The 1153433-nt window shown below is 41.9% G+C and overlaps 4 non-coding genes across 4 annotated transcripts; 3 read left to right on the top strand and 1 right to left on the bottom strand.

The window, feature by feature from the left end:
• The first annotated feature begins 332692 nt into the window (after positions 1-332692).
• On the top strand, positions 332693-332766 carry Trnat-cgu (transfer RNA threonine (anticodon CGU)). Its single transcript has one exon. It is a non-coding gene; the product is annotated as a tRNA-Thr (tRNA).
• Positions 332767-333123: 357 nt separating this feature from the next.
• Trnat-cgu (transfer RNA threonine (anticodon CGU)) lies at positions 333124-333197 on the top strand. The gene has a single exon. It is a non-coding gene; the product is annotated as a tRNA-Thr (tRNA).
• Positions 333198-333554: 357 nt separating this feature from the next.
• Positions 333555-333628, top strand: Trnat-cgu (transfer RNA threonine (anticodon CGU)). The gene has a single exon. It is a non-coding gene; the product is annotated as a tRNA-Thr (tRNA).
• A 75825-nt stretch (positions 333629-409453) lies between these two features.
• Trnas-aga (transfer RNA serine (anticodon AGA)) lies at positions 409454-409528 on the bottom strand. Its single transcript has one exon. It is a non-coding gene; the product is annotated as a tRNA-Ser (tRNA).
• Between the last annotated feature and the right edge of the window lie 743905 nt (positions 409529-1153433).

The raw sequence follows: 1153433 nt of genomic DNA, 5'->3' as shown, positions 1-1153433 counted from the left end.
GGTGGATGGTACAGTACTTTCCAGTCCCATCGACCGAACACGGCAGCCACAGCCTGCGCTGTATGCGACCGCCGATTGTCGGGCAAAATGATGGATGGGTTGCACAGAAAGTGTCGCCACTTCTTTCGCAAAGCTGGTGGCAGGTGATGATGCTCGAAAAACGAACAGTAATAGTGTGCATTGGCGGTCTGCCGTGAGGGAACGTAATGCGTTAGGATAACATAATCACCGTTGTACACGAGAATCACTATAACTTCCACCATACTGGGGCTCTGACGCACTTTCGACTTTCGCAGTGGCTCATAATGACGCCATTCGTTGGACAGGCGTTTTAGTTTTGGCTCTTACGATGTGGCCCGTGTCTCATCCAGTGTTACGATACGGCGTAAGAAAGCCTCTCCTTCGCGCTCAGAGCGCTCCAAGTGTGTCTGAGCAGCGTCGTAAGGCATCCATTTCTGCATTTCCGTAAAGTCATGAGGAACCCATCGTGATGTAATTTTTCGCATGCCCGGCGTTCCTTGAGGATGCGAAGTACAGTCGTATGCGCCAATCCGGTTTCGTGGGCTAGCTCACTAATCGTATGGCGTCGATCACTGTCCACTAACGCGGCAACAGCATGCACATCTTCTTCAGAGACGCTAGGACGACCAGCCCGATGCATGTCTGCCACAGTTTGCCGACCTTAGTTGAAGGCTTTACCCACCGTGCCACTGTTCTGTACGGCAATACCGATTCCCCGCACGCCTCTTGAAGACCTTGATGACAATGTCGTGCTGTACGACCCCTGGCACGTTCAGTCTTACTCCAACTCCGTTGTTCTTGTTTTTAATATATAGTGACACCGTTACGTTAGACAGCTCGCTCACAAGTGACTGTTTCCCACGATTGTGCGCACGCTGCTGACGTGGGACGGGCGAGTCAACAACGTGTGCTATCAGCAACAATAGTAGATTCAATTGCATAGTGTCTCCACAGCAGTGCTGCCACTGTTTAAGTTCCAGCCTACGTATTTATATGTAAACATTAACGTTTATTGCCCGCATCTCGTGGTCGTGCGGCAGCGTTCTCGCTTCCCACGCCCGGGTTCCCGGGTTCGATTCCCGGCGGGGTCAGGGATTTTCTCTGCCTCGTGATGGCTGGGTGTTGTGTGCTGTCCTTAGGTTAGTTAGGTTTAAGTAGTTCTAAGTTCTAGGGGACTTATGACCACAGCAGTTGAGTCCCATAGTGCTCAGAGCCATTTGAACCATTAACGTTTATTATTGCAGAGACGGAAAAAAATAACAACACCAAGAAGGCTCAAATGGTTCAAATGGCTCTAAGCACTATGGGACTTAACATCTGAGGTCATCATTCCTCTACCTAGACTTAGAAACTACTTAAACCTGACTAACCTAAGGACATCACGCACATCCACGCCCGAGGCAGGATTCGAACCTGCGACCGTAGCAGCAGCGCGGTTCCTGACTGAGGCACCCATAACCACTCGGCCACGACGGCCGGCCACCAAGAAGGAATTGTGCGTTATAAACGAAAGTCTACATCTGAAAAAAGATAGTGTCTCTTCAGATTTCGAATGAGTCACATAAGAGTGGTGCCTGTAGATCTAACATAAGGATGCAAATCAGATTTGCTTTAAATACACGCTGTAATGGTCATGAGGAGTGTTAGTAGTTAAGATCGCACGTGGTGAGTTGAAGTTAGTTAAGAATGCCTTTAAGGCGACAAAGATTCCATTATTAACACGTCACCGAGTTTGAACAATGTCCTGTAACAGGACTACGAGAAGCTGGATGTTCCTCCTGCGATACTGCAGAAAGACTTGGCAGGAATGTAGCCACTGTACTGGTGGAGCGTGGTCACGAGAATGTACGGTCGCAAGAAGACCGGACTCCGGACGGCCACGTGGCGCTATTGAGAGGGAAGACCATCGTGTTCAGCGTATAGTTTTGTTTCACTTACTCCATCTGCAGCAGCAATTTGAGCAGCAGTTGGCGCGGCAGTGACACAACGAACAATTACAAATCGTTTACTTCAAGGACAGGTCCGAGTCAGACGCTCTGTAGCGTGCATTCCACTGACAACCCCACCATTGTGATTTCAGCGGTGTCAAGCGAGAGCTCATTGGAGGACACAATGGAGATCTGTTGTGCTTTCTGAGGAAGGCTGGTTCTGCTTCGTCCCAGTAATGACAGTGTTTTGGTTAGAAGGAGGCCAGTTGAGGACCTGCACCCATCCTGCTAAGCACACTGGACCAACACCTGGAGTTGTGGTCTGGGCTACGATTTCGAATAACAGCAGGATTACTCTCGTAGTCTCGCAAATTTATAGGTAAATATCGTGATTCGACCTATTGTGCTACCATTCATGAACAGCCTTCCAGGTGGCGTAACGTTCGCTCACATACAGGTGTTGTAACTCAACATGCTCTGCAGAGTGCCGATATGTTGCCTTGGCCTGCTCGAGCATCAGATTCGCCTCCAGTCGAGCACGTATGGGCATCTACTAATAACGGTCCCTGTATTAACCGACTAACAGACATGGAACTCAGTACTACAAACTCACATCCGGCACCTGTGCACGTTTGCATGCTCGTATTGAACATTCTGGCGGTTAAAACGGTTATTAACGTAAGTGCAGTTCCCATTTGCAATGACTTATCTCTCGCTTATATTCGCCTGCGGTCTTACAGTGATAATCACTTATTATGTTCCCTAGCCAAATGTATTCCTGAAATTTCGTTACTCTACATTAATTATTTTTTGGTACTGCGATTTTTCTCGTAACTGTATTATCATTCACAGATCAACAACATGAATGAAATCTCAGGGCCAATTAGTCTGGGCGCAGACGCGACTCTGTCATTGGGCAAGTAAGATGAAGAAGAAACCAATCATATCACCACCCTATGTGTTCATAGTCACTTGATTGTGTGTACAGCATGGTGGGATGTCGGCTTGAAGTGTCAATCTCCTCTCGTGCTGTTTGTCTTTGACTGGTTGCTGGCAGCCTTCGCTTCCCCTGGCCCGCAGATTCAAGGCAGAGATCAGGATCTGCTGTAATCCTCTCTCCTTCGCTAGTTTATGGCTACCCTAATGTAGAGGCCGTCTGTCGGCCAAAGGGCATCGTGGAAGATGTGCAGCTGCAGCAAACTTGCGGAAAAACAATTGGACTTCTCCTCCATCTCTGTATTTCTCCTTTAATCCCTGTTTTTGTGTTTTATTCCACAGGCATTGGCTGCAGTGAAAACAGAAAACCGAAATGGGATGCTTTAGAGGTCATTTCAAAATATAGCATTGCAATTTTCATTTACCACCCAGGCATCTTATCTTTTAATCCAGAAAAAATGTTACATATGATTTTGACTTTCGTTTGGGAGCAAAGCAAATGAAACAGGATTTACGTTCCTCTCATCTTCTGCGCTTCCGGTATCAATGTAGATTAAACTTCCTGGCAGATTTTAACTGTGTGCCGGACCAAGACTCGAACTCGGGACCTTTGTCTTTCGCTCTATCTGAGCACTTGCCCGCGCAAGGCAAAATTCCCGAGTTCGAGTCTCGGTCCGGTACACAGTTTTAATCTGCCAGGAAGTTTGATATCAACGCACTCTCCGCATCAGAGTGAAAATCTCATTCGGGGATCAATGTAGATGGACTATAACTGTTTGCATTGTTTCGAACAACTGTCTAATGTCCCGTCCATAAGAACAGTTCCATTCTCAAACAGGAGTTTCTCCGCTTCTTCAAGACCAAACACCGTCAATTTTCAAAAGCTGTTACTTTCAGGTAGACTCAGATAATCCGTATCTGGGCTTCACGTTCGAATGTCAGCAGTCGTCAGCCCGGTGTTCACAATGTGTGGCGGCCACGCACTTCACGGTTCTTGTGCACCATAATATGTGCTGACCGAAACTGGTCGTGATTTTTAATCAATAATTTTTTTTACAGCTGAAGTGTTTAATTATCTGGCTCTACTATGATACTCACTTGATGATGTCCTTCTGCCCAAATATTATACTTTCGGCTAATTTCAAAATGTCTCCGCTCAGTCGAATCTCCAAACGAATGACAGTGTTCTGGGTCGTCCCAATAGCTTTACCGCTTGCTTTTCACCATTGAGTGTTGATGTTCTCATAATCTCACATGTTTTCGATGAAATCTAAACCCTTATATTTCAAATCTTGAAATTTCACTTTAAAAATTTGGAAAACAGATACTGTCTTTTCCTTATGGACACTTTTCCTGCAGTATAGATTTATTTCTCAGTCTGTACATCTGCTCTCAGGTGAGCAAGAATGTTGTTGTTCAGCCTACTAGTCGTCGTGCGGGGTACTCAAATTTCTGACCTGGCGACAGCTAACGTATACCAATTTTTGATTCGCCTCGACAGTTACTCCGTTCGAAATTCATGCGCAACCATTTCGTATACACATCACATTTTCTGTACATCCGGTAACGACGACCGTAATTCAGGAGTTATGGCTTCCCTTTCGTTGTTGTAATTATTTCCGTTGCTCACAAAGCATAAACTGAAAGTAGCCTAGGAATGCGAAACTATACAGAAACGAAGGCTGTCAGTGAAGGCAATGTCTAACTGACCATGATAACAACCCGCTGATGATTAGGACTGATCAGCACTGGGAGAGGCTCTGCTCGGAAAATCCACGGTGAAAATCTACTTGGTCGGAATTCTCACGGTACCTGCGGCACCTACAAAAGGGTCGAGAACACTAGGGTCGGAAAGCCCACGTAACCTGTCAACGCCGAGCTGCTGTCCTTGGGCTCGGTGTCCTCTGTCTACAGTGGTTAACTCCCAGAGGCGGTGCTACTTTTATATCTAGAGGGTGAGGTCGGACCAGAGAATGGAAAATGAGGATGTCGCAAAGTGATGACAGACATCGGAATGAACGCAGGGAGCCGACTCAAAATCTGAAAACTAAGTCGAGATCACGCTGATATGCCTCCAAAATGAAAAATTTGAACTCTTAGTCCGAAGTAATACGCAAAACACTTCTTGTCAGGCATCTGTGGGTCCTCATCTCAATCACCGATCCCCCATTATCTTCACTCACTGACTGTACTATAACTGTCCTCCAGGCTGCTGAATTTCCCATAGCGTCCTCTCTGTCATGGGCAGGCTCAGTTTGCAAATCTGTTCCAACAAACGATCGACACCACGTAACTACACCCACTACTCTTTGTGAGGGTTACCAAAATTTCTGATTTTGTGACGGCTATCACGTAGTGTGGGAGCTCCGGTATTGTTCTCACTCTTTTTCGAGTTGTGGCACTTCAAATTGAAGTTTGTGTGTTCCCTAGCGGCCTCCAAGTTAGATATAATCAAACCAACGCGGAAACATAAAATCCAAAGATGAAATAAAAGTACTCTCATATAAAGAATAATTAAAATTATTACATGAAAAACAACGAAACAAAATATGTCATTAAAACTCCGTCACACGAATAAAATAGTTAAATTTGAGAGTTTATTCATAGCGTATGCGTTCCAAATCGATATCATTTCAAGATACCAGTATCGGGGGCAGTAATAAGCAGCGGAAACAAGAGGTAAAAAGACACTTAGTCATTAAATAAATATGAGCTATAAAATGTAAAGAGGTAAAGTCATCTACGATAAAAACGTCATTAAGAAGCCCCCTTTAAAATATGTTTCCCCCAACTTCCCACACAAAAAAAGCAACCAATTGATAATGATGCTGTCGACATAAAATAATCATTGCAGCAACACTCGGAACACTGGTAACGTTGATTACTACTAATCAGTTAATCGTTCAGCAATGTGTATTTGTCAACATCGAGATGTTTAATAGTTTGCAGCTCCTCCAGTACAGTCACCTTCTTCCACTTCTTAGCAAGGCGTAGTATCCTCAGATTGCCCGTCCGGCTAGCAGTCTAACGCGCTCCTTCCCGAGCGGGAAGGCGTTCCAGTCCCCGGCACGAATCTCTCTGGCGGATTAGTGTCGAGGTCCGGTGTGCCGGCCAGCATTTGGATGGTTTTTAAGTCGGTTTTCCATCTGCCTCGGCGAATGCGGGCTGGTTCCCATTATTCCGCCTCAGTTTCACTATGTCGGCGATTGCTGCACAAACACTGTCTCCACTTACACATACACCATTATTACTGTACCACGCTATCATCTGGGGTTGCACTCGTCTGGTATGATACGTTTCCAAGGGGGTGTGGATGGGGGTGGGGGGGTGGGGGGTGGGCAGTGGAGCCAGTACTGCACAATAGCCCTGGGTTCGGCGTGGGGGTGTGGTGGGGTGGGTGGACTGTTGTGGCCTGTTGTCGGGTTGTGAACCACTGAGGGCTACGGCGGGACGAAGCCTCTCCGTCGTTTCCAGATTCCCAGTTCAATACACACACAATCCTCAGCTTTTATAGTGTGGTAGACTGGTGCCCTCTAGACTGTAGATGCTCAGCAAATGCGGAATTCGGTTTAACCTGACCTTTCTTAGTTAATAAGTGCTCCCTGGACCTGATGACGTATTCGCACTTTCTTAGTGTTATTCTGGCTGTTTCTCTCCTTCCACTAGGTCCACTTCATGGTGAAGATGTTTTGTGACGGATGGATTATACATCCGGTTATCTTGGTGTCTATTTTACAGTGTACTTGGTTTTATGACTGATTGATCACGTATCCTGCTACTTTTACGTAAGTTTTTGTTACTTTTAGTTCAAGTTGTTTGTGTAGCCGTGAAAGATAGGACCATACCTTTATCCTCCATTTGTATCTGTTGAGTGGTACTTAAGTAAATAAATTAGTGAAATCAAAGTGAACTAGAAATTAGAATATAAATGAAAAACTTGGTTTAGTTTAGAGAGTTACATACAGCGGGCCCAACAGCAGAACAGAAGAGACAATGACCGTGAAGTTAGCAAGTTCCACATAAGCGGGCGCTGTCGATTCAGCCGTCAGGGCATCGCCCGACCGGCTCACGTGTTTCTCAGTTGTCGTATGTGAGCAAAGGCCCTCGCCTACATCCCAAGAGCCAATGACCGACGTAAAGAAGATTCTTCGAGAAGCTATTCAACGTGACAGAAGAGGCAATGACCGGCTCACGTGTTTCTCAGTCGTCACATGGGATCAAAAGCCCTCGCCTACATTCCAAGAGCCAATGACCGACGTTAAGAAGATTCTTCGAGGAGCTTCTCAACGTGACAGAAGAGGCAATGACCGTGAAGTCGTTCACCTCCAGTAAACTGAAGTGAATAAATACGCGAGACGCAGTGGGCCAGACAGATGAAGACGGGGACGGAGACGGAGATGAAGACGGAGACGGAGACGAAGACGAAGACGAGAGACGAAGGAAGAAAAGAAGAGTAGCAGTAGTTTTCAGTCAGTTTCGGTGCTGAAGACCGTCATGCAAGAAGAGTCTGCATCATGCACAGACGAACCAAGTCCGCCGCTGTAATGGAATAGCAAGCAGCAGCCGCGGCGCCAGAAGACAGAAGTTAAAAGGTATTTGAAGTCTGGTTTTTACATACACGGGTGACTCGTGAGGACGGGAAGGAGACGGCCTCACATCAGTAGTCACCTGTGAGCTGGGATGAAGACCTGACAGCCGAAGACTGGCAAGCGGGAGTCTGTGGTTCGAGTCCGCCACACTGGCCTTCCCCCGCCCCGCCGCTCCGCTGGCCGACGCAGAACACACGCGGCCGCTTAGAGAAGAGAAACACTGGGACGCGACACCCAAGGTATCATCCGATGCACGATTTCGCTCGCAATAATTAAACGGGCCACCTCGCGCTGCGCGTCTCCAGTCAACTGGGCGAGACGGCGACACGAGATACACACCGCTACGAGTAATCAGACGCCGCCGCCGCCGCCGCCGCCGCTGCCGCAGCAGAAGACTTCACAAACGACACAGCTGCCGCTCTCCGAACCAGAACATTCCGTAAGATACAGTTGTACAAATCTTCAATAAAAGTTATCTTATGTAAAAATGATGTTTCATTCGACCTCATACCCGAGCCAAGGAAGAACCCACCCTGCCCACATGTTGTTAAGAGAGAAAAGTTAATTTATTTAATATTTTCACCCTGACAGAATGCTTTAGAATGCTCATCCTGACATTTGACTTGCATCAAAAGAGAAAACCCAGTAACATTTAGTGACAGAAGTGTCACATTTAGTATCACAACTGTTACATATCTAATTGAAAGGTATTTTCATGTTTTTGTAGACAGTCGGATGATGCCCTAAAAGGATGAAACGCGTTATTGACATTAAAAAATTCCGCAACCGAGACTGGTTTTGTTCTGATAAGCTTTTAAACCGGTTGCTGTAACACCCTGCCAAGATGGAATGGAATTTTTTTTATTAAATTTACTTTCTTGTGCGTCTGTTTGAAATGATCTGAATGCCGTATTTGATGTGTTTTAAAATTTCTTTTAATTGCAACTTGTTCAGTGTCTGCTTATCTTGTCATTGGGACCTGAAATCAACTGTGGCACATGTTCTAGGCGACACGTCCATTAGTGACCACAGAGGTCGAAACTGAATCTAATTTGTGTCGGAAGTTGTTGCTTCCATGACTGATGTAACGACTATAAAATTGCCTGTGACCATGGTAAGCAAACGGTAGCGGCTCAGTGAATCTTGGCTCATTTGGGTAATTAAGGTCCATAATTTTCGTGAGATTTTGCCCCTTTCAAAGAAAAAAATTAAAATTTATTGCACTAAATACAATTACTATTGTACTTATTTGAATGTTATCGCTCATGATTTGCCTATTACCTTTTAGGTCACTTAAGTTAACGTGTTTGAGTAGCCCTGTGATTGCTTGGGAATTACATTAACTTGTTGTTATATTTTATTGTTAAGATTAGCTAGTTAATACTCTTAGTAATTCTTATTATAATATTATTGTTGTAATACGTAAGGTCTCAATGTGAGCCACACAGTGGCAGTGTACGTGCGCGCGGGCGGTATCCCTCATAAGTTGAGTTTCTATCTCGTAGATGGTTCAAATGGCTCGGAGCACTATGAGGCTTAACTGCTGAGGTCATCAGTCCCCTAGAACTTATAACTACTTAAACCTAACTAACCTAAGGACATCACACACATCCATGCCCGAGGCAGGATTCGGCCGCGCGGTTCCAGACTATAGCGCCTAGAGCCGCTCGGTCACTCCGGCTGGCTATCTCGTAGAAATAAGGCGTTAATTTAACCTGAAGTGCCCGTTATTCTGAAGCATCTTGCTCCGACCTGGCCGACCGTACCTCTCCATTCCATGTTACGCTGTCTGACGTTTGGTTTTAACGTAATCGTTCTAATATTAGTGTCATGCTCAATATATTAAATAGTATTTCATTATTTTTCGATGTCAGCATCTTGATTATGCCAAAGGGGCTTCTCTGATTGCTGAAATATTGGATATTTGCGTAGAGAATTGTTCCTGTACTCGCTGCATAAAATATTAGTACTTAACGGACCTCAGCTCCCCAGATACCAGACTTGTGAAATTTAATGTTATGACACTTCTTGTTAAGCTGTACTCATTACAGTCAAGCATCCCTTTTGACCAGCCAAATGTTGGAATTGTAATCTCTAGCATTACTGTTGTCATTGTTTGCCTATCGGTAAGCGCGTGTTTTGTATTTGATTGTACTACTTGCTTTTGAGTCCTCCCTAAATTGGTGCATCTTATTCGTTTAAACTAACTAAATAATCATTAATTGGTTTAATAGAAGAAACTGTGGAGTAACTGCCTGAATGCCTTTCCATAATTATTTTACCTAATTTCCTGCTGAAATCTGAGCTGTTGGTAACATTTTAAATCTGTTGTTGGCGGTAATTATTGTCACTCATCAGTTGCGCCTTCTTAATTACGCTCACTGCAAGCAGCTATTGTAATTTGTATTTTATTAGTGTTTTCGGTATCTGTGCGATAAAAGCATGTCGGACAATTGTGAAGTAATAAATGACTTGTGATAAATGGCCCGCAACTTTCCCAAGCCCGTTTAGTAGTCCCTTTATCCAGGGGCCATCAATGACATTTCACTTACCACAGACCTGCGGGTATCTGCCGTGCGGCGAACAGTGCGCCTCAGCATCGCTGCAACTATTGACCTCCATCACCGTCCCAGAATTCGCTAGTGGGCCTCCGGATCAGACTCGAATATACGTTCAGACTACCCTAGCGGCACCGTCTAGACATTGTTTCTCAGTTCACATGAGAAGTAGCTTGATGTGGGTGCCTGTGTGACTCCTATAAACTGCAACAGCTATCCCGGCCACTGTGCGTCCTGCTATACCAGCCCATTTCAGCCACTGTGGCGAAATGTTTCCACGATCCTAACACATACGAAAATGGCAGGAAGATCCACAGGAAAACATCAGGTGGATACCTGCTAAATCAGGAGAATGCACTGCCCTCGACAGAGAAAAATCATCAGGACTGGCCATTAAAATTGCTACACCAAGAAGAAATGCAGATGATAAACGGGTATTCATTGGACAAATATATTATACTAGAACTGACATGTGATTACGTTTTCACGCAATTTGGCTTCATAGATCCTGAGATTTCAGTACCCACAACAACCACCTCTGGCCGTAATAACGGCCTTCATACGCCCGGGCATTGAGTCAAACAGAGCTTGGATGGCGTGTACAGGTACAGCTGCCCATGCAGCTTCAACACTATACCACAGTTCATCAAGAGTAGTGACTGGCGTATTGTGACGAGCCAGTTGCTCGGCCACCATTGACCAGACGTTTTCAGTTGGTGAGAGATCTGGAGAATGTGCTGGCCAGGGCAGCAGTCGAACATTTTCTGTATCCAGAAAGGCCCGTACAGGACCTGCAACATGCGGTCGTGTATTATCCTGCTGAAATGTAGGGTTTCGCAGGGATCGAATGAAGGGTAGAGCCACGGGTCGTAATACATCTGAGATGTAACATCCACTGTTCAAAGTGCCGTCAATTCGAACAAGAGGTGACCGAGACGTGTAAAATGGCACCCCATACCATCACGCCGGGTGATACGCCAGTATGGCCATGACGAATACACGCTTCCAATGTGCGTTCACCACGATGTCGCCAAACACGGATTCGACCATCATGATGCTGTAAACAGAAACTGGATTCATCCGATTGCCATTCGTGCACCCAGGTTCGTCGTTGAGTATACCATCGCAGGCGCTCGTGTCTGTGATGCAGCGTCAAGGGTAGCCGCAGCCATGGTCTCCGAGCTGATAGTCCATGCTGCTGCAAACGTCGTCGAACGGTTCGTGCAGATGGTTGTTGTCTTGCAAACTTCCCCATCTGTTGACTCTGGGATCGAGACGTGGCTGCATGATCCGTTACGGCCATGCGGATAAGATGCCTGTCATCTCGACTGCTAGTGATACGAGGCCGTTGGGATCCAGCACGGTGTTCCGTATTACCCTCCTGAACCCATCGATTCCATATTCTGCTAACAGTCATTGGATCTCGACGAACGCGAGCAGCAATGTCGCGATACGGTAAACCGCGATCGCGATACGCTACAATCCGACCTTTATCAAAGTCGGAAACGTGATGGTACGCATTTCTCCTCCTTACACGAGGCATCACAACACATTTCACCAGGAAACGCCGGTGAACTGCTTTTTGTGTATGAGAAATCGGTTGGAAACTTTCCTCATGTCAGCACGTTGTAGGTGTCGCCACCGGCGCCAACCTTGTGTGAATGCTCTGAAAAGCTTATCATTTCCATATCACAGCATCTTCTTCCTGTCGGTTAAATTTCGCGTCTGTAGCACGTCATCTTCGTGGTGTAGCAATTTTAATGGCCAGTAGCGTATAAAAATCTCTGCCGAAAACCTCTGGGGCACTGTACTGTGGCCACCCACCTAAAAGTACTTCTCTGCCCCTGACCAGGGGAGCCCCTGGTGCTCAGGCCGTGTCAGCTAGTGTGCTTTCTTCTGTGTGAATGCAGTGACCGAGTCTCCCAAGCCCTGTCGTCAAAACCTGAGTCCACCTCCCTCTCTTGTCCTCCCTACTGTCACCAATAAACTGGCTTTTTCGGCATTTACCACAAGCTTGCTTTGGTCCAGCTGCAGCTACGTCCTGTCACTTTAAAGTTACGTTGTGCAATTAGCTACCGACGAACTCAGTACACAACCGCTGTACACCCTGTTTCATAAACGTCATATCAGTCACGGTGTCATCTTAATTCGATGCAAGTGCCTTAATTGCATGGGATCACGTAAAATAAATAAACAAATTGAAAGAAAGGCTAATCGAAAAGATTTGCCCTCTTTCAGTTTAGGATCATTTCCATCATAAATACCTTCATTTTCAGTATTACAAAGTGGGCCTGAACCCTCCTGTTCGCCCTTTTATAGCTAGCTGAAAAAAGCTGAAAAAAGTTGCACAACAGAGTTACCTGCATATCTGCTCTGCAACAGCTGCCCCTGCATGCAGTAATATAAGACCTGTCCCTTCAAATAACGAAAAAAAAAAATCAGTTGACTCAACTGTGGGGTTCAGCTTATGCTTGACTTACACCTATAACTGCTCTTTTAATTGAGAACAATGTTATTACGCTTATTCTCATATGGGGGAGAGGTGATAGATAATATCAGAAATAATTAATAGATTTGAAAAAGTTTAAATTAAAGTTATCGACATATAATCTCTCACCAGAATAACGCCCGCAGAAAAGTAGCGCCTCAGGGAAATCAAAAAGGGTTCAACGCGACTACTTTTGTTTCTAAATTCTACTATATAACCCATGCGTGGGTGTTGTTAGTTCTTTTGTTTTCTGCGCTCTGAATAAATCTACGCAGCTGCGGTGAGCGATATAGCTGGCATTTCCTTGTGATATGCTACGGAAGGGATCAGGGCGCTTCTGTTAAACTGTAAGAAAAGTGACTATAGCTAATTTATACGGGACAGAATTACGTTGAAACTTATACTGAGGTCTAGGTAGATCTTTGCCACAAGGTCACGGACTAAGAATATCTGAGGAATTTTGTTCACGAGAATAAGTAGCGCTCAGTATCTAACTCTATTACATGCCGAACAACCCATAATAGGATTTGTAGAAGGGGCGCTAAATTGAATATAAGGACGCGATTGGTCACTTAGCTTTGTGAAAGTAAAAGCGTACGAAGTTTGAATGTATCTAAAGCCTAGAATATATGAGGACATTGGGTTGCGCCACTCGTTGCTTGGAATGAGTTGCACCCAAATGGTTTCATGTTTGACTTTAGACACGGCGCCACCAGTATACACTTCATTTTCGTCGTTTTGAGGGTCTCTGAGTCGTGTCTGAAAGGAACGTTTTGGCAGCTGTACGTCGCACGAGTTGTGATGGAGTTAAATCTAGTTGAGTGGAATCGCCGCATAAGAAAAAAATAAGAAACGTGTTTAGATTCGTGATTGGATGAAGAACACACGTCAGTTCCGTTGCCCAGCTTCCTTGCTGAAATAATTTATAATGGAAGACCCAAGAAGTTCTTTGAGTTATCTTAGAATGTCACCAGACTGTTCACGTTTCTTCTAAATAGAGTTCATTATCCGATAAGGAATAAAGATACTGCAACGCACGAAACACTGCGGCCAGAACTGAAATTACATACCATATTGCTTGCATTACAATTGAGAACACTCAGCATGATATAAGATGCGGTTTTAGGGTTTTAGTTGGTGATGACGCTTTTTCATTAACACCAATAATTATTAACGTTAACAGCAATAATTATTCGAAGTAGGGCGCATTAAGAAGAGAATGGTTTGCAAACTACTCTCTTGAAGATAGATCTGTACAGTGGCAATATTTCAAAATTCTAACGTAAATGAATGGGGATCACTGCTGCGACGTTTTAAATAGATGAATATTCAATAAAGAATGCAGCTTCTTGATTTGTGTAGTCGAACAACTCGAACGATGGGATTTTAGTCTTGTAGACGAGAGCATTGCCACATCTAGAATCACTCGCTTGTGTTTTTCTTAATTCAGTTGTATATGTACTCCTAATACAATACATTTTTTCCTGCAGCTCAGATACTGTCAAACCATCTATATTCTGATCACACAAGACGGTCTCAGTAGCAGCAACATGTTGCTAATTTTTGTAATCGGCATCACTGAAATTCCACAAACACTTAGATATCCAAAAAGGGAACATTATTCTCCGTTCCCCACTTCATATTTCAGTTTGTCTACACTCTACGAACACACATAACCTCAAAACTCATGCAACTAGTTCGCCAAAGTTGGAACACGCCGAAAGTGTTTAGTTTCACCTACGAGCCTGTAGCATAGTTGCCTGCAACCTAGTGTCGTCGTATAAACTAGGCTTAATTATAGTAATGGAAAATAGTCCGTGCTACAATATCTTTCAGTGACGAACTATAAAAATCACGGGCATTTTAGTTGCTATAATTGCTGAGAGTAATTGTAGGATCAAACCTCCTTTTCTCTATATACAAAACGCAATCATTCATCATGATCATTTAACTATCATTAAATGTTGTTAATAAGAAAACGAAAGTGATTTCCAAAACAGCATGTGTATTAGTCAACGATAGTCATAGGCAATCTGCAAACTATATATCTGGATGACGGAAGGTTCGGTTATGAAATATTACGAAGCGTAAATTGTGACTTAAAAGCTATTTAACATTTCATTTCCAATAGGACAGAAAAAAATACAAAATCATAAACAGTGCGGATAAGTAGTAACGTCGGAAATAGGAACTTGAAATAATAACCATCATCCAAAGACGTTATTAATATCTTGTCTTAGGTAAAGCAACAACAAATGAAGGGTGATAGACTGTATAAAAAGTCAGCATTAATTATTATTATGAAAACCTGAAATTTAGTCGCCGTTATAGTGAAGAGGTTTGTGGCTGCTCTATGTGATGTGTAGATATAACGAAAAGTCGGTCACAAATAGTAGAGACAATATCAATGTCTTATGTCAGAGAAGTCGACGACTGCAGATCTATGGAGGGTGACTACACACCGTGATAGTTATCTCGAAAACTTTGACAAAATAACGTATAGATTTACAAAATTCATTAGGGCAGCATTTACAATAACTACATCTACACATATTTACAAACTGCTATTCTAAATAACTTCTTAAATCGATATCTGATTTTGTCAGAATTGTCATCAGAGAAAACTTTTGCAATACAAGTCAAGAACCGATACTGTAAAGAGTTTACATATTTATCTTTGCTTTGTTCTCACATTTGGGGTCAGTTATGTAGTATAAAATGGGATTACAAGCTTAAAACTAGATCGTACTGCAATAATAAAGTTTGCGAAACAACGCAGAAAATGTTTTGTTTAGCTAATACAAACAAAAAATCCTTAAATAACTTTATTATTATGTGGTTATAATAAAAATATTCCATTTCGTTGACGTAGGATGCTACAGCAAACAGTGTCGAACCATTTCAGAAGAAATACAGTCTTGGTTGTGAAATGACATATTTCACCAATCTGGAGACTCATCGGATTGTGTAAAAGTAGTTGGGTACGTAACCCATCCGTCATAAAGCCAAATAAAATGGAAAAATGAGCGCTTCAGTAATTTGATATGTAATCTATCTGTCATAAAAACACATAAAATGCAAGAAGGATCTTGAGCACACCAGCTGATTTTCCCATAGCAGTACAAAATAGCGTCACGCTTACAAAATAAACGCGGTATGCGCCGTACTTCTCATACCTATCTTTTAGCTGAAGTACATGCCTACAGAAATATAAAAAATATGGTTAGATTAAAGTAAGGTTTCGAAATAATCGATATAGGAGTCATCCGTGGCCAAGATGATGGATATACTATGATCCACAACAAAAATCAATAGCGCGGATTTACTACTAGCCCCAACGAAAATCTAGGCAGAATGAAATTTACAGAAGCATGCAGACAGTAGCTAGAAACGCTCATTAATTGCACACACACATGAGTACTGAGCTGTGTCGTTACCTATTTGAGCGGAAGGCTCACACAACTGGTTGTACAATTAGGTAAACAAGTATTATTCTTGAAAGATTACAAGTAAAGCGGTTAAAATTACACAAATTTCACACGTACGTGCGCTGTTTGCCACTTTATTGTGCAAACATCGGAGTTGCGAGTTTTCCATGGGTGTGGTTCTGCGGCCCATTGGGACTTGTGTTGGCACCATCTGTGCCAATGGACGTAAAACAAAGTGGGAAACATAAAAGCAAGTGATAAATCACAATGTTGTAGGCGTAAATACTAATGTAATATAAATGTCACGCCACTACAGAATATAAATAGTTAAAGAACAACTTTTTTATTTGATAGAGCATTCAAGATGCATAATAAGACTTGATGACACATTTTATTTATTTATTTAATCTGGAAAGAAACATTGTTGGTTGAAAGTAAAATAAATTTTAAGTTGCAAAAAATGGTTAATATTTGTTCGTTTCTGGCCCTGTATTTACGTATCCGAGACGTTGCCTATAACAACAGGGTCATCGCTGCCAAGAAATATTTGGGTTGGAAAGTGATCGATTTACAGGAACCGAAATTCCGAATGTAATAACAATAAAGAACACGTATTCGCAACTTAAGGCGTTGTCTATAGTTAGGTGGTAGAAATATGTACTTGACTGGAGTAAGTACGGCGGAACTTCTTCTAAGTGAAACATTGCTTTACCCTGTAATAATTGTAATGATGTTAACAGTTATCGGAATATGTTTCCAAAACATGCACTTCTTAATATTTTGGGTCATGTTCTTGATATTTCTGTTTTCTTTTAACTGTATTTCCTATTAAATTCTGTTTCAGCGTTATCATTTACCAAGGTTTCCTTCATTCAGGAAGAGAAACCACTTCCTGATAAGTAGATGACCAAATTATTCTGCACCTGCTCAGAATGTGGCATGCTTTGTTTAAGCTTCTATAAGCCATATGCAATTATAAGTTACATTACTAGTTGCGATCCATTGAAGATATACTGATATGTGAAAATCTCTCAGTTCGTCGAATCCAGTACAAAATTTTTGCAGCGATATCTACTTGAATGTATATTTACGTATGTGGAAATTTTTGATGTCAACATCTTAGATGAATGAATGATAAGATTAGGAATGCAAGCCGATTCAGTTGGTTACAAAATATTAGCAGTTAGATTTTCCCCCTCACGATGTGGGTAGTGGTTAGTTCTCGAAAACAGAGATATTAAGATGGATCTATGTTACTTGTATATCAAGGAAGTTCCATTCGATGCTGCTGTGATTGTAAGTTTCGTAGTCGTAAATGATACATTTGACAATGAATCATATAGGTACTAAAGTCCTGTGTCTGTGTGGATGATGTTGGACATCAGCATCATAGTTTACTAGATAATTAGTTTATAAATAGAACTTTCTCTCTGTAGAACATACTTAGTTTTGTTATCGAATTTCTTGGAATTAAGTCCCTGAAGAAGTTGAGATACTATAACGAAACTACGTTTCTTGACTACAAAGGAAATTTCATTCAGTGATTCTGCGGCGAGAAATGCTGTAACCGCGATGAATATGTATTTATTTGATTCAGCTTCCATCGCCCTTGTGGAGTTATTGGAAGGTATTTGTCTAAAAGCAGAAGGAGCCTAAGAAAGAGATACAAATATTTATGCTCAAACGCTTAATTAAATTTTCATTCAATTTATGCACCGAGAAATGTGAAGCACTGCTTAAGTCATTGGCTTGAAATCGCAAAAGGCAAAGTTGCAGCTACATCATTCCACCATAGTACAGTTAGAGCCATAGATTTCTTTTGAAAGAATGTTTAGTCAAACTGTGCGTTCTTAAATTTTTCTCGTCTTTTTTATTATTTTTGTTACAGAGTGAGGAGATGGGCTATCTTGTAGTGATAACCTATGACAAGTATCACGTCAGTGTTTTATTTCACTTAAATTATTTCCACAATATTAATGTCCGCCATCTGAAGATTACATAGGGATCAGGAGTGACTTGACACAACGAAGAGGTGTATATTCTTTGACCGTACTCCGAGACCATTCTGTAGGAAGCAGCCAATAAAATTATTTTACTAATTTGGATTCACCGCAATAATTGTTTCAAAATAGTTAAACAATGAAAACAGAGGCAGCTAGAGGGAAATGTGCCATTCCATTTAGGAAGTGTGCCACATGAGAGGCCAATAATGAAGAATCGAGCGTACGAGCGAAATACAAGCTTTACACCTCTTAATGCCCGACCAGAGGAGGGAGCATAGCCACCAGTAACAATCGTTACAGATGGGGACCCAGTGTGAATAGAATGTGTGTTGTTGAGCTAGTTACACGGATTGTCGCCCAAAACACGCTTATCGGGGCCGTCTGACCAAATGACTACTGCGCCTGCAGGTAACGGGGAAACTAATTGTGAGTTAGACATGATTTATTACGAAGTGTCTACCAGCATCGGAAAAAGAGTGCAGTATGGATCACCTACGAAAAACCGGTCACTAAACGACTGTTTCAGTCAATTTTCACGTACACAATGCTTTCCGTCCAAAAAGTTCTTGAATTTAAAAAAAGAAGGTAACTTCTCGCGGCAAAGTCCGGGCTATGAGGCACATATTCAAAAACTTTGTACGTAAACTGCCGAAGCCGATCCTTTGTCAAGGCATCTGCATCAGACTGCGGGAGAGTGTTATCGTGAAGGAGCATCGTGCTCCACAATACAAGTGAAACCACAGTAAATGAAATTAGCCCCACACTTCACTTTATTTCATTTGCTGTGGTTTCACCTGGACTATAATTTTAGTTGTTTCATTTGCTAATTTAGTCTCAAATGTCTTACTAGTAATGCATTGTTGATGGTGAGCTTCCGAATGTTTAGCGAGTTATTATTTTCATTTTCTGCTCAATATTTTGACGACCGACCCAGTGATCTGAGAGTTTTGCTATTATGTGTAATCGTTGCCTGGAATCCAACCAGACTGCGAGCTGTTGTTGGTCTCACACCGCTGTTTATAACCAAGTTCGATTACGGAGTCCACTGCGCACTTTGATGCTCTTTGTTTCTCAAAGCACGCCCTGATACTCCGTTAAACGCAGATTCCCTCGGCGTTTAACAGCTCAGATGGATGTGATGGTCAGCGAGATTTTAATAAAAGCGTTACGTAAGGGGATACGTAAATATTCTACCTACAGTTTTAAAATTGCAATATTGATGACCCATTATCTCGGAAGCTTTGACAGATAGAGAACTGAAATGTTCGGTGAGTATAGTTTCACTGCTTTCCCACGAAGACATTTTTTGGTATGTGGGTCCAAATGACATTATTGAAAGACTAATTCGGGTTTTGCGTTCGACCATGGAGACGTTTGGAAAGACGGTCAATATGACATAACTCTCTATATATTGGTTTATTAGCTTGCAGATGGTATGCTTGCTATTTTTGTTCCTATGCACCTGCCGCCTGATCTTTGCGTTAAAATGTAAATGTCGTGTGACTCGGGCCTCACGTCGGGTAGACCGGTTGCCGGGTGCAAGTCTTTCGATTTGACGCCACTTCGGCGACTTGCGCGTCGATGGGGATGAAATGATGATGATTAGGACAACACAACACCTAGTCCTTTAGTGGAGAAAATCTCCGACCCAGCCGGCAATCGAACCCGGGCCCTTAGGATTGACATTTTGTCACGCTGACCACTCAGCTGCCGGGGCGGACATCTTTGCGGTACTTGCACCATGAATCAGCACCAGGTTGGCTAAGACTATGTATAGGTCTATCAGCAGTGGATAATTTGTGGGATAATGTAGCTCACTGCTTTTTTTCATTCCTTGTAGGTCATGTGTATTGTATCTTATTTCCATTCCAGAATACTGCTGCAATTCATCAATGTTTTTGTCTATAAGTTTTCTTTTACTAATTAGATTCTCCACCAAATGCATGTGCAATACCGCCATTTCTCTTTACATACTGCATTCAGACTCTTTAACACGAACATTAACATGAATTCAAGGTATAAATAAGTGAAAACGACAGCCGTCTAGGCTGAGTAGTTCCGGAGACAGAGCTACTTAAGGAAGTCACTGAAGAATGACTAGACAGTTTTACACTTGCAGTATTGACTTTGAAATAATAAAAACTACAGTTCCAACTGGAATTAATCGACCAATGATGCATTTATTATTCAGGTGAGATCAAATATTATTAAGATATAATAATCGGAATAGATTACTTTTTGACCTGTTTCACCATACATACCCTTAAACTGATACTTCCATCCCTGTTTATCAGGTGTCCGAAAGACGGGTGTGTATCACATTCCACGCGGATGTGGCATGTCTTACGTTCTCTAAAGTAGCAGAACTGTCGCAGAGAGAAGTGAGCAACATCAACGACTCATCCAACTAAAACAACCAAGCAAATCAGCTGTCACCGAGCACTGCGTCGAAGATAATCATGAAATACGATAGGACCAGTGTCGTTGTGCATGCGCCAAGTTTCAGGGAAAGCATAATTAAGTAGTCTATCGAAACAAAGGTGTCTGGAGATGAAGGTTTCAATTTAAATAACGCTTGAGGTCAGGTTCTTAAAATCTGTCCGACCATTACATCCATCAGAGTTGGAAAACGCTGAGGGAATTTTCGTTTCACGTAGTATCAGAACGTACCCTGTAGAACAAAAGAGCATTGAAGGGCGCAGTGCCTTCGGGAATCGAACTCGGCTATTAATAGCCGCCTGAGGCCAACAATAGCTCACAGTTTGGTTGGAGTCCAGGCAGCGAGTGCGCATAACAGCAAAACTCTCAGCACCTGAAGAAGCTCATTATTAATTAGTCACCCCGAAAAAGCCTGAGACCGCGCAATTCTGTTCTTGTTTAAGACAATTTTGTCTTGTTCAGTCATGCTCTGAACGACAAATTTTGCTGTATTTTGCTCCATTTTTTTATGAGTAGTTGCGATTTGTAGATTCATTCAAAGTGTCATATTTTATCTAAGCTAAGTAGTTCACATTTTTACCGAAATAATACTCTCCCTTTAGTCTTACATTGAACAATAATAATTGCTGTCTCTGACAGCTAGTTGAGAATTTTGTTGGATGCATCTAATTTAAAATTTTGGTTCTCGCAAAATTTGCAACCACACATACAGGGTGGTCTCCGTAAGAGCGTGCAAAAATGTAATAGGGTGTAGAGAATTCTATACTAAACAATTTGAGATATGGAAGCCAGCTAAAGAAGATATGGAAGTAAACTTGTCTATCGCTTTGTCTACGATTACTGTTTTCCAGCTTACTCATAACTTACATGCGTACAAGTTTATACGTAATTTGCTGTTTATTTACGTGTACATTCTTCATTTCCTGCGAGGAAAGAAGGAGGACGAGCCTCAATACGAGGAAGTCATGATGCAGGTTTTTCTTACTTGACTCGTCCAGCCGGCCGCGGTGGTCTAGCGGTTCTCGGCGCTCAGTCAGGAACCGCGCGACTGCTACGGTCGCAGGTTCGAATCCTGCCTCGGGCATGGATGTGTGTGATGTCCTTAGGTTAGTTAGGTTTAACTAGTTCTAAGTTCTAGGGGACTTATGACCACAGATGTTGAGTCCCATAGTGCTCAGAGCCATTTGAACCATTTTTTTGACTCGTCCATAAGTTGGCTCTGTTGTATCGTATTTAGATTGTCCCATAACAGAACGTGCTATGATTCAGCGACAGACCCATTTATTAGTGCTATTCAGAGACATGCAGTACAATACGATGGAGCAGTTCATGTTGGACATCAACATCATAGTGAAATTAGTTGCCAGAATTGTAGCTGCCTGTGATGTTATTCGAAACACACACCAGGGATGTTTGTCAGAGTGCGTCAGCATCTTTCTCGTCTATGTCATGCTTGCATTGAGGTTGATGGCCGTCAGTTTCAGAACATTTTGTAAGATACTGTACAAATGGTACGCTCATTGTGTCAGTGGGGGTATTTGTGAGTAACTAACGCGAATAAAAAAGTACACAGTTGTGTGATTTTATTTCTGTTAACTCCTTGAGCTTGCTTCTCGGACCCCACGTTTCCTACCCACAATTGTTCAGTAGAGCATCCTCTATGTCCTATGAAACTTTTTCACGCTCTTACAGTAACACCCTTACGTGTTTTGTACCTGGTGATGGTCTAATAGCCGAAAACTGGTTAGTTAATAAAAATATTGTAGACTATTACACGTCATTTTTTATCTTTTATAGTGTATAAAATGTTTTACTAAGAACCAGCACACTGCCAAACAGCGGAAGGAAAACTGATCATAGTAGTGCGAAAAAAAGAAGTAGAAGTAATAATTTAATGAGAAAAAAATGGAGTATCAGGACTTAAAGTATAACATACAAGAACAGGAAAATCAGTTTCGAAAAGAGAATAGGCTGCAACAAATGTTTTCGTGTCATACAATAGCTGTATAAAGGGCACGAAACAATGGGTACGTGACGGAACCTCGCAATCCGTCACTTTCTTGCCACTTTCCCGTATGACGTATGCGAACTTTTAACTTGCTATTCGACCCGTGGGCAGGCCGAGTGCCTGTGACAGGGAGTGAAACGGCCCCGTCCGATAGCCCGGCAGTCTAATCCATCACTGGGCGCGCAGCAGGCGGCCGCCGAGTACAGCGCACTGCGCCGTCTTTTTCCCAGCACGACGTCGCCCCAGCAGCCCCTGCTGTCCTGGGCAGCAACCCGCGACGCGCGCCCAACCAACAGACGAAGCACCTGCTGTGTAGGGCTCCTCAGACCAGAGCGCGCATTGCTCTGTTCGTAGAAAAACAGTTCATAGATAGTAAGACCTGACATTATCAGGTATGGAAATAAGCCATGTTACGTATCTAAAAGTCTCAAAACTTTCTTATAAAATGTTTTAAATGTTTTGATCACAGAATACATTGCATTGCAACTGATTAATAATTTAGACTGGTAAACAACCTCTTCTGATCACTCACAGTGAAGACTACATGTCTACGTACAATGTAGGCAATATCGTCATCATGTGAAAGTATATGTCGGAAAATGCTCACTAATGGTACAATCAACAGACTATTGAAATCCAGCTCTTTAGAGATGATGTTCCGAGGTAAACTATCGGACAATGGAGTTCTTGCCTACACTCTCCATAAGCACATAACCTTTACCATGAGTGATCTGAGGACGTCTGTTTAACAACCGAAAGTAGTGATCAGCTGAATTAGTCATTGCAGAAAACTCATGAGTCAGCTTTCTTACAAAAATGAATTATGTATTGGAGCTGGGTGATGAAGGGTAGCCAGATTAAGATATACAAGAACGGCATTAGTCAACCTTCAGATGGCATCGCTACCAGAATTCGAAATCTTTATTCCATATGGAAAAGTCGTAAGTCACTGAATCGTGCCATTTTTGCAATGACTGTATGGAAATGTATTTAACTGAAAGCAGAAGACATTGTTGGCCTGTTTCATCTTTCACGTGTATTTTTCTTGTGAAGTCTGACAAAAAATTAGCTTAGTGGTTCACTGCAGAAGATAAAAAAAATTACAGTAAAATTAATGAAGTTTCTGAATGCAGTGAAATGAGAAATAATGTCTGTGCGCTGAAGTTTAACTACATGCAAAATTTAATTACCAAGTATTCCTGTTCGGCATATCTTTTACTTGAAACACCTATAGCCAAATGTTTTTGACATAAATATTTCGAAATGTAAGGACTGACACTAGTACAGATACCATGAAGGCGAAGCCAAGAAAGTGGAAATGAAGTTTGCACAATTCATATCCGAAAACATACTCCAAAATATATGAATGAGCTTCACCTGTTCACCAATGGGTGTGCTGATCAGACTAAGAATAACACCACGATTCACTTTTGTTTAACACCTGAATCAATTGGGACATTTAAGATGATGAAACGTTACTTCCTTATACACAATTACAGTTTCCTCCCAAGTGATAGAGATGGACTATAACGAAGTTGGTGAGCTATCGTGACAGAATTTATATACTTGAACACTATGCCGTAATGATAAAAAGGGTATAAAATAAATACGCAGCGGCAATTGTTGACGATGTTGTTGTATTAATTAGCATTTAAAAATTGGTTGCCAGTCTATTTTAAAAAGTCTTGTCTCTCTGAATCAAGCATGGGAAAATTTCATAAGGAACATGAAACGTCCCTTTCCCCTTTTAAATGGATAACTTAAGTATGATGCGCATTATCCTGTGCAAATGAAAATAGAGTAGTTCATTGATGATACTGTTACGGAGATATTTAAGCTGCTTGACCGTTTCGCTAAGGATCATGTACTTCCAACTGATTTAACGTATTCTGATAAAATGGGTGCCTATTAATGTAAAAGAAATACAAGATATATTAAAAGTGAAAAGGTACATTTCATCTAAGTATATGTAATTTTATGAACAATTGCAAAGATGACTAGTATTAGAGGCAACAAAAAATGACGATGATGATGAAGAATATTAACTTGTTTTTTGTATTTTGAAAAAAAAATGGCTCTGAGCACTATGGGACTTAACTTATAAGGTCATCATCCCCTAGAACTTAGAACTAACTAAGGACATTACACACATCCATGCCCGAAGCAGGATCGAACCTGTGGTGTCACCGCTAGACACCATACTTGCTAGGTGGTAGCTTTAAATCGGCCGCGGTCCATTAGTACATGTCGGACCCGCGTGTCGCCACTGGCAGTGATCGCAGACCGAGCGCCACCACACGGCAGGTCTCGAGAGACGGACTAGCACTCGCCCCAGTTGTACGGACGACATTGCTAGCGACTACACGTACGAAGCCTTTCTCTCAATTGCCGAGAGACAGTTAGAATAGCCTTCAGCTAAGTCCATGGCTACGACCTAGCAAGGCGCATTAACCATATCTGGAGAGAGTCTCACTTGTATTATCAAGAGAAATGTACCACAATGAATTAAAGTTGAGTATACGAGAAGCTCCGTTCTTTTCTTTATAGCTTTCATCACGTATCCTGTTTCAGACTTAACGCCAGTCGGCGTGTGTGTACGCGTGCCTTTCGGTTACCCGTCACTGTGGACTGGCTGCCTTGTCAGTCCACTACAGAACCTGCGACCGTAGCGGTCGCGTGGCTCCAGACTGTAGCGCCTAGAACTGCTCGGCTACCCCGGCCGGCTTGTATTTTGATTCACCATTGTTATAAAAAGCGCAGATACTGCTCAAAATAAAATGAAATAGTAACAGTCTCATTTCAAATTGATATTTACAATATTTACTGATTTTGTATTAAAATGAACATGCTTTTCCAACAATAACTTTCATTTATTGTAACGAGTAGATGTTCATTGCAGAATGGTCAAATCAGCAATTTTTAAATTTACTTCTATGCTGAATTATAAATTAGAAACTGTACACTGCTTGAACACTCAATTACCATAACCATAACAATAACAATAAATATACAGATGATTTAATCTTTAAGAAGTGTTTGCTTTCTCCTGTAAAGTTTTACTTTTGTGATTCATGACTATTTTGGAATGACTGATTCAGTTTTAAAGAAATGTACTTTTGCGACAACAATTAGCATATGTGATAATTTTTTTAAAAAATGTTCTAGACGTAGTTCTTCGTTTGTGTACACACAGTGACATGGAGCTCACAGGAATCTACGAAAACTAACGTCCTGAAAGCCCTGGATCAGCGCAGTCAGATATAAACAGTATTTGCCACTTCCGAAAAACATCTGACTCAGCACCTCACCAACGCTTATTAGAGGCAATTCGATTGTATGGGGCATCAAGCAACATTTGTAGTTGGATGCAGTATCTTAAAGATTTTTGGAACAGGCAGAAGGGATAGATGACATTCCGTCGGAATTTATAAAACAGTTGGGGGAACTGGCAAAAAAAAAAGAGAAAAAAAAAGACTGTTCTCGCTGGTGTGTAGGAAGTAAGGGATTAGCGATATACCATCAGACTTCCGGAAAAACATAATCCACAGAATTCCGAAGAGAGCAAGAACTGACAAATGCGAGAATCGACTTAATAGATCATACATCCAGGCTCGAGACAAGAATAATATACAGAAGGACGGAAAAGAAAATTGAGGATCTGTTAGATGACGATCAGATTGACTTTAGGAAAGGTGAAGACACCACTGCAGAAAAATCAAGAAATGTTCGTAGGATATGTCGGCCGAGTAAAACAGTTCGTCAATGTATGTTACATAATACTTCTACATTTGACATGCCAATGCATAGTGATCGTCAAGGTAGTGGGATTGTATATGCAATGTGAAGCGACTTTCAACACTGATGGACAAGATGCTGTCAAAAAATTTAAAGGATAAGATCCTATGATGGCAGCATAGCTGTGTCGAAAACGGTCATTCAATAAAATTTTCTTAGCAGTCTTCGCCAGTGAAGTTGTTTTTGGTTAGTGAAGCAATTAGAAACATCAGGCATTACAAATCGAACTTAACATCAGAACTGGTGATCACGAAGCAGACAATGGTCAGAAATTCTTTTACCTTGGCAGCAAAATAACCCATTATGGACGGAGTAAGGAGGATACAAAAAGAAGACTAGCACTTGCAAAAAGTGCATTCCTGACCAAGAGAAGTCTATTGGCATCAAACAATAGTCTTAGTTTTAGAAAGAAATTGAGAATCTACGTTTGGGGCACAACAATGCATGGGTGGGAGACAAGGACTGTAGGGAAACAGAAGAAAGTCGAAGCTTTTGAGATGTGGTGCTATAGAAGGATGTTGAAAATTAAGTGGACTAATAAAGTAAGGAATGAGGAGGTTCTCTGCAATAATCGGCGAGGAAAGGAATATATGGAAAACGCTCACAAGGAGAAGGGACAGGATTGCAGGACAACTGTTAAGACAAAAAGAAATAACTTCCGTGGTACTGAAGGAGGCTGCAGAGGGTAAAAACTGTAGAGCTGTAGAGGAAGACACATATTAGAATACAGCCAGCAAATAACTGAGGAAGTAGTTCGCAATTGTTGCTCTGAGGTGAAATGGTTGGCAAAGGAGAGGAATTCGTGGCGGGGCTGCATCAGACTAGTCAGAAGACTGACGAAAAACAATAAGAGAATTTCTTGTTTGGAAGGAAGCAGCACGTTATCTTAGATGGAGAACCGTCGACAGGTAAAGAAGAAACATTAGGTGTGCTCCACAGTCCAGTCGGATGGTAGATGTACCTTGAAAATTATTTTAAATTGTTCATATGGTTGAAAAGATTGGAAAACCGATTTTTTCCAACAAAATTTATGTTTCCAGAATGAGATTTTTCACTCTGCAGCGGAGTGTGCTCTGATATGAAACTTCCTGGCACATTAAAAATGTGTGCCCAACCGACACTCGAACTCGGGACCTTTGCCTTCCGCATGCAAGTGCTCTACCATCTGAGCTACCGAAGCACGACTCACGCCCGGTTCTCACAGCTTTACTTCTGCCAGTATCTCGTCCCCTACCTTCCAAACTTTACAGAAGCTCTCCTGCGAACCTTGCAGAACTAGCACCCCAGAAAGAAAGGATACTGCGGAAACATGGCTTAGCCACAGCCTGGGGGATGTTTCCAGAATGAGAGTTTCACTCTGCAGCGGAGTGTGCGCTGATATAAAACTTCCTGGCAGATTAAAACTGTGTGCCCGACCGAGACTCGAACTCGGGTCTCGGTCGGGCACACAGTTTTAATCTGCCAGGAAGTTTCAAAGTTTATGTTGGCTAAACTTTCTGTAGTCAAAAAACCTTCAAAAGTTTCGGACTTTATCAGCTTTTTCAAAAATCTCTCTTTATTTTGCTCCTAGCGCTTTGCTGTCCAGTTTATTTTTAAAAGAACGCAAAATTCTGTACGAATTTATCTACTGTAACCTTTTTCTGCATACAATACCAAGTGCTCCAAAGTTCGTCAAGAAATGTAAATTTTAAAAATTTTCTCCAAATGGCAAAATACCTACTTTTTTAACACTTTTATTTTAGTTTCTCTTTGTATACCAGATACATAGTATATATTATGTTATCCGTTGGAACTAAACATCTCAGTTGTCAGCATTCTATTTTTCAGCTTGGAGGCGGATGATTTCTGGGCTCCTTCCATTTTCGTTCATATATCACTAGTCGAATAGAAACTCAGGAATTTCAGTCCTGTATCATGCACATTTATAAACTACATTATTTACTCATTACGTTATATATATTAAACAACCAGCGACAGAATATTGAACTATTATTAGTAGAAATAGGTAGACCGAAATAGGTAGCCAAATGTACTACTAGCTGGCGTTTCCCCGCTTGATATGAGATTGTGCGGTAGTTGGAATACAAGGATAAACTTTAAAGTGGAAGAAGTAAAAAAGTTATTGAGAACATGTTCTAAATATTAACAATACTTGGTAAAAGCATAAGAGGTAAAAAAGTTATTCAAAACGTATTCTATTTACAATACTTGTTCATAAACAACATCTTTCATTTGGTTACCCGAGGTACATATTTACAAATTGTCCGAATTTCCTACTCATGAGCAAGGTACATGTATTTAACCGTGAGAGGAGCAAGAATCTGAGGTTGATGTAGCAATATTTTAAAGTTTGTCCTTGCGCTTTGTTAATTGTGAAACAGTAGGCTAATTTGATTGGAAAATGCAGTCTTTTAAACTGGAATGGAAGTTTAGTAGAGATCAGCAGTATTCTGGGGATAAGTAATATGTCATTTCTATTCTCCAGCCATAGGTTCGGCTTCGATGATGTTATTCTATAACTATTATATAGTTTTAGTGAGTTGAGATTTCTGTGTAGTATGATCGGAGGTCCAGTTTTAAGTCGAAGGCAATTTAATGGCATTCCTGGTACTTGCAAAGAGTTCAAATAAATTCTGCACGTAAGTTCACATTTTCTTCAACGTCTACCACCGTGTTGACCGATTTGTATATTCTCTCTTCATAGATAATCTTCTTTTGGAATTTAAAGTTGATATCGTCGATAATATAATTTGCAGTCACCAAAATTGTCCTTACAATTAGCCAATCCGGATTGGTACAGTTGTAAACAATGTTTGCACTATTTTTTATGTGCCATTGTGCATTCGTCCCAGAAGATAATTTTAGTTTGGTTTGGAAGTTCACCCCGTCCAGACACTTTTGAGATTTCACACACAGAGAATTATTGTTCTTCGGCTATGCTCAACGGAGGTGTGGTTGCAATGCCGGATGATCCCAGTACAAGTGCGATGCCTTGCTTAGCACGTATTTCCGCCAGTCATAGATCTATTAGAAACGTTTTCCCGGTGGCGCATTGTGTGTCCAAGTAAGTAATTCCCCCAGTCGATCCGGTAAATTTCTCTTTGATTGCCGTTGTGAGTAATGTATTGAATTAGTTCGTTGCTGTAGCTTTTTATCTTTGTAATGTCGAAGTTTAGCACACTGACAGCATCTTATCGTGGTTCTCGCATCCCAAGTTGTATTAAGGTCTGGTTGTTTAATGCTAAGCATTTATCTTCTACGTGAATGAATGTTTCATTGAAGATATGTCGTTAAATTAGTTGGCCAGTTCAGGATGAGCTTGTAGGATTTGGTACAGTACGTTATCACCCATACTCTCTTTGAAGGAGTCCCATAGCTGTTTTGGATTAGGTGGGCTACATGTTGTTAGAATTACGGCGAATAAGTCTCTCATTTGTTCAGCTGTGGCTGTGATTGAGGCTTCTTGTAGTTTTCTTCCCAGTGGTTGTCCTAATCGTTGGCATGGTTCTCCGTACGTCTGGCGTAGGTTAACAGCCTTGAGATCCGTGTGAAACTTGTCGGTTCCGTATTTTGTGTACGAACTTCTGCAGACCGAAACATTCGGCTTTGTCCGTATTATGGTGTATTCTCGGCCTAGTGTGCCAGTTTTCACGATTCTTGGATGATCTTCTACTGAAATTCCTTGTTATAGTCGTCGAAAGATTTGTTTGTTGTGTTCCACGTGTAACAGATAGGGACGTCGACATATAGTTATGTTTTCACGAAGGGATCCCCTCGGCACAGTTGGTAAAAAGCTGTTAATGTTGTGTTCTGAGGTAGTTCGCTTGCAGTTTTTCTGGCGGTGCCTTTTTTTTTTTGACGTTAATTCCATTCTCCAAATGTACTGCTAGATGTTGTCCACTTGGTTCGCCTTTGTCTATGGGAAAACCGAAAATCCGCTACGTTGCTTCATTACTGTTTATGTATATCTCGATTTGGTACATGAGCATCTCTTCGTTAGTTTTTTGTTCGCTGTCTTTGCTTACCTGAAATACTGCCATGTCACTGTCTTTGTTCACATACTTAACAGTCATATTTGATCGATTTCACTGAATTGCAGTATTCTACGTTTATGTGCCCTTGGAATATTTTGGAAACTAGTATGTTACCACTCATGCAACAGAATCCTAGTGTTTCTCAACTGAATTTTTCGCACTGTTATCTGTTGAGTCTTGTACCATAGGAATCAAGGGAGAGGATGTTGTTTGGTGGCCAGTATCCTCTTTCTACAACGGAACGGCACACATATATTAACAGAGTTGTTTATTTACGTAAAGAGGAAGCTACTTATCTTTAAGAGAGTCCATGGGTCGTGGCACAAGCTCTTTCGTAGTGAGAACACGTTAGGCTCAATGCTGGAGAAGTAAAATTCCCCCTGGCGTCGAACTAGAGGGCGAGTTGGTGCGCCAGTGACTGAGTTAGTGACTGAGACTGATTGAGTGAGGCCCTCCTCTAAGCAGCCGCGATCTCAATACTTGTGTTACTTGCTAGTCTATGTTTGGCCTCTCTCCTGATAGGCTCTTGATCGAGCTCCTACTACAGAACTTCTTGCTACATCTTCGCTGACCGGTGTGCTGGCGACACCTTACGCCAGCACATTATTCATCTTCTGATTACAAGATGTTTGTGTTTGTTATATTCTTCATGATTCATTTGTTAAGTTGTACTGTTTACTTGTTGTTTCCCCACTTCTCGTAGGGTGATATTTTCATGGTTGGGTTGAGTTAGCAGTCTTTTACGAGGGTTGGAACTTTAGAGGTGGCAACTATTTATTTACAGCTCGTACAAAATAGATACATGTTTCAAAGTTTTACTGACCTTCAAAGTAGTCACCAGCATTGTGTATAACCCGTTGCCAACGATGTGGAAGTCGTAGGATACTCTTAGCAGTGTCAGTTGTGTTGACAAGTGATGACACTTTCTACAGGACGTGACCATCATTTTGCAGGACAATGCTGAAGCACTTACAGTGCAAGCTGCTACTGATTTGTTTGACTGATGGGGCTGTTAAGTGCTATACCACCTACTGCACTCCCCTGACTTAAGCCCTCGTGAGTTCAATTCGATTTATAAACCGAAGGAAACACTTCACGGCATTCGCTTCAAAACTGCTACAAATTCGTCGGGAAATAGACCGCGCCGCTCTAACTGTCAACACAACTGACACTGCTAAGAGTCTCCTACCACTCCCACATCGCTGGCAACTGGCTACACACAATGCTGGTGACTACTTTGAAGGTCAGTAAAACTTCGAAACACGAGCTGTAAATAAATAGTTGCGACTATTAAAGTTCTGACCCTCGTATTATAAGACTGTGTAGCAATTCTTGATTCTCCAGTCTGTTCATTTCGTTGTTCTTCGGTGCTCATTCTTTTTCATCGGGAACTTAAATTTAATTCGCGTTCTTCATCTCCTTCGCTTTTTCGCTGCGCTTTTTGTTTTCGCCGTTTTGCTTCAGAGCTGGAAAGATTTCCTCCTCTTTTTCATTTGGGCATTGTCTACAGTATAAATAAAATCAACTTTTTATTAACAAATGCACTTTACACACTTTATATTCGATTTATTTTTAGTCACTGTATCACTTAGACTAATCACACTTCACTGTTTTTATTCACTCACTGCCCTACTTTCTCGGTCCTTCCTTTGTGACCGATAAGAAACTGATGTTCGAACCCACGATGGGTCTTGCGTTACGTACCCGTATCAATGGGTAGCTCCACCAGTGGCGAATTCCAGAACATGGTAAAAAGGCTTCGAATGATCCACAATGTTTCAGAACATTCCACAGCATTCTAGTGTTCTGGAAAGATCTACAACGATCAGGGACGTTCCTGGATGTTCCTGAACGTTCTGGAATCTTCTCGAATGTTCCAGACTATTCCCGAGCATTCCAGAACATCAGGATCATTGTGGAACATTTTGGAATATTCTGGGATGTTGTGGAGTGCTCTCGAATATGTCGAGTGTTCTGGAATGTTCTAGAATACTCTCGAATGTTCTGGAATGTTCTAGAAATTTCTAGAAGGCGAAAATTCCTAGCCCTTATGCCTTCCAAAGCACGCCCTTTAGGTAAAAAGGAGAACCTTCTTCATGGATGGAGGATCACACCATATAACTTCCTTGGTCGTAACGGGACTCCTGCGTTTTAGTGACACAAACGTTGTACACTTATTTATATAATATAATACTGACAAAGGAATCACGCAATACCAATGAGACATAGGTAACTCTATTATAATAGTATGGACATTAACATTTACTAACAAAAATTATTTTCACTTCTGGATGCGTAATACTACTGAGAGTGGACGTTAACCGTTGGCATACGTGAAGTGGATATGTGACTCTCTGCCGATGTTTTGATTGGCCAAGTTCTTCGGTGTTAGCAGAAATGCCTTGAGTAGTGCAATCAGAGTAAGTAGACCGAGTGGGTCCCAGATCAAGCTGTTCTTTCAGCAGTGAGTCAGCATTTTCGACAACTGTTCCTTCAATAATTTCCATAAAATCTACACTCCTGGAAATTGAAATAAGAACACCGTGAATTCATTGTCCCAGGAAGGGGAAACTTTATTGACACATTCCTGGGGTCAGATACATCACATGATCACACTGACAGAACCACAGGCACATAGACACAGGCAACAGAGCATGCACAATGTCGGCACTAGTACAGTGTATATCCACCTTTCGCAGCAATGCAGGCTGTGCTATTCTCCCATGGAGACGATCGTAGAGATGCTGGATGTAGTCCTGTGGAACGGCTTGCCATGCCATTTCTACCTGGCGCCTCAGTTGGACCAGCGTTCGTGCTGCACGTGCAGACCGCGTGAGACGACGCTTCATCCAGTCCCAAACATGCTCAATGGGGGACAGATCCGGAGATCTTGCTGGCCAGGGTAGTTGACTTACACCTTCTAGAGCACGTTGGGTGGCACGGGATACATGGGGACGTGCATTGTCCTGTTGGAACAGCAAGTTCCCTTGCCGATCTAGGAATGGTAGAACGATGGGTTCGATGACGGTTTGGATGTACCGTGCACTATTCAGTGTCCCATCGACGATCACCAGTGGTGTACGGCCAGTGTAGGAGATCGCTCCCCACACCATGATGCCGGGTGTTGGCCCTGTGTGCCTCGGTCGTATGCAGTCCTGATTGTGGCGCTCACCTGCACGGCGCCAACCCCGCATACGACCATCATTGGCACCAAGGCAGAAGCGACTCTCATCGCTGAAGACGACACGTCTCCATTCGTCCCTCCATTCACGCCTGTCGCGACACCACTGGAGGCGGGCTGCACGATGTTGGGGCGTGAGCGGAAGACGGCCTAACGGTGTGCGGGACCGTAGCCCAGCTTCATGGAGACGGTTGCGAATGGTCCTCGCCGATACCCCAGGAGCAACAGTGTCCCTAATTTGCTGGGAAGCGGCGGTGCGGTCCCCTACGGCACTGCGTAGGATCCTACGGTCTTGGCGTGCATCCGTGCGTCGCTGCGGTCCGGTTCCAGGTCGACGGGCACGTGCACCTTCCGCCGACCACTGGCGACAACATCGATGTACTGTGGAGACCTCACGCCCCACGTGTTGAGCAATTCGGCGGTACGTCCACCCGGCCTCCCGCATGCCCACTATACGCCCTCGCTCAAAGTCCGTCAACTGCACATACGGTTCACGTCCACGCTGTCGCGGCATGCTACCAGTGTTAAAGACTGCGATGGAGCTTCGTATGCCACGGCAAACTGGCTGACACTGACGGCGGCGGTGCACAAATGCTGCGCAGCTAGCGCCATTCGACGGCCAACACCGCGGTTCCTGGTGTGTCCGTTGTGCCGTGCGTGTGATCATTGCTTGTACAGCCCTCTCGCAGTGTCCGGAGCAAGTATGGTGGGTCTGACACACCGGTGTCAATGTGTTCTTTTTTCCATTTCCAGGAGTGTAGTTCTTCACATTTTTCATGCACATATTCTGACACGTTTTTACATTTGACTCCCCTGTAGTTCTTGAAAATAGAAGAACTATTCCAACTTGCTTTTCTGCAGGAGCATGCTCCGCCACAGCTCATCTTACATGAGCACGAAACAGTGTGAAGAACTGACTCGGGAGCTGTACCTTGGATTATTACAACAAACCTCGGACCAGTCGCTACTGTGAGACTAGCCCAATTTCCAGTTTCCTATCAAACTTTGGCATTTGCTGGAAGCCTCGTAGCGAATGACGTTTCTCAGCATCTTTCGCAGGCGGCAACCCTGAAAGATTCGATTTGCCATTTGTTGCAGACTTGAGAAACGGTTGTTACCACAAGTCGTGTGGTGTCTGTGAACTGCTGACGCCTCCCCTATGGAATGCGATAGTGAACTGTTCTCCAGCTGTAGGCGGCGATGATGTACTCTCTGTCTTGGTCCCTCACCACATGCTCCAGGCCTCAACTTGCATAGTAAATAATTGTCAAGTAACGAAGCAGAAAAATTTGCTATTCTAGATTCATTTGAGCCAATGAATAATCTAACAAATGTTTCATCGTTGCACCTAATCTACACTGACAGCAGAACAGCATTGGATTTATTAAAAACCCTGAAGAATCATTGCCTCTTGATTGACGAAATTTCAAGCAAAGTCAGCACATTGCAGATGCACAACTGGCAAGTAGCTTTCGGATGGATTAAAGCTCATACAGGGGTATGGGGCGATGAATTAGCTGATAAGTATGTCACTGAAAAAAATTGGACGATGGACCATCGATAAAACATTTGTTCATAAATTCACAACTGATTTTCACAGTTTTTTCAGTTCAACAGGATTTTCAGTTATATGAAAATATTTTGAAGAAAAATATCGGAGCAGTGTAGGGAGCATAGAATCCAGCAAAATTTTCCAGATGAAATTAGGACTGAAATGCACCATAGTGTAGGCAAACCATACTTTTTCCTCCAATGGAGGACGTATTACCATATTTTTTCGGTTAAACTCGGGATATATTACCTTTTTTGAGCCCAAAGCAGGACATATTACGATATTTTTGTTTTCAACTCAGAACATATATTTGAAATCACTTAAAAGTCTTAAAAGTTAAGTGAAATATAAAATTTTCTTTATTCAGTTGTATTTTTCAATAGGTATGACTTTTTCAGTAATGGTTTGCTTGTTTTAATTAAATTATAAAATTCACAATAAGAAATGCTTATTCCTATTCTAGGTTAGCATTAAAGGCACACTGTCTCTCTTTCTCTCTCTCTCTCTCTCTCTCTTTTAATCGATTGCCAGACGATGAGACAAAACAGAGTAGATATAAAATGTTCAAAAACCTATGAACAAGCTACTTCATGCTTAAGAAACCACATGAACACATTACCTCATATTGCCGAATGACCAACACTAACTGAAAAGTTGAGGTGGACACAGTAGCCACACTTCCCTATCCATGTCAGACCTCATTGCTCTCAGGTTGGCTGGCAGGCACAGCCATCAAAGAAAGTTAAAAAACGGCATGTCGAACATATACATCTAAAATTTAAAAGAGCCCCTCGTCAGACATAAAATCCTCAAATACTGTACATTTTACAGCACCAGACAATGCCCCAGATAGCACTAAACAACCAGGACTGTCTGGGCTAGTCCCAGACATACAGTAAGCCTTTCATAGTGGAGCTGCAGTCATAAGACTACAGCGAATCAGCGATGAGCGTGCGGAAATTTGCACATCTAATAGTAAACTGCTAATAGTAAACTGCAGGATCGTCTATAGAAAGGTCCCAGAACTGCTCTCACTAATAAACAGTCACAATGCACACATAGTATAGGGACAGAAAGTTGGCTGAAACCAGATGTAAATAGTAATGAAATTCTAAACTCAGATTGGAATGTATACCGCAGAGACAGACTGGACAGTGAAGGGGGAGGCGTGTTTATAGCGATAAGAAGTGCAATAGTATCGAAGGAAATTGACGGAGATCCGAAATGTGAAATAATTTGGGTGAAGGTCACGGTTAAAGCAGGCTCAGACATGGTAATTGGATGTCTCTGTAGGCCCCCTGGCTCTGCAGCTGTTGTGGCTGAGCACCTGAAGGATAATTTGGAAAATATTTCGAGTAGATTTCCCCACCATGTTATAGTTCTGGGTGGAGATTTTAATTTGACGGTTATAGACTAGGAGACTCAAATGTTCATAATGGGTGGCAGGACAAAGAATCCAGTGAAATTTTTTTAAGTGCTTTATCTGAAAACTACCTTGAGCAGTTAAACAGAGAACCGATTCGTGACGATAACATATTAGACCTTCTGGTGACAAACAGACCCGAACTATTTGAAACAGTTAACGCAGAACAGGGAATCAGCGATCATAAAGCGGTTACTGCATCGATGATTTCAGCCGTAAATAGACACATTAAAAAAGGTAGGAAGGTTTTTCTGTTCAGCAAAAGTGACAAAAAGCAGATTTCAGAGTACCTGATGGCTCAACACAGAAGTTTTGTCTCAAGAACAGATACTGTTGAGGATCAGTGGAGAAAGTTCAAAACCATCGTACAATATGTGTCAGATAAGTATGTGCCAAGCAAGATTGTAAGAGATGGAAAAGAGCCACCGCGGTACAACAACCGAGCTAGAAAACTGCTGCGGAAGCAAATGGAACTTCACAGCAAACATAAACATAGCCAAAGCCTTGCAGACAAACATAAATTACGCGAAGCGAAATGTAGTGTGAGGAGGGCTATGCGAGAGGCGTTCAATGAATTCGAAAGTAAAGTTCTATGTACTGACTTGGCTGAATATCCTAAGAAATTTTGGTCTTACGTCAAAGCGGTATGTGGATCAAAACAAAATGTCCAGACACTCTGTGACCAAAATGGTGCTGAAACAGAGGATGACAGACTAAAGGCCGAAATACTAAATGTCTTTTTCCAAAGCTGTTTCACAGAGGAAGACTGCACTGTAGTTCCTTCTCTAGATTGTCGCACAGATGACAAAATGGTAGATATCGAAATAGACGACAGAGGGACAGAGAAACAATTATAATCGCTCAAAAGAGGAAAGGCCGCTGGACCTGATGGGATACCAGTTCGATTTTACACAGAGTACGCGAAGGAACTGGCCCCCCTTCTTGCAGCGGTGTACCGTAGGTCTCTAGAAGAGCGTAGCGTTCCAAAGGATTGGAAAAGGGCACAGGTCATCCCCGTTTTCAAGAAGGGACGTCGAACAGATGTGCAGAAGTATAGACCCATATCTCTAACGACTTTCAGTTGTAGAATTTTGGAACACGTATTATGTTCGAGTATAATGACATTTCTGGAGTCTAGAAATCTACTCTGTAGGAATCAGAATGGGTTTAGAAAAAGACGATCGTGTGAAACCCAGCTCGCGCTATTCGTCCACGAGACTCAGAGGGCCATAGACACGGGTTCCCAGGTAGATGCCGTGTTTCTTGACTTCCGCAAGGCGTTCGATACAGTTTCCCACAGTCGTTTAATGAACAAAGTAAGAGCATATGGACTATCAGACCAATAGTGTGATTGGATTGAAGAGTTCCTGAATAACAGAACGCAGCATGTCATTTCAATGCAGAGAAGTCTTCCGAAGTAAGAGTGATTTCAGGTGTGCCGCAGGGGAGTGTCGTAGGACCGTTGCTATTCACAATATACATAAATGACCTTGTGGATAACATCGGAAGTTCACTGAGGCTTGTTGTGGATGATACTGTAGTATGCCGAGAGGTTGTAACAATGGAAAATTGTACTGAAATGCAGGAGGATCTGCAACGGATTGACGCATGGTGCAGGGAATGGCAAGTGAATCTCAATGCAGACAAGTGTAATGTGCTGCGAATACATAGAAAGAAAGATCCCTTATCATTTACCTACAATATAGCAGGTCAGCAACTGGAAGCAGTTAATTCCATAAATTATCTGGGAGTACGCTTTAGGTGTGATTTAAAATGGAATGATCATATAAATTTGATCGTCGGTAAAGCAGATGCCAGACTGAGATTCATTGGAAGAATCCTAAGGAAATGCAATCCGAAAACAAAGGAAGTAGGTTACAGTACGCTTGTTCGCCCACTGATTGAATACTGCTCAGCAGTGTGGGATCCGTACCAGATAGGGTTGATAGAAGAGATACAGAAGATCCAACTGAGAGCAGCGCGCTTCGTTACATGATCATTTAGTAATCGCGAAAGCATTACGGAGATGATAGATAAACTCTAGTGGAAGACTCTGCAGTAGAGACGCTCAGTAGCTCGGTACGGGCTTTTGTTGAAGTTTCGAGAACATACCTTCACCGAGGAGTCAAGCAGTATATTGCTCCCTCCTACGTATATCTCGCGAAGAGACCATGAGGATAAAATCAGAGAGATTAGAGCCCACACAGAGGCATACCAACAATCCTTCTTTCCACGAACAATACGAGACTGGAATAGAAGGGAGAACCGATAGGTGTAATCAAGTTACCCTCCACCACACACCGTCAGGTGGCTTGCGGAGTATGGATGTAGATGTAGATGTAGACCTAAAGTAAGTTGTTCTAAATGAAACCCGCTATGCCAGAGAGCACAGTTCCTAACTAAATTAGCTAATGGTTATCGCTTCAGCTGAATAGTCAAAGCCAAGTAATCTTAAAACAACGATCCATGACTGGTTAGTTAGATGAAAATTGTCTGTGACATTTAATTGAGTACTGATTGATCACTTTCCGTAAGCTACCGAAACCTACAATTTGTCGGCGCTGCTCTTCATTGCCGGGAATAATAAATAAAAATTTGTTCTGTGAGTCCACAGTCCAGCACAACCTGTTGCAGCAGATTTCAAAAGTGTATTTAATTAAAAAGACTCAAACTAGCAGTTGGTGACACATACACTGCATACCCAAACGAACAAATAAATAGCACACATTCAGTTCCAATTTACTAACGATGAGATTCTGACACATAAATCCCAGGCAATGATATGCATTACACTGAAAGCAGTATCTCTTTATCTGAAGAAAAGATAAGTTGCAAATAGACCTGAGTATCCAGTATATATACGCCCATATAACAAATTCACCAACCATAACGTAGCAACCCAATGTAAAACTAAATTAGTATCCACTCGACAAGTCTAGACGTATAATAAAACATCAATAAAATCATCAAAGAGAGTAGACTGCCCCACAAAAATCACAATTTTCGATCTCTACGTTCATATAGCAGTCACTAACAATCCTAAGAAATTCATGAAATTTTTCATCATTCTCAGCATTGCACCAGCACAAGAAACACCCGCAAACTCCTTGAATTCCAGCTAAACTTACAAGGTAATTTCAACAGAAATGAACATAATTTTCAGTCTAAATCTGACCATTCATTAAGTCATCTCTCACTATAGAGTTACCTCTGTAGAAAAACGCATGAAAACTGCTAAATCTGAACAATCCAACGACGCATGAAACGCACATAACTAAGCTTATTCCACTACAATCCTATCGCTAACAGAGAGTGCTTGCAGTGAATCTGCTGTTAACTCATTACTGCTTCTTTATTGAAGCACGCCACCACGAAAGACTCCATGGAAACAATTTATCAGCAGTGCGAAAACGGAATTCTAATCACAAGAATATGAAACTCATAGTCAACTCTGTCAGTACATAAATTATATATTACTCTTATAGCACTTCAAATCACACAAAAAGACAGAGGAGGTTATAAATTTTTACAAAGAACTGGGCACAGTCCAGTCGCGGTAATCATATAAAAATACACTCCTGGAAATTGAAATAAGAACACCGTGAATTCATTGTCCCAGGAAGGGGAAACTTTATTGACACATTCCTGGGGTCAGATACATCACATGATCACACTGACAGAAACACAGGCACATAGACACAGGCAACAGAGCATGCACAATGTCGGCACTAGTACAGTGTATATCCACCTTTCGCAGCAATGCAGGCTGCTATTCTCCCATGGAGACGATCGTAGAGATGCTGGATGTAGTCCTGTGGAACGGCTTGCCATGCCATTTCTACCTGGCGCCTCAGTTGGACCAGCGTTCGTGCTGGACGTGCAGACCGCGTGAGACGAAGCTTCATCCAGTCCCAAACATGCTCAATGGGGGACAGATCCGGAGATCTTGCTGGCCAGGGTAGTTGACTTACACCTTCTAGAGCACGTTGGGTGGCACGGGATACATGCGGACGTGCATTGTCCTGTTGGAACAGCAAGTTCCCTTGCCGGTCTAGGAATGGTAGAACGATGGGTTCGATGACGGTTTGGATGTACCGTGCACTATTCAGTGTCCCATCGACGATCACCAGTGGTGTACGGCCAGTGTAGGAGATCGCTCCCCACACCATGATGCCGGGTGTTGGCCCTGTGTACCTCGGTCGTATGCGGTCCTGATTGTGGCGCTCACCTGCACGGCGCCAAACACGCATACGACCATCATTGGCACCAAGGCAGAAGCGACTCTCATCGCTGAAGACGACACGTCTCCATTCGTCCCTCCATTCACGCCTGTCGCGACACCACTGGAGGCGGGCTGCACGATATTGGGGCGTGAGCGGAAGACGGCCTAACGGTGTGCGGGACCGTAGCCCAGCTTCATGGAGACGGTTGCGAATGGTCCTCGCCGATACCCCAGGAGCAACAGTGTCCCTAATTTGCTGGGAAGTGGCGGTGCGGTCCCCTACGGCACTGCGTAGGATCCTACGGTCTTGGCGTGCATCCGTGCGTCGCTGCGGTCCGGTCCCAGGTCGACGGGCACGTGCACCTTCCGCCGACCACTGGCGACAACATCGATGTACTGTGGAGACCTCACGCCCCACGTGTTCAGCAATTCGGCGGTACGTCCACCCGGCATCCCGCATGCCCACTATACGCCCTCGCTCAAAGTCCGTCAACTGCACATACGGTTCACGTCCACGCTGTCGCGGCATGTTACCAGTGTTAAAGACTGCGATGGAGCTTCGTATGCCACGGCAAACTGGCTGACACTGACGGCGGCGGTGCACAAATGCTGCGCAGCTAGCGCCATTCGACGGCCAACACCGCGGTTCCTGGTGTGTCCGCTGTGCCGTGCGTGTGATCATTGCTTGTACAGCCCTCTCGCAGTGTCCGGAGCAAGTATGGTGGGTCTGACACACCGGTGTCAATGTGTTCTTTTTTCCATTTCCAGGAGTGTATAACGCTCCTCCTAATATTATTCCCTTAATTCCACTGTAAAACAATAAATGTATAAATGCAAGGGCAGGAAGACATGTGTACTCTGATTCATTTATTGAATTTAAAGAATACACTGAAGCAAGAAAGCATGAGCACTTGAAGAAAAATTTTTGGTCACTCAAACCTTAATTGAATCGTTTATTTCCGAAACCAGTTAAGCATCAACTTTTTCCGTCTTGGGAAAACACAAAAAACTGTCTACCATCATACCACATGTTTCGCTAGTGACTTCGGTATTTTTTTCTGAAACTAGTAAATATTGCAAATCATTGTATAAAAGAAAAAATATTTTGGGTTATTTAACATTGCTGTCAATGGATCGAAAATACATTTTACTTAACTGGTTTCTGTAGTAACCGAGTAGGACAAACGTAGTTTTATGGTATAATTCTCCATATTTTTAGGATTTTCAAATAAAACTCCAGTATTTGGAAAAGAAAGAAATGTTTAATGATATTGAAACTACATTACTAATACACAGATGAAATAATCAGCTATTTCAATCATCACAGTAGGAGCTACTCAGTCCTCATAAACAAATTCCACAGCACATTCTGCCTCTGCAGTAGGCCAATATAAAATACTGTCATACAATGTTTCACACCGCACCAGGTAAGGTCTTACGGCATTTATGTCTCGCAGCTTCTGGATATTGATAGGAACCTGAAAAAATAACGAAGGAATTCTGGCTCAGACCTAAACACGAATGGGGAATAGCCAAAAAATATATTATTTCAGACTGCACTGCAATATTTTAGGTAAAGGTTTGAATGAGAGAAAATAATTACACCTAACAGTAATTTTTGTGTAAGTTGCCTAATATATTACATTATTTATAAACTTACTTTTACTGAAGGGTAAGGGTACGCCAAACTGGTGGGTAAGCCACGAGCAGGGTTTGTTTTCAGCAGTGTGAAAGTTGACTGAATGATTCCATCAATATGTGGCTTTACTGCCACTTTTCCAGGTGTATTACTGTCGTAACAAAATTGTTTGTATGTGGATTCTTGAAATCCTCCTTTTGGCCTTTAGGATCACCTCTACCAGATGTTTCGTCTGAGTTTGTAAGCTTTTTGTATGCATGACGTCACCATATTTTGAAACTTCTGAGATCTTGGAACGATACTTTGTGTACAGTAAAACGATTTGTTTTACTGGCTTTCAGTATAAGCTCCATATATTACTTTGGTGGATAAATTCGATCGACTTTTTTCATGATGAGCTTCATTGCCCCAAAGTCTATGTCACATGGTGGATACAAGTGGCCATGAAAAGGGGAGTTGTGGGTGATACTGTCAAATAGCTCTTTGTCACAGAGGTTCATCAAAATCCTAATAAATGTGTGGTTCTTGTTCTGTCCTGATGGACCAATACTAAAAAGAGTCAATCTTTCTATTGTACTGGATATTTCAGTCTCTAAGTAATTAAAAAGAAACTTGTTACCTTCACCCTCATGATAAAGGTAGATTTAGGACTTGTTGCTTTCCATATCATGGACATTAAAAACGTTAACCCATAACTAATACACCTAAAAAAATTTCCTGAACAGGAATATTCGGGAGCGGCAAGTTTTGCATATAATCAAAACACAACGTGGCGGTTTCTTCGTCACCATTTTGAAACGCTTCTTTCATACCAAAATAAAACTTTTTGGCCCTCCTCTTTTGTACAACGAGCTCTGCAGTTGCCATACGTTTAGCATTATCATTCAAGGATTTATCCTTCAAGTTTGTGTTGTGGCATTTACATTGACTGCATACATCAATCTGCTTTCGACCGAACGAGTAATCAAAGTTTTCATGAAAATTAAGAATAGTAAAAATGGTACTTAACAGTACCTTTTATGTCAGGGTTGTCATTAATGAACATCTCATGAAATTGTGTAACATTTAAACGAGCATCCAAATAGTTTTTGTATTGCCACCCTGTTTAACTTCAAATTTTTCAATATTATCGTGGATACGTACACAAATGTTACCAGGAAGACCATTGCCACTCCTGCTCTGGCCCCTCATGTCTTTAGGGGTAGTATTTTGAAGAAATAATTGGCAAATTCCTGCTAATCTGTTATGTGATATACCACGGATTTACATAAACATATTCTTGCAGACATGTTTTAGTACACTGTTAATCTTTACATTATATGTGTAAGAGTGTTTCTTTTAAAACTGCTTTCAGTATGCCACTACTTTCTTTGCCTGACCTTTTATCTGGACCTTGTTTTCCCCGTCTATGCTTAACTTTACCAACCTCAATCAAAGTCTGAATATAGATATATTGACCGTTTTTATTTTCTAGAGAATGTAAATATCCCCACACTTCATTAATGACATCCTGGTTAACGTTTAAATAACAATTGGCACTGCTCTTACAAATGATACTGCTGGGATTCTTTTTCGTAGGTACTTCCTTGCCAGAGTAAGAAACATAACCTTCTCCTTTCACCCTCACATTCCGAATACGATTACGTTTGTACCAGTCATCATTTAATACTCCTCGTTTCCTTTTGTGTTGAAGTTCGGCTTCTGAACTTGCAGACATCTCACTTTGATATAGGTTTAGGCTACTGTTATCACAAACCTACTGGAAAACGGAACAGACTTATTCGAAAAGCTCAGGCTCACTGATCAGTGACGGCAATGAAAACATTTGGATATCTGACTAATGTAGATTCAGAACGCGGGTACCAACTGACAACTAAGGAACATAAAGTGCCCCAAAGTTTACTGCAGAAACCAGACAAACGCAGTCGTTTGACTTGTTTCTGATACAAACACGAAATTAAACGTCATGCCAGACAACCACAGCTGCAGATATTTGACTGCTTTCTGTACTGAAATGTGCAATTACCCTCAAAGGCATATATGGTGCCATTAACTAATTTTTTTCTGGTTTTGGCCCTTGACTGGTTTCTGAAATAAACCATTCAGTTCATGAAAGTGAAACAAAAAAAAGTGTTCAAAGAACTTACGGGTATTCAGCCAAGTAATATTTCCAGCGACCGCCTTTGAAACCAGCCTGTTTCTTCAGATACTTTTGTTGTTTGGCCTCATGGCTGGAAGAATTTGAATGCCTTTCTAGAACATTTGAACTCGATCCACCCGAACATTCGTTTTACGATGGAGGTGGAAGAGGATGGTTGCCTTTCCTTTCTTAGGAGGAAGGATGATGGATCATTGAGACATGCAGTTTACAGGAAACGTAGTCACACCGACTTGTATTTAAAGGCTAATAGTTGTCACCATCCGGCTCAGCGTGAAGTGGTACTTCGTACCTTGGTACACAGGGCACATGTCGTTTCCGACACTGAGACTTTGCCAGCCAAGCTGCCCCCTCCTGAAGTTACGTTTCTTTAAAATGGTTATAGTGATAGACAGATTGCACGTGCATTGCGCTATCCACCAACCGTGCATCGGGTGATTGATGATAATTCTGAGTCGACACCAAAGTCCACTGCCTTTTTGCCTTACGTAGGAAGCACTTCCAACAAGATCGGTCGTTTTTTGCGGAAATACGATGTGAAATGTGTTTTCCGACCTCCATCTAATATTAAAGTGCTTTTGGGTTCTGTTAAGGATGATTTTGGTTTGCGTAAGGCGGGTGTATAACGCATTCCTTGTAGCTGCGGCATGGCATATATTGGTGAAACTATCTGGACCGTGGAGGTCCGATGAACTGAGCATAAACGTCACACTCGATTACAGCAACCTAGTAGATCTGCTATTGCCGAACATTACTTGGATACTGATCACCCCATGCTACATAACGACACGGAGATATTGGCGTGCACGTCTAGCTATTGGGACAGTGTTTTTAATGAGGCAGTTGAGATTAAATTAGCGAGCAACCTTGTAAACAGGGATGGAGGTTTTTGTTTGAACTCTGTTTGGAATCCTGCTCTCTGACTTGTCAAAAAACAGAAGGATAAAGTCAATGTTACCTTAACTGCTAGTTCGACGTCTCACTATCGATATCTCTGACTTTGGTAATCTTTGGTGGCACTCGTGGTCAGTGTGTGTTATCTTTCCTGCATCAGTCTAAGAACAAAGGTTTTAAATTTTCTTGTATATCGCCTGTCCGTTGTAGTTTGCCTTGAAAATGGCTGGGTGTACTCTCGCCGAAATATCGGAGGTCGCTGAACATATTACCTGGCTGAATACCCGTAATTTGTTAGAAAATTGTATACGCCAAGAGAAACTCAGGTCTCAAAAAGAAAGTGTGTTATTCTCCTCATATGTGTACTCTCAAATCATGGCGTTTGTGTGGAAATAATGAAGGATGCACCCGAATAAAATTCAAAGCTAGTATTCAACAGTTCATACAATAATTTATGTATTCACGTGCCAAGCCGTTGAAAGAAGCATCAAGCTACCCCAATAGTTTTCCAAGAACACAGAATATTTATCAATCCTGTTAGAAGCAATAGTAAACAACACAGAACAAACTTCTCAGAGAACTGGTAATACAGGATCACCACCAAGCATCCGGTAACTGTACCACAATATTTGAAATTCACTGTACCCTGAGTTTCTGTTCAAGCATTAAAAGAATGAAGCATGATTTTAGACTTAACAATTGTAGGCATATTACAGAGTTATGCAGTCAGTTGATTCGACAAATATGTGTGATAGTCATTACAGTCAGCAAAATGAGAAATTCTCCTGTTGTAAGAAATAATGTTTTTCTTACAATTCGCTACCAGTATCTGATTACCGCACTGTTCTGTTTAATAGCAGTTACGCAAAAGTATTACCGTTAGTTAACTGAAATGCAAATAAAGACAGAGGACTTAAGCACAGTCGCTACAAGTACTTTCCCATTATATTAATGCTATCTGCAATAGGCAATAGTGTCATAAATTTATAAAAGCACATTTATAGCAGTTTGATACTCTCATGTTATGGGATGTCCACAGATGCATTAAATTACATTTAAAGAAAGCAAAGCGCACTAATATTTCAAGCATGAATAATTTTAATATCAAGACACTTGTTAGACATATGGCTCACAAATTTCTACAGACGGTAACGAAAGTTTGCAATATATAGTCCATAACTGTATATACTGATATAATGTATACTGATATAATTCACGTCCTAGAAATTGAATAAATTTACCACACATGAAGAATCAGAAGCACCAAAAATCGGAATCCTTATACGATCGCCAGATGAAAGCCATCGCTACTATTAGTTTATCTACCTAAGAGTGTTCATAACTTATGACACCAGTATTATTACCCTGAAAATATTGAATTTTTTATAAGATTTCACTCATGAAGGAATAAAGAATGTGATCTGAGTACTACGCCTGTTACTACTGACAACAGAGGCAAAACAAACACATGTGTCAGTGACTATAACGGTTCACAAACTGATGAATGATCTGAGTAGAAATTTCGAGTTTATTTCAGTTATTATCCAAAATAAACAAGAAAATTCCTGTAACATGGATACAAATGTCCACAACCGGACAGTGGTTGTACAAATACCACACATTCACAAACGCAGAAAAGAACCCAACCTTTTCTCACATCTCTATAACAACCAAAGATGAGACTGTGCTAGCAGACGAAAGCATGGACAACATAGTCTTTGCACCATGCAAGTGACTCGCAACTCGTGGAGTGATACATAATACACACATCAAAAAAAGTTTTGCATCACCTCGGTTCGCAGAACTCCTGAAGATAGGACTGACTGTGGATATTGTATCACTGACACAGTCCCTTTGACTGTTCAGAGATGTCACTAAACCCGCACAAAGATGTAAACAACGATGCATCAGCCGCGCCTATTAGATGGAGGGGGTCCGACAACCGCTCAGTTCCAGTCATTCCACCAGGAAAGAGGAACATGTGTTGTCTGTAGTTCAACCATGCCTACACGGTCAATACCGCGGCTCGATCGCATCCGCATTGTTACTTTGTGCCAGGAAGGGCTCTCAACAAGTGAAGTCTCCAAGCATCACGGAGTGAACTAAAGCGATGTTGTTTGGACATGGAGGAGATACAGAGAGACAGGAACTGTCGATGACAAGCCTCGCTCAGGCCGCCTAAGGGCTACTAATGCAATGGATGACCGCTACCTACGGATTATGGCTCGAAGGAACCCTGACAGAAATACCACCATGCTGAATAATGCTTTTCGTTTATCCATAGGACGTCGTGTTTCGACTCAAACTGTGCGCACTAGGCTGCATGATGCGCAACTTCACTCCCGACGTCCATGGCGAGGACCATCTCTTTGCATCCACAACACTAAGCAGCGCAGTACAGATGGGTCCAATAATATGCCGAATGGACCGTTCAAGATTGACATCACGTTCTCTTCACCGATGAGTGTCGCATATGGCTTCAACCAGACTTTCGTCGGAGACGTGTTTGGAGGCAACTCGGTGAGGCTGAACGCCTTAGTCACAATTTTCCAACCACGACACCATGCAGTGCGGTACACTATGCCAAATGGACCGCTCAGGATTGGCATCACATTCTCTTCACCGATGAGTGTCGCATATGGCTTCAACCAGACATTCGTCGGAGAAATGTTTGGCGGCAACTCGGTCAGGCTGAACGTCTTAGACACAATAGCTGATGACCTCGATGTTGAGCACCCATAAACCCCTTAGACACAATGTCCAGCGAGTGCCGCGAGGTGGAGGTCCCTACTGTTTTGGGATGGCATTATGTGGGGTCGACGTATGCCGCTGGTGGTCACGGCTGTACAATACGTGAATGTCATCCTCCGACCGATAGTGAAATCATATCGGCAGCACATTGTCGAGGCATTCACCTTCACGGACGTCAATTCAGGCCCCCAACGTGCAAATATTGTGAACGACTTCCTTCAGAATAACGACATTGCTCGACTAGAGTGGCCAGCATGTTCTACAGACATGAACCCTATCGGCATGCCTGGAATAGATTGAAAATGGCTATTAATGGACGATGTGACTCAGCAACCGCTCTGAGGGATTTACGCCGAATCGCCGTTGAGGAGTGGGACAATCTGGACCAACAGTGCCTTGATGAACTTGTGGATAGTATGCCACGACGAATATAGGCATGCATCAATGCAAGAGGACGTGGTACTGTGTATTAGATATCGGTGTGTACAGCAGTCTGGACCACCACCTATGAAGGTCTCGCTGTATGGTGGTACAACATACAATGTGTGGTTTTCATGAGCAATAAAGAGGGCGGAAATGATGTTTATGTTGATCTCTGTTCCAATTTTCTGTACAGGTTCCGGAACTCTCGAAACCGAGGTGATGCAATTTTTTTTTTTTAATGTGGGTATGAAAGACGTTTCTAAGACGCGGATTTCGCTATATACCGTTGAGGAGTCGTTATAATAAACTGTTGTACTAGGTACATACCAGTTCAGTTCAACTGTTCTTGCAAATTTCAGCCACAGTACTTCTAGATGCCCCAGGTCAGTTCTTTGACCCCGAGATGTGGCACCACAGCCCTCCAGTCTAGTTCACAGAACACTCAAGTCTTTTTACTTGTTTTAATCGCATTTTGTTCTTTGGTAATCACGGTTGCTGATACCATCTCCAATGAGGACATCGTCAGAGAGGTCAGTTTGTTGCCATAAGAGCCAACATATGACCATCATGAGCGGACTTCCGACCAATCTGTTCTAAGTACTTTTCAGAGAAATACTGGCTGTAATTATCCCAATCAACAGCCAGATGATTACATTCTTCTCCAGCGATGCGAGTGTGATTGGGAAATGTATGTTTCGTATAAAGTTTTCGAGTACATCTGATGGCTGATGGATGCTGGTGGTTCTGGTGGTCGAAATAAGATCCTAATTATAAGCATATGCACGCCCTTGACAGCAAATGCACGACTTTGGTGCTAAGTAGTACTTGAACTACGAAGGCATTTTGGTAAGCGATAGGACGCGAAATGGAAACCACAGTGGAACTTCGACGAAGCTTTGCACATATGTGTTGAGGAGTATGTTTTTCGATCGTGTCACGTCGCCCTTTTCAATTCTGAGCGCTCGGTGAGCACGTAAAGATGCCTAGAAAATAGTGTCTCCCGCCCGGTATGAGAGCCTGGTGAGAGATTTTGTCTGATGCCATGCAGCCTACATAACATAGCTGTTATGTATTGCCTTCTTAATGACAGTTCTCGACCGTATTTTGCGTTTTCGATGGGAAATATTTGGTCACCCAACATCAGCTCGTAATTGACTTCTCCTGGGTTCCATCTCTGCTCGCATGTTATCACCGGGTCTGAAGACAATATTCTGGCACAGGCAACGTGCTGCGGAATAGCGTAGAGAATCGGCGGAAAGCACAGTCGGCTGCTTTCTATGACGAGGGTATTGGGAAGTTGGTACAATGCTACGACAAATGTCAAAGTACGAGCGGTGATTACGCAGAGAAGTAGCTGGAAGGTATATCTAACTGTTGCAAATAAAACATATTTGATTTTCACAACGGTTTCCATTTCGTAAGCGATCGGACCTTACCTCGTATGTCTCATGAAGCTTCTGTTTCGGTCTCGCTGGATATAAATTTCTTATCAGCTGCGAATAATATGTCATCTCTGTTTCTCATTAATCTATCCTTTCGATATGAACTTAGATTTATTGCAAAAATTAGGCTGCTGTCAATTTCGGATTGTAGCCAACTTTTTGTACCTAACAGTAGCTCTGTCGCTCTCAAGAAGTGCTTCAAATTCTGACACTTTGCTGCGTACGCTTCGGGAATTGATCACTAGGATCTTATTAGGGATCGGTGACTGCATTTCTTTAGTTCGTTCACTAATATTTCGGAATGTCTTACAGCCGAGCCTCTGCTTCAAGCGTTCCACTCGATCCTGAGCTGGGCGTCAAATAGAGGGGATAATGTTTTATATGGTTGAAACTGCGTGAACAGGACTGTACTGCTCCACCTTATCTGCCAGTCGTTGGACTGATTAAAGCACGACAGGCCCGTATGACGGGAATGCTTCACTCGAGCGCGTGCCACAATCTTTAGCTGGTAGCACACTGTTCGTTCAGTCACTACCATAGCCACTTCATCATACTGGATGAGCTCCCAGGCAAACACAATGAGTTAACGAGATGTTGCTTCTTATCTCTTGGTCTCGTTCTCCATGAGGGACAAACACCCCTTTTGTGATAACTACCGCCTAATGTGTGATATAGCAGCTTTCCCAACATCAAGTGTGTCGCAGTATCGCAGTGGCAAACAGTTTATTTATTAAAGAGCTATACACTGAAGAACCAAAGAAACTGTTGCACCTGCCTAATATCGCGTAGGGCCCACGCGAGCACCCAGAAGTGCAGCAACACGACGTGACACGGACCGTCTGAAATAGTGCTGGAGGGTACTGACACCATGAGTCCTGCAGGACTGTCCATAAATCTGTCAGAGTACGAGGGGGATGGAGATATCTTCTGTACAGCAAGTTGCAAGGCATCCCAGATATCCTCAGTAATGTTTATGTCTGGGGAGTTTGCTGCGCAGCGGAATAGTTTATAGTCACAAGAGTGTTCCTGGAGCCACTCTCTAGCAATTCTGGGCGTGTGGGGTGTCTCATCGTCCAGCTGGAACGGCCTAAGTCTGTCGGAATGCACTATGGCCATGAATGGATGCAGGTGATCAGACAGGATGATTACGTACGTGTTACCTGTCAGAGTCGTATCTACACGTATCAGGGGACCCATATCAATCTACAGCGCACACGCCCTACACCATTACAGAGCCTCCACCAGCTTGAACAGTCCCCTGCTGACATGCAGCGTCCATGGATTCATGACGTTATCTCCATACCCGTGCGCGTCCATCCACTCGATACAATTTGAAACGAAACTCGTCCGCCCAGACAACATGTATCCAGTCGTCAACAGGTCAATGTCGGTACTGATGGGCCCAGGCGTGGTGTAAAGCTTTGTGTCGTGCAGTCATTAAGGGTACACGGGTGCGAATTCGGCTCCAAAAGCCCATATCGATGATGTTTCGTCGCACACTGACACTTGTTGATGGACCAGAATTGAAATCTGCAGCAGTCTGCGGAAGGGTTGCACTTCTGTCACGCTAAACGATTCTCTTCAGTCATTGTTGGTACCGTTGTTGCGGTATCGTTTTCCGACCGCAGCGATGTCGGAAATGTGATGTTTTACCGGATTCCTGATATTCAAGGTACACTCGTGAAATAGTCGTACGGGAAAATCTATGCTACCTTGGAGACGCTGTGACCCATCGCTCGTGCCCCGACTATAACACCACTTTCAAACCCACTTAAATCTTGATAGCCTTCCATTGTAGCAGCAGTAACCGATCCAACAACTGCGCCATCCCTGTCTTTGAATAAGCATGCTTGCACCAGTTTCTCTGGTGCTTTAGTGTAATACCCTGAATCCTCCCTGGTAACTGATTCTCTTTTACCGGGGCCATAGAACTAATTCATTTCACTCTATCAAGCCAATGAGTTAGAATAGATCCTGTGTTCACTGGATGTGAGACAGAACCCTTGGGAATGCATAGTATTTGAAGTATTTTTACAATCTTGAACATGGTAATTTCGGTAATTCTGATGCGTGTTTTTGGATGGCCTTTCGAACTTTGGCAGTAACTTCCCGATATCATCACTAACAAACACGTGTAACCAATTAGAAAATAACGGAAATTTACAACAGATTCAAACAATATTCACTGTCGCTGACGTGGAAAACCACGGAACACATGATCATTGACATGCAGGTAGAACACATTATTACGCCACAGTAACGGTTCAAATGGCTCTAAGCAGTATGGGACTTAACATCTGAGGTCATCAGTCCCCTAGACTTAGAACTACTTAAACCTTATCACACACATCCATGCCCGAGGCAGCATTCGAACCTGCGACCGTAGCAGCAGCGCGGTTGCGGACTGAAGCGCCTAGAACCGCTAGGCCATATTGGCCGGCACCACAGTAATCGAAAGAGCTACGTATACATCACAAAATTTTAAACCCTTCTCTAGAACAAACTGGCCAACGGATGGATAAAATTGAAAATACTGCACAAATTACGTAATAATACATAATGTAATTAGGGAAAACTATTTTCGAACTAGCAATTGCTGGCAAAATATGCAGAAACCACAAAAAATAATTTCAAATTGATGATATAGAGCAAATTACGTTCTTGTGAAGTACAAACGTACGAATTATGATACGATCAGCTGAAGACAACGAAGGCACAGTACCACGTTTAATGTGTACCTAAAATGCTACACCCCAGAATTTCGAAGCGTATTTGTATGACACACGTTGCGTTGCTGGTATACAATCATAATGGATGAAGACATACATACCATTTCTGCGAAAAACCACACACACACACACACACACACACACACACACACACACACAAATGAGAGTTATGTTTGCTTCAGGAAAAACAAGAGACGCGAACACAGTTGGCAGTCCTAATTACTGCACAACAAACACTGTTGTAGTATGAAACCTGTGTTGAATAACGCTGCTGTTTATAACAACAGGTTATTACAAGAAATTTCACAAATAAATGAACCCTAGATATAATACATTCTTAAAGACGTTTGACGTCACATGATATAAATAGATGTCCGAGAAATAATTTTGTAGGATGTACTACGATTTGCTAACTTTCTCTGTTAATTAGTGAAATAATAAACGCTTTCTCTTACTGCAGTTCTAAATGAGCGTGACTCCGTACTTGTTGCTAGCCTCTGAGTTTGAGCATAATTTTCGGCGCCAATTAACGTGGGACTGTAGTTATTCTGTTGCAGAACAATGGCGACACCCGTCAAAATAGCATAAAGCGAGGGGCATGAGCAACGCTTGCCAATAATTGAGTAACTTTGCACACATGGAGACTGTCGCTCCAATTCAATTACATACGTTGCCCGAGATTTCCATATTGCCCAACTACGGACTGTACCACCCTTTGTCCGTCTATATATTAAGCGCTCGAATGTTTACACCAACAAACTCACAAACAGGAACACTGCAGTACGGTAAGGACTGTGCAATTTCTCAATAAATTGGTGTTCCTCAATAAGTTGGTATGTAGCTGCTAGTCCAGTGTTTGCATTCCTTTCTCATTTAATCAGATGTACATCACAATTACGTTATATCTGTGTCTCTATACGTGCTTTCACCACAGAAACTGTACGAATAGTGAGACGTTTAGAAATGAAAATTTTTCATACCGTAAGAATTAAAACGTGGATATTAATTACAAAGAAATTTTCTTATTAAAGCTTATATAAAGAATTTTTGTTTGCAAACCGGCACTGTTTTAGCTAGACGTATTCTGTTCTCCATCTTTCTTTATCTTTCCGTTGAATTTATGTAGCTATTATTGTCAACATCACTGTAAACTGTTGTGCACTTTAAAGTCTTTTCGAAAACGGTCCTTACACAAATGTATGTTAGTAGGCTTTCAGGCCCAATTCTGGCCAGAAAATCGGTGATGCCAGCACCTCCGGTGTCAGGTTCCCAGAAACTGCACTTACAGCCGGCCGGGGTGGCCGAGAAGTTCTAGGCGCTACAGTCTGGAACCGCCTGACCGCTACGGTCGCAGGTTCGAATCCTGCCTCGAGCATGGATATGTGTGATGTCCTTAGGTTGGTTAGGTTTAAGTAGTTCTAAGTTCTAGGGACTGATGGCCTCAGCAGTTAAGTCCCATAGTGCTCAGAGCCATTTTTGAACTGCATTTCCAGTTTCCAGTTAAAGGTCATTGACGTCAGCTCCACTCTCCTTTCTATTCCCTCTCCTCATATCCACTCCCCCATTTTTCTCTCGTTGAATCACACTCTGACGTCATCATGCTTTGTGCCTGTTGTCTCCTTTAATACTCTGAAGATCCAAGATGATGGCACTTTGGGTGATGTGATCTTCTGTCCATACGATCTAGATTTGGATATACTTACTATCCAACATTATTACTGATTCCGTCGGTTACAGACATTCATTCTGGACTACTGAATTGCAAGAACATCCAAATTTAGAAGGTATGACTGGAAGATCACATGACCTGACGTGTCGCCTTATTGGATTTTGAGGCTTGATAGCTATAACTGTTCAACCTTTTGTGGTAGTGAAAAGTGTCAACATGGTTTCCTCCAAAGTGGTAAATCGCAAAAGAAGATCTTCATTTAGAACATTCCTGCTGCATACTCCAGTTGTCCTCCTGTTTCCTTATCCTCCATACTCTTTCCCTTCATTCTTTTCTTTATAGTTGACTCCTGGTTAGCAGATTCTGCAGCTGTCTCCGCTTCAGTTACCCGCCACATATCAACAGCAATTAGAGCTGAACCCATATTCCTTCCTGCCTGGATGTTCAATTTCTCCATAACATTGATCCTTGAAATTGCACCATCATTGAATGTTATTATTGCATCCATTACACCAATCTCCAACACTGTCAGTCCAACGAATACAGTTTTGGGTATTCTATCCCATATACAGCTGTTGAAGCTTTCATTTGCATACTGAGAGAGACCATGCAAACATTTCCTAAGTAGATTTTTATTTGCCAGTTCCTTATGTATAGGCCTAATTGCCTCCTTTACATCAAGTGGTAAGGAATGCTTGTGGGTACATTGTATGCCTGTAGCATTGTTCAACCAGTACTTGCACCATGAATCTTCCCCTTTTGGACACAAACCATGCTGTGGAGTTTCATCTGTTGACGCATTGTGAAACCATGTTACCCAAATATGTTCTCCAAATCTCCTATATTTCTCCTTATTGCTAGTCCATAATACTGAGTCAAAGAATCAATTTCACTTTTTGTAAGACGACCTGGACCACCTATGTGTTTTCTGTCTGACAGTTCTTTTCCACTGAAGATTTCACATAATTTTCTCAGCCAAGCTCCCATTCTTTTTCGTACAAGCCCAACACATTCAAGCTTTTCTATCTGTGTCCCCATATGGTCTGTCATTTACAACAGTAGTGTGTCCTTTTCAGTCTCAATCCACAAGGTAGCCTATATACCTCACATCACGCTGACCTCGGATTTAAAAATGTTTAGAACGCCTTTCGTTTCCATGTTTGCACATGGGCCATAAAGTTCTTTACACAAACATGGGTGCCAATAAATTTAGTTGAACAACCCTGGAAGTGCTTTGTTAGACACTCATAATCTAGTGTCTTATCAGTTTCAATAAATGTGGCAGTTACAACCCCATTCAAAAAGTATGACCTGTTATCTGCCAAGATCCATCAAATGTTGCTACAATGTCTGTATTTTCAGGCAAGGGTACTGTTTCTTGTGCTGCTCTTTTCATTGAATGTTCACTTACACCACATAAAGCGTCATGTATTAATTCATTGTAGCTGTCAAACCTCAGTGGAGGTGGAGGCAAATCCATCACTGCAACAACGTCTGGGTAGCTCTCCTTCCCCTTCCAATACATCGCATTGCATAAGCAAGCTGTAATGTCGACTATCAATTACTGGCGATGTCATAGTATCACTGTCCATCTTACACGAGTTACAGACAATCACTAACCAACTTGAAAGACCCTTGCTTGCTGAAATGTCCTCAGAAACGTCAATACTATCTTCACAATTGCAGTACCTACATTCCACAGCACTCTTCAAACGTTCTGACAGTTTATTTAAGTTCACAATAACATCTCCGTCGTTGTTGCTGCTCACAATACTACTAGGCTTGCTCTTATTACATTCACAAAGCGAAAGTTTACATCTAGAAGCACTGCCTATAGAAAGTTCCCATGGGTGACTTTTGAAGCAACAGATGTGTATTATTCGGTGGTGTTTGGAACTGGTTGCTGAGAAACTTTCGTTTGGGTCTAAATTTCTTTACTCTCGACATTTCTAGCACAGGAAACACAACACAGAAGCAAAACAATACACAATAACTACAAAACCACACACATTCGAACCATAGCCTTTTAGACATGCCTGTACTTTGGTTCTGGGAGTCAGTGCCTTCTAGAATACACCTGTCTGAACGATCTGTAACTATTGATGGAAAATCAAGAACAAACTGACAGAGGGGCGTGGCCCTGTGCAACATTACGTTCAGCCTCAATTTTAGAACGAACAAAAAATGATAATGCCCATAAACTATACATTTTTGAAATCAGCATGAAATGCTATTTTCTATAGCCCAAGAAATTTTTTTCAAATTTTTGGTCATTTTCACGAGCATGCCTTTTTAAAAAGGGATAAGTGTGGTCATTTCACAGTTATCAATGTGTATATTTTCCAGGCTCATCTCTGTGAGACATGGTGTCAAGACAAAGCTGCCATATCCATCATGTGGGAACAACATTGTGACTGCAATAGGAATATTGGAAAAAACGATAAGGAAATACTTGAAACCATATTGAGGACATATAAAAATCCCATGGTTATAACAAATGGTCGATGCTAAAGTGAGTGTACTAATGGAAGGGCTGCCTGTGATATTGTAGTAGATTATGTGGATGACTACTATCTTATAGGCCTGGTTATAGTTCAAAATTTTTCTGCAATATGCGTCAGTATGGAGACGAGTGATTACCTGGTATCAAATCATGTCTCTGTGTGTGGGGAGATTACCAAGGAAACGGCACGGTGATAATGGTCAATGATAAGACAGTTGGAATGTATTGTTTAATGTGATGAGCTACAGTTGTAGAACAAAATTTTATAACAAATTTATATGTCAAATCATCTTAACAGATTTTATAAAGTTTCTAGACATGCTACTATGAGAAACTTTTATCTCTTTGTTGGCTAAAGAACAGACTGGAGACCTCACTGCAGAACTACCAAATGGGCTGTGATTTTGATCTTGTGCTATACTGCATAAGCATTTAAACGTTAAGAAACAGAATTTACAATTTCATCCACTGTTATCTGTTCCAATCATTTCCATGTCGTATCAACTAACGAGTAATATAGGGGACAGCTGCCGTGTGGTGTTTAACAGTGTTCTACAGTTTGTCTACTGGACCAGTAAAACTCCAAAAACGACTGGTGTTGCAGGTAAACCTTCGTGACAGTCAAGACTGAGAAAATATAAACTATTTCTGTCTGCATACAGTTTTAGTTATTTACCTGTAAACTATGTGGATATTCTTAACAAAGGCTCTAACAAAGACGACACAACTATTACACAGAAATGTTATATTAAAGCAGGTGAAACGTATTTTTCGCAATATAGGACACTGTTCTCCTCAATACCATCAGATATGGATAGTGCCAAATTAGGAATGGTATCCACTGACAGTGTTATTCCAAAAGTCTTAAGAGAGAGGGAGACAATGGGCAAACAGATTTAAGCCATTCACCATTAAAGAAATTACTCCTTCAAGTGCAGTTATTGTGGTATGTGCACAACAAATAAAACTAGATATGGAAGAGGTCGAATTAAAGAAAACGAAAGTTGGACTATATGTCAAAAACAATGGCCATAACAGATCAGAACAAACGGCAAAGAAGAAACTATTGCAGCTAAGGTTTACATATTACTTTGAACTGCATATGGAAAAATCTGGATACATGTAAAGAATATAAGATACCTGCATTTACTCTTAATAACAACAGTAAGTGGCCATGCATTATAGAACTAGCTGAAAATGATGGATTTGAGCATGTTTACTATGTTAAATGAAGCACAAAAAATATCTTTATAAAGCTCCATTGCCATTTGGATCATATTAAAAAAAAGATGTCACATTGTATCTAAATGTGGTTGATTGGATGTTGTGAACTTAGCAATAGCACAGCTGTTTGCAAAGTTAGAAACTGATGAAATAACTAAGTATGAAAAACGTTACAAAACTTAAAGTTTAATATGAAAACTCCACGAGACTGTGCAATAGAAGAGCTGCCACTGTATACCCAGGAAGATGTGAACATTTTTAACAGTAATGTTATGTAGGGAACAACAGATTAAATTACAGTCCCCAGATGTTCTCAGCTAGAAGAGTTACTGGCAGAAACAGAGCCAATGAAATGTTAAAGATATAAAAAGGTATTTTATAGTAAAAATTACATGTATGTTTGAAATCATTGTACTTGTTAAATTACTGGTTGGTTAATCAAATAGGTGATTCTAAGTTAGATATGAACTATAACTAAAAATTAAACTAGATGTTATTAAAACCACCCCAAAAAAACCTGCAGAGTGGTAAAATTTTATTTTTGTGGGGTCCACGACCTCAGTGTCTTCTAAGAGCGAAAACATGGGCCAGGTTTGCTGTATTCATTTCATTATCTATCTATTGCGCCGTTTCAAGCTTTGGTCATTTTCAAGCACATATCTAGAGCTGTAAAATGAAGCTGAAACTTTAAGTACTTGAAAATGACCAAAGGTTGAAATTAGCCTATCACATAAATGATAAAAATAATGCAGCCTACCTGGACCATGTCTTCATTCTGAATACACACCTGTTTCCTGTTGTAAACGCCTATTCAGACATTAAGAATTTCAGTACAAGATTATTTTTTATTTTAGTCTGTCCTGCTAAAATTCCTAAAAACCTATTACTTGCGTTGACCTACATGTATCTTTTGGATGGGGAGAGGTAGCAGTTGTGTGAACTTGCAAAATATCCAAAAGCAGGTAACCAAACGCTTAGCGACCCCCATTTGTTATCTATATGATGAACACCTGACTCGATACAAGTGTGCTGGTAGTCGTTACAATTTACAGTGCATAAAGTAGATACAGACATGTGCATTGCATGAATAGAACAGTTGCATTTGCAATTCATTGAAAGTGCTAATTTTTACAGCAGGCAGACAGACATCTGCATGAAGTGTTAATTTTTTACAATAGGCAGGAATTTCTGCATTGTTTATGTTCTTTATATAGCAAAGGATACGTTAACACTTTGTTAAATATATTGGAACATGATTAGACTTAACATCAGACTATGACTACACTTAACCGTAGCTCTGCTCATCAGCTGGTGGTGGCAGTGATGGCAGTTTCTGCAGGAGCATCAACACCTACATATCATCATCTGTCTGGCCAGTGATATCTCTCTAAGGGACGTGGGTCAGTCTTTCTTTCATATGCTGCCCACTTGCGTCACACCCTCTCTACTGCACTCTTGTACCAACACATTCAGTGTTCACTACTTTAATTATTACAACTAGTCGCTGTGAGGTGCAAGGTCTACATTTACACATTCATATCCGCTAGAAGGTAAATTAAATAGTATTGGCTTCTCGTTGTCTGTTGATTTACCCATGGCATCAGGCTCAATCAACAGGCAGATCTCATATTAATGTCTGCAATTTTATATTTCGCCATCTTAACAAGTCCTTATAAGCTGGGGCTATCTAAAGTACTTAGAAAGTATATGCTATTGCAGTCTCCAAAATATCACTGACTTTGCAGAAATGCACACATGTATGTTTTTCTGAGGATGGGCTGAGGCTTGCAAAAATGCTTAGCCTGCAATTTCAGGCTTGATGTTACCTAGTCAACATATGTGTCACATCACACCAAACAAATACTCTAGAAGTGTAGAGTATGCACCTTTAAAACATGGACGTCAGGGGCTCAGTCTGTCTGTTCCGATCGTTAAGGCACAGCATAAATCATTTATATTCAGAGCACTGGAATATTTAACATAAACGTTCACAGAAAGATGAATGGAGGCAGTGTTTCTTTGTAGCAATGGTTTATCTGTTGCACAGTCTCATACTTTGAGTGGGTGTATCAGTAAAAAAATCTGCTTCAGCTAAAATAGCAAACTGCAAAAAACGCCCAATACTTTGTGGATAAGTGCGTTAATTAAGATATGAAATGTGAAGAAGGCTTTTTGATTGTTCGTTATGATATTATTCGCTAACTTGTTAGGTGGGATATTACCTTCTCTCTCTCTCTCTCTCTCTCTCTCTCTCTCTCTCTCTCACACACACACACACACACAGAATGTGACGAGGAGTGGGTATGCCATGATGCCATTATTTTATACACAATCTAATGTCAAAGTATCTTAACACACAAATCATGGTAACATTTTCTGCCAATTGTAAGTAGGATACGTGTGCTGCTTATGGTCGTTATGGTCGTCTCATGAGAGCATACAGATCTCAAAAGAAAATCTCATGTAATTGGAGTAATAATAAAATTAATTTGTTATTATTAATTATAACAATTATCCTCAACTTGGTTCTCTCACTACAGAGCAAAGACGTTGAATATAGAGAAAATTGCCTGAGAACAGTGCACCTTCTCCCCAGTGATTGGCTGAGAATGATGATGTCAATGTGCAATTGAGAGAGAGGAAAAAGAGGGAAGGGGGCGGGTAGGTGAAGAGGGGAGGGGAGGGGAGGGGAGGGGAGGGCAGGGAAGGGGAGGGCAGGGGAGGGGGTGAGGAAAGGAGAGGTCAGTGACTGTGAAGATAACAGGAACAACTGCCTCAGCTGTAATCTGACAGTGGGAGTACAGTTCCTGGAATGGTGAAAACAGACCGGCAGATACAAAGATTTTCTGGCCAGAATCGGTACTGCTACTATACTTAGTTTAGAGACAGTAGAGTGGTTCTGCAGTCAGTCACAGATGCCAGTCGTAAACTTTCTCAACAGTGTTTCTCGAAATGAAGGTCTCCATTTATCCAAGGGTCCATATTTGAGTCCACAGAGCATTTCCATAATAATCATATGCTAACCAAACATGCCATTAACAAATCTAGCAGCGCGCCTCTGAATTGCTTTGTTGTCTTCTTCTAATCCGACCTGGGGGTGGGGGGTGGGTGATCCCCAAACAATCAAGTAGTACTCAACAATGGGTCGCACAAGTACTCCGTACTCCGTCTCTGTTATAGATAAGCTACACTTTCTTAGCAGTTTCCCACCAGACCAAAGGTTGTGTTTCACCATCCCTGCAACCGACCGTACGTGCTCGTATGTTTTTTGGGTCCCGGGTTCGATTCCCTGCGGGGTCAGGGATTTTCACCTGCCTCGGGATGACTGGGTGTTCATGTTGTCCTTATCATTTCATCATCATTCATGAGAGTGGCGAAATTGGGCTGAGTAAAGGCTGGTAATTTGTACGGGCGCTGATAAACGCGCAGTTGAGCGCCTCACAATCCAGACATCTTCATCATCATTATCATCGTATGTTTTCAAATATCTTTGCAGTGTTACGCCTAGATGTTAAATCGAAGTGATTGTGTCAAAGAGAACCCAAATAATACCATATCTGGACAATACAACGCTAATCTACTTCATTTGAAATTTAGAGTCAGCTGCCGTTCATTAAAGCAAACGTATCTTCTCCCAAACTCATCCAGTATCTTCCTACAGTCACTCAAGGCCGACACTTTCCTTTTATTTACAGCAAATAATTGCAGATTGCTGACCTCCCTTTCCGACAGGTAGTTTATACGCGGGGAGATCAACTGCGGTCGTATCAGACTACTCTGATCGTTTATATACAGAGAGATCAAGAGCGGCCGTGTCACACAAATCGGGGGTTACTCTCGACGATACCTTTGTCTGTGATGAACACTCACCATCCAGGACAAACTATGGATACTACTACTAAGTCTTCGAAACACTCATATAGCTGAGAACTTATAAAACCTTTGCTAATAGTCTACAGTCTACAGCGGTCTCGGCAACAAATGCCTCTTGAAATCTAGTAATATGAAATCCGCTTGTTGTCCTTCATCCATGGTTCCAGGTTTGCGCGACCTTCTTGCGATGGTGACAGACGCCTCGTCCAACGACTCGCTGTGCTTTTATTCACTGCTGTGTCTCCATAGACGTTCTGTAAGCGCCTATGAATATCTGCGATGCTCTGGTGTTCCACCAAAAGAAACTCAATGACAGTTCTCTGCTTGGAACGCATCTCCGTTACAGACGTTTTGAAGGCTTCGTATAACGCTGCCACCTATCGGAACTCTGTGAAGTTGTAGGGACTGAAGCGGGAATATTCCAAAACGTCCCACAACAAATTCTGCATTTTTCGACCTAAATTGGCCGAGAAAAAAACTGTGTTGCAATACGTATTGAACTTCTCTCGTATGTCCAAGAATTGGGATTTCATGCGGGCCCGACGACCTAATTTCTTTCACGAACAGTCCACGGGTGTACTGCCGGTCCATAGCGTCCAACGGGCACAATATTTCGGCGATCATACATGTCGCCATCGTCAGGTGCGCTGACGAAGTATTGTGCCCGTTGGACACTATGGACCGGCAGTACACCTGTGGACTGTTCGATCAAGAAATACGCCGGGAGAAACTGAAGAATCTCATAATTTCTTTCAGTTCTTTCAGTTACTTTTCAACGTTAGGATTGCCTATTTCTCTGTCTTCCATTATATGTCTGAACGTTCCTCCTGCCTGAATGATTTTTTGAACTCGAGATTTAGTATTTCAGTTTTGTATTTGCTGTTCCTGTTGTTCGACGACTGAATAAATAGAAGCCTTCGATATGGACATTGGTTTTACGTAGGTCCAGTTTTTCTATGATTTTCCGGCAAGACATTTCGGTAACGTGCGATGTTCAAATTGGTTGTATACTTCTCACACCGATCTTTTTGTAGACACACGAAGTTTTACTGAATGGAAATATCCTCGTTCTGTTTCGAACCAAGAGTGCAACAACAACTGCTCATCATTTTTCGAATTTGATTACTAAACCATGGTGTACCTATTCCATCCGTAGTATACATACGTAGCATATACTTTGCAGTCAGCCCCGATGGCTGAGTGGTCAGCGCGGCCGTCTGTCACGCCAAGGGGCCCGGGTTCGATTCCCGGCTGGGTCGGAGATTTTCTCCGCTGCAGGACTGGGTGTTGTGTTGTCCTCATTATCATTTCATCATCATCAGTGGAAGGCAACGGGAAATCACCACTGGAATCACTTCCCTAGACGCTCATGCTGTGGACCTCTCTGACGAGGCTTCCCCCTTGACAAATATATGGTATACTTCGCAGGGCCAGTTCAAACTTTGTCCACAACTCCTCTCCTCCACTTCTACTATACTGGAACTAGGGATGCCCATTCTTTGTCTAACCATGACGCTAACAGCTGCTTATCTGCTCTTTCCAGCATAAAGACCTCCTAGACTTTTGAATGTAATTATTAACTTTGATAACCATAGTTGCAATTGTGACATCTGATCGCTAATCCCCGTCTCTTCACTGACGCTGGCGATAATGTGAGGTCTATTTGTAGGTTGTAGGTGTAAAAGATTTCCATTGGTGTGGGTAGTCGGGCTAGTTGCTGAAACTAGCTCTCGGAGAAAGCGTCCTGAGCCCAGAGCTACTTCTCAAGACTGTCTGCTTGTACCACTTGCAGTTAATCAATTGATGCCCCAGTGTATACTCTGTAGACTAAAGTCACCGGCAGCTAAAATTACATAATCGGGATACTTTCGCACTGCGAGAGCTGATTTTCTCTGAATGGTTCTACAACTCAAATATTTTATTGCAGTCTTTGATCACAATATCAATTCTTTTGACGATAGCCGGTTGAAGTCAGTAATGACCATCCTCATATCTTTTCTAGACCATGTCCTAAAGTGATAAGGCCGTAATCGCATCGTCAGAACATATAAATATTCTCAGCACAGCATCGATCTGAGAATATTTATATGTTCTGACGATGCGATTACGGCCTTATCACTTTAGGACATGGTCTAGAAAAGATATGAGGATGGTCATTACTGACTTAAACAGGTCATCGTCAAAAGAATTGATATTGTGATCAAAGACTGGAATAAAAAACATTTGACAGTATTGGGTCACTGTTCAAATATGCGACTATGTCGCAGCTGGTGGTTCTACAACTGTTACAGTGGAACTTGTGACCGGTAATGATGATTAGCTTTAGTTCTCCAAGGCCGCTCACTAGCGTTCTGGTAACTCTACAGTCAGACTCATTTCGACCTCGAGAGACACTGCAATGAACACTCCTCCTCTAATAACATCTCACTTAGCGGCCTATAAGTCATTTTTAAAAAAATGAGGACTGAAGCCCAGTACCAGTAGGAACGAGGTTTGTACGTTTCACCTTAACAACAGACAAGCTAACACTGAGCTGATGGTGCAATATGATGACAATAATCTCTGTCACAACAAGTGCCCGAGCATCACATTCGACCGCATTTTATCTTATAAAAATCATCTGGAAATAATATCATCCAAGACAAAAACTCGCAACTTCATTCAGAGGCTGTGTGGCACAACATTGGGGGGGGGGGGGGGGGGGGGAACTGAATGGTAAATTTGCGTACATCGGCTCTAGAACTGGTTTTTTCAGCCAGTGAGTGTTGTCCTTCAGTGTGGTGTAAGAGTTGCCCCGATGATGCGCAGCTCAAAAATACGATGCGCATGATTACTGCCACAATCAGACCAACTCCTGCCTACTGGCATACCCTGCTAAGCAGCATCCACCCACCACAGATTTTCTGAACTCAGACTCTTCTTAGAGATTGTCACAATATTGAAGAGAATAAGGAAATACTCATTCATCCGACATACCTGTCTTACGAAGAAATACGCTTCGTTCTGCCACTGCTGTCCGCTGAACAGCTGGATAGAAGCAAAGTAAGAGATATCTGGAACAAGAACTGGCAACACATCGGAAATTACCAAGAGCGGGAGTGATTCGAGAAGTATACCTGTGCTACTGTGGTGATCGAACTTAACAGGAAACTGTGGGCCAAATTAAATAGAATGCGCATTGGATGTGGTCGGTGCTCTGCCCCACTCTGTGGATTGGGTATTGTGGAGTCTTCGAGTTCATACTGTGGTGCTCTGGAACAGTCAATGAGACATATAGCAGAGGAGTGCGTCCTACGATGCTATAAGGGCACTTGGAATGATTTTATGAATGCCAATGCCACATCGGTAAAGTGGTTTAGAAACGGGAGTTACCATTCACAGATTTAGATTTAATATTTTGTCGATTTAGTTTTTGTTTTATGCAATGACTATCATTACGTATTATAAACTTACTGCATGACAATAATAAGCAGGCTTTTTGATTTCCTCACTCATCATGCTCACAGTATTTTACTAACAAAAGTTCTACAAGACGGCACGGTACCTTTCTTCTCATACAAGCTGCACGTCTCGTTCCAACAACACTGTGAGTGGCGACGTGCAGACAGACCTCGGTCAAGTGCATGGACTGCGCGAGGTTTGCGGGACCACTGCTGCGCAGCCAATATGCTATAAATCAGCAGAGACCGGTCTCCGGAGGTCTGTCCTCCAGAGAGCCCGCCGTCGCAATCTCCGAGTAAGGAAAGCGCAGATAGCTTTACATCTCCGCTTTTCTTGCCGCAGACGTAGAACGGCGCGTTCTTGCAAATAAACACATTAATCTGGCTTTGTAGGTGTATTAACGGCGTTGGAAACTACACCGCGGCTAGTAGAAAATAACATTGTATAACAGAAGTACTGAGAGATTATTACTGCAGCGTAAAGTTACGAGATGTAAGCCTTCGAAGCTCTGAGCGTTACAACGCTTTGTTATTGCACAAATATTTTATTTACTATAATCTTTGCATAATAATGCATATTTTTAATTTTCCCAGGATCAGGAATGTGGTTTCACATCAGATTCACAAGAGATACTTCATAGTTTAGCATTCACTAAAAATCAATTCAACGTCAGTCCTCCTCCGTGGGATGCAACTTCGTCTTCTTCCCATGTTTCATATTCTTTCTTGTGTCACTACTGGTCTCAATTTTTAATTTCTTTGTATGAACCTTACAAATTTTTTATTTTATTTTGTTATTTTTTGTTACTGTTTGAGGAATGCTGTTACTTTCCAGTCCGTATTTGGTGCAAGTGATTGTTAAATTTTTCCCAGAAATGCAAGACTATTAATTCAGCTCATCCGCCTACGTTAATGCTACTAGGATGTCCGGAAAAGGTCTGCCTTTGCTTTGCAGCTACCTGCGATTACCTCCTGCACAATTAATCTTGAATGAAAATTTAACTCTGCGCAACAAAACACTGTTTGGAACACTTAATGAACTATAGAAAGGCAGTGGCCGAGCGGTTCTAGGCGCTACAGTTTGGAACCGCGCGACCGCTACGGTCGCAGGTTCGAATCCTGCCTCGGGCATCGATGTTTGTGATGTCCTTAGGTTAGTTAGGTTTAAGTAGTTCTAAGTTCTAGGGGACTGATGACCTCGGAAGTTAGGTCCCATAGTGCTGAGAGCCATTTGAAACATATACAAAGGCACTTCCCACATAAAACGTAATAATGAAACACCCTCCGATATCCAGAGACATCTGTCTCCTCAGTCCCCTCCCTCCTCGAACCCTCTTTGCACCTCTATCTCTCCCTATGCTCCCTCCTACCCCCCTCCCTCCCCAACCCCTTTACTCCTCTCGCTCTTTCTCATTTTACACACACACACACACACACACACACACACACACACACAAACACACACATCACATCACATCACATCACATAAGTTCTCCCAGCAGGAGAGACACCACAACAGCTCCTACAAAACATTCAAAATTAGCGAATACAAAATTAGCGAATCCAAAATTAGCGCCACACTGAACGTAAGCCAAACGATGAACAAGTAAGCTGCAATATAACAAAAAACCTCTCGATGAGTATGGAGACAAAGGTGTCGGCTGCAATCACCTTTTGTGAAAAATACGTGGAAAGTAAAAGTGAGAAGGAAACTGTATTTAAAAAAGTGTGAAAACAGTATGCACAAATGCAGCAGAAAAAGATGTCTAGTAAAGATACACAACTTGACGGAAAATATAAGTTCACTAACACGCTTAACCACAACCTACGAAAAAGTACTTTAGAAAATGAACAAATTTCCTTCATGACATGCTGTCAAAATGAAAAAAGGGGCACAAAAACCTATCTGAAAATGCATTTTCTTTAGCAATGTAACTTTCAGGTCAGCAGTCGAAACAAAGGAAACAAAATGCACATGTTATATGTGGACTATGCTAAAAATGTAGCACCATACTTATCCATCATCTATCAGAGATCATTGGAACAGCAGAAAGTTACACGGGACTGGAAGAAAGCCCAGGTCATAGCTATCTATAAAAAAGGGGAGAAAATCGGATGCACATAATTACCGGCCAATTTCACTGACGTCGATTTGTTGTAGAATCATGTAACATATTTTGTGTTCACACATAATGACCTTTCTAGACTCTGAGAAGCTCATCTGCAGAAACCAGCACGGTTTTAGGAAACAGTGGTCTTGCGAGACACAGCTGGCCTCTTTGTGTATGATATACAAGAGGCTCTAGATACCGGCTCCCAGGTTGATGCCATCATATTTCTCGACTTTCGAAAGGCGTTCGACTCAGTTCTGCACTGTCGCTTGCTCCAAAAAGTGCCCGCTTACAGTCTATCAGATGACATATGCGGTTGGACAGAAAGTTTTCTAATAGACAGAGAACAATATGTCGTCCTGAATGGGGTGACTTCAACAGAAACAAGCGCAACTTCAGGTGTGCCCCAGGGCACCGTAATAGGTCCGGTGCTTTTTACGATTTACATAAACGATCTGGTTGATGGTACTGACAGCAGATTAGACTGTTTGCCAATGATGCTGTAGGATATAGGAAAGTAGTATCACACGAAAGTTGTGAACAAATCAATGAGGATTTGCAGAAAATAAATGCGTGGTATTAGTAAGTGTAACCTACTGCGTGTAACAAGGCGAAAATCCCTACTGATGTACGAGATCAAAATAAATGCCCAGTCTTTGGAAGCGGTAACATCCGTCGAGTATCTTGGTGTGACTATTCGAAATCATCTCATATGAAATAATCAGACTGTACAAGTGACGGGCAAGGCAAACTCTTGATTGCCGTTTATTGGTAGAATCCTGAAGCCATGCATCCCTTCAACAAAGGAAATTGCTTACAATACGTTAGTTCGTCCAGTCTTATTGTTCGTCTGTATGGGACCCTTACCAGTTGGGTCTGATTCAAGAGATTGAGAAGGTCCAAAGAAGAGCGGCCGTATTCGTGACTGGTACATTTAGCCATTGCGGGAGCTTTTCAAATATCATTGTAAGTTTGAGTTGGACACACTCGCAGATAGACGACGCGCTAAACGGAAGGTGCTGCTCACTAAATTCCGAAATCCGATCTTCGCCGAGAATGTAGAGCATATATTATTACCACAAACATTCAAATCGCGCAATGATCACCATTCAAAGATAAGGGAACTAGAGCTCGTACTGAGGCGTTCATACAGTCGTTTTTCCCTCGCGCGATCAGCGAGTGTGACAGGGGAGGGGGGGGAGGGGGAGGGGGGGGAAATATGACTTTGGCGCGAATTGTGCCCTCCGCCACACATCGCTTGGTGGCTAGCGGAGTATATATGTAGATGTTATAATTTTTAGGCCTACAACAGATAGACGACTGGACACTTCGTATTATACTAAAACTGAAAAAAACTAAACTACGTCCGAACAGGCATTGGATGGCCCAACGGTAACGACCGGCCGCCTCGTCATCCTCAGCCCACAGGCGTCACCGGATTCCGATATGGAGGGGCATGTGGTCAGCACACCGTTCTCCCGGCCGTATGTCAGTTTACGAGACCGGAGCCGCTACTTCTCAGTCAAGTAGCTCTACAGTTTGCTTCAGGGCTGAGTGCACCCCACTTGCCAGCAGCGCTCGGCAGACCGGATGGTCACCCATCCAAGTGCTAGCTCAGGCCGACAGCGCTTTAACTTCGGTGATCTGACGGGAACAGGTGTTACCACTGCGCCAAGGCCATTGGCTTTCGTATTATACACTGACGGAAAAAATCGCTTTACCGAGAAGGAGTTGTGCGACATAAATGGAAAGTGACAGGCGTGATCTACATCTGAAAGATGATGCCTATTGAAATTTCGCGTCAGGCGCATAAGTGTGGCGCTGGTAGCCCCAACATGAGGATGACAATCAGGTTTGCTTTAAATACAGGTTGTAACGGTCGCCAGGTCTGCCTCCAGTCGAGCATATATGGGACATCATCGGACGATAACTCCACCGTCATTCATTTACAGCATTAACCGTTTCTGTACGGACTGGTCGACTGCAACAGGCATGGAAGTTCATCCCACAAACTGACATCCGTCGTCTGTACAACATAATGGATGCACATTTGCACTCAACATTCTGGTGGTTACTTTACGCCGATTATTAACATACCAGCATTTCACATTTACAGCGGCTTACGTCGCGCTTACTTAACCTGTGGTCCTGCAACGTTAATCACTTAAATATGTTACCTAGACAAATTTAGTTACTCTACATTGCAACTTTTTTTTTCCGTCAGTGTACTTTACAGAAGATGACTCGTATCCTTCGAAACATGTCTGGGTCAATAAGAAGAAATAAATTGTACTTAAATATGGCCGATTAAAAAAAAACACTAAAATTTTACTAATTATTTATTTCTTTTGATGTACAGTCATTACATTACTTTGCGACAGTACTCAGATTTTTACTGTATGTCTTATCATTCACAGTTAGAATCCTGATGTTCATAAATACTTTACAAATAGTCTAACCAATGTAGTATAGTACCGTTGTTTCATTTACTGGAACTACGTTTGTTCTTCATTAAACCAAATTGTCCCTCTCCTTCACTAATACTTCCTGAAATTGCCTATCTTTCTGATACATTGTCAGTCATAATTTGTCCAAAAAAGTTGAAACTGCCTTGTTTTATTTTGCAGTTTCCACATTGATATTTACATATATCCATTTTTTATCTTAGTCAAATTTCTTTTTTTCTTCCGCTTGAGTTCCAGGAACGACCATATTGGCAATTACCTCCAAAATTATACTTTTCTTATTTTTAATGTTTATCAACATAGCTCCATCTACTTTCAGTAGGGAATTATAACAAGAGGGCAGCTAGTCGTAACTTGATACCCGCGTATAAAGAACCTTAGCGCAATTATGCAACTGAGGAAATACTGCGAAATAGGTTTTTATTTACAAGCAGCAAACATATTTATTCGATCGAAGAGTTATTTGACAGCACTATTTTCTTTTCGTAGCTTCTATTAGTGTAGTCTCTCGCGGTAGACAGACGGCCTGTGCAGAGTTTGAACAGGATACAATTTTGCGTCACCTCATGGTGCGTGGTTGGGTGATTTGGAAAGGGACACCATCCGCATGAGGGACGCATGTCCAGTTCCCAGTTATGGCTCGGCGTTTAGTTTTACCTTCTCACAGATATTGAACGCAGCAGAAACTAGCAAAATGTAGCAATATTTAATCTCAAATGTAAGTTAATTAGAGATTCCGTTGCGAAATGTGTACGGTGCGATTTAAAAAGGAACGATCACACAAAACTAATCACAGGCAAGGCGGATTCCAGACTGACGTTCACTGGGAGAATCCTCATGAAGCATAGTCCGTCCACGAAGGAGGTGGTTACAAAACCCTCATTCCGTATTTGAATATTGGTCGTCAGTCTGAGATTCGTAACTGATAGGAATGATAGAGGTCCGAAGAAGAGCAATGAATTTCGTTACAGTTTCATTTAGTAAGCGTGAAAGCGTGACAGAGATACTCAGTATAGCGACAATCGCTACAAGATAGGCGTTCAGCTTCACGGATCTTTTTTAGAATTCCTAGAATGACATTCCCTGAAGAGTCAACCAATATATTGCTTCCTCCTACTTGTGTCTCGTGACAAGTCTGTGAAGGGAAAATAGGGGAGATTTGAGGTCGCACAGATCTTGACAACAATATTTCTCTCCGAGAACCTCCGCCACTGGAAGATTTATGATATATTTGCTAGTAGGTATATGAAAACACGTACCTATGGAACATTGTGTCGTAATTTTATCTTTCGGAGATTAAAAATTTTGAACAGACACACATCTACATCTATATAAATTCATATTTAAGTGTTCAGTTTTTCAAGCCCTTAAATTTGAAAACAATCACTTAACAACTTTCAGAGAGTTAAGATTTTGACAAATCTATGTAAATAAACATGTAAATGTTCGATTGTTCAAAATCCTAAACCTCCAGAAGCTCTTGACCGTTTGTTTTCAAATCTTTACAATACGTTGCTTTCGAATACCCACGTATTTTTATATACCTGCTGGAGCGCCATATATGGTACGTATGTAATAATTATATGGAAAATCCATATAAAAATGTTAATGTTCATTTGTCCAAAATCTTAAACCTCCCAAAGTTCTTCACCGACTGCTTCGAAATTTTGACGCAGCATCGAATTTAAGAATGCACTTGTTTTTAAATCTCGAGAAGTTCTTTAGCGATTTACTTGAAATTTTTACGCAATACTCAAATGAACATTCGGACATAGGCTATATATTGTTACCAAATACCTCTTTCTGACCTACATTTATTTTTTCAAGTTATTCTAATAAACTACAGACACACACACACACACACACACACACACACACACACACTCACAAACTATTGCCACCTAGAATAACTCCGAATGTCTGATATTAGCCTGTTTTTTATAGTTCTTTTTTTTAAAGAGGGTGCTATAGTTTGGTACTTATTTTCTGATAGCAGCTATAGAGACGAATCCAATGATGTGTAACTGGAAGGTCTTTGAAGGTCAACGAAGGTCAAAAAGGTGGAATGAACGTCCATTTACAAAAGGTGTTCGAAGTGATGATCATTGGTATCAATGCAGTGCTACAATCTTCTTATCATGGACTGAGTAGTATTCCTTATCACATCGGCACTTATTGAAGCACATGCTGTGACAATTCTCTCTGGTATATTGTACAAATGATAAATATTCGCCGAATATGGCGTATTCATGTAACGTGCCATTGACATGTAAACACCATTCGACGATTTCGCAATACAACACTAATAGAAACGGTAAGACTAGTGTCGTCGAATCAAGCGAATGCGAATGATGTATTTCTTCCAAGAACAAGTCGATATGCTTCTCATTTACGGAGAATGCCAATGAAATTCAGTGAGAGCTAGAGACTTATTGACTGAAAGGTATCCTCAACGTACTCACCCTACACGTCGTACACTTAAATATGTATATGATAAATTGAGAACAAATAACGCATCGGAAACATATCCGGAAAAGGAAAGTTACTAACGAGGAAACGCAAATTCGTACTCTTGCCACTGTGGTTCGAGATCCTTGTGTTAGTTCGCGTCAAATCTCAAGGGAATCTGGCATGAGCCAGAGTAGTGTTGTTCGTGTTCTGCATCGCCATAAATATCGTCCTTACCATATCAGTCTCCATCAAGAATTAACTGGTATGGATTGCATGCGCCGCATTCAATTCTGCCGATGGCCTCAACTTCAGATTCAGAGGAATGACACAGTTATTAATTTGACTCTATTTACTGACGAGGCTACGTTCACGAATCATGGAAATGTTAATTTGCATAACATGCATTATTGAGCAACTGAAAATCCATGTTGGCTGCGGCAAGTTGCACACCAAAAACCGTGGTCGGTGGATGTATGGTGTGGGATTCTGGGGGACAGAATTATAGGCTCCTATTTCATCGAAGGAGATCTTAATGGTAGGAAGTACACCACATTCCTGCAAAAAACATTAGGCTTGTTATAGGAAGAAATATCTTGAGGAGCAAGGCACAGAATGTGGTATCAACAAGATGAGTTTCCGGCACATTTTTCGCTGATGGCTACAAATGAGTTGCAGAGGCAATTACCAAATCGCTGGATTGGACGCGGAAGAGATGCGTCGTGGCCGGCTCGTTCACAGTCTTGACGCCTCTAAATTTATTCTTGTGTTGATTCGTAAAAGACATTGTTTATAAATACTTTCCAACTATACCTGAAGATATGCAAGAGAGAATTGTCAGAGCATGTGCTTCGATAAGTGCCGGTGTAAGGAATACCACTCAATCCATGACAAGAAGATTGCAGCACTGCATTGATCCTAATGGTCATCATTTCAAAGACCTTCTGTAAACGGACGTTCATGCTACTTTTGTGACCTTCGTTGACCTTCAAAGACCTTACAGTTACACGTCATTGAATTCGTCTCGATAGCCGCTATCAAAAATTAAGTATTAATCTTTAGCACCCCGTTTTAGAATAGCAAAGTTGACCTTCATATCTCTGATGCGATCCTACCTAGAAATAAAAGAAAGAGGGTCATATTGTGGACCCCGTTGTGGCATGCAACTTTTGTCCCACAAAGTTTTCAGATCCTATCGTACATTCGGAGTTATTCTAGGTGGCAAGTGGCAATAGTTAGTGACTCACCCTGTATATGAGAGAGAGATAGATAGAGAGAGAGAGAGAGAGCACGAGAGAGAGAGAGAGAGCGAGAGAGAGAGAGAGAGAGAGAGAGGACGGAATAGCACAGAGGAGTGGGAGAAAATGGACATAGGAAGCGAGTAGAAGCAGATGGACAGAGAAAGGGGAGGAGGTGATGGACAGAGACAGGGTGTGAAAGGAGATTAGGACGTATATCCAATTCCAATTTGTATTAGAAACGTATATTTTCTTTTATTCTTATCCATTTAACCAAAATGAGCCAAAGCAATGCGTTGAAACGCGTATGTGCTCGGTAGCAGCAATGGCGAGGCATGACAGAATCTCTGACCAGAGAGTTATTTATCGTTGCTAGTCGGCGCTTGACCGCGCGAGAGTTCAGTGCAGTTGCAGTGCAGTTGTTGTACGTAGCGAGTCGCGAGAACATGTAGTAGCGCGCGAGAGACAGTCGCAGTTGTGTGTGAGGAGTCGGCGGGCGTCGACATGGGGCTCTGGTCAAGGTTCGGGACGAGGTGTATTTTTAAATAAGGTAATGAAGCAGCATTGCGCTCATCTGATAATGTAATGTGTCTTAACAGTAATTAATTTGTTCAAGAATCGCCCCAATAATAATTTTGTTCTGAAAGCAATTTTTTAAGAAAATAATCATTACAATTGAAACAATACTTCCTATGCTTTTCCTGCCAGAATCAATTTATCAGATTTGCACAGGGCCTAAGGTCATCGCAGATGACCTTATAAAAATTATCAGGTTGATCATAACGTTAATTTTGTGGGGACTTAATATTTGTGCACATTGTTATTATCATTGAGTTTTACTACTGTGGGAAGCTGTTTGGCACTATTTGCAATTCTTATTCTATTCTTTTCATTTAAAAATAATTACGGGGAAGTTACACTTGGCTCTATGTCCATTGACATTTTTGAGTGTTATCTAGCATTTTTCCGGGGAGGTTACTGTGGTGTCACCGCCAGACACCACACTTGCTAAGTGGTAGCTTTAAATCGGCCGCGGTCCATTAGTACATGTCGGACCCGCGTGTCGCCACTGTCAGTGATCGCAGACAGAGCGCCACCACACGGCAGGTCTCGAGAGACTTACTAGCACTCGCCCCAGTTGTACGGACGACTTAGCTAGCGATGCACACTGACGAAGCCTCGCTCATTTGCAGAGCAGATAGTTAGAATAGCCTTCAGCTAAGTCAATGGCTACGACCTAGCAAGGCGCCATTAGCATTACATAGCTTGTATCTAAAGAGTCTCACTTGTATCGTCAAGAGCGATGTACCACAAGGATGGATTAAAGTTAAGTATTCCAGGAGCTACGTACTTTTCTTTATAGCATTCATTACGTATCCTGTTTCAGACCTATCTACTAGCCTGCGTGAGTTAACGCGTGCCTTTCGGCTACTTCCGAGTGGCGTGGCTGTCTTGTTACGCCACAACAGTTACACTTGGCGACATCCGGTCCAGGATCGTATTTCGTTGAGAATCTTCTGAGAAGTAGTCAGATATTTGGTCTTATTTACTTAATATTATTAGCATTTGGCGCAACGCTTTTACTAATTTTATGACTTTCTTTCCTCAGATCATCGGCAATTCGTTGCTCTGTTGTATTTGTGTTTGTTGCTTTTTGCATTGTGCTTATTTCTTTTGTGAACAGTTGTGACTATAGTAAAAATGCCGCGAAAGACTGTGAATAGTGTATCGCGAAGTATAATGAATGCAATTACCGACTTAAACAACTTGACCGATAGTAATTGTGACACGCAGTGTAATGATGACAATCCTGCTTTCACTGACAATCAGTGCGTTCCAACCACTAATGATGATTTTTATCTTACTGATGAACAAACGAACTCAATTGTCTCCTCTGTTAATTTGACGACAATTGATGACGCGGGGCGCCCTACTGTAATGAGCGCTGCCCAGCTTAACACACCCGGTTTGGAAAATTCAAGTAAAGTACAGACAAATTTTTCTAATGAAAATGGACAGTGTAGTGAAAGTACGACGGATCCATTTAATTCCGAAATAGTGACCGACAGTGTACATTCGACTGGTAAACCTTTTTGCAAATCTCAGAATAACCAAATGGTTACAGAAAGCGAGACAATTCCAGATCCACCATTAAACAGCACAGAGAATAGAAATGCTAATTTTGTGTCGGATCCAAGTATGGCATTGTTGCTACGAATTAATGAACGTATTGAAAAACTTGATAACGATTCCAAACAACAGAACGAAAAACAAGACAAGTTTAATGAAAAATTAGACAACAATTCCAGACAGTTAAATGAAAAATTAGACAACAATTCCAGGCAGCTTAGTGAACAAATTAGAGCCGTTGGCGCGCAGTGTCATGACATTAAGGAACAATTACGCGAGGAAATTGAGGCTTGTTCAAGATAAAATAGCGAAGAAATTAGGTCTGTTGCTCAGGAATTAAGGGAAATGCAAACAGCTGCAACAGCAACACTTAGAAACGAAATTAGCGGAGTCGCTAAACAATGCTCTGAAAAAGCTACACAACTACGTGACGAGTTTAAACTAATGACAGCAGAACTTTCGCGCACAATGAATGAAAAGATTGACGCGAAATTCGACCAACAGAACACTCAACTTGACGAACGTTTTAGTCTTCACATACAAAACAGTGATACGCGTTTCCGCAAATTTATTCAGGATCAAAATAAAGTAAAACGTCAAGTCATGGAAACAATCACTGCACAGAGACAGGAAGACAAACGTAAAATGTTTGCGAAGGCAAAAACATATGTAGACAACAATATTGCTACAGTATCGGACAAAATTAATACCATCGAACAGTTGAACACCGAATTACGTGATGAAATTTCTGATCTTAAATCAAAAACAGATACACACACAGTAGATATTCAAACAGTGACCGACAGACTCGAACAATTAGAACTAACACAGGATTGCGATGTCATCAAAGCTGACGTTAAAAATTGAACGAAACCACACGTAAATTACAAAAACAGATTAATACTTCTGACACTAAAAACGATGATCAGGTAAAAATACTGACTGAAAAATATAATGAATTGGCCAGTCGTATTGACGTTATCGAAAGTACTAATGACAATAAATCAGACGATACTGCACCGATTTCATTTAATCAAACACCTGAATTCCAAAATTTACAACAGACAATTAATGAGATAGATTCATCTAATAACACCTTGCGTAGAAAATTGTCAAGTTTACAGCAAGAAGTAACAGAGATGAAAAATATTTCAGTTAATAACACATCACAGCAGACGCCACTTTTCGAACATTTGTCAGACTCACGCAGCGCGTACAATTTGAGCAATTTACAGCGACTACGCGACTTAAAATCTGAAAAGCTACGCAACTTGAAATCCGAAATGACACAGATAAACAGATTCTCACACGAACCTGAACGTGTTCTCAAATTCAGAGACGATAACGTTGATTACGAGCAATTTTTATCTGTAAGAATATTGAAGGTATTTGACAATGACAGAGCACAGGTATACGCTTTGAACCGTATACGACAATTTGTTTTTGTGTTTTCAATAGCATTGCCTATAATGCAGAAACTGGCATTAGTATGGATACAGCAATTTATTTCTGAATTTTTACCGCCATTGCCTGTAACACAAAAGCTGAAGTTTATTTGCAGCGCGTAATTAACCTCAGGGGATTCATTACGCTTTAAAGAATATGTGCCGTAGCGTGCATAGGGCCCCGAGCTGTAGTAGTGCTGTTTCATCTTTAGTTTTCTGCACTGCTGCCTTCTCTTCTACTATCCTTTATATCTATCAAAACAGCTCTTTAACTATTGCTCTACCTAGAATTAAGAAAAATGACTAATGAAAACCCGATGTGACAAGTTATACCGATAGTGACAGTTTTCTTTAGACACGCCCGTAATGACAGCTATCGCCGTAATTATAATAACAGATAAAATCGTAATCATCAGTATGTACAAAATTTTCAGCAATAGCAAACACATTTTTGGTAACAATAGAGGTTTTTCACAACAACAGCAACAAAACCAGCCGGTTAGCATACCTAACCAACAATGCAGTCTACAAGGTCAACAAAACTTTTAAAGTTTCGCCGCGTGCACGTATAGTCTCAGCTCCAACAAATACACTCCTGGAAATTGAAATAAGAACACCGTGAATTCATTGTCCCAGGAAGGGGAAACTTTATTGACACATTCCTGGGGTCAGATACATCACATGATCACACTGACAGAACCACAGGCACATAGACACAGGCAACAGAGCATGCACAATGTCGGCACTAGTACAGTGTATATCCACCTTTCGCAGCAATGCAGGCTGCTATTCTCCCATGGAGACGATCGTAGAGATGCTGGATGTAGTCCTGTGGAACGGCTTGCCATGCCATTTCCACCTGGCGCCTCAGTTGGACCAGCGTTCGTGCTGGACGTGCAGACCGCGTGAGACGACGCTTCATCCAGTCCCAAACATGCTCAATGGGGGACAGATCCGGCGATCTTGCTGGCCAGGGTAGCTGACTTACACCTTCTAGAGCACGTTGGGTGGCACGGGATACATGCGGACGTGCATTGTCCTGTTGGAACAGCAAGTTCCCTTGCCGGTCTAGGAATGGCAGAACGATGGGTTCGATGACGGTTTGGATGTACCGTGCACTATTCAGTGTCCCCTCGACGATCACCAGTGGTGTACGGCCAGTGTAGGAGATCGCTCCCCACACCATGATGCCGGGTGTTGGCCCTGTGTGCCTCGGTCGTATGCAGTCCTGATTGTGGCGCTCACCTGCACGGCGCCAAACACGCATACGACCATCATTGGCACCAAGGCAGAAGCGACTCTCATCGCTGAAGACGACACGTCTCCATTCGTCCCTCCATTCACGCCTGTCGCGACACCACTGGAGGCGGGCTGCACGATGTTGGGGCGTGAACGGAAGACGGCCTAACGGTGTGCGGGACCGTAGCCCAGCTTCATGGAGACTGTTGCGAATGGTCCTCGCCGATACCCCAGGAGCAACAGTGTCCCTAATTTTCTGGGAAGTGGCGGTGCGGTCTCCTACGGCACTGCGTAGGATCCTACGGTCTTGGCGTGCATCCGTGCGTCGCTGCGGTCCGGTCCCAGGTCGACGGGCACGTGCACCTTCCGCCGACCACTGGCGACAACATCGATGTACTGTGGAGACCTCACGCTCCACGTGTTGAGCAATTCGGCGGTACGTCCACCCGGCCTCCCGCATGCCCACTATACGCCCTCGCTCAAAGTCCGTCAACTGCACATACGGTTCACGTCCACGCTGTCGCGGCATGCTACCAGTGTTAAAGACTGCGATGGAGCTCCGTATGCCACGGCAAACTGGCTGACACTGACGGCGGCGGTGCACAAATGCTGCGCAGCTAGCGCCATTTGACGGCCAACACCGCGGTTCCTGGTGTGTCCGCTGTGCCGTGCGTGTGATCATTGCTTGTACAGCCCTCTCGCAGTGTCCGGAGCAAGTATGGTGGGTCTGACACACCGGTGTCAATGTGTTCTTTTTTCCGTTTCTAGGAGTGTAGTAACGCACGGCAGCAATGAAATAACTACGTGCAGAAAACACAGTATTTCAATCCCTATCGCAATGCGCCGTATAGGAATGACTATCACGACAGACGTAAAAACAATGAGCACAATTATCAGCGTACGTGTAATAACAGTAGGTCTTACAAGCAACAAAATGATCAGCAACAACATATTTTCATGAATGAACCAGACAGTAGGTGTCATACATAGCGTAATACGTCAGGAAGAAATAACAGAATAGTTCAAATAGTCAAAATTCCACAGCGTCCTCCTGAAAATAATAACACGTCAGATACAATTTGTCCAGATACAGTACAGGTTGCATCTTTCAGTTACGCAAGCAATACTTTAGATACGCAGAATGTTGTTCACTAAAATGTTATTACTTTTGACGACATCAGACACTCTTTTACAGGAAAGACCAGTTGTTCAGAAAACCATTTCACATCCTGTCATCGAAATTAAAATAGGTTCATCGAAATTATCAGCAGTAATCGATTCTGGATCACCTATGTCAGTTATAAATGAGGAGACTTTCAACGAGTGTAACAAAGAGAATACATATCCTACATTACCATTAGGCAAAACGAAAGTGAAAGGAGCAGTATCGAGTAAAGGTGTAGACGTTAAATTACAGACGCATTTATCATTTTGTATTGCAGGTCATACTTTTCACTCAAATTTTTGGATTGTTCCTTTATTGACAACAGACGTTATTTTAGGTACGAATTTTCTGGTACAACACGACGCAGTTATTGATTTTCAGAATTCTTATTTAATGTTAAAGGATGAAAATGTACAACTTGCTTTAGAATTTCAGCACTCACTATCTGCGGAAGAACAAACAATTAACCGCACAGAGGTCATTTCCGTATCACGTAACATAGACTGTAGTCCCACATTGTTCACTGATACGTACGTACATAACTATAATACTCCAGACGAAGCTGACTACGACTTAATGCAGATGATTTCTGATAAAGTTAAACAAAGTAGTGCAAATACAGACGACGAACGCACGCAACTACACAAAATTCTTTTACAAGAAGCTCCAGTTTTCGACAACATTCCTGGTACTATGTCCGGTTTTATGTATGAATTTCAAGTTAAACAGCACGATACATTTAAAGCAAAGCATTATCCCATTCCATATATCCATAGAGAACAAGTTAAGAAAGAATTGCAAGATATGCTCGACCAAGGAATTATTGAACCGGCAGTTAGTCCGTACATAAACCCGCTGCATATTGTTAAGAAAAAAGATGGCTCACTTCGCCTTGTACTTGATTCGCGTCACATCAATGACATTATTATCAATGAAACAAATCGACCACAGACATTACAGGAACTTCTACAGAAATTTCATGGTACGGCTATTTATTCCACACTAGATTTGAAATCGGGATTTTGGCAAATTCAACTTCATCTGAATTGCAGAAAGTACACAGCATTTCTCTGTTTTGGTGACTGTTATCAATTTTGTAAATTACCATTCGGTTTAACTATTTCTTCTGCAGCTTTTATTCGCGGTTTGAACACTATACTTCCGACAGAACTTAAAGACAGAATCACGACGTACATAGACGACATTCTTATCGGAGAAGCTAACTGGTCTGAACACAATATGATTCTAGAACAACTATTGCAAACTTTTCATGCACAAGGACTCACAGTTAATTTCAGTAAATCGCATATTGGTAAAACTTCTGTAAAATTTCTTGGACACGTAATTTCAGCAGAAGGCATTGCGCCTGATCCGGAAAAACTTCAAGCTCTACGTGACATTACTGTTCCTACGACGAAGAAGCAACTAAGCAGTTTTTTTGGGCTTAATTAACTTTTTTCGTAAATTTATTCATCATTCTGCTTTAGACACACCTAGATTATGTCAATTGACAGGTAAAAACACTATTTGGTCTTGGGATAAGCAAGCACACTCTGAATTTGTGAACCTGAAAGAAGCCTTGTTGAATGCTCCACTTTTATCGCACCCCGATCTTACCAGAAATTTTTCCATTGCCACCGACAGTTCCAACACAGCTTTAGGCGTACATATTTTTCAGGAAATTGAAGAAGATGGTTGTACAGTAATTAAAAACATCGCATTTGCAAGTCGCATTCTGTCGCCTGCTGAACGAAATTATTCTGTTACAGAACTGGAAACGTTATGTGTTGTATGGGCTTTTACGAGATTTCGGCACTTTCTTTATGGCAGACATACCACCGTCTACACAGATCACAGAGCGATACAATTCTTACTTTCGGCTGAATTCACTCACAACAGTCTAAGCAGATGGAAGCTTTATTTACAGGAATTTAATTTCACAATTGTTCACATTCCCGGCACACAAAATGTTGTAGCAGACGCACTATCTCGTTCTCTCAGCAATAATCAGCAAGACATCGCAACCAACTTCTGCAAAGCAAATTTCAGCGTCATGTACATTCAGCAAGTTGCATTTGAAAATTTTATTTCGTCGTCATTACAGGACATAGCAAAAGAGCAAAGTAAAGACAATGTGTGCAAAGAAATTAAACACCTTTGGCAAAATAAGAATAATGTTACGATTAGAAACCATTACACTGTACGCAATGACATTCTATTTCGCCGCTCTCATCCTGACAGCAATAATTGGTTATTATGCATTCCTGACGAACTGGTTAACAAATTAATCTGGTACACTCATTTAAGTTACGCACATTACGGAGCTAGAAAATGTTTTCTTATATTGAGACATAACTGTTATTTTACCAGCATGGAGAAACGTATACGACGAGTTTTGGCGTCATGTAAAATTTGCCAGAAAGCTAAGTCAGACACCACTTCACATATTCCTCCATTATATCCCATTGTACCTGTTAAATTAAGACAAATGGCCGCTGTAGACATTTTTGGTCCGATTCCGAGAACTAACAGAGGTTTTTGCTACATCTTTGTCGCTGTTGAACTCACTTCAAAATTTGTTACTTTCATTCCGTTACGCAAAGCTACTACTAAAACTGTTTCGAAAGCATTTGTAAAACATTTTCTATTTCATGTAGGGCATGTGATGAGAGTAATTTCCGATAATGGATCACAATTTCGTTGTGCTATATGGACACGCATGTTACGAGTTAGAAACATTTCTCCGTTCTATGTATCCAAGTACCATGCTTCATCGAAGCCCTGTGAACGATTAATGAAAGAAATTGGTAAACTGTGTAGAATATACTGCCACAAAAGACATATTGAACACACATATTCTCATTCCAAGATGTAATTAATTCCATATCAAATGAATCCACTATGCTATCTCCGACTGTTATACTGAAAAACGTTGAACCACCAAACAAAATTACAGAATTAGTAAATTTTCCTACATCTCGTCGATTACGACATCACGAAATAATTGACATTGCGCTGAACAACATCAAACGTGCCGCAGAGCGCCGGAGAAGACAGCAAAAACAGGTTTGTACTCGCCGAGACTTTCACATTGGACAGAAGATATTAGTACGTACACACTATTTATCCAGCAGAATAAGAGGTAAGTGCAGTAAATTTGAATTTCTATACGCAGGTCCATATCGGATTCGCAGCATTCCTCACCCCAATGTAGTACACGTCGAGACTCTGAGAAGCAGAAAAAGTAAAGGCAACCACCATGTTTCTAACATTAAACCCTTTATTGAATGAAGACACTTTATGATTTAACATGCTATGATGCCATTTACACATTCTATGACTATTTCTGCAATTATATTCACATGACTACTTACTGATGATTATCGTATTTTTTCTTGGCAAGTGCCCGGCAAGGTAAGGTTAGCAGGTCGCTCTTCTTGTCGTTACGCATCAGACCGTGCATATTTTTTCAGATAAACTTACGTATCTTATGAATAATTATGCAATTTTGCCTAGTGACACATTAATTTTATTAAATTCTCTCTCCATTAAAGTCTTTAATTCTCGCCTCTATTAACTACACAACATACAAGCTGAACACAAAGAAGGTCATATTTCTTGTCATCATTTTTTTATGTATGTACGATTGTTTCATGTTTGTTGGTATGCACTATGAAATGGTTAAGATATAGCAAACACCAGTTGACTTTAACATTTTTTTTTTGCCCTATGATATCTCAACATCGTGACTGTTTTACATTTTTTTTTTTTTTGCTGCTGCATTGTGATATTCTGTGTACATTTTTGCCTTTGAACACTGTCTATGCTTTTGACATAATACGTTTTCTGTCATGTTATGCTGTATGCTTAATTATGTTACCATAAACCAGTCATTATTTAGTGAGTATATGATGTAAATGCACGACATTAATCTTTGTTCATCATTTTCAGAAAGAAATAACGTGTAAAGGAAATAAATTAAACAGAAATGGGAATTTCACCTACGGAATAGACGAAGGAAGATACAAAAACCTTATGAGGAAGAGTATATGGATCAGAATTAACAAGCATTAACAAGAATATACTATACATCGTAGAATAGCAGTCTTAACTAATTTTTTCTTTCAGAATACGAAGCGATTAATGCAGGCTGTCAGACAGAACTGCACATCTTAGTTTTAGTGATGGAATATGCTAGAGATAAGGAATAGTTGTGTAATGAGTAATGAAGTGACTTTTTTGCAGATGATAATGAATGCTGATGAATAATGATGAAGAATATGCTACTATGAATAATGAAGTTTTTCTTTACAGGTGATTATAATAATGAAGTTATGATAATATGGATAATGAATTTTTTCTTTACAGATGAGGATGATGTTGAAGTTTATGTATTTATGCTATGTAGTTATTTAAGTATGTGTTGTAGTTTGTTTTGACAGTATATTTTATATCGTATGGTATGATGACTGAAGGTTTTGGAAAGGACAGCTAGAGAACAAATATTTTTATACACATTTCATTACCTGTTAATTCGAAGTTCACTACTTTTCAGCATAAAATGCGTTTCTTCTTTCAGCTTAATAATCCATTTTTCTTATATATTTTTGCAGGAGAAATTATTTATGAAATTAATGTGCTATAAGCAGTTGTTCATTAAAGCTATGTCATTTATGAATGTGATTACATATACTCTACTTGTTTCATAACGTTGCTACAGCTGACTCATGACAAATGACGTTACACATTTTCATTTACAGGAACAACCCAGAAGCAATTTTCTTTTTTTCTTTTTCTTGCTTTCCCCTATAATTACCCAAAGCAATGTAATGCTAACAAAAAAAAATGTATTACCAGTCCCAAATAATGCTACCCGTTTAAGAGAGTTCTTAATAATACTGATCAGCTCTGAATAGTATGTCAATTGAATACATAAACACTATGCACATAATTTCAGTGAATAATACTTTTATTCTACTGTTCTCTGTAAAGCGAATGACTTCTGATGATTTGTAATTAAGCAATTAATTTCAATGTTATCTGTAAAACGAATGACTTCTGATGATTTGTAATTAAGCAATCAATTTCAATGTTATCTGTAAAACGAATGACTTCTGATGATTTGTAATTAGGCAACGAATTTCAATGTAAAACGAATGACTTCTCATGATTTGTAATTAAGCAATCAATTTTAATGTTATCTGTAAAACGAATGACTTCTGATGATTTGTAATTAGGCAACGAATTGCAATGTAAAACGAATGACTTCTGATGATTTGTAATTAAGCAACGAATTTCAATGTTATCTGTAAAACGAATGATTTCTATGATTTATAACTAGGCAATGAGTGCCAATGTTGTCAGTAAAACGCCAAGCAATGAACATTATTCTGTAATACTATATACATGGTACAGAAATGTTCAATAACTGGGCAATGAATGCCGCAAACTACTAATGTAATTTTCAGTGAAGACTAGTATGTGACTTAATGTCCTTCACCTTCTGGCCTAACTACCCTGAATTACTGCAATATCCATTTTTCCTGTATATCCTCATGATCATGGAGCACTATATTTGGTTTTTGCACTAATTCCACGTTGGTGTGCCTTGTAAGAGCATGGTGTTGACACGACATGCTGTCCACCACCGTGAGCGATGGAGACGTTATCATGGTCCCACTGTTTGGTGTACCTGATGTACTGCCAAAATGATAACATGGAATATTACTACGACATTTCAGTGTCTTGGCTACGCTGATAAACACTTCTGGGAAAAGAACTTCAGATTGTCTCACTTGGTGTTGTACTTCTGTGGAAAGATATGGACTTTCAGTGCAGCTGCGTGCAACCTAAGTGCTACAACCATGACGCAATCCTTCCTATTCCTTTCCTAATTATTGTAAAATGAAAAAGTCATATACAGTGCGTGTGCATTTCCTTTCATTTGTTAATCAGTTGTCCTGAAATTACTAAAGACTTCTGTAGTGCATGTGGACTTTATTACACTCCTTGATTTGTTTGTTTGTTGTAGAAAAATACTAGAGAGTATTACAGTGTGTGTGCACTTTTGCCATTTGTTAATATATTTTGTACTTAACTTCAGTGAGTGTACACTTTATGCCATTTGTACTCATTACCTATACATTTGTGATTTCCTGATATGTTCACTACTTCAGTGCGTGTGCACTTTTGTCATTTGTCAATATGATTTGTACTCATTAGGTTTATTTGTTGTAAAAATATTAGAGAGTTTTACAGTGCGTGTGCACTTTATGCCATTTGTACTCATTACGTATACATTTTGATTTGCTGATATGTTCTGAACTGCAGTGCATGTGCACTTATGTCACTTGTCAACATGATTTTTTGTTGTGAAGCTGCTAAAGAGTTTTTCAGTGTGTGCACTTATGTCATATGTTCTGTACTCATTGTCATTGTCTGAAATTTTTTGTACTTGGTGCATGTGCACCACATTTAATTCATGTTCTACATCTGAATATTCTGTGAATTGTAAAAGTTAATTAGTTACAAAAAAATTTGTTGCTCATGGCAAGTCCAAATTACTCACCATCGCTGCCAAATTTTTGCCCCCCCCCAGTGGAGGGTTATGAAACGCGTATGTGCTCGGTAGCAGCAATGGCGAGGCATGACAGAATCTCTGACCAGAGAGTTATTTATCGTTGCTAGTCTGCGCTTGACCGCGCGAGAGTTCAGTGCAGTTGCAGTGCAGTTGTTGTACGTAGCGAGTCGCGAGAACATGTAGTAGCGCGCGAGAGACAGTCGCAGTTGTGTGTGAGGAGTCGGCGGGCGTCGACATGGGGCTCTGGTCAAGGTTCGGGACGAGGTATATTTTTAAATAAGGTAATGAAGCAGCATTGCGCTCATCTGATAATGTAATGTATCTTAACAGTAATTAATTTGATCAAGAATCGCCCCAATAATAATTTTGTTCTGAAAGCAATTTTTTAAGAAAATAATCATTACAATTGAAACAATACTTCCTATGCTTTTTCTGCCAGAATCAATTTATCAGATTTGCACAGGGCCTAAGGTCATCGCAGATGACCTTATAAAATTTATCAGGTTGATCATAACGTTAATTTTGTGGGGACTTAATATTTTTGCACATTGTTATTATCATTGAGTTTTACTACTGTGGGAAGCTAACGTTTGGCACTATTTGCAATTCTTATTCTATTCTTTTCATTCAAAAATAATTACGGGGAAGTCACACTTGGCTCTATGTCCATTGACATTTTTGAGTGTTATCTAGCATTTTTCCGGGGAGGTTACAGCGTGGCAGGGAAAAGCTAACAACTCAATATAAATTTCGAGCTGTTTTTTCTCAGGGCAGCTTGTCCTTTATGCCTCACTACTGAATAACTTTATTACTGGAAGGTCTTGTGAAAAAAGGAAGTAAGGACTATTTTCTACAACTAAATCACATAAATATGGCAAAGAAATAATTTTTATATGCACAGTAGTAATATATTACTGTAACTGAGTTTTGCATTTCATGCATTCATGGCATAACTGTAACGACGTCAAACATTGATGACAGCATTTCAGTGTAAAATTCAATACAAAGAAAGAACAGTTTAATTAACATGATTTTCCAAATGAGGTAATTGCCAAGTGATTCAAACCCAGTGAGCTGCAATTAAATACGATTTTATAATTGACGCCGCAGTTTCCCGAACTTGAAACAGTGTACGCCAATTATTTACGGTACAACGACAATTAGTTAATTACAGCAAATTAAGGTGTAAAGTTGTATCATCTATGGATTTCCGAGCTTTCTTCCCCCCATTTTGATTTTTAATAAAAATATGCCTTTTCAGTATTTCTCTTTATCTTTGCATCAGTTATCAGCGTTTTTCTGTCCAGTGTAGTCATGAAAGCATGACACCATTCGCAAAGTTGCAGATGAGCACCATTTTCTAACACATTTGACTTGAATAATATCGTGTTAATACGTGAACAACGCCATCAGTTTTTCGTTTTATACACTCCTGGAAATTGAAATAAGAACACCGTGAATTCATTGTCCCAGGAAGGGGAAACTTTATTGACACATTCCTGGGGTCAGATACATCACATGATCACACTGACAGAACCACAGGCACATAGACACAGGCAACAGAGCATGCACAATGTCGGCACTAGTACAGTGTATATCCACCTTTCGCAGCAATGCAGGCTGCTATTCTCCCATGGAGACGATCGTAGAGATGCTGGATGTAGTCCTGTGGAACGGCTTGCCATGCCATTTCCAGCTGGCGCCTCAGTTGGACCAGCGTTCGTGCTGGACGTGCAGACCGCGTGAGACGACGCTTCATCCAGTCCCAAACATGCTCAATGGGGGACAGATCCGGAGATCTTGCTGGCCAGGGTAGTTGACTTACACCTTCTAGAGCACGTTGGGTGGCACGGGATACATGCGGACGTGCATTGTCCTGTTGGAACAGCAAGTTCCCTTGCCGGTCTAGGAATGGTAGAACGATGGGTTCGATGACGGTTTGGATGTACCGTGCACTATTCAGTGTCCCCTCGACGATCACCAGTGGTGTACGGCCAGTGTAGGAGATCGCTCCCCACACCATGATGCCGGGTGTTGGCCCTGTGTGCCTCGGTCGTATGCGGTCCTGATTGTGGCGCTCACCTGCACGGCGCCAAACACGCATACGACCATCATTGGCACCAAGGCAGAAGCGACTCTCATCGCTGAAGACGACACGTCTCCATTCGTCCCTCCATTCACGCCTGTCGCGACACCACTGGAGGCGGGCTGCACGATGTTGGGGCGTGAACGGAAGACGGCCTAACGGTGTGCGGGACCGTAGCCCAGCTTCATGGAGACGGTTGCGAATGGTCCTCGCCGATACCCCAGGAGCAACAGTGTCCCTAATTTGCTGGGAAGTGGCGGTGCGGTCCCCTACGGCACTGCGTAGGATCCTACGGTCTTGGCGTGCATCCGTGCGTCGCTGCGGTCCGGTCCCAGGTCGACGGGCACGTGCACCTTCCGCCGACCACTGGCGACAACATCGATGTACTGTGGAGACCTCACGCTCCACGTGTTGAGCAATTCGGCGGTACGTCCACCCGGCCTCCCGCATGCCCACTATACGCCCTCGCTCAAAGTCCGTCAACTGCACATACGGTTCACGTCCACGCTGTCGCGGCATGCTACCAGTGTTAAAGACTGCGATGGAGCTCCGTATGCCACGGCAAACTGGCTGACACTGACGGCGGCGGTGCACAAATGCTGCGCAGCTAGCGCCATTCGACGGCCAACACCGCGGTTCCTGGTGGTCCGCTGTGCCGTGCGTGTGATCATTGCTTGTACAGCCCTCTCGCAGTGTCCGGAGCAAGTATGGTGGGTCTGACACACCGGTGTCAATGTGTTCTTTTTTCCATTTCCAGGAGTGTATTTCATTGTTCTCTTATTACTTAAACTGTCACATTGAACTATTCAGCCGCTTGTGTTAGCTTGAACAACTTTATGTATGAAACTTGTAATCTAACAACAGTTTCAGGCTCGCGAGAAGGCGATTTACTAGTCATCTGCTGTTACCTTGTCTTGTACTGGAGTTTATCAGAATGTCAGGCTTACTTCTGATATCTCCTTCAGTTATATGTAGTTCACTTCGCTCTTTTGGTTGGCTATCTTCTTTATTTTCAGTATTTCTTCAGCTTCCCATTGTTGTTTTACAGCTATTTAGCCAACCACCTTAGGCGTGGGTTTTTGTGTTCGTGAACTGTCGCCGTTGAATGATCCACCGGTCTTAATAACACGCTATGGTAGCTGGCAAGAAGTACAATTCCTTCAGATTTTTGAGGAAAAAGGTAACGATGAGTGTTGTAAAGTTTATTATAAATACTCTATTTTATCCTGGTTGTACGGTTTCTACTAAACAGTAGAGATTAATTAATAATCTGACATTATTAGGGCTGTACAACTCTCATGGGAATACAATCAACTATGTGTGCAGGTTGGAATCTCTTAAAAATTAGAAGATGAAAGTGTTTGAGCCGTTGTATTTTCTTTCACACTGATATTGAGGATGTTAGAGGAAATTATCTCAACCTTCTTATTCTCTTGAACAAAGTAACTCCACGATTGCGATTCCGCTCAGTTTAAAGTTCGATTGCCGCGTTTTCTTGTACAAGACGCGGTACCTGCTACAGCGTGTTGATGTTGCTGTTTTATGCCCTCCATCGTTGCGTCTGGAATATTATGGATCTTCTCTTCCATGGGAGTGATTAGTTCCTTCAACGTCATCATAGCCTCTTGCGTCAGAAATGCTGGCAGCTGCTCGTTCTTAACATTATGTGGGTCTACAGTGTTCTCTGCACTCGTGACGTGAGCTGCAAAGACGTATACAAAGGAGTTCACCTTGGTGAGCAGCTCTCTGAAGCTACCATAATCAGCTTACGGCGGCAGGATGTAGTAGCGGCGGAGGACAACGTTTTTGTGGGTCATGCTGAGTGCGGGAGAAGGGTGAGGGGGTGCTTTTGGTGATTATATTCCCAGTTGGATGACATGCTCTTTCTTCTAATTAGGCATTGCAATGAAGATCGGTGCTGGTCGCAGCCTCTGTCACACATACTTCGCAGTTCCTGTCAGGTCGATGCCGTAATTGAGTTTAGTACATTGTCTGGAAATAGCGAGTAGCATCCCCTAGGCCGGCGTCATCTGCAGCTCTAGGGGTATATACAGGGTGATTCAAAAAGAATACCACAACTTTAAAAATTTGTATTTAATGAAAGAAACATAATATAACCTTCTGTTATACATCATTACAAAGAGTATTTAAAAAGGTTTTTTTTCACTCAAAAACAAGTTCAGAGATGTTCAATATGGCCCCCTCCAGACACTCGAGCAATATCAACCCGATACTCCAACTCGTTCCACACTCTCTGTAGCATATCAGGCGTAACAGTTTGGATAGCTGCTGTTATTTCTCGTTTCAAATCATCAATGGTGGCTGGGAGAGGTGGCCGAAACACCATATCCTTAACATACCCCCATAAGAAAAAATCGCAGGGGGTAAGATCAGGGCTTCTTGGAGGCCAGTGATGAAGTGCTCTGTCACGGGCTGCCTGGCGGCCGATCCATCGCCTCGGGTAGTTAACGTTCAGGTTTCATAACTAACCTTTTTCGTAGGACTCTCCATACAGTTGATTGTGGAATTTGCAGCTCTCTGCTAGCTCTGCGAGTCGATTTTCCTGGGCTGCGAACAAATGCTTGCTGGATGCGTCCTACATTTTCATAACTCGTTCTCGGCCGTCCAGAACTGTTCCCTTTGCACAAACACCCATTCTCTGTAAACTGTTTATACCAACGTTTAATACACCACCTATCAGGAGGTTTAACACCATACTTCGTTCGAAATGCACGCTGAACAACTGTCGTCGATTCACTTCTGCCGTACTCAATAACACAAAAAGCTTTCTGTTGAGCGGTCGCCATCTTAGCATCAACTGACGCTGACGCCTAGTCAACAGCGCCTCAAGCGAACAAATGTACAACTAAATGAAACTTTATAGCTCCCTTAATTCGCCGACAGATAGTGCTTAGCTCTGCCTTTTGTCGTTGCAGAGTTTTAAATTCCTAAAGTTGTGGTATTCTTTTTGAATCACCCTGTATTTATTTGCTTACCAATAATTATAGAGGGACATTCGATAAGTAATGCAAGAATTTTTTTCTGAGGGCAGGTTGGTTTCGTTCAGGATTCCAATATATTATTTTCCCCGCTTTTGACCACAAAACCCTATTTTTCAATTTGATGACCTTACGTCACAATACTGGGAGAGCCTCTACGGCCCCATGGTACCGCTCTACTGGTCGACGTTAGAGCCAACGACTTGCTGCATCAATAACCTCCACATCATTCACGTACCACTTTCACGGAGCGCATCCTTCCTTGGGCCAAACAGATGAATGTCCGATAGTGCGAGGTACGAGCTGTAGGTTGGATGAGGAAGAACGGTCCAAGATTGTTGCAAAGGTGACAGACACCTCGCGCAATGACTCACCTTTCTTTTTGAACCTGGATCACGGGGTCCCGGGTTCTATTCCTGGTCGGACTGGGGATTTTATCTTCCCGGGACTGGGTGTTTGTGTTGTCCTCATCATTTCATCATCATTCGTGAACGTGAGAGATTGGGCTGAGTAAAGATTGGCACTTTGTACGGGCACTGATAACCGCGCAGTTCAGCTCCCCACAAACCAAACAACATCATCATCATCATCATCATCATATTTTTGAACCCTGGAGCTCGATTCGTTATATCGCTAGCGGGCTGGTTCACGATTCTAGCATACAGAATTAGCGGGCTGGTGGTGTGACGATAATCCGAGAGAGGGCGCGAGTTGTACGACGGCAATGAATGAACCCGGGATGCAGAAGGGACGCCACGCTGTGAAGAGGAGAGGCAGCTAGGAACATAGTCTAGATGCGGCGATCAGCGTGTGTGGAGCTGAACAGTGGGACCGTGCCGTGTTCGGTGGAGTTGCTGCATTCTTGTTGGCGTGTGTGGTGTTTGGACACTGATATCATCGCTGGGAGGAGCGACAACTTTCAGGTGATGATTTCCTGGCAACCCATGTGGACAGTTCCAGTTTCCGAATCTGGTGAGATATTTCGTCTGATTAGTACATGATTGCATGTGAAGATCAAAGATACTGTCCTGCTTGGAAGTTCTAATGAAGCTTGTGGACAAGAACTTTGACATTTGTTAAGGTATAATAAGCTGCCACATAAGAGAGCCAACTTTCTGAAGCAGTATAATAAGTGATAGTCAGAATGCTGTACAGTCTTGACTGTGACACAGATCGCTTCGCCGTTATAAACGTAACATTCTACCTTGAGTTTGGTGTCCGTTATTGTTGTTCCGGGAACAATATTAATTGCCTGAATTGTCGTTGAGTTCCCAGTACTTGTAGCTTAAATGTAAAGTCATTGCGAATGTGTATAGACGTGGTTTGTGCGGACAAATGTAGGAACGTCACTCTCAATTTCCATAACTGGAATTGTTTTGTTCCACATTTGTAATTTTTCATCACTGTGTTTAACAATTCGTTGATTCAGAATTATAGTCTGTTGTAGTACAGTCCATCCGTGGGCCTGTGTCGTCTCCCCAGTCAACGGGCGAGAGGTCGTGGCAGGTTTCCGCTGCCCTGGTCGGCCACGGGTATGGAGCCGCTCGCTTACAGACCGACATACTGACCGACGTGCCGGTGTTAGAAAAGACAGAGCCGTGTCATGTCGTTCTGCTGACGGTTCGAGGCCGAAGCTGTAAAACAATAATACATTTATTGTATGTATCTTAGATTGGTAAACACATCTAGCTTTATTCTGATGCTGTTAACGTTTAAGTTCTGGACTTAGTTGGCACTGACCTGTCGATATGTAATTAATCATTTGTTGCGCGCTGTGGCGAGTTTTGATCTTAAACATCTTGCAACCTGAACTGCTATCAGTTAAAGACTTAGTGAGGCAGGTGGCACATTTTCTGAATTACAATTTTTAATTGGAAGGTTACTAACAGAGTTACTTTGCGACAGGCACGCATTTTTCTAAAATTGCAAATATTATTCAAATTGTTTTAAAAAGATAAATTGTTATTGACAAATGGTTTAATAAGCACCAGGCGTGCATTCTTCTAAAACTGCAAATTGCGATTAAGTTCTTTTGAAAATATAAATAGTTATTGACATATAGTTTAGTAAGCGTTAGCTGTATATTTTCTTAAATCTAATATTTGTTGAAATGCTTTCGAACGTCTGCTTCCTGAGTGCTGGTGACATATTTCTCTTAACTACAAATTGTTTACTGTGTAATCAGCATTTTATTCGAGTATTTCATGCAGGAAGAAAGTTGCTTAATTATGTCCATGCACACGCTGGTTAAACTTGTACAAATAAATTGTAGTCATGTAAATTGTGAATGATGTTGCTGTTGCGTGCCTGGCCCTCCCATTCCACAGCATTGTGGCCTATCTCTGTGACGTGAATTTCATTCTCTTCGCTGCTAGGTCTCCGTAGATATTCTGCAACCGCCTGTGAATATCTGCGATCGTCTAGTTTTCCGCCAAAAGAAACTCAGTGACAGCTCTGCTTTGAAAGCACCTCCACTACAGACGCCATATCGAAGGCGACGTATAGCGCCGCCGTCTGTCGGAACTTCATGACACTGTAGGGGCATAAGCGAGATTATTCCACATTTTATCAACGAAACTGTGAGAGAAATAAAAATGTGTTCCATTACTTATTAATCGCCCCTTGTATTACAAGACAAAATCGTTTTATTGGTTTCATAAGTGGCAATTATCGATCATTAATCACCATCATCAGAGCTTAGTTTATAATGCGGCGCGCTAAGACACTTTCTGTAAGTGCAAGAAAAGCAATGACAGAATCAGACCTGCAAGTGGCTAGTAATGTATACGACTGAACTTTGACAATACATGACTTAACCTCCCTAAGTTTCTACAGAAAGTTGTTTGATGAAAAATTACTGAAGATGAATAATGATGGTCGAAACTGTTAATGAACACATGAATATCATTGCTTGTGATGTTAAAACAATAACTGTTAAAGCAATGAATTAAAACAGACTTTTCCTGTGCAAAATATCATTTCCATGAAAAAGTTTTTATTGCTACCTAGAAAAACGTTATGTGAAAGTGCAAGATTAAGAGGAATAATATATAAGCATTAATGAATGTTATACAGATAACTGTTGATTTAGAAGACATGGAGATGGAATCTTTACGCCATCAACATCTGCATCATGGCTAGTTGGTAGATAGAAAACTTTATCCTTGATAAACTGTCGCTGCTTTATAACTGGTGAAGACGATGAATCCAGTTGTCCTCTTGCATGGTACAAGCCACACCAACAAGCCCCTCAGTCACATCGTTAGCTACTCGGCAAGCCTGCCCAGGTGTCGGTCTGTATCGCTGGTACCACATTACGCATTCCCCATCTGAGCCGTATGTGGCTCGCGTTCGTGCCATCTCTTATTTTACATCCTGTTTTTTTCGTGTTGCCACCTCGTTATGTTAGTTTCAATTTCTGTTGTCACTGAGTTGCTGCTTTGTCTGCCCGTCAGTGGCAGCAGCAGCGCCTATCGATATAGCCCTCACGTGTTATCTTTGCTGCACTGCTATTACTTCCCGGTTGTCGTCTGTCGTGGAGGGAGTTGGAACGTGCTAGCAGGGCAATTCGGACCTGCCAGTAGTGGAGTTGGAACGCGGCATTAGTTCAGTCGGATTGGAGCAGCAGTGGGGCCTGAATGCCCATGGCCCGCCCGACCGTTGCCGCCACACATCGCTTGAGCCAGGGGCAGTCTTCGTTGATCGTCAGTCGGTCGTCCTACTGGACGATGTGCATTGTCTGGCCGATCGACTCCCGATTTGTCTTCGTCATTGCACAGCCACTGCTGAGTGTCGTTCAAGTCTTCGAGCAAGTGTTTGTCAAACAGACAACTTGTTTTAATGTTGTCGGCGTACTGGCAGTGAGTCGGTCGGTTGGAGCGGATCAGCAAGCAAGTCTCCGCACGGCGCAGTCGGCCGGGTCCGCTGGCGGTCTCTACGCAGTGTCGGAGCGTGTGGAGGCTGTTCCAAGTGCTACGAGGTTCGTGGTTCACCGACCCAGGAGATAAAAGTTGAGTGGTAACTGAATTACCGAAGCCACGTCTGTTCAAGTTGTCTCCTTGGTTGGTGGTTCGCTGTTGGCGGATTTCCGGGGAGCAACAGTGAGTGTTCGAGTTGGTGAAGATTTAGCCACCATGTTGTGAAATTAACTATATGTTGTGTACATAGTTCCGCGTAGTCAGCGCGTACACAACTTTCCCAATAGAGCGCGCCCCGCTAAGCACAACAGCGCAGGCGCAGCGCTCGTCCGTCTCTGCACTACGAGATGGCGCTGTCTTAGAGACGGACCAAATTCTGCTTCCGCCGATCCGCGTATTAATATGTAACGCAGCCAATGAGATTGCTGCTAACGTAGAATCTTTTCTCTTCGTGGATCACACCCGCGCAGTGATACATGAACGCGCGAGGTATTATAACGAGTGTACAGACCTCCGATTAGTCAGTCTGCACCAGTATGTACCAGTCTGCATTAGTCTGCATTAGTTTGCCTTAGTCAATAGTCAAGTTTCAGTCTGCACCTAGTAAGATTATCATATTCCTGTACATAGCCATGAAGATAAATGTATAGACACTTTGTCAAGTATCAGAGATACGTGAGAATAAGATTAACGTACCAAGACCAAAGGAACTTCAGACTGTCAATTGTAAATAGCATCCAGAACCAAGTTGAGTTATTTTTATGCTTGTTATTATTTTAATAAATGTGTGTGAAAATTAATCAAGTTCTGTTTAAAGGTGGTCATCGTCAATCTGCTACTCTAAGCTTGCAAGTGGCATTTCTATCGTCTGACCTAACGGCAGAAGATAAACACGCCACGATAAGACCACGAGACATATTGCTGACACTCGCCTACTTCGTTAGAGCGACAAGTCAAATAATCTGATGGTGTGTGTACCGAAGGTCTTACAGTACGCACACCACACGTCTGACCTAACGGCAGAAGATAAACACGCCACGATAAGACCACGAGACATATTGCTGACACTCGCCTACTTCGTTAGAGCGACAAGTCAAATAATCTGATGGTGTGTGTACCGAAGGTCTTACAGTACGCACACCACACTATATTTGTCGGTTTGAAATTCAAGTGCATGAGCGGAATTTTCTGTCTTTTGGCTATTAGTGTTCCAGTTACCTGCCCTGGTCGCTGACGTAAATTCAGGAAATGTCGTTTCCTCACCTGTTGTCGCTGTCCAACATAGTGTGTAGTTTTTGCCAGCTTAATGCATTTTTGGTTGTGGGTGGCTATGTGTGTAACGTGTTGGCTTCGGAATTCTTGTATTTTCGTGGTTAGCAAGTCGTCTTGTCGGTGGGTCGCTGACTGTCTCTTGGTTGTGTTGCCGGCGGATCGAGTGTAGTTGGGTCGACTTCTTGTCTCACCTAAGCGAACGTTAAGATTTCAAGGGCAGACCGAGCCCCTTGGAAACTTCTGAGCGCCATTGCCTATACTACCTTTCTTGTAGGCGTTTAATTGTGTATTGTTAATGGCTCATAGCCGATGGTTAGAATTTGTATGTTTGTAATTGTGTTTTTAAAATCAAAGACCTTGAGCCGTTTTAAAAGTAAGATTTTCTAAATTGGGCAATTCTTACATTGTCTGAAGATAAAGCTTGGTCCTTCTGCCTGTTGAAAATTTATTGTATTGTTTTAAGGCATCGGATTTCAGCTGCTTTAAGTTTTAAGGTTCTTACTTATCAAGTATTACATTCTTTCAAGATAAAGCTGTGGGCCTTCTGCCTGTTGAAAATTTATCGTAGTTGTATTGTTCTTATAAAGATGGGCCTTCAGCCGCTTTAAAATTTTGGATTCTTACTAATCAAGTCTTACATCACTTGGGCTTAAATACTATCTAAGGTTAAAAGCTTTGGGTCTTCTGTCTTGAAAAATTGGTTGCTGTTTTTTTTTTTGTTTTAAAGAAAGGCCTTCAGTTGTTTGGAGTAAGGTTTCTTATTGGTCATAAAGCTTGGGCCTTCTGTCTATTGAAAGGTTATTGTAGTTTTGTTTTAAATTTATCGGCCTTCAGCCAGTTTTAAAAAACTAATTCTATCTGACTAATCAAGTCTTACATCGCTTGGCCTTAAATACTATTTAAGGTTGAAGCCTAGAGCCTTCTGTCTAAAATATATACAAATATATAAAATTCATGGGCCTTCAGCCGTTTTAGAATTAAAGACGTTTTCTGTCGATAGTCAAGCTCAGAAGTTGCGCTCTGATGTTTGGGCAGCTAAATAAAGTAAATAAAGTGTTATGTTTGGAGTGTAACTGACAGCCGCTCATTCTGGCCCCCTTCCACAATACCTACAACTTGTCCTGTCCTGCGGGTTTAGCAGGGCGTATCACCATCTGATGTTAATATTTCATCACAAGGAAACAAAAATGACACAGAATTATGCGATAATTCAATGCCCCTAGACTCCACAGAAGCGAGTTCTGAACGATGTCAAATCTGGACGTAGATCACCATCCCAATAATCACAGTTAATCGAGCGGTTTGATTCAACACCTCGCGTCGTTTACACACACACACACACACACACACACACACACACACACACACACACACACACACACGGGAGGACAGCAAATTTACCAAAAGTACAGACTACAATGTTCGTCATTGAGGAGCGATGTGTTTAGCAACTTGCATCCCTCGTCCAGTTGGTAATGGCCCTTCATCTGTCACAGACAGACAACGACGTACCGGAAGTTGTTATTGAAGTCATCAGTCTTCTGACTACGAAATTACATTCTTTATATCCTTCAAACCTATACCCACCCCTCCTATTATAAGGCAGTTCTTCTTTTCGTAGAGGCCCTCCATGTACTCTGGCTGCTCTCTCTTTTACGTTTAACAGTGGAATTTCCGTTTAACTGTTGTGGGCTTCAGTCTGGTCTGATGCACTCTCCGTGCTACTGTATCCTGTGTTAGTCTTGTCAACACCGAATACGTATTGCAGCCTACGTCCATCTCGAACTGCTTACTGTATTTGTCCTTTGGGCTCCCCTTACTATCTCCCCATCTCACCTCTCCCGTTCACCCATCATGAAAATGACAATTGCTTCATGTCTCAGGATGTGCCCAGTTAACCAATGCCATCTTTTAATCAGGTAGCGCCAGGAATTTCTTTTTTCTCCTATTGGATGCACTACCTCCTCATCAGTTGTTCGCCTTACCCATTTAATTTGCAGCATTATTCTGAAACACCCCATTTTAAAACCTTCTTTTTGCTTCGTGTATGAAATGTTAACGTCCATGTATTACAAAGCTGCGGTCCAGACCAATACTTTCATAAAAGATGCTCTGACTATGTAACTAAACAAATTTATCTTCTTCAGGTGTGCATTCCATGCTATGCCTCTCAGCATTTAATATCTTCTCAGTTCTTTGTCTGCCGAAAAGCAAAACTTCAGTGCCTAATTTCCTGATCTAATTCCTTCAGCATCAGCTGATTTAATTGGACTACATTTCATTTCTCTTGTTTTACTTTTATTGATGTTTATTTAATTAATTTTTTCAAGACGCCATCCATTTTATTCAACTGTTTTTCCAAGTCTCTTGCTGTCTCTGACAGAATTACAATGCCACCAGCAGACCTCAGAGTTTTTAGCTGTACCATTACAATATACAGGGTGTCCCACAAAGTGGGAGGGTTGTGGATGAGGTAGACAGGGAAAGGCGCTGGCAGAGATGAACAGAGAGAGGGGGAAGGATGTGGACTAATAGAAGGTTTGAATAAATACACACCCGGGCAACACCGGGTACAGCTGGTTACGTATAAGTCAGTCACAAAGCCTACCACTGCATACACGCTGACTAAAACATAACTGCAAATACTGGAACGAAGCGAAAGGATACTCTGTTCACTGGTACCACTTACAAAATAACAAATATTGAAATCAAGCTCTCAGTCTCTGCCATCTTAGACGAGCAGTGCTGCAACTCGACGCTGAAGTGTATGCCTCTTGTATTTTTCTGGATAGCTTCTATCACTATTCCATTTAAGTGTGAGAGCGGAACGCTTCTTTTTGGAATGCTGCTCTTCCGACATAAAAGTTTCAACTGGCTAGCAGCGTTCTCTGCCGTAAAAAATTTATTTCCGTCTGCAGGAGAATCTGCGAGAATAATTTACGACCGCCACACGCCGGAAACCTACGGGAGGCGAGGCTTCATTTTTAAACAAAACTCGTCCACCTGTAGCGGCGAGGCAATAATTGCATTAATTCGTTCAAGAGCGATGCTGAATTTACAGTGGCGGAGCTGTGCTTTGCAGCTTTTCCAACTCACACAATCCTAGCAGTTAAGGGACAACTCCCACCGTTTCTGACACGCGGTGATCTGGGTTGTTGCTAGACATTGCGTCACCACCATTACATGCACGTTCCGTTAGTACAGTTTATTACCTCTAGATCCCTTTGTAGCAGTTACAGGGTGTACGAGAACGACTACCAAGCAGGAATTATGGGAAGATTTTCCCGCAATAAAAAAAAAAGGAAAAATGACGCACCACGAAGGGATTAACCAAATGAGACGGAAATCAGTAAATGTGATGTACATGTACAGACGAACAAATGATTATAATTAAAGAAATGAATGATTTATTCCAGAGAAAGAGCTTCACAAATGGAACAAATCAATAACACGGTCACTCACCTCGCGTCTTTATGCGAACGATTATTCAGCTTGGCATTGATTGATAGCGTTGTTTGATATCTTCATGAAGGATATCGGGCCAAATTTTCTCCAACTGAAGCGTTATATCTTCAAAATCCCATGATGGATGGGCGGGCTCTGCTACCCATAATGCTCCAAACGTTCTCAATTGATGAGAGATCCGGCGTTATTGCTGGACAAGGCACGGTTTGGCAAGCACGAAAACAAGAAATCCGAACTCTCGCCGTGAGCGAGTGGGCATCATGCAGCTGATGTAAGCCCAGGATGGCTTGCCAAGAACGGCAACCACAAGGCGCGCAGAATTAGCCGACGTACCGCTGTGATGGAAGGAATGACAACCAAAGAGGTTCTGCTATCGAAAGAAACGGCATCCCAGCCAACTACTCCAGGTTATCGGACTGTATTGCGGACGACTGTATGATTGGGGCCCATCACTGTCCATGGAGTCTCCAGAAACGTCTTTGTTGGCCGTCAGGGTTCACTTCGAAGCGGGACTCATCAGTGAAGTTCTACTACAGTAAGTGAGATTCCAGGTCGAAGGTGTATCTGTAGACGGCCTGCATAGCGGAGGGATACCAACCTCACTATCGCACGCCATGGGGTGATGATATGGGGCGCCATTTATTTTCATAGCTGGACTCCTTTGGTTCTCATCCGCGGCACCCTTGCAGCACAGTGGTACGTCGACGATTCTCTACGCCCTTTGGTGTTGCCCTTCATGGTAAGGCAACGTGGGCTCATATTTGAGCAAGATAAAGCCCGCCCGCACATGATGCGTGTATCTGCTGCTTCTCTTCATCCCTACCAAACCCTAACTTGGCCATCTAGGTTGCCAGATCTTTCCCCAATTAAGAACGTTTGGAGCTTTATGGGCAGGACATCAACAAGTCTATCAACCAATGGCAAACCGAATGACTAGTTCATAGGGCCAGAGATGGACCAACACGTTATCGCCTTGCTTAACTTGTGAAGCTCTTTCTCTTGAATAAATCATCAAGTTTTACTGAATCTGTAAGTATTTGTTGGTCTGTACAAGTACATCACATTTACCTATTTCCGTCCCATTCGGATAATTCCTTTGTGGTGCAGCCTCTTTTTTGTCCTAGATTGTACTTCAGGAAATAAAGCAAACGAATCAAGTTTCCACTAGTCATCCTTTGATGAAAATAATACTGGTCAACAAGAAGAATCCTAAAAATAAAAAAATAATTTTTTTCAGTTACATGAACAATAAACACTGTGCCTGGAGGTTAATTCGCTCTTGAATCCAGATCTAATTTCTGAATTTCTGTACCAGCCTCGTTTTGATATACGAGAGAATTTCGAAAAGTAAGTTATCTCAGTGTTGCTAACAGCAGTGGTAGGTGCACTCTTAGTGAGGTACTCACCCTACACACTTGGAAGCCAAGTACGTGAAATGTCAGGTGTTGTATGTTTGGAAGTGATGGACGGGGATGTATTGATAGCAGAGACCATGGACATCGTTGGCTTAGCGAAGGGTCGGCGCAGCATGCAAAACTTCACGTGTGCTCAATGTGCAACAAGCGAGCGGTCCTTGGCTCTGCCGGTCTCAGTGTCACCCAGCACGTCTCAACTCCCTTACGTCCATCTCGACTATGTTTGGACCATCTCAGAAATACTCCATATGATGGACATTTAATTTAACTGTATAATGTGAGACTACTCCTTCTGGAATTTGGTGCTGCAATTTTCGTTCGGCGCGACTTTCAGCATACTCGTGATGGCAGCGCTATCTGCTCATACTATAAATGAAGTTCAAAGGTCCAATGGCTATTGATATGGAAGATAAATTCAAAACGAGAATTTCTAGCATCTATTGTCACAAACTTTTAAAAATTGATAAGTGTCACATTTCTTTTCCGATAAAATGGTAAAAATTCTAATGATTGAGTCGCATAACGTCTGAGCACTGCAAATTTGCTGTTGAACGGTTTCACATGATGTAAAATAATTTAACGATTGAGTTGAGGATGAAAGAGCAAAACTTTGAAACGATCAACAGGCATCTTGTACACAAAAAAAAAATTTTTTTTTCGTAAGGTCTTATGGGACCAAACTGAAGCAAAAAAAGGAAAGCAAGGACGAAAATTTTAAAATCTGGAAAGGATTACAGATCGCGCTTTTGTAGTGCACCAGAGTGCACACTTGAACACCATCAGTAAGACGTTCAAAAGTGAGAAACAACTTATTTCTGATATGATGGGGAAAGTGGAAGCATTTAAAAAGAAAATAGCTTTTGTCTTTTCATTTGAAAGTCTCCCTGTGCATTTTCAAACGGAAATGGTCAATGTAATCACCGTTTAAAAGATGAATTGTTTTACATAAAAGCTCTCCAGAGTTTTAAGGAGTTTTTCTCAGGAAGAGTTCCAACGTCTCCGTAATGTAGCTGCAAACATGATATCATTGTTTTCATCATTATATGAGTGATGTGTTTCTTTTTTTCGATTATGAACCTACGTAAGTCACGGTTATGTGGCTAACTGAATAACTCTCTGCGCCAGATATACCAAAATTTGTTTCTGAGTACATGTGAAAGAAATACTTATTCATATGTTATGACATGCTACATAGACTATTTATTTTGGCCTCTCTTTACATATTCAAGCATAAATGTTGTAGGAATTTTACAAGGAACAAAGTAGCATGCGCCATATTACATGTGTAATGCGGTTACAAACCCGACTTCATTGCTGTTCAAAATGATATACAGATTTTTAGTTTCCTAATATAGTACAATATGAAACAAAGCCGTATGCGAGCCGTTCAGTGTCTTTGTGTGACAACTCTGCAATGTGGCTTGATCGCAGTTTCCTTATTTCTCCCTCAGACAGCGTGGTATGGCAGTGGGGGGAGTGTGTGGTCAGATGAGAGAAACCTGCTTGCATGCCAGAGCTCCGCAGCTGTGAGACGCTCTTGGTCGTCTCTGGTTTAGGGTCTCTGCAACATGCAGCGGTAGTTATTCCACGTGAACAACTGCCACGCAAGTCGGCCCTTTGGGGGACAAGAACGTGGCACTGTAACCAGACGCAGAAGAGGCAGAAGTCAGTCCTTTTCAGGCAGTTACCTCAGGCAGATCATCGCCAGCTATGCTATACCGCCATCTTCTCACTGCCACTGCTGCTATACTCTGAGCACGACATCGCTCTGCCTTACAACACTTTGCTTAATTCATTGTCTCGCCATGCTGTACTGCTGTATGACTGTGTCAGCATTAGATACAATATATGTTTTAGTCTACAGGATTCGTCCACCTCAGCAGTTTTCCGAGCCCTTTGTCTCTGTCTCTGCTGTGCACATAACATTGCGGTGTCATAGAGGACAACAAGTGGGAGGTGTAGCTCTGACGGTGGTGTTGCCCTCAGATTCTCAACTATTTTTTACTAGGTCATCTCATGGAACCTCAAAAGAGTGTGCCTGAGTAAACTCCACCAGCTCTGCATGAGATGTAGACGGTAGTGCAGAATTACGGCATGGCCTCACCACCATAGGTTAGGCCATGGGCACCAATGTCTGCTCACAGATGCAAGTCAGGGTGGCAGCCTTTAGTGCACATTTGAGTCAGTGAAAAGCTGACAGTGCGTCAGACACAACCAGTTTGACTCTCAGCAAATTGGAGGTAGAAGTCCCCACGACTCCATGTGAGCGGATGAGACAGTGGCAACTCATACAATGACCAGGTTCGACAGTCCAGGCAGGCAACAATCTTAAAGGTGGAAGTCACCGGGCGAATGGTAGTCAGCATGTCACAGGGTCAGTACCATAGCTGGCTAACTGTAGCTCAGTATAATATGGACTTGGAAACCATAGTATTTATTGCTGTCTCTCTGAGGCAATGATGCTATGTCTTGTCAAATACGACTGCTGGTGCTTTTGTTTCCTGGGTTCAACAGTGTTCTTTGCTGCACCTTGGTGATATAACAGTGGCTTTCACTGCTTCATTTTGGTGTTTTTCCATAATGACAGTGGGATGGTAGGCGTTCTTGTGGAACGTTTAGTCGTTCTTGTGGCATCATTCTGTGCTTTCAAGAAGATGAGCATAATTTCAGCTCAGTGAGCTTATGTTGCTGAATTAGTGCTTCAGACTTCTCACTTCAGCAAGGTGAAGCAATAGGTTCTGGAATGTGTTATATTACTTGATCTCTGCCTGTGTGTCATTCTGATTACTACAACCAATGCTGGTCTGGTTCGACTTGGCTTATCACTAGACAGAGAAAACTACAAGAAAATTTTGCATTTGTCCTTAATATCTTTCCACAGCCCAATAATTCACTCAGAAACAGTGGTTTATCTGTGTGGCATGTGCTATGGCCTTGTATTGTCAGTGGCCCTGCAGCCAAATTGCCAACTGTTTTCTAGGAAAATTAATGGTTAACAGTTTTGATTTGAAAATTCACATATTAGACAAGTTTCTCCTGACAGGACATTCACAACTCTTGATATTCACCTTCAGTGATAAAATCCCCTACACTTGTGAAAATTATTTATTTCTAAAAGGAAAGCACAACCTGGTTTCAGGACCTGTGTCCCATCTTCAGGTGCATCTGCAAAATTATAAATAAATAATAATACCTGTCCACATTGTTAAAACAAGAAAAGCTAAATAGAACCATTAAACTATGAGCCCATAAAGGATGCATAACTGAGATTAAAATAAGTTAAAACATGTTAAAATAGTGCATCTATACTACATGGCATGAAATAGGATATTCTCTTCAATCCTAGGCCTGAAAGAAAGCCTCTTGCAGAGGAGGACCTACATGAAAGGACAAAAGCGCCAATTAAAATAGCAGAAACCACCGTCGAATCAAATATAAAGTATTAACAGCCCAACATCCCAAACCCCCACTGGAAAAGTATAAACCCTTTTTTGGACGTTTCAGCATTCGAAAGAACGCCTCTGTATCTTCATGTGCATCCACGAGCGCCACACCATTAAACCCAGATTGTAAATTTTGAAATAGTGATTTGGGATGTTGGGCTTTTAATACTTTATATTTGATTCTAGAGTACTTCCTGATTTTTTAATTGGGGACCTTTGTCCTGTTATGTAGGTTCTCCTCTGTGGGAGGCTATCTAACGGGCGTAGGATTGAAGAAAATGTCCTTCATGCCATGTACCAATATTTTAATTTATTTTAACTTCAGGTATGCATCCTTTATGGACGTACAGGGGTTTCTTTCTCAGAATATCTGTTGATTCTATTTAGCTTGTCTTATGTTAACAATGTGGATAGGTTTTGTTACTGATTTATATATTTACAGATGCATCTGAAGGTGGGACACAGCTCCTAAAAACGAGTTGCACTTCCCTTTTTTGAAATAAATAAGTTTTACAACCGAGCCGTGTGGCTTGCCAGCAATAAATAGATTCGCACGTTTGTGATATCTTCCTCTGTGCGTAGCTCTGGGTGGCACAGCCGCCTGCTGATCACTTTCAAGCAGCTGGGAGGTGTGGCTCTGAGCCACTGGCAGTTAGTAACGGACACTGATTAAAAGCGGACATCTGCTGCATGCTGTGACGTCTGGGCTGGCTTCAGCGTAAGTCAGCAGTGCGTATAACGACAGCATGAGTGGTATTCATGCTGGGCCACATCGTGACGGCTAAGCTGAGGACTTGCGGTTGGGACTGCCCACGTCTTTCCTGGGAAGCAGCTAGTGCGTTCTGCGAGACCATGTTTTCTTACCTCTAGAATCGTTGGTTCTTTCCTCAAGTGAGTGTGGTAAGAGCGTAATGTTGCATGTGCAACGAATTTCTGATACATTGTCTGACCGTGGAAGCCATCTAATGTGACCACATGCCGCAGATGGGCGTCTTCAACCTAATTTAAACTGAACTCGATGTGCTAGACTATGGAGGTGAGCTGCCTGCCGTCATTGTCTTAATTTGTTGAATTAACAGCCACTCCTGATTGGCCTTATTATTGCGTAGTTATCCGATGAGTGAATAACAGTTTCTAGCAGTTATAAAAGGGTCAGGGTGGGCAACAGGGGTGAGGGTATGTTTTGCAATTAAAGATTGTTTGACAAACTATAGCGGTCAAGGCGCTGCAGTCATGGACTGTGCGGCTGGTCCCGGCGGAGGTTCGAGTCCTCCCTCGGGCATGGGTGTGTGTGTGTTAGAATAATTTAAGTTAAGTAGCGTGCAAGCTTAGGGACTGATGACCTTAGCAGTTAAGTCCCATAAGATTTCACACACATTTGATTTTGACAAACTATACAGTGGTTCATGTAGATTAAAACCTGTGTCATGTATGGTGAATTATTACCAGAGCTCTGGTTGTTTAGCTTAATACTCTTGTTTTTTTAAACTGGAAGAGTGAATTTGAATGTTTTAATCTCATGTTTGCCATAAATTTTTGAATTCGAGCACTGGGTTGGATAGTGGCTTAGTCGTCAAGGTGGTTGAGAGTTTTTTCCCAGTTGTCTGTATGATTGGTAGCTGAGTGACTGCGCTCGCTAACTTTTGTGTCTGCTCCAACCCTGGATTTTCTTAGGTACCCAACAAAGCTTCATAGATCGGTTGCCTTGTTATATGTGCCAGTAATTTAAGTTGATCCATACTGTTGTCACTTGCTTATGGGCAGTCTTAGTCTGTTATAGATATGGCTAATTGGATTTCTGCCGCCAGTAGTATGTTACGTGTGGCGCTGTCATAGTACCTCGCCTGGAGGCGAGAGTGATTGGGCTACCTTACTGAATTGATATATTGCTGTAATTTTTTTGAAAATTCAGTAGTAGTAATTGAAGCCTTAAAGGTCAAATTAAAATGTCTTAATCCCATAGTGCGTGGCTAATTCAAGTTCACAATTAATGTTTGAATAATTTTGTTATTCAGTGCCTGGACTGGAAAATCGTAAGAACTGAAGTATTGTGTTTTAGGTAAACTGGTGTTTAGACTCATTTAGACATGATAGTAGGCTACCGTGGTGACTGCTCGCTCCCAGTTTCAACGTTTTTAAATCGTTGTATTATTTCTGTATATCCACTTCAGGTAAATTTTGGAGAAGTTGCATTTAAGTACCTTGCAGGGGACAAAAATTTTTAAATTGATCCTGGTTAACTTGGTAATAAGTGTGGAGAAATTAGCAAGTATTTGGCCACGCTGTTTAGATGTATTTAATTATTTTATTGTTCTGTCATATATTTGATTTTAAAATGTTAGAGAACTTTCATGAACCCTAATTTTTTTACAGGGAGCACATTCAATATCTGAGCCCCTGTGGTTATATGCAGTCTCAGCGTGACTATGGTTTGCACGCAAATTTTCTTTGCAATTTCAATTTATACTGTCTGTGAGGTTGTGTTATAGTAATTTTGGCATGAAAGGGCTAACTGAGTAGCCATGGTTACTTTCTCTGAGGGGTGGTATTAGTTGTTGAAATTCTCACCGATTGTTACATGAAATTTATTATTTATTGTAATCATTAAGTGATTGTTTATCGAGTTCTGAACTTAATAAAGATTGTATAACTATGAATGCTACTGCTCCTGCAGGTTTTTGAGTCCCCCCTTCTACCCCACAACCACCTATTCTGCATCTTGCGTCATTTAAGTTCAGAAGGACACATAAACAAAAGTAACAGATTTTATCACTGATTACCACATATTTGGAAATTGTGCACATGGCTCTGCAGCTTCAGGACGTAACAGATACCTGAAAAAATTGATTGTATTTTCGAATCTTTGAGGAATACTTTCATGACAATAAATTTTTTTTATTGGTTTGGACTGCTGAGGACCACTTGAAATATTTTATGTCTTCTTTCTTTTCGTCTTTCTTTCTTTTCAGTAGTTTTTCATTGTTCTGTTTATTGTTCTCTTCTTTCTTCCGTCCATATAGCGCCTCGCTCAGGTGTACTTCTTTGATTCACATCATTGATATTTTTGACCACCCCTGGTAGCTGAGTAGTCAGCGCGCCAGAATGTCATACCTAACGGCCCGGGTTCGATTCCCGGCTGGGTCGGAGATTTTCTCCTCTCAGGGACTGGGTGTTGTCCTTATCATCATCATCATCATTTCATCCCCATCCATATGCAAGTCGTCGAAGAGGCGTCAACTCGAAAGACTTGCACCAGGCGAACGGTCTACCCGACGGGAGGCCCTAGCCACACGGAATTTCCATTTCATTGACACTTTTGGGTTTTGTTAAAGAAGTTAAAATATCTTTTTGCTCTTCTTTTCTCATTCATCCATTTTAGGTGTCCACAGATTACATCTCTTCTCTACCTTATCGTGTCTAATATTTTTTCTGTTGTTTCATAAACTTTGTTATTACTCCTTAATTTCCATTTTCCATTGGCATATTCTGGTCCCAAGGATCTCTTGACTGTTTTCCTTTCGTTCTTTTCTATTTCCCCTAGTTGTTTGGCTCTGTTTAGCGAAAGGAATTCTGTAACATAAAGACATTGTGCTCTAATTACAGTGGTATACTGGGTGAGTTTTGCATTAACGATATAGATTGCTTGTTATACAAGTTCTTTTGTTCATTTATAATCAACTTCCATTCGCCTTGCCCTTGCTAAGTTAGTTTCTTTGTCCAAAGCATTAAGCTGTATTGTTTCACCTACATATTTAAATTCTGTAACATATTTGACTCTTCCATTATCAGTTTTCATGTATTTCCATGTCTGTCCTGTGCTCTGGGACTTACAATCTCATTATCAATTGTGAATCGGTGCACAGCAATTTCCTAACAATAATATCATGTAGCTTATGCATGAAGGAAATTTCACGAAAAGAACTACCCCGAAGGTAACTTTGAAAGTTACTGTAAAGAAAATTCAAAAAATTCTTCAAAATAATCCTCAAAATGTTTTACAAATTTTCTTTGAATATGAATGAAGATTCTTCAAGACCACATTAGCTGTAAAGAAATTTCTTTATTAGTGAACATAGCAGGTTCAAGTGATATTCTGTACTGAATACAAAATATATTTTTATTAAATGCTGTTAACACATAGGGAAAAACAGCAAGAAAATGGGGACAGGGTTTTTTCACTTCATAAACCTAGAGTGAATGTACGATTTCCCAACATTCAAGTTGTAAACCGAGTAATTGCCTAGTTCTTAAAAGGTTGATCATCATATGGCTAAACTCGCAATTATACGCCATAAAGTGAACGCTGAAAGTGTCAAAACTCGTGTTCCAATAAAATAGAACTTAGGGAATAAGAGAAAACGATTGTAATTAAAACATATAGGGCGGATACAGTGATAGACTCAACGTCTAAAAAGTTGACTCCTTATTAAAAGTGGTCTTAAAATGCAGTCCCCATTAAAAGAGGATTACAGTTAGCACAAACAAGGTATCTGTCAGGTGGATAAAATCATAGGTCATGTAGATGACCTACAGACAAACATTTTTTGTTGAGTGTAGTCGAGTATAAGAAGGGCGAAAATGGAACAGCAGTGGAACACTTAGAAAAACTGTTTGGAAATTTAGCAGCAAAACTGTGCTAATACAGCGCTGAAGGGCTATGATAGTGTAAGACGGGAATTGTTTACTTCGATTCTTGTACTTATTGTGTAAAAGATATCTGCAGCACACGTTTTCAATGCACTAAATACTCCAGAACAAGGATCTGTGACTCAAAAATCCACACAAGTCGCATTTTGAAAGGAGTGAACTTTTTGGGGATAACTTCGCTAATCAGTCGATGATTCCTGTATGGGAGACAAATATATGAGTAATAGAGGAATGCTATGGATGCGAAATTCTTCCACACATTTGTTTAGATCCTAATAGCTGCAAAGAATATTTCACAGGACTTCTCACATGACAATATGGCTTTTGTCTTAGGTGTACCAGTTACACCTAACCCATGCATACAGTTGTACCTAACCCATGCATACAACAATTTCGTTCTTTGTGCTTTTGAGGTACATCAACCTATATAAAGTATTTTATAGTACTGTATAATTAGCTTTGATTATGTATATCGATACTCTTGTGGTATCAGTGCTTATTTTATAATTGTTGATCAGCTGCCTTTCAGTGTATGTGTTGGTAATAATATGTGAAAAGTATACATTTATGGTTCTCTGGTAGGAAAACTCACATAGATGTGAATTTTCCACAGACTTTAATATGTTATTTTCTCGTTTTTACAGCTGTCTACACAGTCAATGATAAGTTGACACAAACAGTTTGTAATCTAATGAAATTGAGCAATGGCAGTGTAATACGGAGTGAGTTACAGGTGCCCTATCTGTCTGTTGACTTGGCATAAAGAACACTTGTCAATGAGAATGATTTGATCTTTATACCAAAGTAAACAATGGTATTCCCACACATTATCTGTCAAAATCTCGTCTTGGTTTGGGTAAAACTGAGATCCCATACTCCAATGGCATGTGCGGAGATAAGAACAATGAATGCATTAAACACCTTCATCTTTCCGTACTCTTTAAGTAGTTCTGCATTATGTTGCCTCCCCATTTGCAACATCTGCTATACACTGTACTGTATTTAAATAAAGTTTAAACATAACAATCATCCTGTTTATGTACAAACACACTATGACAAGGCGATTTGAAGAACAATGCACACAGTACAGTGTGTGATTGCTGGCAGTTGGCTCACTGTCACATACCCTGGAATTGTGGTTGGATCTAAGGCAGGTGGTGTGTAGTTGCAGCACCTAGCACCACTGATGTCAGCTGTGCACGAGGAACGATCGAGCATTTGCAGGGGTGTGCAGGTTGCATGTTACAGCAACACCCTAAATCTTTCTACTAAAAGTGCTGTAATTGTTTACAAATAATGTCCAAACACCCATTCTTCCTATGTAATGTCTGCAGCGGTGCTTTGTACGAGGCTAGAGAGGGATCGTATTCCACTGTCTGGCTCCAGTTTATTATTATTATAATGAACATTGTGTGCAGGGGGAGGGTGTACACGCATATGCCTCCAGTTGACGTGCAGGTGAGGTCGTACCCTGTGCCTGCTGGAAGTTTGTCATAAGTCTGAGGCACAAGTTCAGGGATAGCAGACATCTGGAGATTGTAGAGTTCTAGACGTCTGGAGACATCTGCAGACATAGACTCGTTGCGAACATTTATTGCCAAGAAATAAGCTGTTGGAGCTAAGGTGGCCGGTAGAAAATCACGGTTAGCCCTCCTAAGATGCGGACACATCAGCACATAAAAATGCTATAGTAACGAAATTGTAATAACTCTGAACTGGGGCGTGTTTATGACGAAATATTGCTATACAAATTTCCTGTGACGTGTTAGAAACATTCCGGAAAGTTACTTCGATAGCTCGCAGTTTTTACATTCGACTGACGCCACAGATAAAGACTTACATCAAAACTTTCGGAGGTGTCCATTTTGGGTAGCGATCTTGGATTGTGATGGTTTTGAGGCATCTTGCACTCTGACGTCATAGCCATCTGACTTGTAACGTCAGTGAGGCCATCTTGACCTTGAGGTAACCAGTCGGATAACTACCCTTGGATATGGTACAGGTGTGGGGAAAGTGGTCATAAATAATTGATAAGGGAGAAAGGAAGGTGAGATAAGGGAGCAATAAACTGCTGTAATTCTTTCAGCTGTCTGTCCAGCGGATGGGGAAGGGATTTTAAGCCATAGACAAGGGTCACAGGTGGAGGAGATAAAGGCGACAGGCGATAAATCACAGACCTTATGACATGGACGAAGACAGCGTTAAGTGGATCAGTATGTTCATATCCCGCGTATACTTACATATTAAATGATCTGGGATTGAAGTGCAATAGTGGTTGAATTCAGTATGACGAGATTATTGATGAAAGTGGATAAAGTATGAGGTATATTGATACACAGAAGAGAGGTCTCGTTGCAAGTTTTAGTACAGTTGTTTGACGGATTTTTAGATTTTGCGGGAGGTCGTGTAACATATTGCAGCTAGGTATTGTATATGAAAGTTTACAATGTATGTATTTCAGCGTCTGTCACAGCCTATTTTGGGTTGGTCGAGTCAGAGGCAGACGTCGTTGCCCAACACTCTGTGAGTGTATCTGGTTCCTGCAATGCCAACGATGATAATTTCTTTATCTTTATTAGGTCTTCAGAGAATCATTATCTTTTACAAATTATAACGGCAATATCTTTTTCAGACGTGAATGTGAAGATGTATTCTTGGTTTCTAATATCACATATTAGGTTAGGCCCTCGTATCTGAAGAGCAACCAATCGAAACGTATATAGTCCACCGCTGGACAAAATTGAATTTAATATAGCGTCACGTGATGTTTTATGTGCTCTGCATGTTTCCATATTCATATTTGATCTCTCTGTGTATTATGACACTGAAATAGTATCGTGAAAATGAGTGGTTCAAGCAAATCGTATATGGTCCACATGACTGAATGAATCAGAACATACATGTCCCCCATTTATCTCTCATTATGCTTCTCTTTCATCTAATTTGGCTTTTCTGTCAAGTTTAATTTACATCAATGCTTGCAATAATTGGTAGCATTATTTGGTGTTGTCGCTTTTTGGCATTGTTTGATATTGTTAGGAAAAAAGCAATTGTGCGTAGAATGTAGAGTGCTTGGCATGCTGGGGGTTGAGTGAGTGGTGGTGGCAGGCAGTGGGGCCCAGGGAAATACTGTTAACAGTTACAAATATTGACACTGATCTGGGTATAGGGAACAGTGAGGCAGGTGTGCCCCTCCTCGTTGACTGTGGCTGGTACCAACGAACGGGCGCCAGTTGACACCTGACGCTGCTGGGCTGGCGTCTCGTGCTGCTGAGGCTGGCAGCCTCTATAGGCTGCGGGTGTTGACGTTAGCGGCGCGTTGCGTTGTGCTGTGAAGGTGCCCCAATCGATAGATGAACCCTCGGCCACGGTGATGGTATAAGAAGACTGATGTAGGCCGCTTCGATCAGCGATGTGTAGAGCCGTCAGCCTCTCGCCGCACTCGTGTCACCATGACCGGAAGCGAAGACGCCTGTGTGCGGGGTGCGACTCACTATCCTCGGAGAGTGGCTGACTGGCAGCTGGTGTCAGTGCGCTGAGTCCCGCTAGGAACGCGGCATCGGAACAGGCAGGCGCCGAAGGCAGATCTAAGACCCAAGTGCTGATAAGAATTTGGTGCAAAAGGGAGGTGCACACTGGTCTCGAATGCTGGCTGCAAGTGGCGGAGCTCAGTCGTCTCGCCGTCCAGCGTCGATCTGCCATAATGGGGGTACTGCTGGCTTCCGGCGATGACAAGTAGTCCGTGCCGTAAAATCCAGATTTATATACATGGTGTTACAAAAAGGTACGGCCAAACTTTCAGGAAACATTCCTCACACACAAATAAAGAAAAGATGTTATGTGGACATGTGTCCGGAAACGATTACTTTCCATGTTAGAGCTCATTTTATTACTTATCTTCAAATCACATTAATCATGGAATGGAAACACGCGGCAACAGAACGTACCAGCGTGACTTCAAACACTTTGTTACAGGAAATGTTAAAAATGTCCTCTGTTAGCGAGGATACATGCATCCACCCTCCGTCGCATGGAATCCCTGATGCGCTGATGCAGCCCTGGAGAATGGCGTATTGTATCACAGCCGTCCACAATACGAGCACGAAGAGTCTCTACATTTGGTACCGGGGTTGCGTAGACAAGAGCTTTCAAATGCCCCCATAAATGAAAGTCAAGAGGGTTGAGGTAAGGAGAGTGTGGAGGCCATGGAATTGGTCCGTCTCTACCAATCCATCGGTCACCGAATCTGTTGTTGAGAAGCGTACGAACACTTCGACTGAAATGTGCAGGAGCTCCATCGTGCATGAACCACATGTTGTGTCGTACTTGTAAAGGCACATGTTCTAGCAGCACAGGTAGAGTATCCCGTATGAAATCATGATAACGTGCTCCTTTGAGCGTAGGTGGAACAACATGGGGCCCAATCAAGACATCACCAACAATGCCTGCCCAAACGTTCACAGAAAATCTATGTTGATGACGTGATTGCACAACTGCGTGCGGATTCTCGTCAGTCCACACATGTTGATTGTGAAAATGTACAATTTGATCACGTTGGAATGAAGCATCATCCGTAAAGAGAACATTTGCACTGAAATGAGGATTGACACATTGTTGGATGAACCATTCGCAGAAGTGTACCCGTGGAGGCCAATCAGCTGCTGATAGTGCCTGCACACGCTGTACATGGTACGGAAACAACTGGTTCTCCCGTAGCACTCTCCATACAGTGACGTGGTCAACGTTACCTTGTACAGTAGCAACTTCTCTGACGGTGACATTAGGGTTATCGTCAACCGCACGAAGAATTGCCTCGTCCATTGCAGGTGTCCTCGTCGTTCTAGGTCTTCCCCAGTCGCGAGTCATAGCCTGGAATGTTCTGTACTCCCTAAGACGCCGATCAATTGCTTCGAACGTCTTCCTGTCGGGACACCTTCGTTCTGGAAATCTGTCTCGATACAAACGCACCGCGCCACGGCAATTGCCCCGAGCTAATCCATAAATCAAATGGGCATCTGCCACTCCGCATTTGTAAACATTGCACTGACTGCAACACCACGTTCGTGATGAACACTAACCTGGCGATGCTACGTACTGATGTGCTTGATACTGTAGAGCAATGAGTCGCATGTCAACACAAACACCGAAGTCAACATTCCCTTCCATCAATTGGGCCAACTGTCGGTGAATCGAGGAAGTACAGAACATACTGACGAAACTAAAATGAGCTCTAACATGGAAATTAGGCGTTTCCGGACAAATATCCGCATAACATCTTTTCTTTATTTGTGTGTGAGGAATGTTTCCTGAAAGTTTGGCCGTACGTTTTTGTAACACCCTGCGTAAGCCCCCAGTGACGATTTGTTCCACTAAAACCTGGTGCCATATCACGTTGCCAAAATTTGACTTGCCCTGGTACGGTGACACCGCCATACTTGCTAGACGATTACATTCCTCCCACGCCATTTTACAGCTGAATTCCCATCTATCCTCACTGCACAATCCACTGGCATGTCTGCAGTTGTAACCTACACGTTGCCACACTTGCAGCTACCGATCTGCTGATGTTACTGCAATGCTCTGGAGTGCTTCCATGCTACTTTTCCTTACTTTGACTTGGTCGCGGCATTACAGTGTATAACAGTAGTCCCCTGCTGCGTTTTGCTTGTATTGTATCCAACTGATTTAGAAAAAGAAAGTGAGATTTTAGAGGAGGAAGATAAAGATAGTGGAGCAAGAAAACGAATGAAGAAATCAAAAAGAGAAATGGACACTGAAACCAGTTAAACCACAAAGGCGTACCTTCTTATCAGCAAATAGAACTTGTTCTTCTGCGAGCGTCGTTCAATAAGTAATGCCCCGCATTTTTTTTCTCAGAACATATTTATTGCTAAGAGTCAGAATTCGGTGGCAATATACATCAAAATGTCTTGTCCATATCCTATTTTTCTACGTAGTCTCCTTCACGTTCTATAGCCGCACGCCAACGTTGTGGAAGAGCATGTAGCCCTGCTGCTAAAAGCTCCTTTCCTGTATGTGCTGCCATGTTTTCAATGCATGACTGATACTCCAGTCATCTTCCAAGTGTGTTCCCCGTAGATGATCTCTAAGCGGCCGAAAGACATGAAAGTCCGAGGTTTCCAGGTCTGGACTGTAGAGTGGATGAGGAAATGATGTCCAGCACAATTTGGCGATGTGTTCCCCGGTTCTCAGTCTTGTGTGTGGGCGTGCATTATCGTTTGGAGCAAGATTTCTGCTGGATTCTTGTCCGATGGAACACGTCAGAACCGGTTCCTGAGTTTACTCAGAGTCTTCACATATGCCTCCGAATTGATGGTTCACCCTCTTGGCCTCACATCCACGACAATGATGCCATCACAATCCCAGAAGACTGTCAACATTACTTTTCCGGCAGAGGGGGTTGTCTTGAATTTCTTCTTTTGTGGTGAATGAGGATGATGCCATTCCATGGACTGCCTTTTTGTTTCCGGCTCAAAGTGTTGCACCGAGCGTTTGTCCCCGTAACGATCCTTGACAGAAAGGCGTCTCCGCCAATCTCAAAACCCTCCAACAATTCAGATGAAATGGACTTTCTTTGAATCTTGCGGTTCGCTGTGAGCACTCGTGGAACCCATCTTGAACAACTCTTTCAGTATCCGAGAGTCACGATCATTGCAAACGCACTTCCAGTGCTGACCGACAGCTGTAGAGCCAATTGTCGAGTTGCGATACGCCGCTTGGCACGAATAATGGTATCCGCACGATGCAGCATCTAGCTGTGACAGGACGTCCCGAGCGTGACTTATCTTGTACCTCTGTTTCTGCAATTCCTAAGGCTGTCACTTTCTTTACCCAATGCTCAACAGTACTCCTATCAACTGCAGCATCGCCATACACTGCACACAAACGTTTATGTTCACCACTGTTTCTTTTTTTGCACACAATAAGCCATTAACTGCGCGCTGCCTGTAGCTTTAGTCATATGTAGACGCCATTTTGAGACTGTACTACGGCTCTGCCATCTGCCAGAACGGTTCGAAACCTCACCTGCACAGAACAATTATCAAACTTGAAGCACCAACAAGGACGTTTGTCTGTGTATATCAATTTTTTTTTATGTGGAGCATTACTTATTGAACGACCCTCGTAACATTCAACGGAATTCGGAATTACACAGATTACAGATTTTCCTTATTTCTCTGTTCTAGATATTGTGATAAAGATCCCCATTTGATGAATTTTGATCCCTTCTGCCAACGTAGAGAGGATTGTTTCAATTGCTGCTCTGTCCCAGTAAACGTTCTTTGTAGAGAAAAAAAAAAGAACTTTCTTATCCCAAATAAAAAGCAAGATCGCCAGGTATAATTTTTTTCATGATGTAGCCTCCCAAATCGTCAGAGCATTCACGAAGAAAGTGCGAAAGTAAAACAAGCTGCTTTCACAGTGAAATATCATGTAAGCTGGTGATTTAATACAGATTCGCACTATTTTTTAGTTTAATCTTACTCCTTAATAAAGTGTATCTTTGTATTCATCAAGAAATGGTTCAACATATTCTGGAACAATTAACGTTTCAACATGCAATGCTAAATAAAAACATTATTATTGCACAAACTTAGATATGTAATTAGCGCACTAACTTGGTATTTTTGTAAATCTCAGGTGAAAAAAATTCCTGTATGTGCTGCATTTTTTCGAAAACTCTTTCGTATTGGAGGAACAAGATTAAACACCATCGCGAAAAGAATTCCATCTGGCAGAGGAGTAACAGGTAAAAGAGGGGTTACCACAAGACTGCAAAGAATGAAACTAAAAGAAGCCATTTGGCAGAAGCCTTATCAAAGTTGAAAACCACCGAAAATCACTAGAACAGGAACCAAAGCCATGAGAATTTCGTACACATAGGCTGAAAGTTCGAGCTTTTCGAAAATTAATGAAGCAGTCGCCACATGGAAGTAAAATCTTTGCATCTGACTTATAGCAAGTCCAGGCTCTGCCAAAACCGAGTATCGTAGAGGCGTATTACCCCTGTACATGCTGTATTCTATAGCTTCTGTGTAACAAATGTAGAAAAAACCCACCCTATTTTCTATGTATGGAATGAAGCTCAAACAGGAACAGTGACACAAGATATTGTATCGGGCATGATATTGTATCGGGCATCACAAATTTCCTTTCTAAAATATTCTTTAACCTGACTACCACATCTCTCAGCCTCTCTGCCTCTTTGCGGATGGGTGCAGTGGCCACAATAAAAATTAATAAGTGATTCATGCTGTTGCATATTAGGGATATGTGTCTATATTTTCCAGTATGAGGGCATTCCCTTTCACCTGCAGACAGGATCTTTGGACGAGTTGAGGGAATATTGCGCCAGATACCAGAAATTTTCAATGTAGATGATTATGTACAGACTTGTAAGGAAGTTGAGGGAATCCAGTTAACTGCAAAAGACTGGGAGCTTAATTACTATAAAGAATTGAGAAAGGTGTGGAAAAAAATGGATGGTATCAGTGAAGTTGGCAAGATTCTGCTTTATCAATTACAATCAAGACTTTAATAAAAATGGAGGTAATGTTAATCAGAACAATGGGAGGAGTCGAGATCTAAATAAGAATAGATTTATTCATTTTTAACATCACAAGAGAAAAAATGGCTAAAGAAATGGCACACAAACATTTTTTATTGGACAAACGCTTTCAATGATATGCGGCCTATGGTGAAGTGATCAGCTGGGGATCAATACACGACACTAACCAGAACTAATCGCTTTACCTGACTTCATACATATGAATCCGTGGTATGGCCCAAAAACTATACTACTATCAAGCATCTATACTCTAGTATTCCATAAAGAACAATATCGTTCCAAACAACAGGGTGCTGAGAAGCATATTTTGGAGCCCTACACTGTAGCAGCGAATACTTTACCCACCTGCTGGTCAGGGTGGCACACTACAATGTGCTCGGCGACTGGAATCATGGACGGCATCAATCTGCTATTAATGGCGCACACCCAAAGAAACGCAAGTATGTGGTCTTGCATTCGGCTAATTCGGAATGCAGGTACTTGCCTATGAACCTCTGAAACCCCGGTGGATTGCAGTGAGCAGATGGACCCGTCTGTTGATCTGCCAGATCAATCTGACTCCATACCATGACTGTGCTTGATGGAATATGTCAAATGTTTAGACGGCTGACAAATAGGTACACCCATGCATGACTTGATGTGTGCGTGATGCTAGAAGCAGTACCTCCGACATTTCAGATGGTGACTGGCACAGGCTGTAAGTGGCATACTAGCAAAGGACACAAGTCTCACCGTTTAGCTAAAGACCTGCAATTCTCTACTAGCGAAGCGTCAGTGCAAGAGTGTCCTCTTCCCTTTCTCACAGCTTTCCTCGCCAGCTCTGTAGCATAGCACATTTACATCTCAGACTACTCCCACTTTAGGACAAGCCAATCAAAAGTTAGAGCGCAGCATTCGAAGCTGGGAGACCACCCCCTTTGCTCTGCATACATAGATTAGACCAACTGGAGACTTTAAAATTAATTTGGTGAAAAGGAAAAAAGATTTAACTTCGTGGCCTCTTTCCCACGTGCTTACGCCGTATCTCTGCTAAAAGCGTGACCTGGATAGAACCACAGCCCTCCATAAAAAGATCGTTATCACCCCTGTTGCGTCCATTTAGAACTTCCACAGAGCAGCCATAAACTCGCTAAAAGCCTCATGCCTTCACAAATATGTTTTGCAGTAGAGTCTGGACGCCTGGGCGCCACTGACCTGACCCCTGGAAATTCGTAGGAACTCACAGTCGTCTCATCAGCTTCCTGCCTAACAAGGCCCATCCTCCGCTTTATTGCTTCTTCGATGCTCCGCACACAGTTGCAGCGACTGCTCGGCGCTAGTCAGCCTCCCTGGACGCAGCCGCCGACCGATTGGCGCCATCCCACGTGTCTGCACAATGAGACCGAGGAACTGGGCAGTCCGCAAACGTTTTCACTCAGGTTCCGCAGAAAAACGCTCTCCTCAGCCACCATACACTTTTACTGCAGTCGTTTCAGTCCGCACCTTCTTCCTTCAATGCAGGTAAAGCATATTGCTATTCCTTCACTAGAACATACAGGCAAGAGCATTAACTACTGCCAACCATTCCATCATATGAATGAAGTCAGATTGTATCCAGGTGTAGCAACCAAGTAATAAAAAGATTATCTTTCCTAAGAACATTAAGTCGCATGACACCATATCATAAATGAGAGTGCTCTTCAATCTCTCCAAGTGAAAAGGATAATTTTGAAAAAGTCAAAAGTGAAGAGTGGCAATGATCAGGTTATAAAATTTAAAACTGAAATTCATTATTACTTCAGCGACCTTTCTAACTCATCCACGATATTGGCAAAAGATGTACATATATTACTGACTGCTAGGAAAGACATACTAGCATTATCAAGCAAGACAAAGGAGGAGAAAAGGAAAGATGTGAATGTATTGCTCAGCTTAAGATTCGGCAAACATTGCAACAAATTATTGTTTTCAGCCAGTTTTTCAAAGTAATATGCGGCTTTACAGAATCTCTGTAAGTAAATGTAAACGTTATGTTGTTCTAAGTGATATAATTAGCAGATGTTGTTTTAGGCACGTGTTATCTGCAGATCACATCGCAGGAACTTTATAGCAACTGCTTCTATTGTATTAGTTATGAGTGTCCTTATTTCAGGCGAATGTTGAGAGGGGCTGAATATATTAACTACGAAGTTATATTACTTTCTAGCTTGCTTTTATGTATTTGGTTCCTACATAAAATAAGTAAGTCTTTGGACAGTATTTTGATTGTTTCTGTGTACACGCGACCATTTTTATTTTCTTTACTTTTACTGTTAATGTTATTTTAATGCCCAAAAATGTATTTAACTAAGTTGCGCTCTCTCCTGACGTATGAAGATGGTGCTACTACAGTCTCTGAAGCAGTATCCACTACGGCGAGTTCTGTTTCTACAATAACATCTAACTCGTCGTTAAATTTTTGATGAAGCTAAATGATCTGATACATTACTGTAATATAGCAGTGTCCTGACGTCAAAAACCAGTAATTAATTGTTAGTATTCTTTAATGTAACGTTTTGTGTTTTTCGCACATCGTACCTTCAAACACAATAACTTGTATCTCACCATTCCACTGTCCTTCAACCGCCTCTACATCACTGTTACACTGATTTTAAGTTCATTTTAATTTCTATGTACAGTCCCAACACACAAGTAAGCGTGCATCTACAGCATCTTGTGTGTAAGTTTACATTTGTAATACTACTTTAGTCTAACAGAAAGGAAAAAGAAACATAAATAATACACCAAAGAAAATACATAGTCTGCTTACCAAATATTTGTTCATTTTTAGGGTAAAATTGTTGCAATTTTTGTGGATACTTTTGCTGTTTCAAACTTAGTGTGTGCTTTTAAATCCAGGCTGCACTTATCAGCGACCACGTGTTCCTCCATAGCCTCCCATCGCTGGTGACGTGCGCACCAAGTTGTAGAATGGCTGCCCGGAGCAGCCGTAGCAGCAGCAGTGTAAGTTTGTTGCCGTTCTGGAGGCGGCTGTTGGCACACGTAATCTACTTGCTACACTCTGCCGGCTAATTCCCGCAAACAGGCTAAGCCGTGGCGGGGGCGTGTTTGCCAAGGTGCCGGTGCCTGCGAGTGTTCTCAGACACGTCTGACGCGCAAGTTGTGAGGTAGGCTGCTCGCCAACAAGCCGAAACATTGCTGTGGCATCTCCTCCACAACCACAAAGTCACAATAGCATGCGCATCGCGAGGCACATCCTATCCTGAAAAGGGAATCTTAAACTGTCCGTAATATTAGAACTTATAAATGATACCTTTTGCTTCTCTGCGCTGATTACACTGCCTGATAAAAAACTAAATGTCTCAGAAGACATTACACACGTACACATCATCTGCGGCTAGGTAAATAATTAGAGTTTAAATCTCTGTGACAGGTAGAAAAGCCGCCAGAGTGCATGAGTGTTGTTCAGGTTTAGTGTTTTTATCAGACCTGGTAGAGTATAAAAGGGGCATGAACAGCCTCATATGTTTTCTGATAACTGTGAAGCACACGGAGATGCCTCGTTCTCTTATGAGAGGGTTATCTACATCTGACAGAGTTTGAGAGGGTCTTCATGACTGGTTTCCAACTGGACAGCTGGTAGAATCGTGGGATACCCAGATTAGCACGACATTCGGATGTGACAGCCACCAGATGTTGGAGTGCATGCAAATGTGAGGGCAGGCATACTCAACCTCAAGGTTCCGGGTCGGCCATGTCCGACAACAACAAAGATAGATCGCTGTGTTGTAACCATGGACTTCGTACTCGTTTCGCATCTGCGGCTGCCATCCGACAAGTAACGGATTCCCTGCTGCAATGTGTTTCATTCCGCACCATTGGTAAGAGAGTAAGAGCAAGCAGACTAGGGGATTGCTGTACCATGTGTAGGCTTCCGTTAAGAGCACAACACAAACGGCTACGCCTGGAATGGTGCTGTGACCGCGAAATATGGACTGCTGATGAAAGGCGTCGCACTGTGTTCGGCGATCAATCGTGAATCTGCGCTACCCGGGATAATCGTTCTCGGGTATGAGTTTAGGCCACAGCTGGTAGTAATTGAGGGAACTCTGTCACAGCCTCTTGTTTTCTCATGTGTTACCTCTGATGCGACAGTATCGCTGTGGCATATTTCAACAGGACAATAGTTATCAACACAGGAAGAGTCTCTATATATCGTTGATGCGCTCCCGTGACCAGAAGCTCCTCATCATATAAGTTACTGATACAACATGTATGGGGTCAGCTAGGACGTCAGCTGTGTCCCAGTGCCAGCACCCAGTATATTAAGGATCAGTTAGAGTAGTTGTGTACTAGCTCGTCTCAGAAGGGGATACAACGGCTTTATGACGCCCTTCAGAACCAAATCAGTGCATGCGTCCAAATCGCGGATGGGGCAGGGAGTGCAATGCCACTGAGCCTAGACGCCATAGAACATCTTTGGCACCAGCTGCGAGACCGTTCTTTCTGGTTAAGCCATCCTTGACGGCTCGCGATTGACGTGTACGGACAACGGAGTTCCGGGGAGAAACACCTGACGAAGAGTGTGCCGGTGCTATCGCGAGAGGACTGTATCGCTGCGGCCGGGTTGGGAAGTCGCAGATGAGTGGTGGTGCCAAGTGGGACAGGCAGCTGCGACGTGCTCGCCGTAGTGTAGCGCGGAGCTCAGTAGCTTGGACGGCAGACGTAAGGCGCCTGCCTGTTATTGCGCAGCTGGGTTTAGTAGTGACCGCGCAAGGAGCCGTGCCTTCCGTGGGCAATCGCTGCTTCTGCATGCCAATACGCCGCCAGCTAAGGTGCACCGTCTCTTACGACTTCGCAATAGCTGCGGCCGTTGGGATTATTCGAATGGTGAGCATCTCCAGCTTGTAGTGCGACTCTAGGACTGTTAGACGTCGGTGACTGTTTATTCACGGTGTCAGCGTATGGCAGCTGAAATGCCTGGGCTAGCAGGACACAGGAGTAATATGGAAAGGGGCCAAAATGAGTTCCTGTCAGTTGCATTCAACATACACTACTGGCCATTAAAATTGCTACACCACGAAGATGACGTGCTACAGACGCGAAATTTAACCGACAGGAAGAAGATGCTGTGATATGCAAATGACTAGCTTTTCAGAACATTCACACAAGGTTGGCGCCGGTTGCGACACCGTCAACGTGCTGACATGAGGAAAGTTACCAACCGATTTCTCATACACAATCAGCCGTTGACCGGCGTTGTCTGGTGAAACATTGTTGTGATGCCTCATGTAAGGAGGAGAAATGCGTAGCATTACGTTTCCGTCTTTGATAAAGGTCGGATTGTAGCCTATCGCGATTGCGGTTTACCGTATTGCGACATTGCTGCTCGCGTTGGTCGAGATCCAATGACTGTTAGCGGAATATGGAATCGGTGGGTTCAGGAGGATATTACGGAACGCCGTGCTGGATCCAAACGGCCTCGTATCACTAGCAGTCGAGATGACAGGCATCTTATCCGCATGGCTGTAGCGGATCGTGCAGCCACGTCTCGACCCTGAGTCAACAGATGGGGACGTTTGCAAGACAACAACCATCTGCACCAACAGTTCGACGACGTTTGCAACAGCATGGACTATCAGCTCGGAGACCATGGCTGCGGTTACCCTTGACGCTGCATCACAGACAGGAGCGCCTGCGATGGTGTACTCAACAACGAACCTGGGTGCACGAATTTTTTCGGATGAATCCAGGTTCCGTTTACAGCATCATGATGGTCGCATCCGTGTTTGGCGACATCGCGGTCAACGCACATTGGAAGCGTGTATTCATCATCGCCATGTTGGTGTGTCACCCGGCGTGATGGTATGGGGTGGCACTGGTTACACGTCTCGGTCACCTCTTGTTCGCACTGACGGCACTTTGAACAGTGGACGCTACATTTCAGATGTGTTACGACCCGTGGCTCTACCCTTCATTCGATCCATGAGAAACCCTAAATTTCAGCAGGATAATGCACGACCGCATGTTGCAGGTTCTGTACGGGCCTTTCTGGATACAGAAAATGTTCGAGTGCTACCCTGGCCAGCACATTCTCCAGATCTCTCACCAACTGATAACGTCTGGTCAATGGTGGCCGAGCAACTGGCTCGTCACAATACGCCAGTCACTACTCTTGATGAACTGTGGTATGGTGTTGAAGCTGCATGGGCAATTGTACCTGTACACGCCATCCAAGATCTGTTTGACTCAATGCCCAGGCGTATCAAGGCCAGAAGTGGTTGTTCTGGGTACTGATTTCTTAGAATCTCTGCACCCAAATTGCGTGAAAATGTAATCACATGTCAGTTCTAGTATAATATATATGTCCAGTGAATACCCGTTTATCATCTGCATTTCTTCTTGGTGTAGCAATTTTAATAGCCAGTAGGGTACAAACTTTTTTTTGTCCACACATAATATTACACAAGGATGCAAAAGAACTTCATCTTTTAAGCCTCAAACAATTTTTTAAAATCTTCAATGAAAACAGGCTGAAGGCTTTAGCAATTTAATTTATAATGGAACTTGGCTGAAGGCCGGCTGTTAATCAATAATTTAACGGCTTAGGCCTAGAAAGAAGAATTTCAATTTAAAAGGCAGAAGGCCTAATCTTAAAACATTTCATGTTCAAAACAGGAACATTAATTTAAGAGATATTAAAACTGTTTTGGTTGGCAGGAGAGCCAACACCGTGTTACTAGAAGGAGGCCAAAAGGCACGCGTTTTAGCTCACGCAGGCTGGCGTGAGGTCTGGAACAGGACAAGGAAATTAGAATTTAGAAAACCGGACGTAGCTGGTGGAATACTTAACTTTAATCCGTTAATGAAGAACGTCGGTCTTGACGGTACATGAATCAATATCAATAGTAGCCGATAATGGCGCCTTGCTAGGTCGTAGCAAATGACGTAGCTGAAGGCTATGCTAAACTATCGTCTCGGCAAATGAGAGCGTATTTTGTCAGTGAACCATCGCTAGTAAAGTCGGTTGTCCAACTGGGGCGAGTGCTAGGAAGTCTGTCTAGACCTGCCGTGTGGCGGCGCTCGGTCTGCAATCACTGATAGTGGCGACACGCGGGTCCGACGTATACTAACGGACCGCGGCCGATTTAAAGGCTACCACCTAGCAAGTGTGGTGTCTGGCGGTGACACCAAATTCCTCCCCCGCAAATCGGCGTACGGTGGTGTCATAAGGCTTCCGCCCGCCGTGGGGAGGACCCCATGTTGACGTATCCGACGAGGTGGGGAGCCTAACAACAGGCGAGGCTGTGCCATCCGCACCCTGCCATTCGGACAACGGAGAGCTAGGAAACGCCTGAAAACCTGCTCCAGGGTGCACGCCAACATGCGGTGTATGCGCCCGCAGAGAGACAGGAGGGGCCGAAGGGTCGACCTCCATCAGGTCGGGGCACCCGACGGGCGAAGACGACATATGGTCTGGAGCGGGCAAGAGTTCCATGTCGGAGGACATCCGGTCACGGGAAGCGATCGACGGCGCGTGACCCAGGGAGGCGCCCGGCAGTTGCAGCGACGCGTCCACTGCGAGCGTCGCCGGCGGGAGAACAGGCGGCGGCGGAGGTGGCGGCAGCGCATCGCCATGGGGCAAAATGGAAGACAGCGTCGGTAACACCTGGGGCTGAGGCGAGCCAGTAGATGGGTCCCCAGGGCGCTGACCGGACGGCACCGTCTCTGAAAGCAGACGGCGAGCGGCAGATCCCATGCGACGACAGAGGCGCAGCTGGTTGAGATGCCGGCGCACCTCACCAGAGGCCCCCAAAACCAGGTACATAGCGCGTCCGAGGCAGCGAAGAATGCGCCCTGCGAGCCAACGCCGTGAACCTCGGTAGTGACGATAGTAGACAACGTCGCTGGAGCAAAAGCAGGTGTCTGCTGCCGCACAGGAACCTGATGCGGCAGATTTAGCAAAGACATCAAGGTTCGATGAGGACGACCGTGGAGCAACTCAGCCGGCGAGCGCTCATCTCGGGGCTGAGACCGATACGAGGACAAAAAGAGCGATAACGCGTCCTCCCGAGAATGCGACTCTTTCAACTGCAACATCTGTGACTTGAAAGTCCGGACCAATCGTTCAGCGGCACCGTTTGACTGTGGCGAAGACGGCGCGGACGTCAGTTGTTGAATACCATTGGCCCTGCAGAATGACTGAAATTCTGCGGACATGAATTGTGGGCCATTGTCGGAAACAATAGTCTGTGGAAGACCTTCAATGCAAAAGATAGCAGATAACGCTTGGATGGTGGCAGATGACGTCGTGGAAAACATCCGGACAACAAAAGGAAAACTACTGAATGAATCTACCACAACCAACCATCGAGCATTCCAGAATGGACCAGCAAAATCGATGTGCAAGCGTTGCCAAGGGGAAGTGGCTTTTGGCCATGCAAAGAATTTCCGCGGTGGTGCTGATTGTTGTTCGGCACACACCATGCAAGAAGAGCACATATTCTTAATCGCGTCATCTATTCCGAACCAAGTACAGTGCTGAAAAGCAAGTTGTTTCGTTCTCACTATACACCAATGTCCTTGGTGAAGAAGCTGTAAGACAGAGGACTGTAACGAACGTGGGACCACGACCCTGGACTGATCATTATCAGAACGCAACAGCAAAACACCACGTCGAACAAAAAGTCTCTCCTGGTGAGCAAAAAATCCGCGAACCAACGGATCCCCGATCCGTGACTTTGACAAGGGCCATTGCGTAGCAACAAAACGCAGAACGGTACAAGGACAGGGTCAGAAGCTGTGGCTGTAGCTACACGACGAAAATAAATCGGAAAGGATTCGACCACGTCATCGGTTGCCGAATCAATGAAGATGCAAGCAAGTTGGGAGGAATCGAATGCCCTATCCTCAGCAACAGGCAAACGGGACAACGCATCGGCGTTTCCGTGCTTAGCAGTGGACCGATACAAGATATCGTAGTGGTACTACGAGAGGAAAATAGACCAGCGAATGAATTTCTGCACTGTACGTGGAGGTACAGGCTTGTTCAGATGAAAAAGCGATGTCAAAGGTTTGTGGTCTGTGATGATGGTAAAGTGACGACCGTACAAGAAATCATGGTTCAAATGGTTCAAATGGCTCTGAGCACTATGGGACTTAACATCTGTGGTCATCAGTCCCCTAGAACTTAGAACTACTTAAACCTAACTAACCTACGGACATCACACACATCCATGCCCGAGGCAGGATTCGAGAGCAATTTGGACGCAAAGGCAATAGGGAGATCGTGCGATCCATCTTTGTGCGCAGACACAGCACCGATCCCGAAATCCGATGCATCCACCATCAACAAAAGGGGCTTCTGGGGACCGAATGGCGTAAGGCAAGTATTGGAAAGCAACGCCGATTTCAACTGGCGAAAGGCGCGTTCGCAATCCGTCGTCCAGACGAACGGAACACCTTTACGGCGTAAGCGATGAAGCGGAGCTGAAATGGAAGAGGCATGCGGCACATATTTATGATAATAGTTGATTTTTCCCAGCACAATCTGTAGCTGCTTCAAATTCTGCGGCGAAGGCAAGTCTTGTATGGCACGGAGGTGCTCGGGACTAGGAAGTATGCCTTGGGCATTGAGTACAAGTCCCAGTTAGGGCAAGTCACGAGCAAAGAACACACATTTGTCCTTCCGCAAGCGAAGACCATTTTGTCGCAAGACCTGAAATAATGTTCTGAGATTCGCTAAATGTTCTTCTTCCGTCTTTCCGGAGATCACAATATCGTCCAGATAGTTTGCTGCAGTAGGGACCGACGCACAAACAGTTTGTAGATATTGCTGAAACAATGCAGGGGCAGATGCACACCCGAAAGGCAGTTGTTTGAATCGATACAAACCAAGATGCGTGTTAACCACCAAAACACGCTGGGATTCTTCGTCCACCGGTATTTGCAAGTACGCATCTGCTAGGTTCAACTTCGAAAAATATTTAGCCGGGCACAGTTTGTCAAAACGATCTTCCAGGCGGGGTAAAGGAAAAGTTGCAATCTAGTTGTGGATTCACTGTTGCCTTGAAGTCCACACAAAGTCTCAATTTTCCCGAAAGTTTTGGCAAAATTACTAAGGGTGATGCCCAGAGAGAAACCTGCACACGTTGAATTACACCTTGTGACTCCAAATCGTGTAATGTTTTTGCGACCTCATCACGCAATGTGTGGGGAACATCGCGCGCTCTGAAAAATTTTGGTTGTGCAATTACTTTCAGTTCCAAATGTGCTTTATAGTTCGTAGCGTAACTAAGGTCTGGTGCAAAAATGTCTGCAAATTCTTCACAGAGACGAGAAACACTGTCTGAAGGCACAGGCTGGTTCACTGATAGGACCTGATTCACTATAGACAAGTTAAACAACTGAAATAAATCGAAACCAAACAAGTTCACTGCAGAAAAAGAACAAAGGACGTAAAATGACACAAGTTTTGTGTGTCCTTTGTATTTTGCAAGAAGGCTGCACTGTCCTAACACAGGGATCTTTTGACCTGAATAGCTAGTTAGCTTAACATTTGCGGCATGCAACAGAGGTGTGCGCAGCAGTTTGTGTCTTGATTGATCAGTGAAACTGCAGCTCCGGTATCGAACTGGAAGGGTATCACTTTGCCGTTAATGTCCAAGTCTACAAAAAGTTTATTGTCCTGCTGACGACAAGAGCGACGGTCTCGTGCAACGTGAACTGACACTGGTACATAATCACTTGTGACTTGACGGGATTTCCGGCGATGTCGACGCACACTATTTGTGGGACAAACACAGTCACTGTTAGAGAGAGTGGCACTGAGCGGAGTGGAATGAACTACATGAATTTCCATGGTCGAAGTTTCACGAGCCTTAGTATCCTTGGTTCGAATTCGGCGCGAAGCAAAGGGCCTGGAATGGTTGTGAGTTTCCGATCTGAGCTTTTTCTGGCAAACACTCTCAACATGTCCTTTTTTATTACAGAAAAAGCACATAGCATGGCGTGATGGGCAATTCTCACGCGAATATCTAGAAGCGCACCACGGGCATGATTTTAGCACTGCATTTGCTTGCCTACACGGCACACGTGGCTGAGAGCCTGACGGCAGCGGCGCGGCTGGGCACGAGGGCTGTTTATTGCTCCGTGCAGCTCGCCCGGTGGGCCGGTTAACTTAACACACGGCTGGTGAAGTTTCAAATGATTCCTGAGCAAAGTCAAGTGTGTCCTGCCGATCCAATATGTCCATCACTTGTTGAAGGGAGGGATTGACTAGTTTCAAAATCTGTTCCCTTATACGAACATCAGAAACGTTCTGTGCAATTGCATCACGTACCATAGTATCTGAATAAGGGAGTCCACATTGACACTCAAAAGCACAATCCTTAGTAAGGCCTTGCAAGGTTGCAACCCACTCCCGATTAGTCTGACCTGCCGTACGTTTTGTACGAAAGAAGGTATATCTTTTCGCAACTACATTGACTGATTCTTTGAAATATGCATCTAATGCAGACAATATTTCTTCATAGGACAGAGTTGCTACGTCGTGTCGGGGAAATAATTTGACTATCACACGGTACGTGGTCACCCCGGCGGATGATAACAAAAAAGGCTGATGCTCGTTACCTTGAATTCTGTAGGCGGCGAGATGGAATCCAAATTGGCGTGACCACTCCGTCCAGCTTTCCAGTGCAGCATCAAAAGGTCGAAAAGTTGGTGCAACAGCGTGCTGTGGCGGCGTTAGCGGTGGAGTGGCGGCCGCCGCATTGATTTGCATTGCCCGTTGACCCTGGACGAGCTGTCCAAGGACATCCAGTAAGGCCTGCATCTGCTGATTCTGTAAGCGATAAAATTCGGACAGTACTTCTGGAGATTGTGGCGAAGCCATTACACAAGTAAATCAGGGCAGTTTAAAGAAGAACGCAGTTGTGCCTCGTCGCCAATGTTTTGGTTGGGAGGAGAGCCAACACTGTGTTACTAGAAGGAGGCCGAAAGGCACGCGTTTTAGCTCACGCAGACTGGCGTGAGGTCTGGAACAGGACAAGGAAATTAGAATTTAGAAAAACGGATGTAGCTGGTGGAATACTTAACTTTAATCTGTTAATGAAGAACGTCGGTCTTGATGGTACATGAATCAATATCAATAGTAACAGATAATGGCGCCTTGCTAGGTCGTAGCAAATGACGTAGCTGAAGGCTATGCTAAACTATCGTCTCGGCAAATGAGAGCGTATTTTGTCAGTGAACCATCGCTAGCAAAGTCGGTTGTCCAACTGGGGCGAGTGCTAGGAAGTCTCGCTAGACCTGCCGTGTGGCGGCGCTCGGTCTGCAATCACTGATAGTGGCGACACGCGGGTCCGACGTATACTAACGGACCGTGGCCGATTTAAACGCTACCACCTAGCAAGTGTGGTGTCTGGCGGTGACACCACAAAAACTCAGCTGAAGGCCACGCATCAACACAATAATTTAACGGCTTAAGGCCTTAAAAGATTTCCTGTAAAATTGAAACTCGGCTGAAGGGCACACATCAACCAAATAACTAAAACTCAAACAGAGAAGTTACTATGTAACAGACACGCAACGGCGCTCAGAAGTTTCCAAGAGTCGGCCTGGAATAGTAACAATAACGCCCTTTTAGGCGAGACAGACAGCCTGATCAACAATCTCTTAATCGGAAGTCAACCCAACTGATAGACAGCCGACGAACCAACCAACTACCTGATTTCGGTCACCACACCAACGGCACTACAACCAAAATGCCAGAGAGGCGAAGAGACCAGTAACACTCGTCTTCAAATATTGGTGTGTTAATAAGCCAAGGCACAATAACTACTGACATAAATGAACATCGCAACAGCTGTGGAACTATACGCCGTGGCGGACAGCATCAACATGATAAGAAAACGCTCACTCGCTGCCATGTCGCAACCGACCAACTGGCTACTGCAGTACGCAGACAGCATTACAGCATTTAAGGCATTGCTCAGTCGAACTGACACAGGGTACACAGTGTTCCACGAAACACTGCAACTAGAAACTCGAACACTCGTGAAACAAATCACTGATGAACACCTAGACCAACTCACAGGCGAACAAACACACAAAACCGAAAGACGGTCGGTGACGAACCATACGTCGTCTGACCAGACGACCGACCAACAACTAACCAAGTTCATTTCCACTCAAACCGTGTGTGAGCAACGGTCGGGCGAGTCTTGACTATCCGGAGTTCACTGCAGCTCCAACCCGACTCAACCCGATGTCCATTCGGAACAGGGAGACACAGGCACAAGAAGAACCGACCCACGTCCAGCAAGTTGGCCCAGTGACGAGGCCCAGAAACGGTAAAAAAACCACACACACGTCGCCCAAAAAGGCGACCAACTGAACGGCCGACCAACGGTCGATCCCGCTGCCATCTCCGTCCGTCGGACAGTTCATCCAGTGTCGCGGGCGGTCGGCGAGTACTGGCTGTCCGCGCCTCGCTAGCGCTCCGTCCCCGACTGCCGCTACGTCCCGACTGTACTTCTGCCGTGTTCCAACTCCACGACTGCCAGGTCCGATCTCCCTTCACGACACACGACGACCGGGAAGTAATAGCCGTCCCGCAAAGATAATACGGCAGGTCTAATAACGATACGTGATGCTGCTGCCATTCACGGGCAGGAAAGAAAGCAATTCAGTGACACCAGTAATTGAAAATAAAATGACGAGGCGGCCGTACGGTAAAAACAAGACGTTAAATAATAGATGACACGAACATTAGTCACGGACGGCTCACAAGCTGTGTGTCATTTGGCTCAAGTGTGTTCAAACCCATACCATCACACTGTTGTCTCTCCGTGTGTGTGTGTGTGTGTGTGTGTTCCTTTAGGATAATTATGTGTTTCAAGAAACTTAATCAATAATTTCATTTCTGTATAGTTGGCTCTGAGCACTATGGGACTCAACTGCTGAGGTCATTAGTCCCCTAGAACTTAGAACTAGTTAAACCTAACTAACCTAAGGACACCACAAACATCCATGCCCGAAGCAGGATTCGAACCTGCGACCGTAGCGGTCTTGCGGTTCCAGACTGCAGCGCCTTTAACCGCACGGCCACTCATTTCTGTATATTAAATGTTATTTCTTATAAACTTAAAGTTATCAGGGCCATATTACGAATATTATTCTTGCACCGTCTGTTCTGCGTTGCTCTAAAAGTAGCAGATAAATGCATTTATGTATTTAGATTTGTAGAACAATTGGTTTTCATTTATTAACTTAGCTATCCGTTTTTTAATATGACTCGCTTGTACCGTCATTCAATCAGTTAAACTAATTGTCACTGCTAAAGAGCTAAGGTCACGTTCCGTCTAGATAATTCGGCGTAACGTTATTTCCACTCTTTTCTTAACTGTAACGACTTAACAGTGTCACCTATTTTGATTTGTAATTAATATATATTTTTACTTTATAGAGAACATCTGATTTGGCATATGTATATGATACTGTGGCTGGTGTTGATACTACCAGAATAGACGTGAGGGCTTCCTTGCTATTGGAAGAAAATTCAAAGAAAAATTTTTTTTCTGGCCATTCAGGCAGAATTGGGTGCAATAGATAAAATTCTGAAGAAAGTGTTCTCTAAATTAAACCTGAAGACTTGCTAACCTCATCTATATTCTTGTGATAAATTTTTATCGTTTATGGATATAGTTGAAGCATATTAGTGAGTGGTGGCCGTTCCGGTCGGCTCTTGTAATTAAATCAGAGATTTGCTTATTGATTAACTCGTGGCAGTTAATTTCTGTGTATGTTTCATTTGTAAACGATTTTAGTGCAGCAAATTACTGTCAGTTTGGTTGACATTCTTCGAACCATCTATCGAGAATTTTGCCAAATTCTATATTTTCGGTATACTTATCTTAATTTTATATGTTTTCAGGGCACAGTCCTTGAGCAAGTGCTAGCTACAATAAATTTACCTTAATGAAATTTATACGAGTTAACAGCAGTGTATGTGGTTAGAGGTGTGTTTTTAAAAATAAAGTTTTAAATACATTTTGTATCATCAGTTTGGCTCACTCCGACCACTCCAGCAGTCTGTGTGTTCCGCAACCACCTTTCAGTCGCACTGGTAAGTGAGCTCATATTACCAAGCTGTTTGCTAATGCGACTCGATTTTGTAATGACTGAAAAAACATCACATCTCTTCTCAAACCGTGAAGTTTTGTTTAGTTTCTTCCTCCCCTTTGGGTGCTTCAGTTTATCTGCAGGTGACTGATTGCCGTGGCCTGTTGGCTTGATACCAGCTAACTGCATCTGTTGACTCGACGACTCATGGGAGAGCTTCGACGCCAACTGCAGGAAGAACTCTTCTCGCTTCACCTGCAATTGGCGTCGACGCTCTTCCATGAGTCGTGGGAGTGGACAGATGCCCACAAGGAATGGCAACCAGCTACCAGCAGTCAAACTGCTAAAAACGAAAACCATCGCAAGTAGAATCTAGGAGAACTGGCATTAATTGTACAGAGAAAGTAATTGACTATATTACCTCGTCTGTACTAGGGAAGTGGCTAAATTTCATGACTATAACAACAGCAGAATTTATCAGAGCTGTGGAACAGATGTCTCTTGCACTTCCACGGAACGCTGCAGAGGAAATACGAGGTGAAACGTGCCCTACACTTACCGGGGCAGCTCCACCGAATTCAAACATCTGCAAGAACGAGAGAAAAGCACTTACGGGCTATGTATGAAAAGATTCTGAGACAGCAGCCAAAGGGAATTTTACTGACCTGCTACCATGTCACGTTTACAGACAAAAATTGTGCAACCTATTAGAGAACGGCATATACAGGATAACTGAAAACGGTCCTACCATCCGAGTGAAGAGCAAGACCATAGCGCTTCTCCTGCTCACAATCCCAGACAAGAATACGGTGAACGTCCACGAGCAGCCGTGCGTTCTAGACTTTATGGACTACCGAAAGACCACAAACAAGAAATGCCTCTTGTCCAACTGTTGGCAACATTGGCGCACCAACATATGTGTTAGTGAAACACGTAATAGCGATGCTCAGTCTTCTGTGGGCAAATGCCAGCACCACGTACGAAATTCGGAGCATTTCCCTGAATACCTTCAGAACTTTAGACTGGGCCAAGAAGACCACATCGTGAGCTTCGACATGACTTCTCTCTTTACAAGGGTACCTCTAAGAGAATCCCAAAGCCTCGTAAGAGAAAATTTCAGGCTGTTGCTAACAAAGCTGTTCGAATTCGTGCTTCTAAGTCATCCTGATTTCTGTTCGACGGAAATTATTACGAACAAACAGACGGAGTAGCGATGGGATATTCACTTTCGTCAGTGGTAGCTAATATGTTTATGGAGTCATTTGAAGGAGAAGCCCTGGAATAGGGAATCTACAAGCCCCCGGACTTTTTTCGATATGTAGACGCCACATTCGTATTCTGACCACATGAATGAAATAGCCTACAAGACTTTCTGCAACACCTGCATTCATTGCACCGGAACAGCATATTCACGTCAGAGAGAGAGGAAAGCTATAAACTTCCATTTCTGGATGCGCTCGTCAAACCAAGACCAGACGGCAAGCTGGTCACAGCCTCTACCGTGAATGGACACACACACATTTTTATGTGCATGACTGCAGCTGTCATGCCCTTTCACAACGCGAAGGTGTCCTGAGTACACTAGTGCACAGAATATGCGAAATCATGTATCATAACTGTCTAGCAGATGAATTTCAGCACTTACAGATCGTGTTCCGTACGAATGGTTATGGCAACCGCGATTTACAGTTAACTCAAAATCGAAGAAGCCGAGGCCAAGCCTGCTGAAGACGAAGATGAAGCAGCTGCGACGGCGATCATTCCATACTTCGGAAACACAAGTACGTGTTCAGCCTATCAGCCAAGACGAAAACCTTATTATGATCAGTCAAGTATATTCTAGTACTCCGGAAACCGGGAGTCTGCTACGGTCGCAGGTTCGAATCCTGCCTCAGGCATGGATGTGTGTGTTGTCCTTAGGTTAGTTAGGTTTAAGTAGTTCTAAGTTCTAGGGGACTGATGACCACAGATGAAAATGTATATAGGCCAGACTATCTGGACAATATAAAGAGATGAACTCAGCATCAACTATATCTCCCACGACATACACTATGTGATCAAAAGTATCCGGACTCCCCAAAAAACATAGGTGCATTGTGGTACCACCTTCTGCCCTGTGTTCCATATCAGCGACCTGAGTAGTCATTAGACATCGCGAGAGAGCAGAATGGGGGGCTCCGCGGAACACGCGGACTTCGAACGTGGTCAGGTGATTAGTTGTCACTTGTATCATATGTCTGTACGCGAGATTTCCACAATCCTAAACATCCTTAGGTCCACAGTTTCCGATGTGATACTGAAGTGGAAACTTGAAGGGACACTTACAGCCCAAAAGCGCTGTTGACTGACAGAGACCGCCGACAGCTGAAGAGGGTCGTAACGTGTAATATCCAGACCATCACAGGAATTAAAAACTGCATCAGGATGCACTGCAAGTACTATGACATTTAGGCGGGAGGTGAGAAGACTTGGATTTTATGGTGAGCGGCTGCTCATACGCCACACATCACGCCAGCAAATGCCAAATGACGCCTTGCTTGGTGTGAGGAGCGTAAACATTGGACGATTGAACAGTAGAAAAATGTTGTGTGGAGTGACAAATCACAGTACATAATGTGGCGATCCGATGGCAGGGTGTGGGTATGGCGAATGTCCAGTGAACGTCATCTGCCAGCTTGTGTAGTGCCAACAGCAAAATTCGGAGGCGGTGGTGGTATGGTGTGCTTATGTTTTTCGTGGAGGGAGCTTGCACACCCATTGATGTTTTAAGCACCTTTTTGCTTCCCACTATTGAAGAGCAGTTCGGGGATGACGATTGCAATTTCCAACACGATCGAGCACCTGTTCATAACACACGGCCTGTGGCGGAGTGGTTACACGACAATAATATCCCTGTGACGGACTGGCCTGCACAGAACCTGACCTGAGACTCATAGAGCATCTTTGGGATGTTTTGGAGCGCCGACTTCGTGCCAGGTCTCACCGACCGACATCGATACCTCTCCTCAGTGCAGCACTCCGTGAAGAATGGACTGCCATTCCCCAAGAAACCTTCCGGCATCTGATGGAACGTAGGCCTGCGAGAGTAGGAGCTGTCGTCAAGGCTAAGGGTGGGCCAACACCATATTGAATTCCAGCATTACCGATGGAGGGCGCCACGATCTTGTAAGTCATTTTCAGCCAGGTGTCCGGGTAGTTTTGATCAAATAATGTAGCGTGAATTATTACTACATCCGTTGTTGCAACGATTCAACAGCTTCTGGGATTATATTTTCAAAGAAGCTCAAGAGATTCGACTGCATGACGGACTAATAAATGACAGTGGTTTTCAGTTAAGCAAGGTCTGGGACTCAGATTTGAGGATGGCCAGAGCACAGCGGCAGTGTACGTGGAAGTCCACTCCAGTCACGACAGCGGAAGAGGACGTAGAAGCATTGACACCACGCAAAAGAAATTCGAGTCCGTCGACGACCTCGGTGCTATTGAAGGCCCTGGATCGATGCCCGACGCCACACTTCCCTCACCACCGTAGCAGGTCCGCGCCCGGAGGCCTCGGCTTGAGGCGGAGGGAGAGGAGAAGGGAGATACGACCCATCATAAGGAAGATGGCAAGAAACCAACTTGCCGAAATGTCGCATCTTTTAGACGGGTCAATCGGCTGAATTATTCATGACATTTCTCTTTGTTCTCTCGGATGGTTTTAACTGACTTATTCTGATGTTTCTCGTAAATTTCAATTTCATTTCTGCTTTTTGAATGTCCAAACACATTGTCGCCATTTCGTCTGCAACAGATAAGTAACCTATTCTAATACTGGTTCTTCCTAATTTTATGGGTTCATCCGTTTTTAACTCCTATTTTAGTTTTCGCCACTCTTGGGTTAGTTATTGTATCTCTGTTGCAAATTAATAGATGGAGTCTATCACCTTGTGTCACTCCTGTTTCAGTTTGAAAACGGTCTGTAATTTCGCCCTGAATTTTGTCTTAGATTTTACACCTTCAGTTCTTCTCTATTACGGCAGTGGTTATGAGATACTGCGTTTGCTCTTTCACAATGTTGACAATTTTTTCTGGACAAGATGTAGGCGTATTTAGTGCGAAAACTGCTTGATGTTTGCGAATTTTCATTGAAGTATTTGTTCTGTTCAGACCAAGAGATACAGAGATTAAACTTTTAATGGGACAGGAAAGAGATCCCCTCCTTCCGTGTCTTTTTTTTTTTTAGTGGATATATCAAAGCAGGTCATCCGGAAATTTCTTAGTTCGCATAGTGTTCTGTATGATCAATGTAATAAATTTTAAAGTTTTTTAGAGCAGCCAATACCGAGAGATCTGAAAGAATAACATCTTCACCAGATGTTTTGCTACTTTCTAACCTTTCAATATGTCTAGCAATTTCGTTTTCCTCCGCTTCTTCCCAATCTAGGCTGGTTCTTAGGGGAATTTATGGTGGATATTTTTGTGTATTCAGGCCACTTTGAAGTCATTTTTAAAATACTTTCTAAGAATTCTGCAGATTTATTGGTTGTCATGTGCCTATTTTTCACTTGCTTTCTTGACGCAGTGATTTTGCGTCTGTTGCCAATTTGATTTTCATTTTACATATTTTATTAAAAATTATTGTGGTTTTTTATTAAAAGTTTTCTTCAGTTTCCAGGAGATGAGTGTTGCAGAGCTCTGGGGCGTAGCGACCTCTGTGGTTGGTGGTGAAGGAGCCGCTCTTTGGGATTGTCAGGAAGGTGCTCGACTCTCTCAACTGACCATTTTGGGTTCAGTGGGTTGGTGGGGACTACAATTGTCAGAGATGAAGGTGACGGCAGCAAGACGGGCAGCGTTCAGGAAACTATTGTTCCAAGGAGCTAGAGCAGATACAGGTGTGTGCCATTTTCCAGTGGCGCAGCTTAGCGTCGACCCAAGTGTCTTCATATCGGTGTAGATGCAGCGGAAGCCTCTAAACTTTACGCGCGCTGCTAGCATGCTGGTTGCTGGCAAAGCACCGAGTAGCTCCAGCTGAGACTAGTGCACCATTCCTGCCAGCAGAGTGCAGACAAAGACTGGGATGTGTACAGGCTCTCTAGGGATGTGTAGGTGGCCCGACCCGGCAGCCTGAATTCCGGACCTTGACATACGACTGGCGGGCTGAGTCTGACAATGACTGCCCAACTGATGATGCCAGAGGATCCCGTAGCAAGCACGTCCCCCGTCTAGTTACGATCGCCGGCTCGAATCTGGCTGGTGACATTTTGACATACGAATAATGCCCTCCCCTCTCATGACTGGCTACGATGCAGCGAAGGTATGCAGCTCCAGTTGACCCAACGACGCATCGACAAGTTGTTCCGAGTGCTTTGCCACATGTTGATGTAATATGTGGGATGTCAACAGGTAGAGTTTATAACGGAGCAGTCTTATTGTCCAGGTACTTAGTAGTCTCGTTGAGACAAAAGGTGAATATTTTGTTAATTTCTAATCCAATGTACATATGCAATTAAATTATTTTTCTGGATTTAAGAAGATAAAAAATCATTTATGTGCAGTCTGAACTTATCCTTAACTTAGAATTATTTATTATTGTAAAAAGTGGCAAAAGAAGCATAGAAAATAAGGAATCCATTGGACTTGAAGAAGACCTGGCCCTTAACTCGTTTCTGTTTGGGGAACTCCTTTTCTACAAGAGTAAATGCGATGTAGGAGACCCAGTGAAAACTGTTAACAGGTGGCCTTGACTCGTAACGTTTTGGGAAAACCTTTTACATGGAAAAAACCTTTGCTGCGGGCACACAGACCATGGCACAAGCAACCAGACGGCAATGACAGTGAACAGCTATGTCTTTAGTGCGCTCCACAAAACTTTATTCTTCGTGCTAACATCGGCACATCTGGAAGAAGACGTTTAATATTTCTGTTCTAGCAGACGAACCTGGCATTGCCCAGATATTCATTTTACCAATTTTTTATTCCAAGCAAAAGCACAAAAAAAGAACTGTTTGTAGTGTAATAACGAAAAAATTTCATTGTCATGTATTGGTGAAAACACATTTGAAATTATGAAACAACCATACAAAGGTATATGCATACTGTAAAAATAAGTACAGTATCAAAATCTTTTGGGAACTCTTCTTCATAGCTCTATAGACTGGTATTGTTTTCGACTACAGCCGTTTGCGCTCTGCAGCTGAAAGCTGTCAAAAGCACAACCAGGTGTAAGAGATTTCATTAAGCTGGCTAAATTGTAAGAGTTGAGAGACTGCAGAGCACTCTCACTTTTGATGCAATATCATGCTGCTTAATGTTAATAGGGAAGGTGATCTATATCCCTTGGTTGCTACATTTGATACAGTATGACTTCATTCATACGATGAAATGGTTGGCAGTAGTTAATGCTATAGCTTGTGTGCTCTAGTGAAGGCATAGTGATAGGCTTTACCTGTGTCGAAGGAAGAGGGTGCTGAGTTAATTGACAGGAGTAAAACCATATGGTGGCTGAGAACCGAGGGGAGCTTTTTTCTGCAGAACCTGGGTGAAGTTTGCCGACAGCCAAGTCCTCCGGCCTCATTGTGCAGACACATTTGGTGGCGCCAGCCGGTCGGCGGCCGCATCCAGGCAGGCCCACTGTGGGCGATGCCCAGCAATAAAGCAAGGGAAGGGCCCTTGTTAGGTAGAAAGTAGATGAGACGGCTGAGAGTTTTTGCGAATTCCTTGGGACAGGGCAGTGGCGCCTGGGCGTGCAGACTCTGCCACAGAACATATTTGTGAAGGCAGGAGGCTTTTAGCGAGTTAATGGCCATTCTTTTGAAAGTTCTAAATGGATGCAACAGGGGAGCTAATGATCTTTTGTGGAGGGCTGCGGTTCCATCCAAGTCATGCTTTTAGCAGAGACAGAGCGTAAACGTGTGGGAAAGAGGGCGCGAAGATGAATCTTTTTTGCTTTTCTCCCAATTAATTTTTAAAGTCGCTGGTTGGTCAAATCTATGTATGCAAAGCACAGGGGCGGTCTCCCAGCTTGGAATGCCGAGCTCCAGCAGGTGATTGGCTTGTGCTAAAGTGGGTGTAGTCTAAGCATGCAAATGTGCTACGCTACAGAGCTGCAGAGGAAAGGCCGAGCGGTTCTAGGCACTACAGTCTGGAACCGCGCGACCGCTACGGTCGCAGGTTAGAATCCAGCCTCAGGCATGGATGTGTGTGATGTCCTTAGGTTAGTTAGGTTTAAGTAGTTCTAAGTTCTAGGGGACTGGTGACCTCAGATGTTAAGTCCCATAGTGCTCAGAGCCATTTGAACCTTTTTTTTTTTTTTTTTTTTTTTTTTGCAGAGGAAAGCTGTCGAGAAAGCGAAGATCAGTTTTGTACTTGCACTTCCCTAGTAAAGAATGGCAGGTCTTTACCTAGACGGTGAGACTTGTGTCCTTTGCTAGTGTGCCACTTAGAGCCTGTGCCCGTCACCATCTTAACTGCCAGAGATACTGCTTCTTGCATCACGCACACGAGTTATGCGTGAGTGTACTTATTTGTTTTGAGTCGGCCGTTTAAACATTTGACATATTCTATCACACATTGTCGTGTCACAGAGTCAAATTGGTGTGGCAGACCAGCAAAGCTGTCCACCTGCACACTGGAATCCACCGGGGTTTCAGAGGCTCACAGGGAAGTATCTGCGTTCCGAATCAGCCGAACGCGTACTTGCATATTTCCGGACGCGCGCCGTTAATAACAGATTGCCGCTGTCCCTGACTGCACTCGCCAAGTGCGTCGTGCTGTGTCGCCCTCACCTGCAGAAGGGTAAAGTATTCGCTAATAAAGCGTAAATATCCAATATATACTTCTCAGCACCCTGTTCTTTGGGACCATATTTTCTTTATGGAATAGTAGGGTATAGGTGTTTGATAATGGCGTAGTTTTTGAGCCATGCCACAGATTCACATTTATGAAGTCAGATAAAGCTGTTAGTTCTGATTAATGTGTTGTGTTGATCACCAGCTGATCACTTCATATTATTGAAAGCCATTGTCAGATAAAAAAGTTTGTGTGGCGTTTCTTTAGCCATTATTTGTCATGTGATGTTAAGAAATAATAAATCATTTGTTATTTAGACCACATCTCCTCCCAGTGTTCTGATTTACATTACCTTTGCCATTTTGTTAAAGTCTTGGTTGCAGTTGATAGAGCCTGGAAGCTTGCAGAGTGTCTTAGTAGTAAAGAACAGATGACGCATCTCATACGTCTTGAAGTATGCGTCGTACAATGATATATATTCAAAGGCTCTTGTACATATCGTATGTGAAATATGTTGTGGAAAGAGTTAGTAGCAAAGAAGTAATAAATTTAAACGTCATCTCTTATGGGAAATTTTTAACACATCTCATTGTTTATGACGCCATACTGCCTGATCTATGAGTGGTAGATGGTTATTAGCTCACAGCGATTATAATTTTATCTTGAAACTCTTCCAGTGGACCGTGGATGCATACAAAAACAACAATGTGATATTATGGACTCATATTGATGTAAAACAATTTCGTTATTTATTTATTCCCAAACTGTTTTCAGTGATAATTCTCGCTGTGATTAGTGGGTTCTTCGACTCTAAAACATGCAGAAATAGCATAGTTTTAAGATGCAGTAAAACATTATTATATATGTACTGTTTGGTTACAAATATTATTTTCTGCGAATAATTCGATAATACCTTTGACACGCCCTGCTAATCCCGCAGGACAGGACAGATAGTTTAATTGTGGAAAGGGGCCAAAATAAGGGACTGTCACTTACAGTAGAACATACAACTTTATTATTAGATCAAACATTACAAGATCACCCCCCCCCCCCAAAAAAAAAAAAAAATTTTTAAACACACAGCTTTAATCTTTGGGACTTAATTACGGCTGAAAGCCAATAACTTGAAACACAAGCATAATCAGAAATTTAAAAGGCAAGCCTTATCTTAAAACATTTCTTTACTTAGGCTGAAGTAACAAGTTAAATTCAAATCGGCTGAAGGCCTAACGCTTAAAACTCCATAACACTAATTTTTTTTAAATACCAAAGGCCTTACGTGAAACAGTTCTTAAATTTAGGCAGAAGGCCTTAAGAGCACAACAACTCTTATTTAAAACAAAAATCGGCTAGAAGCCATACAAGTACAAACAAGAACAATTAAAAAAATAGGGCAGTACACCCAAGGACACTCAGATGTTCGAGGGTCGGCCTGGAATTCAAACACGAACGCTCGCTTAGGTGAGACAGGCAGTCGGCCCAACCATTTTCAATACGCTGGGAACCCAACCGACAGATAGTCAACAGACCAATGATCAAGATCAGTTCCGCTCCACACTTGCACCAAAACTCAAATGATGCTAACAGCGGAGACTGGATCAACAACCAGAATGGATCACATACAACCCATAAGTGGTGGACGACCCAGATACACGTAGTCTAATCAGACGACAGACCAAAATGCCAAGCAAGGTCGTTACCACTCAAACGTGTGTGTTGGCAATGGTCGGGCGAGTGAGAGCTATCCTGTCCTTCCTCGCTACTCCACGCCAACCGACAAATTCAGAGCCAGTACGCCGACAACCTTAAAATAACTTGTCAGTCAAACCACATAAACTACACACAGTTTCACGAACACTTGCACGAAGAACTAGGCAATACTAACGGCAGTGACTGAGCAAAGCAAGGATGAATCACGAGTTGGCACACACCGCCAACCCATAAGCGATCGTCGAGCAAATACACGACGATCAACTAAGACCGCCCCCCGCCATCGGGGGAGTCATGGCTATCCGAACCTCACTGCCGCTCCAACCCGACCGAACTTCTGGCGCATCCCAACTGTCCGATTGCCAGGTCCGAAGTCGACTGCTGGCGCGTTTCAAGTGACTTCATTACCCGGTCCTAACTGCACTGCCGGGGCGTTCCAACGTCGTGCCAGACACACGACGACCCGGAAATACTATCGGTCGCTCCACAGAAGGTACGACAGTGCAGTTATCGATACGCGCTCGTGCTGCCGCTCACGGGCAAGGAAGGCAGGAAGTTAGTGACGCCAGTAAACGGAATAAGAAGCGAGGTGGCAGTACCGTAATAGAAAATGACAAACAATAAATGAGATAAACGCGAGCCGTACACGGCTCAACCTTATTTACTATACGCCACAGCACAATTTTACGATTGTTGCCGCTGTTTCTGGTAAATTTTTCTGCATTTTCCTGCTGCCGTTTTTCTGGGCGTACATCGTCATCTGCAACTGTATGGGTGAGTATTAGTAAACAAATACAAAACTTGAACTTATGTATATCAGCGTTAGACAACTGGGATTGCGATAGTGTTGTGGATGCGGTTTTGATGTGTACTAGGCTTTTATGTAGTCTGCCCTGTACTCACGTTCGTGTCGCGAGAAATGTATCTCATGTTGCGAGAAGGCTATGGGAATTGTAACGGGAGTTCTTATGACTTCTGTTCCTTATTTATGTCTCTGTGTGTGGTGGAGACTGGTTTGCGTGTGTGTGTGTGTGTGTTTTCCTTTTCTGTGTCCCGTGTCAGTTCTCTTAGAGCGGTAAAGAGTGTGTTGTTGCAGAGTGTTGTCTATTCGTTTATTATGTTTTTCCCTTCCACTATAGCCTACTGAATGTAATAATTTTCTTCTGTTGTTTTCTTTCGGTATAAACTGTTGCTGTGTTTCAGGATGCATAGATCACTTTCAATATCAGTGGAGTTGTGGTTTTTGTTTATTAGGTGTTCCGTGAAAGTTGAACCTGTGCTGTTACTCTTTCGAGCTCTCATGGGCTGTGTGTACTTTGTTCGGAAATTTCTCCTTGTTTGTCCTATGTATTGCGCCTGACAGGAGTTACAAGTGGGTTGGTATATTCCAGCACTGAGGTTTTTTGTTTGGTCTTAGCCTTTGTTGAGTTGTGTTGATTGTTCTGAAGGTTTGGTTCCCATGTCTCTTTTCAATATGTTTCCAATTCTTTGCGCTACTTTATTATTGTATATTAGTGTGTGTCATCTGCTCCTTTTTCCCGATATATGGTCTTTTGTGTTGCCTGTGTTTTCTGCTTCTGGGTTTTCAGATCCTTTGGTTGTGCTCTTGAGCGTGTGGCCACTATCGTTATGTTTCATTTTTACCTAGTTTTTGAGCTTGTTTATGGTGTCTTTTTGTAGTTGCTTACAAGAGTAATTGTTCTGATCATATTTAATTCATATGTGTAGTTTATTGGTTTAAGAGGTGTTCTTTTTATCCTGTGAAGTATGGGCGTGAAACTGGCATATTTATACACTGTCTGATGATTGAATGAGCTATGGATAACAGTGCTGGTGTATGTGGATTGCCTATAGCTCGAAAATTCATGTTTTAGAATCAAAGAAACCGCTGCTTATTGCGATATTTGTCGCTGAAACTAGTCTGGAAATAAATAAATGAATAACAAAATTGTTTTGGTCAAGTTGGCCCCACCACACCACAGCGATTGTTGCCTGACAGTAAGGAATATGTATACCAAGTCTGGTGTAAATCGATCCAGTGGTTTAGAGAGAAGTGGAGCATACACACGCACATACATCAATTTTTTATAATATGTGTCGATTGAAAAGTCGTCTCTGGTCATTATTAATCATGGCTGTATGAATGACCAGGCTCAATTTTTGGTACCACGTCATAAATTGCAATGCATTAACAAGGCAAGCTACGAGCTTTTTTTAACAGCTATTAATGTAAAGGAGAACCAGACTTCATGTCATGAATTTTCATTTATGCTTAGAACGTAGTATTCTTTAATTTCAAAAAGTATTTCAATTTTATTAACTATTATTTTCAAACATAACGATGGTTGTAACGAAACCAGCGGTTGCTGAACAGAATCCTCAAATATCCGCACTCATAATATTATGCAGTTTTGATGGGTCACTTCGCAACATCACTTAAGTCAAATTCATTTACGTAAAGTCTTTTTCGAGATTGTTTTCCTTACTGAAATTAGTCTTACAAAGAATTAAAGTAATCAAAGAAAGTCAATAAATAACTTGTCAGCTTCATTGGGGTTCTCAAAGGTAAGGTTTAACTTTATCAAAAATTGACCTAAATAACTTTTCCAAGTTGAATGAATGGATTTAACTTCCAATTTTAGTTCCTTCAGAGCGTTGGGCCCGTATATAGTATATGGAACCATTAAATTTCAGGAGGAATTTCTCAAGGTGAGTGTAGCCACAGTTATTATTCCAGCTGAGAATGCGATGACTATGTTTACTGGAGAACCGAAACGAAAATGAGCAGTGAAGTACGTCAAATATTTTGTTGCCGAATACAACACGCCCACTAGTATTTCTTTTAAACGCTTCAAAAGTAGTTCGATAGCCAGTTTAACTTTCAAGATAAAGATTCGGTCAAGATTAGTTAAATAGTGCACTGCAGTTAATTAAGCAAAGTGTTCAAAGCGCAAATATAGTTTTTGCTTGGGTTTATTATTACGCTTTTAGATGCTATGTCAGACAGAGAAAGTCGTATCAACGTCGTGGTGCTTCAAGACGCGAACTGACTCGGAAATCAAAGAAAAACATGAAGAGAAGACTATATTTAAGTACAGGAAAGAGAAGAATTGATAGGGTAGCTATACCATTTAATCTGATATTTACGAAGTCATCATAAAGTTATCAAAATTTGTCCAGGTCTACTGGCAAGAGTTTGTGAATAGTAAAATCATAGCATCAAGTACGGTGAAAGATGTGCGATGTGGCTGCATTAAGCCACTGGCAAAACAAGACATGGTCTAAGCAATATGAACAAGAAAAAATTTGAAGTTTAGATGGTGGCAGGTGATAAGAACGTAAAGACTGAATTTGAGCGTTAGGTAGCGGGCGAAAGAAGTCAGCGTCTCGCCCGACAGAATAAGCGAGTGGCGCTTCGCCGAATTCTTAGCTAATAGAAGAGACTGGCTGTATGTTTACGACTTCGACTGACAGTGACGGAGACGTTGGTCCATCAACAGAATATATGCCAGTGGACAAGAAACATCTCACGAGAGCGAAACAGACGATATTTTTAGACCGACCTGGTTTCCAGGGATTTCGACTGAAGAACAATTAGGAGCAGAAGAGAAGCAATAGATGAGAAATACAATCAAGGGAAATGAATGAAGAGACTGATCACCCACCATTAAGTGCACAAACATTATCAATGTTGCAAAACATGAATAATGGCTTTGCACAGAATTTGACAATGATGTGAAATAATTTCAAAGTAGTCCTATGCAATTAGAGAATGATATCTCAAGTAATAAGTCAAAACTTTCTACTATGACGGAAAAGAAGCAGAAAGATCTGTGAAGTAAATTTACCAAATTAAAAACTGATACGCACAAGATGGAAGAAAACCAACGAGATCTGTTTGGTAATATTAAAGAATTGAAGAAGAACACGAAAAGCATAAATGCCCATTTAAATAGCGGAATTGAAAAGCAGGACCAAGAGATAAGTAGGATAGATACTGTCGTTGTTTCCGTTCAGAATGGCATACAAGAATGGAAGGTTTGATACAGAGGTACTGAGAATTGGTGAACATATAGAATCAGTGATTGAGAAGAAACTATAGAGTCAGTGAAAGTAGATAAGACTGAAATTTGAGTGACGGTGCTGAAATTACGAAGTTCCAGACTGAAGTGCAAAACGGCTTAGCTGTACGCAAAAATACGATTTTCGAAGTCAGTATCAAAGCTGAAGCTTTGCACCAGCATGTCCAAAATAAATTTAATTTTTCGCCTTCCGTAGTTCGTAAGTTTGAACATTTAAATAAAGATCAGAAGTTAGGTAAACACGGGATCAAAAGTAGGTAAATAGTGCATTGTAGTTAAGTATAGCGTTCAAAGTTCAAGCAGTGTTGTTGCTTCAGTTCGCCATTACGCTTTTAGATGCTACGTGAGACAAAGTCTTAGAAACATCACGCTGCTTCACAGGTGCGAAATGACTCTCGAAAAATCTAATGTAAAGAGAGCAGTATATTTGAGTGTAGGAGAAAAGGATATAGCGTCTTTATAGCCTGTGTTATCAGCCGCGTGCCTTTGACACGGTAATTGGAACACAGTGTCTCAAATTTCTAAGGCACCACGGTACTCGACTGTATCGCAAGACTTTTCTCATATTGTCTTTCTGTTTGTCTGATTAATTTTTTTCCATCTCTTATAGTGAAGTGAAATATAGTGATCATATGGTATTCCCTACATGAGGACGTTCGGCCGCCGAGTTACAAATGTTTTCAGTTGATGTCACATTGATCGACTTGTATGTCGATGACGACGAAATGTGATGAAATGATGATGAGAACAACGCAACATAGTCCACCAACGGTGAAACTTCCCAACTCGGCCCGGTCGCTGTGAGTCGAAGCGATAACTCTAAAAACTGAACAAGTTTCTAGAGACAGGAACAGTTTACATTCGTCACAGCAGTGGCCGTAGAAGAAAAACAACAGGTGTGCAGGACCAATTTCTGCGTGTAACAGCAAGCAGAAACACAATGATACCCGTCTACGGCGGCGTTTTCAACAGCTGTAGGAGTGCAGATGCCAATACAATGGATGCGAAACAGGCTCCATTAGCAGGGATTACGTGCCAGGAGACTTCTCACGGCTTATTTAGCACTTATACGAAACAATAGCAGTGGGACACTACGTTATTTTCTGATGAGGCCCGTAACAGTCTCCGTCCTGACAATATTTATACTCCGTGCGTAGACAATGAGGACGACGCTTACACCCTAAATGTACCGTAGGGCGCCACGCTTATCAAGGCAGTTCAGTCATGTTTTGGTTTGGAATTATGTGTGGCTGCAGGATACTTCTCGTGCCAATACAAAGGAGTATAATAAGTTTGTATGTGTGGCCATCCTCCGCAGCAAGCATATAGGGTGTTTCAAAAATGACCGGTATATTTGAAACGGCAATACAAACTAAACGAGCAGCGATAGAAATACACCGTTTGTTGCAATATGCTTGGGACAACAGTACATTTTCAGGGAGACAAACTTTCGAAATTACAGTAGTTACAATTGTCAACAACAGATGGCGCTGCGGTCTGGGAAACTCTGTAGTACGATATTTTCCACATATCCACCATGCGTAGCAATAATATGGCGTAGTCTCTGAATGAAATTACCCGAAACCTTTGACAACGTGTCTGGCGGAATGGCTTCACATGCAGATGAGATGTACTGCTTCAGCTGTTCAATTGTTTCTGGATTCTGGCGGTACACCTGGTCTTTCAAGTGTCCCCACAGAAAGAAGTCACAGGGGTTCATGTCTGGCGAATAGGGAGGCCAATCCACGCCGCCTCCTGTATGTTTCGGATAGCCCAAAGCAATCACACGATCATCGAAATATTCATTCAGGAAATTAAAGACGTCGGCCGTGCGATGTGGCCGGGCACCATCGTGCATAAACCACGAGGTGTTCGCAGTGTCGTCTAAGGCAGTTTGTACCGCCACAAATTCACGAAGAATGTCCAGATAGCGTGATGCAGTAATCGTTTCGGATCTGAAAAATGGGCCAATGATTCCTTTGGAAGAAATGGCGGCCCAGACCAGTACTTTTTGAGGATGCAGGGACGATGGGACTGCAACATGGGGCTTTTCGGTTCCCCATATGCGCCAGTTCTGTTTATTGACGAAGCCGTCCAGGTAAAAATAAGCTTCGTCAGTAAACCAAATGCTGCCCACATGCATATCGCCGTCATCAATCCTGTACACTATATCGTTAGCGAATGTCTCTCGTGCAGCAATGGTAGCGGCGCTGAGGGGTTGCCGCGTTTGAATTTTGTATGGATAGAGGTGTAAACTCTGGCGCATGAGACGATACGTGGACGTTGGCGTCATTTGGACCGCAGCTGCAACACGGCGAACGGAAACCCGAGGCCGCTGTTGGATCACCTACTGCACTAGCTGCGCGTTGCCCTCTGTGGTTGCCGCACGCGGTCGCCCTACCTTTCCAGCACGTTCATCCGTCACATTCCCAGTCCGTTGAAATTTTTCAAACAGATCCTTTATTGTATCGCTTTTCGGTCCTTTGGTTACATTAAACCTCCGTTGAAAACTTCGTCTTGTTGCAACAACACTGTGTTCTAGGCGGTGGAATTCCAACACCAGAAAAATCCTCTGTTCTAAGGAATAAACATGTTGCCCACAGCACACTTGCACGTTGTGAACAGCACACGCTTACAGCAGAAAGACGACGTACAGAATGGCGCACCCACAGACTGCGTTGTTGTCTATATCTTTCACATCACTTGCAGCGCCATCTGTTGTTGAAAATTGTAACTACTGTAATTTCGAAAGTTTGTCCGCCTGAAAATGTACTGTTGTCCCAAGCATATTGCAACAAACGGTGTATTTCTATCGCTGCTCGTTTAGTTTTTATTGCCGTTTCAAATATACCGGTCATTTTTGAAACACCCTGTAAATACTTGTTTTGTATACAAAACTGCCTTTTTCTGCTGCTAGTTACTTTACTTATCCCATTCGCATTTCGCCTTCTCCTGTTCTAAGGCATCATCAGTGGGATCTATAGCGATACTGTATCGTCATAGATCCCACTGATGATGCCTTAGAACAGTAGAAGGCGAAACGCGTATGGGATAAATAAAGTAATTAGCAGCAGAAAAAGGCAGTTTTATTTACAAAACAAGTATACATAGGAGGATGATTGTTGTGGAATATCGGAACCGCATACTTTCAAGCATTGTGGCTCCATTTGGTGAACATACTGGAGCGAGATTCACGCTGATGGACGACAATGAACACCTCTATCGTCACTATCTTGTGAACATCTTCCTAGTGGAAGAAAGAAACAGCTGGATGAAATAGTCTCCATATTGTCCAGCTCTCATCTGCATTAAGATTGCATGGACCCTGTTAAAACCAACGATTTTGAATCGTTCTGTCCCACCAAAGATCTTATAGAGCATAAAAATGCCGCTATGGAGAAGTCAGACAATATTACACGGGCCTATCTGGACTATTTGGTAATGAGTATGTCTAACCACATTCAAAAGTGTCTCCAGTTACCAGGAGGACCTATTGACTCACAAACAACGTGGTACGCAGATGGCAGAGAGAGCAGACATAGCTTTTATACTTCAAAGGGAACATTGTTTCTTTATTCCCAAGTTCTGATTGTTCATATGAGAAATTTTTTCTATAAATAATAGGTGTGATAGTGGAGTCTTCTACTAGGCTAGCGTATTTCGTACACTTGTGTCTCTAGCCAACATATCATAAATTCTTTGCAATTTGAAACAATAGTTTTTACTCACGAGTGCGCTAAACGATTTCTACATCCACAATGTCCTTTTAAATCACAATGATTACGATGATTTTTTGTAATTAAGCCTCAGAAGTAGTTATAGTGTGTTAACATGTCCCAACGGGACGAATGAGATATGTGTATCAGCACGTCGTTAAACACGATAAAAAATTGTTAGTCTGCACCCTAACACGTAATGTGTTTCATGATATTTTGACCTGTTAAATCGTGACATATATTGTACAATTACCACAATTTATGTATTTGACTTCTTGGTTTCAACGTAATATTTTACGTAAATTAAGAACTTTGTACCTCTGATTTCCTACGCCAGATGGCGGTTACTGTGGAGCCGTTGATGTCATGTTATTTGTATATTTTTTCTTTACTAATCCTGTAATCTGACACCATATAATTTTACCTGTTGATTTTTATTCTATCATGTTTTTTAAGTTTGAAAACAACACGCCAGTGTATGTTGGCAAGATGTGCATTCCCCTCTTCCTTCTTGCTATGCGTTTTTAATGTACAATTTTAAATTTGAAATATTCAATTAATGATTTGCAATTGTACTTAAGTGTTTTGTGGTAATCTCTCGCCAAATAAAGTACCGTTAAGTCTTCACGTGACACATGTCACATAGAGGGCGTTCCAAGCCACTGTCAACCGAGATCTGCTGTATAGGTGAACGTAAACAGCGGCTACAGTTATTGTGATGGTTCCATAGCTTTTATTACTGATACTAACTTGACACCAGTGCCTACGAACTTTAATTTGTACGCTAAAGGTATGTTCTTGCCAACAGTTGGTTTATACTCAGGTGTATTTGTGGTCTTGTGTTTCTTATTTACTGATCGCTATGTGAAAATTTTCAATCCACCCCTCCCCAGTTCTATAAAGCCCTCCAAATCCTCGAAGGCAATGCGCTACGCCTCGCCTTTTGCATCCGCGTTCCGTCCGCCATGCGCATCCTCTATGACCTCATCCCCTTCCCCCACCTTCTCCTTTTCTTTGAACACATCCTCACACTATATATTGTCCGCCGCCTTGATCCCCCTCACCCCCTGGTGTCTCCCTTCCTCTCCACCCCCAACCCGTTGCCTCACCATTACAGTTGTGTCCCACCCTCTCTCCATCTCCACACCCTCCACCTCCTTTCCCAATGCAACTTCCAACATCTACCCCTCCCGGATGATGAGCTTCGCCCTGACGTCTACCCTTCCTACCAACTCTAACCCCATCTTCCTGCCTCCTCCTCAGGGCTCCCTCTCCTCCCCCTTCCTTCCCCTGCACGGCTTTCCCCTCCTACTCCCCCTCCCACTCTTGTGCTCCCCTTCAGTGTCTCTGCACTCCCTCCTGCCTTGTCTTCCCTCTTCATCTCTTGCCTCTTAGTGTACCCGCTGACGCCCCTACTCTCTTCATCCCGCCGCCTCCCCTACTGCCCCTTGCTCTCGCCTCCTTTTCCATCCTCTCTGACCTCTTCCTCGGCAGATCCCACCTGGAAGTTTTATTCTTCATCTTGTGTGCTCCAAGTGGGTTTTATGTGTGTTTTTCTGGAGTGTTTTTAATACTGTGGCCGACTTTTAACCTGTGCATGTGCATTCAGTGTCTTCTTTGTGTTTTAAGAATCACCAACTGTGTTTTTTAACTTTCTGGTCACTTTTTTAATTGTCCACGCATAAACGACTACATGTCAGTATATTTTTACCTCCATTTTCTCCCCTTACTCTGTTTTATGTTCCCCTTTTTAATCGCCTTATATATTTAATATTTTATTCTTGTTTTAGTTGTCATATCACTCGGCTGAAAATCGGCGGATTGTGCCACAGACAGCCCTCCCCTGCCAATATGGGGCAGGGGAATGAATTACAATATAGAAAAAAAGGAAAATTTTTAACTTCCAGCACTGAAGGTGATCATTATGTGATGGAAAATCGATTTTGCTGTTAATAAATCATCATAATTACGGCCAACGCTGGCCTTCTTTCTAATTTTAAGCAAACAGTAGACTTCTGTCTAATTTTAAACAAACAGTAGAGTTTGCAGGGGAATCCTTTGTAAGGTTTTGTTTCCGTTTTTTGTTTGTGTTTATCAAGTGGGAATGTGTTTCTCCTCTACAGGGTGTTACAAAAATGTACGGCCAAACTTTCAGCAAACATTCCTCACACACAAATAAAGAAAAGATGTTATGTGGACATTTGCCCGGAAACGCTTCATTTCCATGTTAGAGCTCATTTTACTTTCGTCAGTATGTACTGTACTTCCTCGATTCACCGCCACTTGGCCCAATTGAAGGAAGGGAATGTTGACTTCGGTGCTTGTGTTGACATGCGACTCATTGCTCTACAGTACTAGCATCAAGCACATCAGTACGTAGCATCGGCAGGTTAGTGTTCATCACGAACGTGGTGTTGCAGTCAGTGCAATGTTTACAAATGCGGAGTTGGCAGATGCCCATTTGCTTTATGGATTAGCTCGGGGCAATTGCCCTGGCGCGGTGCGTTTGTATCGAGACAGATTTCCAGAACGAAGGTGTCCCGACAGGAAGACGTTGGAAGCAATTGATCGGCGTCTTAGGGAGCACGGAACATTCCAGCCTATGACTCGCGACTGGGGAAGACGCAGAACGACGAGGACACCTGCAATGGACGAGGCAATTCTTCGTGCAGTTGACGATAACACTAACGTCAGCGTCAGAGAAGTTGCTGATGTACAAGGTAACGTTGACCACGTCACTGTATGGAGAGTGCTACGGGAGAACCAGTTGTTTCCGTACAATGTACAGCGTGTGCAGGCACTATCAGTTGCTGATTGGCTTCCACGGGTAAACTTCTGCGAATGGTTCATGCAACAATGTGTCAATCCTCATTTCAGTGCAAATGTTCTCTTTACGGATGAGGCTTCATTCCAACGTGATCAAATTGTAAATTTTCACAATCAACATGTGTGGGCTGACGAGAATCAGCATGCAATTGTGCAATCACGTCATCAACATAGATTTTCTGTGAACGTTTGGGCAGGCATTGTTGGTGATGTCTTGACTGGGCCCCATGTTGTTCCACCTACGCTCAAAGGAGCACGTTATCATGATTTCATATGGGATACTCTACCTGTGCTGCTAGAACATGTGCCTTTACAAGTACCACACAACATATGGTTCATGCACGATGGAGCTCCTGCACATTTCAGTCGAAGTGTTCGTACGCTTCTCAACAACAGATTCGGTGACCGATGGATTGGTAGAGGCGGACCAATTCCATGGCCACCACGCTCTCCTGACCTCAACCCTCTTGACTTTCATTTATGGGGGCATTTGAAAGCTCTTGTCTACGCAACACCGGTACCAAATGTAGAGACTCTTCGTGCTCGTATTGTGGACGGCTGTGATACAATACCCCATTCTCCAGGGCTGCATCGGCGCATCAGGGATTCCATGCGACGGAGGGTGGATGCATGTATCCTCGCTAACGGAGGACATTTTGAACATTTCCTGTAACAAAGTGTTTGAAGTCACGCCGGTACGTTCTGTTGCTGTGTGTTTCCATTCCATGATTAATGTGATTTGAAGAGAAGTAATAAAATGAGCTACAACATGGAAACTAAGCGTTTCCACATATTTTCTTTCTTTGTGTGTGAAGAATGTTTCCTGAAAGTTTGGCCGTACCTTTTTGTAACACCCTGTATCTGTTCGTTTCCTTATGGCTGTACCTGACAGAGCAAAGCCAATTATGTTTCCTGTTACGTCCAGCATTAAGAATGAAGCAATACGCAATATTTACTTTGACCATTGTATTATCCAGAAAATCATCCTTAGAGTCAGTGCGCTACGAGGTGAACCGAGGAAGTCTGCCCGCCTCTTCTTCCTTCCATCGCTATGTGAGGCAGCATCCCCGCGCGTTCCGCTGCACCGCCGCGGTGTGATGGAGACTGAGGAAGCCGCCGGCGTGCGTGCCGTCTCCCGGGGCCCCGCCAGTGGCCGCGGAGCGGCGCGGCGGTCGCTCATATATCAGCAGCGCTGCCTGCGGGGCCGGGCCGAGCCGAGCCAGCCACTTTCGGACTTCTCTTCCCACAGTCTCCGCCGGGACCCGTGAGAAACAGTTCCGCGGCCGCACGCCTTCAAGTTCCATCCTGCCAGCCCTCCCTTCTCCCCCCCCCCCCTCTCTCAACCCCTTCACCATCTCCACCCGACTCGACTGTGAGTTGCAGCGCTTGGAGCAGATAGCACGCCGCGCAGTGTAAACATTCTGCTTTCCCTCGCCAGACCTATGACGTCACGAGAACCGTCTCTTCCGTCTGCGAGGGAAGCACAGGAGATCTCTGCACGCAAGTGTGGCGAGGAGTGTGACACTAGCCTCTCAACAACACAATTCTTACATAAATGTACACCAGTTGCGTTTTCGTTAAGAGAAAAGAAATGAGATCTTCTTGCAGGCAAGTGTAGAAATTTCTTATTGAAGTGAAGGCACAACCATCTGTTGAATATGGCTTCTTTTTTATTAACGGACTGTAATCTGACATTTTACGATCGACACACACGAGGAGAGTCCCACAAGGTTCAATTTTCGTTCCACTCCTTGTCCCACTGGGTTTTACGCAGCCTGAAATCCGTTCAGATACCAAGCGCAAGATTTTCATATTCTCTCGCTCACTACATACAATCTGTTAACCCTACAGAGAAAAGGAACAGGACATTTTTGTGGGAAACTTAATGTAGTTAAATTTTGTACTGGGATGCGTTTTCTCCACAGGCCATAGTTTTAGTTCAGAAAAAATTGTACAAAAGTGTCATTCGAACGAGTTTTTCTTCAATAATTCCAAAACCATGGCATCCAGCGAAAACATAACCCTCAATAAAATTTAGCCACATTAAATTTACATACAAAAAGCTCGTGTTTATTTTTGCTGTATGATCAATAGGTTGCGTGTATTGAGCAGCAGTATATGAAGGTCTTCTGTGTTCTATTTCAAGGCGTTGTGGGCTGCTTAAAAATCCAACAGTAGGGGCTGTTGAATCACCATGTATATGAGAATGTCGTTCCACTTAATATTCACGAAGGAGAATTGGTACTCTTTGCAGACAAGACCAGTGATATAATAAATTAGAAAGTTAATGCTGTTTTCAAAGAATGCACTCACCATTAATTTTGAGAAAACGCACTATATTCAGTATTGCATAGCAAGCAGTCATACCAAAAAGTGATAAAGTACAACGAACACGAGTCATAAAATGGGGTAGAATGTTCCAAATTTTTGGAAGTACATACTAAGGAACACCAGAAACATATTACTGAGCTGCAGAGGCAATTAACTACAGCTACTTTTTCACTTCTCATGATGTTGGAAACAAATATTTTAACCTCTTAACATATTTTCAAATGTCAATAACGTATTATGAAATCATTTTGTGTGGCAAATCATTACTAATATAGAAATAAACCATCGATTGTACAAAAGCGAGCAGCAAGAATGATACATGGTGCTTACCCACAGTTGCTTGTAAGTGCTTCTTCAAGGAGTCAGGTATTATAAGTGCAGTTTCGAATAAAGTGTTTTTTTCTATAACTTACAGAATAAAAAATAAAAAGAATAATTATTTATATAGTTGAACATTTTGCAGAGTTACGAACACAATTTAAGAAGAATAGCCATGTCCATATGGGTGGGTATTGGGTATTGAACTGCGGACCTAGAAACGGTGAAGAGGCTTCGTCCCTGCCGTAGCCCTCAGTGGTTCACAACCCAACAACAGGCCACAGCAGTCCACCCACCTCACCGCAGCCCCACACCGAACCCAGGGATATTGTGCAGTTCGGCCCGTAGTGGACACCCTGTCCTGCCCCCCCCCCCCTCCCCCCGGAACGTCTCATACCAGACGAGTGTAACCCCAAATGTTTGTGTGGTAGAGTTCTATAGCGTATACGTACGTGGAGGCAGTGATTGCGCAGCAATCGCCTTCATAGTGGAATAAGGGGAACCAGCCCGCATTCGCGGAGGCAGATGGAAAACAGCCTTAAAAACTATCCACAGGCTGGCCGGCACATCGGACCTCGACAGTAATCTGGTGCGTGGATTCGTGCTGGGGACCGGCACGCCTTCCCACTCGGGAAGCAGCGCGTTAGACCGTGCAGCTAGCCAGGCGGGCACGTCCATATGTACAGCACTATGAGGAAAAATGGTTATTACTCATTATCAAAGTTGCCAGTAAGTCAGAAAAGAGTTCAGTATATATGAACGAATATTTTTCACTATTTTCCCAGTAACACAAAATATCAGTCAGTGAATAAAGGAACTCTTAAAAGTAACCTCAATCATTCCTTCTGGATGACTCCTGTTCTATAGAAGAGTTTTTAACTAAAAAAATGTTAATCTGTAAGAAAACCTTGTGTTAAAGTGTAGTTGCATGGGTAGGACTGAAACATATGTTGATGTTCAGTTTAGGCCAGTGTGGCATTTAGGGTCTTTTAATTGGCTAGTATCTAACTACCCTCTGAAACTAGTCATGAATATGTATCCTGGAAACTTGGTCGTTCTACATCATTACGACAAAAAAATCATTAAGTTTATGCATGAAACATGTAATTAACAAACTAACTTCACTGTGTATCCAAATGGCACTATGCAACTAACAAACTAACTTCACTGGGGATCCAATTGGCATCAAAAAGGTAATATGGAGACTATCTCATTGTATCCATCTTTAGTCCGAGTGAATTCGATGACCCTTCTCTTGCTTACATTGGTGACATGTTGACCAGTTTCCAGTTCCTCCTTTCAGAACCCGATATAAAGACAGTTATGACGAGATTAAAGTTTGGAAACAATAGTAATCATCATACCCAACATCAACCATTTTACATCTGCACTGATAAAAGCCTCACAATACATCTTTCAGGGCCTGTTGATTAACAATACATGTTACACATCTACGAGACGGGTGAAACAAATGTTGTTATCATTGATTCTACACTTTTTACAATGTGAACTGAACAAAAAAGCACCTAAATTGCTTAAAGAACTAGATATTTTATACATACTGTTTAAATATTACCTCCTAAGAAATTTTATACCGTGTGATGAAGGTTATTTAAACATGTTTTGTGAGCTGACTTATACCCCAAAAAAGAGCAAGCGTTAAACTGTGAATTGCCATAGGAGCTCTGGACTAGAACATCAACAGTTTTCCGTGTTTTCCGTTGCTATTTTGAAACAAAATAAGGCAGAAATTATGGAATAACTTTCGTTGTACATTTTGTATCGGATGAAGTAATTATCAGCAGCCATTGACACCCACTATTAGAGAAAAAGTCTAGTCTAAACTATTCAAAGGGGTATGGTTGTGAGTGGACATATACACACATCAAGAAAAGTTTTGCATCGCCTCGGTTCAGGGAGTTCCGGAACCTGTACAGAAGACTGGAATAGAGATCAACATAAACATCATTTCCCGCCCTTTTTATCGCTCATGAAAATAACACATTGCATGTTGTACCATCATACAGCGAGACCTTCATAGGTAGTGGTCCAGATTTCTGTACACACCGGTACCTCTAATACACAGTAGCACTTCCTCTTGCATTGATGCATGCCTGTATTCGTGGAGGCATACTATTCACAGGTTCATCAAGGCAATGTTGGTCCAGATTGTCACACTCATCAGCAGCTATTTGGCGTAGATCCCGCAGAGTGGTTGGTGGGAAACGTCGTCCATAAACTGCCCTTTTCAATCTATCCCAGTCATGTCCGATAGGGTTCATGTCTGGAGAACATGCTGGCCACTCTAGTCGAGCGATGTCGTTATCCTGAAGGAAGTCATTCACACGATGTGCATGATGGGGGCCCGAATTGTCGTCCATGAAGATGAATGCCTCGCCAATATGCTGCCGGTATGGTTGCACTATCAAATGGTTCAAATGGCTCTGAGCACTATGGGACTCAACATCTGTGGTCATAAGTCCCCTAGAACTTAGAACTACGTAAACCTAACTAACCTAAGGACATCACACACATCCATGCCCGAGGCAGGATTCGAACCTGCGACCGTAGCAGTCGCGCGATTCCTGACTGAGCGCCTAGAACCGCTAGACCACCGCGGCCGCCGGTTGCACTATCGGTCGGAGGACGGCATTCACGTATCATAGAGCCGTTTCAGCGACTTCCATGACCACCAGCGGCGTACGTCGGCCCCACATAATGCCATCCCAAAACAGAAGGGAAGCTCCACCTTGCTACACTCGCTGGACAGCGTGACTAAGGCGTTCAGCCTGACTTGGTTGCCTCCAAACGCGTCTCCGACGATTGTCTGGTTGAAGCCATACGCGACACTACTCTGTGAAGAGAACGTCATGCCAATCCAAAGCGGTTCATTCGGCATGTTGTTGGGCCCATCTGTACCGCGCTGCATGGTGTGGTGGTTGCAAAGATGGACCTTGCCATGGATGTCGGGAGTGAAGTTGCGCATCATGCAGCCTATTGCGCACAGTTTGAGTCGTAATACGACGTTCTGTGGCTCCATGAAAAGTATTATTCAACATGGTGGCGCTACTGTCAGGGTTCCTCCGAGCCATAATCTGTAAGTAGCGGTCATCCACTGCAGTAGTGGCCCTTGGGCGGCCTGAGCATGGCATGTCATCGACAGTTCCTGTCTCTCTGAATTGCCTCCATGCCCGCACAATATCGCTTTGGTTCACACTGAGACGCCTGGATACTTTCCCTGTTGAGAGCCCTTTCTGGCACAAAGTAACAATGCGGACGCAATGGAACCACGGTAATGACCGTCATCGTCTAAGCATGGTTGAACTAGAGACAACGCAAGCCGTGTACCTCCTTCCTGGTGGAATGGTCGGAACTGATCGGCTGTCGGACCCCTCCGTCTAATAGGCGCCGCTCATGCATGATTGTTTACGTCTTTGGGCGGGTTTAGTGATATCTCTGAACAACCAAAGGGACTGTGTAAGTGATACAATATCAACAGTCAACGTCTATCTTCAGGAGTTCTGGTAACCGAGGTAATGCAAAACTTTTTTTGATGTGTGTATGTTGAGGAGAAGGGCAGGTCAACGGAAATTACCTACACCGAATTTTGGCTTCAACCAGTGACGTAATTATGTTTTGGCGTATGGTGTCATATGTGCATAAATAGTGCAAGAACAAAGCACTGCTAATATTTATTTTGATTATATATTAATTTCTGATGAGGTGGCTGAGTCGACAAACTTATCTGTAGCGTAGCCCGAGGACTGCGTTAGCCATAAAGGTGACAGACTGGTTATGCATTGGCGAATACGAAATCTTAGTTGTGGTGACATATTGATCTATAGCGACCACCGAAATCTGGGTTGGACTGAAGGATGACAGTCTAATGGTCAGCCCGCATCTCGTGGTGGTGCGGTAGCGTTCTCGCTTCCCACGCCCGGGTTCCCGGGTTCGATTCCCGGCGGGGTCAGGGATTTTCTCTGCCTCGTGATGGCTGGGTGTTGTGTGATGTCGTTAGTTAGGTTTAAGTAGTTCTAAGTTCTAGGGGACTGATGACCATAGATGTTAAGTCCCATAGTGCTCAGAGCCTTTTGAACCATTTGAGTCTAATGGTCAAATTTTCGAAGTGGTATCAGTTACCCAATTAATCGGTTAACTGCTGCACGGTCAGTGGCTGAGGCAGGAAGTAGTTGGAATTTACACCTAACTGTCACAGAGCGCATCAATAACGGTCGACTCGTTGGAGCGGCGTAAGATAGCGAATATCGCCACATATATAGATTAAAATAAAGGGTTTAGATGCAAGGGGTAGTCATGCACAAATTCCAGATACACGTGTTCGCAGAGAATTTTACAGCGGAAGTGAAGGTTATAAAGCCTTCACTACATGCAGAACGTTTTATGCGTTATATCAGATTAAAAATACATAAATAATTCTATGAAAGTTAATAACCACCATTGAAAGCTATTTATTATCTAATATTTTAACTTAATATTGCCATATTTCGAATTTCTAGCCTTTTTCTCGCAGACAAAAGTAATTACGCAGCTCATTATATAACATGACGACAAAAATTAACCTTTGAAATCTTGTTTATTGGAAACGTACACATGCCGTGCAAAGGATTACATTTACATTACACTATATTCACATTACTTGTCTTTGCTATAAGCTACGATGGACTTCTATTTCTGCATTTGATAAAATGGCATCGGTCACAAAATTTTAAGCACAACTCAGACACATACTCGTCATTCGGTTCGTGAAATAGTTTGTTGCAACACACCTTGTAGTGAAAACCATGGGTTGCCAGTCTCGTCGTCACGTGTCGCATTTAATGATTAGCTTCCATCCAGGTCCTGTCTTGCATAACAGACGTTGCATTGAGGTCCTCCGGTGTGTTGTTTTTCTTATAATGCAGATCTTGCAGACGCTGTTTACAGTCGACACTAGTTGGGAGTATGAGCTCGCATTTTAGATCTTCTATCAGGCAGGTCTCCCTGGTAAGCTCGTACACTAACCTCGATCTTTAGTTCTGCGCGACTCCTAAAATTCTCTTCAGGTATCTAGCCGTTACTCGCTCCAGTTCTTCCAGCTGTTTGTTGATTTTCAGGACAAGGATTGGAGTTATAGTAGCAGTCTACTTTAACCCACACCACACAGCAATAGACATGACAGATAAACTAGCGATGGCCTTGGATTACGGTAAAAGCAAAGACAAGATAATCATTTCGGGAAACGTGAATTGCGTGATAAACAGGCAAAATAGAAAATGCAAAGAAGAAATGGAATATCTAGTAAACGAAGACTTCACAGTACGCAACAGACAGGAGGACCGGACATACATTGGGCACAACAGAGCCAACACAATAGATCTAATAATCACAGAGGGCATCAGAACAAACCGCCCTGCCACTACAGTGAAAAAGGAAGAAGCAGTCATTTGTAAGCGCGTTCCAGTACAAATAAATATAGAAAACGACAGAGCCATCAAATTAGAAGAAAGGCGAAATGTAACACCTGCCAAAATCCTGGACATGGAAATAATCAAAGGAAGAATGACAGAAAAATATATGGTTGACGGAGCAATACGAGCAGGACATATTGACGAGGCTGCCACATGAATGAAATAAAATATAATAAATGGGGCCACCACACAAGACACAAATTGGAGAGCGAGGCCATGGTTCGACAGAGAATGCTATGAACAAAGAAAACTGACTCTGAAAACACTACACAAAACTAGAGGACAAATGGCAAGCCCAATTACCGCAGAATGCCAAGGAGAACGGAGGAAATTCAAGTACCTAATAAGAACGAAGAAAAAGCAACATCCGGAAGAAGAACAAAAGAAAATGTTAGAGGAGGCAGAAGAAGACCCATACCAAGCTCTGAGACCTAAAAAGGCAGAAAATACAGCCCAACATCCCCATGGAAACATGGAAAGATCACATAAGAAAAGTAATCTGTTCAAAAGAAACAAGACCCACGATCAAGACATCTAGGACTCCACAGGCTGATGAGATCATCACCATAGATGAATTTGCCAGAGCGTTACAGAAAGTGAGGAACAACAGAGCACCAGGAGCAGGTGGAATGAGAAACGAACACTTAAAACAGACAGCACAAGAATACCTGCCGATATGGGCCTCCCTTCTAAATAAATGCATAGGACTAGGAAGAATACCGTGCGACTGGAGAAAGTCAGCAATCAAACTACCATATAAAGGAAGAGGAGACACGGAGAACCCAAACGCGTACAGATTAATAGCGTTGGAATCCACGCCACTAAAACTCGTAACGGGAATCCTCGCCAAAAGGCTGACAGAGAAGCTCCAACCTCTTCTACCAGACGTGCAGTTCGGTTTTAGGATGGGACGGTCCACGACCCTGGCAGTAGAACACCTGCTGGAACAAATAATACAGGCGATAGAAAGACGCATAGTGAAACTGTATGTGGTTTTTGTGGACTACTCAAAAGCCTTAGACCTGGCCAACGGAAAGGTTTTAATAGACAAACTGGAGGAAATAATTGGTAGAGCGAGTACAACGACCCTGATATCGAATATACTGGCAGAAAACCACATACAGATAGATGTTGGAATAGGCATATCCGACTGGCTTAACCTTTGCAATGTAAAGAGCAAAGGAACACACTCCATCCAGCATCACCTGAAATAACCGTCCATGCTGTGCATGTATGAATCCTGTTTGTAATATTTCCCTGCGTAAAATAGGAGGCTATTGATTGAATATTTGGTAAAAGGCGATCTGAAGAGTGTGATGATTATGTTACTGCTTCTTGCCACTGTATTTACTGCTCAACGACTTATCTATCTCTGCTTAAGAGTGTAATATTGAAGAAAAAACTGGCAGCGCTGCAGTAGGTGCGAAAAAATAGCAGACAATGGCGCAGCTAGAGGGGAAATGAGAGCATAGCATCGCAAGGTACAGGCTATTAGCATACTTAATTACATGGAAAGAAAACTAATGAAAACACGGAAGAAAGGCAATTTAATGCCACAAGATTTGTTAGAACTTCACTATAAATAAGTAACATCTTTTTGAGTACACACAAATACACAATAACTGTCATCAATCAACACCATGCGGACACATCAATTAAGTATGAACATGTGAAAGGCGTCTGCTTCGGCGCGAAACATTTTTTATGCCACGCATTCGACAAGCTGAGTGTCTCTTCTCAGCCTCACAGAGCTGCAGTCAGTTGTGAGTCTGACAGAGTACTACATTTCTGGATGGAAACTACGTGGTCTGTCTTGATGGATCGTGCTAGGTTTGACTGGCTGACTGGAGGCGACTAATGGGAACGCTTTCTTTCCCCCTTTGGAACATCAGTCTTCTGTCTAGTTTGATGCGGTCCGCCACAAGTTCCTCTCCTGGACCAACCTATTCATTTCAAAGTAGCACTTGAGCCAGTCGTCCTCAGTTTGTGTCCGGATGTATTCCGATCTCTGTCTCCATTACCTACCCTTCCCAGCTACGTCTGGTTCCAAGTGGTTATACCCAAATGCCGTAACACATGTTGTGCCATCCTGTCCTTTCTCCTTGTCAGTGTTTTCCACAAGTTCCTCCCTTCGCCGATTCTGCGGAGAACCTCCTCATTCCTTACCAGTCCGCCTGATTTTCAACATTTTTCTACGGCGCCACATCTGAAACACTTCGACTGTCTTTTGCTCCAGTTTTCCCACTGCCTGTGCCTCGCTACCATACGATGCTATGCTCCAAATGTACATTCTCAGTAATATCTTCCTCAAATTAAAGCCAATGTTTGATACCAGTAGGCTTCTCTGGAATGCCCTCTTTGCTTGTGCTAGTGTGCTTTTTATATCCTCCTTGATTCGTCCATTGTGGGTAACTTTGCTTCCAAGGCAGCAGATTACCTTAACTTAGTCTACAACGTGATTCCAAGTTTTGATGTTAAGTTTCTCACTGTTTTCATTTCCTCTACTTCTCATTACTTTCGTCTTTCTTCGATTTATTCTCAATTCATATTCTGTACTCATTAAGCTGTTCATTCCATTCACCTCATCCTGTAATTCTTCTTCACCCTTACTGAGGATAGCAATGTCATCAGTGAATCATGTCATTTTAATTCCAGTCTTGAACCTTTCTTTAATTTCCATCATTGCTTCTTCATGGTATACATTGAACATTAGGGCCGAAAGACTACATAACTTTCTTACACACTTTTTAATCCGAGTACTTCGTTCTTTGTCTTCCAGTCTTATGGTTTCCACTTGGTTCATGTACGCACTGCAAAATACTCTTCTTTCCCTATAGCTTACCGAAACTTTTCTCAGAATTTCTAACATCTTGCACTATTTTACATTGTCGAACGCTTTTTCTAGGTCGACAAATGTTGTAAGCGTGCCTTGCGTTTTCTTAAACATTGCTTCCATTATCAATTGCCTCTATGGTACCATTACCTCTCCTAAATCTAAAATGATCGTCATGTAACTGTTCCTCGGTTTTCATTTCCCTGCTTCTGTATGTTATTCTTGTCAGCACCTTAAATTCATGAGCTCTTAAGTTGATTGTGCTATGTTTTCACACTTATCTGCACTTGCTATTTTCGGAATTTTGTGGATAATATTTTACTGAAAGCGTGAAGGTATGTAGCCAGTATTGTAGATTCTACTCACAAACTTGAATGGTTTTTTGACTGCCACTTCCCCCAGTGATTTTAGGATTTTCGATGAAATGTTATCTATACCTTTTGACTTATTTGATCTCAAGTGTTCCAGAGCTGTTTTAAATTCAGACAATCTCTTTACCTATCACGTCATCAGACGAATCTCCCCCCTCATAGATCCCTTCAGTGTACTCTTTCCTCCCATCCAACCTCTCTTCTGCTTTTAACACTGAAATCCCCTTTGCAGTTTTAATGTTACCTCTCTAGGTTTTAGTGTGATCGAAGTTTCTCGTGACTTTTCTACACTCTGAGCAGTCCTCCCGACGATCATTTCTTTTTTCTTGTCGTCTCACCTTTCCTGCAACCATCTCACCTTGGCTGCCCTGCACTTCCTACTTATTTCATTCTTACTGGATTTCTGTTGCTGTATTCCTGTGTTCTCCAGAACATTTTGTACTCCTGTGTCTTTCTTTCATCGATCAACTGATGTGTTTCATCTGTTACTCAAGGCCTGTTGGCAGTTAACTTCCTTGTAAGTTACCTACGTCTGACTATACTATGTATGTGATTGTCCTTTTCAGAGATGTCCACTCCTCTTCAACTGAACCGTCTACTCTGGTATTCCTTACCACAGTATCCTTATTCTTACGAGCTTCAAACGTATATCACCGTTCCTCAGTACTTCAGTATCCCACTTTCTTAAAAATCGATAATTCCCGACGATTTTCGTAAACTTCAATCCACTCTTCATCATTAGTGAATAATGATCTGAGTCTTTACCTATACCAGAATACGCTTTAAAATCCAACATTTGATTTCGGATTCTCTGTCTGACCGTGATGTAATCCAGTTTCCCGTTTCTCCTGATCCTCTCGTGAGTCTTGAGTGTTTTCGCTATTATCACCTGAAATTTATTACAGAATTCAATTAGTCTTTCTGTTCTTTCATTCCTACTGCCAAGCCTATATTGTCTCGTAAGTCCTTCTATTCCTTCATCCACACCTGCGTTACAGTCCTTCATGATTATTAGATTTTCTTCTTCCTTTACCCACTGAATCACCCGTTCAGTATTCTGATATACTTTCTGTATCTCTTCATCTGGTGCTTACGACGTTGGCAAGTGTACTTTAACTATCGCTGTCGAAGTTAGTTTGCTGTCCAATCTGATAGAACAACCCTGTTCAAATGGCTCTGAGCACTATGGGACTTAACTTCTAAGGTCATCAGTCCCCTAGAACTTAGAACTACTTAAACCTAACTAACCTAAGGACATCACACACATCCATGCCCGAGGCAGGATTGGAACCTGCGACCGTAGCGGTCGCGCGGTTCCAGACTGTAGCGCCTTTAACCGCTTGGCCATCCCGGCCGGCAGAACAACCCTGTCACTGGATTTTTCACAGTATCCCGTTTTCTGCCATACTTTACTATTCATAACAAATGCTTTTCCCTTATACCATTTTCTGCCGCTATTTGATAGCTAGGCGGTCGAATTCGTTTTGAGAGGCCTCGTGGCTCGCACAAAAAGGCATTCTTCCTTCCTTTTGCGTTGTTGACTTGGCCTGTTGGTTTTCCTCGTATTATAGACGCTTTGTGTTGCGCTAGTAAAATGAGCACATTCGTCCGACTTCGTTCTTGTGAGACTGTTGTTGGATTTGCATATACGTCCTGCATTTACGTGATTGTACATTAAGTAGCTGAGGGGATAAAACGTGGGACCGAGGTAGGCCTGGCGACCACTCAGTCAAGAAGGAAGACGATACGCGCTTCGGCTTGACAAACAAGATAAACCTAGCGATTTATTAAAATTAATTAGCAGTAACTATACTAATTAGTTACCGCTGCCGGTGGAGAGGCAGGAGTGTGGGCTGCCTCCACGGGGACGCGCGCGAGTATATAATCTCCGCTGACGCTGCAGCGTGCGCGGAGGCGAAGCTAGCGGCGACGTACGTACATAGCTGGTGACAGGCGGGCCATCTCGGCGCGTGACAACACACACGCGGCGTTATCCGATCAATTAACTGCAGCCAGCGGCGGCCGCCCCGAGCAATTACGTCACCGATCGGTGCTTAGGCGCAGCTTCCGCTCTGCGCTGTTATCGCGAGGTGTCCCGGCGCCCCTGCGACCGCGGACCCCACGTTCCACGTTCACCATCGCACGTGCTCCTCTCAGCACAGCAGCCGTTTCGCCGAAATTCTATAACGGCAGTGGACACTAGCACCCGCGCCCTATAGCAACAATGAGCAATTTTTAAACGGCGGTAACGGTGTTCAAGCGTCAGCATGCCGAAGCATCACTTTCAAATCCTGCATTTCTAAAAAGACGTTTTTCTGTACACCGTGATCCGCATGTAACATATTTTAATTGCCAGATCGCTATTCGGGCGAAGAGCCCTCGTCAATGGCATGTAACAAAGAACAATATATATATATATATATATATATATATATATATATATATATATTGATACCTACGTCATAACTCATACATATACATGTCACCAGAAGCATCAAGTTACATACATACACGGTGATACAGCTGTCCCTACCCACAGGTTTTATGCAAGCCGGCAATGCCTTCAAATAGCACGATCAGGATTGCTACACTAATAGCCATTAACATTGCTACACCAAGAAGAAATGCAGATGATAAACGGGTATTCATTGGACAGATATATTATACTAGAACTGACATGTGAATACATTTTCATGTAATTTGTGTGCATAGATCCTGAGAAATCAGTACCCAGAACAACCACCTCTGGCCATAATAACGGCCTTAATACGCCTGAGCATTGAGTCAAACAGAGCTTGGATGGCGTGCACAGGTACAGCAGCCCATGCAGCTTCAATACGATACCACACTTCGTCAAGTGTAGTGACTGGCGTATTGTGGCGAGCCAGTTGCTCGGCCACCATTGACCAGACGTTTTCAATTGGTGAGAGATCTGGAGAATGTGCTGGCCAGGGCAGCAGTCGAACTTCTTCTGTATCCAGAAAGGCCCGTACAGGACCTCAACATGCGGTCGTGCATTATCCTGCTGATATGTAGGGTTTCGCAGGGATCGAATGAAGGGTAGAGCCACGGGTCGTAACACATCTGAAACGTAACGTCCACTCTTCAAAGTCCCGTCATGCGAACAAGAGGTGACCTAGACGTGTAACCAATGGCACCCTATACCATCACGCCGGGTGATACGCCAGTATGGCGATAACGAATACACGCTTCCGATGTGCGTTCACCGCGATGTCGCAAAACACGGATGCGACCATCTTGATGCTGTAAACAGAACCTGGATTCATCCGAAAAAATGACGTTTTGACATTCGTGCATCCAGGTTCGTCGTTGGGTACACCGTCGCAGGCGCTCCTGTCCGTCATGCAGCGTCAAGGGTAACCGCAGCCATCGTCTCCGAGCTGATAGACCATACTGCTGCAAAAGTAGTCGAACTATTCGTGCAGATGGTTGTTGTCTTGCAAACGTCCACATCTGTTGACTCAGGGATCGAGACGTGGCTGCACGATCCGTTACAGCCATGCGGAAAGATGCCTGTCATCTCGACTGCTAGTGATACGAGGCCGTTGGGATCCAGCACGGCGTTCCGTATTACCCTCCTGAACCCACCGATTCCATATCCTGCTAAAAGTCATTGGATCTCAACCAACGCTACCAGCAATGTCACGGTACGATAAACTGCAATCGCGATAGGCTACAATCCGAGCTGTATCAAAGTCGGAAAAGTGATGGTACACATTTCTCCTCCTTACACGAGGCATCGCAACAACGTTTCACCAGGCAACGCCGGTCAACTGCTGTTTGTGTGTAAGAAATCGGTTGGAAACTTTCCTCATGTCAGCACGTTGTAGGTGTCGCCAGTGGCGCCAACCTTGTGTGAATGCTCTGAAAAGCTAATCATTTGCATATCACAGCATCTTCTTTCTATCGGTTAAATTTCGCGTCTGTAGCACGTCATCTTTGTGGTGTAGCAATTTGATTGGCCAGTAGTGTATGTTCTCTCGCTACTACACGGAAAATATTAGTCCTACTGCTGTGTCGTCCGCATTAGATACCTCCAACGCAACAGCACCAGAGGCACGAAGATGCGAACTGGTGCCAGTGCCATAGAGACTCGCCACTTGCGCGAGTTCCACCAGCTCTACGGGCGGTGCTGAGGATGAAGATCTCGACTCCGCCTCGGCTAGTTGCCGGCCGAGTACAGTCCGCCAATGATTGGACGCGAATGGACAGAAGCCTGCTCGGAAGATAGGTCTGACATAGGCAGGGAACGTCGTTTAGGAGCACAAAACCCTGCACGCTGATGGCTCCATAACGATGTGGGCTGTGTTTACGTGGAACAGATTGAGTCCTCTGGCCCAACTGAATCATTGACTGGAAATGATTATGTTCTGCTACTTGGAGACCATTTACAGCTATCCATTGACTTCATGTTCCCAGACAAAGTTATATTTTTTATGGATGACAATGTGCCATGTCACTGGGGCATTGTTCGTGAATGGTTTGGAGAAGGTTCTGAGCAATTCTAGCGAATGACCTGGCCACCAAAGTCTCTCAATATTAATCCCATATAAGTTTTATGGGACATAATCGAGAGGGCAATTCATGCACTCTTTGAACAGGCAGTTGTTGTAAATTGCATCGTGAAGTTTACATACGATTATTTCCACTTAGTCATTGAGGGCCTTCTTGGTGTTATATTACATGCAGTTTTGCAAACATCGTTATTCGTCGAGTCAAAAGATACATCCAACTCATTTGCGTGAGTTTTTTACTAATTTGTTGGGGGGTTGCAGAACCTTCGGTCTCCTATCCGTTACCTGACCCTGGGGTATAGCTGTGTGATAGTGGCAAGGAGAAATTGTCTTAGCGGTGTATTGCACCAGGAGCCGTTTCACGATCTCACAGAGTCGGCCTACCGTAACAACAGTGGAAACTCGGCCTCCACAGCAGTAGCGACGAGGCCTTTGCAAAACTGGCGACGAGGGTTTACAGAACCTACAGAGTAAATGAGCAGGGATTTTTTGTTGGAAATTTTTGTTCTGGAATACGTTATCGCTAGAGGCCACAGTTTTAGAGTTATTCAAGAAAAACACATTTGATGGTAAGTTTTGTACGTTTCCTGAAATATGAAAACTACGGCCTCTAGCGAAAGCGTAACCCAGTACGAAATTTAACTATTTTAAATTTTCTACAAAAACGTCCTGTTTATCTTTTGTGTTGGACTAATAGATTGCGTGTAACAGGAGAGGGAACATCGAAATCTTGAGAGTAATATTGAAGGCGTTGCGGGTTGCATAAAACCTCTAACTAGGGGCAGATGCGCGCCCGTATCAGATGATGTGCGAGTCAGTTGTGAAAACTTTTTGATGTCAAAAATGATGTGGATCTGTAAACTTAGAACCCCGTGAATATTTAAAATTTAATTAAAAACATGTTATGTAAATATAATACGTTCCAACATCCGCCCCACCTCACATTACATAGATATTTGTGCGTAAGACTAATCCTCTGCACTTCCTGGCGTACAGAAAGATATAGAACCCACGGAAAACGGCCAAGCTTATGAATTCGAACACAACGAAGGAAAAGTTGCAAGAAAAAAAATACTGGTCGCCTGGGCGCGACACCTGCCAAACTTCGGAGGGAGGTTACATAAAGTGTCTTTGACTCCAGTGTACGTCGGGGAAATTACTGACCAGATGTGCCAGGGTAGCGATGGGCACGTGTAGCGAAAACACTAGAAGCTGTAAAAACAAGAAGGTTGTAATTGCAAACTAAGACAACTGTTAAGCTTTTTCTGTCCCGTTGCAAAAGTGAGTGTTGGTTGGGATTTGGCGATAGGGTTCGGGAAGTAGGGATGACCTAAGTGGGAGGGAGTCTTAACCTGAATGTTATTAAAATTCGCTTATTACAAAAGGCAAATACTATGAGTGTTCATTCAGAAAACAGTATCAGCCGCTGAAATGCACTGAGTTAACAAAAGTCATGGAATACCTCCTAATATCCCGCCGGACCACTTTTTCCCTGCGTAACGTGACTCCATAAGTCATTGGAAGCCCCCTGCAGAAAAATTGATCCATGCTGCCTCCAGCCGGCCACAATTGCGAATGTGTTGCCAGTGCTAGATTTTGTGTAAAAACTGCCCTCTGGATTATGTCTAATAAATATTCGATGGGATTCATATTGAGCAACTTGGGTGACCAAGTCATTCGCTAGAATTGCCCAGAACCTTCTCAAAACCAATCACGAACAATTCTGGCCCAGTGACATGGCACATTGTCATCCATAAAAATTACAACGTTGTCTGGAAACATGAAGTCCATGAATAGCTGCAAATGGTCTCCAAGTAGCAGAACATAACCATTTTCAGTCAATGATTCAGTTGGGCCAGAGGACTCACGTTCGACAATGCTGGACATACCTTGATATGTCGAGAGACGGTAATTCACCTAGGAACATTGTTGGACACGATAGTTTCGGTAGTACAGGTGTTCTGGGGCGGGATAATGTGCCAAGGAACTGCTGACTTCCAAGTCTTTGAACACTTACACTAGGGCTGGGCAAATAGCGTTTCGCGAGCCACTCGGTACGTTTACTTCCCGTCGTTTCTACAATCTGTGTAGACATAATGCTCGGTGTTTGTGATAAAACAGAACTAGTGGGTGGAAAATGGTTGAGGAGGAGTTGAAACGAAAGTCCTTTGAACCCATACTCGTTAATCCACAGTGGGAAGAAGAGTATTTTTTTGTTGGAACGCAAAGCGGACCTCAGTGTTTGATTTGCGATGCAACATTGTCTTCATGGAAGATGTACAATGTGAAGCGAAATTATCAGCTGCTTCATGAGAAGGATGTAATCGGTTTGAATAATGAAGAAAGAAAAGCCAAACTTATCGAACTGTTATTAATAATATGTTCTGCGCACTTTCCGTCACTTTTACCTTCTCCTGTACGTATTTACAGGACGAAAACCTTATTATCGACAACGATGAAGCGATCACAGTAAGCTATCATATAGCACTTAAAATAGCTAAAATAGCACGGCCTTTCGGCGATGGAGAATTTGTGAAAGACTGTTTTGCTGCTGCAGCAACAATTTTGTGCCCAGAAAGTCTTCCTGTTTTTGAAACCGTTCCTCTTTCACTGAGAACAGTTTCCAGGCGCATTGAAGAAATAGCACACAATGTGCAAACTCAATTGAGAAACAGGATCAAAATGGTTCAAATGGCTCTGAGCACTATGGGACTTAACATCTATGGTCATCAGTCCCCTAGAACTTCGAACTACTTAAACCTAACTAACCTAAGGACATCACACAACACCCAGAAACAGGATCAAAGATTTGATTTTCTTTTCATTAGCATTGGACGAAAGCACTGATGTATGTGATGCTGCTCAATTTGCAGTCTTTTTGCGAGGAGTTGATGCTCAGTTTAATGTGATTGAGGAATTCCTCGATTTAATGCCAATGCATTACACAACAACGGCCGACGATATATTTTCGTGCGCTGAACATATAATAGAGAAATACGAGCTATGTTGAGAAAACAGAATGGGCTCCTGCAATTATTGGTCATAAGTCTGGTGTCGTTGCTTTGATACTAGAAAAGTTGAAAGCCGTCGGTGTCCAGCAGGGACTATAGCAATACACTGCGTACTTCACCGTGTTAATTTGCTAGAGAAATGTGCCGAACTAGTTGGCGTCATGGAAGTGGTTATAAAAACAGTTAACATTCTCAGACCGCACGGTTTGGGACACAGACAATTCAAATCGTTCCTGGCAGATCTCGAGTGTGAATATGGCGATGTCCCATATTTTTGTGAAATACGCTGGTTGAGTCGAGGCGTTATTTTAGAACGATTTTTTAATTTACGTAAAAAGCACACCGTCTTCAGGCCACAAGTGGCTTTGCAAAGGAAAGGTATTGACACGAGTTCTGGCACTAAAAGGTGAATTGTTCTTTATCACACAGAGGTCAGGTGGCTTTGCAAAGGAAAGATATTGGCACGAGTTCTGGCACTAAAAGGTGAATTGTTAATGTTCTTACAAGATTCTAGATCTGGATGTGCGAATTACTTTTGTGACCCTGTTTGGCTATTAAAATTAGCATTTCTCGCGGATATTTCTAACTATCTAAATATTTTAAACAAGAGCCTCCAAGGGAAAGAAGAAAAGATTATAACAGCTAAGGATAAAATCAAGCCCGCATCTCGTGGTCGTGCGGTAGCGTTCTCGCTTCCCACGCCCGGGTTCCCGGGTTCGATTCCCGGCGGGGTCAGGGATTTTCTCTGCCTCGTGATGGCTGGGTGTTGTGTGCTGTCCTTAGGTTAGTTAGGTTTAAGTAGTTCTAAGTTCTAGGGGACTTATAACCACAGCAGTTGAGTCCCATAGTGCTCAGAGCCATTTGAACCATTTTGATAAAATCAAAGGATCCCTGGCAAAACTTAGTTTGTGATCAACGTTCTTACAAAAGATGATATTTGAGTCTTTCCCTTGCATTCAGACGATTGTCGAAGGAATTGCAATGGACTGGTACTAAGTTCTCACATTCCTTGTGCGATACAGAGCTTGCATAATTTGGACGAGAAACTGTTAAGTCATTTTCCAGAGCTGAACTCTGACGATGACAACGGTCGTACATGGATACTAAATCCTTTTTTAGATATGTCAGTACAACTGGCTGATCTGCGCACGACGACGAAAGAAACACATACAGATTTATCAGCTAACAGAATGCTTAAAATGGAATTTAATTCGCAAAAAATTGACGTCTTGTGAATGAAGAGAAAAGAAGGGTATCCCCAGCCGGCAAAGGAAGCTTTGAAATTATTAGTGCCATTCGCCACTTCCTGTCTTTGTGAATGATCTTCAGTGGTGAACATAAAAACTCAGAAGAGAAATAGACTTCAACTACAAAATGATTTGGTAATTTGTGTCTCAAAAATAGTACCTCCAGTTGACAAATTATTAATAAATAAACAGGAATAGGCTTCTCATTGAAACAGTTGTATTTTTATTGTAGTCTAGGACCTATAACTCTTGCTTACTTTCACCTGGCTAAGTGGCACCCGTGGCAGATATCGCTGGTGTCGCCCTATGAATAAAAACTGTTCAAGACAATAAAATCTTAATAAGTGTCAAGTATGCTTTTCAATAATACAAATAAGAGACATTAGTAATCAGGCATTATAACGCTACACGGGTATTTTTTGGTTCTTTTACTTATCGTGGTACTTAATGAAAATAAATATCTATTTAATACTGCAATATCACTTACTTTGTTAAATATTGTGAGCTGGCATGAGACTTTGAAATAACCCAATGCCACGATAACATACGTACGGACCTCGGCTATTGCGAAGTACGTACGGAATAATATTTTTAAAGACAACGCGCAACTCACCGCCTTCTAATAGATTGTTCACGTGAGCGGTGCTATTTTGAACAGAAAATGTGCGTGCTTTTACGCAACCTGTAGTAATTAATTTGGTTCTCAGGGGGCTACTGAGATACTGTTATGCTCGTTGAATGGAATGTTTTTTATTATTTATTATTCGTTATTTGCAAGGCTAAACTGGAGAGAATCTCATTTGCCGTTAAGGGGCCAAACTTAAAAACATACTGAACTCATTCAGTATTCTAAATATTAATAAATGAAATCTATTTTTACTCTGTTAATTCTGAAACTATTGGAGGAACAAAATAAAGAAATCTCTCACATTTACATTTAATATTATGACATTAATTTCTAATTATAAAATATCGTCAGCGAAATGTCCGACCAAATGCTTCCAGGGGAGGTGAGCTCCCTGCAACACGAAGTTCTGAAAATAAATTTGTTAATTATAATTAATGATTACTATCATGAGAGGTGCCCACTAAATCAATAATACACACTTCCTCATCACAGTTATAATTATATTTTGCTAAATTACAACCAAACATATATTAAATACCAGACGGCTATACAATGGCGGCCCTCCACTAGACGAAACAAAATATGAGAGAGAGTTCAATAAAATAATAGTCTCTGGTCATGTTCATTTTCATTACACAGAGATTATAGACAAAAAATATTCTTTGTCAATCACATCGCTGTTTGTGAGCTTCGGTGGTAATAATTACACTTTTTAATATTTATTATACATCGCACAGACGTACGCAGTCTTGAAATAGATTATAGTTCACGCGTCACACAAGCAAAAACCCTTTTCTTTTTTAAAATGTCAATTTATGTGACGTACCGTCACAGCATCAATTTGCAGATGTGCCGATAAAGCGCTGTGCATTTGCGTATAATCGCTGGATCGTTCCATTATTGGTATTGACTTTACTCTTGACGGTATGGATTATGCTCCGCGTGAAAGAAATCGCAATGAAATAACAGAAAACGCGGAGGGAAAAAGAGCGTAATGTCTTAAATCAGTGTTATTATTATTATTATTATTATTATTATTGTGACGACCAAAGTACATTAAACGCTCCGTCAAACACCACCGAGCGAGATGGCGCAGTGGTTAGCACACTGGACTCGAATTCGGGAGGACGACGGTTCAATCCCGCGTCCGGCCATCCTCATTTAGGTTTTCAGTGATTTCCCTAAATCGCTCCAGGCAAATGCCGGGATGGTTTCTCTGAAAGGGCACGGCCGACTTCCTTCCCCGTCCATCCCCAATCCGATGAGACCGATGACCTCGCTGTCTGGTCTTCTCCCCCAATACAATCCCCAAAGACAACGTTACCGACAATGCAGTAGCCAGCTGTAATGTTAGCGACACTCCTCACATTGCAATTATTGTAACCGATACCTCCGCTCGGGCCTCTTCGATGATGTTACCAAATTCTCTGCGACGGTGTTGCGAGCAAGACTCATGTTACTTCATGCCCTTGAAATACCCCTATATGAATTCCAAGCTAGGTATGTCGTCGTTAACAAATACGAATTCTATAAAGCTGTGTTAACATAAACGTAGGCAGATGTTTCATTCAGCTAGCCGTCTTCTGTGTTTATGACTCATTTTGAAAAGAAGGTAGAAACAAATGTCTTTAGACAACTTCTCGTAAAACAGGATGTACATTTTATGAACTGTTTTAATATTTTTTGGAATGGAATGCATTATCCTTTTTTACGTGAATCCCAACAATGTTTCACATAACGAGTGTTTCGCAATGCAGGTAAGACTCAGAAGAAAATTATCCTCTTTAAACGAGATCCCGTTGTGTAGTCAATTTGTAAACAAGAAGATCTTTTTTCGAGTTTCTCACAGCTACTTATTGGATCTTCGTCATTTAGTTGTCGATCGGTTTCTGAAAACAGTTTTCAAGTTTTTCGTTAATTTATCGTTAACAAGGTGTATTTGTTATAAAACAATCTACATTATGCTCAATTAATAATTAATATGAAACAAGGAATTACGTAATTTTAGTGAAAAATAAATACCATTTTCCATAGATCTATGTTTTTTTATTACAAAACCCCTTGTTTTGAGACATGTAGCAGGATGACTATTTCATTCAGTTTCAAAAGAAGACATTTCTTTTTAATTAATTGCGAGAATATGTAATATATATTTTTACAAATGATGCTACTGGTTTTTTGTAAGATATTTTTTAACTCTTTTATTAAACACTATAAAAAACAATGATTCAGTTCACGGCAATCACCACAATTAACTATATGAAAGAAATGAGAAATTAACCGGGTGACCAGCAACGACAATTTTGTAGGAATCCAGATGAAGCCACAGAACTAGGAAAATAGAACTGAGTAGAGCTCAGGCACCTTAGATCCGCTCGGTAGAAATTGCTGTATTCGTGCTTTGTCTCACTGCTGCCAATCCTAGAGATCTATTGTGTGGTTCGAAGTTTGTCACTGAAATGCATTCTAGTGACCGTGTTGCCAAATCTTCCACGTGAGCTGTGAGAGTGTTGTTGCAGCCTTTCTGTATCATATTTGAACGTGAGCATATTTTAAATGCGCTTTCATAAATTGTTCTCGTTCCATGTGCTATTTTTATCACAGGAAATGATTGGCACGTAAACTAATTTGTCAGTAATACACAAGACGCTGCCACTACACCGCCGTTCTAGCCCGGAAGTTGATGTGGTCCTTTCTCTCTCCCTGCAAACCTCTCAGAGGCAAATACTTGTATAAGGCTCAGTGACTGGCTCCGCCCTAGTTCCATTCTGCAGAAGTGGGAGGAGGTCGATAGAGACATCGTGTTGCTTCTCACTGCTGCAAGTGTTTGCGTATTTGAACTCTTCAACAGGTTTAAATTAAATTCGTATTCATTATAATAAACAAGTACCAGATCTGAAAGTGAGCGAATTTGCAAAGTGCCTTCAGAAAACCTTGTCACTTCGTTGTGACATTTATACCATAGCTGGTGATTGTCATGGAACGTACATTGCCAGCCATGCTGCAACTTCTTTCTCCTGCGACCGCGACCGCCTGAGCAAGACTTTGCGACCCGCAAGAGGGTCGCGACCCACAGGTTGAAAAACAACTCTATTGTAGGAGTCCTTGCACTCTCCTGTTTGGGCAAAGATACGTCACTCTCGCGGGCAGAGCCGACCTGCCATTGACTGTGAATCAACAACTGACTTATGCCTATTGCAGAAGCGCGATGTTTGAAAGGAGCTCGGCAGAATGCAACCACCATGCAACATCAATCCATTTATGGTTTGAATGGCTATTATTTATCTGATTTTCCGTTTTTATATTTTATCAAAAAATTAAAACACACCAAGAGTTGCTCATAAAGTCGTATATCAGTTCGTAACATACAGTTTGAATCACGTAATACGCAACACCCCTTTTATTTCGTTGGAAATGATCGTTTGGCGTCATTGGCCGCGAGGCCCCTTACGCGGCATGTCCGGCCGCCTTGGTGCAGGTCTTATTACATTCGACGCCACATTGGGCGACCTGCGCACCGGGTGCGGATGAAATGAGAATGAAGACATCACAATACCCAGTCCCTGAGCGGAGAAAATCTCCGACCCGGCCGGGAATCGAACCCAGTCCACTTAGGACGGCAGTCCGTCACCATGACCATTCAGCTATCGGGGCGGACTTTTAAAAACGGTTACACATATCGAAACGCAGTTTCCGGCAAATCTTAGAACGTCGAGAGGCATGAATCGTTTTGTTTGGTTAATGTTTTTTGCGCTGGTTTTGAAGTAAGCAACATTTTTTAAATGGAACCGTTTACTTTCTATAACTATTAGAGTGAAGTCCTAGAATGTGAGAGCCCGGTGGCCGGAGGCTGTTTTGCAGTGTAGACACTGCCAAGCAGACGTCTCGGACCAAGCTGCGTAGTTGTTTACCGTGAGGTAGGCCTGCGCTACGGGAATAAACCTTTATTTCCCCTCGAATCAACTTCTTACCTAGATACAGGTTCACCGACGAATGTTGTGCGTGGAAAACGACCTAGGCTAGAATGTAGCTTACCACGATAAGCTTAGGGAAACTATTTCTCATTTTTTACTCTCCCAGGTTTACATGAGCTGAAACAGAGAAATCAGCTATTCGTTCTTCAAAAATAAAGAGGTCTCATAAGTTGCAAAAAGCAACTAGGCTCTACCGTATTGAATACCTAAATGTGAGAAGGAAGATTTGACCTATCTTTTCCTGTGTGTGGTTATGTGCTTCTTAGAAATAAAATAAGTACTGTCGGACAACCGTCTCTACCCATACTGCTCTAAATTATAACGTAAACGAAATAAATAGTTTACTAGCAACAATTTGATAATTAGCCAAATCACATAACAAATTTTGTCTTCCGGAAAATAGTTTATTCTTTATTTAATAAAGTTTTCAAGCTGTTGCCAATGGGCTGAAAGACAAATTTGCAAACGCCCGTCGAAAGAACCACAAACAGATGCAATTACAGTGGATGATACAATATGATAAAGCGTGCACTGGCGATTCGACGACACACATCGTGTGGTGCAGTTGGGGCTTCGTCATAGACAACATCTTTTAAATACTCCCCAAAGAAAGGAATCAAGTCAAATAAAGGGACCTGACAGGACGTTTGACAACAGAATTTCGTCCTATCCAACGTCCAGAAAGTTCTCATTCAGTGTTTGCGTTGCAACACGGGACGAGTAATCTGGACTACCGTCGTGTTGCAACCACATACACTGTAGAATACGCAGTGATATCTCTTCTAGAAGAACCGGCACAATGTGCTTACGAATGTTCACTTAGAACGCCTGAGATGAATTAAGGTCCCTCAATATGATGATGATTATGTCTCATACTCCGAGGAGCATAGGGGACGATGCGGGAGACCCACACTGCCACCTAGGGGAGGTCCTAGCGCAGGTGGTTTGCTTTTGCCTTCCTCCAACCGTAATGGGTATGAATGATGATGAAGACGACAAAACAACACCCAGTCACCTCGAGGCAGGGAAAATCCCTGACCCAGCCGGGAATCGAACCCGTTACCCGGGTGCGGGAAGCGAAAACGCTACCGCAGGACCACGAGCTGCGGACTCTTTTTTTTTTTCTAGAATGTGAAGCGAATTATGTTACATGTTCTATCGGATTCGTAACTTTAGACGAGGGCCGAAATGTGGTTAAAAAAAAAAAAAGTCACATTCAGTAGGGAGTACGCGATTATAAGTTTAGAATGCCCGACGGTTACCGCTTTTTTTATTTTTGTTATTTTGTTATTTTTTTAGCGCTCTTTTTTTGTCTCTCTTATTTTAAAGCCCCTTAGGAAAATGGAACTAAAAAAAAGAAACTAAGTGCCACCGCCACTTTTCGTTCTATAACAAAAAAATCCTGTCCACTTCAGGCGTTGGCTCCTGACTAAAACTACCCCAGAGAGCTGCCTATATACCAGGGGAAATAGGGGAATTCAAGGTTAGGGCTATCCTTACAAACAAAACAAAATATTCCTTTTTCTGAACTTTATTTTTATTTTTTTTGTTTATTTTTGTTGTGTTGTGCCTTCTGCGCCCCGCTGGTAATATGTTGAGTCACGTCTTCTCGAAACTGATGTGTTCCGTTCAATTGTTCAGAAATGTTCATTGGTTCTTCTCTCTTGGCTTAACACATTCCAGCTGCGAGGCGGGTCGTGGAAAGCACTCCCAAGGAAGATCGAGAAAATTGTCTGTATTTTGGGTGACGGACAACGACATAATGACTGTCATTGAGGTATGTCCAAAAGTCGAGTACAGAGTCTACAGTTTGTCCAAATAGGCAGTGAATGGCATGTCCGCGAATCCAATTCACAGCATTGGTCTTTCTCCGAGGAAAATATTCACGTTCCGGAAATAATAATAAAAGGGGAGTAATCCGATCCGGAATGTCTCGCGTTAGAAAAGCCACAATACGACGAATCAATTGCCAAACCTCCGCCGCCGGTCCGCAACCAAACCGATGTTCGTCATTGTCTGGCACTCCACACGTGGATCATAGAGGTGATTGGGCGAGGTGGATACGATGAAGGCGAGATTGGTTGATTTGCTTACCATTGACAGTTAGGTACCAGACAGATTGAACATTCGTGTCAAGGTAACAAGCGAACACCGCGCGCCATATATGACGCCATCTGAGAACAGAATTTCCTATAATGCGTTTACGCTCCACTGCCGTCGATGTTGCACCCGACAGAGCCAGAGTGGATTTTCGGCTGCCCAGTACTGCATGTTATGCAACTTTGCATTATGCAAATTTGCATGCTGAGCTTTTATTAGAAGAAAACGTAATTATAACTAGTGAAATAAAGAAAGATTTGAGCCACAGATGTAGTCCACGGATGTATAAATATTGTATGCAGCCGTTGGAAACATTTGAAGATTTTTGATCGTCGTCTGATTAGACTAAGAGTCACCTTTTGTTTTCCAGATCTTGTCCAGATCGGCCGTATTTATTCGCACCGCCATTAATACTACATTACTTTATTTATATAATCACGAGCTGCAACCAAACGGCACTCGTAATTGCATAATGTAAGTGGCCTAGATTAAACTGTGTTTTTATTTCAGAATATACTGTTATTACTAACCTATGTATGTTGTATTTTGTATCTTTAGTCACTGTAAGATTGATGATAAATATCGTACCATTGTGCCGATTCGTTACCGTCGTATCCAGAGCAGCTTCTTCGTGTTCTGTCAATTGCAGTCTTCATTCTTGTCCTCTTTTTGACGTTCAAGCAGTGTGTCCGCGCTAGCACCTTAATAATGCGTGCAATTGCCTGACGCGTCGGTCGTTGGCGTTCCGAATAGATAGCCGTATACCACTGTACTGTTTTTACAACATTTCTTTTACATCCACCGCATAAAAGCAACATATCGAACTTCTCCTGATTGGTGTACACGCAGTGAAACTTGAAGCAGAATGCACTGCAGACAAGTAAACAGGCATATGTTTTGACGTTCTGACACAGCCTAGTACGGCAGCTCTACTAGGCGGTTTTTGCACCGCTAATACCGATTCTGGCCACCGCGCTCTCGAATTTTGGGACAATTCTCGAATTTAACGAACACTGTATTGTCTTCTCAAGAGCTACCGAAAGCTGTTATAAAAAGTATACGGTTCCATTTAAAAAAAACGTATTTACTTCAATATGTCCGTTGATACCAGCGCTAAAAATGCTCTAGCATTTGCCGAGAGCCGTGTTTCGAAATGTGTAATCGTGCACGAAATGAAAGAGATGTTACGTCTTACGTGACTCAACCTGTATATTATATAAACTGCCAAATGTTTTAGTGTATTTCAACATTATTCTGTTGAAGGAAAGTAAAACCAAGTAGATTAAAAAGGAATTCACAGACAAATGGATAAAAACATAGTAAGGGTAGTTATGTGTTAAAGGGACAAAAGTCTAATTTGTACCCTTTCGTCATCTTGTAACGTGACAAGTCCTCAAGTAATGCAAAAAGACGGCCACACAGAGAGGCATGGTGCGACTGGCAGATGTCAGCAAGGCGCAGTCTCTGCGCACCCTGCCAGAAAGGCAGCCAAGGCCAGGTGGTGCAGGCGTCAAGCGGTGGTCAGTGAATGAAATCCAGATGTAGTTTCGGTGGTCGAGGTTGGTGTGACAATTGAACAAAGCCCCACACATTGAGAGACTGAAGTATGAGGGTTTCCGTTTTGTCTTCCCACACCTTCTGCCTATGTTCAACAGATCGAAAGTGAAGTTACGTGCCAATATCTTCATTGCGGAATTAGGGCTGTGGAAATCTTGTCACCACCTGCGAGCTCTATTTCTGAGAGTCTTGAGGTCCCGGAACAGCTGGGAAAATGTTTCACACTAGTTTAGAGAGTGTGTCGTTCTGGCTGATGCGTGGCGGAACTATCTCTTGATCTTGCCAGTCTGTGTTGAAACTGATGGATGCTGGCTTTGATAAGTTTTCTGTTAGTCTAACGTTGTTCAGCCAGGAACTGATGCCAGCTGGTGATGGCGATTTCTGGGTGGCGGAAATGGTCTAATGTCTCGCTCACTAATGCAGCCGCCGACAGCGTTTCAATCGGACGAGAAGCCCGCAGCAGTGGTGAGCAGGAGTCCAGTGAGAATATTTTGAGCATGGCTACGTCGAGGACATCGGGGCTGTAGGTACAGTTTCCCGGAATGTGGGTCGGATCATCAGGTCTAAGAGTAATTGCGTCCAGGCTTTCCTCTGTCACGCAGCCTCCCGCCTCGAGGGATATTACGTTGGGCATTCCAAGTGTAGTATTTGGAATTTAGTGATCCATGCAGCAGGACCTTGCCAAAGGCATCCCATATGGATGTAGAGCCTTGTTCTTTGAAGTGTTTGTTCGGACTCAAACAGGCTAAAATCAGTGTCATGACGCCATAAGAAGTAGACGTATTCACCTCCGTATCCTCAAGGGAAATAAGCGATGGGAAGATGATTGGAGAGTGCGTTAGGTTTTTGGTGAATACGGCCAGCCATTGGATCGATCTCTCTGATATCCGACCATGTTCTTTATTTTGTTTTTCTGGGTAGGACACAGGTGCATCTTCCTCAGAAACAGAATGTCCACTGTGTATCTGACGATGAATTCCTCCAGTTCTGGGTTTTCGTTGATGAATCCACTGACGTTGGATAAACAAAGTGAAAGGTTTTCCTTCTATGCTATGGGTCATTCCTGGGTGTGAATATTTTAATGACTCCTTTAAACAGGATAAGAAGTTTTTACATCATGTCTAGCGCTCTTTTAAATTTTTGGAATGTTTCCCATGGGACTTCAGCTAGAAGTACGTGGGTGGCGACCGCGGGGACCCGAGCTGAGTCTGACATTGCTTCCACTTAATTGTGTCAGACTCCTTCTTTCTCCTTCCCTGTCGGCCTCCCTTGGCCAACTCTTGCTTTTTCGACCCCAACGGTATTAGGTTTCGAGGCCCGAGGGCGTCTTTCTAATTTTCTTATTCCTACTTATAACCCAACTCCTGAGGGGAGTCCACCCATTAAGAAAAGCCAGCAGTCCTGTAAGCTGAGAGGGTAGCACCGCAGGTTGGACGGGAGTCCAGCACCTCCTCTTCGTAAAAAATTAAACATGCTTTCAAGACTACAAGTAAGCCGCGGAACATTACTGACAAAAATAGCCGACATCAATGGCAAAGAAATGGTATACGATGTGTTAATGTAAGGAGGCTGTACAAGATGGGTGCTGCAATCAGTGTGGTCAAGGAAATTCAGAGGTACGAACTAGACCTAGTTGCACTGCAAGAAATCCGGTGGGACGATGCTGGGAGCATTGACGTTGAAAACTGTACAATTCTGTATGGAGCCTGTGAACGAAGTCATCTGTTAGGCACTGGTTTCTGCGTCAGTAAGACGTTGGCCACTAATGTTTCAAGATTCGTTTCAGTCAACCCAATAATATCTGTTCTAACACTGGACGTAAAGCACATTAAGGCGACTTTTGTGAACTGTCATGCTCCCACGGAGGAGAGCGAATGTGAAGTGAAAGACGAGTTCTATGTACAGCTAGAGGCAGTGATGGACGCTACACCAAATGGACACCTGAGGATCCTCCTTGGCGTTATGAATGCCAAGGTTGGGAAAGAACAACTATTCCAAGACACAACAGGAAGTCACAGTCTACACAACCTAAGCCATGACAATGGGATTAGGTTCATCAGCCTCCCTATATCATTAGGGTTGTTAATCTCCAGCACAAACTTCCAGCGGAAAAACATACATAAAGGAACCTGGGTGTCACCAGATGGGAGAACTGTAAATCAAATAGACCATGTTGCCATTGATCTCAGAGCCAAGAGATGGGTGTTAGACGTTAAGACAGCGCTAGGTGACGAAGGTGGGAGTGATCATTTCCTGGTCAGAGGCCGTTTAAACGGGGCCTAAGTTAAAAAGAGTGGAAAGGTATCATGTGGAGAAACTGAAAGATGAGGCAACGAAGACCGGATACCAGTTGCAACTTAGTAACCGCTTTGAAGCACTCAGTGAAATGGACGCGAATCAGGACCTTGAACTAATGTGGAAAACATCCAGAGCTCAGTTAGGGATACAGCCAAGGAAATACTCATGGGAAACCCAGTGGGCAAGAAGATCTGGTTTGGAAAGGAATGTGCAGATGCCCTGGAAAGGCGAAAGGAAGCCAGGAGCAAGTGGCTGAAGGGGACAAATCTGGCAGAGGCCAAAGCACAATTTGAGGAGGTCCGAAAGGCTACACAAGCAATTCTGGGAAGAGCAAAGAGGAAATACATAAGGAATATCATCATTGAAGCAGAAACAGACTTCAGAGGACAAAAGACTAGGGAAATGTTTCTGAAGGTGAAGCACCTCTGCAAAGGTCACCAGGCCAAGCAGAAATTTGTCAAAGATTGTCGTGATAAGATCCTGACGAGCGATAGGGACATAGCTGAGAGATGGAAAGAGTACTTTCGACAGCTGCTAAATTGTGATGAACCCGAACTGCAGTTTGATTTCCAGTCCCCAATTACAGCCGATGCAGACTATCCCCCACCTACCCTGGATGAGATAAAAATCAGAATCAGACACCTTAAACAGAATAAGAGTCCAGGTGAAGATGGAATACAGGCTGAAATGATCCTGGTAGGAGGAGAGATACTTGCAGAAAAAATACACCGACTGATACAGGCAATATGGACCAAAGAAGAACTACCAGTAGAATGGAAAACAGCTCTGATTTGTACAATACATAAGAAGGGCGACAAACTGAAATGTGACAACTATCGAGGAATCGCCCTGCTTAATGTCTGCTATAAGATCCTGTCCAATTGTGTCATACATAGAATTCAGCCAGTGGCAGAATCGGTGATTCGGGAGTACCAGGGAAGTTTGCGGCCAGGACGGTCAACAGTAGATCACATCTTCAGTCTCCGGCAGCTCACTGAGAAACTGGGTGAATATGGTAAAGATTTGCATATTTTATTCGTTGATTTTAAGAAGGCCTATGATTGCGTACATCGCAAGAGCCTGCTCAACTGTTTAAGGGAGTTTGGCATAGCAGAGAAACTCATCAATCTGATAAAGATCTGTCTGAACGAAACATGTGCAAAGGTGAAGATGGGGAATCGCGTAACTGAGGAGTTTGAAATTGTAACAGGACTCAGGCAAGGGGATGGGTTGTCCCCTATCCTGTTCAATTGTGCCCTCGAGAAGATCGTACGCGAGACCTTCCAAGAGAACGAAGGGATTGAAATCGAAGGAAAGAGGCTGGCATACTTAGCCTATGCAGACGACATCTGTTTACTCTCTAGGTCGGAAGAGGAGTTGGAGCAAATGACCAAAGCACTAAAGAAGGCTGCCAGCAAATTTGGGCCAAACGTAAACGAAGCCAAGACAGAGTACCTCGTTATGACGCGTGGTCATTGTCAGACTGCTGATCATCTACAATCACTGCAGGTTGGGGACCATTCCTACAAGAGAGTGCAAGAATTCAAATACCTAGGGGCACTTTTCACTGAGAACTCGTCATGTGAAGCAGAGATCAATGCCAGAATACAAGCAGGAAACATATCTTACCACAGCCTAGCACAACTGCTTCGGTCCAAGTATCTCTCCAGACAGTTCAAGATTCGACTGTACAAAACCCTGATCCAGCCTGTTGTTCTATATGGCTGTGAGACATGGAGTATCCGGAAACTGGACTTCCATAAGCTCCTTGTTTTTGAGAGACAAGTGCTTCGGAAGATCTTCGTTCCGGTTCTGGATGCAGATACAGGGGAATGGAGGATCAGATACAACCAAGAGCTTGAGGAACTATACCAGCAGCCCAACATAGCAGGAACTGTCAAAGCCAAACGAATGCAATGGGCCGGCCATGTGGCCTGGATGGAGGATCACAGATGGCCTCTTAAGCTCCTGTATTTCACACCTACAGGAAAGAGACCGCCAGGGAGACCCAAGAAGCGTTGGAGGGATGGACTTCATGAAGATTTAAACCAAGTTTCAATAGATGTGAACGGATGGCGGATTGCAGTAATGGACAGAATACAATGGAGGAGGAAACTTGTAGATGCGTGCGGTCCATTGGGCCTGATCACATAGTAGTAGTAGTAGTAGTAGTAGTAGTTCCTTGAGGACGGCGAACATGTTTCTTTGGCGGAGAGCAGATTCCGAAAAGCCTTGAAATCATCTGTACCAGTTCCATGAGATTGAAAGTCTCTTGTCCGGCAGGTGTTGTGAAACTCATTGCAGTGGTGGCAGCTTTTGCAGGCTGCGCAAGAGTTGTCCTCTCCCACAGCTCAGGGAGGTCTTTGTGATTGTCAGCTCCGGTGGTGCAGCTGCGACGGCGGGTTGTTGCTGGCGCGCCAGTGCAGCTTGACCTTGAGCCGCGTACGTTTCCAGGGCTTGTTGACGCTTGGGGCACTGCCTCCAAATGGCTGGGTGGCAGTGCCCCAAGCGTGCTCTCCTTCATGGTTCACACACTACAGTTTGTGTGTCTGGGTCTGGATGCAGTCCTTCAACAGGTGGTGACCAGCGCGTTTTATTCAGCGTAGTGGTAGCCTGCTATAGTCTGAAACGTGTAAGAAACGCCGCCATTGTTTGCTCTACGGTTGTCCCTCTTTTGGCCGGTAAGTTTCAATTTGTACCTTTGTATCTAACAAGTGACCAACGTTACATAACGATTTACTGGTCGGTCCTGTAAGAAGAGTAATGCTTGGCCATTAGCCATTTGTGACTGGATCCATGTTTCCTCTCAGAGAGGTCACAGTTCGTAGCAATTTACGGAAAGTCATCGAGTAAAGCAGAAGTGATTTCTGGCGTTTCCCGAGGTAGTGTTATAGGCCGTCTTCTGTTTCTTATCTATATAAACGTTTTGGGAAACAATCTGAGCAGCCCACTTAGATTGTTTGCAGATGACGCTGTCGTTTATCAACTAATAAAGTCAGCAGAAAATCAAAACAAACTACAAAACGATCGAGAAGAGATATCTGTATAGTGCGAAAATTGGAAATTGATCCTAAATAACGAAAAGCGTGAGGTCAACGACACGAGTGATAAAAGGAATCCGTTAAACTTCGGTTACACGACAAATCAGTCTAATCTAAAGGCAGTAAATTCAACTAAATGCCTAGGAATTACAATTACGACCAACTTAAATTGGAAGGGACACATAGAAAATGTTGTGGGGAAGCCTGACCAAGTACTGCGTTTTATTGGCAGGACAGTCAGAAAATGTAACAGATCTACTTAGGAGACTGTTTACGCTACGCTTGTCCGTCCTCTTGTAGAATACTGCTGCGTGATGTAGAATCCTTACCAGATAGGATTGACGGAGTATATCGAAAAAGTTCAAAGAAGGGCAGGACTTTTTGTATTACCGCTAAATAGGGTAGAGAGTGTCGCAGAAATGATACAGGATTTGGGGTGGACGTCATTAAAACAAAGAAGTTTCTCGTTGAGGCTGAATCTTTTCACAAAATTCTAATGAACAACTTTCTCCTCCGAATGCGAAAATATTTTGTTGACACCGACCTACATAGGGAGAAACGATTACCGCGATAAAATAAGAGAAATCAGAGCTCCTTTGGAAGGATATAGGTGTTCGCTCTTTCTGCGCGCTTTACGAAATTGGAACAATAGAGAACTGTGAAGGTGTTTCGATGAACCCTCTGCTAGGCACTTAAATGTGATTTGCAGAGTATTAATGTAGAAATAGATGTAGATTAGTTTGACAGTGGTTTCATCTCTCGACCTGATCTGGTCAACAGAGGCTTGATAAAATTCGTCTTTTCTTCGGTCGTCTATGTGTGTGGAAAAAGGCATTTTTCGCTCTCCTAGAAGCGCCAGAGATTGCTAAAGTGATATTTTATGATGTCGCCCCTACACTCTACATATCATTTTAATGGGTCCAGTTACAAGATCCTTGAGTTCAGAATTTAACAACAGGGAACGTCTGTTGTAATGGAGCGAGATAGGTGATATTTTCGCTACTGAAGAGTTTGAAGCTTTCGATGGCCGCGAGGCAGAGGTTTGAATGTTGCCATCGGTGTCAGGAGGAGCGGTAACTCCCGTTTGTTTAGCATCGTTCTGTAGTGGTGCATATACGTTCGGCGTTGGGAGAGGCATCTGTCGTTGTACGATGTCTGCCGTCGGCTGTGAATTCTTTCTTTTACGGCCATTTAAAATGGTTGCTTATCACCGTCGTTTCGTCAGCATCAGAATCGATTTCCATGCGGTGGGATGTGTCAGCGTCGGAGCAAAATCTTGCACTGTATCTCTGCTAGATGGTCTTGTTGACGTCGGTCTTTATTGGTGATCTGTTGACTACTCGTTGTTGGCGGTCTTCAAAGTCCAGTGCGTTATTAGTGGGGGTGGATCGTGTTCCTGCATATTAACGGTCCTACCCGTCGAACTGTGTCTGGTATCAGGTCTTGATGATTGTCTTGGAGGACGCGTTGTTGTCTTGCTAGAAGCCTCTGTCGTCAACACCGTTGGTCCTTGAGTCAAAGCCTGATACGTCATAAGTGGAGCGGCCATGGGACCGCCGGGGAGCATGCACCGCTGGAAAGTGATCAGCTGAATCCTGCGACTCCACCGGACGCGCCCGCGCGCACTTTGGTCCACTCTCGCATTCATCACATAGTCGATTGGCGGAGCGACTGCCGATGTGCAGTTGGCGTAGATCGGACAAGTGGAGACCTATATCGCCGGGTCATATAAGTCTACAAGGAGCAGCGCTTGGAGGGGCGTGCTAGCGTTGGCAGCGCCCCCGTGGCGAGGATCACTCCACCGGTAAGCCTGGCGACCTTTGAAAGTGGGGGAAAATGAAGCCCCATGTTAATGTTACGTCGGGTTGTTTGCAGGAGAAAGACAGAGTCAAATGGTTCAAATGGCTCTGAGCACTATGGGACTCAACTGCTGAGGTCATTAGTCCCCTAGAACTTAGAACTAGTTAAACCTAACTAACCTAAGGACATCACAAACATCCATGCCCGAGGCAGGATTCGAACCTGCGACCGTAGCGGTCTTGCGGTTCCAGACTGCAGCCCCTTTAACCGCACGGCCACTTCGGCCGGCAAAGACAGAGTCAATGTAGCGAGTGGACGAGGAAGGTGATTGCTTGCGACACATAACTGAATGATGTGTAGTTGGATCACATGCGCAAGCTGTACGATACTGTAGCAAATTATGTTCAGTTTGATATCGACGATATCGACAAGTACTCTACTCCGTCACTTACGCATTGGTGGTTTTAGTTTTTCTGTGAATATAGGATTTTAAGAATTATTTCAGTTCACGTGTTCTGAGCTTGAGATCACCCATTTACTGGTGCACAGAAGGGATGGACACAATATAAGGTTTGAGTCAGGATGCGTGTTAACACCCGTGTTCCGATAGTGTGGTGAGGCTCTTCTACCGGTATCTCAGGGAGATGCTTGATCGCCAGCATGTGACCGCATGTTTCATTGACAGAAAGCGTAGATTTCTAACACTTAGAAAACCTTGCTCAAGTGTTGTCGTGGTACGTAGATAATTTCGCTAAGTTACAGGTTGAGATACTTCAACTTTTTCGGCATTCGGCCATTTTCTGTGTGGTGTTGTAGATACGGGTGTTGCATGTATTGCTGATCGGTGATAACAACCAGCTGTGATATGGAAAAAAAATTAACGTTGGTTTGATGATGATGATGATGATGGTTTGATGAGCATTACGTGGTGCATCTGTAGACGAGGCTGGTAGTACCGAAATAAATTAAGCAATACATAAGCTAAAACCCTTCCTCTCAGCCACTAGCTAATTTATTTATAATTGCAAATTGGTATCTGTTCTTACAAATGGAACGAAAAAAAAAATGGTTCAAATGGCTCTGAGCACTATGGGACTCAACTGCTGAGGTCATTAGTCCCCTAGAACTTAGAACTAGTTAAACCTAACTAACCTAAGGACATCACAAACATCCATGCCCGAGGCAGGATTCGAACCTGCCACCGTAGCGGTCTTGCGGTTCCAGACTGCAGCGCCTTTAACCGCACGGCCAAATGGAACGCTTTTTCCTATCTGCATTATTACCATTTAATTTCGCGACGCTTTTCGACTATTATATTAAAAGCATCTTCACTTGACTTTTCCAAAATAAGATGTAGTTTAGCATTTATATATAACATTTGCAAATTTGCGACGGTTGATACTCTAATCTATATATCCGAACACAAATGAAATGTTACTTATAGTTACTGTTAGAATGTCCTGACATTTTCTACTTTTCCTCTTACGTGGGCATTTGTTAAGAGGTGCATTGCGATATAACTTAAGAAAATTAGACACACATTCATTTGAAATTCTTCTAGCAAAAATTATGACAGTGTTTTTGTTAGCTACCTGACGTAACTGCCAGATCATCAGTAAGGTTCTTGGAGGCATGTACCGTCTGTGCAACCAATTGAAAGCAGTTAGTTTGTTGCCATAAACGTTTCGCTTCATTTATCTGGGAAGCATCATCAGAGGCTTGTAATATACGTTTCCTTTTTTACATACAATAAACGTATTATGTGATACATATAATATGCTGCTATATTACATTTTGTAGTGTCTTTCCCTTGTTTTTTAAGTTAAAATCAACTCTTGCAGCACAAATTTCGTAATGTGAACATATCGTTCGGTGTTACTTACGATTTCCAGCGGTTGTAACTCGTGTGTGAGATCCTGGAGATGTATTCGTTACTTTCCATACTCCAGCTGGCCGATTTCTGGCGTTCTTTCACCCACATTTGTCACATGGCATATATAACTTGCACTTTCCATTTTGTGATCAATATATGTGTGTTTTCGGTGTGTAGTGTTGCCAACTGATGTTGAGTATGTGTCTTTCTTTTGTTTGTGTTTTGGTTTAATATTTTTTACAACAAATGAATATATATCAAACCACAACACAAACGAAAGAAAGACAAACACACAACAACGGCTGCCAACACTACACACCGAAAACACACTTAGGTTGATCACAAAATGGAAAGTGCAAGTGATATATGCCATACAACTAATGTGGGTGAAAGAAGCAAGAAATCGGCTAGCTGCAGAATGGAACCTATGGAATACATCTTCAGGACCACACACATGAGTTAAAAGCGCTGGAAATCGTAAGCAACACCGAACGATAAGTTCACATTACGAACTTCGGGCTATAAAAGTTGCATTAAACCTAAAAAAAAATACAAGAGAATGACACGATAAAATGTAACACAGCAGCATATTATATCTACCACATAATACATTTATTGTATGTAAAAAAGGAAACATGTATTACAGGCCACTGATGATGCTTCACAAATAAATCAACGAAGCGCGTATTGCCTCAAACTGCCTTCAATTGGTTCCATGACGGTACATACCTTCAAGAATTTAAAGCAACTAAAAGAAAGCCGGAAAACAGAGATAATGACAACAATAAGGTGTTTCACATCATACAGCACACGCAAAACGAAATAAGGGATAATCATTACACCGAAAATTTTGACGTGAATATTTTAATTCTTTTCATTAGATTTTCTGTTCTTTATTATAAGTTTTAGGATCGACAGATTGATTTTCGTATGCCGATGATTAGAACATATTTATCTTTTAATTGTAGCTGAGGTTCTATTACTCTGTTGCTTTCATCGACACTCTTACCAAGGCTTTTAGTAATGGCTCTGTGGACCTTGTTATCGTGTACCAAAAACACAGCATCATTATTATCATAATCACCATCTTCATTATCATCATCAAGTGAGAAACATATTCGGGAATTAAACTGTAATACCGCATCAGGAAAAAGGCCTTAAGACCTAAACGAATATAAAGCCTTGATCCGCTTGATGCTGTCGGTATCCTTACAGTTTCACCAAATCTTTGATAGTTTCGAATCTATTTTCTTCTTTTAATGTAGAATATCGTACACCGCATGAGCAGCAACACTTAATGATATGAGGAAATTAAGCACTGTGATAGAAGATATGATATCTTTACCGTCATGATGGTTTGTAGTCTGCTGGAGACACTTCCAAAGCGGTGACTGGAAGAATGAGGGGAAATAGAAATGTTAATGATGTTGGACACTAGGTTCTGGAAAGAAATTGACATTTCATCTCATCCCAAAGGTGTTCCAGTGGGTTCAGGTCGGGGCTGTAAGCAGGCCAGTCAGTTTCGTTGTCCACAAACCACTTGGTGTTTTATGACAGGGCGTGCTATCATGCTGATACAGTTACCGCATTTGAACTGTTCCTCTACTGTATGCAGTGCACAATGCTCTAAACTGTTCACTCCTTTCCATTCATCCTCTGTCCATAGGCATTGCTCTTTAGGGCAGCTCAATCGCCGCTTAACACTGACTTCAAAACGTGTATGTTATAAAGACCTTTTAGACCATTGTACCTCACACTTTTTAAGTCCCAGCGCACAATGATTGTGCTAGCTATACTGCTGATAGTTCTTTGGAAGCCGGAATGGCTCGTTCTGTAATTTTATGTGATTTTTATACGACCACCCTCTGACAAATCTATACTCGATGTTAACAAATTACTCTTTTTCAGAAACGCTTTCATTGCCATTGCCAGTTTACATTTTATATCCCCTCTACTTCGACCATCATCATTTATTTTGTTCACCAAATAGAAAAACTCATGTACTAGTTTAAGTGTCTCAATTCCTAATATGATTCCCGCAGAATGACCTGATTTAATTCTACGACATTCCATTATCATCGTTTTGCTTTTGCTGATGTTCTCAAGGTTTTTATTTCTTCTCCATGGATTTTAATTCCTACTCCAAATTTTCATTTTGTTTTCTTTACTGGTTGCTCAATATACAGATTGGGTAGCATCGGAGATAGGCTACAATCGTGTCTCACTCCCTTCTCAACCGTTGCTTCCCTTTCGTGCCCCTCAACTCTTCTAACTGCCATCTGGTTCCTGTACAAATTGTAAATAGCCTTTCGCTTCTTGTATTTTAACCCTGCCACCTTCAGAATTTGAAAGAGAGTATTCCAGACAACATTGTCAAACGCTTTCTCTAAGTCTTCAAATGCTAGAAACGTAGGTTTGTCTTTCCTTAATCTATCTTCTAAGATAAGTCGTAGGGTCAGTATTGCCGCACATGATCCAACATTTCTACAGAATCCTAACTGATTTTCTCCGAGGTCGACTTCTAACAGTTTTTCCATTCGTCTGTAAAGCATTCGAGTTAGTATTTTGCAGCCGTGACTTATTAAACTGATAGTTCGGTAATTTTCAGACCTGTCAATATTTGCTTTCTTTGGGATTGGAGTTATTATATTCTTCTTGAAGTCTGAGGGTATTTCACCTGTCTTATACATCTTGCTCACCAGATGATGGAGATTTATCAGGGTTGGTTCTCGCAAGGCTGTCAGTAGTTGTAATGGAATGTTGCCTTGGTTCGACTTAGGTCTTTCAGTGCTCTGTCATATTCCCATTTCATCTTCATCTACGTCCTTTTTCATTTCCATAATATTGCCCGCAGCTACATCGCCCTTGTATAGCCCCTCTATGTACTCCTTCCCACTTTATGCCTTCCCTTCTTTGTTTAGAACTGGTTTTCCATCTGCGGTCTTGATATTCATACAAGTGGTTCTCTTCTCTCCAGAGGTCTCTTTAATTTTCCTGTAGGTCTTTTTATAGTTAGGATTATTCTTTCGCGTTTCCATTTAACAATCACATTACCTGCAGTCGACTTAAGCACTTTTAGAAGGGCTTAAATGATCCTGGTGGATCTGTTACTCAGATGACATCTAATGATTAGTCCACGTTCGGAGTCACTGAGCTCTCCATTTCGAGGCATTCTGAGAGGTAGAAAGTTAAAATCTAGATAAAAAGAACACATAAGAAGATGAGAATGCAAAAATAGCCATTCTACTTAAGCTGAACAGCTAATAAAGTATAGGCATGAATCGTGTACCATGGAGCAAGATATGAAAATAATTAAAATCAAAATCAAAGCAGTAAAATCATAACCTAACACGAAAAATATCACATACGCAGAGCCCTTGCAATGACCGAATAAACAAATAAATAAATAACCAAATCATTATAAGAAGACGTGCAGAAAAGTAATGCCCTCTAATGTTTTATGTGAAAAATCTTAAAGTTTTTTATGTAAAATTAACATTCCACATCTTTATTTTTCATTTCTCCATATTTATTTCTCGATATAGTCACCCTGGTAACGAACACATTTCTCCCAACAAGAGACCAGTTTCTGTATAGCGTCACTGTAGCATGTTTTACATTATTGACGCTGTTACAACTCACTTCTGCTTGCACCGCTTCATCACTATCAAAGTCAAGTTGTCGAAGGAGTTCCTTAAGTTTTGGAAACATATGAAAGTAGGTTGGGGCGACATCGGAAATGTGTGGAGGATGATCGATGACAGAGAACCTAAGGCGTCGGATTGTTGCAGGTGTCACAGCACTCGTGTGGGGTCTGCCATTGTCATGCTGAAAAGAGTGTGCTCCACATATGGAGCCATTGTGTTACATTCTGCCATGTTACACGCTACAATTAGGGACCCTCTAGCGGCAGAGGGCTGCAAATATGTAGACATTAAGAATAAAGATGCAGAATTTTGAAAATGTTTGTTTTATTTAAAAAGGTTTAAGAGTTATCATATAAAAAGAAATCACTCTCTGCACGTCCTCGTAGTAGCTAAGACCTGATCATATTAAACACTAAAACAATAACAAACCGAGATGTGGAACATAAACAGGCTTACTGTGTTTCCGCACAACTAACACTTCAATCCACATTAAGAGAACACAGACACAAACACAAGCGATCTCATCCACAGAAATTCCCCTATCATTAACATATCCCCTACGCCACACGTTAACACATGTTTCTACGTAACACACAAACGAATATCAGGTTGCGTACATACACTACAAAGCAAACAAAAGCGACAGTTGGCAACATTTTAAACAGCAAAAACAAGCAACAAAAAGTGCTTTCTTACCTAAGAATAAGAGAATATCGAAAATAATTGTAATATAGCAACATGTCTATGCGAATATTATATAACACATTTATATACATAAAAACAATATGAATAACTGGCCGCTGAGAAGAAACGAAACGCATATGCCACAAAAACAAGCAACCCTTTATTTCGATGTATAGACGGACTACACATCTCTAAGAAGATAACAGCAGCAATAACTTATCAAACAAGTTTAATGTTACTTTAAATGTTAAGTAACTTGTGAAGTTGTGGAGACATTAGCGTGAAATAAATGTATGGTAGTCTACGTTTCTTATCGGCAGGTGCCTCTCTCCGAGAACAGCTTGGTTAGGAGTCTCTGGGGAACTGAGGATTCAGAGTCAGCGGAGGGAGCGCCCACCTCGGCAGGTTTTCTTCGAAACGCCGCTGGGTGACTGATTGCGGCTGCTATTCTTCAGGAAAACTGGCAAGAGGGGCTTAGAAGACTGGGATGTAATTAAAAGAGGACTTCCGAGAAAGGTGTGGAGGGGCCAAGACCGATTTCTCTTTCTGTAGGAAAAGAGGCAACAAAGACTGTTAAGCGAAGTGCTAAAACATCAAATATGAAACCTCCATTTACAATTTAAAAGTTTATCGCACTCCAAGTAGTGCATAAGTTGGAAAATCAGAGCTTATTTATTGCCAAACGTAACCGTAAGGAGAGAAAAACGTGCTCAGAAAGCAGCAACCTAGGAAAGTCCCTAGCTGCATACCCTACAGATACGTACTTTTAAGTCTTTTATTGTTTCGTGAACTTCACAAGTAACGTCCTTATTGACGCATGTGTGCATATATACAGAGACAATTTATTATAATTTCAGAAAAAGATATAGTCAAAATTGTTGTCAGACAAGAAGCGTCATACAAAATAATTACCCTACATTGGCTTATAACATAGATAAGCAGACAGCAAATTATGATCGGGTAATTAAGAAGTGCAAAAAGATAAAGTACAAAAATTAAAATATTTGTTTAAAATCATTTGATGCGAAATAGTTAACAACCGAAAAAATTACATACCATAATAACATGACACAGCGCAAAATGAACGCCGTCTTGTGGGATAATTTCAGCAAATGTGAAAGATAGAGTGAATTAATCCCACCTGTATACAGAGTCAAGTAGGTACGATAGCAGCAAGGAATATTATAGAAACATGTAAAATGTGTGACATGGCCCCATAGAAGAAAGTCATACATTATGTAAAAATGCTCAATCACCAATCAAAAGACAATAAAAATTTAAGTTTATAGGCGGCTAACAAAACGATGGTACAGAATTTTATTTGTTAAAAGATCGTGGTGGCGCCATGAGTCAGTTCATGGTAGTTTCGCTTCTCCTGGAACTGCTGGTGGCAGCCGGAAGTCAGTTCTGCAGAAACAAAAGATAAGTCGGCTGCTGAAAGTGTTCCAGTGGACATTTGATATTGTTTATTTCGATAAATTACCTATGAAAGTAAAACTGTTGAATTTAGCATTCTCGTTCCGTTCGAAGGTTACTCTGAAAACAAGTAGCATCGAATCGTCTGTGGGCTGGAGAAAACATAGGAACTTGTGCAGTCATGAGTACCCCAAGGTCCTATCTCTTTTTTTTTTTTTTGTTTTGTTTTGGGGAGGGGGGGGAGTCATCATTCTTCAAACTACTTTGATGTGGCCTACCACGAACTGATTTACTGATTTGCTGTCCCATTCCCTTCAGCTCAGAGTCGCAGTTGCAACCTACGTCCTCAATCACACAATAACACTGAAGAGTCAAAGAAACTGGTATACCTTACTAATATCGTGTAGGGCCTCCGCAAGCAGGCAGAAGTGGCTCAACACGACGTGACATGGACTCGACTAATGTCTGAAGTTGTGCTGGAGGGAACTGACACCATTAATCCTGCATGCCTGTCCATAAACAGGTAAGAGTACGAGTAAACGGAGATCTCTTCTGAATAGCCGGTTGCAAGGCATCCCAGGTATTCTCAATAATGTTCATGTCTGGGTACTTTGGTGGCCAGCGGAACTCAGAAGAGTGTTCCTGGAGCTACTTGTAGCAAGTCTGGACGTGTAGGGTGTCGCATTGTCCTGCTGGAATTGCAAAGTCCGTCGGAATGCACAGTGGACATGAATGGATGCAGATGATCAGACGGGATTCTTATGTACGTGTCACCTGTCAGTCATATCTAGACGTATCAGGGGTCCCATATCACTCCAACTGCACACGCCCCCACACCATTACAGAGCCTCCACCAGCTTGAACAGTCCCCTTCTGACATACAGGATCCATGGATTTATGAGGTTGTTTCCATACCCGTACACGTCCCTCCTTTCGATACAATTTAAAACGAGACTCGCCCGACCAGGCACCATACTCCCAGTCATCAACAGTCCATTGTCGGTGCTGACGAGCCGAGGTGAGGCGTACAGCTTTGTGTCGTGCAGCCATCAACGGTACACGAATGGGCCTTACTATCCGAAAGCCCATATCGATTATGTTTCTTTGAATTGTTCGCACCCTGACACTTGTTGATGGCTGAGCATTAAAATCTGCAGCAATTTCCCGAAGGGTTGCACTTCTGTCACGTTGAACGATTCTCGTCAGTCGTCGTTGGTCCCTTTCTTGCAGGATATCATTCCGGCCGCAGCGAAGTCAGAATCTGATGTTTTACCGGTTTCCTGACATTCACGGTACACTGGTGAAATGGTCCTATGGGAAAATCCCCACTTCATTGCTACCTCGGAGATGCTGCGTCCTATGGCTTGTGGGTCGACTATAGCATCACGTCCAAACTCAAATGTTGATAACCAGCCATTGTAGCAGCAGTAACCGATCTATGAACTGCACCAGACACTTATTGTCTTATATAGGCGTTGCCGACCGCAGCGCCGTATTCTACGTGTTTACATGTCTCTGTTCTTCAATGGTTCAAATGGCTCTGAGCACTATGGGACTCAACTGCTGAGGTCATTAGTCCCCTAGAACTTAGAACTAGTTAAACCTAACTAACCTAAGGACATCACAAACGTCCATGCCCGAGGCAGGATTCGAACCTGCGACCGTAGCGGTCTTGCGGTTCCAGACTGCAGCGCCTTTAACCGCTCTCTGTTCTTGAATACGCATACGTATACCAGTTTCCTTGTCGCTTCATTGTGTTTGTTGTGTGTATTCCAATCTCTGTCTTGTTCTACAATTTTTACGCTCTACAGCTTCATATGGAAGTCATTCCCTGATGTCTTAACATATGGTCTATCATCCAGTCCCTTTTTCTTGTCACCGGTTTCGATGTTCCATTCTTCGCAGATTCTGTGGAGAATCTCTTCACTCCTTACCCAGTCAGTCTACGTAATTTTCAACATTTTTCTGTAGCACCACATCCCAATGCTTCGATTCTGATCCAGATTTCACACAGTCCATGATTCACTACCATCGATGCTGTGGTCCAAATACATATTTTGCGAATGACTATGACAGTTTACTTTTTCATGCCCCCCATGCTTCTTTTGTCATGGGTTGTATTCCTTCCAAGATAACAGAATTTCTTAACGACGTCTACTTGATCACAAATTTTGATGTTACGTTTCTCGATAATCTCATATCTCGCTACTTCTCATTACTTTCGTCTTTACTCTCAATCCATATTCTGTACTCATGAGACTGTTCATTCCGCTCAACAGATCCTGTAATTCTTCTTCTCCTCCACTGAAGATTGCAATGTCATATTCGAACATCGTCATTGATATCCTTTCACCGTGAATTTTAATCCCACTTTTGAATCTTTCTTCTATTTTCGTCAGTTTTTCTTCGCTCTTTTATTGAACAGTATGGGTGAAGGGCTGCATCCCAGCTCATAACACTTTTAATCGGAGCACATCTTTCTTGGCCTTCCGTACTCTCCCTACAGCTTACTTCCATTTTTCTCAGAATTTCGAAATTCTTGCGTCATTTTGTTCTGTCGTATACTTTCTCCAGAGACAAATGTTATGAACTTGTGTTGATTTATTCCTTTATCTCTTCTATTATCCAGCACAACGTCAATTCTGCCTCTCCGGTGACTTTACCTTTCCTAAAGCCAAACCGATAGCTATCTAAAAGTTTCTGTTTTCCTTTTCGTTCTTCTGTGTATTATTCTAGTCAGCAACTTGGATGTATAAACTGTTAAGATGACTGCATGCTAGCTATCGCATTTATTAACTCTTTTATCTTCGGAGCTGTGTGGGTATTTCTCTGAAAGTGTGATGGTGTTTCGCCAGTTTCATAGATTCTATACACCAACTTGAATTGTCATTTGTTTGCCATTTCTCCCTGCGTTATTTGATTTTATGTTTTCCAGAGCTGTTTCAAATTCTGGCTCTAATACTGGATCCTATATCTCCTCAAATTCTTCTCCAATTTCTCCACCTGTAACGGCATCTGTCATTCCTTCCCTTCATAGAGTCGTCCACTGTATTCTTCTCCACATGTCTGCTCTCTTCCCTGCGTTTACAGTTAAAATCCCGTTGCACTCGTAACGTTCCCTTCCCTGATTTTTATTACACCGAAGGTTGTTTTGACTTTTCTGTATGCTGAGTAAATCCTTCCGACGATAATTTCCTTTTCTATTTATCCGCATTTTTCCTGCAGCCACTTTGCCTTGGCTCTGATTCACTTCCACTTATTTTATTCCTGACTGACTTATATGTCTGTATTCCTGTTTCTTCAGGAAATTTTTTTTACTTCCTTCTGTCGTCGATCAACTGAAATACTACTTCTCTTGCCCATGACTGCTTCGCAGTTACCTACCAAATACCTATATTTGTCTTTCCAACATAATTGATGTCTCTTTTTCGAGATGTTAACTTCTCTTCAGCTGAACTATCTACTGTGTTATTCCTTATATCAGAATCCACAACTTGAACGAACTTCAAATGTGTCTCATCGATCTTCCACACTGAGTCCTCCGTACAATTCTCTTATTAAACTTTGGTCTGCTCCTTATCATTTAGCTACAATATAGCAGGTCAGCAACTGGAAGCACTTAATTCCATAAATTATCTGGGAGTAGGCAGTAGGAGCGATTTAAAATGGAATGATCATATAAAGTTGATCGTCGGTAAAGCAGATGCCAGACTGAGATTCATTGGAAGAATCCTAAGGAAATGCAATCCGAAAACAAAAGAAGTAGGTTACAGTACACTTGTTCGCCCACTGCTTGAATACTGCTCACCAGTGTGGGATCCATACCAGATAGGGTTGATAGAAGAGATGGAGAAGATCCAACGGAGAGCAGCGCGCTTCTTTACAGGATCATTTAGTAATCGCGAAAGCGTTACGGAGATGATAGACTAACTCGAGTGGAAGACTCTGCAAGAGAGATGCTCAGTAGCTCGGTACGGGCATTTGTTGAAGTTTCGAGAACGTATCTTCACCGAGGAGTCAAGCAGTATATTGCTCCCCCCTACGTATATCTCGCGAAGAGACCATGAGGATAAAATCAGAGAGATTAGAGCCCACACAGAGGCATACCGACAATCCTTCTTTCCACGAACAATACGAGACTGGAATAGAAAGGAGAACCGATAGAGTTACTCAAGGTACCCTCCGCCACACACCGTCAGGTGGCTTGCAGGGTACGGATATAGATGTAGATGTAGAGTGGTACTAAGCGGTCATACATTACCTCCCATTAAGGTGGCGTAAAGCTGTAGCATTGAACAGAGATTGTGTTGAAAAATACGGTTTTTTAGCCAAAAGAGTGGGTAATAACATGGCGTATTGGAATCCTGAATTAAAAGTTGTTGCATTGTTTACTGAACGCCCCTCGTATTATTCCTGGTAGCAGCTTGGAAGCTGGTAGTACAGTAGCTCTCGCAGTTTTCTGCACTTGATATCTTCGGGTTTACTTGGACGAAATTCTTCCGAAAATGTGATGGAGTATCTCGAGACAAAAAATATTTGTACAGACTGTCAATGTTAGCATGAGTTACGAAGGCATGGGGCACCGGAGTAAAACGGACGAATGATTACTAACTGGATGAGTGAGAGTCATGTTTATGTAGATGTCCAATTCCCCTCTCTTCCCCCATGAACCATGGACCTTGCCGTTGGTGGGGAGGCTTGCGTGCCTCAGCGATACAGATGGCCGTACCGTAGGTGCAACCACAACGGAGGGGTATCTGTTGAGAGGCCAGACAAACATGTGGTTCCTGAAGAGGGGCAGCACCCTTTTCAGTAGTTGCAGGGGCAACAGTCTGGATGATTGACTGATCTGGCCTTGTAACATTAACCAAAACGGCCTTGCTGTGCTGGTACTGCGAACGGCTGAAAGCAAGGGGAAACTACAGCTGTAATTTTTCCCGAGGACATGCAGCTTTACTGTATGATTAAATGATGATGGCGTCCTCTTGGGTAAAATATTCCGGAGGTAAAATAGTCCCCCATTCGGATCTCCGGGCGGGGACTACTCCAGAGGACGTCGTTATCAGGAGAAAGAAAACTGTCGTTCTACGGATCGGAGCGAGGAATGTCGGATCCCTTAATCGGGCAGGTAGGTTAGAAAATTTAAAAAGGGAAATGGATAGGTTAAAGTTAGATATAGTGGGAATTAGTGAATTTCGGTGGCAGGAAGAACAAGACATTTGGTCAGGTGATTACAGGGTTGTAAATACAAAATTAAATAGGGGTAATGCAGGAGTAGGTTTAATAATGAATAAAAAAATAGGAGTGCGGGTAAGCTACTACAAACAGCATAGTGAACGCATTATTGTGGCCAAGATAGACACAAAGCCCATGCCTACTACAGTAGTACAAGTTAATATGCCAACTAGCTCTGCAGACGACGAAGAAATTGATGAAATGTATGACGAGATAAATGAAATTATTCAGGTAGTGAAGGGAGACGAAAATTTAATAGTCATGGGTGACTGGAATTCGTCAGTAGGAAAAGGGAGAGAAGGAAACATAGTAGGTGAATATGGATTGGGGGGAAGAAATGAAAGAGAAAGCCGCCTTGTAGAATTTTGCACAGTGTATAACTTAATCATAGCTAACACTTGGTTCAAGAATCATAAAAGAAGATTGTATACCTGGAAGAATCCTGGAGATACTAAAAGGTATCAGATAGATTATATAATGGTAAGACAGAGATTTAGGAACCAGGTTTTAAATTGTAGGACATTTCCAGGGGCAGATGTGGATTCTGACCACAATCTATTGGTTATGAACTGCAGATTGAAACTGAAGAAACTGCAAAAAGGTGGGAATTTAAGGAGATGGGACCTGGATAAGCTGAAAGAATCAGAGGTTGTAGAGAGTTTCAGGGAGAGCATAAGGGAACAATTGACAGGAATGGGGGAAAGAAATACAGTAGAAGAAGAATGGGTAGCTCTGAGGGATGAAGTAGTGAAGGCAGCAGAGGATCAGGTAGGTAAAAAGACGAGGGCTAATAGAAATCCCTGGGTAACAGAAGAAATATTGAATTTAATTGATGAAAGGAGAAAATATAAAACTGCAGTAAATGAAGAAGGCAAAAAGGAATACAAACGTCTCAAAAATGAGATCGACAGGAAGTGCAAAATGGCTAAGCAGGGATGGCTAGAGAACAAATGTAAGGATGTAGAGGCTTGTCTCACTAGGGGTAAGATAGATACCGCCTACAGGAAAATTAAAGAGACCTTTGGAGAGAAGAGAACCACTTGTATGAATATCAAGAGCTCAGATGGCAACCCAGTTCTAAGCAAAGAAGGGAAGGCAGAAAAGTGGAAGGAGTATATAGAGGGTTTATACAAGGGCGATGTACTTGAGGACAATATTATGGAAATGGAAGAGGATGTAGATGAAGATGAAATGGGAGATAAGATACTGCGTGAAGAGTTTGACAGAGCGCTGAAAGACCTGAGTCGAAACAAGGCCCCGGGAGTAGACAACATTCCATTAGAACTACTGATGGCCTTGGGAGAGCCAGTCATGACAAAACTCTACTATCTGGTGAGCAAGATGTATGAGACAGGCGAAATACCCTCCGACTTCGAGAAGAATATAATAATTCCAATCCCAAAGAAAGCAGGTGTTGACAGATGTGAAAATTACCGAACTATCAATTTAATAAGTCACAGCTGCAAAATACTAACGCGAATTCTTTACAGACGAATGGAAAAACTGGTAGAAGCGGACCTCGGGGAAGATCAGTTTGGATTCCGTAGAAATGTTGGAACACGTGAGGCAATACTAACCTTACGACTTATCTTAGAAGAAAGATTAAGAAAAGGCAAACCTACGTTTCTAGCATTTGTAGACTTAGAGAAAGCTTTTGACAACGTTAACTGGAATACTCTCTTTCAAATTCTGAAGGTGGCAGGGGTAAAATTCATGGAGCGAAAGGCTATTTACAATTTGTACAGAAACCAGATGGCAGTTATAAGAGTCGAGGGGCATGAAAGGGAAGCAGTGGTTGGGAAAGGAGTGAGACAGGGTTGTAGCCTCTCCCCGATGTTATTCAATCTGTATATTGAGCAAGCAGTAAAGGAAACAAAAGAAAAATTCGGAGTAGGTATTAAAATTCATGGAGAAGAAGTAAAAACTTTGAGGTTCGCCGATGACATTGTAATTCTGTCAGAGACAGCAAAGGACTTGGAAGAGCAGTTGAACGGAATGGACAGTGTCTTGAAAGGAGGATATAAGATGAACATCAACAAAAGCAAAACGAGGATAATGGAATGTAGTCAATTTAAATCGGGTGATGCTGAGGGGATTAGATTAGGAAATGAGACACTTAAAGTAGTAAAGGAGTTTTGCTATTTAGGGGGTAAAATAACTGATGATGGTCGAAGTAGAGAGGATATAAAATGTAGACTGGCAATGGCAAGGAAATCGTTTCTGAAGAAGAGAAATTTGTTAACATCTAGTATAGATTTAAGTGTCAGGAAGTCGTTTCTGAAAGTATTTGTATGGAGTGTAGCCATGTATGAAAGTGAAACATGGACGATGACCAGTTTGGACAAGAAGAGAATAGAAGCTTTTGAAATGTGGTGCTACAGAAGAACGCTGAAGATTAGATGGGTAGATCACATAACTAATGAGGAGGTATTGAATAGAATTGGGGAGAAGAGGAGCTTGTGGCACAACTTGACTAGAAGAAGGGATCGGTTGGTAGGACATGTTTTGAGGCATCAAGGGATCACAAATTTAGCATTGGAGGGCAGCGTGGAGGGTAGAAATCGTAGAGGGAGACCAAGAGATCAATACACTAAGCAGTTTCAGAAGGATTTTGGTTGCAGTAGGTACTGGGAGATTAAGAAGCTTGCACAGGATAGAGTAGCATGGAGAGCTGCATCAAACCAGTCTCAGGACTGAAGACCACAACAACAACAACAATTCCCCTCTGTGTAGCGGGTCGCCCGTCACCACCAGCAGTGGTGGTCGTAGCCTCCTCCTACTCCTCCACATGGCGGTACTCGCAGACGTCTTCCCTGGTCGCGCCAGGACATTGATCGGCCCACGCTACGCCGCCCGCGGGGCTCACCGCTCCCCTTGATGGATTACGCGGCTGGCGCCTTTGGACGGCGCTCGTTTTCTTTTCATCACCACTCTGCATGCCACGCCGTGTTTCTTTTATTTTACATATCTTTTGTTTGGAAAGCAATAACTCATCCCTGGAGGGAAAGTCGAACTTTAACGCCGCTGCTTTAGCAAGGTCCTTCAAGATATGCCCTGAGCAAGAAACTGATTTACTCACAGTGTGACTTCGGGCGTAGGAATCTAAATGGAACGTACAGTGTTTACGTATTCATTACGGGTGGAGGAGGAGGAGGGGGGGGGGGGTGCTGTACAGACAGACGTGAGAAGTACGTTTGACGTTTGAATACGTATTGTGATAACTGTCTTGAGAAGATAGTTCGGCAACCGACACGCTATGTTAGCACCTTAGGCCCTGTAGCTACAAACTGGCCTGACCTTACCGACAGTGTCAATATAGAGACGGGGGTTAGTGATCAAGATATATAACTCACAGAGAAACATAGCGGTGCGTCACATAGAGAATATCCCAGAGTGCCCCTGAGAGCTACACCACCACGAATCTCTTCTCAGCTTTTGCGAAGGTCAATCTGTAGCAATCTGTAGGTTCGTTTTTCTTTTCTTTTTTTTAAATCGCGGTTCTGTTTTTATAAGGATATACAATCACTATTACTATCAAGTTTTACAGCTTTACAAATACCATTTTCTTTACACCACACGTAGCTTCATGTTGATCCACCCTACAACGGCCACGGGTCCTCAGAAGAAAAGCGTTGTAGATTGGAAATAAGAGGTACCAAAATCTTTATTAAAAACTTCACCAACATTAAATGCACAGTAGGCGATAACGCAACAGTTATTAAAACTTTAAAGCTACCAATACACTCAATACCTCCACAGCGAACAGTAGCTGTAACAAGCCATCCAGTACCATGACTAACTTTATCATCCACTGTAGCTACTGTTGTGGTCTTCTGTACGAAGACTGGTTTGCTGCACCTCTCTATGCTACTCTATCCTACGCAAGCCTCTTCATCTTCTCATTGTCACTGCATCCTGCATACTTCTGAATCTACTTGCTGTATTCATCTCTTGGTCTCCCTCTACGACTTTTACCCCCCACGCTTCCCTTCAGATCTACATTGGTGATCCCTTGATGTTTCAGAATGTCCTTCCTCTAGTGAGGTTTTGCCTCAAATTTCTTTTCTCCCCAATTCTATTCAGTACCTCCTCTTTAGTTGTGTGATCTACCCATCTAATCTTCAGCATTCTTCTGTAGCACCAAATTTCAAAAGCTTGTTCACGTTTAAACTGTTTATCATCCATATTTCACTTCCATACATGGGTACACTCCATATAAATCCTTTCAGAAAACCGAGCGAGGTGGCGCAGTGGTAGGACACTGGACTCGCATTCGGGAGGACGACGGTTCAATCCCGCGTCCGGCCGTCCTGATTTAGGTTTTCCGTGATTTCCCTAGATCACTCCAGGCAAATGCCGGGATGGTTCCTTTGAAAGGGCACGGCCGACTTCCTTCCCCATCCTTCCCTAATCCGAGCTTGTGCTCCGTCTCTAATGACCTCGTTGTCGACTGGACGTTAAACACCAATATCCTCCTCCTCCTCCTTTCAGAAAAGAATTCCTGACACGTAAATCTAAATTCGATGTTAACAAATTTATCTTCTTCAGAAAAGCTATTCTTGCCATTGCCAGTCTACATTTTATATCCTCTCTATTTCGGCCATCATCAGTTATTCTGCTGCCCAGATAGCAAAATTCAGCTACTACTTTTTCCTAATCTAATTTCCTCAAAATCGCCCGATTTAATTCGATTACATTCTGTGGTGTCACCGCCAGACACCACACTTGCTAGGTGGTAGCCTTTAAATCGGCCGCGGTCCGTTAGTATACGTCGGACCCGCGTGTCGCCACTATCAGTGATTGCAGACCGAGCGCCGCCACACGGCAGGTATAGTCTAGAGAGACTCCCTAGCACTCGCCCCAGTTGTACAGCCGACTTTGCTAGCGATGGTTCACTGTCTACCTACGCTCTCTTTTGCAAACGACAGTTTATCATAGCCTTCAGCTACGTCATTTGCTACGACCTAGCAAGGCGCCATGTTCAGTTACTATAAATACTTCAAGAATGTATTCTGAACAGATAATATTGTGAATCATGTACCGCCAAGAGCGACGTTCATCATTAATGGATTAAAGTTAAGTATGAAACTAATTATGTCCGCTTTCTGAATTCTCATTCCTTGTCATGTTCCAGACCTCACGTCAGTATGGTTCTTCCCTCCTCACGCCAGCCTGCGTGAGCTAAAACGCGTGTATTTCGGCCTCCGCTCGTAACACGGTGTTCGCTCTTCTCCCAACACAAAACATTCTATTATCCTCGTCTTGCTTTTGTTGATATTCATCTTCTAGCCTCCTTTCTAGACACAGTCCATTCTGTTCGATTGCACTTCCAAGTTCCTTGCTGTATCTGACAGAATTACAATATCATCGGCAAACCTCGAAGTGTTTGTTTCTTCTTTCTGAACTTTAGTTCCTACTTCATTTTTTTCTTTTATTTCCTTTACTGCTTGCTTAATGTACAAGTAGAATAACATCGGGAATAGGCTACAACCTTCCCTCACTCACCTTTCAACTACTGTTTCTCTTTCCTGCCTTCCGACTCTTTTAACCCCGGTAGCTGAGTGGTCAGTACAACAGACGGTCAATCCTACGGGCCCGGGTTCGATTCCCGGCTGGGTCGGAGATTTTCTCCGCTCCGGGTCTGGGTGTTGTGTTGTCCTAATCATCATCGTTTCATCCCCATCGACGCGCAAGTCGCCGAAGTGGCGTCAAATCGGAAGACTTGCACCAGGCGAACGGTCTAACCGCCTGGAGGCCCTAGTCACACGACATTATTATTATTATTATTATTACCATCTGGTCTCTGTACAAATTGTAAATAGACTTTCGCTCCCTGTAGTTTACCCTAAACCATATCGGGGATGCTGGCGTCGTCTTTCGAATTCCTGGCGCCACTAGCTCGATCTGTTGCGTGATGTCCCTCTGGTATGACGCCACTAAGATATTTGCTCGAGGCTGTTGACGGGGGACGGTGTGCGTTGTGGCGTGGCGATTTGGAGAGTGGTAACGGAGCGAGGACGACGTGTGAGAGGTCCGGCCGGCGACTAAGGCGAGCGCTTCCGCAAGTGCCTTGGGCACGGAATCCGTCGAGTTGTTATCGGGCGTATTTGTGGGCCACTTTGAAATCGTGGCTGACTTCGAGTGCAGTCTTCGTGCGTAGCCTGGCCAGCCAGCTCTCGGACGCGGCAGACAGATGAGAGAGTTGAAGCCAGTTTCGCTGTGCTGAAGATTGGCCCCCTTTGGAAGCGGCAAGCTTCAGATTCGACTCACGAATTTTCAGGTCTTAATTCTCATTTTCTTATTGATACCTAGAGATCTGTTGCGATCATTGTGGTATCTTAGCTGATCTTTGCCACCACCATTTGGTTCCTTGAAATTTTTTTTTTTTTTTTTTTTTTTTTTTTTTTTCATGAGTCGGTACTAGTCTTGGTTGTTTGTTAACAGGATATCATAATCTGTGTGAGCCGATGGTGTTTCCTAAGCTGGAACGATAAGGTGTTTCTTCTATGCTGCGGTCGGACCCCCTTTGTCACGCGGGATGTAGATGGTTCAGTTTTAAAAAATGGTTCAAATGGCTCTGAGCACTATGGGACTCAACTGCTGTGGTCATCAGTCCCCTAGAACTTAGAACTACTTAAACCTAACTAACCTAAGGACATCACACACAGCCATGCCCGAGGCAGGATTCGAACCTGCGACCGTAGCAGTCGCACGGTTCCGGACTGCGCGCCTAGAACCGCGAGACCACCACGGCCGGCCGGTTGAGTTTTAGCCGACCTCCATGCCAATCCTCTTCGAACGCCAGATAAATACCTTTCTCTTGTAATACGGCCGGATGCTGGTTTCGAGATACCCTCGGGCATTGCAGACGTCATTGCTCTGTTAATTATGTTGGATTAGGAGGTGCCTAGGTCTCAAAATTTGCGGTTTATGAGGCTGTGTAATTGGGTTCGGCAGCCTAATTTTCTATCGGGTGTTTCGCTTTCGTTGTCTTGCAGTGAGGCGGGTATACCGTTTAGATACTTGTTGTTGGTTTCAGGTAATTAACCTCGCTGTGTTAATATATCTTCCGCCGATCTGTACCCAACGAAAAGGGCCTTGGAAGGCTGGATCTCTCGTTTAACCTTTCTTGGCCTTCCTGCTTGGAGTAGTCTTGTGTTCCTTGCATGTAAACCTTCTGGTGCTCCCTTATGAGGAGGCAATTCAAACTCTTGGTTACTTAACTGAAGCGTTATTCATGAAGGCTTATCTTTTTTTCTCTTTGGTAGTCTTACATAACTGAAGCTGTTATTATAGAACGCCTGCCCGTTTTGCATTGGTTATTTCACGTAACTGAAGCTGTTGTCATTGGAGGTCTGTCTGGTCTCCATCTGGTAATCTTACTTAACCAAAGCTGTTATCATTGAAGGCCTGTCTGTTATCTGTTTGCCGGCCGAAGTGGCCGTGCGGTTAAAGGCGCTGCAGTCTGGAGCCGCAAGACCGCTACGGTCGCAGGTTCGAATCCTGCCTCGGGCATGGATGTTTGTGATGTCCTTAGGTTAGTTAGGTTTAACTAGTTCTAAGTTCTAGGGGACTAATGACCTCACCAGTTGAGTCCCATAATGCTCCGAGCCATTTGAACCATTTTTTGTTATCTGTTTGGTAATTTTTCTTAACTGAAGCTGTTATTATTGAATGTCTGCCGGTTTTCTGTTTTTATTAGTTTTATTTAACTGAAGCTGTGATTATTGAGGGCCTGCCTGTTCCCCTTCAACCCTCCGCTAGTCGTGCGCGTTTTTGAGGACACAGATACTCGTGCGGAGTACAAGTGTACTCCACCACTTTTTTTGTTAAAAATACTTTTTTTCTCTATTTATTATTTTATTTGTTTTTCTTTTTCCCCCTTTAAGATGCATGAATATATATGTTACTAATACTTTTGAAACGAGTGAAGGAATTAAACATTTAATTTTTTAAACGCAAAATGATTTCTTGTCACTCATCCCATTTATTATTCACAACATACTTCATTACACAAGGAGTAACTGAACTATTCAAAATAACTTTAATGAAGAAGGTCAAAATACACAAAAAAGTAATCACAGTAGATATTTAGAATAAGAAATCATGTACAGTTCTTACAAATAACGCTAGTTGTCGAATGTTTAACACACACCCGTTCGTTACATTTTGCACACACTCTTCGTGTTGATTTATTTCTTGATCTGCCACATATTATACAACGTCCCTTATCCTCTTTTTTTAGATTAGCTATTTCCATTTTTTTCTTCTGAGTCCTCTCCTAAAAACTTCAGTCCTCAAATAATTAGTACTCTGGGTATCAAGAACTGTTTCATGCCTTCATGAATCTGCGGTTTCACAATTTGCCAACTAATTTCGTCAAGGAAATCAACTCGTTTCACTTTGACATAGTTTTTGTTCGCTGAATAAATGCATAAAGCATTGATAGCGGCGATATTTAAAAGACTGTAAAAAATAGCTGTTGGCCATCCTTTAGTAGTTCTTGCTGTATCATAATTTGAAGAAAGTTGATCGTGCAATTGTAGAATGTAACAATCAAGTGGTTCAAGTGGCTCTGAGCACTATGGGACTTAAGATCTGAGGTCATCAGTCCTCTAGATTTAGAACTACTTAAACGTAAGGACATCACACACATCCATGCACGAGGCAGGATTCGAACCTGCGACCGTAGCAGTCGCGCGGTTCCGGACTGCAGGGCTTAGAACCGCTCGGCCACCGCGGCCGTCAGTGTAACAATCTCTGGTTTGTTTTTTGAACTAGTGGACTCGTCAATCGCTGCATCATTGTGTATACCTGAAACTAAAATTACTGCTTTCTTTTTCCTTTCGCAGTAGCTTACAAGTGTTGCATCACGTTTAAAGCCGAAAACAGAAGTGTTTATTTCTCGAGATTTGATGGGTAAAATTTGCTGAGGTATTTCTTTTTTGTTGTGTCTGATGGTTCCAACATGAGTGCTCTTTTTCTCAAGCAGTTCTTGAAGCAGAGGATAGCTAGTAAACCAATTATCGCTCGTGATGTTACGTCCTGTGCCTGAAATTGGTTTCGCAGTTCTCATGACGACCTCCTTTCCTCCTGCATTGCTTATATCAAAAGGCCCCGCCGGCTGTTTTCTACAGTAAATTTCCACATTCACAGTATACATTATTCTACAGTCCACTAAAGCAAAGACCTTCAGGCCATAACGAGCAGGTTTACAAGGTATGAACTGTCTGAATGGACATCTTCCACGAAAACCAACCAGCTTCATATCAGTTGTGAGGTACTCCCCAGGAATTTAGTACTTCTGAAAGTTTTCTAACACCAAATCCATAAATTCTCGTATTGGTGCCAATTTGTCGAGCTTTTTTCTCTTATTTCGAGTGCCTACAACATCAAATCTGAGGCAACGAAGCAAGAAATGAAATCTATTCCTCGACATAGTAAAATAGACTCTTTCAAAACCACTGCCTGTCTCATTGTCCCATATTTTGCAGGTATTCAACTTGGAATACTTTAGCAAACCAGTGAAAAAAAAGTAGTAAGAAGGGCATGCATTTCACATTGACCTGTAAATTTTGCATCTCGTTCTCTAGAAAATTTGTGCCTGGTTGTTTCTATATAGATATTGGTACTTTTCACGATCAACTCTATTATTGTGTCATCAATAATCAAGTTAATGCAAACGATCCCAGATTTTGCATTTTTTGCCTCTCATTTTGGACCAGAAACATAAAGAACCATATTTCTGGACTTTGTATTAACTTTAGGATGAGGCGATAATTTATTCCATTTTGTTTTATCTTTTCCAAAATAACTGTCTGCCTCGTTGAAGTTCTCTTCCTTGTCGACATTATCTTCTTCCGATTCTACCACGACATTGTTTCAAGTTTGCTCGCCTGGTCGATCATCATCATCGCTTGTATATCCATCGCACAGATCAGAATCACAATCGGAACGCTCATCAGTCTACGGTTCTTCCTCTAGTCACTCCATCCAGATCCTTTCATCAGAAGTGCGATCTGCCATTATACCTAAATAATAACAATAAATTAATACTACATAGCAATCCAAACATATTTCAAATACACTACTGGCCATTAAAATTGCTACACCACGAAGAAATGCAGATGATAAACGGGTATTCATTGAACAAATATATTATACTAGAACTGACATGTGATTACATTTTCACGCAATTTGGGTGCATAGATCCTGAGAAATCAGTACCCAGAACAACCACCTCTGGCCGTAATAACAGCCTTGATACGCATTGAGTCACACACAGCTACGATGGTGTGTACAGATACAGCTACCCATGCAGCTTCAACGCGATACCACAGTTCATCAAGAGTAGTGACGGGCGTATTGTGACGAGCCAGCTGCTCGGCCACCATTGACCAGACGTTTTCAATTGGTGAGAGATCTGGAGAATGTGCTGGCCAGGGCAGCAGTCGAACATTTTCTGTATCCAGCAAGGCCCGTACAGGACCTGCAACATGCGGTCGTGCATTATCCTGCTGAAATGTAGGGATTCGCAGGCATCGAATGAAGGGTAGGCGTTTTGCCATTCGTGCACCCAGGTTCGTCGTTGAGTACACCATCGCATGCGCTCCTGTCTGTGATACAGCGTCAAGGGTAACCGCAGCCGTGGTCTCCGAGCTGATAGTCCATGCTGCTGCAAAAGTCGTCGAACTGTTCGTGCAGATGGTTGTTGTCTTGAAAACGTCCCCATCTGTTGACTCAGGGATCGAGACGTGGCTGCACGATTCATTACAGCCATGCGGATGAGATGCCTGTCGTCTCGACTGCTAGTGATACGAGGCCGTTGGGATCCAGCACGGCGTTCCGTATTACCCTCCTGAACTCACCGATTCCATATTCTGCTAACAGTCATTGGATCTCGACAAACGCGAGCAGCAATGTCGTGATACGATAAACCGCAATCGCGATGGGCTATAATCTGACCTTTATCAAAGTCGGAAACGTGATGGTACGCATTTCTCCTCCTTACACGAGGCACCACAACAACGTTTCACCAGGCAACGCCGGTCAACTGCTGTTTGTGTATGAGAAATCAGTTGGAAACTTTCCTCGTGTCAACACGTTGTAGGTATCGCCACCGGCGCCAACCTTGTGTGAATGCTCTGAAAAGCTAATCATTTGCATATCACAGCATCTTCTTCCCGTCGGTTAAATTTCGCATCTGTAGCACGCCTTCTTCGTGGTGTAGCAATTTTAATGGCCAGTAGTGTATAAAGGAAATTAAAATTTTTACTTATCATATAAAATATGAGCTGGTACTTCGATCTCGCGTGGGGTACACGTTTGCACCAAACACGGCAGGGAACACTCAAGACTTTCCTATGAGAAGATCCATGCAAGACGGTTCATGCCACTTACAATTTGTACAAGTTAGAGCAAGAACGCCAGACTCTGAGAATTTTAGACCCGCCACTCTTGCCAACGCCGGCCGGTGTGGCCGAGCGGTTCTAGGCGCTTCAGTCTGGAACCGCGCGACCGCTACGGTCGCAGGTTCGAATCCTGCCTCGGGCATGGATGTGTGTGATGTCCTTAGCTTGGTTAGGTTTAAGTAGTTCTAAGTTCTAGGGGACTGATGACCTCAGATGTCAAGTCCCATAGTGCTCAGAGCCATTTGAACCAACTCTTGCCAACAGTAAGAAAATAACATTTAGAACGACAATGGAGTACATTTGTACGCGAGTAACCGAGGGTTAGTTAAATTACGAGCTGTTTCAAAATTTGGGTTAGCTGAAACTCTGGTTAATCAAGGCTTACCTGTTTTAATTCCCCTATTATTGACGTCTTATATCTTACTCAATCTGTGTTGTAATTACCTGAAATTCTGATTGCTAAAGGCCTGCCTGTTTCAGACGTATTCATGTTAATATGGGAGTAACAAGGAAATTACACATGATGACACATGGGCCCTAACGCGTCCCCTTACATCCCTTTATCCACATTTGTAGAATTCAACCCCTGATACAATTTCAGAGAGAGTATTCCACTCAACACTGTCAAAAGCTTCTTCTAAGTCTACCAATCCTATAAAAGTATATTTGCCTTTCCATAAGCTATCTTCTATGAGCAGTCATATAGTCAGTATTGCCTCTTGCGTTCCTACATATTTCTGGAATCCAAACTGGTCTTTCCAAAGGTCGGCTTCTACCAGTTTCTCCATTCTTCCATAAGGAATTCGTTCGTGTTAGTATTGTGCAACCATGACTTATTAAACCAATAGTTCAGTAATTTTCACAACTGTCAGGACCAGCGTTCTTTGGCATTTCTTCTTGAAGTCTGTCTCATACATGTTGCCAACCAGATGGAGGAGTTTTGTCATGGATGGCTCTCCCAAGGCTATCAGTAGTTCTAATGGAATGTTGTCTACTTCCGGGGCATTGCTTCAACTTAAGTCTTTGAGTGGTCTATCAGATTCTTGACGCAGTATCTTATCTCCTGTCTCATCTTCATCCACGTCTTCTTCTATTTCTCTAATGTTGCTCTCAAGTACATCTTCCTTGTAGAGACGCTTTATATACTCTCTCCACCTTTGAACTTTCCCTTCTTTGCTTAGGATTGGTTTTCTACTTGAGCTCTCGATATTCATGCCGGTGGTCCTCTTTCTCCAAAAGTCTCTTTAATTTTCCTCTAGACAGTATCTATCTTTCCGCTAGTGATACGTGCTTTTAAATACTTATATTTGTCGCCGGCCGCGGTGGTCTAGCGGTTCTAGGCGCTCAGTCCGGAACCGCGCGACTGCTACGGTCGCAAGTTCGAATCCTGCCTCGGGCATGGATGTGTGTGATGTCCTTAGGTTAGTTAGGTTTAAGTAGTTCTAAGTTCTAGGGGACTGATGACCACAGATGTTAAGTCCCATAGTGCTCAGAGCCATTTGAACCATTTATATTTGTCCTCTAGCCATTTCTGCTTAGCCATTTAGCCATTTTACACTTCCTGTATATATCATTTTTAAACGTATGTATCCCCTTTTTCTTGCTTCATTTACTGCATTCTTATATGTTTTCCTTTCATCAACTGGATTCAGTATCTCTTGTGTTATCCACGGGTTTTACTAACCCTCGTCTTCTTACCTACTTGATCCTGTGCTGTGTTCACTATTTCATCTCTCAAAGCTACCCATTCTTATCCAACTGTACTCCTTTCCCCTGTTCTTCTCAATCATTCCCTAATGCTCCCTCTGAAACTCGCAACAACTTCTCGTTCTTTTGGTTTTTTCCAGGTCCTATCTCCTTAAATTCCTACATGTTTTTCAATTTATTCAGTTTTAATCTGAAGTTCATAACCCATAGATTGCGGTCAGAGTTCACATGTGCCTCTGAAAATGTCTCACAATTTAAAATCTAGTCCGAAATCTCTGTCTTACCATTATATAATCAGTCTGAAACCTTTCAGTGTCTACAGGTCTCTTCCATGTATACACACTTCTTAATATTTCTTCATCTAAGTTTTGGCGATGATCAAATTATGCTTCGTGCAAAATTCTCCCAGGTGGCTTTCCAGCAGACCACATTTACCCACTGTTTTTCCTTTTCTTACTTTTCCCACTATCGAATTCCAGTAATGACTATTAAATTTGGTTGTACATTAACTATCTGAATAATTTGTTTTATCTCATTATACATTCCTTCCATTCTTCTGTTTGTTGCGTAGTGTCAAGGATCGCGTGTACACATCACCTGTGAATGACATATAAACTAGTGCTACTATGGTGGGTGTGCGCTTCGTGTCTATCTTTGCTACAATAATGCGTTCACTAAGATGTTCATAGTGTCTTATCCTTGTTCCTATTTTCTTATTCATTATTAAACCTACTCCTGTACTACCCCTACTTGATTTTGTATTCATAAGACTGTATTCACCTGACCAAAAGTCCTGCTCCTCCTTCCAACGAACTTCACTAACCCCCACTATATCTAACTTTAACCTATCCACTTCGCTTTTTAAATTTTCTTACCTACCTGCCCGATTAAGGGATCTGATATTCCACGCTCCGATTCATAGAACGCCAGTTTTGATAACGACAACCTCCTGAGTAGTCCCCGCCCGGAGATCCGAATGGGAGACTTTTACTCCGGAATATTTTACCCAAGAGGATGTCATCATCATTTAATCATATAGTAGAACTGCAAATCCTCGGGATATATTACGGCTGTAGTTTTCCCTTGCTTTCAGCCATTCCCGGTACCAGCACAGCAAGGCCATTTTGACTGAGGCCAGATCAGATAACCATGCAGACTGTTGCCCCTGCAACTACTGAAATGGCTGCTGCCCCTCTCCAGAAACCATACGTTTGTCTGGCCTCTCAACAGATACCCCTCCGTTGCGGCTGCCCTTACGGTACGGCTATCTGCATTGCTTAGGCGCGCAAGCCTCCCCACCAACGGCACGTCTATGGATCATGGAGGAGAGGGGTATCATCTTTTATAAGCGAAAAATTCAACGTATCACCTGCAAAAACACAAGATTCATCAAGGTCAGGAAGGGAAGTAGTGTCTGCCACATTCACTTTATATTGGCCCCAGTACTGACTTCAGAATTTACAGTTGACTTGTATACTTGCATGCGGTAGCGCGTGAGTGCTGCTGCTCCTATAATAAAGTTATAAAGCTAAAAAGTGAGTCAAGAAGGCTAGGAAAGTATTTCTGCAAAAAGAACAGATAATCTGTTCTTAGCATCTCACTCAGTGAATTGACGCCACTTAGTTCCAGCGTGAGGGATGTTGAGGGGTTACGGTAAAGTTTACACAGATTACAAGTCGTCGTCTGGAGAACTATGTGCCTCGTAACTAGATTAACGACGGAAATAACCTACCATGGCTTAACAACAAAATGAGGAAAATTCTGAGGAAGCAGAGGCTGTTGGACTCTTCGTTCAGAAGAGAACGCGCAATTGATGACAGACAAAAGCTAGTACAGATTCGTGCATCTGTGACAAGATCTACGCGCAAAACATACAACTACCACTGTCATACCTTAGCTTAAATCTGCCAGAGCATCCCAGAAAACGCTGGTGCTATCCAAAATCGTTACGCAGGTGTAAGTCTTCGATTCAGTCGCCCAAAACGAAAACTGAAGTTTTAAATTTCACGTTTAAGAAATCGGTCACCCAGGAGAAACGTACAAAACAAATAAGTCACCAGGTCCGGACGGAGCCCCAAATCGGTGTGACGGAGAGTGCTCTACGGTACTGGCCCCTTAACTACCTTGCATTCTTGCGAATATCTCGCCCAGCACTAACTTCCAAGTAACTGGAAAAAATGTTCATGTATGTAAGAAGGGCAAAAGAACGGACCCGCGAAATCACAGACGAATATCCCTAACATCGGTTTGCTGCAGAATCCTTGAATATTTTCTCGTATCGAATAAAACAAATTTTCTTGTGACCGAGAAGCGTATGTCCACGAATCGGCATGGTTTCAGAAAGCATCGCCCATGCGAAACTCAGACTGCCCTTTTCTCACTGAAATAATGTGAATCATGGATGAAGGATGAACAGGCATATTCTAGATTTCTACATTTCCGGAAAGCATTTAACGCGGTGCCCCATTGCAGACTGCTCAAACCACATAACATCACAAAGCTGCACACAACGTCGCGAAGAGAGCTGATTACGTGTGCAGAGATATCCGAAACATTCATTTAATTTGTTGTAAATTAATGTTCTGGTATTCCAAAGACACGTTGTTTCAATTAAGTTGTATAGTTATTCGTCGTTCTCCTAAGTTTCCGTTATGTATAATATTGCATTCACTTATATTTGGATGTATATTTACATTAAACATTTGACCCCTGAAACATCTAACAAGCCTTCCGATGCGTTTAGCATTACATCTCTGGTCAAACGGCCACCACTAAGACTAAGATTTGCAGTCGCGTTCAGAATCTATGTCCAGTTAGTAGAAGATAGTTATTTTACTGCCTGTCACTATCGTTACAACTTGTTCACTTTTGTAATGTACATCTATAGCTACATGATTTCTCTACAATTCACAATTAAATTCCTGGCAGACCGTTCACTGAACTACCTTCAAGCCATATCTCAACCGTTTCACTCTCTAACAGCGTGAGGGAAAAATGAGTTCTTAAATATTACTGCGCTAACTCTCTCTTATCTTATTATGATAGTCCTTTCTCCCTATGTAGCTTGGCGCCAATAAAACATTTTCGCATTCGGTGGAGGAAGATGGTCATTGACATTTCATGAAAAGATCCTGCAGCACCAAATCCGCCTTTGTTTTAACGATTGCCACCCCATTTCGCACAACATACACGTGAAAACCTCTCTCCTGTTTCACCATAATACAAAATGAGCTGCTGCTCTTTGAAATTTTTCGATGTTCCCCGCATCTGATGCGGATCCCACATGGGTAGTGTACACAGTCTCTTTAGAGACCTTTTGCATGTTGCGTGTTTTACGAATAAATCGCAGTCTTTAGTTCGCCTTCCCCACAGGATTATCTATGTGATCATTCCAATTTAAGTTATTCTTAATTGTAATATCTGAATATTTAGCTGAATTTATAACGCTTAGACATGTGTGATTTATCATGTAACCGAAATTAAGCGCATTGCTTTTAATATGTGGATGACTTCACACTTTTCATTATTTAAAGTCTATTGTTATTTAGAATATTTTAACACTAAAAACTGTTCATTGCTTAGATCGACTGTTTAGAAAGTTCCATGAAAGCTCTTTCAAAAAAATTTCTCGCTTTGAAATAAAAGAAGCATTCCTCTGAGAAGAAAAAAGTTCAATGAACTATAGTGTTTCACTGTAAGTCGTGAACAGAATCGAAAGGTGACTAATTCAATAATCATTTATCTTTTCATCTTATAGAGTATAATGCAGTTCGGTTGCGTTGACAAATACAAGAAATAACTATCCGCAAATGAAATAATAAACTGATACTGACCTAAGTGGTACGGGGAAAAACCGAAAAAACTAGTCCAACCATTCCGCTTTAGCTTTTCTGTAGTTTTCTTACATTGCTTCAGATGGTACGGCTCGATTCAAGGTCGATTCTTCGCTCCCCCACCCTCACTCTGCCGATCCAACGCTCTACCTCGATTATCCCGTAAACACACAATTCCTGCTGCCACCAGCTCCCACCACCCACTCGCCCCTCTCCATCACATTTCCAGGTACAACTGAGCCACTGCTCCACAAAAAATTTAGAGCATGATTTCATATGTAGTATATCGTAATACACTCCTGGAAATTGAAATAAGAACACCGTGAATTCATTGTCCCAGGAAGGGGAAACTTTATTGACACATTCCTGGGGTCGGATACATCACATGATCACACTGACAGAACCACAGGCACATAGACACAGGCAACAGAGCATGCACAATGTCGGCACTAGTACAGTGTATATCCACCTTTCGCAGCAATGCAGGCTGCTATTCTCCCATGGAGACGATCGTAGAGATGCTGGATGTAGTCCTGTGGAACGGCTTGCCATGCCATTTCCACCTGGCGCCTCAGTTGGACCAGCGTTCGTGCTGGACGTGCAGACCGCGTGAGACGACGCTTCATCCAGTCCCAAACATGCTCAATGGGGGACAGATCCGGAGTTCTAGCTGGCCAGGGTAGTTGACTTACACCTTCTAGAGCACGTTGGGTGGCACGGGTTGCATGCGGACGTGCATTGTCCTGTTGGAACAGCAAGTTCCCTTGCCGGTCTAGGAATGGTAGAACGATGGGTTCGATGACGGTTTGGATGTACCGTGCACTATTCAGTGTCCCCTCGACGATCACCAGTGGTGTACGGCCAGTGTAGGAGATCGCTCCCCACACCATGATGCCGGGTGTTCGCCCTGTGTGCCTCGGTCGTATGCAGTCCTGATTGTGGCGCCCACCTGCACGGCGCCAAACACGCATACGACCATCATTGGCACCAAGGCAGAAGCGACTCTCATCGCTGAAGACGACACGTCTCCATTCGTCCCTCCATTCACGCCTGTCGCGACACCACTGGAGGCGGGCTGCACGATGTTGGGGCGTGAGCGGAAGACGGCCTAACGGTGTGCGGGACCGTACCCAGCTTCATGGAGACGGTTGCGAATGGTCCTCGCCGATACCCCAGGAGCAACAGTGTCCCTAATTTGCTGGGAAGTGGCGGTGCGGTCCCCTACGGCACTGCGTAGGATCCTACGGTCTTGGCGTGCATCCGTGCGTCGCTGCGGTCCGGTCCCAGGTCGACGGGTACGTGCACCTTCCGCCGACCACTGGCGACAACATCGATGTACTGTGGAGACCTCACGCCCCACGTGTTGAGCAATTCGGCGGTACGTCCACCCGGCCTCCCGCATGCCCACTATACGCCCTCGCTCAAAGTCCGTCAACTGCACATACGGTTCACGTCCACGCTGTCGCGGCATGCTACCAGTGTTAAAGACTGCGATGCAGCTCCGTATGCCACGGCAAAGTGGCTGACACTGACGGCGGCGGTGCACAAATGCTGCGCAGCTAGCGCCATTCGACGGCCAACACCGCGGGTCCTGGTGTGTCCGCTGTGCCGTGCGTGTGATCATTGCTTGTACAGCCCTCTCGCAGTGTCCGGAGCAAGTACGGTGGGTCTGACACACCGGTGTCAATGTGTTCTTTTTTCTATTTCCAGGAGTGTATGATAAATGTGGCACCACTGCATAACACTGTGCAATGAAGTCATTTGCTTCTTCACTTGCACTTGACGGCAGATCAAAGTAAATCAGTTGGGCTGTTCGACGCTCTCGCCACGAGTTTACTGAGTAAATTGGATCTGTATTGAAAATGGTAATCATTTTTGTTCCAAGTCATTTTTTTCGAAGCCTTTAAATGGAAATTTTTGTTGATTATATGCTCTGCAGAGCCAAAGAAAGTGGTACACATGCCTAACATCGTGCAGGGCCCCCTTGAGCACGCAGAAGAGCCGCAACACGACGTGGCATGGACTCGATTAATGTCTGAAGTAGTGCTGGAGGGAACTGACAACATGAATCCTGCACGGCTGTCCATAGATCCGTAACAGTGCGAGGGAGTGGAGATCTCTTCAGAATAGCACGTTGCAAGGCATCCCACATATGCTCAATAATGTTCATGCCTAGGGAGCTTGATGGCCAGTGGAAGTGTTTAAACTCAGAAGAGTGTTTCTCGAGCCACTCTGTAGCAATTTCCGACGTGTGGACTGTCGCATTGTCCTGCTGGAATTGCCAAAATCCGCAGGAATGCACAATGGGTATGAATGGATGCAGGTGGTCAGACAGGATGCTTACGTACGTCTCACCCGTCAGAATCGTATCTAGGCGTATTAAGGGTCTCATATCACTTCAACTGCATACGTCCCACACCATTACTGAGCCTCCACCAGCCTGAACAGTCCCCTGCTGACATGCAGGGTCCATGGATTCATGAGGTTGTGTCCTTACCGTACACGTCCATCCGCTCGATACAAGTTGAAACGAACCCGTCCGACAAGGCAACATGTTTCCAGTTATCAAAAGTCTAATATCGATGCTGACGGGCCCAGGTAAGGCGTAAAGCTTTGTGTCGTGCAGTCATTAAGGGTGCGCGACTAGGCCCTCGGTTCTCAATGCCCATGAGGTTTCGTCGAATGTTTTGGATGCTGACACTTGTTGATGGACCAGCATTTAAATCTGCTGCAGTCTGCGGAAGGGTAGCACTAATGTCACGTTGAACGATTGTCTTTAGTCGTCGTCGTTCCCGTTCTTGCAGGATCTTTCTCCGACCGCAGTCATGTCGGAGATTTCATGTTTTACCATATTCCTGATCCTCACGGTACACTTCTGAAACGGTCGTACGGGAAAATCCCCACTTCATCGCTACCTCGGAGATGCTGTGTCCCATCACTTGTGTGCCGACTATAACACTACAGTCAAGCTCTCTTAAATCTTGATAACCTGCCATTGCAGTAACAGTAACTGATCTAACAACTGCGCCAGACACTTGTTGTTTCAAGAAGGCGTTGCCGACAGCAGCGCTGTATTCAGCCTGTTTACATATCCTTGTATTTGAGTACGCATCCCTATACCAGTTTCTTTGGCGCTTCAGTTTATAATGTATTCCATATGTCTAGATTCACCATTTATTTTGATATGTATAATCAATGACATGAATATTGATTTTGTTGTTGTTGAAGCTTTGCATTAATATAGTGTGGTCACGCTATCACTTGAACAAATCATTCCTTGGGAACTATTAGAGATAGAGAACCGTCATTTGTTGTAAAATATTTAGTATATCTCAAAGTTTTTTTTGTTATTCCAGAAGTACATTATGTCGCTAGCAGAACACCAGGGTGTGTCCGAGTTCTTCCCATGTACTGTTTAGCATTGCAGGATCTTAACAGTTCAGAGTGCTTCATCGATTCGTGAGCGAAGGGTAGCAGTGTCACGCTATTGGGCTTCTGTTTGTTGAGTAGCGTCAAGAATCGTGTGTATACAAAACTTGTGAATGACATGATCTTCTTCCACCGAATGAAAAAAAATATTTTGTTGGCATCAGCCTAATAGAAAAAAAATGATCATAATAAAATAAGAGAAATCAGAGCACGGAAAAATTTTACGTGGTTTGAGCTCATTGTAATGCAACCGTAGCTCATGCTTTCTGTTTATTCGCAGCATAATAAACTAAATGACATAAAGCAATACACCCTGAGGAAGGCGCTTTGCAAGAGTCGCCGAAACGTCGGAATTTTACAGATGACAATGCGGCCTCAAACCCAGAAGAATTTGATTGACAATAATAAACTAATTTTGTAAAAGTTATCTACCATGCTGATCGTTGAACGTGAACAAAGGAGCCAGTCAGTGGGAGAGTATTTGGTTTACATGTTGCGGTACCTGGCGGGTGAAAGATTCAATGTTGCCGTCAGGCTGAGAACATTTTGCCAATTTGTACCAAACGAATCTTTTCCATTAACACTGGTAACAAACTTTGCATGGTGCTTTGTTACGTATACCATGAACGCCTATTCGATTAACACCGGACCAAATAACCAATTGGCGAACTGCAAATTTGCAGAGAAGCGCTACAGAAGATGTGTTTCTCCTGCGATGTACGGATTTTCACATCACAGTTGTGATGTTATGAGTTCACAACTGAAAAACATGTATGGCGTTTAGCTCCTTGGCTGTTCCAGTCATAAAGCCTCATTACATGACATGATGTTCTGCAGCAGTTGTTGATGAAAAGATTGTAAGATAATTCCTACATTGTGCGCACAAGAAACTTTCTGCGGTATACTTTACCAGCTGTAAGATCAAATCCACTGCTAAATTCATTACAAAATAACGTGTCTTTGATCAGACAAGACAGTCGATTGCGCCAGTAGTCTCACAGTGACATCTTCCGTTTTGCAACTATGTTTATAATGTGGAGCGAAGAGATTACTTACATCGTGACTCACGGGAGACACTATGTCAGATTGAAAAAGCTCAGGCTGTAAGCACTCGGTCTTATCTTCATTTCCAAAAGTTCTTAATCTGCGTTGTTTTGTCGGTAGTATCACTTTCTACACAGTGGCCCTCACTGGAACTGGCCTCAACATTCATGTCTTAATTGATATTTATTAGTGTACATGCATTTGTTAGCGCACAGCTAGCTTAAATGAAATATTCTTCGTACCTGAATTAATGTTTGACACCGACAACATTACGAGAAATGACAGTACCAAATTCTGCAACAAATTAAAGCCTTCGCTGTCGACCACAGATTGTGTCACGGTCTGATACGAGGATGACAATGTGAAAAATGGGCTGTCCTCATCAGTCAGGACGAAAACTGAAAAGTGTCTCCATCGCTGTCAGTTCCATGTGACGTCTAAGATGTCGAAGAAGATGCAGTCATTGTTTTGTTTTAGGGCGCAAAAACAGCTAGGGTCGTAAGCGCCCATGTCAGAACTGTGGAATACGAGGACAAAGAGAGGAGTTAAAAACGACTACACGTTAATCTCAATCGTCGGAAGAGAAGAGAGCTAAAAACATGGACGTGGAGAAATGTCTATAAAATACGCCATAGAGAAACGGAGATCCTATACTAAAAATTAAATATCCTTCGCCATACTGCTACGACGGATAAAAAGTAAAACGCGGTCGACAACTCACGCGTCATTCGCTAAAACGGCAGATACCTCAGACTGCAAACACAAACAAGAATGTAAATGGTTACAAAAAGGGCATTTCGTCAGGAAATGGCGAACCGTCAAAGGTTGAACGCAATGAGCACAAAGTGGTGGGGGAGCACCACTTGAACGGCGTTGCCTAAAAAGACAGTGCCCGATACGCAACCTAGCTACAATGCCGAGCCGAGAGGAGGTCTTCGAGGTCTCTGGGAGAGGCTTAATAACCCTGAGCTTGTTCCCTTGAAGGGAGGACCAGCAATGGTGCCAAAGTGACACCACCTGCTGACAGACGGCAACAGAGAGATCATCGGAAGGACTGTAAGAACTAGCGGGCTGAGGTACGAGGACTGCAGTCTTGGCAGCAGTTTCAGCGGCTTCGTTTCCTGTCAGACTGATGTGACGAGGAACCCACGTAAAAATCACAGTGACTCCATCAGTAGCCATCAAGTGACAGCTTTCCCGGACCCGTTGCTCTAAGAGCTGGACGGTGTACAGCACACTGAGGCTTTGAAGGGCACTGGGAGAGTCGGAGCAGATGATACAATTTAAAAGCCTGAGTCGCCGGATGTACTGCGTGGTCTGACAGAGAGCGAAGAGCGCTGCTGTAAATACCGAGCAATGTTCCAGAAGCCGAAACCTAAAAACGTCGATGCCAATGACAAAGGCATACCCGACACTACGGGTCAGTCCGTGAGCCATCAGTGTACACGTAGGTATTATCGCGAAGTTCCGTGCGAAGGTCGTGAAGCTGAAGGCGACAGAGGCTGGAGTAGTGTCCCTAGGAAGCGAATGAAGGCAAAAGTGAACACGTGCTGCCGCGTGAAGCCAAGGAGATGAAGTGTTCATACCCATCGGGAAAAGGGGCAGGGAGCGTGAAGTTAAGCTGCCGGAGAAAGAGCCTAAAACGAACTCCAAGTGGTAACAGAGAAGAGGGATGTGCCCCGTATTGGCAATTAAACGAGTCAAGGAGGCATAGGATGGGTGATGGCAATCATCATCACAGCATCATCATCATCATGACAGCATCATCATCATCACAGCATCATCATCATCATCATCAGCCATTTGATATCCACATCTGGTTAAGGTTTTCTTCAGCTACGGGGGCGTGCTGAATTTTTTTATTCTGTTCTCAATATCGGTTTAGGTGTTACACACGAGCGCTGTGACGCCTGCAACAATCCGATCATCCTCCAGACTATCTATAATTGGCCCATCCCATTTTCATATATTTCCAAAACGTAAAGAATACCTTCGAGGACTTCGCTGTAATAGTGATGAAGCGGTGCAAGCAGAGGTGAGGTTGCGGCTGCGTCAACAAAGTCCAGCATTCTGCAGAGACGGTATCAACAAACTGGTTGCAGAACTTCATTTAGTGTACTCGAATCTGGAGGAAGCAGGAAGTATGAAACGCTTACCTCGAAAACAGATTTCATGATGAATATCAACTTTTGCTGAATAGTTTCATGAATGATGTCGCAGACATGCACTTACCACTATTGTCAGAAATAATGGCGACTAATGGACTATCCGGAATCGTCAATAACTTCAATGAATCTTTGCTTTCCAGAAATTTCCAGTAGACAACTTGACCTGTCATCAATACACTCCTCAGTACATACCTAAAGGAAGAGGTTTGTATTGGAAGCTGCCATTGCTTTTATTTTAAGGTTTGCATCGGAAGTAATGTGCGTAAACCAAAAATTTCAAGGACTTTGGTGGTACATTAACGAAACTGAAATTATAATCTTAATAATAGTGTCTTATTGTGCTTCTCCTAAATTGTAAATCTATTCATCATCTTCCTTAACGAAAAACTAACGATAATTTTTAAATTTCTGAAAACGTTTTGGAGAAACGGTACCGTACTTCTAAAGATTTGTTTTCTTTTTTCTTTTTTTGCATGAGCAAATGAAACAAACCATCATAATTGCGGTTACGTATTCTGTAATTCAGCGTGAGTGACAATTGAAGACATCAGAAAATTTAGATAAGAATTTTCGAATAAACATTATAGTTGCTTTTATCCTAGAAGTGAGTGAACAGAATGACATATAACACTCTTTATCATCCTCTTCAATTATTGTTCGTATAACATAAAAAAGATAATTGACGTTCATATGAGAAAGAGATACGGTTTAATGTGGAAATATTTCATGCTGATCGACGACCAAGGATTATCTGTATCGCATATTGCCACTGTTTTTCCACCCAAAGCACAAAAGCAGTGAATTGTGTTATTAATTTATTCATTTAGTTACATTTAATGTCGGATCATTGGTTTCGAAAAAGTCTAAAGCGTAATAATGGTAAACATGCGGTATGCTTCGATGAGTGTAAAATAAATGTTTTATTATAATCTTCGATGAGTGTAAATAATTCGCTCTTTTGGATGGAGGCTTGATAGCCGTGCTAAAAGTACAGCCAGAACGATGTTTAAAGGCTGCGTGGGAATACTCAGGTAACGCTAATATTAATACAGATACTTGGAAAAAATATAACTGAATACAGCCACTTTCGGTTAGTTTAATTCTCTTAACGGTTGATGTAATGCGTACACATTAAAACGCAATGTAAGGACTATTAAGTACGAGTGGAACTATATTTGAGGCAATTGTGAGAGTAATTACCAGCACAAATTTTTTTAGAATGATGCCTCAGAATTCTGAATAAAGATGTAAGTTGCTGTAAGCAAACGGTACTTGTGAGATAGACATGTGTATCAGAATACCGAAAACAAGCTTACGTAAAAATAGCATTAAACGATTATTGTATGTTCGCAATTTTACTAGTATTGGGTCTTCTGGATTTCACTACGTCGTCGACTTCACAGCGTAACAGATGAACCTCCACAAAATCAGTCACTTACAGCTGTAACAGCGTATCTTTGTGTTGTAGTCATAGAAACCAAACTTTTTATATGTTCGTCCACAACTAATTTATTCTCGTCGCACTTCATGTTCACCTTCACTATTTAAATATAGAATCTCCTGGCTTTTGTCTATTACTTGAAGAATAACTCTGGTGACTGTGAACGGCTGACATTCATTCAAGCTTAACAATCATCAGCTAAAGATTAACAGTGTGAAACCTAAGCCTTATAACCATTCTAATGCATCAGCATTAGAATAACTTCTAAGAAATATTTCTAAATATACGGTAGAAGCGCTGGTGCGGCAGACACCGTCTGGAACACACAGCCGCGGTAAACAAACATAGAGGTGAAAAAAGAAGTGAGCTGTCATTATGTCACAAACTTGAAGCCGACGTCCGCCATCTTATGTAGCCCAAAAACGTTAGATTCACCGGATTTGTACCTCTTATGGTTCACCGCGGTAATACTTCCCCTTGGCGTCACTGACGTTCCCGAGACCGGTCTCGACCGTTGTGGTTGTCTATTGGTTTCTGTGGTCGTATCCTAAATAGCATCTGGTGCTTTGATCGTGTGTAGAAGTAGTTATTTCATCAAAAATGCCAGCTTGCCTCATTTATGGGTGTTCTAATCGATCCGATCGGAATCTAAAGTTTAAAGGAATCACATTTAAGTAGGGCTATTCAAGCAATATTTTCTTTTGTACACATGAATTATGTTTGTGCTGTTTACTTTTATTGTAATGGTTTTATTTCTATCACTTGACGTTAGATTTGCCGTCAATCCCTTCGATGTTCTGATTCACTGACATTTCAGTAATCCGGCCGGTGTGGCCGAGCGGTTCTAGGCGCTTCAGTCTGGAACCGAGCGACCGCGACGGTCGCAGGTTCGAATCCTTCCTCGGGCATGGATGTGTGTGATGTCCTTAGGTTATTTAGGTTTAATTAGTTCTATGTTCTAGGCGACTGATGACCTCAGAAGTTAAGTCGCATTGTGCTCAGAGCCATTTTTTTGAAAGTGTAACGAACAAGAAGTTGTAGTACTAAGTAAACAAGCATTGCTTTCGAAGTGTAGCTTCATTTGCTATCGATACAAATACAGTAGAAGTGGAAGTAAATGGATTACGAAAGCATCCTTTTCACATCACATATACACTCCTGGAAATTGAAATAAGAACACCGTGAATTCATTGTCCCAGGAAGGGGAAACTTTATTGACACATTCCTGGGGTCGGATACATCACATGATCACACTGACAGAACCACAGGCACATAGACACAGGCAACAGAGCATGCACAATGTCGGCACTAGTACAGTGTATATCCACCTTTCGCAGCAATGCAGGCTGCTATTCTCCCATGGAGACGATCGTAGAGATGCTGGATGTAGTCCTGTGGAACGGCTTGCCATGCCATTTCCACCTGGCGCCTCAGTTGGACCAGCGTTCGTGCTGGACGTGCAGACCGTGTGAGACGACGCTTCATCCAGTCCCAAACATGCTCAATGGGGGACAGATCCGGAGATCTTGCTGGCCAGGGTAGTTGACTTACACCTTCTAGAGCACGTTGGGTGGCACGGGATACATGCGGACGTGCATTGTCCTGTTGGAACAGCAAGTTCCCTTGCCGGTCTAGGAATGGTAGAACGATGGGTTCGATGACGGTTTGGATGTACCGTGCACTATTCAGTGTCCCCTCGACGATCACCAGTGGTGTACGGCCAGTGTAGGAGATCGCTCCCCACACCATGATGCCGGGTGTTGGCCCTGTGTGCCTCGGTCATATGCAGTCCTGATTGTGGCGCTCACCTGCACGGCGCCAAACACGCATACGACCATCATTGGCACCAAGGCAGAAGCGACTCTCATCGCTGAAGACGACACGTCTCCATTCGTCCCTCCATTCACGCCTGTCGCGACACCACTGGAGGCGGGCTGCACGATGTTGGGGCGTGAGCGGAAGACGGCCTAACGGTGTGCGGGACCGTACCCAGCTTCATGGAGACGGTTGCGAATGGTCCTCGCCGATACCCCAGGAGCAACAGTGTCCCTAATTTGCTGGGAAGTGGCGGTGCGGTCCCCTACGGCACTGCGTAGGATCCTACGGTCTTGGCGTGCATCCGTGCGTCGCTGCGGTCCGGTCCCAGGTCGACGGGCACGTGCACCTTCCGCCGACCACTGGCGACAACATCGATGTACTGTGGAGACCTCACGCCCCACGTGTTGAGCAATTCGGCGGTACGTCCACCCGGCCTCCCGCATGCCCACTATACGCCCTCGCTCAAAGTCCGTCAACTGTACATACGGTTCACGTCCACGCTGTCGCGGCATGCTACCAGTGTTAAAGACTGCGATGGAGCTCCGTATGCCACGGCAAACTGGCTGACATTGACGGCGGCGGTGCACAAATGCTGCGCAGCTAGCGCCATTCGATGGCCAACACCGCGGTTCCTGGTGTGTCCGCTGTGCCGTGCGTGTGATCATTGCTTGTACAGCCCTCTAGCAGTGTCCGGAGCAAGTATGGTGGGTCTGACACACCGGTGTCAATGTGTTCTTTTTTCCATTTCCAGGAGTGTATAAAGAAAAACAAGTTACATTGACGAGGCCAATTGTGCCATATTACTAGAGCAAATACGCATTCAAGAACAGAAAAACGTGCAAAATTGGCTTCCTCACACTGTTATTCATGTAAGCACTGTAATTTTTAGTATTTAAAACAGGTACTGCGTGCACACGACAAAATAATGAACAAGAAGCAGTCGTAAACAATAGTCTGCTAATGTTTTGGACTACTCAAAATGGCGGTAGGACACGTCAACTCTGGTTTTGAAACAATCTACAGCTTACCCCTTCTTATTTTACCACAATGCGAGCTGCAGCTAACACTGGTGCTACAAAATGCAAACTGTGGCTGTCACAGATATAAACCGAATAACTCTTCCAATTTAACGATGTTATTTAATCTCAATGTCTCTATATTTTGCCACCTTTACAATTGTAAATAAACAACATATTCTTAATATTCTTAAACAAAATATTGTTACGAGCAGAGGACGTTCACAATGGGTCCACAACTGTACCTATATCTATACTCCATACGGTGAATGGTGGAACGTACTTCTAGTAACGCTATCTTTTCCACATTTCCTGTCCCATTCGCGAAAGGCGCATGGGAGAAACGACTTTCGATTAATCTCTGTATTTATTCTAAGTTCTCTCATTTTTCGGTTGTGGTCTTTTCGCGAGACGTATGTAGGGCAAGTAATCTTTTGCTTGATACATCCGGGGTAGTATCATTAGCAAAACCCTCCATGACGTGTAACACAGCTCTTGCAGTGTCTAGCAGTGGAACGTTGAGCATCCAGGTAACGCTCTCGCGCCGAATAAACTACTTTAGGTAAAAACTTGTAACACTGCGCTATTGCGCACGATACTTATCAAAGCCTGTACTATGGTAAGTTGACGGGCTTCACCTTATAAGAAAGGATTTTGGTATATATGTTGACCGCGTGTACCTGAATGGAGGCAAAATCAGACTTTCACCCACTCAGTAACAACAATGATACGTCAAGCAAGTCTGAAGTGCAACTACATGTTAGGACGGACAAGAAACAACACAGCAGATGCTACCAAATTGTTAATAATACGGTCGCCAGCCTAATTAGGCATTAACTGAGTTTCTTCCCAGTACAAGTTGATGTACGTTCATACAAACAACACGTAATAACACTGAATAATATGGTAAATTTTGGAACCAGAAAAATCTATTGAACTAATAATTTCACTTTCTGTACTAATATGGACAAACCAAAAATACACAACAATACACTATAATGTTTACTACAAACTTCGAATTGTCTATTGATCTGATTAAAATCCGGCATAGGTTACCCTAGAAATAGCACTTTCGAAACACACATACAATGTCAATTTTGAAAAAGGTAAAACACTAATAAATTTTGGTTTTATATTGACTTTAACTTTGCTGGTCAAATCAGTTCAGTACACTTCAGAATTGAAATCAATAGAAAAGAAAGGGGGGACCCTGAAACTGTTATGATCACTGTACTGAAATTTTTGACTATCGAAAATCGTTAAGCACTCAAGATTTCCAATATATGAGTTACAACTCTTTTTGTCTTATTTCTTGCTCATTTAACTACCATTAATTTTGTCTCAAATTAACTAAACTTTATACCTAAACCAATTTCAACATTATCTTCCAACTTTGTCAGACCTATATTATTTGCCTATATATTCATTAACAACACAGTTCTTTAAACATCATTCTAACATAGATAGGTCTGCAGGTAATTATTATTAACATAAACTTTAAATCTTCATCTCGTGACACTCGGATTGCACAACAAGTGGAAAGGACCCTGTCTAGGTTAGTGATGAGGATAATTAAATGATAGGACAGTTCTGGTAAAAGTTAAGTTGTTATTGAACAGTAAGGAACAAAAGTAACACTGGTCCACACGAATACAGTACCAAAAGTTTCAACCTGTTCGTATCGATGCGGCGGTTGGCGGGCGGCGAGATGGCGAGGCGCAGAGCACACATACAATCACAGCTATGGCTCTTGATGTATCGGCAGTTTACTTCTTCATAGCGTCGCAATATTTTCCCATTTAGTGCCTATGGAATATTGCCATGCTGTATAGGCGTCGGAAACGGCACATCCGAGGCTCAACGAAATCACGTTTTCCAGGAGAGCCTCCTCGATCCAGAACGTGTTGCTCAGATCAAAGCCCAACTCCGACTACTACTGCTGAGCCCGTTATGCCGTGCAGCGCCCGTGTGCATTTTCCCGCGCTCGCCTGCCATCCACCTTTTACCGCTCCCCTACAGACAGGGTATTCACCAAAGGTTTTGCACTCCACATATCCTAATACATTGCCTACGTATGGACCAGGCGCACAATTACAACTTTAACATCTTACAACAGTTTCAACATTTCTTACATTTCCATTTTGTTATAACATTGCTTGCAATTTGACATAAACATTAATATTCACATCGAAAATTGTGTACAGTTTCTGTAACATAATGACATGAAAAGAAATGAGAAATGTAATCAGAACATCGCTTACATTAATTTATCGAAAATCAGAAGAAAAAATTATTAAATGTACAATAGTATAGCGTTGGTGTTGTTACACATGCCCCTGTTTCCAGTAAATTTCACTAAGTGTAAATTTAATGGGAACACTAAATTTTACATTTATACAGTGGTCCTGAATCTTTGTGTGAATGTCCCAAAAAAATTTATACCACAAACTTCCTTTCACTCACATCATATGGGTCTATAAATTTTAACATATCAAGAACATTTACTTATCATTTACTTAAGTGCCTTTGGCACAGTCCAACCTCCTACCACAACATTAATTAAATAGCAATTTACTCATTTTTATTAAATTTCTCAAAGAAATAATTTCAAAATCTGGAAGACAAACACTTAACTACAAAAGCAAATGCAAATATCTATATACACTATAAGACAATTTGTTGCTGCTTGCATTGAATGGCAGTCCATTTCCTTACTTACTAAAAAAAAAAACAATAATATTTAGAAAAATCACTACATATATTTTTGCTGCCTATTATTCAGATTTGGGCAGTCCATTTCACATCATTTTATCACATCTCCTGTACCAGACTTACAATTCTCCTTTAACTATTTATCTGCCCTCTTTGATTTTTGGCAGTCCTTTATATTATGACTCATATACTGCCCACTTTGGTTTTCGGCAGTCCCATCTTTTATCTGGCTTACAGCATTTGCTATTTCTTTTCAGCCCTTTTCTCCATACATCTTTACATTTACAGTACATTTGGTAATCTGAAACTCACATAAGTACATTAGCACACTGATATTGGTATACATATATTTACAAAGATTTATTACATTTGGAATAAAATAGTTTCAGCATAGGATACAGCAAATTTACTGCAAATTGCTCTCTGAGTGTACTTAGGTGACTCACTCCTAGGAACATACAGTTTCTGGTCCACAACATTTCTTACACCTAAAGGTCTTCTGGATTTTGGGTAGATCAGGTAGTAAGCATTATCGTGTGGAATGTTCTGTATTATATACGGTCCATTATAAATATATTTAAATTTGGAAATTTCATGGTTCAGTTCACTAGACTTTTCGTGGGTTTTTAAAAGAACATAATCCCCAATTTTAAATTTTGAAACTTTCAGGTTTTTATCATGTCTTTTAGATCTAGATTCAGCTTTCTGCTTTGCCCTTTTTCTGACTAATCCTTTCTTTTGACTCAACCCCAAGCTTGTACAAGGTGGAAACTCTAGTTTTTCCTCAATTAAACTTTTACTTCTGCTGCCTAACAAAATTTCTTCCGGTGGGAACCCAGTAGTTTCATGATGTAATGTGTTCATGACATTCTCAAAGTCTGACATAAATCTGCCCCACACTCTTATTCATGCCCCTTCCTGTTTTTTTCCGCAACGCATCTTGGTCGACTGTGACATTGTCCCAAGATACGTTCCTGACCTGTGAACCATTTATATCTGGCGGCTTTCTCGGTTTCTGGAGTTCAAAGTCTTTACTTACTTGAACTCGTTGCAAAATAAACACTGAGTCTTCCGGTGGCTCTTTCTTTCTTTGTTCAGTCTCAACATCTGGATTTTGTTTTGAAACTTCGTCATCAATAGGTACAATATCGCAATTAGCTGTATTCCCGTTATTTTCACTAGTACCGAAATATTCGTCATCTGAACTATCGTCAGAATCCGACCATTCTGGATCGCTTTCAGGTTCTAACATAAAAGCTTTTCTGAGACAGGCACTAAGTTCTCCATCTACTTTTTCGTCAGGCTTTAATTTTAATTCAATATCCTCTTTTGGCAAAACGGCCTCATTATCAGCTTTACTCACACCCACTGTTACTTCATATTTAGTGTAATCCTCGTGGACTTCAATTACTTTTAGGTAATCACCTGCCTCTTCCCCACGGTGCCTTTCGGTAGCAGCTTGTACTGTTGGCGGATCATTAACGGAAATTACTTCCTCGTCTATGCTCAGGATTTCATCCTCCAATTCCTTCCTATCTTTAACCTTCGTCCTATAGGCAGCACGCGTACTTTGCGCGGCGCTATTTACTCTCTCCTCTTTAAACTCGGGCCACGTCACCTTATCGAGGTCCCTACTATCTCCCTTTCCACTAATTAACTTCATTACCTCATACTCCTCCTTAAAATCCTCCCACTCACATTGCTTTAGGCCCTTATACAGATCGTCGATCTGCACACGCCAATCAGTTACTTCTGCTAATTCATTCTCGCCATTTACTTCATTGCTAACACTGCTAACCGCACCTCTCTGTGTATCCACAGTTTCATCTATTATTTCCTTCGCCACGGAATTATCACTCGTAATGTATTCACCAGCTCTTACGGCTATGTTCTTACCTAATACTGCCGCATTGCTAGCGGCTTCTCTCTGAACAGCTGTTCTGCTAGGCTGGGCCGTTGCCCTCTGATGCTCCACTCGCCTGTTAACATGTAGCACTCTGCGCAGCGAAGATGAGTCATCTACAGGGTGTTTCAAAAATGACCCGTATATTTGAAACGGCAATAAAAACTAAACGAGCAGCGATAGAAATACACCGTTTGTTGCAATATGCTTGGGACAACAGTACATTTTCAGGCGGACAAACTTTCGAAATTACAGTAGTTACAATTTTCAACAACAGATGGCGCTGCAAGTGATGTGAAAGATATAGAAGACAACGCAGTCTGTGGGTGCGCCATTCTGTACGTCGTCTTTCTGCTGTAAGCGTGTGCTGTTCACAACGTGCAAGTGTGCTGTAGACAACATGGTTTATTCCTTAGAACAGAGGATTTTTCTGGTGTTGGAATTCCACCGCCTAGAACACAGTGTTGTTGCAACAAGACGAAGTTTTCAACGGAGGCTTAATGTAACCAAAGGACCGAAAAGCGATACAATAAAGGATCTGTTTGAAAAATTTCAACGGACTGGGAACGTGACGGATGAACGTGCTGGAAAGGTAGGGCGACCGCGTACGGCAACCACAGAGGGCAACGCGCAGCTAGTGCAGTAGGTGATCCAACAGCGGCCTCAGGTTTCCGTTCGCCGTGTTGCAGCTGCGGTCCAAATGACGCCAATGTCCACGTATCGTCTCATGCGCCAGAGTTTACACCTCTATCCATACAAAATTCAAACGCGGCAACCCCTCAGCGCCGCTACCATTGCTGCACGAGAGACATTCGCTAACGATATAGTGCACGGGATTCATGACGGCGATATGCATGTGGGCAGCATTTGGTTTACTGACGAAGCTTATTTTTACCTGGACGGCTTCGTCAATAAACAGAACTGGCGCATATGGGGAACCGAAAAGCCCCATGTTGCAGTCCCATCGTCCCTGCATCCTCAAAAAGTACTGGTCTGGGCCGCCATGTCTTCCAAAGGAACATTGGCCCATTTTTCAGATCCGAAACGATTACTGCATCACGCTATCTGGACATTCTTCGTGAATTTGTGGCGGTACAAACTGCCTTAGACGACACTGCGAACACCTCGTGGTTTATGCACGATGGTGCCCGGCCACATCGCACGGCCGACGTCTTTAATTTCCTGAATGAATATTTCGATGATCGTGTGATTGCTTTGGGCTATCCGAAACATACAGGAGGCGGCGTGGATTGGCCTCCCTATTCGCCAGACATGAACCCCTGTGACTTCTTTCTGTGGGGACACTTGAAAGACCAGGTGTACCGCCAGAATCCAGAAACAATTGAACAGCTGAAGCAGTACATCTCATCTGCATGTGAAGCCATTCCGCCAGACACGTTGTCAAAGGTTTCGGGTAATTTCATTCAGAGACTACGCCATATTATTGCTACGCATGGTGGAGATGTGGAAAATATCGTACTATAGAGTTTCCCAGACCGCAGCGCCATCTGTTGTTGAAAATTGTAACTACTGTAATTTCGAAAGTTTGTCTGCCTGAAAATGTACTGTTGTCCCAAGCATATTGGAACAAACGGTGTATTTCTATCGCTGCTCGTTTAGTTTTTATTGCCGTTTCAAATATACCGGTCATTTTTGAAACACCCTGTATGTGCGCACCTGACGCTTGTTCCGCAACGACACGTTGCGTCGTTCCACGCCTGTCTCTAACCTGTCTCATAATTTTACTGTCAGTCCGGTAACATTTCTTAAATCGGGGCCCAAATGTTCTGTCCGCTTCCGTTTGGCCCGCAACGTTCGCGGAAATCAGTTTCCTGCGTCGTTATTATTTTGCGCGGTGTACCCTCTACCGCGACCTGAATAACTTCCTCTTCCTCTTCCTCTGCCTCTACCTCTTTGTATCATATTGACGCGAAACCCATCGCCGTCATTTCTCTCGTCATGATTACGGTTGTTTATGTTACCAAAATTTTGATAATTGGCACGACTTTCGCGCCAGTGGTCTTCGTCTTCGACCCTTTCAAGAAATGCTTGGAAGTTGCGATGATTGCTTCCCACGTATCTCTTTGAATCTTCTGGAAGCTTTTTATGTAGCTCCCAGATGATTTCTGAATCGGATCTTCTTCCTCTTAAATGCGTCAACTTCCGGTACCAATATTCGCAGAAATCTTTCAAAGAATTTCTGCCCCTGTTATCATGAAGCTTGGCCATGATAAACTCGCGCCACAAATGATCCTGTTTTTGTTCGGACCAGTATTCTTCCGTAAACTTTTGCTTAAATTCTTCGAACTTCATTCGTTCGGTATTCAAATTAATTCCCCAGCGCTTAGCATCACCTGCTAAGGCGCTAATTACTACGTTTATCTTTTCCTGATCAGACAGGTGTTCAGGAAATATCCCCTCGCAATTTTTGATGAAATCTAACGGATGCCATCCGTTATGTTTCTTGGCGGGATCGAAGCGTTCCTCACCTTCTAACAGCTTCGTAAGTGGTGTGCCATTATAGACAACACCAGGCCTATCTTTAATTTTACTCTCAAGATCGAAAATTTTGCCTTGAATTTTCGCAGAATTTTGTTCACATTTTTGTATACATCCGGTAACTTTCTCACCTAAATCTCTTTCAGTGTCGGAAACTGCCTTTTTCAACTGTGAGATTCCGTGTTGACATTCGTTTACGATCTCAGTTTTAAAACCGAAAACTTTTTCGTCTACTTTTGTTTCAACCAGAGGCTCTACTTTCTCTTGGATGTTGAGAATTTCAAAATCAAACCTACTGTTAATGTTGTCAATTTCCCCCTGCATAGTATCCATATTTTTGTTAATTGAGTCAATTTCAAATTTCATAGTATTTACTACAGAGCTTAAACTACCCACTTTTTGTTCTACCTGTTCTATTTGTTTACTAATTTTAATTCCTTGTTCTTCGACCTGTGCTTTAAGCTGATCATTCTGTGTTTTGATCTGATGGCTCTGTGTTTTAAGCTGCTCGGCAACGTGTGTTTTAAGCTGATCATTCTGTGCTTTGAGCTGCTCGTCAACGTGTGTTTTAAGCTGACTAACCTGATTACCGACTTGTTTTTGAAGCTGATCATTCTGTCCTGCAATTTGTTTGGTTAATTGTTCAAATAAATCGTCCATGCTTAAAATTTTCACACTGTTTTGCTCTACGGAATCGGTGTGTTCCGATCCTACATTAAAATTCTCTTTCGGCCCTTTCTTTATCTGTGGAGAATCAAACATGTCAGTGGATTCATTCACATACCCACTATCATCTACAAAGTCACCCTCTACTTCCTGTTTTATTCCTTGCTGTGTTCGAGACGATCTCGACATTTCAATCTGTTCGTTAACGTGTTCGTGATATTGTATGTACGCCAATTGTCTTCCGCTAACGCCATCTGTTATCTGGCCGCGTAAACTCCTGCTACTGCCAGCCGCATTTTCCATTACGCTCGGCACATATACTGTTTCTACGTTCTTGTCCATACTGAACGCAAATTACACCACACTATCGTACTTGACGTTCACTGCTATTTACTTTACTAATTATTATTGCAATTCGTGCCACTGAACATCCACTATTCGGTATTCACATTAATTTGTGACCGACAACAACTGGATGTCCTGTCACCGGGAAGCCACTTGTAACACTGCGCTATTGCGCACGATACTTATCAAAGCCTGTACTATGGTAAGTTGACGGGCTTCACCTTATAAGAAAGGATTTTGGTATATATGTTGACCGCGTGTACCTGAATGGAGGCAAAATCAGACTTTCACCCACTCAGTAACAACAATGATACGTCAAGCAAGTCTGAAGTGCAACTACATGTTAGGACGGACAAGAAACAACACAGCAGATGCTACCAAATTGTTAATAATACGGTCGCCAGCCTAATTAGGCATTAACTGAGTTTCTTCCCAGTACAAGTTGATGTACGTTTATACAAACAACACGTAATAACACTGAATAATATGGTAAATTTTGGAACCAGAAAAATCTATTGAACTAATAATTTCACTTTCTGTACTAATATGGACAAACCAAAAATACACAACAATACACTATAATGTTTACTACAAACTTCGAATTGTCTATTGATCTGATTAAAATCCGGCATAGGTTACCCTAGAAATAGCACTTTCGAAACACACATACAATGTCAATTTTGAAAAGGGTAAAACACTAATAAATTTTGGTTTTATATTGACTTTAACTTTGCTGGTCAAATCAGTTCAGTACACTTCAGAATTTAAATCAATAGAAAAGAAAGGGGGGACCCTGAAACTGTTATGATCACTGTACTGAAATTTTTGACTATCGAAAATCGTTAAGTACTCAAGATTTCCAATATATGAGTTACAACTCTTTTTGTCTTATTTCTTGCTCATTTAACTACCATTAATTTTGTCTCAAATTAATTAAACTTTATACCTAAACCAATTTCAACATTATCTTCCAACTTTGTCAGACCTATATTATTTGCCTATATATTCATTAACAACACAGTTCTTTAAACATCATTCTAACATAGATAGGTCTGCAGGTAATTATTATTAACATAAACTTTAAATCTTCATCTCGTGACACTCGGATTGCACAACAAGTGGAAAGGACCCTGTCCAGGTTAGTGATGAGGATAATTAAATGATAGGACAGTTCTGGTAAAAGTTAAGTTGTTATTGAACAGTAAGGAACAAAAGTAACACTGGTCCACACGAATACAGTACCAAAAGTTTCAACCTGTTCGTATCGATGCGGCGGTTGGCGGGCGGCGAGATGGCGAGGCGCAGAGCACACATACAATCACAGCTATGGCTCTTGATGTATCGGCAGTTTACTTCTTCATAGCGTCGCAATATTTTTCCATTTAGTGCCTATGGAATATTGCCATGCTGTATAGGCGTCGGAAACGGCACATCCGAGGCTCAACGAAATCACGTTTTCCAGGAGAGCCTCCTCGATCCAGAACGTGTTGCTCAGATCAAAGCCCAACTCCGACTACTACTGCTGAGCCCGTTATGCCGTGCAGCGCCCGTGTGCATTTTCCCGCGCTCGCCTGCCATCCACATTTTACCGCTCCCCTACAGACAGGGTATTCACCAAAGGTTTTGCATTCCACATATCCTAATACATTGCCTACGTATGGACCAGGCGCACAATTACAACTTTAACATCTTACAACAGTTTCAACATTTCTTACATTTCCATTTTGTTATAATATTGCTTGCAATTTGACATAAACATTAATATTCACATCGAAAATTGTGTACAGTTTCTGTAACATAATGACATGAAAAGAAAAAAGAAATGTAATCAGAACATCGCTTACATTAATTTATCGAAAATCAGAAGAAAAAAATATTATATGTACAATAGTATAGCGTTGGTGTTGTTACAAACTGAGCTGAGTTTTAGTTTACCTTCATAATTTCTCCAAGAGGTCAACATATCATTGTACGATCGATAAAATATTTCATTATTAAAACAAGGGGCCAGTGTCTGACATGGGCAAATACAAGCAACATCATTGTTCGCAGATGAATGACCGAATCATTTGTCACGTCTCTTACCTTGAATGATTGCAAGATATAACGAATGACCTTTGATCTCAGTGTCGGTTATTGTTGATATGGACAAGCACAAATTAGTGAATAAACGCAATACGCATTCGGTCATTGCATCTTTTTACAATGATCTGTCGACTCCTGTAAATCCATGGCAAAATAATTATGCAAATTATCCATTTGGGGGGAGGTAAAAATTTAAAAATAATTACAAAAGTTCTTAACAGTTACCACATTTAATTATTCCAAAACCAGGAAACAAAAATGATTTCATTAGGACTTAGATGGCACGTCTGCTTGCTCAGACACACTACGTGATAAAGAAGAAGTAAGAGAAATTGAGTTTGCTCTCTTAAGGAAAAATAAATAAATAAAACAGAGAGAACATTTGTTCTGCCTACTCTATTCTGTTTCGGCAACAGGCCATTTCAATAACGTGATATCGATAAATCTTCACTACTATGTCACAGAATACTAAGTAACACTGTAGTGCTGATGTCTATGACGCTTTGCCAGCTGTTACGCGACATATCTGTTCGAGAAATCCATATTGATTTTTAAATAGGAGATTTTCTTTTCCGAAAAACGTCATAATACACGAACACAAAACATGTTCCATTATTGTGCAACAGACCGAAATCAACGATATAGGCCTATACTTACACTACCTTCCATAAGTTTGCAAACACCTAGTAATTATAGACAATGGAAAGGAAATACAGTGTAAAAATGCAATTTGTTGTTTTCAAATGTTTATTAAGCTCAAATAATACACAGGAAGATGCAACAATTAAATTTTCGATTCCTCAAAATAGCCACCCTTTGCGTTCGTCACTGCCTTGCACACTCTCGGCCTGCGCTGCGTCGGTTTTGCCAAGGTTTCAGTTGGAATTAATCTCCATTCTTGCTGCAGACCTCCCACAATTGTGACCCACTCATGGTTTCCCGTTTTCGGATCTTCCTGTCCAATTGATCCCATGGCAGCTCGATTGGGTTACAATCAGGGGATTGTGGCGGCCATTCCATGTTTTTCAATGTTTTACGAACCTCTAGAGACTTCACATAGTTCTGACACAAACGAGACGTATGTTTCGAGTCGTCTTGCTGCAAGACAAACCCTTTCCCAATCAGACGCAAACCAGATGTCTTAACACGCAGATGGAGAATGGCATGATAATCCTTTTGGTTCATTTTTCCATCTGTTTTCACCAAATCTTCGACTTTATTCCCTCCAAAGCATCCTCATACCATCACAGAACCCCCTCCATGCTTTACAATTGGAATTACACACTGGGGATTGAAGCATTCAGGGGTAGACGGCGTACAAATTGACGGCGTTTACTTCCAAATGTTTCGAACTTGGATTCATCAGTGAATAAGACTCTTTCCCAATCCCCCGCTGTCCAATGTTGGTGCGTCTTAGCCCACTGAAATCTTTTCTTCTTGTTAACAGGGCGCAACAATGGTTTCCCTGTTATTACATAACTTCGGAGAATGTTGTCTGCCAGGCGTCGTCTGTTGACTCACTCGTTCCGTTTAGTTCAGCAGTCAATTCACGGACAGTTTTTAATCTGTTACGTTTACTGATCACTACCAAATATTTTTCCTGGCGTTCTGATATTTTCCTGGGTGCTTCTGATCGAGGACGATCTCCATAGGAGTCTGTTTCTCGTTGCTGGTATATGGTTTTGACAACTCCGCTGATGGAAATCACCAGTTATTTGTCGGACAGTATTGTCTTCTTGGTGTAATCTGGCACTTTGGGGCCATTTCCAATTACTTTCGCGGTGTGTCATAACTTTATGCAAACGCAACTACAAGTGGACAGAAATGTAAACAACGTACCTCAACATAGCCATGCGGTCTAGTTGCGCCACCTGGCGTGTTTAGTAGGACTACTTGGACAGGTAACGTCGGTTTGCATAAAACGGAGCAATACTAGTATGTTCCAATATTTACGTATATGTACAATAATTAAGTGTACAATACAGTACGTATGATTATTAACAGTTATTGGAGCTTGCTATTCCGTATTCTATCCAATAAGTCTATCACTTCCATCTTGCTCCGTTGTAATATGCGGCATGGTGTTTCCCAACTTTTGGAGGACAGTGTATGTACATACCCTAAGATGACAAAAGTGATGGGACAGCGAAATGCACATATGCACATGGTGTTAGTGTGGCGTGGACATGGTACAAAAGAGCATTGCGTTGGCAGAGCTGTCATCTGTACTCAGATGAGTCATGTGAAAAGGTTTCCGGTGTGATTGTGGCCTCAAAACGTCAATTAACAGACTCTGAACGCGGAATGGTAGTTGGGGATAGATGCACGGGACATTCCACTTCGGAAATAGTTATGAAACTGAATATTCCGAGCTCCGCAGTGTCAGGAGCATGCCGAGAATACAAAATTTTTGGCTTTACCTCTCACCATGGACAATGCAATGGCCGACACCCATCATTTAACGGCCGAGAACAGCGGCGTTTGCGAATAGTTGTTAAAGCTAACAGACGAACAACACTGAGTGAAATAACCGCGGGCCGGCCGTGGCGGTCTAGCGGTTCTAGGCGCTCAGTCCAGAGCCGCGCGACTGCTACGGTCGCAGGTTCGAATCCTGCCTCGGGCATAGCTGTGTGTGATGTCCTTAGGTTAGTTAGGTTTAAGTAGTTCTAAGTTCTAGGGAACTAATGACCACAGCCCCATAGTGCTCAGAGCCATTTGAACCATTTGAAATAACCGCGGAAATCAATGTGGGACGTACTGTTAGGAGAGTGCGGCGAAATGTGCCATTAACTCTTTGATGCACAGATTTTATGTTTAATTAATTTTTTAATAAAACATGCATTTTCTATGTCTGGTGGGGTTGCTAATAAAGGAAAACATGAATTAAAATTTTTTATTGTATTGATTTTGGTTTTAGATGGTGGTATATATAATATACCACCATGCCACTTAGGGCCGTACCTAAAGTTTTTGAGATATCTTGGTTTGTGCTTGTAACTCACCTTTAAATTCTACTCTAAGCAGTAATAATTAGTATAATTAATGTAAAATAATTTTATTTCTGGCAATTGGTCATTTACAATACAAAATCAAATTACAAACCTTACAAATAAAATATGTTTCTTATTCCTTTTTGTGAAAATCTTGAAAGCACCTTTTTGTTTTGCTAAGGCACAAAGGCACTTTGCATTCAGCGCACATCCAGAAAGTGCGCACTTGCTTCTTTTTTGTACTGCATTTCGCACAACGTCTGGCGGTAGTACGCTCTGGCTGGTGGGATGAATTGTCGAGACGCTGGCGTGAGGAAACATATGGCTTGTTTTTCTTTACGTGGACTTGACTCTCATGAAGTCTAGATGGCCTCAATGGTGTTTTCTGGGTTACTAAGCTTTGCAGGATACTCATCCTGAAGACTTTGGCAGTCATTTTTTCTCTATCGCCTAGTTCCTTCCAAATTATATAGCTGTTGACGATACTGACATCAAGCAGGTGAAAGAATATTCGGTGCCACCACTTTTTACTTCTCCGGCTTATTTCATATGATTTTTTCAGTTGGTCGAACTTGTCGACATTGTTCATGTGTGCATTGTAATCCATCACTGCTTGAGGACAAGGTAGCTCTATGCGTGAACCATCTCTTTCACGGCGAGTCACTGTAGTAACTTCAGGACTGTGAAAATTTGAAAGGAGATGAACAGCTCTCTTATCTTTCCACTTCAAGTAGAGGATGCCACAGTTGCTGACCCTCCAGTCAAATTCACCTCTGCTTAATTCTTTGTCTGTTTTTAATTTGGGTAAATGTTTCCTTGTTGGTTGAACTGTCCCACAGGCATATATGTTTCTCTGCTGTAAACCAGCCAACAAGTTATAGCTATTGAAATAGTTGTCGAAATAAAGATAATGGCCTTTATTTACGAGTTCAGAGGACAAACTCAGCACTACATGCTCCCCAAGGCCTGTTTGCACTGTGTCACCTACTTTTCCGGTGTAAATATCAAATTTCAAGTTGTAAGAGGTCTTGTCACACAGCATCCACACTTTGTAACCACGCTTTATGGGTTTATCTCTCATGTATTGTTTCATACTGTTGCGGCCTTTGAATTTGATCATTGACTCATCAATTGCTAGGTGTTTGCTGGGTTGGTAACACTTGGAAAAAGATTCAGATAGTATCTTGATCACTGGTCGCAGCTTGTACAGTTTGTCATAACCTGGGTGTCCTTTTTCTGGATGCAATGTGTTATCATTCAGATGAATGTTCCTCAGTAACCATCCAAACCGATTTACTGCCATCAGAGATGCAATATAACGATCATGAAGTTCTGGGGCACTAGACCAGTAGTCTCTGTATGCTGGCATACGCTTTATACCCATCAAAATGTTGATTCCCAGGAAAGTTCGTATTTCATTGTCAGTTGTTGGAGTGAAAGACTTGCCAGATTGCGTCGCATATAAATTTGTTTGGAAAACGATTAGCTCAACTAGCTCTTTTGGAAATATTTTTTCGAATATATCGATAGGTTCTGGATCATCAATGTCCCTAATAAAAGCACTTGGTCCTGATTCACTGTCGAACTGCATTCCTGAGGTAGCATTGAATTGTTGTCCCCAAGTTGGCGCTGTGTCAGCAGCGCGTTTTGGCGGAGTGGACTCACTTTCTTCCTCGCTCTCTGAAACTTCGCCTTCAGACGACACAATAGCCTCCGCAACAATGCTTGCTTCATAATCAGATTCGTCATCTGTGGTGTCAACAGTGGAATCCTCGTCTGATGGAATTTCACACAATAATCGTTCGATTTCTTCATCTCGTAAGCCTCTTCTTGACATTTTCATTTTCAAACAACAGCCTGAATCCAAGTAAAGAATACGTAAGCAAAACAAAATGGAGAAAGAGCTAAAATAAGTCACAACACAATTAAAAACTAAACTTTGTAGCGGAGGATTTCGAATTTTATACTAGGAAACGAAATGCAATAGAATACTGCTACATGCACGGTGGTACAAATAATATACCACCAAAATAAATTGTATATAAATAACGGAAGATTGTGCATATGAATGTATACATGGGTTCATACCGTAGCTGTGACGTCCAAGATATGGAAAAAACACAGGCGCAACAAGAAATTCGTTATAAACCACTATTCACACGCAAAAACCATGCACAACTCAGCACGCAGCTTTCACAGTTGTAATCTATGCAATTCTTGGCGGGAACTGATTCCTTATAGGCAGTGAGTGCCATCTGTCTGATAAGTAGAGAACTAGGTGAGCATATTAGAGTGGTGGTCGTGCAGTTAAACCACTGTGCAAAGAGCCAAGAAAATTTTCAAAAGGTGGTATACTATGTATACCACCGTGCTCCAAAGAGTTAATGGGCTTTGGCAGCAGACGACAGACCCGCAAATGCAACTAGCAACAGCCCCACATCGCTCGCATTTGCTCCACCATAGACGACCGGCAGGTCGCGGCCTGGTCAGACGAGTGTCGCTTCCAGTTGGTAAGAGGTAATCGTAGGGTTCCAATATGTCGCCTCCAGTTGGTAAGAGGTAATGGTAGGGTTCCAATATGGCGCAGACCCCCCCGAAGCCATGGACCTACGATGGCAACAAGGCTGGTGGTGATTCCATATTGGTGTGGGCTGTATTTACCCGAGAGGGACTGGGTCAACTGTTCCAACTGGGCCGATCATTGAGTGGAAACGGCTACGTTCGGCTACTTGGAGCCCATTTGCAGCCATTTATGGACGTGACCTTCCCAAACAAGGAAACAAATGTTATGGGTGACAATGCGCCGTGTGACCGGGCCACAACTGTTCACGATTGGTTTGAAGAACATTCTGGACAATTCGAACGAATGATTTGGCCATCCAGAGCGCACGTTATGAATCCCATCGAACATTTATGGAACATAAACGAGACGTTTGTTTGTACATACAATCCTGCACCGGCAACACTTTCGCAGTTATGGACGGCTATAGAGACAGTGTGGATCAATATTTCTGCTGGGGACTTCCTACAGTTTGAGTCTATGCCACGTCTAACTGCTGCACGACGCCAGGCAAAAGAAGGTCCGACTATATTAGAAGATATCCCATGACTTTTGTCACCTCAGTGTATGTCTGAGACAGTCCTTGAAAATTGGAACTACTTACGGTTTTCCGCAGTCGGTAAGTACCCTCAATTGCTCCAACAATCTATTACAACCTACTAAAACTCGTCTCGAAGCTGCATGTTTGTGCAGGTATCATCCACGTAAGTATCAGAAGATGTCCACCTCAACCGACGCCCTTTACGAAAGAAGAAAAAAAAGCACTATAACTTATCATGAACAATAATTGGAAAGAAATTTGTGAGTCCTTACAAAGCCGTCATAGTTTAAAAGACAGCAATGGCGTTTCTGTACAAAAACAGAAAACTGCAACCAGTCACTTTCTAGAAATCTTGTTTATTCCCATACACCAGTTTTCGAATTGTTTCAGGCCTTTCTTTAGATGAGGCATGCAGAAATTACATGAGTTACATGTACCCCCCGTTGTGCGATGCTGGTTTCTGGCTCCGCTGCAGCGTGGGTAGCATAGTAGTTAGTGTCTACCTGGCAGCTTTCATTTTAGTTACTTATCGGCCACAGATCACTTACTTTTCAATACAAATATAAATACTGATTGCCACCATAAATTATTCAATACGCAACTTTTGTTGTAAAATTGATGTAGTCGTCCGCTGTGACTGAGCTGTTCTAGGCGCTTCAGTCCGGAACTGCGCTGCTGCTACGGTCGCAGGTTCAATCCTGCCTCGGGGATGGATATGTCTGATGTCCTTAGGTTAGTTAGGTTCAAGTAGTTCTAAGTCTAGGGGACTGATGGTCTGAGATGTCAAGTCCCATAGTGCTTAGAACCATTTGAACCAAAATTGATGTAAACAAAGTATCTGAATGTTGTAGAACCCTATTTCACTTATATGAAAGATAAAAACGGTATAACGTTGCATGTAAGTTGTTATAACTTGAAATTTATATATCGAGTAACTGATTTCGATCTTGGTATTATCATCATCAGATTACTAAAATTCCGTGAAAAGTGTTGTACAGAGTTTAAGAGGACAAGGGTTGTGTATAAATGTAAATAATGTACCTAATTTCGAATACGATTCCATATCTACCCATGACAACGGCTGGAGAGAGTAGCAAGGAGCAGTCCGTTATATAGGGACGATAAACACTGCAAACCAATGCACGGCCGCTTTCGATTAAGCAGCGTAGACTCCGCCAACTGCCTCGCTCATATCATTTACAGCCAATGGTAACAGAGTATAATTTCATAAGAAGATTGCAATGAAGTGAAATTATTACAGATGCCATTTAAAAAATATGAAGATGGGACGTTATATAAATTATGAAACTAAAAGAAATTTTATTGATGATGTAGAATCGAAAGGAAATAATATCACGTAAAAGTGTATTTCAACCGTAAAGTAAGGTATTTCAACGTGGCCTGTCCCTTGTAGGAGGTCGCAACAGTTACACGTAGTCTAAAGATGGTTGACAGAATACCAGGGGTTACCTGTGATATGAAACCTGAATCGACACATACTGTTATCGATCAGCGATGTTACAGAATCAGTGATGGCCAAACGCTAGCTACAATAAATAAGAAAATGCGTCGCCTTCATTTGTGACAGTACGCTATTACTAATAACAAACTGTTAAGCTTAAATTGTGCGTCAAAATACGTGATACATCGTAAAATGAAAGTAAAGTTGCGCAAGCTAAATGTAAGCTATAACCTTATAAGCAACAGTGCAGCTAGAATATTCCTCTGTTAATTTAATAAAATATGTGTAGTAAAGTACAGATATGGCCATAACAGAAATCACTAGACGTCAACGGTTATTAAGGAAGCAAGAACGGACTGACGCATCTTTCTTCAAATGGTTCAAATGGCTCTGAGTACTATGGGACTTAACTTCTAAGGTCATTAGTCCCCTAGAACTTAGAACTACTTAAACCTAAGGACTACTTAAACCTAAGGACATCACACACATCCATGCCCGAGGCAGGATTCGAACCTGCGACCGTAGCGGTCGCGCGGTTTCAGACTGCAGCGCCTTTAACCGCTCGGCCACCCCGGCCGGCGACGCATCTTTCTTGTTAATTGACACAGGATGTATTGTGAAATATACATAAGTACTTGTACGAACGTATAACGGATGCCTCATATGAACGGCTAATGACTATCTAGGCAACAAAGCATAATCGAATTGTTTCGTCTTTAATCGACAAAACCTAGGAGTTGGCGATGCACGGACATTGGCCCTACAAGACAACAATAAGGCATGATCGAACTGTTTCAGTCTCGCTGAGCAAAATCAAAGAAGTCAGTATTGGTTGAGCATTGGCCTAGAAAATAGGTAACAGGCTCATAAAATGTGATATCATCATTCACAGCTACGCATTACTGCTAATGGTTGTGATGTAGTTACGCTCTATGCCTCTAGCAATCACTGATTCTATAACATCGCTGATCGATAACAGTATGTGTCGATCCAGGTTTGATTTCCTAGGTAGCCATTTGACGTGGTGTCAGCCACCTATGGACTAAGTGTATCGTTTGCAACTTCCTACAGAGGGCAGACCACGTTGATATATTGTGTGTTAGGGGATATTATTTCCTTTCAATTCTACATCATCAACAAAATTTCTTTTCGTTTCATAATTTATATATCGTCTAATGTTCTGTTATTGTATCTATAGAATTACACTTAACTGCAAACTTTTATTCCAGTTTCGGTATTTCCAGGGAACAGTGTTCCATAATGGATTTCGTTTATATTTAACTTTGAATTACAACCTTCAGAATCCCGTTCTCCATGGACGAAATAATTAACTGCAAGGAATATGTTTAGGGAAGTAAGACCTGACATGGTCGGGTGAAGGAGATACCGCGATCAGTATTATTTGTTAATAATTTAAGTTGCATTGATTACAAAAATATATCTGATTACCAGTTTACTTTGATTAATAACCACTACAGACTAAGTGCACAATGTTAGCTACAACGTCAACATTACTGACAAGGGAACCTCCCCATCGCACCCCCCTCAGATTTAGTTATAAGTTGGCACAGTGGATAGGCCTTGAAAAACTGAACACAGATCAGTCGAGAAAACAGGAAGAAGTTGTTTGGAAGTATGAGAAAATAAGCAAAATATACAAACTGAGTAGTCCACGCGGAACATATACAACAGCAATGATAGCTTGAGCTCAGCAGCGCCGTGGTCCCGTGGTTAGCGTGAGCAGCTGTGGAGCAAGAGGTCCTTGGTTCAAGTCCTCCCTCGTGTGAGAATTTTATTTTCGCAAAGTTATGATCTGTCCGCTCGTTGATTGACGTCTCTGTTCATTGCAATAAGGTTAGTATCTGTGTTTTGCGACCGCACCGCAAAACCGTGCGATTAGTAGACGAATGGACGTGCCTCTCCAATGGGAACCGGAAACATTTGATCGCTAGGTCATAAGTCAACCGATTCCTCCACAGGAAAACACGTCTGATATATTCTATACGACACTGGTGACAGCATATGCGTCACATGACAGGAATATGTTGTCGACTCACCTAACTTGTACACTTGGCGAATGGGTAAAAAGATTCTTCTAACTTGCCCGATTTAGGTTTTCTTGTGAATGTGGTAATCACTCCCAAAAAGCGATGAAAACGTAAGAGTTTGTCACAGACTGAAAATAAAAAATTGCAGTTTTCACAAGTCTTGAACCGAGGACCAGCTGCTCACGCTAACCACCGCACCACGGCGCCCCTGACCGCCCACTCCCTTGATGTTGCCTATCTTGCACATGGACTACTCAGTTTGAATATTTTGTTTATTTTTTCATAGTCCCACACAACTTCCTCCTGTTTTCTCGATTGATGTGTGTTCAGTTTTTCAAGGCCTGTCCACTGTGCCAACTTATAACTAAATCTGAGGGGGGTGCGATGGGGAGGTTCCCTTGTGAGTGCAACACGGGTCATGCTTAGAGATTACTCTGTACGTGAGCAGCGTGTTGGTCATATCCTCTTTACAAAGCTACAATAAATAAGTAAAAAGCTGATTAAAGGTTGGGCGTTAAGAAAAGTCTTCTGACAGTTTTAAACTTATCAGCTATACTGTGAGCATCAGAAGACATGTCTTCAGAGGCTTGTTTTAGTGAAGTCTTTACTACTGATTAGTTACACTCTCGGTTACAAAGATGTAGCCAACATTGTATTTAGGTTCACAGTACTTTGTAAGCATGATCTGAGTTACACTTAGTATCGATGGTATTGTAGGCAAAATTTTACATAAGGTCTGATACTTTTGTAAGAATCATCTAAAGATGACTGTTAGTCGATCGAAACCGACAATCAGCAAATTATAGTAGCGTTTTTTTAATGCGATCATGACTGTCAAATTTTCTAACAAATAGTTGTGGAAGTTTTATGAGAAGCTCATGATAGCGTAATATTTGAAAATTTTCTCGCAGAAGATGTACTTTGTCGTTGACAGCATCTTTCACTTCATTCGGAAAGGAAATAAAAAAATTGTTTCTAAGACTGCTTTATAGCTGAAACCCAATGTAACGAGGTAGTTAGTAGAAATATGTAGGTGCATAAACTGGTGCAGCGTTTAGAAAATTTAAGCAGAAAACATTGAAATAGATGTTCTAACGCTACAAAGCACTGATTACTGTAGTAACTAAGTTTGTCACGAAAATTCAAGAAAACGTTGTGGAGCAGTTAGGTAGCTACTTGGACAGTCATACAGCATGAAAAGGAAGATCATTTGAAACGTTGAATAAGGGGGGGCGGGTGAAGTTTAAATACGGGATTTTTTCACACAGAGCACACTGAAAACCGCACACAACAAACTTAATGTATTTAAAATGTTATAAAAGATGAAGCGAAAAACATTGGAAATTAATGTTGTCCTTTATACTTGCTAATGTTGGTGCACTGGAAGAAGTAGCCCATAATCAGCAGTTACTTCTTGTGAGTTGTTTTTCCTCCAGAGAAAATTAGTTCTTCCGCAGGCTACATTTTTATAGGAAAACGATGTTAGGGCTCGTAACTCGGCAGGTTGTGTTACACTGCGGAGCTGCAGGCGCAGTGTGGCCTGTGGGGTAGAGGCCTTTGTAACTTCCGGAGACTTGGCCCGCATCAGGGAAGTTCACAGACTGCCTTCTCTTCCGCCGCAGCTAGAATTTGTAAACGCTTTCAGCGGTTTCCCACGCACTTCAGTACTCATGTGACGACTCCTTATTAGCATTAATCAATTGGCTGTATCTTAAGATTACGAAAACCAAAGTAACGAAATATTTATCCCGAACCTGCGTATTTATGTATAATCAAGTAATAGACTTTCAAGTTCTAGTCTCTTTAGCATCTGCACGTTATTTGTTTTAAAATATTTCCTCATAACTAAGAGCGGTAAGCAAGTACGTACACAAAAAGTTCTCGGTTTACTTGCTTTTGAATCCTCGTTACTGGATTATGTCGTCTCGTTGTCTCTGTAGAGCTGTACCATGGGAAGCAAGGAGAGGATGTTGGTTGGCGGCCGGTATCCTCGTTCTATAACACAAACTGCACGCAGTTATTAACTGGGTTCTTTAGTATTCATAAACAAAGAGCTACTTAACTTGAGCTTCCATGTTCTGTGATACAAGCTCCCCAGTATTGTCCATTTTAGCCTCACTGTTGTTGAAGTACAAAGTCCGCTATGAACACTACTATGTTCGCTATGTGCTGCCTGATTCTAATCTAGATGCTGTGGCTGCGCCTCCATATCGTTGACACGCTGGAACTCACACTGCATACGGACTCGAACTAACTTAGACGAAGTGGCACTCCTGTCTGTGGCAGCTATCTAAATACTGGCGGCCGAGGGCGTTGGCGACGCTTTTCCAGCGAGTCTATCATTGGACTCTGTCGATCTTCTCGTAACCTCTATGCTGCATGGTGTGCTGGCGCCAGTATACGGCAGAACACTTGCTGTGTCAAATTCGAATAAAATTGCAAGCTTTCGCTATTGCTTCCATCATAGTGGTCAAGGGCTAAGACTGACTGTCGTGAAACTGGCGAGGCTCCCACTTTTGCTTCCAGAGGATAGCATTTGATTGGCTGTATTACATCACTCCACCGACAGGTCCAGCAACATGTTGAAAGCTGTTTACAAGCTAAACGACATAGCGACTCGCAGATGACATGCACTAAACATGTAAAAACTCTGCAAGGTACTAGCAAGTAATCCATAGACTCTTCGGAAACAATTTCATCCCCACGTGTTGTATCTTGCATAAGAACAGACCACTTCCTGACAGCCTCACCAAACCCACACACTTCACATCCTACTTGGAAGACACATTTAGCATTCCACATGATCCCAGCTCTCATTATTCAATGGATTCCTGTGTGTATGAATGTACGAACATAGTTCTCACACCAAACGTAGAGTGTGAACACAGCACTCTCACGAGCAGGACTAAACACACCACTAACAGCTGAAAACGTTCAGTATGCATTCAGCACACTCGGCTGTGGGGTGGAATGGTGGACCAAATGGCGTAACAACAGCAGCAGCTGCGTTCCTCATTCAAAGGATAACAACACTTCATGTAATAAAACATGCCGCAAAACGTTTGACAAGACATTAAACCAGTGCAACATAGTGGTGAGATGACACTGACAAATTACTGCAAGAAAATTGTTTGGATTATTTCTCATAAACAAAATGGTTCAGATGGCTCTGAGCACTATGGGACTTAACTGCTGTGGTCACCAGTCCCCTAGAACTTAGAACTACTTAAACCTAACTAACCTTAGGACATCACACACATCCATGCCCGAGGCAGGATTCGAACCTACGACCGTAGCCGTCACGCGGTTCCAGACTCTAGCGCCTAGAACCGCTCGGCCACTCCGGCCGGCTCTCATAAACAGTAGAAGCTTCTACTTGAGATTCAGATTTATTTAAGTTGTTAAGTGACTGAACTGAACAAATGTAAAAGAAAACAATTCAGAATCATACAAACTTTGGTTTAAATCAGTTGCTAGCCGCATCAACAAATGAAAAGTCTAACTACTGAAAAACAACGCATGAAGTGGTTTAGTGACAATATCCACAATTAAAGTAAACAAAATTAAATAAGCCTCAACAACAACACAATTTAAAGAAAATTGCATAGTTGGTCTAAGCTCCGTACGAACCCACAATGACGGTGCAGTTAGCTGGGTCTGCGCGGTTGTGCAAATTAACAACCAGCCAGACAAGAAAGAGCACTACCTAAATATATAATAAACTAAAACTAAAGTTAGATTACACAGTTATTGGCCGATTAACACAAAAATCAATACGTCTTCAAAAGGAGGGAGACAAGAAAATGTCCAGGCTCAACTGACGAGGCCTAACCCTACAGTATACCTTTTAAGATTTGTCAGTAGTCACAAAAAACAGACTTGAGTATTGATAAAAAAAATTGGAGATCATTTCATAACACGCCAGACAGTGATGGGCTTAACTAAGTGACCTAAATGTTTCGTCAGCTAGCACCAACCTTATAATTACGGTTTGGGCGAATTTTCAGTAAACTGTTATTACTAATATGTAATTAGAATAATTCGACTTGCAACTAACGGCCGTTAGGTAAGGGTACACTTTGACTCCTAGAAGTCCAACTTAACATCATGCTCATACTCAGGTCATAGTTCAGTCACAACTCTGAACCAACAACGTAAGAAGTGGCATGAAAGCTTAGTCAATGTGCTTACTTAAAGCTGTTTATGCAATTAACAAGGAAAGATTTCTAAATTTCAATGCTCTTAAAACTATTGATGCTGATAAACTTTTCGGGGTGCAAGGTGGTAATCCGCGAAACTCTTCCATTCCTAACGTTTCGTCCAGAACTGCGCTGGACAACTTCAGAGGCGTTGCACCTTCATTGAATCTTGCCGAGACGGCAACGGAGGAGAAAAGCCTTTGAACATGTCCAGCGCGGTTCTCAACGAAACATTAGGAGCAGAAGAGTTTCATGGACCACGACCTGGTACCCAGATATGTTTATCAGCAGCAATGTCATCCGGTGGTGAAAACCTTCATTCTAACTCTTAAAACACCTAAAGTCCTCCTCTTTCTGAAAATGACAAACCACTTATCGACCTGTCAACCTCACGTCAAATTTCCTCAACCAACGAATCTATCAACACCCTGCAACTCATCTACCCATCACCAACATTAACTGTGGCTTTTCTCCCAGATATGCATCGACAACTAACTTCGTTACTTCATCCATCTTATCTCCCATCAACGAAATAAACGGGTCCACCATATATCCCTCGCTTGATATTCGAAAGCTTTTGAACATGGCGTAGCTATTCAAGTTACTAACTTAGGCACTCCCAGGTAACTATTTCCGCCTTATAGGATCCTTCATTTCAGAAATTCCCAAACCACCACCTTCACCTACTTCCAGTAATACGCTGATCACATCACCTACCTAGCCACTCTTCTCACTTTCCAACTGTCCTATGCCTACCTCCGACGCCATTTGAATCTCCTGGTCGAGTGATATAATACATAAAAACTTCAAGTAAATACACAGAAAAGTCAAGTACCATCTTTGAACGCACCACTCGACACATCCGTCGCCCAGATTTCCATCACTCTATCCGTATCTCTATCCACCCATCTAACAAACAAAGTAAAATATTTAGGACTGATCCTCGGGAAAACTATCATGGAATACAAACATCCTTACCATCTAGCAGAAAGCCTGAAAGAAAATTAAATTACTGGAAGGCCGCACCTTGAGTCTGCTTCCTTCAACCATTATCACCATTGTACTCATTTGCCCCATCCTCAGCTACACGACAGTTACCTGAATCTCCACGTCTTCTAATTTTTATCCTGAAATTTATATCCTGAAACACATGTTTGCCGCCTCACTTTCCGCAGGCCAACTCATCCACATGGGACATATTCTTCTCTTCCTAGCGCCTCTTCAGATAAAATGCATTAATCGCAAACCCAGTCCTAGCACCCAATACAGGTCGCCGAAGTGGCATCAAATCGAAAGTCTTGCACCCGGCGAACGGTCTACCCGACGGGAGGCCCTAGTCACAAGACAATTACATTCATTCTGGTGATGCACCGCTACATCCACATTTCACATTCCAAACATATAATAGCCCTATCCATCCTCTATCGCCAGAATTTCGTCCAACTTACACTCCCCAATGAAGAAATCTATAATGCCATCATTCCACCTTCATCATATATCACCAGCTTCACCGTTACCGTTACCGTTATCAGTGACATTATCATCGGTGTCCCTTGTTTGGACTACAATGTAAAATCGTCTTCCAAATTTTAAGAATGATCAATATTTTCCATCAAGGTCTCTTTAAAAAAATTATTGTCATCTGCCTATATGTAAGCAAATCTTAAATATTGTTCACCAATGTATTTCCTAAAAAAAAATCAAGTGGTACTGTCAACATTTCTTATATATTTTAATCATCTTTTAAATTTAATCCGCCCCATTTGTGGGGAAGCTCTGGTGGACATATTCTGCTGCGTCAAAGCTCTGAATAACAATCCGTATGTCCGAAATATGGCTTATTACTTTACTCTGTGTGTGTTCAAAACAATGACATCGTCTCTGTCTCCCTACGACGTCATTCTTCTGTTCTGTCACCTCGTATGGTGTCGAAGAATTATCTTTGTATTGCCGCCATGTTTCATGCAACATCAGCGATCCTTCCTTGCTCGCATTCCTCTGGGTTGTTCCATATCGAAGGAAATTGACGGAGTTCCGAAATGTGAAATAATTTGGGTGAAGGTCACGGTTAAAGCAGGCTCAGACATGGTAATTGGATGTCTCTATAGGCCCCCCGGCTCAGCAGCTGTTGTGGCTGAACACCTGAAGGATAATTTGGAAAATATTTCGAGTAGATTTCCCCATCATGTTATAGTTCTGGGTGGAGATTTTAATTTGCCGGATATAGACTGGGAGACTCAAACGTTCATAACAGGTGGCAGGGACAAAGAATCCAGTGAAATTTTTTTTAAGTGCTTTATCTGAAAACTACCTTGAGCAGTTAAACAGAGAACCGATTCGTGGCGATAACATATTAGACCTTCTGGTGACAAACAGACCCGAACTATTTGAAACAGTTAACGCAGAACAGGGAATCAGCGATCATAAAGCGGTTACTGCATCGATGATTTCAGCCGTAAATAGAAATATTAAAAAAGGTAGGAAGATTTTTCTGTTTAGCAAAAGTGACAAACAGCAGATTTCAGAGTACCTGACGGCTCAACACAAAAGTTTTGTCCCAAGTACAGATAGTGTTGAGGATCAGTAGACAAAGTTCAAAACCATCGTACAATATGCGTTATATGAGTATGTGCCAAGCAAGATCGTAACAGATGGAAAAGAGCCTCCGTGGTACAACAACCGAGTTAGAAAACTGCTGCGGAAGCAAAGGGAACTTCACAGCAAACATAAACATAGCCAAAGCCTTCCAGACAAACAAAAATTACGCGAAGCGAAATGTAGTGTGAGGAGGGCTATGCGAGAGGCGTTCAATGAATTCGAAAGTAAAGTTCTATGTACTGACTTGGCAGAAAATCCTAAGAAATTGTGGTCTTATGTCAAAGCGGTAGGTGGATCAAAACAAAATGTCCAGACTCTCTGTGACCAAAATGGTACTGAAACAGAGGATGACAGACTAAAGGCCGAAATACTAAATGTCTTTTTCCACAGCTGTTTCACAGAGGAAGACTGCACTGTAGTTCCTTCTCTAGATTGTCGCACAGATGACAAAATGGTAGATATCGAAATAGATGATAGAGGGATAGAGAAACAATTAAAATCGCCCAAAAGAGGAAAGGCCGCTCGACGTGATGGGATACCAGTTCGATTTTACACAGAGTACCCGAAGGAACTGGCCCCCCTTTTTGCAGCGGTGTACCGTAGGTCTCTAGAAGCGCGTAGCGTTCCAAAGGATTGGAAAAGGGCACAGGTCATCCCCGTTTTCAAGCAGGGACGTCGAACAGATGTGCAGAACTATAGACCTATATCTCTAACGTCGATCAGTTGCAGAATTTTGGAACACGTATTATGTTCGAGTATAATGACTTTTCTGGAGACTAGAAATCTACTCTGAAGGAATCAGCATGGGTTTCGAAAAAGACGGTCGTGTGAAACCCAGCTCGCGCTATTCGTCCACGAGACTCAGAGGGCCATAGACACGGGTTCCCAGGTAGATGCCGTGTTTCTTGACTTCTGCAAGGCGTTCGATACAGTTCCCCACAGTCGTTTAATGAACAAAGTAAGAGCATATGGACTATCAGACCAATTGTGTGATTGGATTGAAGAGTTCCTAGATAACAGAACGTAGCATGTCATTCTCAATGGAGAGAAGGCTTCCGAAGTAAGAGTGATTTCAGGTGTGCCGCAGGGTAGTGTCATAGGACCGTTGCTATTCACAATATACGTTAATGACCTTGTGGATGACATCGGAAGTTCACTGAGGCTTTTTGCAGATGATGCTGTGGTGTATCGAGAGGTTGTAACAATGGAAAATTGTACTGAAATGCAGGAAGATCTGCAGCGAATTGATACATGGTGCAGGGAATGGCAATTCAATCTCAATGTAGACAAGTGTTATGTGCTGCGAATACATAGAAAGATAGATCCCTTATCATTTAGCTACAAAATAGAGGTCAGCAACTGGAAGCAGTTAATTCCATAAATTATCTGGGAGTACGCATTAGGAGTGATTTAAAATGGAATGATCATATAATGTTGATCGTCGGTAAAGCAGATGCCAGACTGAGATTCATTGGAAGAATCCTAAGGAAATGCAATCCGAAAACAAAGGAAGTAGGTTACAGTGCGCTTGTTCGCCCACTGATTGAATACTGCTCAGCAGTGTGGGATCCGTACCAGATAGGGCTGATAGAAGAGATAGAGAGGATCCAACGGAGAGCTGTGCGCTTCGTTACAGGATCATTTAGTAATGGCGAAAGCGTTACGGAGATGGTAGATAAACCCCAGTGGAAGACTCTGCAGGAGAGACGCTCAGTAGCTCGGTACGGGCTTTTGTTAAAGTTTCGAGAACATACCTTCACCGAAGAGTCAAGCAGTATATTGCTCCCTCCTACGCATATCTCGCGAAGAGACCATGAGGATAAGATCAGAGAGATTAGAGTCCACAGAGAAGCATACCGACAATCCTTCTTTCCACGAACAATACGAGACTGGAATAGAAGGGAGAATCGATAGAGGTACTCAGGGTACCCTCCGTCACACACCGTCAGGTGGCTTGCGGAGGATGGATGTAGATGTAGATGTAGATACTGACCCAACTTCCTCGCCTCTTGTGTTTCCTGGAGAAGATTTCTTAAATTTGACTCAACGGCAAGACTATTATTTCGTGGCACTTCATTCCGCCTCCTTTAACAAACTGGCCTCGGATGTGACTCTAGGAGTTCCTAGCACAGTCTTAGAAATACTTACAAAAACGTTTCCAGTGTACTTTTCCTCCTTGCTTCAGTTGAGCTCCAACACAAAGTTCCTCCGCTTAGTCACATCACTCCTCAGTGTTTACACCACTGATCAAGATCTCGTACTATTATTTAAGTACTTCTGTTTTCAGCTTATTACTTACTAGCATAATATTTTCTCATAATATAGTCCATACATACACTATTTTTTACTATATCATTCATTCTCCACGTAATAAATCTTTGTTCACTTTATCTATTCCTTGTCCTCTAACTCTCAACTGGTATCGGATTTATAGCTGATTCAGTGTGATGTACATGTCTCCTTCTAACATAAAACCAGATTACGCAAATAATATATAAGAAACTATCAGCCTCGATTGCGGTTATGAATCCAACCTTTACCTAGGTTTCAGCCCATGTAATTGAGCCTTCTTCAGAAGATAAACCTGATTCTATAATATGCCTACGAGGGCATGGTCTAGAAATAAAACTAAAACAGCCTGAATAGGCGTAATCACATTTTAAAAATGCGGTACATAGGTACGGCATTTTTAAAATGGTCTAGAAATAAAACTAAAACAGCCTGAATTTTAAAAATGCGGTACATAGGTACCGCATTTTTAAAATGAGGCTACGCCTACTCAGGATGTTTTAGTTTTATTTCTAGACCATGCCCTCGTAGAAATATTACAGAATCAGGTTTATCTTCTGAAGAAGGCTCAATTACTTGGGCTGAAACCTAGGTAACTGTTGGTTTCATTACCGCAATAGAGGCTAATAGTTTCTTATATATTAGATTATCACGATTGCTGACTGGGCTGCAATTTTGAAAGTACTAATATTACACAAATCACAATCAGCACCACTGCTGTGCTGGAATATATGTCAGTTGTGGTATAACATTGTGGCATCACTCAACACGATAATTTTGCTCATGCTGAAGTATTTTATTTACTGAGATCCGACCCATTTGTGATACTAACAAGCTGTCTGTCGATGATAGGTCAGGTTTCAGGTTAACATTCAGAAAGGTTCAATACTGAGAAAGCAGTATCTCCAATGGTTTCTCTGGGCAATACAAAATGGACAGAGTCGATTGAATGATAGTGTGCCAGTAACCGTAGCTGGGAGATGGAGTGTGACATCTGCTATGTCAGAGGTCGTACCATTAATTGGTTCAAAATGGCTCTGACCACTATGGGACTTAACTTCTAAGGTCATCAGTCCCCTAGAACTTAGAACTACTTAAACCTAACTAACCTAAGGACATCACACACATCCATGCCCGAGGCAGGATTCGAACCTGCGACCGTAGCGGCCACACGGTTCCAGACTGTACCATTAATTAGAATGCTGCTGTACCACACTTCTGTGCTAGTCATACCCTTTTGTTTTCCTCGTGTATCAGCACTACTTCCACAGAAAAGCCCAAATACGTTCAACACATACCCACCTTCTGAAAATTTGGGTGTGGCTACAGTACTTCTCCCTTAGGCTCAGCTGCTTCTTTTCTTCCCTCGAAACGGTTTTACCGCACATAGTTTTCCATAAGTCATAACCGTTATATTCGGATGGATCGTAACATTCTCCCAACGACAGTCTCACTCTCCGTCACGATATTAATAATACTTTTCAGGAGTGGTCAAGCGGTTTGAAGCACCATGTCACGGACTGCGCGGTCCCTCCCGCCGGAGGTTCAAGTCGTCCCTCGGGTATGGGTGTATGTTGCTCTTAGCACACGTTAGTTTAAGTAGTTGTGTAAGATTAGGGACCAATGACCTCAGCAGTTTGGTCCCTTAGAAATTCACACACATTTGAACATTTGAATACCTTTCATGTCCCCACCTGTACGTACTTTCCTATCGCTATGAATCTCAATGGGTATGAGTGGACTGTAAAGCACTGATAACGGGCATTGATGCTTACTGCTGGAATCACAGCTATACTGGACGTTCTCACTGGTGCGCCGCCTACGAGAAAGGAAATGTTATTTCCCCTCCCTTTCCGAAAAAGGAGTTTGTGCGGACCACTACATGTACATAATGGGTAACAAAAGAATGTCCTGCCTACTCGAACTCTAGACGGCATCAGTAATCCCAAAAAATACACAATTCATAACATCAGTTCTTAAAAAACAATAAAACTATTACACTTACCATCCAACAAAAACGAGCCATCAAGCACATTAATGCAGTATCCTTCAACATAGTCTAAGTGCATGAGGCTTCTAGTGTGTACCTCATTAACTTGTCTCCTATTTAGATTCTGTACACTGGACTGATGATGATTAACATAATTGCAGCGAAACATCTGTAACTTGCTTAAAAGGCTGTACATGCGCGATGCGAACAATAGAAATTTTCATGGCTAATTGCAAATCAGTGTTGACAAGTGCCATCACTTCTATGACCTGATGTGGGCTTTGATACCAGGTATAGAATTATTTCATCCATTTTTGGGTGCAGTGATTCGTCATAAAATCCCCTGGCCAACTCTATACTGCAGTAACTTATGTGCATGTTGACCCAGTCGCTCTAGACGCTCGAAAGCTTTTGTATTTGTCTCTCCTATTTACTCTCGGTCGGACACACAGTTTGTAGATTAAAACTGAAGAAACAGCAAAAAGGTGGGAATTTAAGGAGATGGGACCTGGATAAACTGACTAAACCAGAGGTTGTACAGAGTTTCAGGGAGAGCATAAGGGAACGATTGACAGGAATGGGGGAAAGAAATACAGTAGAAGAAGAATGGGTAGCTCTGAGGGATGAAGTAGTGCAGGTAGCAGAGGATCAAGTAGGTAAAAAGACGAGGGCTAGTAGAAATCCTTGGGTAACAGAAGAAATATTGAATTTAATTGATGAAAGGAGAAAATATAAAAACGCAATAAATGAAGCAGGCAAAAGGGAATACAAACGTCTCATAAATGACATCTGCAGGAAGTGCAAAATGGCTAAGCAGGGATGCCTATAGGACAAATGTAAGGATGTAGAGGCTTATCTCACTAGGGGTAAGATAGATACTGCCTACAGGAAAATTAAAGAGACCTTTGGAGAAAAGAGAGCCACTTGCATGAATATCAAGAGCTCAGATGGAAACCCAGTTCTAAGCAAAGAAGGGAAAAGCAGAGAGGTTGAAGGAGTATATAGAGGGTCTATACAAGGGCGATGTACTTGAGGACAGTATTATGGAAATGGAAGAGGATGTAGATGAGGATGAAATGGGAGATACGATACTGTGTGAAGAGTTTGACAGAGCACTGAAAGACCTGAGTCGAAACAAGGCCCCGGGAGTAGACAACATTCCATTAGAACTACTGATGGCCTTGGGAGAGCCAGTCATGACAAAACTCTACCATCTGGTGAGCAAGATGTATGAGACAGGCGAAATACCCTCAGACTTCAAGAAGAATATAATAATTCCAATCCCAAAGAAAGCAGGTGTTGACAGATGTGAAAATTACCGAACTATCAGTTTAATAAGCCACGCCTGCAAAATACTAACGCGAATTCTTTACAGATGAATGGAAAAACTGGTAGAAGCCGTCCTCGGCGAAGATCAGTTTGGATTCCGCAGAAATGTTGGAACACGTGACCCGTGATTAAGGAAAGGCAAACCTACATTACTAGCATTTGTAGACTTAGAGAAAGCTTTTCACAATGTTGACTGGAATACTCTCTTTCAAATTCTAAAGGTGGCAGGGATAAAATACAGGGAGCGAAAGGCTATTTACAATTTGTACAGAAACCAGATGGCAGTTATAAGAGTCGAGGGACATGAAAGGGAAGCAGTGGTTGGAAAGGGAGTGAGGCAGGGTTGTAGCCTCTCCCCGATGTTATTCAATCTGTATATTGAGCAAGCAGTAAAGGAAACAAAAGGAAAATTCGAAGTAGGTATTAAAGTCCATGGAGAAGAAATAAAAACGTTGAGGTTCGCCGATGACATTGTAATTCTGTCAGAGACAGCAAAGGATTTGGAAGAGGAGTTGAACGGAATGGACAATGTCTTGAAAGGAGGATATAAGATGAACATCAACAAAAGCAAAACGAGGATAATGGAGTATAGTCGAATTAAGTCGGGTGATGCTGAGGGAATTAGATTAGGAAATGAGACACTTAATGTAGTATAGGCGTTTTGCTATTTGGGGAGCAAAATAACTGATGATGGTCGAAGTAGAGAGGATATAAAATGTAGACTGGCAATGGCAAGGAAAGGCGTTTCTGAAGAAGAGAAATTTGTTAGCATCGAGTATAGATTTAAGTGTCAGGAAGTCGTTTCTGAAAGTATTTGTATGGAGTGTAGCCATGTATGGAAGTGATACATGGACGATAAATACGAGGGGCGTTCAGAAAGTAAGCTCCGATCGGTCGCGAAATGGAAACGACTATGAAAATCCGATAAAGGTTTGCACAGATGTGTTGGGTAGTGTCTCTAGTATAACCCCAGTTAGCATCACGTCGCTCTTCCCATTTCTGAGCTCGCAGTGAGTGCGTAAAGATGTCTAGAAAATAGTGTCTGCCGCCAAGTACGAGGGCCTGGTGAGAAATTTCGCCTGAAGCTATGCAGCTAACATTACATAACTGTCGTGCTGTTTCTTCTTCAAGACAATTCTCAGCCGCATTCTGCAGGGGCAATGAAGATGCTCCTGCATCGTTTTCAAATGGAAATGTGAGATTACCCACAATACGGTCCGCAATTGTCTGCCCCTGCGTTTCATCTCTGGTCACATGAACCGCTGTCTTTGAAGACAACATTTTGACACAGACAACGAGGTGTAGGCCAGCGTGGAGAATTGGCGGAAAACACTAGCGGCTGCCTTCTATGATGAGGCTATTGAAAAGTTGGTACAACGCTATGACAAAAGTCTAAGTCAGAACGGCGACTACGTAGAGAAGTAGCTGAAAGGTGTAGTTAATTGTTACAAGTAAAACATTTCTGATGTTCACTGTGGTTTCAATTTGGCAATCAATCGGAGCTTACTTTCTGAACAGGCCTCGTAGTTTGGACAAGAAGAGAATAGAAGCTTTTGAAATGTGGTGCTACAGAAGAACGCTGAAGATTAGATGGGTAGATCACATAACTAATGAGGAGGTATTGAATAGAATTGGGGAGAAGAGGAGCTTGTGGCACAACTTGACTAGAAGAAGGGATCGGTTGGTAGGACATGTTCTGAGGCATCAAGGGATCACAAATTTAGCATTGGAGGGCAGCGTGGAGGGTAAAAATCGTAGAGGGAGACCAAGAGATGAATAGACTAATCAGATTCAAAAGGATGTCGGTTGCAGTAAGTACTGGGAGATGAAGAAGCTTGCACAGGATAGAGTAGCATGGAGAGCTGCATCAAACCAGTCTCAGGACTGAAGACAACAACAACATTTACTGACACAAATCGCGAAACTTTTTTGAAAATTTTCTTACCAAAGCACCGTTTTCCCATAGCCAAGGTTTCTCTGACTCAAATGGTAAAGGCATTTCCCTGACATACACTACTTCGTATGAGTTTAGGTCAACTCCACTAAAACTTTTGGAGCTGTTTACTGACAAATTGAAGGGAAGGTAGGTGACCAGATCATAGTGCTGACTGTTCACTTAATGACGTCACATCTTCGAAATCGAGCAATGTGCGCGATCTCTCCTGTTCGACTACGGTTAGAAGGGATCTGTTTCATTAAATCGAACATGAAAGTAATGCCCTGATCCGTGATTACGGTATCAGAAACGCCAAAACTTAAGCAGCAATCTGTACTTACCTGTCAGTCTGGAATGCAACGAGCATGACAAAGCGCGAAAAATGTTATTTCCTGGTCAGTATGTAACGACTTCCTACAATTGTTCGATTAAACTTATCTGAAGAATTGGAAATTTTTAGGCGAACCCTTAATAGTGATGGTAACATGTTAAATGATCAACTGAAACTTTCGAGTCGACAGTTTCGTAAAGGTTTTCAGCCGATACCTCAGATCGGTTAACGTAGCTACAGGTCGTTGGTGGTTACCACTTTTCATTCATTCTCGTCTTACCAAATTTGTATTTTTCTTGTAAAATATTTTATGTTTTTATATTTATTTCGGATTTTATTTGGTTCTACTGGTGGTCACGCATACTGTGTTACTTGACATGAGCTGCTTTGCTCTGAAATTACTCGCCGCCAAAATGTAATTTTACGTGTAAGTAATTTTTGTTTGTTATATTTTTATCCATTGGTTTTGTACCTCATTTACGCCCTGATAAACCCTTCTAACTATGATGAACAAAATTTCGTCAGTTGGGCCATATATTTCTGAAGAAGACAGTTTTACAATTGTTGAACTATCGTCAAGGGTTGTTAATGGACATTCATACCCGCAACTGGTTGTCTGATTTTCTCAAATCATTCACTTACATTCACCATTGCTGAACAGCAGCTATTTAAAAAAAATATCCTTTTGCAGATCTGCAGCTGATACCGAAGCTCTACCCATGGACCACTTCTAATACAAACTGCTGTAACCTGGGGGCGTTGGTCACTGCATCAGCATTAGGTGACGGCGTCAGGATCTGGCCTTGGGCATGGGCGAGCAGTTGCTCAGTGGGAGATGGCTTTTTCGATGCCCGAAGACTCTAATAAAACATTATTAACGAAACAGACATTTATGGTTCCAAAACACACGGTTATCTTTCTTCATTCACGACTGCCAGCAGCTACGGCAGTCGGTAGTGGCGCTCAGAACGCAGGAATGCGCCGACTCCGGCACATGCTGCACAATCTAGGTCATCACGGCGGAGGGAGCACGGTCAGCGTCCAACGACGCTCTGCGTCGCTGGCTTATTACGTCACAGAATAGTAAGGGGCTGAAAATTAGAAAATTTAATTAAAACTCATTCACCTTGCTACAAAGTGTGATCTCACAAGAGGCAGGGACAGAACCAGGAAATACGCGGTACGTGGCAAGTGGGTCAGCCTTTTTTCAGTTTCTTCAGTTTTAATCTACAGTTCATAACCAATAGATTGTGGTCAGAGTCCACATCTGCCCCTGGAAATGTCTTACAATTTATAACCTGGTTCCTGAATCTCTGTCTTACCATTATATAATCTGATACCTTCTAGCATCTCCAGGCTTCTTCCATGTATACAACCTTCTTTCATGATTCTTGAACCAAGAGTTACCTATGATTAAGTTATGCTCTGTGCAAAATTCTATCAGGCGGCATCGTCTTTCATTTCTTCCCCCCAATCCACATTCACCTACTACTTTTCCTTCTCTTCCTTTTCCTACTATCGAGTGCCAGTCACCCATGACTATTAAATTTTCGTCTCCCTTCACTATCTGAATAATTTCTTTTATCTCACCATACATTTCATCAATCTCTTCGTCATCTGCAGAGCTAGCTGGCACATAAACTTGTACTACTGTGGTAGGCGTGGGCTTCGTATCTATCTTGGCCACAATAATGCGTTCACTATGCTGTTTTTAGTAGCTTACCCGCATTCCTATTTTCCTATTCATTATTAAACCTACTCCTGCATTATTTGATGTTGTATTTATAAACCTGTATTCAACTGACCAAAAGTCTTATTCCTCCTGCCACCGAACTTCACTAATTCCCACTATATCTAACTTTAACCTAATCATTTCCCTTTTTAAATTTTCTAACCTACATCCCGTATTATCGGATCTGACATTCCACACTCCGATCTGTAGAATGCCAGTTTTTTTTCTCCTGATAACAACGTCCTCATGAGTAGCCCCGCCCGGAGGTCCGACTTTTCGACTATTTTACCTCCGGAATATTTTACCCAAGAGGAAGCCATCATCATTTAACCATACAGTAAAGCTGCATGCCCTCGGGAAATATTACGGCTGTAGTTTCCCCTTGCTTTCAGCCGTTCGCAGTACCAGCACAGCAAGGCCGTTTTGGTTACAGTTACAAGGCCAGATCAGTCAATCATCCAGACTGTTGCCCCTGCAACTACTGAAAAGACTGCTGCCCCTCTTCAGGAACCACACGTTTGTTTGGCCTCTCAACAGATGCCCCTCCGTTGTGGTTGCTCCTACGGTACGGCTATCTGTATCGCTGAGGCACGCAAGCCTCCTCACCAACGGCAAGGTCCATGGTTCATGGGGGCGGAAGGTGTACCTAACTGTTGCAAATGAAACGTTTCGGGTTTTCACTGTGGTATCCACTTCGCGATCGATCGGAACTTACTTTCTGGACATCCCTCGCATCTCGGGTGGTCACGACAGTAATTCGTAGACTGGGATGCATGAGACAGACCAGGGTAGCTGGGCACATTATAGAATATCAACAGACAGCGCTATAATTGAATAATCAAACACATTCACTTATCTTTCTACAAGCAGTCACGTGGAACACAATAACTAAACAGTAAATTATCATTCTAGCAGCGCTGGTTCTTGTAGGCCGAACAAACTATGCCATCGGCAGCTACTGACCCCTTCAGTTGAGCTGTCGAACTGAAGACGATCTGCACTAACGAACTAGTTCCCCGAGCGCTGTCGTCGGCGTTCCTTATGACAGCACCGGAAAGGGCACTGGTAACATGTAGTCTTTCCGGAGGGCGTAGGTGAGATGCCTGAATGTATATACTGTGACGATGGCGCTACCTCTCGGGGTCCGCAGATACTGACGTTCGCACTGGCAGGCTTTTGTCTGCCAGAGCACGAGTAGTGTCTTACGATGATACCACAGACATCGTAGATAGCTTCCCAGTAAGCACCCACTGGCTCTGCAAGGAGTGTGCGAAGTCGGGCAGGGACATGCTCCGACCTCCAACGGGAGTAAGGCCTACAGCATCGAAGTCTGCCCTCAAGAACAAGAGGCAGAAGGCGGCCACAGCATGCACCCCAAGATGACAATTGCTGGTTGCTCCCTGGGCTCGCTAGTTAAGCGTTCGGAGGGCCAGTTGGCTGTAGCTACAGCTACCAACCAATCTTACACGGTAGGACTGCAGCTTGCAGTGGAAATTTCCAATGGGTAAGACTTGCTGTTCCATCAGAGACAGAAGATACTTCTGATGCGAACAGAGTACGATTAAGTCACTGGACAGAAATATTTGAATGGAATCTAGTGTTTCTCTCGCGAGGCTATGATGATTTCACTTGGCCTGCCTTGCTGGACTGACAAGCTTTCTGGATACTGCAGCTGTAGCTGAAAGACGCTTCAGCTTTCTCTTTAAGAAGCAGCGGTGGAAATATTTTGCAGTGTCAGTGTCTGAAAAACCATTCGTACGTCCGACTTACGCCTTCTTAATTCACTCTGTATAGTCAGACACAATGACAGCGTCTCTGTCTCCCTGTGATGTTATTCTACTGCGCTGGCACTTTTGGCACTGAGCTCTCTTGGTGTGTAGCAATTAACTGTATCGTCTGGCTGGATCACATCCAAAATTATCACATCCAAAATCCTTGTCGTACTTCCACGTTGTGGCGTACTGACCCACTTTGCTGGCCTCTTCAGTTAACAGCGAAGCCTATTATTCCAGGGCACTCAACTAAAAAGGAAGAGCCGGGGATGTTCTCATCTGCTTTACGATATCAATAAACACGTGTGAATTCTTAATATGAAGTCCACAATGGTCGACTAATGGTGCCAATAGTTCAGTTAAGTGCTCTGCACCATTTATGTACGAGAGCCGGTAGCTCTAATACTGGCGCGGTTTCCATTCTGCGGTGCAACAACTAGCAAGACAGGTAGAGTCCTAACCAGGCAAGGAATGAAACCTGGCTTCCGGCTACCCAGGAAAATGGAAGGAGGTTACAGAAGGGATGCAGTCCATAAAAGGTACTCTCGGCCTGAGAGTACAAGATATTTATGACATTCCTTGCAAGTGTGCAAAATTATTTGGTCATTTCTATACGATCGCCGTGTTTAGAATCAATGCTACTATAGATCGAGCACTGTCACAGTGTCGCCTGATAGAGGGGAGTTTCCCGCGCTTGTGCTGGATAAGTGAGCTTATTGGGTAAAAATATGAAAAATATGGAGATGCCGTTGGTGGCCCATCGTCACTAGATAGCAACCTCAAAAAAAAAAAAAAAAAAAAAAAAAAAAAAAAAAAAAAAAAAAAAAAAAAGACACGCCAGATGTCAGCAGTGGCTGAACACTGTCTGCTAAATAAACACAAGATTTTGTTTGAATAAATGATAACTTATTTATAGAACTATTGAAACCCTTTGATCAAGGAAGCACGTGAAATTAGACTAGGTGAAAACAGTTTTAATAGAGGCACCGGCTATGCATTTAGTAATACTTGGATGCACGTGTTTGATAAAAGAAGAACACAGAGGAAGACTTCTCATAGCTTACCACCCGATGAGAGTCATGGCGTGATAGTGGTAGGTAATTTCACTGACCACATTCGTCGCTCTTTTCGTTAACAAGTTAATAAATTAAAATAATGAAGGAGAGAAATAATTGTGTACGATCATATGTAGATTTTTGTAGAATTTCATTAGAGTATGGGTTTGAACAGCGTTGTGACCCGAGTGGTAGATCATGAGGTTTTTCAGTTTTAATTAAATGACCGGGGGAAGGCTAAAGGCAGGAGGCTACCATTGTCGTGTCATTAGGGCAGCAGCAGGACAAGGACGGCACGTGATCATGGCAGGCTGGAGACTGCGGATAGTGAAAATTTCGGAGGGCCGACGTAAGGATACGAATAGACTAAGACTCAAAGTAAGACGCAATTTCTGAGGGAAGACAAGCCCTGACTACCAGCAAACAGACGAGTTCAAGAAAGGAACGTATGAGGAAAGTAAATAAAACAGTCCATTCGAAGTGCCGGCCCCAAGCCCGGGGCCTCATCTCGCAAGTGATAGGAAGGAGGAGGGGGAGGAGCAAAACCTCATAAAAAAAACCTGGGACCATCTCGCTCCGGATGGTAGCACCCTGTGAGGGCCCCTGTCTAGGGTTACAGGTCAAACCCGGTCAACGGTCTCAAAGGCGGAAGAGGAATCCTAAATCCCAACGGCAGAGAGAGAGGAAGAACCTAATGGAGAAAACCATGAAAAATATTCATTTCTTAGTAATAATCCGATCTTATCTTGGAATTTATTTCCTACCATGTACAATGTACAATTTCAGTTGCAGAATGGAAAGTCCGATACAAGAAATCACTACCCCAGGTGGTAACCCGAAAGAGGAATAGACCATTGCTTTATGCAATGCATCGGGACGTAGGGTTATGTGGGTTCCCAACATCTGAATTAAGGATGAGTCGGAGCATCCTGTTATCCTTCCAAACTCAAGTTCAAAAGGAAATTCTTTGCCGACACCTTAAACGTAAACTCATTACTAAAAATTGGTAAACAAAAAAAAACTTTAAATTCTCTTAGATAAGAATAAAATGAAATTATTCAGATAGTGAAGGGGGGCGAAAATGTAATAGTCATGGATGACTGGAATTCGAGTGTAGGAAAAGGGAGAGAAGGAAACGTAGTAGGTGAATATGGACTGGGGCTAAGAAATGAAAGAGGAAGCCGCCTGGTAGAATTTTGCACAGAGCACAACTTAATTATAGCTAACACTTGGTTTAAGAATCACGATAGAAGGTTGTATACATGGAAGAACCCTGGAGATACTAAAAGGTATCAGATAGATTATATAATGGTAAGACAGAGATTTAGGAACCAGGTTATAAATTGTAAGACATTTCCAGGGGCAGATGTGGACTCTGACCACAATCTATTGGTTATGACCTGCAGATTAAAACTGAAGAAACTGCAAAAAGGTGGGAATTTAAGGAGATGGGACTTGGATAAACTGAAAGAACCAGAGGTTGTTCAGAGTTTCAGGGAGAGCATAAGGGAACAATTGACAGGAATGGGAAATAGAAATACAGTAGAAGAAGAATGGGTAGCTTTGAGGGATGAAGTAGTGAAGGCAGCAGAGGATCAAGTAGGTAAAAAGACGAGGGCTAGTAGAAATCCTTGGGTAACAGAAGAAATATTGAATTTAATTGATGAAAGGAGAAAATATAAAAATGCAGTAAATGAAGAAGGCAAAAAGAGATACAAACGTCTCAAAAATGAGATCGACAGGAAGTGCAAAATGGCTAAGCAGGGATGCCTACAGGACAAATGTAAGGATGTAGAGGCTTATCTCACTAGGGGTAAGATAGATACTGCCTACAGGAAAATTAAAGAGACCTTTGGAGATAAGAGAACCACTTGTATGAACATCAAGAGCTCAGATGGAAACCCAGTTCTAAGCAAAGAAGGGAAGGCAGAAAGGTGGAAGGAGTATATAGAGGGTTTATACAAGGGCGATGTACTTGAGGACAATATTATGGAAATGGAAGAGGATGTAGATGAAGATGAGATGGGAGATACGATACTGCGTGAAGAATTTGACAGAGCACTGAAAGACCTGAGTCGAAACAAGGCCCCCGGAGTAGACAACATTCCATTGGAACTACTGACGGCCTTGGGAGAGCGAGTCCTGACAAATCTCTACCATCTGGTGAGCAAGATGTATGAAACAGGCGAAATACCCTCAGACTTCAAGAAGAATGTAATAATTCCAATCCCAAAGAAACCAGGTGTTGACAGATGTGAGAATTACCGAACAATCAGTTTAATAAGCCACAGCTGCAAAATACTAACACGAATTCTTTATAGACGAATGGAAAAACTAGTAGAAGCCGACCTCGAGGAAGATCAGTTAGGATTCCGTAGAAACACTGGAACACGTGAGGCAATACTGACCTTACGACTTATCTTAGAAGGAAGATTAAGGAAAGGCAAACCTACGTTTCTAGCATTTGTAGACTTAGAGAAAGCTTTTGACAATGTTGACAGGAATACTCTCTTTCAAATTCTAAAAGTGGCAGGGGTAAAATACAGGGAGCGAAAGGCTATTTACAATTTGTGCAGAAACCAGATGGCAGTTATAAGAGTCGAGGGACATGAAAGGGGAGCAGTGGTTGGGAAGGGAGTGAGACAGAGTTGTAGTCTCTCCCCGATGTTATTCAATCTGTATATTGAGCAAGCAGTAAATGAAACAAAAGAAAAATTCGGAGTAGTTATTAAAATCCATGGAGAAGAAATAAAAACTTTGAGGTTCGCCGATGACATTGTAATTCTGTCAGAGACAGCAAAGGATTTGGAAGAGGAGTTGAACGGAATGGATGGTGTCTTGAAGGGGGGATATAAGATGAACATCAACAAAAGCAAAACGAGGATAATGGAATGTAGTCGAATTAAGTCGGGTGATGTTGAGGGTATTAGATTAGGAAATGAGACACTTAAAGTAGTAAAGGAATTTGGCTATTTGGGGAGCAAAATAACTGATGATGGTCGAAGTAGAGAGGATATAAAATGTAGACTGGCAATGGCAAGGAAAGCGTTTCTGAAGAAGAGAAATTTGTTAACATCGAGTATAGATTTAAGTGTCAGGAAGTCGTTTCTGAAAGTATTTTTATGGAGTGTAGCCATGTATGGAAGTGAAACATGGATGGTAAATAGTTTGGACAAGAAGAGAATAGAAGCTTTCGAAATGTTGTGCTACAGAAGAATGCTGAAGATTAGATGGGTAGATCACATAACTAATGACGAGGTACTGAATAGGATTGGGGAGAAGAGGAGTTCGTGGCACAACTTGACCAGAAGAAGGGATCGGTTGGTAGGACATGTTCTGAGGCATCAAGGGATCACCAATTTAGTATTGGAGGGCAGCGTGGAGGGTAAAAATCGTAGGGGGAGACCAAGAGATGAATACACTAAGCAGATTCAGAAGGATGTAGGTTGCAGTAGGTACTGGGAGATGAAGAAGCTTGCACATGAGAGAGTAGCATGGAGAGCTGCATCAAACCAGTCTCAGGACTGAAGACCACAACAACAACAACAACAACAACAAGCATAAAATGCAAATTTTAGCAGTTCCAGAAACAAGATTTTTGGATGAAAATGTTACAGAAACCAAAAGTCACAGAATTTTAATGGGTAAACCAGCAATAAAAATCATAAAACACATGCCAATACTTAGTAACGCTTTCTGTGTTCATAAAAATGTAATAGATAACATTACAGAATTCAAATAAAATTCAGAAAAACTATCTCCTCTCACAGTTAAATGCAAAAATAAACAGTATACCTTTGTAAATTCTCATGCTCCAGTCAATGATAATAACAAAAATCCGAGTAAAGTAGAAGCATTCTGGGAACTTCTAGAAGGAGAATTTAAAAAAATTCCAAAATCAATGCGAGATTTTAATGCACAAATAAAGGGGGAGAAGTCGTTTCGAAAAATAATGGGATATTATCCAGCCCATAAAGGAACAAACAAAAATGGCACAGTGCTAATAACTCTTTGCAGAACATTTCAGTTGAAGGTAATATCAACCCTCTTCAAAAAATTATCAAGGAAGGCAAAAACATGGACCTCACAGAATCCAATACTAAGGGAGCTCCAGTTAAATCACGTGGCTATTTCTAAATGCCATTTTAAAGAAATCATGAATGTAAAAGTAGCAACAAACAGGGAATTTGGTTCTGATCATTGCCTGACTAAAATTAAACTGAAAAAACAAAAGAGACAGTAAAAATTAATTAAATATAATGCACATAGGCTCAACATCACCAAAGAGGTAATAAAAATGTTCAGGAAGTAACTATGTGACATACATGAGAAGGAATAACGAAAGAAATCAACAGGGCAGCGAAAAATGTATTTGGAACAACAAAAATAAAGAAGAAAGTCTGGTGGAATGAAATCTGTGAAGAAGCAGTCACAGAAAGAACAAAACAGTGGAAGAAATGTAAATTTTCTGGGAAGCCTGAACACCTTGATGAGTTTAGAATGCAAAGGAAAGAAACAGCAAGAATAATAAAGAGAGCTAACAGATTTTTTGAGAAATCACAAATTCTTGACATACAAAATAACTTTGTAAGAAGTAACTCCCGGAATTTCTATCAAATGTTTGAAAGTCAGCTAAAGAACTACCAAGCTCCGAGTATTTGCTTCTACGATGAAAATGGTAAAGTAGGCTTAAGCAGCAGCCAGAATTGTGAAACACTAAGAACGTAACGAAATTTCCTTGGAGATTAAAACTGCGTGCCGGACCGAGACTCGAACTCAGGACCTTTGCCTTTCGCGGGCAAGTGCTCTACCATCTGAGCTACTCAAGCACGACTCAGGCCCCGTCCTCACAGCTTTACTTCTGCAAGTATCTCGTCTCCTACCTTCGAAACTTCACAGACGCTCTCCTGCGAACCTTGCAGAACTAGTAATCCTGGAAGAAAGAATATCGCGGAGACATGGCTTAGCCACAGCCTGGGGGATGTTTCATTCTGGAGTTCGAGTCTCGATCCGGCACACAGTTTTAATCTGCCAGGAAGTTACATATCAGCGCGCACTCCGCTGCAGAGTGAAAATCTCATTCTGGAAACATCCTCCAGGCTGTGGCTAAGCCATGTCTCTGCAATATCCTTCCTTTCAGGAGTGCCAGTTCTGCAAGGTTCGCAGGAGAGTTTCTGTGAAGATTGGAAGGTAGGAGACGAGATACTGGCAGAAGTAAAGCTGTGAGGACGGGGCGTGAGTCGTGGCTGGGTAGCTCAAATGCTAGAAAATTTGCTCGCGAAAGGCAAAGGTCCCGAGTTCGAACCTCGGTACGGCACACAGTTTTAATCTGCCAGGAAGTTTCATATCAGCGCACACTCTGCTGCAGAGTGAAAAACTCATTCACTAAGAATGTACTTTGAAAAATTACTGAACTGTGAACAACCAAACTGTAAGCTTGAATTTCCAGATCTCCATGAAAATACAGAAGCAGATCAACCACATACAGCTGAACAAATTAAAAAAGCAATAAGTACGCTGAAAAACAACAAAGCCAGTGGAGAAGACTATTACAGCTGAACTTATTAAATGGTCTCAACCGAAAATTATAAGTAAGCTTCAGCTTATGTTTGAAGAAATACAGGAAACTGAAAAGATACCAGAAGACTGGAAACTGGCTCTCATCCATCCCTTGCACAAGAAAGGTGATAAGAAAAATGTGAATAACTGCAGAGGTATATCTTTATTGCCAGTGGGCTGTAAATTATTTTCCACAATACTGCTAAACAAGGTAGAAGCAACACTTGATAGCCATTTGGAAGAATATCAGAGTGGATTTAGAAAGAGTAGATCTTGCTCAGAACAGATTTTCAACCTGAAGTTCGTAATTCGTCAGAGACTTACAAACTCCAGAGATATAGTTGTAACATTTATAGATCTTAAAAAGGCGTTTGACTCGGTTGACAGGGAAACACTAGAATTTGGAATCAAATCTAAATTAGTATATCTTATTCGTGAAATGCTCACAGACACCAAATCAAAAGTAAATTTTTTTGGTGAAATATCGAAGACATTCAATAAAAAAACAGGTGTAAGGCAAGTTGATGGCCTGTCTCCACTCCTCTTTAACTGCATACTAGAGAAAATAGTAATAGAATGGAAACAAAAACTGAACGAACAGAAGCTATCACCAATCAGACTGGGAACTAAAAACAAAGGTATTGAAGTTCACTGTTAGCATTTAGGGATGATTTTGCCATTCTTTCTCAAAACCTAATAAATGCTGGAATACAAATCAATATCTTAGAAGAAACAGCCAAAAAGCTCGTTTAAAAATATCTGTAGAAAAAACAAAATTTATGACAAATATAAAAATGCTGCGAAATCCCCAGCAACTGATATTGGCCAGATAAAGAGGGTAAATAAATTTAAATATTTGGGAGAAATTATCCAGACAATGGCTTAGAAAAATTCGCTGTAGAAGAAAGAGTACGTAAAATGGAGAGAGCTTATGGAATAACTAGAAATGTCTACAACAAAAGGTGTCTAAAAATTTGAAGATACAGCACTGCAACACAATAGTAAAACCAGAATGTCTTCATACAAGTGAATGTTTAGTACTGAACTGCAAATTACGCAAACTTGAGGTCCTATGAAGAAAAATCATTCGAAAAATACTTGGGCCACCAAAAAATACAGAAGTGTGGAAATTAAGAAGCAATGAAGAAGTTTATTGCAACATAGAAAACATAAATGAAACACTACGAAATAGGCGACTCCTATTTTTTGGACACTTACACAGAATGAACAGTAACAGGTTAACCAAACATTTTTAAATATATTTGGGACAAGAAGTCAACACTGGCCTGGATTAAGTTAGGAAAGATTAGGAAAGAAGCAACATAAGTAGAAATGATGCAACAGAAAGAGAGATATTCAAGAGAAAAGTGTTAAAAATGGAAGGATTCCAAGGCAGGAGGGAGAAGAAGACAGGGTCAAAATGGTCCGAGGAGAGAAAAAGGATACATAGTGAAAAGATGAAAGAATACTGGAGGAAAAAGGAAGAACAACAAAGAAGGAAGCATTGAAATTGGTGCGAGCTCCTCAGATGGCCCAAACGAAGAAGGAAAGAAGAAGTACATCCGAAAAACAGGTTTTATAAGAATATGAATGAAGAGATAATTATTTCAGCGAATGTTTCTAAAGACTTTCCACTCGAGGAACAGATGGAGGACACTACAGTTTTGTTAGGAAAATAACCGTTGTGAGGCAGAGGACACGTCAGGGCTTGAATTACGCCGTACCTGTCAGACGGCAGTCCACCTCAGTTACGTCCCAAGCTTTGTAGTTTTTCATTTCACGTTAATTAAGTCTGAATACCTCAGGGTTTGTTAAAACGTGAACGAGCTGTAGTGGCACGCCCAATTACCAAAAATGTCGAGATGTACGAAAAAAGTCTGGAAACCAATGGTCTACACGAAAAACAGCTTATTATGTGGCATACGTCATCACTCAACCAAATGTCGGAAAGTGGGTCGTGGCTAATTATTCAGTTGTGTACGGGCTCCGTGTTGCTCTAGATAAGTGATTCCCAACCTTTCTGAGGCCTTTACTCTTGAGTGCAATCAGATGTTGCCTAGTGTCCATTTCCCTTTCCCCTCTATCATCAACCTAATTATACAATGAAAAACAATTATCCTCGAATACATTTATTTTTAAAATTACAAAAAATGAATGATATCTATTTTTGTAGGATTTTTTTCAACTGTGAATTAATGAGACAATTAGACAGTTGGTAGTGCCTAATTCCAACAACCTGCTGTGCAATATTTTATTATGCTTCTATTTATTTTTAGGCTATTTTTGCTGATTCAGGAAGAAGGTTTCACATTTCCTTGTTAGAACCGAATGGGCTCAAGTGTTCATCCCGCGGTCTGGCTCGACGACAGGAGGTTCGTCACCAACGCCTACCAGAAGGAACGCAGGTCTCCAGGACAAAGCAGTTTGTGGAAGTCTGTTGCGGTAAGCCTCTGGTCCATGCTTTGTCGGGAAATGAGGTTTTCTCCTTATGTGGAGGTCTGCCGCTAAACCACTGCATGTCCGTAGTATATCACTGCGTGTGACGAATTAATCTACCTGTAAACAGACCTAAGAAGAGGACACTGCAAGTCTAATCAGCCACCGTGGGAAAAATCGTAGCCTTACACTCCAGATTTTGTTATCAAATCAAATGCGTCTTACCTACTACCGTGCGTCAGTGCGGAAGGATCAGCCAGTGAGTGGAACACGACTAGCAACTGATAAAGGCCTGTTGCATGTTAAGATGCCTTGTGTAAGCCAGGAACGGGAAATTTCTCCAGGGTTCCTCCGTATTCACGTAGATAAAGTAATATTCCAGTCGACACGTTAGCAGTAGCTATGCGCTATCTCTTCCAGATACAGTTTTCTAAATAGCCTTGCAATCAGTTGAGAGGAGAATAATTTCGGACACTTGTGATCATGAAGCGGAAGGCGACGAGTGGGACGCACGCTTTCTGACCCCAGTTGGGGAGTTTTTTTTAATCCTTGGTGATCGGAGCTTTCTGACACTCGTCTGCTGAGTTTAGAGGAAGTGTCGAATGTCGTATGAGCGTTATCCACTATCTGTGCATCTAACAATTTGTGGCATTTGCTTCGCAACCTGTGAAAGCTTGCAGCGTTTTCCAGGCAGTTACCCACATAAATGTACAACCTGGCCACAGTGTTAGAGGGTATTGTTGATTTACTTAAGTTTTCGACTGATTCTGGTTAGGCGAACATCATAACGTTTATCTCCATTTATAATTTGTTTTTCTCCTTCTGATGGTGTTGCTTCACCCTCAGCCTGCAAAGCCAGTGAAACTTAACCGCATTAAAATTCATGCACTACACTTTTTTCTTGTAATCATTTGATTGTTGAACTCCTTACTTCTGAACTGATAAAAATAGGAAGACGTCACGCTGCATGTGCCTTCTGTGTGACGACTGCCACTAATAATAGCGATAATACAGTGCAGACCCTACAGTGGTGTGGTAGCCTTTACGTGGCTATTGATACGCTGTGTTATCAATTAGGTTGTCTGTTTGTTGCGAAGAAAATAATGAATCAATTTCTAGTCGATTTCTGGAAATACCTACAATCAGGATAAGATATTTTCCTGAAGTATAAAAGTGTATTTGAAGTATATATCAATTTTATTGCCATATATGCAAGGTTCAAAGTACAAAGAACCGGGGATCCAGTGGGGGAGTGAAACATGGTAGAAACACTAATGGGTTAATGAGGAATCGATATTCGCTAGAAAATATTAGTTTCAATTTTGGCAACCTGGCGCTGTCATTGCAGTAAAGACGTATATAAATGTTCCCATATGTAATGGATTACGAACGGGACATGAACAGAAGAGGTTAAACGAGTGAGAAAGGCATGGTGTTGATTTTATTAATAACCGACGCTTACGCAGTTTGTTAAGTATGAGCACTGGACTCTTAGACGAGATGCTGCATTTGCAAAAGGACGTGATCAGCAGTTGCTCGCAGGAATTCCGGTGGAATGTGGGCAACGTTTTCTTGCATACTAGCGTTCAGATTAGGTACAGATGTAATGCGTCCCTGGGGAAAGCGTTCTTTTAGATATCCCAAGAAAAGAAAAAAAAAACATGGATTAAGATCAGGTGATCTTGATGCCATGAGTCTGGAAAACCTCTGGAGATAACACATTCGTGAAAGGCTGCATTAGACAGATATTTCACTGGGAGAGAGACATGAGGCGTTACACCATCTGACACGAAAACAGTGGTTTCCACAGAGCTGCGCTTTTCCACAGCAGGAATCACAGGCTTTACAAGGAAATCTCGATAACCTGCAGACGTCACGGTAAAGCTGACAACCCCTGTGGGTGTATCCTCTTCAAAGAAGAACAGACCACGAATAAAGGTGTTTGATAATCCGCACCACACGGTTTCATAATGGTTCTTCGGACACAACACGACGTTTAACAATACCCCAGTTCGGCACTTCTGTGTATTCGCTGCAATTTAAAGTATACGGGCACTTCTGACACCAGTTGTAAATGTATACGATCCCCCTTTTGGTACCAATTGTAAATGTATACAGGGTTTGGGAAAGGAGGGATGCGGTTGTTACATAAGCCTCGTGACGACAGGATGCAGGAGGTCGAGCGGTCAGGATTAGAAAGTGGGCATCCAGGGTTGCCGTTAAATAACAAAACAGGAAATTAGATACAATAAAGAGGATGTATTTCATTGTATGGTGTACAACGGGCGCGCCTAGGGTCGGATGTTACCAGGCTTAGGCCAGTCTAGGAGGTCCAACAATTAACTGTAATGGGCAACGGAAGGGGAAGCGGTTCATGTTAACTTATGTTGGTGGCCGGTCGTGAAAAGCAGAGCCAGAGGCTCTGCCTTTCAAAAAGACGTCTGCTCTGCTCGAGGTCTGGCTTACAAGAGAGATGAGCAACTGTGTTCCGCTCCGCATGACGCTCCGGCGTCCACACACGTGATCGGTATCCCGCGCACGCTGTTGGCTAAAATCAATGGCGTGAATTCGCTAGCACTTTCAGCAGAGGGCTCAGTGCTTCTCCTGTCAGCAGCTATAACTGGACAGAACCGCCTCGGTTTTGAAAGACAAGTGACTTGTGTCACGTAGACACGGCGTAAATTACTCTGGGAGAAAACTTCTAAAGATTCGACTGGGTCTTTGAAATAAATTTCTTAAACCAACTCCCTAAAATATTCCTTGACTGGCAGCCATCCTGTACATCCCTTCCCCCCCCTTCCAGAGAAGTGGTGACAAACATTGTTTACAAGAGGGTGTCTGTCACTCCCCGGAAAGACAGTTTGCCGTAGTAGGGGCCTTAATAGTATGGGGGGGGGGGGTTGGGTTGGGGGATGTGTTGCAACTGTTTTCATTTTTTGTAATTGGGAGGGGGGGGGACTTACATGTAGTCACGTTTATCAATTTTCGAGTTACGAGAGTAGTCAAATATTAACTATTCAAATTACAGCCGGCCGAAGTGGCCGTGCGGTTAAAGGCGCTGCAGTCTGGAACCGCAAGACCGCTACGGTCGCAGGTTCGAATCCTGCCTCGGGCATGGATGTTTGTGATGTCCTTAGGTTAGTTAGGTTTAACTAGTTCTAAGTTCTAGGGGACTAATGACCTCAGCAGTTGAGTCCCATAGTGCTCAGAGCCATTTTTTTATTCAAATTACAAGATAATCCTTCCTGTCACAGTTGGAATCATCACTGTCCATATAATCGAGTCTTAGGACAAACGAGGTTAAAATGATGACATAACGATTCACAAAATAGAATTGAACTATCATGGTTTGTGTTAGTTCGAGGGAAAAAAATTTGCTGGTATAAAAATATACTTAATTCTATGGTAATAAAAATATTTGGGTAAAAAGAAACATAATAAATTGACTTACTGTAGAATATTAACACCTAGCTTGGGTTACAACTGGGTACATTTAAGGCAGAGTGATAACAAACGTAAAATCTTAGTACATCCTCCATGTATTAGTTACAGGTAATGGTTATATAAAGGTCCACAAGTTACAAAATATACTGACAAAACACTGGAATTAAGGATGAAATCAGGGGACTGTCATGTGGCATAAAATAAGATTGTAAAACAAAGTTACATGCTTGGAAAACACACAGGCAAAACCCTACAAAAGGTAATTGAAAGGTGTGTCCATAGTGACAAAACAACTAACATTATTGTCATCCTATTCATAAAACTTCATATAACGGAAGGGAAAGAATGCAGTGAGTTTATAATCAGTTCATAAAATACGAAAAGATTCACAGCTAGAATGTGGTTCTGTGTGATAGAAGAGCACGCATTGTTTGTAAACAAAGTTTTGACTGACGGGAAGAGCACGTGGTTTGTCCGGCGGGAAAGTGTGACGTCGACAAGCATTAATGGTGCTTCTCTCTAGTGGGTGTTGGAGGAGGTATTATCTGTGGCTTAATGAACGTCTTGCAGGAGGGGAAAGAGCGGGAAAGTAAACGCAAGGGACGAGGAATGGCGAGGGGGGGGGGGTGGAGTGTCAGTGTCGCTTTCAGTACTCGGCACAGCTGGCGGCGTGTACCGGCGGTATACTGCAAAGTACACGTAATAACAGAGAAAGACAATGCTGGCGAACAGACGGTCAAACACTGGTAATGATCCACACAGAGACACACCAAATTTGTCCATGAAGAAATCTTAACTGTTATCGGAAAAACCAAATGCTTTGCTGCACAGTAAAACACATTTAAGGAGGCTCAGTTAAGATAAAAAAAAATGGCTCTGAGCACTATGGGACTCAACTGCTGAGGTCATTAGTCCCCTAGAACTTAGAACTAGTTAAACCTAACTAACCTAAGGACATCACAAACATCCATGCCCGAGGCAGGATTCGAACCTGCGACCGTAGCGGTCCTGCGGTTCCAGACTGCAGCGCCTTTAACCGCACGGCCACTTCGGCCGGCAGTTAAGATCATTTGTACAATACCTGCATTAATTCTTAGCCAGATATTGGATGAGAGTGCTTTTCGGCTTCGATTTTCAGCAAACACAAAATTCAGAAAACGCTGAAGTAATAGGGTGAGCTACGAAAAAAAAAAAATGGCGCGAACTACTGCGACATTTACAGCAACCTGTAATGAATATGTGCCTCGTCACTCCACAGAATATTGCCCGGCCAACTGCGATCCATGCCAGAAACGGAAGAGCAAATTCTTTACGTTATTGTTTATCATGAGGTTTCAGTTGCTGCACCGCCTCGGTCTTGTATGGATACTAGTGTAACACAGAACGCAACACTTTCCTTAATGTTGATGGATGGTGGGATGGGAAATTCTCGCGACACTGCACGAGCGCTAGCACAACCCGGGACACGAGCTGTATGGTCAGTTACAGCAGCAGCAGCAACCTCGTCAGTAACTTTCACCGTCGTAGGATGCCTTCCTCTTCCAGGTGTCACACCAAGCTCACCCGTGTTTTTGTATTTCATTATCGGCTTCTTTAAATCATTTAATGACAACGGGCCTTTCCTCAGATCTTTTAGTCGGCCATTCTCATAAATCAGTTTCACTAACAGCACACGTCATTATTCTCCATAGCTTTACCCTCCACGTACATCATGGCCTGTGAAAAGACTGCGTTGATCACATACTGCCACATGAACAGTGCACAGCGCCAGATTTGCAACTGGTGGCCAAAATTGGAACTAATTTTTTTTAGTGTAAATCGGTTCTGTGTTAACGTATTAGCATATCTACCACGTTTCGCTGAAATACGATAAGTTTAGCCAATGCTGGACATCTGTGAGTAGCTGTACTTTATAACTACCTGGTAAGTGTGTGGTGGGTGGACTACGTGAGGAAGAAATTGTTCATACATTCGTTCTACAAGCTGTAACTTCAACCACATTGGATCATGCGTTAATGCTAGTATTATAAAAATGTAATTATTAGAAACTTATGAAATCATTATTACAATCTCACGAAATAGTGTAACAGTAATAATGATATATTAAAAATAATTTAGATTTCGACCGAAGCACTATCGAACCCTTTTGTTTTTACCTCTCAGGCAAATTTCTTTTTACACCTCAAGTTGTAATTACCCTCAGGTCGGGAACTACTGATCCAGATTATCAATGATGGCCGTGTGGTCGAGAATGAAGATGTTAACATAATCTGTGTCCTGGAGAAATCCTGTGTCTCCGTGCCTGCAGGTTACGAAACTATACTGTCGATTTGTGTGAAAGTTCTGCTCGGAAGAGTATCAAAGCATCAGCAGTTTCTTGTGGTAGTAACTAAATTTAATAGGGCGGAATTGTTTTGTTAGTCGGAAATAGTTTCAGTCTCGCAATCTTTCAGAATTCTGATGAGTGCTATGGTTAACTTTTCATAAATGTTGTAAATTCTGTACGCCAACTTAGAGGAGAAAGGGACTATTATAGGGTTGATTTTGCCAGATTAGTTTTTTCGTTCTTTGATGGTGCACCGAAACCTTTCAATGTGTTACTGTAGTCATGCAAGGTTTGATGCGGTACACAGATGTGAGCGCAGCGGAGCTACAACTGAATTATGGGCAAGGACAAACCAATAAAGTAACCGAGAGGAGATCAACTATGTTACACGTTGCAATCAACCCTGGACAGAGAGCTCAAACGTAATCTACGGACATAGAGGGCACCACCACAGCAGGTGCTATTTCCGTGATATAATCGTGACCTAATCCGGCCAATCAGATGCCTTCCTCTGGGCTTGAAAAAGGGAGCCTCACCTGTTTCACAACGGTCAGGCTTAGCCCCCGAGGACGGTGAAGGTGGCTGTCACCGAAAGTCAGGATTATATTCCAGTTTGACGCAGCAAATAAAACGAGAACTTTTTATCCAAGGACTCTGCAACAAAAGACTTCGTAGTCATATAAACAAGTACTTAAGATTGTGTAATTGCAAAAATTTTTTCCGATAAAAAAATGCTTCTGACTTCGATGCCAGTTTTCAGTTATCTTGTGTTACTCCGTGTGGCGGTTTTGCAGAGAGGTCTTTTTATAGGAACACGGTTTCTATTGTTCATTTCTGATGATACTTTCCTGTCAGTCTTCAACGTGCTTTGACGCGGCAGGTAACAACTTATATGCCAACCTCTTGATCTCAGAATAGTCAATATTTGTTGGATGTATTCCAATCTCTGTCCTCACCTACAGTTTTTAATTCCTTCATCTGCCTCTACTACGAAAGACCTAATTCCCTGGTGTCCTAACAAACGTACTATCGTCCTGTCTTCTTTTATGCTTTTTACAGAGTTTTGTCATCTCGCCGATTCTGTGAAGAAACTTCTCATTTTCTTATCAGTGTACCTACTTTCTGTAGCACCTCATCTCAAATGCTTAAATTCTTTTCTCCCCCCAGCCCATGATTTACTTCCATGCAGTGCTTTGCTCCAGACTTACAATCTGAGAAATTTATTCCTAAAATTAAATCATATATTTTATTCTAGCAAATTTTCTTTGGTAAGGATAGCCCTGTTTGTCTGTGGAACTTTGCTTTCGTGTCCTGTTTGCTGCTTCCGCCACATTTTATTTTGTTTCTGAGGTAGCAGAATCCCTTCATTTCGTCTTGTTTGTGATGCTGAAGTTTAGTGTTATGTTCATCGCTTATTTATTTCTGCTAGTCCTCACTACATTCACCTTTATTCGGGTTACTCTGTCTGTATACTATACTCATTACATTGCTCATTCCATGCAATTTGTCGTGTATTTCTTGCCCACCTTTACTTAGGATAGCCTAAATCAGGATATCTGACATCCTTTCAGCATTAATTTGAACACTACTCCTCAACCTTGTCTTATTTCCCTCTTGGCTTCTTCGTTATATGAAGTGACCAATAGGATTGAAAGGCTACGTTCCTGCCTAACATTCTTTTCAAATTATGTGATTCCGTTTCAGTCTTCCATTCTTATTGTTCCCTCTTTTTTCTTGTGCGTATTGTACACACTTTACATTTCTGTTAAAGTGTGTTTTTGTTACTGCATCTTCTGTTTCATATTCTCTCCGTTGATTGGCCACACATGTTTCGAAAACTACGGTTGTCTAATGAGACGTTTTACGGCCTCTATTTGCGGTATTGATGACATTAGTTTTATACGCGCCAGTCCATGGTACAAGCAATGTTTTTCTGCATCTGTTTTCGGGTCTAGTGCAGGCGCATCCTCACAGATTACATACATTTATGAGGGCAAAGCCCCCGAGTTTTTTATGTGAGAACTCGGAAAGTTTGTCAAATAAAACAAATGTTATTAACATTTAACGTTTTTATACCTGATATATACATATTTATTTCACAACATAGTGACCCTGGTGACAAACACGTTTCTCTCAACAGGAGACCAGTTTGTTGATGCCGTCACTGTAGAATGTTTGACTTTGTTGAAGAAGCCACAGCCACAACTGCGCTTGCACCACTTTTTCGCTGCTCAAGTGAAGTTCTCGACGGCGTTCGTGTGTTTTGGAAACAGATGAAAATCGGTAGGTGTCAAGACGCGACTGAATGGAGTTTGATCGATGACAGTGAACCCAAGGCGTCAGATTATTGTACATGTCGCAGCGATGGTGTGTGGTCTGGCGTTATCATGCTGAAGGACAAGGTGCTCCATATGTGGACAAACTCTAGATTCTCTGTTTCTTATGCATCGATATAGTATGGCCACAACGCCATGTTATACACTACAGTTCGGAGCCTCCTAGCCGTAGAAGGCTACAAATATGTAAGCACGAAGATTAAATATGCAGAATGTTAACAACGTTTGTTAAATATAGGAGGCTTCCAGAGCTTTCACATACAAAATTCGAACGCTTTACTTTTCAACATGTCCTCGTACTATGCCTTTATAGGCTCTGAGGTATTCGCCGCTGTAGGGGACGGACTGTCAGGAACAGAAACATGCCTTGCACCGTGAACTAGTTTCCAAGCAACCATTGTCACCAAGGATCTGTGAAATCTTTTTCAGGGCCTATTCTGTCTCTTAATGCACATTATTTAAGTCTCAAAATTTTGCTGCATGGCATTTAGGGAGAAGCCATGCACTCATAGGCTTATTTTAATTTTTACTAACTGAGTAATATCTTCTACTTCATCCACACCCTGTTCATTTACACATTCAGATGAAATATGACTGCTGTACCAGACTCACGCAGTTTAGTGAAAACTCGAGTAAACACTCTTGAATCTGATATTTAGCGTATACGTAAACCCTCAAGGCAGCTCCAGCATGTGACATACCATGCCGACACTGTTCAGCAACTGCCGGGGACATGCTCAAATGATACAGCAGAATTTGTCAACAAACCATAATCACAGTCGCAATAGAAAAATACTGTTAAATAAACTAAAGCACAGTTTCACAATTTGAACTTCAAAGAAAAACGGACAATCTATAAATCGGAAGTGGTTACACATGAAGAATTTTTTCTGTGACCTGCTTATCTCTGTAGCGAATATTTGTTTGAATTATATTAATAGTAATCAACGTAATAGCGCTAGGTATAAGATTTCATCTCAAATGACAATAAAATAAAATTAAAACTCTTACGAGGCTGAAAGACTACTACCTAGATGCAGTGTAAAATTTTTCGTTGTACCGCATAGAATGAAAGTATGAGACAAAGCTACAATCATTCATCGAATCTAAAATTAGAACCTAAGACTTTTTCCCTTTAGATACAAAAATAATTCTGTCATTTTCACCCATGTTTTAGATATAGCTCAGCGATAAATCCGAAACTGCCACACAGAACATCAAGTGAAACTATGTTTTAAGACTGTTTACATTAACTGACACAGGAAATGAAATTTCTAATTATTTATATTGCTTTTTCTCTTCCTACTTCAAGACTTGATTGTTTTATTACTAACTACGTTAAATTTCTATCGATAATTGGACGTCTATAAATATGTAAATGAAAAATGAATCTTGTTTGTAAGATAGTCTCAATTAGGGAGCAACTCTTTGACGTTTAGCGTCACCTGCGCACTTTAAATCCCTTGTGTCATTCAGCTCACAGAAACTTTTCTGTTCGACTTCCTGGTGAAATGAGTTCCCTCACTTCTGGTAGACCCCTGTCGCCTTCGACTGGAAGAAAGCAATTTTCCGAGCTTCGCCGCTTTTTTTTTTTTTTAACTCTTCTTTGGTCTTTCTGTCTGTCGTCCTGATTGGCCCAGAGAAAATGTATGATTCTGGTTTCTCTGACCACTAGTTACGGTCGTGTGTTATTTACGGGTAAAATGGCTGAGAAACGGCACTTTTATCAGTGTGTTGGTATCATAATGTACATGACAAGTATTTATATTCAAGATAAGGACTGAAATAGTAATATTTGAGAGCTAACCTGAGTTGAATTATGGAAAACGACAACTATTTCTTTCACTACTCTCAAGTGAAGCACAAACGAATATAGTAACATGAAAATTTATATTAATTGCTATATAACGATTCGCATTGCAACCATATTTATATTTGCAAGACAGAAGTTTTTTTCTTGGGGAGAATTTAAGGGTTATATTGAAACTTGGTTTTCCTGTGGAAATATGGGACTTGGTGATTTGGTAGAGGTAATATATATTTGGCGTGTTATTGGTAGTAATTATCAGTATATTACAGTGTTATTCATAAGACCTAGGGAATTCCAGAAAACGACCACATGAAAATTATGCAACATGCATCAAATAGGCTTAATGGGACAGTTACATATCGGACTTTTATTCCCGACCAAAATACTAATTTCAAACATAAGGGAATTTAATTTGAAATGTTGCTGAGTGGTGGAAGAAGGGCGTCAAGCGAGAGAAAATTTTCTTATTAATGATTTAAAGAAAAAAAAACGTGTTCCATATAATCGTCAAAAACCTTTCGAGTGCCACGTAGCTTCGAGTACAGGGAATGCATTATCAGGATAACTGATGGCGCCGAACAAAGGACCAGAAGGTATGGAATTCACAACCCACGGTTGTAAAAAAAAAAAAAAAAAAAAAAAAAAAATTGTAACTATAATAATCACTCATTGTGTTGTATCCAATATGAAATAACTATTGTTATTTGAGCCTAGAGTTATTGCAGTTATCTGTAGTTGTCTTTAAAAGATTGTTAGGAATTTAAAATTATGAGGCGTGATACCTATATCATTATTTGCAGAATATACTGGATTTTTAGTTCAGTGATTTATCGTTTATTTTGCTGAGTTAATATACTAACAGTTGGGTCACTTCTTTACTATCAGTTGCAGAGTGTAGCTTTTTTTTAATTGCTGTATTCCTTGTTTTGTCATTCAGTACTCTTTGGTGTTTATCGCCGTCCCGAGTTGTGGACAAGATTAACAGCAGTCAGATGCGAATTTTAGGTCACCAATGAGGTTAACTAATTTTACAGTGGATTTTTACTGTAGTTATCTCGTAGGGGTAATTCACCCAAGACAACCCATTTTACACGAAATTCAGAACTCGACATTCAATTTTTAACTTAAAAAAAAAAGAACAGAACCGCTACAAGGCACATATCAGTCGATAGAGTATCTCTCCAAGTTTTTAATCCATGTTACTGGTGCTTAGTAAGTAGAACTTCAGTATTTTATGTGCAGTTCATTAAAGTAGCGGCTTCTGGTGGTCAGGAAGGCACAACGACAGCAGCGCGTTTTTGAAATTGTTAATTGGGTTCCCTGTCTAAAGGAGCGAATTCTATGCGACAATACGGAGTCAATCATTAATCTACATGTTGTGACGTGCCTGTTCCACAATGGTGTGCAACGATGTTTATTACGTATCGAAACTTGGAGAGCTGATCTATACACAGTTATGTATCATTTTTCCGTGTAAGTTTTTCCACAGTTGTCTTTTGTAACCCCGGAGGTACTTATGAATAAACCTATGTTTTGAACACTAAAGTTTATTTCAGTCACTGCTCACATAAACTGTTTAAAGCCTATACCGGTTTAGAGTGACTACTCGTTATCAATAGCGTATAAGTAAATTTTGGCATCTATCAGCCAAGAAATGGGTGATTGATAATGACAAATTGCGAGTGGTACTATATAGCCAGTAAACAATTCATGTGCGTTGACTGAAATGAACCATATAGTTAAATTTCATGAATATTAGTAACAATGCCATTTGTGTTCCACGACACTTTCACCTTGAAATTACTTCAAGGAGATGACATGATCGTCATGTGATCACGAAGGTCATGCATGACATCATCTTTATCAATGACATTATCAGTAAATAAAATCAATCAATCAATAAAATCCATCTGTCTCAAGTGAGGCTTAGACTCCCTCCCACCTCCCCCTCACCACCCACTACACCCATCCCTTCCACCTGTAACAACCACCCACAGTTTACAACTAAAACGAAAGAACATATAAGTTTGTGGAAACAACCTGGTTATACTAGTGGGAAATTAAACAATCTCTCCTCCTCCCCTGTCTCCAACCAATCACAGTCAAATATTTAACAGTGAAACATATAATTGCGATAAATTCAAAAGCCCTCTTCCTCTCTTCTACCGAGCGTTTCACAGCAAGGTATTAAAAATGAAACAGCTAAACGAAATCCAAGATGGAGGGGAGGGGGGGGGGAATTACCTCAATTGAGCTTTTCACCACCTCATGTCCCATCCCACTTCTCTATCTGGCGAATCAGAGCGAAGTCTTAGAATGATGTATACAAATGAACCCTAGTTGTATTATTTCCCACATACATGTAAACTTCATGTGAAGTAGCGCAAACACACACTGCATTATGTACCACTCTGCCTAGCCGTTTAGCTACAATTAAAATAAAAGAGCCAGTATTAAAATGTGACTCCAACTTGGGTTTGCTCAAAAGTATCCGAACGACATGAATTAACAAAATACACTCACACACTTAAAAAAGTATCTGTTTTGCAAAAAATGAAGAAAATCTAAACTATCTTTTATTCGTTGACTTCAAAAGATCACTTATGGACTGACTCACCAGCCACATGGTCATATTTCATCGGAAGCTATATATCATTTGCTGCGGAATATCGGAAGAAGTATGACAAACTCAGTAAATAGTTGAAAAACAATACTTGCTTATCCAGTGTAATTAACAGCTCAGTAACGATGTATTTGTTGAACATAAGTCTTACTTTAAATACACTGGTGTTCATAAAAAACGTAACACCTTGAACGAATGGAGATAGGACGTTCATATTCACAGGACTTTTACATTAGTATGTTTTGCAGAAATTATTAGCATTTGAGCCATGTCTGACTGCGGGTTCAAGGTCAATATCGATATCGCGTTGCAACATCACTCAGCAGTAAAACATGCTTGCGGCTCTTATTTTCGCTATAAACCGAAGGCAATGATTCAGAGTAGTTTGAGCAGACATGCAGGATGCTTCACAGTTGAATCCGCTAGGCGCACCGTCAAATCAGTGACTTGGGAAGAGGGAACAGTAGTGGCATGAGAGAATGTAATGCATCCGTCCTTGAAATTGCTGGTCATGTGGGACGAAGTGTTCCAACAGTGCAATGGGTGTGTGCCGAATGGCTCACGGAAAGCCATAGAACACGACGAGATGGGTCAGATCCCACCACCCAGACCATCCCCCGAGAATGACACTTCATCCGAATGGCACTGCTAGACGGATCTGCGTCCTCGTCGGTTCTGGCGGAACAATGGAACATATCGTACATTGTCAAGGGTGACAGTCCTTCTCCATTTATTAGGGCATGGGTAAAGTGCTGGTCGTCCAGTTCTCCGCCTACCTATTTTGAATGTTCATAAAAGTGCTAGATGGCAGTGGTATACGGAACGACGTCATTGGGAACAGGAAAGGTATCGGATAGTGGGTTGGGTTGTTTGGGGGAAGAGACCAAACTGCGAGGTCATCGGTCCCATCGGATTTGGGAAGGACGGGGAAGGAAGTCGGCCGTACCCTTTCAAAGGCATTTGCCTGGAACGATTTAGGAAAATCACGGAAAACCTTAATAAGGATGGCCGGACGCGGGATTGAACCGTCGTCCTCCCGAATGTGAGTCCAGTGTGCTAGCCACTGCGCCACCTCGCTCGGTCTATCGGATAGTGTTTTCGGACGAATCCAGGTGTCGTTTGTTTGAATATGATGGCCACTCACTCAGGGCTTATGGTGTGAAGTGCTATTGGGTACAACCACAAAACACATTTGGTTCATGTCCAGGGGACTGTGACCGGTGTGTCCTACGTGAATGACCTCCTGCGACCAGTAGCCTCACCCTTTCTGCACACCACCACAGACGCCATTTTTCAGCAAGACAATGCGCGACCACATGTTGCTGCATGAACACGCGCCTTCTTGGTGTTACAGGATGTCAACTTTTTGCCCTGATCAGCCAAATTAGGGGACTTATCAACAATCGAAAGTGTGTGGGATGCGATGAAACGATTGGTGCAGCGCTGTGACCCAATGCCGACCGCCACAGATGAACTTTGGAACCAGGTGAATGCATCATGGTTGGCTACATCATTGTCGGGGACAATAGCAGACCGTGAGTCTATTAGACAACAGGACACATGCTGAAACGAGGTGACTGAAATGCTAATCATTTCTGCAGAAAGTACTAATGTTCATTCCTGTGAATATGAACGTCCTATCTCTAGTCGTTCAATGTGTTTTTTTTCTGTGCATGAGTGTAGTGTTACACAAACCCTGAAAAACGCAAAATGAAATTCCCCAAATGGTTGGTGTCTCCAACTAAAGTCTGCAGTGGTAGAAATGTTAAAAGTTCGGCCTATGTATTACGCTTGGTATATGACACAACAGAGCCTTAAATTGATTATTTTTCACATCTGCGATGCTTGTTAAATGTCACAACATTCTTTTCATGTCTGCAAAAAGTCATCAACAACGCAAATAAGTGCATTTGTATGCCACATTTGAGTCAAAAACATGATCACAAACTCCAAAAGTAAGAGCCTTAGTACTATTTCCATGCCTGAGTACATGCAGCGTGCCAAATAGGCAGGTAAACTTGTTCTATGGAATACGAGAATGAGTATAAAATACTCGCCGTAAACGGTTACAAAGCAACGTTTGATCATGCAATCTAGTGTGAGGAGAGGATAAAACATACTCTCCATAAATATTTAAAAACCAATGCTTCCTTATGGAATGTAACTAACGAATTCATAATATTTAGTTGTCAAAGATGAATTTTATCTTAAATGCTTTTCCACAAAACTTTGAAAACGCGAAATAAAGTGAACAGCTAGTTAATGCCTCAGCTGCGTACTCTCACGAACAGATGTCTGCACAGGTTAAAAGGTTAAAAGTTCTGTCTATGGATCACAGCGTACGACACAGCATCTATGATGCTTGTAAAATGTCACAGTACTCTAAAATGCCTCAAAAATACATCAGCAGCACTAAAACATGCAATTTTTTGGCACATATTGCATCGTTATTTCCCACATACAGATAAACCTCTGAAATTGGTATCTGTAAAACGTGACTCAATTCTAAAGCATATGCCAGGGAAGGAAGAGCGTAGATAATATCTTAATGGAAAATATAATCGATGATAGTTATTGAAAATGATTGGAAAGTAGCTGAGATTAAGTAAAAAATGCTTAACGATAGCGTAAAGCTCGAATTACTTTATCTCATCTATGACGTTTTCGAAAGCCGTAATATACTAAAATGCGCAGAAAAATGCGTCAGCCACCCAAGAAAGTATATTATTTAGATTACAAGAATCTCGAAATACGTAAAATGTACTCAACCTGATGTTGTGTACTGTCATCAAAATTTACGAGAGAGTGAACGTAACATCACTAGATAAAAATACAACCAATACCAATTATTAGAAATGATTGGAGAAACTGTTGAAATAGTAATGATGACAGTTTGAGCAACTGAAATCACCTACACTAAAATCTAATAAAATATCATGACACAGAAAACAGTTTTAAGAAGGAAGAAGGTATTTTGTCACTTCGAGTTTAGGAAGAGAGTAGGTGTTTTACTTCAGTATATGACGTAAGCAGCAGAATTACATTCTTTATCTACACGCACTTATGAGACAACCAAAGACAGGAACAGATGTGATCCCTCCAAGTTGGTGACACATTTGAGATCTCTAAAATAGAATTATCATTTATTGTAGTATATGTAATTTTCCGCACACTTTGAAGGCACAATGGAGCTTCAAATTAAATATTTCAATGTCTGAATTGTCTATATTACTTACTAAAATATATGCAGCTCACTTATTGGCACTAGTTAAATAAATTATAATTAAATAGCTGACAATAGATGGATGTAATTGCCACACACTAAATTGATATAAATGTGTAAGAAGTGGTTGCATATGAGCACTACTGCATATCTAAATCACAGTTTAAAATGCAGCAATTTTACTCTCACAAAAAACTCACCGAAATTTCTTCGCAATTCGCAAGCAAATTAACTATTTCTGCTCCAAAATTCTCCGTGGAACTCATTAAAATAAACGCAACATTAAATTCATGTGGAGTGCTACAGCAGATCTAACTTACAGCCGAGATATAGCAAAGAAAGCCATGAATACATTTTATGGTAAGAATTACATGTTTCCCCCATCATCTTACTCAGTCTAGATTAGCTTTACTGTTCTCATGTGCTGCTTATGCGTTTTTAGCTTTATTTTCCTGATCTTCAGATGATAATAGGTGTTTGATGAAACTTATTTTCAATAGATATTATTTCGTTACTGTGTGAATCACTGCCAACGGCTTTTGAACCAGGTAGGAAACTGCACGTTACACCAATTTATTCGGGTTGATATCTGTTGGTGACTTGCTGGAAGCCATCTACCAATTCTGAATGATAATATCTTCTATCCTCCTCACCATCATAATCATCCACTCCATCTCCACTTTCTAGTTTCATTAACACATTGTTTTTAATGTATTAATCTGTATTCTTTTCTAATAGTTGTGTCAATCTCTGGGAAGTGGGTACAATGGGACATTGAAGTACGTGGTTTTTGAACAACATCTCTTCTGCCAAACGTGTTGAAATTTTTTGTATCCAACATTTGACACAGCTGGATTATGTTCTGGTGTAACCACAAGCGCCGGAACGGAGAGGAACACAAGACGAGAGAAGGCGGTGAAACAACATCGGCCAATGGTGCGCAGAGTAGGACCGCACCTCGACAGGAGCGCCCTCAAACCTAAGTGAATATAAGCGCCACTCCTGCCAGCCCTGACCGCTCAGATAGGCTCCGTATACCGGCGTTAGTGGACAGCGTTAGCACAGACTATCAAAGAGAGCGATGATATCAGACTGCAGTGATCCATATCCATAGTCTGTTTGAACATTGTGTAGAGCAGGGGCTCGGAACTATGTTGCGTGTCGCCCATCGCTTGCGACACCATTGTACATTCGCAAAGTATTGTCAACCTGCTTGATTGAAATAAAACTACTAATGTTACATGCTTGAATTGTTGTATAGCAATCCGAGAATGCAGCATCCTTCGGGTACCCTATGTCCGACAAGATGGCAGGACCCAATAGATTATTGTCGGAAACTGAAAACAATATCTGACATCTGATTAATGTCTCTGTTACATAATGGTAAGAGGTTGCATAAATACTGCTATTTTACAGTTTCACTCAATGAGTCCGCTGGTAATTTGAGGCGCATGTATTTTTAAATTCACAGTCGCTTCAGGTGTTTTAACATGATGTGTGTATTTCCTTCTTAAGCTCCGATATGATTTACTTCTACTCATTAATCTGATTTGATAAAGTGATAAAAAGCATTGTAAAATTTTCAGTGCTCCTTCTAATCGAGGACCACCCACAATCCCTAAGTATTCAGTTGAATTTACAACCCTTAGATTTGTGAAATTTATCGTGTAACCTAAATTTAGCGTATTTCTTTCAGTATCCTTGTAGATGATTTCTCCCTATATGTGTGGGCACCAACGAAATATTTTCGAAATCGGAGGAGAAAACTGGTGATCGTAATTTCACGACAAGATCCTGCCGTCACAGAGAACGCATTATTTTAACGACCGGCACCCTAATTCACGTATCATGGCCGTGGCACTTTCCCCCCTTTTTCACGATACTACAAAATGAGCTGCCCTTCTTTGAACATTTTCGATTTCCTATGTCAGTTCCATCTGACGCGGATCCCACACCGCACGGTAATATGCCAGAAGAGAGCGGACAAACATGGTGTAAGACGTCTCTTTAGTAGACCTGTTGCACTTTCTAAGTGTTCTAACAATAAACTGCAGTCTTTGGTTTGCTTTCCCCTCCAAGATTATCGATGTGGTCCTTCCAGTTTAAGTTATTCGTAACCGTAATCCCTAAGTATTCAGTTGAATTTACAACACTTAGATTTGTGAAATTTATCGTGGAACCTAAATTTGGCGTATTTCTTTCAGTATCCTTGTTGATGACTTCACATTTTTCATGAATCAGTCGCAATTTCCATGTTTCGCACAATACACATACCTATTCTGAATCATTCTGCAATTTGTTTCGATCATCTGATGACTTTACAAGACGATTAAGGACAGCATCATCTGCGAACAATCTAAGAGGGCTGTTAAGGTTGTCTCCTAGAGGACCTACAACACTTCTTTGGGGAACGCTTGATATTACTCATGTTTTTCCTTCACGACCTTCCATCTGTTTCTACGAATTGTGAAATACCTGACAGGATGTCAGAAATCCACTCGCACAACTGAGGCGATACTATACACACTGGAAGTCGTTTGTGAGGAACGGTTTGAAAGGCTTTTTGGAAATATAAAAGTATGGAATCAATCTGACATCACCTGTCGACAGCCCTCATTACTTCGTGAGAATAAAAATTTCGTTTCACAAGAAAAGCGTTTTATGAATCCGTGCTATTTCTCAGTAAATCACTTTCTCCGGGGTAATTCATAATGTTTGAACAAACTATTCCAAAATCCTACAGCTAATCGACTTAATGATCTGAGTTACTACTACACTACTGGCGATTAAAATTGCTACACCATGAAGATGAAGACACGAAATTTAACCGACAGGAAGAAGATGCTGTAATATGCAAATGATTACATTTTCATAGCATTCACACAGGGTTGGCGCCGGTGCGACACCTACAACGTGCTGACATGAGGAAAGTTTCCAACCGGTTTCTCATAGACAAACAGCAGTTGACCGGCGTTGCCTGGTGATACGTTGTTGTGGTGCCTCGTGTAAGGAGGAGAAATGCGTACCATCACGTTTCCGACTTTAATAAAGGTCGGATTGTAGCCCATCGCGATTGCGGTTTATCATATCGCGACATTGCTGCTCGCGATGGTCGAGATCCAGCAGAATATGGAATCGGTGGGTTCAGGAGGGTAATACGGAACGCCGTGCTGGATCCCAACGGCCTCGTATAACTAGCAGTCGAGATGACAGGCATCTTATCCGCATGGCTGCAACGGATCGTGCAGCCATGTCTCGATCGCTGAGTCAACAGATGCGGACGTTTGCAAGACAACAACCACCTGCACGAACAGTTCGACGCCGTTTGCAGCAGCATGGACTATCGGCTCGGAGACCATGACTGCGGTTACCCTTGACGCTCCATCAAAGACAGGAGCGCCTGCGACGGTGTACTCTACGACGAACCTGGGTGCATGAATGGCAAAACGTCATTTTTTCGGATGAATCCAGGTTCAGTTTACAGCATCATGATGGTCGCATCCGTGTTTGGTGACATCGCGGCGAACGCACATTGGAAGCGTGTAGTCGTCATCGCCATACTGGCGTATCACCCGGCGTGATGGTATGGGGTGCCATTGGTTACACGTCCTGGTCACCTCTTGTTCGCATTGACGGCACTTTGAACAGTGGACGGTAGATTTCCGATGTGTTACGACCCGTGGCTCTACCCTTCAATCGATCCCTGCGAAACCCTACGTTTCAGCAGGATAATGCACGACCGCATGTTGCAGGTCCTTTACGGGCCTTTCCGGATACAGAAAATGTTCCACTGCTGCTCTGACCAATACATTCTCCAGATCTCTCACCAACTGAAAACGTCTGATCAATGCTGGCTGAGCAACTGGCTCGTCACAATACGCCAGTCACTACTCTTGATGAACTGTGGTATCGTGTTGAAGCTGCATGGGCAGCTGTACCTGTACACGCCATCCAAGCTCTGACTCAACGCCCAGGCGTATCAAGGCCGTTATTAGGGCCAGAGGTGGTTGTTCTGGGTACTGATTTCTCAGCATCTCTGCACCCAAATTGCGTGAAAATGTAATCACATGTCAGTTCTAGTATAATATATTTGTCTTATGAATACCCGTTTATCATCTGCATTTCTTCTTGGTGTAGCAATTTTAATGGCCAGTAGTATATTTCCTTTCTTGGGTGTTGGTGTGATTAGTGTAACTTTCCAGGCTTCAGGCACGGACTTTCGCGAACGAGACAAACGAGTGGTTGCATATGATTGCTAAGTATGGAGCTATTGTATCAGCACACTCTCAAAGGAATCTGACTGTACATTGTGGGCCGGAGGCTTTGCCTTTATTAAGTGATTTAAACTGCTTCGCTACACAGATGATACCTCCATCTAAGTTGGCAGTTGTTCTAGATTCGAATTTTGCAGTATCGTAAGGCCACTGTGATAACCTACGTACGTCCACAATCCTGCTTTGGCTACGCTGTCGGCAGTAGTGTTGCTGGTGAAAAAGCAGGCACACGAACTGCTGTGATGCAGGTCGACTGCGTGCATGCGATGGAGGTTGCGAGGGTCTGACATTTAGGTTGAGCCTATCACCGGGCTGATTTGCACGCTTGTGGGGATAACCGTGGCATTAGGCAGCTGGCGCGCCGATAAGCTGGCGTAATTGCTGGTTACCACACGGCCACTGCCGTGCCTCGCACCGACTACGCCCACCCGTGTGCATTACAACCGATTTTCTAGGACATCTGCCTTCAGTCCAGTGATTTTATTTTACCCTAAAATGACTATTTTCGAGACTGGAGTAACCTTATTTGTACAGTATAACGTAATGTATCTTGTAGATAGTTTATAGTCACAAGATGGGTAAAATAACGATCGAATTTTGATAACTTTATAACGGGTGATATAACGTGTGATATAACATCTACCTGTATACAGGGTGGTCCATTGATCGTGATCGGGCCAAATATCTCACGAAATAAGCGTCAAACGAAAAAACTACAAAGAACGAAACTTGTATAGCTTGAAGCGGAAACCAGATGGCGATATGGTTGGCTCGCTAGATGGCGCTGCCATAGGTCAAACGGATATCAACTGCGTTTTTTTTAAAATAGGAACCCCCATCTTTTATTACATATTCGTGTCGTATGTAAAGAAATATGAATGTTTTAGTTGGACCACTTTTTTCGCTTTGTAATAGATGGCGCTGTAATAGTCACAAACATATGGCTCACAATTTTAGACGAACAGTTGGTAACAGGTAGATTTTCTAAATTAAAATACAGAACGTAGGTACATTTGAACATTTTATTTCGGTTGTTCCATTGTGATACATGAACCTTTATGAACTTATCATTTCTGAGAACGCATGCTGTTACATCGTGATTACCTGTAAATACCACATTAATGCAATAAACGCTAAATATGATATCCGTCTACCTCAATGCATTTGGCAATACGTGTAACGACATTCCTCTCAACAGCGAGTAGTTCGCCTTCCGTAATGTTCGCACATGGATTGACAATGCGCTGACGCATGTTGTCAGGCGTTGTCGGTGGATCACGATAGCAAATATCCTTCAACTTTTCCCACAGAAAGAAATCCGGGGACGTCAGCTTCGGTCAACTACAATGAACGACACTCATCTAGCTTGAAGGCGGAAACCAGATGGCGCCATGGTTGGCCCGCTTGATGGCGCTGCCATAGGTCAAACGGATATAAACTGCGTTTTTTAAAAATAGGAACACCCATTTTTAATACATATGCGTGTAGTACGTAAAGAAATATGAATGTTGTACTTGGACGACTTTTTTCGCTTTGTGATAGACGGCGCTGTAATAGTCACAAACGTATAAGTACGTGGTATCACGTAACATTCCGCAAGTGCGGACGGTATTTGCTTCGTGATACATTACCCGTGTTAAAATGGACCGTTTACCAATTGCGGGAAAGGTCGATATCGTGTTGATGTATGGCTACTGTGATCAAAATGCCCAACGGGCGTGTGCTATGTATGCTGCTCGGTATCCTGGACGACATCATCCAAGTGCCCGGACCGTTCGCCGGGTAGGTACGTTATTTAAGGAAACAGGAAGTGCTCTGCCACATGTGAAACGTCAACCACGGCCTGCAACAAATGAAAATGCCCAAGTAGGTGTTTTAGCTGCTGTCGCGGCTAATCTGCACATCAGTAGCAGACAAATTGCGCGAGAATCGGGAATCTCAAAAACGTCGGTGTTGAGAATGCTACATCAACATTTTTGCACGCGTTCTATTTAGCGACGAAGCGTCATTCACCTACAGCGGTAACGTAAATCGGCATAATATGCACTATTGGGCGACGGAAAATCCACGATGGCTGCGACAAGTGGAAAATCAGCGGCCTTGGTGGGTTAATGTATGGTGCGGCATTATGGAAGGAAGGATAATTGGCTCCCATTTTATCGATGGCAATCTAAATGGTGCAATGTATGATGAGTTCGTACATAATGTTCTACCGATGTTAGTACAAGATGTTTCACTGCATGACAGAATGGCGATGTACTTCCAACATGATGGATGTCCAGCACATAGCTCGCGTGCGGTTGAAGCGGTACTGAATAGCATACTTCATGACAGGTGGATTGGTCATCGAAGCACCATACCATGGCAGGATCGGATGAATCCAGATTTTGTTTGTCTGAAACCGATGGCCACATTGTGGTTCGCTATAGACAGGAGGAGCGGTATCACAGTGACTGCATTCGCACAAGAACATAAGCGCCAACTCAAGGCGTTATGATGTGGGATACTGTTGAGCACAACCACAAATCACAGTTGATGCTTGTTCAGGGCAATGCGATTAGTGTGGCTTACGTGAATGACATCCTGTGACTCATAGCCACACCCTTTCTGCACAACACCCCCAGACGCAGTTTTTCAACAAGGCAATGCACGACTTGATATTGCTGCACGAATACGTACCTCCTCGGTGTCACAGGATGTCAGCTGTTTCCCCCTGGACCGCCAGATCGCCAGACTTGTCGCGAATAGAAAATGTGCAGGATACGGTGAAACGACGTGTGCACCGCTGTGACTCAATGCCAACCACTTCAGATGAACTTTGGAACCCGGTGAACGCAGTGCGGATGGCTATACCACAGGACGCCATTCCCGCCTTATATACGTCGATGCCATTACGCATAGAACAAGTTATCAGGGGCCATGTTGGACCATGTGTGTACTAGGCAGCAAGACACATGCTGAACCGAGGTGACAAATGCTACTCATTTTTGCAGAACATACTAATGTACATGTCCTGTGGATATGAACATCCTCCCTCTAGTCGTTCGAGGCGATCTGTTTTTTTTTTTTTTTTTTTTTTCCTGAACATGAGTGTACTTTAAGCAAAGAGAATGTGAACTAATGGTATCACGAAATCATCCCAAAAAATTCATAGCAGCTGCAGAGCCTATCGCGATGAATATTACGCTGTTACGCGGAAAGAACTTCGTCTTCCCCGTATTCTCATTTAAATCCACTGTAGAGTTGCATAGCACTACCGGCGACAAATTTAGCAGAGCGCTTCTGGCTTGTTTTGATGTATCCTTTTAATTCTAACTACAGGGACTCCCTAACACGCGTAGAACTCAAGAATCGCTGGCGCAAGTGTTCTGTAAGTGGTCTCCTCTAAGACGCGCAACAATTTCCTAACGCTTATCTAATGAAGCGAAGTCAACCGTTCGCCTTCGCCTTCTCTACACCAGACCTTACGAGTTCGTTTAATTTAACGTCATTTTGCAACGTTACCCTAGACTGTGTCCAGCAGCACACTGTTAATATCTTATTCGAACATGACAGGTTTATGGTGCCTACTCATCTGCAACAGTTAAATGTTCCCACATTTAGAGGAAACTGCCATTCATCTGCGCAACTGATCCTCTATCGTCCTACAGACACTGAACAACAACACTTTCCAGTGGGCTACAACGTCAAGACCAAACAGTCGCCGATTGCTGTTCACTCTATGCGTCAGATCGTTTTGCTATTTAGAGAATAAGAACGATCCAATCAAGCATCCCTGCGTCGCAGGCGTTTATTATATTCGAACTCAAAATATTCTCAAGAAGTCTGCAGCAAAGCAACGTTAAGGATATTGGTTGGTAATTTTCCAGGTGCCTTCTCTTACCCTTCTCAAAAACGCTTGGAAATTTGCCCTCGACGAGATACTTGCAATAAATGCAAGTTGCGTAAGGGCCCAATAGAAAGATGGAAACTTTTGTTTAAAGTTTCACCTCCAGAAATGAATCTCTGCTTTTTGAACCGGCGAAAGACGCTGAAACGTATAAATCGTTTCGTTTCCTTTGCTTTGGGCAGCTTTCAATAACTTCGTATAAAGGAGAACGCTGTGCATCTTCTGTTAAGTATGCAAAGTGCTGTTAAAATGATTTTCGGCCGCAATTCGCAAACATCGACTAGAATGGAAGAAATCAAGATTAAGACTCAGGAACACAAGATTTAATGAAAGGAGAAGTGGGAATGATACTCTGCGTGTCCTTTTCTAAGGAGCCATCTTGTCATTTTCCTTAAGCGATTTACATAAACTGTGAGAAGCCAGTATTAGGGTGAACACTACAGCCACCAACCTCACAAACGCTAGTCTAAAGCGCTATCCATTGCACCACCTCTCACGGTGTTCAGGTGTACAGAACACGGTTGGGCAACCGGCAGCCAGCAGGCCGGATCCGACTCGCGAATGCTTTTAATCCCTCTGCGAAAGAAATTCGTGGGAGAGAGAGAGAGGGAAAGGGAGAGAGAAGGGCAAGAATTCAACAGAGAAAGTTTTTAAAATAGCTACTCTAAAACGTCGTAAGTAAAGAAACGCTGTTCACGACGAATAAACAAGTGTAAACGTCTGAAGATGGGGTGATCATAAAATGAATGTACCCTCAAAAAGAGTGTTTTGGGGCATAACTTGTTGGGGTGGCGTGTCGGGAAAGAGACGCCATTTATATCGCTGCATTAACCCATAAATATTAACATCACGGACGCTATAGCTTTGACTTCATGCGGCCGCGCGGGGTGGCCTCGCGGTTAGAGGCGCCATGTAACGGATTGCGCGGGCCCTCCCGCAGTAGGTTCGAGTCCTACCTCGGACTGTGTGTGTGTGTGTGTGTGTGTGTGTGTTTTGTTCTTAGCCTTAGTTAATGTAAGTAGTATGTAAGGCCAGGGACAATGACGTTAGCAGTTTGGTCCCTTAGCGCATCAAGTCAAAAATGTGCGTGAATTCCTAAGAGGGCTGCTGTTGCGTGAGGTGACGAGATGGCCCACGAGCTTAAGTATCAGACCCGGGGCTCACCAAAGGTTGCCAACACCTGTTCTAGAACTTCGAGCACAATCGTCTCAGTATACACAGGTACCGAGGTTGTTCTGTGGGTAAGGTAACAATTGTATACTATAGCACTGTCGGTGTTTGCCCGACACGCACTGTGTTCACTCAGCTGCGAGGCAGGGCGGATAGAAACAAGAACTTTCAGCATTGCAGCGCGTCAGCAATCGTAAGTATCGAAATAATTATGAAAAATCCGCCTATCCGCCCCGATTGCACAAACTACCTGATGTTTACCTAGGTTTCAGCGTTTAAACAAATATAAAACAGCTTACATAAATAGGCATAGTCAAAGGCTTTGGTGGAGAGCCTTTGACCATCGTACGTTGGCTGGAGCGAGGCAGCACACACAGGGCTGAAATAAGTAATATTATTGACTTAGTATGTATGTACCGTGTATTTGAAAAAAAAATTATGGGGTCTTGCCGCTGTAGGTGTTGATTTTAGCCTTTGACTATGCCTATTTAGGTAAGCCGTTTTATGTTTGTTCTGAAGAAGGCGTGGTTACCCACGCTGAAACCTAGGTAAACACCAGGTAGTTTGTGCAATCGAGGCGGATTTTTCATAATTATTTCGAATAGAAACAGATTTTCAAAAGTTGTTGAAATGGCTGACCCTGCCTCGCGCAATGACATAGCTTCCCGTGCTGCTTGCATAGCAACGTGGAAGTCACCTGCTTGACTGTACATCTGGAAGTTGCAGTGCTCGCCGGCCCCGTGCATCGCTGCCTTCTGGTGCAGATAACCACCCAGTTTCCTTTGCCACGAGAGAGACCGACCAGTGTCGTTGCTTCATCACGAGGATGCATTCTTCCACAAACACATTTCGGAATCACATCTGTCTACCCCAATGTTCAATCGTGGGTTGACTAAATCATTGTATTCTAAATGCAGGGGTGTTGAAGTCCACGGCCAGATTTCACACTAATCGCATTGCCCTGAACAAGCATCAACTGTGATTTGTGGTTGTGCTCAACAGTATCCCACATCATAACGCCTTGAGTTGGCGCTTATGTTCTTGTGCGAATGCAGTCACTGTGATACCGCTCCTCCTGTCTATAGCGAACCACACTGTGGCCATCGGTTTCAGACAAACAAAATCTGGATTCATCCGATTCTGCCTGGTATGGTGCTTCGACGACCAATTCACCTGTCATGAAATATGCTGGTCCAGTTGGAGCTTTCCCTCTGTTCACAATGACATAAACGAAGAGAGATTGTAGGACTCTTTGCTTCGGTATTGTTTCTCTTGTGTGATATAAAACTAATAAGAGAAACGCCATAAGTGTGTAGTAAAAATTATTATCAATAATAAATTGAGCTATTGTTCATATATATAAACAGATCTGCGTGATACGTAGTCCCCGTTGCGCACTGCAAGACTGTAGTCTTTCGCTGTAACGTAGTATCCATGTGTATACAGTGTGATACAGTGTGGTCTAAACCTTTACAGTCCACATTATAAAGACGATGCATGATTCTATGTATGTGCACTGCCATGTATACAGATTGAAGTAGCGAGTGAAAATTTGTACCAAGGTCGGAAATCCAACCCGGGCCTCCTGGTTATTAGGCAACTGCTTTAGCCACTAAGACACCTTGGCACAGCGACGCACCTAAGTACACGGATTACCCTGGCACTCCTCCCTCCCTGAATCCAATTCTCACTGCCATCCCAGCCTACTTTAAATTCCCCTTACGCACCAACAGAATTACCGAGTTCTCCATGTTCAGGAATAGCACCTCAGCCTCGAAATTAACTGGAGGATCTAGCCTGAATCGCAGGTGCAGGTACTTATACAAATGGAATGACACAATTTCAGAGATTTTACTGGTATGATTTTACATATATAGATTGAAGCGGGGAGTGAAAATTTGTACCAAGAGGAATTTAAAGTAGACTGGGACGGAGGTGAGAGTTTGGATTTAGCAGGGAGGAGTACCAGTGTAATCAGTGGAGGTGTGTGAACTGCTGTGGTGAGCTGGCTTAGTGGCTAACACACCTGTTTAGTAAGCAGAAGATCGAGGTTCGGTTCACGTCTTTCGAAAAAATTTTCACTCGTCTCTTGAGCGTATACACAAAAATCATATCTGTGTGAGATTAAAGTCTCTGAAATTATGTCATTTTATTTACTAAGCTAATTACTTTGAGGTATGAGGATGAATGTTTAATTTATTCATAACAAAGTTATACCTCACAACAACAAATTAAGCTCAAAGCATCTGTTCAAGTGATGTCTGTTGGTCATTATTGACGAATTTTCTCCTACACGATACAACGACGCGTCTCCAAAGTCTGCTGTGTGTACAATTTAAAAGGAATTCTGTGTCTGACTTGTAGTCTCTGTGTTTTGCTGTGCCATACCTAAAACAAATGAAATAAAGACACTGCAACTTGCGTTGAGGATAATGACTGTAAGTTGAAATGAAAGTGCATGTGGTACGTCCTCCCTCGGGTAGACCAGTCGCGTGGTGGAACTCGTTTTAGTCGACCCCACTTCGGTGACTTCCGCGAAGTTGAGGATAAAACGACAATGAAGGCAACATACATTCCACGACTGGAGAATATATCCGACCCCGCCGTTCCTCACATGGCGATCTGCCGTAGTCATCACTCAGCAATGGAGGGGGGGGGGGGCACTATTATAAGTTAATGCCCCGAGGTGTATTGAAATTAATCTGATTCTTACACAAAAATTCTTTAAACGCACATAATTAAGACGAAAACCTGACTAAGTCAAAAAAATCTGAATGCACTGAACATAATCTCCGAAAATACTTGCTTTTAATACTAATTTACTGACAGACTATTCAAATTGGTTCAAATGGCTCTGAGCACTATGGTACCTAACTGCTGAGGTCATCAGTCTCCTAGAACTTAGAACTACTTAAACCTAACTAATCTAAGGACATCACATACATCCATGCCCGAGGCAGGATTCGAACCTACGACCGTAGCGGTCGCGCGGCTCCAGACTGTAGCGCTAGAACCGCTCGGCCACCCCGGCCGGCGACAGACTATTGATCTGATAGTTTCTTATTAGACTTGTGATTATGTGCATCAGGTATAGTCATCGCTTTGTATCTCCTGCACCTCGTAGATTCGACCAGCAACAAATTTATCTCGTATGCCACAAGAAGTCACATTCATACCCGTGTGTACAATGTACAGAAAAGTGACACTGTGACCATGGGAAAGATATGTAAAAATGTGGGCTTCGATTAAGGGAACCACTAAACGATCTAGCACATAAATATACATTGTAAGTCCCATTACAAAAAGCTTTCGGCATTCCAGCTACACACACAATGTTAATATACGCACGGCTGTATAATAAATGCGCAGAATACGTGACAACTTGATGCTGAAAGTGAAAGCCTCTGGAACTCACATATTAACCATAGTTACAAAAGCCACTGAGAAAATATGTTTAGAGAGACTATTAGAGGTTATAAATGAAGAATACGTGAAATGCGAAAGACCACTAAAACCAGAATGCCTGCCGAATTGGACGTTAGAAACACTACAATACAAATTTTGAACAGCGGAAACCGACTAACAGAAATTCTGCGGCCATAATGTGGCTTTAATTTTGACGATAACTAACGCAAACAATAATCGTGATCACAGATGGTACTGGGCCCACAAGACATAATAGTTCCGCAACATAGCCTCGCGTGCTCCCCAAAAAATTGATCACGACAAGTCTATCGCGATAATAAGTTCGGATCGTCAAAAACCTCGGTATCAAATCTCTCTTATTAAACAAGAGGTAAGCTGAAGGCCTTTCCTAACAAACACATAATACCAAAAGTTTTCGTTACCGACTCCACTCTTCGCAACATGGCCTGTCTGACACCAACCGTAACCAGCCTTCTACCCTCCCCCTCCCCCTGACACACACTTCAGTCAATTCAGCATATGCGTTTGCCATTCCGGCAGTGAGGTTCAAATGGAATTCCCTGAATATCTCAACCGAAGAAAACAAAGCAACGTACGTGTGACTCGGCCCCAAAAACTTTCTTGCCTCGGGTGTGTGGATGTCGTCAGTGTATCTCTGTTACGACAAATCTTTCATCTGCTGAAGGCTGAGGTGGTGCAAGAAATATGACGAAATTGTATTAACAAAAGGTACACAGAGTTATCAAGAAGTTTCCGTTAGAAGGGCATACAGTTCATAATCGGTAGAACAATCAAGCAAAATCGCCATGAGCACTGAGGCAACCCTCCAACCGACACTCCTGGTTGAAGATACCCGTTTGGGGAAACACCGTGTCCAGCTGCATGAAGAAGTCCGTAGTTGCCGCTTTAAATCATCGTCCGACAGGAATCGTCAGCTCTTCAAGAACCGAAGTGGTTATAATCGCACCGACTGGGGAGAGGTCAGAACCACAGGGTGAGTGCTCGAGTGCCTCCACTTGATTTGGCGTAACTTTTGCGTTACGACATTTGCGATGTGGAGACTCGTGTCGAATCGCAACCAGCACGGAACTTGGTGCACCATTCCACACCTGTGGTTTTCGACAGACATGCTGCCCCATGAACACTCTTCGTTCTACAATGAATGTCTACCGGTGTTTTGTCCTTTGCCAGCGAAGGACAGAATAACAGCACTTTGATCCTGTGTGAACTCATTTGGGAATAGCGTCGCCATACTCCACGTTTCCACATGTACCGCACGCTGGTCGGGAAGACACGGATGTCAAACTGATCACATGCCTACATGCCGGTGTTCATATACGCGCATTGGAGTCGCGCTACGGTGCATATACGCTGGAGCAACACCCTCAAACTTCAGGTTACCTTCCATTTGGAAAGTTGGTGCACTCAGCGACTGTTATGTGGCTTGTAAATTATAGAGGGCAGCAACCAGTCGTCCTTTTTTTAGATTTTATTACGCAAACCCAGATTTAGGCTAGCGGCTAGCTATTATCAATGCGCTATTTTCAAAGAAATGTGACTGACGCCCGAACAACAGGGACTTACATGCATCGAGAATAGAAAATAGCGCATTGAGAAAGGCTAGCCACTAGCTGAAATCTGGATTTGCGTTACAAAATCTAATAAAGGACGACTGATTGCTGCACTCTATAATTTATAACCATCAAACTTTTTGATCGCCCCTTCTTATGTATGTAGCCAGCTCAGCCAAATTTCAAATTCTATGTGGATCTTTATTTGGTACTGGCTTTGATAATAGCAGCTATTACACGTCTGTATGACTAAGACTTAAAATGGCAACCAGATCATCAGCTTCTAGCATCAGACTGCCTGTCTGACGACTTCCAGGGACAACAAAAAAGTGATTCAGTATTTAATTACTTACCGAATTTAAAAACACTCAGAGGTTTGACACGACAAGTCAAGTATTAAAGTTAGAGACTGCGTATATCTTGAGGCAGTGTAACTCTTGGCACACCAATTACACAGATTATTTTCTTCCAGTATATGAGTGCTTAGAGACTTCCAATAAACTTTTAACTCCAATCTCTTTGAATTTTTTTCTCGCTAGCACCACCACAAAATAAGTAAAAAAATTATCACTCACTATATGTTCGCTGTTCAAGCAGTACAATTTCAGTCTCGTGTATGTCGTGTTAATTTATTGCTTCTTTACTACTATCAATTCGGAAAGACTTTGCACACAGTATTTACATACAGCACGGAATGTATGTGCAGAATCACATCCTTGAACAACACTTAATTCAGGAGATATGACGTCATAAATATCGAGTGCCTGTAAACAACCTTTTCTTAAAACTTATACAGTTTTTGATAATGAGACTTTAAACGTGTTGTCAAAAGTTACAGAACATTCTCTTGCTTACGGCTCCATAAAATAATCAAGCGAAACAATTTATCGCTTAAGAAGCGTGCACATAATGCGTAGTAGGCTGTTTCATTTTATTTAATGGTGCGATTAGCTAATTTCGACTACTTGTCATTGTCAGGCACAACCAGATGGTAATAGACAGCAGCTGGTAATTTATTCCATATAAATCTGTGACAACAAATTACCACCTGCTGTCAGTTACAATGCGGTTGTGCTTGACAATGACAAGTAGTGGAAATTAGCTAATCGCTTGATTAAACAAAAATCGCATTACAGCCTACTACGGACCACGCTTACGTTTATTGAGCACCTAGAGGCTGTGGATCGCCAAAAACACAAAAAAAATTGTTTATCGCTTACTAAATGTTCGTTGTTCATGCTGTTTTACATATGGAAGTTCGATTCTTTAAAGAATTTCAGGTGGAGGTGAGCTACTGGTATTACTCAGTTACCACTATTTTTACGGCAATTTGAAGACAATTGTCTTCCCGTGATCTCACACACACACACACACACACACACACACACACACACACGTACTTATAGTTTCTCTTATGTATAGATCATCATCGTCATACCTTCACGCCGTCCGCAGCACAGAAGTTCGATAGTATTTAGAAAACATTGGCTTTTAGCGGAAGACGGAAGCGTTGGTATGATGTGAGATCTTCCGTACCCCACGTTGAGCAACTCACAAAGTAGAGTGTCCGTTCCGTGGTTTCATAACTGGGAATCAGTCACAGTACGGTTAATGTCCTCTGAATCTCCGTATGCTCAATATGGCGATTCCACACTCACAGTTCTGTGTAAATTTCAACCATACACGTAATATTTCATTTATTTTTTATCTATGTTTCCTTCTTATACTGTTAACTGATATGGGCCACCATTGCTACCATGAGAGCGATTAAGAGCAGAGTCATATAGTCACTAAGCAATGCCCTCTGTGAGATATAGCCATGCCAGATCTTATAATCTACTTGTCGAAGTACCAAACCAATGATATTACGTAGCTTAAAATCATCACTTTGTGCAAGCCAAGTTGTAGACCGTAATTACACAGGGTGACGATAATAAAGGAAAACTGCCTGTTGCATAGGTAAAAGTTGCATCAAAAGCTCGTTATGCAACTGGCCATTTTCGTTTATTACTGCCACACTGTGAGATTATGGTCTACAATCTGACTTGCACAGGGTGATGCTTTTAAACTACCTCCCGTCATTGCCTTGGTATTTACGAATGAATGTCACTGCATGCTTTTCAATGCATATTCATAGCTTTTTTACATTTTGTATCATCTGTAGGTGGTTGATAATGGAAGCAAGGCTAAAGAAAAATAAAGACACGTTCGTAGGTGAGACGCCCTGCTAAACCTGCAGGACAGGACAGGTAATGTAAGTTGTGGAAAGGGGCTAAAATAAGCGGCTGTCAGTTATACTCGAACATACAACCTTTTATTTGATCAAACATTACAAGAGCCAAGAAAATTTTTCTAAAAAAAACACAGCTTTTGTTTTGGAACTTAATTAGCGGCTGAATGCACCGTACAATCTCATGCCTTAAGGGCAAGACCACTTTAATTTAAAAATGGCTGAAAACCAATAACTTAAAGCTCAACCAAAATCAGAAATTTAAAAGGCAAAGCCTTATCTTAAAACAGTTCCTTAAATAGGCTGAAGGCCCAAAGAATCTGACACTTTAAGAGCAAACAACTTAAATTCAAAATCGGCTGAAGGCCCAACACTTAAGACTCAATAACTCTAATTTTTAAAAAAATTCCAAAGGCTTTACGTAAAACAGTTCTGAAACTAGGCTGGAAGCCCAAACCATCTGACGCCTTAAGGGCAAAACAACCGTAATCTAAAAATCGGCTAGAAGCCATACAAGTACAAACAACAAGAACAAACAAGAAAAGGCAATACACCCAAGGGCGCTCAGAAGTTCCGAGGGTCGGCCTGGAATTCAAACACTAACGCTCACTTGCGTGAGACAGGCAGTCGGCCCAACCATTGCCGATCCGACAACAACCCAACCGACAGACAGTCAACGGACCCACTGACAAGATAACCTTCGCTTCACCCGACCAGCACACAACAGGGAGTTCAACGGAACAACATAGAAGGTATTGGCGCACACAATCAGTTATACATTGAGCTGTCCAACTACACACCATGCTGGACAGCGACAACGCGATGAGGAAAATACACTGCCAGAATTGACACCAACGGCCAGGGCAGGTAACCGGAACGTTAACGGCCACAAGGCAGAAGATTCCGCTGGTGCACTTGAATTCAAATAACCAAGTACAGTTAAACTCCACTGGAGGGCGTCTAAAAATTGCCAACTTGAAAACAAACGTTGTTGCTCGCGGGGATATCCCAGCAGCCGACAACGAACGACACAATGTGAACAGCCTCGACTTACTGGTAGATTAAGTCAAAACTCAACTTTCATGTCCAGGATCGGTGAGCCACGAACCTCGTAGCAATGGGAACAGCACCACACACTCCGACACCGCAAAGAGGCCACCAACGAGCCCGGCTAAACAACGTGCCGCGGAGATTTCCTCTCTGCTCCACGCCAACCGACCAACTGCCCGCACACACCCTAGCCGAAAACTGTAAGCGCCAGGCCAAAGGTAGTACAAGGTGCGAATATCGATGCACACCGCTGTTGACACCCGCAGAAAGAGAGGATAACAGCATGATCGCGGGGAGACTAAACACAGAATAGCAACCACAGTTTTATCCAACGCATAGTATGAGCCAGACACGGCACAGTAGGATTTATAGACCTGAAAAAAAAAGCGGTCGACAATGTAAAATGATGCAAGATGTTTGAAATTCTGAGAAAAATAGGGGTAAGCTATAGGGAGAGATGGATAATATACAATATGTACAAGAGCCAAGAGGGAATAATAAGAGTGGACGACCAAGAACGAAGTGCTCGGATTAAAAAGGGTGTAAGAGAGAGATGCAATTTTTCGCCCCTATTGTTCAATTTGTACATCGAAGAAGCAATGATGGAAATAACAGAAAGGTTTGGAAGTGAGATAAAATTCAAGATGAAAGGATATGGATGATACGGTTCGATGATATTGTTATCCTGAGTGAAAGTGAAGAAGAATTACATGATTTGCTGGATGAAATAAACAACCTAGTGAGTATAGAAAATTGACTGAGAGTACATCGAAGAAAGACGAAAGTAATGAGAAGTAGCAGAAATGAGGACAGCGAGAAATTCAACATCAGGGTTGATGGTCACGAAGTAGATGAAGTTAAGGAATTCTACTACCTAGGCACCAAAATAACTCATGGAAGAAAGGAGGACATACAAAGCACACTAGCAGAGGCGAAAAGAGCATTCCTAGCCGAGAGAAGGCTACATTTTATCAAGGGTAGGCATTAATTTAAGTAAAATATGTCTGAGAACGTACGTTTAGAGGACAGCATTGCTTGTTGTGAGCCATCGACAGTGGCAAAACCAGAACAGAAGAGCATTGAAGCTTTTACGATGTGGTGCTACAGAAGAATGTCTAAATTCAGGTGAACTGATAAGGTATTAGGTGGTTCTCTGTATAATCGACGAAGAACGGAACACATCAAAGACATTCATAAGAAGAAGGGTGAGAACGATCGCCGTGGTATTTGGGGGAGCTGCAGAGAGTAAAAAGTGAGTAGAAAGACGAATATTAGAATACATCCCTCAAATAACAGTTAATTAAGGACGTTGAGTGCAAGAGCTACTCAGATACAGAGACTGGTGCCGGAGAGGAATTTGTGGCGTGTCGCATCAGCTCCCATATGAAAACTGGTCGAAAAGAACGTGGTTGAGATTAGAAACTGCGATAGCAGAAGTGAGAAGCAATCTGAGATAAAATTGCTGTCAGTCTCTCCCACTCTCACCCATGATTCCTCACACAATCAGATTAGCTCACATACTGTAATATACCATTAAACTGCTTGTATGTTCTATCAGTTAAAAGCACAAGTCAACAGGAAAGTGAACTAGATTCTCGGGTATCTGTGGCTGCCTAATACAAAAACATACGCATGAAAAAATGTTTCAAATGGCTCTGAGCACTATGGGACTCAACTGCTGTGGTCATAAGTCCCCTAGAACTTAGAACTACTTAAACCTAACTAACATAAGGACATCACACACATCCATGCCCGAGGCAGGATTCGAACCTGCGACAGCAGCGGTCGTGCGGTTCCAGACTGTAGCGCCGTTAACCGCTCGGCCACTCCGGCCATACGCATGAACTAGCCACCCTGAGACCTCTTTAAAAATGTCCACCGAAAACTTTCGCGAACAAGCCCAACATTTCACAAAATGTTAAAATACGTACCACACTCTTGTCACTGTCAGTTAAAGCAGAGCGCAAATTGGTCGGCAAATGAGCCACTGTCGTCTTGTCAGAATACGAAATACAATATACTAAAATGTGACACACCTTTATGTGTATGCCTCAGGCACTGTAAATTGGCGGGTCTTTTCGCCGGAGCAAGTAACCATGCGTCGGAGTGCTGTATCGTACGCTAAGACGATTGAAAAGGACTTCATCCCCTCTGCGTGGCTAGATGAAGATAAACCATGGCAGAGTTGTGGACTTTACCACTGGCAGTTTACCGTCTGTCACTTCCAGCCACGCTTCTTCCTGTTTACGCAAGACTCTGTACTTGAACAACGAAGTGATAACATGGCACACTGAACGAACAGAGTCGTGACGCCTCCTTGACTGCTATATCTGACATTTCAATCCCTTCAACACCTTTGTTCGCTGGCACCTAGCAGAAAGGAACTTCGTTTCCCAGCGTTTGTTTTGTGGTTAATGGGAAAAGGGTGTCTTGGATACCCTTGACTATGCTAATTGCTGTGTACATTTTAAAGAGTGAATATGACTCAGGTAGTCAGAAGATACGGGGAATTTAGTAGACACTGTAAACCTGATCTACTCCAGTGCCGTCTGCTGCAGTGCCCTGAAGACCGCCTATACTTCAGCATCGAAGACAGGGAAGTCTTGCGATAACCGAACCTTCAGGACACGATCGGGGGCAGTAACAGAGCAGCATCAGAATCCCTCTGCATAGACGCATCCGTAAATACAGCTACATAAGCGCGGTGCCCTTTTAAAATATCGGAAAATATCGTATTAAAAACGTTTGAAGGAATCCAGCCCCTCCCGTACTGTATAATTCTTAAATTACTCGAGGCCTCTGCAGTAACCGAGGTGGCAGTTGTTCAAACCCTGGCTTTGGATCAGTAATTGTCCCACACAAAGTGACTCGAGTTAGCGCTTCACGCGGATCCCAAAAGGTTAGTGGGTGACTGGAGAAAAAACGTTTCATAAATCTACGAGCAAAGGCAGGATACATTTGTGAATTCAGACCAACGAAGATCTTTCATGCTTGACGCACCGTGCAGAGTATTTGTGATACCTGTATGTACTGAAAAGGTAAAGGTAAAATTCTTTGGCGTAAGCTCGTAATGGCGATAGGAGAGGATGGGAAGTACCCCACCCTGGCCGCCCGTTACCCTGCGAAACATCCTCAGAACCAGTTAAAAAGCAGGCTGGGTGAACCTCGCGCATTGTTGAAGTACTGGAAGAAGGGAAAGTCCCTGCCTCTATACTGGATTCAACAACTGGATTCTGAAGGGCCTGAGTTTAGTTCTCTACCCGCTAGATCACCGCGGTATTAATCATTACTGCTGAAACATCAGTAGCTGAGGAAGCTTTTGCCACTGCTAAACAGGTACCTAAAATAACTGGTCACCTGCTTCTCAAAAATTTTATTTATTGGCGCATTTTGACCAGAATTCACCATCAGAATAGCAAAAAAAAAAAAAAAATATCTCCAGAGTTCGGAGTCACTTGGTTGAGTGCTGTTGCTGACAGGGCAATTTTCTGTAAGATGGCGGTACAAACAAACATATACAAATTGTTGAAAATTTGTGGGATATTGTTTTACAGTAGTACGAAAAAAAAGTTTTTCCATATGTACCCTAGGCACTATCGCAAACATGAATGCTTTATTCTATAGTCCCATTATCCTGATGTGTTCAAAATGGTTCAAATGGCTCTGAGCACTATGGGACTCAACTTCTCAGGTCATTAGTCCCCTAGAACTTAGAACTAGTTAAACCTAACTAACCTAACGACATCACACACATCCATGCCCGAGGCAGGATTCGAACCTGCGACCGTAGCGATCTCGCGGTTCCAGACTGCAGCGCCTAGAAACGCACGGCTACTTCGGCCAGCTATCCTGATGTGTAATAATAATTCTGGTAATATAACGATTCTGACATGGTTATTTGAGAAGCGTGGTGCTGCAAGAAATTGTGAATGTCAGTTTGACTGGGCTCTTGTAGCGAATAATGTTTTAACAAAACCAAAAATTTTCTATGTATAAAGTTGCATAACGCAAGACCAGAATGCGAACCAAAATATCAGTACATGTGAATGACATATATGATAGAATATACATGTAACTTGAAAAGTTACGGCCGAGTTCGAAGTTGCTACATTGAGTTAAGCAGTGGGTCAAGTGACCAAGTTTTCAAAAAGCAGTCTTAGTAAAGTTCGTAGTCTTCCCTCTTCATCACCTTGCTGGGAAACTTGGTTTTTGGCAAGGTTGATTTTTGGTAGGGTTGTACGGCCAGAGAGCCTTGTGCGCTTCAGTGTTACTCAGTTGCGGACTGACAAGGAAACCCTCCAACTTCACCTCATATTTTAAGAAGAGAACAGCACGCTAGCAACATATCAGCCTTACAATCTATCCCGCACGAAAATGTGAACCATAATATTGATAGTAAGCAGTTACGACCACGTGAATGGGCAGCTTTTAAACTTGTCGCTCGCTCCGCCACACTGCAGCCGTCTAACATCCGAGCGCCCAGTACTGTAAAGCACAGTGAGAGCAGCAGGTTTGTGATATACTGTTCTGACACTGGTAACACGCTTTCTTCATTATGTCAAAGTACACAGTTCCTAGCCTGTGGTTGTTGCTTTGAAAATATTTATTTTGCAATTCACCGATGCATTGTATATAACTTATAACAGAGCATTTAGTAGAAGGGCTGGGATGAAGAGGTAGGCGTAATACAACAGTGTTAAGCATAATTTCTTAAACCCAAACTTTTAAAAATACTAAATAACTGATTTAAAATAATAAGTCAAAATAGTTTACAATGAAACAATTTAATTGAATGTGGTGCCTTAGGCAAGAAAAACTTTGCAACCAGACTTGAGTATAACATGTGCTGAATATATCAAAATTACTGCAGTTCCTCAGTAGTCTATCTTTGCCCAATGCAAACAGTTACAAAACGAGACAACTATCAGAATTTGTCTCTGGAAGGAAAACGAAAATAACCATCTGATTCCAATACAGATGAGTAGCATGACAAGTTTTCGGACTCCCCCTTCCGCAGAGTTCTGTTTGTTAAATATACGCTACAGTTGAGCCGCATAGAACACACCCGGTATTCAGATCCCTGGGCCAATCATCACAACTCCCTATAACTCGAAAAGGTTAATGATCGGTACTGTCCACGGTGTCACCGATACCGACCAAAGACATCTTCCGCCCGGAAAACCACGTGTAGCAGGTTGACGCAGTCCGGGGCGCTGCTCTTCCGCCTCGCTCCCTGGTTGCAGCCGTTCTCCACGTAGCTGGCTGGCTCCGACCATCCCTCATGGCAGTCGGCAGAGGGCGACACCTGAGTGGCGCTGGTCACGTCACACTGTAGTACCAGCGTGGGAAGTTTGCTCGAGGACTTCAAAGGCGTCGGACATGTGGCGATGATACCATTGGCACAAACTGAAACGAAAGGCTGTGTCATTAAGAAGTAGCGCAGCGCTGTTTAAATACTAATATTGCTGGTATATGTTATTTATTTTGAATTTTAAAGCTGGCATTGTTAATGTGCATGGCAGAACATTTCCAAGAGGTCCGCCATTCTTCAACGTAATTAGCACGACTATTTTGTAAATCAAAAATCATTTAGTTCATTTCACAATAATTCATGAGTTTCTTAGATACCTTCGCTTTTCATTTTGAGCTGTATATACAAGGTCTAAGTTGACAAACCAGAATAACTCGAAAAATAAGCCTCATACGAAAAAATGTGTAGAATCCAAAGTTGATCATTTTCGAGGAGGACATCTGATGGTGCTAAAATTAGCCCACCACCTCAGCCCCCTGGGGGTGGGGCGGGAGGCAATTTTAAAACTTCAAATGGGAACCTCCATTTTTTTATTGCAGAATCAGATTCTGCATAAAAACTACGTGCATTTTGTCTTAAACATTTGTTTTGATTCTTGGTAGTTGGCGTTGTAATTCAAGAAAATCCATGTTTTTCATTAATACAGTATTTGGGTCAACATCTATTGAGCTCTAATTCCTCTCTCTCAAACCCCACACCATGGGGAGAGGGAGTGTTTTAGTTTTAGCGAATGAAAATTTACGAAGTAAATAAGTATTTTTTATTTATCCGTAACCATTTTCCACACAAAAATGGGAACATGGATTTTATATCATTACGGCGCCAAATTCCAAGAACGAAAACAAATGTTTAAGACAAAATGTACGTAGTTTTTATATGTAGAATGTGATTCTGCATTATGAAATGGGGATTCCCATTTGAAATCTTAAAATTCTCTCCCGCCCCACCCACAGGGGGCTGGGGTGGCGGTCTAATTTTAGCACCACCAGATGTCCTCCTCGAAAATGATCAACTTTGGATTCTACACATTTTTTCATGTGAAGCTTATTTTTCGAGTCATTCTGGTTTGTCAACTTAAAATTTACACCCTGTATAGCGGCAGATTGCTAATACGAGAATATATTTAAAACAGTGTTGAATTTATATGTGCCTGAGGTTGACAGATTACTTGCTCATATTACTTACTTACTACTTTTCGCATAAAATTAAGAAATGTTCTCAAACAAGATTTCAAAACACGTTGACCAAGTGTGTCCACCTACCCCCACCTCTTCCCTAGTATTCAACATCCCGCGAGTTGGAGCGCTTTGGTTGTCATTCCAATCTGCGATACTACGCACTTGGGCATTAGGAGGATGAATTTGTACGGAGTGGGTGACAAAGAGCGCCAAAGTTTAATAATTGAACTTTTAATAAGTCAGAAACGTGTAATATCAGAAGTATGGCCCACATTTTCGCGCAGAATCGATTTCTGGGGCTGATATTTTGCAACTGTGCCTTTTCCTCCTCAAAATATGAGGTCAATTTTGTGATGTTTCCGTATTACAAACACAGTGCGACTAAGATCACTAGTGGCCACAAACTTCTAGTTGGGCTACCAGTGAATGAATACTTCTGCCATCGTGAATTTGTTAAATGGTAAAAAATCATTGAGACTTATACGTTGTGAATGGACTTTAATATTTGACACTACCTAAGACGTCTGGTACATGACTCCATGCCTTAGTTCATGGTCGTCGTCGCTTGTCAACACTCTGGTTGCACTATAAAGTGAAATACACGTGCCGCGCGGGGTAGCGCCTGGCCTCGGCACGCGCGGCTGCCCCCGTCGAAGGCTCGAGTCCTCCCTTGGGCATGGGTGTATGTGTGTGTGTGTGTGTGTGTGTGTATGTGTTGTCCTTAGCGTAAGTTAAAGTTAGATTAAGTAGTGTATAAGCCTAGGGACCGATGACGTCAACAGTTGGTTCCATAGAACTTACCACAAATTTCCAAATTTCAAATACACACATCAAAAAAGTTTTGCATCACCTCGTTCCCAGAACTCCTGAAGATAGACGTTATCTGTGGATAGTGTATCACAGACACAGTCTCTTTGACTGTTCAGAGATGTCACTAAACCGGCCCAAAGATGTAAACAACCATTCATGAGCAGCGCCTATTAGATGGAGGAGGTCCGACAGACCATCAGTTGCAGTCACTCCACCAGGAAGGAGGTACACGGCTTGTGTTGTCTGTAGTTCAACCATGCCTAAACGGTCAATACCGCGGTTAGATCGCGTCCACATTGTTACTTTGTGCCAGGAAGAGCTTTCAACAAGGAAAGTGTCCAGGGGTCTCGGAGTGAACCAAAGCGATGATGTTCGGACATGGAAGAGATCCAGAGAGACAGGAACTGTCAATAACATGCCTCGCTATTGCCGCCCAAGGGCTACTACTGCAGTGAATGACCGCTACAGCCGGCCGAAGTGGCCGTGCGGTTAAAGGCGCTGCAGTCTGGAACCGCAAGACCGCTACGGTCGCAGGTTCGAATCCTGCCTCGGGCATGGATGTTTGTGATGTCCTTAGGTTAGTTAGGTTTAACTAGTTCTAAGTTCTAGGGGACTAATGACCTCAGCAGTTGAGTCCCATAGTGCTCAGAGCCATTTGAACCATTTGACCGCTACCTACGGATTATGGCTCGGAGGAGCCCTGACAGAAAAGCCACCATGTTGAATAATGCTTTTCGTGCAGCCACAGGACGTCGTGTTACGACTCAAACTGTGCGCAATAGGCTGCATGATGCGCAACTTCACTCCCCACGTCCATGGCGAGGTCCATCTTTGCAACCACGACACCATACAGCGCGTTACAGATGGGCCCAACAACATGCCTAATGGACCGCTGAGGATTGGCTTCACGTTCTCTTCACCGATGAGTGTCGCTTTTGCCTTCAACCAGACAATCATCAGAGACGTATTTGGAGGCAGCCCGGTAAGGCTGTACGCTTAGACACACTGTCCATCGAGTGCAGCAATGTGGAAGGTCCCTGCTGTTTTGGGGTGGCATTATGTGAGGCCGACGTATGTCGCTGGTGGCCATGGAAGGCGCCGTAACGGCTGTACGATACGTGAATGCTTTCCTTCGACCATTGAACCATGTCGGCAGCATATTATCGAGGCATTCGTCTTCATGGACGACAATTCGCTCCCTCATCGTGCAAATCTTGTGAATGACTTCCTTCAGGATAACGACATCGCTCGACTAGAGTGGCCAGCATGTTCTCCAGACATGAAACCTATCTTAACATGCCTGGGATATACTGAAAAGGGCTGCTTGTGGACGAGGTGACCCACCAACTACTCTGAGGGATCTACGCTGAATCGTGGTTGAGGAGTGGGATGATCTGGACCAACAGTGCCTTGATGAACTTGGAGATAGTATGCCACGACGTATACAGGCACGCATCAATGCAAGAGGACCTGCTACTAGGTATTAGAGGTACCGGTGTGTACAGCAATCTGGACGATCACCTTTGAAGGTCTCACTCAATGGTAGTACAGCATGCAATGTGTGGTTTTAATGAGTAATAAAAAGAGCGGAAATGATGTTGATGTTGATATCTATTCCAATTTTCTGTAACGGTTCCGGAACTCTCGGAACCGAGGTAATGCAAAACTTTTTTTGATGTGTTTATTTTGCTTTCACGTTTCTTTTGCGTTCAGTAACTATCTAAGTGAAGCCAGCAACGCAAAAAATGGACCAAATGCATTGAAGGCAGGGTGACTATTTTGAAAAATGATACTTTTGTAAATTTCATGCTGTTGTTGAAGTAGAAAAACGTTGTGCGAGTACTTTTTGACTTATCCTGGTATATATGGGAGGGATCGTCAGAGGTAGTAGGAAGTGGACTGCGCTAAAACTGCCTGTGTATATAAAGAAGGAGGTTCGTGTGTGTTACCTGAATTTCTAAAAACGTACTTGACCCTTGAGCAAATACAAAATGGACTTTACTTTTACTTTTAAATAAATTTCTGAATGTGAAGGTTCACTCATATGCAGCAGTTCATGTGTGCATGAGCTGAGATGGGGAGAAGGACAAAGCACGTGTGTGTGTGTGTGTGTGTGTGTGTGTGTGTGTGTGTGTGTGTGTGTGTCTGCGCGTGTATTCTGGCAATGGACTTCTCATGTACAGCTCCTGCCTCTGCATTTCGTTTCTCCGCGTCAAAACAGCTTCTTCCTGTGTCAGAACCTATGTGAGTGCCATGAGAGAGAGAGAGAGAGAGAGAGAGAGAGAGAGAGAGAACAGCTGACAGAGGATGCAGAAGCACGCGGGAAGCAGAAACAAGCAATTTGCATTGCTAAATAAACGGTTAAACCGTCTACCTAAGTCTGTTGATCCCATGCCCCAATTCTAACGTGGAGTTACTTAGCCGAATTCGAAACTGTGATAAATGATTAATTATCGTGCGTTACCGCTGGGATTAAGTGCTGCCACGAAAATGGATAATGGATTTATGGGCGTCGCTAGTGGCTGTATACAGCTCCTTTAGCGTCATCTGTCATTGTTTATTTTATGAAAATAGGGTGCACATTGTCTTTACTGAGGTGCAGAACAAAGGCTATCATTCTTTCATTGTCTTGTGGCACTGATAAGAATATTCATACGTCGTTGTTGTTACCGTATTTGTATACTGTTGAATTTTTAATCCCTACGTAACTGCTGCAACGTATATCCGTTTGAAGCTGCTTACTGTATTCGAGCCTTCGTTTCTGTCTACAAGTCACGTCCCCCTCCCCCACCCTTCCACTTCGTACACACACACACACACACACACACACACACACACACACACACACACACACACACACACTTATTTTCGTCTACCACCAGACTGACGATTCCTTGACGCCTCAAGACGTGTCCTGCTAACCGATCCCATCCTTCAGTCAGATTGTGACACGAATTTCTTGTTTACCTAAACTGGTTCAGAACTCGATCAGAGTTCTACTTATGGCATCTATCTGATAGAAAAATGCACTAATAATGACTGATATCAGTCGAAATCGATTTGCAAAAAGATAAATAAATTACGTTTCCGCGACTGGTTGCTACATTATTTATAATTTTAGGTTGCTTTAATGTAGTGATAAATAACAAAGTGGTATCCATTAAAACGTATTTTCTATTTATTTCGATTCTCCACGAGTTGGCTGGCTGGCAACTGGACAACCTCTGCTCTTCAGCTAAAACTGATCATAGTTTTAAAATGATGACATGAAACAAACGAGATGGTAATAGTCAGTTAAAAACTGTGCATAGATGACAGTTTTATGAATCAAAAAAAGAGAGGTATCTGCTGCAGAACTGTGAAGACATTCCAAGCTTGACCATTATGCCGTTTATGGAAGAACCGAAGTTTTCTCTAAGTTCATAAATTTCAGCAATATTGTCCACACGAGTAACAGCTATCTGGTTTTACAAGTGGGTTGAAACAACAGTCTAGATCGCAATAGCATTTCATTAATGACCGGTTTCGATTTAATGTATGTCATCTTCAGAAAACGAGCACTGTAAGAGCAAGACCATCAGAGTTACAACACGTTCTGGTGAGTATCACGTCAGAGGAAAGCGTAATGAAGTAGTGATGTAGCATCTACCCATCTAACTGCTGGTGATGCAGCGACACGATCGTAAGCTGCTGGCTGACGACTGCGCAGCCACAGGTTAAATAGCGTACAGATTTTGTGCCGAAAAAGGATTACGTCAGCCCCAGACAATAGTAAAGGCTTCACAAAATGTGGGATATTAATGTTATATGAAGTTTACAAAAAAAATTACCATACACTATGTATGAATCTATAAATAAGTAAATAGTTACAGATCATCGGACAAATAGTCTTTTAAATGTTAAAATTAGTGAACTTACAGACTGAGAGGAGATGAAGTGCATCCTTGTGGTACTGGTACGAGTTACAAAGACATCGGACTCAGAAATTTCCAGCCGATAAGCGAAGGAAGTTTCAACGTGGTAGGGAAGCTATAAAACCTGAAAAGGTATATGATAAGGCTCAATCTAGATATGGTGTGGCTCACCGAAGTGAAATGGAAAGAAGACAGAGATTTCTGGTGACACGAGCACAGGGTAATATCAATAGCATCAGAAAATGGTGTAACGGGAGTAGGATTCGTTATGAACAGGAAGGTAGAGGAGAGAGCGAGCTACTGTCAGAAGTTCAGTGATAGCGTTTCTCTCACCAGAATCGACAGCAAACGAACACCGAAAACGATAGCTCAGGTATACATGCCGACGTCACAAGCCGAAGATGAAGAGATTGAGAAAGTATATGATGATACTGAATGGGTAATTCAGTACGTAAAAGGAGATGAAAATCTAATACTCATGAGGAATTGGAATGGTTGAAACGTCCCCTTTTGAACAATTTTACAAGACTGTGCTTAACCTGATACACAATATTTTTTAGCGCAACGCAATCTGACTTTCAAAATTCCCTACAAAAGAATGGCCCTGACTAACATTAAACTATACCTTTCACAAATCACTAAATCACTTACCTCACAAAAATCTTCGTTACTCCCACTACTGCAATACAGCAAGCGCCACTACTGCCAGCTAAATAAAAGATTCAAACTATGGAAGGCACTAACTACTGACAGGGATAGTTAGCAAATGAAAGATATTAATAGAGAACAAACAATGTATTTACCTTGATATCATCATATATATATATATAGTAGTTCAAGACAAATTTCAAAACTCCGCCATCTCTCTCCCCACATCCACCACTGCTGGCGGCTCACCTCCAACTGCGCAACGCACACGGAAGTAGTGGATTTCCATGCAGTCTTGAAGAAGTAGCGTTGTCCTTCCAACGGAAAGACAGTGCTGACTCTTGACATGCTGACAGGTAATGGGCCACAACAGAGCAAACCCACAGTGGAGTCAGTCGACGTTTTGAAGAGTATTGGTAGGTAGGTCATCACAGAGCAGACCCACTGTAGTCCTGGTAGAGATTACGGCATTGGTGGGCCACCAGAGGTGCAGACCCACTGTAGTCCTTGTAGAAATAATGGTACTGATGGATCATCAAAGATGTAGACCCACTGTAGTCCTTGTAGAGATAATGGTACTGGTGGGTCATCAAAGATGCAGACCCACTGTAGTCCTTGTAGAGATAATGGTACTGGTGAGTCAGCAAAGGTGTAGACCCACTGCAGTCCTTGTAGAGACGGCTAGCAGCCATCCGTTGCGACTGTGCAGGTGCACAATCACCATCGAAGAGTCTTGCAGAGAATATAGCAAGTGCATAAACCACCACTGGTGCACTCACAAAGTTTTTTTCTAATTGTCCTTAGAACCAGCAATGCTGTTATCCAGTCCCTTGCTGAATTATTAACACACGTGCAAACACTATCAGTCCCTACTTCTCACATATTGTCCATATATTATGACCAACAGAAACGTGTGCAGTGAAATGTAACTTAAAAGTTACTTAATTTGATGAACTGGTGTCAATTACAATTTTATAACATAAGAATACAATAACAAAGGTACAAAATACATCATTAAAAAACATAACAATACAGATAACATTTGTAGTACAGGCTTTACAAAAGAATCGAAATAACATATACATCAGTGTTACAGGCATTATGACATGAGTACATACATGAAAGATAAGAATAACTTTCGAAACATCAACTTCACACATGAGCATTAAAACAAACCAGAACAAATAATGTTTAAACATCTTTACAAAGTAAATAACGTATTATTAATGCAAATTATATTTGAGGATAACAGTATTCCTCATCATAGTGAATGTAGCTTAGTATTAGAAGAGAAAAAAATTCTATGAAACAGTACACAGAGACAGGAAGAAAACAAATACACAAGGGTACACAAACACATAGTGGGATACACAAAAGGAAAGGACAGGGTTTGTTTTACTGCAGTATTTTGCATGGAGATCTCCCTTCGTTCATCATTATTCCCAAAAGTCCTACCTAAGCCTGTTTTCTGTATTCTGTTCACATCCTCTGTCAAAAATAGTTTTTCTCCACTGTAAAGTATCCTCTTTTTTTTTTTTTTTTTTTTGCCAAACCATTTTCTGATAGCTTCTCAATGCATTTCTTATAAATTCATCATAGTTAGTTTCTTATATAGTCTACCCCCTCTTAAGCTAACTTAAATCTACTGAGCTCAGATATATATACCAAGGGACGAGGCAATGCAGCATCACATAAAACAATTAATATAAACAGCAATGAAAAAAAACGCAGATTTGCGAAGCAAGCAGCATTAAGAAATTAGCAAAGCAATTGTAATATTACAACTAATCTAAGGCAATGTGCAGCAAACAATAAAAATAAATCATTAGTAAAACTGGCTTAACAGAATAATACAAAGTCAAATTCAATAACACTATGCCTGGCAAACAGCAGCAACTTATACCTAAACATGACATAGCTCAAGCAGAAAAAATATTACACTAAAAATGGCCATGTCTAATACCTATGTCACATCTTAACACTAGATTGATGCATCACGAGAACTTACACTAGCAGATAAGTTACCAAATCGTAAAGAAATTGTTTATGCAATTCCTGTGAAGGGAAATGTCTTTTTATGCTCCCTCATTTTTTGGAAATATATCACAAAACTATTATTTACTGGATCTGGAGGCAGAAAATATTTATATTAGTACATCCATAAAATTTTATTTTAACCAGTGCTGCAGTGCAGCTAGAAACTAGATATTAAACAAAATGAGTAAATAAATACATAAAGCAAGCCATATGGCATTTCTCTCAATTCTCATAGATAGACACTTGTCCTAATCAGGTGTGCAGATGTAAGAATGTTTCCAAGCTATTATTAGCGTGTCGTATTTACGATGCTTTCTACAAACGAATGTCAATAGCGAGGATAATGACCTCCCCTTTTTTTTTCTACCACCTGCGCCACACACTAATGGCTTTTTCTCAAGGCGGCTGGCACACCTGGCCGCTCACAACGCATTACGTGCAGGTGGTCACTTAACTTTCGTACGGAAATATTTACGACACCAGTTTCCGCTACAGTTACAGTCTCATATAAAAATATTTCACAGGTCAAGAATCTGGGTTACAAATCTGTAGAAACAAAATCCTATAAATATAACAGCGCCCAAAAAATTTTCGCCAGCATTGTGATACATTCACGCATATACACACATTTCATAACTCTTAAAGTACGATTCTTAGTTTCCAACAACCTTTTTCACAAACCATAGTCCCTAACTTCTATTCATTATTCATATACATATAAACACGTAATCACATTCCTTATATAGCATCAGCTTATTGATCATAAACATACCGCAACAACATAATACACATAGTCGTCGTAAAAATAACATCATAACACCTCAGTCAACTCTCAAAACCGTCGTAGCTTCCTCCAATAATATCAAAACTTAAAAAAAATTCTCTGCTCATGTCAAAAGTGTCATCTACCTCAAACGTACTTTAAAATCATGCTCCCTTACCAAATATATCATTCAAAGCTCTCATAGTATCACAATGGTTCTGAAAAAATATGAACAGTTCACAAAGTACAAACAACATACAATTTCGTAAGTGTGAAGTTATCCAACTGTGTAATTGCGTAAACATCGGTCACTGACGTAGTAAAAGGAATGTTTATTTCTCTGTCAAATAATCAGATAGCTGTGTAATTTATGTGTTGGAGAAATATGGTACCGATGTGTAAAGTTGTATAAGCAAATACCATATTAGCTAGGGTTCCTTGTGGTTGCCACACACATGGTACACAAAGTAAGCGTGTACCCCCCTGAGGATAAATGTAATTATACCCTCAGGTGTTACAAATTACAGCAATGGAATGAAATGTATCACGGAAAACTTTCTTTGTAATTCAAAAATCTTTAAAAATAAATGTTTTAAGTATAAAATTAATCACTCAAATACGTGTCCTATAGCGCTAAATGTGCGTCTTGCTGTAAGATAATTCTGTGGAAGTGTCGTAATTATCGTCCTCCGAAAGCTCAGTTCTGCAGAAGTCAATGTACTTACCTGATGACAAACAAAAGTGAAATGCTTTGCTTATATATATCGTAGTTATTACGCTTATTGTTGTGATGAAGGAAGTACTGTACTGTAACGTATTGTTGTGCTACAGAAAAGGCTGTCTCATTGTAGCTATACCACAAAAGTTACTAATAAAACATGTTTTACTTTCCAGAATAATTCACAAAAACTGTGCAAATATAAAACAGATACACCGCAAAAGCAACATTGTAAATTGTCACTCATTAGTAGCGTCGTGATAAAATCGTGTAGCTGTCACATAAACTAACCTCTGTGTCATCTGGTATCTCACAGAAAGTACTTTAAACCCAGAATGTATTTTCAACTAAACCAAAATGTTGCATTAAAATCTCATTAGCAGTACCAGTATGTGTCCTAAGTATTTAAGCCTGATAGTCGTTACGTAATCGTGCAGCTAACAAGCAAGAATGTACAAATACAACACTGTGTCGTCTGTTCACTATAACAATACATTCGTAATTTCTGTTTAAAAATGTTCCCTAGGTTCTAGACTGGATGTTTAACTTCAAACATTGTTGCATGTTAACAGTTTCTTAAGTCTGACAAAGCATACTAGTAATTTAAAGTGAAAAATTGTATGGCAAAGACTAAGTCATCTTTCAATAAACGGTTTTACATGTGAAATGTGGTGTAAACCTTTACTCTTCCTAGTACGCAGAGTTTCAACTTTAACGCAATTATCAAGTGGTATACGTCGGTAAAGAATACTGGAATTTTTCTCAAGGTTAGCGTCTATGTTATTTTTCTCTGAGCCAGCTGGCGCACGCAGCTGCCTGCGGAGCGCGTCATTGTCTGTCCCTTTGTTGGCGCGCGTCGTTATTGGGATTAGGAGAGCTAGCTTCTACAAATTCACGTTGTCGAAAGTACCCTGCTCTGTTAAAATCCCGCCAGTTCTGATGCAATTCAGGTCTGTCGTTACGATCACATCATCTGTCGTCATGTTGGTAGTTCCTGTAGTTTCTTTCTTGCCGGTTAAGTGGTGGAGAATTTCTCCCTGAATCGTAACTGCGCGCTGGACCGTTGCGTCTAAAGTTATTCTGTCTCCCGTAATAATAATTATTTTGGTTCCCATATTGTCTGTTTCTCTGATTGTCTCTGTGATAGTCACTACCACGGAGAGGTGATCTTTCCCTGTAATTATTACTACTCTGCCAACGGTTGTCATACGGGTGGTGTCTGTTTTGGTCACGATTTGTGTTGTGAGAATAGCCTTGTCGCGTCCAGTTATTATTTCTTTCATCGCGGAATTGCGACGGATGTGATCTGTAATTGTTGTGCTCGTGCGTTCCGCGATTGTCAGTGTCAATTTCCAGTTCTTGTAACAGTCCCTGAAAAGCTTCAATGTCGTCTTTGCAACGTCCTGCCAAAATAATATGTCGTAAATGTTCAGGCAGTTTGATTAAGCAAATGCGGATGAGTTCTGAGGGGCTGTATGGGTTTGACAGGTACTGATTCTTGTGCAACATGTCTTCAAAATATTTCACAAGACTGGAGAATTCAGATTGTTCGAAATGTTTCATCATTATGATGCCATGTTTTACTCGGTCTTGTGTGGCTTGAGACCAATATGCTGAGAGGAAGGCATGGTAAAACTCTCCTTCACTGTGACAATCGTGAATGACCGATCGCATTCTTACAGCTGGTTCATTCTCTAAGTAACCACACATAAATTCTAATCTGTGTTGTAACGACCAGTTGGGAGGAAAACAATGAGAGAATTGATGGAGCCATGCTTGTGGATGAATGTCGTTGCCAGAATTCTTAAATGTTTTGAATTTACGTGTAGTAATGAACAGCTTATAGTCAAAATCATCATGTCGGCGAGTCGCATATCGGTCATTGTTAGGTCGTGTCGGCCGTTCCATCTCAAAATTCGGCGCACATTGCCAATTTCTTTCATAACTTCCGAAATGCCCTGTGTTATTATTTTGCGTCATTTCCGTATTTCTAACTCCCTCTTCCCGTGTTGGAGCGCGAGTGTCATCTGAAATACGTAATTCTTGTATTACCTGTGTCAGCTGATCTTGTACATCCCGGATTTCTCTTTGGTGATGATTCAGATTTTGTTTAAGTTTCCTAATTTGTTCGCACTCTTCTGTGTCATTAAAGACTACCGGTTTTGTGCCATTTAGATTATCATCTACCTTCGTAGATAAATTAGTGAACTGATCCGAAAGTTCGGCTACTTTCTCTGATAGTGTACTTATTTCGTCAGTGTGTTTTTCTGAACCAAGTTTCAGAGTATCTACTGTGTCCTTTAAGTTTTCCTGAGATTTTGCAAGTTGCGTAACCGAATCGGTAGATGCAACTGAGTCAAATTTAGCTTGCAAGGTCTCATGATTTTCATGAACAATTGTTTGCAGTTCTTTTATGGCTGCTTCGTGATTCTGTAATGCATTTTCGTGCCGCGAAAAAATAGGTTGAAAATGCTCACAAATTTGTGTTTCTACGTCGTTACAGACTGTTTGACATTTCGATTCGATTTTATGTAACTCAGTAGTTAAATCTTCACGTGTTTGTTCAAGTGTGGTGTGAAGATTTTGTTGCATTGCGTCTAACTGTTGCTGTGTTTGTCTCTGGTGTTGTTCCATTGTGTCTAACTTTTGTAGCTTTTGCTGTGTTTGACTCTGATTTTGTTCCATTTGTTTCTGATTTTGTTCAAGCGTTGTAGCCTTTGTCCCATTTGTTGCATTAACTGTAATAACAATGCACTGGTGTCTGAAACACGTTCCTCAGTGCTTTTCGGCAGTGAAGTTTCACCGGCAACATTCACATTTTGACAAGCAGAAAATGTGTCTTGACTTATTTGAGAAAACGGTGAGGACCCAAAACCTGAATCTACAGTATTTGCAAAATTGTGTCCTGTCATTTCGGATTCCTGAGGCGAGCTGTTGCCGACCGATCGATCGATAATGCTTCCCTCTTCACTAATTGTTTCACTGTCCACGCCATTGTTTGCCGCCCGCTCCATTTCCCTATGCACAGTTACGAAATTACTACTTTGAATATTAGTTAATTCATTACACGGTGGCGCTAACACACTGCTTTCGTCTTCGCTGTCATTTCTCAATTTATTTTGGAGCCTAGTGTTACGTTTTTCACACGCCATTATTGTCACAATATTTCACACGACAACACAGAAAAACACAATTTGAAGAGCAAAAATAGGGGAACACATTAACATAGCACTGAAAATAATATCTAGTTAATTGCAGCTGCGAAATACTTGGTGCAAATCTACATGCATGTCACAACTGTTTTACTGTACAACAATGAAAAACCACAATTACAAAGGAAATTCTCTCTACAATTACGCGCGAGCAATAAACAAAAGCTACACTAATTACACAAACTACAAGAAAAAATCAGAAGATTCCAGTGAGGTATCCTCGGCTAAGGGTCGACATATGAAACGTCCCCTTTTGAACAATTTTACAAGACTGTGCTTAACCTGATACACAATATTTTTTAGCGCAACGCAATCTGACTTTCAAAATTCCCTACAAAAGAATGGCCCTGACTAACATTAAACTATACCTTTCACAAATCACTAAATCACTTACCTCACAAAAATCTTCGTTACTCCCACTACTGCAATACAGCAAACGCCACTACTGCCAGCTAAATAAAAGATTCAAACTATGGAAGGCACTAACTACTGATAGGGATAGTTAACAAATGAAAGATATTAATAGAGAACAAACAATGTATTTACCTTGATATCATCATATATATATATATATATATATATATATATATATATATATATATATATATATGATCTCTCTCCCCACATCCACCACTGCTGGCGGCTCACCTCAAACAAGGCAACGCTACGCGCTGTTCACAGCCAGCTGCCTAACACTACAATGGCGAGTATTACAACAATGCAAAGCAGCCACAGACTGCACACAGCACAGCCAGTGATTTTCATACAGAGGTGGCGTTACCAAAAAAACCTAAACAGCCTACTTACATGGTGTTGTAGCGGAAGTGGTAGAAGAAGGGGTTATGGGAGAATATGGTCTTCGTACTTGGAATGAGAGACGAGAGAGACTAATTGATTTCAGCAAAAAATTTCAGCTAGTAATAGCGAATACTCTGTTCAAGAATCACAAGAGGGGGGGACATCAAACATAGGTCTTCATTTGAGGAAGAAATTTCTCAGCACGTACCATATATTTGGCGCCCAACGCCTTATGGCAGTGAGTATAAGGACTGTGGGAAAACCGAGACAGAAGAGAATCTAACCATCTGGGATCTGATGGTGCAGAATGATTTTTAAAATTAGGTGGGCTGATAAAGTATTATTTGCGTGCTGATATACAACGAGCAAATAATTGCATTACAAGATGAAAATGCTAAAATTTAAAGATATCGCCGTGTAACTGCTAAGCAATGGCAAATAGCGTGTACTCATTGCATTTAATGAAATTATTCGCATATTTCATATTCTTCCACGAAGAATATAAAATGAGCTAAACTGATGGAGACTGACTGGTTCAAATGGCTCTGAGCACTACGGGACTTAACATCTGTCATCAATCCCCTAGACCTTAGAACTACTTAAACGTATCTAACCTAAGGACATCATACACATCCATGTCTGAGGCATAATTCGCACCTGCGTCCGTAGCGGTCGCGCGGTTCCAGACTGAAGCTCCTAGAACCGCTCGGCCACACCGGCCGGATGGCTGCAGAATATTAGAGATTTAATTATATGAATGTGAATGTATCATCAGCTTCAAGCTCAATGAATTGGCAAGACGGGGACATTTTCTAACACTGAATGCGTGGATAAATGTTCGCGTTCACAATTCACAGCAGTTCAGAACATGAAATTAACGAAAATTAATCCACGGAATATGAACACCACATGAATACATTTATGGCAGATATTCCAAATCAGTAACCACTTCAAATAGCCACAAATAAATGAAACGTCATCTATATTAACTGTAAATCCGCTGCACCGCTTCTAACCTCCACGACAACGTACTAAGAACGAGCACATATCTGAATTATACAGAAAAACACACATCATCAGACAGCATTACTAATGCAAACTCTTCCTACTGTAAAACACACAAATATGCACATTTTAACACAATGATTGAAAAGCTAATAAACTTACCTTCAGAACATTCATACATACAAACAGGATTTGCAGTCGTTACTTACGTTGCTCAACAAAATACTTGATCCAAGCATTGTGAGTAAACTATACGAGAAACGCAATAAACCCAAATCCATTGAGATTAACGACATGAAACTATCAGCAAAAAAATTAACAACACAAAAGTTGAAGAACACACCGAAAACTTATACAGCACAATGAACTAAACAGATCACTAGAAATCACAAAAGTTAAATTCCCGTATAGTACCAGACACAACCTCAAAACACTGATCCATCCAGATGAAGCGAAACCGCCACTACACACACAACCAGACACATATGCATAAAATCAGCTTTAAGGATTTGATAAATTATTTACGGGGCTAACCTGACAAACAGAAGTGTTGAAATGAGACACAGAAAACACACAAGAAATAACGACACCGTTCAATTCATGCTCTTCAACCACTTAAAAACAGAAAAAAAACCCATGAGTCGTTCAGACAACAAACGCAATGAAAATTTTACATATAGCACCTAAGGGATTTAAACTGAACGTTCTGGAAGAAATCAAAATCTATAGGGTGGTTCAGGAGGAATGTCACATAATTTTTGAGGTGATTCTACATCTGAAAAACCGAGAAAGTCCTATGAACATGTGCTCGATTTTCGAATGTCACGAAACTGGGTAGGTTGAAGGCTACACACATCCACGAATGATTATGAAAACATGTGTGAATATCACTTGTCGTAATGCTATGTATGGTGGAACAGATGACTGTTCCATCCTACAAAGTTGTGGGGTTCTCAAACAGATGGCAGCACTGTGATGTCACACAAAAACATCTGAACAGTTGCAGTACCCAATGTGCAATCACGGGTTGAATCGGTGAGCAGTCGTGAGGCGGTTTTCGTATCGTGTTTGACTGCTGTTTAACTGAGATAGTCCATTTTGTCTGTGAATATAAAATGCCACCTCCATTGACCCATGTGTACGTAATTATGTTGTTCGTGTAAGCGTAATGTAATGACAACGCCCTTTCGGCTGTGACAGAATACTAGAGGCGTTTCCTTGATCGCTGAACCCCTTGTACCAAAGTATTTCCCAGGATGTTTCAAACGTTACATGAAACCAGAACACTGCCCAGTGTACAGGTAACGCCAGAACATGAGGCCGTCCAATCGGTTGAGGAAAGGGAAGACATTATTGCAATGGTGCAACGAAGTCCCACCACCAGTAAACGGCGCATTAGCCATCAACTCGATACGGCGTACTTTACACTCCGAGGGCTCGTACCCATTCCGTGTGCAGCCCTCGCACCATCTGCATCCAGGCCACACTGTAAGCAGCAACAATACTCTGACTGGTTAGCTGTACCGAGGGACGTCATGCAATACAGCTTATTTACAGACGAGGCTAAATTAACACGCAATGGTGTCATCAACATACGCAATCATCATACATGGGCGATGGAGAACCGACATTACACTGGGGAAACAAAATTTCGAGTTATGTTCTCAGTAAACGTGTGATATGATTCATGATCTGGCGACAGGGCCTGTGTTCCCGCCAAATCGCGTGACAGCCACAGCATAAGCACATTACCTGATAGAAGACCTACCTGCATTTTTGGGAGATTACAGCTACGACAGCAAATGCATCTGCGACGTGATCGATCACCGCGTAACAGTATAAGACAAGTATCCCAGTATCTAAATAACACATTTCTTCAACGACGAATTGTCCTGGCAGACACATTCACTGGTCTACAGGATCACCCGAACAAAGCCAATTACAGTTCTAAATGATGACTGACAACCTCAGCTGCCGACAGGTGTTGTTGTTATACCTCGATGTGGACAGCTTAAAATGTGTGCCCCGACCGGGACTCGAACCCGGGATCTCCTGCTTACGTTGCAGACGCTCTATCCATCTGAGCCACCGAGGACGCAGATACATGGTGCGACTGCAGGGACTTATCCCTTGCACGCTTCCCGTGAGACTCACATTCCCAACTGTACACAATTCTACATATGTATTGTACCTTACAGACATTTGCCCACCCACTCATTACTCGCGCACGCTTTGGCGATTCCCGTAATAGTTTGGGCAACCTTTGCGCATTCGCACAGACGAAGGTCAATGGCTGGGTAGCCTTTAATTGTATATACGAAGACAGTGGGTGGGCAAATGTCTATAATTTACAATACGTATGTAGAATTGTGGACAGTTGGGAATGTGAGTCTCACGGGAAGCGTGCAAGAGATAAGTCCCTGCAGTCGCACTATTCATCTGTGTCCTCGGTGGCTCAGATGGATAGAGCGTCTGCCACGTAAGCAGGAGATCCCGGGTTCGAGTCCCGGTCGGGGCACACATTTTCAGCTGTCCACATCGAGGTATAACAACACCTGTCGGCAGCTGAGGTTGTCAGTCAACATTTATTCCTGGGAAAAGCTGCACGGTCATCAACAGTAACTGTTCTTTCGAGAACTAGTTACTGTCTTCGTATATATAGTTAAAGGCTACCCAGCCACTGACCTTCGTCTGTGCGAATGCGCACAGGTTGCCCAAACTCTTACGGGAATCGCCAAAGCGTGCGCGAGTAATGAGTGGGTGGGCAAATGTCTGTAAGGTACAATACATATGTAGAATTGTGGACAGTTGGGAATGTGAGTCTCACGGGAAGCGTGCAAGGGATAAGTCCCTGCAGTCGCACTATTCATCTGTGTCCTCGGTGGCTCAGATGGATAGAGCGTCTGCCACGTAAGCAGGAGATCCCGGGTTCGAGTCCCGGTCGGGGCACACATTTTCAGCTGTCCACATCGAGGTATAACAACACCTGTCGGCAGCTGAGGTTGTCAGTCAACATTTATTCCTGGGAAAAGCTGCACGGTCATCAACAGTAACTGTTCTTTCGAGAACTAGTTACTGTCTTCGTATATATAGTTAAAGGCTACCCAGCCACTGACCTTCGTCTGTGCGAATGCGCACAGGTTGCCCAAACTCTTACGGGAATCGCCAAAGCGTGCGCGAGTAATGAGTGGGTGGGCAAATGTCTGTAAGGTACAATACATATGTAGAATTGTGGACAGTTGGGAATGTGAGTCTCACGGGAAGCGTGCAAGGGATAAGTCACTGCAGTCGCACTATTCATCTGTGTCCTCGGTGGCTCAGAAGGACAGAGCGTCTGCCACGTAAGCAGGAGATCCCGGGTTCGAGTCCCGGTCGGGGCACACATTTTCAGCTGTCCACATCGAGGTAAAACAACAACACCTGTCGGCAGCTGAGGTTGTCAGTCATCATTTATTCCTGGGAAAAGCTGCACGGTCATCAACAGTAACTGTTCGTTCGAGAACTAGTTACTGTCTTCGTATATATAATTACAGTTCTGTTTGTGGGACAGGTTAAAGTGGATGTCAAAATGGCTCTGAGCACTATGCGACTTAACTTCTGAGGTCGTCAGTCGCCTAGGACTTAGAACTAATTAAACCTAACTAACCTAAGGACACCACACATATCCATGCCCGAGGCAGGATTCGAACCTGCGACCGTAGCGGTCGGTCGGCTCCAGACTGTAGTGCCCAGAACCGCACGGCCACTCCGGCCGGCAAGTGGATGTCCACGCTACGGATGTGGATACCTGTGAAGAACTTGTCGCTCGCATCACCGACGCTGTTGCCCGCATTATAGCCCACCGAGATGATGTTCGATGTGTAACACAGCACACCCTCCATCGCACTGAAAACTGCACTGAGATGAGTAGGGGACTTTTTCAACATCTTTTGTAGGATGGACCAGTCACCTGTACCACCATTATTCTGCCCAACACAGCGCATAGCATTTCGGTAAGTAATATTGGCACTTGTCTTCACAGCCATTCATGGATGTGTGTAGTCTTGAAACTGCTCCAGTCCCGTAACGACCGAAAATCGGACACATGTTCACAGGACTTTTTCGGCTTATTTTCACATATAGAGTCACCTCAGAAACGATGTTACATTGCTCCTGAATCATATTGCAGATTTCGATTTCTTCGAGAACGTTCATTTTAAATCCCTTAGGGGCTATATGTAAAATTTTCATTGCGTTTGATATGTGACTCATGTTTTTCTGTTTTTAAGTGGTTGAAGAGCATGGATTGATCTGTGTCCTAATTTATTGTGTCTGTCCTGTGTCTTCTGTGTCTCATTACATTCATTCTGAGTCAGGTTAACCCTGTGTATAATTTATCAAAGTCCTTAGAGTTGATTTTATTCATACGTGTCTGGTTGTGTGTGTAGTGGCTCTTTCGCTTCATCTGGATGGATCAGTGTTTTGAGTTTGTGTCCGGTCCGGTGCTATATGGGAATTTAACTGTTGTGATTTATATTAATCTGTTTAGTTCATTGTATATTGTGATATATAAGTTGTCGGTATGTTCTTCAACATTTTTGTTGTTAATTTTTTTGCTGATAGTTTCATGTCGTTAATCACAATGGATTTAGGTTTATTGCGTTTCTCGTATAGTTTTCTCACAATGCTTGGATCAAGTATTTTGTTGAGAAACGTAAGTAACGACTGCAAATCCTATTTGTCTGTATGTGTGTTCTGAAGGTAAGTTTATTAGTCTTTCAGTCATTGTGTTAAAATATGCATATTTGTGAGTTCTCTGGTAGGAAGTGTTTGCATTAGTAATACTGTCTGATGATGTGTGTTCTCTGTATATTTCAAATATGTGCTCGCTCTTACTACGTTATGGTGGAGGTTAGAAGCGGTGCAGAGGATTTGTAGTTATTGGTAAGAGCATTTCATTTATTTGTGGTTAGTTGAAGTGGTTGCGCACCTGGAATATCTGCTGTGGCGCTCGTATCACGCAGATAATTTTCATTAATTTCGTGTGCGGAACTTGCTGTGAATTGTGAACGCAAGCATTTAACCATGAGCGCAGTGTTAGAAAATCCTTCGACTTGTGAATTGTTTGAACTTAAAGCTGGTTATAGAGTCGCGTTCTTGTAATTCAATCCGTAACATTCGCCATCAGTTAAGCTAATTTTATGTTCTGCATGGAATCGTGCACATAGGTTTGAATCTTCGTGATGCCTTATACTTTCAGTTCATTGCACCTTTTTTCTGGAAGCCAGATGGCTTGTTTCCAGTACTCAATTTTGGAAACAATGAGACATTTTAACTGCGTATGCTGTTTCTCATTTCCACTTCGCTGAACCATTTTAGTAAACATTTAAGTACACTAGGTGGTGTGTAAGTACAGTGTGAGATGTTCATATTTACGTGTGGAAGGTTGCCACCTTTGTCTGCTAGTGAATTAATGGAAGAAATTCAAAGGAAATTAACGAATGATAACAAATATTTCAGGCCAAAGAAGGAAAACCCTTTCTGATAACTGGTAGTGTATGATCAACCCTAGAGTACTAAGGACTCGTAAAATTCAAGATTGCAGTTGACGGTTTCCACCAATCTGGTATTGTCTGTATAGGGTGTAAAACGGGGCACTCATTATTTACTTTGTAAGTGTCATACCACTGGAGACTTTGTAACTGTAAATGACTAGTGATTAAAACATAAATTATGACTTATTTCGAATAAAACAAGGAGTAATAACATTTACGATAGTTTTCTAAAATGTAACATTTGTCCCCAGTTAGTATTCTTGGGCTGAAAGGAAACTGAATTTAAATCGCCAAAACATGAAACCATTTTCAACTTATATGCTTTCTGTTCACGTCGAATTGCACGTAACAAGCTCATGAAGAACTGCAGTTCTATAATGGGGTCCCACTATTTATAATAATGAATAACCCTTCTACACCTGCAATTTCAGCTCTGAGGGTGGGTCTTTACGACAATCCCTGAATTAAGAAAATTACAATATAAAGTGTATGTGTGTACTAAATTAGAAAGTGTTATATTGATGTGTCCACTATTACTGAAGAAGTCATTTTCAAATCTTTCTAACTGCCCCTTATTCGAGTGGAAATTTGAAAATTTGTGGTAAGGCCTATGGGACCAAACTGCTGAGGTCATCGGTCCCTGGACATACACGCTAATTAATCTAACTTACGCTAAGGACAACACACACCCACACTCATGCCGGGACTCGCACCTCCGACGGGGGGAGCCGCGCGAACCGTGGCAAGACGCCCAAGACCACGCGGTTTTATTCGAAAGATTCTGGGATGTACTGCTCAGCAGTTTTTATTTTTCATGTTTTTCTGTTTCAGTTACAGAGGTGCCTAGATTCCTATTGCGCAATGATTGACTATAAATTTATCACTGTTACATTTATAAGGAGGACCCGCAATAAGTCGCCTACTGAAACAGTCTAAAGATAGCAGGTTGATAGGAATGACAAAATAAAGGGAAACCTGTTTTGACTTGGGTGCCAAAACATAATAGCATCAGAGACAATGACGGGCAAAACTTCGATGCAACTTCATCAGGCCACATGCGGGGCTATAAACGAAGTGCATTGGTAGCGCAGTAGCTAAGAGCACGGTTTCAAAATTTTGTGCTCCTTGTTAAAAACAAATCTTATGTTTTGTTTCCTTTTGTTGTTGTGGAAGTATGTAACATTTTTAAATTACTTCTTAAAAAACGATAAATTTAATGTAAAAGAAATAAAAATTTCAAATCGTATTTAAAATAGGTTTTGTCTTCACAGTTGACACGAATGAACACCATTCAGGAAACTGCTACCAATGGTTTTAGTCTGTGTCGAAAAAGTTAGTGACAAATTTGGTCCTCGAGTCCATTAACACGCAACAAATTGATAGAACGACTCCAGAATGTTCTCGCAGCAGCCGCCAAATCTCTAAAGGTTACAAACTACACCTATCATCAATTTCTGGGCATACTTTTGTGACCTGATGTAAAAATGGAGCTGTTTCTGTACATTACTGACTGATGGGATGGGCGAAACGATCCCTCCTTATACGATGGGTTGTTTGTCGGTGAAGTGGGAATACCGAGATGTTCAACAAAAGCATTTCCGCCGAAGTGTATGTCGTTATGTAATCCCTGCGACGTATACGCCTACTTCTACTGACAAGTGAAAAATTGCATTCGCCGATTACAGAAATGATTTAATTTCAACGCACAGCAAAGGGAAATCGGAAGCAGAAGCGATGCGATTAATATACACACCTTAATCAGTAATCAACTATAGGCTCCATCTTTCGAGAAAATATTTCTATATGCGTAGTTTACTGAAAAATTATCGCCAGAACACGAGATGGTTTTTCTACTGACTTAAAAAAAATTTACAAAAACGTGACTTGTGTATGTGCCTTCGCACGCTGCTCGTGATGCTTGAATGTTTTTATGAATGCACTGGTTGTTTTGAAGCAAAAAGGTAAAACAGGAAGCAAAAAGTGAAATAGCAAAATTTTGATGTTTTTAATTATAATTTGTTGATGTTTTCAATTTTATTTTTAATGAAGATTATGCTCATTTATTTTGTAAATAATTATATTGTTTCTTACGAGTCACAGAAATACTGATGCGATGTACTACTGCGAAACAGAAACAGCACAAAACTGGACCAAATCACGGGGCGGTAAATTTAAAAACTGTGGCTCTGAAGCGCGGGTGGCCTGATGCAGTCACGTCGAAAGTTTGATCGTCATCTTCTCCAAAAGTATTGAGTTTTGGCACCTAATTATTTTCACTCTTTTTTCACCATGCCAAGCTACGACCTTATGAGAAAGCGACTTATGACGGGTGTTCCTTATTTTAGTATTGGTAGTATGTTATGAGCGATCTTCATACTTATTAATATTCCACTAATCGTACCATGCCTGCGTTTCTTTAAGTTGCTCGATTAGCTTTTTCCTTTCACTGACGAAGTCAGATAGTGCTGCAGGACTGATTAGTTGGGTCATCAGTTTGGTTACAACAGGACATAGTTTCACTGAAACAGGGCTCTACATACACTTTACCCTATAAAACAGTAGCTGACTCACAAGCTTGTAATGATGGATCAACCGACTGGTTTTAACAACTGGTTTTCCAGGCGACTGTGTTCTCGTTCAGACGGCTTTTTAAGTCAAATGAAGCAAACGAATGAAATTAATCTCTGCAGCAACGTCAGCCTTATGAATTTTTTCATTTACTCTCCAGGTCTGAGTCATTTAATTTACATAGTTTTTCAACTTACCGGTTATACCTGAACGATGTCTAGGGTTGCAAGGTTTGAGAGACAAATGACGTATCTTATATTTGCGAGAAGTAACTAAAAAAGTATCTTTCTAAAATATGCATTTATCCAAATATGAATTTTTCGTAATTTTGATAGTAAATATTTTAAGTGGTGTTAAAGTGAATGGACTATTAGTATTCTATTTAGATTTATTGAAGATCCTTCATTCTCTCCCACTGATTTTGCACCCATCACCGATAAAGTTCTTCCAGTAGATGATGAGCAACAGAACAGAAAGCAAACAAGATACTATTTTTTTAATTGTTCGAAGACTCAAAATGACTTGGCTCTTAAGCATATACTGTCAGTTGGAAGTAATTTTTTTCGAGAAATATTTGTCATTTTCTTTGGATTTCTTTAATTTATATAATTTCGTAATATGAATCATCCTTGCAGACTATGTGTATCACATTGAATTTATCCTGTGGATCACTTTCTACCCAATCATATGATTTCTTCCATTCCCACGCCACTGAGAGCTTCGGCATTCTGATCAAGATACAAAGTTTACTGTTAACTGAACTCCAAGACATAAACGTGGACGAACTGCTTATTATTTCCACTCAATAAAAAATCAAATATCGAAAAGACAATAACAGTGATTAGATGTGATAACAGAGTGCAATCCACAATAATGATTTAAACCGATAAAACGATCGAATATTTCCGCTCAGAACTGAATGCGCCAGACTGCGTCGACGTTTTCATTCGGTTGCTCGCACAGATTGGCTTCACTCGAACGAATGAAATGACTAGTCCAACCGATACGTAAAGCTACAACCGGCTGGATCGATTGTTTTCAGCCGGCCGCTGTGACAGAGCGGTTCTAGGCGCTTCAGTCCGGAACCGCGCTGCTGCTACTGTCGCAGGTTCGAATCCTGCCTCGGGCATGGATGTGTGTGATGTCCTTAGGTTAGTTAGGTTTAAGTAGTTCAAAGTTCTAGGGGACTGATGACCTCAGATGTTAAGTCCCATAGTGCTCAGAGCCATTTGAACCATTTTTCGATTGTTTTCATTCGGTTCAAATGGTGGTTCAAATGGCTCTGAGCACTATGGGACTTAACAGCTATGATCATCAGTCCCCTAGACCTTAGAACTACTTAAACCTAACTAACCTAAGGACATCACACAACATCCAGTCATCACGAGGCAGAGAAAATCCCTGACCCCGCCGGGAATCGAACCCGGGAACCCGGCCGTGGGAAGCGAGAACGCTACCGCACGATTTCATTCGGTTGTTCCCGTCACTGCAGGCTTACGAAGTCACATCGTTGCGTTGTTTAGAGGAGCCTCCATGTTGTCTTGTCGTGTGCCACGGTTGGCGCTGGAAGGGAGAGCTTGTTTGCTCCCGAACGGTCTATGGAAGTGACGTCAAAATGACGTAGTTAACAGCCCGTCTCGAACGTTCCAAGTATGTTCAGGCGAAAACTCTTTCCCTGACAGGCACCATATTGCATTTCGTATTTGATCGTTTTTGTACTTACAAAACATATCAAGGCAACGGCACTTTCAGGAGTTATCAAAAATATGTCGCTCTTAGTACGATATGTTATAATGAAATATCAGTTAATGCCATATGAGTGGTTACAGCCCTCAGTGGGATGTAACACGTAAGCTTGGTCCTAGAGCGAAGTAGTTGTACGTAGTGCAGTGGCCAGAGGCGTCCATTAATGAAAGTAAAATCCGATGGACAAGTTTGTGGCCGGGTACTTCGACAATTTTTCTTTCACCTTCACCTTCTTAATAGAAAATGGACTCTCTCATTACTTTAATGCAAGTATGTTTTATAATATTCGATGTTATGTACTTGTAAGAGCTCCATCCTCAGTTAATCCTATGCTACTTTGTTAATTTTCTGTATGTATAAATATATATTTTTTAACGTATCTGACATGTCCGATGCTGTTGGACTGTATGATCTACGGTTGACGTATAACTAAAATAATCAAATAAATTAGAAGTGCGTGTGTTCGATTTTGAAAAAATGCTATGGAATATGGACCATCAAACTGGATGTATGGTCCTTTCAATCACATCCACTTACACTTTGGAGATAATGTGACAGTAAATGTTATAAATGTTGTGCTGGTATAAGCAGTTTCGTACATTCACTGGCAAATACAAGTAACGAGTTGAGTTCTGTGATAACTGTAGTGTGTATACTGCAACAAGTGGCCTTCTTTCTTTTTCTGTCAGAGAAATTACGCACGTTCCTGGGTTCTACATGTACTGCTTCTGTAGTAAGTGCGCTTATACACCATTTCGTAATACAGTTACCGAGAGCACATTAAATTTTGTAAAAACAACTAGAAGTCATTAGAGACCGGATATTATACCACAGACGGATCAACAGATAGTGTAATTAATTCGAAAGCAGTGAAAGAAGGCTATGATTTAACCGTGTGTTAAGTACATGTTTCTATTTCTGAAGGTTAACACAGCAATATAATAGTAAGTATGCATTTGCAGGTTCACTACATACAGAAAACTATTGCAGGCTGGTCAACAGACAGCCCAGAGCCATTCTATGCCATTTTCACATCAGCTCGATATCACGAATGGTCGGCACCAGCTAAATTTGCTGGTGAAAATGTGAAACTACTTATATCAACACGTCATTTATAACTTTCATCACCTTATGTCACCAATGTCGTTCACAGGACAATGTTTGCAATTCGTTGGTTATCGAACAAACACATTTCTAAGGTATAGCGCTCTTACATGTATATAAAATCGAATATTACAGAAGATACTCACATTAAATTACTGTGAGAGTCACAGAATTTATTAGAACTACGAACAAAATGCGGAAGAAATCGGCGGTGAACCTATCCTGTCGGATCTTATTTTCGTAACTCGACACCTCTGTCCATTGCGCTGCGAAGACCTTCTGCAATTTATGACCTTGGCTTTCATGTTATTACCATCTCCTGAAGCCTTACCCACTCATCTGGCTTTAACAGACATTTGGTTACAACAAATCGTAAATCGTGATTTTGATAGCTCTTCAGTGCACCATTGTCTTGACCTGGCAACACGCAAGCTATAAAACAATCAAATATCGAAACGACAATAACAGTGATTAGAGCAGGTAACAGAATGCAGTCCACAATAATGATTTTTTTTTTTTTTTTTTTTTTTTTTTTTTTTTTTTTTGTCATCAGTCTTCTGACTGGTTTGATGCGGCTAGCCACGAATTCCTCCCCTGTGCCAACCATTTCATTTGACAGTAGTACTTGCAGCCTACCTACTCAATTATTTGCTTGATGTATTCGAATTTCTGTCTTCCTGTTCAGTTTTTACCCTGTATAGCTCCCTCTAGTAGCATGCAAGTTATTTCCCGATGTCTTCACCCATATTCTACCATCATCTCCTTTTCAGTGTTTTCCATTCCTTTCCTTTCCGATTCTGCACAGAACCTTCTCATTCCATACCTTCCAATTCCAACTCATTTTCAACATTCTTCTGCAGCACCATATCTTAAATGCTTCTATTTTCTTCTGTTCTGGTTTCCTCACAGTCCACGACTCATTGCCATATAACCCACGGTAAGTGCTCAGAAATTTCTTCCCACACTGGACTCGCATTCGGGAGGACGACGGTTCAATCCCGCGTCCGGCCATACTGATTTAGGTTTTCCGTGATTTTCCTAAATCGCTTCAGGCAAATGCCGGGATGGTTCCTTTGACAGGGCCGACTTCCTTCCCAATCCCTCCCTAATCCAATGAGACCGACGACCTCGCTGTTTGGTCTCTTTCCCCAAATTAGTCCAGCCCAAGTTTCTTACTCAAATTAAGGCCTACACTTGATACTAGTAGACATATCTTGGCCAGGAATGCCCTTTTTTCCAGTGCTAATCTGTTTTTCATGTCTTCTTTGCTACGTCTCTCATGGCTTATTTTACTGCCTAGCTAGCAGAATTCGTTAATTTCATCTACTTCTTGAGAACCAGTTCTGATCTTAATTTCTCTCTGTTCATTTCAGTTACTTCTCATTATATTCGTCTTCCTTCCATTCACTCTCAGTCCATATTCTGTACTCATTAGACTGTTCATTCCATTAAATTCTTCTTCTCTTTCATTGAGGGTAGCAATGTCATCAACGAATCTTAAGGGTGATATCCTTTCACCTCGAACTTAAAGCCTACTCTTGAACCTTTCTTTTAGTTCCGTTACTATTTCTTCGACGTATAGATTGAACACCAACGTCGAAAGACTACATCCCTGTCTTAAACCTTTTTAAACCGTGCTCTTCGTTCTTGGTCTACCACTCTTATTGTAACCACTTGTTTGGTCTTGTAAATATTGTATACTAGCTGGGGTACCTCACTTTGCTCAGAAAGTTGGCAAGAGATAAGAGATTGTTGGGTAGCTGGAATGAAAGTATAGAAGGTAAGAATTTTTATTGAAAACATATTCTATTTAAAATACTTGTTAAAATGTAAGAGGTAAAAAAGTTATTGAAAATATGTGCTAATTATTCACAATACTTCTTTATCAAAATGTTTTTAATTTTGTTAACCGAGATATACGCACAATTTTTTCGAATCTCCTATTCGAGAGCAAGCTACATATAGTTAACAGTGAGAGAAGCAGGAGTCTGTGAGGGTGATGCTGCAATATTTCAAAGTCTAACCTTGCTGTTTGCTAACTGTAAAACTGCAGGCTAATTTCGTTAGAGATTGCAGTCATTTAAACTGGAATGGTAGTTCAGTAGAGATCAGTGGCATTCTGAGATTTAATGGTGTGTGTCCTTTGTAATTTCCAGTCATACGTTCGGCTTCCATGATGTTATTCGATAGCTGCCTGACGATCATTCTTGTTCCGTTAAATAGTTTTAGTGAGTTGAGGTTTCTGAGTAGTATGATCGGAAATATAATTTTTAAGTCGAAGGCAGTGTATTGGCATTCCTGGCACGTGAACAAAGAGTTTAGAAATTCTGGAGGGAAGTTCACACTTTCTTCAATGTTTACCATAATGTCAATCGATTAGTATAATCTCTCTTCACTGGGAATTTTCTTTTGAATGTGAAAGTTGCCAATTAAAGTTGCCAAAATTTCCCCTTTCAAATAGTCAGTCGGTATTGTTACAGCTGTGAACAATGTTTGGATAAATTCTGTCGATGAGTTCGTTTTCAGCCGTGGCTATGTTGTAGAAGCTACTGTTGAGTTTAATGAGGCCGGTCTGGTCTGTAGGATATGTACCTTCGCCTTTTTGTAGAAGTTGTTGAGCACAATGGGCTGTTGTTTCGTTCCTTGATTGGTCAACTCTCATATTTTTTGTGAGTCGCAGTACTTGTATGTGTGGCCAGAGATGTGATACTTTTTTAAGCATGCATTGATCTGGTATGATGGTGTTGACTTGAAGATAATTGGAAGTGTTTGTCGAAAATCTCCTGAGCGTACAAGTAGAGCTCCTGCCATCACTTCAGAGTTTCCTCGTAAGTCTTGTAATGTCCTGTCCACGGCTGCTAGTGATTTACTACATGCCATTGTGCATTCGTCCCAGAAGATGATTTTAGATTGTTTTAGAAGTTCGCCCCGCGTAGATGCTCTTGAGATTTTACATACTGGGAATTGTTCTTCGGCTGTATTAAACCGTATTTGTAGAGCGGAATGGGCAGTTTGTCCTCCTGTCGTAAGTATGGCTGCAGTGCCGGATGTTGCCAGTGCAAGATCTACGTGTTGTTTCACGTATTTCCGCCAGCCATAGGTTTATTGGAAACGATTTCCCGGTGCTGCCTGGTGCGTCCTACTAAATAATCATGTCAATGTTGCTGTCGATCCGATCCATGATAACGTTGGAAATTTGCTTTGATTGCCATTGGGGAGTGGTTTGTTGTGAGCAATGTATTGAAGCAGTTCGATGACGTTGTAGCTTTTTTTCCTTTGTAATTTAGAAGATTAGCCCACTGATAGCATCCTTTCGTGTTGCTTGCATACCAAGTTGTACTAAGGTCTGGTTGTTTATCGCTAAACATTTATCTTTTAGGCGAATGAGTGTTTCATTGCAGATATTGTCGTTGAATTCGACAGTGAGTTCAGGATGAACTTGTCGGATTTGGTACAGTATGTCATCACTCATACTCTCTTTAAAAGAGTCCCATCGCTGTTTTGAATTCTATGGGTTATATGTTGCTAAAATTATGGCGAACAAGGCTTTCATTTATTCAGCTGGGGTTGTAAGCAACGTTTTCGTTTTCGTTTTCGAGTAGTCTTAAGCGTTAGTATGCTTCTCTGTACGTCTGGCATAGGTAACCATCAAATGTCTTAAAATTTGTGAAACTAGTTGGCCTCGTATTTTGTGTAGCAACATCCAAAGTTGAAACGTTCGGCGTTGTTCAGATGTACGATGTATACTCGGCCTAGTGCGCCAGTCTTCATGATTCCTGGATGATCTAATGGAATTAATAGTTTTCGCCGTTGACAGATTTTTATTCTTGTGTTCTACGTATAGTAGGTAGGAATGTCGACATATAGTAACGTTTTCGCGAATGGATCCGTTTGGCACAGTTGGTAAAAAGCCAATAATGTTGTGCTCAGGTGGTTCGCTTCCAATTTTTCTGTCTTTTTTTGTGAAATAAACTTTCTGTACACTCTCCCAATGTACTGCAAAATATTGCACAGTTCGTTCTCATTCTTGTATGGAAAACCGAAAATCTGCCACGCTGCTTCGTTACTGTTAACGTATTTTCCCATTTGGTACATGATGATCTCTTTGTTTCTGTTTTGTTGCTCGTTCTCTTTAACTATTTGAAATGCTGCCATGTTGCTGCCTTCGTTCACGTATTTACAGATATATTGATCGATTTCATTGAATTGCAGTATTCTCCGTTTACGTGTGCTTGGGATTTTGGAAGGTAGTGTATTATATGGTACTACCCCTTGATTATCTATTTCCACTTCGATGCTGCCTCGTATTCGTGTTTTTGCTGTAAAGACACCATTTGTGGGTGAACGTCTTGTGTATTTGGGATAGCCATCAACTCCGGTTTGTGTGTAGTCCAAGTATGATTTTAGGTACTTTTTTGTACATTTTCCATCACTTACAAGGCGAACTGGGATTTAATGGACTGCATGGTCCGTTAATCATACTTTTCATTAATATGTCGTACAGTTCCGGATCTTCTTGTTGAGTGAGAAATTCAGCCTGGATGATGATGTCGACATCTGTGGGATGAATTCTGTCGCGTGGTCGTATGAGATTGTGTGAGTGAGTCAGTCCTCGATATGCTTTTCGTTTGTGTACATCCAGCATCTAACTGTTACAAAGATATAGTATTTGGTGATTAATTCAACAAACCTATTTTTTTGTCGGAAAACTCGGGGTATTATGTCATGCATGGGGATTGTCGATATCTTAGATGTTCTTTGATTTCTGGCCACGACGAGTTCCATGTAAATGTTATGAAGAGGTGAGGTTGTCCATATTTTCTTATGTAGGTCATGGCATCTTGAGTGTATTCGTGCGTGTGTCCCGGACATAGATTACCATTGTTACAATATCGTCAAATTTCCGTCATTTATTAATGCGTATCGAAGGTGGGTGTATTCTTCCGTGCGTTGTTTCTTCTGATTCATTCTCATGCAAAGCATCCATTCCACTTCTATTTTTGCATACATATCTAGCAGGAATTGCTGGAATAAACTGCGAATATCTCCAGAATGAGATTTTCATTCTGCAGCGGAGTGTGCGCTGATGTGAAACTACCTAGCAGTTTAAAACAGTGTGCTGGGCCGATACTTGAACTCGGGACCTTCGCTTTTCGCGGGAAAGTGCTCTACCATCTGAGCTACCCAAGTACGATTCAGGCCCCGTCCTCACAACTGTACTTCGGCCAGTACCTCGTCTCCTACCTTCCAAACTTCACAGAAGCTCTCCTACGAATCTCATTCTGGAGGCGTCCCCCAGGCTGTAGCTAAGCCATATCCCCACGGTATCCTTTCTTCCAGGAGTGCAAGTTCTGCAAGGTTCGCAGGAGAGCTTTTGTGAAGTTTGGAAAGTAGGAGACGAGATACTGGCAGGAGTACAGCTGTGCTGACGGGGCGTGAGTCGTGCTTGGGTAGCTCACATGGTGCAGCACTTGCCCGCAAATGGCAAAGGTGCTGAGTACGAGTATCGGTCCCGCACACAGTTTTAATTTGCCAGGAAGTTAAATGCGAATGTTAAGAATTTGATTGTATGTTTCATTTTCTTCGATCATTAAGTGGTAAGCATACAACTCTTGTGACTTTTTTGTTTGTTTCTACGACTGTTTCAGGTGGATTTATTTTATTTTAAAATGGTATCTGTCCCCTCTGTGCAGAAATATTAATGGGCATTAGAGAGCATCATATGGACTCTGTTTCTTTGCAAAGCGTTGTAGTCCTCCTATTCTTCGTTGTACAATTATGTCACGGCTTGTACTTTCATCGTCCACAGTTACGATGGCAACTTAGTCTACCTGAGATACATTAAATCGACGTTCGTGATTTTATATTTTGAAGAAAGGGTTTTGATTCTGGAGTTTCCAGATCATGGGGAGGTGCTTCCAGTGGTGGTTATTGGATTTTTCTATTCATGCAATAGGATACTGAATTTTTTGCGTTGCAAAATTGGCAGATGTTATCCATTTTCCGAATACCATGTGTCTTTGTTTCTTATGTTCTTTCGTCGGGTCGTAAATTTGTTATGATGTACTCTTTACTTGTCCTCGTTCGCTCTTCTCGTAAGGTGATATTTTCATAGCTGCCTTGAGTTCTCAGTATTTTATTATAAGATTGTGTCAGATTTCATGATTATTCAATCCGTTCATTTCTCTGCTTCTCACGGTGCTCATTGTTGTTCGTTGGCAGCTGAAACGCGCTTCGCGGCCTACGTCTGTTTCGTTTTTTCGCTTTTGTTTTGTTCTCGACGTTTTACTTCAGAACTGGCAGGATCTTCTCCTCTTTTACGCTTGGGCATTGTCTAAATACAAATCACGTCAGTTTTATATCAACAAATACACAAAGTATACTTCACACACTTTTCACACAGTATTTTCTATTTATATTTAGTCACTATATCACTTTGAATACTCACACTCCACTGTTTCTACATCTGCATCTAAATCCATACTCCGCAAGCCACCTGAAGGTGTGTGGCGGAGGGTACCTTGAGTACCTCTATCGGTTCTCCCTTCTATTCCAGTCTCGTATTGTTCGTGGAAAGAAGAATTGTCGGTATGCTTCTGTGTGGGCTCTAATCTCTCTGATTTTATCCTCATGGTCTCTTAGCGAGATATACGTAGGAGGGAGCAATATACTGCTTCACTCTTCTGTGGAGGTATGTTCTCCAAACTTTAACAAAAGCCCGTACCGAGCTACTGAGCGTCTCTCCTGCAGTCTTCCACTGGAGTTTATCTATCATCTCCGTAACGCTTTCGCGATTACTAAATGATCCTGTAACGAAGCGCGCTGTTCTCAGTTGGGTCTTCTCTCTCTTCTATCAACCCTATCTGGTACGGATCCCACACTGCTGAGCAGTATTCAAGCAGTGGGCGAACAAGCGTACTGTAACCTACTTCTCTTGTTTTCGGATTGCATTTCCTTAGGATTCTTCCAATGAGTCTCAGTCTGGCGTCTGCTTTACCGACGATCAACTTTATATGACCATTGCATTTTAAATCACTCCTAATGTGTACTCCCAGATAATTTATGGAATTAACTGCTTCCAGTTGCTGACCTCTATTTTGTAGCTAAATGATAAGGGATCTATCTTTCTATGTATTCGCAGCACATAACACTTGTCTACATTGAGATTCAATTGCCATTCCCTGCACCATGCGTCAATTCGCTGCTGATCCTCCTGCATTTCAGTACAATTTTCCATTGTTACAACCTCTCGATACACCACATCATCATCTGCAAAAAGCCTCAGTGAACTTCCGATGTCATCCATAAGATCATTTATGTATATCGTGAATAGCAACGGTCCTATGACACTCCCCTGCGGCACACCTGAAATCACTCTTACTCCGGAAGACTTCTCTCCATCGAGAATGACATGCTGCTTTCTGTTATCTAGGAACTTTTCAATCCAATCACACAATTGGTCTGATAGTCTATATGCTCTTACTTTGTTCATTAAACGACTGTGGGAAACTATCGAACGCCTTGCGGAAGTTTTTATTCACTCACTACAATACATTTGCGGTTCCTCCCTTCTTCACTGATAAGAAATTGACGTTCGGGCCCACGACGGGTCTCGTTTTATATAACACTATGAATGGGTAACCCCACAGTTGGCGAATTCGAGAAGATACCAAAAAGGCTTCGAATGGTCCACAATCGTCAAGGACATTCATAACATTCGAGAATGTTCTGGAATTTTGTTCGATCATCTGGAATGTTGTGGAATGCCTTCGAATACTCTAGAATGTTCTGGAATGTTCTCGAATACTATCGAATGTTTTGGAATGTCTGAGAAATTTCTAAAGGACGAAAATTCCCAGCCCTTGTACCTTCAAATGCACGCCCTTCAGGTAAAACCGGGATCCTTCTTCATGGATAGTAGACACAGGCCACCACACCATGTAACTACCTTGCTCGTACCGGGACTCGTTTCTGAGTTTTCGCGGCATACACATTGCACACTTACATTATAATATAATATTGAGCATCCATCATCCGATGTAGCTTACTTCCAGTTTTCTGCCATCTTTGAACACCATTTTACGTTGTTCACTGACTTTTTCCAGGTCGGCAAATCCTATGAACCTGTCTTGATTGTTTTTCTTGCTTAAACACATCAACCGCAACGTCAAAACCGTGTCTCTGGTGCCTTTACCTTTACTAAAGCCAAACTGATCGTCATCAAAGAGAACCTCAGTTTTCTTTTCCATGATTCAACAGTGACAAGAAGATCGAATGTTTCCGCTCAGGACTGAATGCACCGGACTGCATCGACTGTTTTCATTCGGTTGCTCTTACAGACTGGTTTCTCTATAAAGAATGAGTGAGCAGTCCAACCAACATGTAAAGCTACAACCGGTTGACCTGAATGTTTTCATTCGGTTGTTCCCATCACTACAGGTTTACGAACTGACATCGGTCTACATTTACAGTGGGCTCCGCAGTGTGTGGTCTCTCACGCGGGTTTCGCTGGAAGTCCCCACGGAGTTTACAGTAGGTCTGTGGCGAGGGCCGTGCCGGCTGCCAGCTACAACAGGTTGCGTGGAGCTGGTCCCAATCAATCACGCGGGCAGTGAGGTAGCCCCGGGGGTGACCGGCGGCGCAGCGCGACGCAGCGTCACAGCAGCCGACTTGACGTCGGTTGTGGTGAAGGGACGGGGGGCGGCGCTCGGGGGCGGGGGCGAAGCGGCGGCGCGCGTGACAGCGGCTGTCTGCCCGCGAGCCTCGGGGGCCGTAGGCGGTGGCTTTGTGTCCCAATTAGCGGCCTGCGTGTGGCCAGCTGCAGCAGACTGCGCACTCCGACTACACGCAAGTCCTCGGCCACCTCGTTTGGAAGAAAGTCCCACAGTGTGGTTTACTTCCGAGGGCGTTCGATAAAGATCCGTAATGCCGCGAAATGAGCAAAATACGAGGGTATGGAATGACATTACGGCTGTCTGATTGGAGTGAAGATTTTCTGGCAAACAGATCATGGCATGTCTGTGTCACTGGAGAGAAATCTTCACACGCAAAAACCACTTATTTGGTGTGGAAGCATCCACCGATTCAACTGAAAGGGGTGGCATCTACTGAAGTAAGCTGGCTCTCAACTCTTTGTAACTGATCCTCGATATTCTTGATACTAGCACAGGGATGAAGTTGACGACCGAACAGGTCTCACAGATGTTCTGTCAGACACCGATTTAGGGATTTCACTGACCGTAGCAGTATCTCAACATCATGCAGACTGTTAGTAGAGACACCTTCCGTGTGTGACCGAGCGCTGCTTTGTAGAAAAGTGTCACCACGGTAGTGTCACATGAAGGGTAGCACATGAGCCCACAGGATGTCTGTGATGCTCCATAGTGCTGTCAGAATTGTCTCAGTAACTGCTCGCCCTGACCTACAATCACATCCAGTGGCTCCCCAAAGCTGGAGTAACACTGCTGTGTCTCTCAAAATTTTGGAAGAATGGTGCCTCCATCCTGGTCGCCGACATATACGGCGACGTTGGTCATATGGGGTAGTGCAGAACCAAGATTCATCACTGAACGCAGTGCCATGCTACTGATGACCAGTCCATTTTCACTGGTCATGCCAGCATTAGAATTGCGGCCCTTTGTGATATACTGTCAGTGCCATCCTATACAAGGGACGGTATTGCCCCACCTTATGATGGTCAGTTGTGATCGACCGAAATCTTGAAGGTAGGTATTGAAAGGGTACAGTACCGCCCGACATTGAAAATAGGTACGAAATACTTCATTATTTTTGTCAGAACAACACATTTTTTTTTGTAAAGTAACTCAATTTCAATTAATACAGCGAAGCCGGATACCAGTGTGGCAAACAATGACAATATATTTATTTAATTGATCACATGTGCACTCCCACAAAGTAAATCCCTACATCCAATTTGGTGAGATCTGTGAAATGAATGAATGTATGGTCGTCTGCTAACCGCAGATAGTGAATGTGGATATATGATCATCTTTGAGTCGATCCTTTGGCCACCTTTGGTGGGACCAAAGAGATGAAATTTACCAGAGCTTTGAGCGTCTGAAATGTGGCTGACCAATACGATAGCAAGGTGCTTCCCCCACCTCGACAGAGATGGGAGAGAACCTAAAAGAACGGCCATGTTTCAGCACTCTGCCGCTGGATCTTGTGCTGTTAAGACCTTTTTTAGTTGTGCTCCGTAATGACGAAAGAGTGGAGACATGGTATGCATGTGGAATATTTAAGAGTAGTTTGAAATAATAATTTCTCTATTTCAGGAACATTTGGGGGGAGAATTAAATGTCAGGCAGGTAATATTAATGGGACTGTAGTAATCTTCGAAAGTGACCAACGGTCACAATGAAACCACGTGTAGCAATAAGTTGAAATACTTCCGTGTGCTTAAGTTAAGCTGAATTACTAGCGTGTGTACAATAAGTTGAAATATTTAAGAAATAGCGTGTGTACCATAAGCTGAAATATTTAAGAAATGGCGTGTGCAGGACTTGAAATTAGAGACGAGTACTTCCACGTGGTGAGTACTGTGTGAGTCTCAATCTGTGTATGAGACAAAGGATAAAGAGAAGTACTCGTCCGTGGTATCAGTTGAGGACTCGCGTGTGTGATGATTATGTTCTTAATGTTAAATTGTGTGATATGATTCCGTGTGACGCTAGATTTAAACTCTGAGAGAGAATCAAGGTGAGTCGGCCGTCTATCCAGCAACGCCACTTGGCTTGCATTGCACAGGAAGACGTGCATTTATCTCCAGAGTTCACAGTAGGAAAGTAGAATTACAAAGTGGGGCAGTGTCGTGTGAAACTGGGATAAATATTAATTGAAGTGGGAAAGCTGAAAGTGATAATGTTGTAACCATTCTCTGTGTAGTATTTCTTATTGCAGTGTGATGTGTGTCATGTAATTTGGGTATGTGTGGTTTGAATGGGAGAGTAGCAAGGTAGTTTCAAAAGATTTGTGGGTTATGCTTGTTCCTTCTGTATCGCTCGATCTGGAGGAAAGTTTCGTGATGATGATTGTGAGAGTCGAAGCGTGAGATATAATAAAAGATCCACCATCCCATCCAGAAAATGCACTGCAGAGTTAAATAATTACGTGACCATAATATAGAGATTCACCATTGTAAAGCCATGCCCACTGGGCGGAATTTCTCATGTGTTATTGTTGTAGGTCATAGAATTTGTGTGTTTAGGTTAGAGAATTTATCGGAATAAATAAGATAGTGAAAAGAAATAGAGTGTTGGACTTTTCCTTCGAATTGTATGTTGTCATGATGTCCCGAATTTATAATGTGTGCGCCATTCATATTCAGTGCGGTGGCCACGTGTTGACAAAAGCCGTTAAATAAAAGACAAAAAGAAAATGTGGTATTGCCAGTGCGTAGTGTACAGTCAGATTTCTGTAAATTATTGATAGTCAGATGCGTGTTTCCGTTGCGTATTAATCTTACAGGAGGATAATTGGTAACTAAATTGTGAGTACGAGAGTTCATGTTACTCGATAAATTAAGAATGAATCCACTCGCTTGGCAGACCACTCATCTTGCAGGCCTGACTGATTGATGCCACAGTATGAGCAAGGCATGTGGGTGCCTCTCAGTGTGCCTGAGCACATTCCCATGGCTTCAATATCAGATCAATGTCACACGTGAATGCCCCACAAATCTGAATATGGCATGATTCGACTGCAAGGTCAAATGCAGACCTACAATGATGCCCCTTTCAAAGTCTGTCAGGCGCTGATAACGCTGTATCATATGGATACGTGGCACGTCCACGTCCTTTACAGCGGTACCCAACAGTTGGTCCTGTTCGTGCCGCTTATATACCCTACAATGCCTGATAACAGTAAGCACGACTCAGGTGGCAGTTCCACGTGCCACAGGGAATTGTGACTATAATCATTTACATACCCGCCGATGGTGCGTACGTGTACGAAGTTATATCGAAATCGTGATATATCTTCTAGGTGTTCATATCAAGGCCGATGTGTGCCAACTTTAAGCGTGTTGTATACAGAGAGGACACAATGCTAGAAAATTGTAGCGGAATACAGAAAGGTCTGAAGAGGATCGACGCTTCGTGCAGGTATTGAGAGCAAATTTAATGTGTTCCGTACAATTAAGGAGAAAACAAAATGGTTCAAATGGCTCTGAGCACTATGGGACTTAACATCTGTGGTCATTAGTCCCCTAGAACTTAGAACTACTTAAACCTAACTAACCTAAGGACATCACACACATCAATGCCCGAGGCAGGATTCGAACCTGCGACCGTAGCAGTCGCGCGGTTCCGGACTGAGCGCCTAGAACCGCTAGACCACCGCGGCCGGCAGGAGAAAACACATGGTTGTATGTTGACACAATTGCGGAACTGTTACTGTCAGCATCGACAAACTTTCTAAGTGAATGCTTACTAAGTGATTTGAAGTGCAACGGCCACATAAAACTGACTGCATGTAAGGTAAATGCGAGACTGAGATTTGCTGGAAGAATCCTAACAAATTGTAGTCCATCCAGTAAGGAGGCATGATAAAAAACATCGTTCAACTAATATTTCAATGCTCCCCCATTGTCCGGAAGCATACCAGATAGGACTGACAGAAGAAATAGTGGAGATCCAAAGAAGAGCAGTGCGTTTCGTTACAGATTCATTTGGTAAGCGTAAAAGCAACACAGAGCACTCAGTCATCTCCAGTTCTAGACTCTGTAACAGAAATATTATGTATCAAGAAGTAACCTACTGTGAAAATTTCGAAGGTGTACATTCCTTGGCCAGTGAACCATTACAATGCTTCTTCTTGTATTTATCTCGCTGAAAGGAAAAAAAAAGTTGCAGAGATTCGAGTTCACACGAAGGCTTACCAACAAACTTTCTTCCAGCGAAAAGCTTGTGACTTCAACAGAAAGGGAGCGAAGTAAGAGTTGAAACGTAACACGTCATTTAAAGTTGCTTTCGTTTCATTTTGCGATACTAATCGGGTTGTAAGACGCTGTTATGGAACCAAATAATTCGGTAAATAATTGTTCTTCGTGCATAATTTAAAAGTTCTTGATAATTGAGAATATCTGGATTTAGTTGGTGGTTGACGGCATTTTGCAGAGCGTAATATCGCTTGCTGAGAAGTGTCTCATCAGAGAGGGAAAAGCATTTAGAAACCACAGTGGAGGCCGCGACACTCCTGCAGCCAGGTAGTGGAACGCTGTCGACGGTACACTCCGAAAGCAACAGGGGCTCGAGGACGGAGCGGTGTGACCAGGCGTAGCGGCTAACACAGTATGATGTCTATTTTAGCATGTCGCCTTTCGGGAGGCCAATACATTGCGAAGCTATTCTGTTGGTACGGCGGATTTTGTCAAACTGAGCAGTAAAGACTGTACGCTGTGTGCGCCACCCCTGTGGGCGTCATAGAAAAAGGAGACTTTGGCCAACAGAGTCGCCGACTAAAGTCGCCGGCTACGGGAGCCTACGTGGGCAGGCTATGGAGCAGCGGTCACTTCCGAGTCAACGTACGGCGCGTTGAATCAACCATACTGTGAGAGCCGCTGTACTTTTAAGTTTAGAAGGGCACCAACCAGTGATATTCAACCATTTTCACATTTAATTTGTTAGTTTCCACTATCCTATTATTTCATCAAGGGGGAAGTCACGAACTTCTTTTTCCACTTCCTTCACTTTGACAACTCTAATTAATTTTACTCCGTGTATGCTAGTTTAGTTTATTAATTTCTGTACTTATCACTATCCAAACTTGGCTTTGCTAAAATAAACATTTTTGTGATACTTATTACGGTTTGTAATTCAAGTAGATAGCATCCTGACCCCCCCCCCCTCCCCCCCAGATGAACCATGCACCTTGCCCTTAGTGGGAAGGATTGTATGTCTCAGCGATGCTGATAGCCGTACCTTGGGTATAGCTACAACGGAGAGGTATCTGTTGCGAGCCCAGACAAACGTGTATTTCCAGAAGAAAGGCATTATCCTTTTCAGTAGTTGCAGTGTCAACAGTGTGGATGATAGACTGAACTGGCCTTGTAACATCAACCAAAACAATAGTAATGTGCTGGTACTGCGAATGGCTGAAAGCAAGGGGAAATTAGTCATAATTTCTACCAAAGGCGTAAAGCTTTACTGTGTGGTTAAATGATGATGGTGTCCTCTTGGGTAAAATACTTCGGAGGTAAAATAGTTCCCCATTGGGATCTCCGGGCGGGGACTACTCAACAGGACGTCGTTATCAGGAGAAACAAAACTGGCGTTCTACGGATCGGAGAGTGGAACGTCAGAGCCATAATCGGATAACTAGGTTAGAAAATTTGAAAAGGGAAATGGATAGGTTAACGTTAGATATAGTGGGAATTAGTGACGTTCGGTGGCAGGAAGAACAGGACTTATGGTCAGATGAATACAGCGTTATAAATACAAAATCAAGTAGGCTTAATGCAGGAAGAAGTTTAATAATGAATAAAAAAAATATTAACCCCGATAAGCTACTACGAAAAGCATAGTGAACGCATTGTTGTAGGCAAGACAGACAAGAAGCCCACGTCTACCATACGGTAGTACAAGTTTATATGCCAACTAGCTCTGCAGCTGATGAAGAGATTGAAGAAATGTATGCTGAGATAAAAGAAATTATTCAAATACTCGTAGTTAAGGGAGAAGAAAATTTAATAGTCATGGAGGACTGGAATTCGATTTTAGGAAAAGGAAGAAAAAGGAAAAGAAGGAAAAGTAGTAGGCGAATATGGACTGGGAGTCAGGAATGAAAGAGAAACCCGCCTGGAAGAATTTTGCACAGAGCATAATCGCCGCTAACAATTGGCTTAAGAATCATATAGGAAGGTTGTATAGGTGCAAGAGATCTGGAGACACCGGAAGGTTTCAGATTGATTATATAATGATACGAAAGAGCTTTAGGAAACAAGTTTTAAACTGTAAGACATTTCCAGGGGCAGATGTAGACTCTGACCGCAATTTATTGGTTATGAACTGTAGATTAAAACTAAAGAAACTGCAAAAAGATAGGAATTTAAGGAGATGGGACCTGGATAAACTGAAAGAACCAGAGATTGTAGGGAGTTTTAGAGCGTGTATTAGGGAACGATTGACAAGAACATGGGAAAGGAATGCAGCAGAAGAAGAATGGCTAGCACTGAGAGATGAAATACTGAGGGCAGCAGAGGATCAAGTAGTCGAGTGCTAGCAGATATCCTTGGTTAACAAAACAGATACTGAATTTAATTCATGAAAGGAGAAAATATAAAAATTCAGGAAATGAAGTAGGCGAAAACGAATACAAACGCCTCAAAAATGAGATCGACAGGAACTGCAAAATGGCTAAGCGGGAGTGTTGTTGTTGTGGTCTTCAGTCCTGAGACTGGTTTGATGAAGCTCTCCATGCTACTCTATCCTGTGCGAGCTTCTTCATCTCCCAGTACCCACTGCAACCTACATCCTTCTGAATCTGATTAGTGTATTCATCTCTTGGTCTCCCTCTACGATTTCCACCCTCCACGCTGCCCTCCAATGCTAAATTTGTGATCCCTTGATGCCTCAGAACATGTCCTACCAACCGGTCCCTTCTTCTCCTCAAGTTGTGCCACGAACTCCTCTTCTCCCCAATTCTATTCAATACCTCCTCATTAGTTATGTGATCTACCCATCTAATCTTCAACATTCTTCTGTAGCACCACATTTCGAAAGTTTCTATTCTCCTCCTGTCCGAACTATTTATCGTCCATGTTTCACTTCCATACATGGCTACACTCCATACAAATACTTTCAGAAACGATTTCCTGACACTTAAATCTATACTCGATGTTAACAAATTTCTCTTCTTCAGAAACGACTTCCTTGCCATTGCCAGTCTACATTTTATATCCTCTCTACTTCGACCATCATCAGTTATTTTACTCCCTAAATAGCAAAACTCCTTTACTACTTTAAGTGCCTCATTTCCTAATCTAATTCCCTCAGCATCACCCGATTTAATTTGACTACATTCCATTATCCTCGTTTTGCTTTTGTTGATGTTCATCTTATATCCTCCTTTCAAGACACTGTCCATTCCGTTCAACAGCTCTTCCAAGTCCTTTGCTGTCTCTCACAGAATTACAATGTCATCGGCGAACCTCAAAGTTTTTACTTCCTCTCCATGAATTTTAATACCTACTCCGAATTTTTCTTTTGTTTCCTTTACTGCTTGCTCAATATACAGATTGAATAACATCGGGGAGAGGCCACAACCCTGTCTCACCCCTTTCCCAACCACTGCTTCCCTTTCATGCCCCTCGACTCTTATAAATGCCATCTGGTTTCTGTACAAATTGTAAATAGCCTTTCGCTCCCTGTATTTTACCCCTGCCACCTTCAGAATTTGAAAGAGAGTATTCCAGTTAACATTGCGAAAAACTTCTCTAAGTCTACAAATGCTAGAAACGTAGGTTTGCCTTTCCTTAATCTTTCTTAATCTTAAGGTTAGTATTGCCTCACGTGTTCCAACATTTCTACGGAATCCAAACTGATCTTCCCCGAGGTCCGCTTCTACCAGTTTTTCCATTCGTCTGTAAAGAATTCGCGTTAATATTTTGCAGCTGTGACTTATTAAACTGATAGTTCGGTAATTTTCACATCTGTCAACACCTGTTTTCTTTGGGATTGGAATTATTATATTCTTCTTGAAGTCTGAGGGTATTTCGCCTGTCTCATACATCTTGCTCACCAGATGGTAGAGTTTTGTCATGACTGGCTCTCCCAAGGCCATCAGTAGTTCTAAGAATGTGGGAGTGGGTAGAGGACAAATGTAAGAATGTAGAAGAATAAATCAATAGGGGTCGGATAGTTGCCACCTAGAGGAAAATTAAAGGGACCTTAGGAGAAAAGAGAACCACCTGTATGCATATCAAGGGCTCAGATAGTAAACCAGTCCTATGCAAAGAAATGAAGTAGAAAGTTGGAAGGAGTACATAGAGGGCCTATACAAGGGCGATGTACTTGAGTGCAACATTATGGAAATGCAAGATGAAGGTGAAGATGAGATGGGAGATATGATACTGCGTGAAGAATCTAACAAAGCACTGAACGACCTAAGTCGAAACAAGGTCCCGGGAACGGATAACATTCCATTAGAGCTACTGATAGCCCTGGGAGGGCCAGCTATGACAAAACTCTTCGATGCAGTGAGCGAAATTTATGAGAGAGGTGAAATACCCAGTGACTTCAAGAAGAATATAATAATACAATTTCCGAAGAAAGTAGGTGCTGACAGGTTTGAAAATTACCCAACTATCAGTTCAATAAGTCGCAGTTGCAAAATACGTACTAACACGAATTCTTTACTGATGAATGGAAAAACTGGTAGAAGCCGACCTCGGGAGAATCAGTTTGTATTCTGGAGAAATGCAGGAACACGCGGGGCAATACTAACCCTACGACTTCTCATTGAAGATTATTTAAGGAAAGGCAAACCTACGTTTATAAAATTTGTTCACTTAGAGAAAGCTTTTGACAATGTTGACTGGAATAATCTCTTTCAAGTTCTGAAGGTAGCAGGGATAAAATAACAGGAGCGAAAGGCTATTTATGGCACAACTTATACGGAAACCAGACGGCAGTAATAAGAGTCGATGGGCAGGAGGGAATCAGTAATTGAGATGGGAGTGAGACAGGGTTGCAGCCTATCCCCATTGTTATTCATTCTGCAGATTGAGCAAGCAATAAAGGAAACAAAAGAAAAATTTGGAATAGGAAATAAAGTCAGGAGAGAAGACATAAAAACTTTGAGGTTTGCCGATGACTCTGTAATTCTGTCAGAGATAGTAAAGGATTTGGAAGAGCAGTGGAACGGAATGGGCAGTGTCTTCAAAGGAGGATATAAGATGAAATTCAACAAAAGCAAAACGAGGATAACGGAAGGTATTCGATTTAGATCTGGTGATGATGAGGAAATTAGACTAGAAAATGAGACACTTAAGGTAGTAGATGAATTTTGCTATATGGTTAGCAAAATAACTGAGGATGATCGAAGTAGAGAGGATATAAAATGTGGACTGACGATGACAAAGGAAACGTTTCTGAAAAAGATAAATTTGTTAACATCGAGTATAGACATAAGTGTGAGGAAGTAGTTTCTGAAAGTATTTGTATGGAGTGTAGCCATGTATGGATGTGAAATATGGACCATGAACAGTTTAGATAAGAAGAGAATAGAAACTTTTGAAGATTGTTGAAGATTAGATGGATAGATCACGTAAATAATGAGGAGATACTGAACAGAACTGGAGAGAAGACGAATTTGTGGGACAACTTGGATAGAAGTAGTGATCAGTTGGTAGGATACGGTCTGAGGCATCAAGGGATCACTAATTTAGCACTGGACAGAAGCGTGGAGGGTAAAAATCGTAGAGGGAGACCAAGAGATGAATACACGAAGCAGATTCAAAAGGATATAGGTTTTAGTAGGTACTCGGAGAGGAAGAGGCTTGTGCAGGAGAGAGTAGCATGGAGAGCTGCATCAAACCAGTCTTTGGACTGAAGACGACAACAACAACAGTATACTGATATCAATGTTTTTGAGATCTCATAGTACTGGGGGAGATAATTTGATTAATTTGATAGTCAGGGAGAGAGAGAGATAGATAGGTCATTGTTTGGGGGTGTGTTTCTGTGCCGACGTGAGTTTCAGGATAGAAATTTATAGTAGATATCCACAAAGTGTCATTATAAACACCGCACTTCCCATTAATTGGTGACCCTTGGCCAGGATTTAGAGCTTTAGAATCTTCAGAGAGGTTGTTTATTTTTAGTCAATACCAGTCAGAGCTGGCGCATTTCTTAACAAGTGTATTTTTTTTTTCAGCCTTAGTTGACGAGAGTTTGGGTTTGTGGTTTCTGTGCCACTTTCGATTGATGTGTTCTCTTCGTTGCTAACAACGTTGACCATTTTGGAAGGTTACTGATATCTTGTGCTGTGTTAGTGAAGAATTAGGACATTTTCTGTGAATTATCAAGTGATTACTGCACGATTTTAGTTATTGCATGAATTTAAATGAATATTAATCAGGAGTCAGATGGGTTTAAAACGGTAAAGGTGTGAGAATAGAGTCCTTCGCGATCTCTATCAAGATTCAATTACTAAGTTAAACATGATTGACTATTAAACTAATTTCCGACCAGAACTGTGAAGCAGTCATGATGACTTAACGAATAGGTCTGATTCTGAGGGAGATGGGTGCGAGTATCAATGACGAAGCGGTAGCTACCAGGCATGTAGATGCTGTAGTTCACATCACACATTTTTCCGACGAAGACAGATCTTTTTCGCTACAACAAGGACTCAGTGCGAGAGGTTCTCTTGCTGCGACAGTAGTTATGGGTAAAGTCAGTGACAGAAAGATAGATGCAGTGTTGCAGTTGTTAGCTGAGGAGGAAAAGAGGTAAAAAGAAACGCTAAGCAAGGAAAAAAAAGGAAGGAATCTGAGGAATCGATGACATAAAATCTTGATAGTGTGAAAAAGAAAGAAAGAAATTGGAAAAATCGATGAGAGAAAATATTAACAAGATTACGGGTGGGATCGCCGATATAAGGAGGAATTCATCCGACTGGAAAGTTGTAGCGATCGAGGAGAAGAAAGAAACAAGATCAGCTAAAATAGAAGAAATAGTTGCAAGAAAGGAGGCACTTTTAATGAAGAGATAAGCTAGAATAGCCATGTGTTTCGGACACAACCAAAAAGGTTTTAGGAAGTATACATGAGCATGAGAAGGAGATCGAGCAGGAAACAGAAAAAAAAAAATTTCGAAGGATTTAGAAAGGATAGAGTTGTTGGAACAGGAACGGCAAAACCTGACACAATTAATGGAAGAGTAATAGACATTAGTGCACAGCACACAGAATCCAAGATATCAGATCAACCCAGGAACGTATCAAGAGCGTTGATATCCAATGCCATAGACGTCAACAGTCGGAGGAAGTAGGACCGAGACGTACAGTGGAGGAAGTACGAACGAGAGGAGTATATTCGGACATGACGGAGAACGTGAGCGTGACAGTCTCACCCGCTTATAGAGCAGCTGAACAGTGCGGCGCCGGAATTCACTGGAAATGCCGTGTGGCTGGGGCCTCCCGTCGGGTAGACGGTTCGCCTGGTGCAAGTCTTTTGAGTTGACGCCACTTCGGCGACTTGCGTGTCGATGGGGATGAAATGATGATGACAACACAACAACACGCCAAAGCCGGAACCGGCGGCCTGCACTACGTCCCCGTAGTACTGTCTTTAGAGGACCCGGAACTAGAAACGAACCACTACCAGTTTTCCGTCCGATTCCACAAACCTGAAACCAAAACGTAACAGTACAGAACACCAGAAAAACTAACAGTAACTAAAATCCCCCTGGATTTTCGTGCGAGGCAAAACCTAAATATAACCCACCAGAATCAGCAACCACACATCATTGCGGAAACAATCGTAAAGCGAGCCATAACCAAGTACCGAATGAGTGACATCGAATTCATTGGGCACACAAACGCACACTGAACTCACTGTGACAACTCTGACGATGGTTAGCAGAATGAAAGAGATCTCTTCACTGCTTTATTAATTCACAGTTGAGTAACCACACTGTCTAATCACTGAGCCAAGTGCTTTTAACGCAGTAGGGTTTTCAAGTACTAAGCAGTATGCAGATCCACCAAACTTAAAATGATGGTGCGATGATAATCTGTCACAACATCACATACGTACTACGGGTCCCACACAGGCGACTGACTCCACTTTACTAGGATTGAAATGCACTCATCTTAAAGCTTGCTGGATCCGGCTTACGACGAGGTCGTGCACCCTCGTGAGCACAGCCCTTCCATCCGGCAGTCCATGCGTGCCGCCAGCGGTGCCGGCGTGTACTGGCAGCGCGCAGACCTGGCTCCTCCTGAGTCCCTCAGAGATAGGGCAATAGTTACTACATATTGATAACTGCTGCCGCTAGAGGACAGGCAACGCTTGCAAAACCCAGTGGCGCCAGTCAACACGAGAAGAAGACAAACAACCGCAACCATGCCAACTAAACGATAGGTCTGGCCTGAAACAGAGGGCGGAAACCTACAGACAGCACCAACGCGAGCCGCAGCATGGCTCAGTGAAATTATTTGAATCGCTCAATGCACTCTGCAGCTCAAGTGAACTGCTAAGTTTCTGTTACACGAACCACGACTTCACTACCAGCAAGTATTGGGGGGTAGACGTGGCGATGACACTGAAGGGTTTAAAAGTATTCTCAGAGACAAAATGATTCAAATAGCTCTGAGCAGTATGGGACTTAACTTCTGAGGTCATCAGTCCCCTAGAACTTAGAACTACTTAAACTTAACTAACCTAAGGACATCACACACATCCATGCCCGAGGCAGGATTCGAACCTGCGACCGTAGCGGTCGCGCGGTTGCACACTGTAGCGCCTAGAACCGCTCGACCACTCCGGCCCGTGTTTTCAGAGACACTGATTTCGCTTATAAAGCACATAATGCATGAGAAAAGAAGAAGACGAACTCAAGGAAATCTCAGCGGACGGCCAACATATATAACGACAGAGGAAACAATTCTCGGAACGAGAATTCATTAGGTGATGATTACGCAGGCAACGTGGGACAGTCCATCAGCTGATAAGAGACAGAACTGGAACAGTTATACGGGAAACAACAACCAATGAAATTTTGAAGGAAACTGGCGCGAACCGGATGTGAACCGACAGTCGGTCGAGATTATTGAAGTACGCTTCTAAATCCAACGGAGGAAGACTGCAATGCTAACTAGACACGTTATTGACTGGTTTCACGAGTCCATTCGGACTAAGAAGCCAATGGGCGTTGAGCATATTTGCCACACAAATCCCCATATAGAATAATTGGTATTCAGATTTGTAGTCGTTAGGTGTATATAGTCGTAAATATGAATACTACGCAGGTAATAAGGTCTGTTCCTCTAATTGCGAATCATTTAAATAGATATATCATGTCACCTGACAGAGCGGTTGCTAATTCTGTGACTGTTGTCCTGATGTTCGAAAACAAACAATTGAAATTTACAAATGAGATAACTACTGTAATCGGTACGTCATTGTTAGGATAGAAATCACTGTACTGCGGTAAATCCAGTCTTCAAGAGCTGTGTATCGGTGGATTTAACGTCTTAGTCATCTACTTCGCCAAGGTAATGCGTGTACTGCGTTGGTAGTATTGGGTCATGCCAGTTTGAGTGTCAGCACATTTTGAGTCTCTTTCGTTGGAGTTTGGCAGTATCTACGCCACAGGTGCGTCTGAGATGATGTTTCCGAGTGAGTCTGGGTCACGCTGTGTCAGTAGTGTATCCCGTTTTCGTTGGAGTAGCCCCGACGTTGTGGTACGAATTCGATTAAAGTATTTATTGGTGTAGCCCCGACCTCATAGTTAGTTTGTGTGGCGTGTTCTCGTAGGTGTAGCCTCCACGTCATCGGATCTGGAAGAGGGGTTCGGTTTGCGATCGTGTGAGAAGGCTCACGTACATTGCGCGCAGAGTACACGTCATAATCACATTACGATTAGATAATAGGCTGCATCTGACCAAGCTGCAGATATAAAAATAGCCACATAAGCTTCAGCAAGGAGAAAAGAGACACCGTTATTGCCAGCCAAGACAGACAGATAATCCGGTGACCGGAAAATGAACGGTAACTTACAAAGGGACATGATTCGTGTGGATGGTAGGTATGATATAAAAGCGGCAGCACTAAGATTAAAACAATATTTGAAAAACTCCAAGGGCTGTGCCATTGTTTTGTAAAGTTTGTGGTTTTCTGCTTGATTTACCCGAAACAAAATTTATTCACTAGTCTTTCATAAAGAGTTCTTCTTACGTTTCAGCCACAAGTATACAAATCCATTAAGAGGAATGAAGAGAGATGAAGAATGCACAATCTTCTACTGGGCGCACCACTGGTTTTGGAACAGTTACCGTTCCATCATCTGGCGTAAACTGCAATAGTAGAAATATTCAGTGACATTTGGAAGGAACGGGGATACTCAAGTCTGAAATACCAGATGAGAAACTATGCGGCTAAAATTTCATAAATAAAACAAATTGAAAGAGGGAGAACAGTATGTCATTTATAAATAATATCTCTTAATCATCTGACGTCATCCTCACCCCAGTGTTGCAATGGAACCAAACTTTCCACGTCAGTGAATAAAAGGGACTTAAAGCAATCAGAAAACAACAGGATAGGAAAATGATGTTAAAAAATACACAATGAGGCGGCCTGAGGCTGGATCAGAGCGATGCTTCAAAATTGTATGTAGGGGAATTTCCTGATGCTAGAACATTTGCGATTGGAGCAGACATGTATAACAACGTTCGCATTATGTTCTAACACATTTTTCTGACTGCTCCATGTGGAGTAATGTAGATATTTTCCGGAGCGAAGGTAGGGGAGAAATTTCGCCTGTGGTAGGCGTGCATTAGGACACTATGGCCGTGGGAGCCGAAGAATAACGACTTCCCTTGTGGACGTCGTAAAAAAAGGAGATTTCGGCCAGCAGAGCCATAGAGTGAAGACGCCAGCTATGGGAGACTACTTGGGCAGGTGATGGAGCAGTCAGATTACTTCTGAGACAACGCATTGCGCGTTGCATCAATATCTTGCAGCTGCTGTTGAGTGCAAGTGAGATCCTGCAGCCTACGTAGTGTAATTTCACACAGGAGTTTGTTCATGGATAAAGTGAGTCATTTTTAACACCAAGAGCTTCTGTATAGTAAGTTTAGGGGGTCACCAATCAGTGACGTGCAACCATTTTCACTTTTACATTAATTTCTTAGATTCCGTTATCCGTTCATTTCATCAATGGAAAAGTCGCGGAAATCCTTCTTCCACTTACTCTTATTGCGAACAACAATTTTAGTAGGTATATGCTACACTACGTGACCAAAAGTATTAGAACACCCTCAGAAACATACATTTTTCATATTAGGGGCAGTGTGTTACCACTTACTGCCAGGTACTCCATATCAGCGACCTCAGTAGTCATTAGACATAGTGGGATAGCAGAATGGGGCACACCGTGGAACTCACGGACTTCGAACGTGGTCAGGTGATTTTGTGTCACTTGTGTCATACGTTTGTGCGCTCGATTTCCACTCTCCTAAACATCCCTAGGTCCACTGTTTCCGAAGTGATAGTGCAGTGAAGGGACACGTACAGCACAAAAGCGTACAGGCCGACCGTGTATGCTGACTGACAGAGACCGCTGACAGTTGAAGGGTGTCATAATGTGTAATAGGCAGACATGTATCCAGAACATCACACACGAATTCCAAACTGCATCAGGCTCCACAGAAAGTGCTAAGACAATTACGCAGGAGGTGAGAAAACTTGGATTTCATGGTCGAGCGGCTCCTCCTAAGCCACACATGATACCGGTAAATGCCAAAACACGCCTCGCTTGGTGTAGGGAACGTAAACATTGGGCAGTTGAACAGTGGAAAAGCGTTGTGTGGAGTGATGAATCACGGTACACAATGTGGCGATCCGATGGCGGGTTGTGGGTATGGCGAATGCCCGATGAACGTTGTCTGCCAGCGTGTGTAGTTCCAACAGTAAAATTCGATGGCGGTGGTGTTATGGTGTGGTCGTGTTTTTCATGGAAGGGCCTTGCCCCTCTTCTTGTTTCGCGAGCCACTATCACATCACAGGCCTACATTGTTGTTTTAAGCACCTTCTTGCTTCCCACTGTTGAAGAGCAATTCGGGGATGGCGTTTGTATCTTTCAACACGATCGAGCACCTGTTCATAATGCACGGCCTGCGGCGGAGTGGTTACACAACAATAACATCCCTGTAATGGACTGGCCTGCACAGAGTCCTGACCTGAATCCTATAGAACAGCTTTGGTATGTTTTGGAACGCCTACTTCGTGCAAGGCCTGACCGACAGACATCGATACCTCTCCTCAGTGCAGCACTCCGTGAAGAATGGGCTCCCATTCCCCAAGAAACCTTCCAGCACCTGACTGAACGTATGCCTGCGAGAGTGGAAGCTGTCGTCAAGGCTAAGAGTGGGCCAACATCATATTGAATTCCAGCATTACCGATGGAGGGCGCCACGAACTTTTAAGTCAAAAATGATGAAAATGACTCTAAGTTCTGTGGGACTTAACATCTGAGGTCATCAGTCCCCTAGACACAGAACTACTTAAACCTAACTAACCTAAGGACGTCACACACATCCATGCCCGAGGCAGGAGTCGAACCTGCAACCGTAGCAGCCGCGTAGTTCCGGACAGAAGCGTCAGAACCACTCGGTCACAAAGCCCGGACAAGTTTTAAGTCATTTTCAGCCAGGCGTCCGTATACTTTTGATCAGATAGTGTAGTTAAGTTAACTATTATTGAAGTATACATTATCCTGATATCATTGTTTTTGAGATGTTGTGTTTTGGGAGAAAAAATTTGATTAATTTGAGAAACAGGGAGAGATGTGTAGTACGTCACTCAGTGAGCTTGGTTTATAACAATTTGCATTTAATTCCGTTTCACAGATCGTTGGTCATTGTTTGGAGGGTGTGTTTCTGTGCCGAAGAAAATTCCGGGATAGAAATTTATTGTGTAACCCCCTCCCCTGCACAAGCGTCATTATAAACACCGTATTTCCCATAGTGGTACACAAAATAGCCACCATCTCACCTCCGTAAGGTGGCTGAAAGACTACAGAAAATAGAGAATGATTTTTTGGCGAAGCTTAGGAATCTCCTGAAGAAAAATGGAATGTAGTAAAGAAACAAGAGGAACATCTAAAATTTCTGTGAATGGCTCCATGCCGTTGTTCGTTGCAGTTATTTGACATACAAAAAGCAAAAGTAAGCGATGTTACCCACAGCTTTGCGTTTTGGGTATCGAGCTCCTATCATTGGGCTGTCAGCGTTTAGCCCAACACACGTACATACACACAAAGATGCATAAGAATAGTCATAAAATAAAGTCAAAGTACAGGAATATAAAGTTCACTCCTTTAATTAATATCAGCAAACGTTCTCGTTCTATGCTGTTCCGTTGAAAACTGAAATGGTGACATCGTGGCCGTGTGAAGATACAGGAACAACTTGATGAAAGGGCTGTAGTATGATGAAGCAAAATAGTGGGACATGTCGCAGGTTAATTCTTGCAACAAAGTAAAATCAGCAACCACCGATTGTTGATTACGCTTTCTATTGAGGAAAGTAATTAATTTGTTATCTTAGTGCGTTATATAGTTATTATAATTCATTATTAGACCACTTTACAATAAAATAGCTCTTTTTCTTACATCCTTTTATTCAGTTGGGCACCACTACCCCAAGAAATTTGTGCCACAATCAGTGAACATCACATATACAGGGTGGTCCATTGATAGTGACCGTGCCAAATATCTCACGAAATAAGCATCAAACGAAAAAACTACAAAGAAGGAAACTCGTCTAGTTTGAAGGGGGAAACCAGATGGCGCTATGGTTGGCCCGCTAGATGGCGCTGCCATAGGTCAAACGGATATCAACTGCGTTTTTTTAAAATAGGAACCCCCATTTTTTATTACATATTCGTGTAGTACGTAAAGAAATATGAATGTTTTATGTGGACCACTTTTTTCGCTTTGTGATAGATGGCGCTGTAATAGTCGCAAACGTATATGTACGTGGTACCACGTAACATTCCGCCAGAGCGGACGGTATTTGCTTCGTGATACATTATCCGTGTTAAAATAGACCGTTTACCAATTGCGGAAAAGGTCGATATCGTGTTGCTGTATGGCTATTGTGATCAAAATGCCCAACGGGCGTGTGCTATGTATGCTGCTCGGTAAATTGAACGACATAATCCAAGTGTCGGGACCGTTCGCCGGATAGGTACGTTATTTAAGGAAACAGGAAGTGTTCAGCCACATGTAAAACGTCAACCACGAACTGCAACAAATGATGATGCCCAAGTAGGTGTTTTTGCTGCTGTAGCGGCTAATCCGCACATCAGTAGCAGACAAATTGCGCGAGAATCTGGAATCTCAAAAACTTTGGTGTTGAGAATGCTACATCAACATCGATTGCACCCGTACCATATTTCTATGCACCAGGAATTGCGTGACGACGACTTTGAACATCGTGTACAGTTCTGCCACTGGGCACAAGAGAAATTACGGGACGATGACACATTTTTGCACGCGTTCTATTTAGCGACGAAGCGTCATTCACCATCAGAGGTAAGGTAAATCGGCTTAATATGCACTATTGGGCAACGGAAATTCCATGATGGCTCCATCAGTGACCTTGGCGGGTTAATGTATGGTGCGACATTATGGGACGAAGGATAATTGGCCCCCTTTTTGTCGATGGCAATCTAAATAGTGCAATGTATGCTGATTGCCTACGTAATGTTCTACCGATGTTGCTACAAGTTTTCACTGCATGACAGAATGGCGATGTACTTCCAATATGATGGATGTCCAGCACATAGCTCGCGTGCGGTTGAAGTGGTATTGAAAAGCATATTTCATGACACGTGGATTGGTCGTCGAAGCACCATTCCATGGACCGCACGTTCACCGGATCTGACGTCCCCTGATTTCTTTCTGTGGGGAAAGTTGAAGGATATTTGCTATCGTGATCCACCGACAACGCCTGTCAACATGCGTCAGAGCATTGTCAATGCATGTGCGAACATTACGGAAGGCGAACTACTCGCTGTTGAGAGGAATGTCGTTACTCGTATTGCCAAATGCATTGAGGTTGACGGACATCATTTTCAGCATTTATTGCATTAATGTGGTATTTACAGGTAATTACGCTGTAACAACATGCGTCCTCAGAAATGATAAGTTGACAAAGGTACATGTATCACACTGGAACAACCGAAATAAAATGTTCAAACGTACTTACGTTCTGTATTTTAGTTTAAAGAACCTACGTGTTACCAACTGTTGGTCTAAATTTGTGAGCCATGTGTTTGTGACTACTACAGCACCATCTATCACAAAGCGAAAAAGTGGTCCAACTAAAACATTCATATTTCTTTACGTACTACACGAATATGTAATAAAAATGGGGGTTCCTATTTAAAGAAACGCAGTTGATATCCGTTTGAGCTATGGCAGCGCAATCTATCGGGCTAACCATAGCGCCATCTGCTTTCCCCCTTGAAGCTAGACAAGTTTCGTTCTTTGTTGTTTTTTTCGTATGACGCTTATTTCGTGAGGTATTTGGCCCGGTCACGATCAATGGACCACCCTGTATATCATACTGTAATACCAAGTGTGAACTGCCGTTAGATAATGAAGCTTGAGAGAGGGCTGGATGGTCTGGCTGATTATGTAAGAGACGTTTTGATTTCAGGGTATTCTCACAGAAAGAATAACAATTCACACATGAAAAAAGAAACAAAATCATTAACAAATATCTTCAAGAGCTCACTTGTACAGTACATCGAACGCAGGGAATACTAGTGAGACAAGAATGAAGGGATTGCCACTAATACCTTTGACCAAAAGCTCCTATATTCTAGTAGTACCTAGAAACTCTTGCTTGTATCTTCACATTACTTCAAAGTGAAGGCAAAGTCGGCACGCGTAGAGTGCAATGAACTACATTTGCTTTGATTTGTTGAGCAATTGATTGCCAAATCTGTCGTCTACTCATGAGTCAAAAAGAAAAAGCATGTAGTGCAATTAGTGGTGTGGATACAAATAATATAAGCTTCTTCGAAAAGTTGTATAAACGTTAACAAGTTGTGTTCGCACCTGGTTCCGTCTCAAGTAATGCCACTTTTACCAAATGAAAGCGTCACCATCATGGGGTGATGGAAGGGACTGACCCCATCAGAATCTGCCGAAAGTCTGCTCCCGTCAGGAACTATCGCCAGACTGTTTCTCTCCTGTTCCACCCTGCGTATAATTCCAGAATTTCTTTACTTCGCCTCAGAATTCTCCTTGGCGACGCCCTCAGAGAAAATGCTTTTAATCTTGCCTCATCCAATCAGACTCGTGCAACAACCGTTCCGCCAATCAAAGGAGATGCACTCGGAGCTACAGTCCGCTTCTCCAAGCAATTCTGAGACTGTCTTCTCGACTTTAAGTGCACCTAGGGAGTGTGCTTGCTTTCAACCGAACTGGGCAGTGTCAGTCCACCGCAACAGTAATTTATTTGGTGGACGCCAGCGGCATCTTAACATATGGCCTTTGCATGGGAAGGCGTGATACAATCCAATTGTATCGGCCAGGACAAGGGCCGAATTTCACACTCTTTCATTTTCACAACTTGACCAACGAGTGTCTCAAAAGAGGAGAAATCAATTATTTGATGCCGGCTAGAAACGACACGGCATCAAGCAAGCAACTTTAAGCATTGTAACACTCTTTCCCTGGCACACAAGGGAGCGGGCGTGTCTAAAAAGGCACAAGCTTTGCCACCTATGCCGCGAAGCTTCACCATTTTTCGAAACTACTCAACCCTCACAGCACGTGAAGGCGAATTAGCCTTCTGATAGTATACGAGTGCCGCCCTGTGATAGCTGGGTGCCATGACCACACACTGTGACTCACTCCCCTTTTCTGTCGGCGCAATGACCAACAGAAAATTTCGTTGCAAGTGAAATCTCAATTTCTTTCATCATAATCAGTGTTTTGGAAAGCCTGTAACAGTGTCATTCACGATGTAATTAACAAAAAACTGAGGCAGTTAGTTACTTTTTTCGTACTCATCATGTATATCATCTCTTAATTACAAAAACAAACAGTGTAAGTGATCATTTGTGTGTGTGTGTTGGTGTGGGTGTCATATTCTGTGTAATGGAGGAAGCACGACAGTTTATAACCTCAAAAAAACAGCTACAGTGCAAGAGAGGCAGAAAATCACGCATGCAAACATCACAAAATATTTATGTAAACAAAATGCACTTGAAAATGAAAATAAATTCTCGAAACCTGTTGTGCTAAGCATGAAAAAATAAGTAACGTGCGTTTTTTCATTATTTAAATCTTGAAATTTCACTTACTTTGCTAGCGATTAAAGTTTCTCAATCATTGCCTCGCACGAAAAGGCATCTACTCTGCATAGGAAGTGCAATGTGAGAGGTGTTACCTATCGAGCTTCTGCGGTTACTTCAGCTATTGATTAGTTCCGTGTTCATCCTGCTTTTACCAGAGAGACGAAAACTGGCAGGTTGCAGTTATTATTTTATTATAAGAATTAACCTACGTCTTGTGCCTCTGTGTGGCATCATCATACTACTGCCTGCATATCAAAGAGTTTCTTTACTATAACAGTACAAACTGTAGCCTCTGGTTAATGTCATACCAGCTGTCCCATACTCTGGATTGTTCTGTAAACATCAAGTATATAGCACCAACTAAGCCACTAAGCAACCAACCGTTCCACTCTATTCCAGAGACGATAAAGGGGACATGAGGAAAGATCACAGTCTATAGTTACCTTATATGAGAAAGACGTTTTTGAGGTAGTACGTGTGGAGCACAATTTCTATGGTACTGAAACAAGGAATATGGGAAAATCGGAGCAAAAGAGAATTTAAGCATTTGAGATGTGATTCTACCGAAGGATGTTGAAAATTAGCTGCACTTATTAGGTAAGGAATGAGAAGGTTCTTTGCAAAATCGGTGAGGAAAAGAATTTGTGGAAAACACCGACAAGAAGAAGGGACAGGTGAGTAGACATCTGTTAAGACGTCTGCTCATAATTTCCATGGCACTAGACTGTGCCATAGGGACTAAAAACTGTAGACGAAGACAGAGGTGGAATATATATATATAGCAAACAATTAAGGATGTAGGTTGCAAGTGCTATTCTGAGATGTAGAGGTTGGCACTGGAGAGGAATTCGTGGCGTGTCGCATCAAACCAGTCAAAAGACTGAGAGCTTAAAAAGAAAGGAAATGATGCTTGTAATGTTAGATACGATTTGTAAGCTCACCTATGTATGGCTAATGTGTACAGCAGAGTTTAAAACTACAAACAAGTTGTTAAAGCAATATTTCGCCATTGAGGGTCTCTCTAGGGCAGTGGTCAAGGACAACGTGCATCAGTTTACGTCACCTACCTTACCGAAATTTTTTGGCAGAAATGCAGTCCAGTACCTCCGTACTGTCTCTTTTCACAGTCAGTCCACTGGAGAGGCAGAGCGGATAGCTTTCACTTTCGAAGAAAAACCCACAGAAGAGTGGCTCGAACACTGGGCTCGCATTCGAGAGGACGACGGTTCAATCCCGCGTCCGGCCATCCTGATTTATGTTTTCCGTGATTCCCCTAAATCGCTCCAAGCAAATTCAAGGATAGTTCCTTTGAAAGGGCACGGCAAACTTTCTTCCCCGTCCTTCCTTAATTCTATGAGACCGATGACCTCGCTGTCTGGTCTCCTTCCCCGAAACAACTCCCATTTCACAGAAGATGTATTAACTTAACGGTTTTCTTTAGTTCTTATAGAAGAGAAGGGTCCGGAAGAGGTAGGCGTCTTCGTACCCTCTTTCACCTCCTTCATCCACAGCAGCATGAGTGAACGTCAGTGCACCCGTGGCAAGACCCATAAACGTTTGGCAAGTGACCAGTATAGGCGCCTACACCTATCACCTCAGGTAGGCCGCGTTTATGACGTGGAGGCATTTGGCCACCAGTGGCGGCGCAATCAGAATCAACTGCGCCATGGGCCCCCTCTGCCAGGACTTTCCAACTGCGACCCGGCCTTCGATGGCTCGGCCTCTACCCTTGCCTCCCCTTCAGCAGCAGCAAGAACCACATAGGTGCCTGATTTCTGCAGACGATATGGACACGCTCCCAACACCTCCTTACAGCAAGAAGCAGCAACTTTCACTGATGATATGGGCCCCACACCAGTCATGGCGACTACGTGCTGCCGTGACGCAGCGGCACTGTCACCTAGAAGCGCGACAGTTTCGGCAGCGGTCTTTCAGCATCTGTCCTTACCAGACAGAGATGTCAAGATGGAGGAAGCACATCCTAGGGCGTCGGGGGCAGCCCCTCTCCCTCCAGATGTGGGCCGGTATAAGTTGAACCACTACCACCCCAATTTTCCGTTTCGAAGGGGGTGGGTGCTGTATCCAGCGATTCGGACTATCGATACATGCTATGAGGTTTATGTGGATCCACCACCAGTGATGCGCACATCACGACATTTACACCACGAGTGACGCTTCTACGTAGGAAGAGCAGAGGACCACTTGCGTATTAATCTCAGTCTATTCCGAGACGCTGCGTTGGTTTTTGTTTGTACGATGACCACTGCGAGGACATGAGATTAGCGAGAATTACTGAGGCAGCCAGATTCTCATGTACAGTTCGCAGTTTACCATGTCTGTACTTGGTTTCGGTTATTATACTCGTGGTCTGTGAAACCAGTGTATTGTGCTTAATAAATGAGCCATGTACCATGTCTCAACAGGTTCCACTAACACTGAATTTTACAAGGCACAGAAACCAACTTGCTGATAATCTCAATCCCCGAGAAAAATAACATGCCTCAACAGAGATAATTTTAGTGTGAATCAGTTGCAATTACTGTCGACAGGCTTGAGAAACAAAGGGGTATATATAAATTAGTATCTGTTGTTGTGGTCTTCAGTCCTGACACTGGTTTGATGCAGCTCTCCATGCTACTCTATCCTGTGCAAGCTTCTTCATCTCCCAGTACCTACTGCAACCTACATCCTTCTGAATCTGATTAGTGTATTCATCTCCTGGTCTCCCTCTACGATTTTTACCCTCCACGCTGCCCTCCAATGCTAAATTTGTGATCCCTTGATGCCTCAAAACATGTCCTACCAACAGATACCTTCTTCTAGTCAAGTCGTGCCACAAACTTCTCTTCTCCCCAATCCTGTTCAATACCTCCTCATTAGTTACGTGATCTACCCACCTTATCTTCAGCATTCTTCTGTAGCACCACATTTCGAAAGCTTCTATTCTCTTCTTGTCCAAACTGGTTATCGTCCATGTTTCACTTCCATACATGGCTACACTCCATACAAATACTTTCAGAAACGACTTCCTGACACTTAAATCTGTACTCGATGGTAACAAATTTCTCTTCTTCAGAAACGATTTCCTTGCCATTGCCAGTCTACATTTTATATCCTCTCTACTTCGACCATCGTCAGTTATTTTGCTCCCTAAATAGCAAAACTCGTTTACTACTTTAAGTGTCTCATTTCCTAATCTAATCCCCTCAGCATCACCCGATTTAATGTGACTACATTCCATTATCCTCGTTTTGCTTTTGTTGATGTTCATCTTATATCCTCCTATCAAGACACTGTCCATTCCGTTCAACTGCTCTTCCAAGTCCTTTGCTGTCTCTGACAGAATTACAATGTCATCGGCGAACCTCAAAGTTTTTACTTCCTCTCCATGAATTTTAATACCTACTCCGAATTTTTCTTTTCTTTCCTTTACTGCTTGCTCAATATACAGATTAAATAACATCGGGGAGAGGCTACAACCCTGTCTCACTACTTTCCCAACCACTGCTTCCCTTTCATGCCCCTCGACTCTTGTAACTGCCATCTGGTTTCTGTACAAATTGTAAATAGCCTTTCGCTCCCTGTATTTTACCCCTGCCACCTTCAGAATTTGAAAGAGAGTATTCCAGTTAACGTTGTCAAAAGCTTTCTCAATGTCTACAAATGCTAGAAACGTAGGTTTGCCTTTTCTTAATCTTTCTTCTAAGATAAGTCGTAAGGTTAGTATTGCCGCACGTGTTCCAACATTTCTACGGAATCCAATCTGATCTTCCCCGAGGTCCACTTCTACCAGTTTTTCCATTCGTCTGTAAAGAATTCGCGTTAGTATTTTGCAGATGTGACTTATTACACTGATAGTTCGGTAATTTTCACATCTGTCAACACCTGCTTTCTTTGGGATTGGAATTATTATATTCTTCTTGAAGTCTGTGGGTATTTCGCCTGTCTCATACATCTTGCTCACCAGATGGTAGAGTTTTGTCATGACTGGCTCTCCCAAGGCCATCAGTAGTTCTAATGGAATGTTGTCTACTCCCGGGGCCTTCTTTCGACTCAGGTCTTTCAGTGCTCTGTCAAACTCTTAATGCAGTATATTATCTCCCATTTATCTTCATCTACATCCTCTTCCATTTCCATAATATTGTCGTCAAGTACATCGTCCTTGTATAGACCCTCTATATACTCCTTCCACCTTTCTGCTTTCCCTTCTTTGCTTAGAACTGTGTTTCCATCTGAGACATTGATATTCACACAAGTGGCTCTCTTTTCTCCAAAGGTCTCTTTAATTTTCCTGTAGGCAGTGTCTACATCCTTACATTTGTCCTCTAGCCATCCCTGATTAACCATTTTGCACTTCCTGTGGATCTCATTTTTGAAACGTTTGTATTCCTTTTTGCCTGATTCATTTACTGCATTTTTATATTTTCTCCTTTCATCAATTAAATTCAATATATCTTCTGTTACGCAAGGATTTCTACTAACCCTCGTCTTTTTACCTACTTGATCCTCTGCTACCTTCACTACTTCATAGCTCAGAGCTACCCATTCTTCTTCTACTGTATTTCTTTCCCCCATTCCTGTCAATTGTTCCCTTATGCTCTCCCTGAAACTCTCTACAACCTCTGGTTCTTTCAGTTTATCCAGGTACCATCTCCTTAAATTCCCACCTTTTTGCAGTTTCTTCAGTTTCAATCTGCAGTTCATAACCAATAGATTGTGGTCAGAATCCACATCTGCCCCTGGAAATGTCTTACAGTTTAAAACCTGGTTCCTAAATCTCTGTCTTACCATTATAAAATCTATCTGATACCTTTTAGTATCTCCAGGATTCTTCCAGGTATACAACCTTCTTTTATGATTCTTAAACCAAGTGTTAGCTATGATTAAGTTATGCTCTGTGCAAAATTCTGCAAGGCGGCTTCCTCTTTCATTTCTTCCCCCCCCAATCCATATTCACCTACTATGTTTCCTTCTCTCCCTTTTCCTACTGACGAATTCCAGTCACCCATGACTATTAAATTTTCGTCTCCCTTCACTACCTGAATAATTTCTTTTATCTCGTCAACACATTTCATCTATTTCTTCATCATCTGCAGAGCTAGTTGGCATATAAACTTGTACTACTGTAGTAGGCATGGGCTTTGTGTCTATCTTGGCCACAATAATGCGTTCACTATGCTGTTTGTAGTAGCTAACCCGCACTCCTATTTTTTTATTCATTATTAAACCTACTCCTGCATTACCCCTATTTGATTTTGTATTTATAACCCTGTAATCACCTGACCAAAAGTCTTGTTCCTCCTGCCACCGAACCACTAATTCCCACTATATCTAACTTTAACCTATCCATTTCCCTTTTTAAATTTTCTAACCTACCTGCCCGATTAAGGGATCTGACATTCCACGCTCCGATCCGTAGAATGCCAGGTTTCTTTCTCCTGATAACGACGTCCTCTTGAGTAGTCCCCGCCCGGAGATCCGAATGGGGGACTATTTTACCTCCGGAATATTTTACCCAAGAGGACGCCATCATCATTTAATCATACAGTAAAGCTGCATGTCCTCGGGAAAAATTACGGCTGTAGTTTCCCCTTGCTTTCAGCCGTTCACAGTACCAGCACAGCAAGGCCGTTTTGGTTAATGTTACAAGGCCAGATCAGTCAATCATCCAGACTGTTGCCCCTGCAACTACTGAAAAGGTTGCTGCCCCTCTTCAGGAACCACATGTTTGTCTGGCCTCTCAACAGATACCCCTCGGTTGTGGTTGCACCTACGGTACGGCCATCTGTATCGCTGAGGCACGCAAGCCTCCCCACCAACGGCAAGGTCCATGGTTCATGGGGGGGAATATCGGACTCACAAGGAGCGAACATGGAAATTTTATTACTTGATAAATATGAAATAGGTCGGACGACAATGTAAGAATTTTACTTATGTTTCATTTTATGTAATTAAATTTGAAGTGGTTTACTTCCATTGATGTTTATATGTAGTTCACATAGATGGCGCCATGTAACCAACCGATGTGTTCTCCACACAGCCCGCCTTCCGCAAACGTTAGTATTCAATGAACTGTGGATGAATCTTGACCAACAGGCATAACATACATTGATCAAAAATCATAGTGGTGTGTAATATATAAACAATATGAGTTAAGACATTAATTGCAACTTTTTTATGACATCATTTAACTATGTACCTGTTGTATTCTTAGCATTGAGAATGGCTCGTTTCTAGCTGAAATCTAGATCTGCCAATAAAAATTCCAAAGGGCGACTGATAGCTGAAATTTATTATTTACAAGTCAATATCGCTTTGTGTATTAGAACGCGTGACTTAAGAAACACTAAACAACTAAAAGGCAGATGTTTCGACCGACTATGCAGCGATTCTCTTCAGGGCAGCTAACTCTTGGATTTTGTTGGTGATCTTCCCCGTATATTTGTCTTATTTCGGTTTTCAGGTGACTACTGATGTGACACTCTGGGATATTGTACAATTTGAATATTGCTATGAAGGGGTGACAAGAGCCTATCGTACAGCCATTCCTCCAACTGTTCTACTAGTTATGTATTTATCAAGTGCTTCCTTAACGATTCGATTAAACTTGTGCCACAGTTCTTCTATTGCTCCTCTCTACATCTATATGTGTAGAACGGTTTATTGAGGTACGACACTACCGCCTCTTTAGTTGCTGAACATGTAAATCTTCCCTCTTGTTTTAGTTGTCCTTTATACTTTAGTAATCATTGTTAATACAATTTACTAATGGTCAATGAAACAAGTTTGGGTGTGGACACACTCAAAGAAATCAGGTCTATTTGTTACCGTTAGATTCAACAAATTGGAATTATGAGTTGGTTACCGAATTGCCTGTTGTAGGTGGTTTATAGAGTTAGCATTTAGTAATGTTTCGTAGCAATTATGGTCGCGCCAACTACTCAAAACAGTAATTTTCTTAATCAATTTTTGGGTGATTGAAGCCTTCACCGACGATGACAGTGTGATTGAGGAACTTGTGTACTAGCAAGCTGGGGATTTTTCCCCCGCCGAAGTTTTCACTTACATCTGGAGGTATGTTTGACAGTCGACAGTATAATCAAATTATAATTTTGCGACCATCCTTGACACTAAGCCTCGCCCAAGGAATTCCGGATGAAGCATAAGTGTCTATCTCAGTGAACTTGACTTAACGTTTCGATATACAATAAAATTTTCCTCAGAAATGTCAGTGATATAAATTTTGATTTGTAACCAGTATTCGGTACTTAACACTATTTAAGCTCCACTGCTGTTTAGGAGCGCAGTATGGCGACAATTTTGACAGTTAGTCGTGCCTGTAGGCGGTACTTATTTGAATCTTAAACTGATATTTCCAAGTCTTCTATGGTTATTGTTACCTGGACAAGACAGAGTGAAGACCAAGCTAAAAATAATTGTGTACAACTCACACGCAGTTAGGTAACTCAGGTGTAGTGTACACCCATCCCATTTAGAGAACCGTACAGTTTTGAGACTAGGAGCGCAAAGTTAGACAAAGTACATTGAAGGCCTATGTCAAGGGAACGACTTGTCCGATGACGTGACACAAGATAGGGAGGGGGATTCAGTATTAGGGTCAGAAAGAGCTCTGGAACACTTGAGATGAAATAATACGGAAGGAGTAGATATTGTTCCACCGCAAATACTAAAATCATTGGAGAAAGTCGCAACCATGGCACTGTTCTAATTGGTGTGTATAGTATATTACACTGGCGAAGTACCGTCAGGCTTTGTGAAATATATCGTTCCCAAATTTCCGAAGAGAGAAAGGGCAGAGAAGTACGAGAACCTACGCAAAATAAGCTTACTAGCTCATGCGTCAGGGCTTCTTACAAGAACAATGTACAGAAGATTGAAAACTGACAATCTGTTATATGACGATCAGTTTGGCTTTGAAAATATTAAAGGTACCAGAGTGGTAGTTCTGACGTTGGGCTTGGTAATGGAAGCAAGACGGAAGAAACACCAAGAAACGCTCATTGGATCTGTTGACGCAGAAAATGCGTTCGACTATGTAAAGTGGTTGTAGATGTTCGAAATTCAGGGAAAAATAGCAATAAGCCTTAGGGAAAGGCGAGTAGTATAAAACATGTACAATCACTAAGAGGGAAGACTAATATTGTAAGACAAACAACGAAGTGCTCAGACTAAAAAGGGTGTAAGAGAAGGATGCAGTCTTTTACCGCTACTGTTCAAGTCTACACATCGAATAAGCACTGGCAGAAATAAAGGAAGTTTCAAGGGTGTGATTAAAATGCAGGATGAAAGAATGTCAATGATAACATTCGCTGCTGATGATACGGCCGTCGTCAGTGAATGTTAAAAAGAATATTACAGGATCTGCTGAATGGAATGAACAGTCTAATGAGTACAGAATATGGATTAAGAGTAAACCGGAAAAAGACAAAAATAATGAGAAGTAGGAGAAATAACAATATGAATGAATTTAACATCATAATTTGTGATCCAGCAGTAGATGACATTAAGCATTTGTGCCACCTTGGAAGCGAAACAGCCCATGACGAACGAAGTAAGGAGGACATAAAAAGCAGACTAGCACAGGTGAAGAGGACGTTCCTGGCCAACAGAAGTCTACCGGATCAAACATGTAGTCTTTAATGTCGAGGAAGAAATGTCTGAGAAAGCACGTTTAGAGAACAGCATTGTATGGGAGTGAATCATGGACAATGGAAAAACCGAACATAAGAGAATCGAAGCGTTTGATCTGTAGTGCTACAGAATGTTGAAAATAAGATGGAGTGATAATATAAGGGAAGAGGAGGTGTTCCGCAGAATCGGCGACTCTGGATAATTGCAGATCCTTCGAAGACTTTGGTTCAAGCCTTCCACTCGGCTCAGAATCCTTTTGTGTTTCCCGGCACTGGCTCTGGTCCTGGAGAGTCTGACTGGCTCAGTTCTGATTTCGGTGGAAATCTGCTGCTCGAAATTGTTGGGTATGGGGAGGGGTTTGACACCTGCGTTCTCCCAATTCTCTGTACGCCCTGTGTAAGGCGTACAGATCTTATGCAGGTGACTCTTAATCAAGTGGACGAGTAGCGACAGATTCCGTACTCTCTTAGAGGAGACATGAAGCTTCCAATAGCTTGAAAGTTGTCACGGAGACGTTCAGCTGCTTACGAACATCAACTAACTCGTCACGTGTTCGACAACCGTCTTCAAGTCAGGAAGCCATTTCTACAGATCAGAGTAATAAGTAACGTTTCAATTTCATTTACGAACTGTACAGCACTTTGGGATAGTTGACTCTGTGATATGGAGTCGACGTAAAACAATCTAAATCGTCTTCTTTTGCACATGTTTCAGGTGTTTCTCGAAATCGCCTCCCCTCCACCATCATTCTTGTCATTCCAGCAGCATTCCATCAGTGTCCTTCCCATTTAAAAGTGTAGTCTAACCCCTGCCAATAGCAACTTCTTTTATTGAAAAAAGAAAACGGTAAAACGAAAACGGTACACATAGAATTTATCTCTTGGGATGCTAGTTATCCACAGCGCTAGTACGTAGGATTGATATAGTTTCAGTTCCAACAGATGAAGTGTCATAGCCAACGGAAAGCTGTTGCAAATCGCTGACATTTAGATATTTTCTGTCCCTCCGTCCCAGGTTACTATGGGTACGCCTGAATTAAATTAAGTTATATTACCTCAGTTTTAAGGATTTAATATTCAGCCCTCTTACTGGGGTGACTTAAGAAACGGATATTAAATTTTAAAGTGAAGTAATTAATTTTTTCTCTCGTTCACGTCGACTATGAGTTTTTTCCAATGTACGGGTCGAGGACCTGTTTCTATAATTTCCCTTACAATTCAATCTAGGGCAAAGCGAATACAATAAATATTAGCTGCAACTAAGTGATCATTTCATTAGAGACGTTTAGTCACATATTTGAGAACTTACAACAAAAATTGGCTATCTTAATTGTTAGATCATATGTTGCATCCTACGTACGTTTTTGTTTTTAAATATGATTCTGAGTTTAATTTATTTCAGAAAACTCTCTCTAGGAGCTATCTAAAGTTATAAATGAAAGTGTAGAACAATATTAGTGCATTAATGGCTACAGTACGTTGTGTGACATGTACTTCTCTATCCTCTGTGTGTCACATAGTCTTGTTAATCACCTAGTCTTGTTAACAGGCAAGCAGGCCGTCTAGCAGCACACCGTCGACGAAAAACGCTCCACACTTTTTTGTTACAATGTCATAACAACAGGAATGAAGCCTGATAATCAGCTGCTAAAATACGGATTTCTTTGGGATCGGTTGGTAATGAATGTTGAAGGTATAACAATATTCTTATGCAATGTGTCTAGGTGGATTTTAAATTTCCGTCACACACTTTCACGAAATTAGCTATCGATTTGACTATGAAATCAACTACACAGGCGTACTGCTTGAAAGGCAACGCACATTAAAACTAACGCATTCCTCTCAGCCGCTTCTGCTTGTTGAAAGAGATATAGTAAGTGTTTATGGCTTTTTCTCATTAGCTCCTCATCTAAGATAACACTTTCAATATTAATTGCTGTCGTTTTATTTAAACGTGGTAAGGTGCATCACTTGAAGAATAGATGTGTACAATGTGAGGTATAAATACTGAAAGTTTCCTTTGTCACTTAGAACTGGACACTGTGACCACTTTAGTTTGTTATCACAAATAAAATAATTTTCAGTCACAGTAAATTTCTGAAATAGCTCACACCTGGAGATACTGTTGTTAGTCATTATTTTTTCTTTGTTGTCCACATAGGATCGTAGATTTAGCAAGATGCTATAAACATTAAGAGTTCATTTAACATCTGTGGCTAATCAGTCAAATATTAATCAGTTCGTTACAAAATATTTCAGACGTTTCCACCTCTGCTCTTCTTGACGAATGTTCACTTTATTAGATTTTTCACAACCTGTCAACTTCGGCACTAACAATTACAGTGGTGCTGTAAAGTCGAAATTGGTCAGTTGTCTACGATGTAGTAAAGTGAATCTTTGTCAACATCAGGAGACGTGGAACCCGTTAATTGTCTTATAACAGATATGTGGTTGTGTTACCCCGCATGAAAAGAATGATCAATCAATCCATTCATCGAGGCATGTATAGGAAATACAGTATGACGTTACATGTAATTCAGAATGGGTACCACTAAAACAAGGTAAGTACTACGCAGTAATAATAATAATAATAATAATAATAATAAATAAAATTATGGATATTCAAAAAACACTCGAGCATGAAACAAATTAGAAACATACTACCTCGGTCACGAAGTTTCACCTTATGGTAATATAGCTACCTTTGTAGTACGATAATGCGTGATGACGGTGCGAAAGAAGAGGTGCCCACACCTCGTCATACAAACGGGACGTCAACTGCTCACAACAACAACAGAGATAACGTGATAGGCAGCTTGAGAGAGGTTTGCAGTAAGCATGGTCCACCTCAGACGAAAATTCGTAAACACTATCTGAACAATACTTTCAATTTATGATGAAGCAGTGTGAATTCACTTTATGATGGTTCTTAAAATTTTCTAATTGCCTATCTCATGACGCTCTGCAGGCCCATCCTCAGACTGTGGTTACACAAATCGTCCGCTATTTTAACCACAGTCGCTGGTTGAAAGTGCAGACAGACACCGACGAAATTATAATACTGTGTAATACGTTTGAGTTATTACAAATATTTCTACAAAAGTTATAGTCTTTCTCGCTTGTCTAATATTATACGGTAGTACAATGGATACCAATCACAGACTGTGGGAAACCACGATGAACATGAACCAGCATGACTGAACAAGGGTTTTGAACTCCATGCCATTAGAATGTGGCTGCAGTGTCGTAATCACTGGGTTGTTTTGCATAAATTGCATCTTACGAAGTAATGACGTCAGTATAATCACTATACATTTCTTAGAAAGTAGACCCAGGTTCTAAGAACGATAATATGTATTTTTCAGGGTGCTTCAGGTAAAGTGTAATACGTGAAAGACATATTTACTTGGGTAGGTAAGTATAGGAAACGTTAGTTTTCCTACTTATTTACGAACGTAATTTATTGTTTCGCAGAGACTACAGAAACGAACGATAACTTTATAAATAAAGTAATATTTCTGTCGCACAGCTGATATATTTAAATCATCTGTGCACAAATCAGTTTAAATGAATTTTCTATTACTTTTAGTTAGGGAGCTAGAAACGTTCGAAGCTTTAGTGGTGGATGAAAAACGCTGTATACGGTTGGCTCTCTTCAAGGGATCTTCTGGTCGTGGAATTCTCGTTTAACTGAGGTGTTCCAACGACTGCCCATTATCCTGAATGCACTACTCAATACGCCTTCTCTGCGGACGAGATGTGAAGTTGATGGCGTCAGTTCTTGCACAAAAGCGTGCGCATAGCGGGCTAGGTGACTATCTGCTGCATCCACATACGACCTCTGATGATCTGCTACACCCACATACGGCGTCTAATGACACTTTTAAGGAGAGCATCTAAACTGGATTTTCTGTGGCCTACCAATGCGTGTAATCGCGGTTCACTGCGCCATAATTTGCTAACATTGGTTCTACGAAGAACATAATACTTTGGAGAGTATCCAGAGCGAAGTTTTTCACAGTCCATTTGCAGAAAGTAGCTCACCGAGTGAAATAGTTCCCATACAGCTGCTGAGCCAGTGACTGGTGGTACCGCCAATACATCGCCACACAGATGTACGGTTGATATCAGTGGTTGCAGCAACTTATGATATGACGATTCGTGGTGTATGGTAGTTAAAAATTTCCTTTTCTTCACATCTTTTCTGGTCATCGTCTGTTATCGCTGCGCCTTCTCAGTTTACTTCTTTATCGAGTTGTTGTTCAGTGCGTAAGAACGTAATGTCTGATGAAGCACTACGAACAGCGTACTGCATGGAATAATCTATGGCTGTTTCATAGTAACCCTATTGGTATTCACCGAGGATCAGCAACATGTCAACGTATTCGTTCGGTGTGTATGCCATGCTTATTCGGTGTTAATTTCCTCGTATGTTTCTGCATTACTGTCCGCCCTGAGTGTGGCAGTATACGAATTCATTTTAAAAGAACAACCGAACATTAAACTATTCATCGAGGAAGTTTGTTGCACCGTGACACCAACAAATTTACTCGTATATCTCATCCGGAGATCGTTTAGAAGGCACATTTAGTTGTGCGGTTATGAAAGTGTCATACTCGGCTGAACGACTCAATTGAATGGAAATACCAACATCAGAACATCCATCTGAACATAGAAAACTATGTAAAGCATGTGTCATACACCTCTAAAACATCTAACATTTCTAGCTCCATAATTAAAATGGATAAAAAGTTGGTTTAAATTGATTAGTATACTGTAAGAGAAGACACATAAGCTACACAAATATGTAATCTACATTTAAAGAAATATAGGTCGCTGCTGTAACTATGTGGAGAATAGCTGAACCAACTGTGTTTCTAAATCCGCAGGAAAAGTAACGTTTCTTTCGTTCACCTATATAAATAAATACTCCTTTCAATAATTTTTTCTGAGTTGCAGAGATACACTTTATCGAAAACACGCTGTTTGTGCCTGTCGTGTCATGGACCCTAAGGTACATGTATTAGACAAAGATTTGGAAACGTAGCGAGGAACACATGCTTGACGATAAATGCAGATGTTAGCCAAGCCTGCTGTCTGCGCTGTTGTATATGACCACGAACAGCACGTTTGTAACGTCGTCAATACGCTGCTAGTGTCAGTCATGGGCATAACACTGTTCTGTTGGTTGTACGTGCATTATGTCCAAATTAACTGAATTGCTGGGCCTTGTGTGGTGGGTGCTTTCGTAACTAATGTAGCCGAAAAGTTTGGTTTTTCAAGAGGCACCGTATCGAAGATTTATACCGTACACAAGGGAAATGAAAAAACATTCTGCTAAGTAACAACACGGAAAGAACATGGGTGATCGTGACAGTCGGTCATGCAAGAGGAATTTGAAGAAACTAAGAGCTCGACCCCTGCAAAAGTCACTGCATAACTGAATGTCGCACTCACGAACACGGTCAGTAGCTATACAAAATGATGCGAGTTCCATAAGTAAGCAATTGCATGGAGAGCTGGAACTGCAAAACCACTCCTGAGTAGTGAAAATGTCCGCAACAGAAAAACGTTGTACCGAAGTCTTAAAATTTGAGCTATGGTTTCATAATGTTTCCAAGGATCGGCTCAATTTACGTCCGAAGAGTGAAACACTCCTGGGATTCTATGATGATTTTGGCAGGCATATCGTGGTATTCCAAGGGTGCGATGGTTACTCTAAGTCACATTACTGCCAAAGACTATGTGACCATTTTCGTTGATCAGGCACATCACACGAGGCAGTATTTATTCATCGAGGGTGGTACTGTGTTCCAAGACATCAGAGCCCCTGTTCAAACAGCATGAATGATCGCATCTTCTCTGGCCACAAATGTACCGGATCTCGGTATCCACCGCCATCATTGTTGCCTGAATATGACACTGCCACTGCAGGAGGTGTAGTATAAGATACCCTAGAAAACCATGCTGGAGTTGTATTTATTCATTCCGAGACGACTGGAAGTTGGCTTCAGTGGCAATAGCGTTCCTATATCATGTTAGGCATGCTAGTGTGTTTTTCGTGTTTCTACTTTTTTTCTGCAACCCCTCTATTTACTGAATAGCATTAAGTGTCAACTATAATCGCCGTGTAAAGCAATGTTTAGAAAGTTACTGTTCATATTTAGGAAGGGACGAAGCAGCACCGAACCTATTGCAGTTCAAGAAATATCGGGTTAGGTATAAGCTTTTGGGAAAGACGAACTGCCTTGGTCGATCATGCCGTGACTGACAGGCCAATGAAGCAGATACTGAGTGGTCCATACTGAGGCAGGTAAACAAGTCAGTTGTTTTCCTTTTTTTAGCTCGTGTTGGTGCCGTCAGAGAACTGTATACCGCTTATCTGTCTGTGATACATAATTTTGTCCCATAGGGCATACTTGTCAGAAATAGGATTGAAGTCGCAAAAACCTCCACAGTAAAATAGTGTGCACCCAGACTTCTCCACAAATGCTGTCTCCTCCCTTTACCGTCGGTCTCCCTTCTCCTCCTCTTCCCCACCCCGTCTCACGTTCTTTGTCCCTCTTACAAAATCATTTTTCACTTCAGAAAATTCCCCGAGAAACGAAAGTTTCCATAGCATTGACAGTTCAAGGATTGTAGGTATTTGGTTTTCCCTGTCGTCCGCAGTGTATTTCTATAATGGGGAATCGGTGACCCTGGCTCCGAAACATACTGGCGGGATTACCATTCGTCATCGTTTTAAAAATAAAAGTATCCGGAAGCAGCTGTGCAGCTGGAATTGCCTTGGCCACATTAATAGGACTAACATCCGGACGCCCAAGAGACAGGGAAAGTGAGAACATCAAAGAACGCCCGTTACTAACGTTCGCTCTACACAGCAGCATGTTTTGGGAAGGACGTCTTGTACAGGAAGTTCATTATGATGATACGCCTTGAAAGCGGTGCTCGGATGATGCATAATTCATCAGCCTCTCAGTGTGCGCGACACGTGCGGAATTTGTCATTACCATATGACGCTCGCTGGCAGAGGGGCAACTTGTGTTGCATCGCAGCGGCGTGTCGCACCGGCAGAGAGGTGAGCGTGTCTTCGAAATCGAGGGACATTTCACAGCTGGCAACGACATACGCTCTAATGAGTTATAATGATGGCAGCCTTAAAACAGTTTTGCTCATAACCACTTCAAAACATTTAAAATTCAATTTGTCGTAAATCCCCTCTAAAATAATTCTAAAATACTACACACGTAACAGTCTCATTAACAATAATAAAAACATGTCGTATTGGTGAAATATCAGAAGAGTGAAGATTCGAAAATGTTATTTTACATTTTGACGGAGGAGGAAAAATTAACACAAATATTTACAGGTGAATCAGTCTTTTGAATGCATCTTATAAGATCTACAGGAATATAATTAATGAAAGGCTTAGAAATATCTCCGATTCAGTTTTGTTAGGGCAGAAAGCAGGCTCCCAGAAAAGAACATCCTGTGGCGATTACGTGGTACACAGAAACAAATTACACAAACAAGACAAGAATTCAATCTGGAAAGGCACTTAGAATTATGGACTATGAAAAAGCATTTGACCGCCTCCACAGAATGAGAGTCTGGTCATTAATAAAGAAATGAGGTTTCCCCTGGCACCTGATAGAAGTATGCCAAAGTAGATGTAAAAAAAGTGACCAATCGCGAGTAGAACTCGCCCACTGTGGGTTCCGTGCAAACACACACACACACACACACACACACACACACACACACACGTTAGCTTAGTGCCCGCTACTTAGTGCGCGTAGACTGTGTCGTGTGCACAGACATTTCCCTTTAATCGAATTCGTATGTTGTTGACAAATTGCAGCTTCTAAACTTTTCATCCTAAGTAAGGCCATAGGTGCGTGGTCTTATGCGAATGTGCTTCTGACCAAAAAGCCATTCTGATAGCCAGGGTCGGAAGTATTTGTTAATCTTGCCGTTCGAGTTCTTTTGGTGACATTTCCATTGAACGTTTCAGCCACTATCACATACTTCTTCAGAAGTAAAATACAGTTTCATAGATTTAGCTTTAAATACGTTTTAATATACCAACGAAGCATTTTCATAGAAATTTTCATTTCCAATTTCACCCCCTTCTGGATTGAATTTTCAAGAACACTGATAAAGGTTTTTTTATTTGTAGTCGAGAAATCAAATATCAATTTTCACAGATGTAGCTTAGATACTTTAGTAGTTCTTTAATAACGATTTATTAAAGAAAAGCTTTTACTCATTAGTTCATCCCTAAGGCGTTGGATTTCAAAAACCACCGAAACATATATTTACTTATTTCTGATCGGGAAACCAAATATCAATTTTCGTAGTTCCAGCTTCAAACTTGTCGTAATAGCGACATATTTTCACAAAGTCTTTCAACCCCAGTTTCACTCCCTTAACGATGGAATATCAAAAATACCTTCTTAAACGACGCCTGCAGTATAAGATCAACAGCCTCTGCAAATTACAAGTTGGGCTGGACGATGATGAGTCAGTGAGTGAGTCAGTTTGTCGGGACATAAGCCATACATATACACTGATAAGCCCAAACGTTATGGCCACTGCTCACCGTGACGTTGGATGCCATCTGATGGCGCTGCGGGCACTTGATCGATACCACAATTATGTATGCGGAGCAGACGCGGACGAGCGATCACCCTAGCGAAGAAATGCGTTACGAATGGGGAAGTCCACTGAGATAAGCGACTCTGACTAAGGGCAGAATATTATTATACTGAGCCTGTGAACGAGTATTTCGAAAACGGTGGAGCTGGACGAATGTTCACGTGCTACTGTCGTGAATATCTGCTAGGTGCTAAATGATTGGACGCCCACGACACTTCTTAGAACGTGATGTTCGGAAGGGTGTCAACCTGCAAAGTGGAATAGATGGTGATGTATGGCATCTACGTCGAAAGAGCACAATGCTGGTGCACGCACAAGTGATTTGGAGCACACCGTTTTTCGTAAATTGTTGAACATAGAACCCTCCAGCAGACCACCCCTACGTGTTCGCATGTTGACACAACGACATCGTCAATGACGACTGCAGTAGGCATGGGACCATCGGGATTCGACCATCGATCAATGGAAACGTGTTGGGTCTTCGGGTGAATCACATGTTTGCTACAGTCATCCCAATGCCGTTATCGTGGTGAATAGCGGCTCGAAATGTGCAGCGCGCCACAGGCATAGGTTAGTAGGAACACTATTATGCTATGGGAGACATTATCCTGCGCTTGCACGGAACCTGTAGTAGTAATCAAAGACACGCTGACAGCTGTGAACTACCTGCATCCCTTCTTCCCTAAATACGAAGTCATCTTTCAGCAGTATAATTCTCCGGGTCTCAGAGCCAGAAACATTCTACAGTAGTTTGGTGAGCATTACAGAGAACTCACGTTGACGCCTCGGTGATCAAATTCGCCTGACGTAAATCCTACGGAACCCATCAGGGCCGCTATCGGACGCCATCGCAACTTATGTAAATGAGCGGCCCGTTATTTACGCGAGTTACGTGGCCTGTGCATAGATATCTAATGCCACATAACTCCACAAACCTACCAACAAATGTCGGATCCCTGATACGTAGAGTCTGTGACGTATTTCGCTCCAAAGACGGACAAACAAGCTATTAAGATGATGACAATTTCTTGTCTCATTAATGAATATGTTTCAGCCATCTTGGGAATCGAGAATCTAAAGTATTTTTGCCTATTTCCTATCTAGTTACTGGCAAGATATTGGTCCCGGGATTTCCAAGACTGTATCAGAAGCTCTGCTGTAGTCCATCAGACTAGCCTGGGCATAAAAAAAGTAACGAGCAGGGCACTTCAGTGCAGATATGTAGATTTAGAAGTTTTAATAAAATACTTTTTTATTTACTTACTGAAATCTCGTAGCTACAACTTACATTTTATGTTTACGTGCAGTAATGTTCGTCTATTATGCTTTTGACCGATGATTAGTGCAATGTGTGTTATGATGACAAGAATGATATTTTTATGTGATATAAATACAATATAACGATTTTCACAATTTTTTACTTTATGTCTACTGTGAAATTTAATGCTTCTATGTCAACGGGAAGTACCCTATAGGTTTTGATGAATGAGATTTCGAGTGTCAAAATATGTGACATATATGGCCTATCTTTCGGTTGAATTTACTTATAAACTTAATTTTTGCATCGCTAGGAGACCATAGCCCTTAGTATGTTACATAAATTTGAGTTTGATTCGCCAAACTGTAAAAGAGAAAGTGGGGTTCTAGAAGACGGCCAGACAGACAGGCGGATAAGAGATGACAAAAATATTTTTGCGTTACACAATTTCAAATTAATTTTCGGATGTTTTCTTTGATTTTACTGTGAAACCATGTTTATTGTCAAATTCCCTGATTCCAGGTGAGCGGGAAGTACCCTGTAGGTTTTGATGAGAGAGCTTTCGAGCCTCGAAATATGTGACATAGATGGTCGTATCTTTTGACTGAATTGACTTAGAAGCTTAAATTTTTTACTCTGCCAAGAGACCGTAAATCTTAACATATGTCATAAAATTGAACTTAACACGTCTACGCATTCAAGATAAAAGGGTTCTAAACATTCGGTCATACAGACGGACAGACCGACAACAAAGCAATCCTATAAGGGTTCCCTTTTTACAGATTGAAGCACTGAACCCCAAAAACCCCAAAATAAGAACAGATACTGGCAAAGAGCTGACACCAGAGAGGAAGATAAACCAGGGAGTAAGGCAAGGCTATAGTACGTCACGTACACTGTTCAACATCTACTTCGACAGCCAGGTCGGGGAATTGATGAAGGACAAAATATCTTACAGTGTAAGAATTACAGCAGAGAAATTTCTGAACACAATGATTTCTGGTGCCGACCAGCTAACCACACGGGACAGGGGAGAGAAACTGTTAACAGCAGCACATAGGTTAAGCAACGTAAATGTAATTTATAAGCTGAAGTTGTTCAGTAATTACATCAACAACTTGGACAGGGACTACATGAAGGAGAGATTTTCCCTAAAATAAGAATTGGGATTGATAAAATTCTGATTAAAATGATATTTTCCTACTACCAGGGAATCATCGAGGGCAGTAAAGGCAAACTGCATATAGTGGTACATAGATTAAAGAATATAAACCTAAATTATAATATGAAGATACAATACTAAAACAGAAATAATGACTGTTTTAGGAAAATACCTCATACGGGTTAGGAGAATAAACACTAACATAACAGGTGTCTGATTTCCGGTTATAGAATTTAACATAACTTTTTAAGAAGAGAAAAACGTAAATGAGAAAATTAATACCTATCAACATGTATGTGGCACAAGAGTAAGAACATTGAATGGTGAAACGAGATGGGTCTTGGAGCCAATCACAGTAGTACGTGGAAGGTTTCTTAGATCTGTGGAAGACTGTACCAAGGAAGACAAAATAAGAAATGTAAAATAAGGAAATAACTAGTGGTACAGCCGTTAACTGGAGAAAGAATCCATGTAAAGCAAGGCTGTAAAGAGAATGTACTGCGGATGTCACTTCAGAGAAACCCTTGACAATCGGCAGAATACAATCGTAGTGGAAGAAGGGGTGTGGGAAGGCCGATGAAGAGTTGCAGAGACCGGAACTGGTCATAAGTTCTAATTCTGAACTGGCAGAAAATGAAGGAGAATTCATTTCAAAAATTTTGCACTCCTACCAACTTACAGCCCTTAAATACTACTAACTTCTTGTACATATTTTTTCTGAAAAAGTGTTAACAGGAGACTAGCGAAGCTTATCATTTTGTTGTAAAAATATCTGCAACACGATCTAGTGAAACAAATTTGCAGTACTTCAGATATTTTTAATTTTGTGATAGGAATAACTTTCTCAATTTAATAATTTTGAACTTTAATTTTGTCACCTCGTAACATGTGAAAATACTACATATGTTGTTAGTTTGATGACAGGTGGATGTATCTAGAAGTTAACCTCGAATTTACATTTAATTCGGAAAATCAGATTGTGAGATATCACACATAAGCAAAAATAGAAACACACTAATTTATCATTACAGTAAAATATGCCGTATCCATGGTACCTTGCTGTACATTCTTTATTCGTTTCTCAGGCTTATTTTTCTGCTTATGCTGACTTCTTTTCTTTCACCAAAAGCCAGATCGCACACCATTCTTCCCAGAATTAATGTGGAAGACATACAACAATAATAGGAAGCACAATATTTCATCAGACACAATATATATATGAAGAAGATCTGTGAAAGAATTTTACTTTAGGGCACGTTTCCTATATAAATACGTGGAATGACTGACATCACGAACTCAGAGAAATATATGGAGAAATAAAGATATGGCATTCAGTCTCAAAAACTGTAGCTAATTAACTTGTGTTTGGGTTGATTTGGGGATTTGGGGGCTGAGGGAAGAGACCAAAGAGCGAGGTCATCGGTCTCATGGGATGAGGGAAGGATTGGGGAGGGGGGCAGTTGGCCGTACCCTATCAAAGGAACCATCCCAGCATTTTCCTGAAGGGATTTAAGGTTCAAAATGGCTCTGAGCACTATGGGACTTAACTTCATAGGTCATCAGTCCCCTAGAACTTAGAACTACTTAAACCTAACTAACTAACTAACCCAAGGACATCACACACATCCATGCCCGAGGCAGGATTAGAATCTGCGACCATAGCGGTCCCGCGGATTCAGACTGTAGCGCCTAGAACTGCTCGGCCACTCCGGCCGGTGCGATTTAAGGAAATCACGGAAAACCTAAATCAGGATGACCGGGCCGGGATTGAAGCTTTGTCCTCCCGAATGCGAAATTAACTTGCAATGTCTCTCTCTCTCTCTCTCTCTCTCTCTCTGTGTGTGTGTGTGTGTGTGTGTGTGTGTGTGTGTGTGTGTGTGTGTGTGTGTGTGCGTGCGCGCGTGCGTAAGTTACTAGACATGTCCAGTCGGCATTTGTACATTCTTTTTTATCTATCTGTAATAGTGCAATATGCATGTGTGCACTCAGTTAAAATCCTAATACGGCAATAATGATAGTCATCATCTCAATGAAGTCATCCACTGAAGATACACTATTTTCATCAGTTAAGTGAATCTTTTCTTAGTGAACAAATAAATTTCACTCTAGAGTAAGCATAACTCACAACAGTATCTGCCTGTCACCTAGGAACTTCTACTGCGTTACTATTACTCTGAAAACAAACCTCAACATATCAAGTCTTGAAATGAATTAACAGAATTAGTATGCCAACGATAACGATTAACTCAACGTAGCTTCTCCCTCGATCTGCTCTGCGACTCATTGGCTTGGTTTTGAGTAAATTGTAAATGTCGTGTAACTATGGCCTCGCCTCCCGTCGGGTAGTTTTGAGTGACGTAGACCCAACCGCAAACCATGTGGATATCTGTGTGGGATAGTTTCGGCATAATATGCTGCAGAGATATACAATTGAAAACTTAGGAATGACGGAGGGGCAGCGCAGAGTATTGTACTCGGGTTATAACACTTTGTCATCAATAGTTGTGGTTAATTCAACATACACTTGCGATCAAAAGTATTATGAACACCTGCTCAGCGGTAGTAATTCTGTGTGGCGTGGCATGCGTCCTTGGTAGCCTTTCTGAGGTATTTGGAACCGCTTCCTGTGGACAGATCACGCAGTTCTCGTATATTACGAGCCACTGATATGTGGGGCAGGACCTGGCGCCCGAGAGCACCTCAGATGTGTTCATTCGTGGCGTGCCGGAAAAGCTGACAGGCGCTGACGCCACACTGCAACACTCCGCTGTCGGGTTGGTTGCCAGGTCAAACCCTGCGTGTACACAACGTTCCGACTCACAATATGCAGCGTGACCTGCAAAAGGCTCTCGCGTACACGGGACCGAAGATTCAAAAAATGGTTCAAATGGCTCTGAGCACTATGGGACTCAACATCTTAGGTCATAAGTCCCCTAGAACGTAGAACTACTTAAACCTAACTAACCTAAGGACATCACACACACCCATGCCCGAGGCAGGATTCGAACCTGCGACCGTAGCAGTCCCGCGGTTCCGGACTGCAGCGCCAGAACCGCACGGCCACCGCTGCCGGTGGACCGAAGAACGGAGGACATATAAATCAGGAAGAGAGGTATCTTCTGCCACAGACCTTTTGATGCATTCACCAATGTACCTCCGCCATGTTGGTATTTACGACCCCGTCAGCCCCGATCACGGCAGTTTTACGATGCAGCCAGCCAAGAAAAGAAGTCTGTTATGTATCCAGCGCCGTCTCGACTGCACGCCACCTTCACCGTCAAGGGGCCTCGGCAACATGCTCGCAGGCTTCTTGGTATTCTGTCAGACTCATCTGGCAAGACTGTAGAAACAGTGAACTCATACATATCATATCAGTGTTAATCTGTTCCAATGTGTTCCACTCAAGAAGACTCAGGACTGAAACACTTGGTATTCAAACTAGTGCGGGACGAACTCTGAATGTAGAAGCTTTCGTTTCGATGTTTCTTCGATCAAGACTTGTATTCCCAGTACTTGGATTTAGTTGTGAACTTTTTTCCTGTTAGGAATTAGTTACAAAGTTTGTTACTTGTTTGAGACGGTCAATGAAGACAATCTGTGTTGAACTCACTGAGTTCTTAAATACAGAGGACGAACTACATGTTCTTGTGTTTCTTGCGGAAGTGTTCCAAGTCCAGGATACATCAATTTTCATGCTCATCAAACCACTGTAGCACGATTCTGGCTTTGTGACACTGGAAGATGCCGTCGTCTACAAGGAAGTAGCAGTTAGTCCTCTACAGGGTGTTACAAAAAGGTACGGCCAAACTTTCAGGAAACATTCCTCTCACACAAAGAAAGAAAATATGTTATGTGGACATGTGTCCGGAAACGCTTACTTTCCATGTTACAGCTCGTTTTATTACTTCTCTTCAAATCACATTAATCATGGAATGGAAACACACAGCAACAGAACGTACCAGCGTGACTTCAAACACTTTGTTGCAGGAAATGTTCAAAATGCCCTCCGTTAGCGAGGATACATGCATCCACCCTCCGTCGCATGGAATCCCTGATGCGCTGATGAAGCCCTGGAGAATGGCGTATTGTATCACAGCCGTCCACAATACGAGCACGAAGAGTCTCTACATTTGGTACCGGGGTTGCATAGACAAGAGCTTTCAAATGCCCCCATAAATGAAAGTCAAGATGGTTGAGGTCAGGAGAGCGTGGAGGCCATGGAATTGGTCCGCCTCTACCAATCCATCGGTCACCGAATCTGTTGTTGAGAAGCGTACGAACACTTCGACTGAAATGTGCAGGAGCTCCGTCGTGCATGAACCACATGCTGTGTCGTACTTGTAAAGGCACATGTTCTAGCAGCACAGGTTGTGTATCCCGTATAAAATCATGGCGGTGAATCGAGGAACTACAGTACATACTGACGAAACTAAAATGAGCTCTAACATGGAAATTAAGCGTTTCCGGACACATGTACACATACAATCTTTTCTTTATTTGTGTGTGAGGAATGTTTCCTGAAATTTTGGTCGTACCTTTTTGTAACACCCTGTATAATGTTCATGTACTCTACAGGTGTCATTATCTTTCGAATACCATCATAGGTTCCGTGGAGATCTAGGGCACTCGGAGTATAATTGTGGTACCCATACCCCTCCCCCTGCCTGCGTCAGTGGCGCGGAGCATGTTTCGAGCGAATGATGGCGGATCCGGACACGACCATCCATCTACTGTAACAAGAAAGATAATTTATCCGACCAGAAGGCAGGTTTCATGTGATCCACGTTCGAGTCCCACTACTACACACCCACTACAGCAGTAACTGACGACGGTGTTGGGTTAATATGACAGGACATTGGGGTCATTTGCGCATTCTGTGCGCTCCATAGCGCTTGTGCCTGCACCAGTATAGTACTCGGTCCTCAGATCTGCCACAGATAGCCGACCACTCTGCTTTACAAAGCGAGCAGGCTTTCGACGTCAACGTTCTGTGATGAGGCGTGGACGCTCAGGAAGTTGTCGGTTGCTAGTGGCTTCACCGTCCTCAGTCACGGAACCGTATGTACTCACGTCACAAGCAAGCGAACGGCGGACCAGTTTCGTCAATTACGAGGGTTAAAGTCGCTTAGTTACGTGGATTTCCCCAGTTTTAACCAGTATTATCACTACATTATTTCCCAGTTCGACTCTGTTCCGATTGTATAGCTTTCTTTGTTTGTCACGTGTCCGCAACGCCGCAAAGCGGCATTAACTCTTGCGCTGGGTAGTAGTCATAATGTTTGATTCTTCATTCTATAATTTTAAGTATGATAGACAATGAGGATGCTATATAAATCAACAGTCTTAACGTAGGTGCTCAATAGCTTAAGCACAAATAAAGATGTAGCAATGTGTTACTGGAGGAAGCTTGGATCAACACACAAAGTTGATAATTCGGACAACCACAGTAGTAGTAGTAGTATGGTATTCTGCCTTACGGCATGTCTTTTCATGAGTTAAGCCTCTTCCACTTTTGTCTGAAAATAGCCAGTGTTTTTATTTCTGAATATTTGTCTCCTTTTATGTTGTCCAGCATTTGATATCTTCTTTTTCCTCTTCCCCTCTTCCCCTCCACCATTCCTTCTATTCCTTCCTTCATTGAACAGTCCCTCCTCAAACAATGTCCAATACAGTTCGGTTTTCTCTTTCTAATGACTTTCAGCATGTTTCTTCTCCAACTCTTCTTAATACTTCTTCATTCCTTACTCGGTCTTCCCATTTCACTTTTTCCATTCTTCTGCATATCCACATCTCTAGTGCATCCAATCTTCTTTCATCTTCCTTCCTCAATGTCCAGGTCTCCGCACCATATAGTGCAACACTCCAGATTTAACATTTAGCAAGTCTTTTCCTCAGATCTTTGTTTAGTGATCCACAAAGTAATTCCTGTTTCCTCTTGAACCCTTCTTTCGCCATTGCTATTCTTTTCCTAATTTCTGTTGAGCAATACATATCATCCATTATTACACTTCTCAAGTAATTGAAATTATTCACTTTCTCTACTTCCGTTCCCCCCTATTTTCATACAGAATTTTCTCCCCTTTCCTCCAGTTACCACGCTTTTCGTTTTCTTCTTGTTAATCTTCATTCCATATTCTTCTAATTTTGTGTTTAGATCATCTGACATGTGTTCCATCTTTCTTGCGGTCTCTGCCATCACAACCATGTCATCTGCAAATCTTATACACTCCACTCTCCGACCTCGTATAGAAGCTCCTCTCCTTCCATCAAAACTTTCAGTAATGATTTCCTCCAGATATATGTTGAACATTGTTGATGATAAACAACAACCATACCTCTTCCCAGTCTATTTCTTCACTCATCCCATCTCCTATTCTTACTCTTGCTCTCTGGTTCAAATACAAATTTCTAATTAGCCGTCTATCCCTCCAGCCAACTCCATGTTGCCTTAGGACTTCCATCAGTTTGTCCCATCTGACACAGTCAAAAACCTTTTGAAGATCAATGAACACAGCATACACCTAACTTTTCTTCTCCATGTACCTCTCCCCTATCACTCTCAGTAGCCCAATGGATCTCTAGTTCCCACTCTTTGCATGAAACCAAATTGTTCATCTCCTATTACGCAATTCAGCTTTCTATATAGCCTTCTGTTGAGCGTCCTCAGCAAGACTTTGGCTGCATGCGATATCAGGCTCACTGTTCTATGTTCCTCACACTTTTAGCTGTTCTTACACTAGTAGTAGTACACTGTAGTAGTACACTACTACAAGTACTTGAAAAATACTGGTACTAAACAAACAGCAACCACAAAGGAAAAAATGGAAATGGTTTAAATGCTTGCGTGGCCTGCATACTCAGTGCAAAATCTAACGATCATTACATATATTTCATTGGAGATTCCACATTATTTTACAGTATCTACACAGTGTCTCGCCTAAGAGTCGTCAGTCGCATTTTCGCTGGTGTTTCAGTGGATATTTGGAATTTTCTTTTCGCGTTGTGTAGCTGGAGTCAACGCAAACCATATAGTAGTCATCAGGTCTTTAATTCGAAGCTCAATTTCAGCGTAAAACGTAGTTCTGTTCCCGTAAAAAAAAAAAAAGAAAAGAAAAAGATAAAAGAAATTCTAAGCGGATGTTTTCGTGCCCATTCGACAGATCAGTCCCAGACTGATCTAGTCCGATATTGATTCTGTCGATATGTACTAACGGGGACTTATCTGTGTAATACCACGAATGATCAGCACTCCAGCAGTGTCAGTACTGCCTTAGCCCTCGCCGACTGCTATCGCCAAGAATCCAGCGCAACTGCTGGATTGCTGTTTATTCTTCATCTTTTACAGCACTTTTTATAATACATATCGGTAAATAGCATATCAGAGTAGACTAATGCGAGAGCGATCTGTCGAAATGGTACGTAAAATTTGGATCTGAAAATAATTTTGCCTGTAATGGGAAACAAACCGACGCTTTGTGTTGTCACTGGGCGTCGCCTGAAAGACGTGACGAGCAGCAACTCTTTGAGCTGACTCCAGCTACGCAATGGAGAAACGAAATTGAGAATATCTGGCGAAATCCAAGGAAATAAAATGCACCTGGCGACTCTTAGGAGAGACATTGAGAGACATTTGGTATATTTCATTATACTATTTCTATTTCATTACAGTACCTAACCACGAAAACAAACTCACTAATTTAGCCAGATAATGAACTCAGTTTCTCCCCAAAATTAGCGGAACAGGTCGAGACAGATACGAAGGGCACTAGCAGACTAAAACACGGAGTAATCCCTCGACTTACCCATGTGCGAGCCGGAAAGCTGTCTGACCTGAAACGAAGTGGGTCCAAGGCAATATGAAACAAAGGCACGGTATTTAATTCTCGTCCACTCAAACTGGAAAAAAGCATACAGTGCCTCGATGGTACGCGCAGCTTTCGAAATACTTGGCAGACTCCAAACCATACGTCGTAGTCGACCGTGTACGGCGCCAGACAAACCAGGTGGAAGGTGGGGCAGTCCATTCATCTCCAGTCGGGGCAGCAGAAGTGTTTCGCGTTAAAGCATCTACTAGAACTGTTCTGAGCAGAAGCTCATGTCTCGACACTGACGAACCTTCCAGACGAAACGAAAATCAACGCCAAGCCACAGAGACATTCGTGCTTCAAAGAGAGCGATAGTAAAGGAAGCAAATACCTGTTTCTCTGTACACATCGATATACTAAAATCGCAGGAGTAACATGTATCCATCTACAAGCTGCCAATCATTTCTTTCAAGGCAACTCTTGGGGAGGTTGCGAACATGCACTCGCCTATCTGACTGAAAGCTGTTAAGTCTGTTAATTCAGAGAAATAAGTAGATAACATTTTGAGCCATGCCTACTCGAAACTCACCATACTAAATGTCATGGCTGAAAACTATAAAATGAATTAGCTTGAGACAACGTGTCCTGACAACCATACGTTCTGCTTAGCCAAGAAACGAAAAGGTCACAATTGACTTTTTGACCTTCACACTAGGTTATTGTCTCCATGAGTTAATCTGGGATTCAGCCTTGCAAAATCAGTTCCGTTAATTTAAAGACCCCACTATGATAAAAATATCTCAGTGTAAAAATCTTTGTCTATTGTGTCTAATATTATACCTTATTAGTAATCTACCGCAAGAGTTATTTATCGTTGTTGTTAATCAGTACGTTTGTATCTCTCACTGACAAACAACGTTACTTCTCACACCACACCATATTAGTAGATCTTAGAAGTACATCGTAGTAGTTGAAAAAAACATTCATGAGTTTTTTTACAGATCTTAACGGCGAAGTTTCGAAAACGTACTCGATGTGAATACACAACATCTAAAGGAACAATTTAAACGCTTTTTCACATGTAACGTAAATTATGAGCTATCGACTTACCCACATTTTATGATTACAAAACTTATGCAATGCTGTGAATATTCTCACTGCGTCTAGGTCTGAAGGGTCAGACCAGCCCTTCTTCCCACCAGCAGACTATCATTTTCTTAAAACCAATATCTGTTTCTTCTGAAGCCATCATTTGCTCGATATTTAACATACATAAGAAATATATTATTAAAAATTTATTTTAATTGCTTCTAAAATCACCATTTGCGAAATGAAACAAACACTGTACTGTTCTCGACTTTTAACTTCAGAACGTAACACAAATTTGGTAATTATCCTGGACAGATACGAGTATATAGTTCCAGCTTTTTTTCTAGCTCTATTATTATGATGAAATCATAAGTGCCATTCGTAGTTATTATACGGTATACTCTTCAGACGCTGAAAAAGCAATCCGAATTTCATGTAATTATTAGCATAGCTTTTAAATTGAAAAGTCCGTTTTTCTCGTAGGCATACTGAGGCAAACAACGGTTTAGTAATTCAATACTGACACTGAACTTCATATAGGTCTGTCGTAGCATTTGGTCTGTGTTTCTAGCCGGTGCATCGAGTTAAACAAAAATTCAGTAATTCAATAGCGACGTTGAACTGCATATAGGTCTGCGGCAGCATATGGTCCACTAAGTTTTACAATTGCACGAAGTTCGAAGATAAACAAAAGCCACTCACTTCCCACCACCAACATCCACCACGACCAAGGCACCACTGAACTGCATTATAGTACGTAAAAAATATGAGGTTAATTAGTTTTAACTTTTTTATATATCTTAAAATACCTCTTTGTGGAAGAAACCCACAGCAAGACGTTGCAAGCTACGGACGATATCATTATACACTCCTGGAAATGGAAAAAAGAACACATTGACACCGGTGTGTCAGACCCACCACACTTGCTCCGGACACTGCGAGAGGGCTGTACAAGCAATGATCACACGCACGGCACAGCGGACACACCAGGAACCGCGGTGTTGGCCGTCGAATGGCGCTAGCTGCGCAGCATTTGTGCACCGCCGCCGTCAGTGTCAGCCAGTTTGCCGTGGCATACGGAGCTCCATCGCAGTCTTTAACACTGGTAGCATGCCGCGACAGCGTGGACGTGAACCGTATGTGCAGTTGACGGACTTTGAGCGAGGGCGTATAGTGGGCATGCGGGAGGCCGGGTGGACGTACCGCCGAATTGCTCAACACGTGGGGCGTGAGGTCTCCACAGTACATCGATGTTGTCGCCAGTGGTCGGCGGAAGGTGCACGTGCCCGTCGACCTGGGACCGGACCGCAGCGACGCACGGATGCACGCCAAGACCGTAGGATCCTACGCAGTGCCGTAGGGGACCGCACCGTCACTTCCCAGCAAATTAGGGACACTGTTGCTCCTGGGGTATCGGCGAGGACCATTCGCAACCGTCTCCATGAAGCTGGGCTACGGTCCTGCACACCGTTAGGCCGTCTTCCGCTCATGCCCCAACATCGTGCAGCCCGCCTCCAGTGGTGTCGCGACAGGCGTGAATGGAGGGACGAATGGAGACGTGTCGTCTTCAGCGATGAGAGTCGCTTCTGCCTTGGTGCCAATGATGGTCGTATGCGTGTTTGGCGCCGTGCAGGTGAGCGCCACAATCAGGACTGCATACGACCGAGGCACACAGGGCCAACACCCGGCATCATGGTGTGGGGAGCGATCTCCTACACTGGCCGTACACCACTGGTGATCGTCGAGGGGACACTGAATAGTGCACGGTACATCCAAACCGTCATCGAACCCATCGTTCTACCATTCCTAGACCGGCAAGGGAACGTGCTGTTCCAACAGGACAATGCACGTCCGCATGTATCCCGTGCCACCCAACGTGCTCTAGAAGGTGTAAGTCAACTACCGTGGCCAGCAAGATCTCCGGATCTGTCCCCCATTGAGCATGTTTGGGACTGGATGAAGCGTCGTCTCACGCGGTCTGCACGTCCAGCACGAACGCTGGTCCAACTGAGGCGCCAGGTGGAAATGGCATGGCAAGCCATTCCACAGGACTACATCCAGCATCTCTACGATCGTCTCCATGGGAGAATAGCAGCCTGCATTGCTGCGAAAGGTGGATATACACTGTACTAGTGCCGACATTGTGCATGCTCTGTTGCCTGTGTCTATGTGCCTGTGGTTCTGTCAGTGTGATCATGTGATGTATCTGACCCCAGGAATGTGTCAATAAAGTTTCCCCTTCCTGGGACAATGAATTCACGGTGTTCTTATTTCAATTTCCAGGAGTGTATAATCGGTGGTCTTGTGTTCTTAGTTGTGATGATTATTTCACAATGCTATCGAACTTCCGGTGACATGACTCCGTCTTCTGGCATCTGGTTAGAGACATGTGGTCCAAACAACCTCCGCAGAATGATATTTTCAAGATCCTGACCTCAACTCGGTTATCCTGTATCAGTAGGTCCATTAAAACCACAAAAATGTCATCCAAACCGGGTCAGCACGAGCTAATGTCGTAGAAGACAAAAACACTCGCAGCTTTATGATGTAATTGATAGCACTAGAAAATAAAGAGAGCAATAAAGACTAAAGCTGTAAGGAAGATTGTTTAGACAGCATAGACGTTTTATGTTTGTTATGATAAATTTAATTTAGTATTTTGTAGTAAAAGGGAGAGTATTAACGTATCGTAAATTACGCATCAATAGTTTTACGATATTTAGAGCAGAGTAAATCACTCCCAACGTTTCCTCGACAAGGTTGTCCATTCTCCAAAGACTGCCAACAACACATTGGCACTTATCAAACAGTTCATTTACTTCATTATACACGAATCACTATTTAGTTGAACCAACTTGCATAGTTTTATTTTTTCAAACGCTAAAGTACAAGAAGTTGATAGTGGTAGGTTTTTTGTATACAAATGAGGAAATTACTTTCTCGCAGCCGAGTGACGAAAAAATAAAGAGTATAAACCACAAATGTCTATGGTAGTGTATGTTGTATGTGTTAGCGTATTGAAAATTAAGTTCAAAATAGACAGACCACAATTTCAACATTATTACAATGTGGAAAATTAACTCTTACAGTAAGGCATCCTAAAATATGTCCATCTATTATTTCCGTAAGTTTACTGTCCATCTATTATTTCCGAAAGTGTACTGATGTAAATAATGTAGTGACCATCTTAAGCATTAACCGAAAATTTAACTTACGTTTTAATAATTGGAGGCTTGTAGATTAGACAACGTTGTACTGAAACGTGGGCTGCTACACTAGAGCTGGGACGAAAAGGTGTGGCAGTTCTGTCGGATGAAGATGTGACACAAGAGCCTATTTGGAGGAATAATGCAAACTGCGTGCTAATAACTTCTAAAGGGTTGAACAGTTTGAATACGTATACTATGTTGCGTAAGGTACAATAAATAAGTTATGACATTATAATCCAAATGCACCTGCACAATAGCGCTTTTCATTTTTTCAGTGCTCACTCTTTTGTGTCTACACTTCCCTTTGAGGGGCGTTAGTGGTGTTTGTTTAAAGAACACAACAGGAAGCGGCTAAGAGCTATGTGTATCACTCCAACATAACTTGGAATAAGAGATTCACCTTACAGATCCACTATGGTCAATGATGAAGAGCAAATCACTTGCTTCCACATATCGGTTATCAGGAGGACCAGTTGGTTGCACGAGACACTGAATAAGACCGGGTGAGTGTGAAACGACGGAGTATGTTAAAATCAGACGGCAATAAATCAAGTAGGCCTTAGGTCCTATGTGCTTCTAATAACTTGGTAAGTTGCATGAAGGTAATTCTAGGATCATAAAGAATCTCTAGATTGACATCAAAGGTTTAGTGCTTGGAAATGGCAGCCAGATGATTATTCTAGTTAATGTGCAGGCGTTAGGCCACTGGAAACATACTGTCAGACTTTCGGAAAAATATCATCCACATTATGCCGAGGATGAAAGGTGCATAAATGCGAGAACTATCGACCAACCAGCCTAACAGTTCATGCATCCAAGTTGGCAATGGACCCGTACAGAAGAACGGGAAAGAAAATTATGAATTCGTTAAGAGACGTCCAGTTTGGCTTTAGGCAATGTAAAGGCACAATAAACAGGTTTTTGACGTAGGTATTTGTAACAGGAGCAAGACTTGAAAAAATCAAGATATCTTGATAGGATCTGTCGAACTAGAAAAAGCTTTTGACAATGTAAAATGGTGAAAAATTTTTGAAATTTTCAATAAAATGGGGTTAAGCTAGAAGGAAATGACGCACAGTATGTGCTACGTATAAGAATAAAAGTGGAACAACAACGAAAGGGGAAGACCAATAGGAAGTCTATCGTCCTTAATGTTCAAGCTCTATATCGAACAAAGAGTGACTCAAATAAAGGAAGTTTCAGAACTGGGATTTAAATACAGGGAGAAAGGAAATCAGTTATAAGATTCGCTGATGACATTGTTATTCTCAGTGAAAATGTTTGAGAATTAAAAGAATTAAGAACTAAAATGACTGTAAATTAACAGACTTGAAAAGAAAGAAGATTCTAATGAGCACAGAATAGTGAGTGAACGAAAGAAGGCCACAAATAGTGAAGAGAATCAATAATGAGACTGGCGATAAACGTAACATATGTGCAGGAAACCCCATAATACACTATATACGTGAAGTAATTCTACCTTGGAAGCCAAATCGCGCATGACGAATGAAGTATGGAGTATATAAAAGGCAGAATAGCATAAGGAAAGAGGGAATTCCATGCTTACACAAGCTTGGGACTTGAAATTAGAACTTCATCATAGCATGGTATGAAAGAGTGTCATGGACTGTGGGAAAACGGAAAATAAGGGTGAAATCCTGGGCTAGTAGGACAGAGCGGATGCAGTTATATTCGTGCAAAGGGGCCAAAATAAGTTACTGTCAGTTGCACTTAACATATAAACTTTATTTCTTAAAACAGACAATCACACAAGCAAGAGTTAAAAACTCGAAAGATTTTGATGTAAGACCTCCTGAAGGCCACATCGAAAATCCAAAGTACAAGGCCGAAGCAACGAACTGAGGTACAAGAGTTCTTCTGGAGGTTTCACTCCGTTAGAAAAAAAAAAAAAAAAGAAAAAAAAATTATCTTCAATATAAATAGGCTGACAGCCTTAGCTTAAATTTTTCCCATAGAACTCGGCTGAAGACCTCACATTAATCAAGAACAGTGTTACGTAAGGCCAAGACAAAGATTTGCAATGTTTAATCTAAATAGGCTGAAAACTCGGCTGAAGGCCGCATATCAACAAAACAATTTAACGGCTTAAGGCCTAGGAAGAAGAGCTTTCAATTTGAAAAGGCTGAAGGCCTTATCTTAAAATATTTCGTGTAAAACTCGGCAGAAGGCTACACACCACGCAGAAAACAAATTTACGGCTTAAGGCTTAGGCACAAGGGATTTTCAATTTTAATTTTGAAAGGCTGAAACTATGCTGAAGGCCACATACCAAACAAGAAACTTTTTTTTTTACGGCTTAGGACCTAAGAAGAAAGCCTTGCAATTTTAATCAGCTAAAACTTGGCTGAAGACCACACAGAGTACTTAAGACTATAAAGGAAATCACTATGTAAACACAAGGAGCGACGCTCAGAAGGTTCCAAGGTTCGGCCTGAGAAAGTAACACTAACGCACATTTAGGTGGGACAGGCTGCCAGACCGACAGCTTCTTAATCGGAAGGCAACCCAACCGAAAGACAGCCGTCGAACCACTCAACAAGATCAGTTCTGCCCCACCCGATCGGCTAAACGACAATAAGATGTCAATAGCACAATACTCTGGATACTGGTGCCCAATCCAGCCAAGTCAGAATAAACGTCCAAAACTAGCAACACACCTTAGCTGTCGGACCACACGCTGTGCTGGACAGCATCAACACGACGAGGAAAATACACTACCGAAAATTACGTCAACTCCCAGGGCAGGTAACCGCAACATCAACGGTCACGGGGCAGAAGATACCGCTGGTAATGAGGGATTGAATTAAATTAAGTTAAACGCCACACAGGAAACTGGCTGCAACTCTAGCCGACTTCAATACACGCACGTAGTTGCTCGCGGGAATCTCCCAGAAAGCGATCAGGATCAAGCGAAGAGATGTTATAGCAGTTGAGGCTTGATAGTAGGTTAAGATAGCACTCAACTTTAGTGTCCATGATCAGTGGGCGACGAACTTCATAACCCTCGCAAGAAGCGCCTCGCAACTCCAACCGCACGTGGACGCCGCCTGCAGCTCTGGCCTGACCACGCCATGGAGACTTCCTCGCTGCTCTACTCCAACCGACTGACTGCCTAGGCACGGAAACGGTCAAACGTCCAAATACACGTTGGCCGACGAGACGACCGACTGAACGACCAACTAACCGTCGTTCCCACTCCAGTCTCCTTCTGTCGGACAGTTCGTGTGTGTCGGCAGCGGTCGGCGAGTACTGGCTGTCCGCTCCTCACCGGAGCTCTGTCCTGACTTCACTGCTACTGCATACCGACTGCACTCCTGGCCCATCTTCAAATGACTTGCAGACACACGACGACCCGGAAATACTATCGGTCGCTCCAGAGATGGTACGACAGTGCACTTATCGATAAGCGCTGCTGCTGCCACTCACGGGCAAGTAAGGCAGAAGTTAGTGACGCCAGTAAATAGAATAAGAAAACGGGGCGGTCGTACCATAAAAGAAGATGACAAACAGTAAATAGCATGAACACGAGCCGCGCTCGGCTCAAAGGGAGTCTAAGCATTTGCGACGTGGTGGTACAGAACCATGTTGAAAATTAAGTGGATACATAAAGTAAAAAAATAGGAAGTCCCTCACAGAATCATCAAGGAAAGTAGTACGTGGAAAACTGATTAGTAGAAAGGACAGGATGATTGAACATATCAGGAGCAGTAGAAAGCAAAAATTATAGGAGAAGATCAAAATTTGAATAAATTGTACAAACAATCGAGATGAAGGAATTGCCACTGAAGAGAAAGTCATAGCTGGTATTATCAAATTAGTAATACAGATACATTGATTCAGTAACCTACCGGAACATGATAAATATTTTATGGATAATGTGGTGGTATTTGAGACTGAACTAAAGAAGTTTATACTTCTTCGTAGCGTATATTCGTAGACAGTCTTAAAATTAATATTTAGATTATGTAACAATTCACGTCACGAACACAGTACTGTCCCATAATGTCAAATCATTTAACTACACAGAAAATAAATAAAGTGGATATTGGTGAATTCTTTCCCAGACACTTCTCTTCATGCGTTTTATGGAACATGATTGTCGCAGTATAAATATAACGTAATGTAAAGTGATTCAAATTTAGTGGGACTTTTGCCTTATTGTTTTGTGTTTCATTTAAACTTAAAATTTGTGCGTGTTAGAAGTGAGTTTAGTCTCGTTTTAGGCATTTATAAATCTCACCGTGTTATCTTCTCAACGGAAATTCATACGAGCTGAAGCGCCCATGACATCAAAGGTAACAGGAAATGGAGACTGGGATTCTATGTGGGAGAGTAATATAATTTAGAGCCCATTTCCAAGGATTTCCATGTCGATCGCCTTACTGAATTACGCTGAAACAAATTCACGTTTGTCAGACTGGTCCTGGAGTGCAGATTTGTCTATCACGTCTTGTTAATTTCGGAGAGAGACGAAATTATGATGATCGATTAGTCCCTTCATTTCAAAGTTTCGAAAACAGGTTAGTATGTGCTTCAACGGATCAGCTGTGATTGCAGTATCCAACGCCCAAGAAGACTATTTATGCAAATAAAAAGAAAACATAAAAATACTGTAGCTGACGCTCTTTCCAATGGCAGTAGGGGAATACCTAGTGGGGGGAGGGAGAGCGTAGGTGCCCCTCCGCATGGGAAAAAGTTTTACGATCAGAAATCACCTTCTCACCCGCTAGAGAGACAGGCTATCATTTCTTTATGGTTTAAAAAAAAAAGTCAGAACATATAATGGATACTTTCGAAGTAACAGGTGTTCCCAGAGTCATTTGTCTTGAAACGCTGTCACTGTTTAGTCATTCGCCGTGAAAATAACTTGTATATACCAGTCCCTCTTCCTCCCCCCTGTCTTCCAGTAGCTCAGCTTGTAACGGGGTGGGGCTGTCAAAGTTGGTTATGGTACTGTCATTAAAGTTACGACCAATCGACTATCTACTGTCACGATTGATAGCACCGCAACTGCCTGCTAATTAGAGCAAAACAGAAACTAGTAGTTGAGAATATCAGAAAAGAAATTTGAGGGTTGATGCATCCAGTAAATAGCTAGAGACTGCAATGATGAGAGAAGAAGGGTCGAGACATCCAGCAAATCTCTTCCACGAACCTCTCTCTCGATTGGGGCAAACAGTGCGAAGGTAAGAGGCAAGAGAACAGTAACTTACAGACACGAAGAACGGAAAACATCAGGAAAGGGAGCATGTTTCAACAAAATAACGGGATTAAAAGAGTGCGTGACACCAGATGCAAAACCTCAACAAAATCACTGTGTGCAGAAAGTTCTTTCCCGTCTTTAGATGACGGTAAAAATATGAATCCGAAGGCATTCTTTTAAGACCGAACCAGTTACTCCATGATTACGAGAGTTGCAGAAGGCAACAAGCTCTTAGTTGCGTAGGTGATTGCTGAAAACGAGAAAGAGGCGTGGTGTAGAAAGTACGCCAAATTTAAAGCAAAGTTTCTCGCAATCTAGCTGAATCTCTCAGCCGTAAACAGCGGTAAAGATGGACACATTACATGGGAAGTATTCACCTATTGCAAGCAGGAACTCCCTTGACCCACTTTCAGCGCACTAATATGTGACTGCTGAGGAACAAAACTGCTGTACAATTCCTTCTTGTCCACGTGGATAATGTGTGACAGGAAAAGCACAGACGACTTCAACGTGTGCCATGAATGAAACGTCCTTGTTCATACACTTTGACGAGCAGTTGTAGGACTGAGACTGGTGTAATGCGGTGGCAAGCCATTTTCACTTTCGAGGTAACAGTGCATTCACCCGCCAGGTTAGCCGAGAGCGCTAATGCGCTGCTTCCTGGACTCGGGTGGCGCGCCGGCTCCAGATCGAATCCGCCCGGCGGCTTACCGACGTGGGCCGGTGTGCCGGCCAACTGGGATGTGGTTTTTAGGCGGTTTTCCACATCCCACTCCACTAGGTGAATACGGTGCTGGTCCCCACATCCACCTCAGTTACACGACTAGCAGACATTTAAAAAACGTTCGCACTCTTTCATGGTTTACTCTAGATGCACGCAGCTGGGGTACACTGATTCAGTCCCGGGGGTGGAGGGGGGATGGGGGTGGTATCAGGTGGTGGCAGGAAGCGCATCCGACCATTCCTTTAAATTAACCATGCCAAATCCGATTGTAATAATGCCGACCCTTCGAAAACTGCGGAACTAAGGCACAAGCAAAAGAAAAGAAAGAAAGATTAGAGTGCCAGAATGATATTTTTACTCTGCAGCGGAGTGTGCACTGATATGAAACTTCCTGGCAGTTTAAAACTGTGTGCCCGACCGAGACTCGAACTCGGGACCTTTGCCTTTCTCGGGCAAGTGCTCTACCAACTGAGCTACCGAAGCACGACTCAGGCCCGGTACTCACAGCTTTACTTCTGCCAGTACCTCGTCTCCTACCTTCCAAACTTTACAGAAGCTCTCCTGCGAACCTTGCAGAACTAGCACTCCTGAAGATTAGAGTGCACTCACTACAAGCAACAATAAAACAGAATGTTTACTATCCTCAGTTTTCTGGGGATGATATTACGGTCCGTGAAAACAACGGATACAAGGTGTATACATCGTGTGTAATTCAGATGTTATGCAGCGGAAATTCATTACAGAAAGCGATGAAATATTGAGTAGTCTTCCATAGTAGAATTACCAACCACGAGAACTCATGATACTTTAGTGAAGGCGGTCCGTGAAAACAACGGATACAAGGTGTATACATCGTGTGTAATTCAGATGTTATGCAGCGGAAATTCATTACAGAAAGCGATGAAATATTGAGTAGTCTTCCATAGTAGAATTACCAACCACGAGAACTCATGATACTTTAGTGAAGGCGTATTAAACGTAAGTGACATAAGTAGACTGTAAAAACGGCCAACATAAACGCCGCTACCTAATAACTTCGCTCTGTGTGCATGAATCACTGTCCATAAATGTCAAAAACTTAAGCTCCCTCTTCCATCGCTATGGAGACAGTAAATATAAGAGGACTGTCTGGCGCAAGTAATAACAGTTGTGCGAGAAAAGTAATCATCGGGGAAGGTGGTGACCACGATAAGAAAGGTCAGAGGACTTTATTAAAATAAAGAAGCTAACGCAGACGGTTAAGTGTTCACCGTTTCAAACCGGTCAGACACAGGATGATGGTCTCATATTGCGAACCACCACATATCCGCGAAGTCAAATATTGACGCACTGAATGAGCGGAGGCCGTGACTATATCATTCTGCGCCACTCGTCCGAGCTTTCGTCCGTCGCAGTTAAAAGCGAAGCTACAGTCTCTATTGTACGTTATAAGCCTTCACATAGCAACGTGTACGAGAACAAGTAAAGGAAAAAAACTTTTAGCTAAATGTTATTCAACAGAATTCATGATACTTTAGCGAAGGTGTATTAAGCGTAAGTGACACAAGTAGACTGTAAAAACGGCCACCATAAACGCCGCTACCTACATTAACTTCACTCTGTGTGCATGAATCACTGTCCATAGCCGGCCGAAGTGGCCGTGCGGTTAAAGGCGCTGCAGTCTGGAACCGCAAGACCGCTACGGTCGCAGGTTCGAATCCTGCCTCGGGCATGGATGTTTGTGATGTCCTTAGGTTAGTTAGGTTTAACTAGTTCTAAGTTCTAGGGGACTAATGACCTCAGCAGTTGAGTCCCATAGTGCTCAGAGCCATTTTGAACCACTGTCCATAAATGTCAAAAACTTAAGCTCCCTCTTGGATCTGATTCTGTAATTTAATCACTGTTACGGATGAGATTCGTTTATTTTAGACAGCCAAGTTTGCCAAATGTTGAAAATAACTGTTGCAACGAGAATTAGAACTTTGTTACTGTCCGCCCAAGGATTGAAATTCAACACTATTGAATATTTAACACAATGAGAAGCATTCATAAAACATCCAAAACATTGTTAGAAGTGTTACCTTTTTCAGAATTTTTGATCCACGTATGTGAAGCTATAAGCGATACTTCGTTACCACTCAGAACTATCTAGTTTACACCCAAATGTTCGCTCTGGGCATTTCAAATTAGAGCACTTTCCATTCTGTACTCACAGAGTATCTAATCATTGTGAGTTCAGTATTATTTCAGTCGCAGTTTGAACTGCGACTGGCGACTGAAGAAATAGTCCAAGCTGATTTCATCGCAGCCACGGTGCCTATCCTTGGCAAAACCGAGTCGCTGGAATACGAGCGGACTTCAAAAAGTAATCATGATCATGACAGTTTTTATTGAAAGCTGCACTACAGGTCAAACGTACACAAATACATTAAAGTAGTTTTGAACATAGACACAAAGTCTCTCTAAATAACGGTTGGAATGACCTACAATTTGTTAAATTCCTCGAGCACAAAAATCCGCTCTCTGACCCACGGAGTCATTCCAGAGCCTATTTAACGTCGTCGTCGTTCGAAAGTCTCTGTGATTGCTGCAAATCAGTCCCTCGGTTACGTGGACGTTGTCGTCTGTTGTAGATGTCGACGGTCTTGATTCCCGATCATCGTCAACAACGTCTGTGCAGACTTGATGAAATTGTTGGCGCCATTTCACTGTGATCCGACGCGGCATAATATTTGGACAATATACCGCCAGAATTTAACGATGGATCTTTGTTCAGTTTAGACCCTTTGCCGACAAGAATCATGCTGTCCTATGTACCTACTTTAGCTGTGGAGTACGTTACCAGCTGCTGCGATATTTTACTTCCACACCGTGATGCATCTGTTATCCGTACCGCAGCAGGTCTGCAGGAAAACCGGAACAAGTACTCACTTGTGAAACTGCAGCACTCTTGCAATAGTCTTAGCGTGAGACGACAGTGCACTTTACTTTCTACTATCCCTAAATAAATGGAAAACTTAAAAATGAAATCGCGCTCCTATCTTTTCATCACGTTTCGGCTGTACAAATGTACATTTTGTAATCACAGCTTCATCTTCAGAATGTCATTTATAATATAAGGACCTTCACTGCGATGTCAATACGTCAGAGAGGTGACAGTGGTTTTGGTGGTGAAAAAAATCCTTTTCGTTAACAAATATATCTGAAGAAGATGCGCACACGCGGTGTGAGGGTCTTGGTTCTCGGTTGTTATTGGAGCTATGAACAGGGGGTGAAGATTATTTAGCTTAGCTCGGACCAGTGGGCATTTGTATAGCCATACGAGCATCTGTCTTATTGTAGCTGTGTTACACTCTATTAAGCAAGGTTTGAACGATGAACGGGAGCTCCCACCCACGCAAATTGTCCGAATCGATTAAATACTTTTGCAAAAAGATTTTAATTTGGCTACAGTTAAATTTCAGCTAACGGCACCATTTGCATGTGCACCTTTCGGATTTTAATTGCAAAAAATGCAAAATAAACGTTTTTCTGGGAGGTTTTTTAAGCGCTCCACTTCTATACTTTAAACTTGTACGAATCGATTCAAACTTTGCAAGACGGTAGATAAATGGATAAAATCAAAACAAACATTTTTATCCATTAATCTTTATCAGTTACCGAGATACGATGGTTTAAAGTCGACCTAAATGTAGCATGTGAAAGAAACATATTTTTCTAGGAGGCTCCCGAAGCGTGTCACTTCTATATTTTATATTTGTAAAAATCTGTTAGAACTATGTACGAAGGTAGATAAGCAGATAAAGTCAAAACCAATTTTTTTTATCAATAATCTTTATCCGTTGTGGAGATACGACGGCTTAAAGTCAAACTAAAGGTAGCGCACATTTTTCTGAGAGGTTGTGAAGCGTGCCACTTATGTTCTTTAAACTTGTATGAATCGGTTAAAATTTTGCATGAAGGTAGATAAATGGATAAAATCAAAACAAAATTTTTCGTCCGATAATCATCATCCGTTATCAAGATAAAATGGTTTAAAGTCGAGCGAAATGTAGCACATAAAATTCTTTCTTAAGTGAACAGAATGCTTGGAAACGGTTTAAAATGAATCAAGTAAATAAAAAATGGATTCTCAAGATAAAATTGAAAACTCGCTTCCAAAATCTAGCTTTATTCGGATTTTATATGCAGAAAACAAGTTTCTGTGCGTTTCTTTACGCGTGGTGCTTCTATGTTTCAAACTTGTGCAAATCGCTGCAAATCTGTCGAAGTATATAAATAATCAGTCAAAACTTTGCTAACATAGAGAATCCTTTTTATATAAGCAGCATATCCTGCTGTTAACAGGGGAAAGAAGGGAATCAGCCGAAATATGTTCCTATCGGAATACAGAAAAGACGAACAGTTCCTCTTTAAGAGAGTCTGGCAGGATAGACCAACTGCCTCACTCCTCATTCCTCCTTCCTCATCAAAACTTTTGGCATGCGAACATATTCACCCTTTTCTGTTCCAAAAGAGAGCAGTAGAGAGACAGTGACGATGGAAGAGAAAGGAGACCGTGCCAGAGCGAGAGAAAGAGCGGAGACGGTGGAGAAAGGAAAGTGGTCGTGAAAAGACATGAATGAAGAGAATAACAGTGGGAGCCGAAGAGATAGGCAATCAGTGTGAGAAATGGAGGCATTGGTAGAGAGAAGCAGACAGTGGCAGTAACAGCCGAGGATGAAAGACTGGGTAAAAGAATTTAAAATGTTCTGTGTTAAAAGAGCGCGCACATGTTGGCATGACAAAAGTTTTTACGAGGAAGGCGGAATGAGGACTGCGGCAGATGATTCCCCATTTTTCTCTCAGAGTCTTTTAAAGAATAACGTATTTTTCCGCTGGCTTATAATGTATGTAGTGGTATACCCTATTCGATCGATCTGGTTCAATGAAATTTTATTAAAGTTGATTTTCAGTGCAAATAACGTTACCGTTTGAATCGGGTTCACTTCGGAACTGCAGGTTCTAGTGTTGCTGTATGAAATAATAATAAATAATCACGAATGCTAGCTAGCAACAAATAGAATACAAATACACGGCACACTATAAATTTTAGTATTTCCGTAAGTGTGTCGCTATGACCCGGATGCAAAGAAGCAGAGCTACTACCGCAGAAAGAAAGGTCGAAGACATAACCATCATTCGCAAATGTGACGCTGACTGTGTTCTGGGTCTGCCATTGTGAAGTGTTAACAGATTATGTTCGTAAGGAGCTCAACAGCGTACAATCAAAACTCACCTAACGTGATCCCAATCCAACACATCTGGAACACTATCGGGCGCCAGATACGCGCTCACAAACAACTGGTCCGTAATATACGGGAATTACGTTACCTGTGGGTAGACACCGGGTTTCACATACTTTGGGATACTACCAAGGAGTTGTCGTATCCATGGTATGCACTATCACTGATGTAGAAACAGATAACAGCACCAGTTGCATATTCACTTTCGTTCACCAGGACCGCTTTCGGCTGCCAAGACAGTTTTTCAGTGGTTATGAGTATAGTGTCGCGGCCATACAAAGACAGGCAGCCTGTCTGTTTACACCCATGACGCTGTACTCATAACCACTTAAGGCAGTTTACTGATCCAAAGAATTGAGTAAGAAATGTAACCCGAGCTCTAAAGTTACAGTTTTTGTAATTTTTCTTGGATGAGCCACAGTAGAAAGGGACGTAAAATGAAAATCTTCTGGAATAATTCTCGTGCCGTAGAATGTGCATCTCATCACCCCTTTGTAATATTCGTTACTCCGAGTGTCAAAATACTGCAAAGAATACTAAATGAAAACACATGGAATAACGAACTTCGCCAATAGCACCAAAATCTAACATACACAGACGCAACACTCTTACTCATATTTGCTATACGCTGCGACAGCAGCGCTCCGAGCGGTCATCAAGCGACTCAATACGATATTGGCTGTGTGCGAATATTACCGTTCATTTTGAATGGTTCAAATGGCTCTAAGCACTATGGAACTTAACATCTGAGGTAATCAATACCGTAGACTTAGAACTACTTAAACCTAACCTAAGGACATCACACACATCCATGCCCGAGGCAGGATTCGAACCTGCGACTGAAGCGCCTAGAACAGCTCGGCCACAGCGGCCGGCATTTATATTGATTTATAACACAGTTTTTAAAGTGGGGAGCGTATGTCATGTCATGTCACAAACATGACAGAACTGAATAGTATTAAGTGAAGCTACTCGAGCCAAAAGTGCAAACTTAACACCATTTGCAAATTGTAACAGCCCTATACTCAGATATAGTCTTGTAATTTTATTAATTTTTTAATTATACCCATATTTGTACCTTCAACTAATTGTTTTTGTAACTGTATTAACTTTTCACTATTTTTTTGTGTCTGTAGCTCTAACCATTACTTAATTTTAGTTACTGCTAATACTTTTTTCATTTTCTCAGTTTATTCTCTTCCGTTCTGAATTAGTTCTATTGCAATTATTAGTTTCTCCTTTAGTTCATTAATCACCCATCCCTTCGGTTTAAATTGTTCATAACAAAAATCACTATCAGTATCACTTTAGCAAATTTCAATCTAATTGTAGCTTCCTACGATAATCACTACCAGCATCACTATAGTAAATTTCAATCTAATTCTAGCTTCCTACGATAATCTATTAATTATTAAGCTTACTTCTCTCTGCTGGCAGCATCGGCCTCTTAAATCACTCCCTTTTCCCTTATTTCCACCCTAAGCTGTTTCAAATACGCTAATTACATTTCTCCTCGTACGACAGAGGATACACAGTGACACACAGCCGTCACCATTTTGGTCATATTCTCCTTGCACCGAATACCACTAATCCATTTTCTATACTCCCGCAACCTCAGGAAATCTCTAGCAGTCGCCTTTCTCTCGGCACTCGCGGTGTCACACACAGGGCGCGCAAAATCTCGGACACCCCTGTGTTATGTCACTTGGCGGAAGCAGCGGCCAGTGCCCCTCGCGGCAGGTAGTGCCTAACAAAGGGACAAACCAGGCTGCCACCCTAGTTCAGGCTGCCCAGCGGAACGCGTCAGAGCTTTTAGCAGCTCACTGCAACATCCAGTCTTTACCTGCACATTACGAAGAACTTAGCCTCCTCTTCAACCAACTAAACTACCACGTAATCCTCTTATCCGAAACGTGGTTGAAACCACACATATCCTCTGCATCTATTCATCTCCCAGGGTACACATTTCTTAGGGCAGACAGATCAAAAAAGCGAGGTGGCGGCGTCGGCGCGTATATACGAACAGATCTCAAAGCGAAAGTCTTATGTACGTCAAATCCTGCTGAAGAAAAAGAGGCTGAATTCATGTTCATTGAAATAAATATACAAAGTCGGAAATTCTTTATTGGCGTCGTGTACAAGCCGCCAAAAATAAGCTCAATGAGTTCCTTCCAGTCGGAATTACATTCACTTCAGTGTCAATACGAACATGTCATCGTAATGGGTGACTTGAACATAGACCTGCTAAGAGACACTCCCTCCGCAATAAACCTAAGAAGACTGTTTAGTTGCAATAGCATGAACATTCTTCCATTACAACCTACACACCATACGGCGCACAGTCATACTCTTATAGACATAATCGCAACGAAACAGACTGACAAAGTAAGAGATGTTGGTCAAACATCGGCCCCTGGCCTCTCAGCACATGATGTAATATTCCTGGCCTACTCTGTGCAGCCCCCAAGGATCAAATCGCGTTACATAACTTGTAGGAACATGAAACGTATTGACCTTGACGCTCTAACAGCCGATTGCTCAGAAATCTCATGGCATCAAATAATCAGAAAACCCACAATCGACGGCAAAATTAATGAACTTGGTGATAAACTCACTGCCCTCTATGACAAACATGCACCTGTGCGCACAATCCGTGTAAGAAAATCTCCTGCTCCATGGCTGACAGCTGAATTACGTCAAATGATGACTAATAGGGATGCTGCCCACAGGCGTTTCAAGGCAGATCCGAAACCCGAGCGTTTCGAAGAATATAGAAAGCTACGGAACAGAGTGAAACAATGCATTCGCAATGCTAAAATCAGGCACGCTCGCTCCCTTGTATGCAGCGATCTGACGCCCACGACTCTATGGAAGAATCTCCGTAGCTTGGGGGTCGGAAAGGCAAAATCGGAAACCACTTTTCATGTGTCAGCTAACGAATTAAATGAATTCTTCTCTGCACCTCTGAATACCAGCACAGCTGATAATTACCGTCCACAAGAATCCCTAAACAGGATAACTAACAACGATACCTTCCATCTAAAACATGTAACAACAAATACGGCAAGAAAAGCAATAATGAGAATCTCTTCTGATGCAATAGGCAACGACAGTATCGGTATAACCATGATTAAGAATGTTGCCGATATCTTAGTGCCTGTCTTAACTGACATATTTAATTTTTCCCTCGTGAACGGAATATATCCCACTGCATGGAAAAGAAGCCTAATTCGACCCATCCCTAAGATCGAAAACCCGCAACTGCCTAGTGATTACCGACCAATTAGCATACTGCCTGCTGTTTCCAAAGCACTTGAATATATTGTTCGTGACCAAATCACTGAATACTTGCATGAATTCAGCCTATATGACAAATTTCAATCCGGTTTCCGTAAACATCACAGCACAAACACTGCTCTAATTAAAGTAACTGATGACCTGAAATATGCCATCGACAATCGAAAGGCAACAATATTGACGCTACTGGACTTCAGCAAAGCTTTTGACACTGTTAACTTTGACATAATGCTCAGAAAAATGCAACAGCTTAATTTCTCTGAAAGTGCAATGAGATGGTTTGAAAGCTACTTAAAATACAGACAGCAATGTGTTGTCTGCGTAAATGAAAAATCTTCCTGGAAACATGTTTCCTCGGGAGTGCCACAAGGATCAGTCTTAGGACCACTTTTGTTTTCTTTATATGTCAACGATATTTCATCGGTTCTGTCCTCCTGTAAATATCATTTCTATGCCGACTACCTCCAGCTCTACCTAAGCGTCAGACCTGAAGATGTAAACACTGCAATCGCTCAGATGAATGATGATCTGTCTTCAGTAGTGACATGGGCGAAAAACCTGGGGCTTAAACTAAATGCAAAAAAGACGCAAGTAATCTTAATAGCCCATCAGAAATTAATAAGTTCAGATTTCCGCGAACGGCTACCTCCTATTCTGCTCGACGGTACTCCAATACCATATCAGAAAACAGTGAAGAACTTGGGTGTAACTTTGGATGAGCATCTCAACTGGGCGGAGAATACAGTCGCAGTGTGCCGAAAGACGTCTGCTTGTCTCTATGCTCTCAAAAAGCTTCGGAACATATTTCCACAGGACTTGAAACGCCAGCTCGTGCAAGCACTCGTTCTACCGAACCTCCACTATTGTGATGTGATTCAACAAGGCATGAGCAGTGAAAACAAAAGACGGCTAGAGCTAACCATGAATGCCTGTGTGCGTTACACCTGCAACATTCGCCGATACGATCATGTTAGTGCTTCATACTCCCAGCTAGGGTGGCTGCGGCCGGACAAATTGCGCGACTACCACACTCTATGTCTACTCCACCGACTCCTCGAGGCGCAAACACCCCAGTACCTTGCTTCAGAGATTAAAAACCTGTCATGTCATCATAATCGAAACACGAGGTCACTCTTATTTGGTATCCTAACTGTGCCCACTCACAAAACAAAAACTTTTGCAAACTCCTTCTCAGTTGCCGCTGTCCGCCTCTGGAACAAACTGCCCCTTACCTTGCGCAAAATTCAATCTCCTGCTGCTTTTAAGAAGAAGTTGAAGCATTTCCTACTATCATCCTTATAAAGTTCTCCACAAAATTAATGTACAAGGACAATCCCCTCATCTGTCAAATAGCAAAGCTAGCGTCTCCTATGTTGCTCCTGAGATGCCTTCCTCTTCATCTATCTCTATTAGCCACGCAATATTCTTTTCCTTTATATTTCCTTAATTATGTTTCATCATGTCTCTCTATTCTTCTCCTCCCTTCACCATGAGTCTCCCTCATACTCCCTGCTGCCAGCACTCCTATCTCAAATCTGTCTGTTCAATAATGTCTAATTATAACAGTACTTGTGATCTAAGAATATAAACTCTAGATGTATGTATTTTTCCAGGTGTACCTTTCAAATTGTTTATTTCACTTTTTGTACTAGATGTAGTTTAACATGCCTACTAAAACATATGAATGTAAAATAAGTAGAATGCCTGGTTAGATGTAAGAGAGGGCCTGATGGCCCTAATCTTGCCAGGTTAAATAAATCAATAAATAAATAAATAAAAATAAATAACTATCGACAATTACTAAAAAATGACACCTCATTTGCCTTTGCTTAGCTTCCTACTTGCGCCGGTATGTATGAAATGGTACATAGTTCATTTAACCTACAGATGTTTATCGAAGAGTACCGTTTTCTTTGAAGAACAAAAAAATGGCTAGTAAACAGCAGAACATCTGCCAACAACAAAATGGCTAGAAAACAGCAGAAGACCTGACTACAATTACTATGGTTGCTACATCTGGCCCAAAAACGATAAGAACCTTCAACACATTCACTTTTTAAGCAAAATAGGTTAAAGTTACAAAAGTATTCGTGCTTTGGAAAGTCGAGTGAAGTGTAAGATTGTGTGAATCGTGAGACTCTATACAAATTGTTACGTGTCAAGGGAAGTGCCTGTCATAGAAAGAAGAGACAAAAACAGAGGAATGTGCATTTCATGTATGAAATATGTGTTTATATTCACTTGATTTCAGCTGTATAAGCTGTAATTACTCGCTTATGTCACAGTGTTCCTTCATGAGTAAGATGTAGCTTTTAGCAATGAATCAGCGAGATTTGACTGTTTATTACATTTATTTCACAATTATTCATGTCTCTCGGTAGTTTACTTAAGCTTGGAACTCAGTAACAGAGTAACTATTTCGTTAATTACCTACGAAAATATTTAAAAACAAACGTTAACGTTACGGTTGCTTTTGTATGAATGGGGGCTCTACTGTCGCTCCAGCTGCCATCAGTGATAATTTCCACAGCAGTGTATATGTTAGACTATAATTCCATACAGCAGTTAATTAAAAAAATGCACACAGCTGTCAGCCACTGAAAAGAAAATTTGAATACTTTTAACGCAGTTTGCTTTATGAAAGACACGACGGATTATTGGATTCACAACAAATGATAGATCCTTTAAACGAAAATACAGGTACTGCACCTCGTCATAATTAATATCCCTCAGTTCTTTTTAAATGTTAATATTGACTCCAATAATCCTTGCCTGGCACATATGTCGATACGTCAGCCGAAACATAATATGATCGAATATTAAAAAGTTCAGATTGTCTTCTTCTTCTGTGATAATGGCAGTTTTTGAATGTCGTGCCTGTTAGATCGTTGACCTACGTCTCCACCTCATACGCGTCAGTTCTCCAGTTACTGCATTCCCCAGAATGCGAAGATGGATTGTGATTCGTATTTTCTTTGACAACGCTATGGAAAAAAAATTTCACACATCATTACTAACAAGCAGAATATAAACGCTCCTGTCACAGCCCAAAAACGGCGAACATGTCCTGTGCAGCGTTAAGGTTGCAAAAGAGGGAAAGTAGCTTTTCGAGTTATTTGACAGGTTCAAAGATATTTGAATCAAAACATCTTGACATATTCGCGCGTTTTTTTTATTCTTTTATGTTTATTATCAGTGCCCATGCCATGTAATATAGTGCATCGTTTCAAGTAAGGTAACATGAAACACGATGCCAAGTAGTATAAAACATGCCATCATGTCATCCATCGCTGCATGCGTCAGCAGTGTAGTTATGACACAACGTGTCATTGAAGTTTAGGATGCAGGCATCCCGACCCTGGAATACTTATTGTTATAGATGTACACCCACTCACGTGTACTTTGTATTGTCGATGCATCCCACTCTTTATAAGCACAATAATTTGTCTCTGTTCTTACACCCTTCACCATACATGTAACAGGGGTGGGTTTATGGGAGAAATGGTCCCCTCGGGGAAAAATCTGTTCCCTGCCTTCCCACCCAGACATCAAAAATTTGTTTTAGCGTCCACCGAAGAGCAAATCTACCCCTTGAAATTTTATATCCCTCAGAAAAACTTTTTCAGTTATTACGTTATGCTCTTCAGCCATTTGATATTTTATGTTGCCTAGTACGGCTGGCGAATCTTCTGAATTTTGGGCATAGGATCAGGGACGTAATTCTATAAATTGCAAGATGCCGGTGTCACAACATCTTGCAGCTAAGAGAGCTCATTGTGCTAAGAAAGAACGGCTAATTCGTAAAAAAGTGCGAATATATCAAGATGCTTTGATTTCAATGTCCTTGGAACTGCCAGATAAGCCAAAGGGCTACTTGCCTTCTTTCACATCCCTAACTCTATCCAGGACATATTCGCTCTTTTTTTGCAATGACAAGAGCACTTTCCAGGCGGATTCCCAACTTCAAATCTATCATAATTTTGATATTAGACTGACGTAGATTTATGTTGACTCGGGCGACGACTGATCTGGTGTAGGTTCCTTATTGTCTTTTGAACGATGTTGCGTATATCGTGGCAACAGATAAAATTTCCACAAAACATAAGGACGACCATTAATTACATGTATTTGTCTACATTCTACACAGGATGTTAACACAAAGTCTTCTGCTTCACGTCTGTGCTAAACACTTTCCTGATCGATCTCAATTAACTGAAAATGCCCGGCTTATGATTTGCATCTTAAAAGAGTAAAGATATTATTAGAAACATTTTACCTAATTTGTAGACTTTCTAGTTTTACACAATTTCTGCCAGTCATTTTAAGTTCCTTGTAGGCTTGTTAACACACTTTTTACCCAATTTTTTTCACTATAGTACCACTTTGGGCATATTTGTATTTGCATGAAGTGACCGTAATACAGAGACAGCGTGTCATAAAAATTTATTCGGGAAAAAATGCTGATGGTTCAAAGGGCTCTAAGCACTGTGGGACTTAACATCTGAGGTCATCAGTCCCCTAGACTTAGAACTACTTAAACTTAACTAACCTAAGAACATCACATACATCTATGCCCGAGGCAGGATTCGAACCTGCGACCGTAGCAGTCGCGTGGTTCCGGACTGAAGCCTCTAGAACAGCTCAACCACAGTGGCCGGCCAAAAAACGCTACCTAAAAACAAAGTTTGGTGAATCCAGAACCCTTCCGAAAACACTAAAACCCTTGCCATGTGTCAATAAGTCAGTTAAAACTACATTTACGCCTTGTACCGGATATTACGCGCAAATTTTATGTGCATAAACACGGTAACTTTGTACATCTGGACGTCGCTAATGGGCAATGATATGAATAAAAGATGCAAGATACCCTGGGATCATCATGTTAAGAATATTGTTAATGTGATCTTCAGTCCAAAGACTGGTTTTATGCAATTCGCCTTGCTACTCTGTCCTGTGCGAGCCTCTTCATCTCCGAGTAACTACTGGAGCCTACATCCTTCTGAATCTGCTTAGTGTATTCATCTCTTCGTCTCCCTCTACGATTTTTACCTCCTCCCTCCGGTACCAAATTGGTGATCCGTTGATGCCTCAAAATGTGTCCGACCAACCGATCCCTTCTTCTAGTCAAATAGTGCCTCAAATTCCTCCTCTCCCAATTCCATTCAGTACTTTACGATTAGTTACACGATCTACCCACCTAATCTTCAGTTTTCTTCTGTAGCAACACATTTCAAAAGCTTCTGTTCTCTCCTTGTCTAAACTGTTTATCGTCCATGTTTCACTTTCACACGTAGCTATATTCCATACAGGTATTTTCAGAAAAGACTTACTGACACTTAAATCTATACTCGATGTTAAATTTCTCTTCTTCAGAAACGTTTATCTTCCATCGCCAGTCTACATTTTATATCGTCTCTACTTCGACCATCATTAGTTATTTTGCTGCCCACATAGCAAAACTCATCTACCACTTTAAGTCAATTTTTTCCTAATCTAATTCCCTCAGCGTCACCTGATTTAATTCGACTACATTCCATTTTCTTCGATTTGCTTTTCCTGATGTCCATCTTATACCCTCCTTTCAAGACACTGTCCATTCCGTTCAACTGCTCTTACATGTCCTTTGCTATCTCAGACAAAATTACAATATCATCGGCAAACCTCATTGTTTTCATTTCTTCTCCCTGGGCTTTAATTCCTACTCCGAATTTGCTCAACATTGCTTGCTCAACATTCAGACTGAACAATATCGGAGATAGGCTACAACCCTGTCTCACTCCCTTCTCATTCGCTGCTTCCCTTTCCTGCCCCCCGACTCATAACGGCCATCTGGTTTCCTTACAAAAGGTAAACAGCCTTTCGCTCCCTGCTACCTTCAGAATTTGAAAGAGTATTCCAGTCAGCATTGTGAAAAGCTTTCTCTAAGTGTACAAATGCCATAAGCGTGGGTTTGCCTTTCCTTAACGTATCTTCTGTGAGAAGTGTCAGGGTTAGTACTGCCTCGCGTGATCCTACATTTCTCCCGGAATGCAACCTGGTCTTCCCCGAGATCGGCTTCTACCAGTTTTTCCATTCGTCTGTAAAGAATTCGTGTAGTATTTTCACACTTGCCGGCACTTGCTTTCTTTCGAATTAATATTATTATATTCTTCTTGAATTCAAGAGGATATTTCACCTGTCTCAAAAATCTCGCTCACCAGATGGAGTTTTGTCATGGCTGGCTCTCCCAAGGCAATAAGTAATTCTAACGGAATGTTGTCTATTCCCGACGCCTTGTTTCGAATTAGGTCTTTCAGTGCTTTATCAAATTCTTCACGCAGTATCATGTCTTCTATCTTCATCTACGTCCTCTTCCATTTCTGTAATTCTGCCCTCAAGTACATCTCCCTTGTATAGACTCTCTATATACTCCTTCCATCTTTTCGTTCTCCCTTCTTTGCTTAGGACTGGTTTCCTATTTGAGCTCTTGATATTCATACAGGTGGTTCTCTTTTCTCCAAAGGACTCTTTAATTTTCATATAGGCGGCACCTATCTTACTTGTTGTGATATATGCTGCTACATCCTTACATTTGAGCTCTAGTCATTCTTGCTTAGGCATTTTGCACTGCCTATCGACATCAATTTTGAGACTTTTGTATTCCCTTTCACCAGATTCATTTTCAGAATTTTTTTATTTTCTCCTTTCATCAATTAAATTAAATATCACTTGTGTTACTAGCCGCATCTTTTTATCTACTTGATCCTCTGCTGCCTTCAGTATTTCATTTCTCAAAGATAGCCATTCTTTTTCTACTGTGTTCCTCTCCCCTGATCTTGTCAATCATTCCCCAATACTCGCTCTAAAACTCCATACAACCTCTGGTTCTCTCAGTTTACCCAGGTCCCATCTCCTTAAATCCCTAACTTTCTGCAGTTTCTTCAGTTTTAATCTACAATTCATAACATAACCAATAAATTGTAGTCAGAGTCCACATCTGCCCCAGGAAATGTCTAACAATTAAAAACCTGTTTGCTAAATCTCTGTCTAACCATTATATAATCGGTCTGAAACCTTCCGGTGTCTCCAGGTTTCTTCCACATATACAACTTTCTTTCACGATTGTTAAACCAAGTTCTCGTTATGATAAAATTATACGCTGTGCAAAATACTACCAGTCGGCTATCTCTTTCATTCCTTTTCCCCAGTTCATATTCAACTACGACTTCTCCTTCTCTTCCTTTTCCTACTGTCGAATTCAGTCCCCTGACTATTAAATTTTCGTGTCCCTTAACTATCTGAATAATTTCTTTTCTCTTATCATTATATATATCTTCAATCTCTTCATCAGCTGCGGAGCTAGTTGGAATATAAACTTTCACTACTGTGGTGGTTTTGAGCTTCGTGTCTATCTTGGTTACAATAATGTGTTCACTATGCTGTTCATAGTAGCTTATTCGCCTTACTATTATTTTATTCAGTATTAAACCTACTCTTGCATTAGCCCTATTTGATTTTGTATTTGCGTTGTATTTCGCTGATCTGAAGTCCTGTTGCTCCTGCCACCGTACTTCACTAATTACCGCTATATATAACTTTAATCTATCCATTTCCATTTTTAAATTTTCTGGCCTGTCCGCCCGATTAATGGATCTGACATTCTACGCTACGGTTCGTAGAACGCCAGTTTTGTTTCTCCTGATAATAACGTCTTCCTGAGTAGTCACTGCCCGGAGATCCGAATGGGAGACTAATTTACCTCCGGAATATTTTACCCGAGAGGATGCCATCATCATTAGAGCTGCATGCCCTTGGAAAAAATTATTTCTGTAATGTCCCCTTGCTTTCCGTCGTTCGCAGTACCAGCTTAACAAAGCTTTTTTATTTGATATTACACGGCCATTTCAGTCAATCGTCCAGACTTTTTCCTGTGCAGCTACTGAAAAGGCTGCTGCGCCTATTCAGGAACCACACGTTTCTCTGGCCTCACAACAGATATCCCTCCATTGTGGTTGCATGGTTGCACTTACGGTACAGCTATAGCATGGCTGAGACACGCAAGCCTCCCCACCAACGGCAAGGTCCATGGTTCAATGGGGGGGAGGGCACACACCTTGAGAATACATGCTAAATATTGTGACAGTTTGCCATGGACAGAAATTATGAAAGTGAACACCACACATGTGGTGCCTTTGGTACTCAAAGATCTTGGTTTTCCTGGTGTATCTTGAGAAAGAATGCAGATTTTCTGAAACTGGAGAAATGGCGTTTGTAGAATAATGTCTAGAGAAGCTACAACTAAAATCTGAGTCGTTTACTAAGGTTGGTTATTATAATAGGGAACGCAGTAAAAACTGCTAAAAACCGGTATTGCGGTCTGCATAAGTACGTTGACTTTGAACCTATGGATCTCGTCAACGGATGGTAATACCGAAAACAGTTTCGAAAGACCACCGAAAATTTCATTTAAAGATACGTGGTAAAAATTTCGACGATCCATGAGGAGAAACTACAGATGTTACGTTCCTTACTATTGGAACTTTTTGTGGGATCTCGCTAAAAGTGTGCCTACGGGATACAGCGTTGTCAGAATTCTATACAACAATCCCAACGAATAATATTAGTAGCTGTATTTCTATAAAGCAATTATACTTTCGAGATTTACAAGTAGTAGTCGCAAACGAGGGCCGACTTGCAATATAATTTAGAGTCCTTGATAAGTGAACTATTCAGGCAAGTTGACACACGTCACTGATAACTAACGTCCGCGATCCAGTGTCGTCCTCCGCGGCCGAGGCCACCAGGAGCGGCGTTTATATTCGCTTCTGCTAGGTGTCGCTCTTGACGCGGCGTGTCCAATTCCGCGCACCATTGGCCGACGTTTCCTCACCGCCTTCCCTGCTCTTCCGTTCCGCAGCCTTGTTCCGGCACTTCTGGTTACGCCATTTTTCGTACTCAAATACCACAATTTTCCAGAGTTTTCTCAGGAACCGCCCATGAAAAACAGTGCTTTTATACATAGCCTAGACCACGCCTACCACACAACAACCACCCGATTTGCTCCCTTTATACGAGGAAGTGTGTAATCTTTGAATTTTGTGCCACGAGATCAAAATATTATAGCTGAGGTTAAGCGCAGTCACGAGATATGACCCCTAGAAGTGGATCAGAAATCAGTAATGGATTGAAACTTTACTTCAGATACTGAGGGGAGAGAGGGCATTGCGGACTCCTATGTACATGGTTTTCCTTATCAAGGTTATAACTAAGATTTCAGGACAACGCCCCGTAGAAGAGATTACTACAACTGTCGACCACGTGATCACGGTAGTATCGGATGATGATTGTCTTCGACCATCCACCGGCGTCTCGTGCGTACCTCTCTGTGTCGGTGAACGTGGTGAACGGCAAATTCCCCTAGACCTTTGTGCACAGACAACACCCGTTTCTTTATTGTCCACTGAAAAGTCTTACTCAGCGAATGCTGGCTGATTTGCAATTAGTGCAGCGTCCCTTTGGTGAGCGCTGCGTGTCTCCTGAGTACTCCTTCTGAATCACCAGGGGAAGGGCACTGGAGTGCGTCCCATCATTTGATTCTTATTCCAGAGAAATCTGGAAGACGATGTACTCCTAACGCCATTAGTTTACAATTGTGTAACCTGAATACACAATACATGAATACCTGAATAAGGTGGAAGGAGTATATAGAGGATCTATACAAGGGCGATGTATTTGAGGACAATATTATGGAAATGGAAGAGGATGTAGATGAAGACGAAATGGGAGATAGGATACTGCGTGAAGAGTTTGACAAAGCTCTGAAAGACCTGAGTCGAAACAAGGCCCCGGGAGTAGACAACATTCCATCAGAACTACTGTCGGCCTTGGGAGAGCCAACCCTGACAAAACTCTACCATCTGGTGAGCAAGATGTATGAGACAGGCGAAATACCCACAGACTTCAAGAAGAATATAATGATTTCAATCCGAAAGAAAGCAGGTGTTGACAGATGTGAAAATTACCGAACTATCAGTTTAATAAGCCACAGCTGCAAAATACTAACGCGAATTCTTTACAGACGAATGGAAAAACTAGTAGAAGCCGACCTCGGGGAAGATCAGTTTGGATTTCGTAGAAATAATGGAACACGTGAGGCAATACTGACCTTACGATTTATCTTAGAAGAAAGATAAAGGAAAGGCAAACCTACATTTCTAGCATTTGTAGACTTAGAGAAAGCTTTTGACAATGTTGACTGGAATACTCTCTTTCAAATTCTAAAGGTGGCAGGGGTAAAATACAGGGAGCGAAAGACTATTTACAATTTGTATAGAAACCAGATGGCAGTTATAAGAGTCGAGGGGTATGAAAAGTAAGCAGTGGTTGGGAAGGGAGTGAGACAGGGTTGTAGCCTCTCCCCAATGTTATTCAATCTGCATATTGAGCAAGCAGTGAAGGAAACAAAAGAAAATTTCGGAGTAGGTATTAAAATCCATGGAGAAGAAATAAAATCTTTGAGGTTCGCCGATGACATTGTAATGCTGTCAGAGACAGCAAAGGACTTGGAAGAGCAGTTGAACGGAATGGGCAGCGTGTTGAAAGGAGCATATAAGACGAACATCAACAAAAGCAAAACGAGGATAATGGAATGTAGTCGAATTAAGTCGGGTGATGCAGAGGGAATTAGATTAGGAAATGAGACACTTAAAGTAGTAAAGGAGTTTTGCTATTTAGGGAGCAAAATAACTGAAGATGCTCGAAGTAGAGAGGATATAAAATGTAGACTGGCATTGGCAAGGAAAGCGTTTCTGAAGAAGAGAAATTTGTTAACATCGAGTATAGATTTAAGTGTCAGGAAGTCGTTTCTGAAAGTATTTGTATGGAGTGTAGCCATGTATGGAAGTGAAACATGGACGATAAATAGATTGGACAAGAAGAGAATAGAAGCTTTCTAAATGTGGGGCTACAGAAGAATGCTGAAGATTAGATGGGTAGATCATATAACTAATGAGGAAGTATTGAATAGAATTGGGGAGAAGAGGAGTTTGTGGCACAACTTGACAAGAAGAAGGGACTGGTTGGTAGGACATGTTCTGAGGCATCAAGGGATCACAAATTTAGCATTGGAGGGCAGCGTGGAGGGTAAAAATCGGAGACCAAGAGATGAATACACTAAGCAGATTCAGAAGCATGTAGGTTGCAGTAAGTACTGGGAGATGAAGAAGTTTGCACAGGATAGAGTAGCATGGAGAGCTGCATCAAACCAGTCTCAGGACTGAAGACCACAACAACAACAACCTGAATACCACCGCTGTACACAAATATTTAGACATTTCGAACACGGCATGAATTAATTCGATTATCAGTTTTACAGAATCCTCATAAAATATTATTTATACACAACAGTGACTATAAGAAAATCCCAAAAAAGTACTTGTGGTTTGAATGTCGTTAGTTGCCTTCAAGGTACGAAATGTGTGAGTCAGTCATAGGAGTCGTTGGATGACCCAAGGTTACCTGTCCACGTTTTGTTACTCAAGACACTGCCTACAACCACTCGACAGTTGTTTGTCAAGGTACATCCTATAGATTATTCCAAAGCAGTTTTTAGAACTCATGTAAGTGAAAGAATACACGTATGGGCTGGTGAATAAAGAGCGCCATATGGAGTTTAGTGTGTTGGCTTTTGCTAAATGTTTGCGTGTGCAAACTATGGAGGAGTTGCGGTGTTTGCTAATGTATTAAGCTCCTGTTTGTTCTGCAGTAGCTGCCCTTGCTCGCACTAACACTATTTGCCTAACAAATATGTGCTGTCTGTAAATAAGCAGCACGAAATTAAATCAATTTTCAAAGAACGTAACTACTACCCTCATAAGAGATAAAATCTGACTGCAGTATCCTTTCGAAACTACGAGACGAGGTGACGAAATGTCTAAGATTTGTTCACCTAAGGTGCTGTTTGTTTGAGGAAACAGCATAATACGTCACAATAACCTCCACAATTACTGCCAATAAATTATATAAAATCGTCATACGATTATACAGTGGCTCTAATTCATGTAACGTTTACTAGTTCATGGTACTTTTTTACATTGTGACCTGACCACATAGATCGCTCCAATGTCACCTCAGTGTGATTTCTGATGATATATTAAGCTGAAGTCTATTAATCTGTACAGTTTATGAGAATAGATATGTGATCAAGACGGAAGATTATATTAATTATTACGGAAATACTGTTTAAGGGCTCACGTGAACTGTTAACAGCCGAGGACGCTTATGCCCATATCACTAGCGAAATAAACGTGAACAGTCTGTGATAACCAACGGAGATATCTCTCCGATATGAGTTAACAGTCACCTGACTGCTGCCACAAAAAACTTAATCGCAAATATTATCGTAATTTGAAAGGAATTGCTCTTTGTATATTATACTGTATTTCAACGTAGAAGTCATAACTTGTAATTGGGAGCAGCTAATCTGTTTACCTTGCAAAGAATCATCTTCTCTTGACATTCAAACTAGGAATTAAGCAAGATAAAGCTTAACTTCGCATCAATGTCGTGTTCATTTGAGAAGGGTCGCAAGGAGAGGTTGCAGAAGGGAATCGATTGCGTCGATTTAGAAGGAATAATTGAGGTATTCGCATAATAGGGAAACCACGTGAATCTCGATCGGTGGATTCAAGTTTAACTCAACACTTTCCGAATCCAGTATCTCAACCAACGGGTCATCCCGCTCACTCCTCGCATCAGAGAATTTCTACCTTCACAGGATGCACTGAGTAAACGGTTAGAAACTAAATGTCTAAGTTTCTTCGGGCACAGAGAAAAATAACATTAACAAGGTTCTTCATTGGCTCGTCTTTGTGCGGGTCACGATGAATTGCAGATTTATTTCACGAGTAATATACACTCCTGGAAATTGAAATAAGAACACCGTGAATTCATTGTCCCAGGAAGGGGAAACTTTATTGACACATTCCTGGGGTCAGATACATCACATGATCACACTGACAGAACCACAGGCACATAGACACAGGCAACAGAGCATGCACAATGTCGGCACTAGTACAGTGTATATCCACCTTTCGCAGCAATGCAGGCTGCTATTCTCCCATGGAGACGATCGTAGAGATGCTGGATGTAGTCCTGTGGAACGGCTTGCCATGCCATTTCCACCTGGCGCCTCAGTTGGACCAGCGTTCGTGCTGGACGTGCAGACCGCGTGAGACGACGCTTCATCCAGTCCCAAACATGCTCAATGGGGGACAGATCCGGAGATCTTGCTAGCCAGGGTAGTTGACTTACACCTTCTAGAGCACGTTGGGTGGCACGGGATACATGCGGACGTGCATTGTCCTGTTGGAACAGCAAGTTCCCTTGCCGGTCTAGGAACGGTAGAACGATGGGTTCGATGACGGTTTGGATGTACCGTGCACTATTCAGTGTCCCCTCGACGATCACCAGTGGTGTACGGCCAGTGTAGGAGATCGCTCCCCACACCATGATGCCGGGTGTTGGCCCTGTGTGCCTCGGTCGTATGCAGTCCTGATTGTGGCGCTCACCTGCACGGCGCCAAACACGCATACGACCATCATTGGCACCAAGGCAGAAGCGACTCTCATCGCTGAAGACGACACGTCTCCATTCGTCCCTCCATTCACGCCTGTCGCGACACCACTGGAGGCGGGCTGCACGATGTTGGGGCGTGAGCGGAAGACGGCCTAACGGTGTGCGGGACCGTAGCCCAGCTTCATGGAGACGGTTGCGAATGGTCCTCGCCGATACCCCAGGAGCAACAGTGTCCCTAGTTTGCTGGGAAGTGGCGGTGCGGTCCCCTACGGCACTGCGTAGGATCCTACGGTCTTGGCGTGCATCCGTGCGTCGCTGCGGTCCGGTCCCAGGTCGACGGGCACGTGCACCTTCCGCCGACCACTGGCGTCAACATCGATGTACTGTGGAGACCTCACGCCCCACGTGTTGAGCAATTCGGCGGTACGTCCACCCGGCCTCCCGCATGCCCACTATACGCCCTCGCTCAAAGTCCGTCAACTGCACATACGGTTCACGTCCACGCTGTCGCGGCATGCTACCAGTGTTAAAGACTGCGATGGAGCTCCGTATGCCACGGCAAACTGGCTGACACTGGCGGCGGCGGTGCACAAATGCTGCGCAGCTAGCGCCATTCGACGGCCAACACCGCGGTTCCTGGTGTGTCCGCTGTGCCGTGCGTGTGATCATTGCTTGTACAGCCCTCTCGCAGTGTCCGGAGCAAGTATGGTGGGTCTGACACACCGGTGTCAATGTGTTCTTTTTTCCATTTCCAGGAGTGTAGACATAAGAACGGTCGCCTGTTAGCAGTTGTGGCTATGCCACTTGAGTGGTTATTTTCACTTGCTGGGAAAGTTGCATCGCCCATTAGGTAGAAGACTAACGACTAAATTGATTGTAGCGTGAAAAACAGGCGAAAGTGATTGTTGAACAAAAAATGACGGACCATATGTCTCGACCCCTTCAGACATGAATTTTTTTTCTGGAGGAAGGAAAATTTTTACTTATGTGGCAATGCTCTCAGGTGACTTTTTAATTATTTTAGGTACAATATTTATACATGTACCCGTTTTCAAAACATACTTTGTACGCAGGCTTCATTTTATGGACTAAAATAACAAATTACGTAATATTCTCTATTGTAATAAATAGTAAAACAATCTTTCAGTCACTAACATGCAAAATAACAATAACAATATTCAGTTATATAATGGAATATAGCGATCCAACCACATCCGTGTATTCTGGTGGTCACGAGGTGCTGCGCACTTCTACATTGATTTGGTGATATTTTAATATTGATGTCCAGCAGTTGTAAGCCCTATAGCATGGTGAAAAGGCTGAATGTGTACATAAGTTCTCCACTGGGAAAACATCATTTCCGTTGAAGCAAGACACAGTAGAAGCTACTGTCTACAATTGTAGCCAGAGGGTCTGAAAGGGTTAAAGCATCAGTTACCCATTAAACAGTATTGTCCTCATTAACGTAATTTTCCACCTTGACCGCCTTTTACTTTCATAAAAAGGAAAATTTAAAAACGACGTTTTTCTGAATTTATGGCGAACTTTGACTTGACAACATGTTAAGTGCCTTGCGATATATGTTAAAGACGTGAAATCAAATCAAATATTCGAAAATGGCATAAAAGGCTGAAACCTGAGTTGTACTTAAATAAACAAGAAAACAGTCAAATGGCGGTGTGTTCCTTTAAAAAATATGTTGTATGTTTCTCAACAACATCAAAACAGTTTAAAGTATTTGACTTAAGCTATCATCAGAAATCATGTTAAAGTTCCATCTATTCCAAGATACAAACCGATCGAGGACTAGAAAAAAGAATGATAATTAGAGTAATCAATGCTATTGCGGAGTCGTATGGCGATTTCACGTATAGTTTACGTGTAGCGTTTCTGGCTCCGAATCAAAACGTCCTGGGGCCCGGGTCCGAATCTCGCCACTGCTTAGATTTTGAATATAAATCATTAGGAATGGTGGCCGAAAACTTCCAGCATCAGATGTCACCATCGTTCAACCAACGGCCCTGTGAAAGAGGGCGGATAAGCAGACAGAGGTTCAGGGCTCTGTCTTGCCCTTGGGTTGGGAAACTGCCCATAAACGGTGGAAGAATCGGCAATTGTCAGCAGCATGATGATCCAGAAGGCAATAGAAACAACTGGATTAAATACACATAATGTATATCCACAGGACATGTGGCCTCAAACGGAAAAAAATAGTCGTAATGAGCTCATCATTGACAAAAGGTCCCGGACTAGTCTTCTTTTCGGATCTCCAGGAGGTGTCTGCCAAGAGGGACGCGACCATCTACGAATAGGGATGTGGAATGTCACATGCCTGAATATGGTAAGGAACCTAGAACATATAAGAAGGTAAGTGCTGAGGCAGGAGGGGGGGGGGGGCAGTCGGTGAACTGAATTGGAAAGAAAACAAGGATTTTTGGTCAGACGAATATACAATAATATCAACAGCAACAGGAAGTCATATAACGCGAGTAGGATTCGTCATGTATAGGAGGGTATGGCAGAGACTGTGTTACAGTGAACAGTTCAGTGACAGGGTTGGTTTCATCTGAATCGACCGTAAACCTACACCAACAATACTAGTTCAGCTATACATGCCAATGTAACAAGTAAATAATGAAGAGATAGAAAAATTATACGAGGATACTGATCTGGTATTTCAGAATGTAAAGGGAGATGAATATCTAATAATCATTGGGGATTGGAATGCGGTTGTAGAGAAAGTAGTAGAAGATGTGGTTGCTGGAGAATATGAACTTTGCAGTAGAAACCGAAAGGAGAAACACTAATGACGTTCTGCAACAAATTTCAGCCAGTAATAACGAATACTCTATTCAAGAGGAGGAGGAGGTATACTTAGAAAAGATTCCTCTTAGGAAGATTCCTCTTAGATTACTTTACAGTCGGACAGAGATTCCAGAATTCAGATATTGGGTTGTAAGGCGTACCCAGGATCTGATGTAGACAAAAATTACAATTTAGTAATGATGAAGTAAGCAGAAGTTTAAGAGACTAGTCTGAAGTAATCAGTGCGAAAAGAACTCTTAAGTACTGGCGAATGAAGAGATACCACTGAAGTTCCATGATGCTATAGATATTGCGATGATGAATAGCTCAGTTGGCAGTTCAGTTGAAGAAGAATGGACATCTTTGAAAATGGCAAATACAGAAATTGGGTAGAAACCTATAGGTACGAAGAAGGTAGCAGCGAAAAAACCCAGTGTAACAGAGGAAATACTTCAGTTGATCGAAAAAAGAAGGAAGTACGAAGGTGTCCAGGTAAATTCAGGAATACCTAAATACAAGTAACACAGGGATGAAATAAATAGGAAGTGCTGCTGAGCTGAAGCGAAATAACGGCTTGAAAAATTTGAAGAAGCAGAAAAAGAAATGGTTGCCGGAAGGACTGACTCAGCACGGAGAAAAGAAAAACAACATTTCGTGAAATTAAATTAATGGTGATTACATTAAGAACGCAGTAGCGATTCCACTGTTAAATGAAGAGGAACGAGAGGGTAGGTGGAAATAGTATACTGAAGACCTCCATGAGGGGGAGGATTTGTCTGATGACATGATGGAGGAAGAAACAGGAGACGATAGGGAAGAGAAGGGGATCCAGTATTAGCAAAAATGGTTCAAATGGCTCTGAGCACTATGGGACTCAACATCTTAGGTCATAAGTCCTCTAGAACTTAGAACTACTTAAACCTAACTAACCTAAGGACATCACACACACCCATGCCCGAGGCAGGATTCGAACCTGCGACCGTAGCAGTCCCGCGGTTCCGGACTGCAGCGCCAGAACCGCTAGACCACCGCGGCCGGCTCCAGTATTAGCATTAAATTTTATAAGAGCGTAGAAGACTACGATCAAATGAGGAAGAAGGAATAGATAACTTTCCATCGGAATTTCTAAAATCATTGAGGCAAATGGTAACAAAACGACTATTCAAGTTGGTGTTCATGATGCATGAGACTGACGGTATACCATCAGGCTTTCGGAAAAATAATTCACATAAATAAGGAACCAACAAGAGGCGCCAAATGCGAGAATTATGGCTCAATCAACTTAAAATCTCATGCACCCAAGTTGCTGACAAGAACGATATACAGAAGAATGCAAAAGAAAATGGAGGAGCTAATAGATGACGATCAGTTTGGATTTAGGGAATGTAAAGGTACGAGAAAGGCATTTTTGATGATGGAAGCAAGACTGGAGAAAAATCAAGGCACGTTCGAAAATATAAAATGGTGCAAGATGTTCGAAATTCTGAAAAAGTAGGGGTAAGCTATGGGGAAAGAGCCGGCAGGTGTGGCCGAGCGGTTCTAGGCGCTTCAGTCTGGAACAGCGCGACCGCTACGGTCGCAGGTTCGACTCCTGCCTCGGCCATGGATGTGTATGATGTCCTTAGGTTAGTTAGGTTTAAGTAGTTATAAGTTCTAGGGGAGTGATGACCTCAGCTGTTAAGTCCCATAGTGCTCAGAGCCATTTGAACCATTTTTATAGGGAAAGATAGGTAATTACAATATGCACAACAACCGAGAGGGAACAGTAAGACTGGAAGACCAAGAACGATGGGCTCGGATTAAAAAGTGTCATCCAGGAATGTAGCCTTTCGCCACATATTGTTCAGTCTATACATCGAAAAAGCAATGACGGAAATAGCAGAGAGATTCAAGAGTGGGATTAAAATTCATGGTTAAAGGGCACCAACGATAAGATTCGATTATGACATTCCCATCCCCAGTCAATGTTAAGAAATATTATAGTGTCTGTTGAACAGAATGAACGGTGTAATGAGTACAGAATGTGGACTCAGAGTAAAACGAAGAAAGACGAAAGTAGCAGAAAGGAGAACAGCGAGAAACTTAACATCAAACTTGGGGAGAACGAAGGTGACAAAGTTAAGAAATTCTGCTACCTGCATAGCAAAATAACCCATGTTCTATGGATAGAGGAGGGCATCGAAAGCAGACTACCACCTGCATAAAAGGCACTCCTGAACAAGAGAAGTCTACTAGCATCAAACATAGGCCTTAATTTGAGGGAGAAATTTCTGACAATGTACTTTTGGAGCAAAGCACTATATGGTAGTGAAACATGGACTGTGGGAAAACCGAATCAGAGGAGAATCGAAGCACTTGAGTTGTGGTGCTACAGAAGGATGTTGTAAGTTAAGTGATATGTTAAGGTAAATTATGAGGAGGTTCTCGGCGAGAAAGGGACAGGATATTAGATGTTAGAACATGTGTTACGACATCAAGGAATAACTCCCATGTTACTAGAGGGACCTGTAGAGGGTAAAAACTACAGGGGAAGACAAATAGTGGAATACATCCAGCAAATAATTGAGGCCATTGGTTGCAACTACTACTCTGTGAAAAGAATGAGAAAAGAAGACCTAGGTGTCCACATCGCACGTATCTGATAATGGTTACTCCTCCTAAAATTAAAAAAAAAAATAAAAGCTTATTGCTCTGTTAGTAATCTATGCCACGTTAAAAAGATTTCTGACCGTCGAGCTTAGAAATTTTGTACGACTAAAGAGTTATTATTTAAAAATATAGATAGAAATCTTGGTTTCTCTAATCATTTGAAAACCACAATAGCTGCTAAAAGAAGCGTTATTTATGACATCACGAAGAGCATTGTTATGTATAGATCTTCGAGTTCTGAACAACTTCATGTGGTATGTGAAACATGTTAATTCTGTCCACCTCCAGCAATGGAAGATGAAACTTCGACAATGCCAGCCACTCGGGCTGGTTAAACGTCAGAAAAATCATCAGACGAACGTCGGCCGAAGAACCCGAGACAGAAGCCAACAGGCAGTTTGTCAGCAAGTGGCCACGAAAACCTTAACAATTTTGTAATTCTATATTGTCGGTAGTGGGTCTTCATGAGTGTAATATCTACTGGCTAACCGAGGATGGACAAGATTATCACACGTCGCTGCCATTTGCAAAGAGAATGTGACCATAGATTTCAAATTTTAGAGCACCGTCATCGGACTTGTAAACCGATGATATTTCTCAGGTGGCGTGTTATTCCAGAAGGGACATACAGGATTCTTCGAGTCCGTAATGCCAATCAAAAGATAAAGCATGGAGTAACTGAGTCTCGAACAAGATAAAAAGTCGGTCGATTAAGCCACATTTTTTTTATATTTAGTTGTTGGTTTAGTTGAGTTATATTCACTTCCGTACTCAGATGCCTAAATGGTTTGCCATTACATCCCACCCGCATACCTTCACACCCATCCACAGTTTCCTCCTCATTGACTGAGATTATTGTTCCTAACTTCTAACCAACTGTTCTTGGCGTGTATACATAGTTTTTCTCGGAGCCCTTTGAAGTTATTCCTTCGAACATACCAGCGAATCTGGATTCACTATGTTTTGTCTTCTCTTGACCATTATGTTTGCCATAATCTCCGAATGCACATGTATACCTCCATTTTGCTCTTCCTCCATGAAACATCTCGTACTTTATCTCGTCTCAAAAATGTACTTAAAGCTATTGATACTCCTCTTTCGTGGTCAGTGACGAATATTGCAAACCATGTAAATGCCTCCAAAAATCTTTTGAAATAGTACAACAATACCGGGCTTTGTACCTCTGTACACGAATTCGTTTCAATTTCTGTATTGTTTTGTATTTTTCTTTTGTTGAGGGTCAGTTGATATCTTTTCTTATCGGAATCCTCGTCCAGTACAGTTTATATTGTGAATGCAAACACATGTATTGTTATAAACCGTCCATTCTATTCAAAATTTGATTTGTCCGCTATTATCACTGAACAACACAATCAAACTATTTGTTTCAGGGACCGTTTAGCTGGATAACGATTTCATATTTAGAGGTGCCAAGCACACATATGTGAGCAGCTCTTCTAGGATTTATTCCTTACACTGATTTTGGATGATTAGCCGATTATATGTTAAGAATTGACTGACGGAAACAAATTACTAGAGTGCAAATGAACCGAATTTTTAAAACTAAAAGTCGGCCGAAGTGGGCGAGCGGTTCCAGGTGCTACAGTCTAGACCCGCGCTACCGCTACGGTCGCAAGTTCGAATCCTGCCTCCGGCATGGATGTGTGTGATGTACTTAGGTTAGTTAGGTTTAAGTAGTTCTACGTTCTAGGAGACTGATGACCTCAAAAGGTAAGTCCCATAGTGCTCAGAGACATTTCAGCCATTTAAAACTAAAAGATTTTATTATATTCAAGGACTACTTTGTCGTAAAATAGTTATCATTGATAGCATACAAACTGTAGTACGCAAATAAGATTATGGTTCAAAATGAACATAAGCACTATGGGACTTAATATCTGAGGTCATCAGAACCCTAGAATTAGAAGTACTCAAACCTAACTAACCTAAGGACATCACACACATCCATGCCCGAGGCAGGATTCGAACCTACGACCGTAGCAGCAGCGCGGTTCCGGGCTGAAACTCCTACGACCTCTCGGCCATCGCGGCCGGCTTCTAACTACTGAAAAATATGTTGTATTTCTAGTTGAAACACAGGTCTAGAATTCAGAAAAAGCGAAGTTTGAAATTCCTCTAAGACGATCTTAATTTAGTTTTTCATAGTTTCCTTAAGCCTCTGAGCCAAATATCTGTATAGTTTCTGCAACAAAATCACTGCCAGTAGCACAGTCTAGGTGACTGATGAACTCAGATGTTAAGTCCCATATTGCTTAGAGACATTTGAACCATTTTCAGTAGTTAGAATGAAGTTCACACTAGAAGGATCACGAGGTACCGACAGAACACAAATCTTTCACCGCCAGAAACACTGATGTTGAATGCCATCTGTGGTCTCACCTTTGTTGTACACTGATAACAAAGTGTTGAAAAGAATTGTGTCCCTTCTGCGATAACTAATTAGCTATTGTACGTTCATTTAATGAACTGCTTTTTATTTATTTCTGTTAAACAGCTGCACAGTAGTAATTCAGGTGACATGTACTCTGCACATCACTGCGAGCAAGACGGCGATAGACCACATATTGAACATATGTAGTAATGGATTATTTATTAATTACTTAGGGACAATATTTCTTGTGTATAACAGCGTATAAATACAGAGAATTTTACTCATAAGTCGCGTTTTCATGGATATTGTGAAATTGTTGTATTTTGTGGACAGACATGTTTCCAGCCGCAACGTGTACAACGCTGACTAAAATTGTCTGAAGTATCTGTACTGTCAGAATTGTTATAGAGACTTAAAGAATGCGATAGTCAGAGGTGTGCAAAAGTCTAGAAATTTTATGTAAGTTTCAGTTGGTTGTGGCGTGGTAACTGCCAGTGCTTTCTTTACCTCTCAGTTTTTCTATTTATTTTTGTTAGATTAGCTGTCGAGATTTACATTCCGAAGTTTCAATGTGTTTACGAATAGTAAAAAAATGACATTTGAGACATGTAATGTCAACAAAATTACAAAATTTATTACACAAATCAAACACATACAATAGAGGCAATTGTCCGTAAGTGTTAGTGGACACGTTGTTGCATGGTACAACTAGCATATGCGGAATGTAAATCATTACGTATACACAGTTTTAGAGTGTTTAGAGGAGATGAAAAAAACACAAGTGCACCGTTTACCAGCTACGGCTCCACGAATGTTTTGACGCAAGTGATGTTCAGGGACAGTGTTCAAACTGCCGTGAAATAAATATTGTTTTCAGTCGTTTGGATTTATTTTTGTTGGTTTACGAGACAATGATAGACATTCCATGTGACTTAGTAGCCGGCTTCGCTGTAGGGAAAAATATTTGTGAAGCACCTGATTGATATGAGCGTGTTTAGCACGCAGATGCCAGTTGTCCATTACTGTAAACCAGTGGTACCGAACTTTTATGAGACCATTACCCCTGGGTGCTATCAGATATCAGCTACTACCCCTCCCTCTCCTACCCCCCCTCCCCGATCCCCATCCTCAACATAAGCGTTAACTACACTTTGGAACGAAAAAGAATTTTCTGTTAGTTTCTATAGGCATTTTCTGGAACCATGAACTAATGAATCAATTAGACAGTGAGCACTGCTTACTTCTAACGAGCTTTATTGATAAAATGATGGATAATTCTCAATGCGTCTGAAGTCCTAATCAGAACACTTTCTCAGAAAGATATTCACTTGCTACAAAACATTCTGCCTCTGCACCAATGCCCTCCCTAGTGATAATTTCGTCAACCTACACCTTGCATTCTGCATTAAAATCAACCATGTGGTCACTCCATAGTTACTGTTGTGCTATGACATCAGTTATTTGTCTACTGCGAAATGAATAATGCAGCAATATATAGTCCATTGCGAGAACTACCTACAACTCGGAGAAGTCATTTTCATGAGACATTGAAGAATAATGTCTTAATTTTACTGCCATAGATAGATGGGAACAAGTACAAAATCTATGAAATCTATTTGCAGTGGGTGGTCTGTGTTAGGAAGGTGTTCATACAGTTGTTACGTGTGGGCTTTCAAATTCAAAGAGGTGTTGCGATGATGTGGTGTGGCCCTCAACTACGTACCTTCAGACTCGGAGTTGAAATATTGTTAGTTTTGGCTGGTTTCGTTGTCTAGCGGCTGGGATATGTAGTTGCCTCATTACAAGCCAAATACTGCTGTTGATCTGCGTCCGCCACTGGAGAAGTCACTTGATGTAACTGTAGTTAGCGGCGGTTACCGCATGTTCCAACAGTCTCCGACACCGCTGTCCGTTAATCGCACTAACCGCTACCGTTCCCTGCACTCAACTTTAAGCGTCTGAGCCCCCAAGCCAATTGCATTTAACGTGATAGATGAGGACCTCTATCGATAGCATGTGTTAGTTGTGAAGAATACTGCGTAATTTCACGATTTCCGGGCGCTATTTGCGGAAAAACCTGATCTCACACTGTGTTTTGTGAGAGGTTCACTCTACAGAAATCTCTACTGGTTTTGCAAAGGTTTTTACACTTCGAATAGTACGCTGAATAACAGAGAGCAAAGGAATTACCACTTCGCACGACACAAATCCCGGACGAGCCCCCAACTGCGAGCTTTCAAATAAAATGAAATGATATGATACGGTGTCCCTCAACTACGTACCCTCAGACTCAGGGTTGAAATATTAAAAGTTTTGGCTTGTTTCGTTGTCTACGGGCTGGGATATGTAGCTGCCGCATTACAAGCCAAATACTGGCGAGTCTGCAGCATACAATATGAATATACACATGAATCGAATGGTCAAATATTCCGAGCACTCGGCAATTGCGAATGTAACGTAGATGTTTATAAACGAAAGATTGCAATTAAATAAAATCTACACGTAATATTTTAACAACTTTAAATGATGAGTACGATAGCAGAAGTACTTTTGAGAATGTGGTATATTTCTGCAAAACACTTATAGTTGTCGATGGTCCAGCAATTAAATAAAATATAACTTGAATAACAGGGAAACAATAGATTCCTACTTCACGTAATTAGTTATGAACAACGACATAGCTTGGGAGATATTCACTTCCAAACGCATACTACGCCTTCACTGAAGAAGCCACGGAATTTTCACATGTGCACAAGTCGGCGCTACGAAATATTTCTGTCACCTGTGAGTACGCACAAACTGCTCCACTCTCCAAGTGATTCCTGCGACCGTGCGTCCGTCGCGCCGTACAGTCCAGTACCCTCTCGTGAAGTCTTCCGTACTGTCCCTCGCACCGCACTGTTCACAATTACCCCCTCCCCCACTTCCATACACTGTCTCCACGGGTCCTTTTTGGAAACGATCACTGTGATTGGATAGAGCGCTCCCGCCCTGTCTCCAACCCAACGCACACTCACAAACATAATGAAACACATTCTAAATACTGGAGTTACATTTAAATAACTTGAAATTAAATAAATATTCCTATGGCTGGACCATAAGCACTCTCTAACACACATTATTAAATACATAAACAAACTAAATAAACATATCTCAAAGGAATAAATGGTTCAAATGGATGTGAGCACTATGGGACTTAACATCTATGGTCATCAGTCCCCTAGAACTTAGAACTACTTAAACCTAACTAACCTAAAGACATCAAAGGAATAGAACAGAGTGAAGCTAGTAACCTAATGTCTCTGTGCTTTCTGCAACACAGTAAATAATTGACCAATTTCTTCATGAGTAGTATATATCGGGTATAAACAAAGACTGTCCAGTACCCTCTCGTGAAGTCTTCCGTACTGTCCCTCGCACCGCACTGTTCACAACTACCCCCTCCCCCACTTCCATACAGTGTCTGCATGCTGCTACCGTTCTTTCGTGTAACTGTGGATTACTTATGGCCTGACGTGATCGATAGTAATTGGCCACTTTGACTTCCAACAACTCATGTATTATTCAAGTTACACGCCTGTAATTTTTTACCAATTTAGGTTACACGTCGATCAACAATATCGGATGAACCGTTTGGATTTTGGAAATTCGTTGGTTGGTGTTACTTGTGTAATATATCATCAGATACTAAACTTTAAACTAATAAAGATATTGTAAATCTGATTACACCATCAGAATCGTCGTCCAAATAATGACAATGTACATGTTTCTTTTTGAGGTATCATGATTCATCTGTCTACTATTAATTTCTATACGAACTGTGAAATGTCTGCCATTAAGGTTTCGCAAAGTCCGCCATCTTTGGTACTCCCGGCATGTCTCCTTCATGGACACAGCATCACCATGGAATTCCCAGCCACGCGGTCTCTGGACCCCGGCTAACGTTCGGCACCATGCGGCCGCCGACGAGCTACGGCCCGCCGAGAGGCCCCAGCTCTGAAAGAATATTTTCAGGGCGCCACAACTCGCCCGTTACCTCACACAAGCAAGCGGTAATCTCCGCCATATTTCGTTAGAGCTAGTATTTGAGGGAAAAAAAAGAACTGTAGATGTAGGCAACCTATGTAATCGATGTTATAGTCTTACGAAATAATGATAATAGTACTGATCTTATACAAATAATTTAGTTTAGTGACCAAAACACAGTCGAACAGCTTAGTATCTGCCCCTCATAGAACTTCATTTCACCCTTCCGCAGGGCTGTAGACGGACGACATATTCAGCAACATCTCTAAAACAATATTCAGCAAATACGTACGTCTGACGTCGGGGCTGTACTCAGGGAGATATCCATATATACACTGACGGAAAAAAATCTGCAACACAAAACAATAATATAGAGTAATGAAATCACACGAATACATTGCCTAGGTAACACATTTATGTGATTAACATTGCAAGATCACAGATTAATGTAACCGCGAGATGAGGCATTGTAATGTGAAATGTGGTACATTAATAACAAGAATAGCCGCCAGAATGTTGAACGCAGGCTTGCAAACGTGCTTCTGTTGTGTTGTGCAGGTGCCGGACGTCAGTTCGTGGGATGCAGTTCCATGCCTGTTTCACTTGATCGATCAATATGGGGATAGATAATGCTAGTTGTGGAAGACAATGGAGATGTTGTCCGATGATGTCCCATATGTGCTCGGTTGGACAAAGATCTTGTGATAGATCAGGCCAAGACACCATGCCGGTACCCGAGACAGCATGCTGGGTTACAACAGCGGTATGTTGGCGCTCTTTATGAAAAAAAAAAAAATAAAAAAAAACCTGGAATGGCAGCGCAACAGGCCTAATAACCAGACTGACGTACAAATTTCCAGACATGGTGCGTCGGATAACCGCGAGCGTGCTGTAGCTGTTGTTATACAGAATCCTACCTCTGACCAAGATTCCAGGTGTACGTCATCGGAAAACAAAACAGATCCCCACCCTGCCCTCGAAGAAGTTCTGGCTTGACGCCACTGAAGTAGCAAATGGCGGTGGTTTGGGATCTACCTCTACATCTGCATCTACATGGCTACTCTACACATCACACTTAAGTGTCTGGCAGAGGATTCATCGAACCACCTTCACAATAATTCTCTTTCATTTCACTATAGAACAGCGTACGAGCTCTGATTTCCCTTACTTCATTATGATGGCCGTTTCTTAGTATGTCGGACGATGTCAACAAAATATTTTCACATTAGGAGGAGAAGGTTGGTGATTCAAATTTCGTGAGATCCTGCGGCAACGAGAAACGCCTTTGTTTTAATATCATGTCAACTACAATCGCTCTCCTATTTCTCGATGATATAAAACGTGCTGCCGTTCTTTGAACTTTCTCGATGTACTCCGTTAATTCTAGATGGTAAGGAATCCACACCGCACAGCAGTACTCCAAAAGAGGACGGACAACAGTAATGTAGGTAGTGTCTTTTATAGATGTGTTACATTTTGTAAGTGTCCTGCCAATAAAACGCAGTCTCAGATTCGCCTTCCCCGCAACACTTTTTCTATGTGTTCTTTCCATTTGCAACTGTTAGTAATTGCATTTACTAGGTATTTAGTTGAATTTATGGCCTTTAGATGTGTTTTATTTATCGTGTAATCGAAGTTTAGCAGATTCCTTTATGCATTCATGTGGATGACCTCACACTTTTCATTATGTAGGGTGAATTGCCCAAAATCACACAATACAGATGTCTTATGTAAAATGTTTTGCAGTTGGTTTGGATCTTCTGATGATTTTACTAGACGATAAACGACACCATCACCTGCAAACAGTCTAAGACTGCTGCTCAGATTGTTTTCTAAATCGTTTATATAAATAAGGAACAACAGAGGGCCTATAACACTACCTTGGTGAACTCCAGAAATCACTTCTGTTTTACTCGATGACTTACCATCAATTACTACCAACCGTGACCTCTCTGACAGGAAATCATAAACCCAGTCGCATAACTGAGACGGTATCCCGGAATCACGCAATTTGATTACAAGCCGCCTGTGAGGTACGGTGTCAAAAGCGTTCTAGCAATCTAGAAATACAGAATCAATGCCGGCCGGAGTGGCCGTGCGGTTCTAGGCGTTACAGTCTGGAGCCGAGCAACCGCTACGGTCGCAGGTTCGAATCCTGCCTCGGGCATGGATGTGTGTGATGTCCTTAGGTTAGGTTAGGTTTAATTAGTTCTAAATTCTAGGCGACTGATGACATCAGAAGTTAAGTCGCATAGTGCTCAGAGCCACTTTGAACAGAATCAATTTGAAATCACTTGTCGTTAGCACTCAGCAAATCCAGTGAATAAAGAACTAGTTGTGTTACACAAGAACGATGTTCTCTAAACCCGTGTTGACTAAGTGTGAATAGACTGTTCTCTTCGTGGTAATTCATAATGTTCGAACACAATATGTTACAAGACCCAGCAGCATATCTAAGTTAATAATATGGGTTTATAGTTTTAGGGATTACTCCTATAGCCTTTCTTGAATATTGGTGTGATCTGTGAAACTTTCCAGTCTTTGGGTGCGGATCCTTGTCGAGGGAACGGTTGTATGTCATTTTTTAGCTATTGAATCAGCAAAACGGTCTGTGATTTAACTTGCTTCACAATCCCGACGATACCCACTTCTAAGTTACTAATGTTGGAGGCTGTTTTTGATACGAATTCTAGAATATCTACTTCGTCGTCTTTGGTGAACAAATTTCGGATGGCTGTGTTTGGTAACTCAGATTTAGCAGTGGAATGCCCTCTAAGAGCATACGGCACTGAGCTGTCCTTGAGGTAACCTATTTGGTCCGATGTCAGATATAATTGAACGACAATTGCGTAAGTCGAACGTGGTGTTCGCGTTCAATACAAAAAGTAACCTACGTTCGAAACTTAGGCATACTGTAGAAAGCCAAGCAGATAAATACAAAAGCACAGGGGTTTATAAACTAGGATGCGGTGAGTGCGAAGGGTTCTATGTCGGGCAGACAGGAAGGTCGTTTTTTACACGTTTTCGAGAACACACAAATGCACCTAACAATACTGCATTTGGAGACCATATGCGGGCGTCTGAGCGTAATGTGTTAGATGTACGCTTGGACATGGAAATTGTGGTGTCACCGCTAGACACCACACTTGCTAGGTGGTTGCTTTAAATCGGCCGCGGTCCATTAGTACATGTCGGACCCGCGTGTCGCCACTGTGTGATCGTAGACCGAGCGCTACCACACGGCAGGTCTAGAGAGACGGACTAGCACTCGCCCCAGTTGTACGACGACGTTGCTAGCGACTACACTGACGAAGCCTTTCTCTCATTTGCCGAGAGACAGTTAAGTTAATGGCTACGACCTAGCAAGGCGCCATTAACCATTTGTAACGTTGCATGTACCTCAAGATAGAGTCTCACTTGTATCATCCAGAATGCTGTATACCAAAGGACAATATAAAAGTTAAGTGTTCTAGTAGCTACGTTCTTTTCTTTATCACATTCATTACGAATCCTGTTCCAGACTTAACGCCAGACGGCGTGAGTTGACGCGTGCCCTTTCGGCTACTTCACTGTGGACTGGCAGCCTTAACAGTCCACTACAGAAATTTTGCATAGGGCCTCCAAAGGAAAAAAGCTTGATATTATAGAAAACATTCAAATTTATAGAAACAGAAAAAGATACGCTAACTTATTTTTTAATGATCAATTCGAATCTGCAGACCACAATTTCTTTAGTGTTTTTGACGAGGTCCTGTAGAGCCTTTTGAAGCAACAGTGAACCATGGGAACGCAGTCAACTCTTTTATGAATATGGGGAGAATGTCCTACATTAGGTTTTACGTTTTCTTGGATTTCATTCAGTGATCGCCGCGTACACCACAGAACAGGGTCTTTTACGACTACATAAGTATATAGTCAACATAAAGTGGCATAACTTTTTCATATTGTTTTTGTTAGATGACTGTGATTCATTTACATGAGGCTACCACATAGTTGTACTTCTTATATTAAGTGGTTCCGTTAAGACCAAAACCCATAGGCTCATACACAATGTGTATTTTATTGGTATGTGTTTTAATATAAGACCAGACGGATATTCAGTTGTGTAACCCTGCAGTGTTCTTAAATTTATATATGACTTATGGTAGGATTTATATATGACCAGATAGATGTGTACTTGTGTAATTAGGCAGTCTCAGAATTATGTACAAGCCCTAATGACGTAGTGTTACCACACACGCAGAGCCTGTTACGACGCGAGTTGTGACAGTCATTGGCGCCTCTTCTGCTAGCGCCATCTCGCGACGCGGCCTGTAGTGTAAGAACAGAGCCGGAGTTGCGGTAGTATCTAGCTTGCGCTTGTATGTGATGAGGACACTTAACATTTTTAATGTCATCTCTCTTGGACGCCTATGTGCTACGTACGACAATTTTGTAAGGCCTGCGTGTTATAGGCAACTATTAATATCACCACTGTTTGCCTTGGTGTTGTAACCTGTATGTGTCCTAAGGTATGTACCTAAATTTATATGTATAGATGTTATATAAGTGGAATCCAAGCCCACTTTTATAGTGTTTCCTGTCCTCCCTAGATCCGATGATGACGGCTTTAGTTGCGCCGAAACCGGTAGTAAAGGAATAAAAAGAATTCCTGCGATCTTGGCCTCCAGTTTGTTGTTTTACTATTTGTAACAGTTCATTTGTGACTGTGGTGACGAATGCTGCTCAGATTGCTGGTGCAGACTCAGTACGATGCGCCAGAGCCGTACACCGAACACGGTGGTCTTCGTTCTCGGTAGTGCCACGTGGCCGTTCGGAGCCCGGTCATCTTGCGACCATACATTCACGTGACCATAGTTGCCAGCAGTCATGTACTGTGGCTACATTCCTGCCAAGTCTCCCTGCAATATTGCGGAAGGAACATAAACTTTCTCGTAGTCCTATTACACGACTTCTTTCAGACTCAGTGAGGTGTTGATAATGGCATCTTTGTCGCCTTAAAGTCGTTCTTGGCTAACATCAAGTCACCATGCGCAACCACAAAGGTGACTAACGCTCACTGCCGTTACACCGAGTATTTAAAGCAAACCTGATTGCATTCTCATATTGCCTGTACTAGTGCAACTCTCGCGCTACTGACGTGTAATGTGGATAGACACCATTTTTCAGAATCACGTCTACCAATTTTCGTTTATGTTCAAATGGTTCTAATCACTATGGTACTTAACATCTGAGGTCACAGGTCCCATAGACTTAAGGCTACTTAAACCTAAATAAACTAAGGACATCACAGACATCCGTGCCCGAGGCAGGATTCGAACCTGCGACCGTAGCAGCAGTGAAGTTCCGGACTGAAGCGCCTATAACCGCTCGGCCAAAGCGGCCGGCTTTCGTTTATGACGCACAACTCCTCAGTGTTTCTATTTTTCTGATCCGTTTGTGTATTTTACGTGTGGGCTGTGGCTACTAAATTTCTGAATGCTGTAAATGTAAATAAAGGAAAATTGTATGTAAATAAAGAAAAGTTGTATGCGCCATGTGGTTGTCCCACAATTTGATAGAAGTTATTGACATTCTATTAAAGAATTCGATATTTACGCTTGCTGCTAATTTAGTGGTGTATATATTTATCTGTAAGCCACATAATCAGGCTATTGTCCGTAGGAAGACAGTGCTATTCGCATTTTGTACTATCTCAGCGGACATCTCCGCTCAGAACGGCTTTCTGTTCTCCAACTTTGAATACCTGAAACGTCGTTTTACCTAACTAGTCCCTGAAGAGCTTCCCAGCCCATTAGAACTCTTCTTGAATGGTAACGACCCGCTTCATTCAGTGCCTCCCCCCCCCCTTGGCGGTTTTCTTGCGAAGAATACCGCGCCACTGGCGCCACCGTTCGCCCGATTTGCGCCAGAATTTCCTCGCCGCCCTGCCCACACCGCACCTAGGGCTCGACCCCAATACGGCATTTGTATGCAGGCCTCCCCGTAAGGGACGATGTCTAGGAGATGGAGTCTCGGGCGGCACCACGTACCAGAGACGCCGTATGATATTTTTATAGATATAGCGGGGAGTCAACGGATCTGCACCTGCAGAAAGCTTTTCCGGTAGGAGCTGTCCTGGCGAATCGTGAGCACGCTTTTGATTTTGTCGATTTGCCTCTAGATCGTTTCCTTCCTCCGCTCTAGAGGCAGCGCATTCGCGTATGAGGAAAAAGGTGAACTCTCAGGTAAGTAAGTGACTTCAGATATGATTCTGCTTCATTCTGTGAATTTCTCTTACGCTAATTCAAATTTTTTTCGGCCCCCGGTAGCTGAGTGGTCAGCACGACGTGGTGTCAACCCTAATGGCCCGGGTTCGATTCCCGGCTGGGCCGGAGATTTTCTCCGCTCAGAGACTGGGTGCTGTGTTATTCTAATCATCATCATTTCATCCCCATTGACGCGCAAGTCGCCGAAGTGGCGTGAAATCGAAAGATTTGCAACCGGAGAACGTTCTACCCGACGGGAGGCCTTAGTCACACGACATTCACATTTACAAAATTTTTGAGTAAGTTGTGAATGCCTACGAAGTGTTACTATTGGCTACATAATAATGAGAACATTCAAAACTATCGAAAAATAAAATACTCAGCATTATATACTGCAGCTCAAACTTTAAGGTTTCTCATCCTCATTCCTATAGCCCCATAAAAGGTACTTAGGCATTTAAATTTACTACAAGTAACAATACTTCGTGTTTCCAGTTCTTAAAACAAACTTTGCTACTAAATGAAAAAAAAATCTACAGTCACAGAAAGGAGCAGGATGGTGTAAACTACAGTGAAAATACCGTGCCGATTCTACACACACACACACACACACCACATACGTAAAAGTCGCGTGCTACCAATTATCGAATATTCTCCCGCCATGTGGAATCTGTCGTAGTCATCATCAGTCATTCGATAGTCACTGCTGGATGAAGGCCTACTCCGTACTAATTCATGTGTCGCGTTCTTCAGCCGTACGCATCCAGGTTCGACAAGACGTTAAGCCTACAGCAAGCATCTACTCCAACCGGAAGCGACGTAAAAAGTGTCTCACTTTGCGCATGCGAAAAAAGCCGTCTCTCCCTGCCTATTCTCAAACAGCCGAATATTTGTGACAACGAAGAATACACGTCACTACTGCTAGTTTCTTTTGCTGTTATTTAGGATCTATTCTTATATTTCTGCCTAATTGCACACTCTGAAATCGCTCCATATTCAGAAGTAAACACCAAAATATTTATTTCATACTTCGTTTTCAAATCAAACGGATATATAAATATCGTCGAACATTGCAGAACCTTCTTGTGTTACATGCATAAGAAAATCCGAGAATGTGTTAACAACGCCAAGGTAAGGGGCAAAAAATGCGTTGGCACATAGCACGACGCGAACATACTTCCATCGACATGTTAGCCATTACGTTACCCGTAACGCTTCTCTATTGTCATATGGTTTCAGACTTTTGTCATGTATATCATAGTGTCTCTTGGAGGCTTATATCATCTGTGTGTCATTAAATGAAGTTTGATGCCGACGTGGTTGTGATAAATCTTCAAAAAAGCTAAATAGGCCAAAATAAATACGGCGTCTGCCGCATCGAGTCACTTCTGTGACAGTTTTGTTGGTTTAACGTCCTTGTTCCTCATGTCTGTTTTCTGTTATTATCTACCCTCTTTCCTCTAGGTACTCGTTTCAGTTTTCTCTTGTTTCCTAGAATCCAGCAAAAAACTCAAATTTATCGACCAGTCTTTCACCATCCTTCTGGTTCCACCATTCTCCAGTTTTACATTACGGTCATAATTACACCTTCCAGTCCAATTTGTTTGGTGATCCAATTATGACCTTTTCGTTTTCCTCATTGTTCACCGAGCACTCGGCGGTTATTTTATAATTTTAGTGTATATATCAAACCTGGTAACACTGAATTAAACGTCTTTTGAGACTCATAGAAAGCTTATTTATAAAAACTCTAATTTACCAGAAGGCCTTTAGACCGTTTTTACTCTTTCGTTGATTTCTCTTGCAATTGGTCCCCCGCCCCCACCCCCCCCCCACCCCTAATCTTAAACTGCCCTAGATGCAGAAACTCAACCACTTTTGGTAAGTCCTCAAGGTTAGTTACAGTTGATTTGTTTTCGGAGTCTTGATTATATTATGCTTCATTCTTATCACAACTGACTGCCTGGGCTATATTCAAACTGTGAATTTTAAGTACTTACATTACATTTATGTAGTATCTTCGTGTTGAAATTTTTGCACAGATTACAACTTTGTGACGAACTGTGTTTCTAACCTAGATACTTGCCTTTCACTGGAAATCCTCTCATCGATTTAACTGTCGAAGGATGACTCTTGATAAGGCCTCATTGTTTTACTTCCAGAACAACTCTCTTGCTTTCCAAAACATATTCATGGTGCTGAGTATGTTTCCAAATATATTTTGCACATGTGTTCCTTTCTACTGCAGTACTGTTGATTTTGTTGGGTTGGCATGTTACTTTGTTTCATTTGAACATGTCGACAAAACGTCTGAACCCGATTTGAGGCTCCATCCAGTTTGACAAACGCCTTAAACAAGGCATTACTTTCTTTACTTTTTCATGTTCGGAGGTCAGATTTCTGAGCAGACAGCTGTGCTGCGTCGACTGGTTCCTTACTTCTCCGCCATAATTCACGTGCGATTATTTAGGGAACAATTACGAAAGTACAGATGTTCTATGTAATGGTTTTCGCCACATCTGTTGTCATTTTCATCAATAAGCCTCCTAATGGTAATGTTTGGTTTAACTGTTACTACATCCGCTGTGTTGTGGTTCAGGTTTCTCCAGTTCGTCCATCTCAAGCCCTCGCCGCGGGACTTCTAGTGGCGGATAGTCATACGGTGGCTCGGTAAACTCTTTGTTCAAGTATCTCTTGCGAGATTTAAGTCCTCCAAGTCCATAGGAAGCTCCATATACATAGCTGCATTCATTGTATATACACATAAGCTTCTTTTTGCTTTCGTGACCGGATCTTTGGGATTTGCGGTTCGTAAATGCAACCGCGTGGGTTTCATGCAGCCGCTTATTAGTCTTCATGTTTCATTTAAACTTACGTTGACGTTTTTGGCATGTGCATAGCTGGACCACAATGAGCAAGCTTGTTGTTCCGTGGAGAGGCATAGTGTCCAGCTTGGGTCCTCAGCGCCTTAGGTCTAGTTATTTGCCGTTTGCTAATTCACTCAGTATACTATGTCTTTCCAGAATGAATTTTCACTCTGCAGTTGAGTGTGCGCAGATTTAGAACATTCTGACAAGTTAAAGCTGTGTCCCAGATCTGGTTTCGAAGGTAGGTCCTTGGCATTTCGCTGACAAGTGCTCTGCCGACTGAGTTGCCCAAGCAGGAATCACGACCTGTTCTCACAGTTTCATTTCCCCCAGCACCTTCGCAGAAGTTCTGCTCCCAGACCGTGTCTAACCCTTTTGCCCTAATCCTCTTCCCCCTAGGTATACGGGGGAATTTCTGTGAAGTTAGCAGTTTCAGTGCTGGTGGGAGCGATTCTGTGAGAGTGGGTCGTGAGTCGTACTTGCATAGCTCAGTCGTTTCCATAGCGCTGGATTCCCTTTTAGTAGTAGGAGAACAATTACATGCCATTGGTGTAGATTTTACATGTAAATGACAATGTCGGAACAGCAGTAAAGGAACAACAAGATCTGACGAAAGTTATGAAAATCCTCGACAGTGCAATATCAGATGCTAAAATTAATATTTGTGTGATAAAGATTCTTATGTTAGGGAGGAGTTGTAAGACTAACCAATAATCATAGACGTCAAGAGACAGAAACACAAAATATTAGGTACATGAACAGTTAAAAATGGCTGCACCTGATTGGAGAAAGATGTTGGGAGTTGTTAGAGGAAAACAAAGAAAATGTCAACAGAGACCTCCAAAAAGTAAATATTTATAATTACACACTAGTTAAAATATGGTATGTGGCATAGACAATATCAGTACCGAAACTAATAATAAACAAAATAACAGACGGTAATGTTCCAGAATGATGCAATAGTTGCTAATTGCTAAACGTTTTACATTAGCAATAGGCCTATTTCGGTATTATCGCCATCTTCAGGCTATTTTCATATTGCATCGTCACGCTGTCGTTTTCGTATAATCTTACTGTTGATTAGGTCTTTTGTAACTGCAGTCAAGTTTTTAAATATTTATCTTAATTTCTATTAACTGTTGTTGTACGCAGATATTAGCTAGGTTTTATCGCTTGCATATACTTCTATTAACTGTTGTTGTACGCAGATATAAGCTAGCTCTTATCGCTTGCATATACTGTTGTGGTTTTGACAGCTACGATTGACAGCTTATCCAGGGATGCCGTGTGGTTACTAATTTATTATTAATCCCCCTAATATATTATACCTAAAAGCGAAAATCCGATATCATAACACCCACACTGCAAGCCTTCCCGTCTTACGCGGACGAGCCAACACCCAGGACACGCCTGGTTGTTAGTTTCCAATTCAAATTGACTATGTTCGAGATAGAATTTGAACTCTCCAAGCCCGAATAACAAATCTAAACCTTCCCATTCGTAAACAATGTTTTTCTACCTCAATTAATGCCAATAACTTCCTGAAGTAGAACGGCAGCAGTATCAGTATTCAAAATATCAGTCTGCAGTATAAACTAGCAATTAAAATCCAGCACCCCGACAGGTGCATTGTAAGACATTGTATAATGGTGTCAAAGGTGCCTGCTGGGATGACCCCAGAATAAAAGATTCTCCCTTCCACTTCAACTGATTTAAGAGGTGCTGCCAATTGTGGAAAATGAGGTACAAACTTGGGAAAAAATTCGGCTTACCGACGAACATAGCGGTGTCCTCCTTGCTTTTAGGTACTGGAAATTTCTGTAGCACCAGTGTCTGTTGCTGAATGATACGGACTCCTTCAGCAGGAAGATCTCCTTATGCACTAAATTGACCTTAGGTTTAACTGTGAGACCAGCCTCACGCGACCTTTCCAGGACCTGGGCAATATGCAACAAATGATCGTGAAAGGTGCAGCTATATATCAAAACGGTATGAAGATGATTGTAAACACATTTATATTTAAGGCCTCCCGAAACGAGGAAACACGGCCGGCCCTGTGACAAGACCAAAAGGCTCCTGATTATCCTCAAATTCCAGTCTCTGGTAAATCCAGTGACCGGTTTAGATCCTTCAGCCAAAAGAATTTGATGACAGGCTTCGTTTATTACCAAGATGGAATAACACTTATCCTAGGAAACCAAGCAAACAATTGTACAAATCAGACAACGATACAGATTCCAAAACAAACGTTGTATTCAGGGCACTATAATCTACTACGGTTGAGTTTTAGCCATTAAGAATATAGGCTTGACATAGAGTGACACAGGTGATATAATGGCTCCCTCCTCGAGCAGCAGCATTTTATGCACCAACTGCCCCAACTCCATCTTAGGAGGAGACAAACAATTGGGGGACTGGCGAGCCGGTACCTTGTCAGTCAACTGAGGGGTGAACTCGATTTTATTGGTGACTCCCAAGCTGTCAGTAGCACTTCAGGGAATCTCACTAACAAATGTAACACAGCCTCCCTTTTGTTCGACACACAAATGCGGTGTTTAGGAGTTGGAAACACTATATTAGGGGGTACATACATGAGATCGACACAGATGTTGACAGTAAAACTATTTTACACTCGGCTGAAATCTAAATCGAATGGCAGAATCCACATAATCTAAAACACAACCCATTTTCTTGAAAAATCACATCCCCTTAAGACACGTGACGTCAGCTCCTTAAAAATAATTAATTTAATAGACCAACTCAACTCCTCAATTTTAACATACAATAGGACAGTGCCTACGACGGGAAGAACCACTCCATTGACGCAACGAAAAAATGCTATCTTTTTACTTACATGGCTTTTTGAAAGATGCGCAATATGCCGATACCATCTCTCTTCAATCAGGGACAAATTACTACCAGAGACTAGTAACGGACAAACAGGCTCTTCGTGTAAAGTTGCACATGTAAGCAGGAGGTTGTTACACGCGAATGCTTTAAGTTTACGCTTCTTCCTAATAAGTAGATTGTTATTATTATACCGCCCCTTTTTCTGGTGGGGTCATCTATCTTTCCCTCTTCCCCGATTTTTCTTACAGTCACGCGGAAAATCATGTTGTTCATCACACCGAAAACATCTATAACCATTTCCCGAAAAGATCTGCTTCTTTCTCTGACACTCAGCACAATCAAATCTTTTTCTGTTACATCGGAAAGACACAATATCATTTTTATTCAAAACCAGGTTGAGTGTTCACTTGCGGGAGTTTGACTTGGCTTTTATGAAGGTTTATTTTCCCGTCCTTACGATTCGTATCACTAAACGAAACAGCTCAATGCGCATGACTAATTTATCTTCAGCAAATCTGAGAGGCTTGCTGCAAATATCGCCATTGATCTGTCCCCCACTTGAAAACCCTCATTTGTACTTCTGACTGCATCACACTCTGGGATTTCTCTACACAGAGCTGACAATGGTACTCTGATTTTCTCAATATATTGAACCAAATTTCGAGCTACGTTGCGCACGATATACACTCCTGGAAATTGAAATAAGAACACCGTGAATTCATTGTCCCAGGAAGGGGAAACTTTATTGACACATTCCTGGGGTCAGATACATCACATGATCACACTGACAGAACCACAGGCACATAGACACAGGCAACAGAGCATGCACAATGTCGGCACTAGTACAGTGTATATCCACCTTTCGCAGCAATGCAGGCTGCTATTCTCCCATGGAGACGATCGTAGAGATGCTGGATGTAGTCCTGTGGAACGGCTTGCCATGCCATTTCCACCTGGCGCCTCAGTTGGACCAGCGTTCGTGCTGGACGTGCAGACCGCGTGAGACGACGCTTCATCCAGTCCCAAACATGCTCAATGGGGGACAGATCCGGAGATCTTGCTGGCCAGGGTAGTTGACTTACACCTTCTAGAGCACGTTGGGTGTCACGGGATACATGCGGACGTGCATTGTCCTGTTGGAACAGCAAGTTCCCTTGCCGGTCTAGGAATGGTAGAACGATGGGTTCGATGACGGTTTGGATGTACCGTGCACTATTCAGTGTCCCCTCGACGATCACCAGTGGTGTACGGCCAGTGTAGGAGATCGCTCCCCACACCATGATGCCGGGTGTTGGCCCTGTGTGCCTCGATCGTATGCAGTCCTGATTGTGGCGCTCACCTGCACGGCGCCAAACACGCATACGACCATCGTTGGCACCAAGGCAGAAGCGACTCTCATCGCTGAAGACGACACGTCTCCATTCGTCCCTCCATTCACGCCTGTCGCGACACCACTGGAGGCGGGCTGCACGATGTTGGGGCGTGAGCGGAAGACGGCCTAACGGTGTGCGGGACCGTAGCCCAGCTTCATGGAGACGGTTGCGAATGGTCCTCGCCGATACCCCAGGAGCAACAGTGTCCCTAATTTGCTGGGAAGTGGCGGTGCGGTCCCCTACGGCACTGCGTAGGATCCTACGGTCTTGGCGTGCATCCGTGCGTCGCTGCGGTCTGGTCCCAGGTCGACGGGCACGTGCACCTTCCGCCGACCACTGGCGACAACATCGATGTACTGTGGAGACCTCACGCCCCACGTGTTGAGCAATTCGGCGGTACGTCCACCCGGCCTCCCGCATACCCACTATACGCCCTCGCTCAAAGTCCGTCAACTGCACATACGGTTCACGTCCACGCTGTCGCGGCATGCTACCAGTGTTAAAGACTGCGATGGAGCTCCGTATGCCACGGCAAACTGGCTGACACTGGCGGCGGCGGTGCACAAATGCTGCGCAGCTAGCGCCATTCGACGGCCAACACCGCGGTTCCTGGTGTGTCCGCTGTGCCGTGCGTGTGATCATTGCTTGTACAGCCCTCTCGCAGCGTCCGGAGCAAGTATGGTGGGTCTGACACACCGGTGCCAGTGTGTTCTTTTTTCCATTTCCAGGAGGGTACATTAATGGCTCCGGTAATCACTCGAAAGTTTTCCTGCAGCACGGGGAAACATCATCTGTTACCCTATTGTGTCAAGCGCTTTGCAATGCTTCACTAGAATTTTGCAACCACACTGTGAAACGCGGTAATAGCACAACTTGCTCATTAGTATCTATTGCAAAATCAGATGCATTTGAAAACATCTAAAAATGGGTTGGGTGGTTTACTATACGTCTTCAAACCCCCCTGTACGATTGCCCACTCTGCTACAATCACTGACCATTTCAATAGCCTGACGAGAACTGTGTGTGTCTCCCGTGCTAGGTTAGCAAGCTACTTTGCATCTCTACTTTTATTGTTTTTCTACGTAAGTCCTGAACAATCGCTATCTGTTTCGAGTCAGCAACTAAATGTTCAAGAACTATAACGCGACTGAGCAAATGATGCATTTGCGCTTGTATTCGGAACACATGCGCGCGGCTAGGGGCACTAACCAGCGATAACTCTGTACTAGGCTGCACAAATTCATGGAGGCTGCTACCACACGAACGGACCTCACCTGACCCACTGTTTCCATGTTGACGAATAGATAGCGTACCAACACTCCGTGCAGCCGCTGCGCTAAATCCACTAAGCTACCACCATATTTTTCTTGGCGACTTTCGACCTCATATTCCAACTAAGATTTGGCTAGATAAGATATCCCCAGCATGTTCCTCGCTTCCATAGCACGTCCGGGGTAACACAAAGATTGATCTGCATCTACGGCTACCTCAGTGGGTTTACAGTGCCGTAAGCTTGCAATCATAGTTTACTTCACACTTCATTCCTGCGTACTCTTATTGGTGATACATTATACTCATCACTAAATTGGCATGATAAATCAGTTACCACCGTTACAACATATGCAGAAAACACAAATGGTGCCCAAAAGGGCAGACTCAGTCTTTACAACATGAACAAATAGACAGATCGCCAGCTATTGTGTAGTAGAACTATCAGCTCTGCATGCAGTGAACAAGTACTCGTCTTTGAAGGCAAACAGGGTGAAGCGCCAGTATAATGAAGGCTGTACAGAGGTTCCAGATTAGGGATTTGCTTTGACCGATAATCTCTTCCGCCGGATAAGGGGGGCGTAAGCATAGACAACTTTGTCTGTCAACACGTCTACGAACATTGGTGTAGTGCGACTAGCGAACACTTGAATCCAGAAGAAGTGGTTCTTTTCAAACAAACATTCCTCAACTCCAACGACGCCAGGCTGTCACTCCAGGTCCTTATAAGACGTTTCCCGACACAAACAAAGGTGCGTTCCCAGCACCGGCCCGGTTCGCCCCACTCCTCGCGTCGCTGCTAGCCAGAACCTCTTCGCTGATGCGCACGCGCCACCCAACGGACCACTTTCTCACGAGAAGTTACTCTCTGGTGAAGAGAATCTATGCCACTACCGAATCCACCAGAGAGGCAAAAAACCGGGTGAATATAAAATAACCCTTGGAAGATTTCCGCGCACGACACAGTGCATTTACACCCATTAGCTGCAGCTATCTGTTTTACGATTCTCATTTCGATATGGAGCATATCATCGCTTAGTGATAAACATGTCTTCCGCCAAGTTCCATAATATTAGAATTGCTTTAGCAGCAAAAGTTAAAAGATAACGTGAGAAAGTTACAACAAGAGAAACGGTTAGAAACACCACAGCCATTAATGAAAATTTACCACTCCACGTATTAAATAATAAACTGAAAGTCAATAAAGCAACTGTCACAAATGCAGACAAACGCAACAGTTATTATACATGAAAATTTGTTCACGAAGAAAATCTTAATGTTTTTGGAAGACAATAATATCATACAGCTAGTCGAAGACCTCACCAACGAATTACAAACGGAACTCAAGGTCCTTCACAAAAATACTCCTTGATTCCCGAGAAACGAAAGTACGAGATGTAAGCGTGAAGCCACTAGCATCATATGCAATATTCAGTTTAAAAGCTCGCAAAAAAGATGGTTACATAACACCAATCTTAAAATAAATGCGTTCCTAAGGGTATAATATTCTACAGAAACTCAATAAGGTCCTATACGATAACTTTGTATTTAAAGTAACTGTTGTTGTTGTTGTTATTGTGGTCTTCAGTCCAGAGACTGGTTTGATGCAGCACTCCACGCTACTATATCCTGTGCAAGCTTCTTCATCTCCCAGTACCTAATGCAACCTACATCCTTATGAATCTGCTTAGTGTATTCACCCCTTGGCCTCCCTATACGATTTTTACCCTCCACGCTGTCCTCCAATACTAAATTTGTGATCCCTTGATGCCTCAGAACGTGTCCTAACAACCGACCCCTTCTTCTAGTCAAGTTATGCCACAAATTCCTCTTCTCCTTAATTCTATTCAATACCTCCTCATTAGTTATGTGATCTAGCCATCTAATATTCAGCATTCTTCTGTAGCACCACATTTCGAAAGATTCTATTCTCTTCTTGTCCAAACTATTTATCGTCCACGTTTTACTTCCGTACATGGCTACGCTCCATACAAATACTTTCAGAAACGACTTCCTGACGCTTAAATCTATACTCGATGTTAACAAATTTCTCTTCTTCAGAAACACTTTCCTTGCCATTGCCAGTCTACATTTTATATCCTCTCTATTCCGTCCACCATCAGTTATTGTGCTCCCCAAATAGCAATACTCATTTACTACTTTAAGCGTCTCATTTCCTATCTAATTCCCTCAGCATCACCCGATTTAATTCGACTACATAACATTATCCTTGTTTTGCTTTTGTTGATGTTCATCATATCCTCCTTTCAAGACACTGTCCATTCCGTTCAACTGCTCTTCCAGGTCCTTTACTTCTCTGACAGAATTACAATGTCATCGGCGAAACTGAAATTTTTATTTCTTCTCCATGGATTTAAATTCCTACTCCGAATTTTTCTTTTGTTTCCTTTACTGCTTGCTCAACATACAGATTAAATAACATTGGTGATAGGCTACAACGCTGTCTCATTCCCTTCTCAAACACTCCTTCCCTTTCAAGCCTTCGATTCTTATAACTCCTATCTGGTTTCTGTACAAATTGTAAATAGCCTTTCACTCCCTGTATTTGACCCCTGCCACCTTCAGAATTTGAAAGAGAGTTTCCCAGTCAACATTGTCAAAAGCTTTCTCTAAGTCTACAAATGCTAGAAACGTAGGTTTGCCTTTCCTTAACGTATTTTCTAAGATAAGTCGTAGGGTCAGTATTGCCTCACGTGTCCCAATATTTCTACGGAATCCAATCTGATGTTCCCCGAGGTCGGTTTCTACAAGTTTTCCCATTCGTCTGTAAAGAATTCGTGTTAGTATTTTGCAGCCGTGACTTATTAAACTGATAGTTCGGTATTTTTCACATCTGTCAACACCTTTCTTTGGGATTGGAATTATTATATTCTTCTTGAAGTCTGAGGATATTTCACCTGTCTCATACGTCTTGCTCACCAGATGGTAGAGTTTTGTCAGGGCTGGCAATCCGAAGGCTGTCAGTAGTTCAAATGGAATGTTGTCTACTCCCGGGGCCTTGTTTCGGCTTAGGTCTTTCAGTGTTCTGTCAAACTCTTCACGCACTATCATATCTCCCATTTCATCGTCGTCTGCATCCTCTTCCATTTCCATAATGTTGTCCCCAAGAATATCGCCCTTGTATAGACCCTCTATATACTCCTTCCACCTTTCTGCTTTCTCTTCTTTGCTTAGAACTGGGTTGCCATCTGAGCTCTTGATATTAATGCAAGTGGTTCTCTTTTCTCCAAAGGTCTCTTTAATTTTTCTGTTGGCAGTATCTATCTTACCCATAGTGAGATATGCCTTTACATCCTTACATTTTTCCTCTAGCCATCCCTGTACAGCCATATTGCACTTCTTTTCGATCTCATTTTTGAGACGTTTGTATTCCTTTTTGCCTGCTTCATTTACTGCATTTTTATATTTTCCCCTTTCATCAATTAAATTCGATATATCTTCTGTTACCCAAGGATATCCACTAGCCCTCGTGTTTTTACCTATTTGATCCTCTGCTGCCTTCACTATTTCATCCCTCAAAGCTACCCACTCTTCTTCTGCTGTATTTCTTTCCCCCATTCCTGTTAATCGTTTCCTAATGTTCTCCCTGAAACTCTCTACAACCTCTGGTTCTGTCAATTTATCCAGGTCCCATCTCCTTAAATTTCCACCTTTTTGCAGTTTCTTCAGTTTTACTGTACAGTTCATAACCAATAGATTGTGGTCAGAGTCTACATGTGCCCCTGGAAATGTCTTACAATTTAAAACCTGGTTCCTAAATATCTATCTTACCATTATATAATCTATCTGAAACCTTAGAGTATCTCCAGGCCTTTTCCATGTATACAACCTTCTTTTATGATTCAGGAACCAAGTGTTATGATTAAGTTTTGCTCTGTGCATAATTCTACCGGGCGGCTTCCTCTTTCATTTCTTATCCCAATTCCATATTCAGCTACTACGTTTCCTTCTCTTCCTTTTCCTACTATCGAATTTTAGTAGCCCATGACTATTACATTTTCGTCTTCCTTCACTATCTGAATAATTTCTTTTATCTCATTATACATTTCAACAATCTCTTCGTCATCTGCGGAGCTAGTTGGCACATAAAGTTGTACTACTGTGGTAGGCGTGGGCTTCGTGTCTATCTTGGCCACAACAATGCGTTCACTATGCTGTTTGTAGTAGCTTACCCGCACTCGTATTTTTTTATTCTTTATTATACCTACTCCTGCATTACCCCTATTTGATTTTGTATTTATAACCCTGTATTCTCCTGACCAGAAGTCTTGTTCCTCCTGACACGGAACTTCACTAATTCCCACTATATCTAACTTTAACCTACCCATTTCCCTTTTTAAATTTTCTAACCGACCTGCCCGATTAAGGGATCTGACATTCCACGCTCCGATCCGTAGAACGACAGTTTTCTTTCTCCTGATAACGATGTCCTCCTGAGTAATCCCCGCCCGGAGATCCAAATGGGGGACTATTTTACCTCCGGAATATTTTACCCAAGAGGACTCCATCACAATTTAACCATACAGTGAAGCTGCATGTCCTCGGGAAAAATTACGGCTGTAGTTTCCCTTTGCTTTCAGCCGTTCGCTGTACCAGCACAGAAAGGCTCCTTTGGTTAGTGTTACAAGGCCAAATCAGTCAATTATCCAGACTGTTGCCCCTGCAACTACTGAGAAGGCTGCTGCCCCTCTTCAGGAACCACACGTTTGTCTGACCTCTCAACAGATACCCCTCCGTTGTGGTTGCACCTACTGTACGGCTGTTTGTATCGCTCCCACCAACGGCAAGGTCCATGGTTCATGGGGGTGAATGTAACTACTCAATAAAAGTAACTACTCAACAAAAATGGCCTCTCATTTGCCAGTGATACGAAAGCTATACACGATAATAACAAATGCCAAGTTATCTCGCTAGATGTAACAAATCTGTATAGAAACATCTCTATTCAGAACTGATAAAGCACAAGAATCTCTCCACTGCAGAAATCACAAAATTCATTAACCTCTTGGAACTGGTACTGAAACATAATGATATTTCCTACAATGGGTAAAGCTACAAGCCAACACATCATAAACTACAGCCGAAATATTCCTCAAGCACAAATTTTTCATAAATAGCCAGAATTCATTCAAAAAGTTCAGTTCTACAGAAACATATAGATGATACATTTGTAATCATTGAGGGAGAGAAAGAAGTAGAAGTCATCCTCCAAACCTTCAACAAAATGCAAAAGAACTAATTCCACCTGTGAACGGGAAATAAAAAATACCATTAACTTTTTTGATTTGACTGTCTGCATAGAAGATGACAAATATATCTTCGAAATTTACAGGAAACTGACCAAAACCGACCAAAAAAGAGAAAGAAAAAACATCTTCCTTCTGCCCATCCAACATACCCGAGACTACCAGTAAATATTTTATAGAGCTCAAATAATACCACTAAGTGATGAGAATTTCCAGTGTGAAATTGGAATCACAAAACAAACAGCTGCACGTAATGGGTATAAACGAACACTAGTAGACACTTCAGTTAAAAAAGGAAACGGACAGACCGCCCATCAAGAATGAAAGTTTACCACAGACTACCTCATAACCTAAAAAGATAAATTATCACCCTCTGGCATACAAAAATCTTATGTAATAAAATACCAGTTCATTACATAGGTCACAAAGACATAACTTCCACATAGTGTTGAAGGAACACAGCAACGCCTTCCGATACAACACAGTACACAAATCTGCCATATGCTCCCACATAAATGATGAAGGAAATACATTTGACAGTGTACTAAGCAACATCAACATACTATACACACTTTGAACAGAGGACACAAGATCCCGCTGTATGGAGAACTAGAAATCTATATCAACAGAAATAAACTTGATGAAAATGTGCTCATTAAGAATTGTGAAAAGCCTCAATCAAATTTTTCAAAAGCTTTGACAAAGTTCGTAAAGCAATTTCATAATTTACAATTTCAATCCAGTTTTTCTAACCTCTTACATTCGCATACCAATAAGTTCAGCCTACGGTATATATATACATCTAAGCTACATGCCAATCTACGAGGGCCGTTCAGAAAGTAACCTCCGGTTTATTTAAAAAAATACACCAAGTTAAATAAAAATATTTTAATATATACATCTTACAACTACATCTTTGCACTATTTTTCTACATAGTCTCCATAGCGATTGAGGCACTTATCGTATCTCTTCACAAGCTTTGAAATTCCTTCTGCATAAAAATCACCCGCTTGTGCCTGGAGCCAGCCTGTGACCGCATCTTCGAGCTCTTCGGTAACCCAATCTTGCTGTCACTATCTCGTACAAGAGAGTCTTAGAAATCTGTGGAAAACCAGTAGACAACTCCGACATTGAGAAACGTCGATTTTCACGAACTTTTGCATCAACTGTCTGAACGAGTTCGTCAGTCACCAATGATGGTCTACCACTCCTCTCTTCATCATGAACGTTTTCTCGTCCACTTTTAAATAAACGTACCCATTCACGGACAACTCCTTCACTCATAACTCTTGGTCCGTACACGGCACAAAGCTCACGATGAATAGCTGCTGCAGAATATCCTTTGGCTGTAAAAAACCTTATGACAGCACGCACTTCACATTTGGCGGGGTTTTCTATTGCAGCACACATTTCAAACTGCCACAAAAACTAAACTAGCGCAGGTACGACGTTCACTCGACCACGGCTTGATGCCGACTGACCTGTTGAGTGCGTGAACGCACAGATGGCGTCGCTACTCCCCCACAACCCGCACTGTGACCAATCGGAGGTTACTTTCTGAACCGCCCTCGTATTTTATGCGAGATAAGCACTTAAATATGGAAACTGAATTCTGCACATGTTCGTATTCTGTTGCAGCCCGTGACATTTTTAAAAACAGGAGTGGAACATATTTATGTAAATATAATATTAGTGTGCAGCGATAGGCGATGTGCATTAACTAATACGAAAGATCCTGAAATTGCACCTTTCAATAATTTTTGTACACAGTGTGAGCAATAACGTCTCTGAGATGTTTAATATTTGTGATGTTGTAGCGTAGAGTGTAAATACATGCAGTGCAGGGCACAAGCAACAAGCTGCTGTGCGCAGCTTTTTTTGACTCCTCGGCCATTATAAGAACGCTTAACTCTCTTTCTACAAACACAATTTTGTTTTCTGAAAAAGACGCAACATAACCTTTCTCGCGCTTGGTGTGTTGCTCTTAACTAACAGCAACTATGTAAGAAGAATTCTCCACCTGTGAATGGCGGTGTGAGCCATCGAAAAGTATTGCAAAATAAATGAATGAGGCGGAAACTGATAAATTTATATCTGTCGACCGTCGCAGCCGTTATGATGCCGTCCTTAAGAGACGAAAATGCACGAGACTATTTGAAGATTCCTGCAAATGTTCGTTAGTTTCGATGCTAAAGGTGTGCTATCCTCTTCAAGAACATAAATATAAAGCATGTGCAATGTAATACCGATGCTGGGAGATGACGGGATTTGTCAGTACATTTCACACGTTATGTGACATAGCTTGAGTGGCTGACGTGTTGCATACCCACATCAACGAGGAAAGTCACTCCTGCAAAGTACGAATCGCGTGAAAACAAAGATCGACGTTAAATCTATGGCGAAAAACGTAATAGAGGGCGAATGTTACGACTGCAAGTCGCGATAACAAAAATCAGTGCCGATGAAGGGAAGCCAGAACCGTGTTACACAACAACATTCAATCAATACAACATCGTTCTAAATCACAGTACAGATTCCAAGAGCAAGGTATTGAAAACTCTGATTAATTGTGGCTTCAATAGTGAAATACGGCTCTGCCGGATATTTATTTTCAGTGCTGGAACGAAATCAATAATGCCGGCACGAAAGCTAAAGCTAAATGGATGCACGAAAAAGTAGTCAGAAAGGACATGGTAGTCAAAAAGTACATCTATCATGCAAAAAAGTAAAAAGAAATTTCAGCGAAATTAAAAGTGAAGGGGTTAATAACTAGGGTGTAAAAGGATTTACACTGTTAAACGCAGAGGAGGGAGCGGGTACAAAACGGAACGTGGAAATGACGACAGGCTAAAGCTCTAGTTAATCATGCGTCTGCAAATATCGGTGCGCGAAGCATACAGTTACCACTGTCATACCTTAGTAACAGATCTTGCTGACAACCCGAGAAAATTCTGGATCTAAGGTTTCTGCCCAGTCACTCGTTGACCAGTCTGATGTGCTAATAGAGGAAAGCAAAACGAAAACTGAAGTTTCAAATTACGCAAGAGGATCGTACAAACATACGATTATCTGACCAGCTGGCATAGAGAAGCAGCTGAAAGAACTGAAAAAAAAAATCTGTTGCCAGGTCCGGATGAAATCCTAGTACGGTTTCACACTTAGGAAAAAAGTTTTTCAATTTTAAAGTTCTTGAAGTTTTCAAAGTTTTTAGGTTTATTTAGCGGTCACTGTCGGCAGATCAGTTTCGTTGCCGCAATGTATGATGTTCCTCTTAAGTTATTAAACGTTCAAGAGTTCCGTTGGGTTAGTATAACTTACGGGTGTTACTTTTTTTATTTATTGAGATTTTCCTCTATACAACGGTTTTTCTGTAACATAACAAATACCCAGAAATTATTACATCTTTTACATAAAATCTTAACTTATCTGCTCAGGATGTCCCCCCAGGTGTTTCGATCCTGTGTATCTTCTTTCTCTGTGACAAGTCTTCTCATTGTTAAGCGTACATTTTGGAGACAGTTGGTCATAGGGTGTCCTCTCCTTTCTCTCTCGTTCTTATTACAGAATCATTTTCGGAATTCTGGCTGCCTCCATTCTCCTTACACGCCCGTACCATTGTTAACTTCCTTCTATCCTTCTCGTCAATTACTCGTTCTGTTACTTTCGTTCTCTTCATTATTACGTCGTTTCTTTCTTTCTCTTCTCTAGAAATTCTTTCTGATCTCCAGAAGTCCACTTCTGCTGCTTGAGTTTTTTTTAGGTGTTTCAGATTTGTAGTCCAAGCCGGCCGGTGTGGCCGAGCGGTTCTAGGCGCTTCAGTCTGGAACCGCGCGACCGCTACGGTCGCTGGTTCGAATCCTGCCTCGGGCGTGGATGTGTGTGATGTCCTTAGGTTAGTTAGGTTTAAGTAGTTCTAAGATCTAGGGGACTGATGACCTCAGATGTTAAGTCCCATAGTGCTCAGAGCCATTTGTAGTCCAAGTCTCCACTCCACACAAATATGCTCTCTAGCCTCGATTTATTTATAATTTTTTGGTTCGGTTTACTACATTTCTGCTCCATAAGATCGAGTTGAGCATCGCAATGCCTTTCTTCCACTGCTAATACTTTTATTAATTTCTATCTCTCATTTTCCCTGCAACTCTAAAATGGATCCCAAATAACAGAAAGTATTGACCCTCTTAATTTTCTTTCCCTCTATGTATAAGTCATGTTGATCATTAGTGAGATATTCTGTTTTCTGGTAATTAATCTTCAATCCCCAGTTTCTGTATTCAATTGTCAATTGCTAATTTGGTTACACGTATAACTTGCATCCTCCCCATCTTGTGCTATAACTACTTGATCATCAACAAATAGTAGTTGATGTAAATAAACCCCATCTTTAATTTCTAGCTCCATCCCGTTGCCATTGTGTTATCTTTATATATTTATTGTGCGGTACTAATGAAATTAAAGGCCAGCTATCAGTTTTATATTCTACGGATTGTTTTTCAAAAAAGTCTTCCCTGTTGCCACAAATCCCTTGTTCGTGTTCATTTGCTTGTCCTCTAAGAGACCACCTATCAGTCGGTTATGCCCGTGTATCGTCAACGCATGCGCAATATTTTTACAGGCAAGGTGTTAACTTTGTTGCCGTTACTAAGGCGCACCAAGTAGTGGTCTCCCTTGTTAGCGATTGCGTATAGACCGGAGAAGCGGTAAGTGCGGTTTTCAGGTTATACTTTTCCGTCAATAGCTATTACTTGACGTGTTTCGTTCTGTTACAACCATATCTTGATTCTTCAAGCTACCCGCAAATTCGATATTAATAGTTTCTTTTATTTTCACCTTACCAACGGTTCACTATGGGATATTTTGTTTAGGGTCATCCACCATATCGGACTGGAATCCACCGATTCATTTCATTCATTAACATAACGCCTTTTAGTGGTGTTTTGTTCTGACGGACAACGAATGTTGGGTAGAAAGTTCCGAGCTTTTTAATTCTAATGGTTTAATTACGTGAGTACAAATGTTTTAATATCTTCTTGTAAAAACTTTTACTAGTTAAAAAGTTAGAAATCTTAAAATAATTTTAGAAAATTATATTTTTGGGTTTTTTATTTATTGTTCTGCACATGTTCACCTGAAGATGTGGCTTTTATGGACTCGAAAGTGATAGTGGTCTAAGAATAAAGGACTAAATACAGCTGAAGCTGTTTGTTAATACCCAAGAAGATTTCGAGAGTGTTTCGTTACGGCATCTCGCCTTGAAATCCGCGCTTCGTTTTGAGTGTCTGTAAACCATTGTCAATTTTGCAGAATCAAATGGCTCTGAGCACTATGGGACTAAACATCTGTGGTCATCAGTCCCCTAGAACTTAGAACTACTTAAATCTAACTAACCTAAGGACATCACACACATCCATGCCCGAGGCAGGATTCGAACCTGCGACCGTAGCAGTCGGGCGGTTCCGGACTGAGCGCCTAGAACCGTTAGACCGCCGCGGCCGGCCCAATTTTGCAGATATTGCATTCTTTTAAATATGGCATGCTTTTTACGTTTCGTCTGAAACAGGGTCCTCATGTGTTGTGTTCTCTCTCTTACACATTTACTTGGTATAAAACTTTCAATTGCCGTCAACTCATCGGAAGAAGTGAAAGGACATCAGGGAGGAACTGCCATGGTACTAGAGGGAACCATAGAGAACAAAATCTGAAGGGGAAGAAGGAGTCTGGAATATAGAGGATGTTTGGGGTGTGAGTACAGATGTTTTTATTGGTGACGGCCGGTGTATTTAACATTACATCAGTATTTGCTTCTGGTTAGTACCTCGTAGTTCATGTGGCAAGAGCAAGCCATTAATGCTTATTTTTTCCTGGGCAGCAGGTCAAGCGGTCAAGTGTGGACTCGTGGACGCAAAAGGGTTGTCCATACTGATAGGCATAGTCCACTTAGTGTTACAGCCATGCCGAAAACATTAGGTAACAAATTATGTAACGTATTGTTGGGAAGACTGTTAGATACAGAAAAACAACTAACACACTGATGCGGGTACGTATTAAGGTATCAATGGTCACAATAACTACAAAAAAAAAAAAAATGGTTCAAATGGCTCTGAGCACTATGGGACTTAACATCTGTGGTGATCAGTCCCCTATAACTCAGAACTACTTAAACCTAACTAACCTAAGGATATCACACACATCCATGCCCGAGGCAGGATTCGAACCTGCGACCGTAGCGGTCAAGCGGTTCGACACTGAAGCGCCTAGAACCGCACGGCTACACCGGCCGGTCCAATATCTACAGTTATATCCCTACCGGTCTGTATGTAAGAAATAATTTAAGATGTCGCGAGTGAGTCCTGCTATGAGTGAAATATGTTGGCACAGGAGAGCAATTCGTGGTGGGCCGCTTTAAAACAGTGACGAAAATAAATAAAAAATAAATAACAACAACAAAAGCCCTCTAGGACAAGTGTCTGACAAATTGGGTAGTTGAGGGTTTTGTTTGTGCCACTTCCCTGTTGTATACATGGGCCTGAGTGACGTCTTTATGGAATAACTCGTGTTCAGAATTATTTTGAGGACGTACTCAACAGTATGTGATTACAAGTGCCTTTCGGAACGTGTTAACGATATCTACAGAGGCGGGTGGGAAGTTTCAATGCTTCCGTCAATCCCTCTTCCTTAAAAACCAGCATAATACTGGCCTCTGAATTTTTATTGCTTGAAGATATTCCTCTACATCTATGTTCCGCTAGACAGCTGATGGAGTGCGCTGGATGATACCTAGTGTACCGTAAGTCACTCTAACCACACCCCTTACCCGCTTTCATTGTGACATGCTTCTTGTTCTATTAACCAATAGTTCGCACGAAGAATTGTTGTTATGATTCCGTGTGACCTCGTGCCTCAAATTTCACCGACATGGTCTCTTCTACATATTGGTTGACTCCTGCTCACAATATTTTAACAACAAACCACACCGTGGAGCACAACGCCGCTCTTACAGTGTCTACCGTGCACCTCCGTGACGCTTTCGCACTAGCCAAACAAACCTGTGACGAAACGCGTTGCACTTCTTTGGATCTTTCCTGATTCCTCCCGTATTCCGTTGGATCCGTTACTGACGATCAATATTGAAGTATCGTTCGAACAAGGGGTTTGTAAAGCCGTCGGCACACGGACCGTGCATCCGAACGTTGAGCGTTGAACGTGGCGACTTTCTGACGTCATAACGTGGAATAGCACGTTCGGGAGTCTTTCCGAACGTGCAGAGCAATATCTGGCATGTCAGATATTCTGAGCGTGCGTCTCAGCGTTGACCAATGAGATGGCACAACACCACCTACGTCACACGCACGCCGTCTCCCTTCAGTACAAAGTTGTGAGGCGTCATATTGGCGTTCATTTCAAGCCTATATGTATATATGCCGTTTCTGAGCACCAGCAAATTGAGAATCACTGGAAAACGCGTTGTTAGTTGTGTGATTCGTTCCAATAAAATAATGAGAATCATGATATTCGTGGCAAAAGAATTATTTTAACTTGCGTAGTATGAGAGTAGGCTATTTCAGTTAGTAACATAATTATCTACGATTAACGTTTTTAGCAAGGCGTAACACAATATGGTTAAGTACATGCGGGTAGCTGTTGGGTTAGCGTAATGCTTAGCGTCTCTGTCCACAAATGGCATTTTGTTGGGGCAGTGGTTCGCGTCTTAATACTTCTAAAATCTTTTTTCCTAACATTCACGTTTTTATTAGGTTCTGATACTTTATTATTAGTTTAATATAAGTATATGCTATAATATTTGATTTTATGTAAATATAAGTTCACCTTTTTTTTTGAGGGGTGGCTTTGTTCGATTGGCTTAATGTACAGGACAACTTGCGCGATCAAATAAGACTGACCTTGGGGTTTTACTAAAATGTGGCAATGATGAAATAATGTTTATCTTATGCGGAGACGTATTCCAATTTCGTACCGCACTGTTTGTAATGGAACTTTTATAAACCTGTGCCTTTACTGATTGGATATGGTACTTTCCTTTTCCTGGACGATGGAGGAAATGTGCGTTTTAATAGGGCTAACGTGGGAATTTTACGCTCGTCCGTTGAGTAAACAGTGTGATTTACGAACTAGAAACATCCCTCAAACTGCCGCTGGAGTGCGTTGCGATCGCGTATACCACGTTGGTCCCACGTACCGTATGCACAAGTCGCATCATTCCTGAGCGTTCAGCAGCACGTTGAACTTGGCACGCTCAACATTAACGTTCGACAGCACGGCCAGTGTGCCGACGGCTTAAGCTACCTTCGTACGTGCACTACTCTTCCTGAGAAGTCTTCCAATAGCCGGATGTCCCACCTAACTCCGACACCTCATATTTCAGAAAAGAAGCACAATGGGGAAAATGTAATTGGCCGAGGATGCACATATGTTAGAAGGCCCCTTACGCAATGGGCAGGAATGAGTAATTCGTAAAAGTCAAAGAACACCACTTTCAAACCATTATAGATTTTTTTCTTTTTAATGGCGCATATGATTTTTCTATAGAAACGAAAAACAGAGGTAGAATTAGTGATGGCAGACTTGGTTCCACTGCTCTAAACCTCATACATTCTGAAATATGAAAGGAGTTCCAACGCAGCGTCCGCAGCTAACCGACCACTTTCCATGAAGTGGGGCCGGGGCTGTTCCTCAGCTAAGTAACGTAGCTTGACATGGTTCTACGGTACTTTAGCTCTTTATGTTTGACCGTGCCTTATTATGGGATGTATTAGTTTATTTTATGCTTCTGAAGAGGGCTAGGTTACTCTAGCTGAAATCTGGGTAAAGACCAGTAACTATTCGCAACTGTGGCGGATCTTTGACGTATTAATTTTATCACAGTTGCTGACAGGGCTGCAACATGTTAAAAATTCTTTGAAATATGAGACTTTAAAGGATGAGAACGGCGACGTGGTCTGTCGTACAGGGCAGGGCAAGGGTTGCCTGCAGTGTCCTGGGGCCTGCCGTAAACAGACCACTTTCACTATGTACGCTCCGCCTCCATTGTTTCGTCTGCTAGAGCTGTCTGATGTACAGACGAGGAATACACTGACGCATTTCAGGTATGTTTTCGACAGTGTTTTCCCGGTTTTGGTGTGGCTACCTACATTTGCGGTCGATTCTTCTATATGCTGTTTAAATGGTGATAACTATGACCTCTTAATTCAGCCAGGAAGAAATCTCGGGAAGGGCCGCACCAGTGGGGATTTTACATACTTTATTGACTGGTGGAACACAAATTTATTTTGCACGGTATCAATCACATAGCCAATCAAGCTTTTATTTTTTTTAATTAAAAGGCCAAGCAATCAGCAATGTCAATGTAAATAATTTACACAAAGTTAAAAGTTAACTTTAACACAAGGTGACTTAATATACTTTAAGGCAAGATACACCCTATATGAGGCAAAGAATGTAATAAAGCTAAACTCTTAATAAAGGCAGAGGTAAATCTAAACCGTACCAGAACTGATCAGATTGACCTAAACTGCAAAATGGTGAGAGTAAAATATGATTTAGACTTGACTTATTGAAAAAAAAAAACTAAAATCTCACTTAAAACAAATGAAAAAAATTAACATCCATCTATAGCCAAGATAATTTTAAATCCAGAAAATCATCAACTGAAGATTTAGCAAATTTTCAAGTAATATAAGTATAATTAGGTTACAACGCATAAAATGTAAGTGTAGTGTGACTAGGGCCTTCCGTTGGGTAGACCGTGCGCCGGGTGCAAGTCTTTCGATTTGACGCCACTTCGGCGACATGCGCGTTGATGGGGATGAAATGATTATGATTTGGACAACACAACACCCAGTCCCTGAGCGGATAAAATCTCCGACCCAGCCGGGAATCGAACCCGGGCCCTTAGGATTGACATTGTATCGCGCTGACCACTTTTTTTTTTAAATCCCATTTTGTTCGTTTTCGTTCGTTGCATCTGCTCGTGGCGGACGTCGTAAGACACCCGTTTCAGTTCGTTGTTGATCCATTAACTTAGTTTTTTTTTATTGCAGAGGGCAGCTAACCCTCTGACCGAACACGCTGAGTTACCGTTGCGGCACCATTCAGCTACCGGAGGCGGACGAGTTACAACAGATTAAGATATATGTTCGGATGCCAAGGCACATGAAAATCTGCTTTAGGCGAAGGTCACAGCCGGCCGGTGTGGCCGTGCGGTTTTAGGCGCTTCAATCTGGAACCGCGTGACCGCTACGGTCGTAGGTTCGAATCCTGCCTCGTGCATGGATGTGTGTGATGTCCTTAGGTTAGTTAGGTTTAATTAGTTCTACGTTCTAGGCGACTGATGACCTCGGAAGTCAAGTCGCATAGTGCTCAGAGCCATTTGGAGGTCACACATCAGAATTATTCCAAGTATAAACTTATCTTGAACAGGAACACTAACTAGCGCGGCTGTGGTTGGAAGAAAAGTGCGACAGAGACAGCGGCGAGAGCTGCAGAGTGTATGCACCGCAAATTGTTAATCATCCGGCTAAGCAAACCGACGAGGCTTAAGTGCGGCTCGATCCTGGGTAACACGCACCACCAGTGGAGTACACGAGCTTTTAAGTTACCTGCAGCACAAATAATTTTAATTAGAAGGCATTCCAACACAGATGTCAATCAAATAACTCTTAGAGTAGAATTAATTAATCCGAGCCTTTAACCAAAAACCATGACAACTTAACTACTTTTTAATAAGTTAACCAAAAGATTTAAGAAACCAGCAAAAAAGTTTAAAAAAAATAGTTTCAACAATAAGATAGTAATTTCAGAAAAATTTTCCTTTCTAGCAAACCATTAAAGCAGCCACAAGGACACTCCCATGACATTCAGAGCTCATCAGTGCACACGTTAGACCACAGTGATTCGGAGAGAACAAATGCGCCCTAAAATAGAAATTTATCTGAGCCACTTAAATAAAACAGACGCAATATAGAATTCCTCAGACAGGATAGGCCTTTAATATTAGCGCCAAAGAAACCAGAACAAAAGTAAATACCAAATAGGCCAATAAAATAGGAAATCAGACATACATTCTAACATAAATAATTAATCATCCGTGGTAACTGAAAATTACATGAGTATTCATTTACTTTGAAAATCAGTAGAATTAAGGGGACGCGGACAAGAACGGGTAACATATACTAATGCACACCGCCAACCGTCAGAATAAGCTTTATTCTGGAAAAAGGCGCCTTACACTGGCTCAAGATTCACAAGCGCCACCACGGAAATATGAGGTTAACACATAAAACAAATTATGAGATATCAGCCAATGAATCAATCTAAAATGTCTACCAGACCTTGCAATCACGTTGGCCTTCGAATACCATTGAGACACGGGCATCCATACCCAACAAACAGAAGGAAAGCGGACCAAAATGACAATGAACACTGCCCTGACAACTCGGCACCATTCTGAAAATATCAGCACAACCCACGTCGATACTCAATAACTTACACGAGGTAACATGACGCCAATATCTGTCGCTAACACCATGGCTAAGAGGCCGTATGGAAAGCTTCTTACAGCTTCGTTCCTAAGATCATGCCGCTCACCAAATCGGCCACCACGTTCAGAGCCGTCACACCAGAGGGCGCTGCGCTCCAAAGGTAACATGTTAGTCAAAGACCGTAAGAACAGTGATATCGATACTTTGCGAGAAAGCCGCCATAGCTCAATCTCCCCTACCAAAGCTCCAATGACGCACCCTAGTGCAGTTTAGAGCTGAAACTCACGACTTTCCTTAATCTAGCTAACAAGTACCGTAGATAACTTGCCAATCTTAAAGTTACGCACTAATAAATTGACTGGGCTCGATATCTGAAGAATCAGACAAGGGCCTACGAAGCGGGGACAAATTTACCAGGAGGTTTTAACTGACGTCCTGACCATTGGCGGAGTTAGGTATAAAAACATTTGTCACCATCTTTAATCTTACAGGAATGCCTGCCGCTGTTACATCTAAGACGCTCACTGCCTTCGATGGGCTAAGTCAGTGACATACTTCTTTTACTACAGTTACTTTCTGTTACACCCAATCCGATCTTGTTGGGCGAAATTTCATAGAGACCATAAATTAGCCAAGGGCGAGTTAATAGGTAAGACAACATCGAAGAAGCTTTAATAGCTTCATGTTGAGTGGTGTTAAACGCGGAATTAAACCACAGGACAGAACTGTCACGTCTTCTGGTCCTTAGCTTGGAAAATAAGTGCCGATTTAAGTTTCCTATTAACCCTCTAGCCAGATTATCCCTGGGGATAAAAAGGAGTAGTTTTAACATGCTGAATGCAATTCTAAAACCAAATTCTTCTGAATTATTTGGAAACATTTGTGAAGGTATGGTGCAAGCTATGTTCTAAGGTGGACCGAAAACATAAAATATCTTAGATGTTGAATGGTCAAGCCAGCAGTGTCTCTCCAACTAAGAAACAAAGTATAACTGGTAAATGCATCTATTAACACAAGAATGTAACGATATCTCTTGCTGCTACAAGGGAGGGGACCTACATAAGCAATATGATTTTTGTCCATGGGGCCATCTTCGCGAGTAGAATACAAAAAAATCCTTCCGACAATTGGGATCAGGCTTAGCTATTTTGCACTTTTTGCACTCCCCCATCAGATGCCGAACATCCTTATACATGGCAGGCCAGCTAACATGTTCCCTGCTCTTTACAAGGGTTTCATAAATTCCCAAGTAACCCCTTTCATATTGGAATTATAGAAATAATGAAACATGGCAAGTATCAACTCGCTATGGAGATAAATCATCAGTTCCTTGCCTTGCCTATCCTTACAACAAACAATGACCTAGCTCGGAACATAATCGTTAACCTACCCTCCTCCTTGTAAGTGGCGTGTAATAGGTCGAATAGCTGGGCCTCGGTCTCGCTTAAGTTTGAGATCAGCAGATAACTCCGGAACTTCCGTGAGTACGGCTCGCCTATGGTCGGCTTGATAAAGCATCCCCTGCCTTAGCATGGTCACGTTCTTCGAACATTTACTAAGGGCATCGGAAACTTAATAATGCCTTTAATGTGCCTAACCGTGAACTTAAATGTGGATATATGTACAGGCCAACGGGCGATTCTTCCTGTTTTCCTGGGTTGCCCCAGAACCCAGCTTAATGCTGAATTATCTGTTTCAAGCTGTAAAGCCATTGCTCCAAATAAAATTTGAAATGCTCTAGGGCTAGGGGAACAGCGAGGGATCCTATTCATATAGCGAATATTTGAATCTGGCATGTCATAATTGTCTCGAGGGATAAGCTCTAAGACGCCGCTGACCCTCAAACTCCTGAGAAAGTACAGCGGCCACACCTGAGTTCAAAGCGTTGATTTAAACGGAAGGGTTAGCCAGAGCTTCTGTAATGGATTCAAAGGAGGCTTGTTGGCTTTAAACAAAGGCTTCTTTCTTACGTAACGTATTGAAGGCAGCATCTAGCTGAGAAAAATTAGGGACGAATTTCCGAAAAAAATAGCCCATGCCAATAACATGTCTAAGTCCTCCTTAGACTTAAGTGGTGGATAGTTACGCAGATCATGTGCATGCCCTTAATTATTTCTCAATCCACCAGCCGAAACTAAATGACCCAAAAACAAAACCTGCGAATTAGTTAGGTTGATCTTAGATGGTTGACCGTAAGATCTTCCTCTCTAAATCGAAGTAACACTTGCTGAAGATGAACCAAATGTTCAAAGCTCGCTCTGTAGACAACATCGTCCAGGTAGTTTTAGACGTACTCAAATTTAATTTCCCCGAGTACATTACCCAATAAGCGAGACAATACCTCGGCCGCGGAGGAAAACCCGAATGGAACACGACTGAAGCCTTAGAGATACCAATCGGTATAGAGGGTGGTTACATTCTTGCAGTCCTCTGTTAATGGTATTTGATAAGCCAGGTTCAGATGTGAAACAGTAAAATAATGCGTCCCGAAAACCAAGTAAAACAACTGTGTAGATCCGATAAAGAGACAGATTGTAAGATGACATATTCATTGAGAAGCCTATAATCGACAACAGCTCTATAATCACCTCCATGTCTCTTGGGAACCAAAACGGCAGGGAAGGCATAAGGGGAGGTGGACGCCCTTATAATTCCTTCACGAATCATACCATTGGTTATTTCTCCTAGAGCTTTCACCTTGGAGATAATCTATAAGGAGCTTGCCTAACGGGTACATCACGTTTCAGACATGATCTTATACTCAATTCTATTACAGTCCATCTCTAAACGATGGCGGTTCACCCATGCCGAGGCACGACGGGGATTGCATTGTTGACGATTGCAAGGGACAGTTGCGGTAAGCGCATGAGCGTGCTCTCCGTTTGAAGAAAGCATATATCCTGCAAATTATGTCTCTCGCTTACTTATGCAGAATTTATTACTTACCACCACAATCAGCGATGACTACTCCCAACAGATGCAATCGAAATTCACTAAGCGACACGCTACGATACGTTCAATGCTCGCATTAGCTATGGGATTCACTGTAGAGCGCTCAGAACATACTGAACGCTCATTGGCTTTCGGAGCGTACGTGATGTAGGTGCACAGAACGAGCGTAAACACGAGTGCCATCGTTCGTGACTGAAACTACAGTAACACCAAGTCTGTCAGAACGTCGGGGAAACCCTGAAGGACCTGTAACAACTTCATACCTCGGTCAACGTCCAAGTGAGCAAGATCGAAACCATGATCTTGTTCGAGCACCGTATTAACAAGAAAGCGTGCCTGACAAGAGCAAAGCGACCTATGTACACTATGACAGAATTTTAAATGAAGCCTATTACCCCACAATCAAGAACAAGTCTAGCACGGCTTATAAAATTGCACCCCAAAAGCAAGTTAATAATGAGCCCATTAACCACTAACAGATTAACAGGCCATAAAAACCCCAGGATACTAACTTTGCTCCACATTTCACCTGTCAGAAGCAACGTCTGCCCATTGACAGCACGACGTCTCTGATCGGAAGCACGCAAGGATAGCATCTTGCAAATGGCATGACACTCCAGATACCACTGACAAGCAAGGAAAAGGTATTACCAGAGTCAAGAAGAGCGCAAACAGTTTCCTGATTAAGGAAGTCTTCCACCCACTGCCAGTCTAATAAGGACGCACTGTTTAGGTGGTTTAGGGGCGTTACCCATGTCCTTGTTCTTCTGGCGTCACCTGCTTGGACGCGGACCCCGTTTGGCCGTGCAGTCTCGCACCAAATGCCCTGGATTACCACACCGATAACAGTTCCTGACTAGACTGAGCGTAAGGAATTCTCTCCGAACTCTCGAGATTCCGGCAAACAGACAGGCTTTTCCGGTTCTGTCATGGCTTTATCGGCCAACTCCATTTCTTCAATAGAGACAAGAAAATAATCAAGTGCAGCCATAGAAGTGGTTTTAATGGGAAAGGTAACCTGTGAAAGGTCATCCAGTTTCATCCCCCGCAAGAACGTTACGAACAATGTAATTCTGTGACCAGAAGCTCTCAGGCGGTCATAGCGGTGCGAACCCTCTCAATATAATCAGTTAGGTTCTCATCAAATGATAGCATACGCCAAAGTGTTTATTCTCAAGTTCTGTTTTAAATCGAGGGTATATTTTGAGGTATTCTTTCCTTGAGTGCACTTAATGAAGCTTGATTTGAGAGTACCTAGGAAATAAATTCGAGTAAACAAACCGCGAGATTACGGATATAATAACTCAGTTTTTTTGACACGCCTAATGCGATCGCGCGATTGTAAAATCTGACCCATCCGCAAAACTACTCAAGCTAATTAAGCTACTCTACTGAAAGAACAGTGTCCCCTCTCAATAGCTGAATCACAGGATTCAGTAATTTAGCATACTTTACCAACGGACCCACTTGTCGGTAACTCCGCGAAGTCAATGGTATTCCACGAAACCTGAATAACACGACCTCTTCTAATCCAAGAAGACCTTACTTACAACTCTCTGCTCTGGCTGGGTATTTGCTCCATCGAACTACTATGCTCGGTTGCTGTCACTAATTGCTTTAAGTCAAACTCCGATGCGCCAATTGCGCCTAAACCAGACAACGCTGTCTACGAGTAGGATGATTGTCATCGAGAACGGCAATGTTTTGAGCCAATTCTAAAAGGGCAGAAGAGTAAAAAGTAGTAGCCGAAGGTACCTCCCCGATGCTGTAAGGAGCGATGTTCAGCGGGTGTTCAGTAGTAAGTCGTAGACGTGCTGCCAATACATTAAAATTCCCATCAGATACCTCGCCACATATTTTTAACTCATTCGAGTTACTCATGGCAAAGCAGAGCTATTTCAGGACACCCACGAGTCTCCATGCTACAATAATATTTACCTGAAACAGTACAATAATACAAATTCTGAGGAAAGAGAAAAGCCAGTGAATGAAGGTGCTTGGGCAAAAAATTTCCGGATGACCACAGCACAACCATGCTCCGTTACCAGGTGAAAATATCACAATTACGGCCTCTTAATTCAGGCAGGAAGGAAAATCGAAAAGGTCTGAACCAGTGGCTATATCACATATTTCGCTGGTAGAACAGAAATTTATATTACGTACTTTCAATCACATAGCCTATTAAGGTTTTATTTATTTTTTGATTAATTTAAAACCCAAGCAATTAGTTCATTTAAAATTCAATACCAATTTAAATAATTTACGCAAAATTTAAATTTAACTATAACCCAAGGTGACTTAATATTCTTCGAGGTACAGAATGCAATAAAGCTAATGCCATAACAAAGGCAGATGTAAATCTAACAGTAACAGTAGGGTGGCTATCAATGTGTAGTGCGGAATCGTCGGTACCCGTATTGTAGGTCCCTGTTTTTATCAGGGAATATTAACCGGAAGGCTATGTGCATAATTTCTGCAAGACACTCTGTTCCTTCCCATGGAGGACAAGGGATTGAAAACGGTTCTACAGGGTGTTACAGAAAGGTGCGGCAAAACTTTCAGGAAACATTCCTCACACACAAAGAAAGAAAATATGTTATGTGGACATGTGTCCGGAAATGCTTACTTTCCATGTTAGAGCTCATTTTATTACTTCTCTTCAAATCACATTAATCATGGAATGGAAACACACAGCCACAGAACGTACCAGCGTGACTTCAAACACTTTGTTACAGGAAATGTTCAAAATGTCCTCCGTTAGCGAGGATACATGCATCCACCCTCCGTAGCATGGAATCCCTGATGTGCTGATGCAGCCCTGGAGAATGGCGTATTGTATCACAGCCGTCCACAATACGAGCACGAAGAGTCTCTACATTTGGTACCGGGGTTCAGTAGACAAGTGCTTTCAAATGCCCCCATAAATGAAAGTCAAGAGGGTTGAGGTCAGCAGAGCGTAGAGGCCATGGAATTGGTCCGCCTCTACCAATCCATCGGTCACCCTGTTGTTGAGAAGCGTACGAACACTTCGACAGAAATGTGCAGGAGCTCCATCGTGCATGAACCACATGTGTCGTACTTGTAAAGGCACATGTTCTAGCAGCACAGGTAGAGTATCCCCTATGAAATAATAATAACGTGCTTCATTGAGCGTAGGTGGAAGAACATGGGGCCCAATCAAGACATCACCAACAATGCCTGCCCAAACGTTCATAGAAAATCTGTGTTGATGACGTGATTGCACAACTGCGTGCGGATTCTCGTCAGCCAACACATGTTGACTGTGAAAATTTACAATTTTATCACGTTGGAATGAAGCATCATCCGTAAAGAGAACATTTGCACTGAAATGAGGATTGACACATTGTTGGATTAACCATTCGCAGAAGTGTACCCGTGGAGGCCAATCAGCTGCTGATAGTGCCTGCACACGCTGTACATGGTACGGAAACAACTGGTTCTCCCGTAGCACTCTCCATACAGTGACGTGGTCAACGTTACCTTGTACAGCAACAACTTCTCTGACGCTGACATTAGGGTTATCGTCAACAGCACGAAGAATTGCCTCGTCCATTGCAGGTGTTCTCGTCGTTCTAGGTCTTACCCAGTCGCGAGTCATAGGCTGGAATGTTCCGTGCTCCCTAAGACGCCGATCAATTGCTTCGAACGTCTTCCTGTCGGGACACCTTCGTTGTGGAAATCTGTCTCGATACAAACGTACCGCGCCACGGCTATTGCCCCGTGCTAATCCATACATCAAATGGGCATCTGCCAACTCCCCATTTGTAAACATTGCACTGACTGAAAAACCACGTTCGTGATGAACACTAACCTGTTGATGTTACGTACTGATGTGCTTGATGCTAGTACTGTAGAGCAATGAGTCGCATGTCAACACAAGCACCGATGTCAACATTACCTTCCTTCAATTGGGCCAACTGGCGGTGAATCGAGGAAGTACAGTACATACTGACGAAACTAAAATGAGCTGTAACATGGAAATTAAGCGTTTCCGGACACATTTCCACATAACATCTTTTCTTTACTTGTGTGTGAGGAATGTTTCCTGAAAGTTTGGCCGTATCTTTTTGTAACACCCTGTATATTTGTGGTTCTAGTGTGATGGATGCCCCGCACACTACGCACTTGTTTCTGGGAAGTGTGGATGTAATGTTTCCAAATACGTGGATTGGACGGGGAGGTCCTGTGAGCTGGCCAGACCGGTCCCCGACGTGACACGGTTAGACTTCTTCCTCTGGGGCGCAGTGTAAGAGTGCGTGCACCACGCACCGCCAACGACACCAGAGGATATGCAACAACGAATTTCTGCGTGTGCGACAATACCTTGGAAACACAACAATCTGTGCCACGCTCACTTATTCACCTTCACAAGTTTACTAATGCAAACGGTGGGCACTTCGAACGTCTGTTGAGGTTGTTGAGGAGACGAGGCTCATCAGACGTGACGTTACCAGTTACCTGTGAGTGCATTTTCCCTGCTGTATGTCATGCACACTTTTCTGTAGGCTACATGCCACTATTAACTTTATTTAGGAGACTAGAACCACCTTTTATCACTAAACAGTACCTCTATTTTTCCTGTCTGTAGCAAAACCATACATGTGCCTTAAAAAAAAAAAAAAAAAAACGTAACTTTGTGTCGCAATTGAGTGGTTGTAATTGATAACTCTCAGAGTTCTTTAAAAATTAATAAAATATTACTCAGTGCCACCAGATTCTTAGCAATATTTCAATACGTCAACAAATCTGAAACAAATAAAGTCAATTTCAACGAAATAAAAGAGAACAACTTAAAATAAGGGCAGGGCCGCGCAGGCCCTGCATATGCGTCCATGTGTGTTTTCAAGACCATGCATCTTCGAGTTAAAGTGGAACGACCACACACACACACATACACACACACACACACACACACACACACACACACACACACACACACACACAAAACCATAAGAAAGGCAACCGGCAGCCTAATATACAGGGTGCTCCATATAATTCTGCCACCTTATATATTTTCGAAATGAAAGAAAATGACCAGGGATGCAACTATATAAGGGCACACACACTGGGCAAGAATACATAATCCATGAAGGTCAACGAGCACCAATTTCAACGCAGAATTAGGTTTTTTGAATGGCAAAAGTAGGTTTTTTCTTCAGAAATGAAACTCAGCAGTACAATTAGTAATGGGAGACTTGGTTTAACTACCCTAAACTCATAAGTTCAGATATATCAAACTTCAAAGAATAGCAACGGCGCTCTGTTTCTGCTGCAATGCACAGAACTGCGCTGCCCTGCAGCCTGCAGTCTGAAGCTCATACAGTAGGAATGTACAACCCATAAATTCAGTGAGAGCTAGAGACTTATACGTTGAAAGATACCCTCAACGTACTCACCCTAGACGTCGTACATTTAAATATGAGCATGATAAATTGAGAACAACTGAGCTTCTAACGCATCGGAAACATATCTTACAAGGGAAAGTTACTAACGAGGAAACGGAAATTGGTAGTCTTGCCACTGTGGCTCGAGATCCTTGTGTTAGCTCACGTCAAATCGCAAGGGAATCTGACATGAACCAGATTAGTTGTGTTGGTGTTCTGCATCGCCATAAATATCATCCTTATCATATCAGTCTCCAAGAATTAATTGTTACGGATTGTATGCTTCGCACTGAATTCTGCCGATGGGCTTAACTTCACATTCTGAGGGATGACACATTAATTTCATTTTATTTACTGACGAGGCTGCATTCACGAACCATGGAATTGTTAATTAGCATAACATGCATTATTGGGCAACTGAAAATCCATTTTGGCTGCGGCAAGTTGCACACCAAAAACCGTGGTCAGTGAATGTATGGTGTGGGATTCTGGAGGACAGAATTATAGGCCACTATTTATTCGAAGGATATCTTAATGGTAGGAAGTACACCACATTCCTGCAAGAAACATTAGGTCTGTTATTGGAAGAAATACCTTTAGGAACAATGAACAGAATGCGGTAGCAACACGATAGGTTCCGGCACATTTTTCGCTGATGGCTACAAATGGGTAGCAGGGACAATTCCCAAATCGTTGGATTGGACACGAAGGAGATGAGTCGTGGCTGGATCGTTCGCCAGACTTGACGTCTCCGGATTTTTTCTTCTGGGGATTCGTAAAAGACATTGCTTATGAAGACGTTCCACCTACACGTGAAGATATGCGAGAGAAAATTGTCAGAGCATGTGCTTCGATAAGTGCCGATGTGATTAGGAATACCTCTCAATCCATGATAAGAAGATTGCATCACTGCAGTGATACCAATGGTCATCACTTCGAACACCTTCTGTAAACGGACATTCATGCGACCTTTGTGGCCTTCGTTAACCTTCAAAGACCTTACTTACACATCATTGGATTCGTCTCGAAAGCCGCTATCAGAAAATAAGTACAGAAGTATAGCATCTCATTAAAGAAAACAAAATTGACCTTCATATCTCTGAAGCGATCCCACCTAGCAACAAAAAACCAACGTCATATTATGGCCTTCGTTGACCCATGCAACTTTTGTCCCAAAAGCTTTTCAGTTCCTATAAGACTTTCGGTGTTGGCAACAGTTAGTGTCTCACCCAGTATAACGGCAATGATACAATGTAATATAATTATCCTAAAACATTTTACATGTTTTATCGTTATTTTGTAACACCACAATAGGTGTCGTTACATGACTATAAATGAGTGCAAAAACAAGTCTCCACACTACCTGACATATAGTATTGTAAAATTAAATCAACCTTTATGCAACTAATTAATCTCTGCTACGACAAGTACAAGCCTGTAAAAACAATATGGGTCGACACATTTCTTTTCAGTCTTATGAGCACGTCCTGTGTCCTGATTTCCATTTCTCACCTTTCCTGAAAGTGTGTGGTCAAGTGTGAATGACTTAAATAAAGTAGCAGTCGGACCAGAGAAGTGGTGGGTTTCCTAATCTTCTACCAACTTAAACGGTGTCGGTGGAAGGCAGAGAGCAGGAACAGGAGGGCTTGGCCAAAGATGAGTGAAGCAAAAACGTTTTTCGTAGCAGACGTTGGTCATGGGCCTCCCCCACCACCTCGGGCGGTTCGGATAGGGCTCCGCGCGATGGTTACAGAGAGTTGTTCGGAAGACAGGTAAGCGAACAGACGTTCCTTCAGAATGTCTGCGTCGCATGAAGGACGAAAGGTATTTGAATGTGTTAATAATTTCCAATCTCAACAATTGCTTCTGCTTGCTATTTTGAATTACCATTTACATACTGGTTACAATTTTGGTTCAGTTGACCATTGGCATAATAAGATGATTTCTATTAGTCGCGACCACGCGGTCCCTAGATTCAAATCGTAACCCAAGCCTTAACAATTTCGGCTTGCCATATTATTTTATTTGTAGTGGACTTTTAAATTATCAGTAAAATTGTATCAAGCGTAGATTTGGCAAAGAATGAATCGATTTGATTCGAAGCGCTTCACGCAATGGTATGCAGCCACCCAAAATCCTGCTCGATGCCAACCACGAGGTACATACAACACTTCTTACAAAAATGCTATCAACATTTTGGTCGGCATATGGATTCAGTGCACGTGAGTGTTTGTGTTTCGAAACTGAGCAGAGACCGCGTCCTCTCCAGATGTTCCCATCCCACAGGACTCGCCAGATTAAAGTGAACGTGAGGCCATGGGTTCGTTTATATAAATGTATCAAGAATGTTTTGTCTATCTATTGGAAACAAAAGACTACTGTTATCATGCGAAATCTTAGCCAAAATAAATATTTCATCATTTGAAGCTATTTCCGTGCTCGTTTCATTTATCTCTTTTCAATACGTCTGGAAAAAGAGTCACATTTGTTTCATCGATGATAGTGCAACTAAAATACGTAGTCCTTGGCACAAGTATGGCTAACGGGACGCAGTTTTCTCTGACTGCCCCATACTAATTCATTACGTTATCTGTTGCGACTTTATAAACTTAATCTGTGAAGGAATTGTTCCCTAAAATTTAGATGGGCCTAAACCTCTTTTGAAACAACGATCAAAGTTATTCAGTGAACCTTATGTTACGCTACAATTCTTATTAAACTTATACACATGAGAGGCACGTTAAAAGCGGCAGCAAGTTATATTCGTCCGGAGGGGGGGGGGGGGGGAGGGGGGGAGGGGGGGAGACGAAGGCAGTAATAAATTGTGACCGCCACCCCATGAGCTAACTGTCTGTACGGTATACCTCCTCCTTAAGAATCTGCTTGAAAGTAGTACCATAGGTACTGTTCATTTACCTCGATCCCGAGATTTCAGCCTCACACACTTCTGCAGTCTACACTTGGCCGAGCGGAGTGGCCGCGCGGTTAGAGGTGCCATGTCACGAATTGCGCGGCTCCTCCCGCTGGAGATTCGAGTCCTCCCTCGGTCAAGGGTGTGTGTGTGGTGTCACCGCCAGACACCACACTTGCTAGGTGGTAGCTTAAATCGGCCGCGGTCCATTAGTACATGTCGGACCCGCGTGTCGCCACTGTCAGGATCGCAGACCGAGCGCCACCACAAGGCAGGTCTCAAGAGACGGACTAGCACTCGCCCCAGTTGTACGACGACGTTGATAGCGACTACACTGACGAAGCCTTTCTCTCATTTGCCGAGAGACAGTTAGAATAGCCTTCAGCTAAGTTAATGGCTACGACCTAGCAAGGCGCCATTAACCATTTGTAACGTTGCATGTACCTCAAGATAGAGTCTCACTTGTATCATCCAGAATGCTGTATACCAAAGGACAATATAAAAGTTAAGTGTTCTAGTAGCTACGTTCTTTTCTTTATCACATTCATCACGTATCCTGTTACAGACTTAACGCCAGACGGCGTGAGTTGACGCGTGCCCTTTCGGCTACTTCACTGTGGACTGGCTGCCTTAAAAGTCCACTACAGTGTGTGTGTGTGTGTGTTTTCTTTAGCGTAAGTTTGTTTAAGAAGTGTGTAATTCAAGGGACCGATGACCTCAGCAGTTTGGTCCCTTAGAAATTCATACACATTTAAACAATTGAACGCGATTGTCTGGGGCACTTTATTTTTTATTTTCTTCTTCTCTTCTTGGTACGATTTGTGTTCCTGCTTTACCGCTCTGGAACAGCTGTTCCTGATTCCGACAACTGGATATTCGTATGCAGGTGGCGATGTATCGCTTTCCGATAGCGGCACGCAGACGGCAACGACTGAAAGGTTTTCGCCGGGGCAGTCGCACTCTGCGCTCGTGAGTCTCGCCTCGCGCCCCTGCTGTGCGGTCACGCGGTCAATAGGACCGCCACACGCTGCTCTAATAACTCACCGGGCCGCGTGCTGCTGGCACCGCGCTCCAGTTAGCCTTGTACGCAAACGCCGGCACAAGAACGCCATTGAGACCCACTGCCTGAGCCCATTACACTACAAACACACCACTGTTTCCACCTAAGAGGTCCGTTTCAAAAGGAAGAAATTGACAAAAGAACGAAAGGTGACTGTACGGTCAAGTCTGTTATCACTGATTTGTGTTTCCCATTGTCCTTACTTTTTGATGATAGAGTGAAATCTCAATATATCCAACTAATTCAGGTGAGTCGGCTGTTACTGATATTCCCAGTCTTAAAAATATTTTCTAAAACACCCCTCTCTGCAAAACTTGAGAAATGGCTGCTGTGAGTAACTTTAATATTCGGATACTATGAGATTTTACATTGATCAACAAAAGCAAAACGAGGGTAATGGAATGTAGTCGAATTAAATCGGGTGATGATGCGAGGATTAGATTAGGAAATGAGACGCTTAAAGTAGTAAACGAGTTTTCCCATTTGGGGAGCAAAATAAGTGATGATGGTCGAAGTAGAGAGGATATAAAATGTAGACTAGTAATGGCAAGGAAAGTGTTTATGAAGAAGAGAAATTTGTTAACATCGAGTGTAGATTTAAGTGTCAGGAAGTCGTTTCTGAAAGTAATTGTGTGGAGTGTAGCCACGTATGGAAGTGAAACGTGGACAATAAATAGTTTAGACAAGAAGAGAATAGAAGCTTTCGAAATATGGTGCTACAGAAGAATGCTGAAGATTAGATGGGTAGATCACATAACTAATGAGGAGGTATTGAATAGAACTGGAGAGAAGAGAAATTTGTGGCACAACTTGACTAGAAGAAGGGATCGTTTGTTAGGGCATATTCGGAGGCATCAAGGAATCACCAATTTAGTACTGAAGGGCAGCGTGGAGGGTAAAAATTGTAGAGGGAGACCAAGAAATGAATACACTGAACAGATTCAGAAGGATGTAGGTTGCAGTAGGTACTGGGAGATGAAGAAGCTTGCACAGGATAAAGTAGCATGGAGAGCTGTATCAAACCAGTCTCTGGACTGAAGACCACAACATCATAACCTCACTCGTAACAAATCAAATTTAAAAATTAATCAAGTGTTATATTAAAGTAGATGTCCAGTAAATAATAATATGAACTATTTTATGTAGCTTAAGTTATGAAATACCACAGTTTAAATAAAACAGAGGACGATTCTCAAGTCACTCCTTTATTCTGAGAGTAGGCAGTTAGCACTTGCTTTGATCGTTCACGCCAAGTTATATACTCTGAGTTGGAAGAAACTGTTTGTTTACAAGTGCGGTCGCCTGCAAATGGCTTGGCTCTGAGCACTATGGGACTCAACTGCTGAGGTCATAAGTCCCCTAGAACTTAGAACTACTTAAACCTAACTGACCTAAGGACAACACACACATCCATGCCCGAGGCAGGATTCGAACCTGCGACCGTAGCGGTCGCGCGGTTCCAGACTGTAGCGCCAGAACCGCTCGGCCACCAGCGGCCGGCGCGGTCGCCTGCCCAGGCTCTAAAATGCCACGTAAAGCTAATACCAGTTTTGATGGATGACAACATGTGAGTTTCCTTAACGCTAAAGATAAATCACGTAGACGTATTGCTGCTCTGCTAAATATGAATAAGAGTACTGTGGCAGATACCGTTAGCCAATTAAAAACGAGGGCCGTATAGACTCTATACTTCAAAATACCCAGTCAAAAAAGTTGCATGCACGCGACAAGAAGAATCTATCAATAAAAATAAACAAGAATCCTACACTTAGTACAACCAAATTAGCATGCGAGCTTCTAAACGAGCTTGGAAAGAAGGTACAGCCTGAAACGATTTGTAGAGCATTGAAAGACAGCGGCCAGGAAGAAACCGTATCTGACTGAACAGAATCTAAAGAAGAGATTAGATTATGCTAAAGAGATTGTTACGAAGGAACGAACGTGGTGGAACGATGTAAGTTTTACTGACAAAAGTAAAGTTAATATTTTCAGGTCGGATGGATGAAGGATGGTGTGACAGCAGAGGAATGAGAAATTTAGTCACAAGTATTAAGCTGACTGTAAGTGTGGGTGTAACATTGTTCTTGTCTGGGGCTGTACATACACATATGGATCAGTTGAATTAGTGTCCATCGACAGTATTATGGACAAATGTGTCTACCTGGATGTATTGAAAAAAGCTTACGTAAAAGTGCTGAAAAATGTGGATATCAAACATGTTCTAGCTTTATTGGGGCAATGACCCGTAGCATAAGATTCGCATATTTAGTAATGTTCGTTGCACAGTTGCCCGCGAACCATACAACCACCACCTCAACTGCAAGACTTCAGCCACACTGACGGGGCGGGTGGGGGTTAGGGGGTACGGCAAGAGCTAGAACTACGTATTAGAAAAACACCAATATCTTCTAAAGAAACTTTGAAGCCTCGATTACAAGAATGGTCTGTATACTCACTATTTTGAAAAGGTGATTATCAGTTTGCTACAGCATTTGGAACAAGTGATACAACGGAATGGCTACCTGAGAAGATATTAAAACAAATATTTTGCATAAAAATCGGGCATGAAATAACTAGTTTTGAAAAGTATCTAAGTAATAAAGTTACGTGAAAGTAGGACAAAGTTTTATTTACTTACTATTATTAAATATCTTTTCTAAATTACGATAATAAAGGTTATGACGTTATTTACAATACATACATGACGTTACGATGCCTGAAAGCAGAAATCTGATTCAGTCCGAATATTTAACGTTACTCACTCTGTATAGCGTAACGTATTCACTACTCTGCAGAAATACAAGAAACTGCGAGAGCACGTTTCCAGAGGTCTCCCAGTGATGCACAGAGATTTCGTCCTCACTTTGCGTGACACCAGGCCCAGGAGAAAGAGAGTCCGCAGCGTGTACGTCGCAGCACATGACACTGCAGGTCTTAGGAGTGCCAGCAGCCGTTTCCAGTGGGGTGTGAGCAATTATTTCAGACGTTTTTAATAATTTTTAAGCACGCATTTAAACACGTGTAAGCTCTCGATAGCATACGACAAAATTAAGGCTTGTAGTGGGCACATTTTCATTAACATATTGATTTACAATGGACCCTGCACGGTTACGAGTGTTCGCGATGTATGGTGGACAAGGCGACTATAGTTCAATTCTTTTATCTTGGCGGCTCGCGCATGCCCGCCTAGACGCGGGAGATTGCTGCGTTGCCAGTTGCACACGACGCACGCGCCAAGAGAAGCAGCGCCATAGTATAGCGTAGTTCGCAAACTTACGTTTAGGGGGGAGCGCGCAGTTTATGAAGTAAAGCCTCCACGGCCGCATTAACCCTTTCGCTGATACAGAGACGTGCTCCCCGTATTCCGCGCTGTGGGCGATTTTGTCACTGCACTGCTCGACTGTGCAGACACATTGTGTTCCGACTGCTTTGACACTCTTTATCATTCGATTCCACAAAAACTATTTGGCTCAAAAATTAGATTTTTACCTATCTTCTTGACTGATACGTTCCCCCCATAAATGACTTAATTTTGTTTCGATGTTCAACGCAGTTAATGTGCAGCATTAAATGAAGTAAACCATTGCACGAAATTTTGAATAGTCCAAATAGTTTTGTGAAATCGAATGATAAGTGTGTCAAAGCAGTGGAGACACCGTGTGTCTGCACAGGCGAGCAGTGCAGTGATGACAAAATCGCGCACAGCGCGGAATGCGGGGAGCACGTGTCTGCAGCAGCGAAAGGGTTAATGAAGAGACAAAGCACTAGAAATTTCAAAAAATTCCATTCAAACGAATAAAACTCTTGAAGTAAGACACTTCGATATTGTTTTTAAATAAAGAAATATATACACCGCACAAGGTTTGAACTCATAACTTTTCGCTTAATAGCTCAGCACTTTAACCGTTACGCTAACGCAGCTAGTCTGGCAATAATACTCCATAAGAATTCTAATATGTCAAGCAAAATACTGACAAACACTATTGGTATGACTATGAATTACTCATGCTTCGTCGAAGTACAATAGGAAATAAACAATTACCGCTGTTCTTTATTGCGAAAAAGCGGTTCGTGAGATTGATACAACACCTTCCCTTGTTATCGCCTGAATTACGAGTCTTATTGCTTGTTTGGTTTAATTAATTAATAGAATATGAAGCAATTGGTATAAAGAACACTTTTTACAAACTTTCTATAAAAGAAAGTCTGCTATCAAGACATGGCTTTTGTTCTATTACTTTATTTATGACTGAACGTTTCTGAAACTGAAGACACTCGTCCGTGCTCTGCACTGAAGTCGAGATCTGGCAACGTCGTTCTCTTTCATTGGCTGACTGTGTTTTGTGACGTCAGATGCGCAGAACGAACCTAAACTCGGCCGCCAAGATATATGACGCGCACTTTAGTGTGACGTCGCAAGTTCGTTGGGGGCCCGTATTTGTCGTGGGATCCTGCGTGAGGTTAGAATGACTTAAGCACCAAATGGTACTGGCCCCACAATGCGAGGCGGTTTAAGGAATGCCTGTCAAACAACGTTGACTGTGGTCGTGTTCTGCATTGCAACAAGGCCCAGAGACAACATTCGTACGACTTCATAGGGGGAAGAATAATGGGAAACTGGAAGTAGGACGAAGAGTGATGAGTGTAGCCCAGGAGTTCAGTACTGCTTACAGCACTGTTCCAAGTGCATATGGAACGTTCCAAGCTACAAGCATTGCTGCCTCAAGGGAAGAAGGTGATCGACCATGGTCAACAGCAGCAGTAGATGACCGACACGTATGCGAGAGGTAAGAAAGGGCCCACATTAAAAGCGGGAGCAACTGCAACCACTTTTAACAGCACTGCAAGCCACGCAATCTCACAATGGTACGACGATTGCGTGGTTGCGTGGGGTTGCTCCCTTTTTTCCGATGACCAGCAGTGGCACCGTTTGCGATGGCGCCATGAGCATGGGGACTGGATAAACGAGCAAGTATGGTCGCTTCATCTTGTTCGATGAGAGCTGATTCAGTCTGAGTATTGATTCTGTCCGTACCCTCATATAGTAAGATGTAATGCACCAGAAACATTGTCCAATCGTTATGGTGGCCAAGATGTTAAGATACGAAGAGGCATATTGTTTCATAGGCGTACTGATCTCCGCGGTACACACACCACTTACAGTAACTGTGACACTGCATTCGTCCCCATGTGCGTCTCTTCAGGGATACATTTGCCGTGACTTGAGTTTTATGGATGACAATGCGTGACTGCATCGAACTTAGTTGTTGGAGAACTCTTGGAACAAGAGACGTTCCCCCACTTAAATCCGATCGAGTGTGAGTGGGATGCGTTGGTGAGATGTACTGTAGATTTTCCACATACAGCGATGACAGTTGCGCGGATTGGCTGCGCGATTTAGGGGTACCACGTCACGGATTGTGCAGCCCCTCCCGCCGGCGGTTCGAGTCCTCCTTCGGGCATGGGTGTGTGTGTTGTTCTTAGGACAAGTTAGTTTAAGAAGTGTGTAAGTCTAGGGACCAGTGACCTCAGCAGTTTGGTCCCTTAGAAATTCACACACATTTGAACTTTTTTTTTTTCTTTTGTAGCGATGACCATCCACCCGCGGTCAACCACGACGGTGGAGGAGTGAAATGCTGTACCACAAGAACTCCTTGCCAACTTAGTGACCAGCTTGGGAGCGTGTTTCAGAGCACGCTTTGTTGACCATGATGATAACACATCCTCTTAACTACCAGATCCCGCACTTTGTAATGTCCAGGAGACCATCGTGAATCGCGGTGACTACAGCGCAAGTATTTTCTTTGAATAAAAGTGTCACTTCTATTTAATAATACATTGCATGTTTCTTTCGGTTACCTCCTGTACTATAGCGTAGCCGTTATTTCTACCCACGGTCCAAGTTCCATCGAACTATGTTACGTATCGGTCACACATTATGCAGAAGCGACTTTCATCGTTACGTTTGACACGACAGTGTGTAAACTATATGAAGTGTAATATTATAATGTTTTAGTTGTATGACATGTCTGAATTCTGATGAAAAAAATTATACATGTGTATTGACGAATCTTGTGGACTAGGAAACTTAGCTGCATCAAGGAAATGAAGATATCTGACTTTCCTAATACGTGGGATTCGTAAGATACTCGTGCTATTTCTGTCCTTCGCAGCCACGAGATTTATTCCCTTGTATCTCAGTCAAGCGAAGATACAGTATCTGGAGCATGACGTCACAAGGTGTAGAGAGGTAAAAACGACAGATGCTGTTACACAGTTACACGAATCGTGGGAAACCGCATCAAGTGAATCGGCTTGTGTTCTAATTGGATGCTGCAATAAAGGATGGAGGGATTATCATGGGCCTGCCAGCAGAACCTCATATATTCCTTTATTAATAATTGCTAAAATAACATTTAAATTTTTTTTGTAAACATATGGAAGAACTTTTTAAATCCGTGCTATCATTACGTATAGAAGACATAATTCTTTTATCAAAAATTACAAAAAAATTGAGTAACTAGAAAGAGTCGAATGACTTTGTGTTTCACTGAGTTCGCCCCAAATAATCGAGTATCGAAGTGGTTCCCACAAACTTATGGGGGAATGGTAGAAGTGTTTGGCTGGATGGATTGCAGTACGTGTCTAAGATCCTGAATATGCGAGCAATACAGAGTATAAACGAATTTTGGAAACTGTAATATGGTCTATAAAATGTTACCAGTATTCACCAATCAATCTGAAAATCTATACAAATAATAACACTGTAAAACTGTCGTGTTTGTCTGTTTGAACATGGTAACCTCCAAAACTACTAGACGAATTGGCGTGGTGTTTCTCATGTAACTTTGGTGTAGTTCGGGGAACATACAAGCTTTATTTTATCAAACTCGGAACAAGGAAAAAATATATATGGGGAACTAAAATTTTATAGAAAAGTATGGTTTTTACAGATAGCGTGAGCGTAACGTGGGGTGAAATATGTGCTTCATTTAATCAAAATCGGAATGCGAAAAAAAAGGATAGTAATTTAAATTTTTATCTAAAATCGTCTGCTCAGCTTCGTAGTTCGGGATGTTCAATCATCAAGACACAGTACACCAAGGAACCAATAGATGGGGTTGTTAGTTTTGTAGCACATCAAAGAACCAATAATAAAGTTACTAGTGTTTTTTTACATCAGTGACAGTTGTATTTTCGGAAGTTTACATCAAACAAATTGAGCACTGTAAACACAAAATAACAGCAAACATATTTGCCTATGATGTATGGGTTTACTGACTGCACTTCGAGTATTAAAACTTTAACGACACTACTTTACTTCTTTCGACTGGTTTTATTTATATTCTTTGCTAGGGAAACCTAATTGATTAAATTTGTTTCTTGATTTGGGTGCCTATTGACCACAGTTTTATTTCGACTAGTTGACGAAGAAAGTACGTAGACAACTGTTGTTCCGATATCAACCAACCCAATGAAGATCGTGAAACGAGAATTGCTGCTGTTCGATAATATCCGCCATTAAATCGCTCTTTCCTTCCGAAAGCGAGATGCGGCGTAACTATGATCGAGAGCATCATGCGTTATCTCGCTCCTCACAACCCTTCACTCGCAATGGTTTAAAGTTACGCCTCTCCAACGTGACGTTATAGAAGGGGAAATTTTGACGCAAAGTGAAGTAGGTGAGTGAGTTTTTATACAGTGAATCCCGATTATTCCCAACAGTTAACCATTTCTCTTTATACTGTTTCTGAGGAGATTATGTTGCTTCTTGACCTTAAATAAAGCACAACGTGGAACGCTACGTTTACTGGGCGTGGACCTTACTATCAGTTGCTTTTCGCATACCCAACTCAAGTGGCTCTAGTGGCCCCAGTCACACTACTTCAAACGTTGTGTACAAAAAAGTTTCATATGTCAAAAATAAATTCCACACTACGAATTTTCACGTACAGCTGTAAATAAATAGCTGGACAAAGCCAGGTCTCTCAGCTAGTGTGTAATACTAGTATTCTGACTGATAAGAAACATTACAAATTTTGTGTTTGGTACTGCATTACAACGTCACAACATTGCACAGTGTGAAATTTTATTTGAAGAAGAAAAAAGTGGTATCTCTTAAATTGCGGAACTTTCGGTTTCAGTAAGAGAGAGCGTTAGCCTGTTTCTTGGTCGTGCCATTTAAGTCTCTCTGCAAAAGCAGCGGACTCAAGATGTACGTGCTACCTCTGTTCTGGGACAACGACACGCCTTAGGACACCATCTTGGTAGATATGTTAAAAATTCTATGTTTTTGCTTGGACGTCAATTTTCCAGTCGCCAATCATGCATATTTTACACAAAACGTTGCTCTTAAATAAAATTACATAGACCATCGGCAAGCTGACGTTGAGGGCGACAAATGAGTTACCACACGTAAGATTATTTACTTTTAAATCATTGGCACAATTATACAAACAACCGTAACTTAAACAGATTACTAATAATCACTATATTTATGTTGCATATTAAAATCAATACAAAATTATCATTAAAACCACGTTCGTCCAACGTATCTTAGGATTACACACAAAAATATAATTTCGTAAATTTATTCAATCATGGACCTCGAACGGGTAACTCAAAAAACGTAATTCATGTTACTATTGAACTGTGCAACATGTCATCTTAAAAAGTCAAAAGGGAAGTTTACGAGTGGCAACAATTAAAAACAGGCATTGGACAAAACGGAAGTTTATACACGCCAACAGAAAATTGTTTTACAGAGAAATTAGTTTATTCCAGGAGTTACAATACAGTTCTATCTGAGGCCATTTTTTACGATTATTAAAGCAGCCCGCAAATCACCTACCACAGTCTATCGATACCTTGTCTTCTAGCTTTGGTTTCGAGTTGGATTCAGAAATTTCTGTCCATGTAACGTCAAGTCCTCATCAACGACTCCAGCATTTACACTGCGTTTTCCAGCAATGGACATCTCCCAGACAACATTTTTTTCGTGTGAGTCAAATCGCAATAATCATAATTCACTCCTACCTCTTTCCGGCGAGTCTCTAGCGACTCTCTCTCTTTGTGACTGGCAATATAATCTTTGGTATACGACGTTAAAGCGGCCATTTTACATTCGTAAAATATAATTCTTCCCCTGTGGCCATTTACAGTTAAATTTATGTCACAACGGAAATAGATTACGTAACTGAAAGAGTTCTTCTTAATAAAAATGTATATGCCTCTTTACATAAGTGGTAGACATTTCTTTTAAGTTTCCCATTTTCGTTTTCCAGAGGGATGATGATGTTACAGGATGATGTCTGTTGTTGTTAAGCGACTTTTTAACGTGTTAACAACTCAGTAACAACCAACTCTGTCACAGCACTCTAGACATAAATAACGGTTAGGATTCTACCATGCACTCTTATTTTATCTGTAGTGTACTGTACGACACTAATACTATTTTAAGCGATCAAAGAGATGGAATTTCACGTGTCGTGCGGGCTTCAGCACGCAAACTGAGCAGGCTTTGACTTACTTGTGTACTTCAGACTAACAATGATACAAGCGCTACTCATTATCGGCCACGGGCGATGTGAATGAGAAGTGAGAGGACGCGTTCAACACTTTACATTAAACTAGATGGGCAGGATTGATTGCCTGTACAGTAAGCTGGCATTTCATTCCCGCTAAGAAACCTCCAAATTACGGCGATTTCCGAATTTGTGAAGTCCAAGTTGGTGAGGATTTAAAGTGAGAGCCTACTGGTTCTTGTAAACGTACTTTTGAACAATTTTTACCCAGATTTATACCCACACATTGGTCCATGGCAACGCAGTCTGTCTCTGATAAATCTTTAATGACGCCACAAAACCTTCGCAAGTGTAAAAATGGATTTTGTGGGACATTTGTGACAAACACAGATTGAAAGTTGACTACTGCCTAACCAGTGACTAAGTGTGTAATGAAACGTACCTTAGGTGGCTTAGCTAGTTTTTAATTTCTAATTTTTTTTGTGCCGGGACGCTTCTCCTCAACCATACAATCCCCGGTTACAAAATTCAAATTTAAATTTTTGAAAGAAAAAAAATGACCAGTCCGCCCAGTGCACTGTAGCTGCTTCAGCGCAGGTGTTGGGAAGCGTTACTGTCGTGCACGGTATACTTTAAATACGACGGCACGAGAACTGTTTACAAACTAAGCCGTTTCGGAATTCTCCAATTGTTGGCCCGAAAAGAATGATGATGCCCACTTGAATGTTATATAATTCGCTCCATTTCCTCATTACGGCAATGACTGCACTGTGTCCATGTCCCCCCCCCCCCTTTCCGCCGCCTTCGCCACCATTCTCCGACACGCTGTATGAACCATCCATTGTTAGTGCTGCCACCTGACGTCTCTGAGTAGTTATTGCACGATGACGTCGAACATTGGCGACGGTCACATTACCGTTACTGGACCGTGTAACTACAGTACAGGTCTGCCTATCCTGTATCATTTAATGATTTATGTGATACGGATATGGTCTAGAGGAGCGAAGCAAATTCCAATCAGCGCGGGGTGTGCCCGCCTGTTTGTGCAGCGATTTGCAGTACGTTGTGTACTTATGACTGGGACAGGTTTTAGCATTAATTTAAGCATGCTGAAGAAGTCATTCGGTTACACTCATACACGTGAGCATAGCATGTTTTGGATGCATCGGCGTATTAATACTACGAGGGCTATTCCGAAAGTAAGGTCCGATAGGTCGCGAAATGGAAACCACGGTAAAAATCAAAAATGTTTTATTTGCAACAGTTAGATACACCTTGCAGCTACTTATCTCCATAGTCGCCGACCCGACTTAGACGTGTATCGTAGCGTTTTACCAACTTTCCCATACCCTCGCTATAGAAGGCAGCCGCCAGTGCTTTCCGCCAATTCTCTACGCTGGCCTACGGCTCGTTGTCTTGTGCCGAAATGTTGTCTTCATAACCAGCGGTTCATGTGACCTGAGCTGAAACTCAGAGGGAGACAATTACGGGCTGTAGTGTGGGTAATCTCACATTTCCATTTGAAAACGATGCAGGAGCATCTTCATTGCCCCTGCAGAATGCGGCTGAGAATTGTCTTGAAGACGAAACAGCACGACATTTATGTAATGTTAGCTGCATAGCTTCAGGGGAAATTTCTCACCAGGCCCCCGTACTTGGCGGCAGACACTATTTTCTAGACATCTTTACGCACTCTCTGCGAGCTCAGAAATGAGAAGAGCGACGTGATGCTAACTGGGGTTATACTAGAGACACTACCCAACACATCTGTGCAAAACTTTATCGGATTTTCATAGTCGTTTCCATTTCGTGACCGATCGGACCTTACTTTCGGAATAGCCCTCGTATAACTAAAGGTTGAATGTTCGTACGAGCAAGATACTACTGTATATAATTGTAAGTTTATTTTATTTATAAAACAATACTGTACACTAAATTATATGCATTAGCTGAACAGTTAAAGCTTTACTAGGCTTATTACAAATGGATTGAACATTTACACTATGAAACTAGAATGGTTTATTTCATTACTTTTTTTAACTGTTGGTTTAAGACTTACTGTCGGTCACATGCTGATTAGAGGAGGTACACTAAAATGAATCACTTTTATCATGAGTAATTACTCTGTTTTCACGTGATTAATTTAGTGTCAACATTGTTCCTACTCCAGATTCGCTTTGATTAATAAGTCGTATCTTTTGACTATTCTGCAGTACAAAATTTTCTCTGTTCTATTTGTATTAATGAACTTTGTCTGACCGTTTGAACAGTTCTGCCCGTGAGCGACGGATAAGACTAAATTAACTTCCGAACTGCTATGATCAAAGTCTTTTACAAATGTTAAATTCAACACTGCAAGAAATCAGATTAACATCTTTCCTTTTATACTTATTTCAAGTTTTCAAGACATATGATTAAAGTTGAACGATCTTTGCTACTCCTTAAGAAGTTTGCAGAACTAAAAACTGAAATAATGGTTTGTGAAGCAGTTTTTAATTAAACTTTTGGGTTGCCTGGTATCTTTTGCTCGCCTAAATGCTCCCTAGCACGTTCACAAGTGACTTCAATTGAAGTTAGTCAGGAATTCTAAGGCGCGTAGCCCGTCTATCCTAAGGAAAGTTTAAGAAGGATCTTACTGCACAATTAGTGCTTTTCTGGTCGCTAGGACTGGACTTGGAGGGAGTGAAAGTTTCTGGAGTCACCGCAACGCAATTTGATCATCAACTGAAGCTCTCCATATGGAAAAGTATGTTTCGAATGAGGTTGATTATGGGAATTAACTGCGAATTATTTACTCTTTGGGAAAGCTGAGTGTTGAACATTGAGCAGCTGATTGTAGACACGATCTCGAACTCTAAACCCCACTGAGACACAGAAAGACTTTTCAGGGGTTGTCAACTACTGAAAACAATATTATCTCGGGCTTTAATTTAGGCCCTTTACGTGTGGTACTTTCCTAGTTTTGTTTGAGAAACTTAATGCATCCAGTTTCAGGGAGGCAGGAAGGTGCACTTTAAGAGTGTCGCAAAGTATAATATAAAATCCTTCACTATAGGAACGGTGCCACACTGGTGATTACTTTTAGGAACGGTAGGTAATTTTCAAGGTTTTAAGGTTTTATGCCTCAAATTACAAGTAAAATGAACATAATACCTCTTATGGTTTTGAAGCAAAAAAATTATTCTCTTACTACTAATTTTTTTTTTTTTGCTTCAAAACCATAAGAGGTATTATGTTCATTTTACTTGTAATTTGAGGCATAAAAAAATTATTCTCTTCCTACTAAAATCCCCCCCATGAACCATGGACCTTGCCGTTGCTGGGGAGGCATGCGTGCCTCAGCGATACAGATGGCCGTACCGTAGGTGCAACCACAACGGAGGGGTATCTGTTGAGAGGCCAGACAAACATGGGGTTCCTGAAGAGGGGCAGCAGCCTTTTCAGTAGTTGCAGGGGCAACAGTCTGGATGATTGACTGATCTGGCCTTGTAACATTAACCAAAACGGCCTTGCTGTGCTGGTACTGCGAACGGCTGAAAGCAAGGGGAAACTACAGCCGTAATTTTTCCCGAGGACATGCAGCTTTACTGTATGATTAAATGATGATGGCGTCCTCTTGGGTAAAATATTCCGGAGGTAAAATAGTCCCCCATTCGGATCTCAGGGCGGGGGCTACTCAAGAGGACGTCGTTATAAGGAGAAAGAAAACTGGCGTTCTACGGATCGGAGCGTGGAATGTCAGATCCCTTAATTGGGCAGGTAAGTTAGAAAATTTAAAAAGGGAAATGGATAGGTTAAACTTAGATATAGTGGGAATTAGTGAAGTTCGGTGGCAGGAGGAACAAGACTTTTGGTCAGGTGATTACAGGGTTATAAATACAAAATCAAATAGTTTGTAATGCAGGAGTAGGTTTAATAATGAATAAAAAAATAGGAGTGCGGGCTAGCTACTACAAACAGCATAGTGAACGCATTATTGTGGCCAAGATAGACACAAAGCCCATGCCTACTACAGTAATACAAGTTTATATGCCAACTAGCTCTGCAGATGATGAAGAAATTGATGAAATGTATGACGAGATAAAAGAAATTATTCAGGTAGTGAAGGGAGACGAAAATTTAATAGTCATGGGTGACTGGAATTCGGTAGTAGGAAAAGGGAGAGGAGGAAACATAGTAGGTGAATATGGATTGGGGGGAAGAAATGAAAGAGGAAGCCGCCTTGTAGAATTTTGCACAGAGCATAACCTAATCATAGCTAACACTTGGTTCAAGAATCATAAAAGAAGGTTGTATACCTGGAAGAATCCTGGAGATACTAAAAGGTATCAGATAGATTATGTAATGGTAAGACAGAGATTTAGGAACCAGGTTTTAATATGTAAGACATTTCCAGGGGCAGATGTGCATTCTGACCACAATCTATTGGTTCTGATCTTGAGATTGAAACTAAAGAAAATGCAAAAAGGTGGTAATTTAAGGATATGGGACCTGGATAAACTGAAAGAACGAGAGGTTGTAGAGAGTTTCAGGGAGAGCATAAGGGAACAATTGACAGGAATGGGGGAAAGAAATACAGTAGAAGAAGAATGGGTAGCTCTGAGGGATGAAGTAGTGAAGGCAGCAGAGGATCAAGTAGGTAAAAAGACGAGGGCTAATTTGTTTGATCGATCTCGTACTTCCGAGATGCGTCTTAGTGACATCTGCATTGTGTGTCACAGTTGCTGACATGTTAATTTCATTTACTGCAGCAGTTCTTCTTCTTTTTCATTGACGTATTTTATTTTCCACACATCCAGTTTCTAAAGCTTTTTTTATTTTGTTTGTAAAGACATTTCGTGAGCAGTTGGCAAATGTGGATACTCTTTAGAATACAACCACACCGCTGTTCTAATAGTTTGGCGGCATTTGTCACAAGCGATATTCACTTTCTCGACTGTCGTTTACATTGTTAATGTGTCAATACCTTTATGAGAAAGTTATCTGAGTGCTAAAACTGCAGCATACAGACTAATTGGCTTCAGGCGCACAGGTAAATACAAGAACGACGCATGACCTATGTTTTTTTCCTTTCATTTGGTTGAACATGAGAGATATTTGTGGAACCTGTTCTTCTGACGGCGGGCGAGTGGTTCGCGGCGCTGTTATCTTGATACTATTTGGTCAAGTTGCTGAAGCTCTCTCAGAATTGTCTTTCAAATGCTACAGAAAAAGTATATAATTCCAATAGCAAAAAACAAAGAAGGTGGTGTAATTCTGTGACTATAAGCGATAAAAATTATTTGAGAACGTCTAGAACTCAGCCATATTGTCCGCTATAACTCGGCGAAGCCCCACATCGATATATTTATCGATTCTTAATGTTTTGTGTGACCTGTCTTAGCTGTCTCACCCTGGTAGGAGGAGAGAATCATGGGAATATTGTGAATGATAATAGTCTATGTAAGAAAGGAGATGTCGGGGTAATAGCTAAGATTATTCTAGCACATGTAATTTTGGATGTAAAGAATTAATGAATGGACATTCAAGGTCGGTATTAAAGACCAGCATACCTGTTTAGTAGGATATCTACAGAGATTAGGAAACGATACAGATACCATATAAGAAATCTCTCATAAGTAGTTCTGATTCGATGTTTAATTTACAGAGATATATGTGCATGTATGATGAAATCTTCATGCGAAGGCCGAAGTCGGTGACCCAAACGGTAGATCGTTGAACGGATTTAGCAGTTAAATTCACGTTGCTCCTATTGTGCTCATCTAGGCCTGTTTTGATTGCTTAATAGGTGGCCAGATCACGAGGATTTTAATAAACTGTACAGGTCAAATGGCCTACGGGTAGGGATAATTTTATGTACACTAATATTAGTGAAAATGTTGCAGAAGTCTTGCACTTGTAGGAGCCATGCTGTCCTTGACGGGGACGGAGGAATTACTGTAGCTGGTGGCCATGCACAGAGTCTGGCTATGATATAACAGCAGCCAACGAGCTGAATAAAATGAATGAAATTTGCTAGTGATATCTGTTAAGCTCTTGTTTGTAGAGTATCGAATCAAGAGTAATGTCCCATGCCAAGACTAATTTTATTATTTTGTTGATGTAACTCAGTTTTATTCTGCAGCGCAAAGATTGTACCTTGTCACGTGTGAAAGTACTGCATGTAAAGTGTAGAGGTCACTCCCAACTTGCATGCCTAGAAACTGTACGGCGATCGTTAAGTAAATAGTAGTTATTGTGTACTCTTATCATTGTTTTCTGTATTGCTGTTTGAAAATGTTGCAAAGGGAAGGCGAGAGGAGGCGTGCTGCGAGATGTTGCCTACCGAGTGTCTACAACAAAGCTGCCCACATGGCGGCAGAGAGATTATATCGAGCTACTGCTGACAAGTGGCTAAAAATGTTTAACATGGTTCTTATAGTCAGTACAATTTTAGTCCGAGTGTTGCGTGGCCTTGTTTGTCCGTTAATCCATGCACAGTCGGGCTTGACGGTGCAAGGTTGGATAAATCAACGTGACAGATTACCTGCCGGTGGATCGTGTGGTTCAGTAACTGATTTTTGCTAACTTCTCAAGATATTAGTAGAGGTTCCTAAGAGTATTTTGGAAGTTTGTTTCAGCGGTGAGTTGGAGCTGAACAGAGTTCGAGATCTTTATCAGTGCGGGAGTACTTAGTGGGCTTAACTGAGTTGCTGAATCCGGGAAGTATTATATATTTTTCTGTTCGTTAACAAATGAATTGTTGTTTGACGATATCAGGTTTGTTTATAATCAAAATTTATTCCGATTTTGTTACGCGTTTTGTACTAGTTGGCTGGTAGAAAACCCTCTCATAAGAAAGAAAGGTTGGCTACTGAACTGCACTGAGTTTGTGAAGTAGACTCAATGCTTTGTATTGTGTTAACAGGCACTAGCTGATCGACTACGGAAGGTGAAAATAGTTGTGTCGCTCACTTTGCCTCGGAGTTAACACCTCTATAAACTCTTACGAGAGTTAATCCTGTCACCTGAAATCATCAATTTGAGCTCCGGTCAGTGTTACCAAACACTCAAGGAAAAACTGACGACTGACCATTAAATGCGGTAACGTATAGTCGGGAAACCGATAGCCGCCAGCGCCACAACTGAGGGGAAGAGATTGGTCTGAAAATTTTAATATTAGAGTAAAAGTGACCGTGTAGACAGTAGCTATTTCCTTGCAGTTCAGATTTTTCTATTATTACAGTGGTACTTGTTCAGACAAGCTTCGGTGTGCAAGGAAAAATAAAGTGTCATGAATAAAAACTCAAAATCGAACTTCCGACTCTTCGGTCTGTATGATTATTTTATCCGAATGTTGTATGATCAGTATTGAAGAAAAGATCATAATAGCATAAAAAGAAAACAAATGCAGAGAAAGAGAAAAAGCCAAATTTTATCAGTTCCGTTATTACATAAAGTGTTCTTAAGCAAAATATGTTATTAGTCTCCGTTGAGAGTAACTACAGCGCAGCATATTTCAAACATCGAATTTCATTGTCAAGATAGTACATACTGACGTAGTTGTGTTTCAACAGAGTATTGAAGAAAATATTGAATAGTTTCAGTCTTTTCTCTATAAAATAAATAAGTATTAAGAAAAAGTAAGCGAAAGAAAGAAGAGAAGACAAAGGAAAATTGCTTATTGTACTTGATTATACTTACGGAATATAGAAATAATATCGTTGACTTTGCAATTAGATACATCTTTGCTTTCTTGATAGCAAAATCGAAGGATAAAAGGTAGAGAATAACGGCTTTTAATGTACGTAGACGAGAAGCGCAAGTAATGAATTAATTACTGTGTCAGACTTTTGATAGGAAACTTACAAAGCGCTTAACTCGGAAAAGATTGAGAAAAAAGCAAATACGAGTCAGAGTCAAGGATATAATTATTGTTTTGGATATGCTCAAGTGACGTAATTTGTCGGCTTCATGAGCGGTAAGTGATATACAAATTTATTTGCCTATTAAAAGAGTGGGCAGAATTCTGAGCTCATAGTGGAGCAGACTTATTAGTGAACTTATTTAATTATCTTTTGTGTGGGACGTATTCAGCAGTTAAGTAAGAGTTGCGATCTCTGGAATTACAGATATGTTTGTACAGAGTATTTCGGAATTCTAGTAACCTACTGATTCATAGAAGCTACCAGCCGGTATAGCTAATGCCACAATGATAAAATATAAATACTGGTGAATATTACTGTATTCGGTATATGCGTTCACAACATTTGCGTAAATTGTGTCAGCCTATGTTACATAACTGTACGCAGTAGGCAGGGTATCTACAACAGTGGTTCCCAACGTGGAGATAAATACCCCCCTGGAAAATAAACTGAAATTTAATGAGGAGCATAATAAAAAGGAAAAAAAGGAAAGTTTTAAACTTTATTTCACGAAACTAACTTAGTTTTGTAAGCTCATTACTATTGTCGTTATTTCGTAAGACTCTAATACTGATCACGTAAGTTACTAGTAATTACATTTTCTTTGAAATACGAGAAACATGTGACACAGTGTTCTGGAGGTTACAGTTTGTGAAACAAATGTATGAACGTTCTCCACTACACATATACTTTGCACCGTGCGTCTACGACAGTAAAATCGAGACATGTCACATACTCTTAAATATCTGATGAAAATACCTTTTGCATGTGAAAATTTTCCACAATACACTAGTAATTTGTTTCAAGGTTCACTTCGCAACAATACATGAGCTAAGTAGCAACACAACATGACATTAATTATGCAATGGCAGCTACACTGCTGTAAGGCCTACATTATATTATTATTATTTTTTATTAGCATTATTGACGGTAGTGGTCGGACACAAAACCAAGGCAACTTGAAGTCTTCCAGCTTCTGCCATTTCCGAAGTAGAGAGTCAAGCGGTCAAGTAAATTAGAAATAAAGCACGTATTTCAAATTGGTTGATTTTAAAAGGGCGTGCAGGTTGTGGAGCAAGCAAATGTTGCGAGGAGAGTAATCTTCTTTTGTAAAGAAATGTCTACCCTCAATGAGAAGCAGTTGCTGGTAGTACTCACTATATACTGAGAACTGCTTTATCGTACTTCAACAAAAGGTAGTTAGAAATAAGCAAAATCAATTGTCTCATTGACTCAGTAGAACGTGATTAATAAAACATCAACAAAAATTAAATAGCGTTTTAAGAATGGAAATGGAACACGTTCTAAGTGCTATTGTTTCACAAAACTCGTTTTCAGTGCTACTGTATTCTCGGTGCTCTGTTTCTTGTCCATATACGAGTTCAAAGTGTCAAATCATGGAGAAAATGTTTCAGACATTCATTTAGAGATGGTGCATGGTCTTTGTGCCAAGCACGGCTTCCAGACGGACTTCCAACTGCCATGCGTCTAGGTCTCGTGCCTGGGATGATTTGAAGAGACAAGACGCAAGTAGGCTCAACTGCTACAGATATGTTACAATTATAGTCACGTAGGCCATTTTTCCGCAACATTTACACAAAATTGTGGAATTAGCTTTAAAGCTAATTACAAGGTCATATAATTCCAATGCATGCCACTGACTTATTTGATGTTAAAAGTAGTACTCAAACTGTGTTGTCACTGTAGGTGTATGAGATCTCCAAACTCACAATGACTGAAGTGTCTCATCTAATCCATCTCAAATAGCCGCGTAAACATCCTTATTCCGAAACAGAAGGAAGGAAAAATGTCAACGTATTCAAAACAGGAAAGTCCATGGCAGATGTATGCCATGCCGTAATTTATCTGAAAGACCAGCCATATTGGTCAGTCACAAAATAGAAAGACCTGTTGGCGGTGCTGCCATTTGTTCCTCAACAGCACAGGGTGTATAACAGTAAGGTATTCAATATCTGACCACAAGAACGGCGTTTTGTAAGACAGAGGAGTCAATCTGAGACAAATTTATCTTCCATTTGATTATGATAGTCCCCTGCAAAAAATTTAAAATAAATGAGAAATGGTTTTAGTTGATTACAGGTCTGCTAATTGCAATATTATTTCTGTAATTTTTTACTCGTATTATCACAAATAAATCGAAGTGCATCTGTATTAATGGCACTTCAGACAAAAACTTTCTTATAAGCACTTAAAGCCCATGCAATAGAAGCTAACTACATATAATTCTTAGTGTCGCAAGTTTTTGTGCACATATTGTTATTGTTGACCATAGTTAACCATAACTTAACTAATGTGTTAATTGTTTTGTTTTACTTCAATACTAATTCCTAATTGTTATTGTACCTTATTTACTTTGTCAATTACTGCACCAAATTAGTCTAACTTCCATGTCTTTTTTTTAGCAGTTTAGTTTCATGTTGTTGTTACTCATACTTAGCACCTCTAATAGTACACTCTGTTTTATTCCGCTACCTTGCTCTCAGTACTGTAGAGCACATGTTATTCTAGTTCTGTTTCTTTTCCTATCATCCCTTGGCTGTTTGATGACTGCTGCGAACCCCGCTGACCTTGGCCAGAAAATCTCACTCCTTAGCGAAGGTACCTACTTTTTACAGGTTCCAGCCTCCCCTCAGTGCATTTCCTTATGCTAAATTTCCTTATCAGCGCTGACCCAGAGTCTCAGTTGTCCAGCAGCGGCATCCTCGCACGTTCTGTACCTGAACACACCAAGCTCCGTCCGCACATACAAACAGCTCATCTCCGCCTCCTCATACCGAAGAGTTCAGCATGTATTTTAAGAAGTAGACATACATGTAATTTCTTGTGTCGGAGACCTGACTCAAACCAAGTTTTCTAATAAGCTCTGTAAATCTAGATGGCTACATCTTCTAAGAAACGACAGATGTAACTGATGTTCTAATTTGTTCTGATCGCTAGACGTGCTACACACTTCCAACAATACTGAGCATAAACAAGTGAAATCCATGTTCCTAAAGATCAAGTCCCTTAACAGAAAGTGCCTTACATATGTCTTCCAAAGACCTCCTAAAGTAAGCGGATTTGCACGATTCGAAACTCCTCTTTCAAATCTCGAATCGACATACCAGCGTATAATTATAGCTGGTGACACTAACACAAATGTGGCATGTGCCAGCTATATCGAAGCTTTTGGAGGTTATTGTCGATATAGTGGCAGGCTGGAATATCTGGGATGGATTGGCGGCCGCAAGAGGTCATTACAGTTGGGGAAAAAGGAGATTTTTAAGTTTGGCTGCGCAGGCCTCGTGAAGGCAATTGGAACTGGATCAGAGGCACGCCTTGAGTGCAGGCAGCTGATATGATGTACGGCTGCGAGTATAAGGCCATGGCAGCTGATGTTTATCCGTTCGGCTGAGGAGTGCAGATGGGGGCAGCCCAGACAAGGGAACTGTGCTGCCCGTTGTGGCTCTTAAGTCTGAGTTAAAGTCCATTGAGTGCATCGTTGAACATTTTAGGGAAGCTAGAGAATCTGAAAGGGACATGCTAAGGCTCAGTCGAGATATAGTGGAGATCAGCAAAGTGAAATGAAAAGAACACAAGGATTTCTGATCTGACGAGTACAGGGTAGTATCAACAGCAGCAGAAAGTGGTACAACAGGAGTAGGATTCGATACTAACAGGAAGGTGGAGCAGAAATTGGGTTACTGTGAACAGTTCAGTGACAGTGTTGTTCTCACGAGAATCGACGGCAAACAAACAGCGACAACAGTAGTTCAGGTATAAACACCAATGTCGCAAGCGGAAGATAAAGAGATACAGAAAGTGTGTGAGGATATTGAACAGGTAATTCGGTACATAAATCTACATGAAAATCTAATAGTTAAAGAGGAGATTAGAATGCAACAGTTGGGGAATAAGTAGAAGAAAGGGTTACGAGAGAATATGGATTTGATAGTATGGATTAGATGGAAGAAACTCTAAATGAGTTGTGCAATAAGTATGAGCTACTAACAGCGAATACTCTGTTCAGGAATCACAAGAGAAGGAGATAAACTTGGAAAAAAACTAGGAGATCTGCTAAGATTCCAGTTAGAATACATCATGGTAAGGAACAGATTCCGAAATCAGATAGTGGATTGTAAGGCGTACATCTGAGCAAATATAGACTCAAGTAACACTTGAGTAATGATGAAGAGTAGGCTGAAGTTTAACACACTGGTGAACGAGAATTTGTGTGCGAGGAAGTGAAGTACAGAAGTAAAAAGGAACGAAGTGACACGCTTGATATTCTCTGAGAACATATATACTATGATAATGAATAGCTCAGTAGACATTTCAGCTGAAGGGAAATGGATATCTCTGAACAGAGCAGTCACAGAAGTTGAAAAAAAAAAAAAAAAAAACCGTAGGGCCGGCCAGGGTGGTGGAGCGGTTCTAGGCGCTACAGTCTGGAACCACGAGACCGCTGCGGTCGCAGGTTCGAATCCTGCCTCGGGCATAGGTGTTTGTGATGTCCTTAGGTTAGTTAGGTTTAAGTAGTTCTAAGTTCTAGGGGACTGATGTCCACAGCAGTTAAGTCCCATAGTGCTCAGAGCCATTTGAACCAAAACCGTAGGTATAAAGAAGATAAATACGTAGAAACTATGGATAACAGAAGAAATGCGCCAGTTGATCGATGAAAGAAAGGCACACAAAAATATTCAGAGAACTCGAGTAATACAGAAATACAGGTTAGTCACGATTGAAATGTATAGGAAGTGCAGGCGAGCTAAGGCGAAATGGCTGCATGGGAAATGCGAAGAAATCGAAAAACAAATGATTATAGGAATGACTGACTCACATTATAGAAAAGTCAAAACACCTATAAATGAAATTTAAATCGAGGCTTGCAACATTAAGAGTGCGCTGAGAATTCTACAGTTAAATGCAGAGGAGAGGGTGGATCGGTAGAAAGAGTACATTGAGGGTTCTCTGAGGGAGAGGACTCGTCTGATGACGTGACATAAGAAAAAATAGGAACTGACAGGGTAGTGTTGTGCAGAATGTATAACCATGGAGATATACCGTCAGACGTTCCAAAAAACATCAGCCACACAATTCTGAACAAAGCAAAAGCCGACAAATTCGAGAATTACCTCTGAGTCAGGTTAACATCTCGTGCACCCAAGTTGCTTACAAGAATAAGATGCTGAAGAAGGAAAAAGAAAATTGCGGATCTGTTGGATGACGATCAGTTTGGCTTTAGCAAAGGTAAAGGAATCAAGGAGGCAGTTGAGACATTGCAATTGATAAGGGAAGCAAAGAAACGTTCATAGGATTTGTTGACCTGGAGAGTGCGTTCGACAATTTAAAATTGTGCAAGACGTTCGAATAAGGGAAAGTTACGGGAAAAGACGGGTAATATACAATGCGTACAGAACCAATTGGGAAAAATGAAACTGGAAGACCGAGAAAGAAGTGCTCAGATTACAAAAGATATATTACAGGCTCGCCGTCTTCTGTCTAGGCAGCAAAATAACCCACGGTGGAAGGGGAAATGATGACATAAAAAGGTGACTAGCAATGGCAGAAAGGACGTTCGTGGCCAGGAGAAGTACACTAGTATCAACAAGTGGCCTTAACGTGAGGAAGAAATTTCTGAGAATGTATGTTCGGAGAACGTTGTATGGTAGTGAAACACGAGCTGTAGGATAATAACTGGAATAGGAGAAACTCGAGGTATTTCAGATGTGATGCTACAGAAGAACGTTCAATATTAGGTGGACTGAATGGATTCGTGGCAGGCCTCATCAAATCTCAAATCCGTTAGAAGACCCGATGCCTCAAAAAAAAAAAAAAAAAAAAAAAAAAAAAAAAAGGGGGGGGGGAGGGATAGAGACAGAGAGAGGTGCATAGATCTTAGTGGCGTTTCGTGAAGATCTTAGTGGCGTTTCATGGATTATTAATTATTAAGTGGAGCTAATCAACAGAGGAATACAAAATTTAGTACAGGAATTGGACCAGGCCTCTCGCACGCCACCGCATGACAGTCACAATTACAGCGACAAGAAAAACTAGTAAATAATTTCTCAAAACGTTAACGGAGTCAAATCAACAAAGCTTGTAAGACGGCCAAATTCTAAATACAGTTACCGAGCAGAAATTTTGATTGCCAGTCACAAATTGTACCAAATTCGCGCCACGTGACCGAGAAGTAAACCGCCCGCGGAGGGGAGCATTAAACCAAAGCTAAGGCGTTCGGTTGGCTAACAAACCCCTGACCAACGACAGGCAGAACATAATCTTTTGATTAACAGTACAGCCACGTATAAAACAGTAGTAACAAACGCAAAATTCTAGGAACATTAGCCCAAAACATTGGGAAACCCTGCCATTTTTAGCCCTATATGGGACACATATCAACTTTTCTACCTCAGCACAGAGTCTAGGAGTAATAATAGATGAAAATTTAAATTAGAATGAGCAGGCAACTGCAGTGTGCAAGAAGGCAACAGCACCTCTCCATGCTCAACAAAAATACAAAAAGATCTTCTTTCTTGAACTGAAAAAAACTTGTACAAACACTTACGATTCCAGTTATTAATTACAACGCTTTCATCCTGCAAGGTCCTTCGCAGGAAAATAACACAGCTAGGAAAGGTTATAAATAGCTGTATTTGTTATATCAGTGGTGTTGGACTCTTTGCTCATATTTCAACATCATATGCATATCTATCACTGCTGTGTGCAGACAAATCTTCCCTACCGTCTTATCGATGAACACTGTCCCTAATATCTCTCCTCAACCTTAACGCTCTAATCTGAACAACATGGTAAGAACACCCGTTCCCATCAGAGCTAAATCCTTTCTGTCCCGCTGAGTTGTTGAGCCACTTTCTCCAAGTCCTTCTCAGTAGAAGGAACCTAACTCTGGAATAACCTACCGCATAATATTAGAGAACTTAACATTTCAAGCTTCACAAGATAGTTTTTGAAAGTTCTACTAAAGCAGCACTAATTATTACAATTGTCCCTGTACACACTCGTTACCCCTGTAAATCTTTCTTTCTAGCCAGATATTCCTCATTTCCCCATATGCTTAGCTGATGCAGTCTCCTTAAAGTTCCTTTTCCCAGAAATTACTAAATCAAAAAACAACTACGTAGTTTGCACACCTAGAAATTATTTTTGTACCTGCCATTATCATTATTGCTATTATTGTCATTTATTATTATTATTATTATATTATCGTTAATAATGGCAGCAGCAATAGAAATACTGCCTCTATTAACTCTATTAGCTCACAGACAGTATAATTTCCACACATTTACTATAGACACCCAAATCATTCTAAAACTATTTTCCGTATTAAAATGGTTATTCCTTAGGTAACTATGACACACTGTAGGTGTAAAAGCCTGTTCCGATATAACGGAGGGATTGGTATCCCTAATCAGATCAGGTTAGAAAAATAAATAGTTATATAAAATTAGTAAATTTCCTGATATAACACTTACAACGTCCTTAATAAATTACATTTCCTAATTTGTCTCATTATTTTTTTGCAGTGTTGAGTTGAGTAGCATAATTATTTGGTGTCAGAACACCTGCTTAGTTTTTTGGATACAAATAAGTTGCATACGAAAAGAGATGCGTTGGTTTTTGATTTTCCTTATAAATGTGAGATTTGGCTCTTAGAAAGTTTCACATTCGCATTATTCATGTACCTTCAGTCATTTTAAAAATAAGACTGTTCAAAGACAATAATTTTTCATTCTAAAGTTTACTTAGGTACTAATGTTGATGATGGTGAGGTGACTGGTGAGGAATGGTGGGGAGTGAGGTGGTTGTGGGGTACTACATAATATCTGAGGGGTAATGGTCCCAGTAGGGTTGGAAACCACTGATCTACACACTTCAAAGTTACTTTGTAGTTAATAGAACCATATAAAATAATACACCTACAACAATCTCTAAGATTCTTATAAATCACAAGGGGATGCCACGACGTTGGGATCACGGATTTACTTCAAATGTTGTACATCTTGAGTAGGCCATGAAAACAAAATGATGTGAAAGTAGTAAGGGGCACTACTCAGGCAATTCCGAGAAAATCGCAAGGGACATTTTACGCCTCTATTATGTAACTGATGTACCTGTACGAAGATACCGACTGCATGAAAAAAATGGCTCAAATGGCTCTGAGCACTATGGGACTTAACTTCTAAAGTCATCAGTTCCCTACAACTTAGAACTACATAAACCTAACTAACCTAAGGACATCACACACATCCATGCTTGCGGCAGGATTCGAATCTGCGACCGTAGCGGTCGCGCGGTTCCAGACTGTAGCGTCTAGAACCGCACGGCCACCCCGGCCGGCGACTGCATGAAGTAATTGTGGACAAGTGGTTAGACCTCGCGTATAGCAAGAAGGACGTGCACGAGGCGAGTGTACGAGGCGACGACTCGAATCCATCTACGATAATACTTATTTTTTAATCTGCATTTTTTCCCGTCACTGCCCACATTATTTAATTTATAGCATTTAAGAGGTAATATAATTTTAAAAAATCCCATATGCGTTTTCATGAAGCTGTAGTGAATTTAGTGTGTTATTTGACTATTTATTACACACATCAAAAAAGGTTTTTCATCACCTCGGTTCCGAGAGTTCCGGAAACTGTAGAGAAGATTGGAATAGAGATCAACATAAACATCATTTCCGCCCTTTTTATTGCTCATGAAAACCACACATTCCATGTTGTACCACCTTATAGCGAGACCTTCAGAGGTGGTGGTCCAGATTGCTGTACACACCGGTACCTCTAATACCCAGTAGCACGTGCTCTTAGATTGATGCATGCCAGTATCCGTCGTCTCATACTATCCACAAGTTCATCAAGGCACTGTTGGTCCAGATTGTCCCACTCCTCAACGGCGATTCGGCGGGGATCCCTCAGAGTGGTTGGTGGGTCACGTCGTCCATAAAGAGCCCTTTTCAATTTATCGAAGGCATGTTCGATAGGGTTCATGTCTGGAGAATATGCTGGCCACTATAGTCGAGCGATGTCATTATCCTGAAGGAAGTCGTTCACAAGATGTGCACAATGGGGGCGCGAATTGTCGTCCATGAAAACGAATGCCTCGCGAATATGCTGCCGATATGGTTCCACTTCCATGGCCACCAGCGGCGTAAGTCAGCCCCACATAATGCCACCCCAAAACAGCAGGGAATCCACCTTGCTGCACTCGCTAGGCAATGTGTCTAAGGCGTTCAGCTTGACCGGGTTGCCTCCAAACATTTCCGACGATTATCTGGTTGAAGCCATATGCGATACTTATCAGTGAAGAGAACGTGATGTCAGTCCCTAGCGGTCCATTCGGCATGTTGTTGGGCCCAACTGCACCGCGTTGCATGGTGTCGTGGTTGCAAAGATGGACCTTGTCATGGACGTCGGGAGTGAAGTTGCGCATGATGCAGCCCATTGCGCACAGTTTGAGTCCTAACACGACGTCCTGTGGCTGCACGATGAACATTATGAACATTATTCAACATGGTGGCCTTGCTGACAGAGTTCCTCCGAGCCATAATCCGTAGGTAGAGTTCATCCACTGCAGTAGTAGCCCCTCGGCGGCCTGAGCGAGGCATGTCATCGACAGTTCCTGGCTCTCTGGCACTTTGATTCACTCCGAGAGGCCTGGACACTTCCGTTGTTTAGAGCTCTTCCTGGCACAAAGTAACAATGCGGACGCGATTGAATCGCGGCATTGACCGTCTAGGCATGGTTGAACTACAGACAACATGAACCGTGTACCTCCTTCCTGGTGGAATGACTAGAACTGATCGGCTGTCGGACCCCCTCCGCCTAATAGGCGCTGCTCATGCATGGTGGTTTACATCATTGGAGCCGGCCGCGGTGGCCGAGCGGTTCTAGGCGGTTCAGTCCGGAACCAGGCTGCTGCTACGGTCGCAGGTTCGAAACCTGCCTCGGGCATGGGAGTGTGCGATGTCCTTAGGTTAGTTAGGTTTACGTAGTTCTAAGTCTAGGGGACTGATGACCTCACATGTTTGTCCCATAGTGCTTAGAGCCATTTGAACCATTTTTGAACATCTTTGAGCGGATTTAATGATATCTCTGAACAGTCAAAGGGACTGTCTCTGTGATACAATATCCACAGTCAACGTCTATGTTTTGGAGTTCTGGGAACCGCGCTGATGCAAAACATCTTTTGATGTGTGTACTTTCAGTTGAATTTTCAAGGACGAAGGACAGGCTTGGGAAGCCCAAGTCAAACCTCGACAAATAATGATGCGAATGACGTTACTCACAATCAATAATACTGTAAGTCACTATGCGCGAGACCACAAAAGTAACGTACAATTACTCGTCGGATGTGCTTTCGACATCAGATGATGCAGGATGGAATTTTTCATACAGACATTGGAAACATCTGCTGTATCGAACGTAGTTTTCCCGAATTTGCTGGAAATGTTCAGAGTTCCTAAGGGAAAACACACTTCATTGACATTCTTCCGATTGTTTGGATGCAAGCCATGCGTAACGCAATATTTTGGCACCTATAGGTGCTGACAATTGGTGATGTACGATGGAATTGAATTAAAAATTGTAGTTAGTCAATTAAGATGGTATGAACTAAAACTTCATGGAAATGCACGTGGTTTTTTTTATTTATATTACCTCTCAAGTGTCACAAATTAAATAATATGACCTGTGATGAAAATAAATTATGTTAATAAATAAGTTTGAGTTGGTGTTTAAGCGTCGCCTCATACACGTTCGTGTAATTAAGCCCGAACGTTATTCACTTCACCACCACCACGAATTCAGATATCTGGCACCTGCGCAAAGCCACACAAGGCACATAATAGAAGCGTACAAATTCTCTTGCGATTTTGTCGGAATTGCCAGTAATCTGTAATACACTCCTGGAAATTGAAATAAGAACACCGTGAATTCATTGTCCCAGGAAGGGGAAACTTTATTGACACATTCCTGGGGTCAGATACATCACATGATCACACTGACAGAACCACAGGCACATAGACACAGGCAACAGAGCATGCACAATGTCGGCACTAGTACAGTGTATATCCACCTTTCGCAGCAATGCAGGCTGCTATTCTCCCATGGAGACGATCGTAGGGATGCTGGATGTAGTCCTGTGGAACGGCTTGCCATGCCATTTCCACCTGGCGCCTCAGTTGGACCAGCGTTCGTGCTGGACGTGCAGACCACGTGAGACGACGCTTCATCCAGTCCCAAACATGCTCAATGGGGGACAGATCCGGAGATCTTGCTGGCCAGGGTAGTTGACTTACACCTTCTAGAGCACGTTGGGTGTCACGGGATACATGCGGACGTGCATTGTCCTGTTGGAACAGCAAGTTCCCTTGCCGGTCTAGGAATGGTAGAACGATGGGTTCGATGACGGTTTGGATGTACCGTGCACTATTCAGTGTCCCCTCGACGATCACCAGTGGTGTACGGCCAGTGTAGGAGATCGCTCCCCACACCATGATGCCGGGTGTTGGCCCTGTGTGCCTCGGTCGTATGCAGTCCTGATTGTGGCGCTCACCTGCACGGCGCCAAACACGCATACGACCATCATTGGCACCAAGGCAGAAGCGACTCTCATCGCTGAAGACGACACGTCTCCATTCGTCCCTCCATTAACGCCTGTCGCGACACCACTGGAGGCGCGCTGCACGATGTTGGGGCGTGAGCGGAAGACGGCCTAACGGTGTGCGGGACCGTAGCCCAGCTTCATGGAGACGGTTGCGAATGGTCCTCGCCGATACCCCAGGAGCAACAGTGTCCCTAATTTGCTGGGAAGTGGCGGTGCGGTCCCCTACGGCACTGCGTAGGATCCTACGGTCTTGGCGTGCATCCGTGCGTCGCTGCGGTCCGGTCCCAGGTCGACGGGCACGTGCACCTTCCGCCGACCACTGGCGACAACATCGATGTACTGTGGAGACCTCACGCCCCACGTGTTGAGCAATTCGACGGTACGTCCACCCGGCCTCCCGCATGCCCACTATACGCCCTCGCTCAAAGTCCGTCAACTGCACATACGGTTCACGTCCACGCTGTCGCGGCATGCTACCAGTGTTAAAGACTGCGATGGAGCTCCGTGTGCCACGGCAAACTGGCTGACACTGACGGCGGCGGTGCACAAATGCTGCGCAGCTAGCGCCATTCGACGGCCAACACCGCGGTTCCTGGTGTGTCCGCTGTGCCGTGCGTGTCATCATTGCTTGTACAGCCCTCTCGCAGTGTCCGGAGCAAGTATGGTGGGTCTGACACACCGGTGTCAATGTGAGTGTAGCAACGTCGTGGCCTTCCTTTGTCAGATGTTATTGTGCTTGAGACTGCCTTTGCGTGCTCTAACTTAAAGTTGTACTGGGAAGAAAGGGAATAGTTTTCAATAGAAACAGGACACGATCTTAGTATCAGCACATTATCTTAACCAAAATATAAGAAGAAATTTACTGCAGTATTTGTGCTCTTATGATTGTTAGAGATGGACTTGGAAAGAGTGACACTTTTTTAGTGATCTTGGTGCAATTTGGTCACTAACTGAAGCTCTCAATATGATATGCTGTCTTTTCTTAGTGAAGTTGATTACGCGAATTAACTGTGAACTGTTTACTCTTGGAAAGTCTTATACGTTCTGTGTATGCTTAGTCTTCTGGCAGTCGTATGTAGATGCGATATCGAACTCTAAACCCCACTCAGTCATATACGAGGAGACATGTCAGCGCTTATCAGCTATTGAATATCGCATTATCAGGGTACTTAATTTAGGCTCTTTGCGTGTCGTATCTCCCTGGGCGAGTTTAAGAAATTTAATGCATCCAGGTTCGGGAAGGCAGGCAGATCAACTTTCAAACTATCAATAAGAATAACTACTATCCTCCAGATAGACGCTGTACATTTCAGATTATTGTTTTCAACGTTCCTCCATACCGCTTTCTCCTTCTGCAGTCTTCCAAGGGCGGACCAACCGTTTCCTTTTTGCCGTTTAACAGTAAATAATTTAATTGTTCCCATTCTAAATACTTCACAAACTGTAGCATTCCTGGTTTTCTCGGGTTTGACATTAGTTCTGGAAAGAACGTTATCTAACTCCAAAATTGAACTGTTGGTAATTTTGAATGTCAGTAGCAGATAAGCAAATTTTCTGTTTTCTTGGAAAATGTTTAGAAGCTGTTAGTATCATTAAGCGACGAAAGCCCTTAAATAGTTCGAAAAGTCGCTCACCATTTAAATCTGTCATGTCTGTTTGCAAATCAGTGGTGATTTCCACGATTTGTTTGCGGATCATAAAATCTCTACCGATATGGAGCATGTTCTTCGTTCCTCTCTTGTCCGCTTTTAGCGTCCGATACTATCTGTCTCTTTTTTGTGGGTTTTGCATCTGTTTAATTTATTTCCACCTCCAAGAGATGGTGTTTTCTTAATTTTCCGGCTCTTGTACGTTAACGTAAGCTCCCCAGAATCCATGGTATCACTTCATAAATGCCTTTTACAATGGTCGACTAGTCACCTTTGTGGGGCTGTACTCTGTAGGTCTGACCTCCTTGTGAATTATCTGCCTATTCAGCAAAGCTACATCTACCACCATTGACCTAAAGAAGTCTTGACTGCACCAACTACCATTTCTATATCTTGATTTAGAGTGTCATACGAAAACAATAATTTCGGTAAGTGTTTTAAATTCAGGTCGAGTCTGTGAACACCTGAAATATGCTTTAGTGCTATAATTAAATTAATCATTCGTGACTGTATCTCAATCAAGCTCTGATTATGTGTGTAAGGGCTTATGGATAGAGCAGTATACAGTAGTTTTTCTATTATTTTTCGCTCTTCTGCTCCTGACGAGGCGTTCCTTAGAAATTACCTGCTCAAATTAAGGAAGGGTATGTTTTGAACGAGACTTTAAACCAGTGACATAAAAAATTCTGGTATTTCTTCTACTTCGTGCTTTTTCAGAGAAATTCGTCTGATTTTCCGTCAACGTATGAAGAATACGCTGTGTATACTCACTTATTTCTGTTTCTGATATCTGAAAATCATTTGTACTTCTTTGTAACTGAACCTTAGGAATTTTTGAGAGATTAAGGATTAAGTGTTGGCAATGAATCAGCTGTATGCTCGTTTTATTGTTTTTCTTGCTCTTTCTGGTCTAGATGTGTTTCGGTCCTTTGCCACTGTGTCATACCATTTGCGAATGTGACCCTGTAATATCTCTTGATATTCGATGAATTATTCTGATACAATTCTACCCTTGAATGATGTTTATTAATTTTCTATCTTGATACTCGCAGAATCCATGCGCAAAGTAGTTTCATACAATAGCTATGCTATGAGCGCATAATTATTCTTTGTAGTACTCTCTCTCTGGTGGTTGTTAGAAAAAAAAAAAAAAAGCTTCCGAGATTATCTTCGTGCCGATTAGCCTGAGCTTTGTTCGAAGAATTGTAATCTGAATATTGAGATTTATGACAAAAGATAACTGATACGAAATTGTACGATTAAAAGGGAAATATATATATATATATTGCTCCTTCATACAAAAGGTGTGTATTTGACATTTGAGAATTAATGATATTCATCGATATATTGCGTAGTTGTTAATCAGAAGGGACCTTCCGAAAGACTGGATACTAACCTGCATTTAATAATCCAAGAGCTCCATTACTTCTTCGGAAGGTTAAACTTCACCAAAGCCAAATGTCCGCTTGATCTGAGGTTTCCCGACTGATTATACAACGCTCCCAAAAATTACGAGGCATTTTATTTGTACAGATTACCAGACTGCCGCAAAGCACGAGCCTGCAGAGAAGAAGAATCATCACCTGATTTCATTCTAACAAGTAAAATTCCTGAATCATTTTGAGTGACTGAGCTATGACTGTGTTTCCTATTATGAATGATTGATTGCTCGAACGAATTGGTAAGTACATAATTACATGGATAGGAGGAAAAATTACAATGGCGCCAGTGTGACAGGACTCGAACCTGCAATCTTCGGATTGTTATATAATATATGTATTCTTTTGTTTCATGAAAACCAACGAGAACGAGAGGTAACTAATCTGAAGAGAGTTTCGGTGCCCATAATAAAAGATTGCTGATACCAAGAAACGATTTCAACTATTGGACAACACCGAGACTACAGAACAAGGCCAGAGAAATCAATTTTTTTATCCTGTAGTTAAAATAGTTTGAAATCAATTTAGAAAGTACATTTTTCCAGATAGTAGTTAAATTGTAGAACTGTACATTGTGTGATTTTCGTATCTGGACATTGAACTTTATACCATCTGTGAAGTAATTTGAAAGTTAGGTGTGTCTACGACAGTAAATTTGAAATAGTATTTAGTGACTAGAACCTGATATTGACAGTTATTTAATGGTATTGACTAGAGCGGCATTTAAAATGTCATTGAATCAGCAACGAGAAGTGCAACAGCCCTCAGCTGTTTGCGCAGAAGCAGAGGCCACGAATAGCAATTCTGAGACTGTTGTTGCTAGCGGTAGCAATTTAAATAATCCCGCTGGTTCAGAAAACATTCATACAACAGCTGATCAGAGTGTTGTTGACACATTAGTTGTTATTATGCAAGAGTTGTCTCTATTAGCCGAAGGCCAAGCGCAGGTAAAACGAGACTTATCCGTTACACAAAATGAACTCCAAAATCAATTAGCCGAAAATCAAACAGAATTACAAAATCAATTATGAGCAACCTTTACCGAATTAGATCAGAGATTAAGTACCCAGACACAGGAAATAAAAGAACAGGCAGAAAGGACCGAACAGAATCTTATTGCTCAAATTGAGCAGGTCCGCCAACAATGCCAAGAAAACAATAGTAAATTAAAAGCGGAACTAACCGAATATGTGTCCGTCAAAATTGACAAGATACAAAAACAAGTAGAACTGTTTCCTCAAGTAATACAAGCTCAAGAGGACATACAGTGTTCTGTAGCTATGATACCAGAAATTATAGAATACCAGGATAATCTAAAGAAGCAATTTGACGAAGTGAAGGAAAAACAGACGACAGTGGAACATAGAATGAATGTACTTGTGGGAAAGTTTTCAGAAATGACATTAGAACGGCAAAATATTCCTTCGGAAACGATAGAAGAAACTATGAAAGTAGCTTTACAGTCAATGTCAGAGAGTTCCGAAGAGAATTTTTTCAACAAAGGGTTAATGGAAGTTCGTGAACAACTTGGCAAAGAATTCTTGCGTTGGAAAGAAAATATCGAAAGATCACTAAATCTCTCGCAGGAGGATTTAGAAACAGCGAGAAGTAGGAAACAAAATTCTCAATCTGCGCGTGCTGTTGACGTCAAGATCCGATGTAGACCGAACTGGAACGTCACAAGTTAGATTCGATATAACGGATAGCCACAGGGAAAAGTACGAACAGGATGATTTTTGGAATCGTAGTACCGTTGAGGAGAAGATGATTAAACAGAGACAATTTCAAATCTTTAACCCTGACAAAAGGAATGTTCATCCTGTAGTCTTTATTCGAAGTTTCAGAGGTCTATTTCCACGATCTTGGACAGAATGGCAAAAGATTAGTTTTGTATCTGGATATATACAAGGATCAGGAGCATTGTGGGCATCCGAACAAACATCTTCTTGTAAATGTTATAAAGAATTTGAGCAGGCTTTTCTAGCAAAATATTGGTCTGCTGGAATACAAGAAAGACTTAGGCAGGAAGTATTATATCCTGAGCCTTTCTCATTTTCTAGAGGATCTCTAAAGAGATATTTTGAGAAATACATTAATAAGTCTTTGTATTGGGATGTACCGATTCCTTTGCCGGATATGCTTAGGATACTCAAGTCCAGACTACCCACCAGTATAAGGAATCAGCTGTTATATATAAATGATAAGGATATAGACTCATTTATGACTACGCTTGATCATATTGATATAATTGAGCTGGACAAGAAAAGGGCAAGAGAAATGTCATATCAAAGAAGAGCAATAGAAGCGAATCCGAGCTGCAACTCGAATGGGAATGGCAGTAATGGTAGCAGTAACAATAATCATAACCAACTACACTCTCCGAGGAGACTTAGAAATGGACAAAATGAAAACAATAATTATTACCATAATGGAAACTTTAGTAATGGTGCAGCGAGGGGCTATTTTAGGAACAATAGGAATTTTAATCGATATAATCCAATGTATGGCAACACAAGACAGTTCTACCAACACCAGCAGAACAACAATAATTACACGAATCAAGCAAGACAATATAGACCGAATTCACCACAATAACCAATAATCACTTAAGTAGCTGAAGAGACAAATACCAATCGGACCAACAATCAGTCAAACTAAACATGACCGCATCGTGCCCCGGAGCAGCGGTCAGGGGATTTGTTAGGGGCGAAACAGTAAAATTACAATTGTTAAGATACAATGATGGTGAGCTGTTGACTGAAGAGTCAACAAAGGATTTAATAACGTATCATAATGACAGATCGAGTGTTCCGGTATCGGAAGTATTTGTTGAAATAGAGGAAGTTCCCAACGAATGTGATATTAGACACTGCCGCTTCCGCCAATGTCATCTCAGGCGCTCTTTTTAGGAGAATTCTTAGGAAGAAGAAGGTACCAATTTTGCCGGTACAGAACTGCAAAATCATCGGAGCTGTTTGAGCACGCTCTCCCAATGTCAAAATGTACAAACACAATTAGAGATGAAAATGGGAAATGTAGCAATAAAATGCACGTTCCTTGTAGTGGAGAAGTTATTAGTGGACTGTATTCTTGGTATTGGGAGTATGCAGGAGTACGATTGTCAGATTGATTTTTTGGGAGGAATAGTTAAATTTAGATTAAATGGAGAAGAGATAGCACTGGATTTAAATAGAAAGGAGACGGTGCATGACAAATATTGTCGCGGTGCCATAATTCAATTAATTGACACTACAAACGGTCGTTGGAAGGAGCTTTCAAAGGATTTGATACAACAGGAGGAAAAGCTAGTGAATCAAATCAGCTTACCGGAGAACAAAGACAGCAGCTTCATTATTTGTTAGAGGCATATGAAGAGATTTTTGATGAGAAACCAGGAATTACTAAAGGGTAATTTGTCACCTACAAGTGAAGCCACATCAGACTTACTGTTACACGCACTATCCGATCCCCTGGTGTTTAAAACAATCTGTTCAAAGGAAGATAAATAGAATGTTAGAATGGAACTTGATTGAGCCTTCAACTAGTCCATATTGTTCTCCGCTCTAAGTCGTTCCAAAACCTGGAGGCAATGTAAGTTTAGTTCTGGATGCGAGAGAGATTAATAAAATAATAGTACCTGTAAGAACTCGTCCGGAAAATATAGATGAATTAATTCAAAATTTCCAGGATGTTTCGTACTTAACTAGTGTTGATTTGGGAAGTTCGTACTGGCAGGTCCAAATGGATGAAGAATCTAGGAAATATACCGCATTTATCTATGCCGGGAGAAGTTACCAATTTAGAGTTGTCCCGTTCGGACTTAATATTAGTGCCGGAATATTTATTTCAGCGTTGGATCAAATCTGACACATAACTCAACTAACTTTACTCCAACAGAGCTTATGTTTAGTCAGATTGAAAAGAACTTCTGGGCAAACCATCTGCCAAAGTATGAAGACCAGAATTTAAAATGGGAGGAAAAGATTCGGCTCGCACTTGTCAATTTAACTAAAAAGGCAATACAACGGAAATTGACATATGATAAACGGATTCACCGGATTCAGACGTTTCATCTTGGAGAAAAGGTTTTATTGAGGCGACACATCCATTCCTCGAAACTGATGAAAAACATAAAGAAATGGAATCTTATTTATACCGGACCATATGTTATTGTAAATATACCAAATCCTGGATCATACTTGTTGGCATATCCCGAATCGAAAAGAATAAAGGGATTATTTCCGCATATTATTATTATTAGCGAATGTCCCCATGGGAGAACGATAAGCAGGTGATTAACATTTCTTAATGTTCTTCTTATTTTCCCAGTATTTCTTCATTGCCTCCCCAAAGGCCTTCTTCCTTTCTTCGGTCCACTTTGGTCGGAAAGGTTTAGATTCCGTCTCTGGAGTAAACTTCCACTTGTCGATTTTTCTTCTGAATGTATCCCGGTCTGATGTGTTTGTTATGTCAATTTTTGCCTTTTTCAAATCCTTCTTAACTTCAGTTACCCAGGGTATTGTTGCCTTAAGTGATGTCATATAGTCCAATAGACGTTTAGTTAACCTGTTTCCAGGTAATCTGTCTATATGTCCATAAAACTTCATCCGCCTCTTCCTGATATCTGCCTCGATGTTTGATATTTTTTCGGTTGTCTCGGTAGTCTGCAGCCTGTATCCATCTTGTGTGTATCGTGGTCCTAGGATTTTTCTAATAATTTTTCTCTCTACTTTCTTAATTTCGTGTAAATCTAATTTTCTATTCAGGGAGAGTGTTTCACTTGCATATGTGACTGTTGGTTTGATGACTGTGTTGTAGTGTCTGATTTTAGTGCCTTTTGATAGACATTTCTTGTTATATATATTTTGAATAAGTCCGAATGCTTTCTTGATTTTCTGTAATCGGTTTTTTTGTGCTATTTTCTCAAGTCCTGTTGGTTCAATAACTTCACCGAGATACTTAAAGTGCTTGACTCTAGTTATTTCACCATACTTTGTTTTTAGTTTCGAAATATCTAATTTTGAGCAGATGAATTCTGTCTTCTCAAAGGAGATTTGCAGGCCAACCTTCTCAGCACATTCTTTAAGTGTCTCAATTTGTTTTACTGCTGTTTCTTCACTGTCAGTTATAATTGCCAAGTCATCTGCAAACGCTAAATAAGGGATGTTCAATTTTCCTTTACCTCTTCCTAGTTCAATTGGCTTCCACAAGCTTTGTTTCCTTAGTGTTACTTCCCACTCTTTCATAACTTTGTCCAAAACTATATTGAATAATAGTGGTGAGATCCCATCTCCTTGTCTTACTCCTGTTTTAATTGAGAATGGTTCCGAAATTTCCCCTCTGAATTTAATTTTTGATTTGGTTTCTGTTAGTGTTTGTTCAATTAGTTTTCGGGTTTTAGTGTATAGGCCTCGTTCTTCGAGAATGTGACATAGAGACTGTCTGTCTATGGAATCGTATGCCTTTTTGAAATCAACGAATGTGCAGATTATTGGTTTTGACCTGATTGCTTTAATCTTTAAAATAGTTTTAAGGTTGAATATCTGTTCCGGGCATGATCTATTAGGACGAAAGCCTGCTTGGTAATCTGAAATTGTATGTTCTAGTTGTTCTTGTGCCCTCTTTAGGAGACATGCAGATAGAATTTTGTAGGTAACTGGTAAAAGTGAAATGCCTCTGTAGTTGTTTACGTCTGATCTCTCTCCCTTTTTGTGCAATGGGTGAATTAGTGCACACTTCCACTCCTCTGGGATATTTTCTGTCTGCCAAATTTCTTGGATGATGCTAGTGATCTCTTTTAACGAATTTGGACCAAGGTTTTTCAGTAGTTCAGCTACAATTCCATCTTCTCCCGATGATTTATTATTTTTGAGTTTTCTAATGTGACTATAAATTTCTTCTTGAGATGGTGGTAGTGAAGTCTCATTCGTGTGTTCTGGTTGTAATCTGGGGAATCTTGTACTTGGTTGTGGGCAATTTAGGAGTTGTGAGAAATATTTAGCTAGTTCTTGGCAATTTTCTTTGTTAGTTAGTGCCAATTTTCCATTCTGTTTCCGGAAGCAGAGATTTTGTGGAGTGTATCCTTTGATTTGATTTGCGAATATTTTATAAAAATCTTGAGTGTTGTGGTTCTTAAAGTTTTCTTCAATTGTGTTTAGCTGTTCATTAAGGTATTTTCTTTTAGTTTGTCTAAGTATTTTAGCTGTTTGTTTTCTCACTTTGAAAAATGTTTGTTGTGTGGTTTCTGATTTGTCACAATTGTAATTTAAAAAGGCTTGTTGTCTCTCTTCTAATGCGTTATCACAATTCGAATTCCACCATGGATGCTTGGATATTTTCTTTAACGGAATCAAATCTCTTGCTTTCTGTATAATTTTCGTTCGGAAATCTTTCCAGTTGTTTGTTGGTTGTTTATCCCATGCTTCTGTAATTTCTGATTCCTTGATATTTTCCAAGTCAAATTTGGGAATTAGTGGTGATTTCCTTTGGCGTTTCCTTTTTGGAGTGAATTTAATTTTAACTCTGGTAAGGTAGTGGTCAGAATCTATATTTGCCCCTCTGCGGACTTGAACGTCGTGTATTTCTTTCTGGAAGTCATAGGAGATCGCAAAATGGTCTATTTGAAATTCACCAAGCTGAAGGTTTGGTGATCTCCATGTTTTTTGTTTCTTGGGGTCTTTTCGAAGTGATGTTGTCACGATTTTTAGGTTGTTTTGCTGACATAACTCGATGAGTCTCATGCCGTTCTTGTTTGTGAATTTGTGTGCAGGGTAATTACCGACTGTTTTTTTATATTTCCTCTCTTTGCCAATTTGCGCGTTGAAATCCCCTAGAAGAATTTTTACATCCTCCTCTGGAATTTTGGACATTTCAGTTTCGAGTTTTTCCCAAAATTTTTCTGTCTTCTCCGGTTCTTTTTTGTTGGCAATGTTGGTAGGTGCATGAACATTAATAAATGTATATATTTTGTTGGTGTGCTTGATTCGCATGGTCATTAGTCTGTTACTGATTTGATTTATGTCTATAACAGAGTCAAGGGTGTCCTTATTTACAATAAAAGCCATGCCAAATATTGCAGCTCCTTTGCCAATTTTCTTGTCTGTTTTACTTTTAAAGATACGGTAATTGTTGTAGTCTATTGTTTCTGAATCAGTGAATCTGGTCTCTTGGAGAGCAAGGATTTGAATTTTCTGTTTGTTGAGTTCTGTTGTAAGATTATGAAGTTTGCCTGTCTGAATTAGTGTCTGAATGTTAAAAGTGCCAATAAATGTATGGGACTTTCGTGGACGTTTACTAGAGAACTCCGACTTTCTCTGTCGTACGAGCCCAAGCTCCCCAGAATCCGATAGCTTGGTTGTCGCCACAGGGCGAGTGGATTGGCCACCTGGGGTAATATTAATTTTACTTGTACGAATCATACTGCTTGTAATTAAGTTCCAGCTAATGCTGGGTAGTTAGAACCAGGGATTGTTAGTTCCTGGAGCTTGGTGTTCAGCCGCACCTCACATGGTGAACAGACGCTGGCCAGAGTACCGGTGGTTGCCACACAGACGTGTCTGGGCTTTTCAATATGCTTTATCTTGTTGATAATGCTTGCCTCTTCCGCCAGTTCCGCCGTACCGATGATCTTCATCTCCGTCTTCACTACCGTTGAGGTCTTCGCCGTATCCCTGGCAAGGGACCCTCACAAGGTACTATCACCCGGGCCAGGTGAACCAGGGTTTTTTTACGAGGTGTTACTCCTCCCCCTCCTCCTTTTACAACCGGGCTTGGGACCGGCTTAGGCGGATGATATTAAGAAATTTTTTGAAGGATCGTAGATCTGTGATACAAAATATGGAGAAGAATTTAGAGTGGAATTTGACTATGAGTCGAATGTGTATATAAATATCAAGATGTTTATGGTGTTTAGAGGGTAAGAGACAGTGAGATTGCTCCTGTGATAGGTTAAGATACAGTGAGATTACTCCTGTGATAGGTTAAGAGACAATGAAATTAGTCCTGTGATAGGTTAAGAGACAGTGAGATTACTCCTGTGATAGTTTAGCACAAAATTTTAAGATAGGTAGAAGAAATTGTTAATTAATAGTGTTTTTAAGTGTGGACTATGAGCAGAAGCCATAGTGGTAACAATGAAAGTGCATCTACATTTCCTCAAGACACGGCACTTATGTGAGAATTGCGTGTGAAACTTGAACAGTGCGGGATATGTAGGTAAATACGCTGTGTGTATGATGTGAGCTGTTCGCGCGAGAAAACAAATGAACTGTGAAATGGTGCAACAGTCGATAATGTCACTGCTGCAAACAATTGAAGAAACTCTCTGGTTGCGCGAGAGAAAATTATTATAATTTTTAGATTTTTCATTATGCCTTCTCTACCAGGAGAATTAATTTAAGAATATTAACTAACATTTTTAGGATAGCAGTTTTGTGTTTCATATTATGGACATAATTGTTGAAATATATTTCCATAAATGTTCATGAGAGAATGAAGAAGATTCTGCGAGTGGCTGATTTGTTAAATGAACATACGTCGTCATTAATGACACATATTCCAGGTGGATCTATAAATTAATTAATTATAAGAATAATGAAAATTTTTCAGAGAATTTTTTCTATAAATTATTCCTTTTGTGGAGTCAGTGTCATATGCCTATGTTTAAAATTTTTCATCAGGTGTAAACTTAAGTTTTATCGATAATTTCGTAATTGAAAGCAAACCTCGGACAGATTCAATGCTCTGCTTCCACCTACACTATAACAAAACGAAGATTAGATTTAAAAAAATATTGAGAGGAATACATTCGATATGAGCTACAACAAAATTTAAATGCCCACAGTTTATTTGGCAATGTTTTGGACAAGCAGCAGTTGTAATGCAAAACAACTTTGGTATTGAGGACTACAAAAAAAATTCGCGATTGTCAGGGCTGATGGATGTTCCAGTCTAGTACAAATGAAGAGTATAGAAATCCACTCCGATTTTGAGTTCAACAATGAAATATGGACTTCGTTGCCTTAATCCACTCTCTTCCTGGGATTTATTCAGTCAGAAAATTTTCTTATTCCACTTTAAATCTGTTCCATGTTCACGTCCCTGACCATCTGTTCCTGAGATCATCTTGCTGTTTCTACGGCACATTACCAGCTTCTGTCCTGTACCATAAGCCATCGCCTGTCCTCCGTACCGCCTCCACCAAACGCTGTACGTCGGCTACCCACTGTCCGTACCCAGTGTTTCTGTTCCATCGACTTCTCAACGAGATCGCCGGCTCCATCGTCGAAAGAAGAATTTTGAAAAATTTTTTTGAGCAATATTGTAAAAATTTTTTTTGGCTATGAGGCACTTTTCCTTCGATCTAATCTATGGAGCTTCTATATACTTCAAAATTACTGGATTTAGGATTTCCTAACTTCTTAAATACCTGAGCTGGGGCCTATCCTTTCGAGTTTTCCAGGGTTTCCCTGTGAAGGCCAGTTCCCAAATGGGTAGACCTTTTTCGTAATTTCACCAATCTACATCTTCCCTAGTTATGTACTCGGGATGCGGGTATACCCCGGTACATGTAAAAGCTACAGCTTAGGTATTCTCGTAACTTACTGTCTTAACATGATACCCATATTCTCTATAGTAAAATTCTATTAATTCAAAATATTCCTCTTTTGAATAAACAACCCAACAAATTTTTTCTGTTAGCTCGCAAAGTGTATTATCATTAACTTTGCTAGCTGCGAGGGGCAATTGTAATATCTCTTTATATTCGATGAATTATTCTGATACAATTCTACCCTTGAATGACGTTTACTAATTTTCTACCTTCATACTCGCAGAATCCATGAACAGAATAGTTTCACACAATAGCTATGCCATGAGCGCATAATTATTCTTTGTAATACTCTCTCTCTGGTGGTCGTTAGAAGGAAAAAAAAAATCTTCCGAGATGGTCTTCGTGCCGATTAGCCTGAGCTTTGTTTGAAGAATTGTAATCTGAATATTGAGATTTATGACAAAAGATAACTGATACGAAATTGTACGATTAAAAGGGAAATATATATATTGCTCCTTCATACAAAAGGTGTGTATTTGACATTTGAGACTTAATGATATTCATCGATATATTGCGTAGTTGTTAATCAGAAGGGACCTTCCGAAAGACTGGATACGAACCTGCATTTAATAATCCAAGAGCTCCATTACTTCTTCGGAAGGTTAAACTTCATCAAAGCCAAATATCCGCTTGATCTGAGGTTTCCGGACTGATGATACAACGCTCCCAAAAATTACGAGGCATTTTATTTGTACAGATTAGCAGACTGCCGCAAAGCACGAGCCTGCAGAGAAGAAGAATCATCGCCTGATTTCATTCTAACAAGTAAAATTCCTGAATCATTTTGAGTGACTGAGCTATGACTGTGTTTCCTATTATGAATGATTAATTGCTCGAACGAATTGAGAACTACATAATTACATAGATAGGAGGAAAAATTACAACCCCATGTTTCCTGTTGTTAACGTATGACTTCATTCATGCAAAAGGAAGAACTTAAATGCCATACCAGTTTAATTTTCCGAGAGGAATTGCATGTTCTCCACTGTCAGTGACTTTGGTAAGATTATATACGTTCACTTCTACCAGGACTGAGGTCGTGAGATAATACATTGTATTCTGAGTAGAGGAGCTTTCATGGAAGACAAAGTGATATCAAATCATTATCAAAAACAGGGTTCATTAAATCGGAGACAAGCTGACCCCTAATTATGCATCGCTCTCCCTCCTTGCTGCGTTCTCAAAATTTTTTGATTAAGTTGTTTACACGGTAGTGAACAATATGTGGAGAAAGCAGGAGGTCATACATTCTCGCCACGTCTATCTGTAGGTTTTCACATAAAATGACAGCAGCAATAATGTTTTTTTATACAAAACTGAATTTCCAGATCAACACACAGCAGTGTCTCTCATCTGGAACACCCCATAGCTGCAAGCAGGAAATGATTGTACACAGTGACAAATATCCCAATTAAATCGAAATATTGAATGGCGTTTCACCTTCAAAAACGTTTCGTACAAGTTTTCGATGATATTACGTGGCGCTCTTCAAATTTCATATTTACGTCGTAAAAATTAAACATTTATGGGAGAGCCAATATATAAAGATCAGTCACCGCTCGTAAAACCCAGTATCTGTTTATCATAAAGTTTAAAATATTACGTTAATATCGCCTCCGTCGTCTATGTCGAACAATAAATTTGGCTAATGGATGTTCCGCTATGCGAATTTCCTGTTCCGTGGGCTTAGCGCATTTCGGCTTTGGTGCAATTTATTGCACTCAACGCCTTGGCGCGAAATTCACGCGGCTTCGTGGCGTCATTTTTCATGCAGGCGGATCGCCCGATGGCTTCAGGTAATTTACGATCTTCGTATCTCATCCAGTCAGCCAGGCCCTGCGACAAACACCGAGAGCTGCGGGCTGTTCGGGCTGTGATAGGGATGGGGGGAGGGGGTTGGCGGTGGAGGGGCGGGGGTGCCGTGGTGGCTACCGCCCGCATCCTCCGGAAGGCCATTCTTTGCGACTGACCGGCACGGCATGTCGTTCAGCTTACAACTTCACCAGTGCTGTTTCGCCGTTATCTGCTGTCACTCTGACGAATCGCCACTAAGTCTCCGGAGCAAATAACCAGGATGGATTTTACTTCACAGAGGAGTCGTCACTGCATGGGTTTACCTCTGACTGTGTATCTCTTCACACACTCACGCAAGCGCGCGCGCCCACACACACACGCACGCACGCACGCACACACACACACACACACACACACGCACGCACGCACGCACTCTCTCTCTCTCTCTCTCTCTCTCACACACACACACACACACACATACACAAGAGTATGTGAGTACCCTTGTTCATGTAAATTGATAAATACCATATTGCGACGGTAGGTGGGAGGCAGCGTGTTAAGACTAGAGACGCTAGATAATGTGCAAAACGGCTTGTGTCGACAGGCTCACATTTTACCAAGACAGTAGGGAGTAAACTGCGGTAAGTTTCACTGGTAAGCCGTTAGACATTCTCCCTACTGTCCCGTTCTCGTCCCATTCGTTTTACACACTTTTTGAGCCCTAAAGAAATTTGTGTCCGTCGATTTCCTTCGGGCAAACAGGTGCACGAAAGGGGACTATCATTGTTCCTTAGGCACCGCGAACATTTTTTCCATGAAGGCATTGACGGTCTTGCCTCGCAGTGTAATAAATGTGTGAACACTTAAAACGATTATTTTGGAAATACAAGACAGTATACTTACTTTTCTCTTCAGTCACGTTTTCATTTGACGGCCCCATATACAAAAGGATGAGGAAAGCTGCACCGACGTTGAAAGATAAAGCTTTAGTCTCCTCTACTATTCATAGTGGTTTGGATAAGGGACAGGTTATCCAATAATTTGTTCCGTTGTCGTATGGCTGAAATGGAGAAGGAGAAAGATTTAGTGTTGTGAAAGATGCTCGACTTATCCAATTTGGTACTGCAGTTATGGAATGGTGACAGCTGATTGATAGGCGAGGAGAGTGACTAACGAACCGATGAAGTAGATATAGCGTGTGAAAATCACGCCACCTGTCGGGTTGCATCCAACCTAACTCAGTATAGAAAAGAGTGTTATGATCTAACGACCGAATGATGCACGCATTAACTCACATAAGTTTTCATCGCCAACTGGAGTCGTCTCGAGTTACGTCATTTGTGCGGTGTTGAAGTACATCACAGTGATGGCTGAATTAAGTTTGGCTCCCGCTCCATAGGATATGCACCATTAAGAAGAGAAATATTCGATCTCTGTGAGAAATTCATAGGTAGTGTCGACAATGTTTCTTAAGCGTAGCGCCACCACTACGTTTTCGCGCTACTAAAAAAGAAGCGGCACTACCATGGCTGTTTTACGAGGACCATTAAAGCAGTGAAGCACAGAGCCGATCAGAGCATCATTATGTCGGATGCAGTAACACACCAGTCGATGTCCATATAGTAGCTCGAGGAGGGGCTAAAAATTCAACATCGTCGATACAGAAGAAAGACAAGGTTACTGCAGCATCTGCAGGCTGTTTAGCACACCTGTAAGCTACGGTTTGGTTTGGTTTCCTGTAAGCGCTGAACTTGTATAAATACCCATCATCTTAGCCAAAGGGACCACCGTTTGGCAGCACCATCTGCGGGGAGAGGGCCCCGCTGCACGAGGCAGATAATTATCTTTGCCTATTTGCATATTGAACGAAATGTTCTTACGAAATCAGGTGACGTAAAAACTACTTTAATGTGTCCTTTCCATGAGACCACACTATGAAATTGTCGAACATTCATCCAAAATACGGTTGCTTTAAAGGCTTCTGATTCAAGTACTCTCTCGTCAAAGTCTCCTGCAAAAGTGGTAGCTAAATTAAGAAATGGAGCATTTCCCATGGTAACGCCATACGACCGTTCAAAATATGCTTGGTTGAACATGAAACAACCTTTCCATGAGACCACACTATGAAATTGTCGAACATTCATCCAAAATACGGTTGCTTTAAAGGCTTCTGATTCAAGTACTCTCTCGTCAAAGTCTCCTGCAAAAGTGGTAGCCAAATTAAGAAATGGAGCACTTCCCATGGTAACGCCATACGACCGTTCAAAATATGCGTGGTTGAACATGAAACAACCTGAGGAAAGAAGAATGCCAAAATAAAGCGAAGAGGTTCACCTTAAACTTATTATCAATTGGTACTGAACAATCTGCGAGAGAGATCTACGTAAGAAATGATAGTGCATCTAACCATATACTGGTTAGATGCAGAGCCCCCAGTTTAATGATAAAATCGGTTGAGGAATGTGTGAGCAATCGTCCACCAATGTTCTCAACAAGAAAACAAAATGTTTGGCTAAATCTTTTTTAGCACCACTGATGTATCCTACTATTGGCTGTAAAGGTAGACCTACTTTATGAAATCGTATGGTCTTGATCGTACGCAGCAAAGTGAGCTTAACCATTTGATGGTCTCTCGAGGTAATATGGAAGGATTTAAGCATGCATAATTTTTCCATTGCAGATATTCTGTAGTGCTATGATGTATCTTGCTGTAGGTGGAATCAATTAATACACCACGCATCTTATGCACATATAAATTACGAGATATTTTGAGTAGAATAATTGTAGTAGAATAACACGGATTTGTAACTTCAATATAACAATTAAATTCTTAAATGTAAATAAACCTTTATACCACACTTGTGGCTGGTTGCTGCACTTATAATCCTTCCTCAGCAGCCTACAGCTCTCTTGACTTTCTTCCAAGTGTGATAAATTTGTTATGTATCATCGAGACACCAGTTGGGGTGGTAAAAATTCGTTAACACTTTTTAGAGGATCGTAACTTTTAATTTGATTGTGCCTACTTTTGCAGTATATGTACTTACTGTATAACATTATCAAGAACAAAAAGTCTTAAGACACCGTTACGCACCTAAAAGAGAACTAGAAAATGGCACAATATTTTAATTATTTTTTCGAATATGCATCTTATCACATTCGACAGTGGACAAATGTCTGACAAAGAAAGACGTCAGTTACAATTTATGGATTTGCACATTATTTTAATCAGCGACAACAGTTGTTTCGTTACCAGCGTCATTCTAGGAGGAAAGAGTTACTTGTGTAGGAATGGAATCGGTCTGCTTTATATGAATTAGTGTTTTGCCTATCATAATTTTGGAAGAAATTTAGGAAATTTTAGTATTTTTTGAATATTCGGATTTGACTATGCGTTACCCACTGAACTCTGTCGTTATTGTTTCCGTTTCCCGGCTTCCACAGCATAAAAATCTGTAAACAAGTAAAATCACCTAACATTTGCAACCATTTTATTTCCTTGAAAGGTCCAGATATCTAAACGAACATGAAACAAACCATCCATATACCCACAAACCGCCACAATGACACATATTTCTATGTAAAATTAAAACACAACAGAAATTCCTGTTCCTTACCTAGCTTATCTCATAAAATTCAACAATATAACTTGATAATGTAATATTGAGTATTTTAATAATGTAGAGTGTTTAATATTGCCTTCTGCGTTAAAATGTGATTTACAATGTAAAGAATGTTTGTTAAACTACTTAAGTTACTATTTCTCAGACAATTCTCGATTACGACCTTGCAAACTATACCGTCATAAACATATAACCTGTAACGCTGTAAGATCTTGTATTTCAATTATTGTCTGTAATATTGCACTTCGCCAAAAGTTTAAATTTCAACGTTAAAAAACATGTTTGCTGCGCAACATAAATGAAAAGTGCTCAAAATGTTTCAAATGGCTCTGAGCACTATGGGACTTAACTTCTGAGGTCATCAGTCCCATAGAACTTAGAACTACCTAAACCTAAGGACATCACAGAAATCCATGCCCGATGCAGGATTCGAACCTGCGACCTTAGCGGTCGCGCGGTTCCAAACTTTATCGCCTAGAACCGCTCGGCCACCCCGGCGGGCGAAAAGTGCTCAGTTTAACAGTTTCTCACCCAGTATCAGGATCTCACAAACTATCGCATCGTAACCATTTAACCTGAAATACAGTTTAGTTTAATTATTTATTGCGCTTAATATCGTCCATTGTGCAAAGTACAATTTCAACCTTAAGAAACAATTTTGGTTAACAACAATCTATGCAAGTTGAGTGTATCTTTGCTTACAATGTTTTGATACCAAAGAACTACTGTCCCTTTCAGACACTAGTCAGTCGTTTCTTGAGGATGCCTAATAAGCCCAAAACTACTTTCAAATAAAAATCTGTAGAAGAAAAACAGTGTATCTGTTATTGAACTTCTTGTACCTGTTTTTCAACTTCTGTATTGAACATCAAAGGGTCAAAATGAAGAAGGAGTGCCTCTTTAACGTCACTATACGTGCTCAGTGTTGTGCAATTGTCAGCTATTATCTCAGCATTATTTTTCCGGATTATCATTTACTTTCGCGGATGAGCTGATGAACTGAGATTAATTCTTGGAGTTCTATATTCTGAACACATGACCAGTCTTGATATCACTCAAAGGTCGGGATTTTTGCCTGGAGTTTTGTTCCCAATAGCCGATGCACCTTGCAAGTAAAGATATCGCAGACATTGAAAGCAAAATGCGATTGTTCTTTTCAGCCAAAAGCTCTAGGCCCATGAGTAGTTTACTAAATACCTTGTGATTTTTGGCTTTGTGAGTTTGATACATCAATCAGTGGCTGAATTATATGAGATGAATCTTTGCTCGCGCTCCCTCCAGATGTTGAGGAAGGCCTCGTTCAAATGTTCAAATGTGTGTGAATTCCTAAGGGACCAAACTGCTGAGTTCATCGGTCCCTAGACTTAAACACTATTTAAACTAACCTACACTAAGAACAACACACACACCCATGCCCGACGGAGGACTCGAACCTCCGGCGGGAGAAGCCGCGCAGTCCGTGACATGGTGCTTCAAACCGCGCGGCCACTCCGTGCGGCTGAAGGCCTCGTGATACGATGCATCTTGTAAGTGAGAAACATTAAACAACACGTCACCTCGAGAAACACTATTAAAACATTTCGGAAAGAAGCTTATGAACAGGTCGTTGAAAAGCTATGCCAAAAATTTTCCTCCTTCGGGAAGAGTTCAGCCGTGTGTCCATTTGCTGCGGTATTAATTCACTGATTAAAATAATCATATTTTGAGATCTAAGCTGCGTATTTCTCGATTTCTGACGTGTTCATAAATTCTTCTTCGTATTGGATTCCATATCGTCTGCCCCGGTAGATGGGAGGAGTTTGTCGATGTGACTGTAGACTCTTCAAGTGAACGGATTTGACCTTCTGGTTGTCAGTTTCAGCTAGGATTTGCAGTCTCATCGTAATTTATATTTAGAGAAACTGGAATATTCTCCAGAAACGGTCGGTCATTGGAGGTCTGCTAGCTACGGGGTGCATTCTCACACGCCTTTCGACTGAGTTTCCCATTTACTTGTTTCGCCTTTTCGGGTATGACTATTGCAATCCGCCCTGCACCCTGGAGTACAAATCTCCGTTTTTTATTTTTCTTAGAAGAGCTAACTATTGGTGGGCTTTGGTAGATGTCTAAAGAAACTTGTGGCTGAGGAACAGCGCGGGCATCGGCTGATGGTAAGTCTACTTGTTCCGTGTTAGAAATCTACTCCTCAGTGTCTCCGATAGGCGTCAATATTTCTTGGTACTTGTTCTACTCTCACGTTCCGCTAGTTTACATTCGTGGGTGGGGTTCAGGCACGTCATGATTTACACCGACATCGTGGGCCGTGGTTGCAGCTGAAGGCCTGCGCTCCACGCGACGTAAGTCACAGGCAATGTTGACATCACGGGGTCTGGTGGCATCGCATGCGGGCAGCTGCGCCACACTTCTCTATATATGCATCCAGCATTAAGGTGGCCCGTGGAGTTGCAAGCGGCATATGTTCTAGGCTGTTCCTTAAACATTACTATAGTACGATATCGGCAGACAGTAATATATGACGGAATGGGTTTCTGCAATTCGACTTTTTTGCCGCAACCCATTCGGTACAGAAAACTTTGGCGCACTGAACCACCATTATGTAATATTACTCAACACTTTACCGTATGGAGATGTAACAGCATTAATCTGGTCACACCTTACTTAGAATGTAAGTTCAAATATTCGAATAGTTCTGATGCCAATACCGGCATGAGAAATGGAAACGTCTCCAACATTCGCATCACCGTGTTTGAACTTTTTTACTCCGCCACAGGATTTAACTATTTTTTTCACACAGTTTGGAACTAGACTGCTGAAGATCGAAAGATGGATCCCGATAATATCTTCAATTTTTGTCTTAACTTTTTCTTCTGCTAACAGTTGCTCAACTTCAAATGACTTTGGTCAGGCAGAGTTTCGGGGTGGTGGGGGGTGGGGGTGTTTGGGGGAAGAGACCAAACTGCGAGGTCATCATTCTCATCGGATTAGGGAAGGACGGGAAAGGAAGCCGGCCGTGCCCTTTCAAAGGAACCATCCCGGCATTTGCCTGGAGCGATTTTGGGAAATCACGGAAAACCTAAATCAGGATGGCCGGACGCGCGATTGAACCGTCGTCCTCCCAAATGCGAGTCCAGCGTGCTAACTACTGCGCCACCTCGCTCGGAGCAAAGTTTCGGTCAAAAGCAAACTTCAGGGTATCTTTTCTATTCGGTGGGCTATCACTGAATCGTAATCACTTTGAAAAGTTCACACTAAACAAAGCTAAACTCTGTAGCAAGCGCAGAGACTCGCTATCCCAAAGCAGCGACGGTGCAGCGCAAAGCACAGCACGTTCGACCTCCAGGCCGCCCACCTGCAAATTATCATTAGGCTACCCGAGTACCACTCACAGCCATACCCAAACTTCCATAGGCGGTCAACTACATGTCTATAACCTGCTCTCGTATATACCTTATGTATGCTCCCGTACAGAGGAGACATTTCAACTGAAAAATTGCGTGCTCGTTGTCGGCGGATAAATATGTCACTGCGGTGCTCCGTGTTATTAAGAAATACGATACAATTTCCCTTCTGAAATGCATGCATGTTAGAAGAAAATAGGCAATGCGGCGACTACAATCGTTATGAAAACGTGTAAAATGTAGTCGCCATTGCGCATATGGAACACCACCAGTTGTATACGGAATGACTGCTTGCTTTTAAGGGCTTCATTGTTTAGCAGTTAGCCTGCAGTCCTGTCTGCCAGCTTTCACGATCATGACAGTCGTTCTCTATCATATCTCTGTTTCTCATCATTGCAATTACTCCAGCCTTCCATGCTAACCTCGGCTGCCCACACTTATCCTTCTTGCAGGCGACCATTCCAGGACTGCTTTTGGCCATCGTCTGTGCTCCATTCGCAGTACATGGCCATAACGTTGAAGAAAAGCTCTATTCTGAGTTCTATGCACGACTGATTGTTCCATATCTACTATCTTGCAGATTTTCTCATTTCTTGTCCGCTCTGCAAGCATGCCCGAAATAAAACACTACGCCGTATTTCTGAACAACATAGGCACTGCAATATCGTATATATCTGCCGACACCGGGCAAACTACTTTTAATTAAAATGTGTCCCCGTATGAGAATTTACGTAATCGATGTAAGAGTGCAGCTTCTAGACACGTGGTTTACGACGAATAGAAGCGATAAATGTGAATTACGGGTTCGAATGCCGGTTTGGCACAAATTTTTGTTGTCGTCATTTTACTACACAGCTCATGGTGCTCCATAATCAAAACTGCGAATATATTTCATGCATTCATCCGTTAGTGCATCTCCGCTGACGAGGCAGTACCAGTACGCTAACAGGTCCTTCTCTTGTGACATCCAGTGGTCAGGTCCGCATTACATTTGGCTATCTGGATGCATTTAGTTGGATACTGTACGCAGCAAGAAGGAGAGCCTACTGATAAAACGTATATCGTCTTGGCTCTGTTTCATATGACATAAATACAGGGTCAGATACGAGCATTCTATATGGAAATACACGGTCCAGTCACATTAATGTGACCACGAACTATATTCGGCGGCAAGGAGCTGCAAACACTGACAGACGGAAGGTGACAGCACTGCCTCTGGAGGGTATATAAAGAGTGTAATGGGAACGCTGAAAACACGGAGGTCATTGTCGTAATGCGACAACGGATTGATTTATCTAACGTCCAGAAGGGCATGACCATTGGCTCGCGGGCCAAGGGTGGACACCTTTCCGAAACGGCTAAGGTTTCGAACAGTTCGCGCCCCGCGTAGTAAAGTAAACCGTCCACGGCTAAAAGGCATTATCCAAAACAGGCGCCGAGACAGCTGTGATGCACCGTGGACCACGTATGACAGGGATGAACGACGGCTGCGGAGATGTATATGAGCGAATAGATGTGCAGATGTTTGTTGAGCAACGGACCGCCAAGATGAAGCAAGGGACTACCAACAGTGTCTCCTCAACGACAATCCAGGGCACCTTACTGTGTAAGGGCCTCTGCAGCAGGCTTCCAACTCATGCACAGGTGCTAACAGTTGTTCAACGGCAACGAAATCTGTATTTTGGACGCCAGTACCGCAACTGGACCTGTACTGAGTGGCGACAGGTGACCTTTCCAGATGAATCCCGTTTTATGCTGTATCGGACAGATGGTCTTTGGCATGTACTGCTCTACGACAATCGTTGGAAGAGTCCAGGCTGGAGAAGTAAGCGGCATTTCATGGCATTCCCTGGGTGATACCATCATTTGAGAAGGTACAGTACGCATCTATCCTTGGGCACCATGTCCACCCTCACCAACAGCAGGAGAATGTAACTGGCCACACAGCTCACAGTGTACGTGCGTAGTTCGAAGAGCACCAGGATTAGTGTAGTGTACTCCATTTGTCCCTAGCCACCCCCCACCCCCACCCCCCCGCCCCCGCCCGGCCACGAATCTCGTTTGGACTGTTCGCGTCATGGGCTATCAACGGGGAAACCTAGCGAAACTTGCCACGGCGCAGGAGTCGGCCACACTCTACATCTGTCAGTACCCTCCATAACTTCACTGACTCTCTTACAGTACGTCCGCTCTGCGGAAGGACGTTATTCACGCTTTTGAAAAGTGGTCACATTGACGTGACTGGACCGCTAACTTCTAGCGTCTCAGAGGGGATTCAGGAGAACGAGTTCAAAATTGCTTTGCATATTCATGTATAAACAAACAGATTTAATGGAAACATGTAAACTGCTGGAAGGCTCTATACAAGGCGGAGTCTCGTGTGAGACTCCCTTTGGGTGGTGTTTACGCTGCAGTACACAAATCCGGCGGCCTTTTCACAAAAAAAGGCACCAAGCACTATGGGACTCAATATCTGAGGTCATCAGTCCCCCTAGACTTAGAACTACTTAAACCTAAGTAACCTAAGGACATCACACACAACCATGCCCAAAGCATGACTCGAACCTACGATGGAGCAGCAGCGTGGTTCCTGACTGAAGCGCCTAGAACCGCTCGGCCACAGCGGCCGGCGCCTTTTCTTTCTATATAATGTATGAAGATGGTATCTATTCATTTGGACGTGTCCGAAAGAACAAAAAACGGTTCAAATGGCTCTGAGCACTATGGGACTTAACTCCTGTGGTCATCAGTCCCCTAGAACTTAGAACTACTTAAACCTAACTAACCTAAGGACATCACACACATCCATGTCCGAGGCAGGATTCGAACCTGCGACCGTAGCAGTCAAGCGGTTCCAGTCTGGAGCGCCTAGAACCGCACGGCCCGAAAGAGGAGGAGGAGGAGATTAGCGTTTAACGTCCCGTCGACAACGAGGTCATTAGAGACGGAGCGCAAGCTCGGGTGAGGGAAGGATGGGGAAGGAAATCGGCCGTGCCCTTTCAAAGGAACCATCCCGGCATTTGCCTGAAGCGATTTAGGGAAATCACGGAAAACCTAAATCAGGATGGCCGGAGACGGGATTGAACCGTCGTCCTCCCGAATGCGAGTCCAGTGTGCTAACCACTGCGCCACGGCCCGAAAGAACAGATACGATCTTCATATAGATAAGGTTTACCGGCCAATGATCTTCATTGCGGACGCACTCACATTGCTCAAACTCTTACGGGAGTTGGTAGATTGACTGCCGTGTGTAATCACTATAGTGGGCAGGGGCAATACATATGTAGTGTGTGGATAGTAAGTCAGAAATGAGGGTCTCACGGGGTGTGTGCCAGAGATGTCGTTGCAGTCGCACTATTCTGTGTGTCCTCGATGGCTCAGCAGTCTGCCTTCGGCGGTGTTGCGACACGGATGTCTGTTTACGTTCCTGCTGTATAAGTTCGGGCGCGCGCTGTTGTTTACCTATTCGCCGTACTCGCACTTTTCGAAGACGCGATATAGAATGGCACATGCATACCTAAAGTTGACTCTCAAGATTAGTTTTCCGAATGAATATGCGAGACCGAAACATTATGAAATTGAAAGTTTCCTACGAGACGTAGTTAAACTTGACTACAACGAACTAATTAGAATTCACCTCTCCATAGTGAGCAGTGTCGTTTACGTCAAACTGATTAACGATGCATACATATTGTAGAGCTTCCCTACGGGGTTCAGTCTGACTTGGTGATCGCCACCTTACGCCCTTATGGAAGATTACTTAGCCACGTAGAGGAAAATCGTCCAACTTCACGACCTACCCTGTTCTCAATGGGGCGCGACAAATCAGAATAGAACTGACGTAACATGTACCCTCATGCGTGTTCATCGGCGGATCCAGAGCAATAGTCATCTACGATGGACAACCCAAAACAAGCTCTGGATACGGGAAATAGGGTGACGTCCGTTCCGAATGTATGCCGCGCAGGATTGTGCAAGTTCCAATTGGCGAACCCGTGCCTACGTACACGTTGACGCCGCTGACACTAACGTATGCAGACGCGTTTCGAACAGATCCCATCCAGAAGAATGATTAGCTCCAACATCCTGACAGTTTACAGCAACAGAGTGCAGCAGGGACCGCCACCTGTGAGGAAACGACGTACACTTCTGCCACTCCAGCGTTGACGACGCCGTTAACCGACCGGAAAGGATCGGTAGGAGGTATGGATATTGATCCTACAGCTGTGACGACTGCTGCTTCCGTCCCTGAGCACCAGGAGTCTCTTCCTCGCTCGGACAAGGAGGCGCACGCGTGGAAACGACGACCACCAAAGCGCCACAAGAAACGACGGCTAGCACCGTCGGACAACTGCTTAATGCATTCCACGTCACACATCACCTCCCACACAGTAGTATGACGCGAATCACACGAGACAGGGGTTGAATACAGACCCACCATACGGAGAGCACCCAGAAAGAGTCCCTCCAACCAACGGAACAATACATCCTCCTTTGGTCAGCCCGGTCCGATAAACGCAACGAGAGATGGACCTCGAGCAGAGGAACTGGGCCGACGAATCCGATACTAATCCACAGACCGACGACGCAGCTGCATTGGCTAGTGCGGCGTCCACCTGATCTTAACCACACAGAAGATGCAGACTGTAGCAGAGACAGCATGTTGCCTAGCAACAGCACACAAGTTAATACAAGCGTTCATGTGCGTTTGATGCACTGAGGAATAGTGGCAGGCGTATCGAACAGCCTCTATTAATATTGATGCAATTAGAACACTGGTCAAATTGCAATTAGTACGAGACATGAACGATGGACCTTGCTGTTGGTGGGGAGGCTTGCGTGCCTCAGCGATACAGATGTCCGTACCGTAGGTGCAACCACAACGGAGGGGTATCTGTTGAGAGGCCAGACAAACATGTGGTTCCAGAAGAGGGGCAGCAGCCTTTTCAGTAGTTGCAGGGGCAACAGTCTGGATGATTGACTGATCTCGCCTTGTAACATCAACCAAAACGGCCTTGCTGTGCTGGTACTGCGAACGGCTGAAAGCAAGGGGAAACTACAGCCGTAAATTTTCCCGAGGACATGCAGCTTTACTGTATGATTAAATGATGATGGCGTCCTCTTGGGTAAAAAATTCCGGAGGTAAAATAGTCCCCCATTCGGATCTCCGGGCGGGGACTACTCAAGAGGACGTCGTTATCAGGAGAAAGAAAACAGGCGTTCTACGGATCGGAGCGTGGAATGTCAGATCCCTTAATCGGGCAGGTAGGTTAGAAAATTTAAAAAGGGAAATGGATAGGTTAAAGTTAGATATAGTGGGAATTAGTGAACTTCGGTGGCAGGAGGAACAAGACTTTTGGTCAGGTGATTACAGGGTTATAAATACAAAATCATATAGGGGTAATGCAGGAGTAGGTTTAATAATGAATAAAAAAATTGGAGTGCGGGTTAGCTACTACAAACAGCATAGTGAACGCATTATTGTGGCCAAGATAGACACGAAGCCCACGCCTACTACAGTAGTACAAGTTTATATGCCAACTAGCTCTGCAGATGATGAAGAAATTGGTGAAATGTATGACGAGATAAAAGAAATTATTCAGGTAGTGAAGGGAGACGAAAATTTAATAGTCATGGGTGACTGGAATTCGTCAGTAGGAAAAGGGAGAGAAGGAAACATAGTAGGTGAATATGGATTGGGGGGAATAAATGAAAGAGGAAGCCGTATTGTAGAATTTTGCACAGAGCATAACTTAATCATAGCTAACACTTGGTTCAAGAATCATAAAAGAAGGTTGTATACCTGGAAGAATCCTGGAGATACTAAAAGGTATCAGATAGATTATATAATGGTAAGACAGAGATTTAGGAACCAGGTTTTAAATTGTAAGACATTTCCAGGGGCAGATGTGGATTCTGACCACAATCTATTGGTTATGAACTGCAGATTGAAACTGAAGAAACTGCAAAAAGGTGGGAATTTAAGGAGATGGGACCTGGATAAACTGAAAAAACCAGAGGTTGTAGAGAGTTTCAGGAAGAGCATAAGGGAACAATTGACAGGAATGGGGGAAAGAAATACAGTAGAAGAAGAATGGGTAGCTCTGAGGGATGAAGTAGTGAAGGCAGCAGAGGATCAAGTAGGTAAAAAGACGAGGGCTAATAGAAATCCTTGGGTAACAGAAGAAATATTGAATTTAATTGATGAAAGGAGAAAATATAAAAATGCAGTAAATGAAGAAGGCAAAAAGGAATACAAACGTCTCAAAAATGAGATCGACAGGAAGTGCAAAATGGCTAAACAGGGATGGCTAGAGGACAAATGTAAGGATGTAGAGGCTTGTCTCACTTGGCGTAAGATAGATATTGCCTACATGAAAATGAAAGAGACCTTTGGAGAGAAGAGAACCACATGTACGAATATCAAGAGCTCGGATGGCAACCCAGTTCTAAGCAAAGAAGGGAAGGCAGAAAGGTGGAAGGAGTACATAGAGGGTTTATACAAGGGCGATGTACTTGAGGACAATATTATGGAAATGGAAGAGGATGTAGACGAAGATGAAATGGGAGATAAGATACTGCGTGAAGAGTTTGACAGAGCACTGAAAGACCTGAGTCGAAACAAGGCCCCGGGAGTAGACAACATTCCATTAGATGGCCTTGGGAGAACCAGTCATGACAAAACTCTTCCATCTGGTGAGCAAGATGTATGAGACAGGCGAAATACCCACAGACTTCAAGAAGAATATAATAATTCCAATCCCAAAGAAAGCAGGTGTTGACAGATGTGAAAATTTCCGAACTATCAGTTTAATAAGTCACAGCTGCAAAATACTAACGCGAATTATTTACAGACGAATGGAACAACTGGTAGAAGCGGACCTCGTGGAAGATCAGTTTGGATTCCGTAGAAATGTTGGAACACATGAGGCAATACTAACCTTACGACTTATCTTAGAAGAAAGTTTAAGAAAAGGCAAACCTACGTTTCTAGCATTTGTAGACTTAGAGAAAGCTTTTGACAACGTTAACTGGAATACTCTGTTTCAAATTCTGAAGGTGGCAGGGGTAAAATACAGGGAGCGAAATGCTATTTACAATTTGTACAGAAACCAGATGGCTGTTATAAGAGTCGAGGGGCATGAAAGGGAAGCAGTGGTTGGGAAAGGAGTGAGACAGGGTTGTAGCCTCTCCCCGAAGTTATTCAATCTGTATATTGAGCAAGCAGTAAAGGAAACAAAAGAAAAATTCGGAGTAGGTATTAAAATTCATGGAGAAGAAGTAAAAACTTTGAGGTTCGCCGATGACATTGTAATTCTGTCAGAGACAGCAAAGGACTTGGAAGACCAGTTGAACGGAATGGACAGTGTCTTGAAAGGAGGATATAAGATGAACATCAACAAAAGCAAAACGAGGATAATGGAATGTAGTCAAATTAAATCGGGTGATGCTGAGGGGATTAGATTAGGAAATGAGACACTTAAAGTAGTAAAGGAGTTTTGCTATTTAGGGAGTAAAATAACTGATGGTGGTCGAAGTAGAGAGGATATAAACTGTAGACTGGCAATGGCAAGGAAATCGTTTCTGAAGAAGAGAAATTTGTTAACATCGAGTATAGATTTAAGTGTCAGGAAGTCGTTTCTGAAAGTATTTGTATGGAGTGTAGCCATGTATGGAAGTGAAACATGGACGATAACCAGTTTGGACAAGAAGAGAATAGAAGCTTTCGAAATGTGGTGCTACAGAAGAATGCTGAAGATAAGGTGGGTAGATCACGTAACTAATGAGGAGGTATTGAATAGGATTGGGCAGAAGAGAAGTTTGTGGCACAAGTTGACTAGACGAAGGGATCGGTTGGTAGGACATGTTTTGAGGCATCAAGGGATCACAAATTTAGCATTGGAGGGCAGCGTGGAGGGTAAAAATCGTAGAGGGAGACCAAGAGATGAATACACCAAGCAGATTCAGAAGGATGTAGGTTGCAGTAGGTACTGGGAGATGAAGAAGCTTGCACAGGATAGAGTAGCATGGAGAGCTGCATCAAACCAGTCTCAGGACTGAAGACCACAACAACAACAACAACAACAACGAGACAAGCTGCATGCGTCATACATCTACTTCGTCCCACTGCAAGAATTATGTGTCGAGAGCTTCCCCGACCTCTGTGACTACTATAAACGCATTACACCCACTACAGACGGCGGCAATGGAACAGCGATACTTCTACGTGGTGACAAAGTAACCGAGAACGTGGTGTGCCCACCATCAGCGCGACGACTGGCGCTCACGGTGCTAGGAGTACAGATCGTTAACATCAACGCACCGTCGGGGTCCGAGAGACAGCGCGATCGATCCAAATTTCACGGAGATGAGATTGCACCACTGTTCGTAGGCCTGTATGAACATGTCTTATCTGGAGACGACTTCAGCTGCGTGTTCGCACCACAGGATCAACACCCACACTATAATTCATGCCCGGAGCTGCAGCAACTGATACAGGACATGAATGTCATCGATACATTGGAGACAATACATTGCGACAGACGCGGATACACCTACGTCAAAAGTCACTCTGCAAATCGTCTCGATCGCATTTACTTAACACGTCGTTTCGAACCTGCGACCCTCGATGCGGAATTGTGGCATATCGCCTTTTCAGATCACATAGCATATACATGCACTGTCTCCCTGAGTCGTCAACAAGTGTGGAGGAGTCGCAGTGTTTGGAAACTGAATACAGCACACCTCAGGGAACCTGACTGTAGACGCTTAATCGAAGACACTTGGCACAGGTGTGAACGACGCCTCCTGACGTATCCGACGATGTTGCAGTGGTGACTGCAATGCGGTAAGCCCGCACTGCGCCGAGCGTTAATTGCATACGGAAGAGAGCAGATAATGTGGACGCGACACACGACGGAATTTTATTTCACGATGCTGCGCGAACTTCATGTACAAGCGTCTTCACAGGATTGTAGTCCCGGTATAAAACGAGCACAGGCCCAAATAATTTCCATTACATGCCGCTGTCTGGACGGCGTCAAAGGTGCGCGGAAAGGCCTTTGAACAAGTCCATGGAGAATCATCGTCGATGTATCACGTTATCGGAGAAAAACAACGTAGCCACAGAACCTTAATACAGAAGGTTGTACTGCTGGATGGTCGCCATTTGACAATGCAAAAAACCATTTCCAGTGCCTTTGTGGAACAATATGGTCATTTTTATGAAGAAGCAGAACACGATAAGGTAGCCTTTCATTAGGTCTGACGAATGCTAACCGTGTGCCTCGACGAGACGGCCCATCGAGAGTTAACAGAGGAAGTCACAGTTAGCAACATAATGGAAGTGCTTGATCACGGAGCATCGCGCAAATCGCTGGGGCCCGATAGGTTTCCGTTCGAGTTTTTAAACATCTCATGACTCTGCGATGGACGGCCATGTTTCGTGAATTGACGTCTCCCAATATGCCTCTTACACCGTCCTTCATGGAAGGAATGGTCATCCCATCCACAAAACATCTGGCAGCACAGAGATACACCCCTACTGGCCACTAACACTTCTTAATTGCGACTACAAGATCTGCACCAGGATACTTGCAGTACACTTTAAACGTGTACTACGCTAAGTGATATAACTCGACCAAACCCAACTAGGATGGGTAGCAATATACGAACGGCACTTAGCGACTACCGCTATGTTATCACACTGACAGCAACATGTCATCTCCGGGGTTACTGGTATCAGTGGACTTCGATAGCGCCTTTGACAGGGTGAGCCACATATATCTCATGGAAGTGATGGCGCAAATGAAGTTTCCAGAAAGTTTTGTCACCGTCGTTATGAGACTACTCCACGGCGCCTCATTCAGAGTGCTCATCAATAGACGCATGGTTGGGCCCATCACCATCTCACGATCGGTCTGATAAGGGTGCCCACTGTCGACGATACTGTATGTCATTGCTGTCAAGCCGCGGCTCTGCGGGCTCCGGGATCGACTCCAAGGAATACCGATAAGGCACAATAAGTTTATATGCAAAGAGGCAAGAGCGGCCTTGCATTGGATTAATTTTTATGGTATGGCTACGGGAAGTTGTATGAACATGGCGAAGTCGGGAGCGATGAGCATCAGGAGAGGACTCACTAAGGGAAGTGTAGCACCATTACAGCTGATGAACAAGATGAAATACTTAGGAATTATCGTCACTACTGATGTTCGACGTACGGCGACACTTATCTACAGACAAGTTCAGCAAACAATTCTTGCGAGTGTCCGAAGTCGCAGGTTAGCGGCTCTGGACATAATACGACCTTTGCCAACACTTATCTAGCTTTTCGGATCCCCCACCTGGCGCAAGTTCTTCGTATGCCGGTGATGTTGGCCCCGCCGAATCCTGTTGGCATTAGGATATTTCATGAGCACATGTCCGCTTTTTAAGTCACATACGAAACCCTCACTCTTTCTAGTAGTCGTGGAGGTCTAGGAATAGTCCATGTACATGTGGAACTACCGACTACCAGGACAGCAACGGCATTTGATATACATCGAATCTCGACTTGATGAAGGCAAAATAATGCTGTAGGGAGCAGACAACCAATAGCTACATGATTGTTGGGGCAGGGATGGTTCTGGTGCACTCAGAATTGTTGCCAGATGTATCCAAGGTGGCAGAAATGACGTCATCCAAGATAGCGGTGTCTAAACTTGGTAACATTTCATGCTGCAATCCAAGATGGCCGCCATGACATCATTCAAGATGACGGATTATGGCGTGAAGTTTGAATTTTCGCAGGAAAGTGCCATGTCCCTGCTGCCCCCAGAAAAATGGCGGAGGGTCAAATTCCAGCAGGATAATGCATCAGACCACAGTTATCTCTACTAAGCAAAGAAATTCGTGGGAAGATAGTTCCCTTTGCGTACCTCCAGTAACCTCAGTCACCCGACTGCCACTTCCTCCTATGAACTGGTGCAAATTTGAATTTTTGCGGTAAACAAAGGTCACTTGGGGTTTTACTACCAACCCAAGAAAATTTCGGGAAGGAAAGGACACTTGCACTAACCTCAGTCACCTGACTGCCACCTATTCCTAAGGATTCGTGGGAAAAGCACTTGGAAACAAGTCTTTATTTAATCATTTTCATGCAGTACAGCCATACAGTGTGTTCACCACGAGGTCTGGACTCCAACTGACTTATTACACATCGCCACCACCAGAGGGCGCTCTCATCTATGACGTAAACCAAGATGGCGGCAAACATTGCTTTCAGCACAAGGTCTGGACCTAGTACCCAGTAACAGCACAAGAGGGCACTGTCGTGATATCAGGTGATGACGCAAGTACTGTTATCCAAGATGGCAGGATACAATGTGTTCACCAAGAGCTCCAGACTCCAACTGATTTAGTACACAGCCACGCCACCAGAGGTCGCTTTCATCTGTGATGTAATCCTAGATGGCGACATACTTTGTGTTTGCCTCGAGGCCTAGTACATATTGACACCATCGGAGAGCACTGCCATGGACTTGGAATGAATTTGCGGGAATGTCATGCCCACCTTGACTAGAAGTAAATAAAGTCTCCACCACGATCCTCAACCGACCACCACGTCCTCTTACAAGCTGTAGGGCGAACGTGCACTAATGTGTACTAATGTGTACAGTGGATGACATAATCCAAGATGTTGGGGAGGAAATGGCGGGAAAACGACTGTGCCTATGACGAACGAAAGTTTTTTATTTTGCAAGCAGTGTCTGCACAATGAGATCTCAACTCCAACTGACCTAGTGCACATTACTGCCACCAGAGGGTACTGTCATCCCTCCTGTGACCTAACCCCAGATGGTGGTCTGTAAGGGAAAATGTGGCGAAAATGACTGAGGCTGCGCTGGGCCGCTGGTGAGAGTAAGGAAGGAGTACAGTCTATTTACTTTGGAACATTTTATTTAGGGATGGAGTATATTTATCACACTTACACAAAACACTCGCCCTGATGTGCTTGGGGTCACAATACACAGTCTGCAGACACACAAACAAGTCCTAATTTTCCTAAATAATTTCAATACAGACATGTAGACTCCTCTTAAATAATGCAGTACACAGAAGTGCAGACACGAAATCAACTCGTATATTGTCCAAATAACGCATAGGGCAGCCTACAGACCTGTTCACAAAATAATACAACAGACATGCAAACAATGCAGACATCGCCCCATGTCCAGTAGACAGCATAGGAGGATACCAACAGCCCCACGAAGTGACACAGTTGTCAGCTGTCAAACCGCACACAGATGCCAATACGCAAGAGGCAGCAACATCCCTTTCATACTTGGTACCTGAGAAGTTCCTAAACACCTAGGAGCCGTTGATGACCCGATCAGTCGTGAGCGAATACTTATTTACAGAGCACAGACACTCCAAGCTGGTCCGCGTGTGTAGGTTTGTTGCTAACCTCCCTGTAACTCCGTTCCGGCGAAGACGCTGCAGAAATCCGTTCCAGAATAGCATAAGCTGCTTTCTCCTTAATGGTTCTAATGGACCATGTATGATGTGTGGCAGATGCATTGTTTTGCGTATCTACTTACGATTGGAAGCACATCTGGCAACATTCTCAATGTTATACTGAAACCACATTGCTGTCTAAAATAATAACCAATTCGAACTCTAGTAAACTGTATACTGTCCAAGAAATACTTAATGTGCACTTTTGTAGGACTTTTCATATTGTCTCAGCTTGTATGAGCAGAAAAATTCTTGCCCTAACAGAACCTGTTTACGAAAATAACGCAGAATAACGTCGAATACACTCTTCTCACCGCTCCTGACGTAGTATCCACTCCAAAACATGTTACCCTTCCTGCTTTCAACACACACAAACGTTCCCATCGCTATGTAGAGGCTCCTATATCGCAGCACAAAGGATGTGAATGATTCGAGCATTTTGATTGGCTCTTATCGCATTTACCTTCCAAATTACTGTTGTCGTCAGTATTGAAGCACCATCCACATTTTCTTTCTTTCTGCAGATGGAATTTCAGTGGTAAATTATTTTGCACATATTGCTAAAGTGCATTGACTGTTAAACCCGTAAAGTTGTTTACACATCATCAAATACATACCAGACTCACAAGGACGTTCGAAGCTAAGAATATATCTATCAGTGTCTACAGACTGACACCAATCAATGTATAACTAATGTCTCCTCTTGGCGGCTGTGCTTCTGGAACTAATCTCATTATCTATATGCACAAAATTTTCCACATAAAAGATCTATCGCCATTATCGATGTGCTGAATCTATACATCCCTCACGATAGGACACACAGTCCTCCTCTCTAGTCATGTCACAACATAAACCACAGTAACTTTGCAATGCAATATATACACATTTTACACAAACAGTGCAGTTATCTTTTATATCTGAACAGCACCCAAAAAAATTATCTTATACCTACACTCACACCGAATTTGTGTCACGATGCTCCTCAGTCCTAGGGAAGCACCCACTGCCTTTTCTTTCTTTCTACAGATGTGACTTTAAGCGGCAATTGACTATTTTACACTGATCGCCATATTGCATCGACAACTAAACCTTGCAAAGGGCCATAAATATCGTTAAATACACACCGACTCTTACTCAATTACACTGTCCTCCCACTGGGGCCAGGAACTAGAATAGTAGTTCACAAAACGGATCTCCAACTCAGCAATAGAGCAACGTGTACTGTGTCAATGTAGTAAACATACAATTCGTATCCTACACCATTACAGAATCACCCCTTTTACATCAGAAAGCCGTCAGTGAATCAAAGTCACAGTCAGAACTGATGTGCAAAGACAGGCTCGTTTCACCCTCGGTACAAACACGCTACTGCTTCTGGCCTGGGCCTGCCTGCTTGCTTGCGTTTCTACACCCATCTCCTGACTGTAGATTTCTACGAACACAAGTATTTCCGCATCGTTTGCCAGAATATTATATCATTTTCGCAGTACTTCTCGATATCAAGCACACAGCAGTAGTCCCCCAATCGCTCACGCAATATCATTCCGAAGATATGGACTGGAAATTATTTCTCTACAATGCCAAACTTTAGCTAGGTGGAGCATGCTCTAGACCACTGAGTAAATTGAAACAAACAGACGAAAAATGATATTTCCACCTGCGATTACCAATCTCTCTGATGTAGCAGATTCCAAATGATCCCTATAGATTACAAGCCAACTAAGGTGATTCACATGTCTAGAGAACAAGAAAACACCTCTTTCACCATGTAGATGCACACCTCGCAATCGATCTTCTCTCAACTAAATAAAGGCACGAAATGTGCAGGAACAGTCATCCAAACAATTTACTTGGGAGGGAATATCAGTCGAATGCAAACACATGTCCATATTCATTCTCAGATTTCCACTCGATCACGAAAGCTATCTAACACATACTAAGCATTAGTTCGCTATTCGGTCGCCTAGAGGATGGCAAAGTTAACGCAGATACATTCCTACACTTCAGCAGGCCTTTGCATTCGGATGGATGCTGCTGTTAACTGAAAATGTGAACCATTCCCACCACCGGCCATGCATACACAGAATCATTCTAAAAAATCGCTCACATATATGTTTTATCATTATACTTACAACTGAATGTTTCGGTAGCAGTCTCAATTGAACAGTGTTCGACAATGATTGAAGTATCGGAAATACACCCTGTTGAAGGCTGTGGCTCTCGAAATGGAAATATATGTACCTTCCTTACGACTGGACATAGCCATTTCCTTTACACAAACACATACTTTATAAAGCTTATGCTCAAATGCGAACATATCATGTATCCCCTACTACTAAGTATAACACTTCGTCAGTAACTGATATGCAATGATACGAAATAATACTGACCGAAAGTCAAGAGTGGGTGTGCATGTCTCTTAGATTTTTTCCTGCAAGTGCTACCACTGTGTCTTAGAGAGATGTAATCGGCCAGAAGTTTAAAAAAAACCGATCACAACAACTACTCCATGTTACTGTCACAAGCGATCTTGGTTCTACAAATGCACCCAAGTATCCATGTTGAAAGCTATACCCGATTTACGAATCGAGGTACGACATTACCTCTAAATGAGGTGGTTTTTTTCTGGACAAATACCGTGACGCTGATCGTAGGAATGTGTATTATCAGCCCACGATGCAACGCCGTGGTAATTTACCACATTTTGAGAGTGATCCGGCCAAGGAATATAGTATGTAAGCAGTATATGCCGCTCCCTCAAACCTATTATTGTATAGTATTTGTAGCGCATTCTGTCTCGAGATCATATCAGAGGTTCTGTGATATATCTACTGAGTTATAGTCGATTGCTGATTGAAAAGGAAGTCAAACAGTAGTAGCAGATGATGTGTTGATTGAGGTCATAAGAAAATGTACACTAGCTTCTCAGATCTCTATTGTTACGCTATCTGCTAGTAATGATGTACATAATTTGTAATCTGGTCATTCCATTCAAGAACATACCTGCGTCCGATCCTACTCACAATTCCTTTAATTATTACAACCACTGCTCAATCATATTTCTGGCACTCTCATATCTCAAAACGAGTCACCTTTTTTGAATCTGGCTGCTACAGTAAAATTCCAACATGGTTTTAGTCATCCCCTATGCATCTTGCAACTGATCCCATTTCTACAGTTTTCTGCATGTGATCGATCCAATTTAAGTCGGAAATGAGCATACGTCAGAGAAAGACATTTCCACCTCCCTCTGCAACCCATGCAGAAACATAGCGACCTGAGTTACTGCAACAGTACCATGTTTTGACCATTCAGTGGAAATGCGCACAATATGGTACGTCTCCAATCTAGATACAGATACTACAGCCCGAAGCAGATCCGTGTCTATTCAAATCAGCTGGCCCAACATGCTATCCTCGTTATTCCTTATCCCCCCAACGAAGCTCAACTAACTTCATCTGATACAGAAGTCACCTAGGCACCGATGCTGGTGTGATGATGCAAAGCTGCAGTGGGGCTCCAGTGTGGAGAAAGAAATTTCGCAATACTCCCCAAAATAGCGCAGCGTGCAGCCATCTAAGCATTCCTAATCGGATACACAGTTCCTCTCCGAATTTACACCTCAAACCGCTGCTGCTACTGCCTCCTGTGTCTTACGGCAGATACCATAACACGCCACACATTGGTTGATTTTAAATAAAATGCAATTACAACGTAAGGAAACCGGAAGAGTTTGCTCGCTGTGTGCGGGGTCCCCAAACTACAGTCTGAAGGTCATTTACGAGCTCTACATTTGACTCGTCTCTCACACTGACAGAATAGCTGATAACTCTACATTCCTTTTCGACTGATTCCTCATATTGCAGTCATGACCTCTTCACTGATTCGCTCCTAGCAGCCCTCAGAAAGTGTCACCCATCCATTAAACTCATTCCCCAACTCACACAAGCGCTGTCAGTCAATCATTATGTGGTAACCAACGGCGTGCCACCGCACAGATGGGATTGAAAAGACATCGCCGATGTACTATAATAATAAGCATCACAGTTGATAGAACGAATAATTGTAGCAGTTATACAGTAATTTCGACACCGGCCAATGATGTGAGAGCATGTCTCCCCAATTTCAGTATCATAGCTAAATTAACCCTTCTCCACTAAGCAAGTATCACTGCAAACGTGGATAGATGTACGTCCATTCGGTGTTATTCTGGAACACATAAATCATCAAAGTACACCAGACAGTGCTCCACATGTTTCTAACACCTCGAACATATTGATTAATTTACGATCTATCTCTATGCATATGGGAGTTACAGAGCATTCTCGCTCTCATGGGGTAAAATTAGAATGTGAAAGATCCTCCTTACACTGTCATTTACCAACCAGCCATGCAGCACCGTTACCGAATTAATCTTCAACCGTCCAGAAAAAGACCGCTACACTGCACGTCTCTTGAATGAATTGAGCTTTCCGAGTCCTCACCGAACCAAGTGCATGAGTTTTCTCGAGATGCGCCAATGTCGAGGAGCTTAGCACTCCTTATCGATGTATAGTCACAGATTTCAAAGTGTCGTGATGTAATAGCAGATGGTTAAGAACAACAATAAACGACTGATTTTTATGCGTGATGGAGATCGAGACGGCTGGTGTTCGACGCATTTTTACGTAAATCAGCCAAGCTATCAACTATAACGTATTGTTGTAGAGTCTAGGATCGTTACCTGGAAGGTATCGGTAAGACAGAACATAAACACACGCACTCCTAAGGCTACAATGTTCTCCACCTAAAACAGGCTATAATGTTAGATCGCCTGTGTCTCCAACCTATCAGTTGTATGGAATGTAGCGCTGTTATTATTCCAATGTAACAAATATATTTCAAGCACATGATATACATCCTTATTCCCACTTTCTCTACGATAAACTATGACATGGAACCGTAAAACGAAAAAAACTACTTCCGTAAAACATTTTCTATGCGTGATGCGAGCACAATACAGCTTTCTGTAGATGTATAGTGTCCAGTATTCACATCCGACCATGATACAGAAATTATACCATGCCTGAATCAGTCCTATATAAAATGATCGTTAGTAGCGGGGGATACCTCCTACAAGGAAACAGATAAAGGCATAGCAGCCTCTGACATGTGAAAATTACAAGTCATTCCGTCACTAACTCTGTAAACAGCACATCTGTCAGGCAAATGTGTACATGGGGATTGCAGCGTGTCACAAGCTCCTATCGCTAACTTAATTATGACGCTGAAGTCTCGATTTTACACCCTAGATGCGACAGGAGGGATCGCATAAATCGAAGTTCGTTTAGAGGAATGTTTCTAGTTTCATCACACGCGAGATGGAAGTCCTCTGATGACCGACAGGGTCGGCCGCTGTTGCCGAGCGGTTCTAGGTGCTTCAGTCCGGAACCGCGCAGCTGCTACGGTCGCAGGTTCGAATCCTGCCTCCGACATGGATGTGTGTGATGTCCTTAGGTTAGTTAGGTTTAAGTAGTTCTAAGTCTAGGGGACTTATGACGTCAGATGTTAAGTCCCATAGTGCTTAGAGCCATTTGAACCATTTTTTTGACCGACAGGTTTACCATTAAAGATCGCAGGTAGACAGTGCTTTATATCACATACAGAACATGTGGCTGTATATTAGTAGAACGCAACATATGCCACGCGACTCATGCATCCGGATAGAATACTGGAAAAAAATTTACCCGCAGCAACTACTCCTTCTCTAGAACGCAACAGTAAAGCATTAAATCGTATCTCGTTACAGCTCTATCTCAATCGATCACCCCGTCTACTCTCTGTTATCCTTAACGCAGATGCAAGTAAGTTTAAAGTTGAATCGGTCCCTGTCCTGCTGAAAAGCATCAAATACAGTAGTTAACTGACGTGTATCACTGGTACCTCGATGTTGTTTGTTGTGGTCTTCAGTCCTGAGACTGGTTTGATGCAGCTCTCCATGCTACTCTATCCTGTGCAAGCTTCTTCATCTCCCAGTACCTACTGCAACCTACATCCTTCTGAATCTGCTTAGTGTATTCATCTCTTGGTCTCCCTCTACGATTTTTACCCTCCACGCTGCCCTCCAATGCTAAATTTGTGATCCCTTGATGCCTCAAAACATGTCCTACCAACCGATCCCTTCTTCTAGTCAAGTTGTGCCACAAACTTCTCTTCTCCCCAATCCTATTCAATACCTCCTCATTAGTTACGTGATCTACCCACCTTATCTTCAGCATTCTTCTGTAGCACCACATTTCGAAAGACATACAATATAATACTGCTTCGACGGATAAAATATTGACTGCCTCCCTGATCCCCTTCGTTTCGATGTCAACGTTTTCTCGGATTCCTCCTGCTGTCGCATAGTTGCTCCCATGCACAAATTGTTCGGCGCGAACCAGAAGATACGCAAGTACTTCCTCAATTTCCCCACATTTCCGTGTGTAATCGGTCAATCTATAGCAATTTCCTCGTCATGTTTCGCAATTCTATCGATTTTATGTCACATCTGTTCATGCAATCAAGACAAAACTTATTCTTCTATGTTCTAAAATTGCTTGTAAATGTAGCACAGCTGCCGACACCTGCACTGATTGGGGGGGCGTATATAGCACTGCACTCGACTGTGTCATGGGAACAAATCAGAGCAGGGAGTGCTACTATGGAAATTTTGAGTAAAGACGAAGAGGTTGTGTACAAAGATCGTGACGATGTCCTGCAGAGATGGGAAGAATATCTAAAAGAGCTATATGACACAAATAGCAAACCAGAAACTCTGGAACTTGAATCACACAACAGTGTAAGTGATGACGAGAAAGGACCAACCATCATAATGGAAGAAGTAAAGTCTTCCATAGCTGCAATGAAAAATGGCAAAGCGGTAGGTACAGATACAATACCGGGAGAAATACTGTAGTGCTTGAACCAAGATGGAAGAAGAGAAATATTGACGTTATGTAATGAAATATATGACAGTGGTGAATGGCCTGAGGACTTTCAGTAACGATTCCATTACCGAAAAAACAAGGAACCAAGAAATGCAACGAGCAAAGGACAATCAGCCTCATTTCACATGCAGTGAAAGTGATGTTAGGAATAATTAATAAAAGACTTGAAAAAGTAATGGAGGAGAATCTTGGCGAGGAGTAGTTTGGCTTTAGACGGAATGCGGGCACCAGAGATACAATAGGGCTCCCACGAATCTTGGGAGAAAGGTTTATTGAAAGAGGAAGAGACCTATATATGTGCTTCATCGACTAGAAACGGCATTTGACAATGTGGTTTGGGACAAGCTGACGACTATAATGAGGGAAAATAGAGTGGACTGGAAAACCAGAAGACTTATAAACTCATTATATCTTAATCAAAAAGTTTCAGTTAAAGTGAGAGGAGATCAGTGGATCAGACTAGGGAAAGGAGTAAGACAAGGATGCTGTCTATCACCTACTCTTTTCAACCTCTAGTTGGAAAATATGATTCACCAATGCTCATTAGATGGCAAAGGAGTAGAAATTGGAGGAAGAAGAGTAGGGTGTTTGAGGTTTGCTGATGACATGGTCCTTTTAGCCACAGGGGAAAAAGAATTACAGGATTTGGTGGACACCATTGCAACTAACGGAAAAAAATATGGAATGAAAATTAACACAAATAAAACAAAAGTATTGGCACTAGGAGGAAATAAGAAAATAAAAATTATGCTGAATGAAGAAATACTAGTACAGGTGACAAATTTTAAGTATCGTGGAAGCGGGATAGATACCGACTGGAAGTGCACCACAGAAATTAAAACGAGGATAGCAATGGCAAAAGAGGCGTTTTATAAGAAAAGGAGAATTTTTTGCAGCGGTCTGGACAGAGAACTCAGAAAGAGACTCATAAAAAGTTTTGTATGGAGAGTTACTCTATATGGCGCTGAAACATGGACTATGAGGAAGAAAGACAGAGATAGGTTGGAGGCTTTTGCGATCTGGACATGGCGGAGGACGGAAAGAATAAGTTGGATGGACAGAGAAAAAAAATGAAGAGGTACGGAGAAGAGTGGGAAAGAAAAGACAGTTACTAGATGTAATAAAGAGAAGAAAAAGAAATTGGATTGGGCATATATTAAGAAAGAATGACCGACCGATAAAAACAGTTTTAGAAGGATATGTAGAATGGAAAAGGAAGCGAGGAAGGAAGAGATTCCAGATACTGGATGACATGATGGAGGGTACAACATACAGCAGCCTTAAGAAAGAAGCAATGGATCGCAGAAAATGGAGAGGCAAAGGACCTGCTAATATAGCAGGTAAGTGATGATGATGACTCGACTGTATCCAGTCACCTCCACATTAGGAGAACATTTGCTCTCTTTTCTGTATGTCTGTGTATATGCACGCCTCGCAGAAGTCTCCCACGACCTGCAGTGGACTCGAGTTAGCGTTCGAATGTGGATCCGCCGCGTGTTGTATCTGGAGAGGTCCTGTTGCACTGCAAGGTGGTGGATATGTCTTTCTCTGACTTCAATTGGAACGATCGCATGCGGAAAACTGTAGAAATGGGAGCAGTTGCAAGGTGCTTAGGGGGTGACTAAAACCACATTGGAATTTTACTGTAGCAGCCAAGTTCAGGAAAGGTGACTCGTTTTGAGGTACGAGAGTGTCAGAAATATGATTGAGTAGTGGTTGTAATAATTAAAGGAATTGTGAATAGGATCGAACGCTGGTATGTGTTTGAATGTGGTAATTTTACCACGAGGTTGCATCCTGGGCTGATAATACACATTCCTACGATCACCGTCATGGTATTTGTCCAGAAAAAAAAGCCTCATTCAGAGGTAACGCCATACCTCGATACGTAAAACGGGTATAGCCTTTAACATGGATACTTGTGTGCACTTGTAGAACCAAGATCGCTTTTGATGGTAATGTGGATTAGTTGTTGCGATCGGGTTTTTTTAACATCTGACGGATTACGTCTCTCATTTTAAGACACAATGTAGCACCCAAGATTGATTTTTGGTCAGTATTATTTCATATCGTAGGCAACCAGTTACTGACAAAGTATTATACTTAGTAGTAGGGGATGCATGATATGATCGCATTTGAGCATCAGCTTTATAAAGTGTGTGTTTTTGTAAAGGAAATGGCTATGTCCAGTCGTAAGGAAGGTACATATATTTCCATTTATAGAGCCACAGCCTTCACCAGGATGTATGTCCGATACTTTGCTCATTGTCGAATGCCATTCAATTGAGAACGCAATCACAACATTTAACTGTAAGTATAATGATAAAACATATATGTGACCAGTTTTCTAGAATGATTCAGTGTATGCATGGCCGGTGGTGGTAATGGTTCACGTTTCCAGTTAACAGTAGCATCTATCCAAATGCAAAGGCCTGCTGAAGTGTAGGAATGTATCTGAGTTAATTTTGCCATCCTCTAGGCAACCGAATAGCGAACTAATGCTTACTATGTGTTAGATAGCTTTCGTGATCGAGTGGAAATCTGAGAATGAATATGGATGTGCATTTCCATTGGACTGTTATTCCCTCCCATGTAAATTGTTCATTTGACTGCTCCGGCACATTTCGTGCCTTTATTTAGTTGAGAGATGATAGATTGTTACGTGTGCATCTAGCAGGTGAAAGAGGTGTTTGCTTCTTCTCTAGACATGTGAAACACCTTAGTTGGCTTGTAAATTATAGGGATGATTTGGAATCTGATACATCAGATAGATCGGTATTCGTGGGTGGAAATATCATATTTCATCTCAGTGGTCTAGACCATGCTCCACCTAGCTAAAATTTCGGGATTGTAGAGAAATAATTTCCAGTCCATATCTTCGGAATTATGTTGCGTCAGCGATTGGGGGGCTACTGCTGTGTGCTTGATATCGAGAAGTACTGCGAAAATGATATAATATTCTGGCAAACGATGCGGAAATACTTGTGTTCGTAGAAATCCACAGCCAGGAGATGGGTGTAGAAACGCAAGCAAGCAGGCAGGTCCGGACCAGAAACTGTAGCGCGTTTGTACCAAGGAGGAAACGAGCCTGTCTTTTCACATCAGTTCTGAGAGTGACTTCGATTCACTGAGGGCTTTCTGATGTAAAAGCGGTGATTTTGTATGGCACGGATTAAGAATTGGAAACAGTATGCATTAATACAATGATGAGTTGGAGATCAGTTTCATGTGCTAATATTCAAGCTCGTGGCCTCTGCTGAGTAAATATCTTTTCGTATTTGCGTATTCGACGATATGTATGGCACTTTACCTGGTTTAGTTGTTGCTGGAATATGACGATCAGTGTAAAATAGTTTATTGTTGCTGAAAGTCTCACCTGTGGAAAGAAAGTGTGAGTGTAATTATATGAAAATTTTTTTTGGGTGCTGTACCAATATAAAAGATAACTGCACTGTTTGTGTAAAACGTGTATATATTGCATTGTAAAGTTACTGTGGCTTATGTTATGGCATGACTAGAGAGGATGACTTTGTGTCCTATCATGAGGGACGTATAGATTCAGAACATCGATACCTGTGACAGATATTTTATGTGGGTAACTATGTGCACTGTAGATAGTGACACTAGTTCCAAAAGCATAGCCATCAAGAGGAGACATTAGTTATACATTGATTGGTGTCAGACTGTAGCAGCAACAGTAATATATCATTGTAGTTACACTGGTAGATATGTCACTTTCTTCCAATATCCTTGTGAGCCTGGTATGTGTTTGATGATCTGTAAACAACTTTATGGGTTCAACTGTCATTGCACAAAATAATTTTACAGCTGAAAGTCCCATCCGAAGAAAGAAAGAAATGGTGGATGGTGCTTCGATAGCAACGACAAAAGTAATTCATCGGGTAAATTCGATAAGAGCCAATCATAATGCTCGATTCATTCACATCCTTTGTGCTGTGATATAGGAGCCTCTACATAGTGGTGGGAACGTTTGTGTGTATTGAAATAAGGAAGGGTAACATGAGACAAGATGAAAAGATCTATAAAAGTGCACCTTAAGCATTTCTGGGACAGCATGCAATTTACTAGAAGTCAAATTGGTTATTATTTTAGATAGCAATGTGGCTTCACTATAACATTAAGAACGTTGCTAGATGCGCTCTCAACGGTAAGCAGCAATGCACTGTGATGCATCAGCCACACGTCACTCATGGTCCACTAGAATCGCTAAGGAGAAAGCAATTTGTGCTCTTCCGGTATGGATTTCTGCAGCGTCTTCACCGGACCTCAGTTAGAGGGAGGGTAGAGATGATGCACACATGCAGCCCAGCTTGGAGCGTCTGCAGTCTGCAAATAAGTCTTTGCTCCCATCGGATCACATCATCAATGGCGCCTAGGTGATTACGTATTCCGAGAGCAATTTCTCAGGTACCGAGTATGAAAGGGCTGTCGCCGCCTCATGCCTGTGGGCATATGTCCATGGTTTGTCAGCAACGGCTGCGTCACTTTGTGGGGCTGTCGATACCCACCTGTGTAGTCTAGTGGACAGGGGGCGATGTCTGTGTAAATTGTTTTCCTGTCTGTTGCATTATTTTGTGAGCAGGTCTGCAGGCTGCCATATGCGTTATTTGGACAGTTTATGAGTTGATTTTGTGTCTTCACTTCTGTGTACTGCGTTATTTAGGAGGAGTATAAATGTCTGTATTGAAATTATTTAGGAAAATTAGGAGTTGTTTGGGTGTCTGCAGACTGTGTATTGTGACCCCTGGCACATCAGGGCGAGTGTTTTGTGTTAGTGTGATAAATACACTCCATACCTAAATAAAATGTTCCGAAATTAATAGACTGCACTCCTTCCTTACTGTCCCCAGTGGCCCAGCACAGTCTGAGTCATTTTTGCACCATTTTCCCCTACAGACCACCATGTGGGATTAGGTCACAGGAGGGATGACAGTACCCTCCGGTGGCAGTAATGTGCACTAGGTCATTTGTAGTCTAGATCTCGTTGTGGAGACACTGCTTGCAAAATAAAAAACTTACGTCCATCATAGGCAGAGTCGTTTTCCTGCCATTTCCTCCCCACCATCTTGGATTATGTAATGCACTGTGCACGTTAGTACACGTTAGTGCACGTTAGCACTACAACATGGGCTGGTAAGGGGACATGGCGGTCAGTTGAGGATCGTGGTGGGGACTTTAACTATTTCCTTCCAAATGCATATGGATGTGGCATTCCCACAAATTCATTCCAAGTCCATGGTAGTGCTCTCTGGTGGTGTCAATATGTAGTAGGCCTCTTGGCGAAACAAAGTATGCTGCCATCTTGAAATACATCACAGATGAGAGTGCTCTCTGAGGTGGCGATGCGTATTAAGTCAGTTGGGGTCTGGAACTCATGGTGAACACATTGGATTGTCGTACTGCATGAAAATGATTAAATAAAGAGATATGTCCGAGTCCTTTTGCTACAAAGCCTCAGGAGGAGGTAGAGGTCAGGTTACTGAGGTTAGTAGAAGTGTCTTTTCTTTCCCAAAATTTTCTTTGGTTGATACTGAAACCCCAAGTGACCTTTGTTTACTGTAAACATTCGAAGTTGGTGCCAGTTCATTGGAGGAAGTTGCGGTCGGGTGTCTTAGATTAGTGGAGGTAGGCTAAGTGATCTTCCTGTGATTTTCTTTGTTTAGTAGAGATAACCGTGGTGTGATGCATTATCGTGCTGGAATTTGAACTACCCACTATTTTTCTGGGGGAAGGGAGGCCGTAGCACTTTCCCACCAAAATTCAAACTGCAAGCCAGAGTCCGCCATATTTAATGACGTCGTGGCAGCCATCTTGGATTATGTCATGCACTGTTGCCAAGTCTACATGCCGCCATATTGGTTGACGTCATCGCCGCCATCTTGGATACATCTGGTAGCAATGCAGAATGAGCGAGAAACAGCATTGTCCCAATACTTACATGGTAAGTGGCGTGGCGTGCAGTGCACCACCCACACTTGATACAGGGACACGCAGACTGTGGTATCAGGTGGTAATTGGGAAATACGTTCCAGGTGGCATACAATTAATATGGCAGATGAGCCCCTGTGCCCACAGTGCAGTGTTATAAACACAGAGGAACATTGCCTGGTATATGAGCCTTCGGCGGACGTGTGTTGTTTGACCCAAGAAATGATCGCCTTCCTCCTTCGGGTGGTGCCACAAACAATAGAACCAGGGATGCTACATCTACCTGATATGAACTATTATCCCTGTATGAAGACAATAGCTGTGACATGGATTTGGGGACTGACGGTGCGTTGCCTTTCTGGGACGGCAGTAGGAATGTACTCGACTTTTGGGCCTTACTACAAGAACATCACTCACATATTATGAGATATCCGAGATATCGAACATATTACGCTAATATTTTAGGGAGTGCCTTGCTTGGTCCCCTACCCAGTTGGGGTGTCCTGGGTACGTGAATGTAATTATTGCATATTAGTATACAAAACAAAAAGGACCAGGACAGTGGAGAGGATCCACCACCATACGAGAAGACGAACCCAGCACCAACACCAGTTACAACGGGGTTAGCAAGGAATGCGCCCAAGAAGAGGGACACGGTCTGTTATTGTTTTGTACTGATAGAAGCAGTTTATATTTGTTATTTTTACACCATTATGTAAAAAAGGTCCACTTATTTACGTTTTGCAGAAATATTCTATTAAAAAAATTTGAACAGGACACCTTGATTCGAAGCCTGGCCTTGATACAAATTTTCGTTTTAAAAAGAAAGTCAGATAGAGCGTCCGCCATGTAAGCAGGAGATCCCGAGTTCGAGTCCCGGTCAGGGCACACATTTTCAGCTGTCCCTGTTGATAATTATCGACTTCTGTAAGCAGCTAATGGTCTGGATTTCAGTGTAATTTCAGCCTTTTCTTTCTGGTGTAGCACATTTCTCGAATGTTTTTGCGAAAGGTTTCAACACAAACATTAACAAGCGTTATGTCACTGGACTTGTGTTTTCAAGCTCTTTGGAATACCGTTAAACAAGGGACATTTTTCCACGTATACACTTACCTCAATACATTGGTTGATAAGAGAGCTGAGAGTATTAATCGCTCAACAAAGCTACGTACTAGTCTGTTTACTATCATTTGCTGAAATCCTCGTTTAGATATCTCTACATATTCACGAAATAAAAGATGTACAACTTTTACTTGATTTATACTGTACATAACAGTATCCTCTAATGCGTAGGAATGGTGCTCATGTAATATACTTGAAGCACGTGGGTGGACATCACTACAGAGTCATATTAGAGGTCTTAACAGATATTTTTTAGCGTATTTGTGTGCCTACAGAAATAAGCTCATTGTGCTCTCTTTTCTTTTTCTAGAAGCCTTACGAAAAGCAGTGGAGAAGCATGCAGAATAGGGGCAGGTGCATTAAAGTGATTTGTGCACAGCCTGCAGCAGGGGAAAGTGACTTATCCCAGGAGGCGAGATTCGCCCTGCATTATTCATGCGTTGCTGAAAGTTCTCGCACAGGCTGTGATTTTATAAATCATCTAGAACCGGCCCAGTTGCCATTTCTTGTCCGTGCAGAGGCTATACACTGACCTCCGTACAGAGCTCAACGAGTTAGTTCTCATTTTGTGTACCACATTTCAAAACATTTTGTGCCAGAGGACACATTTTGTACCATTACAGTCTAACGAATAAGAGCAAAGCAGTCTTTACATCGTTTAGGCAACTTGTCAATCACTTGACCCATAGACGAGTTGCAGTATCCCATCGAAACGATGTGTGGTGAATCAGATTACATGCTCCGTATAATTTAATAGTTTTTTACGTGCTGGCGTCCTCAGTTGTAGGGTGTATTTCTGCACTATACTTTATTTACTACTGTTGGTCAGTTTCGACAACATGGCCATTTTAAATCTAGAATCAGGCTACGTAATCCAGACATACTGTCAGTTAGAACAGAAAAAAATTATTTGCTTCATTCTACAAGATCACTTTTATTTTCTCTAGTGGCACCCGTTTCGGTTCCAAGTACCACCTTCAGGCGATCCCAAGGCACTTGCTTAGCTAAACAGGTATGTCACTAAACTTATTTTTAGGCTTTTTGTTATACGTCACCGTGTACCAAGTTCGTGTTCAAAGATGTGTGAATTGCTAAGGGACCAAACTGCATAGGTTATCGGTCCCTAGACTTACACACTACTTTAACTTAAACTAACTTATGCTAAGAACAACATAGAAACCCATGCCCGAGGGAGGACTCGAACCTCCAACGGGAGGGGCCGCGCAGTTCGGGACAGGACGCCTCAAACCACGCGGCCACTCCGCGCGGCCCCAAGTTCGTGCTTACCTATATTATTAAACGGCTGATCGGTTCATATTTCATGGTGCACAATCCAAGTTGCAGGCTCCCTGTCTAACGGATTGCCAAATCTATAAAAATTCGATTTTCAATAATTTTTGTAATTATTTGAGAAATGCTGCGTGTGAGCTTCAACGAACCGTAGCGTGTAACATGGCGGTGTGTTATGTAACTGGGTCGGGACGTGAGAAACAGCGTTCCCCATTCGAATTCGAAGAGTTTGTCAACACATGGAGCACCCTGTCCTTCAGCAAGACAGTGACAGACCGCACATAAGCGCTGTAACATGTGCAACAATCCCGCGCCTCGGATTCACTGTCATGGATTATCTTCCACATAGCCCCGACTTAGCCCCATCCTATTTTCACGGAACGATCGCACAGAGAATACCGTCCACGGTTTGCCACCCTTTACACTTGTGCTAAGGAAGGAGGAGAAAGATATTACTCTCTGATGTACCGACTTCTGTTTTCCTGTACTAGAGTTGTTCCCAGTTCAAGAATAAAAGCTTTTGTAGTTGGTTTCTTTCGTCGAGTTACGATTCAACTCCAGCCAGTTTATAAAAAACTTTGTGGGTACTAATATTCGAAATATTGTAATGAATAACCATGAATCACATTTTTGTCATACTTACTGTAGTGTAGGTCCTGTGACTACATCTGACTTAGCTACATTATAGCTTAGGATTGTAACAGGTGATACTGCTTCTTTTTTACCTGCTTGTCCTTTGTAATACACAGTACTCAGCAATATCTATGTTACACGTTTTCGGTCAATAAGAGACTACTGTAGCTGATTCTTGGAGCTTTAAGAGTCCTCCAGCTGCATTTCTTCCCCTTGCTACGACAAATCCAGCAGGTAGTTCACGACGATTTTTTCTTATTGTTCCAAGCAGAGTTATCTGTTTTCGTTCTGGTTCATTTGCCAACTGAAAACTCGAGAAGAAATTATATGTTGTAATATTTCTTCCACTCTTGGATAAATTTTCTGGCCATTCCAAGAATACTCTTTTTTTCTGCTGTATTTCTTTAGGTTGGACTTTGCCCTTTCCTGGGTAGACCTGTAGATTTGTGACACAGGTATTATGCTATCATACGCAGCCCATATATTGATACGACGCTTTTCGGGTTTTGAGGGGGTATAGTGGTAGAAAGAACAACTGCTGTTCATCATCTGTAATATTCTCATGTAGTTCGTATGTATAATATAACTTGCTTTACCTTTGATGAAACATAACTCTTATAGGAGCCAATTTATCAGGGCTTCTACTCTCACGCCGCTACTGTGCATCATCGACAAGAACACAGCGTAATATTTCTGTAGAGCAGTTCCTACCTAATGAACTATTGAAAATATTTCTACTATATTCTGCGGTTCATAAATTCATCATGACTTCATTGTGATCTTTGTATATTCCTGCAAGTACAAGCTGGTCAAGAAAGCACTCAAATTCTTCTTTACCAAGTTCTGTGCATTTGTTCCAGAAAGTAATGTTATTTTTGTTCCTCCACTTCAAAATATTCTTGAAAATTCTGAGATTTGTAAATAACTGAGATGTTGACCCCACAGCATTTACATTTCTTACACTGTGCCACGTTGGGCATACAGCAGTTCTCGATACGTTTCACACTGGATATCTTCCGTGAATACAAACAGGTTTCTGAAAATAGCCACAGTGGGATTACTATTTTGCATATTGTTACTATTACTATTATTATTACTATTATATTATTGTTAGTGTTAGTATTAGTAGTAGTACCGTTGTTGTAAAGGAACAGCAGATGAAATGTACTGTTTTAAAACATTCTGATTTTAGATGTCGTCAACTTCAGAAATAACAGATTCCAAATTCCCATAACCATTATCCGTATCTTCAGCTGATTCACTGGATTCAGAAATACTACCATCAATCCTTCATCCTCGTCACACGATGTTTCAATTAACTTCTCTTCTTGATCCAAACTTGCTGAAAAATTTCTCTACTCAATCTTTTTCTACTCCTTATTCAATTGCATGACACGCTGACGCAAAACATCAACAACAGCTGAGGCAATTCACAACAACAGCTGAGGCAATAAGCCGTAACAATGGGTCCGAAAATAAGTAGGGGATGTTATTTTTATTTTTGTAGTAGTCTGTATAATAGGTGTTCAACGTAACTGTCATCATTCTATTTACATAATGTTACGCTCAAAAAAATTAGGTTGGGGTCTTACTGACTCAGCTATATTTAATACCAAAACCATGAATAAATTTTACTGCGCTGTAAATTTTAAACTAAACAAAACACATTCATGTACACTACTGGCCATTAAAATTGCTACTCCAAGAAGAAATGCAGATGATAAACGGGTATCCATTGGACAAATATATTATACTAGAACTGACATATGATTACATTTTCACGCAATTTGGGTGCATAGACCCTGAGACATCAGTACCCAGAACAACCACCTCTGGCCGTAATAAAGGCGTTGATACGCCTCAGAACTCCGAACTCTGTTGCAGAGGCAACGGAAAAAGCATGCGAAGTTCAGAAGAACGCGAAACCCCGAAGATTGGTTACAATTTACAGACGCGCGAAATTTGGCACGGACTTCAATGCGAGATGCCTTTAATAGGTTCTACAACGAAACATTGTCTCGAAATTTGGTAGAAAATCCGAAGAAATTCTGGTCGTATGTAAAGTACACAAGCGGCAAGACGCAGTCAATACCTTCGCTGCGCAGTGTCGATGGTACTGTTACCGACGACTGTGCCGCTAAAGCGGAGTTGTTGAACACAGTTTTCCGAAATTCCTTCACCAAGGAAGATGAATGAAATATTCCAGAATTTGAAACACGAACAGCTGCTAGCATGAGTTTCTTTGAACTAGATACCTTAGGGGTTGCGAAGCAACTCAAATCGCTTGATACGGACAAGTCTTCAGGTTCAGATTGTATACCGATTAGGTTCCTTTCAGATTACGCTGATACAATAGCTCCCTACTTAGCACTCATATACAACCGCTCGCTCACCGATAGATCTGTACCTACAGACTGGAAAATTGCGCAGGTCGCACCAGTGTTTAAGAAGGGTAGTAGGTGTAATTCATCTAACTACAGACCTATATCATTGACGTCGGTTTGCAGTAGGGTTTTGGAGCATATACTGTATTCAAACATTATGAATCACCTCGAAGGGAACGATCTATTGATACGTAATCAGCATGGTTTCAGAAAACATCGTTCTTGTGCAACGCAGCTAGAACTTTGTTCGCACGAAGTAATGGCCGCTACCGACAGGGGATCTCAAGTTGATTCCGTATTTCTAGGTTTCCGGAAAGCTTTTGACACCGTTCCTCACAAGCGACTTCTAATCAAGCTGCGGGCCTATGGGGTATCGTCTCAGTTGTGCGACTGGATTCGTGATTTCCTGTCAGGAAGGTCGCAGTTCGTAGTAATAGACGGAAAATCATCGAGTAAAACTGAAGTGATATCAGGTGTTCCCCAGGGAAGCGTCCTGGGACCTCTGCTGTTCCTGATCTATATAAATGACCTGGGTGACAATCTGAGCAGTTCTCTTAGGTTGTTCGCAGATTATGCTGTAATTTACCGTCTAGTAAGGTCATCCGAAGACCAGTATCGGTTGCAAAGCGATTTAGAAAAGATTGCTGTATGGTGTGGTAGGTGGCAGTGGACGCTAAATAACGAAAAGTGTGAGGTGATCTACAAGAGTTCCAAAAGAAATCCGTTGGAATTCGATTACTCGATAAATAGTACAATTCTCAAGGCTGTCAATTCAACTAAGTACCTGGGTGTTAAAATTACGAACAACTTCAGTTGGAAAGACCACATAGATAATATTGTGGGGAAGGCGAGCCAAAGGTTGCGTTTCATTTGCAGGACACTTAGAAGATGCAACAAGTCCACTAAAGAGACAGCTTACACTGCACTCGTTCGTCCTCTGTTAGAATATTGCTGCGCGGTGTGGGATCCTTACCAGGTGGGATTGACGGAGGACATCGAAAGGGTGCAAAAAAGGGCAGCTCGTTTTGTATTATCACGTAGTAGGGGAGAGAGTGTGGCAGATATGATACGCGAATTGGGATGGAAGTCATTACAGCAAAGAAGTTTTTCGTCGCGGCGAGATCTATTTACGAAATTTCAGTCACCAACTTTCTCTTCCGAATACGAAGATATTTTGTTGAGCCCAACCTACATAGGTAGAAATGATCATCTAAATAAAATAAGAGAAATCAGTGCTCGAACAGGAAGGTTTAGGTGTTCGTTTTTCCCGCGCGCTGTTCGGGAGTGGAATGGTAGAGAGATAGTATGATTGTGGTTCGATGAACCCTCTGCCAAGCACTTAAATGTGAATTGCAGAGTAGTCATGTAGATGTAGATGTAGACATGAGTCAAACAGAGCTTGGATGGCATGTACAGGTACAGCTGCCCATGTAACTTCAACACGATACCACAATTCATCAAGAGTAGTGACTGGCCAGTTGGTCGGCCACCATTGACCAGACGTTTTCAGTTGGTGAGAGATCTGGAAAATGTGCTGGCCAGGGCAGCAGTCGAACATTTTCTGTGTCCAGAAAGGCCCTTACAGGACCTGCAACATGCGGTCGTGCATTATCCTGCTGAAATGTAGGTTTTCGCAGGGATCAAAAGAAGGGTAGAGCCACGGTCGTAACACATCTGAAATGTACGTCCACTGTTCAAAGTTCCGGCAAAGCGAACAAGAGGTGACCGAGACGTGTAACCAATGTCACCCCGTACCATCACGCCGGGTGATACGCCAGTATGGCGATGACGGCTACACGCTTCCAATGTGCGTTCATTGCGATGTCGCCAAACAGGGATGCGACCATCATGATGCTGTAAACAGAACCTAGATTCATCCAAAAAAATTACGTTTTGCCATTCGTGCACCCAGGTTCTTCGTTGAGTACACCATCGCAGGCGCTTCTGTCTGTGATGCAGCGTCAAGGGTAACCGCAGCCATGGTCTCCGAGCTGATAGTCCATGCTGCTGCAAACGTCGTCGAACTGTTCGTGCAGATGGTTGTTGTCTTGCAAGCGTCCCCATCTGTTGACTCAGGGATCGAGACGTGGCTGCACGATCCGTTACAGCCATGCGGATATGATGCCTGTCATCTCGACTGCTAGTGGTACGAGGTCGTTGGGATCCAGCACGGCGTTCCGTATTACCCTCCAGAACCCATCGATTCCATATTCTGCTAACAGTCATTGGATCTCGACCAACGCGAGCAGCAATGTCGCGATACGATAAACCGCAATCGCGATAGGCTACAATCCGACTCTTATCAAAGTCGGAAACGTGATTGTACGCATTTCTCCTCCTTACACGAGGCATCACAACAACGTTTCAACAGGCAACGCCGGCCAACTGCTGTTTGTGTTTCAGAAATCGGTTGGACACTTTCCTCATGTCAGCACGTTGTAGATGTCGCCACCGGCGCCAACCTTGTGTGAATGCTCTGAAAAAAAAAAAAAGAAAAAAAATGGTTCTGAGCACTATGGGACTTACCTTCTAAGGTCATCAGTCCCCTAGAACTTAGAACTACTTAAACCTAACTAATCTAAGAACAGTACACACATCCATGCCATAGGCAAGATTCGAACCTGCGACCGTAGCGGACGCGCGGTTCCAGACTGTAGCGCATAGAACCGCTCGGCCAATCCGGCCGGCTGCTCTGAAAAGCTAATCATTTCCATATCACAACATCTTCTTCCTGTCGGTTACATTTCGCGTCTGTAGCACGTCGGCTGCTCTGAAGCTAATCATTACCATATCACAACATCTTCTTCCTGTCGGTTACATTTCGCGTCTGTAGCAAGTCATCTTCGTGTTGTAGCAATTTTAATGGCCAGTAGTGTATATCTGACTGAGAAGAAGGGAGTCATACTTTGAAAGTAATAGATTTAAAAAGAAAAGTGCGCTACTACAAAGGTTAAAAAATTACCTAGCGGTCCAGTACCTCCACAGGCTCCTCTTATACCACATGCACGAACCTGGTTTTAAGAAAGAATGCACTCCGTTGCATTTATACTAGACCCTTAGTCACCTTTTAATCAGTACGTCAGAGAGATGGCAGCCATCTGCAGAATTTGTGAGTTTCCACTAATTGTTACAGGCCTGGTTGACCCGTCATTTATTTCCCTGGGAGTATACAACATAATTGATGTTACCTCTCATCCCTGCAGGATTATTCCTATAATTTTTGTTTCCTTCTGTTGAGTGGTCAAGAGGTTGTCCCCTCGGGTCCTGATATATACCATAACTCTGTCATCAGCAACCATCGCAATGCCTACGATTCGCACGCAGTTCCTCATCCCCAAGAACGGGCACAAATATCTTCATTTCATCCCACACCCGAATTAAATGTTTGAATGAAGTTATCTGGATCCTAAGGCTTCTGATCCATCTGTAAAATTGGGACGTGAAGTTGCAGGATTATGAGGGCCCTGTGTGCTGTCACCTATCCATAATCGTCACTAACTGAATTTGATTGTAATTCAGAGACAAAATACATTTCGCAGAGGAAAGCTTCCAATTCTTTACGAAGGAATGGGGTTTCGGCAAGTAGATATTAGACCTTCTGGTGACAAACAGACCCGAACTATTTGAAACAGTTAACGCAGAACAGGGAATCAGCGATCATAAAGCGGTTACTGCATCGATGATTTCAGCCGTAAATAGAAATATTAAAAAAGGCAGGTAGATTTTTCTGTTTAGCAAAAGTGAAAAAAGGAGATTTCAGAGTATTCGACCGCCCAACACAAAAGTTTTGTCTCAAGTACAGATAGTGTTGAGGATTTGTGGACAAAGTTCAAAACCATCGTACAGTATGCATTAGATGAGTATGTGCCAAGCAAGATCGTAAGAGATGGAAAACAGCCACCGTGGTACAACAACCGAGTTAGAAAACTGCTACGGAAGCAAAGGGAACTTCATAGCAAACATAAACACAGCCAAAGCCTTGCAAACAAACAAAAATTACGCGAAGCGAAATGTAGTGTGAGGATGGCTATGCGAGAGGCGTTCAATGGATTCGAAAGTAAACTTCTATGTAGTGACTTGTCAGAAAATTCTAAGAAATTTTGTTGTTATGTCATAGCGGTAGGTGGATCAAAACAAAATGTCCAGACACTCTGTGACTAAAATGGTACTGAAACAGAGGATGACAGACTAAAGGCCGAAATACTAAATGTATTTTTCCAAAGCTGTTTCACAGAGGAAGACTGCATTGTAGTTCCTTCTCTAGATTGTCGCACAGATGACAAAATGGTAGATATCGAAATAGACGACAGAGGGATAGAGAAACAATTAAAATCGCTCAAAAGAGGAAAGGCCGCTGGACCTGATGGGATACCAGTTCGATTTTACACAGACTACGAGAAGGAACTTGCCCCCTCCCCCCCCCCCCCCCTTCTTGCAGCGGTGTACCATAGGTCTCTAGAAGAGCGTAGCGTTCCAAAGGATTGGAAAAGGGCACAGGTCATCCCCGTTTTCAGGAAGGGATGTTGAACAGAGGTGCAAAATTATAGACCCATATCTCTAACGTCGATCAGTTGTAGAATTTTGGCACACGTATTATGTTCGAGCATAATGACTTTTCTGGAGACTACAAATCTACTCTCTAGGAATCAGCATGGGTTTCGAAAAAGACGATCGTGTGAAATCCAGCTCACGCTATTCGTCCACGAGACTCAGAGGGCCATAGACACGCGTTCCCAGGTAGATGCCGTGTTTCTTGACTTCCGCAAGGCGTTCGATACAGTTCCCCACAGTCGTTTAATGAACAAAGTAAGAGCATATGGACTATCAGACCAATTGTGTGATTGGATTGAAGAGTTCCTAGATAACAGAACGCAGCATGTCATTCTCAATGGAGAGAAGTCTTCCGAAGTAAGAGTGATTTCAGGTGTGCCGCAGGGGAGTCTCGTAGGACCGTTGCTATTCACAATATACATAAATGACCTTTTGGATAGCATCGGAAGTTCACTGAGGCTTTTTGCGGATGATGCTGGTGTATATCGAGAGGTCGTAACAATGGAAAATTGTACTGAAATGCAGGAGGATCTGCAACGAATTGACGCCTGGTGCATTGAATGGAAATTGAATCTCAATGTAGACAAGTGTAACGTGCTGCAGATACATAGAAAGAAAGATCCTTTACCATTAAGCCACAGTATAGCATGTTAGCAACTGGAAGCAGTTAATTCCATAAATTATCTGGGAGTAGTCATTAGGAGTGATTTAAAATTGAATGGTCATATGAAGTTGATCGTCGGTAAAGCAGAAGAATCCTAAGGAAATGCAATCCGAAAACAAAGTAAGTAGGTTACAGTACACTTGTTCATCCACTGCTTGAATATTGCTCAGCAGTGTGGGATCCGTACCAGACAGGGTTGATAGAAGAGGTAGAGAAGATCCAACGGAGAGCAGCGTGCTTCGTTACAGGATCATTTAGTAATCGCGAAAGCGTTACGATGATGATAAATAAACTCCAGTGGAAGACTTTGCAGGAGAGACGCTCAGTAGCTCGGTACGGGCTTTTCGAGAAAATACATTCACCGAGGAGTCAAGCAGTATATTGCTCCCTCCTACGTATATCTCGCGAAGAGACCATGAGGATAAAATCAGAGAGGTTAATGCCCACACAGAGGCATACCGACAATCTTTCTTTCCACGAACAATACGAGACTGGAATAGAAAAGAGAACCGATAGAGGTACTGAAAGTACCCTCCGCCACACACCGTCAGGTGGCTTGCGGAGTATGGATGCAGATGTAGATGTAGATGTAACATTATTCGTCGATAGAGTTTTTACTTTTCTTGTTAAAAAAATGTGTGCGTGCGTGCGCGCGTGTGTGTGTGTGTGTGTGTGTGTGTGTGTGTGTGTGTATGTATGTGTGTGTGTGTGTGTGTGTGTGAGAGAGAGAGAGAGAGAGAGAGAGAGAGAGCGCGAGAGCCGGAGGTTGCTGAGAGAGGGTAAAAATGGGACTACCAGATTTCAACCACTCTAAGCGTCTTGGTTAGTGGAGAAGAGCAGATTACGAATGATGAAGAAGGAAATCAGCCATGTGGTAGTTCAAGGAACCATCCACTTGATGAAAGAAATATATTTCCTATATGAGTCAGGGGCCATTGTATGTACTTTGAGAAAGAAGAAGTCTGGACCAATTTACTTATGACGTAGGTTCAGACACTGCCATCACCAGATCTGTAACTGAGTTCAGAAACATATAAGATCAGATGTTTGTTATACAGTATCATGTTGGAAAAGATGGAAAAGACAAAATGTTACTTTTTGAAAATTTCACTCAGCGGTGCTTGAAACTTGCGAAACAACTCTGTGTCAGTAGCAGTAAAACATATGATTCAGCAGGCGAACCATCTAAGTATTATCATTAAGTGTTTCAGGAATGCTACGCAAGACCTAAATCAGGATTACTGGACAGGAACCATGGTCTAGTACCGTACGACACGTTAAACGCGTTGGCTCTATTTTACCTTAGAATCCATTTGCATCATAAGAATACGTCACTAAATTTTTATAAACTATGCTAGATCAACGCGTTTCCGTCTTAAAAATATTATTTTAACCCAGTAAAACACTATGCAGAAACCAAATTTGTACTGACATTTACGAAATTAGATTAGAAATTAGCTTTACTTTTTTCTTCCATAGAACCATAATGAGGAGATTCTTAAAGATGTAGAATATGTCACATAATAATAATAAGTAATATATTATCAAACCAGAGATGTGATAATGTCCCTTGCACATGTCCTAAGCGAAAAGATCCTCTTGAATATCGAATAAGGCAAAATACTTTAAACATATATTAATTTAAAAGTTTATAACAAACTTGTCACATACAATATTACATGTGCGGCACACTGAGATGCACATGATAATTCAAGAGAAGTAAAAACCTAGTTGACAAACAAACTCTGAACGAAGCGAAAATGAGCGTAAGGAGCGCAATGAGAAAAGGATTCAATGATTTTGAAAGTAAGACGTTGTCAACCAACCCGAGTAAAACCCCAATGAGATTTTGGGCGTATGTAAAATCAGTGAGTCGGTCAAACTCACCTATTCATTCTCACTGCGACCACACCGGCACCGAAACGAAAGATAACAGAGAGAAGGCCGAAATACTGAATTCGGTCTTCCGAAATTGTTTCATCGCGGAAGATCGTAACATTGTCCCTCCTTTAAATTGTCTTACGAACACCGAAATGGCAGATATTGAGATAACCAATCGCACAATTGAAAAGCAGCTATAATCTCTTAGTAGTGGAAAGGCGTCAGGACCAGATGAGATACCTATAATACTCTTTAACGATTACGCGAAAGAACTTGCTCCCCTTCTAGCAGTAGTTTATCGTAGATCGCTTGAGCAACGAAAGGTACCCAACGACTGGAATGAAGCGCAGGTCATTCCCGTTTTTAAGAAAGGCCGTAAGACAGATCCACACAATTTTAGACCAATATCGTCGACGTCAATCTGTTGTAGAATTATGGAACATGTTTTATGCTCAAGAATTATGAAGTTTTTGGAAAATGAACATGTCCTCTATAATAATCTGCATGGATTGGGCTAACAGAGATCCTGCGAAACTCAGTTCGCTCTGCTGCTCCATGAGATCCACAGCGCAGTGGACAACGGCGCTCAGGTTGGTGCCGTGTGCCTTGGTTTCAGTAAGGCATTTGACACCGTCCCGCATTGCCATTTAATAAAACAAATACGAGCTTACGGATTATCGGAGCAGACTTGCGATTGGATTCGAGACTTTCATGTAGACAGAACTCAACACGTCGCTCTTAACGGAACTAAATCGACAAATGAAAAAGTAATATCCGGAGTACCACAGGGAAGTGTGATAGGACCGCTGCTGTTTACAATATATGTAAATGATCTAGTGGAAAGCCTCGGATGCTCTTCAGAGGTATTCGCAGATGACGCAGCTGTCAAGGCGAAAGTAGCAACGTCAGAAGATAGTAAGAATTTGCAGAACGACCTGCAGAGAATTCATGAATGGTGCAGGCTCTGGCAGTTGACCCTGAACGAAAATAAATGTAACATGTTGCTCATGCACAGGAAAAGAGATCTACTACTGTACAGCTACACTATGGATGACAAACAGCTGGAGACAGCGTCTGCCGTAAAATATCTAGACGTAACAATCCAGTGCGACCTTAAATGGAATGACCAGATAAAACAGATAGTGGGAAAAGCAGACAACAGACTTAGATTCATCGGAAGAAACTTAAGGAAATGTAACTTATACACGAAAGAAGTGGCTTATAATGCACTTTTTCGTCCGATTCTTGAGTATTGTTCATCTGTCTGTCTGGAGAAGATAAAGAAGATCGTCACGGGATCGCTTATTTGGCGAGAGAGCATTACCGATATGCTAAACAAACTCCACTGATGGACGTTACAAGAGACTCGTTGTGCATCACGGAGAGATTAAAATTTCGGGATAGCGCTTTTCGTCGGAGGAGTCGGACAACATGTTACTTCGTCCCACATGCTGTACATCTCGCGTATTGACCACGAGGAGAAAATTCGAGAAATTGGAGCCAGTGCAGAGTCTTACTGATAATCATTCTTCCCACGCCTATTCGCTAGTGGAACAGAGTTGGAGGGATCAGATAGTGATACCGAAAATTCCCTCCCCCACACACGATTAGGTGACTTGCGGAGTATGATGTAGATGTAGATGAAGCTGTTGTAGTCATATTTCATCATACAGAATTCGAGTTTGCTACATTTATTTACGTGTTTTATCACGTTATCTCACTGAATATATGCAAGAGTCAAATTTTAATTAACACCCACATTACTGTATATTATTAATAATATAAATATCAGTCGATTCTACTAAGAAATTACGCAAACCTGGCCACCAATAAATCATCTTAAACTGAACTTTTAATAGCTGGCGAGTTTATTGAAAATGTTTATTCCTGAATAATAGACACCTTTTCATAACCAGAGAAATTTTCTTTAAATGTTTGTGAAAGTTATTCATATTTGTAGTAATGATACCATGAACTGAGCTGTTGGTTTGGAAAAGGATATGACAAAAATATTTAAGGAATAAATATACTGAGATGCAATAGTTAGTTTCTGCAGGCACCTGGATTTTCCTGAAAATCATAAAATGATTGACTTCTCATGGTTGGGATTCACAGTCACATAATATTTCTTAAAAGACATCATAGTCGCCGTTGACTGTATGAAATATTTATTATTACGATTGCAATTTCGGCCTTAGGGCCATTTTCAAGTAACACTGAAAAAGTTACCTAAACACAAAAAATACAAAAATGAAAAACAGGGTGTATATAAATAATTAAACAAACAGTTCATTAAGATACTAGCGTAATTACAAAAATCGGTGAGAAATGTACATAACTTACATTCTGTCAGAATATAAGTCTATCTGACATGAGTACATGTCGTCGTGACCAAAATCCAGCCTTTTGAATGCGAAAGTCCCAAAAGATATGTAAATGAAATGTAGCCTCGACATTTTATCGTTTCCGAAGAAAGTGACTTATTGTATCACTCTACTTCAACAGTGATTCATAGAACTCTACAGTTATTTTGGACACTTATCGGAAACATTTTAAGCAATTTCGATAGAATAGTATACGTATTTACTTAGCTTTGTTTGCTATAATAGGGCCTGGTTGAATGATGCATCCTGTATTTGTGCGGAGGCGTTGTGATATTTTTTCCCGATTTGCGGTGTTGCACACTGAAATGGATTGCTGGCGAGCGTTTTACGCCATTCATATTCGTTAAGTGTATACGCTCACAACGTATTATGTATCAGAGCTCTGTCTTCATCTCATTTACGAGCAATGTGAGAGCTTATTAACAGATAACACACGTATTATCATCTATTATGTTATAAATAAATATTCCCATCCTATCCTACTTCCCCCTTACAATCATAGCACTATTTAGAAAGCTGTATGATGTCGACAGATGAAAAGATTTTACGATATCCTTGGTGTGTACTACCTTTGCTACGTGCACAGGCAGTATCTTTAGTAAATGTGTTATCGCGCCAACAGACTTAGCTCCACATGTTATCAGTGCACCCGAGCTTTATTTGTGATAGATTATTAGAACGATGGTAACATTGACAATTCAGCACATATTTAACAACATTTTACGATGTAATAACTGTCGTAATCATCGGATCTTTTGGGACTCTCGCATTCAAATGGCTGCATTTTGACGACGACATGTACTCATGCCAGATAGTCTTATATTCTGACAGAATTTAAGTCATGTACATTTCTCACCTTTATTTGTAATTACGCTACTATGTTAATGAAATGTTTGTTTAATTATGTATATACAACCTGTGCTTCATTTCTGTAGTTTTTGTGTTTAGGTAACTTTTGCAGTGCCACTTAAAAATGGACCTAAGGCCGAAATTGCAAACTTAATAATAAATATTTCATACAGTCAACGGCGACTATGATGTCTTTTAAGAAATAATTCATAATACATTATCTTGATTTCAAAAAGTTGTAGCTTGGCTTGAAGTATTTTCACAAGAAACTGTCGCGTACGACATTATGTTACACTCCTGGAAATTGAAATAAGAACACCGTGAATTCATTGTCCCAGGAAGGGGAAACTTTATTGACACATTCCTGGGGTCAGATACATCACATGATCACACTGACAGAACCACAGGCACATAGACACAGGCAACAGAGCATGCACAATGTCGGCACTAGTACAGTGTATATCCACCTTTCGCAGCAATGCAGGCTGCTATTCTCCCATGGAGACGATCGTAGATATGCTGGATGTAGTCCTGTGGAACGGCTTGCCATGCCATTTCCACCTGGCGCCTCAGTTGGACCAGCGTTCGTGCTGGACGTGCAGACCGCGTGAGACGACGCTTCATCCAGTCCCAAACATGCTCAATGGGGGACAGATCCGGAGATCTTGCTGGCCAGGGAAGTTGACGTACACCTTCTAGAGCACGTTGGGTGGCACGGGATACATGCGGACGTGCATTGTCCTGTTGGAACAGCAAGTTCCCTTGCCGGTCTAGGAATGGTAGAACGATGGGTTCGATGACGGTTTGGATGTACCGTGCACTATTCAGTGTCCCCTCGACGATCACCAGTGGTGTACGGCCAGTGTAGGAGATCGCTCCCCACACCATGATGCCGGGTGTTGGCCCTCTGTGCCTCGGTCGTATGCAGTCCTGATTGTGGCGCTCACCTGCACGGCGCCAAACACGCATACGACCATCATTGGCACCAAGGCAGAAGCGACTCTCATTGCTGAAGACGACACGTCTCCATTCGTCCCTCCATTCACGCCTGTCGCGACACCACTGGAGGCGGGCTGCACGATGTTGGGGCGTGAGCGGAAGACGGCCTAACGGTGTGCGGGACCGTAGCCCAGCTTCATGGAGACGGTTGCGAATGGTCCTCGCCGATACCCCGGGAGCAACAGTGTCCCTAATTTCCTGGGATGTGGCGGTGCGGTCCCCTACGGCACTGCGTAGGATCCTACGGTTTTGGCGTGCATCCGTGCGTCGCTGCGGTCCGGTCCCAGGTCGACGGGCACGTGCACCTTCCGCCGACCACTGGCGACAACATCGATGTACTGTGGAGACCTCACGCCCCACGTGTTGAGCAATTCGGCGGTACGTCCACCCGTCCTCCCGCATGCCCACTATACGCCCTCGCTCAAAGTCCGTCAACTGCACATACGGTTCACGTCCACGTTGTCGCGGCATGCTACCAGTGTTAAAGACTGCGATGGAGCTCCGTATGCCACGGCACTGACACTGACGGCGGCGGTGCACAAATGCTGCGCAGCTAGCGCCATTCGACGGCCAACACCGCGGTTCCTGGTGTGTCCGCTGTGCCGTGCGTTTGATCATTGCTTGTACAGCCCTCTCGCAGTGTCCGGAGCAAGTATGGTGGGTTTGACACACCGGTGTCAATGTGTTCTTTTTTCCATTTCCAGGAGTGTATTAAAGTAAGCGAGGTATGACACCTTTCTTGTTTTAACCCCTCTAATTTTGTGCCATCTGGTAATTGAGTGATGTAAGGTCATTAATATTACTATGTAGGATGAAAGACTCTTACCATGATGTCTGATGAATTTAACTGTCTCAACAAACGTATGTGATGAGGTTTCAAAGTTCTGCCCAACGATATCTCGTGCACTTTTGAACCATAGAATGAACAAAGAGACAAGAATATCGAAGTGCTCGGTAGATTATGAATTCTAAAACAGCGAAGCAATAAAGATAATGTCCCAGTGTGCTTAATAAGAAGAGCTGAAATTAAACAAACTGATGATAGTAAAATGTTCTGGAACCGCGTTTACGCCCCTGGTACCTGAGGAGGCTGGATATAAAGAGATCTGTGGTATAAATAGAGGATACATTAGTGGGACGCAGAAATTAATTACGCAGACTGGGGAATCGGTCTGAATGAGGAACGTGCGAAACGGATTTAAGCTCTGCGATAACTCTCCGCGCCACAAAAGTTTTAAATGCACTTAACTGAAATTTCCTCCTACTGGCGAACTTTTTAGTTAATGCGACCAAGTGTAATTTATTCCAAACTGGAACCAAATATCTCTAAGGCTGTTCCTTCGCCTTTGGGATGACACTGACTATTCTCGACTCATCAGGTGATTATTTTATTGAAATTATATATCACAGAAGGCTACGCGAGGTATTCTGTAGACGTAAATAGGTTTATGGCTATATAAGAGCCAGTTTTTCGATTATCTGCTTTAGAAAAAAATTATTCGTATGTTTATTTGTACATTGCTCTGTATTTTATCGAGTTATTGTTGCTATTGTAGCCTTCAGGTCCAAGACTAGCTTGTTACAGTATTCCATGCATATCGCGTTAACAAATTTAGTCCATGTATTTTTAGCTACTGTTTCTTCAATTTGCTAATGACAATTGCAGATAGCTTATGTCAGGTATAAAGAGAATACTAGAGAAAAAATTACCATCTAAGCTGCTAGTCTATAAAATTATCTATTTAAACTGAGTCCCTACCACCACTCCCACAGGTGTTGTTCGGAAAAGTAGGTTATCATAACAATGTAGAAGGAAATGTAGGAACTGTTGGATGACAATCGGTTTGGCTTTAGCAAATGTAAAGGCACCATGAGACTTTTCCGATGGTGTGCTTGGTAATGGAAGAAAACTTTAAGCAAAACGATGACACGTATATACTACTTGTCGACTTAGAATAACATTCAACAATGTAATGAGTTTGAAATTCTCAGGAAAATAAGAGAACCCGTAGGGAAATACGGGTAATATGAAAAATGTACAAGAACCAAGAGAGAACAATAAGAAAAGAAGATTAAGAAGGAAATGAGCCTGTTTAAAAGATTGTAAGACAGGGGAGCAGCCTCTCGCCCTTACTACTCCGCTGAAGAATCAATGGCGGAACTGAAAGAAACGTTGAGGACTGGGGTGAAAATTTATGATGAAAAGACATCATCACAAGATTTACTGATGACATTGCTATCCTTGAACAGAATGAACAATGAAATGTGCATAAACTGTGGATTAAGAGTAAACAGAAGAAAGACGAAATTAATGAGGAGCAGGAAATATGAGGCTAACGATAAAATTAACATAAAAATTAGGTAATGTGAAGTAAGGAAGTGGAAGAATACTGCTGCCATGTAAGCAAACTGACATATGAAGAACGATGCGATGTCGACATAAAAAGTGGAATAACACAGGCAGAGAGCCGTTCTTTGAAACAGAGGACTACTGGTATGAAAAAATGTCTTAACGGAGGAAGAAATTTCTGGGGAAGTGCGCTTGGCGCACAGCACTAATTTGACGAAGGAATTTATCGGAAAGTACGTTTGAAGCAAAGAGTTGTCTGGCAGTGAATCGTAGACTGTGGCAAAGACAAGAAGAGAATGGAGGTGTTTGAGATGTGATGCTACAGGATAATACTTAAAATTAGGAGAAATGATAAGGAATGTGGAGACTCACCGCAGAATCGGTGAGGAAAGGAATGTATAGGAAACACTGATAAGAATCGAGAGGTTGGTACAATGTGTGATAAAACATGCCAATTTGATGCTAATGTAGATGGTAAAAGTTGTAAGGGCAGAGGGAGACTAAATCCTATTCAACAGATAATTTAGGATGTTGCCTGCAAGTGATACTCTTAGATAAAGTTTGGTAAAAGAGGTGCGTTACTGGCGAGCCACGGTAAATCAGTCAGAAGACTGATGACCCGCCAAAAGAAGTCTATACGCCAGCAAAGTGTTTCAAAGTCTTGCATTCTCTCGATCATCATCCCAACTGCATCACGGAGCTGTACTCTACAAACATTCATGTCATGTACACCAAGCGTCTATACTTACGATACCATTTCCTGATGCTGTAACGTCAGTGTGCATGAGGAAAAATTATTCCAATTAGATAGGTGCATTTAACTCTCGGGCTATTACCGATCAATAACAAACGTTTTGTGTTTCCTGTAACAAGTTAACTCTTATTCACTATTACATATCCTATTAACCTCCTCTTTCAATTTCCTCTATTACGTGTCAATATTAGACTCAGTGTCCTTCGACAAAAAATATTTTATTGGTCTTTGCTTTTGTGCAGTTTGTGTTTCTTTTGTTTGGCCCCTCTTTTGTGTTATATTTCTTCCATATATACTGCGTCTAATGCGGAACTAATTGTTACTTAAGTTTCTGCTTCTCTTCATCAATTTTCTTGCAACGTTGTCATCACTTGCCGCACATTTTGTGCTGTTAGGTTCACCGTTCTGTTTCTTTTGTTCCCACAGGAACTACAACGAAGATTCGTTGTCGGCCGGTGAGCTGTAACTTTCGAGGAATTCAAGGCGGTCCTTAGATGCCGACGGCATTGCCGATGCCAGCAACGCTAGTATGTGTAGCGTGACTGGAGTGTGCAGCGTAGTTCACATCATGCGTATGTGCTACACTCTCCTGGAATCCGCAGACATCCAAGAACTTCTTACGTTCTCTGCGCTTACAATTCAGCTTTTCTTTCACCACCATCGATGTATGTGTCCTCAGAAATGGGCGGGTGGGGGAGGGGGATTTGCGGGGTGGGGGTGGGGGGGTGGGGTGCACCTACTTCAGGCAGAGGTATTCTAATCCATTCTAGAGTTAGTAGTAGTCAGAGCAAAATACTTTACTGGGGAAGGGAGGGAGGCAGCATACAGATCACTACAAGAGTATGATCATTGATGATTGTCCAGGATTGTGTTGCCAGTGTTGAGTGGTACTTAAGTAAATAAATTAGTGAAATCAAAGTGAAATAGAAATTAGAAATAAACGAAAAACTTGGTTTAGTTTAGAGAGTTACATACTGGCAAACAGCGGGCAGAACGGGCAGAACAGCAGAGCAGAAGAGACAATGACCGTGAAGTCAGCAAGTTCTTCATAAGCGGGCGCTGTCGATTCAGCCGTCAGGGCATCGCCCGACCGGCTCACGTGTTTCTCAGTTGTCGCATGTGAGCAAAGGCCCTCGCCTACATTCCAAGAGCCAATGACCGACGTTAAGAAGATTCTTCGAGAAGCTTTTCGACGTGACAGAAGAGGGAATGACCGGCTCACGTGTTTCTCAGTCGTCACATGTGATCAAAAGCCCTCGCCTACATTCCAAGAGCCAATGACCGACGTTAAGAAGATTCTTCGAGAAGCTTCTCAACGTGACAGAAGAGGCAATGACCGTGAAGTCATTCACCTCCAGTAAACTGAAGTGAATAAATACACGAGATGCAGTGGGCCCGACAGACGAGAGATGAAGAAGACGAAGAAGTGAAGAAGTGTAGCAGAAGTTTTCAGTCAGTTTCGGTGCTGAAGACCGTCATGCAAGAAGAGACTGCATCATGCACAGACGCACCAAGTCCGCCACTGTAATGGAATAGTAAGCAGCAACCGCGGCGCCAGAAGACAGAAGTTAAAAGGTGTTTGAAGTCTGATTTTTACATACCCGGGTGACTCGTGAGGACGGGAAGGAGACGGCCTCACATCAGCAGTCACCTGTGAGCTGGGATGAAGATCTGACAGCCGAAGACTGGCAAGAGGGAGTCCGTTGTTCGAGTCCAGGACACTGGCCTTCCCCCGCCGTGCCGCTCCGCTGGCCGACGCACAACACAAGCAGCCGCTTAGAGAAGAGAAACACTGGGACGCCACATCCAAGGTATCACCATCCGATGCACGACTTCGCTCGCAATAATTAAACGGGCCACCTCGCGCTGCGCGTCTCCAGTCAGCCGGGCGAGACGGCGACACGAGTTACACACTGCCACGCGTAATCAGACGCCGCCGCCGCCACAGCCGAAGACTTCGCAAACGACACAGCTGCCGCTCTCCGAGCCAGAACATCGAGTAAGAAACAGTTGTACAAATCTTCAATAAAAGTTATCTTATGTAAAAATGATGTTTCATTCGACCTCATACCCGAGCCAAGGAAGAACCCACCCTGCCCACATGTTGTTAAGAGAGAAAAATTAATTAATTTAGTATTTTCACCCTGACATAATGCTTTAGAATGCTCATACTGACAATTGACTAGCATCAAAAGAGAAAACCCAGTTACATTTAGTATCAGAACTGTTACACCAGATGTAATTAGTAGAAAATCAGACCTTCGGGACGGGTGACTGACATCATCGGCGGGACAAGGATCTAAAAGTGGGGACATAAAAAAAGGACGTATGTTTTCAATCATTAGATAAGAATATTCTTTTAAGACATTATCAACAAAACTGGTATAATGCTGCAGTTTTACTCGAAAAAAACTGTCCTGTTCATCAAAAGTAACAGCTTTAGGCTGGAAATAAGAAAAATGAATTACAAAGAATTAAATATTATGTTTCAGTATTCTTCCTGCCAGACGTCTATGGGTCAAAAGTTCATACTTATTAAATCCTGCATTGAAGAAATAAATTCGAAGGGTCACACCCATAATAAGGAGATGAATGCTTTTTCGTTTCGTAAGAATACTAGTGAAACTTCAAAAAGTCTTGTTGGTGTAGTTTTGCGGGTGTAGCTGATGTTCTGGTATGCGCTCAGACGTCCCTTCAGCTCATCGACAGGTTGCAACCGCCTGTTGCCACCACATTGTAACTTCCTTGGTTACCGCCATCGACACTTTCGTAAACTAATTTCGGAACATTAACCTGTTTTGAACTGAACGCATTGTTAACAGTGTCCGGAACACCGGGCGTCTGGCGTCCCGCATAAGAATTGCGCGCAACAAGTCATGACAAATCTGAAAACCAAGACATTCCTCTAAAATCTGACTTCTAGGAACATCAGGATAAAAGGTTTCTCGGGTTTAAGATAGTGATGCTGGGGTTGCTTGCTATAAATACATAGAGAAGGATCTACACCAAAGACTGAAAAGATGTGGGCAAGTAGTTGAGCACAGTACAATGAGGATTGATGTAGTCTGACGTGGGAGATATTTGCACTGCTAATTATTTACCACAACACTACTGTCATACTTTGTACCTCTTTTCCAAATCTACTGACACAGTCTATCAAATATTCATTATCATACTCTTCGATTTCCGTATAGCGTACCTTCCTAACGACTATATCCTTTCTGACAGTATACATTCTGTCTCAGACTGCAGGCTTTCGTGGCCGTTGTCACTGAAGTTAAAATCTTCTGGGATGTTAGGCCTTGTCATATTTCATCTGAAATAATTGACGTTTCGACTACTCTGCTGGTATCTTAAAGATCTTCTGGTGTCCAATACTGCTAGAAAAGTATTATACCAGTATTGGACACCGGAACATCTAGAAGAAGATGCCAGCAGAAGGGTCGAAACGTCTATTAATTTAGAGCAAATATGACGCGGCCTAACAACCCAGAAGATTTTAATTTTACTGTATACATTCTCATTGCTGTTTCCACTGCCTCGGAATAACGCCTCGAATTCAATACATTTGCATCCCTTTGCTTACCGCAAAACATTGTTGAGACTTGTTGAGGAAAAACACCGCTGAAACTGTATGGTTACTTTATTTAAAAAGCAGACCCGTTTCGTAACATTAGTGACATCACCAGGTGAAGGAAATTATAATACATACATCAAAAAAGTTTTGTACCACCTCGGCTTCGAGAGTTCCGGAACCTGTACAGAAAACTGGAATGAGATCAACATAAACATCATTTCTAACCTTTTTATTGCTCATGAGAACTACACATTGCATGTTGTACCACCATACAGCCAAACCTTCAGTGGTGGTGGTGCAGATTTCTGCACACACCGGTACCTCTAATACCCAGTAGCACGTCCACATGCAATGATGCATGCCTGTATTCGTCGTGGCATACTATCTAAAATTCATCAAGGCACTGTTGGTCCAGATTGTCCCACTCATCAACGGCTATTCGGCGTAGATCCTTCAGAGTGGTTGGTGGGTCACATCATCCATAAAGAGCCCTTTTCTGTCTATCGAAGGCATGTTCATAGGGTTCATGTCTGGAGAACATACTGGCCACTCTAGTCGAACGAAATCATTCACAAGATCTGCACGATGGGAGCCATAAAGACGAATGACTCGCCAATATGCTGCCGACATGGTTGCACTTTCGGTCGGAGGATGGTATTCACGTATCGTACAGCGGTTATGGCGCCTTCCATGTCCACCATGTCCAGTGTACGTCAGCCCCACATAATGTCACCCCAAAACAGCAGGGAACCTCCACCTAGCTGTACTCGCTGGACAGTGTATCTAAGGCGTTCAGCCTGACCAGGTTGCCTCCAAATACGTCTACGACGATTAGCTGTTTGAAGGCATATGCGACACTCATCGGTGAAGAGAACCGGGTGCCAATCCTGAGCGGTCCATTCGGCATGTTGTTGGACCCATCTGTACCGCGCTGCACGGTCTCGTGGTTGCAAAGATGGACCTCGCCATGGACGTCGGGAGTGAAGTTGTGCATCATGCAGCCTATTGCGCACAGTTTGAGTCGTAACAGACGTCCTGTGGCTGCACGAAAAACATTATGCAACATGGTGGCGTTGCTGGCAGAGTTCCTCCGAGCCATAACCCGCAGCCGAGCCATAACCCGCAGGTAGCGGTCATCCACTGCAGTAGTAGTGCTTTGGCAGCCTGAGTGAGGCATGTCATCGACAGCTCCTATCTCCCTGTATCTCCTCCACGTCCGATCAACATCGCTTTCGTTCTCTCCGAGATGCCTGGACACTTCCCTTGTTGAGAGCCCTTCCTGGCACAGAGTAACAATGCGGACGCGATCGAACCGCGGTATGGATCGTGTAGGCACCGTTGAACTACAGATAACACGCGCCGTATACCTACTTCCTGGTGAAATGACTGGAACTGATCGGCTGCCGAACCCTCTCCGTCTAAAAGACGCTGCTCATGCACGGTTGTTTACATCTTTGGGCAGGTTTGGTGACATCTCTGAACGGTCAAAGGGACTGTTTCTGTGATACAGAATCCACAGTCTTCTGGAGTTCTGGAATCCGGGGTGATGCAAAACTTTTTTGATGTGTGTATGATACTTGAGTACAGTTGATATTAAACCTTTCTCCAAATTCTTAGAATTTCACTGCATCCTAATGGTCACGTCGCCGCTTACGATAAACTAAAGCAGTAAGGGGGTAAACAGACGGAATCATGTCCTAGTGGATCCAACGAATGGAGCAGAGGTTAGCGCCGCGGCTGATCGCAACTCTAAGACGAAGCCTCACCCGTGAACTTAATATTTGCACTGAACTGACGATTGACACATCTTTGAAAGATCCATTCGCAGAACTGTATCAATGCAGGAAATTCAACTGGTGGTAGTGCCAGCTAACGCCGTACGTTGTAGGGTACAGCAGTGTGGGGCGACTGGTGAGGAATTATTTTACTGTTGTATTTTTGTTTGAATGGAGAAACACTTCCCAGCCGATTATCCATATGTGGGGCGGCAGGTGGAATAATGTTGTTTAAAATGTTCCTATTATTTATGTTGTTGTTTATGCTGTCTTTCGCCGTTCTCAACACTGGCTCTCTAACTACAATATTGGCTACCAGAAAGTGATTAGCAAAACGTGAAGCCTGTAATTAGAATTCCTAGTGCCCACTTCATCTGAGAATACACTTATAGTTACAGCTTATAGCTCTGAGGGATTAGAAGATTGTCCGGGATTTATAATCAAAAACGATTTTCTAAAAAAAACGTTCTGTATTCTGAAAGTCACAGGTGAAAACAGAAGAATCCACACAATCTAACTAACAGAGCAGTTCAGAGTCTAATGCGCTGATGCAACTATAAATGTCCAAATTAAATGTTTAAATGAATGCTCGCCATAATTTGATGATTAGGTTCATCAAACGCCACGCTAAATAATTGGTAGAATGTTTGTCCCGCGGCGGCACGTGAAAATACGACATACGCAAACTGAAGATCGATAATTAATGTCAACCCAGAATTAACACTTCACTCGAAAATGATTTCATGGTTACGCGTATTCCGAGTAACTTAATACGGCATCCGAGGCTGTTTGTAGCAATGATAACGACGCGACGCGACTCCCGACACAGATGACGTGCTATTCAGCGTCTGGAGAGAACTGGGGCCTTGCTTCCTCCAAATGTGACAAACGTGAAATCCATGACATAGCAAACTCTTTAATAGATTCCTTGCCTGCATTGAAGCGTTTTCCACTCCAAAATTCTCTCAACACTTCATTTTGCTTATTGCTAGACCAATACTCATTAATGAAAGCTGTTTTAAACTCCGCTAATGTTTTTCACTTCAACATAACATCAGCTGACCAACGCATGGCGTCACCTGCTAAATGGCTTCTAATAAATGAGATTTTCTCTCGTTCAGACCAAGTTGGTGGTATCACATCTTCAAAATCGTTCCAGAAATCTAGCGGATGGATATTTTTATCTGGATCGAACCGCAAGAACTGCCGACACCCGATAAAAGCGGCGTTTGCAGCTACAACTTGTTGTATACTACCATTACCAGAAGTTACTGAAGCTACTTTACTCTCAATGTTAGCAATGTTAGTACTAATATTTTCTACTTTCATTTCAACATTATCTACTCTTTGCACAATATGAGTAGTATCAGTTTTGATTGCGTCTACTTCTGCTTGACATATGTATACTTTTATATTAACATCTTTAAATCTATCTGAGCACAGTTCAGATTCCGCCTCGATCTTTTCTGTTAACTTGTGCTCCAGCTTCGCATCTTCCGTTTGGAAGTCTTTGCGAACCTCAGCAACTTCGGATTTTACAGTTTTATACATTTCAGAAAATTGTTGAGCAACCTTTTTCTTAATATCCTCATGATTGTAATCAATTTTATAATTCAAACTGTCTAGATCCTCTTTCAACTTATTGCAACCAGCCTTGAAGGTATCATCCATTACCTCCAATCGTTTATTAAAATTAGTTTGGCTGGCCACAATCTCATACTTTAATTCAGCATTATTGGATTCTAATTTATTGTCCATTGCCTCAAACCGTTTATTAAAATTTGTTTGGCTGGCCACAATTGCAGACTTTAATTCAGCTGTCATTTTTGCATTACTGGCAGCTATTGCTTGTAATATAACATTTAAATCAACAGCCCCAGTATCTTTGGGTTGTTCACTAGCCAGTTTCTTTTCACACTCAGGTGACGAAAAACTAGCTCCAACACCAGAATCATCAAAACTAAACGAAACTTCTGATTGATCAGTCATATCTAACTTCTCCTGTTTAAACTCTACCATCTCTGATGACTGTTTCGTTTTTAACTCATCAGATAAACTATCATCCAATAAATTAATAATTTCTGATTTCTGCTTTACTACAGGGGTCTTTATTATTGAATCATTGCCCCTTTTTACACTACTGTCAGGAGACAATACTTTATACTTCACTTTAACGTTACTACTTTCATGCATATTTACACTTGAACCGTTGTCTGGATTTACAGTTCCCTCAACAGACATAGGTTCTGATATAAGTTTAACATCAATTTATTTTGGCGGTTCCATCGCCGACAGTCTTTTAGTGCAGGTTAGTTAAATTTTTAACAGCTTTTCATTTAACTTAGTTCCTTCTGCACGACGTATGGCGTTGCCGGCGTGGCGTACCAGGATTACTGATGCGACCCAGCGCTGAATTGCAGACAGCACTCCGATGGCTGCTGTGTGTTTGCGTGGCCCGCAACTGCAGGCGCAGCTCCGGCTGTTCCGGTGGACGACTGCGGTGAGGCGAAACTGGCTTCTCGCGATGCCGGCAGCGCCGCTAGACTCAGTGCCAGCTCTGTCAATCCAGATAAGTCGTTAATCCAATTGCGTCGTCCACATACACACGTAACACTTTCACTGTTCTATTACTCAGTTGCGTGTCGCATTTCACTTGCGAATCCCAATATTTAAAAATCACTTTCACTTTTACTCAGTTTATTTCCGTTTCCCGGCCGATGAACGATATGTGGGGCGGCGGGTAGAATTGTGATTGCTGTATAAAAATTCTGTAGAATGTAGAAACACAGCATTTCCCGGCCAATGCACCATATGTGGGGCGGCTGGTGAGGAATTATTTTACTGTTGTATTTTTGTTTGAATGGAGAAACACTTCCCGGCCGATTATCCATATGTGGGGCGGCAGGTGGAATAATGTTGTTTAAAATGTTCCTATTATTTAGAATGTTATTTATGCTGTCTTTCGCCGTTCTCAACACTGGCTCTCTAACTACAATATTGGCCACCAGAAAGTGATTAGCAAAACGTGAAGCCTGTAATTAGAATTCCTAGTGCCCACTTCATCTGAGAATACACTTATAGTTACAGCTTATAGCTCTGAGTAATTTGGAGATTGTCTGGGATTTATAATCAAAACCGGTCGTGAAAAAAAACGTTCTGTATTCTGAAAGTCACAGATGAAACCGAAAGAATCCACACAATCTGACTAACAGAGCAGTTCAGAGTCTAATGCGCTGATGCAACTATAACTGTCCAATTTAAATATTTAAATGAATGCTCGCCATAATTTGATGATAATGTTTCATCAAACGCCACGCTAAATAATGGTAGAATGTTTGTCCCGCGGCGGCACGTGAAAATACGACATACACAAACTGAAGATCGATAATTAAAGTCAACCCAGAATTAACACTTCACTCGATTAATAATTTCATGGTTACGCATATTCCGAGTAACTTAATACGGCATCCGAAGCTGTTTGTAGCAATGATACCGACGCGACGCGACTCCCGACACAGATGGTGTGCTATTCAGCGTCTGGAGAGAACTGGGGCCTTGCTTCCTCGCGCAGCGTTCTTATATATAAAGCCGCGGTGCCGACGGTTAAGGGAACGCCTGATCAAATCTGCTCTCCCGACTAGCCGCTGGGCTAGTAAAGCACCACATTAAGTTACCGAATAAATCATAGCTTCTCTTGCTGATGGCCGATGAAGCTCTCAATTTAAATTTGCATTCAGCACGCAGCTAAGTATTGATAATAAAATTTTGACGTGGCTAAGTTAAATATTTTGGACGAGAGAATTAATTTAATTACACTGCAAGCAGTAGACGAGCTCTGAACTGGCCCTTTGGAGATACGCTATCGCTATAGTTTTATAGGTATTCAAATGAAACTTCTCACATCTTCATAGTTATAGCGGATCTCCAACCTACTTAAATAGAAACATCCTAGCCTTATTTATTAGCCTACTTAATCTATCTTGCTTCCTTAAGTTTTAAGACAAAAACCAGAAAATATTGAATTTCAACTAAAATCTTAAATTGTGAGATCCAGAAGACTGTTTCTATTAAGTAATTATGAAAAAGGAATCTAATTATAAATTTTGAAGTCTCTAGCTCTTTTCTGTTGCGCCAATGATTTTTACAGAAAAACGTCCAAATTTCGAAAATGGCTAAAGTTATCGAACCGATATTCAACATATATTAATTTAGTATTACTCCTGACATGCTAGAAACATTTTAGGTTATTTATTTGATTTTTAAAGTATTGCGCAACATTTATGACGTCAGAGTTAGTTACAGCGGACTGGCTGGCACACAATGGAAAGACTGATGTGAATTTACTACGGCGTGAGTAGGCTGCTTCCCTACAGCAGGTTTCCAAGTAGCGCTATCCAGTGGTCAATATTACTTGTTACAGCTAATCACCTTTCACTGACACTAGGGAAGTCGTCAATTGCACGAACAAGTTCTCGTGCTTCAAGGCCTCCCGAGTCACGAGTAGTAGGCGTAAACGTCACACGCTCCCTAAAACGACGATGAAGTCCTTCAAGCGTCCACCTGTCGGGCCATTGTTGTCCTGGAAATCTCTCTCGATGCAAACGCTGAGCTCACTGCCATTGCCATCTGCTAATCCGTGCAGCATATGGGCATTAGCCAACTGCAAATCTCAGTGCACTTTCATTGCACTCTACCGGAAACCACGCCTGTGATGAACACTTGAAAGGTGGCTACACTGAGTCAGAGCGCCAGAGATTGCGCCAAAGAGTGTTATTCAGCCGCCTCCACTGGCTGTGCTTGTCGAGATGTGATGGTGGAGAGTGCTTGTCGTGAAGTCGTCGTGGAGAGTGCTTATTGAGAAGTGGGCAGTAGGAGTTCTGATGTAGCCGTGACTAGATGTGAGCATGTTGTATGCAGTTGTTCTGATGGGCTAGACAGCCGATGCTGTTCGATTGCGGATGTTGTAATGATCAGAGTGTATGTTTCGTCAATATATATGAAGGTAAAGAAAATCTTTTATTTTTTATTTCAAACGTGCTAAATAACAATGCCTCTTGGTCACAGGTTCAGTCAACAAAGCATCTGGCTTGTGTTCATGTATTAGAGTGTAATTCTGGTTTCTATGTGCAATTATAGTATTTCTGTTTTTTTTAATTACTTCAGTGTAAATGGTGCTTAAATTACCTTGTTTTATTGAGGAAGAACCGTGCCAGATGTGTACGTTGAATCACACTTCCACACACAGAACAGTTACACTTGTGTTTTGTTGTTTCGTAGGTTTTATAGTTGCTGGGGACTTAATTAATTAATTGTGTTAACGGAAGTTTTCTTTCATTCTTTGTTGTTATTCTATGCAGTCAGATTGCGTACTAATACTAGACAGGGCCAACCGGTTACGAGACTGCGTAATCGGACAGACACCCACTAAAATTAAAATTATTTGCATTATATATATATATATATATATATATATATATATATATATATATATATATATATATATATATATATATATACTCCTGGAAATGAAAAAAAAAACACATTGACACCGGTGTGTCAGACCCACCATACTTGCTCCGGACACTACGAGAGGGCTGTACAAGCAATGATCACACGCACGGCACAGCGGACACACCAGGAATCGCGGTGTTGGCCGTCGAATGGCGCTAGCTGCGCAGCATTTGTGCACCGCCGCCGTCAGTGTCAGCCAGTTTGCCTTGGCATATGGAGCTCCATCGCAGTCTTTAACACTGGTAGCATGCCGCGACAGCGTGGACGTGAACCCTATGTGCAGTTGACGGACTTTGAGCGAGGGCGTATAGTGGGCATGCGGGAGGCCGGGTGGACGTACCGCCGAATTGCTCAACACGTGGGGCGTGAGGTCTCCACAGTACATCGATGTTGTCGCCAGTGGTCGGCGGAAGGTGCACGTGCCCGTCGACCTGGGACCGGACCACAGCGACGCACGGATGCACGCCAAGACCGTAGGATCCTACGCAGTGCTGTAGGGGACCGCACCGCCACTTCCCAGCAAATTAGGGACACTGTTGCTCCTGGGGTATCGGCGAGGACCATTCGCAACCGTCTCCATGAAGCTGGGCTACGGTCCCGCACACCGTTAGGCCGTCTTCCGCTCACGCCCCAACATCGTGCAGCCCGCCTCCAGTGGTGTCGCGACAGGCGTGAATGGAGGGACGAATGGAGACGTGTCGTCTTCAGCGATGAGAGTCGCTTCTGCCTTGGTGCCAATGATGGTCGTATGCGTGTTTGGCGCCGTGCAGGTGAGCGCCACAATCAGGACTGCATACGACCGAGGCACAGAGGGCCAACACCCGGCATCATGGTGTGGGGAGCGATCTCCTACACTGGCCGTACACCACTGGTGATCGTCGAGGGGACACTGAATAGTGCACGGTACATCCAAACCGTCATCGAACCCATCGTTCTACCATTCCTAGACCGGCAAGGGAACTTGCTGTTCCAACAGGACAATGCACGTCCGCATGTATCCCGTGCCACCCAACGTGCTCTAGAAGGTGTACGTCAACTTCCCTGGCCAGCAAGATCTCCGGATCTGTCCCCCATTGAGCATGTTTGGGACTGGATGAAGCGTCGTCTCACGCGGTCTGCACGTCCAGCACGAACGCTGGTCCAACTGAGGCGCCAGGTGGAAATGGCATGGCAAGCCGTTCCACAGGACTACATCCAGCATATCTACGATCGTCTCCATGGGAGAATAGCAGCCTGCATTGCTGCGAAAGGTGGATATACACTGTACTAGTGCCGACATTGTGCATGCTCTGTTGCCTGTGTCTATGTGCCTGTGGTTCTGTCAGTGTGATCATGTGATGTATCTGACCCCAGGAATGTGTCAATAAAGTTTCCCCTTCCTGGGACAATGAATTCACGGTGTTCTTATTTCAATTTCCAGGAGTGTATATATATATATATATATATATATATATATATATATATATATATATATATATATATATAATTAACCCCCATGCACGTGGCGACCGCTGCTTCGGATCGTCCCTTGGAATTCTTTGGATAGTAAAAATAGTAGACAGTAGTATTGTTGTAGCAATTTGTAGTTTAGTAATTGTAGTCTATATTGCATGTGTAGATTAGGTAAGTGAACATTTGTAGTTGTCTTGTCATTCTTCTAATGGTATTTTTGCAGAATTTAATTTTTGATGTCTTGTATACGGGTTTGACAATTTTGTGCAATTGTGAAGGTTTTAATTGTTCGTTAGGCGTGTTTGTCGGGAAGAATTTCGTGTGAATGGTATTGTTGGTGGTAAAGTGTTATATTGTGTGTAATTTTCGTATAGTGACGAGTTTTGTATGTTTTGTAAATGATTACCCGATCGATGAAAAAGGCATGGATAGTGAGAATGACGAAATTGTTAACATGGCGAACTCACCAACACAGGAGAACAGTATGATGAATAATGAAGTAGAAAACAATTTAATAAATCGGGAAAATAGTCCGGAAGCAGTTCAAAATTTTTCACAATCATAAAATTTTCAGAATTCGAGATTAACGACAGAAGATTCTGGAATAGTATCGAACACAGATAGCTCTACGGCTATGTCGAAGGAAGTTAGTTTTACGGGAAGTGTTAGGGACGAAAAGAATTTCGAACAAGTTAACATGGAGCAGTGGATGAGTGCAATATTAAATTTGGGATCTCGGTTAGACTCACAAATAGGAACAATTAAAACAGATATGGCAACATTGGCAACACGGTTAGAAACTGATATGGGAACTTTGGCAACACGGTTAGACTCACAAATAGGAACAATTAAAACGGAGATGGAAACAATGGAAACACAGTTAGACTCACTGGGATCACAGTTAGGATCTGAATTAAAAACAGAGATGGGAACTTTGGCAACACGATTAGAAACTGATATGGGAACAATGGAAACACGGTTACACTCACTAATAGGGACATGTTTCAAAAACATGAAAGATGAATTAAAGAAAGAAATTAGAGAAGAAGTACAACCGATTTTGAATGCTCACAATAATAGATTAATTTCAATAGAAATCAGACAAAAGGAACAGGATAGAGAACAGGAAGAAAGAGATCACGTGATAGTACAAAAATTTTCAGAGTTAAATTTACAACGTGCACACGATAAGGAAGAAATACTTGAAAGAATCGAGGAATCCGTACCAAATGACAGAATAAATAACCTAACACAACAGTATGAACAGTTAACTACTAAATGTGTCAATACTGAAACCCGAGTCGCGACACTTACGGAAGACGTAAATAAACAGAAAGAACAAATAGGTGACTTATCGGAAAGAGTTGAGGAGATTGCAGATAAATTGACAAGTCTTATTTTAATTGGGGACAGAGATTCAGATGATGCAGCTCCATTGCCATGTTCAGAAACCGAAGAGTACCAGAGCATAAATAAACATGTTGAAAATCAGGGAAAATTTAATGAACGCGTTAAAGGGGAATTTGAGGCATTACGAAAGCAAGTCAATCAAATTGAAGGCGAAATCGTAGGGAAAGACAGCAGAAGAAATTTAGAATCACAGATAGCAGAGGGGTTTGAAGAAAATAATTTGTTTCATTTACGAGATGCAACAAGAGAGCGCCAGGCGCGCGAACTTGACAGTAATCGACATTGGGACAGGGACAGACGCGGTAGGTCTTTGTCGCCACGAGGAGAAAACTTTGACTATAAACACTTCTTAACTGTTCGGAAATTTAAGATCTTTCGCAATTCTAAGAATGACGTACATCCATGTTCATGGTTAGATCAATTTACGTACGCACTTCCGTCAAGTTTGCCACTAAGTCACAAACTGGAGTTTATGTGTGGCTATTTAAGTCCTCAGGGGATTCACTACGCTAAGTGAATATGTGCCGTAGCGTGCACAAGGCCCCGAGCTGTAGTGGTGCTATTTTCCTTTTAGTTTTCTGCACCGCTGCCTACTCTTCTACTATTCTTCGTATCTATCAAACAACTCTTCAACTATCAATCTATCTAGAGAGTCGGTAAAAAATAACTGGATATGACTATTTTACCCAAAAGTGATTTCAGAAATTACCGTTTGGACTTACTATATTTTCTGCAGCATTCATTCGTAGTTTAAACGAAATTTTACCTGTTTATCTTCGTGACAATATTACTTCATATGTTGATGATATTCTTATTGCTAAACGTTCTTGGAGCGAGCATAACAAAATTTTGGATTCATTATTACATATTTTTGCAAGAGTTGGCATTACAGTGAACTTGCTCCACTTCTTTCACATCCGGATTTATCTAAAGATTTTTGTTTGGCGACGGACTCATCATACAAAGGCCTAGGTGCACACTTATTTCAAGAGATAGATGATAACAGCGTTGTAGTGCAGAAAACTATTGCCGATCTGTTCTTGCCAAATGCAAATTATGTCAAAAGGCTAAGCCGCCAACTATTTCTCACAGAGCACCGTTGTTTCCTATCATTCCAGCGAAATTAAAGGAGATGGCTGCAGTCGATTTGTTCGGTCCAGTGGTTCGTTCTACTAATGGTTTTGCGTACATTTTGGTAGCAGTGGAATTGACATCAAAATATGTGTGTTTTACGCCTTTACGCAAAGCAACAGCTCGTTCAGTATCTAATGCTTTCATCAAACATTTTCTTAAAGAAGTGGGTCATGTTGATAAGGTTATATCAGATAATGGATCACAATTTCGTTCTAAAATTTGGCTTCGTACTCTACGGCGTCGTAAGATTAAACCAATTTTCATTTCACTTTTTCACCCTCAATCTAATGCTTCAGAGAGATGGATGAAGGAAATCAATAAATTGTGTCGACTTTATTGTCATCAGAATCACAGAACATGGGATCAGTATCTTCATATTTTTCAAAACATTATGAATGAACTCGCTAATGATTCAACTTCTTTACCGCCTATATTGATATTAAAAAAGTAAAGTACTAACAAATCGCATTTCTGAAATCGTTCCTTTTCCGCCTACACGGAAACTGCGGCATTCTGAAGTTGTCAATCTGGCTCTGCAAAATATTGCATCTGCGGCTACTAGAAGAGAGAAATCAGCTAAACGTCCTGGTCGTTTAAAAACCTTGTCAGTTGGTCAAAAGGTGTTAATTAAGTCTCATCGTTTGTCTCACAAAGGAAAAGGCTTGTGTCGCAATTTTTTTCTGCTTTATAACGGGCCATATAGAGTTCGCAAAATTATTCATGATAACACTGTCGAAGTAGAAACTCTTAAATCTCGGCACTCTAAAGGAATACATCATATATCGAACGTTAAAATTTTCGTGGAATGACATACTTTTGACAAGGATACCGCGCCGTGTTCCGGCGGCGGCACATACTCAAAGCAACAGTCAAGTCTGCGCGCCGCACAAGGCGACCGCAAACAATTACTTCCTGCGTCACGCGTACCTACAGCTGATCGAGCGCTCAGTGCGAATGCACTGACAGCCGTAAACAAATACACAGTGTAATTCCTCCGCATAAATTCAGTATAAAGCTATAGTGGCTTGATAAATTATGTTATTAACGTTCAGTATTTTTCAGGATACGATTGTATAAAATATTTAAGAACTTCAGGTAAATTCTGTGTGTCTCCGACGTTAAGAGGACTTACTATCGAGAAAATTTCAGGAAGAATGTAATTTCGAAGAAGAAAGTAATAAACTGAAAAGGTAACTATTAATTGTGTTTATTTTTCAGGTAACATATTTCCACTTAGGTACGTACTTTAGACGTAATTTGCTGCTCGCGATTACGTGATTTATACTTTGTGTTTTCTGATTTTGACAATGATTGATTAATGAACAGGTTTGTTACTTATGTATATTATGCATCGCTTGGCTGCACTGCTTTTTCACTGACGTCACATTTTTTTATTATGTGTCTGCTGTGCTTATTTATTTAAATTATAATTGTCACCTGATTAGTTGTGCTGATATGGTTATGTATGTAAGTTATACTTTGTGATTTATCTACTTGCGCCTTCATGTTTACTTATTAAGATTACATATGAACATTTATTTGCTTATGCTGAAATGATGCTAATGATCTGTTTATTATGTAAGATACATATTTGCTGCTTTGCGTATGGATTGCATATTTATACATTTCTGTTTTGTTGTCATAACTACTCTTTAATTTGGTATATAGAAATGCTGATATGCGGTGTACGAACATGGAGTTTAGGTCAAAAAAAATGGTTCAAATGGCTCTGAGCACTATGGGACTCAACTGCTGAGGTCATTAGTCCCCTAGAACTTAGAACTAGTTAAACCTAACTAACCTAAGGACATCACAAACATCCATGCCCGAGGCAGGATTCGAACCTGCGACCGTAGCGGTCTTGCGGTTCCAGACTGCAGCGCCTTTAAGCGCACGGCCACTTCGGCCGGCCAGTTTAGGTCACACTATGGTATTAATTACAGATTGTTTGCTTGGAACAGCCTCGTTGTAGGGATTGTGCTGCATCCACTTGTTGACATTCTGTTCTCTACTGGTATATTTACTCGCTGTTGCATGTTTTCCTTACGCTCAGTGCGTTATATTTTAAGATAAGAAAATGAGCTACTATAATGCTACGAACGACATTAGTACAAGAAACTTCATTGAAGTCACATGAGCTGGAGGTTTTATGGAAGCTGTATAAATTTATGTTACTAGGAAGGAAGCTAACGGCATGATACACCAACACTAGGTTTAGACCATTGACAGTTTTTACACTGCATTCTTCATGAGCAATTGAAATAGCAAGTGACACTTGACACAAGAAATACTCCTCATGTTTGCTTCTGTTTTGCCATGATTCTTGAAGTGGTGTACAAACTGTGAATTATTACTATCATTCACACTCCGTACTCATACCTACTTACTGAAAATTATTCAAACTGAAGGCTGTTAAAGGTCATGTATGTATTTCTTTTATTTAATGATGGACAAGGTAACCAAAATGTATTTTATAATTCATAATGAGTAGAAGATTTGGCTCAGGTGGACTACACAGAGGTTGTGTGTGGACATTGTGTGTTCGGATTGTATGGGATGATGAATTGAAGTTTGCACTAGGATTTTATCTGTACTTGTTCGAGGAGACTGACTAGAGGAAAGAGTTGTTACCGAAGTGAAATTATATTGGCGATAAGGTTTATATGTGTCAACGTATTGAAGAGGTATTATTGAGGCATTGAGATTGTGTGAAGTTGATGATTATTGGAGTTTTGGTGGACAAGAGGTAAGGTAAATGATATATTGATGATAAGGTTCATATGTATCGACGTAAGAGGTAGTATTGAAGTATTAAGATTATGTGATGATAATGATTATTGGAGTTTTGGTGGATAAGAGGTGAAGTACGTGAGGAGTATTTTTTTTTTTGTTGGTCTATATGGAACAAGGAGGATGAAGATGGCAGACTAGAACACTCAAGTAGAAGGAAGATAGTCTACACACACACTTTGTTAAATCAATAAGCAGTATATATTTTTTTTTTTGGAGAGAGGAAGTAATTGCATATCTTGGCACACTGACAGTTGTTCAGCAACTGTACATTTTGATTTGGCTTGGCAAACATTGGTCTTGACATGATGACTATGACGTTGAATAACTGTTATTGACTGTTATACATTGCTGCCACTACTACTTGATACACAAGTTGAACATAAAGTTTTGGACAGAATTACATTTACACAGTTAACACTATTCAATTACACAGTAGTACTTAATGTGGATGAAAGATGAGTGAGTGCGTTTTGTGTGTTTTCCTTTCCTAATCCCAAATAATTGGTACCGACCTATCTCCTAAATATTTTTTTACTTGTTTGTTGTGGTTTGCACTGACACCCATAATTATTATAGGTTTACTGGTATTTGTATATTTGTAATAGTTAATATGACAATTATCTGAAATCAATTGTGTGTTTATTATAACTTGTATGTTTAGTGTAAGAGCATTGATAATAATTTTGTAAAAGCAATTGTGTCTGCCTTCAAACTGTTGTTCATGCTTGCACCTATTCAACATTGCTGGGTGCCACTTGGAAATGTTTAATTTCTGCTGATGAACTCTGATGAACTGTCTGATTAGTGATAGTGAATATTATGGACTGTTACATGCACTTGTTCAACATAATGGGTACCACTTAGAAATGTTTAATTTCTGCTGATGAACTCTGATGAACTGTCTGATTAGTGATAGTGAATATTATGGACTGTTACCTGCAATTGTTCAACATGATGGAAGCCACTAGGAGATGTTTAATTTCTGCTGATAAACTCTGATGAACTGTATAATTAGTGATAGTGAATATTATGGACTGTTACCAGCACTTGCTCAATATGATGGGTGCCACTTGGAAGTGTTTAATTTCTGCTGATGAACTCTGTTGAACTGTCTGATTAGTGATAGTGAATATTATGGACTGTTACCTGCACCTGTTCAACATTACTGAATGCCACTGATAGACTGCTTCTACTGAAATGATGTCACTTGTTGGTGTCTACACCTGTTCAACATTGCTGGGTGCCACTGATGGAACTGTTTCCGATGAAATGATGTCACTTGTTGGTGTCTGCACCTGTTCAATGTTACTGGGTGCCACTAATGGAACTGCTTCTACTGCAATGATGTCACTTGTTGCTGTCTGCACCTGTTCAACATTACTGTGTGCCACTGATGGAACTGCTTCTACTGAGATAATGTCACTTGTTGCTGTCTGCACCTGTTCAACATTGCTGGGTGCCACTGATAGACAGCTTCTACTGAAATAATGTCACTTGTTGGTGTCTGCACCTGTTCAACATTGCTGGGTGCCACTGATGGAACTGCTTCTACTGAGATAATGTCACTTGTTGCTGTCTGCACCTGTTCAACATTACTGTGTGCCACTGATGGAACTGCTTCTACTGAGATAATGTCACTTGTTGCTGTCTGCACCTGTTCAACATTGCTGGGTGCCACTGATGGACTGCTTCTGCTGAAATGATGTCACTTGTTGGTATCTGCACCTGCTCAACATTACTGGGTGCTACTGATGGACTGCTTCTACTGAAATGATGCCACTTGTTTGTGGCTGCACCTTCTCAACATTACTGGGTGCCACTGATAGACTGCTTCTACTGAAATGATGTCACTTGTTCGTGTCTACACCTGTTCAACATTGCTGGGTGCCACTGATGGAACTGTTTCTAATGAAATAATGTTACTTGTTGGTGTCTGCACCTGTTCAACGTTACTGGGTGCCACTAATGGAACTGCTTCTACCTGCAATGATGTCACTTGTTGCTGTCTGCACCTGTTCAACATTACTGTGTGCCACTGATGGAACTGTTTCTACTGAGATAATGTCACTTGTTGCTGTCTGCACCTGTTCAACATTGCTGGGTGCCACTGATAGACTGCTTCTACTGAAATAATGTCACTTGTTGGTGTCTGCACCTGTTCAACATTGCTGGGTGCCACTGATGGAACTGCTTCTACTGAGATAATGTCACTTGTTGCTGTCTGCACCTGTTCAACATTACTTTGTGCCACTGATGGAACTGCTTCTACTGAGATAATGTCACTTGTTGCTGTCTGCACCTGTTCAACATTGCTGGGTGCCACTGATGGACTGCTTCTGCTGAAATGATGTCACTTGTTGGTATCTGAACCTGCTCAACATTACTGGGTGCCACTGATGGACTGCTTCTACTGAAATTATGTCACTTGTTGCTGTCTGCACCTGTTCAGCATTGCTGGGTGCCACTGATGGAACTGCTTATACTGAAATAATGTGACGTGTTGCTGTCTGCACCTGTTCAACATTGCTGGATGCCACTGATGGAACTGCTTCTACTGAAATAATGTCACTTGTTGGCGTCTGCACCTGTTCAACATTGCTGGGTGCCACTGATGGAACTGCTTATACTGAGATAATGTCACTTGTTGCTGTCTGCACCTGTTCAACATTACTGTGTGCCACTGATGGAACTGCTTCTACTGAGATAATGTCACTTGTTGCTGTATGCACCTGTTCAACATTGCTGGGTGCCACTGATGGACTGCTTCTGCTGAAATGATGTCACTTGTTGGTATCTGCACCTGCTCAACATTACTGGGTGCTACTGATGGACTGCTTCTACTGAAATGATGCCACTTGTTTGTGTCTGCACCTTCTCAACATTACTGGGTGCCACTGATAGACTGCTTCTACTGAAATGATGTCACTTGTTGGTGTCTACACCTGTTCAACATTGCTGGGTGCCACTGATGGAACTGTTTCTAATGAAATGATGTTACTTGTTGGTGTCTGCACCTGTTCAACGTTACTGGGTGCCACTAATGGAACTGCTTCTACTGCAATGATGTCACTTGTTGCTGTCTGCACCTGTTCAACATTACTGTGTGCCACTGATGGAACTGCTTCTACTGAAATAATGTCACTTGTAGCTGTCTGCACCTGTTCAACATTGCTGGGTGCCACTGATGGAACTGCTTATACTGACATAATGTCACTTGTTGCTGTCTGCACCTGTTCAACATTGCTGGATGCCACTGATGGAACTGCTTCTACTGAAATAATGTCACTTGTTGGCGTCTGCACCTGTTCACCATTGCTGGATGCCACTGATGGAACTGCTTCTACTGAGATAATGTCACTTGTTGCTGTCTGCACCTGTTCAACATTGCTGGGTGCCACTGATAGACTGCTTCTACTGAAATGATGTCACTTAGAAATGTTTAATTTCTGCTGATGAACTCTGATGAACCGTATGATTAGTGATAGTGAATATTATGGACTGTTACCTCCACTTGTTCAACATGATGGGAGCCACTAGGAGATGTTTAATTTCTGCTGATAAACTCTGATGAACTGTATAATTAGTGATAGTGAATATTATGGACTGTTACCAGCACTTGCTCAATATGATGGCTGCCACTTGGAAGTGTTTAATTTCTGCTGATGAACTCTGTTGAACTGTCTGATTAGTGATAGTGAATATTATGGACTGTTACCTGCACCTGTTCAACATTACTGGGTGCCACTGATGGACTGCTTCTACTGAAATGATGTCATTTGTTGGTGTCTGCACCTTCTCAACATTACTGGGTGCCACTGATAGACTGCTTCTACTGAAATGATGTCACTTGTTGGTGTCTACACCTGTTCAACATTGCTGGGTGCCACTGATGGAACTGTTTCCGATGAAATGATGTCTACATCTACATCTACATCTACATTCATACTCCGCAAGCCACCCAACGGTGTGTGGCGGAGGGCACTCTACGTGCCACTGTCATTACCTCCCTTTCCTGTTCCAGTCGCGTATGGTTGGCGGGAAGAACGACTGTCTGAAAGCCTCCGTGCGCGCTCTAATCTCTCTAATTTTACATTCGTGATCTCCTCGGGAGGTATAAGTAGGGGGAAGCAATATACTCGATACCTCATCCAGAAACGCACCCTCTCGAAACCTGGCGAGCAAGCTACACCGCGATGCAGAGCGCCTCTCTTGCAGAGTCTGCCACTTGAGTTTATTAAACATCTCCGTAACGCTATCACGGTTACCAAATAACCCTGTGACGAAACGCGCCGCTCTTCTTTGGATCTTCTCTGTCTCCTCCGTCAACCCGATCTGGTACGGATCCCACACTGATGAGCAATACTCAAGTATAGGTCGAACGAGTGTTTTGTAAGCCACCTCCTTTGTTGCTGGACTACATTTTCTAAGCACTCTCCCAATGAATCTCAACCTGGTACCCGCCTTACCAACAATTAATTTTATATGATCATTCCACTTCAAATCGTTCCGCACGCATACTCCCAGATATTTTACAGAAGTAACTGCTACCAGTGTTTGTTCCGCTATCATATAATCATACAATAAAGGATCCTTCTTTCTATGTATTCGCAATACATTACTTTTGTCTATGTTAAGGGACAGTTGCCACTCCCTGCACCAAGTGCCTATCCGCTGCAGATCTTCCTGCATTTCGCTACAATTTTCTAATGCTGCAACTTCTCTGTATACTACAGCATCATCCGCGAAAAGCCGCATGGAACTTCCGACACTATCTACTAGGTCATTTATATATATTGTGAAAAGCAATGGTCCCATAACACTCCCCTGTGGCACGCCAGAGGTTACCTTAACGTCTGTAGACGTCTCTCCATTGATAACAACATGCTGTGTTCTGTTTGCTAAAAAATCTTCAATCCAGCCACACAGCTGGTCTGATATTTCGTAGGCTCTTACTTTGTTTATCAGGCGACAGTGCAGAACTGTATCGAACGCCTTCCGGAAGTCAAGAAAAATAGCATCTACCTGGGAGCCTGTATCTAATATTTTTCGGGTCTCATGAACAAATAACGCGAGTTGGGTCTCACACGATCGCTGTTTCCGGAATCCATGTTGATTCCTACATAGTAGATTCTGGGTTTCCAAAAACGACATGATACTCGAGCAAAAAACATGTTCTAAAATTCTACAACAGATCGACGTCAGAGATATAGGTCTATAGTTTTGCGCATCTGCTCGACGACCCTTCTTGAAGACTGGGACTACCTGTGCTCTTTTCCAATCATTTGGAACCCTCCGTTCCTCTAGAGACTTGCGGTACACGGCTGTTAGAAGGGGGGCAAGTTCTTTCGCGTACTCTGTGTAGAATCGGATTGGTATCCCGTCAGGTCCAGGGGACTTTCCTCTGTTGAGTGATTCCAGTTGCTTTTCTATTCCTTGGACACTTATTTCGATGTCAGCCATTTTTTCGTTTGTGCGAGGATTTAGAGAAGGAACTGCAGTGCGGTCTTCCTCTGTGAAACAGCTTTGGAAAAAGGTGTTTAGTATTTCAGCTTTACGCGTGTCATCCTCTGTTTCAATGCCATCATCATCCCGGAGTGTCTGGATATGCTGTTTCGAGCCACTTACTGATTTAACGTAAGACCAGAACTTCCTAGGATTTTCTGTCAAATCTGTACATAGAATTTTACTTTCGAATTCACTGAACGCTTCTCGCATAGCCCTCCTTACGCTAACTTTGACATCGCTTAGCTTCTGTTTGTCTGAGAGGTTTTGGCTGCGCTTAAACTTGGAGTGAAGCTCTCTTTGCTTTCGCAGTAGTTTCCTAACTTTGTTGTTGTACCACGGTGGGTTTTTCCCGTCCCTCACAGTTTTACTCGGCACGTACCTGTCTAAAACGCATTTTACGATTGCCTTGAACTTTTTCCATAAACACTCAACATTGTCAGTGTCGGAACAGAAATTTTCGTTTTGATCTGTTAGGTAGTCTGAAATCTGCCTTCTATTACTCTTGCTAAACAGATAAACCTTCCTCCCTTTTTTTATATTCCTATTAACTTCCATATTCAGGGATGCTACAACGGCCTTATGATCACTGATTCCCTGTTCTGCACTTACAGAGTCGAAAAGTTCGGGTCTGTTTGTTATCAGTAGGTCCAAGATGTTATCTCCACGAGTCGGTTCTCTGTTTAATTGCTCGAGGTAATTTTCGGATAGTGCACTCAGTGTAATGTCACTCGATGCTCTGTCCCTACCACCCGTCCTAAACATCTGAGTGTCCCAGTCTATATCTGGTAAATTGAAATCTCCACCTAAGACTATAACATGCTGTTCAACATTGCTAGGTGCCACTGATGGACTGCTTCTAATGAAATGATGTCACTTGTTGGTGTCTGCACCTGCTCAACATTGCTGGGTGCCACTGATGGAACTGCTTCTACCGAAATAATGTGACTTGTTGCTGTCTACACCTGTTTAACATTGCTGGGTGCCACCGGTGGAACTGCTTCTACTGAAATTATGTCAGTTGTTGGTGTCTGCACCTGCTCAACATTACTGGGTGCCACTGATGGACTGCTTCTACTGAAATGATGTCACTTGTTGCTGTCTGCACCTGCTCAACATTACTGGGTGCCACTGATGGACTGCTTCTACTGCAATGATGTCACTTGTTTGTGTCTGCACCTGTTCGCCATTTTTGGGTGCCACTGTTGAAGCTGTTTAAATACTACTGATGAAATGCTATGAGACTGCTATTTTCACCTGTTGATCATTGCTGGGTGCTACTGTTGGAACTGTCAACTACTCTGAGGAGTTCTACTTGTTTATTGAACCATTGAAAGGATTTTATGTGAATATTTGTATAAACTGATTTTTTGTGTGTTTACTGTTTATGAGATGTTATGAGACTCTTACCTGCACCTATTCGTCAATGCTGACGATATTGATTGAATTGTTTAACCACATGATAGTTGTGTAAACTATTATGTAAAATCATACGTATGCAAGCATTTGTATTCCTTACTGTATTTTATATGTTAGGTTATTGAAGGGTCATTGCAAAGCCAAAATTTATTTAGTTATGTGATATTTACTTATTAATATTACTTTTTAATTTTTGTCTGTATTTTTTGGACGAATTTGGTGGTATTTTCACCACCAATGCTGGCAAAAATACCATCAAATTCTAACCCGTGGAGGAGGGGAATATGAAAGGTGGCTACACTGAGTCACAGCGCCAGAGATTGCGCCAAAGAGTGTTATTCATCCGCCTCCACTGGCTGTGTTTGTCGAGATGTGATGGTGGAGAGTGCTTGTCGTGAAGTCGTCGTGGAGAGTGCTTATTGAGAAGTGGGCAGTAGGAGTTCTGATGTAGCCGTGACTAGATGTGAGCATGTTGTATGCAGTTGTTCTGATGGGCTAGACAGCCGATGCTGTTCGATTGCGGATGTTGTAATGATCAGAGTGTATGTTTCGTCAATATATATGAAGGTAAAGAAAATCTTTTATTTTTTATTTCAAACGTGCTAAATAACAATGCCTCTTGGTCACAGGTTCAGTCAACAAAGCATCTGGCTTGTGTTCATGTATTAGAGTGTAATTCTGGTTTCTATGTGCAATTATAGTATTTCTGTTTTTTTAAATTACTTCAGTGTAAATGGTACTTAAATTACCTTGTTTTATTGAGGAAGAACCGTGCCAGATGTGTACGTTGAATCACACTTCCACTTGTGTTTTTTTTGTTTCGTAGGTTTTATAGTTGCTGAGGACTTAATTAATTAATTGTGTTAACGGAAGTTTTCTTTCATTCTTTGTTGTTATTCTATGCAGTCAGATTGCGTACTAATACTAGTCAGGGCCAACCGGTTACGAGACTGCGTAATCGGACAGACACCCACTAAAATTAAAATTATTTGCATTATATATATAATTAAGCCCCCATGCACACTCAACAATTGAAGTTACGCGCATGATGAAAGTGGGCCAATGACGGTTGTCGCATGCCAACGCAGGTCAATGGAGTGAGTCACATGTCAACATAACCTTCGTTCAGTTGGAATAAAAAACACTGAGGTGAATGTATGTACTACTACATACTGTATATTCTAACGTAACGTAACCAAGAGGATATTTTGAACATTTATAATAAGAAAACGTTCTGATTCTGTGTGTTCCCTTGATTAATGTGACTATGAAGAGAAGTGCTAAATGAACTCCAAGAGAGAAACGAAACTTTTCCGCAACCATATCCATACAACGCTCTTTATTCTTCTCCATTTGAGGAATGTCTGCTGAAAGTTTGACCATACCATTTTTCGAGATAATTATACGTTTCAGTTGTAAATAGTTTCATTGGTACAAACTCACGACCGGTTAGGGCAATTATAAGTCCATTTCAGGTGACAAGACTACAAAAGGGAAAATCAAGAAGCTATCGTATGACACTGTATAAGACTTAACACTTGTTTTTTAAAGTAATAGTGGGGATTCAGTGTGCAGCTATAAATGAGACACTGATCGGTAGGATTACTGAGAATGAAAACACATATGTAGCACTAGATGGTCACAAAGTAATCTAAGGAAAATGAGAGGTCACAATAAGGAAAGTGGATAAAAATTCTGAGAGCGTCACCGAAAGACGTAAGGGAACTTACACTTTGAGGAGCGTGACCACCGCACACTCTGACACCAGCTTGCGGGCAGGTGACACCCGAAACACGGAATGACCCGGTGATACAAGGCAGTCGCGCACGAAGACTACCGACCGACAGTGAAAGTAAAGCCATCTAGTGGCGAACAGCCTAAGAGGTGACTGACTAGACCGCACGTTAACAAGCGGTGAAAAGATAATACGTAACTGAATAGAAGTAGGTTGAATGTACATCGGCAAACAATAAAAATAAAGTGGAAATTATGAACTTGGGCATAAATAATGAAGGAGCCCAATCATATGTTAAAAACGATGTAAAGGATAAAATTAAAACTAAAAAAACGTAATAAAAGAGCCTGTAGTGAAATGTTGGACAGAGAAAAAATAAACATAACGACATTAAGAGTCCGCAAAGGTAAAATAATATCAGTTACGCAACTAAAATTAATGGGGTAAACTGAAATATACAATACATTTGAAAGAAAAGTCTGAGGGTAATATTGGTGTGGTTCGAGCACTATGTCGAAAAGGAATAATTATCTAGAAGGTACATGAGCTTCAGCGTGGTTTGCTCGTTAAGGGAAGATGAAGGATTCTTGTTTAAGCTGTGGATAACTTTTGTTTGCTCTAATAAGTTCAGGACGGGGCGATTATGACGACAATGAAGGGTACTGGTACTCAGATTGGTATTTATGTCACCAGCAGAGTGTCCATTGGCTTAATGTTGTACCCTGTACAAGGAAAGATTATTCAGCGGGATCCTCTTTCATAAATTACATTCGACTGATGATTGTGAAAAGATCGTTTTATGCGTCGTGTAAGAAGGAGAAACTTGCGCCAGCAGGTATCGGAATTTGACAGCAGCAGAGGAGTGGCCTATCGAAAGTGCAATTTATAATTTCGCGATATCTCTGCTCTCTTTGGTCGGGATCACACTACTGTTATGCGAACATGGAATCGATGGATTCTGAAGGAGCATACTCAACGCCTTGCAGGATCTCACATTCCCCACGCGTCTACGCCTAGGAGGTAAAATATATGATTGGCTTAGCCACGCAATACCACGAGGCTACGCCACGTAGTCGGGGCTTCACGACCTGCATTGCTGAGACAACAATGTATACTTAGGAGCCTCGTGTCACAAAATGAGCTCGACTACAGGAAGGCTGGTATCGAGACGGACAGTGCGCCTGGAGCGCCACGGACTGCCAGCACGGCGACTATTGTTGCGCGTTCTCTTAACGCAGCAGCAAGGAGATGCACTCCAAAAGTGGTGCGTCACACGACAGCATTGACATGAGAATGGCATCACATCGTCTTTTGTTCTATCCCGTTTTCCTCTTGTTAAACGTAAAGTGAAATGTAAAGGACAAAGTCTGTCTTACAGGCAGGAGATGGGAAAAGTTTTAAATAATGTAATGTAAATGTTTGGATACTGCTGTAACATGTACATGTACACTATGTGACGAAAGTATCCGGTCACCTGGCTGGAAATGGCTTACAAGTTTGTGGAATCCTCCATCGGTAATGCAGGAATTCAATATAGTGGTGCCCCCCCCCCCCCTTCTAGCCTTGATGACAGCTTCCACTCTCGCAGGCATACGTTCAATCAGGAGTTGGAACGTTTCTTGGGGAATGGCAGCCCATTCTGCACGGCGTGCTGCACTGAGGAGAGCTATCGATGTCGGTCGGCGAGGCCTGGCACGAAGTAGGCGTTCCAAAACATTCCAAAGGTGTTCTATAGGATTCAGGTCAGATCTCTATGCAGGCCAGTCCATTACAACGATGCTATTGTCGTGCAACCACTCCGCCACAGACCGTGCATTATGAAAAGTTGCTTGATCGTGTTGAAAGATGCCATCGCCATTCCCGAATTGCTCCTCAACAGTGGGAAGCAAGAAGGTGCTTAAAACATCAAAGTAGGCCTATGCTGTGATAGTGCCACGCAAAACAACAAGGGGGGCAAGCCCCCTCCATGAAAAACACTACCACACCATAATACTACCGCCTCCGAAATTTGCTGTTGACGCTACACCCGCTGTCAGATGGCGTACACCGGGCATTCGCCATACCCACACCCTGCCATCCGATCGCTACATTGTGAACCGTGATTCGTCACTCCCTACAACATTTTTCCATTGTTAAATCGTTCAATGTTTACGCTCCTTACACCAAGTGAGGCGTCGTTTGGAATTTACCGGCAGGATGTGTGGCTTATGAGCAGCTGCTCGACCATGATATCTAAGTTTTCTCCCCTCCCGCCCAACTGTCATAGTACTTGCAGTGGATGCTGATGCAGTGTGCAATTCCTGTGTGATGGTCTGAATAGATGTCTGCCTATTACACATTAGGACCCTCTTCAACTGTCGAACTGTCGACGGTCTGTCAACAGACGACGTCGGCCTGTACGCATTTGTGCTGTACGTGTCCCTTCAAGTTTCCACTTCAGTATCACATCGGAAACGGTGAACCTAGGGATGTTTAGGAGTGTGGAAATCTCGCGTACAGATGTATGACACAAGTGACACCCAATCACCTGACCACGTTCGAAATCCATGAGTTCTGCGGAGTGCCTCATTCTGTTCTCTCACAGTGTCTACTACTGAGGTCGCTGATATGGAGTACCTGGCAGTAGATGGCAGCACAATGCACCTAATATGAAAAACATATGTTTTACGGGGTGTCCGGATGCTTTTGATCACATAGTGTACATCTACATGATTACTCTGTCATTCAGATTTAAGTCCCTGGCGGAGGGACACCAAACTACCTTCCGGCTATTTCCCTACCGTTGTCTTCACTGACAGTGTGTGGGTAAAATGAACTAGCCTTTCTATGAGGGGGTGGGAAACGGAAATTGTTGATAGAAATTTCGCGAAAGGATCTCCCTGCAACGACAAAAGCGTTTGTTATAATGTTTGCCACCACAACTCTCTTATGATATCCATCACATCACATTCTCTCACTTATTCCGCGATAATACAAAACGAGCTTCCCTTCTTTGAATTCTAGGCGCTCAGTCCGGAACCGTGCGACTGCTACGGTCGCAGGTTCGAATCCTGCCTCGGGCATGGATGTGTGTGATGTCCTTAGGTTAGTTAGGTTTAAGTAGTTCTAAGTTCTAGGGGACTGATGACCACAGCAGTTGAGTCCCATGGTGCTCAGAGCCATTTGAACCTTCTTTGGACCCTCTTGACGTCCTTCGTCAATCGTGGCTGGTAAAGATTTCCATGCCGCACAACAGTAATCCAGCAGAGAACGGACGATCGTAGTGCAGGCATCCTCTATTGTAAATCTGTTGCATCTTAAAAGCCATGTGCCAATAAAACGCAGTCTTTGGTTCGCCTTCTCCACAACATTATCTATGTGATCGTTCTAATTTAAGATGGTGATAATTGTAATTTCTAGGTAATTAATTAAATTGTCAGACATTAAATTTGAGTTACTCATACTGTAAATAAAGTTTAATGGATTTTCTTTCGCACTGATGTGGATAACCTGACACTGTTTCTGATTCAGAGACAACACTGAACTTTCCATGACTTTACTGTACGGTAAGTGACAGCATCATCTGCAGACAACCTACGAGAGTTGCTCAAATTGTCTCCTGAATCGTTTACACAGATTAGGGAGAGCTGAGGGCCCATAATATCTCCTTACGGAACGCCACTTCTGTATTTCTAGACTACTTCCCGTGGCCGAGCGGTTCTAGGCGCTACAGTCTGGAGCCGCGCGACCGCTACGGTCGCAGGTTTGAATCCTGCCTCGGGCATGGATGTGTGTGGTGTCCTTAGGTTAGTTAGGTTTAAGTAGTTCTAAGTTCTAGGGGACTGATGACCTCAGAAGTTATGTACCACAGTACTCAAAGCCATTTAGACTATTTCCCGTCCATTACTACACTACTGGCCATTAAAATTGCTACACCAAGAAAAAATGCAGATGATAAACGGGTATTCATTGGACAAATATATTATACTAGAACTGACATGTGATTACATTTTCACGCAATTTGGGAGCATAGGTCCTGAGAAATCAGTACCCAGAACAACGTAATAACGGCCTTGATACACCTGGGCATTGAGTCAAACAGAGCTTGGATGGCGTGTTCAGGTACAGCTGCCCATGGAGCTTCAACACGATAACAGATTTTATCAAAAGTTGTGTCCGGCGTATTGCGACGAGTCAGTTGTTAGCCACAGTTGACCAGACGTTTTCAGTTGGTGAGAGATCTGGCCAGGGCAGCAGCCGAACGTTTTATGTATCCAGAAAGGCCCGTACAGGACCTGCAACATGCGGTCGTGCATTATCCTGCTGAAATGTAGGGTTTCACAGGGATAGAATGAAGTGTAGAGCCACGGGTCATAACACATCTGAAATGTAACGTCCCCTGTTCAAAGTGCAGTCAATGCGAACAAGAGGTGACCGAGACGTGTAACCAATGGCACCCCAGAACATCACGCCGGGTGATACGCCGGTATGGCGATGACGAATTCACGCTTCCAATGTGCGTTCACCGCGATGTCGTCAAAAACGGATGCGACCGTCATGATGCTGTAAACAGAACCTGGATTCATACGAAAATATGACGTTTTGCCATTCGTGCAGCCAAGTTCGTCGTTGAGCACACCATCGCAGGCGCTCCTGTCTGTGATGTAGCGTCAAGGGTAACCGCAGCCATGGTCTCCGAGCTGATAGTCCATGCTGCTGCAAACGTCGTCGAACTGTTCGTGCAGATAGTTGTTGTCTTGTAAACGTCCCCATCTGTTGACTCAGGCATCGAGACATGGCTGCACGATCAGTTACAGCCATGTGGATGCCTGTCATCTCGACTGCTAGTGATACGAGGCCGTTGGGATCCAGCACGACGTTCCGTATTACCGTCGTGAACCCACCGATTCCATATTCTGCTAACAGTCGTTGGATCTCGACCAACGCGAGCAGCAATGTCGCGATACTATAAACCGCAATCACGATAGGCTACAATCCGAGATTTATCAATGTCGGAAACGTGATGGTACGCATTTCTCCTCCTTACACGAGGCATCACAACATTTCAACAGGCAACGCCTGTCAACTGCTCTTTGAGTATGAGAAATCGGTTGGAAACTTTCCTCATATCAGCACGTTGTAGGTGTCGCCACCGGCGCCAACCTTGTGTGAATGCTCTGAAAAGCGAATGATTTGCATATCACAGCACCTTCTTGCTGTCGGTTAAATTTCGCGTCTGTAGCACGTCATCTTCGTGGTGTAGCAATTTTAGTGGCCAGTAGTGTAGTTACTGCAACCTTTGTGACAGGAAATCACGAATCCATTCGCATAAATGAAGAGATACTCCACTGTCACACAATTTGATTAGCCATCTCTTGCGAGGAACAATGTAAAAAGCCTTCGAGAAACCTAGAAATGTGAAATATTAATTTGAGATAACTCTCATTTCGTCGGGCAAACAAAGACCTAGTTGTGTTTCACGAGAACGATCTGTAATGAATCCATACTGACTACGTGTCAACAGACCGTTTCAGTCAAGGTAATTCGTTATATTCGAAGACTGTATATGTTCCAAAACTACAGAAAATCCACGACAGTGATATGGATCTGTAATTCATCGGATTAGGCCTACTTTCTTTTTTGAGTACTGGTGCGACCTGTGTAACCTTACAATCTTTCGGTACGAATTTTTCGTCGAGCAAGTGGTTTTATATGTTTGCTAAGTATGGAGACATTGTATCAGCATACTCTGAAAGGAATCTAATTTGATTACTGTGTGGACCGAGATACTTGCCTTTATTAAACGATTTAAGCTGCTTCGCTATATCGAGGGCCTCTACTCCTAAGTTATTCATGTTGACAGCTGTTCGTGATTCGAATTGTGGAATATTTGCTTCTTCTTCTTCTTCTTCTTTGGTGAAGGAATTTCGGAAAACTAAGTTTAAGAACTCCGCTTTACTGACGCTGTTATCGGTAGTATTACCATTGTTACTGTGCAGTGAATGCGTTGAATGTGCCATGCCGCTGGTGTAGTCTCCTATAGAGCTCACAAAACATATTAAAGGTAGTTAACAAATACTAGTAATATATTTTTGGAGTTAGCATAAATTATGATCTAATCTGAATGTTATGTTGAATACAGTGAGCTAAGAAATTATCGCCCTTCCTGGTGCTGAATACCTGCATTTATCAGACACACCTTACCTGTATATGACTGTAAAAAAGGATTAGCAGTCTGCCTTCACGTCCGCTCATTGGTGTAATGTTAAATCATAAAACTGTAGAACAGACAGTTATGTGAGTCAAATCTACGGTCTTCTTTTCCCACATTGTCGGCCGAATGAATTATAGCCCGGAACTCGATGTCACAATCAAGGAAAGAGATTCTCTCGCCATTACCCCCTACCACCGTAAGGTTAAACTGTTCCGTGACTTTCAAGATTTAATGGGAAAAGTTTCTGTTCCGTAATAATTACAATCGATAACCCTTTTAGAAGTGTTATTATTAACGAAGAAAGTGTTATTTACAGGACGCGTGCAGAGAAAACTTGTAAAGTTCTTTAAAATTGCACTTTTCACTTCTCAAACGGTTTACTCTGGAATAATTCAATAAGCCTTATTTTTGATCGGGCTGCTAGTAACTAATTTACTTCTCTGGAACATCTGATGCTGATATTTCATCTTGTGTGGTAACGAGAACGAGCAATGTGAAAAAAACTTTTTTCACTTGGGGAACAAAAGCGGATATTTGGAGGAAAGAAGAGAGCGGTATTAAAGATTTTTCTATTGTCGTCGACGTAGCTTACGTTTCAGGTGATTTAGTTCCGTCAAAGATGAAACCAGTACCTCTGTAACATGGTCATCACCATCGACCTATTTCTGTTTCCTTTCCTGTTTTACTGTGGACCTGTTTTTCACATTTGTTTCATTCTGTATTGCTGACGTTCAGTTAAATATTATTCACATCCAAGGACAACATAATTAGGAAACTGACAAACAGGATGTTCATGAGAATGACATTTTTAAATTCCATATATTCATTATTTATTATTATTATTATTACTACTACTACTACTACTACTACTACTACTACCATTTACTGCTCATGTGGTATAAATATTGTATTGTTAGCTCAATGTCAGAAACAAGAGGTGTCCTGGCGGTCCTAATGTTAGCCATTGAAATAAGTGGATAAATAAAAAAAAATATAGGAAAGCGCGTCATTTATATTTTAGTTAATATTCGTCCTAGACAAAAGTAAATCTCGTATTTTCGTTAACACATATAAATGTACGAGTTAATCCGAGAAGATACCTAGTTAAAAGAAAATAAATGAGTATAGATTGTACTGCTCTTCTGTGAAAGTTGGTTTCTCATTGTTTATAATTTACCTATTTCTGACGTGCTGTTTATACTGTTGTACCATTAGCATGTACAGATGAACATGGTAGAAAAGAAGCTATTTTTTTACATGAGAAGAAAATACATATCCTTTAGTTTCAGTGCCTATGGTAAAGGTATTATTAACAATGGCAATGTGCAAAAATTGTATATAATATTTACGAACAGGGAATTGGTGTTCAGACGCCGTGAGTTAAATTAGAATGTCTCACTTCACTGGTACACAAGAACAGTAATCTGTTCTCACTAGGGTTCCGTGCAAATGTTGGACAGTTAGATAACTCAGTGCTATTGGAACATTCTCTCCTCGCAAACTCTTAGCGGATTAAGATACTGAACTACTTTCGCGTACAGGTTGACTAACCAGGCGTCAACTTATGATGAGGAGGAAGTGCTCAGAGTAGCGTCGAAGCTAAACAAATATCACCATATTCCAAGTCACCATGTGAAAATGTAGCTGATACAATCTAAGAAATGATAGTAACAGTCACTGAGCGAGACAATTTAGTTACAATTGAAAGAATTGTAGTCAGGAAACCCTTTTTTATTGATGTACGGTGCACTTTGCACTATATGGATTGATCTTAAGGTGATTCTTCCATCCAAAACATACTTTAGGTCATTTCTGTTCCCGTATTGAAAATTACCAAACACACATTCCTTAATATGATCTCAGAGTGGCACTTGGTCGCTATGTGAACAATAAACTGAGGGATGTGTTCCTGTCTCTGACTTCCCCTACAGTTTTTATCCACAAAAACTCCCTCTAATTTGGCAAAAATAAGCAGTCAAATTGTCTTTTTATTCTTTATTATTATTGTTATTATTATTTTTATTATCCTTTGTTACTGTAATTACAGTTGATTTTTGGATTTTGTGCTTAGTACACTCTCCCCCAGTCCACCTCCGTCAGTGTGCTGATGACACTGCTTTCCTAATCTTTCGCTCTGCACAAGTGCCAACGATGCCACTAGCACCATCTTAACCACTTTTCCTCCTGGTGAACCAATGGCTGTTGACTATAAATTCCTCCAAGGCACAGGCAATAATTACAGGACGAATAAGTTGCAACTTCTGTACTGCTTCCCTTTATCTAACCATAACGGATTATTATTACACTAAAATATCTTGTTATACCGCTCGACCACCAAGTAATATGGAAAACTCACTTAATAACCATCCAGCAGAAACCCTTAATAGACTAACACTACTAAAACAACTGAATTTCCGAAAATGACGAGTAAGGCCCTCCACTTTTCTACACACCTACAGAACTTTATCCGATCTCTCCTCTTCTACGCCAAATTTTTCTGGATATCCACTCCAGCTAAGTTCTATCAATCCCTCCAAATCCTTGGGCGTCCCTAACTCTGTCTTGTGTTCCGCATCCGCTTAACCTTCCCTCAGACAAAATTTACGCTCCCTCAGATGCATCATCTACCATCTTATTAAGTTCCCATGGACAATGAACACCTTCGAATATCCTATACTATCTGTGTGGTGTCACCGCCAGACACCACACTTGCTAGGTGGTTGCCTTTAAATCGGCCGCGGTCCGTTAGTATACGTCGGACCTGTGTGTCACCACTATCAGAGATTGCAGACCGAGCGCCGCCACACGGCAGGTCTAGAGAGACTTCCTAGCACTCGCCCCAGTTGTACAGCCGACTTTGCTAGCGATGGTTCACTGACAAAATACGCTCTCATTTGCCGAGACGATAGTTAGCATTGCCTTCAGCTACGTCATTTGCTACGACCTAGCAAGGCGCCATGTTCAGTTACTATTGATATTGTAAGTAATGTACAGACAAGAGCTACGTTCAACAGTCATGGATTAAAGTTAATTATTCTACCAGCTACATCCTTTTTTTTCTAGTCTAAATTCCTTGTCCCGTTCCAGACCTCACGCCAGCCTGCATGAGCTAAAACGCGTGCCTTTCGGCTTCCTCTATTAAGCCTGGGTTGGCTCTCCTGCCAATCCACAACATTTTGGTGACGAGGCCATAACGCGTTCTTAAGTATACTGCCCTGATTTACTTGTGTAATGGCTTCGCCACAATCTCCAGATGTACTGTCCGAATTTTATCGCTTACAGAATCAGCAGACGCAGGTCTTACTGGATGCCCTTGGACAACTCGTCCAGGGTCAACGTGCAATGCAAAACGATGCGGCAGCCGCTGTTCCACCGCTAACGCAGCCACAACATGCAGTTGAACCAACTTTTCGACCTTTTGATGCTGCACTGGAAAGCTGGACGGAGAGGTCACGCCAATTTGGATTCCATCTCGCCGCCTACAGAATTCAAGGTAACGAGCGGCAGCCATTTTTGTTGTCCTCCGTCGGGGTGCACACGTACCGTGTGATAGTCAAATTATTTCCCCGACACGACGTCGCAACTCTGTCTTACGGCGAAATTTTGTCTGCATTAGATGCACATTTCAAAGAAACAGTCAATGTAGTTGCCAAATGGTATACCTTCTTTCGTACAAAACGTACAGCAGGTCAGACTAATAGGGAGTGGGTTGCAACCTTGCAAGGCCTTACTAGGGATTGTGCTTTTGAGTGTCAATGTGGACTCCCTTATTCAGATACTATGGTACGTGATGCAATTGCACAGAACGTTTCTGATGTTCGAATAAGGGAACAGATTTTGAAACTAGTCAATCCCTCCCTTCAACAAGTGATAGACATATTGGATCGGCAGGACACACTTGACTTTGCTCAGGAATCATTTGAAACTTCCCCAGCCATGTGTCACGTTAACTGGCCCGCCGGGCGAGCTGCACCGAGCAGTAAACAGCCCTCGCGCCCGGCCGTGCGGCTGCCACCTGGCTCTCAGCCACGTGTGATGCGCAGGCAAGCAAATGCAGTGCTAAAATCATGCCTGCGGTGTGCTACTAGACATTCGCGTAAAAGTTGCCCATCACGCCAGGCTATTTGCTTTTTCTGTAATAAAAAAGGACATGTTCAGGGTGTTTGCCAGAAAAAGCTCAAATCGGACACTCACAACCATTCCAGGCCCTTTGCTTCGCGCCGGAATCGAAATCGAACCAAGAATACTCCTGCTCGTGAACCTTCGCCCATGGAAATTCATGTAGTTCATTCCACTCCGCCCAGTGCCACTCTCTCTAACAGTGACTGTGTTCATCCCACAAATAGTGTGCGTCGACATCGACGGAAATCCCGTCATGTCACAAGTGATTTTGTACCAGTGTCAGTTCACGTTGCACGAGACAGTCGCTCTTGTCGTCAGCAGGACAATAAACTTTTTGTAGACTTGGACATTACCGGCAAAGTGATACCATTCCATCTCGATACCGGAGCTGCAGTTTCACTGATCAATCAAGACACGTACAAACAGCTGGGCACGCTTCCGTTGCGTGCCGCAAATGTTAAGCTAACTGCATATTCAGGTCACGGGCTCCCTGTGTTAGGACAGTGCGGCCTTCTTGCAACATACAAGGGACAAACAAAACTTGTGTCATTGTACGTCCTTCGTTCTTCTTCTGCGGTGAACTTGTTTGGTTTCGATTTATTTCCGTTGTTTAACTTGTCTATAGTCAATCAAGTCCTATGAGTGAACCAGACTGTGCCTTTAGACAGTGTTTCTCGTCTATGTGAAGAATTTGCAGACATGTTTGCACCGGGCCTTGGTTGCGCTAAGAACTATAAAGCACATTTGGAACTGCAAGTAAACACTCAACCGAAATTTTTCAGAGCGCGCAATGTCCCCCACGCATTGCGTGATGATGTCGCAAAAACATTACACGATTTGGAATCACAAGATGTGATTGAACGTGTGCAGGCTTCTCTCTGGGCATCACCCTTAGTAATTTTGCCCAAACCTTCTGGAAAATTGAGACTTTGTGTGGACTTCAAGGCAACAGTGAATCCACAACTAGTGATTGAAACTTTTCCTTTACCCCGACCGGAAGATCTTTTTGACAAACTGTGCCCGGGTAAATATTTTTCGAAGTTGGACCTAGCAGATGCGTACTTGCAAATACCAGTGGACGAAGAATCCCAGCGCGTTTTGGTGGTTAACAGGCATCTTGATTTGTATCGATTCAAACGACTGCCATTCGGGTGTGCATCCGCCCCTGCATTGTTTCAGCAATATCTACAAACTGTTTGTGCGTTGGTCCCTACTGCAGCAAACTATCTGGACGATATTGTGATCACTGGAAAGACGGAAGAAGAACATTTAGCCAATGTCAGAACATTATTTCAGGTCTTGCGACAAAATGGTCTTCGCTTGCGGAAGGACAAATGTGTGTTTTTTGCTCGTGACTTACCCTACCTCGGACATGTACTCAATGCCCAAGGCATACATCCTAGTCCCAAGCACCTCCGTGCCATACAAGATTTGCCTTCGCCGCAGAATTTGAAGCAGCTACAGAGTGTGCTGGAAAAAATTAATTATTATAACAAATATGTGCCGCACGCCTCTTCCATTTCCGCTCCGCTTCATCGCTTACGCCGTAAAGGTGTTCCGTTCGTCTGGACGACGGAATGCGAACACGCCTTTGCCAGTTGAAATCGGCGTTGCTTTCCAATACTTGCCTTACGCCATTCGATCCCCAGAAACCCCTTTTGTTGATGGTGGATGCTTCGGATTTCGGGATCGGTGCTGTGCTTGCGCCCAAAGATGGATCGCATGCTCGCCCTATTACCTTTGCGGCCAAATTGCTCTCGTCTGCGCTAAGAAACTATTCACAGATCGAGAAAGCAGCATTGGCTCTCGTATTTGGTGTTACAAAGTTTCATGATTTCTTGTATGGTCGTCACTTTACCATAATCACAGACCACAAATCTTTGACATCGCTTTTTGATCCGAACAAGCCTGTACGTCCACGTACAGCACAGAAATTCATTCGCTGGTCTATTTTCCTCTCGCAGTACCGCTACGATATCTTGTATCGGTCCACTGCTAAGCACGGAAACGCCGACGCGTTGTCCCGTTTGCCTGTTGCTGAGGACAGAGCATTCGATTCTTCCGAACTTGCTTGCATGTTCATTGATTCGGAAACCGATGACGTGGTCGAATCGTTTCCGATTGATTTTCGTCGTGTAGCTACAGCCACAGCTGCTGACCCTGTCCTTGCTACCGTTCTGCGTTTTGTTGCCACGCAATGGCCCTTGTCAAAGTCACGGATCGGGGATCCGTTGGTTCGCCGATTTTTTGCTCACCAGGAGAGACTTTTTGTTCGACGTGGTGTTTTGCTGTTGCGTTCTGATAATGATCAGTCCAGGGTCGTGGTCCCACGTTCGTTACAGTCCTATATCTTACGGCTTCTCCACCAAGGACATTGGGGTATAGTGAGAACGAAACAACTTGCTCGTCAGCACTGTACTTGGTTCGGAATCGATGCCGCGATTACGAATATGTGCTCTTCTTGCATGGCGTGTGCCGAACAACATTCCGCACCTCCGCGGAAATTCTTTGCATGGCCGAAAGCCACTTCCCCTTGACAACGCTTACACATCGATTTTGCTGGTCCATTCTGGAATGCGCGATGGTTGGTTCTGGTCGATTCATTCAGTAATTTTTCCTTTTGTTGTCCGGATGTCTTCCACGACGTCATCTGCCACCATCCAAGCGTTATCTGCTATCTTTTGCATTGAAGGTCTGCCACAGACTATTGTTTCCGACAATGGCCCACAATTCATGTCCGCAGAATTTCAGTCATTCTGCAAGGCCAATGGTATTCAACATCTGACGTCCGCGCCGTTTTCGCCTCAGTCAAACGGTGCCGCTGAACGATTGATCAGGACTTTCAAGTCACAGATGTTGAAGTTGAAAGAGTCGCATTCTCGGGAGGACGCGTTATTGCTCTTTTTGTCCTCGTATCGCTCTCAGCCCCGAGATGGTCGCTCGCCGGCTGAGTTGCTTCACGGTCGCCCTCATCGCACCTTGATGTCTTTGCTACATCCGCCGCATCAGGTTCCTGTGCAGCGGCAGACACCTGCATTTGCTCCAGGCGACGTTTTCTGCTACCGCCACTATCGAGGATCACGGCGTTGGCTTGAAGGGCTCATTCTTCGCTGCCTCGGCCACGCTATGTATCTGGTTTTGGGGGCGTCTTGTGAGGTGCGTCGGCATCTCAATCAGCTGCGCCTCTGTCGTCGCACGGGATCTGCCGCTCGCCGTCTGTTTTCAGCGACGGTGCCGTCCGGTCAGCGCCCTGGGGACCCATCTACTGGCTCGCCTCAGCCCCAGGTGTTACCGACGCTGCATTCCATTTTGCCCCATGGCGACGCGTCGCCGCCACCGCCGCCGCCGCCTGTTCTCCCGCCGGCGACGCCCGCAGTGGACGCGTCGCTGCAACCGCCGGGCGCCTCCCTGGGTCACGTGCCGCCGATCGCTTCCCGTGACAAGTTGTCCTCCGAAATGGAACTCTTGCCCGCTCCGGACCTGATGTCGTCTTCGCCCGTCGGGTTCCCAGGCCCGATGGAGGTCGACCCTTCGGCCCCTCCTGTCTCTCTACGGGCGCATACACCGCATGTTGGCCTGCACACTGGAGTAGGTTTTCAGGTGTTTCCTAGCTCCCCGCGGTCCGAATGGCAGATGGCGGGTGGCACAGCCTCGCCTGTTGTTAGGCTGCCCACCTCGTCGCATACGTCAACATAGGGTCCTCCCCACGGCGGGCGGACGCCTTATAACACAACTGTACGCCGATTTGCGAGGGAGGAATGTGGTGTCACCACCAGACACCACACTTGCTAGGTGGTAGCCTTTAAATCGGCCGCGGTCCGTTAGTATACGTCGGACCCGCGTGTCGCCACTATCAGAGATTACAGACCGAGCGCCGCCACACGGCAGGTCTAGAGAGACTTCCTAGCACTCGCCCCAGTTGTACAGCCGACTTTGCTAGCGATGGTTCACTGACAAAATACGCTCTCATTTGCCGAGACGATAGTTAGCATAGCCTTCAGCTACGTCATTTGCTACGACCTAGCAAGGCGCCATGTTCAGTTACTATTGATATTGTAAATAATGTACAGACAAGAGCTACGTTCAACATTCCACCAGCTACATCCTTTTTTTTCTAGTCTAAATTCCTTGTCCTGTTCCAGACCTCACGCCAGCCTGCGTGAGCTAAAACGCGTGCCTTTCGGCTTCCTCTATTAAGCCTGGGTTGGCTCTCCTGCCAATCCACAACAATCTGCAACCTAGATTCAAATATTTATTGTTTGCTCTCACCGGATCTGGTAAGCTGCAGCGCTATTACCAATACATGGAACAAAATTCAGAGTACCCTTTGGGTGAAACTAAAGCAGGGGTGTCAACATCAGTGGTGCAGAAAGAAGTTTCACCCTTAAAAGCAGAGATCAGAGTGGTGGAAGTTAACTAATGAAGTCTACGAATAGAAGTAGGAACTGTTTGCCAATCCACAACAATCTGCAACCTAGATTACAATATTCATTGTTTCCTCTCACCGGATCTGGTAAGCTGCACCGCTATTACCAATACATGGAACAAAATTCAGAATAACCTTTGGGTGAAACTAAAGCAGGGGTGTCAACATCAGTGGTGCAGAAAGAAGTTTCACCCTTAAAAGCAGAGATCAGATAGGTGGAAGTTAACTAAGGAAGTCTACGAATAGAAGTAGGAACTGTTTGCTACTGTTATAGAAGAACCAGAAAGTGTTGACTTGGGAAACCCAGGAGATCCACTATGTGGGTCCAAAATGGCTTTGGAGGAGCTACACTCAGACAAGCAGAAGGGAGAGATGATATTTTTTAGGAATTTCCAAGCTCGGTGAGAACGTGGGAACCTACGAATTACCCAAGTTCGTCTGGACAATCTTTGAGAGAATGTATCAGACTGTCGGCAAAATACACGACGGTTATAATTAAACTTCCGCTGCTTGAACCTGCCTAAGCTGGGAACTATTTAGCGTAAGGGTATCCAACTTCATAGGAATGATGTTCAGACTGAACGCTGCAGGATTTGCGTTGTTAGTAGTGTTAGTGTCATGACCTACCGCTAGGTGCCGTACTGCTAAGGCGACGTACGGCTGATACAAAAGCAACAGTGTGCATTACAGTTGCAGGCAGCTGAAATCTATCTGGAAAAAGTGAGCAGAACTTAACTCGTGAAGCTGGTTTATTTTTTAAAAAAGCAGTATTTCTGCACATTGAACAACGTTTGTTACCCGGGAAGTAATCATGGTACGTAATAACAAATGCTATCCTATCATGTGTAAATTAAAATGTATTTCTTTCAATAAATTCGTTATTTCTCTTCCATAATTCCTTACAAATGTTTTGACAAAATTTCATTCTACCACGATCACTTGGTTTTCATGGGGTCGCTGTTAAGAAGCGAAACTTTAATTATAACCCTTCTGTATAATCCACACAATCCCGAAAATACCAAAAGCAGATAAATATTAGAATTGTCGTACACCTGTTTAACAGTATATGCATTTAAAGTTGAATAACAAGTACACTTTTTGTTCTACTGATTTTTGTTTATTTCGAACTAGTTTTCGGCTTTTTAGGCCACCTTCAAGAAACAACTGACTAGCGAGTGGAAGGTACAAAAATTCTTAGGTGACGAAGCGTTATAAGTGAAAAAACAATCACTTGTATACAATGTTGTGCATGAAACTAATAAAATTACACAATAAATAATTAAACTACAATTAAGATGCTTTTTTTACATTGGTTGATTCAACAATAACGTCAGTTGAAAAAAAAAAGCATCCCCTCTGCAAACAACTGCATTTTGCTGTCGGATAATGTTGTCATAGTGACCTGCAGACATCATAATTTCTTACAGCGATGGTAAGAAAGAGATGAGAAGTGCAAAATTAGCCAATACATTTATGTAGAACAGACCATTTCGCATTAACGTTAGTTTAAATTTTTTTTGGCACTATCACAGACTGGAAAAATATACTACGTATTTCGGAATTAACTAAAACGGAACCTACATCTACAAATGTGTTGTCTTCATTTTGTTTTGGCATCTATTTGCTGGGTAGTTTTAACATTATAGTAGTCTACTTCGAAAACACTGTTTAACTGTCACATGAATAATATAGGATGCCTTGAAACTGAGCGAACAGCTGTTCCTTGACCTGCAACATCCTCCACCTATGTCACAAGCAGCCTATGACTCCGAAACTGAGGGATCGAAATGATTAAGGTGTAAATGTTAATCAACAGTGGATCTATCGGTAAGGAATACGACGTTCTGGACAATACGGTGGGAACCTTACCTGAAAATGACACATTCATGTGTTTGTGTGGAAAGTGTGTGCCACTGCCGTTGAAGCTACTTTCACTTCTGGAATAAAGGAGGAGTACCTCATTTACGCTTTCAGGAAAATGACGAGCTTCTAGTCCAATCTTCCTCGGCACACAGTTTTTCAATTACGCAGGACTGAGATTCAGCCCTGAACCAACAAAGAGCTCAGTACCAGGTAGAAAGGCCGATGGAAGCACCCAGGTGTTAAGAAAGGATTTCCTTTTATAAGATTTCAACATACGAAGAGAGCTTTTCTCCCTGCGTGTGTGGAACATAGCATGCTAAACGTGGTACCGGGAAACTAAGAACTAAGTTGAATAACAAAAGTAAAGTAGCTTTTCCAAACCATTCACGTCTCACATTTTTATATGTTGTTCATAGTGATTCCAGAACGTGAAGCGTAGGAGACCGGGACACTTTTACGCGGATTTCGTTTCGTGATCTGCTAATTTCTTCTTTTTTAATTAGATTTGTGCCGTTTACAATTGTTTAGTCTTATAACATGGTTATTAAATTATAACTTGGTATATACGCTTCTAACTCAACGTTAGATTTGAGAGTGCAAAATAATTTTATGTAGGCTTAAGGTTAATGTGTAAATGTCGTCCGGGTATTGGGCAAGTCTATATCTCCTATGTTGACACGTTTATGCATACCATAGAACACAATAGCGGGTAGGAGAAACAGACTACTAAAGTTTTCAAAATATGTTTTCTTGGCAGTAATCAAAATTGTAGGCGCGCTCAGACAGATCAACAAGGTAAAATGAAAAAGTTTACTGTCTCTAAGTTTGCTGAGATACACCTGTTAGCATAATATGTTCTACATAGAAGTTTGAATTCATTTAAAGGCCTGGTCATCATCGTCTTCCGGTTTGAAATTGTCACACACACACACACACACACACACCCACACACACACACACACACACACACACACACACACACACACACACACACACACAATATCAGTTTCTTTTTGGGCCATCGTCATTAGCCCACCTTTTCCAATCTAAGGCACTGGAGCCATTCTTGACTTTTTCTGACTGGTTGGGTCGTTTCAAACACGAAATACAAACACAAATTTTATCCTCCTCGTTAAGCTGTTGCAGTTACAGAGGAAAGGAAGAAATACTAAATGGGATAGTAGTTGTGACCTGAGTGATTGCTAGCAGACGATTTGGAAGGACTAGTTTGCGAGAGGAGACTCAGAGGAAGGAAGAGATACAAGATAGACGACGTAAAGACAAGAAGAAATAACGCGGGCCTGATGAGGATGGCATAAGGCAGGAGAGCACGGAGAGTAACATGTGAAAAGCTACCTCTGGGAAGAACACTAAGGTGACATCAGAAATACTCTTAAACATATTTTTCATTCTTGTCGTTTTTGGTAATTTCTTGCCCCTATGTCAATGCTGTCATAGAATTATTTCTTTCTGCTTGAGATGCATCAGGTTCAAATAGCTTTTTAGCAGTTTGTACTTTTTAATTTCGTGTTCCTTAATTTCTTTAGATTGCATTTCCAAATACTGTTGTTTTAAAGTTCCCTTGAATAGCGTTGCAGCTTGGATGGCAATGCCCTATTGGTTATAATAAAAAATACAGGTTTACTTACATAAATTAACAGTGTTTAAACGTGCCTCGACAGAACTGGGCACATGTGCCCACTCGTCTCGTATTTTTCTTTTTTTGGGTCATCAGTCTTCTCACTGGTTTGATGCGGCCCGCCACGAATTCCTCTCCTGTGCCAACCTCTTCATCTCAGAGTAGCACTTGCATCCTACGTCCTCTATTATTTGCTGGATGTATTCCAAGCTCTGTCTACCTCTATGGTCTTTGCCTTCTACAGCTGCCTCTAGTACCATGGAAGTCATACCCTCATGTCTTAACAGATGTCCTATCATCCTGTCCCTTCTCCTCATCAGTGTTTAACACATATTGCTTTCCTCTCCGATTTTACACAGAACCTCCTCATTCGTTATCAGCCCATCTAATTTTCAGCATTCGTCTGAAGCACATCTCAAACGCTTCGATTCTCTTTTGTTCCGGTTTTCCCACTGTCCATGTTTCACTACCATACAATGCTGTACTCCAGACGTACTTTCTCACAAATTTCTTCCTCAAATTAAGGCCCATATTTGATATTAGTAGTCTTCTCTTGGCCAGGAATGCCGTTTTCGCCATTGCTAGTCTGCTTTTGATGTCCTCCTTGCTCCGTCCGTCACTCGTTAATTTACTCCCTTCGTAGCAGAATTCCTTAACTTCATCTACTTCGTGACCATTGATCCTGATATTAAGTTTCTCGCTGCTCTCATTTCTACTACTTCTCATTACCTTCGTCTTCCTTCGATTTACTCTCAATCCATACTCTGTACTCATTAGACTGTTCATTCCATTAAGCAGATCATGTAATTCTTCTTCACCTTCACTCAAGATAGCAATGTCATCAGCGAATCGTATCATTGATATCCTTTCGCATTGAATTTAAAATCCACTCCTGCACCTCTCTTTTATTTCCATCATTGCTTCCTCGATGTACAGATTGAAGAGTAGGGGCGAAAGGCTACATTCTTGTCTTACACCCTTTTCAGTCCAAGGACTTCGTTCTCGGTCATCCACTCTTGTTATTCCCTCATGATTGTCGTACATATTGTGCATGATACGTCTCTCCCTATAACTTACCCCTATTTATCTCAGAATTTCGAACATCTTGCACCATTTTACGTTGTCCAATACTTTTTACAGGTCGACAAATCCTGTGAACGTGTCTTGATTTTTCTTTAGTCTTGCTTCCATTATTAACCGCAACGTCAGAATTGCCTCTCTCGTGCCTATACCTTTCCTAAAGCCAAACTGATCGTCATCTAGCACGTCCTCAAATTTCTTTTTCATTCTTCTGTATATTATTCTTGTCAGCAACTTGGATGCATGAACGTTAAGCTGACTGTGCGATAATTCTCACATTTGTCGGCTCTTGCAGACTTCGGAATTGCGGAATTGTGTGGATGATATACGAAAGTCAGATGGTATCTCACCATACTCATATTTTCTACACACCAACATTATTGTTGTTTTGTTGCCACTTGCCCCAACGGTTTTAGAAATTCTGCTGGAATGTTATCTACCTCTTCTGCCTCATTTAATCTTAATTGCTTCAAAGCTCTTTTGAATTCTGATTCTAATACCGGGTCTCCTAACTCTTCCAAATCGACTCCTCTTTCTTCTTCTATCACATCAAACAAATCTTTCCCCTCATAGAGGCTTTCTATGTATTCTTTCCAACTATCCTCTGTCTCGTTTGCGTTTAACACTGGAATTCACATTGCACTCTAAATGTTATCACCCTCCTTTTAAAGTCACCGAAGCTAGTTTTGACTTTCCAGTATGCTGAGTCAGTCCTAGCCAGAGTCATTTCTTTTTCGATTTCTTCACAATTTTCAAGCAGCCATTTCCTCTTAGCTTCTTTTCACTTCCTATTTATTTCATTCCTCAGCGACTTGTATTTCTGTATTCCTGGGTCTCCCAGAACATTTTTGTACTTTCTCCTATCATCGATGAATTGAAGTATTTCTTCTGTTACCTATTGTTTCTCCGCACTTACCTTCTTTGTACCTATGTTTTCCTTCCCAACTTATGTTATTACCCTTTTTAGGGATGTCCATTCCTCTCAACTGTACTGCCTACTGACCTATTCCATAGTGCTGTATCTATAGCCTTAGAGAACTTCAGGCGTATCTCGTCTTTCCTTAGTACTTCTGTATCCCACTTCTTTGCGTATTGATTCTTCCTGACTAGTGTCGTAAACTTCAGCCTACTCTTCATCACTACTATGTTTTGATCCTAGTCTATATCTGCTCCTGGGTATGCCTTACAATCCAGTATCTGATTTCTGAATCTGTTTCTGACCATGATGTAATCTAGTTGAAATATTCGCGTGTCACCTGGCCTTTTCCAAGTATACTTCCTCCTCTTGTGATTCCTGAACAAAGTATTCGCTGTTATTGGCTAAAGATTATTAGAGAACTTTCTTGTCTCTCATTTCTTGTGCCAAGCCCATATTTTCCTGTAACCTTCTCTTCTACTCCTTCCCCTGCATTCCAGTCCCCCCATAACTATTAGGTTTTCATGTCCTTTACATACTGTATTACGTTTTAAGTATTCTAATACACTTTCTCTGTCTCTTCGTCTTTAGGTTGCGACGTCGGCATGTATGCCTGAGGTATTGTTGTTGGTGTTGGTTTTCTGTCTATTCTGATAAGAATAACCCTATCACTGAACTGTTACCAGTAACACACTCTCTGTCCTACCTTCCTGTTCATAACGAATCCTACTCCCGATATACTATTTTCTGTTGCTGTTGATATTACCCTATACTTATCTGACCAGAAATCCTTGTCTTCTTTCCACTTCACTTCACTGACTCCTATTTTATCTAGTTTGAGCCTTTGCATTTCCCTTTTCAGATTTTCTAGTTTCCCTACCACATTCTAGTTTCTGAAATTCCACGCCCCATCTCGTAGAATGTTATTATTTAGTTGATTATTCAATCTTTTTCTAATGGTAACCTCCCCCTTGGTAGCCTCCTCCCGGAGATACGAATGAGGGACTATTCTGGAAAATTTTGCAAAAGGAGAGAGCATCATGACACTTCTTCAATTACAGGCCACGTGTCCTGTTGGTACACGTTACGTGTCTTTAATACAGTGGTTTCCATTGCCGTCTGCATCCTCATGCCGTTGATCTTTGTTGATTCTTCCGCCGTCAGTGGCAGTTTCCCATCCCTAGGACAGAAGACTGCCCTGAACCTCTATCCGCTCCTCCGCCCTCTTTGACAGGGCCATTGGCAGAATGAGGGTGACTTTTTATGGCGGAAGTCTTCGGCCGTCAATGCCGATTGTTAATTAAAATTTAAGCAGTGGCGGGATTCGAACCCGTGACTGAAGACTCGGATAGGGTAACTAAAGGATGCTGCGTTCCCAGAATGCTGTACAACAGTTCAAGCAAATCATATTATTAGTTTTATTACAATTATGCAGATTGATGATACCTAACTTTGAATTTACAATGGTGTCGCAAGTGATGGGTGGCATGCAAGCAATTAGTGTCCTTTGCTATATACGAGGTCCATGTAAGCAGTTGATATGGATCACACGTCACTGCAATCGTAGTGCTCTCCTAGTACTAGGCGAATACTGTCAGGCCGTGGCTGACTGGAGGAGCGCTTATTTTCTCTTCAGCTAGAGGGCGCTCCTGTTGTGGTGCGGTCCGTGTCAGCAGGCTATTGGCTGACGTCGTCTCACCGGCTCCTTTGCTCTTGCGATCTTCGTGCCGGCACTTATCGTTATGCCGGAACATTCCTCACCCATTACTCCCCTCCCCCCCCCCCCCCCCCCCACCAACCCAAAAAAAAAAGCGACGGACCGTCGTCGTGTAGGGAGTGCGACCGCGGCGGCGGAGGCAGGAGTGTGGGCTCATCTCCAGGCTGAATGCTGTGACTGCAGGGACGACAAGCTTCTGGTCGCACCCCGCCATCTGGCCTGCGCTCTGGCGGAGACGTCCCCCGGAAAACGACCAGAAGGGTACGCATCCCCCTCCTATTGCCATGAACCAGATGAAGAAGGCGGCGACTGCTGCGGTATGGGCGGGTCCAGCTGCATCGGTAAGGCGGAGGAGGCGAAGGCTCCGTCTCCATGGGGTCATCCCGCGGTGTCGTGATGACACTCTCTGGCTTGTGCTGTGGCCGCGCTGTCCTCTGGATCCGTGAATCTAGGGCAAGAAAGACTGAAAGATCGTCATGTACATGACAGAGGCGAAGTTGATTTAATGGTGGCACTGCAAGCTATCTGGACCTGAAAGAAGATACGGGCAAGCGCCAAGTCGACGGACGATCTCACCTCGCGACCACCTTCTGCTGCCACTAAAAAAACCGTTAAAGACAAAAAGACAATATCATGCGGCGCGAAGCGATACTTGCGGCATTCCTTCGGCGCTGAGGATGCTGAGGAAGGTGGAACGGGTGGAGCAGTGCCGATGGCGGCGGCCGTGAAGCAATTCTGCCGGCGATGGTCCATCTCGTGGGTGCGAACGATATGAGGCGGGAAACAGTTGCAATGGTTGAAGAGAAGTTTGGCCATCTGCTGCCTGCAGCTTCTGACAAAAATTTCCGCATCGCCGTTTGACCGTAGATGGAACGATGCACTAGTTAGATGCTGCATGCTATTGCGTTCGCAGAATGTTTCAAATCCATTTGACATGAACTGAGGGCCGTTGTTGGACAGTATTACTTCAGATAAACCTTCCAACAAAAAATCGACGACAACACCTGAATTGTGCTACGTGTCGTTGTCGAGTTCACTGGCACAGCAAAAGGAAACTTGCTTTACGAGTCAATCACAATCAACCAACGAGTGTTCCAAAAAGGTCACAAAAAGTCTATGTGCACACGTTGCCATGGCGATCGAGATTTAGACCAAGCAGAGATTTTTTTGTGGCGGAGCGGACAGATTTTCCGCACATGTGTGACACTGTGACGTCACCTGTTCTATTAGGGCGTCCATACCCTGCCAAGTACAGTGTCGACGCAATAATTGTTTGGCATGAACAATCCCCCAGTGTCCTTGGTGAATCACAACATTGTATACTGCGAGGTTATGCCAACGGGAAAAATATCGGCGCACTACAGGGTTCTGCATGGTATGCAAGCAACGAGGCCAAGATGTGCGAATATATGTTGGCAAAATTTTCAAATCGGAATCAGCTGCCGTGGCCTGTGCAATTTTCCTATACTTCAGCGAAAATACTGCAGCAATTAAGAATCCTGAGCATCGATGTGACAACGATATGCAACATGAAGCGTCAGAATATGTTTCAGGGCCAATCGGCAGACGTCAAACTGCGTCCGCATTACCATGTCTATACTCGTATGTCAGACGATACAGAATCTCGTACTGGTATTGAGACAATAACAAACCCGACCTTTGCAATGTTTGGGCAGTTCGTACAGGAACCGGTTTCATCGGATGAAACAAGGACTTCAAAGGCTTGTGATCCGTTACCAAGTAGAATTTTCTGCCATACTAGTAGTGGTGGAATTTGGTGACACCATAAACAATAGCCAAAGCCTCTTTTTAGATTTATGAATAGTTACTTTGAGCTTTGGACATCATTTTTGATGCGAAACTGATAGGCCTGTCTTTGTCACCAAATCTGTGCTAAAGCACTGCATCGATCCCATAAGGGGAAGCGTCAACTTGCAGTACAACTGGTTTGTCAGGATCAAAGTGAATTAAGCATCGATAACTGAGCAATGCATCTTAAAAGTTTTTGGAAAGCTACTTGGCACTCATCTGTCATAACAAAGGGGACATACCTGCGGCGCAAGGGAATGCAATGGAGCTGCGATTTGTGGAGCATTCGGTATGAACCGAATATAATAGTTCATTTTCCTTAATACTGACTGCAATACTGTGTCAGTGCGAGAAACTGGCGAGTCTCGTATGGCTAACAAATGCTGTTTACGATATGACCAAGATACTGCAACTCAGCTTAAAAGAAATCACACCTGTCCAGTCTACACTTTAGTCCTGAATCAGACAACACACGAAACAAGGCACGTAAATTTGCAATATATTCTTCAGGTGTACGACTTGCTACGACAATATCGTCCAAATAATTTGAACAGTTAGTCACTTATGGAGTCATCTGTTCCAAATACCGTTGGAAAGTGGCGGGCGCGAAAGCACTGCCAAAAGCCAAACGCAAATATTTAAACAAACCCAAACGAGTATTTATACACACACTTTTTGAAATTCTTCATCGAGTGGTATTTGGAGATACGGGTGGCGCAAATCGATTTCTGAAAAATAGCGTTCATCGCCTAATTTGTCCATCGAGACCCTCTGGGCGTGGCAATGGATAAGTATCAATTGCAGTTTGTGGGTTGACGGTAGACTTGGTCAACACAGAGGCGAATGCGACCTGATGGTCTGGGGAGCAAAGCCAGTGGAGTTGCCCATTGACCAGCTGAAATGTGCGCAATAATTCCTTAAGTTCAGCAGTGACTTTTTCCCGTTATGCAATGGGGACAGTTCTGGCCCGGCAAAATTGCGGCTGAGTATTTTCTTTCAAAGTAATACGTGCAAAAAAGTTGTTAGCCTTTTCTAAACCTTCAGAAAAGAGTTCCGACAATACTTTTAGCAAGCTAGCTACACTGTCTTTTGCATTGAAGGTGGACCCTTACAAAACATTGTCCTGAATGTTAAAGCCATACGAATCAAAAGAATGAAGACCAAATGTGTTCTCACACTCGCGTGATTGTTGCACTGTAAAAGTCACTGTTCACGTATGCCAGCGATACATTGCACGCAAAGTATGTGTTCCGAGAACAGAAATGTCTAGTCTACTATAAGACGTGAGTTGCGTACTAGTTTTAGACGGGCGTGGGGAGCTTAACAGTTCATATGTGTCACGATTGAGCAATGTGACAGGGGCACCCATGTCCAACTGAGATTTCCCACATTTCCCATAAAGAAGTAAATGAACAAAAAGTTTGTTCAACTGGCGTATCACTGATGAAACTGCACGCTTGCTAGGTTTGCTAATGCCTGTTGCAGACTTTGAATATACTGCATGTATGGCGTAGGCCTTGTGACTAGATTTTTGTTAGTGGCCCGAATTCTTATGTTTGTTCCTCTGCAAATATACGTATTGTACGTGTCCTTACTTACCACATGTGTAACACTGAGCTTGTCGGGAGGGGTAGTTTTGGCGTGTACACCCTGAATAATACCCAGGGCAAGACTTAATTCTGTTCAGCTGTGTAGCAGCCTCTCTAGCGAACTGCTTACGCAGCGTGCAGCGTTGTTGACTTGGCTTGGCTAGCGCAAGCCACCGTTGCAGAACGGGGCGATCGCAAGCAAGACACTCAACTTGACAAATAGCTGGCTGCTGAAAGTTATGAGCTGACAAGGCACCTGAATCGTACTGATCTGGTATTTTTTTTTGAAATCTTTATTCAATACCATCTATAATATTTATACAAAATTAACCCACCACCTTAGTGATTAGTGGGTCGTAATGTTACTACAGTGTTATAGATAATCAGCAGCTATTATTATTGTTATTACAGTGATACAATGTTTATTATGAGCTACAGACAATGTAACAGTACACATTAATAGGCAGACTACAGTTATTAATCTATACAGTACTTGTTAATTCCTAACTGCTGCAGCGTTACAGGTGTGTCAGCCTAGATATAAACCTACTTCAAGGCCCTGCTCATCGAGCTAATCCCGATGAGCGTGCCCCTGACACTGGGCAGGCCAAACTTGCTTGTCGTTGCAGGTTCCTAACTTTATATCTATATCTAATGCTACTAACTACTGTACTAACCTACGTCAATTCCGGCGCTATCTTACTCAGAAATGAGTGTACCCCGGTCCCCCTAGTCCTGCACGTGGCGGATTCCAACTGAAAGTCGACCTGTCCACGCACAGGCGGTACAGGATTAGGGTACTAGGACGCGTTCAGTGTTTGTCTCTAGTCATGAAAGTCCCTCAGGAATGCTGTCAGTACTTTTCGTGATACCTCGTTTGCTAAACTGTTTAGAGTTTCAAAAGTCTCTTCATGTCTTAATAGGTCATATGTGTTGTTATGTGGAAGTTGTTGTCTTAATGTCACTGCTACATCATCGAAAAGGGGGCACTCTTAAACCACATGGTCGGGAGTGCCCTCCAAAGCGCCACAGTCACACTCAGGTGTAGCGTTTTTCCCAAACCGACATAGGTATGTCGGGTAGGGCCCATGACCAGAGAGAAAGTGTATTAGACCGCGTGTTCGCTCGAAATACCTCATGCCTACCTTTCTTTAACATTTGGCAGGAATCCAAAGGTTCTGGATTATATTGGCAGTATTTGGTGTAACTAGTGTTACGTCTATCTTGGTGTCATGGCCCCCTCCCGTCGCATAGGTGGGAGGGTTGCCAGGTCTGTTTGCCACTACAAGTTGTAACGCCATGATCATATCCTCCACTTTTCCGCCATTTTCATTTCTTGTGCCACTGTACCAGAGGGGGGAATTAGCATTTATGTCAGCTGTTATGACCAGTTTGCGTCCCCGCAACGCCGTGGCTACTCTTGTGATCTAAGTGTTGTTCAATGTTGTCTCCATATTGAAAGTACATATTTATGAAGGTTATAATTCCCACGGGAGACTGTATCTCAACGACATTGCAGTGACTGGTGGAAAATTGTGAGAATGTTGTTACTCGTAGAGACTGGTTCGTGATGACTATTGCCGCTTTGGGGGCATCCCCACTGCTAGCTATTTGCCATGTAGCGGCTGCAAATGAAAGTTTACCAGCTTGAGAGTACGGTTCCTGTAGGCAGAGTACATCAAGCCTCCTCTCCTCCACCTCCCTTCGAAGCTCCTGCATCACAAGTCTGCTGTTATGCGTATTTAGTTGTCCGACAGTTAGTTTAGTCATTATGGGAAGTAAGTATGCATTCTGTCGTCAGGTATTTGCACTACCTGCTGAAATGATGGATCGGACTGTTGCAGAATCTTTTCTCTGAGTCTGACATCAGGTACACTGTACACGATCGCATCGCGCAACATGACATCTGAATATAAAGCGCCGCAAGCACATTTGAATTTGCATTTCTTTGTCATACCCTGCAGATCTGTTACCCACCCACTCGCGATAAGTTTGTTCTGACCGTTTTTGCAATTGAACAACTAATACCTAGCTCCTACCACATTCACTTGTTGGTCATAACAGTTGTGTAATACATTCTCAGTTTTCTTTCCGCGTCACTTCGGAATAAAATCTGAAGCTTTCGACGATAGCCTCCACGTCACTGTCAGGAGCGAACTTCTGCTGTGGTGGCTTTATATAACCCGTAGACGGCTTGTGATTGGTCGGCTTGTGATTGGTCGTCGATTACGTACTGCTGTCGCAGACGGTGTCAATGTCTACGCAGGTGGCGCCACCACTTTCGTGGGAACGTAAACCCTGTAAGGAATAGCGCGACTGCTACGGTCGCAGGTTCGAATCCTGCCTCGGGCATGGATGTGTGTGATGTCCTTAGGTTAGTTAGGTTTAAGTAGTTCTAAGTTCTAGGGGACTGATGACCACAAATGTTAAGTCCCATAGTGCTCAGAGCCATTTTTGAACCTGTAAGGAATATCTCTGATTCGTCTCTCCATCGAGCGCTCGTTTCCGTGCACCACTCAGATAGTATCCGCTATCACGGCTATCGCTCATTCTTATTTCAACAGCCACCTTAATAACAGAAGCCCAGTATGTGGAGGCACGGAACAAAATTTTTGTTTCATCAAACAGTATTTTATGTTTGTTCGTGAGGGTGTGCTCCGCAATTGCCGATTTCTCCAATTCTCTATTTTTAATATGCCGTTGGTGTTATGCACAGCGGTCGGAAATGGTACAAATGGTCTGACCCATATAACTGCTTCCACAGTCACAGGGTACATTATAAATTCGAGGGACCTGAGGCCGAGACTGTCCTTGACAGGGTGCATCATCTCAATTTTCTTAGGAGGACGAAAAATCGGTGCTACGCCCCGTCTACCCACGACTCCTTCTATTTTGCTGGACATAGCGCCACTAAAAGGAAGAACCGCAATCAGTGTTTCATTCTGTGATTATGCAGTATTTTCACATTTCCTTTTTTGTTGAAATAAGAATGAGCGAGAAGAATTTTAACCGTGATAGCGGATACTATCTGAGCAGTGCATGGAAACGAGCGCTCGTTGCAGAGAAGCAGCAGAGACATCCCTTGCAGGGTTTACTTTCCCACGGAAGCGGTGGCACCACCAGCATAGACATTGACACCGTCTGCGACAGCGGTACGTAATCGGCCACCAATCACAAGCCGATCAATCAGAAGCCGTCCACGGGCTATGTAAGACCTCCACAGCAGCACTGAAGACAGTCAGTTGCCCCTAACGAAGACGATGGAGGCTATCGCCGAAAGCTTGAGATGTTATCCCGAACTGGCGCGGCAAGAAAACCGAGAACGTTTTACATATCAGTGCCGTCGTGAAAGACTTCGTTCTCATATAATAGTCAGTTACCGACTGTACCCCTATTCACAAGTGAGTCCACTTGGAGTGGCGTTATGGAAAGGTTTTTGTAGGAGCCTAAACTACTGTTGATAAAAGATAGGGAAATTTCACAGTACCTGGTGTATCGTGAGCTAGAGGGTGGGCCTCAGACTGGAACAATCACTCGAGCCATTCCTCTTCTTGTTCACGAAACTGTTGAAAAGGGGATATAGCAGCTGTAGAAGGCGCTGCTTGTTCCGTCGGGCCCGCAGCGTTGGCCAGTAGCTGCTGCACCGTGTTGAGTAACGTGGAGATCTGTTGCGTCTGGAACTGAAACATGTGCATTAGCTGTGTGGCATCTAACGCTTGCGGCTGCGACGCATGGGCAGGGGACGGGACAAGTGGGGTGAGCTTGTTGAAGGTACAATTGCAACAAACAGAGAAGGCAAGCAAGCAAAGAAAATTTCTGGTACGCTCACCTGAAAACACTGATTAGCAAAAACGACAAGAAACTGTTAAAGCAAAGAAGCTCCCCTGGAAGGAAAGACACAAGTGTATTAAGGCGCCAGCAAACAAAATAAACGAAAATTCCGTGGCCATCAGGAATGGGTTCGGCGGATACTCGTCGCCAAATGTGGGGTCCTGCCCACTCGTCTCGTATAGGGTGCCTAAAAGATACTGCGTTCTCGGAATGCTATACAACAATTCAAGCAAATCACATTAGCTGTTTTATTTCAATAAAGCAGATTGATAATACTTAACGTTGAATTTACAATGGTGTCGCAAGTGATGGGCGACATGAAAACAACTTCCTGGCAGATTAAAACTATAAGCCGGACCGAGACTCGAACTCGGGACCTTTGCCTTCCGCGGCAAGTGCTCTACCATCTTTTATTTTTTATTTTTTATTTTTGTCGTTTTTCTTTTTTCTTTTTATTTTTTAAATATTTTTGTTTACAGTTACCTTGGCCATTTTTTTTCCTTTAGTGTATTTTTTTCCCTCTCCTATTTTAAAGCTCCTTAGGAAAATGGAACTAAAAAAAAACTAAGTGCCACCGCCACTTTTCATCCTATAACAAAAAAATCTGGTCCACTTCATGCGTTGGCTCCTGACTAAACCTACCCCAGATAGCTGCCTATATACCAGGGAAAATATGGGAATTCAAGGTTAGGGCTATCCTTACAAACAAAACAAAATATTCCTTTTTCTGAATTTTTTTTGTTTTTTTTTGTTTTTGTTTATTTTTGTTGTGTAATTGATCAGAGGCCTTCTGCGCCTCGCTGGTAATATGTTGAGTCACGTCTTCTCGAAAGTGATGTGTTCCGTTCAATTGTTCAGGATTGTTCATTGGTTCAAACAGGAAACCTTCTTCTCTCCTGGCTTAACACATTCCAGCTGCGAGGCGGGTCGTGGAAAACACTCCCAAGGAAGTTCGAGAAAAATTGTCTGCATTTTTGGTGACGAACAACGACATAATGACGGTCATTGAGGTATGTCCAAAAATCGAGTACAGAGTCTACATTTTGTCCAAATAGGTAGTGAATGGCATGTCCGCGAATCCAATTCACAGCATTGGTCTTTGTCCGAGGAAAACAGTCACGTTCTGGATATAATAATGAAAGGCGAGTAATCCGATACGGAATGTCCCGCGTTAGAAAAGCCACAATACGACGAATCAATTGCCAAACCTCCGCCGCCGGTCCGCAAACAAACCGATGTTCGTCATTGTCTGGCACTCCACACGTGGAACATAGACGTTATTGGGCGATGTCGATGTGGTGTCACCGCCAGACACCACACTTGCTAGGTGGTAGCCTTTAAATCGGCCGCGGTCCGTTAGTATACGTCGGACCCACGTGTCGCCACTGTCAGTGATTGCAGACCGAGCGCCGCCACACGGCAGGTCTAGAGAGACTTCCTAGCACTCGTCCCAGTTGTACAGCAGACTTTGCCACAGATGATTCAATGACAAATACGCTCTCATTTGCCGAGACGATAGTTAGCATAGCCTTCAGCTACGTCATTTGCTACGACCTAGCAAGGCGCCATTACCAGTTTATATTGAGATTGTAATTAATGTATCATCAAGAGCGATGTTCTCCAATTATGGATTAAAAGTTAAGTATTGAATCAACTACGTTCTTTTCTTCATAGGATAATTACTTTACCTTGTTCCAGACCTCACGCCAGTCTGCGTGAGTTTAAATGCGTGCATTTCGGCCTCCTCTAGCAACACGGTGTTGGCTCTTCTGCCAACACATAATATGGCGACGAGTGTAAAAACGGTCTTCTTCTTTATACTTGCTTAAATTACTCGTGTCATGGCTTCGCCACAATCTCTAGATGTACTGTGCGAATTTTATCGCTTACAGAATCAGCAGACGCAGGCCCAATTGGATGCCCTTGGACAGCTCGTCCAGGGTCAACGTGCAGTGCAAAACGATGCGGCAGCCGCCGCTCCACCGCTACTGCAGCCACACAACGCTGTTGCACCACCTTTTCGTCCTTTTGATGTGGCACTGGAAAGCTGGACGGAGTGATCACGCCAATTTGGATTCTATCTCGCTGCCTACAGAATTCAAGGTATTGAGCGGCAGCCTTTTTTGCTTTCTTGTGTAGGAGTGTCCACCTACCGTGTGATAGTGAAATTGTTTCCCCGACACGACGTAGCAACTCTGTCCTACGACGAAATTTTGTCTGCATTAGATGCATATTTCAAAGAATCAGTCAATGTCGTTGCAAAAAGGTATACGTTCTTTCGTACAAAACGTACGGCCGGTCAAACTAATTGGGAGTGGGTTGCAACTTTGCAAGGCCTTACTCGGGATTGTGCTTTTGAGTGTGAATGTGGACTCCCTTATTCAGATACTATGGTGCGTGATGCGATAGCACAGAACGTTTCTGATGTTCGTATAAGGGAACAGATTTTGAAACTAGTCAATCCCTCCCTTCAACAAGTGATAGACATATTGGATCGGCAAGACACACTTGACTTTGCTCAGGAATCATTTGCAACTTCGCCAGCCGCGTGTCACGTTAACCGGCCCGCCGGGCGCGCTGCACGGAACAGTAAACAGCCCTCACGCCCGTCCACGCAGCTGCCGCCAAGCTCTCCGCTACGTGTGCCGCGCATGCAAGCAAATGCAGTGGTAAAATCATTCCCGCGGTGTGCTACTAGACATTCGCGTGAGAACTGCCCGTCACGCCAAGCTATTTGCTTTTTCTGTAATAAAAAAGGACATGTTCAGAGTGTTTGCCAGAAAAAGCTCAGATCGGACACTCACAACGATTCCAGGCCCTTTGCTTCGCGCCGGAATCGAACCAAGAATACTCAGGCTCGTGTACCTTCGCCCATGGAAATTCATGTAGTTAATTCCACTCCGCCCAGTGCCACTCTAACAGTGACTGTATTCGTCCCGCAAATAGTGTGCGCCGACATCGCCGGAAATCGCGTCAAGTCGCATGTGCTTCTGTACCAGTGTCTGTTCATGTTGCACGAGACAGTCGCTCTTGTCGTCAGCAGGACAATAAACTTTTTGTAGATTTGGACATTAATGGCAAGGTCATACCATTCCAGCTCGATACCAGAGCTGCAGTTTCCTTCATCAATAAAGACACGTACAAACAACTGGGCACAACTCTGTTGAGTGCCGCAAATGTTAAGTTAACTAGTTATTCAGGACAAGCTATCCCAGTGTTAGGACAGTGCAGCCTTCTTGCAACATACAAGGGACAAACAAAACTTGTGACATTTTACGTTCTTCATTCTTCTTTTGCAGTGAACTTGTTTGGTTCAGATTTATTTCAGTTGTTTAACTTGTCTATAGTAAATCAGGTCTTATCAGTGAACCAGACTGTGCCTTCAGACAGTGTTTCTCGTCTATGTGAAGAATTTGCAGACATTTTTGCACCGGGCCTCGGTTGTGCTAAGAACTATAAAGCACATTTGGCACTGAAAGTAAACGCGCAACCGAAATTTTTCAGAGCGCGCAATGTTCCCCACGCATTGCGTGATGAGGTCGCAAGAACATTACACGATTTGGAATCACAAGTTGTAATTGACCGTGTGCGGGCTTCTCTCTGGGCATCACCCTTAGTAATTTTGCCAAAACCTTCCGGAAAATTGAGACTTTGTGTGGACTTCAAGGCAACAGTGAATCCACAACTAGTGATTGCAACTTTTCTTTTACACCACCCGGAAGATCTTTTTGAGAAACTGTGCCCGGGTAAATATTTTTCGAAGTTGGACCTAGCAGATGCGTACTTGCAAATCCCAGTGGACGAAGAACCCAGCGCGTCTTGGTGGTTAACACGCATCTTGGTTTGTATCGATTCAAAAGACTGCCATTCGGGTGTGCATCCACCCCTGCATTGTTTCAGCAATATCTGCAAACTGTTTGTGCGTCGGTCCATACTGCAGCAAACTATCTGGACGATATTGTGATCTCTGGAAAGACGGAAGAAGAACATTTAGCCAATCTCAGAACATTATTTCAGGTCTTGCGACAAAATGGTCTTCGCTTGCGGAAGGACAAATGTGTGTTTTTTGCTCGTGACTTACCCTATCTGGGACATGTAATCAATGCCCAAGGCATACATCCCAGTCCAGAGCACCTCCACGCCATACAGGACTTGCCTTCGCCGCAGAATTTGAAGCAGCTACAGAGTGTGCTGGGAAAAATCAATTACTACCATAAATATGTGCGCCACGCCTCTTCCATTTCAGCTCCGCTTCATCGCTTACGCCGTAAAGGTGTTCCGTTCGTCTGGACGACGGAATGCGAACGCGCCTTTCGCCAGTTGAAATCGGCGTTGCTTTCCAATACTTGCCTTACGCCATTCGATCCCCAGAAACCCCTTTTGTTGATGGTAGATGCATCGGATTTCGGGATCGGTGCTGTGCTTGCGCACAAAGATGGATCGCATGCTCGCCCTATTGCCTTTGCGTCCAAATTGCTCTCGTCTGCGCAAAGAAATTATTCACAGATAGAGAAAGAAGCTTTGGCTCTCGTATTTGGTGTTACTAAGTTTCATGATTTCTTGTATGGTCATCACTTTACCATAATCACAGACCACAAACCTTTGACATCGCTTTTTGATCCGAACAAGCCTGTACCTCCACGTACAGCGCAGAAATTCATTCGCTGGTCTATTTTCCTCTCGCAGTACCGCTACGATATCTTGTATCGGTCCACTGCTAAGCACAGAAACGCCGATGCGTTGTCCCGTTTGCCTCTTGCTGAGGATAGAGCATTCGATTCTTCCGAACTTGCTTGCATGTTCATTGATGTGGAAACCGATGACGTGCTCGGATCGTTTCCGATTGATTTTCGTCGTGTAGCTACAGCCACAACTGCTGACCCAGTCCTTGCTACCGTTTTGCGTTTTGTCGCTACTCAATGGCCCTTGTCAAAGTCACGGATCGAGGATCCGTTGGTTCGCCGATTTTTTGCTCACAAGGTGAGACTTTTTGTACGACGTGGTGTTTTTCTGTTGCGTTCTGATAATGATCAGTCCAGGGTCGTGGTCCCACGTTCGTTACAGTCCCCTGCCTTACGGCTTCTCCACCAAGGACATTGGGGTATAGTGCGCACGAAACAACTTGCTCGTCAGCACTGTACTTGGTTCGGAATCGATGCTGCGATTACGAATATGTGCTCTTCTTGCATGGCGTGTGCCGAACAACAATCCGCCCCACCGCGGAAATTCTTTGCATGGCCAAAAGCCACTTCCCCTTGGCAACGCTTACACATCGATTTTGCTGGTCCATACTGGAATGCTCTATGGTTGGTTGTGGTAGATTCATTTAGTAATTTTACTTTTGTTGTCAGGATGTCTTCCACGACGTCATCTGCCACCATCCAAGCGTTATCCGCTATCTTTTGCATTGAAGGTCTTCCACAGACTACTGTTTCCGACAATGGCCCACAATTCATGTCCGCAGAATTTCAGTCATTCTGCAAGGCCAATGGTATTCAACATCTGACATCCGCGCCGTTTTCGCCTCAGTCAAACGGTTCCGCTGAACGATTGGTCCGGACTTTCAAGTCACAGATGTTGAAGTTGAAAGAGTCGCATTCTCGGGAGGACGCGTTTTTGCTCTTTTTGTCCTCGTATCGCTCTCAGCCCCGAGATGGTCGGTCGCCGGCTGAGTTGCTCCACGGTCGTCCTCATCGAACCTTGATGTCTTTGCTCCATCTGCCGCATCACGTTCCTGTGCAGCGGCAGACACCTGCTTTTGTTCCTGGCGACGTTGTATACTATCGCAACTATCGAGGTTCACGGCGTTGGCTCGCAGGGCGCATTCTTCGCTGCCTCGGCCGCGCTATGTTTCTGGTTTTGGGGGCCTCTGGTGAGGTGTGTCGGCATCTCAATCAGCTGCGCCTCTATCGTCGCCTGGGTTCTGCCGCTCCCCGTCTGCTTTCAGCGACGGTGCCGTCCGGTCAGCGCCCTGCGGACCCATCTACTGGCTCGCCTCATCCCCAGGTGTTACCGACGCTGCCTTCCATTTTTCCCCATGGCGACGCGCCGCCGCCGCCGCCTGTTCTTCCGCCGGCGACGCCCGAAGTGGACGCGTCGCTGCAACTGCCGGGTGCCTCCCTGGGTCACGCGCCGCCGATCGCTTCCCGTGACCAGCTGTCCTCCGACATGGAACTCTTGCCCGCTCCGGACCGGATGTCGTCTTCACCCGTCGGGTGCCCCGTTCTGATGGAGGTCGACCCTTCGGCCTCTCCTGTCTCTCTGCGGGCCCATACACCGCATGTTGGCGTGCACCCTGGACTAGGTTTTCAGGCGTTTCCTAGCTCCCCTCGGACCGAATGGCAGGGTGCGGGTGGCACAGCCTCGCCTGTTGTTAGGCTCCCCACCTCGTCGCATACGTCAACATGGGGTCCTCCCCACGGCGGGCGGAAGCCTTATAACACAACCGTACGCCGATTTGCGGGGGAGGAATGTGGTGTGACCGCCAGACACCACACTTGCTAGGTGGTAGCCTTTAAATTGGCCGCGGTCCGTTAGTATACGTCGGACCCGCGTGTCGCCACTGTCAGTGATTGCAGACCGAGCGCCGCCACACGGCAGGTCTAGAGAGACTTCTTAGCACTCGTCCCAGTTGTACAGCAGACTTTGCCACAGATGGTTCAATGACAAATACGCTCTCATTTGCCGAGACGATAGTTAGCATAGCCTTCAGCTACGTCATTTGCTACGACCTAGCAAGGCGCCATTACCAGTTTATATTGAGATTGTAATTAATGTATCATCAAGATCGATGTTCTCCAATTATGGATTAAAAGTTAAGTATTGAATCAACTACGTTCTTTTCTTCATAGGATAATTACTTTACCTTGTTCCAGACCTCACGCCAGTCTGCGTGAGTTTAAACGCGTGCATTTCGGCCTCCTCTAGCAACACGGTGTTGGCTCTTCTGCCAACACATCAGTCGATACGATGAAGGCGAAATTGGTTGATTTTCTTACCATTGACAGTTAGGTACCAGACAGATTGAACATTCGTGTCAAGGTATCAGGCGAACACCGCGCGCCATATATGACGCCAGTCAACCTAGGGGAACTTTTGTTCAATCGGGTTAGGTGGACGACCTAATTGGAGGACATTGTATACTGCCTTTGTCTTGAGTAAAAGCTGTCTTGTTAAGGTGAGGCGTAGATAACTGAGTCCAAGAAAGAAATATCTTATATAATGGAACTGGTCCTGAACATCCGAGATCATCACTGGGGCTGACAGTGAGACCGGCGTATATGCCGACAGGAGAAGGCCAGTGAGGCTCGTTGGGCAACGTGTCCATACCGTCATCTGGGAGCTGACAAATAGGGCGCGAGCTCTATCCGGCACGTGAAAGAGACCTATCCCACCTCGTTCACGGGGAAGAGTAAGGGTTGCATAGTTAACTCTGAGCAACAGCCCAGAGCTGACGAAAGATGCCATCGCTGCTAACATGCGACGTGCCACAGTAAGCAAGAAAGGTAGAACTTGTGCTACATGGGGAACTCGGGATGCGATATATATATTGACATATCGAGCTCGTTGGAGGATATCTAGGGATCGAAGGCGATGGTCCATAAGACTTGCTCTGAGCATTAAAAGGAGGCGTCGGCAGTTGATGGTGGCTGAACGCCGGAGATCAGATGAAAAATCTATTCCCAAACAGCGAATGGTATCAACGGTGGTGAGAGGTGTAACACACTCCACGGGAAGCCCCGTGCCAATGAACATAACTTGTGACTTACGTAAGTTTAAATAGCTACCCGACGCCTCACCATAAGTCGCTACCCACGTCAAAACAGCTCGAACATCGTCGGCATTACGTAAATAGATGACTACATCGTCAGCATAGGCCGTGCAACAGAATCGGTAGCGATCTATGGACAACCCTACCAAACGTTGTCTTAGTCCACATAGCAAGGATTTCAAGGAAAAGGCGTACAAAATCGCTGATAGAGGGCAACCTTGACGTACGGATCGACCTATTTTTATCGGAGGAGTGAGTCTGCCATTGTACATAATCCTGGATGAGGCACCTCGCAGAAGGCGCATCACTACCGTGGTAACGGCGACTGGGAAACTCATATGGTGGAGAACGCCCGTAAGGAACGAATGGTCAACCCTATCAAAAGCTTGACTAAAGTCCAAAGACGCAAGTGCCCCAGAGAGGCGTTGTGCCTTGGTAACGGCGATCATATACCTGTAGCGGCATAAAGCCGTGCGGATATTATTGTCCCGTCCCAAAGATGCTTGGTCTGGCGACACAACATATCGGGCAACGTTTTTAAGTCGTGCCGCCAAAAGGCGAGTGAAGATTTTCATATCGCTGTTAAGGATGGTGATGGGCCGATAATCACTGATATTGTTGCCACCATGCGGTTTATGGACAGGAATAATAATTCCTTCCATGAAAGCGTCGGGCACAGGTACTTCTGGAGACATCAGTTCCCGACAGATGGAGGTGAAGGTGGACTCTAACAAATCACGGAAGGTGCGATAAAATTCGAGGGAAAGACCGTCTGGTCCTGGGGAGCGATTGATGGTTCCTGCCCGGATCGCATCGCGGACTTCATCATCAGTCAAGTCAATCGCCGCATCTCCTGGGATACCACCGAAGTTGAGCTGTGAGACTTCCTCGATCAACTCTGGGGAATGTGGAATTGCGGCGCAGAGCTGCTGGTAGTGGGCGTGAAGCACATTCCCTATTGCAGATTGGGTTACGTAGCGACGCCCTTCTTGGTCTGTTAATCATCTGAGCTACCGATGCACAGACTTCGCAGAAGCCAGGAGTGCTAGTTCTGCAAGGTTCGTAGGATAGCTTCTGTGAAGTTTGGAAAGTAGGAGACGAGGCACAGGCGGAAGTAAAGCTGTGAGGACGGGGCGTGAATCGTGCTTGGGTAGCTCAGTTGGTAGAGCACTTGCCCGCGTAAGGCAAAGGTACCGAGTTAGAGTCTCGGTCTAGCACACAATTTTAAAGTGCCAGGAAGTTTCATATCAGAACACTCTCCGCTGCAGAGTGAGAATCTCATTCTGGAGACATGAAAACAGAGTCCTTTGCTGTATACAAAGACCATGTAAGCAGTTCATATGGATCACACGTCACTGCAATCGTAGTGTTCTGGTAGTACTGAGCCAATACTGTCCGGCCGACGATGGCAGAAGCTGCGCTTATATTCTAATCGGCTGGAGATCGCTCCTGTCGTGTTGCGGTCCCTGTCAGTGGGATATTGGCTGACATCATCGCACCCGCTTCTTTGCTCTTGCGATCTTCGTCTTAGTACCGGCGCTTATCGTTACGCTGGAACAGTTGGACTTCGTTTCCAAAGTACAGTAGTAAGTTTAAGGATTCCAAATTCTAAAATGTACCTTGTGAAGTGGAATAATTTGCTATAAACTAACACATATATTTATTCTTAAGTCTAAAAAGTACCCTCCCTAGGAGTTACTATCGTTGAGTAACAAATTTTACTGACCTTGCACAACAGCACAGACTTGTTTTTCGCTCTAAGATGTTCACTTAACCACTGCCATGAAGTTTCAGAGAGGCTTCAGGAGACGGCACTACTGATCTTCCATTGTCGGTGTTGCTCTAGCAAGAATCGTCCCGATAAAAGTGCTCTGCGAAAACGGTCCCAGCGCGTAAACGTGCCTCGGTCTCCGCTAGATGTACTAAAACTACGGTATTAATAACATTTTTCAAAATCATTTATGATCGTAATCCGGGTTAGGCCTATGCTATTATGACGTAGCTAACTGGCAGAACATTGTGGAATCGTGCACTGTACATGACGTTTCTTATAGTTACATGGATGAAAGGCAAAGGTAAACAGCTCAATGTGTGATATGAAACTCCGGTCCTGGAACTAGTGAATCGAAAGTCACTGGTGAAAACGGAAAACATAAATTTACAGTTGACAGGCTGACGATGATAAAAATTCAAGCAGATAGGCAGGCATCATAGCAGAAAGCTTATCACACCCGTGTCTATCACTAAATCCAAGGCAGGACACGTGGCCCGTGCTCAACAACAAAAAGTTAAGTAAGGTCAGATTAGCTGAACGAGCTGGACACAAACGGAACCCACACTCCTCATCTATCGTTAAAGGAAAGTCTGACGCAGGTGTTCAGGAGCAAAAATGTGGACTCTCTGTATGTCCATCTTTACACAGGTGGTCGCGGGACCTCGGCTGTTCAGTTCAGAATGTCAAATCACACACTTTTCAGCCGTCTAAAGTTCCACATTATTTTATTAGGGTACCAATTTCGGTGATATATTACGGCATCTCCAGGTCCTCTGATCGACATGTAGGAAGATTCCCACCTTTGGTCCTGTCGAAATAGTGGCTAGCGTTCAAAGATTGGCTTTAATCTTTAACTGGTTTTGAATGTGTATCTAACAATCGGCAGGTGATAGTTGAAGTGATCGCTGTCTCAAGAAGAAATCTACAGATACCTGACTTTGAACGCTGGCCCCTATATCGACTGCAAAAAACGTGGCAATCTTCCTATACGTGGGTCAGGATACATGAATATGGTATAGCTTATCGCCGAAACTGTCAGCCTGATAAAATAAAAAATTTCGAAATTTAGGCAGCTCAAAGGTGTTCGATTTGACATTCAAAAAGTGGAATGTGGTCTCTGACTCCACCGTGTTTCAACTACGCACTTGCTATAGTATGCAGTTTCTCGTGCCCATCCCTTATTATACACTCTTACAAGTAGATCATATCTGCGTACCGCATCTTAAGAGGGGTAATCGCGAAGCTTTAATGACGACCCCGAGACCATCAAGCTGCGACCAGGAAACTCAGTGTTACCCCTCCTCCACATATTCACTTGTTAGTGTGACATGTTCTTCCAACGATGGATAACTTGTTCGGAAAAGAAACATTTCAACAGTTTAGGAAACATTCTATCATGAAAGACACCTCATAGTCAATCTGGAAGTGCCTACACCACAATGAGTTCTTCATATGAAGAAGAGTAAGGAGTTACTGAGTGCTTTGTTGTAATACCAGGGGGGCGGGTAAGGGATTTTCCACCTTCTCTCTATTAAACATTCTGTGGTATCGATAGCTACGATGCCACAACATAGTTCCGCTCTGCTACGTTGGCACTACGGGAGACATCGACTACAGCGCCCTGTAGCCGGTGCTGTCGAGGTCTACGAGTTCCGCGACTGCTTCAGCCCATTTGATCAGGTGCAGCCAGCCAGGACACTTCGCATCAACTTCGCACCACCTTGCAAGTTATGTAATATGTTTGCATATGTTTATCCACTAGTAAAGGTGCTTAAACCGTATTTGCAGTACCGAGAGATTAGTACATTTTCCTGTTCCTGTTCCTTACCCAAGCGCCGCCTCCCAGGCGGGATACAAAACATTCCTTTCTCACTATCTTTTCATTTAATTGAGGAGTGTGTAAAGCACATTTTGATATGCGAAGCGAGGATTTCGTTACGACAAATCTCTCTCCATGTATCCTACCTAAACTTCATTATTCACACAGTCTCGCTGTTTATATTCCAACTAAACTAACTTAAGACGCAATCCGGATACAATGAAATGTTGTAATACTCTTATTAGTGGATTATGTCATCATGAAACGTCTTTAACAACAGTAGCAACGAATTGAATCACAACCTATTTCCAGTACCTAATAAATATATACCTCTTCATAACCCTTTAATGGACCCAATTCGGTTTCCGGTACTAATAGCTCTTTAAGGTAATACATTTATTTCTTTGAATCATTCTACGAATATCTGCATCACTTGCATCCATTAAAAAAGGAACATTGTTATTCACTCGACACACTACAATAACACATGGTCGACGCAAATTAACGATTCCAAGGATAAAGGAAACAGACGATGAATCTCAGGGGGACAAACGATAATCTTGAGCATGTGGGGTCTCAAGTAGCACATTCTAATATAAAGTCATATAATTGTTCATAAATTGGGAAAGGCACACACTTAATGAAAGCAAAATGATAGCAGAGTAGTTACCACTGACCTGATAATCACACAGTGAGAACCATTACTCGCTGTTAAAAATGTTGCACTTGGTCCATAGGAGGTGTGGTACGTTAAAACTCCCAACGGAATTGCAAGTTAGAGGAAAACTAAAGCACGATATGCGGAGCATTGCAGCAATACTGTTCACAAACTGTTGCTTGCAATTGTGCTCACATATTACTAGTTATGTTACGATCCGCCAGGATAGCCAAGAGCGCTAACGCTCTGCTTCCTGGACTCGGCTAGGCGCTCCGGCCCCGGATCGAATCCGCCCGGCGGATTAACGACGACAGCCGGTGTGCCGGCCAGCCTGGATGTGGTTTTTAGACGGTTTTCCTCATCCTACTAGGTGAATACCGGGTGGGTCCCCACGTCCCACCTCAGTTCCACGACCCGCAGACATTGAAACACATTCACACTATTTCACGATTTCCACTAGACGCAGACAGCTGGGGTACACTAATTCTGTCCCGGCGGGTATGGGGTGGCGACAGGAAGGGCATCCGGCCACACCTGAAACTTAACCATGCCAAATCCGTCCTTAACCCTGTCGACCCTGAGCACGATGCGGGATAAAGGCAGTAGCAAAAGAAAGAAAGAAAGATTACTAGTTCTGTTATGATGCGCATGATGTTTGATGTTTCGGAATATGCAGCGTAACTGCCAAGCAGTGTGTGCACAGAGGCATCGGTAGGAGCACGCATCTGTGTATTGTGCAGTTGAAATACGTATAAAATATACGAAGTGTACATTATGCGACAAACAGTGTGGAAGCATGGATGAAACATAGTCAAAATTGTATAACTATCGTATTCATTACTTTTAATCATAACATTTAGCACGTATCAACGAGTAAAAGTATTTTCGCAGGTACGATAAATATCAAAAGTCAAACATTAAATAGATTTTTCAAACTAATTATCTTTCCACAGTTCGTGTAATATTCTTCAAATTAACAATTATCTTAAACTACACACTTTCTAATGTAGCCTATGGTCTTCCTCATGGTTCAATCTATCTCATTCCAACTTTCATCGAAATCGGTTCAGCAGATCAATCGTGAAAACGTAAGACAGAGTTACTTTCGCATTTGTGTTAGTTTGGACAAAATTTTCAATTACTGTGTTTTTTGTTTTCGCGATCTAAAAAATTAAATGAAATTAAAGCTAAACGATGCCCCAAGCTATGCTAAAGTTGCTTCTAAAAACACTATGAGATTAGCGTGTTCAGACAGAGAAACATACATACAGATACGGAGAGATTAGCAAAACTTTTAAAAAATGGTTCAAATGGCTCTGAGCACTATGGGACTTGACTTCTGAGGTCATCAGTCCCCTAGAACTTAGAACTACTTAAACCTAACTAACCTAAGGACTTCACACACATCCATGCCCGAGGCAGGATTCGAACCTGCGACCGTAGCGGTTGCGCGGTTCCAGACTGTAGCGCCTAGAACCGCTCGGCCACTCTGGCCGGCAGCAAAACTTTAAATCATGATATGTTTTTTCCCGTGATCTGGTTTTGATCAACTAAAGCGATACGGTGCCCTAAGCTATGCTCAATTTCTGTAGAAACCGTATGAAAATTCGTCTTGTAGTTTCGCAGAAATGTGTTCAAATAGACAAACACATACGACATTATTATAGGTTTATTATTAAAAATGCCATGTGGTCATTTCATTTCATTAATACAGATATCAGTAACGACCTAAGAAGGGCAGGTCTTGTTATCTCGGTGGTGGCAGCAATATAAAGTGTCAGTGCTACCGTTCGAAAAGTCAACCGTTTACTTGCACTCTTCCTAACAATACCCTGTAGGATCCACAGGGACGTAAATTTCAGCCAAGTGCCTCTCTTATTAAGGGTTTCACCTAAGGAGGTTGTTTTATCGCTGGCCGTCATTTACTAGAGTTGGAAGGTTTGATTGCATCTTTGACACCAGCTCACCACCTCCAGCTTGGCGAAACACAAAATACCTAAAAGATATTGAGACATCCCCTACGGACGTATCTCAATGTCAGGAGAATACGGAGGCTACAGGAAAATTTGATAACCAAAAGAAGCAATACATGTGACTGTGACCCGTGCAGAGCGAGGTGTGGTCGTGTCGGGGAGCAAGACACCATCTAGGGCCGTAGTCACACGGGCTGTGGCATTCAACGTACAATGTGCAGACTTAATCTCCGTACCGCTGCTAAATGCTCAGAAAAGATCCAGCTTGTGCATAAGGTACATGCATCTCAAAGTGGTGTTAACAGTTTCCAAGAAGCTCCCGTTACATATTTCTAGGACTTGTTGAGGTGAGTGAGTAGACAATATTTTGAATTGCAACCAGTGTATGGAAACATACCGTTTCCGTGCTGCAATTATATGAAAGCATGTTGCTAACGCGATCACTTTTACAAGTAATTGATTAAGCCTGACCCAGTGCATCCCTTGCTTTACAATTTCATTCATTAATAGCGAAATAAATTTCCCGTGTACTCGTTAACGGGTTCTCTTAAACGTGATGCAGTACAGCCTTTTCGAATTCATGTGTGCGGTGTCTCCTTGGAGCACAACAGTCACGCAGGCTGACGGTGAAGGTACCATTTGTCCAGCCGTTGCGTGTGATCAAAAGGGTATGTGATGGAGTCAGATGCTGTGGAGAACGATCTTGATAAAGACATCTTCCATTACCGTGAGCTTCGCCATTCAGAATGACGACGTCGTATTCTGCAAACGTGTACTCAGTCATGTTGCTCGAACCAGGTCAGAGAGGTAGGACGGGCGTGAAATGACATCAACCTGCCATGATTATCCCGTTGCGCACCTACTTAGCAAACATTTTTTCTAACGGCTGTAGCACGGAAACTGTACGTATTATGTAGTCACTCGTCTCTACAAGTGCTGGAAGTTTGCCGGCCGCTGGTGGCCGAGCGGTTCTGGCGCTACAGTCTGGAACCGCGCGACCGCTACGGTCGCAGGTTCGAATCCTGCCTCGGGCATGGATGTGTGTGTTGTCCTTAGGTTAGTTAGGTTTAAGTAGTTCTAAGTTCTAGGGGACTTATGACCTCAGCAGTTGAGTCCCATAGTGCTCAGAGCCATTTGAACCATGTGAACCATTTTGCTGGAAGTTTGCAACGAGAATTTCGGAAGAGTCTACGACCGCAGCGTGCTCTACAGGCAGTTTTCGGCGACAAGTGACACGCGCGAACGACACTATACACTGCATGAGTTCTCGAAATGGACAGGGGTAAACTAGCTACGACAGGTCTCAGCCTTTATCACACAGAACGAGGCAGCTGATCTCGGCGAGTGCGCGGACGCTAAAACCAATCACACGAGACACAATGTCCGCGTCACGCTGGACATGATGGTTAATGTGATTTGCCTACGTACCTCGGTGGCTTGCGAGTGAAGCGCAAATAATGTTTGTTTACGAAATGAATGGGGGACAAAATTTCTGCGTAAGTGCAATTCCTCCATTGTCCATAAGCTGTTCTGTTTGTAGTTTACATAGACAGAAGGTTCAGTATCCATGAACATATTATGAGACAAAAATAAAAAGTCCAATGTCCGATAAATTAGTTCAACTTATAAAAATTCCATTATAAACAGTGCGATACCATTATAAATAGCTTGGTAGATACAAACTTATAAAAATAACGAGATTATGCTGCAAAATATGCCTCCAAATTTTTTATGTGAAAACTTGAAGCTTTTTAATGAAACATATATTTTTTAACATTGGAAGTCTTTAATCTACATATCAATACATTTTCAAATTGTAGCTTGTAATATGGCGGTGTGTAACGTAATTACACTGTGTAACCAAATTAAAGGCTCATTTTTTTCAAAACCCCCATGATTGCCTCCCACTGCGACACTTAAGATAGAAATTTCGCTCGAAGGTGCCTATAACATTCCTCTGCAATGCTGCAGAAGCGTGACCTCCCGCGACGTCATCCTCGGACTCTGCGATGCTTCGAACACCGAGGAGTCGACACGTGCAAAAAAAAGACCACAGCATAGAAGTCATGTGGGGTGTAACGCGGGTTCAAGATGTCACATTGGCACCAAATTTTACAACGAGCTCCTGAGGATCTTTGCGTTTTGATTTTGAGCGGCTGCGTGTCTGAAATGTTTTCTTCGGCCACCCTGGAGAAAACCGACTGATTTCAACGCTGGGTGTCGCGGTTCTGACATCTATCGCAGAGACATCAAAAGGAGGACAGTAATGTGTGTAAGAGGGGCTGTGACAATCTTTTCATCACGTGACACGTTCACGGTGGCGCTAGGCAGAATTGTTGCGAAATCTGGTGCCAGTGTGGTATCATTAACTCACCCTACAGCATGTGTCGACATATTGCTGTTTGAAGCGTCGCTGAGCATGAAGTTGACGTTGCAGGGCGTCACGCTTTCGTATCATTACAGCGGAGAGTTGTTGGAAACTTTGAAACTTATGCATCGCAATGGGAAGCAATTATGGTGTTCCGAAAAATTGGCCGTTTAATCTTGTTGAGCAGTGTATATCAATGCGTGAGGAACAGCATCCTGTAATAAAACTTCCTGGAAGATTAAAATTGTGTGCCGGACTGAGACTCGAACTCGAGACCTTTGCCTTTCGCGGGCAAGTGCTCTACCAACTGAGCTACCCAAGCACGACTCACGCCCCGTCCTCACAGCTTTACTTCTGCCAGTACCTCGTCTTCTACCTTCCAAATAGTTTTCTGACTGTCCACCCAATGATGCACCCTCTGCATTGACATGTCCGCGCCGATAGCTGAATGGTCAGCGTGACAAACTGCCTTCCTAAGGTGACCGGGTTCGATTCCCGGCTGGGTATAGGATTTTCTCCGCTCACGGACTGGGTGCCGTGTTGTCTTCATCATCATTCCATCCCCACCCGGCCCACAGCTCGCCCAATGTGGCGTCGAATGTAATAATACCTGCACCAAGGCGGCCGGACCTGCCTCGTAAGGGGCCTGCCGGCCAATGATGCCAAACGTTCATTTCCATGTATTCCATCGACATGAAAATGACCGACCTCACACAAGCGCTGCGACATCTGCAACAACAGACGCCACGAGTACACGGCCATCCATCATCCTCCATCCGATTTTCATCTGTCTCCAAACCTTAAATAACACCTTCCAGTACTTCTCTTTGACAGTGATGAAGCAGTGCACGCAGATTTGAGATTGTGGTTCCGTCAATAAAATCAAACGTTCTCCAACGACAGTATTAGCAAACTGGTCTCCAGTTGGGAGAAATGTTTCGTTGCCAGGGTGAATATGTTGAGAAAATAATACTTGGACATGAAGAATAAATATGGTAGAATGTTAATGATTTTAAATATATATGACGGTAGTATCTGTTCCCGAAAGAACAGTTACCGTCGATGACCATGCAGCTTTGCTCGAAAATGAAATGATAATTAAATAGACACCCTAGCTGCAAGCAGGCGTTGATACACTTCATTGGGGACATGTTGAAAATGTGTGCCCCGACCGGGACTCGAACCCGGCATCTCCTGCTTACATGGCAGACGCTCTATCCATCTGAGCCACCGCGGGCACAGAGGATAGTGCGTCTGCAGGGACTTATCCCTTGCACGCTCCCCGTGAGATCCACATTCCCAACATGTCCACAACACTACATTCGTAGTGCGCCTAATAGATGTTTGCCCATCATACTCATTACTCGTGGCAGATTAATCTACCAAGTCCCGTACGAGTTCGGGCATAGCGTGTGCGTTCGCACAAGAAGGTAAAAGGCCGGGAACCCATATTTTTAACTATATATGACGGTAGTATCTGTTCCCGAAAGAACAGTTACCGTCGATGACCATGCAGCTTTGCTCGAAAATGAAATGATAATTAAATAGACACCCTAGCTGCAAGCAGGCGTTGATACACTTCATTGGGGACATGTTGAAAATGTGTGCCCCGACCGGGACTCGAACCCGGGATCTCCTGCTTACATGGCAGACGCTCTATCCATCTTTTTTTTTTTTTTTTTTTTAAGAGTGTTCAGTTATGCGTAGGTGGAGACAAGGCGGGCAGGGGTCGAAACCCGAGGCCTGGCCGCGATGTCTTCCCCCCTCCCGTCCCTGAAGCACTCTCGCAAAGTTTTATTTTTATTTATAATTTTTTTTTACCAGGAAAAGGGTAAATGAAAAAAAGATCTTTATTGGTACAAACTTAAATACAACAGAAATGCCATCCTTCCGGCGAAAATAACACAAGACAATATACTCGTACAAGGCGAGGATTTTTTTTTTTTATGAACAAGGTGTAGGAAAAAAAGAATAATAATTCTGATGTAATCTAAGAGGTGTGAAGCAATATACAGTGGAGTGAGGGAAAAGCCAGTGTTGTCTGGGGTAGTGCATTAAAGAAAGGAGGCGCGTGTCCATGCGCCTACTCCACTGTGGGTTACAAATGTAGAAAGTAGCGCGGGGAGTCTCACATGTCAGCAGGGGGGGCGGGAGTGCTGTCGGCGTGTGGCACCATCCAACTGAGCGGGGGTGAAGTAAAGATCGCATGTAGGTAGTTGGCGAAGAAGGCGCGGTAGCACGGTCGCTGTTCAACCTCACTGTGGGCGGTTTGTAAGTACTGCCAGAAATCAAGGCGTGATTTGTCGCCACCATTATACATGTAGGTGATCGTCCACCCCTTGACCCATACAATCGCATGATTTTTGGAGGCGGGGAAATAAGAATTCTCAGGATGGATAAAAGTCCGTGGGTCAATCGAGTCCGGCGGAACGCGGAGGTAACAGGCAACAAACTGTCGGGCAAGTTTCCAGACGTCACTGGTGGCAGCACAAGTCAGTTGGTGGACATCGTCATCCACGAGGTGGCAAATGGAACAAAGTGGAGAGTCCTGTAGTCTGATGGCGTGAAGGCGATGGTTTGTGGCGAATTTTTCATTTGCGACTTGGTACCATGTTGCCCGGACGTTGGAGGGAAGAAAAGGCTGATGGATGTGACGCCAAACCGTTGGCCACCGCGTGGACGGATGTCTCAGTTCGATATTGTTGCTGGATATGGAACGAAGGAGTGGGGTGTAAAAATCTTTAGGTCGAGGAGAACGCGTGGTCGGTAAGTGCGTGTGAGCATAACTGAAGTCGACGATGAAATCAGAAATGTGGGTCAAATGGTGCTTGATGTGTCCGACTGGTACTGGTGGTGTTATGGTCGCGGGCACAAGAATTTCCAGCAAGCTGCGCGTAAGGGAGGTGCCCCCGTGCCACTGCTTGTGCATGGTGGACATGTACAAGGACGCCGCTCGGAGTCGCACATTGACAAGGCCGAGGCCTCCTGCTCGCGGGGGAAGGGTGAGCGTGTCGAAGCGGACCTTAAAGATCGTACCGGCCGTAAGGAAGTATCCGAGGGCAGCCTGGAGGCTGCGTCCAATAGTTGATGGCAGCGGGAGGACCTGTGCGATGTGGACCATTTTGGCCGCCACGTGTTGATTGAGGTATTGGACACGTTGTAAAGAATCGAGTCGTCGGAGAAGATTTTGTCGCACCGTCGTGCGGATAGTTTGGAGTGCACGCCGAAAATTGATGGCAGCGGAGCGGCGCACGGTGGAGGTGAAAATGATACCAAGATATCGCAGTTGTTGTACACACGGGAGAGGTGCTAAGTCGTCGTGTGAGAGGCCGCGTCCAATGGGCATCGCCGCGGATTTAGCCACATTCATGTTACTGCCCGCTGCAGTGCCGTACGTTGATATCAAATCAAGTACCGTGTGTGTTTCACTCCGTGAGCGGATCAAGAGGAGGAGGTCGTCCGCATACGCACGACATCGAAAACTGTGCTGTCGCAAAGTGAGACCAGAAAGGTGGCTCGTCAGACTCCCGATGAGTGGCTCCAGGCTTATGGCATACAGTAGGGTCGAAAGTGGGCAGCCTTGTCGTACGGAACGCCGGATCGCCACTGGTCCCGCCACACGGCCGTTAACCTGAATCAGAGATTCGGCGGTGCCGTACAGGCGCCGGATCACGTCGATAAAGGTTGGTGGAAAACCCATGCGGTTCATCACTGAGAACAGAAAAAGATGCCGCAATTTGTCGAATGCGCTGTCAAAATCAATGGCAACCACTGCTGCGCGGAGTCTGCACGCCGCTGCCAGTGCAATTAAATCGCGACATTCTCCTGTGGCCGTTTGTATATTAACTGAGCCGCCCGGAGTTGTCTGTTCCGGGGATAGAATGCTAGGCAGGATCTTGCGGCATCGCGTTGCCAGTAGGCGTGTAAAAATTTTACAGTCTGCGTTAAGCAGAGTCAGGGGACGGTAATGTGCTGTCGTCACACCCGGTGTCGGTTTGTGGATGGGTATAATAATTCCCGTGACGAAGGACGGCGGTACGGCGTTCCCCATCGTCAGCAGTTCATTAAACATCGTTGTCCACCGTGACGCCATTAGTGTGAAGAAAGCGCGATAAAATTCTATCGGCAATCCGTCGACACCAGGTGACTTATTCAGAGCACCTTTTTTTGATTGCATCGTGGATTTCGTCACGCATAATGGGCTCCATCAGCTCGTCCGCTTCGTCGCTGGTGAGGGTGCGAGTTACGTGTGGTAACACAGACTCCTCAGGGTGGTTGTTGGTAGTCTCCTCCTGGTACATTGTGCGGTAGTGGTCGACAAAGGCACTGACGATTTCGGCCTGGCAAGTGACGTGCTGGCCGCGACAGGTGGTGATCTCGGTGATGAGTTGTCGTCGTCGATGTTTCCTATCGGAGGCGATATGATGCATGGTCGGATGTTCTTGTTCCGCCGAATCTTGACGTCGGGTTCGCACCATAGCCCCCTGCAGTCTACGGCGTGTCAAAGTTACAATTTGCGCCTTAATCCTGCTGCGTTCCCTCTGGGTGTCGGGGGTGGGCGATTGGGCGTCCAGGTCGCGGAGAACGGCGTAGAAATAGTCGGTAGTGTGCCGGCGCCACATAGCAACTTCCTTTCCATACTGAATCAAAGTACGTCGAATGGCAGGTTTGGCACATTCTAGCCACCAGGTCAAGGTCGTGCCGTATTTAGGTAAGCGACGTTCACAGGTGGCCCATGTCTCGGTAACACGTTGAAGACATTCGGGATCATGAAGATGGGAGGTGTTTAGCTTCCACGGTGCACGACTACGCCAGACCACTTGCTTGGGGAAGAGAATGGTGCAGATGTAGGCACAGTGGTCCGAAAAGGCCAGGGGCCAAAGTTCTGCACCTTGGACTGCAGGCGTGAGTTCCCGAGAGACATAAATTCTATCAAGGCGGCTCGCGGAGTGGCTCGTCTGGTAAGTATGTCCAGGCGCGTCGCCGTGCCGAACTTCCCAAGTGTCGCGGAGCAACAGATCTCGGACGACAAGACGCAGTTCTTGACAGGTGTTGTAGTGGGGCACTTGATCTTTAGGGTGCAAGACACAATTAAAATCACCCCCAAGCAAGTAATGGTCGCAGCGTCCAAGAAACAAAGGAGCGATGTCTTCTGAATAGAAGAGTGCCCTGTCGCGTCTGCGGGTGGAGCCTGACGGAGCGTAAATGTTGACGATACGGGTCCCCATGACGGTAACGGCCATGCCTCTGGCAGATGGAAGGTATGTGATATCGGCCACTGGAATGCCTTCTCTGGCGTAGATGGCTACGCCGCGTCCCAGGTGGTCACCAGGAGAAGGATAAGTGTTATATCCCGCGACGTCTGGAAGTGTGGCCAGGTGTACTTCCTGTAGTAGTGCGATATCGACGTCCGACGTCCATATCATCTCTCGCAGCAGTTGAAGTTTCACGGGTGAGCTAATGGTGTTAGTGTTGATCGTCGCTATTCGGTAGGTTTGGAGCCGTACCCCGCCGTGGAGGGGAACTCCACCGGCGGAGGATGAAGAGGGACGAGGCAACGGTGAGTCGTGCCGTACGCCACCCGACGGCGTTATCAGCGGCGTAACGATGCTTCCGTCTGGGGTAACTCTGTCCCCAGCGTGTGGTCCGGGTCCTCATCGACGTCCTCACTCCACACCATTGAAGGCGTTGTCGTTGTGATGGTCGGACGTTCCACTTCGGTCGTAGGGGCAGAGGACGTCTCGGCGACAGTCGCATCTGTGGAGTCCATTGGTTCAGGAGCACCTGAGCGAGCCAGTAGAGTAGGCATCGACGTATCCACAGTCGGCGTCATGTTGTCGTCATGCGTATCGTCGTGTAGGTTCTCCGAGGCCTCGTCGGGTCGGACGGCCTCTGGAGCATCGGGGGGTGGTGATCCGTCTCGTTCCGAGACCGTACGGCGCCTCCTCTTGCGCCTCTTAGGTGAACGTTGTTTGCGGGTTCGCCCCTCCGTGTCGGAAGACGGGAGGGAGTCGCGTCGCTCTGAGAGGAAGGCCGCCGCGGGAACGTCAAATGAAGGGGCGTCCATATGTTCAGGCGGGTGGGTGTCGGAAGTCGTCGTTGTTGGTAGTGGCGCCGGAGTAGCGTCAGGCTTTGAGCGCGACGCGTCGGCCCCAGCGGTATCCGTAGCAGCTGGAAGGGCCACCGGTGCATGGTCCGATGGGCGGCGGCCGGTGGGAGGAGAAGAGAGCGCCGAGGCGTAGGTGATCGGTAAAACCGTCGTCGGAGCCGGAGGTGCCACGGTAGCGGCTGGCAATTGGGTGATTCGTCGCTGAAGACACTCAGATCTGAGGTGGCCTTCTTTGCCGCACCCGGAACAGGTCTTGGGTTGGCCGTCGTATATGACAACCGCGCGGCACCCGCTAATTTGCAGGTAAGATGGCACGTGGCGATGGAGGTCGATGGTGATCTGCCGTACACCGTTAAGAACGGGGTACGTTTGGAATTGCGCCCAGCGTTCGGCAGTGTGGCCATGTACAGTGCCATAGGGGCGGAAAGCCGCGATAACGTCTTCCGCTGGAAGCTCGAACGGGAGTTCGAAAACTCGTACGGTGCGCATTCCTAAGCCGGCATGGTCGACAGTGACCGCTCCGACATTGCCGTCGGCGTGGCAAAAGCGTAATCCATGGTTGGTGTCACGAAGTATTCTTTCACATACCGCGTCATTGACGACTTTGACGTACACAGTACTGCTTAATATGGACAAATGGATGCCCAAGATGTCAGAAGCTGGGATCTTAGCAACGTCGCGTAGGAAGCGTTCCACTTCCAAGGCCTTTGGTCGTGCGTAGTCGTTGCAGAAGTTGAAACGTAAAGTTGATTTTCGAAAACGGTGGGCCATGATTCTAGTGCACGTAAGCGACACGTAAGTGACGGCCGCTGAAATGTAAACAACAGCGAGCGCGCGCGCTCCGCAGGCGGAAATAACAACACGTCCGTACTGCACGGCGGCGAAAGCCGGACTGTCTGAGCCACCGCGGGCACAGAGGATAGTGCGTCTGCAGGGACTTATCCCTTGCACGCTCCCCGTGAGATCCACATTCCCAACATGTCCACAACACTACATTCGTAGTGCGCCTAATAGATGTTTGCCCATCATACTCATTACTCGTGGCAGATTAATCTACCAAGTCCCGTACGAGTTCGGGCATAGCGTGTGCGTTCGCACAAGAAGGTAAAAGGCCGGGAACCCATATTTTTAACTATATATGACGGTAGTATCTGTTCCCGAAAGAACAGTTACCGTCGATGACCATGCAGCTTTGCTCGAAAATGAAATGATAATTAAATAGACACCCTAGCTGCAAGCAGGCGTTGATACACTTCATTGGGGACATGTTGAAAATGTGTGCCCCGACCGGGACTCGAACCCGGGATCTCCTGAAGTATCAACGCCTGCTTGCAGCTAGGGTGTCTATTTAATTATCATTTCATTTTCGAGCAAAGCTGCATGGTCATCAACGGTAACTGTTCTTTCGGGAACAGATACTACCGTCATATATAGTTAAAAATATGGGTTCCCGGCCTTTTACCTTCTTGTGCGAACGCACACGCTATGCCCGAACTCGTACGGGACTTGGTAGATTAATCTGCCACGAGTAATGAGTATGATGGGCAAACATCTATTAGGCGCACTACGAATGTAGTGTTGTGGACATGTTGGGAATGTGGATCTCACGGGGAGCGTGCAACGGATAAGTCCCTGCAGACGCAATATCCTCTGTGCCCGCGGTGGCTCGGATGGATATAGCGTCTGCCATGTAAGCAGGAGATCCCGGGTTCGAGTCCCGGTCGGGGTACACATTTTCAACATGTCCCCAATGAAGTGTATCAACGCCTGCTTGCAGCTAGGGTGTCTATTTAATTATCATTTCGTTAATGATTTTGTTTTATTTAAAAAGGTTTAAGGATTTTCACATAAAAAATTCGGAGGCATTACTTTTCAGCAAGTCCTTCTATCTCATCATACACATCTTGTTTGTAGCTTAGTGGGAGGGGAATAAACGTCTAGCTCATCGGTCTCATTCCGATTAGGGAAGGAATTCGGCGGTGCCCTTTCAAAGGAATCATCTCGGCATTTGCCTGAAGCGATTTAGGGAAACGACGGAAAACCTAAAGTAGAATGGCCGGACGCGGGTTTGCACCGTCGTCCTCCCGAATGCGAGTCCCGTGCGATAACCATTGCGTCACCTTGCTCGGTATACTCACCTTTTACTAAAATCTTTCCTTACGAGATCACTGGATTTGTCAGCAAAATCTTTAGAACATGTGAAATATGTAAGTGGAAAACACCTTACTGCAAGTAGCTACAGTCTTTTATGTAGATAAAGCGAATCGGGGAAGCTCACCTCTAAGATAGCGCACTTACATTTATGTAATTTCTAATATATCAGAATGTGCTTCTGTTAAATCAATGTAGAAGTCTCTGAATCCAGAAAGTGCTTTCTTGACCCATGACGTCAGAATACCCGATGACAGTGAAACGTCCCCTTTTTAAACAATTATACTTAACTGTGCTTATACTGACACACAATATTTTGTTAGCGCAACGCAATCTGACTTTCAAAATTCCCTACAAAGGAATGGCCCTGACTAACATTAAACTATACCTTTCACAAATCACTTACCTCACAAAAATCTTCGCTGCTCAAGCTACTGCAATACAGCGGGCGCCACTACTGCCAGCTAAATAAAAGATTCAAACTATGGAAGGCACTAACTACTGATAGGGATAGTTAGCAAATGAAAGATATTAATAGAGAACAAAGAATGTATTTACCTTGATATTATCATATATATAGCAGTTCATGACAAATTACAAAAATCCGCCATCTCTCTCCCCACATCCACCACTGCTGGCGGCTCACCTCCAACTGCCCAACGCTATGCGCTGTTCACAGCCAGCTGCCTAACACTAGAATGGCGAGTATTACAACAATGCAAAGCAGCCACAGACTGCACACCGCGCAGCCGGTGATTTTCTATACAGAGGTAGCGTTACCAATAAAAAAACCTAAACAGCCTACTTACAACAGTAGTAGAATATAGGGAGACACGAACCAACTAGACACTGAACATTGCTGTGTACTTCCGCATTCCTACTCATTACGCTGTTATGAATTTTGTAAATTACGCCCATGTATATTACAATGTCCTAAAGGTTTTAATCGTAAATATATAACTAACCGACATTTAATTATAACAAATCATACCGAGGACAACGCGTTTTTCGTCGATTTTAAAAGCTCTGTTGTCTTTAAATAGCATACTTTCATAACAGGCTAGCTATAATTCGAATATGCTTTAACCATAAACGTCACGTTTCCCGTCATTTTATTGCAATAAATCGTATCAGTAACGACGGATTCTTGAGAGATCGTCAATTTGCTGGCGCTCCGAAACGGCATACATTCGTAGGACGTAAGTTTTAATATAAAATCCACTAAATATGGGTTTCAACTGAAAGCCAATATGGCGTCTGCCGACTCTGCACTGGAAAGAGAAATGGCTCTCATGTTCCGTAGCCGACGTTCTTCCATCTCATTGATCTACGTCCATACACGCGTTCAGAGGATTTGTCATTCTTCATATTGCTCTGCACTTTCGTAAAGTCTCCGCAACGTGCTTTCACGACCCATGACGTCAGAAAAGCACGTCCAAAGTGGACGTTCGAATGCACTGTCCGCATGACGACCGCTTGAAATATCTTCCTCTACGGCCAAAAAATAGTGACAAAATAAACACAGCTCTGACTGTGTACCGTTTTAGCGTTCCAAACTGTCTTATATGAGCTGTGGCAGCTCATTTCGCCTTCCCACTATCGCTAGCTCCTAGCTAGTGTCTCACCAGGGGTTGCATATTACTTTGTTGTGCGGTTATTGCTGCCCGGATAAGTTTCAAAAGCGGCCGCTTGAGCGGCGTAGAGAGAGGCCTTCGAACAGTGAGTGCAGTGTAGGCAATTCACGTCACGGGGGTGAAAGCTATATGGGCGAAGAGGCAACAAGCCACGTAGTTCCATTCCAGACCACTATAGGCGCCAGGGGTCAAACGAAGCTGGAATTGACCAATGAGAGCTGTCTAAACTCCAATGGTGGTTGTTTTGAAATATTCTATCGCCTTGCTCTGCACTGAAGTCTGTGGTCCTCGGTTACAGTCGTCTTTGTATATGTTTCATATTTACAAACTACTCATCTTCATTATAAACAGATTTTTTACTTTAAATTCATAATGCTCAGTGTGGAATTGAAGAAATTTCCTGCTGAAAAATGTCCACAATTAATTGTAAGGCAAGACATTAAATTTTTCATTAAATAATCTCGTAGCTTATAAATGAAGTGTATTCTCTTCTATAGTGAATTAAGCAGTGTAGTCTTATTTAATGCAGACGTTTATGTTTTTTTTCAGAATATTCAACACAACAGATTGACGTTGAAATACTCCTGCAAGTTCCCTGGCTGTTCATCTGGCTATTACGTGGGTTCAACAGAGAATATTTGCAACAAGCATTTCTACAGGTTTCCAAAACAACCTCAAGAGTTGCTTTTAAAGTGGAAGAGTGTTTGTAAACTGTCACCAGATGTGAACTGTGCTTCTTATTTTGTTTGTGAAGACCATTTTTTCGAAGAAGATTTTATGAATAAAAATAGGCATGGGCTAAACAGGGGTGTGTTTCCAAAACATGTGACAGGTGTTCTTTGTGAAATTGCCAAAATCGATAGTGGATCAGGTGACACTGTTGTTAATAGTGAATTGGGCTTACCAAGCACTAGTGGTGCTATGGCAACTGTTCATTTTACAGCTGCTAATACCAGAAGTGAACTACAAAGCCTTAGTTGTGCTGTGGCAAGTAGTTCTCATGTAGGTGTAGTAGTACCAGAAGTGGATCAGGTGAAACTGGTGTTAATAGTGAATTAGACTTACCAAGCACTAGTGGTACCATGGAAAATCTTAATTGCCAGCTGGAGTGGCAGAGCGGTTCTGGGCGCTACAGTCTGGAACTGCGAGACTGCTACGGTCGCAGGTTCAAATCGTGCCTCGGGCATGGATGTGTGTGATGTCCTTAGGTTAGTTAGGTTTAAGTAGTTCTAAGTTCTAGGGGACTGATGACCTTAGAAGTTAAGTCCCATAGTGCTCAGAGCCATTTGAACCATTGTTTTGAAAATCTTTATTATACAGGTGCCAATACCAGAGGTGAAACTGGTGTTAGAGAATTACCTAGCACTAGTTGTGCTGAGCAGAGTAATTTATTGAGTGATGCACCTCTTAAATTTTTTATCTCCCCTCGAAGTGAATCTGCAGATAGTGAGTACACATTCTTACCTGAAACATTTTGTAATGAGGAAAGTGGGGTTTTAGGTACAGGGGTTTCAAAAGCAGACTTAACTCCAACAAAATCAAAAATGTACAAGATTCATAGGAATACTCTAACAAGGCTATCAAAACTGAAAGCAAAGCTACATCATGAAAAATCATAACTGAAAGCACTTAAAGATTTATGTGACAGCAATACTTTCTCTGTCAGAGAATCTAATTTAAACTCTGTTGTCAAAGATTTCATAAACAGCCAATTACGAAATGCTCATCGATCAGCAAATGCAAGGCGATGGACACCCAAGGACAGAGTATTTGCTTTATCCTTATACAAACGAAGTCCCCGCCAATACAAATATTTGTCAGTTCATTTTTATCTTCCTTCTGTGAGGTATCTGAAATGTCTGTTGTCTTCTATACCTTTTGAACCAGGGTTGAATACTTCGGTCATGAATGAAATGAAAGCAGAAGTTGAAGTAATGAACAACAGTGACAATTATTGTGCTTTGTTGTTTGATGAAATGTCTTTAGAAATAGGGTTGTATTATAATGCAAGCAAACAAGAAATTTCAGGGTTTCAAGATTTATGGCATTTAGGGAGGTCAAATGTTAATGCAAATCATGCATTAGTTTTCATGGTTAGAGGCATACATAAAAGCTGGAAGCAGGTAGTTGCTTATTATTTCACTCACAACTCAGTTTGAAGTATCAATTTAAAAAGTCTCATTACCTATGTCATAATGCAATTGCAAGAAATAGGGCTAAAGGTAGTTTGTACAGTTTGTGACCAGGGTGCAACCAACCAGAGAGCACTGAAGGAACTCTGCTGCGAGAAATCTACTGAGTCCATTCCATTTCATTTTGTAGTAAGATATGAACCTATTGCAGTCGTTTATGATGTCCCACATCTATTAAAATATACTAGAAATGCTCTGCTAGGAAATAAAATACAGTTTGGGTTTAAAAAAGAGGCCAGTTTTGAATATATTCACAGGGCTTTTCTTCTGGATGAGCAAAATATGTGTAAGACATTGCCAAAACTACATAGGATTCATTTTGAATTAAGGGATTCTTTTACTAAAATGAAAGTCAAGGTAGCTGCAGCCCAACTTAGTCATACAGTTGCTGCAGTTATTGAAACTTTAATATCTTACCTGCTAAGGTAATATACACTGCAGAATTTTTGAAAAGATGGATAGTTTATTTGATTCAGTGAACAGTTCCTATTGTTATCCACAAGATGGCAAGTCTTATAAGTGTGCCCTCTCTGCAGATTCCCCACGTACTGAAATGTGGTACAGTCTGTTAAAGGAAATGGAAAATTGGAAAGTGTTGGAGCTCTGCACAGGGAGAGATAAGACAAATATGTTCACTTTCATAAGTGGGTGGCAAACTACAATAAGATCACTGATGTTCATTTGGAACAGATTTTAAAAAAATTGCTTTAATTTTTTAAGCATGAGGGCTTTCAATCAAGACCCAGTGGAGAATGTATTTTGTCGTGTGAGACAGCATGGTGTTGCAAACACAACCCAACTTGCTTTCAGTTCAAAGCAGCATTGAAAACAATTATAGTCAATAACATGTCCTTAGCTACAAAGTCACTAGGTAATTGTGAGGATGATAGATGCATGCCATTAAACAATTTAAGGATATTTTGGGAGCAACTTTCTTGACTCCACAACAGACCATTCCATTATAGATCAAAGCGCTTTATATTGTGCCCTTGCTGATAATGAAGCTGCTGCTGGTAGTGGTGGGGCTGATGTAAGAAATGACAGACAAGCACTAGCATACGTAGCTGGTTACATTCTACAAAAGATGGGTGTAACACCTGAAACCAACTGTAGTGACTGTAAAACAACTCTGTTCTCACCAACACGCACAGAGCATCATTTATGTACAAGTTTCAAAGAATATGATGCTTTAAACCCAAAAGTATTGTATGCTAGTGACAGCTTAATCCTTTGTAGCAAATGTTCATAGTCAGTTGCATGCATTCTTAGATTAATGTGGGCACCAGGAACAATTGGAGAATGCATTCTATTCACTGTTTAAGTTTCCAGAGGAAATAACATTTTGCAAGGCCCATTTTTCTGAACAGTATATTTTAAGACAATGTATACCTCTATTGATTTACAAGTATGTGAATGATTGGAAACACATCATCAGTAATAAAAGACTTGAGATTGTTAAAGACAAATTCTGTAAACGGTTTAAGGCTTTATAACAGTTAAAAGAAAATTTTTCTTGTGTGCTTGAGAAATAAAAAGTAGGTTTTGTTTTCATTTCACTGTTTTCATATCACTGTTTTTATCTACCTTTCCTGCTTTTGGTACTTGGTATTGATGTTTTTTTTTGTGTTGAAGCATTTACAGTAGTAAGATGTAGGAACCTTTTTAAGAAATTAACGGTCAGTAGTGCAAGTTTGCTGGGCAGTTACTCAGAACTTATAGTCCTGAAACATATTTGTAACAAATTTTAGAATTCTTCCTTAATTAACACTGTGATAAATATTTCTTAATTGAACCACTTTAACTGCTGCTTATTCTCTTAATAATAGGCTTTTTTCTCCATTGATCCAGCAGCTTGTATCATATAAAAATTATGACATTATTCAGGAATAACTGGACTCAGTTTAGCTGTTAAAATGTTATTTTTCTTTTGCTTCAATTATTTACACCACAAGCTTGTTTCGACTTACTCTGTTTCAAGTGTTGCATTTGGTTTTTATGAGCCATAAAACATGCTGGAACTTATACATGTTGATACATAACAATTTAAAAGTCTATTTTTGACGTTTGCGCCTGACAGTCGCTGCTCCTATCATATTTCCTTGTCTGTCAGACGCAAACGTCAAAAATAGACTGAAAATATTGCTGAATGAGTTTCTCTCTGCTGTAGTACAGTGTGCTATAGCTGTGTTTCAATTATTTTATTATGATGCCAGCCAAAATAATTACATAGGTCGCCCAGAAAAATAAGGTAATAGAATTAAAATAAAAATAAAAACCTACAACGTAAGTAAACTAGGGGGTATGCAACCCGCAATGTTTTCATATTTTAGTTCATCTCCATACCACTTGAGGCGCTGCTGTCGTTCTGTGTTTCCCACTTTTAACACAGGAGTTGCGTTTCTCTTTTTTCTTGTTCTGTGATTCACGTGTAGTCTTAGCGCAATGAGCAGCTGGAGCCAGCGGCAGAGATTGGAACATCGGACATGCAGTGTGGGTCGGAGCGACGTATTTTCCGGGTCTTTGTTCACTCTTTTTTAACAATATTGGGTAGAAGGCAAAAGGTTTGGTTCGCTTCTGCTGTGGTCATCTGGTTTTTCAGCTCTGTGCACCGATTTTCCACTCCGCAAGCTGTGTAAGCTCATGTTTCGGGTTTATATTCATTGAGACGTCATGCACGCCTTTGTTATTTGACTCAATACGATTCTAGAACAAATTTATTGCCCTACCTGTTTTGCGCGTTTTTGGAGAGATTTGTGTTAATTTTTCTGGTCATCTGGAAGATGACCTGTGAAGTAACAGATCATCTCTCTCTCTGCAGGACTGGGTATCGCAGGAAAAAGGTGGTCCTGGTGCTCAAAGATCGGGATCGCAATAGAGGCGACAGTAGAAAAAGTGAAAATTTGTCCAGAAACAGTTTTCGACAACGTGCATAAAATTTTCGATATAACTGTGCTCCCCAACGGCATGGGTTTGCTCACGCGGTTCAGAAAGCTCTCAAAAAGCTGCAGCAGTGGAAATGTTCCATCTGTGTCAGGCCATATCACATCAATTTTTCAGCAGCCTAATCACCATGTAAGAATGGTCGATGTATGAGCATGGACCTGACACAAAAGAGCTGCGCAGTCAGTAGGGACACATCGAATCACAACCACTGAAGCGGGCGAGAACTCAACCATCATCGAGAAGGTGATGCTGACCTAGTTACTGGAGGCCGTCATTAAATCGAGTAGCCATTATGGCCACAATTTTAAAGTACATCTTATTCTATACACGCTTCACAAAGAAATCAGTAGCCATTAACTCAGACAGACGTACTGACCACGCCGGCCGGGATGGCCGAGCGGTTCTAGGCGCTTCAGTCTGAAACCGCGCGACCGCTACGGTCGCAGGTTCGAAGCCTGCCTCGGTCATGGATGTGTGTGATGTCCTTAGGTTAGTTAGGTTTAAGTAGTTCTAAGTTCTAGGGGACTGATGACCTCAGATGTTAAGTCCCATAGTGCTCAGAGCCATTTTTTTGTACTGACGACGGAGCACATCCTGCGTGATCTGTCCAATATTTCTCAGAATCTGTAGTTAACTGGCTACAGACGATGGAAGCAGCTCGGGCTCGACCACACGAAAGCGAGAAGTTGGTACGTGCAGTAAGCGATACCGTGTCCGACAGCTTCATAATTGCAGTGTACAGAAGTTGATGGTAAGCTGCTCCAGTTTACTGTTGTCCACGGTGCGCGGATCTTCACAAAACCTAGGTATGTGCACATCAGCTGCAGCGTCAGTAATACGGCTAGAAAGTATAATAATGCCGGCGCCAACTCACGACGTCAAGCCGCCAGGAACCAGCAACGCTGTGTCCTGCTTTCAGAGGGGCGCTGCGTTGGTACATGGCACGGAGCAGAGCGGGATTTTCAAAGATGAGTACGTGACAGGAGCCTCCTCCTGCGGCCACACATCCGGCCCGAGGTATTGTAGACACTTGTTCTATTGGCGCAGTCTCGAGCCGAGACACTGGACTCTGTCCGGCTTGCCCTCACCGGCCCTGAGCGAACACCGGCGCCTACAGTCGGAGCCACTGGTCTGCATCTGCTTAGAAACGAGCAGGCGCTGGAAATATGTTGGGACCATCAGCGCCTGCTCGTTTCTAAGCCACCACGTGCTGCAGACGGCGTATGCCGGCCGCTGCCCTCGCTGCGCTACGGAGAAGACTCACCAATGCGTCAGCAAGGATGTATAGGCGCTAGCTACCTGCTGTTGCAGTCGTTCAGCATTCCACCGTACGGTAATAAGGCCTACAAACTGTTCGTCCATTCCTGCCTCAGCGCCCGCCACGCTATTTGGGAACTTTTGCCACATGCATCCCCGCAGTCAGTGGCCGCCTCATAACAAGTTAATCATGCGCACGGCAGAAAAGGTCCTACATGATTATAAACTCTGGATTAGATTAGGTTAGATTCAGTTTTCGTTCCACAGACCCAAAAAATTAGATGATTCTCATGGGTGTGGAACATGTCAGAAACTATAACAAAAAACATAAAACATTTGAATATAATACTTACTACCGTCATCATTTGTCAGGAGATAGTCGAAATAGGTTAATACAATGCAGTAAACTGGTACAGCTAATATTTATAGAATTAACACACTGTCAGAATGAAACACTGTTATGGACTATTAATAAACTTATCATACACAAAATACCTAAACTCGACTGTTGTGACCAAGTATTGTCAAAACTGAAATTCAATAGATGGAGTAGCTGGATTTGCCTATCAAAAAGTCTTTCAAACTCTGTTTAAACCATGCTTTATCTGAAACCAAGTTTTTAATGGTTGCTGGCAATTTATTGAAAATGTGTGTTCCTGAATATTGGACCCCTTTTTGGACTAAGGTAAGTAATTTTACGTGTTTATATAGATTGGGCCTATTCCTAGTATTCATACTATGTATTGAGCTATTGATTGGAAACAGAGATGTATTACTTGCAACAAATTTCATTAAGGAATAAATAAACAGAGAAGCAGTGGCGGCCAAATATTCGCGGATGTCATATCTGGATAAGATGCTATAGCGACCGCAGATGGGACTATTTCCACTCTTTAAGTCAATAGTCCTCCTCGAAAGTCTCAAAAAATCAAATTTCTCTTTTTTACTTATATGTTATCTGGAGTATCTACTTTATTTGTAGTGTTAATCCCAAGTTCGCCAGAAACTTCGTTATCGAGTTACAAGTTAATTTATGGAAAAGTGTGTCCGTAAACCATTCACAACGGGAAAAAATAGTCGTCATGTAACTTCAAAGACGGTCAAACAGGCATACGACGGTACTGGGCACTACACACTGAAGTTTGAATAGTTTGGTTCGAGCCCCCATATATATATATATATATATATATATATATATATATATATATATATATATATATATATATATATATATATATGTGTGTGTGTGTTACACTCAGCTTAATTGTGCGGCCCAGAGATGTCGTAAACTCAATTTTTAAACCGAAATAAAATATAAAAACCACAATGCAGGCAGGTATTGCGGAGAAAACTAAATATAGAGTGACTCACGTTGATTTATAATTTGCGCAAATAGTTTATTTCTATTTTTCCACCTATAGTCTCCAACATATTGACTAAACACTTACAATGCAGTCTGAGGGGCTTTTAAGTAAGCGCGGCTGTTAATAACTGATGATACAACACTCACTATAAAATTCGTATGTCGCGATCACGGGACTCGACAGTCTGCTCACAGTTCACAAAATACACTGTTGTCTGCTGTCCTAATCCACTATACTGCGCCCAACTTGATCGTTTCCGAACGTTCCAACATACGTATTTGTCCCCAACCCACTACTACCCCAGGATGCGCGGCACGTCCGGCTCTTAGCGCCACTCAAAACCAACTGTGCTCAAAGATGGCATTTCTCGAAACGACTGCCTAACTCAAAACAATATTTGACAAAACAATTACGAATATTCTAAAACTGAAAACAAAAACACAAATGATTCATTGAAAACTACGGAAAGTTTTCGGGCAATAAAAAAAAAAAAAAGGTTCAAATGCCTCTGAGCACTATGGGACTTAACTGAGGTCATCAGTCCCTTAGAACTTAGAACTACTTAAGCCTAACTAACCTAAGAACATCACACACACATCCATGCCCGAGGCAGGATTCGAACCTGCGACCATAGCAGTCACTGTAGCGCCTAGAACAGCTCGGCCACTCCAGCAGGCTCGGGCAATAACAATTTGGAGTCCCATTTTTCGTATCTGCCACAGTTTTTTCACAAATAATGTTCTTGCAACGTGAGTTTGCTTTTCCCAGGTGTTTGATACTAAACATAAATAAATAAATAAAAATACATACTTCATTACTCATCTACCTCTTTAAACTTTAGAATGATGCCGCTAGTTTCGTCTCTCTAAATTTATTTATTACCAAGAACACAGTTTCTCTCAGTCGTATCCCATATTCCGACCTCTCATTCAAAAATGGTACACACTATGCTAAATCGGATATAATTGCTCGATGCAGTTGTAGCAATCGGATCTGCAGACACTTCGTTTGTATTTATCACCCAAAGCATTGACGAGATTTAGCTTTAGAACTTCCATAAATTTTCAGTTCTTAAGACGACAATAACTTTTATACTATATCATATTTTTGTGGCGCGTCTAGATAATTTAGCTTCACATATTTTTCTGGCCATGGGTGCCAACTCACGCCTCCGTGTCACTCTTAGTTTTGTTTTTAACAACTTTTCTCTGGCATATAAATTTCTCGAAGCCCGCGAACACGGCCATATGCGCCCCTGCCTAGCACCCACTTGGGTTTTCCATGGCCGCTAAACGCTAGACGCTCGCCACGGCCCCGTAGCAACCGCCAGCCACGTGCTCTACGGCGGGAAACTGCTTCTTTAATCTCCCCCCACAGCTTGTACGCTCACATACATTATGGAAATTATGAACGTGCTCGAATCTGACCTCGTACTAGACTGTCACAACCTCTGCACAACAGCGGATGAAAAACGTATCGGGAGAGCAGAGTAACGGATGAAAGACTCTGACAAAGAAGTCTGCAGGTCCACCACTGCCCCGAAGAAGATGGAGGAGGACCTCCGTTTGGAACTGGAAGGATTGGTGTATGATTCTCGGATCTCTGACTACAGGCATGTTTGACTGAATGACCAAAAATTTAACTCAAAACTTTTAAAGCGTTTTCTTCTAAACCGTAATTTTCAGTTGGCGGGAAACATAACCTGGGAACTGTGCATACGATTCTGATCGCAATTTTATGCCGGAGTTCTAAATTTCATTCTCCATTAGCGTACGTAGCAATTTTGCGATATGGATGTTTTGTGATCTCTTCAAAAGTCTATTTTCGGTGCACGCTATTGTCTCTATTTTGTGAGTGAAGAAAATGACATACGTTCCAAATGGTTCAAATGCCTCTGAACACTATAGGACTTAACATCTGAGGTCATCAGTCCCCTAGACGTAGAACTGCTTAAACCTAACTAACCCTAAGGACACCATACACATCCATGGCGGAGGCAGGATTCGAACCTGCGACCGTAGCAGCAGCGCGGTTCCGGACTGAAGCGCCTAGAACCACTCGGCCACAACGGCCTGCCCATACGTTCCAGCACGTCGTCATTTTGTTAGAGCTTATTTTCCGTTTTCCTATGTGTGTTGATAGAAAACGTACTGTTGTACTGAAAATGACTTTGTAGGAGGGCTTCGCGAATTCGCGCCATTAACAAATCTTCCAGCAAGAAAGGGTTCTTTTACCAAGTGTAGCGGATGGGGGGAGCATCCCATATGGGCACAAATAAGGACAGAATTGTAGGGAATAAAACTATAAAATCAGATTTAGTATAAATTTTTTACTTTACCTGAAAAAATCACAAAACCTATCTACTTTTTCTCGCGTTCAAAGAGGTATAAGCAAAAGAATCAGGTTTAAAAAGATATCCATTGCCAGCTATGAACCTTACAATGAACCAACAAATGATAATGTTCAGAAAAATCTACAAATACGAAATGGGGTAATTAAAGGAACCAATGAGGGAATAGGAGCAAGCAAAACGTTATGCGGAAAAAGTGAGACAGTTGTGGGACATCTGCTGAGGCATCCTGGGATACTTATCCTTTGTCAGAAAGGAGTAGTAGATGCGAAGGGTAGTAAAGCAGACCAAGACTAGAATAAGGAATTCTTATTTTACACCGTAGAGCCAAACATCGTGTAGGGCCCCCACGAGAACCCAGAAGTGCCGCAACATGACGTGGCATGGACTCGACTAATGTCTGAAGCAGTGCTGAGGGAACCAACACCATGAACCCTGCAGGGCTGTCCATAAATCCGTAAGCGTACGAGGCGGTGGAGATCTCTTCTGAACAGCACGTTGCAAGGAATCCCAGATATGTTCAATAATGTTTATGTCTGGGGACTCTGGTGTCCAGCGGAAGTGTTTAAACTCAGAAGAGTGTTCCTGGAGCCACTTTGTAGCAATTCTGGACGTGTGGGATGTCACATTGTCCTACTGGAATTACCCAACTCCGTTGGAATGCAAAATTGACATCAACGGCTGCCGTTGATCAGACAGGCTGCTTAAGTACGTGTCACCTGTCGGCGTCGTATCTAGACGTATCAGGGGTCCCTTATCACTCCAACTGCACATGCTCCACACCATTACAGAGCCTCCGCCAGCTTAAACAGTCCCCTGCTGACATGCAGGGTCCATGAATACATGAGGTTGTCTCGATATCCGTCCACGTTCATCCGCTCGATACTATTTAAAACGTGACTCGTCCGACCAGGCAACATGTTCCCTGTCACCAGTTGTCCAATGTCGATATTGAGGGGCCCAGGTGAGGCGTAAAGCTTTGTGTCGTGCAGTTATGAAGGGTACACGAGTGGGCCTTCGGCTCCGAAAGCCCATATCGATGATGTTTTGTTGAATGGTTCGCACACTGACAGTTGTTGATGGCCCAGTATTGAAATCTGCAGCAATTAGCGGAAGGGTTGCACTCCTGTCACACTGAACGATTCTCTTCAGTCGTCGTTGTTCCCGTTCATGCAAGTTCTTGTTCCTGTTGCAGCGATGTCGGAGATTTGATGTTTAACCGGATTCTTGATATTCACGGTACACTGTTGAAATAGTCATACGGGGAAAACCCCATGTCAGCGCTACCTTCTGGAACCGCGAGACCGCTACGGTCGCAGGTTCGAATCCTGCCTTGGGCATGGATGTGTGTGATTCCTTAGGTTAGTTAGGTTTAACTAGTTCTAAGTTCTAGGGGACTAATGACCTCAGAAGTTGAGTCCCATAGTGCTCAGAACCATTTGAACCATTTTTTTCAGCGCTACCTCGGAGATGCTGTGTCCCATCGCTCGTGCGCCGTCTATAGCACCACGTTCAAACTCGCTTATATCTTGATAGCCTGCCATTGTAGCAGCAGTAACCGATATAACAACTGCATCAGACACTTGTTGTCCTACATAGGCGTGCCGACCGCAGTGGTATATTCTGGCTGTTTATATATCTGTGTATTTGATTACGTATGCCTATACCAGTTTGGCGCTTTAGTGTAGAAGGGGTTCTTTGTAATGGTTACGTAGATTTAGACAAGGTATCTACGAGGGTTGGAATTTTTAATAGTGGCAACTATTTATTTACAGCTCGTACAAAATAGATACGTGTTTCAAAGTTTTACTGACCTTCAAAGTAGTCACCAGTATTGTGTATGACCCGTTGCCAGCGATTTGGAAGTCGTAGGATGCTCTTAGCAGTGCCAGTTGTGTTGACAGTTCGAGCGGCGCGGTCTATTGCCCGAAGAATTTGTAGCAGTTCAGAAGCGAATGCCGTGAAGTGTTTCCTTGATTTTAGAAATCGATAGCCCTTGCAGCCCCACCAGTCAAACAAATCAGTAATAGCTTGCACTATACGTGCTTGAGCATTGTCCTGCAAAATGGTGGTGGTCAGGTCCTGCCGAAAGTGTCATCACTTCTGTCTCTAAGCTGGTCGTAGGTTTTGTTCCAAAAATGAACAGCTTAGAGAAAGAAGAGACGGAACTTCCTGCAGGATCCGCCCATCATTTTACAGGACAATGGTCAAGCACGTACAGTGCAATCTGTTACTGATTTGAAACTTCCTGGCAGATTAAAACTGTGTGCCGGACCGAGACTCGAAATCAGAACCTTTGTCTTTCTCGGGCAAATGCTCTACCAGCTGAGCTACTCAAGCACGACTCACGCCCCGTCCTCACAGCTTTACTTCTGCCAGTACCTCGTCTCCTACCTTCCAAACTTTACAGAAGCTCTCTTGCGAACCATGCAGAACTAGCACTCCTGAAAGAAAGGATATTGCGGAGACATGGCTTAGCCACAGCCTGGGGGATGTTTCCAGAATGAGATTTTCACTCTGCAGCGGAGTGTGCGCTGATATGAAACTTCGTGGCAGATTAAAACTGTGTGCCGGACCGAGACTCGAACTCAGGACCTTTGCCTTTCGCGGGCAAGTGCTCTACCAGCTGAGCTACCCAAGCACGACTGATTTGTGGGAAGTCGGAAGAATGATCACATGAAACACAAGAGTTTGTTGTGCATAGTTGATACACTATGAGCTCAAAAGAAACGTCATCAGGTTACCTTCCATTCAGAAGGCTGTTGCACGCAGCGACTTTTATATTGACTTGTAAATAATAGATTTCAGCTATCAGTCGCCTTTTTAAATTTTATTGGCAGATATAGATTTCAGCTAGAAACTAGCCATTCTCAATGCACTATCATTTTTGATCAATGCATTTAATGCCTGTTGGTTTCGCTTCATCCACAGTTCATTGAATACTATTCAGATTAAATACTATTCAATGAACTGTGTATGAAGCTCGACCAACAGGCATTAAATGCATTGATAAAAAATGATAGTGCATTGAGAATGCCTAGGTTCTAGCTGAAATCTAGATCTGCCAATAAAATTTAAAAAGGATGACTGATAGCTGAAATCTATTATTTACAAGTAAAAAAGAAACGTGTTGCTTTTTAAAAACAAAAAAAATCTTCCTATTATATGCCCTTGCGTAAGTCACGGATTATTTGCGAAGCTATAAATAATATTCGTGTCATCTGCGTTAGACGGATGCCACATCACTTATCATATTTCAGTGCTGATGTTGTTCAAAATGACGATGCAATGTTCCTTCGGACATGCATGCCTGTCCGAAGGAACACTGCAGCGTGGTTCTGAACAACACATGGACTACAATACAGTAATAAGTTTGTTGTTCAGACAGTTTAATTACTTTAAGCAAAGGGTAAAACTGTAATGAGTCATGACATTGAAATATTTGTGTTCTTGGGGCTATTATGTCGATTTTTTATTTCATCACGTTACCAAAGGTACTCTCTTAGAACTTGAATTTGGTGACCATCTAAATGCCTCTCGTTGTAAACGCTGAGTTTCATATACGAATGTCTCATACCATTGTTTTAGAGAACATGAAACGCTGCTCTTACAGCCCCTGTGAAAGGCTACGTTGTTATAAATTGGGGAGTTCCACAGTCCGTAACTAACGTGTTTAAGCAGATAGTTGACTGTTCCTTAGCATTCAGTTCTTCTTAACTCTTAAAATACTGTATTGTAGTTGGTATTTTATGTTTCAGACACACATCTTCCGATCTTTGGAGCGCTTGAGCGATTTCAATCTGAGGGCTGTTGGATTCAATGACCAATCTGACTACTTTGAGAGTTTCTTACAAGATCGAACCCTAAAAAATGTGTCAGGTGCGAGTAGGACTCCCAACCTCAGAGTTACGTACAAATTTAATTATGTATATAGACCACTCAGCCCTGGAATCGAGAATTTAGCCTGTTATCTATACTGATACTGGAAGTCGGACACCAAAAGGCAAAAGGAATGTTTCTTTCGTGTGATATAATTACAAATTTTTAATTTTCTGGGTTTTCCTTCGCTCGTACTCTGAAACTTTGCTTTTTGTCAAATTTTGTGATTGTAGGTCAACATTCCATGGATTTTAAAGAATGAGTCTTCCAGTATCAAAATATATGACATAAATGACCGCATCTTTTGATCTCATTGACTTAGAAACTTACATTTGTTACATGCCACGGGATACCCATCTTATCATGGGACATAAATTTCAACACGATACGTCCACCGTTCCTGAGAAAAAGGGATCTTAAGAGACGATCGAACAGACAGACAGTCGCATAAAAAAATGAGCAAAATATTTTCGTGTTATGTGGTTACAAAATCACAATTTTTGGATTTTTTCCCTTTACGTGTACAGCGAAACCTTACTTCTTTGCAATTCCGTAGTTCTAGGCCAACGGGAAGTACCTTATATGTTTTGATTAGTGAGTCTGCGAATATGAAAATATGTAACATAAAGTACCATATCCTTTGATTGCACTGACTTAAAAACTAACGTTTACTACACTGCCAAGGAACCATAGACCCTTGAGTGTAACATAAATATCAACTTGATATCTGTATCCGTTCCTGAGGGAAATAGATCTTAACGGATGGGCGGATTGACCGACAGTTAGGTAACATTGAAATTTTTTGTTTAATATATGTACAAATTAACAGTTTACAGGATTTTTCCTTTACTTGTACTGTGAATCTTTGCTTCTTGCGAAACATCATGAACCTAGGTCAGCGGCAAGAAACCTGTCAGTTTGCGAGTATCAACACATGCGACATAAATGCCCGTATCTTAACATTTATCAACTCAAAAGCTTCAATTTTTTACAGCGAAAGGCAGTAGATCTTAAAATGTGAAATAAATTTGAACTTGATATGTCCGGCCGTAACTGAGAAAAAAGGTTTTTAAATGTCGGACGGACGGACAGTCAGACAGACACACAACAGAGTGATCCTGTAACGGTTCCGTTCTTACCGACTAAGGTATAGAACCCTAAAACCCGCAAGGGTTTCACTGGCACATGGAAGATGACTATACTTCTGGAGAAAAGTAAGAAAGGTTTTAACATAAGGAAGATGAGACGTTAACTGAAGACGGCACTACTCTTCTCTTGCAGAGTCATAAAACTACTGTAGGCTATGGCAGACTTCCGCAAGTACGCGTACACTACCGTAGTTTTCCTAATAGATTTGGTCAGTTAAGGTCCTACCTACGTGACCTATACGTTGAATGTGTTGTCTACCTATCGTGCATTACCTGATAACGATCGCTATCTTTACGTATGCTATCAGTGTTTGACTAGCATCTCCTAAAAACTGACAGCGGTAAACTGTCTAGAACCTGAGTGAGGATACAAAAATGGCGGGGTAACCCGTCGAACATTTTTGTTCTACATACACACACCCAAAACATGTTTTGCATCACCTCGGTTCAGAGAATTCCAGAACCCTTTCTCATGAAAACCATACATTGCATGTTGTACCACCATACAGCGAGACCTTCAGAGGTGGTGGTCCAGATTGCTGTACACACCGCTACATCTAATACCCAGTAGCATGTCCTCTTGCACTAATGCTTGCTTGTATTCCTCGTGGCACACTATCCACAAGTTTATCAAGGCACTGTTGGTCCAGATTGTCCCACTCCTCAATGGCGATTCGGCGTAGATCCCTCAGAGTGGTTGGTGGGTCACGTCGTCCATTAACAGCCTTTGCAGTCTATCCCAGGCATAATCGATAGGGTTCATGACTGGAGAACATGGTGGCCACTCTAGTCGAGCGATGTCGTTATCCTGAAGGGAATCATTCGCAATACGTGCAAGGTGGGGCGCGGATTGTCGTCCATGAAGACGAATGTCTCGCCAGTATGCTGCCGATATGGTTGCACTTTTGGTCGGAGGATGGCATTCATGTATCGTACAGCCGTTACGGTGCCTTCCACGACCATCAGCGGCGTACGTCGGCCCCATATCAGCAGAAAGCCTCCACGTTGCTGCACTCACTGGATAGTGTGTCTAAGGCGTTCAGCCTGACCGGGTTGCCTCCAAACACGTCTCCGACGATTGTCTTGTTGAAGGCATACGCGATACTCATCGGTGAAGAGATCGTGATGCCAATCCTCAGCGGTCCATTCGGCATGTTGTTGGATCCATCTGTACCGCACTGCACGGTGTCATGGATGCAAAGATGGACCTCGCCATGGTCATGGGGAGCGAATTTGCGCATCATGCAGCCTATTGCGCACAGTTTGAGTCGTAACACGACGTCCTGTGACTGCGCGGAAAGCATTATTCAACATGGTGGCATTGCTGTCAGGGTTACTCCGAGTCATAATCCGTATGTAACAGTCACCCACTGCAGTAGTAGCCCGTGGGCGGCCTGTGCGAGCCATGTCATCGGTAGTTCCTGCCTCTCTGTATCTCCTCCATCTCCGAACAACATCGCTTTGGTTTGCTCCGAGATGCCTCAACACTTCCCTTGTTGAGAGCCCTTCCTGGCACAAAGTAACAATGCAAACGAGATCGAATCGCGGTATTGACCGTCTAGGCATGGTTGAACTACAGAGAACATGGGCCGTGTACCTCCTTTTTGGTTGAATGACTGGAACTGATCGACTGTCGAACTCCCTCCGTCTAATAGGCGCTGCTCATGCATGGTTGTTTACATCTATGTGCGGGTTAGTGATATCTCTGAACAGTAAAAGGGACAGGTCTATGATACAATATCCATAGTCAACGTCTATCTTCAGGAGTTCTGGGAACTGGGGAGATGCAAAACTTTTTTTGTGCGTGTAGTTGCCCTTATATCTGCTACTTAAGAAATCAAAAACAGTATTTATAACGAAACTGAAATTATCAATCTTCAAATTAGGTTTTATTCGAAATTGTTGTTTTTAACTTGAAACAGAGCTACTGTAGTAAAAATAACGAAAACAACACAGATTTATATATGACGCTAGAAAATGCATCTTCCTCAACAAAACAGGTTAAATAAAAAAAATTGCAGAATAAAAATGTATCAAACATGGCTTCAATATTGTGCCGAACTTACATAAAATATATTTTTGTTATTCATAATTAACTTTTGCACTTATCAATAATAGCAGGAAACTCTTGCCATTAGTTATGTTTCTTTCCCTATCAATTCTACCAATATTAACAGTAATCCTACCATGTACTACACATTCATGTAGTTTATCAAAACTACTGAGCAGTAGTTTTGGTCGAGCTCCATTCTACTCTTCTGGACTTGGTGCGCTACCACATCGTGTAGCTTGTCCCAACGACAATCGTCAATTCCTTGCCATATTAAACTTCGTTTACCCAAGTGCTGCGTTCAACACACGCGTTGGACGTGCCTAAATTCAGGCATTCGTGTATAACGTGCGTATTACTGGAGCAATAAAAAAAAGTCCCATTTTTGAGCATACTGAGAATTGACTGCGTAAAAACAGATGATTAATACTCCACTACCACCCAGTAATTTCGCTTTATCGAGAATTATGCTACAAACGTGCCACTTGTCGGCGAATCCTTGGCAAAATGCTCTTTTTCGCTCGCGGCTACAAATTTTCTCAAACACGCCGCTGGATAGCGAACCCCTTTGTACAGCGTCATTCTGTCTCGAGTGCAGTGGTGGGGGTAGGGGTTGTGGGTGGGTGGGTTGGGGGGGGGGGATGTGGGAGGAAAAGGCGCCCACGTTGGCCCACCTCCCTTTTGTGCGGATTCCGCTTGCACATCGGAAGCTTTCAGCAAATCCGCCAACCACTGGCCGCAATTATTGGATTGTAGGCGGAGAGAGTTTCTTTGTCCGCAGCGGCCGCCGCCGTTGATGCAAATCTGCAGAAACATTTTCGCGGAAACTTTGCCTAAATTGCGGCGTGCCGAAAAGCTTGTGTTCTGTTTTAAAGTGTTTCGCTAAAGCAATTCAATGGATTTTTTTTTAATTCGCGGTGTGTGATACTGGACGCACCGAAGTTAAACGCAGAACTTTCAGACAAACGAGGTATTCAACTTTGGGAAAGAAATAACAACAAGTCGAAAATCGTATTCGAAGGTCTGGAGTCTGAATAAGTCTTTCAGAGGTTTACAACTCCGTCTAGCTTATGAAGAGTATTATACGTTGAAATTTTAATCAAAAGATTGGTGTCACACGATACACAAATTTTAGAGAAAAGTTGCATGAGGATTATAGATCCCATACTTAGGGCTGGGCTCCCGTAGACTCACGAATGAGTTCTATTAATCGTTAGAGTTCGTTGTGCTTCACGTACCACGCAAGATCTGTGTTAGGCGATGTGGTGGGAAAAATAATGGCGAGGCAGACACTCAGTTGCCTGATGTGTTTCGAAGCATCCTGGCTGTAAGCATCGCTTTTATGACGACACGATACGCAATTCACTGATCATTTATTAATATTCTGAGTGCATAACTTCTTCTATCTTATGACGAAGTAGTTAATGGATTATCACGGCTGAAGATGGCAGTACATTCCAGATACAGGTAACGTTAATAATATAGCAATCAGGCAATCTTGACGTAATAAATTATTACGTAAACGTCATTCCACCTCCCCTGTAACTTGTATCAAGTGTTGATCTCATTTCGCATCTCTCAACAATGGAGAGTATTGTACCTCGGTACACTTCTCACAGTTTGATATACTTTATATTCCATTTGTAAATGATAGCACTCATTTTTAAAGTTCTGCAAACTTTTACTGTGATTACGAAAATTACTCCCGAAAGTTAAGATATTTCCAAATGTGAAAACCTGTTTCAAGGTAAAACATACTCATGTATCTAGGAATCACTATGCGGATGAAATTTGAAAACGTTGCAATCGAGAAAATGATGCCAATACCGTGTGTTGCCATCTATCTGTTACATTGTTTCTCTACTGCACACCGATAACCAGCAAGTGAAATTAAATTAAGTAGAAGTATTATCATAAATTTGTTACAAGTTAAATATATTTTGAAACTGAAGCTATTAGAAACTAACACAAATATCTATTTTCCACACAGGTAAAACAGTTGAGACTTTAACGGAACTGAGTTCATTTGCAAGTACCACATTTTCCATAGTAACGGCCGTTCTCTTTGGAGGTACAAGAATGTGCACTAGCAGCGAAGTATGGCTTAACTGTCCACATGTTATATAAAAAGTTCTCCAAATAAATAGTACTTAACTTGCCACAGAATTCTGTAACTGAATAATTAAAAATATATTCCAGATATCTATGTCACGTTACACAGTAAGAAATGCATACAACACAAAATATTAATTGTAAATGCTGCACAGAAAATCTCATGTCGAAAGACAACAGAAGCTGCAGAAAACGTGGAAACCGCTTACGGTGGTCTCGATGCACATTCATTCATGTGATTCTAAAATTAGAGACTAGACTGAAATACCGGCAAAAAAGCATCATGTAGTCACAGGCACCTTAATCTCTAGGTACAACACGTTTTAGATTGACTAAATCGTCTTACAGTCTCGAAAACTTTTCAGCTAATCTGGATTCTTTCTCTTTCGGATGAGCTGGATTTACCCAAGTGTTCTAACAACGCCGATAAACAGAGTGGATGACCTGGGACCATTTACGCTGCTTTCCATTGTTTGCACTGTGTGTCTGTTGTTAAGCCTACCCTCAAAACAGAGCACCACTTTTATACAGTCTTTTTCGTAGATCGTTTCTCTAGTTTTTTGCTAAAAACGGAAGTTGCACTTCTTTTCATCTACAATAGAATAAAAGCTGTCATTCGGTTTCATGTTCCTACACATTGTTACTGTCTGGTGTTTGCATGATTTACCTATTTCTCGGTGTAATTAATCAATTAAGCTGTCATAGGATACTACATTTTTATGATTCTTCCAGTTCACTACATTTAATGAGTTAAGAAGCAATTTTCGGAATTTTATCAAAATTAATATGCTTATTACGATAATATTTACTGAATGAAATATCATCACATTGTATGTGGAAACTCTGAGATAGAAATTAATGAGTTATTATTGTACAGTATAACATGAATGGTACTTATTCACTCTGCAAGTGAGATCCAAAATCACTTCCGTGTGTAAGGTGGCGCTTTACGCAGCATTGCTTATGTATTCTACCAGTGAAGAAAGCTGTCACAAACGTGGTGGAAGTCCTGTGACAATGTATATGGTTATTCATCTGTGTGGTACAGATCCAAAACTTATGAAGACCTCTAGCGCTCATGTGATGAGGCATGAGCCGAGTTCTTCAGTCACAACAAGATGAAAGTTCTTCATTTACAGTGGAAGGAATCGAGCAAGGTAGCACAACTATAAAGCAACTGGAATCGTTTTTGCGAATACAGGCGTCCATTTTGATATACGTTTTCGTACACCGGTTAAATCATTTCAACTGATCTCAATCTTACAGTCAAGCAGTTACAAATGAGAGTTCCTAAGATGTACAGCATTCAGTTTCATCACAAAATATTGGTAGAGCTATGTGCTAGAAATGTTGCTCAAAATGACACTATGACTGTTTTTGAGGTGTGTCAAGACTAAAGATAATTAGAAACTTAGAGTAATCCTTATTTAAGCTGTAAAGTGATCCATGATCCAGAAAAAGAATAGCAAAATCCCTGCAAACAACTACAAAACACAGTCAAAAGTGACGGGTGTAGATGGTTTACTAATTTCATGGCAGCTTGTCGAAATTCTTTGGATTGAAGTTCGTCCTTCAGTCAGCTGCGTGAATATGACTGTTATTACTTTCTGCTGTCTTTAAATACATGTTACATATTACGTGGAAAAGTGCTCAGTACACATCGAGACCAGTCACATGCTGCTTATATGGTTACTTATGTTTCTATTTGTTGCCATCTCCGGTAAGATATAACGGCCAATTTTTGTGTAATGTTACAGGAATAAATATTGAATATTTATATGATCTGGTAAGATAAGACCCGTCAGGCATTCTCTTACACCTCACTAGACGCTCTACTAATTTCATTACCATAAGCGTGTGTGTTACCTCTAACAAACAACCGTTGAGGTATGATAAGAGGAAGATGGCGTTACAGACTTACGCTGTACGTTGCTTTGAATTCGGTGCTGTCATGTTAGATACTCCATTACATTAGCACAGTACTGTTACTCATCGTTCGTAATTTCTGTCGTGTGTGTGCAATAGTTGTTTTAAATAGTTAAAATTTGCAGTACTTTCGTGAATAACACAGAGTAAGGAATGCCTTTTCAGACGATTTTCTGGCCTTAAACGCATATTTGACTTACTAATACGACGCATTTGGCCTCGTTAATGTAACTTTCCTTTTATGTGCTTCGAAGAACCAAGAAGAGAAACATATGATATGTTTAGTCGCTTTCCAAATTTTACTCGTCACAGCGTTCACCCAGAGAGCTTTTCGAGTTGCAACGATAGAAAATCCAAGTCGATCGACAGAAATAAAACTATAACAACAGTGGTTCCCAACCTGGGAGTGATCACCTCTGTGGCATGAAATGAAGATTTGTGACGATAGAAACAAAATGGGTTTCATGAAGAGTTAGTGAGAACTCTAAATTAATTTGTAAAAAAATAATCTATGGTATGTGATGTAAAAGTCGATGGCAGCATGTCATGACCTCACTCAAATGCAAGATGCTATTCGATCGGTACACCTGGGATTTGTAGTGGAATGATAAGAGGCTAGCACAAGTTGGGTGGTTGAAGGAATCTGGAACATTCTATAATAATTAGTACTGGAATACTTCAGAAAATAACTTTTACTTAACTTTGTTCTGCTACTGCGCTCCAGGAACATAACTAATAACAACTATCTTTCTTGAATACAAATGACTCATTAACAAACATTAACTGGATTATACAAAAAGCAAGCTAACACAATTCTGGTATTACGTGCGTAACACATGCGGGAACTAGAGGCTGCGAACCTAGCGAGCTGAAGGCTATTCTAACCCGACTTCGCTCATGGCCTGTAGCTGACTCGTCCGGTGCGATCTGCAAGTCTCTGTCGGTGCCATATGGCGGCGCTGCAAGCGCCAGCATCTACAGAGAGGCTGCAAGTTCTGGACTGCAATCGATTATTGCAACCTCTAGCATGGTGTCTAACGTTGACACCACTTTATGAAAATACACTAATACGTTACACTTCTTTTTCGTCTTCATTACCATTAGCAGTAGCCATTTGATATCCACTACTAACAGCTTCCTCCTGATATTTCCATGTACTGCGATCTTCAGGAATACGAATCAGCGTCGCTCCTGCATATCGTCTCTTGTCATCGACGTACCTTCATAAGTCTGTCTCTTTCCTTATTTCTCTGGATCTAGAAGAGAGTTTCCTTCGGTGCTGTACAATTCTTCTTTCTAGGAAATGCCTGACTCGCCCGCACTTTTTTCAACACTGTCATAGTAACATCTCGCATTCTAACCTCTTGCCTAATGCATTTCTTTGCTTTCGTGTCTCTCCCAGTTATCAGCAACGCTCATCTCTGCATTAGTCGACGAATCACCTTCAAATTTTGAAATTTCTTCTCACTGTTATTAGTCAAATCTGTTAATACGAACAGTTTTTTGTTTCACTATATTTTGCCGCTTTCCTATCCACTGTTTTCTGAATCATTCATCCAAAATTTTCCTTTTGATGCCTTTTGAGAAAACATTAATAAAAAATACAGAATACAGAACCTTTCGTTTGTCACTTTAAAAAGGTTAATGTCACTTTTTTACTGTCTAATGTTTCATTATGTTACAAACTTTCTTTAGGACGTCTCATGACATATGATCTAGTTCAGGGGTAATGGTCTCAAAGTTCGGCAACCACTGTACTACAGCAAGAGTAAGTAGTCCAACCAAAGTTAATACACGTAACGGCAGATATCGCTCGCACGAGTCCATTTACGAATGAAAAGACGACTCAAGCTGGCAATTCTGATTAAAACCATTCCAGCAGAAGCTAATGATTGGGGCAACTAATACAGCAGACGTCGGCTTCAAGGTTTTGGCATTATGACAATTCCCTTTACTGTCCCTAGAAATTATTATAGTGCATAAATATAAAAAAAAACATTAACAGGGTTTATATTCGTTTAAGAGTACAGCAGGGACCAGGTACAGGAAAAATTTTAACAGAAGGACCAGCATATGTGGTCATGAAGTTGGGGTGGGTAGGAAGAAAAAGAGGTATGTCGCGGCGATTGGGGAAAATAATGTTATGTGAGTGGCTGAGAAATGAAAAGTGCAAGAAGCGTAAATGCAAGAACGCTGGAGCATTTCTTTTGCAGCTTTTCTCGGGAAAACGTTGTGAGGGTGACTCAAGGGAGTGGTTAAAGTTCTTCTGATAAACAGCAAGGCACTGAATTGAGCGCAAGGCAGCTTGTTCTGTAAGCGAACGGCAGAAGGAGCGAAGGAGGTTGCGGACGTTATTTTATGGATGGGCATAGCTTTGATACTAAATAAGCCAGACCCTGTGTTATGATCACGATGAGAGACAGGTACTTAATCTATGTCTCAAGGTACTGGACGGGATGTGAACAGAGATGCCGATAAAATAAGCGTAGACTATGGTACCCGCGTTTCTTCTCTGGCCGCAACCATCCTAACTGGGCTATGAAATATTGACCAGGCAGTATAGACAGATGTGGCAGATGTAGCGCGCACGAGCATTCATGGTTAGTTTTACCCACCTACTATTCCTGCTTCTCCTGCCGTGTCGGACTACATCGTAATAGTACAGGTTCGCCAGAACGAATGACTGCTCAAGTTTATGTTCCATGTCCTGTGAATACACACCCACGCACGCACACACACACACACACACACACACACACACGAAAAAAGCCAACGCATCACGAAGAAATTACCCGAACTGGGCGCAAATTGGTAGGTCTGGCGTACATGTGCAGACAAACAGATAATTATAATTACGAAAAATGGAATGATTTATTAAAGGGAAAGCTCCACAAACTGAATAAGTCAATAACGCTTTCGTCCACCTATGGTCCTTACACAAGCAGTTATTCGGCCTTGCATGAATTGTTAGAGTTGTTGAATGTCCTCCTGAGGGACATAGTGCCAAATTCTGTCCTATTACCGCCTTAGATTATCAAAATGTCGAGCAGGTTGACGCGTCCTGTCCTTAATGGTACAAACTTTCTCAGCTGGGGAGAGGTCTGGCGACCTTGCTGGCCGATGTATGGTCTGTCAAGAACAAGCAATAGAAACTCTCGCCGTGTGCGGGCTGGCATTATCTTGCTGAAATGTAAGCCCAAGACAGCTTGCCCTGAATGGCAGAAAAACAGAAGGTAGAAAAACGTAGACAGCTGAGCTGTAAGAATACCGCGGATGGCATCCAACGGGGTCTTGTTATGGAATGAAATAGCAACCCATGCCATCACTCCTGGTTGTTGGACTATATGGTGGGCAACAGCCAGGTTGATATCTCACCACTGTCTAGTGCGTCTCCAGACACGACTTTGCTGGTTTTCGGGGCTCAAGTCGAAGCGGGACTCATCACTGAAGACAATTCTTCTTCAGTCAACGAGATTCCAGGCCGAGTACGCTTGGCACCGCTGCAGACGGGCTTGTTGGTTTACCGAAGTCTATGATAATCGGCAGAAAAGGGTGCTTGTGAGCTCAGCCCTGTTTATGTTGGCCACTGAAGCATCAGTTGCCCGTAGGATCGATGATAATGATGGATCCGGGGCTGTGAGCGCCTCTCTTACGATTGGTCGGTCCTCACGTTGTGTCGCATCCCTAGTCGACTGCTTCCCTCTTGACGCTGTGTTATGCCATGGTTCACCCATTCCTGCCAACTTCGTCAAAATGTGCCATCGCTCCTATTCAAATCCCATGATTCACCGATTACTCCAACTGGATTGTTTGAGCCCAACTACACGTTATCTCTCAAATGCTGGCATCTGCGTATATTGTTTACACGCCTGGTTGGAAGGCGTGGTTCCTCTCCAAACTAAGTAACGTAACGAATTTCACAAAGACTTAATGCTCTGGTATCGACATGTGCCCTGCTTACTACCCTTGCCAGATGCTTGGCAAAATTGCGCTGCCGTGTCACACATTCAACCAACGGCCACTAAAGTTTACACTTTTTCATTTTACGTTGGTTTCTGTATGAACATCTGTTTGTGACCAATTTGCATTACCTCTTCGCTACATGCGTCGTATTTCCTTTTCTTCTTTTTTCTTGTTGTAGATAGTCTGGCAGGAAACATTTGAGCGCTTAGAGGCAAACAAAAGTCTTCTTTCGGCCAATGGTGAGTATACTTGTGAAACATGAGGATTGACTTCAAGTATAGGTACCACAAGAGAGCGGATAAGATGTCTGTCATCTCGACTGCTAGTGATACGAGGCCGTTGGGATCCAGCACGGCGTTTCGTATTACCCTCCTGAACCCACCGATTCCATATTCTGCTAACAGTCATTGGATCTCGACGAACGCGAGCAGCGATGTCGCGATACGATAAACCGCAATCGCGATAGACTACAACCCGACCTGTATCAAAGTCTGAAACGTGATGGTACGCATTTCTCCTCCTTACACGAGGCATCACAACAACGTTTCACCAGGGAACGCCGGTCAACTGCTGTTTGTGTATGAGAAATCGGTTGGAAACTTTCCTCGTGTCAGCACGTTGTAGGTGTCGCCACCGGCGCCAACCTTGTGTGAATGCTCTGAAAAGCTAATCATTTGCATATCACAGCATCTTCTTCCTGTCGGTTAAATTTCGCGTCTGTAGCACGTCATCTTCGTGGTGTAGTAATTTTAATGGCCAATAGTGTATTTTTGTTTGATAGATCTTGAGTTCGGCAGTTTGTAGAAAGCTGATAGTACTCTATATCAAGTTACATAAATGCTTTGCTTGACATATTAAATAAAAACAGTTACTGAATAGTATAAGAGAAAGAGCAGTGGCTTCGTTGCAAATCAGCTCTTTTCTCCTAATGTGCGCATAAAAAGTGGTAGCTATAATTATCTTGGTTAGCATTGTGAGTGGATTACCACTCCTCATAATTTATCGTTGGTATACCGTCCAGAAGCAGCCAGCAAAGGAGCCTCCAGCTGTTAATATATAACCTGACGCGTTCCACGTCCATCAAGTCTCTTATTCGTGACAGGATATAGGGAATGGGAAGTATGAGTGAATAGATGAACGTATCGGTAAAGTTGTGAATGCTACTGCATTTTTTACTCTTTCTGAAACGCACATGTTATACCTTAAGACATTAGTACAGGTATGATGGTTGACTGGACAGCAGGTACAAATAACTAGTTCCTTGGCCGTCAAGGAATCATAAATGCAGTAGTACCAGCAACCTATTTATGCAGCAGGTTCATACAGCCAAAACAGAGAGTGTCCCTGTGGTGTACGATGACCCAGGGCGGCAGTGTTTGCCCAGATCAGCACGTGGCGGTAGGAGAGGGCCTCCAGCTAATGAACGCTGGGCCGGAAAGGGAGCCTCAAGAAGGAGCGGCGTCAGCGTCTTGGCAGACATGCGGCTGCGGCCAGCCTGCAGACCTTAGGTGCACGGCTGGACCGGCCATGCCGTTAGGTGTGAACGCAGTGGCCAGCCAGGAGCTCACAGTGGGTTACGTGCAGGAGGCATCCCAGCACAGGCTGCACCCGAAAGACCCCTTAGAGGCGGTCAAGGGACAGTTGACGTCATCCTGCATCAGGCAGCTGGAAGGCACCAGTTCAGGTCCCATGGCATCAGTTCCAATTGCGGCTCGCAGACCAGCAGCTAGTAAAGGCGGCAGCTGGACAACCCACAGTGGGTCGTCGACTGGGGCAGAGCAGATCGGTGTAGGCTGCAGTATGTGACAGATGCTACAAGGTTGGAGTTGACACGAGCTTGCCCATGTGTAAAGAAAAGCTGGTGCTTCTGGTAACGTACGGAAACCAGGAAGCCAGCTTCAGCGCCCCGCAAGCGGTAATCAAACTCACTAAAGCGCTAGAGTGGAGGCTTGTGCCATGTCAGCTCAGAGCTTTTCTGCACCACATATCAAATTATGCAGATGGAGAACTGGCCCTTCTGCTCGAGACTGTTGTATAAAACGTTAAAGCTAATTGTGTGCTGTGTGCGCACGGTATCCTTGGTGCTGAGTTATCAGTAGTACCTCCAGTGTGTACGTCTCTGACCGGCTGCTGCAAAACTGGAGCACTCTGACTCACAAGAGGGCACGTGGGCGGTGGCGGCCGAGATATTGGGGCGTGCACGGCAAGCAGAAGGCAAGGGATTTTCTGACAGCAATGTATAGTGCTGGAGGTCCATTTTTATTTAGGACCTGTGAGCACACTGTTAGACCGAACACAGCTGGAAGGCGGTGGTCTAGCCGGTGGAGTTTTCCTGGCGCCATCATGCTGGATACTGGTTAACTATCAGCTAGTCAGCCACAGGAGGAATCGACCCTGTTTGGGGAACCAATACATGCCTGTGTTGTCGACTCGATGGTGAACCCTTTTCTCTTATGGGCAGTAATTTTATTCTTAACCGACGTGTGACCCATAGCATCCTGTTCCCTGGCTGGTATCTATGGTCGTTGCTCTTATGTTCTGTTGTCAGCGAAGACGCTCGTATGCATTTTTTCTGCCAGGCTGTGTTCAACCGATTTTCTGGACATATATCCGCTATTTGAGGCGAATTTGGATTGCCGTTTATATTTTGATTCCTACTTCCGTCGTTAATTGGTAGCGTGGCTCGGTCGACTGTGTACACAAGCCCGTACTTACTTTGTACTACAAATTACTTGTTCAGTGCTTACTAGCTTTGTTTTATTTATTGGTATTTCGCATTTTATTAAATATTTTTAATTACCAGATATTAGCCATTATTTAACACCTTGTTTATTGAATTCAGGTCCACCCCGATAGCTGAGTGCTCAGCGCAGCGGCTTGTCATACCAAGAGGCACCGGTTCGATTCCCGGTTGGGTCGGAGATGGTCTCCTCTCAGAGACTGGGTGTTGTGTTGTCCTCATTGTCATCAGTGGAAGGCAACGAGAAACCACCACTGGAATCACTTCCCAAGACGCTCATGCGGTGGACCAATCTGACGAGGCTCCCCCATGACAAGACCTGCCGTCAGGCAGAACACAAAGTTTTTTTATTGAATTCAAAAGCAAACCAGGCAAGAGGCCTCACTTGGTTTGTCTTGTGAATTCCCTCAGACCATTTTTTGTTAAGTAAATTCCTTCTGCAATTGTGGAAAATGTATCTATTTTTGTAAGACAGCTGGCCAGCTGATTCTAAGTAATCCATATTACTGTTTGTCGAACTGCCACCTGTGTTACAGTTATATTGTGATCTGTCTGTTTGTCGTTTCTGCCCACCGGCCTGAGCTAATTCTTTGTTTGCTTGCCTCTACTTTCCAGATATTAAGTGTTTTCCTTGATAGGTTTCATGCATAATTTTATAGCCGAGCGGTCTGAGGCCCTGCAGTCATGGGCCGTGCGGCTGGTCTCGGCGGAGGTTCGAGTCCCCCTCGGGCATGGGTGTGTGTGTGTTTGTCCTTAGGATGATTTAGGTTAAGTAGTGTGTAAGCTTAGGGACTGATGACCATAGTAGTTAAGTCCCATAAGATTTCACACTTAATCGAACATTTGTATAATTTTGGTATCTGAATCGATTGTGAGCGAGCAGCGATCTTGTTAAGCTGTATCGCAGAAGTTAGATTACTATCTTTGGTGTGCGAGAGGTGCAGTGAGCAGATAATGTATAGCTGGATAGAGTGAGAAAGCATTGGTAATGTTATGTTTCAAATGTAAACCCTCGATTTATCATTGTGTTTAATGAACATGATTATATCAAGATTGTACCGAAAACTGATTTGTGAAGGAGGAAGTTTAATGGGACTAAGTGTATACGAGAAATAGAATGGCAGGGGTAATTTTATATTGATGTTACTTTCTTTCATTATTGCTGCGCCATTGGAATAACTTGGTTTTTGTACTGAGAGTTGCTAGTTTTGAAGGATAGGGAAGTGTATTGTTTGGATGTCAAGTCCTTCATTAAATTTAAAATCAGCCTTGAGCAGTTTTATACAGCATACAAAAAAGACTTAGTGTTTTCCTTTATGCCTATTTTTCATTTTTCACTTACTTTCTCTTATAATTTTTAATCGATCATGGTTTTTCTAAAAGTATACTTCGAATTGAAACTAACAGAGAACTCATTGCACCTCACGAGTGTCTCTGTGTAGATACAGTAATTTGCAGCTTTAGCATAGCGGTGCGCATGCCAGAGCAGTACTGCAACGCGCTATCCAGATTTGCGCAGAATAGAGGTAAGGACAAAATATTTTTTTTTTTATCCAATCAGGGCAACTTATGTCATTCAGAGACAGTTAGATTTTCTGTGCTGTGTATCACTTTTAGTTCTGGGATCAGTGATGAGTTTTGCAAAACTAATTGTCGTACGTTTTATGTCAAAGCTCATTATTCAGGCAGTTTATACTGTTCAAAATTCTTGCAGACAGATTCTTAACTGGGCGGCCGCGGTGACCGTGCGGTTCTAGGTGCTTCAGTCCGAAACCGCGCGACTGCTACGGTCGCAGTTTCGAATCCTGCCTCGGGCATGGACGTGTGTGATGTCCTTAGGTTAATTAGATTTAGGTAGTTCTAAGTTCTAGGGGACTGATGACCTCAGATGTTAAGTCCCATAGCGCTCAGAGCCATTTTAAACATTTTGATTGTTAACCTTTACAGTATGAAAGACTTCCCTTTACTTTACAACAATTAATTATTATTACAGTGCAGCTCTGCCTTGGCTTTACGGAAGTGCAAGTTTCATTACGACAGTTCATTTATTATTACAGCACCGATCTTACTTTTAGTAACAGTACTTCAGTCATATTTACATTAGTTATTTAGAGAAATTTCAGCCCTACTTTGACGTTGTGTATTAAAATTGTGTGTGATACAGGCCAAGGGGATTTATAACTGCAATTAGTTTCCCTTATGATTGACAACAGCGAATTCGTCCTAAATCGGGCTTAAGTAAAATCTGAGCGTAACGATCTAGAGGTGGCACCCTCTCCTTTCTGGGTAATTTGCCGTGGTGCTCTCACGAACTTCACGACCTACACCTGGTGTCCTTGACCGGCCATAAGGCCCACTGTGTTTCTAAACTTGATAGCTGGCCTGTTCGCGGAGACATATTTGGACGTTAACTTAAAGTCCCTTAAAATAATTAGTAATGGACACGCTGTATTCTTTACCGAATTTCGTGTAAATCCTAAAGCACCTTTACCAATTGTAAAAGTTGTTTGCATAGTCGCTGTTCGTTCATTTTGGTATCCTGTTTCTGTTTAAAATGTTAATAAAGTTTTCTAAGTTGGGAAATTTTGTTCACTTTAGACTGGTCAGTGTTGCTGTAAGTTGGTCTTTAAAGGCGAGGCATCTTGTTCCTTATTGAAATTAATTACTTGGCCGAGCGGTTCTAGGCGCTACAGTCTGGAACCGCGCGACCACTACGGTCGCAGGTTCGAATCCTGCCTCGGGCATGGATGTGTGTGATGTCCTTAGGTTAGTTAGGTTTAAGTAGTTCTGAGTTCTAGGGGACTGATGACCTCAGAATTTAAGTCCCATAGTGCTCAGAGCCATTTCAACCATTTGAACAAAGTAAGGCACGTATGAGTGGTGATTACTAAAGTGTCTCTTATGAGGGAAATTTTACATTGATAGTGAAACTGTGCATATCCGTTGTACTATGTGTCTGCTTGTGTAAGGGATCATTGAACTTCTGTGAAAACGGAAGACAGGTTAAATTTCAATAGGACAACAATTTACTGACTAATTAAATGAAAGGTGTTTCAATTATATGCCTTGTTAGGCTGGCAACCGTTATTATTTCACTTAATTAACTTAACTGTTTAAAACATTCTTCAAAAATTTCCATACCTAACTTTCTGTTCTTTTATGCGAAATTCATTTTCGAGTCCGATAAGCAAACATCTTTACGCTTTCCATGGTCAAATCTATAAATATCCTCCCAGAGGGTAACACTTCCTTCATCTATATACCTCATTTGGTAAACAAACTGTAAGCTGGTATAGCTGAAAGGTGCAGCTGTAGTGTTATACACTGGCCCCCACAATCATAAATCTGTCAGTTTGAAACATGATCACCTGATATAAACCTTTCCGGTGAAGATCTGCCGACAGTTGTTGACTTGTTTGGCTGTGGCAGGTATTGGCTCGTGCCAGATCGCCTCTTCCTTCGCAAGTTGTTGTCTTCACTACCTCTGGTAGAAGCCTGTCCAGGCAGACGTATTTCAGTTGATGCCTTCCTGATTCCAACATGCTGGATGCGCTACAGAGCAGGCTCAGGCTGTGTGTCCGCTGAACAGACGACGACTTCACGCATCGGCTGCTCTGGAATGTCGGCCCCATGTCTCCCCGCTTGGTCACTTTGTGCTATCAGCAACTGACCCCCTGCATAGCACAGCCGGCTGCTAAGATGCCTTGGATAGCGCCCGCACGCCTCCTGGCGGTGGAAACACGGCGACATAAAGTCTATAGACAGAAAAGATCGCGAGCTCTCAGTTCTCGCGTTACGGCTCAGAGAATACAGACAATGACAGTTCTTGTGCGTAATACCATAGAACCATTTTTACCTAATATGTGAAAGATAGTATTAAAGCTAGAAGACATTTCTCGGCATGGCGGCTAAAAGATGACTCATGGAGGTCGCCTCAGCGTTGTTTTGCAACGGGAGAGTGATGTTCACTGTAATGGACTTGAGAACTGCCGACGATAGGTGGTGACGGGCACTGGCAGTGTCAGCGGGCAGCATTTCCTACTGCCTCGCTTCCTCATGGACCAATAAATTATTCGCGATCAATCACCCGGCCGTCGCCTACAGAACGGCGCGGCTCACAGCCTGATGTCATCCGGTAATCAGTTTTCGGACAGATAACAGCGTCCTAATCCTACCGCCGCCGACCGTAGTTCATCCAGCGAATCCGTTGCCTCGTAACCATTGCACTCATCACAATGAAAGTGAAATACGACATTATTAGCAGACTTTTGACAAAGTATTTAATATTCCGAAGTGTTATTGGAATCCAAAAATGTCAGGCAGTTGGAAAATTTATTTTCGACTACGAAGATTGCGTCGCTTTTTCAGTAGATAAACTACTAGCTCTTAATAATTATTTACGGATGGGTCCGGCTTTTGGCAAGGACACAAATTATTGTTTTGGTTAATCACCGAAAAGTTTTTCACCATAGTATTATCTTCACTGCGGTTTTTCATTTATTTCTCTGGAATACTTAAATACTATGTTTAGTTTAAGAAATATGTTACATCCGATTTTGTTGTTATTTAAATTATATATGCACTTCACCTTTTATCTTACATAGCGTGTGTCCTGTGGCTGACAATTAATTGCGAGCTTTGCAGGTTTGGGTACACCGACACTTTGGTGTGCATCAGTTATTTTAAGAAATTAATTACTGTCTCCAATAACTTTTCACTCTGGAGCTGAGTGTATACTGCAATGCAGTGAGCAGAATAAAAGGGTTATAGTTAGGTATTACATTTGGGTTGCATTCAAAAAGTATTAACATAATCAATAAACCTTAGACAGAAAAGGTTTTTAATTCGTTGTGTGAAAATTTGTGGCAGATTAAAATTTTGTGCCGGATCGTGACTCGAACCACTACCTTCCGATATTAAGTGCTCTGCCGAGTGAACTAGAAGAGCCTGAATTAAAAACCGTCCTCATAGCAAAGTCAAAGGTTTCAGGTTCGTGTTAAGGTCTGGCACGCAGTTTTAAGGGCCCATGCAGTTTCACTTTTGTTGTATTTTCCACGACATGTTCCTGATGGACACATGTGGATTAAGTATGTATAGTGTAATGCATACGAATGTAGGGTAACCTGGGGCATTGTCTTTCAGTGGCCACTGGCCCGTCTGTCAACGGTAGTTACGTCACTTCATCACATACACTTTCTGTAAACTGAACAAATGAAAGATGCATCTGTGACTGGTGAAAGAGAGACCAAATGTTATCCACTTGTCAAATATATATCCACATTGAAAAGGGCTTTACCAGAGGGAAGGTAAAGGCCACCACAGGGGCTGTGGTGTGGAACGGGAACCCAAGGGTAACACAACAGGAACACCATTCACAGCTGAAAACTTTTAAGAGAATATTTGTATAACAATTGGAAACATTAAGCAGAATGTTTTTTCAGGTCACACTTACCTTGAAAAATGTCGAATACTTTTAAAATAACGATCGCTTTAAAAAAGAAATTTTTTTGTTAACGAAAGACTGAATCATAAACAACCGTAAGATTTCCCAAGGAAATTAAAAATAATGGTATTTTAAGTAAGATTTTTGCTTCACATATTTAGTAATCATTAAGACAATCGACATCTTGAACCACTAGCAACTTCCTGAATTCGTGCCAAAACGTCAGGCTAACAAATACTGACGTTAAGAAAATGACTGGTTAAACATATAACATCAAGAATACCAGCACCAGTTAGACCGCTAGTCACTTCATTTCAGAATCAATCACTTCTCAAGGTACAATTCTGGCTAAAATCGTAAAACCAACATTCAATAACTGGCTAGTAATAACTTACAGATATTAAAACGTGGTTAAATTTATTTCGTGCACTCGCACAGAATGTAAGAATACACTGCTAGCCACACGCTTGAACAGAGTTCAACTGCCAAGTGGGAAGCAAATTAAGCCAGCCACTTTAACAGAAACCTTCAAATATAAAACCTTAAGACACCTGTTACGTACATAATTTAGTCCAAATTGAAGACCAAGGCCTCAACGAACCCCTTTGTCACAGAAATATTACAGATACGATTACTGTGCGGGGCAATTAACTTCCTCCATCAACAGATCGGCCCAGACCATTTCGACCGCCACAAACAACTTGAATTACCTGCCTAACAACATGGACGGAAAGGTGACCAATCATACTAGCCGATTAATAGTGCACTGAAACAAACTAAGTTTATAACTTTACTAAGGAGCAATAGTTGGCCTGACCTAAAGCTTATCTTGCTTAAAGGGGAGCATGGCATGTGAGCACTGACACAATGTTACTGTGTCATCTGACAAGAATGAAAGCTCAGTGTATCAAGTTACTGCTAATCAGCACTAATAAGTATGTATGTAATTACAGCAAGCACGACACATTAAGCGAGCGTTTACGGTTGTGAATCTTAACAGACTAGCCCTTGAAATTCAACTGATCAAGCTACACCACGAAGTCACATGCAAGCGTATGTTTGAGGCTACAACATTTTTGACGCATTTAACCAGCGTACACAGTCCCAGGCATCAAGCTCAGTTAGAGAGAAACATTCACAGTCAGCCTGTGATCCAACTCGCCACTTCACGAACATTCGCTACACTCAGATTTGTCCGATGCCCAGCAACGCTCACAGTTTTCGTTCGCCTGAATTGGTGCCACCAGGCAGCGTACTCAGTGGTGTCAGCAGACACGAGGCCACCACTCCACAGGTCCACGGACCACCTCAGCGAAAGACAGTCGTAACAGACGGAGACAGCAGCAGCCTGATTCCGGTCCGGTCTCCATACCACGTCCGCGCCCACCGCACTCCTCCAAACTTCTCCTGGCGACCGCCGTCCGCAAGCGTTTCTCCGTTCGCGCGGCAACCCCGCGGCTAGTTTCTCTACTCGACCTCTCGAAATTCCTCCAAAACTTTTCTCGCGAAATAAAAGCGTCCTCTTGTATTGAGCGCGACGGTTCACACGCCTTGCTAATACAGATAACCTCTCCTTTGGATGGACGTTTAGTCCTCCGAATGACGTCGTAGGAAGCATAACAGGGACAATACAGCAAATTGTTGTATTAATTAATCATCTCTCTTCTACAGTTGTGTAAACGCCAATGTATGTGAAATAACTGCATCACCATCGTGAAGCCTCTCAAGACGGAAGTACGTCACCTCTAACGCCCAGAACCGTAAGTAAATATGCTTAAAATACGAGTCGTTATCCCAAAAACAATGGTAGGGGCCATTGCGCGTCTTAGCACGAGAGATATTTGAATCTCTTGTTATTTTCATTTTCTATATTTGTCTTTAAAGTCAGTACCGCCATTAGACTGTTGTTTAGTTACAGTGCTACATTTACATTTACACAATCATGATTTCGGCTTCAAAGTGCCATTATCAAGTGTTTTTAGTGTTATAAATTGCTTAAGATGGCATTCTGTCGTATTAAAATACACATCTTAGGCAATATATAACACTTGAGTGTTATAAAGCCTACTGCTCTGCCAGAAACATCGACTCTTAGACAATGTGTCTAATAGTGTATTTTAATACGACAGTATCCCATCTTAGGCAATCTATAACACTTAAGTGTTATAAAGCCTACTGCTCTGCCAGAAACATCGACTCTTAGACAAGGTGTCTAATAGTGCATTTTAATACGACAGTATGCCATCTTAGGAATTTTATTACAATTAAAACATTTGATAATGGCACTTTGAAGCCGAAATCATTATTGTGTAAGTGTAAATGCACACTGTAAATAAAGAACAGTCTGCCTCGGGCATGGATGTGTGTGTTGTCCTTAGGTTAGTTAGGTTTAAGTAGTTCTAAGTTCTAGGGGACTTATGACCTCAGCAGTTGAGTCCCATAGTGCTCAGAGCCATTTTGAACCAATAAAGAACAGTCTAATGGCGGTACTGATTTTAAAGAAATAATTTATGACTGTGGCACCGCATTATGAAAGAATTACTAGACATTTGAATGATGACATCAACTTCTAAGAGAGGAACTGTGATAACTCGACGAAGCAAAATATCAAAATATGTCTTAATACGACCAAAAACGCACATATTATCTGTTTTGTAAATAAAACCGCCTTTTCGTGCTGCCACTTAATTTATATTTCCAAGACGCGTTTCGCCGTTTTCGTTCTCTAAGACATCATCAATAGGAACTATAACGATCGAATTTTGTTATTTTTAGATTATCAAACAGTTCACGTCGCCATTTTTCATTTAAAAAAGTAATTACTTACTATTTGCTATGATCTGCGTTTCCTCTCATCTGGTCTGGAGGTCGTACTACCAGTTTATTACCGACATTTTGCACAATTTTGATATCCGACACGTTTCTCCATTTTTGTAGTGTAGTATTATTCTTTTGCCACTCGATATAACTATTTCTTCGGACACCGTGCTTTTACCAATGTAAATATTGTAACTTCATTACGTGTTTCCTCCTCTTTGGTGTTTTTACCTACTTGTTGCGAACCTGTCGAAGTATATGTTCGAAACCAACTTCTATTCATGATGTTTATATCGTGTGTGTTCATGAGAGAGAGAGTGAACTGAAGAGTGTTTGTTGGGGGGGTTGATGGTTTGAGTTGGAAGGTGTTGGTATGCATTTACTAGCTGTTAGCGAGTGATTGAAAGCTTTGGTTACAGCTTGATTTGATTTTTCGTTTCAGTGTTCTGTGGAGGCGTTCATAGATAAGTGAGTGTAAAGATGTTGGATGGTATTATTGTTATATTGGATGGTATTATTAAATTAATGGTCTTTGGTAGCTTTATTCTATTATTTTATCTATTAGTGTAAACAATGAATTGTTTGGTATATGTACTTGATCATTCAACAGCGTTTTCTTTCCGCTTTGGTTTTCTCTGTGTGGTAATTTTCTTGCAGTGTTAGGAGGTGCTTTATATTGTTGATTGTAATTATTTTCATATCTTCTTCTCTAGTGGTTGGTTTGCGGTCATCTTCTCTTAGTTGTTCTCCAAATGTCTTGGCTTACAGTTGTATACCCCTTTGCTTAAAATAAATGCGCTATCTCAACAACCAAATTTTTCTGCTGATTTGATAGTGTCGCGAAGGTATTCAGTCTTCAAGGTGCAGGAGTGAGATTTCAGTGAAGTGGTCAAAGCGGAGTGGAAGAGAAGGCGACATGAGAGACATCCAGCCACCGCTTAACTTAACCAAGCCAGTTCCGTTAATAACCATGGCGACTCAGCGTAGAAGCTGGACAAAGGCGAAATAAAAAAAAAATAGAAGATTCATTGTAATGTATGTAGATACTAACATTTGAGGTCTCCAGTTCGTAGACTGCGTTTATGCACATTTCCACGCTAGTCCCTCTTGTAGAAGAATCTGCAGAACTGCTGCTGGCTACATCCTTCTCAGTTTGCTTACTGTGATCAAACGTGGTCTCATTGTGCAACAGTACCCCCTCCTCCCCCCTCCAACTACCCTTTATTATCAAACTGACAATTCCTTTGCCCCTAAAGATGTGTCTTATCAACAAATCCCTTCTTTTAGCCAAATTTGGAACATATATCTTTTTCCCCAATAAGTTTCTTTACCTCCTCATTTGTTCTTCGATGTACCCAATATTCTAATTTCCAATTTATTTTGTAGCACCACATTTCAGAAGCTTCTATTATATTCTCATTTGAACTGCTTATCTTCAATGTTTCACTTCTACACAAGGCGGCACTTCATACAAATACCTTCAGGAAACACTTCCTAGTATTATAACGTATATTAGATGTCAATGAATATGTCTTTTTAGATAAGCTTCTCTTGCTCTTGCTAGCCTATGTTTTATAAGCTTGTAGGAATGCACTTCCTCGTCCGACTGAAACCGACGTCCACGCATCCCTTTCTTCAGGTTGTATGCCACTGATTTTAACTGAGCGATCTGGTCAAAATTTTAATTAATCTTCTACCCATTTCGCACCACCATCTTTCTTATGTCAAAGTCAAATACTTGCGACCGACATGAATAATCATTGATAAAGGCTGCCCAAGGTCATGACCACAGATACATTTTTCACTATTGTCACAATTCACAGACGCTATTGCATGCTGGGGCCGTATGCACTTATCGATATTTTGACGAAATTTGGGAACGCTATTCCATACAGTCCATCCATGTAAGTGCGTTGTCACACACTGTTATTTATAGGACTAAGTGTTTTGTAACATTTCGTACGCAGTGGTAAGGAGGGATGGATTACAGAGTGGTGTGGCAACTGTCGTCATAGAACAGAAATGATTAGGTAACCAGTTAACACAACAAACAGAGATTTAATTTTGTTTCTCCAAACGTACAGAGTGTGCAGCAAGAAACAGAGTCCAGTTGATATAATTGCAACAACGATAATGGAACCGAGACTAGGCGGCATCCACGGGCATCTGCGTGGCATCTACGTGGCATCTCATAGTGAAATGGCTCCGAACGCGAGTGGGTTGAGTAGCTGCCACTGACCATCCTATATTGTGGCGGTAGAGGGCACTCAAGGTACTGAGGCATAGCTCAGTTGGCGTGTTTCATTGGGTCTGCCAGATTCCACATGACTGCTATCGGTATTTCACAGAAGCTTGCAGTTCTGTTGTTTTTACTCCCGTAGGGTATGTCGATATGTGATAGACAAAAATGTATTAAATTTTGTGAATAGGTACCTCGACCGAGTACAGCAATCAGGTCACGTCAGGGATGAAATCCTTTCAGGTGATCTGCCTAGTGAAGGTGGCGTGTTCTCGCAACGTTTCTATGAAATTCCGTACTCATCACCTTCTCAGCTCTACCAAAGATCAGTTAGGACTGCAGACGCCGGTTATCTACAGTATCAAATTCGAATGTGGGATGCAGTATACAGCAATGTGTCTCACAGTACCATAAGAAGCACTTCAAGAACGCACGTTACGACATAGAAGTCTGCCGTAGAAGAATGTAGTTTCAGCGAAGGACACATCTCCTAATTTGAAGAAGAGAAAGAAAAAAACCAAGAAGCTATGCAGCGCCAACTGTTTTTTGGACTTCATTGTCAAAGAGACAGTGTAGATACGTCTGCACAACAATCTGGTACACTATGACACTGGATTTCAGTTTAGTGTAGTGTGGGATTCTGCAATTGAGAAAATACATCAGGAATGCTCCGTTCTGAAGGCGTCGTCTTCTCCAGACAGATTGGTCAGTAACCAGCACTCGAACCCGTGACAGGGCAGGGCCGTAAACCCCCACCAACGGTCCCGTCGCATTCACCCCACCACCGGCCGAGCCGGGTTCCCCCACTACCGATCACGTCGTGTTCCCCCGCCACCAATGCAGCACCCCCTTTCCGGAGGCCCCTCTGCAGAAGTGGTCAATGGTCGAGCGACTTCATAGACTATATAGATAGGTGGAGCACAGTATTCCAACACTTTGCTTGAAGGCCATGGGTACGAAACTCGTCGAAACGTTGCGACAAGATAAAGCCACCACTTGTCTGATCACCCGAAAAGACTTCATCATTGGAATACGCTGAGAAAGTCTACAGTCACATAGGTAACATCAGGTAGTGCACAACTACTTATCCTCTTAGATATGTAAATTGTCATTGAAGAAAAAGAGATGTCACTGCAAAATATCACGCTCTGTGCCATGGGGCACAAATGTGTAGTTTCTCTAGGTAGGAACAATGACTTTTCCTCGTCACTGTACTTCTCGCTGACAGAGAGTTAAATTTACACTTACGATAGCTTGTACATTGGTGTTACAAGCAATCATTTTTTCCTGGCTCCAGTGGCGAAACGTAATGTGTCGGGAGTAGAGGCGGCTAGTAAAGAAAATTAGACATGTACAAAAATATAACACATTAATACGTTTATTTACAATAAGTACACTTAATTACTGAGGTACATGTAACTGTGAAGTACTGTAGGTTCTTCTGTGAAGCTGACAATTATGAAGAGAGTGAAGTACTTGATAGAAGCAAATACTGTTGATGACTGTTAGACTCTGATAGTTTCTTAATATTAAAAATCTTTAGTACGTCTATAAAATGTTCTCATTGTAGTCCTCCGTACTAATACTGATAAGTCTATACATGTACTGAATATGGGAAAAAGCTCTGGGTGCAGATGCTTACAAATTTGCGCCAGCCAATCAGAGTGGCGGGCAGTGAGTTCATGTCAATTCCGCGTCCTCTGGTGACGTGTACGCGTGGCGCCCCCCCCTCCCCCTTCCCCTCCCCGCCCATCCAATCAGAGACCGCGAACCATGGAAGAGTCAGCTCGTCTGGCTTCACACTGGCGGCAGATTTAAAAGCAGCAGTCGCGTAGCTGTGAGTGGGACATGGCGCGCTGGGGACGGTCGAAGAAGACGCCATGGAACCACGAAAGGAACGAGAAGTAATGGCCATATTTTTTCCTCACAAAAACTATTCTGTGCCGTATTTGTTATAGTTATTCGCAGAGTTTAGATGTAGATTGGAAGCATATAATGGCACATAGCGCTGAGAGAATAACTAGACTGGTGTCGTTTTCCTGATTGGGGATGTTTCTATTTGAAATTCTCTATTTTTGTGATACCTAATTTCGCCTCTTTGAGCTCGATTAATGAACATCGCACAAATTTTCATTTAAAGATGTAGATTACCACATGTGTGTCTTTATTTCAAGACTTTTCTGATCTCTTTGAAAGAGTTGCGTGTCTTGCAAGAATTACGCGAAATGTTGTTGTGCCTACAAGATATGCCAATACCTGGTATGGCTTTGATTGAATTTTTATTATAAATGCAATTGAATGTTTTTGTATTCATTCTGATATGTGTATCTTGACACACTGCACTCCGTCTTCAGGCCACAAGTGGCCCATCGGGACCATCCGACCGCCGTCTCATCCTCAGTTGAGGATACTGTTAGGAGGGGCGTGTGGTCAGCACACCACTCTCCCGGTCGTTACGATGGCTTTGTTTGACCGGAGCCGTTACTATTCGGATCTTGACACACTGGAAAAATATAATTTTGATGTGATGTCTCTTGACAATACCGAGGGGGGACCATATTCGCCAAGCGCCAGTAAGGTAAAGCTTTTATTTCAAATAAGAAACATCCTGACACGGAAAAAAGATTTCCTGTGGAACCAAATTCCAAAACCTTACAAAGTGACTCTTTGAAGATAGGAGATCAGACAAGGAGACATGGATGAAATGCTCTTAAGGCTTTCATAACACTTACGGAAATTCTCAGAAGTGCAGAACTAGACCTACTCATTAGATTGTAATGTGCTACTTCCCATCTGCACTTCCATACGGTTCTGATGGATGGTTACTGAATGTGCCAACATCAAAGAAGATTGAAGCTTTAGAAATCTGGATTTACCAAGTATGCTTACAGTACCGTATACAGCAAGAATGACTAACAGCATTGTTAGTATTGCAACAAACACACAAAAAGCGAAAGGAGTTAGGAACGCTAAAAAGAAGAAAAACTGCAAATCCAGGACATGTCTAACGAAACACCAACTATACAGGGTGATTCTGACTAACGTTTAAAAAACATAGAAGTGACGGAGATAACGCTGAGACAAGTAATTTGATACAAGACACGTTGGTGCCCGAATGTCAGGAAATAACCCAAAAGTGGATGACAAACGCTGACCATGTGACGTCACCAGGTGACGTATCTCGCCGCACCTGTAGCGGTTAGGCTTAAAACTACCCCCTGCACATCGATCCGCTAGGCTGCTTTTTCTTCAAACACATTTTGTAGATATGATCTGTTACAAACGCAGAAGTTACAAGTATATGGTCCTCGCTGTGACAAAAGAAAACATTGTGTTTCCATCTTTTTCTCCCTTCTTTGCTTTTTACTGACTGTATTTAGTAAAGAAAGCGTGGATTATTTACTGTAAGGATGGAATTCGGAAGCTTATACTTAGCTACTTGTGATGCAACACGCTAGTTATTTTCTGTGGTGTACTGCACAATAAACCAGTGGAGAAATCTTACCTCAACGTAAACACGTAATTGTGTAACGCAGTGCATAAATGTTCTGTCTGCCACACGGAAGACTCGAACCCTGAGCCCCAGGCGCTGAAGTCGCGCACGCAGGCTCAGAGCCACGCCGACGTGAATACTTGACCTTGGTTGGGATGATCAGGTGCGACAAATTGATAGGCTCAACCGCTGCACGTGCGGCGAGGTACGTCATCTGATGACGTCACGTGTTCAACATTTATCATCCACTTTTGGCTCATTTCCCGACGTACGCGATCCCTTGTGTCTCATACTAAACTACCCGACTCGGCGTCACCTACGTCGCCTCGAGGGATTTTAAACATCAGCAAGAACCACTCTGTATACTTCTGTTGATAACACAACTGCAGAATGAGGTTGAAGGAAGACAAGCGAGGTAATAGAAAGAAGTGGACGGGTTACCAAGCGCAGGTCAACTAATACTTACTGCGGTTTACAGAATAACGATGTATTTGTGATCGCCACTGAGAAGAAGTAGATCATAGCATTGAAACAGCGATTAAATTCAAGAAATACCTTACACCGCTCTTTGTATGGCTTTATCCGCTTCGTCTGATCAGAAAATAATACGTAATCCATAACAGAAAGCCTTCAACACATTTTTCTGTGAAAAATACTCCGTCTACTTTTTACAGTTGTCACTCCTAAACGGAATGTTTCGCCAGGATTTCAGCACAGAAATGTATCTGAGATATATATCGCATGGTATTGTAAGAAACGTCCTTTATCGGACCGTATAACACATGTCCAAACAGGAACTGTCAGAACACCGACGGCTGCCTGATGGCTGGCCATCAAACAAAAGAAGATGGAATGGCTCCGTCTCGGACGGCTCTTACAACTGCACGCCACCGGCAAAAGGAAAAACGCGCGAGCTCCAGTGCGAATCACAGTCTTCGATTCTTCGAAGAGAACTTTATCTCCTTACACTTGTCGTTATGATGCCACACTGTCTTGTAGTGGCAGATTTTGATCTATAAAGAATGAATATGAAGCCTTTGTGGCCATAAACAACACAGAAACCTGAATTTATTAACGAGTGCTAACTTTTTATTAATAATTTTATCTTTAATACGAGGACAGCCAATAGATGCTAAATACATAGTATGATAAGTATGCTTAGAGGCTTTTTTCGTTAATTGTTATGAAACATTTATTTTCTTAACACATTATCAAATTTCACAAAATTGGCCATTTCTAAACTTGAACTCTGCCTCAATTATTGTCAGCCACTCAGAGATATCAGTGCTTGTCAAATTAATCGATTTGAAAAATAAATATTGATACTGTTCTGGCGACTATATAGAGCAACATCTCTTTGAACAGTCGACTGTTTTCTTAAAGTGTCGAGATTGTCTTCGTTTCGTAAGTCCTGTGTCCTACGGGCAACACGCTTTTTCCGTGGTTAGTACAGCCACATGGTCACATAGACTCGCAGCTGAGACAACGTGTTTCGGTAGTTTAACAGACTGCCTCCTGGGAAATCAGAACTTCAGGAAATGCTTACAGTTTTGTTGAGCAAAACCGTTTACATTATTGTTGTTTGCTAGTCGCTACAGTTTGCTCATCGGAATTACCATGGTGTAAGTAGGCTGTCTATGTTTTCTTATTGGCAACGTTACGTAGCGCTCTGTGCTGTGTGCAGTCTGTGGCTAGTTTGCATTGTTGTCTGCCATTGTAGTGTTGGGCAGCGGCAGCTGGATGTTAACAGCGCGTAGCGTTGCGCAGTTGGAGGTGAGCCGCCAGCAGTGGTGGATGTGGGGAGAGAGATGGCGGAGTTTGGAAATTTGTAAGATATACAATGATCTGTTATGTATATTATGAGTTTTCAACATTATTAAGGTAAATACATTGTTTGTTCTCTATTAAAATCTTTCATTTGCTAACTATGCCTATCAGTAGTTAGTGCCTTCAGTAGTTTGAATCTTTTATTTAGCTGCCAGTAGTGGCGCTCGCTGTATTGCAGTAGTTCCAGTAACGAAGATTTTTGTGAGGTAAGTGATTTGTGAAAGGTATAGGTTAATGTTAGTCAGGGCCATTCTTTTGTAGGGATTTTTGAAAGTCAGATTGCGTTGCGCTAAAAATATTGTGTGTCAGTTTAAGCACAGTCGTGTATAGTTGTTCAAAGGGGACGTTTCATATGGCGACACTGCCAGGATACCTCACTGGAATCTTCGGATTTTTTTTGTAGTTTGTGTAATTAGTGTAGCTTTTGTTTATTACTAGCACATATATATAGAGAGAATTTCCTTTGTAGTTGTAGTTTTTCATTGTTGTACAGTAAAACAGTTGTGGCATGCATGTAGATTTGCAGCAAGTATTTTGCAGCTGCACTTGCAATTAACTAGATATTATTTTCAGTGCTATGTTAATGTGTTCTCTTATTTTTGCTCTTCAAATTGTGCTTTTCTGTGTTATCGTGTGAAATATTGTGACAATAATGGTGTGTGAAAAACCTAACACTAGGCTCCAAAGTAAACTGAGAAATAATAGTGATGACGAGCGTAGCTTATCAGCACCACTGTGTAATGAAGTAACAGACATTCAAAGTAGTAATTTGGTAATAGTGCATAGGGAAATGGAGCGGGCGGCAAACAATGGCGTAAACAGTGAAACAAATAGTGAACAGGGAAGCATTATCGATCGATCGGTCGGCAACAGCTCGCCTCAGGAATCGGGAATGACAGGACACAATCTTGCAAATACTGGAGATTCAGGTTTTGGGTCCTCACCGTTTTCTCAAATAAGTCAAGACACATTTTCTGCTTGTCAAAATGTCAATGTTGCCGGTGCAAATTCACTGCCGAAAAGCACTGAGGAACATGTTTCAGACACCAGTGCATTGTTATTACAGTTAATGCAACAAATGGGACAAAAGCTACAAAAATTAGACACAACACTTGAACAAAATCAGAAACAAATGGGACAAAATCCTCAAAAGTTAGACATAATGGAACAAAATCAAAGACAAACACAGCAAAAGCTTCAAAAGTTAGACACAATTGAACAAAAGCTTCAAAAGTTAGACTCAGTGGAACATACACTTGAACAAACACGTGAAGACTTAACTACTGAGTTACATAACATCGAATCGAAATGTCAAAAAGTCTGTAATGACGTAAAAACACAAATTTGTGAGCATTTACAACCTATTTTTTCGCGGCATGAAAATGCATTACAGAATCACGAAGCAGCCATAAAAGAACTGCAAACCATTGTTCATGAAAATCACGACACCTTGCAAGCTAAAATTGACTCAGTTGCATCTACCGATTCGGTTACCCAACTTGCAAAAACTCAGGAAAATTTAAAGGACACAGTAAATACTCTGAAACTTGGATCAGAAAAACACACTGAGGAAATAAGTACACTATCGGAGAAAGTAGCCGAACTTTCGGATCAGTTCACTAACTTATCTACAAAGGTAGATGATGATCTGAATGACACAAGACCGGTAGTTTTTAATGACACAGAAGAGTGCGAACAAATTAGGAAATTCAAACAAAATCAGAATCAAATAAATAGGCAACACCAAAGAGAAATCCAGGAAGTACAAGATCAGCTGACACAGGTAATACAAGAATTACGTATTTCAGAGGACACTCGCGCCCCAATACGGGAAGAGGGACATAGAAATACGGAAAAGCCACAAAATAATAACACAGGGCATTTCGGAAACTATGAAAGAAATCGGCAAGGTGCACCGATTTTTGAAATGGAACCGCCGAAACGACGTAACAATGACCGATATGCGACTCGCCGACATGATGACTTTGACTATAAGCTGTTCATTACTACACGTAAATTCAAAACATTTAAGAATTCTGGCAACGACATTCATCCACAAGCATGGCTCCATCAATTCTCTCATTGTTTTCCTCCCAACTGGTCGTCAGAACACAGATTAGAATTTATGTGTGGCTACTTAGAGAATGAACCAGCTGTAAGAATGCGATCGGTCATTCACGATTGCCACAGTGAAGGAGAATTTTACCATGCCTTCCTCTCAGCATATTGGTCTCAAGCCACACAAGACTGAGTAAAACATAGCATCATAATGATGAAACATTTCGAACAATCTGAATTCTCCAGTCTTGTGAAATATTTTGAAGACATGTTGCACAAGAATCAGTACCTGTCAAACCCATACAGCCCCTCAGAACTCATCCGCATTTGCTTAATCAAATTACCTGAACATTTACGACATATTATTTTAGCAGGACGTTGCAAAGAAGACATTGAGGCTTTTCAGGGACTGTTACAAGAACTGGAAATTGACACTGACAATCGGGGAACGCGGAAACAGGAGCACAACAATTACAGGCCACATCTGTCACAATTCTGTGACGACAGAAATAATAACTGGACATGAGAAGGCTATTCGTACAACGCAAATCGTGAACAAAAAAGACACCACCCATATGACAACCAGTGGCAGAGTAACAATAAATACAGAGAAAGATCGCATTTCCGTAGTAATGAATATGACAGAGATTACCATAGAAACAGACAATTTGGGAACAAAACAATTATTATCAAGGGAGACAGAATAACTTCAGACGCAAGAGTTCAGCGCGCAGTTACGATTCCGGGAGAAATTCTCCACAGCATGACCGACAAACAAGAAACTATGTAAACTACCAACATAACGACAGACCTGAATTTTATCAAAACTGGCGGGATTCTAACAGAGCTGGGCCCTCTTGGCAAGGCGAATTTGTAGAAGTTAGGTCTCCTAATCCCAATAACGACGTGCGCCAACAAAGAGGCAGACAATGACTCGCACCGCAGGCAGCCACCTGCGCCGGCTGGCTCAGCGAAAAATAACAGAGACGCTAACCTTGAGAAAAATTCCAGTATTCTCTACCGACGTATACCGCATGATAATTGCATTCAAGTTCAAACTCTGAGTACTATGAAGAGTAAGGGATCGCACCACAGTTCACATGTAAAACCGCTTACTGAGAGATAATCTGTTTTTTAACTTAGTCTTTGCCATAAAATTTTTCACTACACGCTACTACTACAATTTGTCACACTGAGAAACTGTTAACATGGAACAATGTTTTGAAGTCAACTATCCAGCCTAGAACCTAGGGAACATTTTTAAACGGAAATTACGAATGCATTGCTATAGTGAACAGACGACACAGTGTTGTATTTGTACATTCTTGCTTGTTAGTTGCACGATTACGTAACGACTATAAGGCTTACATACTTAGAACATTTACCAGTACTGCTAATGAGATTTTAATGCAACATTTTGGCTTACTTGATAATACATTCTGGATTTAAAGTACTTTCTGTGAGATACCAGATGACACAGTGGTTAGTTAATGTGACAGCTACACGATTTTATCACGACGCTACTAATGAGTGACAATGTACAATGTTGCTTTTGCGGTGTATCTGTTTTATATCTGGACAGTTTTCTGAATTCTTCTGGAAAGTAAAACATGTTTTAGTAGTAACTTTTGTGGTATAGCAATAATGAGACAGCCTTTTCCGTAGCACAACAATACGTTACAGCACAGTATTTTCTTCATCATGGCAATAAGCGTAATAACTAAGATATGTATACGCAAAGCATTTCACTTTTGTTTATCATGAGGTAAGTACATTGACTTCTGCAGAACTTAACTTTCAGAGGACAATAACTACGACACTTCCACAGAGATTATCTTACAGCAAGATGCACATTTAGCGCTACAGGACACGTATTTGAGTGATTAATTTTGTACTTAAAACATATATTTTTAAAGAGTTTTGAATTGCAAAGAAAGTTTTCCGTGATACATTTCATTCCATTGCTGTAATCTGTAACACCTGAGGGTATAATTACACTAATCCTCAGGGGGGTACACGCTTACTTTGTGTACCATGTATTTGGCAAGCACAAGGAGCCCTAGCTAATATGGTATTTGCTTATACAACGTTACACATCGGTACCATATTTCTCTGACACATAAATTACACAGCTATCTGATTATTTACCTGAGAGAGACAAACATTTATTTTACCACATCAGTGACAGATGTTTACGTAACTACACAGTTGGGTAACTTCACACTTATGAAATTGTGTTTTGTCTGTACTTTGTGAACTGTTCATACTTTTTCGGAACCATTGTGATACTATGAGAGCTTTGAATGATGTATTTCGTAAGGGAGCATGATTTTAAAGTACGTTTCAGGTAGATGACACTTTTGAAATGAGCAGAGAATTTTTTTTAGGTTTTGAAACTATTGGAGGAAAGTACAACGATTTTGAGAGTTGACTGAGGTGTTATGATGTTATTATTACGATGACTATGTGTATTATGCTGTTGCGGTATGTTTATGATCAATAAGCTGATGCTATATGAGTTATTTGAGTATGCCACATATCTGTTATGATGAAATATTGAAGAAGTGTCGACGAATAAGGTAAGGAATAATGAGTAGTGGTTAGGGACTCACTCTGGTTTGTGAAACAGGTTGTTGGAAACCAAGAATCGTACTTTAAGAGTTATGAAATGTATGTAAATGCGTGTATGTATTACAATGTCGACGAAAACTTTTTGGACACTGTTATATCAATAAGATTTTGTTTCTACAGATTTGTAACGCAAATTCTTGACCTGTGAAATTTTTTATATGAGACTGCCACTGTAGCGGAAACTGCTGTCGTAAATATTTCGTTAAGAAAGGTAAGTGACCTTGACGTAATGCGTTTTTGGCGCCCAGCTGAGAGGTAGTCGTCTGACAAAAGAAAGCCATTAGGTGGAGAAAAAAAGAGGCCATTATCCTCGCCATTGACATTCCTTTAGAGAAATCATCGCAAATACGACACACTCATTACTTGGAAAGGTACATCGGCACACCTGATTATGACAAGCGTCTTTCTATGAGAGTTGAGAGAATTTCTACTAACTTATGAAATGTCACATGACTATTGAATGATATTTTTATGCTTTGCTTTTCATAGATGCTTATTTCATTTGATATCTAGTTTCCAGCTGTGTTGCAGCATTACTTTTATAAAATAAAATGCATTTGCTAATGTGAACACTTTTTGTCAACAGATCTATTAAATAATAATTTTGTAATCCACATTCTTAAAAAAAAGGAGCACTTGTAAAGGAAAGAACAATAAGAAGGGACTAGTAACAGTAACTGCACACATAATTTTCTTTTCAAGTACATGGTAATATTTTTTTTACAATAAGTTGTTGTGGTGCACCACTTTAATTACATAGACATTAAGATGTGAATAGACATTTCCCTTGTCTGCGTTGTTATCTTTAGTGTACTATTTTTTCTGCTTGAGCTATGTCATGTTTAGGTATAAGATATTTCATTTTCTGCTTCTGCTTGCCAGGCATAGTGCTATTAAATTTCACTTTGCATTACTCTGTTAATCTAGTTATGCTACTGATTTATTTTTCTTGTTGCTGCACATTGGCTCATATTAGTTGTAATGTTGCTTCGCTTGGTAATTTAGATTTACTGCAGCTTGCTTTGACAATTTCCATTTTTTTTCATTGCTGTTTGTATTAATTGTTTTATGTGCTGCTGCATTGCCTTGTCCCTGAGCTCAGTAGATTTAAGTTAGCTTAAGAGGGGGTAGACTATATAAGAAACTAACTATGATGATTTGGAAGAAATGCATTGAGAAGCTATAAGAAACAGATTTGGCAAAAATGAGTATTGTGCACTGAGAAATAATTATTTTGAAAGAAATATGAATAGAATATAGAAAGCAGGTATAGATAGGACTTTTTGGGAATGATGATGAATGAAGGGAGATCTCCGAGAAGTAAAGAAAGTTTTGTTTGCAAAATACTGCAGTAAAACAAACCCTGTCCTTTCATTGTATTATTCCGCTATATGTTTGTGTACCCTTGTGTATTTATGTTTTTCCTGCATTTATATGTTTATCTGATAAGACTTATGTTGTAGAATTTCTCTAATACTAAGCTACATTCACTATGATGAGGAATACTGTTATCCTCAAATATAATTGGCATTAATAATATGTTATTTACCTTGTAAATATGCTTAGACATTATTTATTCTGTTTTGTTTTAATGCTCATGTGTGAAGTTGATGTTTCATAATTTATTCTGATCTTTTATGTATCTACTTATCTCATAATTCCTGTAACATTGATGTATATGTTTATTTCTATTCTGTTGTAAAGCCTGTACTACAAATGTTATCTGTATTGTTATGTTCTTTAATGATGTATTTTGTACCTTTGTAATTGTATTCTTATGTTATAAAATTGTAATTGACACCAGTTTATCAAATTAAGTAACTTGTAAGTTACATTTCACTGCACACGTTTCTGTTGGTCATAGTATACGGACAATATGTGAGAAGTAGGGACTGACAGTGTTTGCACGTGTGTTAATAATTCAGCAAGGGACTCGTTAACAGCATTGCTGGTTCTAAGGACAATTAAAAGAAAACTTTGTGATTGCACAAGTGGTGGTTTATGGACTTGCTATATTGTCCGCAAGACTCTTCGATGGTGATTGTGCACCTGCACAGTTGCAACAGATGGCTGCTGGGCGTCTCTACAAGGACTACAGTGGGTCTGCGTCTTTGCTGACTCACCAGTACCATTATTTCTACAAGGACTGCAGTGGGTCTGCGCCTCTGGTGGCCCACCAGTACCGTAATCTCTACCAGGACTACAGTGGGTCTGCTCTGTGATGACCTACCAAACAATATTCTTCAAAACTTCGACTGACTCTGCTGTGGGTTTGCTCTGTTGTGGCCCATTACCTGTCTGCATGACAAGAGTCAGCACTGTCTTTCTGTTGGAAGGACAACATTACTTCTTCAAGACTGCTTGGAAATCCACTACTTCAGTGTGCATTTTCTTTTACTGCTTAGACTTTGAGAAAAAAACACTGCAGTTTTACTGTGATGAATGATTAGGACTGTCTTTATGGACTGTAAGAAAATTTTAGCTTTTGACCAACATTGTATTAATAGGTGTGTGCATTTGATATCTTTCTTACTGTAATTATGAAAAATTTTTTCAAATCTGTATTGGCCAGTGCCCAAAACAATTTGTAAAATTTTTTGTGGGGAGCATGGGGGCTATGTAAGTAGGCTGTTTATGTTTTCTTATTGGCAACGTTACGTAGCGCTCTGTGCTGTGTGCAGTATGTGGCTAGTTAACATTGTTGTCTGCCATTGTAGTGTTGGGCAGCGGCAGCTGGATGTTAACAGCGCGTAGCGTTGCGCAGTTGGAGGTGAGCCGCCAGCAGTGGTGGATGTGGGGAGAGAGATGGCGGAGTTTGGAAATTTGTAAGATATACAATGATCTGTTATGTATATTATGAGTTTTCAACATTATTAAGGTAAATACATTGTTTGTTCTCTATTAAAATCTTTCATTTGCTAACTATGCCTATCAGTAGTTAGTGCCTTCATTAGTTTGAATCTTTTATTTAGCTGCCAGTAGTGGCGCTCGCTGTATTGCAGTAGTTCCAGTAACGAAGATTTTTGTGAGGTAAGTGATTTGTGAAAGGTATAGGTTAATGTTAGTCAGGGCCATTCTTTTGTAGGGATTTTTGAAAGTCAGATTGCGTTGCGCTAAAAATATTGTGTGTCAGTTTAAGCACAGTCGTGTATAATTGTTCAAAGGGGACGTTTCAATGGTAACTAGTAATTCCGAGCGCATCAGGACAACAAAAGCCTCTATGCCGCCCCTATCTTCAACATGCTACAGCCGTGTACCGCGGTATACAGAACATCTCTCGTTCACCATAAAAAATGTTTGATTACTAGTGTCTTATGTGACTCAAGATTTTTTTATGTGTTTTTTTCCGTATTGGCCGAGCGCTGCTTCCCAGCCCCTTGACTACTGGTTACCTGTAGTGACAGCAGTTGTGCCATGACATTTCAGGGTTTCCTAATTTATTAAATATATGAGCCTTCTTGGAAATGTCTTTGTGGGTCTCTGTGAAACAATATAAGTATTTGATTCTCTAGTCGATGCTCATTTCCATAGAACTGTGCTATTCTAGTGAAATAATTTTAGTCATGGTTGGCCACCACCAGTGTGATCAAGTTTGAGGACGTGGTGAGCTAAGACTGCAGTGTGAAAATAGGCGGATACATCAAGCAACGGAGAGCAAAGCTGATTTTGCGGCAGGGGTCTGCTTCTTTTTAAGCTCCGCCAGAGGGAGCGAGCCTCATTTTCACATTATGTCTTTTAATTTTGGTGAAAAACTCTCTGGTTTACTTCCGAGTGGCAGTGTTGAAACACGAAGACGTTTTGAAGATTGTCATGCTCATCATCTTCTGGCGAAATCTCTCGATTTTTGTGTAAATTTTCGCAGAACTCATTGAGGAATGTTTGTGCCTTATTTCTTCTGCTTAGATTCTGTTTACGTAGTATTGCCTACTTACTTTCCTCGTCACATGAAAATTCAGAATGATTTCTATTACTTTAAAAAGTAAATTTTTGGGAATTTATCTGGATTTAACAATAGTTTTCCTCTTCTAAACAGTAATTAATCAGAACGTTCTAAAATATATCAATACGAAACACGCAACTGCTTCGCACTATCTGTAATTTGCTTTCCCTTTTAATGTTAAGTGTACAATATCCTCATCTATTCAACAGTACTGGACTGCGGGTCTGTCACTGTTTGCACTTCGAAGAGAGGAACTTTATCGTGGCGTTGAATCAACACCATGATACATATGTGGCACGACTTCTTCAGGTGCAGCCACGATCTTCTTGTAGAATGCATTAAAGACATAAATTTAACCATTTCTCTGGTATCTTTGTCAATGAAACCAGATAATCTCCCTGTCTCCCAGAGTGTTCAGTACAAACTGTCGAGGCAATGTTTCTATTTCAGTGGACCCCATGTTAGGTACCCTTCATTTCCTATTAACCGATTTGTTGGGAGTCATACTAGTGAAGATGTATCAAATATGAATGTATGGAGTTGGGAACAAATTGTATCAAGAAAATATAGGTACTAGAGAACGATGTACAGTAAAAAACAAAAACGACCGTTAGTAATTTCTGTATTCAGTGAAAAATGGAATGGAGTAAAAGTGTGCAACATGGAGTAGAGCTACACTGGATTTTAGAAGCTGTTCTTCAATTACGTTGTGAATTATACGCAAAAAATTACAGAGAAATCTTTATGTACGTAGTGACACTCATTCTTATCTTCTTCTGATGTAACGTAGGATTACTAACAAAATGTTTCTGTAAGCGGCATCACAAATCTTATCAAATATCGAGCAGTAAGAAGGAATGTCATTAATACGATACATTATATTATGTCATGGAAACTTCAGGGTATCGAAAATTTTTATGGTTATGGTAATTGTATGTTTCATTTAGAATGGAACAAAGCATTAGCTCAAGAAAATTTTGTAAATTAGACTTATATTAAGTGTGATTTGTGATCTCTAAACGTATGGTCACCGAATCCCAGATGTGTTGGGCATTATTTATATCTAGCGAATTTGCAACAGTTCGTGAAGCTTGCATGCATTTGCATGTAGCCTAATAAATGGCTTCAAAATAGATCACCAGAAAGCTCAGTGTAATTTCCCATTTTTAACCGTAAAACGGTGCGTACAGTCTTCAATATATCAGATATGAAACGGTTCGGCCATTCATCCAGTTAGTGGAATTATTTTTATACGTGCTCCTTTGTAATTCCGTAATGGGTATTTAGTTCACAGTTGTCCCATGTAACTTACTACTCATAATTGTTAGAACTGAATCAACTGCATCTGCAGGAACAAGGTGATTTCGGTGTGTAGAATTTAATGCGTCATTGCTCCCTTGAGTCCCAGCCCGCCACAATTTTTTACTTTCTTTATTTGTTGAAAGTGCTCTAAAATGAATGAAGTTTAATTTTTTACATCTTTTTTACATTTTTATATTCTAAGATGACTGACAGCGGCTGAAACTCGCTATCGAAAATACACTCCTGGAAATGGAAAAAAGAACACATTGACACCGGCGTGTCAGACCCACCATACTTGCTCCGGACACTGCGAGAGGGCTGTACAAGCAATGATCACACGCACGGCACAGCGGACACACCAGGAACCGCGGTGTTGGCCGTCGAATGGCGCTAGCTGCGCAGCATTTGTGCACCGCCGCCGTCAGTGTCAGCCAGTTTGCCGTGGCATACGGAGCTCCATCGCAGTCTTTAACACTGGTAGCATGCCGCGACAGCGTGGACGTGAACCGTATGTGCAGTTGACGGACTTTGAGCGAGGGCGTATAGTGGGCATGCGGGAGGCCGGGTGGACGTACCGCCGAATTGCTCAACACGTGGGGCGTGAGGTCTCCACAGTACATCGATGTTGTCGCCAGTGGTCGGCGGAAGGTGCACGTGCCCGTCGACCTGGGATCGGACCGCAGCGACGCACGGATGCACGCCAAGACCGTAGGATCCTACGCAGTGCCGTAGGGGACCGCACCGCCACTTCCCAGCAAATTAGGGACACTGTTGCTCCTGGGGTATCGGCGAGGACCATTCGCAACCGTCTCCATGAAGCTGGGCTACGGTCCCGCACACCGTTAGGCCGTCTTCCGCTCACGCCCCAACATCGTGCAGCCCGCCTCCAGTGGTGTCGCGACAGGCGTGAATGGAGGGACGAATGGAGACGTGTCGTCTTCAGCGATGAGAGTCGCTTCTGCCTTGGTGCCAATGATGGTCGTATGCGTGTTTGGCGCCTTGCAGGTGAGCGCCACAATCAGGACTGCATACGACCGAGGCACACAGGGCCAACACCCGGCATCATGGTGTGGGGAGCGATCTCCTACACTGGCCGTAGACCACTGGTGATCGTCGAGGGGATACTGAATAGTGCACGGTACATCCAAACCGCCATCGAACCCATCGTTCTACCATTCCTAGACCGGCAAGGGAACTTGCTGTTCCAACAGGACAATGCACGTCCGCATGTATCCCGTGCCACCCAACGTGCTCTAGAAGGTGTAAGACAACTACCCTGGCCAGCAAGATCTCCGGATCTGTCCCTCATTGAGCATGTTTGGGACTGGATGAAGCGTCGTCTCACGCGGTCTGCACGTCCAGCACGAACGCTGGTCCAACTGAGGCGCCAGGTGGAAATGGCATGGCAAGCCGTTCCACAGGACTACATCCAGCATCTCTACGATCGTCTCCATGGGAGAATAGCAGCCTGCATTGCTGCGAAAGGTGGATATACACTGTACTAGTGCCGACATTGTGCATGCTCTGTTGCCTGTGTCTATGTGCCTGTGGTTCTGTCAGTGTGATCATGTGATGTATCTGACCCCAGGAATGTGTCAATAAAGTTTCCCCTTCCTGGGACTATGAATTCACGGTGTTCTTATTTCAATTTCCAGGAGTGTATAATTAAAATTATTCAGGCAATTAAGATAAACGATCTTTGTGATGTCTCAACCACAGCGTAATGCCATCATTTAGTAGAGCCATAAACTTATTTACGATGTGTGATATTACAGTGCTAGAAGGAGAAACTGTTTCCTGTTAGGTAAGTATTATATGTATCAGTTGTGTATTTGGATATATTTTATATTTGCGATTTGAACTCCATTTAACACCGAAGCAGAAATTTAACAGAAGGTGGACAAGTTTATCGAGAATAATTAAAGAAAAGATCAGTTATAACAGGCTGGCTGATGCGATGTGACAGCAAATTTTATCACATCAGAGGGTTCCTTATTCTTGTTACACAAGGCAATTATTATAAGTTTTCTCTTTTTGTTTTTCATAACAAGAAAATCGGACCGGATCGTCAAATCAAACTTCATTTATAATCATACTCATTAAGCAGAAGACTCACAAACGTAGAAATTATCACTACGTGTACCAATTAGTTTTATCGTAGATTATTTGTTTATTTTCTAGTGACAAGCATCTGTTGTTGGACACGATGATTTCAAAGCATAGAAGAGCTGTTTGCACCTCGGGCATAGTGGTAGTTTTTGAACGTATCGTTACAGTAAAAGTTCCTGTGAACCGAGAATCAGATACAGGGAATTCGTACATGTCCAGTGGACGGGCCACGATCAGCATCCTTCTAGTACACAACAATTAAATTACTAAAATACTTGAGATTTGACTCTGACGTAATTGCATTTGCATAAATGTGTAGCACCATAGGTCCAGTTTCGAGCAATTTATATTCTTTGGCACAGTAATAATCTGGAAGGTTGCAGGCGTTCGGTACCGTCCGGTAAAGGGATAATAGCAGGAAAATGCGATATGATGACGTGCCACATATTTAGTGAAAACTTTAATGAAATGTGGTTCAGTTGCACTCTTCGTGGTAAAAAGGCCCATTTTATATCTCGTTATCGCAACCGAGTCTCAGTTTTGTATACGTTTTTATAAATGGTGTCAAAAAAGATCACTCTTAATCTTGCAGGACACAGTACTAGCTAGAAATACAGGAAATTCCTGTAAAAAGTGGTACAGAAATATTTTTTTTTGTTGAGATGTGGTCTAATTTAATTGTGTCTAGAATGGTCATTACTTGGTGGCGCATTGATGGTTGTCTTTCGCTTCTGATTTGTTATCGATTCTGTGTGTCTCAGTATACACAAGGGGGTAGCGTCTACTCGTCATCACCAATTTTGTTCAAATTTACGGTATATGCAGGACCCGTACAGAAATGAACCAAGTGGGAGATCCACGTGAACAAGGCTCTAAGAAGAAACACCATTTTTGGCCCGATCCGGGACAGGCATGAGCTACTAATGTTGGCACAGGACACGGGGAACGGTTGACGCGGCGAAAAATACTGTAGAGTGGCAATCCGAGGCTCGTTGAGTCGACTGTCTAGAAATACAGGAAATTCCTGTAAAAAGTGGTACAGAAATAATTTTTTTTGTTGAGATGTGGTCTAATTTAATTGTGTCTAGAATGGTCATTACTTGGTGGCGCGTTGATGGTTGTCTTTCGCTTCTGATTTGTTATCGATTCTGTGTGTCTCAGTATACACAAGGGGGTAGCGTCTACTCGTCATCACCAATTTTGTTCAAATTTACGGTATATGCAGGACCCGTACAGAAATGAACCAAGTGGGAGATCCACGTGAACAAGGCTCTAAGAAGAAACACCATTTTTGGCCCGATCCGGGACAGGCATGAGCTACTAATGTTGGCACAGGACACGGGGAACGGTTGACGCGGCGAAAAATACTGTAGAGTGGCAATCCGAGGCTCGTTGAGTCGACTGTCTAGAAATACAGGAAATTCCTGTAAAAAGTGGTACAGAAATAATTTTTTTTTGTTGAGATGTGGTCTAATTTAATTGTGTCTAGAATGGTCATTACTTGGTGGCGCGTTGATGGTTGTCTTTCGCTTCTGATTTGTTATCGATTCTGTGTGTCTCAGTATACACAAGGGGGTAGCGTCTACTCGTCATCACCAATTTTGTTCAAATTTACGGTATATGCAGGACCCATACAGAAATGAACCAAGTGGGAGATCCACGTGAACAAGGCTCTAAGAAGAAACACCATTTTTGGCCCGATCCGGGACAGGCATGAGCTACTAATGTTGGCACAGGACACGGGCAACGGTTGACGTGGCGAAAAACACTGTAGAGTGGCAATCCGAGGCTCGTTGAGTCGACTGTCTAGAAATACAGGAAATTCCTGTAAAAAGTGGTAGAGAAATAATTTTTTTTGTTGAGATGTGGCCTAATTTAATTGTGTCTAGAATGGTCATTACTTGGTGGCGCATTGATGGTTGTCTTTCGCTTCTGATTTGTTATCGATTCTGTGTGTCTCGGTACACACAAGGGGGTAGCGTCTACTCGTCATCACCAATTTTGTTCAAATTTACGGTATATGCAGGACCCGTACAGAAATTAACCAAGTGGGAGATCCACGTGAACAAGGCTCTAAGAAGAAACACCATTTTTGGCCCGATCCGGGAGAGGCATGAGCTACTAATGTTGGCACAGGACACAGGCAACGGTTGACGCGGCGAAAAACACTGTAGAGTGGCAATCCGAGGCTCGTTGAGTCGACTGTCTAGAAATACAGGAAATTCCTGTAAAAAGTGGTACAGAAATAATTTTTTTTGTTGAGATGTGGTCTAATTTAATTGTGTCTAGAATGGTCATTACTTGGTGGCGCATTGATGGTTGTCTTTCGCTTCTGATTTGTTATCGATTCTGTGTGTCTCGGTATACACAAGGGGGTAGCGTCTACTCGTCATCACCAATTTTGTTCAAATTTGCGGTATATGCTGGACCCGTACAGAAATGAACCAAGTGGGAGATCCACGTGAACAAGGCTCTAAGAAGAAACACCATTTTTGGCCCGATCCGGGAGAGGCATGAGCTACTAATGTTGGCACAGGACACAGGCAACGGTTGACGCGGCGAAAAACACTGTAGAGTGGCAATCCGAGGCTCGTTGAGTCGACTGTCTATGCGAACAATATTTTTTAATTTTCTCCTTTTATGTTACTTACAATTATATAAACCAAAACTAAAAGTTCTGTATCCTGTATTTTTTATTAATGTTTTCTCAAAAGGCATCAAAAGGAAAATTTTGGATGAATGATTCAGCAAACAGTGGATAAGAAAGCGGCAAAATATAGTGAAACAAAAATTTTTTGACTGATGTGATGAGGCCCTACGTGTAGGAGAAGGAAATTATTCTGTTAACTGACTCATGGCAAGGGCCAACAAATCCACTACTGTACGAAGAGATATTTCGATGTGAAGAGGGATTGCTTCCGTGCAGTATTAAAGTGATTCCCCGCTTGTGCATTCCTATTTTTATCGTCAGTAAATAATTTGATCACAATGCTTCAAAACTGATCTTATAGAGCGAGAAAAAGCAATTACATTCCGGGAAGACTGCATCAGATGCATTCCATTGTACATTGGCAGCTATCCTATTCAATATTGGGCGAAACGATGTGTTACGCGTAGTTTACTGCAAAACTGTGCAGCGAAAGACAAATTAATATCCGGTCGCAAGAAGGCCGGGATCGGGAAGGCCACGGGCCGCTACGGAGAAGGAAGACCATCGTGTTCAGCGTATGGCTCTACAGCAGCAATTTGAACAGCAACAGGCAACACAGCGTCAAAACGAACTGTTACAAATCGGTTACTTTAAGGACAGCTCCGAGCCAGATGCCCTGTAGCGTGCAATCCACTGATCCCAAAATACGGCCATTTGCGACTTCATTGATGTCAAGCGAGAGCTCATTGAATGGCAGCGTGGAGGGCTGTTGTGTTTCATGATGAAAGTTGGTTCTGCCTCGGTGCCAGTGATAGAGGAGGAGGCCGGTTGAGGGCCTGCAACCAACCTGTCAACGTGCTAGACACACTGATCCTGGATCTGGAGATATGGGCTGGAGTGCGATTTCGCATGACAGCAGGAGTACTCTCGGGCTTACCCCACGCACCGTGACTGTAGATTTGTACGTCAGTATGGTGATTCGACCTGTTGTGCTGTCATTCATTAACTGAATTCCAATGAGAGTTTTCAAACAGGCCAGTGCTCGCCTACATACCGCTGTTGTAAAAAATGGTTCCCGGCGGGGTCAGGGATTTTCTCTGCCTCGTGATGGCTGGGTGTTGTGTGCTGTCCTTAGGTTAGTTAGGTTTAAGTAGTTCTAAGTTCTAGGGGACTTATGACCACAGCAGTTGAGTCCCATAGTGCTCAGAGCCATTTGAACCATTTAAAAAATGGTTCAAATGGCTCTGAGCACTATGGGACTTAATTTCTCAGGTCATCAGTCCCCTAGAACTTAGAACTACTTAAACCCAACTAACCTAAGGACATCACACACATCCATGCCCGAAGCAGGATTCGAACCTGCGGCCATAGCGGTCGCGCGGTTCCAGACTGTAGCGCATAGAACCGCTCGGTCACCCGGCCGGCACTGCTGTTGTAACACAAAGTTATCTACAGAGTGTCGGCACGTCGCCTTAGCCTGCTCGATCTCCTGGTCTGTCTGAAATCGAGCACATATGGGACGTCTTCAGACGACAACTCCAGCATCATCCATAAACAGCATTATTTGACCCTATATTGACCGATCAACTGCAGCAGACATGAAACTCTCTTCCTCAAACTGACATCCGGTACTTGTACAACAACATGCAAGTACGGACTGAGTATGTTTGCTTTTCCTTTTGTTTTTTGGGTCAAATTTCGCTTGGTATTTCCGTTGAGGAAAGGCATACGATGTGATTTATACACAGCGGTGCATCACCCCCCTTTCCACCGCCTTGAAAAAAAAAGTGTATAACACAAACATATAACGAGTAAAGTATACCTTTACGTATAATTGTTGAACTACGGCATTAGTTTTAAACCTTTTAATATTAAGTAAAATTGTATAACTGGTTTGACCAGCAATGTAAATGCAAGTAAACGGAAATAAAATATCAAAAATTTTACAATGCTTATTTTACTCCGTGAGACGAAATAAACCAAGAAAGAATTGAAAAAAACACCAACGGTCCTCAAACGCACTATCCGAGTGGGACGGAAATTGATGGATTCGATGCACATGTGCAAACGAACAAATGATTAAAATTTCAGTCGAGAGTTTCACAAACTCTGCAAGCAGTTATTCGACTTGGCTTGATCAATAGAGCTATTGGATGTCCACCTGAGGGATATCGTGTCAATTTCTGTCCAACTGGAACGTTAGATCGTCAAAATCCCGAGCCGGTGGGAGGGTCCTGGCCAAAATGCTCCAAATGTTCTCAATCGGGGAGAGATCCGGCGACCTCGCTGGCCAAGGCATGGATAGCAAGCACGAAGACAAGCTGTAGAAACTCTAGCCGTTTGTGGCCGTGAATTACATTGCTGCGACCGGGGTGGATTACCATCACGGGAAACAAAATGGGGCGTAGCATATCGCCGACGTGCTGATGTGATGCGGATGACAACCAAAGGGGCTCTTCTACGAAAAGAAATGCCACCCGAGACCATCAGTCCTGGATGTCCGGCTGTGAGGCGGGTGGTAGGTTGGTATCCCATCGCTGTCTTTGACTTCTCCAGAGACGTCTTCGGTCTGGCATCTTATTGACTGGAGTTGAATTGTCTCCAGTGATGATTCCCGCTTCGATATGAGCCCCGATGACCAGCGAAGACAGATCTGAAGATGCCCTGCTCTGCAGTGGGATACCAACTTGGCTGTCGCTCGCAATGCGTGACAACAACCAGGTGTGATGGACTCGGGTGCCATTTCTTTTCATAGCAGGGACCCTTGAATTATTATCCACGGCACCCTTTCAGCACAGCGGCACGACAACGGTATTCTACGCCCCGTTTTGTTGCTCTTCATGGCAAGCTATTTTTGGCTTACATGTCACCCAGATAATGCCCGTCCGCACACGGCGAGAGTTCCTACTGTTTGTATTTGTGCTTGCCTAACCCTACATGTGCCAGTAAGGTAGCCCGATATCTCCACAACTGACAACTTTTGGAGGACTTTGGGAGGAGGCCTCTCAACAGGTCAGGATTCTGACGAGCTGATACGCCAGTGGGCCAGAATTTGGCACAATACGCCACAAGAGTGTATCTTACAACTCTATCAGCTTATGACAAGCCGAGTAACTGCTTCCATATGAGCCGGAGGTGGACAGACGCTTTATTTACTTGCTCAATCTCTGAAGCTCTTTCTCTTGAATAAATCATCCAGTTTTTCTGAAATTATAGTAATTTGTTTGTTTGTGCACCTGCATAACATCTACCAATTTCTGTTGCATTCATTTAGTGCCTTTGGTGCCGTTTCTTTTTCCTCTTAGAGTGTATTTGGTAAATATGTCCCACAGCCGAAAATAGAGAAACTCACTACTGTACGATATTAACTTCATGTTGTGGGTAAATGACACTTCATGTGTAAGGAACAGCTTCTAAGCCGTCTACCTCATACAGACCTCTGTACATGATAGGTGAATGCAAAGAAATAACTTTGATGGAAATCGCAACAATAAAGATATTACCGTTCAGTCTCTGGAACAAACGTAAGTATTAGTTTGGATGTCTGTTATCATGACATTAATCACACTCGTCGTCACACAATGACCGGAATGTTAAATAACCTGTGTCTCAACCATGTACATCAGGTTTCTATGTACCTAAACCAATTTCTCGTTGTACAGACTGTTCTGTGATGGTATGTGAATTCGTTCGTGAGGTGACTAAAGACGCTCACTCGCCGCTCACTCGTCACTGACTTGCCTCAGAGGAAGGTTATACACTGAAAATGTAGAATGGGCATAGTTTAATACATAAGCCTTTCCACCGCACAGCGGGAGATTCATGTCTTGACGCAGCCCTTAAAGCACTCTGCAGTAAAAAGCCTTCGGCTGCCAGAAATGACACCAAACTTCCCAAAGTAACGCCATCGTGTTCGAATACACTCACTGTTGCAACGTAGTCTGGAGCCTATGTTTCCTCCTCTTGACTGATAGTTTCCCCCATACCACGGGAATCCTACATATCTGCTGCAGCGTGAATAGCTTTAGATGCATACTTGTGCCTCACGGTCACAGCATCTTTAGTGGAAGATTTGACTACTGGAGAAAGTGCATCACATTCTGGGCGTTCAGCGAGGACTTTCCAAAATTTGCTATCGAAGAGAGCACAGCAGTATCGGCTTCAGCTTTGTGTATGGCTTCTGAAATTGGTAGCAATAGACATCACGCCTCATCAAACTGATACAATGTTTCGACAGCTAACACAAAAGTTTTAAGAGTTGTGTCATACAGTTGGGAACATAATAGTTTCTAATACACCCTTGCCCCCCCCCCCCCCCCCCCCCATAAACCATGGCCCTTGCCGTTGGTGGGAAGGCTTGCGTGCCTCAACGATACAGATATCCATACCGTAGGTGCAACCACAACGGAGGGGTATCTGTTGAGAGGCCAGACAAACGTGTGGTTCCTGAAGAGGGGCAGCAGCCTTTTCAGTAGTTGCAGGGGCAACAGTCTCGATGATTGACTGATCTGGCCTTGTTACACTAACCAAAACGGCCTTGCTGTTTTGGTACTGCGAACGACTGAAAGCAAGGGGAAACTACAACCGTAATTTGTCCCGACGGCATGCAGCTTTACTGTATGATTAAATGATGATGGCGTCCTCTTGGGTAAAATATTCCGGAGGTAAAATAGTCCCCCATTCGGATCTCCGGGCGGGGACTACTCAAGAGGACGTCGTTATCAGGAGAAAGAAAACTGGCGTTCTACGGATCGGAGCGTGAAATGTCAGATCCCTTGATCGGGCAGGTAGGTTAGAAAATTTAAAAAGGGAAATGGATAGATTAAAGTTAGATATAGTGGGAATTAGTGAAGTTCGGTGGCAGGGGGAACAAGACTTCTGGTCAGGTGAATACAGGGTTATAAATACAAAATCAAATAGGGGTAATGCAGGAGTACGTTTAATAATGAATAAAAAAATAGGAGTGCAGGTAAGCTACTACAAACAGCATAGTGAACGCATTATTGTGACCAAGATAGACACGAAGCCCACGCCTACTACAGTAGTACAAATTTATATGCCAACTAGCTCTGCAGGTGATGAAGAAGTTGATGAAATGTATGATGAGATAAAAGAAATTATTCAGGTAGTGAAGGGACTGGGTGACTGGAATTCGACAGTAGGAAAACGAAGAGAAGGAAACGTAGTAGTTGAATATGGATTGGGGCTAAGAAATGAAAGAGGAAGCCGCCTGGCAGAATTTTGCACAGAGCATAACTTAATCATAGCTCACACTTGGTTCAAGAATCATGAAGGACCGTGGAGATATTAAAAGGTTTCAGATAGATTATATAGTGGTAAGACAGAGATTTAGGAACCAGGTTTTAAATTGTAAGACATTTCCAGGGGCAGATGTGGACTCTGACCACAATCTATTGGTTATTAAATGTAGATTAAAACTGAAGAAACTGCAAAAAGGTGGGAATTTAAAGAGATGGGACCTGGATAAACCGACTATACCAGAGGTTGTACAGAGTTTCAGGGAGAGCATAAGGGAACGATTGACTGGAATGGGGGAAAGAAATACAGTAGAAGAAGAATGGGTAGCTTTGAGGAATGAAATAGTGAAGGCAGCAGAGGATCAAGCAGGTAAAAATACGAGGGCAGGTACAAATCCTTGAGTAACAGAAGAGATACTGAATTTAATTGATGAAAGGAGAAAATACAAAAATGCAGCAAGTGAAGCAGGCAAAAAGGAATACAAACGTCTCAAAAATGAGCTCGACAGGTAGTGCAAAATGGCTAAGCAGGGATGGCTAGAGTACAAATGTAAGGATGTAGAGGCTTATTTCACAAGGGGTAAGATAGATACTGCCTACAGGAAAATTAGAGAGACCTTTGGAGAAATGAGAACCACTTACATGAATATCAAGAACTCAGTTGGAAACCCAGTTATAAGCAAAGAAGGGAAAGCAGAAAGGTGGAAGGAGTATATAGAGGGTCTATACAGGGGCGATGTTTTTGAGGACAATATTATGGAAATGGAAGAGTAGGTAGATGAAGATGAAATGGGAGATATGATACTGCGTAAAGAGTTTGACAGAGCACTGAAAGACCTAAGTCAAAACAAGACCTCGGGAGTAGACAACATTCGCGCGGCCGCTACGGTCGCAGGTTCGAATCCTGCCTCGGGCATGGATGTGTGTGATGTCCTTAGGTTAGTTAGGTTTAATTAGTTCTAAGTTCTAGGCGACTCATGAGCGCAGAAGTTAAGTCGCATAGTGCTCAGAGCCATTTGAACCAAGTAGACAACATTCCATTAGAACTACTGACAGCCTTGGGAGAGCCAGTCATGACAAAACTCTACCATCTGGTGAGCAAGATGTATGAAACAGGCGAAATACCCACAGACTTCAAGAAGAATATAATAGTTCCAATCCCAAAGAAAGCAGGTGTTGACAGATGTGAAAATTACCGAACTATCAGTTTAATAAGCCACAGATGCAAAATACTAACGCGAATTCTTTACAGACGAATGGAAAAACTGTTAGAAGCCGACCTCGGGGAAGATCAGTTTGGATTCCGTAGAAATGTTGGAACACGTGAGGCAATACTGACCCTACGACTTAACTTAGAAGAAAGATTAAGGAAAGGCAAACCTACGTTTCTAGCATTTGTAGACTTAGAGAAAGCTTTTGACAATGTTGATTGGACTACTCTCTTTGAAATTCTGAAGGTGGCTGGGGTAAAATACAGGGAGCGAAAGGCTATTTAAAATTTGTAGAGAAAGCAGATGGCAGTTATATGAATCGAGGGACATGAAAGGGAAGCAGTGGTTGGGAAGGGAGTGAGACAGGGTTGTAGCCTCTCCCCGATGTTATTCAATCTGTATATTGAGCAAGCAGTAAAGGAAACGCAAGAAAAGTTCGGAGTAATTATTAAAATCCACAGAGAAGAAATAAAAACTTTGAGGTTCGCCGATGACTTTGTAATTCTGCCAGAGACAGCAAAGGACTTGGAAGAGCAGTTGAACGGAATGGACAGTGTCTTGAAAGGAGGGTATAAGATGAACATCAACAAAAGCAAAACGAGGATAATGGAATGTAGTCGAATTAAGTCAGGTGATGCTGAGGCAATTAGATTAGGAAATGAGACACTTGAAGTAGTAAGGGAGTTTTGCTATTTGGGGAGCAAAATAACTGATGGTGGTCGAAGAAGAGAGGATATAAAACGTAGACTGGCAAGGAAAGCGTTTCTGAAGAAGAAAAATTTGTTAACATCGAGTTAACATCGAGTTAACATCGAGCTCCAACACTGTGAGCAGACAACCACGATGCCGTGGTTCTTCCATTTCTCTCAGTGTTGCATACATTGAGCTCTGACCGTCCACTGTTTGTAGTTTGCTTCTTTTTTCACAGTTCAGTACAACTTCTTCCTGTGTTCATGCTTGATCTGTGTTCAGTTTTTGACGAGCTATCTACTGGGCTACTTTATCACTAAATTCGAGGGAGTTGTGATGGGGAGCTTCCCTTGTCAGTATAGTCTGTCCCTTATTAGTGGCTGTGCTGCACAGCCGATGCAGGGTATGTTTGTATATTCCTTCTGGCCTATTTTCCACGGGGTATTCATATTTCGAGCGTTGTCTGTGACCACTGCTACGAAACTCTCGGCATAAATTTAACTATTAACTTCAGTTACTTCCAAAGCATTATACTGTACAGTTTTCCTTTCCTCACAATCTTGCATACTTTTATACAGCATTAGTTAAGTCACTAGAGACAAGTTTACTTGACTTTTGAGACTTTGGGATGTGAAGCAGAGCTTAAATTTTTTGTGATTCCTCATTTATGTTCAGATATAGTTTTAGGAACACACTGTGTGAAAGGAGTTTGTATAAGATCTGACTCTCAGGAAGGAATGATAGATTCTCATAAAATGAGGCTGAAGTATCAGCTGCAATCAATGAACAAATAATGTATGAGGATACTGAATTATAGTTTATGTTGGTAACTGTGACGCCTTTGGTTACCTATAACGATGATTAATTGTCAGGGGATTATGAAAAGTGACTGAAAGAAGGAAATGCTTAAGAAGAAAGTTATGAAATTTAAGGTATTAGCGAAACTCTGAGGCCTGAGCTATATAATATATTGGTTAACAATGACAGAGTACTTTCTGATGAACCCTGGAGAGTGATATATTTTGAATACTATTGAAATTATAAGCACCTACTGCATTTTTATTAGATCTTATCCGATAGCTTTGTCTAGAAAGAAGATAGTGGCAGAAAAACTGGCTTGTATGGAACATTGGGATATTATAAGTATAAGAAGCGAGAGTGAATATAATAATCCTTCAGTAGTTCTCAGTAAGAAGGGTGGAGGGGTACAATTTGTAACTGTCACTAGGAATCTGAATATTGTAGTGTAATACAGGGGTTTAATGGTGTCAAATTTATGACAAGTTTTGACCTAAAAAAAGGAAAGCTATTAATACTTTGTTACCGTTTCTTAGTTAAACACATCCAAATCAGTTTGCAACTGATCGTTGGATTCAGATCCATAAAGATAGTTGAACTCAGAAATTACTCTATGTGTGCACAATATCTTAATAGTAACTACAGACTGGCAGAGTCGTTGTAAAATTTTGAACAAGGCTCTCAGACAGTACAACATTTTAGAATTATTTTGAATCAGAAAAATTAGAACTTGTTAGGTCTAACTTAGAATTGCTAGGATATATTACGACAGCTGAAGGAGGTGGAAAAGATCCGGAAGACAAAAAGGCCATCAAGAAATTCCCTGCTATCAAAAGTAAAAGGTAATTGAAAACATTTTTTGGACTATATGGTTTTTGTAGGAAGTCTGTCTTAGACAAACCATTTAACAGTGGTATATTGAATGAATTGTTAAGTAAAAACTGTGTTTATATTTAGACATGACAATGTTAATAGAGCTGTGGGAATGTGAAAGCTGCCATCAGTCAAGCTGGTCTCAATAAATCTTTTTGTATGAGCACTGACAATAGTGCTCCCAGGATTGGATGTCAACTCTGGCAACTGATAGAAAATGAGGACGGTGAATAGCACAGAACAATAACATCGTCAAGTAGGATGTCGAGTAAATGTGCATAAAATAATACTATTTCAGATGGAGAGGCAATTATTTCAAACATCTTTTGGAAACCTAAGGTAATTATTTTTACAAATGATAAGTCATTATTTTTTATTCCTTAAGGTAAACATATGTACAAGGGATCGACATCTTGGGTACTTTACTTGCTGCAATACAATTATGCAATGGTGCATTGTGTAGGATACCTGTGACAACAATGTAGAAGGTTATGGAATGCCACTCTGGAAGAAACATTGAAAATGTTAGGTGCAAAGGGGATGTGAGCAGAAGAAAATGACAAGTATATTAGAAAATTCATGTAAAGAACAAAATGATAATAGATACTTAAAATTTGTGAAGAGAGAATTAGGAAATCCAGGGAAAAGAAATCACATGTGTAAAACTGTGTTTAAGCAAAAACAGTAAGATGCAGGTAAATGAAGGTATTCTGCCCAGAAAAATGTATAAAAGTGGTCATTTACTGAATATGTATAATATATGAACATTGTGAAATTTAAAATTGTTTGGGAAAATTTGTGGTGGCTGTTACAGTCAGTAATATGGCTAGGAAGGATCAGGAGCATATGAAAGTGTGTGACAAGTTTTAAGAGGCAAAAAGCAAAATTGGAAAAAAATAAAGGCCCATTGCAATCCATTATACATAACAGAGTGCTAGAATTAGTTGCCAATGAGATGTTGGGCTCATTGCGTAAAGCTGTGGGAAGATTTCTTTCTATCTCAGTTGTAGTGATATTTTTTAAATATGTACTAAAGTGTATCCCTAAAAGAATCCACTGGTAAAGTGATAAGAGACAAAATAGTTAAACATTATTTTGTGGTGGTGGGCAAGATTATCTTGCCAGATAATGGATGTCAGTTTTTGTTGATACTATAGAAAAATTGCAATAACAGAATTTGGGGTTGAACTAAAGTATACAGCACCTTACCATCAAGCCAGTAATCTAGCAGAACATTTTATAATAAAGTTGGGGAGACACTGTACTAGGTTTTGTAATCAACACCGTAGTTACTGGAGAATTTAGGTGAAAGATATTGATAGTAGGAGAACTGTTTAAACCCCAAGAGTAATGGATTCATTCTTGGTGAAATTATGAATCGGATAAGAACAAAGAACTTCGCTGAAGCAAACGGTAAGTTCCCAAGTATGAGAAAGTGTCAGCATTGAATAGAAACGATAACTGGTGATTCACTCTGTAGAAAGACAAATATTGGCTAGGGAAAGGAGATATGATATTAAAGTTAGATATGCCGATGTCAAAGTAGAAGACTTGATGTAAGTAAAGACTAGTGAGAAACCTATACAGACAATATCTGGAATTTCCATATTCTTTCACATACATACTGCAGACGATTTGAAATACCTGATTTACTCCATACAAGCAACTAATACTTAATTTTTTCCTAAATCTAAGAGAAAGTTAGAAATATTGTGACTATAAAATGAGGCAGATGTTTGACTGAGGTAGTTGACATTAGTGGGCTTCATATTATTAATGAATCATGTGTTTGGCATACACAGGGCTCAGCAGAATGGTGTGCTGTTTCCTATCTGCCATCTTCTTTTTGCATTTTTCATCTTCTCTCCTCTCAGAGTATAGATATTACACTAGCCAAGAGTGAAAATGTAACTGGAATGAAATAAATGTTTCTTAAGTATAGCGACCACGCTGATAACGTAAACAACGATGAAAAACTCGAATTAGTTGTCATTTCCAAGTTAAAAAGGCGTGCATTTAATTGTAACTATATTTTGTTAGCATTCATGGTCAATCCGTTCCCATATAGGCTCTGAAATCCCACTGATGATAGAGTGATGAAGTTTCTGGCAACAATAGCTGTGTGTATTTAGACTATTTTTATCCCGGTTTCGTAGCAACGAGGGAAGAAGAAGAGGAAGGGAGGAGCGGAACAATTTTCATTTAAGCGTAGTTTCAGTCTATTACAAGCTGTCTTCCGTTCGTGCGCTGAAGTGCTGTTAGTGTGTGTGGTTATTATAATGCCTGTGATTCAATAGGAGTCGCAGCTGCGTAAACAGCGCTGGCAGTTTTTGATACATTCACGGACAGGTTACAATGAAACCGCAAAGGAAACTAATAACGCTATATATTAGGATGGCGTACAGCCTGTACTTCAGCTGTGAAATCAGAGGCCAGGAGGAGCCCTGGGCTCCTAATGTATGTTGCATATCTCGAGTCTTCATTCGTGGTTGGATCGCTATACCGAAGATCTGGCGAGAACCATCAAATCATGTGAATGACTTACTTTTGTAAGACAATTCCTTTAACACACGGTATTTCCAAGATGAAAAACTCTTCCTCGACGTATTCTAACATACCGTCGGCCATGCGACCAATGCCTCACGAAGACCTGTCCCATCTGATTGTGATGGTGTCGATGGCGGTAGTAAAACTAGTGCTGCACGATCATTTTCAAAAGCTAGTTCTTGGAATGATTCTGATTTTGTGTGCAACGACGAGTGTACAGAAATTCACAAAATACGTAGTGTAAACTTACTGACCCAGTCAGAGATCTGGAATTGCCGAAGGGTAAAGGTGGACTGTTGACTTCAAGACTACAACAGTGGAATTGTCTTGATAAGAGAGTGAACGTGACTACGTTCCGTAAACTACGTACGCCATCCCTTCCAGTTTTCGAAATTGAAAAGAATTTTTTATTCTTCAGTGATGTGGAGGGACTAATAGTAGTTAAAGGCATTGACTATAAAAGTTATCTGTGGAGGCTGTTCATCGACTTTTCTATTCTCAAGTATGTGCTAATGCGTAATGACAACATTTTACTATGGATTCCGACTGGGTACACCCCTTCATAAAGGAATTATATGATAACATGAAACAATAATTGTTATTGCGATTGAACTATGACAGACTGAAATGGCAGATTTCCGAGGATCTGAAGGTCGTAGGCTACAACACGGCTATTGCAAATTCCGTTGGTTTCTGTGCCTCTGTGAAAGCCACGTCAAGGCACTCCATTATTCAAGAAAGATTGGCCTAAGCTTTAAACACTTATACCAGGATCTCACAATGTTATGCACGAAGCATTTGTTGAATTGAAGAAAGTAATTCTCCACGCTGTTCATATAAAATTGGGCTTAATGAATAATTTGGTGAAGACCATGGAGAAACCTTGGAAAACACATCTCTGTCATTATTTATGTCATGATGATGCCGAGTGTACATTACGATTATGTTATTTCCCTGGACAAATTCAATAGAAATAGTGAAAAGCGCTTAGCGTGTAACAAATTTAATGTATATCGTGATCATGTGCGTACTGCGTGTTTTATTATCAAAAACGTTTCGGAAAGAAGGAACAGGGCGCCACAAAAATGCGAAAATGAGATCGCGCATGGATCAAGCCCATCGTTGTACGAACCGCGAGATCGGACATTTAAACTTTGCCACTGCATGACGCGTGCTGTAAAGGACGTAATGAGCATAATCTGCAAATCTACGTATCATTTTACATGTGTAAACGTTAATCCAAGAAGAAAATAATAGTGCTGCAAAAAGTGTAATGTGTATGGCCCTGACAAAACAATAACAATAGACTGCGAAACGAAATCATTGCCATGCTGTTAGAAGACATTAATGCTTTAAAATATAAATATGACAATCTCAAGAAACAAAACAGAGAATGCGCTAATAAAAGAAACAGTAAATTGTTATTAGATAGCGGTGCTAGGACTTGGGTTAAAAAATAATGGCTTATGTAACAAATGCGGGAAAAACGCTGAACGGGTCTATTTTATATGTGAAGTGTGAGTCAAAACTTAATTTTCGATGTGCAAAGATAGACTCCTCATTGAAAGGAAACGAGAACTGTACAAAAACGTGGAAGTGTAGTAAGCGTACTGATCTACAAACTAGGCCAGCAAATATTCCTATAACAAACAGACATGAAGTGCTCGGTGACGATAGTGACAAGGATGCTTTTGTAGGACACACGAATATATTTAAATACCGGGTATTGCAATAACTGCTCTCGAGAAAACTGCTATTCATATACATAAACATGATGCTATACAAATCGTGCGGTTCTCTTCCTGTTCCTGAAAACATCTGCCAACATGATTCGGATTGTAATCGCCTGAAAACGCTTGTGATTCTTGCTGACAGTCGCAGGCGGGGAATCGCTTCTCGGGTAAATGAAGTGCAGAAAGTGTGAAAGCAACAGGTTTCGTCAGCCCTGGGGCATCGCTGACTCAAGTAACAAAGTACGTTCATTCGAAGGAAATCGATAAGTTATTATCGAAAGGTTGTGTTGTACTATTTGGTGGCTATTTGTATGGGAATGAAACTTCAGTAGCCTGCTAAGAGCTGAAGTTATGATTAAGTTATCTGGGACACATAAATGTTATATTTGTAATCATTCCTCACCGGGATGATTTATCGCCCAGGTCATGTGCGAACAAAGAGATCAACGCTGCAAATGAACAGCTCTTCAACGCATGCAGTCAGTTTGCAAGTGAGAATGTTCTGGACATCAATAGTATGGACCAAAGATTCCATAACATTCATTGCCTCCATTTAAAGTTATGGGGAAAAAGATAATAACTCAAAAACTAATCGAAACAATCCCATGTAATTCTCTCCTGTCAGATAAAAAGAGAATTTATAAAAAAATTATGTATCTCCCCCTATAAATGAAACGAAAAAGTTAATGCTTGCCACTGAAGTATATTCCTGCATTAGTTAACACTGAAAGAATGCCTTTTTTGGACTGGAGGATAGGGAAAGTTACAGAGTAAGTGTGGCGCCCTTTAATAAGAATGTAGCTCGTGCCAAATCTAACATTAAGAAACCTGTCAGAAGTGCAATACATTACCTGAACAGCCTGAAAGTACTTCACCAGAGCAGTGGCGGATTTTCATATAGGCCTACTAGGCACAGGCCTAGGGGCGGCACCTTAAGGGGGTGGGGGCGGAATTTTTTGCTCTGCAACCTTTTACGTTTTAAAATAACTGCGCTTACAAACGACAAAAATTTTTAATATTGTTAAACAGCTTGCTAGTTTAAATAAGCCTTAAGAACGAAATTAGACAATACAAACTTGTGAATATACATAGTTTATTTCGTGACTGAATGGAAATTTAACGTTGGGTTTCTGCCTGGTATCATATTAATGATTGTTAAAAATATTTTGAAGTAAGCTATCAGGACGACAGTCTACAATACAATGTTTGAAACGTTATTATTCCGAGAATGTTGTCGGCTTCTACTTAACCCTACCATATTTCCCCCGTGAAAATACCGGGAACCCTGAAAAGCTGCGAGAAATAATCAGCAGTTTCTTAAATACTGTAACATGCGTGGGTCTCAGTATGTAAAACCCGACTCTGCTTAAATTTCTTGTAGAAATTATGGGGAAGTATCAAGTCAACCTTCCATTACTGTAATTAATGTGAAAGCTCTGTGGGCTTCAATATCTGACACCCGTTTAAGACACCCGTTTAACAAAACATGTTGATACTGGGAATGTTTTACATTTTTGAACACATGTTTATACGAAAAGAACATAAGCAGAATATCTAATAATGTATTAAATACACTTCACAATTGTATTAAAATTTTATTTATTTATTAAGTTACTTTTTTGGCGAAAAATAAGAATAAACCAACTTTAGTTTATCTCTTTTATTGTGCTACAGCCTGCACTGTATCAAAGTTCCCACTCTGTGCAATCGAATAGTACGTGCCATTGAAAATGTTATATTAAACTTCTTAAATAAGCATTTTTTCGAGGACAGGTCTTTTTTATTTTACGTTGGAACAAGAGGTGCATTTGCATGGAGATATAACAGCAGTGTTCACACAAGTGACAACACACCAAATCACCTGCCAACAGGACGACTTAAACTTTGTAGTCTATCTTGTCTGCCCACAGAAAACGTTAAAATATTATAAGAGTAGGTGGGATAAGTGTCGATCCAGCACACCTCACTGCAAGAAACTCCAAAAATTATTTGCTTTTTAAATTAGAAAGACAGTGTCAAGAATATTCAGAACATATTTGCGTCTCAGATACAATTCTGGCGACGCAGGAGACAGAAGCCATAAATGGGACTGTGCCGGTTTCTTTACCAGACGAATTCCAGCCGGCAGTTGTGCTTCTACTTTTCACTGAACGCAGAGAAACGGGCGACAGTGAAATTAACTTATTCGGCATTGTTCTTTAATAGCACAGTTACGTCAAGTAATCCGAGTTGGTCAGTTCATCGCTTTACTTTCTCATGAAGACAAAATTGTGTGTTTGTAATACAAATTACAGTGAAAAAATGTAAATTTATTTATATCATAGGCTAAAATATATACTAAGATTTATTCTACACTATTAAACATTCACTTCGTCTTATGTGATGAAGTAAAAAATTTTGCATTTTAATTTAAATCATAGATACAATATATAAATTTTGTTATTTATTTGTGGCACTTGGTTAAAAATGTATACTTCCATTCACTGTGCTATTTTAAGAATCCACTTGAACTTACACCATGCAGGTTGTAATACTGTCCACATGCAATCGTTAATAGAAAATAAGTATTTGTATGATATATAAAATGCTCACATAATTTTGTACTATTTTGCGTGACTTGTCCTATGCTACTAATACACCCTTTGTGCAATATGTAATCAACAGGACCAAACGAAAAATCAAATCAGATCTACTCGTGCAGGGAATTTCCATGTGTTAGATAGAGGAGATTCTCGGGGGGTCCCAGATACAAAAACTGTACAAAGATAAGCGTTTCAACACCATCCTGACAGGGATGGAAAGTTAGCTGTGGGTGCCTTTCTTGAAGTGTCCATGAACTTTCTATGAAATAAGGGAGCAGAAACCTAAACGAATCTTGTGGCAAATCTTCTGTACTATTACAACATGTCCTTACAGCTAAAGTTCCTAGAAGGTCTGAGAAAAAAAAAAACACCTCTCCCACCAGCAAATTTCGGCCATGACAGCCGTGGAAATGAGATGCCAGGGAAAGTGAACTGCATCAGTATTAGGCAGTTACTGCAAGACTCTAACAGGGAATCACCACCAGAAAACTTCAAACAGCAGACATAGCGGTTGTGCAATGAGTGACCTTCCTATGTGGGAAAACACCAGGTTAATATGCACATAAACTTACACAGGCAATAATGTAAAATTGTAATAACTTCAAATGAGAGCTAGACTTGAAATTTGATTAACATTTTCCTTTTCAGCACACTCAAAAACATAAAGATTAGCTGGTTTCGCTCCAGTTACGGAAGAAAATAAAATTTTAGTCTAATATTTTCCTTCACTATCACTGGTGTCTCCCTAGTAAATAGGTTTCGATAATGGTAAAATAATGCATTAATAATAGTGGAGACAAAGATTTCAGTATGCTAGTCACAAGTATGTAATCGTTATTTTTGTGTCAATTCAACAATATGATACAAATTTGTGTATGAAATGTAGTACTGATTTGGTTCGTATTTTTTACGTGTATTTCAAGATAACAGATGTAATTATTTTGTACAAGAAGTATTCGTCTAACTTACAATATGAATATGTTTGTCCACTCTGTCAGTAAATGAGTTAGTGCAGAGCTCAAGGATGTAGGAACAGAGTTAATTTTTTATTGCAAACAACTTAGGTGGGTCATTTGTTTGATTCCTAAGCGTAGTATTGAATTTTAGAACAAACAATGATTGTATATACCTAAGTTTTGGTAAAAAAGGAAAAAAATAGAAGGATTCTTGAGCAGTACATACTTACTTGTTGTGAAGTACATTAAAATACAATTATCTGTACGGCTGGTACAGGTTTTGACAAGACTGTGTCAGTATTAATGAGCTGTACAAAGTGAATTCGATTATGGCAATGGATACTAATTCTTACATTAATTTTATGACTTGCCACAATGATAACTTGTTTTGTAAATACTTAGTAACAGTGAGATTGTTAGTATGAGTGAGAAATAGTGTTAGCAGAATAAAAAGTAATAATATGAAACTAGGTGGGAAGAACTTTATTTAACTGACTGCAAAAGGTTTTCAAAGTAGGATAATAATTAATGTGGTGACATATGTCAAACTGAGTTCTTAGGGAATTGTGGCGGTACATTTTGTGCCAACCAAGAGGGATATCAATTTATTTCTGCTGAAGTATTAATTTACTTGCAGTAACTGACATAAAGAAAACAAGTTGCAGTAACAAAGTGGCAGATGAGAGTAAAAGGTGAAGGCTGAGACAAGCCATAGGTATAATAGATCCTCCATGGTGTAGAGGCATCAAGATGCAGTTTTGAGCTTGCACTGAAGTCATTTAAGTAATAAATGATCCAAAAGTAATAACATGCGAACAAAAAGATAATAATCTGAATTAGCAATACAGGAGACTGAGTGCCTACTTTGAGGTGTGGCCAAGGATGACCAAGTGTCTAAGGGTGAGCACCAACAGTTAGCATAAATGAGATCACATTTTTCATTCAGTAACTTAATAATATAATTGTTCATTTTATTCTCATGGACAATATTAAATGTCTTTGCTTTTCATTAACATTTGTCAAATTATCATTCACTCAGTTTATGTGAATGTAAAATAAATATTTTTAATAATATGATTAATTTTATTGGCAGTACATAAATCACACTGATAGAAAATTTTTATGCATATTAGTATTAAGAGATTTTAACAAATTTCTTCAAGCATTCTTGCCTGTAAAGTAAGCCACTTGGTCATATATTTTGATGTGATAATAATTAAGTAATTTTCTTTTTTCAGTTATGAATCGTGAATGATCTTTATTCCCACTTTTTGTAGAAGTATTTAACAACAGCAGCATTTTCCACTTCAATATTAATATGGTATCATATATTTCATATGTGAAACCCTTTTGCCTTACATTTCCAGATTTGGATATTTGAATGCTTTTAATACTAATAAGATATACAAATTTGGATCAGTTTTATAATTTGATTTCCATTAAACTTCAAAATTAATTATTATGCAAAGTTGATGATGAATATATATGGTATTTCGTACTTTTTGCATTTATCTCACTATGTAAATTATTATTTTCCAGATATGAAAAACAAATACACATTTCAAGGGGTGCATGTAAGACACTGAATGGCCAGTGTAGATTTAATTCAGCTAATATGTTCTCTTTCTATCACATTGACTTTAGTACTGTCATGTTATACCACTGCAATTTTTATGGAATCAGAGTCGGTCTAATGTGTGTGCTCTATATTTGAAATCGTTTTGCTTCTGTAACGTCAACATCATCTGACTAATCTTACAATCGCGCTAACATTAATAGAAGCCTGATTTTAATGGAATTACATAGATACAGCAAGTAAAATAAAACGACAAACGTCAATGAAAAAAAGAGACTAACCTTGTGCAGCAGTACACGACAGACAGAAATGACGTACTCTAAAGTTCCACTCGGTTTTCTGTCTATTTCCTAAATAATGACTGCAGATTTAAAGAGGAGCACGAGGAGAAAATATGGCTTATCCATCATCAAATTACGCTAGTAAAAACAAAAACTGCTGACAGCTGTATCACAACAAACACAACATAAGCAAACATTCAGCTGTCACCAAAGATTACACACACATACCTTCAGAACAGCACACGAGACCTGGAAGGCGATGAAATGTTTCCAACTCAAGACAAAGACCTTCTTAAAAGTACTACAAGCGCAGGATATGAGAAATAAGTGCACAGTCGGAATAAATAAGGATCGGTGGAAGTGGTAGAAGTAACAACAGATAAGAAAGGGCTAGTGAAGAATTCCTTTTGACCGTTAATTCGGTTACGACCCGCCAGCAGTAAAACAGAGTCTGTGGTTGAGAAGCAGAGTGAGTTAAGGAGTACGCGTAAATGCGGCAAAGTACGTTATGGTGCTTGGAGGGAAACACGTGGATTAGTACGTTTCTAGTGGCTATTTATTGCGGTGTTAGAAGAATCAACATAGCACCGATGTAGAAAGGCTAAGGGTGAAATTAAGAGAACGTCAATCAGCCATTACGGTCATGAGGTCTGCAACAACATCCAGCTAAGCTCGACAACTGGTTGTGAAGTGAAGTTTCTCAGTGACTCTTTTCGTACTTCTTTTGACTTTGTATAATTAAAAAAACAGTATAAAGAATTTGAGTTGTTATTAATAATTTTATCTACAGTCTACCATCACAAAGCACTGTTCGTATTATTTGCAGTAATTGCAATGGTATCTAGCGCTTGACCAATAAAATAGTTTGTGTTACTGGTTTGTGAGTGCTTCATTATTTTTATTATTATGCCATATTATTGCTATGCGACTCCGTATTACATGACGTTAGATCGTTAGCAATGCTTACAATAACTTTCTAATTATACTCGCAGTTAATGTGGCCCATTTTTTTATTTGAGTTTCTATTTTTTTTTGTTCGTAAAAGTAAAATAGCATGTGTGCTTAAATTTTTTTGTTATAATACGGAGTTGGATGTCCGAAACTTAGGCTGTTTTCCAAATTAGAAGTTTCGAATAATAAATCCCAATGGCCATGTTACAACACTTATCGACGACACCCACACGTTACAGGAGCGTGTATCCATACATGTGACTTGATCTCGAGGTTAGTCATGTGAGTCAGCAAGAGTTCGTAATTTTTGAAAGCAAGGTCTGAAGGATTCTGAACTCGATTGGTAACCATATGGAGCATCTCATGTACACTACTGGCCATTAAAATTGCTACACCAAGAAGAAATGCAGATGATAAACGGGTATTCATTGGACAAAAATATTATACTAGAACTGACATGTGATTACATTTTTAAGGCAATTTGGGTGCATAGATCCTGAGTACTCAGTACCCAGAACAACCAACTCTGGCCATAATAACGGCCTTGACACGCCTGGGCATTGAGTCAAACAGAGCTTGGATGGCGTGTACAAGTACAGCTGCACATGCAGCTTCAACACGATGCCACAGTTCATCAAGAGTAGTGACTGGCGTATTGTGACGAGTCAGTTGCTCGGCCACCATTAACCAGACGTTTTCAATTGGTAAGAGATCTGGAGAATGTGCTGGCCAGGGCAGCAGTCGAACATTTTCTGTATCCAGAAAGGCCCGTATAGGACCTGCAAGATGCGGTCGTGCATTATCCTGCTGAAATGTAGGGTTTCGCAGGGATCGAATGAAGGGTAGAACCACGGGTCGTAAGACATCTGAAATGTAACGTCCTCTGTTCAAAGTGCCGTCAGTGCGAACAAGAGGTGACCGAGACGTGTGACCAATGGCACCCCATACCATCACGCCGGGTGATACGCCAGTATGGCGATGACGAATACACGCTTCCAATGTGCGTTCACCGCGATGTCGCAAAACACGGATGCGACCATCATGATGCTGTAAACAGAACCAGGATTCATCCCAAAAAATGACGTTTTGCCATTCGTGCACCCAGGTTCGTCGTTGAGCACACCATCGCAGGCGCTCCTGTCTGTGATGCAGCGTCAAGGGTAACTGCAGCCATGCATGGTCTCCGAGCTGATAGTCCATGCTGCTGCAAACGTCGTCGAACTGTTCTTGCAGATGGTTGTCGTGTTGCAAACATCCCCATCTGTTGACTCAGGGACAGAGACGTGGCTGCACGATCCGTTACAGCCATGCGGATGAGATGCCTGTTATCTCGACTGCTAGTGATACGACGCCGTTGGGATCCAGCACGGCGTTCCGTATTACCCTCCTGAACCCACCGACTCCATATTCTGCTGACAGTCATTGGGTGTCGACCAACGCGAGCAGCAATGTCGCGATACGATAAACCGCAATCGCGATAGGCTACAATCCGACCTTTATCAAAGTCGGAAACGTGATGGTACGCATTTCTCCTCCTTACTCGAAGCATCACGACAACGTTTCACCAGGAAACGCCGGTCAACTGCTGTTTGTGTATTACAAATCGGTTGGAAACTTCCCTCATGTGAGCACGTTGTAGGTGTCTCCACCGGCGCCAGCGTTGTGTGAATGCTCTGAAAAGCTATCATTTGCATATCACAGCATCTTCTTCCTGTCGGTTAAATTTCGCGTCTGTAACACGTCATCTTCGTGGTGTAGCAATTTTAATGGCCAGTAGGGTCATAATATATAGATGAAGAGAATAAGTGAATCTCAAAAAGTATTTGTTTCAGCTAATATGATCGTTTTGCAGTTTTGGCCAGTTACTGACCCCAGTAAAAATTGCGCACTTTCTTCAACCCAATTTATATTACTAGATTTGATTTATTGAGACAGCCACCTTCGACTGTACGAGGGAATCACATAACATTAAATTTACACTAAACGCAAGCTGAATTGTTAACTGTGCAAAAGCAGTGTTAGAAAATTTTGCTGAAAACAAACAGGAAACATCTCAAGAAGACTGTCAACCTTCTGAAACCGCTGTCAAGGCACATTAAAGTGTCACTGAAAACAGAATGAGAAAACTTATTGGACTTTATCGACAGTGTGATGGCTGATTTACTCTATTCGTTGGTGATAGATTGACGACACATGTCCTAAGGTTATGGTATATTACCGAAAATACATCTGAAAGGCGTTGCATATCGTTAGGTTTACGTAAAACTTCATGTTTTTCTGATGAAAGCGTGTACTGCTGCTACATACTGGGAAAATACTGAGTCTTGCTCTTTCTTGTACGTGATACTTGTTACTTCATGTAAAATATTCATGACCTCCTCTCGCCCTAATCAACCAACCAAATACTCGTTATTGTCTTGCGTACTTCTAATAATTAGACGCTTTTTATATAAAAATCTGTAGAAGACTCTGTGTTTTCCGACCAGTGACATCAACAACTATAAAATATGAGACTAGCATAACCATAAAGTTTTAAGTAAACTTACATGTTCAATACTAACAAAAATGCATTATTACCTCACGGTGGCCCTTCGCTTGCATTTGAGTTTATTATCTTTCAGATGTGATACTGTCCCAGGCTAGGCCACAAACTTTGACAAGGGAAATAGAGAAATTCTAAACGAAACAACAGCAGTAAAACACGTAACAAGCAAAGAATATATGCCAGAATCATTAAATACCGTCTTGAGCTGGTCCATCGAATAATAACATCGTCGGTGGAGTGAGAGATTGTTTTCTGCACTGTCTTTACGATTCCTCACATTGGAGGCGGAATGACAGACGATTATGTCAGTTCTTCAAAAATATTTACAACTGTAGTATGATGCAGCATTTTTATATAACATGATAAAACAGTACATGCAGAACGTGTTTATTATTTCAAAGACAAACTGATGAATTTTTGATACCTTTACTGCAGGAACATCTGTACAAAAAATTTAGTATTGACTGCAAAAGTTTCATTTTATTCCACACAAATTAAATCAGTGGTCTAAAAATGAGACAAAATAGTCAGTGATACTAGTTTCACTTATAAAATGACAAAGAAATATTTGTTTCTTGTTGGATCTACATATACGCCACACACAATCCCGGTAAGACATACAAGCTGAAGAGACAGAAATCTTAGTACAAAATTTATGCTCACGTGCGACCACGGATGGAGTTCGAAACATGCAAACTATGTGAACTCGGTAGCAGCTAGCATCTTACATCTTGTTAAAATTGTTAAAACTGAGGCATTTGATCGTCGGTATGGTGTTAGAATTACTGAGTTTGAACCTTAAAAGTTTACCACATATTACTTCAATCTGCTTACTCGTTAGAAAGCAAATTTTACCATGCACATTTACACGCCGTCTGAACTTCAGCCTTCATATTTTAAACAAATGGGAGGACAAATTCCTCACGTACTGTGTCGAGTTGAAGATATTAATTCATCATCTGCAGTAGATGGTAATCGAAATTACTGTCAACAGAGGTACAATGTAACACACGTTGATTGACTTGAGTGGTGGACTCAACAATAATAAGATATCGCATTTTGATGTGTGTGCCTCTCTACGCCAGTCAGGGTAGTTTCATAGTGCCAACATAATTCGAAAGTACACTAATAGTAAAATTTAATATGTAAATTTTTTATGCATACCGTGTGATACTCATGCGGGACAGTTTTCGCAATACGCTTCCGATTGACAACTCTTCTTGGAGGCTTTATGTTGTACTGGGAATAAAAGTATCTGAAATACATATGCCTTAATGCAGAAAATAAGCTCGGAAAGTCTTACTCTCATAAAGTATCATCTGGAAACACGTAACGTTTCAGTCCATTCACAGTTACCTAAAACACTGGGACCGAGTGCGAGTGGATGAAAGTAATATAGGGTGTAACAAAAAGTTACGGCCAAACATTTAGGAAACATTCCAGATAGAGGAATGAAACGTGTTATATGAACAAGGTTACGGAAAAGCTTTTCCTTTTTTCAAGTTAGAGCTTAATTTCTAATGCTCTACGTAGTCTAATTAACCATGGGAAACACAGAAACAAAACGTACCATCATGAAACGATATTTTGCATTGAATCTTCCAAATACCTTCTTTTTTGTGTTTGGTTAAAATGTACTGTAAGCTGTAATTCTTATGTTCACCGCCCGTTTTGTTTTTCGAACTGAACGAAGGTAATGTTTTCATGTGGCTCACTTCGTTACCTCTGTTGACTTGTGATAACTTTATTGCTGCACTAACATCAAACACATTAGTGTTCGCACGAACTAGGTTTGCCGTACAGCACAATAGGGGTGTACTCGCCCGTGGAGTTGGCTGATGCTCAATTGGTTAGCGGATGGTAATTGCCGTGGCGCTCAGTGTTTGTATCGCGAGAGATTTCCAGAACGACGGTGCCCATGCAGGAGGCCGTTAGACGCAATTGATCGTCGTTTTAGGTAGCATGGGACGTTTAAGCCTGCTACTTTCTATTGATAGAGGCCTAGAAGGACGACAGCGGGAAGAGGAAATAATTTTTGCAATTGACGAAAATACTGCTGTTAGAGAAAAGCAGTTAGCTGCAACAAGTAAAGTTGACCACATGTCTGTCTGGAGAGCGCTACAAGCGAACCTGCTGCTCGTATGTCCGTGTCATGTGCAGCGCGTGCAGGACATATCAGCAGCGGAGTTATCTGGGTGTGACCACTTCTGCGGATGTTTCATTCAAAACGTGTCACCCTCACTTTAGTGCAAATGAGCTGTTAGCAGATGAGTCTTGATTTGAAAGTAGAGGTTTAATGTATTGAAAAGTTGTACAAAGAGAGTTAAATAAGTAATGAAACACTTTTTTTTATGAAAGAGAGCTTGTTTTATTCAGGATTTCAGTACACCAACTCATTCCCCAACTCATTTGGCTACAAAACCCTGTTTTTCAACATAATCTCCGTTCAAAGCCACCTTACCAGAAGGGCCTGTATGCCCGCATGGTACCAATCTAGACGTCGGAGCCACCGTCTTGCTGCATCAATAACCTCATTATCCACGTGCTGCTTTCCACGGAGTGCGTCCTTCACAGGGCCAAACTGATGGAAGTTGGAACTTACGAGTTCCAAGCTGTAGGGTGGATGAGGGACAACAGTCCAATGAAGTTTTGTGAGCTCCTCTCTGGTGCACAGAATTGTGTGATGCCTAGCCGTGTCACTCAGAAGGAGAAGTTGGTTTGCATTTTTGCGGTGACGAACACGCTGAAGTCGTATCTTCACTTTCCTGAGTGTAGTGTAGTACATCTCAGAGTCGATCGTTGCACCGTGAGGGAGGACATCAAAAAATCCTTTCAAGTCCCCGAAGACCGTCGCCATGTCTTTACCAGCCGACGGCGCGGCTTTGAACTTTTCCTTCGGAGGAGAGGTGTTGTGGCACCATTTGATGGATTGCCGTTTCCTTTCCAGTCAGAAGTAATAAACCCATGTTTCATCATCTGTGACGATGTTCGACAAAAAAAGTTGTCACCATCAGCCTCATAGAGCGCAAGCAATTCCGTACGCATGGTTCTGCGTTGCTCTTTATGGTTGCCCGATAGGCGGCGAGAAACCCAGCGGTCACACCCGTTTGGTTACACAAAGTGGTGGACGAGTGTGTCAGCACTACCAACAGAGACTTCCACTTGAGCAGCGAGGTGTTTGTTTGCGATCTAGAATGAGAGTGTCCGCACGTTGCAGCAGTGCAGGTGTCACAGCTGTGCGCGACCGGTCGGCACGCGGGTGGTCGGACAGGCTTGGGTGACGTTGCTGCGATATGCCAGACGCCTCGCCCTGTGACTCGCCGTGCTTTCGTTCACTGCGATGCTCTGGGTTTCCGCCAAAAGGAACTCAATGGTAGTTCTTTGTTTGCAACACACCTTCGTTACACAAGTCATTTTGAAGGCTACGTAGAGCGTCACTGCGTATTCGAAGACAAGAAGCTATAGTGGCTGAAGCGGGAATATTGCATGATGTCTCAGAACAAATTCCGCAGTTTTCCAACCGAAACTGGACGAGAAAAAATTTGCTGCATTACTTATTGAACGCCCCTCGAAGAAACAGTGCTCTAACGTGACAACGAAACGTCTTCGGGCCCTTATCCATACGTCATACTTATTTTCCGTGAGGACTGTTTCCTCTCAGTCGCTCGATAGCTTTTTGTTCCATGTTATATGTTAGCTACGCTTTAGGACGTCGAGAACATTTTTGTGTCATCGCATTGTCATGTCCAAGTTCTTTGTCGAACTCGTCAGCCACTTTATTGGAAGTTAGTGTTACGTAGGCTTTTAGGGCTAGTAAAAAGAAAAAGTAAGCGTCACCGTAATGAAGGCAACAGTAATATTAAATGAGGACGCCCGGATGACGTAATCTCTGTATAATGTCGCTGCGCCAAGAGATGCGGGACTTTTTGTGGGACTTCCCGCGTGTGAAACTGTAGTCCTCGTGATTAAAGAGCATCCTGATTTTCGTAAGTACAAAAAACAGCACTTTGATCTCGTAATTAGCTTGAAGAGAAAAAAGTAAACGGTATTTGTCAATGAGGTCGCTTCCGTTTACATCTTGTAACAATGCTTCTATAACCGGATTAACAGGGTATCTATAATTTTTGTCTCTTCTGCTTCTTGGAGCACAAAGTTGGCTGTTTCTTATTTCTAATACTTCATTCCTTTTTTTCGTGGACCACTCAGTTTCTTAGTTCGTCTCTTAATTTAATATTTTACTTTTGTAGCATCACATATCGACTGCCGTTTTGAAATACCGTTAGAAGCGTAACAACCTCAGCCTCTTCACATCGACGAAAACTGCAACGATGTTTATATGTTTTTCGGCTCTTGCTTTATATAATGGATATTTTGTAGGTTATTGTGATGGTTCCACTGAATATAAATAATTACGCCTCACTATGTTCTCGTTAATTGAATGTTGGCATTTCTTTGCATAGCTGTACGTCGTTTGCAGGAACAGTTTCTTCAGTGTTTGCAGATTCCGTGATGGTACAGTAGTTCCACAAACGACGTATGTATACACACACACACACACACACACACACACACACACACACTCACACACCACAAACATGATAAGCAACACACAAACTTTTTTTTCAGACTATCGATCGTATATGAATGAAGGCTGTTTTGCACTGTGATTCAAGTCCTCAACATTTTCATGTACATATAAAATATTAGAACTTATTACAACAACATTACTGGATTTCAGGATATGTCTTACCACACGTTATGAAACGTTTCAATAATCTGGATGTGTGAAGAATGAAACAGACCAACGATATACAACAGCAACTGTTGATAGAAACGTTTTGAAAGAGTTTCTTTTTTAGAGTGGAAAAATATGGTTCTTCTGAGGAACAATGTAAATCTATAACAAGCATTTCGATTAATGGGATGAAGAGATGAGTTATCACAATGAAAGGAAATATGGCAGAAGATAAAGGAAGAATCTTTACCGTACATCTACCGTAACACTTCGAAGTTGGCTGAAAGTATGCTAACGACTTTGATCGTAAGTACAAGCAATAACTATCAGCTAGTTATTGCTGGAAAATGACTACTGTCACTCAACTTCACCATAGCCACACGTACATTTGCCGCTTCGAAACTCTATTTTCTCTTAGACGAAATCAGCATACCATATGATGACCAATGCCACCAACCAAATGGTTCAAATGGCTCTGAGCACTATGGGACTCAACTGCTGTGGTCATCAGTCCCCTAGAACTTAGAACTACTTAAACCTAACTAACCTAAGGACATCACACACAGCCATGCCCGAGGCAGGATTCGAACCTGCGACCGTAGCAGTCGCACGGTTCCGGACTGCACGCCTAGAACCGCGAGACCACCGCGGCCAATGCCACCAACCCATCAGTCGCCCAGTAATAATGAAATGCCAAGAAACACTCACTAAAAGCCCATGTGACAAATTCACATTGCACCCAAGGCCAAAAGTAACTGACACAAAGAGAATCAACCCTTTGATGTTGATTACAACCAGAAGGATTAAAGGAGGCCACTCACTGAAAAACAGAAGCGTTGACTTGTCGATAAGGGCACACAATAAGAAACTTCGTAGCTTTCGGGGTTAGCCTTCTATGAGCTTGAGTAAAATACGTAGCTCGTAAAAGAGCAACTCCAAAAGCTAGCAACTTTTCTTTCTATTTGTGTGGGCCTATCGACGCTTCTACTTTTCGGTGAGTGGTTTCTTCTTTTTACGTTAATTTTCGTAGAAACTACGGTTCACAGCATAACATGATGTGAACACGAAACAGAAAAACATTGGCCTCGCCACAGCAAATTAAAAACTGGGCTTGATATGTTGAAGTCAATAGATAATCTCAACTTTAATGGGGAGGCATTTGGGGTACACCATGTAAGTAGGCTGTTTAGGTTTTTATATTGGTAACACCACGTAGCGCTCTGTATGAAAATCACTGACTGTGCTGTGTGCAGTCTGTGGCTGGTTTGCATTGTTGGAATATTTACCATTGTAGTGTTGGGCAGTTGGATGTGAACAGCGTGTAGTGCTGTGCAGTTGGAGGTGAGGCGCCAGCAGTGGTGGATGTGGTGAGAGAGATGGCGGAGTTTTGAAATTTGTAAGACTGGATGTCAATTATGACTATTAAGGTAAATACATTGTTTATTCTCTATCAAAATCTTTCATTTGCTAACTATGCCTATCAGTAGTTAGTGCCTTCAGTAGTTAAAATCTTTTACATAGCTGGCAGTAGTGGCGCTCGCTGTATTGTAGTTGCCGGCCGAAGTGGCCGTGCGGTTAAAGGCGCTGCAGTCTGGAACCGCAAGACCGCTACGGTCGCAGGTTCGAATCCTGCCTCGGGCATGGATATTTGTGATGTGCTTAGGTTAGTTAGGTTTAACTAGTTCTAAATTCTAGGGGACTAATGACCTCAGCAGTTGAGTCCCATAGTGCTCAGAGCCATTTGAACCATTTTTTTGTATTGTAGTTGTTCAATGAACGAAGATTTTTGTGAGGCAAGTGATTCATGAAAGGTATAGGTTATTGTTAGTCAGGGCCATTCTTTTGTAGGGATTATTGAAAGTCAGATTGCGTTGTGCTAAAAATATTGTGTGTCAGTTTATTGATGATCTGAATAAGAGAGAAATGTCTGTGCAAGTTCAGTTTTGCTCAGCTGTTTGAAAATCAAATAACGTAAGAGGGTTTATTAGCACAGTAATTCGTTAATTTTTCTAAGGAGAGGTTTCAACTGATCATATTTAATAAACTAAAAGTTTGGCTTGCGAATCTTCTAGAAACATACATATTTTAATTACTACAGCTATGTAGTTATCGATACATTTATCTCGTTGTCTCGCGGTAGAGTTCTCGCTTCCCGAGTACGGGGTCAAGGATTTTTTTCTGCCTCGAGATGACTGGGTGATGTTTGGTCGTCTTCATCATTCATCCCCATTACGGTCGGAGGAAGGCAATGGCAAACCACCTCCACTACGACCACCCGCGTCGCTCCCCTACGTTCTGTAAAGAAGTATGGGACTCATGATCATCATTATCATGTAGTTATCACGCCAGTTTTAACAAACGTATAAATTTTTCAAACTATAGTGTTAATAGCACATAGTTAAATTATTTAACTAATTTATAACGGGCTGTTCTGTAATTCTAAATTTTGTTTTGTGAATAATTTTATAAACGAAGATAGATTTTTCATATATGTAGTAAAGGAGATTTCAAATCACATCTGTGAATTTTTAATACAATTAACGTTTATTTGTGGAGAATTTTTGTGTAGTGCGTTGTCTTCATATATCGATTTTTCATAATTTCATTTTAAATAAAATCTTTTGACAAAATGTAATGCACTTTTACTTCAGAATCCTGACGAATAACTTCTGAACAATAAATTTCAGTTAAAAACATTCGAACTAAAATCGTAATATTTTTCGAAACTTATGTGTCACTCAAAAACGAAGCCACAGATAGCTCCATGTTTTTGTGTATTTAAATACCGCGCCTGTTCCAAAAGAAACGATGAGATGAGGAAACTTCATTTCTATTTATTAAACGTAGGTACTGGACAGGAAAATAACCCAAAATAAATTGCAACTGTTGGTTCGTATCGAGAGACGTACTAAAGGTATGGATCGACTACTTCTGTAAACGAATCTCGTATCTCCAGCAGTAACGGACACTGAAGCAGTCATCTATTCTAGTGGCTCTGATGCAATCTAGTTGCAGAGTCGCCTCGGCTGGATGAGGTACGTATTAGCGATTGCCATCACGTTGTTTGTCATTAGCCGACGTGTCGCGCTGGCAAATATTGCCCAATCCGCAGCAGGTGATGTAAACAAACAAGCGCCGCGCGGCGGCGGGCGGTCGCTCCTAATCCCCCAGTGTCGTATAAAAGAGGCGCGCGCGCCGCGGTCGTGACGTGCGAGGCGAGCAGGCGGCGTCGCCGGCGCCGGCGCTGGCGTCGTGAGCGGAATAATGTGGCGCCTTCCGGCCCGCTGACGAGGTTCCGTCGCCACTTCAGGGCGGAAGCCGCGCCTCGCGCCTGCTCCCCGTCTCAGAGCGCGCTCACAAAGCCCTGTTTGCTGCCACTGCACCTCTAACTGGGTACCTCAAATCAGGAGTGCGCACTGTGACACAGTAATGAAACAGGGGTACTGCGAAACAGTAGCTAGGTTCAAGCGTTCGGTATCGTACACATGCTTCCTGTCTAAGCGAAAGCTGCAAACTTTCACGAACTACATAAAAATTACCAGTTTCATTTCGATCACTTGATTTTTACTGGCGTTTCTTATATTAGCTTGAGCCTTCATTCAAAACACCCTGGTCTCTGCTCTATAACAAAGTTTCATTTGTGTCGTATTTTCCACAGATGCCCCAAAATGACTTTGGTGTGTTGCCCGTAGGCTTTTGCCACGGCCAACGTTTAATGATTTTTCGATGATTCTTCAGCAAGACTACATGTCAAAGGGTTCTGCCTCCATAGCTGGTCGCAGGCGGGTGTCGTCTCCACGTCCGGATATTACAATGAGGTGACAAATCTGGTGTCACCGCCAGACACCACACTTGCTAGGTGGTAGCTTAAATCGGCCGCGGTCCATTAGTACATGTCGGACCCGCGTGTCGCCACTGTCAGGATCGCAGACCGAGCGCCACCACAAGGCAGGTCTCGAGAGACGTACTAGCACTCGCCCCAGTTGTACGGACGACATTGCTAGCGACTACACTGACGAAGCCTTTCTCTCATTTGCCGAGAGACAGTTAGAATATCCTTCAGCTAAGTCCATGGCTACGACCTAGCAAGGCGCCATTTGTACCATTGCATGTATCTCAAGATAGTCTCACTTGTATCATCAAGAATGCTGTATACCAAAGGACGATATAAAAGTTAAGTGTTCTAGTAGCTACGTTCTTTTCTTTGTCACATTCATTACGAATCCTGTTCCAGACTTAACGCAAGACGGCTTGAGTTGACGCGTGCCCTTTCGGCTACCTCCCTTGTGTCTAGACTGTCTTGTCTAGACACAGCAACAAAAGTAATGGGACACTGTGAAGTTTGGAAGGTAGGAGGCGAGGTACTGGCAGAAGTAAAGCTGTGAGGACGGGGCGTGAGTCGTGCTTGGGTAGCTCAGTTGGTAGAGCAATTACCCGCGAAAGGCAAAGGTCCCGAGTTAGAGTCTCGGTCCGGCACACAGTTTTAATCTGCCAGGAAGTTTAATATCGGTGCACACTCCGCTGTAGAGTGAAAATTTCATTCAAGTAATGGGATACTTCCAAATATCGTGTCGGACCGCCATGTGCCCGGCGTAGTGTAGAAACTAGACGTGGCATGGACGCATCATCGTAAGTCCCATGCAGAATTATTGAGCCATGCTGCTTGTATGGACATCCATAACTGCGAAAGTGTTGCCGGTGCAGGGTTTTGTGCACCACGAACTGATCTCACGATTATGTCCCATACATATTCGATGGGGTTCGTGTCCGTTGATCTGGGGGGAAAAACTATTCGCTCTAATTGTTTACAATGTTCTTTAAACCAATCACGAAAAATTGTGGCTGTTTCACATGAAACTGTTGTTTCGGAACATGTTGTCCACGAATGGCTGAAAATGCTTTCCAAGCAGCCAAAACAACCTTTTCCAGTCAAGGAACGGCTCACTTGTACCAGAGGACTCAGTCCATTCCATGTAAACACATCCCACACCATTATGGAGCCACCACCAGCATGCACAATGCCTTGTTGATAACTTTTATCTATGGGATGTGACATACTCGAATCCTACCATCAGCTCTTACCTCTCCGCAGCTCGTGGTCTAGTGGCTAACGTTGCTACCTCTGGATCACGGGTTCCCGGGTTCGATTCCCGGCCGGGTTGCGGATTTTCTCTGACCAGGGACTGGGTTTTTGTGTTGTTCTCATCATTCCGTCACCATTCATGAAAGTGGCTACATTGGAATGTGTACAGATTGGGAATGTGTACGGGAGCTGATCACCGCACAGTAGAGCGCGCCATAAATCAAACATCATTATTGATTACCAACTGAAATCAGGATTCATCTGACGAGATCAAGGTTTTCCAGTCGTCTAGGATTCAACCGACATGGGCACGAGCCCTCCGCGTCTGCTGCCATATCCCATTAAAGCCAAATTTTCCCCCACCGTCCTAATGAATACGTTCGTCGTACGTTCCACATTGATTTCTGCGTTTATTTCACGCAGTGTTGCTTCTCTAGTCGAACGCCGCTGGTCTCGATTGTTAAGTGAAAGCCGTCGTGGAGAGAGGGAATGCCTGAAATATGGTATCCTCGGCATACACTTGACGCTGTGGATCGCGGAATATTTAGTTCCCTAATGATTTACGAAATGGAATGTTTCATGCTTCTAGCTCCAACTACCATTCCTTGTTCAAAATTTAACTGACGTCGTGGCCCATAATCACTTTGGAAACCTTTTATCAGGGATCAGGCGAGTGCAAATGACAGCTCCGCCAAGCACTGCCCTTTTATACCTTGGGGACGCAATACTACCGCCATCTGCATATGTCCATAGTGCTATTACACGACTTGTATCACCTCAGTGTATATGTGCCCGTCCATCTAACGTCTAAGAGCTTTTCCCTGATCATTACCGCTGTGGTTCACCACTTGTTACCTGCGTACGTACACGGGAATTCAGAATCCATTTACCTTGAGGCTTTCTTCTTTCTTATTAATACTATTGTCTCGTTTGTGACTATCTACAGCTGCCCTGAACAAATGTCCATGGTAGCTCTACTCCATAGCGAGAACCTGCGTATTTCACTACTGCTTCACATTATATCTATTCCGCCATGAAATTTGTTATAAACGGTCAATTGAGGTTCAAAAGGAACAATAATATGCACAACTGCAATACCAGAAGGAAAATTGACATTCTTTACTCCTCATGAAGGTTGTATTTAGCAGAAAAGGCGTGCAAAAAGCCGCAACTGAAACTTTTGATAATTTTCCCAGTGATATATAATATCTTAAAGGCAGCAAAATAAAATTTGAAAACAAACTGAAAAAGTTTCTCCTTGACAAGTCCTTCGATTCCCTACAAGAATTTGTGTTAGTGCGAAGTGTAACAGTTAGTGGGTAGAAATTACCAAGTCACATCTGCATATTAAAAACAAGGAAATCTTATAAATGTTCAGCCTATAGCCATATTTACAAATTAATTTGGGATATGAATGTACAATCTCTCGTTCCGCATCATTACGATTTATAATTCAAATGATACATGAGGCATGAAACTAACTAACTATCTATCAGCAAATTTTTGTTATGAGATCAGTCTGCCACAGTGCGTGCTCCGCCACGGGCATTTCTCTACGTGTTTCAACGAACAATAGCGTTTATATTCGATATTCCTGGTATTGACGGAACGTTTGGTCGTTTCAACGTAGGAATGCTATGTCGACTCCAGCCAACTTGGCTACAGCAGCCATTCTGGCCCACTTTATCTGTAGTTGTGATGTCACAACTCACATCCTGTTATCTATTACGTTCATCGTCATGAGGCCACAACGCATGCCATTCTTATCGTGAGGTCACGTTGGCAGAAAAATTAAAAAAATGCAAGACAGCGGTCAAGATAAAAGTTTTGCAGCCAGTTACAGTTATTACAAATGCAAGGTGGCGGTGGTAGGAGTAATCTTCATTAAAATGGAACCGCCAATGACAGGGCAGTATAATTTTCTGCCAAAGCTGAAGAAAGTATACAATTATACTACAGTGTTTCCACGAGCTTCTTTGTGCGCCACATCAAAAATGTTGGAACGACGCCCACACACGTAGAGACAGAGAGAGAGAGAGAGAGAGAGAGAGAGAGAGAGAGAGAGACGCCCGTCTGCTGATGACTGAAGAAAGATAAATGCAGCAGATGAAGACAATGAGGGTGGTTTGATGGTTTTGTCAGCGTCTTTGTGAAGTCTGGACTTCTGTGACTTTCCAAAAACTAGAAACACATTGCGTAATGTCTGCAACCTATAGTCTCACTCCTTACATGTAGGCCTATACTCCATTACAAAGTTATTAAGGAGTTGTGTGTTTTATTAAAACCGAGTCATTTTATAAAAAAGTTTACTAACAAAAGGCTATTATCTATCACATTAACAGGTCTCATATTAATTGTTCTGTATTTGTTGTGATTATAATAACCGAATAAATCTCTCACCGTATGAATCCATTTGAAAGACCAATGAGCAATGAAACGATTAAACGTCGTTCTTTTAAGAGTTCTGCTGAATTCCTCCACAACTGAAGCTTTCGAATCGGAAAATGCTAAGTAGTGAGTAGTCTTATGTTCTTCCATTAGCTGCTTGAAATGAATATGGTACAATTCTGTCTAGGTCTACTTGTAAATGATTCCAATTCGTGTTCTTTTTCTGTATATTTTTCTAAAAACATTTTCAAAGTTAACACAAGTTTTAGTTTTTAGAGCACTGACACATGCAAGTTTCGAACACAACCACAGTTAATAAATATTTATTACCTGAATTGCATTTGAAACATGTAATTAGGTCAAGCAAATCAGTCTGATGAAGATGTTGAACTCCTTCTGTGATAGCACCTCTTCTCGAATAAACTGTGTGTTGGGGTGTGCAGTTCTTCAGCTACTTCAGGTTCTTATGCTGATTGCAATGAAGTCAAGAATAATAGCAAGATCTTGTTGAAACGTTTCTGTACTTAACATATTACATTGAGAGAAGGAAAAATCTAAACAAACGAAAATACTCTACATAAAAATTTTATTAAATCAACGTTACATTTCTTTCATGGTTAAAAGACAAGGCCCTTACCAGTCACTGAAGATAAAAAAAAAATTAAAAAGATTACATTTCTGTCATTGTTCAACGACAAGTTCCATTCTCTTCATTGGCATCTCACAAGTGAAAATCACACCACCACTGTTGCAACATAGATTTAACTCAGAAGTCACGGTTCATATTTGTCAACGTACATTTCGAATCAGAGTGCAGAAACCGAAAGACAGACATCTTCAGTATTATGCCCGTCACATTATGGCTAATAATCTTTAATATACTTCATTTCCTCCCAAGTTTTCACAAAAGCAAGAGGCTCAATAGGAATAACTGAGTGTTCATCATTCAGCATCATTTATGATGAAACACCAATGGAGACCATATTGTTATGGTGGTGATATTCTGGTTACCATTTAGCAGTATCTACCAAGGCTTATTATATACATAGTTTTCATAACTAAAAGTTCCGTTCTCGAAACGCTGTAGAAAGGAACCACTGCTCAGAATGATTTAGAGGGAAAATTCATGGAAGAAAAAATATTTACGAAAACTTGACCGCCAAATAGCACTCTAAGAGTCAGAATATGCGCACCAACTGACACGTGAAGCACGGATGTTCCTCGGTTTGCGTCCGAAACTCCCAAAATGGCTGTCTCCATGAAGTACCACGTGCCGCTCGAAAACGTTTTTTACAAGAACGGGAACTGTGCGCCAGTAGTCCTGCAGAAGTTCCGGGCACTCGAGGGTTTGAAAAAAGGCATTGGCGCGATGTCTGATTAGGGTATGGAGAAAATGACTACAAAATTCGACAAGACAGGTTCTTTTGGAGTGCAGTGTGGCAGAGGGAGTAAAGCAGTTGATCCGACGTCTGTGAAAGATGTCGTCACAGCATTGCAGGAGTGATCGAGTGGTGCTTTGCAAACATGCATTGCCCGAGCGTTCGACATGCCTGCAAGTACGGTAGACAAAATCCTACTAAATATACTGACTGGAAATCGATGCAAAATGACCCACGTTCAGGAGTCTCTTCCTGCAGACCCGCCATCTTGCCACTATGGAAGTGGACAAAGAACGGCCATGGAACACACTGTGGACAGACAAATGCCATTTCCATCTCGAAGCACATGTCAAAGCGCAGAATTGCAAAATAGGGGCAACCGAAAATCCATTCACACATCAACAGGTACCATTTCATCCTGCAAAGATGATTGCGTGGTGCGAGTTGAAGCCATGATTTATCGTAGGGCCATAGTTTTTTTGAGAAGTGCTATTGGTCCTGTTACCTGTACCGTCACTGGTAAACACTATGAAAATCTTCTCCGCAGCAACGTCATTCCAACCCTGAACGGCGTGGATGTATGAGTAGGATCATTTTGATGTAAGCTGACGATCCCCTGCACATTGCAGAGCCATCCTGTGAAACGGTTGCTGCAGAGATATCTCTGAAATGCTACAATTATGAGCCGTCATTTTCCTATAGCTTGCCGCCAAGATAAACTGCTATTAATCCGTTTGACTTCTGGCTGTGGATTTATCTGAAAGATGATTTGTTCAATGCTCCAACTAGGAAGTATCTGAGTTGAAGGCGCGCACTGCGCAACTCATTCTGAATGTGCCCCAGAGACACTCCCAGCTGTTGTGGAACACACCTCTCTCGATTTCAAAATGGTTGAAATGCCTCTAAGCACTATGGGACTTAACATCTGAGATCACAAGTCTCCTAGACTTAGAACTACTTAAACCTAACTAATCTAACGACATCAAACACATCCATGCCCGAGGCAGGATTCGATCCTGCGACCGTAGCAGCAGCGCGCTTCCGGACTGAAGCGACTGGAACCACTCGGCCACAGCGGCCGGCTCTCCCGATTTCAACATGTGTCAGGAAACGGTGGACAGTGTACTGAACATGTTTTGCACCAGTCTCGGACCAGTAAGAAGCCAATGTCATTTTGTTTTTATGCGGTTTTTGACACTCATCTCAAGTGGTACAACTTTTTCATGGTGTATGGGCATACCTAAGTAACAGAGCTAAAATTATTGACCACCATATTGTACAGTCATGCACATAGAACAGTACGGATGAAGTAATGTACACCTCAAACCATAGCCGTAGCATTGGGGTTCATCTGTCATTTGTAGCCGACCCAATTCTTTTTGTGTTCCATGACGTTTCCCCATGTGTCGGTAATATGCTGTTCAAATTTGACGTCATTGTGAGCAATGGTTCTCTTTCTACAGCGTTTTGGAGCCCTGTATATGTCCTATTTATATTTCATATCAAACAGTAATAGCAAGTTTTGTTTTCTTTTAATAAATCTGACGACTGCCACCAGCCGAACTTACTCATTTGCGAAGTGTAGGAAATTTTGTAGTTGTAATTAATTCTTTTGTTAAGGTCATTGAAAGGATTATTTTTTAAAATAAAAAGCGCAAACCCATCTCGCATGTCCATTATCATTTAATATGAGAATACAGATAAGAAGATAGTAATGGAGTGGAGTGCAAAGATAATGTTTTTTAAAGTGAAATGGATGACATTGCTTTTGTGAGTGAGTGTGAACGGGAAGCACGACGGATGTGGGATAAGCAGAGCAGGGACTGAGGTAACGAAGAAAGCGGCCCTGTGGCATCGCCACAGGCGGGAAGCCTCTGGTGTCGACTCGGCAAGAGTCGCCCCGCCAGGCCTGCCACAGGGGGCGCCAGCTGCTGTGCGTTTACCGTTGATCCCTGGCCTGTGGCTGAGCTGGCAAGCCAATGGTCTAATCCGACGTCACGAAACCTAACCTGAAATTTTTCATACAGGAAGAATACGTCGAAAGAAATGCAGTGTAAAAAGCGTAGCTGCTAAGGCACATTACAAGTATTCGGTTTGTAAACATCTTCCTGCCTGGCTCGCGAATCGACGAATAAGCATCCGTAGCCATGACAAAAGAACGTAGTGCCACGTAGTTCAAGTCCAAAGTGCATACACGCGAATTTTAAGCTCCTAAGTCATACCAAAAATGTCTCAAGTAATTAATTTTAGTTCATATTGTCAGCTAAATGTTGTAGATGTTACACAAGTTACTAGAACAGGAAAGAAAATCAAAGCAATGTTTGATGTTATATTGCAGGCAGTATCCATCACTGTGCACTTTTATATTGACATGAAATATTTTATAATAATTTCTATAGCACACCTCTTACGGTAATTTCTGAGTAACGCGTATTTTACTAACAACGAAACAGTTCCTTTATTTCATACATTAGTGGTCACAAAACTGATAAACTGTCCTTTTTTCAGTTTTTGGTCCTAATTAGCCTCGAAGTTCCTGAAGACAGATATAAAGCTATGGAAACAATAATCCTCTTACACTTATCACTGGCATTGATGTATACGAATGTGTCATAGCATTCATCGACTGCACAAGCGAGTTTGTCTATCGTTCACTCGAAATGACAAAGTGCAGTTTACATACATTTCTTGCACGAAGCCTGCCTCATTGGCTATGCACAAGACACATTAGGGGCTGACAAAACCCTTCGCCTCTACGTCAGCTACGAATTTCTCTGTAGTAGTACCTACTTATCACTTCTACACGTTTAACTGAAGTCAACTTCGTAACTGTGCGACTTAATTTTCTGTAAAATTTCCTAAATCGGTGTAAGTAGGTTGAAGAAACTTGGAAATCAGTAATTTTAATTTCACTTGCCCGTCTCGTAGATTTCCTCAGTAAAGGGGCAGTGGCTCATGAGCAGTGTTAAATCTTTCGAACAGTTTTCCTTTCGCAATTTTGGGAGTTTCATTTTGGCACGTATTTCATACGTCGTGTAAGTCTTTGTTCCGTTCATGCAATCCTCATTCAGATTTTACGAAATGGAACCAGCTATGTATATTGCTGAACTTAAAACGTTTTCTCCGTCATTCATTTAATCAAACAATTTACATCCCTCTCTTTGACACTGAAAGCCATTCCCGTGCTATTTTTCTTGACGTTATGAAGGTACTGTGCTTACGTTTTGGACTTTCAATTAGCACAGCGATCATCGTTTGACCACAGTCAGCCGTGCGGAGAAGCAGTGCGATCTGAAGTGCCTTGTCACGGTCCTCGCGGCTCCCCCAGTCAGAGTCCTCCCTCATTTCATCTTTGCAAGGTTCGAAACATTAACTGGCTTCCACAACACTAAAAACACTGGAACCTGCAGAAGGGCAAGTGCTAATAGCTAACTTATACGAAAAAAAAAACCCGAAGAAAATTAATTCTCTTCTATCCGCATTGTTAACACTTAGCGATACCGCAAAGGCAACTGCTAATTATTATTGGTAGTAAACGAAGCAGGCAAAAAGGAATACAAACGTCTCAAAAATGAGATCGACAGGAAGTGCAAAATGGTTAAGCAGGGATGGCTAGAGGACAAATGTAAGGATATAGAGGCTTGTCTCACTAGGGGTAAGATAGATACTATGGTTCAAATGGCTCTGAGCACTATGGGACTCAACATCTTAGGTCGTAAGTCCCCTAGAACTTAGAACTACTTAAACCTAACTAACCTAATGACATCACAAACATCCATGCCCGAGGCAGGATTCGAACCTGCGACCGTAGCGGTCTTGCGGTTCCAGACTGCAGCGCCTTTAACCGCACGGCCACTTCGGCCGGCTTAAGATAGATACTGCCTACAGGAAAATTAAAGAGACCTTTGGAGAGAAGAGAACCACTTGTATGAATATCAAGAGCTCAGTTGGCAACCCAGTTCTAAGCAAAGAAGGGAAAGCAGAAAGGTGGAAGGACTATATAGATGGTTTATATAAGGGCGATGTACTTGAGGACAATATTATGGAAATGGAAGAGGATGTAGATGAAGATGAAATGGGAGATAAGATACTACGTGAAGAGTTTGACAGAGCACTGAAAGACCTGAGTCGAAACAAGGCCCCGGGAGTAGACAACATTCCATTAGAACTACTGATGGCCTTGGGAGAGCCAGTCCTGACAAAACTCTACCATCTGGTGAGCAAGATGTATGAGACAGGCGAAATACCCACAGACTTCAAGAAGAATATAAGAGTTCCAATCCCAAAGAAAGCAGGTGTTGACAGATGTGAAAATTACCGAACTATCAGTTTAATAAGTCACAGCTGCAAAACACTAACGCGAATTTTTTACAGACGAATGGAAAAACTGGTAGAAGCGGATCTCGGGGAAGATCAGTTTGGATTCCGTAGAAATGTTGGAACACGTGAGGCAATACTAACATTACGACTTATCTTACAAGAAAGATTAAGAAAAGGCAAACCTACGTTTCTTGCATTTGTAGACTTAGAGAAAGCTTTTGACAACGTTAACTGGAATACTCTCTTTCAAATTCTGAAGGTGGCCGGGGTAAAATACAGGGAGCGAAAGGCTATTTACAGTTTGTATAGAAACCAGATGGCAGTTATAAGAGTGGAGGGGCATGAAAGGGAAGCAGTGGTTGGGAAGCGAGTGAGACAGGGTTGTAGCCTCTCCCCGATGTTATTCAATCTGTATATTGAGCAAGCAGTAAAGGAAACAAAAGAAAAATTCGGAGTAGGTATTAAAATCCATGGAGAAGAAATAAAAACTTTGAGGTTCGCCGATGACATTGTAATTCTGTCAGAGACAGCAAAGGACTTGGAAGAGCAGTTGAACGGAATGGACAGTGTCTTGAAAGGAGGGTATAAGATGAACATCAACAAAAGCAAAACGAGGATAATGGAATATAGTCGAATTAAGTCGGGTGATGCTGAGGGAATTTGATTAGAAAATGAGACACTTGAAGTAGTAAGGGAGTTTTGCTATTTGGGGAGTAAAATAACTGATGGTGGTCGAAGTAGAGAGGATATAAAATGTAGACTGGCAATGGGAAGGAAAGCGTTTCTGAAGAAGAGAAATTTGTTAACATTGAGTATAGATTTAAGTGTCAGGAAGTCGTTTCTTAAAGTATTTGTATTGAGTGTAGCCATGTATGGAAGTGAAACATGGAGGATAAATAGTTTGGACAAGAAGAGAATAGAAGCTTTCGAAATGTGGTGCTACAGAAGAATGCTGAAGATTAGATGGGTAGATCACATAACTAATGAGGAGGTATTGAATAGAATTGGGGAGAAGAGGAGTTTGTGGCCCAACTTGACAAAAAAAAGGGACCGGATGGTAGGACATGTTTTGAGGCATCAAGGGATCACAAATTTAGCATTGGAGGGCAGCGTGGAGGGTAAAAATCGTAGAGGGAGACCAAGAGAGGAATACACTAAGCAGATTCAGAAGGATGTAGGTTGCAGTAAGTACTGGGAGATGAAGAAGCTTGCACAGGATAGAGTAGCATGGAGAGCTGCATCAAACCAGTCTCAGGACCGAAGACCACAACAACAACAACAACAACACACACGTCCATGCCTGAGGTAAGTCCCATAGTGCTCAGAGCCATTTGAGCCCTGCCTGAGGCAGGATTTGAACCTGCGACCGTAGCAGCTGGGAGGTTGCGGACTGAAGCGCCTAGAACCGCTCGGCCACCGCGGCCGGCTCGTGAGGATATGGCGCGCATCTTAGTAAACAAGCGGAGTTAAGAGTTAGTATCTACTGGAAGTCGACCCTAGCCCTGCACTGAAAAACCACACCTCACGACGCCGTCATCATGCATGTCTCATGCTGAATAATTACCGTGAGCATAATTTGCAGCACTGACAATTTACGACAACTCTTGTCCGCATTCGCTCAAGTCTTTGCGATCACTGGTGTGAAGCCCAGCATTGCTATAGTATATGCATGAGCTTCTGAATAAATGTGACGCCAGCCGTCACTGTATTCGTTTAGATAAACATTCGTAGTTTTCAAACTTCAGTAGCAACTAAGGGATATGTTTTCTTTTTCATTCAACTGACGTTCAAAACCAGTAGGTTTACTTGGTAGGATTCACATAGGGTAAATTGTAAAGTCAACTAATTTTCTTTCAGTCAGGTTCGTTTAATGTGTGTTTACCAAAATTCACAAATTAATGTGTTAATCCAAAGCTTGTTTCTATTAATACATTTTATTCATGTCAAATTTATTTTTTTATTTATTTATTTTACTTTTTTTTTAAATTCTCCACTATAGGTTCCATAGCTAGGGCTGTAAAATCTTCGCGTTATCCATTCCATTGAGCACGATAATTACAACTTAGGTCTTATAGGCGTGTCCGGGTGTTAATATCATGGGTGAGGCTAAACATCGTTACAAGGAGTTTTACCAAAATTTCAGTTATTCCTGTTTCAATTCATTACCAGTGTATTTTGCAATCCAGTCATTCTCTAAACAGAGTCCTATGTCTGCTGTAAGCGGTACATGGTGACTGAACTGCGAAACCAATCGCTTAAGACGGTTCCCAATATACTTCCGTTTGTGAGATTCACAATGTGAAACACCGCCTCTTTGATGAAACGCGAGTAGGGAAGAGTAGCTTTCACTTTAGCTGAAGGCTATCCGTCCGAATAAGATATTTTATTTGGAAAGGGGAGAAGCCATCCGACCTTACGCACTCGTCGGGAGAGTTATCCAACACATGTCTACTGAGTGTCATCTCAGAGATGAATTCGATACCCCTGCATAAGAATGGAGTTGACTCTGCATATGAAATCGACACGAAGGCAGCTCCGGGGAAAAAGGGAAGGCGGAAAGGACGAATATTTCTGCACCGTTTCCCAAGGAATAACAATAAAATTCAGAATTTTGCCGCACAAGCTTTATGCAGACTCATGTCACATTGACAGCAATGTAGAATTCACACCATCGAAAAGCAGACTGCAGTTTTTTTTTCTTATGCACGTATCTTGGAGATAATCGCAGTGACGTAGAGATAATTTTCTATGTACTGGAAAAGCCTCATCACTTCCGTTTAATATCAGTGCAGTACTGTTACAATGATTAGTACCATTTTTCACGTTACACGTTATCATGATTATTTCCAGATAATTACAGTCAATAGACAACTTTTCCTGCATAAAGGCCTCTTCGTAACTTATGAGTATTTACGTATTGCAGTATTTTTCCAATGTCATCTACGTACTTTCGATTAGGTAGCCTTATTGTTATTTTCTTATCTCTTTGAATTCAGAAAACAGTTCTTTGAGCCACCAATTCAGTAGGACTACGTCCATTTAATTCTCGTTACAGTTATGATTACGCCCCTCCTTAAGTCTGCTCCAGGGACGATTACTTTGTTTAACTGTCTATCCATTGCTTGTTTAGGGATCTTCATTTTGTAAGTGCGTATCTCGTTAGAAAGAGACTGAAGGAATGTACAAGATGAAGGAAAATATTCAGGTAGTTGAATCTAATAGTGATTAGTGCCTATAGACCTATCTTGGTAGTAAGAGAAGGGAAAGAAGAAAAAACAGTGGCAGGACGTTGACTTGGAGACAGGAATGAAAGAAAACATTGTGCGAAAGAATTTAGCACATGGCATAATTTAATCACCGCTAACATTTGTTTTGGAAATCACGAGGAAAAGGTGTGTACGTGGAAGAGATCTGGGAACTCTGGGAGGTTTCATATGAATTATGTAATGATAAGACAAATATGTGGAAACCAGACATTAAACCATATGACGTTTCTATGGGCACATGTGGACTCCGTTCGTAAATTGATGGTTATGAACTGCAGACTAAAGCAGAAAAAATTGCAAGAAAGGTAGGAAATTAAGGAGATGGGACCTGAATAAATGGAAAGAACGGGGTGGTTGTTGAGACTTTCATATGAAGCGTCAAGCAACGCTGAGCTCAGATAGGGATAAGGAATGTAATGGGAGGCAAATATGTCCTTTTCGGAGTTGAAATAGTGTACTCAGCAGAGGATCACACAGATATAAATGACAAGGAGTAGAGGAAATCGTTGCATAACTTAAGAGATATTGAATTTAACTTAAGAAACGAGAAAATATGATGATTCAGTAAGTGAAGAAGGCACCAGGGAATGAAAACATCTAAAAAGTGAGAACGTCAGAAAGAATGAAACGGCTAAGTAGGAAAAGTTACAGGATAACGTAATGCTGTAGGAACATGCATAATTAGGCGAAAGGTAAATGCTGTCATAGGAAGATTAAAGAGATCATCGTATAAAAGAAAAGCAATTGCATGAAGCGCTCGGATTCTAAGCCAGTACGAAACAAAGAAGCGACAGCTGAAAGGTTGAAGGTATAGTCGTATACGGAGGTTCCATTCAACGGGACAGTATGATAGAAGACACTGTGGATGAAGATAAGACGAGTAATATGATAGTGCAAGAAGTATTTCATAGATCACTGAAAGACCTTAGAGGAAACAAGGCCTCTGGGATACACGATATCCCCTCAAAATTACTGAGATTTTTGAGTGAGTCAGTCACGATAAAATAATTTCACCTGGTGTGCAAGCTGTATGTGACATCAAAAATAACCTGGGACTTCAAAAACAATGTGATAGCTCCAACTCCAATGAAGTTAGTTGCTGAGAGATGAGAAAGCTAGCTAACATCAGTTTAATAAGTCATGTTGCGAACTACTGACACTAATTAGGTTCAGGAAAAGACCAAACTGGCGCAGACCAACGCTGGGAAAGGTCGGTTGATTCCGGAGAAATGTGGGCACACCTGACGCAATACTGACCCTACGACTGACGCAGAACGTAGGTTGAAGAAAACAAACGTAAGTTTATTTCACTTGTAGATTTAAAAACAGAGTTCACAATGTGTATTCTAATAAACTTTTAGATATTTTGAAGGTACCATGGATAAAATAAAATTATTTGCAGACTGAACATAAATCAGACTCCATTTATAAGAGTCGAAGGACATGGAATAAAAGTCATCATATAGAAGGATGTGAGGCAGGGATGTAGCTTATCCCCGATGTTTTTCAGTCTGTACATCGAGCAAGCTGTGAAGGAAACGAGAATTTGGGAAAGGGAATTAAAGATTAGGGAGAAGAAATGAAAACTTAGCTGTTTGCCGGTAACATTGTAATTCTGTCAGATACACTAAGGACTTGGAAGAGCAGTTGAATAGAATGAATAATGTCTTGAAAAGAGGATAGAACATTCACATCAACAAAAGTAAAACAGGGGTAATAGGGATGTAGAAGAATGAACTCATGCTACGCCGAGGGAATTAGGTTAGGAAATGAGACCCTAAAAGTAGTTGACGAATTTGGTTATTTAGGCAGCATAGTAACTGATGATAACCGAAGTAGGCATGATGTATAATGTAAATTGGTAATAGTAAAAAAATCATTTCTGGAGAAGAGCAATAAGTGTTAGGAAGTTTTTTCTGAAGGTATTTGTCTAGAGTATAGCTTTGTAATGGAACTCTAACGTCGACGATAGGCAATTCACACAATGAGAAGTGATGTGCTGTTGAAGAATGATAAAAATTAGATAGGAAGATTGAATAATGAATAATGATGTGCTCAATCGAAATGGAGGAAACAGGACATTAGTAACTCAACTTGACTGAAAGAAAGTATCGGTAGATAGAGCGCATGCTGAGACATCAAGGAATAGTCAGTTTAGTAGTGGAAAAATGTGTGAGCGGTAAAAACTGCAGAGCGAGTGCATAGTTTCAGTACCCCAAGCAGCGTCAAATGAAAGTACGTTAGGGTAATTATGCAGAGATGAAGAGGCTTGCACCGGATTGGCTAGAGTAGAGAACTACATTTAATCCATCTTCGAGCTGAAGGCAATAACAACGTCACCTTAGACGTTTATGTGCTACTCATATAATTTAAAACTGACAGTAATATTTCTTTACTGCACATATGGGTAGTTTACTTTTGAAAATTTGTATGGTTCACCGAAATCATTCCTGACCTTTTATAACCATTTCTTACTAATTTTGTTGCCCAGTAGCGTCTTATTGAAAAATAAAATACCAACAACAAATGAGCTAATGGTTACACAACCATAATGTGATGATACCATGGTTACGCAACCATAATGTGATGATACCACATAACAGACTGATTTGACACTTACTGTAATAACAATGAATGGGACGATAGGAAAGAAATTTATATTGTATGAACAATGTGGTGATGGTATTATTACTTCCAATGTATAAATGAATTCAATCGTCGCTCCCGTCTTGGATATGTACATACCCAAGTGAAATGCATAAAACGACGCAATAAAGAAGAAAAATATGATCAATGAGTAATTAAAGCACGGAATTTTGTGTTAATCTGATTAACCTGTGTCACTGCAGACTTGACATTACTGCAGAAGAAACATTAAGATAGTAGAGAACATAAAATGTGAAAAGTAAATGAGGGAAGAGACTGAAGACATATAACAGATTTTTACTGGATTTAATGATTAAAATTTTCAGAACACAGAGAAGAAAATCATAAGATACAGGGCGATATCTAAATCACATCACAGGTTACATTTTAGAAATAAAAATCTAAGATAGATTAAAATCTTAAACGTGGCGGCGAATGAGCAACTGTATAATTCTGGAGAGGTTGTAGAAAATCGACCAGCTCCAAAATAAAGGGCTAATAAACCTTTATTTTTCAACTGGTTGGCTGATTTTTTCAACCTGTTGAGGTACATCAGATGATAGTGATAACATTGGACTCATTCGACTAAAAAAACCAAAGCAAATTGAGGAGCTCAGGAAGCAATGTACCGAAAAGTTAAGAAATGGCTGCAGGCAGACCAGCTTCAACCACAGCGAATTTTTTGTTAATACCGCGACAGAATAACTTTAATAGTATCAATATGGGAAGGTATTGAATAGGCAGCAACAAAAATCGTTGATTATTTATCCCATAACATCGAATAAAGGTGTACAAGCATATTTTTATTTTTGTCCCGTATTGTTTTTCTTAGGCGTCTCTTGTTCTATAGAAGAAATTTCAGTTGCAAAGTAATAATTTGTCGACTATAGAAGAGAAAGATGTTCACTTCTTTTCACTAGTAAGATAAATATTATCAAAAACCAATGTGCATTTCTTACTGCATTGAATCTACGGTTCTATTTCGTTATCTTCATAGGTCCATCAGGCAACCAAACAAATAAACCATTGGCATGTAGCCTGTAAATTGACTATTTCCATAGAATTAGTGGAAATGTTTTGTGGAACATAGAAGGAAATTCATGTAAAACTCCAAACTATTGAAGACACAGACATTATCGTTTCAGAGCTGAGTTTAACTGTCGTGAAATGCGCCGCATTCTTCTCATTCATTGAGCTATTTTGTAGCACTGACGCAGGGACATTTACTGCCATATTCATTTCGCACTATAGAATTTCAGACCGGTTTGTCATCGTTTTTGAGATGAATTATTTGACCAAAATTTCCGTCTCCTATGACTGTCGTAATACTGTTCACGCTCCCACTTTTATGCACAGATTACGCATCAGATTTGCTTGATTATGAAATGATATCAGAAACATGGCACGTGGTGAGTCCATAGATTACGCTTGTGATCTAGCATCGCTCCCATCACCACCTCTCATATTAGACGATGACCAACGTGAACTCTTCCTCTGTGATATTTCTTTGTCTGGCGCACGCTTAAATGTCTCTATTATTTCAGATGAAGTTGTTTTATAATTTCACTGACTCCATAACACAGAGTTCCAATAGTTCGAAGCGTAACCCAGGATTCTCTCTCATAATCTTCCGTCCATTCATTAGACTGCCGGGACACCTCAGACTTTTCACAATTTCTGTACTTAAGATGATGATGATGCTCAACATAGTGATCGGCAACAATCAGTTTAGACTACCCCAAGCTACAGCTGCCACAATTTCAAGGAATTTTATACATAATTGGTATTATCAGACTGAAATTCTCTTTAACAGGTTGCTCGGTGGACGAGTCTCATTCCTTGCTGTTTAAGACCCCATCTGGTTTCCTCGATCTAATGTCATGGGATAAATACTCGTAACTTCTGAACAGCGTCATCAGATGGATAATCTCCGAGCCGAAGTGGTCTTAGAAATACAAATACACGGTCCAGTCACATTAGTGTGACCCCCTCTTAAAAGCTAGAACACTCACGTATTGCAGCGCGGACTTGAGGGAAGAGAGTGGGTGGGGTTGTCGATGGTACCGACAGATGTGAAGCTACGCCGATTCCAGAGGCGTGGTCAGCTGCAACAAGATTCTCGGTTGAGGATCCATGGTATGAACAGCCCGATGGAGGTGGTCCCACAAATTGTCAATTGGTTTTAAATACGACGAGTTTGGTAACCAGGGGAGTACGGTGAACTTACCCGGGTTCTCTGGTGGAACTCGCACGTACACTACGATCTGTGTGAGACGTTGAAAGTACTGATGGTGGATAACATCGTGCCGGAAAAAAAAAAAAAAAAAACCAGGATGTAGGTAGGGACATGGCCCCCAAGAATAGATATCTACTTTTCTTCAGCCATTGGGCCTTCCAGAATGAAGAAATCACGCAGGGAGTGTCACGAAATCATTCCGCAGACCATAAGGCTCCCTGCTCTGAACTGGACCCTTCCGACGATTGTTGCAGGCACTACATACCAACTGCCATCTGTGGGATGGAGCATATAACGTGGTTCATCTGAAGAGGCCGCCTATCGCCACTAGTGGACGTCCAGATGCAGTACTGGCCTGCTAACTCCAACATTCGTCGCTGATGAACAGCAGTCAGCTTGGATAGATGAACAAGGGCCTGCTGTGGACACCCATACGCAGCTGCACACTGTTGGTAGCCTTTTGGTTTATCTGGGTGGTCAGCTGCTCAACACCTATATACATCCATGTGCATCTCCGCAGTCGTCGTTTACCCCTGCCATCCGTGGCCCATGGCGCTCTGTAGTTGTCTCAGCGCCGATTTGGTGTAGCATCATTTTGACATGTAGACTACAGTATAATTGAACCAAGCTGGAAAGCGAAAAGTTTATAAACTTAGCCATTTCGGAAACGCATCCATCCTTGACCGGGAAACCAATTATCATGCCGTTTTGGACGTCAGCAAATTGTTCCGTTTCCGCATTACGAATACCATTGCACTGCTGTCAGCGACTCCCCAACGAGCTTTATATACACTCCACTGCTAGTGCTGCCACATGCCGTCTGTGAGTGGTTGTTGCACTTTGAGTTAGAGAACTGTGTATTGCGTATATTTTGTATTAAACTGGGGACCTAGAAACGACAGAGAGGTTTCGTCCCGCCTTTGTCCTCAGTGGTTCACAACACCACAACAGGCCACCCACCCCACCAGCGCCCCACACCGAACCCAGGGTTATCGTGCCCTCAATGGACGCCCCTCCCCCCCCCCCCCACACCCCTCCCCTCAGGATCGTCTCATACCAGACAATTGTAAGCCCAAATGTTTGCGTGGTAAGTATGGTGTACGTGTACGTGGAGACAGTGTTTTGTGCAGCAATCACCGACATAGTGTAACTGAGGTGGAATGAGGGGAAACACCACGCTTTCACGTAGATGGAAAACCGCCTTAAAAACCATCCACGGGTAGGCCGACACACCGGACCTCGACACTAATCCGCTGGGCGGATTCGTGCCGGGGACCAGCACGCGTTCCCGCTCGGGAAGGAGCGCGTTAGTCCGCGAGGGCTAGCTTGACATAGTGGATAATAGACTGTGGAATATTGGCACTGTCTGTTCGTGCCTTGCGCCTAGCTCTCCTCTGAGCTGGATGATGAAAGCTCCGCTCATTGAAGTACAGGTCCATATCCATCGGTTTTCGATACACAGATTAGCCGAATAACCAATGTTTTCTGCTGAACCAACACATCTAAAATAGATAACTTGTTGTCAGTCTCCATCTCCGCTGTAAATCTCTTGTTTGGATATAAGCCATTGAGACGTATTACTTGCAACACAGAATCAGGGAATATCAAAATGGGGTCTGATGTCAGACCTCGCTTTAAAGTATCAAACACTATCTGATATTTGGTAGACTATTCAGATTTTATTCCTTTCAGTAAGAAACGGTTCAAAGGTCCGATAATTTCAGGAAAGTCCTATATGAATCGACGATAATAATAACAAAGACCGATGGAACTGTGCAATTCTTAATGGTGGCGAAAAATTCTGAACTGCTCAGACCAAGCTTATTAGTTCTCACCCCTTTCTTGTTCAATATATGGTCTAAAGAATTTACTTCCGTTGGTGCAAAACAAAATTTGACTTTAATTAGTTAGCATTAGTCGTTCTGTTCTCAGTCTTTCTAATACCTTCTCCAACTTCCGTATAAGCTCTTCCATGTGCTTCGGAAACACTTCTACATCATCGCGATAGATGAAACTCCGTTTTGGTTTCAGTCCCTGAAGCACACCATCCCGGCGGGTGCATTCTTGAGTCCGAATTGCATTCGAAGATATTGGAAATGGCCCGTTGGGACGGAAAATGCTGTATTTGGTCGATTCTCCGGCGCTGCTTATAATTGATGATATGCACTCCTTAAATCTATCGTGAAGAAGTATGTACACTGACCCTAGTTGTCGAAAGTCTCTTATGTTTGGTTTTGGATATGCATCGGTGATCGCTGGTGCATTGAGGTATTGGTAGTTACTGCTAAATCTGTACTTCTTCCTGTCATCTGATGGATTTTTCGTGATAAAAATTACGGGTGGCCCCAGGTACTATCACCATACTCTACAATACCGTCAGCTAGTTGCTGGTCGATAAATTCTTACGTTTGCATACACTTCGAAACTCGATATGGGTTCTTATACACTGGAGCATTATTCCATGATGGTGTTCTGTGTTGCGTGAATGGTGTTGCTAGTAATGGACCACTTGGGTTAAACAAATCCATGAACTGTAGTAACAAAGCTTCCATTACTTCTGTATCATTTGTCCGTAAATGATGCATTCTCTCACGAAATGCAGAAGCATTGACGGTTTGCTTGCAGCACAGGTCTTCACTTGACTTACTCACGTCGTCTTCCTCCAAAACATCTAAATTAACAATTAGTAAACCATTGGCAGACTCACTTTTTCCTTGCCCAAATTGTGAAGAATGACTGGAACCATAAAAACTCCGATCACATCATTGACGTGTACTATGCTTCTGTATAGAAAACAATATGACTTATGCATTTCTTCCATGGTTCGCTATAGCTCTACAACGTATAATAAATCCTTAGGTAGGTCTATATGTAAGTTCAACCAAGCCAACTTCCCCGTACCTTGAAGTATCGTATCCTGCGAATTGGTCTCTAGTGCCTGTGTATGCAGTTTAGTTGGTACCACCTTCGTGATACGTGAAGCTTGCGACAGTGTAACACTCGTAGCTGTTGCCCCTAGTGGAAACAATGTCCCACCAAATTCAACTGTACGCCGTGAAAGGTCAATTTTTGCCTGGTCTTCAGCAAGAAAGTCGAGTTCCAATATTGCGCAGTACCGCTCACCAACACGCGACAGTAGTTCTACATGCTGTCGCAAACACTTATTTCCCACGTTGAAACTGAACAGCTTCGCCCTCAATGACTTCACGTCATTATCAACTACTGCGCATACTCCATATCGTGACGACTGCAGCCTCTTTTTGCCCAAGAGATTCACTGACGCGTGAGGCGCTGTGTCCACGAGAAATTTATGTTCCCTACCATTTACTTTACCTGACCAAATAACACTCAGTCTCTGCATGCGTTTCTGGGCTCCCGCGTTTTGCTGGGAATGTCGTCCGACGAACGAGGCACCTACGATCCCGTTTAACGACAGATTACAAAACGCTTGTTCGTCCGATTCTTGAGTATTGCTCATCAGTATGGGACCCTTACCAGGTTGGATTAATAGAAGAGATAGACATGATCCAGCGAAAAGCAGCGCGATTCGTCATGGGGACATTTAGTCAGCGCGAGAGCGTTACGGAGATGCTGAACAAGCTCCAGTGGCGGACACTTCAAGAAAGGCGTTACGCAATACGGAGAGGTTTATTATCGAAATTACGAGAGAGCACATTCCGGGAAGAGATGGGCAACATATTACTACCGCCCACATATATCTCGCGTAATGATCACAACGAAAAGATCCGAGAAATTAGAGCAAATACGGAGACTTACAAGCAGTCGTTCTTCCCACGCACAATTCGTGAATGGAACAGGGAAGGGGGGATCAGATAGTGGTACAATAAGTACCCTCCGCCACACACCGTAAGGTGGCTCGCGGAGTATAGATGTAGATGTAGATTATTAGGACATTACTTGTCCCGTATTTTCTTCCGACAATCACACGCTTTATCGCCCACCTCCCCATTTTCGCAACTTCACCTCTGAGAGTCTCTTTTCTGCTGGCTAGACACCTGAATGCTTAAAGTTGCGTTGTACCCAGCCTTTCCTATGAAACCCTGCTTTGTCACTAGTATGACGGTATCTCTCGGCTTCCCTGATATCATTATGTATTCGTTCGCAGACCTGGCCGCTCGGTCGCTATCCCTTTCTGCGATAGCTTCTGCGTTTGCTCAGAATTTCACTCTAGGTGGCAGGCTATTGTTCTTTGAGACTGGCACTTCCAGCTCCCAGAAGCTGTCAAGATAGAAATTGGACGAAATTTAGGTATCCGCCAGGATACCATTCCGGGGCCTAATTGCAAATTTGATCCAGTAATACAACGAATTTTGCCTCTTTCTTTTTGTTACACGTTTCGAATAACCAAGTACTCAAGTATGTAAATGAAAAGAGTACTTTCGCAATCCAGCATTTTCCTTAGATGCTAATGACGATACTGATGTTACATCTATTTCTCCTTCCCGAAAATTCTCAGAACATATTTTGCTACGCCTGGACGGCTTGCAATGTATGCTTCTCTTAGCTTTCAACGAGAGTGCTCTTCGAGTTGTATCGACAATAAATCTGAAGTCAACTTACAGAAATACTACACAATACTACAGTAAATGTAACCAGAGTAACTGAAATTCTTAAATATAAAAGAAAATTTCGCTTGAAGAGTCCTTTATACTCTAGGCTATAATTGTAACCAGTAATACATCTGTAAACGATGCAAGCTGGGATTGTTTATCAAAACACTTCCACCAGAAGGCTACTATCATGGTGGACGCGAGCTTCAAGTTGTGACGTCAGGCTACACCGTTTTTATATCTCCATGGTTGAAACAAACATTAGTGTGTACTGCAGTTGTAGATAGTCAAGATTGGTCGGGATTAGGGTGGCAGAACTTTACTCGTAATGTTTGTGAGGTAACGGGCGAGTTGTGGCGCCCTGGAAATATTCTAAGTCCAGAGTTGGCATGGCCGCACGGGCTGCTCGGCAAGCCGGGGCCCGGCAACAATCTCGTGGTGCTGAACGATAGCCGGGATCCATCGGCCGCGTGGCTGGAAATTCCATGGTGACGCAGTGCCGGGAGTGGCAAAGTTGGCGGAATTTGTGAAACCATCATCGCAGACGTCTCACAGTTCATTTAGAAATTAATAGTAGCCAGATGAATAATGATACCTCAAATAGAAACATGTACATTACTAGTATTTGCATGGCGATTCTGATGGTGTAATCAGGTTTTAAATATCTTTATTAGTTTAAAGTTTAATACCTGACAGTAAATTATACAAGTAACACCCAGCAACGAATTTCGAAAATCTAAACGCTTCATCCGAATTCGTCGATCGTCGTGTCGTTAGAAAGCTATTAGTGTAAACCTAAATTGGTATAAATTACAGGCATGTAACTTGAATAGTACGTGAGTTATTGGAGGTCAAAGTGGCCGATTACTATCGATCGCGTCAGGCCATAAATACTCCACCGTTACACGAAAAACCGGTAGCTGCATGCTTATAAATATATTTATTCATCTATGTCTTTGTTTATATCATATATATGCTATTCATGAAAAAATTGGTTAAATATTTACTGTGTTTTAGAAAGTACAGCGTCAACAGGCTACTGGCATACCTTTTGTTGCTATTACTTTGATATATGTTTATGTAATTTGCTTATCTGTTAAATAATGTGTGTTAGAGCGTGTTTATGGTCCAGTCGTAGGAATATTTATCTAATTTCAAGGTATTTAAAAGTAAGTCCAGTATTTCGAATGTGTTTCATTATGTTTGTGTGGGTTTGTTGGCTTGAAGACATGGCGCGAGCGCTCTAGCCAATCAAAGTGCTCGTGAATAGGGAGACTGGATGGAAGGGGTTGTGGACAGTGCGGCGCGAGTGGGAGTACGGTACAGGACACGGGGTGTGCTGGACGTGAAGGCGGGACGTACAGTCGCGGGGAGACTTGGAGACTGTGGAGTGGTTTGCGCGTGGTCACGACAGATAGAACTACTACGAAGTGCCGACTTGTGCACTTGTGAGATTTCCGTGGCTTCTGCAGTGAAGACGTAGTGTGCGTTTAGAAGTGAATATTCCGCGCGCTACGTTTTCGTTCATAACTAATTACGTGCAGTAGGAATCTATTGTTTCACTGTTATTCAACTTATATTTTATTTAATTGCTGGACCATCGACACCAATAAGTGTTTGGGAGGAATATATCGCAATTTTAAAAGTACTTCTATTATCGTACTCATCATTTAAAGTCGTTAAAATACTACCTTCAGATTTTATTTAATGCAGTCTTTCGTTTATAAATTTCTATATTAATTCGCAATTGCCGAATGATAAGAAGCTTCGACCATTCGATTCATGTGTGTATTCATTTTGTATACTGTAGACTCAACAGTATTTGCCTTGTAATGCGGCAACTACGTATCCGAGCCCCTAGACTACGAAACCAACAAAACTTTTAATATTTCAACTCTGAGTCGGAGGGTACTTAGTTGAGGGCCACATCACCATCAAAGTTCATTTCATTTTTAGAAAGTCCACACGTTTTTATATCAAAACAATAACAATAGTGCTGCTGCCCATCACGTGTGTCGAAGCATTAAAGGAATACGGAGAATTTCTCTTTCCGCACCGGGATTGAGGAACAGGATATGGAAGTTCGAGCTAACTGGCAGTATCTCCTAGGAGAGGCCGACGGTCAGTTGCGCAACGTGAGGTCATCAAGTAATGCACGAGCTGTGGTCACGCCAGGTAAACGTTCCGTGGTCCACCGTCCGAAAAATTCTGCGAACAACTATAAAACAGTATGGTGCTAACTGAGGATGTCGTGGATGCCGATGGTTGTTACATTGAGCAACGTTTGTCACCTGGAACTTAAACATGGTCGCAATTAACGAGTGGTACCTTCTCATGTGGAAAATAAAATGCGCTTATTTCAATGTTTCGTTCAATATCTCTCTACAAATACCTCTACAAATGTTTCCAGAAAGTTTGATTGTCCTGCGATCAATCATATTTCATGGGATCTTCTCAAATGGCGAAAGTTTGCTTACAACCACCAAGCACTACGGCAAGACCGGAACCGATGGATAATTGGATTTACAGAAGAATAAGTTGGTCACTGACGAACCATCAGGCTTGTACGGCTGTGATCCATGAAACATTTTCATTCCGGATGTTTCGTCCAGACCTGCGCTGGATATCTTCAGAGGTGCTCCCGGTTTCGCTGAGTCTTGTGACTCAGGATACCTCTGATGATGTCCAACGCAGCTCTGGACGAAATGCTCAGAATGAAAAAGTTCCATGTATCACAGGCATACAACGTGGTATTTTATGAATAAATTTGTTGTTGTAAATAGTAATTTAATTATTTAAATAGCTCGCACATTCAGGTCGAGTTATTTTTCTAAATAATTTACCTAGTCACAAAGACTTGCAGTCGATGTGAATTGAACATGAGAAGAGTAAAGATTATACACGACACTTTATCAAGCGTATGAAATTCCCAGAGGAGAGCCATGGTAGGGACACGACAAACTTGGCGTTGGAAGCAAGTAATCCTCGTTCTTGCCAAAAGCCGACCCCTTTAGGGCACTGGAGTTTGCAGCCACGCTACTTAAAAATTAACTAGTGGCCGACGCAATTTCCGACAGCCACTTTAGACAGCAGTTGCCGACCACGACGGCAGTAAAAAGAACGTCGGCGTAAACTGGCGCCGCAGTGGCGGCCACAAAACCAGAGGGTCCCAGCGCGCCCCTCCAGCCTGCCTCCTGAATGAATAACTTAGCAGTGATGGCACGGGACGGCAGCGCCACAATCTGAACGCTCAGGGCCGGCAGCGACCCGTCTGCCGGTCTCGCATCGTGGTGCTGTACCAGGCGAAACATGGCGTTGCGAGCTACCAGAGGTTGCACGAGGGGACTTTAAAAAGTAAGATACTCATTATTTGGACAAGCATCTTTTACTGAATGATACAATACTCTTCAAAGTCACAGAGATATACAACGCTATTTTTCTACGCAATCACCAATTCTCGGTAAACGACGGTCGGGACTTTTTGCCAATGATTCAAATCTTCGACGATAGAAATCCACTCCATGGTCGTCCGGTATTCCAGAACCGCTATGTGAACGTCCTCGTCGTCGGGAAATCTGGGACTGCTACGAATCAGTTCCTCGTTTTCCTGGACATCTTCGCTTGCGATGTCGATGGCCTTCTTTCACGATTAGCGTCACATACGTACGTGCTGCCGTGGTCAGATTGTTGGCAACGTTGCGCTACGACTGACTGCGACCGTTACAATGAATATAGTTTTATCGGAATTTTTTCTGGATTACTAAACAGTTGGATACTATCTAAATTTTAGCTAGTCTCGAGTTGATTTGCTTACGTAAATTACGTAGTTCATCTGTGGATTTTCGTAGACATAACTGATTACTAGACGAACTTTCTGTCATTATTTTTTTTTACTATTTATATGGCGTTATATTACCAGGAATCAATCTTACACAATGGAAATTAGTGGAAATTAGTAGTTATAATTTTAATAGCAGATGTTCCAAAAATAAATCTACGTTAGGTGTAGGAAATTTTATTGTTCAGTGTTTTATGCAAACCAAATATATCTCCATTTATAATATCATTAATTTTACCATCAATAACGAAATCAATTTGACAAAAAAAAAGAAGTTTCTGTTTTTAATATTTTCAAAAACTGTAACCTTCGTTACGAATCATTACGCTTACAAATCTTTTTAATTATGTTTTCAAGAAAGCGTTTATAAATTAAAACAATTTCAATAACAAAAGCGATCACAATGTTAATTTGATTTGCTAACATTATGACCAATACCCGCAATGACGTTGGATGCCACCTGGTGGTGTTTCGGGCACGTAAAGCGCTAACAGAAGTACGTAAGCAGAGGGGGAACGGACAGCGGATCACCCTAGCGAAGATAAAGGCTACAAATGGGAAAATCCATTGTGGTAAGCGACATTGACAATCGGCAAATTATTATTATGCAGAGCCTTTGAACGAGTATCTCGTAAACGGCGAAGCTTGTCGAACGTTCAAGTCACTGTAGAGAGCATCAACAGAAAGAGGTAGAATGACAGTGAAATTACCACAGAACGTGGCGTTCGGAGGCTTGTCCGTTGTGTAAAGTAGGACAGATGGTGATCTGCCCGAAAGAGCACACTGCTGGTGTACCCACAAGTGTTTCGGAGTACACCACTCATCGTATGTTTTTGAACATGGAGCTCCGCAGCAGACCACCCCTACGTGTTCAAATTACGACCCGACGACATTCATCAGTTACGATAGCAATGCGCACGGGACCATCTGGATTCGACCGTCGATCAGTGGAAACGTGTTGTCTCTTCGGCTACACTAGGTCAACGATGGTCTCCACAGACTCCATCATGCCATCACCGACAGCGATGTCATCTTTAGGCAGTATGATTGCCCTTGTCTGTGAGTCAGAACCGTGCAACCGTGGTTTGAGGAGCATTATAGTGAACTCACGTTGATGTCTCGGCAACCAAATTCGCCTGACCTATGGAACTCATCTGGGTCGCTATCGGGCGCCGTCATCGCGTACGCAAATCAGCGGCATAGACATTATGTGATCAGAAGTATGCGGACACAAGCAAAAACATACGTATTAGGTGCATTGTGCTGCCACCTACTACCAGGTTTTCGATATCATCGTGAGGGAGCAGACTGGGACGCTCCGTGAAACTCACGGACTTCGAACGTGCTCAGGTGATTGGGTGTCACTTGTGTCATACGTCTGTACGCGAGATTTCCACACTCCTAAACATCCCTAGGTCCACTATTTCCGATGTGATACTGAAGTGCAAACGTGAAGGACACATACAGCACAAAAGCGAACAGGCCGACTCCGTCTGTTGACTGACAGAGACCGCCGGCAGTTGAAGAGGGTCGTATTGTGTAATAGGCAGGCATCTATCGACACCATCACACAGGAATTCCAAACTGCATCATCGTCCACTGTAACTACTATGACTGTTAGGTAGGAGGTGAGAAAACTTGGATTGCAGGGTCGAGCGGCTGCTCATAAGCCTCACATCACGCCGGTAAATGCCAAACGACGCCCCACTTGGTGTAAGGAGCGTAAATAATGGGCGACTGAACAATGTAAAAACATTATATGGAGTGACGAATCATGGTACACAATGTGGCTGGCCATGCGATGGCAGGGTGTGGGTATGGCGAATTTCCGATGAACGTCATCTGTCAGAGTGTGTAGTGCCAACAGTAAAATTAGAAGGCGGTGGTGTTATGGTGTCGTCGTGTTTTTCACGAAGGGGGCTTGCATCCGCTGTTGGTTTGCGTGGCACTATCATTTCACAGGCCTACATCAATGTTTTATAAGCACCTTCTTGCCTCCCTACGGTGAGCAATTCGGAGATAGCGATTGCATCTTTCAACACGATCGAGTACCTGTTCATAATGTACGGCCTGTAGCGGAGTGGTTACACGACATTAACATCCCCGTAATGGACTGGCCTGCACGGAGTCCTGACCTCAATCCTACAGAACACCTTTTGGGTGTTTTGGAACGCCGAATTCGTGCCAGGCCTCACCGACCGACATAGATACCTCTCCTCAGTGCAGCACTCCGTGAAGAATGGGGTGCCATTCCCCAAGAGACCCTCCAGCACCTGATTGGACGTATGCCTGCGAGAGTGGAAGCTGTCATCAAGGCTAAGGGTGGGCCAACACCGTATTGAATTCCAGCATTACCCATGGAGGGCGCCCCGAACCTGTAAGATATTTGCAGCCAGGTTCGGATATTTTTGATCACATATAGTATACATGAGTTGTGCTGGAGTTAATCAGAATCGGACTAGGATTCATAGAGATTTTTCTGGGTTATGAAGGTCTTTGGATTGTGCGGGAAATACATATTTTCTACGTTTTGTATGCAGCAATTGTGAAAACATTTATGATCAAATGAGAAGCGACAGATTGTGAACCAATGTGGTTTGATTTTCCGAAGTCGTTGGTAACTCCCAGGGCCTCACTGTATAGAATATGGCGCAGCAGGAGCAGAATCCTAGACGCAGAAGTCATCTTGAAAAGATAAGTATAATTTCATAAGTTAATGTAATGCAAGCTACATTTAACTTAGGAAACTACCTTTAAGAAATGATCGCTGCAGCTTGAGAGACACTACGTAGCGACGTAATTATGGAGAAATAATGTAGCATAATCACTGTGGGAAGTTTCATTATACGATACCTGAGGTCCGAATACCACCAGAATCAGTGTGCAGTTTAGACGTACTGCTCACCTGTTGTAATCTACCTCGGGCTCTTCAACTTCGAAGTGCGTCTCCAGCTGCCGCATCACTTCACAAGGACACTGTGATTCACCTGTTATCCACACCGCAGCAGAACTGTGTCTGCAGGAAACCGGACCGTGTATCGATGCTGCCAATGCTACACTCGTGTTGCGCAATGGTCTTAGACTGGAACGACTTAGACAAGATACATGTTGAGGTCCGCTCGTAACACTTGATTTCAAAACGAGACTGCAGCAACTCTCCTCTCTTTATAAAGATGTGAAGTAAATAAATTAATTAATAGGATACTGCCACTTACAGGAATGAATCGATTGCGTATAATGCGTCCGTTCCTGTAAATAGTCGAATAAAACTGGCTCTTCCGTGAAGTACATAACTTTAATCCACCAATTAAACTTAAGAATTGTAAATTTGCAGAACAGTAAAGAAACTTGGTAACTGGTGAGGAAAACGTAACCCGTTAGGGGTAGAGAGAAGAGGTTTTCTGAGAGCCCAGCACCAGAGGCACAGAAAGCGCACCCACTGACTTCGGCACTCTGTTGGCGCATGCTGCCAACTCTGCACCGTACGTGGCCTTGTTAAGCCAACAGTCGGGAGGCGGGGGGGGGGGGGGGGGGGAGGGGGGGGGCGGTTGCTTCAGGTCACTCGGCGCACATGAGTTGGTATCCTGAGCCAGGTGGTGCGAGAAACAATCAACGGAGAAATTTGAATGGCGTAAGTGTGAAGCCGTCAGCGTCTCGTTATTACACGATCATTTACGCAGTCGCTGTCAGTCCATCTCAGTCGACGCTGGTGCCGCAAACCATGAGTAGTTTTTCCACGAGGTGAGGCCGTCTCGCCATTGATTTTGTTGCACCATATTACGACATCGAAATTCTCACTAGGCCTCTGTTAAATTACTGAGTGACTAGGTGAGGAAGAGAAACCTGTTTCGCTGCAAGGAGTGGCCGCACGGTTTGAGGCGCCGTGTCACAGATCGCACGGCCCTTCCCGCCGGAGGTTCGAGTCCTCCCTCGGGCATGGGTGTGTATATGTTGTTCTTAGCATAAGTTACTTTAAGTAGTGTGTAAGTCTAGGCACCGATGATCTCGGCAGTTTGGTCCCTTAGGAACCCACACACATATGAACATTTCCTTTCTGAAACATGTTATTTCTTTGTTTTCTGCAAAAAGTGTCTGCATGCCCCAGCAAATTGATCCACTCAATTATATGATCTTTCATTGCGTTGAACGACGACAGGAAACATACTTAATACCAAATAGGAAATCCACTATATAGCAGATATGCCTAACATAACATCAAGGAAATGTGGATATCCTGACGATTGGATTCTTATCGCGACCCACAAAAATTTGTACGTTTCTATGTTTGTCTAGACTGAAGACTAAAAATTGTTGGCAAATACTTCCTTACTGGAGGCTACAGCAAAGTGCTACCAAAACACAAATAACCAGTTTCCACCTCGAAACTAGCTGCCCACAGACAAGGAAATAAGGACATATTTTAAAGGGGAACAGCTGAGCAGTAACAAAAATCGATGTTACCTAGGGGTCCCTCTTGACAGGACGCTCAACTTTAAAGAGCACTTGCTGAAAACTGCCGTTAAGATGAAGTCAAGAAACAACTTCCTTGCAGAAACGTTGTAGCACGACATGCGGAATATCATCTCTGACTCTAAGACGGAAGCTCCAGAAATTGTCTGATAAGTACTCCCGTGATTTGAGGCTGAGCCAAATGCTGCAAAAATATAAGTCGCCAGGTTCCACTTCAGCTACAAGCTGCTCGCAAACAAGGAAATAGTGCCATATTTTGAAGGGGAACAGCTGAGGCATGGGACTAGTCCGTGTCATATGGGTGTCACTCTTACACCTGCTGAAAACTGCTACTAAGAGAAGCCTGGAGACAACATCTTGGAAAAAACTTTGTTGCTCGACTTGGGGATCATCAGCTCCAGTAACAAGAACACATGCTCTTGGACTGGTATATTCTGTGGCGGAATATTCCACTGCAGTCTGGAGTAACAGCCCGTACACTAGAGTCGTATATGTGCAGCTAATCCAGACTTCATCAAAGGAACAATCGCAAACACTGCAACTTTCTGTCTGCCTATTCTCAGCGATAGAGCTCTCCCATTTTTGTGACGAGAATTTGCTTTCAAGCAAAGCTGTAGAAAAATAAGTTGGGATCCTAACCTCCGTGTCTATGAGGAAATTCCTGGACTCAGTAAAAACAGACTTCACTCCTATCATCCGCATCTACAAGGTGCAAAACTTTTGGCGGACGACAGAGAAACACAACAGACCAATGGACAGCAGTATGGCAGAACAACACGGCCTCAGAACAGCTGGAGATGCCGTGCATCTCGACCAGACTACCAGGTTTAGAACGGCATCGCAACATCTGTTTGACACTCAAGAGTATAGGGACAGAGAGTAAAAGATGTGCTGGCTCAATGTACAAATGGGAATTAATAACATCGCCGAGATGTGACTGTCGTGCGGAACGGCAATACGTGCCCAAAATGGTCCCTTCCTGGCAATTTGGAGGAAAATTTGTTGGCTACAAAGGCATCAGTTTTGTAGGTTCAGCATTTGGATTTATGTCTGTGACCTACTGTGCTTTGAAAATACTTTAAATTTAATTAGGTTATAATTATGGTTTTTCTATATGTTATGTCGATGCATATGCACTGTTAAAGAAAAAATATTTTCTTGTATGGTCTGAGGCTAAATACGTACACACACCTCTCGTGGAAGTGGACAAAGATGTCTGAATAGCTGGGAAATGGATAACTTATATAATCATTCTCTTTGTATGTGCATTAATTTCACTAATTTCACAAGCATAGCAACATCTCACAGAACACTATTCGCCTGGTATGCTCCCCGGGCGAGGGGAGGGGGGAGTTAGGGGGTCCCCCTCTTCCCCGCTATTTCCCATGTGCTGCCATCTGTTCACTTCGTTAATTATGCATTACTGAAAAGTCCCGAAAATTATGATCAGCTGCTGATGTCATATACAAGTGTTTAACAGTATCACACAATGAACCGCTTTTTCTTATTTCAGAGACCAGGATCAGCGCCTGTATCTTAACGTACAGCGTGTTACCATATGAGACAGGGAGATATACCAGACTGGAATCGAATTGACACGACCGATTGTGAAACCCCGATCTTGCGGAACAAACTGTGTCACAACAACTGTAAGACAGATTCACCCTTAAGAATCAGTGCATGAACGATCACTGATGTATATCCAATACCAAACATAACAGAGACTCTAGAAAACTTGGGTCAGTCAATCTATTTCTCCACAATAGATTTAGAGAGCAGATAGCACCAAAGACAAGGAGGGCTAGAGGATCGAGCAAAGACAGCTTTTTCTGACCAGGAGATCATATCCAAATCGTCAATAGCCTTTCAAGAATGCACCTGTCTTCTTTCAAAGCTTATTGGAATTTGTACTAATGGGATTCAACGAAATCAATGTTTTATCTTTCTGGATGACAATAATGTTTTCAAAGAACATGGAAGAGCATGTACAATGTTTGGAGGAGGTGTTCAAGAGACTGAGAAAACCACTACTAATGCTAAGTATGAATAAATGTCATTTTGAAGCAACGGAACTAAATTATCTTAGGCAGATAAATAGCAAGGAAGGTGAGAGAACAGATCCATGTTTTGTCTCAGCAGTTCAGAACTTTTTGCACAGATGACGGTTAAACACCTGCTGAGTTTCATCGGCCTCTGTAATTATTATCGTCTATCTGTAAAGTAATTTTCTGAAATTGTATGATCTTTGTACCATTTGTTACAGAAAGGATCAAAATTTGAACGGTGTACCGAATGTCGAATAGCTTTCGATATTTTAAAGCGAGCGCTAACACTGGACCTAGTTCTGACATTCTCAGATATTGAAAAATAATTTATTCTGTCTTGTGATGGAAGTAATATAGCTTGGCCAGAACAAAGATGGTACGGAGCATCCTGTAGTTTATGCATCCAGACAGTTGAACTAAGCCAGGCAGAATTATTCCTCGACTGAGATTGTATTACGTACTTCCGCTGTTATTTATATGACCAAGAGTTTAAGGTAGTGACGGATCACACTGCTCTTAAATGGTTGTTGGATTGAAGAACTCTTGCAACGCAATAAGGAGGTGGGCACTCCGTTTGAGTGAATTTTATTAGGAGGTAGCACACGTGGGAGATAACGTCGACAGTTTGAGTTGATAAACTGCAGTCCTACAAACTCGGGTCTGAAGTGTTGCTGAATAGCGAAAGGCACAAGCTGCTGACGGTGAACAGTTCCAGCTGCAATCTCAGTTCGTGACGCACAACAACTCGCTTTGCTGGTCAACGAAAGTGTGGATCTCGAGTGGTAGTATGTTTAGCTTTCCGGAATGAAGTCTTGGCATAAACCCATGACTTTGCCAAAGTACCGAGTATAATTCCTGAAACATCTTTTAAATTTATTTGTGGTCATTTTCCAGGGAAAAAGTAATGGAGAAACGGTTAAACCTACGCATGTGCTGCTTAAATTTCATTGAAATGATTCCGAAGGAAACAGAATAATTGATATTAGAATTAAATTCTGTGAAGGTTGTTAATTATTCAAGTAATGAGTCACATTTTACAGACGAGGACTGTCAGCAGCTCCAAAGATTGCCTATGATGGAAGTGTTCCGATAAAAGAATGCTAGCTTCCATCATTTAAAGGAGTGTAATCGTTCTGATTACAGTGTAAAGTGTAAATGAATTACCTTTCATTCATTAGTGGACGGTTTCAAGTAATAGTTTCTTTTATATACGCGAATTTCATTTGCACTGGTTACTTTCACTGTAGTGGTTTCATTTCTATAATTTGACTTTATATTTCCTATTAATAAAACTCTAAGAGAGCTCTGACTGAACACTGTGAGAAGGAAATATTGCAAACCGCCCATATATAACAGAATGTATTCTCAGCATTTTCGAGAAGAGGGCATAGACAGAACATCAGTTTCGTCATTCCATATTAAGGAAAATGAAGGATTGCAAAAGCAGACTGCTCACATCACATACTCCCCTTCTTGGTTATTCGAAAAGTGTCACAAAAATAAAGTCACATTAACGAGGCCGAGCGCGTTATAGCACTGGGTCATACATGCCCTTAAGACCAGAAAATCATCTGGCAATGAATTGCTGTCACTGGGTTATTCACTGTAATATTTATTATTTAAAACGGCTATTGCGTGGCCACGGCATAAATTGAGAGCAAAAAGCAATTGTAATCAGTAATCTTCTGAGGTTCAAGTTTTACTAACGTGGCAATGCCAGATTCAAAGCAACATACAGCGTAAGTCTATGGCATCATCTCCCCCTGTTACATATCGAACGAGGGAGCACAGTGGTTAGCACAATGGACTCACATTCGGGTGGACGAAGGTTCAAATCCGAATCCGGACTTTCTGATTTAGGTTTTCCGTCCATTTACCTAAATCGCTTCAGGCAAATGCAAGGATGTTTCCTTCGAAAGTACGCGGCCGACTTCCTTCACCACCCTTCCCAAGTCAAGCCTGTGCTCCGTCTCTAATTACCTTGTTGTCGACGGGACGTTAAACACTAATCTCCTCTCCTGTCCCCCCGTTATATTGCACCCTGTCAGAAATACGATACTTCGAGAAAATAGCAATCTGACAAGCAACGGTTTGCGCTCTTACGAAATAAGTGAACATAAGTTGAAAGAGGAGACACTAGTCACAGACGTTCGTGTAATAAGTAAATATTTATTTATTTTATGCGACGTAATATATATTTCTTAAGGCAATACTACAATGTCATTTGGCTACTTAATTTTGTTACGCTACTGGAGACAAGAGCAGTGAGTTGTGGGCTGCGAAGTACTTGTACAAAAGTTGCCGAAATGTAATCTCATGGCCGGCCGGTGTGGCCGTGCGGTTCTAAGCGCGTCAGTTTGGAACCGCGTGACCGCTACGGTCGCAGGTTCGAATCCTGCCTCGGGCATGGATGTGTGTGACGTCCTTAGGTTACTTAGGTTTATGTAGTTCTAAGTTCTAGGGGACTGATGACCTCAGTAGTTAAGTCCCATAGTGCTCAGAGCCATTTGAATCATTTTTTTTGTAATCTCAAGACAGAGTAGGTAGAAAAGATCTTTTTTCCCCTTCCACAATCCTCACGCGCTCGTCTGATTAACACTCGCCGTCGAGGACAGCGTCTCATGCGAGAAAAGGGAATCTGAGTTCCGCACGAGCGATGCTGTCTAAAACCGAGCTGATTCGTGCACGTAAGCTTCTCGGTCTCAAGGAAATTTATCATGCTCGAACTGAGAATATGTTCAGCAGTACGACAGAAAACCGATGTTAAAGGTATTGGTCTGTAATTTTGCTAGTCCGTTCTCTTACGCTTTTTATACACAGGAGTCGCCTGCCATCGTTTCCAGGCTCTAGGGACCTTAAGATGGGCGAGAGATTCGCGATAAATGCAAACTCAGTAAGAGACCCGTACCGTGGAGTACTGTTTGTCCTCCCGTACGTGGCGACTTAATTGTTTCAACTTTTTCAGCTGTTTATCAATGCCAGGCATTCTTATTACTATATTGTCCATAAGGGGTCTTTTTAGATGATCAAACGACTCTATGTTTGTAAAATTCTCCGGGGGTGTTTTCCATGAAGATGATACTGTAAATAATAGAAGTAGGTGGCACTGTTCATCCCCATATCCCTCGGCGAGGGACCTCCAGAAAAATCTCTTGCCGCTGAACTCGCCACGTTGGTCCATTGTTCCCTGTTCCTGCTCTAACATTTTCGGTAACGAAAAATTTTTACAACGACCTTGTTGTTTTCAAGTTTCTGTTCAGAAACAAAGTTCGTTTACATCCATCAAAGGTCCTTTCCCATCTCACAATTCACAACAAACCGCGCTGAACGGTGCTCGAAAGTCAAAATGGAACTAACAGAATACGAAGTCCTATACGTTTTACTTAAAGTTCCTCCTTGGAATATTATTGACGGAGTCCTCATGCACGCTGTAACTACAGTCTCTTACTTTACATTTGTTTGCTACCCTAAATTCTCCTCTGCCTTTCCTTTCATTCCTTTAATGAAAGGGCTAATAAATACATGGAGTATCATTTCGTTTTATTTGCAGTGTGAGTAATGTAAAAATTTAAGATAGAAGAACGGCCTCATTCCTCGTATTACCTTTCTGTAGTCTTTCCGCTGCGCCAACCGCTACGTGGAAACAACGCTAACAAAAATGGCTCAGTCCTCGCCCGACCCGCACCAGATATACTATTTTTTTTTTAAAAAAAGCTTGGCAATCTTGAACTCGTACTTTTTACACTTTCATTTCAGGCCAAGCTGTGCACACACCATAAATTCGACCGAGTGAGATGGCGCAGTGGTTACCACACTGGACTCGCATTCGGGAAGACGACAGTTCAATCCCGCGTCCGGCCATCCTGATTTAAGTTTTCCGTGATTTCCCTGTGTCGCTCCAGGGAAATGTCGGGATGGAAAGGGCACGGCCGACTTCTTTCCCTGTCCTTCCCTAATCCGATGGGACCGATGACCTCGCTGTCTGGTCTGTTCCCCCAAACACCCCAACCCATAAATTTGGAAGAAATCGTTGATAACGAGTAGGTGCGGTCCCCTGGTTAGGTAAACTGGGCAGGCACCACTCCTAGCAGCGGCCAAAGAGCTGTATTCTATGACTTTAGAAATAACAACCTCCTAATGAGTGCAGAATCTGCATCAGGAGAGGGCTACGTAATGATTGAAGGAACTTCCAGCGAAAGCTCCAGAGCCCACCAGATGTAAAGGGGACGTGTGCTGGCTAAGGGTGGGTCTGACATCAGGGAATATAGTATAAATTCTAGGGGACAGGTCAAAAATGGAGAGGGAGGTGAAGTCAGAGAAGATAGTGTAATCTACTAAAGAGAGAGAGACCCTACGATGTCTGAGACCTGCCGGAGTAAGCCCTAAACATGTGCTGCCCGCTAACTCTTGTCTGTATATTCCAGAAATTCACCATGTATATGTAACAGTTAATTCCAAGCTTAATTCAGCTTCGTCCGTTGACAGCTGAAGTGTTACATAGGGGCTTGTATTCACTCTTCGTTCAAGTTCGTAACTTAGTAACGGCTCGACTAAACGAACACAAGCGAGCTATTTGGTATACTGAACATCTTATATCATGAAACTTCCTGGCAGATTAAAACTGTGTGCCCGACCGAGACTCGAACTCTGGACCTTTGCCTTTCGCGGGCAAGTGCTCTACCATCAGAGCTACCGAAGCACGAATCACGCCCGGTACTCACAGCCTTACTTCTGCCAGTATCTCGTCTCCTACCTTCCAAACTTTACAGAAGCTCTTCTGCGAACCTTGCAGAACCCAGCTCTTCTCTGGAACCGCATTTAGAACATCTACACAAACATTTACGTCATACTCCGCAAGCCAGTAATGGTGTCTGGAGGAGGGTATTTCTTGTACCACTAACAGACCCCTCCAACCCTGTTCCACTCGCGAACAGCGCGTGGGATGAATGGTTGTCGGTAAGCCTCTGTATTTGCCCTAGTCTCTCGAATTTTCTCCTCGTTGTCATTACGGGAAACTTGTGTGTGTGTGTGTGTGTGTGTGTGTGTGTGTGTGTGTGTGTGTGTGTGTGTGGAGGGGGGGGGGTTGGGGGCGGGGGGAGAAGGACATGTTGTCTGACTCTTCCCGGAAAGTGCTCTCTCGAATTTTCAATAGTATATCTCTCGGTGGTGTACAACGCCTCTCTTATAATGTCTGCCAATGGATTTTGGTGAGTAGCTCCGAAATGCTCTCGCGCCGGCTAAACAATGCCGTGACGAAAGGTGCCTCTCTTCGTTGGATCTTCTCTATCTCTTCTGTCGATCCTACATGGTAGAGATCCGAGATAGATGAACAATACTCAAGAAACGGTCGAACAAGTGCCTTATAAGATGCTTCCTTCGTAGATGAGTTGCATTTCCTTAAGATTCTTCCTATGAATCTGTCTGGCATCAGCTTTTCACATTATATGTTTTACATGGTCATTCTACTTGAGGCCACTCTGGATAGTTACTCCTATGTATTTTACTGTGGGTACTGCTTCCAACATTTATCATCGCTAGTGTAGTTGTACAGTAGAGGATATCTTTCCGTATGTATGAGCAATCAGTTATATTTATTAACGTTCAGAGTCAACTGCCAGTGCCTGCACCATTCATCAGTTCTCTGGAAGTCATTCTGCAAATCGTTTCTATCTTCTGGCGTTGCTATTTTGATATAGACAACCTAATGATCTGCGAACAGCCTTAAAGCGCATCCGACGCTTTCTGCTACATTATTTATACATATTGTAAACAGTAACGGTCCCATGGCACTTCATTAGGGTACTCTGGAAATTACCATTCCATCTGTCGATTTTGTTCCCTTTAGAGCGACGGGTTGAGTTCTATAATCAAGGAACTCTTGGATTCAGTCACAAATCTGCTCCGATATTCGATAACTAAACGGCAGTGCGGGACGATGTCAAATGCCTTCCTTAGTCAAGGAACATGACGTCAAACTGAGCGCCGCTGCTTATCTCAGGTAGGAACAGAGCCAGCTGAGTTTCGCAAGACATCTGTTTCAATAATCCAATTTTAGTCGAAGAGATTTCCGTTGTCCAAAACGTCATAAGCCTTGAGCGTAAAACATGTTCAATAATTCTATAATGTAGGTCTATAGTTGTGTGCGGTCCTAAGTTTGCAGCCAGGTCTGTACCATCTAAAAAATTTTAGCTTCAGCCATACACACTGCAACTACTGTTGGACTATCCTGAATCTCTTATGCTGACCTCCTGAAACCTCTCGAAGGATGCAACAAGTGGTAAGTGTCGCGTTTTTTGGCTTGTCGTAGAAGTACGACACGACACCATGGGACACCATTACGTGCAAGTGTAACATAAATGTTAACTATCAGTCACTTGGGTAGCTCCCTGCAGTTATCTCAAGAAAGTAACACAATTACCTAAGTGAAGGTATGTTTCCTGGAAAAACCCAAGAGAGAATCAGAGAAGGAATTTCTCCTGATTGGTAGAGATATTTTTGCGAAATTTGCAAACGACATCACAGTTTCACCAGTGACCTGAAACTAGAAAAAGTAAGAAGCGAGAAGTTCCAAAGGCTTGAAAAAATTATAGGACGACGTATCTCCTACGGTAAGATTGAGCTTTCGAGCGACCTCAGAAATAATCCACACAATTTTCAACGGTGGCGCGGTTGATTGTGATTCAGTGTGTTCGGTATCTCGTGCTAGATTCCGGGCTCTGATTCCTAGAGGAATTGTGGCGCTGTTGGACAAAAAGGCTACACACGGTGGCGCTAGGGGAGAGACAGAGACCATCGCCTTGAACGGATGCACAGAGTGCAGGCGCGTGGAGCGAACGTGGCGGTAACGGAGAGTGAACGCTCTTCCTTGCTAAGGGTACGGATGGAGTCACCGTGAGACTAGCGGTACACTTCGGAAATTTGTTGAAATGTTGTAATGGTAGTGACACACCGAAATCACGATAGTAATCCGTTGTAGTTGCTACATATTTTATTACACACAAAAGCATTATAAAATCACAGGCCGGCCGAAGTGGCCGTGCGGTTAAAGGCGCTGCAGTCTGGAACCACAAGACCGCTACGGTCGCAGGTTCGAATCCTGCCTCGGGCATGGATGTTTGTGATGTCCCTAGGTTAGTTAGGTTTCACTAGTTCTAAGTTCTAGGGGACTAATGACCTCAGCAGTTGAGTCCCATAGTGCTCAGAGCCAATTGAAAGCCAATATAAAATCACAATCACAATAATACAGGAGACTGCCTTACAAGGCCAGATCACTTTGACAAATAACAAATAAATATCTTTAACCGCAAAAAGGCCCATAAAACTTGAAATTTGCATATGAATAGGTGAATATACTGAGATAAAGTTTTACTTAAATAGTACAAATGTCCATACAATTCCCATCAGAACTCTCATTACTTCCAATCAGCTGAGGAACAGATTAAGGGTAAACACATAGATCGTTTAAAGTTTGGCTAGCCAATTTTCCTAAACAACACTATATACAAATGACTAAAGCAATTAGAGAGGTGCTTTAATTTTAACCAAACAAACCTTAAAATTTACTTACTCAGTTGATTAATCAACAATATTCTTAGAATGATTACAACTAGAACATGACCATATGACAATATCACTAAAATGAGGTTCCTTCAATATTGCGTGTGAATTAGCGATGAACGCGAGCAGACCGAGGATTCGTATCAATACGAGAGATCCATGAGAGAGGAAATGACACAGAAATGTACTCAACTTGGCACTGCAATTGAACTTCAGATGCCACAATTCTCCACTGGAAAGATGGAATCGTGCAACAGTGACAACGTGACCCAAGATGTAAAGGAGAGGACAGGGACTTAAATCTCTCTCTGCCCTCGTGGTGCTCTACTCCCAGTATGCTCGCGTCGACCGCTGCCTATTATCTGCAACACAACACACATGAACGGCAGACAATATTCTGAGACATAAAATACGCAATCTTATCTAGGCAACAGGTGATCAATACAACTGAATAGAAACAAATTAGCCTCCGTGAATTACTTGGCCAGTGCCAGCCCTTAAACTTTGATTAATAGGTTCGCTAAAGCCCTAAAGATAAGCTGACAAGAATTATCTCGGCGCACTTTTACACGCCAAACTACCAAATGAACTACAAGGTAGAATAGAGGACTATCTCGGCGTGTCTTGAAACGCCAGAGCCGGACTCACTCATTACTCGTTGCCCTTCTAGCTACGTCTTTAACCACGCTTCATGTCGGTTGGTTGGGCGTAGCCACAGTTCCTCAACGAAGTAACTCGGCGACTCCAATTCCATCGGCCAGCGTAGCTGATAACAGACTCGAAGGAGCTTGTCCTTCCCAGCCGGCCGGGTTGCCCGAGCTCTTCTAGGCGCTACAGTCTGGAACCACGCGACCGCTACGGTCGCAGGTTCGAATCCTGCCTCGAGCGTGGATTTGTGTGATGTCCTTAGGTTAGTTAGGTTTAAGTAGTTCTAAGTTCTAGGGGACTGATGACCTCAGAAGTTAAGTCCCATAGTGCTCAGAGCCATTTTCTCCTTCCGACCTCTCGGAAAACCAAATCACCATTGGCGGTGGACCTGCCCTCACGACTCAACACGCCGTAGCCGCTGGCCCCGCTCCTTCGTTGTCCGACGCGTCCTCCTGCCGTCCTGCCTACGTACACCGTCCCACGTGACTCTCGCTCACCGCCGATCCCGACACACCTCCCCTGCAGAGCGCACGCGCTGCCATTAAATCCGCGCTGCCAAAGATGAGCAGAAGACAAAACAGCATCGAAGTCGACTCAAAGGTCAAAATGACGATCGATGGAAACTGCCGCCAGAAACGCACCAGCTCATTTGTGTTGCGTCATGTGTGGACTCACAGTTGTATGTGGCGTAGTTAGCCCTTGCCAGGCGGAACAACGTACACAGTGTCTCCTTGTCTGCAGTCGGCGTACGTTATCTTGGCTTGGTTCGAAGGGTGGAACGCGTTTTTCCCTCCAGGTGCAGCATGTGGAACAAGTTGTTGCTGATAAGGAACGGAACGTGGCCAGTTTTGGATCGGGCTCCTAAGTGTGCTGATGTCTGTGGGAATAGAATTACTGCACTAATGATGAACCGTGCAGTAAGTGTAACCACTGGTTAGCACTTACACTGTTCGAAATATACGTGTTGTACTAAACATGTCTGAGGATGGTCATCTTGTTTACCAGACACATATTTTATGTTGCAGAAGCTATTGCTGTGTCTCAAAATTTGTAATACTAAGTTTACGCAAGGACCAAGTAGCAGAAACAGAGTTTCACGTGTAAGTGATCTGAGCAGGGAGCTCACTCAAACGTAATGCTGCCATAAAATGGCCTCATTTTCGATGTAATGCGCCTCACTTCCACCTACTGTCAAAGTTGGTTCTCCGCTTATCTTTCAAGTGATTTTATTCTTTAAAATTCTGAAATGTCTTGATGCTTTTTTTAAAAATTTACTATAGAGTTTCACTTAAAGAATTTTAAAGTTGAGAGAGCTTTTTATGTTCGTTATACTGCAAGGTTTTACTAAAATTTTAAAGGCTAATTAAACTGCTATGGTTTTGTAGTACAAGTGAATCAATGCATCACCCAAACTACAAAAGACTTCAGCATATTTAAATTCACAGTCTTTGGTGTTTAGTACAATAAATAGGTATTTTTTAAATAGTATTTAAACATTTTTTGTCTCAACACCTCTGCTACTCCACCAGCTTAGAAATGCCCATTTGGTCGAAACTGATTAAAATTTGTCTGCTTAAAAGCGTGTGCTGAATATACGGAACCAATTTTGATTCTGGAAGAGGTGGGAAGCTATCGGTGCCTGAAACAAGCTGTCATCAACCTGAATCTTGGTTTCAACACCATAGTGCTGTACTAGGAATCGTCGTCATGGAGATAGTGCACCATTGCCTTCCCCTGTACTATAAACTGCCTCACACAACCAGTTTCAGAGCAGTAAAGTAAGTGAACGGATATAATAAGCTTGCGAGTACACTGAAGAAATTGGATGTCCATCACCTAAGGGCACCTTCAAGAAGAAATATTGTTAATATTTCTGTAACAATACATGAAAACAGTTTAAGAAAATGAAATTCCAGATTATTTCAAAAGAAGAAAACCTTAGCCAAAGTAGTTTTCGGAAGCGAGAAGAGGCGAGAAGTGATGTCGCGAAGTTAAGAAAAGAATAACTAACCGTACTGAGCCAGACAAAGTCAAGACCGATTTTTGGAGACATGCATGAACTAGAGAGACAGCTAAACAAGAGGACAAAAATAATCGCTGCAGATAAAGGCCGGAAGAATTCCTAGAATGACCAAACGATACAGAGTGAACAATGTATGTCAACAAGACTGCAGCATTAGGACACATTCCAGCGAAAGTAGGTACGCATATACTTTAATAACAGGCAAAAATTTACTGTGTGACATCATCGGTTGGATATTTACCTCAAATATAATGCCAACAAATATATTTAAGATTCTGTCATGCGGCGCTGCCTATCATACAAGATGTTCGAAATAATTTTAGTAACCGTTTCAATCTTATTCAGTCCTATTAGAGGCAACGTATCACAATAGGTTCTATTTTGTAACCTATCGCTTGTAGCATCACTTTTATAGTTAAGAAGTGAAAAACATGAATATGGACTTGAACCCTGTTTAAATAAAATGTACTCTGATGTTTCCCATGACCTTGAAAGAAAAAATATGTATATTTGTGCAAGGAGAAGCAACGTTTTATTGAAAGTGGATGCTACCTTGAAAGACAGTAAAAATTGGCTTTGGTATGCTTCAATTTTTTTCTCTTAGATTTTTTCTTCCCATTGTTGTGAGATAATCGATGGACGTCACGTAATAAAGGTCTGTAGGGAGACTGATTGAAATATTCACATACACACTAACTATCGCCACCAAAAATAACTCTGAAAGTATGACAGGAGCTGAAAAGTTTGTGGGACAAAAGTTGCATGGAACAGCGGGGTCCATAACATGACGTTGGTCTTTTGTTGCTAGGTGGGGTCGCGTCAGATATATGAAGGTCTACTTTGTTTTTTTGTTTTTTTTTTAATGGGATGCTATAAGTTGGTACTTACTTTCTGATAGCGGCTATCGAGACGAATCCAATGATGTGTAACAGTAATATCTTTGTAGGGCAACGAAGGTCACAAAGGTCGCATGAACGTCCATTTACAGAATGTGTTCGAAGTGATGACCATTGGTGTCAGTGCAGTGCTGCAATCTTCTTATCATGGATTGAGTGGTAGTCCTTCACATCGGCACTTATCGAAGCACATGCGCCAACAATTCTCTCTCGCTTATCTTCAGGTGTAGTTGGAACGTCTTTATAAACAATGTCTTTTACGAATCTCTAGAAAAAAAAAATCAAGTGACGTCAAGTCTGGCGAACGAGCCGGCCACGACACATCTCCTCAGCGTCCAATCCGACGATTTAGGAATTGTCTTCTGCAACTCATTCTAGCCATTAGCGAAAAATGTGCCGAACACCCATCGTGTTGATACCACATTCCGTTCCTTGTTCCTAAAGGTATTTCTTCCGTTAACAAAACTATTGTTTCTTGCTGGAATTTGGTGTAATTCCTACCATTAAGCTTTCCTTCGATGAAATAGGGGCCTATAATTCCGTCCTCCAGAATCCCGCCCCATACATTCACCGACCACGGATTCTGGTGTGCAACTTGCCGCAGCCAACATGGATTTTGGGTTGTCCAATAATGCATGTTAGGCAAATTAACATTTTAATGGCTCATCAGTAAATGAAATCAAATTAATAAATGTGTCATCCCTCTGAATCTGAAGTTGAGCCCATCGGCAGAATTCAATGCGACATACGCAATCCGTACCAGTTAATTCTTGGTGGAGACTGATATGGTAAGGATGATATTTATGGCGATGCAAAACACGAACAACACTACTCTGACTCATGCCAGATTCCCTTGCGATCTAATGCGAACTTACGCAAGGATCTTGAACCACAGTGGCAGAGTTTCCAATTTCGGTTTCCTCGTTATTAACTTTGCTTTGCCTGCTATGTTTCCAGTTTCCATGCATTAAGGATCCAGTTGTTCTCAGTTTATCATACACATATTTAAATGTACGACGTGTAGGGTGAATACGTTTAGGATACCTTTAAACGTATAAGTAGCTCGCTCTCACTGAATTTCGTTGGCATTCTCCGTAAATGAGAAGCATATCATTTTGTTCTTCGAAGGAATACGTCATTCACGAAACAGTACCTGTATGTTCTCCTATTCCTGATCCGTTTGCTGAATTTTTGAGGAAATTAGAGTCACGTGATAGAAAAGTTGATCAAAAGCAAGATGCGCGTGACAAGAAACTAGAACAGAAACTAGAAGCGCATGATATGGAGCTCATCATGCACTTAGAAAAGAAACTAGAAGTGCATATAAGGAGCTAGAAAGGAAACCAGGTAGCAACATGAAAGAAAATTTAGGACAAATCTAATCCGAAATTTTGCAGATAAAGATAGGATTTAGTGACGAACCTTGTTTCAAATGTACAGCGTTTACAGTTGGCACAAGCTACAATAAAAAGTAGCACGGAGACAACCACCAGGTTAGAAAATTTGCATGTCGAATGCAAGGGACATACAGACAAGCACCTCGTGAGAAATAGGACTTAATAACAGAAGAACAACAAAAAATTCGGAGACAGCAGACTAGTTAATTCTGAAATGAAAAATGCTATCCATCGTGTTAGCATAGAAACAGCTTTTGGCAGTGATGAATCCACAGATGTGCTTAAGATTTAATTAGGACAGATTAGGAAGAAATTACAGTCTGAAATACCATGCTGGCAAATTGATGTCACTAACCACATTTCAGAACTTGATAATGAAATGTCAGCTAAAAAGAAATTTGACAAACATACAGTACCAAGGGTTAAAGTGTATGGTATTGCATGTAGTACCGCAGGTACAAATAAATCAGTTCATGGAAATGTCACAGGTAGCTATAGCCCAGTGGGGCTAACGTGGTGGGGGGCAGTCTTTCAGTATTATCGTGTCAGAAGAAAGTTTAATCAAGAATAGGCAGTTTCAGACATTTATCACAGGCAAAAAGACAAACCACCATGTCGTTTTCATAAATTAATTTAAGAATGTTTTACAGTGAGCCTGATCAGAACGGCAGAAGATAAATTTTACCGTTTCACACATATTAGGAGATGCAGCTGTTTGCGAAACGGAGATTACAGTGAGCTGTTACACTTGGGAACGGTCTGAAAGAGCATTTTTGGTGAAGTATTGGTTACTCTGTATTCAAGACCGATTGCGAAAAGAAGTATACAATCCAGAAGACCACAATTATAAGCAGGTGAGTCTGCGCAAATATTTCGAACAATAAATTAACCAAACCATATACTGGTGTGAACCCATATCCAGAAGACACATAATCAGATTACCAAAATCAAATTCCTTATTCCAGTCAAGGAAAAACTGATGAATATACTGGAGCATGACTTGACTGCATACATGGTTAACAGAAGGAAAGGGAATGAAGCAGCGAGAACAGAAATAGATATTCAGCTCCATACAGACAAAATAACAGTAACAGTTGGAATAATCACAATAAAAACGGTAATGGTATGAACCGTGAACAAAATAATAATACTAACACTCAGTATAATCGAATTCGGGCATGTGCAATACACAATAACATGCCAAAATATGGGAGTGGTCAACGCAAGTTTAATCAGAAGCTTAGATTTGATTTTGAGTTACCCCTGGGTATGAAAATAACCCGACTGGTAGGAATTCCGCAAATCATTGGGGAACAGATATCAAACGAAAATGAATATGAACAATCCAAATAGAGCTTGGTGACAGGATATTACACGAAACAGACAAACAGAGGTGGGTCACAAGCTGTGAGAAACTGTACAAATAGTGCCACAAATAACGAGATCAAGCAACGATATTAGAGACGCGTGTGCTTTTCAAAAAGGACTTAAGTTTGGATCACACGAAACAGGCATAAACTGGTCTAACTCTCAACACTAATATTTCTTTCCACATATTCTAAAGTCTATTGTTTTCAAAACGTTGATGCTGTTGTGTGCATTTCATTTCATGTTCACATTCCGGATGAGATGCCTTACCAAGCTGAACATCGTCAGGCAAGGAAGATTCTACACTGTTACGGCAAACTTCACGTCAACTGACAGCCACACTGAGGGTCCTAGCATCGCTGTAGCTTGACGTATTCCAGCCAGCCGAAATTCACCAAATACGACGTCGCCACAACAATGTCGGCTGCCGTCGACTCAAGAACTGTAATTGTCATGAATCGATTATTTGTATATTCTGTAACTTTCGAACACGCAAAACAAAAATTTTCTGTAGAAGAACACTCTACTGAAAGGAGTCTACTGGGGCACACTTGTATGTGGCACCCGAGTACGATAATATTATTAATGTAAACTAAAGTGATAATGCTATTTTATAAACGATGTGTCTCTGATAGGCTTTGTAATGCGGATCGCTGACTGTGCACGACCGCAGAGCCAAAGATACTGCTTCAGGTCTGTGATAGTAGTGTTGGAGTAAGAGGGCGCAGGGTGCATAGTTGTAGGTAGCTGTCTGTGAGTGAAAGAGGATGGAGTAGGCAGATTTTGTGGTGTGCTCTGTGGAACCACAAAGTGTTAGATTAATGTAGGTATGTCAAAATTGTTGGAAGCAGAAGTCTTTATGGAAGTAAGGTAAATATGTTAAATAATTATGATTTTTGTTTTGCCAGTGAGTTGGTGTGGATGAGTTGGCTGATGATTTGTATTTGTGGAGTAAACCCAAAATGTGCGTAAACTGATTGATAATAAGGGTAGTTAGGTACTTCACTTTTGTAATGTTTCTAAGATTTGTTAACAGAGCTACATGTAATTTGATGATCTGCATTTATACTGGTTTAGTAAGCTTAGATAATATTTGCTGTATAAATCTCATTGTTCGTGAATCAATTAGTAAAAATGATGTATTCTTTCTCGAAATTCGACTGTCAAATGTTTTGAAAAGACAAACTTAACTTGCAATACAATTTTGCTAAAAAAATCAGTGTTAGCAATTTACCACAGTAAATGTCCAGGGTAAAGTTTTCAAAGAAAATGGATTTTCTTAAATGTTATCGTTTATCAGCCAAAAGAATTTCATATGCATTTCAAGTATCATTGTACACTAGTGAGCCTGTAGCTAGCATTTGTATTTTATTTCATGGGAGTCCAGAATATATCGCATTCCACCGTTGCTGCTTTAGAGGTAAAATAGCTTAATTTACTGTTATGTGCGCAGGGACCAAAGTTATCAGTTTTGAACAGGGCCAGAGGATTCAGTGCCTAACTCGGTGACGGTGTTTTTGCAGTGGCTGTATTTCTTTATTGCTATTGGGAGTTGCATTGCCCAAACAGTTCGTATAAAATTTTTGCTAACAATAACACTGAGTAAGCTCACCACTTACAGTTATAACGCGCTACACGATAACTCGAGTTTTGTATCCACTGTGCAGTTCTGACATTCATTCACCGTAATCGTAAAAATTTCTTTTTAAAAGAACGTCACACTATTGACTGCTATACGTCGGCACTAAAATACATATGCTACAGAAGTAGAAATATTTCATGATGAAAATACTGTTAATATGTGCATATTTAGGAATATTTACATATTTTTGCGAAAATTTAACGCTTCTTTTGTTCAAAATGCAGTTATTAAAAACCTGCAACATCTGACACGAACAATGTTAAAGTAAGCAAGAGGTAAATACTTACGAATATTTATATTTTATAAGGAAATAAGACGATGTTTAGTGTTTAGGAACTGAATAAATTTGCTGACTGAAATGTAAGTGTCTATGTAACACTACATCCGTATGCCAGAACCGGAAGTCAAGCGAAATTCAGATAGTTACAATCCACCTGATCTGTGCTGGTTTTCACCTTTGGTTTCCAGTGACCAAGCACAAATGGGAAACAATAATCATAATAATATTCCCAAGGAATTTAATAACATGACAGGCTATATCCATTGGTGAAAGTGAAATATATATTGACTGCGCGTCTTGAATACGAGTACTTTCTGTAATGAGAAGTTAAAAGCTCTTAATGAGAAAATGTAAAAAAGACGAACAATGTGATAAATTTCGTGAAGATGTATATGCATATAACCAGTAACATTAACCGGGAAGAAACTATACCACAAAATGAAACAAAAACTAAACATACCCTAAAATAAAAAAGTACGCTCTTGATGGAATGCTGGACGCAATTTTGGAGCTACATATGCTTCTAACATTTCAAGGGCCTACGTAGAGTCACTTTTGAAATAAAATTGTGAATAACATAAATATAAACCAAACTTCTGAGTAAATAAAATATACTCGGACGTTTCTCGTGAGCTTAGTATTTGTGCAAGGAGAAGCAAAAGCATTAAAAGTTAACTTTAGTGGTGTTCATTTCTTCACTTCGATTCTGTCTACATTGTTCTGAGTTGACTGATAGGCATGAAGTAAAAAGATCCGTACAGGGATTAATTTCTGTGGTGTCACCGCCAGACACCACACTTGCTAGGTGGTAGCCTTTAAATCGGCCGCGGTCCGTTAGTAAACGTCGGACCCGCGTGTCGCCACTATCAGTGATTGCAGACCGAGCGCCGCCACACGGCTGGTCTAGTCTGCGGAGAGACTCCCTAGTACTCGCCCCAGTTGTACAGCCGACTTTTCTAGCGATGGTTCACTACCTACATACGCTCTCATTTGCAGAGACGATAGTTTAGCATAGCATTCAGCTACGTCATTTGCTAAGACCTAGCAAGGCGCCATATTCAGTAATTAGAATGAATTCTGAACAGATAATATTGTGAACCATGTACCGTCAAGAGCAACGTTCATCATTAATGGATTAAAGTTAAGCATCAAACTAATTACGTCCGCTTTCTGAGTTCTCATTCCTTGTAATTTTCCAGACCTCACGTCGGTATAGTTCTTCCCTCCTCACGCCAGCCTGCGTGAGCTAAAACGCGTGCATTTCGACCTCCACTAGTAACACGGTGTTGGCTCTTCAGCGAACACAACCATTTCAAATGTATGTATTACATGTTCTATTTGTTATTAATACATTACTACCGTAAGAACCCTCCATGTCAAATATTTAAGCAATTTCAAATAGAAAAGGTTAACTTTGGCAACGTTGTATTCAACATCATTGGTAGCGTGTCTTGGAAGTGCAACAAATCGACGCCACTATGGGTACGATCCTGTTTTCACTAAAAACGGGCCGAAGCCACACTCCGTGTCAATATTAATACATAATTTTGATATTAACTGACAGTTTACTGATTGTTAATAAAAGATAACTTGAGATTTCACTTCCGAATACTGCTATGCTAAAATAATGTCTTTGGTCTAGACTGCTAGATAACCAATTAAAAAGTAATGCATTAGAGATTATCAGAATAAGATTTTCAGTGGGGTTATAGCTCTTTTGTTCTTAACACTGAGGTCACATACAATATATAATTGTTCAGACTACGTAATGATGAGGGACGCCACACAGTGAATCGGACAGTTGCATTTACGCTTGTATGATAATGCCCCCATTTGACGGCTGTCAGATGCCGAGACTGAACGCATATAGGACGTGGCAAATGTGGCTGTCAAACACAGGGAGGTAGACGTGGGCACAAGGATCGCAGACGCCATCAACCGATTACTTGCAGTCACTGACGGTGCCGGAAGTGACCGGGAAAGACTCAGGGCGTGCTGTTGCACATTTGATGCCCGACATCACACCATGTGAACATTTTTAGTGTCTGAAAAATTACTGAACCTAATATAGTAGAAAATGAATTCGGTACGAAGCAAAAAAAAAAAAAAATGCATCGTAATGATCACTAGACGGAAATTAATTCAGTGCCTGTTAGCTGAAAGTTCTATGATGATTATTACGAGAGCTATGCTTACCAATTATCGAAGTCCTTATAAAAGTGCATAAAACACTAATGCATAGAGGCACGTTGAAAAATAAGGCATCATTCGATAGCTGAAGATGCCAGCTATCGCAACAGAGCACCTCGCATAGGCACCTGGTAAATGTTAACACCAGCTTAACATCCTTTATTCTACCTTTGGAACGCAATACATCAGCTATTCTGCTTTCCGTAGGTTTTACAAGTGATTAGTATGTTTCTGATGTGCCATATGATGTCTACACATGTCATGGAATTCTTCCCTATAAATTATATCCCTGTGGTTTGTGGGCCCACAGCTGGTACCCGGTAACGGTTCAGACATGTTTTATCGGTTTCTGATCAGGCGAACTTGGTGGACAAGATCGTGTTCCTCAAATCACTGTAGGACAAGTCTGGCCTTTTGACATGGGAAGTTACACAGCAGTATTGCGCCATTGAGGTCGGTGAAGATATCATGTACGAAGGGATGCTGGTGGTGCGCTATAACATTTACGTAGTCCGCATATCTCGTGGCGTATTCGATTACTACCTCAGCCAAACTGATTGTGCCCCTTACCATAATACTGCCCCCACCGTCCTGCGTCCGGGACAAGGTGCATGTTTCGAGCAAACGTTCAGGTCAATGACAGTATATCCAAACGCGCCCATCGACCTTTATCAAAAAGATTAATGCGATTAATCCTATCCAGACACCAGGTCATAACAATACGCTCTTTGGCAGAGTAGTTCATGTCAGTAGGCTTCCCCATTTGCAGCCCATCGTCGCTAAAATGATTACCTATTGTTCTTTGTGTATACATTTCCCTTAAAGCATAGTGAGCGAATAATGGCACCACACGGCATTCAGTCTCATGGCGGGCAGAGGCTATAATGTTTTTGCTCACCAGTGTATGTAATAAAATGTTGTTGTTGTTGTTGTAGTCTTCAGTGCGAAGACTGGTTCGATGCAGCTCTCCATTCTAGTCAGTCCTGTGCAAGTCTCTTCATCCCCGAAAAAATACTGCAACCTACTTCTTTCTGAATGTGGTTACTGTATTCATCTCTTGGCCTCCCTCTTTGATTTTTACCCCCTGCACTTCATTCAGGTACTAAATTGCTAATCCCTTGAATTCTCAGAATGTGTCCTATCAGCCGATCCCTTCTTCTAGTCTGGTTGTGCTCAAAATTTCTTTTCTTTCTAGTTCTCTCCAGTGTCTCCACCTTACTTACGTGATCTACCACCTATTCTTAAAAATTCTCCTGTAGCACCATATTTCAAATCTTCTATTTTTTTTTTTTTTTGTCTAGACTGTTTATCATCCATGTTTCACTTTCACACATTGCTAAACTCCATACAAATACTTTCAGAAAGACTTCCTGAAACTTAAATCTATATTCATTGTTAACGAATTTCTCTTCTTCAGAAACGCATTTCTTGCCGCTGTCAGTCTACATTCTTTATCCTATCTTCTTCGACCCTCATCAGTTACTTTGCTGCCCAAATAATAAAACTCATTTACTACTCTAAGTGTCACGTTTCCTAATCTAATTCTCTCTCAGCATCACCTGATTTAATTCGACAGCATTCCATTATCCTTGTTCGCTTTTGTTGATGTTCGTTTCATATTCTCCTTACAAGACACTATCCATTCTGTTCAAATGCTCTTCCAAGTCATTTGATCTCTCTGACAGAATTACAGTACCATCGGCAAACGTCAAAGTTTTTATTTTTTCTCCCTGTATTTTACTATTCGATTATCTCCTTTGGTTTCCATTGTTAATGAAAGTAATATGCTGATTAAATTAGGCATAAATATGCAAATGTACGAAGCTGCGTTAACTACAATGACACGTACTACGAAATTCGATCATCCAATAGGTATCTTCCCTAATGTTACATTGTGTGTCTAGGACTGATATCCTAAATTGTTAACTGATTTATTAGACCACAAATAAAATTGATTATTGTTCAAATAAGGTGCCATTTATGAAACTTCTACGAGAATTACCGGATAAAGTGCAGAATGACACGCAATTCAAGCTGGTCATTTGGTCTTTTGTAATTATATATTATGGTGGTAGTAATCAGTAAAGACTCTTTCCGTGCTATTTCAGCCTTAATGTCGGACTCCACACTGCGTGGACATCACACAGTCTCAGAAAAAAAGTGACCTATGTATGCATAATTTAAATTATGTTCAGTATTTCGGGTATCATTCTGCTTATAATACCGTGTGAGGTCAGAAAATTACCGATAGTGAACCACACACAGTTCACCACGCAACCGTATTCCAGACCCAGGCCGATACGGGCAGTATCATGGTATGGACGACAATCAAGGAAACACCTCTCTACAAACCGTTTATATTCTGAATGGTGGTTATCTATAAACTAATAACAAAACTGTCAAATCGCTCTGTCTCTCTCAACACTCTTATCTTCAAAAGTACTAACTAAATATTCAAGGGTTTTCGCAGGTAACTTGATCGTAGTTTGGCGAAACATACAAGCTTGACTTCATCAGAATTGGAAAACGAAAAAAAATCGTAATTTCCAGTTTTATCTAATCCCACTGTGTCTGTCCGTTTAAACAACACATCTCCAAAATTATTAGACGAATTTTCGTGGGGATTTCGTAGTTATCCCGAGCGTAGCTTAGGGCAAAGTATAAGCTTTATTTCATAAAAATCAGAACGTGCAAGAAAAGAAAGGTATCGAAATAAACTTTTATCTAAATCGTCTGCTTAGCTCAGTAATTCCGGGTTTTGATCATCATGGCGTAGTACATAAAAGACGCAATAGATGGCACTGTTACTTCCTTACTACCCCGAAGAAACAATATTTTGCGTGGTTAGTGTTTTTTAACTTAGTGGCAGATGTAGTTTTGGAATAGATGAAATATATTCACAGTCGCGAATGTGGGCAACCATCATCTTTATAATGGAATGACGACAGTGAAAATTCGTGCCGCGCCGGGACTCCATCCCGGAATTTTTGCTTATCTCGAGGAGTCGCCTTACAATTAGGCTATCCAGGCATGACTTATGGCCAGACCCATACGTTGCCTACGAAGTGTCTACAACCTGCGCTCGTAGTTTCTTTCAGTATATTCCTGTACATGAGAGAGATTGTAAATGAAAGTCGCTTGCCCAGTATCGGCGGATAAACACGATATTAGAGTTCCCCTGTTGTTCAGAATACGATACTCTGTTCCTTCTGATATGCACGCATGTCCGAAGGAACAGGAACTGATGCAACCACAGCCATTATGAAATACATGAACTGTATTCGCAGTAGCATATACGGACAACTATCAGAGAAACGCAACAAGCGGGAGATCCGGGTTCGAGTTTCAGTCCGGCACCAGTTTTCATTGTCATTCCAGTATGATGGTTGTGATTATTCGAGACTGCGTATACATTTCATGTAGTACCGAATCTGTCCCTCAGTGGAGACATCAAATACGTGCTTGTTTGGCACTATAGTAGCTATCAATCATCGGTATCCAGATCGAGGAACCAGGAAACAACGATGTGACGTCGCCGACAGCAGCAACCGACGATAAGTCCGTCGCCATTAAGAAGTACCCAGGAAGCCACGGCTCAGCCGTTCGATCGCCGACGTTCGTTCGGCGGTAGTCACTCGTTAGTCCATGGCCATCAGATACCAAAACTGGGGTTTGATACCACGTCTCCGTGCCCACATATCTCCGAACCACTCTGGCATCTGTTGTCCAATAATAAGTTTCTACTGCTGCAACAATGGAAAGCGACAGCTTTGCATTACAGCCGTCGCTGATACACCCACATTTTGAACTGCAGCCAGTCCTTCGTTATAGGTATGCGAGCTTGAACAGCTAAAACAGAATAAAAATTATTTTAAAACAAGCAGCTATGGCTGTTCTATCGCCCATCAAGTTCATGTATTTGTCAATCAGTGTACAGTCAATGTCGGAAGGTTAATGGATTTGAGGACTACAGGACCACAAGTTGTTGAAGAAACAATACCAGTCAGAGACAGTTTTGACTATAAAATGCACGGTTGCCGTTAATGGGGTATATGATTGAAACAACATACGAGGTAAATGCTGAAAAGCAAAGCTTTCGAATTTTTTATTCTGTTGTCAATATCGGTTGAGGTATTACATGTCATCCATATTCCTCAGTCGACTTCCCCGCTTCGCTGACGCAAGTTGCAACACCCTGGCGTTAGAGGGGTCTGAATTATAGTGTGTAACATGGCGGTGTGAAACGTGTCTATGTTAGTGCGTGAGAAATAGTCTGCTGTAAGCGAGTTTTGAATTCGAAGCGTCCGTCCAGATATGGAGCACCCTATCCTTCAGCAGGACATTGCCAGACCATACGCGGTCGCAGCGATGCGGTATCTACAACAATTCGTCGTCTTGGGTTCACTGTCATCGATCATCCTCCGTACACTCCCGACCTGACCACATCCGATTTCCATCCGTTTTCAAATCCTTAAGAAGACCTTCGAAAACTTCAGTTTCACAGTGATGAAACAGTTTAATCAGAAGTGAGGTTGTGGCTCCGTAAACCAAGTCAAACATTCTATAGTGACGGTATCGACGAACTAGTCTCTGGTTGGAGGAAATGTGATCCTCGCCAGGGTGACTATTGGAAACTTGTAGACATGAAAAATAAAGTTGTAGAATGTTAATAAGGCCTTTATTATTTACAAAGCTTTAAGAGTTTCCTCATTAAAAAATTCGGGGGTACTACTTTTAATCATGTCCCCGTATGTTATCGTATTCAGTACCTACAGAATAAGATTTATTGTAATAAATTGTTGAGTTGTCACACGTTCTCTTATTGGTCATTGAAGAGAAAATCTTGAGTTTTAATGAAGTGGTTGTAACACTACGGATTGCAATAGTATGCACACACGACAAGGCAACATCCCAGACATGCTACATCACTTTCGATGTACCTGCAGTGCAGTAGCCCTATTTAGAAGCCGCCGTCAGCTGTGCATGAGGGTGTATGAGAATTACCGATGAATTCCAAAATTTTTCCCGTGTTCCAGTGTTATGAAAGAAAGTATATTCTCACAGGTGGTACAGCTGCCAGGACATAGCCAGGATTTAGTCAGAGGAGGGGTGGGGGTGGGGCGATTTGTTAAAGAGGACATTAAAATGACTTGTTTTTCATTTATCATGTTAACTGAATCGTTCATCGGTTCTTGGTAGAACAGTGTTATAAAAACGAAAAGCGCTGGTTTGGTTTTGTTTTACAGTATTACCGTTGTAGTGTTAACCGGTTTTCGGCTTACAAGGCAATCATCATGTCTGAAGATGGCCTTGTAAGCCGAAAACCGGTTAACACAGTAAAGGTAATAACGTAGAACAAAAGCAAACTAGCGCTTTTCACTTATTCCGAAATTTTCGTAAAGAACAATAAACTTTTTTTATCGACAATGATCTCAGAGTTTTTACCAAATAGAGATATAATCTCGTTACTTGGAGGTCCTGTATTTTGGCAAACAACTAAGAAGCACCAATGCTCAAATTTCCCTTCAACCTCCAAGGTCATTTTACATACTCTGTCTTTCAGTCTGGATATGAGCTAAGAAGTGATCACTAACGGACGAGTTCGAATTTTTCGGGAAACTACACTCCTGGAAATGGAAATAAGAACACCGTGAATTCATTGTCCCAGGAAGGGGAAACTTTATTGACACGTTCCTGGGGTCAGATACATCACATGATCACACTGACAGAACCACAGGCACATAGACACAGCCAACAGAGCATGCACAATGTCGTCACTAGTACAGTGTATATCCACCTTTCGCACAATGCAGGCTGCTATTCTCCCAAGGAGACGATCGTAGAGATGCTGGATGTAGTCCTGTGGAATGGCTTGCCATGTCATTTCCACCTGGCGCCTCAATTGGACCAGCGTTCGTGCTGGACGTGCAGACCGCGTGAGACGACGCTTCATCCAGTCCCAAACATGCTCAATGGGGGACAGATCCGGAGATCTTGCTGGCCAGGGTAGTTGACTTACACCTTCTAGAGCACGTTGGGTAGCACGGGATACATGCGGACGTGCATTGTCCTGTTGGAACAGCAAGTTCCCTTGCCGGTCTAGGAATGGTAGAACGATGGGTTCTATGACGGTTTGGATGTACCGTGCACTATTCAGTGTCCCCTCGACGATCACCAGTGATGTACGGCCAGTGTAGGAGATCGCTCCCCACACCATGATGCCGGGTGTTGGCCCTGTGTGCCTCGGTCGTATGCAGTCCTGATTGTGGCGCTCACCTGCACGGCGCCAAACACGCATACGACCATCATTGGCACCAAGGCAGAACAGACTCTCATCGCTGAAGACGACACGTCTCCATTTGTCCCTCCATTCATGCCTGTCGCGACACCACTGGAGGCGGGCTGCACGATGTTGGGGCGTGAGCGGAAGACGGCCTAACGGTGTGCGGGACCGTAGCCCAGCTTCATGGAGACGGTTGCGAATGGTCCTCGCCGATACCCCAGGAGCAACAGTGTCCCTAATTTGCTGGGAAGTGGCGGTGCGGTCCCCTACGGCACTGCGTAGGAGCCTACGGTCTTGGCGTGCATCCGTGCGTCGCTGCGGTCCGGTCCCAGGTCGACGGGCACGTGCACCTTCCGCCGACCACTGGCGACAACATCGATGTACTGTGGAGACCTCACGCCCCACGTGTTGAGCAATTCGGCGGTACGTCCACCCGGCCTCCCGCATGCCCACTATACGCCCTCGGTCAAAGTCCGTCAACTGCACATACGGTTCACGTCCACGCTGTCGCGGCATGCTACCAGTGTTAAAGACTGCGATGGAGCTCCGTATGCCACGGCAAACTGGCTGACACTGACGGCGGCGGTGCACAAATGCTGCGCAGCTAGCGCCATTCGACGGCCAACACCGCGGTTCCTGGTGTGTCCGCTGTGCCGTGCGTGTGATCATTGCTTGTACAGCCCTCTCGCAGTGTCCGGAGCAAGTATGGTGGGTCTGACACACCGGTGTCAATGTGTTCTTTTTTCCATTTCCAGGAGTGTATGATTAATACCTGCATGGCTGGCTTTTGGGAAAAAGGAGATCTCTGTTCGACAGAAAACCTAGAACAATTTTTGGTCGAGAATCAAAAGGTCTGGAATCATTCAACCTTTCACTTTCCCAAATTTCCTCGTTTGAGTATGCCTCTGTAATTTCTTGTAATGTAGAAATATCATTTTCTGCATTAAAGAATATTCCGGTAGACGAATGCACGAGCCTAAAGGAGAAGAATCGTATGGCCTTTAGCTCCAGGAGAATCCTAAAGGATGTTCGACACACCTTCGATGCAACACTCGTCGTTTAAAACAGAGGGGCTGCATATTTAAGGGCATTGGAGTCTGCTACGAAAGAAAAGAATTTGGAAGGAATTGGCTGTGACCTACATTGAAAATGGGTAACCACAAGAAACCACCTCTCCTCCAAATTCTACTGATTGCCACCTCAGTGTCACTGGACGATTTGGAAAAAATTGGTTGTTGTACATTGTTTTAACATAAAATGTATCTGAACAAAAGATGAAATTATGATATTACATGTTTTTCCTTTTACTGTGTCTTTGGCGCATTAATGCATGCGTATTTTAACATTTAATTCTGCATGGAATTGCTGGCATCAGTTATTATTGCATTACAAGAGAGTAGATACATTTTCGTCGAATGGGGAGCGGGGATGCAGGACAAATTCGGCTGAAACGAATTCAAGCAACCCGCTGAAAAATTCTTCTTGAAACGAACGAATGTGCGATCGTCACATACCCTTTCTGCACTATACTAACCCCACCCCATCGATCCGTATTGTAAATGGTTTTCATAACGGAGTACAGAGTGGATGACCAGGTCAACGATATTTTGCCATTTGGGCTTTTGATGATAGAATATTTAGCACATTTTTAAAGAAATGCAACCATCACCCGTCTGGGCGATATTTTTGTTGATAAATGCGATTTTAATTTAACGTCATTTGTAATGATAATTACCGCTCCACCACCTTGTGATATACTGAAATATTGAAATCCAAAAGTTCTACCAGTCTTGAAATAACGACTCTCTACTGCTAACATTAAAATGCAACAGATAGTTAATTAGGTCATTACAGTAGTGCATACAAATTTTTAACTTACCATAACGCTAGTGGACGAATCAGTATCGGTTTTACTTTTCTTTCTCGTTACAAACTTATCCATGATTAGAAACTTTGTCTCAACAGCACACAGCACAAAAACAGTTAACGGCATCACTTACACTAAATTCCACTACAAATAAAAACTAAACTCACTAACAAACCAACAACCGACCCTAAGCAAGGCAGAAAACATACAGTAGATGGTCTTGTGTAAAACAGTGATAAGCGATGGTCTATAGTGCTATGGATGCGTAGACAGTTTAACTCTGTGTTAGGCTTGTTGACAGTGCGTAACCCTTTTTCGTTGTGTGACTGAACAACAAAGTGTTTTTAAATTTCATTACACGGTAACTGAGTCTCAAGTGATTTCATTTCGGTGTTAGGGAGGATATAAACCCCTACCTCCCACTACCCACCCCGCTCCCCCTTGGCTGCGCTCTTGGTTTTAAAGGTAGACAAATACAGAGGGTGAGTTCATATGTTCAGGAAGGCAGTAGACATGAGAGGTGCTTGACTTACCAGAAGAAAAAACGAGCAGAGCAAGGAATTTTATAATGAGATCTTTTAAACACGTTTGCACGCTGTTCGAGAAATTAAACTGTTTCATGCTAAAAAGTAAAACATGAGAACGAACGGTAACAAATGCCAAAGGCGTGCTCAAGGGATGGAGAGGAGAAAGATAGACAAAACTGAACAGTTGTGTACAGAGGTTTTATTAATTGCACAGTGCTATTGCTCTAGAGGTGAATGGATAACCATCAGTTCTCTTGGATAATTATAACAATTGTTTAGCGTCACTGTTGTTGTTGTTGTGGTCTTCAGTCCTGAGACTGGTTTGATGCAGCACTCCATGCTACACTATCCTGTGCAACCTTCTTCATCTCCCAGTACTTACTGCAACCTACATCCTTCTGAATCTGCTAGTGTATTCATCTCTTGGTCTCCCTCTACGATTTTTACCCTCCACGCTGCCCTCCAATGCTAAATTTGTGATCCCTTGATGCCTCAAAACATGTCCTAGCAACCGATCCCTTCTTCTAGTCAAGTTGTGCCACAAACTTCTCTTCTCCCCAATCCTATTCAATACCTCCTCATTAGTTATGTGATCTACCCACCTAATCTTCAACATTCTTCTGTAGCACCACATTTCGAAAGCTTCTATTCCCTTCTTGTCCAAACTATTTATTGTCCATGTTTCACTTCCATACATGGCTACACTCCATACAAATACTTAAATCTATACTCGATGTTAACAAATTTCTCTTCTTCAGAAACGATTTCCTTGCCATTGCTAGTCTACATTTTATATCCTCTCTACTTCGACCATCATCAGTTATTTTGCTCCCCAAATAGCAAAACTCCTTTACTACTTTAAGTGTCTCATTTCCTAATCCAATTCCCTCAGCATCACCCGACTTAATTCGACTACATTCCATTATCCTCGTTTTGCTTTTGTTGATGTTCATCTTATATCCTCCTTTCAAGACACTGTCCACTCCGTTCAACGGCTCTTCCAAGTCCTTTGCTCTCTCTGACAGAATGACAATGTCATCGGTGAACCTCGAAGTTTTGTTTCTTCTCCCTGGATTTTAATACCTACTCCAAATTTTTCTTTCGTTTCCTTTACCGCTTGCTTAATATACAAATTGAATAACATCGGGGAGAGGCTACAACCCTGTCTCACTCCTTTCCCAACCACTGTTTCCTTTTCATGTCCCTCGACTCTTATAACTGCCTTCTGGTTTCTTGTAAATAGCCTTTCGCTCCCTGTATTTTACCACTGCCACCTTTAGAATTTGAAAGAGAGTATTCCAGTCAACATTTTCAAAAGCTTTCTCTAAGTCTACAAATGCTAGAAACGTAGGTTTGCCTTTCCTTAATCTTTTTCTAAGATAAGTCGTAAGGTCAGTATTGCCTCACGTGTTCCAACATTTCTACGGAATACAAACTGATCTTCCCCAAGGTCGGCCTCTACCAGTTTTTCCATTCGTCTGTAAATAATTCGTGTTAGTATTTTGCAGCTGTGACTTATTAAACTGATAGTTCCGTAATTTTCACATCTGTCAACACCTGCTTTCTTTGGGATTGGAATTATTATATTCTTCTTGAAGTCTGAGGGTATTTCGCCTGTCTCGTACATCTTGCTCACCAGATGGTAGAGTTTTGTCAGGACTGGCTCTCTCAAGGCCGTCAGTAGTTCCAATGGAATGTTGTCTACTCCCGGGGCCTTGTTTCGACTTATGTCTTTCAGTGCTCTGTCAAACTCTTCACGCAGTATCGTATCTCCCATTTCATCTTCATCTACATCGTCTTCCATATCCATAATATTGTTCTCAAGTATATCACCCTTGTATAGACCTTCTATATACTCCTTCCATCTTTCTGCTTTCCCTTCTTTGCTCGCAACTAGATTTCCATCTGAGCTCTTGATATTCAAACAAGTGGCTCTCTTTTCTCCAAAGGTCTCTTTAATTTTCCTGTAGGCGGTATCTATCTTACCCCTAGTGAAATAAGCCTCTACATCCTTACATTTGTCCTCTAGTCATGCCTGCTTAGCCATTTTGCACTTCCAGTCGATCTCATTTTTTAGACATTTGTATTCCTTTTTGTCTGCTTCATTTACTGCTTTTTTATATTTTCTCCTTTCATCAATTAAATTCAATATTTCTTCTGTTACCCAAGGATTTCTATTAGCCCTCGTTTTTTTTACATACTTGATCCTCTGCTGCCTTCACTACTTCATCCCTCTGAGCTACCCATTCTTCTTCTACTGTATTTCTTTCCCCCATTCCTGTCAACTGTTCCCTTATGGTCTCCCTGAAACTCTGTACAGCCTCTGGTTTAGTCAGTTTATCCAGGTCCCATCTTTTTAAATTCCCACCTTTTTGAAATTTCTTCAGTTTTAATCTACAGTACATAACTAATAGATTGTGGTCAGAGTCCACATCTGCTCGTGGAAATGTCCTACAATTTAAAACCTGGTTGCTAAATCTCTGTCTTACCATTATATAATCTATCTGATACCTTTTAGTATTTCCAGGGTTCTTCCATGTATATAACCTTCTTTCATGATTCTAAAACCAAGTGTTAGCTATGATTAAGTTAGGCTCTGTGCAAATCTACCAGACGGCTTGCTCTTTCAGTTCTTACCCCCAATCCATATTCACCTACTATGTTTTCTTCTCTCCCTTTTCTACTCTGGAGTTCCAGTCACCCATGACTATTAAATTTTCGTCTCCCTTCACTACCTGAATAATTTCTTTTATCTCATCATACATTTCTTCAATTTCTTCGTCATCTGCAGAGCTAGTTGGCATATATACTTGTAATACTGTAGTAGGCGTGGGCTTCGTGTCTATCTAGGCCACTATAATAGGTTCACTATGCTATTTGTAGTAGCTTACCCGCACTCCTATTTTTTTATTATTAAACCTACTCCTGCATTATCCCTATTTGATTTTGTATTTATAATCCTGTATTCACGTGACCAGAAGTCTTGTTCGTCCTGCCACCGAACTGTCATCTATGAAGTTTAATTCTTGTGGCATGATGCGTCTCGGAACAGACCAGACTTGCTGAAATAAAACAATGGTAAAATCGTCGCTCTGTAAACCAGTATCAGTGTTTAACGCAGATTAGTAAGTTTTAAATCAGCGATAGCTCTTAAAGATGAACACAGTGTTCCAGTTATTGTTTAGGCTTAGCAGTCTGAAAACATCCTCTTAATTATTTTCATATTTCCGTTTCTAAGTGCCAGACTCTAAAACAAGCTGCCAATAATGGTATTACATCACTCTTAGCGCAAGATTTTTTTGATGTTTCTCCCAAATGCTGAATTTTTCTGAGAAATCAAGTGGTTATAATTATTACCTGTGATTATTGAACTATGTATTTTTACGTTAGCTGCAAGGCAGGACGCTTCGGAAAAATTCATCCGATTTTACAAGACTATTTCTTCCATGTCAATGAAGATGGAAATATTGGGTGATCAGTAACTGACACATATAGCTATAAAGTTTTTATTTTTCATCAACTATACAGTTTTAGCAGGGGTGTATCCTTAACTTGCATACAGCCTTAGGATACTTTTTTAATTGTGTTTAGGATCAATATCACAATTGTTCTATATGTCCTCCGCCATAAGCACGGCAAACACTCAAAGGATAATCAAACTCATCCCATAGTATTGCGAGAATCCGTGGAGTTACTGTTGCTATGCACCTTCAAAATTCACTCAGAGTTCTTGGGAAGGGAGGCAAATACATGGAATATTTCACAAACAGCCACGAAAACATGGTGTACTGTAAGGTCAGACTGTGCTGGAAGCTAAAGGTGCAACGCGAGATCCGTATGCCCATTACGGCTAATGCACCGCTGAGGCAACTCATTTTACGAAAATGCCCTTAGATGCTGATGCAAATACGATGTTGCTGACGTCAGGTGATTGTTGCTGATCACCAACTCGACTACCACTCAATGGGTAATGGTCGACCGAGCCGACTACCTACCTGCACCAGAGAGACCCCTGTCGGAAAGCTCAGGAACCAGAAACTTGAGAACTGGTGCAAAGTGAACAAAAGTTTAGATGTTAACTCGGAATTCACTCCAAGGTTATATCTCTATTCCTGTAGAAGATATGCTCTGGTGAAGTCGGAAAAGTCCTAGAGAAACACCAACAAAATTGTGCTTATCTCGTCCAGTCACAATAATTCGTTGGAACGAGCCTACGAATGTGCTCTACGATATGGTTCCATCAGAAGGGCATAATTTTCACACATTAGTTAATGGAATAGGTAATGGAAAAATGAGAAATACGCTAATTCTGCATGACAGGAAAATTGTGGTAAGTGTGTTATCACTGAAAGGATTCTCGATCCATGTCGTTTGAAAGCGCTCATCAGTACGACACGATCTGCATTAATATTCTCATACTAATGCCCGAGCTGTACCGAGTCTTTAAACATTACTGTCATCATCATTAGTATCGATGTACCGAAGTGATGTATTCCATTACAGTGGCTGCGTCACTCTGACGAGATACCTCCAGCACTGCCGTGACAGTGATTTATGAGCTGTGGCATCAGTATCTCGGATTCGGGATGTGACATGTAGTACAGAAATACATGCTCCTGTCTACATCCCCGAGGGCATGTTACATTCTGCATATATGTAAACTGCTTGTATTCAATATGATGTTATCCGTGTTCTGAATACCATCTGGAGCACTTATGATGGACGTGGAAACGACGAGTCTGTCTACCTGTAAATCGTTTAGGCCACCTTGACAGCTCTTTTCTTTTACGCAGACGCAGCCAACAACTATCATGATCATAATTCTTCTTACTTAGCTTCTCTTTCCCGGTGTAAGACTCTGTGATGCTTTGGATCACGTATAATTGTACATATTTAACAGTTTTATTACAGTGAAACTTTAAAGAATGTGGCGCAAAAAGGCTCTCATGGAATACTTCATTCAGTGGGAGGTACAACTGTGACATCTATGAAGAATTATACACCAGGGGTTATCGTGCATTTTGATAGACAAGTAATTAAGCTGTTCTAATTATTTACACGCTCTAAAAAGTAAAAAAAAATTGGCTTTCTCTGAGAAATCGAACTTCACTGTACCTCTTAGAGGGTATCTACCCCACATCACACTGCGGCAAATGGATTAATTTTTCTGTCAACAGATCATAGGGCGATGTATAGTCGCGCCTTTTAAGTGTCACACAATTCTCATCTCACTAACTCAGAATACGAATGATCATCATTGATCAGAATGAACACATTTGCCTCGATGTTTTCGTACCTAATGAAAACTACCCATTCGTGGTCCCTTTGTTCATATACAACACGTGATACAATAATGCACCGTGATGAACGGTTCTTAAGTTCTTAAGAAGAATGGGTAGATATTATGATAGGGAGTGAATATGATGCTTACCACCTCGACTGAAGACAGGAAGTGGCCAGACTGCTTCCGCAAGGGCTCTTCAGCATTCGTTCACAGTATATCGGCGACTGATGGCAACAACAAGACACAGCCACCGATAAAAGGCGACCCCTGGTGGCTACAATGAACTTACAGATGGCACATCGCACCCTCATTGCCCTTCTGTATTTTGCATTTTATTTATTTAATTATATCATAATTTACTGACGTGAAATGACATTTTTGAAAGTACACTTTGCCCATTTTGTAGATTGCAATTTATTTCTTTAAAATACTTCGTAATTTCCTAAGAAGCACCTTCCATCATCAGTTGACAACCTGTTCATTAAAATTATTGTTTTTCCTGCTTACACAATCTTCTCACATTTTACTATTATTATTTGTCGAACTTTTTTTCTACCATAAGTCAACTTGCCAACATTCTTTTGCATATTGTTTAACTTTGTTTTAATACGATACATTTTACTATGTGATGTAACGCGCAGTCGTGTCCTGTAGCAAATACACATCTCTTTGTATTTTAAATAGCAGCATCACGAAAGACACAGTAGTTTTATGATTCAGTACTTATGCACAGAATGTGACTTGTTACGCTCTGTAACAGTATTTTAGGGTATGTCCTTTGTCACTTTCATATCATATTGCTCTTGTTGTAAGTGGATACAACATTTATAAATAACATTAATTTTTTCTGTCTGTTTTTGATCTAAAGATGAAAGCTAGCATATTCGAAACCGGTAGTATTTTATAAACTCGCAGTTTATACGAACAAAAGCTATAATGCGATAGTGAATGCCGCAGATGTCAGGTCTGTTCAAGAGGAAAGTTCTTCTCTGGAAAAAGCAATCTCTGCCATGCTTACAGTTACAGAGGTATAGCTACAAGAAAGGTAGCAATGAATAAACCGTAGGTAACTGAAGAAATAGTTTCACGTAAAAAGGAAAAATAGAGGAATAAAGCAATACAAGTCACTAACGGATGATATCAGCAGGAATTGCAGGAAGCCACAGCGAAACGCTTAAAAAAATTAATAAATCGAGCCGGAAGTGACTCTCGTAAGGACAGATTCAGCAACTAGAAAAAAAGTAGCGTCAGATTTCGACGGTGACTTTGCAAAATTTCTGATGAAACAAGACCGAGAGGATACTGCTACGTCTACATCTACGTGACTACTCTACAGTTCACAGTTATACGCCCGGCAATGGGTTCATCGAAATACCTCCAAGCTGTGATTATTGAAGTCTTCAAGGCAAATCGAATATTCCAACACTTTTCGGGCGTGCACCCGGTATATTTTTAACTCGTTTCCTAATATATTGGCTGACAACGTTTCATCCATTCTCAAGATGAGTCGCTTGCAGGTTTTTAAAACACTTTACACACGCGCATGCCTCATCGACAACACTTATAACAAAGAAGGCGTCAGCCATAGATTAAACTTGATGCGTCTAAGAGTAAAACAAAGCAAGAGCTCAATCAGCGTATCCACTCCTTACGAAATGTGTTTTTGTTAATTAGACTTGATTCTTTTGAGAGAGCGGAAGTGAAATCAGAGGTTTACATGATTTGTGGAGCTTGAATCCGTCGTCTCGGTTAGGCATCTTGTCTGCTAAGTGGATCTACAAAGCTTCCTTGACCATTGAAGCTGTGGCCAGTATCGTAACTTTCCCATAATCCAGGGATAGGCCAGTGGAAATACATTGTTGAGCCACTGCAGATTTATTGTGCTGTAGAAGGCGGGTGTATCGGTGGTGTCCGATGCAACGTTCTTTTACAGCTCGTATTCTTTGTCCTATGTGCCAATTCCCACACGCACATGGAATTTCACACATTCCCGCCTTTCGTAAAAGCAGATAATCCTTCACAGATCCAAGAAGGGCTGCCGTCTTGGCCGGTGGAAGGAAGATTACGTCTACGTCATGCTTCTTCATTATTCTTGCACTTTTTGAAGATATCTCTTCCACATACGGCAGAAAGGGCGTAGACTTTACAGCTTTGTCTTCTTTTGGTTGATCCTGCGTATGCACTTGCAGAGCTATCTTAATTTGATGTTCTGTATATCTAGTTCCTATTGAATATTTCTTCTAAGTGTGTCATTTCGTTATGTACGCTGCCGGACACCTAAACTTGCAGAAGGCAATGGAAACCACTGCATTAAAGACACGTAACGTGTATCCACAGGACATGTGGCCTGTAATTGAAGAAGTGTCATGATGATCTCTCCAATGGCAAAAGATTCCGGAATAGTCCCCCATTCGGATCTCCGGGAGGGGACTGCCAAGGGGGAGGTTACCATGAGAAAAAGATTGAATAATCAACGAAAGGATAACGTTCTACGAGTCGGGGCGTGGAATGTCAGAAGCTTGAGCGTGGTAGGGAAACTAGAAAATTTGAAAACGGAAATGCAAAGGCACAATCTAGATATGGTAGGGGTCAGTGAAGTGAAGTGGAAGGAAGACAAGGATTTCTGGTCAGATGTGTATCGGGTAATATCAACAGCAGCAGAAAATGGTATAACAGGTGTAGGATTCGTTATGAATAGGAAGGTAGGGCAGAGGGTGTGTTACTGTGAACAGTTCAGTGACCGGGTTGTTCTAATCAGAATCGACAGCAGACCAACACCGACAGCGATAGTTCAGATATACATGCCGACGTCGCAAGCTGAAGATGAACAGATAGAGAAAGTGTATGGGGATATTGAAAGGGTAATGCAGTATGTAAAGGGGGACGAAAATCTAATAGTCATGGGCGACTGGAATGCAGTTGTAGGGGAAGGAGTAGAAGAAAAGGTTACAGGAGAATATGGGCTTGGGACAAGGAATGAAAGAGGAGAAAGACTAATTGAGTTCTGTAACAAGTTTCAGCTAGTAATAGCGGATACCCTGTTCAAGAATCACAAGAGGAGGAGGTATAATAGGAAAAGGCCGGGAGATACGGGAAGATTTCAATTAGATTACATCATGGTCAGACAGAGATTCCGAAATCAGATACTGGACTGTAAGGCGTACCCAGGAGCAAATATAGACTCAGATCACAATATAGTAGTGATGAAGAGTAGGATGAAGTTCAAGACATCAGTCAGGAAGAATCAATACGCAAAGAAGTGGGATACGGAAGTACTAAGGAATGACGAGATACGTTTGAAGTTCTCTAACGCTATAGATACAGCAATAAGGAATAGCGCAGTAGGCAGTACAGTTGAAGAGGAATGGACATTTCTAAAAAGGGCCATCACAGAAGTTGGGAAGGAAAACATAGGTACAAAGAAGGTAGCTGCGAAGAAACCATGGGTAACAGAAGAAATACTTCAGTTGATTGATGAAAGGAGAAAGCACAAACATGTTCCGGGAAAATCAGGAATGCAGAAATACAAGTCGCTGAGGAATGAAATAAATAGGAAGTGCAGGGAAGCTAAGACGAAATGGCTGCAGGAAAAATGTGAAGACATCGAAAAAGATATGATTGTCGGAAGGACAGACTCAGCATACAGGAAAGTCAAAACAACCTTTGGCGACATTAAAAGCAACGGTGGTAACATTAAGAGTGCAACGGGAATTCCACTGTTAAATGCAGAGGAGAGAGCAGATAAGTGGAAGAATACATTGAAAGCCTCTATGAGGGTGAAGATTTGTCTGATGTGATAGAAGAAGAAACAGGAGTCGATTTAGAAGAGATAGGGGATCCAGTATTAGAATCGGAATTTAAAAGAGCTTTGGAGGACTTACGGTCAAATAAGGCAGAAGGGATAGATAACATTCCATCAGAATTTCTAAAATCATTGGGTGAAGTGGCAACAAAACGACTATTCACGTTGGTGTGTAGAATATATGAATCTGGTGACATACCATCTGACTTTCGGAAAAGCATCATCCACACAATTCCGAAGACGGCAAGAGCTGACAAGTGCGAGAATTATCGCACAATCAGCTTAACAGCTCATGCATCGAAGCTGCTTACAAGAATAATATACAGAAGACTGGAAAAGAAAATTGATCATGCGCTAGGTGACGATCAGTTTGGCTTTAGGAAAAGTAAAGGGACGAGAGAGGCAATTCTGACGTTACGGCTAATAATGGAAGCAAGGCTAAAGAAAAATCAAGACACTTTCATAGGATTTGTCGACTTGGAAAAAGCGTTCGACAATATAAAATGGTGCAAGCTGTTCGGGATTCTGAAAAACGTAGGGGTAAGCTATAGGGAGAGACGGGTCATATACAATATGTACAACAACCAAGAGGGAATAATAAGAGTATACGATCAAGAACGAAGTGCTCGTATTAAGAAGGGTGTAGGACAAGGCTGTAGCCTTTCGCCCCTACTCTTCAATCTGTACATCGAGGAAGCAATGATGGAAATAAAAGAAAGGTTCAGGAGTGGAATTAAAATACAAGGTGAAAGGATATCAATGATACGATTCGCTGATGACATTGCTATCCTGAGTGAAAGTGAAGAAGAATTAAATGATCTGCTGAACGGAATGAACAGTCTAATGAGTACACAGTATGGTTTGAGAGTAAATCGGAGAAAGACGAAGGTAATGAGAAGTAGTAGAAATGAGAACAGCGAGAAGCTTAACATCAGGATTGATGGTCACGAAGTCAATGAAGATAAGGAATTCTGCTACTTAGGCAGTAAAATAACCAATGACGGACGGAGCAAGGAGGACATCAAAAGCAGACTCGCTATGGAAAAAAAGGCATTACTGGCCAAGAGAAGTCTACTAATATCAAATACCGGCCTTAATTTGAGGAAGAAATTTCTGAGGATGTACGTCTGGAGTACAGCATTGTATGGTAGTGAAACATGGACTGTGGGAAAACCGGAACAGAAGAGAATGGAAGCATTTCAGATGTGGTGCTATAGACGAATGTTGAAAATTAGGTGGACTGATAAGGTAAGGAATGAGGAGGTTCTATGCAGAATCGGAGAGGAAAGGAATATGTGGAAAACACTGATAAGGAGAAGGGACGGGATGATAGGACATCTGCTAAGACATGAGGGAATGACTTCCATGATACTAGAGGGAGCTGTAGAGGGCAAAAACTGTAGAGGAAGACAGAGATTGGAATACGTCAAGCAAATAATTGAGGATGTAGGTTGCAAGTGCTACTCTGAGATGAAGAGGTTAGCGCAGGAAAGGAATTCGTGGCGGGCCGCATCAAACCAGTCAGTAGACAGTCCTGTTGGAACAGCAAGTTCCCTTGCCGGTCTACGAATGGTAGAACGATGGGTTCGATGACGGTTTGGATGTACCGTGCACTATTCAGTGTCCCCTCGACGATCACCAGTGGTGTTCGGCCAGTGTAGGAGATCGCTCCCCACACCATGATGCCGGGTGTTGGCCCTGTGTGCCTCGGTCGTATGCAGTCCTGATTGTGGCGCTCACCTGCACGGCGCCAAACACGCATACGACCATCATTGGCACCAAGGCAGAAGCGACTCTCATCGCTGAAGACGACACGTCTTGTAACCTCCCCACAGAAATTTTAAAAGACAATACTTAATAGAAATGGAGCCACAGCTAAGTATAAACTCGCCACAAGAATATTAATGGCAAAGACAATTAAATGAAAGCTCGCTATCTGACTCAAGTACAAGTTCCCGGCAAAGACCGACATTTCGGTTAAATTGATTTTTGAGTATCACTGTAGTTTCATTGTCATGGGATTCTCGTTCATTATTTTATGGGAACTTATACTTGAGTCAGATTGCTAATTTTTGTTTAATTGTCTTTGTCATTAATATTTTTGCGGGAAGGTTACACTTGGTTCCATTTCTATTAAGTATTGTCCTTTTAAAATTTCTGTGGGAGTTCATACTTAGCTGTGGCATCATTTCTAATAAATATTATAGTCTTTAAAATTCTTGTGGGGAGGTTACACTTGGCGACCCAGTCCAGGATCGTATTTCGTTGAGAATCTTTTGAAAAACAGTCAGATATCTGCTCTTATTTGCTTAAATATAATTATAATTTGGCGCAACGCTTTTACTAATTTGTGACTTTCTTTCCTCAGATCATCGGCAATTCGTTGCTCTGTTGTATTGGTGTGTTGCTTTTGCATTGTGCTTATTTGTTTTGTGATTAATTGTGACTATTGTAAAAATGCCGCGAAAGACTGTGAATAGTGTATCGCGAGGTATTATGAATGAATTTACCGACTTAAACAACGTGAACGATAGTAATTGTGACACGCAGTGTAATGATGACAATCCTGCGTTCACTGACAATCAATGCGTTCCAATCACTCATGATGATTTTCGTCTTAATGATGAACAAACGAACTCTGTTATGTCGTCTGTTGATTTGACGACAATCGATGACGCGGGACGCTCTATTGTAATGAGCGCTGCCCAGATTAACACAACCGGTTTACTAAATTCACGTGACGAACAGACAAATTTGTCTAGCGAAAAAGAACAGGATACACAAAGTACGACGGATTTATTTAATTCCGAAATAATGACCGACAGTGTACGTTCGACTGACAAACCTTTTTGTAAATCTCAAAATAACCAAATGGTTACAGAAAGCGAAACAATTCCAAATCCACCATTAAACAGCACACAGAATGGAAATGCTAATTTTGTATCGGATCCAATTAGGGCATTATTGGTACAAATTCTCGAATCAAACAAACAACAAAGTGAAGAGTCCAAACAACAGAATGAAAATCTCAGACAACAGTTAAATGAAAAATTAGACAATCAGAGTAAGGATTTCAAACAACTTAGTGAACAGGTCAAACAACAGAGTGAAAAACAAGACAAACTTAGTGAAAAATTAGACAACAATGATGTCAATCTCAAACAACTTAATGAACAGATCAGACAACAGAGTGAAAAATTAGACAACAATTCCAGGCAGCTTAGTGAACAAATTAGAGCCGTTGCCACGCAATGTCATGACACTAAGGAACAGTTACGCGAGGAAATTGAGGCTTGTTCACGAAAAAGTAGCGAAGAAATTAAGTCTGTTGCTCAGGAATTAAGGGAATTGCAAACAGCTGCAACAGAAACACTCAGAGACGAAATTAGCGGAGTCGCTAAACAATGCTCCGAAAAAGCTACACAATTACGCGACGAATTTAAAGCAATGACAGCAGAACTTTCGCGCACAATGGATGAAAAGATTGACGCGAAATTCGAACAACAGAACACTCAAATTAACGAACGTCTTAGTCTTCACATACAAAACAGTGATACGCGTTTCCGCAAATTTATTGATGATCAAAATAAAGTAAAACGTCAAGTAATGGAAACAATCACTGCTCAGAGACAGGAAGACAAACGTAAAATGTTTGCGAAGGCAAAAACGTATATAGACAACAATATTGCTACAGTGTAACCTCCCCACAGAAATTTTAAAAGACAATACTTAATAGAAATGGAGCCACAGCTAAGTATAAACTCGCCACAAGAATATTAATGGCAAAGACAATTAAATGAAAGCTCGCTATCTGACTCAAGTACAAGTTCCCATTAAATAATGAACGCTAATCCCATGATAATGAAACTGTAATGATAACCTAAACTCAATTCAACCGAAAAGTCGGTGTTTGCCCTGTGCGAAACGAGAATAAATTTCTTACCTTAGTGAAACTGCATGTCAAAATTCTGCTCTTATTGTTCTCTGTTGCTTGCATGAAAAGCATTGGAAGTACCTTATAAAAATCTTTGTTAAAAGGAAATGGAAGGAAATTTGAATGATTGTCTCTAAAATTGCTTTTAAATCAAAATTATTATTGGGGGCGATTTTTGAAAGTTAAATTACAATGAGTGTTCGTTACATTATCTGATGAGCGCAAAGCTGCATGATTATTTATTTAAATAAATTATACCTCGTCCTGAATCTCGACCATTGCGATGCCGGCGCCCGCCGACTGCTCTCCGCTACTGCTAGCAACCGACTCCAAGCACTACTGAGCACTGACTACTGCAGACTGACTACTGCAGACTACTGCGAGTCGAGCGCAACTGCTCTGGTCAGAGATTCTACAATGTCTCAGCATCGCTGCCGCACAACATACGTGTTTCAGTCTCCATTCGTCCCTCCATTCACGCCTGTCGCGACACCACTGGAGGCGGGCTGCACGATGTTGGGGCGTGAGCGGAAGACGGCCTAACGGTGTGCGGGACCGTAGCCCAGCTTCATGGAGACGGTTGCGAATGGTCCTCGCCGATACCCCAGGAGCAACAGTGTCCCTAATTTGCTGGGAAGTGGCGGTGCGGTCCCCTACGGCACTGCGTAGGATCCTACGGTCTTGGCGTGCATCCGTGCGTCGCTGCGGTCCGGTCCCAGGTCGACGGGCACGTGCACCTTCCGCCGACCACTGGCGACAACATCGATGTACTGTGGAGACCTCACGCCCCACGTGTTGAGCAATTCAGCGGTACGTCCACCCGGCCTCCCGCATGCCCACTATACGCTCTCGCTCAAAGTCCGTCAACTGCACATACGGTTCACGTCCACGCTGTCGCGGCATGCTACCAGTGTTAAAGACTGCGATGGAGCTCCGTATGCCACGGCAAACTGGCTGCCACTGACGGCGGCGGTGCACAAATGCTGCGCAGCTAGCGCCATTCGACGGCCAACACCGCGGTTCCTGGTGTGTCCGCTGTGCCGTGCGTGTGATCATTGCTTGTACAGCCCTCTCGCAGTGTCCGGAGCAAGTATGGTGGGTCTGACACACCGGTGTCAATGTGTTCTTTTTTCCATTTCCAGGAATATATATATATATATATATATATATATATATATATATCAGCAGTGTACTAAGCTGTGTCGATAAATAAGAGCAGATATAGTTGCAGTTTTTATTGAGGTAAGAATTTTGCTTTTGTTATTCAGAATACAGGGCCGAAGGTCAGCGCTGCTGTCCTTAGAAAATTTACCAGATATTATTATTTCTGTTGAGAGGTTCCATTTGGTTCATGGTTCATTATTTAATTAATATTATTGTGTGGTTTTTAGTCAATTACCATTCCTTTTAATTCTGTGGGGAGTTTACGCTTGGCTCCATTTCCATTTTCATTTAACAAAATTTCGTGTGTAGAGCTGAGAGTTAGTCATATATCTGCTCTTAATTACTTAAACGTAGTTTGCATCTGGCGCAACTTATTTACTAATTTGTCACTCTTTCTTCCACAGATCATCGGCAATTTGTTGCTCTTTGTTGTATTTGTGTTTGTTGCATTTTGCATTGTGTTTGTTTCATTAGTGAATAATTTGTTTTGTGAAAAATGCCGCGAAAAACTGTTAACAGTACATCGCGATGTACAATGAGTGAAATATCCGAGTAAAATAACTTGACCGATAGTACTTGCTACACTCAGTGTCTTAATCACAGTCCTCTATTTACAGACAATCAGTGTGAGCGGATTATTAATAACGATTTTGATCATAATGATGAACAAATAAATTCAATTGTGTCCTCTGTTAATTTAACGATAATTGATGACGCGGGACGTTCTGTTGCAATGAGCGCTGCCCAGCTTGAAACACCCGGTTTGCAAAATTTACGTTGTGAACAGATAAATTTTTCTATCGAAAATGAACAGTGTACGCAAAGTACGACAGATTTATCTGTTTCCGAGGTAGTGACCAACAGTGCACATTCGATTGGCAAACCTTTTCAAGAATCACAGAAGATCCAAATGGATACACAAAACGTGACAATTGCAGGTACGCCATTAAACAGCACAAAGAATACAGTAACTAATTTTGACATGGATCGAATTATAGCATTAATGCTACAACGTAATGAAAATCTCAAGCAACAAATTAATGAAAATAGTGAAAAACTAGACAACAATTCCAAACAACTTAGTGAACAGAACAAACAATGTTTTGAAAGTCTTAAACAGTCGAATGACAAGCAAGACAGCAATCACAAACAACTTAGTTAAACTCTCAAACATCAAATTAATGAAATTAATGAAAAACAAGAAAACCTTAATGAAAATTTCAAACAACTTAATGAAAAACATGACACCCTTAATGAAAAATTAGACAACAATTCCAGGCAGCTTAGCGAACAGATTACAGCCGTTGCAGTGCAATGTCATGATACTAAAGAACAATTACGTGTGGAAATTGAGGCTTGTGCTAGGAAAAGTAGTGAAGAAATTAGATGAGTTGCACAAGAATTAAGTAATATACAAGCAGCCACAACAGAATCACTTAGACACGAAATTAGTGCAGTCGGTAAACAATGATCTGAAAACGCAACACAGTTACGCGACGAGTTTAAATTAATGTCAGCAGAACTTTCGCGCACACTGGATGCAAAGGTAGACGCGAAATTCGACCAACAGAACAGTCATATTGACGAACGTTTTAATCACCACCTACAAAACAGTGAAACGCGTTTCCGTAAATTTATACAGGAACAAAATAAAGTAAAACGACAAGTCATGGAAACAATTACTGCACAGAGACAGGAAGATAAACGTAAATTGTTTACGAAAGCTAAAACATACGTAGACAACAATATTGCTACAGTATCGGACGAAATTAATACAATCAAGCAGTTGAACACAGAATTGCGTGATGAAATTTCTGATCTTAAATCAAAAACAGATACACACACAGTAGATATTCAGACAGTGACAGACAGACTCGAACAATTAGAACTAACACAGGATTCCGATGACATCAAAGCTGACGTTAAGAAACTGAACGAAACCACACGAAAATACAAAAACAAATTAATGCTTTTGACACTAAAAACGATGATCAGGTAAAAATACTGACTGAAAAATATGATGAATTGGCCAGTCGCATTGACGTTATTGAAAGTAATAATCATAACAAATCAGACGATACTTCACCGATTTCGTTTAACCAAACACCTGAATTCCAAAATTTACAGCAGACGATCAGTGAGATAGATTCGTCCAATAATACATTACGTACAAAATTGTCAACTTTACAGCAAGAGGTAACAGAGATGAAAGATGTTTCAGTCACTAACACGTCACAGCAGACGCCATATTCCGAACATTTGTCACATTCACACAGCCAGTGTAACTTAGGCAATTTACAGAGACTACGCGACTTAAAATCCGAAAAGACACAGACAAACAGATTCATATGCAATCGTGAACATATTCACACATTCAGAGACGATAACGTTGATTACGAGCAATTTTTATCCGTAAGAAAATCTAAGGAATTTAAAAATGACAGAGCACAGGTATACGCTTTGAACTGGATACGTCGATTTATTTTTGAACTTTCACCAGCTTGGTCTGTAACGCAGAAACTAGCTTTGAACTGGATACGACAATTTGCTCTTGAATTTTTACCAACATTTCGTGTAATGCAGAAACTAGAATTAGCATGGATACAGCAATTTGCTTCTGAATTTTTAACGGCATTGCCTGTAACGCAAAAACTGAAATTTATTTGCAGCGCGTAATTAACCTCAGGGGATTCATTACGCTTTAATGAGTATGTGCCGTAGCGTGCACAGGGCCGCGAGCCATAGTAGTGCTGTTTCATCTTTAGTTTTCTGCACTGCTGCCTTCTCTTCTACTATCCTTTATATCTATCAAAACAGGTCTTTAACTATTGCTCTATCTAGGATTAAGAAATGAATAAAGAAAACCCGGTAAGACAAATTTTACCGAAAGTGACAATTTATCATGTTGCTGTTGTTGTGGTCTTCAGTCCTGAGACTGGTTTGATGCAGCTCTCCATGATACTCTATCCTGTGCAAGCTTCTTCATCTCCCAGTACCTACTGCAACCTACATCCTTCTGAATCTGCTTAGTGTATTGATCTCTTGGTCTCCCTCTACGATTTTTATCCTCCACGCTGCCCTCCAATGCTAAATTTGTGATCCCTTGATGCCTCAAAACATGTCCTACCAACCGATCCCTTCTTCTAGTCAAGTTGTACCACAAACTTCTCTTCTCCCCAATCCTATTCAGTACCTCCTCATTAGTTACGTGATCTACCCCCTTATCTTCAGCATTCTTCTGTAGTACCACATTTCGAAAGCTTCTATTTTCTTCTTGTCCAAACTGGTTATCGTCCATGTTTCACTTCCATACATGGCTACACTCCATACAAATACTTTCAGAAACGACTTCCTGACACTTAAATCTATACTCGATGTTAACAAAGTTCTCTTCTTCAGAAATTTGCCATTGCCAGTCTACATTTTATATCTTCTCTACTTCGACCATCATCAGTTATTTTACTCCACAAATAGCAAAACTCCTTTACTACTTTAAGTGTCTCATTTCCTAATCTAATCCCCTCAGCATCACCCGATTTAATTTGACTATATTCCATTATCCTCGTTTTGCTTTTGTTGATGTTCATCTTATATCTTCTCCTGATAACGACGTCCTCTTGAGTAGTCCTCGCCCGGAGATCCGAATGGAGGACTATTTTACCTCTGGAATATTTTACCCAAGAGGACGCCATCATCATTTAATCATACAGTAAAGCTGCATGTCCTCGGGAAAAATTACGGCTGTAGTTTCCCCTTGCTTTCAGCCGTTCGCAGTACCAGCACAGCAACGTCGTTTTGGTTAATGTTACAAGGCCAGATCAGTCAATCATCCAGACTGTTGCCCCTGCAACTACTGGAAAGGCTGCTGCCCCTCTTCAGGAACCACATGTTTGTCTTGCCTTTCAACAGATACCCCTCCGTTGTGGTTGCACCTACGGTACGGCCATCTGTATCGCTGAGGCACGCAAGCCTCCCCACCAACGGCAAGGTCCATGGTTCATGGGGGAAGAATTTATCATTAGACGCCCAAAAAAGGACAACCACGAGAACTTTAATAGCAGATAAAATTGTGATCATCAGTATGTGTAAAATTATCAGCAATAGATACCACATTTTGGTAACAATAGACGTTTTTCCCAACAACAGCAACAAAACCAACCGCTAAGCATACCTAACCAACAATGTAATGCACAAGGTCAACCAAGCTTTAATGTTTCGCCGCGTGCACGTATAGTCTCAGCTTCAACAAATAGTAACGTACAGCAACAAGGAAATCAGTACGTACAGAAAACACACCATTTCAATTCCTATCGCAATGCGCCGTATAGAAATACGTAAAAATAATGAGCACAATTTTCAGCGTACATTTAATAACAGTCGATCTTATCAGCAGCAAGAACATCAGCAACAACATATTATCATGAATGAACCAGACAGTAGGTATCATCCAGAACGTAATACGTCAGGAAGAAAGAACAGAACAATTCAAATAGTCGAAATGCCACAGCATCCTCCGTAAAATAATAACACGTGAGATAGAATTTGACTAGATACAGTACAGGTTGCATCTTCCAGCAACGTAAGCAATACTTTTGACACGCAGATTCTTGTTCACGAGAATGTTATTTGAATCATGCTTTGCTGAATGCACTACTTTTATCGCACCCGGATCTTACCAGAAATTTTTCTATTGCCACCGACAGTTCTAACACCGCTTTAGGCGTACACATTTTTCAGGAAATTGAAGAAGATGGTTCTACAGTAATTAAAAACATCGCCTTTGCGAGTCGCATTCTGTCACCTGCTGAACGTAATTATTCTGTTACAGAACTTGAAACATTATGTGTTGTATGGGCTGTTACCAGATTTCGGCATTTTCTTTATGGAAGACACACTACAGTTTACACAGATCATAGAGCGATACAATTTTTACTTTCGGCTAAATTTACACACGAGAGATTAAGCAGATGGAAACTTTATCTACAGGAATTTAATTTTACAATTGTTCACATTCCCGGCACACAAAGTATTGTAGCAGATGCACTATCCCGTTCTCTCAGCAACAGTCAGCAAGACATCACAACCAACTTCTGCAAAGCAAATTTCAGCGTCATGTACATTCAACAAGTTGCGTTTGAAAATTTCATTTCGTCGTCATTACAAGACACATATGGAAAGAAATTAAACACCTTTGGAAAGATAGGAATAATGTTACCATTAGAAACCATTACACTGTACGCAATGACATTCTGTTTTGCCGCTCTCATCCTGACAGCAACAATTGGTTATTATGCATTCCTGATGAACTTGTTAACAAATTAATCTGGTATACTCATTTAAGTTACGCACATTACGGAGCAAGAAAGTGTTTTCTTATACTGAGACAGAACTGTTATTTTACCAACATGGAGAAACGTATTCGACGAGTTTTAGCGTCATGTAAAATGTGCCAGAACGCTAAGTCAGATACGACTTCACATATTCCTCCATTACATCCCATTGTAGCTGTTAAATTGAGACACATGGCCGCTGTAGACATTTTTGGTCCGATTCCCAGAACTAATAGAGGTTTTTGCTACATCTTTATCGCTGTTGAACTCACTTCAAAATTTGTTACCTTCACTCCGTTACGCAAAGCTACTGCTAAAACTGCTTCGAAAGCATTTGTAAAACATTTTTTATTTCATGTAGGGCATGTGTTCAAAGTAATTTCCGACAATGGACCACAGTTTCGATCTGCTATATGGACACGTATGTTACGAGCTAGAAACACTTCTCCGATATATATATCCAGGTACCATGCTTCTTCGAACCCTTGTGAACGATTAATGAAAGAAATTGGTAAACTGTGTAGAATTTACTGCCATAAAAAACATATTGATTGGGACACACACATACTCTCATTCCAAGATGTAATTAATTCCATACCGAATGAATCTACTATGCTATCTCCGTCTGTTATACTGAAAAATGTTGAACCACCTAACAAAATTAAAGAATTAGTAACATTTCCTACATCTCGTCGACTACGACACCATGAAATAATTGACATTGCGCTGAACAACATCAAACGTGCCGCAGAGCGCTGGAGAAGACAGCAAAAACAGGTTTGTACGTGCCGTGATTTTGACATTGGACAGAAGATATTAGTGCGCACACACTATTTATCCAACGGAGGAAAGAGTAGATGCAGTAAATTTGAACTTCTATACACAGGTCCATATTGGATTCGCAGATTTCCTCACCCCAATGTAGTACACGTCGAAACTTTGAGAACCAGAAAAACCAAAGGGAACCACCACGTGTCGAACGTCAAACCTTTTATTGAATGAAAATACTTTGTGATTTATCACACTGTAATGCCATTTCCTAATTTTTTATGACCGCTTATGCAATTATATTTATGTGACTACTTACTGATGATTATCGCATTTTTTTCTTGGCAAGTGCCCAGCAAGGTAAGGTTAGCAGGTCACTTTTCTTGTCGTTACACACCAGACAATGCATATTTTTCCAGATGAACTTACACATTTTATGACCACTTATGCAATTATATTTATGTGACTACTTACTGATGATTATCGCATTTTTTTCTTGGCAAGTGCCCGGCAAGTTAAGTTAGCAGGTCGCTTTTCTTGTCGTTATACACCCTAGACCATGCATATTTTCCATTTTTATGTATATATGATTGTTTTCCTGTTTTTTTTTGTATGTACTATGAAATATTTAAGATATAACAAACACCAGTTGACTTTAACATTTTGCCTTATGATAACTAAACATAGTGACTACTTTACTTTTTTTTTGCTGCTACATTGTGATACACTGTGTACATTTTTGCTTCTGAACACTGTCGATGTTTTTGACATGTTACGTTTTCTGTCATGCTATGTTGTATGCTCAATTATGTTACTATAAACCAGTTTTTATCTAATGGGTACATGAATTAAATGCAAGACATTAATCTTTGTTCATCATTTTCAGAAAGAAATAACGTGTAAACGAAATAAATTAAACAGAAATGGGAATTTCACCTTCGGAATGAACGAAAGAGGATGCAATACCTCGTGATGAAGAGTAAATGGATCAGAATTAACAAGCATTAACAAGAATATACTATACACATCGTAGAATAGCTGTCTTAACTAATTTTTTCTTTCCCAATACGAGGCGATTGATGCAGGCTGTCAGACAGAACTACACATCTTAGTTTTAGTGATGAAATATGATAGAAATAAGGAACAGTTGTATAATGAATAATGAAGTGACTCTTTTGCAGATGATAATGAATGGTGATGAATAATGATGAAGAATATGCTACTATGGATAATGAAGTTTTTCTTTACAGGTGATGATAATAATGGAGTTATGGTGATATGGATAATGAAGTTTTTCTTTGCAGATGAAAATAATGATGAAGTTTATATATTTGCTGTTAGTTAAGAGATGCTATGTAGTTATTTAAGTATTTGTTGCAGTTCGTTTTGACAGTATGTCTTATATCGTATGGTATGATGACTGAAGGTTTTGGAAAGGACAGCTAGAGAACATATATATTTTTATACACATTTCACTACCTGTTAATTCGAAGTTCGCTACTTTTCAGCATAATACACGTTTCTTCTTTCAGTTTCATAATCCATTTTCTATATTTTGCAGGAGAAATTATTCATGAAATTAATGTGGTATAAATAGTTGTTTATAACACCTATGTCGTTTATGAATGTGATCACATATACTCTACTTGTTTCATAACCTTGCTACAGCTGACTCATGACGAATGACGTTACACATCATCATTTGCAGCAATAACTCAAAAGCAAACAAAGTAATTACCAGTCCCAAATAATGCTACTAGTTTAAGAGAGTTCTGAATAATACTGATCAGCTCTGAATAGTATGTCACTTCAATAATGACTTCTGAATAATACAAAAAAAATGCTTTGTAGCTGGCCAATGAATGCCACTGTTTATTGTAATAAGATTACCTATGATGCCAATGATTACTATAATCAGATTAATTATGTATAAATGCTATGCCAATAATTAACTCATTTTGAGTAATGACTTCTGAATAATACAAAAAAATGCTTTGTAGCTGGCCAATGAATGCCGCTGTTTATTGTAATAAGATTACTTATGATGCCCATGATTACTAATTATGTATAAATGCTATGGCAATAATTAACTCATTTTGAATAATGACTTCTGAAGAATACAAAAAAAAAATGCTTTGCAACTGGCCAATGAATGCCACTGATTATTGTAATAAGATGGCCAATGAGTGCCAATGACTACTATAATTAACTGAATTATGTTAATACTATTCCATTCATTAGCTTCTGTTTTGAATGATGACTTCTGATGGTTTGTAGCTGGGCAATGAGTGCCAATGTTCTCTGTAAACAAACGATTTATGAACATTATTATGTAATACTACATACATGGTACAGAAATGTTCAGTAACTGGGCGATGAGTGCCACCAATTACTCAAATCAGTTGTTAGACTAGCGTAATTCTCAACGAAGACTACTATGTGACTTAATGTCCTTCACCTTCTGACCTAATTACCAGAAATTACTGCAATATCCATTTGTCCTGTCTATCCTCATGATCATGGAGCACTATATTTGGTTTTTGCACTAATTCTACGTTCGTCTACTTTACAAGAACATGGTGTTGACACGACATGCTGTCCACCACCTTGAGCGATAGAGATGTTATTATGGTCCCACTGTTTGGTGTACCTAGTGTACTACCAAAATGATAGCATGGAATATTGTTACGACATTTCAGTGTCTTGGCTACACTGATTAATACTTCAAGGAAAAGAGTTTCAGATTGTCTGACTTGGTGTTGTGCTTCTGTAGAAAGATATGGACTTTCAGTGCAGCTGCATGCAACCTAAAGTGCTACAACCATGACGCAATCCTTCCCATTCCTTTCCTAATTCTTATAAAATGATGAAGGCATATACAGTGCGTGTGCACTTCCTTTCATTTGTTAACAAGATCAGTTGTCCTAAAAATACTAAAGACTTCTATAGTGCATGTGCACTTTATTTCACTCCTTAATATGTTTATTTGTTGTAAAAAAATATTAGAGAGTTTCTCAGTGTGTGTGCACTTTTGTCATTTCTCAATATGATTTGTACTCGTTGCCTATACATTTGTGATTTCCTGATATGTTAACTACTTCAGTGCGTGTGCACTTTTGTCATTTGTCAATATGATTTGTACTCATTAGGTTTATTTGTTTTAAAAATATTAGAGTTTGACAGTGCGTGTGCACTTTATGTCATTTCATTTGTACTCATTGTGTATACATTTTGTCTTTACTTAATATGTTCTGAACTTCAGTGCGTGTGCACTTTTGTCATTTGTCAATATGATTTGTACTAATTAGGTTTATTTGTTGTAAAAATATTAGAGAGTTTTACAGTGCATGTGCACTTTATGCCATCTGTACTCATTACGTATACATTTTGTGATTCCCAGATATGTTCTGTATTACAGTGCGTGTGCACTTTCGTCATTTTGTTAACATGATTTGTATTCATTGCTTATACATTTTGTGATTTGCTGATATGTTCTGAACTACAGTGCGTGTGCACTTTTGTCATTTCTCAATATGATTTGTACTCGTTGCCTATACATTTATGATTTCCTGATATGTTCACTACTACAGTGCGTGTGCACTTTTGCCATTTGTTAATATGTTTTGTACTCATTGTGTGTACATTTTGCCATTGCTTGATATGTCTGTACTCAGTGCGTATGCACTATATTTTATTTCATGTTCTGCACTTATATATCTGTAAATATTCTGTGATTGTGCAGTTTATTAATTAAGAAAAATTTGTTGCTCATGGCAAGTCCAATTGACTCACCATCGCTGCCAAATTTTTGCCCCCCCCCCCCCCCCCCCCCCCCCAGTGGAGGGTTATGTAAGGTGTATGCTTCGCCGGCGATGGGCGAGGCATGACAGAATCTCTGACCAGAGAGTAGTTTATTGTTAGTTGTTGCTTGTCGCGAGTCTGCGCTAGTCTGCGCGAGTCGGCAGTAGTAGTCAGTCGACAGTAGTAGTCAGTCGGATACAGTAGTAGTAGGTCGGCTTTAGTAGCCAGTGGACGGTATTAGTCTGCGGGAGTCGGCATGCGTCGGCTGTGCGCTCTGGTCGCGACTCTGGTCAGGACTCTGGAGGATGAGTATTGTTGTAGAAGGTAAAGAAGCAGCATTGCGCATATTTAATAATGTACGTTAATTGTAATTTAATTTGTTCAGAAAAAATGCCCCAATAATAATTTTTTTATAAAGTAACTCTTTTAAAGAAAAGTATTCATTTGAATTTAAAGAATGTTTCCACTCTTTTGAAGAAAAAGCATTCATTTCAATTTAAAGAATATTTCCTATGCATTCCTTCCAAGAATATATATATATATATATATATATATATATATATATATATATATATATATATATATATATACGCCAGCATTGCACGAAGCTGTGTCGATAAATAAGAGCAGATATAGTTGCAGTTTTTATTGAGGTAAGAATTTTGCTTTTGTTATTCAGAATACAGGGCCGAAGGTCAGCGCTGCTGTCCTTATAAAATTTACCAGATATTATTATTTCTGTTGTGAGGTTCCATTTGGTTAATGGTTCATTATTTAATTAATATTATTGTGTGGTTTTTGGTCAATTTTCATTCCTTTAAATTTTTGCGGGGAGGTTACACTTGGTTCATGGTTAATGGTTTCATATAAAATTTCTGCGGAGAGGTTACACGTTTAAACCCATACTAAGTTTATAGCTTCAGTGAAACGCCGTCAATATTGGAAACTTTGCGTTCTTTCCAATTTGGTATGCTTTTTTTCGTTGCTTGAGAAAAAGGATTCTGAACTGTTTTGTATACCATGCGGGATCAGCACCAGCTCTTGTTAATTTATTTATTATATATCTCCCAACAGCCGTCAGTAGCATTTCTTCGACTGTAAGCAACATTTGGTCTACCTTTATATAGTCAGTTTATAACGAATGGAGATTATCTCTGAAGAACGTGACAAGCGAATTTTTATAAACTTTTTTGAATATATATAAAGCATTGCTTCGAAAAATTCTAAAATTATTGGGGCAAGTTGAAACTAAACGACGATTCAAGTAGGTGTAGGGGGTTTATGAGACTAGAGACAATATCAGACATTCCGAAAAATGCATTTTGTCACTTCAGAAAAGAGAACGGGCTGAAAAATTGAAGAACTACTGCACAGTGAGCTTAACAGTCGAAATATCACAGTTACTGGCATTTATAACATACAAATACACAGAAAAACAAGTGAGTACCTGTTAGAGGAAGATCATTTTGCCTTTGATAAGGTTGAAAGCACTAGAGAGGTATTTCTGAGATTGAGCTTGATAATGGAAGCAAGACTAAAAATAAGATATATCGACCTGGAACATACGCTCGACATCGCAGTGTGCTGTAAGATGTTTTCATTTCTGAGAAAGTGGAGTATAAGACGTATTGAAAGATGTATACACACACTATGCAAAAGAAACGCTAGGGAACGATAGGAATGACAGACCAAGAAAGAAGTGCTCGGATTAAAAATGGCGTAAGACAAAAAAGTGGTTCAAATGGCTCTGAGCACTATGGGACTTAACACCTCAGGTCATCAGTCCCCTAGAACTTATACTTAAACCTAACTAACCTAAGGACATCACACACACCCATGCCCGAGGCAGCATTCGAACCCGCGATCGTAGCGGTCGCGTAGTTCCACCCTGAAGCGCCTAGAACCGCTCGGCCACCAGAGGCCGGCGCTTAAGACAGAGATGCAGTTTTTTCCCCGTTCGTACAAATTATACGTTGAAGAAGCAATGGCAGGATCAGAAGAGGGGTTAAAATTCAGGATGAAAAGGTGTCACTCCGCTGATGATGTTACTTAATACACTATATTTTTCTTTATTTAACGAATCATTAAAATATGTAGATCAATTGTAAAACAGAGATTAGTATCCGCATTCTAAGAGCCTGCTTGCGTGTCTTTATTATTTTATCCTTTAAAACAAAAACAGGTTCTGTACTTCTACTGTCACGACAGGATTTGAAGCACTTGATTCAATGTGGTCATTTTCGTTTGAAATACACTCCTGGAAATCGAAATAAGAACACCGTGAATTCATTGTCCCAGGAAGGGGAAACTTTATTGACACATTCCTGGGGTCAGATACATCACATGATCACACTGACAGAACCACAGGCACATAGACACAGGCAACAGAGCATGCACAATGTCGGCACTAGTACAGTGTATATCCACCTTTCGCAGCAATGCAGGCTGCTATTCTCCCATGGAGACGATCGTAGAGATGCTGGTTGTAGTCCTGTGGAACGGCTTGCCATGCCATTTCCACCTGGCGCCTCAGTTGGACCAGCATTCGTGCTGGACGTGCAGACCGCGTGAGACGACGCTTCATCCAGTCCCAAACATGCTCAATGGGGGACAGATCCGGAGATCTTGCTGGCCAGGGTAGTTGACTTACACCTTCTAGAGCACGTTGGGTGGCACGGGATACAAGCGGACGTGCATTGTCCTGTTGGAACAGCAAGTTCCCTTGCCGGTTTGGATGTACCGTGCACTATTCAGTGTCCCGTCGACGATCACCAGTGGTGTACGGCCAGTGTAGGAGATCGCTCCCCACACCATGATGCCGGGTGTTGGCCCTGTGTGCCTCGGTCGTATGCAGTCCTGATTGTGGCGCTCACCTGCACGGCGCCAAACACGCATACGACCATCATTGGCACCAAGGCAGAAGCGACTCTCATCGCTGAAGACGACACGTCTCCATTCGTCCCTCCATTCACGCCTGTCGCGACACCACTGGGGGCGGGCTGCACGATGTTGGGGCGTGAGCGGAAGACGGCCTAACGGTGTGCGGGACTATAGCCCAGCTTCATGGAGACGGTTGCGAATGGTCCTCGCCGATACCCCAGGAGCAACAGTGTCCCTAATTTGCTGGGAAGTGGCGGTGCAGTCCCCTACGGCACTGCGTAGGATCCTACGGTCTTGGCGTGCATCCGTGCGTCGCTGCGGTCCGGTCCCAGGTCGACGGGCACGTGCACCTTCCGCCGACCACTGGCGACAACATCGATGTACTGTGGAGACCTCACGCCCCACGTGTTGAGCAATTCGGCGGTACGTCCACCCGGCCTCCCGCATGCCCACTATACGCCCTCGCTCAAAGTCCGTCAACTGCACATACGGTTCACGTCCACGCTGTCGCGGCATGCTACCAGTGTTAAAGACTGCGATGGAGCTCCGTATGCCACGGCAAACTGGCTGACACTGACGGCGGCGGTGCACAAATGCTGCGCAGCTAGCGCCATTCGACGGCCAACACCGCGGTTCCTGGTGTGTCCGCTGCGCCGTGCGTGTGATCATTGCTTGTACAGCCCTCTCGCAGTGTCCAGAGCAAGTATGGTGGGTCTGACACACCGGTGTCAATGTGTTCTTTTTTCCATTTCCGGGAGTGTATAATGTATGTGTCGCTCATGGAAAAGCATTTTTTGAATAATTGCTTAATTAATTGTGTAGGAGTGTTTCATTTTAGACACATTTGAAGTACATATTTTTATATATCCTTATCTAGCCAAAACTTTTTCACAGGAGGCCGGTCTGCAGTCGCCATTATACAATGACGAAACGATTACAGCTTCTCAGGAAGCTAATGAAAAACGCATTGGCCCGAACATCTAGCGATGGGAGAAAAGGCATGTAGCTATTTAAGATCCTGATAATTATAGTGAGAATTAATAGCATCGCTGTTTAAATGTGCTTCCATGACGCGGAAAAATGTGTATTCTTGAAGGCACATGTCATGCTGTCTTCAGTGAAGCGAGGAGTAATTGCAGGGCTTGTTGAGTGGAACGCTCTAATGATCCCTGAATATTGACTGAGAGTACACCAGAGGAAGATAAAATAAATGAGGAGTAGCAAAAATAAGATTAGCAATGCGCAAATTCGTGACTACAAAATAGAACGACTGAAGGAATTCTGCTAACTTGGATGGAAAATAACACATTACGGATGAAGCCAGGATGAGATAAAAAACAGTCTCGGTCAGCACATATGGTGTTTCTCACTAAAAGAAATCTTCTAGTACGAATCATAAACCTAAATTTGAAGAGAGAATTTCTGATAATGAATATTTGGAGCAGTGCACTGTTAGGAAGTGAATCATTGACTGTGGCGAAAACAGGATAAAACGTCCCAAGAGTTTTAGATGTGGTACAATATAAATATATTGGAAATTAAATGGACCTGTAAAGTAAGAAATGAGTGGATCCTCCAGAGAATCAGGCCAGCCGTGAAATATGTGGAAAACACTACCAGAAAGACGGTGATAGTACATGTGTTAAGAGATTAAGTAATAGCATCCGTGGTACTAGTGTGAGCTGTAGAGGCTGGAATCTGTAGTCGAAAAGAGATGCTGGAAAACAGCTAACAAATAATTAAGGACGTTGTTTTTCAGAGATGAAGAGATCTGCACAGGAAACAATATCGTGGGGTCGCATAAAACCAGTCAGGAGACTGTTGACCGTGAAATAATCTTCTTTTGACGTATCCTTGGGGATAAGTTTAACCATCCTCCAGTACCAGTGACGTAGGGACAGTTTTCATTTCACCATCGAATGAAAATATTGTCTGTGTAGAAGCCATACATAAAGTTACGACTGTGTGCATCTACTGTAGATTGGAGAAAATTCAACCTTCCTTCCCTAGAAATAACGATATCGACGATCAGCCAAATAAATTTCATTCACACTGTAATTACCATTATGCATACTATCAGCTACCAGAAACAGTGTTTTTAATTCTTGAACGACGTATAATAAACAGAGGGTAAAAAAGAAAATCACAACATCAAGGAGTCGGTAGGCGTGTTTCTACATGAAAGAGATGAAGTCTATTCAAATTTCGCGCCAGTCGAATTAGAGCGACGATAGTAGTACCACTAACAGGATCCAGATCAGGTTTGTTTTAAATACACACGGTCACCGTTGTGAGAGTTGTTTATCCTTGAGATCGGACCTGATGAGCTCATATTAGTCTAGAATGCCTTTAAGGCGACAGATTCAAATGGCTCTGAGCACTATGGGACTCAACATCTTAGGTCATAAGTCCCCTAGAACTTAGAACTACTTAAACCTAACTAACCTAAGGACATCACACACAGCCATGCCCGAGGCAGGATTCGAACCAGCGACCGTAGCAGTCCCGCGGTTCCGGACTGCAGCGCCAGAACCGCACGGCCACCGCGGCCGGCAAGGCGACAGAGATGCCATTATGAACACCTCATGGAGTTTGAGCGAGGTCATGTAAAAGGGCTATGAAAAGTTGGTGGTTCCTTCTGCGATATTCCATAAAGACTTGGCAGTGTACATGATCGCTGGTAGCGGTGGTCACGAGAACGTACGGTTGGCAGGAAGTCCGAGCGCTGGAAGGGCATGTACCACAACGGAGAGAGAAGACCATTGTGGTCGGGATATGACTCCACTGCATCTACAGCTTTTGCCCTCTACAGCTTCTTCTACTACCACGGAAGTCATTCCTTACGTCTTAATTATGTCTTAACAGACGTCCTATTGTACTGTCCTTTCTCCTTCTCAGTGTTTTCCACATACTTCTTTCCTCTCCGATTCTCCGTAGAACCTTCTCATTCCTTAACTTATCAGTCCACCTAATTTTCAACATTCGACTGTAGCGCCAAATCTCAAATGCTTCCATTTCCTTCTGTTCCGTTTTTCCAACTGTTCATGTTTCACTACCTTATAATACTGCATTCAAAATGTAAATTCTCAGCAATTTCTTCCTCAAATTAATGCCTATGTTTGATGCTGGTAGACTTCCCTTTGCCAGAACTGCCCTTTTTGGCAGTGACAGTCTGCTTTTGATGTCCTCCTTGCTCCGTCCATCATTGGTTATTTAGTTGACTGGCAAGTAGAATTCCTTAACTTCGTCTACTTCGTGACCATCAGTCCTGATGTTAAGTTTCTCGCTGTTCTCATTTCTTCTACTTCTTATAACTTTCGTCTTTCTTCGATTTACTGTCAATCTACATTCTGTACTCATGAGACTGTTCATTCCATTCACCAGATCATGTAATTCTTCTTCACTTTTACCTAGGATAGCTGAGCCATGCCGGCTCGTATCGATTGATCGATCGGTTCGGCATGGTGTGATCTTTGGGCTCGGCTGTTTGACGTGGCTTTTGACCGCGACGGGCGTGGGGGCTAGAGAAAGGGGACAGCCGGAGGGCCTTGCTTCCAAAGTATCGGCACCATGAATGGAAACTGCTGTCTTGCCAACCAACAGGTCCCCTCTATTTAGTGCTGTTTAAGTTGGTTAAAGGTTTATCTGGATTTTGTGATGTGATACAGTACGAGTAAGCGAGGTGTATTAATTGGTACTATTGCTGTTCGGAGTGACGGACGGATAAGCCAGTAGGGTGAAACTGTAATATTTCTCCTGGTACAGTGAGCCGTGTGGACGTTGTTGTAGTTGGTTCAGAGCACAGGCTTAACGTTGAATTGTACGTTCTGTGTTATCTAATTGCATTACTTGTTCACTCGTAAACTGTGAAATGGTAGCCTTACTTGACTGTTTATCAGTATCCTGTTAAGAGGTAAATTAAATGAGCTCCCCAGTTTCAGTGAGAATATGTTAACCTACTAGTGTAGTTTAAATTTCTAAGCTGGCTTGGCATTATGCTACACGCCCTCGTCCTTTCAGGTTACGTAAAGGGCATTAGTTATTGATTCACCCCTGACTGTTTTATTTCAACGTTCGTCAAATGGGCTGTTATTTTATACATCGTAGTTATTATACGTTTGAGGAATTAATGTTTGCCGTTTTCTTCCACCCCCTCCTCCCCCCCCCCCCCGCTCCCATTTTCTCTGAAATTGTATAGTAGCACGGGCTCTAAGACCTTTTTTTTCCAGTGTGTTATAGTGTACTGTGTGCAGCACCCTGTCCAGCTCGCCCGCTTGCTGTGGGTTCAGGGTCTAGCCGCCTCTGGTCTGAATCCAGTGGGCCCCCCTTCTGCTACTTGAATTTTCCTGTGCCTATGTGACGTCACTTGTTTTGGAAATGTGGCACGAAGGGGTGTATCTGTTGGTATTTTCTTTGGTGTTAAAAATAATTCTGATATCCATAATTGGTTAAACTTTATCTCATTATTGTAGTCTCTTTTTGGGAGCTTTACTGTGTATAGAATTTAATTAACTTGCAAGTCACTTAATGCTTGGTTAGAGATTAATGTTGTTGTTTGAATAGGGCGGTTGCCCGTGCTTGTAAGGATTTTGATTTTTAAAGATAAAATTTTATTTGGCCAAAGAAAAGTTAATAAAATGTTGTTGTTATAAACTGTGAATGTTGCTTATTTCGCCCGGCCCTCCCGCTCAACAGCAATTGGCTGATTAGGGGGATTAACCACCACAATAGCAATGTCATCACAGAATCCTATAATTGCTGTTCTATCACCTTGAGTTTTAATTCCACTCCCAACCTTTCTTTTATTTCCATCATTTCTTCTTCGATGTACAGACTGAACAGTAGGGGTGAAAGACTTCATCCCTGTCTTACACTCTTTTTAATCCGAGAACTCGTTCTTGGTCGTACACTCTTATTATTCGCTCCTGGCTCTTTGTATATTATCCGTCTCTCCCTATAGCTTACCCCTGTTTTTCTCAGAACTGTTACGAGTCGGTTACTTCAAGGATAGCACCCAGTCAGACGCCTTGTAGCGTGCGTTCGACCGACCCCAAACAACCGCCACTAGCGACTTCACTAGTGTCAAGTGAGAGCTCATTGGAGTGCAGGGTATAGGTCTGTTGTGTTTTCTGACGAAATCTGGTTCTGCCTCAGTGCCAGTGAAGGCCGTGTGTTGGGTAGGAGAAGGCCAGTTGAGAACCTGCAACCAACCTGTCTGCGTGCTAGACATGATTGACCTTCACCTGGAGTTATGGTGTGGGGGTGCGAGTTCTTATAATAACAGCAGCACTACGTGATTAATCACGCTCCCTGGCAGCAAATTGGTATGTTAGTCTGATACCACTGTTGTAACCCAACATGCTCCACAGAGGGTCGACATGTTGCCTTGGACTGCTCGATGATCAGATCTGTCTTCAGTTGAGCACATATGGATCGTAGTCGGACGACTTGCCGAGCGTCAACCACAATCAGTAGTAACCGACCCTGTATTGACCGATCAAGAGCAACCGGCATTGAATTCGACATAAAAGTTTTCTGGGTATGGTACCGCGTCATATTGGTTTTCTCCAGCAGTAGTTTTATACAATATGATGCCGTACCATATCCAGAAACATTTAGGTGTAAGACCCAGAAGACGCCGCTGCAAACATGGCCGAAACGTTGGTTTTCTCCAGCAGTAGTTTTAAACAGTATGACGCTGTACCATGCCTAGAAAACTTTTATGTCGACCTACTCTGGCCGTGGAAGCCTACGCAGTTATAATAAGTCCATCCCACAAAGTGTCATCCAGCACCAGTACAACACAGTGCATGCACGTCTGCATGTTTCCATTGCACATTCTGGCGGTTACATCGGTTATTTATATAACAGCATTCCACATTTGCAATGGCTTATCTCGCGCTTACATTAACCTATGATCTTGCAATGTTAATCACCTAAAAATGTTACCTACACAAATGTATTACTCAAATTTCATTATTCTACGTTAACAATTTTTTGGTGTTGCAGTTCCCTTCCGTCAGTGTATTTTTGAGCTGTTTTGTTACGAGGCACATCCTGTACATCTTCCTAAATTAGCATATAGGGTTCAGTATATTAAAGGCAATGTTGTGGAGGCAACATTATCGATCCTGCTTCGGAGCGCGGAATAATTGTAACAGATGAGTTATTGTTGGACGTTCCTGCTGCGAACGGCGGCGCAGTCGTTGGTGTAGCAGTTTCCTTCCGTCAGTGTTTTTTTGAGCTGTTTTGTTACGAGGCACATCCTGTACATCTTCCTAAATTAGCGTATAGGGTTCAGTATATTAAAGGCAATGTTGTGGAGGCAACATTATCGATCGTGCTTCGGAGCGCGGAATAATTGTAACAGATGAGTTATTGTTGGACGTTCCTGCTGCGAACGGCGGCGCAGTCGGATGCTGCTGCTCTATCACCGGCCAGACGCAGTTCTGCGTTCGTTCTATTATGGGAAGCATTACTGGCTAAGTACCCGGCGTAAATCAGGAAGGATGACGGGGCGGTACGTCCGCTATGCCAGAGAGGGGCTGCGCTCCCATCTCATGCCGGCGCGCTAGGAACGCAGAGCGCCAACTTTGCGTTCCGGTCTGCAGCGCGCGCCACTTGCACAGGGACAGGGAAACGCCAACTGCTCATGCAAGGTGCTGGAGTCAGAAGTCGTGATAGCTCCCACTATTCTTGAGGTCTTCTGTACGAAATCTTACTGCTATTTTATTTCGTTATTTTTAACAGCTCATTAAAGCATTTCGTTGGTCTACGGTGGGAGGGGAGGATATACGAAATTGCCATGTCAGTCAGCAGAACGTTGAATCCAGCAGTACGAATAGGAAGCTGGTACATAAGAAGGTGCTGTCAAAAGGAAAAATATCTGCACTATTATAGAAAGAAAAATCGCTGTTTAAGATTGTTACAAAAAATCTCGAAACGGCCTTGACCAATTTACTTCAGATTTCTACACACCGCTGTCATAATCCTTCGAACGGACACAAAATGCATTATATATACCGGGTGATCAAAAAGTCAGTATAAATTTGAAAACTTAATAAACCACGGAATAATGTAGATAGAGAGGTAAAAATTGACACACAAGCTTGGAATGACATGGGATTTTATTAGAACAACAACAAAAAAGAAACAAAGTTAACGAAATGTCCGACAGATGGCGCTGGACAGCAAAACGTCAGTGAATGCGCAAGACAATCGTGTATAAAAGGAGCTGTAATGAGAGAGAGAATCAGATGCGCCAACAGTCGCAGCTTGTTGACGTTACGTGAAAAGGCGATTTTAGTGAAGCTGTATTATCAGACCCGTGAAAGATCTCTTGTGCGCGTCTTTTAATGATGATGGTGTGATCAGCCGCCACTTTCGTCGTGCTTGTCCTCCCAGGTCCCCAGACCTCAGTCCGTGCGATTATTGGCTTTGGTGTTACCTGAAGCCGCACGTGTATCGTGATCGACAGACATCTCTAGGGATGCTGAAAGGCAACATTCGACGCCAGTGCCTCACTATAACTCAGGACATGCTTTGCAGTGCTGTTCACAACATTATTCCTCGACCACAGCTATGACTGAGGAATGATGGTGGACATATTGAGCATTACCTGTAAAGAACATCATCTTTGCTTTCTCTTACTTTGTTACGCTAATTATTGCTATTCTGATCAGATGAAGCGCCATCTGTCGGACATTTTTGAACTTTTGTATTTTTTTTTTGTTCTAATAAAACCCCATGTCATTCCAAGCATGTGTGTCAATTTGTACCTCTCTATCTACATTATTCCGTGATTTATTCAGTTTTCAAATTTATACTGACTTTTTGATCACATATAATGTGCTACTATCTAAAGACAAATCGATGCTTAATGTTGGTACCGAAAACCCCGAAAAGTTCTTGACCTATTTACTTCACACTTTTACACGATACTTAAATACACGCGCACACCCAAATACACACACACACACACACACACACACACACACACACACACACAACAGCAACGTTCTTAGTACAAATCTTGAAAAGTTATGGTATAATTTACTTCAGACATTTACACGATACTCTAATAAACGTACGAACAGATGTAGGCTACATTTTTTTGATTTACACGTATATAAATGTATGTTTACTAAATAAAGGGGAAAATTGTCAACAAAAGCTTCGATAAGTTCTTGACCGATTCACTGCAGATTTTTACAGGATGCTCTAATAAAACTTCGGACGTACATTGGCTAGATATTTTTTTAATTATGCTCGTATATAGTATACAAATATATAAATAACACTGTAATACAAAAAGAGGAAACACTGATGGCAAAATGTGGAAAAGTTCTTGACCAGTTTACTTATGTTTTACACGATGCTGTAATAAACAATTGGATGGACATAGGTTATTTTCTTTAATTATGAAAAATCCTGAAAAGTTCTAGAAGTAATTTATTTCAAATCTTCACACGATACTGTAATAAACATTCAGAGGGGCATAGGATATATGTTTTAAAAACAATACACTTGTTTTCTTTTAAGCAAACAACGAGACAAAAGATGCTGTACTACGGCATCATGTAAAAAGGTGCGGTTTTGTTTTCTTTCTGCCGACCGTTGTGGCCAAGCGGTTCTAGGCGCTTTAATCGCGAACCGCTCTGCTGCTACGGTCGCAGGTTCGAATCCTGCCTCGGGTATGGTTGTGTGTGAAGTCCTTAGGTTAGTTAGGTTTAAGTAGTTCTATGTCTAGGGGACTGATGACCTCAGATGTTAAGTCCCATAGTGCGCAGAGCCATTTTGTTTTGTCTTCTTCCTTGTCGTATGTTTTAACAGATAAAAACAGGAATTCATATTTATGACTTATCAGTTTATGATTGGAATACTACTACGAAATCTGACTCTTCCGATACTTTGTAATCCTAACCGTTTGCCTACTCGTTTGCAGATTACGGTTATGCAAAACATTATCAGTGAAACTACTATCCTCACTGATCCAGCAGCAGGAGAGTTCTCTCATACCCCATATACCAATGAAACCAACCGATTTACCCATTTATGTTAATTTACTTAAGTTCCCAACCAAGGTTTCATTGGCCTTAACAATAACAAGGCTTAAAATCAAGGAGAGAAGCTAAAGGAAATGGATAGAGAGGGTGGAGGGGTGGTGAAAATAGATAGGGGGGAAGGGAGATAGAGAGAGAAGGGAGGAGGTGGAGAGATGTAGGGAAGGAGGAGATGGACAGAGCGAGAGGAATTATGAGCTGATGGACATAGAGATGAGAGAAGAGGAGGAGGTGGGCAGAAGAGAGTGGCGAGAGGGTGATCAGTATGTGTAGCCAGTTCCCATATGTATTTAGCAGTTGCGGAGAATTGCCGGGTTCGCTACTATAACTTAAATGCGATTACTACAAAAGAACGATAAAGTTCATCGTTTCGTCCATGGTGAGTCATAAACCATCGAAGCCAAGACAAAGTCTTTGCCGTAAGATAATGTGCCTCGGTCACGGGGAAAGGCGTCTTGCTTTGTTACTTAGATATTCTGAGAGCTATATGTTTAGAATTCGTCAGTGTATGCTCCTGACAACAAGGCTTACGGGGAACTTTCCCAGTCGTGGTTACCTTTAACAAATTAACACCTTCTCCTTTGCCTGTTCCATCATGAGTAGATCACGCTCTATAAGAGACCAGCCTGTCAGTTTGTTATTATGGAACACAAAACTTTAAAAACAAATCTGGTACACTAGACTCTTGTTAGTACGGCCATTCCTTCCATATATTGGTGTTAGATTAGCAGATGTGTCGCATTATTGAGAGTATCTTGAATTTAGTGTAAATTCATAGGGAATGTACTTCATCCAAAGATATGTTTATTTTCATAGAAAAATGAGCCCTATATGTATGCTAGTATCACTCACCACGAAACTTGTCCCAAATTTTTAGCCGTCGCAATGATGATACGCAACGGCGGTATGCTTTATCACACAACGCCTCTACAAGAATTACACCTATACTGCACGTATCTGATTGTTGCACAATGTACTCCAGCAAGATGTATGCAGCTTCAGAACCGGCAGTGTGAGATACCAATACTTTCTCTCCTCGTATGCCCTTTCTTGCTCACTTTCAACATAACTTCCCTGTATGCTTTTTGCTTCATCTGTTTAGATCTGGTCACAAATAGTTGTTCGTACAAAATTGTACCCAACAGCAATGACTTTCTGCGAAGAAAGTCAATTCAACTTGTTTCTAATTTCGTGTTTGAGGTCTAGCGTAACGTGTTGCGTTTATGAAGCCATAATACTGAACCGTAAAGAAATCCACACTTCCAATCAAGTATAGTGTTGTTTAACGTTGTACTTAACTGACCCATTATTGCAAACGAGGATTCAGTATTTTACGTGTCATTTCTGATTCAGCTGCTATAAGCTGGGTGTGCACCGGATTACTGAGAGACCGGACTACTGAAGGCCGGATTAGCGAAAGTTTAGTGTATTAAATTCCTTTCTGATCAAATCGCAGTGCTTGAGAATTACTTGAAATGTGCATGAATCTGTGATCTATGAAACAAAGCACTGAAACCGGAATAATGTTTTAGCATGGACTGGCGGCTCTTGTCAACTGTAGAATACGCCTAACATTCACACTGAAATATTCCACGTAACACTTTTCCGAAATGGAAACACACCAATATTAAAGAAGTATGGCATAGAGAATGCACTTGACCTTGACTAATAACTACTGCATGCTAGTGGAACTATGAAATTTAGTTAATAATTTGTCAGTTACTCCTCATAGCTATTTTAACGGTAGGTGCTATTATCAACGCTATCTTTCCTGGACTGAATGTTAAAGTATGTATTTTATTTTGTTCTTTACATGTATTGTTGCTGCTGTTGGCTATGAATCTTACTCATCCTGATCCGTGCCATACCCAGTCATTCTTACTATTGCGTAAAGTACGATAGAGCCTTAGGCCACGTCAAGTAGTAGTACTCGTTTTTGTTGTTTTTTTGAAACTACTGAATAGCTATGCAATATTTTAAGATTTCCTTTCTGGCATTCAACACAGAATTTAAACTCAACCATGTATGCGCCGAAAGTTTTATTACTGCTATGGAGACGTGAGTCTTCTTTATACCTACTGTGATAGTCTGCCCTTTGCATATTTCTGCGCAACTGCTACACTTAATCTCGTATAAGCATGAACGTGCAAACGAATTCTTGTCATTTTCAATGTTGTGATGCAATTGCATTTTAAGATGTTTTCTGTCCACAGAGAAGTGTTACTTTGTTGTTACGAAAATATTTTTCTATCTTACTGCAGGCTGATCGTGATAAGTCGTTACCATATTTATCAAGCTGTGATCCATAGCATAGTTTCCTCTCTTTCCTGCTGGTGTCGTGTTAACATATTACGTAAGTTAATTGTTCCATTATCCTATAATGGCAGTATGAGGCTTCTATAGCGTGAAATAATGCATTTATATGTTGCTGCGGATGGCAGGACTGCAAGTCAACAATGTCCTCAGTGGTCGTAGCCTTTCTAAAAATGTGTATTTAAGTTCACCTCTAAGTTAGATAAATGCGAAATAAAAAAGTCAAACTGTCATTTGATTCAGTCTCATCCATGAAAATTGTATTTGGGAGCATTAAATTTGATTTCTCTCTCCAATCATTTAGCTCAGTTTCGTTACCTTTGAATAATATGATAGGGTCAGCAACACACAGTTTGCAGTGCACGATTGTTTCGGTTATATTTGGGAAACTGCTGAAGTATCCGCATTGCAAATCGTTTATAAACACATCTACCGTCGTTCCTAAGAGGTTTTCCCCAGAGCAAGTCCATCAGGTTTTTGATATATTTTGTCTTGAAATTTTAATTAATTAAAATCACGAACCAACTACAAAAATTCTATTTGTTTTACTGTTTCACCAGTGGATAATTTACCATACCTAATTAGCTTCTTGTTAATGATTTCAATCGTTTCATCGCCTAGGACGTTTGTACAGGGATTTGTGAAACCATGGGAAGCTAAAGTGGGTTTTTGTGGTATTGGATCTTCTCTAATCATGTTAACTAATTCAACTTTGATTTTAATATTGTTGGAAGGTATCTGCTTTCTTGAGCTTATTATTTAGTATTTTATTTATCTTGAAAACTTGGGCATCGAATTACTTACGACTGGACATACCACGTTTTCTGTTTATATAAACTGACTTCTGTTGTATGTTCTGGCATTCACGGGTTCGTAACCTTGTTTACAACTTTTGCTTCAGCTATGAACAGAAACGTACTATTACTTATTTTTTTCCTAACTTTTCTTGGAGTTTGTTAAATGTGTTCTTTTTATTGTTTTCGGTGATTCCATTGCTTTCAAAAATTTTTAATGTTTTATGAATACAGTCACCGTAATGAATGACGATTGCCACATTTACCTTGTCTGCTTTCGTTGATTCGTATTTTATTCAGATTTACAATTTTTATTTCGTTTGGTTTTTTATTCTTATTTTGCATTTCATTAATTCAGGTATTGTTGACTTTAAGAGTACTGTCCATTTGTTGGTAGATATCCATTTGAACCAATTCCACCAACGTTCGATTTCTTCTAAAATATGCTTAGTTTTATTTTCGTTTGAATCGGATTGAGCATTATATTTCCGATCCATGTTAGAAAGCTTTTCTTCTTCATTAGAAATTTCTGTATGGGCTAGGTTCACTGTTCTGATTTTATTTTAATCTCTCTATTTTGAAATAAATGACTAGTATTCATTTGAACAGTAAAATGTGCGCGATTAATAAAACGTAAATATCGTTCACAAATTAATTGAAGATAATATATTTACCCATTTTTTGATTTCTGATAGATTATTAAATACGTTATATACGCACCTTCATTCTCCATTTCCGAGAACCGTTGGTATGCTGAAGTACCTGTGCAGGAGGCAACGGTAGTAAGCTTTCATAATTTCATCTCCTTTAAGATACCATAGTTGTAACAAGACTTTGATTTTGTTTTTAGACTGAAAGATTTTCGTCGGGACGAGATTAAAAAAAATAATTTCTTCACGTTAACTGCGCTACAAAACTTATTTCTTTTTCTATTGTGTTTCTCGATGTCAGTTATCTGGAAGATAGTTTTGATGTTTTCCAATCGTTGTGTAACAGCTGAAAGAAAATCTCAGATAAGAACGTTATTCAGCTGTATCAGCTTCTGACTTCCGATTCATTATTTTGAGCTTGGTCTGGTGTTCTTAAAATCTCAGGCAATGGGACGATCAGCATTCAAATAATCCTTAATGCCTTGCCTGAAACACATTTCATCCGAGCAATCTGGGATCTACGATAAGGTTACGTGAGTGACGGACGTTACGTCTTGTAAAATACCAGTACTACGCAACGTCGGGCCAGCCTAGCTTTATCAGAAGCAAACTTTATTAACTACAGTCTTCCGACCTCATTCGTACGTGGGTCGACAGGAGATATCTGCAGCTACGTAGGTGCTCCTCTCTCTGTATCTGGTACTTACAGCCCTTACGATTTTTGAGGTGTTGTTTGAGTTTAAGCAATAGCGTGCCGCAACGAGAGCGTAGTTCTCTTCTAATGAGCTCCAGTTACATTTACCAACTGTATTAGTAAAGTTTTGTTGTGGTTTATACCGACGAATATCTTCTTTTAACAGGCATTTCACGAAAGATACGATTACTGTAAAACTGTGCCTCTCCAAAATGTATTACTTTTTCAGGCAGGATATAACCCACGGCATGATGGGCGATGCGTTTGTAAGTGAACGATATTTTCCGTGTGCTCTTCACACTCCTGCTAAATATCTTTCTTTCTATCAGTTTCCCAGGGACAGTATCGTTCACATATTTCTGTAATGACAATTTTTTTCCTTCTTTTTCCGTTCTACTCTTGTTTTCATCCCCTCTCTACGTTTTTATTATTACTAATTTTCTTTTACTACTATTATAGGACCTATTCTGTACATTAGGTGAGAGTTGGGTTTAATGGATAAATAAGTAGCCCACAGAAAGTAGTTGTCAGCTTATAGCTGGTTCTGGTAAGAAGTCTGGTGGGACGCACACGGCCAGAACGGTCGTCTGCCGGCGGAAAACGCGATCATCAGCGTATACTAGGCGTTTTAAGAAACAAAGATGGATGTGCCCGTGTTTTGTACTGTTTTATTTAAAATGTAGTGTAAAAACTGTCACTTAGTTTGCTAAGTGATGGACTTCAATAAAGATAAATAAATGTACAAACATATTGTGGACGCTTTGTCTGCTGCACTAAAATAATAGCAGCTCACATTTTTTAAAAGTGTTATCTTAGACACCGATAGGATTATCGACACTGGATGCTGTCACTTACGCTGTCACTTCCCTGCAAGCACATTGAAAGCCTGTTCTGTTTGTTGCCAGGAGCTACAAAATATTCGCATCACGCGTTGTTCCTTCTAGCTCTGTAACGTGTTAGTATTTCGTAAGAGCGTTTATCTTTATCTCTAGTGCTGATTGACATGTTTTCTACGTAGATAATAGAAAATTTATCGTTATCCATTATGATTGTCGTGTGACCGAAGTGCTTTGCTCAGTGTAGTGTGCGTACTGTAAGACCTTCGGTACACACACCATCACATTATTTGACTTGTCACTCTAACGAAGTAGGCGAGTGTCAGCAATATGTCTCGTGGTCTTATCGTGGTGTGTTTATCTTCTGCCGTTAGGTCAGACGATAGAAATGCCACTTGCACGCTTAGAGTCGCAGATTGACGGTAACCAACTTTAAACAGAACTTGATTAATTTTCACACACATTCATTAAAATAATAATAATCATAGACATTACGTAACTTGATTCTGGATGCTGTTTACAATTGACAATCTCAAGTTCCTTTGGTCTTGGTACGTTAATCTTATTCTCACATATCTCTGACACTTGAAAATGTGTCTATTCATTTATCTTCATGGCTATGTACAGGAATATGATAATCTTATTAGGCGCAGACTGAAACTTAACTATAGACTAATGCAGACTGATGCAGACTGATGCAGACTGACTAATCGGAGGTCTTTACACTCATTATAATACGTCGGGCGTTCAGGTATCACTGATCGAGTGTGATCCGCGAGATGAAAAGGTTCTATGTTAGCAGCAATCTCATTGGCTGCGAGACATATTAATACGCCGATCGACGGAAGCAGAATTTGGTCCATCTTCAAGACAGCGCCATCTCGTAGTGCAGAGACGGACGAGCGCCGCGCCTGCGCTGTTGTGCTTAGCGGGGCGCGCTCTAGTGGGAAAGTTGTGTAAGCGCTGACTACGCGGAACTATGTACACACCACTCACAAGGGAACCTCCCTATCGCACCCCCCTCAGATTTAGTTATAAGATGGCACAGTGGATAGGCCTTGAAAAACTGAACACATATCACTCGAGAAAACAGAAAGAAGTTGTGTGGAACTATGAAAAAAATAAGCAAAATATACAAACTGAGTAGCCCATAAGCAAGATATACAACATCAAGGACAGTACAACCTCAGGAGCGCCGTGGTCCCGTGGTTAGCGTGAACTGCTGTGGAACGAGAGGTGCTTGGTTTAAGTCTTCCCTCGAGTGAAAAGTTTAACTTTTTATTTTCGCAAAGTCATGATCTGTCCGTTCGTTCATTGACTTCTCTGTTCACTGTAATATGTTTAGTGTCTGTGTTTTGCGACCACACCGCAAAACCGTGCGATTAGTAGATGAAAGGACGTGCCTCTCCAGCGGGAACCGAAAACATTTGATCCCAAGGTCATAGGTCAACCGATCCCTTCACAGGAAAACACGTCTCATATATTCTACACGGCATGTGCGTCACATAAAAGGAATATGTTGTCCACCCATCTAACTTGTACACTTGGCGAATGGGTAAAGAGATTCTTCTACCTTGCCCGATTTAGGTTTTCTTGTGGATGTGATAATCAGTCCCAAAAAACTGATGAGAACATAAGTGTTTGTCACATAAACTGCAACAAGTGAATTGTCTGAAAATAAAAAATTGGATCTTTTCACTCGAGGGAAGACTTGAACCAAGGACCTCTCGTTCCACAACTGCTCACACTAAACACGGGACCACGGCGCTCCTAAGCTCATACTGTCCTTGATGTCATATATCTTTCGCATGGACTACTCAGTTTCTATATTTTGCTATTTTTTCTTAGTTCCACACAACTTTTTCCTTTTTTCTCGATTGATCTGTGTTCAGTCTTTCAAGGCCTATCCACTGTGCCAATTTATAACTAAATCTGAAGGGGGTGCGGTGGGGAGGTTCCCTTGTCAGTTGTAGTGGGACGCGAAATTGAAGCGTCACCCATCCACCAGTGTCAGCCCAGTTTGCAGGTGAATATAAGTTTAATTTAGTTTTTTGTTTATGTATTTTGTAATATTTGAAATGGTTGTGAATTGTCTAAAGTTTTGTATTTATTTTTTATGTTTCATGTACGGAGAGGGCGACGCAACGAACGGAGACAGCATCTTCACTGCCGGGACCAGAGAGAAAATTGCTGGCCACTATACGTCGCGGGTCGACAGCCAAAGAGCAACAGAAGACCCTGAAACCGAGTTGTTGCGTCGTGCTTCTAAAAATTGAAAAAATAAGAATTTGTAATGTTACTACAACAATGACGTCATAGAAAGTTTAATCATGTTAAAAAATGTTCCGTCCTACCTTGTCAAGGCTCAAGTTCACGTCTATATGTTGTTGTTGTTGTGGTCTTCAGTCCTGAGACTGGTTTGATGCAGCTCTCCATGCTACTCTATCCTGTGCAAGCTTCTTCATCTCCCAGTACCTACTGCAACCTACATCCTTCTGAATCTGCTTAGTGTATTGATCTCTTGGTCTCCCTCTATGATTTTTACCCTCCACGCTGCCCTTCAATGGTAAATTTGTGATCCCTTGATGCCTCAAAACATGTCCTACCAACCGATCCCTTCTTCTAGTCAAGTTGTGCCCCAAACTTCTCTTCTCCCCAATCCTATTCAATACCTCCTCATTAGTTACGTGATCTACCCACCTTATCTTCAGCATTCTTCTGTAGCACCACATTTCGAAAGCTTCTATTCTCTTCTTGTCCAAACTGGTTATCGTCCATGTTTCACTTCCATACATGGCTACACTCCATACAAATACTTTCAGAAACGACTTCCTGACACTTAAATCTATACTCGATGTTAACAAATTTCTCTTCTTCAGAAACGATTTCCTTGCCATTGCCAATCTACATTTTATATCCTCTCAACTTCGACCATCATCAGTTATTTTACTCCCTAAATTGCAAAACTCCTTTACTACTTAAGTGTCTCATTTCCTAATCTAATCCCCTCAGCATCAACCGATTTAATTTGACTACATTCCATTATCCTCGTTTTGCTTTTGTTGATGTTCATCTTATATCCTCCTATCAAGACACTGTCCATTCCGTTCAACTGCTCTTCAAAGTCCTTTGCTGTCTCTGACAGAATTACAATGTCATCGGCGAACCTCAAAGTTTTTATTTCTTCTCCATGGATTTTAATACCGACTCCGAATTTTTCTTTTGTTTCCTTTACTGCTTGCTCAATATACAGATTGAATAACATCGGGGAGAGGCTACAACCCTGTCTTACTCCCTTCCCAACCACTGCTTCCCTTTCATGCCCCTCGACTCTTATAACTGCCATCTGGTTTCTGTACAAATTGTAAATAGCCTTTCGCTCCCTGTATTACCCCTGCCACCTTCAGAATTTGAAAGAGAGTATTCCAGTTAACGTTGTCAAAAGCTTTCTCTAAGTCTACAAATGCTAGAAACGTAGGTTTGCCTTTCCTTAATCTTTCTTCTAAGATAAGTCGTAAGGTCAGTATTGCCTCACGTGTTCCAGTATTTCTACGGAATCCAAACTAATCTTCCCCGAGGTCGGCTTCTACTAGTTTTTCCATTCGTCTGTAAAGAATTCGTGTTAGTATTTTGCAGCTGTGGCTTATTAAACTGGTTGTTCGGTAATTTTCACATCTGTCAACACCTGCTTTCTTTGGGATTGGAATTATTATATTCTTCTTGAAGTCTGTGGGTATTTCGCCTGTCTCATACATCTTGCTCACCAGATGGTAGAGTTTTGTCATGACTGGCTCTCCCAAGGCCATCAGTAGTTCTAATGGAATGTTGTCTACTCCCGGGGCCTTGTTTCGACTCAGGTCTTTCAGTGCTCTGTCAAACTCTTCACGCAGTATCTTATCTCCCATTTCATCTTCATCTACATCCTCTTCCATTTCCATAATATTGTCCTCAAGTACATCGCCCTTGTATAAAGCCTCTATATACTCCTTCCACCTTTCTGCCTTCCCTTCTCTGCTTAGAACTGGGTTGCCATCTGAGCTCTTGATATTCATGCAAGTGGTTCTCTTCACTCCAAAGGTCTCTTTAATTTTCCTGTATGCAGTATCTATCTTACCCCTTGTGAGACAAGCCTCTACATCCTTACATTTATCCTCTAGCCATCCCTGCTTAGCCATTTTGCACTTCCTGTCGATCTCGTTTTTGAGACGTTTGTATTCTTTTTGCCTGCTTCATTTACTGCATTTTTATATTTTCTCCTTTCATCAATTAAATTCAATATTTCTTCTGTTACCCAAGGATTTCTATTGGCCCTCGTCGTCTTACCTACTTGATCCTCTGCTGCCTTCACTACTTCATCCCTCAGAGCTACCCATTCTTCTTCTACTGTATTTCTTTCCCCCATTCCTGTCAATTGTTCCCTTATGCTCTCCCTGAAACTCTCTACAACCTCTGGTTCTTTCAGTTTATCCAGGTCCCATCTCCTTAAATTCCCACCTTTTTGCAGTTTCTTCACTTTCAATCTGCAGTTCATAACCAATAAATTGTGGTCAGAATCCACATCTGCCCCTGGAAATGTCTTACAATTTAAAACCTGGTTCCTAAATCTCTGTCTTACCATTATATAATCTATCTTATACCTTTTAGTATCTCCAGGATTCTTCCAGGTATACAACCCTATTTTATGATTATTGAACCAAGTGTTAGCTATGATTAAGTTATGCTCTGTGCAAAATTCTACAAGGCGGCTTCCTCTTTCATTTCTTCCCCCCAATCCATATTCACCTACTATGTTTCCTTCTCTCCCTTTTCCTACTGACGAATTCCAGTCACCCATGACTATTAAATTTTCGTCTCCCTTCACTACCTGAATAATTTCTTTTATCTCGTCATACATTTCATCAATTTCTTCATCATCTGCAGAGCTAGTTGGCATATAAACTTGTACTACTGTAGTAGGCATGGGCTTTGTGTCTATCTTGGCCACAATAATGCGTTCACTATGCTGTTTGTAGCAGCTAACCCGCACTCCTATTTTTTATTCATTATTAAACCTACTCCTGCATTACCCCTATTTGATTTTGTATTTATAACCCTGTAATCACCTGACCGAAAGTCTTGTTCCTCCTGCCACCGAACTTCACTAATTCCCACTAAATCTAACTTTAACCTATCCATTTCCCTTTTTAAATTTTCTAACCTACCTGCTCGATTAAGGGATCTGACATTCCACGCTCCGATCCGTAGAATGCCAGTTTTCTTTCTCCTGATAACGACGTCCTCTTGAGTAGTCCCCGCCCGGAGATCCGAATGGGGGACTATTTTACCTCCGGAATATTTTACCCAAGAGGACGCCATCATCATTTAATCATACAGTAAAGCTGCATGTCCTCGGGAAAAATTACGGCTGTAGTTTCCCCTTGCTTTCAGCCGTTCGCAGTACCAGCACAGCAAGGTTTTGGTTAATGTTACAAGGCCAGATCAGTCAATCATCCAGACTGTTGCCCCTGCAACTACTGAAAAGGCTGCTGCCCCTCTTCAGGAACCACATGTTTGTCTGGCCTCTCAACAGATACCCCTCCGTTGTGGTTGCACCTTCGGTACGGCCATCTGTATCGCTGAGGCACGCAAGCTTCCCCACCAATGGCAAGGTCCATGGTTCATGGGGGGTAGTGTGGGGTACGTTGCCTTACTTTTTTCAGGTCATGCATATAAAAACAAGCTGTCTTTAAAATTACAAATACTTCGAGTTTCATTAGAAAACACAATTTAAGTGGATGCAGTTGCCACATTTTAATTTTTTTTTTATTTTTCATTTTTTGTAAGCTGAAATTATATAACAAACAACTCTCATTCTTATGTTCATTGAATGTTATTCAGAAATCTGATAATGACAGCAGCCTATGAAATCACAAATAAAAATATATATTAAGGGATGTAAATGGCTTTATTCACAAAAGACAAAGAATAGGCTGACTTTTAGTAGAATCTTCAGGAAGAATCGGATTTCAAGGAAGTAGGATACTTAATTATTGAGTAATGAACTCATGCATTTGAAGTTTTCTCAATCTGTAGATCATTGAATGATGAGGTACGTTTGAAGTTCTCTAAGATTTTAGATACTGCGTTAATGAACGTCACATTAAGCAGCTCGGTGAAAAAAGAATGGACATTTCCAAAAATTATAACAGAAGCGGGACAAGTATAGATGCAATAATGGTAATGGCGAAGAAACCTTGGGAATAGAAGAATACAACTGACTGACGAAATAAAAAAACAAAAAAATTTGGAAAAAGAAAGGAATACAGCAGTATGTGACTAAGGAATGAAATCGATAGGCAGAGTAAGGAAAATAAAGTGAATGGCCCCAGCAAAAATGTGGAGAAGTCGAAAGACAACAGAAAAATATGGTGTTTGGGGCACAAGAGAATCAAACCCATTTTTGGTCATTTTAAACTTGTTCCAATTGTAATACTATTTATGAAGCAGTTACAGAGCATAAAACATTTATGTACATATGTTATAAATAACTGCACTAGAATTGGCAACACTGTTGAGCACAGAGGGAAGCAGTCTTTTATTCAGAGCACTATGGGAATGCTGGCACAGTTTCCATGGTTTGTTTTGTTGCTGTGTGAACTCTAATTAAAGTGGAGAGGTGATTATGAGTGATTTGTCTGAAGATATAGAAAAGATGCATCAGAAAATTATTGTACAACATCAGGTAAGCTAGTAATTACTTTGTAAACTTGATAGGTGAGAATTAACTAACAAATTAATAATCAGACTGAACTGCTGAGCTTAAATGTATGATAACAATTTTTTATGGTACTTTCACTGTCGCTGTATGTTATACTAGCACATTTTGCTTTTAATGAGGAAGGAGATGCTTCTGCAGAAATTAGCAATGACTGCAGTCAAGATGAAGCAGAGAGCAGAGGAAGATATTGTTCTCGACATCCTGAGAAGTGGAAGAGGATTATTAGGCAATGGCAGCAGGACTGTGGGCAAGGAAGGATGTAAGAGTTCTACATAAAAGCTTTCCTGCTTTCTATATGTATGAAGATAATGAAGTAGTGTATACTACAAAAGTTTAAATACGTGTTCCGAGAATTTATTTATGAAGAATTATATTAAGGAAGAAGGATGACTGATTTATTTGACATGATTATTAATTTTTGACAATATTCATCGCGAGTTTGAGTCTTGAAAGTTTATTCAATGTTGTTCTAATATTTGTTAAATCAGATAACTTGCATTAATATAACTTCTGAGAAGAAACAAAACGACATCTAAATTGAGAAAAAAGTTTGCGCAAACCAAATTAGACTGAGTGACTTAATTCTGCGCATACGACTCAAATTATGATGTTTTACAGTTTCGTTCAAGAACCATTTAGAGACAATTTAAAAAGAATTTAAATAATGTTGAAGTGTGTTGTAACTGACGTAGGTGACGAAGTCTGCACATGGTCATATGTCAAAAGAAAATCATTTATACAAAACTATACGTCGTTACACTACACCGTGGCGACCTTATAAACAGGACTTGTGTGCAACTAAAGCACACAGGTACGAAACAATTAAAACATCAAGAGTCTTTCGGAAGTCAACGCGAGTCTTCGTGGAGCCTTCACCAGCCAGCAGCGACTTCGCGGGTGTGGGCATCTGACGGAGCGCAGCCAAGCAGTACGGTCACGCAGTTATTCCACGAGAACGCGCATCTGTTGGGCAGCAGCTGAACGCTGCAAAGCCCGACAACCTTTTTCTCCCTAAACTAACAGGCCCAGTACGTCAGCTGGGGGGCGTTCATCCGGCTGGTATTAGCGGTGGTGCTGAGGGCTTCGCCTGTCTACGTTGCGGCCGGGCGTGGTTCCAGCCAGTGACGTTTCCGGTGTTCGACTCAGCGTCCTGCCGGTTGCGGAAGCGGGATCGCAGCATCTCAGCGGCTGCATCGACGGCTGGTACTTCTGCAGCCCATAGCAGCACACTGATCACCGAGAACTACAAGCTACAATATTAGTGTCCGGTGAGTCTGTTTTAAGTTGGAAGTGGAGTGTTGTACATAGGGAGTGTGCTTTTAATAGGATTGTTGATTACAAGTCTGCGTGTTTAACTAGTTAATATCTTACAATGATGTCGGGAAGTGAAATGTCAGACGAAGAGCAATCTGTGTCCGATAGGAGCATGAGATCCCTTTTTAGGGCGATCGCTAAATTAAAACAATCTAACGAAGAATCTACTGCTAGATTAAAAGAGGAACTAAAACAGGAATTAAAACAGTCTAACGAAGAATCTATGGCTAGATTAAAAGAGGAACTTAAAGGGGAGCTAACAAAATCTACAGACTGGTTACAGGAACATCTTAATGAAACCAGTCGAGAATTAAGTGATAAAATAGAGGCTTCTAAAGTTGAAATGCTGGAAAAACTAGTAGGACTTAGTAATAAGATTGCTGATAATTGTAAAAGGTTAGAAGAACATATCCAGTAATCGCGTGAGGAAAAAGCTCGCATGCGAAATGATATTACTGACTTAACCAAGAGACTAGATGATGTCGATGTCTTAGTTGTAAATGAAATACAGAAAAATAACGATAAGTTACGAGATGAATTTTATATGCAAACAGAAACTATTCGTAGAGAATTATTAGAATCTATTAAAGAGGTTTCTACTAAACCTGTAGAGATTTTTTCAATAGATAACTTTGAATTAGAGACATTAACTCGTCGAATAGAAAAAGATCATACTGAAATAGAAAACATGAAATTTTTAATTACCGAGATATGCAGTAACCTTGAAACTTCCAAAGATAATAACATTGACGAAGGTACAGAGCGTTCACATCGTGAACACAGTGAAGAATCGATATTAGCTAACCGCGTATCTAATACAGAAATGCGAATACAGGAAATTACTAAACGGTTATCGTAATTAGATAATAATGAAAACATTTCAAGTAATAGAAGTAATAACGTAATCAGAGACAACAGTCGCATCGTGTTTGCTGGCTCGGACGACAACAATACAAATAAAGAAATCACGGCAAGCAAATCCGACGCAGCTCCGTTTCTGCAATCTAAACAAAATCGAACTATGTCTCTCGCAGAATGTTGGGATGATATAACCACAAATTCAAATGTAGCAAGTCGATTTCCTGTATTCAAACCAGGAGGCGAACTTCACCCTATAATCTTTATAAAAGCTTTTGAAACTTCATTATCTCCTAAATGGAGTAATGAAAAACGGATTAAATTTGTAATAGGACATTTAGAAGCAGAAGCTGCGGAACGGGCAGTACTGCATAGAACTGAATTTAGGGACTGGGATGATTTTGTTAAGCAGTTTAAACAAAATTATTTGTAAAAGAGGAAAACAACAACACTTAACTTTAGAGTTGTTAGACGCTTCTCCTTATTCTAAACGGTGGAGAGGTTATAGGAATTATTTCGAATGGCGTTTAGACCGTGATAAATTAATTGAAGAACCAGTTATTGAAAGTCATCTAATACGAGTCCTAATTAGTAGGTTACCGTATTATGTAAGGGAAAGAAAAATGTTATTCTACGAATTGTCTATCCAAACGAAAAAAATTGCGAACAGATTGTTAAAAATGCTGAACGGAGAATTAAAAGTTATAATCAACATGCTATTGAACCCTCATTTCAGGTAGGAGATCTTGTATTAGTACGATCTCATCCTAAAGGTTCGAAGATCAATAAGGAATGTAGAAAATTCTTCTTTATCTTTGAAGGTCCATATGTTGTTCATAAGATTGTACATCCCAAAGCGTTACTTCTTATGGAATCTTCATCAGGTGTAATTAAAGGATTATATAGTGTCGATCAAATTAAACCCTTCATTCCTAAATAAGTTAATATTTAGTATATGTTACATATGGACGAGCGTTCATAGTTTATTCATGTGAAGTTTTTCGTGATAGTTACCTGTTATTTTAAAGAAATGACAGGAAGTTTAAACAAGTGTTCTACAATAATCTACCGGTACTTCAAAAAGGGAAAGGTAACTAAAATGGGATTTATATGGAAGAAAGTTTTGTTATTAGGTCAGAAGGAATTTTGTATATTTTATATTTACTCGGATAGTAGGAACCAAAGGGGATGGTTAATAATTTTAGGGACCATGGGCGTCCAGAGCTATATGGATCACGAGAACATAGCAGAGTGCCTTTAATAGAGATTTGTAATAGTGTTAATTTAGAACACACCAAACGGGGCTCTCTCGCTTGTTTCTCCTAAATAAATTGCCATTACCCAACAAGGTGTCCGAAGGTAAAGAAAGCCGTGCCGAGGTTCTAAAGAAAGTTTTACTTGATTTCTTCCTGACCTCAGGCATAAATAAAGCATTAGGGAAAAGAACGTGAAGTAAATAGTACTATTAGTTATTGTGAGAAACTTATTAGTAATATATATTTTGGAAAGAATAGCTCTAGTAAATGAATAAAACTGAAACTAGCCTATCACAATTTGAACGCTCTATCCTAATGTAACAACGTTAAAGAAAGTACTAAATTATTATTTACTAGCAACTATTAAATGAAAAGGAGTAATCTCCATGTATTCAGTTACGAATTACCATAATACCATAATTAAAAGTAAATGACAAATAGTCACAACAATATCGTCATAAAAGGATTAAATCTATCTAAGAGCAAGAACTTTAGATTACGGAAAAATGTGAGAAAAATGTATAATATTAACAGTTAAATATTGTATATAGAAGTTTTATTTTCGGTTAAAACCTGACAAACTGAGCTTGTGGGTGGGGTATGTAGTGGGACGCGAAATTGAAGCGTCACCCATCCACCAGTGTCAGCCCAGTTTGCAGGTGAATATAAGTTTAATTTAGTTTTTTGTTTTCGTATTTTGTAATATTTGTAATGGTTGTGAATTGTTTTCCGAGAATTTATTTATGAAGAATTATATTAAGGAAGAAGGATGACTGATTTATTTGACATGATTATTAATTTTTGACAATATTCATCGCGAGTTTGAGTCTTGAAAGTTTATTCAATGTTGTTCTAATATTTGTTAAATCAGATAACTTGCATTAATATAACTTCTGAGAAGAAACAAAACGACATCTAAATTGAGAAAAAAGTTTGCGCAAACCAAATTAGACTGAGTGACTTAATTCTGCGCATACGACTCAAATTATGATGTTTTACAGTTTCGTTCAAGAACCATTTAGAGACAATTTAAAAAGAATTTAAATAATGTTGAAGTGTGTTGTAACTGACGTAGGTGACGAAGTCTGCACATGGTCATATGTCAAAAGAAAATCATTTATACAAAACTATACGTCGTTACACTACACAGTGTAGCCATACTTTAAACTAATCTGATGCTATTACTGCTGCATATTATGATCAAGGAAAATTTATCCACTTAATAATTTAAGTTCAGTGTTGGTGCCTATTCACGTTCAAATAAGAATACAGTCAGGATTTATTTCCGCTCTTTTCACTTAATACATGCAGTGAACAGTTAACGTTCTAACAAATTTACCGCATACTCTCGGTGACGTAATGTGAAATGGTAGTGCTGAGTTCAGTTGTAAGTGACCGTAAGCTTTAATACTTTCATTTAACAACAAACAAAAAACAATTTTGCAGTCAATTTGAAGCTCATAAAGCGATACTACGCTAATCCCAAGACCCAATGCATTATGAAAGAAATGTCCTGTGATAAACGAATACAAGAAATATTTAAAAGTTCAGAAACGGGTAATAGATCCCAGGGATACCAAATATAACGTCAAAAAGCTGGAGTGATGAAAGTACACTGCCCAACCTGTGTACTATTACGAAAAAATTCTAAAATGCTTAACGAACTCAAACTTACTGCTACACCACATGCAAGCTTACTATAACCGTAAAAGATTTAGATGAAAGCCTGCTCTAATTACGGGCGCACACATTTTGGCGGATAAAACAGTTACAGTGGCGCCGCGATATTACCAGGCAAAACATATACTGAGAAATTATAGCATTAAAATAAAATGAGCCATTGCTTAAAATAATGAGATGTACTCGTAGTTTTACTGCTTTTGTGCGTGCAGTTATACGCTGCGCAAACTTTACCATGATTTCGAAAGAAATTCGACAGTTGCATATATTACACGTTCACACACATGCTACGGGTATCTCGCTTTTAATACAACTCCAAAATGACGAGAGTCTAAAATGAGGAAGCCACAACCGCTTTCGACTGGCGTACGTCTGAAACTGGAAATCGATCACATGATGTCTCACGCTCGTTAATTCATTTCATTTCTTCCGTATTATAATTTGCTTGTTAAGACAGTAAGTTGTTTCGTGGCAACGGCACATTGAAGATTTATCACAAACACGTCACTTTAGGTGGGATTTGTTATACTTAAATATCACTTAATGACACATCAACTGCAAAATTGCTTAGGAGACGAACGATAATAATTGTCGAAACCGTAACTGGTCACTGTAGCCATGCCGTTAGAGACGTGTGGTGGGAGATTTCAATAAAATATGTTCCCGCCTTGGAACATGCTTTTTTTGCCTTCATATTCGCGTTTGCAACACACACTTTCTTATTCATGTAAGAGATTTATATTCTCCAACGTTCGATGTTATCTGCATGTAAGAGCATGCTCTAAGAGAAATGAGTCTCTTCGATGTCTTGACTTCATTCGCATGGAAAAACGACCGATGACGCCGCTACGAGGCGAACAAGCAGCAATGATATTTATGTTCTTACTTGTCACAAATACTTGACCTTTTTTCAGAATATCTCGCGATTTCAAAGGGTGTGAACAGGTAGGAATCTAATCTAATTGTTGCGTGTGAAACGAGCAGCAATGATATTTACATTCCTTCTTGTCATAAATATTTGCCCGCTACTTCCAAAATGTTTCGCGGTTGCAAAGGACGTGGCTAGGGAGGAACCTAATCTAATCGCCGTGAGTGAAATAAGCAGCAATGAAATTTATTTTCTTGCGTGTCGCAAATATTTGGCTGTTTATTTCCGAATATGTTGCAATTTCCGAGAGACTGAATAGGGAGGAACCTAAAAGCACAGCTTGAACTGCTGCGAATGAAACGAGCAAGAATGATATTTATAGTCTTGTTTGTCAAAATATTTGGTTCCCACCGAATCCTTAACAACACTTTCGTAATGTGGCCGTCAAGACAAAGATCGCACTATGCAGCAAGCAGTTGACGCCACTGACCGATTTCCGAGTGCCGGCTGCACGTGGCAGTGCTTCCTCATCTTAGTCATATTAGTTATGACAAACCTTTTATAATCTGCTGATTTTTATCCATTTGACAACTTGGTGTGAGTTTCATTGTAAAACGAACACAAAGAAATATTGTATGCGATCTAGGATGTTGAATGTTTTTTAAGAATGATTCCGAAAGTATGGCGGACGATAGTGCAGTGTGACACCGCAGGGAGCGCTGAACAATACGTAACATTCCCTCTATGAATAGCCTACCTCTTTGATGGCTCCTATCCAAATTGCCAGCGTTAAACAATCTAAACAGAAGTTCAACTAAAATTCTGAAGAAAAAACACCATGTACGCAAACAAAATGCGAGTCCATAAAAGTCGAATAACAGAGGTTAAATAATGTTAAAATAGTATATCCCTGGTACATGGCATGAAACAGGTGACTCTCTCGATTTATAGGCCTGTCGGAAATCCTCTCGCACAGCAGAATTTACATGAAAAGAAGTAGTTCCCCACATTAAAAGAGCGGAGCCACCGTAAACAAAATCAAATGATAAACTACCATATTTACACTGGCGGAATTAAAGCTGTGAGGACAGGGCGTGAGTTGTGTTTGGGTAGCTAAGTTGGTAGAGCACTTGTCCGCGAAAGGCAAAGGTCCCAGTTTCGAGTCTCGGTCCGGCACACAGTTTTAATCTGCCAGGAAGTTTCATACCATATTTATGACCACACATCCTATAATACCCATTCCAAATTTACAAATGCATCGGATTAAGGGCATGCCAAACACGTATCCTCAAAAGGTTAGATAGGCGGTCCTTCAAACAATGAAACGAACAGAAAATGGAATATATAGTCAGTGCACCTGTGGGCATGTCGCCGTAACTCGGCAACTTTTACCTGCTGCTGGAAAACGAAACAGACCCTTCCCAAAGCGCCTCCTCGGCGGAACGTACGAACTCGGCATCTCCTACCTGTATTTACATGAAAGAGAGAGTGGGGAAAGAAAGGGATGGGATTGGTCCGAATTCGTGAATTCTAGCCGCACAAGGCATTGTAACAACGCAATGGCCAAAGTTGAAAATTTCTGCCGGACCGGATCTCGAAACCTTATTTACCGATTGTCACGAGCAGTTGCTCTAACCGTTTCGGTCATCCAGACACGGCCTCTGTCCGCCTCAGATTTCCAACTTACAGCATTCAGCATTGTAGTATCCGTCGTCCATTAACCTCCTACTAGCAAATTATTGATTCCAGTAGGAGCTCGGACGATATTAGTAACTCTGCATTGGAACAAACGCTAAGGAGTCGGAAATGTCCGATAAAACAGATACCACTGCAAAATATGGGCTTCTATATGCTCGTAGCAGACCAACTGCACAAACTCGGAAAACTCTTCCAAATCTAAACGGAGCAAATGCACGATCTCTGTCACTATTTACAACGTTCTTAAAGAATTTTATAAATACTGGACCAATGAACAAGGTGTATAAGAAAACAAATTATATAAAAACTCAAAGATTTTATTACAAATTTTAAGTACAAAAATATTTCCTGAAAACAGTTGCATTTCTTTCATCTGATATTGTGCTCACGGCTCCTTTGTATGAAAAGCACTTTACAGATTTCAATTTCCAATATCACCATTTCTGATTAAATCGAAATTATGTTGTACGAAAGCTTGCCTCTTCCTGCCATTTCTTGCAGAGCTAATTCTTGTGTAGGTATCAGTTTGTTAATGTTTCAGATTGTTCACAAACTCGAAGACGTTTCGGCGAGGAGATTTACAGGAAGCATTGTACAGGACTGGAAGCTTTCACACGCGTTAGCCGTTCTCCATATAGAAGTGCAGTCTGCCGCCTATACATGAGCAGGAAATAGAGAATATTCTTCATCATCAGCGTAATTTTCAGTTGCGTAATCGACGGTTTTTGGTCTTGCGACTATGTGCTGACCAGGGCGACAAAAATACGACGAACATTCAAGGACTGATGTAAGCCGGAATATGTAATGCAGCCACTGGCCATTTTCACCGTTCTGCTCTTTGCATATGGAAGCCGAACCAAGTGATTCTATTATTTGTCAGCTGAATCTTCTGAGCGTGGGGTTGAACTGCTATTCTGTTAATCGGCGCAACGGATTAATCTGAGATGTACCCTTTATCCTGTGACTCCTGCAAGATGCAATCTCCACCCCCACACTGCTACAGAAGTCAGACAGGCGTTCCTAACGTTCTAAAGACAAATGCCTGAAAAACTTTCAGCAATAAATATCTTTTGGAGTCGTCCACTGTAAGGAAATGACACAAAAATTCACAAAATTTCTTCGTAACTAGTGGGATACTTGGGTACTGGAGTAGTGCTAGTTAGTGTAAGAAAAACATGAAGCTAACGAAAAGTATTATTTATTTTGCAAAAATTCTGAGAAATCACAATTGCACTTTTAGTTATGAACTGAACAAGTTATATCCTGGTTCTTTTCGGAATGTGAAGTTACCTCTCAAGGACAGGATTCGCTAGTGAAATTTCTATACAAAGTTTAAGATGGTTGTTGACTTGGCAGAATGGCTGAGAGGCGCGCCTACTCAACTTGAATAATTATCCTTTAGAATGTTGCTAGGTATGGTCGAGGCTGTTGCGTGTCAAGTGCAGTGAAGTGTACTGTTATGGAGGAAATATTGGGCTCGTAATAGCTGTAGCGCCCAATACCATAAGCTGTGATGACTGCTGACTGCGCCGCTCGCTGCTGACAAATAAGATAACTCTCGTTCTATCTGGATTGACCTTCGCCAATCAAACTCTCCCTATGCCTTGATGAAGTCAAGGATTCCTATTCGCCCCTAGTCTAACTATTGGCGTGGTACAACGGTCAGATAACCAGTCCACCGCGATGCAACTCAAAAATTCACTCGCAGGCGTTTAACTATAACTGTCCGTTCACACCGCACAATAAATGTGTCGGCCAACACAGTGAACAACCCTTAATCGTAAGGACTCAATATAGAGTCGCACTTCGATTCGCTCTCGACAGAGGTGCTCTCCCAGTGAAGTACTGAGGAGAGACTTGTTCCTTGCTCCAAGAGCGACATCAGAACGGCGCCTCTCCACGCCAGACGTGAAGGGATATATCTTTTGGTCTCTTCCGGTACTCCTTCAGCTCAAGGCGTCAGAAATATCGTCTGCCAATCGGCATTGCTCTTCTAAAACAGGAGAATGACGTTTCGTTTAAGGTGACCAATCTGTAAATCTGTAGTATTGGCGTTTGGCGTTTGCTGTCTCCCTGGGAAAATCTCTGAAACTGCGTGCTATGTGTAAAGAATGCGTAGGTTGGATGCTCCCACACAATGTAGCGGAATTTGCTTTTAAGCCAAACATGGGGTCGTTCCCCCTTTCACTCGGGCACACGCTGTCTGCTCCACGGGCAGCCGAGGTTGACTCGTCTTCTGAAGGGACCGGCCTCCTGGTGTGTGGTCTGCCTCTCTCTAACTAAAAGCTCCTGTGAGCACCGTGTCTGGAATATATGTGTGTATGCCAGCCTCGAGTATTTCAACCCCGGTGCGCACTTGTTATTTGCATATCCTTTACATGAATTCACACAACATTGACTTTATATTATCGAGTTCAGGTTCGAATGAAGCGTCTTGATGTGCAGAATATGATTGTGAGGGCGAAATATGTAAGCAATGAAGGTCAGACCACGACGTCTTATAATGTATAGGGAAATAAAATGTTTGCAGTAATTTAAAAGGCAAATGTTTTTTTAGATCCCCGACTTAAGGAGTGTACACAACCCTTGGTGGCATGATTGATATATAGTCAATAACGTAATTTTAGGAATGACTGTACTGTACTGTAGTTTGAAAAAAAAGTTAATAATATTTGATACCTATTATGACCGTTTATCGATCAACAGTAATACTTGCTTTTTAATGACCAAGAATTCAACGAAACTCCTCTTCCCATCAACATTGACTGTAGGAACTGCCAAGCTGGAGTTACGTGAAACCGACAACCGATAGTCCTGACTGATATGAAGGGAAACTTCGCACTCTCAAATGGTTCAAATGGCTCTGAGCACTATGGGACTCAACTGCTGTGGTCATTAGTCCCCTAGAACTTAGAACTACTTAAACCTAACTAACCTAAGGACATCACACACACCCATGCCCGAAGCAGGATTCGAACCTGCGACCGTAGCAGCAGCGCGGCTCCGGACTGGAGCGCCTAGAACCGCACGGCCACCGCAGCCGGCTTCGCACTCTCATGGATGGATTAGCTCTCATAGCGAACTATATGAATTCTTGGGTGACAATATCAGAATTATGCCCATTTGGTTGGTTTCGGCCGTATCTGTTGTTTGTAATGGGTTTCGGCACACGCTGTAATCTGTGATATTAGTGTCTCTCTCACACATGAATGAAGTTAGCTTTCTCTGCGGTTGATGCTGGTCTGTGAGTTCTTAGACCTGGTGATAACGCTTGAAATATCTCATGTATTGAACGTCAGTTGGCGAAAGCTATACACTTGCTTAGAGGGTTCCTGCTGTATGGTCCCAGGCACTTGGAGTGGCCACGCGGTTTCAGGCGCCATGTCACGCATTGCTCGGCTCCTCCCACTGGAGATTCGAGTCCTTCCTCGGGCATGGGTATGTGTGCTGTCCTCAGCGTAAGTTAGTTCAAGTTAATTTAAGTAGTGTGTAAGCCTAGGGACCGATTATCTCAGCAGTTCTGTCCCTTAGGAAATCACACACATTTGAACATTTTTGTATGGCCCCTCGCACCGCCGTTTCAACTTTGGCGTGTGCTTGACACGACCCTGATGGGTGTATATTCTGCACTGTTAAGTTGCAACCTCTACTCAGGGGTTTACACATGCCCACAGGTGCGGAGAGTGTATACCGACGTTTTTGTTCGTTTCAGTGCTTGATAAACCCTCTACGATACATAATTCTAATCCATGTTTAGCACTCGCTTAAGCCCGGACTTCTGTAAGTCAGAAATGGGGGTTACGGAAAGATTGGTTACAAAATATTTGTTATTTAGTTTTATTTACGGTGGTTCTGCTCTTTTAATGTGGCGACCTATGTATTTTTATGTAGATTCTGCTCTAAGAGAGACTTTCCGAAAGGCCAAGGAATTGAGAGGGTCTTTTATTTTATGCATGTACTATTTTAATATAATTTAATGATTTAACTTCTGTTTATTGATTCACATTATGTGCACGTTCATGGTGTTTTTTCTTGATAATTTTAGTATAAGTTCTGTTTAGATCGTTTAATGCTAGTAATCTGAACAGGTGACATTATTTACTTATAACTTTGAAGAGGCACCTGAAGCTGCCCACAGGTCCCGAAACTTGGTTACCCTTCCTTTCAGGATATAAAGATTTTACAAATGTGGCGGATGTTATCACTGATGATGAATATCAACAGTTATGGATGCCCTGTCAAGACGAACTTGGGTATATAAAGTAATTTCATCTCACTGTTCTATACTACTGGAGCGATTGTTAACCGAGTTTACCAAAATCAGTTAGATTATCCACACACACAACAGATCCCCACTAAAACACACATAAATAATTATTTGGCATCCTACGTCTTCGTAACTTTGTTACGTATCCTTTAACATCTCTCAGTCCTTCTATACGAAGCTAGTTTGTATCAGGCAGGGTATCTGTTAAGTTCAGACAGACTTGTCTCTTAAGCAGATATATTTAAGTGGTGGATGTAACATTAATATTTATTTTATAGTTATGGATGACATTCATTAAAATACACACACTAAAATAACTTTTACTTAAAGTAAAGTACTACGGGATATAAAACGCTAAAATTATATTTATTCTGCAGTTGACCTTACCAACAGGTTAACTGGAGTGATGAACCATATTAATACCGCAGACACTGTAAAATCTTTCCCATGACCTCACCACCCGAAAATTTTTAACGAACATCAGTTCAGCTGACCCTAATGACGCGGGAGGCCTTCCCGTTCTTTGTAGCAGGATTCATCGTCATTCGCATTTACATCTCTCGAGGAACACTGTAACATACATTGCTTCCACACAGCCCAATGTAATACAAGCAGATTCACATCCAAAGTGAGGATTAAGCAACGTTTGGAGACTAAGCAGTTTAAAAACATACAGACGTTCACGCTACTAGCATGACAAGGTTCCAGGTTCCCCCATGGAGGGGGTTGACCAGCCAAACACATAAATGCGGCACACAATCGAGTGTGAAACGGTCGACTCTCATCAACCTGGCGTTAAATACAAAAATTCCCTTATAGGGGATTGAACGATACGTCGTGTACACTCGTCGACACAACCCAGAGCGAAGCGGTTTCCCTCCTTTAACTGTCAAACCAACAGACAGAATAAGTGTACAGTAGTGAACCCCTTCATGTGTTTTCCAATAACCTCCCACAGCAAATGTTGCAAACGATCAGAGACATTGACACCAAGAACCTTCAAAGATCCTTTGACTTCGCTTGATTCTATAACGAAGTGACAGCTTTCCCAGTGTTTTCCACTCCTTTGATAGTACACGAATTGTCGAGACTAATTATGAGCTACTGAAGGTAATTATGACACATGTGCTGTATCGTTCGTGAATTATCGTACACACAGTGCGTTAAAGATAGCAGGCACAATGCAGTATTTGAAATTCCTTACTCTGTAACTGTTAGGAAAGAGGAAGAATGAATTATTTTTGACTGATTATTTGCTATCGGACATAGTTAATGGAGCTCTATGAACTTGTAACATAAAATGTGTAACATTACTCTACTCGTGGGCAACATTTTATCTTGTCAAATATAACTATTTGCAAAATAATTAAAGCTTCGTTTGTGGGAAGTAACGATTGATTTCCTAAGTTGTTTCACGGTTTTAAGGAGGTCAGATAACTCACAGAAAGGACAAGGAGTTGGAAAGTGGTCGAGCAACTAAAAACCTGCTCTGAAGTCCGATTTTACTTACAACACAGCAATCGCCTATCATTAGTCTACAGCAAAGTACATTGCAATCAGTGCGACTTCTTCGATCTGTGGTTACCTACTACGTGCATTCAGTTGTTATGTAGACTTACTGAGAATCGAAGGAGTTTATTTCAGGTGAGAGAGGCCACATGATAGCCACTACAGAAGAGATTTTGTAAAAGCACAGCCAATTAGTATATGCTACACGGGGTCGTTGCGCCATTCCAGCTGCATGTGTAACAATATGTGTTTTTTTCCAATTCCCAAGGCATATTTCACTTTCCTTGGTATTGGTCCACCAACCCAGTAACCTCTTTTCTGGTCCCTCTGAAACAGAATACCAAACAGAACGGTATCTGCCGCAATAAGGGACTCTAACGGTTATACAAAATATAAGTTATAAACTAATAAATTCAATCTACCACTCACAACTCACCACACCCATTACCACACTCTGATACCAAAATGTGACGTAACAGCGAATAGTTGGGTTGAGCAGAACTGTGATCGACCATTAACTTTAAACTTTCATTTAATAAACTTCAAGAATAATTTTACAATCAGCTTTAAGAACACAGTTCCAATCTACACTGATATCGTGTAGGAAATACCCTGTAACAACCAGAGAACCTACTAATCAGGCCAAAATTCAGATACAATAAGTGTTTGCAAAAATTCAGAAGCAGGCCACAGAACAAAAGGACGCCAAATATAATATTGAAAAACTGTAGTGATAAAATTACATTGAGGCTACCGAACAGATTAATTACAATCATGAAAAAATTCTAAAATTCATAGTAGACTTAAAATAAACTGAATATAAATAGCCAGAATACCACCTACAAGCTTCCTATAACCGCAAATACTTTTTCATGAAAGTATACTCTAACTAAGGGCTGCCTCTGGCATGGATAACAGCGTCGGCATTCCGCGGCTCGGAAGCAGTGGTGACTTGGTACGAAACTCGAGGCAGCTGACACCATACGTGAACACACAAGTGAGCTAATGCCAGCAAATCCTTGGGAGGAGGCAATGAGCTCTGATGTCACGTTCAATCACATCCCTGAGGTGTTCGACTGGGTTCAGATTTGGTGAGTCGAGGTGCCAGAAGATCAATTGGAAGTCGTCACTGTGTTCCTCGAACCACTCCATCTCGCTCCTGGCCTTGTGCCATGGTGCATTAGCTTGTTGAAAAATGTCACTGCCGTCGGGAAACATGATCGTTACGACGGGGTGTATGTGGTCTGCAAGCATTGTTCGAGGAACTGAGTGGCGAGTTACAATTGATGTAATGGCCCCTCAACTCGCCAGATCTGATCCCGACTGAATACACCTGGGTCGTGATTGAATGTGGTGTCAGAGCTAATCACCTTCCTTCCGGGATTTTACGGGAATTAAGTGACTTGCGCGTGCAAACGCTGTGCGAACGCCCTCTAGCGACCTACTAAGATCTCATTGCTTCCATGCTATGATGTGTAGCCTCTGTTATCCGTGTAAAAGGTGGGCATGCTGGCTATAAGGTGGGTAGTCATAATGTTCTGATTTCTTAGTGTGGATAGCGTGCCTTCCCCTTTCTACACATAGACAGCACGCTCACTCATGCTACATGTACCGTGCGTGTCTGACTAGCAGTCATTCCTTGCCAAGTGACGCTGCTAACGTCTGGACGGGTTTATACAGATAGTGGATCGATTGTTACAATGTTCTGATTGATCAGGGTAGCTATAATCGACTGTCAATATTACCAGGCATAACAAATATCGAGACAATTTGAAATTAAAACAAAATGAGCAGAGGACTTCAAATTAAAAGAAACCTCTAAAATCGCTTGGACCATGTATTGAAGGGGGACCGATGGCAACAACAGTAACTAGAAAGAAAAAATATGGCTTGTAATAGAAGATCAGTATTACTAGAACTCTGGATGGAAATATGCCAAGGGTTTGTCTTAACTACACGTGCTCCCCTCACCTAGCAGCGGATACAATAACGTAGTTCGGTTCACTGAGTAGCATGGCAAAACTGTTCTTAACAACAAGCCATTCTCGGAAACTGGATTATTTCTAAAAAAATAGTCTGTTGTCAACCTAGTACAGAGAGAGAGTAAACTCTCTTGTATCCTATGAACATAGCACCGATTCTATTGGTAAATCAATTAACAGTCGCTTGAACCAAGTGTTCGGAGAAACATTGTAGGGGAATAAACTCACACAGCGGGAGATACTGCCTCAAACAGTGCTTTCCGGGAACAGACGGTACAGGAAGCTCTATAGCAAACAGAGCTGGGCATACCGCAATTCCATTGCCCAGCTGGCACACTTTCATATCGACTACCGAGCGTATAATGGCTTCCAGGAGTTTCATCAAATCCATCCCGCCCACTTGCTGGATAGTACCTCCTCGTTTGCGCTGAGATGTAATACCGTTTGGTGATCAACGTTATCCCTTGCAGCAAAACACGGCTACCTGGCTCCATTGGGCGCTGGTGTAATTTAGGGCCCGCTGTTAACGACGTCATGTTGCAGCCTTTTCATCACTACGGTAGTGGGGCCTTTGAACTTGCAGCGAATAGTGAGGTCCACTGACAGCATCCTTTCAAAACATATCCCGCGCGTGTATGTGCCGACTTTTCACCTGATGAGCATTCGCTGTATAGTTGAGAGTTGTCCCTCAAGGTCTTACTGTAGAAATTGAGCATAAATTAAAGTGTGACTTTACACAGTGAAACGAGTTTGTGTTTGTGCGTGTTTGTAAGTGTCAGGTTGGTATCTGAGAAATGTGTAATACTTATTTTGGTATGGAAATATGTAAATTTCGGTGCAGGGTAACATATCTACGTGAAAATTTCACCTTGAACGAAAATATATGAAGTACACGCTACACGATGTGAAATCCAGCTACCCGGTAAATCAAACAATTCGTCTGCGACAAAGCAATCCGTTTCCAATGAAATTTACGTATACCATCTGAACGCAAAACAAACAACTCATATTAAGATGTTGGCCCTGGAAATAGCTGATCTCTTTCTTAATATTATAAACAATCACTGTACGAGAACTGTTATTGGAATCGCTGAGCAAATGAACATAAAAATTAACGGATCTGACTTTCTGATGAAATTGCTGGAAAATGCATAAGATAGCATTTGACAGTTATTCTTTACTGGTATTAAACCTCAGAACTGATACTGATATGTTCACAAAAACACACTGACAATCACTGCGCCTTACAGTGGACATGAACTTTGATAGTAATCAAATTTATGGCATACCTGTGGGTACGGAATGCTTCGCTGTTCTTCAACCTGTTACTATTAAGATAATGATGAGTCTGTCAAAAATAAGATTTCATTTGCCGTACTTGTGATGTGCAACGCAAGACGGTACCTTACCAATTTTCACAAAATGCTGCTCAGTACACAACCCGCGTTGTGAAATGCGAGTAAGCAAACACTGTCATGAAAGTAAATGAAAATAGGGGCCTAATCATAATGACAGATCAATGAGAACAAGACTCCGGCTTTAACTATGCTACAATAAGCCATGACAACAATACACCTTTTTAAAAAGTGTTCGCAGCTGGACAAGTTAGCAAATTGTTTCTTAATAACTGTCCTGTGTACAATTACTTCCCTTGAAACTTGTTTCAACTGTAAGGCAAGACCATATGTTGCATTATAAGATTTCTACACTAAACTTCAACCACACATAATGTTGTAACAATAAGAAATTAAACAGTTTTAAATATATATAAAACATAACTGCATTACCTTAACAGAAAATGGGGCGACGGATGCAAATGTGCTTGAAGGTTACTAGCCTCCTAGCAACCACTTTGTTTCTGGTGTCATCGCTTGTGACATTCCAAATAGCGGGACGACTTTCTACTTCACTTATGAAATCTTCCGTGTTAAGGAAATCTAAACTCGTGGCTACAATGTGTGCAGTATAATATATAACGAATATTAAGCGACACTGTCTCAGAAATGACTGCCTGTCTGTTGGCAAATGTGCAGCGCTGTGTCTGTGATCTGTGTCCGAGTGCAAACACTCAAGTTCAAACTAATGCCTGTCCGGCGGTGATTGCTGTGAACACAGTGACCCTGTCCGTCACATGTGGCGATGGTGAGTCACTGCTGCGTCACAATGGCCCAGAGAGGCGGTGTAGTGTCCCGATGTGAATGCTCCAGATCAAATGAATGTATCTCTGTCGGTGACCGCCGCTGGTGACTGACACCAGTGTCCCAGTGTGAAACGGGCCTTAGAGTGTGGGCACTAATAAAGATCCTCTTGCAACTGTGGCGCATGAACGAGATCCGCCGAAGGTTTTTGTTGTCTGTGCAATGTCACAGACAAATGTTTATGGGCCGTATTTCGTCTTCGAGAATTCTATGATGGCTATTTATTACCTTAATACACTCCTGGAAATTGAAATAAGAACACCGTGAATTCAATGTCCCAGGAAGGGGAAACTTTATTGACACATTCCTGGGGTCAGATACATCACATGATCACACTGACAGAACCACAGGCACATAGACACAGGCAACACAGCATGCGCAATGTCGGCACTAGTACAGTGTATATCCACCTTTCGCAGCAATGCAGGCTGCTATTCTCCCATGGAGACGATCGTAGAGATGCTGGATGTAGTCCTGTGGAACGGCTTGCCATGCCATTTCCACCTGGCGCCTCAGTTGGACCAGCGTTCGTGCTGGACGTGCAGACCACGTGAGACGACGCTTCATCCAGTCCCAAACATGCTCAATGGGGGACAGATCCGGAGATCTTGCTGGCCAGGGTAGTTGACTTACACCTTCTGGAGCACGTTGAGTGGCACGGGATACATGCAGACGTGCATTGTCCTGTTGGAACAGCAAGTTCCCTTGCCGGTCTAGGAATGGTAGAACGATGGGTTCGATGACGGTTTGGATGTACCGTGCACTATTCAGTGTCCCCTCGACGATCACCAGTGGTGTACGGCCAGTGTAGGAGATCGCTCCCCACACCATGATGCCGGGTGTTGGCCCTGTGTGCCTCGGTCGTATGCAGTCCTGATTGTGGCGCTCACCTGCACGGCGCCAAACACGCATACGACCATCATTGGCACCAAGGCAGAAGCGACTCTCATCGCTGAAGACGACACGTCTCCATTCGTCCCTCCATTCACGCCTGTCGCGACACCACTGGAGGCGGGCTGCACGATGTTGGGGCGTGAGCGGAAGACGGCCTAACGGTGTGCGGGACCGTAGCCCAGCTTCATGGAGACGGTTGCGAATTGTCCTCGCCGATACCCCAGGAGCAACAGTGTCCCTAATTTGCTGGGAAGTGGCGGTGCGGTCCCCTACGGCACTGCGTAGGATCCTACGGTCTTGGCGTGCATCCGTGCGTCGCTGCGGTCCGGTCCCAGGTCGACGGGCACGTGCACCTTCCGCCGACCACTGGCGACAACATCGATGTACTGTGGAGACCTCACGCCCCACGTGTTGAGCAATTCGGCGGTACGTCCACCCGGCCTCCCGCATGCCCACTATACGCCCTCGCTCAAAGTCCGTCAACTGCACATACGGTTCACGTCCACGCTGTCGCGGCATGCTACCAGTGTTAAAGACTGCGATGGAGCTCCGTATGCCACGGCAAACTGGCTGACACTGACGGCGGCGGTGCACAAATGCTGCGCAGCTAGCGCCATTCGACGGCCAACACCGCGGTTCCTGGTGTGTCCGCTGTGCCGTGCGTGTGATCATTGCTTGTACAGCCCTCTCGCAGTGTCCGGAGCAAGTATGGTGGGTCTGACACACCGGTGTCAATGTGTTCTTTTTTCCATTTCCAGGAGTGTATGTAGCTAATTGTGGTTGCAACACCGAAGTTCATCCTTATCCATAAGACCAACTTTCACATTGCTGGGTTGGGCGTAGTAATGAAGACAATGTGGCTTTGTTATCTACAGTTATTTAGATCTCCACAGTTCACCCTACGGCGCGTGAAGGAGGCTACCCGGTACAGCTAATAGTCATTTGGTTTCCTGTTCCACTCGCAAATAGAGCGAGGGAGAAACGACTATCTACATGTCTCCTTGTGAGCTCTGATTTCTCGTATCTTATCTTCGTGGTCCTCACGGGCAATGCATATTGGCGGCAGTGGAGTCGTTAGGCAGTCAGCTCGAAATACAGGTTGTCTAAATTTTCTCAATAGTGTTCCTCGAAAAGAACGTCGCCTTCTCTCCAGATATTACCTTTGGACTTCCTGAATCATGTCTGTAATCCTTGTGTGTTGTTCTAACCCACCAGCAACAAATCTAGCAGCCCACCTCTGATCTGTTCGGTGTCTTCCTTTTAATTCAACCTGTTACGGATCACAAAAGCTAGAGCAGTACTCAACAATAGGTCACTGCATCGTCCTATATGTGGTCTCCTTTGCAGACGAAACACAATTTCCTAGAATTCTTCCAATTTACCGAAGTCTACCATTCGCCATTCCTACCACAATCCTCACACTCTCGTTTCATTTCGTATCGCTTTGTAAGGTTACTCCCAGATACTTAAACGACGTGATTGTGTCAGACAGGGCATCACTAGTGCTGTGTCCGATCATTTCGGATTACCTTGGGCGCCAGGTCGCCTGAGCCACCCCCTAGTGAATTAACCGCTGAAGGTATATGGAGAACCATGTTTACGTACCTCCTCTTGCAAAAACACTGTAGTAAATCAGCAAAAGCATCGAAGCTGTTGTAATGACCATTGACAAGATGTAGATACGTAAGGCAAGGAACTAATACGACTACCGTATTGATGTGTGTCGTGTGACAACAGGGGCGCTGATAGAATATTTACTGGGTGCAAAATACAAACTTGGTGAGGTCACGGCTCTGTTCACGCACCAACCATATTTGTGGATGTAATACTTCGTAAAATATAGAGCATTCAAAACTATTGAATCATTTATACTAGCCCTGTATAATAAAGAGTTTCATTTGATGCCTACCCCAAAATCCTTCCGATATCAACCTTATAGGACAAACATGCTACGTCTCAAGAGAGTTAATCCAGGATTACATCCTATTAGGATTTTACGGGCATTCCATCGCATGTGTACGGCAATTTTTTTGTCATCGATGTGGTCGTGCAAAAGTGTAGAAAAGAATGAGAAACTGCAAGATGATTGCGTGATAGATCTGGATGAAATAGCGCTTAATATCTGTGTTCGTAACGACGAGACTGGAAAGGGTAGTTGAATTTGAATTAACAATAACTAGCGCACATACTGGATGACTTTTAGAAAATGAGTCTATAAATTGCTAGTATCTCAACAATAACAAAAGTTTCCTATACAAATAAAATATGTGAGTGCTGTACTCAGGAAAAAAGCGCTGGAAGTAGATGTGGGGATTCCGTAGTTTACAGAAATGTCCTGTCTAATTTATCACGAAATTTATTCCCGTTTTTGAAATATTTCTGAGATTAGCTGTGTCACCTATAAGGTTGCTAACTTTGGTGACATATAACAACTTTGTGCTGAACCGGGACTCCAATTCCTGCCTTAACGAGCGGTGGCCTTAACCGCTTCAAGTGTCCGACCACGCTTCGAGATCCGACCCAAACTTCCATATGTCATACTGTCTATTACCCCATTGCTCATACCTTTTGTTTGATTCCCACCAAAGGGTTTCAAGGAGTCAGACGCACTCAACGTTATTGCTAAACTCTTTATTTTGCTTGTCAAGGGTTGCAATATTTATTTTTATCAATGTCTGAAGAAACAGACATTGATGACGAACTTGCACCTATACTGCCAGCGACGTTACCGCAGTTGTAGCACCGGTTGCCGTCAGCTCACCGAAGTTACGCGACGCCATGATAGGATAGCTCTGTCCGCATCTGCTGAATACTGTTGGCAAGCTGGGTGCACTGAGCCCTTGTGAGGACAATTGAGGAGCTACTTGTCTGAGAAGTAGCGGCTGAGGTCACGAACACTGACAATTGTCTGAAGAGCGATGTACTGATCACATGCCCCTCCCTATATACATCCAGTGATGCATATTGGCTGAATATGACACGCCGGTCGGTCGGTACCGTTTGGCCTTGTGAACCCTGTTCGGACGGGGTTTGTAACTGTAATAAATTTATGAAACTTCTCGCTATTGCGGAATCCTAACATTATGAATATAGGCCTATTATCTGTTGGTGACACATGAGAATTTGTACTAAACCAGGACTCGGATCTCGGTTTACTGCTTTAGAAAGCCTTCGGCTATCTAAGCATACTTCCAGTACCGACCCAAAGATCTATATGTCATACCACCTGCAACCCACTGCTCGCTACTTCTCTTAGATTCCCGCCACAGTGTTTAATTCGGTTATAATCTCTCCCACTTTCCCACATGGTTTTTTTTAATTTTTTTACGCTGCTTAGGTACCATTATCCGTTGAATTACTAGCAACAAGGAGTCAAAAATTACTGTGGTACTTTATCTAGTGACTCATTTCCACATGAGTGAAATAACTTTGTTCAGTTCTGTAGACAAACCAACAATAAATCTGGAAATTTAACTATTTTTTGAGCAATTCTTAAATGCCATCAGTTTCATTTTATGTCGTTTGTTATGGATACAAAGACTATCCTTCTGTTAGTTCTGTTGCTTACTATGCTTTAACTGGTTTGACACAAGTTTTTTTTCCAAGTCAAATACTGTTTGTCTCAAGTGTACTGAAGACGACCGCAGCATGTGCAAAAGTCATTCGTTTTCTCAAAGTTAGCAACATGCTCCATTTCAATGAATTGCGCGAAACCTGTATTTGTGATTGCTACATCATTTTAATGGCTTTTTTAACATCGTGTATAAACTATGTGAATGGAAATGGTGGCGAATTGATTTTTTTAAACACCTCCAAAATGGCTGACAACACTACTCCGTGTATTCACTTTAGCCTAGCATTATATGGGGTGAGAACGTACAACCCACAATTGTATGCTGCCTCCTGTAAAAAGTTACATCTACATTAACTAACATTAACGCAAATTTGTGGAATAGACTTACAAAGTGCTACAGACAACATGCTTTGTACAGTGTAGCAATGGTATAAGAGCGTACATTTTGTTAATACTAACACACATAGCTCCAATCCAGCGTATTTGGACCTCTGCTGTGGGGGGTGACTACATAGAGGAGCAGATTCAGTGACCTTGTACCCATGTCCCGTCCCACTCACCCTCCCTCACCACAGACCCTTCTCCCTCATACCCTTCCAGCACATCTACCACCCATCCGCTACCCTTCCCTTTCCTCCATCCTATTTCCAACCAATCATAGTACAGTATTGAAATCAAACAACGAATGAAAATGCAAGTTGGTGGAAGTAGTCTAATTACAATAGAGGATAAAATTTAAAACCGTGTGTCCTCTCACTGTCTCCAATCAGTCACACAGTGCAATATCCCTTACATCCAGCAAATCATAAAACAATATTAAAAAGTCAAGATGATGTAAACTGACGATTGTGTGGTTTATAGCCCACACCCCCTACCATTTCCAACCAGTCACTGCATAGTGTTCGAAAATACTGCCAAATATACTGTAAGAAAATTATGTAATCTTGGCTTGAATGTCAATGTACTTAAAATAGTGAACAAATTTTTTATAGAGTTCCACCTCATTCTCCTCTCTTCCAATGAGAGGCTAGTGTTGCTATTACAATGTAGCCTCAGCAGCGCTGTACTAAAATGTATTCAATATATTTCACAAAAAGTACGTCAAAGTATATGAATGGCACAACATACCGAAAATGTTGTCAACAATGTCCACATTATTAACTTCCATAAAACTGATTATTGTCTGGCTCACCAGTCACATCGTTAAATTTCATTCAAACCTGTAGTTTAGTCATTATGGAATGTTGGAAATAGTATATAATGCATCTGCCTATAAATAATTAAAAATCAATATATGGTTATACATCGTAAATAACAAATTATGAATATATGGTTGTCAAACATGCATTTTACCTAGATGCTGTTCCATATACCCTACAAACACAAAATAAAATCAACTGCTGTTTGACAGTCCAGTTGCTTACTGTCAGCAGTAGATGGCTTCGTTGTAAAAAAGCTAAAGAATTAGACCTGTATACCATGAGACGCTCTCACTCTTATCGACGGGTGTATGTATTAGGTAAAAACGTTCAAAACTCGATCTTTGAACATCACTTGATTTAAGGCAAGACAGAACCCGGAATTAATTATTTTCCACATCTTTACTGTCACAGTATACTAAATGTCTGCAAAGTACGTTGTCAAAGCAAGAAATCTTATGTTTACATCGATTATCTGGGAACCTAGTTCAGGTTAAGTATGAGAAAAAATTATACTAAGGCTCAAATTAATTACTTTACGCCATCTATGAAGTCACACTAATTGAAAATGTATCAGAAATTTGAAAGTTCATGTTGAAACAGAATCTAAATAATTCAAGAATATTCAGTTTGTGGAAAAGTGCGATTTTTATGTGGACTATCGCAGTGTTCACATCAAAATTATTTTCTGCACATATTCCTCATGATTATGTATGTGTCAGGGGGAAAGAGATAGACAGTACATTCTATCACTAGGAAAATGTAAACAATAACAGTTATGGCAATTGTTTGGTTCCTAGTCTACTTTAGGTAAATGAACAAGGATGCAAGGCTCAAATTAATTATATTACCTCATGTACAATGCCATAGTACTCTCAAATATGTCAGAAAATGTAATGTTTAGGTTTCAACAGTAAACACGTGAAATTATTAGCTAACATTTGTTTTTCATCACCAGATTACGAGGGAGCAAAGATAATGCATCACAAGGAAAAATCCAATCGATGACAAGTTTTACAAACGAACTGCTGTTGCTGCATTTGGAACTGTGGCTCGCTAAAAAGCTTGTAATAAACTACGCCAGCAACTAATAAAAGAACCCCCCTCTCCCCACAACCCCCCGCCCCCACACACACACACACATACACACACACACACACACACACACACACACACACACACACACACTGGGTTTTTTCAGAGACAAATGGAATAAGGCGTTCGATTTTAGGAAGGAGTAAGGTGATTTATTACGATATATCAGTTAAGCTGCACAACAATATGGAATGTGAATACTCGACAGGCGATCAAAGACGTTGACATTAAAAATGAAGCTTCTAATTAAATAGTCCCACAGTTACATCATCTGTATTACTTATTAAAATACTCGCAGCTTGCATATTGGCACTACTGACAGAAACTTTTAGGTTAAGCAGCTCTCGTTTATGACGAAACTTTGGTTTATACACCGACATTCCAAGCTCTACAGATCCGTACGGTAAATGTCTTACTCTTCTAAAAGGGTTTGCATAACTTAATAATGTATAACTCGAGCAAAAATAGAGCTATATGATACATCAGATATCATACACTCTGCGAGCACAATGAGGTATCACATAGTAATAACACGTACCAGCTAATGGTTAACGCCCAACACAAACCGTCTAACAGTTAAAGCATAACAACTAACATTAAAGAATAATGCCTAACGCATGACGCCAGCGTCTGACGTTATGAGAAGTGACTTGAATGGAGACTTTTCCTTTCAGTTGGTTCAGTTCTGATTGCACTTATAAACATGGCTCTCAGTTCTCTTCGACGGAAAATTATTCTTAACTATAATCCTCTGACCGTAGAGCACTGAGCTACAGTCAAGTCTATTGTAGCGTCTGTCACGAAAAAATAACAAAAATTTACGTCAATGACTAAAAAGTAAATAAACATCGATCAATAGAGGGATCGACAAGCCACACACCGCTATATCACGTCTGTGATGCGCTTTATGCACCACGGGAAGTGCATGTTAACAGATGATACACATTTGAAATTTTTTTATCAGGAGTATCCTACAGAATAACATGCATTTTGACATATGCAGGCATTGTCTTCCAATTGTACATTCTTAACACTGCAGTCATAGCTCCTTAATGTGCACTGGTTTTATGATTTGCAAAGCTTCATGTGCATACTCTAAAATCCATAAGATTTGTGTAACACCTACTGTGGAGTGGACCTGCAGAATACTGTTTGTGATCTGGAAGTTGATACACACTGTCAGCTTCTGGTGGTGGTACAAGAAAATTGTAAGATTCAGTACCTGACACCTAATGTCATGCTATGGCACACTCACTATCTCATCAATACCTCCTATTGCGTAATACACCCCATCGCTTTTTCACATTATTCCAACCGTAAATTAATTACATTAAGACGTTCTGTGTATGCACACCATTGCATGACCACCTTCCATTGCTATAAATGCTAAGAAAATACCGCAACCAGTATTAAAGTGATGTTATTGTCTGTAAATTAGATATATTTAGATGTATTGTAGATGTGGAAGTAGTTGAGTTGTGTAAAAGGAAAAAAAAACAAAACAGAAATGATATCATAGATTCTCCCAAGCCTTGATGCTGCTTTGCTGCAATATACGCTTAATATCAAGTTCCCATCACATCTATCATGTTCAGACCTCCAGGCATGTTCTGCAGTGAACCACAGAAGTGTGTTGCACATTTTCATCTATCAACCCGAAAGTACAAGTCTGGTATTTCCCCATATCGATATGGTATTCTGTGGTGCATGCTATAGCATTTTAACAAGCTTCTGGATTGAGGGAGAAACATTTTTCCCCAGCTCAAACATAACACCTATGTATAACACCCATGTCGTTTGTTTTATCAGTCTCCACCTGGCCTATAGATATATGTTTAAACCTACAGATATGTGGAGAATTAAACCAACACTCATTGCTTATGCAGAATTATTCCACTACTACCAACGCATATTTTGCGGAGACAGTATTGAAAGTAGAACTAGTACAGAAGTGTACAGACACACACCACGATAATGCATTTAAACATTAAAGCGATAAGACGCAGACAGGTGCCCAGTTTCTGCTAGGTAGTATTTACCTATAAATGTTAAGTTGATTTGAGCAAAGATCACCGTTTGGCGGGATGTGTACAGCCGGTTATCTACCTGTACCTGTTCGAAATAACAGTCCGGCTGCATGCGAAGCAGTGGAATTCCATTAATGTCACCTCGTAAGGCAACATGTTATCCTGAAATGCTGTTATGACACGTCTAGATTTCACGTCATAACCAATGGTGGAGAGACAAAGGCGTAATCCAGACAGAGAAAACAGACGTCCGCATTGTCTCAGAGGTAGGCAGAATCACTCGCTGAACTTCAAGATACTGGTCATGTGATCAGTGTAGTAGTAGTCACATTGCAGTTTGTAATGCTCGATATGCATATCCAAGGATTCGTCTGCAGCATATGTTATACCAAGTTACCAAGCAGTGTGCAGGTTTCTCGACCGGTGCTGAGGTGAGAGTGCTTTGTAACTCATATGCAATAATACTTTGAGGTTCAGCTGTTCTTTTGATTCTCAAAATTCATGGAGACAATGACTTTCAGTAGATGTTTTTCATATTCTTAATATTGCTGTAATCATAAAAAAAATCTGATTTAGTGTGGTTTGTTTTTCGTAGATACTTTTAAGCACACAGAATTGTAACATATAACATCACGGTTTCTCGTTTGGGGAGCCCAACTCCCATCCCCCTCAGTCCTACGGCGTGCGAATCCACCTCAGAACGCTGTTCCGGATGTGAATTCGCCTTCGAACACAAGGGGCAGGCACTCACCTGGCGTGCGGAAGTGGATTCGTCCGCAGTAGGGTTGGTCCATAAACGGTTATTTGGAAGTCAATAAGCCAAACATAGTTGACAGTATTTTCCGTATTTTATGCAGTTCAGATACTTTGACGTAATTTTTGATAAATATTTCGGACACCTTTTAGTGCTGCCTAGATGGGGCTACATTGGGGCTATACTGCAATGACTCTGACTGGAGCAGAGGAGAAAGGGGTAGAAAGACATGAGTGATTTTACGTATGTAATACCTATATTGACTTCGAAATCGGTGTTACGTAATTTTTACTGCATGTTTGACAGTATTTTCAAACACTACATTCCGAATGGTTGGAAAGAGGAAGGGACATGGGGTATAAAGCACACAGTATATTTCCGTCGTCTTGGATTTTTAATATGTGCTATGGTTGTATGGAGAAAGGAAGTACTGCACTGTGTGATTGGCTTTTGATAGGGGGGGGGGAGTGGTTTCAATTTTTTCTACTGACACAGTTGGGCTTCTTTCGCCATTTTGATTTTTCATTCGTTACTTAATTTCTAATACTGTCCTGTGATTCTTTGAGTTGGGAGGGAGGGGGGGGGAGGGAGAGAAAAGCATGCAATGAAGAAGGCAGAGAAGGGGGGAGGGGGAGATGGAGTGGCCGTTAATTGGTGGCGTTATGTGTACATGGTCATTGGCCCTGCTCCTGTTTAAGCAGTCTCATTGTATAGGTCAGAATGTGCTATGTATTTGTCTCTTCGGTTATTAAGCATTGTGGTAATACGCCTGTCACCAGGGAAAAACCATCACATCGCAATTAGAAGTTAATAGAACCACTATCCTACTTCGGACTTTCAAAATCCTTATTTCAACTCCATCGATGAAGTAGACGGTGGTTTGAGTATCATATCAAGTCGCTGAAAAAAAGGAAACAGATAAATTCAGTGCATCATCCTACCACAAGAACGAATTTCGGCATCGACGTATCTGCATCTATACTGTATATTGCGCATGCCAGCTTGCGATCTGTAGTGCGTGTGTGTGTGAGGGTGGCGGGGGGCGGGGGGGGGGGGGGGGGGGTGATTTCTGCTAAGCCTCCAAGTGGGCTCGAATCTGATTTTAACTTCATATTCTTTTCGCAAGACACACGTAGGACGAAGCAATAATTTGTTGCCTCTTCTTGGAACGTACACTCTCGGAACTTTCATAATAAAACACTCCGTGGTGCAGAAAACCTGTCTTGTAGAGCCTGCTATTGGAAGTGGTTGATCATCTCTGCGACGTTTTCGGTCTTACTAAGTGAAACTGTAGCGAAACGTCCTGCTTTTGTTTCTATTATTGTTTATTCTAATAGTCCTATCTGGTATGGTTCCCATATGAAATAAAAAAAGTAAAATGAATTAATAAATGAATTATTAACTGTTATTGACTATGCGTATGGAGACACACTTTTGTTTTGTGTTTATTTGTATCTTTCGGCCGTCGAACATCGGTTACATTTTAATTGTGGTTACAGGCTGCGGACTCCAAGAACACCGGCGCTTTTCGTAATCAAGAAAATCCTCCTTATATGTTCTTCTCTTCACTTTAATAAATAAAAAAAACTTGATACTGTTGTTCAATATAATATTATACACGCACACATATGATACATAGAGCTCGCAATACTTCAGATCTAAAATCGCACATCTTCATCGTCCTACATGCGAGAGAGTGAGTAAGAGAAAAAAAAAAAACTGTACAGAAATTGAAAGTTTTTTTTCTTTCATTAGTTTGTGCCTTACCGCGCATTCATAATTAACGGCTTTGCCAACTCTTTGATCGCTCGGTGTATCATATTTTTGTTTTTTAATAGATCTTAATTTTAGGGAATCCTGGAGGTCTTTCATCATGTACCAATACACATACTGAAAATATTAAATAACAGGTCGAACGTGGGTTTTTTAAGCTTCCTTTGTCAATGGACTGCATCTGCCTAGGATTTATCCAATGGACCAGTCTGGCACCTACCTTATTCGTAATTAATTTTATGTTGTCATTCCATTTAAAATAGCCCCGTGCGCATACTCCTACAAATTATACGGAAGTAACTGCTTTCAGTGATTGTTCTCCAATTGTTTAATCATAAAATAATGCGCCTTCATAAGTTACGTTTTTTTATGTTGTGCATCAACTGCCAGACTTTGCAACAAGCATCGATTTCTCTGCAGGTCGTATTGCTTGGCACTTAGCAGAAAGCTGTCCTTGAAGGTCCAATATATTTAGATCCTCCAAATTATTACTTACGTACTGTCTTTGCAACGAACAGGATTTGGCGTGGGTATAACTTGTTCAGCAGTATGTATTCTCTATTATCTGATGATGATAATTTGCAAATATTGTTAGAGTCACAAATTCAAAGACTTACCTTCTTCACTGAAATATGACACTACATTTTTTTTTCAATGTACGGTGTCAAAGGAGGATTAAGAAGGACTCATGTTGGTAGCTTGCAACGAGTCGTAAGATATTTGGTCTGTCTCTCTTTTCATGATATATCGCCGCATACAAAGACCTTTATGAGGATACTGTGTCTCCTACTCTGCCTAAGGCTGCATCCCTGAGAATAAATGGTACCCTTCTACGATTTACGTAATACCAGTTTAATAGCTGAGGGGCTCAACAACTGGCTACGCTAAATCATACAGACAGTTTTACTTTCAGCGGCCATTATTCGTCGCTAAGTGCACATTCTTTGTTCCGTGTAATAAAATACGAGAGTTGCCTGACAACGTTGCACAGGTTAGGTTTTTCGAATCTAATTTCCTGTGTTACTCATTTTCCTTTCTTTCTATCTTCGATCTCCGTTGGGAACTTCGGTAATGTAATGATGATTTTTGGCAAACACCTAGCTTGCGTTAATACCTCGTTCTTAATGAGAGTGTAAAGAACTTGGAGTTCTCAGAATAGCTTTCGTATACAAGATGCTGTGAACACAGCAATAGCAGCCGTTAAAATTGATTCTCGTTTCACTGAATATGCTGATGTTCATAAAATGAGTAATAGTACTACAACTATGCCATGTAACTTTTTTCGCATAGAATACGAAGTAAGAAGTGTTTTGATAGTGTCATCGACCTCTTTAAAGTCAGTACCTCCATTAGACTGTTGTTTATTTACAGTGTTACATTTACACTTACACAATAATGATTTCGGCTTCAGTATGCCATCTTAGGCAATGTGTAACACTTAAAACACTTGATAATGGCACTTTGAAGCCGAAATCATGATTGTGTAAGTGTAAATGTAACACTGTAAATAAACAACAGCATAATGGCTGCACTGACTTTAAAGAAATATATTATGTCTGTGGTCCTGCATTATGAAAAACTATCATTGACCCATCACATTATTAAACCTTTACTTATATTTAGATGAATTGCTCCAATATACACTACTGGCCATTAAAATTGCTACACCAAGAAGAAATGCAAATGAAAAACAGGTATTCATTGGGCAAATATATTATACTAGAAGTGACATGTGATTACATTTTCACGCAATTTGGGTGCATAGATCCTGAGAAATCAGTAGTCAGAACGTGACGAGCCAGTTGCTCGGCCACCATTGATCAGACGTTTTCAATTGGTGAGAGATCTGGAGAATGTGTTGGACAGCGCAGCAGTCGAACATTTTCTGTATCCAGAAAGGCCCGTACAGTACCTGCAACATGCGGTCGTGCATTATCCTGCTGAACCGTAGGGTTTCAGAGGGATCGAATGAAGGGTAGAGCCACGGTTCGCAACACATCTGAAATGTAACTTCCACTGTTCAAAGTGCCGTCAGTGCGAACAAGATCTGACGTGTAACCAATGGAACTCCATACCATCATGCCGGGTGATACGCCAGTATGACGATGACGAATACACGCTTCCAATGTGCGTTCACCGAGATGTCGCCAAACACGGATGCGACCATCATGATGCTGTAAATAGAACCTGGATTCATCCGAAAAAATGACATTTTGCCATTTGTGCACACAGGTTCGTCGTTGAGTACACCATCGCAGGCGCTCCTGTCTGTGATGCAGCGTCAAGGGTAACCGCAGCCATGGGCTCCGAGCTGATAGTGCATGCTGCTGCAAACGTCGTCGAACTGTTCGTGCAGATGGTTGTTGTCTTGCAAACGTCCCTATCTGTTGACTCGGGGATCGAGACGTGGCTGCACGATCCGTTACAGCTATGCGGATAAGATGCCTGTCATCTCGACCGCTAGTGATACGAGGCCGTTGGGATCCAGCACGGCGTTCCGTATTACCTTCCTGAACCCACCGATTCCATATTCTGCTATCAGTCATTGGATCTCGCCCAGCGCGAGCGGCAATATCGTGATACGATAAACGCAATCGCGATAGGCTACAATCCGACTGTTGTGTACATAATTCCGCATAGTCAGCGCGTACACAACTTTTCCACTAGAGCACGCCCCGCTGAGCACAACAGCGCAGGCGCAGCGCTCGTCCGCCTCCGCACTACGAGATGGCGCTGCCGTAGAGACGGACCAAATTCTGCTTCCGCCGATCCGCGTATGAATATGTAATGCCAATGAGATTGCCGCTAACGTAGAACCTTTTCTGCTCACGGATCACACACGCGCAGTGATACATGAACGCACGAGGTATTATAACGAGTGTACAGACCTTAGATTAGTCAGTCTGCATTTGTCTGCACCAGTCTGTACCAGTCTGCATCAGTCTGTACCAGTCAGCATTAGTCTGCATCAGTCTGTACGAGTCTGCATTAGTCTGTACCAGTCGGTACGAGTTCTACATTTGTCTGTACCAGTCTATAGTCAAGTTTCAGTCTGCGCCTAATAAGATTACCATATAGACACTTTTGTCAAGTATCAGAGATATATGTGAGAATAAGATTAACGTACCAATACCAAAGGAACTTCAGATTGTCAATTGTTAATAGCATCCACAACCAAGTGAAGTAATTTTTATGCTTGTTATGATTTTAATAAATGTGTGTGAAAATTAATCAAGTTCTGTTTAAAGTTGGTTACCTTCAATCTGCTACTCTAAGCGTGCAAGTGCCATTTCTATCGTCTGACCTAACGGCAGAAGATAAACTCGCCACGATAAGACCACGAGACATATTGCTGACACTCGCCTACTTCGTTAGAGCGACAAGTCAAATAATCTGATGGTGTGTGTACTGAAGGTCTTACAGTACGCGCACCACACCGACCTTTATCGAAGTCGGAAACGTGATGATACGCATTTCTCCTGCTTACACGAGGCATCACAACAACGTTTCACCAGGCAACGCCGATCGGCTGCTGTTTGTGTTTGAGAAATCGGTTGGAAACTTTCCTCATGTCAGGAAGCTGTAGGTGTCTCCACTGGCGCCAACCTTGTGTGAATGCTCTGAAAAGCTAATCATTTGCATATCACAGCATCTTCTTCCAGTCGGTTAAATTTCGCGTATGTAGCACGTCATCTTCGTGGTGTAGCAATTTTAATGGCCAGTAGTGTATTAGGCTGGTGCGTAAGTTCGTAGCGTTTTTGTTTTGTGTGTAGGTATGCTGGTTGCTGTGGACGTATTTATCGAGTGCCATTTTATATTTGTAGTGCATTGTCGCTATTTGGATTTACATGCTGTCATCTGGAGATAGTGCGTGGTACTGTGGACCCTAGAAGACGGAGAGCCAAGTGGAGATATCGGAACATTTCCGACACATTCTTCTGTTTGCATTCAGTAGAGAAGTGAGAGCAGTGGTGGCACGGAGAAACATTTGCGTCCTGTGTGGAGATAGTACCACAGTACAGAGCAAGGCAAAACATGATTTTCACGTTTTAACGAAAATCTTTTTGACATTGGTGACTCTGCACGTTCAGAAAGACTTTCAGGGTGTGATGAAGATGGTTTAAACGGACTAATCCACAATGCTCCATGTCGATATCCATAAACATTTGCGCGGTGTATTGGGATAATGCCACTGGACAGAGCACGTCAAGCAAGTGGTTTTCTCGTTTGAAGGAGGGTCGATTTAACATTATTGACTTTGCACGTACAGGAACACTTTCAGGGTTTGATGAAAATCGTTTCAACGCATTAATCACGTCTTTGTACTCGGGAACTGGCAAGTGTTATGAGCTGTGGTTATTTCAGTATCGTGTAACATTAACGTGCACTGTGAATGGTTCTAATATCAGGTGTATGTGTACCGCATGCTCTAAACCAAAATCACTAATAATAGAGGGCAGCCGTATGTGCATCTCTACTTGCTCGTCAACACTTGGCTGGTGACCAACACGGACCATTTCTATCATGTATCGTTGCTGGTGGCAAGAAATGACCCTTAAGGCTAAAATAAGGAGAAAAGGGAATTATCTGAACCCAAGTAAAGTAGCAACTCCCGGTAAAACGAAATGCACGCACCCACAAAAGACAACATAACACATCTGGTGGAAAAGCGACGGTGTGATGTATTACGAGTTGCTAACCTGCAGTTTAACCGCTGACATGTATTGTCATTAATTGAGACGTCTTGCACACGCAGTCGAAGAGCAGTACCAGGAAGAATACGTGAAGTGTTGTTACCCCGCGTTGTGCTAGACTGACAGGAGCTATGTTGAGAAGTTATACCACACCTTAGGTTGGCAAGTTACTACGAACTCACCTTACTCGTCTGACCTTGTGCCCTCAGATTTTCACCGGTCCCGCTCTATGTAGAACAATTTTCAAGGAGCTTCATTTCCGAATGAGAATGTTCTCCGAAATTCGGTCGATGACTTCTTCGCCTCAAAACCACGTGATTTCTATATTCAGGGAATCGAAAGGTTACCCCAGCGTTGGCAGACTACTGTAAATAGATGACTGAAGCCTCTGTTATGTGTATTAAACTTCTGCAAAAAACACTTATGCACATACCTAGTACGAATTGGGTGAATTGCTGCACTCTAACTTTTTAGAGGCTGCATGGGGGCTTAATTAAATGTAATGCAAATAATTTTAATTTTTTGCTTTAGTAGCTGTCTGTCCGATTACGAAGTCTCGTAAACGGTTGGCCCTGACTAGTATTATTACGCTATCTGACTGCATAGAACAACAACAAAGAATGAAATGGAAATTTTCATTAACACAATTGATTAATTAAGTCCCCAGCAACTATAAAAACCTACGAAACCAAAGCACAAGTATAACTGTTCTGTGTGTGGAAGTGTGACTCAACGTACGCATCTGGCACGGTTCTTTTTCAATAACACAAGAAATTTTAAATATCATTTATACTGAATTAATTAAAGAAAATAAAAATACCATAATTACTCAAGAAAACCAGAATTACACTCTAATACAAGAACACAAGCCAGATGCTTTGTTGACTGAACCTGTAATGACGCATTATTTAAAACATGGAAATAATGAAAAATAAATCAAGTTTCGTTACCTTCATATATTGACCAAAATCACTCTAATCATTACAATATATCTCCACACCGACTCGCTATTACCACATCTCAACAAGAACTTTTCAGCATCACATCTCAGCAAGCACTCCCTACTAGCACATCTGAACACGAACTGACTACTACGAGTCCTGGACAAGCACTGACTTCTAGCACATCTCAATAATGACTGCCCGTGGAGGCGGCGGAACAATGCTCTCTAGCGATCTCTGGCGCTGTGGCTCAGTGTAGCCACCTTTCATATGCCCTTCCTCCACGGCTAGAATTTGATGGTATTTTTGCCAGCATTGGTGGTGAAAATACCACCAAATTCGTCAAAAAAATACAGACAAAAATAAAAGATAATATTAATACGCAAACATCATATAACTAAATAAAATTTTGGCTTTGCACTGACCTTTCAATAACCTATTATATAGAATACAGTAAGCAATACAAATTCTGTCATACATGTGACTTTACATAACAGTTTACACAAGTATTATGTGGCTAAACAGTTCAATCAATAGCGTCAGCAATGACGAATATGTGCAGGTAAGAGTCTCTTAACTTCTCACAAACAGTAATACACAAAAATCAGTTTATACAAATATTCACATAAACGCTTTCCATAGCCCAAGAATAAGAAGTTGACAGTTCCAGCAGTAGCACCCAGCAATGGTCAACAGGTGCTGACACCAACAAGTGACATCATCTTAGTAGAAGCAGTCCATCAGTGGCACCCAGCAATGTTGAGTAGGTGCAGACACCAACAAGTAACACCATTTCAGTAGAAGCAGTCCATTAGTGGCACCAGCAATGTTGATCAGGTGCACACAGCAACAAGTCACATTTCTCAGCAGAAGCAGTTCCATCACTGATCACACTGTTCATCAGAGTTTATAAGCAGAAATTAAACATGTCCTAGTGGCACCAATCATGTAGAGAAGGTACAAGTAACAGTCCATAATTTTTTACAATCACTGATCACACAGTTCATCAGCAGAAATTAAACATGTCCTTGTGGCACCAATCATGTAGAAAAAGTGCAAGTAACAGTCCATACTATTCACCATAACTACTGAGACAGTTCAGTCATGAACAATAGTTTGAATGCACATACAATTTCTTTAACAAATTATTATCAATGCTCTTACACTAAACATACAAATCATAATAAACACACAAATGATATCAGGTAATTGTCACATTAACTATTACAGTACACAAATACCAGTAAACCTATAGCATTTATGGGTGTCAGTGCAAGCCACTACCAACAAATAAAATAATATTTAGGAGATAGGTGGGTAGGATTAGGAAAGGAAAACACACAAAACACACTCATCTTTCATCCACATTTAGTGCTACTGTGTAGTTGAATAGTGTTAACTGTGTAAATGCAATTCTGTCAAAATTTTATGTTCATCATGTGTATCAAGTAGTAGTGGCAGCAATGTATAACAGTCAATAATAGTTAGTCAATGTCATAGTCATCATGTCAAGACCAATGTTTGCCAAGCCAGATCAAAATGTACTGTTGCTGAACAACTGTCAGTGAGCCAATATATGCAAATACTTCCTCTCTCAAAAAAAAAGTATATACTGCTTAGCGATTTGACAAAGTGTGTGTGTAGGCAATCTTCTTTCTACTTGAGTGTTCTAGTCTGCCATCTTCATCCTCCTTGTTCCATATGGACCAACAAAAAAAAAAAATATGCTCCTCACTTACTTTACCTCTTATCCACCAAAACTCCAATAATCATCACTTAACTTCAATAATACCTCATTTACCTTACCTCTTGTCCACAAAACTCGAATAATCATCAACTTCACATAATCTCAATACCTCAATAATACGTCTATACATATAAACCTCAGCACCAATATCATTTCACTTCCATAATAACTCTTTCCTCTAGTCAGTCTCCTCGAACAAGTACAGACAAAATCCTAGTGCAACTTCAATTCAGCATCCCATGCAATCCGAAGACACAGTGTCCACACACAACCTCTGTGTAATCCATCTGACCCAAATTTTCTACTCATTATAAATTATAAGATACATTTTGGTTCCTTGTCCATCATTAAATAAAAGAAATGCATACATGACCTCTAACAGACTTAGTTCGAATAACTCTCAGTAATTAAGTACGATTACGGAGTGTGAATGATCATAATATTTCACAGTGTGTACACCACTTCAAGAATCATAGCAGAAGCAAACATGTGGAGTATTTTTTGTGTCAAGTGGCACTTCCTATTTCAATTGCTCACGGAAAACGCAGTGTAATAACTGTCAATGGTCTAAACCTAGTTTTGGTATGTCATGTCGTTAGCTTCCTTCCTATTAGCATACATTTATACAGCTTTCATAAAACCTCCAGCTCATGTGACTTCTATGAAGTTTCTTGTACTAATGTCGTTTATGTCGAATTACTGCAGTTCATTTTCTTATCTTAAAAATATAAGGCACTGAGCGTAAGCAAAACATGCAATAGCGAGTAAATATACCAGTAGATAACAGAATGTCAACAAGTGGATGCAGCACAATTCTTACAACGAGGCTCTGCCAAGCGAACAATCTATAATTAATACCACAGTGTAACCTAAACTCTATGTTCGTACACAGTATATCAGCATTTCTATATACTAAATTGAAGAGTAGTTATGACAACAAAACAGAAATGTGTAAATATGCAATCCATACGCACAGCAGCAAACATGCCTTACACAATAAACAGGTCATTAGCATCACATCGACATAAGCAAATAAATGTTCATATGTAATCTTAATAAGTACACATGAAGGCGCAAGCAGATAAATCACAAAGTATAACTTACATATCTAACCACATCAGCACAATTAATCAGGTGACAACTATAATTTAAATAAATAAGCACAGCAGGCACATAATTAAAAAATATGACATCAGTGAAAAAGCATAGCAGCCAAGCGATGCATAATATACACAAGTAATAACACTGTTCATTAATCAATAATTGTCAAAATCAGCAAATGTACACAAGCACGTCGCTTCACAAGTAAATTCATAGAACATGAAATTTAGCACAAAGTATGAATCACGTAATCGCAAGCAGCAAATTACGTCTAAAGTACGTACCTAAGTGGAATTATGTTACCTGAAAAATAAACTCAATTAATAGTTACCCTTTTTAGTTTATTAGTTTCATCTTCGAAATGACCTTCTTCCTGAAAATTTTCTCCAAAGCAAGTCGTCTTAACGTCGGACACGCACAGAATTTACCTGAAGGTCTTAAATACTTTATACAACCGTATCCTGAAAAATACTGAACGTTAATAACATAATTTATGAAGTCATCATAGCTTTATACAGAATTTATTCGGAGAAATTAGACTGTGTATTTGTTTACGTCTGTCAGTGCATTCGCACTGAGCGCTCGATCAGCTGTAGGCGCGTGACGTAGGAAGTGATTGTTTGCGGTCAACGACTGCCTTGTGCGGCGCGCAGACTGACTGTTGCTTTGAGTATGTGCCGCCGCCAAAACACAGCGCGGTACTCTTGCATTCTCCGCATGTTTACGTAGCTGTTAGTTTCTCTAAAGTATGTCATTCTACAAAAATTTTTACGTTCGATATATGATGTATTCCCTTAGAGCGCCGAGATTTAAGAGTTTCTACTTCAACAGTGTTATCATGAATAATTTTGCGAACTCTATACGGACCGTTATAAAGCAGAAAAAAATTGCGACATAAGCCTTTTCCTTTATGAGACAAACGGTGGGACTTAATTAATACCTTTTGACCAACTGACAAGATTTTTAAACGACCAGGACGTTTAGCTGATTTCTCTCTTCTTGCAGCCGCAGACGCAATATTTCGTAGAGCCAGGTTGACAACTTCAGAATGCCGCAGTTTCCGTGAAGGCGGAAAAGGAACGATTTCAGAAATGCGATTTGTTGGTACTTTATTTTTTAATATCAATAGAGGCGGTAAAGAAGTTGAGTCATTAGGAAGTTCATTCAGAATGTTTTGAAAAATATGAAGATACTGATCCCAAGTTATGTGATTCTGATGACAATAAAGACGGCACAATTTATTGATTTCCTTCATCCATCTCTCTGAAGCATTAGATTGAGGGTGAAAAAGTGAAATGAAGATTGGTTTAATTTTACGACGCCGTAGAGTACGAAGCCAAATTTTAGAGCGAAACTGTGATCCATTATCTGATATAACCTTGTCAACATGACCAACTTCTTTAAGAAAATGTTTGATGAAAGCGTTAGATACTGAACGAGCTGTTGCTTTGCGTAACGGTGTAAAACACACATATTTTGATGTCAGTTCCACTGCTACGAAAATGTACGCAAAACCATTAGTAGAACGAACCACTGGACCGAACAAATCGACTGCAGCCATGTCTTTTAATTTCGCTGGAATGATAGGAAACAACGGTGCTCTGTGAGAAATCGTTGGAGGCTTAGCCATTTGACATAATTTGCATTTGGCAAGAACAGATCGAATACGTTTTTCCATATTACTGAAGTAACAATTTTCTCGTAATTTATGAAAGCATTTTCTGGGACCAAAGTGCGCATAACTGAAATGTGTGTACCAAATCAATTTATTGACCCACTCATCAGGAATACAAACTAACCAAACAGAGTTGTCGACCGATTTTCGTTTGAAAAGAATATCATTGCGAACTAAATAATACTGTCTGATCGCTACGCTTTCCTTTCTCCTCCACTTCTCCTTAATGTCCTTCCAGATTGGATCCTTATTTTGCTCCTTAGCGATGTCCTGGAGCGAAGACGAAATAAAGTTCTCAAACGCAACACCTTGAATGTACATCAAACAATAATGGTTTTCTTTGCCGTCCTCTTCAGCACTTTGTTTCAAACCCATAGGTGCACGTGATAAAGCATCAGCAACAATATTTGAAGATCCCTGTATGTAAACAATACGAAAATCAAATTCCTGTAGGTACAACGCCCATCGTGACAATCTGCCGTGAGTTAATTTTGTTGACATAAGAAATTCCAGAGCTCGATGATCGGTGTAAACCTTAGTATGTCTGCCAAACAAAAATGTGCGAAATTTTGTGAAAGCCCAAACAACAGCCAAAGCTTCAAGTTCCGTAATCGAATAATTCTTTTCGGATTTAGAGAGAACACGACTTCCAAATGCAATAGTTCTTCTGTACTACAACGCCGTTTTCTTCTATCTCTTGAAATAAATGTGCACCTAGGCCTTTGTATGATGAGTCCGTCGCCAAACAAAAATCTTTAGATAAATCCGGATGTGAAAGAAGTGGAGCAGCAACTAAAGCATCACGAAGTTGTTCAAATTCTGATTGAGCTTCCTCATCCCAACACCAATTAGATTTCTTTCCAGATAGTTCACATAAACGAGGTGTGGCCAAATTGTCCAATCTAACAAAGCGTCTAAGAAAATTACAGACACCAAGGAAACTACGAACATCACGTTTTGTGGAAGGAACAGCATAATTACGAATAGCGTCTAGTTTCTCTGGATCAGGGAGAATACCTTCTGTAGAAATAATGTGACCGAGAAATTTCACCTGAGAACGACCAAATTCTGATTTTTCCAAGTTCACTGTCATGCCAACTCGTGCAAAAATACGTAATAATGAATCCAAAATTTTGTTATGCTCACTCCAAGAACGTTTAGCAATAAGAATGTCGTCAACATAAGAAGTAATATTGTCACGAAGATAAACAGGTAAAATTTCATTTAAACTACGAATGAATGCTGCTGAAGATACAGTAAGTCCAAACGGTAATTTCCGAAACTGGTAACAGTTACCAAAGGCTAAAAAAGCAGTATATTTTCTACAATCAGGGTGGAGTTCTATTTGCCAAAAACTTGCGCGCATATCAATCGTGGATAAAACTTTAATTCCATGGAAATGTTGAAGAAGTTCATCTAAATTTTGTGGACGGTCAGTTTCAGGAATAATAATATTATTTATCTGTCTGGAATCCAGAACCAAACGAATTGACCCATCCTTTTTAACAACAACGTGTAATGGGCTGGTATAAGGGCTGACTGCTGGCTCAATAATGCCCTGATCTAACATGTATTGAAGTTCATTCTTAACCTTGTCTCTGTAAGCCAAAGGAATAGCGTACGTTTTCCCGCGAAATGGTGTGTGTTCTTTTACTTTAAATAAATATTGTAAGCCTTGTATAGTTCCTGTGTGATGACTAAACACTGTAGCATGTGAAGTCAAAATGTGGTGCAGCTCTTCTCTTGCAACGTCATCTGGCACTTCAGCTTTCTTAACCTTTTCATTAATTAATTCTTCGCTATTAATTATATCCTCCATCGCGTCTCTGTATCTATTGTCATTGTCATGAATAAACACACTGTCGTCATAACGCTCAACAAAAGCATCAGAAGTAAGAAACCTTAAACATTTTGTATCTGATTCAGATCTTGCTAAACACTCGAAAAATTTCAAACATTTCGGCATTCCGGCAACAGTCAAATTCACACTTCCTTCTTTAAAGTTCAAAATTGCCTTATGTGCGTTAAGAAACTCCATACCTAAAATAATCTGTGTACTGAGTAATGGAACAATAATAAAATTAGCAGAAAATTCGTATCCTTGACAAATGAAATTTAGGTTGGTCTGTTGTTTAACTTCCACACCTTTTCCAGAAATAGCGCCTCGAATTGTAGTTTTAGAAATAGGTAACACAGGACAGGCAATAGTTCTTTTACATATATGAAAAACTGATTCACTAATGACGTTCAATGGGCTCCCAGAATCTAAAATTGCAGTGAACTTATTCTTACCCACACATACTTCAATAACAGGATGTAAAAATGCGTCTACATTATTTTCCTTTTCATCTAGCAAAATGTCTCTCATATCTTCCAGGCGTACGTAGTGTAAAGTCGTAGTGTCATTACTTTCTGAACCGTCTATATTGCTGCCAGAAGCCGAAGCTGCTAGTCATTGTCGATTGTTTGCGTCACGTCTTTGATTATTTCCGACATTTCGCGGATCAATTTCTACTATTTCCACTTGTCTCTCTGAATTTCTGTCACGCGGAGGATGCCAATTAGGTCCTTCCTGTCTGTTAGATGCAAATTCTTGGTTGTGTCTGTTATTAAAATTTCTGTTTTCCTGTCTGTCTGCATAACTACTTCTTGTATAATTTCGACTGTCACTTCTGAAATTATTGTTAGACCTACTACCCTGGTTATTTCTGTAGTAAGAATTTCTATTACTGTATGGATAATTTCTGTCTTGATGATACCGATTACTGTTTCCGTATGATTGATCATTCCGGTACGAATTACCGTTATCATAATTGTCTGTGTAATTTCTGTTAGAACGTCTGTTATTGTCATAAGGCTGGTATCTATTGTCCTGTCTGTTACGTCTGTCATTCTCAAAGTTACCCATATAACGCCCGTTTCGATCACTATCCCTTTTCTCTGAAAATCTATCGTAATTACTGTTACTGAAAAAGTTACAAGAAGTCCCGTCGTCGTTGTCATACTCAAGTTCTTGTAACAAAGTCTTAAAAGTCTCAATGTCGTCTTTACATCTTCCAGCTAAAGCAATTTGTCTTATGGATTGTGGCAGCTTAGTTAAACAAATGCGAATTAATTCAGTCGGGCTATAAGGGTTGGAAAGGAACTGATTCTTTCGAATCATGTCTTCAAAATATTCCGCTGGCGTGCGGAACTCAGACTGTTTGAAATTACGCTGCATAATAAGACTGTGTTTGACTCTGTCTTGCGTGTTTTCGGACCAATATGCCGATAGAAATGCATGATAAAAATCATTCAGATTATTACAATCTCTAATGAGTGCGCGCATCCGCGTCGCCGGTTCGTTTTCTAAATATCCACACATAAATTCCAGTTTGTGACTTAGTGGCCAATTTGGTGGGAGTGCATACATAAATTGATCTAACCATGCACATGGATGTATGTCATTCTTAGAATTGCGGAAGATCTTAAATTTCCGAACAGTCAAAAAGTGTTTATAGTCAAAGTTTTCGCCTCGTGGCGACAAAGACCTACCGCGTCTGTCCCAGTTTGAATGTCGATTATTGTCAAGTTCGCGCGCCTGGCGCTCTCTTGTTGCATCCCGTAAATGAAACAAATTATTTTCTTCAAACCCCTCTGGTATCTGTGATTCTAAATCTCTTTTGCCGTCTTTTCCTACGATTTCGCCTTCAATTTGTTTGACTTGCTTTTTTAATGCCTCAAATTCCCTTTTCACGCGTTCATTAAATTTTCCCTGATTTTCAACATGCTTATTTATGTCCTGATACTCTTCGGTTTCTGCAAATGGCAATGGTGCTGTATCATCTGAATCTCTGTCCCCATGTAAACTAAGATTTGTCAATTTATCTGAAATCTCCTCAACTCTTTCCGATAAGTCACCTATTTTTTCTTTCTGTTTACCTACGTCTTCCGTAAGTGTCGCGACTCGAGTTTCAGTGTTGACACATTTGGTAGTTAACTGTTCATATTGTTGTGTTAGGTTATTTAATCTGTCATTTGGTACGGATTCCTCGATTCTCTCAAATATTTCTTCCTTATCGTGTGCACGTTGTAAATTTAACTCTGAAAATTTCTGCACTATCACGCGATCTCTTTCCTCCTGTTCTCTATCCTGTTCCCTTTGTCTAATCTCTACTGCAATTAATCTATTATTGTGAGCATTCAAAATCGGTTGTACTTCTTCTCTAATTTCTTTCTTTAATTCATCTTTCATGTTTTTGAAACATGTCCCTAGTCGTGAATCTAACCGTGTTTCCATTGTTCCCATCTCAGTTGTAATTGTTCCTATCTCTGTTTTAATTGTTCCTATCTCTGTTTTAATTGTTCCCATATCAGTTGTAATTGTTCCTATTTGTGATCCCAAATTTAATATTGCACCCATCAACTGCTCCATATTAAATGGTTCAAAATTCTTTTCGCCCCTAACATTTCCCGCAAAACCAGTTTCCTTCGTCATGGCTGTAAAGCTATTTGTGTTCGATACTATTTCAGAATCTTCTGTCGTTAATCTCGAATTCTGAAAATTTTCTGATTGAGAAAAATTTTGAAATGGTTCTGGACTATTTTCCCTGCTTATTAAATTGTTTTCCACTTCATTATTCATCATACTGTTCCCCTGTGTTGGCGAGTTCGCCATGTCAACAATTTCGTCATTCTGACTATCCATCATTTTTGCCTTTTTCATCGATCGCGTAATCATTTACAAAACATACAAAACTCGTCACTGTACGAAAATTACAGAGAATATAACACGTTATCACCAACAATACCATTCACACAGAATGCTTCCCTCAAACGCGATTAACGAACAATTGAAATAATTGCACTAATTGTCAAACCCGTAGACAAGACAACAGAAATGAAATTTTGCAAAATAAATACCATTAGAAGAATGACAATTACCAAATCTACACATGCAAAATAGACTACAATTACTAAACTACAAATTACTACAACAATCCTACTGTCTACTATTTCTACAATCAGAAGATTCCAAGGGACGATCCGAAGCAGTGGTTGCCACGTGCATGGGGGCTTAATTAAATGTAATGCAAATAATTTTAATTTTTTGCTTTAGTAGCTGTCTGTCCGATTACGAAGTCTCGTAAACGGTTGGCCCTGACCAGTATTATTACGCTATCTGACTGCATAGAACAACAACAAAGAATGAAATGGAAATTTTCATTAACACAATTAATTAATTAAGTCCCCAGCAACTATAAAAACCTACGAAACCAAAGCACAAGTATAACTGTTCTGTGTGTGGAAGTGTGACTCAACGTACGCATCTGGCACGGTTCTTTTTCAATAACACAAGAAATTTTAAATATCATTTATACTGAATTAATTAAAGAAAATAAAAATACCATAATTACTCAAGAAAACCAGAATTACACTCTAATACAAGAACACAAGCCAGATGCTTTGTTGACTGAACCTGTAATGACGCATTATTTAAAACATGGAAATAATGAAAAATAAATCAAGTTTCGTTACCTTCATATATTGACCAAAATCACTCTAATCATTACAATATATCTCCACACCGACTCGCTATTACCACATCTCAACAAGAACTTTTCAGCATCACATCTCAGCAAGCACTCCCTACTAGCACATCTGAACACGAACTGACTACTACGAGTCCTGGACAAGCACTGACTTCTAGCACATCTCAATAATGACTGCCCGTGGAGGCGGCGGAACAATGCTCTCTAGCGATCTCTGGCGCTGTGGCTCAGTGTAGCCACCTTTCAAGGCATAGAAAAACAAGCAGTTACTGTTAAGTAAGAAGAGAATGGAAGAACTTGATATGTGGTGGACAGACAAATGAATGAGTTCTCCGCAGACTCAGCATTGGTAGGAAAACATGGAAACTCCTGACATGATGTAAGACTTCAAGAAATAGCATCCACAGTATATGATGGAACTGTACTGGACAAAAACTGTTGGGGGGAAACAGCGATCGGAATATACACAACAAATAATTGAGGAAGTCTGTTGCAAATGCTACTGAGATGATGTGGTGGCACAGAACAGGAATTCATGGCATGCCACACCTAACTGTTGCTGAATAAAAATAAATGAGTAAATTTATAACATCGTACAGGTAAATTGTTATTCTTAAGTTCTCGCATTCGTGCTGCTAGAGTTACCTGAAAATATTTTTCACTTCATAATTTTTGACTTGTAGTTTAATATCAGAAGTCCGTGTTCCATATCGATCAATTTGCCGGTCTCTATGATCCAAGATTGGCAAAGTTTTACAGAAGTCAGAAATATAGCGCGTACTTCAATGCGAGATGCTTTTAATAATTTCCTCAACGAAATTTTGTCTCGAAATCTGGCAGAAAACCCAAAGTGATTTAGGTCATACATAAAGCACACCAGTGGCAAGACGCAGTCAATACCTTCACTGTGCGATAACAACAGTGAAGTCACTGATGACAGTGCTACTAAAGCAGAGTTATTAAACACGGTTTTCCAAAACTCCTTCACCAAAGAAGACGAAGTAAACATTTCTGAATTCCAATCAAGAACAACTGCCAAGATGAGAAACATATAAGTAGATATCCTCGGTGTAATAAAGCAACTAAAATCACTTAATAAAGGCAAGAGAACCAGTCCAGATTGTATACCAGTCAGGTTCATCTCAGAGTATGCTGATAAAATAGCTCCATATTTAGCAATTATATACAACCACTCGCTCACAGAAAGATCCGTACCTAAAGACTGGAAAATTGCTCAAGTCACACCAATACCCAAAAAGGGAAGTAGGAGTAATCCGCTGAATTACAGGCCTATATCATTAACGTTGATTTGCAGTAGAATTTCCAACATATACTGTATTCGAACATTATGAAGTACCTCGAAGAAAACGATTTATTGACATATAGTCAGCACGGATTCAGAAAATATCGTTCTTGTGAAACACAACTAGCTCTTTATACTCATGAAGTAATAAGTGCTATCGACAGGGGATGTCAAATTGATTCCATATTTAGATTTCCAGAAGGCTTTCGACAACGTTCCTCATAAGCGTCTTCTAACCAAACTGCGTGCCTAAGGAGTATCGCCTTAGTTGTGCGACTGGATTCGTGATTTCCTGTCAGAAAGGTCACAGTTCGTAGTAATAGACGGAAAGTCATCGAGTAAAACAGAAGTAATATCCGGCGTTTCCCAAGGCAGTGTTATAGGCCCTCTATTGTTCCTGATCTATATTAACGACATAGGAGACATTCTGAGTAGCCGTCTTAGATTCTTTGCAGATGATGCTGTCACTTACAGTCTTGTAAAGTCATTAGATGATCAAAACAATTTGTAAAATGATTAAGATAATATACACTCCTGGAAATTGAAATAAGAACACCGTGAATTCATTGTCCCAGGAACGGGAAACTTTATTGACACATTCCTGGGGTCAGATACATCACATGATCACACCGACAGAACCACAGGCACATAGACACAGGCAACAGAGCATGCACAATATCGGCACTAGTACAGTGTATATCCACCTTTCGCAGCAATGCAGGCTGCTATTCTCCGATGGAGACGATCGTAGAGATGCTAGATGTAGTCCTGTGGAACGGCTTGCCATGCCATTTCCACCTGGCGCCTCAGTTGGACCAGCGTTCGTGCTGGACGTGCAGACCGCGTGAGACGACGCTTCATCCAGTCCCAAACATGCTCAATGGGGGACAGATCCGGAGATCTTGCTGGCCAGGGTAGTTGACTTACACCTTCTAGAGCACGTTGGGTGGCACGGGATACATGCGGACGTGCATTGTCCTGTTGGAACAGCAAGTTCCCTTGCCGGTCTAGGAATGGTAGAACGATGGGTTCGATGACGGTTTGGATGTACCGTGCACTATTCAGTGTCCCCTCGACGATCACCAGTGGTGTACGGCCAGTGTAGGAGATCGCTCCCCACACCATGATGCCGGGTGTTGGCCCTGTGTGCCTCGGTCGTATGCAGTCCTGATTGTGGCGCTCACCTGCACGGCGCCAAACACGCATACGCCCATCATTGGCACCAAGGCAGAAGCGACTCTCATCGCTGAAGACGACACGTCTCCATTCGTCCCTCCATTCACGCCTGTCGCGACACCACTGGAGGCGGGCTGCACGATGTTGGGGCGTGAGCGGAAGACGGCCTAACGGTGTACGGGACCGTAGCCCAGCTTCATGGAGACGGTTGCGAATGGTCCTCGCCGATACCCCAGGAGCAACAGTGTCCCTAATTTGCTGGGAGGTGGCGGTGCGGTCCCCTACGGCACTGCGTAGGATCCTACGGTCTTGGCGTGCATCCGTGCGTCGTTGCGGTCCGGTCCCAGGTCGATGGGCACATGCACCTTCCGCCGACCACTGGCGACAACATCGATGTACTGTGGAGACCTCACGCCCCACGTGTTGAGCAATTCGGCGGTACGTCCACCCGGCCTCCCGCATGCCCACTATACGCCCTCGCTCAAAGTCCGTCAACTGCACATACGGTTCACGTCCACGCTGTCGCGGCATGCTACCAGTGTTAAAGACTGCGATGGAGCTCCGTATGCCACGGCAAACTGGCTGACACTGACGGCGGCGGTGCACAAATGCTGCGCAGCTAGCGCCATTCGACGGCCTACACCGCGGTTCCTGGTGTGTCCGCTGTGCCGTGCGTGTGATCATTGCTTGTACAGCCCTCTCGCAGTGTCCGGAGCAAGTATGGTGGGTCTGACACACCGGTGTCAATGTGTTCTTTTTTCCATTTCCAGGAGTGTATTTGTATGGTGCGAAAACTGGCAATTGACCCTGAATAAGGAAAAGTGTGAAGTTATTCACTTGAGTACTAAAAGAAATCAGCGACATTTCGATTACTCGATAAGTCACACAAATCTGAAAGCTGTTAATTCAACTAAATACTTAGCGATTGCAATTACAAATAACTTAAATTGGAACGATCACATAGATAATATTGTGGGTAGAGCAAACCAAACACACTTAGAAGGTGCAACAGGTCCTAAAGAGACTGCTTACACCGCGCTTGTCCACCCTATTCTGGAGTTTCGCTGTGCGGTGTGGGACTGACGGATGACATCGAAAAAGTACAAAGAAGGGCAGCTCGTTTTGTATTATCGCGAAATAGGCGATATAGTGTCACAGACATGATACGTGAATTGGAGTGGCAATCATTTTCGTTGCGACGGGATCTTCTCATGAAATTTCAATCACCAGTTTTCTCCTCCGATTGCGAAAACATTCTTTTGGCACCCACCTACATAGGGAGAAATGATCATCACGATAAAACATGAGAAATCAGTGTTCGCACAGAAAAATTTTAGTGCTCGTTTTTGCCGCGTGCCGTTCGAGAGTGGAACGGTAGAGAGACAACATGAACGTGGTTCACTGAACCCTCTGCCAGGCACTTTATTGTAAATAGCAGAGTAATTACGTTGATGTAGATGTGAAACGTTTGTGACACCAAGGAAACCAAATGGTTCTTTCTAACTGCTAACAAAATGTCAATGAATATTTTGTCTGCAGGGGAATCCTCGTTGTTGTCTGGCGTGACGCATCCTGACTACTGTTTACTGCTCAGCATGCTTTCTCCGTTCTTCCCGGATGAGGTCACGGCCGACCTCTTCGTCTTCCCTTCCCACAGTCCACTGCGGCGTTGCTTGTGACGAATCCTGAACGTTTGCCGCCAATTGATCACAGATGCATCACTGTATTTCACAGCATTATTTATAAAGTCTCTTCACCATTAACTACTGCTCTAAGCTTATAGATGACTTAAAGAATTTGAATGAAATGTGATGTATTTTGTAAACAGGTTGTAGGAGTGTCCAGTTATTTGAAACGTTGCCGTTATATTCTGCTATGGAGTGACCAATACAAGCATCATATCATCGATCGCTATGGTTAAATAAAATATAAGAGCGATTTTCTGTAATCATCTCATCACTTCATGATTTCTGGGCATGGAATGACAAGAACTAGAAAAAAATGAAGTATCAAAGTAGAAAATAATTTACTCAAAGACTGTCAATAAACTTGAGCCACACTTTATGTCACAGGCATTAACTAAAACATTAGTGAATGAAACGGTGAACATAGTACGCTACTGCGTTACACAGTATGATGGTTATTCTTCTCGTTTTTGTTTGCCTCAGATGATGTCCAACAGTAACTGACCATACGAAACTTGGTAATCTGTTGTTCTGCTTTTCGTGGGGTTTCTATTTCTTTCTTTGGTTTTCTCAGTGATACCTCTAAAAAGGTCAACTGCACGCTGACACTTTTATGTACTGCTTTTGTGAGATGGACAACGCTTTTTTCCAAATTAATCAAAAAGCCTGACATACTCACAAAATTCTAGAGTCGTTTCGTACTTCAGCTTGAAGAAGAAATGAAATTTTGTTAATGCATATGTTAAAAAAATCGTTAAATTATCAAATGACTGATATTGTTTTATGTAACACAGTTACTTCTTTGAAACTCCAATTCAGAGATCAGATGTGACTTTAATGAATTTTGTACATACTTCGGGTAAAGTGACTTAGCCACAGCGTTGCGGATTGTTCCAATAACGAATTTTTCTCACTGTAGGGGAGTGTGAACTGATACGGAATTTCCTGACAGGGGATTTCTCGGAAGTTTGGAACGCAGGAGAGAAGTACAGATGGAAGTGGAACTGTGATGGTGGATGTTGTCCCGTGCTTTGGTGGCTCAGACTTTGGTACAAAATCCCCCTCCGAAATTTTAATGTCTCAATTCCGTGTCGTAGTGTGACATATTGTTTCCGTCTGTCAGGAGGCTTAGAAAAACGCTAGGCCTGTCGTGCCAGATATCGCGTTACAGTGTCCTAATTAAATTATCAATAATACCGTTAAATAAATAAATGGGATCACGAGTAGTTCAGACTGAGTACCGGGTAGCATTCACATATGATCCATAATAGACTTTTAAGTAACCAATTGGAGAGAAGAGAAATTTGTGGCACAACTTGACTAGAAGAAGTGATCGGTTGGTAGGGCATATTCTGAGGCACCAAGGGATCATAAATTTAGTATTGGAGGGCAGCGTGGAGGGTAAAAATCGTAGAAGGGGACCAAGAGATGAATACACTAAGTAGTTTCAGAAGGATGTAGGTAGCAGTAGGTCCTGGGAGATGATGAAGCTTGCACAGGATAGAGTAGCATGGAGAGCTGCATCAAACGAGTATCTGGACTGAAGACCATGACAACAAGTAACCAAGTATTTATTGGTTCTAATGGCTCTGAGCTCTATGGGACTTAACATCTAAGGTCATCAGTCCCCCAGAACTTAGAACAACTTAAACCTGACTAACCTAAGGACATCACAGACATCCATGCCCGTGGCAGGATTCGAACCCGTGACCGTAGCGGTCGCGCGGTTCCAGACTGAAGCGCCTAGAACCGCTCGGCCACACCGACCGGCAAGTACTTATTCTACACATTTTTGAGCAAGTTCAGATGATGATGGCATTAACATAAACTAAATAGAATAAAATGAAACTTGGTAAACGTCAAAACTGTCACATGTCGCTGTGAACTTTTACATTTTATTTAAATATTTAAATTTACCTAACACCGTTCTCAAGTGATTTGTATAAACAATAAGCAGAATGCTTTATTTTGCAGTGTCACTTCGATAGTTCCGGGATACACTTCCGAAATAAGTGCCATCAGCGGTTAGCAGGCCCCCTTCTGTAAAGCACAATGGCTCGTCACCTCATCTACAGAATTGAGTATCCTTTTATTAATTGTTGTCATGCTGCCTAAGCATAGGAACCGTGACTATGGAACATAATTATCTATATTTTTCTGTTCCAATCTCATTTATTTATTTTATGTTTAAGTAGCTGGTTTACACGATTTTACCCGCCGGTAAACAGTCAGCTGTAAGGAAACGTTATTGGTGAAATGCCCTACCCTCGCGTATGCGCCATTACAAAAGTTCTCTTGGAGGCACTGCGGCGCCCCGCGAAAAGAAACATAAGTGCTCGACGGAGAACTAAAATAAGCAATTTTGGTTCGGTGCATGCCAAATTTTATAACACTTGCATGTGAGGCAACGATATCTGCCTTCACGTGTGTGTTTGTTACAAGCGGGTAAGCTCGCATATCGTAATCCATCTTCACTAAAATGCTACGACGTTCTAGATGTAAAGGACGTCTGTTTGTTTGTCATACAGAATTTAAGTAACACCGTCGCTATGAGTCTTCAAGGGGGTTCCATAGACGACCAGGAGTTAACGAACTTGTCAGCTTTCTGATGTTGACAACAGAGGGTATGAGCAACCTCGTCAGGAAACACAACCGTAATAAAGAAGCAAATATTAGCGGGAGGAAATGTTGTAATTATATCAATTTGTAAAAAGAAACTATTAGAATCTTTTACAAACGTGAAAGGAAAAAAAAACTGACTGCAGCTGGACGCGAAACAGGGTAGTACACTATTACGTTTAGTAACAGAACACCTCTGCCCGCGCGACTGTGCGGAACATTGTAATACCTCATTTCATTTCATGTATTAGTGTCTGTTATTGTATTAGAATCTATTATTACCAATATGACTTTAATTGACATTTCATTAGAGCAAATCGTACTAAGAACGTTGGGTTTGTGATAACTCTTCAATTCCCTGATGCCTTCAAACACAACACTGTCATAGCACAGTTTCCAAACTGGAAATCAATGTTTATGCAGTGTGCTTTTTGACAAACATTTCTGCTGTGACTTTTCATTGGTCGTGGCATACAGCTCAATTATTATTCAATATCTGACGTCGTATCCTTCAAATAAATAAATTACATGTCATGCACTACACAGTTATAAAAGTAGCCTATGTGTTAATCCAGGATACAAGATATCTCAAATGTCATACGAAATAGTCCACCTGTTTTAGCGTGATTCAGTAACAAACTTTGCACACAAACTTTCGCATTTATAGTATACATGGGATGTAACAAACTGCAACGCGTTTCAAGCATGTTTGCTTATCGTCAGGGGTTTATAGATACAAATATTCCAATGAGCACTCCAGCGGCAAAACGGGGAACAAAACAGTCCTAGGTTAATTTACTCTAACACATTTTATTTTTAAGTAACATCTGTATGTACAAACGCCTGATGATGAGCAAAAAGTGCTTGAAAAGCACTACATTGCATTAAAATAGACACAAATAAATAAATGTGAGTGACAGCAGAAAAAAAACAGATATCAATGAGTATACTGCGTTTTTTAAAATGAAGTGAGAGCCCTTCTGTAGAAGATGTATCTAAAAAATTTTAAAAATATTATAAATTACGACCGTCAAACTATAAAAGTTCTGTGACTTTCAAAAGCACCAATTTCACTTGATATACGATACCTACAAAATGATTATTAGCAAATATATTGAATAATAATGGCCCCAAAACTGATCCTTGTTGCTCGTGCACGTCTACGCAATAAAGCGAACACTTCTATGTCATCAGAATTGTTGGGCATGAAGTAGACTACATGAAGGAATTCTGATAGATTTCAGGCAAAATATCACGTTACAGAAAAAGGAAGGAGGATATATAGAGCAGACTACTGCAGCCAAATAGGGCATTCCTGATCAAAAGAAGTCTACCAGTGCGAAACACTGGCCCTAATTTAAGTAAGAAATTTCTGATAATGTACATTTTGAATACAGAATTTTGTAGAGGTGAATCACTGAACGCGGGATAACCTGAAAAGGAGTGAATCGAATCATTTGAGATATCCTACTGTATAAGAATGTTGAAAAATATATGGGGCGGCAAGATTAGAAACCACAAAATAGTTATGCGAAAGTTTTTAATGAAGTGTCACGTACCGTAGTGAAATTCCAGTAACTTAGTAAGCCTAGCAAATCTAAATTATGCCTAAGCTAGATGTGAGAGTAGGATAACGATTAAGGTTAATGTCAATGACTGCGTTATCCAGTTACCATATTACCATATTATATTCTTCTTCCGGATATCTGTCTAATCTTGCCCAGTGCAAGTTGAGCTGAGACAAGCCAAGTAGCGGAAGCGGCCCGTATCCGATAATTAAGACGGACCTTAGGCGTTTTCAAAGACCAGACACCCTTAAGGAAGGACGAGCGTAGGTAGATAGTTCGAAACAGTATAATGCGTACTTGCTAAACCTCGATAACAAGACACTATATGTGGTGAGTCCTAAATGACAGAAAACCCTTGCATAATGTTTTAACGTAGACAGTCCACTGGCCCCGAAGAGATGCGCCACGAATATAAAATTTAGAATAGGATTATTAGGATGCCTTGCCCTCTGCAGAAAGCCATAATTCTGGAAAAAGCTAGACCAACGCAACGAAGACCTCTGAAGTGTAGTGAGAGAATAGCCATCCAGAACTTTTGTGTTTAAGAACACGAGTCTTGCGGTTATCACTATGGTGCCAGGTAAACTCTGTTATTGTTGCCTCTGTTAATAAGAAGTAAGAGCCTCTCTCAGTTGATAATATCAATATGTCTACAATGCGAACATAAAAACCAGTATGCCGAATGTAACATGTGCATGAGCGAGAAGTCGAACAAAGTTGAGCGAGGTTGGGAGACACTTGTCTGGTTATTTAGAAGATGGAGGTTCAACATCGAGATTCAACAGGAAAGTATGCAGTAGGCTGATTTTAACGAAACACAGAGACAAAGCTCACAGAGTACAATGGATGTCGAAGAGGGACAGATTATCATACAAATTAGTGGGGACCCCCTAGAAACTGAAACCGTGGACGAGGATAGTTTGACGATTTCAGTTTATAAGCAATTTCATCCAAAGCCACTGTTCATGAAACAGCGGCACAGAATCTCGTAAATCGAGAACGGAATCTTCAGCTTTCAGCACCATTTTAGATTACAAACACTTTTAAAACAACAGTCGAATATTTTTTAAAACCATTTCAATATTTGTTAATGAAATTTCGTAACTGTATGCCTTCTATGACATTCATCCAGTATAGGAAAAATAATTTTACATAAGTCTTCGATAAGCCTGTGAAAATGACTGTCTTATGTGGCCTATTCCCATGGAGCAATAAATGCTGCAAGACAGCCAATTGCCCATGGAATTATTTTATGAACTATTTCACATTTGTCTGGAAATTGCACAATCATTTTAGATGAGCCAAAATTTATAGTCATGTTCAAGATGGTAGCACTGCCTTCAGTAGGTTTTTGATCCTGTATATTTACAGCTACAGTGTGCTCCATGCACTCGTCGGTGACACATAGCAGTACCACAAGACAAGAAGAATAAGAAACATCAAAAAACGTCACAAATTCAACGGGGCTTTGGATTAGATATCACTTACTTGTATAAGGATGCGAAGTTTATTCGTGAGCCGCATATACTGCATAACGTTCAATTCAGTATCGCCATATGCCTCTTGGAGCTCTGCGGCAGTCGTCTCCTATTTTCCCTCATTCAAAGTCCTTTTGCCTAGGGAACAAGGAAAAGGGCCTCTGCCATAACCAACTTTATGATCCCTGCGAGAGATATACGATGACGATAACGTTATGGCAAGATCACATTCTTCGAATACAGGTTCTTGAAATTGACCTACCACGGTTTTGTGAGTTGCGGTTCCTCCATGGAATGCCAGTTAACTTCACGGAGCTTTTCTTTTATACTTTCACGTGAGGTTGTATCTACTTGTATGTTAAACCCTCGCAGCAGTCTGAGTCATTTCATCAAAAGCTCGTCTTAGTACGATTAAAATTGGTACCAGGATCATCCACATGTTATAGGCACACCCCATGGTAAGATAAAAAAATATTTTTCCGTGTAAACCATTACTGATAGTTCAATTGCACAGTGGAAACTACATGACATTTCGTCATTCCACAGCAAAATTTTAGCAAATTGGCATATACAGTGTCAGTCAATAGATCACAAATGGTATTACAGTTACATATAAGCATCCAACGAAATAGTTACACGTTGTTCCATAATCACCACCTTACAACAAAATTATAGCACCTCACCACAGATTTTGGTGATTCCCATGCCAGGGTAATCCGGACATTAAGAGATGGTTGCCATTACCTTTTTACCTCGGTAGTTCTATAAAGTTGCTAGGGTGGGACGCAATATTCGTTTGGGAGTGATATTTCACAAATAAGAAGACACATAATTGTTATCTTACAGAAGGCTTGTATGTAGGCAGCGTGATAATTTGATCGTATACCTTCCATGGTATAAATGTTGTTAAATCCTGTTCCCTCTGTCGTTTTATTAATGATGTTAGGTTATAGAGTGATTTGTCCTGTACAGGTTGGCTCTTTCAGTAAAACTTCAACTGGATTCTGAATTCTGTAGTAATCTTACTCCATACCAGTGATCTGTAGTAAATATATGTTTGGAATATGTCATGTCGCAAGACACTTGTTTGCACATAATACTGATATGTGTGGTACTAGCTCAAATGTCTTAAAAATATTACGCTGAAGGAAATAAAAATGCAGATGGCCGGTGTTTTAGAAACCTGTGGAAGACTGCCTACATGTATTAAGCACTGATAGGCAGTGGTATTGCGATGAGGTACCTCCGCTGGCACTTGCCTTCAGCTGTTTGACAACTCAATAATTCTCGTGGGTTTTGGCGGTGAAATCGTGGTTCAAACACACTAGGGTTCTGTAGTAGAATACTTCGACTTTTGCAAGTTATAATTATGTCTCTGTAAGTTGCATGGAAAAAACACAGCAATGGTAAAAGCAAAATTTTAAAAAAGTAAGTCAGTGTTACTCTTTTCCTTTATAAAAGGGTTTTCATTACTGCTTTTATAAGCAAACGAATGAGTGGCAATGTTCCATAAATAATACCGTGAGGATGGTTTACTTCGACTCTCTTAACTGCGTTTCAAATGTGTTGCATAAACCAGAACACCTCTCTCTTTCAATTCCCAGCCCACACACATTTTTTAATGATTGCACCATCTGGGGAAGCTGTAGATCCAGTATGGGCGCCTGATCTAGACTCAAACACTAGATCTCTGCCTTTAGTAGGCATGCTCTGCCGAATGATCTACCCAAGCACGACTCACAACCAGTGCTTACAGCTTTACTTCCACCAATACCTCGTCTCCTACCCTCCAAGCTTCACAGAAGTTCTCCTGCAAAACGTTCTGAACTAGCACTCCTGGAACAAAGTATAGTTCGGATAAATGGCTAGCCACAGCCTGGGGCATGTTTCCAAAATGAAGTTTTCATTCTGCAGTGGAGTGCGCGCTGATATGAAACTTCCAGTCAGATTAAAACTGTGTGCCGGACAGAGACTCGAACACAGGCGAAGATACGGGACAAGGTATTGCGGGAAGTAAAGCTGTGAGGAGCAGTTGTGAATCGAGCTTGGGTAACTCAGTCAGTAGAACACTTGCCCACAACAAGGAAAGCACCGTGTTCGAATTTCGATCATAAACATAGTTTTAATCTGCCAGGAAGTTTCCAGTCACTTGTGAGTGGGAGGAACACGTTTTGTCTACATGTATTAAGCACTGACAGGCAGTGGATTTGTTTAGCATTATCCGTCACTCTAGAAGTACTGAAAATCTTTTCCTAATTGTTTAGCCTCTATTTTTTTGTCAGCTCCCTGTCAAAATGTGAATGTGCGTTGTGTTTATGGAGTTGTGATAGGAAATCTCATGTGGCAGTGAATTTTTTATGTGGTTTAGTGGATTATTTTCTCGTTGTGACAGCTGCCAAAATAGTCAGTGACAAGTTGATGCCTAGACAGCTTTCTGTCAAATGGAATGGTAGTGTCGCATCGTTATAATATTCCAAGAGGATCACAAATAATATTGTGGAAATTGGAAATTTATGATAGTTTTACGGGACCAAACTGCTGAGGTCATCGGTCCCTACGTACTACTTAATCTAATTTAAACTAACTTACGCTAAGGACAAGACCCATGCCCGAGGGAGGACTCGAACCTCCGGCGTGGGGAGCCGCGCGAACCTTGGCAAGGCGCCACAGTCCGCGCTGCTACCCCGTGCGGCAGGATATTATGCAACACGTTTTGAAAACGAAACCCTTAAGATGCACAGAATACAATTTGTTTAACGCAGAAATAAGGAACTAGCTCATGATTTGCATATGCAGACGGTAGGAACCAACGGAAACCACACTGTATAGCAGATAAATGGTTGCAAATCCTGTGTGTACGTCACAGACGTCTCAAATCCTATCTTTTTACCTCTCAACGTGACAAACTGGACATTATGCGATATGAGCAGGTGCAAAAGGACTATAAAAAGTTTAACTTATCTCATCTGTCACATATTTGGAGTGGTCTTGGTTTTAATCCAGACAGGCTCCTGACATTGTTCAGAAAATAGATGACGTTGCTCAGCTAAGGCACGTTGATTGTCTCACAACGTTATGAGCGCGATAGCTCCAGTCCTGCTGGTTTCTGTATTTAGTCAGAGCACAGTTGTGTGAAAGTTCATAAGGAACACAGCATAAGTTTCATTAACTGTGTTTATAAGAGTTGGTGGTTGTTTTGTATAGGTGAAAACTAGTGGTTAGGATGTGGGAAGTAGGTGTGATAGTTTTCTCTAGAATCTGGGGAAAATTTTCCTTAATCTGCTTACTGATATATCTGGCGTTCCATTTAGCAGATATTAACCGTTACTGTTATGGTTCAGCGTGCCCACCAACCAGACGTCCAGGGTCACGCAGAACAGAAGAGCACATCTGCAAGTGAAAGATGTGGTGACATATCGGACAGTGCACCTGAGTTTTCACGCCTCCTGCTGATGGTCGTTGTTCGTCCTGTGTCTGTGTCGTGAGTCAAGGAAGCGTATGTGGGTTACACCATATCCAGCACTGAGTTCACGTTAACAGAGTTACAATCCACACACTCTTTTCCGAAGTTAGCGAACCGTTTCGCTCTCAGGTTAAGACATTTAGAGCTCGCGTTAATCGTTAACAGGACGCTTGATTTATGTAGCGCCACACAGCCCGATACTGTGTGAATTATTGATTGAACAGCTGGGTGATTTACTGATACGAAACAAGGAAATGTTAGCTCGGGTGGGAGAAATTACCAGAGGTGAATTAAGCACAGATTGGAAAGCAAATACCGCATGGGTTCCCTTCTATAGCTGTGGCTCATCTGTTCGTCAAGTTACCCAACCCGTTATTGCGATTACTGAGTGAAGTAGTTCAATGGTTGGGAACTGGACTCACGCGTTCTAGAGGACGATGGTTCAAACCTGCGTCCGGCTATCCAGATTTGGGTTTTCCCTGACTTCCCTAAGTCGCTTAAGGCAAATGCAGGGATGCTTGGCAAAGTTTAAGCCGATTGTAAGTCGTGGTCTGGAGAGTTGTGTGCCTAGGAAGTGGATAAAGGATGGAAAACACCCGCCGTGGTTTAATGACGAAATTCGGAAGATGCTGTGGAAAGAGAGGCTGATGCACTCTCGGTTCAAAATAGGACTCACAAATGACGACAAGAAAAGTTAGTAGAGATGCGTGAGTCTGTGAAAAGATCTATGCGCGAAGCCTACAACAACTACCACCGTCACACCTTTGCAAAAGATCTTTCAGGGAACCCGAGAAAATTTTGGTCGTATATAAAATCGCTAAGCGTGTCTAAGGCTTCCATTCAGTGCCTTGTTGACCAGTCTGGTGTGGCAGCTGAAGACAGCAAAGCGAAAGCCGAAGTTTTAAATTTTACGTTCAAGGAATCTTTCACTCAGGAGAATCGTACAGACATACCGTCATTTGACCATCGGACAGACTTCCGTATGCACGACATAGTAATAAGCATCCCTGGCGCAGAGAAACAAAAGTAAGTTTGAAAGCAAATAATCACCAGGTCCGGATGGAATCCCAATTCGCTTTTTAAAAAGAGTGCTCTAAGGGATTGGGCCCTTACCTAGCTTACATTTATCGTGAATCTCTTGGCCAGCCCAAAGTCCCAAGCGACAGGAAAACAGCGCAAGTGATTCCAATACATAATAATAGTAAAAGAATAGACCCGCAAAATTACAGACCAATTGGCCTAACTTCGGTTCCTTGTAGAATTCTTGAACATATTGTTATCCCCGAATATAATAAACTTTCTTCAGACTGAGAAGCTTATGTCCACGAATCAGCATGGTTTTGGAAAGCATCGCTCATGCGAATCTCAGGTTGACCTTTCATCTCATGATGTACTGAAAACTGTGGATGGAGAGCAAACAGACAGATTCCATATTTCTAGATTTCCGGAAAGCATTTGAAACGGCGGCCCATTGTAGGCTGTTAACAAAGGTACGAGCATATGGAATACGTTCACAAATACGTGAGTGGCTCGAAGACTTCTTCAGTAATAGAACTCTGTATGTTTTCTTCGACGGCGAGTGTTCATCTGAGACAAGGGAATTGTCAGGAGTGTCCCAGGGATGAGTGATTGGACCGCTGTTGTTCTCTATAACATAAACGATTTAGAGGAGAGGGTGGGTTGCTATCTGCGGTTGTTCGCTGATAATGCTGTGGTGTACGAAAAGGTGTCGAAGTAAGTGACTGTGGGAAGATGCAAGACGACAAAGACAAAATCTGTAATTGGTGTGATGAATGACAGCTAGTGCTAAATGTGGAACAAAGTAGGTCAATGCGGACGAGTAGGAGGAACAAACGTGTAATATTCGGATACACTATTACTAGGATCCTGTCACGTCGTTTAAATATCTTGGCGTAACGTTGAAAAGCAGTATGAGATGGAACGAGCATATGAGGACTGTCTCAGGAAGGGCGTATCGATTTTAATTTATTTGGAGAATTTTAGAAAATAGTGGTTCACCTGTAAAGGTGTCTGCATATAGGACGCTAGTGCGATATATTCTTTAGTACCACTTGAATGTTTGGGATCTGTATCAGGCCGGACTGAAAGAGAAGGTGTAAGCAATTCCAAGGCGGGCTGCTAGATTTGTAGCCGGTAGGTTCGAACAACACTTAAGTGTTACAGAAATGCTTCGGGAAGCTAAATGGTAATCCCTGGGGGGAAGGCGAGGTTCTTTTCAAGATACAATTGAGCCGTGCGTGGCTCGTGTTCCCGCCATCATGTATTTTACACCCTGTTTTTAACATACTTCCACCCCACAACGTTAATTTAAATTACTACTGTCACTGAGTTGCTGCTTTGCCTGACCGTCACCGGCTTTAGCAGCGCCTATCGATATATACCCCTCGTGGTATCTTTGCTAGACTGCTATTACTTCCCGTTCGTTGTCTGTCGTAAGGCAGTTCGGATTGGGAGTCAGTTGGAACGCGTCTGGAGTGCAGTCTGGACCTGCCAGTCGGGAAGTTGCAATGCGGCACTAGTGCAGTCGGGCTGGAGCAGCAGTGAGGTCTGCATCGTCATGGGTCGCCCGACCATTGCCACCCAGCATGACTTGAGCCGGGCCACGGTCTTCGTGGATGGTCGGTCGGTCGTCCTACCAGACGATGTGTTTTGGCTCACCGATCGTTCATGAGTCGGCTGTGTGTATGCATCGACTCCCAGTTGTCTTAGTGTGTGCTTAGTTACTGTTAGGTATCGTTCAGGTCTTCGTGCAAGTGTTTGTCAGGTTGTGTGCGTAGTTGCCATCCTAGCCACTGACGACGATTTTAGATGTTCTTGGCATTCTGCGAAGAGTCGGTCGGTTGTTGCGGACGAGGGAAGTTATCTCCGTGCGGTGCGGTCCGCTGGGGGTCCCTGCACAGTGTTGGAGCGTGTATGGTGCTGTCCGATCGTTAAGAGCTTCGTGGTTCACCGACCCAGGACGTCAAAGTTTAGTAATGCTTTCAACTACCCAAATTGGGGAGGTTTTTCTGTGAGCAACACTGAGTGTTTCCACTGCTGAAATTTAGCTCCCATGCGGTGCAATTAACTATTTTGGTTGTGTACAATTCGAGTGCACCAGTTAGAATTTTCTGCCTTGTGGCCGTTCGTGTTCTGGTTACCTGCCGTGGGCACTGACGTAAATTCAGACAGTTTTCTTTTGGGTCAAGTTAACTATATTACCGTGTTTCAAATTCAAGTGTACCAGCAGGATTTTCTGCCTAGTGGCCGTTAGTGTTCCGGTTACCTGCCCTGGCCACTAACGTAATTGTCGCTGTCCAACATGGTGTGTAATTTTAACAGCTAATGCATACTCCATTGTGGATTATCACGTTTGTAACCTTTTCTGTTTTGAGTCCTCATGTACTGATTGATGAGAAGCAAGTCATTGTGTCAGTCAGTCCGTGACTGTCCCCTGGTTGGGTTCCGATAGATCAAGTGTAGTTGGGGTTACCACATGTCTCGGCTAAGTGAACGAGGGCAGACCGATCTCCCTGGAAGCTTCTGTGTGCCGTTGTCTTGATTGTCTTTCCCACCGTGTTTAATTATCTGTTTCAGCTACTTAAAATTTAAGGCTTATTGTTATTTTTTCTTATTTTCTTAAAAATTTTGCAAAATTGACTGTGGGCTTTCAAACCTCATTCTTAAAATTATCTTTCAAGCTTAAACATTGTGGCCTTCTGCCTTTAAAAGTCTACGATAATATATTTTAAAATTTTGAAACTTAATCGTGGCCTTCAACCAATTTTATTGCACCTTGCCTACGATTTTTTTCTATCTACCTAGCTTTGAGGCTTTCCACCTTGGTGTCATATCTATCTTTTCAATTATTTTAGTGCTATTTTAAATGGATTTTGGTCTTGTTGATTGTTTACGATTTCTTGTTTGGAGGCCTTCAACCCTGAAAGAGTTCCATTAGGTAAAAGGTTCGGCTATGTGCCGCTTTGGTTGTAAATGTGTTATCAAATTACAATAAATTACAATTAGAAGGTGAAACTGACCCCAACCTTATTTGGCCCTTTCCACAATCCTAATTACCTGTTCTGCCCATCGGGTTTAGCGGGCGTTTCAACACTCTTAAGAAAATTTAGACAACCGGTATCTGAAGCTGACTGCTGAAGGAATTTACTGCCACTAAAATACATTGCGCGTAAAGACCACGAAGATAAGATTCGAGAAATTAGGGCTCATACGGAGGTATATATACATTCGTTTTTCCCTCGCTCATTTTGCGAGTGGAACAGCAAAGGAAATGACTTGTAGTGGTAAAGGTTGGTTCAAATTGCTCTGAGCACTATGGGACTTAACATCGGAGGTCATCAGTCCCCTAAAACTTAGAACTACTCAAACCTAACTCATCTAAGGACATCACACACATCCATGCCCGAGGCAAGATTCGAACCTGCGACCGTAGCGATGGCGCGGTTCCAAACTGAAGCGCCTAGAACCGCTCGAGTGGTAAAGGGAAGCCTCCGCCACGCACCACACGGTGACATGCGGAGTATCTATTGTATGTAGATGTAGATGGTTCTTTTTAAAAGGCACGGCCGATTTCCCTATGTGTCCTTCGCTAACACGAGGTTGTGCTCCGTCTCTAATGGCATCGTTGCCGATGGGATGTTTAACGCTATCTCCTCCTTCTCTTCCATTGGTGGGATTGTTGAGCAGTGGTGGTGTTTTGTCGGCAGATTCAACTGAAGAGGTAGGAAGGGCCTTTAAAAAAGTTGCAGGGTCAAGGATAATTATTAACGTTAGGTGCCGAATTCTTCTATCAGTTTCTTAACCCAAGGGGGATGGGCGGTTGGAGCAGGCATTGACGCTGCGAAAACTGAGTTTTATTGATTTCTGGAAGCGGAAAGGTGAAGCTCGTAACCCAAGCTGACAGTCGGGTTCGTTAACAATAATAAGTTTCGAGTGTAAAGGAGAAGTGAAATAGCAAGGAACTCTATAAGACATGGAGGATTAAACGGTAGCCGACGGTATATCACGAGGGAACCAGTAAGTGGGACACTTTGCTGGAGGATTACTACTGTTCACAGTGGTCGAGCCAATTAATATGTTGGACAATGAATGTGACTATAGGTACTTTGATAAGGAAAATCTTCAGCTAAAGAGTATCGGACTTTTATAAAAACGGCAATCACAGAAGTTGGAAAGAAACCGAAACTACAAGGATGGAAACTGCGGATAACCTGTGGATAACAGAAGAAATACGATGAAAGAAGCAAATACAGAAATATTCAGGTGAATCCTGGAATACGGAAGTATAAGTCGCTGTCGGATGAAATAAACAGGATGTGCAGGGAAGTTAAAACGAAATGGCTGCACGAAAAAGTAAACAAATCTAAAAAAGAAATGCTTATCGGAAGGACTAACTCAACATACACAAAAGTCAAAAAACCATCGGTGAACTTAAAAGCAAGGGTGGCAACATTAAGAGTGCAGACAGAATTTCACTGTTAAAAGCAGAGGAGGCCACATAGGTGGAAAGAGTGCATTAAAGGCCTCTAAGAGGAGAGGACTTGTTGATGATGTGAAAGAAGAAGAAATAAGAGTCGATGTAAAAGAGAAATGGGATCTAGCACTAGGAGCAAAGTTAAAAAGAGCTCTGCAGGACTTAAACTCAAATAAGGCAGAAGGGATTGATAATGTCTAAAATCGTTGGGGGAAGTGGCACCACAATGACTATTCACATTGGTGTGTAGAACGTATAATTCTGGCGACATACCATCTGACTTTCGGAGAAACAATACCCACACAATTCCGAAGATAGGAAGAGCTAGCAACTGCGGGAATTATTGCACAATTATCTTAACAGCTGATGCGTCCAAGTTACCATCTGTTAGATGACAAGCAATTTGGCTTTAGGAAAGGTATGGGCAGCAGAGAGGCAGTTTTGAACCTGTGGTTGGTAATGGAAGCAAGAATAAAATATATCAAGACACATTCATAGGATTTGTCGACATGGAAGAAGCATTTGACAATGAGAAATCGAGCAAGATGTTTGACATTCTGAGAAAAGTATGTGTAAACAACAGGGAAAGACGCGTAATGTACAATACGCACAAGTGCCGAGAGGGAACAACAAGATTGGAAGCCCGAGAACGGATATCTCGGATTAAAAAGGGTGTAAGACAGGGTTGTTATTTTGCGCCCCCACTTTTCAATCTAAACATCGAAGAAGGAACGACAGAAAAAAAAGGTTCAAGTGTAGATTTAAAATTCGAGATAAAAGGATATCTGTGATAACTTTCACGGATTGACCTACTATCCTTAGTGAAAGTAAAGAAGAATTACAGGATCTGTTGGAAATAATATACAGTTTAATGATGAATGACTGCAGAGCGAAGGAAGACGTAAGTAATGAGAAGTAGCAGAAATGACCATAGCAAGAAACTTAACATCGGGATTGGTGATCATAAGATAGATGAAGTTAAGGAATTCTGCTACCTAGACAGCAAAATAACCCGTGACAAGCGGAGAAAGGAAGATATAAAAAGCAGAATAGTACTGAAAAACGGGCATTCTTGGCCAAGAGAACTGCTAAAATCAAACAGAAGCATTACTTAGAGATAGAAATTTCTGAGAATGTATGTTTGGAGCACAGAATTGTATGGTAGTGAAACATGGGCTGTGGGAAACCGGAATATAAGAGAATCTAAGCATTTGAGATGTGTGATACAGAAGAATGTTGAAAATTAAGTGGACTAATAAGGTAAGGAATCAGGAGGTTCCCCGTAGAATTGTCGAAGAAAGCAATATATACGAAACACTGACACGATGGAAAGACAGAATGGTAGGGCAACAGTTAGCACATCAGGGAATAATTTCCGTGGTTCTAAAGGGAGCTGTAGAGGACAAAAATCCTACAGAAAGACGGAGATTGTCTAACATTCTACGTGGTGTCTGTTTGTTCTATATCGTGTCTTCCTACCACTTTGGCGCAACGACGCCCTGAGCGTGTTTTTTAGGGAATTGACTAGTTTGAACCTGGGACCTGTTGCTGGTAAGGAGACGCCAGACCACACATGACATGTAGAATTCAGAAGAGTTCAGTGAGACTAGCGATGATGTAACCAAATACTTAATGATTTCAGCGTCAGCTCCACTGCACTCCCTGTAAAAGAATCTTAATACTAACTAAATTTAGTGGAAGGGGTTCAAGGCTTTCCTATTTCTAGTTTGCTGGTAAAATAACGTCGAGAAAGCAGTTAAGTTTACCATTGGAAATTTTATTCTACTCACAAAACATTGTTTAAAAATTGCACTATTGATAAAAGGAAATGTTTTAATACAGGATGGTAAAAACCAACTGCGTTCAACAAAAATGTGAACGAATATTCCCTGAATGGGTTTCCAAGTTCTACAATGGATCGAAGGGTGACGTATGCCATATCACATCTATAATCTAGGTTTAAATTAAGTTTCACAAAAGAGAAAACTATCAAAATGGTCTACAGTGACCCTCAATTATCTTTAATTACTTATCTAACTTGTCGTAAATTACAGTGGCTGATGTGGCTTCTCAATAACTATATAACAGAACAATCATCGCATTTCAGATTTTTACTTCAAGTGGCAAATGTGAACACCATGAGCTTTGATTGACGATCGACACTAGTATTACACAAAAAGGGGGTGTAACAGATGAGACTTCTGCAGTTCTGAGTGAAGCTTTATGCACTGTTATGTGGCATCGCGTGCGTTCATTACCTTGTCGGTGCTCGTCAGGGGGCGGCGGGCAGCACAGCTCCGCTCACCTCGCCGTCTCGGAAGCAACTCTTTCCTAACTTCTCCTTACTACAATTTACCGAAGTTGGTTTAAAAAAACTATCTGGCTGTGTTTTCATCTGACCATTCAGGGTCTCAATGTTAACCTTAAGCTCCGCCTACAGACATTCTGTCCATCCAATGAGAAACGTTAAACTTTCCGTGGTGGGGCAATGTTTTTAAAGTTTGCAACGTAACAGAGACGCGAAAAAGTCTCACGCTAAAACTTGCAGCTCGTGTGGTCCTGTTAGCGTTATCGTAAGATCTATACTGTTCTTTTGGAGGGCTCTAGCTTTTAACATGGGCTGGGGGTGGTCCTGACGTAACAGAGACGCGAAAAAGTCTCACGCTAAGGCTCTAGCTTTTAACATGGGCTGGGGGGTGGTCCTAACGGTTAGCTGGAGACATGAGTGTCCGTCCCTTATCGTAGGGCCTTCTAACTTAACACGGTTCTGCTCTTGGCTTCTGTTCTCGTTTCTACCCTCGGAACTGCGTCTGTCTCACGCTGGGAAGGTATGACATACATTTAGGCATTCTTTTGTTAGTCTGTCACTCGTTACTCATATTACTTTGGTTAATTTAATGTCATGATTTATTCGGAGCTATGTGACAAACTACTGGATTTGCTTATCATGTCAGGGTTTTCATGGAAGATGTTTGATTTGCCTGACACCTTACATGTCACCACCCTTCGAACTTAAATTTTGCACTGAAGCTAGGCAATGATTGAATCATTGTCTAAGTGAGTAAAAAATTATTCTGTTATATAAATTTTGTTGCCTACTGTTCAGCCACGTTATTCTGGTTCTATGCTAGTTTGTATTACTAATTTATATTTTTATATTCTTTCACATTATTCTCAAAAATGACAAGAGATGAATATTTTTATGCTATTAATAATTCTTAATTATTTTCTTTCTTTATTTAAGTGTGAAGTTTGTTTTTTAAGAAGTTTGTTATCGAAAGTGAGGAGTCTTTCACATCGGTTTTCTTAGAAATATATTTTTTTAATAAATGAAGTAATTAAGTAAAATCAATTCCTAACACATTTTCTAAATATCATGTACAAGTAAAATGTTTTTGTTTCTAGACACTCATTTCAACATTGTTACACTAACAAATAAGAATTATTTCCAAGAATTGTTTTGACAAAGAAATATACATACACAAGTATTGAGATATTATCCTAACAAACGGTACAAGTGTAAAAAAAAAAGGGAAAACATCCAACAGGATAATTTTTTATTCTTTGTCTTTATAAGGAGAAAATAAATAAAATACAGTTATTCTTTTATTTTTATGAGGAGAAAATAAGTGGCATATAGTTTTAGTGTTTATTACGCCTTACTTTTGTTCTTTGTATACTGTCCATTTCAGAACTAATGACTTATTTTTATCGATAGTCTATTTTTTACTTAAGTCCATAGTCAAAGACTGTTATTTTGTAGTTTATTAGCTGTCTGGTGTGCTTAACGTATTTAGTTTTTCATATGTTTCTTTTGCACAATTCCTACATCACATAATTTGAATTCAGACATTCACACAATCCTATGAATGTTTAAGCATGAGGCTGGCGAATGTTTTTTTGCACGAAGGTGATGGACTTGAGCGAGATGGATGTGGGCGAGTACTTGATTTACAGCTTCGTTCGTCATTCCTTGTTGGCTTTGCAAGTGTGTGTTGCTGTTGTGTGGGTCCCATAATGGAATGGAGCTGTGAGTGCAGAATCTCATGGTTTACTGGCTTTGTATGCGTGAAAGTCATCGTTATGTGTTGCTGAAAGCGGTCGTTTTTCGTTGTAATACTTCGCAGATGACTAGTTTACAATAGGATAGGGATTTGGGAAGGTATGTCGTCTATTCTTCACCCATCTTCTTTCTTGGTCTCAATCTTGTGAATCTTCAACTTCTGTTCTTCCAGCTTTTTCTCTGCTTCTTACTTGCTTCTTGGTTCTTCTCTGGGCAGGATATGGAAATATTTGTTGATAACTAGTCATTTTGAAGTTCTCCTCTTAGTAACAGTTTGATAAATTGTTTGGGCATGTCATTTTTAATTTGTGGAAGTTTTCTTCAGTTTCGTGCATCAGCGTGCTGTTTAATAGCGGTAGTGTGACTTTTACACATATTTTTTGCCAGTTGTGGCTTGCCCAAGCGATCTTCTTGTCGGGCCGTTTTTTTGCTCGCTCCGGTGAGTGGGGGCGTTCGGGGGTTTACGAGTGGTGAAAGTCCAGTGTTTGCTTGTCAGTCCCTGCACCAGTCCCTTCTGGCATTCGGTGTCCTGTCGTGTCTCTGCAGGGTTCCGTGTTCTGTCCCAGCAGATATACAGCCCACCTCAGCTACAAGGGCCTTCTGTTGGTCTCGCTGTCCTATCCCTTCTCTCGACGCTTCTGCCTTGTTGGAATTGTGTCTTGCTAATTACATCCTTTTCTTTCTTGATACTTCTCGCGTTGCAACTTGTGGGTCGTTGCATCTCGTCCTTGCTGGAGTTTTTACAATGGTTCTTACAAAAAGTTTTACTTATAATCATCTAACATATGTCTAGTACCTAAATTGTTTTCCACCTTCTTAAAAAGCTTTACAAATTTCGGCGTCCATTCCATGTTACAATTCTAAGATATTTTGAATCTTAACTTCTACAAAAATCCTCAAATTCGTTTTTTTAATTTTTTGTGTAGTGATGTGGTGTATAGCATTTTAGTATTTCATGCTGTCAGACTATCTACACTTTATCCCTTCACCTTAATCTATGGTACTATTGGTGTTATTTTTGTTTTTGTTTTTATTGAAACTACTTTCTTTTTTCCACCTTCCTCTCTCCTCATTCTTCTTTCTCCTGACGATCTTTTCTGCAACATAATCTTGAAATATTGTGCTGGTTATTTACCAGTAATAAAATTAATCTTCAAACTTGTACTGAAAGTGTTTAATACTGCCAGTCTTAGGTAAAAGTACCTCTTCTTTATCTCGTAAAATACCTTCTAATTCTCTTTTAATGTGTTCCGAAATACCTTGAACTTCTTGCAATTTTTCGTCGATTTGTTTATGGACTTCTAACATGAGTTGAGGCGTTCCCCCTTTTGTGCATACCATTCTAAGTCTTCATCCTCTTTATCTCACGTCATTCTTAATTGTTTGTTTATAACTGGTATTTCTTCTAATCTTAGCTTTTGCTCAAAGAGAAATGTGACATTCCCAGATGTTAGACTACCTTTCTCCATATCTATTATCACTCATCTCTCATTTAAAAAATCTGCACCTATAATCAAATCTACAGTTAGTTTAGGTATAATCACGAAGTTGGCTTCAATATTTTGACCTTGGCACGAAAGAGTTAACCTTGTTTGTCTCGTAACTTCCGCAGCATTGTTTCTAATAGGACCTCTTACTTTAATCTTACGTGTTTTCAGAACTGGCAAATCCTCATTGGCATTACACTGCATGAATAAATTTTCTGAGATCGCAGTCAGTTCTCTTCCGCTATCAACTACAATATTGACTGGGATATGCTTTACCATGGCCTTCACAATTGGTTGAATTTGAAAGGGTTGTCTAGGCGCGCACTCCGGAACCGCGCGACTGCTACGGTCGCAGGTTCGAATCCTGCCTCGGGCATGGATGTGTGTGATGTCCTTAGGTTAGTTAGGTTTAGGTAGTTCTAAGTTCTAGGGGACTGATGACCACAGATGTTAAGTCCCATAGTGCTCAGAACCACTTGAACCATTTGAAAGGGTTGGTTCTGTTCTTCTTCTTCTTGCATCAACGAATCCGCCACTGAATCGTACATGAGTCTTTTTAGAAATTTCCCTTGTGAATTCGAACTTTCTGTAGGATAAGCTTCGACTGCTACTTCTCTCTATTTCCTCTTCTCTATTTCTTCCTTCGTTTATGCTTTCTTCAACATCCTCTACTTTTTCCCCATCCTCGTCTATCTTCTCCTTCTTCGTCGCTACATCCACATAATCGCATCTAAATGCTCTAATTATCGCTTCATAACTTCCTTCATTATATACGTTGGGTTGTGTGCCCACTCATAACTTATTTTCAACTTCTGTCGACCGCGCATTATCCTCATTGAATTCGCTTTCGCTGGTTTCCATCTCAAATAGCTCTGCAATACTCATGACTTCGTCCTTTCCTCCTACATCCGTTGTGCATGCCTCTGGTAGTTCATCTTCCTCGTCAGTATTCTCCCAATTAATTTCGTCCCAACACGATATTGTTATTTTCTTGTCTTTGTTTTCATCTGGTCCCTGCGGATTTGTTTCTTCCTTCTTCTCTTCTCGTGATAAGATATCTACTTCTCTGTTGAAGGTGCTGCAATTGTCCTGGGTCGGTGCTCCAATCTCTTTGGCATGGGCGCTTAGCTGTAAATTCGAACGTTTATCGTGGTTTGGTGGTCTTACCTCCACCTCTTCTATCTGTATTCTCTTTTCTTGTTCAGCTTGTTGACAGTGGTTTCTTTGTTGATAATTTGTCGGTCTATTAGTTATCCAGTACCCGTTCCGGTTGTCGTTATTCCCTCTGTAGTAGTTGTTGCCGTTCCTGGGTGAATTATAGTTATTGCCATTTCTCTTCTAAATCCGTAACTGGTTCTTTGTTGAAATCTATTGTCGTTTCTTGGTGCGAAGTTATCACATGGTTCGTAATCATTGTTTCTTCGTACTGTGTCTTGTCGATTCCACTGCTTTTTGCTTTCGTTTTCACGTGCACTTCGTCTTTTCTTGCGTCATCTTCCGAAAATATGAACTCTAGTTCCCTTAGAATACCTTTCAATGCTTCGACGTCATTACCTCCGCGACCTACTAATGATTGCTGGTATTTCAATGGTAGCTTCATCGCGCATAATTTAATCAACTCTCCGTCACTGTATGGTACATCTAAGCATTGATTTTTCTTTGGCATTAATTCGAAAAATTTCACGGGACTCTTCTCTCCTGAATTTTCAAAATATGGGTTCTGTAATAATTCGTACTTCACTCTGTTCTGTGCTTCGCTGGACCGATATCGTGAGAGAAACTTCTCTCTGAAATCTTCGTACGATCGGCATGTCGCTGCAACATTCTGCATGGTTTCTGCGACTGTTCCTGACATGTGTGCACATATAAAGTCTAATTTGTGTGCTAGCGTCCAGTGTTCTGGTAATCCTACTCGGAATTGATCAATAAAAGTTCGTCGATGTAATGAGTTTCCTTCTCGAAAGTGTTGAAATTTTCTGACGGTGAGGAAATGATCATTGTCGTACTTCGTCATAGTTCCATACGAAATTCGCGATTCTTCGCCACTTTTGTTTCTGATCATTTCTCCCGTCGTTCTTTCCGGTTGTGGTAGATCCATTGGATATTGTCCACTGTAACTTTCGCCTACCCTTGCGTAGTATCGTTGGAGTGGTACGCAATAATTTTCTTCCATCGGTTGTGAACGTGTAGCTGAATGCATTGCACTGTACTCTTCGCGACCTGGCTTTCCATTGTGATGTATTGGTTCGGTATCTTGTCTGGCTAACCTTGCTGCTTCATTGCACGATCAAAACTGTCTTGAAACGTACATTTGTGGTTCCGCATGTGTTTGTGATGACGTTTGTTCATCAAGAATTTCGAAACGTGTTTGTTTCTGTGCAGGCTGTCTGATTTCACGTATGTTACTTTCCGCCTGTGATTGGAATCGCAAATGCGTAATATCTACATCTACATCTACATCTATACTCCGCGAGCCACCTTACGGTGTGTGGCGGAGGGTACTTATTGTACCACTATCTGATCCCCCCTTCCCTGTTCCATTCACGAATTGTGCGTGGGAAGAACGACTGCTTGTAAGTCTCCGTATTTGCTCTAATTTCTCGGATCTTTTCGTTGTGATCATTACGCGAGATATATGTGGGCGGTAGTAATATGTTGCCCATCTCTTCCCGGAATGTGCTCTCTCGTAATTTCGATAATAAACCTCTCCGTATTGCGTAACGCCTTTCTTGAAGTGTCCGCCACTGGAGCTTGTTCAGCATCTCCGTAACGCTCTCGCGCTGACTAAATGTCCCCATGACGAATCGCGCTGCTTTTCGCTGGATCATGTCTATCTCTTCTATTAATCCAACCTGGTAAGGGTCCCATACTGATGAGCAATACTCAAGAAGCGGACGAACAAGCGTTTTGTAAGCTACTTCTTTCGTCGATGAGTCACATTTTCTTAGAATTCTTCCTATGAATCTCAACCTGGCGCCTGCTTTTCCCACTATTTGTTTTATGTGATCATTCCACTTCAGATCGCTCCGGATAGTAACTCCTAAGTATTTTACGGTCGTTACCGCTTCCAATGATTTACCACCTATGGCATAATCGTACTGGAATGGATTTCTGCCCCTATGTATGCGCATTATATTACATTTATCTACGTTTAGGGAAAGCTGCCAGCTGTCGCACCATTCATTAATCCTCTGCAGGTCTTCCTGGAGTACGTACGAGTCTTCTGATGTTGCTACTTTCTTGTAGACAACCGTGTCATCTGCAAATAGCCTCACGGAGCTACCGATGTTGTCAACTAAGTCATTTATGTATATTGTAAACAATAAAGGTCCTATCACGCTTCCTTGCGGTACTCCCGAAATTACCTCTACATCTGCAGATTTTGAACCGTTAAGAATGACATGTTGTGTTCTTTCTTCTAGGAAATCCTGAATCCAATCACAAACCTGGTCCGATATTCCGTAAGCTCGTATTTTTTTCACTAAACGTAAGTGCGGAACCGTATCAAATGCCTTCCTGAAGTCCAGGAATACGGCATCAATCTGCTCGCCAGTGTCTACGGCACTGTGAATTTCTTGGACAAATAGGGCGAGCTGAGTTTCACATGATCTCTGTTTGCGGAATCCATGTTGGTTATGATGAAGGAGATTTGTATTATCTAAGAACGTCATAATACGAGAACATAAAACATGTTCCATTATTCTACAACAGATTGACGTAAGCGAAATAGGCCTATAATTATTCGCATCTGATTTATGACCCTTCTTGAAAATGGGAACGACCTGCGCTTTCTTCCAGTCGCTAGGTACTTTACGTTCTTCCAGAGATCTACGATAAATTGCTGATAGAAAGGGGGCAAGTTCTTTAGCATAATCACTGTAGAATCTTACGGGTATCTCGTCTGGTCCGGATGCTTTTCCGCTACTAAGTGATAGCAGTTGTTTTTCAATTCCGATATCGTTTATTTCAATATTTTCCATTTTGGCGTCCGTGCGACGGCTGAAGTCAGGGACCGTGTTACGATTTTCCGCAGTGAAACAGTTTCGGAACACTGAATTCAGTATTTCTGCCTTTCTTCGGTCGTCCTCTGTTTCGGTGCCATCGTGGTCAACGAGTGACTGAATAGGGGATTTAGATCCGCTTACCGATTTTACATATGACCAAAACTTTTTAGGGTTCTTTTTTAGATTGTTTGCCAATGTTTTATGTTCGAATTCGTTGAATGCTTCTCTCATTGCTCTCTTTACGCTCTTTTTCGCTTCGTTCAGCTTTGCCTTATCAGCTATGATTCGACTACTCTTAAACCTATGATGAAGCTTTCTTTGTTTCCGTAGTACCTTTCGTACATGATTGTTATACCACGGTGGATCTTTCCCCTCGCTTTGGACCTTAGTCGGTACGAACTTATCTAAGGCGTACTGGACGATGTTTCTGAATTTTTTCCATTTTTGTTCCACATCCTCTTCCTCAGAAATGAACGTTTGATGGTGGTCACTCAGATATTCTGCGATTTGTGCCCTATCACTCTTGTTAAGCAAATATATTTTCCTTCCTTTCTTGGCATTTCTTATTACACTTGTAGTCATTGATGCAACCACTGACTTATGATCACTGATACCCTCTTCTACATTCACGGAGTCGAAAAGTTCCGGTCTATTTGTTGCTATGAGGTCTAAAACGTTAGCTTCACGAGTTGGTTCTCTAACTATCTGCTCGAAGTAATTCTCGGACAAGGCAGTCAGGATAATGTCACAAGAGTCTCTGTCCCTGGCTCCAGTTCTGATTGTGTGACTATCCCATTCTATACCTGGTAGATTGAAGTCTCCCCCTATTACAATAGTATGATCACGAAACTTCTTCACGACGTTCTGCAGGTTCTCTCTGAGGCGCTCAACTACTACGGTTGCTGATGCAGGTGGTCTATAGAAGCATCCGACTATCATATCTGACCCACCTTTGATACTTAACTTAACCCAGATTATTTCACATTCGCATTCGCTAATAACTTCACTGGATATTATTGAATTATTTACTGCTATAAATACTCCTCCACCATTGGCGTTTATCCTATCCTTGCGGTATATATTCCATTCTGTGTCTAGGATTTCGTTACTGTTCACTTCCGGTTTTAACCAACTTTCCGTTCCTAATACTATATGCGCACTATTTCCTTCAATAAGCGATACTAATTCAGGAACCTTGCCCTGGATACTCCTGCAGTTTACCAATATTACGTTAACTTTTCCTGTTTTTGGTCTCTGAGGACGGACGTTCTTTATCAACGATGCTGATGTTCTCTCTGGTAAGCCGTCAGGTATTTTATCGTTTCGCCCAAGGGGGGGGTCCCTCTAACCTAAAAAACCCCCGTGTGCACGCCACACGTACTCTGCTACCCTAGTAGCTGCTTCCGGTGTGTAGTGCACGCCTGACCTGTCTAGGGGGGCCCTACAGTTCTCCACCCAATAACGGAGGTCGATGAATTTGCAACCATTATAGTCGCAGAGTCGTCTGAGCCTCTGGTTTAGACCCTCCACACGGCTCCAAACCAGAGGACCGCGATCGACTCTGGGCACTATGCTGCAGATATTAAGCTCAGCTTGCACTCCGCGTGCGATGCTGGTTGTCTTCACCAAATCAGCCAGCCGCCGGAAGGAACCAAGGATGGCCTCAGAACCCAAGCGGCAGGCGTCATTCGTTCCGACATGTGCTACTATCTGCAGCCGGTCACACCCAGTGCGTTCAATAGCTGCCGGAAGGGCCTCCTCCACATTACGGACGAGACCCCCCGGCAAGCACACCGAGTGCACACTGGCATTCTTCCCCGACCTACCCGCTATTTTCCTGAGGGGCTCCATAACCCGCCTAACGTTGGAGCTCCCTATAACTAATAGGCCCGCCCTCTGTGACTGTCGGGACCTTGCCGGAGAATCGGCCACTGGCCCAACAGGCGAGGCATCCTGTGGTGGCTCGGAAACGATGTCATCACCACTAGGAAGCACCCCGTACCTGTTGGAAAGGGGTAAGGCAGCTGCCACGCGGCCAGATCCCACCTTCGCCTTTCGGCCAGGCACGCGCGAGCCCACCACTGTCCGCCATTCACCCTGGAGTGATGGCTGACCGGTAAGATGCTCACTGCCGGAAGACGCAGCGACATCAGGGGTTCCATGTGATTCCAAGGCCACCGAAGTAGGCATAGGTCTCACCACAGTTGCCCCAACGCCACTACGAGCCGACGCCTGCGCCTCGAGCTCGATGAGCCTAACAGACAAAGCCTCCACCTGCCCCCGAAGAGTGGCCAATTCTCCTTGCGTCCGCTCACAACAACCACAGTCCCTACACATGACTATGTTTACCCTACTCTATACGGTGACAAATTCCCAAGATAATCTTCTGATGAGCTACTCTGATAATCAAGAAACACTCACTGAAATACGAGACGCGAAAACTACGCTAGGTTTTCCCAGAAAAACTATTTAAAAGCTAAGCGCAGCAAATAAGTACAAAATAAATTTCTCTCCTAACGATCAAGAACTGTTAGTTTCTATGCAGAGCAGATAAACACTAATAGAATCCCTTCCTTAGTGGAAGGTCGTATACAAAATGCAAAATAAACGCTTTATACAAACAGTACTCGCTGCTGCTGGTCCTCTCGCTCTGGCTGTCACAAGACAATTGCTTGTTTTTCCGGTGCTGTTACAGATAAGGATGTGGTTGCAGACTCAGTGCTTGTTCGATCCTGTTCACTACGCTCTTCAATGGTTTGCAACAACTCTGTTCGCAATTTCTGAAATTGTCGCTTCGTTTGCGCTTCTAGTTTGACTATGCGGTTATCATATCTTTTCAGCGCTGCTTTTGTGATACGTTTGTGTATCACACTGTTTTCAACAATTTCACGCGCTGTACCTGCTGCTTGTCTAGTAATTACGTTTATCTGTTTCTCTAGTTTCATGACTTCTCCCTGGGTGTTGTTACGTAATGTTTTGATCTCGTCCTGAGTGTCATTATGCAATGTTTGTACGTCCGCTTGTACCTTGTCAATGTGTGTTCTCAATTGATTGTGACCTGTTACTAAGTTTCCTATCATTTCTCGAGATTCTTTTGCCTCGTCTTCAATATGACTTAGGTGTAACTGAATTTTTTTCTTTTGTTCTTTAATCGCACGCATTTGTCTCGTGGTTTCTGCATTCTGAATTTTAATTTGGTTCGCAATTTCTTTATTTTGTCTTGTCATGGTTACCGTCATTAATTGTAATAATTCTGCCAGATTGGTGGGTCCTATTGCGTTTTCTTCCGACGTCCTACGCTCTGAGTTTTCGCCCAAGTGTTGGTTCGCAACCGATTGCATTGAACTGTGCTGTGATACGTTTCTGCTCGCATTCCTTGTACTCTGTGGTGAGGGAGCTCTGATTACTTGTACTATGGGTTCTACGTATTCAAGACGCAAGTTAGAATCCTCATCGACTGGCTCTCTACTTTCCTGCTCCTATGTCACATGCTGACTTTTTCTATGCCTTGACGTACATTATCCTCGTTATGGTGCGTATATGTCCTATTTCTCGCGATACTGCATCGTCTGTTGTACTGTCCTCTATTCTCTGTTCATTTTCATGCTGGGTGTCTACCTCAATTCGGTCAAGGTCTCGATTTGCCATTGCTAATCTTTCCGAATCCCTTATTTTCTGTTTTAAAAGCAATTCACGAGCCCTACTTTGAGTAAACATGCGCTCATACGATCTCACGCGTTTCATAAACTTTTTGCACACACGACTTGACAACCCTTTCACTTACTTGTTGGGTCAGAACCAACTTGTTAACGATGAATCCGCCACCTGTGCGCTTGCATTGGAGAGAAAACTTAATTCTAACAATATTAAAATTCATAACTTAATTATCCTATTGTCTCTGCCAGAATGTGTCACTTTTACTGAGTACTTTCTTACTATCTATCGCTGCAGCTACTGTTTTCATCTATTTATAACGTTCAAAAAAATTTTTTATATTACGAAAATTTTTCCACAGGATATTTTTCTGACCTAGTTAGGCATATGGTCGACCTTCAATCATGGTATTTTACCATCCTGGCAGGGTCGCCATTCTCTAACATTCTGCGTGGTGTCTGTTTGTTCTATATCGTGTCTCCCTACCACTTTGGCGCAACGACGCCCTGAGCGTGTTTTTTAGGGAATTGACTAGTTTGAACCTGGGACCTGTTGCTGGTAAGGAGACGCCAGACCACACATGACATGTAGAGTTCAGAAGAGTTCAGTGAGACTAGCGATGATGTAACCAAATACTTAATGATTTCAGCGTCAGCTCCACTGCACTCCCTGTAAAAGAATCTTAATACTAACTAAATTTAGTGGAAGGGGTTCAAGGCTTTCCTATTTCTAGTTTGCTGGTAAAATAACGTCGAGAAAGCAGTTAAGTTTACCATTGGAAATTTTATTCTACTCACAAAACATTGTTTAAAAATTGCACTATTGATAAAAGGAAATGTTTTAATACAGGATGGTAAAAACCAACTGCGTTCAACAAAAATGTGAACGAATATTCCCTGAATGGGTTTCCAAGTTCTACAATGGATCGAAGGATGACGTATGCCATATCACATCTATAATCTAGGTTTAAATTAAGTTTCACAAAAGAGAAAACTATCAAAATGGTCTACAGTGACCCTCAATTATCTTTAATTACTTATCTAACTTGTCGTAAATTACAGTGGCTGATGTGGCTTCTCAATAACTATATAACATAAAAATCATCGCGTTTCAGATTTTTACTTCAAGTGGCAAATGTGAACACCATGAGCTTTAATTGACGATCGACACTAGTGTTACGCAAAAAGGGGGTATAACAGATGAGACTTCTGCAGTTCTGAGTGAAGCTTTATGCGCTGTTATGTGGCATCATGTGCGTTCATTATCTTGTCGGTGCTCGTCAGGGGGCAGCGGGCAGCACAGCTCCGCTCACCTCGCCGTCTCGGAAGCAACTCTTTCCTAACTTCTCCTTACTACAGTTTACCGAAGTTGGTTTAAAAAAACAAAACTATCTGGCTGTGTTTTCATCTGACCAATCAGAGTCTCAATGTTAACCTTAAGCTCCGCCTACAGACATTCTGTCTATCCAATGAGAAACGTTAAACGTTTCGTGGTGGGGCAATGTTTTTAAAGTTTGCAACGTAACAGAGACGCGAAAAGGTCTCACGCTAAAACATGCGGCTGGGGTGGCCCTTTTTGTGTTATCGTAAGATCTATACTGGGCTGGGGGATGGTCCTGACGTAACAGAGACGCGAAAAAGTCTCACGCTAAGGCTCTAGCTTTTAACATGGGCTGGGGGGTGGTCCTAACGGTTAGCTGGAATCGTGAGTGTCCGTCCCCTATCGTAGGGCCTTCTAACTTAACACGGTTCTGCTCTCGGCTTCTGTTCTCGTTTCTCCTCTCGGAACTGCGTCTGTCTCACGGTGGGAAGGTATGACATGCATTTAGGCATTCTTGTGTTAGTCTGTGGTATTCCATTTGCTCACTCGTTACTCGTATTACTTTGGTTAATTTAATGTCACGATTTATTCGGAGCTATGTGACATACTACTGGATTTGCTTATCATGTCAGGGTTTTCATGGAAGGTGTTGGATTTGCCTGACACCTTACAATTGGAATGCATCCAACAACTAATTGAGGATGAAGGTTGCAAGTGCTGCTCAGAGACGCAGAGGCTGTGACGGAAGAGGAATTCGTGGCGGCCCACATGCAACCAGTCGGGTGACTAATGATTCTAAAAAAATAAAAAATAAAAAAAAATAAATAAATAAATAAAATAATAATACTAATAATACTTGAACAATGAAGATCGGTTTTCCACTAGTCGTGGGCTCTAAAAGCTCGAGGGAATGTCAAGTGCTGCTGAGGCATGTAAGCTTGCCGATTCCACAGAGTTGTGGATCTTGGGAACTGTTAAGGTTAAAATCCCAATTGATGAGTTTACGTGAACATTTTCAGTTAAAGTGGCATGTCATTGGTCTGACTCGGACATTATAGGGTGTCACTTCACCTGTAAGATTGGGTTAGCTTCTCAGTGAAGTTAGATGTTTTATTTGAAGTCTTCATGCCAGGAAGTCTTTGAGTTTTGTAAACATGCGGTGACTGGAAGACCAGGACGTCAAAGTCAAGTTACCAGTTCAGTCAGTATCACTGCTCAGATTCGTGACATTGGACACTGACCAACTGAACAAAGGATGCAGATTGTCGATTTATTTGAGGAAACTAAGGATGTGCTTACTGTCGTAATAGGCGAGGTTATAGGAGAAGAATATAGAACTAATTAGTGGACAACATTCCTGTTAGACATCCCCTATCCAGGTTGTCACCAAATAGGACGAAAGACTTAAAGGTGACTATAGATGAAATGTTACTAATGGATTTACTAGGCCATCGAAATCCCCATATTTCCCTCCTTTATTAGTGGTGCCTAAGCTACAGGTTGTTGACAACTGGTCCCTGAACAAGGAAGTGGTTTTTCAGTTGTGCCTCTTCTTCCTTTGCACTCGTGCTTTTCGTGTTTCCAAGCGGCAGAGTTCTTTACCACCTTTGACCTAAACCAAGGCTATTCCGCTAGATAAGGAATCTAAGTCAGTCACGGCGTTTGCGACAGACTGGTCATTATACGAATATAACATTGCCATATGTGTTGTCCACAGGGGCAGCCGTGCTGTCCAGTAGATTGGATAGTTAACTTTTCATAACTGGGATTCACAGTCATGTGAATTTTTTTGAAAGACTTCAGGTTTACGCCAGTGACTGTTGAACTTTTTATTTCCACTACTGCAATTTCGGCCTTAGGCCATTATCAAGTGCAGATGTTTTGGCTTCAAGCCATGTCAACTTTATACAGGCTGACACATTTATATGCTGATGTAATTTGCTGTTATATACATTCGTAACACTGCTAAGTAGTGCGAGCACACATGACCATATACCGTAGCGTGTAAACAGTGGTATGCTGCTGTAGTGATGGTGGAACGAACATGTGTATGTACAGACTGCGCTGTTTTACGATATATGGACATGTGTGCTCGCACTACTTAGTAGCGTCACGAATGTATATAACAGCAAATGACAACTACATATAGATGTGTCAGCCTGTATAAAGCTGACATGGCTTAAAGCCAAAACATCAGCACTTGATAATGGCCTAAGGCCGAAGTTGCAATAGTGAAATAAAAAGTTCAGCAGTCACTGGCGTAAACATTATGTCTTTCAAAAAATATTTGATAGTGTTTCTTCTGAACTTAAATTATGTCTATCATTATCATTTGGTTATCTTCAGTAAGAACATTCAGAAACACATAGGTCACGTAAAGGAGGTGCTTAATTGGTCGCATAGTGCCAGGATTATGGTTAAAAACTTAAAAGTTAAATTTTCTCCTACTGGTTTCTCATTTTTAGGTCATATAGTTGGTGATAAAGATTTTAGAATAGATCAGATTCGCGTGCCGAAAAAGGTAAAAGTGTTTCCTCGTTTAATTGGGTTTATAAATCTCTCCCGTCATTTTAATCTTAATTTTGCACAACTGGTGGCACCTTTACCTGCTCTTTGGAAGAAAGGAAGAAAATTCGAGAGGAGATCATATCATCAATCATTCTTTGAGGGTTTGAAGGAAACCGTAGCGAGTGCTCCTGTATTGGCCTGAGTAACTTAAGAAAATAATTTATTATTCAAAGAAACTTCCAGATCAGTGAACGCGGCTGTACTCTTATCCAAAGACAGCTTATTGTGTATGTCTCGCATGGCCCCTCTCCACCAGATGCCAAAATAATATTCATTACATGAGCTGGAGGCGCTGGCAGTTTCGTCCCTCTTGAGAAATTTATGCTATGTCTGCAGCATCAATCGTTTCTCTTATAAACCAACTACCAAACACCCATTTGCTTGTTGGCAAAACCAAGGCATATGGGAGCGAATTACTTTATGGACAATGCTTATTTCAGCATTTAAATTTAAAATTAAGTATAGTCATGGGGCTAAAAACGTCGTGATTGTTGGTATGAGTCAGATTTTTAAACAGGAATATGGGGAACACCTAGATGAGGACCTCCTGGGAAGGGGCCCACACAACAGTTAATTAATGAAATTTGTACTATTTTTAGTGGGCTTCCACGGCTCTCATTAAAGATATTACGGTATAGCAAGATATCGACCCTGACTTAAATTCCATTTAGGAAAGGATAGGAAGGCGGTCAAACCCAATTGTTTGAGGTAATGGGAACCGAGGAGACAAGTTCCATTGCCGATTAATTTGGATTCAGTAGTACTGAAGTAGAAATATTATCACAAAAATCCCGTGGGCGATAATTTGATTTTTTTCAGAACACGACTAAGATTAGAGAGATTTTCATCTAGAAGGGGATGGATAAGCAAATTAAGTCATTAGCTCTGTGTTATTAGCAAACTTGTGTTAAATATGCGGGATTATGTCATCTGATACGGTTGATGAACTTATGCAGGAATTACCAGTCGGTTATGTGAGTCCGTTTCCACGCTCTATGGAGGACAACCATTAAGAGGTATGTGAGTAGATGCGTTTACACACTTTTGATGGCTTCTGCCTGCTCACAAAGTTACGTCTCAAGCGTCAATCAAGAGCCTTGCGGCACATTAAATTCCGAGTATGCAACGGCGTTTAAATCTACTGCCTTTCTCAACAGTATAACACCGTATTAATCCAAAATCTTCCGTTCGTGGAAGGTGTTAACCGCAATTTGCGAGCAATCTTGATTGCATGATACGTATTCGCAATTGCGAATACAAACAACCGTCAGTTATGTAAGCGAACGACGACACTGAAAATTTGTACCTGACCGGTATCCGAACTCAGATTTCCCACTTTATTCGAGCTTTGGCTATCTGTTCATGACCCACATCTTGTCAGTCATGCGACCCAACCTTCACTCGTACACACATTATTTAATTCTCGTACAGGGGAAGAAATTTTAATCGAAAGTCGATGCATCATGTCAGTGGATAAATATGGTATTGCACTGCTTTAAATCTGCAATACATGAAACTCACAAGGCAACGCCTGCTAGTCGATGTTTTCCTTTAAAACCCAACTCCCCGCTTGTCAATTCATCGTCATTAATGATCTTCTCCCTGACAACGAGGACGCTGGCAGAAATCTGTGCTAATTCGAAGCTCGCCTGAAATGATTTGAAGGTAGTTCGTGAAAGGATAGAGTTACAATACTAGGAGACGACCGACAACGGGGTTACGATTTGGTAAAGGGTATATATAAGTGTGTGTGTATTTCTTTGTGTGTGTGTCATCAGTCCTCTTACTGGTTTGATGTAGTCTTCCACGAATTCATCTCCTTGCCAACCCTTTAGCGGGGTTCATAATGCCGTAGTACCCTCTCCTGAAGCATGCTGACTAACCACTTGTATAATTGACTGGCCATTGAAATCCGGGATACTAGTGCTGGAGTAGAATAGACATCCAAGATGGCTGCATACATGTTCCATTAGGGAGCTATCTGGGGATCTTGCTGGCAAGCAGGAGTTCCTGAACAGTACACAGTCAACTCAAAGAGACATGTGCCATGAGCAGACGAGCAACATACTGTTGAAGAATCCCACAATGATACTATCACACGGGAGATAATACATGAGGGCTCCACACGTCCGTCATGTATCACTGTGCCGTCATAATGCCCTTAGCCTTTACTAGGCGCGTCCTGAAGTCATACTTGTTGGCTGCCCCCACCCTGACATCAGTAGTAACACCGCTGTGCCTCTCCGAAACACTGGAAGATTGGGACCTCTTCCCAGGTCACCACAACACTTGCCGTTATCCTGTGTAGTAGTGCAGAACTACAATTCACCAATAAGCCCAATGTGACCCATTCTGCAGTCATCTATGCTCCCTAGTCACAGCAGTTCTCCCAATGCTCCCATTTTTGTTGTGGTGTTAATGGCAGGGGTAGGCATGGGACGATAATTCTCTAGTCCGCCCACCGCTATTCATCGATCAATGACACAGAATATTGCGGGGAATCAATAGCTTGTTTTCAGATGACGGGCAAAAGGGTACAACGTGCCTGCTGCACAATATGGCTATCCCTCCTTACGGGGATGAGAGTAGGTTTTAACGTCCCATCGACATCAAGTTCATTCGAGATTGAACACAAGCTCTGATTGTTCCGACAAAGGTGCAGGAGGGGAATCAGCTACACCCTTTGAAAGGAAACATCATCGTATTTGCCTGGAGCGATTTACGAAAATGACGGGAAGTCTAAATCTGTATGGGCAGATGTGAGTCGACGATGCTAACCATTGCACTGCCTCACTTGGTGGGTCAGACGTGGTCGATCAGAACCTTGACAGCTAGTACGCTCCCTCTCACTTTCTCTTGCTGCCGAACAATGGACCATTGTCACACTTGAATGTCCCAAGATTCTGGATGATGCATGATTCCACCAGCTGGCCTATTGGAGATCCACAGCGAGGTCAGGTACTGATTGTCCCACCTGAATACACCTAACTCCGTCGCCTTCGCAGTGGTGACGCCCCTTCATACTCTCATACTCCACAAGGTGAGTTAAGAACACAACACACGAACAACACTAACGCACTGTGGCGGCCATTTTTCCTATCATGACAGTGTAGAGGTGTACGAAGGTACATTGATATCCGACCATGACTTCTAGGTGATTCCGTTTTTTGTCGGACGTTTTCTTCATGTCCCGTACCACAGCCGTATATTTGTTAAGTCTTTTCCACATTGGCTGTTTTTGACAGTCACTTCATTACATCTTCGACGACTGGCCAATTTCCAGATTTATAGGGCACTTTTAACAGCAGTAGGTGTCAATGTATTGTATTATATCTGTCATTTTATAATCAGGAAACTGTCCGCTGCAGAGAAACCTACCGCCCCTGAAAATGGCCTTTAAGGACGAAATTGGCTAATTTTGCAAGATGTAACGAAGTGAATGCTTGTCAAAAACAGCACGTTTGGTAAACTTCAAAACGTCTTTTGTCAGGCACTATACTAACTTATTTAGTAAATTGTTCCGTTGGAGAGAGAGTGAGGGTAGTCTCTTGATCAAAACCCGTCCCCCACCCTGTCCCCATCGTTCCACCTATGACTCTGATGTGGAAAATGGTTTGCCACAGCCACAGGATGATGTACTTGGTGCGGCTGGAGGAACATTAGAATACGTTCCCCGACCATTGCAAGAAGTCGAAAGAGCAAGAGAAGCTGATTCAAGGAGTTCTGCCAGCGAAGCGGAAAGGCTGTTACCTCACGTTGTGGCCAAGTAGAGAGGCCCAGGACGCAACAATATGGACACTTCAGAAGAGCACACCAAGCTGATAACCTCTCATTCAGAGTTCGTTTGATGCTAAGCGAGAAGGCCGACGTAGGGTACTTGTTTCGCTGGGTAAGCGACCTTGCAATGTCACTGGCACTGATGCAATCGTGTGCTCACGCGACGCCTGCTGCAGCCGCACTCCGCATGCCGATTGCAACGCCTTCTTCAACTGCGCTGTTTACGCCTTGTCGGCACTGCCATCCCGGGCAACGACAGAATGGACGTACGAAGGATTGCTGGTAAGACGGAACAAAGCTGCTTCCTCCCGCATAAGCCTTTCCTGTACTTGTTGGTAGCTGTGCTGGCTCCAAAACTGGCTGAAAGATACTACAGTACTGGCCATTAAAATTGCTACACCAAGAAGAAATGCAGATGATAAACGGGTACTCATTGGACAAATATATTATACTAGAACTGACATGTGATTACATTTTCACGCAATTTGGTGCATAGATCCTGAGAAATCAGTACCCAGAACAACCACCTCTGGCCATAATAACGGCCTTGATAAGCCTGGGCATTGAGTCAAACAGAGCTTGGATGGCGTGTACAAGTACAGCTGCCCATTCAGCTTCAACACGATACCACTGTTCATCAAGCGTAGTGACTGGCGTATTGTGACGAGCCAGTTGCTCGGCCACCATTGACCAGACGTTTTCAATTGGTGAGAGATCTGGAGAATGTGATGACCAGGGCAGCAGTCGAACATTTTCTATATCCAAAGAGGCCCGTACAGGACCTGCAGCATGTGGTCGTGCATGATCCTGCTGAAATGTATGGTTTCGAAGGGATCGAATGAAGGGTTGAGCGACGGGTCGTAACACATCTGAAATGTAACGTCCACACTTCAAAGTGCCGCCAATGCGAACAAGAGGTGACCGAGACGTGTAACCAATGGCACACCATACCATCACGCCGGCTGATACGCCAGTATGGCGATGACAAATACACGCTTCCAATGTGCGTGCACTGCGATGTCGCCAAACACAGATGCGACCATCATGATGCTGTAAACAGAACCTGGATTCATCCGAAAAAATCACGTTTTGCCATTCGTGCACTCAGGTTCGTCGTTGAGTACACCATCGCAGGCGCTCCTGTCTGTGATGCAGCGTCAAGGGTAACCGCAGCCATGGTCTCCGAGCTGATAGTCCATGCTGCTGCAAACGTCGTCGAACTGTTCGTGCAGATGGTTATTGTCTTGCAAACGTCCCCATCTGTTGACTCAGGGATCGAGATGTGGCTGTACGATCCGTTACAGCCATGCGGATAAGATGACTCTTATCTCGACTGCTAGTAATACGAGGCCGTTGGGATCCAGCACGCGTTCCGTATTACCCTCCTGAACCCACCGATTCCATATAATGCTAACAGTCATTGGAGCTCAACCAAGCAGCAACCGAGCAGCAATTTCGCGATACGATAAACCGTAATCGCGATAGGCTACAATCCGACCTTTATCAAAGTCGGAAACGTGATGGTACGCATTTATCCTCCTTACACGAGGCATCACAACAACGTTTCACCAGGCAACGCCCGCGCCCAGCGCCAACCTTGTGTGAATGCTCTGAAAAGCTAATCATTTGCATATTACAGCATCTTCTTCCTGTCGGTTAAATTTCGCGTCTCTAGCACGTCATCTTCGTGGTGTAGCAATTTTAATGGCCAGTAGTGTAGTTCTGCTAACAGTCCATACAAATATTGTGGTCGGCGCTAGAGCTAGATTTAAAATACTTTAATTAGCTTTTGGCATAAAATACTCTCTGATATGGCTAGTTTTGGGTCCCACATACAGTTAGAATTAAGGGAAAGCAGACTGATATCTACTAAGCAAGATGACACATTGTTGAATTTTCCTGGTACAATAAACACACGACACTGTCCAGTGGTTCAAAACGATTCACATGTGGAAAAAATTTAACGTATCAGTTCAACATACCATGGTTCTCATGCGCATTTAACAAACTCGAAACAATTAAGATACTGCACAAAAATAATCAGTAACTCAGTAAGCACTGCCCTGTCAACCAGTCATTCTTTATGGGGTCAATAATCACTGTATTCCTCTAATAATAGGAGTCAATGATCACTACGTTCCTCTATTAAGCACTCACTAGGAATTAACTAGTAATTACTGTCACGGAATTAAAACCATGATCGAAGATAACGAACTGTGCCCAATATAGGCTAATATTTCAGAATGATAGTTATCGGACTACGGTAAACTGCTCACGACAAGAGGCATAGGTGTTGCTCCCTTTAACCTCAGCCACAGACTGGTTGGCCTCAGATGTGCTAGGTCTATATATAGTCTCGACTGTGAACAATATGTTTAAACTAGTCATTACTGACGGCTGCCATCTTATGTAAAATATTCACGACTCTAAACCAACTCAACTTTCTAATTAGTGAGTTAATTAATATATACTGCACCTCAGATGGAACGTAAAAATATATCAACAAAACTGTAATGCAAAAATACGGAATACAACAGTAATTTTGACATAATTTGTAACTGAAGTTTGCAATGGTCTTACGATATGTTCATTCAAACGATAGGCGTTAATATGCCGAAATATGTTTCTTACCACTCACAAAATGTGCAAGGTCGTAGTGTATTAACCTTCTCAGTTAACAGCATTTCACAGTTAACAAAATTTCTCAGTTAACCAGTTAAATACCTTCAACTCTTTTAGCAGCTAATATATAATGAGGAATGAAATTAATTGGGACTAACCTTATTTGTGACTGAATTAGTATTGTCATTATCATAAGCCAGGAAAATATTCAGAAAATCTTGGGAGGAAGAAAAACATGACATATCAGAGTGCATACTCAACTTCCTTCGTCTCAATGTCCTAAGTCTTTTAAGGAAAAGATGATTTTATAGGATTGAAAAAAGTTATTTACTTAACATATTGCGCCTTGAGCTAAATAGATTTGTGATGTCTTTGTTCGAGCTTCCTTCTCATAAAAAGATTCCACTTGTGCTGTAAAGCACTCATGTGCATCCTGTGTGGCTTCCTCGTGGTTAGAAGTCGTCTTCCCTTGTGATGTTTCTTGAAGTTTGGGGAGATATAATGTCAGATGGGACGAACTCAGGTGCATAAGATGGATTTTTGAGGATTTCAAACTGAGATTTGCTAATATTTTCTGCGTGATGGCCACCTTGTGAGGAGGTGCATTGTCATACAGAAACCATATTCCATTTCTCAGCTTTCGTCGACATTTTGAGACCAATTGTTGCTTCACTTGGTCGAAGTTCAACATAGTACTTTGCCATCTTTATCCCAAAAGAGAGATGCTCTTAGTGTTTTGAACTTCTTTGTACGTGGAGAAACAATTTGTCCGCATTCGTTCGACTGTTGTTTGGTCTCTGGACCATAAGTGTAATTCTATATGCATATCCATGTGTATATGACGAGACGATCAAAATCTCCCATAGCATCCTAGTGAAATAGGACCAAAACTAACTGCACCCATTCGCTCACCCTTCTGGTCTGAATGGTGATGAAATCAAAACAACCACAGTTTCCTGGACTGTGACTTTAGATGGTTTTCAGTGCAGGAATGCCTTTTTTTAAATGCAGCAGCCTATTTCTTGACAGTGGAGTAAGAACGCCAGTTACTACCGAATGTACTGAGTTTGTCTGATTTTATTCCCGTTCAAAAAAATATACTTAATCAATGCACCCCTCTCTTTCACTGAAGATCTCTTCTTCTTTACGCCATGATCACTTGAATCTTGCACAGAAATATAGAAATTAACATTTCGAGTACGCATTTACTACCACATACAATGCAAAGAACAATGTTTAATACCAACACGTAAGAATTAATGAACATTATTTTTAACCAGGTAAAGCCAACGACTTATTAGCAACCACTCGTACTCTGCGTAATAAACTATTGGTTCTCCAATGCTATTTCTGTGAGCCCCGTCAGGTGTCTATCACGGATCTGCTCGCCACTCCCTACAACCCTCGCGTTCTACGTCTATATCTAAATCTACATCTACCTCTATCCCCTGGAAACCACTCTGAGGTGTGTGGCAGAGGGTACGTCTCACTGTAATAGTATTAGGGTTTCTTCCCATTCCATTCAAGTATGGAGCGCGGGAAGAATGATTGTTTGAATGCCTGTGTGGAGTAGTTTTTCTAATCTTATCCTCATTATCTCTTGGTAAGCGATATGTAGGGGTCTGTAGTACATTCCTAGAGTCATCAGTTAAAGCTGGTTTATGAAACTTTCTAATAGACTTAGAAAGTCTTTCGTTCATTCCTTCAGTATCTCTGTTACACTCCTCCAAGGATCGAACAAACCTGTGACCATTCGTGCTGCCCTTATCTGTATGCATTCAACATCCCATGTCGGTGCCATCTGGTACGGTTCCCATACACTTGAGCAATATTCTAGAACCAATCGCACGAGTGAGTTGTAAGTGGTCACCTTTGTAGACTGATCGCGCCTCCTCAGTATTCTACCAATAAACTGAAGTCTACCACCTACCTTACACACAACTGAGTGTATGTGATGGTTCCATTTCATATCCCTACAAAGTTTTGCATCCAGGTATTTGTATGAGTTGGCCGCTTCCAGATGTGACTCATTGTTATTATAGTCAAAGGATTTTTGAACATTTAAAGGAAGTCCATTAAATTTCGGGCGTGTAGCCGCGCAAATAAAATTTCTTCCCCTGATATTTCAGCTGCGTACCGTCCGGCCATCTTCAGAGTAAGTCGTAACTTAGGGCCACCATCGTGGAGTTATGCAATGCCAATCCAAAAGATTTATGTCGGTGAGTCATCACAAATGCACGTGTGCGACTTGAAGAAGTTGTAAACCAAAACTGCAGTCATACTGAACCTGTAATTCATTAGGTAGTATTTCCAAGCTGTATTCTTTACTTTCTACATCAATAAATTACAAATATTGTCAACAACAATTGTGTTATTTACTAAACAAATCAGTCGACCGATCGTGTGCCACCCTGTATTTTGTCAGACAAAGAAATTACAGAGAATGAAAGTAACCAAACAAATCTGTGTACAAGCTAGTGTGATGATAAAACTCTAGTAAGTTAACAAATGTGTTACACTGTACAGTATGAATACAATGAACACTCTGACAGCTGCATCTGCAACAGATAAATAAGCCATAGCTTTACAAGCAGACTGTTCTCGAGAACTAGAAATCCGTAGCAAGGAATACTGTCTATAATCCACAAGACCAAAAAATTAAATATTAAAAGGAATTAGACTGTTGCAGAAAATTAATAAGTAAATGCTCATCAAAAGTCTGTACAGGGAACATAACATGAAATAAATAGCGTTTTCAGGTTCAGGCTAAAAATAAGATAAAGATTACTAATATTTGACTCTATCAAATTGGGTTCCATTTCCACCCCATGTGTCTGTGCAATTCTCTCAGTTCCATGTCAGTTACCATTAACAAATGAAACTATCTATCAGTAGCAGTATTTTAATCTGTCAGAAAGTTATAAAGTTTGTAATAATAATATAAATAATCATTAGTCCACACCAATATTGTGTGAAATATTACATTCATGCACCACTGACACGTTCCACGTCATTACTAAGTGTCGTATTCATGATCTATGGAACAAGTACTAATCTAATCTACTGAAGATGGCCGGACGATACGCGGCCGAAATATCAGTGGAAGAAATTTTATTTGCGCGGCTACATAGCCGAAATTTAATGGACTATTCATTACACCGTGAAAAGTTGAAAATGCATGTTTAAAACAAGTTATCAATCTTTGCACCACTTTGAAATGTTATTAAGATCTGACTGAATATTTGTGCAGCTTCTTTCAGACAATAGTTCATCATAGAGAAGTCTGAGCTTACTATTAATATTGTCTGCAAGGTCATTAATATAGAGCATGAAGAGCAAGGATCTGAAGGCACTTTGCTGCTGTACACCTGGTGTTACTTCTACATCTTACGATAACTCTCCATCCAAGATAACATGCAGCGTCCTCCCTACCTTGCTTGGAGGCATTCCGGCATCCTGACCTCGATTCCACCACCCAGTGACCGATCAACCCGTCACTATAGAATTTCGGCGCCATATCTCGGCTACATTTTTTCTCAAAAATCGTGGCGAGAGGACACCTGACGATCAGCAGGGGCCTCTTACATTCTAACCACTAGCGAGCGGTGGTATTAACGCTTTTTAAACATCGAGCACCTTGACGTATGACAGTGCCGCGTATTCAGAGCAGAGTAATTCTGCAGACGATGCCCGTGGGCCAGTGGCGCCCAAAGTGTGTAGCGCGGGTCGTTAGGTATCGGCGGGGCGTGTCTGGCCGTAAGCCGGTAAGCTGCTTCAAAGGGCTGTCGTAGTTTGCGGCGCGATCCGGGCCCCGAGTCGCCCTGTAAGCGGATGATGCGGTATCAGGCCGCGTGGCAAATCCTATTGTCGGCGCCGCTGGCTGCCGCTGCGAGATAACACCGCAAACGGCAAGCGGCAAAGGGACCCCGCCGTTGTATTTCTCTTCTTTCTTGCTCTCGCAAACCGCGTCGCGTGGCACCGTTTCTCAGAGCCAGACGAAAACAAGAAGATTTGTGTTCCTCATTCCACTTGGTCTCTGCACAGGATGACACTGACATTAGAGAAAACGTAACGCGTTCGTGTTAACAGTTTTCAGAAGACTTTTTGCGTTCGGAAAAGTCCACATTTTAGGAAGAGCTATTCCACGAAACCAGGATAAAAGTAGATAATTTTTTTTTTAAATTTATCAATTTCTGTCAGCGTTCCTTCCGTGACCGTATTACTTTCGTAAAATGAAGAACAACCGCCTTCAGTCACAATCGTGATTTTATCCTAGTGCACGATGCGTTTCGAGCCTTGGGACCTCATCTTCAGGTGCTCTGAGGGTCTACATCAATAAATTTTCCAGATTTCGGTTAATTCTTGTCCTGGTGGATTACAATGGTATATTACACAACGGGCCAATTGTGGGTATAAGTTTATACAACTAATACGAATCGAAAAATAATTTAATGTTTCCAGTCGTGGATACATGCTATTTGAGGCACACTATTAGCAAACATTTTTATGGACTTAAAAACACTCCTCTTTCTACAGTAAGTCAAGTCAAAGAAATTCATATATAAAGATACTGAATTTCTACAAATACATTGGTGTTGTTATTTCAAACGAGATACAAAGCACCTGTATAACTAACAATATAATGGCTTTGTGTCTCCTTTGAAATAATAACATGTGTGTTTTTGTAGAAATATACTGTGTCTACAGCTCTGGGTATTTTATACGGTTACTCAGCGTTTATGCGGCTCACGTCCACTGTTTTCTTGCAATTACCAGTTGACGTGAAGCACAATATTAACATTTATACTATGTAAAACGAAATTCCATCTGAGGAAGCAATTTCTTGGAACTAAAGATGCTTTAGACTTGCTCACAAAATATTTCACATTCTGGACATCCGCAGCTATTGAAAGGCAGGCTGTTAGGAAGAATTTGTTAACAGCTGTTAAAATTGTTGTTTATTGAAAAGCCGTATCGTTAGGTGTAACATACGTGGTAGAACAATGTAGAAGTCAACTCTTTATGGCTATTAAAATAAAGGAATGTATAAAATACACTCGAAACGTTAATAGATCATAGGCATACCCATCACCTCTAGTCAAAATTTACTATTCAGTGAATAGTGTCAATACTATGGCGAAAAAAACAAATTGATGACTGGTGAAACTAGCAGTTAGACAGCTCTGTAATTGCAAGTGTCACCTGTCATCAATTTGTGCAGGAGGATGTGTGCTTGGGAAGCGTAGGATATACGGAAAAAAATGGCGACAGGCATTATGCTAACAGGAAGAGGTGTTTCACCGTCGGTAGAAGTTCACAAGAAAACTGGCTCAAATGGTTCAAATGGCTCTGTGCACTATCGGACTTAACATATGAGGTCATCAGTCCCCTAGAACTTAGAACTAATTACACCTAAACCTAACTAACCTAAGGACATCACACACATCTATGCCCAAGGCTGGATTAGAACCTGCGACCGTAGCGGTCGTGCCTAGAACCGCTCGGCCACGTCGGCCGGCAGAAAACTGGTCCTTATTCCTATACAGAGACGTATTGGGGTAATGTCAGATGGAGTAGGAGAATATACAGAATTAATCATCCATCGACTTGGCCGAGAGATGCACACTTTGTAGAGTACTGTTGGGGGACTACTGGTATTGCAACTCAGTTATACGCGATATCAGCAAGCATTGGGGCCATATGATTTAGGACCAAGAGTTGTTGGATGGTTATGATTTGATTTATTTGTTTTGCTTCACTGATTTATTTTGCCTAGCAAGATTAATGCTACATGCCACAGACCATCTCAGTCTTCTTACCCTTTGATGCGGCCTGCCACGAATTCCTCTCCTGTGCCAACCTCTTCATCTCAGAATAGCACTTGCAACCTACTTCCTCAATTATTTCCTGAATGTATCCCGGTCTCAGTCTTCCTCTACAATTTTTACTCCTTACAGTTCCCTCTAGTACCATGGAAGTTATTCCCTGGTGACTTAATAGATCATTTTGTCCATTATCCTTGTCAGTGTTTACTACATAAGCCTTTCCTCTTTGATTCTGAGCAGAACCTCCTCATTCCTTACCTTAGTAGTCCACCTAATTTTCAGTATTCATCTGTAGCACCACATCTTAAATGCTTCGATTCTCTTCTTTTCTCGTTTTCCCTCAGCACATGTTTCAATACCATACAATGCTGTGCTCAAAACGCACATTCTCAGAAATTTCTCCTCAAATTACGGCCTGTGTTTGGTACAAATAGGCTTCTATTGGACAGGAATGCCCTTTTGGGCACTGCTAATCTAGTTTTGATGTCCTCCTTGTTCTATCCGTCATTAGTTACCATCCTGTTGGAAAGCATGTCCGTGAAATTCTGTTCACGATTGGCAGCACCACAGGTCGAATCACTAGACTGACGTACAAGCTTGCAGTCAGGGTGCCTGGGATAACCGTGTGAGTGCTCCAGCTGTCATGTGAAATCGCACCCTAGACCATAACCCCAGGTGTTGGTCCAGTGTGTCTTGCACGCAGGCAGATTGGTTGCAGGCTCTCAACTGGCCTCTCCTAGCTAACACATAGCCATCACTGGCACCGACGCAGAACCAGCCTTCATCAGAAAACACAACAAATCTCCACCCTGCCCTCAATGGGTTCTCGCTTGACACAATGAACATGCAAATGGTGGTGGTCTGGGGTCAGTGTAATGCACGCTACGGGGCGTCCGACTCGTAGCTGTCCTTGAAGTAACCGATTTGTAATTGTTCGTTGTGTGACTATGGTGCCAACTGTTGCTCATAATGCTGCTGCAGATGAAGTACCATGCGCCAGGGCCAGAAGCCGAACACGATGGTCTTCCCTGTCGGTAGCCGCGCAGGATAGCGGTGTAGTCAGGGGCGTCTTGTCATTGTTCGCGCGGCTTGCGCCGACGGAGATTCGAGTCCTCCCTATGGCATGGGTGAGTGTGTTGTCCTTAGCGTCGGTTAGTTTAAGTTAGATTAAGTAATGCGTAAGCTTAGGGACTGATAACCTCAGCAGTTTGGTCCCATAGTCCTTATCACAAATTTCCAAATTTTTTTCTCTGTCCGTACGGCTGGTGGCCGCTCGCAGTCCGGTCTTCTTGTAACTGTGCATTCCAGTGAACACCGCTGGCAGCAGTCACTTACAGTGGTTAAATTCTCTCTGTGTAGTATCGCATAAGGAACATCCAGCTTGTTGCAGCCCTATTCCTCGACCTCGTGCAAACTCAGGTTGTTACTGATAACAGCGTCTACGTCACCTTAGAGGCATTCCTGACCAAGATGAGGGACATCAACACACCACGTCCAGTCTCAAAGATAACTAAAGCTCGCGACCACTACAGCGTGCAGTTGAAGCAAACCTGATTTGTGTCCTCATAGTGGCACTACTAGCGCCACTGTTAAGCGACTGGCACGAAATTTGAATAGCCATAGTCTTGCAGGTGTAGAAAGACGCCTAACAACTATCATTTATTTCACACAACTCCTTCTTGGTGTTGCGATTTTTTTCCATCATTTTATATATGACATGTTTCGGGAATAGCCCATCCTCAGATGGCCATACAAAATGCATTCATACAAATTATAGCGCCACATGAATACATTCCCAAGACCACTATTTCGATGTTGAGAATGTACTCATGCGACGGTGTACTGTGTATGAAGGCATTTTTGTATGATCTCCTGAGTATGGACTACGACCCAAACGCGTCATGTATAATTTTGCAACAACAAGGGAACTGTTCTTTCTAAGCGACCCATCATAGCAGTGCATTATGCTCGCAGGCCTTCAACGAGAATTTATGTCGCAGGTTCTGTGTATTTCAGTCTTAACACTCCTCAGAGTAGTGACGGAATGTTACATACCGACGGAATATTATCTAAATCTTCTTTAATTGAGGATATTAAGTGTAAGTTGTTTGTGCCAATAAATAAAGTTTTTTCATTTCTGATAATTGGTTCCTCATTATAGAGTTCCCAGTTTATTATCCTCAACCAGCTCCACTGTCTCGGCTTTATATTTTTGCGGTGCTCTGTGTACACTTGTATCCCAGCGCTCGACAAAATTTTGCGTTTTGTAATCTCTCATTCTTGTATGTTTTCCTTTAGTCAGTACAAAACAGTGATTAACATTTTTGAGATAAACATTAGCCTCGTAGTTCTTCCTCTTTCTAGTTAATAAGTACGTAATTGTTTGTTGCGAGCTACGTCGTGTACCAGGGGGGCTACCAGAATTTTCCAGCTGTCGTGGCTTCCTTTAATCTCGCACGCACTTGCAAGCAGCGCAAGTGTGGACGTAATGTTTAACACACACGCACACACACACACACGCACGCAGTCACTCTCTCTCTCACACACACACACACACACACAAACACAAATTCGTGTTTCCATAGTCCTTCACTCGGAACAGAGCGCACGAAAAATACAGCAGTAAAGAGATGATGTTTGCCGAGCCTGCAGAAAACTGTTATACCAGCGATTCTCGCTATTTGCCCGTGCCTTGTCATCTGCCATCTGGTGACACGTGTTTCAGCGGCGAGGATAGATAAACTATATATGTTAAAAAACAAAATCAACATCTCTCTGGGCCATTGAATGTAAGTAAATGATTTCTTCATAAGAACTCTGTCTTTCTACAACACGGCACCTCTTTGCTTCGTAAAAGAAATATACATCAATTCGAAATAGAATTCCTGAAAAAAACTAATTCCTGCGTTATATTCTTCATCATGTCAATTCGATCATGTTATACACAAGGTGAACGTTAATAATACCGACAAACTACAGGGACGGATTCCTGACTGGAATTGGTGAAGAAAGTTCCTATGAACGTATGTCCGGAAATGCGTTGTTGCCAGTTCCTCTTACCACGCTCCACGTGTTTCTTGTGTGTTGCAGACTGTAGGATTGACGCATCTTGCTCTAAGCAGCAGAATGGTCCGGTGTTCGTGTTGGGAACAAACCGAGATGGTGTTTGTGATCGGCCAAGCAGACAGAAACGTTCGACAGGCAGCACGGCTATACCAAAAGAAGTTCCCTCAGTGACACCATCACATCACACAACATTTCAAGCCCATTTTGGGCGTTTGTGTGATCATGGGTCCTTTCAGGTGCATGGATGGGGCAGACTGTGCATACACCAGAAATGGAGGACCGGGTTCTATAGGATATTAAGACGAGTCCTTGTACAAGCATCAGACAAGTGGCCCGTCAACATTATGTGTACCGAAGAACGATTACGTGTATCCTGCATAACGACCGCTAGTATCCCTATCACCCGCAATTCTGTTGTCACGTATATACGGTGCAGCTCTGTACTATGTTCCAGGACGACTTATTGTCGTTGCACACACACTTTCCATTTCTAGACACATTTTCATAGGACATTTTTAACTCCATTTACAGTCAGGATTTCGTCCCTGCAGTTTTTGGGTTTTATTGATGTTCACCCTGTATTGTCAGTAGCTGGTCATCTGCATAGGATTAGTGTAAACTTTACTTTATTTATTATTAATTTTTCTGGTGTAAATTGCATGTTATGGCACATTCCATGACCACGTATGTTTGCTCTTCGATTTGGACCAACGGAAATAAAAGAGTAAAATTAAAAAAAAATATAAAGAAACCAAGTAAGATACCTGAAATGCCCTGGCTTGGCCGCCAGTTCCAACTTCACCCTACTGGAACACCTCTGTGATGATTTGGGAAATTGACTTTGCTCCAGATTCCAGTGTCCAACACATTACGTTCTCTTGCCTCTGTTCGAGAGGAAGGATGAGTTGCCTGCCTGCATTCCCTCTGAGGGAAGTCATAGTCTTCCGTAAGCTGTTTTTATTTTTGAAATAAAAGCTTTATTCCATTCTTTTGTGCTTTCAGACAATTTCGACATCTTGGGCATTTGATAGAAGCTTCAACAGCCTCAAGACTAAGAAAAGAGTAACAGATGTAGTAAACAGCTTTTACATACCTCCGTCACAGTGAAAAGCTACAGTCTAGTAAGTAATTGTCAACATTGCTGTTGCGGACGGGTATGAAAGCATTACAATATATCAGCTGGTCAGAAAGAAGAAACGTGGTAAAAAAAGATACATTCAAATACAGAAATTGCTCTTAGCAGGGAATCTGAGAGCAAAGGAAAATCAAGATACTTTCTTTCAGTCATCAGTCTTCTAACTGGTTTGATGCGGCCCGCCACGAACTTCTCCCCTGAGCCAACCTCTACATCTCACAGTAGCACTTCCAGCCTACCCCCTCAGTTATCTACTGGATGTATTCGAATCTCTGTTTTCCTCTACAGTTTTTGCCCTCTACAGCTTCCTTTAGTACCTTGGAAGTCAGTCCCTGATGTCTTAACAGATGTCCTATCAGCCTGCCCCTTCTCCTTCTCAATTTGTTACACATATCCTTTTCCTCTCAGATTCTGCACAGACCTACTCACTCCTTGCCTCATCAATCCACCAAATTTTCAACATTCTTCTTTAGCACCACTCTGAAATGATTCGATTCTTTTTTGTTCCGGCTTTCCCATAGTCCAAGTTTCATTACCAAATGTACATTATAGAATTTTCTTCCCTAAATTAAGACCTAAGTTCGATACTAGTAGACTTCTCTTGGCTAAGAATGCATTTTTTAAATTTTTGTCTGTGATAGTATGTTCTACTTGCTCAATCCGTCTTTGCTGTTTCTCTCTGTGTAGGTAGCAGAATTCCTTAACTTCATCTACTTCGTGGCCTTCGATTCCGATGTTAAGTTTCTCACTCTTATCATTTCTGCTATTTGTCATTACTTTCATCTTTCTTCGATTTACTCTCAGTCCGTATTCTGTATTCATTGAACTGCACTCCTATACTGAGGCAGAAGATCTGACAGACTAGCTACGTAGTTGGGCGCTCGTTAGCTTTCGATTCAACAGCTCTATAGGCAAGGTAATCCGGCACGCCACACAGAAACGTAACTCGTTTACAAAGTCGGGGATTTACAAAATCAACTGTGGCACATTTCACAATTTTTACAACAGACAGCCGGGAAGATCTCTTAACCTGACATTCAGGGATCATATTTTCCTTAGCGAGAGCTAAGCTTCATTATTTAAGACTCACCTGCATAGTAAGAGATATATCACTAAAGATGGTTCAAATGGCTCTAAGCACGATGGGACTTAACATCTGAGGTCATCAGTCCCCTAGACATAGGACTACTTAGACCTAACTAACCTAAGGACATCACACACATCCATGCCCGAGGCAGGATTCGAACCTGCGACCGTAGCAGCAACGCGGTTCCGGACTGAAGCGCCTAGAACAGCTCGGCCACATGTCACTCAAGTTACTGACGACACCCTGCACATATTACGTAAAGAAGGTTAAGGATGTCTCATGAATATTGTAGAAGAGACTGAGGTTTATAATCATTTTAATAAACAGTCAGAAAGGATTTTAAACGAACAGACACTTTAGAAAATGAAAGATTTTCAAATAATTTTCACACAACTTTGAAAGAGCTATGATTTTATGCGGTTTTTCTTATGCTTGGAAAGAATGTCATACCTATAAAAGCCTATTAATTGTAACTTTTTTTATAATGGACCTTCCTGCCACAAATACACGTAGTTTAACATGTAATTATTATCAGTTATAATGGACCTTTGTGCCATAAGTAGTATGTGATTCCTAGGTATTTGAGACAATTTTTTCATTATACTGTACCCTTGCCTGACCAGTGGCTTAATACTGTGCTGATAATTTACATCACTGTTTTGAGAGATCCATATTTACAAAAGATAGGATGCAGCGGTGTACAAAGTGGTCTCACTGCCTGCGGAGTCTTGCGTGCAATCGCTCATCGAGCCGCCAGAAGACTTGGAGGATACAGGCTTTCGTTCCATACGAGAATTGTAGCAGGTTAGTGGCTGAAAACGTGTTTCTTTCCCTTTTTGTGTCTGGCTCTTTGCTCTCTCATACACGGAATAAGGGGCCTGTAAATACTGCTATCCTGTCAAAAATTTTAAAAGCTTCACGTGATAGGAGCTTGTTTCACTTACGAGATTTTCTGCATAACTTTTGGTACAGGCGTATTTAGTAACGACTTTGACCAAGTGATTATTTCTTTTGTTTGAGCTGTGAGTCTCTGGCAACACAATCGAGAAATTAAATTCGTTGACCTGAATCCCATTTGTCGGGCTGTGGATCAACACAACTCGAACTATTCCAACAGTTTATGTGACAGTTCGGAAAATCTCGGGTTGTGGTCGATCGTCTGATCGGCATTTGTTGGTACTATCGAAACGACTTTTCTTAGGGGTTTTAATGCACTACGGATTTTAATGATAAAAATAACAGTAAACACGAATGGAAATAGCTTCTGCGGTACACGTCATGCATAACAACGGCAACTAATAAATAAATAAAAGATGGCAATCATGATGCTGTCCAGTTCTTGAGCTTTCGCTTGTCCCTTGATCTAGTGACGTCCGATGGCACTATCTCCAAGACGTGTCTCGCCGCTATAATTCATTTTCACGATAAAAATTATAGTCACTTTATTGCCATATATTTCGTTAATTCTACCTTTAATTGTTGATTAATAGAATTGATCTGAATATTGCTGCCTTTTCTTCAAACTGATTAAAATATGGGAACCTTGTTATCCCTTATTATATGTGACAGGGACTGAATTGCTCATTTTCAACCTACATGGAAAATGATTACCCCCTCACATAAACAAAAGGATAAAATATTATAGTGGGCTCAGTCAAACAAGGTTTTTTGGAGGACAACATTTTCGTCTTTGTATATTACTTAATAATCAGCACAAATATTTTTACATCTACACACCTGTACTGTTTGAGACGTCATACTGTAAATTTGTCGAAACAGAATAGGAATTAGTGCAGTGGTACGATTCAATACTATTTGCTCCTGTGTTTCGTGAAATTGTAAAATTTTAAGCGGAGCCGTAGCTAATTGTTGTGGCTTGTTCGTAGTTTCTTGCGCATTCCTTACACTCGTGCGACGCGCGTCAGATGTCACGTGATTGTTCTAACTAACTCGATATTGTAACGAACGCTGCGGAGTATCGGGAAATCTCGAGCTTGTTCGAACGCGCGTATCGTTCGCCCATTTGCGTTTTAGACATCGACAAATAGTGTGCAGTTTTATTTGAATTGTGAAGTAAATGATTATAATATTGTTATTTACGCAGGCATAAAGATGAAGACCCACATACAGGTTGAATTTTATCGTTTTACACATGGAATTAATATTTGCGGTAGTAAGTTATAACGTCTTCTGACGGTAATACCTAATGGAATCAATATTTTCACTTTTGTTACGAGAATTTTGGAAACCAGTGGTGCAAAAAATACAAGTTGCGCCCGTTACCATCTCGTTCACAAGAAAGCTTTATCAGGAATATCATCAAATAAAGTTTCCCCCTCCTAAATTCTGTAGCTCCGTCCGCATTCTTAGACGCCATGCTGTCCTCTCGCTTTCTGCAGCCACTTTCCCTACAACGATCCTTTACCATCTCATAGAATGCCCGCCTCTCTTCACTCACACTGAACATTGCTGAGTAACCTATACTAGCCATAAACTCGATTACAGCAATCCCATCGTGTCCCCTCTCCTTTCCAAACCTAGTGTGCTGCCGCACCTCTGCCTACACATCCCACCAACGCTCAACCTGCACACTCTCCACATCCTCTCCAAAAGAAATTTCAACTATCTCCCAGACCACGAAATCCACCGCATGTCCGACAGATTCTGAATCCACTCTACCATATCCCTCCACCCCGACAAGGGCTCCATCCCCTTCCTCTTCACTACCATACTTCCTTCTCTTCTAGCTCCTTATTGTTCCTTCTATTCATCTACAGTTCACGATCTCAGGGCAGGTCCTTTTCTAGTTAAAGTGAAAATGGAAAGTGCTCCGCTTTCAATGGTCAGTGTGTCTCCTGTCATATTCAGTGTTTTTTCAAGTGCATTTTGTAAACTGTTTGGAGTTCTTCAAGTGTTTCTCACGTGTTTTGAACTGTACTGTATGTCCACATTCTTATCAACGTTTTTAAACAATTTGTCAAGGTAGCATTATGTAATTTATATTTGTCTCATTCTCATTACCTTTTCAAATAATTTTAAATTCATAGCACATATGCCTTCTTGTTGTTTTGTTTTAGTGACTAAGTTAGTATTAAGTTGTATTTACTGAAGAACGGATTACAAAAGGAAAAAAAGATGATGTTTCCTTTACACTAATGTGTAACTGCTGTTTTTCGCTGTGATACAGGTATGTAGACAGCATTTATGAACACTCCTGGCTTTATTGTTTTTTTTTATTTTTTATTCTTTAACCTGATGGAACTTTTGTGATTTGTATCCCTACCAGTCAGCTCGAAAATGCTTAGGGGGTGAGCTTAGCTAATAGTGTAAAAGCAATAACAGACTATGAATGCAACGACCCATGCATACTAAGGATTATAAAAGAAATGATTGGCTGCACTGTCTGAGACCCCTCACTTTTGTATAAAGAAAAAAAAAAAAGGTTTGAATGAGAGAACTGGAAGCAAACTTTTACGTCTTTTGGAGCTGTTCTTTCGGGAGTAACAGCCTGGGGCGCACGGGTGCGAGCGGAATTTAAATATCCTGATTACGATGGGCCATTGCTCTTTGTGGCGTTTCTCTCTCTGTCTGTCTGTCTCTCTCTCTCTGCCGGTCACATAGACACACACACACACACACACACACACACACACACACACACACACACACACACACGAACGACAGCTTAATTCATCAGCAGAACTGCGCACGGGTATGCACAGTGGCAGGACAATCGGCAGAACTGGCTGGCGCAGCTGTAAATGGCATTACCGCCGTTCCGTGCTGTGGATTCACAGACCGCTGCTCCGGTCGCTGCCTGCTCTTGTTAAAGACTAACGAGCGACGCATGGGGAAGTGCGACAGGGGGAGAGAAGGGGGAGCGTGGAACAGTAATTGCGGGGCCCCATGTTGTATCGTACTCTGTTGTGTTGCCCAACACTGCCATCGCCACGCACCGTTCCACATGTGCGGGTGACGAACGTCACGGAGCTGTGGCGTACGTTGTAACGGTAACTTGTTGAATGCGTCAGAAGTTAGACTCCACTGATTAACGCAACAAAATATTTTTCTTTGGTTGGCTACTGTTTCCTGTTGCTGTTGTTCCTTTTGTACGACTGACCAGCACGTAAAACATCCTTTGTCAGAAACTTTGTAGGGCAGGTTTCTCAGTTTGCAGCACTAAAAGGGAAAAATGGTGTTTTAGTTCAAATGGCTCTGAGCACTATGGGACTCAACTGCTGTGGTTATCAGTCCCCTAGAACTTAGAACTACTTAAACCTAACTAACCTAAGGACATCACACAAATCCATGCCCGAGGCAGGATTCGAACCTGCGACCGTAGCAGTCGCACGGTTCCGGACTGCGCGCCTAGACATAAGATTTTACGCGAAGATTTATGGAAACGGAAACTTAATCCAAAACTCGTCCCTCACACACTAATATACGAACGGAAAGAATTTCTGCTGAGTTACTGGATAGAGCCGGAAGTAATCCCACTTTTTCGTCAAAGGTTATTGCTGTAGATGAAAGTTCATACTATCAGTAAGATCCTTACACGAAGCCTCAGAGGGCCGAAAAGCATAGTCCTGGGTCACCAGCCACGAAAAAAGTCAAACGACAACCTTGTAGAACAAAGACATTGTTGATCGCGTTGTTTCATAGTAAAGGAATGTTCGCCATTAGTATGTTCCTCCAGGTCAAACGGTGGACCAAAACTCTTTACATCCAAGCCTTGAGACTTTTGCGACAAGCAATTCGACGTCGCCGCCCTGATTTGTGGCATTCTCAGGACTGGTCCTTACTGCATGACAATGCAAGAACTGATCCTGCTTTATCTGTTACGGAGTAACTGGTCAGACCTGTTTTTGCCGTCCCATATCCTCGATATTCGCTCGATCTTTCGCCTTGCTCCTTTTCTTCGTTTCCGCGAGTGAGAAGTCGACTGAAAGGAAAGCTTCATCAAGATATCGCAGACATCAGACAGGATGTGACAAATGAAGTGACAAACATCGCGGTCGAAAATTTCCAAGATTGCTCCCAAGATCTCCAGAAACTTTGGCAACCGTGTATAGGTAACAAAGCGAACTAAATCGATAGGAGTTCTGATCAGTACTTGGTCAGTGCAATTTTATATCTAACAAAAGAACCTGTCGTGGAACTTTTCTGGCCAAGGGGAAGCCAACAACTTGGCGATTCGTTGTAGAACAACGTCACCCACATTTATAAGACAAGCGTGAATTAACTCATTAACTTCTCATGGTCGGGGTTCGCTGTCATGTAGAATTTTTTGAAGGACGTCATATTCACCATTGACTCTGGCAATTATTTGTTTTACAATTGTAATTTCGGTCTTCGCACACGTGTAATGTTACTGTATTTCTACCTTAAATGTCGGAGGATTTTAAAGTCTGACATGTGCTGGAGCAAACTCTATTGCAGTACCACTTGAAAATTGCTTAAGGGAAGACTGCAGTTATGAAATAAATATTTCCTACAGTGCATGAGTCGTTTAAATAAAAATGGGAAAAAACCCCAAAAGAGTAAACGCTTTCGTATTAAAGCGCATTGCGCTCATAATAAATATATGCCGTAGGGGTATGAAATCCGCTGTTTATTGATGTCACATATTTTAAAAAGAGTACTGTAGTGTTGCATAGTTTACTGTGCACTCTACACCCTGTATCATCCCCTGTTGTTCTAATTAATGTATGTAGACTAAAAGGTAACATTCTCTTCGTTGCCTGCTGAGTTACACACAGCTCTTGCCTCATGGCTCTCAGGAGGCAACCGTCCTGGGTTAAGAGAACGTTATCTGGCTTCATTGTGTCAGATACCTCTCGTAATTACCATACAGTTCGTGAGGTAGGATGATAAATGTAACAATTTTTCTTACCCTTCTTCTTTTTCCATATCTCATGAATTAGTCACTGAGCCTGTCTCGTCTTCACAGACTCTTCTTAGGTGTTCCAATATTTCTTCTTTACAAGGCAAGTCTAGTTTTGGAAGTCGTTCACTGCCCATTTTCTGTACTAGGTTCTGCCACGTGTGGCAGTATGCGGATTGTACGCTTCCAGTTTGCTCTAATTTTAGTTGTTGGAGCAAATTTCTTTTTTTTATGCATTCTGTTCTTCAGTAGCTTTTTTGTTCTATCTAGAAACTTCATTTATGCACTTTGTATTTTACCTAATGTTATTTCAGTACGTACAACAGAAAAAGCATCGTATTGTAAATGCAAACTTAAAGCGACGTTGATTATAATCCAAATTATGTTTAAATATTTAAAAGGACATCACAAACTTAAATGACAGATTGTAGCGCCTACAATCTACAGACAACGAGACGGCATAAATATCTAATTGGTGTACCTATGGCAACGGCTGGCGTTCCACTCTACGTGTCTTTGCTTGGCCTATGCTACAATCTTTGACAAAATGTACGTGATGTAAGAGATCTACCTAATGCACACAGATGCATTAGATTCTAGCCACTATTATCGGTATTAAAAGATTAAATGTCTTTTTAAATATTTTAAATATATATGTGGATTATAATCGACGCAAAGATTTTTTTCTGTCGTACACACACTTTCTTTTTCGCTCATTCGTTTTCTCTACCGATCACTTGTGGATCGCTGGGCAGAGCTTTCTCCTTATAAACGCTGGCATACCCTGGGATATACACATATTTTTTCTTGTGACTGTTTGGATGTATGTTAGTTTGTATAGTGATCAAGCTAGACAGGCTGTTGTTTTTTCATACTTTTCTGATTTGGTGAGTTATCGGTAGCTTTCCACTATAGTCTAAAATGCCTTAACAAAATCCATCAATGCTACGTCTATCTCTAGGTTGTATTATCCCCTGTCATCCTTTACTTGCGCTTGTTAAATGCATATTCTGTGATTAACCTACCTTCTCTAAATGTAGTCTGTTCTTCATTAATGAAAATTTTCGAAACTGTTGTAAGTCTGCTATTTATTATTCTTGCGTGTATGTTATGTACTGAGTTGAGAAGACTCGCTATTTCTGTATTGTTTACAATCTTTCTTGAATCCGAGATACTACTTCTGCTGCTTTTTTAAATTAAAGTGATAAAGTAGCAAGCAGAAAAAGTAAACGGATAAAAGACTAGCAACACCTCTATATCAAAACGATCATTACTCATAACATGTTACGTTATTAAAGGAAAAGCGAGGTCTTTCCCTACCCAGCAGGCAAAATTCAATTCTAGCACACACAGAGTGAAGTATAGATAACAGACACCCGTGCGCAGTTCGGCTAATGTCTGTATGTTAGCGTGTGTGGCTTGAAATCTGGTGGTTTCGCAGGACAGTGCGGATCAGGTTGTGGAAAGGGGCCGAGATCAGTTTGAAAGATCCCATTAGAAAAATTTATGAATTACTGTGCTGGTAAACCTCTTACATTATTTGATTTTCAAACAGCTGAGCAAAACTGAACGTACTCACACATTTCGCTCTTTACCTATTCCGATCAACACTAAACTGACACACAATATTTTTAGCGCAACGTAATCTGACTTTCAATAATCCCTACACAAGAATGGCCCTGACTAACAACAACCTATACCTTTCATGAATCACTTATCTCACAAAAATCTTCGTTACTCGAACTACTGCAATACAGCGAGCACCAACACTGCCAGCTAAATAAAAGATTCTAGCTACTGAAGGCACTAACGACTGAGAGGCATAGTTAGCAAATGAAAGATCTTGATAGAGAACAAACAATGTATTTACCTTAATAATGTTCAAATGTCATCATATATACATCAGTTCACGATATCCAGTATTACAAATTTCGTTTTTTCTGACGGACACACGTCCAGATCGTCCGCTCTAAAACTCTGCCATCTCTCTTCCCACATCCACCACTGCTAGCGGCTCACCTCCAACTGCGCAACGCTACGCGCTGTTCACATCCAACTGCCCAACACTACACTAGCGAATATTCCAACAATGCAAATCAGTCACAGACTGCACACTACACAGTCAGTGATTTTCATACAGAGCGCTACGTGAAGTTACCAACATAAAAACCTAAACAGCCTACTTACAAGTTACTGTTAGTTACACAAGAACACATAACTTTATTCCTCGAAACCAAATGCACAGTTTTCTCATTAAAACAACGAGGATCAATTCACGGCTGAGGGCCCAAGTAACTTCTCAGTAGTAAAGTTTAAATAATTACTTTTATAAACACAAGGATTTATAGAAACGGCTGAACGCCTTACCAACGTAAATTTAAAATGTCTTTAAATAATCTCTTTTAGGGAACAAGAATTTAGACAAACGGCTGAAGGCCTTACTTACGTGAAAATTAAAATATCTTCTCGGCTAAAGGCCCAAACAATATTGCAGATCAACAGAGGAGATTCTGTAAAAGGCAAGCATTTACAAATCTCGGCTAAAAGCCATACTAAGGAAAATATAAATTAATTTCGTGGCTGAAAGTCCAATAATATTTAACATAATGAAAGGTAACCTTTAAAGACAAGAATCTACATAGTACAACAGAAAACCATCTTCAGAAAACTTGAAATACCTTGACGGCTGAAGGCCCAAACAGTTATTCAAAATTATTAAAGACAAACCTTAATATAAGTATTTACACAGTATGGCTGAAGGTCATTTTCCAGAATTCAAGATAATTAAACACAAACCTTACAGACGGGAATTTACACAGTACGGCTGAAAGCCACAAATTTTAAAACAAACGCAGCTGTAGGCCTAAATACAGAGCAAACAAGTATTTTAAATACAACTCGGCTGAAGGCCTAATCTTAAAATACTTCACATAAGGTTCGACTGAAAGCCATATCCTGAACATAGAAGAGACAAAATTAATACATGGCTGAAAGCCTGGCACAGTACTTGCGACATAAGAAAGTCACAATCACAAACAACAGGACAGTGGTGCTCAGAAGTGTTCCAAGAGTCAGCCTGGGGAGAAAGGAAACTCTAACAACAGTTTAGATGAGACAGGCAGCCAAGCGGATCACTAAATAATCGGGTGGTAATACGACCTACTGGCTACTCCAGTACGCAGACTGCGTTCATCTGCGCAGCGGAAATCACAGAAGCTACACAGAGTTCCACGTAAACACTTGCACCAAGAACTTCGGCAATCCTAAAACCAATCACTGTGGAACAACAAGGAGATATTTTTAAACAGTTCCACGTAAACACACTTGCGCAAGAACTCGAACAATCGTAAAAGCAATCACTTTGGAACAATAAGGACGAATCAATTCGACATACAGTGAGTGAGACGTCCCGCTCCAATCTCCTCCCGTCGGCCAGATCATATGTGTCGCCAGCGGTCGACGAGCACTGGCTGTCCGCACCTCACTGGCGCTCCGTCCCCGACTGAACTCCAGACACACGACGACCCGGAAATACTAGCGGTCGCTCCAGAGATGGTACGACAGTGCCCTATTCGATAAGCGCTGCTGCTGCCACTCACGGGCAAGCAAACCCGCGACCTAATGACGCCAGTAAATCGAATTAAAAGAAAGACGAGGCGACATGACCGCAGCTAATGTCTGCATGTTAGCATGTGTGGCTTTCACAGTCTTTTAGGTTCTGCATGTAACAACCAAAGGAACGTCTGTGGCTACATTTCTCGAGAACCGCTGTCCCATGATTTTCCGTAACAGGCCTTTTTGCATGTAATCAGAAGCGTAATGTCCCTGGAAGTCTTCAGTCAGCGTCCTTGTCCATTAGTGTTTTGTTACGGAGTCACGCTTCTTGTTTTATTTTTTTTAAGGATCAGTCCCTTTATAGATTTACTATTTTTTTCGATCCAATTGGAGATGAACTGGTAAGAGGGTTAGAGACGGTGAGCAAATGGAGGCATTTGCCTTAAAATCAACGAAAATCTGCCGAATACGTTGGTCCCAGTCGGGGAATTCGAACTATTTTAAATTTAATTTTGGAATGCGCACGAGGGAGATGTACAGAGAGAGAGAGAGAGCGTGACCCCGTTCACCGTCGTATAGCTGTCACCAATTCCAGTGACGTAACTGCCTTATTTTTTCCTTTTGCTACTATAGATTTTCTTTCCATCTAGAAATTCCTTCAAACAGACATTTGTTACTATGTTTAGTATAGGCCGTAGCCTTTCCTCTCTCAGTATTATAGATATTGTTCATCATCTGTCTCTACCGTCTGTTTCACTCCCATGTCATGCAATCTGGATTCAAAAATGTCACAGTCTGATGATTTTCCTCTTGCAGTGTACGCACAGCAAATAAATCTGTAATAGCTGTTGTGTTGAAGAAAAGTACTTCCACCTCCGAAAACATAGATATCCGATGGATCAGAAACGTTCTTCCGTTTGAACCCACTTAGCCTCATTTAATTGCCCCATTACTCCTTGTGTTCAAAATGAGGTGTTTCTGTGTACATATATATCAGGATGTTTCAGAATTCATACTACAGGCTTCTAAAGGTTGTAGAGGGGTCTTAGTAGATTAAATTTTACATGGAAACCTATTGCAGATATGTCATCCAACGACGCTACAGAGCATCAGAGTTATAGGCGCCGGCGCCTGTAAATGTTTGTACGAACAGGGTGAATCCATAGCGGTGCTACTGACTTTTTAGAAAGATGGACAATGTAAATGTATCAATTCGAGGAAAAATTTCCAATAAACATGAGCTCTAAAATGCGTAACTGAGGAGCTATGACCACTTCTACATCTTCGCTACTATGAAACCCATATTCTCTATGGAACAAGCGCTCATAGCTTTTAAGGTATGCATTTCAGAGCCAATCTTTACAGGACATTGTTTTCTTATTCTGGTCCATAATACCACCTCTGAAAGTTGCCTACCATACAGTCATAGCAGTACCAGTAGATGAATTCGCTGTCAGAGGTATCAGAACCGTTCTCCCTTATAACTTTCGTCTGGTTCATTTCCGGTTGATGGACCCTTACATCAAATTAATACATTTATCCTTCTCCATCATCCCAGAAAGTTTATAACATCATCACGGAATCACCCTGTGTATACATACAGGCGCCGGCGACTACAGCTTTGATGCTGCGTAGCGTCATTGTATGACGTTGCCGGAACTGGTCCTATGAAAAACCTGATCTACTAAGTCCCCTCTAAACCTCTAGATATGAGTAACATGAACTGCGAAACACCCTGTCTTTTTTCTTTCTTTATTGTATTTCACATCCTCTTCGGGATGGCTGGCAGCATCATATGTGCTTCTCTTCAGCCTAAAGACATAGAACATACAATAGAAGACATTTAAAAATAACATAAAGGAGAAAATATGGTGCACATAGATATAAAAAAGGGGGAACATTATGGAAGACAACAGACAAAAAGGGCGAATGTAAAATGGAAATAAAAATCATAAAAAGGTAGCACAAACAAAAAACAACACACTGGGACAATTAAACGAAGACAAGGCGAAGTATGACTGGAGCATAAAAGTATCGATGGATGGCGTAGCATATTACAGTCACTGACAGCAACACTATGTAGAGGTTCAGCACACAATTAAAATCACACCTCTTGATGCACAGGAGAACAGCATCAAACGCAACACTGATGTAGCACACTGATGATGATGAGCAAAACAGACGATCTGTCATGTGCAACGAGATGAGGGAGAAGGGAAGAAGGGAGGGAGGGGAAGAGGGGGGGGGGAGATGGGCCGGGGGCGCGCTGAAGAGTGCTAGGGAGGGAAGAACATGGGAGGGAAAGAGGCAATGATGGGGTGCACGGACTCAAGGGCGGAAGAGGAAAATTCGCTATGGGAGTAGGAGGGGAGAGGAAAAGGGGGTCCCTGGGGAGGGGGGGAACAAGGCCAGGTTACAGTTGGAAGGAAGGGTATATGTCATGGCGAAGTTCAACATCCAGGAGGGGGAGGTGCTGGAAATTGCCCTGATGAAGGAGATGGAGGATGTGGAGGTGGAGAGAGGAAAGGATACAGCAATAGAGGTATGGCAAAGATGGGTGGGTGGAGAGGAAGGAGGAACCAGGGGTTGGGGGGGGGGGATTAAGCCTGTGGACAGTGTAAAGGATGCAGAGATGTTGGAGGACAAATAGGAGGTGGGGGAAGGGGATGAGGTTGTGCAGTGTGCAGGAGCCATGTGGGGGAAGGAAGACGGATACAGAAGGCAAGGCAGAGCACATAGAATTCGGGGATTGTTAGGGTTTGTAAAAGCAGGTGGGTGCGGAGATCCAGGCAACGCTGGCATGACAGAGGATAGGACAGATGAGGGATTTGTAGGTGTGGAGGATGGTGGAAGGATGCAATCCCCATGTCCAGCCATACAGGAGTTTCAGGAGGCAGAGGTGGGAACGGGCTTTCCGCTGGATGGTCAGGAGGTGGGGGGTCCAGATGAGGTGACAATCGAGTGTGAGGGCAAGGTATCTCAGGGTAAGGGTGAGCTGGATGACATAACCATAATGGGTGAGGTAGAAATCATGGAGACGGAAGGAGTGGGTGATGCATCCCATGATGATTTCCTGAGTTTTGGAGGGGCTGAGACGAAGGAACCACTCGTTACACCAAATGGTGAACTGGTCAAAGTGGGTTTGGAGGGTGTGTTGGGACCGTTGAAGGATAGTATAGAGAGCCAGTGTAGTGGCATCATCAGTATATTGGGAAAGGTGGACAGGTGGGGGTGGCTTGGGCATATGAGCCTTATACAAGAGATAAATGAGAGGGCAGAGGACAGAGCCCTGACGGACGCCAGCGCCGGGATAAAAGAGACGGGAGTTGGTGTTGTGGAGGGTGACATAGGAAGGATCGTGTGAGAGGAAGGAAGCGACCAGACGGACAAAATTGATAAGCAGGGCGTAGGTTTAGAGTTTAAAGAGGAGTTGGCTTGGTTGTGGGAGTAGATGTGAAACACCCTGTGTAATTAAAGGATTTAACCCATTTCCGGGCATAAGGGCTAAATCGGGTTCAATATTACTGTCAAGCTTAATAAAATTAACTAATTAATTTGACCATTATTCTTTATACAGTGCAGTTTGATGAGGAACAGATAGTGTCCCGTGCTGTTCGCGTGCGGTACCTCGACGCCGGCACTTTGTGTTATCTTTCCATTGCACACTTCTTGGGTCACAGCGCCATCTTCTAGTCTTGTCGCACAGCTGGAAGAGTGGCTCCGGATCGCGAGCTGTCACGACAGCTGGTACGATCAGTCACGAATTATGTTCGCTCTTAAACCAACTACCTTCGCTGATTTTGATACATTAGTCTTCATAATTAAGGGGTTGTCTTTTGCTGACAGTAAGCGCGTAGCGCTGGGGACATTGCTCCGAGAACTTCCCATGTGCAGTCCGTTGCTACAGGCGGGAAGAGAAGTAGTGTGGGAGATAGGTGTTTTCGCTCCCATGGTGCTGCCCCGCGCAGCGGAAGTCTCGGTCAAACTGTTGGCACCTAAAAAGAGGAAACACAGTTAGTCAGAAAGCGTCGATTCAGCGATGTAATAGTAGAATGAAGTTAATTAATCAATTCATGCCGTTTGTCTGTTCTAACTTGAACGATGAACCCGTCTACACTTTGACTGACTTTGTGAGTCGAGTTTCCTTTTTGGATTATCAGTGGTGCCTTAACAAGTCTCGTATTCTTAACGGGCAGTGATGTCCCTGATAGGTTATTTGAGAGTGAGTCTATCTACATAAGATTTTCATGGCCCTTCAGATAATCTCTCTTGGTCCATCACAGACAAGGGACATCGGCTGGTTAAGTAATTATCTATGAAATTCATCAACAGCCATATAGCTTAAGATGTTATTTTATTTTATTCTGAGGGCTACCAGTTACAGCAATTCAGTATGCCATCTTCAGCGCTCATAAAACCTTTCCAAATAAAGGAAAATGTCATATAGAACCATAAATATCTGGATGGCGTGAATTCAATCGTTACACTAGTGGTTCATTCGAGGGACTTGACAGCCGTAGTTAATAATGTGTCTGTGGAGAGTTCTGCGTCTGGAGTGAGTCATTTGTCCAGTCACGAGGCGGACGCCCTGCTGAAAGTTCTTATCGAGTTTCGAGATGATTTGACTGATAAGTAAGAGTCACCAATAGAATCTGTTATAAAATACTGTTGATCGATGATGTTCCAGCTCGGCAACCTCCCTGTCGGCCTTCTCCGGCCAATAAGGACTAGTGGAGAAAATGCTGGAGGAAGGAGTTGACACGGCGTGGTGGCCGATGAGAGCGACCGTAAAGGCGTTTCACATTTACAGTCACTCCCATCAGCCACCGCAGCGAGTATCAACTTTGTCTCCACGAATATTACTTCTCCTTGTGCCTCTCCTCGTTTTCAGCCCTAAAGAGGAGACGGAGTATCGCTCGATCGTGGATTACAGGCAGTTAAACCAGAGAGTCATAGAATCTGCTCCGTTGAAGGTCTTACACCAGTTTTACCCGGTTTGCCCTGGATAAAATTTTCGTGGTCCTAGATCGTAACAAGACCTATTGTTCCCTGACTAGAGAGTCCTAGCCAATGACTGCCTTTTGTACTGAGTAGAATCTATACGACTTAACCAAGTTTAATTGGTCTCAGTCCACAGGAGCAGCTGATCCTTGCCAGTTGCTGGATAATGTCTTCGGCGATCTGAAATATAAATTGGTTTGTAACTACCTTGACGATACGACAGGTTGTAGTGTCACGTTTGAAGAACACCGCTTTCATGCTTAAATACTCACTGTTAAGTCTTGCACTCAAAGAATTATTATTCCCAGGCATCTAGTGTCAGCCTACGGAGAAAGGACCGTCCAAGGAAGGACAAGGAACCTAAATAAGTTTCTCCTGCCTAAGAGCAAGATGGGAGCCGCTCTGTTTATTGGAATCGCCATTTTTTTAGGAATTTCGTATACCATTTCTCGCAGTGGGAGGCTCTATTGAACGAAATACGAAATAAGAATGAGGAGTTCATGTGGGCAGAAACATAATAGTCAGTCCTTGATGGCATTAGGACCGCCTTGGGTAACCCATCAGTTCTGGCAGTCTCTGATTTTCGAAAACCTTTTATTGTGCAGATGTATGCATCTGATTCGAGGTGGCTGCCCAGCTGATTTTGGAAGATGAGGGCGAGCGGTGCCCTGTTGTTTACGTGTCCACAACGCTTCCTCGAGTGGAATTAAAATATTCTATGTATGATCGGGAAGCCTTAGCCGTGATGTTTGTCCTGCAGAGAAACCGTTTTTATTTTGAGCGTTGACACTCAAGCTTTAAGTTGAGTCTTGGCCCTGTCCAGGAAGACTGAACGTAGTACCTGGTAGGTTGCCCGCATTTTGGCCTTTCGTTTCACCATCAAATACATAAAGGACACGATAATTTGGTACCCGATAATTTAAGTTGGACGTTCGATAAGGGTAGGCAGAATGATCAGGAAAATTGTAGCATGGAGGACTCCGGATGGGTAATAGGCGTCCTCTCAGAGCTCCCTACGCTGTTTAGTAATTTGAATGAGCAGCAGAGCCAGGACCCATCCTTGAAGGAGATTAAGGTAATCAGAACGGTAAGCAGATGGTAGGGTCTGAGGTAAGGCTTCGTTTTCTATCAAACCAGGAGCGTTAAGCACCTCAAGATTTGCTTTCCTGATAATCTAATTTCGGCTATTTTCCATTACTTTAACAATTCTGCAGTAGGTGGATATTGGAGATGGTGAAACCATTTTGAAGATTAAAGAGAATCTCACCTCGCTGATCTTGTACAAGGATGTTCAGAAGTTAGCGGGTAGATGCCACAGTTGCAAGGTAGCCAAACCCAGTTGTAACTCCCACAAAAGGTTGTTACCATTCACGGTGGGGAATGGTCCGATGGCCAAGCTGTTCTCGATAACATTGGCTCATTACGTAGGACATGGTTTGGCAACCATTATATCTTGCAATCCTTCTCGCATTTCATGTGGCTTGTTCCTAGTAGAGGGGTCGCAGGGGTCACACTAGTTTAACTGTTCGCAGTCTGTCTGATATATTTGCTATCTTTTGTCCTCTGAGATCGCTAGTTTTCACGACATAGCAGTTTAGAAGGTTTTTGTTTGAAAATACCATTTATCAGTTTATCACCATACCATATCATACCCAACCTTCGTTTTGCAGGAAGGGTTAACAACAACCTCAAGTTGTCTCTTCGTGTTTCATCAGCATTCTTAGTGGAAATGGGACGCTTCACTCACTTGGTTAAACTTGGCTTTCATTTCTACTCATCATGTGGCCAGTAAGGCTACATTGACCAGCTTGTGGTCGATTAAAGATCTCCCGAGAAAGGTAACCCTATAGGTCATTCAAGAAATTGGAAGCATGCCTGTAGAGATATAGATCTCACACACTAGAAACAGATGCGCTCTTACAACGAAGGGTGTCACCCCTTTTGGATTGAGCCAGAAGATTATGTTTCCATTCATAATGTCCTATTCAGGGGCAGTGTAAGAAGGGTATTTCTAACAAATTATCCACGCATTTTGAGGATACTTCTGAAGACTTGTGAAGTTTTAAAGCTCCTTAATCCGTTCAGTCGGTTGGTTCAGAATATACAGACTAGGAAGACATCTAGAGTCCATGTATTCTGACATGTGTGTGGCGGATACATATGGGCGGCGCAGAACCCCCCCCCCTCCCCCCCCCCAGCGCCACTATTTGTGGGGCCGCCCGCATTGTCACCCACGCGTCAGCCCGCACGCCTTTCGCTCGTTTATTTCGTCAGTCGACTCGACTGAATCGAGTTATCAAATGGTTGTACTTTCCTATGTAGCACGCGCGTCCGCGGTGTTCCACGGCATGAGAGGTGATTCTGATAGCCACTTACGTCGTATTGCTGAAGAGGCGAAGGTGGTTACGGAAGCGTTAGACGTGGAGATGAGTGAGGAAAAGAACTGTTTTTACTCCATCGCTGGACCATGTTACGACTGACATGAGAGAACGTTCTGCTGAAGAAAATATTTTTCTTTTAAAATCCAACACACTTTTGCCCTCGAAACTACTGAAACATGACGGTGATGCTCTGACACATAAATTGAATCAGTGCTTAACTGAACTACCGTTCTTTAAAGAAGAATCACTCTTTGTGATTAAAAAGAGAATAATGGGAGAGATTTTTCGATACAAGCAAATGAGCATAAACACCCTTAATGATCGTCATTCTCTTATGCATGCGTTGTCTCTTTGTCTTATATCTTACTATCCTGCTTTGCACACGCTGTACAAAATGTTTGCTTGTCTACCTGCATCTACTACTACTGTAGAAAAAAGTATTTCAACATTGCTGCGTACAAAGACATGGCTGAGGTCGACAATGAAGGAGGATCGACTTAATGGCTTAGCTCTGTTGCACACTTACCCTCGCATTGATTATACTAGTGACGATGTAATTAACCAATTTTCCAGGAAGAACAGGCGCATAGAATTCATCATTAAAGGAAGAGAACCACAATTGTAACTTTTTTACATCATAAGGTGGCATTGTCTTGTATATGTGTATAATCAGTTCTAATAAAACTTTATTAAACATTGCATGTGACTCGATTATTTTTTATTACGGTGAAAATAAAGACAGCTCAAGATATCTTTAACGCCCCCTCCTTGAGGTTTTTCTATATCCGCCACTGGTGGAGTGGTTCTGATCCATCTTCCTGCCACAGTTGCGCAAGGACGCTCTGTGAGTGTTTTAGGAATCTGTGTTAGATCTATGGCCTGCAAGGTAGAAAGATACCAGCACACCACTCAGAGTTCAGAAGAGTGCAACAGTAAGGACAATGATGTAAACAGGCAATGATCTCAATGTCGGTTCCACTACACTCCCTGTAAAGGAAACGTTATCGCTAATAGAAATTGGTGTATGGGTTCAGCAAAGAAATGAAAATCTTAGATTTTCGTTATTAAGGTTTATTTTTACTCTAAGTATGACTTTATATCACTCGTAATTGTAATACGGACAGGATGATAAAATATTGATATTGGGTGTTCACAACTGTGAAGCGAAATTCCTAACTATTCTAAGGTTCTTTAATAGTAAGGTGTTGATGACTATGTCTGGGGTTCGATAAAATACAAACAAATGAAACACAATTGGGGCAGAGATATCAATTAAGCTAAATGCACAATTAAAATCACCAAATAATGGATGGGGGTTGGTAAAGACCAATCAAAAGGAAGTGCACAATTAAAACAGTTGAACAACCTCAGAGTATAACCTCGTTAGATTGGATATACCGCGTGTTTTCCTTTCAATTAAGCTCGACAATCGTGAATATGTTTAACCACAGGTCATGGCTGAATGTACAAAAAAATAGGAGAGACGTAAACGACCACAGTTCTGAGTGTCAAATGAATATCACTTGCTGGCGTAGCACGAGCGCGCGTCTTTACCTATCGTTGGCGGCGGCAGTGGCTGCTGTCAGCGTGAGTTGTGAACCTGAAAATCTTTTCTAAATCTCTCTCGAGTGTTAAACACCAGTCAGATACATTTCCTATGTCTCTGGAGAAGCCAAGACTCCTAGTTATTCCCTAGCTAATTGCCGTGGTACATGTTGTTTGGCTGGAATAGCGCGTACGTTGTTGCCCTCAAATAGCTTGCAAGCGTTAACTGTCAGTGCTCGATGCAATTCGCCACACTAGGAGACTTTGCAGTTTAACTCCTGAGGAGTTAAGACGAGCCTGTGAACATGGGTTCACATAATTACTCTCGCAATCCTCTCAGCATGGCGTGAGTCACCTTGCTCAAGCACTTGACAATCTGCTGCAAGAGAAAGAGCGAATTTCTCTGTCTGCAATTTGCCTATATCAAAGCTGGTGGTCACGCTTTTTCTTTCTGGACAATCAGAGCGTTATACTTGTTGTAGCTCCACCCACTAGAATTGAAGAAGCCTATCACAGCCATGTTTCTTTCGTAGTTTACAATAGGATGGGTATTTGGAAAGGTGTATCTTGAAATATTTTTGCCCAACTTCTCTTTTCAACATTAGTCTTTGGACCCTTATTCCAAGCATTTTCCTTTCTTCTCTTGGCAGGATATAGGATATTATTGACAACTAGTTGCTTTGAAGTTTTACTTTCGTTAGTGTTTCAATCGTTGGTTAGGACGTGTAGGTCAGCATTGGATGACTTTGCTCCAGCACTGTAGTTCAATATAGTATCACAATCTGGTGGCGACAGATCGATTTGAGACGTAATTTTCTTTGCTAAATTGGGCCTCAGCCAAGCCAGGGTTTCGACGCGGCGTTCTGTTTTTGCTCCGCGCGGTGATTGCTGTTCCGTTTTTTTGTGGCCTGTTGTTCCCTGCCATCCTTCCGACTCGTGTAGTGGCCGAAAGTGAATCCTCGCAAGGCGCGGACCCAACGTCGATCTTCTGCTACTACCGCAGATAGGTGGAAGGGTTGCCTTGGTTACAAATCGCCGTCCTTCTCAGGCCCTTGCCGGTGCCTGCGCATTGTAGAAATTCGTTGCCCTCGTCCGTTCACGTCCCATATACATTTTCAGTTGTCGTCCGCTGCATCGTCGTGGACATTTGACGATTGTTTCTTGCAGGATGTTTGAGTACAAAGATATTTTCTTGTAATCTACATCATGCTTAATGCCTAATTTAAGCCTCTTAAGAAATTCTTTACACGGTTCAGCGTCCAATCTCTGCATTACAGCTCTAATTTCTCTACGAGGTTCCAATTTGTCCGTGATATCTTAGGCTAATGAGGCTCCTTATGTTTGCTATGTATGGCGTCGTGGTGTGGCATTATAGTATGTCATGCTGTTAGATCATGATTTATTCGTTTCCGCTTTGGAAACTCTACATATCAATGTTAGTTGTTACTTACAAAGATTTAAGGTACTTCTCGTTTTTCCTCCTCTGTCTCTTTCTTTCTTCACTCTCCTTGTCACGTTCTGTCTGAAACGTACTTGATGGCTTCTTTGATACTATTTACTGATGCCTGTAAGTGATTGTTCGTCACACCTTTTAATATGGTTTACATGATGAAGTCTAAAATTTAACCTATCTCATTCTGTGCTCGGTTCTTCCTGTCTGTACCATTTTGTTTGAGTGGTGGAACATCGTTACTTAGGTTTGGGAGTCTCTTGCTCATCCACCTATGTTTGACACTGTACAACCCTGGCCCAAAGAGAAGTATAGCGCTCTTAAAAGTACGCTACCTTTCTCCATATTTATGAATGCTTCTCTCTCATGCAAAAAATCCGCACCCATTGTCATATTTACCGTTAATTTCGGTATGATAACGAAATTGTGTTATCTATTGACCTCGGCACGAAAGAGTTAATTGTGTTTGTTTTTGACCTCCTCAGCATGACCTTCGATGGGACCCTTCACTTTAATCTTCTTCGTTTTCAAGGTCGGTAATTCTTCATTAGCACTGCATAGGTTAAGCCAGTTCTCCGAAATCGTGGTTAGCTTATGTCCGCTGTCTGACTACATTAACTGGAATATTTGCTACAATGCCTTCACAACTGGTTGAACTACTGCTTTTTTCTGTTCTTCCTCATCACCCTGCATTCAAGCATTCTCTACTGAATCATAGGTGAATCATTTCAGGATCTTCACCCGTGAATTCTAAACTTCTGTAGGATATGCCTTGACCACTATCTCTCTCTCTTCAACTTCTTCTCTACTAACTTCGTCTTTCCTCAGCTCAAGTACATCTGCCTCTTCTTTCTTCGTGGACACCCCCAATTAACGCATCCAATGCCCTTGTTACATCTCTGTAACTTCCATCACCGTACACATTTGGACCTGTGCCCAATTATAATTTATCTTAAACTGACGTCGACTGCACATTATCCTCCTTGAGTTCCTTTTCCCTGGACTTATCATCAAATAAATCTACAGTTATAATTGCTTCTTCCCCATTCCTATGTTCTGTTATGCCTGCCTCATATAATTCTTTGTCTTTGTCAGTATCCTCCCAGTTATTTTCTCTCCAGCATAATGTTGTTTTCCTTTTACCTGGTCCCTGCTGTCCTGTTTCCTCATTTATTACCTATCATGACAAAATGATTATTTCTCTCGACAGTACGTTACCCGGCCGTTGTGGCCGAGCGGTTCTAGGCGCTTCAGTCTGGAACCGCGCTGCTGCTACGGTCGCAGGTTCGAATTCTGCCTCGAGCACGGATGTGTGTGTTGTCCTTAGGTTAGTTAGGTTTAAGTAGTTCTAAGTCTAGGGGACTGATGACCTCAGATGTTAAGTCCCATAGTGCTTAGAGTCATTTTGAACCATCCTCTTGGAATCGGCTCTCCCTAGTTTCATTATTAAATAACTCTGCAATGCTAATTACTTTACCTCTTAACTCGACTTCAGTTATCCTTGCCTCTTTTTGCTCTGGTAGTCCATTCTTTGCGAAATCTTCCCAACTAATTCGACTCCAACCTGATGTTCATGGTATCTCGCCTTCTTTCGGCCCCTGCGGTTCAGTTCCTTCATCTTTCCCCTCTCGTGTCAAAGTGTTTATTTCTCTCGTTACACTGCAAGAGCTTACCTTGGTAGATGCACTGTTCTCCTTGTTTTGGGCTCTCTCTCTTTTATTCGAACGTTTATCGTTGTTTAGTGGCGTTACCTCCGCGTCTTCTTTCTGTCCTTCCTATCTGTTCGACTTGTCGATACAGGTTTCGTTGCTGGAAATATGTCTGCCTGTTTATCTTCCAATACACGTTGTGATTGCCGGTATTCTCACTGTAGCAATTATTGCCATTCCAGGTTGGGTAACCATTGCCATTCCTTGTCCCGTACCCATAGCCGTTTGTTTGTTGGAATCTATTGTTAATTCTGTGCACGACGTTATCACGCTCTTCGTAATACCTTACATTCCTTCGTGAAGCACTTCGCGGTCTTTCATTCACGTTTTAACGCGGGTTTCGCTTTATTCTTGCCTCACTTTCCGGGAATATGAAGTCTAGTTCTCTCAAAATTCTTTGAAGGCTTCTATGTCATTGCCTCCGCGACCCACCAACGACTGTTGGTATTTTAGTGACAGCTTCATGACAAACAATTTAATCAATTTTTCATCGCTGTATGGCACCTACAAACATTGGTTTTTCTTTGCCATTGCTTCGAAAAACTTTACTGGACTCTTCTCTCCTGAATTCTCGAAATATTGATTTTGTGATAGGTCATACTTCACCCTATTTTGCGCTTCACTTGACCAATAGCGTGAGAGAAACTTCTCTCTGAAATCTTCGTATGATCGACATGTAGCTGCTACATTTTTCATCGTTTCTGCTACTGTTCCAGACATATGGGCACATATACAGCCTAGTTTGTGTGCTAATGTCCACTGTTATGGTAGTCTTGCTCTCAATTGATCAATGAAGGTTCGTGGATGCAGTGAGTTTCCTTCACGGAAATGCTGAAACTTTCTTACATTGATGAAATGATCGTTGTCGTACTTCGTCATGGTACCGCACGAAATTCGAGAGTCCTCCTCACTTCTGTTCCCAATAATTTTACGTGTCAGCCTTCCAGGTTGTGGTAAATACATTGGATATTGTCCACTGTAACTTTCCCCTAGTGTTGTGTGATATCGTTGCAATGGAACGCGATGACTTTCTTCCATCTGCTCTGTGCGAGTGGCGGTATGGATTACGCTATAAGCTTCGCGCCCATGCTTTCCCCTGTCACATATTGGCTCTGTGTCTTGCGCTTCATCATGTGGTCAGAATCGTTCTGAAAAGTATGCCTGAGGTACCCGACGTCTTCCTGGTGCCGTCTGATCTTCGTAACTTTAGAAACGTGCCTTTGGACTCGGAAGTTGTTGCGGATGAAACGATCTCAAAACAATATTGTACATCAGTCTAGGTGTTTAGGAATTTTCGAATTGAAGGTGACATAGACGGACAATATACTTAGGGAAGAAATGCATGAAGAAAAAAAAATGTAGAGGAAGTGCGTGGGATACTAATGATGATCTTTCTTCTTTTTCTTTTCAGCTTTATTCTTTTTGCCATGGCATAAGATCCTTTGTACTAACGTGTCTGATATTCCAGACTAACTGTCTTCTTGTATTCAGATATGATGGAACATAATAACATGATTGCTCTGTTTTATCTTAAGGGGGACAGGACGTCAAACGGGCCGACTTGGAGCAGCAGAGGCATCACACGACATTTTAATTTCCAGTGTCTATACTTTTACAAATAAGTTCATAAAACTTTGTCAGCATCACCAGGAAAGATTCAAGATTCACACTCATTGCAGTGGAAATTCGAAAACATAACAAAATAATTTTTTTACGTGCGAAATTTCATCATTTTTTCACTTACTAATGGCTGCATTTGTTTCTACAAGTACATTTTTTCTTCATAAGTTAGAGAGATTCTTCGATAAATTTTGCACAGCATACATACCATACTTACAGGTGTATGAAACTCTAGAATTTATTTAATTTATGAAAAAACGAACGAGCTGTTGTATTTTAAACTTCACGTTTAGAAAAAAACACAAATTTTGTAGTTAATTACCAAAATTTTTACCACAGTTTTCAATAGATTTGGATAATTCTAGAGTTTAATACACCTTTAAGTATGGTTGGTTTGTATGCTGTGCAAAATTCATCAAAGAATCTGTTACTTATGAAGAAAAGTGTACCTGTAGCAACAAATACTGACATTAATTAGTGAAAACAATGATGAAATTTTACAAGTAACAAAAATCATTTCGTTATATTTTCGAACCTCCACTTCTATGAGTGTGAATTCTGAATCCTTCCTGGCCATGCTGACAAAGTTTTATGAATTCATTTGTAAAAGTATAGACAGTGGAAATTAAAATGTCCTGTGGTGCCTCTCCTGCTCCAAGTCGGCCCGTTTGACGTACTACCCCCCTTAAGGAATTTTCAGGTTGTATTTCCCTCTTACACGTATGTCTTCTTCTTCTTTCGTTTCACCCACTTTGGGGTATCCTGGATCAATCATTTCTTTGTGCGTTGCTGTTTTCTTAGGGCCCAATATTTCTTCATTCTCTCTGATCTTCTTTTCCTCTCTTCTTCCAAGATGAAGGGTTTGGACTTCGGTGTAGTTTTGTCTTGGAAACTTATGTCTTTACCTTTCGTAATTAATTTACCAGTTCAATCGACAAGTGTATGTTATGAAAGCCTTAGTTCTACTAGGTCTTTCTCAGTTTCTTTAAACCAGTTGGGTTTCGTTTTGAGGTTATGGAAAAAGTCAAAGATTTGTTTGGATAACCCGTTGGTATTCATTCTGGGAAGATGACCATTAAAATTTATCCTCCTTTTTCGCATAGTATCTGAAAGTTTTTCAATTTTCTTGTAGAGAGTACATTTTTGATGTATATAATCTTACTGTCTTGAAATTTTGGTCATATGATTTTTCTTCAAATTTTTCTTTCCTTTTGCTCAAGTTTCTCCATTTGGTCTTTGAAATTCATGTTTAGTGTTTCTGTTGCATACAGTGCTTCTGGCTTAATCACTGTATTCTAATGTGTAATTTTGGACCCCCCATGAAAGAGATTTTTTGTTGTATGTATTTTTTGTCAGTTGGAAGACCAATTCGAGTTTATTTTTTCTGGATTCCATTGCTTTGCTTTCCCCAGCATTACGACTAATCCATTCTCTGCTATATTTGAATTCTTTTACTATTTTAATCTTTTGTTCTTGAGCTTTGAGGTATCAACATTAGTGCTTGATGTTAGTCAGTAAATCAGTTTTTTTTCAAAGGAGATGTGAAGACCTATTTTAGTTGCTTGTGTAGTTAGTTCAAGGATTTTCTCCCGTGCTTCTTTCATTGTTTCAGCAAACAGGGCCATATCATCTGCAAAAGAAATGCAATTTACATTAAGGTTCTTCTTTTTGCAACCCAGTCTTATACCACTCTTAATATTTCTGTTCCATACCCTGACTACTTTCTCAAGCGCACAATTGAACAGCAACGGTGAGAGCCCATCCCCCTGTCGCACTCCCGTCTTTATTTGAAAGGGTTCCGGCAATTCTCCCGTAAATTTAACTTTCGAAAACGTATTTGTAAGAGTCGCTTTTATAATATTAGTTGTTTTCTTATCCAAATCCATTTCTTCCAGCATAAATAATAGATATTCCCTATAAATCGAATCATATGATTCTTTGAAATCAATGAAGGAGATTACGTATGTCTTTACCCTTGATTATTGGTATTCCATGATGTGTCTGAGGTTTAGTATTTGTTCCGAACGTGATCCACCCTTTGTAAAACCTCTCTGGTATTCCCCAATTTGAGGGTCGAACTGCTGTTCTGTCCTGTTCTAAAGGACTTTAGAAAGAATCTTTAGAAAGAATCTTACATTAATGTATTTATTGTGTTTCCTTAAAATGCAAATTCTCTGTATAAATTACTACTATAGCATGTGGCACCTTTAGTATAATAATTATGTTCAGTGTATTACTGTAGCGAGCTCTGAAAGTCATGAAAGATATGTGAGTGGTCATGAAAGATGCGCCAGGAGGAAGCAAAAAGAAAAGGATAAGATACGAAGTTGTAGAACAGATGCATGATCAAGAAAAAGGGTAGAAAGGTGAACTTGAGATGAAATTAGTAGGAAGGCTAAATATCAGATAAAATGTCATTAGGTAGGGCAAATGTGATGGTTAGGTAGGGTAAAGATAACGAATGATTAGGTAGAGCAATGGAGCTAAATAATATGATCTTATAAGAATGTATGAGACATATGACAGAAAGAAGCAAAGAGATAAAGTAAACAGTGATATTTGTTGTAGGTTTGATGAAATTGTAGGTAAAATGATTAAGAGGTGCACAAACGGAAACATGAAATACAACTAGACATCATGCTAATTACTGACTTTATTAGGTATAATAATAAACTGACATTTGACTGTCTGTATGAAGTAATCTTTGATTTTGGAGATTGGTTACTCTGTAATACATATTTTTCCTAATTATATATTTGTGTCCTCCTTATCTGCGTGTATGACCACTACCCTCATGTCTTTATTTCTATTGTGTGATCACTACCCTTATGAGTCTCTTGCAACCATACTCTCTATACTTTTGTGTATTTCACTGATGTCCTCACAAACCTAATATATTGCATAGAGTTAGAATTTTCTGTAGACCATTCTGTACACGTATAATAATTCTTTCTCATCACTGTTTCACATGATTTAATTGTCTGATGTTTCTGTTATTCATTACTGTAAAACATGATTCCATGTTTTCCCACTGGTTTCATGGACATAGAAATCTGTTGTTACCATTCTACTGCACGTGGAGTCCATATGTACAGTTAAGTAAAACATTATTGCTACTGTCTTCATATAGGTAATTGTATATTGTTAATGGAACAAACTGTAACTTATTGACCATTCAGGACAAGTGATTGGGACCTTACAGAGCAGAAGAAATATGTCTGCTGATTATGTACTGAAATATTCTCTCAAATGTTGGCATATTTCTCCGAAACAAGCTACAGTTTACTTTTGTAAGGAATTCTTCGATACTACAAGATGCCTTGGGAGTCATCAATGGATTTACAGTCTGCTTGATGCAGGTAGTAATACATGTTTTACTGTTTGTGCATGTGTGGTGTTGTCAGCTGAGAATTGCGCTTAATCTCACTGAGTCTCCTACCACATAACCTCCCATAAAAGTGAAATTATTGCAACGAGCTGAAGAAAGCTTGGTTGTCTTTGACCACGACATTCTTCTACCTACTCATATCGTTAAAATTACTGCTGGCATAACTGACTGTGATTCAGAAATGTATGTCTTGTGTGATGTAGACACTGTAACCTACCTCCTATGTCTTCACTTAAAACTTCCGGGCTGATAGGCCGTGGTCGAAGCATAAAAGTCTCTCCTCACGTTTCGTCTCCGACTGCGGGAGATATCCTCGGAGGTAAAGCGGCGAACTGCGAAGAGAACTCGAGGAAGCGCTGATTATATAGGCAGTACAGAGGGCGCCACTGTTGATCACGTGGCGTCGGCTATGAGATTGTCTCTGGAAATGCCAACATTCTCGATTGAAGGTAATCGATCGCCACGCTTGCGGTGCAACGCTGACATCCAAATTTTATCCAGTTTAACACTTTCGTCTTTCCTGTTAAAATTATTACGATGTTTATCAATCCTATGTGCTACAAAAACAGTATTGACGACCGATACTACTTACTGCAATACAAAATGTGACATATAAACTTCGAAAATAGCCCCATGCAGGTTGTGTCCATAGAAATATGATAACCTAGTTGTTACGAAATCTACTGATTGCTTCAGTCAGATATTCTTGAATTTTGTAAAAATTTTTTACTTGTAATTCTTTGACTCATGATTTTGTACAGCGATTTTTATCTCTGTATTTGTAAAATGTTTTGTATGTTCCTATCCATAATACTCAGAGTTTTTCCTCGTCCCATCTGAAATGATCTTCGTCCAAAATTCTACTTGTGAAAGACGAACGATATGTAAGAGGGACACGTCATTTTGATTTTTGTAAGTTATCGATATACAAACATAGAGAGAGCAAGTTATGTTAATGTTAAACAGCCTTTCGTCTTTTTGTGGCACAGTCTTTGCCTATGCACAGTCTGATACATTCTTAGTTGAAGTGTGGTAGGTGATGGATGTATTTAGTAGCGCTGCGTTGATGTGTGATTGCATCTGTTAGATGAGGAAAGATATATTGTAAACGACAGCAAGGATGAACATGATGTATATATTGGAAGGCTAAAAGAATATAAATTTTTAATAACATTTTTTTTTTTGAAGTGAAGAAGTTTGAGATAAGGCTGCAGCACTGCACAGCAAGTCGGATTGGCTGTCAGCTAGTTAACTGGCTCAGAGCTGAGGGAGAGACCACCACTCGTACTTTAACATATCGACTGATTAAGCTGTTTGGTTTTTATAGAATTTCTGTGTTAACATTGCACCTCTTTCAAATCATTGTTCACTTTAAGCGTAGTGATCTACATCTACTATTACATGGATACTCTGTAAATCACGTATAAGTGACTGGCAGAGGGTACTGTTCAGATTAATGCTATGCGTGAAGTTCACGCGAAATTTTACTCCGGCTTTTTGATTACATACTTCATTTTAAATTGTTGTCATGGAACATCATTTCATAGAAATAATTACTTTCCCCATTCCACTGTTTATACGAGTTACATCATTATGCATTACCACATTGCAGCATGTGATACGCAACAGTCTGAATATTTATTCAGAAACAGAAATCTAGTTTAGCTTCTGGCTGTTTGCTGTAGTGCTTCCGAGTAATCTGCAACGATGTTGTCAAGGCGCGAGGTAAGTGGAAATTTTGATTAGGGTCAAATAATTGTTTTACTTCAGTTGCGCATGTAATACAAAGATAAGTTTACAGTTCAATTCAATTATGTTCTGTTTAGTCAAAGCTTAGCATACGAGTTTAATTTGGATAGCATTTTGTGGGTAAATAGTTTCGGTAACACGTAGAATTTTTATAGAGTGGGAACTAACTCTGGCCAAAATTTCATACAGAAACAGGTAGTGGGAAGGTGACAAGTTGTCACAAGCTTTGGTAGACTAACTGGGATACAAAAAAGGCCTCCGAAGGCTGCTTGGAATTTATACAATATTGTAAAGCTATTTCGGTATTTAAAACCCCATTCAGCCGCTTGAGTTCTAATTTCCTTTACTCACAGTCCATCTGCTTGGGAAACACTCCCTCAAATGATTGTAAAACTTCAGTTGGATGTATATTTCCCAGTGGACCATATCAACCATCATAGATAATACTAACTGATCATCTTTCGCTATCCCTCTCTCAAACGAATACATTGTTGTAGCATCTTTAAATACCTTATTATGTAATTCTTTTACACACTGAATAATAAGAGCCTTCCACGTAGCTCAATATCTTGTAAACGCTGAACACGATTTGCAGCGTCTTCAGTGGTTACCACAGTAACATATCCATGGACTGCATGTACACCTGCGCCGTATTCTTCTAGCAGTTTATTCATATGGTCGTTTGACTGTGGTTGACATATGAAACTCATCCACTGCAGCATAGTAACATCCTGCACATGGCTGGCAACTGTCAGTAGTGAGGCAACTAAACTGAAGACTTTTCTGATGAGGCCAATCCCAATGTCAAAACTAGGACAGTACAATCTACTTTCAAGAAGAGCGTTTCAAAGGCTCGCAAGTGATAGGATACACTTTTGGAGGAATGACTAGTAAATGAAGATTGGTGTACATTGTTAAGAAATCGATAGGCCTGATATTGTTTCCATTGTAATCAAATGTATACGCTTGTTACACAAGACCGTAATAGGCAAGTATGGGGAAGAACCAGAAGCTGCTTTCATTTGCCAGCTAAGCAATCGACAAAAAGATACCCCTCTCTTGGAGAGAACAATGGTGTGAATTCAGCATATTCCATCCGAGAGAAATTCATGACGTTCTTTTACTCATAGGAAGTGCACGAATGAAAGCCTTTTGAATACTTCACAGAATACTATTTACACAGAGCAAAAGTATTATTTGAAGCTATTTTTCTCAATTTTTTTTATGAATATAGTTCCTAGAATTTTTAAAAACAGTGTTATTTAATGCAAGCTGTACGTAACACATCATATATTCAGTAAATCTGATCAAACATAGTTACATTTTTAGCTACATTAAGATTAGCAGTTCTACTCATTTTCCACATTCATATCTTCTGCAATATTTAGCGATAGTTTCCTATGCAAGTCGCGGTGCTGATATCTCTTGTCTTATACAACCCACAGTCACCTGTTCCCATTCATAGGACATATAATCTTCTCTGTATCCGTAGCTGGTAATTAAGTATGAAAAACACACACTCACAGACAAAAGCAAGAACAGGCGCTAGCATGCAGCGACTACAAACGACCAACCCTGTTTCACTTCGATCCGTATGTCAACTGGCCGCTTACGACCTTATACGGCCGAATTCGCTGTGTGCAGTACACACAGACCAGTGCCACTACAAGTCTTAAAGGAAACCCTCTGAGAGCGAGGTCGCAACAGCTGATGATGTCTACGGCATTTGAGGCACCAGACATTATCTACCATGCAATCAAAATATTGGCACCTAATGGCAAAAGAGGTCGGGGTCGGGGGGCATCCAGTGGTTGGCACAGCATGAGGCCTATAGAGCGTAATTGAATTGCTTAGTCGACGAGTAACTCACAACAGTGCTACAGTACTAGTGGTGTTGATACAGGGCAGAGCAATGTCAACGATAAACGAAGCAAACATTGCATTATATCTACAACTAGTCACCAAAGTTGACTTTTCGTGAGAAAGAAACCCAAGGAATTTCGCAGACTGAGAAAGAACTGGCAGATGAAGTATTAGCGTCTCTGCAAGATGAGTCAGTAGACTGGGTGGTGTATACGCTCGACTGTGTGGGCAACATCATGATGATATGTACTTAAAAAATGAAAGTGATATTGAAACACGTATCTAGACATATAATTCATCATCCTTGTCTGAGAGGGAGCCACAAATCCCTTCTCCAGAGAAGCGTAGAGAAAGACCATCGTTGCTTATGGAGCGGGTACTATACATAATTACATCGAATTTTCTCATTTTGAGGGAGCTGAAGAGCGATTCGTTTAATTGTTAAAAATCATTCAACAGCCAAGATCGCATAAAATATTCTTTTTTATTTACGACAACCGGTTAAGACATTCTATGGTGTCAACTTCAGACCGTAAAATCTTTTTCTTGTAAGACATGTAAATTTTACGCTGCCTGCACACATGATGTCAAGTGGATGAAAACAGCATATTACGAATGCTATGCCAAATATTTTATAATGTGCTATTTTTATCCACTTGACTTCTTGTGTGTGAAGTGAGCGTGAAATGAACCATGTTTTACAACAAAAAGATTTTAAGATCTGAAGATGACAGCACAGAATGTTGAAACCGGTTGCCTTAAATAAATGAAAATTTTTATGAGATCTTTGGTGTTGAATGGTTTTTAACAAACATATTTACGTACATGGTAAATCATCTGTAGCATTGTAAAGAAAACAGTTATGAAGAGATTTCGAATATATCCGCAGCAGTATGACAGTGTAGTGCATAAAAGGTAGGCGACTGAGACAGACGCAGCAACAGGGAAGTAACCGCTTTTGTGACACAGTTCCTGCGTTTTCATCAGGGTCTACAGTAGAGTTGCGCAGCGCGTGTCGATAGTCTGTTTATCTGCATAGTTTAGTTTTCCACGGTCTTTAGTATGGACAGGGACTGCAACTGTTGTGTGCGGATCCGAGCCGAGTTGGTGACACTTCGCTCTCAGCTTCAGGCTGTGATGCCTTTGGTTACTCAGCTTGAGGCTGCAGTGGATGGGCACCACTGTTGTGGGCCGCCTGTGGGGATCCAACGGACGTCCAAGACGTCCGAGTCCTCCGATCGGTCCTCACCTCTTGCCAACCCAGTTACTGCTCACACTGAGGTTGAGCCCTGACCTGTGGTCGAATGGGAGGTCGTCCCGAAGCGAAGCAGGCGGCGAAAGACTTCCCAGGCAGCCGCACGTAAGGCCTCCTCGGTTTGTCTGACAAACAGGTTCCAAGTGCTGTCTGTGGCTGACACTGTCGCTGAGCCAGACGCTGTCGCCTGTCCTGTTCCAGAGGAAACCACTCAGACTGCAAGATCCGGGCAATCACAGAGGGTTGGGTTACTGGTTCGAGTAGTTGGGAGTTGCGGACCTGCGGTACAGAACCGAGTGGAGGGTCTGAATCAGAGTCTCAGACAGTTCTGCGCCAAAAGGTGGTTGGGTTTCGAGTTCCTCTGAATAGGTCAGGTGTCCACTATACCCAGGAGGCGACTACACGGGTAGCGGGGGCTGTGTGGCGTGGACTAGGTGGTTTTTTAAGTCAGAGGGTCTCGGGAAAACGCAAGATGGGCTTCAGTCGCAAAGGGTGGAGGCTGAACACAGGAACTATTGCTATAACAGTTGTACATTGTTGTAGCAGTGTTGGGAAAGTACCAGAGCTCCAAGCGATAATAGAAAGCACTGATACTCAAATCGTTGTACGCACTGAAAGCTGGCTAAAGCCGGATATAAGCTCAGCCGAAATTTTTGCGGAGAACCTAATGGTCTTCCGAAAGGATAAGCTAAACACGGTTGGCGATGGCGTGTTTGTTCCTGTTAGAAGCACTTTAACTTGTCGCGAAATTGAAGTAGATACTTCCTGTGAGTTTGTATGGGCAAAGGTGATTGTTGGCAACCGGAATAAAACAATAATAGGATCCTTTTACCGACCTCGCAATTCAGATGATACAGTTGCTGAAAGGTTCAAAGAAAACTTTAGTATGATTTCAAACACGTACCCGACTGATACGATAATAGTTGGTGGTGACTTTAATTTACCTTCGATATGTTGGCGAAATTACATGTTTAAGTTCGGAGGTACGCATAAAATATCATCCGAAATTGTGCTACACGCATCCCTGAAAATTATTTCGAGCAGTTAGTTCATGAGCCCACGCGAATAGTAAACGGTTGTGAAAACACACTTGACCTCTTAACAACAAATAATCCTGATTTAATAACGAGCATCAAAACCGATACAGGGATTAGTGAACACAGGGTCGTCGTAGCGAGATTGAACATTGTAATCCCCAAATCCTCCAAAAATAAGCGAAAAATATACCTATTCAAAAAAAGCAGATAAAAATTCTCTTGACGCCTCTCCTTAGAGACGATCTCCACTCTTTCCAAATTAATAATATAAGTGTAGACCAGAGGTGGCTTGAATTCAAAGAAATAGTATCGGCAGCAATTGAGAGATTTATACCAAATAAAGTAACAAACGACGGAGCTGATCCTCCTTGGTACACAAAACGGGCTAGAGCACTGTTGCAGAAACAACGAAACAAACATACCAAATTTAAAGAGACAAAAAATCCCCAAGATCTGCGATGTTTGACAGAAGCTCGAAATTTGGCGCGGTCTTCAATGCGCGATGCTTATAACACTTTCCACAACGAAACTTTGTCTCGAAACCTGGTAGAAAATCCAAAGAGATTCTAGTCGTATGTGAAGTATGTTAGCGGCAAGAAACAATCAATGCCTTCTCTGCGCGATAACAATGGAGACACTATGGAAGACAATGTTGCCAAAGCAGAGTTACTAAACAGAGCCTCCCGAAATGCATTCACAAAAGAAGACGAAGTAAATATTCCAGAATTCGAATCGGGAACAGCTACCAACAGGAGTAACGTAGAAGTAAATATCCTCAGAGTACTGAAGCAACTTTAATCACTTAATAAAAAGAAATCTTCTGGTCCAGACTGTATACCAGTTAGGTTTCTTTTGGAGTCTGCTGATGCATTAGCTCCATACTTAACAATCATATACAACCTTTCGCTCGATGAAAAATCCGTACCCAAAGACTGGAAAGTTGCACAGGTCACACCAACATTCAACAAAGATAGTTGGAGTTATCCACTAAATTACAGGCCCATATCGTTAACGCCGATATGCAGCAGGATCTTGGAACATATATTGTGCAAACATTATGAAGTACCTCGAAGAAAACTGTCTACTGACACACAGTCAACGTGGGTTCAGGAAACATTGTTACTGTGAAACACATGAAGTGTTGAGTGGTATTGGCAAAGGATTGCAGATCGATTCCGTATTTCTGGATTTTCTGAAGGCTTCTGACACTGTACCACAAAAGAGGCTTGTAGTGAAATTGTGTGCTTGTGGAATATCGTCTCAGTTGTGACTGGATTTGTGATTTCGTCAGAGAGATCACAATTCGTAGTAATTGGCGGAAAGACATCGAGTAAAACAGAAGTGATTTCTGGCGTTCCCAACATAGTGTTATAGGATCTTTGCTGTTCCTTATCTATATAAACGATTTGGGAGACAATCTGAGCAGCCGTCTTACGGTTGATTATTTGCAGATGACGCTGTCGTTTTGACTAATGAAGTCCTCAGAAGATCAAAACAAATTGTAAAACGATTTAGAAAAGATATCTGAACTGTGCGAAAATTGGCAGTTGACCCTAAATAATGAAAAGTGTGAGGTCATCCACATGAGAGCTAAAAGGAATTCGTTAAACTTGTTTACGATAAATCAGTCTAATCTAAAAGCTGTAAATTCAACTAAATACCTAGCTATTAAAATTACAAACAACTTAAATTGGAAGGACCACATAGAAAATGTTGTGGGGAAGGCTAACCAAAGACTGCGTTTTATTGCCAGGACACTTAGAAAATGTAACAGATCTTTAAGGAAACTGACTACCCTACGCTTGTCCGTCCTCTTTTAGAATACTGCTGCGGGGTGTGGGATCCTTACCAGATAGGACTGACGGAGTATATCGAAAAAGTTCAAGGAAGGGCAGCAAATTTTTGTATTATCACGAAATATGGGAGAGAGTGTCACAGAAACGATGCAGAAATTTGGGCTGGACATCAGTAAACGAAAGGCGTTTTTCGTTGCGACTGAATCTTCTCACGAAATTCCTATCACCTACTTTCTCCTCCGAATGCAAAAATAGTTTGTTGACACCGACCTACATAGGGCGAAACGATAACCACGATAAAATAATGGAAATCACAGCTCGTACGGAAAGATATGGGTGTTCGTTCTTTCCGCGCTCTGTACGATTGGAATAATAGAAAATTGTGAAGGTGGTTCTATGGACCCTCTGCCAAGCACTTAAGTGTGATTTGCAGAATACCCATGTAGATGTAGATGAAGAAAAGAACTATGCATATTAAAGGGAGGACTATGCTCACTTGTTCAGAAACTTTAGTCTACACATTTCAAGTATGCTCGATACAATTCACAGAATGTGCATGATAGCGACACACTATGATATGCACATCAAACTGCGCACCACGTGGATTACAATGATTCCAATGGAGTGGATTGCCGCATAACTCTAAACAGTGTTGCCAAGTTGAAAGACTTAAGATTACGAAATTTCAAATAAAGCGTCAATTTGACGATGCAGAGCAAACTGAAGAATCGGTCCGAAAGTTTGTAGATGAAATAAACAAACTTATCCAATCATTCAGCAAAGAATTTGTTTTCAGCTCCGACCAACTGGGATTTGAAGAAGAAATGCATATGAAAGGAACCCTGGAAATCAGAGATACAGAGTTGATACAAGATCAGCTTGCCGTGTTGGCAGAAGAGCCAACACCATATTGCTAGAGGAGGCCGAAATGCAGGCGTTTAATTACACGCAGACTGGCGTGAGGTCTGGAACAGGTCAAAGAAATGAGAACTTAGAAAAACGGACGCAGTCGCTGTAATACTTAACTTTAATCCATAATTGGAGTACATCGCTCTTGACGGTACATGCTTCACATAATAAATATCAATTTAATACGGCGCCTTGCTAGGTCGTAGCAAATGACGTAGCTGAAGGCTATGCTAACTATCGTCTCGGCAAATGAGAGCGTATTTGTCAGTGTAGCATCGCTAGCAAAGTCGGCTGTACAACTGGGGCGAGTGCCAGGAAGCCTCTCTAGACCTGCCGTGTGGTGGCGCTCGGTCTGCAATCACTGACAGTGGCGACACGCGGGTCCGACGTATACCAACGGACCGCGGCCGATTTAAAGGCTACCACCTAGCAAGTGTGGTGTCTAGCGGTGACACCACACAGCTAACGTCAGTACCTTAACGCATTCGTAAACAATTACGCCGACTGTTAGTCTGGAGATAAACTGGTTCGAAAGTTATTTATTGTGCTGCGAGATCTAGGAGGTGCTCTACCCCCTACGATTCTTTCTCGTGTGCGTCATCTTGCAAGGGCAGTAGGGAATATTTACGTCACAGGAAGCAAGAGTGCAGTAGTGGCGTGAGAGAACTAAAACTATTGTAGGAACACTGCTTTTGGCCAGTAGCTGGCTACATTAACTGGCTTTTACTTGATTCCTGGTTTGCGTATAAAAACCATACTCCTTTAGAGTGAAGTCTCCCTCCTGAAAAGTGTGTGATATTGCGATTTATGCCACTTGGAGCCACTGTACAAATTCAGCCCCTGGATGTTTGTTTTTTCTGTGCCTATGAAACATATTTCATACTATCTGCTGCTACGTCTTAAAAGATAGCCAGTTTCACGATAAGCTCCACGACAGACTGTTTCGTATTCAGTTGAATGCCATCATGTTATATCAGTTCTCGTTACCCCCTTACGCCAATATGATTCTATATGCATTCTTTAAGAGTAAGATGAACGTACTGCATAGGTCTTCACTGCTAAAGAATTTGACTGTACAAAACTATCTTATCATTATGGTGCGCTATTTTTCATTCGGTGTTCATGGTACAAGTTAATGGTTTGTTTTGAACAATTTTTGAATGTCGACAATATCAATATTATGAAGTGTAATATATACATCCCATAGAACGTTGATTTCTGCACACTCAGTGACTCATTTCCCGTTACCCTACTGATGCAGATGGTGACACATTTAGCAGCTAATATTTTTCCTGCTACAATTGTTAACATAACACTTTCAACTGAGCCTTACTAAAGATTGACCTCGCACCAAAGTTGTTCCTTGTTCGTAATAGTAGGCCGCGTGCAGCCACATACGGCCGTTCAACTTTTTGGACGAATACCGTTAGGACGCTCAGCTATAATCCCCTGTTCAGGTATCTTAGAGTTTATTAAAGTCCTTAGTTCTTCTATCTACTCATACTTAGTAAATATGTCCCTCATGTCTGTGGATTCAGCTAAACGAAATACACCAAAATCTCTTAAAGCTCTACTACTGCTATGTCCGCCCCCGGTCAGCGCGACAGAATGTAAATCCTAAGGGACCGGGTTCAATTCCCGGCTGGGTCGGAGATTTTCCCCGCTCAGGGATTTGGTGTTGTGTTGTCCTAATCTTCATCATTTCATCACCATCGACGTGCAAGTCGCCGAAGTGGCGTCAAATAGAAAGACTTGCACCCGGCGAACGGTCTACCCAACGGGAGGCCCTAGCCACACGACATTTACATTTCCTATTGTTATAAACAGATGATTGACTCTTATTTACTTAAATTATCTGATTGCTTATGCACCACTACCTGACTTACAGTTCCCTCCTTATGTTTCAAATTTCCTTCACCATTATTTACTAGTTGACCTGTTTATGTTAGCTTTAAATTCTCCATGTAAGGAGTCTGATTCGTGACTCACTTGTCAAACTTAGATTTAACTTCTCTAACACCAGCCATAATTTTCGCAAGTTGTGACTTTCGATCTGCAATTGATTCTTAGTTCATAGCATTCCTGATATTCCCTTCGGCAAATTTCCATTTTTGGCCCAAATGTAGTTCTTATTTCCTTTATCTTCATATTACTAACTTATATTTCTCAATCCAACTATCGGATTTCAGCTTCCCTCTTAGCTGCGCTTTAGTTCCAAAAAATATGTCCTGTTTGGCTTCAACTTATTGTACATAAATTTATTGAAATTGATGTTAAATCTGTTCAGTAACATCTGTTAGAGCAACGAGTGCGTGGATTAGTCACCGGCCAGGTTGTGTGCACCACTGATGGACCCGTGATGCTTAAGCTGCAGCCACGTCCCCTCGGTTAAACTGCTGGTGACGCGACGCCGTTCGGTGAGCTTGACAACCTGTAACGTTTCCCTGCTTGGTAGTTCCTGCACCCTCCAGATATAGGACGAACTCTCTTGCACTGCCGCCACAATGCGGCTGCATCCGCATTGTTCATGTCGCCCTTGTACAACAATGTCAAACCTCGGACCTCCGGCGGCGCCATGTCGTCCGCCCCAGAGTCTCCAACGATCACAGCGCAAGTCACAAATGATTCAATTAAGCCGCACCACACACCAACATAAGAAGTCGCACATAGCTGACTGAAGTCGCAACGCCACCGATCACGTACTCGCCAGTCACATCTCAAATTCATCCAGATACAGCTGACTGCCAGAACTACAGTAACTGACTTAATTATTCGGACACTCATAAACAACTAGACTCTGTGATGCACTGGCCTTACGGTTCGAAGAAAACAGTGTACGGGGAAAGTAGTTGCTAATATCCCTGTCCGACAGAGTCTATACCACGGTAAAATATTGACGTTTAGGAAACAGAGGAGAACCAGTAACCCTGTAACGACCGAACTCCGCTAACGTGCACCAACAAAGACACTGGTACACACTCACCTATCCTGCACAGGTGTTGTCTAGGGGAGCCACGGACAGTGTGAATGTAAACATTGGCCGAGGTAGTGTGCTGTGTGCAGCTGAAGTAACGATGGGCCGCAGAGGAAGATAGAACACATTCGAACAGCGGCAGCTGGTAATTTTTCACCATGCTAGAAGCAAAAGCTGTCATAAAGCTGCTCAAATGTTGCAAATGAAGAAAAGTACAGATTCTGATATAATCGGAAGATTCAGGGAAGAAGGTGAGGGTCTAACACACAAAAGACGTCCAAACTCGTTTTCTGTGCGAGAAGAGTGTTATCAGGAAAATGAAAAAGTACTCGAAGATAAGTGCTCCAAAACTCACTGCTGAGATTGCCAGAGGCGTTTGAAATGAAGTACAACGCGAAACAATACCGAGGGTACTCAGAAGAATTAACTTTCACGACCGCATTACAAGGCGAAAACACTTCATAATTAAAGTAAATCAAAGAAAGAAAATCCTTTTTGCTAAAGAGCCTGTAGAGACAACAGTATGTAATACACGACGTCATATGTGATGATGAGAGTAAAATTAACATATTTCAGTCTGATGGGAGACAACGGTTTAGCGGCGTCCTGATACTGAGCTTCAAGAGGAAAATATCAAAGCAACTGTCAACCATGGCGGTGGACATTTAATCGTGTGGGAGTGCATGTCGGCGAATAGGATTAGTGAATTGGTTTTTACTGAGCCTAAAACGTATTTCAGAATACTGAGGGACCATTTGTAAAACAGCGCCGAAAACATGGGGACCGGGGAACATTTTAAGCTTTATCAACATAACGACCCGAAACGTATGGCTTGGAATATGAGGACGTGGTTATTGACTGACTGTCGAAAGGTGCTTCATCCTCTCCCTCAATCACCAAATTTGAATCTGATTGAGAATCTTTGGGACAAACTTGATGAAGAAATAAGGAAAACACCAGTCACATCAAGGGAACAGCTGAAAAACAGACTGCAAGAAGAGTGACAGAAAATATCTCCCGAGTACACCTGGAAATTAGTCGTCTCAGAGAAGTAATTAAGATGAAAGGAATGCCTACCAGATACTGCTCATTTGTACCATAAGTAGAAAGAAAGGTGTCCGAATAATTTTGTGCGGTATTGGTTTCATTTTTGATTGTATTTGTCAATTCATATGTTTCATTTATAGTATTCTTCAGAATTACGATGGGCATTAATTTTAAATTCCTTACAGGAACGAGGGGAAACTTCAATAAATCGTGTTTGTCCGAATGAGTATGTGAGTTACTGCATCCTCGCAGAAACGTCGCCAATGTGGCGGTCTGTTCATCGAGAAGTGGATATTGCACGTAATTACACTGGCTGTCTTCCTTGACACACTTCCAATCCCGGAAGCCCAGTCAATGTGAATAGGGGCCCAAAATAAACCCACAGTGAGTTCGCAGCACTTAAGCAAAACGATAACCCTGACAAATAACCTGCATCTGCCTGCGTTGAATTCAAGTCCATTCCTTCGCACTGTACAAATGTTTTCAGTCTCTAAGAGATTCTGACATTCATGAAGTAATCAATTCTCTCAGTTACGTAAATACATGGTCTCCCACAAAATGGTTCGTGCTGTTTAAATTTTAATAACCGAGGAGGTATTAATGATAACCTAATCCCACTCTTATTCTGTGATGCTCTCGTTACTAGTTTGTAGACAGTCATGAAAGTTATTATCTGATGTCTTAACGCACGTCCTATCATCGTATCCCTGCATTTTGTCTGTGTTTTTCGTATAATCCCGTCCTCGTCGACGCTGCGGAGAGTCACCCTATTCCTTACCTTATCAACCAACCTAATAGTCAATATTCTTCTGTAGGACCACATGTGAAATGCTTCGATTCTCTTCTATTTCGGTTATCCCATAGTCATTCACTACCAAAGAATACTGTGCTCGAAATATACATTCTCAGAAATGTCTTCCTCAAATTAAGGGATACCTACATGTAAGTAACAAGATAGCTAGAAAATTGTCATTAGAGCAAAGAGTGAGGATTTTAAAGTGTTTTTGGAAAGGTGAAGACATGACAGAAGCACTGGGACGATAGCGGGCAGAGCTGTTGCCGTCACGTGTAACAATAATGAAACTGCCCGATAAATCAGAAGGTGATGGAAGTGTGAGTGATGCGTGGCAGGAAGAAATCAGTAGTGGACGAAAGAGGGAGAGGTGCAGTGGTACAAGGCTTCGCGACATCCCCAAAGACTTCCATATGGCAAGCTGTGTGTTAATCGGGTGCAAGTAAATTCACTGAATTTTAAAGCAAGCAAAGCGGAAACCCCACTTTCCGAGGTTGCGTCACGCGATGAATGAGGACGATTCTGACAGGTGTCTCCAATTTTGTTAATGGATTTGTGATAGTGAACATTAGACTGATGTCACAGTTTGGTCTGATGAGACCGCGTTTAAACTGAATGGAACCATCAATCGCTGTAACTGTGTGCAAGAGATAATCCCCATGTTTCTGAAGAACAAGCTGTTAATCGTCTTCGTTTATCATGTGTGTCAGAGGTGTTGTAGGCCCATTCTTTTTGCAGAAAGACTGGGCTCTGAACACATTCTAGGCCATTCTGACGTTCAAAATGGTTTAAATGGCTCTGAGCACTATGGGACTTAACTGCCGAGGTCATCAGTCCCCTAGAACTTAGAACTACTTAAACCTAACTAACCTAAGGACATCACACACATCCATGCCCGAGGCAGGATTCGAACCTGCGACCGTAGCGGTCGCGCGGTTCCGGACTGGTGCGCCTAGAACCGCTCGGCCACTCCGGCCGGCCATTCCGACGTCTTCGGTCTGACAAGTATCGAACAGAAATCTTGCTCCGAAACGACAGTGCACGCCTATACACACTTGGGAACGTTATCAACAGATTGAGTTGAACATCACTGACATTAAAGGCCGTACAGCTCAGACTTGTCCAACGCCTTCTGGATATAAAGGCCATCGCATGGACTATACATTACATAGACTGCGCACGCCTCTATCTCTGCCCGGCTGACATTTGAAAGCAACGTCTAAGTCACATGATTCGGGGCAGGAAACCGAATTTGTCGTTACGAGCTAATGGAGTTACGTGAAGTGGAGTTGACAGTTACAGTTTTTCTCATTTATAACTGAAACCAAGCACTAATTTTAGCAATTAAACAACTTGTCTTGATTAATACTACGCCCGTAGTAGAGCAGTTAACCTAATTTCTCCGAAATTTCGAGTGTTAATTCAATTGTTATTGTTTTTCCATGTGGCTGGGTACAACGTACTGACCTGTTTACAGGCAACAGAATTACAGTTCATCAATGAATACTTGTTTTTGCTACACTGTGGGTTTTCAGTTCACCGCCTCCGCAGGAGTAAAAGAAAAAAAAATGATTCGTCAACAACACATGTGAAATGTTTTGTTTTCCTTTTGTGAGAAATGAAATTCTTTTATATCCATAATGTTTTTTTACGCAAAGTAAACATCTTATGACTTTCGCTAATCCAGTCAGAAAGGGAAACAATGTAGATAGTAATATATTAGAAAACGTTGATTATAGGGAAAACTCCTGTATTTACTTGGATATTAACGTATTATCATCTTAAAATCTTTATACTTTCATTAAGTCTTATTTATAAGGACCAACATACGTCCTAAATTTCAACTCATGGGAACATCCTTGCAAGGATTGCGAAATAGTACACTTCTACAACAGAGATTTTCTCCCATTTGCCTAATCTGTAGGTTGCAAAACAGTACTTCTCTGAAAGCACAAAGTCTGATCTGAGATCCCACGAAGCAGGAGGACCTTCATAGATGCAGAATGAGTCAAGATGTACATTAACAAAAGACAAGCTGACATTACTCCATAATGTGTACCTATATTATCAATCTGCCTACCATTGTATTCATTACTCCTACTTTTACCAAATAAAATTGTTGCTTCCATCTGTAAATTCCTATTTGACATATAGCTTTACACATAAGACTGTAACCAGACGTGGCTGACAGAACGTTTTAATCCTTTTAACTACATCTTCATATAATTTAGAGAAAGAGTGGTAATCAAGTTATTTTTCTCGTTTAAGTTGACAGAAATTTTCCTTGCACAATTCCACCCTGAACACAGAACAAAAAGCCAAACTGTACTTGAAGATTAGTTAGTATCCCTTGCCTTCTTACTGTGTAATCGGACTCCATCTGAATCTTACCTCTGTTGGCTGCAAGAAAAAACCATTAGGGGGTACATGTATTGGGGAGTGTTTGAAGATCTCCAAGGGCCTTAACAAGCCTTCCACACAGTTTATAGTTGTTTGCTTTACAGAATAATCTTCCCATTCAATTATGGTGAAAAAAACACTTGATTCATTTTAATTACCATTCCTCAGAGGGTAATTCATTTCCAGGTATAAAACTGCTGTTTAACAGGATCATTATCAGTTTCATAGAAACGCATTAACTTCTAGGATCTTTGATACGCTGTCGGAGAATGAAGATTGCTGTCTTTTCTGGTGACTGAATCCTTACTCTTCCTGGGCGAGTGGCAGAAAGTTCAACAGATTTTATAGGACAGCAATAAACACAACAGAAAATTGAAAGAACTGTTGGTAATAATAGAAGCAATTAATTTATGAAGACTGGTGTCATAGAAAAACAGCACTTATGCAAAACTTACATCCTTGTTTTGGGGAAAATTATTACTGTATTTTTTAATACAGATGTTTTAGAAAAAACTTTATTTAATCCAATTTTTGTTGCAGAGGGAACACTATATCAGAGGGAAGAAGAAAAAAATATTTAGTCATCTAAAAAATCAAGATGATAAGACAGTTTTAAGGCATAGAAATTTAGAAACTGATATTATGAATTACAAGCTGAAACAAATATAATTAGCAACAGAGTTTAAGAAAAAAATATAAGAAAATTTACAAAATGGCAGTCAGATTCATTAATTTATTTCACACAAACAAATACAAAACTACAGCTCAACCATAGTTAACTTGTATTCTACAGCTATTAGTGCCACCACAGATGTACATAATCCTATTTTCATAACAATTTCAAATCACTGGTTATTTAAAAAGACTATTTTTATGTGAATGCTTCTAATCTGAGCATAATGCAGCTTCTTAGTGTGGAGTCTCATGATGTAGCCTTATTTTACAATCCTCAGTGAGTAGAACTTTTTCTCAGACGATGAATGTGATTATAAAGGAGAGGAGGGTTTGAAACATGTTTATTCAGCTGAAGAAAAACGTCATACCTTGTGTCCTGCAAAGCTGAGACAACTAATTTCTTCAGAGGATTTTTTGCATTAAAAATTGACATGTTTCTAATACTTTCTGGCCGATTTTGTACAGACAAACATGGTCATTGGATGTAACAGGCAAGTCACCTCTGTTCTTTCTGTTCAAGGTGCTGTAGAACATGGTGAAATTTGACGAAAGTAGCACTCCAGTCTTTTGTTCAGTTTCCTAGCCAAACACAACAAGCTGGATGAGGTGGCTAATCGTAGTCCTTAATTATTGTAATGGCGGAACAACCAACACTAGTGGATGTAAAATCTAAATGTCTACAAAAATCTTTTGGATCAGCTTCAGACTGCAGGACTGAAATTCTAACAGCCTGAGCGTTTACAAGCTGGTGTTTATTTGATTTTTTATACTTTGGTAGCTAGATTGCCATTATTGTTGGCTTCGTTTGAAGTTTATTATTTTGCTAGTACTGTTTATTTTCCTTTGTTGTTCGATTTTGCTTCTTACTATTTTATGTTTTTGTAGTTTTAGCTTTATCAGCTAAAACGAAAATATTTTTGGGGCTCCTCCACGACTTTATCACAGTACTGATAAAACACTCCCAGTCGGTCTTCATAGAGTTTATACGTCAGTACGAAAGTTCTTCTTGGTACAAATCTGCTCCTGACAGCGTCAAACATAACTAAAGATAAAGATGTTAATTATACCTATAAAACCGCTTGTTGTTGAGGAATCCAGTGAAGTTCCTCTCAGGAGAGGATTTTTTGATTGCCTTATATACCGCCATCGATATTCGTGCCAAAAGTCAGAAGATATAAATGCTTATTTTGCGTAAAATCCGGACGTTATAGATACCAATGGATTTCATTTCTTATAAGAGCATAACAAAACATTTAACACGTTTTGTTGAGGAATCGTCAGAAAACTAACGCTGCCTGCCAAACCGGTATTTTGTGTTCTACTACTGTGGAAGCGGTGGACAAAAAGACTCACTATGCTACAAAAATAAGTTTCACTGAAGCACTGTAATTCTGTTGCTTGTGAACAGAACTGCCAGAACGTTCTACCTGACCACACGTAAAAGGATAAACACAGTATTAATATTAGGAATTTCGAAGAAATTAGGTTAACTGCACTACTACAAGTGTAACCGCAAGAAGGCAAATTGTTCTTTTTGTTAAAATAAACGCTTGGTGTCATCTATAAACGAGAATAACTGTAACTGTTAACTCCACGCCACACGGTATGCAATAATAGAAACTCGGCTTTCTGCCCCGAATCATGTGACTTAGATGTTGGGTTAAACTATCTATGGTCCATGCGCCTGTTGTTGTGTGGTCAATGTGCAGTGTGTGCTACTTGAAAGTTGTGTATTTCGTACAGTATACGCCTGCGCTTCTTGGTTGGAGCATGACATACTAGTACTGTGTTCCCTGTTGACAAAGAGATTATATATCCCAAGAAGAAATGAAAGTACACAGGTTCCGATTTTCCAAATGTGAGAAGTGGAGATATCAGTGGGATTCTTCATTGCCCAGAAAGGATTTTATGCGTACAAATCATGTAAGTAAATGATCATAAATTTGTTATGTTATCTGTTTCCATTTGATCACGTATTTCAGTTACTTTTAAAAGCATTCCTGTATAAAGTACCAAGGTCATTTGTTTCTTAAATCAGCACCATATCCGACAAGAGCAGAGCGGAACTGGCTGAAGAATGTTTGTAAATAACATAACTGTTTTGGCAAAGGATGATAATATTGACTGCTGTTGCGCTGTTACAGATTTGTCACAAAAATTTTCAGCTGGAATAATGATTTCAGTAGATATTTTCTGGTTGTACATCGTACTCGTCATCCCAAATGACTTTTCGGGAATCTCATGACGAAAAACGAATGTGTCTGGGAGCAGCAAACTTTCAGCAAGCCTTGAATGAATGTGTGCAATTAGCAAATATAATTTCGAGTAGAATGTCACAGTTAGTGTACTTTTGTTAATATAGATACATCAGGTTCTGTACCTCAGTAGTATTATTCTGTAGTTAGTAACGGAAAGCTCGAATATCAGGTTTTTTGTAAGGGAGATTTAGTAGATAACGAGTTCAACACACACACACACACACACACACACACACACACAAATATATATATATATATATATATATATATATATATATATATATATATATATATATATATATCTGTGTGTGTGTGTGTGTGTGAGTGTGTGTGTGTGTGTGTGTGTGTGTGTGTGTGCGTGTTTCTTATGAAAGTAAATTGTTGCCATGATATTTAAAGCACAAAGAAGTCTTGAAAACCGAACGTCTCCAGATTTTGTAGATAAGCAGCATTTATTAGAGGTACTTCAAGGTGGCACACTTATGCTTAGAGAATCCTTTGACGATGAGGCTTTTTTTCAGTTTGTAGAGCCTGAAACACATCTTGTTAGTAGTAGGCACAGACCAAGATAAAAACCGTAGGACTTCCTGTTCTTCTTTCTTGTGCAAATTATATCTTCAGCTGCCTACGAGTTCATGATGGAAACTGAAAACTTGTTAATGCCCCATCCAAGCACAATTCATTTTCATCTGCCTCTTCCAGTAACGCTGCTACAGATCTGACTGCTTTGTATGGTTTTGAGCTGATGTCATTGTTTTCTTTCTTGGATTCTTCTACTCTAATTCTAAAAAAAATTTTTGTTGTGAAAGATTTTCTGTAGAACATTTTCTTTGAGCTGTAAACTGTTGGTGCTTTGAAGTGAACATGTAACTACGATACAGTGCGTTTTAATTTTTATAGTACGCTAGTATAACATACGTTTTTCTTTCATTACTTTTACCTGTGTTGTGAGAACATAGTTTGGTCTTCTACGGGTAATAAAGATCAAATTTGGTTTTATTCGTCTCGAGGAAGCCCGGAAATTCATTAGTTGATTCCATTTCCTTTAACCCAGAATGCCATTTTACTGCAGATAGTACTGTTTGAAAAGCTCTATATATTTATTTGTGACCTTCTTGGTGAGTACATAATTAGAATGCCAGGAAATAAATTATTGATAATTAACCCTTTTGTATTAAGTTGCCCCCAAGTGAGAGTTCATTCATTCCAGCTGCTACAAACCACGTTGTGATGAGCACAGACTAGGGGAGGAATGACTGGATTTCCTGGTTGGCTTTCTTGTATAACTTTGTTCTAAGTAATTTCTATCTGCTTTTTGTTATTGTCTTTATTGATCAATTACTACATTATTTTCCATAAGTCTCATCCTACTGAACCAGTCAAGATACACATTAATAACCAGAAGGATACACTGTAGGCTTTTTATGTTAAGGATACAAAGTAATTGGTTTGAAAAGAAAGGTCAGTGCATTTATTTTGTAATATCCAGCTGCTGATCAGTGGGTCTTGATTGGTTCTGGAGGATTATATATATATATATATATATATATATATATATATATATATATATATATATATATATATATATATATATATATTCTTAGTATATCATGGTAGGACCAAAGCAATTGGTTTGAAAAGAAACATAGATCACTACATTCCTTTTGTAACATTCAGGTGTTCATTTTATATTTATCTACTAGTTCATTTTAAGCATTTATGTACCCTTACTCATTTTACAGATCGTTATCATTTGTCTACACTTTTAAATAAATAATGAATTAATATGAACAGGTAGTTACATACTTGGAATTTGTGTCACAGTGATTGATAATTTATTGTATGTCCCTTTTTCGTTGGGAATTTTACAGTGGGAAATAAGCCAAAGTTGGATAACAATGCCATCAAGCAGTACTTTTAATACAGTCAGTATTATCCAAGACGAAATTAATATTGAAAGGATTATGACACTGAGTTCCTAGTTATTACTATTAAGTATTATTAGCATTTTAATGACTTGGTGAGTTTAAAAATGTTCTCTTGTGGGTCTTTCGACTCTCAGAACTAAAATAAACTGCAGTACTAATTTATGACTATGATGTGGATTTATATTCCCTTTTATATATGTATCTATTTCCCCTTTTCTTTCCTTTGTTATGCCTACAATAATTTGATACTAACTGTTATCCTTTTATATGAATATATTCAGTTTCTATTACTTCCAAATGATATTTTTCTGCACGTAATACAGCTGTAGAACTGCCTTCCAGTTTTTCAGTAACCCTTAGATATATGAGAATTTCATTTTCTTATGTATAATACTTGTTTTGTTTTAATGGAAAAGTCCAGATTTATTTCTATAAAGGGTTCCAAAATTGAAGAATGAACATGGTTGTCCTTCCTTGAAGTTTGCATTGTAGTTTCGGACAACTTCTTTTCGATGATACAGTGAGACAAATATTTCAGTTCCTTGTATATCATAGCTGTGTGTGTTATGTATCTGTCCGACTTTTGGCATGGTTTACTGATTCACATTGTGTAACAACTTCTCTGTACTGAAGAACAAATTTTCATAGATTGTTGCTCGAAAATGTTTAGTATTCCTTATCATTTTTACCAGATTTTTGAGTTTCCAGTACATTTATATCAAAGACCAAAAGCCTCGTTTTGGACTATGATACAAATATCGACAGAATCATTTCCGACAGTCATAAAAGTTTAACTATTAATTTTGAAATTAAATAACTTTTGAAGTCTGTTTAAGTGAATTCACTGTTCCACAGATTAAGAGATCTAGGAATGAAAATGATGAGGTATGTGCCTCATGCTTAAATTAATATTACTCTCTTACAAAGTTTTCTCTGAAGCATATTAAAGTCACATAAAGTTTGCAGTCCTTACAGGCCTGGGAAATCAGGTAAATAAAGGATTTCGATCATGTTTTTTTATTTAATGAATATTGTCTCAGGAGTTGCCCCTTTCCGTGGTGTCAGCACATTTCAAATGATAAGTGAAGATGAAAATTTACTAAAATTATCTGGAAAATAAATTCTTGTATTCTGTAGGAGCCCTGTTGCTTTGTATTGTTGGGCATGAATGATTTTTTACTGCAAGAAGAGGTAAATCCCCAAGGCGAGAGAGAAATAACGAAACTAAAATTACTGTTTGCCTTCAGGCCTACAGGCGCGTATTTACAATACATTAACAAAACTATTTTAGTTAATAAAAACTGTGGAATAGTTTTGTTCCGTTATTTTACGTAATGTGTAATTTTCCTTAGTTTAATTACCAAGCTACATATGAGAAGAAAGCACGTAAAAACCGATTCAGCTTCAGATCTGAAATTTTTGAAGTCCATCTACTGCGACTGTACCGTGCTTCACAGCTCAGTTCCGATGCACACTCGGTCGTATCTGTAGAACGTCAGCAGGATGCGAGCAGGCCTCGAGATGGTGTTGAACTGACGACCTCGAACTTCCACTTATTTGGGCTGCTAAGGAATTGTATACGTGCCACACAATTGAAAAATTATGATGGGTGTAATTAACGCGGTAAAAACGTGGCTGTGAGCACGGGGTAAGAGCTGTTACTAATAGGAAACACATGGTTTTGCTTAACGGTGGCTTATGGACATGGGAAGTGACGAATACTTCCTAGAAATTTAGTGCAATAAAAAGAAATGTTAACTGCTATTTCGTCAGATTCTAACTTTTAAGGGTAAATAACGTATGCCAAAAAAGTGTGGCATAATTTATTGAGCTATTGTTAAATTTTACTCTCCTATACCTAAAATCTATTTTACTACATATGGCTGTACACGACTATAAAATGAATTTGCTGTGTACTCTGATGGTTGGTAAATAATGCTTCGTATAGTGAAGAAAATAACTATGTTATAGTGTCTACATAATATAATGCGATCCAAGGCAATACTTAGAACGGAATTTAGTAAAGTGAAGCGTACATTTCTTATTCACTCAATAAAAAAGGAAAAACTGCTAAGTAGAGAAGGAATATGTTCTGTTTTACCAGAGCTAGGCACTAGAGCAAGAGATGTTTACCGAGGTTGAAATACTCCAAGGGGCTATTCGTGTGATTCATGAAAAAGCGCTAGCAGGTAGGTGATACAATATGTAGGTGACACATCCCACTACTGTGAGTTAATTCTGGCGTTGGCACAGAAAGGGATGAATTATGCTACCAAAAAAATCTTTGGTCATTTGCCAAATAGCATTAAAAGTCTGACACATAAGCAACCAACATTAAACAAAAAATCAAAAGAATTTCTCAATGTCAATCCTTCTACCCAATAGATAATTTTTTGGATATGAAGTAGTAACTGAAGAAAAAATGTTGAATGAAAACTTAGGTTAAACTGATACGCTCCACATCATTACGAAATGTCGTATTGATGATCAATGGAACAAATATTAATAGAATGCAATGTAGCGCGATATACAGTAATTACATTAAAAATCGGTAGGCATTGGATCATAAATTATTGCAACACACGCTGTCATTATTGAATGCACAAATCTAATAATCTGTATTGTCCCTTCATACGTTTTCAGAGATACACTTCACTATCATTGCTAATTTTTCATTGTATGAAGCAATTTGAACACGAAAACATCTTCTATTGCTCCAAGGGCCGATATAACTAACGTAACAGTAAATAGTAGATTGAAATCTGTGTCTAAGCTCGGAAAACCTAAAGAAAGATGGAACTAATCCTGAAAGAAGTACAACTTTAGAAATATTACAAGAATTAAAAGGAAAAGAAAGAATGAGAACACAAAGGTTACTTTAGCAAATACGAATGATACGGGCACTACAGTGTGATAGCTACAGTAGTTAAATACGAACATACACTACACCAAATGGTTCTTCCTTATTTCAGAGGCTACTGCCAAGTATCGGGGGTAAAAAATGTTTCACCACAGTTAGTGGCGCTGTTGGCTGTCAGCCAGACTGGCTACATTTACATGTGTAAATAGAAGCAAGACCTGTTATTTATTTCGCCACTGCCAGCTCCGGTATTCGCTGTGTTTACTCTGCTAATTTGACGAGCGCGCAGTTACGTGCAGCTTGCAGTACTAGTAACCGCTTCGTCTGCTTGAACCACCGAGCTATTTGCTAACAGTGTTCATAGCTCTTGACCAGCAGCCACAGTCAGTACAAACAACCTCAAACGCTTTGGAGAACCAAGTGGAAGTTTATCTGCCAATTCTCGGCACGCATGTTTATATATTGGAAGTCAGAATGAATAATTTATGACGTTGTACATGTGAAAACATTTCGAAGCGCAACTCATTAAATATACTAAATGTTAGCTGTATATCAATTTGTTGTGCCCTCGTGACGCACCACAAAAGCGACATTCCTAAATCATTCTGGCAACGAAATCTCAATGAAATAAATAAATCAGCTCCAGACATAAGCATTGTCACTACATAATTCAAAAGATGAGAACTGAATATGCCAGAATAGGATTCAATGTACAATAGAATAGAACAACATTCATTCAACACTAAACACTGATACTTTGAATTGAGTTCATCGTAAAAAAAATTAATATTGAATATTAGTCACTGTATTATATCAAGCCTATCTTGTGACAGAAGGCATTTACCTATATCATTACATTTCAAGCTGCAAATGAACACGATTGAAAACTGTGTGGTATAATTTGAGACATCGATGGAAGAAACTGCTGATCCATGAGAACATAATTTCGAGTTATTGTATCTCATGTGTTCATTAAATTCGGAGAGAAGAATTTATGTACGATAAGACAGCGCAATTTACGTAGTAACCAGTACTTTCCAGTGCTACATACGCTACTTGTTACCAACGTGTGGTGTACCCGGAGCACAACAGATGTCGTGAATGGACTGATCCTTGCTATGCCGGATAATTAGCACTATCTTCCGCCGACGCCTTCAGTTTTTCAATGTGCCTTTTATGCACAAATTTGATGCAGATGGTACACTATTTATATCAAGAATTAGCATTTACCAAACTCACACAATTATGCAATTCACTGTTATGAACAATTATTCATTAGTAATATGGACCAGTTACTTTGCTGTATTCAAGTTGTTAAATTTTGCAAATTTCTTTGCCGTATATTCCGTACTCGGTATTGTCTTGAAATCATTCGGCCATTGCGGACCTCTGTTGGCCCAGTGTAAAATACGTCAACTATATGTTTATTTTTGTTTTATCATGGAGTACTTACTCACATACTTAGAAGTTATTAATACTTTATTTTGCATCAAAAGACATATATGCTAAGGATAGCCAAACTTCGTTATTCGTGGATGTAATGCTCACATTTATGTTGTGTTGACAATCCTGCAACCCCCACTGAGATCATCATAATTTTCATATGCTGCCTGTAGTGGTTCGCGTGCGTTCAGTACATTCATTTACTTGGTTGACCGAATCCCCATGAACTAGCTGCCTCGGCTACCCATTGCATACATTCGACTCTATTTTGTAATCAACGAAATAAAATCACGTAACTGCACCTACACAGAATTGCGAACAGTGTAGGATGCAGAAATTTAAATAGGAAGTATTCCTTTCAATTTGAGCAACTCTATTGCGCTATCATTTTTAAAACCAATTCTGCTGTCTGCTGAAGTTATCAATTTAATGGTACTTTGAACGTAATTCCCTTCACTTCTCAACCCAAAATAGCGGCATGCGGAAAAATGGCTAACTTCTGCGACGTTTTGTTCTTTCAGGCTTAAAAGACGGCAAGGCAGCAGATGCATCTCGAAGCTGTTGTATTATGTATGGGGAGAGCGCATGATGCCAAAATGGTCAGAAAAGCATTTTCTACATTAGCTGTCGCCTGATAATGGCATTTTATTCTTCTTCAAACCTTGTTTGACAGCTTTAACTCAGAACAAGTTTTCTACATGCATGTAATCAATAAACTGCATGTGCATTGTCAGACGGTTACGGATAACATCAGAGAATTTTGCATATATCGTTGATGATTAATTCCTCTCTCAAGTTTAGTATTGTCTTAACAACACTAAAAGAAATCTTACGAAAATTGTGCACTGTATTATAAGAAATGAAATAAAACTGACCACGATAACCTTACGACGAAAGTCTGTTTTCATAGAAGTGAGTAGCTGTACACAAGCGTGCCTCTATCGGCACGAATTAGTAAAATACTACTTACTTGGATTCCGATTGGGTCTGTGTTTAATTGGTATGCTGAGTCATACTCAACAGGTATGCGAAGGTGGCATTTCATAAATAAAGTTATGTATTCCTAGAATCCCAAAATTTGCTTGTCAGCAGCGGAAGGAGGCGTTACCTGCTGTGCAGAATTGCAAGTTTTTCACCATTGCACTATGAACTGAAAGTACTTTCTTTCGATTTCCTTATCGATGTTTGATCTGAGTGCTTGTAAGTCTTTCACAGAAGGGATAAAAACGCTACACCCAGCGAGTCCGCAACCGCGAGGCATAACAGACACTTTTCCAGGCGTCGGCCTGTTCCCACAGAGATAGCGAAGAGGTATGTGTTGCGCCATCCTCTTACGAGGTCAGTAGTGGCTAGAACTCGTAAACCACTGTTTAAAGGACGAGATTAATTGCGATTTGTACGTGCAACGGCTTTTCTGGGCTGAAAACCGTAAATTTACAATCTTTTGTTACACCTCAAGCGCTAGTAACTCAGATTATTCAATGGAAATGACAGGAAAAATCAAGTGAGCTTTGAGGCAAAATTCCGTGCATATCAGGAAGTAACTCGTCGATCACAGAGTTGCCAAACATACGTTGCCTTTTTGCAAAATCACAGTTACAGTACCAGCAGGAAGAAGACGAACCGATGTGATCCTACAGCGGGCTGGGAAGTGACCATAGCTGATGTCTCAAAGATGCGGCTGCCACGGTCTGAAATACGTAATGCGTCTGATTCGGATTTCTGTAACTAGGTTTAGGGACTGGAGCGTAGTTACTAATAATACTCAGAACTGACTGCAAACTAAGCATCGTAAATCAGTAACTCTCATAGTTGTTTTTATGTTTCTTTCGTAACTGTACTCAAAACTAAGAAACTCATTCCCGGACATTTCGTGCCTTGCCGATAGTCGAGCACACCTAACCAATAAAAATAAAATAAGAATGTGTGTTTCTGTGTATGAGAGAGAGAGAGAGAGAGAGAGTAGAGAGAGAGAGAGAGAGAGAGAGAGAGAGAGGGGGGGGAGAAAGACAGAGATAAAAATAAAAAGAATGAAAGAGAACTTAAATATTGTTGTAAAGAAATTGAATACCGGTAACTAAAGACGTCTCTAATTTAATCAAGTACAAGTAAAATAAGAGTCCTGTTGCCCAAGAACAGATTTTTTCCCTGTCTACGTAATCCTTTTCATGTTAATATCAAACATCAGCAATCACTCGTAGATCACATTAAAGCTAAAGTAATTGATGAAGGCGTTACTTGATAACAAAAAGGCGCTGCCTTTCTTCATTTACTTGCGGCTAGAAATGGCTGTCGAATACTGCCAAACCAAAAGCCAAGGGATCCTACTGCCTTCCGATATCCGTCGCTGTCAGTTCTTCCATATGATTTGGTCGAGGTGACCTGTTTCAAGTTGTGTATGACAGAGAATGTTTTAGAAAATCAATTGTTTTCCTTTGCAATAAACCGAAAGATTTCATTCTAAGCTATTAAAGTTCAAAATTTTCGCAATATTAGTTCAAATTTAATATTCGCTTCTATAATGTAGGAAAGTATTTCACAGTTGCAAAACCTGCATCCGACCCATTGTCTGTACATAGTCGCTGACCATAAATTCTAGCCCAGAGTGACACCAGTTCAAGTAACCTAATGTAGCGAAGGCTGTTTGCCAGTGCTCTTTCTCACCAGAAAATATGCAATTCACTCACTGGGCTCCATGAGTGTACTGTAACAGTAATTTCTGTGCGTATTCAATGCATACGGATTGTAGAATTTAATGGTGCTCTCTCTTCCACTTCTGTATACAATATGCCTCACTTAAATGGGCCCTTTATCATTACAGGCCCTGTTCGGTGCAACATCATACTGACAACAGTAATATGCTTATAATGACAACCTCACTGTTCGTTTTACCTGATTTTGTAATCATTTAATTAAAAACAAGATGACCTTCCAGTGGGAGACATTTCGTCTCCCTTTTCCTTCTGTGAAATTAGTTAGTAAGCTTTTTGCCTTCCAACCAGCGAAATGCGTCACGGTACGGCTGGTAAACGATTCACAAACCACGATTTAGTGCCGTTAAGACGATTTCTTTAAACACTGGCGTAGCTGATGGAATTTAGTTTCTTCTTAAATCGTCTTATGCAGCAACGTTCACAGATATCTCAAACAGGAAAAGCTCTTTATCCAGGTATGATGCTTGTATAACAAAGTTCCCACAGTTTGTGTCAGGTTGATCTTTTCGTCTGATAGCACTGCGTAAGTATTTTGTCTAAGAGGTATCACAAGTAGTGTTCCTGTAGCTGTGGGAGTCATTGATTGAAAACGAGATTAACAACAGTGGGTACAGCACTGCTAAATATTCAAAATGATTATCAACCAAGTCTGAGTTCATCTACAAACTGTGTATCCTTGTCTTTCTTGAGTGGGCATCGGAAGGCGTTGACACACACGTACACAACACAATGAATACTTGATCTCCTAAACTAATTTTGTTTTTTAATTCTTCTGCTTCTTAAGCGTGAAATATGTATTGTAGATACAGTCTTAGAGAAAAAAATATGCCCGCTGAGTCGTTCACATAAGTTGGGCAATACAGTAGCGCTCCCATCTGAATTCTATGTTCGGCAGTATGCCCGATCTGGCAACATTGTAGACTGCTACACTTCCTGGAGGAAGTTTTGACTGCAGTCTGAGAACATCACTCTTGTTTACGACCCTGGTCTTGAGGTAAAACGCGTTACTATCTAATAAGATGTCTGGTAACCAAAAGCACACCTCGACAAAATTTTTATCGCCCCTTTCCTCTCGGTGCTGAAGCTATGAGCATAATTCAAACGAATCTATAATATATTTTGCTTTCTGTCACATTGGTAATATCAGTTTGGTTCAACAATATTTTAGTGAGAGATTTTTTGGCTGACCATCTGCCTCTGAACACCGCATGCATCTGAGTTCTTTGGAACCCGTTTGCTTCCTACCGACGGGGGCTAAGGCATTGCGCTGCCTCAACTTCTGCCGACAATGTCTGCTCCACTCCTCACTCTCGACGGTGTAAAAGCTTTAATGTTGTTGAGTGGGACCCATAAATTCTGTCTATGATTTGTGTTTCACACTCGATAGCAATGGAGGCACAAAACTATTGCCACTTGCGTGTCCCTTAGGAGACATTACTTTTAAGATTACCATCGTATACGCGTGTGTAAACTCCTTCAGATGCCCACTCAAGGAAGACAAGGATACACAGTCTAGCTTCAATATTATAAATACGCCTCAGTTTGTAGATGAACTGAGAGGGTTGATAATCATTTTGAATATTTAGCAGTGCTGTACCCACTGGTGTTAAACACGTTTTCAACCAATGATTCCCACAGCTACAGGAACACTACTTGTGATATCTCTTAGACAAAATACTTACGCAGTGCTATCAGATGGAAAGATCAACCTGACGCAAAATGTGGGAACTTTGTTTTACACCCGTCGTACCTGGATAAAGAGCTTTTTCTATTTGTGATATCTGTGAACGTTGCTGCATAAGACGATTTAAGAAGAAACTAAATTCCTTCAGCTACGCCAATGTTTAAAGAAATCGTCTTAACGGCACTAAATCGTGGTTTGTGAATCGTTTACCGGCCGTACTCTGACGCTTTCGCTGGTTGGAAGGCAAAAAGCTTACTGACAAATTTCACAGAAGGAAAAGGGAGACGAAATGTCTCCCACTGGAAGGTCATGTTGTTGTAGTTAAATGAATACAAAATAAGGTAAAAAAAACAGTGAGGGCCTCAGTATAAGCACAGGGCATGTAATGATAAAGGGCCCATTTAGCTGAGGCATATTGTAGACAGAAGTGGAAGAGAGAGCACCACTAAATTCTACAATCCATATGCATTGCATACGCACAGAAATTACTGTTACAATATATTTATGGAACCCAATGAGTGAATTGCATATTTCCCGATTAGAAAGAGCACTGGCAAACAGTCTTCGCTACATTAGGTTACTTAAACTCGTGTCACTCTGAGCTCCAATTTACGCTCAGCGACTAAGTGTAAGGACAATGAGTCGGATGCGGGTTTTGCAACTGTGAATATTAAATTTGACGTAACATCGCCAGAATTTCGAACTTGGATAGCTTAGATGAAAATCTTTCTGTTTATTGCAAAGGAAAACAATTGTTTTTCTAAAACATTCTCTCTCATACACAACTTGAAGCAGTTCACCTCGACCAAATCATATGGAAGAACTGACAGCGACGTATATCGGAAGGCAGTAAGATCCCTTGGCTTTTCGTTTGACAGTATTCGACAGCTATTTCTAAGCGCAAGTAAATGAAGAAAGGCAGCCCGTTTTTGCTATCAAGTAACGTCTTCATCAATTACTTTACAGTAGAGTTCAATCATTTCTTTCCTATTTCCAAGACTGCAATCTTTTCTAGGTCTCCTCCATAGGTATGTATGTGGGTCCGATTCCTGATCCAGTACAAAAATATTCATAACTTCAGTTCAAGCCCTATCACGTGCACACCGGCCTGCTAGTGAAAATTAACGTGCATTTTTAATGTCTGTTCGTGTGTTGCCAACAATTCCTGGTCAAACACGCACAAACCTTACTGTTGGTGAGTAAGCAATTGATACTTAGGCTATATTCGTGGACGATAAAGAAGAACGATAGGAGTGCGGTTCGAGTTTCGCTCAGGCACAAAAATTTGTATTCCTATTTTAGATTCAAACACCTAACAGCTGGTAAGAAAAACCGTTGCATAACATTGGATTTTACTTAGTTAACAATCCGATTACGTGTTGGGTTCGTATCTCCGACACAGAACTTCACATCATTTTTAAATGCATACGTACTTTGTTACTTCTGATGGTTCAAATGGCTCTGAGCACTATGGGACTCAACTTCTATGGTCATCAGTACCCTAGAACTTACAACTACTTAAACCTAACTGACCTAAGGACATCACACACATCCATGCCTGAGGCAGGATTCGAACCTGCGACCGTAGCGGTCTCGCGATTCCAGACTGTAGTGCCTAGAACCGGTCAGCCGCCAGCGGCCAGCTTGTTACTTCTGAATGGAGGTATATCAGACATCTTTCGTGGTTAGTTAACAGGGATGAAAGGGTCTGGATAGGAGTACTGGTTTATTACAAAAACTGTCGTCTTTTATTTTCAAGTTTAGATTTGCTTACTGATGTTCTCGAAAATTTCGGTAATTCATGATTCTTCACGGCTAGTCTGCAAAACGATATGATTAGATTAGATTGGATTAATACTTGTTCAATGGATCATGAATACGACATTTCGTAATGATGCGGAACATGTCATTTTAAAAAAAGGATCTATTTGTATACTGTTATTCAATTTCTTTACAACAATATTTACGCTCGCTCTAATTCTTTTTTATTCATATCTCCCTCTCTCTCGCTCTCTCTCCCTCTCTCCTCTCTCTCTCTCTCTCTCACACACACAGAAACACACATTCTTTTTTTACTGTTTGGTGTGCTCGACTATCTGCAAGGCACGAAAACTTCCGTGAATGAGTTTCTTAGTTTTGAGTACAGTTACGAAAGAAACATAAAAACAACTATGAGAGTTACTGATTTATGATGCTTAGTTTGCTGTCAGTTCTGAGTATTATTAGTAACTACGCTCCAGTCCCTAAACCTAGTTACAGAAATCCGAATCAGACGCATTACGAATTTCAGACCGTAGCAGCCGCATCTTTCAGACACCAGCAATGGTCTGTTCCTAGCCTGCTGTAGGATCAAATCGGTTCGTCCTCTTCCTGCTGGTACTGTAACTGTGTTTTTGGAACAAGGCAAGGTATGTTTGGCAACTCTGTGATCGACGAGTTACTTCCAGGTATACACGGTATTAAGCCTCAAAGCTCACTTGATTTTTCCTGTCATTTCCATTGAATAATCTGAGTTACTAGCGCTTGAGGTGTAACAAAAGATTGTAAATTTACGGTTTTCAGCCCAGAAAAGCCGTTGCACGTGAAAATCGCAATTAATCTCGTCCTTTAAATAGTGGTTTACGAGTTCTAGCCACTACTGACCTCGTAAGAGGATGGCGCAACACATACCTCTTCGATATCTCTGTGGGAACAGGCCGACGCCTGGAAAAGTGTCTTTTATGCCTCGCGGTTGCAGACTCGCTGGGTGTAGCGTTTTTATCCCTTCTGTGAAAGAGCTACAAGCACTCAGATCAAACATCGATAAGGAAATCGAAAGAAAATACTTTCAGCTCATAGTGCAATGGTGAAAAACTTTCAATTCTGCACAGCAGGTAACGCCTCTTTCCGCTGCTGACAAGCAAATTTTGGGTTTCTAGGAATACATAACTTTATTTATGAAATGCCACCTTCGCATACCTGTTGAGTATGACACAGCATATCAATTAAACACAGACCCAATCGGAATCCAAGTAAGTAGTATTTTACTAATTCGTGCCGATAGAGGCACGCTTGTGTACAGCTACTCAGTTCTATGAAAAAAGACTTTCGTCGTAAGGTTATCGTGGTCAGTTTTATTTCATTTCTTATAATACTGTGCACAATTTTCGTAAGATTTCTTTTAGTGTTGTTAAAACAATACTAAACTTGAGCGAGGAATTAATCATCAACGATATATGCAAAATTCTCTGATGTTATCAGTAACCGTCTGACAATGCACATGCAGTTTATTGATTACATGCATGTAGAAAACTTGTTCTGAGTTAAAGCTGTCAAACAAGGTTTGAAGAAGAATAAAATGCCACTACCAGGCGGCAGCTGATGTAGAAAATACTTTTCTGACCATTTTGGCATCATGCGCTCTCCCCATACATAATACAACAGCTTCGAGATCCATCTGATGCCTGGCCGTCTATTAAACCTTAAGGGGCTCCGGAACGCCCTATACTTGCAATGTTAAAATAACGCTTATAAATTACATCTTTCCTCACAAAGTATTTGAGGTAGGAAGTTGAACTTTTTACAGATTATTTATTGGAATATGGGCTACAACTTAACACAGGGATTTTACAAAATTTTAGTTCAGTTATTAAAGATGATTTTCTTTTCAATTGTAATGAAAATTCACAACATTTTTTTGCAATTTGTTATTTATATATTCAAAAATATACAGTTTTTTGGGAAAAGGCTGTGTTAAATTATGCAGAAGGTACTGTGTAACATTTACTGAAAGTTTGAAAGAAATATGTTTGGAAGATCCTTAGAAAACATGTAATTAGTATGAGAAAATAAAAGTTTTGGGAATCGAGCGACAAAGGTTGGATTAACTTTTTAGTGCATTCCAGGTCCATAGGATGGATTATCTTCATCCTCTGCAAACTCCTCCTCCAGCTTCCTCTTGTTCCTCCTCCTGTTTACTCTTGCTTGTATTTCTAGACTCTTTACAGCCCTGTCTGCAGCCCGAAGGCGTTCCTTGTAGAGATGGGGGATCCGCTCTTGAACTAATTCATAGAGTTCAATCTTTCAAAGGAGTGAACAATCAGTGATTCAGAAAAAAAGAACGGTAGCTCCAAACGTTTCCCAGGCAGAGAGAGAGAGAGAGAGAGAGACGGAGCATATCAGCAGCGCCTCTGCTGGTCAGAGCACAGTGCACGCCACACAACACAGCCAGCGCCGGCCTCTGCCCTGCTTCTACCTTGGCTGCCTGCATTGTGCAGTGCCCCATTGGATTTTGTGTTTCACATATGCCGGGCCGTCTCTGTGCGTCGTCTGCCGTGTGCACTGTGCAGTGTCTGGCGCAGCTTAACTTCGCATCGCACTCTGTCAGCGATCGTTTCAGTCGCACGTCCTGCCCTCTGGGCAGTTGATGCCAGCAACAGGACAGAGAGCCACCTAGCGGATAACATAGGAACTACTTGCAAAAACCTGCTCGCAAGGGAGCGGACGATTAATTTTTGTCTCGGAGCGGGTGAGCTCCCCCCACCCTCGGAACTCGCCCGCTCAACGCTCACCCCACCGTCTCGACTCTAGCCAGAGCGTCGAGCAAAGCGACTCTGGTGTCACTCTGGTCTCTGCGGTCTCAGCTCACGCAGTAATACAGCTCGCGGCTCGACCTGCTCGACTCAGCGCCTCTGCATCGGAGTTTGTCCCCACTGGATATTGTTCTTCATAGTAATACCGCTATGTATATTACATTATTATGTTATGTATACATCAATTGTTTTTATTTTATTTTTATTTGTTTAAACTGATTAGATTAGGTTCCTGATGACTACTCTTACTATAGGATTTTTATTATGGACACTCGAATTTACGCTTTAATTACGAGCGAACCGATAAACGTATCGCAAAATGTGATACACCAATATTTTCCTTGTTTTATTCTGCGTAAGGCTATATGCAGCACTTTCGTTTTACAGTCAAATTTATATTTTTTTTTTCTTATTCTGGTACAGATTTTGCGATTTTAGGCGTCTTCGAAAGGAAAAATATATGGCTTGCGATGTATTTGTATGAGGTTAATGAAATTTTAATACATTATAGCCAAATATATTGTTAATGTAAATCTCAAGTTACAACATTTTCCGATCACCCAAAAAACCACGCTAGTGCAAAATAAATCAATAATCAAAAACTTTGTCATATCGTGGAAATTTCAATAAACAATACAAAATTCTTACTCATTATCTATGTTACTTCAAAATAGGATCAAATAAGATCAAAATACAGGTATAGTACTGGAATAAACCAAGTTTAAAGGGCAATGTGCCTTTCATTTATTTTCTTTTGTAAATGAGTGGTGAGTCATGAAAAACAGCTAATTCATTTCAGGGAGTGAACAGTTCTGATCCAATCTCTGAAAAGAACAGTTTTGCCCATCTCTAGTTCCTTGTCTAAAACAAGCATCGCTCGTACCATGTTAGAACCTATCCTCATTCCCATATTTCTAAATACCTTTCACCTTACAATGTTGCCATCATTGAAAGTCGCAACAGCATCATACACACCAAAGTGAAGTGTTTCTATTCCAACAAATACAGTCTTGGGGATTCTCGACCATATAACACTATTTACACTTTCATTGGGGTTTTGAGTTTTTCCGTGAATACACTTTTTCAACAGTTCAGGTGCTGCTAAGTCTCTGAAAATAGGTTTTATCACCTCCATTATTGCATGAGGCAGACTATGCTTATGAGTGTACACTTCACCAGTTAGCAATCCTTTGTTATATTTACACCAACTGTCTTCTTCTTTGGGACACAAGCTATGTTGGGGATTTTCATCCTCTTTATTGTTTACAGTAATAACACATACCTTTGGCTTTCCAACATTTCTCCTTTTCTTAAAAGCCTTCAGAGGATTTCTAATAACTTTACTTTTACTCATTATTATACTTCAACAAAACAGAGACTCAAGAAACAGAATTAATTACGAATATTTTCGAGATAACGACAGAGTAAATAAACATGAAACAATCGACAATCACAACAGCGATATATACTGAACCATCACAGGTTAGCCACAACACATACTTTATCTCACATCACTAAAATGTACCTGATGAACACGGACGTTAATAATAACACCATTTGACAGCAGTTTAACAGCGCCACAGTGGGTCACGCCCATGTAGAACACATTTCAAAAAAAATTTAAAAATAGTTGTAGTCTTCGGAATTGAATAAATTATATATCTATTAAAAGGTAATAGTTTGCAGATTCAGAAAACGCAAAAAAGTAAAAATTGAACTATTCATGATTTTGAGCCTTTCCGGAGCCCCTTAAAGAATAAAATGTCGCAGAAGTTAGCCGTTTTTCAACATGCGGCTATTTTGGCTTGAGAAGCGAAGGGAATTACATTCAAAGTTCCATTAAATTGATAACTTCAGCAGATAGCGCAATAGAGTACCTCAAATGGAAAGGAATACTTCCTATTTAAATTTCTGTATCCTACACTGTTGGCAATTCTGTGTAGGTGGCAGTTACGTGATTTTATTTCCGTGATTAAAAAATAGAGTCGAATGTATGCAATGGGTAGCCGAGGCAGCTAGTTCATGGGGATTCGGTAAACCAAGTAAATGAATGTACTGAACGCACGCGCACCACTACAGGCAGCGTGCGTGCCACAATTCTCATCGAGTGTGCCGGAACGGTGTTATGATAGAAAAATGAGACTCAGAGAAAAGGATTTGGTGTTCTGTTGGATTGATTATACCTTCCTATGATGATGGTCTGGGTTCGGTATCAAATTCTGCCGAAGATTCTTAATAGAGAGAGACAGATTCTATTTTCTTCTGGCTACGCCAAGTGATGAAGGCATGATGGCATTGTGGTCTGAAATTCACATTAAACATGATATTCCTCGTCTACCAAGTAGACGTTAGGTTGAAGCACAATAAAGTCAGGAGTGGCGAAATGTGGGAACGCTATCACCTGTAACCTTTCGTATAGTAGTTATTTATTTCTAGTGACGAAACAAACGCTATGTAGGGTCACACGACACTTATTCCATCTTTTATTTGAGCTTCTGTATGTCGATAAAATTTTTTCTGAATTGGGATTGCAACCCAGACCGCCCTTAACGTGGAATTTGATTCCTTCGTGACAATACAGCTCGACTACTATTTGTTGTTTGTTCAAAACTGCAGATTCCTCAACATTTCCACATATTGCGCGAGAATGGGTTCGAATCCTGTTCTGGCACTAAAGTTTTCACTATGTATTATCAAGCTCTAGCATGAGAACACCTATCTGCTGGTGGATAATAGTTTTAAATTTTGATGCGTTTTCATTCTTCGTCAGCACTAACGATATCTGTCGTTTTTGACTCCCAGTGAGACACAGAATTATTTGAGAGAGCACTGTAAGTTCGAGGATGTTATTCCGAGCTGCTGGTTGAGAAAAATTCGGTAGCTGACGTCTCTTCGTGTGTAGTCAACAACGATATGTGTTGGGTTTGATTCCCAGTCAACATTGAACTCTTCGTCATATTATTTCTAGTTCAAACATGCTCACATGTCGCTGCTGGTGTAACAAACTCATATTTAACGTTCGTGTTCTCTAGAATATAACAGCGATAGGTGCCGGGTTGGAGTTTTGGGAACTAAAAAAGTAATGTTTCGTCTCGTCATTTCAGTTAAAACATCTAGCTACTGCCGAGAAAATCCGATATGTCACAGTTGATTGTGCTTCGATAACAATCTGATAAGGTTCTGGGTTCGAATCCCTGTCAAACACAAAGCTTTATCTCACAGCATTTCAAGTAAGTTACTTGTGAAGAAGCAATATTTAACATCTCTCGTAGTTCGTTAACAGCGACAATAGATGCTGGGTAGGAATTCGCGTCCGTTAAAAATGTGTACGTTATGTAATTTAAAGTTGATATTTGCTAACTGATACTGTCTAAAATTGAGGTATATCACTCTCTGTGTGCCTAGTCATGAATGACTGTTAGTTTCCATCAGTCACGAAGTCTTAGTCTGCAGGGCGTTGGTTTGAATCCATATGCAGGACGAAACGGTTCGCCGAGTCGTTTGAAGTTCGTACATATTCTCAACTAGCTGCTCGTGAATAACGTAAATTTCTAATGTCTTTTTGTGTTAAATAACAAGTTCCTGTGAAGAGGAAATCATGAATACGACGAACTTACTACGTGCAATACCTATTTGACGTCATATTGAGAGTGGTAACATTTCAGGTATGTCAGATATTACCATAAATGTGAGCATACAAGCCTTAAAGACAGTCTTATCTGTGATAAGGTGTTCCCTGATATTTCTAGTATCATGGTATTACTTTACATCTTGAGTTATTGCTATACAGAGCAGTGTTTTCTATCGGTGACTTGTTGGAACCATTTAACAGTCAAACGACTGTACCAATGTGCGATCAGAGGACCTGCTAGGCAACTGCGTTATGTGGGTTGCATGAGAATCAGGCGAAATGCAATTCAGGTCGTTCGGATGCTTTTGAGCATGACTGTACATAACAGATAGCTTCCCCTAAACCATGAAACCGATTTTATACAACTTGACACACATGGCAATTAGTGTCTGAAAATAATCGCAGTTGAGATAAGAACCGTCTACCTATCTAAGGGTTATCATTGGAGAGAAAGAAAAGCGTAGCCCACGATGCACGAATACCCATACTTTAGTCATCGAGCATTTAAGAATGAGAGAACTTAGTGACTTTCAACAAGCTTTGCAGTTTTACGGAATATTTCCTCGCTGAGAACTCCCCAGAACAGTAAATATTTTGTCGTTTACTGCATTTTCGTTGATCATGCAGTAAAATTACTGCATTAAGCACGACGTTTTAATTCATTACTTCCTTACTACCAATAGTTTTGGCGACATGTTTTACAGGCAGTAGTCACATATACCACTGAATGTATCAGCATAATTGTGTCAATCTACAACAAATAGTTCAGGAGATATGACATAAACGTTGAGATGCGTGAAAGACTGCTGTATCATGGTAGACGTTAAAAGTTTTTTCTTCTTTGCTACTAACTCAATTCAAAACACATTAGACACACAGTATCCATATATGTTGCTGAACGCAGCTACAAAAATATTTCATTTCGAGATAAGTTGTTCAGGGGGTATGACATGAAATATTGATTTGCGAGATAAAGCCGTCGCATCGTGTATGACTTTGAAATTTATTACTTCTTTGGCACAAACTCTACTGCAGCAAATTTTGCAGCCAGCATTCACATATACCGCAGAATATACCTACAAATATATATCGTTGTGTGACAAATAGTTCAGGTGATATGAGTTGAAATATTTGGATGCGTGAAACACTGCGGCATCACGTGACGAAACTCTTTACTACTAATTCCATTCACAGCACATTTCGCCGGCAGTATCCAAATATGCCGCTGAATGTACTTAGAGAAAAATATCACTGTTAGACACTTAGGCCACGGGGTATGACATCATAAACACTGTGGTGTGTGAAAAGTGCCTCATCATGCATGACGTTTTAACTTATAATTTTTTTCCTAGTAACACTACTTAAGATGCAATAAGCAGACAGTACCCACACATATCACTGGACGTACCTGTACAATTATTCACTTGTACGACACATAACACAGAGAGCCGCATGAAAATGAATATGTATGGCGAAATTTACTAGAGATTCAGGTGGGATACTTGTACATATAGTTTTGAAATACCTTAAATACATGTGAAACATATTTGACATGGTCGTACATGGTCAAAGTCACGGTTAAAAATGTAATGCTAAACCCCAGGAACGATTTGAACCAAATTTGGCACATGTATTAGTTACGATTTGGATAGAAATATTTGGGGTTGGGGGGAGGGGGAGCGACAACCATAAGCGTCCTATTGGTGTGAAGAGGACAACGTGGGATGAGAAAAAGGGGGGGGGGGGAGGAGACGGACAGACAGAGAAGAACGAGGAGATAGGCACAGACCGTGTGACAAGGAGATGGACAGAGAAAGGGGGGACAGGAAATGATAAAGGGAGAGAGGAGAAGATGGGCAGGGAAAGGATGAATGAGTTGGTGGGGACAGAGAGGAGGAGGGAGGAGATGGACAGAGAGGGGGTGAAGTACGTGGTGGATAGAGAGAGGGGATGGAGGACATGAACTAGAAGAACACTGGAAAGTATGTTGTACCGCACATAGCCAGGCAACTTCATATACTCAGTGTGGCGTGCGGTTAGATTGCGGTTATTTACAAATCGTAGGCAGGACTACAACAAAACCAAGTGCTTACTATTAGCGTAACATGAGAGTTCATTTAATTGCTGCCTCTCCCGGCTAAGGATAGTTATTCTGTTAAAGAAATCTCCACCTGGGGACGTGTAGCAATGTTGTCTGTCAAGCAGTGTAAATGTTCATGCACGAAAGTGCTCTCAAACAATTTAGCGAACTGTTATTCAAGGTGGCAACACTTTTCCTTAAGCCTAATGAACAGTTTTTACACACAATACCACACGCGCACGACGCTAATGTATTCTTTCCTGTCAAAAATATTTCATAAAAGTTTTTAATAAATAATCAGGGTTCATACATGAGCAGACAGCAATTTTATCACGTAGATGCTGTTTGTATTATATTTAAAGATTGCTCACAATCTTAGTCGAATTTATTATTTATAAGTGGGTTCTGGGCCACCAATACACTTATTGTAGTAAAAACTGACCATCAATATATATGTCTGTTTGAAAGTTTGATTTAAAACTGCTGCTGCAATATCTCACTAAGATGGCGGCTAACATAAGAAATCACTTATCGAATCTGGCTTATGCATTGTTTTACTATCAACAATTAATGTACATTAAATCTTTCCTCTACCTTTACTATATGCATTAATATTTAAAAGTATTTCTCAATGTCAATCACTAATTATCCAGCATTTACCAATAATAAGCGCTATAGATCAATAGCGCTAATTTCTGCACTCCTTTGAAGCTGATCAAAAAAACTTAACATTTATATATGACGAAAATCATAATGAAATAAAATTCCAGAAAAGTAGATTCTTTTCTGTGATACAAACTCTATTTTTCAAATTTTAAATTAGCAATGAAATATAGTTTTTGAACGACCTCAGTGCTACAAGACCTCAATCACATCATTACACCAGCTCGAACAAGAAGAAGGATTATTGCAGAAGAATCATAGATAACAAAAGATGGAGATTTTTATTATATTTTTTCATAGGTATGTTCTTAGGTACATGTTTTTACAGAATATTAAATTTTGCCACTGACAATAATTTTTTATTATTTAAGTAACGATGATGTCCTTTTTATATTAATATCACGAGAACGTTCACTCAGATTTCACGCACAATAATGTCGTATTTTCTGAATAAATATATGCGTGGATATTACATCAGCTAGTGATTGTATCAAGTTTGCATGCGCAGTTTAAAATGTATACATGCAGTACAGAAAAATTCACGGTAGTCTGTAATTGGTACTCAGCAGCAGAGAAAATGATACGTTTGCACATTATATCTAGCTCACTCTTAGCTTCCGTTAATGAAAGTATGTCTTTTATGTTTCCTAAAACGGATCATAAAGTGGTTAACATCGGAAGCAGCAATCATAATATATAGTACACATGTGGCTGGTGACTTGAAATAATAGTTTCAAGAGTACCACCACGATAGCAGGCAGTCCATCTGTTATTGTGTTGGTCTTTGAGAAGATTCGCTCATGAGACAAGACATTGTGACTACAGGACGCCGGGGAACCTAACGTCATCTTCTGGCGTTACTGGCACCTGACGTTTCAAGGACAGAGTGTGAGCGAAGAAGAGTCGATATTAAGGAAACACGAGTCGAATTAAGGAATTATTCTAGCGATGACACTGGTTACAAATGGGAAAGTCAATTGGCACTAGCGACTTTGACAAAGGACAGATTGTCGTTGCTTGATGCCTGGTAACGAGCGTCTTATATAAGGCGAAGCTGGTCGTCTGTGCGTGTGACGCTGTTGTGAGCAAGTATGCTCTGTGATTGAAGGACGGCGAAATCACATGCAGATGACAAAGTGTGGGGCGTACACGCGATTTCACAGAATGTGGAGGGTGAAGGCTTGTGTTCTCTGTAAAGCTGGGTAGGCGCAGATCTGTATCAGGTCTGATGATAGAATACTATGCTGCTGCAATCGTACGAGTGTAGGAGCACATCGTGCAGCCCAGGATCCTCAGCAGATGCCGTACGTATTCCCATCCTGACTCAGCGATTTCGGCGTCATGGGGATCGATACGTCGATGTCAAGGCTAACGGCTGATCGAAACTTACTCCATGCCACTGATGCAGACCAGCGGGAAGCAGTATTATGATGTCGATGACATTTACGTGGAACTCCGTGAGACCTGTTGCTGACACCGAACGCACAATGACTGCTGTGGTCTATGTGGACATACTGAGGACCAACTACATCCCGACGAACATGATGACTTTCTAGGCGGCGATGGTGTCTTCCAGCGGGATGACTGTCCATGTCATAATGCCAGAAGCGTGCTGCAGTGAGAATCGTAACAGTGAATTCACGTCGATGCAGTGTCCACCAGATTCGCGTAACCCAAAACCGGCGAAACGCATCCGAGAGCTCATCGGGGGAGAGCTCCGCGCCCACAAACCACAGAGAATTAATTTGCGGGAATTGCGTGATATGTGCGAAGGCGTCTGGTGCCACATACCTCTATAAACCTAGCAAGGACTTGCCAGATCCACGCGACGCAGAATCGGTGTTTAGTTGCGTTCCTAATGTGGGCCACCGTGTAATTCAGGAGGTGGCCATAATATGTGGTTGATCAGTGTACTACTTCCTCGCATGTAAGTATCAAAAACGATTACAACGTCCATTCAGAATAATTACTCATACAGACATTTACAGGCAATCATTTCTCCAACGTGCGATTCGTGAATGGAGTAGGGAAGGCGGAAGTGATAGTGGTAACAGAAGTACCCTGCGCCATATACTGTAAACTGGCTTGCAGAGTACAGATGTACATCTACATCTAAATCTACATGATTACTCTGCAATTCACATTTAAGTGCTTGGCAGAGGGATCATCGAACCACAGTCATACTATCTCTCTACCATTCCACTCCCGAACAGTGCGCGGGAAAAACGAACACCTAAACCTTTCTGTTAGAGCTCTGATTACTCTTATTTTATTTTGATGATCATTCCTACCTATGTAGGTTTGGCTCAACAAAATATTTTCGCATTCGGAAGAGAAAGTTGATGACTGAAATTTCGTAAATAGATCTCGCCGCGACGAAAAACGTCTTTGCTTTAATGACTTCCATCCCAACTCGAGTATCATATCTGCCACACTCTCTCCCCTATTACGTGATAATACAAAACGAGCTTCCCTTTTTTTCATCCTTTCGACGTCCTCCGTCAATCCCACCTGGTAAGGACCCACACCGCGCAGCAATATTCTAACAGAGGACGAACGAGTGTAGTGTAAGCTGTCTCTTTATTGGACTTGTTCCATCTTCTAAGTGTCCTGCCAATGAAACGCAACCTTTGGCTCGCCTTCCCCACAATATAATCTATGTGGTCTTTCCAACTGAAGTTGTTCGTAATTTTAACACCCAGGCACTTAGTTAAATTGACAGCCTTGAGAATTGTACTATTTATCGAGTTGTCAAATTCCAACGGATTTCTTTTGGAAATCATGTGGATCACCTCATACTTTTCGTTATTTAGCGTCAACTGTCACTTGCCACACCATACAGCAATATTTTCTAAATCGCTTTGCAACTGATACTGGTCTTCGGATGGCCTTACTAGACGGTAAATTACAGCATCATCTGCGAAGAACCTAAGAGAACTGCTCAGATTGTCACCCAGGTCATTTATATAGATCAGGAACAGCAGAGGTCCCAGGACGCTTCCCTGGGGAACACCTGATATCACTTCAATTTTACTCGAAGATCTCGCCGCGACGAAAAACGTCTTTGCTTTAATGACTTCCATCCCAACTCGCGTATCATATCTGCCACACTCTCTCCCCTTGAGAATTGTACTATTTATCGAGTAATCGAATTCCAACGGATTTCTTTCGGAACTCATGTGGATCACCTCACACTTTTCGGGGGATACTATGCTGCTGCAATCGTACGAGTGTAGGAGCACATCGTGCAGCCCAGGATCCTCAGCAGATGCCCTACGTATTCCCATCCTGACTCAGCGACTTCGGCGTCATGGAGATCGATACGTCGATGTCCAGGCTAACGGCTGATCGAAACTTGCTCCAAGCCACTGATGCAGACCAGCGGGAGTTGAATTGAGAGCCTTGAGAACTGTACTATTTATCGAGTAATCGAATTGCAACGGATTTCTTTTGGAACTCATGTGGATCACCTCACACTTTTCGTTATTTAGCGTCAACTGCCACACCATACAGCAATCGTTCGTGTATGTGATGTAAATAAGGAACGAAAAGTAGTCTATGGACACTGAAGGATAGTGTCACAAATACATCAAATGAATATGAAAATGAGAATAAGGACTACCATCAGCTGTAGAATGGAATAACTACAGTTAAAACTTTTAGCGGACCAGGACTCGACCTGTGCTTTCCCGCTTATCGCGAGCGGTCGCTTTACAATTTGGTTATCAGTGCACGACTCACGATCACATCCAAAGTTCCATATGTCGTCAGCCATCCACGTTCAAAGTAGCACAGGCACTGTAATTTTGTAATATCTTAAGCAATCCAGAAATAATAGTGAAACGTATATACCGAGCCATGCTGCGGCTAGCGTTGGTGCTGTTGTAGGTTTCCGTCTTCTGTTGGAGGCCAGACTGTATCGCTGAGTTGGCATGGTTGCGGTTGTTTGCATTCTTCTTGTGTTGACTGGCGCCACTTGGTTTCGCAAGCGTGGCCTATCCGCTAGTGGCAGCAGCGGTGTTATCGATATGTACTAACTGTGGCCCTATCTTTGGGGTGACGTCGTTGTTCTTCCGGGCTGGGTGAGTGTGCAGATCGGTTGGGGACTCCGGGAGGAGCCAAGAGAGCAGTGCGAGAACACGCTGGGATCGCTGGCAGCACGCATGCACTGCCAGATGGAAGGGCTGTGGTCGCGAGGGTACACGACTTCAACCAGATCCAACAAGCTTTAAGTTGAGTGGATTTTAATCCTAGTACTGAAACCTCCACCATTGTGAGATCGCGCGATTCTTATGTGAACTGTGTACGTCTTGCTGCTCGTAGTGTCGCCGAGACGAAGAGCAGCGAGTGGAGTGCTTGGGGAAGGCGGATCAAATTAGCTTTCCTCGAGTTCTTGTTACTGATTGCTGCAGTCTATGTGTTACTATTTGTTAAGTGCAACAAGCGATATTTTGTGAGACCTTAACTTTTCCCGGCGAATCGAATGTTCAAATAACCTACGGGTTTGCTGCCGGGTGACGTCGTTGAACTTCGCCGATATTTCGACAGGAGCACACCCTGCCATTCTCAAGGCACAAATGCAGGGAAGGAAAAATGTACAAGCAAATTTAATACCTCGGTTCATAGAGGAGAAACAAAGAAGACACCACACAAAGAACAAGTGCCAACACAACCAAAGATAACCAACATCAGAAATATCGATGGTACTATTACTCAATAGGTGAGGTAGCACTAATTCTGTCCCTCTGTTTTTTGATGAGAGACAGAGCCGGATTCCAAGCAGCATTTAAACAAAATCCACTATCTCTGTTAATAAGGTTGCTTGATAGTCTGATTTCGACAGCTTCCTTAATAACACTATCCCAATAGCTTCATGTGCAAGCCAGAATCTCCGTGTTGTTGTGTTCCATAGACTGACCGGTGTCGAGGCAATGTTCTGCAATAGCGGATTTGCTCGGCTGTTGTAAGCGTGCGTGACGCTTATGTTCAATACACCGGTCTTCCACGGTGCTGATTGTCTGACCAATATATGACATGCCGCAACTGCAAGGAATACGATAGACCCCAGCCTTACGCAAACCAAGATCATCTTTTACGGTCGCCAACAGGGCCTTAATCTTAGAAGGTGGTCGAAAAACCCATTTCACATCATATTTCCGAAAAATACGGCCAATCCTGTTGGAAATGCTTCCTGCGTAAGGCAAAAAGGCCGTAGACTTAGGTGCCACTTCGTTGTTATCGTCACTCACCCGTTGCGCAGAAGGCTGATGGCGCAATGCACGTTTGATCTGCCTCTCACTATAACCATTCTGACGAAAGGTGACTTCGAGATGTGCTAGCTCAGCTGCCAAACTTTCAGGGTCTGAGATAACGTGGGCCCTGTGAACCAAGGTGCGAAGTACTCCTTCGCGCTGAGCTGGATAGTGACAACTATCAGCTCGCAGATACAAGTCAGTGTGGGTGGGCTTCCTATAAACAGAATGTCCCAACGTACCATCAGTCTTCCTTTTGACCAACACATCAAGGAAGGGAAGGCATCCATTCTTTCCCACCTCCATAGTGAACTGAATATTCGGGTGGATTGAATTCAAATGTTCCAAAACCGGTTTAAGTTCTCACTCCCATGAGGCCACACAGCAAAAGTATAGTCTACATATCTGAAAAAACACGCAGGCTTCAAGGTCGCTGGCTCCAATGCACGTTACTCAAAGTCCTCCATAAACAAATGGGCAGTGTACGTTTCCTCGCCTTGCCGGTGTTGTCCGGTAAGGCGTGGTGTTTTGACAGTTATCTTGATTTGTACATCGGTTGGTGTTTCTTCTACTCTAGTAGTGGTTGTTCCTTTCTCCTTTTGGACGCTCTAAACACAGCATTCTGAGGACGTAGTGCTGACTGCCGGTTCCGGCTTTGTCGTGGTTTTCCATCATTGCATTGGTTATCGGACGTTAGGAAGCTTCTGCAGATAATCATTAGTCATTCAGTAGACTGCCAGTAGTCTGAGTTACCATCTTGTGAAGCGAATGCAACTCTTGGCTGCCTTTTTCATCGCTCGCGAAAGTGTTTTAGGCCTGACATACTCAGAGGTCGATTCGTGGAGCACTGTGTTTTATTATTGTGTTTTTATTTTATTATTGTATTACCAAGCTACCATAATTTGTCTCGCCTGTTTGGTGACCAGTTGCTGGTCCGTTTGAATTAACCTCGTTATTATTTTTGGTGTTTTATTGTACGTTTCTAAATTTTTTAATATAATTGCCATTCTTGGCGTTACAGCAAGTTTAAATGGTCGTGCTACCAAGTTTACTACCTTTTGACTCACCTGTTTGGTGAACAGTTGCATGTCTTTTAAAGTACTTTTGCTATTGCCTTGCTGTTTGACAATATGTTTGTTAATTTTTTTTAATAATTGCCATTCTTAATGTGAAAGACCTTCAGCCGTGATTGTCGCTACTTGTCTTAAAATTGTAATGTGGCAATTGTATTTTAGCAGTTAACCTTCTAGACCTTGGGGAGTTTTCTTCAATATTTTAAGGACTGTACTTTGTAAGTTGCAACTATTTAAACAATTCTTAATTTATTGTCATTAAGGCCTTCAGCCGTGAGTGTCGTTACTATTCTTGAAATGTTAATTGGGGAATTGTGTTTCTGCAACGAGCTTTAAGACCTCCGTCACTTGTCATTTACATTTTAATAACTGTAATTGTAAGTTGCAACAAGTTTAATCAAATTTTAATTTATTGCCATTAAGGCCATCAGCCGTCAATCAATTCTTAAATTATTGCCATTGTCTTAATTTGTTGTTGATATTAAATAAATTGTGTGTGATTAAAAGAAAAGCCAACCAATAGTAACTGATTACGGCCCAGTCCACAATCGTAACTGAATCCCGCCCTCCTTGACCACCAGGTCTCTTATACATTAAGTGGAAAGGTAATGAATAACAGTTTTTGGTATGTTACCACTTCGTCTATCTTAGAGTGCAAATACGATGAAGATTATCATTTTATTAGGAATACTGTCACTTTAGACATCGTTGTTTGTTGACACATGAGCGATGCATAAGTCACTGGTTTCCAGAGGTTGCGTTACTGAGTAGACTGCGAGAAAGCAAGTATATAACAGTCGGTTCGAGTCGCAGCAGTACCTGTTGACCCGTGAATACAACGTGCTGTAGCATGGATGACTTAAAAGCTTATATAGCAGATGTTCTGCACAGAGACTTCTATTTTCGGTGTTCCAAGATGTACAACATGAGAATAGCAGATGTTTTTTAAGATGATTGTGTAAACAGAACGGTAATTTATTTGTAGTTCATTAGCCGCATGAGTGAGTGCATTAGTTATTGCTGCGCAAAGGTTTCATTTTGTTCAATGGTCCCTACGACTTTTTAATCAGGGAAGACTATCAATCAGCTGTTCAGTATTCTAAATACCTTTCCCCTTTTCAGACCACTTAAACAGTATTGAATTAGAAATCCTAGGAAACTAATTTCTATTAGAAATATTTTGTAGAAGAAGACATTATGGTGCACGACAATGCTGAGCAAGACAATGCCGATTGTTCGTATTAGTCTCAGTTTACTTTTGTGTCTTTAAAAAGACTGAATATAATTGTGAAGTTGTTCCTACCATCATTTATAAACGTTTCACAAAGAATATCCCTCTCGAAGAAAAATGTTTGGGAAAATGTGCGTTGAGACACCTTGCACTTTTGCATCAACAGTAATTACTAATTTTGTGAATGGAATCTAAAACTAGTTTGCTAAAACAGCAGCTCAAATCACACAACAATAACAAAGCAATCTGTCCCCTAGTGATTTATTTCAGCTCCTTATTTTGTCCGTGCAGCCATAGCGGAGTCAAGTATCCGTCACAAGGTAATAATTTGTTGTAGTATGTAAATGAACAATTTGGCGGAATATTAGAAACTGTTTTCAAGTAGTGAAATTGTATGAAAATTTAAAAGATGCGTTTTTGTAATAGGGCCCATTTCATTTACGTAACAGTAATGACAGTAATTCTGAGTATTCTTATGAATCATTCTTTCATGCAACTTGATTTGAAGGTTGTCAGATGTATTTCAGATTAATTGAAATCACATTCCTAAAAATAATTTATACTAATAAATTCATGTTCTGAAGTAGGGTACCTACACTGATTCAGGATATGAATCCGCAAACCGACTTTAGACGTCTAGCAGTTTGCAGATTGTCAGCAACAAATTAAGTTAACCACAGTTTCAGCATGCAACTTACACCTTACAGACAACTTCCAGTAGCTACGTCTTCTTAATGTAACTATTTCTACGAGATGCATAGTGGGAAGCTCAATGAATGTCACAGGTTACAACCACTAGTTTTTTCAGTTGGTATTCTTAACTGTCACGAGTTTCCTCTGAATCATTCAAGCCAAACACAGAAAGGGTTACATCGAAAAGATCGTTGCTAATTTCGATCCCCTTCCTTCCCCTTACAAAGACGTGCTCTGTGCGCAATGGCCGACGAGATGTTTATCCTAATACTATCTCCTCCTAATCCGCGCACATACATTGCTGGAATAAGGCAGGACCTAGCATGATGGCGATGCAGATTTCCCACATCTGATCCCAAAGTTCTTTCCGTTGAAACGGATATACATGGCCTAAAATGATACACTATGTGATCAAAAGTATCCGAAAACCACCAGAAACATACGTTTTTCACAATAGGTGCATTGTGTTGCCACTACTGCAAGGTACACCATATCAGAGACCTCACTAGTTATTAAACATCGTGAGAGAGCAGAATGAAGCGCTCCGCCGAACTCACGAACTTCGAACGCGGTCACGTGATTGAGTGTCACTTGTGTCATACGTCGGTACCCCGAGATTTCCACTGTTTCCGATGTGACAGTGAAGTGGAAACATGAAGGGACACGTGCAGCACAAAAGCGTACGGGCCGACCTCGTCTGTCTACTGACAGAGAACGCCGACAGATTAAGAGGGTCTTAATGTGTAATAGGCAGACATCTATCCCGATCATTACACAGGAATTCCACACTGCATCAGGATGCACTGCAAGTGCTATGACAGTTAGGCGGGAGGTGAGAAAACTTGGATTTCATGGTCGAGCGGCTGCTCATAAGCCACACATCAAGCCGTAAATACCAACGAGGCCTCGCACGGTGTAAGGAGTGTAAACATTTGACGATTAAACTGTGGAAAAACATTGTGTGGAGTGACGAATCATGGTACACAACGTGGAGATCCCATGGCAGGGTATGAGTATGGCGAACGCCCGGTGACCGTCATCTGCCAGCGTGTGTAGTGTCATCCGTAAAATTCAAAGGCGGTGGTGTAATGGTGTGGTCGTGTTTTTCATCGAGGAGTTTTCCACCCCGTCTTGTTTTGCGTAGCACTGTCACATCACAGGCCTAAACTGACGTTTTAAGCACATTCTTGCTTCCCACTGTTGAGAAATTCGGGGATGGAGACTGCATCTTATAACACGATGAGCAACTGTTCATAATGCACGGCCTGTGGCGGAGTGGTAACACGACAATAACATCCCTGTAATGGACTGGCCTGCACAGAGTCCTGACCTGAATCCTGGAGAACACCAACCGACATCGATACCTCTCCTTAGTGCATCACTTCATGAAGAAGGGGCTGCCATTTCCCACGAAACCTCCCATCACCTGAGTGAACGTATGCCTGCGAGAGTGGAAGCTGTAATCAGTGCTTAGAAGGGGCCAACACCATACTGAATTCCAGCGTTACCAGTGGAGGGCGCCACGAACTTGTAAGCCTTTTTTCAGCCAGGCGTCCGGATACTTTTGATCACATAGTGTATATAGCACTTTGTACTATCTAGAATGAATCTCTCACTCGTTGTTTTCAAAGTTCAAGACAGATTTAAACTTTGTGTAAGACCAGAACCTCACGAATAAAATTGTCTTTCTCGAATAAGTCCATATAATAAAAAAGGCTAGTTCTAGAACCCCGTTAGTCACTGTTTTAAACAGTTCTGTTTTATGTGACAGAATCAAATTTGAAGGTAGATACTTTATTAAGTGTAGAAACAGGTGCATTGTGTACAATGGCCATGAGCTGATCTTAAGAATCTGCTTTGGTTTTGAAACTCCCAAGTCACTGACTTGCACGGTTTCTCAGAGTAGCAGCGTTTTATCGCTACATTATACTATAGGCATTAGCTGTTGGTCACACGAATTTCATTAATCGCGGGCACACGAATTTCATTAATCGCGGGAAGCACAATTTTTCGCGTTTGTTATACAAGCTTCTCTCATTGTTCAAGCTAGGCAAGCATGTCTTCTTGGGAAGATAACTACAATAGCGTCAAAAAGCAAAATAGGAATTAGATATACACAAGTATATGTGTGACATAACAAAAACAGCGTGAGTGAAGCAAACTCCATAGGTAAACAACATTTACAAAGACGTGCATCCACTAAATGGTGATGTTCTTTGAAATTAGGTTTCCTACATAGCCTGTTACTTACAAGTAACTTTAAATAACTGTTGACTTACTTAAACCTTTTTCGTTTTTAATGTTGGAATGGTCAAAGATAACCTCTTTCATATTCAGTATAACCTATAATATGGTTATTTCTCTTAATACTAGCTGACGGTTAATGTGATAAGGTATACATATTGATGGAGTATGTTGATGAAGCGTGCCATTAGTTCCAAATACATCCAGGAATAATTGATTCGGAGTGATGTTGTAGAAGATAAAGGCGTTAATGCTGAAAGAACCTTAAGGCTACCCTCATTCAAGAAAATTGCCCTATCCGTTGAGTCTCGCGATTGTTCAGCGTCTCGAGGTTAGAAAGTATCAGAATATAACCATTTTGCTTACTCTAGAGGTCATGTTGGTGTACTCATGAACAGAAAATTAATTAATGGGCTTGATTGTCACACATTCATCTTCTAAAATGTGATCCTAGCACCATTATCACATTATATAAAAGTATATTACAGCAATCTTGTAACTGATAGAAGCAAAATGGAATTGCCTAGAGAGCTAGAGCGATACATGCGTAACGAGAAGGAATTTGAAAGTCTTTGGTACATTGTGTATAACTGGAGTATCATAAAAAAAAAGCAGATTGGGAATTTTTATTTTCTGTTTCATTTCTGAACGACGTTACATTCATCGTTTTGTACTAAAATGTTGTTCTTACGAACTCTGAGCGCAATTTATGGGGACTGTAAACATGTATTATGTATTTTCTACTCATATTATAAAAATGAATGTAGATATACATTGAAGAGCCAAAGAAACTGGTGCTCCTCCCTAATATCGTGTAGGGCCCGCGTGTAGGGCCCGCGTAAGCAGTCATAAAAGCTACACGAGTGGGTGTTCGGCCTGAAAAGCCCATATCGATGATGATTCGTTGAATTGTTCGGACGCTGATTTTACCGTAATCCTGATCTTCACGGTACACTCATGAAATGGTCGTATGGGAAAAACTCCCACTTCATCGCTACCTCGGATATGCTGTGTCCTCGCTAGTCCGCCGACTATAACACGACTTTCAAACTCAAATCTTGATAACCTGCCATTGTAGCAGCAGTAACCGATCTGACAACTGCGCCAGACACTTTTTTCCCCTATATAGGCGTTGTTGATAGCAGCGCCGTCTTCGGCTTGTTTACATATCTCTTTATTTGAATATGCAGGCAAGGAAACCGTTTCTGAAGAAGAGAAATTTGTTAACATCAAGTATAGATTTAAGTGTCAGGAAGTCGTTTCTGAAAGTATTTGTATGGAGTGTAGCCATGTATGAAAGTGAAACATGGACGATAAATAGTTTGGACAAGAAGAGAATAGAAGCTTTCGAAATGTGGTATTATAGAAGAATGCTGAAGATTAGATGGGTAGATCACATAACTAATGAGGAGGTATTGAACAGAATTGGGGAGAAGAGGAGTTTGTGGCACAACTTGACATGAAGAAGGGACCGGTTGGTAGAACATGTTCTGAGGCATCAGGGGATCACAAATTTAGCATTGGAGGGCAGCGTGGAGGGTAAAAATCGTAGAGGGAGACCACGAGATGAATACACTAAGCAGATTCAGAAGGATTTAGGTTGCAGTAAGTACTGTGAGATGAAGAAGCTTGCACAAGATAGAGTAGAATGGAGAGCTGCATCAAACCAGTCTCAGGACTGAAGACCACAACAACAACAACAACAACATGCCTATACTAGTTTCTTTGTAGTTTCAGTTTATAATAAAATTAAGTAACGCTATTTGGACTGTCAAGATTCAGTGTATATGTATGTATGTATGTATGTATGTACGTTCCAGATCGCCTGCTAAGCCGCTGGACCAGTTTCAGTTAAACTGTTATTGTGTGGATATCATCTCTGTGGGGTAGAGAACCAACTGCTTATCAAATGGGCTGGGTTGGGAATGAAAAAGTCATGTCGTCCACAATTGTGGAGACCTATATACTTTATCCAGTGTTGAGAATGAGATCACTTGGGTACCAGAAATCAACTTTGCGCGTATTTTTAAATCTTTATGAAACTTCTACTCGCTCACGCCGCCCACAAAACGATGAAAGGAGAAGTGTTTATCACTTAGTACATTTGCGCTAAACTTGCAGTAAAACTGCTGCCTGGAGCATGATGTTTTGATTTACTACTTCTTTGCTAATAGCTATATCTGTGGCACATTGTGCAGACTCTATTCACATATGTAGTAAATGTAAATTTGTGGTAAGTTCTTAGGCTTACACACTACTTAATCTAACTTAAACTAACTTACGCTAAGGATAACACACACACACACACACACACACACACACACACACACACACATACCCGAGGGAGGACTCGAACCTCCTGCGGGAGGGGCCGGGCGAATCGTGACATGACGCATCTAACCACGCTTCCATTCCTCGCGGCTTGTGAAAACGAAAGTGCAGGACGAAATTCGCTAGAGATACAGATGAAATTTGTGTCAAAACACCTCTAAAATATTTCCATTAGATGTGAAATGTATTGTACTTGTGTGTGGGCAAGGCCATGGGTAGAAGGCTCATCCTAAACCCCGGGAACGATTTCAAGGGAATGTGGTACACCTATAAATTACAATCTGAAAAAAAAAAACAATGTCGGGTAAGAAATACGACCCTCCTATTGGAGTTAGCGTTATAACGTGGAGAGAGGAGGAGGAGATGGACATTGGTGATTAAATGGCTCTGAGCACAATGGGACTAAACAACTATGGTCATCAGTCCCCTAAGAACTACTTAAACCTAACTGACCTAAGGACATCACACAAAACCCAGTCATCACGAGGCAGAGAAAATCCCTGAGCCCGCCGGGAATCGAGCCCGGGAACCCGGGCGCGGGAAGCGAGAACGCTACCACACGACCACGAGCTACGGACAAGGAAATGGACAGACAGCGAGGGGAGATGAGGAGACAGTAGAACGTAACAGGGAGAAGGAAGTGGACAGAGAGAAGCAGAGGGGGAAATAGAGAGGGGTGAGGAGGAGATGAACAGAGAGAGGAAAGAGCAGTATTGTGACGTAGAAAGAGGAAGGAAGAGACAGGCAGAGAGGGAGGAGGTGGTAGACGGACATACAGCAGGAGAGAAGGAAATAGACAGAGAAAGGGGAGAGCAGGCGAGGGACAGAGAGAGAGAGGAGATGAATTTAGAGGATGGAGGAAGAGATGTTCGGAAAAGAAAGAGCAGATGGACAGAGAGAGAGGAGCAGATAGAGAAGGAACAAAGTGGTGAGCAGAGAGAGGGGCAGGAGGAGATGGACAGAGAGGGAGGCTTGAAGGGAAGGTGAAGGGGATGGGCCGATGGGCTGAGACGGGGTGAAGAAGGAGATCGGCAGGGAGGAGCAAACAAGGAGATGGACTAATAGATGCGTGGAATAAATATATACCTGGCAATACTGGGTACTCTGCTAGTACTCAAATAAAGTAGATACACACATCAATAACTCTTATGAGTATGAATTCTGTTTTTATTTAAGACATTAATAAGATTTTGTTCGTTTAGTTTTAAAATTCCGTATGCATGGAGTTGAAACCTCATCTGTGGGGAAACTTAATAAGTAATTAATGTTCAGACCATATTTCCGTGATGCCTTTCCACAAGTAATAATTCTCAGAGGTAAAACAGTCTATCTTAATTGACTTGTAACCGATTCCCTTGTTACGTTTCCCTTAATTATCTCAAGTCTCAATGTCGGAGCTATGGTTTTGACACTGACACAGATTCAACTGGAGGGAGAGAGAATGCGGTGGAATGGGGGGGGGGGGAGGGGAAATCATGACACTACTTACTTGTCAGAGAACACTTTGCTAACAGCACTTAAACTTTTATACAGGGGGAGTGTTTTGTTTGGAGACCACGACATATCTCGAGAACTATGCATCTGACTAAAAAACACAACAATAAGTGTTCTGCATTTTTAAAAAAATACCATCTACGATACCAATGCTGACCCCCCCCCTCCCTTCTATACCCACAGGTTTACCGTAAAATGTGATTCTGCGTAATAAAACACGTATCTATCGAATGTAAGAAGTTTATACTTGAGTGATATATGCCGCCGTAAACGAGAAATAACACGATTGAGATCCGAAATGGTATTATCTTGAGAAAAATGCACTGCTTCAAAAACATAAAAACGTATATATATATCGTCTGTGTGGCAAACGATACAATTTCTGCAGTATTCTCCTTGTACCTCTGATAAACATTTATTATTCGACTTGATTCATTGTGTACACGTAATTCCCTATTTCTTAAATACTTTGCTTCATAACGAGTCTACGTGTTAGTTATAATGCTTCCTGTTGCAATAGAACAGAAAATTCCAATGGTTTAAATTTATGGAGGAAGTGGCAGTAATGTCGCTAATGCTGTAACCCTTTATGCTCAACGTTCTTCCAAAAGGGTGCGATCACGCGATCATTTTTGTCGGGTTATGCGATAGCTCTCCACCGACGAAACTGTACAACTACGATGAAGGAACCGTCAAATAACAGTTGCTGGAACGAATAATGAAACTGCAGGATTAGCTGCAGTGAATCGTAACCACTACATTGCTTTCGGCAAACAAGTCGTGATCATGATTTAGTTAGACTATTGCTGTAATTTTCAAACGTCAAGAAAATGTCATACGCGTCATATTGTTCTCCATCAGGAACTTCATAGGAAAGGTATCCCGGCCGAGTAACATCTTGCCAGTTGTCGCTTCAGTATCAGCCCCCAGTTTCACTGCACAAGTATTGTTTTCTGATGAGCCGAACTTCACGAAACATGTTACCGTTACTGAACACATTTCCCACATCCCAATACTGCATGTTGTGTAGATTAATCGTACCTTGGTTCTTGGAGGTCGAATCGTCAAAGAACAACACTCGAGCAAAGAAACTGCTGAAGTGGCCACTGACTATATATTGTTTGGCTCTAGATAACATAGATATGAAATTCTTGTTGGAGGGAAGTATCGAAACGATTGATATATTTCGCCAAGTTGAAAATCAACGTCCGCAGATTGCGAATGTTTAGTTTGGACTAATTTATGAGACAGTCATTACTCTATTCATTATCGAGTGCACTTTAAATACTGATAAATATAAAACAATCTTGGTGGACGATCTTCCAGCATTGCTTACAGACCTGCTCTTGGTCTTGCGACAGACAATATGGTTTCAAGATAATGGTTGTCCAGCACACTACTCTGTAGCAACGCGGAAACTGTTTCGTCCCATGTACAATCGCCGGAAGATCGAAAAAGGTGGTCCACTGTCTTGGCCGGTAAGATCGCCATCTCTTAATTCGCCTAACTTTCGTTTCTTGTGTCACTTGAAGAGAGAAGCTTAAAATAACGTGCCGACGACGCCCCGTAACTTGATTAAGGGTAACATCAATACATGTCACCAGATTACATCGAAAACAGTTCTCACTTGTGTCGAATCATTCCACTTGCGGATAAATAAGTGGATCGAAGTGGGCAGCTACATTTTTGAGTTCTTGCTGTGAAATAATTCTTGCAAAGAGACACCCCGTTGGTGGAAGGTGAGCGGAAACACCTAAGACGAACACCCTATGGCTGAAGGGTGAGAGGACACAACTCAAACAAGTTTTAATCATGATTTTCAACACTTATAGTTTTCGTTTCTTGATTTCATACAGTTTCCGTTTAGGATTTCTGTGTTATATGTCGATTATGTGCCACGACAAAAGGCTTACATACGAAAGCTATATATTTCATCCCGACATTTCATCAACATTGGTATCGACGCATAGCATTTTTAAAAATACTTATTACGTACATTTTTGTTTTTTAATCCAATACATAGTATTTCAGGTATTTCGTGGTCTCAAGATAAGAAAACCCATCCTATATAAAATAGCCTTCAAATTGCTTAGCGTCCATTCGCAGAAGAAAATGGCTTGATAAGAACTGCGTCGAAAATGATATGGCAATATGGAAAATGGCAACCGACTTTCAACACAGGGACTGACCACATAATTACTCCTATTCACACGCTTTCATGGCCATAGTCGGCGGACATATCTACGAGATTTCTACATCTACGTGGTTACGCCGTAAACCACACTTAAGTGATTAAAAGGATTCATCTAACCACCTTCACAATAATTCTCTGTTATTTTAATCTCAAACAGCGCGCAGAAAAAAAAAGACCTATACATTTCTGTGCGAGCTCTGATTTCCCTTATTTTATTATGACGATCAGTTTTCCGTACGTAGGTCGGCGCCAATAAAATATTTTCGCATCAATAGAAATTTCAATAGAAGATTCTGCCGCAACGAAAGAGGCCTTTGTTTTAATGATGTCTATCTCAAATCCTGTATCACGTCAGGGACATTTTCGCGATAATACAAAACGTGCCGCTCTTCTTTCAACGTTCTCGATGTAGTGCGTTCATCCTCTCTGGTATGATCTCACATCCCGCAGCATTACTCCAAATGAGGACAGAAAAGCGTAGTGTAGGCAGTCTCTTTAGTAGATCTGTTGCATTTTCTAAGTGGTCTGCCAATAAAACGTAGTCTTTTGTTGGCCTTCTCCACAACATTTTCTATGTGTTCTTTCCAATTTCAGTTGTTCGTAACTGTAATTCCTAGTTACTTAGTTGAATTTACAGCCTCTAGATATGACCTATTTATCGTGTAACCCAAGTTCAACGTATTTGTTTTAGCAGTCATGTGGATCATTTCACACTTTTAATTATTTAGGGTCAATTTTCAATTTTCGCACTATAGAGATATCTCTTCTAAATAGTTTTGCAATTAGTTTTGATCTGATGGCTTTACTAGACGACAAACGACATCACCTGAAGACAACATAAGACGGCTGCTCAGATTGTCTCCTGAATCATTTATATATATAAGAAACAGCAAGGGTGCTGTAATACTAACTAGGGGAACACCAGAAATCACTTTTGTTTTACTCGATGACTATACGTCAGTTACTGCTAACTGTGACGTCTCTGACAGGAAATCACGAATCTAGTAACATAACTGAGGCGATATTCCTTAAGCACGCAATCCCACTACATGTCGCTTGTGTGGTACAGTGTCAAAAGCCTTCTGTAAATCTAGAAATACGGAATCAACTTGAGATCTCTTGTCACTAGTACTGCCACTAGGACTCAACACCTCGTGTGTGCAGAGAGCTAGTTGTGTTTCACAACAATCATGTTTTCTAAATCTGTGTGGACTACGTGTCAACAGACCATTCCCTCTGAGGTCATTCACAATATTCGAACACACGTTATACTCCAAACTCCTGCTGCATATCGACGTTAATGGTGTGGACCAGTAATTTAATGGAATACTCCTACTAACGCTCTTGAATATTGGTGTGATGGAGCTATTGCGTCAGCATACACCGAAAGGAACCTAACTGGTATACAGTCTGGACCGGAAGCCTGATTTATGTTGCTTCACTACTCCGAGGATGTCTACTTCTAAGTTACTCATGTTGGCAACTGTTTTTGATTCAAATTCTGGAATATTTCCTTCGTCTCCCTTGGTGAAGGAATTTCCGATATCTGTGTTAAGTAATTCTGCTTTGGCAGCACTGTCATCGATTGCTTTTCCAATTGCTGTCTCGCAGAGAAGGTACTCATTGTGTCTTGCCGATAGCATACTTTACATAGGACCAGAATCTCTTTGGATTTTCTGCCAGGTTTCGAGTAGAAATTATTATAAGCGCTTAATTTTGAGCCTCTGTAAAGGATCGCCATTCTTCGAGAGTTTGCGTTCGTTTAAATTTGACATGCTTTTTTCGTTGTTTCTGCATCAGTTTTCTGACCCGTATTGTGTACCATGTTGATATGATCAAAAGTAACGAGATTTTTTGTTTTTCTTGAAGAATGTTGATTTATTTATCAACATCATCTTTTTCCCCTTTAGAGTAATCCACCCCAGATGTAACATTCCTTTGCAAGAGATTTTCCAATCTTAAAGCACTTCTGGAACTGACTTTTCGTTATGGTGTTCACCTCCTTCAGCGATTCTCTCTTTATATCGTCAATAATGCTAACACGATGTGCTTTTATGGTTCTGCTCGGCGTCAGGAAGAGAAAGAAGTCGCTGGGGGTCATGTCTGACGAATATGTCGTCTGAGTCAACGTAATGGTTTTGTTTTTTATCAAAAAATCACGAACCAGCACTGAGGTGTGAGCTGGGAGCATTATCGTGATGCCATTTCCACAAGTGGTTTTGGCATCATTCTGGTCGTTTATTTCACACAAATGCCGTATATCTTCCAGTTATTATTCCTTATTGACGGCCAAACCATAAGGCAGGAACATGATCTACTATCCCATTGTCGCTGAAGAAAATAATAAGAAGAACCTGCACATGTGTTTGAACTTGTCGAATTTTTCTTCGATCTTGGATCCTCATGGAGTTTTTATTGGGTTGATTGAACCTTGGTTACGACATCATACCCCTATAACCATGTTTCGTCAAGTATAAGAACCTCCTTAAAATTTCTGAGCTTCATTCAGCAATTCCAGACTGATATCTAAGCAACGTCCTGTTTGGTCGAAATTCAACAATTTCGGAACAAACTTTGCTGCTACACGTTTCAAGCACAAAACATCTGAGTGCCGTCCCTGGTGGTGATTCAGCGATTTCCCAGAAACATTTTCTTAACCTCATCTACATTGTCGGCAGCAGCTGCTAGGGGCTCCAGGACGCTCGTTGACTTCAGTGTCTTCTTGACTCTCTTTGGAAAATTTATACTAGTCGGAAACAATTGTCTTACTCATAGTAGATTCGCCAAAAGCCACGGTCAACTTTTCGAATCAGGTGCCGCACTTTATTCCCTTTTTCAACTTAAATTTAATGCGAATTCTTTGAGCCTTAATTTTCGAAAGTAAAATTTATGTTTTCGATTGTGTCAATAAAGTAAATATTCGAAGCACTGAAAATACAACCATATCAGGAACTTGTTTACCAATAAGATTAAAAATATTTTTCATAGTCGGGTATGTAAAGCCCATGAAATTAAATAATTCCCTTTATTTTCTTACCACACCTCGCACGCAACCATAGCTTTATGTAAAATACTGATTATGTTGAGTACACATTTTAAATCGTGTGAGTTATGACGTTATCAAAGTTGTATTTCTAGGAATTTGTAGGTAGTTCTTAAACCATCTTCAACGACATATCACTACGAAATAACCCCGGACCACTGCAAAAGCGTCAACTTGACACTCGTGGAACCCACGGCTTTTCAGCAAGACGCGGCTTGGTGCGGGGTGCGGTGTGGAATGGGACGGGTACTGACGGAAGTGCTAATTTTAGGATAAAACGAGGACCCACAGTTCAAAGCGTTTTTATTCTGTTTCAGTTTATAGGCGGCGCTATTGTGTTTGTATACTTTTTAGTGTTTTGCCCTCCTAAGTTAATTTTTGTAACGTAATGATTGAGAGCATTGTATCCAAAAACGCATTGTTAACCTGTATACAGCGCAGAAATGCTGATGAATGCTAATAATTATTGATGGAATAATGTAACAACTGTTTCCACACCTCCAAAGTGGATAATATTATGAGGCAAATAAACTTCCCATTTTTGGAATGATTGTTATTCAATGATGTATTTCTCTGTATGGCAATTTCATGGCAGTTATGCTAAAGCGATGTACTAAGCACTGATGTAAAGAAATTATCATCATTATTATTATCTGTACCTACAAATTGGAAAGTTGCGCAGGTCGCACCAGTGTTTAAGGAGGGTAGTAGGAGTAATCCATCGAACTACAGACCTATATCATTGACGTCGTTTTGCAGTAGGGTTTTGGATCATATACTGTATTCAAACATTATGAATCACCTCAAAGGGAACGATGTATTGATACGTAATCAGCATGGTTTCAGAAAACTTCGTTCTTGTGCAACGCAGCTAGCTCTTTATGGCCGCTATCGACAGGGGATCTCAAGTTGATTCCGTATTTCTAGATTTCCAGAAAGCTTTTGACACCGTTCCTCACAAGCGACTTCTAATCAAGCTGCCGGCCTATGGGGTATCGTCTCAGTTGTGCGACTGGATTCGTGATTTCCTGTCAGGAAGGTCGCACTTCGTAGTAATAGATGGCAAATCATCGAGTAAAACTGAAGTGATATCAGGTGTTCCCCAGGGAAGCGTCCTGGGACCTCTGCTGTTCCTGATCTATATAAATGACCTGGGTGACAATCTGAGCAGTTCTCTTAGGTTGTTCGCAGATGATGCTGTAATTTACCGTCTAGTAAGGTCATCCGAAGACCAGTATCAGTTGCAAAGCGATTTAGAAAAGATTGCTGTATGGTGTGGCAGGTGGCAGTTGACGCTAAATAACGAAAAGTGTGAGGTGATCCACATGAGTTCCAAAAGAAATCCGGTGGAATTATATTACTTGATAAATAGTACAATTTTCAAGGCTGTCAATTCAACTAAGTACCTAGGTGTTAATATTACGAACAACTTCAGTTGGAAAGACCACATATATAATATTGTGGGGAAGGCGAGCCAAAGGTTGCGTTTCATTGGCAGGACACTTAGAAGATGCAACAAGTCCACTAAAGAGACAGCTTACACTACACTCGTTCGTCCTCTGTTAGAATATTGCTGCGCGGTGTGGGATCCTTACCAGGTGGGATTGACGGAGGACATCAAAAGGGTGCAAAAAAGGGCAGCTCGTTTTGTATTATCACGTAATAGGGGAGAGAGTGAGGCAGATATGATACGAGAATTGGGATGGAAGTCATTAAAGCAAAGACGTTTTTCGTCGCGGAGAGGTCTATTTACGAAATTTCAGTCACCAAATTTTATTGCTAATGCGAAAATATGTTGTTGAGCCCAACCTATATAGGTAGGAATGATCATCAAAATAAAATAAGAGAAATCAGAGCTCGAACAGAAAGGTTTAGGTGTTCGTTTTTCCCATGCGCTGTTCGGGAGTGGAATGGTAGAGAGATAGTATGATTGTGGTTCGATGAACCGTCTGCCAAGTACTTAAATTTGAATTGCAGAGTAGTCATGTAGATGTAAATGTAGATGTAGATGTAGATGTATTAGTCACGTCTGGGCCTTTCTCAACTACACAATGTAAAACAAACGGTGCTTTTGTTATAACGTTCAGCTATGGCGTATTACTCCCGGTTTCTCAGAATGGATGCTTCTCCACTCGTCCGACGAAGCGGTCCCGTCCTCTCGGGTCCATAATGATATCTCAAGTTGTATAATTCCTGCTTCTTCGTGTCCCCATTAGCTGCATCTCTCCGTTTTATTGCTGCAATTTTAACTTTAGTGGTACCCTTTTAGAATTCTACAACGCATATAGTTAATGTGGATCTCTACTGTCCAATATGCCACCAAAACATTAGTCTTCCTATCCTCATATGCGAAAAAATGTTCGTGTACTTCTCAGTTTCCTCTTAGTGTGTATGTTTCCTCATAAGTATGATTAGACCCAAAGTATTTGTGGATTGTTTTTCGTTCTATCCTCTGGGTTTCTTCAGTGCCCTTCTTCCTGGTTTAAATAAATATTTGAGCCTCATAAGGCACTCTGGTTTGATGGCTGGGTCGTATTGTTTCGGTTTTGTGTCTTTTATGATGAAGTTTTGTTATTTCTTGTGTCTCAGAAGGCTCTTTCCATTTTGTGACAACGAATTTCGTAACTAATCATTTGCAGGACCTGGTCTCCCGCCTGAATATTTGAACCTAAAAACTCTCTTCTTCTGTAACTAGTTTTTAGAATTTTGGTTCCCCTGGTGGTTTCTAGACATGAATTTTGTTTTTCCAAATGGTGTTTGCAGGCGTCCTCTTTTAGTTCTTTCACTATCAAAAAAATAAGTATTATTATTATAAATGTTTCCTTCATACAAATGTCAGCAGCGGATACATGCTTCAGGAAACTCACGACATTTAGCTGCAACAGAAATGTTTATTTACTAGCGTATACAGGATGTTACAAAAAGGTACGGCCAAACTTTCAGGATACATTCCTCACACACAAAGAAAGAAAATATGTTATGTGGACATGTGTCCGGAAACGCTTACTTTCCATGTTAGAGCTCATTTTATTACTTCTCTTCAAAACACATTAATCATGGAATGGAAACACACAGCAACAGAACGTACCAGCGTGACTTCAAACACTTTGTTACAGTAAATATTCAAAATGTCCTCCGTTAGCGAGGATACATGCATCCACCCTCCGGCGCATGGAATCCCTGATGCGCTGATGCAGCCCTACAGAATGGCGTATTGTATCACAGCCGTCCACAATACGGACACGAAGAGTCTCTACATTTGGTAACGGGGTTGCGTAGACAAGAGCTTTCAAATGCCCCCATAAATGAAAGTCAAGAGGGTTGAGGTCAGGAGAGCGTGGTGGCCATGGAATTGGTCCGCCTCTACCAATCCATCGGTCACCGAACATGTTGTTGAGAAGCGTACGAACACTTTGACTGAAATGTGCAGGAGCTCCATCGTGCATGAACCACATGTTGGGTCGTACTTGTAAAGGCACATGTTCTAGCAGCACAGGTAGAGTATCCCGTATGAAATCATGATAACGTGCTCCATTGAGTGTAGGTGGAAGAACAAACTAAAATGAGCTCTAGCATGGAAGTTAAGCATTTCCGGACACATGTCCACATAACATCTTTTCTTTATTTGTGAGTGAGGAATGTTTCCTCAAAGTTTGGCAGTACCTTTTTGTAACACCCTGTATATAAATTCACCAAATGTGACATAATCTCATATACAAACAGTGATCCAATACTGTAAAATGCTTTTTTATTTCAGTCTCTGATCACAATATGAATTCTTTAGACGATGACCGGTTTCAGTCTGTATTGACCATCCTCAGATCTAAAATATATAAATATATAGATCACTGGTGATCGTCTAAAGAATTCATATTGTGATCAGAGACTGAAATAAAAAAGCATTTTATAAATAAATTGTTCTAATGCAGCCATGTGTCATGAATTTCGTTAAAAGTACTACTATAAGAAACGTATTCGTGTACTTTATTGTTACTACCGTAGCCGTCTGGGGCACATTAAAAATTCAGATGACGGGTGGTTATATTTGAGTGTGGTTAGGATTTTGGGGCAGAGACCCTAACAAAGTGTACCCTCCCACCCCACCCCCCTTTCCACTCGCAGAGGATCCAACCCTAGACGCTCAGCTGATCTACTAGTAATTCTTTGTGGATACGGTTCCAAGAGATATGTTAACCAGCCAGGAAGTTACAAAACTACGCACAGTTTATTGCGTAGTTAAAGATGGGTGTACTTGTCCAGCAAGACACGGAGGAAATCGTGTGTGTAATTTGGAATGAAAGAGTGAAGTACTACAATCCGCAGTAGCATTGATGGCTTCCGGGCAGGGGATGCGCAGTAGTCAGCAGCACAGATAACCAACCAGCGCTCACTCGATTTCAACGTTACATACTGCGTGAACTTCCGTTATGTTTGAACGTTCTAAAGTTTTTTACGTACGCGAAGGTACGACAGACTGACTTCTGTGGTGTTCTGTGTGTTCTGTGAGTTTGCTCACAATGGTTGGAATACCTAGAAGGCGCCAAGTGTTTCACAAACAGGTGAGGGAACTTACTTTCAAGGAGTACTAGTTTTTCAGATATGAGGCAGATTCAGCCGGTCTGCAGTGTTACCAATATGCAGGAACGCGCTTCACGGCCTGTAGCGATGTTGGTGTACGAACTGTCACACGAATTGCGCAGGAGGCCAAGCTGTCCCATCAGGCAAATGGAGACGTGGAATTTCGGTCTCCAAGGAAGAAACATAGCGTTTACGAAAGAGGCGAGTTCCGCACGGTACAGAAATTGCTTACTGTTCTGCCTCAAGTTACTGGGTTTGAAGGAAGAATATTCAAGAACATCGGAATTGAATACCTAAAATCTCAGGAAAGATGGAAATATTTAATGCAGCATAGTGATATTGCTGCTGGTAGGATGAAGTTTTTAAGAACAGTGTGTGGCGTCAGACCAAAAGGAACGCCAACTATGTATTACTTGGATGAGACTTTGGTAAATCGAAACCACACTACAAATTTTATGTGGCAAACAGAGGGACAACGCGGCTTCAATGTTCTATTGGGAAAAGGATGGTATCTTATAATACCGGGTCACAGTAATTGAACTATATGAAATAAAATCGTCATAACGTCTGAACGATTTGTGTTAGGACCTTCAAACTGCACGTTTGGCCGTGGGGCATGATGGGAATTAGTATGCATATTGTTGTTTGGTTTAGCGACGAAGCACACTTTCATTTAGGTGGGTTCGTCAGTAAGCAAAATTGACGCATTAGGGGGACTGAAATTCGCATTTCTTGATTGAGAAGTCTCTTCACCCTCGTCGCGTGACTGATTGGTGTGCAATGTCCAGTCACGGAATAATCGGTGCGATATTCCTTGATGGCACGGTGACTACCGAAAGGTGCGTGAAGGTTTTGGAAGTTGATTTCATCGTCATTATCCAAAGAGATCCAGATTTCGACAAGATGTGGTTCATACATGACGAAGCTCGGCCCCATCGAAGCAAGAGAGTGTCTGATGTCCTGGAGGAGCACTCTGGAGACCCCATTCTGGCTCTGGAGTACCCAGAGGCCACTGGCATGGGCCTCGATTGGCAGCCATATTCTACGGATATGAACACACGCGATTCGTTTTTGTGGGGCTATATTAAAGACAAGGTGTACAGCAATAACCCCAAACCCATTGCCGAGATGATAGTAGCCACTCAGGAGGTCATAGACAGCACCGATGTTCCGAAACTTCAGCGGGTCATGCAGAATTTCACTATTTGTCTGCGCCACATCATTGCCAATGATGCCAGGCATATCGAAATTGTCATAACCTAATTACGAATTTTTGTAGTGAGGTTTATGTGTGTGCACGCCGTAGTTGAACAATTATCATCTGTTGTCTTGCCTATATCCAGGCTCGGTCATTGTTATGAACAATGCAAACTCCAATAAGAAAATTAACGGAAAGAAGTTGTTAGAGACAAAAGGCCGTGACAGTGAAACATCTGAGGTATATGTGAATGAAATGTGAATGTGAATGTACGTGAAATCTTATGGGACTTAGCTGCTAAGTTCATCAGTCCCTAAGCTTACACACTACTTAACCTAAATTATCCCAAGGACAAACACACACACCCATGCCCGAGGGAGGACTCGTACCTCCGTCGGGACCATCCGCACAGTCCATAACTGTAGCTCCTTAGACCGGAATGAAATGTAAAATTATTTTGTGATTTTCACGGAACATTTGCTTTCTTGCCAAGTTATCCGTTCCGTAGAGAGTAATTCAGATACTAACTTGTACAGTAATGAAAATTTTACTATACTCATCTCGGTGTTATGACTACAATATAATGTAGTTTAAAATGCTGCTCACCCTGCTGAGGATACTTCAGATCTGATTCTGTCGTCGTTTTGTAAAAAGTAAGAGGCAACAGAATGTGTAAGCCGTTCTTTAAGGTGAAATTTATTGTAGACTCCGTTGTGCAGTGCGCAAATCTGTATCAATGGGTTTTCGTCATGTCATTGTGGCTGGGAAAGATTGATTACAAATGACATTCCGTAAAGTTGTTAGGTACACTTGTAACGTGCTGGGCTGTATCCTCACCCGGGGTACCACATGTAACGTGCCGCGACATGTCCTGTGTTAGTGCCACTTAAAGTTCACGTCACAACAGGATGTACCGGTATTGAAACATTTTCTCACCCAGTATATAGTGCACAGTGTTCTCGACCTACCTTGCTTTGCTTATTCAATATTGTCTTCCCGATAGCTGCGTCCGTCTCACCTAAATCAGGATCCTAGATTAAGTTTCCCAAAATCGAAAGTCAAGACCGTATTCATTGTTGAACATTTATGTCAACCACGGTGCGATTTATTTGTTATCAATAACACACACAATATTCATGGGCCAGGCCTCTTACACTTAATCTTCACATTAGGTAGGTCAAAAACTTCCAGTATTTAACAATGTTCACAATTACAATTACCGAAAAATTAACCAACTTGCCGCACTTTTGCTCCAAGAGAATCTGACCGAGAACTAACTTCGAACTGCACCAGCTCGGACCTTATATAGACGAGCGCTTGAGTATTTGACTATTTCTGTTAATATATTATAGTTTATAATTTCCCAGGGTTAAAATGATCCTTTCTAACTGGTTTTGAAGTTAACCATTAGGTTTTATTACTTAAATAACATGAGTGAGCTGTAACAATTTAAATACGCGGAACTAACTTATGCATCCGCAGTGGAAATTCCCGACTTATAACCATGGCAGCCTTCTTGAACAATAATTTTTACTTTTTCAAATTTACTTAATTCTCAATTAATGCACTTACAATGTTGAGACTGGAGTCATTTCACGTAGAAAAATAAAGGTAGCAAAAGTATCGAAAAAGATCTCGGAATTATTTAATAGTTTGGTCACAATTGGCACTGAAAGTCGTACAGGCTACAGATTTCAAGTCTTAATATCTATTTAACAAATAGACTTTAGGTTAATTTAAACACTTTGCTGGAATCAGTAAAATTTAGGCTTTCTTTTGGATGCAGTCTTATAGCTGAATTCGATCTATTAGCTCACTCGAATTTTACTTAATATGTATTGCACAATATACGTCATTGTTCATAACTTTTAATAGGATGCATTTCCAATAAAAATAATTAGCTCATTACTTTCAGAATAGACATTAGAATGTACTGAAATAATAGATTTTACTACGGGAATTTTATTTAAAGTATTTCTGAATTCTGTACTATGAGGCTGAAGGCCACAGAATCTGTAGTCGGAATCTGAGTAGTGATAATGAAAAAAAAAGTTCATTGCTTAACTAAGTTACTGAAGGCGTGTAAAACCAAAAGAGGATAGCAGCGGGCAACCCTGCTTCGTTACACACTATTTCATAACTTTATTAGTAGACGATTTGTAGCGCACAGTTAAACAGACCAGATGAAACTTGCGCTATTGCAGCTGTCCGTAACGTAGCTGCTGTCTGTGTGCTTTCAGAGGAGTTGGCAGTGCAACATTCCTTGTGGGCAGCACAGTCAGAGGCCATTAACGCTGTCGCCGACTGTAGCAGAGCTGAGGCGGCGAATCGTCCAAGGGTAGCTCAGTTGGGAGGAACGGGTATTAGGGAAAACACATTAATATTTCATTCCTTCGGGAGAAAACTGTTAGTCCAGGCTTTCATTTATTACAGTATCATTTTGGTAGCAATTTATGGCCTCTGTGGTAATGCTTCAGTGCTCCTCCCAAATGCCACCAGAATTTACCGAATGCATAAGGTGAATTGCATCAAGTGGATGACGAAACAGGCGGAGAATGGGGAGTCGCGGCGTCCCATCTTTCACGAGCGCCGTAAGCACCCTCCGCCGGCCGCATCCATCACTGTCTGTTGGGGGATACGACCGCTGCTCAGGCAGCCGCGCCGCCGTGAAGCGCCGACCCGCCTGTCGCGGCCGCTTCTGCTATTCAGCCACGACCCCGGGCCGCGTTTCTCTGGCGCCCGACTCACGAGGCATTTCCCTCTGTCTCCGACAGTCTCCCAACCTCATCCCATCCCTATGTACGTCACAGGAACGTGTAGAAATAATAACAATTGTTTTATTAAAAGTCAAACTTTATAAGCACCCATAGTAAATTGCGATGACAAAAGGCATAGGATACCTCCCAATTTTGTGTCAGAGCTCCTTTAACCAGGCTTAGTGCAGCAATTGGACGTCGCCTCGACACAAAAAGTCATTGGACGTCCCCTGCAGAAATACGGAGCCATGGTGCTTCTATAGTCGTCCATTACTGAGACAGAGTATTGTGTAGGAACTGACCTCTGAATTACGTTACACAACTGACTGATGCGATTTATATCCGACGATCTGGGTGGCCAAATCATTCAGTCGAGTGGCAAGACGCAATCAATACCTTCACTGCGCGATAACAACGGTGAAGTCCCTCATGGCATTGCCACTAAAGGAGAGTTATTAAACACGGTTTTCCGAAACTTCTTCACCAAACAAGATGAAATAAATACTCCTGAATTCCAATCAAGGACAACTGCTAAGGTGACAAACATAGAAGTAGATATCCTCTGTGTAACAAAGCTGCTTAAATCGCGTAATAAAGGCAAGGCCTCCGGTCCAGATTGTATACCAGTCCGGTTCCTCTCAGAGTGTGCTCATAAAATAGCTCCATATTTAGCAATTATATACAACCACTTAAAGTAGTAGAGGAATTTTGCTATTTGGGGCGCAAAATAACTGATGATAGAGAGGATATAAAATGTAGACTGGCAATGGCAAGGAAAGTTTTTCTGAAGAAGAGAAATTTGTTAACATCGAGTATTGATTTAAGTGTCAGGAAGTCGTTTCTGAAAGTATTTGTATGGATTGTAGCCATGTATGGAAGTGAAACATGGACGATAAATACCCTCCTGGAAATTGAAATAAGAACACCGTGAATTCATTGTCCCAGGAAGGGGAAACTTTATTGACACATTCCTGGGGTCAGATACATCACATGATCACACTGACAGAACCACAGGCACATAGACACAGGCAACAGAGCATGCACAATGTCGGCACTAGTACAGTGTATATCCACCTCTCGCAGCAATGCAGGCAGCTATTCTCCCATGGAGACGATCGTAGAGATGCTGGATGTAGTCCTGTGGAACGGCTTGCCATGCCATTTCCACCTGGCGCCTCAGTTGGACCAGCGTTCGTGCTGGACGTGCAGACCGCGTGAGAAGACGCTTCATCCAGTCCCAAACATGCTCAATGGGGGACAGATCCGGAGATCTTGCTGGCCAGGGTAGTTGACTTACACCTTCTAGAGCACGTTGGGTGGCACGGGATACATGCGGACGTGCATTGTCCTGTTGGAACAGCAAGTTCCCTTGCCGGTCTAGGAATGGTAGAACGATGGGTTCGATGACGGTTTGGATGTACCGTGCACTATTCAGTGTCCCCTCGACGATCACCAGTGGTGTACGGCCAGTGTAGGAGATCGCTCCCCACACCATGATGCCGGGTGTTGGCCCTGTGTGCCTCGGTCGTATGCAGTCCTGATTGTGGCGCTCACCTGCACGGCGCCAAACACGCATACGACCATCATTGGGACCAAGGCAGAAGCGACTCTCATCGCTGAAGACGACACGTCTCCATTCGTCCCTCCATTCACGCCTGTCGCGACACCACTGTAGGCGGGCTGCACGATGTTGGGGCGTGAGCGGAAGACGGCCTAACGGTGTGCGGGACCGTAGCCCAGCTTCATGGAGACGGTTGCGAATGGTCCTCGCCGATACCCCAGGAGCAACAGTGTCCCTAATTTGCTGGGAAGTGGCGGTGCGGTCCCCTACGGCACTGCGTAGGATCCTACGGTCTTGGCGTGCATCCGTGCGTCGCTGTGGTCCGGTCCCAGGTCGACGGGCACGTGCACCTTCCGCCGACCACTGGCGACAACATCGATGTACTGTGGAGACCTCACGCCCCACGTGTTGAGCAATTCGGCGGTACGTCCACCCGGCCTCCCGCATGCCCACTATACGCCCTCGCTCAAAGTCCGTCAACTGCACATACGGTTCACGTCCACGCTGTCGCGGCAAGCTACCAGTGTTAAAGACTGCGATGGAGCTCCGTATGCCACGGCAAACTGGCTGACACTGACGGCGGCGGTGCCCAAATGCTGCGCAGCTAGCGCCATTCGACGGCCAACACCGCAGTTCCTGGTGTGTCCGCTGTGCCGTGCGTGTGATCATTGCTTGTACAGCCCTCTCGCAGTGTCCGGAGCAAGTATGGTGGGTCTGACACACCGGTGTCAATGTGTTCTTTTTTCCATTTCCAGGAGTGTAGTTTAGACAAGAAGAGAATAGAAGATTTCGAAATGTGGTTCTACAGAAGAATGCTGAAGATTAGATGGGTAGATCACATAAATAATGAGGAGGTATTGAATAGAATTGGGGAGAAGAAGAGTTTGTGGAACAACTTGACTAGAAGAAGGGATCGGTTGGTAGGACATGTTCTGAGCCATCAAGCGATCACCAATTTGGTACTGGAGGGCACCGTGGAGGGTAAAAATCGTAGAGGGAGACGAATAAACTAAGCAGATTCAGAAGGATGTAGGCTGCAATAGGTACTGTGAGATGAAGAAGCTTGCACAGGATAGAGTAGCATGGAGAGCTGCATCAAACCAGTCTCAGGACTGATGACCACAACAACGATATAACCACTCGCTCACAGAGATATCCGTACCTAAAGACTGGAAAACTGCTCAAGTCACACCAATACTCACAGAGGGAACTAGGAGTAATCCGCTGAATTACAGGCCTATATCACTAACGTGAATCTGCAGTAGGGTTTTGGAACATACACTGTATTCGAATACTGTGAAGTACCTCGAAGAAAACCATTTATTGATACATAGTCAACACTGATTCGCTGTTGTGAAACACAACGAGCTCTTTATACTCATGAAGTAATAAGTGCTATCGAAAGGGGATGTCAATTTGATTCCATATTTTTAGATTTCCAGAAGGCTTTCGACACCGTTCCTCACAAGCGTCTTCTAACCAAACTGCATGCCTAGTGAGTGTTGCCTAAGTTGTTCGACTGGAGTCGTGATTTCCTGTCAGAAGGGTCACAGTTCGTAGTAACAGACGGAAAGTCATTGAGTAAAACAGAATTAATATCCGGCGTACCCCAAGGATGTGTTATAGGCCCTAACGACATAGGAGACAATTTGAGTAGCCGCCTGAGACTGTTTGCAGATGATGCTGTCATTTACGGTCTTGTGAAGTCATCAGATGATCAAAACGACTTACGAAATGATTTAGATAAGATATATGCATGGTGCGAGAACTGTCAATTGACCTTGAATAAATAAAAGTGTGAAGTTATTCACATGAGTGCTGAAAGAAGTCCGCTAAATTTCGATTACGCGATAAGTCACACAAATCGGAAGGCTGTAAATTCAGCTAAATACTTAGGGATTACAATTACAAATAATCTAAATTGGAACGGTCACCTAGATAACATTGCGGGTAGAGCAAACCAAAGACTGCGATTCTTTGACAGAACACTTATAAGGTGCAACAGGCCTACTAAAGAGACTACTTACACCACGCTTGTCCGCCTTATTCTGGAGTATTTCTGTGCGGTGTGGGATCAGCATCAGGTGGGACTGACGGATAACATCGAAAAAGTACAAATAAGGGCAGCTCGTTGTGTGTTATTGCGAAATAGGGGAGATAGTGTCACAGACATGATACGTGAATTGAAGTAGCAGTCATTAAAACAAAGGCGTTTTTCGTTGCGACGGGATCTTCTCATGAAATTTCAGTCACCAGTTTTCTCTTCCGATTTCGAAAAAATTCTGTTGGCACCCAACTACTTAGGGAGAAATGATCTCCACGATAAAATAAGAGAAATCATGGGTCGCACAGTAAAATTTAAGTGCTCGTTTTTCCCGAATTCCGTTCGAGAGTGGAACGGTAGAGAGACAGCTTTAAGGTGGTTCATTAAACCCTCAGCCAAGCACTTTATTCTGAATAGCAGAGTTATCAGGTATGTGATGTAGATGTAGATGAATTGTCCAGAACATCCTTCAAACAAATCGCGAGCAATTGTGGCCTGGTGAGATAGCGCATTGTCATCCACAAAAATTCCGCTGTTGTTTGGGAACATTAAGTCCATGAATAGCTGCAGCTGGTCTCGAAGTAGCCTCATAGCTATTTCCAGTTGGCCCAATTGGACCAGAGGACCCAGTCCTTTCTATGTAAACACAGCCCACACTATTATGGAGCTACGTACAAGCTTGCACACTGCCTCGTTGACAACTAAGGTCTATGGCTTCGCGGGGTTGCACCACACCCGAACCCTACCATCAGCTATTACAAACTGAAATCACTTCTCATCTGACCAGGCCACGGTTTGCCACTCGTCGAGGGTGCAACTGATATGGTCACGATAGAAGGAAAGGCGGCTGCAGGCGATGTCGTGCTCTTAGCAAACGCACTCGTTTCGGTCGTCTGCTGTCATAGCCCACTAATGCCACATTTTAACGCACTGTCCTAACTTCTGTGTACGTTTCACGCAGTGTTGCTTGTATATAAGCACTGCCACCTCTACGCAAACGACACTGCTTTAGGTCCTTAGGGGAAGGTCGAAGGCCGTCGGCTACTGCATTCTCCATGGTGAGAGGTAGTGCCTGAAATTTGTCAATCTTGGCAGACTCTCGACGCTGTGCATCCACAGTGTCGAGAGTCTGCCGAGAATGTTACTGAATACGAGACTGATGTGGAATATTGAAGTCTCTAACGATTTCCGAAATGGAATGGCCCATGCGTGTACCTTCAGCTACTGTTCCACATTCAAAGTCTATTAATTCCCATCATGCTGTCATAATCACGGACACCTTTTCACATGCATAACAAGTGCCTATCCTTTTATACTTCGTGTACGCGATGCGATATTGCAACCATCTGTAAATGTGCATATCGCTACCTCCTGACTTATGACACCTCATTGTATAAGCTAGCAGTATGGATGTCAACATTCCGCAGCACAATTTAAGTTTCCGCAGCTAGTCGGCGCTGTCGTCACGTGACTCATCAGTATGGCAGCGGTGTAAATTTCAGAAATCCCTGATGTAGGATGGTGGGATGGTTAAAACCTGAATATACGAGATAGCGACAAATTTAAAAGTTAAAAGTGGCACTGGCAGGAAATAATTTTTCTTCTAATCACAGCGTTTAAGAATCCAGTCGTATGCTCTGGGTTCCTTGTGGCTTCTTCAAAAGTATGCAACCAAAAAATTACTTAAAGGCGTGACCTACTGTCTTTCGAAGTGCTTTACACAGTACTCAAATGTATTCCAATCGTCTGAACAATTTTTGTCCCCTATTCAAAAGCATTATGCATAAAGTTCTATACAGGATGTATCTTGCAGTGTTTCAAAGCATTTTACAAGATCATAGTATGAAGGCTTTCACGACCGGATGACATATCTTCTGGTAAACCTTTCGGGATGTAAGGTCGTGGTCCATGAAACTCTTCAGCTCCTAACGTTTCGTCCAGAGCTGCGCTGGACATCTTCAGAGGGGTGTTTCTCCTCCGGTGAGTCTTGCCGACTGACGGGTCGGACATCTGAGAGCGACTTATATATGTAGAAAGTGGGCGTGACCAGAGCTACACGTGATATGCAGAGATAATCTTTGTCAGAGATTAAACTTAACTATCGATCGTAATCTCGTCACGGATACAACTGTCTAGCAATTCTGTAGTGCTACTGTCCAAATATCACTAAGTTTCATGGTCTCTTCTTTCCGATTAAAATTATCCCTTTGTTTATATATTTCAATTGCTTCTCTACAAAGCCGTGGGTAATAGTTCGTCGTCGTAGATAAAATTTTTGTTTCGGAAAACCTCACTTGATGATTTCCTGACTGAAAAGCGTGTTCTGCTACAGCCGATTTATCTGTTTTCCTAATCGGAAAAGACTTCTGTGTTCTTTTAACCGTGTATTTACGCTTCTTTTTGTTGTTCCAATATAAACTTTTCCACATGTACATGGAATTTTATGTACGCCACTGGCTGATAGAGGAGCGCGTTTATCTGTTACAGACCGGAGAGCATGACAAATTTTCTTCGTTGGTCTAAAAACAGGTCTAATATCATGTTTACTTAAAATCTTTCCAATCTGATCCGTTACTTTCTTTATGAAAGGGAGAGAGACTGTATTCTTCCATCGTTTTTCGAGCTTGTCCTTAGGCTTTTTTTTGTTTGGGTGCAGAATTCTGCTTACTTCTTTCTTTGAGTAGCCATTTTTCTCAAAAGCGTGCTTCAGATGTTTTACTTGGACGTCTAGATTCTCCGGCGTGCAAATCCGTCTGGCTCTGTCAACGAGACTTTTAATCACACCTCTCTTTCTGGATGGTGGTTAGAGTTTTTATGTAAGTATCTGTCTGTGTGCGTTATTTTTCTAAAAATCTGTTGTTTCAATCTTCCATCTGTCTGTCTCATAACCAAAATATCCAAAATCGGTATTTTGTTATCATTTTCTCTCTCCATGGTAAGGGGGACCTTCCTCTGAGACGATTGTTAGTGCTATCAATTCTCCTACGTATGAAATAGCAAGATATCTAGCAACTCGTTTACATCCATATATTGGAAAAACTGACTCATATATAAAGGACTCACGTCATTTTATAGAGAAAATTGAAGGTTTAATTCTGACTCGTGAAGATATTTTAGTAAGTTTTGATGTACTGTCTTTATTTACTATGATTCCAGTTAACGAAGTTATGGATTTTATGACAGATATTTTTCCAGAAGATCTGATTGCTCTTTTCAGACATTGTCTTACTTCCAGTCAGTTCCAGTGGAATAATGAATTTTATGAGCAACTTAATGGCGTAGCAATGGGTAACCCATTGAGTCCTGCAGTAGCTAATTTCTACATGGAGAAATTCGAACAGTCAGCCATCTCGCTGGTATCGGTATGTAGACGATACATTTGTGGTCTGGCCACATGGTAGAGAAGCCTTACATAAATTTTTTGATTACCTTGATAATATAAATCCAAGAATCCAGTTTACCATGGAGAGAGAAAATTATAACAAAATACCGAATTTGGATATTTTAGTTATGAGACAGACAGATGGAAGATTGAAACAACAGATTTTTAGAAAAATAACGCACACAGACAGATACTTACATAAAAACTCTAACCACCATCCACAAAGAGAGGTGTGATTAAAAGTCTCGTTGACAGAGCCAGACGGATTTGCACGCCGGAGAATCTAGACGTCCAAGTAAAACATCTGAAGCACGCTTTTGAGAAAAATGGCTACTCAAAGAAAGAAGTAAGCAGAATTCTGCACCCAAACAAAAAAAAAAAGCCTAAGGACAAGCCCGAAAAATGATGGAAGAATACAGTCTCTCTCCCTTTCATAAATAAAGTAACGGATCAGATTGGAAAGACTTTAAATAAACATGATATTATACATGTTTTTAGACCAACGAAGAAAATTTGTCATGTTCTCCGGTCTGTAACAGATAAACGCGCTCCTCTATCAGCCAGTGGCGTATATAAAATTCCACGTACATGTGGAAAAGTTTATATTGGAACAACAAAAAGAAGCGTAAATACACGGTTAAAAGAACACAGAAGTCTTTGCCGATTAGGAAAAACAGATAAATCGGCTGTAGCAGAACACGCTTTTCAGTCAGGAAATCATCAAGTGAGGTTTTCCGAAACAAAAATTTTATCTACGACGACGAACTATTACCCACGGCTCTGTAGAGAAGCAATTGAAATATATAAACATAGGGATAATTTTAATCGAAAAGAAGAGACTATGAAACTTAGTGATATTTGGACAGTAGCACTACAGAATTGCTAGACAGTTGTATCCGTGACGAGATTACGATCGATAGTTAAGTTTAATCTCTGACAAAGATTATCTCTGCATATCACGTGTAACTCTGGTCACGCCCACTTTCTACGATATATAAGTCGCTCTCAGATGTCCGACCCGTCAGTCGGCAAGACTCACCGGAGGAGAAACACCCCTCTGAAGATGTCCAGCGCAGCTCTGGACGAAACGTTAGGAACTGAAGGTTTACCAGAAGATTTTACAGGATGCTCAAAACTATCAAAACTCTCGGAATCTTATGTGTCATGTAGAAAATAATTTATACAAATTATATACAGCATCACATGCGTAAGGGTAAAGTTCGTTTTCTTTACTATAAACGCTCAAAGTGCAACGGAGTCTCTAATTAATTATTTTCCACTTATAAATTGTTGTATGATGATAATCGGGTGCCACATATCAAGCAGGCAGGCATTGCGAAGTCGGAATTCATTGACTGATCGTGTTTCTTGATCCATATATCTTGTCTTGCTGAAATTCAATGCATTTCACTCTTGGCTCAGCGTAATATGGCACACGTGCCAAGTTGCAAAACACATGTGGCACAGTTTCTGATTTAGGTTCCAGATTAAAGTGCACATGAGAGTTCCCAGAGTAAACGGTGTTATTCCCTCATTTACGACTCTTCACTTACTACTCATTCAATACTCGCATTTACAAAATTCCTTTCTTAACCCTTTGTTTCACTTCTAATAGGTCTTTATTGAATGCAAATTGCATGTACCGAAAAACTATACTTAGTAAATTTTCTACTGTCAAATCAATGCCACATCTGTGAAAGAGGAGATCCGTGGCACTGGTTTTGTATTTAATATGCATAGTGTCAAAGAATTCCTCTCTCACAGATGTTACATTTATGTGAGAGCAGAAAATTTACAAAGCATAAACGTTTCAATACATGGAATGTTCATTCAATAGGCTGCGATACAAATAATATGAAATTCACAAACTCTATTGCATGATCACAAGCAGTTAATATTACAACATAAGAACGTGGTATTTTCGACGTAAGAAAACTAAAACGATGTTACCTCAAAAATTTATTTACATTGTGTTCATTCGTTATTAGGTACATTTACAATTAACTAGGTCATTTCACATATCGCTGTTTACTGTAGGTCACCAACACCTGAAGGAACATCCATCACAATGGGGCACAAAATTGCTTTGTGATCAACAACTTTGTCGTTACGTTTATCGCTTATCTTATTTCTGCTGGTCCTCGTTAATTTTGTATTTCCTTGTTTAAACCTCATCCCATGCTCTCTGCTCGTTAGAAATCTTATTACACTGAACAGCTCCCATAATTCTTCCAGCGAGGTGACGAATGTCATCAGCGAATCTAATCACTGATAGCATTTCACCCAGAGTTTTTATGCCACTCCTGAACCTGAAGCTGAAGTACAGTCGGTGCCACAAGAAAGTGTAAGTCATAATGTTACACGTAAGCTGCGCAGAAGCGTCTCTGGTAGTGATGTCGAATCTGCGCTCACTGCGCTTTTGCACAGTGTACAAATAAACAGTGTGAGAGTTGAGTGTTTTGTTTTGTCTGTTGCAGTTTAAAATGAGTGCAAAGTGCGTGAAGCATCTGATGCGCTTAAGAAACGTGTAATGTTTATCAAAAGTGCCTTCTGCGGTCAGTTAAGAAGCTGTTTAGTTCCAACGAGGCAAACTGGGTGCTTCAGGAGGATAATGATACGAAACATCGCAGCCGTCTCTGTACAGTGTGGAAACAGGAAAGTGAGTTGTCCACGATGTGCTGGCCTGCAATGTCTGGAGATGCAAATCCGATCGAAAATATTCCGTCGTATATTAAGGTGAAGCTTAAACCAAAGCCAATACACACTCTGAAGCTGTCACATAAAATGATGACGATATGGAGATCGTTACCGAGAGAATATACAGAAAATCTCGTGAAAAGCATGACAAAAATGTGCCTGTCTATATTCGATAATGGCGGCGATTGGACTAGCTATTAGCTAATCGTGAGGTTCGTAATAACACGAGTTTTAGTGTAAACATATGTTTATAATAGCGTCTTTTATTTTATACAGATAACGGCATACACTTTCTTGTGGAACTGACTGTACGTAAGACTAGAATGGGCTTTTTGTACAATGTCAGCTGAAAAAAAAATAATTTTAATTCTCTGAGTTAGCTAATTTGCTGCCAGGAGTCGACAAAATGAGTGACAAGCGGAATATCTTGTGGGCCGTTCCGTATTTGCAAAAAAGTCATTTGGCGAAATAATAGAATGGGCCTTATGGTGTGCAAAATGGAGATTAAAAAACACAATTAACATAAAGGGTTAAGTCTGGAAGCATGTGATATACAACTGTGCTTATTCTTTGTGGGAATAAACTGTGCAAAACACTTATTTCTGTTATGTGTATCATACCAAAACTAAATAAATAAGAATAACATTACCACTGTTTTATCTACAAACCTTAAGCATTGATACATTATTGGCCACCTCCACATGCCTGAATTGAATTTTACTTCCGACGTACACAGAAGTTTGTGCAGCACATGATTACAGCTCCCTTAATTCATCTCAATGAAACAAAATATCAGACTAGAAGTATAGTTTTATTGCAGTGGCAAGTAGCAGCAGATAGAGGATTTCAAAACGAATTTAAGTTCTTGGAATACTCAGGACTTGGAATAGGCTTAAAATGGTTTCTGGAAATGGATGCTGAGAAAATGTTACTGTGATTCTAGGAAAGTCAGTGATGACGCCGGTATTAATTTCCATGTATCTACAGATATAATGAAAGTTATATAAGCCAGAACTAATTGTGCTCCTGCATACCAGCGAAGGAAATAACATGACCTACACAGGATACACGAACTAATATTTACAAAGTAAAGAAATCAATCACTCACAGAGAAATACAAGTGGTGTTTTATAAAAGAAGATAAATTTTCATTCTTCGTAGTCTCGAAGCACACACAAAAAAAAAAATCTCACAATGTATCCTGGCGTAAAATATACTTGTTATCCTCATAAAACATCGCCTGTGTACTAAAGTTCCCTCTTATTTCCATTTAAAAGAGGCTAGTTGGGATTTGATAAAGGTTAGAATGGCCAAATATCTAATGGATACGGTCATTGATGTGCTCCCCTCATTCAAAATCATTCACACAATCTCCAAGTCTCTATATGAAATTGTTATCGGTATGTAAAGTGGTATGTATACATAACCAGCCCAAACCCACTGGAAAAAGAGGCCAATTAGGAATTGTAGCAAAAGTTTGATGGAGCAGTGCGTTTCACACCAAAAAAACGGCCAGTTCCCACCAATGATTATACCCCATACGAGGCTGTGAAGGTCTGTGTCTGCCATTCTCAGTCACAAAAACATTATTCTCAACGTGATAACTTTCGAGGCCCGTAGTTTTCCTGTTGTCAAGTAAATATTACTGTTGTCCTACAACGTGTCGAATCAAAGAGCAATGTACACAGTGGGCTAGGTTCGATTGCCACAAACCTTTGGTTGCGCCTGTCGCCGGCAAGTGTCTGTGCAAAACAAATGTATCATAGTAATGAAACGAGACTAAGAGCCAAGTTTCAAATACAAGGAGCGGCGAGAATCAAGAAGCAATCAATAAAAAGTTCAAACTGCTATGCGCGCAAGTGATTAGAAATATGAGACAAAGACGGCCTAATTCTGTACAAGGGGAATCGTAAAAAGCAGTGCAGTGACCTGGACATTGTGAAAAGATGAGGAAAGAAGTCTGGAGCCACTGAAAACGTGTGCATTGAGTAATGTTGTGTGAGTTGTGAAGACGAAGTGAGGTAGAGGGAGTTGTTGAGAAGAGTTGAAGAGACAATAAACCACATACATACGTCAAGGAAAGGATAGAAAAACTGGCTGGGTCAAGTGGTGAGACTAGTGATAAAATCAACCGAATAAAATCATTTGATCCAGTCTGTTTTGGAAAACAGTCTACCTATTCTGTTGCAGTTCTGTGTATCGGGTTGAGTTATTCATTCATTCTTTTGAGTGAAACCAGTCTGTGCGAAGAATTAAATGAAACAAGCCTATTCGGGCAGTTGTAGTTTGACTCATCAGTTCCACTATTGACTCAATATTCTGAATGAAAGCAGTCTGCAGGAGCAACGGAATAAACGCAGTCGATTCAGTCATTGTCGTTTTGCATGCGGGTTGGACTACTATTGATTTATTTCCTTGAAGACGAAATAGTCTGTCAGAGGATCCGAATGAAACGGTAAACACAGTCCATAGTACTAATAGATTGGCATGTTGAATGAGTTTTAAATTCATTGCTTAAAGTCAAACCAGTCCATCGTTTGACGGTTCAAACATCTATTCGTTCTTTCATCTGAAACTATCCTTTAGCGTCTTATTTGACTGAGCTATCCATTCATTCGTCTCTGTGAAATCATTCTGTAGTACTTTCATTAGCTGAACTAGAGCACTGGTGTATAAGACGGGTGTACCTACCATCGGAGGGTAGCCGTACATCCACCACTAGATCTACATAACCACTCTGAAGGCCTCCGTTCTGTGCATGGCGGACGGTACCTCGTACCACTACTAGTCATTCTCATTCCACTCGTAAATAGAGCAAAGGAAAAACTACTATCCGTAAGCCTCCATACGAACCACAATTTCTCTCATGGTATATTCGTGGTGCTGACGCGAAATGCGTTGGTGACAGCAGCACAGTTCTGCAATGCACATAAAAGGACGGTTCTCTAAATTTCCTCAATAACGCCTCGCGAAAAGATCGTTGTCTTCCTAACAGAGGTTCCCATTTCAGTACAGAAGCATCTCCGTAATACTCGCATGCTGATCGAACCTACCTGTAACAAATATAACAGCAGGCCTCTGATTTGCTTCCATGTCTTCCTTTAATCCGTCCCGGTGGGGATCCGAACACTTCAGAAGAACCCGATAATGGATCGCGTCAGTGTTCTAACCGCCGTCTTCTTTGTAGATGAGCTACACTTTTACAAAACTCTGAATGAAACGAAGCCGAACGTTAGTCTTCGTTGCTACCAACCTGACATGTTCTTTCCGTTTTATATAGCTTTGCGACGTTGCGCATAGGAATTTAAGCGCTGCGACCGTGTTCAGCAGAACACTAACAGTGCTGTATTGGGAAGTTACAGGCTTGTTTTTCCTACTCATCTGTAGTACCTTACATTTTTCTACATAGAATTTAGGTTATACACTTTAAAGAATCGTTATTAGTTATTACTATTAATTACAATGCTCGTCTTTTAGAATCTTTTGAGCAGATCTAAGGAGCTGCGTAAAATGTTGGCTGCTCTACATCTGTAAGGTACTTTAGTAAAACATCACATTTTTTCACACATAAACTAGAGCTCTACAGAATTTCAGATGCGGCCGTAATGTGGGGGGCGGGAGGGGGGGGGGGAGGGGGCGAGGGGTGGAAGCTACATAATTACATAAAATGCAAGGTGTAGCACCATATTATATTTCAAGAAGTTAAATGAAAATTTCGCCAAACAGAAGTCGCTATGTAGGGTAGTTTCTAGCCGCTGATCCACATGCCAATTATCCCTCCGGCCCGTAAATTGCATATCCTCAAGATCATGGATCAAATTAATCATAATTAAGTCGCTGAAAACATGATCACATGTTTGAAGTTTATTGCTGTTAAAATACAATATGCTTTTCCCTGGCACATTTTACTTTACTTTTCCGTGCCCGGAAACAACAATTTGATTGCATTGGTTTCCGGTGGTGGAAGGTTTGGCCGTTGTCCGATTGGACAACGTTTCCGGGGAGTGCCGGCATTTTAATTCTTTCTATTAGCATGTAAGTAAAATGCACACGTGGATGCACCTTCCCTGCTCCCCTTCCCTAGCATAATGTCATAATACATACAATACTGGCCAATAAATTACTACACCAAGAAGAAATGCAGATGATAAACGGGTATTCATTGGACAAATATATTATACTTGTTCTGACATGTGATTACATTTTCACGCAATTTGGGTGCATATATCCTGAGAAATCAGCCACCATTGACCAGACGTTTTCAGTTGGTGAGAGATCTGGAGAATATGCTGGCCAGGGGAGCAATCGAACATTTTCTGTACCCAGAAAGGCCCGTACAGGACCTGCAACAAGCGTCGTGCATTATCCTGCTGAATGGTAGGGTTTCGCAGGGATCGAATGAAGGGTAGAACCACGGGTCGTAACACATCTGAAATGTAACATCCACTGTTCAAAGTGCCGTCAATGCGGTGACCGAGACGTGTAACCAATGGCACACCATACCATCACGCAAGGTGATACGCCAGTATGGCGATGACGAATAGACGCTTCCAATGTGCGTTCACCGCGATGTCGCCAAACACGTATGCGACCATCATGATGCTGTAAACAGAACCTGGATTCATCCGAAAAAATGACGTTTTGCCATTCGGTCACCCAGGTTCGTCGTTGAGTACACCATCGCAGGGGCTACTGTCTGTGATGCAGCGTCAAGGGTAACCGCAGCCATGGTCTCCGAGCTGATAGCCCATGCTGCTGCAAATGTTGTCGAACTGTTCGTGCAGACGATAGTGGTCTTGCAAACGTCCCGATTTGTTGACTCAGGGATCGAGACGTGGCTGCACGATCCGTTACAGCCATGAGGATAAGATGCCTGTCATCTCGACTGCTAGTGATACGAGGCCGTTGGAATCCAACACGGCGTTCCGTATTACCCTCCTGAATCCACTGATTCCATATTTGGCTATGAGTCATTGGATCTCGACCAACGCGAGCAGCAATGTTGCCATAAACCGCAATCCCGATAGGCTACAATTCGACCGTTATCAAAGTCGGAAACGTGATGGTACGCATTTCTCCTCCTTAAACGAGGTATCGCAACAACGTTTCACCAGGCAACGCCGGTCAACTGCTGTTTGTGTATGAGAAATCGGTTGGAAACTTTCCTCATGTCAGCACATTGTAGGTGTCGCCACCGGCGCGAACCTTGTGTGAATGCTCTGAAAAGATAATCATTTGCATATCACAGCATCTTCTTCCTGTCTGTTAAATTTCGCGTCTGTAGCACGTCATGTTCATGGTGTAGCAATTTTAATGGCCAGTAGTGTATTATATCTCTCGCCAACAATCCCGATAATTTGGAAATAAATACAAAAGGGAAAACTATTTTTCGTCTGTGTCGCACGATGGTGAACAACTGAGATAGCGAATTCTTGTCGTTCATCCCGAAACTCACAGTGTAAGAGACTGGGTGTAAATCATAGAACTCCTAGCACGCTACGTGCTCGCAGCGAGTGGAAGCAAATTGTTAACTTTGCCGCTGTGTGTACTCGACAAAATATGAAGCGGTAATAGTATATTATACTATGGTGCCCCCAGCGGAGCAATATCTTAAGGCATTAATAATTCCGCTCCCATTCTATGTTCACTATTGTTAGGGTGATGTTGTTTACTATTCTGGAAACATTCCAGCAAAGTTGATTGAAGTAACAGTGCATTAGAGAGAACTTAGCCAAATATCTGCTCCAAATTTTCGAAGTCCTTTTACTGTTTGTACAGATGAAAGTCATACAGATGTTTTTAACATTATGAAATTGAACTTTGGACAACACAGCTGTGTTCAGTATTTTCGCTTTTAATTACAATTCCATTAAAATTGAGTGCTAGATTTGATTTTATCTCAGTTTGTTCAGTTCATATTATTGACTGCTTAATATGAATTGCCCAGATAGATAATTAGATTCTATGTCTTAAGAGCAGCTGGTATGGACTTGCGACCTAAAAGATCCCAGGTTTGACAAAGTCTGGGAAACTTCCTCCTTTTTTTGCTCATTTGCAGCTAATGCTACTGCGAATGAGATTTACAGTAAGCTTCCCCATTCGGGCTAAGACTCACCAGAAAATCACGGGAAAACTCGATCAGTTCCTAGGCCAGTCTTGTTTCAAAATAAAGAATTAGGATAAATATGAAATTGTTTACAATAAACCAAAAATCAATACCTTACAATATCGTAGTAATTGCATGTGATATGTCTGTTACCATAATGGCTTTCATATATTAATTGTATGTATTAAATTCATAAAATTAGGTGAAATAAACATTTCCAGTCTGTGTATGTTGCAAAAGTTTTTTTATGGAGGTTCAAGTATAACACGAAGATGTCAGTGAAAATGCTAAAAATATTATTCAGATACAACAACTACAACATCCGTAAGAACACCGAAGGGAAGGTTGTGATAAAGTTGGGGGCGATGTACATTGATGCCCTTTTTGGTATCAGCCAATGCGTGGAATGGGCAGTAAACTGCGGTTGGACTTACAGTACGACATGCTAGCATCAAAGGCGTTTGAACAGGCAATGTAATCGAATATAAATGAACGGAACTTCAGTGATACAAATCCCTCTAAAGGGATGGAATAATTTGTTAATAATGATGTAGGCAGAATAATGTAATGTTAAGTTATTTATTTGTAGTATTCAGAAGAAGGTACTGTATGGTTGACTATTATGTAATAGAAAATTTTCCTTGGGCTGTAATTAAACATCACCTGTCACAGTGATTTTGCTGGCGAATTGCTTAATGACTCCATAGAACAGTCACAGAGTGTCTGCAGCACATTTCACAAACCCATCAGACAAAAGGGGATCATTATACGCACTACCTCCGCTTTAGCTTACATACTACTGCGTTTGAGGGCTGATTGTCAAACTACATTCCTGAACGAACGGCTGTCACTTGATTCAGTTTATGAGACTTTTTACCCATCTTCACGACATTGCACTCGTGTGAGATAATGAACCTCTTCACACTTTGTCATACATAAATCAGTAACACTTTCACCTAATGTTTGTTGTTCCACTTATGTAGGTCCAATTGCCTCTCATGGACTTCCTGTTGCAAAAGTACCAAGTCGTGACAGCCACAACAAATTAACACTACTACATCTAAATTCTCATCAATTCTGTCCATTTATCTTATATATTGAAGGAGTAGTTCAGTCTTAACTATTACAGACAACAATAAATAAATTCATGTCACATAATATCAAAACCAAACACATACTTTAGACCTAAATACGAAATTTCGCCTTGGAAAATCAATGGAAATCACTTTTTGCTGTACACAAACATAAATATTCGTCTGACAGCATGTTACTAAAATGAAGCACACTGATTAGATCAGGATTAACATTTCTTTAAAACTTGATGGGGACAAAGACCTTTAATTCTATGAATATCTGTGTACTCTAGAAAATATATACCATTTTTTTGGAATACTTATAATGATAAAAGTTCCCATATATAACAGTTGCCACTACCATATACGTTACAGTAGTTTAAGCGTGACAAGCGTAGATGGCTTTCTCATCAATTTGGTACCTTTGCATTTTTAATATTTTCTTGTCATAACTATGCTTTCGTCTTAATGCTTTGTCTTTCAGATTAAAACTTTTATTCTCAACGATATTTATCACTGAGAACCCGTGGAACCTTGTCCACCTATTCTTTTACGTCCCTCTTGCGAAATATTAGCTCTACCATAACACATGGTGTTGAAGAATGAAGCAGTTTATTCACTATCCCCTCAAATGGTTTTATATAGTCAATACAAAACGTTTGCCGATGGTCATAATACATCCTTCTGAACTGGTTAGGCTCTCGAAATATTCTCTCGATTTCTTCATCTATTGCTTGTTATTGCGACCATGGGCTAGGATGGCAACATTGGCCAAGGAATTTGGTGTGGAAATTTTTCTTCAAATATATCAGCATATTGACTCAGGAGGTTGAATAATGGTTGTCTCTGCTTGCCGTAGAGTTTTCTGACTCTTTTGCTTTCTATTATACTTTGCTAAGACTCAATTCGCCCAGAATTGCTCTTGTCCTGCTGTCTTGCTTTACATCGAAGTTGATACAAAAGCCTTAACAGTACTGTTCGTGGCTATTGTTCTCCAATAACAGCTCAATTCGAGCTCTTGCTCTGCCAGTCAGAAAGTAAATATTTCCAGCAGGAGAAGGCAATACTTTTATTCTCCTCAAAGAAAAATCCAAGGCGCAGAACACACTAAAATTAGGAAATCTGAACTACTAGCAAGTCGTATGGTATCGCTATCCTTTCTTGTTTCACTAACATCTGCATCTGTATTTTTAAATTTCGTGAATGCTTGCCAATTGCCCCAATAACCTTTCAGTTGTGCACTGGAAATACAGGAAATTGCTTTGTGTGGATACTTTATTGAAAAAAATTACTCAATGTCACATTGACATATGCTCCTATATCTACAACAATAGTTACTACAACATCCTCAGTACTGGAGCTAAACGCAGATGGTGCTACCAACCGGTATTCCTGATTACACTGGTTCATATCAGACCAGAATTTTAAATCTCTATCGCAGCCACTGTCCCACCTCATGAACGATTCTCTGGGGCTCGATACAAATGGAGCTAGTTTACTGCGCATAATTCTGTCAGACGATTGCTATCTCCGTCAACTTTGGTAAAAATTACCCAAGCGTCGAAGTCTGCCGAGACTTGCTGCTTGTGCTTGGAAAACTATTCCTGTACTTCAGTCATGCTTTAAAGACAAATTCGTCACTGACTCTGAAATCTGGTCTACCATTTGACCCAGTGATTTCTGTGCTGCACGGATCTCGTTCTCTTCTGACTGATGGGCTCTCTATAGCTCCAGGAATTAGCTCTTGAGCTTTTCGCGACTCTGTTAACACCTTTGCTAACTCTTTCACTCTGGCTGCCTGTTTCTCAGCTTCTGTAAGTTAGTAACTTGTGTGCTCACTGCAACCAGATCCGGCCTATTGGACACATCTTCCGTCTTAGACGCTGTATCTACTTGTTTTGGTGCTAATTGGGTAGCGAGTGGTCATCTCTGTATGTTTTGTAGCGAGAATAATTTCTGTAGAATTTTGGTTAAAAGACCCTGAGTTGGTAGATTAGCTACCACTGGTCCCAGTATACCCTCAACGGACAACGTTTTAGGAAACAGTACCGAATCATATGTAAAATCATAATGAAAAGACCCATTAGATCCGAATGATCAACTGACACCGAGAAATGTGATGTGTAACGGTACTAGTGACTGTCAGTAACTGACTAACGTAATGTACTGATCATTTACTCTTTGCTTCAACTTTCCATGTCTTGTATAAATACGAGGACGCTGAAAGCATATTGAGACTAGGTGACAAGAGTTGTGGAGTCCTGTAAGCCGCCACCTTTCGAGAGGACCGTCGGACAGACTCCCATATGAGCGACGTAGTAATAATCATCCATGGCGAAGAGAAACGACTGAAAATTTTAAAGCAAATAAGTCACTAGGTCCGGATGGAATCCCAGTTCGATTGTACAAAGACTAGTCTACGGTATTGTACCCTTACCTACGCTGCATTTACCGTGAATCTCTCGCACTGTAAAAAAGCGAATATGACTCCAAAATATAGGAAGGGTAAAAGAATGGACCCGCAAAATTACAGACCAGTATCCGTAACTTCAGTTTGCTGTACTCGTAGAATACTAAAACATATTCTCAGTTCGAATACAATAAACTTTTTTGAGACTGAGAAGATTATGTCCATGAATCAGCATGGTTTTAGTAGGAATTGCTCGTGCAAAAATCGTCTTACACTTTTCATGCGTGATGTACTGCGAACTATGGATGAAGGGCAAAGGGCAGATTCCATATTTTTCGATTTCCGGAAATCATTTGACACGGCTGTTAACGAAGGTACGAACGTATGGAATAAGTTTACACATCCGTGAGCCGCTCTAAGAGTAGTTAAGTAATAGAGCCCAGTATGTTGTCCTCGACAGCTACCTTTCACCATAGACAAAGTTACGGTCGGGAGTGCCCCAGGGAAGTGTAAAACGACCACTGTTGTTCTCTATATACATAAATTATTTGGTGGACAGGGTGGGCTGCAGTTTGCTGTTTCCTGGTGTACGATAAAGTGTCGAAGTCGAGTGACTGTAGGAAAATACGAGACGATTTAGGCCTAATTTGCAGTTGGTATGATGAATGGCAGCTAGCTCTAAATCTGCATAAACGTAAGTTAATGTGGATGAGTAGGAAGATCAAATCTATAACGTTCGGATACAGTATTACTAGTGGCCTCAAATTTGTGGGCGTAATGTTGCAAAGCGATATGAAATGGAACGAGCGTCTGAGACGTGGTGAGTCGTGTGTCAGGCAAGGCGAATGGTCGACTTCGGTTTACTGGGATACTTCTAGGAAAGAGTGGTTCACCTGCGAAGGAGACCGCAAATAGGACGCTGGTGCTGCCTATTCTGCTCGAGTGTCTGAGATCGGTACTACGCCGGGTTGAGGGAAGACATCGAAGCAGTTCAGCTGCGGGCTGCTAAATTTGTTACCGGTAGGTTCGGGAACCCAAATGGGAATCCCTGAAGGGAAGGCGACGTTCTTTTCTAGAAATACTATTGAGAAAATTTAGAGAATCGGCATCTGAAGTTGGATACTAAACGTCTCTACTGTGGCTAACATACATTGCGCGTAAGGACCACGAAGATAAGATACGAGAAATTAGTTCTCAGACGGAGGCATATAGACAGTCATTTTTTCCTCTGTCTATTTGCGAATGGAACAAGCCAGTAGTAGTACAGGTTACCCTCCGTCACGCATCGTTCGGTGGCTTGCGGAGTTTCTATGTAAATGTAGATCAAGAAGGAGTTTATCAAAGACCGCCAGACAGTCTTTCATACAGCCGCCGTTGGGCGCACAAAGCTTCACATTCAAACACAGATAAGATATCCTGTGGTGTAAGGCCCACAGTCGCAACTGTTTCTACGACCCAGAAGTAGAATGAGAAGTAACACTGCTTTTAGCGAAGTCAAAGAAAGCACTATTGTGCACAAACGTAGAAAGCCGTGTTTTCTCCAGAAATATCAGATGCTATCACGAAAATGGAGTGGGAAACCACAGTTCTGGGATGTCGACTTGACAAAAACAAAATATCTGCACAACTTAAGAGCTGCCGGGACTGGCTGATATGAATAAACTAGAGGTTAAACGAAGAGGACCCATCTAAATGGCCACACAAAGAGAGGGAAAGGGTGTGTAATGCTTTTTTTGGTATTAAATGTAGGACTGCGAACTGGTTAGCAACCTAAAGAATAACCCAGGGAAGGGGGTCAGTAGCCCACGGAATGTATCAACATTTTATATGGAATATTTTGACCGGTCGGTACTCAAAAGACCTGCTATCTCAGCCAATTCGAATAGATTAAAGAGTGAAAACGCGGAAATTCGAATTTTTGCCTTTAGTAAACACTCAGTACAACATTATTTCTTCTTACATTTTCTTCTTAGAGAGCCATCATCGCTTCACCGTAGAGAGTCCTGTATGCCTGGGTCAACCGTCAGAGTAGATCTATTGAGGGACTTACAGAGATTTTAGGCTGATTCCCACTTAGCTGTTAGCGCAGTTCGTTGGTGAGTTAGCAGCAACTGATTCTGCAGCCATTTCAGCTTTCGCCTATAATTTACCATGAGAGTGGGACACAACGAGACGATGCAGAGGAGCATTAAAGGCATTTAAAAAAGTTTCGTACATTCATGCTGCATTTCGGAAACTTGGAATAACAAGCTTGCTATCTTCTCCGACCACAGCTTCATTGCACATGCTTCTTTTGTTCTACTTGCTTTGCCTACCAACCTCACGACAATCATGGTACAGCCTTGTGATCGCAATTGTTTCACTTATGCGATTACCGGGTTATTTTCCGAGATCCTTTAATCAGATATTCCAAAGTCTTACTATAAAAAACTACCATTGCCTGTCAAAAGCTGTCTTTGAAATAATAAATAGAATTAATTGTGATTCTTGTTTAATTTCGTAATCATTCAGTTCGTAATTCATCAATCTGTCGGGTACAGAACCAAATTTGCACACCTCAAGCTTTCAATCACATGACCGTAATCTACCTGTTTGCATATAAGGCTGTGTTATTCCCGCTTCTTTCAGGACTTCTTATGCAACAGCAATTCTTTATTTATCTAATCGGTTTTAGATTATGACTCTTAACTTTTAGAACATTTGTAGAAGCACACCTTCCATTCAAACACTTTGAAGTAGATGAATATTTGTTATAGGTACTTTCAGAACTTCTTTAACTGCATACCAGATGGTGTATGTGGCATTGTGTAATTTCACAGAGTACTCATTCTTAGATGAAATGTAGGCATCTGGATAACTTGATGTTAGGCTTAGTCTTCTAGCCATCTTCAGGAGTATCATGTTATTTTATTTAAATATAATGACCCACCACATTTTCTCTTTAATTTACATTTGTTTTCTTACATATTTACATAATGTTATTACATTTTATAAAAAAAGTCAGTACGTTAGGTCAGTCATACCAAATGCAGTTTTAATTTATAGCTATTCGTCATCGAATTGTGGAAATTAATCAATTTTGTACATTACTTACTTTTTAATTAGTTATCACATTATATATTTTATAAATACTTGAGCATACTTTCTTTTCACATAGCTACCCTCAGATAGAACCTTTGTTATTGTTTGCTGGCATACTAGGATCAACAACTGTTTACAATCTCTCAGGAAGTTCATTAATGAATACTGCTTATTTATGTCCTGGGGCTGTATCTGTGGAGAGTTCTCTACTAAGCCTACTAAGCTCCATTTATCAATGTCTGTGGCAGCTCCAATCAAAATCCGCCAGAGATCAACCTCCAACTTCACCATAATAACTCACTACTTCGCACATCTGCTGAACGTCGTGTGCTGTACGTCACCTGTCGACACTCACAGCCATCTCACTGGAATTTATTCTACTGCTACATCTTTGGAAACAGCATCCACCATCTTCATAGAAACCACAACATCGTAATTATTATCTCTGCGTGCACCTATAAGGCAACCTATAGGTAACGAAGGTGATGTTTAATTGTTTTTTTCTTTTATAGTTTTTAATACGTCTGTGTGACAAAAGCTACATTAACAAACTGCTCGTTCTTTATTGTAATGTTATTCTACGTCTTTTTACTTTCTGTTTACTAATAAGTACATCTTTTTGCATACAATTCTTTTGGCTAATTGGGTAACTCTGACGCCACGCTTTCAGCTGTAAACGGAGTCTCCAGTCTAAAAGAAATTAATTTTGTATCTTTTGCAGAACCAATGCACCAAAGTCTCATTGCATCCAAACGAGACGTTATGCTCATAAATAGAAGCACATGAAAGTGCAGAAAATGCAGTACATAGAAAGCTCGACGTAAGCAACTTATATGTAGTATTAAACACCATTGACACTTCTCACACTGTTTCCTGGCAGGTTTTTATAACCCTTTTCCTATTGGTGTACTAGATAAATTAGGCAGATTGCCATTGAAGATTTAGGATTAAGGATATTTTTTCTGCATTTTGTTTTAGGTATAAGAGTATTGTTATATGAGTGTTCATACCATGACCTGCACCAATTTTTTTGACTAATGATGGAATATTGATGATAAATGAATGCAATCCGATAATGAGGCTTATATTGACATATTGCTGATTTTTATATAATGATATTGTATGATGCTAATATGTATTTTGTGTGTGGTTTAACTTCTCATGGTTGGGATTCACAGTCATACAATATTTCTTAAAAGACATCATAGTCGCCGTTGACTGTATAAAATATTTATTATTACGATTGCAGTTTCGGCCTTTGGCCATTTTCAAGTAACATTGCAAAAGTTACTTTCTGTCAAAATATAAAACAATGTGACATGAGTACATGTCTTCGTCAAAATGCAGTCTTTTCGCTGTGAGAGTCCCACAAGATTCGATGAGTACGACACTTATCACATCATACACCTGAGCTTGAATGTGAGATAGATTATTAGAACGATGGTAACATTGACAGTTCAGTACATATTTAACAACATATTACAATGCAATAAGTGTCGTACTCATCGGATCTTGTGCGACTCTCACAGTCAAAAGGCTGCATTTTGACGACGACATTTACTTATGTCAGATAGTATTATATTCTGACAGAATGTAACTTTTGCAGTGTTACTTGAAAATGGCCATAAGGCCGAAATTACAATCGTAATAATAAATGTTTTATACAGTCAACAGCGACTATGATGTCTTTTAAGAAATATTTTGTGTTTGTTGTGTCCTTTCTAGGAAAATCTGTCATACCTTGTGCCACATGACTGGAGTTGTTTGTAGGAGACTGTCACAGACGCTCTACACCTAAAGACATTTTTTTCACCATTCATTATGAGACTGAAGATGATAAATATACTGCCTTCTTATGTTAGCATGTATGACTGCTTTTTTCATCAGGTTAATAATCACAATTACAGGTTTCATTGTTTCTGCAATTCACCATCATCTTTGCACATTTATCTCATGATTTACTATGATATGCTACATTTATATAGTCAGTAAGCTCTATTTCAGTTACTATTCCGGTCGTTATGCTTGCAAATACGAAAATCATATTTTTTTCTTTGCTTTGGCCACAACAATTCTTGACTCAAGACGATTGGCAGTAAATCATTTTCTTTGTAGATAAAGTGCACTGCCCTTATCAATCTTTAGCATATCATTCACTGTATATATGCGCATTGTTAGAGATATAGGTCATTTAATAGATAGTTTTACGAAGCCCTGAGGGTGCTACACCAACTATAAATATTATGTCTTTACTCACATGATACCATACTTTGATTTTATGATTCTATTTGTCTAATATATATATACTGGTCATACGGAGCTATACTTTTATATGATACTGCTATTTATGCACTTTGTTCTTGTAAACGCCATGTCGAGTTACGTATTCTCATTATGAATTGTGCATAGGTCTCTCGTGCCATATACGGTTAAAGGTAAATGATATTTTAGGATGCTGTCTCCGCTTTGATCTTTATGCTATGTAAATCTAGGCCACCCTGAGCCAGGAAGATGTTTTCTGTCACATATTTGCTATTAAGGGCACATTTATTTCATGTAAAACTAGGGCACTTTGAGCCACAAATGTGGTTTCTGTAACTTTTTTATAGCTACTAAGGTCAGACTTTATGTATGTAGAAAGGTCACTTGGAGCCTCTGATTGATATTTTCTCTACAATTATTTTAGTTATTAAGATTTACATTTGTTCTAAGTACAAGGCCACCTGGAGGCATTCAGTTCTTGATTTTACGGTCAGGTTTTCTTAAGTAATTATGTCTCAATATCGCACATACAAGACCACCGAGAATCACAGTATAATGTTGTGAATTAGTGATACTCTGTGCAATTTTTGGTTATTCCATGACAAATTGGCAGCCTGATTCCACACTTATTGATGTTGTCTTATTCAGAGTTCACTTTTACTTTCGCCTATTCATTCTGGTGTACTCCGTTGCTGCTCTACAGGTAAGACAATTTAATTTCTTGTTATGTGCGCAGGGACCAAAGTTATTAGTTTTGAACAGGGCTAGAGGATTTACAGCCTAAGGGGCTGAATGTATTTTGCATTGAATGTATTTCTTTATTGGCATTGGGAGTCGCAATGCCCAATCAATTCGTGGAATGCTTGCTAACAATAACACAGAGTAAGCACACCACTTGCAGTTACAACATGCTGCACGATAATCCGAGTTCTGTACCAATTCCACGGTTCAGTCATTCATTCAACAAAATCTTAAAACATTAACTTTTCTTAAGAGAAGGTTACACGCTAATAATCGTCATTCAGCGTTCCTGCTCCCGTACAGCCAATGTTCGAAAACATAAGTATATATATCTACATTTTGCAACTTTACAGCTAATTTTAAGTTTCATTTATGTATTCCTCAAACTGATATCCTGTGTCAAATTACCGTTTTGAAGGCATGAAGATGATCATGTGATGAGCTAGACCGGTATATAATTAAATAATAGAGATTATTTCATAATTAATATCCATTGTGACACAGATGGACTATGTCCTCAGACAATCATATATCCACTGATTCCATTACGTTACATTGACCAGTAAAGATAGAAAGTCTTGCAATAGCGGATTTCCTGATCTGGTAGTCCACAAAACAATCGTAAACGATGTTATTGGTTAACAATCTATTGAATTCGTTGCGCTCCCACGAAATTCTCTAGATTCATGACTTGAGCAGCGTCAAGATACCGTTGCCCGGCCCTAGAAACCCCTATATTTCGGCTGGAAGTCGAAAGGTCACTTTAACCTAAAGTTTCTTTGAACTCCTTATTTTTGAGGAAAACTTTTCTAATATATAACAGATAAGTTGTTATCTGGAAAATTTCATCGTCCTTGTTTTCTTGGTTTCACGCCTCTAACGACTTCTGTATTTAATGTGAAGAAACAGTATGGAGATATTTAAATTATTTCTTCTGGGCTTATGCGTCTAAGATTGCGTCGTTTCCGTGAATCTATGAACTACATCATCAAGGAATCACAATATGTAAAGTTCTTTTTAATTACTGCTACCAGTCACAAACTTTGTCAATTATTGTGTTACTCTTTTATTTAGCGACATATTTCGGGGGAATACCTCATCTTCAGACTAAAAGGCATTACAAATACAACATAACAATAAGGTCATACTGATGTTACATACTCTTTTCGTAAATGCTCTGTTTTCTCTTCTTCCACAGGATGACCACAGCATTTACGGAAAGACTACGTAATATCAGTATGACAATATTGTTGTTTTTGTAATGCCATTTAGCCTGAACATGAGGTATTCCCTCAAAAAATTTCGCTAAATAAATAAGTAATACAATAGTTGACAAAGCTTGTGACTGAAAATGCTTGAAAATGCGAGAGTCTGGAATGATCGAAAACGATGCTAAAATGTTGACAGCGAACATCAACAACATTCAGCAGTAACACCAAGGAAGAATTGGTGGAGGAAAGCTGTCATGAGGTACATACGCAGATGAAACTTGGCAACATAGATGCCGCACAAAGACTATGAAATAATCATTTCAGAGAGCACAGAGTAAGGATCAGAACGATTACAGATCAAAGAGATAATTGGGTACTGGAAGCAGATACTAGGGCGAAGAGATGAAACCAGTACTCCGACAAAACTTAATAGATGCCCAGGATAAATTGGCTGCTTCAAAATGTAAACATTTGCCAAGTGTGTGGTGGGGATGACACAGTACACTTTTATGAATTTAAAAGATTATTTCCGACCCCGGAAGGGAAAAAATGTCCTGATGCTGACAACACACCAATTGAACTGCTGTGGGGATCGAGCCAAAGGCAAGAACTATTCAAGTTCACGAATAAAATTTACGTAATTATGGAACTTCCATCAGATTTAGGATACAATATAATTATTTGGAAACAAATAACAACAATAGTTGCTGTTTTATTTTCAAGAATATAGTGTGCTGTTATTTGTTGCAAAGTAATTATTACAGTAGCGGACAATGAAGCATCATGCTCAAAACGCAGGACAAAAGTTTAAGAATATAATTATTGCATATCTGGAGATATCAACAACAGACACATTTGAAAGTTATAGAACAGCGTCGTGTCTCACGCATAAAATACATTTGACTCAAGAATGGAAGGATAAACTGGAAGTAAGTTCTGGGAGGACCGGTTTGGTTTCGTTGCAATCCAGAGACTTTGTAATCACACAATGTCATGTGGACGAGTCGAGCTTGTTTCTGGTTATGCGCTTGCTGTCAATAACCACATTCTCAGAATTGTAGAGAAAACGTACTTCCATGGTAGACAGCGCTGTGTGAATTCTCTTTGGTTTCAGTCAACACCTGTTCATGAAAACGAATTTTCAAAGAAAATTTATTACGTGAGTGCTAAACTGTTCTATTGTCTTCTCAAACCTTTGCTCTGTACCGTGTTCAACATTTCCTAACAACATATTCAGTTATGAGCTTTTTTCGACTGTAATCTTGATTAATAACCGCTTGGCTGACGTTGTAAATAATATATTTAATTACCGGTTTCGAAGCGTGAAGGCCACTTCATCAGGTTAAATCTGTTAAATTACAAAAAGCATTCGCTAAAATTGTAGCCCAGTTGTAGTTACAGTCATTAGCATGAAATATATCAAATTACTTACATGGTGAATCATGTCGTTATACTGCAACATGAACGCAATTTGCAGATCTTCATGTAAGCGGAAAACATGGATCCAAGCATCCTCAAGCGCGCCTACAAAATGTTTTAACAACTATAAGAACGGTAAAGAAATATCGTCCCGATCTAATGCTATAAAAACAAATAATGAGCCATAAGTTTGCATCTACGTCTTTACACCGCAAGCCACCTTGAGGAGTGTGGTGGAGGGTACTTTGCATACCACCTTCGCTTACCCACTTTCCTGTTCCGGTCGCGAATAGTTCGCGGGAGGCACAACTGCTGGTAAGCATCCGAGTGGGCTCGAATATCCATAATTCTGTCTTCACGGTCTTTTCGTAATGGAAACCTAGGTTGAAGCAATATAAATGTTGACACCTTTAGGAACATGCTCTCTCGGAACTTTAAAGAACGCCTCTCTTGCACCGTCTGTACTGGTGTTGGTTAATCATATCTCTGACGCTTTCTTGCTGACTAAATGAACCTGCAACGAAATGCACTGTTCTTCTTTCCACCTTCTCCATTTCATCTGTATATCCTATTTGGTACGTATCTCATATGACGTACTTATTTTCATTCTCTCTCTCTCTCTCTCTCTCTCTCTGTGTGTGTGTGTGTGTGTGTGTGTGTGTGTAATTTGGCGGCAGCATGAACACGTTGTAATATATAAAAGCTTCCAAGTTAGCTGCAAGTAGTTTTATTCTATTTCGTACAATATGCCTATTTGCCATGATCAACCAATGCTGTTGCCCATTGTCGTTCCAATAGATTCCTTTATTAAATTTTAAATAGTTTCGGGATAGAGTTAGTTGAGAATATCTGTTATTTCGAGCATTCCTGTGATAGGTATTTTGCTATATTGTAGCAGGTTGCTTTCAGAATCGCATTTTTTCTTGCACGAGAATATTAATGTAGAAGTCTATGACATCAAAAGAAACGAATTTGCCGGTGTGTATACGTGTACAATTAACTCGATAAACAAGAGTCGTAAACGACATTTACCAACTGTAACATACGTAGGTGTATTTTATATTGGCACTATCGCTGAACTAGGCCTTTTGAATGAAATGTGATAAAACTGTTAACGTCTAATTTGGAAGATTCAGTTCAAAGTTTCACAAAATGGCTGTCTCTGTGTAACAATTAGGGAATGTCCGTAATATTCTCACGAAGCAAAATCTGGTCCACAATAATTATATCAAAAGTGTTTTTAAGACTTGAGTCAACGCCCTCATATCGCATCATAGAATAATCGAAATTCTGCACCAATATGGAAATAGTATTACATAAAGTTTCGTATAAAGTTCCAAATCATTCCGTTAGAGATATTTTTGCCGTAGAGAGCCTTAGGTTGTAATGTCAACCGTGTGTCATTAGAGTTGCATTATAGCAAGAAAACATTATCAGAGATCCGAGCTAGTACGCAGTACCTACGACACCAACGGCATTCTCTTCTGTCTGTAAACTGCAAGAAAGGCAGATATAAAGGGCGCGATTTCTTGCACCGGCGTCCCCTGTGCATCCCTGTTTTGGTAGTTATGCAGCGTTAGGGGCTAACGCGTCCCAGAAGTCATTACTCACAAAGTGAGTTCACGCTAAATTTATCGCCGTCCCACGTCGTTGCTTCCGACTCCCATGAGCCTCTGTGATGTACTAGTCGGAAATATTCCACGTTCTTGTAGGGGAAATACGACCCTCTACTGGACTCAATCTCTCTAACAAGGTAAGTAACGTATGGTTGCAGTAATAATGGTAGTTTCCTGAACGGTGCGTATTTGCGAGATACTGGTTACCATGAGCATCGAACATTATTTCAGCGTACACTGTTACACATTATAGCACTCGTACGCTATCAAGCGTTCACATTGTAGAAAAAATTTTCAACTTCTTAATTCTTCGTTTCGTTTTGACAGAGGTAGCAAGTGTGATAAACAAAAATAAGATCTCTTTGTTATTTTCTTGCTATATTTATGACTCTTTACATACATTAAAATTAACACGACGCATATAATTTTTCTGGAGCCTGCATTCAACCACAATATTCCATTATTTTTTATACACTAAACCTATTTAAGTTAATGTCTTGTATATTAAATTTTCGCAGTTCACTCTGTTTAACAGTGGGCTGTGCATGTTACACCTGAAAGACTACTATCGTCTTGAGAAATAACACCAAATGTTCAATTAACATTCTGAAAGAAATTTTTTAGCCAATTTAGCACCGTTTGTTCGTAGTCGAGGAGATTATTAAAAATGGTGGATCGCCGACAGAGACACAACGATCTACCCGTGCACACTTTTGCACTTGGTGGATGACACCGCGTTCCTCATAAGAAAACAATTTACACCTGAAAATTTTAGAGAAACAAGATCTGTTTTGAATATAAAATCTCCTGGTGGCCTTCGCAATGCAATTGGACTAGAAAATGTATTTTATTAAGGTATTCAAACCAGCAGTCCTCCACGGCGCTCAGCACGAAAACACGTGACGGCCGTTCGCTTATCGATCCGAAACGTTCACAGCATTCTACACCGACATCTATTGATGTATCCTTATAAGGGTGTGAGCACTTAAGACTTCTGTGATAGGAACCTTGGTATCAGTACGAGATTACGGCAATTCGTTGTTGGAAATGTGCGCTGCACAGGTGTTATTCTCTTTTCAGACGAAGAAAATTTTCCAGGTCCAGTGAATGAACAATATTTCAACTGCGGTCTGAAAACAACCGCCGGAGACTTGGACAACGTCCGCTTCATAATTCGAAAGGAACAGTTTCGTGTGCAGTTTTTCAATTTGGTGAGTTAGGCTCCTGGTTTTTATTTCGAGAAGACTGTCACAGTTACACAAACAGTAATCGTTATACGATATTGCAAAACTATTCCTCGCCAGAAGTGGACGATATTATTAATGAACACAGAGCACGTTATTAATTAATAAGTTTAGCTTCAGAAAGATGGTGCGATATCTACATCTACATCTACATGATTACTCTGCAATTCACATTTAAGTGCTTGGCAGAGGGTTCATCGAACCACAGTCATACTATCTCTCTACCATTTCACTCCCGAACAGCGCGCGGGAAAAACGAACACCTAAACCTTTCTGTTAGAGCTCTGATTTCTCTTATTTAATTTTGATGATCATTCCTACCTATGTAGGTTGGGCTCAACAAAACATTTCCTCATTCGGAAGAGAAAGCTGGCGAATGAAATTTCGTAAATAGATATCGCTGCGACGAAAAACGTCTTTGCTTTAATGACTTCCATCCCAACTCGCGTATCATATCTGCCACACTCTCTCCCCTATTACGTGATAATACAAAACGAGCTGCTCTTTTTTGCACCCTTTCGATGTCCTCCGTCAATCCCACCTGGTAAGGATCCCACACCGCGCAGCAATATTCTAACAGAGGACGAACGAGTGTAGTGTAAGCTGTCTCTTTAGTGGACTTGTTGCATCTTCTAAGTGTCCTGCCAATGAAACGCAATCTTTGGCTCGCCTTTCCCACAATATTATCTATGTGGTCTTTCCAACTGAAGTTGTTCGTAATATTAACACCCAGGTACTTAGTTGAATTGACAGCCTTGAGAATTGTACTATTTATTGAGTAATCGAATCCAACGGATTTCTTTTGGAACTCATGTGAAACACAAGAACAACATAAGCGAACTGCTCAGATTGTCACCCAGGTCATTTATATAGATCAGGAACAGCAGAGGTCCCAGGACACTTCCCTGGGGAACACCTGATATCACTTTAGTTTTACTCTATGATTTGCCGTCTATTACTACGAACTGCGAGATCGTTCCCTTCGAGGTGATTCATAATGTTTGAATACAGTATATGCTCCAAAATCCTACTGCAAACCGACGTCAATGATATACGTCTGTAGTTCGAGGGATTACTCCTACTACCCTTCTTAAACACTGGTGCGACCTGCGCAATTTCCAATCTGCAGGTACAGATCTATCGGTGAGCGAGCGGTTGTATATGATTGCTAAGTAGGGAGCTATTGTATCAGCGTAATCTGAAAGGAACCTAATCGGTATACAATCTGGACCTGAAGACTTGCCCGTATCAAGCGATTTGAGTTGCTTCGCAACCCGTAAGGTATCTACTTCTAAGAAACTCATGCTAGCAGCTGTTCGTGTTTGAAATTCTGGAATATTCCATTCGTCTTCCCTGGTGAAGGAATTTCGGAAAACTGCGTTCAATAACTCCGCTTTAGCGGCACAGTCGTCGGTAACAGTACCATCGGCACTGCGCAGCGAAGGTATTGACTGCGTCTTGCCGCTTGTGTACTTTACATACGACCAGAATTTCTTCGGATTTTCTACCAAATCTCGAGACAAAGTTTCGTTGTGGAACCTATTAAAGGTATCTCGCATTGAAGTCCGTGCCAAATTTCGCGCGTCTGTAAATTTTAGCCAATCTTCGGGATTTTGCTTTCTTCTGAACTTCGCATGCTTTCTCCGTTGCCTCTGCAAGAGCGTTCGGACCTGTTTTGTGTACCATGTGGGATCAGTTCCATCTCTTACCAATGTATGAGGTATGAATCTCTCAATTGCTGTTGCTACTATATCATTGAATTTGAGCCCCATCTCGTCTACATTTGCATAGTCAGTTCGGAAGGAATGGAGATTGTCTCTTAGGACACTAACATTTCGTCGTTCGCTTGAAATCCTGAGAGACATGTTTCCTTGGTGTTTTGTTTCGTTTCGAAGTGACATTAGGTGGCCTCCACACTCACGTGACTTGCCCTCCTACGACTTCTTCCCGGTGACTATTTCCCGATGGACATTCCTAAAATCCAAAGTATTTCAGTATCGTTACAAAACCCTGGAAACCCTTAAGGAAGCGATAGGGAAGAGTTTGCTGCCATTCTGAGTTTCTGGCGAAGATGACTCATAGAGTCATGGAAACCTCCCGAAAGAGACAATCAGTAAATCAACAATCTAACCCGCCTTTAGAGTGACGCATAATTCAGGTTCCGATATTAAAAACTATTACTAAAAATGTCATTTTGTGTACTTTATATCAATCAAAAGAATTTGTTGGTATCTCGTTAGATGTTGTTTTTATTCATTCCCAAAGTAAGGGAGTTATATAGGCCGCACCCTGTACATGAGTGTGTAATAACATTCCTTTTGTAAGCAAATCTCGAGCAATGCAATATATTTGCCATCAGTCAATTCTGACACTAAGCACTCTGACTATAAACTTTTACCTCCTAACAAACAGTGACGAAATGGGTAATGTCGTTGCTCCGAACTGCAAGCATCATCAATCTGTGATCCAGCGACTTACCCGACAGCTGTACATAACATGAAAGACTGTAGGTTAATACGTAGCGATGTAAAACAAGCGTACTTCGTAGTGTTGCAAAATAACAGCAAGGGGGTGAGGTACAATAAGGAAACTTAAAACTGGTATAATCATGTACACGCGTGTGGTTTTAAGTTCGGACATACTTAATGAAGTGAAAAAACGAAAATAAATTGCACTAGAATGCCATTCTATTGCTCAGACATTCTGTATCAGATCAGATAATACCAAGTATGTGGCTACAACTGCTTTTAAACGACGAAAAAAAAGAAAAATTGTCAATGTGGTCCGCATATAATGCATCCAAAAAATATATACGACTATACAGGGCGGAGACCGTTGTAACTGAAGACATTAATGTATATTAGAAACTGCACAACGGATCAAGAAAAGTTCAATTTATTTGTCTCGGGGAGGGACATCCAACGGTACCACACTAGACCCCCACACCACCCCGTACGTGGGTGGCAAGGGAATGAGTGAGGAGGGGACTTTGAAATCAACAATGGAAAACATCACTTTTTATTGGAAATTACGATTCTATGGCAAACTCTACGTAAGTTTTGTCTGAATCATTTTCTTCGTTTCGCCACTGACGGCGCTGTAATCGGAAGAATAGAAATGGGTACACAAACGTAGCTTGCGGCATGATATTCAATGGCCCTTGAATATCAAATATCACGTGGAACCCCACCTCCGTGCTTCGAGGGTAGGACAGGCCAGTTACCAGAATGAGATTTTCACTCTGCAGCGGAGTGTGCGCTGATATGAAACTTCCTGGCAGAATAAAACTGTGTGCCCGACCGAGACTCGAACTCGGTCCCGAGTTCGAGTCTCGGTCGGGCACACAGTTTTAATCTGCCAGGAAGTTTCACAGGCCAGTTACTCATAATTTCTATTGGGAAACCCGATTAGCCGTCAGACATAAAGGCGTTCATAACTTTGAAAAAGAACGGACGAGAGCGAGCTTTCTCTGGAAAACGCTCTGTATTCAATTTTTTCTTCTGCGACTGCATTATTCATCGTACACATGCATGTCTGTTTTCCAAATAATAGGTAGGTGTGCAGGCATTGAACACTGCAGGCAATGAACACTGCGCAAGTATTGTGATGTTCTACGTATGCACGATACGTGAGCTCCGGTCGCAATGTACTGCCTTTTGCGATACGCCGTGCTTGAATACACGGCCACGGTGGCGTATCGAGTAGTGCCCTGTTCGATACTGCGGAGAGATACAACGTTGCATATGGGGTTTGAAATTAGAAATTACACTACTGGCCATTAAAATTGCTACACCATGAACATGACGTGCTACAGACGTGAAATTAAACCGACAGGAAGAAGATGCTATGATATGCAAATGATTAGCTTTTCAGAGCATTCACACAAGGTTGGCGCCGGTGGCGACACCTACAACGTGCTGACATGAGGAAAGTTTCCAACAGTTTTCTCATACACAAACAGCAGTTGATAGGCGTTGCCTGGTGAAACGTTGTTGTGATGCCTCGTGTAAGGAAAATAAATGCGTACCATCACGTTTCCGACTTTAATAAAGGTCGGATTGTAGCCTATCGCGATTGCGGTATATCGTATCGCGACATTGCTGCTCGCGTTGATCGAGATCCAATGACTGTTAGCAGAATATGGAATCGGTCGGTTCAGGAGGGTAATACGGAACGCCGTGCTGGATCCCAACGGCCTCGTATCACTAGCAGTCGAAATGACAGGCATCTTATCTGCATGGCTGTAACGGATTGTGCAGCCACGTCTCGATCCCTGAGTCTACAGATGGGGACGTTTGCAAGACAACAAACATCTGCACGAACAGTTCGATGACGTTTGCAGCAGCATGGACTATCAGCTCGGAGACCTTGACGGTGCATCACAGACAGGAGCGCCTGCGATGGTGTACTCAACGACGAACCTGGGTGCACGAATGGCAAAACGTCATTTTTTCGGATGAATCCAGGTTCTGTTTACAGCATCATGATGGTCGCATCCGTGTTTGGCGACATCGCGGTGAACGCACATTGGAAGCGTGTATTCGTCATCGTCATGCTGGCGTATCACCCGGCGTAATGGTATGGGGTGCCATTGGTTACACGTCTCAGTCAGCTCTTGTTCGCAATGACGGCACTTTGAACAGTGGACGTTACATTTCAGATGTGTTACGACCCGTGGCTCTACCCTTCATTCGATCCCTGCGAAAACCTACATTTCAGCAGGATAATGTACGACCGCATGTTGCAGGTCCTGTACGGGCCTTTCTGGATACAGAAAATATTCGACTGCTGCCCTGGGTAGCACATTCTCCAGATCTCTCACCAACTGAAAACGACTGGTCAATGGTGGCTCAGCAACTGGCTCGTCACAATAAGCCAGTCACTACTGTCGATGAACTATGGCATCGTGTTGAAGTTGCATGGGCAGCTGTACCTGTACACACCATCCAAGCTCTGTTGGACTCAATGCCCAGGCGTATCAAGGCCCTTATTACGGCCAGAGGTGGTTGTTCTGGGTACTGATTTCTCAGGATCTATGGTCCCAAATTGCGTGAAAATGTAGTCACATGTCAGTTCTAGTTTAATATATTTGTCCAATGAATACCAGTTTATCATCTGCATTTCTTCTTGGTGTAGCAATTTTAATGGCCAGTAGTGTATGAAAATTGGTCTGTCCTATCCTTGCAACATGTAGGTGGTGTCCCACATGCCATTCAAAGGCCATTAAGCAGCATGTCGCAGTTTAAGATTGCGTACCCATTTATATTCCTCCGATTACAGCCCCATTGTGGTGAAAGGAAAAAATTCCTTCAGACAAAACTACGTAGAGTTTGCTGTAGAATGGTAACCTGCAATAAAAATTGAAGATTTCAAAGGTGCCCCCCCCCCCCCCCATCTCCCGCCATCCAAGCACGGAGTGGTATGGCGGGTGAAGTGTGATGCCGATAGATGTCCGTCTACGAGACAAACAAGTTGAAATTATAACATTTCTTTGATCCGATGTGTAGTTTTCGACTTATTTTAATGTCCTCAGTTAAAATTAACAAACTATACACTATAAAGGCAAGTCTTTGTTTGCCGTTGCTATCAAGAATCTCGAAAAGTACTTGATCGATTTACTTCAATTTTTTTCACAATACTCTAATGAACATTTAGACGGATATTACAATATACACAATATAAAAATATATATGTGATGTATAAAAGGAAAAGGTTGTTACGAAAAATCTGCAGAAGTTTTTGGACGATTTCCTTCAGATATTTACACGAAGCTCTGATGACCATTTGGACAGAATTAAACTACATGTATTTTTTTATTTTTTTAAATATATGCATAACATATAAATATATATATAATAAATAAACTGTTAACAAGCGAGAACATTTTTGAAAAGAAGTCTCGGAAATTTCTGGATCAATAAACTGCAGGTTCTTTCTCGATGCTCTAATGACTTTTCGGATGGGCATAGGGTATATATTTTAATGTATATAATTTATAAATATGTATTTAATATACAGGGTGTCCGAAAAGTCTTTCCCTGATTACATAAATTGATAACTCAGGCTAGAAGTAAGATGCAAATATGAAACTTGTCTCCAATTGTTTACAACTATCAAAGTTTTTTTTCTGTGTTGGGTTCGCAGTACTTAAGTAGTGGATGAGGTGCAGTGCCCAAGAAGCCATGTTAACCAATCAGGAGAAGACACCGTGTGTCCTGTGGTACCATGAGACAGGATCACCAACCACAGTGCAGAGACAGTTCCAGACAACATTTGGAAGGAATCCACCTGATGTCAAGAGCATTAAAGCCTGGTATGAGAAGTTCAAGAACAAAGGAGCGGTTGCTGACCTTCCGAGGTCTGGTCCACCAAGAACCTCACCAGACAGGGTGGAAGCTGTAAGGCAGTCTTTTCTGCGAAGTCCGAAGAAATCGGTGCGCAGGGCCTCACGTGAATTACAGATGCCAAAAAGCTCCCTCCATGACATTTTACATAAACGTTTATTGTTTCGTGCATACAAAGTGCAAATCGTTCAGGCCTTGTTGCCCAATGACAGTTACACGTCGATATGACTTTGCGGTCGAAATGCTATCACGTATTGAGGACGATGATGGTTATCTCAGACGAATTGCCTTTTCCGACGAAGCGACCTTTTTTTGTCAGTGGAGTAGTGAATCGCCATAATGTGCGCATTTGGGGTTCACAACCCCCTGGCGAGGTCATGGAGTGCACCAGAGACAGACTAAAGGTGAATGTTTGGTGCGCGCTATTGTGCGATCGAATTATCGGGCCATTCTTCTTCGCTGAAGCTACCATCACATCTACAGTGTATCTGGACATGTTGCAACTGTATGCTGTTCCTCAGCTGCTTCAGTATCACCCCGATGTCTTGTTTCAGCAAGACGGTGCACCGCCTCATTGGGATTTGGACGTCCGTGCTTATCTCGATAATACCTTTCCTGAGCGATGGATTGGTCGTGATGGGCAAACGGTTTGGCCTCCACGCTCTCATGACATAACCACATTAGACTTCTTTTTATGGGGTTATGTCAAGGACGAGGTCTACCGAACACGTATACCAGATCTTGAAACCCTGCGGCAACGGATAACCACAGTCGTTGAATCTATCCCTCCAGTGATGTTGGCTAATGTGTGGACGGAAATTGAATATTGCACAGATGTGCTACGTGCTACCAAGGGTGCTCATGTGGAAGTTTACTGATGTGTGAGAAAACTTTGATAGTTTGTAAACACTTAGACACCAGATTCATATTTTTATCTTACTTCTTGCGTGAGTTATCAATTTAAGTAATCAGGGAAAGGCTTTTCCGACACCCTGTATAAAAGGGATGATTTGTTATAAACTCTCAAAAAATACCTGCTCGATTTACTTTAATTTTTAAAGATACACTAAATTTTTACGATATAGTAACGAATATTCCGACTGACACAGGCTACGAATTGTTTAAAAAGACAGTATCTACGTTTTGTGTTAAGACTTACTGCAACAAAGAAAATGGTGCGCTGTCTGTGAAAATGTGCTGTTTCATTTTCTTTCTTGTAATCAGTTTCAAGTACAATAGCAATTCATGTAAACCAATAATATAGTTTCTCATATGTACATTCTTTCTCATTATATATCATTTCAAACAAAAGTTGTATACACAACAGTGCGAAGCTCCCTCCCCCCCCTCCCCCCCCCCTTCCCGGCCCCCCTTCCCCCCTCAGAGGTGTGTGTATCACCCTTAGAGTAAGTTAATTTAAGTTAGATTAACTAGTGTATGAGCTTAAGGACCGAATACCCCAACAGTTTGGTCCCATAAGACCTTACCACAAAGTTCCAAGGACACAGCAGTACTCTATTCTGCATTCTTCCTTGCCGTCATTTACACTACTGGCCATTAAAACTGCCACACCACGAAGATAACGTGCTACAGACGCGAAATTTAACCGACAAGAAGATGCTGTGATATGCAAATGATTAGCTTTTCAGAGCATTCACACAAGGTTCGCGACGGTGGCGACACCTACAACGTGCTGACAAGAGGAGAGTTTCCAAACGATTTCTCATACACAAACAGCAGTTGATCGGCGTTTCCTGGTGAAACGTTGTTGTGATGCCTCGTATAAGGAGGAGAAATGTGTACCATCACGTTTCCGACTTTGATAAAGGTCGGATTGTAGCCTATTGCGATTGCGGTATATCGTATCGTGACACTGCTACTCGCGTTGATCGAGATCCAATGACTGTTAGCAGAATATGGAATCGATGGGTTCAGGAGGGTAATACGGAGCGCCGTGCTGGATCCCAACGGCCTCGTATCACTAGCAGTCGAGATGACAGGCATCTTATCCGCATTACTGTACCGGATCGTGCAGCCACGTCTCGATCCCTGTGTCAACAAATGGGGACGTTTGCAACACAACAGCCATCTGCACGAACAGTTCGATGACGTTTGCTGCAGCATGGACTATCAGCTCGAAGTCCATGGCTGCGGTTACCCTTGACGCGGCATCACAGACTGGAGCGCCTGCAATGGTGTACTCAACGACGAACCTGGGTGCACGAATGGCAAAACGTCATTTTTTCAGATGAATCCAGGTTTTATTTACAGCATCATGATGGTCGCATCCGTGTTTGGCGACATCGCGGTGAACGCACATTGGAAGCCTGTATTCGTCATCGCCATATTGGCGTATCACCCGGCGAGATAGTATGGGGTTCCATTGGTTACACGTCTCGGACACTTCTTGTTCGCATTGACGGCACTTTGAACAGTGGACGTTACATTTCAGTTGTGTTACGACCCGTGGCTCTACCCTTCATTTGATCCCTGCGAAGCCCTACATTTCAGCAGGATAATGCACGACCGCATGTTGCATACGGGCCTTTCTGGATACAGAAAATGTTCGACTGCTGCCCTGGCCAGCACACTCTCCAGATCTCTCACCATTTGAAAACGTCTGGTCAATGGTGGCCGAGCAACTGTCTCGTCACAATATGCTAGTCACTACTCTTGATGAACTGTGGTATCGTGTTGAATACGGTCAGTGGCGGTTGATCTGGGTACTGATTTCTCAGGGTCTATGTACCGAAATTGCGTGAAAATGTAATCACATGTCAGTTCTAGTATAATATATTTGTCCAATTAATACCCGTTTGTCATCTGCATTTCTTCTTGGTGTAACAATTTTAATGGCCAGTAGTGTATATAGAGAACTTGTGTTAGCGGTTTATCGGCTTATGATTAGAGTAGGCCTACTAATATGGAGTGTGAAGCGTCTGAAACTTCTACCCATTTGCAGATTAAAAGTATGCAAAATACTGTCATTATAGCTACTGTCTGCATAGATCCAGGATCTGGAGAAGTCTGTCTCATAGCCCATATACCAATGACACAGACCGATTTACCCATTAACTTTAGAAATTCAGTTCCTAATGAAGATTTATTTCGCAACAATGCAATAACAATAAACAAATCTTAAGGTCAGAGAGAGGAGCAAGAAGACAAAGGGATGGGGGGGCGAGGTAGTTGGGGGGGAGGGCAGGAAATGGGCATACGTAGGTGGCAGGAGGACATGGAGAGAGAGAGAGAGAGGGAAGGATGTGCCGCACCGAGAGAGGGAGAAGGACAAACAGAGGAGCGAGGAGGAGATGTTCAGTGAGAGGGAAGGAAAAGGTTTCGAATGTATATCCAGTTCTAATACATACCTAGCAATTGCGAAGATTTACCGGATTCGCTAGTAATAGGATAATATCGTTCTTCATGTTTTAGCAGAGAAAGATATAGTTTAATTATCACCATTGTTCACAGGTGGTAATCTCAAATTGATATTGCTCTCTGTTTCACCATGCGGTTCCGAGTTCATCACAAATGGAAGCTGGTTTTCGTTACCATTTGAATACATACGCAACGCGAGAATTTATTCTGTATAAATATGATTTTAAAGTTACACGTTCAGTGAGAAACTATCGTGAGGTGCGTGAAATGGATAAATTAACACAAAAGCTTGTAGGGACCTCACCCAAGTATATGAAATAGCCTGTCGATACCACAGATATGAGTCGTCTGCTCGTAATACCAGGACCGCAACAAAACCGCAAAAAAGCCGGCCCAAGAGCGTCTTCCTGATCAACCACTTTATCTCAACTCGAGCTTTAGCGTCATGGACTTCAGTGGGCTCCCACAAGGCAAAGAGTTTGAACTTCGTGAAACACCACAAGAAACATTGCCAAACAATATTGGGGAATCATGTTACAGTAAAGCTGCCAGGCTGTAGTAAGATACGAGAGTATTGAAAAGTAATGCCTCCAATTTTTTTTAATACGAAGACTCTTAAAGTTTTCTAAATAAAATGGATTTCAATGACATTCTACATCTTTTTCCTTCACGTCTATATATTTGCAGCCCTCTTTCACTAGAGGGCTCCGAATTGTTGCGTATAACATTGCCGTATGTGAGCTACCTGCGTGAGAAACAACGGGTTGTAGTCGAGTTCCGAATGCGATGAGTTCGCCCACACGCGGAGCTCCCTCTACTTTAGCATGACAATAATGGACAACACACGACCGCTGCAACATTTGCAACAATCTGTTGCCTTGATTTCATTGTCATCCATCATCTTCTCAGTATCCTTTGCTGGATAATTCTTGAAAATATTTTCAGTTCGATTTTAATAAATTTTCTTGGTACCGAGAAGTCTATATCCACGAATCAGCATCATTAGACAGCATCGCTGGCGCGAAACTCAGCTTTCCCTGTTCTCACATGATATATTGCGAACTTTGGATGAAGGGCAACAGGAAGATTCCATATTTTAAATTTCCGAAAAGCATTTGATACGGTGCTCCCATTGCGGACTGTTAACGAAGATACAAGCATATGGAATAGATTCCCCGATATGTGAGTGGTTCGGAGACTTCTTAACTAATAGATCCTCGTGTGTTGTCTTCGACATCGAGAGTTCATCAGAGACAAGAGTATCATCAGGCGTGCCCCACGGGAGTGTAACAGGACCACTATCATTCTCGGTATACACAAGTTATCTGGAGGAGAGAGTGGACAGCCATCTGTTGTTATTTGCCGGCGATGCTGTGGTGTCCGGGAGATGTCGAAGTTGAGTGACTGCAGGAGGACACAATATGACCGAGACCAAATTTATAAATGATGTTCAGAGTGGCAGATAGCCGTAAATGTAGGGAAATTTAAGTTCATGCCGTTGAGTAGGAAAAGAAGACCCGTAATACTTGGGTATAGCACTAGCAGTATCCTGCTTCACACAATCAAGTCGATTAAACAGCTGGCCGTAGCGTTACAAAGTGATATGGAATGGAACGAGCATTTGAGGAATCTGGAAGGGAAGGTCAATGGTCTACTAAAGTTTCTTGGGAGAATTTTGGGAAACTGTAGTTCATCTGTAGAGGAGACCGATTATAGGAGGCTATGGCGATCTATTCTTGAGTACTGCTCGAGAGTGCCGGATACGTACCAGATTGGATTAAAGGAAGACATTGAAGCAATTCAGGAGCTGGTTGCTAAATTTGTTACTAGTAGGTCCTAATAACACGCAGGTTTTATGGAAATGCTTCGGGAAATGAAAATCCCTGGAGCGAAAGCGAAGTTCTTACCGAGAAATACTACTGAGATAGTTTGGAGAACCGGTAACCTATTTCAAGCTATCTGCCCAAGTTTCTACTGCCACCATCATACATTTCGCGTAATGACCACTAAGATAAGATACGAGAAGTTAGGGCTAGTGCTGAGGCCTATAGATAGGCGTTTTTCCTTCACTCTGTAACAGGAAAGGAAATGAGTAATAGTGGTACAATGTACTTGACGCCAGATACGTACGGTGGTTTGCAGAGTATGTATGTAGATGTAGCTGCGGTTTCGACTTGGTCTCATCCGATTTTCATCTCTATAAAACTTGTTGAACTGTTTCGAGGACACCACTTCGACAGTGATGAAGCGGTGTGAGCATAGGTGAGGTTGTGACTATGTCAACAAACTCAAAACGTTCTAAAATGATGGCATCAACAAGCTGGTGTCAAGTTGGGAGAAAGGTGTCCGTCACCAGGGTAAGTATGTTGACAAGTAAATATGTACACCTGAAGCAAATGGATTTTAGATTTTTAATAACCTTAGTTTTATTTAAGGAAACCTTAACAGTTTTCACATAAAAACATCGGAGGCGTTACTTTTCAGCACATGCTGGTACTCTGACACGGAAACATGAGACAAGCGTGTGGTACGCTTGCGAACTCAATAAAAGAAATCACTGGGAACAGCGGACACCTATCAACTGTTCGTACATGTGAGCTGTGATATTCCTATGATACTTTAGATGATAGATTTTCGTATTAGTCCCATTTTTCTCATTCTAGCGTATTCAGGAAGTTTGGTTCGTACCACAGAGAGCAAGTCAGAAGTGAACTGCACAATATGAGGTGCATTCAAGTTCTAAGCCCTCCGATTTTTTTTCTCCGGACTGGAAAGAGATAGAAACATGCGCATTGTTTTAAAATGAGGCCACGTTCATTGTCAATACGTCCCAGACATGGCAGCACCGTACGGCAGATAGAATTTTACCGCCAGCGGCAAGAATGAGAACTGTTTTAAATACTTAAAATGGCGACGTTTTCCTTACTTAAACAGCGTGCAATCATTCGTTTTCTGAATTTGCGTTGTGTGAAACCAATTGAAATTCATCGACAGTTTAAGAAGACATGTGGTGACGGAGTTATGGATGTGTCGAAAGTGCGTTAGTGGGTGCGACAGTTTAATGAAGGCAGAACATCGTGTGACAACAAACCGAATCAACCTCGGTCTCGCACAAGCCGGTCTACCGACATGATCGAGAAAGTGGAGAGAATTGTTTTGGGGGATCGCCGAATGACTGTTGAACAGATCGCCTCCAGAGTTGGCATTTCTGTGGGTTCTGTGCACACAATCCTGCAAGACGACCTGAAAATGCGACAAGTGTCATCCAGGTGGGTGCCACGAATGCTGACGGACGACCACATGGCTGCCCGTGTGGCATGTAGCCAAGCAATGTTGACGCGCAACGACAGCATGAATGGGACTTTCTTTTCGCCGGTTGTGACAATGGATGAGACGTGGATGCCATTTTTCAATCCAGAAACAAAGCGCCAGTCAGCTCAATGGAAGCACACAGATTCACCGCCACCAAAAAAATTTCGGGTAACCGCCAGTGCTGAAAAAATGATGGTGTCCATGTTCTGGGACAGCGAGGGCGAAATCCTTACCCATCGCGTTCCAAAGGGCACTACGATAACAGATGCGTCCTACGAAGATGTTTTGAAGAACAAATTCCTTCCTGCACTTCAACAAAAATGTCCGGGAAGGGGTGCGCGTGTGCTGTTTCACCAAGACAACGCACCCGCACATCGAGCTAACGTTACGCAACAGTTTCTTCGTGATAACAACTTTGAAGTGATTCCTCATGCTCCCTACTCACCTGACCTGGCTCCTAGTGACTTTTGGCTTTTTCCAACAATGAAAGACACTCTCCGTGGCCGCACATTCACCAGCCGTGCTGCTATTGCCTCAGCGATTTTCCAGTGGTCAAAACAGACTCCTAAAGAAGCCTTCGCCGCTGCCATGGAATCATGGCCTCAGCGTTGTGAAAAATGTGTACGTCTGCAGGGCGATTACGTCGAGATGTAGCGCTAGTTTCATCAATTTCGGGTGAGTAGTTATTTAGAAAAAAAATCGGAGGACTTAGAACTTGAATGCACCTCGTACTGTATGCCAAGCGTTTGTTCGGACAGCGCGTGAGTATCGCAGAAATAGACTTAATTGCAAAATGCTATTAAACAGATGTCGCCCACCATGGTTTCTTACTTCTAAAGTTCAAAATACACTCCTGGAAATGGAAAAAAGAACACATTGACACCGGTGTGTCAGACCCACCATACTTGCTCCGGACACTGCGAGAGGGCTGTACAAGCACGGCACAGCGGACACACCAGGAACCGCGGTGTTGGCCGTCGAATGGCGCTAGCTGCGCAGCATTTGGGCACCGCCGCCGTCAGTGTCAGCCAGTTTGCCGTGGCATACGGAGCTCCATCGTAGTCTTTAACACTGGTAGCATGCCGCGACAGCGTGGACGTGAACCGTATGTGCAGTTGACGGACTTTGAGCGAGGGCGTATAGTGGGCATGCGGGAGGCCGGGTGGACGTACCGCCGAATTGCTCAACACGTGGGGCGTGAGGTCTCCACAGTACATCGATGTTGTCGCCAGTGGTCGGCGGAAGGTGCACGTGCCCGTCGACCTGGGACCGGACCGCAGCGACGCACGGATGCACGCCAAGACCGTAGGATCCTACGCAGTGCCGTAGGGGACCGCACCGCCACTTCCCAGCAAATTAGGGACACTGTTGCTCCTGGGGTATCGGCGAGGACCATTCGCAACCGTCTCCATGAAGCTGGGCTACGGTCCCGCACACCGTTAGGCCGTCTTCCGCTCACGCCCCAACATCGTGCAGCCCGCCTCCAGTGGTGTCGCGACAGGCGTGAATGGAGGGACGAATGGAGACGTGTCGTCTTCAGCGATGAGAGTCGCTTCTGCCTTGGTGCCAATGATGGTCGTATGCGTGTTTGGCGCCGTGCAGGTGAGCGCCACAATCAGGACTGCATACGACCGAGGCACACAGGGCCAACACCCGGCATCATGGTGTGGGGAGCGATCTCCTACACTGGCCGTACACCACTGGTGATCGTCGAGGGGACACTGAATAGTGCACGGTACATCCAAACCGTCATCGAACCCATCGTTCTACCATTCCTAGACCGCCAAGGGAACTTGCTGTTCCAACAGGACAATGCACGTCCGCATGTATCCCGTGCCACCCAACGTGCTCTAGAAGGTGTAAGTCAACTACCCTGGCCAGCAAGATCTCCGGATCTGTCCCCCATTGAGCATGTTTGGGACTGGATGAAGCGTCGTCTCACGCGGTCTGCACGTCCAGCACGAACGCTGGTCCAACTGAGGCGCCAGGTGGAAATGGCATGGCAAGCCGTTCCACAGGACTACATCAAGCATCTCTACGATCGTCTCCATGGGAGAATAGCAGCCTGCATTGCTGCGAAAGGTGGATATACACTGTACTAGTGCCGACATTGTGCATGCTCTGTTGCCTGTGTCTATGTGCCTGTGGTTCTGTCAGTGTGATCATGTGATGTATCTGACCCCAGGAATGTGTCAATAAAGTTTCCCCTTCCTGGGACAATGAATTCACGGTGTTCTTATTTCAATTTCCAGGAGTGTATATGCATATCATGCATTTTGTTGGTACGTACATTACTGTTTGTCAAAATTGTAGAGCCATGAATGACACACGTAAATGATCCAAAGGTAACACCGCCTTGAAAGTAACTCAGTACAAGTAAGTGTTTAAACTTGCAGAGCGAGAATGGTGACGTGCATTTAGGTGTCTCTTCCAAAAGAAAGCCTTACGACTTTACGAAAGGAAGGTAACAACTCGTCTATTTAAATGTGAAAGACTATCTTTCAGCTAAAAATGAACGTACTTCGTCTTTAAATCAAGGCACTTAGTCCAACTGTTTTCAAACGAATATTTATTTACTTGCGCATCCGACGGTTTTCCTATTGCACGTTACCTCCACTTGATGCATACGAATCGATTAATGTTAGCAAGCTGAAGTTTTGCTTTTTGCATGATAATCGATGAGAATGCTCTTTTAGTCATTCCACAAAACAGTAACCATAACCATGCCGAGAGAAGAAATTGATTTCACCTTCCAAGATGCAGTCGCTGGCGACGTACAGCACATTCCCTGAATTCGTTTTCATTTCCTAGTTTGAACGTAATTTACGTTTCCTTGTATAAACGTCTGCGTAGTCGATGACCTTCATGCACCATACGGTGGAGCTTTGCACAGGGGTAGCCGTTACGAATCCTGGTGGTCGAATAAATTTTCATCGCCAAAATTGGCCTGTAAGATACAGAGAGGTGATGGCATAAGGTCCCTAACGACCAGACTTTGTGGCCTCTCCATTCTCTCATCGTCATATAAAACAAACAAGAGCCCACGGCACACAGCACATGGCACCACAGATCGAAGTGTTCCTTCATTGAACTGTCGTGGCAGCGGCGGAGCGATCCTACACCATGGTAGCATATTTTACACATTAGAGTAATGAAAATTTATCTACAGAATAGAAGGAGTTGTCAAGGAGAAATTTATTGAGATTGCTTTCAAAGTTTACTTTGCACTCTGTCAGATATTCTGTATCACTGGGTAACTGACCGAGAATTTTGGTTTCAGTGCTCTGCACCCCTTTCTGTGCTAAAGACAACCTTAATGTGAAGTAATGAATGTCATTTCTTTTTTCTGGTATAATCATGTACATCATTGTGCCGTTTAAACGGCAGTGAATTATTTGCAACATACCTCATGAGGGAAGAAATATACAGTGACTAGTTAGTTAAAGTTCCTAATTCCTCAAACAGACGTCTATAAGTTCATCGTGCGTGAGCACTACATATTATTTTTAGAGTAAGTATTGGAGCAATGAAGACTATCTTTCTTAAACACAAGTTACCCGGATCATTATCCATTATGACATTACAAGATGAAAATATGCAAGATATTTTCATTGGTTTTCCTCTTCTGGCCGCTACTTAAGCTCGGCGCTTCCGGTTATGGTTTAGTGCTTGTAAACACGTTCTCGTGTCTCATTCAGATGTTAATACACCATTGAGACATAATAAAATTTTTCAAAACAGTATGTTTCATGACTTCATCGATTAACAATTAAGGTAACAATTTATGGTACGAAGAATTGGATAGATGGCAACGAAAATATTCCACTTAACTCGTTGTTTACAAATTATGGGATGAGTTGTCAATAAAATTCTCAGACAAACAAAACCATACAATTTAATAAAGGTTATAGTATGAAGGTTGTTGTTGTTGTTGTGGTCTTCAGTCCTGAGACTGGTTTGATGCAGCTCTCCATGCTACTCTATACTGTGCAAGCTTCTTCATCTCACACTACCTACTGCAGCCTACATCCTTCTGAATCTCCTTAGTGTATTGATCTCTTGGTCTCCCTCAACGATTTTTACCCTCCATGCTACCCTCCAATACTAAATTGGTGATACCTCGATGTCTCAGAACATGTCCTACCAACCGATCCCTTCATCTTGTCAAGTTGTGCCACTATCTCCTCCCCAGTTCTATTCACTACCTCCTCATTAGTTATTTGATCTACCCATCTAATCTTCAGCAGTCTTCTGTAGCACCACATTTCGAAAGCTTCTATTCTCTTCTTGTCCAAACTATTTATCGTCCACGTTTCACTTCCATAAATGGCTACACTCAATACAAATACTTTCAGAAACCACTTGTAACCTCCCCCTCACTTATCGACCTTAATGACAGTGAAAAATGAAACTGCGTGTGCCTAATGGGAATTTTGGAAAAGCAATCGTCACCGAAGTTAATCTGTCGGTAAAGAGGGAGGAAAGGGTTACATCTAAATGAAAGGAAAAATGCAAATGAAACTGGTGGAAATTAATTTTGAAAAGGGGTAAAGTTAATAAAGAAAGTAAATGTGCGGCCGTTACGTTAACAATTAACTAGCGGTAATTAGATATTTGAGATTTGGGGGAAATCACGGTCGCCAGTCCTAAGGACAATTACTATAGTAACTGAAAAAGAAAAGTTATTACACATATAATTAGCACTAGAAGCGTGGCAACTGAAGGTTGACACGTGTAGTGTGAAAACTGAAAGTTTGTCAGAAGTAAGAAATTTCGCTACACTCTGACTTAATTTAGCAAAAGAATTAATAAAACCGGAAAATCGAAAGTTAATTTAGTGACTGAAGTTAATAGTGAGCTTTCTTTCTGAAGCACATCGAAATCCAGTAAAATACGGTTAGTCTTGGACTACCTCAACAATCATTTCAAAAGCAACTTGACTCTACGCAATTTAGAAACAAGAGATTTAACTTTGAACTTGAATTAAATGATTCTTAACAATTAACAATAGTAAAATTTAGTACGTACCAAGCTGAGCTGCAGTCACAGGTAAGCTAAAATATGCTAACAAAACTCGCACTCTTACTTTGTGCTCGTGTAATCTAAATATTGTAGCCAGCTATGAATAACTGAACTTTGAAATTAAAGCAGTGAAATCTAATTATATTATTTTAATGCTGGCGTTTGAATTTCAACGACACTCGGGTTCATTTCGGAAAAGGAAGGGACCCTGCTTGGCAATGCAATTGGGACAATGAGCAACAAAGGTTCATGTTAAGATGCTGTAATTTTGCGAGGCAAATAGAACAATTTGAAAAGCTGAGGTCTGCCATACAGTTCTGAGACTTTACGTGCTTTTAGACTTCCTTGTTGGTTGATTGAAGGTTTGAAGCCGTCGATCGAGGAGGTGGCGACAGTCACTCATTGTCGGCCGTCGCTGTTGCAGAAGCTGGATGTTGGCGCGCCTTCTTCTCAACACGGTCACCAGACGAAACGGGCTTTTGATGTGCGCCAGCTAATGCTTCCCGTCCGCGACACCATGTCAGAAACTATCATCGCAAGTCGAGCGCAATTACATACTGCTAACCCCGAAAGCGCGGCAACTCGCGGGAGCGTCACACCACACACCTGCTCCACTCGCTACTCCAGCCAGACTCCAACTGCCCTGCCCGCGCTCCACGCGGCAGAGTTAACACTACCAAAGATCCTACACACTTTGATTCTTCACACGACCTATCGATGTAATCGTTCGATAGCAGTTTTCCCTAGGCAAGACCCAGCGTAAAAATACAAATAATATTTACGAAACAAACCAATTATACATCGACATAAATGCATATATATATATATATATATATATATATATATATATATATATATATATATACAAATAGTAAAACAATTACAATATATAAAGGCACAGAAATGTCATATATTCAGGTAACAAAATAAGGAAAAGACTTACAGTACAATAGATGGAAATAGGAGGGTATGCATTTCCGGCGTTACACACTTCCCAACATTTAAATCTATACCCGATGTTAATAAATTTTTCTTCTTCAGAAACGCCTTCCTTGCCATTACCAGTCTACATTTTATATCCTCTCTACTACGACCATCATCAGTAATTTTGCTCCCCAAATCGCAAAACTCCTTTACTACTTTAAGTGTCTCATTTCCCAATCTAATTCCCTCAGCATCACCCGACTTAATTCGACTACATTCCATTATCCTCGTTTTGCTTTTGTTGATGTTGATCTTATACCCTCCTTTCAAGACACTGACCATTCCGTTCAACTGCTCTTCCAAGTCCTTTGCTGTCTCTGACAGAATTACAATGTCATCGGCGAACCTCAAAGTTTTTATTTCTTCTCCATGGATTTTAATACCTACTCCGAATTTTTCTTTTGTTTCCTTTACTGCTTGCTCAATATACAGATTGAATAACATCGGGGAGAGGCTACAACCCTGTCTCACTCTGTTCCCAACCACTGCTTCCCTTTCATGTCCCTCGACTCTTATAACTGCCATCTGGTTTCTGTACAAATTGTAAATAGCCTTTCGCTCCCTGTATTTTACCCCTGCCACCTTTAGAATTTGAAATAGAGTATTCCAGTCAACATTGTCAAAAGCATTCTCTAAGTCTACAAATGCTAGAAACGTAGGTTTGCCTTTCCTTAATCTTTCTTCTAAGATTAGTCGTAAGGTCAGTATTGCCTCACGTGTTCCAATATTTCTACGGAATCCAAACTGATCTTCCCCGAGGTCGGCTTCTATCAGTTTTTCCATTCGTCTGTAAGGAATTCGCGTTAGTCTTTTGCAGCTGTGACTTATTAAACTGATAGTTCGGTAATTTCCACATCTGTCAACACCTGATTTCTTTTGGATTTGAATTCTTATATTCTTCTTGAAGTCTGAGGGTATTTCGCCTGTCTCATACATCTTGCTCACCAGTTGGTAGAGTTTTGTCAGGACTGGCTCTCCCAAGGCTGTCAGTCGTTCTAATGGAATGTTGTCTACTCTTGGGGCCTTGTTTCGACTCAGGACTTCCAGTGCTCTGTCAAACTCTTCACGCAGTAACATATCTCCCATTTCAACTTCATCTACATCCTCTTCCATTTCTATAATATAGTACATCGCCCTTGAATAGACCCTCGATACAAGGTGTTACAAAAAGGTACGGCCAAACTTTCAGGAAACATTCCTCACACACAAAGAAAGGAAATATGTTATGTGGATATGTGTCCGGAAACGCTTACTTTCCATGTTAGAGCTCATTTTATTACTTCTCTTCAAATCACATTAATCATGGAATGGAAACACACAGCAACAGAACGTACCAGAGTGACTTCAGACACTTTGTTACAGGAAATGTTCAAAATGCCCACCGTTAGCGAGGACACATGTATCCACCCTCCGTCGCATGGAATCCCTGATGCGCTGATGCAGCCCTGGAGAATAGCGTATTGCATCGCAGCCGTCCACAATACGAGCACGAAGAGTCTCTACATTTGGTACCGGGGTTGGGTAGACAAGAGCTTTCAAATGCCCCCATAAATGAAAATCAAGTGGGTTGAGGTCAGGAGAGCGTGGAGCCCATGGAATTGGTCCATCTCTACCAATCCATCGGTCACCGAATCTGTTGTTGAGAAGCGTACGAACACTTCGACTGAAATGTGCAGGAGCTCCATCGTGCATGAACCACATGTGTCGTACTTGTAAAGGTACATGTTCTAGCAGCACAGGTAAAGTATCCCGTATGAAGTCATGATAACGTGCTCCATTGAGCGTAGGTAGAAGAACATGGGGTCCAATGAAGTCACCAACAACAATGCCTGCCCAAACGTTCACAGAAAATCTGTGTTGATGACGTGATTGCACAATTGCGTACGGATTCTCGTCAGCCCACACATGTTGATTGTGAAAATTTACGATTTGATCACGTTGGAATGAAGCCTCATCCGTATAGAGAACATCTGCACTGAAATAAGGATTGACACATTGTTGGATGAACCAATTGCAGAAGTGTACCCGTGGCGGCCAATCAGCTGCTGATAGTGCCTGCACACGCTGTACATGGTACGGAAACAACTGGTTCTCCCGTAGCACTCTCCATACAGTGACGTGGTCAACGTTACCTTGTACAGCAGCAACTTCTCTGACGCTGACACTAGAGTTATCGTCAACTGCACGAAGAATTGCCTCGTCCATTGCAGGTGTCCTCGTCGTTCTAGGTCTTCCCCAGTCGCGAGTCATAGGCTTGAATATTCCGTGCTCCCTAAGACGCCGATCAATTGTTTCGAACGTCTTCCTGTCGGGACACCTTCGTTCTGGAAATCTGTCTCGATACAAACGTACCGCGGCACGGCTATTGCCCCGTGCTAATCCAAACATCAAATGGGCATCTGCCAACTCCGCATTTGTAAACATTGCACTGACTGCAGTACCACGTTCGTGATGAACACTAACCTGTTCATGCTACGTACTGATGTGCTTGATGCTAGTACTGTAGAGCAATGAGTCGCATGTCAACACAAGCACCGAAGTCAACATTACCTTCCTTCAATTGGGCCAATTGGCGGTGAATCGAGGAAGTACAGTACATACTGACGAAACTAAAATGAGCTCTAACATGGAAATTAAGCGTTTCCGGCCACATGTCCACATAACATCTTTTCTTTATTTATGTGTGAGGAATGTTTCCTGAAAGTTTGGCCGTACCTATTTGTAACACCCTGTACACTCCTTCCACCTTTCTGCTTTCCCTTCTTTGCTTAGAACTGGGTTTCCATCAAAGCTCTTGATATTCATACAAGTCGTTCTACGCTCCAATAAATTTTCAGAACACGTTCAGGAAATCTCCATTCAACCTCAAACATGCTAAATACATTCGCATGATTTACCACGCAGCCTTGACGCGCATGGCAAGGCTCCGTTTCATGTCACAAAATGTATCACGACGTTTCTACTATTCACTGAGCTTAATACTGATAACTAGTGAAGCAAAGTAAATGAAATAAATGAAAAGAACGGTCATGTATTGACGACTTATGAACGTATGCAGTGTTATGTTACAGGCTGTTGGAAAGCCAGCGAGAGCACTCCAAGACAGCAGAATGAAGACAGAACGCAGGTGGGTCACTATGAACGGTAGGCTTTAGGTTACATGAGGTAAACACTAACGGAAGGCGCATGCGAATTCAGACACATGGGGCAGCTGCCTCAGGGCAGGAGATTGAATTCAGACAATTAACTGGTAAAATCAGACTCCGTATTGGCGCTGTTGTACGGAGCCATAGTACATGGTGACCACAAAAAGGCACGTCTTATCATATCCAGCAAGCTAGATGGTTCAAATGGCTCTGAGCATTATGGGACTTAACATCTGAGGTCATCAGTCCCTTAGAACGTAGAACTAACCTAAGGATATCACACACATCCATCCCCGAGGCAGGATTCGAATCTGCGATCGTAGCAGTCGCACGGTTCCAGACTGAAAAGCCTAGAACCACTCGGCCACATTGGTCGGCAGCAAGCTAGCTAATGGCTCCTGAGAACAGCAATGTCAGTGCATTCACACAAGTTATACTGAGTCGGGAAATAAGTAAATCTGGTGGAACAATGGTCCCTAATCCCGAGAGACAAGTCTCCACCCACAGGTTGGAGCAAAGGGGCCTAAAACACTGTTGTTTCCAGCCATGTTAGGAAGAGTAGTGATGTTTAGCTTTCACCTGAACGATGGTGCCACCAAACATGGGTTTAGTATAATGGCCAGGAACATCCCTACTTACGGAATAGGTTGAGGGGAAAGATCTGAACTTGTTTCGTCAGAAGCACCAGGGAGATGCAGAACCTTATCTCGGACTGGCCAATGTCTGCCAAGTGGATTGACGGGCCGACTACAGATTGGGAGAAATCCTGCCCCGAGAAACCCTTTTTATAACTCCGGTTTTTTGTATTCAAAGGAGTTTAGTCATACCGTTGAGAAGCCCACTCTGTGTCAATCGATTCCAGCCGCGAGTAAGCTCCGATACGTTTTACCACTTCGGGTGCTGCTCAAATGTTTGTACTAGACGATGGTGCAAGTTGAGCCGTGGGGAAATCGCTGGCGCAAGTGATTCTCTTATCTAGTAGGGGCAGTAGTCCCGTTAGAGCTTTCATGCGCGTTTTCTCTTTGGTGTTCCTCTGCTGGCCGCTACTTACGGTCGGCGCTTCCGGCTGTGGTTCTGATGGTTTTCAGCTCCTGGGCCCTCGTGGTCGTGCTTGTCCGTTTCCTGGGCATATGTTGTATTGGCGATTCTTGGAGTGACCGTTTCGGAGGAGCGTTGGTTGCTCGCGGCGCTGTGTTATCATTTGAGGAGTGCGTCGGCGGCGGGCTGGTGGTGATGGCCTCCAATGCACTAGCATGTGTGTATATTGTACTACCCGATTCTGGATGCCTATGTACGCTATGTGGATTCTCGTCGTTTGCTGCTACTAACGCTGGGCATCAGCTATTTCTTCGAAGTTGTGTTTTGTGATCAATGTGATTGTACACAGTGATTTGGATGTGATTATCCCCGCCGTGGCTGGAATAAGGAATTCACTCTTGGTTCCTGTATGTGTTGAGTAGTGGTGTTAAGAGTGTAAAATACTGCCCAGGAACGGGAGCACTGAGCGTGAGTAGTGTGAAGGCTGCATGAGTCATTCTGGGATAGTGCTCAGGCCATGTTTAGTGTTAAGACAGTGTGATTGTGATGTTACTTGAGTATCTTATGATTTATTCTGTGGTCACCGTTTGGAGGGGCCGTCACTTTGGTGTCATTTATTATGGGTTTTTAGGCTCTTCGCAGACCGTTAACTTCTCCAGACATAATACTTGTTATTGGAGTCTGCCTGTAAGGGTAAAGAATTATGAGATAAGAATAATTTGTTTGAGGTCTAGCATGTGTTAAGTGTATTAAATGTAAAGGGAGGGCATAACTGAAATAAGAGGGTTTGTGTTGTGTTCTTTGGTTTAGTTGGCTGTCCTTTTTCTTAAAAGGTTGCAGTGTACTACTAGCGGCGGGCACCATCAGTTCCGGATTGACCAATACAGGGGGCGGCGCCTTGACTGAAATACTGGGTGATCAAGAAGTCAGTATAAATTTGAAAACTGACTAAATCACGGAATAATGTAGATAGAGAGGTACAAATTGACACACATGCTTGGAATGACATGGGATTTTATTAGAACCAAAAAAATACAAAAGTTCAAAAAATTTCCGACAGATGGCGCTTCATCTATTCAGAATAGCAATAATTAGCATAACAAAGTAAGACAAAGCAAAGATGATGTTCTTTACAGGAAATGCTCAATATGTCCACCATCATTCCTGAACAATAGCTGTAGTCGAGGAATAATGTTGTGAACAGCACTGTGAAGCATGTCTGGAGTTATGGTGAGGCATTGCCGTCTGATGTTGTCTTTCAGCATCCCTTGAGATGTCGGTCGATCACGATACACTTGCGACTTCAGGTAACCCCAAAGCCAATAATCGCACGGACTGAGGTGTAGGGACCTGGGAGGCCAAGCATGACGAAAGTGGCGGCTGAGCACACGATCATCACCAAACGACGAGCGCAAGAGATCTTTCACGCGTCTGATAGTACAGCTTCACTAAAAAGCGCCTTTTTCAGGTAACGTCAACATGCTCTGACTGCTGGTGCTTCTGATTCTCTCTCTTTTTTTTCTTTATTGTTATTTTAAAACCTGTACAACAGGCAGGCTGTCAGCAGCATTCTGGGCTGCTCTTCAGCCATAGAATAGACAACGAGAAAAAACAGGATGAATACACATAAGTTACATAATGGCGGGTAATAAAACAGTAGACACATAAATACATACACGGGGCCGTTCACACTCTACGATAATCCACACTACAAACTGTTGACACAATGCACAAACACTGAAAATGTCGCTGGCACAGTTACATAATGGCGGGTAATAAGACAGTGGACACATAAATACAAACACGGAGCCGTTCACACTCGACGATAATCCGCACTACAAACTGTTGACACGATGCACAAACACTGAAGATGTCGATGCCACAGATGAACAATGGAGTGTGACGGTGAACACTGAACACAAAACACGACGGCACACACGAGACACTGATGGCGATGATCTCTGGCGCGCGAATGTCCACGTAGGGTGTGTGAGTCCAGGGACCTGCCAAGAGGGGAAGAGGGGTGGGGGGGGGGGAGGGGAGAACAAAGATGCCAATGGCAGAGGAGATGGGAGGAGAAGTAGAGGGACAGGGGAGGGGAAGCCTGGGGGAGGAGTGGGGAGAAATGGAGGAGGGAGCGAATGGGGAGAGAAGGGAGGGAGGGTGCCCAAAGGAACAAACACAGGGAGAGGGAGGGAGGATCAAAGTTGGTAGGAGGGGTAGATGGAGGAGAGGCGGGCAACATCAGGGAGGGGGAGCTGGTGGAAGCCACCTTGGGAGAGGGTAAGGAGGGTGGAGAGATGGAGAGCAGGTGGAACGTGGGAATACGGGCGCGGCAGCCGGCGGGGGTGGGAGCAGTTGGGGGAGACAAGCGGGTGAGGAGGATCGAGTTTACGGGAGGTTGATTCTCTCTCTCATTACAGCTCCTTTTATACACGATTGTCATGCACAGTCACTGACGTTTTGTGTCCAGCGCCATCTGTCGGACATTTTGTGAACTTTGTTTTTTTTCGTTTCTAATGAAACCCCATGGCATTCCAAACATGTGTGTCAATTTTAACCTCTCTATCTATATTATTCCGTGATTTATTCAGTTTTCAAATTTATACTGACTTTTTGATCACCCGGTATGTTCGGACGCCCTTAGCTCGGCCAGCTACGTTTTGGTGACGCTCAGTGCTACTGGGCTGTATTCTGTCTGAGTCGCTGCGCACCCCTGTAGTTGACAGAAGTTGAAAATTGTCTCCTGTAATTATTTGGAGATTCCTCAAGTTAATGTGTTCGGGCTGCGTCAAGGAGTGTCCCCTGTTCCTAGTAGTTTGGTCATTCTTGTATTAGAGAGAGTCATGCGTTGGGGTGTGCCCGCTGTTGCGTGGAACGTGAAATGACTATTAAGATAACCGTCTTTACTGCCTGAATATTGTTGTTGTACGTGAAAGGTATTTCACGAGTGAGTTCAGTGGAATACGTCACTATATAACTGGTGGAATTGTGTTGCTCTATGATCTGTTTATTGGTCTAAGGTTCTCGTTTAGAAAATTGCTTTTTAACTTAAAATTTCTTATTTAATATTCTGTACTGTTGCTCGTTTTAGCAACGCGGATTTAGTCCCGGTAAATTCCTGTTAAATTTGTGGGCAATGGTGCTAGTCATCTATATTTATCTGGGGCTATTTCTTATTTACTTAAAAGGAAGAATCTTTGCTTAACTTATATCTATCCATATACTCTTGTAAATTATATTTGTTACTGGTGGGCTCTGGAAGGCCGGTTTCTTAAAAGATGTTGTAAAACTGTTTTTGGGTATATGTGTAATAAATCTTTGTGAACTACAAGCCTGTGTTTGTGTGTTCTTGTGATAGCCCTTTGCCACTGGTTTGAGGATAGTAAATTTCTAAGTACCACTAGACATTGCTGCTTTTCTTAGCTCTCACCTCACGGACAGACACCTGCACCTGTTGTGTCGATAGTCGAAATCTTGGCTTTTTCTGATGCTCAGAAATAGCCTGTATAACAGTAGTGTTATTCAGACGCTTGAGTCTTCTACAGTGAGGGACTTATCGAGTCCCGAAATTCGCAACTCCCGCAGGTGCCCTGTGACAGTGCTTGAGACTGATCCAAGTTGTGACCCGTCATCACTGGGATATCGCAGGCTGACCTCAACCCGCTTTTAGACATAAAACGCTCCCTCTCTCCTCCGCTAGGCCACGACAGAACTCAGACAGGCGAAAGCGTCCACTATGCAGTTTTTTTCTAGTTGAGCTATCTAATGTCCACCGAAATCCACAGATGTGACCACCAACAAACATTGAAATGGTCAGAAACATAGATTGTTGAGTTCTTTGAGAAATACTCTGTGTCCATCAATGCCGTTTATAGGTTTGTAGGAATATTGGACATTGCTTCAGCTTTCTGTAATACAAAAGATGTAAATTCTGGAAGATGCGTATCGAAAATTCAAGCCAAATGGTTCAAGTAAAACGTTGATTCGTTTCAGAACCGACAACAGTAGCACCTCAGTTTCTATAGCCTATACGAGGCTGTTACAACTGTAAAGATATGGAGAGTCGCATTGCTACTCCAGTTTAGCTTGTGTATCTTAAGCATTCATTGCAATCCCTTTCACACCTTACTATGGGTAAGGGATTCTTGTCGTATTACGGAAATGTATATCCATTTCAGTTCCGGTAGAGTTTCTTTGCGGACTCAGGTGGACAACAGCTATCCAGAGCGGTTGGTTAAATAGACAATGGAACGTAGAGGACCGCGGATTGGTTACGGCATAAAAATAAAAGAGCGTCGTACAAATGAGAAACCGCGTGTTGTGAAGCAGTGTATGAAATATTTACATGCAACTAGGATACATAGAGAACTCGTACATTTGTTTCTGTTTGAAAAAGGAGCGTGTCCGCGAGTTTGTTTTTAATAAGAGCACTAATTAGCAACTTGCGGAGAGCGCAGCGCAAAACCGCTGACGCAGACAAGTGAATTTCAGCAGGCAGCGCCACGGCGTGGAGCGCATTCCACGCTGGTATTTATATGAATCACGCACGCCGCCGCTGGGAACTCGAAATTAAAACTACAGCAAGTAACACGGCGAGGCCGTGTCAGCTTGTGCGCGCTTTAGCTTGCGAACATTCATCATCATTTGTGTACGTGTGTGTGTGTGTGTGTGTGTGTGTGTGTGTGTGTGTGTGTGTGTGTGGTGAAGGGGGTGGGGGGTGGGGGGAAGGGGTGACGGATATACAAAAGTCAAAGACAATGTGAGAGGAGCTACAAGTGTCACATATTCATGAAGGGTATCTTGATGAACTCTACGGGCAACACTTCAGCAGCATTTCGGTGCCGCAACAGTATTCGGGAATATAGCGCATACAGAGGATACTAATCGCTGTCGATAACAAAGAAAGCTCTCTACGTGCAAGAGTAGAAAAAATTCCTGTACGTAAATTTCACTAACCTCTGATGTGATACGTTAGTATATCTTTAGATTTAGGTCCAGATTGGCAGCCTCACTATGCAGGGTGTCCCAGGAGCAATGGTCAGTATTCAGGGCTATGACAGGAACAAGAAAAAATGTCTAGTAATCATGGGCTCTAAAATGCATCCTCTTACTGTGGCAGTAGTGACCGATACCTTCAGAACGTGTGACAGTTTAGCGTTTCTCATTAACAGCACTTATTTTTTCAAGGCGAATTGGTTACCTGGCCATGGTGGCAACATCGTCCAATTTACGCCTGAGAAGCAGAAAAGAGCTGTAGTAACAGCGTAGACTCCAGCATTTTACGAAGCGTAGCGCTGTGAAGCGCTACACGTCTGCACGCGCAACTCATTTAAACGTTCATTTACAACAAGAACACAAATAAAACGTACATTGTGACTTATCTTACATTTTCCAGATATTTCGTTGGCCATATCAGTAAAACTGCCTTTCCCGATGAAATAGCTATGCACTGTAGCTCCCTCTGTTGATTCGTCGTCTGTTGTTTCAGTCGCAGATGAAAGATGACTTCTTATGCATATTCTGTTTCCTAGTCCCTCAATACATCTGTGCTCCAATAGTCATCATACTTTTTTCGTGAGATGCGCGGTCTCTCTAGTCTTCTTATGTCACAAGAGCAAAAGCCAATGTCACGGCAGCATAACTGACCGCGTGGCCTTGTATTATTATCGTTAAACGTATGCACTTACACATCGCCTTAAAAATAAGAGTAAAATACGTACACCATTTACAAATTTACAGACATTATGTACGTAATTTTATCATATCTGCTCTGGTGCCCAAAAAGTCCGAGAGGTTTGCTGGCCTCCAATTTTGAGGGCACTCTTGAATAATACGATTGTCTTGGCAATCTACAGATGCACTTCGCAGTTGTAGTCTTTCCCCATCTCTACAAGTCACCGCATTTCCCATGGTCAATCCGGAACTTGTTGAGTTATACTGCATGTCCCCCCGGGCCGATATAGCACTCAAGGTTTGTTGTTGGCTTGATGAAAACTATGGAGGTCTGGTGGAAACTGAAGTTATGATCCATCAGCTTGCTATCTGTTTTGAGTTGGGGATGTCTGGAGTGAAGTCTGTTGATTCAGGTAGCAGGTATGTCTTCATGAATTGGTTGTTGCTAGTTGTTGCAGATTTTCTTATCTCCGTCAGGCATCACATCCTTTCATCTCGGCTTAGGTGACGGAATCCTGCTCGGAGTGCACTTGAGTGTATCTGATTGTGCGAGTAACTGTCGGCATTGTTTGATGTAGTTGGGTATCTACCACCATCCTGTGGCTGTTGCGAATCCAATAAGGGCAGCAACGCCCTGCCTAGGCCATATGACTGTAACGCTGAAGCTGCAGAACCCCATGTCGTACCATACAATTTTTGCAGTGTATTATATTATATATTATAATAAAGGGTGTTTCAAAAAGACTGACCTGATTTCACGATTCCAAGTTTATTGATAAAAATACTACCAGCATGGGACTGATCGAAAAACACAAAATCTTGAGGTCTTAGCTACGCTGTTACAAACGCTCTGTGTATCCATCAGCAGCACGATTAACTACCAGACGATAGCTGAATTCGTCACAGACTTTACACAATGCATCCTTTTTTAAGTCATCACTCTTCTGACTGGTGTGATCTGCCCCGCCACGAGTTCCTCTCATGTGGCTACCGCTTCTTCTCAGAGTAGTACTTGTAACCTACGTCTTCAATTATTTTTTGGATCTTCTTCTGTCTTCATCTACAGATTTATCCTCTACAGCATCCTCTGATTATTCCCTAATACCTTAACAGATATTCTATCATCCTGCCCGTTCTTCTTGTCGTGTTTTCCACATATTCATTTCATCTCCGATTCTGCGCAGGACCTACTCTATCCTTACCTCATTATTTCTTCCATTTTCAACATTCGTCGATAGCATCACTTCCAAATTCTTAGATTCTCTTCTGTTCCGGTGTTCCCACCCTTCATGTTTCACTACCATACAACTCCGTGCTCCAAACGTACATTCTCCGAAATACACTCCTGGAAATTGAAATAAGAACACCGTGAATTCATTGTCCCAGGAAGGGGAAACTTTATTGACACATTCCTGGGGTCAGATACATCACATGATCACACTGACAGAACCACAGGCACATAGACACAGGCAACAGAGCATGCACAATGTCGGCACTAGTACAGTGTATATCCACCTTTCGCAGCAATGCAGGCTGCTATTCTCCCATGGAGACGATCGTAGAGATGCTGGATGTGGTCCTGTGGAACGGCTAACCATGTCATTTCCACCTGGCGCCTCAGTTGGACCAGCGTTCGTGCTGGACATGCAGACCGCGTGAGACGACGCGTCATCCAGTCCCAAACATGCTCAATGGGGGACAGATCCGGAGATCTTGCTGGCCAGGGTAGTTGACTTACACCTTCTAGAGCACGTTGGGTGGCACGGGATACATGCGGACGTGCATTGTCCTGTTGAAACAGCAAGTTCCCTTGCCGGTCCAGGAATGGTAGAACGATGGGTTCGATGACGGTTTGGATGTACCGTGCACTATTCAGTGTCCCCTCGACGATCACCAGTGGTGTACGGCCAGTGTAGGAGATCGCTCCCCACACCATGATGCCGGGTGTTGGCCCTGTGTGCCTCGGTCGTATGCAGTCCTGATTGTGGCGCTCACCTGCACGGCGCCAAACACGCATACGACCATCATTGGCACCAAGGCAGAAGCGACTCTCATCGCTGAAGACGACACGTCTCCATTCGTCCCTCCATTCACGCCTGTCGCGACACCACTGGAGGCGGGCTGCACGATGTTGGGGCGTGAGCGGAAGACGGCCTAACGGTGTGCGGGACCGTAGCCCAGCTTCATGGAGACGGTTGCGAATGGTCCTCGCCGATACCCCAGGAGCAACAGTGTCCCTAATTTGCTGGGAAGTGGTGGTGCGGTCCCCTACGGCACTGCGTAGGATCCTACGGTCTTGGCGTGCATCCGTGCGTCGCTGCGGTCCGGTCCCAGGTCGACGGGCACGTGCACCTTCCGCCGACCACTGGCGACAACATCGTTGTACTATGGAGACCTCACGCCCCACGTGTTGAGCAATTCGGCGGTACGTCCACCCGGCCTCCCGCATGCCCACTATACGCCCTCGCTCAAAGTCCGTCAACTGCACATACGGTTCACGTGCACGCTGTCGCGGCATGCTACCAGTGTTAAAGACTGCGATGGAGCTCCGTATGCCACGGCAAACTGGCTGACACTGACGGCGGCGGTGCACAAATGCTACGCAGCTAGCGCCATTCGACGGCCAACACCGCGGTTCCTGGTGTGTCCGCTGTGCCGTGCGTGTGATCATTGCTTGTACAGCTCTCTCGCAGTGTCCGGAGCAAGTATGGTGGGTCTGACACACCGGTGTCAATGTGTTCTTTTTTCCATTTCCAGGAGTGTATCTTCTTCAAATTAAGGCCAATGTTTGGTACTGGTACACTTCTCTTAAACAGGAATGCCCTTCTTGATAGTGCAAAAGTGCGTTTTATGTACTCCTCGCACCGTCCGCGATGGGTTATTTTGCTGCCTAGGTAGTAGCAGATGTTAAGTTATTCGCCGTTCTCATTTCTGCTACTTCTCATTACTTTCGACTTTTTTCGAATTATTCTCAATCCATATTCTAAACTCATTCTAGTCAGCTGATCGTGTAATTCTTCTTCACGGTGACTGAGGACAACATTGTATTCAGCGAATCGTGTCGTTGATGTCCTTTCACCTTCAATTTTAATTCCACTCCTGAACTGTTCGTTTATTTCCATCATTTGTTTTTCGATATATAAATTGAACAGTAGCGGCGAAAGACTACATCCCTGTCTTACATCCTTTTTAATCCGAGCATTTGGTTCTTGGTCTTCCAGTTTTATTATTTCCTCTTGGCTCTTACACATGCCGTATATTACCCATGTCTCCCTAAAGCTTTCACCTCTTTTTCCTAGAATTTTTAATATCTTGCACCATTTGACATTGTCGAACGCTTTTATCAGAGTCGACAAGTCCTATGAACGTGTCATGACTTTTCTTTCGGGTTGCTTCCTTTGTTAACGGCTACATCAAAATTACTTCCCTCTCTGGTGCCTTCACCTTTCCTAAAGCCAAACTGATCGTCATCGAACAGAACCTCAATTTTCTTTTCCAAACTTTTGTGTGTTATTCTTGTCAGCAAACTGGATGCACCATCTCTTAAGCTGATAGTGCGATAATTCTCGCATTTGTCGGCTCTTGCAGTCTTTGAAGTTGTATGGATGATACTTTTCGAAAGTCAGATGGCGTATGACCAGACTCATTCATTCTACACACCAATGTGAATAGTCGTTTTCTTGCCACTTTGTCCAATGATGTTACACATTCTGATTGAATCTTATCCATCCCTTCTGCCTTATTTGATCTTAAGTCTTCCAAATCTCACACACTCTGACTCTAATACTGGGTCTCGTGTATGTTCATTATCGACTCCTGTTTCTGCTTCTATCATGTCATCAGGAAAGTCTTTTCCTTCACAGAGGCCTTCAGTGTACTCTTTCTACCTATCCGCTCATTCTCTGGGATTCCAATGGCTTTTAATTTAATAATGTTGTTTTGACTTTTCCATACGCTAAGATAGTCGTTCCGACAGTCACAACTTTTTTATTTCTTCACATTTTTCATGCAGTCACTCTCCGTTGTATTACCTGCTTTTCCTGTTTATTTCATTCCTCACCGACTTTTATTCCTGTATTCCTTATTTTCTGTGAACATATTTGTACTTCCTTCTCTCATCGATCAACTGAAGTATTTCTTCTTTAACCCATGGTTTCTTCTCAGTGACCTTGTTTACACTTATGTTTGTCTTTCCAAAGTCTGTGACGGCCCTTTTTATATACGTCCATTCCTCTTCAACAGTACTGCCTATTGAGCTATTCGCTATCGCAGCATCTATAGCCTCAGAGAACTTCAAGCATTTCTCTTTATTCCTTACTCCTTCCGAATCTCACCTCCTTACGTATCGATTCTTCCTGACTAATTTCTTAAATTTCAACCCACTCTTCATCACTACTATATTGCGATCTGAGTCTACATCTGCTCCTGGGTACGCCTTACAATTCAGTATCTGATTTCGGAACCTCTGTCAAACGATGATGTAATCTGCCTGCAATCTTCCCATATCTCCCTACCATTTCCGACTATAAATTCTCCTGTTGTTTTTGAACAGAGTACTCTCGAATACTAGCTGAAATTAATTACGCAACTCAATTTGCATTTCTGCTCTCTTATTCCTAGTACCAAACCCATATTCTCCCGTGACCTTTTCTTATGCTCCCTCCCCTACAACCGCATTCCAATCCCGTATGACTAAACGATTTTCATCTTCCATTACGTAGTGCATTACTCGTTCAATTTCCTTAAATATTTTCACTAGCTCTTCATCTTCAGTTTGGTACGTCGTCATGTATACCTGAACAATCATTGTCGGTGTTGATTTGCATCGATTTGATGAGAACAACCTTTTCACTGAACTGTTCACATTAACACATTCCCTGCCCTACCTTGCTATTCATAACGAATCCAACTCCCTAATACCCGAAATTACGCTATACTCATCTTACCACAAATCCTTGTTTTATTTCCATTTAACTTCACTGACACCCACTCTATCAAGACTGAGCCCTTGCATTTCCCTTTCCAGATCTTATAGTTTCACTATGACGTTCAAACTTCTGACATTTCACTCCCCGACTCGTAGAATTTTATCCTTTAGTGGTTACCTCCCCCTTGGCAGTACCCTTCCGGAGATTCGAATGGGACTAATAGAGTAACTTTTGCCAATGCAGACATCATTATGACACTTTTCACGGCAGGTCACATGTCCACTGAATACACATTATATGTATTTAATGCAGTGGTTTCCATTGCCTTCTACAACCTCTCGCCGTTGATCACTGCTGATTTTTCCCCTTTAGAGGCTGTTTCCCATCGCTAGGGCAAGAGATTGCTGAACCTCTGTCCGCTCTTCCGCCCTCTTTGACAAGACCGTTGGCAGAATAAGAGTGACTTTATATGCCGGAAGTCTTCTGCCGCCAATGCTGTTTTCTTATTAAAAATTTAAGCAGTGGTGGATGTTTTCATTTGTAATCAAAGACACTACCCCTACATCACTGGTATATCACATCAGTAAGCACGATGGAGACTCATTTAAAGTGAACGTAATTTGAGCTATTTCTCGTGAAAATGGGTACGGTTACCATTTTCCTTTTTTTTGCCTTTTTCCACAACTTTACGAGAACTAGGATGACTTCATTTTCCAACAGGATGGAGCTCCACGACGCTAGCACAACAACGTACGTCATTTTATCAATAATACTCTCTCTTGATAGGGCAAACGGAACACTGTGACACTGCCTACTAGCTTTGCCTCGTAGACCGTCATATATGACCTCACAATATTTTTTACTGAAGGACTATGTGAAGGAAAATGTGTTCATCTGCGCTTTACTTCGTGACATAGAAGAAATGAAGAATAGAATAACAGCTTCCATAATTTCTGCGAAAGTAAATACATTGTTTTAACTGTATGACAAATTTAGCTATCGTCTAGATGCCGTTCAGGTTGCTGCTTGTGGACACACGGAGCATTTGTAGTAGTATTGCCAAGACGAAGATTCTGTGAGTACTCTGGAATGCATCGAAAGTATGAAGTATGGCTAATAACGCTGAGGTCCTGGATTTCATTCCCAGTGATTATGTGCATTTCTCTGTGTTGCTAAGGTCTGAAAGGAAGTCCAGACAGCCCCGTGAGGATAACTGAAAAGGCGCTTGAATATAAAACGATCTACGTTGACGGGAAAGTCGCCGAGGCAACATTTCGTAGAAAGGTTTGCTCCAGGACGGATAGCATACGTTAATTTATTAGCAGCAAAAGCATCTGCCGCTATTTATTCTGGCTACAAAGCAAGAAGCGTGACGTATTACGACCATGGATCTTATTTTCTGCATTATTCCAGACCATTTTTGCAGGATTTAGGTGTATATGGTATGGCGGCATTGAAAAGGGAACCATTATGTTGTAAAATTTTGTTTTAAAATGTAGAAGAGAAGGCTGGTACTTCTTAATTAATGCCACAAGTTTGGCTATTCTTGTCTCTACGTATTTTTAAAGTCTTCCTGATCGTTTCTACATGATAACCGCAACTTTTCCCGCAATAGTCATAGCGGAGAGGTGAACACGAAAAGAAAGTCTACATTCTCAACAATGGTGTTGTTGCCTGGCACTTTGCTTGACAGTATCCTTCGCATAAACTCACGAATCCACAAGTTCCCCTAAATAAATCATTTCCCATTTTAACCCTGGTTCATCATTTTCTCGTAAAAATTTTCTATAGTATGGTCTTCCCTGTTTTCTGAATGCGTATACTGACACGCTCATTGTTTCACCTTTTACATCCAGATCTACATCTTCATACATACTTCTCAAGCCACCGCATGGTGCGTATCAGAGTTTAGATTGTATTGCTACTACTCGATTCCTTTTCTGTTCCACTCGCAAATAAATTGAGGGAAAAACGATTATTTATATGCTTCTGTACAAGCCCTGATTGGTCTTACCTTACGTTCGTTGTCCTTACGCAAAATTACTTTGGTGGCTATAGGATCGTTCTGCAATCAGCATTAAATCCAATTTCTCTAAACTTCCTCGATAACAACGTCTTCTTCCCTCCAGGGATTTCCTTTTGAGTTGCTGGACCATCTCCATAATACTTTCACGTTGATTATACCTATCGGTAACAAATATAGCTGCCAACCTCAGAATTGCTTCGATGTCTTCTTTTAATCCGACCTGGTGGAATCCCAACACTCGAGCAGTACTCAAGAATAGGTTGCACTACTGTTCTATATATGGTCTCTTTTACAGATGGATGATACTTTGCTAAAACTCTCCCAATGTACTGAAGTTCACCATTCGTCTTCCCCACAACAATCCTTATATGGTAGTTTCTTTTATATAGCTTCGCAACGTTACGGCCAGATAGGTAATCTAAGTGATTGTGTCAAACAGCACACTGCGAATGCTCTATTCGAACATAACAGGATTGTTTTCTTACTCACCTACTGTTCCTTACATTTTCATATATTTAGAGCCACCTGCCATTCATCACCCCAGCCGGAAATTTTGTGTAAGTTTTCTTGTATGCTCCTACAGTAGTACAACAAATACACTTACTCATATACCACAGTGTCATTAACAAACATCAGCATACCGCTGCTCACGTTGTCAGTCCGATCATTTATGTGTAAATCAAATCCCATAGAGGGAACTGTTTTTGTCAGCTTCTTTGCTAACCTGGAAGTCCAGTTTTCTGCGGCAACGGCTTTAGAAATTTTGCATAGATGGTATTCCTTGTGTTGCCCATAATATCACAGAGCTCTGTTAACGCAAATGTCCGTACAACCAGTAAAATATTAACTGTGAATGTTTAATTCCTGTGCTATGTAGGTAAGGTTAACAGCAAGTTGTTGCCGCCTCCCCTGAACATCACTTTTTGTGGAGCCCCAACGGGATGATTCTTCGTCCCTTGCAGAGCTGCAATGCTTGCAACGCTGTCCGTCTTCCCCTCCCGTGAAACGCTACCTTTGTGCAATTTTCCTACACATATTTAGTAAACTGTTAATTTTGTAGTGTAGGGTTAATAAAATTATGAAGAATTACGTGCATAAACTCTACTGATGAACGTTTAGCAGAATGCAAGCTGAACTCGAGTCATCTGACGAACTGTTTCACACTGAGTATGTCATGTACTGTGTTTTAGAAAATAATGTCTCACAGTCATAGATAGGTGAAAATACCATCGGGATAGCAAACGCCAGCTCTTTAGACAGCTCAGAGTGTCTGGAAATTCTATAATTGTAATGTCGATATTTTTGCTCATATTGTCTAAGGGTCTTCTAAGTCGTTTAGTTCAATTTCTTTCCCTGTTGCGATAAATCTTGGAGTCCATATTGAAGTAAATTAGGAATCAATTAGCTGCCTCCTAATTTATCGAATTTTCAAACCAATCAAACTTCAGTGTTTCCGACAACTTTGTTCAACTGAGAAAACTTCGATGAAAATTCTTCAATTGAAGAATGTATTACCGAAGAAAATTCCTCTTGACTTTTCCTTGGGCTCTATTTTCTTTCAAATCCATATCGCTGGTATTTCTTTTTTTTTCAAATTCGGGAGACACTTGTAGCTGATGGAAACAATATCTTTACTAAAAACTTACAGTTTACCCACAAAAGTGCGCTCCAATCACTGAAATGCTTGCTCTCTTCGGTAAAAACAATTAATTTTGCAATTCTCGTAACGTCCGTTAACTGCGGGTAGTACACAATTTTTCCCCTCATTTTGAAAAAAATGTCTGATTTTCTTTCCAGAAATCTTTGAAGTACGTCGCCGCTGCTCAACCGCCTTAAATTCTTATACGTCAGTAAGGCAGTGTACATCGACCTGACGTCATCCAACAACGCTTCGAACTTTCTTTTATCAGAGGCTTGCAACGACATAAGGTTCAATTTTTTTTTTAAAGCGAAACCACCCTTGCACACAAGGCGTTTTGATGAATGATGCAGTGGAATTCAAGAACAGAATGTCCAAGTGGTGCTTGGAATAAACCAATAAAACTAATTTTTCCCACCATTTTCGGCGTATCAACAATCGTTATCGAAACAAGTTAGCTTAAACCTATTTCTCTTTCCGTGTGCGAAATTTTAACATATGTACAAATGTCTGTGCCCTTACTAGTTGGTTGCAATGATAATATCAGAAGCAATTATTTTTCTGTGTCATTTGCAAGAATATCGAGATAACACAGCTAAATGGGCAGAAATAGTTAGATCTGTGCTTTCGTCAAGATAGAGACAAGTGTAAGGAGAGGACTTCATACCATTTATTTGTTATTCTTTTACATTTTCCACTAGTTTTAGGATCCTGTCTCTTACTTTGTCTCTAGATAAGGGTATTCCTTTGATGCGCCCAGTTACTTAATCTTTATTTAAAGAATCTTCAAAAAGTGACAAGCGCACTCTAACCAGGCTTCCTTCAAAAATTCCGTCGACAAGTGGTTTACTTTCCCTGATGATGACTCTTACATCCTAGAAACTTGCCGCTCGGGTTTGACAGCCCTTACAAACATACTTAGTCATAGATGTTGACTGTCTATTCCTGTCTTTAATAGCTCATTCAATGAATTCCTTTTCTCTCCGGTTCGCTTTCTTGAGAAAGAAATTTATGATCTGTTTCATAGTGCCGTTTGAAAGGTGATGCTCTGCACATCACTTTCCTAAACATAAAACACACACTGTTTTATTGCCAGCATTAATTATGCCATATTTCTGAGTGCACTATGTTTGAAATTCTCAGTTACACTTTTCTTGCTCTTTTTGTTTCTTTGACAAACTAACCATGACCAGTAAAATTCACAAATTATAAATGATACTATGTGTAACTCAACACTGATTGCGAGGGCGCAACGTACAAAAACAAAAGTGTAAACACAGTTTCACCACGACAGTTAAGCAGCACGACACCTGTCGGTAGAGGTTACAAGTTGCTAACATATGTGATCTAACAATGGATCTCGGTGTATTGTTTCTAATGCATTTCAGTACACCGTGACTCACAGTGAATGAACATGGGCGAAGATCTTTCATCTACAACTTCTGTGACGCCTCGGCACTGAAAGCCCGTTCACGAACAACTTTGGTACTATGACTTCAAATGCGACGAACTAGGGAACTATTTCGTTCAGGTAGGCCTACCTAAATTGCTCATTTAATGCCGTGTTAAAATTATTTCGTCGAAAGCTACCAGTGTCATGCGTGCCGTCGGAGGTGTACCACTAACCCGTCAGTTCTTCCGCTGAACGTTTTCCATTGACTTCTCTTTTTAATTAATCTCTATTGTTCTTCACTTCGCTCTTTATGTGGCCAGTTAGTTCTTTATATTCAGTCATAGCATTGCTTTTCAAATGCTTCCACCTTGTTCTTCGCTTGATATCGGATGGTCCACAATGGTCTTCGATACAATGCTGTGTTGCAGAAGAATACTTTCAGGAAATTCTTCTACTGTTCCACACCTGTATCTGATATCGACACGGTGTTGTTGTTGATAAAAGCTGTCTTCGTCCAATCCAATCTGCTGCTGGTCTCTTCTTTCTTTCAACTATTGTACAGCAGTAGCCTCAATTTCATTAACATTAATGTTTGTTAGTAGTGAAGCTACGTTCTTGAAGAAAATATAATAAACAAAAATTTTTTAACTAAATGAGGGGTTAGGACATGGTTTACATCAACAGGACTACTCCGCAATTCACACTTAAATGCCTGATATGGCGTTCGTCAAAACAATTTCGACGGTTTCTGTAACGTTCCATTCTCAGATAGCACGCGGGAAAAGTGAACGATTGAGTCTTTCCGAGCGCGTTCTTATTTCTCCTATTTTATTAGTCTCCCTGTAGAGTTGGGAGTCAACAAAATATTTCTGCACACGGAGAGAAACTTGGTGATTGAAATTTCGTGAAAAGATCAAGTCGCAAAGAAATACGTCATTGTCTGACTGATTGTCACCACGGCTCGTGCATCGTATACGTCTCACTCTCTCCTCAATTTCGCGGTAATAGAAATTGAACTGCCTTTCTTGAAAATTCCTCGTTGCCCTGCATCAATCTTATTTGGTAAGGATCCCGTACTGTTCAGCAATGCTCCAGAAGAGGCTGGACGTGAGTAACGTATACAGTCGCTTTAGTATATTTGATACGTTTCCTAAGTGTTCTGCTAACAAGGCGCAGTGTTTCGTGCGCCTTGCCCACAATATTTTCTATGTAGTAGTTGAATTTCAGTTATACGTAGTTGCAATCTCTAGCTACTTAGCTGAATCGACATCCTTTAAAATTATGTGATTTATCGTGTAACGGACTTCTTGCAGAATTCTCATATCGAGGACCTGACACTTCTCATTGTTACAATTAATTGCTACTTTTGGCACCATAGATACGTTCTATCTAAATCATTCTGCAACTGGTTTTTATCTTCTGATGGCTTTACTTCCTTTTTAAATAACGATATCATCAGAAAACAATCTGAGATAGCTGCTCAGATTGTCTCCTAAATCATTTATGAAGAGTGCATAGAACAGGGAGACATAATGCTTCTTGGGGAAGGCCACATATGACTTCTGTCCCACTCGATGACTTTCCGTCAATTACTACGTAATATGACATTTCTGATAGCAAAACTGAAATCAAGTTGCAAAGCTGTGACAATGTTCCATAGGCATTCAGTTTAGTTATAAGTCGCTTATGAAGAGCGATGTCAAAACCAGTCTCGAAATATAGAAATACCAAAACAGTTTGAGAAATCTGTCGATAGCAGTCATTACGTCATCTGAATGAAGAGCCAGTTTTGTTTCATAAGAACGATATTTTCTGAATCCATGCTATGTGTTAAAAGAGCTTTCTTTTCTAGGTAATTCACGACTTATGGACACAGTGTATGTTCCTAAAGCTGACTACACATTCGTGTCAGTAATATGGGTCTGTAATTCTGTGAATTTGTTCTGTTTCCTTTGTTGTTCGTTGGAGTGGCTTGTGCAGCTTCCAAATTTTTAAGCACAGATTATTCGTTATGTGAGCTCTTGTATTTGTTTGTTAAATACATCGGCACATCCCAGAAGGATCCTGATTGGTATACAATCTGGATAGGAAGACTTGTCTTTATTAAGTGATTTAAGCGAGGTCCCTACAACGAATATATCTACATCCAAACTACTAACGTCACCAGTAGTTCCTGATTCGAATTCTGGCTATAGGAAGGCCTGGGAAACTTACCGAACATCGATTGTTACTGGGCAATCCTTATATCCAATTCATTGAAAATCAAAACTCTTTACTAACGTGTTACATGGTCTAAGCATAAATACCTTTTCTCTTCAGAACAATACAACCTTTTAAAGAACTCAAAGAATAAATGTGTCTTTTTTTTAGAACAATACAAACCTTTAGTACAATCTTATTCGAGCCTCATCTTAACCTTTAACCATGTTTCCATATTTACCTGTCAGAAAAAGGAAGTATATTACGAAATATGAATAAATTACAGTTGTTTAGGCTGACGTTGGATAATGGGACAAGACCGCAGGCGGCACAGTATACCCAGAAGTACACCTCGGGCACCAGAGCGCAGACTAAAGGAGACAAGCAAAGTAGAGAGGTAACTACAACACGGATAGCCAATCTCTTCCAGACTATTCAAGGACACAACAAGAAATCTTTGATCTGCCTCAAGGATACCACACTCAAGGCAAATACAAAAACGGCCACAGCAAAATTAAAAAAATATTAAAAGTAATAAACATTAAAAATATTAAAACCACCTTAATAAATGTAAAAGTAGCATTGGGAAAATGATCTTCACAGTCCACCAAGCACCTTAACCGTCACTTTAAGAACGGTTCTAGGATAATCAGAAAGTCTAGACTAATTTCCTGTAGAAAACAGCTGCAGGAACAGTTCAACCAGAAACGTAACAGATGTTAATTCCGCAGGGAAGTTACCGCGCAGGGAACCCAAGGAAGATGCAGGCCCGATGCAACACGGAACAGCACTAGCACCGGCGAGCGCGCAGCGACTGCAGTCAAACGCTGCGTGCCGCGAGGCCGGCTCTCAGCACTCCTTTAGGGAAATGCCCGCCCCGGAAATACGGGCCACGCCTCCCGAAGAAACAAGTAATCTGGCCCTTACACGTCAGCTCACACCGAACGCTCAGCTTCGACTTCCATTCGCCCTGCCGGACCCCGTCGCTCCAGCCCGGAGTGCGCCAATCAAAGACCCTCTCAAGAGCAAAGTCAGTGTACAGCTTCATCGTGCCCGAAGTATGGACCACGCTACACGGATCCATGGTACTGATTGTGTCTTGTCGCTGGTGTATTTTACGTAGCACCAGAATCTCTTTGGATTTTCTTCCAGATTTCGGGACAGAGTTTCGTTGCACACACTGTTAATAGCATCTCACATTGAACTCCGTGCTAAATTTCGAAATTCTTTAAAACGTCGCTAGTCTTGGAGAGTTTGTGTACCTTTCAACCGGGCATGCCTTTCTCGTTGCTTCTGCAACCATGGGGGATACGTCCCGTCTCCTTGTATGAAATTAAGACTCATTTGGTGTACGTTGGAAGGATTGGAGACTGTGACTTAGGAAGGCGCCAAACGAATTTTTATCTGCTTCTTCAAATACATATACTTGCGTTTGTTTTTGGAGGATTTGTATGATCAATCTCTCTAAAACGACCAAGTGATCAATAATCTCTCTATCCGTCATGATTCTCCCTCTTTGTTCATTTGTTGCTAAGAGCTCAGGTATGTTATCGTACCCATTTAAACTTAGACTCAGCTCCTGATCTAGTTGTACAATAATTTTTGACAAAGGATTTAGATTATAATAGAATGAAGGCTTTCACGGCAGGTGTAATGACTTAACACTTCCGGGCTGAGATGCCGTGGCCCCTACATAAAACCCTCCCCTGACGTTTCGCCTTCGACTGCGGAAGGCATCCTCCGAGGACAAACGGGGAACTGCTACGAGAGCGCGAGTGAGCGCCGTATACAGGGTGTTACAAAAAGGTATGGCCAAACTTTCAGGAAACATTCCTCACATTCAAAGAAAGAAAATATGTTATGTGGACATGTATCCGGAAACGCTTACTTTCCATGTTAGAGCTCATTTTATTACTTCTCTTCAAATCACATTAATCATGGAATGGAAACACACAGCAACAGAACGTAGCAGCGTGACTTCAAACACTTTGTTAGAGGAAATGTTCAAAATGTCCTCCGCTAGCGAGGATACATGCATCCACCCTCCGTCGCATAGAATCCCTGATGCGCTGATGCAGCTCTGGAGAATGGTGTATTGTATCACAGCCGTCCACAATACGAGCACGAAGAGTCTCTACATTTGGTACCGGGGTACCGTAGACAAGAGCTTTCTAATGCCCCATAAATGAAAGTCAAGAGGGTTGAGGTCAGGAGTGCGTGGAGGCCATGGAATTGGTCCGCCTCTACCAATCCATCGGTCACCGAATCTGTTGTTGAGAGCCGGCCGCGGTAGTCTTGCGGTTCTAGGCGCTCAGTCCGGAACCGCGCGACGGCTACGGTCGCAGGTTCGAATCCTGCCTCGGGCATGGATGTGTGTGATGTCCTTAGGTTAATTAGGTTTAAGTAGTTCTAAGTTCTAGGGGACTGATGACCACAGATGTTAAGTCCCATAGTGCTCAGAGCCATTTGAACTTTTGTTGTTGAGAAGCGTACGATCACTTCGACTGAAACGTGCAGGAGCTCCATCGTACATGAAACACATGTTGTGTCGTACTTGTAAAGGCACATGTTCTAGCAGCACAGGTAGAGTATCCCGTATGAAATCATGATAACGTGCTCCATTGAGCGTAGGTGGAAGAACAAACTAAAATGAGCTCTAATATGGAAATTAAGTGTTTCCGGACACATGTCCGCGTAACATCTTTTCTTTATTTGTGTTTGAGGAATGTTTCCTGAAAGTTTGGCCGTACCTTTTTGTAACACCCTGTATATAAGTGATCCAGAGGGCGCCGCTGTCAGTCATACGCAATTATGCGCGAATGTACAGAGAGACTATTCAGACGGCCAAACACTGTAATAATTTTAATAGAAAAGATGAAGGCATTAAGCTGGATAAGATATGGATATAAACATTGCAGTAACAGCGTGACAGTCGATTAATTTCTATTCAGAAAGTTTGCAATACCAGAGATTATAGTACAGCCGACGTCACGTGATTGACAGCGGCGCCCTCTGGATAGTTTATATATATTGCAGTTCGCCGCTTGTCCTCGGAGGATGCCTTCCGCAGTCGAAGGCGAAACGTCAGGGGAGAATTTTATGTATGGACCACGGCATCTCAACCAGGAAGTGTTAAGGATCAAGTTTTCTTTGAACATTTCAACTACTACATACCTTGAAACGTCCCCTTGGAAAAATTAATGAATTACTGTGCTGATAAACCTCTTACATTATTTGATTTTCAAACAGCTCAGCAGAACTGAACGTTCTCAGACATTCCGCTCTTTACCTATTCTGATCAACACTAAACTGACACACAATATTTTTAGCGCAACGCAATCTGACTTTCAATAATCCCTACAAAAGAGTGGCACTGACTAACAATAACCTATACCTTTCATGAATCACTTACCTCACAAAAATCTTCGTTACTCGAACTACTGCAATACAGCGAGCGCCACTACTGCCAGCTAAATAAAAGATTCAAACTACTGAAGGCACTAACTACTGATAGGCATACTAAGCAATTGAAAGATTTTGATAGACAACAAACAATGTATTTACCTTAAGAGTGTTCAAAAGTCATAATACACACACACACACACACACACACACACACACACACACACACATATATATATATATATATATATATATATATATATATATATATATATATCAGTTCATGACATCCAGTCTTACAAATTTACTCTCTCTTATGGACACACGTCCAGATCATCCGCTCTCAAAACTCCACCATCTCTCTCCCCACATCCAGCACTGCTGGCGGCTCACCTCCAACTGCGCAACGCTACGCGCTGTTAACATCCAACTGACCACTACAATAGCATATACTCCAACAATGCAAACCAACCACAGCCTTCACACAGCACAGTCAGTAATTTTCATATAGAGCGCTACATGGCGTTACCAACATAAAAACCTAAACAGCCTACTTACAGCCTGAGTCGGGACGGTCGCTAAAAGGAACCACTTATTCACTTATTAATTTTTCCGGTTACCAGGTATAGCCCATACACACAGCAATTATTTCCTGCAACTTCGCTCCAAAAATTTCTTCTAACAGCACAAAGCACGCCACCACCAACTGAATAACAGTTGGTCTTTCGTAAACTTTGTCTGAAGTTATCTAGGACTTTAGAAAGGTTTCAGTACCTATGACAATTTCAGCTTCAATGATTTCTCTTATTGCTTGAAGTTCTGGTCGTTTCCCAGCAATTTAAAACTGTAACCCTCTTGTTTCCTAGTACTACCCGCGTCTTGAGTTTGTCGTGGAACCATTTTTTGCATGTTTTCTAGACCATGTAAACTAAAAAATCTTCCTTTCTTCTCTACTTGGCCCCTGTTACCCGTGTAGCCACCTCCTGCGTGTAATGGGCCCTTGACCTACTAAACTAATCTCGACACCTCTCCACTTCAAGGCGCCCCAGGCTGCGTGGCTGCTTGAGGCGGGGAATGATCGGTCACCAATTCAGCTTGTAGCCGAACACAACATTCACAGTCTCTATGCGAACTGAAAAGGAAGAAGAACTAGACTACACGATCACTTGAGAAATATGTGACTAAACTACTAAACCAGTTGGCCACATCTAAATGAATAAATTGCTTCGACTTAGAAGCTCATAAAAAATAGAGAAGCAAATGATCCACATTCCTGGTACTATTCATAATCAAGTCGGCGCCTGTCTGTTTACAACGGCACATAACCGAACAAATAAAAAAAAAAAAAAAGATAGCAGTCTTACAGAATTCATAACCCTGCATTACATCTTTACTAAAACTGGAGACTAGGGCTCGTAAATAGAGGAACATGAAAGAAATTTACGATCAAGACAAGCCTATATAAGTAACATGATTCAAATTAAAAGTTCATAAACAGAATGAACAAACAAAAGATCTACTCTCCTTGTTCTGTACTTACAGCGGTTGGCGCATAAGACTGCTCAATTATGTTATTGATTACAGTAATTGCTGACTGAAGATCAATTGTCGACATAGCATGCCACTTGCTTCTTGACACCAAGCATTACAAAGTTGCACTAGGACCAACATTTCAGTGAGTTGCCGAATTTACACCTATGATACAAGATATTGTAACACTACAATGTCCCCCGTTTGCGCATGTTTATTGCCCTTCACTACCTGGTCACTTCGGCCAGCGCTATGATGAAGTAAATCGTATTCTTCTTTGATACCGCTCACCACCTGAAACTCTTCACATAGACTTGCATGGCATGCATGGTATATCTTACGGTCAACTATTAGGAAACAACTAAACGAGAAGGAAGAATCAGTAGACCTATTCCACCCTTACATCTTGACAACTTATGACTAACAGTGCCGATTATCTCTTTTCCGGCCATGGTTTTTATTCTAACATCATTCATAGCATTTAATCTTAGGATCTGAATTACAATATAGCATTGTGAAACACATAGTACACTTCAGCATTCAAAATCCTTCCCGGCCTCATTCACTCAAATTTTGTTTCAGACTTTAGCCACTGATAACGCAAATCAACAGCAACATGTAAAGATTTTCAATTACAATATGGGAATATAAAGCAAATGTCACTAAGGGATTAATTTGACGATCTTAGTCACATTGTAGCTTGGCTGACTAGAGAAATGTTTTCAGCTTCACAGTCATCATCAGATCTTTGTACAAATATAGTTGCAGTGGAAAAACTTTCGGTGTGAATTACTTACGACAAATGTTTTAGTACTGTAGCTACTGAATGTGAAAATCCAGTACGAGTCTAGAGCAAGCATTTTTTTTCTACTGGTAGGTATTAAACTTCCTCTTGACAAAGCTGAAGAGAACAGTATTATATCAATACACGACAGCCTTCTACAGGCACAGTTGCCCTTTCAAGTCAGCTACGTATGTACTGATTAACAGCACTTGCCGAGATTCGAACTCATAATCAACCGTACATCAAGACTTCGACTTTACCATTACGCTATAACACCACTGATCCTTACAGCAACATATTTATTGCTCCACTGGACCAGTAGCAACGACGATTACGCTGCCTTCACATGGTTCGGCCTGATGCAGTGTCATATACTCGTAAAACTTATCTACTGTAGGTCGATCACTGTCATGGCATTAACTGACTATTTGCCGCCGAATCTTCGCCAAAATGACCCAGTTGTGTTTTGCTAGTGCTATGGATGAAATGCGCATATTTAGCTACCATCGCTTAGTGTATGTTGTTTTTCGAGTGGTTATCATCGCTTATGAAATGCGGAATAAAAGGGCCAGATCTTCTGGATCCAAACACATCAAAAAAGAAAGTCGGAGAAGAATTGGAAGATAGCCGGCCATTTGTTGTTGAAGTTTGGCAATGGCGAACTGTTCAGGCGTGATGATGAGCACTCTGGAAGACATCTTCAATGCGTTAAGTTTCAAGTGACAAGTGATTTTAATTATATCCCTCTTAAATTAACAATAATGTATTTCCTTATTTTGAGCGAAGCAAACTGATTAACTATGTTCAACAACGTATACAGGGTGGTCCATTGATAGTGACCGGGCCAAATATCTCACGAAATGAGCGTAAAACGAAAAAACTACAAAGAACAAACTTGTCTAACTTGAAGGGGGAAACAAGATAGCGTAGAAAGAAAAAAACTACAAAGAACGATACTTGTCTAACTTTCAGGGGGAAACCAGATTGCGATATGGTTGGCTCGCTAGATGGCGCTGCCATAGGTCAAACGGATATCAACTGCGTTTTTTTTTTTTAAATAGGAACCCCCATCTTTTATTACATATTCGTGTCGTATGTAAAGAAATATGAATGTTTTAGTTGGACAACTTTTTTTCGCATTGTGATAGATGGCGCTGTAATAGTCACAAATATATGGCACACAATTGTATACGATCAGTTGGTAACAGGTAGGCTTTTTAAATAAAAATACAGAACATAGGTACGTCCGAAACCATCTATGGCCGTCCTATCGCCCTCACTCCCACCCTTAAGTACCTTGCCGTCACCCTCGACCGTCGCCTCTCCTGGACTCCCCACCTCCGGACAATCCAAGCCAAGGCACGCTCCCGACTCAGTCTCCTCAAGCTGCTCTCCGGCCGCACGTGGGGTCTGGACCCCTCCACCATCCTCCACACTTATAAATCCCTCATCCGCCCTATCCTTTGTTATGCCCACCCGGCTTGGATCTCCGCCCCCCCCCCCCTTCCTTTTATAAATCCCTCCAAATCCTTGAACGCCATGCTCTCCGCCTCACCTATCGCATCCGTCTCCCCTCCCCTACGCGGATCCTGTACGATCTCATCCCCTTCCCCCACCTCCCCCTTTTCCTTGAAAGGATACGGATCCTGTACACCTCCCGTAAACACGATCCTCCTCACCCGCTCGTCTCCCCGATCCTCTCCCACCCCCGCCCGCTGCCGCGCCTGTATGCCCACGTCCCACCTGGTCTCCATCTCTCCACCCTCCTTACCCTCTCCCAAGTTGGCTTCCGCCAGCTCCCCCTCCCTGATGATGTCCTCCTCCCCTCCATCTACCCCTCCTATCAACTTTGACCCTGCCCCACCCCCCCACTTCCGGTGTCCTTTCCTTTAGGCACCCTCCCTCCCTTCTCTTCCCTTCCCTTCCCTTCTCTTTCCTTTTCCCCCGTCCCCTCCCTCCTCCCCTCTTCCCCCGGGCTTCCCCTCCCCCTTCCTCCCTCCCCCCTTTCTCCCCTGCCCCTGGCATCTCTGCTCTCCCCTCTCCCTCTCCCACTCCCCTTCCTCCTCCTCCTCTCTTGGCAGGTCCCCGGACTCGCACACGCATAGTGAACATTCGCGCGCCGGAGATCATCGCCATCAGTGTCTAGTGTGTGTGCTTCGTTTTGTGTTTCGTGCAGTTACAACTCAACTGTTCACATGTGCCGTCGCCGTTCTCCGTGTTTTGTGCGCCGTGTCAACAAGTGTTAGTGTTTTTATCGTCCAACGTGAACGGCTTCTTGTTTATTGTTTTTTGTATCTCCATTTTTTGCCCGCCGTTTTTTTGTATTGACTGTATCACCTCTATGTCATGTTATTGTTCCATTTAAGGCTGAAGAGCAGCGTACTATGCTGCTGACTGCCCGCCTGTATAGGTGATAAAAATTACAATAATGGAAAAAAAAGTACGTCCGAACATTTTATTTCGGTTGTTCCAATGTGATACATATACCTTTGAGAACTTGTCATTTCTGAGAACGCATGCTGTTACAGCGTGATTACCTGTAAATACGTTAATGCAATAAATGCTCAAAATGATGTCCGTCAACCTCAATGCATTTGGTAATACGTGTAACGACATTCCTCTCAACAGCGAATAGTTCGCCTTCCGTAATGTTCGCACATGCATTGACAATGCGCTGACGCATTGTCAGGCGTTGTCGGTGGATCACGATAGCAAATATCCCTCAATATGCTATTCAATAACGCTTCTATCGCACTCGACATATGTGCCTGACATCCATCTTGTTGGAAGTACATCGCCATTCTGTCATGCAGTGAAACATCTTGTAGTAACATCGGTAGAACATTACGTAGGAAATCAGCATACGTTGCACCATTTAGATTGACATCGATAAAATGGGGGCCAATCATCCTTCCTCCCATAATGCCGCACCATACGTTAACCCGCTAAGGTCGCTGATGTTCCACTTATCGCTGCCATTGTGGATTTTCCGTTGCCCAATAGTGCATATTATGCCGGTTTACGTTTCCGCTGTTGGTTTCGTCGCTAAATAGAACGCGTGCACAAAATCTGCCATCGTCCCGTAATTTCTATTCTGCCCAGTGGCAGAACTGTACACGACGTTCAAAGTCGACGCCATGCAATTCCAGGTGCATAGAAATATGGTACCGGTGCAATCGATGTTGATGTAGCATTCTGAACATCGACGTTTTTGAGTTCCCGATCCTCACAAAATTTGTCTGTTACTGATGTGCGGATTAGCCGCGACAGCAGCTAAAACACCTACTTGGGCATGATCGTTTGTTGCAGGTCGTGGTTGACGTTTCACATGTGGCTAAACACTTCCTGTTTCCTTAAATAACGTAACCATCCGCCGAACGGTCCGGACACTTGGATGATGTCGTCCAGGATTCCGAGCAGCATACATAACACACGCCCGTTGTGCATTTTGATGACAATAGCCATAGATCAACACGATATAGAACTTTTCCGCAATTCCCATTTTAACACGGGTAATGTATCACGAAGCAAATACCGTCCGCACTGGCGGAATGTTACGTGATACCACGTACTTACGTTTGTGACTATTACAGTGCCATCTATCACAAAGCGAAGAAAGTGGTCCAACTGATACATTCATATTTCTTTACGTACTACACGAATATGTAATAAAAAATTGAGGTTACTATTCTAAAAAAACGCAGTTGATATCCGTTTGACCTATGGCATCGCCGTCTAGCGGGACAACCATAGCGCCACCTGGTTTCTACATTCAAGCTAGACGAGTTTCGTTCTTTGTAGTTTTTTTTTTTTTGGTTTGGTGCTTATTTCGTGAGATATTTGGCCCGGTCACTATCGATGGTCCGCAGTGTATATCGCAGTTATAATGTTCTTACGACACAAAAGCAGTATTGGATCAATTTAAGTACTGTTGATGGTTTATAATACTGTTAGGTGCATTCACAAGAAAATTGTGTGTCAGGAGTTAAAATGCATGTGGTATTTTCTTGTCATTCTTCTGAGTTCAACATCTCTGCCATTATGGGGGGGGGGGGAGGATACTGAGTTAGTTTTTTAGTTGGAGTGAGAACCACAGTTGAGTACAAGCAAGTATAGAATCTACTTTCTGAACAGACTCAAATTGGTGCAAGGGATCCAGCAGGATGTGTGCAGTCCAGAAGTCTCCAGCGGGTGCAGTTAGTGTGTTCGCTGATGAAGAACGGAACAATGCTTTATATTATGGGTTACATGAAACAAATTGTAGGTAATTCGAGGTTGTACAATAGGACCAACGCAACGGGGAAAAGCCGCTGTTAAGACTGTGACCTCATATTCAGCAGGAAGTAGTTTTGTTGTCTGGCCATCTTGATGTTTCCCTAATCAAAGTCATGGTCGACCACCTGTCCTACTCTCAAAAGCACGTTATAAATTCTGTATATTTTCGGCTACTGGTCTCTACAGTACTACCTTGAAAATTCCTGTATATGTAATAATAATAATCATAATAATAATAATAGTAATAACAGCACTTCAGAGACCCAGACAACTAATAAGAGACATGTAAACAAGATAGAAGAATTAAAGATGGATTTCTGGAGAAGATCAGGAAGCATTTCCAGTGAAATATTACGTAAGTAACACCTAACTGATAAAGTTAATGGAAATGAAAGAAAGAATATGTGATGTGATGGGTAAAAGAAAGTTACAGTGGCACACACATGTAAGAAGAATAGAGGAAACAAGAATACTAGAACTAACACTTTGGTGAGAAATCGTGCAAAGAAGAAGAGGATGTGCAGTGACTACTTCACTCCAAAATACGCAGACTACAATAAGAAGATTTTTTGCAGAAGGAAAGTATACACAAGATGGATATACCTGGAGAAGTATCTTGAATAGGCAGTGTTTAAGTACTTGTGTAACACCCATTGTAATAAGTAATTACAGTAAGTAATAAGCATTGCAACAAATTCCGAGTGTATTATTATGTTGGAGAGGAATCCCTGTTTTGAGAAAAGTCTCTAAAAAGAAGAAAATATTCTTATTTCATATACCGCGATTTTCATCAACCTCCTATCCCTAGGTGCGACGTGAGAGAGAAAAGGCTCTCGTTAGACATTTTCCAGTGGGGACATTGGGACGTATTTACACCGTCTGCACGTACCTGTTGATTTGATTAAATCTGCTGCGTATGGCTTACTGTAGAGTAGCGGTCTCCTGAATATGTAATGGTTGGAAATTTTGTTAGTAATATTTGTCTGAATATGTAGTATCTGGATTGAGTAGTAATTAATAATAGCCATGTGTCGACAGGCTGTACACATGTGTATCATTCATTTCAAAGTAAAGTAAATTTCTCTTTGTTTTCAACCATGTTAGTGTACACAGGTTGGATCCCCACAGCAGACTACGAAGAATACATTTTTTAGATAACGTGTAAGTAGGCTGTTAGGTTTTCTTATTGGTAACGCCATGTAGCGCTCTCTATGAAAATCACTAGCTGTGCTGTGTGCAGTCTGTGGCTAGTTTGCATTGTTGTCTGCCATTGTAGTGTTGGGCAGCTGGATGTTAACAGCGCGTAGCGTTGCGCAGTTGGAGGTGAGCCGCCAGCAGTGGTGGATGTGGGGAAGTGAGATGGCGGATTTTTGAGAGCGGATGATCTGGACGTGTGTCCATTACAAACAGTACATTTGTAAGAATGGATGTCATGAACTGCTATATATATTATGACTTTTGAACACTATTAAGGTAAATCCATTGTTTGTTCTCCATTAAAATCTTTCATTTGCTAACTATGCCTATCAGTAGTTAGTGCCTTCAGTAGTTTGAATCTTTTATTTAGCTGGCAGTAGTGGCGCTCGCTGTATTGCAGTAGTTCGAGTAACGAAGATTTTTGTGAGGTAAGTGATTTCTGAAAGGTATAGGTTAATGTTAGTCAGGGCCATTCTTTTGTAGGGATTTTTGAAAGTCAGATTGCGTTGCGCTAAATATATTGTGTGTCAGTTTAAGCACAGTCATGTATAATTTTTCAAAGGCGACGTTTCATAAACGTAGTGTGGAAAAACACGTATATAAGTGAGTATGAAGGACAATGCTCTATTACGGCGGCTATGCAGATGCACTTATTGTTATGGAGGATGATAGTAGCGGGGCAGAAATAAACTGTAGAATGAAATTCGAAACTGTAAAAATGAAGAGGAAGCACACAGGAAAGTCAGTATGTTAATAAGCAAATTAAGAAACAGTGAGACGACTGACATATATATGGAGACAGAAACCAGTAGCCTACTGGTAAAAGTGATGAATGATGTGGGATGAAAAGCGTAAGATATAAAAAAGACGATGTCAGACTTATCGAAGAACTGATTGTTAGATATAAGTGAAAAATGGAAAGCAGGTGATGAGATGAATGAGGATCGTTAACCATGTCTGCTATAGAGACCGTTAATACTCTACGAAGACATAAACCTCTCGGTGCAGGAATAGCACCAGTCACTTGTTAACTGTAATTACCTATCCTGGCCAAAAAATTGACCGTTTTTGCCGAGTACTTCAAAAGTAGTGGTGGATAAGTAAGGCGTGTTTGACATAGTCGTTCCCGACATGCCCTTATACACTATACGTTCTCCGGTTATATATTCGTTATAACCTCAAATACAGACTTTTGACAACATCAGGCTCTCATGTAACCTCTTATTGTCAATGAGGTGACACCACAGGAATAATTATTTCTAAACTCGTTGGTGATGTTTTTTCAAACGACACGAATGGCTTGATTCAGTGATAACTGTGAATTATTTCTGAGACCAGGACTAAGATGGAACGCTCAAAGAAAATCTAAATACCCCGCCGTCAGCAAAATAAAATTCACCATAATAGAATACGCAGAATACGCACACACACACACACTATATATATATATATATATAATCCTCGCGTCCGTACGTGTTTGGCATTGTAATAAACTTTTGTGACAACCATGGTGACATTTTTATTTCCCATATCCCCACTTTTCAATTAGCAGATGTTGTTGTTGTGGTCTTCATTCCCGAGACTGGTTTGATGCAGCTCTCCATGCTACCCTACCCTGTGCAAGCTTCTTCATCTCCCAGTACTTACTGCAACCTACATCCTTCTGAATCTGCTTAGTGTATTCATCTCTTGGTCTCCCTCTATGATTTTTACCCTCCACGCTGCCCTCCAATGCTAAATTTGTGATCCCTTGATGCCTCAGAATATGTCCTACCAACCGGTCCCTTCTTCTTGTCAAGTTGTGCCACAAACTCCTCTTCTCCCCAATTCTATTCAATACCTCCTCATTAGTTATGTGATCTACCCATCTAATCTTCAGCATTCTTCTGTAGCACCACATTTCGAAAGCTTCTATTCTCTTCTTGTCTAAACTATTTATCGTCCATGTTTCACTTCCATACATGACATGTAACAGATAACTTGTTGAAAATAATAGGTACAGAAGTAGCCCAGAGTGACCCCTTCAAATGGACCAATGGTCATAACTTAACTTCTATGCCTTCGATGTTTATTGTTTACTTGGTTTGCTCCTTGTAACACGTAGAGCTGTTCGTAAATCGAATTTAGGTTTGAACACCACAGTGTCTTATTAGCTCTGGACATATTGTCACTAATATTTCTTGGTTTCCTCCGACCTTTGAACTGTCTTACCCACCCCGTTGTAGAGGGACCTACAATATAAGGTGGAGCAACATTATATTTTTCACATGCATAGATGACCGACAAACTTGAAAGGTAGACTGAAGATTGAATCCCTGAACTCTCCACTCAGCAAGTGAGCAACTATTAATTCTTTTATCACCAACAAACTAAATATTTATCTATAGTTTTATAGAGTTTTCTTCGATTAGCTGTGTTTTAAGATTTCCTGCTCATAATAGCTGATTAACACAACACTGGCTGCGTTTCTGACACTCATAAAACAGTGGAAAGCGGTCATTTTGACCCGACGATAATATTTATATATTTTACTTCAGCAAGATTTTATTTTGGTATATGACAATTCCTAACTTTTTGGGAGTTACAACAATTATTTAACATCATAATAGATACATTACATAGTTCTAGAAAAAAATCTTGCCTGTTTATCATTACTCATGCCAGCAAGTTTCTGAAACTGCATTTTTATATATTAACTGTTTTTAGAACCTTGACTTCACATTATGTTGTATCAGCTACTGTGAGAGTAGGGGAGAAGTTACAATGGTCAGTGGCAGGATCCAAAATTATCTGTACATGACACTTACAGATTAATAGAACTCTTTGTTTCTAAAAAGGAAAGAAACCTAACTTACCGTTATGAGGTGGGGTGATACGCTCCTGTGCCTTCTGCTTGCAGTTACACTAGTCTCTATTATCACTTCCTCTTCCTATTTCTCACTACTGATGCTTTCGAAGTATGCGATAGAACTGGGGCCGACCAGCGACAGGCGGCTAGTTAAGTAACTGTTCACAGGGGCGCTGCACACCGACTCCCTTGAGATGTGGTGCTGCCCGCTCTTTCCATTACCACGCGGGTCAGCGCCTTCTTGATGCCGTTTTGCGGTTCAAATGGTTCAAATGGCTCTGAGCACTATGGGACTCAACTGCTGAGGTCATCAGTCCCCTAGAACTTAGAACTACAAAACCTAACTAACTTAAGGACATCACACACATCCATGCCCGAGGCAGGGTTCGAACCTGTGACCGTAGCGGTCGTGCGGTTCAAGACTGTAGCGCCTAGAACCGCCGTTTTGCGGCCCTGCGCTGGTCGGTGTGCAGTCGATACTTCAGGACCGCACACATCTAGTATACATGGTCCATGTTAAAGTCGCCTGTGTTCTATATGAGGCTTTGTTGTACTTTACTCAAGACAATGGAATCTACTGCACGAATTTAGTAAAGTTTTAAGTGCATATTTTCCGCAGATGGATTCCAGGTACTTTTCACAACTGTCGCTGGATGTGGCTCATTCAGTACTTTTTCCATTTTGTAGATCATTTAGGTACTGTATTCTCTTCTTTTGTCTATTTGTTTTCCTGTTCTTTGGTGCTCTTGACGTAATTCAAAAATTGAATTTTGAACTACTCCTTTTGCATTTTGTTTTTCGTTACTGTTTTGTAGATGAACCATGCCTTTACTGCTGCCATGTCCGAGATGTTTTAGAAGACATGCATCGATCACCTCCTACATACAACCATTGTTCTACAAATATTGGTCATTTGATGAACCACATGTGCTCCATACATTTGTTGCAATATAGACCGTAGTGGTTTCAGATTCCTTCTTTCTTTCTTTCTTTCTTTCTTTCTTTCTTTCTTTGCTTACTGATACTTGAGCATGTAGTGGTCTCACAAAAATTGCATTTTTATTCGTATTTCCTTGGTATGCAGTCACAATCCAATCAGTGTTGTCAATCTGGTGTTGGATGGTGGTGGTTTGAATTTCGGTTTTAGTCTTCTTTATCCCGTCAGGGATTTCACGATGGAGCTTGTCCATTACACCAGCTAATGGAGGTTTCATTTCTTTGCTTCTTGTAGAAGAAACGTGAAGAAGTTGTCTGTCATCACTTTGCTTCTTCGGTTTAGAAATGGGTCGTTGAGATGCAGGAAGGGCGTACCATCCGGGTGGTCGCTTCTCTGCATACGTCTCCTCTTCTAAGCTATGGGAAAGCATTGCATATGTACTTTACATCGTTTGCAAGTAAACATTTGAGACCATTTTTGCCAGATATTTTGGACATGAACTGAGTGAACCTGCATCTTGTTTTGCTTGTAATACTGACTCGTCTAAGGCTGTAGTTTCTCCAGGGCTTTAACAAAAACTACCGTTTTCTATGAACTGTCAGATACAAGACCGAATTTGTTGGGTGGCAGACGTTCAGCTTGGGGAGATTTTTCATCTAAACTGAGAAATATGAATAGCCTCCGAAACACGTCCCTTGGCAGAACGTCCTTGATGAAAGCAGGCCCGCAACAAGGCAATCGAATACCGTCGACAGACGTATGTTTGTACAAATGACACTCCAGGCATATACGACGGCCATAAAATTTTCCAGTTCCTCAGGTGATACATCTCAGTCATTATTAGTGCTTTTAGGGCGTTTGATTCTTTTTATTTCTTTCATGTAACGTAGCATTACTTCATCGAATACAATACGGAGAGCGCTTCCAGGTAAGAGTAAATATCGGGAACTCCCCTCTTCTTTAGAACGCTCACAGCCGGCCTTGTTCCAGAAGATGAGCCGTTGGAAGTCTCCTACACGGTTCAACACCTAGAGACCTAGAGGCATTCTACTGGGCCTACTGTGAAGGACGAGGGGAAGATTGGCGTAGATCAGCAAATGAATCCCCCTTCTCATATCCCTCCAAATTCACAACGTCTTCATCTTCACGTGTGTCCGGTGCAGAAAGTCAGCATCGTCAGTGAAGTCAATTTCCGATCCATTGTCGGAATTTTCCAAGAGACGTGCCGGTAATGTTCCTTCATCAGAAATTCCTACGCTGACGAAACATTTTCGAAAACGTCATTCATGGACAAAGATTGTTATCTAAATGACATGATACAAAGTGTGACAGAATGCAATTTGAATGTGCCAAGACGCACCAATGAGCAGCAATAACTTTCATTGTTGCTACTTGATACTTAGATTATTTATGTACATTCGGAAGAGACATTGGTGTCAAATTCACCCCTTCCGCCGTGCTAGGTATACCGAATGAAGCGGACAAGCAAGTATAAATACTTTGTAAACCATAACACATCATTGTAAAAAAAACGAAATAATCTAAAAAAGTCATGATTCCACGAAAGAAGTAAAAAATTTGGACATTACATTGAAGATAAAAGTATGGCAACGACCATTTTACCCCTTCGGCAGTATTCAGTTTTCATTAGCAGATTTGGTAAATAATAATTGAAAGGATCGACAGAAGAAAGTGCCATCCCACGAGAGCATAATTTTCGGTTATTATTAATCACAAGTTCCGTTAAATCTGTAAAATGTTCATTAGAATTTACTTACTAGTATCATTTTCTACGAATAGTTACATCATTTCTGTAGTTGTATAGTAGGGATGCATAAAATTCCATCGGAATTTCTAAAATCGATTTGGTAAGTGGCAACAAAACGACTGTTCACATTGGTGTGTAGAATGTGTGGGTCCGGCGACAGACCACCTCAGTTTCAGAAAAATATCATCCACACAATTCCGAAGACTGCAAGAGCTGACAAGTGCAAGAATTATCGCACATTCCTGCTTAACAGCTCATGCATCCAAGTTTCTGACAAGAATAATATACGGAATACTAGAAAAGAAAATTGGTTTGTTAGAGGTTGATCAGTTTGGCTTTAGGAAAGGTAAATACACCAGAAGGCAATTCTGACGTTGCGATTGATGCGGTTTCGACCTGGAAAAACGTTCGATAGTATGAAGTGGTGCAAGATGTTCGAAATTCTGAGGAAAAAAGGGGTAAGCTATAGAGAGAGACGTGTAGTTATAGCATACAATATGTACAAGTGCCAAGAGGGAATACAAGAGTGGACGGCCAAGAACTAAGTGCTCGGATTGAAAACGGTGTAAGATAGTTAGTAGTATTTGCCGCTACTGTTCAATCTGTAGATCGAAGAAGCAGTGATGGAAATAAAAGAATGGTTCAGGAATGGGTTGAAATTCCAAGGTGAAACCATATCAGTGATGGGATTCACTGGTGACATTCTATCCTTAGTGAAAGTGAAGACGAATTACAGGTCTTCTGAACAGTCTATTGCGTACAGAATATGGATTGAGAGTAAATCGAATAAAGACGCAGGAAGTGAGAAGCAGCACAAATGAGACATCGAGATACTCAACATATCGATTGACGATCACGAAGCAAATGAAGTTTAGGAATTCTACAACCTAGGTAGCAAAATAACCCATGACAGACGGAGCAAGGAAGACAGGAAAAGCAGACTAGCGCTGGCAAAAACGACATTCCCGGCGAAGAGGATTCTACTAGTATCAAACATAAGCCCTAATCTGAGAAAGAAATTTTCGCGAATGTCTGTTTTGAGCACGGCATTGTATGGTAGTGAAACATGGACTGTGGGAAAACAGGAACAGAAGAGAATCGAAGTATTTAAGTCGTGGTGCTACAGACGAATGTTGAAAATTAGGTGCACTTATAATATAAGGAATGGGGCGGTTCAGCACAGAATCGAAGCGGAAAGAAGACATTGACAAGAAGAAGGGACAGCATGATAAGACATCTGTTAAGACATCAGGGAATGACTTCCATGGTACTAGAAGAAGCTGTGGACGGCTAAAACTGTAGAGGAAGTGACAGATTGGAACACATTCAACAAATAATTGAGGACGTAGGTTGCAAGTTCTACTCTGAGATGAAGAGGTTGGTACAGGAGGGAATTTGTGACAGACCGCATCAAAGCCGATGGAAAACTGATGACTCAAAACAGTGCCACATGGATGAAAGGTTTCTAAGTTTTATAAAGCTGTTTACTGATAACATTGCCTGTACCATCGTGACTTCGCAGTCTCTTAGTCAAAAGTACCTGGACAAGTTTTGAGAACAAACATGCGAGTTTTGCTATATTACATGAGATATTAGTAAACTGGAGACGCTGATCGTAAGACAAGAATAACAGCTATTGCAGTAATATTCGCAAAGTAACGTCATGTTTCCTGAAGTGGTTTCGCACATTCCTTTTCGGTTTGTTTTGCATTAAGAAACAGATAACTTCTCACCCAGTGAATTACAAGTGAATAATTGTAAAGGAATTGAATAATTGTAAAAGACTGCGGAAGTTTGTTTTTGAAGTGTAGTCACAACACTAACAGACGAATGTTTTACTTCCGTGTTCTTTATTATTCATTTGTAGACTTCCTGGGTAGTAGTGATTTATGAGAGGTATGTAGAACGTAACTACCTGTTTTGTCTTGTGGAAATCTTCCATTATATTTTTTGTTAACTCTAAGCGACTATGAATTGTCTACCTACTTATTTTTGGAATTAAACATTTAAAAGTCTTTACTGTCTTTACTCTGTTGATGTTCGACCTTCATTGTCCTTGCAACCTATTTCCTACTTCACTCTCAGTGGCTCTAGATACTTCTCGTTCCTAAAAATAAATAGATACACATGTTTATAGAAGAAAAAAGCGATAAAAATAACGCTAACCCGAAGTGTTAAAGGTTTGGGCCAAAACACTGATATCAAAATGCAACTAAATGGTTCTAGAAACATTTCCAACACTGAAATATCTATGATCTAATATGCAGACCGAAGAGACAAATGAAAATTACACCACGGTGGAGATTTGAACCGGTGTCCCCTGCTCACACTGCAGATGCACTAACAGCTACGCCACCCTGGCTAAGTAGTTTTGCACAGCTGCACACACTACCCTAGCACATCTCATTCCTCAATCAAAATTCTCAATGATGCGTCAGCCCACTTACTATTCTGCCCTAACCTTTAACAGCTTTGCAGAGACTCTACGACTCTATTGCAATAGTAACTCAGCATCGAATTGGAGATCCTGCCTAAAGCTCAGGCACAGCTGCCTTAATCAAATGAAACTATGATTCCATAGCCCTTTTTAAGTCTCAAATACCAATGATGTATATACAGGCTGTTACAAAAAGGTCTGGCCAAACTTTCAGGAAACATTCCTCACACACAAAGAAAGAAAATATGTTATGTGGACATGTGTCCGGGAATGCTTACTTTCCATGTCAGAGCTCATTTTATTACTTCTCTTCAAATCACATTAATCATGGAATGGAAACACATAGCAACAGAACGTAACAGCGTGACTTCAAACACTTTGTTACAGGAAATGTTCAAAATGTCCTCCGTTAGCGAGGATACATGCATATACCCACCGTCGCATGGAATCCCTGATGCGCTGATGCAGCCCTGGAGAATGGCGTATTGTATCACCGCCGCCCACAATACGAGCACGAAGAGTCTCTTCATTTGGTACCGGGGTTGCGTAGAAAAGAGCTTTCAAATGCCCCCATACATGAAAGTCAAGAGGGTTGAGGTCAGGAGATCGTGGAGGCCATGGAATTGGTCCGCCTCTACCAATCCATCGGTCACCAAATCTGTTGTTGAGAAGCGTACGAACACTTCGACTGAAATGTGCAGGAGCTCCATCGTGCATGAACTACATGTTGTGTCGTACTTGTAAAGGCACATGTTCTAGCAGCACAGTTAGAGTATCCCGTATGAAATCATGATAACGTGCTCCATTGAGCGTAGGTGGAAGAACATGGGGCCCAATCAAGACATCACCAACAATGCCTGCCCAAACGCTCACAGAAAATCTGTGTTGATGACGTGATTGCACAACTGCGTGAGGATTCTCGTCAGCCCACACATGTTGATTGTGAAAATTTATAGTTTAATCACGTTGGAATGAAGCCTCATCCGTAAAGCGAACAATTGCACTGAAGTGAGGATTGACACATTGATGGATGAACCATTCGCAGAAGTGTACCCGTGGAGGCCAATCAGCTGGTGATAGTGCCTGCACACGCTGTACATGGTACGGAAACAACTGGTTCTCCCGTAGCACTCTCCATACAGTGACGTGGTCAACGTTACCTTGTACAGCAACAACTTCTCTGACGCTGACATTAGAGTTATCGTCAACTGCACGAAGAATTGCCTCGTCCATTTCAGGTGTCCTCGTCGTTCTAGGTCTTCCCCAGTCGCGAGTCATAGGCTAGAATGTTCAGTGCTCCCTAAGACGCCGATCAGTTGCTTCGAACGTATTCCTGTCGGGACACCTTCGTTCTGGAAATCTGTCTCGATAGAAACGTACCGCTCCACGGCTATTGCCCCGTGCTAATCCATACATCAAATGGACATCTGCCAACTCCGCATTTGTAAACATTGCACTGACTGCAAAACCACGTTCGTGATGAACACTAACCTGTTGATGCTCTGTACTGATGTGCTTGATGCTAGCATTGTAGAGCAATGAGTCGCATGTCAACACAAGCACCGAAGTCAACAATACCTTTCTTCAATTGGGCCAACTGGCGGTGAATCGAGGAAGTACAGTACAAACTGACGAAACTAAAATGAGCTCTAACATGGAAATTAAGCGTTTCCGGACACATGTCCACATAACATTTTTTCTTTATTTGTGTGTGAGGAATGTTTCCTGAAAGCTTTGCCGTAGCTTTTTGTAACAGCCTGTATATACACACTGAAGTGACGAATGAAAATTTGTACCAAGACAATCAGTCGAGTCCAGCTCTCCTGCTCGCTAGGCAGTTGTGCTACCCACTACTTCATCATACCACAGTGGCTTTGCACAACTGCTTGTATTACCCTAGCATGTCTCCCTCCTCAGTACAAAATCCCATTCACGCCTTAGTACAAATCTTCATTCGTAGCTTCAGAATGGTTCAAATGGCTCTGAGCACTATGGGACTTAACATCTGAAGACATAAGTCCCATAGACTTAGAATTACTTAAACCTAACTAACCTAAGGACATCACACACATCCATGCCAGAGGCAGGATTCGAACCTGCGACCGCAGCAGCAGCGCAGTTCCCGACTGAAGCGGCTAGAACCGCTCGGCCACAGCGGATGTCTCGTCGCTTCAGTTTGCATTATACGTAACAGACGTTTCAGACTTGAAAACGTCTCTGGAAGCATATAATTTAATTTGATTAAAGCACATGTGCCTAGGCTTCACGCGAGATCCCCCATTTCATTTCTCATGCAACTGTAGAGCCTCTGTAAAGCTGTTTGAAGTTAGGAGAAGTATCAGTTGGGCAGAAGTGTGAATGGGAATTTGAACTGAGGAGGGTGACATGATCAGGTGGTCTGCACAGTCGAGCAATGTCACTGTGCCAACGTGCCACAGTGGTCAGCACATCTGCCTAATGAGCAGGAGATGCGATTTCGAATCTAGCATGGGTCGTATCACCAAAGTCCGCGGCAGCACTCTAAATCTTCCTCCTCGGGACGGTGGTGTCAGCCTTGGCAATGTCTACGTGAAGTGGCTGCCCTTCATGTAACTACAATGGTTAAAACTTAGATCCGCCACTAAACTGCATTAATGGGCAGCCTGACTGATGAACTTCCCCTCCCTCCGAAATGGTGCCTGTTGAAAGAGCTCATATCTGCGTCCCTTTCACACGTCAGGACGTTCCCCATCGAATATAGTTATGTTCATACCGAATTTCCTTGCACCTGGAACCTGACGGCAAGTGTTACTTTTCGCCTAATGATAAGACATCATTCCCAGAATGTCGTGGAAAGTAGATCCTTGGTCACATGGCCGGTGGTCTGGCATACAAGGCACCATGTAATTCTCACCAGAATCGCTCGTGCTACTTATCTGGTTCTTAATGGTAAAAAAAAGAGTCGCAACTTCAACAAGGAGATGTAGACATCAGCGAAAGTTGATAGTCGTGTTTCTACACCTGAAAGATATCTATTCCAGTGTGAGAGGACAAGTCACTCTCTCACTTATTTTAATATATGCTTTAATGTTGTTATTACACACTAATCATTTTTGTGAGGCGATAGGAAATTGTAAACATCAGCAGACATGGATGGGAGCATGTAGATTGTTAATCCATGCAAGATCTTTAAGGTAGCTCTCCTTCGAATAAACTTTCTAGACTTGAGAATAAGTAGGCGGTTTTGTTATTTAACAATAAATCTGGCTGTAGACATTTGGGGCTTGGAAGCTACATGCAACTGGTAGGGAGATAAAAATCTCAAGGCACTTACGGGGACAGAATGCATGTCCCAAGAATTTATCGTACCAGCGTGCAGACAAAGCTGTCTGCCGAAGAGGCGAAAAACCGCCTATCTGGATCTACCTGCTAGGCGTTCCTGGCCATGGTGGGAACAGGAGCGCAGTAGAGACGTGGGTCGCCCAGAAAAGACTCTTTGGCAGTGTTGTAAATTCCCGTTGTGTGAAGAGATGGTGTCCATAAAAATCCACGAGTTTCCACGTTCACCTTGGTCTAGATGCTGTAGATGGAGCTGTCAGGTGATGTCGTCCGTTTGCGTGTCTAGTTTTTTGCGAAGCCTGAGGCCTTCAGAGGAATTTTAGGATGGAATACAGCATTTATGGCGGCTCTGAAATGGTCTACGTTGGGACATAAACACATTCCTCTTACTTTAAGGGAAGCTCTTTTTCGGACCTGCTGTAACGTTCAGCCCACCCCCATATTGATCTATGTGTTAAATGGGTTGTCCACTTTAGGCCTAAACGAAAACGCAAAACACACTACCTAAAGAAGCTGTGGGAAAAACAATTCAGAAGCGTAACGTCTTCTCCTCACCGCATGGAAATTAACGAGACATGGATTGGCTGCGTCTTCAGTGGGGATAAGGATATTATTAAGTTTGCTTAGGATTGACCGGAGGATACAGCAGACGAGCTAGAGGTAAGACTTGGCGCTCATGGAGTCTTGTGATTGGTATGAAAACCTTACGTGGGTTCCCAGAATGAGATTTTCACTCTGCAGCGGAGTGTGCGCTGATATGAAACTTCCTGGCTGTGGCTAAGCCATGTCTCCGCAATATCCTTTCTTTCAGGAGTGCTAGTTCTGCAAGTTTCGCAGGAGAGCTTCTGTAAAGTTTGGAAGGTAGGAGACGAGGTACTGGCAGAAGTAAAGCTGTGAGTACCGGGCGTGAGTCGTGCTTCGGTAGCTCAGTTGGTAGAGCACTTGCCCGCGAAAGGCAAAGGTCCCGAGTTCGAGTCTCGGTCTGGCACGCAGTTTTAATCTGCCAGGAAGTTTCATATCAGCGCACACTCCGCTGCAGAGTGAAAATCTCATTCTGGAAACATCCCCCAGGCTGTGGCTAAGCCATGTCTCCGCAATATCCTTTCTTTCAGGAGTGCTAGTTCTGCAAGTTTCGCAGGAGAGCTTCTGTAAAGTTAGGAAGGTAGGAGACGAGGTACTGGCAGAAGTAAAGCTGTGAGTACCGGGCGTCAGTCGTGCTTCGGTAGCTCAGTTGGTAGAGCACTTGCCCGCGAAAGGCGAAGGTCCCGAGATCGAGTCTCGGTTGGGCACGCAGTTTCAATCTGCCAGGAAGTTTCTTACGTGGGTTCTCTATTCGAGATTACTGCAGTTTGGTTGAGAGGGAGCAGCAGAGAAATGTGGCTTCTGATATGGACACCGCTTTGGAGAGGATATTCTGGTGTTCATTCTTGACTCTTATTAGTTGTGGGTTGCACTTAAGACAGTCAATCTGAGTGTGACTTCGCACTGGCACTAGTCTTGATGTGGAGACCGTCTGATAGTTTTATCTGTACCGATAGTATAGATATCAGTCGTCTCGGACAACTCACTGTGCTGAGGACAATCTTATTCATATCATGTCTGCCGTCTTGACGTTTGGTCTCCTTATGCGCACTGCTGCATAAATGGGTAAAGTTTGTCCCTGATATGACCAATGAACGCGAGTGTCAGGCTGAAATCTGCTGAGATTTCGGAGCTCCTTTATAGAACAATTGTGATCCGTCTATCAGAATGTCTGCGTGGAACTTTCCATATTTCGGATCTGCGTTAGCAAATTACAGGGGCTGTACATCACTACTCTTCAGATACTTGCATCACGAGCATCACCTGAGACAGGGCAACGCAGCTGCAGCAGGGCAAACAGAATCATAGTCTCGCTACTTGTTCTCAGCTGCTAAAAAATGTTCAAATGTGTGTGAAATCTTATTGAACTTAACTGCTAAGGTCATCAGTCCCTAAGCTTACACACTACTTAACCTAAATTATCCTAAGGACAAACACACACACCCATGCCCGAGGGAGGACTCGAACCTCCGCCGGGACCAGCCGCACAGTCCGTGACTGCAGCGCCTGCGACCGCTCGGCTAATCCCGCGCGGCTTCTCAGCTGCATCTCTGTAGTATAACTTCTATCTAGAATAAATGCATGAAAGTCTATTCAGCGTTAGATAATTTCAGATTGCGTTATCCCTGTTTTGAGCCAAGGTAAATCGACTAAACACATAAATCTTAGTCTGTGCCAACCAAATGCCACTCAGTGCAGTGCTAATTATTAGTGGTGTCTATTTGTGTTGCCAACAGTTCATGATTTATTAGTAAACTCGCTTAATTTGTATTGTCCTATTTTGTTATCAATAAACTTTGGCCATTTTTTAATGAAAGAGTAATCCCATTTTGATATATTAATCACCCATGAATTATTGACTACAAAAATGACATTGCACCATTTAATTAATTTATTTCAGTGTTCAATCTTTATTTAAGCTTCTGATAAAGGTACGATTTTCCAATTCAGGCTAGTAACAACAACCACAGTCAGAAGGGAGAGTGAATGTAGCAGACGCATGACCAGGTAGACAAGTGGAAGACTTACAGTTAAAGTGAATTGTGTCAGAGTATAAACTTACAGTTGCCTGTAGTCTTTAAAATCAAACCACAAGACCAGTGTTTGACAACAGTTGCACAAAAGTAGCGCTACTAGCGCCAATATGAGGATGGAAATCAGGTTTGCTTTAAGGACACGCTGTATCTGTCATGAGGCTTAGTTACCTTTGAGACTGGACGTGATGAGTTGATGCTAGTCAAGAAAGTCTTTATGGCGACAAAGACACTATTATCAATAACCCAATGAGTTTGAATGGAAACTGGATGTTTCTTCTGCGATGTTGTGGAAAGATTTGGCAGGAATGTAGGGACTGTACATGGCTACTGGCAGTGGTGGACACGACACTATATGGTAGCGAGAAGACCGGGTTCTAAATGGCCACATGACACTCCCAAGAGTGAAGACCATCATGTCGGGCGTATGGCTCTGGCTCATCGTACTGAATCTGCAACAGAAATCTGAGCAGCAGCTGGTACCACAGTGAAGCAATGAACCTTTAAAAACAGGTTACCTAAAGGAAAGTACCGATCCAGAAGCCCTGTTGCATGATTCCATTGACCCCAAACCACCGCTATTTGCGACTCGGCTGTTTGCGACAGTAGCTCGTTGGAGGGCAGTGTGGGGGTCTTGTGTTTTGTGATGATAGGCAGTGCTGGCATGTGGCGCATGTGTGTTGGTAAGAAGGAGGCTGTAAAGGGCCTGCAACTAACCAGTGTACATGTTAGACACATAGGATCTACATGTGGATTTCTTATCATGAACAGCAGCATTTGACGGTCTGTTTTGCAGCTATATACAACTGTTGTAACCCAACATGCTCTACCAAATGTCGAGGTAAATAAGTGAAATCACATGACCCAAAAATATAGATCACCAGATTAGTTTCCAATTGAGCACATCTGTGAAATTATCGGTCAACACCTACAGCGTCATCTCAGTCGGCATTAACCGTCCCTGTGTTGACTGACCAAGTGCAACAGCTATGGAACTCCATGCCACTAAGTGACATCTGGCACCCGTACAACGAAATACGTGCACGTTTACATACTTGCATTCAAAGTTCTGACTGCTACACCGGTTATTAACGTACCAGCTGAGTCGTGCTGGCTCGCCTCGATTCCACTTTCGACCTGCTGGCGCCACCTTCCGCGCTTGCGATCCGTGAGGTGGTGTTTCGGCTCTTGGCAAGTAGCCTTAGCAGTTGCGCCGCCTTCCTGGCCGGAGGAGGAGCACGGCGGTGGGCAACAGGCACTCAGCACGCCTCGCTTTCTGTGTATAGTGTAATGTTGATGCGTTAAGTTGTTCTGAAAGCGCTGCTGATATTCAAGATAATAAAAGCGGGTTAAAAGCTGTGAGCCATCTGGGGAAGTTATGCTTACATTACTGACCAACTGTTTCACCAGGTATCCAGTCTAGTTTACCAAATTCCCAACCAGACTAACATTAATAATTATCTTTGAATAGTCATCTTACGACAACCGGTGATTATATAAGACAGAATTTAAATAAAAAGAAATAAATCAGTTTATATTTAGACATTTATTTTAACGTTGATCATTGTTCCGTTAAAATTTCAGCATAATAAACTTGATTCATAACTAAACTGGTGCCTTATTTAGGACTGTGAGAATGTGAGTTTGTAATCTTACGGAACACATCAAATATGGAGCCAAGATTGGGAGACTGCATACAACACTGCATTCATAAAATCACAGACGAAGAACATTGAAACAAATGCAAGAGGACATTAACCACAACTAACGGATTCAATTTTCACCCAAAGGAGTTACGTTCGTAGCGCAATCCTGTCCGTCATGAAATTACCACGCACTGGTATACTAAATTCACACAAACTCTCTGTGAAATCTTCCCGAAAAGAATAGCTGAGGGCTACTTTGATGATTACACCACATGCTTCACGTGGTCAACTTGGTTTACACAAAGAGTGTAACTCCACAATAATTTTGATAATTAAAATAAATTACATCGAAACGCAATTTACAAAAGAAAAACCTCGAACTGGTTACTATCGTCGTACTATTAACCTGATGGGTCAAAGAATTGTATAAGCACGTGGTACTGGTCTCACAAAGTTCACCCCACGTGGGTTGAACATAAAAGTTGCTATATTGGAAAATATTTTCAAGACGAGGCGTTATAATCTCACACACATTCGCATTTAAGATTGATGATCTTAGAGTTACTGATCAACACGTGGTTCAACTTTAGTCACAAAGTAGTGACAAAGCAACTACTGGAAGATATTCTGAACTTCACACTCGAATTACACTGCGTTGCAATTTAAGGTAACATTAGATATTTTATATCTAAACCTGAAATAAAGGTGATTAAATTTTCAGTTAGGCTGAACTTAAGAAATCCATTTTCCTACGGACTTAGCAGAGACGTGCTTAGCCGGAGATCTTACCACTTCAGACGCTCGCCGCGGACAGACTGGCGTGTTCCCCTACAGAGGGTGCTTCCGTATACAAAACGGAAGTGACCAGAGAGGCAGCTTCCTATACCAACATGACAAGGGACAGACAGGACCATACCAAGAATATAAACCTCTTTGCTTTTAGAAAGCGTAGCTACCTCTTCCGACGTTGGTCCTACTGTTCTCTAGCAGGTAGGCTTGTCTGCTACCATCAAGCATGCAACTGGAAATACATTTGCTCATTCATCCTTTCACACAGAAGGGAAGGGGGGTGACAGTATCTTATCGCATACAGTACATAAAAGAAAGCGGATGTAGGTTCCATATGAGACTATGTGACATGAATTACATACAAACTTTGTTTAAAAGTGTAGTAGAGTGACAGATTGCTCTTGTTTATGTGTAAAAGTAACACGTTCCACTGCTCAGTCTCCTCCCAGATGGAATCAGAGACACCACAGTAAATTTAGAAGTGGAAT

This window comes from Schistocerca nitens, chromosome 8 (assembly GCF_023898315.1).
Source record: "Schistocerca nitens isolate TAMUIC-IGC-003100 chromosome 8, iqSchNite1.1, whole genome shotgun sequence".
Classification (NCBI taxonomy): domain Eukaryota; kingdom Metazoa; phylum Arthropoda; class Insecta; order Orthoptera; family Acrididae; genus Schistocerca; species Schistocerca nitens.
This window is presented reverse-complemented; position numbering and strand designations above follow the sequence as displayed.